This window comes from Moschus berezovskii, chromosome 24 (assembly GCF_049115385.1).
Source record: "Moschus berezovskii isolate FMDL1 chromosome 24, NW_MosBer_1.0, whole genome shotgun sequence".
NCBI classification, from domain to species: Eukaryota; Metazoa; Chordata; class Mammalia; order Artiodactyla; family Moschidae; genus Moschus; species Moschus berezovskii.
Window position 1 is genome coordinate 41771661 of NC_142483.1, and position 1153433 is coordinate 42925093.

General features: G+C 40.3%; 1 protein-coding gene, 1 long non-coding RNA gene and 1 pseudogene across 2 annotated transcripts; all 3 read left to right on the forward strand.

Moving 5' to 3' along the window:
• Positions 1-27038: 27038 nt before the first annotated feature.
• On the forward strand, positions 27039-936362 carry GRM7 (glutamate metabotropic receptor 7). Its single transcript, XM_055414369.2, has 10 exons — positions 27039-27673; positions 319163-319379; positions 505409-505550; positions 512834-512988; positions 614909-615049; positions 654500-654700; positions 670263-670402; positions 784283-785218; positions 930007-930253; positions 936165-936362. The coding sequence occupies exons 1-10, from the start codon at positions 27155-27157 to the stop codon at positions 936233-936235; spliced, it is 2769 nt and encodes a 922-aa protein (XP_055270344.1). The 5' UTR covers positions 27039-27154; the 3' UTR covers positions 936236-936362.
• LOC148774038 (small ribosomal subunit protein eS10 pseudogene) lies at positions 472476-472968 on the forward strand (annotated as a pseudogene).
• A 2614-nt stretch (positions 936363-938976) lies between the features above and the next one.
• Positions 938977-943633, forward strand: LOC148774039 (uncharacterized). The gene is made up of 3 exons (XR_016036166.1): positions 938977-941347; positions 941459-941579; positions 943569-943633. It is a non-coding gene; the product is annotated as an uncharacterized LOC148774039 (long non-coding RNA).
• Positions 943634-1153433: the final 209800 nt, after the last annotated feature.

Sequence of the window (1153433 nt, forward strand, 5' to 3'; positions counted from 1 at the left end):
AGCTATAATAAGAACCAAGTCAGTACAGCATGCTATACTTCTGAACTATTCTACTGACCTCATAAAGACCATTACTACTTGGAAAATGTGGTGGTGGTGGTTTAGTCACTAAGTCATGTCCAACTCTTGCGACCCCGTGCCCACCAGGCTCCTCTGTCCATGAAATTCTCCAGGCAAGAATACTGGAGTGGGTTGCCATTTCCTGCTCCAGGAGATCTTCCCGACCCAGGAATTGAACCCAGATCTCCTGCATTGTAGGCAGATTCTTTCCCAACTGAGCTATAAGGGAAGTCCCCATGTAGTATTAGTGAAAAAATAAGCCTTTATTTCCACATTAAGTCAGGGAATAAAATGTATTTCGGAAGAAAGTAAAATTTCAACTAGAGAATGTTTTATCTGTTGTCTAGAAATATTGATGCACAGAAGGCAATGGCAAGCCACTCCAGTACTCTTGCCTAGAAAATCGCATGGACAGAGGAGCCTGGTGGGCTGCAGTCCATGGGGTCGCTACTAGTCGGACACGACTGAGCGACTTCACTTTCACACATTGGAGAAGGAAATGGCAACCCATTCCAGTGTTCTTGCCTGGAGAATCCCAGGGACGGCGGAGCCTGGTCGGCTGCCGTCTATGGGGTTGCATAGAGTCGGACACGACTGAAGCGACTTAGTAGCAGCGGCAGCAGCAGAAAGATTGATGAGAATGTAAAAAAGTTTAAAAAAATCATTCTAGCAAAATTAACTTTCTTGAAATTACTGTATTCCTTTTTGATTGCTTTGGAATTAGCCTGAAATTCTTGCATGCATGCATGCTCGCTCACTTTAGTCATGTCTTATTCTTTGCGACCCTATGGACTATAGTCTGCCAGGTCCTCTGTCCATGTGATTCTCCAAGCAAGAATACTGGAATGGGTTGCCATACCTTTCTCCAGAGGATCTTCCCAGCCCGGGGATCAAACCTACATCTCCTGCATTGCAGGCAGACTTTTTACCCATGGGCCACCTGGGAAGCCCCTGGAATTCTTACTTTAGCCTAATAGGATATAACAGACTTAGCATTACATGTATTCTAATAAAAAAGAAATATACAAGCACCATTAAATTGAAGACTATGAGGAGAAAGTGATCAGAGCCAAAATATTCTTCTTAAAGAAGAGCGTATTTACATTTTTTGAATTTGTTTCAAGTTCACTGCTCTATTTCTCTGACAGCATCAAATGGAATTTTTTTTAAAACAATGAGTAACAAGAAAAAAGATAGCAAAGTTGGGAACTTGCACATAGATGATTCTATTCCACTGAGATTAGAATTTTTTTTTTAAATTTTTTCTTTCAGGTAATCATTTTTGTGGGGAAAAATCAAAATTTTTTTGGTAACGATGAATATATTGATTTGCTAAACATTTGATTCTTTAAAATATTCTTTTATGCTCTCATGAAGATAGTCCAATTTATTTGGAGCACACTACCTATTTTATCAAAAATAGAATTTTTCAATGATATGCCTTGTTGTAACATGGTGTAATTCTTATTGAATTCATTGGCCTGATTCATGAGCCATGAGCTTTGAAAAATGAGAAAATGAGACCAGAATTAATCTCAAACATAAAATATTTCTCCACAACTCTAGTACTGCCGTATGTTTTTAGGCTATTGATATTTACATGTATCAGAATAATTAATTCTGGGGTGTAAATTCTTATTACTGCTTAAAAACATTTTGAAGGTATACACTAAAGAGTTTCTATTTTTCAAAACTGGTTCATGAATCACTTTAATAAGTAAAATAAAAACAAGAACTCTACATTTTCATTCATGCACATTTCCACAGAATCAATGCATTAAATATTTTTTTTCTCTGCAAAGAAGTCAAAATGGCTTTCCTCCCTGATACTTTTATGTTCTATTCTTAGATATGTATGTTTCTATTTTGAGTGTGTATGTATATATCTTTAAGTGTGTGTGTAAATGTGTATTTTGCTTCCACTCAAATGTGGAAAGAACGAAATATAACATCCCTAATTTTCCATAAGTGTACTTCAGGAAACCTTAAACTTTCTAAGAGAATGTAGCTTATTATGAGGTGAATACTCAGTGAGTCATAGTTTATACTGACGATCAAGGTTTTTGATCTCATCCCATGCATGTTCCATCATTCCCTTCCCCCTGTAGACCCACTCTAGGTGAGCAGAGGTACCTATTTGTGTCCATAGATTTGGTGAAGGTGCCTATTGTCTACATGTTCTTTTCCTGACATAATGTATTCTAGATGACCCGTCAGTGATCTTAAGTAGACTCTAAGCCATGGTTTCAAATCTTGCTGTACCTGCTGCAGAAGTATCTTAAGGCTGGTATAACTCATGGTCTGTTCATAGCACAGAGTTTCCCTTTCCCCAGTAACTGGCGCCATCTTGATTTTCCTTTGCTTCAGATCATCTGAGTTTCAGAAATGTTTGCCTTCCAGATCCTGGCATAGATGGTTCATGTCAAGCATTCATCCTAAAGCTACCTGTTCCCTCAGCATGCTGGTCTAACCTCCTGGCAATCTTGTCTCTCAGTCCTCAGCAGTTCCACTGGATTGTACCACGCCTTCTAGATCTCTCTCCCATTCTGTGCAGACCTGACAGCTTCTCATCTCTAATCTCCTCTTAAACATATCAAGCCACTCTCTCCTTAGGTGAAAATGACAGGCAGCAAATCCTTTTCAGAGGGAAGAACTTTCAGCATAGTTGGCAAGTGAAGAGGCATCACCATACAATTTAAAAAGTAGACCTCCAAAGCAAAATAATTTTCTAGATACCTTTCTTGCAAGAAGAGGTTTTTCAAAAGGTTATATATAAATGACTGTGAGACTACTAACTAAAATACATACCTAATTAATATTTTTTAACGCAATACTAGCTTCTACCTTGCTAGGTACAAGATCCCTTGGAATTTTGAGATTCTGAAATTATTATTAATTTAATTAGGGTATGAATATTTTTCCAATAGGAAAAAAAAAGTCAACATTGATAGTTGAAGCTGAACAGTGACTGTGATATTCTGGGCTGAACTTGCTCTATTTTTGCCTCAGGTAATATACTTCATGGCCAAGCCTTCATGGTAGAATGGATACAAAGAAAGAAATCAGCTTACCAGTGAGAAGTACTAGAAAGGTGTTTTAAAAATAGATATCTCGTGTAATATATTATGCTTAGTTTGAGCAGAATAGAAGTCTCCTGTTTACTCTGATTGGCCCCATTGGTCAATTAGTGATAGAAATAATTTAAAGATGAAGTCATTTAAAAATGTTCAGCATAGATGTATAAAGTTAACTATTGTTCATTTTACAATAATTTGAAGTAGGGCTGCATTTACTATTGTTTTTTTAAACACGAATTTACTTATCTTGTATAAACTGTATTCATAATACATTATCTTTAATTTCCAGGTTTTTTTCTTTTTTAAGTGAAATGAGAATGCAAACATATTTGTGAAATGACCCAAAACACTAATCCTCCTAGATTTTATATTCCACTGCCTGATTTTTTAAATTTATGTTTTTCTATACATAATTCAAGACTTTGTAACTTGCTGAAGTATTCTGAAAGCTTTAAGCATAGATTTCAAAAGAACTGCTCTTTCCATGGTCATTTTCCATGATATTATATAAATAAGAGAAGCAATAATTAGGAAAAAAAAAAAGACACCTGGGGAACATTTAAGAAGAAACACAAATTACTTGTGGTAAGCCTACAGCTTATCTGGTGGTAACAGGAATGGGAAAGTATTAGAGCATCATTTAGTATCCTAGAGCAGTCCTTGGTTGATGAACGTAAATTATAAATTTTGCGAAGAAAACCAGGATTCTTAGTTAATCCAAGTGTTTAGTTAAACTGAGCCCAGTTAAAAGGGCTTCTCCCATATTTACACACAATTTTGCATAATAATATCAATCATGCATATATATATATATATATATTTTTTTTTTTTTCTGTGTTCTTTTAGCTTGACTGAATTCAGTAGCTTTCTGAAGCCCCTTCTCCTGGACACCTACTCAGCTATGTGTTGGGAAGACCACGGTGAGTAATGACTGGTACCTGAATGCAACAAGGCTCTAAAAGAGGGATGGCAAACAAGCATCCGTGTTTTATGTGGTCAGTCCCACCAGCACAAAAACTACAAGCACCTGGTGGTGGTTTAGACTCTCGCGACCCCATGGACTGTAGCCCTCCAGACTCCTCTCTCCATGGGATTTCCAGGCAAGACTACTGGAGTGAGTTGCCATGTCCTTCTCCAGGGGATCTTCCCAATCCAGGGATCGTACCCAGGTCTCTAGCACTGCAGGCAGATTCTTTACTGTCTGAGCCACCACGGTAGCCCAAGCAAGAGTCCTTTGGGACTGGCCTCCAAGATCACTGAGTCTGAAAAAAGCACTGGGTTTCACCTACTAAAAATAGGCCCCCATGTCATTTATTTTGCTTTTCTAAGGAATTCCCTACTCAATAATCTTCTTAATTTATTTATTTTTAATTAAACTTTTTATTTTGTATTGGAGTATAGCCAGTTAACAGTGTTATGATAGTTTCAGGTGGACAGCAAAGGACTCAGCCATACATATATATACATATATATGTATCCATTCTGCCCCAAACTTCCTCCTGTATGTCATTTATTTTTATGCCAGTTTTTTTCAGTATTTCATGTAAAATTTTACTGCATAGTTTAGAGCAGGTTTAAAGATGTAAAAATATCTGGATAAAAGTATGTGTGCTTATCACTAATTGTTAGTCTACATCAGCTACTATTTTTTTTTAATGTCTTTCACTACAGTGTTTGGAGGGTTAAATTTAAATATTTCTCGGTCTTCTGAGAGTTCTGATTCATATATGTAGCTCTGAAATACTGTGAGCAGGATGGCATCCAATGCTTTTATGGATTCTGCTTTTTTTTTTTTTTCGCTTATGAACTGTTGTGTGCCAAATGGCCCATTCATAACATCTCTTAACTCTGATAATGAATAGATGTCATTATTTTGCCTTCTGGCACTTCTGATCAATATTAGGCCAATATTTTCTGTGATTCCCCTCCATCTTTTTGAAATTTATAGCAAACACAAAATGAAATATTTAATGTTTAACATAGTACAAGATTTTTAAAAGAATGTCTTTTAAGACTTTGTAACTAGGGTCAATTTTATTACATTTCAAAACTGTGAACATATTTTAGTGTAAATATTTCTTTAGTGATACTGTTAACAATGAATTTATGAGTTTTTTAATTCACTTTCCAAACTACTTTTGTTGCAATTAAGTTTTGGGGAATACTTTTTTTAACTCATTTGCAAGAAAATATAAGGCTGAAAATGGAAATGTAGCTCACATTCTTTATAATTATCTTTCTGCTTATACCTAGTATTACTTATTTGTCTTAATGAAATTGAAAGCCAGGTACCTGACACATATTAATATTTGGCACTCAGAAAAGGTTATTAAATGAAAGCATTCAAACTGAAATAACATAACTGCTTAGTTAAGGCTTCTCTTGTAGGTGTTTTTTTAACAAGATTTTTTTTTTTCGTTTTGAAAGAGATAATAAAGACAAACAGAAAGATAATGCTAATAGGCACCATAGCAATTATCTCTTCTATCTTCTACAATTTTCAGATGAAGCTGACAGCCAAAGAAATTAAGTTATTTACCAATGGCAAGCTAAATCAACTTTAAGCTTTCAGATATATTACTAAGCCATGTAGTTAATTTGGCTGACAGTTTTTATTTAACTAACATATATTAAGTGTGTGTAGTGATAAAGGCACACTAATGAGTGCTGAACTTAAAAAAATGAAATACAAAATTCCTCCCGAAGTCTGTAAGAGCCATACTAGTATTTGGGAACCACTGAAATTTGATTCTTAGGCTAAGGACTGGCGTCTGGGCTGGAGATACTGATTTGAGAGGCATTAGTTCTTGCCTGGAGAATCCCAGGGACGGGGGAGCCTGGTGGGCTTCCATCTATGGGGTCACACAGAGTCAGACACGACTGGAGTGACTTAGCAGCAGCAGCAGCAGTATACAGTAGTTATAACTGAAGGCATGCAGTGAATTGAGATCACACAAGAAAAGGAGATAAAACAAAAGAAATAATAGAATGAACGACGGAGTCCTGATGAAGATATATTGGAGAAGGCAATGGCACCCCACTCCAGTACTCTTGCCTGGAAAATCCCATGGGTGGAGGAGCCTGGTAGGCTGCAATCCATCAGGTCGCTAAGAGTCGGACACGACTGAGCAGCTTCACTTTCACTTTTTACTTTCATGCATTGGAGAAGGAAATGGCAACCCACTCCAGTGTTCTTGCCTGGAGAATCCCAGGGATGGGGGAGCCTGGTGGGCTTCCGTCTATGGGGTCGCACAGAGTAGAACACGACTGAAGCGACTTAGCAGCAGCAGCAGTATACAGTAGTTATAACTGAAGGCATGCAGTGAATTGAGATCGCACAAGAAAAGGAGATAAAAGAAATAATAGAATGAACGACGGAGTCCTGATGAAGATGTATTTATAAAACAAAACAAAGAGTATTAAGGGGGAAAAGACACATAAGAAAGAAATGAGAATAAGATGATAAATGGGTCCTTGAAAACTGACGTACACAAACAACCAGGTAGTAAGTGATGGGAAGTTTCATGTATACTGCATTAAACTTTAAAGATGACTTAAAAGATGCCAGTAAAATCAGACATCTAGAATCCCTGGGGATTCTTGCAAAAGTGCCTTGCCACAAAGGGAGTAACATATTATGAGCCACACTGAAGACTGCAAAGAATTTTGAAAAGAAGGGAAGAGAAGGAAAGGAGATAAATAAATAAATAGAAGTGCACAATATTCCAGAATGCATTCTGCTAGCTTCGCAGGTTTTAATTGCTATTACTTGAAAAATATAAAGAAGTTTGGGGGAGAGCTCAGTTGTGAGAAATCATGAGAACATTTCAAAAGTTAATTTTGCTGCAGGATTTCAGAAAATTTATTTGGTAAATGTGAATGGAGAATATTCACAAGAGGGTATACTTGGTCATCTATTTTCTTTAAAAAAAGAAAAAAAAAGAACAGTTTTGATATTAATATTCTATAGTAATCACTTGGGAGGTTTTCTTTTGGAATAAAAAGAAATAACCAATAGTGTTCTGTTTAACACTAATAGAAAAATAAAGAAGGGAAGGAAAGAGCAGGAATTAAAACAATTCCTCAGCTTTATTAAGGTATAATTGACATAAAGTTTAAATGTGTTGATTTGATAGATTTATATATTGCAAAATGTTTACTACCATAGTACTAGCTAACACCTCCATCATGTCACATACTACCTTTACTTTTTGTGGTGAGAACATTTAAGGTCTAAGAAATTTCAAGTGCATTAACCAGTGTTATTAGCTAAAATCACCATACTATACACATATATACACACACCTCACATCATCTGTCCTTGCCTGGAGAATCCCAGGGACGGGGGAGCCTGGTGGGCTTCCGTCTCTGGGGTCACACAGAGTCAGACATGACTGAAGTGACTTAGCAGCAGCAGCAGCAGCACATCATCTGTATACATTCATCTTTCGAGGGATACTTAGGTTGTTTCCATATCTTGACTGTTGAGAATAATGCTTCAATGAACATGAAACTGCAGACAACTATCCAAGATCCTATTTTCATTCCTTTTGTATGTATACCCAGAAACAATAGTGCTGGATCATACAGTAGTTCTGTTTTCAATGTTTTGAGGAACCCACTTAATTTTCAATATTATATTCCCACCAATGGTGCAGGAAGAGTCCCTTTTGTCTACATGCTTGCCAACACTTGTTTCCTTTTTGATAGTAGCCATTCTGACAGGTAGGAGATGGTGTCTCATTGTGGTTTTGCATTTTTTTCCAGTGATTAGAGATGTTGAGGACCTTTTCATGTACCTGTTTGACTGTCTTCTTTGAAAAAAAATAAGATTGAAATCATATCAAATGCCTTTTGGGATCCACAATTGCATAAAAATAGACATTCTCTAAGTTCCCTAGCTTCTCCTAGTTTACCAAGAAGAAAACTGAAGAAAAAAAATATAACAAATACATGGAGATTAAACAGCATGCTAATGAACAACCAGTGGGTTAAAAAGAAATTGAAAACACTTCTTGAGACAAAAATGAAAATACAATATACTAAAATATATGGAATACATCTAAAGCAGTTAAAAGAAGGAAGTTTTTAGTAATAGATACCTACATGAAGAAAAAACAAAGATCTGAAATAAACAATTAATTTTATACCTAAAGGAACTAGAAAAAGAAGAACAAACTATAACCGAAGTTACTGGGAGGAAAGAAAGATCAGAGAAAAATGAATTAATGAGAGGCTAAAAGATGCTTACTCCTTGGAAGGGAAGTTATGACCAACCTAGATAGCATGTTAAAAAGCAGAGACATTACTTTGCCAACAAAGGTCCATCTGGTCAAGGCTATGGTTTTTCCAGTGATCATGTATGGATATGAGAGTTGGACTGTGAAGAAAGCCGATCACCGAAGAATTGATGCTTTTGAACTGTGGTGTTGAAGAAAACTCTTGAGAGTCCCTTGGACTGCAAGGAGATCCAACCAGTCCATTCTAAAGGAGATCAATCCTGGGTGTTCATTGGAAGGACTGACGCTAAAGCTGAAACTCCAATACTTTGGCCACCTCATGCGATGAGTTGACTCACTGGAAAAGACTCTGATGCCGGGAGGGATTGGGGGCGGGAGGAGAAGGGGACGACAGAGAATGAGATAGCTGGATAGCATGACGGACTCGATGGACATGAGTTTGAGTGACCTCCGGGAGTTGGTGATGGACAGCGAGGCCTGGTGTGCTGTGATTCATGGGGTCACAAAGAGTCGGACACGACTGATCAACTGAACTGAACTGAACTGAACAGGAAAATACACAAGATCTCTGAAAGTTGAATTTTTTGAAAAGATAAACAAAGTGCACAGACCTTTAGCTAGACTGATCAAGAAAAAAAAGAGGATTCAAATAAATAAAATTATAAATGAAAGAGGGCACATTACAACTGATGCCACACAAATGGAAAGTAATATAAGAAACAACTATGAACAATTATATCCAACAAACTAGAAGAGATGAACAAATTCATAGTAGGTACTTCTACTGGCCTTATATTCCTGATTATTTTCTGGTACTCTAAATTTTATTTGAAATTTTTGGCATAAATATTCTTAGGGGAATCCACTGGTTAACAAAAGAAAATTTTGTTCAGTAATTTAAATTTCCAATTCAGAAGTATCTTTCTGTGAGATATTTTTTTCTTATATCAAGCGAATCCTATAGGGAGTGATCTTCCATCACTCGTCCCTCTTTCTGGAACATGGTTTGCTCTGTGGCTTGGCATTTTGGAACTGTCCCTTTTAGGCAAGTCTTGAATAAGCCACCTTTTCACATAATTTGGCAGAAACAAAATGGCACCCTCGTGTAAAATGTCACCTGCACTAGATGGGCATTTTTCTTGAGATTTTAAGTATTAGAATAACACTCCAAGATTCCTTGGAGAAGGAAATGGCAACCTACTCCAGTATTCTTGCCTAGAGAATCCTGTGGACAGAGGGGCCTGGTAGGCTACTGCTCATAGGATTGCACAGAGTTGGCCAGGACTGAAGCGACTTGGCTTGCATGCATGCATTGGTGAAGGAAATGGCCACACACTCCAGTATTCTTGCCTGGAGAATCCCAGGGACAGAGGAGCCTGGTGAGTTGCCGTCTGGGATTGCACAGAGTCGGATACTACTGAAGCAACTTAGCAGCTGCAGCAGCCAAGATTCCTCTCTGTTTATCTCAGAAATGCTACTACCTGATGGTTTCTAAGAGAATATATTTGGTTATTTTATTAGGTCAAACTTTAATTCTTGATAGAGAACAAAATATTATAAAAAATTATAGGACAGATAAAGCTTGATTTATTGAGTAATTAAACATTAGATCTGGAAAGGGAAATATAATTCATTGATTTCTGTGATTAGTAAAACAAATCTAAAAGAATCCCAGTTTCAGTAATATTGTGGAGCAAGAAGATAAGCTAAAATAGTAGAATTTCTGGTTTCTTATAGCGTTTCTTTGGGTTTCTTTTTACATTGTGTTCTTCTTTAGTAGATGAACACTTTATTTTAAAATAATAATTTAATATAAATATTTTATATTGAAAAGTCAGAAAAATTGTTTCTAAGGGATTAAATGATTCTCCCAAGTCATGACTCTACTAAAAGATGTAAGAACTAAGATTATGGTTTCTTGTATTTTAATGCTTTCTGATTTTTATTTCACTTTTCTGTTCTATTACAGATCTAAGAATCCAATTGAAATTCCATAATAGGACATGATGGCTTGAAAAAAATAGAAAGGATGAAAAAAGAACTATAAAGAAAATTACAATCATCAATAATTACTCTTGCTACTGTATTTTTCCCTCAAGTAAGTATTTTTTTACCTGTTTATATTCTGCATGTTGGACATGATAAAAAATTTAAGTAAGGAAATAAAATTTTCTCCAAAATCTGTTTAGCTAGATCAGGGTTTCTCAACCTCAGCCCTAAAATTTTGGACTGACACATTTGTTTTGTAGTTTGCTGTTCTATGTATTGTAGAATGTTTAACAACATCTTTGGCCTCAATCCTCCAGATTCAAGAAGACATGACAGTCTTTTACTCTGTCATGATAATCAGAAATATCTCAGACAATGCCAAATCTCCACCAGGGAGCAATATCACCCCTGGTTGAGAACCATTGTGCTAGATAGTGTACAGTCCAGATCAGAGCTGAGACACCAAGCTGGAGATAATCTTACCATATGTTAGTTATTGTGTGTAGACATTTGTTCCAAGATTTTCAGCAGTACATTGAGATATTTTAGCAATTCTAAGGAAAACAATCATGGCTGTTAAGAAGTGAGGCAGGTATGGGAATCACACCTTAATACAAGGAGATGAAGTGGGCTACATGAGAGGTGACTGTATGCTTGGTGAGTATGATGAGTCAAAAAATATTTAATATTCTAATTAATAGAACACAGTTCTTGTAAAAAATTTTTTTTAATTTATGTGTCCCTATAAGTAATAGGCAGAACAGTTACATATTTTTCTTTGATGTCTGGACAAGGTAGTCAAACTCTAAAGGAAAGCATGGTGACAGTGATTGTGATTTTTTTCAATATTTATTTATTTTATGTGGCTGTGCAGGGTGTTAGTTGCGGCATGTAGGATCTTTTAGTTGAGGCATGCAAACTCTTAGTTGTGGCATATGAGATCTAGTTCCCTGACCAGGGATTTAACCCAGCCCTCCTACACTGGGAGCTTGAAGTCAACCACTGAACCACCGGTGATGGTGTTTTTAAGCTTGCCACTTCGATACCCGGATGTGTCTTAGAATGTAAAATGGAAAAAGTCATGAAGAAAGGGCTATCTTGAGAAGTGATCTATAGCATTCTATATAGCTTCTGTTCTTAACCTATTCCTTTACTACCAAAAACCAAGTGTCAAAGTGTTAGTCGCTCAGTTGTACCCAACTTTTTGCAACTCTGTGGACTCTAGACCACCAGACCCCTCTTTCCACGGAATTTTCCAGGCAAGGATACTGGAGTGTGTTGCCATTCCGTCTCCAGGGGATCTTCCTGACCCAGGGATTGAACCATATCTTCCACATTTCAGGCAGATTCTTCACCATCTGAGTCACCAGGGAAGCCCCACCAAAAACCAAGGACAGCTGTAGATAAGCTCCCCTTAGTTACAATAAAAGGGAATCATTTCTTGGTTGTTTTCTTTTACTTTGTATTTAGTGAACAACTATTAATCCCAGCGTGGAATTGTTCCTCTATGACCCACGTAGTTCTGATGAGTCTCTCAACCATAGTGACTGATTACTTCCTGGTATAAAGCATGACTAAGTTTTGCCCAACAAGATTACTCTTTTAGTTTTTATATTTGTTCTTTGGTCATTGGCAAAGAGATATCTGTTTCCTTAGGGTTTTGACCTATAATGATGTTGTAAAGTAGCTGGGACACTGATTTTCTTGCCTTCCAATGCAAAGAGCCTGGCTACAACAGGAGAGAAGAGAAAAAGATACAGAGCAAACAGACCCTGAAAGATAAAGAGCCTCAAGACTTCTTTAACACCTGGATCCAGATCTATCTAAACCTCAGATTGCCTGTTAACATCCAGCAACATAAGTCAACAAAGTCATCTTTTTTTGTTTGTTTGTTTTTGCTTCATCTAGTTTGTGTTAGGTTTCCATCACTTACAAGTGAAAGAGATCTACTAAGTATGGAGAATATTCCCACTGGGGAAATTTGGGCAAGGAGTCATAAATGCAGGGAAATAAAGTGACAGCTAAACAGATGAAAGACTAATACAAAACAACAAGGAAAGTCCCCTGAACTTTACTGCAAGAATAATAAACAAAGAGTAGGTGTGTGCTATCTTGCAAGACCTGTTCCTCAAGGACAAGTAAGGCATCAGAAAAAAATGACCTTATAACAGATTGAAACAGAGATGATAGTGGAAGGGAAAAATGTACAGAAACAAGCTAGAGGCTGTGTCCTTCTCTTCACCTACTGCTTGCAAATTCTAATGATGAAGGGCCAATAATTCAGCTCACCTGTGTAAAAACTATATAATTTATTTATTCAGCCAACATTGACAAATTATCAACCAAGAAGGGAGGATTCTACTGTTAAACACCAAGTCTCTGAACCTCAGTCTTTATCTAAGATGTCATTCTACTGGGGAAAATGATAAACAATTCCAGAAACTGTGAATAGTATGAAAGCTATTATATTGTAGGCAAGTGTAGAATGTAACTGAAAATTCACTCTATTACTTATGGCTTCTTCACTCTAAGTGGCAGAACAGACAATTCAAATTAGCTTGCCACTACTGCTAAGTCGCTTCAGTTGTGTCCAACTCTGTGTGACCCCATAGACAGCAGCCCACCAGTCTCCCCCATCCCTGGGATTCTCCAGGCAAGAACACTAGAGTGGGGTGCCATTTCCTTCTCCAATACGTGAAAGTGAAAAGGGAAAGTGAAGCCGCTCAGTCGTGTCTGACTCTTAGCGACCCCATGGACTGCAGCCTACCAGGCTCCTCCATCCATGGGATTTTCAAGGCAAGAGTACTGGAGTGGGGTGCCATTGCCTTCTCCATCAAACTAGCTTAAGTAGGAAAAAAAATTGCATGAGGGAGGCATTCAGGCACAGCTGGACTCAGGAGTCCAAACCATGGCCCCTGAACTCTATCTTCCTCTTCACCTCTTAAATGTGTTTGCTTCTGAGTTGGCTTTATCCTCAGGGAATGCCTTTTCCCATTGTTGCAAAGAAGATCATTAGCAGATCTACATTAACATCATTAGAAGTCATGATTCCAAAGGTAAATTTACCTCTTTCCCCCACATGACATTAATTGACTCTGCTTTGGCCTTAGACCCATTTCTGGAGCAATCTCTTTATCTTAGAGGATGTGCCTCAGCTTTGTCCATGTACTACTTGAGCAGCTGGGTGCTGAAGCCATGATACTGATAGACCCATCAAGATAAGGAGAAGTGAGAGTTTCTTAAAGGAAAAGATAATGATGATAGTGATGATGGTAATCTTCATCATTATGACTGTAAATGTCATTCAGTCTCCTAACACATCCTGGGTGGGACCCTGAAGTTGTCAAAGCATGTCTGAGCTAACTATTACAGAGTAAATATTTGTGTGACCACTATTCAGTTACGATGAAAAAAAAAAAAAGAGGATACATTAGTATAGAAGATTTGGTGTAATTATGCAGGCATGCCTTAGCAAAATTCACTGATGTCCAAATATACTCAAATGTCATCTACCATTTGTTGAGTACTGATTATGTGCCAGGCATTTGCTAAGTAAGCTCTTTAATGTGATCATCTCTTTTAATTCTCCCAAATTTTATAAGGTAAATATTACTCTCTTTCTCAAACTGCAAATAATGCTCAGTGAGGTGAAATCATTTACTCAGCTAGCAAGTGGCAGATTGGATTGAAATGCAGGAAGTGTGAAACAAGAACTTGGATGTTTAATACAACTTTGTATACGTAGGGGGACCGTACATCTCAGTTTATGCCTCTTGTACTGACACAGTTATTAACAGCATCCTCTTCTACTTCAAAACATGTTCAGATTTTGACAATAAATTATATGATCACAACAACACTGCCTCCTTCACGGATATGTTTTAATTCCTATATATTTTTATATACTCGTATTTCATTCAAAATGATTTTAATAACTTTTTAAGAGAAGAGCTTTAGGTTTACAGAGAAGTTGTAAAGATAGTAAAGAGAGTTATGAAATCCCCACATTCATTTTCCCTTATTATCAGCATTTCATATTAATTTATCACAACAAATGATATTAATACATTATTATTAACTATAGTTCATGGCTTTATTCATGTTTCTTTAGTTTTTACTTAGTGTATTTTTTCTGTTACATGATCCCATCCAGGGTATCAAGTTGGGTATCACGTTGTATTTACTTATCATGTCTCCTTGCTGCTGCTGCTAAGTCACTTCAGTCGTGTCCGACTCTGTGTGACCCCATAGACGGCAGCCCACCAGGCTCTGCCATCCCTGGGATTCTCCAGGCAAGAACACTGGAGTGGGTTGCCGTTTCCCTCTCCAATGTGTGAAAGTGAAAAGTGAAAGTTAGGTTCCTCTTAACTGTGACAGTTTCTCAGGCTTTCCTTGTTTTTGATGACATGGACTCCTTTGAGAAGTACTGGCCAGGTGTTTTGTAGAATGTCTCTCAACTGGGATTTCTCTGATATTTTCCCCACAATTAGAATGGGATTATGGGTTTGGAGAAAGAGATCACAGATGTAAAGTACCAAATTTGTCATATAACATCACAGGTATATACTACTAATGTGGCCTATCAGTGTTGATATTAACCTTGATCACCTGGCTGAGGTAGTGTTTGACCTGTTTCTCCATTGCAAAGTTACTCTTATAAAGTAGTTACTAACCTTTTCATGGAGAACATGCACACATTTTGTGTGTGAATTCGTGACTCTTGACAGATATATTTAACCATGTAACCACTATCCCTATCAAGATATAGAGCATTTCCATCAGTCCTATGAAGTTGTTCTGTCTTAACTTAATCTTTTGATTTCATAGAGTCCCTAAAGAATCCTTTCAGTTACCACTTAGTCAAAAGTGCCCCAACTCTACAGTCATATACAATTTTGAGCTGCTCTGGAAATAAATAACCAGATTGTTAACTATGCCTGACTCTACCAGGTTACTTTTTATTGATTGGCTATCTCTCCATATATATTTCCTGACTGGATTAACTAGGTAATGCAGACTTTACCATCTCATGGAGTTGAAACTTTGACCCATAAGTAAGAACACAAGGTTGAACAAATCAAAGAAAGGAAGATTTGCCAAAAAATCACAAGGAACCAAGATCTGCCTTTATGACAGCTAAGAGTGTAACAAGATGTGGAAAAGGCTGACATGATGTGACAAAATTAACTCTGAGAATACTGCCGTGGATAAAATCATGGGAAACTATCTTCCAAAGAGCAAGATGCAAAGCAAGACAATCAAAAGGCATTTTATATTCAAAGACTTCTAAGAGCAGACCTGAAGTAGGAACAAGACAGGTATGGTCTTAACATCCTAAATAAGTTGTTATAAGTATTTGAGAGAGATTTCTAATGAATTTGTATGAATCGCTTTTTATAAAGTGTTAGTTATAATATTAATCACTGTTAGAGTTGTAGGGAAATGTTTTGCAAGAAGCAACATAAATATAAGTATAAAAGTTCATGAGGAAACATTATACAAGTTTATATTTTATCAATAATTATAAAAATTATGGCACATAGTTCATACTAAGAGAAATGTTAAAAGTCAGAGAGCAAAAAATACAAAACATAATTCTTCAGTTCAGTTCAGTTCAGTCGCTCAGTCATGACTGACTCTTTGTGACCCCATGAATCACAGCACGCCAGGCCTCGCTGTCCATCACCAACTCCCGAAGTTCACTCAAATTCATGTCCATCGAGTCGGTGATGCCATCCAGCCATCTCATTCTCTGTCGTCCCCTTCTCCTCCCACCCCCAATCCCTCCCAGCATCAGGGTCTTTTCCAGTGAGTCAACTCGTCGCATGAGGTGGCCAAAGTATTGGAGTTTCAGCTTTAGCATCAGTCCTTCCAATGAACACCCAGGATTGATCTCCTCTAGAATGGACTAGTTGGATCTCCTTGCAGTCCAAGGGACTCTCAAGAGCCTTCTCCAGCACCACAGTTCAAAAGCATCAGTTCTTCGGCAATCAGCTTTCTTCACACTCCAACACTCACATCCATACATAACCACGGGAAAGACCATAGCCTTGACTAGATGGACCTTGGTTGGCAAAGTAATGTCTCTGCTTTTTAATATGCTATCTAGGTTGGTCATAACTTTCCTTCCAAGGAGTAAGTGTGTTTTAATTTCATGGCTGCAATCAGCATCCGCAGTGATTTTGGAGCCCAGAAAAATAAAGTCTGACACTGACACTGATTGCTGGGAGAAATATCAATAACCTCACATATGCAGATGACACCACCCTTATGGCAGAAAGTGAAGAGGAACTAAAAAGACTCTTGAGGAAAGTGAAAGAAGAGAGTGAAAAGTTTGGCTTGAAGCTCAACATTCAGAAAACTAAGATCATGGCATCTGGTCCCATCACTTCATGGGAAATAGATGGAAAAACAGTGGAAACAGTGTCAGAGTTTATTTTTTGGGGCTCCAAAATCACTGCAGATGCTGATTGCAGCCATGAAATTAAAAGACGCTTACTCCTTGGAAGGAAAGTTATGACCAACCTATAGATGACAAAAATGGATGAGTTGAAAAATTTGCCTAGATAATGGGATTTTAACCTTTTATATAAACTTTATTGAGGTATAATTTAGATAAACAAATGTATATACTTATTAAATATATAGATTGGGGAGTTTATAAATATATAAACTAAGCATAAAACTTTATATAAGAAAAGCCACCACAAAGAAAGATGTATAGCATCTCCATTGCCCTGCAAAGGTATTTTATACTCCTGTTGACTCAGTCCATCCCCTTTCTCAGACCCAGGCTGATCTGCTATCAGTTCAGTTCAGTTCAGTCGCTCAGTCGTGTCCGACTCTCCGCGACCCCATGAATCACAGCACGCCAGGCCTCCCTGTCCATCACCAACTCCCGGAGTTCACTCAAACTCATGTCCACAGAGTCGGTGATGCCATCCAGCCATCTCATTCTCCGTCGTCCCCTTCTCCTCCCGCCCCCAACCTTTCCCAGCATCAGAGTCTTTTCCAGTGAGTCAAGTCGTCTCATGAGGTGGCCAAAGTACTGCAGTTTCAGCTTTAGTATCAGTCCTTCCAATGAACACCCAGGATCGATCTCCCTTAGAATGGACTGGTTGGATCTCCTTGCAGTCCAAGGGACTCTCAAGACCACTGCATATTAATTTTGACTTTTCTAGAATTTCATATAAAATGTTTCATATTGCAGACACTCCCTTTTGTCTTTTTTCTTTTACTTGCATTAACATTTTTGAGATTTGTCTGTTATAAATATTAGTTTGTTCCTTTTTATAGCTGAGTAACATTCCATTGTATGGGCATACCACCTGCAGTTAACGTTTTGATGGAAATTTGTTTTTTTTTTTTTCCATTTTAGAGTTATTTTGAATAATATGACTATAAACGTTTATACAGAAATAGTGTGGACATACATTGTCATTTCCTGGGTAGAAGTGGAAATGCGGGGCTGAATGATAAGTGTGTGTTCACCTTTATAACAGATTGAAAACAGCTTATCTAAAGTTGGTGTGCCATTGTGCATTCTGAAAGTGCATGAAAGTACTAGTTCTGCTGTATCCTTTCCAATACTCAAAATGATCAATGATCAAAATGATTTTTAATTTTAACCTTTCTAATAGGTACTGGGATCTCATTATGGTTTTTTTTTTTGCTTTTATTTTTTTTCTCTCTTTTGTTTTTATTGGAGGCTAATTATTTTACAATATTATATTGGTTGGTTTTGCCATACATTGACATGAATCCGCCCCGGGTGTACATGAGTTCCCCTTCCTGAACCCACCTCCCACCTCCCTCCTGCCTTTATCCTCCCTCTGGGTCATCCCCGCACACCAGACCCGGGCATCCTGTAACATGCATTGACCCTGAACTGGTGATTCATTTCACATATGACAACATACATGTTTCAATGCCATTCTCCCAAATCATCCGACCCTCACCCTCTCCCACAGAGTCCCAAAGACTGTTCTATACATCTGTGTCTCTTTTGCTGTCTCGTATACAGGGTTATCATTTGCATCATTAAGGTTTTAATTTGCTTATCTCTAAAAACTAGTGGAGTTGAACATCTATTATGTGACTTCTGCCTTCTGTGTATTTTCTTTAGTGAACTTCTATATTCTTTATCTGTATGTGTGTGTATTATATAATCTTCTTGTGTACAAGTTCCTTATAAAATATGTGTTTTGTGCAAGTTTCTTCATTTCTAATTCCTCCTTCTCTATTTTTTGAAAGTCTATGTAAGATTAACTTTTACCCTTAAATTGTTGATCAAATTCATCAAGGGAAGCCATCTGAACCTAGAATTTTTGTGAGAAGTGTTTTTTATATGTTACTTAATTTTGTTTATCTTATTCAAACAGCTTTGTTGAGATACATTTTACCTATAAAATCTACTGATTTCAAGGGTATAATTTAGTCATTTCTAGTAACTACTGAATTATACAAACATTAACATATTACTATATCAGTTTTAGAATATTTTTATTTCCCTAATATCATCTATCATGCCCATTTCCAGTTAATCCCCATTTAGACCATCAGTCCCAGACATGGGAAGGTTTTCCACTGTAAAGGAAATGTAACAAACATAAAGCTTTTAGATTTTTTCTTTCTTTTGAATCAGTCTTGGTGAGTTACATCTTTCAATTCCCCAATTCACATCATTTTTTTGATATAAAAATTTTCATGGAATTTCCTTACTTTTTTTTCATGAGTCTAGGATCTAGAGTGATGCCTTTTCTATTTACATTGGTCGATTCTCTCTTTCTTTTTTCTTAATCTACCCAGCTTAGAAATATTCAGTTTACTGGTCTTTACAAAGAGAGACTGTTGATATTACTGGTTTCTCTCTTTTTGCTCTTTTCTATTTCACTGATTTATACTCTTTATTCTTTCTTTTTAATTATATCTAATTTATTTTAGTTTTCTATTGTCTAATGCAGTTTAGAAGATTGAATTAAATGTATGTTTTCTTTTCTACTATCAGGCTTTAAGCTATAAATCTCCCCCCAAGAACTGCCTTAGCTATGGTAAACAGATTTTGACAGGCTTTTTGTTATCAATCATTTAAAAATATATTCTAATTCATCTGGATTTTTAAAAGTATGAGTTAAATTTCATTTTAAATATGTGTTGTTTAAATATCAAATATTAAAGGACTTTCTAGATATCATTTTGTTACTGATTTTCTAGTTAATGCCATTGTTATGAGAATGAGTTCAATATTTTAAGTGTATTGAGACTTGTTTATAGAACAATATATGGTCTATCTTGAGCAGCGTTCAAGTTCATCTTTCTTGTCTTTTGCAGTGCATAACTGCTGTTACACACATGCAGTGAATTACAAATAATGTATTTTTCAGCTCTAGACATTCCACTTATCTTTATATTTTTCACTTCTCTCCTCATTGCATTCATGTTTCCCTCAAACGTTTGAAGATCTTTACATTAGCTGTTTATATTTATTTCCTGTTGCTGTGTCACAAACCACCACACATTTAGTGGCTTAAAAACAATACTTATTTATCTCAGAGTGCTGTGCTATGGTGAGCTTAGTCACTCAGGCATATCTGACTTTTTGCAACCCCATGGACTGTAGCCCACCAGGCTCCCCTGTCCATGAGGATTCTCCAGGCAAGAATACTGGAGTGGGTTGCCATGCCCTCCTCCAGGGTACCTTCCCAACCCAGGAATCGAACCCAGGTCTCCCACATTGCAGGCAGATTCTTTACCAGCTGAACTACCAAGAAATCTCAGTATCTCACAGTAAAGATGGTAATATGCTTTTTATTCTTTACTTTGTTTATGTGGTATATCTCATAGATTGATTTACTGATATTGAACCATCCTTGTATCCTCAGGATAAATCTTACTTAATTAATGTTTCTGACACCTTTGATGTATCTCTGAATTCGATTTGCTAATATTTTGTTGAGGAACTTTGCATCTATGTCCATTGGTGTTACTGGCTTGTAATTTTCTTTTTTTGTGGTTTCTTTGCCTGGTCTGGTAGCAGGGTGAAACTAGCCTTAGATAATTATTTCAGAGTGTTTCTTCTTCTGCAGTTTTTTTGAATAGCTTGAGAAGGGTAGGCATTAACTCTTCTCTATGAAATTAAAAGACGCTTACTCCTTGGAAGGAAAGTTATGACCAACCTAGATAGTATATTAAAAAGCAGAGACATTACTTTGCCAACAAAAGTCCGTCTAGTCAAGGCTATGGTTTTTCCCGTGGTCATTTATGGATATAAGAGTTGGACTGTGAAGAAAGCTGATTGCCAAAGAATTGATGCTTTTGAACTGTGGTGTTGGAGAAGACTCTTGAGAGTCCCTTGGACTGCAAGGAGATCCAACCAGTCCATTCTAAAGGAGATCAATCCTGGGTGTTCATTGGAAGGACTGATGCTAAAGCTGAAACTCCAATACTTTGGCCACCTCATGCAAATAGTTGACTCACTGGAAAAGACTCTGATTCTGGGAAATATTGGGGACGGGAGGAGAAGGGGACGACCGAGAGTGAGATGGCTGGATGGCATCACTGACTCGATGGACGTGAATTTGAGTGAACTGCGGGAGTTGGTGATGGACAGGGAGGCCTGGAGTGCTGTGATTCATGGGGTCGCAAAGAGTCGGACATGACTGAGCGACTGAACTGAACTGAAATGTTTAAAATAGTTCACCTTGGAAAGCTCTCTGGTCGTGGATTTATGTTAGCTGGGAGTGTTTTATCACTTATTTTGTGTCATTACTGGTGATTGGTCTGTACATATTTTCTATTCCTAGTTCAATCTTAAGAGATTGTAACATTTCTAGAAATTTGTCCACTTCTTCTAGAGTGTCCAGTGTTTTGGGGTATAATTGTCTGTTGTAATCTCAAGATTTTTTGTATTTCTGTAGTGTTAGTTGTAACTTCTCTTTCATTTGTTATTTATTTTGGTCTTCTTTTGTTTTCTTTTTTTCTTAATGGTTTTGGCTAAAGATTTGTCTGTTTTATATGTTCAGAGAACCAGGTCTTAGTTCTGTTGATCTTTCTATCTTTAGTCTTTATTTCATTTATTTTATTTCTGCTCTGATTTTTAGTATTTCTTTCCTTCTACTAAATGTGGGTTTTATTCTTCTTTTTCTTGTTCCTTTAATTGTAAGGTTAGGGTGTTCATTTGAGATTTTTCATGTTTCTACAATAGATTATATTGCTATAAACTTCTCTCTTATTACTGCTTTTGTTGAATCCCATAGACTTTGCATCATTGTTTTTCTGTTTTCATTTGATTATGAGATGAACATAAATTGTGATTTTAAGATAATTTAAAACTCACCCATTATACTGAAGGCTTCTTAAGTTTTAATCTTACTTCCCACTCAACTGGTCATTTGAAGTCACTGCCATATCAACTTTTATATCATATGCTTAAGGCCTAAATTCATGTTAAGAGGTGATTCTAAGATCACTACACACTCCATATCATAGAGATTTAAACTTTCTATAGTTCATTCTCGCCGGACTCTAAGAATCAGTAGCAATTTATTAATTATCTGCTTATTTTTAATCAATGGCAACCTAAATTAGCATTCTCAATTTTGAGAGACTCAACTGGAATGAATCACTAGTTTAAGTGAGGGATGGGATATACTGGTGAACAAATGAACTGTTCAGAGACAAATACAGCTTCAGGCATTGCCAGATCCAGTCTCAGATGACTCATCAGGGCTCCCCTTTTTCTCTGTATCTTTGATGTTCTTCTTTTTGTGGGTGGATTTTATTCTTAGATGAGCTTTATCCATGTGATGGAAAAGACAGCTACTGGAAGCCCCCATTTCTATTTTCATAAGGAAGAAGTCAAAAGGAATAGATCTGTCTTATCTAAGTATTGGCAAATCTCATGTCCTTTACCTATCCTCAAACTCTTCAGCAAGGGGAGAGAGGACTCAGTTTTGCCAACACTAGATGTGTGCCCACACCTGAGTTTGGATACATGAGGTATTAAGGTTGACAGCTCCACCTCAGTTCATAGAGACCTAGAGGAGTTCTTTACCAGAGAAATAGCTCATGAGGTTACTAAAGGAACATAAGGAATATTCCAGCCCCTATCAACTTAGGGAATGTACAAAACTAAAGCTCCTTAACAAGATGGAATCAGGAAATAGATGAAGTCAGTGATACAGATGTCTACTACAAGTAAATATGACAGGAAAGTAAAACAGTTAAAATAGAATTTTTTCCATTTCTCTCTCTCTCTTTCTCTCTCTCCAAGAAAACAAGGTGACCCTGACCTAGTAATGCAATAAAAATGTAAGGTTGTATTTTTATAAAAGCTATGAAAGCAAAAAGCTATGAATGGAGACTTACATGAAGGATGGAAGAACAGAAGAATAGCCAGAGTACTTTAGCAGCAGTAGCATGAGTGGAGAAGGCAATGGCAACCCACTCCAGTACTCTTGCCTGGAAAATCCCATGGACGGAGGAGCCTGGTAGGCTGCAGTCCATGGGGTCGTGAAGAGTCCAACTTGACTGAGCGACTTAACTTTCACTTTTCACTTTCATGCACTGGAGAAGGAAATGGCAACCCACTCCAGTGTCCGTGCCTGGAGAATCCCAGGGACGGGGGAACCTGGTGGGCTGCCGTCTATGGGGTCACACAGAGTCGGACAAGACTGAAGCGACTTAGCAGCAGCAGCAGCAAGAGTAGCAGCACTTAAGAAGGAAGACTTTGTAAACTACAAATTAGACTTAAAGAGAGAAGGAATTGAAAATGGAGGCATTATTTTCTACAGAAGATGATGGGCATGGAGAACAACAAAGAAAATAAATAAAAGAGATGATTAACAAAATATAATGGTAAGAATATAAGTTAGGACTGAGTCCTTAACTTTCATTTTTATTAATCTCTCCGTGAAGTTAGATAAGTGACTACACCAATCAAAGCCTGTGGACACACTTCATAATTATGATCATTGTGCTTAAAACCAGATTCTTCTTTAATTGAATATGACACTAAAACAATGAATGGCCAAGTTTTAATCACTCTTACACAAAGATTTTCCATTTATATAATCTCAAACAAAACAAAACAAATTTTGTATCACCTGTTAAGTTCCAGACCCTATGCACTCACTGTGGCTGAAGATAGAAAGATTTTGCAAGCTCAGCATCCCTTTTCTGTTTGTCTGGAGTAGTTACCCTTACTATTCTGTTCAGGTCCTGACCATCCTCAACCAGTTTATGACAATGACAATGGTCTCCATTATTGGGCCAGCTATAAACACTCGATTCAGGAAGAACCAATTAAAGCCTGCCTTTAGAATTGATCAAGAGCCATAAAGTTACAGTATTTCAATCTTATGCAATTTTTGTAAAACAAAATTATTTCAAAATCTACTAATTATCCTTTAAGTTCTAGAAAGTACATTCTGTGACTAAGAGGATGACAATTTATCTGCCATCATTTCTGCTCTGCCCACTTTATGTTTCTGTCACTGTGATAGAAAAGCAGTGGGAAATGGCAAAACCAGTTCTGATTCATTCAACACATGAGTGCTTCTTAGGTATAAGACACCATTCTGAACATTGTCCTGGATAAAAAGATAAATAATACCCAGCCCTTACCCTCAAGGATCTTACAACTTGGCAAGGGAAATAAAACATGCACATAGATGACTGCAATAAAAAGAAGATAATGATTACTGCCAGATGTTTGGGGAGACTGAGCAGAGCAAAGAGAGCACAGAATAAGGCAACATTCACTAGTCAGCCAAGAACTATTTGTTGAACAGTTGCAAGATGTGAGCCGGAAATGGAAGAGGAGAACATAGATATTCACGCGGGCAACTGAAAAATCAGGTGATATTACTTGTAACACAGCTCTTCAGATATCTTTTTGGCACCAAGTTCCCAATAAATAGCCTTAAATTAAAAACTCAATAAGGATATAGCCTCTGTCAAGTGTAGCCTGAGGTGCTGATGCCTAAATACTAGGATCACCGTTTTTATGATCCCAAGTATGCCTTTCTATGCTTTGCTTCTTCCCCCCTTTCCAAATTAGCTAATTCTACCTTAATAGGATACCTAGGCTACCTGTTCCACCCTTCTTGTTTCTATATAGTAGAATAGGTGAATTACAAGAGGATTTTTAACTTCAAACAACCAAAAAAAATATTACATAACTGGGGAAAAAAGGCATGTGTGGATTGAAGAGTTCACGTGTTTTAATCAGGCCCCTCTCTCTCTCTTCCCCAGCCCTTCTTCTCTTTTTCTTTTCACCTCTCTGGTATCTCTCATTAGAGGATTCAAATATCTCCCTGTCCATATAGCAGCCTCTAGCAGAGCTACAGGCTTATAGCCTCACAGTTCCAGGGTGGCTGGAAGGAGGCAGGGCCATCACAGCATAAGGTGGCACTTATGTTACACTCTATGTGGCAGAGCACCACATCTATGAGTGATGGATAATCACACTGTATACAGGGCTAGGTTCTTATATTTATTATAGTACTGTTTCCTTGAAAATGGCAGTAAAATGTACAAAATCAAATAGTATAACACTGTCCAAAAGATATACATAAAGCATGTTCAGGAAAGGGGCCCCTTTTTCTTCTAACTCTGGCACAGTGTCTATTGGACAGGGTAGTTCTGTGTGGCTATCCTAGTTGTTCCACCAGGAGTCTAAGGATTAGCTATGCATGACTATGGTTGGCCTCTGTTCACATCCTTGAACTCATCACTGTAACCAGAAGATTTTTTTTTTTTTTTTTACCTCTTCAAACTTTAAATACTGAAACCTGCAGGAGGGGCAATATCTAAAAGGAAATTAATGGACTGGACTGTCCCTAGAAGGAAGATAAATAGGTGATTAAAAGGAAAAAAAAATAAGCCCTCTGTATCAGGAAATGTTTGAAATGTTGTTTGGGCACCAGAAAACAGGTGTTTGGACACATAAAGGAACAGAGGATATTGGTCTAAAAACACTACCAAGGCCAAAGGGGCGTGGCCTATTTTTAACAGAGGATTTGAGAGTTAAAAGATAACTTGTGGAACAGTCAATTCAGTCTCCTTATTTTACTGATGGAGAAACTAAAACCCAAACACAGGAACAGACATGCCAAGGTAACACAGGTGGCTGATGGAAGATCCAGCTATTCATCTTCTGACTTTTTAGGTGTATGTGTTGTGTGTGTGTGCGTTTTGTACAAGGACATTTTTCTTTAGACCATTAACATTAAAATAAAAAGACAGTCTTGTTTTTGGTTTTCTCTCCACCCTCGATTCAATGTAAGATGGTTTTGCTGCACTCAAACAGTAAGCCACAGCAAGAGTTGAGTTTACCATATGGAGTACACTTTGGTACCACGGACAGAGACATTGCCTTTCCTTAAGCAGTAACTAGGGCCACTTGTTGCTTTAACGGGCCAAGTTTGGGCTGGACCTGAAGGAGGGAACACGTTTGAAAAACAGCTTCCTAACTGCACTAAAAACTGCTCTGGCATCCTGTTTCTTGCCCCTCCCCCCGCATCTTCAGTCAGGGGAGGAAAAAAAAAAAGAATAGCATACTGGATTGATGGGGAGATTTCTGTCTAACGCTCTTTCTTCCTCCTACTGTCACCTCTTCCTTGCTATTTTCTGTCCGCGAAAACCTAACTCCAGCCCAAAAGCATCTTTGGAAGTGGGTAGGAGGGAGCCTTCCACCTGTCAGCGCTAGAGAAGAAGGTGCGCTCTGCGGAGTTCTCAGTTGTTCCATCTCTTGCAATGAGAGGAAGAAAAGGAGTGAATGCGCCACAAATTTGCTGGAGATCAGGGTTTGTTAGTTCGTCCAGCTCCGGTCACAGTAACAACTGCAGACCAAGGCTGCACTTCCATTCCTAACGTTTCTCGTTGCCGCCTTTCCTTACAGGCTAGCCCAGTGCCTGGCTCCAGAGAAGTCTGTGGTTAAAGGTTCTTTACGTCATAAATCAGGTTCCTGTGTGTATGTGTGTTTTTCTTAAGCAAAACTGGTACAGGCGGATTAGCAGTAGAGACTAGGGTCTCCCTACTCCTCTTCACCCTCGACCACAGCATCTTTCAGCTACCTTGCATTCTCCCGGAGCTGAGAGCTCCGGCTCCGGCCTGAGGGTTGGGAGCAGTCAGCCCCAGACAGCACCGCCCTGTCCCGGGGCCGATGCCACCAGTGCCTCGAATGTGTGTGTCAGTGCAGGCGGGCGAGCCAGAGGCTTCTACACTGAGACAGCAGCAGGAATTCAGCTTTCGCCTGCGACCTGCAATCCCCAGATTCCCTGGGGACCGCGAAACTCCCAATCGGAGGCATCCCCCCCGCCCCGCTCCAAGCCGCCCACCCATTCCCCCCCTTTACCTCCTCACGCAGCCCCTCCCTGCGTGATGATGCAAACCAGTGAGGAGGGCGGGCTCTGAGAAGGGTGGGGAGAGCCCGAGAGCGAGCGAGGGTAGGAGGGAGTGGGAGGAGGAGGAGAGGGAGCCGAGCGACCATTTAAAGCGATAGCAATCCGTGCCCTCTCCCTAGTGCTGTGCTGTTGGAGAGCTTGAGCTGCAAGCCGCGGAGCGCGAGCGCGGCGCGCCGGCCGGGGAACCCCAGAGCGCACGGCACCCCAAGCTGGCAGGCGCCGCGGGACCCCCTACCCTCGCCGGCTGCCCCTCCCCGGGCGCCCCCACCGTCCTCGCCAGCAGGAGCTCCTGGGCTTCCCACGAGGAGCTCACCCCAAGGAGCCCGAACCCCGGCGAGCCCGCCACCGTCCCCTCCAGCGCCGCCGCAGCCGCTGGAGCAGCATGGTCCAGCTGGGGAAGCTGCTCCGCGTCCTGACTTTGATGAAGTTCCCCTGCTGCGTGCTGGAGGTGCTCCTGTGCGCGCTGGCGGCGGCGGCGCGCGGCCAGGAGATGTACGCCCCGCACTCCATCCGGATCGAGGGGGACGTCACCCTCGGGGGGCTGTTCCCGGTGCACGCGAAGGGTCCCAGCGGAGTGCCCTGCGGCGACATCAAGAGGGAGAACGGGATCCACAGGCTGGAAGCGATGCTCTACGCCCTGGACCAGATCAACAGCGATCCCAACCTGCTGCCCAACGTGACGCTGGGCGCGCGGATCCTGGACACTTGTTCCAGAGACACTTACGCGCTCGAACAGTCGCTCACTTTCGTCCAGGCGCTCATCCAGAAGGACACCTCCGACGTGCGCTGCACCAACGGCGAGCCTCCAGTTTTCGTCAAGCCGGAGAAAGTAGTTGGAGTGATTGGGGCTTCGGGGAGTTCGGTCTCCATCATGGTAGCCAACATCCTGAGGCTTTTCCAGGTAGGGGGGAGCTCCCACTGGGGCAGAGCGCGCCGTAGCTCCCCGCGCTCTTAATCCTAAAGAAACACTGGCTTGGACTTGAGGGGCGCGGGGTCAGGTCAGCCTTCGCTCATTGCCACCCTGGAATCCTGCCGAATCCTTCCCGCCCCACGCGAGGAGGTACTTTCCCCGTTGGGTTCATTTCCCTTCCATCTCTCCCCTGTCCGCGCTCCACTCCATCCGGCTTGACATCCTGGATTTATGGCCCCATTTGCAAGAAGCAATCTGCGAAAAACAAGGCGATGATTTAAATGGGTTTGCATTAGAGTGAAATATGGCCCAAAAACTGGCTCGTAAAAGTGCCAGGCTCCTGTGAGAGCCGGTTAAGCGCAAGGAATTTGAAAGATGAGAAGACGCCTCGAAACTGGGCATTTCTCAACTCCCAGCTTCCCAGCCCCACGCCACCCGGCAAGACGCAGCTCCCCAGGAAAATGTCGAGAAAAGATTAGGGAGGCACTTCTTAGACCGAGGGCTAGGTCTTCACCTACATCTGAATGTTAATTGCCCATTTCTTCCAGGTCGGATTTCCCGACCTGTAGCCTGTCTTTGAGAAGGCATGGGGCAGAAGGCGAGAGGGACGGCCCCCAAGTGAGGAGAGGCCACCCGCAGACGTGACCCCCAGGTGATTTGCTCTGGGCAGTTGTTTGCACCGTCTAAATTGCATTTACAATCCAGCCACTGGCAGGAGCTGGGCGATCAGCTTTCTACTCTTGCCTTTCGGAGCCCAGAGATGAGCTCATGCTAACTGCGAAACAAAATAGCTTTCTCTGCCTCCTCCCTCCGCCCATCCTTTCCCACGACCTCACTAACGCAACCCCCCAACCCAATCCTGGGCTTTGAGGACGATTCTCAGAGTCAGGCGAGAATGCACCTGGAGGGAGGCAGTAGGGTGCGATGAGCAAGGCTGGGCGGTCCTCCTGCTGGGGTGCAAGAGGGCGGCGGCGGAAGTGGGAGAAGGCGGCTGGGGCAGCTGAGCGATGGGTTGGTTCGTCTACTGCAGTGCTCTCTCGCCGCCTGCTCCCGGAGCCCCAGCCCCAGGGCTCGTGCGCTGCACTGGGTATAAATGGATGGCTGTGAATTAAGAAATTGAATTTCAGGGTCCGCGTGACTATGGGTTCCCTTTTCCTTGTTTCTCTGTCTTTCTCGCTCTCTTTCTCTCCTCGTGTCTTTTCTTCGTGGTTTTTTTTTTCTCCTCTATCTTTGATTCCCCCTTTCAATTTCTGCCTCTCTTCTCCTTCTCTACCTTTATCTCCAAGGTTTGTTTTAGTAATTGTTGTTCGTCCCCATCTGGAAGTGATCTTCTTTTTAATGCACAACTCACTCCCTGCCTGGTAGTACCCAAACTCCCTCAATCCCTTCTCAAGATCTTCTGTCTGGCCCCTATGCTCACCCTGTCTAGAGAGTTGGCTCCCTCTCAAGGGCCTTTCCCTAAGGGTGTTGGGTTTCTGGAGGGGACTCCGGGTGAGAGTACAGCCATCACCCCTGTCTGCTCCTAGGAGTATGAAGTTTGTGCTTGTGCCAGGAAGAGGGGTACCTGTCCGACGCTGCAGCCTGGTATGGGCCCTCTGATCCTGTGAGCATCCCTAATGCCTCCCCGGGATGCCGTCATAAAGATCTCTAGATGTTTGCAAACCCTAAAGTGCTTGGGGAGGAAGCCTTCACTTGGAGTTTGATGTGTTCAAGAAGAGCCTGGATTGTTGTAAGCAAAACCCAGAAGCAATTCCTTTAGCTCTGAGGTTGAGCCAGAGAACCTGAGGAGGCAGTCCTGTCAGGAGGATGACGCCGAGGTCGCCTGAAAACCACCGAGGTGACACACAGAATTTTAACTGGAGCTCTGCGAGTTGAAGGCCCATTTGCTCCTTGACATTTTTTTTTTCTTTTATTAATTATTTTACTGCCTGTGTCTCTCTTCCCTCAGAGCTTGGGCAGTACTGCAGATGGGTCTGCCTGTCTAAAACAGAGTGAAATCTTAAAGTCAAGAGAGAGCTTGCAGACTAGGCTGATGGATTGTGTTTGCGGAAAAAGATTCCAAGGGGAGCTGATTCCTTCTCTGGTGTGTGGACCTGAGGCAGTTGCAAAAAAGAAAACGCTTGCCTTGTGCTTAGTTCCCCATTCCCTGGGCTGGGAAGGGGAGGAACTGAATGCCAGCTTTAGCAGTGTGGGTTGGGACCAAAACCATTCAGAGAAAAACACTCCCATTTTCCTCTAATTTGCAAATTGCAGCTATTCATGTTGGCCTAAACAGCTGAGGGAAAAGAACCCCCAGTTTTCACCTGTATTTATTGAGAAGAGGCTGATAGTAGGAGGGATGCACCAACTTGTAGCTTGTGCTGTGAGCTGGGTATGAGCGTTGGTGTGGCCATCCCAATTAACCATTGCCCATGTTTAAATATATAGAGATAGATTCTGATAGTCTCTTCCAATAGCCTTTTTTTTTTTTTCTTGCATGTGATCTTAGAAACTCCCGGCATGCAAGTCCAATCCCCAGTTTCCCCCCTCTGTAAAACTGCAAAATGAATAGAGAAAATAGTGGAACACAGACCCATTGTTCAAAGGCACAGTCACTTTGGGAAGAGAGGAAAAGAATGGTAGAAGAGTCTTCTCTGGGATTGCAGAGTTCAGCTCAATTAAGATTGTCCTATATAAAAGAAACTCCTCTAAATGATTGAATTCTTAGTTCTCCAGAGATCCAAGTTTTCTTTTGCCTGGTCACTGTGGGTTGCTATGGGGAGTATGCCAAACCGATCATTTGAGATAAAAATTTATGGTGAGATAAACTTCTAGGCTGGGGGAAGGAATACTTAGTGCTTAAATGGGGGATGCTAAGCACTGAGGGTTGGGGGAAGGAGTAAGAAGGTAGTAATAGATGTGACAAATGCTGCAGCTGCCAGCAAAGCCTGGAATGAAGTTCTTTCATGAAAATGAGGACCAGGGCAAGACTGAGTACTCAGCTGTAGATAGTGTCTCCGACTTGGAATCCTCACATGCCTGCTGGTGGGCCCGAGCTGAGCGAGTGCTCCTTCTCCTCTGTATGCACGCTATGTTGGTTAGTCAGTGACATGTCAGAGCACAGGAATCATACCCGGTGGATCTTTCAAATCCAGGAATTTGAGGCTAATGAAATTAGTGTGTGGCCAGGGCTCTGCCAACTAGAATTAAGTCACTGCAACAGCCCTGCAATGCATTTTCAGCCTGAAAGAAGCATCAGGGAGGCATTTCTAGAGATTTGTTTCTGAGCCTGTACAAAATAATACTCTGCTAATGCTAAGAAAGATTAAATGTAAATTAATATTGACTATGAGTAACATATTTTTAAAAAATGATCACAGAGTGGGGGGTGGCTTAAAAGTGAAGAGCTTACATAATGTAATGTCCAAAGAATAAATCTCCCCGGACCACTGTTTCATGGGCTATAAGTAAGATATATTATAGTGGGAAGTAATGGGAACGTTTTTATTCAAGGCTTCTCTGCTATTGACTTGAGAGCAAACACTCTGAGAGTATAAATGACTCTTGCTACGTCCTGACTCTGAATGAACAATATTTCATGTTCAGTGACATAGTCTAAGCTATAGACTTGAAATTGAATGGCATCTGTTTTAGTTGGTTTGTTCTCTCAGGAGCAACTAGATAGAACAAAGTGGTCAACCTGACCCTTGTGGAAGCATATTGCAAATCTAAATCTGCGGCTCTGGTACCATAAATGAAGTGCATTTGTAAATTTGTGCTTTCCTTCTGCTCATTGATGCTTGAGTATAATCTCAAAGTTTGGGGGCAGCATTTTATACATAAGTGCAAGGTTTTCTTGCTTCTTTCTTTCTCTCTCTCTTTCTGCAGCTTATGTAATTGATAGAACTGGGCACCTAGGATAATGTGGTGTTACTATAGTGGGAATAAAAAAAAAACTCTAACTTACTCTTTAAAAAAATTCACAGATATAGGTGTCAGTGCCATTTGGAAGAGTCTCTATAACAATTTCTGTCTCCACATTTACTGTGTTTCGGCAAATTTACCTAACAGATGGTGAGTGGGCAATTTTTAAAGGGGCATTTTTTAAAAGAGCAGAAAGGGAAGGAATAGAGACAGGCACATACTATAACTGAAGATATACAAGTATTTTATGTATATATATACACACACACACATACACACATGAATACATGTATATATATACTTATACAATTAAAAAATCTTTGGATTTTTTTTCTTCAAGAATTACTGAGATAATGGATTACTTCAATTTCACAAACATGTAGGATTTAGCAAATTATAAATGCTCTCTTTGTTACATATAGAAGTTGTATCATGGATTTAAAAGACCATAGTCAATTATACAAAGTGTCCTCTAGTCTCAATCCTGCCATTAATTATCTGTGTTACCTTAGGTCATTCAGTTTTTTCAGGCCTCATTTTTCTCATTGGATATTTCTTATTTTTAAAAAAACGTACTGAAGTTTCTAATGTCTGTGTCACAGTTTAGTTTAGAGAAAATCTGTTCTTGTCCAAGCTCCATGATGTCGTATTTCCAGCTCCAACTTTGAACTTTGAGTGAGTTTGGGGCAACTTTTTAATGATCTTTTCACACAGCTATTTTAGTTAATATTGGTCTAGCTGATTTCACCACTCAAACTTTTTCTTGTGTTCTTCTACCAGTGTGTGCCTTAGTCATATGTATCAAGGCTATTGCAGGAAAAATTGCCTCCTGGGTCAGCTTCCTATGTGGTCATATGACACAGGGCAGGGGGTGGGGACTGTGGATTTTACAAAGCAGATACAGTTTTCATAATCCAAGTCCTCTCCCCTTTCATATTGCAAAAACAGCAGGCTTTTCTTGGAGAACTGCCAGATAATGTCATCCTGCCACCTCTCTTGCCCCAGGGATGAGTCACAGCAGGTGATTGGTCCATGTGTGGGCATCTAAGTCTCTAGGACTCCTCCTTGAGACTTCTCTCAAAGGATGGGAAGAAAAAAAAAAAGTCTTTTCTCTGTGGAATTTCTAAGCTAAGGAGACATGTCTCTGGGACTCCCAGTGATCATCCAGCACAAGAAGAGACTTTCTGTAACATGAAGTCTTGCAGAGGTAAGCAGGGCTGAGTGACAGAGAGAAAGCTGGAATTCTGTTGATACTTTGAAACTCCCAAATCCAACTTTGTCTGAATATTTGGCATCACCCATGAATTCCAGTACTTGTCCCTTGAGGTTGTTGTTGTTTGTTTCTGTTTTCAAATTGCCTTTGATGATTTTGAGTTTGTTCTCAGCCATGTTCAACTGAAAGCATCATAGCTAAAAGAGCTCATTTCCTTCATTAATGCCAGGTTTGCTCACTGACATTCCTTAGGTAAAAAATAATAACTGATATTTTGTTTCAGGAAAATCCTTATAGCCCAGGTTTAAGAAATATGAGACTTTGCATCCTCCTCCACTCTATCCAACATTTATTGTTTTACCTTGAAGCATTTATGGAGGAGTACCCTTTCTAGTACCCTTGCCTGGAAAATCCCATGGACGGAGGAGCCTGGTGGGCTACAGTCCATGGTGTTGCAAAGAGTCAGACACGACTGAGCAACTGCACTTTTAAGCATTTGTGATCATGTATTTCCCATCTTGATGCAGTTGAGAAAGAGAGCAAATACTTCTGATGTAAACTGCAGCCTACAGCCCTCCTATTTGGAAGTTTTAGAACAATAGTTGATTCTTATCATTTAAGCAGATCTTTTGTTGATGTCTTTGTAAGGTCAAAATGACCCCGCGATGTTAGGAAAAAAACGACTCGGGCACCAGGAAGATGGTATCAGTTTAGTTCAGTCGCTCAGTCCTGTCCGACTCAGCGAAGATGGTATAGCAGGCTTTTAATGTGAAGTGCTCTGGGCGGGGTTCCCGGACCCAAGTAAGTGAGGTCCAGGAAGTCCACTCGGAACAAAGCAAGAGGCAACTTATATAGCTTTAGGCAAGATTTGGAGTGGTGGTCTCTCATAGGTCAGTTAGACGGGGGCAAGACTGGGTTGGTTGCCCGATCTGCTCAAGGTTGTGCTGAGGCAGCGGAATAGTTCTTGCTGTTTCTGGGCAGAATGCTGTTTCTGGACAGGAGGTTTGGAGGTTTGGAGGGGGAGGTTAGGAGAGGGTTGATTTTTACCAGGAACCCATACATCAAGGACACTCCAGCAGTGGGGGAGGGAATGAGAGAATAGAACACAATAGTCAGAGTCCCGCGGGGCTTTTTCCCAACGGCTGGAAAAGGAAGAGGAGAAGGAGAAGTCAAGATGGCCACCGGGGTCTGGCCTTACAGTCTTGAGAGCAAAGAAGCATTTTCATGGAGTACAAAGTACATTAAGCCTGTTCTACTTCTCACCCTCTTTTAACTAAAATAGTCAAAAAAAGAACAGTCTCAAATACATTTTCCCAACAACTAAAATACACATGTGATTATGTTTAGAAGACATTTATGCAACATGTAGTTAGACTAATAAATTAATGAACCTTTTGCCAAAATGGCACAGCAAATATATATGTTCTATGTACTTAATTAAAAAGGAGACAATAACCTATTTTTTCAGGTTAAATAATTAACTGCCTGCACACTTAATATTATAGTATTTCATGCTTGACAAGTAATTTTCTTTCAGTTATATTTACTGCTAAATGTTTCTTGGATCAAGTTATTAAGTTATAAAGTCAAAAGTAAAATGATATGAAATTACAGTGATAAAGGAAGCATATCTCCCTTTATGAGAAGTTCTAATTTCTTTTCAATATTACTAGCAGTGACCACAGTACTCATTGGAGTTCTTACTGTGAGCCACTGTGTCATGTACATTGAGTTCTGACAGTAGTTCTGCAAAGGACATATAATCACACTTTAAGTCTGAAGAAAGTGATTCTCATAGTCCAAAGTCACATAGCTAGTAAGTGGCAAAGTCTAGATTCATCTAGATTTGTCTGACAGTGCATTGACACTATGAGCACTGCTCAGCGGTTGCACCAATAAATAAGTGCTTAAAATAATCATAGATTTGCCTACCCTGAAACTGTAGTGATTTAAAGATATCAGAGTTGCTAATTGCTTAACAAAATCTACTTCCAGAAAGAAATAACATTGTATTTCATTTCTATAGCAATATTAATTCTGTGCACCCATAGAAACTTGAGCACACAAATCCTTATCTCCAAAGAAAATATGCTTGTTTTCCATTATTCAACAGGTAGCCCTGTGCAGAGGCAATAAATATATAGTAGACTTTTCATTCAAAGAAATGAGAAAAGATGTTTCTTCGTGTCCTGATTCAGTGCCCATTCATTATGGATTATGATAGTTCTTCCTAAACTTTATTTCATTCACTCCACTCTTTCTATAAACCTCAAGTGAGGGAATCCATCATTCAGATATATGTGCAATGCGAGGGGACTGTATTAATACAATTTCTGGAAGTCAGGTTGATAGAGCACAGGAAGTATATTCTAATAAATGCAACATTAATGTTTGTGTGGGCCGTGAAATGAAGGGCAAGAGAATTTTTGGTTTAATGGATTATTTTGTCTCTTACTATGAAAGTGCTGCGCCTTAATAGTCTTATAATTGGTCATTTACAGAGTCTTCCTTCTCTGGGTTTTGTGCTTTCTTTACTCTGAGGCTGTTGATTCCTTTTCTCCTTCTGGATGGAAGATAGCAATGGAGCCACTTCAAAGGGCTCAGCCTGCCTTTTTGTCTTATTGTTTGGTTGAAAATATTTCTATTTGTTAAAGTGCTGTTTAAACATTTTGATCATATTTTAAACTTGACTGTGCTCTGAAGGTATTAGCACAGGCAGACATAATGGGGGATATTTTCCAGGAGAAAAGGTACTTTTATCAAAGGAATTATCAGAATTTTCACGTAGAGATTAAGAATCAAAGTCTAGAGTTAGATAGACCTGAATTTAAATTCATACTCATGACTGATTACCAGCCTCATCTTAATTAAACAGATACCACATCTCTCTTTAATTTCCTTATCTTTGCAATGGGAACAAGAGAAGTGTGCCTGATGGAGTTACACATAAAGCATGTCTGACAGAATAATCATACAGATTGCACAAGATATGCATGGAAATAGTTTAGCATTGAATTGAGCATGTGATTAGTGTTTAATACATTTAAGTGCTATTGTTTTATTATTATTATTATGCTGCCATTAAATATCATTGTTACTTAAATGTCATTATTGCTAAGTCTACTGTAAAATTACCATAATAATCCATGATGAATTCTACTCTTCTGTTTCCTTTGTTTAAATTGTTATCTTATCTATCTCAGTTCAGTTCAGTTCAGTCGCTCAGTTGTGTCCCACTCTTTGTGACCCCATGAATTGCAGCACGAGGCCTCCCTGTCCATCACCAACTCCCGGAGTTTACCCAAACTCATGTCCATCGAGTCAGTGATGCCATCCAGCCATCTCATCCTCTGTCATCCCCTTCTCCTCCTGCCCCCAATCCCTCCCAGCATCAGGGTCTTTTCCAATGAGTCAACTCTTCGCATGAGGTGGCCAAAGTACTGGAGTTTCAGCTTCAGCATCAGTCCTTCCAATGAACACCCAGGACTGAATTCCTTTCAGATGGACAGGGTGGATCTCCTTGCAGTCCAAGAGACTCTCAAGAGTCTTCTCTAACACCACAGTTCAAAAGCATCAATTCTTCGGCGATCAGCTTTCTTCACAGTCCAATTCTCACATCCATACATGACCACGGGAAAAACCATAGCCTTGACTAGATGGACCTTTGTTGGCAAAGTAATGTCTCTGCTTTTTAATATACTATCTAGGTTGGTCATAACTTTCCTTCCAAGGAGTAAGTGTCTTTTAATTTCATGGCTGCAATCACCATCTGTAGTGATTTTGGAGCCCCAAAAAATAAAGTCTGACACTGTTTCCACTGTTTTTCCATCTATTTCCCATGAATTGATGGGACCAGATGCCATAATCTTGGTTTTCTGAATGTTGATCTATCTGTGTGTGTGTGTGTGTGTGTATATATATATATATATATATATATATATATATATATATATATATATATAAAGAGAGAGAGAGAGAACTTTTTATCAGTACTATTCAGTGGACTGAGAATTTCCATGGCGCTGGTTAAAACGTATCATTCATTGCATGGACTTGGTGTACTTAGCACAGAGACTAACAGATTTGAAGTCAGCCATCCTCAAGTGTGAATTCCATGGTGACCCTTTTCTAGCTATAGAACCTTGAGGAAATCACTTAAACTTTTTGAGCTTTACTACTTTTTAGTTTCCTCATCTGTATATTTTTCAGAAATAGTTACTTAGCGTCTTTCTTGTGCACTGTTTTATGTGCTTGGACGTATCAATGAATAAATTAGACAAGAGCCTGTATGCGTTCTCTCTCTCTCTCCCAACCTTTCTTTTCTTGGGTTCTTGTTGATAACAGATGAATATTATAAATAAATTTTATGCTTTGTCACTAGTTGATGGGTTCTATGGGATGAAGAAAAGAATTTGAAGTCACTGAAGAGCCTTGGTTGGGAGTGCTAGAGGGATGTACAGGTGGGTTCTATTTTTAAATAGGGTAGTCAGGCTGGATTTCATAAGTTGACATTTGAGCCAAGACTTGAAGTGAGGGAGTTGTCAGAATGGATTAGGGGGGGACCACTTCCTGAAAGCAGCAACAGCCGGTGCCCAAACTCTGAGGCAAAAATATGCCTGGCAGGTTTGAGGAATATCAAGGAGGCCGCCCCGGCTGACTTGGTCAGTGGGGAGGAAGGGGCAGCAGGAGGACGTGAGGTCAGATCAATGAACTGGGTAAGTCCTGGAAGACCATCACATGCATTTTGTCTTTTACTCTAAATGTAGGCAGCCAGAGGCAGAATTTTAGCAAAGGTGTGACATGATCTGTCTTTTGTTTGACAAGCATAACTCTATCTGTGGTTTTGAGGATGAGGGAGAGAGAGGAATCAGGGAGCCTCTCAGAAGGCGATTATAGCCTCCATGAGGTCCATGTGCCAGGATGTTGATGGCCAGGGTACTCAGAAGTGGTGCTTCGGGAAGATTGTGACAGCATTTCCTGGTAGAATAAATGTGAGAGGGGAAAAAAAGGGGTCAAGGGTGAAATCAAGATTTAGTGCCTGCACAACTAGAAAGGTGTGGTTACTATCACATAAAATGGAAGAAGTTTAGGGTAGAGCATATGTTAGGGGATTAAAGGTTTTGGAGATATAAGACAATATTTTTCTTGATATCCAAGTAGAGATGCTGAATACAGAGTTGGATACCCAAGTCTACAGTTCTGATGAAAGGTCTAAGCTAGAAATACATTTTACTAAAATGGAGATATTAAGAATAATTACATGGAAGTGCTATTTTACAGATAAAATGAAGTAATGTAGTTAACACTGTCTTCTCAACACTTTTAACAACTCTTAGCTAAAATAACAATCTGAAATGAAATGAAACACCTATAGATTTTTTTGTTTGTGCAGTACAACTGAATAAAATGTGTCACAGTTATTTTATTAGTAATAATATTTGTGACACGGTTGTTTTAGTTAAGACACCATGACTACAAACGTTTAGAATAAACCTTTCAGTCTCCAAATTTTCACTGCTAGTGTACTTGAAACTGTGTCTTGTAACATTTAAGTTAGTTGTGATAGAGTACCTCTTTAAATAGAAGTAATTCTGAACTGTCTAGATCAGTGCAGTCTTATATACCTTTATATATAATTATTATCTTATGATTTATCAAACTCACTTGAAAATTTGTATCACTGATAAATGAGAATTTAAGCATTTGCTCATATATTCAAGGGAAAATTTTACTTGTCATTTCCATTTGGGTACCTACTCTGAACAATTTTGCCAGACATTTCACATTTTCCCTTCACTGTGCAATTGAAAACATCACAAGGGAAATATCATCTTACTGGTTTTGAGTTCCCGTTGTTGTTTTTGTTCAGTCGCCCAGTCACGTCTGACTTTGCGATCTCATGGACTGCAGCACGCCAGGCCTCTCTGAGTTCCCCTGAGCTATCTGCAAATCCTTAAACAGACTTTGTGGCTTAACCAAAATTCTCTTCCATATTCATTCCACTAGCAGCTATTGGTCTAGGCATGTACTTATACTAAAAAATGCATGACCATGTTGTCTCTACACATCTATAATTTTATGGTAACACTATCATTATGTAAGCTATATTTTAATTGTAATTATAACAAATTTTACATCAACACATCCATTTCTAGTGTTCATCTAGTGTTCAAGGAGAGAGCAGAATGTAGTAAATTTTATCAAAATATACCATCTGAAGAATAGAACAGAGGGTAATTGTCTAATTCTATATTCACTATAATTAAGTTCAGTGGAGTTGGCATAATAGAATTAAGATAAAAAAAATAGACGTTGAGGTACCATGGCTCCCTCTCCTAACACACCCTTTTCATATCAGAGAGCAGCAATGTAGCAGCTTTTTGTACAGAAATGGAGACAGGAAGAGGCCAGAGGATGAATGACAGGCACAAGTAGGGTTGAACTATGAAGAGCAATATGGAAATGAAATTTCGCTGTTGGCTTTGGTGAGTGGGGAAGATGTATCAGCATTTGTGCCTACTTTGATCACATTTTCTGGAACAGTTAAGCCCAGCGTCAACCATACTGTCCCATCGTCCTCATAAGTAGGAACACGCTGTGACTCAAATCTTTGCTTCCTGTTTCTTGATGATTGGTTGAGAAGATTATCACAGGGACTGCATCTTGTGAGTAAGTACATTGTTTTGAAAAGACTGAAACTCACTGAAGAGCGGTAACTCCAACTTTCCTCTTTCTTGGTCTCGGACTGTTTTAAGTCTGGAGTGTAGCAGTAGGTTATGGGGGAGTGTTATTGGAATTTTTGGTTATAGCATGATGGTTAAGAATGTAGATGTTAGTTCAGATCCTGACTTTCTACTTACTAACTGTATGAGCTTGGGAAATTTACCTGATTACCTGAACCTCAGTATCCCCATTTATTTAAAATGATGGTAATAACATTCCATCATTATAGGATGGTTTTCAAGTTTAGAATGAAGTTACCTATGCCAGGCACTTAATACAATGCCTGGAGCACACTAAAGTTGTTATTATTGTTATTTTCAATATTGTTATTATTATCACAGTGCCAGGTACTATTTTTCCTATGCCGTTATTCTGTTATCTTCTGTCCCCCTTCATTCCTTTCTTGTTTCTGTGTGAAAGTAGGCTTGTCACAGAGCATTTTCTTTCACTAATTCTGACCCCTAGTCATCAAGGTGACTGAACCTTGACCCTGCATTCATTGCTGTTCATTGAAACAATCCCTGTTTTGAGAAATTGGATGTTGAAGCCAAGTGAGGTCAAAGAGAGGGAAATATTCAGGACATCTTCACTCAGGGGCTAAGGGAAATATTCAGGACTCAGATGGAGAATCAGGCAAAGGGCAGCATGCTTAAATTCCTACTGTAGTGATTAAGAGCAAATCAGACAGGCTGGGTTTAAACTCACTTCCGTTAGGCTGGCAATGGGACCTTGGGTGCTTTTGTTAAGTCCTATAAGCCTGAGCTGAAATTGGAAAGAAAATAGTGACATTATCAGGACCTATCACATAGCCTTGTTGTAGTAAGTGAAAAATCCTTTTTTAAAGTTTTCATCACATTGTTTGGCATCTAGTAAGAACTTAGTGAGTTGTAACTTCATTGACTACTACCACTCCTAATATTGTTAAGTAGCTGACCAAATCCTAGGCCCATTCTTTTCTTGCTGCTGCTGCTGCTAAGTCACTTCAGTCGTGTCCGACTCTGTGCGACCCCATAGATGGCAGTCCACCAGGCTCTCCCGTCCCTGGGATTCTCCAGGCAAGAACACTGGAGTGGGTTGCCATTTCCTTCTCCAATGCATGAAAGGGAAAAGGGAAAGTGAAATCGCTTCAGTCGTGTCCAACTCTTAGCGACCCCATGGACTGCAGCCTACCAGGCTACTCCGTCCATGGGATTTTCCAGGCACGAGTACTGGAGTGGGGTGCCATTGCCTTCTCCAATTCTTTTCTTAAATTGCACATAAACATTTGGACAACCAGCTAACATTTATCAAGTGTTGCTTTTATAGAAACCCTCATGAATCCAAAGGTGCTTTTAACACTCTCCCAGTCAGAGCGTGTTTTGGAGGTGGAATCAACTCAGCACTGCCTCTATCATCACTGCCGTCACTGTCACCGTACTCACAGAGTGCTTTCTGTGTGCCGGGCACCACGTTTAGCCCTCCGTATACACTACATCATGTTGTTCTCACCTCAGGAGACATTATCATCATCCCCAATTTTCAGATAAAGACACTGAGGTGTTGGAAATGTAAGAAACTTGACCCACAGCGAGAGATGGAGGCAGGAATTCAAATCTCTTTCTCTCTGACTTCAAGAACCCTTAAATATTAGTATACTATCAATACTACATCTTGTTAGGAAAATCTGCTTCCCTCCCCTCTAGTTAGTGTACAAACAATTCTCAATCCCCATATTCCTCTATTGCCTGTGCCACTGTGACCTCAGGACTAGAAGGGAGAAGTGACCTCTTCAAAGACAAAGGCAGCCTAGTCTCTTCTGCCTTTCCAGAATGGACTAACCACTATTTTCTCTCCTTCTTAAGAATCCCCTCCTGTTCCTTTTGGTATTTACCTTGGCCTTTTTGAATTCAAACATTCTGTACATGACTCATCCACTCTACTTAATGCTAGTTTATCGAGGTCAAGTATAGGGTCTTACTCATCCTGAAGTCCAGTTATACCCCTGTAACATTTCACTCTCTGCTTTCCTTCTTATAGGACATCTGCAGATATTTGTTTGAATTTTGTTGAATTGTTCTCATCAATACTACATTAAAAGTTATACAGAAAGTACTTTCCTGTTAGGAAAGCCATCTGAATAAATTTCTAGATGGTTACTTTTTATAGGATTATTATAGAGGTTATGGATCTTCGGGTAATATTTTTTAGATTAACTTCTTCATATCACCTTATTTTTACATAGAATGATACATCTGAATTTTCTCTATCAAACCTATGTGGTTTCACTGGCTTATAACTTAGCTTTTTGGTTACATCTTGTTGACTTTTCCACTTACAGTGGTATTTGAGCCTGGTATTGATGGGGTTGAGTGGGAAAGCACATCTTACGGCCAAGAATTGGTTTTGTAGAGAACTAACATAACTAACTAACATAACATAACTAACTAACATAACAGAACTAATGTTTTATCATATTCTGCAGAACTCATGAATTTAAAAAAAAAATTCTATAATTCCATTCTTTCAAGGAGTATAAAACCAGTTTCAAAATGTTTATCCTAATTTGTTCACCTCCTCCTTCTTAGTCTTAGTGAGAAGAGAGTAAACTGAAGAAAGTCATTATGACCACTGAGGCCACAAGGAAACAAGTCAGTGCCTGAGTATTATTTTCATCTCTCCCCTATGCATGTGGTCTAAGGTCTTGAATGGTTCAGTTCAGTTCAGTTCAGTTCAGTCGCTTAGTCGTGTCCGACTCTCCGCGACCCCATGAATCACAGCACGCCAGGCCTCCCTGTCCATCACCAACTCCCGGAGTTCACTCAAACTCATGTCCACAGAGTCGGTGATGCCATCCAGCCACCTCATCCTCGGTCGTCCCCTTCTCCTCCTGTCCCCAACCTTTCCCAGCATCAGAGTCTTTTCCAGTGAGTCAACTCGTCGCATGAGGTGGCCAAAGTACTGCAGTTTCAGCTTCAGCATCAGTCCTTCCAATGAACACCCAGAATCGATCTCCCTTAGAATGGACTGGTTGGATCTCTTTGCGGTACAAGGGACTCTCAAGAGTCTTCTCCAACACCACAGTTCAAAAGCATCAATTCTTCAGCGATCAGCCTTCTTCACAGTCCAACTCTCACATCAATACATGACCACGGGAAAAACCATTGCCTTGACTAGACGGACCTTTGTTGGCAAAGTAATGTCTCTGCTTTTCAATATATTATCAAGGTTGGTCATAACTTTCCTTCCAAGGAGTAAGCGTCTTTTAATTTCATGGCTGCAATCAGCATCTGCAGTGATTTTGGAGCCCCCCAAAATAAAGTCTGACACTGTTTCCACTGTTTTTCCATCTATTTCCCATGAAGTGATGGGACTAGATGCCATGATCTTTGTTTTCTGAATGTTGAGCTTCAAGCCAGCCTTTTCACTCTCCTCTTTCACGTTCAACAAGAGGCTTTTGAGTTCCTCTTCACTTTCTGCCATAAGGGTAGTGTCATCAGCATATCTGAGATTATTGATATTTCTCCCAGCAATCTTGATTCCAGCTTGTGCTTCTTCCAGCCCAGCGTTCCTCATGATGTACTCTGCATATAAGTTAAATAAGCAAGGTGACAATATACAGCCTCGACGCACTCCCTTTCCTATTTGAAACCAGTCTGTTGTTCCATGCACAGTTCTGACTGTTGCTTCCTGACCTGCATACAGGTTTCTCAAGAGGCAGGTCAGGTGATTACTCGGTGAAAATTACCTAGTTGACCATTGCTAATGCATTGTGTCATTTAATCCCCTCGTAGTCATTCAGTGAAAGTATGTATTATTGTGATATCTTATAGAGCACATCGGGGAAGGCAGTGGCACCCCACTCCAGTACTCTTGCCTGGAAAAGCCCATGGGTGGAGGAGCCTGATAGGCTGCAGTCCATGGGGTTGCGAAGAGTCGGACTCAACTGAGAGACTTCACTTTCACGTTTCACTTTCATGCATTGGAGAAGGAGATGGCAACCCACTCCATTGTTCTTGCCTGGAGAATCCCAGGGATGGGGGAGCCTTATGGGCTGCCGTCACAGGGTCTCAGAGTCGGACACGACTGAAGCTACTTAGCAGCAGCAGCATAGAGCACATGCATGGAGCCTAGACTCAGAAACAGTTATTTGCTCATTAAAATATGGAATTTCGACTTGGGTCTCTGACTTCTAAAGCACTTCTAGTGATTTTTACCACTAAATTAAAGTTGTAAAACTCTATGAGATTAGATAGCTTCTAAAATCTCCTCACCTCTAAGTTTTTAGAATTAAATTTTCATATGATTTACAGTCTTAACAGTTAAGATGGGTAGGAGGAATGCCAGCCTGTTGAATGGAATTTTCCTTAAATAAGCCTGTTTTATGACACCAATTCACTCATTCATTCCCTCAGTGTATATTGGATATTCTCTCTGTGCAAAGCCATTTTAGGCATCACAGTGGAGTGAGCGCCCCTTCTATAGATTCTCCCACAGCTTCAGAGAAGCCTTAGACTGTTTTGCCATGTATGGAAGGGGGCTTGGTGATGGAAGCCTGGTTTGTCCCCCACTGATAAAACTAAGACACTCACTTTAGTTCACAGGCCTCTTCATCCCATGGTGTAACGGTACAAATGAACCTTACCATTTTGCCTGCAATTAATGATATGAAGGCTTTGGATTTGGATATAGAAAATGGATACAGTTGTGGACTTGTTGGTTATACATGTTTATGGGCATCATATGTTATCAGCCTGCAGCTACCTGCCAGCCACCACTACTACTTTTCACAAACCAAACAAATACATTCTTATCTTTTCTATGGATAAGCTCTTGACAATATATTTAACAGTATATATATTTAGTTACTAGAGCCTCCCCGAATAAATATATCATTGGCTAACCAATGGTTTCTCAAATATGCTAATTAAACCACCTTTAAAGTAGACTGCTTATAGTAGACAGTGGCATTCTTTAGAAATCATGGGGGAAAATGCCACCAGGTATACATTTCTTAATTTATCATTGTCCACATATATATATATATGAGCAATTGTTATATATGTGTATATATTTGTTCATATATATGAATGAGATTTAAAATTGAAGATATAGTTAAATTTAAATTTTGAGGATATATTTATATATGCTTCTGTTGGCAAGTAGTAAATGAAATCATTAGCAGATTCATACAGCAGGGAAATAACCAATCAGATTTAATTCAATAGCTTGCTTTTTTGGGGTAAATTTATGGTTGTGGTTATTATATATATAATACGTTTGCTGAAGAAAATATTTCTACTGCTTTTACACAAAATTAAAATCATTTAATATGTATACAGTGTGTCTCAAATGTCTTAGTACAGTTATGATCTTTAATATTATCAGAAGTAATAGAATTAGAAGCATGTCCCCAAAACCATGTAAAGATATAATTACCTTCATTTCCCTTATATTTTTGAGACTTCTGAAAAATAAATATTTAATTGTATTGTCTATTTCTATCTAAGGATAGCAACTAGAAAAACAAATTTCTTTTAAAAAAGTCAATATTAAAATATGTTATTCAAGATGATCAAAACTAAGGAAGTGGTAAAGAAATTCAAATTTTTAAACTTTACAATGGTGCTGTTTTATGAATCTATAGTATTTCTTCAGAAGGAATTAATCTTTCTAAAATGTATTTTTATTGATGTATAAAATGTTAATTACTGATATAAAGTGACTCAGTTATACATACATATATATATACATTCTTTTTCGTATTATTTTCTATTATGTTTTATCATAGGATATTGAATAGAGTTAGTTCCCTGTGCTATACAGTAGGACCTTGTTGTTTATCCATCCTATATATAAAAGTTTGCATAAACTAATCCCAAACTCCCAATCCATCCTTCCCCCTTGACCCTCCCCCGTGAAAACCAACAGTCTGCTCTATATCCCTGATTCTGTTTCATAGAGAGGTTAATTTGTGTTATATTTTAGATTCCACATATAAGTAATATCATATGGTATTTGTCTTTCTCTTTCTGATTTACTTCATTTAGTATGATAATCTCATTGCATCTTTGCTCCTACAAGTGGGATTATTTCACTCTTTTTTGTGGCTGAGTAGTATTCTGTTGTATATATGTACCACATGTTCTTCATTCATTCATCTGTCAGTAGACATTTAGGTTGTTTCCGTATCTTGGCTATTGTGACTAGTGCTGGTATGAGCATAGGTGCAGTTATCTTCAGATAGACTTTTTTCTGGGTACATGCCAAGGGGTGAGATTTCTGATTCATATGGCAACTCTGTTTTTAGTTTCATGAGGCATCTCCATACTGTTTTCCACAGCGGCTGCACCAGCTTACCATTCTACCAACAGTATAGGAGGGTTTCCATTTCTCCACACCCTCTCCAGCATTTGTTATTTGTAGACTTTTTAATGATGGCCGTTCTGACTGCTGTAAGGTGGTACCTCATTATAGTTTTGATTTGCATTTCTCTGATAATTAGTGATGCTGAGCATGTTTTCATCTGTATTCCTCTTATAGAGAAGAAATGTCTATTTAGGTCTTCTGCCCATTTTTTGATTGGGTTTTGCTTTTATGTTGTCAAGATGTATGAGCTATTTGTGTATTTTGAAAATTAAGCCTTGTCAGTTTATTTTCTCCATTGTGTAGGTTGTCTTTTAGTTTTGTTTACAGTTTTCTTTGCTGTGCAAAAACTTGTAAGCTTGATTATGTCCCTTTTTTTTTTTTTTTTCATTTGTTTGTTTTTATTTCTATTGCCCTGGGAGACTGACCCAAGAAAACATTGGTACAATTTATGTCAGAGAATGTTTTGCCTATGTTCTTTTCAATGAGTTTTGTGATTTCATGTCTTACTTTTAAGTCTTTAAGCCATTTTGTGTTTATTTTCATTCATGGTGAAAGTGTGTGTTCTAACTTCATTGATTTACATATAGTTGTCCAACTTTTTCAACAGCACTTGCTGAAGAGACCATCTTTTTCCTATTTTATATTCTTACCTCCTTTGTCGAAGATTAATTGGCTGTGGGTGTGTGAGTTCATTTCTGGTTTATTTATGTCTATTTTTGTGCCAATGGTACACTGTTTTGATTCCTGGAGCTTTGTAGTATTGTCTGAAGTCTGGGATGGTAATGCCTTCTGCCTTGTTCTTTTTATTCAGGATTACTTTGGCAATTATAGGCCTTTTATGATTCCATATTACTCTTAGGATTATTTATTCCAGTTCTGTGAAAATGTTGTGGATGATTTGATAGGGATTACATTAAATCTGTGGATTACTTTGGGTAGTATGGCCATTTTAACAATATTATATGGAATGTCTTTTCATTTCTTTGAATCATTTTCAATTTCCTTTATTAATGTTTTATAGTTTTCAGCATGTAAATCTTTCACCTCCTTGGTATTTTATTTCTGGGGTTGTGATTTTAAAAGGTATCATTTCTTTACATTTACATCCCTTTTCTGATATTTTATTGTTGGTGCAAAGAAATGCAACCTATTTCTGTATGTTAATCTTGTATCCTTTTACCTTGCTGAAGTCAATCATCGGTTCTAGTACTTTTTGTGTGGTGTCTTTAGGGTTTTCTATATATTGTACCATATCATCTGCATATAATGACAATTTTCCCTCTTCCTGAAGGAATTCATCTGGAAGTTCTACTAAGACTTTTGGGATAGCTGTTTAATGAGCCACTACTCTGTGCCTGAAACTGCTCTATACACTGGAGATTCTAGAATTAGCATAATAAAAACAATAATGCAGATAACAGCAAGAAGCGTTCACAAACCTTTCTTGCAAGGAAGTAAAGTCACCAGGGGCAGGGGGAAACAAGTGAATCACACGTTCAAAATGGCAGCAATTCTCAAACATTAATGTGCTGAAGGATCATAACAGGCATGCCGCTGCTGCTGCTAAGTCGCTCAGTCGTGTCCGACTCTGTGCGACCCCATGGACTGCAGCCCACCAGGCTCCTCTGTCCATGCGATTTTCCAGGCAAGAGTACTGGAGTGGCTTGCCATTGCCTTCTCTGAACAGGCATGCTAAACAAGGCAATTACAAGACCCCTTCTCCAACTGATCAGGTGTAAAGTCCCATAACTCTCCTTTTGGTGAAGGCATTCGGGGGAGTCTCAGACATGTTCTCAGTTGTCATCAACCGTCAGTGTGTATCAAATTCACCTGAGAGTGCTATCACAACACAGATTGCTGAGATCCAGCGCCAGAGTTCTAACCAGTTTCCAGATGGGGCTGATACTATTGGCCCAGGGGGCACATGTTGAGAGCCACCTTCCAAGACTCCGCAGTATGGGATGGTATGTGTTGTGAATGAGACAGGCACAGAGAACCATAGGAGAGCAGCGGGGCTTTGCTCCAGATTAGCCAAAGGTAGTATCCATAGCTATTGGTAGACCCAAGAAAAGTTATCAGAATTTTACCTGCATTTGCTCATTTAATCCTTCCACTAAGGCACATAGGTGCTGCTTAGTGTTCCTGTTAAAAAGAGAATCCAGAGGAGGCAATTGCTTTGCCTGAGTCCTAAACTGGTAACAGGTTAAGAATTCAAGTCTAGAAAGTCTGATTCCAGAGCCCATACCCTTAACTGTTCTGCATGTAAAAAGGGGTAAAAGGTTGTCACTGAAGGCTTCCTGGGACACTGGTCTCTGAGTGTAGATAGAAGGATGAGTGGACATAAATATTATTATTTGTGTGTGTGACAGCAGTGGGGGGAGGAAGTATCAGGTCTTCCAGAGGAATGAGCCCTCCCCACGCATCTACTCTAAGCAAGTCTACTTATCAGGAGTCCGGAACAGGAGTATGACTGTGGGGTACTGAGAAGGGTTCCAGAAACCCAAGGTTAGAATTCCCTATCTGTTAGTAACTAACAGAAAGTGGATGAATGACTTATCTTACTTTCTACCTGTAGCTGGAAGTTTGGATACAGTCCCTACAGTGTTTGTCCAGCTGCTGAGGAATGTCACCAGGGAACTGAGTTGCTTAGATATTCCAGCTCCCACATCTCTAGCACGTCCCTGTGGTCCACATAGTTTCAAAGGGACTCCGGAATCTCTGAGAGTGTTCCAACCATTCGAGCAGGAAGAAAGAAAAGTGAAAAAGAAATTAAGTAATATTTTTTTTTTTAAAAAAAGGCAGTGTCTGGATCAGGGAGCAAATTATTTGCCACAAATGATCAGCAGACTTCCTCTTAGAGATATCTCAGTTAGGGCTTTAACTGGCCCCCGTAGCCTTAAGGGTAATGGGTCTCCTGAACCAGGACTCAGATACTGGGGAATAAGAGAAGAGTGGCACTGATTAGCAGTGTCTGCACAGATTTCCTCCCTCAAACAAATATTATCCCCAAACTATTTTTTCATATATTTTACTTTAAAGAATGGAGAGGAAACATTACTTATCTGTAAATAGCCTCTTAGAAAGGGTACAGTTATATAATTACACAACTCCCTGGAGAGCTCCTTTCGTCTAAAATCTCTTTGAAAACTGTTCAAGGTAAAGGACATTTCTATCTTAATTTAGTAACTCGGAGTTGATTATCTTGGATTAACAGCCTCTTTCTGCAGATGTCCTGTCAGGAGTTAGAAAATTCTAGAAGTGGACAGAGAAGTTTTATGGTACATGTACAAGCGATATGCATCTCTTTGAAATAAAATCCATTTAGGGACGAAAAGGCTTTTCATATCCTTGCTATACGTTTTTCACAAAATTTCCTTTCCAGTGCCACCCATTTCTCCCATCTGAATTCGTTATTACTAAACATTCATTAGCATGTTGTCTCTCACCCTCTCTTTTATCAGAAGTGTTCTCTGGGTCCTCAGCCTTCTTCTCATCTCATATTTGGACTCAGCCATCTGAAACCAAAGCAACCTGTCTGCTATGACTTCTCTATATCTTGAAGAACCAGTCTTTGTGGGGGAAAAAAAAATTTACTAACTAAAAAGGTAAAATACATGCAATCTTCCTGAGAATTAAACAACTAAGAGAAACATATAAGCACTGGAAGAAACTTATTTTATTTTACAGATATTTTATATTCAAATGAGGTTTAAAGAAAAAATGCATTAGTTGAAATAAGTAACAGACCTTAAACTTCAGTGGAGCAACACATCAAAAGTTCATTTCTTACTCATTCAGAAGTTCAGTACGGACTTTGGCAGTCTGAGGGTCAGTTTTCTGCTCAGTGTTTTCAGGGACTCACCACCTTCATCATGTAGCTCTGCTGTTGCTGCTGTTGCTGCTAAGTCACTTCAGTCGTGACCGACTCTGTGCGACCCCACAGACAGCAGCCCACCAGGCTCCCCCGTCCCTGGGATTCTCCAGGCAATAGTTCTATATTTGTCCTAAAAGGGAAAGGAGACAGGAAGTTGCAAGCTACACTTATCATTACCCTTCAGACGTAAACTCTGCATGTCACCTCTGGTCAGATTCTTTAGAAAAAAACCAAACCCAGATGCAAGTGAACATGGAGAATATTGTTCCTGGCTTGATCCTAGTGATGCTGCGCCAATCTAGAGTAGCTAACTAAAATGTAGTCAACAGCTGGTTGTTTCTACCACAAGGAGTGATTGGTCTAAGACTGGATTAAGTATGTGCATGGTATATATACATATAATACATGCAAACACATATATATGCTTGTGTATATGGACATATATATATACACAGCTGCATCATTAGTATGAGCTGACACTTGAGGCTTCTGCCTTGTAAAAGGAATACAAACTGCCTCTCTTTCCTAGTTCACAATGACTACTACTATTTCCTTTCATCCTGCTAGTTCATCCTCACCTTTCAGTATCACAGGAAAATCGTGAAAGAAATTATTTCAAAGTTTCCAATGCTTTTAATAATAGAATACTCAAACCCTGACAATTTTGCTATGTGAAACTTTTGGCAACCTAAAATGGTTAATTTATGAAAAGTAATTTAGATTGATACAAAGAAAAAATGAGCTGATAAATATAGATATATATGAGCTGATAAATATAAATATATATATTTATGCCTGGAGCCAAGGTGCAAAATAAATTGAATATTGGAGGAATTTAAATCCTCTTGGTGTAAATTTAATTATTTTTAATTATAAAAATAATATAAATTTATTGCATAAACCCCAAAATTGAAAGATTTAAAGAAAAGAAAAGTAAAAGTAGACTCAATCCCATTTCTGACAAATCATCTCTGTAACATTTTTGAGGTTATCTTTTCAGAATTTTTGTGACAAATGTGCGTATAAATGCAATTCAAGCATACACTATCTTTAATTATTATGTCAAACTACAAATTGGCTCTAAATAACATCTTATTTAGTAATATATTATACTCATGATTCCATATCACCTAATAGAAATCTGCATCATATTTTTAATGGTTGAGCAGCATTCTATTATTTATTCTACCAGTCCCTACTTCTCAAAATGTAGATTATTCATGTTTTGCTTTGCTAAATAGAGAAGCATCTTTTTCATTTGTCTTTGAGCATTTGTTTATTTATTCCCTTAGAATGGACTTCTAGAACTTGAATGGCTGCTTGTCAGTCCTGGCGCGTACCAAAGTATTGTCTCCCAGAATGGTTACCTTTACCTTGCCTTTTGTTCCCACGAGCAATTTAACATCTGGTAAGATTTCTTACACTCATCAGTACCAGCAGTATCAATACCGATACCAATATCAATAGTATTATCAATTTTTAAAAAATATTTGTCATTCTAGTGAGTAAAATATGACACCTGAATTATTTTATTATATTTATTTGACTAATAATAGCAAGATTGAACATATTTTTATATCTTTACTGGCTGTTAAGACTTTTATCCATTTTTCATCATTGATTTATAGCAATCTTTTACATATCAGTGTGTTTATTTTGTTTGTTATAAATGCAGTTATTTTTCCTTTAATTTACTAACTTATTTTGTGTGTGTTGAACTTTAACATTTTCAAGTCTGTTCAAAAACCCTTTAATGAAAACAACAAATGTGCCAAATCAGTCATTCTCCTGCATTTCATAATCAATTTATTTCCTTCTGGGCAGTGTGGAAATGTCAGTCCTTATTTCACCTTATGGTTGGAAAGAATCTATCCCCTTGGAAAGGGACAATAGTCTCCATGATGCAGTAATGGAAGATTTTATAGGGTAGGTGATGTCTGCAGAAGAAAAGGCCCTAAATTACACTCCTCTGGTGATTGCCTTATTTATAAAAAAAAATGGCATTTGAGGTTGTGTGACCACCATCAGATAAACAAAATTAATTTTTAGCATGAAATACTAATATCAGCAAGAAAAGGCCAGGATAGGCTGATAGCAAAAAGTGAGGGTTTATGGGAGTGAGGCACAGCCTCTGTTTCCTCAAAAACAACTAGAAATTTAAACTCTGGGGCTCCTACTTGACCCAGTCAGCCTATCTAGTATGTGTTTCCAGGGAGGATGAGTAGTCTCAGAAGTCCAGGAATTCATCCTTGGTCCCCTCTGGGAATAAGCAGAGGTGATCTATCCGTGCTCTGGAGACACATATCCCCACATAGTCCTCAAAGTCATGGTGAGACAAAATGCCAATACCAATGATCCGAATGACAGTATCAATGAGGTAACAATGAGTCCTTTAAATGACCCAGCATGTGTCTGCACTGTGCCATCCATTAGTAAATGGGCAAAGCCACTTGACAGATCTATCTGGTAGAATGAATGAATCTGACACTCATATTTTGAAAAACTGAAATTGTATCCATTTGTCAAGAACAGTGGCTACTTGCGTTGTTGTATACACCCAGGTGGAACTAGATGACATTGCAGGCTGTAAGGTGTTGCTGCATTTTACCCCTGGAGCTGTTAAAAAACTGAAGAAGCTGCATCATCAGTGGTTAGCTCCTTGTCACCAAGAATAGTAAAGTAGATTTGTATTATTAACAGTTAAAGAGATTATAAGGTCTACAATTATTATATTCATAGGGCATCCAAGTTATTCTAAAGAAATCCTAACATTATATTAGGACAGGTTGGAATATTTTTATTTGATTAGCCATAATCTTCTAATTATAATTATCCTTTACCATTTTGACCATTGAAACGGCCTCATTTTCTTGGAGACTAGCTATGTGATTTTGGGCAAGTCAGTAACATTTATATGAAATGGAAAATAATATTACATGCTTTGAAGGAATGCAGAAAGTTGATCACCAGTGTTCATCACGTGCCTAGTATATAGTCTGGTCCATAATAACTACTTGGTTAATTGAAGATATTGTTAGCTTCATTTTTAATTTTATTTCCAAACATTGCTCTTTATTTTGGAACTCTAAAATTTATTCTGAGAGTGGAGTCCTTAGGCAACTCAGAAAGTTATCTGGACTCCTCCAATATTCTCCACATATCCCTTACTTCTATCCCTATATCATTTATATTAATGGAATAAATGATCTTTGGCATGGTGATTGCAGGGTGATGAGAAGCTAGGTGGAGGTTCAGTAGACACAGGGAAATATAGATTTCCATGCCCAGTGCAAGCGTGGGAAAGGTGTTATTCCTGCATTATTGAGGAAATAAAGGACAACGAACTTGAAAGTAAAGGAGAATGCAACTCTGGGCTGGGAGGTAAGAGATTTCATTTCCTGCTGTGTTTATCCTACAGATGCCCACAGGGACTTTTATGTTCTCTAGCAAGAATTTACACTTTATACCATTGTAGTTAGAAGTAAAGTATACCATGTAATTAGTATCTAGTAAGGGCTGGAGTTAGAATAAATACCATTTATTTGTTTTGTTTAGGTTAAGCATCTTATAGTTACAACATATTGAGGGATACAATATTGTAGTGATTAAGAGTATAGTATTTTGAGCTATATAATTCTGGGTTGGTATTTCACCTTTATTACCTCTTTTTTTTTCTGTTTTATTGTGGTATAATTGACAAAATTGTAAGAGATTCAAAGTATTTATCATGATGATTTGATATATGCAGTGCAAAAGGATCCTTCCCATCGTGTTAGTTAATACATTTGGTACGTCATCCTTTTTTTTTTTTTTGAGAACTCAGATTCCACTTTCTAAGCAAATTTCACTTATACAATGAAGGCAATGGCACCCTGCTCCAGTACTCTTGCATGGAAAATCCCATGGACGGAGGAGCCTGGTAGGCTGCGGTCCATGGGGTCGCTAAGAGTTGGATGCGACTGAGCGACTTCACTTTCACTTTTCACTTTCATGCGTTGAAGAAGGAAATGGCAACCCACTCCAGTGTTCTTGCCTGGAGAATCCCAGGGACGGGAGTCTGGTGGGCTGCCCTCTATGGGGTCGCACAGAGTCGGACACGACTGAAGCGACTTAGCAGCAGCAGCAGCAGCAGTGCTGACTGCAGTCACTACATTATACGGTAGATCCTCAGACTGTATTCATCCTACAGCTGAAAGTTGCTATCCTTTTACCAATCTCTCCGTATTTTCCCCACCTCCCAGCCCCTGGCAACCACTTTTCTACTCTCTGTTTATATGAGTTTTACTCTTTTCCTTTTAGATACCACATATAATTATCATTCTGGATTTATCTTTGCCTGGCTTATTTCATTAGCATAATGGCCTCTGGTTTCATCTCAGTTCAGGCACTCAGTCATGTCCGACTCTTTGTGACTCCATGGACTGCAGCACGCCAGGTCTCCGTGTCCATCACCAGCTCCCAGAGCCTACCGAAAATCATGTCTATTGAGTCGGTGATGCCATCCAACCATATCATCCTCTGTTGTCCCCTTCTCCTCCTGCCTTCAATCTTTCCCAGCATCAGGGACTTTTCAAATGAGTGCTTCACATGAGGTGGCCAAAGTATTGGAGTTTCAGCTTCAACATCAGTCCTTCCAGTGAATATTCAGAGCTGATTTCCTTTAGGATGGACTGGTTGGATCTTCTTGCAGTCCAAGGGACTCTCAAGAGTCTTCTCCAACACCACAGTTTAAAAGCATCCATTCTTCCATGCTCAGCTTTCTTTACAGTCCAACTCTCACATCCATACATGACTACTGGAAAAACCATAGCCTTGACTAGACGGACCTTTGTTGGCAAAGTAATGTCTCTGCTTTTTAATATGCTGTCTAGGTTGGTCATAACTTTCCTTCCAAAGAGTAAGCGTCTTTTAATTTCATGGCTGCAATCACCATCTGCAGTGATTTTGGAGCCAAAAGCACTCCGGTTTCATCTATATTATCACAAATGATAGGAGCTCCTTCATTTTTTAAGGCTTAGTAATGTTCCATTACCTCTTAACTGAGTGACTTTTAGCACATTGTTTATACTTTCTAAGTCTCAGATATTTTTTTCCTGTTTAAAAAATATACTGGCAGGTTATTTTCTGACACATGGAATGTGTGTTGAATCAGCAAATAATTGGTTGAGATCATAAGTGTTACACTTAGCATGACATTAACATTTATTAATACTCTTACTATTAATTTTATACTAAATTATGTAGTAAGTAAGAGTAATAGCAATACTATTAATAGCTTTAGAAAATGCTTAGGATGTGCCAGGTATTTTTCATGTACTGTGCTCCTTCCTTTGTACCACAAGTTACATGTGGAGATCATCTTCCACATTTTTTCCTTTAGAGAAAATTGAAGCTCACCAAGATTCGGTAGTTTTCTCAAGACGTGAACTCAGGTCTGTTACTCTAAATATAGGTTTTTAACAATTCCATGTCTTTAATGCCACATCTACATTTGTTTGTGGTGGTTGTTTTTAACTTTCCAAGCATCTGATCTAAAATTCCTGTCTCTATTTGGGGACTTTTTCCACTTTGTGACTTGGTGAGAAACAGAGCTTTCTTCCTGTTATACAAGCTGAAAATGTCAGATGCACTGTTTATTCTCAAGCTCAGTCTCACTTAAAGATGGAAAATAGTCAGGTGACCTCAGGTTGACCAGTTGTATCCCTGTCCTGGATTTTGAATTAGCAATGTGTGGTGTGAAGAATCAAGGACGGCAGTGCTGGGTCAGCCTTTTGTGTCATGTTCCTCTTGGGTAAGCAAAACCGGTTGGGAGTTACGACATCATTCTGGCCTGATCCTGTCATTGCAGTAGCCTAGCCTTGGCTTCCTGTTATTTAGTCTGCTTCTAGTTACTAAGACTTAACCAGTGAACTTCCAAAAGTTTTCTTTTCTGATCTAGTTAGTCATATCTGGTTCCTGATGCTTGCTAATAAGACCCTTCCTGATATACAGTGGTGACCTACTTATCAGGGCAGATATATAACATCACCTTGGCAGGGACAGAGGGCAGGAAAGTTCTTTGTACATCTGAACAAGAAGCAGAGGACCTAAGAAGGAAGAATTGAAGCCAGTTATGTTTCTGTTATAATTTTACCTGCAGCTGCCTCTGTTTCACAGACCACATGCTAAGGACCACATTCCTTCACCTATCGTAGATAAGTAAAGGAGACCAGGGCCTTCCAACCCAGAGGCCTGCAGAGCTGTTCAGTGGACAGTCCAGGGTGTGAAAGACTTCACTCATTGTCTGTTACTTGACATGTTGTTCCTTTCTTTGGAAAGCAGCTTTTCTTTTGGGTGACAAGAAGATGCTAAACAAAGATTTAAGTGGGTAGAGGTGAAAGATGCCAAAATTAGCTACAGAATAAAAGGCATAAGGACATATATTTCCCATTATTTGATGGTGTTAAGACCCAACATAGAATATGAGTCCTTAGGAAAGTTGTGTATGGCCCAGGGCATGTTGAACTTCCGTGTTGGCAGTATGTTCCTGATCAGTCGTGATGATGGTGGTGGTGGTGGCAACATCAATACTGTCTTCTGGGCAATAGGCCCATTATCCTAATGATGTTTTATCCGCATGATAACCTCATGAAGTAGGAAATACTATTCCAGTATCTTCACATTTAAAAAAAAAAAGGAATTTACCCACAGTTGGGTGGTAGAACAAACAAACCTGGACAGTTCAGCTCTTCCTGAAATTCCCAGACTGTGATCTTAGGAGTTGTATTGCCTGATACAGAGCTATTTACATGTGTGCTCAGTCACTAAGGCATGTCCGACTCTTGTGATCCCATGACCTATAGCCCACCAGGCTCCTCTGTCCTTGGGATTTCCCAGGTAAGAATACTGGAGTGGGTTGCCATTTCCTTCTCCAGGGGATCTTCCCGACCCAGGGATAGAACCCATGTGTCCTGCTTGACGGGCAGATTCTTTACCTCTGTATCACTTGGGAAGCTGCTGAGACATGTAAATGTTGCCAAAGCAATGAAACATGTATCTACTTCTGACCACTTCTAATTCAGAAGCTCTGGAGTTAAGTGCAGAGTAGTTGAGTGTGATTGTCCTTATAGATAGTAGTGTAACTGAAGAGAGGTTGTTTAAAAGTATATTTTCACATTGCAATATGCTGTCCTACCTGTGATAGGTTAGCTGTTGAGTAACACAAATTCCAATCTCTTCTCTAATCTCATTCATCTCTTGTATAATATTTGACCTAATGGACTCAATTTTCTTTACTGTTTCCCACAAATACAAGTTAAACATCCAAGCATGCTTACCATTTGTGAATATATTCCCTTAATTAACTCAGTAAGAGTGAGGGAGAAAAAAGACACACAGATATGAAATACTTGTCATCATTTTTGTATATCCTTTGCATTGTTAATCCCTCTTAGTATTTCCTAACATTCACTTGTTCGTGATTTCTGTGGTATAGCAGTATATTCACACGGAATTTTTGCATATGATCTATTATTTATATTCTATTTTAAGAACACTAGTAATTATAGCAGAGAAGGCACTGGCGACCCACTCCAGTACTCTTGCCTGGAAAATCCCATGGATGGAGGAGTCTAGTAGGCTGTAATCCATGGGGTCATGAAGAGTCGGACACGACTGAGCAACTTCACTTTCCCTTTCCCCTTTCATGAATTGGAGAAGGAAATGGCAACCCATTCCAGTGTTCTTGCCTGGAGAATCCCAGGGATGGGGAACCTGGTGGGCTGCTGTGTATGGGATCGCACAGAGTCGGACATGACTGAAGCAACTTAATAGCAGCAGCAGCAGCAGTAATTATAGACTATTGACAAACTCATCAGACCGTACATATTCCTTTCAGAATTGAGAAAATAAGGCAGAAGGTAAGGTGTAAAGTGGAAAATTTGTGTGTATCTTTTCATTGGTGGAATGAGGAGTTATCTTAATATTATTCTTTTAGATTTTCCTTTAAATAGTGCATTTTTTCCCCTCCATGCGACTTCCATTAGGTAAATAGTAGTCTTAAGGCAAATCTAAGAAGCAGAAACTTCTACCACAACTTCTTTTCAGTTATGGTAAGATCAAACATATTTTTTTCCTCAATAATGAAAAAAATTCTTTATGAAAATTTCACCATGAAAATCCTTCCAATTATAGATATAACTTCCCACTGAATTCTGAGAAATATCATTATAAAGAGAGGCATTGAGAACACCTGTTTCATTTCCCTCTGCTTTTTTGCCTTTCCTTTTGCTATTGACATTACAGTGTACAGTAAATTCACATAGTAAGCAACCTAGGACATTAATATGACGTTTGATCTGAATCTCCAAAGATGAGGATGCTATCAAAGTCACAGGAGGGAAAAAATCTAGAAAGCAAACTTCATTTCTAGCTAATAAAATAATATTTCTTAGGTGATGTCATATTATGGCAGAGAAGAAGTATATACATCTATTTTTTTTTTCTGTCTTAAAACTGCTCAGGAGGGGGGACCAGTGAACAAAATACATTGTTTTAGGTTCAAATCGTAGTTTTTTGTAGCCATCCTTCTTAGCAAGTTTTCAGAAACAAACGTAGTTCACTTACTATCACTACTAAATATGCAGTTGTGTAGATTTATGTGAAAAAATATTATCAAATATATATATATATATTTAAATGATTTGTATGATGTCTATTCATATTTGTGCTTACCATTTGAGAGTATATTCTCACAAGTATAACAGAGTCCAGTGTTCTTTGCTTTGTACACTGCTTTGATTCTATAACAGGCAGCAACATAGTAATCTATTTTAGACTGTCATTATTCTAGAGGGTTCTTATTAACAGGAGTGGAGAAGGAAGACCTCTCTTCTTGTGTTTCCACCCTAGGCTTGTGAGCCAGAGAGGGTACCAACATCACTGACCTGACCTTGTTTCAGATATCTGTCAGATATTAATATCTACTAGAGTCACTCTAGTGAAAGGTAACTAGAGGTCCAAAAGACTCCCTGTAACTAGAGGCCCAAAAGATACCCTGTAACTTTTGTATACTTTATAAACTTGGTACAACAATAACATCACTGGAGCGGTCCCTTTTCCTGGAAATTACACTATGTTTTTCCAGTGCGTGGCAGAATAGAGGTAAAACTGGGATAAAGGTGGAGAACAGTCTTAAAATTCTAGTCCTGGAACAGCACCTCACACACAACAGATTTTCCATAATCTCAGCCAACATACTCACAAATAATAATCATCAGTTTAACTGTTCTCTTGTGCCAAATACATTACCATATTACTTTTGTTTTTTTCTTCAGCTTTACAACATGGGGTCTATTATTGTTTCCATGTTACAGATTAGTATAATGAGGCTCAGAGATACTAAATCACTCAGGCAAGGTCACACAGCTGGTAGGAGATAAATTAGCACCGTTTGTGTTGGATCCTACAAACCAGGGCATCATTTAAGTCCTTCAAAATAGACTCAGAACATTTGAGTGAATTAATGAATAAATTCTCATAGGGTGGCCATATCGTTATAAAAGTTTCAGTTAAGTGAAGGAATGGCATAATATTTAGATAGTTCATACATTAATTTACTTCCATTGAACTTTCTAAATGATGCTGAGCTGATAGTTTTGTGGTTATAAACACTGAATAAAAACAAAAATATTGTGGCATGTGGAATAAGATCTCACACTGAGTAAAATGCATATTTATTCCTAGACCTATATGATGTGAGTAACAGATGGCATTGAGATGCCATCTAGAAGTACTCCTGTGCAGTTCATCATGTCAGTCCAGCCGAGACTTTTAAAATGTTCTGAGTATATAATGTATGCAGCCATAAAGCATATTTCTAATCAATGCAAATAATATTTTTTCTTATGCTAAACCCAGAGTTAAATTATAACACTCAACATAAGATTAATGGGCCATTTTTTAATCATCACTTTGCTAAATTACTTAGTTTGGAAACCATTCAGAAGGTTGTGAATTGGAGCTGAGCAGTAGAAATGAGATTTTGCCTTTGATGATGAAATGACTTCCACCCCTGACCCCTACTTCTACCTTCTTGGGAAAGACAGCAACATTTCTTCTAGAAAAAGTCACGGGTTTATAAGCTGGCTCATATAATACATTTGGAGGAATATTATATCTTTTAAGCAGAGGCTATCTCGACATGTAAAATATTTTTTACCTAAAATTTAATGAAATTAACACTGAGTTTGAGGTTAGGACTTTTGTCATTTGACCTCTGGTTCACTTTTGTGAATATATTTTTTCTTGAGACAGTTTAAAACCAATATATTATCCATAATTCAATCTGTCTAGCTGACATACACTCTCTGAAGCATGAGACCAGGCTCTTTGTCTACACCTATATCAGTGTAGCTCTGATGCTTAGTTTCTAGGTTTTAGGAGATGCTCAATAAGCGTGTGTACTGAATAAGGTGAGTCTGTGGTGAGGAAATGTTGGCTTCTCATTTTAAAGTTCATCCCAGGTGGCTCAATGGCAAAGAATCTGCCTGCCAATGCAGGAGATGCAGGAGACGCGGTTTTGATCCCTGGATTGGGAAGATACCCTGGAGGAGGAAATAGGAAACCACTCCAGTATTCTTTCCTGAGAAACTCCATGAACAGAGGAGCCTGGCAGTCTATAGTCCATGCGGTCTCAAAGATTCAGACCCCACTGAGCATGCACACTATCCCATATATATTCTTGGATATCATTGGATAACCGAATCTTACTGTTATTTTTCAGTTCCCTTTGCAAATTTCATGAAAGGGCATTTCCTATACTTAGAATGTCCATTTCCTCCTGTCTTCCTGAAGAACACCTCTTCTTTCTTAAATACTTAGTCCCATGATTGAATCTTTAAGACTGAATTTATTGCCTTCCTACACAGAGAAAGATATTCAGGATATCAGCAGCATCTAAGAATTTGTTAGAAATGGAAAGTCTTGTGCCCTGCTCCAGACCTACAGACTTGGAGTTTCAGGGTTGCAGCCCAGTAGCTGTTTCAGCCGGCTCTCCCAGTGATGCTGATGCATGCTCAAGTTTGAGAACCACTGCTCAGACCTAGAACTTCAGGTTTAGACTTTGGACAGATCTGAGTCTTAAACTCCACTAAGACACTGGAGTGACCATGAGCAAGTTACTTCTGGTAACTTTTTATCATCTATGCTGCTTGCTTCAGTTCAGTTCAGTTTAGTCGTTCAGTCATGTCCGACTCTTTGTGACCCCATGAATCACAGCACGCCAGGCCTCCCCGTCCATCACCAACTCCCGGAGTTCACTCAAACTCATGTCCATCGAGTCGGTGATGCCATCCAGCCATCTCATTCTCTGTCATCCCCGTCTCCTCCCACCCCCAGTCCTTCCTAGCATCAGAGTCTTTTCCAGTGAGTCAACTCGTCGCATGAGGTGGCCAAAGTATTGGAGTTTCAGCTTTAGCATCAGTCCTTCCAATGAACACCCAGGATTGATCTCCTTTAGAATGGACTGGTTGGATCTCCTTGCAGTCCAAGGGACTCTCAAGAGTCTTCTCCAGCACCACAATTCAAAGCATCAATTCTTCGGCGATCAGCTTTCTTAGCTAATAGCAATTTAATTAAGTAGAATAATGCATACAGTACACTCAAGGGAGTGGCTGAAACATACCACATGTTCCATAAATTCTAGCTGTTACCATTAGCATCAATGAGAGCTTACTGACACAACCTTGAAGACATTCTTCTAATAAGTGTAATAACATGGTTTGTAAAATTAACAATTTAGAAGTGCATATTATGAAGTTCATCAGACAGGCTCTCAGCAGGAAATAAGAGGTACATCAGTAAGAATAAATTGAGTTGAATGTAGAGAATCAAGAGATAGTGTAGTGCCCTGGGTTCAGTAAAACTGTGGCTATTTTAAAAGAGGGGAAAGAAAAACGAAGCCTTGCCTCCCCAAAGATGCCGTGATGCCTCACAGAGAAGCTCTGTATGTTAGTTGATGGGGTGCAGCCAACTCCCAGCAATTTGGCAAGAATTCATACCCTGACTTCACTCCCCTCCTTCATTCTCTATAGTCTTTTATTGGAACTATTCATTGGTGAGCCCCAACAGAAGCCAGAACAAGGACACGTAATAAGACAGGTCATGCATGCCATCCAGAGCATGGAGTTGGACGGAGAAAGGATCTGGAAGGGCAAACAGGCTATATTCCCTACATGTGGTTAGTGAACTGTAAAATCACTGGCCATTCTAACCTCATTGCCATTGCAAGAGCATGGAGGAACAAGTGGTTAGTTCTGATTTGGCAGGTCCAGGAAACTTCAGGGCAAAACTGGTATTTGAGTTGGGTTTCAAAAGTAGATTTGAATTTTCATGGAGAATATGAAGTAAGCACTGGTGAAGAGCCAAGGAAATTGGAGAAATTCATTGCAAATGGCAAAAAAACATGAAAAGTCAAGTAAATGGAAGAAGTATCAGATACTCTAGATAATGAGTAGACGATAGTTGGAAGTTAAGATGAGGTTAGTCCTTGAATAGCATTAAACATTCCTCCTTTAACCCCAATTCCCACCTTCTACTCCCTTTGTTAAGACTGAAAAATTAAAAGTAAATTTGACTGGGTTGGTGATGCTGGTAGTATAAAAAAGAGAGAGAAGAATAAGAGTAAAAAAAATTGTAATATCTTGGTGAAGCTGGGTAAACAATGGGTTGTGTTATCACATCAAAGCATGGGCAAGCGATTGTGACAAATACAGGCTCATTTCTTTGCTGCTGCTGCTGCTGCTGCTGCTAAGTCACTTCAGTCATGTCTGACTCTGTATGACCCCATAGACAGCAGCCCACCAGGCTCCTCTGTCCCTGGGATTCTCCAGGCAAGAATATTGGAATGGGTTTCCGTTTCCTTCTTCAATGTATGCATGCATGCTAAGTCACTTCAGTTGTGTCCGACTCTGTGCGACCCCATGGACAGCAGCCCACCAGGCTCCTCTGTCCACAGGATTCTCTAGGCAAGAATACTGGAATGGGTTGCCATTTCCTTTTCCCCATTTCTTGACTACATGATTTCAATTTAAAGTACTTAAACTTTGTAGGCTGCAATCTCCCAATCTGTGAAATGAGGTAAAGTATGGTTTCCCCTGAGGTGGCTCTGAGGATCCAATGAGAAATGCAAATAAGAGTTGAGTCCAGTAATCAGTTTGTAATACATATAAACTAATGTGATGATGATAGGACACAAATACTTCCTACCATTTATTGAATATTTATTATGTGTCCAGTACTGTGCTGGTCCATTTACTACCTCTTCTCACTTACCTTTCTTTTCTCTTATCTACCTTTCTATGAGGAAGAGATAGCTGATGGCTCAGCTGTGAGGAAAATGTCAGAGGGAAAATGTGCCAGGATCTTAATCCTTAATGAATCTGCCAGTCTTAAACAGGGCATGTCTCTATTAAAATGTGTAAAATGTCTGAAAGTATCCCACTGAACACATTTTGATAAAGTATTAATGAATAGGCATGGAGAACTTGGAGCTTTTTGGAGGGTATATGGTACCATTAGTATTGGTATGATATCTTTTGAAAGTTCTATGGTCTTTAGAAGTCAAAAAGAAGACCAGGAAAGGGGCAATGCTCTCTCTGAAAGCTATTGGGGAAGCCAAGCTAGGAAGATTCCAAGATGGAGAATCAGTAAGAAGTCAGGCCACTCATAGGCCTTCAAAGAATGAGTCCATGAGTAATATTTACAAGGATTACATGCTGGAATAAAGGAGAACTTTGGCTTCATAGGGCTTCTCTGGTGGCTCAGTGGCTCATCTGCCTGCAATGCAGGAGACCCAGTTTCAATCCCTCAGTTGGGAAGATCCCCTGGAGGAGGGCATGGCAACCCACTCCAGTATTCTTGTCTGGAGAATCCCATGGACAGAGGAGCAAGGTGGGCTATAGTCCATGGGCTCACAAAGAGTTGGACATGACTGAGCTATTTAGCAACACTCTCACTTTAGACTTAGCATGCTGCCTTTATAAATGATAATTTATACAAACAAGCTAATGATAAAAATAATGAAAATCTGGTGGATTTTTGAGAGTTTCATTAACCAAACTGGTGCAAAAGTACATAACACCTAGATGCTCATAGTTTTAATCAGTTCACTTTGGAGTTTAGGAAAGAGATCACCTGTAATGGAAAAGGTCTTTTATGCAAGGTCACAAAGATTTTTAGTGCTGCATTTGGTTTATTAAACCCGCTTTCATAAGTATTCTTTCAGAAGTCAAATGTTTGCCTGTCAGAAATAGCATGGACTTACTTTCAGGAAAAGTTACTAAGAACAAAATATTTTGAGCAATGAAGAATACTGAGGTAACAGTTCATATAAGAATCCATAAACAGAAGTAAAGAGTAAAGCAATTATTGGTTAATAGTCCGCATAAATTCCCCTGGAAGGGGGATATGGTCAAAGATAGCAATTTAAAAACAGTGAGTCACCAAAAGTAAAAGTTTAAATTACAAGCAGTTCAGGGGGCCTTCAAGAGAAATTTTATAGATTGAACAACAACAGCAGCAAGGATTCAATATACGGTTTCATGTAGGCTGCAGCCTGAAAAGAAAGCATTGCAGAAAAGCCGTATCATCCTAAATTTATATTTCTGTGTATTTGAACTGATTGGAGACACTAAAGGTGTGTCTTTAAAGCAATCACTTTTTAAAGCAAGTGATTTAATTCAACCAACTGGTGAATAATATGAGATATTTTTGCATTTACATTAGTTTATGGTCATAAATACCACTTTAACAATGAAAAAGTCCATAATTCTGACACTCCTAAAAAGACTGGAAAGATAACCTTTACCTTGAGAAGGCAGGATGAAGAAGACAGCATAGAAATTTAGGGAGACAGCAGTTTTAGAAAAATTACATCAACATATATTAGCTGGTACAGTTTGGTAATGTGATGATGAAAAGTAGACTATTGATTTCTAAAAGGTAATGTGTTGGCTGAAAGAGAAGAGAATCTTGTTGGGACTAAAGTGTTCTTTTAAGGATATATTTCAATGTCATTTTGAAAAATAAACACATTTCCCTTAACAATACAGTGAAGTTAATGGAATAATTCAAATGAAAGCTTTTTGACCCAAAGGCATTCCATCAGGGCAAGGTATACATTATTATTTAACACACTATGGCCCAGGCTTGTGAATGCCAGCACAGTGACAGTTTTTACTTGATCTGGTGGAACATTCACAGTAGTTCTGGCCTTAGCACTAGGCAAAGATAATTCTGTTTGTATCTTCCTGATTGTTTCCTCTACAAAATAGGATAATTCCTCCTCTCCTAAACTGGAAAGTAGTTTTATTCACTCAATAAAAGTAAAGTTTATTCTCCAGGTTGAGGTTTTCTAACTCTTAGAAGTCTAAAATGAATGACTTGAAATATAGTGTATTTGCATCTATTTTTATTTGGAAATTATCTAAGGTAGTTTATTTGATTAAATAAGAATTGCCTGACAGATGCCAAAATAAACAATCAACAAACATGTTTTCTTTAAAAAAAAAGTTATATATATTATATAACTAGATCCATCAAAGAGTTAAATTATAGATAGGCATAGAGTTTAACTATTTGAAGATAATTTTTCTTCTTACCACTGAAGTAGTAAGCAGTTAGTAGTACAATTTGGGGAAAACAATGATTCGGGCTTTTGTTTGTTTTATTTTAACTTGTGATATTTATGAGATATTTTGTGAAACCTTTGGTAGTAATGTAAAATTAATGGATTTTTAACTTTGTATTGACTCGTATTTTTGTAAGTCTTAATTTTTTTCCCCTCTGACTTTGATCTATACTATCTCCATTTATTTTTTTCATTTAGAAATAATTAATTTTTCTCAGCCTTGCAATCTCACTGTAGTCCTCTTAATTTTCTACCTGTTGGACATTCTCTTAGACATCTACATTTTTGTATAATTAGTACATTTCTAGTTTTTACATACTTGATAAGGACTTCTTCATCTTATGAATTTTTTATATTTTCTCTTTGGAGACAAGATTTATGGGGATTTCCTCAGGCTTAAACTAGACAGAAAAATGAATTTGCAGATGACATGTTTAAGTCCTTGTTACAAAGTGAGTTAACACTATATATGTATGTATGAAATAACCTATATACTTCAACCAGAGCACCTAGCTGTAACCTCCAGATATCTATCATAACGTACTTCCAATACATGGTATTGCCTCCTATTATTGCATGTCCAGGGGAAATTTTTTTTATCTAGCAAAAGGCATTAGCTTTTTGCACATTTTTTTTTCCTTAATGACAACCATCCAAAAAGCAAGCTGATGTCTTCTATCTGAAGACAGAAAAGGACAGTTTTTAGGTAAGTCTAGTTTCTAATTATAACTTTCAGTCATGTAGAGAGAAAGGTTAGACCCCTGAAGCCCAAAGTCACAAGGTTTTAGGATTATAGTGGTATATACCTGCAGTTTACAAGGGGAAAAATAGAGTTGCTGAAAACCCAAGTTCAATTAGAACTAAAATCCAGGTTAAACCCAGAACTAAAATTGTATTCCCCTGAATACTTGGGCAGACTTTTCCAAATTATAGGTTACTGCTCCATTGTTCATTTTTGCAGCTGCAAAATATTTGTTAGTATTTCAGTGCTACTAACAAAAACATAAAAATGTATTATGTCTAAAAGCAGAACATGATTGCCAAGCCAGATCTGCACATTACTTGAGAGTTTGGAGGCCCACCCAAGTGGCATCTATTGCGACTGACCTTCAGTTAGATTGCTCAAGAATTGTTATTATGTAGTAATATGCATCTTATGTACTCTCGAGTTTATTGAAAACACATGCAAACATGCACATACACACACTTATACACCAGCACACCAGCATACACTTAAATTCTAGAGCTTAGAATTTTAAGAGTCAGAACTTTTTATTTGCTTCTGGATTAAGATGGACCCAGTATTTCCTCAACATGCTAATTAGAAATTGTATAAACAAATCAAAAGTGGCTTCTTAAATTTCTGTTTTTGAAGAAACTGATGTTAAGTATTGTCCCCAGAGAGTTCTCCTATGACTTTTCCAATTGATTTTTCTCCTTTTGTGGTATAAGCAGTTGGTATTTTTTGTTTCTTTGTTTATATTTCATTGCAAAAAAAAAAAATCTATCTTAAAAGTTGATTTCTCACTGCTTCCTTAGCACAGTTGACATGGGAACAATGATGATATTTTATCAGTCTTATATTTAGGTTGAAAGGTTAGATGTTTCTACTACCTACTGCAATAATGCTAAGCATTTTTGTAATACTTATAAATCTTACAATATTATTTTTAGTTGTTTTTAAGGCATTTGTACAAAACATACCATTGCTTCAGTACATGTTACTTTATCATCAATGTGTATAATCACTCTATTTTCCAGTGTTTTAACATTTGCTTTGGTCCTGACATTCTTCTGCCAGATTTATTTCCTTTCGCCCTCCGTTTATAACACCATTTGGGCCATTTAATATGTAGTTTCCCAATTCATCTTGCATAGTTATTTTAAACATATGTATATATTTGGAAAACTTAATTGTTTTGTATTTCCTAATTTTTACAAAAGTAGTATTGACTACAAATCACATCTTCTTGTTCATTTCTTTCTACACAAAATTATCATTTTAAAATTTATCTGTGTCACTCCATATAAGTTATTACTCTGCTGCTGCTGCTACTGCTGCTGCTGCTAAGTCACTTCAGTGGTGTCCAACTCTGTGCAACCCCATATACGGCAGCCCACCAGGCTCTCCCGTCCCTGGGATTCTCCAGGCAAGAACACTGGAGTGGGTTGCCATTTCCTTCTCCAATGCATGAAAGTGAAAAATGAAAGTGAAGTCGCTTAGTCGTGTTCAACTCTTCACGACCCCATGGACCAGCCTACCAGGCTTCCCCATCCATGGGATTTTCCAGGCAAGAGTACTGGAGTGGGGTGCCATTGCCTTCTCCACTGTCTAATATTTCACCATATGTCAGTACCAAGTTTTGGTTATCCCTCCCTGGTGATACATACTTAGATTGTTTTCAACACTTTATGTCAACCATAAAGTATTAACACAGTCTTTCCACATGTTGCCCTGAGCAACCATGCAGAGTTTCTCTAGGGATTACACTTAGACATGAGTGTAATATATATACCTTATTTCACAGATTCCTCCCCAGAATAGCTGTGCCATTTTTGTCTCACCAGCAATACTTGCAGTTTCTCTTTCCATATTCTTCATTACCACGTGATGTCAATTTGCATTTTAACTTTTGAAATTTGGCATGTGTGGATTAATATGAAATAAGGTGTTTTAATTCTGCATTTCTCTGATTCTAGAAAAGTTGTCTTCATATACTTTCTTGCTATTCATGTTTTCCTATGAATTGCTTCTGAATTCTATGAATTGCTTATTCAAGACCTTTGTTCATTTTTCTGTCGCATGTCCTATGTCTTTCTTTAAAGATGTAGAAGTTTTTGTATTCAGATATTCAGATATTTGTTTTTGTTATAATGGATATGTCTTCTATGCAGCAGTTGTTTTAAAATCTGCTTGGTATCCTTTACTGTACATAAATTTCTAATTCTTTATTAAAGTATAATTTATTTACACTGTTGTGTTAATTTCAGTTGTACATGTAGTGATTTAATATTTTTATCGATTATATTCCATTTATAGTTATTAAAAATATTCGCTATATTCCCTGTACTCTACATCTGTGTATCTCATTCATTTTATACTGTTAGTGTGTACTTCCTGATTCCCAGTCCATATCTTGCCCCTCCCACTACCCTCTCTTCACTAGTAACCACTAGTTTGTTTTCTGTATCTGTGAGTGTGTTTGTGTTGTTTTCATTCGTTTTATTTTTTTAGCGTCTACCTGTAAGTGGTATCATTCAGTATCATTTTCTGTCTGACTTATTTCACTAAGCATAGTACCCTCTGGGGCCATTTATGTTGTTGCAAATGGCAAAATTTAACCGTTTTCTATGACTGAGCAGTATTCCATTGTGTATATATATATTGTGTGTGCTAATTGACTTTAGTCATGTCTGACTCTTTGCCACCCTATGAACCAGAACCTACAGGCTCTTCTGTCCATGGGATTCTTCAGACATGAATACTGGAGTGAGTTGCCATGCCCTCTTCCAGGGGATCTTCCTGACCCAGGGATCGAACCCTCATCTCTTATGTTTCCTATATTAACACCACCTGGGAAGCCCTGTAAATATACCACATATTCTTTTTTCATTCCACTTTTGATGGACACCGAGGTTGCTTCCATATCTTGACTACTGTAAATAATGCTGCTGTGAACACTGAATGGGTGCTTACATCTCTTTGAATTGGTGTTTTTGTTTTCTTCAAATATATACCCAGGAATGAAATTGTTTATTTTATTTTTAGTTTTTGAGGAGCCTCTATACTGTTCCCCAAAGTGGCTGCATCAGTTTACATTCCCACAACAGTGCTCCCGGGTTCCCTTTTCTCCACGTCCTCACCAGGATTTATTATTTGTGTTCTTTTTTTATGATAGCTATTCTAACAGGTGATATCTCATTGTTTTTATTTGCATTTCCCTGATAATTGGTGATATTGAGCTCTATTATTGGCCATCAGTATGTTTTCTTTGGAAAAGTCTATTCATGTTGTCTGCCCATTTTTAATCTGAGTTTTTTATATTTATAAATATCTAATTTTAATTTGTTTAAGTTCATTACTTTTGCTTTATACTGTACGTGCTTCTGTTTGTTCAAAGATATATTTAACTTCTTATCCTGAAATCACATATATGTTACATTGCAATTTGTTTTATTCTCTCTAGATTTTATCTTTCACATTTAGATATTAAAACTTTTGTATTTTAGTTTTGTATATAAGGTAGAATTGTATAACATAATGGTTAAAGGATGATTTCTGAGGACACACTCAGGAGTCTGAGTTTCAGCTTCATCATGAACTTCTTAGGCAGTTTTCTCACCTTTAAAATGAGAATAATAGTTTATACCTTAAAGACATTTTTTTAATGAAAATTAAGTGAGCTCTGTAGGCCTGGGCACAACATAAGTGATATCATTAGGTTGGATCCAATCTCATATCTCTTTATATAATGACATTATTTCTCCAAAAGCTATAATTCAACTTTCTCCACAGGACTATATTGCCATTTCTTTCACGTGCCAATTTCTCATCTGTGTGCAGCTCTGTTTCTAGGCTACCTGTTTGGTTGTGTTTTCTTGTTCGCCATTTCTTACAACGGTTATCACACTGTTTTTAACCATCATGACTTCCCAATATATCTTAGTGTGTAGGGCATATTCTCCATTCTGAGATTACTTTCCAAAACTATCTTAGTCTATGGATAAGTTAATTCCTTCAGAGACATTTTAGAATCACTTTTTTTATGCTGTGCATCAAGAAGGAAAAGAGGTTAGTCATTTATTACAGTTATATTTATAGATTAATATAAGAAAATTTATATTATTATAGTAAATCATCTCTTTCATATATTTCTTTTACTCATGAGTTAAAGTTTTCACTATGTTAAATATTTGGTTTAGATTAATAGTTAAATAGTTAAAGATTTAAGTTAAATATTAAAATAGTTAAAGATTTTCTACATAATTTTTTAGGTGAAGCCCCATACTCTATGGTAAATGCACCTTGTATTATATCTAGTTATTGATGTTAATGAGGAACACAATTGATTTTGGTGTATTAATTTTTTGCAGCCCCTATGTTGAGCTCTTTTCGTAGCTTTAATAGCTTAGTGATTTTCCTGTGTTCCCAATTAAATACATGATCAAATCAATCTACAAATATGGTATTCTAATTTATACTCGCCTAGACTTTCTCTCTCTCTTGTTTTTTCTCAATACATATCTCATTATTTTGCAAAGTTCCAAAAGGTCAGTTCCAATAGATCAGTAGCATTAGAAATATTTATCTCAATTCTCTCATTGAAAGAACTGCTAATATTAAAAGAAAACTAAGAGTATAATAATTTTTGTTAATATGTACACGTGCCATGTACTTTCAGTATATAACCTTTATCAAGGAAAGATAGTTATTAGCTGGATCTAGTTATAAAATTTACCTTATCCAATAGACTTTGAACTTCATGGGATGCTTTTTATCCCCTCTATCTAAAAAATGTTCATATGATTTCTCCCATTATTTAACTAATACATGAATCACTTTAATTGATTTGCTGATACTGAACTAACCTTGCATTCTCAAGGATAAACCCACTTGACTGTATCATATTACTGTAAAGGTTAACTTTTGCTGTGTTACAAACTACCTTAAAACTTAGTGGCTTAAAATCACAATTACTTGGCAATTTGGGACTGGATCTATCCTGTCCCAAATAGGTAGTGTTACTTTTGGATTTATCTGGGCTCATTCATACAGCTTTAGCCAGCGGATAAATCAGCTGAGTGAGTGCTGGTCATAGAAGGCCTTACTCATATGTGTTTGGTGGTTGGCTTGAGCAATGGGAGCACCTGGTCTGCTTGTCTTCAGAACCAAGTAGGCTAGTCCATGGCAACTAAGCAGTCATGCTCATTTGCCATTATTTCATCATCTGGGTCAAGTATGCCAAAACCCCAGTCATTCTGAAGTGGTGACCTAGGGGTGAGGGTTTCAAAAGGGGATTATACTATTATTTTTGAAACTTCCTATCATACTATTTTAATAAACCTTTGAATAATATTGTATTTAGGTTTTTTACTTTTATTTTTAACGGGAATTTTGATCATAGTCTTTTTTCTATTATCTCTATTTGGTATGATACTTTTCTTCAGTTTGATCTCTAATTTAAAAATTGTTGGCAAGAAGTATAAACAGTGCTCTAACACCATGGTCTAATAGAACTATAGAAAAATTTAAGGTTATTGGATCCAAATTCATATATTTCATATGAAGAACCTGAAAATCATGAATTAGTGAATGATCTCTAATTCTGTTATTCCAGATGCTATTTCCTATGTTGAAGAATGGAGTTTGAAAGAAATAAGAAGGGACAAGGCCAATTTAGTTTTAAAAAATAATGGAGAAATGAAGATTATTTACTTCATAGTTTGTCGGTAGATAGAGCCCTTCTATGATTGGTTGTCTCATTAAAATAGGAAATACAGTATCCAGGAAATCACATCAGTATCCAGGGCAAACACATCTTTAACTTCCTTTATATTATATAGTGTTTTAAATTATGAAACTTTTGTCTTCTCAGATCGGTTTCTTTTAATCATGTGGGTTTGTTTTCCATTTACTCCTCCCTCTTTCCTTCTTTCCCTTCTCTTCCTTACTGTCTTTCTGTTAGTGAATTGGAAAGAAGGTTTCCTTGTATTTGCTAAATTATGCAATAGACAGTCTCAAATGTAACTAATATTTTATAAAGAATATAACTATAGTGATAACTAGAAAATATTCCAGTGAAAAATCTTAGGAAACTGGAAGGAATTTGGGAATCTTTCTGTCTGGAGGGAGTTTGGAATGTGAATTTTAGGTTCTCTTTTTTAATGCAGGGTTGCTAGTTGAGCTTTTGTTTCCAAAAAAAAACAATCAGTTTATATAGTTTTTTTTGTTTTGTTTTGTAACAAAGTTGTCTTCACATTTGAAAATTAGTAATGATTAAAAAGAATTTATACTTAAGTGATGTCTTCTTTTTTTCCTCATGAGCTCAGTGCACTTCAGTTTACAGCCCTGATCTGTTTAATTTCCAACAATCTGAGAGGAAGCAAAGGGGCAGATGTTCTTCCCTCATTTCACAGATGAGAAAACTGAGGTTCAAAGAGGTTAAAGTGATTCTGCCAAGGTAATTCTTTGAGGTGATGCCGGAGCCAGAAACAGCACCCCTAGCCTCTTATTTTCTTTCATGTGGTCCTCCATTTGCTGATCCACTCTGACTGTAAAAATGTCCTGTACCAGGCCTCACACGGTCCCTGAAGTGTCCTTTTACTAGGGCACTATGGTAATGAGAAGACTGACCAGATAAAATGCTATAAAAGAGGACCCATCTTTTCTGTTGACACTGTCCCATAAAATTCTGCAGCCACACTTCATGAGAAACACGAGACATCCATTAAGATCATGTTCCCATTAGTTCTAGCTAGAACTCGATTTTGCAGAAATTAAAGATACATCTTGTGGCCTGACTGCTAAAAATGAGTGTCTCGGGAGTCAGAAATGCATTGCTGCTCAACTAAGTCAAGAATGCCCTTTGCTAATTGTTTCTCCTCCATTTCTGAGAGAATTTAAATTCATGATCGGCACCATATATTATACTTCAATACTATTCATCATCCATCTTGTACATATTTGCAAGAAAGAAAGTTGCCCAAGTCATTATATCCTCCCATGATTCACAATCTTATGACATTAGGTGGCAGCCCAGAGGGAGCTTCCCAGTACCTTAAATCATCCCTGTTGTGGACATACAAGAGCATGACCTCCGACTTACCAAGCTGTCTCTCCATGAAATGAAAGTATAACTGAGAGTTTAGGGGAAAGTTTTGAAAGTGTTTGGCTCTTGTAGTCATCTAATGAGATCCTTATTTCTAGCTGCTAAGCCTGTCCTTTAATTTGTGGCTCAGTTGGTAAAGAATCTGCCTGCAATGCCAGAGACCTGAGTTTGATCCCTGGGTTGGGAAGAGCCCCTATAGAAAGGAAAGGCTACCCACTCCAGTATTCTGGTCTGGAGAATCCCACGGACTATATAGTCCATGGCTCACAAAGAATCAGACACAACTGAGTGACTTTCACTTTCACTTTCAAATTAAAAATCAATGATAATATTACTATCCAACTCTATTTTTCTCTTTGCTTTCTATCCCTCATATGCCCAATAAAGGAAACCACCTATTTGGCCATTATCTTGTGTCACTTACTAGTCAAGGATATTTTTCATGCTCCTTCACAAAAGACCTGGGATTGTATTTTTCACTTGCTTAGCAGGAAAATAGCAGAATCCTTGGAACAGATTAATTCCTCAAAACTGTTAGATGAGTGGATGGATGGTCAGCGGTTTGCAGCACATAAGCAACTACCTAACATTGTGATATTTTACTGTACATATGAGGAAATGACTTCAGGCAGGAAAATAAATGCCTGGCACATATGCCACCACTTTTCCCTTCCATCTTCATTTCAGTCCTTACTAATTTATTATGACATATTTTTCCCATTGGATCTAGACATGACCTCAGGATCCTTATAGAATATAAATAGGACTGTGCAATATAAACCTTGTACAATACAAATGCTGCGTTGCTGTTTGATTTGAGTTGGGACAAAAGAAGAATCCTATTTTCCATCCATAACATAGACATTGGGAATAATAGCTAGTGTTTATATAAACATACAGATTTACAGTGTATAAAAAAATAATATTTAAGAAATGACCTAGTAAAAACTCAGGGGGAAATATTTGTCAACTTGATTATAGAAATTTGGTTCAACTACTTCATCCTTGAAAAGGCATGTCAATTTTTATTTTAAACCAACTTATGGATCCAAGATGTAGCAAAGCAAACCATACACCTTGCAGAATAGAGCCTTTCTAGATATGATCTCTCTGGGACCTGATCCACCATGATCATGTCTATAGAGAGGGATAATGGCAGCTTCCTTATTGGGAAGGTGGATTGGAGGAAGAGATAGAGGTAAAACAGGTAATTCTAGATTCTCTTGGTCACCAAGAATTCTTATGAAAAATAACTTCTGATAAGTAGAGTAAATCAACAATGAGAAATAGAGAGGATTGGAATTAAGTAGACTCATCACTAGTCCGTGGTTCTTGTGTGTGTTAGTTGCTCAGTTGTGTCCAACTCTTTGTGATCCCATGGACTGTAGCCCACCAGGCTCCTCTGTCCACAGAATTCTCCAGGCAATAATATGGGAGTGGTTTGCCATTCCCTTCTCCATAGGATCTTTCCAACCCAGGGATTGAACCTGGGATTTTACCGTCTGAGTCGCCAGGGAAGCCCAGTCCATAGCTATTACCAGTGTACTAATTTAGCAATGAATTAATCAAGGAAAATGATGCTAGATACTATAACAAACACTCCTTAAATTCAAATTTTTTAACTCAATAAATGTTTATTTCTCATGTCAGAGACCAGTGTGAATCAGGTAGTTCTTTCTTAGCAGATTGTTTTCAAGTAGTGAATCAGGAATCAATGCCCCCTCCATCTTGAGGTGTTGTCTTGAGTACATGACTACCTAAATTACAGCAAACCCTTCAACAAGAATGTGAAAATAGGACATCTACCTAGCTCTAAGGGAGGTTAGAAAAGGTAATTGTCCTGTATGTCCAGGAAGAGGAGAATGAAATTCATCTCATTGTCTCACCTGTAGTTGAAGGCGGGTAATCTGTGACAGAGAGCAATGTATACAGATGGCGATGCGTGAAGACTGAGGAAGATTGATTCTTTCATCATTAAGGAGAACTGTCTCATCTGAGTTCTGAATGGTAATAAATTAAATCATTCACTGAGAATGTGCCCGTCCTGTTTGTGAGCAAGATAATAAGAATTATCGTCTTATCATTTATTTAGTAGACCAACAAATATTTACATCTACTAAGCACAGTGCCAGCAACTGCAGCCTACCAGTGCTTCTTTCCTGGGCCCTGGGTAAGTTCCAGTAGTTGGTATCAGGATCTGAGCTCTCCACTTGATGTGGACACTAGACCCCTTTTAGCCCTCTTGAGGAAACCACTAACCATCCTCGACCAAAAAAAAAAAAGGAAATGGGCAAGAATTCCTGTTCTGCTTATCAGCAAATGTCCCCTAAATAATTTTCCTGGCCACTTTATAATAATTCTATGCTTCTTCACATTTCTTGGCCTACTGTACATTATAATCAAATTCTCCCTCAGTTTTTTTTTTCCTGACGTATATACAACTACATTTTCTTCAGCCTGTTTTTGAAAAAGAACAGTTATTTGGTTTATTTGTATTTGAAAAATCTAATGAGATGACATTAAAAAGTCACATACTACACAAAGATAAATAGTAGTAATTCCTTCTGGGATTTTTTTTTCCCCCTTATTCAGCCAGTTTTAGATCTCTTACCCCCTTTATTAGCGACCTTTATTAATTTCTCATGTGAATATTAGAAGTTTTCTATGGTGCTTCAAAGGTTCAGAGAAGGCAATGACAAGCCACTCTAGTACTATTGCCTAGAAAATCCCATGGATGGAGGAGCCTGATAGGCTGCAGTCCGTGGGGTCGCTAAGGGTCGGACACGACTGAGTGACTTCACTTTCACTTTTCACTTTCACACATTGGAGAAGGAAATGGCAACTCACTCCAGTGTTCTTGCCTGGAGAATCCCAGGGACGGGGGAGCCTGGTGGGCTTCCGTCTATGGGGTCGCACAGAGTCGGACACGACTGAAGTGACTTAGCAGCAGCAGCAGCATGCTTCAAAGGTTATTGTATCATGAATTTAAAGAATCCGACAATTGGAAAAAGTTATTAAGCGGTCCTGAGCACTCTATTTCCAATGAGAGAGTGTGGAGATGTCCTCACACCAGCAAGCAATGCTCAGACAGCTGGGTGTCCTATAATTCAATTCAATTTTGGCACCATCTCTATGCCAAGAGCATCAGATCTCACAGGTTAAGGGTTCAGTTCCACAGAAATGCTGGAGGAGTAGATGGTGACACACTCCAGTATTCTTGCCTGGAGAATCCCATGGCTACAGTTCATGGGGTGCCAAATAGTCAGACATGACTGAAGTGGCTTAGCATGCATGCACCCACTGGAATGCACATACACACACACACACTTCAGATGCCAGTCACCAAGTAAAAGTTGTGTATTGTGCTTCTGACCCATGCACTGTAGATGAGAAATTCCCCAAACCCGTTTCTTAGCTTTAATTAATTTGCTCAAATGCCTCAGGGAGCTCCCAGAAACATTTTATTATTAATAACTAGATTAACTTGTTTATTATAAAATGATAAAACTCAGCAATGGCTAGATAGAGGAAATGTATAGGATACAGTATGGGGAGAAAGTATGGAGTTGACTCTCCCTGAATCTCCATGTGCTCACCAACTAGGAGGCTCCCTGAACCCTGTCCTACAGGGATTTATGGAGGCTTTGGTACACAGTTCAGTCGCTCAGCTGTGTCCTACTCTTTGTGACCCCATGGACTTCAGCACACCATGCTTCCCTGTCCATCACCAACTTCCAGAGCTTGCTCAAACTCATTCCCATTGAGTTGGTGAATCACCAACTTGATTGGTACACAAACAAGATTGAATAAATCCCTGGTCACTGGTGATTGAAATCTATCTTCTGCTGCTCTTCCCTATCTTGAAGTCAGGGGAGTGGGGCTCTCTAAATATGAGGTTGGCTCTACTGGCTACCAGCTCCCATCCAGAGGTACTTTCTGAAGGTCACTGGATGAACATAACAAAAGCCTCTATTATGATCTCATCACTCAGGAAATCCCAAGGATTTTAGGAGCTGTATGGCAGAAACAGGGACAGGGATCAAGAATATTTCTTATTATAAATCAAAAATCACAGTTATCTAGGTAAATGTTTGTACACCTCAAATAGGCAGTGGTCACTAAGGAAAATAGGTTAATTGTGTCTTTTCTATTAATTTTTTAGAATCAGATTTAAGAAGAGATTTTTAATGGCCAATGAAAAGTTCTCCTACTTTTGTTGTTGTTTAGTTGCTATGTTCTGTCTGACTCTTTCACAATTCCATGAACTGTAGCCCGCCAACCTTCTCTGTCCATGGGATTTCCCAGGCAAGAATACTTGAGTGCATTGTCATTTCCTTCTCCAGGGGATCTTTCCCACCCAGGAATCAAACCCTCATCTCCTGCATTCGCAGGTGAATTCTTTACCACTGAGCCACTAGGAAAGCCTGTTTCCTAGTTTCGCTCTTGGCCTATTTCTACTTCTTATTTATTTTTTCAGTTTTTAGTTTAGTTTTGAAAATTATCTTTAAGTTTCTTTGAGGTTAGAACTGAACCTTCCAAGGTTAAAAATTATTGCCTTTCTTAAAAGATTCTTTTAGACTTAGTGGAATCGATATGATGAAAGAGAACATGTGACATCATGCATAAGGTCTTTTTGAATTGATTTGCATTATATCAGCTATACAGCAACGGTAATCAATAAAGAAAAACAAAACTGATAATTAAGGCAATTTTTTAAATTGATGACATTAGATTATTAAGATCTCAGTTTTAAACCAGATTTTCCCTCTAAATAGCAATCCAGATAACTCTAGTTATATGAGTGAGTGAAGTTGCTCAGTCCTGTCTGACTCTTTGAGACACCATGGACTGTAGCCTACAAGGCTCCTCCATCCATGGGATTTTCCAGGCAAGAATACTGGAGTGGGTTGCCATTTCCTTCTCCAGGAGATCCTCCCAACCTAGGGATTTAACCCAGGTCTCCCTCATTGTAGGCAGACGCTTTACCATCTGAGCCACCAGGGAAGTCCATAGCCTTCTGATTGTTTAGTGCCTTCATTTAAAGGTTTTAAAATCTCTTGAATATCACCAAGGCTTCTGTGGGACATTAGTGAATGTGATGGGAACAAAAAAGGAAAAAAATGGGAGGAGGGAAAGAAAAGAAAAAGAACTTTGGAGTAGAATAAATTTGAGAAATGCTGGGTTCTGTAAATTTAAGCATGTTTCATGATTGGAGGACTTTTGAGATGTGGGATGAGCCATAATATGCACTGTAAATTTCCTTGTTAAGTGAAGTGTTTTTAAACTTTATTTGGCTCTACAGTCCTTTGTCACTGAACATTTTAAATACTCTTGTTTCTAGCAACTTTGGAAAATGCTGTCCTAGTCTCAGTTAAGCCTTTAAAATCTCAGCATTTGGAAACAGTCCCACAAGCAAGCTCATCCAATTTCCCGTATGGAAATCTCCACTGTATCCATGCTACAGGCTCACTCTGCTGTACATGAGTATTTTGATAAGAAAATGCTCATTACCCATAAATCAGCTGATTTTATAGTTGGACTGCTAGTCTATTAGGAATTTTTAACTTTTTAAGTGCCTTTTACCATTAGAAAGTGTTTTAAAATTTTGTCTACTGGACCTAGATCTGATACCTGGATTAAGAATAAATCCTACATAAGTAAAAGAATCCTTATTTTTCAAGGATGATTGGTACATGAAAAAAAAAAAAGCCAGATAATTAAAATTATCTGTAAATTGTGACCACAGAATTATTGAAAATACATTTTAAAATAATTTTAATTTGAAATTTGTCAATATGTTATTATATAAATAAATCCAGTACATTTTCTCTTTCTAGCCAATAAAATTTAAGTTAAATTGTAATTGCTAGAATATTTTAAAAATATTTTTTATTTTGAGTGATTATTTCAACAAAACTGAGTTGTGGAACACCACCTTGCCCTTCACTGCATGCTTAATGTTAGCAGCACAGTCAGACGGGCTTATTTTGGTAAAAATTCATCAGTTTTTCCAAGGTCATTTCTTAAGTTCTTAATACTCAATTTTTTTCTTTTACTTTTATTGTATATCTTTCTTTTTTAAATTGTTAACTATACATCCTCATTTATCAGTGGGTTTGTCTGTTTATTCCAGCAGAGCTCTGGTATTATTTACAATGGCTTCATAATATTACGTCTTTAAAATTTAGAATTTCACTTTACAGTTGATTTGAATTTTATTTCTGTTACATGGTGTTAATGTTTATGTTGTGAATTTTTCAGTGGCTAATTTGCAGAAACAAAATGAACAGGTTGCTAACTTAGAAGGCCTGGAATCTATGGATGTCTTGAAACTGGGATGTAGATAATGCATAGTTGGATGACAAAATGTCCTGTTAAATGAAAACATAGGTACACTAATTGTTTCCGGTCTTATCCTTTCTATTCTTATCTTTTCTTCAAATATTAGTTCTGGAGTCCTTAGTTCTCCTTTCAATATTAAATTGTTGACTATCTACAGCCTTCCCACCCTTCTCCCCACTTCTAGGTTCAGGTTTGATTAAGCTTTTGGTTTCATCCTTTATTTGTTAAGTGGTGTTCCAGTCAAGCCAGAAGATGATGCCATTAACGCTTTAGGGTTTTAGTAATTTTGGTGGTAAGGGTAAGTTGTCTTTAGCCAGTCAGAGTCTTCCACCCAATCTTTCTTCTGATCAGTTCAGTTCAGTTCAATTCAGTTGCTCAGTCGTGTCCGACTCTCTGCGACCCCATGAATCACAGCACGCCAGGCCTCCCTGTCCATCACCAACTCCCGGAGTTCACTCAAACCCATGTCCACAGAGTCGGTGATGCCATCCAGCTGCTCAGTTTCCTGCAATTGAAAAATTACGCATCCAGACTGAATGATTGAGTCCCTGACCATAACTACTAATTAACTTTTCAACCCTGACTTCCCCAGGCATGCCATCCTTCCAAATCATCCTGCCAAATAAAATCTCAATCCCCTAGCTTGGCATTGAAGATACTTATATACTAATTCCTCCAAATCTACTTCTGGGAGTTCTTCCCCAGTTCTTTCTTTCATAGAGCAAATATCCACGTACCCACCTGCAGTCAGTTATCTGGAGTATAAGTTCTTTTACTTCTCTTATATTCTGACGTATCTTGGTTTTCTCTGCCTAGGAAGTCCCTTCAAATTCTTCACAATCCTAAATTCTAGGCAGTCTTTACCTTTCTACCTTTACTACTGGACTTTAAGAAAATGTTTGCTTTCCAAGATAAGTCAATCAATCAATAACCATTAATAAGTTCATAGGTTGCTTCAACAAAATTCTCAATACAAAATGGTTGTCAATCTTTAATAATACCAACTTATATTGATTCCAAAGAAGTATATTTTAATTCACAGATTTGACAAACTGTTATCCAAAATGATAATATAGTGTTCTTCATTGTGCTGGTTACTTTCATGTTTTAATGTCCCTGTGACAGTGAAACCTCTCTGAAGCCTTAAAGTATATGTTATACATTTTTTTCAATCTCTTAGTGTTTTACACTTAGTGAGTGTTCAATAAATATGACTTTAACATTGTACAGAATGAAGAAAAATTTTCCAAGTCCTACCTAATCCTATGAGTGTTGGCCCCCTCTTTCTTTTCACATTACTTGTTTATGGCAGCTGGGTAGCTGTGTTTGATAGAAATTCAAGAAAAAAATTTCTGCATGTTTCAAGATGGAAGCCAGTAAGCACAGTCATATGAGGTTCATAGTCAGCATCATGAATATTTCCTTAAACATATACAGTGGATTTGCACTTTTCTGATTTTGTGATGAACTGTATGTAAAATAGCCATTAATATTTTAAATAACTTTCGGTATACAAGTTTTTTTATTTTTCTGAATATAACAATTATTTTACAGTTAAGAGGAGTCAAAATATTGCTGTTGTTTTTTTTCTTGTTGTTCTATTTGTTTGTTTAATCCCATATTGTATCTTGGATGTACAATATCTTGGGGCAATTTATATTCTATATTATTATACAGTACACATGCACAATATTTTAAAAATCTCATGTGTAAATATTGAATTTTACTGTCACCTAGATGGCATATGTGCAAAAAATGTGATTCATTAAAATATTTCTAATGTCCTTATTTTAAAATAGGAAGCACTTTCTCAGTGTTCATCTCCTCATACAGTCATAAAATTTCCAACCTTAACAAAAGTCACTGGGTTCTGTGCATGCCAATGAACTTGAATGTTAAATTTACAAGCTCATGTTAATGTGTTCTATGCTAAATTTGGGAAATTTCAAATATCCATTGATATTTCACTATTCTTCATGGTGGTGTAAATGATTGGGTGAACTTGGCATAAAGGCATCCACATTTATGGAAATGAATGCAGAAATGGGACAATAGAGTTAAATATCATAATTAATGGGCTTGATCATCCCATTTTCTTCACCCAAATGTATTAAAGAGCAGAGACATTACTTTGCCAACAAAGGTCCGTCTAGTCAAGTCTATGGTTTTTCCCGTGGTCATGTATGGATGTGACAGTTGGACTGTGAAGAAGGCTGAGCGCCAAAGAATTGATGCTTTTGAACTGTGGTGCTGGAGAAGACTCTTGAGAGTCCCTTGGACTGCAAGGAGATCCAACCAGTCCATTCTAAAGGAGATCAGTCCTGGGTGTTCATTGGAAGGGCTGATGCTAAAGCTGAAACTCCAATACTTTGGCCACCTCATGAGAAGAGTTGACTCACTGGAAAAGACTCTGATGCTGGGAAGGATTGGGAGTGGGAGGAGAAGGGGATGACAGAGAATGAGATGGCTGGATGGCATCACTGACTCGATGCACATGAGTTTGAATGACCTCTGGGAGTTGGTGATGGACAAGGAGGCCTGGCGTGCTGTGATTCATGGGGTCGCAAAGTGTCGGACACGACTGAGCGACTGAACTGAACTGAACTGAAATGTATTAAAAGTAGATTGTTTTTATCTATGACTTGGTTCTATATGTAGTTCATCCAGAAGCAAATTTATTCCTAAATAATCCTGTTTTTCAACCTAACCCACCAGCTTCAGCCTGCCTGTACATAATGACAAAGTCAGACCTTGGTTGGTTTTTCTCTCTTCCAGCTGGGGTGTAGTTAGGAAACAGGAACCTTGTATAAGAAGGGTTTCTGTTACAGACACAGAGAAAAATTTTAACATGGCGCTGTTGTCTATGTTATGATGAACCAAATTTATTGATCCAGTCATTCATTTGTTCTTACAAAGTGCTGTATTCATTCATTCAACTCACTTCCTGCATACTTATCTTGCACCAAATACTGAAACTACTGTGATAAGCAAAACAGAATTAGGCCATGTAGTCATGGATTTTATCATTTAGAAAGCACAACTAGGACCAGAGTTACCTTTAGAGAGAACAGGTCCAAATATATAGTTAGATAATCACACAAATGTGTGAAATGAATATTAAACATATGACGCTATAAAAGCAAAGGAGACCTAGTATTTTGGGGAGGTCAAAAAAAGACTTCTGTGTCCGTACAATTCGAACTGAGATAGAAGGGTTGCATTACTAAATGATGGTGGTGATGGGAAAAATACAGGAAGATGAAACTATTAATTCACATATTCACTCATTGATAACCTACTATGTGTCTATACTATTTTCAGCCTTGAAATGCAAGAGAAAAAAAAAAAAGGAATGATTAAAAAAAAAGTGGTAGCTGGGTGGAAAAAGGGAATGTTGCAAGATAGGGCTGATTTTTAGGTAACCAGTGTAAGGAACTCTTAGGGTTTGCCCCAGTTTAGACCTAGCTGTCTCCTTTTGACTGAGGAGTTTCATGTATTCCTAGTGACTCTATCCAGAAGGATCCCAGCTATGCCAATCCCTAGCTGTATTACCTCAGGCAGGGTGGTCATCCACTTAATGTCTCAGTTTTCTCAGGTTGATTGTATCTACTTTCTAGGGTCTGGTAAGGATTTGGTAAGATTTTTATGTTCACTACATGGTCTCTATATAAATATTAGATATTGTATATAATTACATGAAATTTTTACCCATAGTTTGCTACATTAGAAACAGACTGACAAAAATAAAAATAATTCAATAACATTGAATATTGATATCATATTTATTCAAAGGAAGATGCAAGTGACAAAACTTTCCATACAAGGTCAAATTTCAGATAGAGAGACAACAAAGAAAATGTTGAAAGAGGGGGGAAATGATGATATGAACTATTTAAAATAAATGCATTATAAATGACACCTAGGGAAACTGAAAGTCAATGAAGTTGTGTTAATTGCTTCTTTTTTATTTTTTTTGGAAAGGGAAGATGGATGGTTGCAATAAACTTAAATGAAAGATTTTTAAAAATGGTTTCCTGGGAACAGAGAGGCACAAACAAATGCTCATAATTTTGTGGCTTGGGCTGAAACATTTCTCAAATGTCCTTGAAAGTTCCCAAAGACAATCTTTCCTCAGGAAAGTATTTCTCCTGTGAGTAAATAATGTTCTAGCCTAGAAATGAAATGCAGTAATATATTACATTGCCACTGAACTGATAGACTGGCAGCAGAAGTTCAAGAAAAAAATGTCACGTCACAATCTAGAGTTTGAGGCTCCGTATCTGAACTTCTACACCTTCTAAAGGGATTCCTTTCACACAAAATCAAAATAGTCCAGAAAAGAATTTTGACTACTTTACTTAATTATTAGAAGGATTTACTTGGAATTATTGTATCATATATGTTCTGCCTTAAATTTTCTATGATTGAGTTGCACAGTTGATAAGCTAAGGTTTCTCTTCACCATAGAAAGGCTTCTTTTAAGGAGTCCAGTAGTAATAACATTTGCTTGCTTTTGAAGAAAGCTTCATACTTTCCAAAGTGCTTTGTAAATACATTTCTGTGAAGCAGGTGGAACACGTCCTGTCAGTGGTACTTTGTGGAAGAGAAAACGGAGGCTGTAAAGCAAAGCTGCTTGCTCAAGGTCGTTTAGTGAGTTAGGCAAGTTTTCATCACAGGAATACTCGCAGTTCAGCAGGGAATCCAGCAGAGAAAGCTTAAGCCTTTAGTCCATCCTTACAGCAGCATTTTTGCATAAATGAAAAATTTACCCAAAATGAAGTGCATTAGGTACCTAGTACCTCCTTCATGAACTGTGGTGTTGGAGAAGACTCTTGAGAGTCCCTTGGACTGCAAGGAGATCCAACCAGTCCATTCTAAAGGAGATCAATCCTGGGTGTTCATTGGAAGGACTGATGCTAAAGCTGAAACTGTAATACTTTGGCCACCTCATGCGACAAGTTGACTCACTAGAAAAGACTCTGATGCTGGGAAAGGTTGGGGGCGGGAGGAGAAGGGGACGACAGAGAATGAGATGGCTGGATGGCATCACTGACTCTGTGGACATGAGTTTGAGTGAACTCCGGGAGTTGGTGATGGACAGGGAGGCCTGGCGTGCTGTGATTCATGGGGTCGCAGAGAGTCGGACACGACTAAGCGACTGAACTGAACTGAACCTCCTTCATGTTTCTTAGAGTCTAGTGAGAGATTCAGTCTTAGCATATTGTAACCTGATGGAGATGACTTAGATCATCCTGAGGCTGGTCTCATGCACTTCTAGAATTGAATTCCAGCTTCATCCCTTACATGCAGGATGTTTCTTAACCTTTCAGAGCCTGTTTCTCCATCTATTAAATGGCAATTTTAATGCTCTCTTATATGTTTATTAACTTATTCACTTAACAAAGCACCTGTTAGATGCCAAGTACTCTGCTAAGAATGGTGAAGCTTCTCTAGAATGTCAGAAGGCATTGTTCAGGGCATAGCAGAGGTCAACAGAGTTTGAAGATGAAAGGCTCACGTGGCAAGGAAAATTGGAAAAAAAAAATACTCTTATACAGCTTAGAGAGATAGACCTGGAGACATTTGGGGTGACAAAATTTGTGACTTGGGATGTACCCCAATTCTTTTCTCAGTTTCCACATCTTAGAATTGGGAATGATGATTAAACATGTCTCACAGTATTCATTCGATAGAGATTAAATAAGCATGGAAAGTGGCACAGGGCAAATTTGGTAAATTATTATATACCAAAGTGTGTACAAATAAAATCAACTGCCATGATCCCTCTCTATACCAGGTGATCACACACTCTTTAATCTTCTGGCTGAGTCTGGATATGGATTTGTAACTTTATTCAACCAGCATATGAGACACCCCTTAACCTTTTGATAGGTTAGAAATTTTGGCCCCTCTGCTCTAATATAATTTAATTTTAATTTTGTTTTGAAGGCATGTGGGTATAAATAAGGAGAATTTTAAAGAAATACAATTCAGATTTTAAATTCAAAATTATAGGAAAACAATCATTTCATATTTTTGTTTTACCTTTAGGTGCACTGATCAGCGACTTCTTCTACACCCAGGCAAGAGGGATTCTGATGAAAACACGTTAACATTTTGATTTCAGATGTAAGACAGTGAGAGCCTCTGCCTGCTTGATTTAGATTCAGCTCACCTTCAGCGTTAGAGGGGGACTACGAATTGAGGCACTTTTTATACAATTTCAAGTTATTTAATTCCTGAACTATATTCAGCCAGGATAGAGAATTGGGATTTGCCTAAAATATCCATCCTTCCTTTCCTTGTACCTTATCTTGTTCGGAGAGGACTTTTGACTATTCTGACTTTAATTTCTCAGCCAGTTAAGTTGCTGAAGTCTAATCTCACTTAGGTGAAGCTTAGTTTCTGCTGATTTAATCTAACCAAATGAGATTGTGAGTTTCTGAATTTTTTTAGCAAATATTTACTATGCCTGAAGGAAATGGCAACCCACTCCAGTACTCTTGCTGGAGAATCCCATGGACATAGGAGCCTGGTAGGCTACAGTCCATGGGGTCGCAAAGAGTCGGACACGACTGAGTGACTTAAGCTAAGCTAAAAATATTTTTTAAATACATGGCCTTATTTGCTGATGTCACTGGGAAATAATTAGGTTTTAGGTTCGCAATAAAATTGGGCAGAAGGTACAGAGATTACCCACACACTCCTCTGGTGGGAAAGTAAACTGATGCAGTCACTGTAGGAAACAATATGGAAGTTTCTCAATAAACCAAGAATAGAACTACCATATGACACAGCAATTTCACTCCTCGTTATATGTCCAAAAAAAAAACAAGAACACTAATTTGAAAGAATATGTGCATTCCAATGTTAATAGCAACAATATCTACAATTGCCAAGACATGGAAACAACCTGAATGCCCATCAACAGATAAATATGTGTGTGTGTATGTTTGCTGTGTGCTTAGTCACTCAGTCGTGTCCAAGTCTTTGTGACCCCATGGACTGGGCTGTAGCCCAACAGGCTCCTCTGTCCATAGGGATTCACCAGGCAGGAATACTGAAGTGGGTTGCCATCTTCCTCCAGGGGATCTTCCCAACCCAGAGATCGAACCGAGGGCTCCTGCCTTGCAGGCAGATTCTTTACCATCTGAGCCAGCAGAGAAGCCATATATTATATGTATATAATATGTGTATATCAAGTACATTATATATATAACATATTTAACATATATAATATATATATAACATATATGAATACACACACATATGTAATGGAATGTTAGTCATAAAAATGAGTGAAATTAATTGTCATGTGGGACAACATAGATGGACCTGGAGGGCATTTTGCTAAGTGAAGTCAGACAGAGAAAGAGAATACTGTGTAATACCACTTATATGTGGAATGTAAAAAATAAAACTAGCGAATACAACATAAAAGAAGCAGACTCACAGATGTAGAGAAGGACCCAGTGATTACCAGCGGGGTTGCAGGAGAGGGGCAGTGTAGGAGTAAGAGTGGAGGGGTGGGAGGAACACCCCACGGTTGGGAGAGAAGCTCAAGGATGTTTTCTGTAACACAGGGAATATAACCAATATTTTGTAATAACTGTAAGTGGAAAGTAGCCTTTAAAAATTGCATAAAAAGATGTTCTTATTTTTTTAAAAAGATACTTCTTCCCTGATAGAAGCTTTAGAAAAGTCTATGGAGGCAGATAATTTTAAAATTGCAGCATATAACTTCTGGATACTGGCTGACATTCTCATAGGAACCACCATGAAAATTAGTTTCAAAAGCATTCATCACCATAGCTTGAAGGATTCTATTCCTTCAGCATGTATTAGTCCATGCTGCATCCTTACTTTGACTTATCTGTGTGGTTCAGTTCTAGCCCCTAGGAACAAAGGCTGCTGAGAGGCAACTTGTTTGGCTTGGGAGCCTGCCCAATGTGAAAAGTTTGCAGGCAAAATCAGAAAGAGCAGCTGCAGGAGGAGAGATGTCGATAGATGACAGCTAATGATTCAGAAAACAGTTTGCATGAGAGCTTTCTGCTTAACAAGAGGCAGCATGGATGGTTTACTATCCACTGCCACACTGATTTCTATACCCCGAGTCCTCCTTCCACCAATACTTGTGTCCTGAGGGAATGCCCAGCCACCAGCTTCTACTTATCTGATCTTAGCATGATCTGCCATCCAGAAATTCAAAGAGCTTTCCTTTATTAACCCACATGGATCTACTTTATCCTGAGGCTCAGGATGCTAGTCCCATGCAAACTGATTTAATAACAAATGTTTAAATGCAAATCCAAGGTTATCTAGATAATATCCTTTGATGACTTATTGCACATGAGACACTGCACTGTGCACTTTATATGCCATATCTTATTTCATAACAGACCTCTGAAGTGGATGTTTAAGGTTCCTGCCAAGAGCTCCATGCACATGAAAAAAAGCAGAAAATATTGAAGTATTATTTATTATTAATGAGCTAACCTCTGAACCTCATTTTGGAATTCTAAATGGGGGTTTCCTTCTCTTTTTCTTGGGACAAGCCTAAGCTAATATGCCTTATCGTTTGAATCATAGGCTGAGCTTCTGGGACAGAACCATGTAACAGGTTTGTCACTTTCAAATGTGACAATTCTCATTGACCATAGATGTTCTGGTTATTGATCAATAATGTTAGCAATTCCTCTTCTAAGAATAGGATGGAGGGGGAAGTCACTGAATCTCCTGTTCCCTCCCAAACATGTGAAGACCAAAGCATGGTGGAAGGAGAAGCAAATCTGTTTATAATATGTTTTATTCTCCATTTTTCAGAGGTGCCCATGGTAGATTCAAAAGGCTGAGTAACTTGACCATGTCATGTAGCTCATACTTTTAACCTCTTTATCATACCACTTATCCTTCTCACCCATTTGCCTTTTACACCGATGTCCTGACAAACGGATCAGTGTACAGGACAGAAATAAACAACAGCAAATAAGCTGGAAATCCATTTCTGTTTCCATTAGCTAGGATAGCCACTTGCTTCTTTTAAGTGAGGTCCTCCACCTTTTTAGGGTACTGAGTAACTAAGGTTGTGCTTCCATTGCTTAGACAAGATTTCTCCAGCCATAATATGCCAAAGAGGCATATATTTAAGCCCTATGTATGTTTCTAGAGTTTAAATTCTAAATCAAGTAGGTTTCTGTTTTTCAATAAAGAATGAAACAGGATTTCACTTGTAAGTCTATCAACTTTTTTTCTCTTTCTAGCAACAAACAGAGGCAGTAGCTGAGTTGGTAGATGTGGTAGAGACAGTTGTACCCTTCAGAAAATCACAAATTTTAGGAATCATGGGGCTTCCCAGGTGGCTCAGTGGTAAAGAATCTGCCTGCCAATGCAGGAGGCACAAGAGACACTCATTCAATCCCTGGGTTTAGAAGAAACCCTGGAGAAGGAAATGGCACCCCCACTCCAATATTCTGGTCTGGGAAATCCCATGGACAGAGGAACCTGGCAGGCTACAGTCCAGTTCAGTTCAGTTCAGTCACTCAGTCGTGTCCGACTCTCTGCGACCCCATGAATCACAGCACGCCAGGCCTCCCTGTCCATCACCAACTCCTGGAGTTCACTCAAACTCATGTCCATCGAGTCGGTGATGCCATCCAGCCATCTCATTCTCTGTCGTTGCCTTCTCCTCCTGCCCCCAATCCCTCCAAACATCAGAGTCTTTTCCAGTGAGTCAACTCTCCACATGAGGTGGCCAAAGTATTTCAGTTTCAGCTTTAGCATCAGTCCTTCCAATGAACACCCAGGACTCATCTCCTTTACAATGGACTGGTTGGATCTCCTTGCAGTACAAGGGACTCTCAAGAGTCCTCCAGCACCACAGTTCAAAAGCATCAATTTTTCAGCATGCAGCTTTCTTTATAGTCCAATTCTCACATCCATACATGACCACTGGAAAAACCATAGCCTTGACTAGATGGACTTTTGTCAGCAAAGTAATGTCTCCACTTTTTAATATGCTATCTAGGTTGGTCGTAAATTTCCTTCCAAGGAGCAAGCGTCTTTTAATTTCATGGCTGCAATCAGCATCTGCAGTGATTTTGGAGCCCCCAAAAATAAAGTCTAACACCGTTTCCACTGTTTCCCCATCTATTTCCCATGAATTAATGGGACCAGATGCCATTATCTTAGTTTTCTGAATGTTGAGCTTCAAGACAGCTTTTTCACTCTCCTCTTTCACTTTCATCAAGAGGCTTTTGAGTTCCTCTTCACTTTCTGCCATAAGGGTGGTATCATCTGCATATCTGAGGTTATTGATATTTCTCCTGGCAATCTTGATTCCAGCTTTTGCTTCTTTCAGCCCAGCATTCCTCATGATGTACTCTGCATAGAAGTTAAATAAGCAGGGTGACGATATACAACCTTGACATACTCCATGCCAGACCACCTGACCTGCCTCTTGAGAAACCATGTACGCAGGTCAGGAAGCAACAGTTAGAACTGGACATGGAACAACAGACTGGTTCCAAATAGGCTACAGTTCATGGGGTCGCAAAAACTCAGATACAACTCTGCACACACATGCACACAGCACACAGCATGCGTGTAGCTCAGAACTTTAAAGATGCTCGGGGCTGGTGTGCAGGGATGACCCAGAGGGAGGATAAAGGGAGGAGGGATGTGAGAGGGGGGTTGAGGAAGGGGAACTCATGTACACCCGGGGCGGATTCATGTCAATGTATGGCAAAACCAACCAATAAAATATTGTAAAATAATTAGCCTCCAATAACAAAATGATAATAATTAAAAAAATAAAAAAAATAAAAATGAGACCACAGGAAGATTAACATGCTTGAAAGTATATTACAAATCAATATTGAAATAAAGCTTAACATACCGTTCATCTGGAAAGAAGCTCAGAACATGACTTTAATATTTAATATTCTGGTCTCAAAACAATGGAAGTGCTATTGAAATATGACATTTTGATTGCCATTGGAATGGTCAGATTTCAAACAGTAGTTCATTCAGTTCAGTTCAGTTCAGTTGCTCAGTCGTGTGCGACTCTTAGCGACCCCATGAATCACAGCACGCCAGGCCTCCCTGTCCATCACCAACGCCCGGAGTTCACTCAAACTCATGTCCATTGAGTCGGTGATGCCATCCAGCCATCTCATTCTCTGTCGTTGCCTTCTCCTCCTGCCCCCAATCCCTCCCAGCATCAGAGTCTTTTCCAGTGAGTCAACTCGTCACATGAGGTGACCAAAGTATTGGAGTTTCAGCTTTAGCATCAGTCCTTCCAATGAACACCCAGGATTGATCTCCTTTAGAATGGACTGGTTGGATCTCCTTGCAGTCCAAGGGACTCTCAAGAGACTTCTCCAGCACCACAGTTCAAAAGCATCAATTCTTCGGCGATCAGCTTTCTTCACAGTCCAACTCTCACATCTATACATTAGTTGTGCTCAAATGGGTAGGCTGTTGAATAATAAAGTGAAGATGAGAAGGGAGATTCGTATTCTAATCTTGTCTTGGCCAATGACATGTGGACTTTAAACCCATCACACAATCATTTACCACCTTGGTTTTCTCACCTGTAAATTGAAGAAATGATTGTAATTCTTTCTTTGATTGCTGCTGCTGCGTCACTTCAGTCGTGTCCGACTCTGTGTGACCCCATAGATGGAAGCCCACCAGGCTCCCCTATCCCTAGGATTCTCCAGGCAAGAACACTGGAGTGGGTTGCCATTTCCTTCTCCAATGTGTGAAAGTGAAAAGTGAAAGTGAAGTCGCTCAGTCGCATCCGACCCTTAGCTACCCCAGGGACTGCAGCCTACCAGGCTCCTCCATCCATGGGATTTCTTTGATTATAGATCTATAATTCTAGAAGCATAGATTTAATACAGTTCGAGGATTTATGCCTAAACTCTAGCAAGTAGAAAAAGTTTCTTTTATTTCTAAAATAGCTTTGATATTGCATTAACAGAGCAAATGAAATCATTTGAGGATTGTTCAAAGAATCACCAACTTAAAATTCAACTCCACTGTTGGTTTTTATTGTCTGTTTAACTTTTACTAGATCTATAAGTTTTATTTATTTTCCTTTGCACCTGGACTGGCAGGCTGAGTGGTTTGAGAAACACATCAACAGTTATTTTAGATATTTTATTATCAGAGCCAACTCTGTGATCTTTGCTCTTCCTATGAATTATTTATTTAATTTGATGTGTTTTTCCCCGGATTCATAGAATTTCCTTTTGTCATGATGTTTTTTTCATTTGTGGGACTGTAAACACAGCTGACTAAACCTCTCCAATGGCTGAATATATATCAGGTCTTTTTTGTGAAGGATGCTAGCTAACCTTCCTGTTCATAGGCCTACTACATTTTGAGTCATTTACTTTTTTCCTGCTCACCCCCAATAGTATCACTGTAGAGTAAATAAAATAAAAATAAGTACCACTTATTTAAACTGGATCAGAAAACTTGACCTTTCCCTACTTTTTAGATTTGCTCACTTTGTGGCAATGTGCACACCTATGTTCCTCTGAATCTCAATTCACCCTAGACATGGGAATTATTATGCCTACCATTCAACATGGTGAACGTAAAATAAATTCTACCCATCTGCTACCATATTATAGAAAAATAATTGGATTGAGTTTCATCAAATTTGGAGGCACATGTTTACAATGACTTGTTTGAAAATACTGATTACATGGGGTACAGTGTGACACTCTGAAGTCACTTTAAAGAGGTACACCAATACCTCCTAGAACATCAACCACTAAAATAAAGTGAGAAGCATTTTTAATTTCTCCTTTTGGAGAGACATGTTGTGATGTGAATGGTTCTTACCTTTTGGTGATTCATCAAAATATCCTGGGGAGCTTTTCATCATCTTAAAACCCAGTCTGTAATTTAAACCAATTAAATGTGAATTTCTTGAAGTTGGACTGAGGTACTGGTAAATTTTAAAGTTTGGAGAATGTGATGGTTAATTCATCTGTTAGCTTTACTGGATCATGGCATACACAGATATTTTGGTAAACATTATTTCTGGGTGGGTCCCTGAGGGTGTTCCCAGATGAGATTAGCATTTCAAATGGTACCTGGAGTAAAGCAGATTTCCCTCCACAGTGTAGGTGAATCTAATCTAATCTATTGGAAGCCTGAAAAAAATAAAATGTCAGAAGGAGAACTGGCTCTCTCCACCTGAGTGCTTGTGCCTATCTCCTGCCATTTGACTGTGACTCACACATTGGCCCTCCAGTTCTCAAAACTGTACCACTGGCTTTCCTAATTCTCCAGGATATATTTAATATACAAGTATATTTAATACTTAGCATATGTTTAATATCAATTACATATGTTAAAGCAATTATATATATATACATATCAGTTCAGTTCAGTTCAATTGCTCAGTCATGTCTGACTCTTTGCAACCCCTTGAACTGCAGCACTCCAGGCCTCCCTGTCCATCACCAACTCCCGGAGTTCACTCAAACTCATGTCCATTGAGACGGTGATGCCATCCAACCTTCTCATCCTCTGTCATCCCGTTTTCCTCCTGCCCCCAATCCCTCCTAGCATCAGGGTCTTTTCAGATGAGTCAGCTCTTCGCATGAGGTGGCCAAAGTATTGGAGTTTCAGCTTCAACATCAGTCCTTCCAATGAACACCCAGGACTGATCTTCTTTAGGATGGACTGGTTGGATCTCCTTGCAGTCCAAGGGACTCTCAAGAGTCTTCTCCAACACCATAGTTCAAAAGCATCAATTCTTCTGTGCTCAGATTTCTTTGTAGTCCAACTTTCACATCCATTCATGACTACTGGGAAAACCATAGCCTTGACTAGACAGACCTTTGTTGACCAAGTGATATCTCTGCTTTTTAATATGCTGTCTAGCTTGGTCATAACTTTCCTTCCAAGAAGTAAGCGTCTTTTAATTTCATGGCTTCAGTCACCATCTGCACTGATTTTGGAGCCCCCAAAAATAAAGTCTGACACTGTTTCCACTGTTTCCCCATCTATTTCCCATGAAGTGATGGGACTGGATGCCATGATCTTAGTTTTCTGAATGTTGAGCTTCAAGCCAACTTTTTCACTCTCTTCTTTCACTTTCATCAAGAGGCTCTTTAGTTCTTCACTTTCTGCCATAAGGGTGGTGTCTCTTGCATATCTGAGGTTATTGATATTTCTTCCAGCAATCTTGATTCCAGATTGTGCTTCTTCCAGCCCAGCGTTTCTCATGATGTACTCTGCATATAAGTTAAATAAGCAGGGTGTCAATATACAGCCTTGACATACTCCTTTTTCCTATTTGGAACTAGTCCGTTGTTCCATGTCCAGTTCTAACTGTTGCTTCCTGACCTGCATACAGGTTTCTCAAGAGGCAGGTCAGGTGGTCTGGTATTCCCATCTCTTTCAGAATTTTCCACAGTTTATTGTGATCCACACAGTCAAAGGCTTTGGCATAGTCAATAAAGTGGAAGTAGATGTTTTTCTGGAACTCTCTTGCTTTTTCAATGATCCAGCGGATGTTGGCACTTTGATCTCTGGTTCCTCTGCCTTTTCTAAAACCAGCTTGAACATCTAGAAGTTCACGGTTCACGTAATTGTTGAAGCCTGGCTTGGAGAATTTTGAGCATGACTTTACTAGCGTGTGACATGAGTGTAATTGTGAGGTAGTTTTAGTATTCTTTGGTATTGCCTTTCTTTGGGATTGGAATGAAAACGGACCTTTTCTAGTCCTGTGGCCACTGCTGACTTTTCCAAATTTGCTGGCATATTGAGTTCAGCCATAAAAAGGAATGCCTTTGAGTCAGTTCTAATGAGATGGATGAACCTAGAACCTATTATACAGAATGAAGTAAGTCAGAAAGAGAAAGATACATGTCATATTCTAACACATATATATAATCTAGAAAAATGGTACTGAAGAATTTACTTACAGGGCAGCAATGGAGAAACAGATATAGAGAATAGACTTATGGACACGGGGAGAGGGGAGGAGAGGGCAAGATGTATGGAAAGAGTAACATGGAAACTTACATTATCATATGTAAAATAGATAACCAATGGGAATTTTCTGTATGGCCAAGAAACTCTGTATCAACCTAGAGGGGTGGGACGGGAAGGGGGATCAGAGGGAGGTTCAAAAAGAAGAGGATATATGTACACCTATGGCTGATTTTATTAAGGTTTGACAGAAAACAACAAAATTCTGTAAAGCAATTATCCTTCAATAAAAAACAAATAAATTAAAAAAAATCTACACTCAGACCTTTACATTCACAACTGTATTGATTGTTTCTGTTTCATTTGTTTGGCTCTCTTGTTTTAACCCTGTTGATAGGTAGGAAGATAGAGAGATAGACATTTAATACATCTTTCATTGATATCATTGCCTCACACCTCTGTCTCTTCTAAATATTTTTGCAGTTTTGATGTTAACTGGTTGTTTTGCCAAAATGTCAGTTCAATTTTCCTCTGATAGTTGCTCAATACTGCCCCCCTCCTCAGGTACTGAAAAATGAAATTCTGACTTGGTAACATTTGTCAACATAGATAAGATTAAGACCCACAGTTTTCTAATGAAAACTTACTATTTGGGGCTTGTTTCACAAAAATATCATAACATTATTTGCAGTCAAGTTGCATTGATGTTTCATATATGCAACACAGCATATGAGTAAACCAAATCTGTGAAATGATTTAAATATGAAAATTATTATGTAAATGATAAAATTATTTATTATTAAATATAATTAGTAGTTGTCAAGCAGATCTTTTTCTGCCAGTCAAAGTGCCACATACCTTTCAAAGTGAATGCTTGCAATTAAAAGTATTTAGAGAGGGGAAAAAATGAATTCTTCTCAACATTTGCATCATAACCCAGATACTGCCAGGCAAACAACTTGATAGAATCAATGGAAGCTTAGTTAAACAGGTGATAATCTTCTCTTACCCTCCAATTTATCACTAACTGGCTTTTCCATAGATTGCAGTCATTGAAAGTTTGTAATTGTAGCTTTCTGCTATATTTGCCATTAGAAAATTCCCTTTTAAATGGAGCAGGCTGTGCTAATAAGTGGTGGGTTTGTCACAAACTTGTTTATCATTCACAGTGATTAGGTTCTCTTTATTTGAACTGGTATATAAACTGCTAGTTATTGTATTTTTTAATCATTTTTTTTCTCTCTTTTTCCTGTTAGTGTAACTGAAAGTGAGGTCCAGCTGCTCCTCACTCAAAAACCAATGAAAAGACAAGTTTTGTGGAATGGAAAGTTTGCTTTATTTTAGGTGCCAACAACCTGTGGGGAGGAGAAGACAATGGCAACCCACTCCAGTACTCTTGCCTAGAAAATCCCATGGATGGAGGAGCCTGGTAGGCTGCAGTCCATGGGGTCGCACAGAGTCGGACACAACTGGAGCGACTTAGCAGCAGCAGCAGCAACCTGTGGGGAAGGTATCTGCCTGTCCACGGTCAACTCCCCCCCACAAGAGTCAAAGGCAAGCGCTGCTATAGGTTGAGGGAGGGGCTCCATCAGAAACAGCACAGTCAGTTCTGACAGCCGTCTTGAAATCGGTCATCAGTGGTCTGACCAGCATCATTTGATTGTTGTACAGTTAGGCTTCAGTCCCAGGGTCACTTTGTTCCTGTTTCTTTGAGGCCAGTTTTTAGAACTGTGGCAGCTTCCCTCACGGCTACAGTCTGGTCATCATATAGGTAACTTCTCAACCTGGTGGGAGTTTCCAACAGCTCACAGAATATGGCTCAGAATATTACCTACAGCCACTGAGGAGTAACTAAAGGCCCTTGATTTTGCTTACTGCCTAAACTATTATTATTTTGTCCAGTTTCTTTTTTTCCTTGCTTCTGCGTTTTTCTCATTTTCTCACTTCTCTGATTAAACTCATTCTTTGGCTAAGGTTTTTCCAGACAAAAGGCAAGTGGAGGACTTGGGGGGTGGGAAGGACTATAGGGTCCTGCTCCGTTTCATTAAGAGCCTCGTTTAGGCGTGTGGTTAATGTCTGCACACTCAGGCTCTGGGGGAAAGGGAGAGTCTCACAGCACACCCACTGCCGGCTTGGAAAGCCAAGAAACCCTGAAGAGGGGTGGCGGTATCTGCAGCTCTCTCAGCCTGTTCTGTTCAGTGTGATATTGCTGTTACAGCGCATGCTGAGCTGTCAATAAAGAGAGTCGGAGCATTCTGTGTAGTCGAGGGGCGTGTGGGGAAAGGAGTCATTCCAGTTACATAAAGGTGGTGCATCTGGTTGGCACACGGGCCCATTTTATCTAATCAGGCACAGAGCCTCTGTCCTCTTTCCTTGTCCCCATTATTCATCTGTTTCAGTCTCTCTGCCTCCCGACTGCCTCCCCCTGCTTCCCAGCTGCTCATTTCTGTAGTTACTTTGGAGTGACTACCAGAGCCAGCACTGAGATGCAGGGCCTGATCTCTGTAAAAGTGGAGCAGTCTTTCATGAACAGCACAGAACAAAAGGAGAATCAGGAAACCAGTGACAGGGGATATAGCTAAAATTGAATAATTATAGCTTGGTACCCTGTTTCTAAAGATGATACAGTCTACTTCCTGCTATATTATCACCCAGTAAGTTTTTTTTTCCCCCCAGAGAAGACATAATGCATTTATGTCAATCTATTCATGCTTGAGACTCACAGTGCATGTTGACTATAAGTATGAGATAAGTCTTGGTGAGGATGTAGATGGGGGTATTTGGCTTCAATAAGTTGGCTGGGACAGGAAATGGACCCTACATCTGGTCCTGTTTACAACAAGTGGCTTGTTAAAATGTTCATCTATATACGAAGAAAAATTAATCAGCATATGTCGCCACAGGGAGGATGGGAAGTGTTGATCACACACATTGCTCAGGAGCTGTCAGAGAGATTTCAGGGCTGGTGGAGGCTCAACAAGCCCTAGGTCTTAGTAGCATCCAATGGGAGCAAGTCTATCCCCTACAGACCACCCACTCCTCCCCTTCTGAAAGGCAGTCTCCTACAAATGTGGTGTCTGGAGTGATCCTCTAGTTTTCCCTAGTCCACATGGGGCTGTGGAATGAAATAAAACTAATGTGCAGGCAAACAAAGGGTAGTGAAAATGACATGAGCTCTGAAATGCTCTCTCTGGAGGAAGATAGAACTGCATTCAAATCCCAACCCTATCATTTTCTGAGTTATGTAAACTGAACAAGTTCCTGAAATTCTCTGAACTGCAGTTGCCTCGTCTGTGAGGTGGAAACCAGGTCAGTCCTTACTGGGTTGTTGTATGTATTATGAATAACATATGTAAAAGGCCTAGCACGGAACTGACATAAAACAGACAAAGTGGTGATTATTACTGTAACTCAGGAATACTACTCTGCCCAATGTAGACAGTCCTAAACTGAAAAAACATATAATAAAATCTTATTCAGAAGAACTTGTAAGTAGGCAAGCGTTCAGTGAATTGGTGGCTATATCCTGTGGCCAGGTCTCCGTGTATCAATTCATATCCACGGTGATTCTCAACATGTAGTGGAAGCAATGCATTTCCACCTGATGTCATCATAAGAACTAAACCTTTGTATCTCTTTGGTTTTTAAGTGTTGATTTTTTCAACCTTAATAATGCATTAGAGTACTTCTGAGTTTAGCTCTTGCTAAATTATACACACTTTCATTTTATACCTGAAATACATGGTTCTCTCAGTGCACGTAGCGGGAAGGAAAGCAATGTGTTCTAGACTGACTGACTCTGACTTGCTGGAGTTCTGGTACATGGACTCAGTGGTGAAGTCAGTAAAGCTAATGAGTGTTCATTTCTAAATGAACTAGAATTAGGTCAAGATACTCATTTCCAATCACATATACTTTTTCTGATGATCTTTTATTGTTGCAGCATAAAGATACTGCTTTCCCTTTGTTTTTAAGAACATGTTGGTTGGATTGTTCCAACTAAAAACTAAGACATCGTGAAATAAATCACTTTCACATATTACAGTTTGTACTTGGGACATCACAGCTAACGTGTTCTCAGAAACAAAGGTAAAGCAGTTTCTTTACAGTCGGTCATTTCTCTCACCCTCAGGAGTAGCCTCAAATGCTTGCTCCCAGCAGTTACTAGGATGCCCTATATTTCCCCACCATCATTACCTTCATCATCACATCATCACATTCATTATAATAATCACCCCATCAATTCAGCACCTAGAATGAGCCAGTCTTCTTATCCATTTACAATTGTCACTGCTTTTATATACACACGTACGTATATTAGTTCAGTTTGCTGGCTCTTGTTCCCCTCAAGCTGATGTCAGACTGCTTATTCATTAGGTGAAAATGGTATTAACCCTTTAAATGAGGAAGGGCAAAAGAATATCATACTGAGTGTCCATTTTGAATGATTGGTAGTGGCTGCCAGAGTACTGAATTAAGAAGACATTTTAAGGCTCCATCCACTCTGTCCAGGCTTTGTAGGAAAAAAATGCCATGACTGATTCATGGTGTCTGCCTTGGGTGAAAGAAGACAGAATAGAAATAGAATGAGTTACATGCAGGACTTAAGGGATGGTGATCCTCAAGCTCAGTTTCCTTGTTTTTTATAAGCTACTTAGAGACACGAATAATGTTTCAACTTTCCGTCATATTGCCGCAGTGTTCATTTCCAAATCATTTATTTATTTCTTCACTCATCCACTTATTCCTGCTGAGTCCTCCTTGACTCAGAAACTTCACACACTCTGTTCCCTTATGCTGAGCCTCATATACTCCAAAAAGCTTCTGCAGGGAGGCCTTTTCCTGTTTATCCTAAGAAATTGCCCTAGATTAGTATATGCTGCTATTGCAGCAGTGTTCTCCTTTATGCTATAGAACTTGTATGAATTTGTAATTGTTTGTTAGAATGTTTACTTGTGAGTTTACTGTTTCCCTAACTGAACTGTAAATTTTGTGAGCTCAAGAACCATATCTCTCTTTCTGACAAGCCATCTTATACCCAGCACATACATCTAGGAGAGAGTAAACATTTAATATATATTTGTTCAAACAGCAGGGCTTCCCTGATAGCTCAGTTAGTAAAGAATCTGCCTGCAATGCAGGAGACCATGGTTCGATTACTAGGTGGGGAATATCCACTGGAGGAGGGATAAGCTATCCACTCCAGTATTCTTGGGCTTCCCTTGTGGCTCAGCTGGTAAAGAATCTGCCCACAATGTTGGAGACCTGGGTTCGATCCCTGGGTTGGGAAGATCCCTTGGAGAAGGGAAAGGCTACCTATTGCAATATTCTGGCCTGGAGAATTCCATGGACTATATAGTCCATGGGGTCACAAACAGTCGGACACAACTGAGCGACATTCACTTTCACTTTGTTGAAACAGCAAATCTACTAAACTTTGGAGATTCAAACTTAATAAAGCATGTATCCTGGTTTCACAGAACTCATATCCTAGTGAAGGAGAAAGTTGATTAAATAAATGATTATGATGCAATGTGAAAAAAAACAGAAATACAAATATAAGGAAATTTTACTGCCTGGATCAGGGGACAGCTGTTGGGGAAGCATTTCAGAAAAGATGTTAAGATTGAAAAGGAAGAAGATGTAAACACAGACTTTTAAGGAGAATCAAACACTGCAGCTTGTGCTATTTGAATCTGATATTTTCCATCATTAAAGTTTTGGAGAAGGGCACGGCAACCCACTCCAGTATTCTTGCCTGGAGAATCCCATGGACAGAGGAGCCTGACTACAGTCCATGGGGTCACAAAGAGTCGGACATGACTGAAGTGACTTAGCACTAGCACCAGTAAAGTTTTTGTTTTTAATCAAGCAAGGTATATTAATATGTATTTGTAGTATAGCCCTAAAAACATTTTAAAGGAAATATACTGGATATCTTACCTACAGAGGCACTCAACTGAGCTTTTCTCTCAAGGAGGGTCTTAGTGTTAACCCTTTGTATTGCTTTTTACTTGACATGTCCACTAACTGTTCTGATTTAGTGGCCTTGATAAAGTTCTTGTCATTTGCAAAAGGGTCATTGGGGATTATGAACGGGAGTCTTTCAGAATTTTAAGTAGAAAATTGCTCAAGCATCTCCTCCAGTTAGAGTACATGTGGTTACAGTAGACTAATTCAGAGAAGTAAAATTGGGTTTGTCATTTTAGGTTTAAATATAGGACTTGAGGATAATAAAAGAAAAATTATTATAGTACAGCAAGGGATTTTTAAAATAAAAGATGGTTTTAGGTAAAACACTAACTTTCTTACAGCATCAGTGATATTCCTAGGTATTATACAGATGGTAGTAGGAGGTAACATGTCCCTTTAAGGTTAAAGCTATTTACCAATAAGCTGGAGAATTTTTTGACAGAAATATTTGTTTATTCTTTTATAAGGTAAGGGGGGAGAATTGGAGAGACAGATCAAGGAAGTATGGAGCAAAACACTTCCTTAAATCACATGTAAAATAAGGTAGAGTGTAATAAAATACAAGAAGGTAGACTGAAAAGCAACAGTAAAATTAAAAAAAAAACAAAACGCTTTTGTAATTATTTTATAGTATTTGAGAGAGCTGTATTACTTTGTGTAGGACTTTAACATTTCCCCCAGATATGTTCATTTGCCTTGATTCAATCATGTACACAGAACAATTTCCTTGTTGGGTTGATAAAGCAGAACTCTACCTAGGCTCTGGCTGGATCCAAACATGATTGCAATTCTGTACAAACGTGTGTGATATATACAGGCAGAATCAGTAATATGTAACCCTGTTCTTCTTTGGTTCATTGATCATTTACTAAACTTATTTCACCTGTACCTGCCACCCCTCCACACATAACAATGTACTAATTAATACCCCTATAAGATATATTGAATGTGTTGAGTTGGATGACTAGAGTTTGATCAACATTATTCCTCCAGTAAGAGAGAGCTTTAGGTAAAATGAAAGAGAAATTGATTGAGACACTTGAATCATCCTTTTTCTTGATTCCACAAAATGAGTGCTGCTGCTGCTGCTGCTAAGTCGCTTCCGTCGTGTCCGACTCTGTGCGACCCCATAGACGGCAGCCCACCAGGCTCTCCCATCCCTGGGATTCTCCAGGCAAGAACACTGGAGTGGGTTGCCATTTCCTTCTCCAATGCATGAAAATGAAAGTGAAGTCGCTCAGTCATGTCCAACTCTTAGCGATCCCATGGACTGCAGCGCACCAGGCTCCTCCATCCATGGGATTTTCCAGGCAAGAGTACTGGATTGGGGTGCCATTGCCTTCTCCGAAAAAATGAGCAAGGCTGATCTAGGGCTCCAAAATCACTGCGGATGCTGATTGTAGCCATGAAATTAAAAGACAGTTACTCCTTGGAAGGAAAGTTATGACCAAACTAGATTGTATATTAAAAAGCAGAGACATTACTTTGCCAACAAAGGTTCGTCTAGTCAAGGCTATGGTTTTTCCCATGTCATGTATGGATGTGAGAGTTGGACTGTGAAGAAAGTTGATTGCCGAAGAATTGATGTTTTTGAACTGTGGTGCTGGAGGACTCTTGAGAGTCCCTTGGACTGCAAGGTAATCCAACCAGTCCATTCTAAAGGAGATCAATCCTAGGTGTTCATTGGAAGGACTGATGCTAAAGCTGAAACTCCAATACTTTGGCCACCTCATGCGACGAGTTGACTCACTGGAAAAGACTCTGATGCTGGGAAAGATTGGGGGCGGGAGGAGAAGGGGACGACGGAGAGTGAGATGGCTGGATGGCATCACCGACTCGATAGACATGAGGTTTGAGTGAACTCCGGGAGTTGGTGATGGCCAGGGAGGCCTGGCGTGCTGTGATTCATGGGGTCGCAAAGAGTCAGTCACGACTGAGCGACTGAACTGAACTGAACTGAATCTCTTTAATAGGCAACATCCACATTGCATTTGTTAAACTTTGCGTTTTAAGTAAATGTAGAGTAAAAGTTATTGAGTGAATATTAATTTTATCAGGGAGCTCAGTTGATCATTGTATTTTATTTTTGTGCATAAGAAATCTATTTACATTTACATTGCTGGTTATGGCAATGCTCCAAGAAAAATGAGAAATGAATTGGTAATCTGCCACCCAAAGACAACCATTGTCAACATTTTAATATGATATACACTTTGTGTCTTTTTTTTTTTTGTCAAAAATGGCATTTTATTGCTTGGGTTTGCATTTCACTAGTTAAGTACGAGAGAAAAACTGTTACAACTTAATTTTATTGAGGTAGTCTTTGTATAAACAGTATATAAGTTTCATGTGTACAATATTCTGTTTCAACTCTTTTTATTTATTCAGCCTCAGTTTGAAATTCAGTTTTTTCTTTCTTTTCTTTTTTTTACTTGCTGTGTGAAAATTGATGGGGCCCTTTAAAGAGCTTTTCCTTCCCCAGCTGGTGTGATGTTGGCCTTTACGAATAGCCTGCACCCGAGGAGCCCTGCAGAGAAGGGTGCCACTGCGCGCCTCCCCCGGTACTTGCTGGGAAGGCCCGGGTGGCGTCTCCAGCGTCCGCTCCCGCAGACTCGGGGGCCTCCTCTGCTCCTGGGCTCAGGACTTCTCCAGCCCTGGACAACACCCTCCCTCCTCCTCTCCTATCAAGCGGTTTTGCAGTAGTGTCTCTGGTGGGAAATCTCATCATGAACAGCTTTTTTTGGAACCCTAGATGCTGGATTTCCAGCAAGTTACAGAGGGCATGTTTCCAGAAAGTTCCACCACGGCAACTTCTTTACCATCCAGTGAGCCATAGTCCTGCTCTCTTCAACCATGTCTGGACCTCAGTCCGGGCAGGGAGGAGGTCTTCTTTCTCAGCTCGGGGATTAGTGGCTCTTCTGTTTTCTTTCTTTTTACAAATTATTTATTTGTGATTTTTAGTTATTTACTTTTGGCTGCGCTGGGTCTTCCTTGCTGGACATGGGATTTCTCTAGTTGTAGCGAGCAGGGGCTACTCTCTTGCTGCAGAGCAGAGGCCCTAGTGTGCAGGCTCGCTACTGCTGTGGCGCCAGGACTTAGTTGCTCCACGGCATGTACTTCCCAGACCAGGGATAGAACCATCGTCTCCTGCATGACAGGCAGATTCTTAACCACTGGACCATCAGGGAAGCCCTCTCCTTATCACTTCTAAGTCTGTATGTTTTGGAATGCTCTTGTTGCTAACCATTTCTTTCTTATTCTAAGCCTCTTTAATAATTAATAGTTTTATCATTACACATTCCCACTCTCCATGCTCAAATTACTATGTGTGTGTGTGGTTTTTTTTTCCCACTTCTGATTGGGGAATAACAGCTAAATCCCCTGATCTAACAATAGTGCATGTACTGTTTTAAAAGTATCATAACCCTCGTTTCCACGTTTTTTGTTTCTACATCATCACTTTAATGGTTTAATAGTAGTCCATGTAGCAGTAAATACTTCATGCATATTGTTAATACAGTTTATAATGTATGCGTTTTCATTTTCACAATTGTAGACAATGCTTTAGTGAACATCTCGGTACACATCCTTTGTTCCTATCAACAGTGGATTTCTTACTATTAACTATCATTCACTTGGTCATTTTTAGTTCAGTTCAGTTCAGTCGCTCAGTCGTGTCCGACTCTTTGTGACCCCATGAATCATAGCACGCTAGGACTCCCTGTCCATCACCAACTCCCAGAGTTCACTGAAACTCATGTCCATCGAGTTGGTGATGCCATCCAGCCATCTCATTCTCTGTCGTCCCTGTCTCCTTCTGCCCCCAATCCCTCCCAGAATCAGGGTCTTTTCCAGTGAGTCAACTCGTCGTATGAGGTGGCCAAAGCATTGGAGTTTCAGCGATGACAAATATACCACTTAAAGTACCTGATATATTTCTAGGGAAATACTGAACATATTACTTAGTGTCATAATGAAACATCAGGAAAAAAAGTGAGAAAGTCATGGTTTTTATTGTCTTCTGCCAAACTCTAAAAGCAGGAATCAAAAAAAATCTCTCTAGTAACACAACTGAAACTAAATTTGAGATTGAGCCATTAAATGCCAATTATCACCAATCACTTAGCTGCCTCTGATCAAATGCTTTCTTTGTGTTTACAACTGGGGAATCCACCTCTTGAAATGAATGATAAATGGGAAAGAAGTAAATGATTTGGAATATCTAGGTTGTTCTTGGGAGAGAATGCTTTTACAGAGAAAACTCTTAACCTAAATGTCTCAAGCACATTGAGCTTGGCTACTTTCTTGTAGCTTCAACCAGAAACCCGAAGTCCCTGGTCACTGGCTGTTTGTTTTGACATAACTACATCACAGGTATAAACATTCTGAAATATTGAGCTAAGAAGATCTAAACTGCTGAGGATCTTTCAGGTTAACTTGAACCAATAGACAGTGATCTTGATTGGCAACCTTAGAAAGTTCTCTCCCAGTGGGAAGTGCATGGGGGCATCCCTTCTATTAATGAGTCAGACACGCTTCAGAGACTGCTCCTGGAAGCGGTCATCTTAATTCCATGTTTATTTCTGAGTTCCACACAGATGTTTCTCACCAATACTTGTAGAGACACTTGGCAGTTTCCAAAAGAGGCTATGTTAATCTCAGAACAAGGAGATATATTATATATGATGTGTAATCACAATATAATGATAAAGAATAGACACATGGCATCATTGTCATGTTCATAATAAAAAACACAGTCCCTGTCACTTATTTGGTGCCTACTGTGTAGACAATATGTCTCTTGTTCGTGGATTAGTTTGGTTAATCCTCACAAAGCTCTCTAGAAGTAAGTACCAAAAATATCCCCGTTTTACAGATAAAAACACTGAGGAAAAGGAAAGTTAAGAGTTTGTCTGTGATAAGCCAGTGTGCAAATTAGCTGCCTGACTCCCAGACCAGGTGAGTACAGTGGCCTGAGTACCGTGCTTTACTGCTTCCCACATTTAGGAGCTAAAGGAAAACTCATAGTGGGCCTTAAAGAAAACCTTCTTCTACATCCTTCAACTCTTTTTGCTTTCACTGTAGTGAAGTGTCTGACTTACTGTTTCACGTAGAATTATCAAGTTGAGTGACTGCATTTTCCCCCCTTAATTGACCAATTTGAACTGAATTACATTGATTAACCTGATTTTTATAATGCATCGTGGCCTAGCATAACTATTACCAGCCTCTCCCCGACCATCTCCACACCTGACAAATAAAATTCACATGTATGACATGCTGTCATGTGCTTGTCCAGAATTAATGCACAGAGCTGCATAAATAAAAGTCTGTGGTTTCTGTACAGTTTCTTCCAGGCTAGCTGCTGTGTCTCCCACTCATCCTGGGGTCTGCAGTTAAGGACCTGCAAACCTAGACAAGAGCTGGATAACTATGGTGGGCTTGTCAGGGATTAAAAATAATAAGACAGCCTAGGAGTCAGCTTCGACACCATTGATAAAAATCACTTCAATCACAGGCAGTGAGAAAAGGAGGGACGTGGGGAGAGGAACATGTCCACAGGGTATGCTGTGTATGGTCCATTTTCAAGTTTCTTGATTGGATTTCTACCATTCAAATGTGAGCCACTTCTGGGAAGCTGTGTACCGTGAGGTTTTTGCTTAATATTAAAAAAAAAAAAAAGCCTGATGGAAAGATGAATAGGAGACAGAGTAGGTGCCTCATCAGAAAGTTGGGTCCTTAGACAGGGGCCAGTCAAACCTGCCTCCCAATCCCAAAATTACTGCATTGCTATCCAGTAATATAGAATCCCTATCAGGAAACTTGCTGTTTATTAGTGGCAGCATGGCATAAAATCAGGATAATTCAGTGTATAAAATCCCTTCCTTGTGTTTGAATGGTGACTAGTATAAATACGTACAGGATTTATACTTACATGAATACTTAAATCTTTTACATTTAAATATCTGTTTTTGTACAAGTGAGAATCACAGAGTCACATGATGCTCTAAGGAACACTCAAGAAATAACGCAAACCTTCATTCTAGTGACAAGGAAACTCCAGCTCAAATAAGTGACTTGTTCCATGCTCAACCAAAACAAACAAAGTAAAAGAGTTGTAATCAGAAATATCCAGTTGTTCAGCTTCCTAATATTCTATCCCTCTACCTCACCATCAATCAAAACATCTAATTCTTTGAATAAGGAACACTTTGACTTGGCTTTATATAGCAAGATTAAAAAAAAAAAAACTTAGACAAAGGAACAAGCAGCAAAAATTAAGTATATATGGGGTTTTTCTTTTTTAACCAGAGTTGTTTGCATTGTTATTTTTGACTCAGAGTGATAGATTGATGCCATATTTAAATAGAAAGCATATCTACTCCATATTTATAAATCTTCAGATTTTGCATGTGTCATGAAAAATGTAAGTTTTACAATAGTGAGCTGTATGAGATTAATTTCTATTCTATGTTGAAAAGCTCTGTGGTTGGTAATTAATGCATGAAACACCAGCAATTGCTGCCTTAAGGACTACATTGCCAGATGAAATTATAGATTTCAAATCTTATCATTAAACTGGTATTTAATTTTTATTTGTGTGGTCTAGGGAATATATAATCTTAAATTGAATATTTACCTAATCAGTAGATTAGGGGTATCTTCTGAGTTCTGGCCCCTTCAAATCTAGAACACATTATCTAATTGTGAATGTTAACATATTGCTTATATAGGAGGGTACTACTGCTTACTATTTTCACTTCACGGAACTCCTATAAAATGATACTTGTATGCTGTAGTAGGATAAACTGGAGGGGATCTAATGGAGGTTTGTAAAGATTGTATATACTTTATATTAAAAAAATGATAAAAGAAGTCTAATATAAATAAAAATATTAAAAAATCAGCTATAATAAAGTATATGCTGCTGTGGAAGATAGAAAATAATTTACATAAAATTTTCAAATACTGTAATGTCAGGATTTTTAGTGAGAAACTTGTGCTTGCTTCCACGAACATAAACTTTTCTACCAGCTCTTACACTTCAAGTGGTGACTACAATTCTAATCAAAATGTTTTAGTAACATTATCTTTCAATTTTTGATGGTCACATTAGATAAGAAAATTTTAATTCTACAATCATTCAAACATGATCATGTTTTTAAAAGAATCTAGTTTCTCTCTTATTTCCTTGCCACACAAAGACTCATTACAGAATCATCGGATAATGTGTATGAGATTGAATTCTATCCAATTTTGTGGTTGCTCTTATGAGTATTTTCCAATAAAGATGGTAGAAGGCCCAGGCTATGGTAGAGATTCCACATCCACTAGGAAGTCATATCTTTACCAGAAGACAGGGACAGAGGGTAACTACCTAAACCCATGCTGATAAGGTCTCCCTGAACGCCCACCTCTGAGCTGTGGTATCTGTGCAGTGGAATGTTAGCAGTTCGAGAAATCTTGTGTTCACATAAGACTGGCATCCTCACTACTGCTGTTGTGGAAAGTGATGCCCACTGATTGGATGAGTGAACTTTGGGCCCATGGATGTGGAGTTTCTCACTGTGTCTTTCATCCGAGACCACTTTTGACCTTCTGACTTTGTCTCTATTGGGTAACCTCCCTGGGAAACCCAAGAGAGGCTTACTTATGGCTGATGTGAATAGTTCAAGGGTTCCAGGTAGCCAGGCTTCACTGGGAAGCCCCAAAGGTTGAGTAAGTCATCATTTCATGTCCCAATCACAGATATTAGACTCAAAACTGTATACCTAATCAGACTGCTTGAGACCTTCTGATTTAGTTATGTGACTTAAAACAGCCTTGAAGAACTTTGAAAGTAATACCCAATATGGCAAACTTCTCTATTTTACCCTTTCTTCATCGAAATTAAACCTGCAGTTTCTCAGGAGTGGAAAAAGTATTTATTCTTTATCTTTTGCTTGAGATGACAGATAAGGAACACAATTTTGAGTGAAAAAGGACAACTCAAATTAGATTGGTGCTTTGTCTAAGCAAGAAAGGTTTATAGAGAGAATTAGAGGATGAAGAACAAAATAGAAAAGCTTTTTTCTTTAACCTTAATGGTTTGACTTAATTCTCTTATTTGAATGGTTTTGAATTGATTTAAAGTTGCCTACATTTAAATATAAGTTCAAAAATGTATTCTTAAGTCAAATGGAGAGTAATCTGTGTGGTCTTGATATGAAAATAGTCATTTTATTCTCTATAGTCTCTCCACTCATTTATTCATATCTGTGTTCATGTATTCGTCTATTTACATACTGTTTCATATATTCACAAAATATTTATTGCTGTGGATTCTATACTTGGTATCGATCTAGGGGCTGAGCTAAAAGGTGAAGTCATTGTTACTGTGTCAGAGGCTCTCCCAGTCTTGAGGGGAGTCACAGAGGTTAACACATCATTATTATACAGTTGAGCAAGTATCATTGTAGTCTTGTGAGTGGAATAATCAGGAGAAAAATATTTTATCCTTTCTTATTATACATTTGAGTGCTTACCTGCCCAATATGGATATTTACATAATAGAGGTTGTGCTTTTAAGGATACAATCCATGTTTTTGTCACTTCATTTACCTGTGCTGCGTCCAGTACTGCTCATGCTAGTAATTCTATTCTACTGAATATGTTTAGCTCTTTCTTAGGATTCCTCCCTACTTTCCCCTTCCCCAGAAGTGTGGGTTTTGTTTCTGTAAAGAAGCAAAACTACCACAGTTACTAACAGTAAGGTTATGAGGTTTTTCAAAAAAAATGATGCCTGGTTTTTAACAGCTTTTTGAAGTATAAGTAGCATAGAATAAATTGCACATAATTTAAATAAACACTATGGTAAGTTTGGACTTGTGACTAAATCTGTGAAACCTGTCACTGCAATATCCAACACCCACAAAGTTTCCTAATTTTTTTGTGTTACTGTAGATTCATTTTGTTATCCTCTAGACACCCACAACGGAGAAGGCAATGGCAAGCCACTCCAGTACTCTTGCCTAGACAATCCCATGGGTGGAGGAGCCTAGTAGGCTGCAGTCCCTGGGGTCGCTAAGGGTCGGACACGACTGAGCGACTTCACTTTCACTTTTCACTTTCACTCATTGGAGAAGGAAATGGCAACCCACTCCAGTGTTCTTGCCTGGAGAATCCCAGGGACAGGGGAGCCTGGTGGGCTTCCATCTATGGGGTCACACAGAGTCAGACACAACTGAAGTGACTTAGCAGCAGCAGCAGACACCCACAAAAGCTTGCTTATACATTTTTTATTCCTGTAGATTTTCTAAAATGTTAAAAGAAAGAACTGACACAGTTATTTGTCTGGCTTCTTTTACTCAGAATAATTGAGACTCATCCAGGCTATTGCATGTATCAATAGTTTATTCCTTTTACCTGCTACATACTGTCTTTTTACCTCCTATGGCAGTAACTTTTAAACTTTTTAATTTATGTTAGTTTTATTTTTATGGTGGATGCCTCCTATTTATTCTTTTAGCCTTGTTAGTGATTAGAATCTCTAGAACAGTGTTGAAAACAAGTAGTAAAGGATAATACCATTGTCTTTTCTCTGAACTTAAGAGACAAAAGAAACATTCAGTCTTAAATCCTTAAGTATGATGTTTGCTGTAAGTTTTCCGTAGGGCTTGCTGCTGCTGTTAAGTCACTTCAGTCGTGTCCGACTCTGTGTGATCCCATAGACGGAAGCCCACCAGGCTCCCCCATCCCTGGGATTCTCCAGGCAAGAACACTGGAGTGGGTTGCCATTTCCTTCTGCAGTGTGTGAAAGTGAAAAGTGAAAGTGAAGTGGTTCAGTCGTGTCCGACCCTTAGCGACCCCACGGACTGCAGCCTACCAGGCTCCTCCATCCATGGGATTTTCTAGGCAAGAGTACTGGAGTGGCTTGCCATTGCCTTCTCCGCCATAGGGCTTACCTACTCTTAATTTTCTAAAAACTTTTATTAGGAGTGTATGTTAGTATTGTTAATTGAGTTTTACATCTATTGAGATAATTTTATGGTTCCTCTTTGTTGATATATTAAATAGTGTTTTTTTTTTTTGAATGCTAAACCAACCCTATGTTTTCAGAATAAAAATGCATGAATATTTTTTCATGATAACTGGTGTTTTTAAAAATATTGTTAGATTTTATTTTCTAAAGTTTGGTATAGAATTTTACTGTATGTATGAGAGAGGTTGATGTGCAGTTTTAATTTCTTGTAATGAAAATGTATTTGTACTTTCTTTCCCTCTTGATTTTGATACCAGGGTAGGGTAACGTTGGTTTCACAGACTGAGTTGAAAAGCATTCCTCCTCTTCAATTTTCTGGACTTTGTGTATAATTGGTCACTGATTCTGTTTTAAATACTTACTTTGTAGAATTTATCAGTGAAGCTGAATGAATTATCAGTTTAGCTGAATGAGCTAAATCAATGAAGAATTTATTGATTTATCTGACCTGGAGTTTTTATTGTGAGAATTTTTCCTCCACAGTTTTGATGAATGTAGGTTGCGCAGAGTCAGACACGACTGAAGTGACACAGCAGCAGCAGCAGCAGATACATACATGTTCAGACTTTCTATTTCTTGGGGGAGCTTTGGTAACATGTAACTTTTATCTGAGGTATCAATTTATTGGCAAAATATATTCATCATATGCCATTATTATCCTGTTATCCTTTTAAAATCTGTAGCATCTACATTACCTCTCATTTCTGGTATTGGTTATTTACATCTTCCCTCTTTTTTTCTACACTCAGTCTGACTAGAAGCTTAGCAATTTTATTGATTTCCACCCCCCAAAAAAAAAATTCGATTTGTGGTTACATGGATATTAACATTTTTGTTTGTTTGTTTTGTTTTCTGTATTATTGATTTCACTCTGATCTTTATCATCCTCTTTCTTAAGCTGACTTTGAGTGTAATTTTCCCTTATTTTTCTGGTCCCTTCATGTGAAAGCTGAGATCTTTGATTTGAGATTTTTCTTTTTCCAATAAGGGTGTTCACTTCTGTAGGTTTCCTCTTAAGTACTGCTTTAGTGGCATTCCACAAACGTGGGTGGATTGTGTCTTTATTGATATTTAGCTCAAAATAGTTCTCAATTTCTGTTTTTATTCTTTCATCAATGGTTCATTTAGAAGTGTGCTAAAATTTATAAATATTTAGAGATTTATTTCTGAGGCCATTCTGTTACTGATTTCTAATTTGTAGAACTTGAATCTTTTTTCAACTTCCTGAGGCTTGTTTTGTGGCCCAGAATATTGTCTATATTGATAAATGTTTCAAGTTTATATATGTGTGTTCTACTATTGTTGGGTGAATATTTCTATAAATGTCGATTAGGTTAACTAGTTGAAAGTGTTGTAAAAGCTACTATGTCCTTATTGATTTTTCTGTCTTCTTCTTTTGATTATTTTGCTTTATGTATTTTGTAGCTCTGTGGGGTTTTCTTTGTGGGTGCTGTTGACATTTAGGACATTTTTGTCCTGTTGATAAATTGATTCCTTTATTATTATAAAATGATTTTTATTATCCCTGGTAATATTCTGAGCTCTGAAATCCACTTGGACTGATCTCACTATAACCCCTCAGCTTCCTTTATGAATTATTATGAATATAGGTTTAAGTCTGTTATTAATGATTAAATTTAAGTCTATGATGTGTTTTCTGTTCCTCCAGTCTGTTCTTTCTTTTGTTTCGAATATTCTTGAACCTTTTTCTGGAATGAATTTATCTTACACAGAATACTTCCATTCCTTCTGGTGTTGCTTTTAAAAGTTCTGGGAAAGGTCTAGGCCTAAATTTGATTTAGGGCTAATTTTCACAGACAAATGAGGCAAGGCCCTTCTGAATCTTTCTCTGGATAGTAAGAACTGACCCTGTTTCAGGCCCTGTGTACATCTGGCTCTGTTACCACTAATTCTTTTGCATTGTTCTTTCTGTGCTTTCTGATGTTTTCTTCACAGGCATGTTCTAATCAGTATTCTTCTAAATGTTTGGGGAGAAATGTTGGCCTATCTCTGGAATTTTCTCCTTTCTGATTTTCTGTTCTACCAGCTGTAATGCCTTTGATCTCTCCATGCTCTCAGCTTTTCTTCTCAACTCAAAAAGCCTGCCAGGCTCTCCCTGTCTTCCCTTCCCTGCTCTGAGGTCATCTATCAGTGCAGCAAGCTGGTGCAGTCACTGGGCTTGCCACATTTGTGTCCTTCTTCTTAGGGATCATGAACCTACAACCTGATAGGTACCCAATTTCCCGAAAATTTTGCTTTATTTGTTTTGACTTTCTTTTCTTTGTTTCAGATAGGAAGTGCAAATGCAGTTCCTATATTCCATCTTAGCTAGGATCAGGCATATGAGAGCATACAAAAGTGAGTTAACAGGAACATATGCTTGTCTATTCTATATTACTCTATTACCAACATATTCATGGCTAAAATGAAGTTTCACAGTTCCCTTTGGCTTTTCCCAGTGTAGTCATGATGCAAAATTCTGATGACAATGGATAATTGACTGCACAATACAACATCTGTTCCTAATGAAATAAAGACTTTTCGCATTTCTGCATTAAATTAGTGAGGGTTATATGAGCTGCTTAATAACAAATCTCTGTTAGTAACCTAACATTAAAAAGGCTTATTTCTTGTTCACATAACAATCCAACATGGTGTTTTGAATTTGTTGAGAACTTTTCTCAATGAAGTGAAGCAGGAATCCAGTCTTCTTCTCCGTCTTGATTCTTCCTTTTACTAGGGCCTCCAAGCCTTTGGAATATAGTTTTTTTGGAAGACAGAGGAGAAAAGGCACTAGAGGCTCTGCTCTTCATCACCTCAATCCAAAAGTGGAATTCATGACCTTTGCTCACATGCCGTTCACAGGGGCTAAGTGTAGGAAGTGCTGGAACACGCAGCTCTAACAAGCTGGAAATAGTTTTAAACAAAGGAAGGCAAGCTAACTCTATGCTGAGTTGCTCACCATCTCTTGACAAAAGTAAGGATCTCTGGCCTTTTACCCCCTTCTGACGTACATGATTCATAAAATTATGTTTTTCCATCCCTCCACTCTAATCATGGGCAGCAGTCTAACTACGTCTTCAATGTTTCACTTGTGTTCTCAAGGGAGGTCTCTTTGGCACAGCAAGCAAGGCACATTGGGTTTATTTTTATAGCCTATTTCCCACATTCGTATCAAAGCCACACATTACATCTCTACAGGTGACTGCAGAATAATCTCAGAAATGTGGCTTCTGTGTGAAAGGAAGAGATGATTTGCTTCCAACATGTTTGTGGGCCAGAATTTTCTCTGCTCCCCTTAATATATTGGTTAGTACCTGTTGGTTGACTTGCAGGAAGACATCATAGGCTTCATGGTGTCTGGTTGTGAAGGTTAAATGACATATTTTATATCAAGTGCTAAGCATGACCTCAGGCATATATAGAAAGCAATCCATAACTGAGGCTCTTGTCATTGCTAATTAAGGTTAGGATATTAAGCTGAAATGGAAGTGTCCTGCTTGTGGAGGGGGATGATATATTGAAAAATTTAAACCTGTAATTTTTTTTGTAACTAATTTGTAGTAAGATTTAAATGTGTGCTTGCTGTCTGATACCCCAAGAAAATGGATTTTCTCCCTTACCACACAGATTAAGGCCTGAATACTTGTAACTGAATTCACTTTTAAGATTTCACTATTGGATGAAAGTGATGAAAGATGCTACCTTTAAGAGGCACCAAAGTATATTAATAGAGTATTGGCTCTAAACTTGTAATTTAAGTTCTTTCTGCATTATTTACCAGCTGTGTGACCTTGATAAACTTGTGTGTGAATCTGTGGATGTTAGCCAGTGATTTTCCTTTGAAGGTACATTATGGCAGGAATGAAATGACGTATGTATATAAAACACTTTGCAGGGAAGATGGCATACAGCATGTACCTAATAAAGATTACTTTAATCACGCTGATTGTAAAGAAGAAAGAGAATATTGAGATTAGGGTCAGATAACTTGAGTTTCCATCTATGTTGATCTTCCTCTCATATTGATTATGCCTCCTACTTGGTCTGTTATATTTAACCTTAAAAGATGAAACAAGGAAATAAATCCTTAAGTAAATGTGAAGAATAGTACTATATATAACATTACTATTTAAGAAGAGGATGGCATTCTTTTCCTGAAGGATTTGGCCATTGGAATTGTGGAGGAAAACCATCTTGGAATTTGTGTGGTGATATTTTGTTAACACATGGTGTGGCATGGATCGCTTTCATCACAAAATAGGGAAATACTAATATCTATAACTTCATAATCCATAACCCAAGTTAATTTTAAAGTCATTAGTAAAGACTCATTTCATTTTAATGTTGGAGAAGGAAATGGCAACCCACTCCAGTGTTCTTGCCTGGAGAATCCCAGGGATGGGGGAGCCTGGTGGGCTTCCGTCTATGGGGTCACACAGAGTCGGACACGACTGAAGTGACTTAGCAGCAGCAGAGAATCTCTTGCTACTGAAGTTTAAATTTGCGTAAAAATAAATCCAGAATAGCACTAGCCTGTGTTATGGAACACCATGTTCCTGGAGAGGTCCACAGTCAAAAGGGATTTTAATCCATGAACAGTGTCTTCAGTGGGTATTAGTGGCCAACGGTGAGGAGCTGATGCCCTTCTAATATCCCCTGTCCTCGGGTGGTTTCTAATTCAGGTTAGAGCATTGCACCATTATAGAGAAGCCGTGCTATGCCCAGATATTTTTCTCAGACTTAAGACAAACTCAGGCACCATGATATATATATATATATTTTTTATCAAGTATAGAAACCTGAGAGTTTTGTTTGGTGTCTCTCTCGTGCTCCTTCTCCTGTTCTTCTGCCCTTCTCTGTCTTACATCACTTTCCTGGTTTAAGAACCCTTCAAGAATAACCTCAAAGCCCTTTGATTCTATGCAGAATTACTTGTTCTGCACTGTTTACATAGGTCTGTATTCCTCTTATCCACTTGAAGCACTATTCATATCTTTTAGTTGAGTGTTAAATCACAGAATTCCAGTCATTTAAGTATGTTACTATGTTTTATTCAGATAACACAGGGGCTACTTTCTTTGAAGGGGGAGGCCAACCCCTGAAGGCAGGAATTGATTATATCTTAAATTACAATTTGCAGCTCCATGGTATGGAAGACAAAATAAACATCAATGCAGTTAAAATGCTATGCATTTACAAAATTTTGATGGCTTTACAAAGATGTTAAGAATAGCATTGTTTTCATCAGATTGAACATCTAAAAATAGCTAGGTAAGTATTTAACCTTCCATTTGTATATATAGATATAGCATAAAGATTTGCACATTAGGACATTATTTTTCATGCTAGGTCATTGCAGCTGCCTTGAGTGACCCTACAAGCATCTCTTTAAGATTACCTTTGGACCCTGGTGTTTCATCTTGGGATTGCTGCCATGTACAGTCCTAAAATTTTCCATAAAAGCTCAATCTTGCTTTTATTTCATGAGACATTTCCATTTAGTTAAAATTAATCTCTGAGCTACAAGAATATCTCCCAGGACTCAGAGCTCTCCCTTCTTGATTAAAGTGTCTAACCTGCTAGCTTCCTGAGAGCAGTGAGCTCCGAGCATAACTGGATGACCGTGAAATCCCAAAGCGATGCGATGTCATTTCATTCCAGAATGGGTGTTCCCTGAGGACCATATCTAACACATGCACAGAACCTCCCTCTGAACTTGCACTTCAAGAGCATTCCTAAAATGTGAACTTTGTTCTTTGCTGTCCCATAGGTAGCACAACTTGCACAGTTATTTTTTAGACTGTATTCCACCACCATGTAGATTCTTTTTTCTTTTTCTTAAACTGGTTTCTGCCAGTGTCTCAAGTTAAAGCATTGTTTTCTACCTAGCTCACGCCCTCTCCTGTTTACCCCTACCCCTCCCTTGCACACTTGAGCGCAGTAGCAGACACCTTTCCCCACATCTCCCTTCTGTTGCCCTATCCTTAGAGAACCTGATTTGACAGGAGGGGACTCTCTCAGATACTTAACTGAAACCATCATGCTTCATCTTTTCATTAAATGAGTTGGGTTTGTATGAAACATGGGGTGCAAAAGGGACCTAATCTCTTTTGGCATGTAGCTGGCAATCCATATGGATAGAAGGACATTAAGCAAGCAGATATGCTGCTAATGATGAAACAAGTTTATGATGAACATAGAATAGGAACTGAGAGCCAACCTCGTTGTAAGTATGTGATCAGTTTGACTGATTAACAGTCAAACAGTTTGACTTTTTAATACCTTTATTGAGGTTTAATTTATATACATCATTCATTTCATACTTAAACAGTATGAGGTTCAATAATCGTGTAGACCCACAAACTCTTCATTGCAATCAAAATACAAATTATATCATTCCAAATGCTTTCTTGTGCAGCTTTGCAATTACTTCTTCTCTCCATGCTTTGCTCACTTTACGTTAGGTCACATCTGGAATTTTGTAAAAATGACATCATGCTCTTTTTTTCTATTCTGGGTTATTTCACTCAGCATGACTGTGAGGTTTACCCATATTGTACATATCAGTAGTTGATTCCATTTATTTATAAATCTATACAAATATTTGTCTACAAGTCTTTGGATGGTATACTTTCATCTTGGTGAAGAATTTAGGAGTGGGATTGCTGGGACATACTTTCAGGACTTTGGACTGATGCAGCAGCTTTAAGAGGTTGGGGCACATACAATATTGGGTGTTTGGAGAAGGAGAGTTGGCTCACCTTTAGTTCCCTTCATGGATAACTATATAGTTCTAATGTACTTCAAATTTGGCAAGTTTTGAGTCTCAGGTCTCAACTTTCTCTTTCTAATGTGATCCCTTATCTGGGAAGTTGGGCGACACAAAGTCAGCCTTGGCACCTGGCTCTCTTTCACTCCCATTTTTCTGTTGGTCAAGTCCTACCGTTTTTCCCTGCTGAAAATCCCTACTATTGGTACTGCCTGTGCTCAGGTATGGGTCACTGTGATCTGGTCCCTTGGCCAGTGTGCAGTGTGCTCACTGCCTCCCCCGCTTCCCTTGACTTAAACTCTCCATCCATTTCCTGTGGCTAGGGTTACAATGACCTTCCAAACATGATACACTCAGGATAAACCTGGGTATATCACTTCACAGATTAAATTTTTAAATAGCCCTCTATAATCCTTAGGAAGAAACGCAGAATCTTCACTGTGGTTTACACAGCCTGCATACCCATGTCCCTGCTTAATGTATACACTCAGTGTTATGATTCAATATTTTCCTCCTGTTCCATTTCCTGTTTCACCTACAGTCATCAACTTTTCCAAAGTTCTTTATTACCTCTGGGCCTTGGCACTTTCAATGTCCTATTCTTTCTCTTCACTTATTTGTCTAACTCTTACTTAAGCAACTTAGAATATCATTTCCCCTGGAAAGCTCACATCTAAGTAAAATAACAAGCCTGATTCTCTGTGTCAATCTTAAACTATTACAATGGTGGGGATTCTGGTCAGCCTCCCTAATGAAAAATAGGACCTAACTCATTAATACTGCATTCCTAATACTTAGTACAGCAGCATGTCTTGAACGAATTAAGTGCTCTAACACATTTGATCATTAAATAAGTGGTTATGACAGTGATCTAGGCTTTATATAACAGATAACCTGACAACCATTTGAAAAGTTGAGATTAATGAAGTTCAAGAAATGTTTCACAATAACCACCATGAATGTCACCAGTTTCATATACTAGCATCCATGACTTTGCTTGTGAGAGTGTCCCTGGGGCTCTCATTCAAAATTTATTTTCTCCTTAGTTCACACTGTCTTTGTAAATTCAGGTATCAAATTTCTTATACTTGAATATATTAGAAACAGAAAATCCAGTGGTTGAAGAGAAAAAAAAATTAATGCAGATGTGTATAAGCACAGATGCCACAGCAGAGAGTGAAGATCCTAAAAAACCATGAAGCTGCAATTTAAAGCTTCAGTCTAGGGTCATTTTGTCCAGGTTCATATGATGTGACGCCATCATTTGATTAGAGTGGAGGCAAATTTTGATGTTACTAATTCAAATACTGATCTGATAAGCTACTGATAATCAGAGGTACCTTTGATTGTGTTCTGTGTGACAGAATTGGAGTTAAGCTTTCTTTACATTATCTCATCATAATCTCATAAGGACCCTATAAAACTGGTATTGATTTTACAGAAAAAGTCTAGGGAAGTTAAATATCTTGGCCTTCATTTCCTAGCTTTCAGACATGATTCTAACCAGCTTAGTGTAAGTAATCAAGAAAGGATTAAATTATGTTCTTTTGCCTTATTTAAAGAAACAACAAAGTGTAAAAGAAGTCTATTGAAAACAGATTATTTTCTTTAAAATTTGGATTCTCCAGGGGGATGTTTGACTTAACTAGTAAGATAGGAACATTTACTTCTCAATCATGCCAAATAAATGAAGTTTTTCTCTAAACACTTTCTTATGATTACTTTACACTTATGACTGTCTGTAAAATTACGAAAAGGTTCTAGCAAACAGTGCTTCCTGAAAAGTGGCAATAGCATGATGCTATTATACGACAATGAATTACTCCATAAGGGCTCATTAAAAGGCCTGCTTTTCATCTTTAATTGCAAAGAACATATATCGCTCAGATGAGTTTGTAACCATTTTGATCAGAAGCACCAGAAGTGTAAATAGAATCTATCACCAGATCTGTTTATAACCCATTTATCTTTATGACTATATATGTTATGGATCATCAGCCCACGATCATACAGACCCTATCAACACTCATCTCCCTTATGGCAAGTTTAAAATGCAGTGTCTACTGGGAAATTAATTTTTTTCACACTCCTGAGTGATAGACTCCTATGCTCCTAAATGGATTTTACCTGAAGCAATTAATTCCAGCCTTGCATTAGGTAAATCTATACTCAACAGCTCTGTCCCCCGCCTGCTCTGTCTTCTAAGGTATGTTCACCTCCAGGCAATGACTCAAGGACAACCCACACCCAATCCATTCCTCCTCTCTCCCCAGCCTCTTCACACTGTCTAATTTCTGTCCTCCACTCTTTTTGATACATTACACTCTTGGATTTAATAAAGTGCCCCCTCACCTCGATTCTGTGGTCCAACTAGATATAAACTTTTTCTTCCCCGGTCACGACCTCAGCTTTCTTAAGCATTTTGAAAGCCAACCGATATGGTGTATAAACAACACTTCCCACCAGTACACAACAGCTTCTGTCCCTATGTCTGTTTTCACCACTCATTCATCTTCCCCCAGAAGACTGATAGGATTAGTCTCACCATTCTTTTATTTCCATTTTACTTTGTAACTACCAAGAGTCCAAGCATTCAAGATATTTAACTACTGAATTTTATCTCCATAGGCCCTTAAACATTTTGATCTGATCTAATTTCCCATCTCTTTCCAATTCCTCACTCTCCAAATAGTTTCTTATATATCTTTTGGAATATATAGTTTGTCATTACCAAAATTCCTGATCTTCAGTATTTCCTTCATCTTCTGGCTTGAATAAAAAACTGACTTCCTCAGATGACACAGCTTTCCTTACGGTCTCCTAAGAGAAGGATAACTCTGTTGTAGAACTTAGAGACTGGACTGTCATTCTCTTTCTCCTCCAGTAATCTTCTAAGACATTTTTCTAATTATAAAAAGAAAAAAAAATTGAGCTTATGTGAACAATGTTCCAACAAACTGTACTCTCTTGGCTGTCATAATCATCTATTAAATCTCATTCTTTTCTCCTCAATTCCTGAATATTTTTGCCTGCAGCCTCCTTTCTGTCACTCTTCTTGTCATTGTTTTTGGAGATTTCACAATGTGCCCAGCTCATCTGCTCCAAACTCCATTCTCTCAGTTCCTTGGCCTCTGCACATTTGATGATCCTCTCTTCCACCAGCCTTGACACTTTTATTTTTTTGATGTACCTGTCGTCATGGGTAGGAGTGCATTTCTCAAATCTCCTGTTGCTAGCATCTCTCATTCTCACAGCTCCCTCTCTTTCCATACCACACAAATAAGCTCACTCTTCTAATTTGCTTCAGATCCCTAATGACGCATTCACATCAGTTCCTCCTTCCCCAGGTCAGTAGCTACAACCCTCCTCATAATCACTGTCTTAATCATACCTTTCATTCCTTTACTTCTTTTCCATCCATTCTACTTTCCTGGCAATTCTGTTCTAACTCTTCATCTGTTAGACACCTGAACCTAAATAGTAGAATATGTTTTGAGAAAAATGCACAAGAGTTCAGACTGGTCTCACACTGGTGTCTCAGTGGACCTCTGCACTGACTGGAATTCCTGCCTCTTACCCTCTGTCAATCATACCTTCTCCTCTCTGCTTATATGTCCATCCCATCTATACCATCCATCCTTCTTCTTCCCCTTCCTCCTCTCTCTTCCTTCTCCACTTTTTCTTTCCTCTCCACTTTTTCTTCCCTTTTCCTTTCTCCCTTTTCTCAAACCTGAGAAACATGATTATATTAAAACACCTTTCAACAGTCTGTGAAGACAGAACTCATAATGATAAGTAATGGTGGCAGATTTATTCTCATCCAATTGACCCATTTAATATATAAGTGAAAAGGGGTTTAACTTGAAAAGGTTTAATTAAGCACCAGTAATTTGACCAGATTCACAAGATCAGTGGTGCCAAGACTGGGATTCAAACCCAGAACTGACTGGAGTTCTTGCTCTTAATCCTTGTGTCATAATGCAGAGTGAGTTACATCCGCAAAGTTCTGAAGGAGGTTTCATTAAGAAGACTAACAACTGGATAAAGCAGAGAGAATTTGTTCCTTAAAAAAAATGAATATGGTAATCATTTTACTTTTTAAAATATAAGCTGCTTACTTGTCTCCCGCTATTATGAAGTGATTGTGAAGAAGTATACTTCAAGGTTAAATGCAGGGGGGAAACTGCCTTCATCTCTGGAAAACTGCCAAAGGATCCATGTTCAATTCCTTCTTCTGCAGTGTATAATTGAAGCTTTTATAAATAAGATTAAAAAGAGGCTATTAAGACTTTGGGAGTCCTTATTTTCTTTGGAGATGTTTTTCAGATGACCAGTGTTCTGCAAAGTGGGTATAACTGCTGTCTCAGCATTTCTGTTTTGCCAGGAGAGAAGTAAATGATTTTCCGAAAGAGGGCCATGTGGAAAACTCAAAAGTTGAAGGTTCTTAAGAACTTTTACTGACAGATATTCAGCTTTTTTGAGCTCAGTAACCCCAAGTACCTACTTTATAATTAAAAACATCTGTATAATAGTGTTGTCAGAATCCAGATGTTTCTGGATGGGTAGAAATGCAAGAATGTACAGGTAGACTGCTGCCCAAAAAGATATGTCCCTGCTAATGAGTCATAAACTGGAGAATAAAAGCAAAGCGGTAGCCCTAAAATTCACACACACACACATGGGCATTTCTGAAGTCAGGGCATAGCTTACAATTGATAAAGACTGTAATTTAATTGGTAGAATTTTTTTTTGTTTGTTTCTTTTGTAAGAGAATGATATGATTTACATGGGTAGCATTCTAATTTCGATGAAATAAACACTAATATCAAGAATACACTCAGATGAATTAGCTTCCTTTTTTAAAATTTACAATGTGTACATCAGATTTTGCCAAGCTGTAGTTCTGTTGGCATTTTTTTCTACTTTATACTCATTTTTTGGTGACACTTCATTCCTTCAAGCAACTACTTTTATTTCATCATTTGATTTCTATGAACACCTTCAATAATTGTTGCTTCCCAGTTGTCATCACTGACTTACAAGCCCTACGCCCACTTTCTTACTCAAGGCTCAAATGAAACTGCTCTCTTCAAGGCCAGCAATAGCCTCTTAAACACCAAATTTAAAAGTCTCTTGATAGCTTTTCACACTGCTAAGCATCCCCTTCTCTTCAAACTTCCTCTTGCCTCCCATGGTTACTTGCCCTAATTCTCTAACATGTCAGGTCTGTTCTTTGCTGACTGCTTCTAACACATAACGAAGATGTGTCCTAAAATTCAGTGTTTAATCCAAATCAGTACCCCTCTTTTAGTCAACAAAAGCTTCTCAAAAATATGTAGCTAATAATTTTCATATATCTTTATATATAATGCAGATTAAATATAATATAATCATCGATAACCCTGTATGTGAGATAGCAAAAGAGACACAGATATATAGAAAACTCTTTTGAACTCTGTGGGAGAGGGCAAGGGTGGGATGATTTGGGAGAATGGCATTGAAACATGTATATTATCATATGTGAAACGAATTGCCAGTCCAAGTTTGATGCATGATACAGGATGCTCGGGGCTGGTGTACTGGGATGACCCAGAGGGATGGGGTGGGGAGGGAGGAGAAAGGGGGATTCAGGATGGGGAACACATGTACACCCAGGGCGGATTCATGTCAATGTAGGGCAAAACCAATACAGTATTGTAAAGTAATTAGCCTACAATTAAAATAAATAAATTTATATTAAAAAAGTCACTTCTATTTCTATATACAAACAATGAGCTATCAAAAAAAGAAAATTATCCTATTTACAATAGCATCAAGGATAATGAAATACTTAAGAATAAAATTAGCCACAGTGCTTATATTGGTTATATGTCAATTTTATCTCAATAAAGCTTGTTTTAATAAAAAACTAGATATAGCTAATAATTTTCATATATCTTTCTATATAATGTAGATTATATATAATCTTTGTATATCTTTATATATAATGTATATTTTATGTATAATTTTATACACTGCATAGTATATGTATAATCTTTATATATAGTATATATTATGTGTATACTCTTTATATATAATGTATATTATATATAATCTTTATATATTGTATAGATTATATGTATAATATGTGTATATAATGTACATTATATACATTTTATATATGTGTGTGTATATATGTATATACACACATATGTAAAAGATTCAGTCTTCAACTCTCTGCTCGTCTTTCCAAAATCAACAAATTCTCCATCTTCATCTGTATTCTCTATGTTAATAATCCTAAAAGATTTGTTTGTGTCATTTCCTCTCTTGAGTCGTGGTGTCTATCTGATGACCATTTTCAATTTTTTTGTATGCTTTTGCATCAGCTGAAAATTGAACTCATTAATGGCAAGCCACTCCAGTACTCTTGCCTAGAAAATCCCATGGATGGAGGAGCCTGGTAGGCTGCAGTACGTGGGGTCGCTAAGGGTCGGACACGACTGAGCGACTTCACTTTCACTTTTCACTTTCACACATTGGAGAAGGAAGTGGCAACCCACTCCAGTGTTCTTGCCTGGAGAATCCCAGGGACGGGGGAGCCTGGTGGGCTTCCGTCCATGGGGTCACACAGAGTCGGACACGACTGAAGTGACTTAGCAGCAGCAGCAGCATGGTTCTTTTACGTGGGCTTCCCATCCAGACCTCTTGGGATCTGACCGCAGCGGCAGCATTCTTCCTACCTCAGTGTCAATTTGACTGCCACTTTTTCCTTTTCTTTGCTCTTATGTTGGCTTATTCACTGGGTGCCACAGATGCTTTCTTCCAAGTGTCTGTTTTATCTGGTCTTCATCTACTTTAGTTGCCACCACTCTGACCCAAAATTCATGCTTCAGATCAATCCATCACTGAGGGAAATCTGAGTACCAGAGAAGTACCGTAGCACTTTCTACCTTGACCTTCACTAGCTAGACTGTATACCTGTAGAGGTCAGAGCCCAAGCTCCATGTTTGGCGTAAGGGAGTCACGCAACACCATTTGTCAAATTGAATTGGATTGAATTGTTCCGTGAAAACCCACAAAGAGTAAGGATACCTGGGAGACAGGGAGAGAGATGATGAAATTGTTTTCGTATACCAAGAAGTATGGAGGATGAGCTGATGAGAAAGAACCATGATGAGTTTCGTTCCAGGTACAGATAAAAGCAGAAAAAAGTACATGTGCAGGTGGTTATCAGACTTCAGTCCTGAGTCAGAGGAGGATTGAACCCTAAACACTGCAAGGATTTCAACACTTCTCTTCCCAATCCTGCTAAAGCCACTTCTTTTTTAATTTTCTAGATGCCAACATGAATGTTTAAAATCTCAATATCTTTTCTGTTTCAAGCCCTTTCAGGATTTCATACAACTTTAAAAGTTTTGAGACAAATTTGTGAAAAGAACTCTGTAGTCATAGACATGAGGTTCAATGTCAGATGCAAACTAGAATTCTAATATTATTTCAGCTGCACCTCACTTAATTTTTATCCAGCTTTATTGAGATATAATTGACAAGTTAAAATTGATACATTTAGGGTGTTTGTACAGCATGGTATTTTGACATACACTGTGAAAAAATGACTAAAATCAATTTAATTAATGCAATATTAATACAATTAACCCATCACTTCATATGGTTACCTTTCTATTTTTCTGATGAGAATACTTAAGATATACTCTCAGCAGATTTCAGGTATACAATACATTATTATTAGCTGTAGTTACAATGCTGTATATTTTATGTCTCCAGAACTTACTCATCTTGTAACTAAAATTTTTTACCCTTTGATCAGCATCTCCCCAATTCCTCCATTTGCCTCAGCCCTTGGTAACCACTATTCTATCCTGTTTTATTAGTTTGATTGTTTTAAGTTCCAAAAATAAATGAGATCATGCAATATTGGCTTCTGTATGCCTTGTCTGTTTCATTTAACATAATGTCGTCCAGGTTCATTCATGTTGTTGCAAATGGCAAGGTTTCCTGTTTTTTTAAGGCTGAATGATATTCCGGTATATATTCTCTCTCTCTGTGTATATATATATATATACCATTTTATATAAATAAAAGTCTCATTTATATTAAAAATGGAGATGATAAAGCCTACCATACCTACTTTATAAAGGTTCTATAAAGATCTTGTCAGTTAATGTATGTAAAAGACATTACTCTGACTTCTAATTTTACTGTTTCTAATTTAGAACCTTGTCCTTTGAGAACTGTGAAACAGAAAAATTTATTATTCATTTTTTACTTGTTCAAGACCCCTATGAAAGACTCTTTGTTGACATATTTTTTCATCAACTGCACCACCAGTGAATGTAAACTTCATCTCTCCTCTCTCCTTCAGAACTACTTTAAATCTCCCTTTACCCTTGGCCTCATATATACTCTAATTCGATTATGTACTAATTCTTATCTAAGCAGCATTTAGTGAAGTGACTGATAAATTGATTCACATTAAATGTGGCTTTTTGGATGACTACCATAATAATCCTTCAAGAGCTATATACCCTTAAACATTCCTTTTTGTTTAAAGACAATATATTAAATGCTATGATAAATTATATGCAATCTGAATGTCAGCTGTGTTTCTAATTGTTGTTTAATGTTCCATTATATCAAATTAATTTTGTTTTCTAAAACCTAGTCCAAAAAAGGGAGCATTTCTAATTGTTGCATAGTATTCTATTCCATTTTATTATGTTAATTCCATTTTATAAAGCCTGAAAGTCTGAAAGGGGAGGTTGGTTAACTTAATTCCTATAATGAAATGTCACTGAGTCATTAGAAATCATGATGTACATCTATATTGATTTGGGAAGATTTTATGAATGTTAGTAATTTCATAAAAATATTATAAAATTCTCTATAATATATTTGTATTGTGTACCGCAAGGATATCCAACCAGTCCATTCTAAGGGAGATCGATCCTGGGTGTTCATTGGAAGGACTGATGCTAAAGCTGAAACTGCAATACTTTGGCCACCTCATGCGACGAGTTGACTCACTGGAAAAGACTCTGATGCTGGGAAAGGTTGGGGGCGGGAGGAGAAGGGGACGATGGAGAATGAGATGGCTGGATGGCATCACCGACTCTGTGGACATGAGTTTGAGTGAACTCCGGGAGTTGGTGATGGACAGGGAGGCCTGGCGTGCTGTGATTCATGGGGTCGCAGAGAGTCGGACACGACTGAGCGACTGAACTGAACTGAACTGAATGCATTTGTACTTTTGTTTGTTTAAAAATATGTGCATTTATATATAATATTCAAGTGATCAACTTATTTTTAATATTTTTCTTTTCTGGATTTTCAGATATTTCATGTAATAGTCAATTTAAGTTATATTAAAATTAAGTTAAAATCATTTGAGAAGACCCTGATGCTGGGAAAGATTGAAGGTGGGAGGAGAAGGGGATGACAGAGAATGAGATGGTTGGATGGCATCACCAACTCAATGGACGTGAGTTTGAGTAAGCTCTGGGAGTTGGTGATGGACAGGGAGGCCTGGTGTGCTGGAGTCCCTGGGGTTGCAAAGAGTCAGATACGACTGAGCAACTGAACTGAACTGAATTGATGTTACCTATTTTATTTTATTCATTTTTTATTTTTTTTAATAATAAGTATAAATGGAATATAATATATATATTTTTTACTTTACATTATTGTACTGGTTTTGCCATACATTGACATGAATCTGCCCCGGGTGTACATGTGTTCCCCATCTTGAACCCCCCTCCCACCTCCATCCCCATCCCATCCCTCTGGTTCATCCCAGTGCACCAGCCCCGAGCATCCTGTATCATGCATTGAACTTGGACTGGCGATTCATTTCACATATGATAATATACATGTTTCAATGCCATTCTCCCAAATCACCCCACCCTCGCTCTCTCCCACAGAGTCCAAAAGACTGTTCTATACACCTGTGTCTCTTTTACTGTCTCGTATACAGGGTTAATGTTATCATCTTTCTAAATTCCATATATATGCATTAGTATACTGTGTTGGTGTTTTTCTTTCTGGCTTACTTCACTTTGTATAATAGGCTCCAGTTTCATCCACCTCATTAGAACTGATTCAAATGTGTTCTTTTTAATGGCTGAGTAATACTCCATTGTATGTACCACAGCTTTCTTATCTATTCGTCTGCAGATGGACATCTAGGTTGCTTCCATGTCCTGTCTATTATAAACAGTGCTGCAATGAACATTGGAGTACATGTGTCTCTTTCAATTCTGGTTTCCTTGGTGTGTATGCCCAGGAGTGGGATTGCTGGGTCGTATGGCAGTTCTATTTCCAGTTTTTTAAGGAATCTCCACACTGTTCTCCATAGTGGCTGTACTAGTTTGCATTCCCACCAACAGTGTAAGAGGGTTCCCTTCTCTCCACACCCTCTCCAGCATTTATTGCTTGTAGACTTTTGGATAGCAGCCATTCTGACTGGCGTGAAACGGTGCCTCATTGTGGTTTTGATTTGCATTTCTCTGATTATGAGTGATGTTGAGCATCTATTCATGTGTTTGTTAGCCATCTGTATGTCTTCTTTGGAGAAATGTCTGATGTTACCTATTTTAACATGTCCCAATGATTTATTCATTTAGCTGATATTTACTGAGCATCTGCTATATGATAGAAACTTGGGAGGTGAATGATAAATTAACAGACTGTACTTGTGTGTACCCCATCATTTAATGAAGGAAACCAATATAAATAAAATTATCACACATATGTACAAGCACAAAAGATAAGAGTGATAAGGGAAATGTTAAGGGAGTTTCTGAAACACGCAGGTGGGATGTGTAGTTTTTAAAAAGGCTTCATTGACAAAGTGGGGTATTGGCTTAGATCAGAGGGATACAAGTAGGTGGTGTTAGGTGGCGAGATAGCTGAAGAAAGGTCCCCACAGTGGGAACTCTGTGTCTAAGACCTGGGGTGGGAGGGAGCCTGCCACCTGCCACTTGAGAGGAGCTGATTGAAAGCCAGGGAGGGTGCAGCACAGAGGGGATAGGAGGAAGCTGCTCGAGCATGATTCTGGTTCTCTTTGACTCGACAACTTGGTCTTGCAGACAGCACCTTTCACTTCCACCTCTGATCTGCACCTGACAGCTCAAGTAGGCGCTATAAGGAGACCCCTTTTAAACTTAAAATCTTGGGCTGCCGCTCATCCTTCCCACCCCAGTTTCTGTCTGCTTGAACAACCACTTTTCATTGCTTTCTGGAGAGATAAGTGAGCACTGTTCTGCTCACATCAGTGGAAGGGTCTGCTGGTAACAGACAGGGGAAGGAAGGAAGCTGAGCAACTTTCAGCATTTCCACTAACAGGTCACACTAGAGATGGTAAACACTGTCCACACTGTGCAGAAAGTGCTTCGATCATCTCTGTCACCAAACCCTATCATTTGTGCCAAGGCGATCTGAAAGATTTTCAAACTTGGGAGGAGAATTATTTTTCAGGAACTTCCTAGAGGGAATACTGCTACATTTTGTGGTTGTATTAGTGCCCTTTAGGCTTTTCCCACCCACTCCAGTGTTCTTGCCTGGAGAATCCCAGGGACGGGGGAGCCTGGTGGGCTTCCGTCTGTGGGGTCACACAGAGTCGGACACGACTGAAGTGACTTAGCAGCAGTAGCAGCAGGCTTTTCCAAGCCCAGGTACTTGTGATGGTAAGACAAATTTACTGTGATTCTACCAGTACTAGCCAGATTCAAGGAACTGGGCTTCTAGAATCTGTGTATTTCAATGGTATCATTTTAATTTCCACCATCAGACCACAAAAAAGAAATGCAAAAAAAGCAAAATGACTGTCTGAGGAGGTCTTACAAATAGCTGTGAGAAAAAGAGAAGCCAAAATCAAAGGAAAAAAGGAAAAATATACCCATTTGAATGCAGAGATCCAAAGAATAGCAAGGAGAGATAAGAAAGCCTTCCTCAGTGATCAATGCAAAGAAATAGAGGAAAACAAAAGAATGGGAAAGTCTAGAGGTTTCTTCAAGAAAATCAGAAATACCAAGGGAACATTTCATGCAAAGATGGGCTCAATAAAGGACAGAAATGGTAAGGACCTAACAGAAGCAGAAGATATTAAGAAGAGATGGCAAGAATACACAGAACGATACAAAAAATATCTTCATGACCCAGATAATCATGATGGTGTGATCACTCACCTACAGCCAGACATCCTGAAATGCAAAGTCAAGTGGGCCTTAAGAAGCATCACTATGAACAAAGCTAGTGGAGGTGATGGAATTCCAGTTGAGCTATTTCATATCCTGAAAGATGATGCTGTGAAAGTGCTGCACTCAATATGCCAGCAAGTTTGGAGAACTCAGCAATGGCCACAAGACTGGAAAAGGTCAGTTTTCATTCCAATCCCAAAGAAAGGCAATGCCAAAGAATGCTCAAACTACCACACAATTGTACTCTCACATGCTAGTATAGTAATGCTCAAATTCTCCAAGCCAAGCTTCAGCAATACGTGAACCATACACTTCGAGATGTTTAAGTTGGTTTTAGAAAAGGCAGAAGAACCAGAGATCTAATTGCCAACATTCATTGGATTATCGTGAAAGCAAGAGAGTTCCAGAAAAACATCTACTTCTGCTTTATTGAGTATGCCAAAGCCTTTGACTGTGTGGATCAACACAAACTGTCGAAAATTCTTATAGAGATGGGAATACCAGACCACCTGGCTTGCCTCTTGAGAAATCTGTATGCAGGTCAGGAAGCAACAGTTAGAACTGGACATGGAACAACAGACTGGTCTCAAATAGGAAAAGGAGTACGTCAATGCTGTATATTGTCACCCTGCTTATTTAACTTATATGCAGAGTACATCATGAGGAACGCTGGCCTGGGTGAAGCACAATCTAGAATCAAGATTGCTGGGAGAAATATCAATAACCTCAGATATGCAGATGACACCACCCTTATGGCAGAAAGTGAAGAGGAACTAAAAAGCCTCTTGATGAAAGTGAAAGAGGAGAGTGAAAAAGTTGACTTAAAGCTCAACATTCAGAAAACTAAGATCATGGCATCTGGTCCCATTAATTCATGGGAAATAGATGGTGAAACAGTGGAAACAGTGACAGACTCTATTATATTGGGCTCTAAAATCAGTGCAGATGGTGACTGTAGCCATGAAATTAAAAGACACTTATTCCTTGGAAGAAAGCTATGATCAACCTAGACAGCATATCAAAAAGCAGAGACATACTTTGCCAACAAAGATCTGGCTTGTCAGGGCTATGGTGTTTTTAGTAGTCATGTATGGATGTGAGAGTTGGACTATAAAGAGAGCTGAATTTTGAAGAATTTATGCTTTTGAACTGTGGTATTGATGAAGACTCTTGAGAGTCCCTTGGACTGCAAGGAGATCCAACCAGTTTATCCTAAAGGAAATCAGTCCTGAATATGCATTGGAAGGACTGATGCTGAAGCTGAAACTCCAATACTTTGGCCATCTAATGCAAAGAACTGACCCATTTGAAAAGACCCTGTTCCTGGGAAAGATTGAAGGCAGGAGCAGAAGGGAACAACAGAGGATGAGATGGTTGGATGGTATCACCGACTCAATGGACATGATTTTGAGTGAACTCTGAGAGTTGGTGATGGACAGGGAGGTCTGGCATGCTGCAGCATGAGGTCACAAAGAGTTGGACACGACTGAGCAACTGAACTAAACTGATCGGGCTAGATAATTAAGAGTAGGCAGAAGGTGAAAGAGTTGTGACAATATAATCCTCCTTCTCAACTGGCTATACTGTTTCGCAGATCAAAATTGAATAACCTGAAATAGTGGGAGAAAAATGTAAGTATGTAAGGTTGGGCTAGCAACATAGAGAGTTTCTAAGCTAGGGTGTTTCCTGGGGGTTCCAGCTGTGCATGGCCAATTCTGTATTTTTGAAGTTTGCATTTCTTGTCCAAGGAGGGCAGAGCCAGATTCTACTGACTGTTGGACTTTCCAGAGATTGCTCATTAGTTTGGGTTCAGTCAAGAGTTTGTACACCTGAAAGTACCACATTATTATAATTTGACTATACTTGAATTTTTAAAAATGGGTTTGTACAACCATTTCCCTATCTTTTAGCCTCATTCTACAAAGACACCTTTTAAGATTGAAACTCATTTTTAGCTTCAAGATATGTGATAAATCAGTGTGTCTATTAGAAAGTTCCAAACTTTATCAGAGAGGAAGGTGAAATTGTTAAAGTCAGATATTGAAATGGTGGCAGTAACTGATCAGTAAAGCAGAAGTTTCTGTAATTGTTACTAAACAAAATACACAGAGCCTAGATGTTGTAGCCAGAGCAGGAGTTTCACTGGGCATCAGTGTTGGCTTTGTTGTTTATAACTTATGTGACCCTTAGCGATGAGGCTTAACCATTTTCAACTTCAGGAGTCTCACCCCTAAGGAGAATGACAGTAGCTTGCAAAATTATGATGACAATTAAAATTGATTAAATACTATCAGGTATGTGAGTGTGTTGTTGCATAGTGACTAGAGCATTTTACTTGCTTTCAACCAATGCTAGTAATCACCATATGGATTGTTTATATGCTAAACCATAGTAAGCTCCCTTTGACTTCCTGTAGTTGGATGATTCTATTGTTAGATTCGTGTCTTCTCACTTTTGTACAGAAGTTGAAATGAGTTTATATAGCTATACCATAGTAATTGTCGTATTTTGGGTGTTCGTGGAGAGGGATACTGTTTTGGGGGTGGGTATTTTAGTTATGTGATCAATTAGAATGGACGGTGTTTGGTACTGATGTAGAACCAATTTAAAAGAAAGAAGAGAGGGAGAGGGTGAAGGTGGAATGATTGGGGAGAATGGAATTGTAGCATGTATATTATCATAAGTGACCAGTCCAGGTTCGACGCATAAATTTTCCTCTGTTCATTTCTTTGCATTTGTGCTTTTTTAATAAAATTCTTTTTTAGAAATAAAAAAAATTAAAAAAAAAATAAAAGAAAGAACTTGTGTTTCCTATGGAAAATGTGTGATGTCAGTGCATTATCTTGATGGCAGGTGTGGAGGCCAGACAGACCTGGGTTGGGGTCCCCATTCTATCACTTCATACCGTGGTTCTCAATCCTGGCAGTACCTCAGAATCCCCTGTTAATGTGCCCTCACAGGTGATTAAATCAGTGTCTGGGTGAGAAAGGGGGATGGTAAGAAGATCTGAGCATTGATACTTGTTAAAAAAACAAACAAATTCATATCAGGTGAAGAATTTGATAGCTATATGTATTAAGGCCATCTGTGTATCCTCTGTGAAACAATGTATTGGTTTCCTGGGGTTGCCCTAAAAAAGCACTGCAAACTGTGGGGATTCAGTTCAGTTCAGTTCAGTTCAGTCGCTCAGTCGTGTCTGACTCTCTGCGACCCCATGAATCACAGCACGCCAGGCCTCCCTGTCCATCACCAACTCCCGGAGTACACTCAAACTCATGTCCACAGAGTCAGTGATGCCATCCAGCCATCTCATTCTCCGAAGTCCCCTTCTCCACCCGCCCCCAACCTTTCCCAGCATCAGAGTCTTTTCCAGTGAGTCAACTCGTCGCATGAGGTGGCCAAAGTATTGCAGTTTCAGCTTTAGCATCAGTCCCTCCAATGAACATCCAGGATTGATCTCCTTTAGAATGGACTGGTTGGATCTCCTTGCAGTATAAGGGACTCTCAAGAGTCTTCTCCAACACCACAGTTCAAAAGCATCGATTCTTCGGCGATCAGCTTTCTTCACAGTCCAACTCTCACATCCATACATGACCACGGGAAAAACCATTGCCTTGACTAGACGGACCTTGGTTGGCAAAGTAATGTCTCTGCTTTTTAATATACTATCAAGGTTGGTCATAACTTTCCTTCCAAGGATTAGGATTAGAATACCAGAAATATATTGTCTCATGTTTTGGAACCCAGAAATCTAAATAAAATCAAAGTACTGGCAGGCAGGCCAAGGACTTCCTCTGAAGGTCCTAGAAAAATATATCTGTTTCATGCTTTTCTCCTATCTCTGGTAGCCTTAGGTATTCCTTGGCCATCACCTCCTCCTTGTTCTCTTCAGCCAGATTCCTTATGTACCTGTCTGTCTCCATGTCCACATTTCCTCATTGTATAGGGTTACCAATCATAGTGAATCAGGACCAGCCCTAATGACCCTTTTGTTTTGTTTCATCTTATTTCCTTTTTAAAGCCCATATTGCTAAGCACAGTCACATTCTGTGGTATTGGGGTTAGGACTTACTGTTCGGTGAGGACTTAATGTTATGGGTTTGGTATTCAACCCATAACACAGGGTATGCATCTGGAACATGGAGATAATAGCCATACCTCTTTCACTGTCTTGTTAATAGAATCAAATTGGATCATTAGTATGCTGACCACAACATCTAGCTAAAAATAAGCAATTCTAATATTAGCTACATTGTCAGGATCATTTATTGTGATATTTTGTTCTCATTTTTTACTCCATCCTCTTCTCTTTTTAAAGAAATAGCCAAGACTTTTGAGTTGCTTTGGCTCAGGGGAGGTTTTGATTGTAGTTAAGAGGTGCCAGCTGACTGAAAAGGTTCTTCTGTCTTTTGAGCCATCATTAAAAGTGCCCCAGAGCAGAAAGCCTAATCCTGCTACACATGCCACACATTTACCAGGAAATGATTACTGTTAGGTGAGATATGGGCCCATGCTGTCAATTTTCTTAAGTACACCAAAAAATCCAATTTGTATATGAAAGCTACCAAAGATCAAGTGTTAGCAACTACTTCCATCTCTTCTAAACTCCAGTGTCAATGATGTCATGTTGGTAGCTTGAATTGATTGTGATAGGTGTACTTAAACCACTGAAATCAGTAAACACTACAGACCAGAGGGTTTTGGTTTCTAGGTGACCTGATAATTAAATGTTTAAAGAACAGCCCTTTTGTTGTGGTGACTTTTTTTTTTCTTTCAATTTCTGAAATTTGTAGTTTTAAAAGTTGGTCCCATCGGGGCAGGGTAAGGTAATATGTCATAATAATGTCATAAGAATTTTATATACCTGCCTAAATAAAGTAGGTCATGTTATAAATAGGTATGGCCCTTGGCAGTTTGGAGAAATATTTGTACACATAATGTCTTTTCATCTTCAAAATAGCCATGGGAGATGATCACTATTAACTCCATTATATAGATGAGAGACTAACTGCTCAAGGAGGTTTATTAAATTTCCTGAGGTCACACAGTTAGTGAAAGGTTAGCAAATTCATGAACATAGACTCAAACTCAAGACTTCTAAACCTACCCTTTGTGGCTCATGTCTCATTTAGGACATTATAAGGAGTAATGGGGATATCGTAGATTGTGTAAGACCTGTTTTTCTGACCTAGCAAAGTAAGTCATGCTTGAATTAATGAATGAGTTAGATAAAAGGAAATTCATCAGTTCTTGAGAGTTCTTGGGGAATCTATGAAACACCACCCTGATTTTACCCTGACCATTCCTTTTCTTGGGAAGTTGGCAATTTCAACCCATACTGAGACTTCAGAGCAAGATAGTGATAATTTGTTGAGGGCAGAGTAGGTCCCCATCCTCAAACAGATTTTTCACATGGCATTTCCTAGAGCACCAGGGAGTTACCAGCAAGAATCAATACTGGCTATGACTGGAATGTCAGCTCTCACTTTCTCCAAGCCACCTTCAGATGGTGTAAAGCAGAAACACAAGTATCCTTTCCTAAGAAGTGGGAGAAGTTTCCTCCTGAGGAAAGTAAGAAGTACAGTGGACAACCCCACAACTCACTCCACACTGAGAAGAGAACTATGCTAGAAGGTACCTCTTTTTGTAAAATGACAATTCTAGCTACATCATCCAAAAGAGATATTTCCTGTATTCTACCTGGTCCCTAGGAAGCAAGGAATCAAGGCATCTTTCAGCCTCAGAAAGACAGCCTCGCCCCCTGAAGCCAGCTCCAAGACTTTGCTTTCTGATCTACAGACTAGATCTAATGTCTAAATCACTGCAGTATAATTAGGGGCTGTTTATCTGTCAAACCAGAGTTAGTCAGGCCTCCCAGGTAAATCTTCTTATTTTGTCTTCAAAGGTTATTTCTTGAGTTTAAAACAAATAAACATCAAAAACAACAATAAAACACTTTTTAAATAGATCATAATCACTATGCATTTTTAAAAACATTGGCTTCAAGCCATATGCATCAACAAAAAAGAAGTAAAAATGTAGTGGCTATTTTAGCCTTTTATTATTTTGAAACAATTGCAAACTTAAAAGGTTTAAAGAAAAATTTTTATTGAGAACCATTTGAAAATCAGTTTGCCTCCTAATGCCCATGTTGTTGGTGTTCAGTCACTCAGTCATGTCTGATTGTTTGTGAACCCATGGACTGCAGCATGCCAGACTTCCCTGTCCATCACCACTCCTGGATTTTGTTCAGATTTATGTCCATTAAGTCGGTGATGCCATCTAATCATCTCATCCTCTGTTGTCCCCTTCTCCTGCTTTCAGTCTTTCCCAGCATTAGGGTCTTTTCCAATGAGTTGGCTGTTTGCGTCAGGTGGCCAAATATTGGAGCTTCAGCTTCAGCATCAGTCCTTCCAATGAATATTCAGGGTTGATTTCCTTTCGGATTGACTGGTTTGATCTCCTTGCTGTCCAAGGGACTCTAAAGAGTCTATTCCAGCATCCCAGTTTGAAGGCATCGATTCTTTGGTGCTCAGCCTTTTTTATTGTCCAGCTGAGCCATGAATATTTTTAGATTTCACACACAAGAACATTTCTCTTACAAAAGCTCAGTATCACCATCAAAATAAAGATATTGGCATTTGCTACATTACTGGTGTTTAATCCTCAGGCCCAACTCATTATTCCAAAGGTGTTTCTTACAGAGGGGAAAAAAAAATTAGTTCAAGATTATGCATTGCAAAATGTTTAACTTCAGTACATTTTAGACATGTATACTAGCTTCCATATATGTTTGCATTTGTGTATATTTAGCTCCATATTCTGCTTTTGTTACTATGTATTTTAATTCATTCATTTGTTAACTCACTTAATGGAGACAGGATGTGCATTAAGAAACCCCTTTAAGAAATGAAGGGAAACGTCCTATTGAATAAAACTAAAGTATCCACTTCTAAAGATGTCATCACAGACATTTTACTCAAACTAAAAGTAAAACCTAGAAAACAGAGCACAGTTTTTATTGCACTTCTTTAGTGTAAAAACGATAATAGCAACTAATGCTTATCAAACATTGTACCAAACTTTTTACAATATATTTTCTCATTTAATCCTCACATAACTAAGCAGGTATTATTGTTATTAGACTATTTTATATTTGAGGTATCTGAATGTTTGTCATCTTTCCCAGCTAAATTTGTAAAGGAGATTTTTACTATCAGCACAAACTTCCAAGAGTTTGTGGGTTGCATTAAGTGATGTTTTTCTCACCTCACTGATGTCAGAACATGCCGTACCATTCCCTTTTGAAGTGTTTTTGGAATCCCAAGGCAGAAAGGCACTCAATTATTAAAATACTCCTGTGACTTTTGTCTGAATTAGATTTTGATTATGTAGCCTCTTCCTCAAACTTCTTCAGCCCTGTGGAAATCTCTTTTTCCACAGTGAGAGAGTTCTGATTTTCTTTGTCCCTAAGTCTTCTGAAAGAAGGCAGAAGATGAGGTGAAAAAGAAAAAAAAAAACTGTTCATTTTTGCAGAGTTGATCAGAAATATATGACACAGCATATCTGGTGAGGTCTCTTGGTTTCACTTACTTTCCACACAGTGCCACCCCTAGGGTCCGTTGGGTATCATCTGTTGGCATGTGCTGGTTTGTATTTTCTGAAAGGTGGACGCTGAGATGAAGATAATAATGTAAAAGGTCTATTATAGAGGAACCTGGGGACTAAATGAAAGGAGTCAAGAATGGGCAGGGGGAGCCATCAGACCGGGTCTTAGATCAGAGGCATCTGTGCCAGTCCAGTGGGCAGCCCTGGAACAAAGGCAGGTGTCTAGAAGCATCTTATGCCCAGCAGAAATGGGGATGTCCTTGTGCCACCCCCTTGTACAGTCGTTTGCATCTAGAATAACTTAAACTCAGCTCGAAAGCTTAGGGGGATCCTGATGAAGCCATAAAGAGGCTGTTAGCAAATCACAGCCCTTGCATCTGGACAGCAAATTACTTCTTGAAGGGGCAACTCAATGGCAAGTCTGCATCTGCAACAGGGCGATGTACTGGTGAAACATTTCAGGGGGAGCTGGGACTGGACGCAGAGCCAGAGCATGGCTTTTCCAGTTTTGGTTTCTCTATGTCCCTGTCCTGGCACCTGGAGCCTTACTTTCCTCCTTTGTAAAATGGAGCATAATGTACATCAACCATTGAGATGGTGGAAAGGCAGAAACGAACCTTTGCAGATGCCATTGTGGTGCATAAAAATGCTTTGTGTTTTATTGTGGTGGGTGTATTATGTTATTCCCAAATGGCATTCATTCATAAAGTGAATAACTTTTATGAATACACCCCAATTTATGTACCCACTTCACTTCCTTTAAAGTTATCTTTTATTGGAGTGTAGTTGATTTACAATGTTGTGTTAATTTCTAGGGAACAACAAAGTGAATCGTATATATATATGTACACACACACGCTCATGTGTACATACATACCCCTCTCTTTGGGATTCTTTTCCCATGTAGGTCACTAGAGTATTCAGTAGAGTTCCCTGTGCTATGCAATAGGTTCTTATTAGTTATCTATTTTATATATAGTGTGTATATGTCAATCCCAGTCTCCCAATTTATCACCGCCCCATAACTGTTTGTTTGTTTTCTACATCTGTGACTCAATTTCTATTTTGTAAACAAGTTCATTTGACTATTTTTTAGATTTCACATATAAGTGATATCATACTTGTCTTTCTCTGTCTGACATATTTAGTATGACAGTCTCTAGGTCCATCCATGTCACTGAAAATGGCATTGTTTTATTCTTTTTTTTATGGCTGGGTAATAATTCCATTGCGTATATGTGTCACATCTTCTTTATCCGTTCTTCTTTCGAAGGACATTTTGCTTTAATGTCCGGACTGTTATAAAGAGTGCTAAAATGAACATTGGGGTGCAAATATCTTTTCAAATTAATGGTTTTCTCCAGATATATGCCCAAGAATGGAATTGCAGGATCATATGATAGTTCTGTTTTTGGTTTTTTAAGGAATCTCCATACTTTTCTCCATGGTGACTGTCCCCATGTAATTCCCACCAAGAATATAGGTTCTGAGTTAGTTTCCCTACTGGAAACAGAAAATAGGAGTACGTTGTTACCCCGGAGAAGTAAGAGCACATGGAGAGAACACTTGAAGCTGGAGAGGTGGAAAAAGGCTGTAGACTGGGGGAGATGGCCCCTCTTCATGACACGTGCAGTGTAAGCTGGTGGAATTACTGACGGAACAAAATGCTGTCTTAGGAAGGGGCTTTTCCCTGATGCAAAACCTTGCTTGAGCTGAACTTTAACCTGCCTTAGAACAAAACTAAGTTAGAAGCAGTGGATACAGAGGTGAAGACAGACAGGGAGTCTTAAAAGGAATTTGTGAAAGTCATGGAATGGAGCTCAGTTAAAGTTTCACCAAAACTCTGAAGGATGTTAGGACCCAGCTGACTTCTGGATTACATATTTTTGATATTTAAATAATAAATGCGTGATTCATTTATAATTCAGATGTGTTCTTTTAGGGAAAAATATCTTGGCTTTAAAAATCTAATATAGTTACATGCACAGGCTAAATTTAAGCATATTATGTAATTCACCACAATTTCTGGGCTTTTTTTCCCCACTGTGGGTGTTTTCCTCCAGCACTTTCTTTGTTGAAGGTGAATAGGGGTCTTGGAAGAAGACAATGGCATCTTCCCATCCCTGCCCAAAATTATTTAAATGAGGCTCCAGAAGTGTCCTTCATTCCTCTTATAAATAATTGTCTATTTCCAAAGGCTGGTGGTGTTGGTCTGTCTTGGGTGTGAAAATTTCATTGCGGGATAATTACTTCGAGTATTATTGTTCTCCTTTGTGGAGGGAAATCATCTCCCTCTCATGTGATTTTCTGGTCACTTGATCTCCCTCAGATTGATAGCCTCAGGTTTGCTAGACTACAGGACAGGACTGTGTATTTTTTAATTGAAACTATATTTTGATCTGTCAGGATACATGGTACAAGGAAGTCAGTAGGGAGAAAATAGAACATAGCATGTTAAAACCAACTACAAGACATTTTTTTCCCTCTAACTTTCCTTTTTAAATTATGGCACAGTGAAACTGATTTTGGTGTATATAGTTCTTTGAACTTGATACATGTATAGATTGGTGGAAATATCAGTCAGGAAACGAAACAATTCTGTCACCCTCCAGAAAATCCTCCCTCATGCCAGCCCTGTATGGTCAGAGTCTCCTTAAACTGCTGACCTTGAGCAAACCACCCATCTGTTATTCATCACTGTAAAAAATTTCATATCAATGGAAGCCTACAGTATGAAACTGGCATTTTTCATTCAGCATAATGCTTTTGAGATTCATCCAGATTTGTGCATTTCTAGCTTATTTATTATTGCTGAGTAGTATTCCATTTAAGGATATACCACAGTTTGTTTATTCATTCATCCATAAAGAACATTTGGGTCATTTCCAATTTCAGGATGTTATACATAAAGCTATTAGGGATATTTATATACAGGATAAATACACTGCATACACTTCTTCATTTTCCTAGAGTAAATACTCAAAAATGGAATTGTTCACATTGGCTTTTGAAAACAATTTGGTGGGAAAAGTTATTCTTTTATTATTTTTGATTATCAAGTCATCTCTACTCTTCTTTTAGAAATTCTTCTTTTATTGATTTTTATCCTTACCCTGAATATGCAAAAATGAAGGATTGCAGAAGTAATAGGCTAGAAAATTTAGACCCCAGCACAAACCACTAAAAAGTGATACATGTCTCTGACTATTCAAGAATATTTGGGAAGAAAAGTTGCCAAGTTAGTTAATAAAAAGGGGAAATGATAAGTTTTGAATAGTTCATTTTCAGGATAATAGTTTCATTTTCAAGAAAAGTTAAATCTGGCATTTCCATACTGAAGTAGAACAGGAACTGACATAAACCCACCGAGGAAAACTTTCAGGGTTTCTGTGGTTAGGAATCTTTGTGGGTTGGTAGAAGGAAGGGTTTACCCTGCTTAATGGTTTCAGAAAATTTATTTGTCATGAGCACTAAAGGGACACATCAGCGACACTTTGTGAATTAGGTGTTCACTGAGGGTCTCATTGTTTAGCGTAATTGTCATATGTAAAGAGAGCTCGAGATTTATTAAAAACAGCAACAAAGTTTCATGTTTCAGTGGAGCATTACAAACCTGTAAATCATTGTGGAGTATTTCTGTTTTCTGGCTTGATACTGTGAACAGTGCATTTCATCTGCAAGTTAAACATTGTGGAAGAACCCCACTTTTGTAAAATTCCTGTTTGAAGATTTAAATACATTAAACTCTATCTACAGTTCTACTCTCAAATTACTTTTTTTGTTTTGTTTTCTCAGTGCCAAAAATTGATTTTATGAAAAAGACTGCCTCGTTTAGTCCATAAAACTACCAAAATCATCCTTGCATGGTTTGTTTTCTTATAGAACAAAGACCTTCTACCAGCATAGGACAGTGACAAGTAGACACTTTCGTGGCATAATTTGAAGGACAAATCAAAGCTCACCTGCTCAAAAATATTTCTCTTCCTTCTCTGCCGCATTTGGTATTTAAGGACCTTTATATATTTTTAAACAATTCTCTCCAGTGAACCTGGCTAAAATTGGTACCTTGTCTTGGGGACAGTACACCCTTATGGTTAAGAAAGTGATTTATAAATCCAATCACTCAATAAATGTAGCTATATTATTATTACTATTTCACCAGTTTCATTTCAGTCCCTCAGTTGTGTCCGACTCTGAAACTCCATGGACTGCAGCACAGCAGGCTTCCCTGTCCATCACCAGCTCCCGAAGTTTGCTCAAACTCATGCTCATTGAGTTGGTGATGTCATCCACCCATCTCATCCTCTGTTGTCCCCTTCTCCTTCTGCCTTCAACCTTTCCCATCATCAGGGTCTTTTCCAGTGAGTCAGTTCTTCACATCAGGTGGCCAGAGTATTGGAGCTTCAGCATCAGTCCTTCCTTTAGAATTGACTGGCTTGATCTCCTTGCTGTCCAAGGACCTCTTTTATGACAAAAAAACAGAGTGGGGAAAAGGAATATTATTTCATCAGTACAATTAAAATCTCTTCCATTGATAATCCTGCTGTCTCATATGTATTCCCTAATTCTTTTAAAAGTCGATGTGTTAAAATGACAGTCCTTATTAAGGAATAGATAGATTTCGTTCCATCAACATTTATTGAACTCATCATAATCTATTTTCATTAATGATTGATTGCCAGGCATTTCATTGTAATCATAGTAAAAAGTGCTGTATCTGTGATACAGAAATTAATTTTTTTTCTTCCAAAAGCTCCTTTCATTCTCCCACACACATCCCATACCCACTGAGAACACATCTTCATTTATTTTGTGGTAGAACAGACATTCTTCTGCATATTACAGTCACCCTGAATGTTTTCTTTTACCTTTATGGAGGGAAATTGTCAGACAGCCCTTCTGGAACACTGCACATTCTGATGATGGTTCTGAGGTCAGAGTTTGCCAGAAAATAAAGCTCAAGAAAAGTGAGACCATAGACTGTTGAGAAGCTGTTTCTGGACTGGAATTAAGCCTTTCCCCATTGAGACCGAGAAAGTAGGCTGCTGACTTAATGCATTTCATGATGATGGGTCTGCATGCGCCAAACAGTTTGTGTATATGTTTATGGAAGAAAAACAGCCCTTTTCAGTTCCTCATCTTTTTCTTCAGCTTCAGACAGACCACGGAGGCTGGGGCCACTGCTGGAGGCAAGGTTCACGCCTCCCTATGTTTTTCTGTCATTTATCGCATTGTCAGGGTACATTTCCAAACCATTTCCACAAGCATCATGTTGTTTAATCCCTACCACAAGCTTGTAGGTGTACCTTGTGGGTTCTGTGGTATAGACGAAGAAACTGAAGGGTTACATGACTTGCCCAGTGTCACAGGGCTCATAAAAGGTAGACCATGGGTCCCTGTTTGCCCACTGAGGTCCATGTCCCTTTCCACTCTTCCACAGCTGAATTTGAAGGAAAGGGTTGCAGGTCCTGGCACAAGCCCTTTGGTCTGTATATACCAAGGGCAAGGTCAACTCTGGGAAGGGGCTTAACACCAAAGGGGTAAATTTATAAAGATACATGTGGTACCTCAATATTTTTCTAAAATAATGTGTGAGAAGAGCTGTCATCAAGACTCATGTTCACCTAGTTAGGGACTTTCAAAACTCCTAGTAATCCCACCATAAGCATTTATTTAATTCTGAAACTCATTACTTGTTTCCTCACTTGCTATAGGGTCGCCTTTTTGAGGTTCATACCTGGCTTCTGGCCTCCCACCTGACTAGTTATTTCATGATCATGGAATTAACCATGATGATTTTCTAGGCACTCTTTGCTGCTTCTCCTCTGAACCCTCTGTCTGAAAGAGACCCTTGCTGTTTTTCACATGACTAACACCTGTGTGCACATTAGAATGCCATTTTTCAGGAAGCCTGCACTGGCTTCATGAACTCTGCGTGAGGGTCAGAGATCCTCTTCTGAGTGTCACAGCCACTGTTTTCGTGTTTCCATCTTAGCACTCTTCACCCCTCTGTCATTTACTTCTTTTTTCTCTCTCTAGTGAGTGAGTGAGCTCCTAGACCAGGAGTATGAGGCCTTTCATCTCCAGACTTTCAATTCTTAGCATAAGTCCTGCTACTTTGTAAGCACTTAATAAATGCTAAATTAATTAATACGTGATGTATTTTTCCAAATTTAATCCTGAACTCTGTTACTTAGTTCTTCAACCATTCAGATACAGTTTTGTCTCCTCCCCATCCCTCTTAAACCTTTTTTTTTTCCAGTTTATTTTTCCCCTCTGTCACGTCCCTTCCTTTCCTTTCGCCTCGCCCTCCCTATTCGCCTTTTCCCTTCCTTCCTTCTAGGCTTCCTTTCTACCTTATGGACAGTCGCTTCTGGGTACTTGCTATGTGGTAGGGACACACAAGAGTTCCCAAAGCAAAATGGTGAAAAATGCAGACAATTTCCTACATTTAGGCCACTAACATTCTAGTGATGGGGGAGACAGACAACAGGCAAATAGTAAAAAGAAAATAGCTTTAAAATTTGTCACTGCTGCAAAGAAATTCAAATTTGATAAATTTATTGAAAATAGCTGACATCACCTTAAACAAGGTGTGTTACAGAGTCCACCGTCGCTCTGCTCACTGCATGATTGGCCAATGATTCCGAGAGACGAGGTTTGAGGCAAGGAAGAAACTTTAATCGGGGAGCCAGAAGATGAAAAGATGGCAGACTAGCACCTCAAAATAACCATCATATGGGGTCTGGATGCCAGGTTCTGTTATAGATCAGAGATGAGGGGAGGTTAGGAAGCAAAGTAAAAAGGCCATTAATCTTCAAACATATCCTGGAATAGCAAGCCTCAGGCAGGGGATGTATTAATTTCTTCCTTCCTGCCATCCACAGGTGGACAGGGTTCTGCACAAAGGCACTCTAGTTTAACAGTCAGGCAGAGGGGCAGGGTTCTGTGAGGCAGGCCATTGTGTATGATTATAATAACAAAAGCAATGAAAAGCAAGTCAAAGAAACAGTTCCAACACAGAATCAGGATTGGCTTCTTCCCTGCAACAGGTGGGCAGGGAAGACTTCTCTAAGATCGAGCCAGCTGAGTTGAAACTTGAGTGAGCTGGAGGTGTTTGAGGAACAGACAGGAGAGGAGTGGAAGGACACTGAGGCTACATTTGAGAGCTGTTCCAGGCTAATGCCTTGTGCCTTGTACCACTATTTCCCAAGTGCAGTGGGAGGCCGGCAGAGAGATTTTCACAGGAAAGTGGCATGATCAGATTACCATGTTTAATATATAGCAGCGAGTGCTATATGAAGAGTAGAGTATTAAGGCCCAAAGTGGGGAGATTTCTGGAAGAAGAGAGACTGGAAGAAAGCTGTGGACATGGTCCAGGGAAGACCTGACAGTGGTCTGGGCCAGGTTGGTAACTGTGGAAACAGAGATCATCCTTTTGGTACCTTTGCTTCTTTTCAGAAGAACAATGTAACCTTAAAGGCCCATAGAGTTAAACTGCTCTCCTTCATGAATTGTTCCTGAGAATCAGTCTGGCACTTAGGGGAGCTACAGGAATTCAAGCTTTCATCAGTCATCATGGTCATTTTGGACCACTCTTTTAGGAATTAACAGTTAGACTCTTTTGAGTGATCATTAGAAGTTCCAGCAAGTACCAGATGAATCCAGTGTTCTCTGAGAATTCTGTCCAGTCACTGAAGGTATTATCTTTCTTTAAGCACTATGTTTATTTTCCTACTGACTGAGTCTCCTAATGACAGGTCTAAATGTTATTCTTATAATTATTAACTGTAAAAGCTTAAAGAATCAACACTTCTCAACTCCAGCTTAGTTTACAGAATAACATATACTTACTGTGTTTTTTCCATACAGAACTTTATAATGTTTCATATCATTTTTTTTCTATTTCATACAACAGTGTTAGAGATTGAGGTATTATAATTTTCATTTGTAGATCTTCCAAACAGGAAATTCTCATACTGCGCCAAATTTTTCATTTGGACTGTGAGTTCCAAATCATTTATACTTTCTGTCTTTTGAATTGCAAATTATCAAGAAAGTTGGCAATGTTTCACTCCATGTACATGAAAGATAGGATTGTTGTTAGGCCATGTAAATAAATGTTCCTAAGGCAGCATTTCTCAAAGACTCAAGTTGATTCTTGAGATATTAATAGATATTATTGCCAAATAAAGCTCCTGATTTCCTGTCATTTTTTAAAATGATATTTTAACTGAAATCCACTTCTTCAGGAAGGGATTTCTTAAATGAGATATGCTGTGAAGTTCTCAAAGTGAGAATGAGGTGGGGAGAATGTACCATATTTTTCAAAGTAAATCAACAAAATAACCCATCTACACAAAGCTTCGAGAGGTAGTGGTCTGTGGAATACACATAGGAAACATCATTTGAAGGTGTTTATATGTTCCAAAAGCAGTTTGGAAGATTATTCTTTAGACCAGAAGAAATATCGTTTTAACGTTTAATACGCTTCATATACTTGACCGGATTTTCTCATGCTATTAATACTACTTAGATCAACATAGAATAGTAACTCCACAGCATATGAAAAAATTTAAAGGCTACTGGATTATGTTTATAAATGAGAAAACTCAGAGTCATTAGATGAGGTGAATTGCCTGTGGTGACAGCTGGTTAGGGGAAGGACCCAGTATTTTATTCCTTATTCTGCTATGTTGCTGTCCACCATGAATGAGTGGAAGACTTAAGCTTATCTCAGACTTACTTCTTCCTGTCAGGACCTCTCTTCCTTTTTCCAAATGATTACTCTGGATCATACACCTGTTAACAGTTATGATGACAAATACATAAGATATCTAAAACCACAAAGTACTGTAAGGGGAATTGTCCAAACCAAAGAAGCCAGGAGTGAATGTGGGTAGGTAGAAGTTCCAAAATTTAAGTTCAAAAAGTCAATAACTCGTGACTTCAGGAGTGTGATTGGTTAGAGGAACGCTGGGGTCTTTTTGATCACTCACCCAGTATGAGTCATCAGAGTAACAGAGCTGTGAGAAAAGCTAATAATCTCTTGGGATGCATGACCAGAAATACAACTTCCAGGATAAAAGAGGAAGACTCAGATGTGCTAATGTGTCTTCTCCTGGAACACCTGCTAAACGTTCAGAAATGTGAATAGCAGTTGCTTCCATGATCTTAAGAGATTCTCATCCCTAAATTGCTCTTTTCCTGTGACTTCTAGAGCACAGGATGCCAGCTGACTCTCCCACTTCCTCTTTGATTACCTATATTACTTCATTCCTAACAGGCTGTCTTAACAGAGCAGTTAATTGTTTATGCCAGTAGGGGGCATCCCTTGGATTTCTTTTTTTCTTCTTTTATTGGAGGCTAAGGTTGGGGGCGGGAGGAGAAGGGGATGACTCTGTGGACATGAGTTTGAGTGTACTCCGGGAGTTGGTGATGGACAGGGAGGCCTGGCGTGCTGTGATTCATGGGGTCGCGGAGAGTCGGACACGACTGAGCGACTGAACTGAACTGAACTGACTGAATTACTTTACAATATTATATTGGTTTTGCCACACATTGACATGAATCTGCCCCAGGTGTACATGTGTTCCCCTTCTTGAACCCACCTCTCTCCTCTCCTTGTCCTCCCTCCGGGTCATCCCCGTGCACCAGCCCCGAGCATCCTGTATCATGCATCTAACTTGGACTGGTGATGGATTTCTTGAGAGCTAGATACAGGCAAGCCCTTCCCAGCTTCCCCTTTTATCTTGAATTCCTTGGAAACTGAAGGCAGGTGGCTGGATTCAGGATTTGATCTTTATTTTGCCAAAATCTGTGAATGATGGAGGTCATCTAGCCATATACTTTAGTCCTTTGCTTCCTTGATATTTAAAAGTTTCATAAGGAGAAAATAAATTCAATGCAAGAAAATAAATCTGATGGTACAATTTCACATATTCTTTGGGGGTGGGGATCCAAAAGTGAGTAAATTTTACTTGTTAAGGTCCATTAATTCTGGATTAGGTGACAATAGTTAAGAATTACATAGAAAAATACGTATATGTTTGTTCTTTTTCCTTCCAAATACCAGACATCCAAGACATGTAAAAGTTACTACTATTATCCCAGTTTTCAAAGTTACTAGTGGGGAATATAGACATGTTAATAAACATTTTGTTTCCTTAATTTTAGCATTTAAGGGGAAACTGAAAGAGGATTTGGAAAGATGGAAACAGGAATATGGAGAAGGAGGTATTCTCACTGGAACAAAGGCAGAAGTGGAAAGACAGGATACTGGGAGATTACGAGTGTAGCCACAAACAGATATATGTTAGTTTTGAAAATGGGCATTTGTCAAAAAATTGCTCTTAATATTCTCTCCAGGCCTTGTCTGTTGTGCTGTGTGTTCTGTGACGTAATTTACTAATATTCAGTAAACTCAATTTAACAAGTATTTATTGAGTCTCTATATGTGCCAGATAGTTCATTGATTGTTTACTCAAAAGTAAAAATTTAACTAGAAACCACTTACAGTCAAATGGAAGAGATGCTTTGCACATACATATAACAGAAATGCAATGCAGAACTGGCCATAGGTCACCAAAGTGGGAAGAAATTGCCTTTGGTGGCTCATAAGTGGGTTATGTCACCGCTTCATATCAATAAGGGTGCCAACAGGGAACAGAATCCAACTCAGATGATTCAAAAAACTTTAATGAAGATACTATTTTTAGAGGTCTGGATGGGTTCAAGGGAGCTAAAAAGGGATGTTGAGGTTGCAGAAGTAGCAATCACGGGAAGCTATTAGCCCTAAAGCGGCCAGGAGAGGAAATGGTTTCCTGAAGCCAGGTGAGAAGAGAGGCATGGAGACCCGCTCCACAGGAGCTGGCGTCATCAGGAAAAGCAGGCAGTGCCTGAAAACACGGCCTCAAACAAGGAGAGAGGGAGAAGTATCTCCAGCTGTCTCTCTTCCCACCCTCTCATTTCTTGCTGCCGCATCCCACTGGCCAAGGCCAACTCACACTCGGCTGAAGTGGGACGTTGGGTAATGCAGTGAGTGAGGTCAGCTTTCTGGGACACAGTCAGAGCAGGGAAAGATAGGAGAGAGAACTAAGGATGAGGAAGGAGACAGAGGTATGAAATCGGAGCCGGTCTCATAATGATACAAGCCTTGGCACTTAATGACATGGTTGGTATCAGGCAAGGGCACTCCCAGGGCCGTGAACAGATTGAGGAGAGGCAAGGGAGTATAAAATCAAGAGACAATAATTCAGATTGGCTAATATATGCCATAAAACATATGGCACGTATTGGATAAGTGGTCTGGAGAAGAGATGGAGGGAGGAAGCCTTGGATGTTTAGTCAGACGGTTTGTATTGTGGTTAGTAGTCGAATAGTTTTGACCTAAAATAATAGCATGTGAGAAGAAGTAATCTAGTGTCACAAAGGATAGCTTGGGCAATCAGCTTTCTTCACAGTCCAACTCTCACATCCATACGTGACTACTGGAAAAACCATAGCCTTGATTAGATAGACCTTTGTTGGCAAAGTAATGTCTCCGCTTTTTAATATGCTATCTAGGTTGGTCATAACTTTCCTTCCAAGGAGTAAGCGTCTTTTAATTTCACACAAAAAAACCAGGCTGGAGTATATTGCAGTGTTCAAAATTTGTAATTATGTTGGTCCGAAAAAAGTATTGGCAAGGGGAATAAAACAGGAAATTATGGTTCTGGAACCGACAGGGCTTAGCAATGGATTAGACATGTAAGGAGAGGTAGGAATAAATGCTTTGAACGTGGGTGATCTGTGTTATACCCTAACACAAGGAAGGAGGCAGCAAGAAGTTGGACTGAGGCAGGCAGCCATGAATTCATTTTCTGTTACTTGCTGGGGGATGATAATTTGGAAATGGGTTCCAGCATGAAGTTGCAGATTTGGGAGTCAATCGCATAGAGACGGTAATTGCCTAAAAAGAAAAGAGTTGTCAAGAATAGACAATAACAAGTTTATTAGTGAAAATTAGAACTGGACATGGAACAACAGACTGGTTCCAAATAGGAAAAGGTGTACGTCAAGGTTGTATACTGTCACCCTGCTTATTTAACTTATATGCAGAGTACATCATGAGAAACGCTGGGCTAGAAGAAGCACAAGCTGGAATCAAGATTGCCAGGAGAAATATTAATAACCTCAAATATGCAGATGACACCACCCTTATGGCAGAAAGTGAAGAGGAACTAAAAAGCCTCTTGATGAAAGTGAGAGAGGCGAGTGAAAAGGTTGGCTTGAAGCTCAACATTCAGAAAACAAAGATCATGGCATCTGGTCCCATCACTTCATGGGAAATAGATGGGGAAACAGTGGAAACAGTGTCAGACTTTATTTTTTGGGGCTCCAAAATCACTGTGGATGCTGATTGAAGCCATGAAATTAAAAGATGCTTACTCCTTGGAAGGAAAGTTATGACCAGCCTAGATAGCATATTAAAAAGCAGAGACATTACTTTGCTAACAAAGGTCCATCTAGTCAAGGCTATGGTTTTCCCAGTGGTCACGTATGGATGTGAGAGTTGGACTGTGAAGAAAGCTGATCACCGAAGAAATGATGCTTTTGAACTGTGGTGCTGGAGAAGACTCTTGAGAGTCCCTTGTACTGCAAGGATATCCAACCAGTCCTTTCTAAAGGAGATCAATCCTGGGTGTTCATTGGAAGGACCGATGCTAAAACTTAAACTCCAATACTTTGGCCAATTCATGACTCACTGGAAAAGACTGATGCTGGGAGGGATTGGGGGCAGGAGGAGAAGGGGATGACAGAGAATGAGATGGCTGGGTGGCATCACTGCCTCGATGGACATGAGTTTGGGTAAACTCCAGGAGTTGGCGATGGACAGGGAGGCCTGGAGTGCTGTGATTTTGGGGGTTGCAAAGAGTCAGACACAACTGAGCGACTGAACTGAACTGAACTGAACTGAACATCTTAGTAAAATTATAAAAAAATAGTTTAATACAGGATGCAGGCAGAATTATTTTGAGGTAAAAGAAGAATGGGGGATACATATTGGGACTTTGGAGTCCATGAAAGAGGTATTTTTCAAGGTAAAACATTTCTGAGTGTTATTTTCTCTGACAGGCAAGAGACTGTTGGTTGGGCTGTTCTGTAAATTACTCTTCCAGAGACTTTGATGGTCAAGAAGTAGCATTAGTGGAGAACAGATGTGGGGAGGTTACAGGAGGAATGTGGTTTTGTTTTTCTGGTAAAGGAGATGTGAGCCTTTACAGGAAGAGGGGAAGGGATTCTGCTATTCTCATGTTTTCTGCCTGCTTTTGTGTAAATGAAACAGTGTTTATTTTCTTTAATAGAAATTATTAACAATATGCTAAGAGTCCATAAGATGGAGACACTAGCTTTTTAAAAATGACCCAATGAATAATTGGGGCTTCCCTAGTAACTCTACTGGTAAAGAAACCGCCTGCAATTCAGGAAACCCCGGTTCAATTCCTGGGTGGGAAAGATCCTCTGGAGAAGGGAACCCACTCCAGTATACTTGCCTAGGGAATTCCCTGGACAAAGGAGCCCGGCATGCTGCAGTCCATGGGGGTGCAAAGAGTTGGACATGACTGAGCGACTTTCAGTGAGTAATTAAATTGCCATAATATCCCAATTTTTAAAGTGGAAAGCTAAAGTTCTTTTGTTGTTGTTGTTGTTGAAAATTTTAGAAGTAATTCTTTAAAGAACACCAGTAGGATGTTTATCCTGGACATACAGCCTTTTTCTTTCATCTGAAACATCACAGTTTTTTTGAAAAGTCAACTTCTTGCAGAGTATGATTTTTATTTTTGTGGATTTTGACCAGTGATAGTGACATAAGGTATTTTCTGCCACCTTTTGAATGATCATATGGTAGATGCTTAAAAAATACCTTTTAGTATTTTTCTGAGCTCTTTCATAGTGAAATTGTGTGTCTGGATTGCTGAGTTTTGTATTTGTATGTTTAGAAGTAGATTTTTAAGGATGTGCAGTTATTCTTTTGGTTGTCTCTACCCAGAGCACTCAGGTTACACTTCCTACTGTCTTGAAGTCAGTCAGGGTCACATGACTTGCTTTGGCTAATGCAAAGTAAGTAAAAGAGATGCATTTAAGAGTTGGTATACCTCCCCATGCTCTGTTCTCCTTTGGCTAATCCATGTTGGCATCAGAAGGATGGAGAGTCACTCATCCTAGCACCCTGAATGACCTTCAACCTGTGTTCTTCATGAAACCAAAGTGATAAACTTTGTCACTATAAGCATAGGTTACCAAATGTTTTCTGAAGAAGACAGGAAAGAAAATGTTTCTGATTCTTTTTAGGTCATACCGTCTCTCCCACAACTGTGCAACTCTGCCATTGTAGCAAAAAAAATAGTCAGGGAAAAAGGTAGTCAGGGACAATAAGCCAAAAAAAAAAAAAGGAGCATGGTTCTGTTTCAATAAAACTTTATTTGTAAAAGTGGACAGCAGTCGAATCCATCCTGTAGACCATATTTTAGTAATATGTGCTATAAGCCACTGAATTCTTGAGTTTGTTATAGCAGCATATAACCCAGGCTATACTGTCTGATATGATACTGCTATATCAAAGGAATTCTTTTTGATATCTGAAGAAATACAATGGTAATTTGTGTTTCTCTATGAGACTTTTTTTTTTTAAGGCACCATGCAAAATTGATTTGGGTTTAGATCTTTGCTTAATCTGACTGAGTCTATCTGGAATCAAAGGAATAGTGACATAAAAATTGCATGGAAGAGCTAATTTTTAAGTGGTACAAACATTTAGAAATTTTCATCAAAATAAAACACACAGAAGAGAACACCAAAAGAAAGCCTCTCTGAGAAGATACGGTGATGGTGAGAGAATAGCACCTAGGGGAAACAATTATGTCCAACCAGAGGTCAGAAGGAGGTTTCCTCACTTCTTCCATTTCACTTAAACCCTATTAAAAATGAAATTTGAGTTCACATGATACTTGTTGAGGTCCAGAAAGAGCCCCCAGTAGGTTTCAGGGACACTAGTAACTTTCGGTTTGTTGAGTTCATTCAATTGTATAGCTGTGCTCTCTTTGTAAAATGCATATAGCTTCATGTTTGCAACATATGTCCTTTTCTGCAGTTAGTATACTTCAATAAAGTTTATAATGAATTATTTAATGAGCTAAAGTAAGAGAAATTATTTCTGAAGGATTCCATAATAAATGCACAATCTGGTTTTGAGTGATTTGTGTAGTGTGATTGTCATGTTAGTAAACTTCAGCTTTCTGTGAACTAATCAGTGGTCCTCTGGGTGATGCTGCATTTGTGAACTGGCTCCCAAACTGCCTTATTAAAAAAATAAATGCTTCCCCTAGTCAACCTTTCAACTATTGGATATCTTTTTGGTGAGAAAAATGCATTGGATTTTCTCCTTACATTAACAGTGAGAGTCATGTCAGCCAAATTTGTTCCATTCCTCACATTTTCTGATATAAAGGCCAAGGGTATCTTCTTCCCTTCAGCCATTATGTCTTATCTCCTGTCATTTGTGTGGCTGATTTCCTGCTTCTTGCAAATGGAAGTCTGAGCCAAGGATTCCTAATGGGATCTAGAAGGGTCTTATTCAGCAGAATCAACGTCCATGGCAAATAGATCCAGGGAAATAGGCAAGCACAGAGGCAATGAGGAAGGAAAATTATGCACTTAATTGTCTGGCCCACAAACAGTCTGAATACAGATAAAATGGCTTCACAATAAAATATATATTGTGTATATATGTATCATATATCTGGAACATAGTAAGTAGGAAATTCTGATTAAAAACAAAAACATATACCAGTAATTTTAGAATCCTGTTTTTAATTATTTTTTGCTCACTATATGTAACAGTAAAAATTTTAATATGTCCATAGTTAATTCATTATTCCATAGATGTCATATTCTGTCTTTTTTTGTTTTAAACATGGTTTTATTAGCCATATTGGACAATTAATGTTTTCTTAGTCCTGTGCCATGAATGAGGTTGCTTTTCTACAGGGATAATTTATTTTATCTCCTTTTAATAGAAACTTTGGCTTAATATCTTGATAACATAAGTTAATATGATTATATTATTTGAAATAAAAGATGTATTAATTTTGTTTTTAAACTTTGGAACATAGCATACATTTTCAGTAATAAACTACATTGAATTCATTATGTACTACATGAACATAGCAGAGTGGCTTACATAGTATTTTTCAAGATCTATTTTCTCATGTTGAAGTTTTTGTAATAATTTTTCATCAATATGAATATTTTCAAACATAATGATGCAGAGTTTGCCATTTTACAAAGCACATTTTGAAGTTCCTAACTGTAACAGGAAAAGCATGAACTAAAAGTCGAAGTAACTAGAACTAAGTTTAATTTCCATCTGTACTACTTGTTTACTCTGTGGTTTGGAACAACTTAGTTTCTCTGAACCTCAGTTCCATTATGTATATAACAAATACAGATTCCTACCTCATGTAGTATTGTCTGAAACAAATGGGACAGTGTGCATTCAATACATGGTCCTGTCTCTTGTCTTTCAAAGACTGTATCTCCTTTAAGTTGCACAATAGCCCTATTGGAAAATGATTGTTTCAATCAACTGCTTTAAATAACAGTCCTGAAATCCTGGTGGCTTACACCCAGAGGCCTTCTGGCCTTACACCCAGAATAGGCCAGCAACTTTGTACTGACTTATGCATTTCCAGATCTTTTTCTTGGAACTTAGGCTCATGTAGTGTTTGGGGTGGCATTTTTCCATGGAGTAAGGAAAGCAAGGGACAGAGCCAAACTTTTGCTTGAACATGACCTATGACACCTCTGCTCACATTCCACTGGCCAGTGCGGGTTAATGAAGAGAATATGTTAATGAGGAGGAAAAAGTGAATCAGTAATGGGAAATAATATAATATGCCCCATGGTATTATCAATTAGGCAATACTCAATGCAGTAATGGCCTTTTTCATAAAGTTCTAATCAAATGGTGATGGTAACTGATACCCCAGCCAATGTAACTCAAAATGAAGAAATAAATAATTAAACAAACAAAAACAAGAAACTATGGGAGAATTTACAGTCATGTAAAGATTTATAAAAGCTATATTTGTGTACCTATAAATATGATGTAGTTTGAAGGGGGGCATATGTTACTTTTATCTATGTATAACTTATACGTGAGCTAGTTAATTATGAATTTATCTGTGGATCTTTTAAGACCAAATTTATATATATATATATATATATATAAAGCAGCAAACAGACTTTACCCATATATAAAGAATAGCTTGTTTCAGAGTTTAAAATATAATAAGATTAACTTTTAAATTGAGTTGAAAAAAGTATAAGTTGCAGATAAATTGAATTACTAGAATGGTTTCACTTTTAAAAACTGAATTAAGGGCTTTGAAATTAATTTATTTTTTAACAAATTATGCTCAGTGAAGTTTCATGTATTAACTTGTCTTTTGACCAGCTGTTTTGAATAAAAAGCAATTATTTTAAAACTTAAGTTTTCACATTCATAGCCTTGCTTCAATTTTTCTCTGTAATAAACATGAATTGTAGTCTCCTGGCAGGTAAAAGCTCCATTGGCATGTGGACTCACATTGCACGGACAATTACCACAGTATGCATTGAGTCCTCCAAACCAATAGCTTATTTGAGATAATTCATTTTAATCTTATGTATTTTTGATTAATGATGGGAATATTCTTAAATTACATCCTCAATATCCCATTTTAATTAATGGGAAACAGTTTGGACAGTTTGAGAGCCTTGCTTACATATCTTTTGTTTTATTTTTAAAAACTACAAGTGTGAAGAGCATTCTGAAGAAAGGCTTATACCTTGACAGTTTAGTGGTTAGAAGCATGGACCTGTAATCAGACAGACCTGCCTCAATTCTAGTCTCACTCTACTGCTCTCCAGATTTGTGTTAGGGAAAGTTTGCATAGTCTTTATTAAACTCAGTTTCATCATGTGAAAAACAGTGTAACGATAGGTTCGCTCTGATAATTAAACTAGAACTCATGTGCCTAGCAGGTTGTTGCTGTTCAGTCACTCAATCGTTTCTGAATCTTTGCTATCTCATGGACTGCAGCACGCCAGGCTTCCCTATCCTTCAACAACACTGCCTAGCAGGCAGTGTCAGTCATTAAATCATAACCTTTATACTATCCACCATTTAACATAATGCATGATGTTTGCACATACAGATTACTAACAAAGAATCACTAATATACACCTGTAAAATGCTTAAATATATTTTGAGTACATAAATGAAAGGACATTATTAAATCCAGACTTTATCAAGAGCACTCTATTAGCTACTTAAAGATAACAGAGATGTGAAAAGCCACCAGTGATCCCTAGCCTAACGAAAGGGGCATTAAGTTACAGTGCTCTGCATTAAACATATACAGTAGATAGATGTTTCTTTGCATAAAACTCTATACAATTATCTAATATTTTTGGATAGGCCTCAGAGACTTGTAATATACAAAAGTCTGAGATGTTGCTGGGAAACCACTATGAATTTTCTCATTGTAAGACCAATATGTAGAAATGAATGCCTGAACTAGTGATTGACTCTTGGTCTCTGTCAAGCAGATGCTTCAATTTTGTTTCTTTCAATTTTAGATAAGTGCAGACTGATTGCTATTATAGCAGTAATTAATGTAGTGTTCAGTTCAGTCGCTCAGTCGTGTCCGACTCTTTGCAACCCCATGAATCACAGCACACCAGGCCTTCCTGTCCATCACCAACTCCCGGAGTTCACTCAAACTCATGTCCATCGAGTCGGTGATGCCATCCAGCCATCTCATTCTCTGTCGTCCCCGTCTCCTCCCGCCCCCAATCCCTCCCAGCATCAGAGTCTTTTCCAGTGAGTCAGCTCGTTGCATGAGGTGGCCAAAGTATTGCAGTTTCAGCTTTAGCATCAGTCCCTGCAAAGAACACCCAGGATTGATCTCCTTTAGAATGAACTGATTGCATCTCCTTGCAGTCCAAGGGACTCTCAAGAGTCTTCTGTGGGTTAGGGATTATTAAAGTTGCTTAACTGATTCAAGGTCTCTTAAGAGGCTTTAGTCAAGTTGTCAACTGAGGCTGAAGATCTGGTTGGAATTGAAAGGGTTACTTACTAGATACTACATTCACATGCCTGGCAGGTTAGTGCTGGTTGTAGGAGACAGGCTTTAATTCCTTGCTACCTGGACCACACCAAAGGGAAGTTTGAACATCTTAATATCATAGCAGCTGGATTCCCCCAGAATAAGTGATTCCAAAGGGCTCATGGCAGACACCACATAGAGTTTTATGATCCAGCCTTAGAAATCCACTTCGTCATTTATGCAGTATCCCATACTGATGCATGCAGCCATAGGTGATAAAGGAGGTGACATAATGGAAGAATGAGTAAATGGATAATAAGACGTGAGGATAACTGGGACACATAGTAAGAGATTGACTATAACAGTAAAAAATGAAAACCCAAAGTGTGTATTTCCAGGGTACTGGAGTTAACTGGAAGGGTCTGAAAGTACAAGTGAGGTTGGTGAAAATATCCTTTTTTAAGTATAACTTTTAGAATAAAAAGTAATAGGACAGATATATATTACTGAAAAGGTAAATTTAAAAAAATAAAATCTGTTTAACTTATTAATAATGAAAAACTTGAACTGTTCTTTGAGGACAAAACTATTTTTAAGAACTAGATTAATGCTTGAAATGGTTACATGAAATTTCTGATCAAGACCTTTTTTTATGATGATCTCTTCAAATTCTTGATAAGCATCTTTAACAAGTGCTTTGTTGCTAACTTATATCTGACTGTGACTCCATGGAATATAGCCTGCCAGCATCTTTAACAAGAAACTTCATTCACAGGAGTAGATAATAAAAGAATCAAATTCATCTTATACCCATTTAAGAATTATGTCAAATTAGGTTTAAAGATTATAATAGCTCTTTTCAATTTGTTTTGATAATGTGGATGGATTGAAAATCCAATCATAATTTTTCCATGTCTAGTGTTTCAAAATAATTATGAAGCTCTAATATACAAAATGCACTGTGTTGTTAGATTAGGGACATAACAATAGGTTTGGATGCCTATTTTTTTTTAATCAGAAAAATGCCTCTAAAAAATACATCAGAAAGTGGACAGACGAATCAATATACAATATACAAATATATAATATACAAATCACTATACTTCAATTTCAGGCAGCTGACTGGCGTTTTGAATAACAGAGGCCCTTGTTTGCCATACTCAGGTATAGTTCCCCTCTATGGCTTACACAAGACTGTGTGCTCGACACTGTAAGTGTGATTGTACACATGGGGAGGCCCACATTTTACAGTCAGTTGGCTATTGAGATTGACGTCCGGGTGGTAGTTCATGATGTTTGCCAAATTTCCACATCATAGTGAAGCAGCAAAGACTAGATGTGGTTCATCATTCCCACTGCCAGTAAGGACCAAGGGCTCTACAGTCTTACTCAGTATTTCCTTCTGTGTAAACCTAAAGAATCTCCTCATAGGTGGAGGAGGCCGTCCCGGGAGATCTAGCCAACTAAACATTGGTTGATTTTACTTCCACCCACGAGAAGGGAATCCACATCCTTTGACAGAGTCGTTTATGACGCTCATGCAACATGTTAGTTCAGTCACACAGTCGTGTCCGACTCTTTGCAAACCCATGGACCACAGCACACCAGGCTTCCCTGTCCATCACCAACTCCGAGAGCTTACTCATACTTGTGTCCATCGAGTCGGTGATGCCATCCAACCATCTCATCCTCTGTCATCATGTTAAGAGTCTGATAGATTAATTTTTTTCTGTAATCCAATTCTGACATCTTTAAAGTTCTGGAAGTGTCTCAAACCTTTCAGTAATACTGCATTTTATGAATAAATTTGTATTCATTCTTAATATGCTAATTTGAATGTTTGAAAATACATTAAGATATGCTTCTTTAAAATATTTCATACAGTGGTTTTCTAACTTGGCTGATCATGAAACTCAACTGGAAAGGTTTGTATGGTTTTGAAAAACTGATGATTTTAGACATTGTTATTTATAACTATTGCACTAGGTAAGTATCCAAAATTGAATTTAAATGTAAAAATCCAGGATTACTTCAGATGTAGGACAATCCAGAAGGATCAAAAATGATAACAGAATATTTGCTGGCACTCTGCTGGCTCATCTTATAGGCGGCAGCAGGCTTATTTCCTATGTTCACACTGTGCTTAGACTAAAGAGGGTGTCTGTTTCCTAACAGCTCCCACGAAGAGCTCACTACTGAGTCTCATTTTCTTACTGCTGAGCCATGCAATGTGGTCATTAAAGAGCAGTGCTCTAACTGGTCAGACCTGTGCCATGTGCCCACTCTTGTAATGAATAGTAGAGAGTCAGTTCCATCCAAACTACATCACTGAGATGCACAAAATGGAGTGCTTTGTTGCTAACTTATATCTGACTGTGACTCCATGGAATATAGCCTGCCAGGCTCCTCTGTCCATGGAATTTTCCAGGCAAGAATACTGGAGTGGGTGGCCATTTCCTCCTCTAGGGGATCTGCCCGACCCAGGGATCAAACTCATGTCTCCTGCATTACAGGTGGATTCTTTACCCACTGAACCATCCAGGAAGCCCCACAGGAGAGGCAGGATTCCTCAAAGGAAACATGAAATGCTATAATCAGAAAAAATAGATACTTGGCGACCCGCCCACTCTCCCCCAACCCTGCCCTCCAAATCCATTACATCAGCTAATCTGAATTTCAGAGGAGTAGGGTTTGGATCTTTATTTTGAAAGAGTTCCCCAGGAATTTAGAAACCAGTGGTCTACTGTATATTTGTAGCCTTTATAATTTCTAGATAGATAGGATAACAGATAGCAAACTAAGTGGATCATTAATTTTTACTGAAGCTGAATCGATACACTGAGCTTCAAAGTCACACCAATTAGATCAGCAAAAAGTGTGTGAAGAGCACGGCTCTATCTGCTGTGAACCATCATCTCAGAAACTGTGTCACTCAGCGTGAATGTCCACTGGATAAATTCTTGTTAATATCATTTCTTGATGACTTGATGTGCATCTTTCTTTCAGATCAAAGAGATTGCTTATCTAATTGTCTTAGCCTTTTTACTCTATATGCAAGGAAGGTCAAAGGGAAAGTTATTGCCTTGCCATACTAGTAGCTATAGTCTCTGTGGCTGTAATATCTTTTCTGCCTTTCATCATAACTTTGTTATTCAGTGTCTCATATAATAATAATAATAAAAGACACAGTAAATCATATTCAGAGGAGAAATTTAAAAATACTCATTAAGTTTCATAACTAGAAAAATAATTTATAAAAAATGCCTATACTCATGTGAATATATATATTTACAACAAAAAGGCAAAAGGGACATTGATTTTACTTCATTAACTTAAAGTATTTCTGATGAATTTAGTTAAACAAGCTCTTGCTTAGCACCTACTATGTGTTAGGATCTTAGAAAAAATATAAGGATAAAAAAGAGGTAACTCGTTCAGAAGAGTTGACAAATAATACTGACCACTAAAGAAAGACCTGTGTAAATAACTGTGAACCATGCAGACTATCTCAGGGTGTATATGAGGGTCCATTTATTAAGAATAGTAATAAATCTTGACAGACAACTTGATAGAGCTAACGTGACAATTATTTCTGGATAGATTGAATATACTGCACCAAGGTATTTCAGCTTGGCTCTGCAGCTTAAATGAGATTTCTTAAATGATTTAGTGACAGTGTGGCCAGTGATGAGAAGGCTCATATCTGGGGCAGGTGACCTTCCCTTGACTCTTGGCTCTGCCATTTAAAGCTGCCGTGTGTCCCTCATCAAGTTTCTTTGGCTCTTTAAGATTCTGTCTCCCATAAATCAAACCATATCTGCATCTACTCTGTAGGGAGACTGTAAAGATTTAATGGCACAGTTTACATAAAACAGCATAAGCATTAATAGAAATATTGGTTATTGATATTATTGGTCTTTGAGGTATACCCTGTAATTTTAACTCTTCTGTAGCAGATATTATGCACCCCAAATAGAGAGAATATCTGTTATCTTACTCAGAGACCGAAGTCTAATAGCAAATCTCTCTCAATATTTGAAATAATTCACAGTCTCTAAGCACTATTTATCTCACATTGTCTTTACTTTCCCAGTTCCCACCACTGCACCTCATGGCTTTAGGTAGCCTCATGGCTTAAAATAAAAAGTTTGCAGTTACCAACTCCTGTCTGAGTTTGCTCTGAAAAGTTTGGTGTGCATTTCCCTCTTACTGGAAATTTTGATATTACTTGTTCAGTTCAGTCTCTCAGGTGTGTCCGACTCTTTGCGACCCCCATAGACTGCAGCAAGCCAGGCCTCCTTGGTCATTGCCAACTCCTGGAGTTTACTCAAACTCATTGGGTCGGTACTGCCATCCAGCCATCTCATTTCTGTCATCCCCTTCACCTCCTACCTTCAGTCTTTCCCAGCATGTGAAAAGGTTTTAAATTTTCTGATGACCCACAAAAGTTCAAGTTTATGCATTGGTTGTTCCTTTCTTGAGGCAGAAAACACTAAGTTACATACAGTAGTTGACACTGGCTTCAAATTAAATCCAAACTGAAACTGCAGGTTTAACAAGTTTCAATATTGGTGAGGAATCCATTTACTCATTAACTGATAGTTCACACTGAGGACATTTCGTCCTTGACCCAATTGTCCCTTCAGAACTAGGAATACAAGAAATGTTCAAAACACTCCCTCTCTTCCTGTCCTGCATTCAAATTAAGGTAAATTATCATTTTTTTGAGGCCAAACGTTCATGATGTAACAAGCAAATGAAAGACATCACAGCCTTACCATGTGTCATAACTACATGGAACAATGTTTGCTTGAATGACGTCTGCAAATTTCAATAAGAATGTGACTGAAAGAAATCAAAGATGACACAAATAGATGGAGAAATATACCATGTTCATGGATTGGAAGAATCAATTTAGTGAAAATGAGTATACTACCCAAAACACTCTATAGATTCAGTGCAATCCCTATCAAGCTACCAATGGTATTTTTCAAAGAACTAGAACAAATAATTTCACAATTTCTATGGAAATACAAAAACCTTGAATAGCCAAAGCAATCTTGAGAAAGAAGAATGGAGCTGGAGGAATCAACCTGCCTGACTTCAGACTATATTACAAAGCTACAGTCATAGAGACAATATGGTACTGGCACAAAGACAGAAATATAGATCAATGGAGCAAAATAAAAAGCCCAGAGAAAAATCCACATACCTGTGGACACCTTATCTTTGACAAAGGAGGCAGGAATATACAATGGAGTAAAGACAATCTCTTTAACAAGTGGTGCTGGGAAAACTGGTCAACCACTTGTAAAAGAATGAAACTAGAATACTTTGTAACACCATACACAAAAATAAACTGGATTAAAGATGGATTAAAGATCTAAATGTAAGACCAGAAACCAAAAAACTCCTAGAGGAAAACATAGGCAAAACACTCTCTGGCATAAATCACAGTAGGATCCTCTATGACCCACCTCCCGGAGTAATGGAAAGAAAAGCAAAAATAAACAGATGGAACCTAATTAAACTTAAAAGCTTTTGCACAGTGAAGGAAACTATAAGCAAGGTGAAAAGACAGAATGGGAGAAGATAATAGCAAATGAAGCAACTGGCAAAGAATCTCAAAAATATACCAAAGCTCATGCAGCTCAATATCAGAAAAACAAACAGCCCAATTAAAAAAATGGGCCAAAGAACTAAACAGACATTTCTCCAAAGACATACAGAAAGCTAAAAAACACTTGAAAAGATGCTCAACATCACTTATTATCAGAGAAATGCAAATCAAAACCACAGGTACTATCTCACACTGGTCAGAATGGCTGCTATCAAAATGTCTTCAAACAATAAATGCCGGAGAGGGTGTGAAGAAAAGGGAATCCTCTTACACTGTTGGTGGGAAAGCAAACTAGTACAGCCACTATGGAGAACAGTGTTGAGATTCCTTAACAAAAACTGGAGATAGAACTTTCATATGATCTAGCAATCCCACTGCTGGGCATACACACTGAGGAAAACAGATTTGAAAGAGATGCATGTACCCCAATATTCATCGCAGCACTGTTTACAATAGCTAGGACATGGAAGCAACCTAGTTGTCCGTCGGCAGACAAATGGATAAGAAAGTTGTGGTACATATACTCAATGGAATATTACTCAGCTATTAAAAAGAATTCATTTGAATTAGTTCTAATGAGGTGGATGAAACTGGAGCCTATTATAAAGAGTGAAATAAGTCAGAAAGAAAAATACCAATAGAGTTTATTAACGCATATATATGGAATTTAGAAAGATGGTAACAATGACCATATATGCGAGACAGCAAAAGAGACACAGAGATAAAGAACAGATTTTAGACTCTCTGGGATAATGAAAGGGTGGGATGATTTGAGAGAATAGCATGGAAACATATATATTACATTATGTGAAATAGATTGCCAGTCCAGGTTCAATGCATGAGACAGGTTGCTCAGGCTCAGTGAACTGGGATACCCTGAGGGATGGAATGGAGAGGGAGGTGGGAGGGCGGTTAAGGATGTGGGACACATGTACCCCAGTGGCTGATTCATGTCAGTGTACGGCAAAAAGCACTGTAATATTGTAAAGTAATTAGCCTCCAATTAAAATAAATTAATTAGTTATTTTTAAAAAAGAATGCAACTGGAAATATAAGTAAACTCTTCTTTATCCATCTGACATCTAACCTAAATGTTCTTGGACATTTAGGTTGTTTCTATGTCTTGGCTGTCGTGAATAGTGCTGCTGTGAACATAGGAGTTCATGTATCTTTTTGAATTACAGTTTTATCTGGGTATATGCCTAGGAGTGGGGTTGCTGGATAATATGGTAACTCTATGTTTAGTTTTCTGAGAAACCTTCATACTGTTTTCCATAGTGGCTGCACCAACTTGCCATCCCACCAACTGTGTGGGAGGGTTCTCCACACCCTCCCCAGAATTTGTTATTCATAGACTTTTAAAAGATGGTTATTCTGACCAGTGTGAGGAAGTACTCATTGTAGTTTTGATTTGCATTTCTCTCATAATTAGTGATGTTGAGCATCTTTTCATGTGCCTGCTAACTATCTCTATGTCTTCTTTGGAGAAATGCCTATTAATGGCTTCTGCCCATTTTCGATTGGGTTGGTTTTGTTAATTTTGTTGAGTTGTGTGAGTTGTTTATATATTGTGGAGATTAAATCCTTGTTGACTGCATCATTTGCAAATACTCTCTCCCATTCCATAGGTTGTCTTTTCATTTTTTTGTGGTTTCTTTTGCTGTGCAAAAGCTTCTGTTTGAATGAGTCCCACAATGGAATACTCCTCAGCCATAAAAAGAATGAAATAATGTCATTTGCAACAGCATGGATACAACTGGAGATCCTCATACTAAGTGAAGTATGTCAGAAAGAGAAAGGCAAGTACTGTACTGATATATGGAATCCACAATGTGGCACCGATGAACTTATCTAGAAAACAGACTTGCAGACACAGAGATCAGACTTGAGGTTGCCAAGCGTGAGTGGGTATAGAGAAGGAATGATTGGGAGTTTGGAGTTGATAAATGCAATAGAATAGACAGAGTAAAATCCTACTGTATAGCACAGGAAACTACATTCAGTCTCCTGGGATAAACCATAATGGAAAATAATATTAAAAACAATGTGCATATGTATATAACTGTGTCGCTTTGCTGTACAAAAGAGATTGGTTATACTTCAGTTAAAAAGGAAAAAATAAATACAGGTATCCTTTGGCCTCTTTATCCTCTTTACAGTAGATGGATTCTCTCCTTTTGACAAGGTATCTCTAATCCAGAAGTCATTATAGGACTAATTGGCTTTGAAACATCTACACAATATCCTAACACCCAGCGGAAGCCAAAATTTGCAACTGTCTATTGTCTTTGTCCAGAATGGACTAGTTAGTTGATTATATTCAAGCTCATCCTTGTGTAGGGTCTGGGCTTTATGGAAATCACTTGGTATTCAAAGCAAACACTTGGGGGGACTCTGATGACAGCTCACACCATCATGGGAGACCTTTGGACACCATTGCACAGGTTTGCCAAATGTGTTTACATTTAATTAGGAGAACTCGTCTCAACCAGGAGAAAGCTGATGAATGAGAAGCTTCATTGTTTGGAAATTTGCTTCCCCTCCAACAGACAAACAAAAGGAAACAAAATTGAAATACCATCTTGTTAAAGAAAAGTGATTTGCAGAGAGAAAAAAAAACCCTACTGGATGATGATGTTGTTCCCCTCAAAAACTAGTTTGTACCTCCAATTTAAAATGAAGTGTTGAGTTTTTATCCCACTTTAGGGAACTCAGGTCACCTTACCCTCTGATCTCCTCTGTGGTCCTGTTCTCGCTTCCTCTCTCAGAATGAGCTCAGAACTAATGGATAAGATCCCAATTCTGTCTGTGCTGCGTATCAGTAGTATGAATGTCAATAAAAAACCTGACTTCTCTCAAACTCAGGTTTTCTTATCTGTAAAATGCCAGTGATGATAGTAACTATCAGAAAATTTATGTGAGGATTGGATTAAATAAAGAATATGAAAGGACCGTCTCCAAAACTGTGAGTCTTTATTATTAGGATCTAGTGACTTCTTTAAAGGAATAATATCAGTATTAATTCATCATTGCTGTCATGAAGGCCTTTGTTTATTCCAAAGCAAATAGTTGCTGCTTTATTCATTTAAGCCAGTTTCTACTTTTCTGTCCCCAGAAATGAAACAACTGGTGCCTGCTTAGCCTTTATTTGGTTTTATTAAGGTTCATCATGTTATAGTGATAAAAACATCTATATCATCCTGTCTTCACCATTTTCATAAGTAGTTTATGAGTATTTACTGTGTTAAGCATTAAACCACATTGTATAATTAAACCTCCAACAACTGTGATATGGTAACTAGAATTAAGACAACTTTAGAGATGAGGGGATTGGAGTTTGTAGAGAGCTTGTCCAAGGTCATAGAGTTGGTAGGTGGCAGAGCCAGGAGCCCGTTCTGTGTGCCTGACCTGTGTGTACTGCCTGCTTTCCGTTGTTAGAAATGATTGATGTGTTTTTGATACTGCATGTGGGGTAGTCACAAGAGCGCGCGTTCTTACCCAAGAGTCTGAGGACCTCTAGGAGAGCCCTCAGATGGGCTTTGAGAGTCTGATAAATCTATGGAATTGGATGCAATTGTTTTGGTAGTTGAGCAGCTTATGGATTCTTAGACTCAACTCCAAAAGACTGGGACCCAAAGCGATATTCTAAATTACGTCTAACTGCTTGGATCTTTATCAAAGGAAACCCTTTCTCTAAATTCAGCATTAAAAACAATGGGCTTTCCAGCTACACCTGCAAAGCTGCACCTGCAGCAGGAGATGGGGAGTCAGTGGGGAGGGGCAACAAACCTCTTTCAAGGTTCTGTCTCTTCGCAGAGAATTTACTAGACAAAATTATGGATATAGGAGACCATAGAACGATCAGGAAATACAAACACAAAATTTTCCTGCAACACTGCCCCATCAGGAGAAGGATTGCAGAAGCAGTCAGGGGCAAAGGGTTTTCCACATGCTTTGAATCACATGGTTGATAACTTAGTTTAAGAAAAATAGAGCAGTGCACATAGGCCAAGACTGTCAGAATGGTTAGATTGTCAAGTCAGATTCTTAGGTCGTATCCTGTTTTTTTTCTTCCTGGTTAACTCTACAGTTTATGCAGATTTTATACCCAAAACCTTGGTTCTCTTATCTGACACAAATGTTCAGGTAGAGAGGTTCATAAGCATAATCTGTAAAATTGTTATGTGAAATAAATGGTTCATACATGCAGCTAGAATGGTGCCCAGCATATGCATTAATGTTATTACTATTATTAATAATTATAAATAATAGTATTAGCACGGACATAATTGAAACCCCCGTACCCCCTCCTCTTTTATGTAAGAGGAGGCTTCCCTGGGGGCTCAGCCTGCCAAGCAGGAGACACAAGTTTGATCCCTGGGTTGAGATGATCCCTTGGAGAACAATATATAAAAGAACTTTCTGCTAATACAGGAAAGTAAAAACTTTGTTATTTTTAGCTAATTGGTCTCTGATGTTCTCAGTGTCGAGTTTTCTCTTTAAGCATTTATACATTGGTCCACTAAATATCTTAATTTTTAAATGAGCTTTTTATGCAGTTGTATGTGACCACCATGAGATGCTTTTTTGGGACGTTTTAGTCTTTGCATCCTTTTTCCCTCAGTTTAATGAAGAGAACAGACAGGCTAATTATTTCCTATTTTTCACTTACTCAATGCCAGTGATTTTTACAGAGAAAAAATGTGTTTTCTCTAAAATGACATCCATTTAAAAACATCAAAAACGTATTCCTATAATTGACTAACAATTGAAAGCAAACCTAGAAACAGAAAAAAGGCAGAGTTTCCTGTACTAAGAGCCCTGGTATTATAACTGGAGTTTCTTTTCTTCAGTCCTGAAGGTTTAAAAAGAGATTTTAAAACGTTAAGTGAATCTGTAATAGAAACAGTAGGAAAGGTATCATTTTATATTTTAGCTCCTACAAAAGCCTTAGGAAATAGCAAATCAGCCATTTGAGTGTCTGATGGTTCATTTTTATTCTGTCCTTTGTCTTGCAAATGAAGGTTGCTCAAAGAGAGCTTTCCTCTAAAATAAAGCTTTTGAATTAACCTCAAAAAGAGGTTAAAATGTTGAAATCAGATTAACCCTGCCTGTGAACTGTGTCTTGGGCTGCATTTTCCTTCCTGGCCGCTAGAGCACCAAATTACAGCTTTGGTTTCCAAGGTGGTGCTGCAGGAATGTCTAGTTTCCCTAGAGATCAAATACACTTAGTGCCCAGAAATATAACATACAGAAGTGAAGCTGGTACAGCAAAGGCACAGGAAGCAATGAGGTCATGGTCAACTTGAGACAGTTCTTTATGAAGAGATCTCTCAGCTCTCAGGTCCAATTCCTCATTGTCTGATCCTTGGATATTTTTAAAGAGGATTTGAAAACCAGAGTTGTAATGGAAATATCCTATTTTTTAAAAAAAAATTCATTATTATTCCAAACGCATGTAAAAACAGAAAACAGTATTTAGTCTTTTAATTTTTTTTTTTTTTTTTATTTTGTATTGCAGTGTAGCCGGTTGACAATGCTGTGATAGTTTCAGGTGAACTGCAAAGGTGTTGCAGGAAGGGGGACCCTTTCCAGGGCCTGAAACTGGGCTCTTGTCTAACACTCAGAAATGAATTGTCTGAGGAGACACATGTGCTGATCAAGCAAGAGATTTTATTGGGAAAGGGCGCCCGGGTGGAGAGCAGGAGGGTAAGGGAACCCAGGAGAACTGCTCTGCCACTGGCTTGCAGTCTCAATGGAATTAGTTTCCGGGTTGTCTTTAGCCAATCATTCTGACTCAGAGTCCTTCCTGGTGGTGCACACCTTGTTCAGCCAAGATGGGTGCCAGAGAGGAGGATTCTGGAAGGTGGTCGGACATGTGGCGTCTCCTTTTGACCTTTCCCGAACTCTTCCGGTTGGTGGTGGCTTATTAGTTTCATGTTCCTTACCGGAACCTCCTGTTGAAAACAACCATGCAAACGGACTATGGTGTCTGGCCAGGGTGGGTGGTTTCAGTGTGCATCCCTTAACATAAGGACTCAGCCATACATATATGTGTATCCCTTCTCCCCTGGATTCCCCTCTCATCCAGGCTGCCACATAACATTGAGCAGAGTTCCCTGTGCTATACAGTAGGTCCTTGTTGGTTTTCCATTTTAAATATAGCAGCGTGTACATGTTGATGCTTAACTATCCCTTTCCCCTGTCCTTTTCCATCCCCACAAGCATAAGTTCCTTCTGTAAGTCTGTGAGTCTATTTCTGTTTTGTAAATAAGTTCATTTGTATCATTTCTTTATAGATACTCCATATAAGGGATAACATATGATATTTCTCTGATTCACTTCACTTAGTATGACCGCTTTCTGCTTTTAGTTTTATAAGGAGCCTCCGTTCTATTCTCCACAGTGGCTATGTCAATTTATAGTCCCACCATCAGTGTTGGAAGGTTCCCTTTTCTCCATACCCCATCTCAGCATTTACTGTTTGTAGGCTTTTTGATGATAACCCTTTTGACCAATGTGAGGTGATCGTACTAATATGTCATTGTAGTTTTGATTTGCATTTCTTTAATAATTAGGGATGTTGAACATCTTTTCATGTGCCTCTTGACTTAGGTCTTCTGCCCATTTTTTTTATTGGATTGTTTTGATGATATTAAGCCTCATGAACTAAAAAAAACAGGAAACAATATTTAATGAAACTCCATTTACTCATCACTGAGCTTTCAAATTTATCAGTCCTTGGTCTTTTTTGTCCCTATTCTTCATTCTACCTGATTGTTTTGAGGCAAGGTTCAGCTATCATATTGCTTCATCTGTAATAATTTCAGCAGATGTCTCTAAATGTCAGGGACTTTTTAAAAACTTGGTCAAAACGTGATCCCTAAACATCATCAAATATATACTCAGTGTTCAAATTTTCATAATGGTTTCATAATTTTCCTTAAAGTTTTAAATGTGTATCATTTTTCCCTTTTAAGAGTTTTTCTTTCTTTCTTCCTCTTATTTTGAGAGCTAAATGAAAGCAATGCATTGTAATTGGATATATATTATAAATTTTAAAAATTTAACCTATCCATATAGGTTTTCTTATTTTTCTTGATATTAATTAGTGGAAGAAACTGCATTATTTTTCCACAGTTTGGATTTTTCTCCTTGTGATGTTTACATGTTTGACCCTCCTTGTAGTTTAGAATATTGATAATTATATATAAAAATTTTATCACATTCTGTTTTTTTAAAGAATATGTGTACAGCCATAGTGGTCTTTTATATACTTCCATTTGCATACATGTGGGGTCTGAATGCCTGTGTTTTAGTAATGTTACATCTCTTGATCACCATTGCCTAAGTATTAGCATACAAGGGTATTAAAACAAACAAACCAAAGCCCTGGGTACCGTCATCACCAGCTTCTGACTCTGCTCTAGGTTTTCTTGCTTCTTTTGAACCTGGGAAGAAAATCAGTTCAGTTTGTACCAGTGTGATTAAATCCATGACATTAGCATATCTGTAAAAAGCTTAATATCAGCTAAAATTTACTTTACTATGTTCTACCTCAAGTCATTTATCAGCTATTTATTGTATAGTTACTGCTTTACTTACCTTGACTGTAAGCTCTATAAGGAGAAGGTCTGCATTGTGTTCCACAATCATATCCCCAACATCTGGAAACTGCCTGAAATGTAGGTTCTCAATAAATGTTTGAGAAATGGATGGATGTGAGAATGACTGAGTCATTGAATCACTGTATTAATACATCCTCTGTTAGATCCTTTGCTTTCAGTCTGTTAGAGAGCACAGATGAGTAATAATGTATCAGTTATCTCTTGCTGCTCAACAAATTAACAGAAATACTTAGCAGCTTAAAACCATAAGAATTATTATCTCATAGTTTCCGTGGAAGTGAATGAGATATACTGAAAAGGACAAAGCAGTGAACTTAGGTTTGAAATCTGGGTTGAAATGCACACTAGCTCATTAGAAGCTAAATGTGTGACCTTAGGCAAATTATTTTCCTTCTTTTGGTCATAATTCTGACTGCTGAAAAAGTACAGAATTGAACTCGACTGTAATAGTAATATGGAGAAGGAAATGGCAACCCACTCCAGTATTCTTGCCTGGGATATCCCATGGATAGAGGAGCCTGGTAGGCTAGTCCGGGGGTGGGGGGGGGGCGGTCACAAAGAGTTGAACATGACCAAGTGACTGAGCACATGCACATAAAAGTAATAATAATATCACTGGTTACATATCAATAATAGCACTCTAAGTGAAGTATCTTTCTGTCTTCTTGGTGGTTACTTCTATTTTGTTTTTGAGGGGAGGAGATGAGACACATGGAGACTGAGTGACGGTCCAGGGTATGGAAACTTCCAGTCATAAATAGAATTCTAGATTCTGTACATTGTGAAAGATAAATACATTTAAAAAACTGACACTTTAGATATGTTACTATAGTAAGATTATTGATGTTTTCACATCTTTCCAGACAATTAACCAACATTTAGCCTTTATAAAGAGATAGTGATTTATTTGATATTATACTTTAATAATTATACAATACATAAGACAAGGGTTTGGGAAAATTCTGTCTTCACACCCAGAAGAGAATGAAAACTTTTGTTTAAGTCGCCAAAGTACAAACACCTACAGACTACTAGCAACTGTTAGTTATCTAGTCTGCTAGCTGGAGCTGGGTTAATTGATGTCAGAAAGCATTTAGATGCCCCTCAGACAAAGGTATTCTAATGAGGAGGATCCGAGGCCTCTTCTAAGTCAATAAATAAATACAATGTTTAGCACTTCACTTTAGTAATGGTTTAAACAATGTTCATGCAAGTCAATTTTGCTAATTAATATTGAATAGAATCTTATAGGAATTGAGAAAAGTTTCAGAGCATTTGATGTTCATAAGTAACTATAGGAAAGGTAATGGTGTTCCTCGAGTCTGTTGTTCATAGTCGCATTTCCCCACATCCAATGTGGATAAGATAAGCTGTCTAGACAGGCTTTGCCACTGATTCTTCACTGGCTGCATGTTATAACCACGTGGGAAGGTCCTAAAAATACTGATGCCTGGGCTCATCCCCCAGAGATCCTGACTTACTTGGTCTTCAGTGAGGTGCCCTTAGAATATTTCCAAAAGCTACTCACGTAGTCTTAATTTGCAACCAGAATTTTTGACCTAGAGAATGACTGAGAAGGATGATTTGTCTTTGTTCTTCCTGATGGCTGGGTTAATGCTGGTTGAATAGGCAGAAATGGAGATTAAATGAAAAGTTACATAATCATCTCTTATCTATTGTCCTGGTAGATTTATTGGTTGGGTCCTTTGGTTCCAAGCACCGTAATAACTACCTGTGAGTTAATAAAGAGGCAGTTTTCTGGAAGGGTGTGGGATGGTCCACAAAGTTGACAATAGTGCTAGCCAACATAAATGAGAAGCACATATTTAATGTTAAGTTTCTCGGAGCCATGCTCTTTAAGAAAAAAAAAAAAAAAAGAGTAAAAACAACCAGGTAAGACTAATCATGTGTTTTATTTAGCTGATGAAATTATAGTTTTCAAAGCCCTCTATTTCTATTTTCTGCTCTACTCTCAGTACTTCTGATATCAGATGTGTGTGAGCTTTTCCAACATCAAGCAATTCTCCAACCTGTTCACTACGTGGCCTCAGCACAGACTCCACAGGTTAAGGTTTCAGTCCCAGAAGACTGGTCTCCACCTATTCACCTGAACTGCCTCAAAAGTCCAGGTTGTCATCTGTGCTTCTGATGACAGGCTGCAGGTGGGAGGTTCCCAAACTCTCTGCTCAGGCTTAATAATTGGCTAGAATGGCTTACAGAACTCACAAAGAGTTTACTTACTAGATCATCAGTTTATTATGAAGTGGTAGAACTCAGGAATAGCCAGATGGAAGAGGAACATAGGACAGGGTATTGGGGAGGGATGTGGCTTCCATCTATCCTTCTGGTGTACCACCCTCCCAATACCTCCATGTGTTCAGCAACCCAGAGGCTCCCTAACCCTGTGCTTCAGGGATTTCCATGGAGGCTTCATTACATAGGCATGATTGATTAAACCTTTTGCCATTGGTAAGGGAACTCAGTGTCTAAAACCCTCCCCTTTGAGGGGATGTGGTGGACACCAGGGAAGTTGAAATTTCAAAAACTCTAGTTACCTGGTTGGTTCCCCTGATAAACAGCCCCCTTAGGAGACTGTTCTGGGTCACCTCACTAATGTAAACTCCAGATGGGGTTGAAGGGGGGCTTCAGTAACAAAAGTCACATTTTTTACCTTTATCACCCTTAGCACTTAGGGAATTCTGGGGTTTTAAGAGCTCTGTGACAAGAATGAGGATGAAGACCAAATATACATTTCTTACTGTAAATCACAATATCACAACTGAGTATATTCCAAATAGCATTTCAACATGTAATCAATATAATGTTATTAAGAAGGCATTTCTGTCCTTTTTTATACCAAAATCTTTGAAATCCGGTGTGTATTTTATATTTAGAGCTCAATTGAATTTGGACTAGATGTATTTCATGCCAGTTTATTTGGGAAATGATTGCAAAGAGTTGGAGTGAGAAAAGGGTAGAATTAAAGAGAAGGGGGGAAAAATGCATTACCAAATTGGCAACACCTGGTGGCTCAGAGGTTAAAGCATCTGCCTCCAATGCGGGAGACCTGGGTTCAATCCCTGGGTCGGGAAGATCCCCTGGAGAAGGAAATGGTAACCCACTCCATTATTCTTGCCTGGAGAGAATCCCATGGACGAAGAAGCCTGCTAGGCTATAGTCCATGGGGTTGCAAAGAGTCGGACACGACTGAGCGGCTTCACTTCACTTCACTTCACTTCTATGGTGTTTACCTCATGGAACCTTCTGAGGAATCTTGCTAAATATGCCTGAAAATAATTTACCTTGCGATGGACAGAAAAATGTCTTATCCATCATCCCCTGGGCAAGGATGGCCTGCATGTCTGGGTTGCCTAGGCCTATGGGACAAGCTGGTTCCACTGGGGTCCTTTGGTGGAGCATTTGGGCAGCACACACCCTGGGCAGGAAGTAAGCAGAAATGTGGTGCAGGAATGATGCTGTGTGCTATCGGCGAGTGTGTGACAGATTGGGAGCCAAGAGGAAATAGTTGTTGCAGCTATGGTTGGAGTAGGGGTGGGACTGAGCAGCTCTGAGTGGCACAAGAGATGTCCCATGTACTAGACAGTGCCAATTTCTTGGAAGTTAATGGTTAAAATACATTTTGTGAAGTTAAAATTGTGACAATGCATTGTATAACTTTACCTCTTTTAATGTATAATATTATAGTAGATATTACTGTATCTCCAAGAGTGAATTGTAGCATACAGTCCTGAAAGTGTTCATTCATCCAAGGAACACTTTTGGTGAGATGTGTCTTGTAAGATTAGTATATCATGTATCAGATTTTAGGGAGATCCTATACATCTTTGCTACTCAAGGTGTGCGTTCCATGGAACCAGCATCCTCCGCATGTGTTTATGTACATTGCCTAAATGCTACTGGGAACATACAAGGGAAATAGAGAAGTCATCACCTTAAGGGCCATAACTGGGAGCTTTTTAGAATGCGGAATTCCAAGCTCACCTCAAACTCAGTGAGAATCTGCATTTTAACAAGATACCTGGTAATTATCTGCAGAGTAAAGCTTCAGAAGCACTGTACTGCTGCATGATTTGCTGAATTAAGTTTTATGATGCCCTTATAATCATTCTTTCAGTGTAGAAAGTAGGTATGTTTCTAAAAAGTAAATCATAACCTGGATGTACAATCAGATGCACCAAAGCAGAGCTCGCTGTTTACATTGTTTGTCAAATTGTTTATCAGAGAGTGGACTTCTGTGTTCAAAGATTCCTGCCTCATATCTTATAGCTATGAAATCATAATTTCTCATGAAGCCTGCGTTTAAAACAAGCTACGTATACAAATAATGCATCCATTAAAGTTTGAGAACTACAATCCAAAGGAATGCAATTATGAAATCTATTGCCTAAAGCCCCCCTTTTAGGCTAAATACATCATAAATATCATCCTGATTACCTTGTATGTAAATATGGAATTTTAGTGTATTAATGCTTTTTGATGTATTCTTTTCTGAGTGTCTACTACATGCAAAACTCTGCTTAGATGCTGGGAAACTCATGATAAAATATTATCTCTTGTCTAAAAATGCTCAGTCTGGTTGACAGAGCATAGATTTTCATTAGCTTGCTGATGGCCAAGTTATATAATGGAAAGTTCTGAGAGTCAGGGAGAGAACATTCCCAGCTATAACTCTGGATAAAGTTGTTTAGTGGGAAAATGGACCAGATTTCTTTTTAAAATGATACATGCAAAGTGGTTAGGTCAGATCACCGTAATAAACTCTGCCAAATTACGTGTTTCCCAGATACAAATTTTTATTGATTCATTGATCATATGAATATAAATGTGATAATAATGACCAAGTCACTATTTTTAAGCTGTTAAATATTTGCATTTTCTCTCTCTTCTCAAACAACTATATAGTCCTTAAGGTGATAAATTCTCTATTTCCCTTGTATATTCCCAGTGGCATTTAGGCAAAGTATATAAATGCACAGATTGTCCAACTAATTCAAAAATATCTTCTTATAATACACTGAGAAGCAATTTTATCTAATGGAGAAATGGCCACTATTTTAACTGATGCCTTTTTTCTAACTCAGGGTGGCGATAGGTATAGCCTGCTCACAATTATCCATGTAGTATATCAAAAGGAACCTTAAGCAAATGAACTTAAACTTACTAGGCTTTGAGTTACAGCAGTGTCCTCTTACCTAGAAATAGTCACTTGTGTGGAAATTGTCAGTGGATTGCAGGCTGAACCTCCAGAAACTGTCTCAGTTCTACACAGGTCTCTGGGGAGGAAGGACAGTTCTGATGAATGAAGCAGAGGTGAACTTTGTCTAGGAACTCTTAGAGGGAGCCTTGGTTTAAAAGGTTTTAAGACAAGTTTTGTTTAAGCCTTCTTATCTTTCTGCTTCTTAAAGATAATTTGTGGAATGCTTGCCATTTGCCGTATGTTGTTTCTGTTGTACGCCACACTGCTGGAAACTTGGTGTGACCTCAGCATTGCCCACTGCATTATAGAACTGAGAGCCTGTCATACAGAAATACATTTCACACAGTGCCAACTATGTAGTTAACCGAATGTAATCCTATCTGAAAGTAAACTCTAAAAAAGACATATGAACACTGTGGGCTGTGTGGTGACGTCATGAACCACTGTCCCGGCTCAGAGTTCCAGTTTTGTCAGGTTGTGCAGTACGGAATTATTCAACAGGCTTCTCTGGTGGCTCAGCAGTGAAGAATCTGCCTGCAATGCAGGAGATCTGCGTTCAGTCCCCGGGTTGGGAAGAACCCCTGGGGACAGGAATGGTAGCCCACTAGAATTCCATGGACAGAGGAGACTGTTGGACTATAGTTCAAGGGGTCGCAAAGAGTCAGAGTCGACTGAGTGACTAACATTTCACTTCAATCAGTGCTGGGGCAGAGGCTGCATACATCTAGGAGCCCAATAAAGTAATTTCTTTTAGGATCCACAGGAAGAAATTGAACTTCTTGGTTAAAGAAAATGGTTGGATATATGATCTTAATTCATGAATTGTCATACCAATGCAGTTGTAAAATACAAGTTTTGGTGGGTTTTTTTGGTAAAGGAAGAGACCCAGGCAAGCAAAAGTAACTTGACCCCATGAAGGACATTGTGCAGCCATAGTAGCAAAAACAGAGGCTCACTCGGTGTCTGGGGATCTCTTCTTTTTTTGACTTACAGGCTTCCTTCTGAAGACTGTTAGTTTCCTAGATCTACTATAAAAAGTACCCCGAACTGGGTGGCCCTAAATAATAGAAAGTTGTTGTTTCACAGTTCTGGAGCATAGAAATCCAAATCCAGGTGTTGATAACCTTCTGAGTGACAGTGCATTTCATATCTGTCTTCTAGCCTCTGGTGACAACTAGTAGTACTTGATTTCCTTGGTTTGCAGCTGCAGCATCTCAGTATTTGCTTGTCCTCACATGATATTCTCCCTGTATGGTTTTATCCGTTTTCTTCTTATTATAAGGACTGGTCATATTGGATTAGGGCTGGCCCTAAAATTGTTTCATGGGGTAATTGGAAGGGCACCAAAAGAATGGGTGGTACCCTTCTGAGGGCAGAACAATGAGATGCTGGTAAAAGTCATCATGGGACGTGTTGGTGACGTGTTGTCTCGCGTCAGCTCTGTGATCCTCTAGTAACTAGACCACATAGGCCTTTATCCCAGAGCAGCAGGCCCACGTCCTTGCTGGACAGTCTGTTCAAGTAGCTCAGATAATGTCTCTCCTCCAGGCTCTTTTTAGTTCTCAGAATATCTTACCACCTCTTTTTATTTCTTTCAGAGGTGATCTTTCCTCACATGTTCCTCCTGTCTTATTAACAAGAGACCTATTTAACTGAAAGTTTAGTCATGGAAAAGCTAGTTTCCTCTTGCGTATGTCAGAGAAGTCTTAATGTTTAAACCTTCTCCAGGAGGGAGGGGTAATAGAAACCTTCTTGCTAGTTGGCAAAGAAACAGCAACCAACCCAAACCCACCAAACCAAACGGAGTCATTTTGGTTCCCACGTAAAGCAAACTAATCCGTTATACCCTGATATCGCCATCATGCCACAGAGGAGAGAGAGTTCCTTTTTCCTGAGAGGGAAGACGGGGGCCTAAAGCCCTCGTAGAGGAGATGGCAAGAAATTGAGGACCGCCGGGCCCAAAGAGAGAACTTCCAGGACAAGCCAGTGGGGAGAGGATCCCAGGCAGAGCCCATAGCATGAACAGAGACCCCAGGGTGACAACAGATGACATATTCACAAAACGACAGTCCAGTAGTTGTGTGGGGACACAGAGCAAGAACTGAGCCCAGGAAGGACTGTCCATTAGGCATCATTTTACCATTACTCTATTTGGGGGCTATTGAACATTTCTCTGTAGAACTATCTCTGTTCCAGGAGTCTCACTACATAAAAGTAATATTGTAACGCAGTTGCTCATGGGTCATTTTCCTTGGCTGCTGTAAGTAATAACCATGAACTTACAGGCTTAGAACCACGTAAATTATTTTATCATCTGAACACTACAAATTGAAGTGAATTGCATTGGGTTAAGGTATTGGCAGGGCTGTACTCCTTTCAAGAGGCTCTAGGGAGGAATCTGTTTTCTTACCTTTCCAGCTTCTGGAGACTATCTCTATTCATGGCCCCTGTTTTGTCTTCAAAGCCACCAATGGCTGCCCCAGTCTGTCTCGCATTGTGTCACTAGGTTGCTCTCTTCTGCCTCGTTATTCCACTTATGCGGCCCTTGTGAATACGGTAAACCCACCAGGATCATCCAGAATATCTCCCCTGTTTAAGGTCAGCTGAGTAACATCCGCAATTTCATCTACAGTCTTAATTCCCTTTGCTATTGACAGATGTGTCCTTGGGCTCCAGGGTTTAGGGCATGGCTCCCTCTGGAAGAGGAGTATATTCTATTCACCATAAAGTTCCCCGTGTACACAGAGCTGGTACAAATATTTAAATGACATTGCAGCATCCCCTGAACTCCTCCCAGTCATTTCTTTAAAGGCTAGGCCATCCTCTCCCCGAGTCATGCCTTTGTTCCTGAGAGTGTGTTTTCAGAACAGGATTATAGGTGCACCCCTCTGCCGTCTTTCTCTCTTCTGTATCTTCCCTGGTTGTTCTGTTTCTGGCCTTCTACAGGGGTGCTTGCTCTGCGTACATCTTATTCTAACATCAGCCTCCTATGCTCTTCTAGAAGCCTCATTACCCAGAGATCTAGTTAGAGGGAATTAGCAAGTGACCATGGCTGGGAGAATGGCATTTGTAGCATCTTCATCTGGCAAATCCTACTCTGCATGGGGATCTACCATTTAGTTACAAGCAGTAGGAGTCTCTAGCGCCAGGATTAATGCACTAATGCGTTTGAACCCCTCATGTAGCTCACAGTACCTAGCTTGCAAAGCCTTGTATGACTAAGAAGATACAGCTGGGTGATCCTTGTGATTCTTCACCATCCCCCTACTCCCTGACAATGACTCACCTGCATTTTCGCAGGGGTGACTCCTACTTCATCCTCCAAGCAAAAGCATGTGCAGGCAGAAGCACTGGATTATGGCAGTGTCAGAGCCGTCATATTGGAGAGCATGACGAGACCTGACGCAGCCTGGTGACTTGGGGAACATGACTCTTGCAGCCTCGCTGTCTGAGGCAGCTGGGGTGCACTGTAGGCAACAGCCGAAGTCGTTACCTCTCAGAGCCAGGAACCTTGTGCAGTAGGATCAGGAGTGATGGCTCAGCACTTGGCAGATCGACTCTGTTTGGAAGAAATAACCACACCATGGATGGCGTTGGGCTTCTCTTTCAAAGGAGGATGGCTGAATCCTAAATATAAGGCCTCTTTGAGGTCCCCGTAGTCTCTCCTGCTTACAAATGCTGTAGGGCCAGAGGATTCATGGCATTGAAAGTTCAAGGGCTTTTCTAGCCCTGGGAGTTTGCTGTTTTTTTTAAAAAGAGATTAAGTGTGCCTTTAATCACACAGTTTGGAGTATTTGTCACCATGACACTGATTTAAAAGAGAAACTTCCTCCTGGCACTTAGAAGAGGGGAGAAAAAATCTCTCATTTATGAAAATGCATGCTCAGAACTTACGCCCATGTAAAAATAATCATTGATCATATCAACTCAGTTTTTCTCCAGCAAGTTCTCTCTTGCCCTTCATTCAGTTGATTTAAACATCTAATGCAACAGTTGCTAAGAGAGCATAATTGTTGAGTCCCTACTCCCTGACTGTATCTCATCGGAAAATATAGGATCAGTTTATAGCATGTCTACATTGAGTTCCATAGCTACCCAAATTCATGTATTTGACCTACCTTTCTAGTTTGATTTACTTGTACTTTATTATCAAACTCCTCATTCTGACCGGTTGACTCATCTTAATCCCAACAGCTCTTGGGTTTTCAAAACACACTGATTTGGCACTAACTGTGGCTTCTGTCTAAAATGCCCTCCCCATGACATTCTGCCACTTCAGAACACATAGCTTTCAAGGGTCACTGCAAATTTCACCTCTTCCATAGAGCCATTCCTTAGCCCCATCATCTATCTCGTGGTCACCTTTTAAGCTGCAAAATTCACAGCACAGATTGCAGTCTGTCTTTTCCCAGATATCTAGATCCAGCCTTTAAATTCTTTTGTATTATCAGTTGACTCCAGGGACCACAAACTGTTGGCCCGTAATACTGTCCTGTCATACAGACATTTTGAGGCATTCTATAAGATATTCAGAATTAGAATGTCTTAAAAATCTGGGTGTCTGGACCCATGAAGCATTAAAGTAGTTGCCAATATTGGTCTAGATAAAGTGTCAGTGATTAACCAGGATGGAGTGGCAACCATCCTGTATGGCTAGGAATGCATTCTTCAGTTTGCTAAAGATCACACCGTTACCTTTTAGTTTCATCTGGCCATCTTCACTCATTTATGTTCTTTCATTATCCCTCCTAGTACTCTGCATTAGCACACGAACTAGCTTTGTTGTTTTTTTTATTTTATTTATTATTCTTCCTCCCTATGGTTGGCCATTCATGAAGAAGGTGGGATCATCTTTTTAAAAGGGCAAGGAGACAAAAAGTACCTAAAAGATTATCATCACTTTATTGGTTAGCCTCTCCCAAACCCCAGTGATTTTCTGTTGGCTTAGAGAAATTTTCATATTCCTGTGACAGCTTTGGAGAGGAATATGAGGGTCTCACTGGAGACGCCAATATTGTCTTTCTTCCTCTACCTTGAATATACCAAATTGTTCCTCTTAACATGCTTTTTCTCCAAATCTTTTTTTTTATTTATACTGAGTTATAATTGACATGCAGCACTGTGTAAGTTTAAGGTATACAGGAGAATAACTTGACGTCCATATATTGTGAAAGAATCAACACATATCAACACAAAAAGATAAATTAACATCCATCATCTCATATAGATACACTCAATTTTTTTTTTCCTTGTGAGAGGAACTTTTAGGGTTTACTCTTTAGCAACATTTATATATACCATCCAGAAGTGTTAACTATAGTCATCATATTAGACTGTATGCCCCCAGTACTTATTTATCTTGTGTGTTTTGACCGCCTTCCACTCCTCCCCTTAAACCTCACCTTTGCTCTCTGCTTTAGTAACCACAAATCTGATCTGTTTTCAATGAGTTTATTTTCTGATTCCACATATAAGTGAGATTATACAGTATTTGTCTTCCTCTGACTTATTTCTCTTAGCATAATGCCCTCAAGGGACATCTATGTTGTCAAAAATGGGACTGAATCATACCCCATTGGGTATGAGTATGTGTGTTCATCTGTTGATAGGTTGTTTCCATGTCTTGGCTATTGTAAAACAGTGCTTTCAGTGAACACGAGAGTGTGTATATCTTTTCCAGTTAGTGCTTTCATTTTCGTTGGTTAAATATCCAGAAGTAGAATTGCTGGATCATAAGCTAGTTCTGTTTTTAACTTTTTAAGAACCACCATATTAGGTTAGTTTTTCATAGTGGCTGCACCAATTTACATTCCCAGCAGTGCATAGGAATTTCCTTTCCTCCATAATCTCACAAACACTTGCTATTTCTTATCTTCTTGGTGATAGCCATTCTAACAGATATTGAGGTAATATTTCATTGTGGTTTTCTTTTTTTTTTTTTTTTTTCATTTCCCTACCTAATAATGAGTGATTTGAGACTTTTCTTTTCTGGTGGCTCATGGACTTCCCTGGTCACTCAGAGGGTAAAGAATCTGCCTACAATGTAGGAGACCTGGGTTTGAGCCTCTGGTCAAGAAGATCCCCTGGAGAAGGGAATGAGTACCTAATCCAGTATTCTTGCCTGGAGAATTCCATGGAGAAAGGAGCCTGGTAGGCTACAGTGCATGGAGTCTCAGAGTCAGAGACGACTGGGCGACTAACACTTTCACTTCCAAATCTTGACTTCCTGGTTCCTTCTCACCATTCAGGTCTCAGAAATTATTTGACTAAAGAGTCACTCTTATTCCTCCCAAATCTTATTTCCCCCATTATCCTACCTTATTTTCTTCTATTGCTTATCTAACACGATCATGTTTAAGTATTTCCTGTTTCCTTTCACTGGAATGTAAGCTCCTAGAGGGCGGAGAACTTATCTTTTTTCATTTTGGTTGTCCCTCTGCTTAGCACAGAGCAGAGCAAACCTAGGTGGATGGTAAGTTAAAAAGTCAGCTTACTAAATATTTCTTATCTATCTGACTTCTAACTTACAATGTCATATAAAAACTGTTTCTTGTTTTTCTGCCCAGTGAGTTTCTAAGCCTCTTGTAAATGGACACCTGCCTTTATTGATAATTTTGAAAGCACTAAAAGTAAAAAGGAATTAGCTCTTTATAGTATTTATGATACATTTGACATTATGTTTATAGGTTGATTCAAGAGCTAATTTAAAAGGCCAGGGTGAGGAAATGTCCTCGTTATGTTAGTTTAAAAACGTTCATATTATAACAGGCTTGGCTCAAAAATAGTCAATCCAGACTTCCACTCTGGCCAAGATGGAGTACCAGGTACCAAATTTATGCCCTGTCTGAAGCAACGGTTAAGAAAAAGAAACCAAATATAATAAAATAATGCTTTTTAAGACACTGAAAATCAAGCAGGTAAGAACGGATCTTCCTGAGGGATGGGGAACAAGGTGTGATCCCTGTGGTCATGTCAGCTAACTGCACAAGTAAAAGCAGAAAATGATGCTCAACACAGTGAGTCATTCGGGAAATGCAAATTAAAATAAAAGCACCATGAAATAGCACTACACACCTATGAGAATCTTTAAAATGAAAAAGACTGATCATGTGAAGTGTTTGCAGTGATATAGAGAAGTAGGAAGTGTTAGATGGGATGTGTAATAATGCAGCCACTTTAGAAAACAGCTTGGTGGTTTCTTAAAAAGTTAGACATTCAGAAAGAAATTGGAACTCTTTCACATTGCTGGCAGGAATGTGAAATGGTACAGCCTCCGTGGAAAACAAGATGGCAGTTCTTCAAAAAACTGAACATAGAATTGCCCTATGGTCCATAAATTCCACTTCTGAAATTGGAGGCTAAAACTCAAACAGATATTTTACATCAACATTGATTGCAGCACTATTCACAATAGCCAGAAGTGGAAACAGCCCAAATGTCTTTTGAAGTATGAATAAAATGTGTATGAAATTCTGACACCTGCCACTGTTAATGAACCTTGAAACATTAGGTTAAGTGAAATAAGCCAGTCACACAAGGACAGATATTGCCTGATTCCAGCTACATAAGGTGCCTAGAAAAGTGACATTTATGGGGTGAGTATGATGGTGATTTCTAGTGGGTGGGAGAAGGGAGAACACGGAGATATTTTTAATGGGTACAGAATTTCAGTTTGAGAAGATAAAGTTCTGAAGATAAATGGTGGTGATGGTTGCAAAACAATGTGAATGTACTTAATGCCACTGAATTGTACACCTAAAACACTTAAAATGATAATTTTTTGTTTTATATGCTTTACTGCAATAATAAAGTTAGGCTTTGGCTTACAATATGACCCAGCCATTCCACTCCTGGGTTTTCACCCAAGAGAACAGAAAGCATACATCTCTACAAAGACTTGTACATAGATGTTCTTAGTGTTTTACTTCTAGCCACAACACTGGGGACAATCCAAGTATACATCCACAGGTAAATGGATTAAAAAATTGTGTTATATGCGCAAGAAAATAATGCTAAGCTGTTAAAAATGAATGAACTCTCAACACACACTGATAATGAATGATAAAATAATTGTTGAGTGAAAGAAGTCAGGCATACAGTCTGTGATGTTATTTGTATAGAACTTTAGAAAACACGGTTGAGTCTCTAGTGACAGAAAGCAGATCAGCGACGGCCTATGGGTTTGTGAGTGACGGGGAGGACCAGGCAGGAGGGGTAGCAAGGCAAGACGGGTTCCCAGAGAGCACCTGGGACGTTATGAGAAGTGATGGGTATTGTCCTTTTGTTTCTGGCTTATTTCACTTAACGCCATGCTTCAAAGTTTGTCCCCATTGAGCAGGTGTATGAATTTCAGACTCCACATTCTGCTCTTCTGTTCACGTTGTAGGATATTTGGGTTGTTGCCGCTTTGGCCTTTATGAACAGGGCTCATTGTGGTGCTTTTCTAATACTGATATACTGTGTCATAAAGCACCAAATTGAACACTTTACATATGTGTTATTTTTCTGTTGTACCTAATAAAGGGTATTAAAATCGTAAGTCTAACATAATAGCCATCCTGTTGGATACATGTGTTGGATATTTCAGAAGGCTTGCCTTCTGATCCAAAAGCCGTTGTTATTTGTGAAGAGCACAGCCAAGACCTGGCTCATAGTCACAGTAATTTGATCAAACCAATACTGGAAATCATTGACTTTAAGAGATGGAATATATTTGGTGTCCATGCATCTTAATGAAAATTAATGATAATGATTTAGAATTTAATGGATCTCTTGCAGACTTATTGAAATTTAATAGAAAATGATATAGTATAATTTGAAATCAATTTAAATTATCCAAATGAATAATTAATATGCCTGTCATAAAATTGTACAGCATCTATTATTTAGAAGCAAATGATTCAGAATCAGGTTTACCAAGTATTCTAGCTCTCTTGAAGTGTAGTGTTAAAGCATCTTTCTCTCTTGACTCTCTTTGGAAGTTCATGATACAGAAGAAAGAGGAGACTCTATGTTGTACTTACCAGAAAAATACACTTATAGCTAGAAATACCTTATTTTGTATGACATATATATATATATATATTCATTAACACTATTGTATTATTCTTTAAGTAAGAAATAAACAATAAAATAAATGCTGCTCTACTCATTTTATAGTTGTAAAAATTTCAATATCTGTAAATTAAATTCAGGATAAAAATGAAGTCACTTCATCCCATGTCTCCCTCTTCATTGCTTTTAACTTTGCTATGCTTGCTTACTTTAGCTTCCTTCAAAACACTAAGTCCCTTCCCACATAAGACTCCTCCAAACCTTTCCTCCCTTTCTCTTAACTTGCATGGTACTTTAATGTCCTCAGAGTGACCTTCCTTGAATTCCATTGAAATCTGGACTCTTTTTTAGAATGTTACCCCATACACTTTTTCTTTATAGTTCTTGATATTGTTAATATCATGTGCTAATTATGTGTTGATGTGTTAATATATTAGTGTTAGTGTTAAGTGTTAGCTGCTCAGTCGTGCACGACTCTTTGACACCCCATGAACTGCAGCCCACCAGGCTCCTCTGTCCATGAGATTTTCCAGGCAAGGATATTGGAGTGGGTTGCCATTTCCTTCTCTAGGGATATATTCAGTTCAGTTCAGTCGCTCAGTCGTGTCCAACTCTTTGCGACCCCATGAATCACAGCACACCAGACCTCCCTATCCATCACCAACTCCCAGAGTTCACTCAAACTCACGTCCATCGAGTCGGTGATGCCATCCAGCCATCTCATTCTCTGTCGTCCCCTTCTCCTCCTGCCCCCAATCCCTCCCAGCATCAGAATCTTTTCCAGTGAGTCAGCTCGTTGCATGAGGTGGCCAAAGTATTGGAGTTTCAGCTTTAGCATCAGTCCTTCCAATGAACACCCAGGATTGATCTCCTTCTAGATAATTTTATTTAACTTTTTTAATACATTAGTAGATAACTTCGTTTAACTTTTTTTTTCCTCAGTATACCAGACGTTCTATTTCCATTTTGCTCACTACTTTATCCCTAGTATGTAGCACCAGGCCTAGAGCAAATAAGCATCTGGTAAATAATACGATGAAAGTCAATCAGTCAAACAGAGTCATGGAGAGATTTAGTGACTTGGTCAAGGACCTTCTGACTTATGCCTTCTCTGTCAATCCCCCTGGACTCTTAATATGCATTCAGGGAAATGGTAACTGTGCTTCTTTTTCTAGGGCTTCCCTTGTGGCTCAGCTGGTAAAGAATCTGCCTGCAATGCAGAAGACCTGCGTTTGATCCCTGGGTTGGGAAGATCCCCTGGAGAAGGGAAAGGCTACCCACTCCAGTATTTTGGCCTGCTTCTTTATCTAAGGGAAGGGTTTGCAGAAGTATCTGATCTCCTAAAATATGTAAAAGACATCTCACATAGATGTCAGCAGGAAGTCAGTTGGGGAAACCAGCTTGTGGAACAATGCGTTCTTATGCTTTAAATTATGGTTTTGCTGTCTAAAATGTGTGTAGGCCTTCTGCTGGAGAGGAATGTAAAATCTATACCTCATTCCCAAACATGACTGATTAAATAGCTGTGGACAATGTGACTTTAAGCCTGAACTATGGAGAAGGAAATGGCAACTCACTCCAGTGTTCTTGCCTGGAGAATCCCAGGGATAGGGGAGCCTGGTGGGCTGCCGTCTGTGGGGTCGCACAGAGTCGGACACGACTGAAGCGACTTAGCAGCAGCAGCAGCAGCAGCATGCTTATATGCCCTGGAATTTATCCTGCGAGTTAACTGGTTACATATAAGTCGGCCATAATTTGTGCATGTTTAGTCACTTGAGTCATGTCCGATTCTTTGCAGCTCTATGGACTATAGCCTGCCAGACACCTCTGTCTATGGGATTCTTCAGGCAGTAATACTGCAGTGGGTTGCTGTGCCCTCCTCTAGGGGATCGTCCTGACCCCCTGGGATAGAACCCGTATCTCTTCTGGTTCCTGCATTGCAGACAGATTTTTTTTTTACCACTGAATCACCGGGGAAGCCCCACCTCTATAATATTTCATTTCAGTTCCATAAGACTGTGGACAATTAAAGGGGATAATATGAACAAAGCACTTAAGAGATTAAAACCTAGCAAGTACTCAATAGATGCTCATTATTGTTATTACTCCCTTGCTCAGGAGAAAGTTGACCAGAAGTACACTTGGAGACAGACCCTGTCTCCTTCCCAGCAGGTGAAAATTTTCTTCCCAAGTGTGTTTTCAGTCAGATTTCCTAGAGTGTTTTTAAAAGCAGGAGCAGATAGTCATCTGGAGTTTCAAGTTATTTGTTCTGAGAAACTGTTGTTTGTGTTGTGAGTAGAAAGTGATTGGTAAACCTAGTGACAGAATGGTAATACAAAAATAATTAAAAGATTCTCTCAGATCGTGAATTGCGAGGGGTTGGAGGAAATTCTTTGAAAATCATCTCGTTCTACTCCATTTTCTCATTTTGTAAGTGAGGCAGTTAGAACCCAGTAAGTAATGTGTTCTCCTTTAGAATGGACTGGTTGGATTGGAGGGACTGATGCTAAAGCTGAAACTGCAATACTTTGGCCACCTCATGCGACGAGTTGACTCACTGGAAAAGACTCTGATGCTGGGAAAGGTTGGGGGCGGGAGGAGAAGGGGACGACGGAGAATGAGATGGCTGGATGGCATCACCGACTCTGTGGACATGAGTTTGAGTGAACTCCGGGAGTTGGTGATGGACAGGGAGGCCTGGCGTGCTGTGATTCATGGGGTCGCGGAGAGTCGGACACGACTGAGCGACTGAACTGAACTGAACTGAACTGAAGTAATGTGTTCAAAGTATTAAAAAAAAGTGAGCCAAACACAATACTGGACAACACTGGTGTTAGAATTTAGACTCCGTTTCCTCACTGCAGTGATCTTTCCAGTGCCCTTCAACGTATCCACTTCTACAGCCAATTACTTTGCAAGGGCTGACATGAAGAATTATCACAACTGGGTAGAGATTTATTCTCTCCTGGTTTCAGAGGCTGGAAGCCTGAAATGAAGGTGTTAGCAGGGCTGGTTCCTTCTGGAGGGTACCGGGGAGGGTCCATCCCATTCCTCTGTCTGCTTCGGGCAGTGGCTAACAATCCTCCACACTCCTTGGCTTGAAGACACATCCCTCCAGTCTCTGCCTCTCTCTCCACATGGACTTCTCCTGTCTGTGCGTCCATGTCTCTATCTCTCCCTTACAGGGTCACCAGTCATTGAGTTTAGGGCCCACTTTAATCTAGTAACACTTCATCTTAACTAATTGTATCTGGAAATACCCTAACTCCAAATAAGGTCACTTTCTGAGGTTTCAGAATGGATATGAATCTGGGGATATGCTATTCAACTCACAGAATACAGAAAGTTATCATGACCTGTTAAAGAAGAAAAGAGTTTAAAGTCAAGTTTTCACTGTTTTGTGCTGTTACTTAGTCATAAATATCAAAAGCGATACTATTTGTGTAAAGACTTTCAACATATAACTGCAAATCTAAAGTTCCTCTCATGCTTAACATATGTATTCTCAAGTTTACCCTTGACAGGTACTTTGTTCACAGCTCAGCCGTTTATAAATGCTTCTGAAAGGCATCTCCCACTGCCAAGGGTAGGCCAAGGGGGTGATTTTCCTCTGGGTAAGATTTTGCCAAGTGCCTTGAATTATCTCATTCATCATTGCTCATTTGTTCCTAAATTGGACTCATTACCCATATCACTCGGGGGAACATCTTTGGGGGGAAAATATTTTTTCTGATCCCATCTCCAGAAGTTTAATAAGTTTCTGGTAGGGATTAGAAATCTATGTATCAGAAGCTGCCACGGGTACTTCTGATAATCAAATAAACTTGAGAAGAACAATTAAAACACTGAAATATTTGACTTACATTTGAATTATCAAAACAGAACCCCAAAGCATTGACTAAACAGATAACTCTCACAGATAGAAGTATTTCTACTTGATTTACAGCTATTTTAGAATAAAGCATAAAAATAGTAATAAAACTTGAATATTATGGCTTCTAGAGTCTAGAAGTCATGTAATTTGAGTGGTACTCTCTTCTCAATTTTAAAAATTGTAATCTCAGAGCCCAGGAACATATGTCTGCAATGAAGGACAATAAAAAGTCCGATTATCTGTGTATAGTAAGCAGTATCCAATGCAGCTATAGCATGACTGGCTAAGTCCATTTCAGGTGGACAGTTGATGTCTGTGTTGATCTCCTACCCTGTCCTAAGGTAGGAGATAGTATTGTGATGTGGCTGAGAGACAGCATGGCAGTATGGAGGGAGGCCTCTCCGATGTTCAGGAAGTATAAGGCATCCAGAGAAAGGAAGAAGCCAGAGGATACAGACCTGAATCAGGCTTGTACACAGAACACAGCTTTATGGATGGTGATCTTTGCTTGGTTCGTGGGGAGGCCCCAGGGTATGCAGTTGGAAGAGCATGTGGAGGTATGAGTCCTAGCACTGGCCACCTTTTTGAGACTGAGCAATGGCACCCTCTGAGGGACTGTGGGCTTACCCTGCAGCAGGAAGGATAGCATTACTTGTCAATAGAAAATTCCTCTCTGACATCATGGATGCACAGTGCCTGAAACACCAGAACTCTGGACCACTGAAATAGATGCAGGAAAAAAATGAAATCAGAAGAGTCTAGTTAGAATTTTTGGCTGCTCAGTTAGGGAAGGTGACATTGCAGCATCTTTATCCAGTAACTTAGAATCCCATTGGAATAAAATGCAATCACCTTCAGAAGAGGACAAGAATGGAAAATTTTGTTTCAAGGTCTATACGAAGAGCTGCATAAGAAAAGTACTGTCTGCAAGGAACAACCCAAATGTCATGTTTTCTTTTAGACCTAATTTAAGAGGAGTTATCATGACTATTTTCTGTCTTCTCATGAGCCTATAGACATGTGAAAGTGAGGAAGTGTCAAAGGTATGATAGATTTTCAAAGACTAGTCCCGGAGCCACCTTTTCAGCTTCCTTGTCTTGAAGTCTTCATGGTTTCTTTAATTCCAGGAAGAAGACATCTGTGACTTAAGCTTGCATTGATCTTTTCTATGTGTTAACGTTTCATTGAGTGTGTACTACATTAGACTCTATTGCTAGTTATGACTACAGTCCCATGTTGGGGTGGCATGTTTTGTTCCCTTTAACTTGCATCATTTTGTTTATTCTTAACCACAAATGATAGTGTTTTTATTACTCCCATTTTAAAGATGAGACTAAGAGTGAGAGAGCTGAATTAACTTGTTTGAGGTCAGAAAGCCAGAGAAGGGCATAAATCTAGGTTGACCAAACTCCAAGTCAATTGTTGTGTAGCCCGCATTGTAGAGGCTATTGTATTATGATTTGTAGTTTGTACAATAAATATATCTGAAAAGGGTGATAAAGAAGAGGCTGATAACTGAGTTGTGGCCATTGGTTTAGAGTAGAATTGAAAAGAAAAGCAGACAGTAAGAATGTTAAAGCATAAGGGCATTTAGATGTAATTTCCATGGCTAATTTTATTTATGAAAGTGAATTTGCTTGTCTTTTGGGGTTAGAACACGCCTCATATTGCTTGAACACTGTCTGAATGATAATTTCGAAAATGAGAAGAGCTCCGGAGGTCATAATCTTCAGGACAGCATCCAGATAACCATGCTAGGAGATGATTATGGAATCTCTACCTTGTGTATCTAATTCGTTAAGAATTTCCTCTGGGAAAGGGGGAGAGGTAAAGCAAAATACAATTAGAGTTTAATGAATAGTTAATTGAACTATAAAACAGACATTTTATTTGGATAGTTTTTTTGTTAAAATCTTCTATACTTTCACTTTACTAAATGACTAGAAAGAATTTCTATTAAATACAGAAATGACATCAAACTTTATTTTCTTCGTTAGTGTCATAATTTTGCAGTTGAGACCATTGTTTTTCTAAGACATAGAAACATCTTTATTGCTTTTTCTTGGCAGAGTGAATAGCAGTTAACAAACTGTTACCAATTTTGAATAAGATTTAGATAAATCTTGAACTGTCCCATGTTTCAAATCCCTCCATCTACAATGCTCTGGCCAAAAGGTTTCTGGAAATGTATGAAATGAGGGAGGGTGAGAGAATGAGAGAGCCACGCATGAGTGGTCTACCTGGAGTGTCAATTTTCTCCAAGTGTGAAACAGTCTAACCAGTAAGCCCCTGCATTACCTGAAATAAAGATGGCATGGTACTGTGAGTAATCAGTAGATGGATGGCTTAGGGTGTTGCGATGTTTATTAATAGTTACAATGATGCTTCATCAAGTACCTAGGGATACCTTTGGCCTTGGATAAATACCTGCTGCTGGTGCTGCTGCTGCTAAGTCACTTCAGTCGTGTCCAACTCTGTGTGACCCCATAGACGGAAGCCCACCAGGCTCCCCCGTCCCTGGGATTCTCCAGGCAAGAACACTGGAGTGGGTTGCCATTTCCTTCTCCAGTGTGTGAAAGTGAAAAGTGAAAGTGAAGTCGCTCAGTCGTGTCCGACCCTTAGCGACCCCACGGACTGCAGCCTACCAGGCTCCTCCATCCATGGGATTTTCTAGGCAAGAGTACTGGAGTAGCTTGCCATTGCCTTCTCCGGGATAAATACCTAGAAACATTTAAATAGCCATATGAGTTTTTCCCCCAACCAGATGAAAAGACATCAGTATTTTACTTGGAGTTCACTGGCTGACTCAACTGATGAGCCTCTGGTGGGCTTTATGTTACCTATATTAAGAACAAATTTGTGCTTATCAGGTTAGAAGACATATGCTCTATACGTTACTAAGTTGGGAGGAATCAGGATACCAGACTCCGTGGGTTTTAGTAGCTTTGTCACTTATTACCAGTAAATCTTCAGGTTAATTATTTAACCTGCTCCTGTCTCAGTTTCCTCATCTTGAAAACAAGAATAATGAAACTATATCCTGGTCTTGTTTTAAGAGAGTTCATGCACATAAAGTGTTCAGAATAGCACCTGGCACACAGGAAGTGCTGGATCAGCATAAGCTCTTTACTTTTCTCACCTCAATTGGAACCAGGGTGCCCTTCTACAGAGACATACTTGACCACACCTCTTGAAGAACTGAAAAGAACTTAAAATACACCATATCTGATTGAAAAACGGAACCAAAAATCATGCAGTGTATTTGATATTGTGCTAAATGCCTGTAGGAACAGGAAAGTTTTACTTGATGCAAATATTCTAATTTCCTCAAGGAATAGATGCAACAGTCACACATCTGACTACAATAAGTTCATAAGATAAAAGAGAGTAGTCATAGAAACCACAGAGGGGAAATTATATTCTAAGCAGAGTTTCAAGTCTCTAGTTATTAAATAATAAACTCAGACCTCATAAACATGGAAATGTATTCTAAATGTAAAGTACTCAAGCTTTCTTACATTATTTTAACTAAACTCTTAATTGCTTTCTACATTAAAAATATAGCCCTTTTTTTTTTAGCCTGCTACTCTTATGCTGATGAAATACAAGAAATATTATTTCAGTCAATAAGAAAATTCTTTCAAACTAGCACAAATTTCCTCCTAACATTTTAAAACCCGTATGTTGACTGAAGATGGATTGATCCACTGCAGCTTTTGATAGCTCTGTCCTCAGGGAACAGGCTGTCCAATGCTTGCATGTGTGCACGCTCAGTCGTGTCCCACTCTTTGCTATCCCATGAACTGTAGCCTGCCAGGTGCCTCTGTCCATGGAATTCTCCAGGCAAGAATACTGGAGTTGGTTGCCATTTCCACCTAGTAATAGAAATTGCATTTCTTGCATTGTAGGCAGCAGCAGCAGCAGACAGATTCCTTACCACAGAGCCACCTGGGAAGCCCTATCCAATTCCTAGTGCCCCTATATAAACTTAAACTCTCTTGAGTAATATTTGGAAAAGCTATCCTAACCAACTTCCACTCTATAGCCAGCCTGGAAAGGAGGCTCCAAGGCTTTCATCAGCACACAGTCTAAGATATCAGTCTGCTTAAGAATATGGATTCTCCCTCTGCACTCAACGTTACTGTCCTGCCAACTATGGACAGATTTGACAAATTCTCCTTTCCCTTTCTTATGTCCTTGAAGTCAAAAAGATTTTTATCAACAGATGAAAGAAAAGCAAAGGTCATTGACTCGCTGCTACCCAAGAAAAGGCTTAGCTTTGAGAGTCAGAGCTCATGGGTAGGAAGGGAAGAGCTTCATACAGTAAGGAGCTGGGAAATGACTCACCTGGCTCAGAGACCCAGGCTTTCCTTCCCCAGAGGCTGCATTGCTAGTATCTATGTGATTAACTGCCATGAATGATGATGGGTTGGCTAGCATTTATTCATGCCTACATCCTGCCGTGCAATGATAAATTTGTTACAAGCATTTTTCTTTATAATTCTCTCCTCAGTTAAAAAAATGCATTAATACAATTACTATGTTTATTTTATTGATGAGGAAGCTGAGGCTTAGCCAGTACTTGCACAGGGGAGTTGGAGGGAGATGATAAGGTGGTTAATAAATACCCAAACTGTTTTATTTTAGTCCAACACCCATGTTCTTAAGTTTTGTGCCAGTTCTTCTCAAAGTAGGGTCTCCAGAAGGCATCAGCAGCATGACCAGGGAATTAGAAATGCAGACTCCCAGGCTCCATCCCAGAACTTCTGAATTAGAATCCCTGGGTGTGAAAGCCCAGCCATCTGTGACTCAACATGTTTTCCAGGTGGTTATGAAGCATGCGAAGAGTATAGACTACTGCTTTATGCTCCACTGCCTCACTGTTTAAAAAAAATCTCTTGGTTCAAGTATCAGAAAATGGCAGCTGAGCTTGTTGGGTTTCTTATAAGCTTGTAATTATGGAATTTGCATGGTTCCTTTGAAGAAGTAACAAGTTGTTAAGAAAGACTTGGAGTAAACCCAAGACTTCCACATTTCCCAAATTCCTGTCATGTGGTGGCATGCAACTTATGATCCTAACCATAAAGGAAGGCAGATGACATGGGGAAAATTGACTTAATCTCAAATGAGAAAGTACTTTCTTATGGTTTGTGACAGGTATTATATGGATCAAGAAATTCCACTTATGTCTTTATTTCTCTAATGAAGTGCACTGAAGTAAAAAAGTAACCTTCCTTATCCTGAGCATTTGTGACAGCTTATTTCTTTCAGGGAATTAGAGCAATACGTATGCTAATAAATCTATAGTGGCATCATTTTACTTGCAAAGATGACAATATAGCAAATGCATGTTACATGTATAACATTGGATGTGCTATGATAGGAGAAAGCAAAAAAGATAATTTACATCTAGGAAGTGTCAATCAATACAAAGTTGACATTTAGTTCAGGAGGAATGTCATTCTTCTGTTATTCTGACAGAGTAACTAGGGAAAAAAAAAACCAAAAACCTCTTTGAGAATTCCTCGAGCAACTACAATCTGTTCCCCCAACTGTGGATTTGATCTGTTGTATCTCATCTGTCTTTTGTAGCTGAGTGGCTCTTGTGAATATGAAGACTGGTATTTCCTTTGATATTTAATGTTTCGCAGTGTTTATGGGTAGGAAAGCATATCCAGTTTTCCTGGTCCTATCCATGGCATTTTAAAAACGATGGATTTGCCAAGTTCTGAAATGCCAGTCATATTTGTTACTTTAGCTCCAGTACCAGGCACACAGCGATGGCTTAATAAATACCTGTTGGGTAGATGGATGCTGCTGCTTTCATCTGTGAAGTTATTCCCTAGCTTATGGCCAGCCCTTGTGTTGTTTTCACTAGGCCAATAAAGCCTTTCTATGGCCACCTTCCAATACTGAGAGTTTATAAAACATAATTTTTAATGTTTCAGTTTAGTGAATCATCTAATTTTAGCATTGCAAGGAAGCTCAGAAATATTGTAGCTCCATCATCTCTACAACATGACTGAATACTGATGACTTTTTCAGCACCTCTTACGAAAACATCACTGCTCCACTGAGGAGTGTGTTTCATGATACTACCTTCTTTCTGCCACTCTATAATCCTAACCTTGTTGCCTAGTTCTGTTGTCTAGGGTACCAAATACGACTCTGGTCCTTTGCTGCTTCAAGGATTGTCCTGAGTGAGACCAACAACATGGTTTGCATCGGGTACATGTTAAGAAATGTATAGGAGTCTTAGGTACCTTCCAAACCCCTGACTCAGAATTGTCATTTTAAGAAATCTTCATTCTCTTCAGAGGTCTCTAGTCTACTTTAAATTTTATCCAGTGCATTTTTTCATGTTGGACACTATAGTTTTCATTTTTAGAAGTATTGTGTGCATCTTTTTCTCTAGTTTCCCAAGTCTCTACTTAAAATGAATAGTCTTTCTTCTAGCTTCTTGAACATATGGAATATAGTTATAGTAATTGTTTTAATGACCTTGTCTGCTCATTCTATCATTTGTATCATCCCTGGGTTGATTCCAATTGATTGGTTTTCCTCCTCTTTGTAGATCAAAATTATATATGTATGTATAATTTTCTTTAGGTATAAATTATCATTTTTGTCCCACTTGTTTATTTTTTATTTTGTTTACTTTGCTTTTGGAATCTTTACCAAGTCTGTGTCAAAGAACTTACCCTTCTATATTTTCTTCTGAGAGTTTTATGTCTGTAGGTCTTATGTTCAAGTCTTCAATTCATATTGAGTTGATTTTGGGTTTGGTGTAAGATAGTGGACTATCTTCATTTTTTTTTTTTTTTGCATGAGACTGTCCAGTTTTCCCAGCACCATTTATAGAAGAGAATATCCTTTTCCCATTATATATTCTTGGCTCCTTGCTTATAAGTTATTTAACCATATATGTATGGGTTTATTTCAGGCTTTCTGTTCTGTTTCATTGATCACTGTGTCCCTTTTCATGACTGTTATTTTGCTGTTTTGAGTATTATAACTTTGTGACATAGTTTTAAATGAGGGAGTCTGAAGACTTCTGCTTTGTTCTTCTTCCTCAAGATTGCTTTGGCTAGTTGAGATTTTTGTGGACCCACACAGATGTCAGGGTTTTTTTTTTGTCTTTTTCTGCAAAAAAATGGCATTCAGATTATTTACAAGGATTGCCTTGAATCTGTGAATTGCTTTTAGTAATATGGACATTTTAACAATATTAATTCTTCCAATCTATGGGTCCCGTGGTCATGTATGGATGTGAGAGTTGGACTGTGAAGAAAGCTGATAGCCGAAGAATTGATGCTTTTGAACTGTGGTGTTGGAGAAGACTCTTGAGAGTCCCTTGGACTGCAAGGACATCCCATCAGTCCATTCTAAAGGAGATCAGTCCTGGGTGTTCATTGGAAGGACTGATGCTAAAGCTGAAACTCCAATACTTTGGCCACCTCATGCGACGAGTTGACTCACTGGAAAAGACTCTGATGCTGGGAGGGATTGGTGTCAGGAGGAGACGGGGATGACAGAGAATGAGATGGCTGGATGACATCACCAAATCTATGGACATGAATTTGAGTGAATCCCAGGAGTTGTTGATGGACAGGGAGGCCTGGCGTGCTGTGATTCATGGGGTCGCAGAGAGTCGGACATGACTGAGTGACTGAACTGAACTGAACTGGACTGATACAGGTCTTTCACCTTCTTAGTTAAATTTATTGCCAAGTGCTTTATTCTTTTTGTTGCAATTTTAACAAATCTGTTTCCTTAATTTCTCTTTCTGGTAGTTCCTTATTAGTGTATAGAAATGCTGCTGATTTTTGTATATTGATTTTGTACTTTGCAAGTTTATTGAATTTGTTTAGTTCTGTCAGTTTTTTGACAGTCTCATATATATATATATATATAAAATCATGTCATCTGCCATTCTGTTCAGTTCAGTTCAGTCACTCAGTCGTGTCTGACTCTTTGTGACCCCATGAACCACAGCACGCCAGGACTCCCTGTCCATCACCAACTCCCAGAGTTCACTCAAACTCATGTCCATCGAGTCGGTGATGCCATACAGCCATCTCATTCTCTGTTGTCCCCGTCTCTTCCCACCCCCAAACCCTCCTAGCATCAGACTCTAGATAGCATATTAAAAAGCAGAGACATTACTTTGCCAACCAAGGTCCGTCTAGTCAAGGCTATGGTTTTTCCTGTGGTCATGTATGGATGTGAGAGTTGGACTGTGAAGAAAGCTGATCGCCGAAGAATCGATGCTTTTGAACTGTGGTGCTGGAGAAGACTCTTGAGAGTCCCTTGTACTGCAAGGAGATCCAACCAGTCCATTCTAAAGGAGATCAATCCTGGGTGTTTATTGGAAGGACTGATGCTAAAGCTGAAACTCCAATACTTCAGCCACCTCATGCGATGAACTGACTCACTAGAAAAGAGTCATCTGCCATTAGAGATAGTTTATTTGGATACCTTTTATTTCTTTTTCTTTTCTAACTGCTCTGATTTGGACTCCAGTACTATATTGAGTAAAATGGAAGAGTAGGTATCCTTATCTTGTTCCTTATCTTGGAGGAAAGTTTTCAGTTTTTCAACATTGTTGTATGATTCTAGTTTGAGGCTTAGTATATATGTCCTTTCGGAGAAGGCAATGGCAAGCCACTCCAGTACTCTTGCCTAGAAAATCCCATGGACGGAGGAGCCTGGTAGGCTGCAGTCCACGGGGTCGCTACAAGTGAGACATGACTGAGCAACTTCACTTTCACACATTGGAGAAGGAAATGGCAACCCACTCCAGTGTTCTTGCCTGGAGAATCCCAGGGAAGGGGGAGCCTGGTGGGTTTCCATCTATGGGGTCACACAGAGTCGGACATGACTAAAGTGACTTAGCAGTAGCATATATGTCCTTTATCTGGTAATTTTTGATTGGTTATCCAAACTTGTGAATTTATCTTACTGATTTCTGGATCTGTTTATGTTTTTATAAATATTATTGAGCTTTGTTCTAGGATGTACTTAAGTTGCCTGGAGCCAGTTTGATTCTTTTTTCATCTTCCTTTTAAGCTTTGACAGGTGGAACTGGATCAATAAGTAAAGAGATACTTGCTCCTCCACTAATGAGCAAAAACATTCTTCTGAGTATTCTATCCAGTGATCATGAGTTGTGAGGTTTTTTATTTTGGCTAGCAGAGAACTAAATTCCTTAAGTTACACTGAATGAGAATTAGCAATTTCAACAGTAAGTTCTCAAAAAGTTCCAGAACGAACTTTATCTGGTAAAGATCACTCACGCTCATAAAGATTTTTTCCCATTTCTTCAGTGAACTTGCATTGATATTTATTTTGTAAAGCCCAATTTGCAAGGCATTGATTATTCTTATGTCTTGACGAAGTTTTGCCATGAAATAAGTTGAAGCATTTAATTTCCATTCCATTTTACTTATCATTGCATCAATGACCGATTTTTCTTCCTAGTTTTAGTATGGAAGTTCAACTATCAAACATACAAATAAATGAAGTTTTATAAAAACTATTCTCAAGTGCACTTGTGACCACTAATGCCCTAATGCTATAGTGTCGATATGGGAAAAGGTGGTGTGCTTTTGACGTGTCATCTGTCCTTGTGTGTTACTGAGGAATGTTACAAGGTTGAATTCCCTAAGTTTTATGTTATAACTGCTAACCTCAGCTGTAATAAATTACACAAAATCTCCATGATGTAACATCAAAGCATATACATTCTATCCATTCAGATGTATTGATAGACAACCTGCAGTGTAAGATGCCTTCCATCTTGTGATTTTGACATCTTACAGGACCTCCTCCTGAATCTTCTGCATCTGCATGGGCAACAAAGAAAGAGTGCAAGAAACCTCATATTTCAAGGCTTTCCTTACATGGAGGAGAACTTGGGGCTCTTTTCTTTAAAACCATGAGGAAGAAAGAGAAATCAGTGAGCTAGCCAGATGCAGTCGCAGAAGAGGAGGCGTTTTAGACTGCTCTCACTATTTGCCACACTGCTAAGAGTTTCTAACATGTTCATTTTTTTTTTTTGGTTATACTTGCTACTCCAATCCTGCACTGCATAGTAAAAGTCAACATTACTCTGATGTGGCTGGGCACTGGTCTCATGGGGTTTTCCCTCACTTAACTGTTAATGTCCTTTCTCAGTTTGGTGACTGGGCAAAGCATTGTGTTATCCTCTCTATCACATTTGTCTGACTCCTGAGCCTGTGGTGTGTTTCTTAGGATAGAGCAGGGCTTAACAACTCAAAGAAACTCACTCAAGTGTTTGATGAGTAATCCTCTCTGGCACAGTGGTGAAGAGTCTGCCTGCCAGTACAGGAGATGCAGCATCAATCCGTGGGTCAGGGAAGATCCCCTGAAGTAGGAACCAGCAATCCACTTCCATATTATGGCCTGGGAAATTCCAATAGCAGAGGAACCTGGCAAACTATAGCCCATAGGGTTGCAAAGAGTCGGATACAACTGAGTGGCTGCGTGTGTGCATGCGTGTACACAGACACACACACACACAATGCTCTGAAAAAACTGGGTAAATTCCCTCTTTTTTCCTTGCCTTTCTGCTGCCCCTCACTAAGAGTGTTGCAGGAGACCTTGCTTTTGAACATCCCATTAGGATTTGAAGCTGTTGCTATGGCACTGTTTGTAGACTTTCTTAAACAGCACCCTAAGGTGAGTTTGAGGTCGTGAGTGTGAGTAGCTAGCAGAGTTAAGAGTATGGAAAGCTGCAGCTAGACTCATTCCAAATAATTTGCATGTCACAGTATTCATCACTTCTGTCAAATATCAGTGTTTCTTCAACATGAGAAACTACATAAAGTTATTAGCATTCTGCTTGCAGTTGGAGGTTGATATGATGGGAAGATGGATTTTTTTTTCAGATTTTGCCTTTGCTTGCTGTCATTTTCAGACTTTAGCAACAGCCAGGTTTGTTGCATATTCTGGTTTGCAGTTTTGTCATTTCCAGGATATTTTGCACATTATCCTTCCCTTGAAGAGGTGGAGTTTATGTGGGTAACTAGCTGTCCTGTCCTGAAGATTTATTCTGAGAGATAAAGTCAGGTAAGTGAGTGAATCTAGATGCAGATGATTGAAGAGAGAAGGAATGGATTCTTCTGCAAGAGTTCAGAGGCAAAACCTTATCTGATTGATGAAATTTAGATTCTGGAAAGAATAATCTGACATGGAAGCCTTTGGATCCATCATTGCCAGAAAGTATTGCATTTTTGTTACAAACTGTGTTCTAATAAATTCTGGGAAGTAAATCTGTAGGGGCAGTGAAGTGGTTTTTATAAAGAAAGAGAAAGACAGAATAGTACATAAACAAAGAATGAGTGAAGGATAAGGGAATGAACTCTGAAAAGAGATATAGAAATATTGATTACATATGTCTGAACCATTTGGGTAGGTCCAAGGATGGAATTGAGTTTTCTTATCTGCAAATCCATCATTGTAGTCGCCATGGTATATATCAGAGACTGGAAAAATCTAGTATATGGGTCATGTCTGTTCCACCACCTATTTTTATAAATAAAGTTTTATTGGAAAACAACTCACTAATGTATTTTAATGGCTGCTTCTACTCTACAGTGGTAGAATTGAGTAATTATTACACAGAGATTCTATAGCCTAAAAAGCTGAAAGTATTTACTATCTGGTATTTTACAGGAAAAGTTCATCAACACTATAATACACAATAAACATATAAGTACTAGAAAACTGTTGTTACTCAAATAGAGTGTGAATAGTCAGAGCTTCCATGTGACTGGGAAATAGGTGTCTGACTTTAAAACGAGCTTGGTGGTTTGTTGGAGTATTCAATCCAACCTCCATCTCTCCTGCCAGCATAAAACCAAGAGCAAGAAAGATGAATTGACTTGCCCAAGGTCACAGCTAGTAAGTGACAAAGTCAAAATAAACCTCTAGGCCTCTATATTTTCAGCCAGAACTTTTTTCAGATGTTGATAAAGAAGGTGTACATTCAGTTAAGTTCAGTAGCTCAGTTGTGTACTACTCTTTGCAACCCCAGGGACTGCAGCACTCCAGGCTTCCCTATCCATCACCAACTCCTGGAGCTTGTTCAAACTCATGTCCATTGAGTCGATGATGCCATCCAACTGTTTCATTCTCTGTCATCCCCTTCTACTCCTGCCTTCAATCTTTTCCTGCATCAGGATCTTTTCCTGCATCAGGATCTTTTCAAATGAGTCAATTCTTCACATTAGGTGGCCAAAGTATTGGAGTTTCTGCTTCAGCCAGTCCTTCCAATGAATATTCAGGACTGATTTCCTTTAGGATTGACTGGTTTGATCTTGTTGAATTCTAAGAGACTCTCAAGAGTCGTCTCCAATACTATAATTCAAAAGCATCAATTCTTCTGCACTTAACTTTCTATATAGCCCAACTATCACATCCATACATGACTACTGGAAAAACCATACCTTTGACTAGACATGCCTTTGTTGGCAAAGTAATAATGTCTCTACTTTTTAATATGCTGTCTAGGGTGATCATAGCTTTTCATCCAAGGAGCAAGCGTCTTTTAATTTCATGGCTGCAGTCACATTATAAATGAATAAATGGTCTCTCTTATTTAGTAAAAATCTCACTGATTAGGGCGCTGATGCTTAGTGGAATGCTATGTTCTGGATTCTACCTAAAGATGATTTAATCTTTAGAAATAATAGAAAGACCTCACTGTAATGTAGAGTCATTATTTAGTGAAGATTCTGGAAAGAACTTTTGGGTCACCATTATCATAAACCTTGAGTGATCTTTCACAGAATATCTGTATTGCTTCCAAAGATGATTTTGCTCTTAAAAATCTCTATCTTTATTTTTAAAATTTCTATGGGACTTCAAATTCTCAATTCTACCAATGTAATTCAGATCCTTGCTGCTTAATTATATTTCTTTTCAGTTGCACTTTCTTGATGCTAAGTATTGGCAATGTGAAGATTTGGATGCTAAATAACTTCCTCTGACACGAACATAATTAATGATCTTTATTTTGAGTTCAACATTCAATGAAATGGAACACAGCTGAATGTGTGCATCAAGTTCTTGGAATATTAAAGTCCTCCACAAAAGTTTGATTTCCTATATTTTTAATTATCTCCGACTTACATTGTCAAGCAGAAGAGATAAGCAAAGTAACAGATTACATTCCAAATTTTCTCGCTCCTGATCCAAGCATAACTGAGTCATTGTCTTTTTATATGTCAAAGCCTATAACTCAGAGTTGGGTTAGCATCTGCCAGGGAAGAATGGCATAGTTTTTTCTTCCTTGTTTATTGTGATATTGTCTGTACTGAGATGTACACAAAATTCAATACCTTGTCATTAAAATCAGTGTCTGATGTGTTCTCATTAAATGAGAGTTCATTGAAATTTATGCTGAATTGATGCTTGTATTTTTGTTTTGCTGACCAAAATAGATTCAGGTTATCAGTTCAAAAGGAAAAAAAAGGCGGCAGCAGCAGCTTTGGGGTATATCAACTTAGTTAGAATTAAATAAGATTTGTAGGTTTAGAAAGACAGCTTTAATTCTCCTATATAATTTCTTTCTCTTAAGAATTCTGTTACTCAGATAAAGCAAAGTGTGTTTCTGGAAGTTGTATAAGTGAATTATCATAGTGTGATAATTCAGGGATTATATACACACTAAAATCTCGACATGAAGCATCTCCCTCATCCACATCCATGTATTCTTTCCACACTCACTCGTTAAACAAGTGTTGATTTAGAGTTCACTCTAGTCTCAGCCTCTGGTAGGCACCTGACATAAATGGTGACCCAGCCAGACACTGCTGTTCTCACACAGCATGTAACATACATAGTGAGGGAGGCAGCTATTGCTAAAATCATCCCACAAAAATAACCATGCAGAGGAAAGAGTATGCAAAGAAAACTTGGCAGACTAGGTATTCAGCACCCCTTCCTGTTTTCAGATTTTACTGAGTTGAAAGCTAACTGATAAGTAAGGTGTTAATTAAGGGGAGGATGGTTCAGTGGTCAACTAGTGCCCCATGCAGAGTAAGCTGCTTGTACAGAGATTCCCTTACAGAGGAGGCAGATCTCTGACTTGTCCAGAAAATGAACACCAGCCTAGTTCAGTGTGAGAAGCTGTGGACACAGAAAGTAGAGATACCATCCTACTACAGTTTTGTCTTTTAAGGATCACAACCATTGGAGGGTTTGATCAGAGAAGTCCCATGGTGATGTTTTAGAGTGTAAATGCCTCTCCTGCTGCTAGGGTGGTGCTGAATTAGAACAGGGGTGAGGGTGGAAGGTCATGGGAGGTCTGTGCTGAGTGATACATGGAACGGGATGTCTATTCATGCTCCACTCCTTCGAGACTATTAGGGTTTTCTGTGGACCTCATGCAGGTGGTTTCTTTTTGTGAAACAAGACTTCTGCTAATGAAGAAAGAAGAAAACTGATGTGAAGGTTGGCTCTGAACCAAAAGCCTCCATGCATTGAACTGTTCAATGCCAGCTTCGCTAATATTTCATGAGGGAATCCCATTCTTCTTAAGAAGAAATCAAGGTTTAGAAATCTTCAGGGACTCTCAAAATCACATAGCTGCTTTAGTTTGGGATTGAAATTTAAATCCATGGTAGTTTTATCTCTAAACCCAGTTTTTTTTCCAATATAGTCACCTCAGATTCCTCCCTTAATGTAAATACTTAAATAGGGATCAGTGACCAAGTAGATTCTTTAGTAGAATCTAATGAAGTTCTGAAAAGTTAATCCACATTTTTTTTTCCAGAGGTACAGCAAAGAACCTCAGGGGCAAATTAAAGCATAACCTAAAAAATGCAGGGAGGAAATCCATAGAACTTCATTTCAGTGTACTCTCCAGTAATTTGTACAGAAGTGTTTTTATACTGAATATTGCTTATGTAATGTGTTCTTCTGCCAGAATTTAGAATATAAAAGCACCCAGAATATCTTGTTGTTGCAGTAGAATTAAATGATGTTTCTCCTTTCTCCACAGTGTTTAATTCTTCATCAATTAGATGCCAGTTGGAAGAAACTTTCAGTTGTTTTGAAGTCAGGACTCTTTCTGTTTTTTATTGGGTTAAATGTGTCTACATGTGAAAGGTCCTCAGGAAAGTGTGGGTAAAAAAGTATTAGAACTTAATTTTCCCCATTTATAAAATGTCCTATATATGTAGAAACTACATACCTTTACACATGTATACATGTACATACACACGTTTTCTTAGAGTTTGAAGTTGGCCAATTTAATTTAAGGTAAAAATCTGATGGTGTTTACCTTTGAGGAAACATGCAGTTTACAAAGTATGCAGAATCAAAAGCCTCATATTGGAGAGGAAAATTCCTTATCAAATTCCTTTAAACTTTCCAGAAATGCTCAGACACTTTTCTCACTTGATATTAACTTCAGCCCTGTGAGATTGATTTGTTCATTGAAAATAATGGTTGGCCTGAATTTCAGGGTGGTTCATGTCTGGTGAGCAGAAGTGCGTACACTCCTTCTCAAGCTCAACATGAGTATAAAATTTCTAACGAATTGCAAGGGAAGATAAAGGTGAAGCTGGAGCCAAGACGGCAATCTATGAGTACCTTCCCTTCTATCTTCCATGCCCTCAGACTACACATCTCCAGAAGTGAAAATCTGGATGTTTTGAAGAGTTTAGCTGTGGAACACATAAGCATTTGAGTCTTAAATGAGTGTTTCCTTTTAACTGAAGCTACTGCTGAAGAAAATTCTTTGAGAAAGTTGGTTCATGGAAAATTCCATAGTTAGAAAGGTGTGGAGTGTGAAGAGACTCCCACCGCACAGGACGTCCCCGTGGCCTTTGCAGTCTTGAAGTGTCCAAAGGAATTAGGTAACCATGATGCTTTCTCTTTTTCTCCCAGCTCCTTGTGCCTGTATTTTAACAGATTGATTTCAGTATTTTAGAGATTCAGATGAAGTCAGCAACTTAAAATACCTTTTTAATGCAAGAGCATGTCTTGTGTTCTGCAGTGGTTCCTATTGATTTCAGCCAGAACAATATTTCTAGAAGGATTCAGAGTAGATAATGAAAATAGGAAGAGATCCTAACCTGCTAGATCAACCTATAATCTCAACATCAATGTGCAACTTTATTTAATAGTTTCGGAACTAAATAAATCTAATCTAATTAACTTGTTCAGCTATAAAAGATATTTATGTGAATTAATTTTTAATTCTTTGTGCCAGAAGGCACGATGCTGCTCCCCACCCCCTTCACAGAGGCAGAGTCTTAACCTAATAAATTAGTTAATCATGTCAGGAAGGAGTGATCTCACCGCTTTAGAAATTCTGTTTCTTCATATACTTTGCTCCAGGGGGGCTAATTTTGGAGCTTCCCAGTTATGAAGAAGTCACAGGATATTTTGACCAAAAATGTATTTTTTTAAAATTAGTGATTATTGCAAATGATTGTTTACCTTGGAATTTGATTGCCTTGATTTTTAATCTGACATCTTCATTACCTGAGATACCATGCTGGTCAAAACTATTTATCCATCTTGCTTAGTTCTCTGCTTAAGAAGAGTAACAAAAAAAGTTCCATATTATACTTTACCTGTTGGACTCTTTAAGAATTGTCCAAATATAAGTATTTAAAACTTAACTTTCATTGACTTTTTTCTTCTATTTTCATTAGTTTAATCATAGTATAATTTACATATAAAATCATCAGCTTTAGTGTATAATTCTGTCAGTTTTGAAAATCTAAATCCCCACCCCAATCAAAATATAGAACTTTTCCATCATCCTCCAAATTTCTTTGTGTTGACATCTCTCTAAATTCAATTCCCTTCTTCCACCCCCAGGCCCTAGCAAACACTGGTTTGCTTTCTATTCCTATAGTTGATCCTTCTTCATAAATAAAACGATATTTTGAGAAAGTTGGTTCATGGAAAATTCCATAGTTAGAAAAGTGTGGAATGTGAAGAGACATCCAATTGCACAGGTCAGTCATCACAGACCTCCCCATGGCTTTGCAGCCTTAAACTGTCCAAAGGAATTAGGTAACCATGAAGCTTTCTCTATTTCTGAGTAGTATTGCATTGTTTAGAGACATCATGGTTTGTGGGTACTCGTGTTCACTACTTGATGGATATTTGGATTCTTTCCAGTTGAGTATTAAGAACAAAGCTGTTGTAAATGCTTTTGAACAAGTCTTTGACTGGACATAAGTCTTACTTTCTCTTGGCTAAATACCTAGCTGCATATTGCTAGGTATTAAGTGTGCATGCACTTTTACAAGAGTGTTAAACTAAACTGTTCTCCAAATTGGCTATGTCATTTTGCATGCCAACCAGTATCTTATGAGTAACCATTTTTCTGTATCCTCAATGACACTTGAATTTTCTTTTTTTAATTTTAGTCATTCTAGTTGGTGTGTTGTGGTATTTCACTGAAGTTTTCATTTGCATTTTCATAAGGCTTAATTATGTTAAGGATCTTTTCATGTTCTTATTTGCCATTCATAAATCTTTCTACTGTCTTCACAGTTTTACCTTTTTCAGAATGGCATGCATTTCAGATTGGCTTCTATCACTTAGGCATATGCATTTAAGGTTCTTCCATATTTTTCATGGCCTTTATAGCTCATTTCTTTATAGTGTCAAATATTCTATTGTCTAGATGCACCACAGTTTATTTATCTGTTTACCTACTAAAAGACATCTTGGTTGCTTCTAAGTTTGGGCAGTTATGAGTAATGCTGCTATAAATGTCCTTGTACAGGTTTTTGTGTGAACATACTTAAGTACCTTCTCTGGGTGAACACCAAGGAGTGGAATTCCTGGATCATATAATAAGAGTAGGTTTAGTTTCCTAAGAAACCACCCAGCTGCCTTCCAAAGTGTGCCTACCATTTTGCATTCCCATTGGAAATGAATGACAGACCCTGAAGCTGTTCCAGATCCTCACCAGCATTTGGTGCTGTCAGTGTACCAGATTTTGGCCTCACACTAATGCTGCTGCTAAGTCGCTTCAGTCGTGTCCGACTCTGTGCGACCCCATAGATGGAAGCCCACCAGGCTCCCCTGTCCCTGGGATTCTCCAGGCAAGAACACTGGAGTGGGTTGCCATTTCCTTCTCCAATGCATGAAAGAGAAAAGTGAAAGTGAAGTCACTCAGTCGTGTCCAATTCTTCGCGACCCCATGGACTGCAGCCCACCAGGCTCCTCCGTCCATGGGATTTTCCAGGCAAGAGTACTGGAGTGGGGTGCCATTGCCTTCTCCGAGCCTCACTAATAGGGGTATAGTAAGGCAATGGTTTTTCCCGTGGTCATGTATGGATGTGAGAGTTGGACTGTGAAGAAAGCTGATCACCGAAGAATTGATGCTTTTGAACTGTGGTGTTGGAGAAGACTCTTGAGAGTCCCTTGGACTGCAAGGAGATCCAAACAGTCCATTCTAAAGGAGATCAATCTTGGATGTTCATTGGAGGGACTGATGCTAAAGCTGAAACTCCAATACTTTGGCCACCTCATGCGACGAGTTGACTCACTGGAAAAGACTCTGATGCTGGGAAAGGTTGGGGGCGGGAGGAGAAAGGGACGACGGAGAATGAGATGGCTGGATGGCATCACCGACTCTGTGGACATGAGTTTGAGTGTACTCCGGGAGTTGGTGATGGACAGGGAGGCCTGGCGTGCTTTGATTCATGGGGTCGCGGAGAGTCGGACACGACTGAGCGACTGAACTGAACTGAACTGACCTGAACTGAATATCTCATTGTTGTTTTAATTTACATTTCCCTCATGGACCATCTATTCATATGCTTATTTGCCATTGTCTTTGCTGGGGTATCTATTAAGGTCTTTGGCCAATTTTTAAATCACGTTTTTTACTTTTTTTTTTATTAAACTTTTTATTTTGTATTGGAATATGGCCAGTTATCAATGTCGTGATAGATTCTGGTGGACAGCAAAGGGACTCAGTCATACATAGCCGAACATACATAGCCATACATACTCAGCCATACACTCAGCCGAAACTCCCCTTCCATCCAGGCTTCCTTTCACATTGGCTTCTGTCACTTAGGCATATGTCTTCCAGCATTTCTGTCACATAATGTTAGGCAGAGTTCCCCGTACTATATAGTAGGACGTTGTTGGTTACCCATTTTAAATATAGCAGTGTATACCTGTCCACCCCAAACTCCCTAACTGTCCCTTCCCCCATCCTTCCCCCAGTGACCATAATTTGGATCTCTAAATCTGTGAGTGTGTTTCTGTTTTGTAAATAAGATCATTGGTATCATGGCTTTTTAGATTCCATATGTAAGAGATATCATAAGATATTTCTGCTTCTCACTCCATATGACATCTCTAGGTCCATCCATGTTTCTGCAAATGATATTATTTCATTCTTTTTGGTTGCTCTGGGTGATATCCATTGTATACATGTACCACATATTCTTTATCCATTCATCTGTTGATGGACATTTAGGTTGCTTCCATGTCTTGGCTATTGCAAACAGGGCTGCAGTGAACATTGGACTGCATGCATTCTTTTTTTTTTTTTTTTGTAATTAATTTATTTTTTATTGGAGGCAAATTATTTTACAATATTATATTGGTTGGTTTTGCCATACATTGATATGAATTTACCCCGGGTTTACATAAGTTCCCCCTCCTGAACCCCCCTCCCACCTCCCTCCTCCCTTTATCCTCCCTCTGGGTCATCCCCGCATGCCAGCCCCGAGCATCCTATAACATGCATTGACCCTGAACTAGTGATTCGTTTCACATATGACAACATATGTGTTTCAATGCCATTCTCCCAAATCATCCCACCCTCACCCTCTCCCATAGAGTCCCAAAGACTGTTCTGTAGATCTGTGTCTCTTTTGCTGTCTCGTATACAGGGTTATCATTTGCATCTTTCTAAATTCCATGCATTCTTTTGAACCATGTTTTTCTCTGAATATATGCCCAGGTATGGGCTTGCAGAGTCATATGGTAGTTCCATCTTTAGTTTTTTAAGGAACCTCCATACATCACTCCATAGTGGCTGTACCGATTTACACTCCACCAACAATGTAGGAGGGTTCCCTTTTCTCCACACCCTCTCCAGCATTTGTTGTTTGTGGATTTTTTAAACGATAACTATTTTGACTGGTGTGAGATATCTCATTGTAGTTTGATCTGGATTTTTCTAATAATTAGCAGTGTTAACATATTTTCACATGCCTCTTAGCCATCTGTATGTCTTCTTTGGAGAAATTTCTATTTAGATCTTCTGCCCATTTTTCAATTGTATTGTTTGTTTTGATGATGTTGAGCTTCATGAGCTATTTGTAGATTTTGGAGACTAATCCCTTGTCAGTCACATCATTTGCAACTATTTTTTCCCAGTCTCTGGGTTATATGTTTTGTTTATTTTCCTTGCTGTGCAAAAGTTTTTGAGTTTAAGTAGGTCCCATTTGTTTATTTTTGTTTTTATTTCCATTATTCTGGAAGACGGATCAAAAAAGATATTGCTGTAATTTATGTCAGAGAGTGTTCTACCTATATTTTCCTCTAGGAGTTTTATAGTGTCCAGTCTCACACTTAGTTCTTTAATCCATTTTGAGCTCTTGTTTATGTATTGTGTTAAAGAATGATCTAATTTCTTTCTTTTTTTTTTTTACATATAGCTTTCCAGCTTTCCCAGAACTATTTGTTGAAAAGACTGTCTTTCCAACATTGTGTAGTCTTGCCCCCTTTGCCATAAACTAATTGACCATAGGTGAGTGGGTTTGTTTTTGGGCTTTCTATCCTATTCCATTGATCTATATTACTATTTTTGTGTCAGTACCATATTGTTTGGATAACAGTAGCTTTGTAGTATAGTCTGAAGTTGGGAAGCCTGGTTCCTCCAGCTCTGTATTTCTTTCTCAAAATTGCTTTCACTATTCAGGGTCTTTTGTGTCTCCATACAAATTTAAAATATTTATGTTCGAGTTCTGTGAAAAATGCCATTGGTTATTTGGTAGGGATTGCCTTCAATCTATAGATTGTCTTCAATCTGTAGATTGCCTTGGGTAGTATAGTTATTTTCAGAGTATAGGTCTTTTGCCTCTTTAGGTAGGTTTGTTCCTCGATATTTTATTATTTTTGATGCAGTGGTAAATGGGCTTGTTTTCTTAATTTTTCTTTCTGATCTTTCATTTTAAGTATATTGGAGCACAAGGGATTTTGTATCATGCAGCTTTACCTAATATATTGATGGGCTCTAGTAGTTTTTGGGTAGCATCTTTAGGATTTTCTGTGTGTAATATCATGTCATCTGCAAACAGTGACAGTTTTCAAAATTTCAACTTTATAGAGGTAAAATTGGTGAATAAAAGTGTAAGATATTTAAACTGTACATTGTTGTTATTTTATATATATTTATGTATATATAATGAAATAATTCCCCCATGAAGTTAATTAATGCATTTATTACCTCATATTTATGTTTTATTTGTTTGGTTTTGCTGAGAACATTTTAGTATACTCTTTTAGCAAATTTCAATTACAAAACAGTGCTATTAACTATTGTCACCATGTTTACATAAGATCCTAAGGACTTTTTCATCTTATAGATGCGGGTTTATATTCTATTACCAACTTTTACCTATTTTCCCCTATTTCCAACTACTTATAACCACTTCTCTACTTTCCTTTTTGATGAGTTTGACTTTTTCTTTTGTTTATAGATTCTACATATAAGGAATTCTATGGATGATATCACTCAATATTTACCTTTCTCTGTTTAGCTTATTTCACTTAACCTGATAACCTAAAAATCAATCTGTATTGTTGCAAATGGCAAGATTTTCTTCTTTTTATGGCTATAAAAATATGTGTTACATGTTCTTTATCCATCTGTTTATTAATGGACACTTAGACGCTTTCTGTATCTTTACTACTGTGAATAATGCTGTAATGAACATAGAAGTGTCAATCTCTTTTAATATCCTGTTGTCATTTCCATCGGATATTCTATTCAGAAGTGGGACTGCTGTATCATATGGTAGTTTTATTTTTAATTTTTTTCAGGAACTTTCATTCTATTTTCTATGATGGCCATGCCAAATTAGATGCCCACCAAAAAGTTCACAAGGGTTCCCTTTTCAAAAACACTTGTCTTTTGATGATAACTATTTTAACAGTTGTGAAATGATGTCTCATTGTGGTTTTGATTTTTATTTATCTCATTAATAATAATATTGTGCACCTTTTCATGTACTTGTTGGCCATTGAGGTGTCATCTTTGGAAAAATGTCATTCTGCCCATTTTTTAATTTGGATTTTTTTAAATTTGAGCTGTATGAGTTCTTTATATTTTGTATATTAACCCCTTATCAGATATAGATGGTTTCCCACTTACAGCTGGTAGTTCAACTTACGACGTTTTGACTTACTGATGGTAAGAAGGCAATATGCATTGAGTAGAAACCATACTCTGAATTTGTATCTTTTCCTGGCCACTGATATGCAGTATGACACTCTGTTCTGAGAATGTTTAAGGTAGCTGAGGCTAAGCTAAAATGTTTGATAGATTAGGTGTATCAAATGCATATTTGACGTAGGTTATTTTCAATTTATTATGGGCTTATTGGGATGTACTCCCATTGTAAAACAAGGGAAATATGTATATGATTTTTGAGATTTTCTCCCATTGCACGTGTTGCCATTTCATTTTGTTGATGGTTTACTTTACTGTGCAGAAGCTTTTCAATTTGATGTAGTCCCACTTATTGATTCTTTTGTTGCCTCTCTTCTGGAGTCAGCTCTAAAATTTCAATGTCAAGACCTATGTCAACTTATTAACTAAATTTTTTTCCCAGGAGTTTTGTGGTTATAGGTCTTCAACCCCATGGATTGCAGCGTGCCAGGCTTCCCTGTCCATCACTAATTCCCAGAGCTTACTCAAACTCAGGTCCATCAAGTCAGTGATGCCTTCCAACCATCTCATCCTCTGTCGTCCCTTTCTCCAGTGTTCACTCTTTTCCAGCATCAGGGTCTTTTCCAATGAGTCAGCTCTTCGCATCAGGTGGCGAAGAAAGTATTGTACTCCAAAGTATTGGAGTTTCAACTTCAGCATCAGTCCTTCCAATGAATATTCAGGACTAATTTCCTGTAGGATGGACTGGTTAGATCCCCTTGCAGACCAAGGGACTCGAGAGAGTCTTCTCCAACACCACAGTTCAAAAGCATCAATACTTTGGCACTCAACTTTCTTTATAGTCTGACTCTTACATCCATACGTGACTACTGGAAAAACCATAGCTTTGACTAGATGGACCTTTGTTGGCAAAGCAACGTCTCTGCTTTTTAATATGCCCTCTAGTTTGGTCATAGCTTTTCTTCCAAGGAGCAAGCTTCTTTTAATTTCATGGCTGCAGTCACCATCTGCAGTGCTTGTGGAGCTATGAAAGTAAAGTCTGTCACTGTTTCCATTGTTTTCCTATTTCCCATGAAGTGATGGGACCAGATGCCATGATCTTAGTTTTCTGAATGTTGAGCTTTAAGCCAGCTTTTTCACTCTCCTCTTTCACGTTCATCAAGAGGCTCTTTAGTTCTTCTTCACTTTCTGCCATAAAGGTGGTATCATCTGCATATCTGAGGTTATTGATGTTTCTCCCAGCAGTCTTGATTCCAGCTTGTGCTTCATCCAGCCCAGCATTTCGCATGATGTACTCTGCATATAAGTTAAATAAACAGAGTAACAATATACAGTGGAGAAGGAAATGGCAACCCACTCCAGTGTTCTTGCCTGGAGAATCCCAGGGATGGGGGAGCCTGGTGGGCTTCCGTCTATGGGGTCACACAGAGTCGGACACAACTGAAGTGACTTAGCAGCAGCAGCAGCAACAATATACAGGCTTGACATACTGCTTTCCCTATTTGGAACTAGTCTCTCGCTTCATGTCCAGTTCTGATTGTTGCTTCTTGACCTGGATACAGATTGCTCAAGAAGCAGGTCAGGTGGTCTGGTATTCCCATCTCTTGAAGAATTTTCCACAGTTTGTTTTGGTCCACACAGTCAGGTCTTACGTACATGTTTGTAAACCATTTTGAGTTGGTTGTTGTGTGGTGTAACCTGTCAATCTAGTTTTTTCTTTTCTTTTTGCATGTAGCTCTTCAGTTTTCAGACACTTTGTTGAAGAGAATGTACCTTCCCCACAGCATTATTGTTTAGGATTATTTCTGGGCTCTGTATTCTGCTCAGTTGGTCAATGTCCTTGTTTATATGCCAATATCATAGTATTTTGGTTACTCTAGCCTTGAAATGTAGTTTGAAATCAGGAGAGTTGATGCCTCCAACTTTGTTCTCCTTTCTTAATATTTCCTTGGTTATCTGCAGTCTTTTTTGTTTAATACAAATTTTAGTATAGTGTATTCTATTCCTGGGAAAAATGTCATTCTTTTCATTATTTAGGATTTTGTTCTGGTGCAGTTAAATTACTTGAAAGACCTTTTATTCTATTGAAGTTTACTTCTTATGTATATGTATATATAATATATGAATACATATACACATATGTATTATATGTATATGTGTATATATTCATAAAATATCTTCACATCTAGTCATATGAATTATAAATACATAGCCATATTTTCCTGTCTCCTTATGTGAGTATACAATGTGTAAATATGGTCTCTGTTATTGCATTATGACCCCAACGTAAAAGTTCAGTTATTGGTTTTCTATCAATCATTTTTTTTTTTTTTTGCCTTTCCCTTTTTTGTTTGTCTCTTTCTTGCTTGGACCAAATATAAATCTTCTATAGTTTCTGAATGATATTTCAATTCATTCTCCAGTATTATAGTTAAGATATCTAATAATATGTTGAAATTTTCTTTTTGCCTCTTTTCCTTCCTTCCTTCCTTTCATCAGGTCAGGGTTGTTAGTTTTCATTATCTATTTCCCATAACCCTTTTTAATGCCAATAATTACTCTTACATTGTCAAACAAGCTGGCTGCACCCTTATTTAAATCATTTATTTTATAGGTGGTACCATTATCTTGAATTCATGCTTGATGACTATCATCTTTACACATTAAAATCAGGAAATTAAGTATATGTATTCTGCATTTACACAAACTCATGGTCCTCTTATTGTTGACTGGAAGAGTCATTCAGTTCAGTTCAGTTCAGTCGCTCAGTCGTGTCCGACTCTCCGTGACCCCATGAATCACAGCACGCCAGGCCTCCCTGTCCATCACCAACTCCCGGAGTTCACTCAAACTCATGTCCACAGAGTCGGCGATGCCATCCAGCCATCTCATTCTCTGTCGTCCCCTTCTCCTCCCACCCCCAACCTTTCCCAGCATCAGATTCTTTTCCAGTGAGTCAACTCGTCGCATGAGGTGGCCAAAGGATTGCAGTTTCAGCTTTAGCATCAGTCCTTCCAATGAACACCCAGGATTCATCTCCTTTAGAATGGACTGGTTGGATCTCCTTGCAGTCCAAGGGACTCTCAAGAGTCTTCTCCAACACCACAGTTCAAAAGCATCAATTCTTCGGCGATCAGCTTTCTTCACAGTCCAACTCTCACATCCATACATGACCACGGGAAAAACCATAGCCTTGACTAGACAGACATTTGTTGGCAAAGTAATGTCTCTGCTTTTTAATATAAGAAGAGGTGGCAAGAATACACAGAAGAACCGTACAAAAAAGATCTTCACGACCAAGATAGACATGATAACGTGATCACTGACCTAGAGCCAGACATCTTGGAATGTGAAGTCAAGTGGGCCTTAGAAAGCATCACTATGAACAAAGCTAGTGGAGGTGATGGAATTCCAGTTGAGCTATTTCAAATCTTGAAAGATGATGCTGTGAAAGTGCTGCACTCAATATGCCAGCAAATTTGGAAAACTCAGCAGTGGCCACAGGACTGGAAGAGGTCAGTCTTCATTCCAATCCCAAAGAAAGGCAATGCCAAAGAATGCTCAAACTACCGCACAATTGCACTCATCTCACACGCTAGTAAAGTCATGCTCAAAATTCTCCAAGCCAGGCTTCAGCAATATGTGAACCGTGAACTCCCAGATGTTCAAGCATGTTTTAGAAAAGGCAGAGGCACCAGAGATCAAATTGCCAACATCTGCTGGATCATGGAGAAAGCGAGAGAGTACCAGAAAAACATCTATTTCTGCTTCACTGACTATGCCAAAGCCTTTGACTGTGTGGATCACAAGAAACTGTGGAAAATTCTGAAAGAGATGGGAATACCAGACTACCTGACGTGCCTCTTGAGAAACCTGTATGCAGGTCAGGAAGCAACAGTCAGAACGGGACATGGAACAACAGACTGGTTCCAAATAGGAAAAGGAGTACATCAAGGTTGTATATTGTCACCCTGCTTATTTAACTTCTATGCAGAGTACATCATGAGGAACGCTGGGCTGGAAGAAGCACAAGCTGGAATCAAGATTGCTGGGAGAAATATCAATAACCTTAGATATGCAGATGACACCACCCTTATGGCAGAGAGTGAATGGAACTCAAAAGCCTCTTGATGAAAGTGAAAGAGGAGAGTGAAAAGGTTGGCTTGAAGCTCAACATTCAGAAAACAAAGATCATGGCATCTGGTCCCACCACTTCATGGGAAATAGATGGAAAAACAGTGGAAACAGTGTCAGACTTTATTTTTTTTGACTCCAAAATCACTGTAGATGCTGATTGCAGCCATGAAATTAAAAGACGCTTACTCCTTGGAAGGAAAGTTATGACCAACCTTGATAGTATATTAAAAAAGCAGAGGAGAGTCATTAGGCTTTGTTAAATAAGGGCCCTTCACTGTTCACCTGAAAGTACGACAACATTGTTAATTGGCTATGCCCCAATACAAAATAAAATGTTTAAAGTTTGGAAAAAAAAAAAAAAAAGTAAGGTCCCTACTGCTACTCACCTTGGAATAAATATGCCCTGTTTTTCAAGAGAGAAGCAGCTCAGGAGTAGATCGACTTTGAAGCAACTCTGGAAAATGACTGTTTTTTTCTTTGGAGTGTTTTCAACCCCACTCAATCACTATGGGATCTCTAAAGAAAACTTTCTGTGTGCCATGTTATCTGTTTTTATTAGACATGACATCAAGATATTTTTAAAAAATTTTGTATCACTTTTCAAATAGTGAGGTAACAAAGAGACACAAATCTTAATTATTTTTCTCTAAAATTAGTATAATATTTTGTTACACCACCAACTTGTATTTGAGTTGTTATATATTAATATATTTAAGTGCTTGATTTTACTGTAGCCCTTGTAGATATACTTATTTGTTATAAGGTTTTGAAAATGTCATTTTCTTTTTTTATCTGATTTAATTTTCTACACTAAATTAAATATAGTAATTTGACTTTCAGAAGTCATGAAAATATTAAAGAAATTCAGTTCGGTTCATTTCAAGACCATTTGGTATGAAAAGCTATACTGATGAAGTAAGTGTTGTCTTGATAGATTCCCTAGGAAACGTGTTTGAATTAGTAGATTGGAATGATTTTCAATTAACATATGGGTTGTTTCTATGCAAATAAAGGTTTCTCAAATGCTTAAGGGAATGTTTGAGAAGTTCATTTAATTACAATAGTTCTCAGTATTATCTCTGAAATCTGTTTACCCCTGTATTTATACATATCTTTTGTTTTATAGATGATCCTTCATTTCAAATAACCTATTTGAAGCTGGGATTCCCTGATAACTCAGTTGGTAAAGAATCTGCCTGCAGTGCAGGCGACCCCAGTTTGATTCCTGGGCTGGGAATATTCGCTGGAGAAGTTATAGGCTGCTGTTGCTGCTACTAAGTCGCTTCAGTCGTGTCCGACTCTGTGCGACCCCATAGAAGGCAGCCAACCAGGCTCTGCAGACCAGGGATTCTCCAGGCAAGAACACTGGAGTGGGTTGCCATTTCCTACCCACTCAGTATTCTTGGGCTTCCCTTGTGGCTCAGGTGGTAAAGAACCCGTCTTGAATCTGGGAGACCAGGGTTTGATCCGCAGTTTGGGAAGATCCCCTGGAGAAGGGAAAGGCTACCCACTCCAGTATTCTGGCCTGGAGAATTCCATGAATTGTGTATAGTTCCTGGGGTTCCAAAGAGTCAGGTACAACTGAGAGAATTTCACTTTTCATTTGAGGTTAGTATAGTACAAATGTAATAAAGTGGTATCTCTAATTGTGTAAATATGGATGATTAACTTTCTTTTTTAGATGTTATTTGACTGTTTTTTTTGATACATTTAGTCACCGTTTCCCTAAATAATTAATTCTCATCCACATTGTAGATGAAAATGCCCAAAAACTTTGTCTCTAACAAATCATTTTCCTTTAAATAATTGAATTTTGGCAAGTCATTGCTTTTCACAAAGAAAAATATACTGTGGTGTTTCTAGAGAATATATGATCTACAGCATGTATGCTTTAGAAGCCTGGGATGATTCAGTTAGATGAAATGATGGATAATCTTTTTTCCAATTCGAATTTTCCAGTTGGAGAAATTGAGTCTCAACAAGATGTTCCGGCATATTGTGATAGCCTCCTTTGAAGTAGCATGAATCATCCAGATCTTAACTTTTATGAGTATAACCACATTGAGCATTCTGTATTTTGTAAATTCAGATCCCCTTTTATCGAAATCCAGAAGCTTGGCCTTTGTGAGATGATTAATTATATCAATTGTTCTTTGAGCTACCTGTACTTCTAGGTAACCATCTATAAAAATGTCTAGAAACTAATGTCCAGAGTTAGTCAAGAAAATGTCAAGTAAATTTTTTTTATTTATAGATTTATATTCTGTGCATTTTACATTTGGAAGAGGTCGATAAAGACATTAAAGCTTTTGGTTCCATGTGAATTGAGTAATTTAAGATCTTGCACTGATCATTGCCGAATGTTAGGTTTGGAAAGGCTTGGCTCTGTTTGGTTACACTGAGGTTTTTTGGTTTTCATCATGCCTTTATGTTTTTATGTACTTATGACTCTGCAGTTTTGACTGTGGCCAATGTTGTCATATATTCAGTTTTACATTTACTAGTATTTTAGTATTACACAATTTAAGACGGACAGAGTGAATCCAAACAAGATTGAGGAGACTGAATTTAATTTTTGAATGTTCCAGAGCAAAATGTTTCATATCTCTGAGCTGAGCCTAAAGAGTGAATATAGGCTGCCTCTTTTTATATACTCTCCTCCTTCATTTCCTACTACTGTTCAACTTACAGATGATTATGATTGGAAAAGTTCTTTAGAAAACTTCTTATTCAATTTTTTCACTGTGATATAAGAAAAAGGACATCTCCAGAGATTAAGACGTTTGTCTGTATTAGTTCTGATCACTCGTCATTGATCATGACTTGTATTGAATATTCTCCAGAAGATTGCTAGAGTTCTCAAAATGTAACCTAAATCTTGCTAAAATAGTTTCTTTTCTTAAAAGTGGACAGTGTACATATGCTTGGAAAAATCCAGCCTCAGTTCTTTCCCTATATTCTATAGTTATTTGAGGGAAAGAAGGACAGCATCTAAAAAGATGGAACTAAGTTTCTTAGGAGGTCTCTTCCACTTGGACTTGATTTCTTTCCTTTTATTGCCTTTAAACTATTGGCAAAACCCTTGGGCTCAAAACTGGAAGTATCTCTTTTAGAGCATTTAGCTGATCTGCGGATGGCAGAAGCAGACCAAGATACCAGGGTTCTAAGATTGTGGTTCCTATGCTGTGGTTCTATATAAAACCATTTAGAATGGCTGTCTGGAGGGGCTGACTGTACAGCTGCCACCGCTGTCATACACATCACAGCATCCTTGGTTTTCAGGGAGACTGTATAACTAATTTCTGCTACCTGAGTAAGGGTGGAAGGATACAGCTCTGTAGGGACAAGATGTGAGAAACAAATGTGTGTTTTCCCTCTTCCCTTCCTTTGTTGACTGAGCCCAGAGGAGGGAGTGGTTGTGGGAGTCACCAATCTATACAGTAGAAGCAATCCCTTTGGGGAAGAGAGCCTCCCATGAATCAGGAACATCCTTAATGAACTGTTACAACAATGACAAACAAACCTTGGTTTTGTTAAGCTGCTCCAGTTTAGGAGTTTTTTGATACAGCCACAGACATTACAGTGACTCAAACGTGCCTTTTTAGATTAATCATGTCAAAGAAAAATAATATGCTTATTTCTTTATTGCCCAGATATATTTCCCTGTGTCTGTAAATGAAAAAAATAGCCTTATTTTTATTGTGAAAAGGAGGGAAGAAAAAAAATCTTACGGGGAATCATAAAGGCTATGTCTTTGAAGCATATGCTTATATTTATAAGGTATATCATTGTTTATCTCTCAAGCAATTTTCCCTTTTCACATGAGATGCATCATCCTCTTTCACAGTGCCTGCTGTCATACTGGGTGACTAATTTATACAACATATTGCCATGGAATCCAAAAGCCTTCTCCAAAGCTATTTCTGTGAATGTAATATAATGCCCTTTAAGCTTTATTTGGAATTCACTGTCGTGTTACTACAGGCATTTTGTGATGTGCTTTCATAAAAATACTAAGATTTATATGCAGGCCAGACTCCTGAAAAATCACATCCCTCATATGAGCATTTGGGATATGAAAGATAAATCTCATAAGGCTTTACATGAAAAATCAACGTGATATGGATACATCCCTTTTATATTGGTTGAATTGTCTTTAATACTTATAGGGTGACTGCTGCTGGCTATAAAACATCACAATAATAATTTTATAACAGTTACAGTAATAATAGCTAGCCTTCTTAGAGCTTCAGCTATGTGTAAGATACTGTTCAAAGTTTATAACATATAATTAACATTTAATTTTTCACAGAAAATGTCACTAACATTTTGCACATTTACAGATGAATAAAGTAGGGACCAAGACTTGAAGGACCTTTTGTAAGTCTCTGCAGATAGTAAGCTGATGTTCAAACTTGAGACTGGTCATTGTACTCATCACATTACACGACCTCCCAGTTAAGACCTGGAAATTGTGATAGGAAAGAATAAAAGTTTATATCTAGATCTTCCTTTATGGGAACAGCCAGGACTGCCGTGAATTAGATTCCTCAGCAAAGAAAATGATAAAGCATCAATTTAATGAGAAGCTGTGCATTTGATCCTAATGCTGGCTGGTGTAAACACTATTTGACAAAAAAAGAGAGGAACAGGAACTATTATATGGGATTCTTTACATGTCCAAATCTCATTTACTATCCCACGCCACTCCCCACCCAAACAACAACAACAACAACAAAAAACCAGCATTGTTTCTGCTATTGAGTTTTGAAGCAAGGCACCTGAAGCTCAAGGAAGTTAAGTAAATTTCTTATCTATCTTAGAGTAAATGTAAGAGGTGAGATTTGAACTCAGCCTTTTAAAACGGTAATAGCAAATTCCCCACATTGTTATCTACACAGTGTGTTAAACGGGTCTTCCAGGAAGGAGAATGGTATGGGAACTCTTACAGAAATTAACATGGTAAGAATCAAGCAGCTTAGAAGGATTTTAGACAATGAGGGAGAAAAAGAATGGGAATCGGGAGATGGGTACTTAATGGATGGGAGAAAGCTTTATATTAAATATATATGAACACGTGTACATCATTGATCACACACTATATATGTGTGCATACACACATATATATATATTCAACGAATATGAGGAAAATAGTGTACCATTTTAGTCAGAGTAGGGCCACAGAGTTTCATTACAGTATCTACTATATGTATAATATTACACTAAGTTTTAGAAAACATAGAAATATAAAGTGTGGTTTCTGTGATTCATCACCTTTAATTGTGCCAATCAATCCAGAGTGTTTTCCATTTTGAAGAATGTGACCCAGATAATTGGACAGCAAGGCATAATTTGATAATGGTAAGCAACAGAAGATTTCAAGTACAAAGTATACTTTTAGCATATGTGTCTAAACCTGTCTTCTCACATCTCAATTCTGTGAAATTGTTGATCTGTTCAAAAACAGAATCTCTTATCAATATTAGTTATCATCAACAAACTTAAATTTAGATAATGTGCAAACATAAAATCCTTAGTTTTTCTGTGCCTCTTCATAGAGGAATAGTTCTATACGAGGGATAACTTATCATTAGCAATGTTCCTTGGAAAACTGTACTAAAATTGTAACTGAGATAGGTAATGATTGTCTGAGGGGCCATCTGATTTCTGTTGGTGTTCTGGGGAGCCATGAACACCAGGGCCATTCCAAGAAAAGAGTTCTGTGAAGTATTTGTTTCCTGTTTCCCCTTCACAAAATAGCACAAACAAAATTTAATTCAAAAGGCTGTCATTTTGCCCTAGGTTCGTCTACTGTTTCTTATCCTGCACACACTCCCTGATGTGCAGCTATCTTGGGGCCTAGACCTCTCCTGCCAAGACCAGTTGGTCTATAAAGTAACACATCAGTAGGGCAATTGAAGGCAATCAAGACTGAATAAGGCTTGGTATACAGGGCTCACTGAATCAGAGATAATCTTCATGTATTAGATATATATTCTTTTTTAGTGTCTTTTCCATTATAGATTATTATAAGATACTCAGTGTAGTCCCCTGTGCTATACAGAAGGTCCCTGTTGTTTGTTATTTTACATGTAGTTGTGTGTATATTTTAATCCCAAACTCCTAATTAGCCCCTACCCCCACCGTTTCCACTGGGGTAACCGTGAGTTTGTTTTCTGAGTCTGTGGGGCTATTTCTGTTTTATAAATAAGGCCATTTGTATCATTTATTTTTCTTTATTTTTCATTGTAGGTTAATTATTTTACAATATTATATTGGTTGGTTTTTCCATACATTGACATGAATCCGCCCTGGGTGTACATTAGTTCCCCCTCCCAAACCTCCCTCCCACCTCCCTCCTCCCTTTATCCTCCCTCTGGGTCATCCCTGCACACCAGCCCCGAGCATCCTGTAACATGCATCAACCCTGAACTGGTGATTCATTTCATATATGACAACTTACATGTTTCAATGCCATTCTCCCAAATCATCCCACCCTCACCCTCTCCCACAGAGTCCCAAAGACTGTTCTATATATCTGTGTCTCTTTTGCTGTCTCATATACAGGGTTATCATTTGCATCTTTCTAAATTCCATATATATGCATTAGTATACTGTATTGGTGTTTTTCTTTCTGGCTTACATCACTCTGTATAATAGGCTCCAGTTTCATCCACCTCATTAGAACTGATTGAAATGTATTCTTTTTAATGGCTGAGTAATACTCCATTGGGTAAATGTACACAAAGCTTTCTCAACCATTCGTCTGCAGATGGACATCTAGGTTGCTTCCATGTCCTGGCTATTACAAACAGTGCTGCAATGAACATTGGAGTCCATGTGTCTCTTTCAATTCTGGTTTCCTCGGTGTGTATGCCCAGGAGTGCGATTGCTGGATCATATGGCAGTTTTATTTCCAGTGTTTTGAGGAATCTCCACACTGTTCTCCATAGTGGCTGTACTAGTTTGCATTCCCACCATCAGTGGAAGAGGGTTCCCTTCTCTCCACACCCTCTCCAGCACTTATTGCATGTAGACTTTTGGATAGCAGCCATTCTGACTGGTGTGAAATGGTATCTCATTGTGGTTTTGATTTGCATTTCTCTGATTATGAGGGATATTGAGTATTTTTTCATGTGTTTGTTAGCCATCTTTATGTCTTCTTTGGAGAAATGTCTGTTTAGTTCTTTGGCCCATTTTTTGATTAGGTCATTTATTTTTCTGGAATTGAGCTGCAGGAGCTGCTTGTATATTTTGGAGATTAATCCTTTATCAGTTGCTTCATTTGCTATTATTTTCTCCCATTCTGAAGGCTGTCTTTTCACCTTGCTTATAGTTTCCTTTGCTGTGCAGAAGCTTTTGATTTTAATTAGGTCCCATTTGTTTATTTTTGCTTTTATTTCCAATATTCTGGGAGGTGGGTCTTGGAGGATCCTGCTGTGATTTATGTCGGAGAGAGTTTTGCCTATGTTCTCCTCTAGGAGTTTTATAGTTTCTGGTCTTACATTTAGCTCTCTAATCCATTTTGAGTTTATTTTATTTTTAGATTCCACATATCAGTGATGGCATATTGGTCTATGTATGACAGTCCACTTAGTATGATAATCTCTAGGTCCATCTATGTTGCTGAAAATTTTTTTCATTATTTTTGATGGCTGAGTTACACTCCATTATATATATGTACCATATATTTATCCATTCATTTGTCAGTGGACACTTAGATTGCTTCCATGTCTTAGGTATTATAAATAGTGTTGCCATAAACAGAGGGGTGCATGCTTATTTTGAAATTAGTTTTCTCTAGATATATGCCCATAGTTACCTCTGTCTATAGTTTGCTTCCTGGAAAAGGCACTTTTTCTAAATTCCTTTAGGCAGTTAAGGGGAAGGAGAAGACTCTTGAGAGTCCCTTGTACTGCAAGGAGATCCAACCAGTCCATTCTAAAGGAGATGAATCCTGGGTGTTCATTGGAAGGACTGATGCTAAAGCTGAAACTCCAATACTTTGGCCACCTCATGCGACGAGTTGACTCACTGGAAAAGACTCTGCTGCTGGGAAAGGTTGGGGGTGGGAGGAGAAGGGGACAACCGAGAATGAGATGGCTGGATGGCATCACCGACTCTGTGGACATGAGTTTGAGTGAACTCCGGGAGTTGGTGATGGACAGGAAGGCCTGGCGTGCTGTGATTCATGAGGTCGCGGAGAGTCGGACACGACTGAGCGACTGAACTGAACTGAAAAATTAAAACTTCATGGTCTTCTGTTTCTTTAAAATAATCATGCCAAAGAAATAAATTTTAGGGTGGTAAATGTTGTTCCCCTACACCATATTGGACCATAAGCCTGGTGAGTAAGCAGGGGAAGATAGTGGTTGGAGAGATGATGGGGTGGACATGTAGAAAAAGCAGGAAAAAAAAAATTATAGCTGCACCTAATATGCAATAGATTTTTCAGTTCCTGACATATCCTGATTTCTTTGCACAAAGTTCATTATCCATAAATTTAGTAAGACTCTATATACCTTAAAATGATTCCTTTTTTGTGAAATAATTTGGAAAGGTTTATGATCCTTATAAGCAAAAGTGTCTTGGTTAAAACACATCAACTGGAGAAAGAAACCTGTTGGCAAGTAGCTGAAACTCCCTGCTGGATCAGCCACCAGATTGTTCTTCATGCACTTAAATGCTGGATTACATGCAAATTAACACAAAAATTTTTTAAAGTTACCTTTTGGGTCTCCATTTGAGTTTTCAGTTTTTGAATACAAACCTAATGAAGTCCAATAGAAGCTATGCATAATAGTTAAGGCACCAAAAGGTGTTATAACAGATGAATCTGGACGTCTCTATGATTTAGAGCAATGAGAACTGGTTTCTAACTCATGTAGAATTAAAAAGTGGTGGGTCTGTAGGTTCAGAGCCTCTTAACCACCCAGTCATTCAGGGGACTAAGCTGACAGAGGGTCTGCCATATTTAATGTATGACTCCCTAGAATACTCTGATTGTCAGCAGACAGCAAAAAGAGAAGGGGAAAAGAGCATGGGGGCCAGAAAGAGGCATCCATGGTTCAAGTCTGGAAAGATGACACACTGTTTATGTCCGAATTCCATGGGCCAGAATTTAATCATAGGGTCATACCTTATTGCATGTAAACCTGGGAACCATAGTCTAGTTCTGTGCCTAGAAAGAAAGGAAAAAATGGGTTTGTGTCATGATATCTCAACTTCTATTATCCATCTTGGTTACAATGAAATATAATTATGATATAAATATATCATCTTTCATTTAAAGCAAAGGAAAAGTTTGACCCACACCTCAGCGTATATATAGCAACTGCTACCTGCTGATGTGGTTGTTATAGGAAATAGAACATTTTATATATCTTTTCATTCATGAGGACTTCCCTGGTGGCTCAGATGGTAGAGCGTCTGTCTACAATGTGGTAGATCCAGGTTCAATCCTTGGGTCAGGAAGATCATCTGGAGAAGGAAATGGCAACCCACTCCAATACTCTTGCCTGGAAAATCCCATGGACAGAGGAGCATGATAGGCTACAGTCCATGGGGTCGCAAAGAGTCGGACATGACTTAGTGACTTCACTTTCACTTTCATTCATGATGCATCAGGATATTGCATTTATAATGCTGAAAGAAGAAGTCTTTATGACAAATCATCAAAGACTGGGAGATTGCATGGAAATGAAAAACAAATTCAGGTGTGTTTTTAAAATACTTAAATGTAATTACTGATAAAATAAATGTAGTGTATGTGCCAAATCACCAGCAGAACAACTGAGCAAAGGGAAAAAAATGATAGCACGTGGGGTTACAGTCTGTTCTGGTACAACACGTGCTCCTGAGATATGAATTTACCCATAAGTTATTTGTAAACAGGATAAAGATGGCAGCACAATATGGAAGTCACCTTGTGTTACACACTTTTCCCCCCAGCTTGGGAAAGATTTTTGCCACCCAGCAGCAGTAGTTAAACAGAAAGTATAGTAGCAGAGCTGGTTACAGTAAGTAGTGGGGCACTGTTCTACTGTCCTGTATACCCAATGCATGTTATAGACTTCTCCGAGGACCAGTTTTGATTACATACTCTTTTTTTAAAGCAATGTTTATCTATTTATTTGGCTGCACCAGGTCTTGTTTTGGCATGCAGGATCTAGTTCCCTGACCAGGGATCAAACCTAGAGCCCCTTGAATTAGGAGCACAGTCTTAGTCACGGAACCACCAGGGAAGCACCCATATACTCTATCTTGATAATACTTTGTGCATCGCTTACCTCGGTTTATTTACATTGAAAGTACAGTGTGTTTTTAAAAAATGAGGCGGTGTTTTATTAGGATGATTTTTGCTTGTGAGTGAGACACGGAGTTATAATTGTTTAGGTTTTGAATGCTTTGCCCTCAGACCTCCTTTTTCTCATAAACTGTGTAATTTTTATGGATGTTGCAGAGTATGAAGTTCTCAGCACTGCATGCATTCCATTATATTCTTTTCAGTTGCCACTGCCACAAACCCAATCAAAAATTAACCTCAGAGAAAGTGGAAATGTACAAAATCACATGACTGGAATGCTCAGGGGCTTACCTGACTTCAGATATACCTGTAGCCATGCTTAAAAACCTGTTTTTAGGTACTTATTACTTTTTTTCATCCCTCAGCTGGACTTCACTCAGCTGGATTTTAGCTTGAATGCAAGCTTTTTACGTAAGGGGGATAAAGTCTGCATTTTCAAACTAAGACCTTTTTTCATAATGTCTGTCATACATGCGTGCATATATCAGTCCATTCTGGGGGAGATCAATCCTGGGCGTTCATTGGAAGGACTGATGCTAAAGCTGAACCTCCAATAATTTGGCCACCTCATGCGACGAGTTGACTCACTGGAAAAGACTCTGATGCTGGGAGGGATTGGGTCAGGAGGAGAAGGGGACGACAGAGAATGAGATGGCTGGATGGCATCACCAACTTGATGGACATGAGTTTGAGTGAACTCTGGGAGTTGGTGATGGACAGGGAGGCCTGGCGTGCTGTGATTCATGGGGTCACAAAAAGTCGGACACGACTGAGCGACTAAACTGAACTGAACTGATAGACAGAAAGACACACACACACACATACATACATATCAGTCTAGAATACAGGAAAACTACAAGAAAGAAATGGCATGGTCAAAGTGATAGTTAAAGAGACTTAAATGAGGAAGCTGGTTTGCAAGTTTCAGGCAGGTTCAGAGATGGCTACTAGGGGCGGTGGGGTAGTGTGGGTGAGAATGTTTGCGGTCACAGACGGAAGGAGTAAGTGGTAGAATGTGTTATCAGAACCATCCGGTGCTGCAGTTACAAGAGAGGGCCACCAAACTGCAGCTGCAGACTTCAGTAGAAAAACACAGCCACCACCAACCTACAGTTCTGGGAGAGAGACGTGAGTGGAGAGTCCGGCCTCTTTCTTCATTCCCTCTAATCTTCTAGTGCCTCCTATGTGCCAAACCCACCTGAATGTAAGAGAATCCAGTTGGTGCAGGCTGTAGAGGTCAGCTTCCAAGGGTATAGAGCAGGGTGAGGGTTAAGTATTGAAGGGGAAAAAGAGACTGTCTAACACGCCCAGGTTAGACACTGGAACAAAATGGTAGTTTTTCTTCCAGCGGGTATGTGTGATTTTTAGGAATACTTCTCATTGGCTCTGTGCGGACCACACATCCATACATGTTGCACTGGAGATCTGGTGCTCTGGTCCCATACCTCTGTCAGTATGGGTGTCTGGAGAGAGTGATTAACAAACTGGCCAAAAGCTCATGGATGGTGGAGGAACTTTCAAATAAAACGCCTCTATGGATTCAAGAAGCTGATAACGTTGGAGAGCAACATGGTGGACCCCGTGTTAGGTCTTGAGACATCAATTTTCTCCTACAGGTGACTTACCCCAGCAGAGTTCAAGTATTTTGCACTCATAACAGTCTGATGATTCACTTTTCCACAGAGAAGGAAGAGGAGTGGATACTGAGGGTGAGGGGTATAGATTAATCACAGTATTATTTAAGTCTCCTTTGGGAAAATGTGTGGAGATGGAGGGAGAGCAGACTTCCCCATAACTCAATAAATATTTATATCCTCAAAGTCTAACACAACATTGGAAGATAATATCTTATTAATAAATGTTTTAGAAAATAGTGAGCTATATATATTATAAGAGTAATCATTTCCAAACTGTATTGTTTAAAATTCCCTAGATAGCTGAGGGAAAGGGAAACTCACCTGTTTTAGACTAGGTAGTGTCTAAATCCACACTCCAAATGCTTAGCACTTTGTCCTTATGGAATAAAGATTTGTTTAAATTCCAAGTGAATACTAGAAGTGAAATTGATTTGCTATTAATATATTTTAATAGTCAGTGCTACAGAAAAATACAATGTAAATATATTTTATGTAAATAAAATAGTATGTAAATACTATCCCAATGGAAGTACATAAATTGTTTTTCAAGTAAAATCTGTTCTTTGGTTTGATGCAAATAGTCAGACACATAACAAAAATTAATAAAAAAAAAAAAAACTGTGGGAATGTAATTGACATCAAGCTGATTTTTCTCCCTTTTCCCACAGTAATCTGTACCTTGAGAGAGCTTCTGAATGACTTAGTACAGACAGTTGCTCATAATTTCTTTTTAATATTGTGAGGATGCAAGTTTAAATGATTGAGGGGTGGAAGAACTGAGAGATACAGACAGCAGTAATGAAAATTTTGCACATCAAATAGAAGACTATTGATTTAAATATATATATATATTTTTCCCCCCTAAGAGTACTAGTATGACACTGGGCTTATGAATGGTCAACTAGGTTACCATCATTCAAATGACTGTTTGTTTTCTTTAATTTGTCTTTGAAATTATTGTCCATGACATACCATTTCAAGAGTGCTGAGAGTTTTACATTTTAGATCCTCTGGTGAGACAAAATGTTCATTCTACACAAAAATAGTGTATTCATTTAAAAACCTCAGCTTCACATTCTGCAGTGAGCTAAACAGTTAGTGGGTCCCACTTGAGTTAAAGTTAGCAAGTGATGGTTGCTTTTTTTTATTTTTATTTTTTCTGTTATATTCTTCCCTAGACCCATTTATTTCTCTGAGTGTTTTTTAAAGATGCTTCCCATTTTCCAGTAGAGTATTTCTGTCTTAGGGGAAAAAGTCAGAAAAAGTTGATGTGAATCAAATAGGTGGCTTATTTCTTTCACTGTTAAAATAACATTTTCACACGTCTCAAAGGAACATCAAGGACTTGAGAGATCCAACAAGTTTCATCTGGACAAAACTTCCTAATTCTGTCCTCCTTATTAGGGAGGAAAGGTATTCTAACCCTTCCAGAGGCGAGGGAATATTTTCCTCTACTTTCTAAACTAAGTTAGGTTTCTCAGTATTTTCTCCTCAAGTGTTGGGATGGTTTCATGACTCACTGCCTTTGCATTAGAATGAGCTGTGTCTAAGAAATAGATGAAAACCTCTTGTTCCTCCCCCTGTGGATAGAAAGATCTGTCACAAAAGGAACCATAAAACAAAGACCAGATCCTTTGCTTTAAGTATGTACAATTTTTATCGATTTGGTATCATACTAGTCATGTCAAGATTTACTGTTTTGACAACAATTGGATTATTTTTGGTATCAATCAGTGACTAAAGAAACTGCCTCTGCAGTAAGCTGATGCGTGAAGTTATTATCAAATTTCTCTGGGAATGAATTCCATTTGGTCATGTTAAACCTACAGAAACTGATTTATAATAATGCTTAATATTTACTCAATGTCGCTTAATCCAGAGAACTAAGAAAAAAGTAATTGAGTGAAATGTTAAATTCAGCCCCACTGTTACCATGACAACTGTGAGGAAAAGAAGAAATCTGTCTTCCCCTTTCATGGATAAATTCCCATTATAACTTAAGATTTCCTCCTGCTCATAGTCCCAAATCACTCTAGGTGACAGTAAGATGCTCAGTTCCTGTGAGGTGAGATTTCTGTTTGGAAATAACCTGTAGCATCTCTTGTTTGTGGGTCTGGTATCAGTATAATCCCTTCCCCCCTGCTTTGTTCGTGATCCTAAACTTAAGCATCTGTCATAGGGACGATTCTCTAAATCCATCAACCCTTTAGTATTTTTGGTAAGTTATCATCTGTGAGTTCATATATCTGGTGGATTGTGTTGTACCTAAAGGTCTCACCTCAAGTTACCAAAGTTGAAAATGTCCTTTAATACTATGTACCAAAAAACTGTGAAAAATACTGATACTCTTAGGATTTCAAAATGTGTATCTTTGTTTGAGGGCCTTCTGGGTTTTTGAATCATCTCATCCTGGCTGAAGTCTGACTAAATTTAGATCATGATACTGAACACCCCTCAATGTGAGTGCTTTCCTCTGATTTTTGTGGGGGCCTTTAAGAAGAATATGAGGGATCAAACGGGGAGATTGATGGTTCCTCTACTAAGTAAACCTTAAGATAGCTAATGAGATATATTTTTATATGGTAGCAAGGACTACAAAAATATTTTTTATCTTTTATATTTCTTTTTATTCCATGTAACAAATAGTCAAGAACCACTATTTGAATAACAAATACACAAAATGCATACGCAATGTGGTAAGGATCCTTTCAGATTGATAAGATGATAAAATAGTTAAATGGATCTGTGATACGAAGAAAGCGCTTTGAATACTTTGCCTCTTACAGCTTAAAGTGATGCATCTCTGCTACACCTGTTCCCTTGTCAAAATGGGTGCTGATTAGCTAATGGCAATACAGTTTGAAAATTATGGTTCATATCCCATTAAATCCCCATAGCTGGAAAGTATTCATGGCAAGTGAGTGGTTAAGCCCCTTGTTCCAAGGCAGCTCTGGACCTTAGTTCTACAAACAAGTAGACCATCTTCTTGTTTATTTGAACAGTGAAACAATTATAATCCTCCCTTCATGATTGCTGGCCAGATTTCAAGAAGTCTTTGATACCCAAATGACTATGGGATATTTTAAAGGTTAATTATAGAAAAAGAAACAAAGTCCCCAAGTTCATTTAATGCAAAAGACACTTGAGTTCTGTCAAACTTACATGTTAGTCCCTTGGAGATAGTTTATGCTATAATTTCCAAGTTTGACAGGTTATTGGGACTTCACTTTAGTAAGCATTTACTGAGCTCTGACTAGGTTTAGGATAGATGAGGCACTCCTGATTAAGATGAGGAAGATGCTGTCCTGGTTTCTTGCTCTCATCTGTAAGAAATAGACCGGCTAAGTAGAGGCTGTGTCCTGCCTTAGACAAGAGTTGTCCCAGTGCCCTGAAGGAGGTACAAGGGAAATGTTATTGAGATGAAGCATTTCATAAATGTTCCCTTACTGTCGGATTTTTTTGAAATCATAAAGATAAAATAAAAATACACATTGTGGCAATTTAAAGAGAAAGGTCACTGGATACTGTTGACGTGTAAAGCAGCACTGTGAGGGCAATACATGTGACGAGAGGAGAGGGGTGAGGAAAACGAGATTTCTGTTGTTACAGTGAGCATTGTAGCGAAAAACACATTCTGAGTGTTTCCAGTGTACTAACCTGTATTCTAAGCGTTCTACCTTCATTGGATCATTCAGTCTTTAATGCTCTGGAGTTTGTTCTGTCATTATCCCAGCTTGGTAGCCAAAAGGAAATGGGGCTTAGAATTTGATACACTTGCCTGAAGTTGCACTAGTGAGTATTAGAGCTCACATTCAGATCCATTAGTCTTATAACCGTCAACATGAGGTTAAATAATTCTGTTTGAATCACACGGCGCAGAGAGGTGACCAGTAGGAGCTAAGAGTGGAAGCATTCTTTGTCCTTTGTCGTATGTAGTCTGTGAAACGCTGCGTTCAGATCTGTGTGATGCAGGAGCACCACTTAAAATGTGCTTCATGGACTTGCGCCTATTGCGTTTGTTACCACTACGTTATTGCGCTGCTGGACCTAGAGATCATCAAACTAAGTGAAGTAAATCAGGGAAAAGTATTAAACGATACATGCTGCTAAGTTACTTCAGTCGTGTCCAACTCTGTGCGACCCCATAGACAGCAGCTCACCAGGCTCCCCCGTCCCCGGGATTCTCCAGGCAAGAACACTGGAGTGGGTTGCCATTTCCTTCTCCAATGCATGAGAGTGAAAAGTGAAAGGGAAGCCGCTCAGTTGTGTCCGACTCTTCGCGACCCCATGGACTGCAGCCAACCAGGCTCCTCCGTCCACGGGATTTTCCAGGCAAGAGTACTGGAGTGGGGTACCATTGCCTTCTCCATATGATACATATATATATATAATTTGTATGTGGAATCTAAAAAATAGTACAAATGAACTCATTTACAAAACATAAATAGACTCACAGACATGGAAAACAAACTTATGGTTACCAAAGGAGAAAGAAGAGCTGGGATAAATTAGCAGTGTTGGATTAATAGATACACACTACAATATATAAAATAAACAGTGACCTACTGTATAGGGCAGGGAAATATATTCAATATATTATATTAACATATAATGGAATAGAAATAAAAAAGAATATAGATACATAATATGATTATGTATAACCAAATCACTTTACTATACATCTGAAACTGACACAATATTGTAAATCAACTTTACTACGATTAAAAAAATAATCAATATTTCAAAATTGTAGTGACAATTTGACAGTAATTTTATGTCTGTTGAATCTAATAATAATTTTAAAAGTCTGAAATTTATTTATTATATTTTTTCATTTCACATTTCTAGGACTTTATTTTTTAATGTGTTATACAAGTAATGATCAATAACATTTAGGAGAAATTCTTTTTAAAAACTGGTGTTTTATGGTATATCATCTGAATACCACCAATGTAGAATAAAGATCATCCTGGTTTCAATTAATCTATATTATTCTTTCAGTGGATTTAATGTCTACCTAGCAATATTGTTACAGAATTTAAAAGCATGAGCAAATTAGCAGTTTTCAACACCCTGTTTTGCAGAAGGTAGGTTATTTCACTCAGTGCTCAGTAAACGTGTCACCGTAAGAATGAAAAGCAAGAGTTGCTCATCAGCATTTTCATTGTGGCTCAGTGGAGAAAGCACCCTGGCTGAAGGAGGAGAACTGAAGCAGAAACTCCTCTCTGGCAGATCCTCCTTCAGCCAGGCTGTTTCTGTAATTTGATCCCAGGGGAAAGAGGCAAATGAGATGAAAAAGGCACCAGTCAGAGATTTATGCAAAAGAATTTGCAAAGAATCTGGAGTCAAGAAGGACCCAGATGCATCTTCTGTAGTAGTTTGCAGTGAAAATTGATGCTTTAGGATGAGGACTGGAGCACTCAGAGGGACAGCTGTCCGAGGGATTGCCCTCATGCTCTGTGCCCAGAATGCGCCCCTCCACCACCCCACCGAAGGCAGCCAGGGGAAGATTTTGAACAGTAAAGTAAGGAGGCAGCCTCGGCTGTTGCCTTCAGGGATGTCAGCCTCAGGTGCCATTTTGCCAGGATCATCTTCCCTTTGACTTCTGTGCCTCTGAGACCCGCACTCTACCCTCCTTCACTCCACATGGATGGTTTTCCCTTGATCTCTTTTCTCACTACCAATCATCCTGCTTCAAAGGCCTGAATTGCTACATAACTTTTCACAGATATTCTAGAGTCTTTCATTAAACATTCTGGTCCCACTGCAAACCTATTTCAGCAGTTCTCTGTGCCACGTGCCTGAAGGAGAGAATTTTCCCTCCTGTGCTTCAAAATGACTTTATATTCTGGCTGTATCCTTCCATCCCAGATTCTGAAACCTTAATGAAAGTGATTACATTTTGGATTTTAAAGTAAAAAAAAAAGAAAAACCTTTACTAAATGAATGAATACTTTGTGAAAATTTACTGTTTCTTCTATGTCCAAGGCCCTCTGCTGGGCAGGAGGAGAATGCAAATATAGACCAGTTACTCATTAAGTACCTATTGAGGAGGCCACTGTAATACACAGTAGGGATAACCCTAAAGTGTATATGAATACACCAATTTAAATAGAATAAGACATAGAAAGCCCGTTGTTTTCTTCTTGTACCCCAGTGAACCATCTGGACCACTGCTTAGGCAAGTCTACCCCACTGTAAAGACCACGACTCAGAGATGATCATACAGATGCTAGATAAATTTATCACAAAGTAGAAAACTATGTATCGTAAGAGTTGCCAATAAAATGATATGAAGTGATTGGTTGGGAGCTATTAGGTTAAACTGAATGGATCATAACCATTTATTTTGAAACACTCTTTATACATCTGGTTCTGAGAATTTATAAAACTAAAAATTAACATGACAGAGAGCGATGCTTAAGAGCAGAAGTTAGAAAACTCTTTCAAAAAAAGGACCTGATAGTAAATATTTTGGGTTTTGCAGGCTGTGTTGTCTTGGTCTCAGCCAACTCAACTCTGCCATCTGCAGCATCAATGAACACAGCCACAGGTAACGCTTCGGTAGCAGGGTCTGGCTGTGTTCCAGGCCTGCCTGTGGACTCCAGTGTACTGAATCCTGCTGAAGAGTGCAGGCTTTGGAGTCACACTGGGTGATGAACTCTGGAATCAGTGCAGGTGTGTGGAAACGTACCAGCTCTGTAAACACCCTGAGCCTTGGTTTAATACCTCAGTGAGAACCCCGTGGAAATAGTTAAAGTGCAGAATCTCAGGCCTTGCCCAAGCTCTATAGATTCAGAATCTACATTTGAACAAGCTCCTCAGGGTATTAGTTTGCACTTTCTAGTGGTAGAAACCCTGGGGTCAGTAATGGTTATGGTGAGAATACCTCCTGACTAGGACTGCTTAGCTGTGATTAGTTGAGATGATACTCTTAAAGGACTTCCAACAAGGCTAGGGCTGAAATAATCTCTCCTGCGATGGTTGCTCATGGTGACTATGTTAGGACTTCTCAGAGAGCATAAAGTCTAGTGGAATATAGAAAGGTATTTTATCAAACTGCCCTTGAATGATGAGTAGGATTTGGGTTTCCCCAGTGGAACAGGGGTAAAGAATCCATCTGCAGTGCAGGAGACACAGGTTCAATCCCTGGGTGGGAAAGATCCCGTGGAGGAGGTCATGGCAACCTTCTCCAGTATTCTTTTCTGGAAAATCACATAGACAGAGAAGCCTGATGGGTTGTCAGCAAGGTCGCAGAGTCAGACACGATTGCAGCGACTGACAACACATACATATGATGAGTAGTATTTAGTCCTGCAGTGATAAGGGATACAGCTTAGTAGGGTCATTATACATATGCCCAGGTTTAAAGAAACATAGCTGCACTTTCAACAGTGAGTTAGTAAATGGTTTCTATGAATGGGAAAATCTAGGCCTGCTCCCTGTTGGCATTTTTTAAACCCTCTTGGAACCCTGAGTTGTTGTTTTTTTTTTTTTGCTTGCTTGTGATAACTTGAGTTAATAGATGATACAGAGCAAGAGCTCAAAAAAATATTGTAATTATACATAGAAAACCTGATGCCAGTTTATTTGACAAATGGTATTTATGTGAAAGAGGAGTTGTGGATTCCCTTAATGTAGCCACCTTTACTCTTTCTGCCTCTTACAGGCAAGCTTCTAAAGGCAACTACTCAGTGACATCCCTATGCAGAGTTTTTGTCACCTGTTTTCTAGTATTTATAGTGTCTCCATTTCTTCCCTTCCCATTCACTCCACAAGCTTCTCTAAACTGCTCTTTTCTTCACAAAACTCCATCAGAAAAAGTGGTCACCAACCACTTTGGTGTTTTTAAGGTCAAAGATTGGTCACATTAAGTCACTCAGTATTTTCAACACTCAAGTATTTTTCTGTTCATGAAGCACTTTTCCTGTGGGCTTTGTAATCCTCGACTTTCCTTTTGTCACACTTGGTCCTCTGCTTACTGTACATTTGTTTTGGAAATGTCAGTTGTAACCAAGAAGTTATTAACTAACCTATAACAAGTTCATCAGGGAGATTGTCAGTTGGGTTTTCACTCTGACTTCACACTAATAGATAATCCTACTTATTTGGCATCTCTTGTTAGCTGTTTCCTAGGCAACTGGACTATAACAAGTCCAATCTAAATTGCTGAATATGGCATAGTCATCTTTGTTAGATAATGTACTCTCCTAGACTATAGTATTCCATTAGCTTCATCTCACCCTGTAATCAGACCTCAAAATACATGGTGACTATGTGGTCTTTCCCCTTTGCCAGACTGAAAATGGAAACAACTTTTCCTCCTCCTTCTCTTCCTCCCACTCTACTTCCTTCCTACTCTCTTCCTTCTCCTCCTCCACCTCCTCCTTTTCTAGTATCCTTACATGCCCTATACCTAGTTAAGTATTCACATTTGACACTCAAAATATTCACCGAATGAATTAATCTGGTTCAATGAAAAACACATAGTCTAAGCTACAGAGGCACACAGACTTGACTCAGGATCCTAGGCCCCGCCTCATGCCTTTGTTTTTTGCAAAGTGATTGTGTGTCTTTTCTGAGTCCTCTTCTTATCCTCTTCAGTTCAGTCCAGTCACTCAGGCGTGTCTGAGCCCCATGGACTGCAGCACGCCAGGCTTCCCTGTCCATCACCAACTCCCGGAGCTTCCTCAGTTTTATCTCCATCGAGTAAGTGATGCCATCCAACCATCTCATCCTCTGTCGGTCCCTCTTCCTCCTGCCTTCAATCTTTCCCAGAATCAGTCAGTTCTTCACATCAGGTGGCCAAAGGATTGGAGCTTCAGCATCAGTCCTTCCAATGAATATTCAGGACTGATTTCCTTTAGGATAGACTGGTTTGATCTCCTTGGAATCCAAGGAACTCTCAAGAGTCTTCTCCAACACCATAGTTCAAAAGTGTCAATTCTTTGGCGCTCAGCTTTATGGTACATCTCTCACATCCATACATGACTACTGGGAAAACCTCTTTTCCTCTTAGTACTATTCATAAAAACACCTACAGTCCATGGTTCTTGTAAGGCTATAAATGATGCCATAAGGGAAGTATCCATCATGGTGCCTGATACAGTGCACAGTGAATAATCTTACATAATCCATCTCTCCTTTTCCAGGGCTTTATCTATTTATTTTTTCACTACTTGTTCCCATAACGTATGAGCGGCCACTGTGTGTAAGAAGATACTGTTCCAGATGCTGAGGATCCAGTAAGAAACAAAATGGGCCACGTCTTTACTCTTGTGTTTACTTATATTTTCATGTGGGGAGTCAGGAAATAAATACATTCACTAAGTTTTAAATACATTCTCTGGGAATGCTAAGAGGAAATAGGAAAACCATTCTGGTAGGGTGCCATTTGCACATTCTCAGGGAAAGCAGCCTGCCAAAATGCAGAGGGTGAGTATTGCAGGCAGAACTACGGGCAAACTGAGCAGCATTGAGATGGGAACGCGTTTGGATATTCCCGGAGCATCTTCCAGTACAGCTGGAAAGGATTCAGTGGTGAGAGGTAGGAGGGGGCCACGGTGCTGTGTAGTGATCTATAATCTAGGTCATTATAGAAACTCCAGATTTCTCTCTGAGATAGGAGTCATGGGTGGATTTTTAAGAAGAGAAGTCACATAATTTGACTTGGATTTAAAGCAGATCATCTGGACTACTTTCTGGAGGGAAAAGTTGGCAGAACGGGGGCTGAAAACGGAAAGCAGAGAGGCGTCTGTCAGTCTAGGCACAAGATAATGGTGATTTAGTCTTTGACGGTCTTTATCAAGGGTGTATCCCAGAGGAGCATCAGCATCAGCTGGGCCCAACTTTCTGAACTTCAGAGACTCTAGAGGTTGGTGAGGCCCAGGAATCTGTGTTGTAGCAAGCCTTCCAGGAGATACTGGTGCTCAGCAACAGTGGGGAACCCCTGCTCCTGGACATTAATGTCTTTAAAAGCAGTTAAAAAGTGGTCAGATTCCCGATATGTTGAATGTAGAGCTGATTGAATTGACTGATTTTCTGTAAAGTATGTGTGAGAAATGGGTGATCCTGTGATTTTTGAGCAAAGTAACTGGTAAAATTGAGTCACCACATGATGAGAGGAGACCCTCGAGGAACACTTGGAATGGGATCACTTTAGTTATGGCTGTATTCATTTCAGTGTATCCGTTAGACATTCAAGTGCGGTTTTTGAGTAGGCAGATGGATATTGAAGTCTGGAGTTCTGTTTCTCTTAGTAAATTTGTGTAAGTTGTTATGTGGAGACTGATACATTGCTATTCTGGAATTTTTTAATTCAAGAAGTGAAACTAGAAGAGGACCTGTAGAGATTAAAGAACTATCTAGGGCAGCATTTTTAAAATTAGCTCAAAAGGAAAAGTGAATTCTGAAATTTCTCCTGAGACAAATTCCTTCAACTTGTCATATGCTGTGAATCACCTAATAGAATCCCTTAAATGTGTAAGTATGTTTTAATGAGCCCAGAAATGAAAATCATTCCATGATTACTTTGAAACAAAGGTGTCATGAACATTTCATATCCTCAGGTAGCACTATGTATCTGATTTAATAGCTTGCTGAGGGGCTGGGTTGCTTTAGAAGTCCATAGTGTGGCGTTTTTATGTAGATCTTACCAAGGATCTTAATCGTCTGTGAAGTCTGTTTCACATCAGACCTTTTCAAAATCTTCTAGGCCTAATTTGCAGCAATCAATTTAATTTTGAACAGCCCAGTTCAAAGTTATATTGGATAGTAATACATAATTTCTTTTACAAAATTCTTATACCCAAATTATGTATCATGCTATCCAATTTCCTTTTTGTTTAAAATACAGTAGATTTTCTTTATCTTGAAAGAATTGAATGTTTTTATTTTTTTAACTCACCGTATGCCTAAATTTATAATAGAATAATCGTATTAAAACTTGTTGCAGAATTAAGAATCTAAACTCATGACATTATTATCTACCTAAGTGTAAGCAAGAGTACTTGCATAATTCTGTCCTAAATTATGGTTCTGACAAATTTTGATGCTCCAGAATTTCAAAAGTGGCAAATTTAGAAGGAAGTGTTTGAAAATAGAATAAACTCTCAAACTAAATATTTTTGGTGTCTTGGAAATTGAACAAAGATGTATTCAGTGCAACTAGCTTTTTAAAAATTTTTATATTTTTAATTGAAGTGTAGTTCATTTGTAATAATGTGTTAGTTTCAAGTGTACTGTGAAGTGGTTCAGTTACATACATACACACGCATTCCTTTTCAGGTTTTTTTTTTTTCATTATAGATTATTATAAGATATTGAGTGTAGTTCCTTGTGCTATACAGTAGGTCCTTGTTTGTCAACTAGCTTTTTTGCTGAGTCCCTAAGTTTGAGCTAAATGGTTGTCGTACTAGGTGGTAACTATTAAGTTAAAAAATCTCTGGGGTGGGGGGGGCTTCAGTGGTCCTTTCAGTCTCTTACTGAGGAACCGTGTCAGTGGCCAAAATATCTGCCTTTTCATCTAGAAGTGAAAATGACCCAGTCTGGAAACATGGAGCTTGTTCTGTTTTTAAAAGTCATTAAAGGCTATTCAGACCCAATAGAAATGTTAGCATACTTTAAAGATGCAAATTTATGAGTCAGATATATGTGGTGTGCATAATTAAGAAGATAAAGTATGTGATAAAAATTATTATGGCAAACTTTGAGCTGTAATGACTTGGCTTTAAGTTGGTAAGGATAAAGTTCCTTCCTGGGTGAAAAGTTTGCTGAAATTGGTTCTTGGATGAAAGATCCATTAATCCTTATGTATCTAATGACTGCTAGCTCTGTGTGCTCATGGGTGTTCCTGTTTATCCTCATGTATTCTGCAACCGCATTTCTCTGTGCCCTGTAACTTTTCCATTCACGCCTGGCTTAGCTCTCAGCTGCTTCACCTTGACATCAGCTGCTGCTTGTACATGCAGCGGGCATTCTGGTTCATGCACTGCACTGACTTGACTTCCTTGCTGCTGCTCTGGCTTTGTGAGATGACTCTGTCCTGTTGTTCAGTGTGTGGAGAGACTCAGAAATGATGTTTGTGAACATGCTTTCCCTGATGGGTATGTTTGGCACACCTCTTCCATGGCCTCCTCTCTGGACGTGCAAAGGTTCTTTTTCAAGTTTGGTTGGAAATATGGACAGGGATTGTGGCAGGGGCGTTTTCTTTTCAAAGTGAGATGACAGGATATTGCCCTCTGCAGTTTTGGCTGGAAAGTATCTAGCCCAGATAAGAGACTGTGGTCATTTTCTGCTGTTTTACAGCTATTACAATACCAGTTTGGCTGATGAGGTTTCAAAATAATAATATTTCTAATAATAAACCCTGAAATAAAGGTGATAGTTCATATTGAATTCCTTACAAACTTTCCCACATGTAAGGCACCCTTTTGATTTATTTATTTAGAGGAATATTATACTGCTTACAGAACACAAGGGAGCCCAAAATAACCTGAATCAATGCTCATTTTAGGTACTTACACAGGTTATGTAACAACCACAGAGAAAAGTTAAAAAGAAAGTTTAGATAGATTTGATATATATTTGTGAAAATATTACCTCACAGCTATAGGTATTTGGTATCATTACAAACATGTCTTCAAATTCACTTTACAAAGTAGTAAGTAGTTCAATTCAATTGAGTCGTTCAATAGTGTCCGATTCTTTGCAACCCCATGAATCGCAGCACGCCAGGCCTCCCTGTCCATCACCAACTCCCGGAGTTCACTCAAACTCAATGTCCATCGAGTCGGCGATGCCATCTATCCATTTCATCCTCTCTTGGCCCCTCCTTCAATCTTTCAGTCTTTCCCAGCAACAGGGTCTTTTCCAATGAATCAGTTCTTCGATTCAGGTGGCTAACCTGTTGCAGTTTCAGCCTCAAAATCAGTCCTTCCAGTGAATATTCAGGACTGATTTCCTTTGTGATGGACTGGTTGGATCTCCTTGCAGTCCAAGGGACTCTCTAGAGTCTTCTCCAACACCACAGTTCAAAACCATCAATTCTTCGGTGCTCAGCTTTCTTCACAGTCCAACTCTCACATCCATACATTACTACTGCAAAAACCATAGCCTTGACTAGACGGACCTTTGATGGCAAAGTAATGTCTCTGCCTTTTAATATGCTGTCTAGATTGGTCACAACTTTCCTTCCAAGGAGTTCAGTTCAGTTCAGTAGCTCAGTCGTGTCTGACTTTTTGCGACCCCATAAATCACGGCATTCCAGGTCTCCCTGTCCATCACCAACTGTCCATCGTCAGTGATGCCATCCAGCCACCTCATCCTCTGCCATCCCCTTCTCCTCCCGCCCCCAGTCCCTCCCAGCATCAGAGTCTTTTCCAGTGAGTCAACTCTTCACATGAGGTGGCCAAAGTATTGGAGTTTCAGCTTTAGCATCAGTCCTTCCAATGAACACCCAGGACTGATCTCCTTTAGAATGGACTGGTTGGATCTCCTTGCAGTCCAAGGGACTCTCAAGAGTCTTCTCCAACACCACAGTTCAAAAGCATCAATTCTTCAGCGATCAGCTTTCTTCACAGTCCAACTCTCACATCCATACATGACTAATGGAAAAACTGTACACTTGGCTAGACGGACCTTTGTTGGCAAAGTAATGTCTCTGGTTTCTGATATGCTACCTAGGTTGGTCATAACTTTCCTTCCAAGGAGTAAGCATCTTTTAATTACATGGCTGCAATCAGCATCTGCAGTGATTTTGGAGCCACAAAAAATAAAGTCTGACACTGTTTCCACTGTTTCCCCATCTATTTCCCATGAAGTGATGGGACCAGATGCCATGATCTTTGTTTTCTGAATGTTGAGCTTCAAGCCAACTTTTTCACTCTCCTCTTTCACTTTCCTCAAGAGGCTTTTTAGTTCCTCTTCACTTTCTGCCATAAGGGTGGTGCCATCTGCATATCTGAGGTTATTGATATTTCTCCCAGCAATCTTGATTCCAATTTGTGCTTCTTCCAGCCCAGCATTTCTCATGATGCACTCTGCATATAAGTTAAATAAGCAGGGTGACAATATACAGCCTTGATGTACTCCTTTTCCTATTTGAGACCAGTCTGTTGTTCCATGTACAGGTCTAACTGTTGCTTCCTGACCTGCATATGGTTTTCTCAAGAGGCAGGTCAGGTGGTCTGGTATTCCCATCTCTTTCAGAATTTTCCACAGTTTATTTATTTTTTTTAAGTAATTAATTTATTTTTTATTGGAGGCAAATTATTTTACAATATTATATTGGTTGGTTTTGCCATATATTGATATTTTATTTTTATTTATTTATTTTTTATTATTATTATTTTACTTTACAATATTGTATTGGTTTTGCCATACATTGACATGAATCCACCCCGGGTGTACATGTTGTGATCCACACAGTCAAGAGCCTTGGCATAGTCAATAAAGCAGAAATAGATGTTTTTCTGGAACTCTCTTGCTTTTTTAATGATCCAATGGATGTTGGCAATTTGATCTCTGGTTCCTCTGCCTTTTCTAAAACCAGCTTGAACATCTGGAAGTTCACAGTTCATGTATTGCTGAAGCCTGACTTGGAGAATTTTGAGCATTATTTTAGTAGCATGTGAGATGAGTACAATTGTGTGGTAGTTTGAGCATTCTTTGGCATTGCCTTTCTTTGGGATTGGAATGAAAACTGACCTTTTCCAGTCCTGTGGCCATTGCTGAGTTTTCCACATTTGCTGGCATATTGAGTGCAGCACTTTCACAGCATCATCTTTCAGGATTTCAAATAACTCAACTAGAATTCCATCACCTCCACTAGCTTTGTTCATAGTGATGCTCTCTAAGGCCCACTTGACTTCACATTCCAGGATGTCTGGCTCTAGGTGAGTGATCACCATCATGATTATCTTGGTCGTGAAGATCTTTTTTGTACAGTTCTTCTGTGTATTCTTGTCACCTGTTCTTAATATCTTCTTCTGTTAGGTCCATATCATGTCTGCCCTTTATCAAGCCCATCTTTACATGAAATGTTCCTTTGGTATCTCTAATTTTCTTGGAGAGATCTCTAGTCTTTCCTATTCTGTTGTGTTCCTCTATTTCTTTGCATTGATCGCTGAGGAAGTCTTTCTTATCTCTCCTTGCTATTCTTTGGAACTCTGCATTCAGATGCTTATATCTTTCCTTTTCTCCTTTGCTTTTCGCTTCTCTTCTTTTCACAGCTATTTCTAAGGCCTCCTCAGACAGCCATTTTGCTTTTTTGCATTTCTTTTCCATGGGGATGGTCTTGTTTCCTGTCTCCTGTACAATGTCACGAACCTCCGTCCAGAGTTCATCAGGCACTCTATCTATCAGATCTAGTCCCTTAAATCTATTTCTTACTTCCACTGTATAATCAGAAGGGATTTGATTTAGCTCATATCTGAATGGTCTAGTGGTTTTCCCTTCTTTCTTCAATTTAAGTCTGAATTTGGCAAGAAGGAGTTCATGATCTGAGCCACAGTCAGCTCCTGGTCTTGTTTTTGCTAAGTGTATACAGCTTCTCCATCTTTGGCTGCAAAGAATATAGTCAATCTGATTTCGGTGTTGACCATCTGGTGATGTCCATGTGTAGAGTCTTCTCTTGTGTTGTTGGAAGAGGGTGTTTGCTATGACCAGTGCGTCCTCTTGGCAAAACTCTATTAGCCTTTGCCCTGCTTCATTCCGTATTCCAAGGCCAAATTTGCCTGATACCCCAGGTGTTTCTTGACTTCCTACTTTTGCATTCCAGTCCCCTATAATGAAAAGGACATCTTTTTTGGGTGTTCGTTCTAAAAGGTCTCACAGGTCTTCATAGAACCATTCAACTTCGGCTTCTTCAGTGTTACTGGTTGGGGCATAGGCTTGGATTACTGTGATAAATTGAATGGTTTGTCTTGGAAGCAGACAGAGATCATTCTGTCGTTTTTGAGATTGCACCCAAGTACTGCATTTCGGACTCTTTTGTTGACCATGATGGCTACTCCATTTCTTCTAAGGGATTCCTGCCCACAGTAGTAGATATAATGGTCATCTGAGTTAAATTCATCCATTCCAGTCCATTTTACTTCCAAGGAGTAAGCGTCATTTAATTTCATCGCTGCAATCACCATCTTCAGTGATTTTGGAGCCCCCCAAAATAAAGTCTGACACTGTTTCCACTGTTTCTCCATCTATTTGCCACGAAGTGATGCGACCAGATGCCATGATCTTAGTTTTCTGAATGTTGAGCTTTAAGCCAACTTTTTCACTCTCCTCTTTCACTTTCATCAAGAGTCTTTTTAGTTCCTCTTCACTACTTGTAGCAATAATGATTATATACTATGGGTCGGTTGAAAAAAAATGGTGCATTCTAATATTATGGAACTCCATGTTTTATCTTGGGATAACATTTTTAGGAATAGTATTATACTCACATTGAATAAAAATCATCTTAAAAAAGAAAGATAATTTACTTTAGGAAAATATATTACAAGACATGCTCTAGTGAAAACAAAGGTGGCAATTTTGAAGGCACAAGTAGATGTTTAAAACTATCTCATGAATCTTTAGTGGAAGTAATAAATGCATAAGATAGAGAAGCCTGGCTGGCTACAATCCATGAGGTCACAAAGAGTCAGACACAACTGAGTAACTAATATACATATGTGTGCATATATATATATATATATACAATTTTATTATTGTAGCCAGCCAGGCTCCTCTATCTATGGAATTATCCAGGCAAAATACTAGAGTGAACTGCCATTCCCTTCTCCAGGGGATCTTCCCTACCCAGGGATCAAACCCAAGTCTCCGGCATTGTAGACAGATTCTTTACCCTCTAAGCTACCATATATATGTATATCTTTTAAAGCACAACCTTAGCTAAACAAATATTATAGATAGAAATTAATCATATGCATATTCTATCACACACACACACATATATATGTATATATATATATATAATGTACATGTGTATGTGTGCTGACTGTATATAGTTGAGTTGGCTAAAACCATTTTATTTTATTAAATTTGAGATCATAATGAAAAGAGAGGATCTGTTTAAGATTTGAGTGATTTCTTTTCTGGTGCAGATGGTGTTTCCTTATTGCTCTTCACATTTTATCTCTCAGTATGTGTAGTTTACATCGTTATAATCCTTTTTAAAAATACAAATGTCCCCTGGGAGGACAAACATAGAATCAGTTATCTTTAAAGCATTGTGTTTTTAACATTCAGTTGAACAATGAATGTGTCAGTTTTTACTGGGCAAAGCAGTAAAGGGCTGTGTGATATTTTTGGAGAAGCATGAGGAATTGGAACTGAGTTTTAATTTCACCAATGTAAAATTCAGGTCTATTGCTATTGTTGTTAAACTCTTTCTTCAAATGTACTGAAAAATCTCCGCTCTAATTATGTTAGTTAGTAGGAAAATCCAGAAAGATAGCAGAATCTTAGAAATGTAAGACAACCTTCCAGACTATTATATTGAACCAATGCAGCCTTTTTAACTTTACTTCTAGTTCTGCTCCCTGAAACCATACTGTGTCTATAGATATCTTACATTTTGTGACTGGCTGGGTTTTGAATTTATTTAGGATGGCCTTCCAAAGTGGTGCTTTATAAGGATCAATAAATATGCATGTGAGGGTATATGTGTGTAAATCTATATGTGTTTATAAATGTTAAGACTTACAAAGCCTTTTAGGAGCACAAGTTCATGTTCTTCTTAAACACGAATCAGTCATGCTAGATTGAATTTCAGCATTCAGAACTTTTGTTAAAGTGAAGAACTACATGAGAATGTTGGATTTCTCAAAGGTAAAAGTAAGGGAAAAATAAAGGAAAGGAAGTATTTCCAAAGAAATATTTATTGTCCTTTGTGATAATGTCCTGGTGACTCCGGTGCAGATAACTCTTGATTGGAAGGACTTGGGCACAATTGGATTGTTGTTCAGTTGCTAAGTCACGTCCGACTCTTTGTAGCCCCTTGAATTATAGCACACCAGGCTTCTCTGTCCTTCACCATCTCTGAGAGTTTGCTCAAACTCATGTCCATCGAGTTGGTGATGCCATCCAACCATCTCATCCTCTGTCACCCTCCTCTCCTCCTGCCCTCAGTCTTTCTCAGCATCAGGTTCTTTTCCAGTGAATCAGCTCTTCTCATCAGGTGGTCAAAGTACTGAAGCGTCAACTTCAGCACCAGTCCTTACAGTGGATATTCAGGACTGACTTCCTTTATGATTGACTGGTCTGATCTCCTTGCAGTCCAAGGGACTCTCAAGAATCTTCTCCAACACCACAGTTTGAAAGCATTAGTTCTTCAGTGCTCACCCTTCTTCATGGTCCAACTCTCACTTCCATACTTGACTACTGGAAACACCATATCTTAGATTATATGGATCTTTGTGGCAAAGTGATGGCTCTGCTTTAAATATGCTGCTGTCTATGTTCGTTATAGCTTTTCTTCCAAGGAGCAAGCATCTTTTAATTTCATGGCTGCAGTCACGGTCCAGTGATTTTGGAACCCAAGAAAATAAATCTGTCATTGTTTCCACTTTTTCCCCACCTATTTGCCATGAAGTGACGGGACCAGATGTCATGATCTTAGTTTTTTGAATGCTGAGTTTTAAGCCAGCTTTTTCACTCTCCTCTTTCACTTTCATCAAGAGGCTCTTTAGTTCCTCTTTGCTTACTGCCAGGAGTGGTATCATCTGCATATCTGAGGTTGTTGATATTTCTCCTGGCAATCTTGATTCCAGCTTGTGCATCAGCCAGTCCAGCATTTTGCATGGTGTACTCTGCATATAAGTTAAATAATCAGGGTGACAATATTCAACCTTGATGTACTCCTTTCCCAATTTTGAACCAGTCTGTTGTTCATATCCAGTTCTAACTGTTGCTTCTTGACCTATATACAGATTTCTCAAGAGCAGGTAATGTGTTGTGTTATTCCCATCTCTTTAAGAATTTTCCAGTTTGTTTTGATTCACACAGTCAAAGACTTTAAAGCAGAAGGAGGTGTTTTTTCTGAAATTCCCTTGCTTTTTCTATTGTCCTAAGGATGTTGGCAGCTTGATCTCTGGTTCCTCTCCCTTTTCTAAATCCAGCTTGTATACCCGGAAGTTCGTGATTCATGTACTATTGAACCCTGACTTGAGGGATTTTGAGTATTACCTTGCTCACAACTGGATATTAGCTCATCTTCTCAGTACTTGTTCATTTTTCAGAATGAGATGCTCCCAGGAGATCAAGGAGCTGCTTACAACAGAAAGCTGCAAAGGGCCTAGCATGTGTCAGAGAACTGAAGGGAATAAGGGGTTAGCCTCATATTTGTCCTTTATTGATAGGCTTGTGTAATTAAAAGACAAAATAATAGAAAGAGGAAAACCAGGCTCAAGAATTCAGGACAGGAAACTTTGCTTCCTGGGGAAACCCCCTCTGGCTGTGGTCAAATGGGGGAGCCTGGGCTTCTGTTTCAAAACTGCAGCTAATCACGATTCCAGTTGGTGCAGCTGCTATCCTGGGTCTTCTTTCTGAAAATAAATAAGGACATGAAACAGGCACATTTCCTGGATGAGGCAATGAATGCTAAATAAAGGAAGACATTACAGAAGGCCAGAATGAAAGTAAATAGAAGTAGAAAACCGTGATTTATAAATTTAGGTGCTATAAAAAAAATCACACCCAAATATCTGATTGATAGCATTCCTTTTCTTTTTAAACCTGAGAGATCTTTTTAATGATTAAGAGATTTTGTTAACCAAGAGAGTTTTTCCAAGTTTTCTAGATGAAATAACCTTCCTGAGAGGTTAAATTTTGTGGAATGTATCCCTTCTATCTTCTGAGTAAACAGTTCTCTTAATTTCATTAAGGTTTTGAATGTGACTGATGGTTCTATCTGATGAGGGCCAAGCTCTCTGCTAAGTGATTGTATATCTTCTGTTTTGGAAAAGACTCAGTTTTTTCCAACCTAAATAAAAGATTATTTATAGCCAGCATGACCTTTTTCCAATTGATAATTAGTACAAAGACAAGCTCGTTTACAGCTGAGAGAAGAAAACTTCCATTATGTAGGAACCTGAGAGAGACAACTGAGGGTAAAGAAAGATAGGAATTTTTTCAATATTTTTTATTCTCTGGTAATTTGACCCAAATCACCAAAATTTTAAATATTATTTTAAGTCAATACTCTTTTGATGAAAGAGGTTAAATGAGGAATGATTGATCTCAGAGCTAAGAGCTGCCTAGGGAAGATGTATTACACAGGCAGTACAAGGACTCTGTAGCACTGGGGTTTCTCACATTAATTTATCTGTAGCAAAGGAATAATATCTTGCCTACCTATGAAAAAGGTTGTACATGACCTGGTTAATATTGCAATAAAAAGACTACTATTTGGCCACATCAGCTAAGACTTATCAGAGATACAACATGGTTTTCTGGACACAACTGAATAAGCCATAAGTTTTGTAGTCAGATAGGCTTGATTTCTTTACTGCTTCATAACTATGTGTCCTGGGGCAACGTATCTGACATCTTTGAACCTCACTTTTCGTTCATGATCTGTTAAAATAATGATGACAAACCTTAGGTAATGGTCATACTGAGAAGACTAATGTATAGTAACTAGTAGTAAACCTGTAAGTGGTCCACAGAAGTTAACCATTAATTTCCATTACTCAGTTCATTTGATAAGGGTTCCGCACCATTATCCCACTCCTGGCACATAGACCTGAGCTTCCCTACAGAGGGGCCTCAGGATGGAAGAAAAAGTCAGTCCATCTTTTCTTTATGGATATCCATCCTTTCTTCTTGCCAAAATCTGATTTCAGGGAAGACACAGTTGAAATATATCTTGAAGGAGAAGCTAAGAGAATTTTCAAAACATCTTTCAGTAGGGATCTAAAATGGATTATGAAGTCAAGAATTTGAGATTTACATGGAATTGAAAGTGGCAGAAGCGGGTACATTATAAATGATGTTTCAGTTCAGTTCAGTCGCTCAGTCGTGTCCAACTCTTTGCAACCCCCTGAATCACAGCATGCCAGGCCACCCTGTCCATCACCAACTCCCAGAGTTCACTCAAACTCATGTCCATCGAGTCGGTGATGCCATCCAGCCATCTCATTCTCTGTCGTCCCCTTCTCCTCCTGCCCCCAATCCCTCCTAGCATCAGAGTCTTTTCCAGTGAGTCAACTCTTCACATGAGGTGGCCAAAATATTGGATCTTCAGCTTTAGCATCAGTCCTTCCAATGAATACCCAGGACTGATCTCCTTTAGAATGGACTGGTTGGATCTCCTTGTAGTCCAAGGGACTCTCAGGAGTCTTCTCCAACACCACAGTTCAAAAGCATCTGATAGATAGAGTGCCTGATGAACTATGGATGGAGGTTTGTGACAATGTACAGGAGACAGGAACCAAGACCATCCCCATGGAAAAGAAATGCAAAAAAGCAAAATGGCTGTCTGAGGAGGCCTTACAAATAGCTGTGAAAAGAAGAGAAGCCAAAAGCAAAGGAGAAAAGGAAAGATATAAGCATCTGAATGCAGAGTTCCAAAGAATAGCAAGGAGAGATAAGAAAGCCTTCTTCAGCTATCAATGCAAAGAAATAGAGGAAAACAACAGAATAGGAAAGACTAGAGATCTCTTCAAGAAAATTAGAGATACCAAGGGAACATTTCATGCAAAGATGGGCTTGATAAAGGACAGAAATAGTATGGACCTAACAGAAGCAGAAGATATTAAGAAGAGGTGGCAAGAATACACAGAAGAACTGTACAAAAAAGATACTCACGACCAAGATAATCATAACGGTGTGATCACTCACCTAGAGCCAGACATCTTGGAATGTGAAGTCAAGTGGGCCTTAGAAAGCATCACTATGAACAAAGCTAGTGGAGGTGATGGAATTCCAGTTGAGCTCTTTCAAATGATGTTTACTTAGAATAAATGGGTTTGGAGGTTATGTTTAGTGGCTACCATTGTGCCAGCAATAATACGAGTCATAGTTTATCTAAGTTTCTGGCTCGGAAAACTCATGGTTATAGTTTCTACACTTAAACTCTGAGTGTGAGTTGTTGAAAGAACGCCTTTATTACTTTTTTCCACCTCTAAAAGTCACCCAAAGCCATGGTGGATCCTGCAGCTTTACTGACTTCTCATCCCATAGGAGCCCCAATGGTGCCAGTAGAAATACCCATAGGTGGGTCCTATGATGATCCCCTCCATTCTGGCATCCTTCTGATCGAAAGATTGGAGAATGGGGAGCTACTTCTCAGTCACATGTAGAGCATGGAAAAAGGTTCTTTTTGGTTTTTTTGTTTGTTTGTTTTAAACAATTTATTTATTTTTTTTAAAAAGAACTTAGTTAAGACTTTTCTGAATGCTCTAAGCTTATGATTTGGTGAAGATAACATCTCGAGATGGTGTATTTGTGCGCACATACCGCTGGTAAAAGTAAGAACTTACCCATTTGCCGACTTGTTGCTGCTCTTGCTCATAAATAAAAGGTCAGCTTTCCACAACCAAAAGGAAGTGTCAATTATAGAAATTGTGTGACCTTTTCATTACTTTTGGTATAAGCTCTCAGTTTCCTAGTGATTTTGATAAAATGTGTATCTTTTGGGAAATTCTAATTTCATTTGCTAGAGTTATTTCGGAGTATTCACCCAATGCCCCACAGAATTCAGTAGTACCAGGCATAGCATAAAATCTATAGAAGAGAAAATAGGATAAAGTAATATTATAAAGAAAACATCAAGTCATAAAATCAGTAAGAAAGGTAAAAGTATAGACTTATGATATTATATAATTTTCTTGAATTAGCTGTGGGTTCCACATAATAAGCTGTTTTGTGTATCCACTTCTGTTGAAGGCTGTTTGTGTTGCTTTCACAGTTCTCCAAACATACTCATTCTTACTGAATAGTATTGGTTCAGCTAATGCTGACTGTGAGCTGTGAGAAAACCAAAAGGATTGTGTATATTGTTTCAGTTCTTGAAGCGGAGTTTGGGGGAGGAGGCCAGAATTTATAGTTTGGAAAACTAAAATTGAAGGCAGTAAGTGAGCATCAAAATAAATGATATCAAAATTGAATGACATAGTCAGGAATGAGGGCGGCACTATGAGTTGACTTCTAAATTTTGTTTGAAAATTTGGAACCTATACTACATCTTCAAAGACCTTGTGTTGGAATTGTCAGAGAAAGAGGAAGATACAACATCAAAAAGTTGGAAAATAACTGAATTTCAAGGAGTGCTGAGATAGGCCTGACTAGAGCAGTTATGGAAGACAAAGCCAAATGCTTCTATTAATATTGAAATTACATGAATTATAAGGAGTATAGTTTCCCCCCCCTCCCAGTGGATAGGCACGCGATGAGTGGAACTGGTGTATGGCAATGCTGTCATGAGGCCTTGGCTTGTTCTTGTGTGTGAACAGTGGGCAGCCAGGGAGGATGGTCTGAGGGTTTACTGGTAAACTGTGGACGGCTTAGTGGACACGGAGCATTGTTAGGAGGCTATATGCGTGTGATCATGGCTTTAGTGAAGTGGTGTTGAAAATGGAACAGGGGATGGATGTAGGAAACAAGAAAGTTTGCAGAACGTGGTGTTCATTCAGAATACGAGACTGTTCTCAGAGGTGACACTGCTAGAAGACTTCACCCACCTCTTTCTAAACTGAAGATTTTGACCTACTGCCACTCAGCTCTGATAACTGCTTAATTCATTGATACTGTATGATTATTCTTATCATGTCTATAGGCAGGTATACTTTTTTCTTAATATTGATTAATTTTTTAATTTCTTAAATTTTTTATTGAAATACAGTTGGTTTAAAATGTGGTGATTTCAGATGTACACCACAGTGATTCAGTTGTCTATGTAAATGTACGTGTGTGAGTGTGTGTGTATATACATATATCTTCCATCTCCTGCATTGGCAGGTGGATTCTTTACCACCGTGCCATGTGGGAAACCCTTATATATTTCTTTTCCTTTTTGCATCTCTTTCATATGGCCATAGGGAATTGATAGTATTCCAAATCAAAGGCTAAAAAAAAAAAGGATTTCATTATTCTATAGACAGAGAACTCTTATTTCTGCCATCTGTTGTCTTTAAGAAACTCAGTCTAGTAACTAGTGATAGGGAATAAAGTAAAAAAAGAAAAGAATAAATTCTTATTTTAAGAAAGTGATCCTTTAGCATATGGTAGCTTCTAACTCAAGGTCAGCAATAAGCCTTTAAAGTTCTAAGGAAAATGAATTTAGCTTCTTGAAAAAAAGAACAACAAACTATTATGGGATAGTACAGAGGTTTTTCAAGCAATAACTTAATAAAATAGCATGGAGGTTAAGAAATATATTAGAATAATATGGACATGTTGAGATGAACATGAAAATTTGACTCTTTAAATGATTAAAATACTAAATATACCTGTAATCATTTATCCCAAGATACTGACATTGTATGTTTCCTATTTTGGAACATTCTATGGAATTTGCATTATGTAAAAAGTAACTTATTCAGCTGTTCAGAAAGATAGAGGATGTGTGCAGTTTCATATGTATCAAAGGATCCATCTGTGGGTCCAGTGGTGACCCGCCAGAAGGTACCTGTGATGGAGTAGCCAATGAATTTGTTCAGTGCTAATAACTAAAGGTAACTCTTGGGACTTAAATATCCTCAAGGTCCTGTAGCAACATAAAAGGATACCACAGCAGGGAGCAGAAGCACAAGACGTTATTTCTGCCATTTGATAGAAGATGTTTATTATCTTTGTCAAACACAACACATAAAACACCTTATAAATGGCTGCACAGCACATTAGGAAGTACCTCCTGGTGAGTTGATGCTAGTCCATTTTGAACATTTCTCTTTGCTACAGGCATCAAGAAATGACCTTTTTGGCAGCATCTGCTCCCTTTTGGATTTGCACTCTCATCTAGCGTCCCATTATCTCATTAAATCATTTATGTGCAGGAGGAGAGATGCAGTAGTGAATAGCAAAATCTCACAATTTGTTTTTGATATGTTGTGCCTTTTCGACAAACACATTTGGAATAAAACCTATATAAATAACTTAATTAAAGTCAGGCCTTGAATGTCAAGAGTGAATGTTTTTGACAGTGTGGTACAGGCTGAGTTTAACAACTCAGAATAATTTTAGAAGCTCTGAATGATCCAATAGCTCCTTCTGCTACTTTATACTTTAGGTAAGGTTTTTTTTCTTTTTCTTTTTTTGCCTTAGCACAGTGCAGGTTGATGAATTATCAACCCCTGACCAGTCGCATGGTGTCACTTTGCTACTTGGAACTTCGATTTTCTCATTGGTAAAATGGAAGAATACATTGAAAAGTAAAGATTCGTTGAAGCCATAGAGTAAAGGAATCATTGGGACAATGACGGAACAGTTCAGTATCTAGTTACAAATGCCCAAATGAACTTTTTCTGAGCCTAAATTAGTCATTTTCAGGACAGAATGCTTAATAGATATAGTTTTAGTTGATCTTAAATTAGGCATATTTGTTGTTCTGCTCATAGTCCTAAGAGCAGAAGTTTTATCTGCAACTTCATGATTCATTCTGGAATTCACTACTTCCTAGTTCTGTGTTTTTAGACAATTGATTACCATTTTTTACATCTGTTTATTTTTCTATAAAATAGTTTATTGGAAGTTTCCAGTAAGATTATCTGTATTAATGGCTGAATGTTGACTGACACTTAGGGAGCATGCAAACTCAAATAAGTTCCTTTTCCTTATTATCTGTGTGGATGTTTTCAGCTGTTATACTCTTCTTTGCATATGAGCATTCAATACCTTCATAAATCACTTGAGATTCTGAAGGAATCCCAGAGCTCTGATAATTACTGTGCCCAAGACTGAAGATTAGGGTAGTGTCTGTAAGAAAGATGGCAGTCAAGTTTATAAAAGTGCCACTGGAGTATTTGGGGCTAAGCAGAAAGCTGGGCCCTCTATACTTTCTCCCAATATTAAACTTAAAGAAATTACTGAATCTTTAAACTCTGATTTAGGAGGGCTGTATAGAACATTGCCATTTACTCTCTTTCACTTAGAAACTTGAGATGATTAAAGTAATTTTAGTTTTTCAGTGAGGCAACTAAGGCCCAGTTTGGTTGATTGACTTTCCAAAGTCATATAGTCAGACAAAGATAGAGAAGTTAAATAATACTAGGTCTATGGCCTAGGAGTGAGAGAGAGAGAGAGAGTGTGTGTGTGTGACTGTGTGTGTGTGTGTGTGTATTGGGGGAAAAGAGGGGATTCTTATACTGTTTGCTTAAGTAGCTGTTTTGCTTTTTAAAATTTGATATTGGAACCAGGTAGAGTCTTATGCTAAGCTGAGGGAACCTCTATTGAGTACCTACTGTGTACCATGACCTATTACAGTTATTGTCTTCTGTGCCATCCCACTTAATAAAATGTGGTTCAGTTCAGTTCAGTCGCTCAGTCATGTCCGACTCTTCGCGACCCCATGGATCACAGCACGCCAGGCCTCCCTGTCCATCACCAACTCCCAGAGTTCACTCAAACTCATGTCCATCGAGACTAACAATCAAAGAACAAACTAGCCCAAGTGTAGGAGTTTAAAATATATATATTTTTTTTTTCTTGCTATAAACTACTGGTTTATCTTGATATTGAATTCTTTAATCATTCTCTCTCGTTGACTTATTCATTCAGCAGCTGCTTAGTAAGTGTCAACCAGCACTATTCTAGATGCTAGAGATACAGCCGGAGCTAATATAAATGAGCCCACTGCCCTCGGAGCGCTTTCATTTTAGCAAAAGAGATAGCCAGTAAACAAATAGATGACTAATTTAATGTCAGGCACTAGAGATGGCTCTGTGGACAAGTGAAACAGGCTAAGAAATGCACGATTCCTTGAAGCAAAGAGCAAGTGTGACACGTTATCTTACTCAGTTGTCTACATTCAGTCTACATAACTGACCATACAAACCACTTTATGCGTACCAGGTTTAGGCCAAAGTGTGACACAAAACCATTTTATACAGGAAATGGCTTTTATCTCAAGGATGACTCAGAATAAGTAAAGACTTAGGAAATCTCCTAGGCCGTTTTCTTAGTTCACAGATAGATAAATAAGAATTAACTTGACCAAAACCGAAGAGGTAGGTAATGGCAGAACTGGGCTTAAAATACGTCGCCTCTCTCCCAGATATAATATGCTTTTCCTTGTACCAGATGGACTCCCATCTGGGCTACACTTTTGCCTAAACTTAATTATCACATGGAAAAACTTTAAATAGCTTTTGTAGGAAGTATAATTAAAATTTCAGGCTATGGAGTTTATATTTTGGCTCTGCTACTTAGCTATATAAATTGGGGCAAAATAATTAAACTTGTTGAGGCTCCATTTTATAATTTGTAAAATGGGAATAATAAAATGTATTAGAAGCACTATAAATTTTGGAAATTAAATGAGTTCATACATGTAAGTCACTTTGCACATAGTCTAGAATAAAATAAATTTTAAAAAATGTTAGAACTTTATTTACTCAAGAGTCTCCTAATTAATTAACGCATTGCAGTGTTTAGTGCAGGAGGAACATTTATTAATGTTTGATGAAGAAGATAGAAACGTGCTACTTCAATTGAGACGGAACACTTTTTTTTTTTTTTTACCTGGAGAGTCTTCTCCTTCCCTTTTGTTTTAGTCACTTGTCCCCTGTAATATGCTCTTGGGTTGCCTTAGTGGAATCTCTCCAGTCTCTAGTGTTAATTTATGGAAATGTCCTATCTCATAAGCAGAAGGAAGAGAATTGCTTAAAGGAAAAGTATTCACCTTTAGCATATTTCAAGAAATTAATTAATCATCTCTAAATCTCTCAAAAAAGGTAAATAACTTTAATTATGTGACAGATGGAGAAATAGAAGCAATGAGTCCCTAGATTCTACTCTTTTGCTTAGATTACTAAGTGGCTTTGCTTCATCTATAAACTCATTAACTTGATACTTGGCACTTTCTTTTTCATAGCAGTCCTCAGTGAGGAGTTTATCACAAAATTGATGCCCTTTTTAAAGAAATGACCAAGTTTAATGTCTGTCACTTTGCTTGCTTTGAATATTTGCTTGCTTTTGTTTGTACAATGAGAATTTATTCACACTGGTTGTACCCATTTTGGGGAGCCTTAGATTTTGGGAGAGGCAAAACAGCATCTTTTTCTACTGATTGCTTGGAATGTAAGTCAATGTTTTCTGTTTTATCGGCAATAAAGACTTTTCATATTTCATATAGAATATATTCTATATTATCTTCATGGAATGCAAATATGAAATAAAAGTACAAAACGTCCTAATGAATGGGGTCAACATTTTGATTTCAGAGGAAATGTTCTTTTTTGTGTCTACTTGGCCATATTTCTTTCTGGCTGCTGGTTTAATTTCTTTATCAGCTTCTCTTTGGATCTTCTAAAATGCTCATTTTCTCAAGGAAGGTAGCAGACTTATTAAAAACCAAAAATACTAGTAAAAAAAAGGTCTTACTTAAAAATAATAAATAATGCATAATTACTTTTTCTATCAAATTCTAAAATAGTCAAAATTATAGTGTAAAAATTGAATAATAATTGTTTCTGGAGCTTTGGGAAGAGGATTATAATGTTAGTGTGATTATAATGTTATACATCTCTTGAATCATATTAGGTGTATGAATTTGTCAGAACTTGACAAACATCACTCAGAATTTGTGCTTTACAGTATATGTGAATGTTACATAAATTTTTAAAAATATTGAAAGTAAGTAATTATGTGCATTTTGAAGTATTTAGAGGAAAGTATACTGACATTTATAGGTTACTCTGAAAACATGAAAAGTAACTTAGATTTATGGATGGATAAAGGAACAAGTTTGTGATAGGGAATATGATAAAATGCCAATGGTGGAAATAGATAATAATAACATGGGTGTTCTCAGTAAATATTTTTAAACTTTGATACTTGCTTGAAAATGTCTATAAAAATAATGAAAGTATTTGGAACAAAGCTGAAGAGCTGAGGACTTTCAAGGGGTTGCATTTCAAGTGAACTTTGGATTCAGAAGTTATCTATTCCAAATCTCAGGTGCTGCTAGTGGTAAAGAACCCACCTGTCAGTGCAGGAGACATAAGAGCTGCAGGTTTTCTCTGGGTCAGAAAGATCCCCTGGAGGAGGGCATGACAATTCACTCCAGTATTCTTGCCTGGAGAATCCCATGGACGGAGGAGCCTGGCAGGTCTGTAGTCCATAGTGTCATACAGGGTCGGACACAACTGAAGCAACTTAGCACACAGAATGCATTGAACTGTAAAGAAAATGAAGATTTGTGATATTTGGCTGTTTGGCAGATAAACACTCATCTATGTTTCAGTTCAGTTCAGTTCAGTCGCTCAGTCGTGTCCGACTCTTTGCGACCCCATGAACCACAGCACGCCTATGTTTAGGAAATTCTAAACCACATGAGTATTGCTGGAAGGCAAAGTCTGACTTCCACCAAAGAAGCCAAAATTGCTTCGCTTGTAGTTTGGTTAAAGACCTTTGCAGTTTATGAACATGAGTTCAAAGCTCAGGCTCATTTAATCTCAAGCTTTAAATTGGAAATTCATGAATCAAAACCACAGTGTTGAACTCATTTTTAGCTGCAACAACCAATTTCCAAGGAGTGTTGTGGTTATAGTGACAGGCATCCATATCCTACGCTGGTGGTGATTCTAGCAACAGACATTATATCCTTATGAGATTAATTTATCCCTATTTTGACAAGGTTCTGGCCAATTTTTACACCTGCTTTCTGGCTTTCCTGTCATTTCTGGGAAAAACTACTTAATATTTTCTACCATTTGAGAATATGTGTGTGTGCATGCCTATTTTATGTATGTGTATATATGGGTGTATGGATGTGTGTCTATACATGTATATTTATATACATATACACATATATACATAGATATATTAATATAAAAAGATAAATGTATATATGCACATAAGGGATTGAGCTCTTGTGTGTATATGTGTGGCTTCCCAGGCAGTGCTAGTAGTAAAGAACCCTCCTGCCAATGCAGGAGATAATAAAAGACGTAGGTTCATTCCCTGGGTTGGGAAGATCCCCTGAGAAGGGCTTGGCAACCCACTCTAGTATTCTTGCCTGGAGAATCCCATGGACAGAGGAGCCTGGCAGGCTACAATCCATGGGGTTGCAGAGTCAGAAATAACTGAAGTGACTTAGCATGCATGCACATGTATATAAGTATGCATAAACATGTAAATGTATATATATATATATACACACACATATATTTTTTACACACACATATATATTTACATATGATATGCATAGTAAAATATACCTACACTATATATAAAGTATTTGTGTGTTTCTATGCACATATAACACATATGCTTTCCATTACTTGAAACCAAAGCTCTTGAAAATAATGTATTAACTTTATAGAATCAGTTATTTTATGGATGTATTTTAAATATCTTCTGTATAAACTTCTTTTATCATAATAGTCTGGTCTCCTCTATCCTAAAGATATCTAAGTCAGCTGGTTTCTTAAGGTTCTATTCTGTTCCAGCTCTGTTGGCTAACATCAACTAGGTGTACAGCAGTATGGTTCTGATGCTAACACCAGAAGTAAGCACAGACCTCTTCAGTTAAAGGCTCACTCAGTCTTCGACAAGACTGCTCTTCCTTGAGATGCCAGCAGCATGTGGAGGGCCTCCAAGTCTTCCACAATTCTGAGATACCCCAGTAAATAAGTAAATCCCATACTCCCATCAAGTTCAGATTTCTAGGGTGACTCGCAAACTCAAGACAGAGTTATACTCAATGATCAGAGTTATTTTAAAGGATTTCATGCAGGGTAAGGGCTGGAAGGGAGCAGAGGGTTTCCATGCTCTCTGCCGTGGGAACCAAGGTACATCACCCTCCAGGAATAACAGTGTGTTCACCAACTAAGAACCTCCACTGAGTCCTGATGTTCAGATTTCATTGGAGTTTTTGTTGCATAAGAATAACTGAATAAATTATTGGCCACAGGATTAAACTAAATCTCAGAACTCCATCTGTTTTCCAGGAGGTTGAGATGGTCCAAAGTTCCAGTGCTTGACTCCTATCTTTTGGCTGATGAACCTCCATCCTGAAACTGTCTAGGGGTCTATTGTTAGTCATTCATTTGCACAACAAACATGCTTCCATCATTAAGGAAGCGCCAATGATTTTTAATGCTTTTGCTAGAAACTGTGGATAAAGACCAGGTACATTATTTATTATACTAAAGATATTTGTAATCAAAATTTCCAGTAGTTGGGAAATGAAGGCAAAAACAAGTGAGTATTAACAGAATTGTGGAGCATCCTTCCATGACCTTTCCTTCCATCTGAGTTATATAATTAATCAATAACAAATACAAAAGACTTGAATGTGGAGCAAATGACAATGCAGTCTGAATCTAGGACCTAATGGAATGTTCTCACAACTTCACTCTTACATTGAAGCCACCATGCTTGCAGGACAAAGGAGACCTTTTCTTTTACCCACTTATGGATAAAGAAGAATGGCAGATAGATCCAACCCAGATGTTGAGAATCTGATCCCCTCACCTTTTGGACAGACTGATAATCGAAGTGAAAATTGTGCCTACACACTGTCATGTCTAAGAGCATGTGAAGCAACTAGTGAAACGGAAGTGGCTATGGTTGTGTTTTCCAGTGAGGTCACAATCCACTCTGGTGAAAAATATGAACCTTCGGATACAAGTCCCATTTTCCAATCAGGTTAACTGTTCCCACAACATTGGCCTGAAAGGAGAGTTTTATGGAAAACTGTAAACAGTCCCTAAAATATTTATTGGGCCTAGGGAATGACGTCTCAGTGTCCTTCACTCCGTGAAACCTTGAGGACAGCATTGAACTCATCCACTAATAATAAAGTATCAGTAGAGTGGTATGGAATATGAAAGAATTAGGATAACTGGAATAAAGAATCTCCTGTTGACTTTATGAAATACTGTGAATAGAATACTCTCTACTACTCCCCTTTCATTGTCATGCTTGCTAGTTTGATCTCCATACTCTTGACACTACTTAGTCCTTCTTCTGATAAGTCACTTAACTCAGCTCAGCCGCTCAGTCTTGTCCAACTCTTTGTGGCCCCATGGACTGCAGTACACCAGGCCTCCCTGTCCATCACCAACTCCCAGAGTTTACTCAAACTCATGTCCATTGAGTCAGTGATGCCATCCAACCATCTCATCCTCTGTCATCCCCTTATCCTCCTGCCTTCAATCTTTCCCAGCATCAAGGTCTTTTCCAGTGAGTCAGTTTTTTTGCATCAGGTGGCCAAAGTATTGGAGTTGAAGAGTCAACATCAGTCCTTCCAATGAATATTCAGGATTTATTTCCTTTAGGATGGACTGGCTGGATCTCCTTGCCGTCCAAGGGACTCTCAGGAGTCTTCTCCAGCACCACAGTTTGAAAGCAACAGTTCTTCAGCACTCAGCTTTCTTTATAGTCCAACTCTCACATTCATACATGATTATTGGAAAAACCATAGCCTTGACTAGATGGACCTTTGTTGGCAAAGTAATGTCTCTGCTTTTTAATATGCTATCTAGGTTGGTCATAACTTTTCTTCCAAGGAGGAAGGGGCTTTTAATTTCATGCCTGCCGTCACCATCGGCAGTGATTTTAGAGCCCAAGAAAATAAAGTCTGTGACTGTTTCCACTGTTTTTCCATCTGCTTGCCATGAAGTGATGGGACCAGATACCATGATTTTAGTTTTCTGAATGTTGAGCTTTAAGCCAACCTTTTCACTCTCCTCATTCACTTTCATCAAGAGGCCCTTTAGTTCTTCTTCACTTTCTGCCATAATGGTGGTGTCATCTGCATATCTGAGGTTATTGATATTTCTCCCAGCAATCTTGATTCCAGCTTGTACTTCCTCCAGCCCAGTGTTTCTCATGATTTACTCTGCATGTAAGTTAAATAAGCATGGTTACAATATACAGCCTTGACGTACTTCTTTTCCTATTTGGAACTAGTCTGTTGTTCCATGTCCAGTTCTAACAGTTGCTTCCTGATCTGCATACAGATTTCTCAAGAGGGAGGTCAGGTGGTCTGGTATTCCAGTCTCTAAGAATTTTCCAGAGTTTATTGTGATCCACACAATCAAAGGCTTTGGTGTAGTCAACAAAGCAGAAATAGATGTTTTTCTGGAACTCTCTTGCTTTTTCAATGATCCAGCGGATGTTGGCAATTTGATCTCTGGTTCCTCTGCCTTTTCTAAAACCAGCTTGAATATCTGGAAGTTCACAATTCACATATTGTTGAAGCCTGACTTGGAGAATTTTGAGCATTACTTTGCTGGCATGTGAAATGAGTGCAATTGTGTGGTAGTTTAAGCATTATTTGGAATTGCTCTTCTTTGGGATTGGAGTGAAAACTGACCTTTTCCAGTCCTGTGGCCACTGCTGAGTTTTCCAAATTTGCTGGCATATTGAGTGCAGCACTTTCACAGCATCATCGTTTAGGATTTGAAATAGCTCAGCTGGAATTCCATCACCTCCACTAGCTTTGTTTGTAGTGATGATTCCTAAGTCCCACTTGACTTCACATTCCAGGATGTCTGGCTCTAGGTGAGTGATCACACCATTGTGATCATCTGGGTCATGAAGATCTTTTTGGTACAGTTCTTCTGTGTATTTGTGCCACCTTTTCTTAATATCGTCTGCTTCTGATAGGTCCATACCCTTACTGTCTTTTATTGAGCCCATCTTTGCATGAAATACTCCCTTTGTGTCTCTAATTTTCTTGAAGAGATCTCTAGTCATTCCCATTCTTTTGTTTTCCTCTATTTCTTTGCACTGATAACCGAGGAAGGCTTCTTATCTCTCCTTGCTATTCTTTGGAACTCTGCATTCAGATGCTTATATCTTTCCTTTTCTCCTTTGCTTTTGGCTTCTCTTCTTTTCACAGCTATTTGTAAGGCCTCCTCAGACAGCCATTTTGCTTTTTTGCATTTCTTTTCCATGGGGATGGTCTTGCTCCCTGTCTCCTGTACAATGTCATGAACTTCCATCCATATAATTCATCAGGCACTCTATCAGATCTAGTCCCTTAAATCTATTTCTCAACTTCCAGTGTATAATAGTTAGAGATTTGGTTTAGGTGATACCTGGATGGTCTTGTAGTTTTCCTGCTTTCTTCAATTTCAGTCTGAATTTGGCAACAAGGAGTTCATGATCTGAGCCACAGTCAACTCTGGTCTTGTTTTGCTGACTGTATAGAGCTTCTCCATCTTTGGTTGCAAAGAATATAATCAGTCTGATTTAGGTGTTGACCATCTTGTGATGTCCATGTGTAGTCTTCTCTTGTGTTGTTAGAAGAGGGTGTTTGCTATAAGCAGTGCATTCTCTTGGCAAAACTCTATGAGCCACTGCCCTGCTTCATTCTTTACTCCAAGGCCAAATTTTCCTGTTACACCAGGTGTTTCTTCACTTCCTACTTTTGCATTCCAGTCGCTTATCATGAAAAGGACATCTTTTTTGGATGTTAGTTCTAGAAGCTCTTTTAGGTCTTCATCGGACGACGAGTTGACTCACTGGAAAAGACTCTGATTCTGGGAAAGGTTGGGGGCGGGAGGAGAAGGGGACGACCGAGAATGAGATGGCTGGATGGCATCACCGACTCTGTGCACATGAGTTTGGGTGAACTCCGGGAGTTGGTGATGGACAGGGAAGCCTGGCATGCTGTGATTCATGGGGTCGCAGAGAGTCGGACATGACTGAGCAACTGAACTGAACTGAACTGAACTGAGGACTGTTCAAGCTCAGCTTCTTCAGTTTTACAGTTCGGGGCATAGACTTGGATTACCATGATATTGAATGGTTTGCCTTGGAAATGAAAAGAGATCATTCTGTCGTTTTTGAAACTGCATCCACGTACTTCATTTCAGAATCATTTGTTGACTATGATGGCTACTCCATTTCTTCTAAGGGATTCTTGCCCACAGTAGTAGATATAATGGTCATGTGAGTTAAATTCACCCATTCCAGTCCATTTTAGTTCGCTGGTTCCTAAAATGTCGACTTTCACTCTTGCCATCTCCTGTTTGATCACTTCCAATTTGCCTTGATGCATGGACCTAACATTCCAGGTTCCTATGCAATATTATTCTTTACAACATCAGACCTTGCTTCCATCACCAGTCACATCCACAGTGAAGATTTACTAAGCATGGCCCTGCCCATCAGAACAAGACCTAGTATCCCCCTCAGTCAGTCAATCCCATCAGGAAGCTTTCATAAGCCTCTTATCCTTTTCCATCAGAGGGAAGACAGACCAAAAATCACCATCACAGAAAACTAACCAATCTAATCACATGTTCCACAGCTTTGTCTAACTCAATGAAACTATTAGCCATGCCATATAGGGCCACCCAAGATGGACAGGTCATGGTGGAGAGTTCTAACAAAATGTGGTCCACTGGAGAAGGGAATGGCAAACCACTTCAGTATTCCTGCCTTGAGAACCCCGTGAACAGCATGAAAAGACAAGAAGACAGGACACTGAAAGATGAACTCCCCAGGTCAGTAGGTGCACAATATGCTACTGGAGATCAGTGGAGAAATAACTCCAGAAAGACAAGTAACTGGAACTTCTCAATTGGCAAATTCCATGGCGGAGCCTACACGTACAAATTCATGACTCCTCTGCCTCATTTAACACTTGTAATCACCCTTTTCTTCTTAGAACATTTTTCTGTTTTAGTCATTAGTCAGCATTCTTTGAATTTGCTGTTCCTCTGGCATGTAGAAGTTCATAGGAAACCACTGAATCTGTTTGAGGAGATGGGTAACTGATGAAAGTCCAATGTACTATATAATTGCTACTATTACACCCTAAGAACAAACATTAAAGTGGCAAAGAGACAAAAGAAAATACAGACTGAAATATATGCATTTTGTGTTTTCAGAGCAGTTGTTAATTTTCAAAATTGAAACTGATTACCCAGAATGATTTTTAAATTATTTACAGAATTCCCTTATTTCCCTAGTAACAGCTGTTTCTGTCTTCTAGTGTTTCAACTTCTTGTGTCATGAATGTTGAAATGATAAGGCAGGTAGCCATAGCACTTAGAATGGTTGGGTGAATAAATGAATTTCAAACCTAGTAGATAGTTATTTGTTGAGTTCTTCTCACGTTAAAATAATAACAATAAAACCAAAATCTGTAGAAAGATGGATTAGACTACCTTGAAAATCTAATTCACTGCTTTGTATTACATAATTCCGTAGATAAACTAGCACCATCTAGGTTCACTTCTAACCTATTAAACAAATTATGATGTTATTAAGAAATGTCCACCAATCCTAACATTTAGAATCAGATATTTTATTCTTACCTGTGAGTTAATTTCATATATTGTATTCCACATTTTTATATGGTCCACTAAAAAGCAGGGAAGACAACTGAAGAAGAACTTCACGGTGAAATTGCATCGTTCATTTTTGGTTTTACTCTTCAATGAGACTGTAATTGTAGCCCTGGTGGAGAAAGCTGTTAAATAATTTTAGGTGAAATTGAAGAAAAACAAACATCTAAGATGGGTAATAGACTGATGGGAAGAGCTGACTCATTGGAAAAGACCCTGGTGCTGGGAAAAATTGAGGCAAGAGGAGAAGGAGGTGACAGAGGATGAGATGGTTGGGTGGCATCACTCACTCAATAGACATGAGTTTGAGTAAACTCAGGGATACAGTGATGGACAGAAGAGACTGGTGTGCTCCAGTCCAAGGGGCCTCAAATAGTCAGACACGACTCAGTCTCTGAGCAATAAGAATAGCAAAGATGGGTAATAACCATAGGATGGACTTTGTGCTGCAAGAAGGTGGCACAGTCTGTTTGCACTCGTTATGGTGATTGGCTGTGTATATGGTGTACTTTTCATTTGAGGAAGAGATGAGACTTGACATGTATACATGTTAGATGAACAGTGCTTTATTTTCTCCCTTGAGAAGTAGTGTACAAACACAGGCATGCTTAAGTCGCTGTGAAATATGTTCTCTGATATCAGGAAGCTTTCTTTCTTCCAGCACTTATTAAAAAGTTTTAACATCTTTATTTAATTACAGTTAACTGTTATTGGACTCTGAGTTTGTTAAGGCTGGGATCTGTATCTTCTTTATTCTTGAACTTGTTTTAGCCCTAATATTCTTTTACTGTTATAGTTTGGCAACTGTTGTGATTGAATGAATGAATACATACATACACAAGGAATGAAGAAAGGCATTGAGACTAGAAAACTTCATAGGTTTAGTTACAAAAAGAAATATATGCAGTCTTTAATTTCTCCACAGTATGTCATAGGCACTAACTCACTTAAATTTTCAGTGTAGATGTAATAGGAATGTGGAACACAGTTGAAGAACCTAAACTTTTATAATATGCTGACTTCATGAACTTTTATATTCCTGTGTATTTTTCATTTCTTTTAGATGACTGTTGAAATACCAGCTTTAGAAAATTACTTGGTGTTCATGGACTGCATCCTTGGTAATATGGAAACTGAACGTCTCTCTGGAATTGAAATTCAGGCATTTCTTGAAACTGTTAATTGGCACCTCTGTAGTTTTAAAAAACTTGATGCAGTTTCCCAAGGGATCACTTCTTCCTCCACACCCCCACCTCCATGGGAAAACAAATGCATGAAAGGAAGATGTTGCTGTTAAAAAAAAATTAGGAAATTCTTTGATAAGCCAAAAATACCAGCCTAAATTGTAGTATAAAATCCCTGGCTCAATGTGATGTTAGTAAGTACACTGTGGAATAGTGAAAAAAGGTATGAGCCTTGAATTTAGATGATTTTTAAAATTTCAGATCCATCATGATTCAGAAACATGATTTTTCTCATTTTAGAAAAATTTACATATAGGGAAATTTTCAGATTTTTTTTTAAAATTCTCAGGTCTTAAGAGTAAAATAATGTGTGTTTTCATAAATGTCTGTTCCCACAAAAGCATTTGACCATTTGTCTTACGAAGATGCAGACCTACTACACCTACTAAGGTTTAGAACGTTCTGTTCAACACAAAAAGCATCTTTTGTGTCTTTGGACCAATCCCTACCCCTAAAAGCAAGTCATATTTTGATTTTTATTGAAGTTTATTTGTTCTGCCTATTCTTTAAATTTATATAACGGTAGTAAAATACTATGCACTCTTTTGCATCTAGGCTATTTTGCTTCATGTAGTTTTTTTTTTTTTTTCTCTCTCTTAATATAGGTTTTTGAGATTCGTCTATATTGCTGTGCGCTTTAGGAGTTTATTTCCATTGCTGAGTCATATGCCATCTTACAAATAGCCCACAATTTATCTAGTCATTCTGCAGTTGATAGACATTTATGTTGATTTTAGTTTTGGGTTATTATGAAAAAAGCCATTCCATGTCTTCTTGTACAAGTCTTTCTGTGGACAGTGTTTTCACCCTTTTGGATAAATAATCAGGAGTGAAATTACTAGGGTATATAAACTGCAATACTTTGGCCACCTCATGCGACAAGTTGACTCACTGGAAAAGACTCTGATGCTGGGAAAGGTTGGGGGCGGGGGGAGAAGGGGACGACTGAGAATGAGATGGCTGGATGGCATCACCGACTCTGTGGACACGCGTTTGAGTGAGCTCCGGGAGTTGGTGATGGACAGGGAGGCCTGGTGTGCTGTGATTCATGGGGTCGCGGAGAGTCGGACACGATTGAGCGACTGAACTGAACTGAACTGACTGATGATGGCATTATTTAAAGGAAAAAAAAAAACAAAAAACCTGCCAAACTATCATCCAAAGTAGTTGTCCCATTTTTTTGATTCTAACAAATAGTGGGGGAGAGTTCCAATTGTTTCATAGCTACTTCAACTTTTGATATTGCCAGTCTTTTAAATTTTAGCCTTTCTGATTGATGTGTATTTGTATCTTATTTTGCTTTTAATTTTATTTCTTTGTTCGTAGACTTGTCAGATGTGAATATAGACTATCAGCTTTATTGTGCTCACTATTCGCATGCTTTATCTCTTTCCACTTCTTATTGTCCTTCTATTTAAAGTGCAGGTCTTATCCAGGGGTCTCCAACCTCAGGGACCTTTTGTCTGATTCTCTGAAGTGGAACTGATGTAATGATAATGGAAACAAAGTACACAGTAAATGTCATGTGCTTCAGTCATCCCCAAACCATCACCCAAACCCCAGTCCCTGAAAAACTATACTCCATGAAACTAATGCTTGCTGCCAGAAAGGTTGGGGACCCCTGTTAGACAGCATATAATTGTGGCTGTATTTTGTACTTAGTTCACTTGATTATTAAGTACAGTTACATGTGACATGATCATCAATATTGTTGAATCTACCATTTTCATAGTATTATTATCCTATTTCTTTTTTAAATTGAATTTTTCCTCATTTCACACCTGCTCTTAGATCAATTAAATATCTAATGGCTTGTTTTCATGGCTTTTGGCTATAAATTTTTATTGTTTTTTAGTGATATTTTTTATGACTAGCAAATGGAAAAGGTCAGTTTTCATTCCAGTCACAAAGAAAGGCAATGCCAAAGACTTTCAAATTACTGCACAATTGCACTCATCTCACATGCTAGCAAAGTAATGCTCCAAATTCTCCAAGCCAGGCGTCAGCAGTACGTGAACTGTGAACTTCCAGGTGTTCAAGCTGGATTTAGAAAAGGCAGAAGAAGCAGAGATCAAATTGAAAACATCCATTGGATCATAGAAAAAGAAAGAGAGTTCCAGAAAAGCATCTACTTCTGCTTTATTGACTATGCCAAAGCCTCTGACTCTGTGGATCACAACAAACTGTGGAAAATTCTGAAACAGATGGAAATAACAGAACACCTCACCTGCCTCCTGAGAAATCTATATGCAGGTCAAGAGGCAGCAGTTAGAACTGGACCTGGAACAACAGACTGGTTCCAAATTGGGAAAGGAGTACGTCAAGGCTGTATATTGTCACCCTGCTTGTTTAACTTATAATCAGAGTAGAATGCAAAATGCCAGGCTCAATTAAACACAAGCTGGAATCAAGACTGCTGGGAGAAATATGATACCACCCTTATGGCAGAAAACAAAGAACTAAAGAGCCTCTTGAAAGTGAAAGAGGAGAGTGAAAAAGTTGGCTGAAAGCTCAACATTCAGAAAACTAAGATCATGGCATCTAGTCCCATCACTTCATGGCAAATAGATGCAGAAAACAATGGAAACAGTGAGCAATTTTATTTTTTGGAGGCTCCAAAACCACTGCAGATGGTGACTACAGCCATGAAATTAGAAGACGCTTGCTGCTTGGATGAAAACTTATGACCAACCTAGACAACATATTTAAAAGCAGAGGCATTGCTTTGCCAACAAAGGTCTGTCTAGTCAAGGCTATGATTTCTCCAGTAGTCATGTATGGATGTGAGAGCTGGACTATAAAGAAATCTGAGCACCGAAGAATTGATGCTTTTGAACTGTGGTGTTGGAGAAGACTCTTGAGAGTCCCGTGGACTGCAAGGAGATCCAACCAGTCCATCCCAAAGGAAATCAGTCTTGAATATTCATTGGAAGGGCTGATGCTGAGGCTGAAACTGCAATAGTTTAGCCACCTGAATAGAAGAACTGACACATTGGAATAGACCCTGATGCTGGGAAAGATTGAAGGTAGGAGAAGGAGGGGCTGACAGAGGGTGAAATGGATGGCATCACCAACCTGTTGGACATGAGTTTGAGCAAACTCCAGGAGATGGTGATAGACAGGGAAGCCTGGTATGCTGCGATTCATGGGGTCGCAAAGATTTGGACATGACTGAGCAACTGAACTGTCTACATCCTTAATTTATCAGTCCATTTAGAGATGGTATTGTATGAGTTCATATAAAATAAAAAAGACTTGCAAAATTACACATTCACTTAACTTGCCCCTATCCTTTGTGAAATTTCTGCAAGCTATTTCATATCCACATATGTTATATCTCCCATAATACAATGTTAAAATTTTTGCATTAAACAGTTATCTTTTGCAGCAACTAAATAAAAATAGTCTTTGTTTTCTCACATATTTACAATTTCTGTTTTTGTTCTTTCCTTGTTGCATTCAGCTTGAAAAAAAACTTGAATTTCTTTTATACAGTTCTGCTGCCAACCAAATGTCTTAGCTTTGTCTGTCTGATAATGTTTTATTTTGGTGGTTGTTGCTGTTGTTTGTGTTTGTTTTGCTTTCATATGCATGATTTTTTTTTCTGATGTGTGATTTTAGTTAAATGTTCTTTTTTCAAGACTTTAACAAGTCTATTCAGTATACTCTGGCTACCATTGTCTGAAAAGAAGTTTCTTCAAAACTCAGTATTCATTCCTATATAATGTGCTGTTTTTCTCTGACTGCTTTTGATATTTTCTTTTTCCTTTTTGGTTTGCAGCACATTGACCATGATGTACCTAAGTGTGATTTTCTATGTTGTTTTTTCTTTTTTAAGTTTGTTGAATTTCCTGAATCTATGGTTAAGGTGTTTTTCCTAACTATTTGGGAAATACATGGCTGCTGCTGCTGCTGCTGTGTCACTTCAGTCGTGTCCGACTCTGTGTGACCCCATGGACGGAAGCCCACCAGGCTCCCCCTTCCCTGGGATTCTCCAGGCAAGAACACTGGAGTGGGTTGCCATTTCCTTCTCCAATGTGTGAAAGTGAAAAGTGAAAGTGAAGTCACTCGTGTCCGACCCTTAGCAACCCCACGGACTGCAGCCTACCAGGCTCCTCCATCCATGGGATTTTCCAGGCAATATTACTGGAGTGGCTTGCCATTGCCTTCTCCGAATACATGGCTAGTGTTTACTTAAATATGTTTTCTATGCGTTTTTCTCACTCCTTTCTGAGATTCCAGTTTCGCATATGTCTGATTATCTGATGATTGTAGTTTGTCCTATAAGTCACTGAGTCCAGTTCAGGGGTCAACAGGGATTTGAGTTTGCCAAAGTAAGGTTTTTGTGGCCAGTGTTTTCAGTACACTTGGACATTGCACCTTTCTGGTCTGGATACTACAGATATTTGGATTCCGACACTGAGTTTTATTTGTCTGACTTCTTATCTTTTCTTAAATTCACGTCCATAATCTGCTTTCTTTCTTCTTTCCTTATGTTATAAAACTATTTAGAATGGGAGGCTCTTTTAGCTGTAATGCATGAATGAAAAGTGGGGACTCTTTTCAGGAAATTTCCTTCCTCCTCATTTTCCAGGCATTCTGACACCTATAGATACTCCTTCCTATAAACTGGGCTGCGTCCCCATGTGATAAACCATATGGACAGTTGACTTCAACCAAAATGGTTCTTTTCTTCCAGAAACTCCAGTTCCTACCTGGTGTTAGTCTCTTTCCAGTATCAGTTCAGTTCATTTCAGTCGCTCAGTCATGTCTGACTCTTTGCGAGCCCATGGACTGCAGCATGCCAGGCCTCCCTGTCTGCCGCCAACTCCTGGAGTTTACTCAAACTCATGTCCATTGAGTTGGTGATGCCATCCAACCATCTCATCCTCTGTCATCCCCTTCTTCTCCTGCCCTCAATCTTTCCCAGCATAAGGGTCTTTTCCAGTGAGTCAGCTCTTAGCAGGTGGCCAAATATTGGAGCTTCAGCGTCAATCCTTCCAATAAATATCCAGGACTGATCTCTTTTGGGATAGACTGGCTGGATCTCCTCGCAGTCCAAGGCACTCTCAAGTCTTCTCCAACACTACCGTTCAAAAGCATCAATTCTTCGGCACTCAGCTTTCTTTATGGTCCAACTCTCACACCCACACATGACCACTGGAAAAACCATAGCCTTGACTAGACGGACCTTTTTTGGCAAAGTAACATCTCTGCTTTTTAATATGCTGTCTAGGTTGGGCATAGCTTTTCTTCCAAGAGGCAAGTGTCTTTTAATTTCATGGCTGCAGCCACCATCTGCAGTGCTTCTGGAGCCCCCCAAAATAAAGTCTTTCACTGTTTTCATTGTTTCTCCATCTATTTTCCATGAAGTGATGGGACTGGATGTCATGATCTTAGTTTTCTGAATGTTGAATTTTAAGCCAAGTTTTACATGCTCCTCTTTCACTTTCAAGAGGCTCTTTAGTTCTTCACTTTCTGCCATAAGATGGTGTCATCTGCATATCTGAGGTTATTGATATTTCTCAGTGCAACCTTGATTCCAGCTTGTGCTTCATCCAGCCCAGCATTTCTCATGATGTACTCTGCATATAAGTTAAATAAGCACGATGACAATATACAGCCTTGACATACTCCTTTCCCTATTTGGAAACAGTCTTTTGTTCCATGTCTTGTTCTAACTGTTGCTTCCTGACCTGCGTACAGATTTCTCAAGAGGCAGGTCAGGTGGTCTGGTATTCCAATCTCTAAGAATTTTTCAGAGTTCGTTGTGGTCCACACAGTCAAAGGCTTTGGCATAGTCAATAAAGCAGAAGTAGATGTTTCCTGGAACTCTCTTGTTTTTTCGATGATCCAATGGATGTTGACAATTTGATCTTTGGTTCCTCTGCCTTTTCTAAATCCAGCTTGAACATATGGAAATCCATGTACTGTTTAAATTTCCAGTATAGTTGAGCATTCTGTCCTTAGTATTTTGACCACATGTGATAATTGTTACCTGTGGAGTTTTAGTCCAGTACATGTGAGAAGTCTTCCACTACTGAAATAGTATTTTTGAAAGTGAAAAATTTTGAGCCTCAGCTTTGTCATCTGACAAGTCCTTAACAACTTTATAAGATTAAATTATGCAAATGCAAATTTGTTGCGATTAATGTTATTGTGCAGTTGTTTTCCTGAAGCCCTAACCTCGAGATTGAACTTTTCAATGTGCAGTGTTTCCCTCATGAACCTCACTCTAATTTCAGTTTTTTGAGATCTCCTAGGGATTTTTCAAGTCTTTTCTATTATCGTGGATGCTTCAGACATTGTATGCACATCCCTTTCAGGGAATGAATTTGTGGACATACAGTTACAATTGAACTAGCCTTATGAGGGTCCTAATACATTAGTCCTTCTAGAAATTGGTTGCTGATATGTGCCATGCAGTTAGCCTGTGAGCTCATTTCTTTATCTTCTTAACATTCCTTATCTTCTTGTGGAGACAATGGGTAAACAAAGATCACTGTCCTGTAGTTGCTGCCTGCCAACTCAAACTTCATTTAGCATTGAATGTTAACAAGTAAAATAATTCCATAATCGCTTATTTTTCTTTTAAAGCAAATCAAACTATGCTTTGAGAGTGAAAAGATCTTTAGTCAGGGGAAAAAAATACTATTGATAATAAATCAAAGTGGGATCATGAAAAAATGAAGAAAATTAAAAAAAAAAAAGATTAGAGAAGGAGAGGTTTCAACAGAGGCAAGCTCATGATTTCCCATAAGCATTCCATGGCCTGGAGCCTATGCCTCAAGTCCATGATGAGCAGGCCTAAACATGCATTCCTCTAGGGAACAGGGATAAAACAGGCCTGACTTTCTCTCTGTATTCAGCCTTCTATGCCATGCCTCCTCAGTCAAACACGTTTTTATGTTTCATTGAATGTCTTTTACACACCATACCTATGTGCTGCTCCTTAGCCTTTGATTTTTCTTTTTCCTGTTCTTCACTTCTGTGATGTAAATCTCATGAATACTTCCTGAAATCTAGAGCCCACCAAATTACAATTGTTTGTGCCAGTGTTTTCAAGATACCCAGTCAGTGACCATTATGGTTTATTGCTACAGATGTTTAAATTTTCAACATTGGTTTCTTACCTTTCAGTAGCTTCATAAATTCTCCTGTAGTACACTATGGGTTGAATTGTGTCTCTAGAATTCATATGTTGAGATCCTAATACCTATTGTGTTAATATTTGGAGATGGAAGCTTTGGAAGGTAATTAGGTACTTTGGCTACCTCATGCGACGAGTTGACTCACTGGAAAAGACTCTGATGCAGGGAAAGGTTGGGGGCGGGAGGAGAAGGGGATGACAGAGAATGAGATGGCTGGATGGCATCACTGACTCTGTGGACATGAGTTTGAGTGAACTCCGGGAGTTGGTGATGGACAGGGAGGCCTGACGTGCTGTGATTCATGGGGTAGCGGAGAGTCGGACACGACTGAGCGACTGAACTGAACTGAACTGAAGGTCAAGAGGATGAAAGCTTTATGGTGAGATAAGTGCACTCATAAGAAGAGACACCAGAGAGCCTGCTGTTTCTCTCTGCTATGTGAGGATACAGTGAGATTGTGTCTGTCTGCAAGTAGAAAGAGAACTCTCATCAGAAATTGAACACACTGGCACTCTGATCCCAGACTTTAAGCCTCTAGAACTGTGAGGAAATACATTTCTGTTGTTTTAGCCACCCAGAGTGAGGTATTTTGTTTTGGCAGTTGGCACTGAGTAATACACTGCACTTTCATAATCTGTTTGCCTTTATTTTTTTTTCCTGTTTATAAAAGTTACTGTGTGAATCATGTTTCATTGACTGCCACTGCAAAAACAGTTCTCAAATCTTGGTGACTTCAAATCTCAGAGCTATACAATTTGTTTCTTGTGCATTCAATGGATTGAAAGGCTACTAGAAGGGAAGAGTAAGTAAGACTATTTCACAATCCTTTGAATTTTAAAAAGGTTAGTTGCCAGTTACCAAGAATTGGTGGTTTTCCCGACGATTGATTATGCCTACATTGCCTCCTTAAAAGAGAGGAGATTCTGACACACGCTACACTGTGGATTGAATTTGAGAACATTATGCTAAAATAATCTGGACATAAAAAGAGAAAAAATAATCAATGGTTCCAGTTAAATTAAGTGCCTAGAATAGTCAATTTCATGAAGATTGGGAGTAGAATGGTGGTTACCAGGGGTCAGAGGGAGCAAGGAAAGAGGAGTTATTTAATAAGTATAGAATGTTTGTTTCAAGATCAAAAGAGTTCTCAAGATTGGTTGCACAAAAGTGTGCAACTTAACACCACTGAAATAACACTTAAAAATTTGTTAGGATGATAAATTTTGTTAGAAATATTTTAGCACAAATAAAAATTGTTTAAAAAACATATATTTCTATGACATTATGTTCTGGATACTACTGTAAGTACCTAACATATTGTCATTTAATCGTTTGTGATTTCATAGTTTGTTCCATATGCATGAAGTTATTATCTTACTCTTTCCAAGCAAGCATAAGTGGTTATCAATAAGTGCTTGTATGCTTCATTTTCCATATTTCTGAGATATTCAGACTTTAAATACTGACATATTGTTTAATATTCTTCGCAGAAATGTTGTAATAAAAATAAGAATCTTAACATGTATAGAAACTGAAGATTTTCCATAGTTTAGGATGGCCAGGTATGGGTTGTTGGCCTAGAACTGATTGGCAAATTTGGTTATCTAGAGTGAATGAAAATTGCTGGTATCCTGCATCTGTAACCACCTACCTACCCAGGGATCCAGCTGCAACGTTGACCTGTTGTCAGTTTTGCCTCCTTTGAGGTCATCTTCCCGGGTCTGAACTCTCTCTCTCTCTCATTTTAGAGCACAAGCCGTGGTGCCATGACCCAGGTCATATTATAGCGAGTTTTCCAGGTCCCTCCTGTAGGAGTTACTTTTAGAACTGTTGGACCTTTCTCCATGTTTTTTGTTTGTTTTTCCAGCCTCGTTCAATTGACTAAATTGACTAGACATCTGCAATGTTAGGGACCAACAAGCTCTCTCTTAAATCTTTCAGAGATTTATGTTGTGGAAACTATTCTTTCTTCACTTACTAAAAAAACAAAAAAAAATTTTTTTTAATTTTGGAAATGTTGATAAAATCACATTCATTGATTTTGTCAGCTGTCACATCTATACCTTCATTTCTTTTGTTTGCTTTAAATTACTTCAAGTATTTGGTGAGATAAGTGGAATAATAAAGTTAGGGCAAACATTTAGAATGGAGCGGGGGGAATAGCTTAAATGATTTTTTAGATGTAATATTTGAGATTTTTTAAAAAGAAAATTTTGATTACTATTCAATGTTCATGATAATATGTTAAAAATCAGTATTATAAATTTCTTCTACTTAGCAATAATATTAGAATAGCTTGAATTTGATTTCAAATGTCCCTTGTTTGGAATTAATAGTGGTCTTTATTGACATTATCTCTTTAATTCAAATTACATAGTACAGTTCTACCTGGAAAGTCATTAATTTCTCAAAAACCTTATTTGGAAAATGTGCATAGGTTTGAGGTTCCCCATTCAACTCATTCCTACTTTTCTGTTCATTCATTCATTCACTCAGTTAATATTCACCAAATGACATGCTTTTAAACTAAAACGAGTGACCTAAAGCTAAAATAGAAATATCAGGTATATTGTGCAAAATTTAAATCTTTGAGAAATTGAAACTGGAGAAGGTCAGTATAAATTTCTTTAATATAGTAATTATTTTTCTTCTTTTTGTTCTTTTTGAAGCCATCCAGTTTCCTTACTAGCCACACTTTTGGTCCATTGATTTTTTTATCAAATGCCTGAATTTTCAAACTGCTTTGGACATTTCTATGTTAGGCAAAAAAAAAAAATCCAAATGCAGATGATAATTTTCAGGAAAACAAAGCTCCAAATGAATGGGATGCCTATGCATTTCCAAGAATGGGCCAGTAATCAACAAATGAATAATGGCAACAGCTGAGTTGGAACACACACAGGATGATCCAGCTGAAGCAAAGGCTACAATTGGATTAATTTGGCACTAGGTCCATTCCAGTTCTGTTATTTGGACCATGCTTGATTTCTGCTAGTGACCTAGTTCCACCTGCATTTGTCATTGCTACTTTTAGACACTTGACAAACTATTTGTGGAATGAAATTGGAATGGTAATCTGGACTAAAGCGAAAACAATTTGTGTTTTCTATTCACCCATTTACTGAATGGCTACGAGGAGACAGATTGTGTGTAACTCACAGGTAATAAGCAAGTCTCTAGCAGTATTGTCTGCTTGAGTCAACACTCAACAAATATCTAGAGAAAATCACTCTGTTCGCTGAACAAATGATTCAATGTTTAGTGCAAAGTCTGGTGGTTTGCTAGGGAGGTAGTGGTGACCAAAGCCAACTGTTGTTAAGGCACTGAGCTAGGAAGGAGTTACCTTTTAAACTGATGTTAGTTGCAGGGGACCATACCATATGGAGTGAGGGGCACGATAGCCTGACAGTGTTGATGAGACAAGACAGACTTAGATCATGTTGTGCTTATTTGCTTTCATTTAAGTAAGCATTATTGAGTGCCCTTTGGAATGGAGGTCCTCTTTTAGGCACTGAGCAAATGGTATAGAGATAAATAGACATTCCTTGTTCCTGTTCACTCTTGGGTGATACACTTTATTTTGTTCAGTAGTTAGATGTCTGCTGCCTAGTAGGAGCTTAGTAAATGTTTGTTGAGTGAATATTCAGCAAATATTACAATATTCTAACTGTAATAGACTTTGTAGTAAAATCTACACTGGTTTTCCCAGGTGGTCCTTTCCCACAAATCTATGATTTGAATGGATGTATTTTTAAGGAGGAGTTTCCTGAGGATAACAAAGATGTCAATTATCACATCAACGTACGTATCAATGTACTTTGTGCTAAGTGAGATACCAAAGATATATAGTAGACATTTGCCACAGTAGAGTTCAACCCTGGAAAAATATTCTGTGAAATAGCACTAATCACCCATGAATATTATGTAACAGATGCTGGGCTCATAGTTCTAGTAGAGCCAGTAGCTTTGACATTTTATATTTTCAGAAGGTATACTGATAAAATAGTTGTCAGTGAAGTGTTTTCATAATGCAGTTAATTGCAGATAGGTTGGCAAGATGTGTTTACAAGAAGTTAACAGTTTTTGAAGAATTTCAGAAAGGAAAAGTTGGTCATTTTTACCATACTACCAGAAGGACAGGCAAGATAGTATCTAAAAGATAAAAAGTATGTTTGGGATTAAAATATACACACTGCTATATATAAAAAAGATAAAAAACAAGGACCTGCTGTATAGTACAGGGAAATATACTTAATATCTTGTAATAACCTATATGGGCTTCCCTCATATCTCAGTTGGAAAAGAATCTGCCTACAATGCAGGAGACCATGGTTCAGTTCCTGGGTCAGGAAGATCTGTTGGAGAAGGAACAGGCTACCCACTCTAGTATTCAATAACCTATCAATAACTCCACTATCCAATAACCTATATTGAAAGATAATATAAAAATGATGTTTATATATATATATATGTGTGTCACTGAATCACTTTGCTGTGTACTTGAAACTAAGATAACATTTTCAATCAACTCTATTTCAATAAAAAATTATTAAAAAAAAACCAAAATACTAGACTTGGCAAGCTACTTGGCCTGTTACTATGCTGGTTTAAGTGGCAGGATATTGCCAAAGACTCGATTTCAAAGAACTGAAATAAAACAAAAACAGGACATATTTTTGAATATTATAGGATGCTTGACAGTGAAAGTGAGGTAGGCAGAGAGAACAACAATTTGTGTGCAGGTAGAGAAGAGGTACATGTGAGCCTTTGAGGGAGAGTTATTTTCCTCTTTTTATTCACTGTTCCAAGCAATATGATTGTTTGCTTGGGCGGTACCATTTTTAGTGGAAATGGTTTTGTACAATGATTGGAGCTGGTTTAACTTTATAAGTAGGTGCTGGTTGATACAGTGTTCAGCAAACCACCGAGTCTTCTACAATATATATTTCAGAGTAAAAATTGATGGTCAGCAAGCATATGAGGGAACTGTGTTAGGCTCTCTGACTGCAAAAACGGAGTGATATGGCCTGGTAGTCTTAAGTGATGGGGGTTATGAAGGAGTCTTAGAGCAAGTACAGCTAGGTTCTGTGGAAACCTGGAACGTTGTTGATTTGCCATAGACTATAGACCTGCTCCTCTGATTCTGAGGAAAAAGTGATCTTGTCTTCCATTAGAAATAGTGTTTGCTGTGACTTTTCTGCACCTCAGGCTCAACTGTTCTTATTTTCTGATTTTTCTATCTTTCTTGTCCTCTGAAGATCTCTGCATCTTTATCACTGTGATGTCTTTTCTCTACATCTTGTGTTCATAGTGACAGCAGAGGAAAGATGGGTGCTGTCGTGCCCCATCCATTACAGACTCTCCCCATTGGATTTCTAATGCCCAGCAGACAGAGGATGCTGGGCTCTGACATCTGCCATGGGCCAGCAGGTAGTTTCCTGGTCCAATTCATTATGGCTGATGTGATAGAAGCACATGTTACACAAAGCAGACCACTTCAGTGGAATGAATATCCCAGTTTATTACTCTCGGAAGGGACTTGAAGTCATGTCAGGTACTTGGATTCAATGTAGATAAATAGCCCCAAATTTCTATACCATGATTTGACTCAACATACATAGTAGCAGAATTCATGTGTAAATTTTTCTCAAAGGTAGCACACGATTGGAGATTTCATGCATTATCTTTCCCCAAGAGTAATGTTAAGTCTTATTTTTTAAATGTAGAAAAGTATCTCAGGGACTGATAAGTGATGAAGGACTAAGTAGGCAAACTCCCAAGTAAACTTCTGTGACCACGCCCTGAGGACGAGACGGGCTGACATAGAATGGGGAGGAGCCTACATTCTTAAATTCCTTTTCCCGATTGAGTTCGAGAAAGTGGTTACTTTGAAGTTTGCTCATCAAGAAAAGCTATGAGGAGAGAGCTATACTTACAAAATTCAGAAGCCAAAGATTATTCTCTGTTTTGTTGTTGTTTACTTGCCAAGTCATGTCTGTCTTGCCACCATGTGGAGTATAGTCCACCAGGCTCCTGTATTCATGGGATTTCCCAGGCAAGAATACTGAAGTGGGTTGCCATTTCCTTCTCCAGGGAATCTTTCTGACTCAGGGGTTGAACCCACGTCTCCTGCATTTTCAGTTGGATTCTTTACCACTGAGACACCAAGGAAGCCATTCTCTGTGTTAAATTTATGCACTTTATGTTGTTGTATTGTTGATATAAGGCTATTAATTTAACCAAATTCTGTGCCATCTCTGAATGTTTGGCCACCTCCCTCCACTCTGCCAAACTACTGTTGACAGTATAAATTTATGAGGTGGATGAAACTAGAGCCTATTATACAGAGTGAAGTGAGCCAGAAAGAAAAACACCAATACAATATACTAACGCATATATATGGAATTTAGAAAGATGCAAATAATAACCCTGTATATGAGATAGCAAAAGAGACACAGATGTATAAAACAGTCTTTGGGACTCTGTGGGAGAGGGTGAGGGTGGGATGGTTTGGGAGAATGGCATTGAAACATGTATATTATCATATGTGAAACGAATCGCCAGTTCAGGGTCGATGCATGTTACAGGATGCTCGGGGCTGGTATGTGGGGATGACCCAGAGGGAGGATAAGGAGAGGAGGGAGGTGGGAGGGGGGTTCGGGAGGGGGAACTCATGTACACCTGGGGCGGATTCATGTCAATGTATGGCAAAACCAACCAATATAATATTGTAAAACAGTTAGCCTCCAATAAAAATTAAAAAAAAATAAAGTCAGTTTCATAAGTTTTTAAGTCTAGCTGTTTTGTTGGTTGTATTTTGCTGAGACATGTGATTATCTATAGGAAAAAGAATCACTGCCATAAGCCTGCTATTCAGGAATAGACAAACAGTGGCCCACATATGATGCTCCTCTGGTCATTCTCTACCATTCTCCTCTGCTGTTTCAATTCAGCATGGAGGAGTTTGGACTCTTTTTCATCTCGTCTGCTATATTCAGTTTTACATGCTAAAAATAAAGGCTTGCTATACAAATGAATCAGTTCATTTGCCAGTAAAAGGAAACTTCCATCTGTGTATTTATTTAATCTTTTTGGAAATGGATGCAGGTAATACTAATTTAGAGAAAGACAACACCATTGCATGCAATTATGACAATTTCCCCATCCTACCCACCATCGTGAAGAGCATGTCCATGATCCCATTATAAATGCAATCTTCTCATCTGGAATGGATTTTTCTTTTTCATGTTTTTATCTCCCACTTTTAAATTAAATCAGTTTAGCTTCCCTTAAATTAGATGAACAAAAATCAAAGCCAAACTGTTCTATCTACAAATGCATTTCATTGCTCCTCTGACTGTAAATAGCAGTATTTTAAAAAAATTCTATGGGACATGAGGGTTTTTCACCCTGGAGACTAAATCTCATTATTTATTTTGGAATGTTGAAGCTGTAAAACTTCAATCCATTGATTGTGGAAAATCATTTAGTGGCCAAGTAATTTAATACTGTACCTAAGTTTCCAAAGGTTTCGCTTATGGCAAAAACTTTTTAAAGACTTCAGTGCGTAATGTTCAACCAATTCATACTATAGGCATATTGATTATATAGTATTCCTTATAGGAAACTCGGATGTAAAATATAGCACCAATTTGTAGAAATGAATAAGAAACATGCCAAAAAATCTCACAAACACATGGAATGAGCTAATTAAATTAACTTGCTTAGCCTTAGGTTAATTATTGCAATTTAATTCTCGCTGGAGGCAGCCTCCCATTTCAGTGAATCTTCTGGTGTTCATTTCAGTTCATAAAGCATTAATAGATCACCTACTAAGTGCCAGAGGCTAGACTGAGAGTGACAGAGTGAACAAGATGTATAGAAATAGTTGTTGACTGTTCTGGGGGTGGAGCAGGGGAGGAAGTATAAATAAACAACAAATGATAACAAGATCCACAGAAGTGTACACACTCTGAAAGTGAACACAGATGAGGCACATTTAGCACAGCATGGGTGAGGAAAGTTCTTGAAAGATTCTTCCAGAAGATGATGTCTGAGATACTAGCTGAAGTCCAAGCAGTGAGCCTGAGAAGTAGGGATGTGGGTAGGGGATGGGGACAGGAGTTGGGTGAGGAAAAGAATCCTGTTTCAAGTCAGTGCAGAAGCTGGAGTGGAGCCACAGGATAGAGAAATGGCCTGGTATTAGGGGAGCTTCATCTATTTGAGGTTAAACTGCAAGGCAAGGAGTGATGTTGAGAGGTTGCAGAGGTTGACCATGACCTGATAAAGGTTCTTATCTCTCAAGCTCAGTGCTGATCCTGCCCCGTGGATGGGTCCCCAAAGGAGTTTGTTAAGCAGGGCCTGGCATGCAATTGAATTGATTCCTTCAGGGTACATGGCGACTCAATGGCTTGAAAGTAGACAAGACTAAAGTTATTTTGTTACAGAGGTCCAGGGAGGAAACTATAAGGGCCTCATACTAGGGATAAAAGTCAAAGGACCAAGTCAAGATGCATTTATGAAATCAAATCAGTGAGACCCGGTAATTGATTCAAGACAGGGAGAAGAGAGAGAATGGAAGAAAGTATCAGTAACCCATTTCTAACAGGAGTGGCTGAGAGTTGGTCTTACCCCTCACTTTAGATTTGAATGAGCAAGAGGTTCAGTTTAAAGAATCACTATAGTTATAACTAGATCTTTTGTTATTAAATAGCAAAAATAAATATATATTTGATTACTGCCATATTTTCCCTGTATTTTTCTTCAGAACATTTCAAGACCTTTTTATTTTTAGATTTTAATTAAATTATAATTTGTATTCAGAAAAGTACATGTATCATAACTACATAGTGGTTTCCACTATGTGAAAAACTCATTGAGCTGAAAAATTAAGATTGGTACACAGGTCCATTTATTTTTTTTTCAAAGTGAGCACAGGTATGTAAATAGCACCTTGGATTAAGTAGCAGAAAAGATTATCTGTCCTCCAGAAAGCCCCATTTCAGGGCTTTTTAAAGTTAAGCCTGAGACTGACTTTCTGTAAAAGCATGTTGCTCAATTTGTCCAGTATTTTTGGCAAGGGGCTAACATTGATGAGGTTGAAATTTAAGTCAGCAGGAGGGCAAAAGGCAGGGGATTTATGGAAGCTGTTATTACTATATGGGGCAAAGTGCAGATTTCAGAGGAAGCGAGGTTTATGCAGTTTGTACATGAATTAATAACAGGAGGTCATTTTTATGGAGGGGGATATGCTCCCTATTAATAGTTTGCCAATTGAGATTTCATATTTTATCATTTTAAAAAATACATTTTTTATTTTTTTAAATCTCTGACAATGAAATGTGTGCTACAGCTGCTTACTAAGTTCTAACCATTGGCCTGGTAGGTAGCAACTGTCACTCTGTTGCCTGCCCTCCTGTGCTTGTACCCAGGCTGAGCTCTCACTGTCACCAGTTCAGCTGAGTTGTGTGCATGGCTGGTGCCACATATGTTGGTGCCATGTGCTGAACAGTGCCACCAAAAGCAGGAGAAATGGTTCCACTTCTCATATAGAGGAAAGGAATGCAGAGTCACCATTGGCTGGTGTGACCATTTCAGCAGGACTGCGGTAACACGTGGAGCAATGGTATCGACTTTGAGCAGAAGCTCCCTCACTTGCGGTGGCCTCTGACTCACTAGGCTGTGTGTGTACTTGTGTCAGTCACTTTCTTTGTGCCCCTGTGTATTGTGCCCACCAGTCTCCTCTGTTCATGGGGTTTTCCAGGCAAGAATCCTGGAGTGGGTAGCCATTCCCTTCTCTAGGGGTCTTCCTGATCCAGGGATCGAACCTGCATCTCCTGTGTTGGCAGGTGGATTCTTTTACTGCTGAACCACTGGGAACACCCTGCCCTGATTCACTGGAGAAAGAGACAAAACCGAATTTGGTCAGGGTGGAGAGAGCTAGCAGCAACACAAACAAAATGAGCTTAAATGAAAATTTGGTAGAATATGGTAGAGCACAGATGTTGATGGTTCCCAGGGGAAAAGTGATAGAGAAGAGTTGATCTTGCATGTGATGGAATGTTTTAAATTAATATTTATTGAAGTATAGTTGATTTACAATGTTGTGTTTCTGTTGTACAGCAAACTGAATCAGTTATACATACACATATATCCACCCCTCTTTAGATTCTTTTCCCATACAGGTCATTATAGGGTACTGAGTTGAGTTCCCTGTGCTACACAGCAGATTCCTACTAGTTACCTCTTTTATAAATAGTAATGTATATGTCAATTCCAATCTCCCAATTTTTCCCTCTCCCCACTTTACCCCTTGGTAACTGTAAGTTTTTACATCTGTGACCCTATTATTTTGTACGTAAGTTCATTTGTACTTTTTTTTAAAATTTTTATTGGAGGCTAATTATTTTACAATATTATATTGGTTGGTTTTGCCATACATTGACATGAATCCGCCCCGGGTGTACATGAGTTCCCCCTCCCGAACCCCCCTCCCACCTCCCTCCACCCCTTATCCTCCCTCTGGGTCATCCCCGCACACCAGCATGTACTCTTTTTTTTAGATTCCACATGTAAGCGATATCATATAATATTTGTCTTTCTCTGACTTCACTTAGTATCACGATCTCTAGACTCATCTAAATCACTGCAAATGGCATTATTTCATTCTTTTTATTACTGAGTAATATTCCATTTTACATATGTAAATCTTTTTTATCCATTTAGAAATACCTTAACCACTTCATTTTTTTACACTTTAAGGGATACACTAAAAAAAAGTATGTGGTTAAATATGTTTCAGTGAGTGTGAAATAAGACTGCATATAAATGCAAAACAATTCTAAGTGATAAGAACATGTGTCATAGCCTATTTGTAGCATTTTATATTATTGTCATTCAAGTGAAAGTCTTTCAGTCATGTCCTACTCTTTGTGACCCCATGGATTGTCCATGGAATTCTCCAGGCAAGAATACTGGAGTGGGTAGCCTTTCCCTTCTCCAGGGGATCTTCCCAACCGAAGGATCGAACCCAGGTCTCCTGCATTGAGGGGGATTCTGTTCTTAGTGGTGTATTAAAGGACAGTGGTGCATCTTACAGTGGATGGAATTACACGTGAGGAGTTACAGTAAATCTCCCACCCGTCCAACTCATAAGCCATCACCAGGATCCTGTGCAAGCTGTTAACAGTTGGCCGTCCCATGATGATGGCTGAAGGGAAGATGTGTGTGTACTCAGCCATGTCCGACTCTGTGTGACCCCATGGACTGTAGCCCGCTAGGCTCCTCTGTCTGTGGAATTCTCCATGTTCCCCTCCAGGGGATCTTCCCAGCTCGGGGATCAAACCCATGTCTCTGAGTCTCCTGCATTTGCAGGTGGGTTTTTTACCACTTTGCCACCTGGGAAGCCCAAAGGCAAGATAGCAGTTAGCATTTGAGTACTTAGTATTCATTAGATATTCTGATAAGTGGTTTGCATGTATTAATTTTAATGATAGCATCTCTATAAGATATCGTATTATCCTCCTTCTATAGATTAAGTACCTTCCCAAAGATATACTATATCTTTGGGTTTGGATTTTCAACCCATATCTGTCTTATTTCAAAAGCCTTGAATTTAGTAACTATGAATATTGTCTCTTAGACAAGTAGAGACCAGAATCTTTTCTAACCAGCTATGTCATAGAAAATATTATAAGAATCCAACTTACTGGAAATAAAACTTAAAATTGGGAAAAACATTTAGGAGTTCAAGGATTTTTTTTTTTTTTTTGGTAGTGTTTTGGTTACTGAAGTTCAGATGTGAACAGTAGCACATAACTACTAGAATTGGAAATCTTTGCCTCACTATTAAACTTTGAGTTCAGTGAGCAACAAGGTCATCACATGAACACAGCTAGTTTTGATGATGTCTAGTTCATTCACAAACCTCACTTCAGAGTCTTTTTGCTGATAATAATAACAACAATGGTGACAGAAAGTCTGTATTCTATTAAAACCTCTTCTCCAATATGTGGCCAGAATTCTTAAGCTCTGAGTTTATATGTTGACATTTGATGGCTCCCTGATAAACTCAGGAACTTTTTCTAAAACCCAGAAGAATAAAGTTTATATATATATAACATAAAGTTTATATCTGTATAATTGTGTATAAATAAAACTGACAAATTTATTTTGTATAAATTAATTCATATGGCTAAAATAAAGGTGCACGCCTAGAAAATGCAGTCTCCTTCTGCAAGAGAAAAGGATTTCTTTTTTAATAAAGCCAGAAATAGTATCAACCAAGTTAATTAATCTGTCTTGGTGTAAACAAAAAGGGCTAACTGATAACCACTCCCCCCCCCAAATTTACCTGGTTCTGCTGGAATCACCCCAGAACTTGTGTCCTTGGCATGCCCAAAAACTCTGCACTTTGGGGAAGATGTGAGTATATCACTAATTAATCAGTTGTGAGTAGAAGGCTGAGAGTCTGGGGAAAAAGTCAGAATCGGGCCTGAACCAAGTTTCATCAGTTTCCAGTGCCTGTCTGAGGGTGATGTGACCATTTCTGGTCTCAGGCCCAGCTGGTGAGCATCATTACCCCCAGCTCATGTTTCACCCTCTCCTGGTAATGGCAAGCCCATCTCCCCATGTCTCCCTGTAATTGGCTGTTCATGAGAAGGAGAATGGATGACGTTGTGAAAGCCACCACTTGATGAGCACTGGCTGTGTGCCAGGTGCTGAGAGACAGCACGTAGCTTGAATCTTCTTTGTTATCTTACCTCCCACAAATGTGATCCCAAGTCGCAGAGGGTCTGTGTTGTTGATCCAAAGTCACATCGCTAGGATGTGGCCCAGAATCTCTTGAACTTCTTTCAGATGACAAAACTTGTGTCAGATTTTAGGATTCATGGACTTGGGGAGGATTGGACAGTCTTGGTTCATAGTCTACTTCAGCTTCTTGCTCCACATCCCTGTGCAAATTGCTTAATTTTTCTACTCTGTGATTTCCATATCCATGAAACTCACATTGACAGACTTGCTGAAGTTTCATAAAGAATGTTTATGACAGCGTGTGCCAAATGACTGAGTCAGTGCCTGAAATATTCTAGTTGCTCAGTACATGTCAGCATCTCTCTCAAGTCCCTTTACTCCGGTGTAGCTCTGCAAGTCCCTTTACTCCGGTGTAGCTCTGAGCAGAAACTTACCGTCATCAAATTTTAGGCATTTTTGTGCCTTGTGCCAACTGTGAGCTGATAGATGGATGCTAAGGAATATTTCCTAGAGTCCTTTTCTCAGGTTAGGATCTATAAAAGGCCCATGGATGATAAGCTTATATCTGTTTTCCAACCTGTTTATGTTCATTCGCTTAGTCATGTCCAGCTCTTTGCAACCCCATGGATTGCAGCACTCCAGGCTTCCCTGTCCTTCACAATCTTCCAGGGTTTACTCAGACTCATGTCCACTGAATCAATGTTTTGCTGAAAGTTTTCACTTTTGTTTCAGGCTCAAAGTATTTGTTAACAAAATAAGCCACTCATTACATACAAACAAATAATACAAATATTTATCAGATAATTAAAGAAAATAGAAATAGAACAGAGAATACATCACCAAATTGGGTTTTGGCCAACATCCAGACTTAATCCGTGCTGGGAAGTCCTGTGTCACAGCACATCTAGAGTCCCAATTGGGAAAGGGTCCCAGTCAGCACATCTGTTTCATGGATAAGACTTCAAGCATTGCAGTTCAGGGTTCCCACCTATAATCCCAGGACAGACACAGACTGATACAATCATCAGTCTGTGACCAAGTTGCAAGCCTTGTTTCCTGTTGATGCTGCTTGTTTCGTCTTGTAAAACTTCAGTTCAGTCATTCAGTTGTGTCTCACTTTATGCGACTGCATGGGCTGCAGTACACCAGGCTTCCCTGTCCACCACCGACTCCCGGAGCTTGTTCAAACTCATGTCCATCAAGTCTGTGATCCAACCATCTCATCTTCTGTCGTCCCCTTCTCCTCCTGCCTTCAATCTTTCCCAGCATCAAGGTCTTTTTCAATGAGTCATTTCTTTGCATCAGGTGGCAAAGTACTGGAGCTTCAGCTTTAGCATCAGTCCTTCCAGTGAATATTCAGGATTGATTTCCTTTAAAATTCACTGGTTTGATCTCCTTGCAGTCCAAGGGACTCTCAAGAGTCTTCTCCAACACCACAGTTCAAAAGCATCAGCCTTTGTTATGATCCAACTCTCATATCCATACATGACTATTGAAAAAGCAATACTTTTGACTATAGGGACCTTTGTTGGCAAAGTAATATCTCTATTTTTCAATATGCTATCTAGGTAGTTTGTAGCTTTTATTCCAAGGCACAGGCATCTTCTAATTTCACGGCTGCAATCAAAATCTGCAGTGATTTTAGAGCCCAAGAAAATAAGGTCTCTCACTGTTTCCATTGTTTCCCCATCTGTTTGCCATGAAGTGATGGGACAGGATGTCATGATCTTAGTTTTCTGAATGTTGAGCTTTAAGCCAGCTTTTTCACTCTCCTCTTTCACTTTCATCAAGAGGCTCTTTAGTTCTTGGCTTTCTGCCATAAGGATTGGGTTGCCCAGGCCCCCCCCAGGAGCCAAACAATCACTGGATTCCTCCCCCATCATATCTGTGGTGCTGCAAGTCTTGCACTCACAGCAGGCAGTCACTCACAATCACTCCCTGTCAGGGCAGTGTCCAGGCAGGTTAGGAGCAAGGTCAGAGGCCTGCTCTGCTTTGTCTCTGAAGCCTAAACAAGAATATTTATTTACTCTCCCTAACAATCAGTGATGCCATCCAACCATTTCATCCTCTGTAGTTGCCTTCTCCTCCTGCTTTTAGTCTTTGCTAGCATCAGAGTCTTTTCTGAGTCGGCTCTTTGCATCAGGTGGTAAAATTATTGGAGCTTCAGCTTCAGTATCAGTCCTTCCAATGAATATTCAGAATTGATTTCCTTTAGGATTGACTGGTTCGATCTTGATATCCAAGGAACTCGAGTCTTTTCCAGCACCACAGTTCAAAAGCACCAGTTCTTCAGAAGGGCTGCTGCTGCTGCTGTTGCTAAGTCACTTCAGTCGTGTCCGACTCTGTGTGACCCCATAGACGGCAGCCCACCAGGCTCTGCCATCCCTGGGATTCTCCAGGCAAGAACACTGGAGTGGGTTGCCATTTCCTTCTCCAATGCATGAAAGTGAAAAGTGAAAGTGAAAGCACTCAGTCGTGTCCAACTGTTAGCGATCCCATGGACTGCAGCCTACCAGGCTCCTCTGTCCATGTGATTTTCCAGGCAAGAGTACTGGAGTGGGGTGCCATTGCCTTCTCCTTCAGAAAGGCTACTCTGTTACAAATGTTGGTCTTTCTTGGAGACTGTTATGGAAAGTTGGTCAGGACAGGTCATTGTAACAGTGTCATTTAGATCACCTAGTGAAATGATGTCTGGGCTCTGACTACTCAAGAGAGTGACCAAAATGGAATGCAATGCATCTGCCTTATTCTAGAAACATTCCTGATAATTCTAAACAAATGGAAAGGTTGATAAGAGAAAACTTGAATCAGTAATGTGTATTGCCAGGATTGAAATGAGTCTTTCAACCGCCTAGAAACATCTAAGTCTTGTAAATTAATAACCTGGAATGACTTTGAGCACAAAAAAGACCAAGAAATTATGTTGTTTATACATTGTCTTTTAAGTGTCTGATCATGGCCACTCCAGAGGTCTATTATGCAGGGCTCTTGGCAATACAACTACAACTGTGGAAGTAAGGATTTTAAGGTCTTAAGAGTTGTGAGGATTCTTTGCTAGACTTCTTATCAGTATATCCCACAGGTGCATGCTTCTTGTGTTTGATGCAGATACTTGGACAGTCTGAACAGAGTGGTGGCAAAAAGAATTCCTCCCATTTAGAATAGATAGTTTACTTGAGGGGCAGTCCGTTTTACCTTCAGCTTAAAATCCCAAATTGTAGTAATAACTGAGGTGCAACTGGCATTGATCCAAGGCTTTATTGTTTGTTAGGCGCCATTAGATAGTCGACTTATATTTACTTCCTTGAATATATACAGCCTGTCATCGTGGCCCTTATGCAGATGAGGAAACTGGGGTGCAGAAAACACAGCTAATAAGTAGAAAACCACAACTTTGCATAGAGTGATCTGGCTCTGAAACTTAGCCCTGCCCCTCACCATCTCTCACTGTGTATCTCTATTCATACCTTTAAGAGTGAAGTACCTAGTATTTGCAAATAAGTGACATTTCAAATCCTAAAAGATGATGCTGTGAAAGTGCTGCACTCAATATGCCAGCAAATGTGGAAAACTCAGCATTGGCCACAGGACTGGAAAAGGTCAGTTTTCATTCCAGTCCCAAAGAAGAGCAATGCCAAAGAATGCTCAAACTACCACACAATTAACTCTTCCCACACACTAGTAAAGTAATGCTCAAAATTCTCCAAGTCAGGCTTCAACAGTGTGTGAACCATGAACTTCCATGTGTTTAAGCTGGATTTAGAAAAGGCAGAGGAACCAGAGATCAAATTGCCAACATCTGTTGGATCATCAAAAACAAGAAAGTTCCAGAAAAACATCTATTTCTGCTTTATTGACTATGCCAAAGCCTCTGACTGTGTGGATCACAACAAACTGTGGAAAATTCTTCAAGACATGGGAATAGCAGACCACCTTACCCATCTCCTGAGAAATCTGTATGCAGGTCAAGAAGCAATAGTTAGAACTAGACATGGAACAACAGATTGGCTCCAAATCGGGAAAGGTGTACATAAAGGCTTTATGTTGTCATGCTGCTTATTTAACTTATATGCAGGGTACATCATGAGAAATGCTGGCTGGATGAAGCACAGGCTGGAATCAAGACTGCTGGGAGAACTATCAATACCTCAGCTACGCAGATGACACCACCCTTATGGCAGAAAGTGAAGAAATAAAGAAGAAAGTGAAAGAGGAGAGTGAAAAAGTTGGCTTAAAACTCAGCATTCAGAAAACTAAGCTCATGGCATTGGGTTCCATTACTTCATGGCAAATAGATGGGTAAACAATGGAAATAGTGAGAGACTTTATTTTCTTGGGCTCTAAAATCACTACAGATTTTGACTGCAGCCATGAAATTAGAAGACTCTTGCTCCTTGGAAGAAAAGCTATGACCAACCTAGACAGCCTATTAAAAAGCAAAGACATTACTTTGCTGACAAAAGTCTGAATAGTCAAAGCCATGATTTTTCCAGTAGTCATGTATGGACATGAGAGTTATAAAGAAAGCTGAGTGCCAAAGGATTGATGCTTTTGAAGTGTGGTGTTGGAGAAGACTCTTGAGAGTCCCTTGGACTGCAAGGAGATCCAATCAGTCCATCCTAAAGGAAATCAATTCTGAATAGTCATTGGATGGACTGATGCTGAAGCTGAAACTCCAGTACTTTGGCCACCTAATGTGAAGAACTGACTCATTGGAAAAGACCCTGGTGCTGGGAAAGATTGAAGGAAGGAGGAGAAGCGGACAACAGAGGATGAGACTAAACTGAACTCATATGATTACTCTGCCCTTACGAGAATGCAGTAGCTTCTGGATAAAATAGAAAAGCAATGATTTGAAGTGGTACCAAGAAAAAATAATTCTATATCACAGTTACTGTACAGATGTTGGTCTTTGGGAGGAAAATCTAAACCTCCTTTCTTCGGATGATCCTCTAATTTGATGCTGCTTTTTATATAATGTCAGTTGTTGGCAAAGAATTGCCAATGCCAATGCGGGAGACCTGGGTTCTATCTTTGGGTTGGGAAGATCCCCTGGAGAAGGGAACAGATACCCACTCCAGTATTCTGGCCTGGAGAATTCCATGGACAGAGCAGTCCCTAGTCCACGGGGTCGCAAAGAGTCACACACAACTGAGCGACTTTTTTACTTGATAACTCATTAATTTTCATTTTGATGTAAAACAATTTCATCAACACAACACAGTACTCATAATTTGGATGCCTTTTGAAAAAGCAATTGGAAAGTAAATGGGCCCTTCTAAACTACTCAATATTTCAATGACTTGTGATTGTGGAAATGGGTTATTTGCCGTACCCAGCAATTCGTTAGTCACTGAGTCATGTCTAAGTGTTTGTGACCCCGTGAACTGTAGCCCACCAGAATTCTCTGTCCATAGGTATTTCCCCAGCAAGAATACTGGAGTGAGTTGCTGTTTCCTTCTCCAGGGGATCTTCCCTACCTGGGGATTGAACCCACGTCTCCTGCATTCGCAGGTGGACACTTTACCGCTGAGCCAGGGAAGTCCTCAATATTTTATCAGTTAATATGTTAAGTTTAGGGCTTGAACCCAAGTTGGATAGTAAAGCTTTGGCTTTGGCAATGTGATTTTGCATGGTAAGTTGAAAGTATAAGAAGGAATTAAAAGGAGATGGGATAGCAGTGGAGATGACAACACCTTTCAGCACAGGCAACCTGATCACCTTTGGGGATACAGAGAAAAGTCAGTCCCTGTCTTAAAGGCGCTTTCAGTCCACTTGAGGAAGCAGAGGATCACCACCAGGAGATCACTGCAGGGAAAAGAATCACAGTGTCCACCTCAGTGCTGTGTTGTTTCCCCTGGGATCTCCATCATCGTGGGATTCAGGGTGGAAAAATAAGTCCAGATCAAAATACCTGATCTTTTTATCTTCTCCTCCTCTTCTAACAGTGTCTGAAAAGAGGAAATAACAATGCAGTTCTTGCTCCAAAAGGCCTTTGGTTTCAGTAAAATTCTGAACCTAGCATTTCACCTTCTGTTCTTTTCTTTGGAAGCACACAGGGACCACTTGTATCTACGATGCTGTGTGGACCCTTCCTTTGTAGAACCTGATCTCAGTGGAGGGTGGCATCTGATTCCTTCATCAGGGTGCCTTAAGTCATATCCTGAAGCTATATCCTCCCAGGTGTCAGAAGACTTGGACTTGAGTGCATTGCCCCTCCACTGCCCTTATTTCCCCCACTCAGTTCCTCGGTCACTCCACAGTTCAAGGAAGAAAGAATGTGATAGTTCATTTAAGAAAATCTAGTTTAAAATCCCCAATTCCACCCTTACCACTGTGTGAAGTTGGGCAAATCCTTGGTCACTACAGGCCTCAGTGATGTCAGTATAAACTGGAACATCAGCGACCACTCACATGTTTGCACTCAAGAGTGAATGAGGTTTCTCCAAACACTTGGCTCATAGAAACCACCCAGGATTAAGTTGTTTCCTCCTTCTTCTTTTACTTACTAAAGCTAAAACCCTGTTTCTTGCCATCGACATACCTGTAGGATCATTTTGATTTATCTTCTGTTAGATTTCAGAAGGCCCAGGGCCTTGTATGTATAGGAAAGAAACTTAATAATCGCACATTCCAAAAAACAGAAATTTCCATCAAAGGAAAAATACTTTACAAATATAGAATTTTCCGTAAAAGCTAAGAACTTTTATCAGTATAGTAAACCCTTTTGAGATAAGGAATATGATTTAATCTAGTCTTTCCTTTTGCTGTGTCACATAAAAAAATTGTAGGAAACACTTGTTTTCTTTTGATTTATTATCAAATGGCATTATATGTGGTTGATTTGGGTATTGGACCAGCTCATTCCTTCTAAATCCTATAAAAAAGAAAAAATTAACAAGAGGATGAAGAAAAAAAAAACGGATTCCTCCTTTCTAATGATGAGATAAAAATGCCGTCTTTCTGTGTGGTTTTCGTGACACTGTACCTGCATATGATGAGCTACCACTTTGGAAACTTGCCAAAGATACTCTTTGGCTTTTTAGATCCTAAAACACTGAGAACCAGAAGGCTTTTTCTTTCTTTCTTTCTTTTTAATCATAAGAACATCAACATGCTCACCTTCCCAAATCTTTGTACATCTGCGTGGCATACTACATGGGAGGTTACACTTACAACTTAGAAGTGTAACATATATAATCATATCTTGGCCTGCCTTAAAGCAATAATTAATCTCTCTTTCTCCTCTTTTAAATCACTGGGAGTTTTCCAGTTTCTTGGCTTTAAGATCTAGCAACATCTTTCCTACAGAGTTTTGTTAAATTAAAAAAAAAAAAAAAGAGTTCAATTCCCAGCATTCTCTGTTGTTTATTCCCATATTAGAAACCGTGTGTATGTGTGTGCTATTGCATGTTTATGACCAGTTATATCATTCTAGTGTCCCAATGCCATATAGACTTCTGCATAACATGCTCCCCCATTTTCTTTAAAATTCTCTATTATCATTTTCCCATATGATACCTTCACATTTTTAGGGATAGATTTGGTCCATCATTTCTTTTTGCCTCCCTAGAACTTTTCAAAATTGGACCCTTGAAAAACATTGTATGATGATTTTACTGAACCTCTTCTTTAAACTTGTACACCTGCTAGGTAAGAAGAAGCTGTTCTTGCAGCCCTTTGTGCCTTCCTGAGATGTCACAGACACCATTAGGCTTGCAGGGCCTGCATCTTAGAAGTCCGGAAAGGTGCTTGGACAGGAGAAAAACAGTTGACTCTCAAATTTACTTTGCTGTTTTAACCATTATTAGATATTTGGGATACACAGTGAATACTCTAGGTGGATCATTTGAAAGACGCTTTAACATCTGTAATCTGGGAATGGATATTTCCGTGGGATCATTCACATTACACCAAATCCTGGGTATTAAATGATTAGTCTAATTGTTCCTGTCAGCTTTTCCACTTTTCTACTTTGAATCAGGAAAAGTTTCATTATTTTGTAGATGAATTCAGATTAGATTTATTCCAAGTAGAGCAAAATTGGATTCCTATATTAGAAGATGACTTCAGCTCCCCTTTCACTATGATGGGAGCTCTGATTTACATAGCTCATTTCCTACCATTGTAAAATGTGTTTACATGACATTTGTTTTGTTTTGATTTAATGTGGTTTTTCCTTGTAAGAGTTCTAGAGAGGACAATCTCTCATTAAGGTAACAAGTGATGACATTTTTGTTTTCTCCACAGTCTTTCTTGCAAATAAATCCCAAGAGACTGAGAAATAACATAAACAAACATAAAAAGTCTCCAGTAATATTTAACAGTGCTGAAGACCTTTGAGATTTTTGTCTCTGGTGGACAGAACTAAGAAGAAAGGGGTAACCAAACAAAAAAGGCTGGAAAATCCTGATATATTATATCATGATATTCATATACCAGAAAGCGTATCATGAGGAAAAAACAAAAAACTCTGGGTCAAGTGTGGAAAAATTGAAATTTTTTATGGGAGACTAGAGTTCTGCATGTCTAGGATCTCAGCCTCCCAAATTCACACTTGAACGGTAGGTAGTTGTCAAAGTTTGCCTTAGTATAGCTAACATGTTTAAGTAGTGAAAATCTGGGAAGATTTTTAATGCTCATGCTCTGTCATCATTATCATGAATATTAATTTAATGTTTCTCAAAGAATTACACAGCATACTGCTCTTGCTATAGAAGTGCCTAATACCCTTAGGTACTAAACATTTTCTATCAGACAGTGATAGTTTTGTGGGAATATGATAAGGTTGTGTAGTAGTTGACTTTAGTAGATAATTTTATAAGATTATGCCTTGATTCTACTGCATGTATTTAGATGTATTGCAAGTATTGTAAATGTAATATGCAATATATGTATATTTATAGTGGTGTATATATATATATATATATATATATATATGTTGTTCCATATATCTGTGTCAACAAATGTGTGTATATATATATATTTCACATTAAAGATGCCAAAATTTTGAACCACATGTGTGGATCAAAGATTTTTTTGCCATTTCTAATACCAACCAAAACCGCAAATCCATTAGTTTCTTGGATCAAAAGTATTCATTTGACCAATAGCTTTAAAACCCATATAATATTCTACGTGCCTGGAGCCAGTTTTGTACTTAACCCTCAGTAAGGTTACCCCTAACTTTTCTTAGGACAGTTGGAATGATAAAACTCAAGCAGCAGAGAATCTTAAATCATCACTGAGCTCCATCAAAGCTTATTGCCCTCCATCTTGCCCTATTAACATCCTGTACTTTACTAGATTTCAGCACTCGTCATGTTCCATTATTGTGACTTTTTCTTCCCCTTCTCTCTCCAAATCCACATATTAATCTCCTTAGATGTTACATGCTCCCAGTTCTAGCAGGGTTCCTGCTCATACAGAGCTCAATCAGGATTTACTGAGTGAACCCTAGGTGAAAATAGCATCATAAGGTCCTTCCACTACTACCAGTGATATTCGTTTGGACTTGACCCCCAAACTCAAGGTATCTTATAAATACTAGTGACTAAATGGCCATTAGCCCCAGCTGCCACGTGTAGAAAGCCATATTCTTTTGGACTTGACCCCCAAACTCAAGGTATTTTATGAGAAATTACATTAAAAGGGAGTGACTAAATAGCCATTAGCCCCAGCTGCCACTTATAGAAAGCCAGACCATTTGGATTTTGCTCTAGTTTTAGTTTAGCTTGCTTTTGTCATTTCCCATCTACCCAGTTATCCATTTTAAAGAATGATGTTTATGTTGTTTTGCCTGTTACAGTGTAGATTTGTTGATGAATGTGTAAATACCTTCTTAAAGTTTTTATGATGCACTCTTTCTTAAATCTATGCCCCATTCTGGTGTATTTAAGTGTCATCTTAGTTCAGGCTGCTGTAACAGAAAACCATAGACTAGGTGTGTGTCTGTTGCTCAGTTGTGTCTGACTGTTTGCGACCCCATGGACTGTAGACAGCCAGGCCCCTCTGTCCATGGGGCTTTCCATGCAAGATCACTGGAGTGGGTTGTCATTTCCTTCTCCAGACCATAGACTAGGTAACTTACAAAAAACAAATCTATCTCTCACGGTTTTGGAGGCTAAGTTCAGGAAGGAGGTGCTGGCAGGTTTGGTGTGTGGGGAGGGCTCACTTCCTGGCTCACAGATGGCCATTTTCTCAGTGTGTCACCACATGGCTGATGGAACAGGGAATCTTCCTGGGTCTCTCTCTTAAATTACTAATCCCACTCATGAGGGCTCTTCTCTCATGACCTAGTTACTCTCAAAGGCCCAAACTCCTCAAACTCTGATGGTTAGGATTTCAACATATGGGGAGGGGGGAATAAAAAAAATTCAGTCTGTTGAAAATATTCAGGTGTGGATTCTCTTTCCCAGATACCCCGACAATCAGGCTCTGATGAGCCCCACTGCCTCCTACGTCTGATTCTTTTCTGTCTCCCACTCCATCCCAGTGAAAGGATCCTCATAGAGCAACTGAGCATCCACCGAACATCTGTAGATATAAGGGCACATGAAACTACTAGAATGTAAAGACCAGTGAGGGAGATGGAATTTATGGATAATGCTGAAAATGATAGCAACACGTGGTGACCAAACCCAAGCTTGGGCAGAAATGTGGCACGGATAGCTGTGGGTGTCCTGCTTGGGAAGGTGAGGTTTAGCAGTCCATCTGCAGACATCTTAGTAGGCAGGACAATCTTATATTTACTACCTTTTCCCAAAATATAAAGTTCTTTATCCTAAAGACTGCTTTACCTGCATTGCAGGCAGATTCTTTACTGACTCACACAAGGGAATCCTGTCTAAAGAAGTAATAAACCATAAAGAACAAAATGTGTGCATTGTACAAAGTAATTATTTAAAATTCACTGAATCCTGTGTATAATAAACTGGTAAGCTGTCAAAACGGATTAGAAACCCTTTCTCCAAAGGACAAAATGACTAGGACACATATTAAGAATTAATCAAAATATTGTTATATGTGATTAGTATGATTAGCTCTTTAAACTGTGCAAAATAATTTGGTAAAACTACATATTTCACCAAGATGACTTTTGCAGAAAATGGTGGTAAAAATGCTTTGAAAACTGTGGCTGACTTACCTATACAGTAATTATCTAACTTTTATTCTACTTTGAAAATACTTATGAGCAAAAGATATTTCACTGCTAACATTTTAAATTATTGAAGCTTATAGTAAGAGAATGTTTTCTGCATCTAGCACATGTTATTTAGCAAACATCTGTCAGGATAGATTCCTGCCATTAGATACAAATTACTTTTCAAAAATAATAGTTAGCTTTTAAGTCTCAGGTAAATCAAAGAGCAAAAGCAACTAATAAGCTCTTAGCAAGGGTGTTATTGTGAGGAGGGGCATCTGTTTAACCTTGAATGTCAGCAGTAGGAACAACCCAGTAGCCATAAAAAGGCAGCCCTGGGAATTTTTGAAAGGGTTCCATTTTCCCTGTTGAGAAACATATGGAAATTATGCACCCTTGCTCAAAGTGAAATTGGTAAATTGGAATCACTGTAATAAGAAACAGCTCATCTTTGAATGTGTCAGTGTTGAAAACACGATTCACACACATAATTTGCCCATCGTGTATTCTTTTTCCCTCTTTCTTTCTCCTCCTCTATTCAGATTCGCTTATCTTTATCAGCAAAGGAAGGTTTGCCAAAAATTTGTGAGTGCGTTCTTCTATTGTTTTGCCTGCTTAGATGAGGATGACCAATGACTTGGGAAAAAAAGGAGTTGGGGAAATTGATGTGTTTAAACAGTGACAATCAGGAACCATACCTGATTGTCCATTGTGCACCCTTGTTAAGCAAGTGGGATGCCTCGTTGTTCTGAAATACACTACCTCGGGGATTATCCCTGTGATTCCCTCACTGGCCCCTCTAATGGAGGCTCCTTAATAATGCAGTCATCACCCTTGGATCTCAGTGTTTCCTGGGCCTGTCTTTCTCTTTAAAAGAACAATGTCAATGCCTCTGCCTCATGGGGGAGAAAAGTCTTGGCCGCTTGGGTCTTGTCTGCTGGGTCTTTGATCCAGCCATCAATTCCTGTAGATCAGTTCCCTGTCCTGCCCTACTGTCTGTGAGTTTGGGTGTCTCCGTTTCGCTCTACTTCTGTTTTTAGTGTATTCCTGCCTGGACCCATTCCTATGTCTTCATGTCCACCCTTGTCTTGACCTATTGTCTGTTCTAATCTTAGCACTTTTGAGTGTATTTCTCCCCTTTCTCCTCACCCCTAATCTGCTACTGCTTACCCTGTAGTATAATACGTAATTACCTGTGATGGAGCTGCCAAGAATATGGTTGTTTTTTACAGCGTTTAACAGTATGTTTGAAATAGAACGCATTATTAAATCAGAAGTTATACCTCTGACCTGTAAGTGTACACCTTGATTTTGACAACATTGTGATTGAAGAAACACCCTGACTTCAGGAAGGTTACAGGTAAAGTATAAAATGCTTAGATTTGAAGAAATGTGATAATGCAGGCCCTTTTATTAATATTTTTAAAGGAGAGCCCTAGAGAATCCAGAAATGAGGGAAAATTAAGACTTGGAAGGGGAGGTATATTAGAGATAAGATCTGGAACATGGCTAGCCCAGAATAATTTTGGTTAAATTATCTAATAATAAAAAGCTCATTTTTTTTTCAGGATAGGTATTACTAGGAGCAAAATTTAGCTTGTTTTCAGTTTCTTGGATTATACCAACTATGCTTTTAATAACAGACAGGTGGTTCAGACATTTGTTCATAGACTGACTTCAATCCAGGGCTGTTTCTTCTCAAAAGGAACAACTTTTAGAAAGAAAACGGATCTAAGAAAGAGACTATTTAATATAATAATTAAATACACCCATGATACAGTCGCACAGGCTAACCTAGTGCTGCCTTTTGTATATGAGACATACTATCCTGGCCTAAAATGTATATTATTTGTTTTACTTACAGTATTTCCTTTATTTTTGTCTCATCCTAATCCTCACATATGTACTTCACTCTCTGGGCTTTTCATAGAGCATGCGTAGAACAAAGACTGCCCATTGTGGGCTAAAATAATCTGAGATTTTAAAAAATGTCATAGGCTAACAGATTTTTAAGGCCTGTATCCAAATGACTAAAGATGAGAAAGCTATAACATCTCCTTAATCCATTTTGAACTAAAATCTCATAGTGCAGCTGAGCTGTAAAGTGTTCCCACCCACCACAAGCTACCTGTTTGTCTGTTTTCTGTCTTTTGAACAGTAGCTCTCATTTCTGTGTCCAGCATGCTGACATGACAGCTCTGAGTTAGCCTTACAAGGGACACTTGGTGCAGTGGTTTTCACATCACTCCATACCATATTAGAGTCAGACTGGCAGTAAAAATACTTAAAGTGAGGGAGTCCTCTCTTTGTTCTGATTTTCCGTTGTTGTACTTGCTGTCATCTTTGTGACTGCTTCCTTCTCAGGGCAGTGAACCAGCTAACGACAGCATCCGCACTGTATCTGTTTTGAAGGTGAGAGACTTGCCTTGCTTGTATGGATAGAAGTGGGGTTTATTCAGGACAACTGACAACTGAATTGTCACCTTCCCTTCAGGTGGTTTCCTAATTATAATTTGTTCTGTGCAGTGTCAGGGAACGAAAGAATAGAAAAACAAAATCTCTTTGTTGCAAAGTGAACAAGCTCAGGACAGCCTGGGAGCCAAGGAAAGTGAGACTGGAAATATGCTGGCTGGTTATGAAGATGTGCTATTGGGGAAGGTTACTCAGGTGGCTCAGATTGCCTCTACCCTTACCTGAACTTAACTAATGATGGACTCAGTGATTTCTGTCTCAAAATAGGCTGGTGCTCTGGTAGTTTGTTAAGATTTGAAATTGCCTTTTTGAAAGTGCCATCCATTCCTATAATTTTGCACTCAAACTCCCACTTTTAAATAGTCAGTAGAGGTCAAATGTGCAACACTCAGAGAGCAGTGAATTCAAAATAACCCTGGATGTGTCCATTGTCAGGCTCTAGACACCCTAGGTTGTTTTTTAAATGGCTGTGAGAACCCACCGGTCACATAGGAAGCGTGACAGTTTGTCAGCTTTGATGGAGTCATGATTTGGTGGTTGAAAGAATGATCAGGCTTGTAAATGCCTGAGTATCTTGTTTTACAGTTCTTGTTTCATTTATAACTTTTCAGTGTTTCCAGGATCATGTGAGGTTTGGAGGGTAAGTGAGTTAATTTCTGTTTATAACATGGGGAACTTGAAAGGATCCTTAATTTACAAAATATTAAACCTCCCAAGATAAAAGTTATTGTCTTTTTAAGAAACTGTTTGAGTTACTCTCCTCGTCCTCTCTCTTTTTCTCCCTCTTCTATTTCTCTTTTTCTCAGTCTTTCTGTTTCTTTATCCATTATTAAGCTCTCCATTTCCCACAATCTCTCCCCTCTATGACTTTCCCCTATTTTTTCTCATGGTCATAGAATTTGTAGTTTGTTTTTTTTTTTTTTTCATGTGTTTGGACACCTTGTCTCTGAGTTATTGGAAGCAAGATGCACATAGGACTCTTCTAACAGGTTTAGTAAATCTCAGTTGTCTAAACCTTCTGCTTCAGAAGCGTCATGCAAAGGGAGGCAGTGAGCAGAAACTGAAGACTGCTCCAGACTGGTATGGTGCTTGTCTTCAAAGAGTTCATCACTTCACTGAAAAATGCTGCCACTTGTGGAATTATCTGGATTTCTGGAGTTGGTGATGGACAGGGAGGCTGTGATTCATGGGGTCACAAAGAGTCAGACACGACTGAGCAACTGAACTGACTAACTGACTGGGAAGGTCGAAAAAGCTATTTGGAGAGAGACTCTCCTTTATGTATTTAGAGACATCTTTCATATATTTTTGCATTGTCACAGCTCTCTCTATCCCCTAAAGAGAGATCGCATCTCTTGGTGTCCCTAATGTTGTCCACACAATGGCTCCAGTGAAGTGTTCAGTGACGAGAACTGATCGAGAAAGGATCAAACCAGTCACTGTGGCTGGATTCACCCTCACTACAGAGAAAATGGATTAGAGATTCCAGGTCAGACAACAGCGCTGTATCATCTTACACAAATTAAAGCTAATGTTTCCACATTTTTGATACTGCCAACTGCTAAATTCAAGGTGGTTGCTTCCTATTTCACTCTTTGATATTTTTATTTTATATTGGAATATGTAGATTTACAGTGTTGGGTTAGTTTCAGGTATACAGCCAACTCTGTTCATATACATATATTCATTCATTATCAGATTCTTTCCCCATGTGCATTATTACAGAATATTGAGTAGAGTTCCCTGTGTTTTACAATAGGTCACTGTTGGTTATCTGTTTTATATGGAACAGTGTATAAATATTAATTTCAAATTCCTAATTTACCACCTCATCTTCCCTCTTTGGTAACCACAGGCATGTTTTCTATATCTGGGAGTCTGCCTCTGTTTTGTATATAAGTTCATTTGTATCTTATTTTTTTAGATTTCACATATTGATGTAAGGGATATCATATAATATTTGTCTTTCTGTCTGACTACTCAGTATGATAATATCTAGGTCCAACCATGTTGCTGGAAAAGGCATTATTATTTCAATCTTTTCTATGGCTGAGTAATATTACATTTTATGTATTTACTTATGTGTGTGTGTATACATATACCATATATTCTTTACCCATTCATCTGTTGATGGAAATTTAGGTTGCCTCCGTGTCTTAGCTATTGTTAATAGTTCTGCAGTGAACATTAGGGTGCATGTTTCAAGATATGGTTTTATCTGGATATAGCCCCAGGAGTAGGATTATTGAATCATGTGATAGCTCTGTTTTTAGTTTTTTAACCAACTCCATACTGTTCTCCATAGTGACTTTAACGATTTACATTCCCCCCAACAGTGTAAGAGTGTTCCCTTCTCTCCACATCCTCTTCAGCATACATTGTCTGTAGCCTTTTTAATGACGATCATTCTGAGATGATCATTCTGACCGGTGTGAGGTGATACCTTATTGTGGTTTGACTTTCATTTCTCTAATACTTGGTGATGTTGAGCTTCTTTGCATATGATTTTTGGCCATCTGCATGTCTTCTATGGAGAAATGTCTAATTAGATCTTCTGCCCATTTTTTATTGGCTTGTTTCTTTTTTCTTATACTGAGCTATGTGAGCTGTTTGTATATTTTGGAGATTAATCACTTGTCAGTCACATTGTTTTTAAATATTTTCTCCCATTCTGTGGGTTGTCCTTTCATTTTGTTCATGGCTTCCTTCCACTATTAATGTTCTTTAGAAAAGCTTTTAGTTAAAATATTCCTTAGAGTGTAAGTGGGTTTTTAGGTTTATTTTCTTACACTAACTAGGAAGACATAAACTCTGAATTATGTCATAGTAAATAGTAAGGTAGTAAATATCACATGGCAGACACAAGCACACAGACACATGGAATATGTACAAATATTTCAAAACCTAAGAATGACTAGTGTGGAATTTTCTCACATTTGTTTCATTTACAATATTATTTGCCAAACTCCACTGGTCAGTTTTCAGATTTGGAAAGTTTTAGGTGAATTATCTGTCAGAAGCAGAGAAGTCAACATTCCTTAATATGCTTATTGATTTTACTGTGGCAGTAGATTAAGATCAGAATGAAAAGTGAACCTTTTTCTCGGAGGTATAATAGCGCCAACCTGAGTAAATAGGATTCTTTTAAGTAGGAAGCACATACAATGCAATATTAGATAAAGTTAAAAGATGGCTAAGGGAAGACTAGAAAAGTTCAAAATTAAATAAATGTAGGTGATCCTTTGCTTAAAAATTCTGGCAGATATAAAACAAGATGACAAATATTGAATAGAAATTAGAAAAAATTCTCTTACCTGCCATCATAGTTCTTTAACTTTGAAAAAGTTACTTACAGTTATTGATTTTGAGACCATTTAAGATTTGTGACTTTAAAAAAAAGTAAGAAATGAGATGTCTTTATAGCTTTGATATTTCATCAGGAAAATTATATTTTATTTCTATTCTTTTTTTCTGTGCATTAATGTAAACATGAGTCTGACTGCTAGAAACCAGATACCTAACACCCATAGCTCATTGCTACAGGATGCATGGCGTGATCATAATCATAGCCAGATATCACGGATCTTTCATTTGGGATTATGTTTTATAGTTTTAAGTGTTTTCCTGCCACTGGTAGTGAAGAAATCAAGAATTGCAACTTAATTGCTCAAAGTGGTGAAGGTTAAGGAAGCTATCTTTCCAATCCATGCTGCTGCTGCTGCTGCTAAGTCACTTCAGTCGTGTCTGACTCTGTGTGACCCCATAGACGGAAGCCCACCAAGCTCCCCCATCCCTGGGATTCTCCAGGCAAGAACACTGGAGTGGGTTACAATTTCCTTCTCCAATGTGTAAAAGTGAAAGTAAAGTCACTCAGTCGTGTCCGACCCTTAGCGACCCCATGGACTGCAGCCTATCAGGCTCCTCCATCCATGGGATTTTCCAGGCAAGAGTACTGGAATAGAGGGACATTATTGCTGGAAAGAACCAGAAACTTGACTAAATTATCACCAAGTTGTCTTTAAGTTGATGGTTGAAAAAATAAATATATATAAAATTAAGCTTCCCATATCATAACATTTTTTAAAACAGTCTCAGGTGGTAGAAGCTTGAACAATTCTATTAACATAATGGATGTTCCTAACAGAAGAATTGTGGGTTATAAATAAAGGTCATGCCATTCAGTTCAGTTCAGTCACTCAGTCGTGTCTGACTCTTTGTGACCCCATGGACAGTAAGTAGCATGCCGGGCTTCCTTGTCCATCACCAACTCCTGGAGCCTGCTCAAACTCATGTCCATCAAGTTGGTCATTCCATTAGAAGCACACAAATTTAGTGCCTGGAAAGTTTCATGTAAATAGGAGTACTGTGTGGGGGTTATTTGTAAGCTAATCTTAATGGAAGGGCTGCCATTCCAGTGTTCTTGCCTGGAGAATCCCAGGGACGGTGGAGCCTGGTGGGCTGCCGTCTATGGGGTCACACAGAGTCGGACACGACTGAAGTGACTTAGCAGCAGCAGCAGCCATCATTATTATCACCTGTGGTCAATATATGGTGAGTACCCTATTAGGGAATTATTGACTGTTGATTGTTTTCTTTGCCTTGTAAATAATTGTTTAAAGATTGATTTCAGTTCAGTTCAGTTCAGTCGCTCAGTCGTGTCCAACTCTTTGCGACCCCATGAATCACAGCACGCCAGGCCTCCCTGTCCATCAACAACTCCCGGAGTTCACTCAAACTCATGTCCATCGAGTCGGTGATGCCATCCAGCCATCTCATCCTCTGTCATCCCTTTCTCCTCCCACCCCCAATCCCTCCCAGCATCAGAATCTTTTCCAGTGAGTCAACTCGTCGCATGAGGTGGCCAAAGTATTGGAGTTTATTTAATCATACCTAAATTGTCAGCTGTATCTACTTAATACTTTCTGCCCTAGAGCCACACATGGCCAACTCATCCATCCTTCAAGATTGTGGCAGGTGATGGTCACTCTCTCCCTATTAATTTTACTTCCTTAGGGATAAACCTCAGTTTTATTTGGGAAGACAATGTACACAAATAAATGACTACATTTTTTTTTCAAAAATAATTTTCAACCATTAGGTTTACCATGAAACTATTTTGGACACTAGTATACAAATGAAAGTGTTGTGTGCAAAGCTTGGAAGGTGCCATAGAAGGATTTTACCCAATTGCAAAAGGTGCCCTTTTTGTCTTTTCCCATATATCCCATCTTGCTGTTGGGAATGAGTCTATGGCTGTTGGAGTGTTCTATGGCTTTGACAGTGTTCAGGACCCTAAGTGGCCTTGAGTATGGAAATAACTTGATAGAATGCTGGAACAGGGAAGTATAAAGAGCTTGAGTCCCTGGAAACCATGGGACTGTCATGCCAGCTCTGGACCTTTACCTGTCAACTTCATTTGAGAGAAATAAATGTTGAACAACTGTTATTTTGGATTTTCTATCTTTGCACTCAAATTGGTTTGTAATTCTTACTGCTTAAAAATCAAAATGTCACACTAACTCTGAAATATAATACAGAGAGGGACTGAACACTTGAAACAGTAGAAAATTTTAGAAGCATCACTATAGGACCTAGTCAAACAAAGATTTTAGTCCTTTCCCAGTCACTGTATGACAGTGTATGTTTTGATAAATTACTGTCCCTCTCTGAGTATCATTTCCTTCTGTAAAAGTAGAGATATGAATCCATTAGCACGAACATCCTATCCTTGACCATTTGAGAAACATTGTCCTTGCAACCTGACTTCTGCAGAAAAGATCAGGAAGAGGACAAAGTGCCGAAGTCTACCCAAAGCTTGCCTCTACTGGGAATCCATGCAGTGTGGAGGGGATTAACAGTTCCATCTCACTTTCCAGAACCAGCTGCATTAACATCCATCTAATAGTGCTCCATTGATGACATTCTCTTTCTTATCTTCAGTCTCCACAGGCAGCAGTCAACCTCAAATGTAATTACGTGTAAAAATATGCAATCATGGTAATTAGAAGATGATATGGTACCAGGTAATGTGATAGCAGAAGCTGCAGGATATAGGGAAGGATTCTTAAAAATGGTAAATTCTGGAACAAATACATGTTTCTGACCATGTGCTGTGAAGGCTACTACACCCTGAACAATATCTTGAGAATTTTACAGAAAGTACTTTGTCACATACACACTTAACTGATAAACAAATCTCCTAATTCTAGGTTCTAAAAGCTGCAGCTAAAATAGGGGTGGGTGAAATAATTTTATTTCTAGAGGGAGGTGTTTGGGCCAATGAAAGACATGAGAACAAAAACCATTACAAGCTCACTGGCTTGCTGTTTGCAGTTCTGTTTCATATAAATTCAAATATTTAACAGCAGTTGTATCAAGTTCTATTAACCCTGGATGAACATCACCGGTATTTTGGATGTCTGATTAAAGCATCACCATCCCAAACAGTTACTGTTTGTTTTCCCTTTATCTTCTTCTGTGTCCATCCAGGGACTAGGAAGATGGGCTGAGAGAAAATAGGCAAATGTTCAGCTTTGCTTCTTCCACCATTCCCTGTGATCTGCAGGCGGTGGAGTTCCTTATAAACAAAATCAGCAGATTCCTTACTGCCCCTAAAGCAGGAAATAACCTGCTTCCGATGCCAAATGAACCATGTGAACCTTTCTTCCCAGAGCCCGCGTTGAAGAATCAGTGACATTTTCCCTGATTGCATCCATGTTGAGAGATGCAGGTGTTTGAGTGAAGGAGCCTCTTCATTGTTACCCTGGAGGTAGTTGGGACTTAGTAATGACTCTTGGAATTTCTGTTTCTGTGTCAACTAACTATTCTCCTGGAGTGCTATCACTGACGTTACGGAGATGCTTCATGCTTTATTAGCCTATAAGAATCATTATGTCATAAGAGAAGACACAAAATAAATTTAAGTAGACATTAAGTTTACTTCATCATCTTATCCTTTTCTATAAATTAAATGGAATTATGGATTCTACCATCAAGCCAAAGTTTCTCTCTTTTCTTCAGAAGCAGCCTGCTTCTTCATCACTTTCTCCGTTTGTCTTCATCCTCCTCTTCTCCAGAGTAGGCTTTTCTTTGCTTCTTTGTTGGGGAGAACTGCCTTCTGTAGTTAGCTTCAACATCTCTTGGTCACGTCCTCTCCAAAATTCCAATTTCTCAGTGTTGTTCTCTCCTTAGTGACCCTTCAGTATTCTATTTAGACCAGTTCCCCACACCAAAGTGGTTTCTGGGGAACAAGACTAATGTAATGATTTTGTGAAACAAAAGGATGGTAGACCAGATGTAAAAGTCACACGTTATATTCCATCATATGTGAATAACAATGTGTGAATGCATTCAGGGAATTCTTTATGCATTCTTTAAAAAAAAATTCTTGCATGTTGCAAGTATGTCAAGTTCAAGTTAATTTTTGTGTCTCTTGCCATGAGACACAGTTATTTATTTGCCAAATATTCTCTTCTCTATCTTCCTTCCTGTGAGGAGAATCCAGACTTTCCCCATAGAAAGAGGAAACCCATCCTCAGGGGATGAATCATAAGTCAGTCATGGCTATCATCGCTTAGAATAGGGATGAAAATATGATGACGTTTCAGCCCATGAGATATGAGGAAAAGATCGTGAGGAGAGGAACATTCCCAAATAAAATCTCCTTGGTCAAAAATCAAATAAAGGAGAAAGGCTTTGTCTCCCAGAGCCCTCCCTTCCTTCTCTGTTATTGTGGTTATTGTCAGTTTGGGGCTGCACTGGGTCTTTGTTGCTGCCTTTGGACTTTTCTGGTTGTGGTGAGCAGGGCTGCTCTCCATTGCGGAACACAGGCTTCTCATAGGCTCTAGGACGTGTGGGCTTCAGTAGCTGCAGCATGGGGCTCAGTCGTTGCAGTACACAGGCTCAGTTGCTCCTTGGCATGTGGAATCTTACCAGACCAGGGATCGAACCCATGTCCCATGCAGTGTTAGGTGGACTTCTAACCACTGGGCCACCGGAGAAGTCCTGCCTCCCTTCCTTATCTTAATGTCATGTGAAGGATGCCAAAGCACCAGGAATCACCATAAATCTGACACAAAGGTTAAGAGAACTTCAGTGAAACAATCTAATTCCCTGGCATGGTTGAGTCACTAAACCAATCTGAAAACCAGGTACATCCAGACTTATTTGTGATTTTATTTTCTAAGTCACTGTTTATTTATTTATTGAAGTCTAGTTGACTTACATTGGAGAAGGAAATGCAACCCACTCCAGTGTTCTTGCCTGGAGAATCCCAGGGACGGGGGAGCCTGGTGGGCTTCCGTCTATGGGGTCACACAGAGTCAGACACAACTGAAGTGACTTAGCAGCTTAGCAGCAGTTGACTTACAGTGTTGTTTTAGTTCCGGGTATGCACAAAGTGATTCGGTTACACGTATATATGAATCTATTTTTTCTTTTCAGATTCTTTCTCCGTATAGGTAATTACAAAATATTGAGTATAGTTCCCTATGCTCTACAGTAAGTCCCTGTTGGTCCCAGCTCACTAATAATTAAGTAGTGTAGGTCACTATAATGTTACTTGTAGCCCAGAGTAACCTCACTAGTGACGTTCAGATACCAATGACACCGCAATATTAATGCACACCTATATTGTATATGATTGATGCACACCTATATTGTATATGTACATGAAAGAAAACATAGTCTCTTTCCTCGTGGAATCTGGTAGCATGCAACAATGGTAATACTAGAAACGGGGTGGAAGTTGAGTGACAGCAGAGAGTGATGGAGGACCCAAGAGAGAACGCTTTGCCTCACTGGAGAGGATCAGGGGACATGCCATAGAGCAGTTTGCATATAATAAATCTGCATCTTGAAGCAGTATCAAGATTTAAATAAGCAAAGATAGGAGGCAGTTATTTCAGACCTGCACATAAGTTTATATATAAATAAGAGAAGGCCACAGAGAAGTAAATGCATTAGTCTGTAAAGTGGTAAATAAATGTATTTACTGTAAATGGTCTGTAAAGTGGCCTGGAAAATGTTATCTGGTCTGATAAACTTGATTACATACATATATTTTGGAATAACTTGGATGTTTTCTGTGAGTGTGTCTCTGTCTATTTGTCTATGCTTTAGGACACTTTGAAGGCTTTAAAATGCTACTTAGCTCAAATTTTACCTTCTCCCTTTCTATGGTACCACTCCAAGTCATTCTCTTATTTAACCATTTTGTTTTCTTCATAGTCTGTATCTGTGTGTGTGTGTGTAATATGCTTGTGTGTGTCTGGGTACTTTTATAGTTGTATATATATTTGTAGGTATACACACGTGTATATATATGTATATATATGTATGCAAGTTACTTATATGTTTAGGTGTTAGGTTGTCAGACATCTAAAACTGGTTTATCTCTTTAATTTTTATGTCTATAGCTTCTAAACTTTACAGCTAAAAAATGGTTATATGCTTCTTCTGTAGTTTTGCATTTTCTGAATTAAATAATAGGAATTATTTACTGTGCAAAACTCTTGTGAATTATCTTTCTTGCATTAACACATAGTCATCAAATTCTTGTTTACTTGGAATTTGAGCCATATGAAAGCTAAAATAGGCAGCAGAGTTTTCCTCTTTTTTTGTGAGGGGAAAAAGTAAATAAGCAATGTTTGTCAAGTAAGCCTCTTTCAGGGAATCAAAGGATCAGCACAGATTTGACTTCACCTTCTGGAATGTCTGCATCTGTAGTCTTATACAATGAGAGTCAGTGTGCCTGCAGCCCTGCCAGACCCTGACCCTGAAAGTGGTTTCAGAATCATTGAGAGATTGCATCATGTTCAGTAGCGTTTCACAGTGTACTTTATTATGCTCTTACTTTTTCACAACTGGAATTCACATAAAGGCTAGCTCATAGTTTGCTAAAATATTCAGTTAACTATAATGCTTCATTTTCATGTTCATGATCCATAATAATCAAGTTTTTTTTTTTTTTTTTTTACTATAATGGACTCAGGAAGGTGGCAATGGTTCTCAAACAGAAAGTAAGTTTAGATTTAATTTCACTCTCTGCTGAAAAGCACTTTCTTCACTTTAATTTTCTGGCTGCATCCCTGCACAGGACTGAGCCTTTTGGTAGTACTGTCATTGTGCTCTCTTCTGAGAGGCCAGATGACTGAGGTGGCTGGGAACATACTGAGCTTTGATAAGTGGGGAAACTGGCAAGTAGAAAAGAAAAACAGATGAGATAGAGAGGCCACAAGAAAATAAAAAGATCTCCTTTTATTTTCACTTTGTGACCACGTTGCTTTGACTATGGTGGTCCCTTTGCCCTGACAAACCTCATGCCCAGTGATTCTCAGCCACAGCAATTTTGAACTGCCTCCGTGCTCCCTAACGCCACACACATAAACACACACACTTTGCATTGTCTGCAGTCATTTCTGATTATGAAAACTGCTAAATACACTACTATTATCTGGGGGCATAGGTCAGAGATACTTCTAAATAGCCTACACTGCGCACGATGGCCCTTCTTCCTACCACACAAAGAATTATCTGACCCCGACATCAGTAGTACCAAGGTCAAGAGATGTCACTCTGTAGAGATTTGACATTTATTTGTTGGAAAAACACCTTAAAATAGCTAGGACATGGAAGCAGTGTACATGTCCATCACAAGATGAATGGATAAGGAAATTATGGTACATATACATAATAGAATATTCAGTTCAGTTCAGTTCAGTCGCTCAGTCATGTCCGACTCTTTGCGACCCCATGAATCACAGCACGCCAGGCCTCCCTGTCCATCAACAACTCCTGGAGTTCACTCAAACTCATGTCCACAGAGTCGGTGATGCCATCCAGCCATCTCATCCTCTGTCGTCCCCTTCTCCTCCCGCCCCCAATCCTTCCCAGCATCAGTCTTTTCCAGTGAGTCAACTCTTTGCATGAGGTGGCCAAAGTATTGCAGTTTCAGCTTCAGCATCAGTCCTTCCAATGAACACCCAGGATTGATCTCCTTTAGAATGGACTGGTTGGATCTCCTTGCAGTCCAAGGGACTCTCAAGAGTCTTCTCCAACACCACAATTCAAAAGCATCAATTCTTCGGCGATCAGCTTTCTTCACAGTCCAACTCTCACATCCATACATGACCACAGGAAAAACCATAGCCTTGACTAGATGGACCTTTGTTGGCATAGTAATGTCTCTGCTTTTTAATATATTATCTAGGTTGGTCATAACTTTCCTTCCAAGGAGTAAGTGTCTTTTAATTTCATGGCTGCAATCAGCATCCGCAGTGATTTTGGAGCCCCAAATAATAAAGTCTGACACTGTTTCCACTGTTTTCCCGTCTATTTCCCATGAAGTGATGGGACCAGATGCCATGATCTTAGTTTTCTGAATGTTGAGCTTCAAGACAACCTTTTCACTCTCCTCTTTCACTTTCATCAAGAGGCTTTTTAGTTCCTCTTCACTTTCTGCCATAAGGGTGGTGTGATCTGCATATCTGAGGTTATTGATATTTCTCCCGGCAATCTTGATTCCAGTTTGTGCTTCTTCCAGCCCAGCGTTCCTCATGATATTACTCAGCTATAAAAAGGAATGCATGTGAGTTAATTCTAATGAGGTAGATGAAAGTGGAGCCTATTATACAGAGTGAAGTAAGTCAGAAGAGAAACACAAATACTGTATACTAACACATATATATAGAATTTAGAAAGACAGTAACCACGATCCTATATGCAAGGCAGCGAAAGAGACACAGACATAAAGACGACTTTTGGACTCTGTGGGAGAGGGAAGGTGGGACTAGCACTGAGAGATTAGCGTTGAAACAGGTATATTACCATCTGTAAAATAGATGGCCAGTGAAAGTTTGATGCATGAAGCAGCGCACCCAATGTCAATGCTCTGGGGCAACCTAGAGAGATAAGGTAGGGAGGGATATGGGAGGAGTTTCAGGATGGGAGAATGCATGTGCACCCTTGGCTGATTCATGTTGATGTATGGCAAACACCATCACAATATGTAAAGTAATTACCCTCCAGTTAAAATAATATATCAAAAAAAAAGGCAGCCTTTCAGGTTTGAAACCAAACCTCTAGGTGTGAGAATCTGAACCTCAGAGCCTGAAAGAGACCTCCTATCATTTCTAATGTATTAAGAAATGCTGAAAGAAGTATCTACAATTGATTACATTTGATTACTTTTTGTTTCTTAATATATGATTGTGTATAGGAATACTGGACAGAAAGAAACATTTCATATATGTGTAAGGTTAATATGAACCCTGAAAGGTCAATTATTTCTGCCCTTTTCTTCTCTCTTTTTGCTTCAAATACATGCTAGTGATTTCTGTGGTGCCGCGTTGGGAGGGAAACTTTGTTTTGTCCATTGTCATTTTATGTTATGGAAATATGGGTGGAAGTGTTTCTGTAATCTACAGAAGGCCTCAGAAAGCCTGTTTACATCACACACACACACGCACACACACACACACAACCCCTTACACACTTGTAACCAGAGTGCTTTTCTAAGTAGATAGCACCGGACAGAACAGCCCTATATGTGACTATGATATGTACCGTTTCCATTTGGAAATAATTCCTGTTTTCCCTGAGGTACATCTTGGGTTCATATGATTAACTTCATTTTATGGATAGAGAAATAATCCTGAAGAGTTTCTCTGACCTGATGGCAGGTACAGGTGTTTCTGTTTTGGTTGCTATAAGCCACCCCGGACTTAACAGTTTTCTCTTGATCTTCTGTGTTTTAAAAGAAATGGGGAGAGACAAGTTTTATCTCCAGTCTTGTTTCTAACATTTGCCACCTGTGGGATGTGAAGGTTTTCCTCCTTTCCCCCAGCAAAATCAACATCATTGTCATCACTAACCACAGGCTTATATTATTTTCTCTCAGACATTTCAGTAAGGATGTTTCTTTGTCTATGAATTCTGACCTTGCCTCGATACTGCATCTCTCTTGTTCATTCCCCTTGGTCTGGATCATGTCGTGTGAGTCCCTCCGTCAACCATACAGCTAAAGGAATCCTATGTTTGTGTTGATCAGCTTTTGTCACACAAAGCATTTGGACCCTTCTGTACCATGATCTCTGTGTAAACTGCAGGAACTCAATGATGTGGAAGACGAAATAGTCACTATTTGTGGTAATATGTGTATCTGTTATATTTTTCTTTGTCAGTAAGTCATGTCTGACTCTTTTATGACCCTAACTGGAAGACCCAGACTGGATGATCTGGACTGTAGCCTGCCAGGCTCCTCTGTTCATGGGATTCTCTAGGCAATAATACTGGAGTGGGTTGCCATTTTCTTCTCCAGGAGATCTTCCCAACCCAGGGATCAAACTCCCACCTCCTGCTTGGCCGGTGGATTCTTTACCACTGTGTCACCTAGGAAGCACATGTCTATTATAGGGTGTTGCAGAATTCCATGGAATTCTATATATAAAGTATTGTACATCCAAAATCCTGATAAACAGAGATACTTAATCAATCTATAATAAAAATAACATTCTTTGAAATATGCATTAGACATATTTGCCTTGCAATCTATGCGTAAAATTACTTGGTTCCAAGAAGATGGTTACTACCACTTACAAAATATTGAAGGTGTTTGGTGTCAGGCAATTAAAGAAGTAAAAGGCAAAGGAAAAGGAGCTGTAATATTTGATGATAATCTGTCATGAGTAATTTAAAGCTGAGTGAGATTCCAGACTTTAAATGCATTCAAAAGTATTAGTCATTCCTCAGTACTTTGAAATAAAGAAACACTATCAAAAATCAGAATTGAAACCCCCCCATCCTAATGTGAGCAGAGCTGTTATCTAGGGAAGATATACGTATAAATCATGGAGAGTGATGCTTCAAAGAATGAACCTGAAAGGATTATTTGACCATTTCTTCCTTTTCGGGGGGATCCATATCAATAAAGCTTAATAAGAACTAAGAGTAGAATTACTGCCAACTGTGAATTTAATAGTGCCCCACTGGGAGTTCATTAATATCTCAATAGGTACACTGAAGCATTATCTTAATTGCTCATGATACTTCCAAAAATTGCCTTTTACAAGTTTTGTGGAAACTGCCCTCTGGAACAAGTTTTAGTACATTTTGGATTGCCTTTCTTAACTGTGCAAATTCCCCAGGAACATGGAACCATAAACCTCATTTACCTTTCCAAAAGTAAGAAGTTCCCAGGTGACTGATTTTGTTATAAGCACTGCCCTTATAGCATAAACAAGGAGAAGCTCAAAATGTGTGAAGCAATGTTAGATCTTTGATTTCTTTCTATGTAAATGAAATGGTTCTTTCATTTTTATAAATACTTAGGCATTTACTTTTTTAATGGCAATCAAGTTTGTGTCAGAATAGTGGCAGGAAAATTTTGGATTTTTAAAGTATTTATATTATTGTAATCTGGTCCACAGGGAAACAGTGGAAACAGTGTCAGACTTTATTTTTTGGGCTCCAAAATTACTTCAGATGGTGATTGCAGCTATGAAATTAAAAGAATTGATGCTTTTGAACTGTGGTGTTGGAGAAGACTCTTGAGAGTCCCTTGGACTGCAAGGAGATCCAACCAGTCCATTCTAAAGGAGATCAATCCTGGGTGAAGGACTGATGCTAAAGCTGAAACTGCAATACTTTGGCCACCTCATGCGAAGAGTTGACTCACTGGAAAAGACTCTGATGCTGGGAGGGATTGAAGGCAGAAGGAGAAGGGGATGACAGAGGATGAGATGGCTGGATGGCATCACCGACTCGATGGACATGAGTTTGAGTGAACTCCGGGAGTTGGTGATGGACAGGGAGGCCTGGCGTGCTGCGATTCATGGGGTCGCAAAGAGTCGGACACGACTGAGGGACTAAACTGAACTGAACTGACTGAATCTGGTCCACATCTGGATTTGAGTTTTTGACAGATGTTGAGTCTAAGATAATAACTGCAGAATTGTATTTCCAAGCCCATGGGATTGCTTTTGCCTTTAGAGTGATTATGGAATAAAACTAAATTTAGAAGGGGTCTATCTTGTCAACACTTGGAAAGTAAAAGCGCTTCATAGAAATGTTGTCTTGCAGAGTTAGCCTGAACTCTGGGTACTGTGGTGTATGTTGCTTGTAGTTGTCCAGTCTCAGCCATAAGAGAAAAAGAAAATGAACAGTCCCTAAGTGACCCCCTAGGTCTCTTTATTTTTAAACCCTATCTGTGTCAGCATGTCCTACCTTCCAGTGATGAAGAAGGGAATCCAAGGGGAAAATGTGCCAGGAAAATGAAAGAGAGAAAGGGTAAGAACAGTGCTGCTGCTGTGACTGTCCTTTCCCCTCAAAGCCACTGCTTGCAGGCAAGGACCACTCACAAGTGTTGTGGGTCCCTATGGTCATACCAACGCTATGCATGAAGGACTCTGTTCCCTCTGGATTATTCCATTCATTACTTTACTGGCTTTCTCTTTCATTCAGTAAATAATGATAAGGTTCATATTCTATACCCAGCACAGTGTATCTAGTAGTGATGAAATGATGAACAAGGTGTTTACCCTCCACGGGGGCCAGTACACTCCAGGAAAGATGCAGACAACAAACAGACATTTTTAAGAAGTTGTGACACTTGTTACCAAAGAAAACTAGTGCTGGAAAATAACCCATCAGTTGACTCCTGCTTTCTAGGGCAAACATGGGAGAGGTTAGGAGGGAGCCTTGAGTGCCTCTTAGTGACTGGTGTGTGCCACTGATTGGACAGAATTTAACTTTGGAAGATTCCTTCAGTTCAGTTCAGTTGCTCAGTCGTGTCCAACTCTTTGTGTTCCCATGGACTGCAGCACACCAGGCCTCCCTGTCGATCACCAACTCCTGGAGCTTGCTCAAACTGATGCCCATCCAGGCAGTGATGCCATCCAGCCATTTCATCCTCTGTTGTCCCCTTCTCCTCCTGCCCTCAATCTTTCCCAGCATCAGGGTCTTTTCCAACGAGTCAGTTCTTTGCATCAGGTGGCCAAAGTATTGGAGTTTCAGCTTCAGCATCAGTCCTCCCATTGAATATTCAGGACTGATTTCCTTTAGGGTGGACTGGTTGGATACCTTGCAGTCCAATCACTTGTGTTGGTGAGATACAATATTGATGAATTGAAAGTTTTTTACAGTGCGGAGAAGATGTAAGTTATCTACATATCCATTTTAACTATCTTGAAAGTGTTTTTCCCTTAACCTGTTTCTCTTAGATTTATAGAAATTCTTGGTCTGTGTTAGTCACTCAGTCGTGTCCAACTTTTTGCAACTGCCTGGACTGTAGCCTGACAGGCTTCTCTGTCCATGGGGATTCTCCATGGAAGAATATTGCAGTGGGTTGCCAGTCCCTTCTCCGTGGGATTTTCCCAACCCAGGGAATGAACCCCAGTCTCCTGCATTGCAGACAGATTCTCTACAGTGTGAGCCATGCGGGAAGCCATCATAGAAATCCTTAAATGTGCATAAATATTTCAAAAGTTAAATAGAGTGAATTGGGCCTTTCTTCTCTTCCTTTAAGAATAATACACAAACTGGAGAAATTTTACATGTGATGACTTGAAGGATTATGGTTTAATGTTTGGTTTTTACTGTTTAAAAAGGGTCAGGAAAGTTGATTTCTACATATATTTTTGAATGATAACTTTGAGGTGTGAGATGTTTTTAACCTGATTTGACACATCATTAATAAAACCATTTTTGTGTGAAGGACAAATTTTTATTAAAAGTAAAGAATAACAATGAGATGAAAATGTAGTCCCATGATAAAGATGAAAAGTGTTTTTGGTTTTTAAATTAGAGAAAGGAAAGCTCAAAGGAAGATGGAATTATTTCTATATAGCAGAAGTGTGATTATACTAAATTGTCTTCATCAAAAGATTAGTTCTGCATTTCTAAAGGAGACTGGCAACAGGGTAGAGTTTCTATAGCAGAAAAAGAAAGTATATCTTACCAAGTGGAGTGTGTCAGTTAATCAATAAAGATGACTAGTAAGAATTTGGTCAGTTTCAGCTACCAGTTATAATAAGCACTTCAAACATTCTGTAGGCTTAAATATTTGTTTGAAAACAGGTAATTACAATTACAGGCTAACAGTTGATAAGTAATAGCATATTTTATAGGTTACATACATTCTTACTGTTCTTCATTTTTTATTGCTGCTGGGAATTTCTTTATACGGCCATATTTTTATCTCAGAAATGAAATCTATTTATTCATTCATTCATTCCTTATTCTAGCATCATTATATGTATAATATACAAATAAGTATACCTGAATATAGGATGTGTGTGTGTGATCGTAAAGGAACCCTGTGAGTCTTAAGCCAGTAGGTGTTTCTTATTTGTAATGGAAGGGATAAACCACAGATAGCAATCATTTTCAAAAGGTAGTGAGGAAATAAATCTGCTACACTAGGATTTTCATTACTAAAATTTGGGGTGCAGTTTAGAAAATGCATTTTGCGTTGGAGGCATTTCACAGCTGCAATGTTTTACAGCAGCTACATAAATGCAAATTTAAGTGGAGGGTGGATGTATCTTTATTAGCCCTCCTTCAAAGGTAGAAAGGGATTTTGGCAAGGAAGGCATCTGTGTAACCACACAACGATTTTGCATTTCCCCAAGTTGAAATTGATGGAATTGTACTGTCATGCTTGGCTTCTTCTCTTTTTATTTCTTGTAAGAAAGCTATTTTTCTTGTTCTTTCCCTCCTTCCCTTTAATCTTTGCCCAGAGCCTTTATTCAGTTGATATTTTTTTCACTTAAAATTTATAACCCCTGAATGAAACCTAGGATATTCAATCTATTCACATATCTGTATAAACTTTAATAAGACACCTAAATAAAATGTTTGAACAACAGTCTAAGAGTGACCTGTAAGATTATTTTCAGTGATTCTATAGTAAGTGCTGTGCATGAAACTTGACTTACACTCCAATAATATTCTACTCTTTCTTCTTCTATGCTTATTACTAAAAAGTTTTATCAGTAATTTAGCGAAGTATCATAGTTACGAGTTCAGAAGTTTGCATTGGGTTACGTTAAGTTTGACTATGGCTCTATCTTACAACTTTGTGACCCGAAGAAAGCTTATATTCTACTTTTAAGGCTTAATTTCCTCTTTCATAAAATGATTTAATAATTGTATGACATGAAGTGAAAGTGTTAGTCACTCAGTCATATTGGACTCTTTGCAACACCATAGACTGTCTCCTCTGTCCTAAAGGATTCTCCAGGCAAGAATACTAAAGTGGGTAGCCATTTCCTTCTTCAAGGGATCTTCCTAATCCAGGGATCAAACCTAGATCTCCTGCAGTGCAGGCAGATTCTTTACCCTCTGAGCCACTAGGGAGGCCCTAGTGTAGAATAAAAAGTATAATGAAGAATGTTTACTGATGGTTAGATAAGGGGATGCATATGGAACTTTCAGTGATAACCAACAAAGACCTGTTGTATAGCACAGGGAGCTATACTCAATATTTTGTGTTAATCTATAAGGGAAAAGAGTCTGAAAAGGAATATATTTATGTGTGCCCATGGACTGTAGCCTGCCAGGATCCCCTCTCCATGAATTTCTCCAGGCAAGAATAATGGAGTGGGTTGCCGTTGCCTTCTCCAGGGCATCTTCCTGACCCAGGAATTGAACCATGGTCTCCTGCATTGCAGACAGATTCTTTACTGTCTGAGCCACCAGGGAAGCCCTTTATATGCACACATAGGTGTGTATGTATGTGGGTGTATCTGAACTACTGTGCTTTAAAGAATCCGCCTGCAATGCGGGAGACCTGGGTTCAATCTCTGGGTTGGGAAGATCCCCTGGAGAAGGGAAAGGCTACCTACTCCAGTATTCTGGCCCAGATAATTCCATGGGATTGCAAAGAGTCGGACACAACTGAGTGACTTTCACTTCATACATATGAAACTAACATGATATTGTAAATAAGCTATATTTCAACAAAAATAAATGAATAAAACAAAATCCCTCCCTAAACTTTTAGAATATTCTTGCTACATGATGAAGATTTAAATAAATAGTAAATATTATTTTTAAAGCAATAATGCTAAGAATATGTAAACTTTTTTTTTAGGACAGTAAGTGAAATGCTTTTGCTAGTGTGTCACAGAGAAAATGGGAAGTCAAATGTAGAGAATGGGTAAATATATTAAGAAAATACATGATTTTCTCTATTTTGATTGTTGATACCCCATGTATTAAGTGTCCACACTGTTCCGGGCATCACACTAAACAATGCCCATTTGTTATTCCAATGCAATCTTATACTAATTAATAATGTAACCAACTCAATGAAGTGAAATACTCACCCAGTAAACACAAGTGAACAGAAACATCAGGCTTCTATTCCTTATATTCTAAATACAAAATCCCATTTTCTTTCCATTGCCCTTCATTCCCCCTGTAATTGAGAATTTACTCAGATGAAGACCATCAGGAGACGAAGACTTTCTCAAAACTGGTTTTGGATTTTGAGTCAGAAGTGGAGAGCCTGCCCCTAGTGGTCATAGATGAGAACTGCATCAGGGACGGGCTCCATGGGAAATGGTGGGTCATCTATTCCCAGGTGGTTCAGTTCAGTTCAGTTGCTCAGTCGTGTCCGACTCTTTGTGACCCCATGGACTGTAGCACGCCGGGCCTCCCTGTCCATCACCAACTCCTGGAGTCTACCCAAACTCATGTCCATTGAGTTGGTGATGCCATCCAACCATCTCATCCTCTGTCGTCCCCTCCTCCTCCCACCTTCAACGTTTCCTAGCATCAGGGTCGTTTCCAATGAGACAGTTCTTCACATGAGGTGGCCAAAGTATTGGAGTTTCAGCTTCAATATCAGTCCTTCCAATGAATACTCAGGACTGATCTCCTTTTGGATGGACTGGTTGGATCTCTTTGCAGTCCAAGAGACTCTCAAGAGTCTTCTCCAATACCACAGTTCAAAAGCATCAATTCTTTGGCAGTCAGCTTTCCTTATGGTCCAACTCTCATATCCATATGTGACTACTGGAAAAATCATAGTTTTGACTAGATGGACCTTTGTTGGCAAAGTAATGTCTCTGCTTTTTAATATGCTGTCTAGGTTGGCCATAACTTTCCTTCCAAGGAGTAAGCATCTTCTAATTTCATGGCTGCAGTCACCATTCCAGGTGGTTCAGTGGTAAAAAATCCACCTGCCTATGCAGGAGACACAGGTTTAATCCCTGAGTAGGGAAGATCCCCTGAAGTAGGAAATGGCACCCCACTCCACTATTCTTGCCTGGAAAATCCCATGGACAAAGGAGCCTGAAGGGCTACAGTGCATAGGATCACAAAGAGTCAGACATGACTTAGTGACTGAGCAGGCAATGCATTAATATTAGGACCACAAGACCTAACTATAATGCTAACCTAGAGAGGTTGGTGGAGAAATTTGCTTTATAGAAGTGGTAACCAGCTTTAAACAATGGCAAATGGGTAAGCTTTAGGCCAAATGCCCTCAAAAGAGAAAAGTACATTAGTACTGGGCGGAATTTTCAGGACTGAAAGAATTAACTTGAGTAAAGCTTTGATGTCTTTGGGACAAAGAGTTGGACTGTTTGTCTTTGTCTGAGCAAAGATCAAAACTGGTTTTTAGATACATGAGATAACCTTACGCTACAGCAGGGATAAATCCTGGGAGAGTTACAACTAGAGTTTTCTAGAAGTTGGTCATTCTTCCAGGTAGGTAAATTGTACCTATCTTGGTCTACTGCATGCTATTGTTAAGAGAAAGAACTGTAGTGTATTGCATTGTAAAAACAACTAGCCTAGGGATCCTAAGCTATGTTCCTTATCTATGGCTGCTTCAGGTCTTTCCCTAGTATATTTGTGATCCCAGGTAAACATATTTTTTTTCCCTAGGCTTCTTTCTATATGCATAATTGGCTTTAACTAAGATCAATATATCAGGACTACTCAAGTATTTTAATCTCATATGATCCTGGGACATAAATACTTTGCCAGCCAAGAGGAGTATTCTGTTCATTAGACTGCACTCTTGGAACCAGGATCTTGGTATAGGATGACCCATATAGACACAAGTTCTAGAACTCTTGAGGCATTTGGTTAATTACATGTGAAGCTGAGGGTCAGATAATTCTACAAAGGGAAAAATATGGGAATCAAAAGTCACTGTCACTCAGTCAAGACTGTCAGCTTCTCTCAGCATCCAAATGGAAGCTAAGAAAATTTTGAGAAAGTCCTTCCAAAGTGCATAAGCCATTGAAGTGATGGTGGTGCAGGGAACCCTCTTGCTTTGGTCTTAGGGTGTTAGTGATCTACTTCATAATGTTCTTATAAAAAATAAATAATGCATGCAGCTTGCTTAGATATTTCCTCACAGGTGATCAGCACTCAGTCAATGTTAGATAGCTAATTACATCCACAAACATTCTCAAGATGTGTCAAATAAATCAACCTTTATGTACCAGATAGACTGTCCTATCTTTTGTTTGTATTAGTGTATAGTAACTAAAGCATGATTCACAATGTAAGAATGGTTATATATTTTTTTCTCCTAACCACCATGATGTAAGGAATTCCCACTCCATTCCCATTCCTTTCTCCAAGAGGAGAAAAATAAAAGCTCACAACACAAAAATAGATGCATTTGGTTGCATTTAGGCGGTTTATACTTTCATGCAGTGTTTGGCAAACACACATCCTCTTTGGAGCTCAAGACCTGTATTTTAAGTAAATTGTCATAAGTACAAATGAATCTCTCCCATCTTGATGGTGCCCTCATGTAGTGCTTTCTTGTCTTTTCAGATCCCCCAGATTAGTTATGCATCAACGGCACCCGAGTTAAGTGATGACCGGCGCTATGACTTCTTCTCTCGTGTGGTCCCTCCCGATTCCTTTCAAGCCCAGGCCATGGTAGACATCGTAAAGGCCCTGGGTTGGAATTACGTGTCTACTCTCGCATCGGAAGGAAGTTACGGAGAGAAAGGTGTGGAATCCTTCACCCAGATATCCAAAGAGGCAGGTAGGATGAGATCACAGTGATCAAGATGACCCTCTTTAAATGTCTGTGGCTTTAGGCTTCTTTCAGTCATTAGTGAACACTATTGACAATAACCCTATTCCTACCTTCACATTCCCCATTGCCTGTGAAGTGAATATACAGAGTCCTCGTTTATAGCACGTTGTGATTTGGAAGATAATATTTTCAAAGCTGTGAAACTGAAATCCCTTAAAAGTGGAAGAAGTAGAGAGAAAATAATAGGTACTAAAATTACTATCTGACTTCTGTGCAATAGCTGGTAGTGTGGATTACATTATCTCTAAGGAAAATAAGCAAATGTGGCTAAATACGCCTCTTCATGCATCCTTCCTCTTTGCCCCTCTCCAAAATGAAGAGAATTGTTTAAATTATGAAAACCCTACTACAGTCACACTGTGCTTTGAAGGTGAGTAATGGTGAGGGCTCTGAATGACTTGGTCAAAACAAATTAAGTGAATTATCCAGGCAGTAGAATGTACTTAGATATCCTTTGAAACTGTAGATTCTTTTGAGACAGTTATATTAGATGGCATTTAGAGAAGGTTCTTTTATGTTTGCTTATTAAACTCAAAATGGAAGGTAATGGGTTCAAATGTTTGACAGATTTTGTAAAAACGAGACATAATCTTCAAACTTAAGAATCGTGACTATGCATATGCTGGCTTCTCCGTATGGAAATGTTGAATCTAGTAAATATAGATTTTTTTGAAAAATTTCATGCTTCGATATTTCTAAAAAGTTTTTAGGCTAAAGTCTGGTCCTCGGTTTTGGTGGTAAGGATATTTTCCAAACTGTCGTTGATCAGAATAGTTAACTAACTGTAAGGCCAACAAACAAAAAGAGCGATAGAAACAGAGGTTCTTCTCATGAGGATGGATGCCATAAATCCTGAAGACATGGCTTGGAGCATGTGACTTTCTGTCTATGGATATCCTCAGATATATGCTGCTCCAGCGTACGGATGGTGTGTCTGTGCATGGCTGCTAAAGATGGGAGCCATGACTTCTTTATGAATCTTGTGCTTCTTACTCAGTGCCTTGTCATTGTGTCTAATTTGAAAATGTCACTGGAGGGCTGGGTTATTCTTCTACTCTTCCTTCTGGCTGAAATACTGTAGCTCTTAGCACTTTTGACTGCATAGCTCCTAATGATTTACAGGTTTCATCCTTAATGCCATTTCTAGGTTCATACACACATGTATACAAAACCTTCTGGATTCTGTCACCTTCGTCGTGTGTTTCTAGTGACCTCTCCCACACTACTTATCACCGGTTAGCATAATTTGTTGTTGCTGTCATTTTCTATCTTGCCCCATAGACTCTAAAAGAGAATGTGTCTTTCTGAGTCACTGCTGTACTCCCAGCTACCCTGTTTCTAAGGGAAACATTTTTGGAGTGATTCAGTGAGAAACTTTCTGATTAAGAAACAAGTCTTAACTCTGGCCTTGTGTCTTCCATGCTGTGATTTATAAGACTCATTAACAGCTGGATTCATGAATCTTTAGAGAACAGCCTAACCACTTTTGATAACTATGCATTTCTTTCTTTCTTTGTTTCTTTGACTTCTGCTTTAATGAAAATAATGTTAGAGACTGACTTAAAGACATATCTAAAATATGGGCATAATAACCAATAGGAAGGATAAAATGAAGAGAAAATACGGGTAAAATAGTATGATAAAGCTCAGAAATAAAGTTCACATACCATCTTCTTCTACAGAATTTCCACAAGTGAATCTCAAATTTAATACTGAACCTTGTACTGGACAAAGCAAAGGGTAATACCCACTTTGTTACAAAATGTGCAGTGTTCAAAAGGCCAAAATCATGTTGATTGTTTAGTAAAGGACAGGATTAAGACAAATGTTGGCCTTTATAAAAGTCTGTATTCTGTAGACAGGTCAGTGCTGAGTTTCCAATGGTTGTTTATTCCTGGTGTCACTTGGTGAAAACTTCACATATACAAAGTCTGCTGTATATGACTCTGCAGAAAGGAAAGGACCTTGTAATATGATCTGAACTCCCCCGCTTATAATTTTAGTTAATCATACATTGAAATGACCCAGCTCAAAATAAAATTATTGGCAGCCATTTGGGATAAAACCCTTCAATCTGAAAGCCTTTGAATTTGGGTATGAGGATAACTAAAAAGCTAGCTGCAGAAATGCCAAAAAACACTGTGAGTTCAGGTAATGTCTTGCAATAAGTTCTTCTTCATTATTATAGTTGACGTGCATTTATATTAACTTTCACTGGAACCATACCATATGTACAATGAATTTAAGTAAATTCATTTGTGTGCTTAATAGACTCCCCAGCATTCAACTCCCTCCTCTCTCCCCGAGAAAGGAGGAAATGAGAGGAGGGAAACTTATAATTGAAGTGGTGTGTGATAAGTCTGCTCACTCAGTATGTGTATTTCTTAGGAAAAAACTTGAGAAGGGAAGCATGATTCCTTCATTTCTTAGGTGGGTGTCACTTCTGCGGGCTGCTCATATCGTGAGCATGGTGCCAGCCCAAAGGTGATTCCAGGGTGTAGAGGTAAGTATTCATTTTCCACGACTTATAAGAAGACTCCAGCTACCTTCTCTGACATTCAGAGGAACAATATATTCTAATTTAGAGTAAAAGAAAAAGGATTATAAAAATTTTCCCTATTGAAAGGTCAGGAAAGTATACATTCTTAGGGAATTTTAGGTAACTTTCAAGGGTTATTTTCAGTGTTTATTTATTTTTTTCTTTGCTAGTTCTAAAACTTGATCCTCTAGAAAGACACAAGTCAAGGTGCATGTAAGCAGAGGCAGTGTAGCATATAGATAAGCTAATGCAAAGGTATCAGAAAGACCTGGATTTGGATAATGGTTTCCATCACTTGTATTCTGTGTAATGTTTGACACGTAATTGAGCTTTCCAAGTCTCAGATTCCTGTCATAGAGAATGAGATTAATGAGAGTAAGAGAAATTAAATCCTGTATGGGAAACACAACACCCAATGATGCCTAATTATTAGTGTTCCACACTAGTTTCGTATAAATCAATGAAGTTATTGCTTGAGTTTGAAAAGATTGAAAATAACTGGAGTGATAGTTAACACTTGGCTTTAGTCATAACTCAAAGGTTATGTATGTATGTATGTGTGTGTGTGTGTGTGTATAAAATACAGCTGAGTTGCTATTCTTACTAACATGCTTTCATTGTATAAGAAGCATACCAGGAAAGGGAAGTGAGCTATTCAGGTTGACCTATTCACACGGTACGTGTGTGTATTTGTGTGTATGTGAGGCTAAGTGAAGAGAACAAGTGTAACCTCAAGGATAATGGTTCTCTGTTCTGAATATTGTGATTCTTCTTTATAAATGTCTTTAAAAGTTGTACTCTTTTAAAGTGTTTCAGTTCCAAACTTTCGGCTTAAGTCTTTAAGCAAAGGCTACTTATAAACCTGGATCCTAAAGGATCTTCACCATGCATGTAGGCATAGAACTTGGGGCGCGTGCTCCTTTGTTAGACTCTGATAGAACAAATCAAGACAATGATGTCAGAAAAGAAAACTGTCCTTCAACAAGGGGCCATCTAATTTGTCTGGGACATGAAAGTTTATATACAGTTTCTGTAAGCTGCCAGAGAAGACCTTAGTAATTCTCCTCTCATGTATAGTCATGGGATATTTAAACATGTATGGATGCTGCTCCTTGTTGAACTTTCAGAGAGGACAGTGACATGATTTTCTCAGATGATGAGATTTTTGTAAAACAGTTATATTTGCATAAATTGCCCTGTTTATCTGAATAGCTGCACATGCAATATCAACAAAAGCAATTTACTGCTTAATATCACACAGAATGAGCGCTTATTCACTCCCAGTGTGCTTTAAAACTCAAGTCAGCATAATAAAATAAGTAGCATAAATTAGACATAAAGACTTCTTTTCTAAGTGAGGGTCAAAAGAAGTGCTTATGATCATGGAAGGCAGTAATATAGTCCAGAGCTTTTGAACCAAATTTGGGTCAAGGATTATGAGAGTAAGGACATCACATATAACTATTCTAGTTTGTCACAATTTTCAGGAGAACCTCATGACCACTGCTTCATAATGTGACACAAATAGTCTTGCTTCATTACTGCCATGGTGTCATGAGACGTGTCAACTTTTCAAAACCAGAAAGAATATTTGAACTATCCTTTAGTATTTAATGCTAATCACTTAATTACTTATTTCAGCTGGTCTTATAATTATTAGGTAAACTCTAGACTTTTTAATTTAGTACTTTCTCTTGACCTAGAATATTTTTACGTAGAATAACTAGATGAAGATTTAACTGCCTATTAGTAACTATTCAGCCTTCAGTTTTTAGTTTTTTTACTTCAGGAAAAGGCTGGACTTGTTCATTGTAGGATTTGGTTCTCATTAGAGGATCCTTTGCTCTGCCCTCCCTCAAGGATGCAATGCTTTCTTTCATTGGCTGTGTTGTCGATCTCCCCACCTGACCATAACCTCTATGAGGTCAAGGCCTTTGCCTTGGAACCCTATCATCTAGCCTAATTTTTGGCATATAGAAATCATTCAGTAAATATTAGCTAAGGAAAGAGAAAAGCACGGACAGTTGTATTTTCCGTTTGCCTTTATTGGGGGTAAAATGGCATGTAGAGGAAACCTTTATGATATATAATTTTTAGAATATATAAATATTTGATTTGTGAGTCACAAAAATTATATCCTAGATCTGTTTGCTTAGATTTGTCACAGTTACCCTCACCCTAAATCTACTGCATTCTTCCCTGTTACCATCCCCACACAAAACTTACAGCCGTATGATACAACAGGGCTGTAACTCGCAATATTCCCATCTGTGTTTCTATGCTAACTTTGAGGATTTTCCAACTTTGTTTTGCCTCTGTCTATATCATGGTGAATATAGAAAACTCTGAGACATTTTAATATCTGCTTGGAGTGTTTCCTTAATGAACTGTTCAGTGATCCAACTTTAAATTACAGGTGTTGAATAAGGACTTAATTTCAAAACGCAAAATCATAAGCACTCTCATGATATCATTTATTTTCAGTTGTGATTAAAATGAAATTAAGTTCCTCATGAAGAAACCGTATTATTTTAACTTTTAGGCCTCAGCAGTTAACACAGGACTTCAGACTGGAACCCACACCCTGTTTGTTAGCACATCTTGGGTATATCCCTCATCCCCAGCGATCATCACAGTTACTTCAGTTCTGAGCCCCACTTTATTCTTAATGGTTCATAGCTAGCTTCAGCAATCCATGCCTCCAGGCCAGCTCCTCGAATACAGGATCTGTTTAACGAAAATGATCATCTTTTCAAAAAACAAATACAGAAATTCTGTTGTCTGTCCCTGGCTTCCCTTACTCCATAGGATTAAGCAAAAGATGGCTGGCCTGGAGTATGGGTTATTTCTGACCTGGTACCTGATGTAGTCAGCAGTCTCACTCCATACTGTGCCTGTCATCTTGATTCCTACTTCAAACCCCCATATATATATTTCTTGTCCTACCACAGTCAGCCTTCTGTGGGTGTCAGGTTATTCTGTGCCTTTGCTAATCCTTTGTTTCTGCCTCGACTATGAGCTAACTCTTTCCCAAAACATAACATCTGGAAAAAAGTTACCCCTGACTTAGTTTCCCTTCATGGTCCTGTTTTGGATCACAGTGTGTACATGCATCTTTTTTTAATAGCACAGCACTGTAAAGTCCCTCTCTAAGAATAAAGTCATGGGATTGACCAATTGCCAAGTCATGATGAGAGAATGAGGGTGTATATCATGGTAGAGCCAAAAGGCCAGCAGTTCATGTTCCAGCCTCCCTTGAAGTTAGGACCCAGCCATATTACCCAGTCTTGGCAGATCAGACATACTCAGGCATACTCGCCATAGGTAGATCAAGAGCTGGAGACACAAAGGAGGGACAGTGGAATTCCATTTTATTGACAGCAGCAGCAGTAGTATCCAGGATCCAGGGGTAGATGTGGTATCTAGCATGAAATGGCAGTGGTAGCATAATCTCCTACTTCCCATTTCCAAGAGTAGCAGCAGCAGGGCCCAAGTGAACTTGGCCCTGTGGTACTTTTTTTTTTTTAACCCTTGATTCTAACAGCTTAGTCATCCTTTGTTTCATCTTTTGACTTTGGTTCCTTGGTCTCCCCAGTAATTCTGTAGATTATCTAGAATAATTTCAATCAATACTACTTAATCTAGAAAGACTTTACTTACATTATTTGGCTTCCACCTTCATAAATGTAATTGAGTGTTGCTTCTAAGAGTTTTGTAACACTTTGTGCATAACTATCATGGCATCTGGTCCCATCACTTCATGGGAAATAGATGGGGTAACAGTGGAAACAGTGGCTGACTTTATTTTTTTGGGCTCCAAAATCACTGCAGATGCTGATTTCAGCCATGAAATTAAAAGACACTTACTCCTTGGAAGGAAAGTTATGACCAACCTAGATAGTATATTAAAAAGCAGAGACATTACTTTGCCAACCAAGGTCCGTCTAGTCAAGGCTATGGTTTTTCCAGTGGTCATGTATGGATGTGAGAGTTGGACTGTGAAGAAAGCTGCGCGCTGAAGAATTGATGCTTTTGAACTGTGGTGTTGGAGAAGACCCTTGAGAGTCCCTTGGACTGCAAGGAGATCCAACCAATCCATTCTAAAGGAGATCAATCCTGGGTGTTCATTGGAAGGATTGATGCTAAAGCTGAAACTCCAATACTTTGGCCACCTCATGCGACGAGCTGACTCACTGGAAAAGACTCTGATGCTGGGAAGGATTAGGGGCAGGAGGAGAAGGGGACGACAGAGAATGAGATGGCTGGATGGCATCACCGACTCGATGGACATGGTTTGAGTGAACTCCGGGAGTTGTTGATGGACAGGGAGACCTGGCGTGCTGTGATTCATGGGGTCGCAAAGAGTCAGACATGACTGAGCGACTGAACTGAACTGAACTGAATCATGATATCTGTTGCATGTCATTGTAATCATTATAATCTATCTAATCCTCTCCCATTTGAATGTGAGTTTATTTTTATTTTTTCTTAGCATGAAGATTTGACTTTTATACATCACAAAATGATTATCACGATATGTTTAGTGAGCATCCATCATCTCATATAGATTCAGAATTGAAGATATAGAAAAAAATTAATTGTGATGAGAACTCTTAGAATTTAATCTATCAAGTCTCAAATATAATATATACCAGTGTTAATTGTGTTTCTCATGTTGTATATTACAACTCTGATACTTATTTATCTTATAACTGGAAGTTTGTACCTTTTGACCTCCTTCATCCAGTTCCCCCTCCTTCTGTCCCTTACCTCTGGTAACTAGAAGTTTGACCTGTTTTTCTATGAGTTTGTTTTTGAAGTGTAGTTGACCTACAACACTGTGTTAGTTCCTATCATATGATGTGATGATTCAGTATTTCTGTATATTTCAAAATGGTCATCATGATAAGTCTAGTTACATATAGCATGTCACCACACAGAGATATTACAGATTATTGACTGTCTTCCCCACACTGTATATTCCATATCTGTGACTCAGGTAGGTATTATGTTGTGTTTGACTTTTGGTACTCTGTATATAGGATAATGTCCAACAGAGATTAGGCTCAGTATATATACACTGAATTTTAAAATACTCTATAATAGTACAAGAGTATACTATTATAAGATCTTCCCTGGTGACTCAGATGGTAAAGCATCTGCCTACAATGCCTACCATGTGAGAGACCTGGTCGGGAAGATCTGGAGAAGGAAATGGCAACCCATTCCATTATTCTTGCCTAAAAAATCCCATGGATGGTGGAACCTGGTAGGCTACAGTCCATGGGGTTGCAAAGAGTCAGACACGATTGAGCGACTTCACTTTTCACTTTCATACTATTATAAGAGTGCAAGAGTATAGTAAAGTAGTATAATAGTATAACTTCAAGGTTGTAGTTGGAAATTTCTTCCAATTTTAGCTTTCAAAGTTATCATTAATATGCTATAATAAACTTATGAGAAGAGATAAATGGGGTAAAGCATTTGGTGGTATGTCTTAACACTTCATACAGTGCATGTCTGAATATTTTCTTTGGGTAATGTACGCTATGAGTAAATAGAAGTTAGCAGATAAGACTGCCCTAAGGCTGCCCTAAATGGGGTAGTGAGTGACATTTTAGGAAGAGGTTATGATGTAAAAAACCCCAAGAGAAAATTGTTTAATAGAATTTAACATTTTAAATGTTTCAAATGAAACAGAATCACTTTGAAAGAATTTTGACTCAGATTTCTAAATGGAGAGTGTTCTTTCACTCAACATAAAAAGTACTGCAGAAAATGCTTGGGCTCTGGGGTTAAGAACTTGTGCTTCCAGCCCTAACGGTTTTGGTAACCGAGAGCCAGCATTTTGCTGCTTTGGTTTGCAGTCATCACCTATTTATTGTGAAAAGTAGCCTCTCAGTTCAGAGAATTCTAATCCACCTTGATTGAAAAAGATAGGTTTCCTCTGGGCAATAGACCATCACTGTTGATGTGGGACTAATGTGGATGATAACAGAGTGTTTTCACTGCATGTGGAAATACAGTGAAAAGGTGTATCTCAGCAAGTCCGCCTCATCTCTTCCGCCTGCCTTCACTGCAGCTGAGCAACGTGGAGGAGTGTGAAAAGATCAGAATACAAAATGAACCCTCCTTTATTCATTGACTGAAGCATGTTTACCATGTGCTTCATGTGCTGAGGACAAAAGGGGCACAGGATTCTGGCATCAAAGTTAAAGATGCAGTGAAAAGGCACATAGGTCATCTTTTAATGTAGGAATGGAGACTCAAATATAGAAAATTCTTTTGAATAATAGAAATTTTTGGTTATTTGAGTAGAGGGAAAGAGAATCGTGCTTCTGTAATATTTATCATCATACCACTAAACTTCAGAGGGAGAACATCTGACTTATTGTCCCTGTTGAGTGACACTGCATTTAGCATTCAAGTGAACTTTTCTTTTCCCAGTCTTTACAAAATTCTCATTGCACGAGACTCCCAGTTTTGAATCCCATAAGTTTTGATAAATGTCACCAAAAAAGAGAAGATATTGGAAGAATATTAGTTAGCTTATAGAAGTGGAGGAAACTATATAAAACCCAAGAGCTAATGGGGCATACCTATGTTTTGCTTGTGGGAAAGTAGGACATTTTGATTATGAGTCGCACTAAGAGTATATGGCAACCCACTCCAGTATTCCTGCCTAGAGAATTCCATGGACAGAGGAGCCGGGCAAGCTAGAGTCCATGGGGTCACAAAGGTCAGACACAACTGAGCAACTAACACACATACAAGACTATACACAGCAAGGAAAAGTTATTTCCATTGTAATTTCAGTGCTCTAACTGAAACTTGGGGTGGTCGGAGTCTAAACGATTATGTCTTTTTCGTTGCCTTTGCCAGAGTGTTCCTCTACATTGGAATAGGCAAGTACAGACACCCTTGTAGAAAAATGGCAAAGCTTATCAAAACAGAGGCAATGAGGGGGATTCTGGAATTAGTTAAATGGATCAATATCAGTTCAGTTGCTCAGTCATGTCCAACTCTTTGTGACCCCGTGAACCACAGCACGCCAGGCCTCCCTGTCCATCACCAACTGCTGTAGTCCACCCAAACCCATGTCCATTGAGTTGGTGATGCCATCCAACCATCTCATCCTCTGTCGTCCCCTTCTCCTCCTGCCCTCAATCTTTCCCAACATCAGGGTCTTTTCAAATGAGTCAGCTCTTTGCATCATATGGCTAAAGTACTGGAGTTTCAGCTTCAACATCAGTCCCTCCAATGAACACCCAGAACTGATATCCTTTAGGATAGACAGGCTGGATCTCCTTGCAGTCCAAGGGACTCTCAAGAGTCTTCTCCAGCATCACAGTTCAAAAGCATCAATTCTTTGGTGCTCAGCTTTCTTTATAGTCCAACTCTCACATCCATACATGACCACGGGAAAAACCATAGCCTTGACTAGACGGACCTTTGTTGGCAAAGTAATGTCTCTGCTTTTTAATATACTCTCTAGGTTGGTCATAACTTTCCTTCCAAGGAGTAAGTGTCTTTTAATTTCATGGCTGCAATCACCATCTGCAGTGATTTTGGAGCCCAGAAAAATAAAGTCAGCCACTGTTTCCACTGTATCCCCATCTATTTGCCATGAAATGAGACCAGATGCCATGATCTTTGTTTTCTGAATGTTGAGTTTAAAGCCAACTTTGTCACTCTCCTCTTTCACTTTCATCAAGAGGCTCTTTAGTTCTTCTTCACTTTCTGCCATAAGGGTGGTGTCATCTGCATATCTGAGGTTATTGATATTTCTCCCGGAAATCTTGATTCCAGCTTGTGCTTCCTCCAGCCAAGTGTTTCTCATGATGTACTCTGCATATAAATTAAATAAGCAGGGTGACAATATATAGCCTTGAGATACTCTTTTTCCTATTTGGAACCAATCTGTTGTTCCATGTTCAGTTCTAACTGTTGCTTTCTAACCTGCATACAGATTTCTCAAGAGGCAGGTCAGGTGGTCTGGTATTCCCATATCTTTCAGAATTTTCCACAGTTTATTGTGATCCACACAGTAAAAGGCTTTCACATAGTCAATAAAGCAGAAATAGATGTACTTCTGGAACTCTTGCTTTTTCAATGATTCAGCGGATCAAATGGATCAGTTCAGTTCAAGTCAGTTCAGTTGCTCAGTCGTGTCTGACTCTTTGCGACCCCATGAATCACAGCACACCAGGCCTCCCTGTCCATCACCAAATCCCAGAGTTCACTCAAACCATGTCCATCGAGTCGGTGATGCCATCTAGCCATCTCAACATCTGTCAAAAGGTACAAACTTCCAGTTATAAGATAAATAAGTATCAGAGTTGTAATATACAATATGAGAAATGCAATTAACACTGGTATATATTATATATGAGACTTGATAAGAGACTAAATTCTAAGAGTTCTCATCACAATTAATTTTTTTCTATATCTTCAATTCTGAATCTATATGAGATGATGGATGCTCACTAAACTTACCGTGATAATCATTTTGTGATGTATAAAAGTCAAATCTTCATGCTAAGAAAAAATAAAAATAAACTCACATTCAAATGGGAGAGGATTAGATAGATTATAATGATTACAATGACATGCAACAGATATCATGATTCAGTTCAGTTGGTTCAGTTGCTCAGTTGTGTCTGATTCTTTGCGATCCCATGAATCACAGCACGCCAGGCCTCCCTGTCCATCACCAAATCCCAGAGTTCACTCAAACCATGTCCATCGAGTCGGTGATGCCATCCAGCCATCTCACTCTCTGTTGTCCCCTTCTCCTCCTGCCTCCAATCCTTCCCAGCATCAGAGTCTTTTCCAGTGAGTCAGCTCGTCGCATGAGGTGGCCAAAGTATTGGAGTTTCAGCTTTAGCATCAATCCTTCCAATGAACACCCAGGATTGATCTCCTTTAGAATGGCCTGATGGACCTCTTTGCAGTCCAAGGGATAGTTCTGAATAATAGATGGATACTCCAGCCCAAGAAATATTAAATTGATGAATCGTTCCTTGAAAAATATCTATTTACTGGAGTTCAATCTTTCCTAAATTATTTTGTGGTTTGCACAACTTGATGCCTGTAAATGTAGCTTCTTTGGGACCTGCGCAGAGGGATCTGTTTACCTTTTATTTGGCAAATAGACCCCTGCTGTTAAATCTTTCAGGAGATTATAGGAGATTCTACAAAGCCCCATATCAGTTGCATTAGTGCTCCCCAGGCAAATTGAAGACAGCTAGATGATCAATATCTCAGCAGTAATAGTAGCCATCCTAAAGGTTACTACACTGACTGAGGTCCTGGACCACAGATAGCTCCAAATTTGCCTATTCCCAATTCTTCACATTTATTGTTACTCATAAATAGCAAACACTTAAAACATATTGCCAACAATCATTAGATGATATTATTCCATTGAATGCATTAATATTTTAGAGTCAGCATTAATTATCAAGCAGGCTCTTTCTAGGTTGGTATTATTCGGATGTCATCACAGTGTACAAGCCATAGTAACTAGAATGATCCTTTGAAAGACTAGTACACAGATTAAAACATAGGATTTCCAAAAAGGGGTGAATATTAAAAGTCAAATCATCATAATAATGATAAAGGTCTCAGGAAAAATTCAAGGTATTTATTAAAAGGACTTAAAAATAAATGGTATCTACTAAACATGTCAACATGTGAAAAAAAAAAAAGGTTAATTTTCCTACAGTGTTGGTGATCTTTTGGATTTAAATATGAAAATTTAAAAAGCCAACATCACAGTGACATACTGGTATTTTTTTTTTAATGAAGATAAATTCCCTTGATTTTAATTCTGTTGAAGTTGTCAGAATTAAACCTATAGAACTTTTGGTGTATGGTGACTAATTATAAGGAAATATGTTATTACCAATGTCTTAATCCTAGAGGCTACATAAATCATAGATTTCTTTGGGCTAATTTTTTTTTTTTTTTTTTTTTGCTGAAAGTACTTAATACTTAGCTCTATAAAAGGATCACACATGTTATTTTCTAAAAACCTGATATATGGTGTTACACTTACTACAAATTCTACTGCACACTTTTGATTAACTGATGTAAATTGTGTTGTCAGTCTGTTCTTATGGGTGCTTTGTTCAACAGTTACTGGTAATTAAGATCAGAAGTAAAAATTAGAATGACTTACAGTAGACTCACAGATGGCATCCTGCTTTAGGGGTTACATCATTTATCTCTTGGGATCCCACTCTATTTTACCCCAGCTTTCTTGAAATATAATTGACATTTAATGTTGTTCAAGTTTAAGGTGGACAACCTGATGATTCGACACTTAATACTTCAAAATGATTGCCACAATAGGGCTAGTCAACATCTGTCACCTCACACAATGACCATTTCTTTTTGTGGTGAAAACATCAAGCCTTACTCTCTCAGCAGCTTTCAAGTGTGTAATAAAGTATTATTGACTATAATCATCCTGCTGTACTTCAGATTCCTAAAACTTATTTATATAATGACCAAAAGTTTGTACCATTTGACAGACATCTCCTGATTACCTCCTCCCACTTCCCTGGTGGCTCAGAGGTTAAAGCTTCTGCCTCCAATGTGGGAGACCCGGGTTCGATCCCTGGGTCGGGAAGATCCCCTGGAGAAGGAAACGGTAACCCACTCCAGTATTCTTGCCTGGAGAATCCCATGGATGGAGAAGCCTGGTAGGCTACAGTCCACGGGGTCGCATAGAGTCGGACACGACTGAGCGATGGAACAGAACAGAACAGAACAGACCCCCTGGAAACTACCATTCTACTTTGTTTCTTTGGGTTCAGCCTTTTAAGCTTCCACGTACAAGTGATTTCATATAGTAATTGTATTTCTCTAAGTTACTTCATTTATCATAATGCTTCCAAGTTCCATCAATGATTGTTGCAAATGTCAGGATTTCCTTCTTTCTCATGATGGAGCAATAGTGAGACTGTCTGTGTGTATGTGTATATACCACATTTTCTTTATTCATTCACCCCTATATGGACATTTAGGTTGTTTCTTTATCTTAGCTCTTATGAGTAATGCTAAGTAGACATGAGAGTGCAGGAACCTCTTTGAGATCCTGATTTTATTTGCTTTGAACCTATACCCAGAAATGTAATTGCTGGATCACGTACTAGTTCTATTTTTAATTTCTCGGGGAGCATTCATAACTGTTCCCAAAGTGGTTGTACCAATTATATTCCCACCAGCAGTGCACAGAAGTTCCTTTTTTCACCACATTCCTGTCAGCACTTGTTATCTCTTATTCTTTTTGATAATAGCTTTTCTAACAGATGTGAGATGATATCTCATTGTGGTTTTAATTTTCATTTCCCTGATGATTAGTGATGTTGAACATCATTTCATGTACCTGTTGGCTATTTGTTTATCTTTTTTGGAAAAATGCAAATTCAGCTCTTCCATCCATATTTTAATCAGACTGTTTTTTTTTTCTCTTGGTTTGTATGTTTGTTATTGAGTTACATGACTTTCATATATATATTTTGCATTTTAACCCTGATAATGACTTCAACTTTTGTAGGTTGCCATTTCGTTTTGTTGAGTATGCATTTTGAATAGATAATTTAATCTATTTACATTGATAGTAATTATTGATAGGTTTCATGGGAAATAGATGGGGAAACAGTGGAAACAGTGTCAGACTTTATTTTTTGGGCTCCAAAATCTCTGTGGATGCTGATTGCAGCCATGGAATTAAAAGACGCTTACTCCTTGGAAGGAAAGTTATGACCAACCTAGATACTATATTAAAAAGCAGAGACATTACTTTGCCAACAAAGGTACGTCTAGTCAAGGATATGGTTTTTCCCGTGGTCATGTATGGATGTGAGAGCTGGACTGTGAAGAAGGCTGATCGCCGAAGAATTGATGCTTTTGAGCTGTGGTGCTAGAGAAGACTCTTGAGAGTCCCTTGGACTGCAAAGAGATCCAACCAGTCCATTCTAAATGTGATCGATCCTGGGTGTTCATTGGAAGGACTGATGCTAAAGCTGAAACTCCAATACTTTGGCCACTTCATGCGAAGAGTTGACTCAGTGGAATAGACTCTGATGCTGGGAGGGATTGGGGGTGGGAGGAGAAGGGGACGACAGAGAATGAGATGGCTGGATGGCATCACCGACTCGATGGACGTGAGTTTGAGTGAACTCCGGGAGTTGGTGATGGACAGGGAGGCCTGGCGTGCTGTGATACATGGGGTCGCAAAGAGTCAGACATGACTGAGCGACTGAACTGAACTGAACATTACTGTATTAGGTATCCTCAATTTGACTATATACTTGAATTTAATTGCTTACCTTTACTAGTATGTTGTATATTTTTACACATTTTAATACTAGCTTTCTTTAATTTTAGGTTTGAGAACTCCTTTCAGCATTTCTTGTAATACAGGTCTGGTGGTTATGTAGTCCCTCAGATTTTGGTTACGTAGGAAAGGTTTTGTCGCTTCTTCATTTCTGAAGGATTGTTTTGCTGGATAGAACATTCTTGGTTTGCTTTTTTTTTTTCCCCTTCATCTCTTTGAACCTGTCCTCAATCTCTTCTGCTGAAAAATATGACAGTAATCTTTTGTGGGTTCCCTTGTAAGTTATAAACTTTATTCTCTCTAAGATTCTTTCCCTGTCAAAATTCTTTGATTTTGACAGTTTTATTACAATGTGTCTTGGAGAAGATTTCTTCAAGTTGAATTGTTTGGCAACCTATGAACTTCACAAACATAGATATCCAAATCTCTTTCCAGATTTGGGAGGTTCTGAGTCATTATTTTTAAAAGAAGCTTTTTACCCTCTTCTCCACTTTTTATCCTCTGACACTCCAGTGATTCATACATTGCTTCTTTTGATGGTATCTGATAGATCGATCACATAGTCCTCATTCTTTATTTTGTTTATTCCTCTCTCTTTACTCTTTATTCAATTATAAACTGAATAATTGCAAAGCCCCTGTCTTCTAGTCTATAGATTCTTATTTCTGGTTGATTTAGTCTGCTACTGATGTTTTCAGTTGCATTTTTTTATCTCATTCATTGTATTATTTAGCTTTAGATTTCATTTGGTTCTTTCTCATGATTTATCTCTGTTAGGCTTCTCATTTTGTTTCTGTGTTTTTTTGTTTGTTTGTTTCATCAAACTGTGTTTTCGTGTAGCTCAATGATCTTCATCAAAACGGATGAGTTGTAGATCTCCATGTCTTTGGGATTGGTTATTGGAAGATTATTGTGATCCTTTAATAGTGTCATCTTTGCTTTATTTTATATATTTCTTGAAGTCTTACAGTACTGTATTTGCTTTTGTTGTAGCAGTAACTCCTCTAGTCATTGCTGACTGACTGCAGGGAAGAAATACCTTCCCTCAGTCCTGATAGGAAGTCTTCCTTCAGTCCCTCTGTGGATATGCCTGCTCCATGCTTCTTGCTCCCTCTTGTGGCAGAATTCTTAAGCTTATATGTCTTTTCTCCTCCTTCAACACAGGTTGCTGGGTGCTGGCAACCTCCCTTTTGCTTTCCTAAGGGTGGAGCTTGAACTCACGTTTGTGGTCTCTCCCTGGTCACAGATTTTTATGAGTTCTGTACACAAGTTCACTAGATAATCTGGCAGAGACCACACTTGCTGTCATCAGGAGCACAGATAGAGAGCCATTCTCTCTTTGGGGGTTTGTGCGATGAGGTACAAGAAGCACTGGGGAGTGCCCATGAGCCAATATAGGGGATCTGTAGGCAAGTCGTCCCCAGCGATTCATGGGTAGACTTCTTGATGGTGTCTATGATGCACTTAGCAGGACCTGTTTCCCCTTAATGCCTTCTAAGAGTCCCGTATACCTCTTTCCCAGCGTATTTTTATCCTCCCAGTCTTGAAAGTCGGTACTCGGGATAGAGTGAGATAGCAGTGGGCCTGTTTAGAAGTGTCCCACGTGGTGAGCTGGGTGCTCACTCCTGTGTGCTGCCTTCCCCTCCGGGGGAAACCATGGGCCAAGAAGCTTTCCTCTGGCTCTGAGTTGTACCTGCATGAAGGACAGTTGATGTGAGTAAAGTAGAACTGTTTCTCTTGCCTTCTCCAGTACATCTAAACATAATTTGTCACTCCACCGCTATATGGGAACTTCTCCACCGAAAGCCTAAACTTCCAGCAAGGGCTCAGTTGTCTGTGGCAGCTTGTCTAAGATAGTGTTCTCCAGGGGCTCATGGGCCATGGCCAAGGGGAGCTGTCTTCAGTTAATGGGCCACTGTAGGGTTCATGTCCAAGGTCTGTACCCTTATTCCTCAGTGCATGAGTGGTCCCTGAGTCCCTTGATGTACTGCGCTGGATCCCACTGACAAAGACACTTTTGTCTATGGATAGATGCCAAATTGTTTTTGCTGAGGGAGGGATATGATGTGGGATGTCTTGCTTAGCCATGTTGCTAACATCACTCCTCCAATATTTTTAAAGAATTGAATATGAGTTTTACTTGGGTATCCTATGTCTAAATTGGAAGGAAAAGCTAGAACAAGCATATTTTGTAATAAAAATATGTATGTTAATGCAAGTGACTGTTTATTTGAAGAAATTTTCCTGGATCAACTTTCAGATGTTTTACCATTATTCTGTATGTTTTGCTAAATCAGTATAGATCACTCAACCAAGTGGTAGTACTCTATCCCAGACATCTTAAAGTAGAATTTCTTATTGATGAGACAGACCGAAAGGCAGACAGAAGATGCTGGTTGGAGGTTAAGCATTAGTGATGAAGATTACTAGAGTAAAGATACTGAAAATGCGGAGGGAGGGAACGTGATATAGAATAATCAGGAGATAAAGGGCCCTGGCAATGAACCCTTTTCTTCTTCTAATTTTCTCCTTGGAGGACAGTGGTTTCCTAGGTGCTCCCTTAATATTATTGAACAAAGTTTCAGTTTTCCTATACATTGTAAACTAAGGCTTAACAGTAGCTTGCTTTCTCTAAACAAATCCTCTCAGCCTTAGAATACTGCATTCATATTAGACTAATGGTTTTGGGTGGCAACCTGGAGGAATAACATAAGACATTTCAACTGAGCTGTCTGATTTCCAGTTTGACCGGCTTTTGACTGATAATTATTATTTGCTACCTGGCTAAAAGTGGAACTCATCCTCTATTCACGTCTATTATGTGAAAACATAAAACCTTATTTACATTTGAGTGTGTACAAAAAAACAACTTTAGCCTTGAAGTCATCCTCCTACGTGTAAAATGCATGCATTACTTCACAGTGAAATACTGTTTCCATTTTTATTTCATGACCTTGTATTAAGCTCTACAGAGACAGAGCTGGTGCCATGAGTCATAATAGTAGGATTCCTAGTTACTTTGAAATCTGTTTTTAATCATTGTGGCTTCATTGTTGCTGTTTTTATTTGTTTCAGTTCAGTTCAGTTCAGTCGCTCAGTCGTGTCCGACTCTTTGCGACACCATGAATCACAGCACGCCAGGTCTCCCTGTCCATCACCAACTCCTGGAGTTTACCCAAACTCAGGTCCATCGAGTCGGTGATGCCATCCAGCCATCTCACTCTCTGTCATCCCCTTCTCCTGCCCCCAATCCCTCCCAGCATCAGACTTTTTTCCAGTGAGTCAACTCATCGCATGAGGTGGCCAAAGTATTGGAGTTTCAGCTTTAGCATCAGTCCTTCCAATGAACACCCAGGATCGATCTCCTTTAGAATGGACTGGTTGGATCTCCTTGCAGTCCAAGGGACTCTCAAGAGTCTTCTCCAGCACCACAGCTCAAAAGCATCAATTCTTCGGCGATCAGCTTTCTTCACAGTCCAGCTCTCACATCCATACATGACCACGGGAAAAACCATATCCTTGACTAGACGGACCTTGGTTGGCAAAGTAATGTCTCTGCTTTTTAATATGCTATCTATGTTGGTAATAACTTTACTTCCAAGGAATAAGCGTCTTTTAATTTCCTGGCTGCAGTCAGCATCTGCAGTGATTTTGAGCCCAAAAAAATAAAGTCTTACACTGTTTCCACTGTTTCCCCATCTATTTCCCATGAAGTGATGGGACCAGATGCCATGATCTTCTATTATTTAAATAATTTGGTCAAAATTTTTGAGAATTATAAAAAAAAATAGCTAATTATAAGCAACATAAACCAATGGTAGATGCAAAAGAAAAAAATGGATCTACCTGGAAGGTTATGCAGCAACCCAAGGAATTAGAGGAAAGAACAAGGAATTAAGCTTAAAACAGACAAGTAAAAGGTGACTGTAACAACTCAAAAAAAAAGGGGATGATGATCTCTTTGGGGCACCACCAACAGGGTGAATCAGCTCCAGCTCCATCTAAGCCATCAGTCCTATTCTCCAAAGCCAGATTCCAAGAAGACGACAAACCAGTGCTCTGCTGTTGATCATGTGCCCATTCCATTGCAGGTGATTGACAGTTCTGCCAGTTTTTTGGAGTTATTATAGACATCTAAGGTAAACATCAGATCTTAATATCCAAACAGTGACTAGTAGGGGGTTTGTGACAAAGGCGCAGTGCCATATATGATATGGCAATGTCTTACCATGCATATTGTAAAATGTTCTAGTTGCAATTCTGTTAAATTTCTGAAATAAAAGTGTTTTCCTTTTCCTTTAAACAGATCCTCAAGAGAAATCATTAACTACTTAAATATTTGTAGAGAATTCCCCAAACTACTAGCTTTCTAAAGAGACAGAGAATACAATTTTCCAAGCTTTACATCTGCGACAGCATTCATTAAGAGTCAGATTCCAATCATCTGGTGATCCAATTAGCTGTACTTTACCCCATGACTTGAGGTATAAGAAATACAAGTAGGGGGCAATTTATCACCACTGCTGGAAAATCCCACAGTATCTGAGCACTCATTCTAATGGTAAAGGTCAAGAAGAGCATTTTTACAGGATAAGAATGTTTTTTCCTCATTTATGCTGATCAGCTTGGAAAAAAGAAATGCTATTTCAGTTTTTTACAATCGTAGATTTCCTCCAAGCCAATCTTTGTGGCTGCAGGTTTTTGATAATGGGAATAAATAAACTTTCTTTGAAATGTAGAAGTACCAATAGACAGGGCTCATTCCTAAGTTCTTCCCTGTAGGGATATGAATTTAATAAAGTGGCTGAACATTCTGAACATTGAAGCCGAGGAGAAATGAGACTTGTTGAGAAGGAAATGACAGGACCCACTGCATGCTGGTATAGGGATGAGAAACTTCTGGTTGTGTTTGGTGTGAAACCTAATAAATCACTTTTCAAAAACTGTGAAAGACAATAACAGACAGAAAAGTTTCTAGTAAAACTAGCTTTACAGAACCTACCTTTAATTGCTTAGTTGAGAAAATGCTGTGTGAAAGAAGAGTATTTAAAACACATATCCATTTTTCCAAGATCTGAGTAAAGCATGTATAGAATTGAAATGCAAACACTGAAGTGTGAGTTATTCGTTACAAAACAAAGTTCAATGCATATGATGATGCAGAGAAAGAAGACTGACACCCTTTTATTCTGGTTTAAATTTATTTCCCCTTCTCTCAGCTTCTTTTGGCCACTGGCTTTGTTTTTCCTTTCTCCTTTATTTTCCCTGGACAAGCCTGTCCCCAAACACCAAATATTGCATCCCACTAGGCTTTGCCTCAGATAGTTTCTTTTGCCTGGAATACCCACCCCCAGCAAGCTCAGGTGACCGGCAAAATCCCTCAGTGAAGTTTCTTCAATATGTTCTTTTCTGCTCATCTTCACTCCTGTGTTTTGTTCCTGGTGCTTAGACACATACGTGTAGCAATACTTATTTCATGTTGTCACTATTAGGATACAAAAGATTATGAACTCCTCAAGGGAAGCTACAGATACTAAGAATGATAAAGAAGACATGAAAATTCTTGGGTGTTTCCCTCAATCCATATGCTGACCATAGCTTCTAACACCGTGCCATGAAAAATGTTAAATACTAAATAAACACTTGTTTAAACCTATTGTTAATACTGTATACATTTTCTAATCCATCATAAACTCTCACCTAAACCAGCCTTAAGAAATGAGGGGATACACGTTTCTCTACCAGATTGCCACGGCAGCTTGTCCCTAATATTACACCAGGTGGGATGAGAGGCTCTCTGGAGAGGTGAGATTTACAGAAGATTTGAATGAAAGGGCAAGGATATTTATGGATTTTAGATGCCAGAATTTTACTATAGTTTAAAGATTGTAAAATTAGTGAATTTTCTTTTTATCGGTGTTGTTGAGTTTTTTTAAAAGCAAGACCTAATTTAATTACATTTTAAATTGAAATTTAAACTAATTCTGCCCATAGACTAACAAGTTTTTTAAAAATCTACATGAAGTAGATTTGGTGTGTGTGTGTGTCCAGAAAGATTAAGAGTAAAATAGAGAGACAAATTGGACAAGGAAATGGCAGCCCACTCCAGTGTTCTTGCTTGGAGAATCCCAGGGACGGGGGAGCCTGGTGGGCTGCCATCTGTGGGGTCGCACAGACTCAGACACGACTGAAGCAACTTAGCAGCAGCAGCAGCAGCAGAGTGACAAATGATACATTTTTGGAAGCAAGATAGTTAACTGCACGTTGATTCTGTTAAGTTGGGAGATCAAAAATAAATATTTTTTCTCTAAATTAAGAAGAAAAAATTTATCATGAGAAACAATAAACCACTAAGCTGCAGGTGAAATCTCTGTCTCATAGGGCAGAACTGGTACCTGATTCAAGATCAACCTGCTTTAGCTTTTGCAGCATTCAGATTCTAAATAGACTCATCAGAAAAGGGAACGGGGTGATACTAATTTTTCTTTTATTTATTTCCTTCCAAAGAGGAGGGGGCTTAGTCAGGGAGAAAAATCAAATTTTGTTCTAGTTCTTTGGTCTAGTTCTTTGGAGGAATGAAGAGACTGCTACAAGGAGATGGGGAAATAATACTTGGCATCCATTCTTACCTCCTCCTCTCCCTTCCCCCCCCCACCCATTTTCCATCATGTCCCCAAACATTGATACAACACTCACATATTCTTGATTCATAATGGTTAAGAGCGTGGTTAAAAGTCAGATGTACCTACATTGAAAATCTAACTTTGCCCGTTAGTGAAATGTGTGAGTCACTTATCCTCACAAAGGATCCATTTCCTTGTTTATAAAACAGAAATAATACTAGTTCCTTCTTTCAAAGGCTTTTATGCAAAATAAATGAGCTAATCCAATACATAAAATTGCTTGCAGTAGAAGTCCTATAAACATTAGCTGCTGTAATGATAATCCTAATCATAAAGAGAAAAATAATAATGATAATCCTTTTCTTTTACTTCTGCTTTTTTCATATATTCAATAAATATTTGCTGAGTGTCTATTGATGGTCAAGCATGGTTCTGGATGTCAGAGGTGAGAAAGAACTAGACCTTTCCTGTACATTCTAGAGAGATGAGAAAAAAGTAAACATATAATTATTTGTTGGGGATAGATCAGTGAGAAACAAACACAGAGTTCATTCATTTTTTTTTCATGCCTCTCTATTTCAGTGAACCCCTAACTGAAATTTGGGAATTAATTTGATTATAAATGTGGACAACTGACTGTAGAAGTAGGAGAAGTTCTTGTGACTTTGTAACCATTAATAGAGATCCATTCATAACACAGTGCAGTTGTTGCAAATACTGCAAAATATTCAAATAGGATCACTCCTTGGAAATTATGAAAGTTATTTGCTACAGCAATGAATTTGGTAATGTTTTTTCACTTTTGGTGCTTACATTATAATGGGGGACCCAGATGGCTTTAGAGAGGGTAAACGGTTTGAGATGGTGACAAACACTTGGTTCAAGGTAGAGCTAATAGTACTCATTAATTACTGGGATATGGTGTTTGAATGACATTCAGTATGAATCAGAGGTGTTTGTTGTATGCAACTAATTGGATGTTGGCACTAATTGGTGCCTTTTTACTGAAGTGTCGGAAGCAGGTTTGGGGAGAAGAGTGAAAATTAGAGCCCTATTTTGTTCTTGTAAAATTTCAAATGCCTTCTATGTATCCATGTGGGAAAGCTGAGTGAGAATTTGATTGTACAAATCTAGAACTAAGAGGAGAGGTTCACAATAGGGATCTCATTTTGAGAATTCATGAGGGTATGAATGGTATTTAATGCTACAAGACAGGATATAATCACTTTAGCATAGAAGACATTGAAGGGCTGAGCCAATATAATAGTTACAAGTCTAGAATTGGGATGGATCCAGCATGATGGACTCAGAAGTGCCTGAAGAGGTAGAAAGAACGCCAGGAAGTTTGGTGCCCCAGATACCAAGTTTAAAGTGTTTCCAAGAAGCAGAAATTGAGGAACTGAAAATCAGACAAGACCAGACCTAAGAATTGATGATTGGATTTATGAACGTGGCGGTCATCATTGGCTTTGAAAGAGAGGTACTGGTTAGAAGGTGAAGACAAACCTCAGTAGCATAAGTTCAGTAAAGAATGAGAGGGGGTTACATTGGACAAACTGAAGAGAGAATTTAACAGCGGAGTATCATAACAGAGATGAGAGAAAGCTGTCTGAGTTGTGAACGCTCTAAGAAGACATTTTTGGAGTGTTTGTTTTTTACCTTTGCTTCCTGTTCCATTACTCCCATGTTCATTCTTCTAATCTCCCCCCAACACACACAAAAGCACTCCTTTCATCCCTCCTTTTTTCCTTATCTTCTCCCACTTCCAAAATTCTGCTGCTCTGAATTATGATGGACTGAGGATACGCATATGGAATGACCAGGCCTGTCTCTCAATTGCTCACTGCCCAGGTCCAATCCATGAGAATGGTATCACATGGTATACTGCTCTAGGCCGGGCTTTCAGGGGTGGCTAGATAAGCTCAAAAGAAGTTGCCGCCTGGGTATTTGTCTCCAGCAGTATTAAGGAATGTTTTCTTCCTGATCATAGTTCAACAGAAATGTAAGAGTCTTGTTCAGAAGGTGTAACCAGCAGCCCCTCCTTTCTCTTGAACAAGTATAGAACTGAAAGTATAGCTTTCCATTACATTTATTCAACAAATGATTAGTGAATGTCTGCTCTGTGCTCATCACTGTTAGAGTTCTTGAGTTACCAGTGTTAGTCATTATCCTCATGGATTTTATTTTACTAGGTAAAGATAACAGCAAGATAAAAGAGATTCGAGGCAGAGAGGAAAAGGAGTCTGTGTAAGATGTTATTTTACATAGAATGGTTGGAAAATCCTCTTTAAAGAGGAGATGTTTGAACAATAGATGAATAAAGTGAAGAACTGAGCCATTTTAAAATTAGGGAGAGATTATTCCAGGTGGAAGGAACAACAGTGTTTAAAGAGCTTGAGGTAGGAATATCTTCAGTTCAGTTCAGTCACTCAGTTGTGCCCAACTCTTTGTGACCCCATGGACTGCAGCACGCCAGGCCTCCTTGTCCATCACCAACTCCCGGAGTTTACTCAAACTCATGTCCATTTAATTGGTGTTGCCATCCAATCATCTCATCTTCTGTCGTCCCCTTCTCCTCTTGCCCTCAATCTGTCCCAGCACCAGGGTCTTTTCAAATGAGTCAGTTCTTTGCATCAGGTGGCCAAAGTATTGGAATTTCAGCTTCAACATCAGTCCTTCCAATGAACATTCAGGACTGATGTCCTTTAGGATGGACTGGTTGGACCTCCTTGCAGGCCATGGGACTCTCAAGAGTCTTCTCCAACACCACAGTTCAAAAGCATCAATTCTTCAGCGCTCAGCTTTCTTTATAGTCCAGCTCTCACATCCATACATGTCTTACCACCTCCAAAGAAAGGATCGCATTGTGTGGAATGATTTAGTTGAGATCATGTATCTGCCATCCTTTCAAACGTTCATTTGATCCTTTCCTAAAATGTTTATAGAATCTTTGAAACAAAAGGCTAACTCCTGAAGTACTAGTATAACCTCCTTTCCAGTTCACAAGTCCTCTTGACAGCTTCCCTGTCAGATGCACTTCCTTACAGTCTCTGTGGTTAAACTTCAACTGGCCACCTCTGAGATCATCCCCTTTCATTGCTTATCAGAAAATAAAATCTCAATATAGACTCAGATTTAGTCTCCTTGTACCTCTGGGCACTTATGAGAGGGAAGCAACCGAGAATGATGAGACTTTCCTCAAAACGGCATTTCTGCAGTCAGTTATCATCCCATGCCCCAGGCCGTCTCTCTAATACATGTCCCTAAACCTGCATCCGGCATCTCCAGTAACAGTCACATTTCCACCTCTTCCTTTGCACTCCCATTGGTTGCTCAATCTTATTCTTTTCCATTGATGTTGCCATCAGAATCAGAAATCTTCGGTTGCAAATAGTAGAACCAAACTGTCACTGATTTAACTATAAAAAAAAGTATTGAAATTAGCAAGAGTGAAGTACTTGATAAGAACCTGAAAATTTTAGTAAGAGTCACCCACTTCCCACTGGCTTTGCTATTGGAATGAAGAAATTTCCACTTCTTCAGTCCTTCTAACACTTAACAATTCCAAGGCAATTCTAGGAAAGATGGCTTCAGTTGGGTCCACTGGGCCCCTTGCCCATGATCAGGTGACAGGAGTGTAATGAGAACAAGTTGAAAAAGAAAGAAAAGCAAAGACAGAAAAATAAGTCTTTAGGAGCCATGTTGTTCCTGTAGTGGGAAGATAGACATCTGTACTTATTGCTTTGCTAACACTGTGTATTTTGCCAAAGATGTATCAGGATGCCACTAGAGATGGGAATGAATCCAGAAAGCAAATATTCCTGGGATCCATTTTAGTTATTTATTAGGCCTCTCTTGAGACACTGAGGTAGCATTTCCTAGAATGCTTTTATTCTTCCCACCTTGCTCACCAACCCTGACTAGGCTGTCCAATGAACTATCCCATGGCACACTACCAACAACCACATTTCTTGTTCACCTTTAGTGATTTCAAGATTAAGTATTCTGGATAGAGCAGTCATAAGCTAGATTTGCTCATAGAAGACAACTCTCTGGCTTTCTGGTAGAATCATGTATAATATGAAAAAAAATTTAACTATCAGAGTAATTTGAATCAAATGGTATATTTTCTATGTTCAATTCATTATACCATTTGAATATATAAATATATTTTAACGTGTTAGTCTGTGCTCCGTATATACTTTCATTTCAACTTTCATGCAGTTTTGAAAATAATGAACTCAAGATACACCCAAGAATAAGAAAATCTTTCATTAATATAAACTAGCAGTAGAATTACAGTACCTACATGATAATTTCAGTATATATGCAGATGACACCCCCCTTATGGCAGAAAGTGAAGAGGAACTAAAAAGCCTCTTGATGAAAGTGAAAGAGGAGAGTGAAAAAGTTGGCTTAAAGCTCAACATTCAGAAAACTAAGATCATAGCATCTGGTCCCATCACTTCATGGGAAATAGATGGGGAAACAGTGGAAACAGTGTCAGACTTTATTTCAGTTCAGTTCAGTTCAGTCGCTTAGCCGTGTCCGACTCTTTGGGGGGCTCCAAAATCACTGCAGATGGTGATTGCAGCCATGAAACTAAAAGACGCTTACTCCTTGGAAGGAAAGCTATGACCAACCTAGATAGCATATTAAAAAGCAGAGACATGAACAGCAGACAAGATGGTGGAGGAATAGGACGGCGAGAACACTCTCTCCTCCACAAATTCATCAAAAGAACTTTTGAACGTGAGTAAAGTCCGCAAAACAACTTCTGAATGCTGGCAGAGGACGTCAGGCACCCAGAAAAGCAGCCCATTGTCTTCGAAAGGAGGTAGGAAAAAACATAAAAGATAAAAAACAAAACAAAAGAAGTAAGGACGGAGCTCCGTCCCGGGAAGGGAGGCTTTAAAAAGAGAGAAGTTTCCAAACACCAGGAAACATTCTCACTGGCGAATCTGTGGCGAGCCTTGGAAGATCAGAGGGCCACATAACCCTCTTTTTTTTTAAGATTTTTTTAAAACCCACAGATTACCCGCCAAACGGTAACTCCCAGTGGAGAAGCAGCGCAGACGCCTGCATACGCCATTAGCAAGCGGGCGCTGGGCAGGGAGGAGCCGGCGGAACTGCTTAGAGAGAGGACTGGGCTTGAATGCCGCGAGAACAATTTGAGAGAACTGGGGAAAGCAAAGCAGACTGTGGGATAGCTTCCCCACGAAAAGGCGGAAAGCTCTAACCTATGACTCGGCCAGCCCCGCTCACAGAATAAAGGACTGAGCAGAGCGAGCCGGCTGCGGTCGGCCCATCCCCCATTCCCCGCCGAGACAGGCAGGGAGCACAGCCAGAGCCGGAGCGGGCAACTGCGGCCCCAGAAAGGCATCCGATACAAACTGCAGGCAGGCTTGTTGCTATTCAGGACTTCTTGGGCTCGGGCCGGTCGATATCCCCCTGAGAAGGTGCGCCGGTTGTACACCCAGAAAACTGAGTGGTGGGGACTGGGGAGGCGATAAGTCGCAGAGACCGCGCTCGCCAAACACCTGGTCCCCTGAGCTGCTCGGACCGGGGAAGGCACAAAACGCAGGCCCAACCAAGTCTGCGCCTTTGTGGAGTACCTGAGAACCTGAACTTGAGCCGCTCAGACCTGGGAAGTGCATAAAACCCGGTGCCGGCCTCGGACAGTTCCCGGCAGAGCAACCTAGAGCCTGTGCAGTGTAGACTGGGACAGCATACGTGCTGTGAGCGGGGGCAAACCCAGTGTGGCCGAGACGCTGTGAGCACTCCCCACAGACGCCAGAGATAATCGACTGAAGCGTCCCTCCCTTCCCAGAACAGGACTGAACAACTGAGCCTTAAAAAGTGTCCACCCACCCCCTAGTATCAGGGTGGAAATTAGACACTGAAGAGACCAGCAGACAGAAGCTAAAACAGAGGGAACCACCTTGGAAATGACAGATAGAGACGTCTAGAGACTACTCCAAGAATAAGACCAAAAACCAGAGGCAAGAGGCTTAAGCCCGAATCCTGAGAACACCAGAGAAGTCCTGACTCCAGGGAACATTAATCGATAGGAACTCATCAAACGTCTCCATACCTACGCTAAACCCAAGGGTCAACAAGTTCCAGAGCAAGACATACCACGCAAATTCTCCAGTAACACAGGAAACTAGCCCTGAGCTTCAATATACAGGCTGCCCAAAGTCACTCCAAACCCACTGACATCTCATAACTCATTACTGGACACTTCATTGCACTCCAGAGAGAACAAATCCAGCTCCACCCACCAGAACACTGACACAGGCTTCCATAACCAGGGAACCTTGACAAGTCACCTGTCCAACCCCACACACAGCAAGGAAACTACATAATAAAGAGAACTCCACAAACGGCCAGAAGAGGGAAAGGCCACCCCAAGCAAAGCATTATAAGCAAGATGAAGAAGCAGAGAAATACCCAGCAAGTAAAGGAACAAGATAAATGCCCACCAACACAAACAAAAGAGGAAGATATAGGGAATCTACATGAAAAAGAATTTCGAATTTTGGTGGTAAAAATGATTCAAAATCTTGAAAGCAAAATGGAGTTACAGATAAATAACCTGGAGAAAAGGATTGAGAAGATGGAAGAAAGGTTTAATAAGGACTTAGAGGAAATAAAAAAGAGTCAATATACAATGAATAATACAATAGATGAGATCAGAAACACTCTGGAGGGAACAAACAGTAGAATAACAGAGGCAGAAGACAGGATAAGCGAGCTAGAAGATAGAATTGTAGAAATAAATGAAACAGAGAGGAAAAAAGAAAAACGAATTAAAAGAAATGAGAACAATATTAGAGACCTCTGGGACAATGTTAAACACTCTAACATTCGAATCATAGAAATCCCAGAAGAAGAAGACAAAAAGAAAGACCATGAGAGAATACTTGAGGAGATAATAGTTGAAAACTTCCCTAAAATAGGGAAAGAAATAATCACCCAAGTCCAAGAAACCCAGAGAGTCCCCAACAGGATAAACCCAAGGCGAAATACTCCTAGACACATATTAATCAAATTAACAAAGATCAAACACAAAGAACAAATATTAAAAGCAGCAAGGGAAAAACAGCAAATAACACACAAGGGGATTCCCATAAGGATAAGAGCTGATCTTTCAACAGAAACTCTTCAGGCCAGGAGGGAATGGCAAGACATACTTAAAGTGATGAAAGAAAATAACCTACAGCCCAGACTACTGTACCCAGCAAGGATCTCATTCAAATATGAAGGAGAAATCAAAAGCTTTACAGACAAGCAAAAGCTGAGAGAATTCAGCATTACCAAACCAGCTCTCCAACAAATGCTAAAGGATCTTTTCTAGACAGGAAACACAGAAAGGGTGTATAAACTCGAACCCAAAGCAATAAAGAAAATGGCTACGGGATCGTACTTATCAATAATTACCTTAAACGTAAATGGGTTAAATGCCCCAACCAAAAGACAAAGGCTGGCTGAATGGATACAAAAACAAAACCCCCATATATGTTGTCTGCAAGAGACCCACCTCAAAACGAGGGAAACATACAGACTGAAAGTGAAGGGCTGGAAAAAAATATTCCATGCAAATAGAGACCAAAAGAAAGCAGGAGTAGCAATACTCATATCAGATAAAATAGACTTTAAAACAAAGGCTGTGAAAAGAGACAAAGAAGGAAACTACATAATGATCAAAGGAACAATCCAAGATGAAGATATAACAATTATAAATATTTATGCACCCAACATAGGAGCACCGCAATATGTAAGACAATTACTAACAAGTATGAAAGGGGAAATTAACAATAATGCAATAATAGTGGGAGATTTTAATACCCCACTTACATCTATGGATAGATCAACTAAACAGAAAATTAACAAGGAAACACAATCTTTAAATGATACAATAGACCAGTTAGACCTAATTGATATCTATAGGACATTTCACCCCAAAACAATGAATTTCACCTTTTTCTCAAGTGCACATGGAACCTTTTCCAGGATAGATCACATCCTGGGCCATAAATCTAGCCTTGGTAAATTCAAAAAAGTTGAAATCATTCCATGCATCTTTTCTGACCACAATGCAGTAAAATTAGATCTCAATTATGGGAGAAAAACTATTAAACATGCCAACATATGGAGGCTGAACAACATGCTGCTGAACAACGAACAAATCGTAGAAGAAATCAAAAGAGACATCAAAATATGCATAGAAATGAATGAAAATGAAAACACAACAACCCAAAACCTCTGGGACACTGTAAAAGCAGTGCTAAGGGGGAAGTTCATAGCAATACAGGCACACCTCAAGAAACAAGAAAAAAGTCAACTAAATAACCTAACTCTACATCTAAAGCAACTAGAAAAGGAAGAAATGAAGAACCCCAGGGTCAGTAGAAGGAAAGAAATAGTAAAAATTAGGGCAGAGATAAATGCAAAAGAAACAAAAGAGACCATAGCAAAAATCAACAAAGCCAAAAGCTGGTTCTTTGAGAAGGCAAATAAAATTGACAAACCACTAGCCAGACTTATCAAGAAACAAAGGGAGAAGAAACAAATCAATAAAATTAGAAATGAAAATGGAGAGATCACAACTGACAACACAGAAATACAAAGGATTATTAGAGAATACTATCAGGAATTATATAGCAATAAAATGAATAACCTGGAAGAAATGGACAAATTCCTAGAAAAATACAACTTTCCAAAACTGAACCAGAAAGAAATAGAAAATCTGAACAGACCCATCACAAGCACGGAAATTGAAACTGTAATCAAAAATCTCCCAGCAAACAAAAGCCCAGGTCCAGACGGCTTCACAGCTGAATTCTACCAAAAATTTAGAGACGAGCTAACACCTATTCTACTCAAACTCTTCCAGAAAATTGCTGAGGAAGGGAAACTTCCAAACTCATTCTATGAGGCCACCATCACCCTAATCCCAAAACCTGGTAAAGACCCCACAAAAAAAGAAAACTACAGGCCAATATCACTGATGAACATAGATGCAAAAATCCTTAACAAAATTCTAGCAATCAGAATCCAACAGCATATTAAGAAGATCATACATCATGACCAAGTGGGCTTTATCCCAGGAATGCAAGGATTCTTCAATATCCGCAAATCAGTCAATGTAATACACCACATCAACAAACTGAAAAATAAAAATCGTATGATTATCTCAATAGATGCAGAGAAAGCCTTCGACAAAATTCAACATCCATTTATGATAAAAACCCTCCAGAAAGTGGGAATAGAAGGGACATACCTCAACATAATAAAAGCTATATATGACAAACCCACAGCAAACATTATCCTCAATGGTGAAAAACTGAAAGCATTTCCCCTCAAGTCAGGAACAAGACAAGGGTGCCCACTCTCACCACTACTATTCAACATAGTTCTGGAAGTTTTGGCTACAGCAATCAGAGCAGAAAAAGACATAAAAGGAATGCTGCTGCTGCTGCTGCTAAGTCACTTCAGTCGTGTCCGACTCTGTGTGACCCCATAGACGGAAGCCCACCAGGCTCCCCCATCCCTGGGATTCTCCAGGCAAGAACACTGGAGTGGGTTGCCATTTCCTTCTCCAGTGTGTGAAAGAGAAAAGTGAAAGTGAAGTCGCTCAGTCGTGTCTGACTCGTAGCGACCCCATGGACTACAGCCTACCAGGCTCCTCCGTCCATGGGATTTTCTAGGCAAGAGTACTGGAGTGGCTTGCCATTGCCTTCTCCTCATAAAAGGAATACAAATTGGAAAAGAAGAAGTAAAACTTTCACTGTTCGCTGATGACATGATCCTCTACACAGAAAACCCTAGAGACTCTACCAGAAAACTACTAGAGCTAATCAATGATTACAGTAACGTTGCAGGATATAAAATCAACACACTAAAATCCCTTGCATTCCTATACACTAATAATGAGAAAATAGAAAGAGAAATTAAGGAAACTATTCCATTCACTGTTGCAACGAAAAGAATTAAATACTTAGGAATATATCTACCTAAGGAAACAAAAGACTTGTACATAGAAAACTATAAAACACTACTGAAAGCAATCAAAGAGGACACTAATAGATGGAGAAATATACCATGTTCATGGATTGGAAGAATAAATATTGTAAAAATGAGTATACTACCCAAAATAATTTATACATTCAATGCAATCCCTATCAAGCTACCAAAGATATTTTTCACAGAACTAGAACAAATAATCTCACAATTTGTATGGAAATACAAAAAACCTCGAATAGCCAAAGCAATCTTGAGAAAGAAAAATGGAACTGGAGGAATTAACCTGCCGGACTTCAGGCTCTACTACAAAGCCACAGTCATCAAGACAGAATGGTACTGGCATAAAGACAGAAATATAGATCAATGGAACAAAATAGAAAGCCCAGAGACAAACCCACGCATCTATGGTCACCTCATCTTTGACAAAGGAGGCAAGAATATAAAATGGAGAAAAGACAGTCTCTTTAACAAGTGGTGCTGGGAAAACTGGTCAGCCACTTGTAAAAGAATGAAACTAGAACACTTCCTAACACCATACACCAAAATAAACTCAAAATGGATTAGAGAGCTAAATGTAAGACCAGAAACTATAAAACTCCTGGAGGAGAACGTAGGCAAAACACTCTCCGACATAAATCACAGCAGGATCCTCAATGACCCACCTCCCAGAATATTGGAAATAAAAGCAAAAATAAACAAATGGGACCTAATTAAAATCAAAAGCTTCTGCACAGCAAAGGAAACTATAAGTAAGGTGAAAAGACAGCCTTCAGAATGGGAGAAAATAATAGCAAATGAAGCAACTGATAAAGGATTAATCTCCAAATTATACAAGCAGCTCCTGCAGCTCAATTCCAGAAAAATAAATGACCCAATCAAAAAATGGACCAAAGAACTAAACAGACATTTCTCCAAAGAAGACATAAAGATGGCTAACAAACACATGAAAAAATGTTCAACATCCCTCATAATCAGAGAGATGCAAATCAAAACCACAATGAGATACCATTTCACACCAGTCAGAATGGCTGCTATCCAAAAGTCTACATGCAATAAATGCTGGAGAGGATGTGGAGAGAAAGGAACCCTCTTACACTGTTGGTGGGAATGCAAACTAGTACAGCCACTATGGAGAACAGTGTGGAGATTCCTCAAAAAATTGGAAATAGAACTGCCATATGATCCAGCAATCGCACTCCTGGGCATACACACCGAGGAAACCAGAATTGAAAGAGACACGTGTACTCCAATGTTCATTGCAGCACTGTTTATAATAGCCAGGACATGGAAGCAACCTAGATGTCCATCTGCAGACGAATGGATAAGAAAGCTTTGGTACATATACACAATGGAGTATTATTCAGCCATTAAAAAGAATACATTTGAATCAGTTCTAATGAGGTGGATGAAACTGGAGCCTATTATACAGAGTGAAGTAAGCCAGAAAGAAAAACACCAATACAGTATACTAACACATATATATGGAATTTAGAAAGATGCAAATGATAACCCTGTACACGAGACAGCAAAAGAGACACAGATGTATAGAACAGTCTTTGGGACTCTATGGGAGAGGGTGAGGGTGGGATGATTTGGGAGAACGACATTGAAACACGTATGTTGTCATATGTGAAACGAATCACTAGTTCAGGGTCAATGCATGTTATAGGATGCTCGGGGCTGGCATGCGGGGATGACCCAGAGGGAGGATAAAGGGAGGAGGGAGGTGGGAGGGGGGTTCAGGAGGGGGAACTTATGTAAACCCGGGGCAAATTCATATCAATGTATGGCAAAACCAACCAATATAATATTGTAAAATAATTTGCCTCCAATAAAAATTAAATTAACTACAAAAAAAAAAAAGCAGAGACATTACTTTGCCAACAAAGGTCCATCTAGTCAAGGCTATGGTTTTTCCCGTGGTCATGTATGGATGTGAGATTTGGACTATAAAGAAAGCTGAGCACCAAAGAATTGATGCTTTTGAACTGTGGTGTTGGAGAAGACTATTGAGAGTCCCTTGGAGCAAGGAGATCTAACCAGTCCATCCTAAAGGAGATCAGTCCTGGGTGTTCATTGGAAGGACTGATGTTGAAGCTGAAACTCCGATATTTTGGCCACCTCATGCAAAAAACTGACTCATTTGAAAAGACCCTGGTGCTGGGACAGATTGAGGGCAAGAGGAGAAGGGGACGACAGAGGATGAGATGGTTGGATGGCATCACTGACTCAATGGACGTGAGTTTGAAAAAACTCTTGGAGTTGGTGATGGACAGGGAGGCCTGGCGTGCTACGGTTCATGGGGTCCCAAAGAGTCAGACATGACTGAACGACTGAACTGACACTTATTGAATTCAGTATCTATATTTCATGCAAGAACTTAGGTACTTATGATCATAGTATTAGGGGAAAAGTATTGGTTACAACAATCTCTTTAGGAATTGTTACTTAGAAACATATATTAATGATAAACACCTTTAAAGCTCTAATTGAAATGCTTAAAATTTGATTTGAGCCATCTAGCTTTCCAAATTTATATTCTAACGCCAACATTTATATTATTTATTTGGCATTGCCAATTAATCTTTCATTTTCATGAATTTTCATAGTAAGGCAAATTCAATTTTGCTTTTAAAGTAGTTTTAAATTTTGAAGTATTTGAAGATGTCAAGAAAGTAGGAAAACTTGGTTTTTGTCCATATAAAAGTTAACTTTCCTTTATCTTGCTGTTATTCTTAATATGTTATTTGGAAAGCTCAGTGATTTGGCTAAAGGTTATCACCCATTTTAAGAGTAAGAGAAACTGAGGCAGAGAAATTTTGTATAATTTTATACTTAGCAGTCTTTCCACACTGAGGGACAAGGACCTGGTATTTTAATTTGTAGAATATTACAACGGTTTTCCTCTAAGAAGATGAGTTATCCTTGTGTATAAATAGGAAAATACTTTTCTTTAATGTCTAATAGTGGCATTGGTGAGTTCTTTTTCCCTGTCCATATGTTATGCCTTTATCATTGTAATATTTTTGAGGACCAAGGAATTGTGTTCCCAGTTGAACCAGTAGCCTTAACAAGCATTTTGAATAAGAGCCATTGATGTATTTTTGTTGCCCACCCCCCACATTAGCTGATGAATGAGTAATCCAATAGTTAACAGGAGACATTTTCTCTGGGATGACAAAGGGGTGTGACCCCTCCCTTGCCCTTCTCCAGCCACTGCCTCTGCGCAAATTAGGAGGCAGTTTTAGTGTCATAAAGACTTTCATTCCAAGGCAGACTGAAGTGACAGTAACAGACCTGGGACTCTAGCCCAGAAATGTGGACTCAGCCTGCTGTTCTAACCACTAGAGCATGGACACCAAATCCATGCATTTTCTAAGCCAATTCCAGGGCAGCTGCTTATTAACGAACAGATGTCATTCGATGGCATTGACATCCATCAGAGAAAATGATTCTGCTTGAATCATTCCCTGGGCAGTGCAGAAGTCACCATTGTGAGCATCGTCCCAGGATTCCTGCATTTTGCTTTATTAATAATGAATGCCCACGTTGCCTTGGCATTTATCTGACTTGAGGAAGTGAATAAAATTTGACTCTTTTTGTTTAAATGAAATACCTTGTAAATCACGGCAACCTCTGCATTTTACTCTATTTCACTTATTACGGAATAAAGTAAGCTCTGGCCAGCTGAATGGGATGGAAGCTCATTATACCTCAAACAAACTGATAAAAGAACAGTTTTTTAATAACACAGACAACATGACTCTTTGTATTGTAGTATTCACTATTCTGTTGTTAATGGGTTCTTGCTGCTGAGCTGCTGAGTCACTTCAGTCGTGTCCGACTCTGTGTGACCCCATAGACGGAAGCCCACCAGGCTCCCCCGTCCCTGGGATTCTCCAGGCAAGAACACTGGAGTGGGTTGCCATTTCCTTCTCCAATGTGTGAAAGTGAAAAGTGAAAGTGAAGTCGCTCAGTCGTGTCCGACCCTTAGCGACCCCACGGACTGCAGCCCACCAGGCTCCTCCATCCATGGGATTTTCTAGGCAATAGTACTGGAGTGGCTTGCCATTGCCTTCTCCGAATGGGTTCTTAAGAACTTGATTTTGTTTTCAGTCAAATATTTCCAGTCACCACTCTAAGCAAAAATACTATAGTAGTCTCTCTTCTTTAAAAAATATTGTCCAAGTAAGAAACACCATCCCCAATAAGTGTAATTTGCATTAGCCACACAGTAAGCATTCAGTTTTGAAACTTGTGAGTTTCTTACACTGCTGCTGACATACCATCTCTAATCAGTATATGGTTGATAAGAGCTGTACTTTTTGAAAGCCCTACGGACATTAAAGTCTGCAGTTTTTCAAATACCCCTACTGTGTCTTTGCAGAGTTCCATTTTGTGCTTAGTTAAGAGTACTTTGGGACTTCCCGGGAGGTCCGGTGGTTAAGATTCTGCATTTCTAATGCTGGATCATGGAGAAAGTTCCAGAAGAGCATCTATTTCTGCTTCATTGACTATGCCAAAGCCTTTGACTGTGTGGATCACAGTAAACTGTGGAGAATTCTGAAAGAGATGGGAATACCAGACCACCTGACCTGCCTCTTGAGAAACCTGTATGCAGGTCAGGAAGCAACAGTCAGAACTGGACATGGAACAACAGACTGGTTCCAAATAGGAAAAGGAGTACGTCAAGGCTGTATATTGTCACCTTGCTTATTTAACTTATATTCAGAGTACATCATGAGGAACGCTGGGCTGGAAGAAGCACAAGCTGGAATCAAGATTGCTGGGAGAAATATCAATAATCTCAGATATGCTGATGACACTACCCTTATGGCAGAAAGTGAAGAGGAACTCAAAAGCCTCTCGATCAAAGTGAAAGAGGAGAGTGAAAAGGCTGGCTTGAAGCTCAACATTCAGAAAACAAAGATCATGGCATCTGGTCCCATCACTTCATGGGAAATAGATGGAAAAACAGTGGAAACAGTGTCAGACTTTATTTTTTTGGGCTCCAAAATCACTGCAGATGCTGATTGCAGCCATGAAATTAAAAGATGCTTACTCCTTGGAAGGAAAGTTATGACCAACCTTGATAATATATTAAAAAGCAGAGACATTACTTTTCCAACCAAGGTCCGTCTAGTCAAGGCAACGGTTTTTCCCGTGGACATGTATGGATGTGAGGGTTGGACTGTGAAGAAAGCTGATCACCGAAGAATTGATGCTTTTGAACTGTGATGTTGGAGAAGACTCTTGAGAGTCCCTTGTACCGCAAGGAGATCCAACCGCAAGGGAGATCGATCCTGAGTGTTCATTGGAAGGACTGATGCTGAAGCTGAAACTGCAATACTTTGGCCACCTCATGCGACGAGTTGACTCACTGGAAAAGACTCTGATGCTGGGAAAGGTTGGGGGCGGGAGGAGAAGGGGACGACCGAGAATGAGATGGCTGGATGGCATCACCGACTCTGTGGACTTGAGTCTGAGTGAGCTCCGGGAGTTGGTGATGGACAGGGAGGCCTGGCGTGCTATGATTCACGGGGTCGTGGAGAGTCGGACACGACTGAGCGACTGAACTGGACTGAATGCACGAGGTGCAGATTTGACCCCGGGTCTGGGGAGTGAGATCCTACATGTCACATGTGGTGCAGCCAAAAAAAAAAAAAAAAGAGAGAGAGAGTTCTTTGGTTGCAAATAACAGAGATTGATTTTTAACAACTTAAAGAAAATGTTGAATTTCTTGAAAGAATACTTGCCTATGTCTTAGTAATCAAGGCAGATTAGAATAAGTAGCTAAGTAGCTCCTGGAAGGAGAAGATCAAAACACATCAGGACCTCTAGCAGAAGGTGCTCAGGAGTCTTCTTTTTGGAATCTTATCATACCAGGAACAATGACTGAGTCTGTCATACTCAAGGGGAAAAAAATCCAAATCCCTCAGAGACTGGACCAGTTAAAATCTGATACTCCTTTTCAGATCAGGATCATGGTGGTAGTTCTGAGAGAAAAAGAGGTTAATGTGATCTACCCAAGAGTGCCTCCTGTGTTCCACCCCAGTAGATTCTGAGAATATATAAGCACCTCCTTTTTATATAAAACATCTATTACAGCACCTAACACTTTATAAATGTGCAATTAGGTTTCCATTGTTATTTTGGTGATTGTTATATGATCTTTTGTGGCTTATTGACCCCATTTAAATGCATCCCTGTTAACGTAATTTCAATATTCATACAACATTAAACATGTATTTGCCTTTTTCCAATGGGAGAAAATGCACAGTGGTACTGAATGACTACATTCAGAAGTGATGTTATGTAATAACTTCCTCGGGTTAATGAGCAACTGCTTCATGGTAGGATTTCATCTTGTTTTGATATTTAGCATATAGTGGACTGAGGTCTAATATCATCACCTTTGTGTTACCTAGAAGAGAAAGAATGAGAACAGAAAAGAAACAGTATTTGCATTCTTCATGTGCATGAATATCCTCACATACCTTCATTTTTGTCTATATGTCTGTATATATTCAGAGGCTTTATAAACCTCTTGGAAAACCACGTCTTGTATTCAGGACGTCAGCTCCCTGCCACAGCCCTGCCAGGACCTCTCCTACTTTCCCTTTAAACTGATCCCTTTCTCTTTCTTTGCCTAGATTGTATCCCCATCAGACTCCCTTTTGTAGAGAGTCTTGTCTGTACATGGGTGGGATTATTTGTTGGAAGCCTTTCTCTCTGGAAATGGAAGTACATGGCCACTGTAGGTTTTCCCTGGGATTCTGTCCAATACCACAGGGCATCCATTTTGCAGAAGTACCCTTTTGTCTCTTTGTTAATAAAGGGTCCTCATTCCAGTCAACACTGGGACTCAAACTCTTTGCCTACCTAGTACCCTCGTGTTATGAGGAACTCCCAGCTTCAACTAAGTGGTTCCATCTTGGGGTTGCTTGGTGGAAACAGTGTTTACTTAAATTGAGTCCTTAAACTTCCAGACCAATTAAATTTTAAAAAAAGAAAAAGAAAATTGGTTGTGAGGTAGTGTGAAGAACTCTCAAATCATATCCTTGAGTGAGATGTAAAGAGTTATGTTATCTGAGCTTTGAAAGGTAAATGAGGCAGTAATAGATAGCAATGAACATAATTAGAATCTCAGGTGAAACTATACATTAATTTTGTCTTGCATAATGTATTTGGTCCATGTAATATTATTTTGTACATTGTTCTTAGGAAAAGGGTCTATTGTCATGCATCCACTTATGATACAAACATGGTAGACAGGATTCCTGAGGCAGTGATTTGCTCATTTTGACAAAAAGAATAAGAGAAATATTTCTTTGTCAATCATTAAACAATTGTGCCAGTTGACTCTAAACACTGAGGATGTACATATAAGACAGGGATTCCCCCAGGAAGTTTAGAGTCTGATAGGAAGGAAGATAATTTAAATATCTAAAAAAAGTATTTAAAATGGGAGGATATAAAGGACAATGGTTTGTGACTTTTACTTTGTATCAGAATCACCTAAACAACTTGTTAAAGCAAATATTTCAGGGCCCCATCCTTAGAGTTTCTGATTCAGTTGGTTCAGGGTAGTGCCTGAGAATTTCTGTGTCTAACTCCTTCCTGGATGTTTCTGGTCTGAGGACCAATCTCTGAGAACCAATGACATGAGAACCTATGCAGGCATGATGGAGGTCTGTCCTGCCCACCCTGGGGCAACTAGGAGAGCAAGTCAGTTATTAAGGTTCTTGGTTATAAAAAGCAGATTATAGCTGTTTTGGGTAGAAAGAATATTAAATGGATACCAGGTGGTTCATGGGGACTCACCTTGGAGGCCAGCCTTCTAGGAGCGATGCACCAGACCACACCAGGCAAGCGGTCTGATGACTAACTGGTCAACGAGACCTGAGCAAAGGTCACAGCTGCAGTTTCAGAACTGCCAGGGGCATCGCTTCCCAGCAGTTGTGGTTTTGCCAATGGGGAGCTCACTTCTTAAAACTGCTAGCATCCCTGAGTGCCAGATGCCAGATCGTTTTCCTCACTCTTGGATTCTGGGTGGAGGTTTCTTCCCCCGACCTTGCTGTATCTGAGACAAATTGTCACAGAGTTGAACCTAATTGGTGGATCCCTGTCATATACGTAGATATTAGATGTGGAGGAAGCTGGGGAAGTGGCACTGTCACCAGCTTATCTTCACTCATAGCAGGATTATACAAATGGAACTGAGCATATGGAAGATGGTAAGGAATCCACCTGCAATGCAGGAGCTGCAGGAGTCTCAGGTTCGATCCCTAGGTCAAGAAGAGCCCCTGGAGGAGGAAATGGCAGCCCACTCTAGTGTTCTTGCCTGGAGAACCCGATGGACGCCAGGAGGAGCCTGGCAGCCTATAGTCCATGGGGTCACAAAGAGTCATACACAACTGAAGCAAGTTAGCAGCTTACAGAGAACATGTCCACTTCGAGGAAGTGTTACAGAAATTTGACTGCTTCTGCTTAGTAGAGAAGGTTAAGGATGGTCTGTTTTCAGTTCAGTTCAGTTCAGTTCAGTCGCTCAGTCGTGTCCGACTCTCCGCGACCCCATGAACCACAGCACGCCAGGCCTCCCTGTCCATCACCAACTCCCGGAGTTCACTCAAACTCATGTCCACAGAGTTGGTGATGCCATCCAGCCATCTCATTCTCTGTCGTCCCCTTCTCCTCCTGCCCCCAACCTTTCCCAGCATCAGAGTCTTTTCCAGTGAGTCAACTCGTCGCATGAGGTGGTCAAAGTATTGCAGTTTCAGCTTTAGCATCAGTCCCTCCAATGAACATCCAGGATTGATCTCCTTTAGAATGGACTGGTTGGATCTCCTTGCAGTATAAGGGACTCTCAAGAGTCTTCTCCAACACCACAGTTCAAAAGCATCGATTCTTCGGTGATCAGCTTTCTTCACAGTCCAACTCTCACATCCATACATGACCACAGAGACTGAGAAATGCAAGAAAAAGATAGAGCTCCAAAGAGAATCCTTAATGAGTCCTACATAGCCCTTCATGATCTGGCTTCAGCACCCATTTCCCACATCTTTTTTCCTTTCATTTTCTCCTGGTCCTTAAACTCCAGAAGGGCTGACTGTCCTTCAGAGTCTTATATGTGCTGAAATACTCCCATTCCCATCCTTTTGGGAGGGGTAGGATTAGCAAAGTGATGAGGTAGGAACTTAAAATTCTTAAATGAAATCACTGGATTCACAGTCCTCTGTCATTTATACATTACCTGTAGTTCTTCTAGAGATACGGAAATGAACTTGGTGATTTTCCATTCATATTTCTGTGACACTGTGACTTTAATTCATAGAACAGTAATTTCAATAATCTTTGCTTATTTTTCCAGAGCTCAGCCAATTTAGTTTAATTCTGTTCCCTGCCCCTGAAGTAATTGTTTTCTATCTGTTTCCTATTCTTGGGGGCTGGACCTGTGTTATGCCATATCGTAGTACACTGGGAGGCTTAAACAGCAGATGTGTATCGTCTCAGTGTTCTGAAGATTGGAAGTCCAAAGTCAAGGTGTTGGCAGGTTTGATTCCTTCTGAGGGCTGTGAGGGAAGAGTCTGATTCGGGCCCCTCTCTGACTCAGAGATCCTTGTCTTCATCCTGCGTCTCCTCACATTGTCTCCTCTGTAATGTGTGTGCGTGTGCATGTGACCCAGTTTCTCTGTTTCATAAGGACGCTGGTCTTATTGGACTGCTGCTGCTGCTGCTGCTAAGTCACTTCAGTCGTGTCCGACTCTGTGTGACCCCATAGACGGAAGCCCACCAGGCTCCGCCGTCCCTGGGATTCTCCAGACAAGAACACTGGAGTGGGTTGCCATTTCCTTCTCCAGTGTGTGAAAGTGAAAGTGAAGTCGCTCAGTCGTGTCCGACCCTTAGCGACCCCACCGACTGCAGCCTACCAGGCTCCTCCGTCCATGGGATTTTCTAGGCAAGAGTACTGGAGTGGCTTGCCATTGCCTTCTCCAACTTATTGGACTAGGGCCCACCTTTTTGACCTCATTTTAACTCAATTACCTCTATGAGAGCTGACTTATTGGAAAATACCCTGGTGTTGGGAAAGATTGAAGGCAAAGGAAGAAGGGAGCAGCAGAGGATGAGACGGTTGGATGGCATCACGGACTCAATGGACACGAATCTGAGCAAACTCTGGGAGACAGTGAAGGACAGGGAAGCCTGGTGTGCTGCAGTGCATGGTGGTCACAGAGTCAGACACGACTCAGTTTCTGGAGAACAACAGTAACAACACCTCTATAAAGAGCCTGTTTCTAAATGAGGTCACATTTTGGGGGACTGTGGTTTAGAACTCCAACAGATCCTTATCTGCCAGGCACTATTCAGCCCTTCCCAATAGGTGTCATGCACCATGGAGTTCTAATTCTAGAACACATTACGCTTATAATGTTGTTGCTTATGCAGTGATGTGTTTGTCTATCCCCCACTGGATCGTCCTCCCTAAGAACACAAGGTCTGCACCTCAGAGGTGCTAGAGGGTATGTGGTAAATAAACAAAAGGGAAGAAACCTGCATGCCAGGCTCAGCTGTTTGGTCCTTGTCATGTGGCCCATGAGCCACAGCAGCCTGACTTGTTGAGAACTCTGATTTAGGAAGTGGAACTAGCACCTCCTCCTCGGAAACCAGCATCAAGTCAGTGTCAGGTGCATCATATGTTGCCGAGTGAGGGTCGTGTGCAGGAAATCTTCACAGTTGAAAGCTTCTCTATGCAGCTTCCCCTCAGAAACAGTCCATCAGCAACGAAGTGGAAACAGCATCCAGTGTCTTCTGTGCAGGCACTCTCGCTGCAGCAGTAGGTTTAGAGTATATTCTTGCTAGAAATACGTATCTTTCAGCACTTACGTGGGAAAAGGACTTCCATGCTGGTACTTGAAATTGTCATTGTGTTCCATTTCCACACACATTGTTTTAGCACACAGTTTTCAATATAATACCGTGTCAGTTAGACATGAGCTGTTAAACACCCAAAGGATGTTAAATATATATATATATGGGATGCCCTCTGGGGTTTGGAATGGTAAAACTCCACTTTTCTTTTAAGTAACAAAATTGAGAACTAACTCTGGGAGGGGGTAGCATTAGCAAAGTGATGAGGTGGGCACATAAATTCTTAAATGAAATCACTGGATTCATAGTCCTCTGTCATTTACACATTACCTGTAGTTCTTCTAGAGATAAGGAAATGAACTTGGTGATTTTCCAGCCATATTTCTGACACTGTGACTTTAATTCATAGAACAGTAGTTTTAGTAATCTTTGCTTATTTTTTCCAGAACTGAACCAATCTGTTTCTTCTCGTTAGAAGCTTTCAAAACAATGCTCACATCTTCTGCAGCTCACAGTCCCCAGACCACCATGATAATCATAATGTATTCTTCTACCCCCCCATAATATAGTACAGTGTTACATATTTATCACAACATGACATCATTGGGCATTGTATCCATGGCAATAAGCTTAATTTCTTGCATTATAGTTTCGAAAGAACACATTCTGGGAATTTGGTGGCATGATAGTAAGAATTTTGACTTCTCTGGGAAAATAGAAACTTCCTTTGAAGGATTAAACCCCATGGTACCATTAGACTAAATTTTAGAAAAAATGATGCATATAATAAATTGTAGGTTTTTAATGTATCTCTAGACTCTGATGCTGGGAAAGGTTGGGGGTGGGAGGAGAAGGGGACAACAGAGAATGAGATGGCTGGATGGCATCACCGACTCTATGGACATGAGTTTGAGTGAACTCCAGGAGTTGGTGGTGGACAGGGAGGCCTGGCGTGCTGTGATTCATGGGGTCGCGGAGAGTTGGACACGACTGAGCGACTGAACTGACTGACTGACTGGCTGACTGATTGATTCTCTGTTAGATTCAGAAAATATTTCTATTTTAGGCCCATCCTTAAGAAAATAAGCATTTTACTAGGGGAGGATAAATATATATACACCGAACTGAGCTGAACTGAACTGAACAGTATCATAGTAAAAATAATAACAAATACACACATATAAACATATATATGTACTAGACAGCATATTAAAAATCAGAGACATTACTTTGCCAACAAGGGTCCGTCTAGTCAAGGCTGTGGTTTTTCCAGTGGTCATGTATGGATGTGAGAGTTGGACTATAAAGAAAGCTGAGAACCAAAGAATTGATGCTTTTGAAATGTGGTGTTGGAGAAGACTCTTGAGAGTCACTTGGACTGCAAGGAGATCCAACCAGTCCATCCTAAAGCAGATCAGTCCTGGGTGTTCATTGGAAGGACTGATGTTGAAGCTGAAACCCCAATACTATGGCCACCTGATGCAAAGAGCTGACTCACTGGAAAAGACCCTGATGCTGGGAAAGATTGAGGGCAGGAGGAAAAGGGGATGACAGAGGATGAGATGGTTGGATGGCATCATCAACTGGATGGACATGGGTTTGGGTGGACTCCGGGAGTTGTTGATGGACAGGGAGGCCTGACGTGCTGCAGTTCATGGGGTCGCACAGAGTCGGACACGACTGAAGCGACTTAGCAGCAGCAGCAGCAAACAGTCTTTAAAGTGGGTTCTATTTTCCCTGTCTTCCAGGTGAAGCTACTGGGGTATCATCACTTGTCCAAGATCACAGAGCTAGAAAGTGACAGAGCCAATATTTGAAAAATGGCTGTTTGGCTTCTGAGCTCCTGCCTTAAATTGCTGTTGCACCCAGAAGTGTTACTAAGTCACTGGTGAATATAACTACATTTAAATTAATCATCAAGTTATCTATCTTGCCTTTACTACTTACAGTCTTCTTAGATTCAACCACTTCTTTCTATTTCTGCTGCCACTTCCCTGGCCCAGATCAATGCAATGTCTGAGATCATTACAGGGGACCACAGCAAAAGCTTGCCACCTACTTTCTCCACCTCCTTACTTAGTGTCACTGATCCATATGGCACCCGTAACAGCCTTATACAACACGTTGCATACATCATTCTTTCCTAAACGTGTCCTCTGATTTACCAGTCCTCACTGGATCTGCATGTCTGCACGGCCCTTTAGTGATCTGACCGCCACCTGGCCTAGCACAGTGTCACGTGTTCCTGTGTTGCTTATCTGTGTCCTCATCCCACTGGCCTTTTTCATTCCTCAGATGTGCCATGCTGTTTTAGACTTTAGGATTAAATAGACCTTATTCTTTCTGCCTAGATTTCCCGCCCCCCGCTCCCCCAGCATCATTGATTATGCATTTGCCAAGTAAATTCTACCCATGCTTCACAGCTTGGCTCAAACTTCATGACCCCATGGAAGTCTGATTTCTCACTCCAGACTGCGACAGGCCTCCTTTTAATCAGTTGACTTAGAAACCTACACTCCCCTTTATGCCAGTTGATATCAAGTCATGTAAAATGTAAACTCATAACTAAGAATGGTCTTTTTTGTTTCCTGCTGCAACCATTGTAAATAATATACAGTCTTTCATAGTTGAACTGTTGAATTTCTATTGAATGACCAGAGTAAGAAAACTATTTCTATTGAGGCAGGTAGAAAGCAGCATTGAGAAAGTCACATTTAATCTTCATTTTGAAGGGTGACTAGGATCTAAATACATTGCCAACTAAGGTCCGTCTAGTCAAGGCTATGGTTTTTCCCGTGGTCATGTATGGATGTGAGAGTTGGACTGTGAAGAAAGCTGATCGCCGAAGAATCGATGCTTTTGAACTGTGGTGTTGGAGAAGACTCTTGAGAGTCCCTTATACCGCAAGGAGATCCAACCAGTCCATTCTAAAGGAGATCAATCCTGGGTGTTCATTGGAGGGACTGATGCTAAAGCTGAAACTGCAATACTTTGGCCACCTCATGCGGCGAGTTGACTCACTGGAAAAGACTCTGATGCTGGGAAAGGTTGGGGGCGGGAGGAGAAGGGGACGACGGAGAATGAGATGGCTGGATGGCATCACCGACTCTGTGGACATGAGTTTGAGTGTACTCTGGGAGTTGGTGATGGACAGGGAGGCCTGGAGTGCTGTGATTGATGGGGTCGCGGAGAGTCGGACACGACTGAGCGACTGAACTGAAATGAACTGAACTGAACTGAACTGAAGGTTAGGAGTGGGGAAGAAATCTTTCCAGGAAACAGAAATCACTTGAAAATCTTAGTGATAAAAAAAACACAGTGTTGAAAGATGTTGAATAGTGTAGATTTCTTTGAATGCAGGATGAGAAATGGCAAGTAGCCAATGATTTCGAAAAGTTCGTTCAGGTCAAATCAGAGAGTTGAGTCATACATTTATTCTGTAAATAATGAGAAACCACTACAAATATTAAGGATGGGACTGATAACACAGGGAAAACTATTTGCCAGGAATGTGCTTAAAATTTAAAGCCTTATAATCAGATATATTATGTTTCAATCCCAGCTCTCATCTTTACTTGCTCTTTGACCTTGGAAATTATACTGAAGCCCTGTATTAGCTAGGGCATTGGCTTATCTATCAAACAAATCCTGAAGTCTCTGTATGTAATAAAAGTACAGTGTAAGTTAATTTCTAGCTGTTGTCCAATATGGGAGTCCTTGGTAACTGCTCCTTAGTCTTCATTCCTTTTATCTGTCGTGCAATTTTCTAAGAGATTGCTGTGTTCAGCTGGCACAGTGGGGTAGAGGAGGAGATCTGCTTGCTTGTTAAAATTTTTATCTTTACCCTCAGTAGATGAAAATTTGTCACATGGTCATACCTGGATGCAGATATAATTGTTGACTGGCTAGATGCCATCTGGACAACTCTAGCCTGTGTAAGGAGGAATTTGAAATTTTGACAGGCAGTCAGCCAATTTTGCTGTGTACTCTAAGCCACAACTTCTTTTTCAGTAAAATGAGGATGTGAATAATATCTAATATATAGATCCATAAAGAAAAAGAGTGGTATATTATATATGAAATGTCCCAGCATAGAGTGAAGAATATAAATGATCCACTCCTTTGATTAAGGGGAAAGATCAGGGACTAAATTCCACTGAAGAGATTGGAAAAGGAAAGGCCTGGGAAGAAACCAGGAAAAGTGTGTGTTAAACTTGGTTCTTAATTGATGTTTTCAGTTTTGCTTTTGGAACATATATTTAAACTCTTGAGAACTTGAATGAAAATGATAACTTTCCTGTATTCAACTAGAGACAGCTCTGCAATGCAGCCAGCAGCTGCTCTCAGCAGTCCTATTCTATGCAAATATCATAGTCCTACATCTATCGTTAGCCCAGTGTTCAAAGATTGCCAGGATTCTATAATCATTAGCAATTTTTAATTAATTTTTTTAGATTCATTGATACTGTTTAGTGTCTCAGTGAAATAAACATTATTGGACTTTGCTTGCAACATGGAAGAGATGGTTATATCACTTCTTGCTGTTGTTGTTTAGGGGCTAAATTGTATCCAACTCTTCTGAGACCCCATGGACTGTAGCCTACCAGGCTCCTCTTGTCTATGAATTTCCCAGGCAAGAATACTAGAGTGGGTTGCCATTTCCTACTCCAGGGGAATCTTCCTGACCCAGGAACCGAATCCACATCTCCTGCATTGGCAGGCAGATTCTTTACCACTGAGCCACTAGGGAAGACCATATCATTTCTTAGTTTAGCGCTTCATACAGTGTTCAGGAAAAAATATGAAAACAATTTAATAATGGATAACTATGTAAATCAACTTGAAATTTTATCAGTAAATATCATCAAAAGTAAAACAAAATTCCTCTAGGTTGATACAGAGCCCCTGTTTGAGTTTCCTGAGCCATACCACAAATTCCCGCCTGAGAAGTCAACACAAAATCATTAAAAGTAGAAGTAGTATCTTCATTGTTGGCTGGTCTTTGTTGATGTCTCTTTTCATCTATCTGTCTATCCATCCATCGATCCATCTATCTAATCCACCTACTCTATCATTTAATCATTCATATATTAATACATGCATTTGAAATGTTATACTTGCATTATTAGTTATAATTTTTTCTATGTGTTTTCATATTTTGACATTGTCTTGACTAAGTTGATATCCTGTGATGTGGAAAACTTAGGAAAATGGATTTGCATTTGTAGACTAGATTTAAAAAATCAAATAAATCTACAAAATGTGATACTTCATGTTGCAATTTTACAAGCTCATCTTTTCATCTTTATCTTTCAAAGAAGAAAACAAATGGAATTGACCTGCTAAATTTATCTGCAAAACCAAGCTAAATTTATCTGCCAAAACAAATGCTTCTTTTAAAGAGTTATTAAATATTAAGTGATTTCAGTGACTCCTAGAAAAATAAAATAGTTAAAAATAACCTTCCCAAGTACTCAAACTGAAAACCTTGCAGTTACTTTTCCACCTGTGTCACTTCCTTGTTTCTTTGAGCTGTTTTACTGGTCGGAACTTTGAGTTAATTATATCTTGCTCACACTCCATCCTTCTGTCTTCACACTGTCTATGTTTACTCGTGTCCTTACCTCAACTAATAGCCAATTAGCTCAACCAGTTTTCCATTTTGCATTCGTGACTTAGTGAATCATCTTTATTCATGTCACTTAAAGTTCTGGGACTCAGTATTGCCTAAAGAAACATAGAAGCTAATTTTGTGATCAAGATTTGTTTATTCTTGTCCCTAACTTCTTACTAGCATTATTCAATGAAATCAAAGTTAAAGTGAGAGTGAACTTGTCATTCTTCTCCATACAGACCCCAGTGTTTTCCGAAGCCTTCTCTTTGCTTATTCGGTTCTCTTCCTTCTTAACTTCTAATCTCTACAAGTGAGGATTCAACCAATTCTTCAAGTCCTGAGGAGTCAATATTGGAAAGACTATGAATTTTTAAACTAGAATTCCCTAATTCTGATCTCAGTGCTGCTTTTTGTTTGTTTGTTTGTTTTAAGACCATCAAGCAGGCTGTTTAACTTCTGCAGCTTTGGCTTTCTCATTGCTTACATAGGCCCCCCAACTGCATAGCATTAGGGCTCTTGGAAGTTGAAATATCAAGGTAGAAATAACATCTATTCCTTCAGAACAACCAGGGCATGCTTTCTGTTGTTCTAAATGATGGGTACCTTTTCTATTTATCTTAGGTACTGGGTTTATTCTATGACCTGAATATGAGCTCTTTGAAAATGTAGTAATTATGATAGTCATCTTGGTATTTATTTAACCGAACATTAATAATGACAAAGACCAATGTCTGATTTCTCTGGGTATCCCATTAATAGTGTGTGATTATTAGCTGAAGGAAGGAGAAAGAAAAGAGAAAAAGAGGGAAGGTGGGAAAGAGGAAAGAAAAAAGAGAAATAATGTTTTTGTTTTTACATTTTGAGAATATGGTCATATAATGTGTTTTTAATCCTCAGTTCAGTTCAGTTCAGTTCAGTCGCTCAGTAGTGTCCGACTCTCCGCGACCCCATGAATCACAGCACGCCAGGCCTCCCTGTCCATCACCAACTCCCGGAGTACACTCAAACTCATGTCCACAGAGTCGGTGATGCCATCCAGCCATCTCATTCTCCGAAGTCCCCTTCTCCACCCGCCCCCAACCTTTCCCAGCATCAGAGTCTTTTCCAGTGAGTCAACTCGTCTCATGAGGTGGCCAAAGTATTGCAGTTTCAGCTTTAGCATCAGTCCCTCCAATGAACATCCAGGATTGATCTCCTTTAGAATGGACTGGTTGGATCCCCTTGCAGTATAAGGGACTCTCAAGAGTCTTCTCCAACACCACGGTTCAAAAGCATCGATTCTTCGGCGATCAGCTTTCTTCACAGTCCAACTCTCACATCCATACATGACCATGGGAAAAACCATTGCCTTGACTAGACGGACCTTTGGTGGCAAAGTAATGTCTCTGCTTTTTAATATACTGTCAAGGTTGGTCATAACTTTCCTTCCAAGGAGCAAGCGTCTTTTAATTTCATGGCTGAAATCAGCATCTGCAGTGATTTTGGAGCCCAAAAAAATAAAGTCTGACACTGTTTCCACTGTTTTTCCATCTATTTCCCATGAAGTGATGGGACCAGATGCCATGATCTTTGTTTTCTGAATGTTGAGCTTCAAGCCAACCTTTTCACTCTCTTCTTTCACTTTCATCAAGAGGCTTTTGAGTTCCTCTTCACTTTCTGCCATAAGGGTAGTGTCATCTGCATATCTGAGGTTATTGATATTTCTCCCTGCAATCTTGATTCCAGCTTGTGCTACTTCCAGCCCAGCGTTCCTCATGATGTACTCTGCATATAAGTTAAATAAGCAGGGTGACAATATACAACCTTGACGTACACCTTTTCCTATTTGGAACCAGTCTGTTGTTCCATGTCCAGTTCTAACTGTTGCTTCCTGACCTGCATACAGGTTTCTCAAGAGGCAGGTCAGGTGGTCTGGGATTCCCATCTCTTTCAGAATGTTCCACAGTTTATTGTGATCCACACAGTCAAAGGCTTTGGCATAGTCAATGAAGCAGAAATAGATGTTTTTCTGGAACTCTCTTGCTTTCTCCATGATCCAGCGGATGTTGGCAATTTGATCTCTGGTGCCTCTGCCTTTTCCAAAACCTGTTTGAACATCTGGGAGTTCACGGTTTACATACTGCTGAAGCCTGGCTTGGAGAATCTTGAGCATGACTTTACTAGCGTGTGAGATGAGTGCAATTGTGCGGTAGTTTGAGCATTCTTTGGCATTCTCTTTCTTTGGGATTGGAATGAAGACTGACCTTTTCCAGTCCTGTGGCCAGCGCTGAGTTTTCCAAATCTGCTGGCATATTGAGTGCATCACTTACACAGCATCATCTTTCAAGACTTGAAATAGCTCAACTGGAATTCCATCACCTCCACTAGCTTTGTTAGTAGTGATGCTTTCTAAGGCCCACTTGACTTCACATTCCAAAATGTCTGGCTCTAGGTCAGTGATCACGTTATCGTGACTATCTTGGTCCTGAAGATCTTTTTTGTATAGTTCTTCTGTGTATTCCTGCCACCTCTTCTTAATATCTTCTGCTTCTGTTAGGTCCATACCATTTCTGTCCTTTATCGAGCCCATCTTTGCATGAAATGTTCCCTTGGAATCTCTAATTTTCTTGAAGAGGTCTCTTGTTTTTCCTATTCTGTTGTTTTCCTCTATTTCTTTGCATTGATCACTGAGGAAGGCTTTCTTGTCTCTCCTTGCTATCCTTTGGAACTCTGCATTCAGATGCTTATATCTTTCCTTTTCTCCTTTGCTTATTAAATCAGTTGTATTTGTGTATGCTCTTAGGACTCAAAAGTGACACTTTCTTATCATTACCTAGAATTCATTATTAGTTAAGTTCCCAAGTTTGATTAAATTCTGTCACAAATGAAGAAACTTTTCAAATAGTTTTAAAATAAAAATTTTCATTCTAATAGTTATGTCCTTTCCTCTCAGAAGTAATTTCTTTTACATCTTGTTCAAAATATATAGTCTTGTGTTTAAATATTAGCTTGTTTTTTAACTTGATTTCTTTCTTACTTTTGTTCAGGTTTGTTGATTAATTGCCTTCCTTATTAGTAAGTGTCTCTTTAATAAATTTAACATTTTGTGTAATTGTATCTTCAGCTAATGTGAAAGCAGGATTTCTTAGAGCATAATTTGTCTGCGTTTTATTGAAACCAAAGTCATATTGTGGCATCAGAAAGTCTAGACAGAATGTCTAAGAACATTTACTAGTTAAGTGAAATTACCCAAGGCAACACCTCTGATGTATTGGGCAAAGACCAAGATAAAAATTGATTTAGAAACCTTTTTAGTCTTCATCAGGACCTCATTCCTGCTGTTGTCTTCCTGACTTATTATACATCATTTATTTTACATTGTATTACCAACTTTTCCTTCTTCTCTGCACTTTGAATTTAGATGACCAAGTGATCCTGCTCTGCCTTAAATACATCCCATCCATGTAGATCACTAGCTACACATTAGCTGTGTAATAAGAATATCTCAGTGCTTAGCCCATGATCACACCACAGCCCCAGCTCTGATTCCTCTCCTCTAAACCTTTGAGTTTGTACAGGCAGATATGCCAAGTAAAATGGTTAGGTCAGGAGTCAGCCCATGAGGCAGGAATTGTATCCTGCCAAAATTATCCTTGAGAATCCCATATAGAAGGACAAAAGTTTCAGATGGACCCGTCTTTCAGTTGGTCGAACACAATTGTTGTTTTCTTTTTTTCTTAACATTAAAACAGATACCCATTATCCAGTGGAATACCAATTAACTGTGTTTGGTTTGTTTCAGGGATGATAGCTAAAAAATACCTTGATACACTAGAATCTAACTTAAGAGAGCTCACTATGGTCAGAGAAACTCAGTATCTGAAGTCTGTGGAGGGAATGCCAGTGTCATGGCTTCCTCACCCCTATCCCCGTGGATACTCACAGGAAACATTCACCACAGGGCATAAGCAAGTGGAAGCATCTGCCATATTTAATTTCCCTCCTCCTAACTATCTTTGTTTGTTTCAACAAACAAACTTAATTCATGGAAGTGACTCTTACTATATCTGAAATATAGTAGAAGACTAAATCTTGGTTTTCATTGTGGACAATCCCAGCTTGCCTATGTATTGGTTTTCGTCACGATTGCCTCTTGTAGATTATAGAAATTAACCACTGGTTCTCTTTTCTACTCTGTATTTTAAATTCAGAACAGTCACTGGAATTGAAGAAACTGCATGTCCCTCAAGAAAGATGATCAATTTTATCTACTAACTTGTTAAACTGAAGTGACTTGTTTGAATTTAACAAGAGTTGGTTGAACTCTTCTTCCCTGTGGACACCATGTAACTCGCCTTCTCCTTGTCTCCTCTTGGTGACTTGGGAGTTGTAATATATCTAGTGCTGAGTAAGATGTGTAAGGCTCATCTTAAATTTTATACATAACAGAAACTCTGTCACGTTAAAGGGAGAAGAGATCTAGCTAGGGATTTAGTCCAGTTCATGCAGGCACAATCAAGTCATAGAGGAAAAAAGCAGTTTTACTTCTGTGTTTTTTTTTTTTTCTTGCTTTACCTGGGAAACAAAACCTTGAGGAGTCTTCAATACCTTATTCACAACTCAGAGATTCACTGTACATTTCTTTATTAGCGGCTTTAAGAAGCCTTGAGTAGAAAACTTTTACATTAATATCTCGCTTTGGTTTTGAGTTGCATTTCTCTAATGATTAGGGTCTTCCCTGATGGCTCCGTGGTAAAGAATCACCTGATTGTGCAGGAGATGTGGGTTCGATCCCTGGATCAGGCAGATCCCCTGCAGAAGGAAATGGCAACCTGCTCCAGTATTCTTGCCTGGGAAATCCCATGGACAGAGGAGCCTGGTGGGCTATAGTCCATGGGATCACCAAGAGTCAGACAAGACTGAGCATGCACGCAAATCAGACCCATGACAGACTCGTAGATGTAATTCATTCCCATCACAGCTTCTAGTTTGACGAGCTAGAATTTAAATACAGAACCCTAAATTCTGACCACAAATTTCAGATTCTTTTTTCCAATAGACCACGAGTCAAGCCCAGGATTTACAGATGCTTCCTTTCAACAAGGAAACCCTCTAGCAGATGGCTGTCAATTTAATGTCTCCCATTACTCTTGAATATGTTTTCTGTGCCTGTCATCGAGTTAAGACATATCCCATCTGACTAGGTGAATGAAGTCGCTCAGTCGTGTCCGACTCTTTGTGACCCCATGGACTATAGCCTACCATGCTCCTCCATCCATGGGATTCTCCAGGCAAGAGTACTGGAGAGGGTTGCCATTTCCTTCTCCAGAGGATCTTCCGAACCCAGGGATCGAATCCAGGTCTCCTGCATTTAGGCAGACACTTTACCATCTGAGCCACCAGGGAAGTCAGGAGTCTGCATCGAATACCTTTTTGCTTCTAGTTAATTGAACTTTCCTATTTGTTACCTTTGAATTTTTAATTTTAAGCCAATCTATTTTATCCTTAATGCATCTGCTGCTTAAGTTCTGTTTCTAACAAGTCATTTTGTTTTTAACTGAGCAAAACATCCCATGATCATTTTTAAAAATTTACTTATTATTTGACTTTGCTGGGTCTTAGTCAGAGCATGTGAGATCTAGTTCCCCAACCAGGGATAGAACCTGGGCCCTTTGCATTGACAGCATGGAATCATAGCCACTGAACCACCAAGGAAGTCCCCCATGATCATTTTTTAATAAATGAATCCGATAAAGCAAAGCCTCAGTAATTGCTGAATTATTTCCTCCCTGCTCCAATCTTAGTCCTTACTTATTATCTATGTTTTGAGTAGGAATATTCAATCATAGAAGATATTAAATATGGTTTCAAATTTCTTTCCAGTCCTCCATTATAAATTACCATAGACATCTTAAGCTAGTGCTCCTTTCTCTTCTGACCATACCTGGTGGCCTCCATGATGATTGGAAGCACTGCATTCTTGTATTTGTCATGCTGTGTTCCCCCTACACTGTTGCTTTTAGTTGAGAGACCCCCTCAGTTAGATTTGTCTCTCTTTAGCATAGATCTATTTTTCCCAGGCTTTACATGTTTTCTTTCCCTGAACGCCCATCGTTTTGGAGTCTTACCCAAGGTTTCAAAATCCGGATTCCAGAGTTTTGGCCTTAACTACCTGGACAGTTGTTAATTTCCTCTTTTCTTGTGTTTCTTTAAAAGTGTTGAAAGTAGCAACAACAGCAAAAAAAAAATCTTTCTTTTATAAGCTGTGTTTGACATTCCTTATAGGGAAAATGTCTTTGGCCCCAGCTTTTAAAGCAATGTTAAATTACACAAAACTTAAGAAAAACTGTAAGCAGTTAGTCTAATGGACTAATGTGATATGATATCAATCTATTATTTTCTTATCTGAGTTCAGAGCTAGAGAATGGCACAGGCCCAAAGTGGTGTGGTTTTATTCTGCTTATGACTATTCTCGATGTTTACATCTTTTTCCCATTTACTTCATTGTCCTTGTTTTTACATACCTTCAGTTTTCAAGTTAGAGAATTATGTAGGTAATAAAAAAACTTCTCAGAGTGTACCGATAATGCAAAAATCACCCTATTTAATAAAAGAACACTTTAATATATTTTACCCTTTAGATAGCCTAAAGCTTTTCACCCCTTAATGTGCCATTATCCAAGCATTGTAAAACTAGCTACCCCACAATTAGCTATTTTGTTGTAGTTTGCAGAATTTCCTCCCTTTGGTGTCTTTTTGGATACCTTTTAAACATTATTGCCTCAATAAAAGTCTTTTGGACAAGATTGCTTTTGTTTTAGTGTGTTTTATTTATTTATTTATTTTTACCTTTAGTTTCCCAATAATAAAGGGAGAAAGATCTCAGGGAAAAAAATGGGTGAAGTTGCAACCCAATAAATCTAGCAGTTTGTGCTTTTCAGTTCAGTTCAGTTCAGTTGCTCAGTCGTGTCTGACTCTTTGTGACCCCATGAATCGCAGCACGCCAGGCCTCCCTGTCCATCACCAACTCCCAGAGTTCACTCAAACTCATGTCCATCGAGTCAGTGATGCCATCCAGCCATCTCATTCTCTGTCGTCCCCTTCTCCTCCCACCCTCAATCCCTCCTAGCATCAGAGTCTTTACCAGTGAGTCAACTCGTCGCATGTTTGTGCTTTTAGCTCTTGTTAAACATCAAGTTTAGAAATGGCACCAACTTCTTCAAAGTCACTTTGTATTTCCAGTTCCTCAAGCAGGAAAAGGAGAAGGCAATGGCAAGCCACTCCAGTACTCTTGCCTAGAAAATCCCATGGATGGAGGAGCCTGGAAGGCTGCAGTCCGTGGGGTTGCTAAGGGTCAGACATGACTGAGTGACTTCACTTTCACTTTTCACTTTCACACATTGGAGAAGGAAATGGCAACCCACTCCAGTGTTCTTGCCTGGAGAATCCCAGGGACGGGGGAGCCTGGTGGGCTGCCGTCTATGGGGTCGCACAGAGTCGGATATGACTGAAGTGACTTAGCAGCAGCAGCAGCAGCAAGTAGGAAAGGTTCATTTAACTGTAACAATTTTTTTTTCTTTTCCTGAAGAAACAATTCCGCCCCCCACCCCAGAAGAAACAATGTTCTGTAATCTCACCAATAGTAAGAAGTCGTGTTCAAGGTAAAAGAATTCTGTCTAAAGTCGATGGAATTCTTTCATTGATAATGTCTTCCATCGCTGATGTCCACAGGGAAATAGACTATTTTATGAAATCATGTATTATTTTATGTAGTAGGTTTTTTTATGACCCTACTTTGTGCGAACTCCGGGAGTTGGTGATGGACAGGGAAGCCTGGTGTGCTGTGATTCATGGGGTCGCAGAGAGTCGGACACGACTGAGCAACTGAACTGAATTGAACTGAACTGAACTGACTTTGTGCTAAGTATTAGGTACAGGGGTGGGAAATATGTTAAAAAGATAAGAAAACAATGGTTTTGAACTCTTAAGTTGTTTTCAAAGAAACTATAATTCAGCCTGTCACATCACATCTTGGTAAGTATAGCAGAATAGCATGGTGAGGGTGACTCTCAAACAAGCTGGGTCAAAGTGAATTATAAACCTTTAAAATATATATTCTTAGAGTAAGAAAGGGATGGCTAGGTGAAACAGAGCATTTTTAGGACAGTGGACATATTTCATATGTTGTAATGGTATATACAGTATATATCTTATCATTTTTCCAAACCCATAGACTATATGATACCAAGAATGAATTCTAATGTAACTATAGACTTTGGATAATTATGGTGAGAGTTGGACTGTGAAGAAAGCTGAGTGCCAAAGAATTGATGCTTTTGAACTGTGGTGCTAGAGAAGACTCTTGCGAGTCCCTTGGAGATCCAACCAGTCCATCCTAAAAGAGACCAGTCGTGGTTGTTCATTGGAAGGACTGATGCTGAGGCTGAAACTCCAATACTTTGGCCACCTTATGCGAAGAGTTGTCTCACTGGAAAAGACTCATGCTGGGAGGGTTTGGGGGCAGGAGGAGACGGGGACGACCAGAGGATGAGATGGTTGGATGGCATCACCAACTCGATGCACATGAGTTTGGGTGAACTCCGGGAATTAGTGATGGACAGGGAGGCCTGGCGTCCTGTGATTCATGGGGTCGAAAAAGAGTTGGACATGACTTAGCAACTGAACTGACTGATTGTGGGTGCTATTAACAAAGACGATGTGAGTACACACACGTGCAGTGTGATAAAAACTCAAAGAAACAAAACAGTTCAGGGTGGAGAAATTGAGAAAGTCTTTGGGGAGGAAGAGAAATTTAATATGAAATTTCAGATAATTCACTGAGTTGAACTGATGGGAAAAATATTATTCAGAAGACAGAGAATGTGTTGTCCTGAATGTCGTGTTTAGAAACATGGCCCTGCTGGAAGATACCACTTAGAACAATTAACATCTGTCAACAGATGAATAGATAAAGAAGATGTGTGTGTGTGTGTGTGTGTGTTTTCCCATTGGGATATCATTTAGCAACAGGAAAGAAGGAAACCTTGCCATTTTTGACAATGTGGATGGACCTTGAGGATGTTACGCTAAGGAAGACAGATAAGACAGAGAAAGAGAAAAACTGTAAAGCATGACTTTCATCTGGAATATAAAAAAGCCAAACTTACAAAAAACAGAGTTGAATGGTGGTTATCAAGGGCTAGGAGATGGGGAAGAGAATGCTTCTCAAGGGTATAAACTTTCAACTAGTAGTAAAGAAGTCCTAGAGACCTAATGCACAGCACAGTGAATAGAGACAATATTATAATCATCCAACTTTCTAGGAGACTAGACCTTAATTACTGTACTACCTACAAGAAATGAGAATAACGTGACGTGAGATAGGTGCCGACTGTCTCTAAGTAGCGATCGCTTACAGTTTATAAATATAGAAAATCAGCATGCTCTTTACCTTAGTTACAGTGTTATATTAAATACATATCAGTAAGAATTAACTTTTCACACATGCAAAAGAAATAAAACTAATAAACATATATGGCAAAAAATGTGACATCAGCTTTGTGTTTTTAGGTGATTAATCTCATGACAGTGGGGAGAGAGAATAAGGGAGAGAAGATGAGAGGATGGAATATAAAGTAGAATGAGAGAGACTAGAGGCAGAGCCATGGTTTTAGGGGCACAGCATACTCAGTAGCACAGTTTTATAGTAGAAGATGCAGCTTTATATGGAAAACAATCTTGTCCCTTTTTTGAAAAAGTAAAAAGGAAAGAAAAAACTTGTGTCTGTCTACATATATCCTGTTCTAAAGAACTATGCCCCTACTGTGATCTCTGTCTTTTTATAGAGCTCCTTGTATTAGCTGAATTAATTGGTTTTATGTATCAATTTCCAAAATAGAAGTAGTTTTATTGTTTTATCCTAATAAAAACAGTGAATTACAGTCATAAAATATATGCATATATGTACATATATGACAGAATATACTATATGTACTTTTACATTTATATTGTAAAGGAAAAATATTCACACAATAATGTAAAATATGTTAATTATCCTGTTGTTTAGTGATAAATACTGTTACCATTGTGGAATATAACTACATTCTGATATTCTCTGTCTGACTTCCTGTGTGCCTCTCTTCCTCTATTTTGTACACTCTTTTTTTCCCACTCAATGCATCATAGTATTTTTACGTATAAATAAATTAAAACTACATTATCATTTTTAATGACCATATGCTGTTTCACCTCATGAATGCTGATGTATTTGAACAGTCTGCTCATGATGAATATTTATATATTCAAATATGTTTGTTTTTACAAACCATGTTGTGATATGCACCCATTACATTATTCATTTCCAGTCCTATTCTGCCTTCTTAGCTCTTATTGTTGATCCATTTTTATTTCACTTTGTGTTTCTACTTACTGATGTTCTTTGCTCACCCGATTATCAGCAATAGTAGTAATAAACAGAAAAATGTTGAGTATTTAGTGTCTCAGTCACTATACTGAGTGTTTTAACACATTATCTATGTTTTTAAGTAAGATACTGTTAGAGTGGTTTCAGTTTCACAGCAAAACTGAAGGGGAGGTATGAGTCCCTTACCCCCACACACACAGCCTCCCCTCTTATTAGCGTTCCCCAACAGAACTGTACCTTTGTTATAATTTCTGTACTTACATTGATGCATCATAATCATCCAGAGTTTACTCTTGGTGTTTTGTATATTCTGTGGGTTTGGACAAATATATAAATGGCATGTATCTATCATTATGGTATCTGGCAGAGTACAGTCAGTACCCTAAAAATCCTGTGTTCTGCAAATTCATCTCTCTTCCCACCTCAACTCTTGACAACCACTGATCTTTTTTGCTGTCTCCGTAGTTTTATCATTTCCAGTATGTCATATAGTTGGAAACATACTGTACGTAACCTTTTACTTTGGCTTCTCTCTCTTGTAATACACATGTGCATCTCCTCCATGTTTTTTGTGGCTTGATAACTCATTGTCTGGATGTGCTCCAGTTTACCCATTCACCTGCTGAGGGGCATCTTGCTTCCAAGTTTGGGCCAGTTATGAATAAAGCTGCTGTGAACATTACTGTGCAGGATTTTGTGGGGACTTAAGCTTTCAGTTCCTTCAGGTAAATACCAGGGAATGCAACTGCTGAATCACTGTAAAGATTTTTTAAGTGTTATTAGAAATCGTCTAACTGCCTTCCACAGTGGATGTACCATTTTGCATTCCCACCAGCAATAAATGGGAGTTCCTATTACTCGGCATCCTTCGCAACACTTGGTATTGTCAGTGTTTTGGATTTTGACCCTTCTAATAGTATAGCAGCATCTCATCTCATCATTGTTTCAGTTTGCATTTGGCGTATGGTGTGGAGCATCTTTTCCTATGTTTATTTGCCATCTGTTTATTATCTTTGGTGAGATGTTTGTTACGGTCTCTGGCCCATTTGTAAATCAGCTGGCTTATTTTCTTATTTTTCAGTTTTAAGAGTTCTTTTGATATTTGGATACCAGTCCTTCCTGAGATGTGTCTTTTACAAATATTTTCTCCCCGTCTGTGGCTTTCTTATAGTTCTCTTTAAAAGACATGCAATTTTGTATTATTTTTATGAGTTAAGTGGTTATTACCAATATCTTACAGATAAGGAAACAGAGGCTTAGGAAATTTAAAAAGACTTGCCCAAGTTGACATATTCAGTTACTGAAGCAAATATTTGAACTCTAGTCTCTTTGAATGCAGGTACAGTGGCCTTAATTATTAGACCATATTATAATGAGGGTGAGGAAAATAACTTCTACTTTTATTCTTTGATATTCACCTCTCCCAAAATAGACCTCACCACTTTCTCAGAGAGTTTGGGAGGGCTGGTTATATGTCACAGTGCACACAGGGAGTTGAGAAATGATTTTCTTGGCCGCGGTTGTTTTTATGTCCAGAAGTTTGTCTGAGCCTGCTAGCTAATTAAAAACCTCAGAATAGAACTGAAGGCGATTTATTCCCCATAGGAAATGATCATCTTGGCCAGGTTTCCTCAGTGTTCAGTAGATCCTACTATGAAGTGCTCTTTGAGCATTTTAGTTAGACTTCTGTAGCTGTTTTGCTGCTACCCTCTAGGAGTGAGATCATTAAAAAGCAGTGTTGCTTCATAGGAGATGCTGTCCAGGCGTCCTAACCGCATGATTGAGATAGCTCTTGGGTATGCTCCCTGAGCATCTACCTCACTGATGTCCTGTGAGACATACAACATTCTTGGGGTTCACATCTCACCCATTAGCGTAGGAACTCTGGGAACGGGGCTCAGTGATCTGCTTTACTAAACTCCCTAGGAAATTCTGATACTGCCAACATATGAGATCCCGTGCATTATGCCCGATGTCACTAACTGGGGGTACCTGCTCTTAAAAGACCCAAATCGTGCCAAGACTCATATCTCTGGGGCCAGACCAGATACCTTTCCAGGAAATTGAGCAAATTGTGTCTCTGAGGATATTTTGGTCTGTCCTTTGTCACTTTTTCCGGTGGAAGTTATATGGTCTAACTAAAACTACAAGTCAAGATCTATAATTTTCCTAATAAAAATTTGCTAGCTTCTGCTGGAGCAGGATATGTCTTCTGTACACCAGGAGACAAAACCTGTTTCCAGTCATTCTGTGATGAACGGACTCTTTAGAGAACAGCCACGTGGCTTCTGCCGGAAGCCTCCCTAGATCTGTCAGCATTCAGAGCAATGCCAAAGCAGAGTAATGGGTTCAATAATCATCCACAGTTCAGATTTTGTGTTTATCTTTTTGCTCTAACACTCTGTCATTTAAAGTCAACAGAAAGTCAAGTGCTTGAGACATGTGCATTTGTTTGTTTCTTTTTTCCTTAGGGAATTCAAGTACAGATAGGTATTTCAAAATATGCTTTATTCTAGAGTTGTCCTTTTAAATATTATATATGAACATTTTATTTGTCTTTGTATGAGAATTGAATCCAGGTAATAAGTTCTGTTGAAAGTTTACTGCCAGGAGAGGTGTGAATTGAATACCTTGGTGTCAATCCTAATTGTTCATTAAATAAATTTTAGTGAGATTGATTGAAATCTGTAAGTCCATGGCATAGTTACTAAAAAAAAAAACTCACCAAATATTTCAGCCATTCTAGTTAACTGATTCTCTTTCTTTTATCAGACAATGTTATCTATCTTTCACTCTCTATTTTGTATTTTCATGTATTTTTTGTTAGTTACTGTCGAGCTTAGGGAAATATCTAATACACCATTGTAATAACCTTCTTTAGCTCATCTGTCTGAGATAATCACAGTTTCCCTTGGACTATATTGCGTTTCCATTTTTATTTTAATGATCCTGATGTTAGTCTTCTATTGTTAGTAATCTCAAACTTTTCCTGGAACTAGTATAATTATAAATAATGTTTTATTTTATTCCAGGATACCAATGTGTGTAAGACAGCCTTCATATAAGTAAGCCACAATTAACCATTGATTTGGTCTGAATTCTAGTATCTCCATCAACTGAATGCTTCTTATTCCCTCAGCAAAAGAGGAAAACACAGCCGCACACATGCATGCATACACGCATACACAAACCATCTTCTTTTCTCCAGTTGGGACCAAGATGTGTCTTTGAAATCAGACAGACATGGCAGGAGAGTGAACTATTACCTGTATACTTCCCAGGCTACCCTCTCATTCCTGTTGTCATCACTTACAATCTTGTATGATCATTGCCTCCTGGTCTTTCTATGGGTTTCCCTGGGCTCAGTGGTAAAAAATCCGCCTGCCAATGCAGGAGACATCGGTTCAGTCCCTGGGTCAGGAAGATTCCCCCAGAGAAAGAAGTGGCAACCCACTCTAGTATTCTTTCCTGGAAAATTCTGTGGACAGAGGAGCCCTGCTGGCTACAGTCCAGGGGGTCGTGAAAGAGTCAGACTTGACTTGGCGACTACACAACAGAGACAACTTGTTTGGTTTTTCTAGTTCTTCATTCATTTCTCAAAGGCAAGGGCTGTGACACATGCATTGCTGTAGTCTCAATCGATAACGTACAGAGTTCAGTTCAGTTCAGTCGCTCAGTCGTGTCCGACTCTCCGCGACCCCATGAATCACAGCACGCCAGGCCTCCCTGTCCATCACCAACTCCCGGAGTTCACCTTAGATTCCCAAAAATAAAATTAGGTGCTAAATAGTGTGATGCAGGGCTTCTCTCTCACTAACTTAGAAGAAAAACAAAAATAGAAGGATCGAAGTTTCCTGGTGAAGGTTTATAGTGGCAGAAAGACATGGCCTGGACATTGGCTGAACAGCTCTTGTATTTGGTATTGAACATGGGCAGAAGCTTAGATATGTGCTGTCCAGGGGAGGTCTAACCTAGGAACAGAGATTTGTTTGTAATGGAGAAGAGATTTGTTTGTAGAGGGGAATGAAAAGATGACTTGTTTTGAGGGGTAACTGGAAGTAAAATAGGGGGAGTCTGCATTACCAGTCTGAGCAAGAGCCAAAAAACTGGGAGAAAACTTTACAGCTGAGAAACAGGAAGCATATGTCCAAAGAACTTTGCAAGTGGGTATGCAGTATAATTTATACTTTAACTTTTAGTGTGACAGAATATTCTAAATCAGGGGTTGGCAAGCTATGGCCTGCAGGCCAAATCCATCACATAGTGTCTTTTTGTGGGGCCCTCAAGGGAAGATTTTTTTTTCACATTGTTAAAGGGTAATTAAAAACAGAATATGAAACATTGAACTTTTGTGGCTCTCAAGGCCTAAAATATTATCTGACCAGAAAAGGGTTTCCTGGTCTCTGCAGGTGAAAGAGGTAGGGAGTGATGAGTAAAGGTACTGGAGTGAAGGGTTTCCTTGAATGTGTTAGGGCAGGAAAGATAGCAGTGACAGATGGAACAGTTTATTTCAGCAGCTAAACACAGCAGTTTCTCTCTCACGCATGTTTTTTGGTGGGTGGTTTCCTCCCTTGAGGTGACTTCGATACCCAGGCTCCTTTTTCCTTTGGCTCTTAGGTTCTATAGGGTCTCATCATTATTGTATCCAAATAGTGAAAAAAACAGTAGAGTAACAGACATACCTGCTTATTAAAAACCTTGTTGTAAGCTGACCCATATCCCTTTCATTTACTTTTCACTAACAATAACTGGTTGTGGAACCTCACCTAGAAATAAGAGCCTTGGAACTTTTACTTTTTGGCTGAGTAACATGGGGGGTCAGCCACTGATCTATGTTTGGTCTGATCTTTAGCTCTGTGCTCGCCCTTTCTCTCAGGGTGGGAGGTGGTTGTGTAAGTTAACTCAGCTGGGAGGTGACTGTTTCCCATAACAGTAAAGCCAGAGCCATATAGTGGCACATAGATCATGTCTGTGTGTGTGTCCACATTTATATATGTAATTATACACATGTAAACTGAACTGATGCCTTAGGTACACACACATACACATGTATAAATGGGGAGGTGATGAATGAGGGTGGGTTGGAAACTGAAAGCCTGGATCTCTCCTACTTTCTGCTGTCCATTTTCTGTATTTCTCTCATTTCTCTTGGAACTTCTGACTTTCCTAAATTCCAGTTACTATACTGAGCAGTGTGTTATCCTGTCTCATGTACTTTTCCCCAAATGAGGATTATGTAGCTCTTGGCTTCTAGTGAAGGTTACTGCTATGAAGCTTTAAGATCATTGCCTGGCCAAACAGTAAGTGCTCAGTAAAAGCTGTCTGCTACTGCTATAGTTATCACTATTTATGTTGTGATTGCCTTAAAATATCCTAAGGAACATTTATGGGGCTTATCAACAGCTGACTATGGATGGATGAAAGAGAGACAAGAAGCACAATGGCCTCAATCTTTTGTCTTATGTGATGGGATAAATAGCAGGGAAGATGGGAAGAGCTGGTATTCTGGGTGAATCTGAAATATGTGTCTATCAGTCAGGCAGAAAGGGTAATGAAAATAATTTGTGCACCTATGTGCTTCTCAGGGACTCTGGAATTTAATGGTCATGAATCAAACATAAAGCATCACAGAAATGTCACATTGAAGAATAAGGAATAAATAGTGCTTGCTCCAGCACCGTATTAGAATGACTAAATTGTGCCTCTTTTGCTGAGGCTATCACACTGAGTATTTTATACACACGCACACATATGTTTCACAGTTTTCATGGTAAGCAACTCGTTTTGTTTTGTTTTTTTTCTGAGAGGTTGTTGAATGTTGATAGAGTCCTCCTGTCTGTATTGGTCCTGTCTTCTGTCCTAAACCAGAAGCCGTGGTCATGACTGTGACTACGCTCCAGTCAAGTAACAAGTCTATGAGTGATTTTTGCAAATATCCTTGGTGTGTCCTTCGTGGTCCTCTGCAGTGTATACAATCTTTAGCAGAACGTTGATCAGGGGAAAGCAGGTCTTCAGCCTCATTTCATGTCAGCCACTTTATTCCTTGACCAACTTAAGTCTTTCCAATAGTTACTCTCCACATACAATGTATCTCCTGGTAACAATCCGAAACGGATGCTTTCTTATCAAAAAGAAAGACTCAGAAGCAGATTTCAAAACAGACACCTGCTGTTTTTTGACACATGGGTTCCTGGGCCTATTTTTAAAGCCAAGGGAAATTCTGAACTCTCTTGTTTTCTCCAGTGTGGGATCAAGGTCTGACCGGCCATGGTTCCTTCCCTCTTACTTCCTAAACACATTTGCTTTATTCTGTTGAGTTGTTTATGGATAGCTCCACTCATACTAACACAATGCTTTTTTTGTGCCAGTTCTTTTGATTTCTGGTGTGAGGCAAGGCTCAAGGAATCACCATTTTGTAAGCTTGTTACTGATTGGTGGCTGCCTCTTCTGCAAGAAGATTGCTCATGGTTCTTTTTTTCCCATGGGAATCCCCATGCACACAAAGACAGGGTGGGGTCCTCAAGTAACACGTGCTGTTGAGTGAAGCATTCTGTTAGCCTTGGGGAGGGACAGGTGCAGCTCCTGGCTCAGCCTAGACAGAGATCAGACAGACATCTGACAAAAGCTGGGCCCGTGTGTGGGAATCTATTTCCCATTATCCCCACACCATGATTTCACATCATAAAAATGATGAAAGCGCACCTGATCTCATTTCCTAAGGCACTAATGACAAACAGCTTTCATTGTTACCCTCCCACCAATTTTGAAATGGTCATGCCCTCTGATGCCTGAGATATGTATTTATTTTATATATAATCTTTATTCCTTACCAAGCCTTCACTGACTGCGTATTATATGATAATCTTTTGATACAGGTGTGAACAAAAATATCTCTATAAAGTTTTTTTTTTTTAACTTTTGCTTGATTCAGATTGGTTATTGCTTTAGAGCCTACATCGTCCTATAGTGTCAACTGCGACCATGAGAACAGAATATGGTCCTTCCATATGATCACACCGGCCTTGAAGTTGAATATCTTGATATTCAGCCCATAGGCATAGCTTCCATCTTGAACCACTGCCTCTCAACCCTTCCTTCAATATTTTGTAGTAACTGTGTGTATGTCTATATCTCCCACTTTGTTTTGCATAACATTCTGCATCTTTTTCAACTTTGTGATAAGTCCTCTATATCTAGACAGTTAAAACTTCATTTTATAGACAACAGCAATTCAGTAATCATTTGCTAATGAAAAACGTCTTCTTTGCAGAAATCTCACTCCTGGATATTTATGCTAAAGGAATAAAAGCTCATGTCTATACAAAAATCTTCACAGGTGTTCATTGCAGCATTTTTCATCATCATAAAAGCTGATAACAATTGAAATGTCCATCAGTTGGTAAATGAATAAACAAATTGTGATGTACCTATATATATGTGAATACTAGTCAGTCATTTGACAACTATTTGTCTGAGTAGTATACTAGTCAGATCAAACACGGTGGCTCAGATGGTAAATAATCTTCCCGCAATGCAGAGACCCTGGTTTGATCCCTGGGTTGGAAAGATGCTCTGAAGAAAGGAATGACTACCCATTCCAGTATTCTTGCCTGGAGAATCCCATGGACAGAGGAGCCTGGCAGCGTATAGTCCATAGGGTCACAAAGAGTCAGACATGACTGAGGGACTAACACACACAGCCATACAAAGGAAATATATTGACAGAAGCAAAAACTTATCTGAATCTCAAAGGCATTATACTGAGTGAAACAAGTAAGTCTCAAAACTTATACTTTAGGATTCATTTATATGACATTTTTAAAAGGGCAAGACTATAGAAATGAAAAACAGGTCAATTATCAGAAGTTTGTGATTAGGAGAAAATTTGACTACAAAGCAAAATTTAATTTTTTATGGAGGCTGATAGAACTGTTGTAGTTGTGACTATAAAAATTTATGAATGAGCTAAAATGCATACGTGCCAATTTTTCTATGTATCAATTAAAACAATACAATAAAAATGCCTTTTGTGAACTCATATGGCACAGTTAATACTCCTAACCAGGCTCCGTCACATCTAAACTTTAGCTCAGTGTTCTCAAACTTGACTGATCATCAGAAATATCTGGACGTCTTGTTAACAGTACAGACCCCAGAACTCTGCTGAGGATGTTGACTTGTAGATCTGGCTGAAGGTCAAGAATCTATACTGGGTGATTCTGGGGAGTGGGAAAGTTTGAAAGTTGTTCTAGGTCAGTATTTCAAACTTCACTGAGAAAACCTAGTATGGTCTGGAATGGCATCTGTAGGTCGGCATTATTAGCAAGGACTCAGGGAGAATCCAGTTCAGGTGGTGTGTGGACACACCTTGAGAACTGCCAGTCTAGCTCAGTGCTATCAAACAAACATCAGACTCAGCTGGTTCTGTTGTGTCTTCTCAGTAATTCTCAGTGCCCTTGTTTAGCCCTCTCTCCCATTCTCCAGCATAGGTGTGTCATTCGTGCCCCAGCCTCTTCAGATTCTCTACCTCACTCACCTATGTGTGGGAGTCGCTCAGTGTGTCTGACTCTTTGTGAGCCCATGGACTGCAGCCTGCCATGATCCTCTGTCCATGGGATACCCCAGGCAAGAATACTGGAGTGGGTTGCCATTCCCTTCTCCAGGGCATCTTCCCGACCCAGGGATCAAAACCAGAACTTGTGCATTGTGGGCAGATTTTTTATCATCTGAGCCACCAGGGAAACCTGTACCTCACTCTCCTGAGTAATTGCTTAAACCTTGCCTTTGCTGCCTGGAAAAACAGCATTTTGAGATGAGCTCTTCTTCACCTTCCTGTTCTTATACTTAAAAAAAAAAAAATGTAGGGGATTACGTATAATTCCATCCTGTTTCCAGTACCCAAGGAAGAGTGTATGTCACCTTCAGGGCATACATGTCTCTGCCTCTGCACTCTTGAGCTGAGTGCCTCTTGATCCCCTGCTCTCTCTCTCTCCTGCACCTCCAGGCTCTCTCCCTTCACCATCTGTGCATGTGTTCAGGTCACTCTATCTTAAACTATCCATTCTCCTTTGACTTGAAATATCCTTTAATGCTCGCCCTTTCTATTTTTCTTCACAGCCAGACTCTTCAAGTAGATAATCTCTGATTACGGTTTCTGTTGAGTGTTTGTCAACCCATCGTAATCAAGCTTTTATCTCCAGCCTTGCACTGAGATGTCACAGGTAAAACCTTCCAATAACCTCCTGGGTACCTAATCCTCTGGACCAATCCAGTTTTCATCTGACTGCATCTTGCCTAGTCCTCCTTTCTTATTAAAAATGTTATGCCTTTTCTGTTCTTCTAATTTTCTGTCCATTTATTCTAGGTTTTCTTCCCTATCTCATAATTCCTTATGTTTCAGTGTCTGCATTATCCAGGGCTCTGTCTTAGATGCTCATCATTTTTTTAAACTGGATTATTTTCCTTTGGGAAATTGCTTCCAGGCCCATGGCCTGAGCCACCGCTTACAAGCTCATGATTCCTATAACTGTACTTCTGGTTAAGATTATAGGCCTGGAATGAATAGGTGCTTAGTGAGTGTTGGTTTAGAGAATAAATGGATAACTTCCTGGATGGGTTGATATTGGAATGAATATAGCGAACTAAAGAAACATCACAGAAAAAGGAAATTTGTTGTTTAGTTGCTCAACCATGTCTGACTCTTTGGGACCCCATGGACTGCAGCACGCCAAGTTTCCCTGTCCTTCTCTATCTCCCAGCTTTTGCTCAGATTCATGTCCATTGAGTCAGTGATGCCATCCAACCATCTCATCCTCTGTCATCCCCTTTTCCTTCTGCCTTCAATCTTTCTCAGAATCAGAGTCTTTTTCAATGAAATAGGTTATTGATATCTGATTGTGTGAGTTTATTTATAGGCAGAGACAGACTTTAAGTTGCTTATTTGCTTTAATCTTTTATCAACACTTAGGAATAATTAGGACATTAAATAATGTTTATTTTGAAAGCTCCGTGATGTAACCTAAAGCCTTGTTGAATATTGGACCACTTTGGGAAGGTCAAGAATTCAGTGGACCTCTCATTCCTTCTATTTTCTTCCAATGACCTGATTGTCATTACAAATTAACAGTTACAATAAAGCTATGAATTAATGGGGCTGCTGCTGCTGCTACTGCTGCCAAGTCGCTTCAGTTGTGTCCGACTCTGTGCGACCCCATAGATGGCAGCCCACCAGGCTCCCCCGCCCCTGGGATTCTCCAGGCAAGAACACTGGAGTGGGTTACCATTTCCTCCTCCAACGCGTGAAAGTGAAGTCGCTCAGTCGTGTCTGACTCCTAGTGACCCCATGGACTGCAGCCCACCAGGCTCCTTTGCCCATGGGATTTTCCAGACAAGAGCACTGGAGTGGGGTACCATTGCCTTCTTCAATTAATGGGGCAAGCAAATGGTAATATATGGGTATTGCATCTTTGAAACATCCCTGATGGCTAAGATACTTTGTGACATACCCATTCGTATCCATTCTGTGTGTGTGTGTGAGAGAGAGACCCCCTGCCTTCTGTGTCTTATTCCCTCGCTCTTGCTCTTGTACTCCTTTTCCTGTTCTCTCTCTCTCATTCATTCACACACACTTATAGGGATAAGTCGGGGTAATTTATTAAACGAAGGAGCAATATTTTCAGAAGGACTTAAAATATAAGCTATGACAAAAGTATAGGAATTTTGACACACAAATGCATGTGAAACCAGAGGCTAGTCATGTGACATTAGAAGAAACTTCATAGAATCAGGGATTGGTGAGATGACAACCATGAATGTGAATTCAACCTCAGGACCTCGATCTGCTAGTGGATATCTTGACTATTTGAAGTTTCAAAATTACAATCCACTGGCTCCAGAAAGCGTGGAACACAGTACCTGATATAAAATAGATACTCAAAAAGTGTTTTGTTCTGTTCTCTTTTATTCGTTTTCAAGAAGAGAAGTTCTCTCTGCTTAAGCATCCTCATGTAGGCCAACTATTTCATCTCTGTTATTTAATGGAGATATTAATTCTGTGCATTAAATATGTTTTCTGTTCATTTAAGTGACTTTGCCTTTTCCAATCTGTAGTCTTCGGTTCACTCCCCTATATCATCTTCGGACTTTTCAGAGTCTGTCAGTAACATCAGTCCTTGTCTTCTGCTGATTCACAGCAGGCTCTCCGTGTTTCTGAGAGTCTCTCTTTTCTCCTCATGAGGATGGGGAGAGGAGAGCTGAAACTACCTTGCAGGAATGGTGTATAGAACTAGATAAGCTGGAGCCTACTAGTGAGCTTACCACAGAGTTTGGCTTATAAGGAGCATTACAAAAATGATAGCTGATGTTATTGATGGCAGATGTCTATTTAACATCTTGGGCGTTTTCAGTCCTTGGATCCTCCATATTACTCAAGTCTCAGAAGGAACATCAGTCCTTAGGGGGACTTTTCTGGTTATCCTATCCTAATGTGGTACCCCAGTATCCTCCTCTCACAGCACCCAGTGGAGCCTGAAAGTGAGGATCACACACTGTGGAGTCAGAAAGCAGATCCTGGTCTACCTAGTTTCAGCCAAATTTCCTTACCTCCTGTTGACTTAGTGCCCTAATCTGTTGAACAAAGGTACTAATAGTACCTGTCTCATGGAGTGTGATGAGGGTAAAATGGGTTCATATGAGCAGATTGCTTAGTACAGTTTCTGGCACAAATTGTATGTTAAGTGTTCTTTTTATGATCACAATCATAACACTCATTGCTTTCTGAAATTACCTTGCTCAGTTATCATATTATAGTCTCCTTCACCCCTCCAGAAAAAAAGAAAAAACAGAGGAGCCAGTGAAAGAGGGAAAGATCCATGCTTCATCTCTCCTTCTTCATTGCTCTGTCCCCAGAGTCTTGCATGGGACTTCGCATCCATCATGTCTTTGTGAAATGAATGAAGGAGTGATGTACATAATCAGTCGCTCAGTCCCTAATATCTGGCCTGGCACATTGTGAAGAGTAGGTTATCAAAATACACTGGATGGTGATACATTTAAATGCTATCTTTTTTTTTTTTCTTTAGTAGAAGTCATGCAGGCATTGTATAGTAAGAAAGTTGAGTACCATTATTACTATTTGAATTGTGTAGGTTCTTTGAGAAGAATCCTGACCTCCCTCCATGCTCCAGTGAGCCAGAGGGGCTACCTTTGTCACAGTTGATTTAGTTTGGTGGCTTCCCTTGGATGGGAGCCAGGAAAAGAAATTATAAGAAAACCCCCCAATGTGTACCCTAATTCAAAGAAAGTTCTTTACAGATTCATTTCTAGTAGGAAAATAAATTGATGTTTGTCTTAACTCGAGGACCTGGACTGAATTTTTCTTGCCATTCCACTATACTCCACATACAAACTCTGGAGAAAAAGAAATTTGAAATTTGGAAACTGTGTAGTTGGTATGCTGGGGGCCATGGACTTAAATTGGCTTCAAACCAGCTGTATTTTTGTGATTTGACCAGTAAAAGCTTTAAAACAGGCAGCTGCAGAAACTTTGAGATTGGACTTTATTAAATAATAGAAGGGTGCAAAGCTATAAAGGGCATAGCAAAGAATATTAAAGGGATAAAGGGACTTTGGAAAGGCTGTGAATCTGGTAGTCCTTTCTAGAAGTCTGTTCTGATCTACTAGGATAAAAAACGTGTGCAGACTAAAATAAATATGTGATGGTCAGTATTTGCTAATAGCTTTTGTCTGCAATGGCTCCCAATTCGAATCTTAACTCTTACTGTATTAGTCAGAGTTCTCTATATGTGTATATACAATATAAAAGTCTGGTAGGTCTGGTATCTAAAGGGTAAGTCAGTGGAGTGGAGATCCAGGGAAGGGCCAGCGTTGCAGTTCAAGCCAAAGGCCTTCTGACCGAGCTCTTTCTTGCTAAATGGAGTCAGGCTTTTGCTCTACTTAGGTCTTCAGCCTATTGAACAAGGCTGACCCACATTGTGGAGAGCAGTCTCTTTTGCTTCAGGTCCACTTATTTAAATGTTAACATCAACCAGAACATTCTTACAGAAACACCAGAATAAAGTTTAACCGCATACCTGGGAACTCAGGCTCAGACAAGTTAATGCACGAAATTAACCGTCACGCAGAACATGGTGTGGCTCCTCCCTGACTCTCCTCTTGGCGCAATCCTCTGCTTCAGACACAAGGGCCTTATTTCATTCCTCACAAACACATTTCTTCTTCCCACTCTGGGCCTCCTTACATGCTCTTCCTTTTGTTGGAAATGCTCTTCATCCTACTTGTGGCCTGGAGAGCCCCTCCCTATCCTTCAGTCTCAGCATAAATGGCATTTCTTTAATGGAGATGTTCTTGATTTTATTAAGATCTTCACTTTAAGCCTCATTCTTTTCTCATTACACTTATCATAGTCATATTGAAAATTACAAGCATTTTCATGTAGCTTTTCACCATAAGACATAGGTATTTCTTGAAATAAAAGAGGTCTTACAGCTTGACTAGGCCCTTGCTTAAAAAACGAAACAAAGCATATTCTTTAGAACCATACCCCATGTGTGTCGGTAGATTACGAGGTAGAACTAGAGAATCTTGCTTTGTAAAAGGGGCCCACGTAACTGATGTTTCTAGTTAATACACCAGCATCTCTTATTCAGCCTCTCAGTTGTGTCCGAGTCTTTGCGACCCCGTGGACTGCAGCACACCAGGTCTCCTTGTCCATCACCAACTCCCGGAGTTCACTCAAACTGATGCCCATTGAGTCAGTGATGCCATCCAGCCATCTCATCCTCTGTCATCCCCTTCTCCTTCTGCCTTCAATCTTTCTAAGAATCAGGGTCTTTTCTAATGAGTCGGCTCTTCGCATCAGGTAGCCAAAGTATTAGAGCTTCAGCAATAGTCCTTCTGATGAACATTCAGGACTGATTTCCTTAAGGATTGACTGGTTTGATCTGCTTGCAGTCCAAGGGACTCTCAGGAGTCTTATCCTACACCACAGTTCAAAAGCATCAATTCTTTGGCATGCAGCTTTCTTTATAGTCCAACTCTCACATCCATACATGACCACTGGAAAATCCATAGCCTTGACTAGACGGACTTTTGTTGGCAAAGTAATGTCTCTGCTTTTTAATATGCTGTCTAGGTTGGTCATAACTTTCCTTCTAAGGAGTAAGCCTCTTTTAATTTCATGGCTGCAATCAGCATCTTCAGTGATTTTGGAGCCCCAAAAATTAAAGTCAGCCACTGTTTCCCCATCTATTTCCCATGAAGTGATGGGACTGGATGCCATGATCTTAGTTTTCTGAATGTTGAGCTTTAAGCCAACTTTTTCACTCTTCTCTTTCACTTTCATCAAGAAGCTCTGTAGTTCCTCTTCACTTTCTGCCAAAAGGATGGTATCATCTGCATATATGAGGTTATTTGATATTTCTCCTGGAAATCTTGATTCCAGCTTGTGCTTCATCCAGCCCCGCATTTTGCATGTTGTACTCTGCATGTAAGTTAAATAAGTAGGGTGACAATATACAGCATTGATGTACTCTGTTCTCAATTTTGAACCAGTCCGTTGTTCCATGTTTGGGCCTAACTATTGCTTCTTGGCCTACATACAGATTTCTCAGGAGACAGGTAAGGTAGTCTGGTATTCCCATCTCTTGAAGAGTTTTCCACAGTTTGTGTGATCTGCACAGTCAAAGGTTTGGGCATAGTCAATTTTTTCTGGAATTCTCTGGCCTTTTCTATGATCCAGTGGATACTGGCCATTTGATCTTTGGTTCCTCTGCCTTTTCTAAATCCAGCTTGAACATCTGGAAGTTCTCGGTTCACATACTGCTGAAGCCTGGCTTGGAAAATTTTGAGCATTATTTTGCTTGCACATGAAATGATTGCAGTCGTGCAGTAGTTTGAACATTCTTTGGCATTGCCCTTCTTTGGAATTGCAATGAAACTGACCTTTTCCAGTCCTGTGGCCCCGGCTGTGCTTTCCATATTTGCTGGCGTGTTGAGTACAGCACTTCAACAGCATCATCTTTTAGGATTTGAAATAGATCAATTGGAATTCGATCACCTCCACTAGCTTTGTATGTAGTGATGCTTGCTAAGGCCCACTTGACTCCACACTCCAAGATGTCTGGCTCTAATTGAGTGATTACACCATCATGATTATCTGGGTCATGAAGATCTTTTTTGTATAGTTCTTCTTTATATTCTTGCCACCTCTTCTTAATATCTTCTGCTTCTGTTTGGTCCATATCATTTTATCTTTTATTGTGCTAATCTTTGCATGAAATGTTCCCTTGATATCTCTAATTTTCTTGGAAGAGATTAGTCTTTCCCATTCTATTGTTTTCCTCTAATTCTTTGCATTGATCACTGAGGAAGGCTTTCTTATCTCTCCTTGCTATTCTTTAGAACTCTGCTTTTAGATGGGTATATCTTTCTTTTTTTCCTTTGCCTTTCACTTCTCTTCTTTTCTCAGCTGTTTGTAAGGCCTCCTCAGACAGCCATTTCCCACTTTTTGCATTTTTTCCCCTTAGTGATGTTTTTAATCACTGCCTTCTGTACAATATTATGAACCTCTATCCATATTTCTTCAGGCCCTCTGTCTTTTATACCTAATCCCTTTAATCTATTTGTCACTTCCATTGTATAATTATAAGAGATTTGATTTAGGTCACTGCAGATGCTGATTGCAGCCATGAAATTAAAAGACGCTTACTCCTTGGAAGGAAGGTTATGACCAACCTTGATAATATATTGAAAAGCAGAGACATTACTTTGCCAACAAAGGTCCGTCTAGTCAAGGCTATGGTTTTTCCCGTGGTCATGTATGGATGTGAGAGTTGGACTGTGAAGAAAGCTGATCGCTGAAGAATTGATGCTTTTGAACTGTGGTGCTGGAGAAGACTCTTGAGAATCCCTTGTACTGCCAGGAGATCCAACCAGTCCATTCTAAGGGAGATCAATCCTGGGTGTTCATTGGAAGGATTGATGGTAAAGCTGAAACTGCAATACTTTGGCCACCTCATGCGATGAGTTGACTCACTGGAAAAGACTCTGATGCTGGGAGGGATTGGGGGCAGGAGGAGAAGGGGACAACAGAGAATGAGATGGCTGGATGGCATCACCGACTCTGTGGAAATGAGTTTGAGTGAACTCCGGGATTTGGTGATGGACAGGGAGGCCTGGCGTGCTGTGATTCATGGGGTCGTGGAGAGTCGGACACAACTGAGCGACTGAACTGAACTGAACTGAACTGAATGACCTAGTGATTTTCCCTACTTTCTTCAATTTAAATCTGAATTTTGCAATAAGGTATTTATGATCTGAGCCACAGTCACCTCCTGGTCTTGTTCTTGCTGACTGTATAGCGCTTCTCCATCTTTGACCACAAAGAATATAATCAATCTGATTTCAGTATTGACCATCTGGTGATGTCCATATATAGAGTCATCTCTTGTGTTGTTGGAAGAGGGTGTTTGCTATGACCAGTGTGTTCTCTTGGCAAAACTCTTAGCCTTTGCCCTGCTTCATTTTGTACTCTAAGGCCAAACTTGTTTGTTACTCCGGGTATCTCTTGACTTCCTACTTTTGCATTTCAGTCTCCTATGATGAAAAGGATATATTTTTTTCCTGTTAGTTCTAGAAGGTCTTGTAGGTCTTCATAGAACCGTTCAACTTCAGCTTCTCTGGCATTACTGTTTGGGGCATAGACTTGGATTACTGTGATATTGAATGGTTTGCTTTGGAAACAAACAGAGATCAACCATTCTGTCATTTTTGAGAATGCACCCAAGTACCACTTTTTGGACTCTTGTTGACTCTGAGGGCTACTCCATTTCTTCTAAGGGATTCTTGCCCACAGTAGTAGATATAATGGTCATCTGAGTTAAATTCACCCATTCCTGTCCATTTAATTCACTGATTCCTAAAATGTCAATGTTGACTCTTGCCATCTCCTGTTGACCACTTTCAATTTTCCTTGATTCACGGACCTAACTTTTCAGGTTCCTCTGCAGTGTTGTTCTTTACAGCATCAGACTTAACTTTCACCACCAGACACATTCACAACTGGGCATTGTTTCCACTTTGGCTTAGCCATTTCATTCCTTCTGGAGCTATTTCTCTGCTCTTTCTCAGTAGTATATTGGACACCTACTAACCTGGGGAGTTCATCGCTCAGTGTCCTATCTTTTTTCCTTTTCATACTGTTGATGGGTTTTTCAAGACAACAATACTGAAGTGGTTTGCCATTCTATTCTCTAGTGGGTCATGGTTTGTCAGAACTCTCCACCATGACCCATCCATCTTGGGTGGCCCTACATGGCATGGCTCTTAGTTTCATTGAGTTAGACAAGATTGTGATCCATGTAATCAGTGTGGTTAGTTTTCTGTGATTGTGGTTTTCATTGTGTATGCCCTCTGAAGGAGAAGAGGCTTGTGGAAGCTTCCTGGTGGACGTGATTGACTGTGGATAAAACTGGGTGTTACTCTGGTGGGCAGGGCCATGCTCAGTAAGTCTCTAATCCAATTTTCTGCTGATGGGTGGGGCTGTGTTCCCTCCCTGTAGTTTAGCCTGAGGCCAAACTATAGTAGGGGTAATGGTGACCAGCATCTGGGAACTATGTTATTAGTGTCCATGCATGCTAAGTCACTTCAGTCGTATCCAACTGCGTGCAACCCAATGGACTATAGTCCATGAGTCTCCTTTGTCCATGGGATTCCCCAAGCAAGAATACTGGAGTGGATTGCCATACACTTTTCCAGAGGATCTTCCTGACCCAGAGATGGAGCTCAGGTCGCTCATGTCCCCTGCATTGGCAGGCAGGTTCTTTACCACTAGCTCCACCTGTCTGAGAAGATACATTATTAGAGCAAACTTTAAGTCCGGCCGCCTCCCACCACTGGTGATGGGAGCACATGGAGAGCATACTTTCACATAATTAAAAGCATCTCTCATCGCCACTGTTTCTTCATGTCCAAAATAAAAATTTACACTTCCCTCAATGAGGATTACTCCTTTCTGGACCCTTAAACTTCTCTTATTTCTTCAGTTCTTTAATATGTGGTTCCTCCAAAGCTGTAATTATGAGACTTAAGCAGTACTCTTTTTCTTGACGTATTCCTAATATAGAAGAATGAGAGTTTCTTCAAGATAATGTAGTCCCCTTCATAGTGACCTCTCTTTATTATTTTTTTTCCTTTGACTTCTGCTCTTTGACTTGTTCCTAATCAGTTTATATCTTTGAAATCTCAGTCAAGTTTTATATTTTCAAAATCCCTGCTTGTAAGCCAGGTAATACCTCTACCTCAAGAGAAAATACTTTATACCTTAGTGTTTCTTCCAGGTTAGCAAGAAACAAAACGAACTTTCTTGTGTTATGATTTATTTACTAATCAGCTAACAGAATATATAGTCCTGCAGTGTTTAAAAAACTCAAAATCGAAAGCCCAGCCAACTCAGGACCATGGCAATCAGTTTCTCCATTCTAAGACCCAGGGAGGCTGAATGAAAATGAAAATTTGGTGGAAGTTGAGGATTATGGGAGACCCAGTTGAGTATTTTGTTTGTTGAGTAACGTAAGATTTTAAAAATAGGTTGGTATGAAATTGTGGAGGCTAGTCATGGATTTATTTTGAAAGTAGTAGAGAACCAGTAGAGCTGATGATGAGTTTTCATCAGAAGTGTTGTAGGATCAGCTTTTAAAGCCTGTTAATGTAGCCGAGAAATAAAAGATAACTGAAGAAAAGAGATGACGGACAAGTACACCACACAACAGCATGGATGAATCTTCTAGATAAGATGCTGAGCAAAAGAAATCACACATAAAGGGATAATGGTCTATGATTCCATTTATATGAAATTGAAAAGGTAGAAAAAACTAATTTATGTTCATGTAATTAATTGGTTACTTATGGAAAGAAGAAATGACTGGAAGGCCTCTGGGGGGTACTGATAACCTTCTATATCTTGATCCAAGATGCAAAACTCACCTAGTTCTACAATTTAGTTGTGTATTCTTTATAGTATGTGTATTATAACTCTGAAAGTTTGCTTGTCAGCGTGGAGCAAGCCCGGAAGCCTGGCCTGCCCCACACCCCTGCCCCTGCTGCCATGTGGCCCTTCTCAGCCGTGCCCTCTTCCCTCCCCCTACTGAGGCCTGGCTCCAGAGGGCTTCCTCAGACCCCAAGGCCTAGGGCTGCAGGGCTTGGAGCCCGGCTGAGAAGACCCGTCTCAGCCCAGGGGCTTGCAGGGAGGAGGAGGAGACGGGGGAAGCTGAGGAAGAGGATGAGGAAGATGCCGGCTTCCTGCTGTCTCTCTTGGAGAGGGAAGGCCTGGCTGAGTACCCAGTTCCTGGCCAGGAGCTGGAGGCCATCAGACTGAAGCTGTGGGCCATGGATCAGGCCCAGGGACTGGAGCCACCCAGGGTGCAGGACCTGATGAAGGAGAGGAAGCTGCTGGGGCCCTGCTGGCCAGGCAGCTACTTTAAAAAAAAAAAATAAAAGTTTACTTGTCAAAAGAGGAATGGGGTTAGAATGGAGGCAGTGAAATGGAAAAGACAGAAAAAAGTCTTTCCATAATGAATCATCTATAAAAAGTTCTGCTATTGCTAAGTCACTTCAGTCGTGTCCAACTCTGTGTGACCCCATAGACGGCAGCCCACCAGACTCCCCCGTCCCTGGGATTCTCCAGGCAAGAACACTGGAGTGGGTTACCATTGCCTTCTCCAATGCATGAAAGTGAAAAGTGAAAGTGAAGTCACTCAGTCGTGTCCGACTCTTAGTGACCCCATGGACTGCAGCCCACCAGGCTCCTCCGTCCATGGGATTCTCCAGGCAAGAATACTGGAGTGAGGTGCCATTGCCTTCTCTGAAAGTAAGAGGTGTAAATAGGGTATGGCCATTCCTGTTGTTAAAGTAGATTGTCCCTGTGAGTTTTACTGAGGCAAGTAGTCTCCAAAGATGATTGCTGTCATTTCCTCCAAAACTGTGAATAGATAAGATCTGTGAGCCTCTCTGTGAATCTGGGCTGCCCTTGTGACTTGCTTTGATCCTTGCAGCATAGAGAAAGTGACACTGTGAGAATTCCATGCCTAACCATTAAGAGAGCTGGAACCTTCTACTCTCCTCGGAGATCTGTCCATGGTGCTAGAAGGCAATCCAGTTTACACTGACAAATGCTGAGGCATCACGCTAACAGAGGGAGCTCTGAGAGACCTGATGTGTGAATGAGGTAGTCATGCATCTTCCATTCAGCTGTTTTCAGAAGGCAGCTGAGGGAGTGTTGGGGGCTGATGCTACATGGAATAGAAGAGCCTCTCAGCCATCCCTGTACTGAATTATTGACCCACAGAAACAATTACATGGTTTTTCTTTTAAGTTCCTAAGCTTTGGAGTAGAGTATCACACAGTAACAGATAAACGCAACCCTTTTCTTCTAGAATGGTGGCTCTCAGTGGAGGATGAGGGAATCATGCCCTCAAGGGGACACCTGTCAATGTCTGAAAACCTTTTTAATTGTCATAACTGGAGAGGTTGTTACCCACACCTAGTGGGAGGAGGCCAAGAACATCACTCAGCTTCCTACACAGCTCAGAATATCCCCACCACAAAGAATTTCCTAGCTCAAAGTCGTTACAGTGTGAAGCTTGAGAACTCTTGATACAGAGCAGTGATTCATCACTTAGGTAGTGCCCAGGAATTTTTTCTAAAGCTATATATATATTTTTAAACATTTCTGATATAATTATCTGGTATTAATGTTGTATATAATATAAAATCTTAAAATCATCCCAGACTTTCAGAACCAGAATCTCTAGGGAAGGGACTTGGGAAGTTATATACATTTTTACCCTAATGGAAGTTTGAAAAAAATTGCCTTAGTTCCCGATTTCTCAGATTTCAATGTGTGTAGAAAAAAATCTGGGCATCTTGTTAAATTGTAGAATTTGATTTCCTTGGACTGCGATTAAGCCCAAATATCTGATTTCTAAAAAGCTCCCAAGTGATGCCCAAACATTATTTTTGGACCACACTTTGCATAACAAGACCCTAGAGCAGTAGTTCTCAAAATTTTAGCATTCCTCAAACTTTAGGATCACCTGGAAAGCAGGGACTGCTGGATTTGCCCCTAGAATTTGATTCTGCAGGTTTGAGATGAGGCCCAAGAATTTATAATTTCAGTAAGTTTCTACGTGATGCTAACACCACTGGTCCAGGAATGAAACTTTGAGAACCAATGCCCCAGATTATTATTTAGCACATCTAAGTGTGTATAAAGTTTTACCTAAGTGACCACAAACATTGAAGTTCCTCAGAACTCTCCCCATGTCATACTACATATATTCCTCCAGAAGAAATGAAGCAATTCACATTTTAATAAGGTGCCACACCTGGAGTGATTCTAATATTTGTAATAGGGATGTAAACACTTTAGAGGGATGTTAGAATATCTAGAGTTTGAAGGAGGAGCATGGCTATTTTGGAAAAATGCATATGATTTTATAATTGGTTTAATTTGCGTCTAATTCCAATTCTGAACTTATTTTGAAATATCAGAAACTATTAAAACAGTAGAGGACTTTTTTATGCTTATCAAAGGTGTCCATGGCTTATATACTAGAACCAGAAGTACAGTCTTAGGAAGGATGTTTTCTCCCTGGGCAGTCACTCAGTTCTTTGTACCTAGATTCTCTGTAGCAGCTACACGTGGGATGCTGCTGCCAGTTTAGAGACAAGGCGTTAAGAATAATGACTGCAATTCAACTTTCTTGAATTTTTGCTGTGAAATCTCTTGCCAGTGCTGTCTAAGATGATACACTAGATAATCCCTTCATATGCAAGCCACTCCAGTACTATTGCCTAGAAAATCCCATGGATGGAGGAGCCTGGTAGGCTGCAGTCCGTGGGGTCGCTAAGGGTCGGACATGACTGAGCGACTTCACTTTCACTTTTCACTTTCCACTTTCACACATTGGAGAAGGAAATGGCAACCCACTCCAGTGTTCTTGCCTGGAGAATCCCAGGGACGGGGGAGCCTGGTGGGCTTCTGTCTGTGGGGTCACACAGAGTCAGACACGACTGAAGTGACTTAGCAGCATGCACTTATTATCCCCATTGAAGAGATGGGGAAGTGAAGGCATACCAAGTTTAAGATAATTGCCTAGGAATCTATAGCTAGTTATTAATATTATCAATATCAGAAATAAAGAAATTAAAAGATTCTTACTTCTTGGAAGGAAAGTTATGACCAACCTAGATAGCATATTAAAAAGCAGAGACATTAATTTGCCAGCAAAGGTCCATCTAGTCAAGGCTATGGTTTTTCCAGTGGTCATGTATGGATGTGAGATTTGGACTATTAAAAAAGCTGCATGCTGAAGAATTGATGCTTTTGAACTGCGGTGCTGGAGAAGACTCTTGAGAGTCCCTTGGACTGCAAGGAGATCCAACCAGTCCATCCTAAAGGAGATCAGTCTTGGGTGTTCATTGGAAGGACTGATGCTGAAGCTGAAACTCTAATACTTTAGCCACCTCATGTGAAGAGTTGACTCATTGGAAAAGACCCTCATGCTGGGAGGGATTGGGGGCAGGAGGAGAAGGGGACAACAGAGGATGAGATGGCTGGATAGCATCACCGACTCGATGGATATGAGTTTGGGTAAACTCCAGGAGTTGGTGATAGACAGGGAGGCCTGGTGTGCTGCGATTCATGGGGTTGCAAAGAGTTGGACACAACTGAGCGACTGAACTGAACTGAACTGAATAATATCAAAGTTAACATTTTTCCCTAGTCTAAGGCATAACTAATAGGCTAACTGATAGATGGATAGGAGATAAGATACATGCATCTGTTTTTGTTGTTGTACTAACCTTTCCTAAAATTTTCATATATTCTTCCTACCCTGATATTAGGAGCGAGACTTTTGAAGATGTGCATTTTCAGTAGTGCTTTTTAACTTGTTGGCACAGTTAGTTAGGAAAGTTCATAGTCATTTAGTGTCAAGTCACATATGGTTTCCAGGGTTATCTTGCTCTCCACTCTCTGATTATGTAGGAGATAAATGTTTTCCTGGCCATATGCTGTCTTCTTCCGCTTAATACCTGCATACAGGTGAAGTTTCAGATAGACTTTTGCTGTTGTCATTTGTCAGTTCCACATTCCCAAGTCAAAATACAATATGCTGCTGCTGCGTCACTTCAGTTGTGTCCGACTCTGTGTGACCCCACAGACAGAAGCCCACCAGGGTCCCCTGTCCCTGGGATTCTCCAGGCGAGAACACTGGAGTGGGTTTCCATTTCCTTCTCCAATGTGTGAAAGTAAAAAGTGAAAGTGAAGTCGCTCAGTCGTGTCCGACCCTTAGTGACCCCATGGACTGCAGCCTACCAGGCTCCTCCATCCATGGGATTTTCTAGGCAAGAGTACTGGAGTGGCTTGCCATTGCCTTACACACATGTAAAGTTTATTTTGTGACTTTTATAAAAAATATAACTCTGATTCTCAGTGATATCAAAGATATAATCACCATCTTAAACATATCCGAGACCTTTTGAATCAAAAATCTTCATAAAAAAAGATTTAGAAAATTATTTTGAATCTATATGGAATTTTGAGCTTGTACATTAATCTCTGTTTCCACAATCTGGATTTGAGCTGCAATTGTTTAGAAGTCTAGTGGCATTTTAAAAGTGATTCTTACTAATACATTTTTTTTTCAAAATGCATTCCTTTTTGAGTCCAGACTTTAAAAACATTAATATAGTAATACCTTCTAATATATTAGGCATCATATAATATGCCAAATATTATGTACTCATACACAGGAAATGGATGCTCCTGTGTGCTCTTATTCTTACCACTGTAAATTTTTATACTGGATGTTATATTGATTCCAGGACATGCAGGGGAACTTGCTAGGAGGGATGAAATTGAACTGTGCTGAAAGAAATACGCAACTGTTAAGGTCCAGGCTTTTTAATTTTAAAGGAAGGCAGGGTATAAGTGTTATGAATGGGAAAGAAGAAAGTTCAGATTCACCCAATATAGGGAATATATTGTTTCAGTTAAAGGAAGTAGTTCAAGTATCTGGACCTCATGCCAGGAGACAAAGTTGAGAGGAGATGGTCACTCCCAACAGCTCTCTCTTAGGGAAAAGGAGATGTGTTCTTCAGTGCCTGGAGCAATAGTCCAGTAAGTTATATTAGCCAATATTGGGTCACCTGCCAATTATTTAACCAGTCCCTTTAGCCAGGAAAATTTCATGAAATTCATCGGCTTAGCCCTTCGTTCCTGAGCCCATCGCTGGCAAAGGGAAAAGGATGCCCTTAGCCTTATCAGGTCTGAAGATCAGGGCAGGTTTCCCTAAAGTGCACAGACTACTCACAGGGAAGGATGGACACATACATGAAAACACAGAGAAACGGGCTCTGGGAAGGCATACCCAGTATCAGGGACTTGGCCAAGTCAGAATTGTTCTTGGTTGTGTCATACATCGTAAACTGTCTTCTCCATCACTGGAAGCTCCCTTGCTTTTTCATAGAAATGGAAAAATACCAGATCTATGCTGCATTAATTGTGGAGCAGTATTTCTTATCCCATTTATAAATGAATTCATTAATAATTACTCATATTAAAAATAAGTTTGTAAGAGGGGAAATACATGAAATGTATGTTGTGGGTCAATATGTTCAGGGTTTCTGAAGCGTTTTTCATCTGTGAATAACTAATTCAGTGAAAATCAAAAAGATTTGGCTCTTGATAAGTAAATAATTAATACTCAGCTTGCTTTCTGGGTTATTTATTTAAATATTATCTTTAAAATTAAGTATAGGAATAAAAAGTAGTGTGGAAGGGTATTGAGGTATGTTCTGTATATTCAGATTGAATCACGAGAATATGAACCTAGCGTTTTAGACTCCCAACAGTGTTAATTTCTCTTTTTTGTTGTTATTGTGTTACCTCTGTAAGGGGTGTGTGTGTGTGTGTGTGTGTGCGCGTGTGTGTGCATGTGCTCACTTATGTCCAACTCTTTCCAACCCCATGGACTGTAGCCCACCAGACTTCTCTGTCCATGGAATTTTCCAAGCAAGAGTACTGGAGTGGGTTTCCATTTTCTAATCCATGGGATCTTCTCAACCCAAGGGTCAAACCCATGTCTCTTGTATCTCCTGCATTGGTTTCTTTACCACTGTGCCACCTGGGAAGCCCAAATGTGTAAAATAGCTGTTCCCAAACACCATGTTCTATCTTTCTGAGTTAACATCAGTGCTCATACAAAATGGGTGAATTGGTTGTGGTCTTCAGAAACAAATTAAAAATAATAGTGTGATCATTTCAAAGGGACTGATCTGGGACTCTTGGGTTGCAAATGGTACATTCAGTTTAGTGTCAGAATTTTCCAGCGCAGTTTATAATTTTGAATTAATAATTTGGGAAAGATCTTTAAATAATGCCTTAAAATTGTTCACTTCAATTTCATAGCTAGGTTAACCAGTTGACATACCCTCCTAGTGGCATTAGGGAATGGAGAGTCAGCCCCAAGGGGTGCTTCCTAGTTCAGGGACACATAATTCATCAGGTGCCAGACACTAAGTGGAACTGGTAAGCTGTGCTATTTTTGTGAAATACTTTTACATCATGTTTCTTTTTTTTTTTTCTTTCAATTGCTTTCCAATAACAAGACTTTAATGTTCTCTGAAATGGTAAATCTTTGAGGATGACTTCAGTATTTGAAAATACAACAAAGCCAATTAGGATGGTGTGTGGTTAATTACATGAGTATGGTGACCCATTGCAGGGAAGCAGAGAAGGTCAAACCAAGGTATGAGCACAGAGTAATGATCATGATGTTCATGTAGGGCTAATAAATTGACCATAAGGATGATTTCTGCAAAGGGAAGTAAAATGATAATCTGCTCATTTTCACCGCATTGAAGACTCATTTGAAGGGCCTACATTTTTTTTTTTTTTTAATCATGTTTCTTTAAACATTCCGGTGAAAGTAAGAATGGCTAGAGTTATGCTCTGTGTCTTTAAATCCTTCTTAAATTTTCCCCAGGTACCTCAGTGTATCAGACATCATTGTCTTGGTTCATGAGGCGAATAGACACTGAAATCTTTTAATAAAGAGAGAAGGCTGTGACATAGTCCTTATTGGTGTAACTTGGCGAGTGGGGCTTGGAATGTACTTGCTTCTATGTTCCTGAGTCTTTTTTGCTTCTATTTTCCTTCTCTTTCTCACTGCCTCCTCCTGGCCACTTCTTTGCTCGTTAGATCTCTCATTACAAGGCAGATAGGGAAATCAAAAGGTAATGAAACTTAAATCTGCTAATTTGGCAACTTGTTAGCAGCTCATATAAAATGTTCAGTGGGAAAGATGCTATCATTATTAACTAAAAGGAAGCTTAGGGATAATCTATGGAATGTATTTGTCTGTTACTAATTCATTAATAATTGATCATTAAATTAAGCCAACTTAATTTATTGCACAACTAAATTACATCATGTGTACTTTCTCTCAGCCCATGGTTAAAATTTTTTCCTGGAAAAGAAATCAAGTTTTATATAGTTAATAAGCCATTGATTTCATAAAACAAGGTTCATGACCTGGCAAAGCCAACCTCTTTATTTTCTGGCATGTATAACAAGTGCCAATAATGGTGACGCTGAATTATCTTGGACCAGAAAAAAAAATAACCCTGTAGATTCTGAGGTGCAAGACAGGAGAGTCTATACATCTGCTAAACGTTTGCAAGAAAAGAAAAGGGAGAGATAGCATCAGAGAAAATTCATAAGTGTTGGTAGATTTCAGGGCTCAGCTTGTGATAGTGTGTGACTGTAATTGGTTTCAAGAACAAGGTGATGAAAAGGAAATTTGAAGCTATTTCAGCCTTCTTTTATCATTTAATGTGCTCTAATGGTTGCTTGCTTCCAAACAGCTGGCTTTGTAATAGAATCAGAACCCCCAGGTGCCAGGAAAGGCTTCAGTAGAGGAAGTGCCAGAGAAGTGTTTTTGGTTGAAAATCTGGACAAGATACCTGTGTAAAGTGAAGCCAAAATTTCGGCTTAGAAATCATTTCCATATGGACTGTTTGCACGGAGAGAGAGTAAAACCGATGAAGAAAGTGAGCGTGAACAAATTAAATGTAACCTGAAAGAGAAATAGACGAAAGTAAGGGAGAACAAAAGGTTGTCTAGGGAGCATGCAGAAGATGAAAGAACACATTCATCACTGCATAAATGAGCTCCTGTAAGCCCCACTCTCTAACAGCTGTCTCCGTTAGAGGTGCGGGAACAGTGGGTCTCGACCTTGGCTTAACTCTGCCATTTCCTGGGGAGTTTGATAATATGCTGATGACTGGGCCCCACTCCTAGAGAGTCTGAGCTCCACTCCTAGAGAGTCTGAGCTCAGCAGTCTAGGGCAGGGCTTGTTCATCTGGAGTTTTTGCAGTGGCCCAGGTGGACGTAATATACAGCTGAGCTGGCCAACTATTGCTCTGGAAAATGAAGATTTTACTTCATGCCGTCTTCTCTTACCGCACATTCCTTTCCATCCACAGGCTCCCTTTTTACATCCTGTCCATTATCCCCTTTGTGCACATCACCTCAGCCACATCACGGACCTGCATAAACTGATAAAATGTTCTAACACCCAAATTCAAGAAGCAAATTCTTTGTAACAGCATCTCCATAAATCAAGGCTTCTACCTCAGGTTGAGACTTCTGTCTCCTTGGCTTCAACTTTGAACACTAAATGTGTAGGATGTTAAACTCTGTAATAGAAAGCAATAGAATTATAGTGGATATTTAACATTTTTAAGACATTCATAGCATACATTTCAGATTATGTTGCTCTTTTTCCAGATCATACCAGCTTTGCTGTGTCTCTTCAAAAACAAGATGAAAATGGCACATTTTATCTTTCAGATGTCTCTGCGATTATAACCATGAAAATGGGGTTTATTTACTCAAAACCTGTTTCTTTCTTGAAGAAATATCTGAAACACAAAGGATAAGTGTTCTTAAGTGGGTCATTTAGGTATATTGGGCCTTCTATGCTTAGGGAAAGAAAGTGAAAGTGAAGTTGTTCTGTCGTGTCCGACTTTTTGCGACCAGGATCCTCCGTCCATGGGATTTTCCAGGCAAGAATACTGGAGTGGGTTGTCATTTCCTTCTCTAGGAGATCTTCCCAAAACAGGGATTGAACCTGGGTCTCCCGCATTGAAGGTAGACGCTTTACCGTCTGAGCCAACAGGGAAGTCCTACGTGGCAAGATAGTGAAAACACTTAGGACAGGGCATCGGTCTTGCAGGGCAGATTATTTAGCCACAATTCCTCCTCAGAAGTGGAGAGAATTAATACTCCTTCCCCATTTTATCTCTCTCCAGAGATTCAGTTGTTCATGCCATTTGTTGGTTCACCCCTTTACTCTTTTTTTTCTTTCCTTTCAAATGGCAGTGATACTAGAAAAGAGCAAAGTGCACCCAGCCCTGACCTTCCCTGACCTTCCCTGACCTTCCCGTCCTTCTTAGTGATGACTGTGATGAGGTGATGCAGAAACATGAATTCAGGACAGTGGCCTGAAGACCAAGGTGGTCATGAATTCCAGTCCTCAGGTTGCTGGCTTGTCCTGGCTAGTGTGTGGTCTTGGGAGAGTAATCGAGCTTCCCTCTGGTTCAGTTTTCTTATCTGTGAGGTACAGATGTATTTATCAAGTCTCCATTAACACCTCCTGTGTGCCGGGCATGGTGCCAGGTAAGGGAGGTACAGAAGGGCATAGGCAGCAAGGAGCCTTGCCCACAGGGCATCTGTTACACAATTCTCACAGTAATGAATACAAACCACCATCATTTTATCATCACAGGGCTCTCTGGAGCTCTGTGGGGGATTTAGGACATCAAGGGTGATTACTGTTATATCCTATGACAGTCCTACTGCTGCTGCTAAGTTGCTTCAGTCGTGTCCGACTCTGTGCAACCCCATAGACGGCAGCCCACCAGGCTCCGCCGTCCCTGGGATTCTCCAGGCAAGAACACTGGAGTGGGTTGCCATTTCCTTCACCAGTGCATGAAAGTGAAAAGTGAAAGTGAAGTCTCTCAGTCGTGTCTGACTCTTCACGACCCCATGGACTGCAGCCCACCAGGCTCCTCCGTCCATGAGACTTTCCAATCAAGAATACTGAAGTGGGGTGCCATCACCTTCTCCAATGACAGTCCTACTAGACAGATTATTTTCTTTGATTTTGTTGAACCAAATGGTAACCTCACTCCATACTGCTCTGAAGTGTGTCTTCTCTAACAGCACTCAGGCATCAGGGTTGGAAACAAAGAACAAATGTTCAGCATAGTCTTGGATAAACTTTTTTTTTTTCAGGAGGATGTGATAGATAGAAATCAAGTGATTCCAGGATTCTACGTTATCATGGTGGAATGTACCTTCTGCAAGTTGAGGTATCTTATCTATACTACTCACTACTGGGTTCCCAGGGGTGAGTGATGTCTGGAAAACACTAGGATGGAAAGAATTGGTTGAACAAGTAAATGAATCAAATAAAGGACCTAAGTTGGGTAGATAAAGGAAGAGGGCATGAGGGAAAGGGTTCAACCTCCAGAATCAGTGTGCTGAAAGCAAGAGAGTTCGAAAGCTGGAGAGCGTGAAGTTGGTTATCAGACAACTAGGTGTTTATTTGAAACTGAAAAAATATCAAAAGCCAATTAATGACTGCACTGTGGCATGTATAGCCAATGTTGTATGTACAAGAAAAAAACATCTATGATACTAAGGAACTGTCTCTTGACTGGGTAGTTTAAAGGTAGACAGAAGTCATCTGGGAGTGACTATTCAAGATTGAAGAGGTAGAGTATGAACCAGATGTAACATGTTCGGTGAACGTGGAACTGGGAAGATTAGCCAAGAACCATAACACGGGGCAGGAGATGAGGTGGGGAAACAGAGGAAGGTATAATTGGTTGGCATGAGACTGAAAGGATATTTCTCATTTTAGTGCTTTGCAGGAGGACAGAGAAACCGTAGTTTAAACTTGGCAGGAGAGACGTGTCATCTTGCTTTAAGGAACAAGGATGAGAGGAGTGAATCGCAAAGACCCAGAGAGTAAAACTTCTCAGCAAGATGGCCTCACATGTACTAACTCACTCCTATCTTTGTAGAGAGGATCCTTTAGGCATGCTAATGAAGTGTTTCCTTTCAAGCTACTCAGGAGCCTGTTCTTCATCAGGCCATTCACAGTCCAATCACATCCAACACCTCTTTGCATTCAACTATTGCCACATTCTTGGAGATAATTGGAAGTGACTTGGATGCTGAGTCAAGGAATCCTAGCTAAGAAACTTCTCAGTGAGCTTTGGCTGCACCGAGCCAGCAGAAGTATTATCAGCTTAAACAAATGGAGGATTTGCTCCGTTCTCATCTCTTAGCTGCGGTAGCTTCACAGCCATTAGAAATGTACCCAAAGAAGTACTCCCACCACTGTCTTATAAACCTTAGTGTGCCATTCAGCATACAAATGAGGCTTGGGTTATCTTCAGAGGATGTAGAGAATGTAGAGCCCTTATACACACACACATTTATTCACATGTTCTTTAACGGATAAGCTTTAGGAAATGTAGGGATGTGGAAGCATAGGCCAGGTGTTACGGAAGGAATATGTTTTTAAGAATCAAGAACAAAAATGCTGAAAGCATCCCAGATGGGATTTTAATGGAACTTTCCTTCTAATTTAAAATCCTACTCTACAAAAATAAAAGGAGTATTCAAGAAATGTAGTATAAAATGAAATATCTGATATCTCAGCATCAAAGTGAAACTTGACCATATTCACCACAAAAGCCTTCCATGACCACTCTGCTTTCGGCTCACACATTCCAGGAGTGTGATGTGACAAGACACAATGATACAGCAGTATGGACAGTTATGCACATGTTGTATATTGTTTTTAAGGAATTACAGTGTTCAGTTCTGTTTTGTACCTTATGAAGTTTAAACCATTGTTACTTTGGTGGAAGGCTGGTGTGATGAATAACTGAATAAATAGTAAATAAAATTGAGGCCATACAATATTAAAAATGGAAACTATTCCAGTATTAAATGGAAAAGTTTCTTACCCCTGGTGGTGCTGAATCAGGAGAGAAATATTATTCACCAGTTTTATTCCCAAGTGCAAAGGCAACTCCACAAATAAATACATAATCCACTAGGTGCTTATTTGCGCTCATTTTTGAGGTGTTCAGGCTTTTACACAGTGTGCTATTTAGCATGAATAAGAAAAAAGCAGACTTTTCCACATTTGATGAAAGCACCTCACCTTTGATAAAATGCACGTGTTATTTGACGAAGCTTTCTAAAAGGCAAATGCACAAATGTGAGTTCTTCGTAAATCCAGTTGTAGTTTTGCAAACTGCAATGCACATCAGAGCTCCTGGGGCGCTTATTGTGTTTGCAGAAGCTCCTATTGGACTTCCCATTCAGATTCTTTACCGGGAAGGCCGTCTCTCTGGAATTCTGATGCAGGTTGGGAAGGAAACAGACACAGAGAGAAACTGGATTTGGTGACAATCACTGTGTGTTTCTGGGTGGAGCTTCTGGAGCCTTGAACCCATAACTGGTAAAGCCTGGCTGTAGTTCTTACCAGGAAGAGTGAGGTAAATCCGTCACCTGTGAGTGTCAGATGTAGGATCTATTTTGAAGACTGAATTTTATGTAAACCTTTAAAAAGGGCCAATAAATTCCCAGTGTTCCAAATTAGCCTTCTGAATTTCTGGGAAAAAAAAGGCACCCAGGAGAAAATATGATATGATTTTGCATATCAACTGGGATTAGCTATACAAAATAAGTACTGACAAAAACTCGTTTTGCATTTTAGGCTTCCTATTTAATTTAATAGCAGACATGATTAATGAGGAATGTGAGGGAGCCAGCTTTTCTTCCTGACTCCGCTCTTGCCCTTGACATCACTTAAGCATGGCTGCTTTCATTAAAACTCCCCCTCTCTTGACTTCCCTGACTGTTCTTTAGCCTCCCTGGATCTCTGACCATTTTTTGACTAACTTTGTTTGGGGGGCTAGCACCTGTTATTTCCAAATTAACAAGTGTCATTCCCTCAGCATCAGTATTTGTTTGTGAACAGGAGCAACTATTACAGGCAGGCACATCCCCTTCTAAACTACCTCCCCAGACTTGACTTTGTGCATGCATGCTCAGCTGCTCAGTCATGTCTGACTCTTTTGTGACCCTACAGACTGTAGCCCGCCAGGGTCCTCTGTCTATGGGAATTCCCAGGCAAGAGTACTGGATGGGTAGTACTCTTCTCCACGGTATCTTCCAGACCCAGGGATTGAACCCATATCTGTTGCATCTCCTGCACTGGCAGGTGGATTCTTTATCCCTGCACCGCCTGGGAAGCCCATAATCTTGACTTCCCAAATTATGTAGGCTCCCAATTGAAGAAGCATTCTTGTATATCAAACAATGAAATTAATCCCCCCTTTCTCAATGAAGCACCATTTTCCAAACTCTTCTTTGTCTTATCATTGTCCTGAATCTTCTTTCTGTGTTTTGTTTTATTTTATTTATTTATTTTTTACACTGGGATTTAGATCCTTTCCAACTATTTCATTTTTACCAAGTGGTTAGAAAAGCAATATGCCAACTTGGTTTTCCAGATTCTTCTCCCTTCTTCTTCTTTTTCCTCTTTCTTCATTTCCTCCTGCCTTCTGTCTCTTTCTTTCTCCATTTATCCCCTCAATACTTATACACTCATCCATACACTATTCAATAAATATTTAAATGCAATCTATGTGATAGAAATTATGCTCATTTCCAGAGATATAATGGGTAAAAGAGAATGAGTGTGTATAATCTTTAAAGGAACTTTAAAGATTAAAAGTTTAATGAAATATTGACTCAAATATATAATTGCAAACTTTGAGCACTGACAAATGTCCAGAATGCTATGGAATCCATGAGTGAACAAGCTGATCTCCTGAGAGTTCAGGAAGGGATGAAAGAGGATATTTCTGAGAAAGATATTTTCTGACCAAAAGACAAGGAGAACTTACCTGGCTAAAGTTGAGTATGAATGATTAAAGAACATTCTACAGTTTTGTGTTTTTATTTATCCATTCCTTCATCAGTCAAGTAGTAACCATTATTTGAGTGGATATCTTTATGGTGCTAATACCTGGAGATTCAGTGGTAAGCCATATCTTCAACAATTCGATCAATATTTATCATATATATATTATGTGCCAGGCACTGAGAAGATACTGCAGGTTGAGTTTCCATTCCTCATGCACACATGTGTATCCCTGCAAGGACACACCATGTTTTCTCTGAAGAAGATCTTATGAAGTCTATAGTATATCCAACCTTAACTGTCTAAAAGAGCTGCCATAGCTTATCCCAATCAGACTATAGTATTTGATTACTGAGATTCCAGTATTTTTGGTTAAATGAATCACTTTAGGATCCTCTGTGGCATGATATTTTTATTTTGGTATTTACTCGTCTCTCAGTATATTTCCTTGGCTTGGACACTGCCCTCCAGGAAGTGGTATAGCTAAGAAGAAAGAGAACAAGTCATGGAGACAGATTCAACTTAAAACCTAGCTCAAGCAGTCACTTGTCATGGACTCTTGGGCCAGTGACTAAACCTCTCCGACTCCATTTTTATCATCTTCAAAAATGGAGAAGAAAACAAGCTTGCCAAGTTATTTTTCATGATTAAGTAGGACTCAGTGTGCCTGGCACATAGTGCTCGTCCAGTGAATAACAGTTGGGGGTGAGGAGACTGTTGGTAGCATTGTAACAGTGATGATTGCTGTTGCATTGCACGATTTGGTCCAAAGCATTTAACTGTTTAGAGGCCTTTATGGATTTTCACCATCTTGATTCTGTTCCGTTTTTACATGTTTGTTTCCCTATGCTTTCGCTAAGCTCCAAGTGAGATACTTACTAGCCAGTTCCATCATTTTTTGCTCAAGTCAAGGATATCTGCTTTATATGTCAGCTCAACAAATCAGATATGAAATTGTTAGAGGATTGTCTTTTTGAGGTATTTTTTGTGTCATCTTGATATGAAAATTCTCCAATTCTGGAGAAGGCAATAGCAAGCCACTCCAGTACTCTTGCCTAGAAAATCCCATGGATGGAGGAGCCTGGTAGGCTGCAGTCTGTGGGGTCGCTAAGGGTCAGACAGGACTGAGTGACTTCACTTTCAATTTTCACTTTCACTTTTCACTTTCACACATTGGAGAAGGAAATGGCAACCCACTCAGTGTTCTCGCCTGGAGAATCCCAGGGACGGGGGAGCCTGCTGGGATTCCGTCTATGGGATCACACAGAGTCGGACACGACTGAAGCGACTTAGCAGCAGCAGCAGCAGCCAAATACTCCCCTATAAGATTAACGCTGCTGCTGCTGCTGCTAAGTCACTTCAGTCGTGTCCGACTCTGTGTAACCCCATAGATGGAAGCCCACCAGGCTCCCCCTTCCCTGGGATTCTCCAGGCAAGAACACTGGAGTGGGTTGCCATTTCCTTCTCCAATGTGTGAAAGTGAAAAGTGAAAGTAAAGTTGCTCAGTCGTAATAATCATGATTTCTTTCTTCCAAAAAGTCTATGGACTTTACCACTCATTTGTCTCATAATAACATTGTTGAATGGTAGACTCATAAAGCTGTATGGGTAGGGAGGTCCTTGTAGTTCACCCACTTCAATCTTTTCTCGTTATGCTTAGAATAAAATCCAAGTCCAGGGGTGTGAAGTGACTTCATTATAGTTATGCAAAAACCATATACAACCTTAATACAAGGTTGGATTGTCTGGGATGTAGGTATGGGATACCTACAGATGTGTGTGCAGGAGGTTTATTGGGAAGAGCTCTTTGGAACACTTGTGAGGAAGTGAAGGGACCAGGAGGGCAGAGGAAGAGGTTGAGCATCCATGCAGTCCCAGTGAAAGCCTCATATGGTCCCACAGTGGGCTCTGGGCGAGGATGGCCCTTCAAAGATGTCCTGCCTTGAGGTATTAGATTGGTGCAAAAATAATTAAAGCTTCAGATCTTGGATTTTAAATTATTCTAACTAGACTCAGGCACATCTTTATTAATCAAAATAGGGACCAATACAATAAAGCATTTTTGGCAATGAGAAATAAGTTTGTTTATTCCGATAGCATAAAAATTCGTGCTTCAGAGTTTGACAAACTCTTGGAAAGCATTTTCTGCATCCTGCTGGTTGTAGAAGCATTTTCCCTGCAAAAAGTTGTCAATATGTTTGAAGAAGTGATGGTGAGAGGACAGATGAATGTGGAAGAGGAGGCAAAACCCTGTAGCCCGATTCATTCAACTTTTGAAGAATTGGATGTGCAACATGTGGTCAGGCATTGTCTTGGAGAAGAATTGGGCCCTTTCTGTTGACCAGTGCTAGGTGCAGGCATTGCAGTTTTCAGTGTCTCATTAATTTGCTGAGCATACTTAGATGTAATGGTTTTGCTGGGATTCAGAAAGCTGTAGTGGATCAGAGCAGCAGCATACCACCAAATAGTGACTGTTACCTTTTGGTGCAAGTTGGACTTTAGGAAGTGCTTTGGAGCTTCTTCTCGGTCCAGCCACTGAGCTGGCTGTCTCTGGCTGTCTTATGAAATCCACTTTTCGTTTCATGTCACTATCTGATCGAGAAATGGTTTGTTGCTGTTACACAGAATAAGAGAAGATGACACTTCAAAATGATAAGGTTTTTTTGTTTGGCAGTCAGCTCATGAGGCAACCATGTATGGAAAGTTTTCTCCTTTCCAGTTTGCTTCAAATGCCAATGGCCATAAAATGGTTGATGTTGACTTCTTGGACAGTTTCTCATGTACTTGTAAGAGGATCCACATCAGTGATTGCTCTCTGTTGATTTTTGTCAACTTCCAATGGCCAGCCACTGTGCTCCTCATATTCAAGGCTCGTGTCTCCTTTGCAAAATTTCTTGAACCACTACTGCACTGTAAGTTCATTAGCAATTCCTGGGCCAAATGCACTGTTAATGTTGCAAACTGTCTCTGCTACTTTAGGACCCATATTGAACTTGAAAAAGAAAATTGGTTTTCATATCATTTAATATCAAAATTTGCCTTTTGTCTAGTATCATTTCCTTAGTCTAAAATACATATAAAATAAACAGCAAGTAATAAATTACTACAGACAAACATAAAACAAGAAACATGCATTAAAATTATATATAACATAACCACATTTATTTAAGAATGTATTCAGATATCAAATGGAAAAGTTCAACAATGCAAAACTGAAATTACTTTTGCACCAACCTAATACATGCACAAGCAACTAAGTATGGGCTGTCTCTGGGGAGCGGACATGACCTTGGACAAGGACAATTCTAAGAGTGCCATCAGTTGCCAACAGTTCTGGCCACTGGAGGAATGAGAGTCTTGGTCCTGAAAGGAATCTAGGAGGCTCACTACAGCATCCATCATACAGGATAAGCATAATTTCATCACTTTATCTTCCGGTAAAGAGAAGCAAAGAGCCTATAATTGATTCCTTAGTAAGTGTCTCATTACTGGGAAATGTCTCCATTCTTGTCTTTTAAACAAAGAGTACTGTTCGAAGAAGATCCATTTGCCTGAAAACCTCATTTGGTGATAGTTTGAGATGGTCATAAAGATCATATGAAACAGGAGGAAAAAACACTTAGTGATGATTATTGAGGATAGGAGCCCACAGTCAAAAGAGTCAAATGCTATTTGAACTACATTTTGGAAAGTCACCTACAAGGCTCTACAATGAATGTAGAGGTCAAAAGTATATACCATACAGGAAAGTGAGAAAAGCTTATCATGTCTATTAACAGTCTGATAATTGGACAAGAAATTACTGTTTCTCAAAGTCTTAACTCCACGGATCTTTGCTGAGCCCCTCTCTGTTCCTGGTGATACCCTAGGTTCCAAGATTCAGCAGGAAACACAGTCAAAGTCCCTGCCTTTAAAACCTCTACTCTTATAAGTCATTCTGTATGTTTTTACATGTCTTCCCCTGTGTTGTGAATTTCTGAAGGATGGAGCTGTGTTCCATTTTTCCTTATATCTCAAGTGCCTGAGTTTGTGCCTGGCATGTAAATGTTTGTTGAATGAAACAAGTTAAATGAAACAAGTCACAAGCTCTTCTACACATGTAGACAAGAACCTGAGCTTCAAACTTCACACCTCTAAATATTTAATTGCCCAGCAAGTATTTCATCTTGAGCCAGATTTCAGAGATCTCATAAATCATCCTGAGGTGGACTAGAAGGAAAGGAAATGCTGCCAGGTTTGAAAAATCCATGCAGAAGAAAACAGTATGATTTGCTAGTCATTGAAATAAGATATGCTGGCTTTGATTTTTTCTGTTTGTTTGTTCTCATTTTCTTGATATAGTTATTCAAACACCTACAGACTTTACCTGAGAAGGTTTCAGAGTTTGTAGCATTAAATTTCTTATACATCCCAGGATTTGTCTGACTGATATTAGTGTTCAGAAAGACCTAGAAGCCTCATTTGTCAATGATCATATGCCCCCATTGGAACTTCTTTCAAAGTGAGTAAACATATTTGCTGTTTCATAAAATCATATATATATTTTTTTTATTTCTAAAAAAGAATTTTATTAAAAAAGCACAAATGCATAGAAATGAACAGAGGAAAATGTATGCGTCGAACCTGGACTGGTCACTTATGATAATATACATGCTACAATTCCATTCTCCCCAATCATTCCACCTTCACCCTCTCCCACAGAGTCCCAAAGACTGTTCTAAATGCCTATGTCTCTTTTGCAGTCTCTTATACAGGGTTCAGGTTACCATTTTTCTAAATTCCATATATATGCGTTAATATACAGTATTGATGTTCATATTTTTATGTGTTTTAAAAAAGACCTTTGCAAAAAAACAAAAAGACAAATGATTTTATCACACGGTAACATGCTTAGTCTTATATAAGCCCCCTTGTAAAATTGATTAAATGCATATTTCCCTAAGATTTGTACCCTAAAGCTCTGATTTTAAAAGTTGGGCAAAACCTTGCAATCACGCATTGCTGAGCATTCAGAATTGTTTAGTACGTTGGAAAGAACAGAGACTTTGATGTCAAAAGTAAAGCCTCTGTCCTGACTCTGATGCTTATTACTTCCTGGCTCCAGGCAAGCCCCAGACAGGAGCTTACCTGTGCCTCCATTTCCTCAATGTGTTTTAAGTGATATTAGTGTTAAATGTCTTTACTCTCAGAAGCTTGTTAGAATATATTTAAGATGTGAGTATGCATATAAGTGTTTTATAAACCTTAAAAACTACGCATATGACCTTGTGAATGAAATGCTAAAGAACTAGAAATCATGCTTCTAACTCTCTACCCTCAGCACAGCCATTGCAAAATTAGCCGAAGCTCAACTTTCCCACGAAGTGAATGTCTGATATCAACTGGGAGATTCCCATCCAGTTGTCTTTTTTTGGAAAACCTTGCAAAGGTATCCCATATCACAGGACAAGAATAAGAATTGTCAAATAGTCACCATTTAAAAAAAAAAAAGTTTAGCCCTATGTCTGTGTAAAGGTTTAAAAATTTTCTTATCTCTTTAAAATAGCAAAGTGAGTATTTTCCCTGATCTGCTCTGATTCTATTTTTATTTCCAAAAGGTTTTAGGAAGGTCTTAGAAACTTAGATCTCTTTCTGCTAATCTATTCACTTTGTAGAAACACAACTTATTTAATGGGTGGTTGAGTGCCAATGTTTGTCATTTAGAAGCTGGGGAAAGCACAAGATGTGAATTTTCTGTTTTTACACTATTATCATACGTTAGCTTCAGTTCAGTGCAGTCACTCAGTCCTGTCCGACTCTTTATGACCCCATGGACTGCAGCACTCCAGGCCTGCCTGTGCTTCACTATATCCTGGAGCTTGTTCAAACTCATGTCCATTGAGTCAATGGTGCCATCCAATTGTCTCATACTCTGTCGTCCCCTTCTCCTCGTACCCTCAGTCTTTCCCTGCATCAGAGTCTTTTCCAGTGAGTCAGCTCTTCACATCAGGTGGCCAAAGTACTGGAGCTTTAACTTCATCATCAGTCCTTCCAATGAATATTCAGGGTTGATTTCCACTAGGGTTGACCTGCTTGATCTCCTTGCTGTACAAAGGACGCTGAAGAGTCTTCTCCAACACCACAGTATGAAAACATCAATTTTTTGGTGCTCAGCCTTCTTGATGCTCTAACTCTCACATCCATACATGACCACTGGAAAAGCCGTAGCTTTGACTATACACACCTGTGTCAGAAAAGTGATGTCTCTGCTTTTTAATATGCTGTCTAGATTGGTTATAGTTTTTCTTCCAAGGAGTAAGCATCTTTTAATCTCATGGCTGCAGTCACCATCTGTAGTGATATTGGAGCCCAAGAAAATAAATTCTGTAACAAAGTGATGGGACCAGAGGTCATGATCTTAGTATTTTAGTTGAATTTTAAGCCAGCTTTTTCACTCTCCTCTTTCACCTTCATCCAGAGGCTCTTTGGTTCCTCTTCACTTTCTGCCATAAGGTTGTTGTAGTCTGCATATCTGAGGTTATTGATATTTCTCCTGGCAATAACGAGGGTACTCTTAGCTAATAGGAAGCCAGTGTGTGTGTGTGCGTGCATGTGTGTCTGATAGACTTTTGAGTGTAGAATTTTAAAAATATTATTTCTCTAAAATAAGTACTGACCACAACTGAAGACAGAGTATTTTAATGCTGTCCTTGCCAACACTGTGAAGAGCTGAGATTGCCTCAGTTCTGAATGATGCATAGAATTTGAGATTGCTCTAAAGTCTCGCTGAGAATTAAAAAATAACACATCTTTTTGTGGCCACATTCTTTTATATGCAGTACTAATACCAATAACACCCAAAACAAAATGTTCTCTATTCTTTGCAGAAATTTGATAACAAAAGTTTCTGTTAAAGTTGAAAGTCTGCATCTCTCAACTTTAAGGGTGTGTTTAAGGTGGGGGGTGTGTGTGTGTGACCCAACTGGCAGCTTTAGAGATGGTATCAGATATGCCAGTACTAAATTCTGCTCCATCACCACGTGTTAGGATATTCATGTCATTGCAGACATCAATCTTTGATATATGATTCAGGCATCCCTATAACCCACTAGATAGAATGTTTTTTTAGTAATTTATATAATCACATCATTTACTTTTTGCATCCTGAGGGAATGGTTTCCTCTCTTTAGGCAAGCTGGTATACCTAAGGTCATTTGTCTGCTTAACTGTTGCTGAAATTGAGGGAAAAAAGGAAAAATAAAAAGTCAAAATGCCTTTTTTAACAGAAGAGAGCTCATTTGAAAGAGAAATGAGGAACTAAGATGCCAGACTCAGACAGGAAGCAAAGAGGCTCTACAGCATTACAAAGGGGCCACCAGTGAGCCTGCTGATGGGATTCTGGCAAGTTAGATTTTTGCTCCAGTGGAGTACTGACTTGCGTGTGTGCTGACTGACCGAATACCCACTCAGCTGGCAGAGTATGGAGTTACCATTGTTTGCCTGTGGCTTCCTGGCTGTCCTCTTCAGCCTTATTCAGTTCAGTTCAGTTCAGTCGCTCAGTCGTGTCCAACTCTCCACGACCCCATGAATCACAGCACGCCAGGCCTCCCTGTCCATCACCAACTCCCAGAGTTCACTCAAACTCATGTCCACAGAGTCGGTGATGCCATCCAGCCATCCCACTCTCTGTCGTCCCCTTCTCCTCCCGCCCCCAACCTTTCCCAGCATCAGAGTCTTTTCCAGTGAGTCAACTCGTTGCATGAGGTGGCCAAAGTATTGCAGTTTCAGCTTTAGCATCAGTCCTTCCAATGAACACCCAGGATTGATCTCCTTTAGAATGGACTGGTTGGATCTCCTTGCAGTCCAAGGGACTCTCAAGAGTCTTCTCCAACACCACAGTTCAAAAGCATCAATTCTTCGGCGATCAGCTTTCTTCACAGTCCAACTCTCACATCCGTACATGACCTGCAACTAATTTTTCCATTCAGGTTCAGGTTCTTACTACAGACTTTTTAAAATGGAAATGATTATCCAAACCTAAAATTTGAAGGAAAAAATTATAAATCATCGAGGCTGTTATACTTTTATATTTCCTTTAAAAGACATTGAAATAAAAATAGAATTATGAAAACCGTAATCACTCATAGTCCTTTATTTATGTTTTATTGAGGATTTTCTTCTTTACACATATGTATATGCTAATTGCAAAAGTAATGTGTGCACATTATGAAATCCTTAAAATTTTTATAAGCAAGTATCTATAAAATGAAAAAATAAAGGTAATGGTTGTTCATATGTCATAGGGATATATATGTGTGTGTGTGTCTGTATGTATATATATAAAACATACACTTTTTTTACAAATAAAATAAACCCTACATTGTATAATTTTTGTGATGTTTCTCTTAGGACTTACAATACTGTAGTCATCCTCTGATATCCTTCTTATCCAAGATTTGTATTTCTTTTAAAATTGTGATTTAAGTACTGTAGTGTTTTACCTATTATATGGCTTTACCAGAATATATTTAGCCAAATCCTGTTGTTGAACTCAAGGTTATATCTTATCGTGACCACGTGTGACTGAGATGTGCCTAACTTTGGAGCAGTTAGTTTTATAGGTAAGCCTTCAAAAACCCCAGATTATTCATTAATGTAAATCCCTAGAAAGTCAGTTGTTGATTGAAAAGCATATGTATGTTTAAATATTTGATGTACATTTTCACATTCCTACAGAGTCTCTTATGGACTTACAGGGTGAACAGCACAGGTAACATCAGTTTACTGAGTATTATCAGTGTTTTTCAGCCTCAAAAATGTCTTAGGTAACCCAAGATACTGCCTCAATTAGCATTATTTTGATTTCTACTGAAATTAAAAATATTTATTTTCACATCTTGACTCTTATCACAGTGTTACAGTCAATGTGTTTTTGCATGTCATTTTGTACATGTATGAATCACTCTGTATGATTGAAATTGTTGGATATGTATTTATTTTTAAATGGCATTGTTGTCACTGATAAAATAGGATGTTATTGTAAATAACATGGTAATTGAGTACAGTTGGAGGCATCAGTATAAATTCATGTTTAGTTTATTGTAGTCACAGATGGTTACATGTGGAAATATTTACAGCTATGTTTATACATGTGAATTAGTGTACACACACATTTTCTTGCTCTGTTTGTGTCAACTGAGAGGACCTGGAAACAACTACACCTCAGTAGCATCAATGTACCTGGCACCCAAGTCTTGGTTTCCATACCATTCTCCAATAAATAGAGCCAAGCCTCCTTGGGAAGATGGCTGATTTTACGATTGGGGCAGGAAATAAATGAAATGAGTCTGAATCATATTATAGTTTTAGAAAATAAAAATTAAAAAAGAAGTGCTCAAAAATTTAAAAAGCGACAGTGATAGGAGTACATAAATGGGACACAGGAACCAATGGAGAGTTCTCAGTGGCCAAATTTGTAAACATCTTAGCAGCATAATAAATAAAGTAGTGTCAAATTATAACCTGAAGTGTACAATAAGTATCCATCAGTCTGTACTAATGTAAATAAACAGCTTGCTAAATAAGTAAATGGAAAAGAATAGAAAAACCTCCCACACTAAAGAATTCCAAATACAGTAATTTCTATAACTACTCCATCTGTAAGGAGTTAAGAGCATCAGTCTCCATTCCTTAATATGGGCAGCATAAAGTGACTTTCTTTCAAGAAATACAGTATGACAAGGAGGGGGAAAGAGTAATTCATAGTGGAGAAACCTGACTATTTCGGTCAGGTGATTGAGATGAAAAGGAGTAGGAAGTTGTGTTGATAGCACATTCCCTTAATATGAGATCATAAGAATGATACTTCTTGCCTTCGCAATCATCTTTCCAAAATGATGTACCCAGACTAATAATTAAAAAAAAATGCAAATCCCAACTGAGGGGCTTTCTGCAAAATACCTGTTCAGTACTCTTCAACATTGCCAAAGTCATCAAAAACCAGGAAAGTTTTAAGAAAACAGCATAGCCAAGAGAAGCCTAAGGAGTCATGCTGACTAACTAAAATTGTTAGCTGATACATCTAGAGCAGAAAAAAGGACGTTAGGCAAAATAAGGAAATCTTAATAACATGTGGTGCGGACTTTCATCAGTGCACCAATACTGGTTCATTAATTGCGATACATGTACCATACTTATATAAGAAACTAATAACAAGGGAAATAAGGTGTGAGGTGTCTGTAGAGGTTTTCACAACTTTTCTATAAGTTTAGAACTGCTCTAAAATAGTTTCTTTTTAAAAGAGGGAAAAAAGAGAGAGAGAGAGATTGCTCAGTCACCCTGCTCTGAGGTTATATGCATCTTAACTCCCAGCAGCAATGTAAGAGATGTTTCCTTTACAAAATGCACATCAGGCATTTTTCATTTCACTACTCTGACAGGCTAAAGTTAGAATCTCTGTTTCAATCTTTATTTTTCTTCTAATGAGTAAGCTGAACAGCTGTTTAAATGTTTAAAAAAAATTTTGTATGTTTTTCTGTCAACGCTCCATCCATTTCCTTTGCTTATTTTTCCACTGAGTATTATTTTCCCCCTTTGGATTTGTAGGAACCATGAAACAAATAGCTTTCCACTGTGTCTTTTATTTTTGTTTCTTGATATGTAAATGTTTTCTCTTTATTTAGTTGGCATAGCCAATCTCCTTTTACATGGGTTCTGTATTTTATATCATAAATGCTTCTCACTCTGTGGTTATTTAAATAGCCTTCCACATTTTCATCTAGTATTTTTATATTTATATTTTGCACTTATTTTCATACATTTTCTCTAATAATAAATTTTATTTCTTTCTAATGTTTTTGTTACATATTTTTACTCCCTTCTGTTCTCCTTTATCTATGTTGCTATCTGGTTTGCTTTCTCATTTCTCTTGAATGATTTGAAGGAGACACATCCTATTTTTAAATTTCTTAATAATTACCTTTAAGTTAAAAAATATTGAAGTTATATTTATGAATCATCACCAACAATATGATGATACATATGAATACTTCCTTTACTAGATGTGATCGGCAGGATTTCAAGCTGCCCCCACCTCCCCCACCAAGATTCTTCTCCCCTGATCATTCAAACACTAAGTGGTGCTGTAAAGAGATTTTGCAAATGACATGAGTTGTTATTAAACTAGTTAGATGGTCAAATATTATCTGAAGAGGTACCATGTAACTATGTGAGCCCTTACATACGGAAGAGGAAGGCAGAAGAGTTAGTCAGGAAGACATGTCTGGAAGGAGAGGAGAAGAGATGAGGCAGAAGGGAAATCTTTAAAATGGATCAGAGAGGATCTGAAGGACATGTGTGTTAGTCACTCAGTCATGCCCAACTCTTTGCAACCCCATGGACTGCAGCCCACCAGGCTCCTCTGTCCATGGGATTTTCCAGGCAAGAATACTGGAGTGGGTTGCCATTTCCTTCTCCAGGGTATATTCCTGACCCAGGGATTGAACCTGGGTCTCCTGCACTGCAGGCAGATTCTTTACCATCTGAGCTATGAGGGAAAAATGAGAAGGACTCAATTCAACTCAAAGTTTTGAAGATGGAGAGAGGGTCCATAACCTAAGAAATATGGCAGTTCCAGAAGCTAAGATTGACCCCCCAGTTGACACCAACATGAAAGCAGGACCACAGTCTTACAACCACCAAGAACTGAATTCTGCCAACAGCCTTGAAGCAGAGTCATCCCCAGATTCTCTGTAAAGGAATGCCAGCCTTGCTGACACTTGGATTTCAGCCTGTGTGACTCAAAACAGACAAACTAGTGAAGGCCACCAGCCTCCTGACCTACAGAACTAGGAGATAATAAAGGGATATTGTTTTAAAATGCTGAAGTTTTGATTGTTTATTGTGGCAGCGATAGGAAATTAATACAGCAGGCAGTGAAATTAGCTTGATCTCAGTTTCCTTTTACACACTACTCTAGCCTAGATTTGTTGGTGTGCTCTTGCAATTTGCATTACATTTCACAAGTGTTAATTAGAATTCATTTTATTTTAAAATTATTTCTGGGTTCATTGCCAGTCTTTCAGTAATTTTATCCAGTTTGTTTTCTTAGCACTTGGATATGTACATGTACGAATATTTATTTCTTGCCATTGACATAAATGACAGCATATCTGGACAGTGAATTTTGGAATCAGTTTCTTTCTCATAATTTTGTTCATATTATTAAACTAATGTTGGAGGGGAAACAACTTATTTTTCCCTATCATCTATGGTATTTGTCTATTTAGATACTTGTTCTTCAAAATAAATGCTGATATAATTGTATATGTGACTTTTTGCTATTAATATTTCCAGTTTGCATCTATACTCAATACTCAAAAAATGTTTGTGTATTATTCATTAGTCATTATCTGACTTCCTTTCTTTGAGGACTGCCAGCATCTCAATTTTTGTTTTCTTCTGATATTCACACTTCAGTTTCACAACTCTTATTTCATGGGTCCTTGTCTTTTTTCCTTCTGGATGGAACTGGATGAATGCTTAAGCTTCCATCTCCACTACCATATTGCTTATTTTTTTCACTGCTGCTGGGGCTGCTACTTTTACTTCTGCAAAGTATCAGCAGATTTTGTCCCATGGTTCATCTCTCATTTCATGCTCTATCTTCTAATTTTATTGTAATCACAGGGTATAGTCTTTGTAATATTCTTTTTCCTCATAAGGAATTGTTTTTTCAAAAATATATTTCTCCTTCTTGAGTTGTATATAGTCATCCCTTTTTATAGAAGCTTTTTGTGGTTCGGATATTTTTGGTTTATTCTTCTGTACATGGAGAGGTCTATTCTGGTCTGATCTTCTCTACAAACATGGCAAGAAAACTCCCTTTTTCCATATCATTGCCCACAAGGACATTCTTGAATTTTTGTTGTGATTGTTGCAACTTAATATGGAGAGCCTGATAATGGAAATACATTTGGCCATTGTAGGAGTTTTCTAGCTGGGAGACTGAGGAGGCAGCTGCAGGTTACTGTGCAAAGGAATTTGATCTCTTCATGGTTTCTTCTTCAAGTTGGTAAAGTTACTCTATTATCTATTTTTTATACTTTTATTTTTAACCAGGTCGTCATCCTTTTATAGAGTATGAATAGTCATTATTTCTTCCCTGTTGCTTTTGTTTTTGTCTCAGGGATTATTTCTTGGCTTTCTCTTTGATGTCTTTGTTGGCTTGAATCATCCTAGAGCAACTGCATGCAAAAGTTGCTGTTTGAGACTAGGAGATAATTGCAAGGTGGTGGTCCTTGTGGATTCCACAGCTAATCCTATTGACCTGTGTGTGTTTGTTTCCTATTTAAGAAATGGAAGAAAAGGAGAGACTACTGAGTGTGTTTATTAAGCAAATTATATTTCTTTAGTTCTCTAAACCACTGATCCTCGCAAAGTACCTCAAAATCTGTGGATATGTTCTCAGCGCCAGCAGTTATGGAGGACCTTTTTCCTCTGTGCATGCATGTGTGCTAAGTCACTTCAGTTGTGTCCGACTCTATGACTTGTTAGGCTCCTCTGTCCATGAGATTCTCCAGGGAAGAACACTAAAGTGGGCTGCCATTTCATCCTCCAGGGGATCTGCCCAACCCAGGATCGAACCTGCATCTCTTACGTCTCCTGCACTGGCAGTCAGATTATTTATAACCAGTGCCACCTGGGAAGCATGTTTATGGACTTTTGACACTGTGGTAGATGTGTATTTGATGCAGTGTGTGCAGTGTGGAGGCAGGGGAAAAGTCATACGGAGGGGTGGGCACACACACCTGAGTCACCATTTATTCCCGAATATCAAACATTTCATATAGCCCATACTCAATAGTTTTGCTCGGCCTTATGTGTCCTTCTGTTGTGCTTTGTATATTACAAATTGTGTACTAAAATAGTAATGTTTTTCTTTAGTTTTTATAATTACAATTTTATAGCTATTTAATACAATATTCCGGTAGTTTGTGCACCATAATATATAAATTGCTTCCTTGATGACTCATTGTAGTTTACTCTTTGCATTAGTAGGAAATACTGAAATTAATATTTTCATTTTAATGTTACTTTTGGCTTTTTTATTCATATATATTTTAAGAAAGAGTCGGATTAATGCATTATAGTGTAATTTTACCATCAGATTCTTCACTGATACTTTTCAAATTGCTTTTTCAAGGTATTTATACCAGTTTATTTATACAACATTTTTAGCAATATGTAACCATGTTTTTTGCTCAAACTTAGCAGCATCTGGTGTAATTTCTTCTATATGTTAACTGAATCAATTAGCTAGAAATGGACATGTCCAAATTGGCTAGGTGATTATTTTCTTAGCTTATTATAAGTTTGCTGTTAGATTAAGCATATATAGAATAGTTTTTAAAAATTAATACATATATTTAATTATCTCATTTATGTGATAGTGATGTCCCATGAACTGTTTGAAGGGAGATTCTGAATTTCTGGAGCTCAAACAATAGTTTACAAATGGTACCTAAAACATCAGCTTCATCTGATAATCCACTTGTAATTACTATGTATATGGCTGTCTATGAGAATAGCAAAATCACTGGTAAGCAGTTTAGAAAGTTTATATCATGCCCTAAGATCTTCATAGTCTTTTTTGAAATGAGTACCAGTGCCTTCTCTTGGTAAGGTTGTATTCTCAATTATGGCTTCAAAAAATATGACATTCACTTGTTAAATGTATGCTGTGTACCTATTATATGTCAGGTCTTCAGACTCATCCAACATATAAAGCAACACAAATTTCAGAACAGAATGTAGATCAGTTTTCTGTCACTGTGTCACAAATTACCATAAATTTAGCAACACACGTTTATTCCTCCACAGATACTATAAGTTAAAAGTCAGGGCAAAATTACATGTCTGCATGCAAGGTGTCAGCCTAGGCTGGAGTGTCATCTGAGACTTGACTGGGGAAGAATGCAATTCCAAGCTCACTGAAGTTGATGACAGAATTCATTTCCTTGTTGCTTTGTGACTAGGTGCCCTGGCTTTTTACTGGCTGTCAGATAGAGGCCACCATAGTCTAAGACTCGTGACAGTTCCCACCCATGTTGATCTCTCCATGGATAGTACTTCTTCAAGGCCAACTGAAGAGTCTCTCTCACTCCAGTGTGCTAAGAAGAAGCCCCATAATATGTCAACATAGGCGTGATATGTCTAGTAACTGTGCCCTATTCTATTGATTAAAATTATCTCTCTGTACTCAAGGAGAAGAGATGATACAAGGTTTCATATCATCAGGTCACCTTAGTGTGTATCCAAAACAGAAGGTAATCAAGAGTTTGAATTTTTCTCTTTGAAATTATATAAAATAAGAGCCTCCTGCCCTGTTCTTCTTTATGTTCAGTTGGTTCTGTCATTTATCTACTTTGTGAAATTCCTCGTGTTGTGTTACACTCCTGAGTCTGTACTTGGGGAATTTGCATGATAATAAAACTCTATTTTAAGGGTTTTTATTATTTCATCACAAACATTTGTTTCAGGATCAAACCATACAAAGCCTAAGAGTGGCATTGCTCTAATTTGTTCCCATAAATAAATTTAACTTATCATTAAGCATATTCAAAGGGCACTCTCAAGGTCATTTTGATTTAACTAAGACTTGCTGGAAGTTAATGAATTACCTATCCATTATTAGAAGAAAATAGATTCCAACTGTAGTATTTGGTTGCAATTTTTAATTATTTTAATATTTATTAAGGTGTCTCCTGCAATATTTAGCATATTTAACAATAGAAGTCTTATTTAGTCATGTATTAATCATTTTCTGCATTTTTTTTTTTTTAGTTACATTTTGCCATTTGTAATTTTACCACTTACACTAATCCATGGAAAATCATGAAAATTCAATTCATGTGAATGAATGTTTATAATTTAGGCATTTGAAGCAAAGGACAATCATTCATTCTAGAATAATAGGGCAACTCTGTACAACATGGTTGTTGGAGCTCTAGCAGACAGTGGTATAGCTGTTGCCTCTGGAGTGCCTCCCCTAGTGTGTCTGACATCTTTTTCATTTTCTCATTTAATTCACTATGTTGTCCCTCAGAAAGTACAGTCATTGAGATCACAGAGACCTAGGATTGTGCCCACCTCTTTCAGTACAACTTTAAATAAAATACTATTTTCTCCTTTGAAATTCTCATGGGAATAGTAATACTACCTTCTTCCTGAAGATGTGACTGCTCTTAAAATGAAATGTCAAAATAAAGTGCCTATCACTGAAAAAATACAAAGAACTCAACAAATGGGAGCTGTTTTTTTTTTTTTTTTTTAATCAGAGTTATTCCTAAAAGGCATAAAAGGGCAGCATCACTGCCACATTAACATCGGAACCAAATCGTGAAAGAAATTTTCACTGGCTATCGTATCAGCTAAGACTCTTTTGGTTGTAAGTGACATAAATACAACTCACAAAAAAAGAGAGGCAGGAAATATAATTTCTTAGAAAATACAGAAATCCAAGGAGGTTCCTTGTTTTAGGGACTGTTGGAGCCCTGGGCTCAAATACTTTGTCAGATTTAGGTCTCCTCCGTTGTCTTGCATATACTTTACAGTGAATAGTTTTCACTTGTTCACAGTCACTCCATTCACCACGGTAACCAGAAAGGGATTTCTTCCTAATATGTTTCTTAAAAAATAGCTGTCTTTAGCGCTGATGTAACAAATTTATGTCCTATTTCCATCACTGACCTTATAGCTGAAGCATGTGGACCAAGAATAGATGAGGAGAAGTGCTGATAAAGGTTGATGCTGGGTATTATATCAATTAAGACAGCAGACACTCAGTATAGCTATGTTTAAGGTAAATGCCCAGGTATATGTAAGTTACAGAGGTTTTGGCAGTAAGAAATAGATACTGATTCTAATTAACACTAGCAAAAACTTAATTTATTAGTAGGGAAACAGGATGTAGGGATTTCAGCATACAGCATCTTCAGGAATCCAGTCTTGAACCCTTGTTTAAGGAGAATTTCCTCTAAATCCTGCATAGTTGAAATAAAAAATTAAATTCTTGGGCAAGGGTGAATGATTCGCCTAGCTTGGATCATGTTCCCATCCTTTGCACAGCAGCGGAGGCCGTCGTGAGGCCACCATGCCCAGCACTCACTGCACTAAGAATGTTTCCACAAGGAGAGGGGGAGTTTCCCAAATCATAATCTAATGGGCTTTTCCCCAAAAAAGTGGAAATGGACACTTGACAGGCAAGAATAACAGAGGACTCCATGGCCATGTTCTCCACTCTCATTGTGGAGTCATTTCCACAAGAAGCTCAAGGAATTTAGAATCATATATTCTGGCTTTTAATCATGGCTCTGCTATGAAGTAGGTTGTATTACTTAATACCTCCATATTTTGCCTTTCTTGGTGTGGATGGTATTGGTATCTATGATTTAAATATCCAGAACAGGAAATGATAGTAGCTTTGATCATGATAAGATGAAGGTGTGGTCAAGCCCCTGTTGACTAGGGTGATATATTAATACTTTTGAGGAGGGCATGGCAGCCCACTCCAGTATTCCTGCCTGGAGAGTCCCCATGGACAGAGGTGCCTGGCAGGCTCCACTCCTTGGGGTCACAAAGATTTGGACACAAGTGAGTGATGAAGCACACAGCACACAGATTAATACTTTTACCTAAAAATTTGACAAATGACAATAGTAACTGTGTATTTTTACCCCAAAGGAATAGAAATCAGAATTTTCTTTTAGCTTCATAGCATCGTTCACTGGAAGGATTCATGGGGTGAGAATAAGTAGATTGAGTAATTTCCCTAATGGTGGCTCAGATGGTAAAGAATCTGCCTGCAATGCAGGAGACCCAGGTTCCATCCTTGGGTTGGAAATATTCCCTGGAGAAGGGAATGGCAACCTACTCCAGTGTTCTTGCCTGGAGAATTCCATGGAGAGAGGAGCCTGGAGGGCTCCAGTCCACGGCGTCACGAAGAGTCAGACACAACTGAACGACTCACCCTTCACTTCGTATGACCCCTTAGAAGAGGTCTCATAATACTCCTGGGCTCAATTATTAATCTGAGGGGTGGTGCGGGAGAATGCATGGTCTTGTATTTACCTTCTAGCCTTAAAATTTATGACAGTGAAGCAGACAAATGAGAGACAGCTTACTGTATAGAACTATCAATATATTTACCATAGATAGCCTTTTGAGCATTAACTAAGGGATATTCATTTAAACATGTACATGCATTAATTCATTCAATCTTCTTAATGACCCTATGAGGTAGACTCATCATTTCCTTCTTAGAACTGAGGAAACTGAGATACAGAGAGTTAATAAAATTGTCCAGTTTCTTCCATGTAGAAGTGGGTTCAAAGCCAAACACTCAGTGAGTATTCTGTAAACTGTCTTTCATCTACATGTGAAAATACTGATCATTTATCCACTGTACTGACTAGTAGACTCAATAGGATTTTGTAAGATGTTGAGGTGGCTTGAATATAGTGCAAAAAAAAAATGAAGAGTGGATGGATTTTAAGGGGAAGTTCTCTCTGGAGAAGAACAGTAGCAGTGGGAGAAAGAGAGAAAACAAGTGAGCTTCTTCCCATCCCCCACTCAGCTTCCCCTAGACACACTGTTTCTCTGGCTGACAGATGTTTAATGCTTCTTTATGTTTCTAGACTCCATGCATCAGCAGTTTCCCGCCTTCTACTTGAACCCTTACGTAGCAAAGAAGTCACCTATTCAAACTGATCCAGTTAATAGTGATATAAATACAGGTTCACAGATTTTAGAACAAAAACAAGCACAATGTTATACCCAGCACTTGAATTAAGAATTAATATAGAAAAGGCACCATGAAGATGCTTATCATTTTAAAGTAATACATATCTTAAGAGAAGCCAAGATCATATAATGTAGGGGTTTTGTTTTTTGTTTTTTTGTTTTTGCATCCTCTATCAGAGGTCACCAGGTTGCCTTCCATAGAAGTTACATGAATCATTGTCATCTGATTAAGTATGTGCCAGAACTGCTCCTTAGTGTTCAGCTCTGAGTTAAGGTTCATTTTTCAGTAGGAGGCATTTGGTAAAATTTTGGTGCTTCTCTTATAAATGTCCAAGATTCCTCCGAACTTAATGAGAGCAGTGGAAGATAAGGAGAAACTCAGTCATACAATAGAATTTGCATATGGGCCAGTGCTTGAAGGAACTTTCAAAGAGATTTTGTTTGTGTAAGAACATATATATATATATATATACACACACACACACACACATATATATATATACACATATATGTTATATGAACAGCATTTGTGTTAGACAGTAGTCTGAAAAAACTTAAAATATGTGTTAAAAAAATTTTACAGATAGCATTAAGCATGCCTCAGGGGAAAAAATAATGGAGTGAACCAGGTTGTGAATGTCGGAGTAATTCTGGGAATTGGCTATTGCTCAAGACCCTTGTGGTCCATTTATGAATCTTTTAGTGGGGAGATGGTGATATGAGTCATTACCACCTCAACTGAACCACACAAAACAGTACTTATACCCACCCATTCATTCCTTATGTGCATCAGCACTGAAAACCTTCCCAGCAATAGGCTTAACTATGGAGTTCTCACAAATTGTGTAAGTATTATGGGGAGTGGGAAGACAGAGAGGAGGACTCTGGTGGGTAGTACTGCAAGGAAGCCAAATGTCTGGATGTCACCCCTCCTTTTGGAAGGTTCTAGGGCCTGAATTAAGCATTTGGCAAGTGGGTTAGTGATTCTTGGCTTTCAGTCAGTTTTCTTGCTCCATACATAACCCATCCAAAGAACATGTGCCCTACAAAAATTGTTCAGATAAGCTCAGTAACCAATTGAAAAGTGTCCCATAATACAATATCAGCACTTAAATATTTCCTTAGAATTTCATCAAATTGGCCATATGAGCATATGAACAGATGGCATTCAAAAATATTTTTATCTGAAGTCATTTTTTAATTGGGTGTGTATTTTTTCCCTTCTGGAACACCTTGTGTATTGGCCAAGTTCCAAGGCTAACCAATGGAAGCATCTTTGCTGGGATCTTCCTGGGCAGTGACGTGAGGGATCTGTAGAGGCACATCACCATAACGACTGCAGAGACAGCAATCACCAAAGCAGGTGGCGTTTACTGAACTCTTCCTACGTGGGAGGCACTGAACTAAGGACTCTCCGTGCACTCATTTATTTAATCCTACAACCTGTCTGTGAGACAGATACAATCATCTGTTTACAGATGGGAAAACTAAGGCGTTTGGTGTTTGAGTAACTACCCAAGATTCCCCAATTAGGAAGAGGCAGATTTGGATTTAACCAGCAATCAGGTTCTAAATCTGCCCCCTTAACACTGCCCTCTAGTGGGGCAGTGCCTCAGTTCACCGTTTATCAGGACCCAGCCTATACCAGGCATGCTGCACCAGGTGCCGGTGATAGAAAGGAACCCCAAACCCCGTGAGCTGCTGGACGAGACAGATGTGAACAAATAACTACAGGACCACACTGAACAGAAGTGTATCAGAGATAATCACGTCATACAGAGGAGTAAGTGATTGACTGTAAGGAAGCAGGAAGGAAAGACTTTATGGATGTGGTTACATTTGAGATGCTTCTGATGCACAAGTAGGTGGTTCAAGAAGTGATGATACAGAAAGGAGACAGAAGCATATGTGCACAGTGCAGAGGCATGAGAAAGCTCTCTCCTGAAGATGGGGAGAGTCTCTTCCAACATCTTTTCTCACTTAGATCTTGTTTTAAAAAAAATGCCAAATCCACAATGTTGGCTCTGCATTGAACCAAAATATACATCAATTTTTCACAAAATATAGGGCAACTTTTCCAAGTCAGACTGAGCTTTTTCTTATTTGATTAATGCTTTCAATTCTTTTAGACTTTATAAAGACAAGTTTTAGGCTCACAGCAAAACTGAGAAGATGTAATTTTCCCATCTGCCTCTTGCTCTCATACATGAGTAGCCTCTTCAATTATCAACATCCCTAACCAGAGTGGTATGTTTTTTACAATTGGTGAACTTACAATGACACATTGAAGTGAAGTGAAGTGAAGTGAAATCGCTCAGTTGTGTCCGACTCTTTGCGACCCCATGGACTGTAGCCTACCAGGCTCCTCTGTCCATGGGATTCTTCAGGCAAGAATACTGGAGTGGGTTGCCATTTCCTTCTCCAGGGGATCTTCCCAACCCAGGGATCGAACCCAGGTCCCCCGCATTGGAGGCAGATACTTTAACCTCTGAGCCAATTATAATCACCCAAAGTCCATAGTTTACTTGATGATTCATTCATTCTAGTACTGTACATTCTATGAGTTTGAACAAGTGCATACTGGGATATATTCATCATAACAGAGTAAGCTTTTTATCATAGAAGTTGGAGCAGAGATATGATGAAAAGCAGGGAGATAAAGTCTGAGCATTTACCTTCCCTTTTCCTACTATGGACTTTTCTAGACCAGACCAGATGACAGTAATCTAGATGGAAGTGGAAGAAAGTGGACTGAAGTATCAGAGGGCAGTAGATGAGTGAAAAGGGAAGGATCTCTCAGAGTCGGTTTGTTTGGAAGGGATATGAATCAGTCAGTGTCATTTTGAAGTGCTTGTAATTCATGAGAGATGTTTGTGGGACTCTCTTACAGTGATGTGATGAAAAACTAATATGTGGAGGCATTTGCCATGTGCCAGAAGAAAGCTGATCACCGAAGAATTGATGCTTTTGAACTGTGGTGTTGGAGAAGACTCTTGAGAGTCCCTTGGACTGCAAGGAGATCCAACCAGTCCATTCTAAAGGAGATCAATCCTGGGTGTTCATTGGAAGGACTGATGCTAAAGCTGAAACTCCAATACTTTGGCCACCTCATGCGACGAGTTGACTCACTGGAAAAGACTCTGATGCTGGGAGGGATTGGGGGCAGGAGGAGAAGGGGACGACAGAGAATGAGATGGCTGGATGGCATCACCAGCTTGATGGACATGAGTTTGAGTGACCTACGGGAGTTGGTGATGGACAGGGAGGCCTGGCGTGCTGTGATTCATGGGGTTGCAGAGAGTCGGACACGACTGATCTGAACTGAACTGAACTGAAACACTACGTAGAGTGGTTTGTCAGTTATCATTATTAAAGGTCAATCTGTCTGCTCATCTACCTGACTGCAGTAGCTATTTTTATTCGTGACAGTTTGCAGATGAAGACTCTACAACCACTAAGAAGCCAAGTTAAGACTCTAACTCAAAGCCTCATGGACTCAATTTTGGTTGCTTAGGATGGACTTTCAGCCTCCTGACTTAGCATTGTAACAGTCCTTTCTAGGTGACTCCTTTCTCTCAATCTTCAGATGACAGTGAATTCTGGATGTTTATTGAGACACATGAGTACCCTAATGGGATTTCTCAGTAAATTAAGAGCTTGTCTGAATACAGATTCTTATTTTCACAACTATAGGGAGAGTAATGTTAAAATAATTCTGTGTTGAACAAATTTAAAGCTGTTACTGAGTTTTGGTTCTGACTTTTTTTTTTTTTTTGCTTCAGAATCTGATTATGTGTATTGAAATAGAGACTAGAATATATATGTCCTAGTTTAGAATTCTGGAAAACTTTGTAATTGAAGTTAGAGAATTACATTTTGAATTGAGAAAGCACAATTTATTTAATCTGCTTATTTCAGCTTTCCAAGATAAGATTTGTCGTAAGGCTAAAAAGTCTTCCTGACCACTGGCAAGTTCTTCTAAATGGGCACTTTGATTAATTATGATCCTTCCCCTGATTAAACATCAATGACTAATTCTCTAATACAGGGGGAAGGAAGCACTGCTATAATTGCTGGAAAATGTGTGGATAGAATTTGGATAAAAATATAGTTATGATTATGATATCAGATTGTACCAGCTATTGTAATTAAAGTTTCTTAAAGTCTTCCACCTTATTTAATCTGTGCAAGGAGAATAAAAATTTGTAATAGGAGTTTTGAAAGACTCTATGATCTTTTTGTAATTGTACAAACTATAAGCAATAGAGCAATGGGTACTTAATGAATATCCATTATGTGGGAGACATTGTCCTGGAGGCAAGAAAAGTGTGAAATGGCTAGAACTGCTCTATTAAGTTTTCACAAGTATCATGACTTTTGATCAAGTCAGGACCTTCCTTTTACAAAATGACTCCAAACTGCAGTGAGTAAACTGGATGATGGAATTTCCATGGAATTTCTTGGCTGAAGGGAGGCCATCAAATCCACCCCCTTCCCACTATTATTTAATGTCTTCTTAGCTTCAATATTCCTTTTGAGAGACTACCTCATCTTTTCTTGAATACTTCGCACCGTGAGCAATTTATCATATCCTAAAGTGGTTCGTGATATTTTTAAGGATTTTGGAACATGTTAAGTTTTCTTCCTGCAATTTCTCCCTGCGGATCCTAATTTTAGTTTCACCATAGTTTAATATTTGTTACACATTTTTTTTTCAAGTGCCTTTCAATTATTGTTTTAGATGTTCATGGGCTTCCCAGGTGGCTCAAGTGTTAAAGAATCTGCCTGCCAGTGCAGGAGATACAGGAGATATGAGTTTGATCCCTGGATCAGGAAGATCCCTTGGAGTATGAAATGGTAACCCACTCCAGTATTCTTGCTGGGAAATCCCATGGACAGAGGAGCCTGGTGGGCTATAGTCCATGGGGTCGCAAAGGGTCAAACCCAACTGAGCACACAGGCATGTGAATTAGATGTTTATGTGATCCATAATTCAAACATGCATATTGAGTTACCATTTTGCATTTATTGTAAGATTTAGAAGAACAGGCATCATCAGACACTGTGGAGGGGGAGAGTAAATCACACAAGCTCTTTGCAAGGCAGTTCAGCAATATCTATTAAAATTACAACTGCACACACATGATGACCCATAAATTCCACTTCCAGAAGTGTATCCTATAAATGTGCTGTATGTGTGTATATTAGTCACTCAGTAATGTCTGATTCTTTGTGACCCCATAGGCTGTATGTAACCCACCAGGCTCCTCTGTCCACGGAATTCTCCAGGCAAGAATATGGGAGTGGGTTGCAATTCCTTTCTCCAGGGGGTCTTCCCAACCCAGGTTTTGAACCCACTCTCCCACATTGAAGGCATATTCTTTACCATCTGAGCTGTCAGGGAAACCCAAGCATACCATAACAGTTTTAAATGTCTAAAGTAGAAACCCTTATAATAGCTAAAGAACAGGAATCCTGATGCAAATTGCAATGGAATTTAGAAAAATGAAACTATGTCATATTTAATCAGAAGGGGTCGCAAAGAGTTGGACACAACTGAGTGACTGAACTGAACTGAATGCTTTAATAAAGTTTTGAAAAATAAAGTAAGTTTTAGAAATGGAAACCAAATTTGACTTTCTAGCATGCATTCTGAGATTCATCAGAAAATATATACCTGCTTCGTTAGTCGGAGAAGGCAATGGCAACCCACTCCAGTACTCTTGCCTGGAAAATTCCATGGTTGGAGGAGCCTAGTAGGCTGCAGTCCGTGGGGTCACTAAGAGTCGGACACGACTGAGTGACTTCACTTTCACTTTTCACTTTTCACTTTCATGCATTGGAGAAGGAAATGGCAACCCACGCCAGTGTTCTTGCCTGGAGAATCCCAGGGACAGAGGAGCCTGGTGGGCTGCCGTCTATGTGGTCACACAGAGTCGGACGCAACTGAAGCGACTTAGCAGCAGCAGCAGCAGCAGCTTCATTAGTATTAATAATTACCTACAGTCAACTAGTCAAGGCTATGGTTTTTCCAGTGGTCATGTATGGATGTGAGAGCTGGACAGTGAAGAAAGCTGAGCACCGAAGAACTGATACTTTTGAACTGTTGGAGAAGACTCTTGAGAGTCCCTTGGACTGCAAGGAGATCCAACCAGTCCAACATAAAGGGGATCAGTCCTGGGTGTTCATTGGAAGGACTGATCCTAAAGCTGAAACTCCAATACTTTGGCCACCTTATGCGAAGAGCTGACTCACTGAAAAAGACTCTGATGCTGGGAAAGGTTGGGGGCGGGAGGAGACGGGGATGACAGAGAATGAGATGGCTGGATGGCATCACCGACTCGATGGACATGAGTCTGAGTGAACTCCGGGAGTTGGTGATGGACAGGGAGGCCTGGCGTGCTGTGATTCATGGGGTCGCAAAGAGTCGGACGCGACTGAGCGACTGAACTGAACTGAACTGAACAGTAAACTGTGTGTGCGCATGTGCGTACTCAGTCATGGCCAGCTCTTGCGACCTCGTGTACGTAGTCCACCAGCTCCTCTGGCCATGGGATTTCCCAGGCCAGAACACTGAGGCGGGTTGACGTTTCATACTCCAGGGGATCTTCCTGACCCAGGAATCTAACCTACACAGGTCTCTTGCATCTCCTGCATTGACAGGCAGATTCTTTACCACTGTGCCACCTGGGAAGCCCATAATCAACTATACTCCAGTATAAAATTAAAAATGTTAAAAAAAAAAAAAAACTTTTAGTGGATAAAGTGAATTCCGACTGCCTGGTTTGGGTTCCCCTCTCCACCATTTACCATCAGCACCTCTTTTGATGAGTTATTTATGTCTCTGGGCCTCAGGCTCTTAACCAGTAATAACAGTATCCATATCATAGAATCCTTGTATGATTGTGATAAGAGAATGCTCATAAAGTACTTAGCATTGGCCCTAGTCATAAGAACACACTCAATAAAATCATCCTTTAACAAATGTCCATAAATTACACATGTATCAAGTATCTAAGATTGATTCTTTGTATGACACAGTGTGATAACCTTTCTCGGGGGGAAAATACTTTTTTCCACATTTTTTTTTCCTGTCAACACTAAAAGATGATATTTTCTTTATGTTTTGAGGAAATGAAACATTAGGTTACAGACACTCTTTGGTTGCAAAATAGTGCAACCATTGGGATTTTCAAAAAATCCTAAAATAATTATTGAGGGATAATTGTTAACCTAACAGATATGAAAAAGTTTTGTGACCTTTTTCCAGTATATACTGTCCATTAGAAATGATGTTTTGCTTTCCTCTTTAATATTCTTGAAAGGAGTCAGATCAAAGATTCTTTCATTAAACTCTTAGAAGTTTTTTGTTTTTTTTTCAAACCCATCTTAGGCCCAGCCCCTGAAATATGACATTCATCTTTCTGTGTACTGCCTATAACAAGACTGAACTCTTCATAATATTCATTTATGTGACCCTACTCTAGATCCATGTTGATACCTAATTAGTATCTAAGCACCTCCCTTATTAGAATACAATTTTCAGTCTTTAAGTTAGATTACCAGGTTTTAAAGCCTTTCACTTTAAACTGATGCTACCTTGCTTGTTGCTACTAATCAGCTAGGCGGTAAACAGCAGGAACAGCCAGTGCTTTTCTTCCCTTCTATTTAGATGTGGATGTCCTAGGTATTTGTAATAGTCCTTCATGCATTGTGCTTCTGTAATTTTCTGCTCCTATAAATAGTGTTTTTCAGCTCCTAATATGTAAGCCAAGTCCCTCAGTATATTTGAAACAGCATTCTCTGTACACGGGTGGGTACAGACTCTTCTGCTTCTTAAGCTTCTCTGAAGAAATGTTTATGCTAATAACTTGGCCACCACCTACATGGATGGCAGTGCTGGTCAGCACTCCCAGGCTGTCCATGCTGCTCAAGTATTGAGTGGGCTTCATCTCCAGTCCTCAAGGACTGTGACACAGAGTTACACCTGCACATCCAGACATTCGACCTTGGTCACCAAGCAGACCCTTCCCAGCAAAGCACAGTGCATTCCTTGTCTTGCATTTCTATCTTGCTTCTCTGTGTACCACTGTCACAGGAAAGGTGCAAATGCATTCAACTCTCAGTGGAGACATAGCCTATTTTTGAGCTGCTACACAGATAATAGTCATCATTTCTCATCTAGGTGAGAAGAATATACATATAATTTGTTCCTCACCCAGAATTAACTCTATCTGGAGCTCAGAATTTCTTTGAAAGGAAAAATACAACCTACTTAGAAAATATTTGAATGAATCATAGTGCATAAATTAGATCGATACAGCAAAGGCAGCAAGATTTCCTTACTGGGTGCCTAGAATGTGCCACATAGTACTTAGATCTTTTAAAATATCTTGTCTCATTTTATCTTTACTACAGATGTGGATGGATATAAGCATTTTCCTTTTTCAAAAGAAGGAAAAGGAGGAGGTGTGGAGGATTGATTGTAGTTATAATATTTTGTGCCTTCCCCTGGCCTTGCTTCAGGCAATGTGACTTGATAGCAACTCTTATCAAGAGAGAGAATTTTTCCCACTGCTTGAATATGGGCTGCCCTGGTGACCTGCTTTGACCATTAGACTGTGTTGGAAATATAGACAATATGCTAGTTTCCAGTGCTAGCAAGAGGCATTGCCTTCTTTTACTTTCTGTCTTTGAACTCTGCCCAGATGCCTTAGCAGCAAGCTTAGATGGGCCTTTTGGATGAAAAGAAATCCAGTGCTCACTTACTACACTTGTCAGGATATGAGCCAGCCACCCACCAGGCAGATGAGCCGTACCTTTCCTAGAACATCCAGTCCCAGCCTGTTACTCAGCTGATTATAGACCCATGTTCCAGTCCTAAAAGGGCAGCCATGCCCGGCCCAGATTGGCAAACCACACACAGATTCCTGAGCAACAATAAATGCCTGTCGTTTCAAGCCACTTTGCTTTGGGGTGTTCGTTACACAGCAACAGCTCTCTGATTCAGGGAGCTCTCTGATACAGGGAGCTCTCTTTCTTTTATCCTTCCTTCTCAGCCACACAAGGCACCAATGCTGTTAATTTTTAAAAAGGAATAATTAAGGGCTTATTCATGTACAAGCCTGTGAGGACAAAGTTCACTCATTTGGTCATCAGTGAATTTCAGAGAACAGTATTTTATCTCCATTCACATGCAGAGGAGGCTTCTTGCCCCAGTCACTGGGTCACTAGGGTCAGCACTTGAATTTAAGCAGAATCCTGAGGCCCCTAACCTTTCCCTTTTGACCCTTCTCTTGTCCCCAATCCCTTTCTGATGTTGATGTTTAGCAGTAGTCTTAAGAAATCTTCACCTTTAAGTAGTCTTTGCTGGGGATCCCATGGAATGTCTGCTAGACAGTTACTCTTTTTCTGTCCTTTGCAATTTGAGGCCACTCCAGGTGGTAGGGGGAAAAAAACCAAAACATAAAACCCCATTTCTTCTCTTCAAAATCCACCCCTACAGTATTAAAGGATATATTGCTCACACTACAGAAGTGGATCAAAATGATGTCCAACACAGCATTCTTCAAATTGTGTGGAAAGTTTCTTTTTCTAGGTGTGGAAGTTTGCTCCTATGTAAAATATCAATATGATTAATCCTACTTTTGACTGATTATAAGTATGAAATGAATAACTTTCATCTGGCATGTAGCCCAGTATCCAAAATATGATAGGTTCTGAGTAAGGGAAATTTCTCCTATCACTGTTCCTTCTCAGTTTAGTTCAGTCACTTAGTCATGTCCCACTCGTTGCAACCCCGTGGACTGTAACATTCCAGGCCTCCCTGTCCATCACCAGCTCCCAGAGCCTGCTCAAACTCAACGTCCATTGAGTTGGTGATGCCATCCAACAATCTCATCCTCTGTTGTCCCCTTCTCCTGCTGCCTTCAATCTTTCCCAACATCAGAGTCTCTTCCAGTGAGTCAGTTCTTCTCATCAGGTGGCCAAAGTATTGGAGCTTCAGCTTTAGCATCATTCCTTCCAATGAATACTCAGGACTGATTTCCTTTAGGATTGACTAGTTTGATCTCCTTGTAATCCAAGGGCCTTTCAAGAGTCTAAACCAACACCAAATGTCAAAAGCATCAGTTCTTCGATGCTCAGCTTTCTTGATGGTCCAACTCTCATATCCATACATGGCTGCTGGAAAAACCATAGCTTTGACTGGATGGACCTTTGTTGGCAAAGTAATGTCTCTGCTTTTTAGTATGCTGTCTAGGTTGGTCATAGCTTTTCTTCCAAGGAGCAAGCACCTTTTAATTTCATGGCTGCAGTCACCATCTGCAGTGATTTTGGAGCCCAAGAAAATGAAGTCTCTCACTGTTTACATTGTTTCCTTGTCTGTTTGCCATGAAGTGATGGGACCAGATGCCATGATCTTAGTTTTCTGAATATTGAGTTTTAAGCCAACTTTTTCACTCTCCTCTTTCACTTTCATCAAGAGGCTCTTTAGTTCTTCTTCACTTTCTGCCATAAGGGTGGTGTCATCTGCATATCTGAGGTTTGATATTTCTCCCAGCAATCTTGATTCCAGCTTGTGCTTCTACCACCCTGGCATTTTGCATGATGTACTCTGCATATAAATTAAATAAGCAGGGTGGCAATATATAGCCTTGACATACTCTTTTCTCAATTTGGAACCAGTCTATTGTTCCATGTCCCATTCGAACTGTTGCTTCTTGACCTGAGTACAGATTTCTCAGGAGGCAGGTACAGTGTCTGGTATTCCCATCTGTTTAAGAATTTTCCACAGTTTGTTGCGATCCACACAGTCAAGGCTTTGGTGTAGGCAATAAAGCAGAAGTAGATGTCTTTCTGGAACTCTCTTGCTTTTTCTATGATCCAGTGGATATTTTCAATTTGATCTCTGGTTCCTCTGCCTTTTCTTAATCCAGCTTGAACAGCTGGAAGTTCTCAGATCACGTACTGTTGAAGCCTAGCTTGGAGAAATTTGAGCATTAATTTGCTAGTGTGTGAGATGAGTACAATTGTGCAGCAGTTTGAACATTCTTTGACATTGCCTTTCTTTGGGATTGGAATGAAAACTGACCTTTTCCAGTCCTGTGGCCACTGCTGAGTTCTCTACATATGCTGGCATGTCAAGTGCAGCACTTCCACAGCATCATCTTTTAGGATTTGAAATAGCTCAGTTGGAATTCCATCACCTCCGCTAGCTTTGTTTGTGGTTATGCTTCCTAAGGCCCACTTGACTTCACACTCCAGGATGTCTGGTGAGTGATCACACCATCGTGGTTATCTGGGTCATGAAGATCTTTTTGATATAGTTCTTCTGTGTATTCTTGCCACCTCTTCTTAATATCTTCTCCTTCTGTTAGGTCCATACCATTCCTTTATTGTGCCCATCTTTGCATGAAATATTCCCTTCGTATCTCTAATTTTCTTGAAAAGATCTCTAGTCTTACCCAGTCTGTTGTTTTCCTCTATTTCTTTGCACTGATCACTTAGGAAGGCTTTCTTATCTCTCCTTGCTATTCTCATACCTGTCCAAATTTAAGTGAAGCAATGATATGAATAGGAGTTTGTGTGGGCAGACTTTATCTCAAAGGGTCACACAACTTCTGTAACAGCTACTGGCGTGTGCTGTTGCAGTGTAAACATAGCCATGGTTGATATATAAATGAATGGATGTTGCTGTGCCAAGAAAATGTTATATACAGAATCCAGACAATACTCTGTGGGCCATAGTTTGCTGAAGTCCTGATCTGAAGTCTGTGATACTGTTTTGTATCAGTTCTGCCTTTATTTTGGCTTTTTCTGCTTTGGCTTGATTCTAGGTTTTGTGGAGTTCAACAGAGGCAGAACCTTCCTGAGACTTAACCCTCTAGGTTAATTTCTACTCTCGGAGTCTCCTTTCCAAGCCCTTGAATTTTCTATGAACATCCTCCTAAATATCCATAACTCACACCACCATCTCTTAAGAACATAATTTCTGACCCTGGGCACTGTAGGTAGAGGAGGACCTTTTTGTTCTTTTAATCTAGAGAATTTTCCTGAGGACTCCCAAGAGATACTGTTCATTTCCTGAGAGCAAGAAACACAGGGGTTAAGGCTTTGTGCTATTTCTTTCAGCATGAGGGTTTCTCTCAAGGCTTCAATTCAGAAGTTAGTTCTGCCCTTCTTCTGAAATCAGAGCATCACACACTGTACCAAGTAGCCTGACTGTAACTTTTGATCACATTTTCAATTACTTTTTGCTGCAAGCAATCACCCAGATTTTAACAAGCATCCTGAAATAAAGACACTCTATCATTTTATCAATTAATTCTCCATACCCTGCTAGAGATAGTGCCTAATAAGAGCAGATATCCACTCTTCCCAGTGGATTTCCATCAAACATCTGTGAGTTAGAAGGGGCAGCAGTCTTTCAGCATGGGTTTTTTTTTGTTGGTGGTGGTGAGTTTTTCATTCTAGTTTGACAATCTCTTAGAGACAGCAGAGGCAGATCTTGGTGGTATGGAACTGAAACTTAGTTCTGGTGGTGGGAGGCCTCATAAAATAAATGCTGATAGTGGTATAGACACAGATATAAAATAAGGTGAAGGACCTTGCAAGGAGCTGTGTTAGTGAGAAGCCCTGCATTGAAGGTTCATTAACTTTGCATTGCATCATGGTCATTGAGGGGGATATTAGAAATCTATGGATCTAGGGCAGAGGTCACAGTCTCTGATGTTTGGATGGACTGAACAGGTGATATAAGACAGTGAAGTGAGTTCAGTGCATGCACATTCATGGGGGGAGCGGTAGGGCTCTGACACGGTATAGAGGACAAACCTTTTCTAAATAAGGGGGCTGCTATTCCTCTTCAGGGCTTCCTTAGTGGCTCAGTGGTAAGGAATACACCTGCCAATGCAGGAGACACAGGGGATGCAGGTTCAACCCCTGGGTTGGGAGGATTCCCCTGGAGAAGGAAGTGCCCACCCACTCCAGTATTCTTGCCTGGGAAATCCCACGGACACAGGAGCCTGCGGGCTACAGTCTGTCTATGGGATCACAAAAGATTTGGACACAACTTAGCAACTAAACAATGACAAAAATTTCCCTTCAGCTGATTGTGGCCATGCAAGCCCTCTACTGCCACATCCTGAAATTTTTTAAAGCATCTAGACATATTTTTTAATTAAATTTTTAAATCGAAGTACAGTTGCTTTATGATGTTATTAGTTTCTGCTGTACAGCAAAGTGAATCAGCTATCAGTTCAGTTCAGTTGCTCGGTCATATCCGAATCTTTGAGACTCCATGGACTGCAGTATGCCAGGCTTCCCGGTCCATCACCAACTCCCGGAATTTGCTCAAACTCATGTCCATCGAGTCAGTGATGCCATCCAACCGTCTCATCCTCTGTTGTCCCCTGTTGTCCCCTTCTCCTCCTGGCTTCAGTCTTGAAGACTGAAGAATGATTGAAGGCAGAATCAGCTATCAGTCAGTTCAGTTCAGTCGCTCAGTCATGACCGACTCTCCGCGACCCCATGAATCACAGCACGCCAGGCCTCCCTGTCCATCACCAACTCCTGGAGTTCACTCAAACCATGTCCATCGAGTCAGTGATGCCATCCAGCCATCTCATTCTCTGTCGTCCCCTTCTCCCACCCCCAATCCTTCCCAGCTTCAGAGTCTTTTCCAGTGAGTCAACTCATCGCATGAGGTGGCCAAAGTATTGGAGTTTCAGCTTTAGCATCAGTAAATCCATGCATGTTTAGATTTCCTTTCCGTTTAGGTCACTATAGTGCAGAGTAGGGTTCCCTGTGCTATACAGTAGGTTCTCATTAGTTACATATTTTATGCATAGTATCAGTAGTGTGTATATGTCAGTCCCCATCTCCCACTTCATCCCACCCCTTCTTCCCCCTTTCGTATCCATTACGTTTTTTCTCTACTCCTGTGTCTCTCTTTCTGCTTTGCAGATAAGTTCATCTGGAACATTTCTGTAAATTCCATGTATAAACAATAATGTACAATATATGTTTTGCTCTTTCTGACTTCACTCTGTATGATAGACTCTTGGTTCATCCTCATCTCTGCAAGTGACACAGATTTGTTGCTTTGTGTGGATGAGTAATATTCCATTGTCTACATGTTCCATATCTTCTTTATCAATTCCTCTGTTGATGGACATTTAGGTTATTGTTTTTAAATCTTAAAGCTCCCAATTTTAAAATGCACCCAATAAATATATCTGTTGGGAGTAAATTTAACCTACTGATTTATAGTCTCCAACCTCAAAAATATTTTTTTATTTACAAGAAGACATTGCAGTAGTTTGAAATATGGATGATGGAATTATATATAATAATTAATTATATGTAACTATTAATATATGGTTAAATGTTGGCATATACAGAAGATCTAGTTTGTAAGAAGGACAATATATCTCACTCAGCTATCAAACCTGAAATACCTAAGTCTCCCGCTTCTGGCATTGATACAGGATGTTAAAAAAATAAAAAGTGTTTTACCTTTTCCATTACTCTTCTAGGAAACTTCAGTCTCATCTCTTACTGCTTATTCCTTCCTTCATTCTTTCTCAAATGGGTCTTAGCACAGTGTCTGGCACATAAGTAATCAGTATATGGTTATTGAACTCATTAAAATGTAGTTCAGCCAGAGTGTGCTTAATGTTGACTTTCCTTATTTGATTTCAAGTTTGAGAGGACCTTAATCAATGAATGATATAGCACATGACTTCATTTGATCAGAAAGGTTTGCTTTGATTTCTGTGTGGCGTGAATGAAGGTATCTATATTAATTACAAACATGAATAATAATAATAGTACTGTCAATAATAATTGTGATTATAATAATTGTTTATGCTTATATATGTGTCATGCACTATTTGAATGATTTACACATATCAATTAATGGAATACTCATAATTGGCATTATTGGTTACCTATACGATAAGATTACCTATACGATAAGGTTACCTATACAATAACTACCTATATAGGAAGTTGCTTTTTCAAGTTTAATTTAGGAATTTTAAAAACTGTGAAATTATTGAATAAGACCATCCCATAAGCCTGAGATAAAACAAGCAAAAGGAAAACTTAAAGGCAAAGCTATTTACTTTTGTGTTAAATATACTCAATCAAGATAGATTATTTACCTACTGTGAGCTGGATGCTGGGATAAATACCAGACTACGGAGTTTGGTGAGCTGGTTATTGAAGGTGTAAGCAGATCTTGAATTTCTAAAGTTGTTCCAGTCTTCTGTCAGTATGAAAAATGGGAGATGTAGGAAGCTGGTGGTACTTCAGATTTGCCAGCTGAGTAAGTCACATGGCTTCTCTGACCAGCTTTCCAGGGCACCTCTCCTGATTTCTGTGTAGGCACAGATGCGTGTGCTACATGTTAGAACATTTCCGAGATCTGTCGGCTTTTAAGGGTCCCAGCTCTGTCATCATACCTTTGGGAACAAGTTTCTCAGCAGTGCTGGCTTACAGCAGCAATCACTATGCCTGTTGTTTGTTTGTTTTTTTCCTAAATCCCCCACTGAAATCCCTAGATTTACTTATGGAACTTTTTTATAGCTTCAGTGTAATGGGATGGAAACAACGTCCTTATTTCTGAGAAAAGTGAACAGGCAGTGGTACCACCGGCTGAGCTGTTATAACCCCTTTTTGTGCTTGATCTTTTTATCTGATTCCCTGCTGGATATATCTTAGCATCAGAAGAAGATTAAACAAAGATGTCAACTTAAATAATGATTCTCTGACTGGCTAGAGCTAAACGGTCCAGAGAAATAGGACATGCTGTTTACTTCCCAAGGAACCCCTCTGTTCACAATACGGGATCTCTTACAGGGTGCGTGGTGGAGGGTAAAGTGGCCAGAGAACCTATGTAGGTCATCAGAAAATGATCAGATTGAGAATGGCCCTTCTCATCTTTAAAATGACAGAGTTGAGTTAGCATATAGGTTAAAATCTCTTCCCACATCATACAGTGGGTCTTTCTCCATGAAATTTGATATGACCACCTTCAAACTATGCCTTGCCCTGTGTAGTAGACTATTTGAATGCTGTTGCCTTTATTTTTGCAATTGTTTTACACATGGTAATGCAATTATTTAAAAAATGATGAGTATTATTCAAATGATGGAAACCTTAGTGTTCACTGCGCTTTAGACTGAGTATCTACCTTTGGCAAGTTTAAGACTTTGGGATGTAGGATTTTCTCAGACCTGGACTCTGCCACAGATCATGTAGGTTTAGCTGAAGGACATTGTTACATTTTAGAATTATTTTTCTTCAAACTCATCTCTAGTCCCCCTGAGTGTTCCAGGGTTGTGCATTAAATGTCTTTCCATTTGTTAATTATGCCTTTTAATTTGTTTCTTTTAGGGTTGACATGACCCCTTTCCCTTCATGCTTGTACAATATATGTTCAGACTTTGCCCTTGAAATTTTGCAGACAGAGCTGACAATGTGAAGTCATAAAATGGTATAGATTTAAAATCCATTAAAGATCTCTTTCTCATTTTTCATATAAAAGTGAAGTTAGATATACTAAATGCTTAAGGCAGTGCTTTACAAACATTTTCATAGTAGTGTACAGATAGAAGATAATGATATGCATATGACAAAACTGAATAGCCTGTTAAGACTATTATTGGCTAAAACTGACCAGCCCAGGGCCTCCAGTGACTGAAAGTCTTTTCTGGCCTTCCTAAAGGTGGAAAGATTAATATTAAGCATAGTTTACACTCATTTATGACACATTTCATAATACATTGGTCTTCCCTGGTGGCTCAGATGGTAAAGAATCTGTTTACAATGCAGGAGACCTGGGTTTGATCCTTTAGTCAGGAAGATCCCCTGGAGAAGGGAATGACAACCCACCCAGTTTTCTTGCCTGGAGAATCCCATGGACAGAGGAGATGATGACCTGCAGTAAATGGGATCACAAAGAGTTGGACATGACTGAGCAACTAACACTTCATTGTGTATCATTCACAAAGCTCTGACCTAAATTCACCTGGTAACAGAGCTACCAGTAGGTTAGTCTTTATTGGCTTAGGTTAAAATGGCATTTATTGCCTCATACCGGAGAAGGCGATGGCACCCCACTCCAGTACTCTTGCCTGGAAAATCCCATGGACGGAGGAGCCTGGTGGGCTGCAGTCCATGGGGTCACGAAGAGTCGGACACGACTGAGCAACTTCACTTTCACTTTTCACTTTCGTGCATTGGAGAAGGAAATGGCTACCCACTCTAGTGTTCTTGCCTGGAGAATCCCAGGGACGGGGGAGCCTGGTGGGCTGCCGTCTATGGGGTCACAGAGTCAGACATGACTGAAGCGGCTTAGCAGCAGCAGCAGCAGTGCCTCATGCAACATAGATCAAGTTGAGACTTGTGCTGTGTATCCAGCTTCCCTTGGAACATCTTTAGTCCCGAACTGCACTGGTTCCTGTCTAGTGTGCCAGCCGTCTGTTGGCTGTATTCTCAGGAGGTCAACAGTGTCCTGATGGCAGCAAAGTGGCATCAGCAGTTCCAGACTTTCCAGACTCTTAGGTTAAACTTCCACAAGAATGAGAAGCTCCTTCCCAGAATTCCTATAGAAAATCTCACATCTCATTGGTTCTGAATGGAACATGAGCCCAGCCTTAAATCAGCCATTGTGCTCAGAAAGTGACTGACTGCCTTTTGAGACAGTGTGAGCCTGACTCAAATGGGAGAAACGCAATTTTGCAAAGCAAAACTGCAGTGCCCCAAAGAAGGAGAAGTGGATGGTTGGTAAAAATAGAAGATATTCTCTGTAGTCTGAAACCTTGATTTTCAGATTTCTTTATCACTTAAATTTTGTATTATAGTCAGGAGAAATACAAAACAATTAAAATGACTAAATGGAAACCTAGAACTGAAAAATTCAATATTTAAAGTCATCAGTTTATTAGATGAGATTAGCAGAATGTTGGACTTAATAGATCTTTTGTTCAATGAGCTTTAAAAAGGCAAACAGGAATCAACTAATGGAAGCCCAAATGATTGGGAAAAAAAAACAGCTGAGCAAAACCTTAAAAAGCTATGAGATAATATCCAGTTGCATAACATATATCTGTTTAGATTTACAAAATTGGAGGAGAGAGAAAAAGAGGTTGAAGATATATCAAAATAAATAATGCCAAAGATGTTTTAAAGTGAAGAAAATAATACCTTCCATATCAAAGACTCTTACTGATCCTCAAGCAGGATAAGAAGAAGAAAATCATATCTAAGCATATCATGATCACTTGCTGAAAACCAAAGAAAAGGACATATTGAAAGTAGGCAGAGAGAGAGAAGAGAGACATGAGAAGAAAAAAAATAATAGGAAGACATGATCAGCGATGCCTGACTTCTTGTGAGGAATAATAAAACATCCTTAAAATGTTGAATTGGAAATAAAATAAAAAAATGTAAGAAAACCCATAAACCTTGAATTCCTAGATCCAGAAGAAATATCTGTGATGGTTAATTTTATGTGTCAAGTTGACTGGGCTAAGGGATGCTCAGAATACTGATAAAATGTGATTTCTGGGTGTGACCCTGAGGGTTTTCTGGAAGATACTAGCATTTGGAACGGGAGACTGAGTAATGGGGACAACCCTGAGCGTTGCAGGTGGGCATCACACAATTCCATGAGCACCCAGAAAGAACACAGAATTGGGAGAGGGCACTATGCTCCCTTCGTGATCTGAAGTATCCATCTTCTTTCCTCAAAAATTGGTGCTCATGCTTCTGAGTTCTTTGAACTTGAACTGGGACTTTAAACTATTGGCCTCACTAGGTCCTCAAGCCTTTGGACTTGAGCTGGGCTCCCCTGGTTCTCAGGACTACAGGTTGGGATTAGAATTCCAACACCAGCTTTTTCTGGGCCTCCAGTTCACAGATGACAGGTGATGGAATTTCTTAGCTTCCATAACTGCATGAGCCAGTCCGTCATAATGTCTCATATATGTACACATATCTTGCTGATCTGTTTCTCTGGAGGACCCTGGCTAATACAGTGTACTTCAAGAATGAACATGGAACTTGAAGAATTAATCTCAACAAACTTGCGCTGGAGGAAATGACAGAGGAAATTCTATAAGCATTAGGAGAATAATGCCTAATAGAAATTTTGATCTTTGGAAAGGATTGAAGAACACTAGGAATATAAACAGTGATAGAAATTATGAATATCTTCTATTCATAAATTCTTTACAATTAATTATTGAAAATAAAAATGATAGCAGTTGTTTAGGGGCTTCTGATGTATGGACAAATACAAATTGCAGTGGTAGTAAATTGTTCACTTCTGAGTTTCTTAAATTGTTAGTGTCCTCTGAAATAACATCAAAATAATAAACTACTTAGTAATAAATTGAACACATTGTGTGTGTGATTTTTACCCTGAAGATTTCAAACATTGCTGAAAGAAATGGAAGAAACTATAAATGACTGGGGAAATTGAAGTCACTCATTGTTAGAAAGACTTAATATTGTTCATGTGCCTTCGAATGCATTTTAAGTAAAATCCTTTTTCCTTCTGTGTTAGAACCTAAATTTGTTCTCAGAACAGAGCATGTATCTAACTACAATGAAACTTTATTAGAAATACAAACAATTATGAGATTTCTGCAGTTTTCTGGCTCTTCTCCCTTAGAAATGTGAAAGAGTTGAAGCACCAGTGATGTGATAATTGTGAAAGTGAAAGTGTTGGTTGCTCAGTTGTGTTTGACTCTTTGTGACCCCATGAACTGTAGCCTATCAGGTTCCTCTGTCCATGGAATTCTCCAGGCAGGAATACTGGAGTGGGTTGCCATTTCCGCCTCCAGGGGATCTTCCCAACTCAGGGCTCCAATCCAGGTCTCCTGCATTGCAGGCAGATTCTTTACCATCTGAGCCACCAGGGACTGTTTTTGATAATTGTAACCCCAAGCAATTAGCTTATTGCCTCTACCCGAGAAGTATTATAAATTACTGGAGGAAAGCCTTAACTTTGGGCTTCATTTAGTGAGGTGGCATATCTCTGAAAGGAGCCCTAGATACTGTGCCTATGAAGTTATTACAAGAGACATTAGCTCCTATGTGCTTAGAGCTTCTAAGGAAAGTGAACCTCACGTCCACAGTGGGGATTGTGTCTCCTTTCACCCCAGCTGTCATCACTTTGTAGATCAAAGACAGTCGTTCCTGGATGGCTATTTAAATAGACATTACGTTCTCCTTTGAACAGAACTATACCCGGCTGATAAGTTCTTATCTGATCTAAATCCTTTCTCGTAGACTGGTAACAGGTGTGACCAGTTTGGACCATGTGAGTCTGAATGAGACACGAATGTGACAATAAATTGCTTCCTGGTAGATATCACTGTCAATTTTCTAGTCATCTATAGATTCAGTGCAATCCCAGTTGAATTCCCAGAAGGACTTTCTTGTGCAGAGGTTGTAAAACTGATTCTACAGTTTATATAAAAATGCTAGTAGACTACAACAGCCAGTAGCCAAAACATTCCTAACAAGGGAAAATATTCTTGGAGGATTTACAATCCCATATATGAAGACCTATTATAAAGCTACAGTAATCGAGAGACTATCACATTGACATACAGATAGAAAAAGAGATCAATGTAATAGACTCCAGAAATTGCCATTACTCATATATGTCAATAGATTTTCTACAAAGGCCCCAAGATAGGTCAGTAGGGTTAGGAAAGCCTTTTCAACATATATTGCTTGAAAAACTATATATCTCTCTATATTTTTTAAATGATCTTCAACTCTTAACCTCTCAACATACATAAAAATTAAACAGAAGCAAAAACTGTAAAACTATTAAGCTCTTTGAAACAAGAAAAAACACGTAATAGTATACATACATAACCTTAGGGTAAGCAAATATTTCTTAGGATCTAAAAAACACTAATTGTAAAAGAAAAGAAAGTATAGATAAATTTGCCTTTGTCAAAGCTGAAAGTTCTGATCAGCAGAAAGGCGAATCACAAATTAAGAGGAAATCTTATGTATAAATATCTTGTATATATTGTGTCTTAGGAAGAAAAAAAAGCCTGCAAATCAATAATAAAAAAGGACATAATCCAGAGAAAAGTTTGAAGACTTAATGAAAACTTCACAAAAGAAAATATGCAAAAGGGAAATAAGCATGTGAAAAGCACGCGCAACGTCATTATCATCAGGGGAAGGCCAGTAAAACTGTGTGAGATGCCACCTTGCTACCACCAACATGGCTAATAGTAAAACTAATACTAAAAACCGTTCTGAAAATATAAAAGTGGAACACTCATGTATATCTGGTGGGGATATAAAATGGTACAGCTGTGTTAGAAATATGTTTGGCACTTTCTTTCAAAGTTAAATACCTGGTCTATAACCCAGCTGTGTCACTGTTGGTTTATGATTTTACAAAAAAAAAAGAAAGCCTGTGTTCACTTAAAGACTTAAACATAGATGCTGCTAGCTGGTTTACTCGTAATCATCAAAATTAGATGTTACTCAAATGTTCATTAAGAAAAACAGGACAGTAAAGATCGTGCTATACTCGTACACGGAAATAATATTTAGCAGTAGAAAGGAACAGACTCCCAATATATACATCCAGATGGATGGATCTTGAAAACCTGTGGGATAAAGGAGGTCAGATACAGTAAAGGCATACTGAATAATTTCACTTCTATGACATTCCTGAACAGTGAAACCCAAAATGTGGTGATTAAACTTGGGATAATACCTGACTTTGGAGGAGGAAGTGGATTTAAAGATGGTTTGGGAGATTGATAGAAATGCTCTTGGGCTTGATTATGTTTGTCAAAACCTGTTGAAAGTTAAAATTAAAAAAAAATTCTTTACATTACATAACATGGAAATCATTCAATTAAAAAGAGCTTTTTGGATGTATAATTAACCAGTAAGGTTAATTTTATCCAACATAATAAGGGGGTTTTGAGTTCTGGATCCATATTAAATGATTTTAGTTTCAAATGTGTTACTTTTTATAGGGTGAAGGCTTTGACCAGTGATAAAAAATGATCTATGCTTCACATATACTGTGTGTAAATTAACTACATAAGATATTTATTTTGAAGGTCAAATAAGATAAGGTGTATTTAGTGCCTAGGGCATAGGAGGTCATCAGTACAGACAACTTTGTTCCTCTTTTTGCTTTTATCACCTTTATTATCATAAATAAGTGAAGATCAGAAGGAGAACACAATAGTTTATTAAGCACTAAATGATTTAAAAATCTAGGAGACAAATATATAGGTAGAGATAAAAAGAGACAGAGATACAGATACTTAAATAAATGTCAGTCTAGGTGTTTGCTCTGGAATTCACAGCTGGTCTTCTACAAGTCTGTGAAGTGACTTTAAGAAATTAAATGTTAAGTGCATGTGTGTATTGATACGTGCTTTTGCAGAGATAGAACTTCCATAACTTTCTTGAAATTTTCAAAGAGGTTTTGTGACCTCCACTAAAAGATAAATTGTATGTATTCATGGAATTACCTGTCATTAGGTTATTTTATTCCAAGCAGTTATAAACATTAATTTTATATTTGTGTATAACCGATTCCCAGTGCTGTGACAGTTTCAGATGCACTGCAGAGTGACTCAGCCATGCACATACATGTATCCATTCTCCCCCAAACTCCCTTCCCATCCAGGCTGCCACATGACACTGAGCAGAGTTCCCTGTGCTGTACAGTAGATCCTTGTTGATGATCCATTTTAAATACAGCAGTGTTGTTCAAGCAGGTTTTAGAAAAGGCAGAGGCACCAGAGATCAAATTGCCAACATCCGCTGGATCATGGAGAAAGAAAGAGAGTTCCAGAAAAACATCTATTTCTGCTTCATTGACTATGCCAAAGCCTTTGACTGTGTGGATCACAGTAAACTGTGGAACATTCTGAAAGAGATGGGAATACCAGACCACCTGACCTGCCTCTTGAGAAACTTGTATGTAGGTCAGGAAGCAACAGTCAGAACTGGACATGGAACAACAGACTGGTTCCAAATAGGAAAAGGAGTACGTCAAGGCTGTATATTGTCACCTTGCTTATTTAACTTATATGCAGAGTACATCATGAGGAACGCTGGGCTGGAAGAAGCACAAGCTGGAATCAAGATTGCTGGGAGAAATATCAATAACCTCAGATATGCAGATGACACTACCCTTATGGCTGAAAGTGAAGAGGAACTCAAAAGCCTCTTGAGGAAAGTGAAAGAGGAGAGTGAAAAGGTTGGCTTGAAGCTCAACATTCAGAAAACAAAGATCATGGCATCTGGTCCCATCACTTCATGGGAAATAGATGGGGAAACAGTGGAAACAGTGTCAGACTTTATTTTTTTGGTCTTCAAAATCACTGCGGATGCTGATTGCAGCCATGAAATTAAAAGACACTTACTCCTGGGAAGGAAAGTTATGGCCAACCTAGATAGCATACTAAAAAGCAGAGACATTACTTTGCCAACCAAGGTCCGTCTAGTCAAGGCTATGGTTTTTCCCATGGTCGTGTATGGATGTGAGAGTTGGACTGTGAAGAAAGCTGATTGCCGAAGAATTGATGCTTTTGAACTGTGGTGCTGGAGAAGACTCTTGAGAGTCCCTTGGACTGCAAGGAGATCCAACCAGTCCATTCTAAAGGAGATCAGTCCTGGGTGTTCATTGGAAGGACTGATGCTGAAGCTGAAACTGCAATACTTTGGCCACCTCATGCGACGAGTTGACTCACTGGAAAAGACTCTGATGCTGGGAAAGGTTGGGAGCGGGAGGAGAAGGGGACGACCGAGAATGAGATGGCTGGATGGCATCATCAACTCTGTGGACATGAGTTTGAGTGAACTCTGGGAGTTGGTGATGGACAGGGAGGCCTGGCGTGCTGTGATTCATGGGGTCGCGGAGAGTCGGACACGACTGAGTGACTGAACTGAACTGAACTGAACTGAACTGTGTGTACATGTTGATGTCAAACTCCCTAACTGTCCCTTTCCCCCAGCCTTCTTGAAAATAAAGGCAGAAAGACTCTGGAGAATAACAGTTAGTTTGTCATCTGCGGACCTCCTCATGTATGTTTCTTGGGCTCCATTTAGCTTTTACAATTACACATCATTTCTTGGCGTGAAGGTCAATGAGCAGGGAGAGAGAAAGGTATTTCAATATTATTATGGGCAGAATAATCCTATGTGTTATCAGCCACATACATATAGACAATTAGAAAGTGTGGGTAGGGGACATTTTTGAATGCTTATCTTCAAATCCATAGTGCTTTATGATATTAAAACTTAAATATGGTTTAATAAAATAGAATCCAATTCTGATAAGGGAAATATATATAGATTTAAAGGCAGAAAAGAGCATGACTGAACATATCACTTCTTAATCACCAAAATTAAAAGCATTGTTACAGACAAGTCACCACATTAGAACGTGGTTGCTTCCTCCTGAATTTTCCATGTGAAAAATCTGTGGAAATACTCAAGGATTGATATTTCTGTATTTGTTATAAATACAACTGTATGTGAGAGAGTTCAAAAATAACATAATAAACACGAGAGAGAGGCATATTTCTGTCTCACTGCTGTCTGAGTGCTGTCTTGAGTGTACAAGTCATTAGGGACCCATTCTGTTTCTTCCTTGTTTACCATGCCAAAGGCATTGCCCAAACTAGCAGGAATCAAGGTGGCACACCACATGTCTGCATTCCAACCAGGAAGGAGGAAATGAGAAGGAAAAAGAATACTCTTTCCCTTTAATGACATAGCCAGAGATTGTGGGCATGCTCATGGTCATATATCTTGGCCAAAAGTTAGTCACATTATTCTTTTTTGTCAAGGGTTCAGCTAAATATTCTACAGGGAAAAAGAGAGTGGATATTGGTGGAACAATACACTGAAATTAGATATCCTTAAAGAATTACAGCTACAAAGAAAAAAATCAAAATACTCTTTTTTCCTTTATGCTGATTCTTTCAAAGGATTATATCATTCCTTACAATTGGTAACAACTGTGATTAGGAACCAGAGGATATACTTTTACTTTTGTATTTTGGCAGGAAACACTTAAAAGTATTTAAAAGAATGAACTTATCTTCTAAAACTAACATTAGAGATAAGCATTTATGTAAACACTAAACATTTGCTGATATTCAGAAAAAGATTAAAAAAAAAACAGTTTGGAAGACTGGGAAAGAAATGGAAACCCTTTCATGCTACACACTTTGGAAGTTGGAATAAGTCTAGTGCTTATGAATGTATTAGATGATACACTTGATTACAAGTGAGAGAGTCCAATTAGGGAAGCTTAAGAAAGAGAAAGATGGAGAGAAAATCAATATGGCAAGATTGGAAGGAACTTGAAGGCAAAATGTTGGAGATTATTATGGTAAAAAGGTTGACTCAGGTTGGATTATGAAGTACCTTCCAAAGCTTAGTAGGAAATTTGAATAGTATTCTGTAGGCAATTGGGAGACATAAAGTAAATGTTATGTTATTAGGTCTTCACTAATGATGTACTGAGAGGGAGTTAGGCAGAGTTGATGGAGTTCAACAAGGGGCTATTAAAATTATAAGAAGTCAGGAGAATTTTAATACTTCCAAAGAAAGGGTAAAAGGAATGTGGTTCATTTACTGAGAAAAGTGTACTTAGCTAGGAGTCAGGAGAATAATTATTCTCTCAAAGCCTGACCTTAAATCATTTGTTTTTTTTTTTAGGGTTTCAGTGTCAATGTGAGGGTATTGTTATACTTTTCATGAAGGCAGCGTAGCAATAGAATGACAATATGCATACAAGTATGTGAAAAAATACTAAATGGGATTCAAATCTTATATGCTTTGATCATTTAAATATAATCGTAACAGAGCAAATAGATGTGTAGATTAAAGTAGTGTTAGGCTATTATGGTCCTTGTATTTTAATTATGATGACTCGTTATGAAATAGAGAACCATTGTAGGCCACTGTTTGGTTTTGATGGTAGCAGTGCAATAATATTCAGAGCAAATTGGCCACTAGTTGGATTCACTCCCAGGACATTCCCTTTTTCATTCCATAATCTCAATTTGTGTGCCTGATCCTCTAATAGATCCTGCAAGTAGAGTGACTCCCTCACAATATCCCTGGACTAAGATTTAAGACCTTTAAACCCTTTGTATGTATCAAAAGTCATATGGATAACCTGCCTTCAAGAATGAATTATCAAAGAGATTTATGACTATTCCATTTCTGTTGCTAGAAGTGAGAGGCCCCAAATGGATGAATAATTTCCCTTAGCCAAAGGACAGAGGGCTTTTTTTTTTTCAATTATCAGAACTAAATATTTAAACTGAGGGTGGAAGCACAGGGAATCTGCTCTCTGCCTCCATCCTCCAAAGTAAAAATCAATGCAAGATGTCTGACATATTCAGATTAAATTATTACTCTCTCCTCAGTTGACTTTTGATACTGAAAGAGAGAATAAAAGATTATGTATATGAAATCAGGCAGAGAAAACAAAATGTCTAGTAGAGAGGAAGCTCCCTGATGCTAAAAGCTAGTTTGAGAGGGTTCTGATGTTTGCAGTAGAAATGACTGTATTAAAGAGAACAAGTTGTATTTCCCTTCTCACCTGTTTCCCCCATTGCCCAGGTGTCCTTCTGGATGCAGAGCTCCACATCATCTCAGAAGGTCTTCTAAATTAGAACAGTTTTCCCTGGGCTGAGAAATGTTGATGGTCCTTTGATGCTCTAGAGTTGGAGTTCTCACTCTTTTCTGGAGCTCACACCCCTTTGAGAATCTGATGGATGTTACACAGCAAAGCTTGCAAAATGTTTGACTAGAGGATGAGGTTAGATGTTGTTTGACCTGCCTAGGGTATTTAAATAAAATTAAATTCATTGTCAACATTGAAAACTTGGGAGACTTTTTGCAAATGTCTAGATGTCTGGCTTTCCAGGAGAGAAGAGAGTCGGTCTCACTGGCTATAAAGTTGAGTGGTTGATGATCCTTCAGAAGATATGCTTTCTTCATTACAAGCATTGCCTGCCACTCTATTTTTAAAGTACCAACCTCATTTATTTGCATTTATACCTTATTGATTTAAGGTAGATATTTTAGTTTATAATCTCTCGCTTTTAGTTCCAGCTGCAGGAAATGAGGAGGAAAAGGAGGGTGAGGATGGTGGTGGTGATGAATACTTAGGTAGTATTCAACATTTGCCAGATGTTATTGTAAGAATTTTACACATTTAAGTTCATTTAATCCTTTAAGGCATCTCTATGAGTCAGTTGTATTTCGAATCCCGCTTTATAGCTGAGGAAACAGAGACACAGAGCTTGCCCAAGCTCACAGTGTTGCGATGTGGCAGAGTATGGATTCAGGTGTATGCATTAGACTCCAAAGGTAGGACTTTAAAACTGTTCTAATAATTTTGCCGACCAGTCAGACTAGACCAAAGTGCCCCAGCCTTTTGAAGGACCCCCATAACAATTTCTTGGTCAGTGGGTTAAAGGCCTCTCAGAAAATGCTTTAGAAGTGTTCACTTCAGGATCATCATGAAATAGACAATTATGGAAACTGGAAATTGAGTTGTTTCATTACCCTATTATAAGATAATTGATTGGATCAGAATGTGAAACGAAAATTGTTCATCATTTATGTAATCTGAGAAATAATGGCTACATAAGTATTGCTTTAAAAAGGAAGATGATCAGTGAGTTAGCACTGCCAAGTGTAAAGAACATGGCTTTGCTATTGTGGCCCCTTATGGTATGTGACCCGTATGGATGACCTTCTCCCCCATCCCAATAGCTCACCCAGGACTGAAGGTCTGGGAAAGAATCACATCCCTTCCTTAATCATGGAGATCACCGTGCCAGGCTCTCTTGGGCACAGATGATATTATCAAGGCTGTTTAAGGAGCAGGACCATCTTCATCCCACCGGGCCCCATGGTTGTTTTAAGGCTCTGCTGTGCCTTTTGGAACCTGTAAATGTGTTTTTGTTTTTTCTTTAAGGTCTCCATTTTCATTTTGTACTGCGCTCCACAGATTCTGTATGCAGATCTGATCAAGAGGCAGCAGGTCTTAGGGTATCACTTCCCAAAGGCAGGGAGCTTTATCCATCTGTTTACTGAACTTCCAAAGCACCCAGAACTGTGCCGCCACACTGTAAGCAGCCAATGAACATTTCTTAAAGAATGTTCAGAGTACCGCTCTAGTTCAGCAGATGTTTTCTGTGAAAGGCAAGATAGTAAATATCTTGGCCTCGGCAGCAATTGTTGCAATTTCTCAACTAAGCCACTGTAGCTCCAAAAGCATCATGAGAGTAAGAGGTGAGCTCAGCTGTGTCCCAAACTGTGTCTGTTGACTTGTAGGTAGGTCGTAGGCTGGATGTGGTCAACAGGCTTAGTTAGCTGAGCTCTGCTCTAGAGTCAGACTGCTCAGATTCTAACTCTAATGATGCCATGTACTCTGTGACTCTGGGGTAGTTGTTTAACCTCTCTGAGCTTTAGTTTTTTGTAAAATTGGGATAGTAAGAGTACTTTCCTCATGAGATGATTTTGAGGATTAAATTGAAGTCATGTATAAAAGGTACCAAGCCTAACTCATCACATGGAAATAACATAGATGTTACTTCTCTAATCATTGCTATTAATGGGTTTACCTTCAAAACTCTAAGCATTCTACAGATGATAAACAGATAAGACTCAGTTTCATCTGATCTTTTCCTGGATCAGTTTTGAGGGAAGACCAAATATTCTGTTAATTATTCCAAGGAAGTAGCCTATCTCCACCTTCCTCAGCAAAATGTTTCATGGTGAGGAAGTAATAAGTTTGGTCTTCATAAGGCACCCATGCTTACTGGAACTAGTCAGTGAGGAGAAAAAGACCTCCTTTTTCCTCTGCAGGAGGCCTCTGTCTTTGAATCTCAGTTTCTCACCAGTTAAAGAAGGGGCCCCACTAGAAAAATGTCTAAGGCCCTTTTTGAAATGGAAGAGGTACCATAATATAGACATTAAGCACTTAGACTCAGGAACTACATTTGGTTTTAAATTCTGTCTCCACTAGTCTCTAACCTGTGATATTCATTTAACTCTCAGAAGGGCCACTGCCTTTTCAGCTCTGGGAGTAAATAGTCTACCCACTTCCTTCTCGTTTGTCAGATTCTTCATGTAGAAAATAAGAAATCAACACATTACCTTGACTATTTAAGTATGACTTTAAATTAAGGCTGATATTTTATAAGAGGGTACTCAGAAATGTCTCCATTTAAACTACATGCTTTGGCAACACTGTTTATTTGTTTCAATATTTTCAAAGAACAGAACCACAAATGGTCTAAAAACAAGTTATATACTCATTCAACATGTTTAAACCATAAATTTTCAAATACAAAAGATGATGGAGAGAAGTTGGTTGGGTGAAATTTCTAGCAGTAATAGCTTGATTTTTCCCTTAAAGACAATGTTGATGAGAGCTTAATTTTTTTTTTTTTTAAGAATTAACCCAGCTTCTATCTGGATTCCACAAAGCACACCAACCAGCTATAAAATGTCATCCGCAAATGACTTACCACATATTTCCCCGGTGGGGTTTCTGAGCTTACACTCTTGTTTCCCTACAGTCTGTTTCTCTACAGAGCTGTACAAGTCATCTTATAAAACTGCAGATCAAACCATGCCGCTCCCCTGGGTAAATCGCTCCATTAACACAGAAAATGTGCTTCCCTCACCAGGTCACAGGCCGAATATGGTGTTCCCGCCTCATCCTTTCTGCCACTCGTTCTGTGTTCTGACCTCTTCTCTGCTCCTCCAGTGTGCCATGTTCATCTGCTTCCACAACCCCTGCCTGGCTGGTTCCTCGGTCTAGAACGATATTTTTCCAGATCTTTGGATGCTTGCCTCCTTGTTACTCTCCAGAGATAAACTCAAACATCAGATCACACTTATTACTCTAGGAAATTCTCTGTTTTATTCATTAATTCATAGTTTCATCTGTTAGAGGGAAATCACCATGACAAAAGGACTGTCCTAGTTAGTCTAGTCCCTAGACCACTTCCTGATACATGGTAGGTGTACAGTAAATACATATTTTTTAAGTAGATAAATTAAAGAATAAAAATTATTTCTGTTTGGAGTTTGTTTAAAGGAACACTTTTAAACGAGTGGAAAAGCTTACCTGCTCACCGTTTTATCACTTCAGTATCAGACAAAAATGTTTGATGATAACTGGAGTGCCTCTGTGGTTTTCTCTAGTTAGAAGTTTGGGGAGTTTTTATAGTGAGGTGACCCACTTGATGTAATATGATGGTTGTTTTGTCTATAAGACTGTAGACTCACACACACACACACACACTCAATAAGAGACATCGAGTTCCTAAACAAAAGTGCCCAGGAACCATTTGCTGAGCACCTACTGTATCCTAAGGAATATTCTAGGCTCTTGAAATGCAAAGCTGAATAAGTGTGACACTTATCCTTGAAGAATTTATCATCTAGTTTAGAGCCAATTCAATAAACAAGTAGTACTTTGACAAATTTCTGGTGAAGACTGCTAAAAGTTACTGAGAGAATCTAAGATAGAGTGATTACATTTCTCAGGGAATTTGAGAAGCCTTAACTAGATAACTAGATCTCAACAGTAGATTTTTCCAGAAAAGATGAGGGTGTGATTTCAGAGTATCTGCATAAGCAAAGGCTTGGAATTGTGAAAGTGGATTGTACATGATATTATTTCCCCCACTAATGTCTTACATTAAGGTTCTGGCTACTGAGGAATGCAAGTCACTCCTTCATTAGTTATCAGATTCTTTTTTAGAAGTCCTAAATGAGGGAAGCCTTTGAGATAGGGGCAGGTTGTGTGAGGGGCCTATCCAGTTCTGTGGAGGGCCTCTCTGCTATCAAGAGTGTGTTCTTAAGAGGCCATGTCCGTTTCATTATTAATATATCATCTCTCTGTGTTTATTTTATCTTCAGTCTTATCCATAAAGGCATTTTCTGAGGATAGCTTGACCATGTGAGATTAAGAATCTTTCTGGTCAAGAGTAACCTAGTATTTTTAACTACCAGAGCAAATCCCTATGATTGGTCATTAAAATTTGCTTACTGCTTGTCAAAAAATTTAGGAAGCTCAATACCTCACATGGATGCTAGTATCTGGAGAGTAAAGTAGTGTTTGCTCTAATTTAGCTTTCACTCCTTTCTCCTTCCCCGACAAGAATAAGAATTGAGCAATGAACACAAATGTAGGAAATGAACTTTCGGTTACCAGAGTGGAAAGGAGGGGAGGAATAAACTAAGTTAGTAGCATATAAACACTGCTATATATAAAATAGATAAACAGCAAGGACCTATTGTATAGCACAGGGAATGATATTCAGTATTTTGTAATAAACTATAACATAAAGGAATGTGAAAAAGAATATATATATATACATATACACACACAAACATACACACACAAACATACACACACACACAAATATATAACTGAATCACTTTGTGGTACACCTGAAACTTAACACAAGGATTATAAATCTACTATACTTCACTTAAAAAAAATAAAGAATTGAGTCATGAGTATAGTTTTCTCACATCTATTTCATGAGCTTATTTATTCAAATCCAAATAAGCCTAGATAAAAACCTAGCAGTAGGAAACCAATTTCATCACTAATAATTAATCAATGCTTTTGCAAAACCATTCATGTTAGTATTAATTTAATTTCACGTGCCCACCTGTAGCTTCTTCCATAGAGGACATCACAGTTCTGTGAACTTTTAAGTGTCATTCATTGACCGATACAAGGGATTTCCATATTGAAAGGTTTATAGCTGTACAAAATTTCATTCCTTTCCCCCTTCTTTTTTGTAATTGAGTGACTTCTCATAGGAAATCACAGGACTATTATCCAGCTACCTTCTTGCACTTCTGCATTTTTCAGTTCCTCGTGATTGAGCCATCCATGTATTGAGTGTTGTGTAAAACCTTTTATTTAACCCTTACAGTCTATCCCTAAAAGTGAGGTAGTGCACATTTGCATCATGTATTTTTCCAGTTGAGCTACTTAGGCCCAGAAAATACAGTATTTAGGCACGTGCAGTGAGTGACATGGTGGCCTGATTCAAAGCCCATTATTTAACCACTTTTATTTACTTAATTTTGTTAAACCATTATTTAACCCAGTATTTCCTTGCCCGCTTATTCTCTTTCTCTGTCTTTGCACTTCCCTGTTTCTGAGCTAGCTCCCTCTACTCAGTCCATTCATATTGTGTCTTCTAGGGTCATTGGAGGTTGGAAAGAAGGATGCTTAAACCTAGAGTGTAGAGGACCAAGGAACAGGTGATCAGGTTGAGAAAGTAGGCTTTAGGCAAAAATTCAAAAACCTAAAGGCCTAGAATCTAAATAGTACTGCCAAGAAAAGCAGACAGAGAATGAAAGCAATGGGAAATAGTATGAACAAGGGCAACTGGAGGGTCCACATCCCTGTTAGAAAAGAAACTCCTATTCACCCTTGGACAAAGGGACCCATTAGTGAAGTCCTCTCATTCTCCAGGAAAAACCATAAATCCGGATTTTTCCAAGAACATTCCAGTCTTTGAAGTTGTGACCACTAATTTGAATCTGTGAAGGCAAAATATAAACAAAAAATTCTTTCAGCCTAACTTTAGGCTGTGAACTCCTAGTTTACCCCTTGATATACTCTCAGACTAGGGATGATTGCCATCTTTCCTTGTATCCTCTTATTGAATACATTGAGTGTTCTGTTGCTACTCTTAGAGCTTAGAAAGAATCAGAAGAAAGGAATAGGACAAAAGGGTCGTTGAGGGGTAAGGAGGGTCTGGATCTTGCACACAGGGGCTGAGAGAGCAGAAAATAAAGGATATGGAAATATGGTAATCCAAGGTAAAGACTCTTCACAGCTGCTCCAGGAAAGTGCAGCCGCTGCACCTTACCTTGGATGAGGGAGATCTTCACGATCAAGATAATCACGATAATGTGATCACTGACCTAGAGCCAGACATCTTGGAATGTGAAGTCAAGTGGGCCTTAGAAAGCATCACTATGAACAAAGCTAGTGGAGGTGATGGAATTCCAGCTGAGCTATTTCAAATCTTGAAAGATGATGCTGTGAAAGTGCTGCACTCAATATGCCAGCAAATTTGGAAAACTCAGCAGTGGCCACAGGACTGGAAAAGGTCAGTCTTCATTCCAGTCCCAAAGAAAGGGAATGCAAAAGAATGCTCAAACTACCGCACAATTGCACTCATCTCACACGCTAGTAAAGTCATGCTCAAAATTCTCCAAGCCAGGCTTCAGCAATATGTGAACCATGAACTTCCAGATGTTCAAGCAGGTTTTAGAAAAGGCAGAGGCACCAGAGATCAAATTGCCAACATCCGCTGGATCATGGAGAAAGCAAGAGAGTTCCAGAAAAATATCTATTTCTGCTTCATTGACTATGCCAAAGCCTTTGACTGTGTGGATCACAATAAACTGTGGAAAATTCTGAAAGAGATGGGAATACCAGACCGCCTGACCTGCCTCTTGAGAAACCTGTATGCAGGTCAGGAAGCAACAGTCAGAACTGGACATGGAACAACAGCCTGGTTCCAAATAGGAAAAGGAGTACGTCAAGGCTGTATATTGTCACCTTGCTTATTTAACTTCTATGCAGAGTACATCATGAGGAACGCTGGGCTGGAAGAAGCACAAGCTGGAATCAAGATTGCTGGGAGAAATATCAATAACCTCAGATATGCAGATGATACTACCCTTATGGCAGAAAGTGAAGAGGAACTAAATTTAAGAAGCCTCTTGATGAAAGTGAGAGAGGCGAGTGAAAAGGTTGGCTTGAAGCTCAACATTCAGAAAACAAAGATCATGGCATCTGGTCCCATCACTTCATGGGAAATAGATGGAAAAACATTGGAAACAGTGTCAGACTTTATTTTTCTGGGTTCCAAAATCACTGCAGATGCTGCTTGCAGCCATGAAATTAAAAGACACTTCCTCCTTTGAAGGAAAGTTATGACCAACCTTGATAGTATATTAAAAAGCAGAGACATTACTTTGCCAACAAAGCTTCGTCTAGTCAGGGCTATGGTTTTTCCCGTGGTCATGTATGGATGTGAGAGTTGGACTGTGAAGAAAGCTGATCGCTGAAGAATTGATGCTTTTGAACTGTGGTGTTGGAGAAGACTCTTGAGAGTCCCTTGGACTGCAGGGAGATCCAACCAGTCCATTCTAAAGGAGATCAACCCTGGGTGTTCATTGGAAGGACTGATGCTGAAGCTGAAACTGCAATACTTTGGCCACCTCATGCGACGAGTTGACTCACTGGAAAAGACTCTGATGCTGGGAAAGGTTGGGGGTGGGAGGAGAAGGGGACGACCGAGAATGAGATGGCTGGATGGCATCACGGACTCTGTGGACATGAGTTTGAGTGAACTCCAGGAGTTGGTGATGGACAGGGAGGCCTGGCGTGCTGTGATTCATGGGGTCGTGGAGAGTCGGACACGACTGAGCGACTGAACTGAATGAATAAATGAAATAAATAAAGGTGAAGACTGAAATCCCCATGGGTTTTGTAAAAGTACTTTACCAGACTCACTTAAGGTACATGTGGAAACGAATGAGTGTGCCCTACAGCAGGTTCCAGATGAATAGCATTGGCACTGGTCTATGCTAGGCTAGAGCCAGATGGAGCAGACAAAGCTGACAGTGTAAATGATCCATTTGTGGTCACAGCTCTTCATCCACTCATTTGGAATCTCTTTTTTACCTCTTTTCTGCTAGAGCATTTGGATAGCAGCTGTTGCTGCTGCTGCTAAGTCACTTCAGTCGTGTCCGACTCTGTGTGACCCCATAGATGGAAGCCCACTAGGCTCCCCCGTCCCTGGGATTCTCTAGGCAAGAACACTGGAGTGGGTTGCCATTTCCTTCTCCAATGTGTGAAAGTGAAAAGTGAAAGTGAAGTCGCTCAGTCGTGTCCGACCCTTAGCGACCCCACGGACTAAGCCTACCAGGCTCCTCCATCCATGGGATTTTCTAGGCAAGAGTACTGGAGTGGCTTGCCATTGCCTTCTCCGTTGGATAGCAGCAGCTGCTGCTGCTGCTGCTGCTAAGTCGCTTCAGTCGTGTCCGACTCTGTGCGACCCCAGGTACGGCAGGCCACCAGACTCTGGCTCCCCGTCCCTGGGATTCTCCAGGCAAGAACACTGGAGTGGGTTGCCATTTCCTATGATAGCAGCAGGCACTGCTTAATTGGAATTCTAATGCCCACCTTGGTTACTTGATACATTTTGCACCTTTTAAAGAGTGTTACTTTATTTGTGAAACAGAAGTCTTGGAAACAACCAAGCCACATGGAGGAGCCCTGTGCTTCATAGAATGTTAGAAATGAAGGAGGGATCCTGGAGAAAGGTTGTGGCTGGAAATCTACAAGGAAGTGGTTATTGGAGGTAGTCAACAGCACTGATCCTTCACTGTTTCTCATGGGGAGGGCTCTGGTCAGCGGTTCTGATTTCCAGCAGTCACAGAATGTTAGCCGCACAAAAGCCCCTTGAGATGCTCCACTGTGCTCCTCTGATTTTGCTGATGAAGAGCTGAGACTTGGAGATGAACTGAGTCTCCATGAACAGAGGCTGCATCTTGTTCTCTTACATCCCAAAGGCTGGGGCTAAGGGTCTGCTCTGGTTATGAGTACCATAAGCAGTGGAGTCTCTGAGACTAAAATCCCGACTCTGCCAGCTTCTAGCTCAGTGACTTCTTGTAGGTGAGTAAACAGCTCTGTAAACTGAGGATTACTGTGATGACTACATGTGTGAGTAAATGAAAAGCTCTTGGCACTAGATGTGTCAAAAATATTAGAGTCACTCTTTGGGGTTCAGTTTCCTTACTGTCAAATAAAGGTTGCCCAAATTGGTGAATATATTTAAGGCAGCTTGCATTAAACCTGCCAGTGAATGGAGAGTCAGTGAATGTTTATTTGATTATCAGTGAACAGTTAATAATTTTTTTCTTTTTGCTTTCTGTTGGATCTGTATGTATTTTCCCCAGTATGCATTGAGAATATTCATGGAGTGACTGGTGAAGAGACAGTTGTTCAAATTTAATTTTCAAATCACTGGTATGTTTTTCAGCAGGCACATTTTCCTTTCCTCGGTGAATGAGCAGTTGGGTATTTGTGAATTCTTTCCCAAGAACTCAGGCCACATTCACATAAATCCTATGCCAGATAGGGGATCAGAAATGATACAGCCCAGTTGCCTCTGTACTAAGATATAACACTCTAGCTATTTCTGAGCATATTTGGAATGGAAACCATTTTAGCCTGGATTTTTCAATTTACTTCAGGTTAAATTAAGGGCAGACCTTTAAAGGAAGTATCTATATGATTCTGGAGAAGGAAATGGTAACCCTCTCCAGTATACTTGCCTGGGAAAACCAATGGACAGAGGAGTTTGGCGGGCTACATTCCAAATGGGTTTATAAGAGTCAGACATAACTTAGTGACTAAACAACAAGAGTCTATTTGTGATTTACCTATTAAAAAATAGAAACAATGTTTATAATCTGCCAGACTCTTCTTCTACAATCATAACTCATAATAATCCTGTTTAGTTCAGTTCAATCACTCAGTCGTGTCCAACTCTTTGTGACCCCATGGACTGCAGCACGCCAGGCCTCCCTGTCCATCACCAACTCCCAGAGTTCACTCAAACTCACGTCCATTAAGTTGGTGATGCCATCCAACCATCTCATCCTCTGCCATCCCCTTCTCCTCCCTCCTTCAATCCCTCCCAGCATCAGGTTCTTTTCCAATGAGTCAACTCTTCACATGAGGTGGCCAAAGTATTGGAGTTTCAGCTTTAACATCAGTCCTTCCATTGAATATTCAGGATTGATTTCCTTTTGAATTGACTGGTTTGATCTCCTTGTAGTCCATGGGACTCTCAAGAGTCTTCTCCAGCACCACAGTTCAAAAGCATCAATTCTTTGGTGCTCAGTTTTCTTTATAGTTCAACTCTCACATCCATACATGACTACTGGAAAAATCACAGCTTTGACTAGACGGACCTTTGTTGGCAAAGTAATGTCTCTGATTTTTAATATGCTGTCTAGGTTGGTCATAACTTTTCTTCCAAGGAGTAAATGTCTTTTAATTTCATGGCTGCAGTCGTCATCTGCAGTGATTTTGGAGCCCCAAAAAATAAAGTCTGTCAGTTTCCACTGTTTCCCCCTCTATTTGCCATGAAGTGATGGGACCAGATGCCATGATCTTAGTGTTCTGAATGTTGAGCTTTAAGCCAACGTTTTCACTCTCCTCTTTCACTTTCATCAAGAGTCTTTTTAGTTCTTCTTCGCATTCTGCCATAAGGGTGGTGTCATCTGTATATCTGAGGTTATTGATATTTCTCCCAGCAATCTGGATGCCAGCTTGTGCTTCTTCCCTCCCAGCGTTCCTCATGATGTACTCTGCATATAAGTTAAATAAGCAGGGTGACAATATACAGCCTTGACGTACTCCTGTTAGATGGATATTATTATTATTATTCACATTTTATCCATCTTTTAATTTCATGGCTACAGTCAGTCACTGTCCACAGTGATTTTGGAGCCTAAGAAATGCTCTGGGAGGCCAGGTGAGGTTATAGGGAAGGGTATTTGCCCATTTGATGTTGCTTTAGGACCCCTGAGCTAGACAGTGGTCAATGCTACGTATGGGGCATTGTTTCCATCCTGACTCCAGGGTCACTGGGTAACCCTCTGAGCCCTTTGTCTCCACAACAAAGTGAAAAGTTAAAAATGGTTTAAAAAAAATAGAAAAGAGAAAGAGAGGGGAGTGGGGAGAGAAGGAAGCTCTGATATATCTCACCATGATGAAATGACCAAAGGAAGGTGTGATAGGTATAATAATACACTAGAAGAAAGAAAAATACTAGTTTGTTGTTCAAGAGGAAAAACAAAATCTAAAATACAAATTAAAGGCAGTTCTATTAAAACTCACATTTTTCTGGTTAAAAATTGAAAAATTCAGTACAACAAAGTGTTACTTTTCAAAAGAAAACATTTAGTTTGAATACACCATGCTTGACAATCACCTAAATTACTGCATGAAATTACAAGAACTAGTCTTGAAAAATAAAACCATGTCATGGAACGTGGAGTTTCTCAGTGTGGGCAGAGGCTGCTGGAAATTGCTTTTTGCAAGGAAGCCCAAGTGACATCAGAAAGGATTATTTGCGTGTGACCAGAGTTGTACCCAGAAATTACATGCAACAAACAAATCTCTGTGAATTAGAAATGCTTGAACATTGTTATTACTCACCCTTGAAAACCTTATGTAAGGAAAACAATGTGCCTACTTACTTTTTTTTTTTTTTTACCAAACAAAATGATTTCTATTTTATTCTATTTTTTCAATCCAGCAGAAAATATTCAGCTCAGGATTTTGGGCATGAACTCTGTGAAACCCAGAAAATTGTATCTATTTTATGACAGTCTAAACAGAAACTGTGCGTTGTAGCACTTTCAAGTTGCTGAATGTACTTGAACCTCCAATCATAGAACCACATTCGCTTTTTAAACTTGAATAATTCGTTTTTTTTTTAACAGAGGTAACTAACCCTTCTGAAAATAAGTTTTATTCAATATCCAAACGTAACTTGAACTTATTTTACATCCCCTGAAATGACCCTTTGACGGTGGAATTGTAGGAGGCCCATTTAGTGTCTCAACTGGCCATTTAATTGGTTTTGTAATATCTGTTGGTAGTTTTCCAAACAGAGGGGAGATATTTGCTGAAATTGGGTATTGTTCTCTGGAGCTTTTGTCTGTTGTTTCAGGGAAACTCATAACACTTATTGTGCTTTGGATTTTGTTAATTGTATTTTTTCCTTTTTTTGAGTAAAAAAAAATAAGGTTGGAAATTGCTTCTTTGTGGAAAACTGAAATGCACTGATTGATACCGGTTATAGGAACTTAAAAGGCCCACGTTGATTTTGGCAACTATTGATTAGGCCCACCTAACTACCTTTGGTTAGCAAGGAGACAAGAAAGCTGAAGTTTTCCTTGTTGTTTTTCTTTCTCTTTTAGCAAAAAAATTCAGGAAGAATATTCTGTCTCCCATAATGAAACCATGCTGTTACCACAAGGCCTTGAAATGTTGAAGTGTAGAATGGGTTAATGAGAAAATTGTATCAGTTGATATTCTAATGAGAAATCCAGAGGCAGGGAGTTAAAATTATATTGTTATGAGAGCTTAGTTTTGCAGAGTATGGTAAAGAAAGGAATAGACACTGGCCCATTGGTTATAAATACCCTTTGAGGCTTTCCATTGAACCCCATAGAGACTGCTCATGAGCCCATGTCTCTCAAATGTTTTCACCCCTAATTTAGAGTCAGTCATGTTTAAATATAATCCAGCAATAAAGGTGAAATCATGAGTCTCATACAGATTTAAAATGAGCCCATTGAAATTTTTATTGAAGAATTAACAGGGAACCCTGGGTGATGTTGCAACCAGTTCAGAGGAGAACCAAAGAACAGACACATTTATTTATAGATCAGAAATATTGAAAGGCACTTGCGCATAGATACAAAATTGACTAGGGGGAGGGGTAGTCAATAAAACTTTCAGCAGATAAAACTTCCATATATTTGCATGTCTTTGGACTAGATTATTATTTCCTATTGCTATCAGTTATCTACAATTTGGGATTGTGACCTCTCTCAAAAGAAATGAAAGCACAGAACTCCTGTATAATCAGAAGCAGATGACCTAGAAGGAAGGATGTTCTCTAAACTAGGCTGTCTTCCATGGAAGCATATGGTTTCTACTACAGTTGTATGGCGGGATCCATGATTCATTCTGCTCATGAAGATACACCTACAGTTTAACAGAAAGCTTTTCCCAGTGTGAGAAGAAGGGGCCTGAACAAGAAAGCCCAAATGGACACTGCTGCATTCTTTCTTGCCTTTTCGTTGTCATTCAGTTGCTCTGTGGTACCCTACTTTTTGCAACCCCATGGACAGCAGCCCGCCAGGCTCCTCTGTCCTTCACTGTCTCCTAGAGGTTGGTCAGATTCATGTCCATTGAGTCGGTGAAGCCATCTAGCTATCTCAGTGTCAGCCACCCTCTTCTTTTGTTTCTTGCCTTAAGCAACAGCAAAGACATTCTTCTAGAAGCATAACTTTGCTGACTTTTAGTTCTCAAACTAAATGGTGCTTCAATCAACCCTTGCTGCTCATTAGGATCATCTGAGGAGCTTTAGAAAAACCTGATACCTGAACCAAGCCCCAGATATCCAGTTTAATTGTTCTTTGTTCACCCCCTGCATCTGTTTAGAGCTCCTGCTGCTGCTGCTGCTAAGTCGCTTCAGTCGTGTCCGACTCTGTGCGACACCATGGACTGCAGCCCACCAGGCTCCTCTGTCCATGCGATTTTCTAGGCAAGAGTACTGCAGTGGCTTGCCATTGCCTTCTCCTTTAGAGCTCCTCGTTCAGTTCAGTTCAGTCGCTCAGTCGTGTCCGACTCTCCGTGACCCCATGAATCACAGCACGCCAGGCCTCCCTGTCCATCACCAACTCCCGGAGTACACTCAAACTCATGTCCACAGAGTCGGTGATGCCATCCAGCCATCTCATTCTCCATCGTCCCCTTCTCCTCCCGCCCCCAACCTTTCCCAGCATCAGAGTCTTTTCCAGTGAGTCAACTCGTCGCATGAGGTGGCCAAAGTATTGCAGTTTCAGCTTTAGCATCAGTCCCTCCAATGAACATCCAGGATTGATCTCCTTTAGAATGGACTGGTTGGATCTCCTTGCAGTATAAGGGACTCTCAAGAGTCTTCTCCAACACCACAGTTCAAAAGCATCAATTCTTCGGCGATCAGCCTTCTTCACAGTCCAACTCTCACATCCATACATGATCACGGGAAAAACCATTGCCTTGACTAGACGGACCTTGGTTGGCAAAGTAATGTCTCTGCTTTTTAATATACTATCTAGGTTGGTCAAAACTTTCCTTCCAAGGAGCAAGCGTCTTTTAATTTCAGAGCTCCTAGGGTACTTCTAATACGTGGACAGGCTGACAACTACTTCCCTAAAGAGCTGAGTACCATTTCTCAACTGTTTCCCCTGTGATGATTTAGCCAAAGTTGCAAAACCAAAGGTATTTAGGGACCAGCCTGATGATAAAAATGCATGAAGAAGACCTGCTTCTCCTTCTCAAAGTAAAGTTGACTTTTCTACTGCCTAAGGTAGATAAGAGCAAAATCTGCCTTTGGGCTGCTCTTTCCTGATCCAAGTCCTATTGTTGTGGAATATCTTCTCACCTCTTTCTTTCTAACCTTCTCTCCCCTCCACCCAGTCTTGCACATTAACTCCTACCCTTCCTTTAGGTTAATATTTTACACGCTTTAGCATGCCTTGGAATCACCTGAAAGGCTTTTAATGTGCCTACCCCTGGGTCCCACCCCAAGATTTTCAGATCCAGTAGATGTGGGATAAAGCCAGAAAAAGTTGCATCACTGACAAGTTGATCGTGATGTTGCTTATACGGGACCATAAGCTGAGAACTGCTGCATTAAATCTTAACTTGTGACTTCTTCTTTGAAGGTTTGAAAACTGAATTAGCTCTCCACTGGCGTTTAGCTAGACTGTGCCTCTTGTGATCAAAGATGGTCTTTTGGGGGACCATAGTATCTTTTGTGTGTGTACTGAAGCATGGACAGAAAAGACACTGGTGGATAAACATGAATGCTTAAGAAGCAGTCATCTTAAGACATCAGTTTTTCTCAGCACTTCCTCATTTTCTTTGAGTTACTTTTTCCCAATTCTCAGTTTATTACATGGCTTCTTATCTATTCAGAGATCTTCTCTGTGACACCTCAGCTTGGTTTAAAAATGGTTCCCTCTCCAAGTTGCATGTTCTTTATCCTCACAGCTTCACAGCTTCCCCATCACCTGGCATTTGTTAGAAATTCAGAATCTCAGGCCTCACCCTGGATTCCTGAATCAAAATCGCACTGTGTTAAAGTCCCCAGCTGAGAAGTACAGAGGACCACACTTCTAAGTTCAAGAAACACTCTTATCAGCCTAAATGCATCCTCAGTCTACCCTGTATTAGTATTAAAAAAAAAAAAAAAGCCACTGGAGCTAGTTGCTTCCTTTGTTTTCAGGGCCATCTTGGCTGAGTGCCTTTCAAATCTTATCACATTTGTGCTGCACTCTTGGCAGCTGATAACTGCTTCGTGTATCCTTCCTGAGAGATCTGTGTTCCTGTTCTAACAGGGTCTTTCTCAGCCCCATCTAAAAGAATTAAGGAAGCAGAATTCTTAAATATTGTGACAGATTCATGGAGAAGACAGACATAGAGAGATTTAAATCATATACACATTTTATGGAAAAAAGCCATTTCTGAGTCGTTAGGATACAATCATTATTCTTACACCCCAGCTTCATCTTATTTCTCCATTGTCATCTTTTTGATCCTTCTTCCTTTTCTCCTCTTTCTCTTATATTCTCAGACATTTTTACATTATTTTATAATGTAAAGCAACTCATTTGGAGTCTCAACTTCCAAATGACATAGGCCAGAGAATACACATAATTGATTTCCACTTGATTAACTAAGGCTAGAATGATGCAACTTTCTGATGCACTATCTGGAGATCATGAGTTTGACCTAGTCCTTTCAAGCTCTGGCCCCGACACAGCAGCCGTCACAATGTTGGTGCCCAAGAAGAACCGTATAGCCATTTATGAACTTCTTTTTAAGGAGGGGGTGATGGTGACCAAGATGGATATCCACATGCCTAAGCACCCCGAACTGGCAGACAAGAACATGCCCAATATTCATGTCATGAAAGCCATGCAATCTTTTAAATCACGAGGCCACAAGAAGGAGCAGTTTGCCTGGAGACACTTCTACAGGTACCTCACCAATGAGGGCATCCAGTATATCCACAATTACCTCCACCTGCCCCCTGAGATTGTGCCTGCCACCCTGCGCCACAGCCGTCCTGAGACTGGCCGGCCACGGCCCAAAGGTCTGGAGGGAGAGCATCCTGCAAGACTCACACAAGGGGAAGTCGACAGAGACACCTACAAAGCGCGTGCACCCAGATGCCAATAAGAAACCCAAGGCTGGGGCTGGGTCAGCAACTGAATTCCAGTTTAGAGGTGGATTTGGTTGTGGATGTGGTCAGCCACCTCCGTAAAGTTGAAAGGGATTGTTTTGTGTTGAATAAACCTGCAGCCAGGAAATAAAAAAAAAAAAAAAAAAGAGTTTGACCTAAACTTCCCATGAGTTGCCACTGAGAATGTATCTTTATATCATAGGACTGTATTGGAGGGCATGTTTTAGGTGATTGCAGATGACGACGCACTACCACACTATTAAATTTCTCATTTTAACCACTACCTCTTTAATGAAGTATATGTATAAAAATGCTTGTCCCTTTATTGTAAACACATTGCCTTGATATAAGAGAAAATGAATAACCTCTAAATTTTAGTATCTCCTTTACAAAAGTGTGACTTCCATCCCAACACAAAGGCTAATTTGTTTTATTTTTCCCTTTATTCCCTGCCAAGATGCACTTCTAAGAGTATCCTGTGACAGGCTCCCCTAGGTGGGAGCCTCTTTGTATACTAAACTTAATCTTTAATGTACTTCTGACTCCTGGTCTGATGAAGGACTTAGTGCATGCTTCATAACTGTCTGAGATGAAAATTGCTGCAGGATCAATTGCTAAGATACAGGGCTAGAATATACCCTTAGAGTTCTAATTGTCAAGTTCTTTATGGGTTATATTTCAGTCTAGCTCAAACCAAAAGTGAGGCCACATGATCAGTTACTCATCTTTTTGACCCACTGAAATATAGCCCTAGCCCTTTTGATTTATAAATGCCTAAGTATTTATTGTACAGTGAGAACCACATACACAGTATAGAGTATAGAAAAATACTTTGTTGGTATAGTTGTTATTATTATTATTGTTATATTGTTGTTATGCTCAAGGATCCCTGGTTTATTGTAAAAGTGTTGCCAAAAGGAGTGCAGGGTTTGGCTGCTCACTGCTCAAAAGTCAATAAACAGGCTAGGTTGAGAAAGTTTGCTTTATTTCAGATGCAGGCAACTTGGCGGGGAGGGGCAGACATTTGTCCAAAGGCCAACACTCAAGCCCCTGCACTGGACCAGTGGGGCAAGAGCTTTTATAGAGCTGGGGAGGGTGGGAAGGGGTGAGGGACGTGTTACATGCAGAGGCAGCACAGTCAGCATTTGTCTGAGGCCAAATCTCAGAACTGTGGCAGCTCATGTCCTGGGCACACTCTGGTCATCATGTAGTTAACTTCTCCACCTGGTATCTATAAGACAGCTCAAAGGATGTGGCTCAGAATATTATCTGTAACCCTGAGAAAGAACTAGAGGTCCTTGACCATGCTTAATGACTACATTATTATTATTATGGAGTCTCCCTTCACTGTTTTCCTTTTTTCCTGCATTTCTCTCTTCTCTGATTAAACTTATTCTTTGACTAAAGTTTTCCACAGACAAAGGCAGACAGAGGGCATGATGGGGGGCAGGGGCCGCAGGGTCCTGCTCCGATACAAAAGTACAGCGCCTTGCCGGCTTAGCTTACAGTTAGGTTTTGTTATGAGGGTTGTGTGGTTTGAACTTGAACCAATGAAAATCAATATTACAATTCGTAGTTAGTCCAGTCAAAGGAAGGATGATTAATCTACCACATAATCAAACTCTCATTGCTTGCTTGGGCTTCAGTGAATACAGAGACACAAGCAGTGCACATATACACATGTGTGTGTTATAATATTTAACCTAGGCACCCCAGGGCCCAGTCAGTTTGACACATAAAAGGAACCATTACAAGCCTAGAGTACAATTTTATCCTCATGTTTTCTGCCACAGAAAGTCTTTGGCTTGCCACCCTAATCTGGATAAGTGACTTCTGGAATGTTAGGTTTCACGAAGCAGACAGTTTTCCAACAGAAAAAAAAGTGTGAGCTAGAAGGAGATTTCCAATGCTTTATTTTGCCACAACCATTTAAAAAAGAATCTATTTCTATTTACTATCCACATTTTTTTGTAAAAGATGAGTATCTCTTATTGGGCACATTTGATCAGAATGGATATTCTGAAACAGTAGTGGCTTGGGGTAAGTGTTCAAATGGTATGAATCTAGCTGTCTGGATCTATACCTATTCATTAAGAAGAAATAGTTGCTCCTATACATTTTAAATATTTTCATTGCATTGTCTATGTTATTATGGTTTTCTTTTAACAAGACTTTAAAAAGGAATAAGTTGAGAGAGAATAAGATGAAGAGGAAAGAAAATGGACAGGAAGATATTGTCATCTTTTGCATTTTTTATAGTTACTAGCTAAGAAAGATGATTGTGATACATATATGTTATATTTGAATCTCTTTTTTGTCTTAGGCTATTATAAGACAAAGTAATAATTGATGATTTTTCAAGATATTAAGAATTCTAAGTAATATATTATTGTGAGGATAAACACTTTTTTCTTTGATATCTTGTCTTTAATATTTGCCTTTCAGTTGTTATTGAATAGCATTTTGATTTCTAAATTAAGTTTACAATAGCATTTGTATATTATGGAGAATTTGATTTACTTAGCAAAAATATTGTTAGCAGTGAAAAGATGCATAAAAACTTTATTTAAGATATACTCAAAGTGATAAGGTCATGTTTAATACAAGATACCCTAAAGCAATTTGCAAATAAAAATGTTAATTAAGCAGTATTAAGCTCTTGGTTTGATTTTATCTTTAATTTTATCATGGTTAAACTAAATATAAGATAAAAATGAAAATTTGATAAACCCCAAACTACAAATTGTCTTACTTGAGCAAACCAGTGTTCAGATAAATGAAAAAATATATATGTAATTATTAACTGAATAGTATTTTATGTTTAAAAACTGAGTGACATCATTCCTTTAATTCATCTTGTTAAGCTTCTTAAAGGACCATCTCATTTCCTTTTTTCTATTCTTCTTTCTAACTTATTGATTATTTAATATACAGACTTTTGGATTCATTTACTATTGATCTGAAAGCATCTATTGAACACCAATTTACATAGGCATTTACTTGGTATTCAGGGCATATGATGAGTAAGTTGTGACCGCTGCTATAATATGGAGTGGAACTCAAAGGATGTGGCTCAGAGTATTATTTGTAACCCTGAGAAAGAACTAAAGGTCCTTGACCATGCTTAATGACTACATTATTATTATTATTGAGTCTCCAGTTGGTAAGACAAGTATATGAGCAAGCTCAGAGCGTGTATAGCCGTGCCATGATGAAGTGTATGGTTGAATTGGCAAGAATGTAGGGAGAAAAGATAATTAGAAAACAGGGAATTCTCAGGTCTTTGCTGAATGAGCTGAATATAAACTGAGTCATTTCAAAGTAAATAAGATATATCAAACACAGTTGTCATTTAGTTTTTTGGGAAGGCTAAGGTGCAGTCAAAGCTATATGACTATATATAGAGAGTAGGACCCTGAAGAAGGCTGAGTGCCTTCTGTAGAAGAGTGAAAGCTCATGTTATGAGGGGCCAGAAACCATGAGGAAGCAGAGAAAGTTCTCTGTGGAGACAGGAGTATAAAGTTGAAAGAAGGTAGAAAGGTAAGGCATCAAACAGCTGTAAGGTGTGCCCCAAAGAGAAATTGGGGAGTGGCCACCCTTGACTTCATGTCTTTTTAGCTCCACTCCTGTAAAACTCAGCTAAACACCATTTCCATGGTGTGAATGCTTCTCCAGGACTTCATACTTCCTGATGTGTGTGTTGGTGCCCGTGTATGTAAGTGAGAAAGCAAGCTTTAGTTGGTTTATATTCACAAACCCGAAGAACTGCTTCTATGAAATGCCTGTTGAATTGTGGTTATGGTTTTGCCTGCTGGGAATCAGTTTTATCAAATAAACAGTCACATCTGGACTGTTTATCTTGGTCCTGAAAACCACGGCCCATGTTCTTCCCTATAAACTTCTCTCTTGGTCCAGTGCCAGGAAGGGAACCTCATGACCACAAGGGAACTTCACCAGCCTGACTTTCTTCCAAGGCATGGATGGTCCCATCAGAAACAGGTGTGTTTGCTGTTAAAATAAAACTTAATGTATTGTCTAATTGGAAGGTCAGAAACATTTGACACTGTGTGTACTCATTACTTCTACACAGGCTTGTTGATATTGTTGTTGTTCAGGGACTCAGTTGTGTCCGGCTCTTTGTGACCCCATGGACAGCAGCACACAAGGCTTCCCTGTCCTTCACAGTCTCCCGGAGCTTGCTCAAACTCATATCCATCGAGCCAGTGATGCCATCCGACCATCTCATCCTCTGTCATCCCCTTCTCCTGCCTTCAATCCTTCCCAGCATCAACGTTTTTTCCAATGAGTCAGTTTGCCAAACAGGTGGCCAAAGCATTGGAGCTTCAGCTTCATCATCAGTCCCTCCAATGAATCTTCAGAGTTGATTTCCTTTATAATTGACTGGTTTGATCTCCTGGCTGTCCAGGGGACTCTCAAGAGTCTTCTACAGCATAGCACCACAGTTTGAAAGCATTGATTCTTTGGCGCTCAGCCTTCTTTATGGTCCAACTCTTAACATCCATGCATGACTACTGGGGAAAATGTAGCTTTGACTATATGGACCTTTGTTGGCAAAGGAATATCTCTGCTTTTTAATACACTGTCTAGGTTTATCATAGCTTTTCTTATTCTTATGGACAAAAGTTGAACCTATCTGTGCCAGCAAAACTCAGTGAAAGGGAGCATGCTGATTCACTGTATCTGGACAAGTTGGAAAGTCCTTGGTCTCTGAAAGGCAGAACACTGCCTTTAAATATGACTTCCTGTGTATGACATTTGGCATGCCAAGCTCCCTATGTATCGGTTTCATCATTTCGACAATTTTGTGTCTTTTTTAATTGTGACAGCAATTATCTTATGTAATTATGAAATGAGTGCTCTCTGGAACCATATCCTGGATTAAAGTCCTGGCTCCTGTGCTGGTTAGCTGTGTGACCATAGGCCACAAATGTGCTGATGTATGTGGTGACTCTGTGTTTTGGCTTGTGTATCTACAAAATTAAAATTGTGGTGATATCTATTTATAGACTGTCATGAAATGTAAATATGATAAAACATGTCAAGCCCTGATACAAAGCCTTGGTATGCCTGGCACATAGCAAGAGTTCAGAAAATTGTTTCCAGTAAATGTTGACTATTATAGAGTGCTTTGTAAATTCCACAGCACTGTACACGTGTGGTAATGTTGAAACAAAGGTGTCTTGAGTCACGGAACAATGTATTTTGAGTTATTCTTTAAAGTACCTACAATGGACAGCTTGCTAATGGTTGAGCTTGTAATTTCTATCTCCTTATATAAAGACCAGTTAACTAGAAATGGTCCAGAAATGAGCTCTCCTGTGGGACTGAGCAGTTTTATGAAAAAGCTTTTATCACCATTGCCAGACTTGCAGGTAAGGAGAATGCATTCGTTTCTAGGGATTTTAACTTGGCACCTTTCACGGACACTAAATTTACTCTGAAAAGAAAAAAAGAAAAAAAGCATCTGTTCTTTTTGTGCTGGCAAGGTAGCAGAGAATGGTTCTCTTTGGCACCCTCTATATTACTTAGGCCCTTTTTCCTCCCCTAGGCAGGTAAGAGGTGACATAATTGATGAGGCTTTCTGGTTCTATCCTCTTGGGTGTTTCTAAAGCAAGGATGAAACATTGGGAATAAAATTTGTTTTAAAGTACAGTTTTTAAAAGAGAATAAGGCAGAAACTTCCAGAGTCTTATTTTATCTTTTATTTTATTCTGTGTGACTCTAATTCTTTTTACAGTGCTAAACAGTTATTTTAGGTGGCTTTGTGATCAAATTGAGAATATTTCATAAGACCTCCTCTTATGCTTCTTCTGTCTTATTAGTGATGCAGATTGTCTCTAAATTGTTAGAAATAGGAGACACCAATGAATTGTGACGTTTCTCTTCTGCCCCCTTTGTGTAGAAATTTTTCTGTGTCATAAACATTGATGGATGAAGCAATACTTACAAATCTATTTCCTTGATTGTTTATCTGCAGGTAGACATTTTCTGTTTGAAACTTCATGGGATTCCTTTTACCAAAGTTTTCCTAAGAAGCCTAGAGAGTTGTTTTGGGTTTGTTTGTTTCATTTTTCTCTTTTTTTTGGGGGGGGGGTGTACACTTTTAATTTTGCTGCTCCAACTGTGACTATCAACCAGCAGCATCAGCACGAATATCACCTGGGAGGTTTTCAGAAATGCAAAATTTTAGGTCCCACCCCAGACCTATAGCATCAGAATCTGTATTTTTAAAACACACCCGCACAATTCATGTTCACATTAACATTTTAGAGAAACTACATTGAAACATCAGAATTCCATTTTCCGCAAGCTTTAAAGATGTGTCTCATCAAGCCAGGATAATGGACTAGATCTGTATTTCCCAAATTAAGTTTGACATTAGGTGTTGCAGGGAGAACAGTTTCCTGTTTGCCACTGTAACAAATTACCTTACGAGCAGTGGCTTAGAACAGTATAAAACAAGATGAATTATCTTATAGCACTGAAGGTGCAAGGTCCAAAAGGGGTCTCAAGTGTTTAAAACCAAGGTGTCTGCAAGTCTGTCTTCCATCTGAAGTTTGAAGAACTCAATTCCTTCCATTTTCCAGATTCTAGAGGTTGACTCCATTCCTTGGCTCATGGTCCATCTTCAAAGCCAATAGTGCAGCGTGTTTGAAACTCTGACTCTTCTGCCTCGTACCATGACGCAGGCTGAGCCCAGTGGGTAATCTCATCTCAAAGTCAGTCACCTAACAATCGTAATTCCATCTACAATCTTATACTTTCCCTTCCGTAAGATATAACCTAATCAACATTTCTGAGATTTAAGCATTGAACATCTTTGGGGCATCATTGTGCTACCTACACAAATAGGATCTGTGAACTAGTAAATCTGAGCAACATTGATTAAACATAATTAAGAAGGTGTCTTTTACGCAGGACTTGTCAAAATCTTTGTAATGTTAAAGTCGCATTATGAAACACTAAGAGTGAGAAATGTTGTGAGAGAATCCCCAAATGTGTTTTCCAAATTACTCTTCTGTTGATATCTCCCAGAAGAGGGAGCTTCACTTGGGAAATGTGGACCAGAGCGATTTCCCTTCTTCCTTTCTATCCTGTCCGAGGATTAACCAGCAGACAGAGGGCTTGGGGAGTTTTTGTCTGTTTTCATCACTGGACCTGATCTCAAATTACTTTCATTGTAGGGAAGTTAGCTTACTCTTCTGTTTCAGTTTTGATTGGTTTATTGAAAACCTTGTATTCATATCTTTAACCTACCATTTATTTTTTGTGGCCTTGATTTTATTCTAATTTCAAGTTCTGAGTTGTGGGAAATGTCAAGAGCATGGGTCCTAGGGTCAGACAGCTGAGGTTAGATGTTAATACTGTAGACTACAATACAGAAAAAGGGTCTTTTTCTTTAACTTCTTTGTGCTTCAGTTTTCACATCTGTTAAATGAAGGCAAGAATTGTGTCAGACTCATAAAAATGTGAATTTAAAATAGCGCACATGAAATGCTAGATGCAAAGCTTAGCACACACTAAGGTCTCAGTTCAAGTTTGAATGAGGACCTTACTTTTCAGTTATTATTATTAATAGGAAATAAAGACAAACACCAAAGTTATATGCAAACATATAGTATAGGAAGGACAAGCCCCATGTCTCGTGAGGATCTTGATTTAATGGATATGAAAGAGCAATTTTGACTCTTTAAAAAAAAAGAAAGGAAAAATTTGAAGTTAAGCTTTACTGTTAAATGCAAACCAACCAGGGGGAAGAGTTTGGAAAGGCATTTCATTGTATAAATAAGAGTTGAGTTTAAAGGCTTTGGGGCATTAGTTGGCAGAAATATCATTTCAGAGCAGTATCATTTCAGAGCAGTATCTATACAAATGTAACTTATTGGAGCCAAAATCAGTGAAAGAGTCTTCGAAATTGTATACGCGGATTTTTCCGGGAAGTTAGAAATTCCAGAAAGAGAATTACTGACACGCATAAACCACTTCAGCAGTTTTTCTAAAAGAAAGAAACAGGGTTCCTGACGATATTTTATTTTAAAATTCTAATAAAACCAATTTTGCATAAAAGCTGATTCCAGCAACATACAAATCAAACCAATTCAGAAGATTAGGTCTCATAATTAAAAGTGCTGTATATAGCTTTGTAAAGTGACAGTTCAAATATAACTGGAACTGTCGTGTCAGTATCTTTCTGAGGAAGGAGAACATCATCGGAAATCTTAATTTGTCTCTATTGCAGCCTAATAACTCAATTAAGTTGTGATAGAAAAATGAACTTTCAAGGAAATTGAGAGAAACACACTAATTTCCCTAGGTTTAATTAGCTAAGTAGAAATCACAAAACTCATAATCACAGTCATAAAATACTGATTATCAAAATACCAGAATATTTGGCTTCAGGAGTGAGAGTGTGTGGTGATGGTGTGGTGTATATTTGTATAGTATGTGTGTTGTGTGTTTGTGAGATATACATAGCTGTGCGCTTGTGATATCTGTGTGTGTATATGTGTGATATGTATTGTATGTGATACATGTATATGTTATGTGTATGTGGGTATGTCATGTGTGTGTGTGTGTGCTCGGATCGGCACCCTAGTGCCTAGAACTGATGCTAATAGTCAAAGTGGGCAGATTTTTGAAAAATCAATACTGTATTATATAATTAATAGGAAGTGCTATGTCATCTGCTTTGAATAGGGAGACGTAGTTTGGGAAAGGTTGGACCAGGTGAATTCATAAGTTGTGACCTCCTTCTGTCTCTTTATTGTAATTCATGTTCAATCAAGTCTCAGTAGAGCACTGGCTAGAAAACCTAGGGCTGGCTTTCCATGTTATAACTCAGGTTTGCTCCAAGTCGCAGCCATTGTTACATTCTGTTTATAGTCTGTTTATGATGTAATGGGATATTTATGTTATATAATTAGACCTACTTTGTTTTCCATTATGGTTCATTATAAAATATTGAATATAATTATCTCTGCTTTACAATGGGAGCTCATTGTTTATCTGTTCCATAAATAATAGTTTGCATCGGCTAGTCCCAAACTCCCAAACCAACCTTCCCCCCAAATCCCTGACCTTGGCAACTGAAAGTCTGTTCTCTATGTCTGTAAGTCTGTTTCTATTTCATAGATAACTTCATTTGTGTCATAGTTTAGATTCCACATATAAGTGTTATCATATGATATTTGTCTTTCTCTTTCTGACATAATTCACTTAGTATGACCATCTCTAGGTCCAACCATGTAAGTGCAAATGGCATGTTTTCATTCTCTTTTATGGCTGAGTAATATTCCATTGTATATACTGTGCCACATCATCACCCATTCATCTGTCGATGGACATTTCAATTATTTCTGTGTCTTGGCGTTTGTGTATTTTCAAAGTATAGTTTTGTCCAGATTATATGCCCAGGAGTGGTATCACGGGGTCATGTTGTAATTCTATTTTTAGTTTCCTAAGGAGCCTCCATACTGTTCTACAAAGTGACTAACGATTTAAATTCCCACTGACAGTAAAGAGGGGTTCCCTTTTCTCCACATTCTCTCCAGCATTTGTCATCTGTGGACTTTTTAATGATGGCTATTCTGACCAGTGTGAGGTCATACTTTGTTGCATTTTGATTTGTATTACTCTAATAATTAGCGATGTTGAGTATCTTTTCAAGTACCTATAAACTTACTCTTTTTTTTGAAGGTTATTGTTGGTGGTTTTTTTTTTTACTTAACAATATTGTATTGGTTTGAAATCAGACTTAATTTACCTCACAGCTACTCTTGGAAAAATCACTTTCTCATCCTTTCCTCCATTTTTGAAAGAAGCATGGTGTTTACCTTTGGTGTTCTTAGCCTATTTGACACTCTCACAAAATTTCTAATGACTTTTTCCTCTACATGACAAAATTATTTTCAACAATAATCATGAAATGAAATGAATAATAGTAATATTGAAAAAATTCTAGCAGTAAAAATCTTAATTTATTGTAGTTCATATGTCTACACAGGCTTGTAATAAATAAATGTACAAATAAAATTACAGTATAGAATAGAAAAACAGTGAGAAGATAAAATTTAAATGTATCATCTTTTTTACTAAAAGAAAAAATCCTAAATGTCCATATCTGTTGGCTTATTGCAGTAACAGATAACATCCCAGTTTCTGTTTGCAGGCTTTAACTTTAGTGAATTTAACTATTTTGTAAAAATTGTTCTTCTTTGCATATTCATGTTCATTAACCAGATTGGTTAATATGAATTTGTTCACAGTTGATCAGAGAGCCCTTTTTACTAATTTTATTTCAAAAAGATTTCCCCCCCACAAGAAGCAACAAATACACAATTAGTACAACTGTTTTCAGTTCAGTTCAGTCGCTCAGTTGTGTCTGACTCTTTGCGACCCCATGAATCACAGCACACCAGGCCTCCCTGTCCATCACCAGCTCCCAGAGTTCACTCAAACTCATGTCCATCGAGTCGGTGATGCCATCCAGCCATCTCATTCTCTGTCGTCCCCGTCTCCTCGCAACCCCAATCCCTCCCAGCATCAGAGTCTTTTCCAGTGAGTCAACTCGCCGCATGAAGTGACCAAAGTATTGGAGTTTTATAGATAACCATAAAATGCAAAATTCATGAAATTCCAAAAGTTGTCAGAACATCAGTGTCTGTACTTCTTTGATATGAATTTTTCAAATGTTTCCACATTTGGAGATTTTCCCCTGAAATATGTTTGCAAAAACAAATCATTAATGTAGCTCATATTTTGTAACACTTTCTGAAATTTTGTTTCTATAAAATTAGATAAAATGGTGACTGATAACAGTCACTGACATTAATCCGTTGCTTTACAACAATTAACAGAATTGAAGTATTAAGTGTAATGGTTTTTCCTGTCTGCAATCATCGTGCTGTTTTTATTACAAATGAACTTTTAAAATCTGAAAATGTGCAACGCTAGAAGAATTGAAGGGCTTCCCTGATGGCTCAGTTGGTAAAGAATCTGCCTGCAATGCAGGAGACCCCAGTTTGATTCCTGGGTTGGGAAGATCCTCTGGAGAAGGGATAGACTACCCACTCCAGTATTCTTGGGCTTCACTTGTGGCTCAACTGGTAAAGAATCCACCTGCAGTGCGGGAGACCTGGGTTCAATCCCTGGGTTGGGGAGATCCCCTGGAGAAGGGAAAGGCTACCCACTCCAGGGTTCTGGCTGGAGAATTCCATGGGCTGTATAGTCCATGGGGTTGCAAAGAGTCAGAGACAACTGAGCAACTTTCACTTCACTTCAGAGGAAGTGGAGGCATGAACTATGCCTAACGTGCCTTGGATGATTCCTAGCTGTAATGAACTTACTCCTGAAATGCATACGTGTATGTGTGACTGAATCTGCATATGTCAGGAGCGGATGCATAATTTTGGATTCTCTGAGCTCAGTTCTGTGTAGGTGATGTTTGTTAAAAAGAGTAAATGATAAAAGTTGCACTCATTGGAAGTTTATGCATATATTACCAAAACTCAACAGTTACTGCAGTGTGTAGAACTTAGACCAAGAGTGGCCAGTAAACTTTGACCTTTGGGTTAAAGTTTTTCAGCTGTCTATTTTTATAATTACTTTTTAAATTACCATTTTTTTTAACATATTGTCTAGGGAAAATTGCTGCTTTTGTGCTAAATTGAGTAGAATTGTGTAACTGCAACAGAGATCACATGACCTACATGGTCTGAAACATTTACTATCTGGCCTTTTACAAAAGAAGTTTGATACATCCTGGTTTACATTGACCAAAGTTTTCTGGAGGGGAGCATATGTTTCCTGCCATTGTTTAGAATTGCTAGCCCAAGGTTGTAAAAAAACAAAAAAGCAAACAGATAACCTGCAGTTGTTTCTTGTTGAGATTCCCTACAAATAGTGAATCTCTTATTGCCTGACCATTTGCACCACCCCATTTCAGTATTCCTTTGATTTATTCTGTAGTATTCTTGGGTTATTTTATTGAATGAAGGTCATATCTGAACACCAAGTAGGGTCTAATACATAGCAAACCTCCCAGGATTATTAGTGTGCTTTCCTTTGCAAAAGCACATGACCGTAAATTATAAGGAGAGAGAGTCTAAAAATGTACAGATAGTAGCAGAATTTGGAGTAAAATGTTGTAAGGTGCAGTGCACATAAGCCTACAACATCCAGGTAAATCCTATATCCCTGAGGGCCAGGCAGGACCTAGTCTCTGCGGTAAAGAATCTGCCTGCTGTCACAGGAGACCCAGGAGACCCAGGGATAAGATCCCCTGGAGGAGGAAATGGCAACCCACTCCAGTTCTTGCCTGAAAAATCCCACGATCTGAGGAAACCGGCGGCTACTCAGCCCAGTGGGTTGAAAAGAGTCAGACTGTATTGAGCAACTGAGCACACGTGCAGCTTCCACATGGCCCACTGCTTCTTAAAATTGAAATTGATGTCAACCGTCTTTTGTTTTCTAATCTGTATTTCATATTGAACTATAGTTGATTGACAATATCGTGTTAGTTTCAGGTGTCCAGCAAAGTGATTCAGTTATTCATATACATATATCTATTACTTTTCAAATTATTTTCCCATTTAGGTTATTACAGGATATTGAAGAGGTCCCTGTGCTATACAGTAGGTGCTTATTGGCTATCTATTTTAAATATATCAGTGTATATATGTCAATCCTAGTCCCTTTTTGGTAAGACAACTCAAACTTTGATTTGAAAGGAAAGAAGATTCTTGATTTTTTTTTTTAAATGTCTTGCCACTCTTCTGTTTATCATCTTGTTTCATGGAATTTTCTTCTTCCCATTTATCTCTTTGAGTAATTCCCGAAGCTTGCAGTTGATTTCAGTGTGGATACAGGGTTCAAAACTGAAGTCTCTATGTGTCATTCACAAGTAACATGAGTTTAATCCACACTATGTGTGAATATAGAACGTCTCTTTAGATACAAATGATCTGTGCATTCATTGATTCTAATTCACAACACTGTCAAAAAAGTAGCAATCTAGATCTGACCCTGCTGCTGCTGCTGCTGCTAAGTCGCTTCAGTCATGTCCGACTCTGTGCGACCCCATAGATGGCAGTCACCAGGCTCCGCCGTCCCTGGGATTCTCCAGGCAAGAACACTGGAGTGGGCTGCCATTTCCTTCTCCAGTCTCTAATTAAGGTATATGAGTGACATACAACATGTACCTTCCCCTTTAAGGAAAGAAATTTAACAGAGCTAGCTCAAAGCTTGGAGCTCACATCATCACAAAGGTGATTGCTTGGTTCAGCCTAAATTAAAACCCATATTCATTGTCACAAGATTACATGCATTTTCTTAATATTTTGCATTAAACATTTAAACACTGGTTGATTGCACTGTATTTTGTATAATCACATTTCAAGATGAAATTTGGCATTGTTGAGACAGTTGATAAACTTGAGGTTTGTGTGATTGCTGACTTACTATGATCTGGGTGGAAACATTTGTTCCCTTATATTCTTTCCTTATGGGTGTTGCTCTGATACTCACCTGTAGCTCTGCCCACCAAAAGCAATCACATTGCAGGCCCAGCTGCTTCAAAAACCTCAGTTTTATTTTTATGCATGAAACATAGACTTCTCATTAATTTTTATTTCATTTGTTTAATTTCAGGAGCCCTTTGCAATTATAGGTGGCTGTGATGCCTCACCCTCTCTTACTCATTTTTTTCTCCACTTCGTGACCCAAAACATAAATCTGGTCACGTTAAAAACTCGTCATGTTTCATTCAGCCACTCATATCTCTTTCTGGAGAAGGCAATGGCACCCCACTCCAGTCCTCTTGCCTGGAAAATCCCATGGGCAGAGGAACCTGGTGGGCTGCAGTCCATGGGGTCTCTAAGAGTTGGACACAACTGAGCGACTTCACTTTCACTTTTCACTTTCACACATTGGAGAAGGAAATGGCAACCCACTCCAGTGTTCTTGCCTGGAGAATCCCAGGGGTGGGGGAGCCTGGTGGGCTACTGTCTATGGGGTTGCACAGAGTCAGACATGACTGAAGCAACTTAGCAGCAGCAGCATATCTCTTTCTAGAATTTGAGAATATCTGCATGCATGCCTCTTCCTTTCTTCTTTCTTAGATTGGGGTCATTACAGTGTGATTTTTACTTACTCATCTTTTGAATATACTCTGGCTTAAGAATGAAAAACTGTTCATTTCTATTATCAAATCACAATAAAAAATGAATATGTCACTAAAAACAAGTATGTTTACAAAGGCATTGAAGGAAAAAAAAAAGTCATCCTGGTTTAATACTAACAGCCCCATCTTAGAACAGGACCTAGGCTTTATCTGGCACAACTTTGACTAAAACTTATTAAATGGTTGTAGAAGGATCTGTTTCTTGTCTACTGATGGAAGCCTTGCACCTCGTCAAAGTTAGAGTGGTTGATAATGTGGAAGTGGTGAATTAGATACGTCAAAATAATCTTGTCAATAAACCCATATTTCATTTGCAAACGGTAGACTGACCTATCAGGAGAGATTTATTGCAGTAAATTCTTCATACTCTTAAGTGACCTGAGAACTCAGGAAGTACCAATTTCCCAAACTTGATGGCCTGGTTTGTGACTTGACTTCTTGTGGGAATGCTCTAAAGAAAATTGAGTACAAACAGGATTTCTCCAAGGGCAGACTAGTAAATTGGAAGATGGAGGAATTCACTTCACATGTCTTGTTCTATCCATGACCCTTGGAAAACTCAATGAACACTTTACTACTTTACTGTTAATAATTCAGTCATCTCTTGGGACATGAGAAGCATTTACACAAAGCCACCTGCTTTAGTCACATAGATGAAAACCCTAATGTGACCCAGCATCCTCCTTATGTCTTGTGCTTAAAGAAACATTATCTGTGTGCACATTAATCCTGATAGAATAGCTAACCAGAGATAGCTACCAGAGACCTACTGTAAAGCACAGGGAAATATAATTAATATTTCGTAGCAACCTACAAGGGAAAAGAATTTGAAAGATAAGACATATACATGTAACTGAATCGCTTTGCTATGTACCTGAAACTAACGCAATGTTGTAAATCAGCTATACTTCAATTTTTCTTTCTTTCTTTATTTTTAAGAAGCATTATCTTGCATAAAGCCTTAAATATACACTCCTCAGTGAGGGAGGGGAAGACTTTCTTCTGAGTATGTGAAAAATGGTGGGAGTGACATATTTCTAAAGCCATTAAATGCAGGATTCATTTGTTTCCACTTCTTTGGCTTCAGATATACACACTGATAAATAACAAGGTTCCTTTAACAATGATAAATGCCTGAATTCTTAAAAATATGTCTTTTATTGATATGTGTACTCTTTCAAGAGAATAATCCTTTGCTGCAAATCTGATCTATCTTAGCAGAGACACCAAAGGGGGATAGGCAAGAGAGCTACAGAAAAAGACGTTGAGGAATAGCAGAATACTAAAAGTTCAGTTTAATTTCTTTTTCAGCACGCAGAGGTCACTGTTTCAATGACAGCTGATCATATGAGAGAAGTCTAATTTTGATATTCACCATGGCAAACTGTTATCCAAATTAATAGTTGATCTTATGAAATTGACGATTTCTTTATGTTTTATAAAGATAAACTCCACGTGTTTAAATATTCCATCAGCAGTGCTGAATGAGCCTTGAGATCTGAGTACAGTTATCCCTTTCCTATTGACAGGATGAAGGCTCAATCAATTTTATTCTCTAAGGATACACAAAGAGACATGTGATTTTTTTGGGGGGGGAGGGGGAGGGATTGAGTTAAAATCTCAGGCACTGATTCATTAAATGAAGAGACACTCTTATAAAAGAGTTCACAGAAATGTTCACTGTATAGAGAAGTTTGATGGCCTAGGTCATGGGGGTTACAAGTGCTCCATCTGGGCTGGTTTATTGATTCATTTAGAGAAATGTGTTGGAGGAAAGAGTAAGGGTTGGAGCAGTGGGGAGACCCTTGTCTCATCAGAATCCTGAGAGCTGCTGGGGACACAGCAGGACTGAGAATCAGCTGACCTCGGTTTTTGTCCTGGCACTGATTTTAGCTCTGCAGGATTGGACAAATCAATTTCCAAGCTTCTGTCCTCTCGTCTATAAAATGTATGAGTACCCCCACATTCCCCCATGTCTTTTAGTACTTGGTAGTATTCAAATCTTCTTCATGGATCACAGCCTTGTTGTCGTGGAGGAGCTTGTGTAACTCAATGAAGCTGTGAGCCATGCTGTGCAGACCCACCCAAGACAGATGGTTCAGAGGGAAGAATTCTGAAAAAACATGGTCCACTGGAGGGGGAAATGGCAACCCACTCCAGTATTCTTGCCTGGAGAGCCCCATGAACAGTAAGAAAAGGCAAAAGATAGGACATCAGAAGATGCGCACTCCAGATCAGAAGGTGTCCAATGTACTCCTGGGGAGGAGCAGAAGGCAATTACTAATAGCTCCAGAAAGAATGAAGTAGCTGGGCCAAAGCGGAAATGGAGCTCAGTTGTAGATGTCTGGTGGTAAAAGTAAAGTCTGTTGCTGTAAAGAAAACTTGCATAAGAACCTGGAATGTCAGGTCCATGACTCAAGTTAAATTAGATGTGGTCAAGCAGGAGATAGCGAGATTGAACATTGACATCTTAGGAATCAGTGAACTAAAATGGATGGGAATGGGTGAATTTATCAGATGACCATTATGTCTACAGCTGTGGGCAAGAATGCCTTAGAAGAAAACTACAGTTGCTCTCATTTCACATGCTAGCAAGGTTATACTCAAAATCCTTCAACCTATGCTTCAGCAGTACGTGGACCCAGAACATCAAGATATACAAGCCGGTTTTGAAGAGGCAGAGCGGCCAGAAATCAAATTGCCAACATTCGTTGGATCATGGAGAAAGCAAGGGAATTCCAGAAAAGGAAAAAAAACCTTTTTCACTAACTATGCTAAAGCCTTTGACTTGTGGATCACAAAACTGTGGAAAACTATTAAAGAGAGGGGAGAGTACCAGACCACCTTACCTGCTTCCTGAGAAACCTTTATGCAGGTTAAGAAGCAACAGTTAGAACCAGACATGGAACAATGAACTGGTTCCAACTGGTGGAAGGAGTACTACAAGGCTATATATTGTCACCCTGCTTATTTAACTATTATGCAGAATACACCATGCAGAATGCTGAGCTGAATGAATCACAAGCTGGAATCAAATTGCTGGGAGAAATACAAGCAACCTCAGATACATGGATGATACCACTGTGATGGCAGAAAGTGAAGAGGAACTAAAGAGTTTCTTGATGAGGGTGAAAGAGGAGAGTGAAGAAGCTGGCTTAAAACTCAGCATTCAGAAAACTAAGATCATGGCATCCAATTCCATCACTTCTTGGCAAAGAGATGCGGAAAAAATGGAAGCAGTGACAGATTTTATTTTCTTGGGCTCCAGAATCACTGTTCACTGTAAATGCAGCAATGAAATTAAAAGACACTTGCTCCTTGCAAGGACTTCCCTGGTGGCTCAGATGGCAAAGAATCTGCCTGCAATGCAGGATACCTACTCCTTGGAAAGAAAGCCACGACAAACCTAGACATCATATTTAAAAAGCAGAGACATCACTTTGCTGCCAAAGATCCATATAGTCAAAGCTATAGTTTTTCCAGTAGTCATGCACTGATGTGAGAGTTGGACCATAAAGAAGGCTGAGTGCTGAAGAATTGATGCTTTCAAACTATGGTACTGGAGAAGGCTCTTGAGAATCCCTTGGACAGCAAGGAGATCATACTGGTCAATACTGCAGGAAATCAACTCTGAATATTCATTGGAAGGGCTGATGCTGAAGCTCAAAACTTTGGCCACCTGATACAAAAAGTGGACTCCCTGGAAAAGACCTTGATGCTGAGAAAGCTTGAAAGCAAAAGAAGGAGAGGCAGAGGATGAGACGGTTGATGGCATCACTGAATCAACTGACATGAATTTGAGCAAACCCTGGGAGATAGTTGAGGACAGAGGAGCCTAGTGTGCTACAGTCCATGGGGTGGTCAAGAGTCGGACATGATTTAGCGACTGAACAGCAACAAAAGTGTTCAAATGAGGTTTCCAAAGGGGAAAAGGGATAGGGATAAATTAGGAGTTTGGGATTAATCTGTATGCAGTAATATGCCTATAACAGGTAGTCAGTAAGAACCTGCTGTGTAGCACAGGGAACCCTACTCAACACTCTGTAATAACCTGTATGAAAAATAATCTGAAAAAGAATAGATGTATTTAGACATATATATGTCTGTCAAGTAAATCTCTTTTCTGTACACCTGAAACTAACTCAATTTTGTAAATCGACCATATCTTAATAAAAAGAATGGAGAAATTAAAAAGGCTTTGGAACCAATAAAGGGGGTCATTATGGGAACATATACTACTTTAGTGGAAGAACCAATGAAGACTCTGAAGACAGACATCAATTAGTTTATTCAGAAAACTAGTAGTGTGGAGATTGTTTTAAAAATCACTCTAATAGAGTACTGCAAGAAATGCACACACAGATTACTAGAGAATTCCCAAGAGTAAGAGCATATCTTTAGAACCACTGCCCTAGTTATATAATGAAATAGTCAAATAGTTTATATACATATATATATATGTATTTACACACATATGTATATATATGTCTGCCCTAAATTCCCACTGAATCTGAATTATCTGGATGGATTTCCACAGAGATACAATATCCGATTATCCCCTAATTTTCAAGATTTAAAATGAATCACACAATGGATCTGCTCCATTTCCCCTATACACAGCCAAGTGAGAACTTGAATAAATGCTAACAGTGGTTTGGAAATACCAGTCCTGTTTGAAATCCGTGGCTGACCTCCTTTTTACTGTCCAGGGATGTGTACTGGGCCAGTCTCACAGAGTCACTGCTGGGAGACAAGTGACACTTGCTTCAGACGGCCCAGGCTCTTCAAGCCACAGGGAAAACCAGTGACTTTAAAATATCATCCAATTTCTTAGTTCTTGTTTGGGGAAAGGAACAGCTTGCCTTCCAAAGGCTTCCTGAATCAGAGCACATTCTTGATTAACCCGTTCACAACCTGCCAAGGTACCAGCTGTTGAGGAGAATAACTTGATGTTTCATACTGGCTATTAATGAAACTCAGAGCATTCTCAGAGGCCATCAGTTTGAGAGAGAATTAAGAAGAAAAGTGGTCTTATTTGTATGCATCCCCATGAGAATGAATAGGAATCTTGTCTTTTATGTTGATTTCTTTATCCCTAGCAACTTAAAACATGATGTGCATACGTGGCAGGTGCTTGGTGAATTTTCTGTTAAAGAGCAAATGTGTGGCTATAAAATGGCAAAGAGGGTAACTCAGAGGGTAACACCACCAGCTGAGAGAGGGTCAAATCTGAAATTTAAGAAGAAAATCACATTACTCTCAGAGCATCAGCTCTGTTGCCAAGTTGCCCAGTCACCTGCCTTTTCCCGACCATTGTCACCATCTTTAAAACGAGAGGGTTGTACTAAGTGTCATTAAATCTCCTAGGTTCTCAGATCAAGCCACCTAGAATATGCACGACTGCATTCAGGATTTAAATCCTGCATTCACTGCTTTAAATCCCAGTGTCTCCCAGAGTAAGATGCAAATTCTTCTCAGGTACAACGATGCTCCTGAAATTGCTGAACATGTTTAAGTGAGATTTGAGGTCTGACATTTCTTGGCTGAAAGATATGATGAATTAACCTGTCATTACCTTGTGCAGACACCACGTGAGTTCTGCTCTCAGCAAGACACGTAGTGCTCCCTGACTGCGACAGAGGAGATTTTTCACCCAAGCATATACTTTCTTCTGGTTTGTCTCATGAAGTCTTGTGCAGTTCCGTCCCAACGCCATTAGTCTAACCACTGAATTCCATTCCACTTTGCTACAGGCAAGCTCATCTATCCAAGCTCCCCCAATATTCCTTACTTTCTGGCTGCTGAGTATTTTATTTGAGTGTCCTTGCTTCCTGCTTTCCATCCTCTCCCCTCTCAATCTAGAAACGAATATGTGTACGTGAAAGATTATGCAGACAGTTAGTGACTATGAACAATCAAGAACCCTGAATTTGTTATTACAGGCTTTCAATAAATGTGCTGCCGTCATCAAATTCTTTGCCCTCTCTTCCTCTGACCCTGGGTACCATTTCCTGTTTCCTTGTGGCAGCTTACTCTCTTCCGCTTTTTCTTCCTCTTGCCCCCAGCTGTCTTGCCCACAGATCCATGCGAGTGCCAGTCAGCCCTTTGCCCCAGCATCCCCCGCCACCACACTGTGATTCCTGGCCTTTGTTCTGCCTCTTGCCTTTATTTGACTCTTTTGCACCGTCAGGAATTTCCTGTCCTTTTAAATGGGCTGAGAGTTCTTTAAAGGCAAGGATAAGTTAGGACTGTGTTCAACCGCAAGTAACAGAAAACTGAATGCTAGTAATTAAATGAGAACGTGTTTTGTTTTCTCACATATCAAGAGGTAAGTGACTGCTGGCAGTATGGCTTCTGCTCAACCATGCATAATACTGGGGACTCTAGTTCTTTCTGTCCTTCTGGTTTACTGTTTTTAGTGCATCGTTGTTCATTATTCTCCTTGTGGCTGGGTGGTGTCAAGAAGGCAGTAAGAGCTCTAGGCATAACACCTAAAGGCTGGAGGAGGAGGAATGTCGGCCTGTCTTTTTTCTCTCTCCTTTTCAAAATGAGCGAGTTTTTTTCCCAGAGCTGTCCTCAGCAACCCCTACCTGCATTTCATGGTCATTTCTACCTTGCATTTCATGGTCATTTCTACCTTGAGAAGAGGCTGGCAGATTTGGAAGCAGAACTGGCCATTTATGTATAATCTGTGATGAACTGTTACTTGGGACCAGACATCTCTGCACCCTGAGCAAAACCAGGAATCTGTGAGCCAAGAAACAAGGGAAGGCTGGGTGATCTTATCCATAATGACTTTTTCAATTTGATTTCTGTCTTCCCTCCATTAAGTGTCCTTTCACTGACACCCCGCACAGATGTGAAACCTCCCATCTGAGACTAAATTCCTTCCATTACACCTTTGGTGATTCCTCTGATTCGATGTGTCAGGTATGTCTTTTTCTGCTTGTATGATATCTGTCACCCTCTCTCCATAATTTGTGAGGTATATTTTGAAAGACAAACATCTTAGCACTCCTCTGTTGAATTTGTAACTTGGGATGAGTTACTTCAGAATGCCTCTGTTTCCATCTGATCAAATGGGAATATTAGCACACCTGCCTCATAGGGTTGTATGGCCAACCAGTATGAGGGAAAGCACTTAGGATGGCATCTGACACATACACAGGACTCAGTGAGTGCCAGTCCTCCTGCTGTGATCAACACCATTGCTATCAAACTCTATGGAGCTCAGCGTCCCTGTTTGTAGCAGAGAATGGGACAAGGGCATTTCTGTTTGCACTGCTTTTATATATTCCTTCAGAAAAAATAATTCCTAGAGAACCCTTCACAAAGTAGAGTTTCAATAAATATTTGCCAAGTTGAATTGGCATATCTAAATAGCAGGCCAAATCCTCAGTGGGATTGTTTGATGTGGAAGCTCTGACAGGATTGAGTTGCAAACTTTAAATGCTTTCCTATTGCTTCTGCTTATTAGATGGGAGAGAATCTATAATCATTTGCGAGAGCAAACTATTTTTAATGGAAGCACTTTCTGGCCTGACTCCTGAAGTTTCTCTTCCAGATATAGATTGCTTGCTACCACAGGCAGACAGAAAACCGACCAGTTTTTGCAGCTCCGAATTGAGAAGCAGATTGATTCCTGGGTTGCTGGAATTATTTCATGACCTCAGTGGCTTGTATTCCTCAAGCTACTGACAGTGGGCTTAGTCAGACCTGATGTGTCGAGAAGGGAATTGTCCTGGCTGTGACATGTCTCTGCATTTGCAACATGTATGATGATGCTGTCCAATTTTTCCTACACATTTGTGCCCCTCCACAAGTGTGAATTGGCAGTTGCAATGCCACCCAGCACTGCCAAACTCCAAGTGGTCTTTACACACAAATGAAATATCCCTCAAAAGCTACATTCTTAAACTCAAGGTGCTGAACCAGTATTTTCTCAGATATAGATTGCTCATGTACTGTGGTGACTAAATAACATCAGATATGTAAGAGAGAGAAATCTGAATCCACTGTAAGCGACTAAGCTAGAACACAAACCATAGAAAGTTTGCATCCAACAGGGCGGTACCTTAAGATGAAAAAATTGGCTACATGTCACAGGAGAGTGTAGGGTGCTGGGTTATCACCATTAATGAGAAATAAAGTAACATATTCAAGCACCAGAAGTGCACGTGTGTGTGCGTGTGTGTGCCTGTGTTAGACCACTTCCCTTCTTGCTGGCAGACACACAGGACCTGAACTGTTTTCTCAGAGTGGCCCATTTCTGCAGGGCATGGTTGGTCTGAATTGAATGCCGGGTTTAAGTCATCTATGTGTGATATTTGTACATTTTTCATCCTGCCACATTCTTTTGTGAGTCTGAGGTGAATGAAATGACTGTTTTTCCAGCAGGTACTATTCAAGTCTTCCAAGAGAAGATGATCAAAACAGCATGCTTCTCTCCCATCCTCTGTTTTTCAATTTTCCTCACATTTTACGTTTTAGCTTTATGAACACATCCATTCCCATTACCATGCTAATAGCCAGCGTCTCTCCTCTGTTGAGTTGTTTGATTTTACTCACTGTGGGCAGTTCTCTGTAAGACAGGGTGAGCATCTCAATTCCGCAGTCACGAAGCTCCATGCCTGGGTTCCCCTAGCGTGCATTGGCTGAGCCCCAAAACCTGCAAGTGCAGACCGTCCCTCCACTAATCGTGGTGGCAAATGGAGTTTGCTCTGATTTGCTTAATCACTCAGCTGTAAATGAATCCTGATGAGAAGCTGAGTTTCCATCCAGAATTATTCCCTGTCTCCTGCTGAAAACGTGGTAAAGTGGCCATTTCTTCTCCACAGCAGCCCCAGAACAGTTTGCTGATGGTTTCATCCATCTCTACTGCCTGATATTTTCCAGATTTGGAATCATTACAGCCTTGGGACTGTAGTCGCCATTACCCAGGGACACTTCTGCAATTCTCTCTCTGCATCAGTGGAAACATTGTGATAAAGCGCAACAATCCGCCCCTTCCTTCTATCTGTCTCACTATCCTGAGTAAGGAAGTGGTAGTCATTCGGTCATGTCCTGCTCTTTGAGGCCCCAAGGACTGTAGCCTGCCAGGCTCCTCTGGCCATGGGATTTGCCAGGCCAGAATAGTGGGGCAGATTGGCATTCCCTTCTCCAAGGGATCTTTCCAACTCAGGGATCAAACCCGGGTCTCCTGCATTGCAGGAAAATTTCTTTACCATGTGAGCCACCACGGAAGCCCTAAGAGTTCCCTAAAAATATTCGATGAGGATACCCATGCATAGATTCTGCTTCTATCTAAACTGGCTACAACCAATTTGAAGATACCTAAGAGAATATTTCTCAAAATCGGATCCCATGGCTACCTGCAGCAATGTCACCTAGACCAGTGATCTCAGAATATGGTCCCTGACCCGCAGTATCAGTATCACCTGGGGACTTGTTAGAAATGGACATTCACAGGCCTCACCCAAACCTGCTGATGAGAACCTCTGGAGGTGAATGGTACATGAGAGTCAGCGAGCTGAGTGTGTTATCTGCTCAGTTGTGTCTGATTCTTTGTGACCACATGGACTGTAGCCTGCTAGCTTCCTCTGTCCGTGGGATTCTCCAAGCAAGTATGCTGAAGTGGGTTGCCATTTCCTTCTCCAGGGGATCTTCCCGACCCAGGGATTGAACCCACGTCTCCTGCATTACAGGCAGTTTCTTTACTATCTGAGTCAGCATGATAAAACTCTAGTTAAAAATTCATATTCCTGCATCTGATTCACTACTTACCAAGGTCCGTCTAGTCAAGGCTATGGTTTTTCCCGTGGTCATGTATGGATGTGAGAGTGGGACTGTGAAGAAAGCTGATCGCCGAAGAATTGATGCTTTTGAACTGTGGTGCTGGAGAAGACTCTTGAGAGTCCCTTGGACTGCAAGGAGATCCAACCAGTCCATTCTAAAGGAGATCGATCCTGGGTGTTCATTGGAAGGACTGATGCTAAAGCTGAAACGCCAATACTTTGGCCACCTCATGCGACGAGTTGACTCACTGGAAAAGACTCTGATGCTGGGAAAGTTTCGAGGCGGGAGGAGAAGGGCATGTCCGAGAATGAGATGGCTGGATGGCATCACCGACTCTGTGGAGATGAGTTTGAGTGAACTCCGGGAGTTGGTGATGGACAGGGAGGCCTGGCGTGCTGTGATTCATGGGGTCGCCAAGAGTCGGACACGACTGAGTGACTGAACTGAACTGAACTAATTAATAAGTATTAATTATAGAGAAGAATCGACAGTCAGATAGGTATAGATGGATTAGATAAACAGATGATACACACACACACATTTGTTGTTGTTTAGTCACCCAGTCATGTCTGACTCTCTGTGACCCCATAGACTGCAGCACGCCAGGCCTCCCTGTCCCTCACCGTCTCCTGGAGTTTGCCCAAGTTCATGTTCTTTGCATTGGTGATGCTGTCCAACCATCTCATCCTCTGACACCTTCTTCTCCTTCTGCCCTCAGTCTTCCCCAACATCAGGGATTTTTCCAGTGAGTCATCTGTTTGCATCAGGTGACCAAAAATACTGGCGCTTAAGCATCAGTACTTCCAGTGAATATTCAAGTTTGATCTCCCTTAAATTTGACTGGTTTGATCTCCTTGCTGTTCAAGGGACTTTTGGGCGTCTTTTCCAGCACCACAGTTCAAAGGCATCAATTCTTTGGTGGTCTGCCTTTTTTATGGTCCAGCTCTCAAAACTATACATGACCACTGGGATGACCATATTGTCCACTTGACAATAGGGACCTTTGTTGGCAGAGTAATGTCTCTGCTTTTCAGCATATTGTCTAGGTTTGTCATTGCTTTCCCACCAAGACGCAATAGTCTTCTGATTTCATGGCTGCAGTCACCATCTGCAGTGAGTTGGGAGCCCAAGAAGAGAATATCTGTCACTACTTCCACCTTGTCCCCTTCATTTGCCATGAGGTAGTGAGGCTGGATGCCATGATCTTAGTGTCTGTTTTGTGTGTCAATGTGTGTGTGTGTGTGTGTGTGTGTTTTAATATTTAGTCTTAAGCCGGCTCTCTCACTCTCCTCCTTCACCCTCATCAAGAGGCTCTTCAATTCCTTTTTACTTTCTGCCATTAGAGTGGTATTATCCACATTTCTGAGGTTGTTGATGTTTTTCCCGCCTGTCTTGATTCCAGCTTGTGGCTCATCCAGCCCGGCATTTCTCATGATGTGCTCAGTGTGTAGGTTAAATAAACAGAGTAACAGCAGACAGCCCTGTTGTAGCCCTTTCTCGATCTTGAACCAATCAGTTTTTCCGTACAGGGTTCTAACTGTTGCTCCTTGACCCACATACAAGTTTCTCAGGAGACAAGTGATACGGTCTAGTATTCCCATCTCTCTAAGAGTTTTCCACAATTTGTCATGATCCACACAGTCAAAGTCTTTAGCATAGCTGATGAAACAGAGATAGACATTTTTCTGAAATTGTCTTGCTTTCTCTGTAATCCAGCAAACATTGGCAATTTGATCTCTGGTTCCTCTTCCTTTTCTGAACCTAGCTTGAACATCTGGAAGTTCTTGGCTCACATGATGCTGAAGCCCTAACATGCAAGATTTTAAGTATGACTTAAGTAGCTTGGGAGACGAGTGCAGTTCTCTGATGGTTAGCACATTCTTTGGTATTACCCTTCTTGGGAATTGGAATGAGGATTGACCTTTTCCAATCCTGTGGCCACTGTTGGGTCTTCCAGATTTGCTGACATAATGAATGCAAAACCTTGATGGCATCCTTCTTTAGGGATCTGAATAGTTCTGCTGGAATTTCATCACCTCCACTAGCTGTACTTCTTAAGGCCCCCTTGACTTTGCACTCCAGAATGTCTGGCTCTGTGTGACTACCAGGCCATCATGGTAATCCAGTTCATGAAGGTCTTTTTTATACAGTTCCTCTGTAAGTTCTTTCCATTCTTCTTGATCAGTTCAGCGTCTACTAGGTCTCTACCATTTTTATCCTTTGTTGTGCCCATCTTTGTGTGGAATGCTTTCTTGATGTTTCCAATTTTCCTGAAGCGATCTCTAGTCTTTCCCCTTTTGCTGTTTTCTTCTGTTATTAAGCATTGTTCATTGAAGAAGGCTTTTGTGTCTCTTATAGCTAATTTTTGGAACTCTGCGTTTAATTGGAGGTACTTTCCCCTCTCTCCCTTGCTTTTCGTTTCTCTTTGTTCTTCCACTATTTGTAAAACCTCCTCAGATAACCACTCTGCCTTCTTGCTTTGCGTTTTCTTTGGGATGGCTTTATTCACCTCCTCCTGTACAATATTATGGACCTCTGTCCATAGTTCTTCAGGCAAACTGTTAACTAGATCTAGTCCCTTGAACCTATTCATTACCTCTGTTGCAAATTCATACAGGATTTTATTTAGGTCATACCTGTCTGGTCTATTGTTTTTCCTGGTTTTCTTTGATTTAAGCCTGAATTTTGCTATGAGAAGCTGATGATCTGAGCTACAGTCACCTTCAGGTCTTGTTTTTGCTGACTGTATACAGCTTCTGCATCTTTGGCTGCCAAGAATATAATCAATTTGATTTTGGTATTGACCATTTGGTAATGTCCATGTATAAAGTCATCTCTTGTGTTGTTGAAAAACAGTGTTTGCTATGACCAGTGCATTTTTTTGGCAGAATGCAGTTAACCTTTGCCCTGCTTCATTTTGTTCTCAAAGGTCAGACTTACCCATTACTCCAGGTATATCTTGACTTCCTATTTTTGCATTCCAACCCCTGATGATGAAGAGAACATCGTTTTTAGATGCTAGTTCTAGGAGGTCTTCTAGGTTTTGATAGAACTGATCACCTTCAGCTACTTCGGCATTGATGGTAGGGGCATAGACTTGGATTACTGTGATGTTGAATGGCTTGTATTAGAAATAAATCAAGATCATTCTGTCATTTTTGAGGTTGTACTCCAGTACTGTATTTTAGACTCTTTTGTTGATTATGAGGGCTACTTTGTTTCTCCTATAGTATTCTTGCCCACAGTGGTAGATATAATCTTCATCTGAATTAAATTTGACCATTCCCATCCATTTTAATTTGCTGATTCCTAGGATGTTGATGTTTATTCTTACCATCTCCTGCTTGACCTTGTCCAATTTTTCTTGATTCATGGACCTAACATTCCAGTTCTATATACTACTGTTCTTTGTAGCATCAGACTTTTCTTTTATCACCAGACACATCCATGACTGAGGGTTGTATCCACTTTGGCCCAACTGCTTCATTCATTCTGGGGCTATTGGTAATTCTTCCCTGTTCTTTCCCAGTAGCTTAGTGAACACCTTCAGACCTGGGGTACTCATCATTTGGTGTCATATCTTTTTGGCCTTTTATACAGTCCATGAGGTTCTCACAGCAGGTATACTAGGGTGGTTTGCCGTTCCGTCCTTCAGTGTATCACATTTTGTCAGAACTCTGCTATGACCTGTCCATCTTGGGTGACTCTGCGTGGCATGACTCATAGCTTCATTGAATTATGTAAGCCCCTTCACCATGACAAGGCAGTGATCCATGAAGGGGACATGTGCATACACACACACATGCATATATAAATACACACATACACATATACATGTAAATTTAAGTTTTATTATGAAATAATTTTAGAGTTATAGAAGAGTTGTAAAGAAACTTCCCACAAACCCATCTCACAAATGTTAATACTTTAAATAACTAGTTTATCACAATTGAGAAATCAACAATGCAAAAATCCTCTTAGCTACAGACATTATTTAAATTTCACCAGTTTTTGCATGAATATGTTTTTTCTGTCCAAGGATCCAATCCAGTTTTCAATGTCTAAGTCTTGTGTTTTATGACCTTGACAATTTTGAAAAGTGCAAGTCAGGAATTTTGAAAAGTAGAATGTCCCTCAATTTGGATTTTTCTGACGTTTTCTCATGGGTAGATGAAAGTTATGGATTTGGGGGAAGAAAGAAATTCAAATGGGGGCACCCTTATCACATCCTCTCAGGGGGTACATTAGCAACATGACTTAGCACTAGTGATGTTAACTTAGTGGTCCATTTAAAATGGGTGTCTCCACTATTCAGTTATTCTTTTTCTTTTGCCATATTCTTAAGTGAGGCACTAAGTTCAGACTACATTCAAGAGCAAAAACATTAATCTCCACCTTTTCAAAGGAAGATTATCAAAGAAGTTGTAGGCATATGTTTAAACCACCTGAATGACTAGTAAAGATTTGGAGCAAGATTCTTTTAAGCTGTATAAATGTTCAGTGTTTTCTTATAGTTTCCCATACTTATTTTAGTATTCATCAGTGGACCTTGCATGCAGCAGTTTTTCCTCTAATGTTCCAACAGTGATATTCTATCCTCCATGTCCATCAACATTTGTTAGTTTGGATTTTTCTGTGATGAAGATTCATCCCACTTCTCCGATTTATTGATTGATTTGGTCATTTTTAATAGTATGGATTTCTGAGCATGTATTTTAGTTTTTGGATAGTCATTCGTTACCATCATTATTTATTTTGTTGCTGATATCATTCTAGCTTTGTTTACTGGGATCTCTTTTAAGTTGGCTCCTATGTCCTTTTGACCTCTCCCCCTATACTTTTTTTTTTTCTCTTTTGTGAACTTCTTATACCTTGGCATTGTCTTTTATATACTTTCCTCCAACTTGAGAATCACCATTTCTCCAAAAGACCTTTGGTTGAAAGATGGTATTTCAAAACCAGTATCTCTAGGTGTGTTTGTTGCTGTGGAGAATCAGTATTTCTAGACTCTCTCAGTGGATAGTGGTAGGATACATATGTATATATGTATACTAACCCAAGTGTACATGTATTTATGTATAAAGTGGCCCACCCATGGAAGGGTCTCTCTATAAACCGTGAGTTTACGCTATATCTGACTTCCCTTACACCACACGGTCCATTCTCCCACACTCTTGTTTGTATATAAGTTCTTTATCTCTCTCTGAGAAACCGGCCTCCCCTTATCTACAATTCATTTCCTGTTTTGTTCAACTTGAGTATGGAAAGCTGTTCCAGTATTGCTAACTCCTGTGAAAATTTTACAAATCCAACTACCACTTTATGTGCAGTTCTTCTTGTCTTTGTCCTTCGTTGCTGGTTGTACACTATTTTCAAAAGTTACTTAAGCCAACTCCTCTTTACTCATCCCCTTCAGTAAAATGCTCTGGTACATTCTTAATGCCATTCATCTCGTTTGTCACAGTCTGCATCTCCTAATATCTTGGTTGATTTTGCCTACAGTAAAGTCCAGTTATTGTGACACGTTGTTCTTAGCATTTTAGCAAGTAGATAGAGCCACATTTCTACATCACATACCATACAGAACACCAGCACTGCCCCAGCTGCCCTGGTACAGTCCCTCTGTGGTCAACCCCTCCTGTCTCTCCTAAATCTTGACATCCACTGACCTGTTTCTATGGTTTTGCTATTTTCCCCCTGGAATGTCATATGAGCAGAATTATATAATATGTACTCTTTTTGGTTTGACCTTTTCACTTAGCAAAATGCATTTTTGAATCATTCATGTTCTTCTGAGAATCAGTAGTTCCCTTCTGTTGCTTAAAAATATCCTATCACCGGCATGGACTATGGTTCATTTATCCATTCACCTGTTAACAGATGTCTTACTTGTTTTCAGTTTTAGTGATTAGGAGTGAAGTTTCTACAAACATTTTGAGCACATTTGTGTGAACATAACTTTTCAGTTCACTTGGAAGTACACCTAGCATTGGAACCACTGCTTTATATGTTAACTATGTTCAGTTCAGTTCAGTCGTGTCTGACTTTTGCGACCCCATGAATCACAGCACCCCAGGCCTCCCTGCCCATCACCAACTCCTGGAGTTCACTCAAACTCATGTCCATCGAGTCGGTGATGCCATCCAGCCATCTGATTCTCTGTCGTCCCCTTCTCCTCCTGCCCCCAATCCCTCCCAGCATCAGAGTCTTTTCCAGTGAGTCAACTCGTCGCATGAGGTGGCCAAAGTATTGGGAGTTTCAGCTTTAGCATCAGTCCTTCCAATGAACACCCAGGATTGATCTCCTTTAGAATGGACTGGCTGGATCTCCTTGCAGTCCAAGGGACTCTCCAGAGTCTTCTCCAGCACTACAGTTCAAAAGCATCAATTCTTCGGCGATCAGCTTTCTTCACAGTCCAACTCTCACATCCATACATGACCATACTTGACTAGATAGACCTTGGTTGGCAAAGTAATGTCTCTGCTTTTTAATATACTATCTAGGTGGGTCATAACTTTCCTTCCAAGGAGTAAGCGTCTTTTAATTTCATGGCTGCAATCAGCATCCGCAGTGATTTTGGAGCCCCCAAAAATAAAGTCTGACACTGTTTCCACTGTTTCCCCATCTATTTGCCATGGGACAAGATGCCATGATGCCATGATGGGACCAGATGCCATGATCTTTGTTTTCTGAATGTTGAGCTCTGTATTTAACATTTAATGCCAACCTGTTTCCCAGACTGTTTGTACCATTGTGTGTTTCTACCAGTAATGAATGAGCATTTCTTTTGCTCTGCATCTTCTCCAGAATTTGAAGTTTTCATTATTTTTAAAAGATATTTTAGTAGTTATGTAGTTATATACCATTGTGATCTTTTCTGCCTTTTGGGAGGTGAGTTATTTAGCTCTTCTTTGTCTTATTTATTAAAGTGGAAGCTTAGGTTACTGATTCTGCATGTTTCTTCTTTCCTAACTTAAGTGTTTAATTATATATAATTTCCTGTAAACATCACTTTAGCTATAATCTATACATTCTGAGAAGTTACAGTTTAGTTTTCACTTAGAGATATTTTAAAAATTTCTTGATACTTCCTCTTTGACCCATGGGTTATTTAAATGTGTGCTGTTTAATTTCCAAGTGTTTGGAGATTTTCCTGTTATCTCTCTGTTATTCTAGTTTGATTCTCTTATGGTCTGAGGTCATAAGGTTCTTTGAGTTTGAGGGTATTTTTCTCTTTTATGACCCAGAAGATGGTCCAGCTTAATGAATGTCCCATTTTCACTTGAAAATAATGTGTGCTCGTCAGTTGTCCTAGGGATTATTCTGTAAATGTCAGTTAGGTCAAGTTGGCTGACAGTGTTACTGTAATTTATAGGACCACTGGTGATTTCAAGCGCACTGAAGGTGGAGAGCCACTTACAGAGAGCTGACACTGATTAAGTGTAATGGATTAAAATGTAATGGAGGCTCACTTCTGGATTAGAGTTTATATTTTTCTATATTTATGGAAACCTGGAAGCATCTGCACAGTTGTCCATGCTTTGGATATAAGCTCGTTGGTTATGGGTATCTCCAGGTTACAGAGAGAACAAAGCTTTCCTCTTGTCACTGGCCCTAGGCCTTCTGCCCATTGGATGATCTTTGGGGCTCGACCTCCAGATATCCTCTCTACCCTTTTGCCTATACCAGCCTTTCTTAAGGTGTATTTTATAAAATACTACATCGGGGAGTAACTACTAAGCAAGAATTAGGGTAGTGAGGAGGATATCAGTTGCTTCGTAAAATGGCTGTGTTTCATAAGTCAATTAATAGCATGACAACCTTGAGAAGTCTGCAGTAAATACATTTATTTATTTATTTATTTAATTCCCTTCTCTTTCAACATGAAATGGGCAATGCTAACCGCCTTTAAGGTTTTTAAGATCTGGTAATATACATAAAGCACATATTTGTAAGCTGAGTATATAGCATGTAGTCAAAAAAATCATTACTGTGATTTATAATAGTTGATCTTATTCTTACTGTTGTTTTATTTATTTATTTTTATTTATTCCATTGGCTGTGAGCTTGAAAAGTTGAGATGGATATGAAGGAGTAAAATTATGAGACTGCAAACACCAGAAAAGTAATAGAAATTGACATGATTTTTATCTCTTTGAGTACTTTTAAAATATATATATAGTGTAGCTGACTGTGGTTTTCTTGTAGCATATAGCATTCATTTTAAAGGCCTCCCATCCAGTTTGTCTCCCTAAACCTATCTCCGCAGAATCACTGTCATTGGTATTCTTGGGCATACCTGGCTGTTTCCAAGTGCATTGAGGCTATGCCACACCATGGCAGGCGTGCCAAGTATGACAGCTCAGGACTCAGCTTACTAGCCTAAGCCCTCCTCATTCAGCAAGATCACCAAGGAAGAGCTGTGTATTCAGAATTCATAATTCCTTCCTCCCTGTTTACTTTCCCTGGTTTGTTTGGTATCTCTGCAGGAACTTAATTGACATTCTGCTTTCTTTTCTTGAACAGGTGGACTCTGCATTGCCCAGTCCGTGAGAATCCCCCAGGAACGCAAAGACAGGACCATTGACTTTGACAAAATTATCAAGCAGCTCCTGGACACCCCCAACTCCAGGGCCGTCGTCCTTTTTGCCAACGATGAGGATATCAAGTAAGGCTGCCTGGTGAAATTCATTAACATACATGTAGTTTAGGGGACAGAAAGATCAGAGTGCTGGCCCAGAAAGGGAAAAGATAGCATAGAATCAAATTGGTAATTACATGGTGGCAAGGTCCGTTCATGCTTTCTACCCCTACAGAAGTTAGAGCGAACCATGGACTCAGCAGCCTGTTGCTGTCATGTATTTCCCCCCATATTTGCTAAAGAACTGCTTTCAATTAGTGGTAAAAGGAGAAAACCACTGGACCTTTCAAAGGTTCTTCTACTAAAAAACATATACATGTGTAACAGACTTTATCTAAAGAATAGTTCTTCTAATGTAAAAGAAAAATTCCTTATAATTCCGGAAGTATTGCTTCTGCTTTGGAATTTATATGTTCAAAACCAAGCTGGTCATATGTCTGTATTCCAAGTCCACTTTTTCTTCTTGTCTCTTTACCTGATGCTGTTTGATGTCAAAAATCTGAGTACAACTTTGACTTTCCCTTTTAGCTCATTACTTGCATTCTTGGCCAACCCATGGGGTGCTAACCTTTGAAATTGTTTATAGAATACAAATCTGTCCTGTGTTGTTTCCTGACCACTGCCGCCTTGGTCCCGAATCCTTACCATTTTTTTTTTTGTTATTGTTGTTTTAAAACAAACTAATTACCACTGATTTTAAAAATCAAAATGTGTTTAGAAATCTAGAAGTGAAAAGAAGTGGGATTCATTTTGTCCTCTAGCTAACAGGTTCTCCTTTCCAGATGCTAATTATAACTGTGTATTTTGTAATTTTTGCATTTTGTAATGCAACTGTGTATTTTGTAATATTTCTGCATCTTTCTAGAGGCAGTGTGTAGATTTTTACACAAATAGTAGAACATTGTGTATTATCTTGTTCTACCCCTACTCTCACCTTGGATTACTCTTTCATCAAGGAGGTCTCCGAATGGCAGTACTTTTCAATAGCCACATAGAATTTCATTTTTTGTATTTGCTGTAATTTATCTAAGCGCTCTCGTACTGACTGACATTTGGTTACAGACTTGTGCAATTATTAGGGGATTCCCTGGTAGCTTAGATGGTAAAGCGTCTGCCTGCAATGCAGGAGACCCGGGTTCGATCCCTGGGTCAGGAAGATCCCCTGGCAAAGGAAATGGCAACCCATTCCAGTACTCTTGCCTGGAAAATGCCATGGACAGAGAAGCCTTGTAGGCTACACAGTCCATGGGGTCGCAAAAAGTCAGACACGACTGATTGTCTTCACTTCTGCTTCTTGTGTGATTATAAATTACTTTGTGGTAACCTTTGTTTTCCACAAATCTGCGTGTGCCATAATGTGACATTAATGTACACATCCTTTACAATGTATGGATACATTAACATAATGCAAATAATAATACATAAATATATTACTTTTTATATTAGTAACTATTTAAAACATAAATTCCTGGAAAAAGGAGTTTCCAGGACAAAGATGTGTGCTTTCTTAAATGTGAATATTGTCTTCCAAAGAGGTGGTGTCACTTTACACCTCTGAAGATGGAAAAGCTCTGTTTGGATTTAACTTTTTGTCTTATAGTTCAAATAATAAATCATTTTATTTGAAGGTGAGCATCTCATATTAAGGGCAAAGTTGAAGGGCCCAGGCCATTACCCCCACCACCAGTCGGCCAGTCCCGTGTCTCCCTTCCTTGCTATCCCCGAGTCCACCCATCTTCAGCCCTGAGCTCTGACCGTGGGTGGCAGGGCTATTAAATGAGAAGAGCAGTAAACCTCAAGTCAAGATGCCTGAGGGTTGTTTTTGTTGTTTTTTTTTTTTTTTTGCTATGACCGCTGTCTCACCTTGGACAAGTCCCATCCCACACCCTGCTTCTCCAGCTCTTTGGGGCTCAGTGCTCCCTTCAGTAAATCCATTTGCACTCTTTCTGTGATAATCTGGACATGACTTTTCTAACCTTATCTCATTCCCTGCCCCCTCGTGGTTTGTGTGCCTTAGGTGAGGGGCCCTTGCATCTCTTCTTTCGCAGGCCTTTGCTCATTCTCCTCCCGCTTGCTGGAATGCTTCCCTTCCCCGCTTCAACATTCCAGGGCTGTCGGTGGCGTTGCTTCTGAAGGATGTCTCCAAACAATGTAGCTTTGGAAAATTTGTCATGACAGCTTGGCTGCATAGTGAATGTCACTGAGGGCATTTTGTACTCTTTGATCATGTAATTGGAGTCTGTATTCCCCACTAGTCTGCGTGCATCATTAAGAGGGAGGTGATGCCCCTTTTGATGTCCTTTCATATCCTTCGCCCCTAGCACGTGGCTCAGTTAGTGGTGGACGCTCAATACACATCACTGAATGAATGAATGAAATGCCCGGCGCAGTGTCCACCATTTAATAGTTTTAAGTACGAGCCTCTCTCTCTGAACCTCACGATGCTTTAAAATACGGTCCTGCTTTTGCATGTAGACCCCACCTTCCTGCACCGAGCTCTCCCCCTAAGATGCTTGACTCACACGTCAGTGTGCCCTAACAGCTCCTCCAACACAAACTTGGCCCATGATGTTTCTTCTTTCCTTCTCTACCTGTTGAAATTCTGTCTTGTTTTTTAGACATGCCCTTTTCCATGAAACTATTTCTGTCACCCCTTAAATGTCTATTCGTCTCCTTACAAAACACTGATTCTGTTGCTCTTAGGGCATTTTCTTCCACACTTTGTGATGTAGTTATTCAAGGCACTTTGTTTTTATGATATGACTCTTTCTTTTTTTTTTGCTCCAGAATTGTCAACTCATACTTCTCTTAATCATCTAATATGTGATTTTCATACATAGTTTGTACATTTTAAAATACGTCATATGTTGATAAAGGTGTACATGGCACTTAAAATATTTGTTACTAATAGCTATGATGCCTAATTGGTCATAATATCCTTGATTCGCAGATAGTGTGAGGTTTTAATTGGTAATGTTAAAAGGTATATAATCATCTCAATAGCTATGCTCATCATTTTTACATGGGGATTTGTATGTTAGAACCATTGTGTACTATGACTCATAGAAATGATAGCAGTAATAGCTCTTGGCTACAGTAATAAAAACCAAGTGCATATATAAGTTTCTTCCAAAACATGAGCCTAAGCCCACTGATGTCTGATAACCCACATGTTATGTTATTTCTTTTCTCAGAAGATTTACATTGTAGATGGGAAATTTTGAGATTTCTTAGAACATTAACTTCAAATACTTTGCCGGAGAATACCAGTGAGAAGACATTAATATCTAGATTTTGAAGCTAAGATAAATGCTCAATCACTCATGGGTATTGATAATTTGAATGTTGTATTCTGTCCCTGAGATACTTCTTTTCTGATTATAAAAGTAATATTACGTGGCTATTTTAATCCATTGGAAAATAATGTAAATATTTTTGTTGTTGCATTTTAATAAAAGGAATTCTTACCTTTATTCTGCCCCCTGATTATCTAAAAAAAATGAAAGGTTAGAATAATCACAAACCATTATTGTAAGTAATCCCCTATAAAACTTAATATCTTAACACTCAGAGATAACCACTAATAAAATTTGCAGTTATTTTATTCTAAACATTTTCCCCAGTAGAATCAGATTCACATAGAGTTTGATATTCTATTTTTTGCAGTTCTCATCTCACTTTCAATACTATAATATGTTTAAACAGTTTAATCTTATTTCTCTTAATAAATTAACCCACACTTTTATGTAAGCATATTAAGATGAATATTTTTTTTTGTTTTTAATATCGGTTTGTCTTTCTTACGTTGTTTCAGTTGGATTCTTCACATCCTTTTCATACTTCCTCAGCAGGCTCTCAATGAATTGTCATTAACAGTGAATTACATATTAACCATATTTTTCTGTGCTCTCATACAACCCTATACTTTTAACTATGCATCTATTCATTTATGCAGGCCAGTTCTCATTATTGTAAGAAATAACCAAGCATTTGCAGTTTGTTTTAATTTGACTTTTTTTGTTCTTAACAGTACCTTGCAGAAATCAAACTGCATGTGCTTTTCTTGGTCTCTAACGCATCCTTTAGATGCACTATCATTTCCTTAACCGCTTCCTGCTGCTCTGCATTTAGGCTGTCTCCGATAATGGACATACGATTTTGACAGCATCAGTGATCATACCCTTTGGTTAGATGAATAGAGATGGTATATCTACCTCAAGAGTATAAATGATTGATTGTGTGAAAATAATAAATGCATATAATTTAAGAGAAACAGAAAAGTAATTAAAATAATTTTTTATGCAAAGCCCTAGTATCGTTTTCTATCCCATCCTACTCTCTGGTTCTGTTCTTCTTGAGCAATTATTTTGATTCTTGAAGCTAATTCTTTAGGTCTTCTCGAAATATGCCTGTATTGCTATTTTGGAATCATTAATTTAAAATATTGTCTATTAATTCCTGTTATGTTATATAGAACTTGTCTCATACCTCCTTTATCTTCCTAACATTATACTATCAGATTTCCATTTAGTAAAAATCAGAGTTGACATTATGAGCACGTAAATATTATGTACTACAGCGGTATTTTTTCCATGATGTGATTTTAGGGGTAGCTTTTTTGTTCATCAAGTTAATACGGCAGATTTTTAACTTGCATAGTTATCTTTAGTGTTTTATTATTAATGTCCTAGGTCTGTCACTTTTCTCATATGTTTATATGTATATATACATATATATATATGTAAAATAATCTCTAAGTTCCATTGCTTTTCTGTACATTTCCCTCCCACTCCATCTTTCTGAATTAAACTAGGCTGGCCTTTATTATTTTAACTTTTTTGTTTTCTTTCTCTCTCCATTTATTTTTATTCATCATTTAGTTTATTTGTTTATTTATTTTTGGCTAGAATGTACCCTCCAGTAATTTTCTAGTAAAGGAAACATTTTTTGTGTTTATGACTAATAATATTCTTCACCTGCCTCCACACTTAATTACTAGTTGGAAATGTAAGGTGTGGTCACATATTTATTTTTAAATACATCATCCCAGGCAAATAAATGATTTACAGCAACTATCTATGGTGACTAATAAGTTACAGAACTCATAACTTGCAAGGAATTTGAGATTCTAAGTTTGGATAGAAAAATCTTTAATATCCGCTGAATATCTATCTATCCATCCATCCATCTATCCCTCCCTCTCTCAATCCATACCCATCTATCTAGATGCCACTTCTATTTGTATAGATTCTATATGTGTTAAATTTTAGAATTCTAGACTACAAATATTTTTTTTCTTCAAAATTTGGAAGGCATTTCTCCATCATCCTTTTTTTTTCTCTCTCTGGAGAGGTTGGTAATATTCTGCTTCTTATTACTTTCCAAGAGTCCCAATTTTTGCTTGAAAGCTTTATTCTCACTTTTTCCAGCAATTTTAATTTTGTGACGTGTTTGGGTTTTCCCTATTAATTTGCTGGATGTGTGTGTATATGTGTTAGTCACTCAGTTGTGTCTGACTCTTTGCAACTCCATGGACTGTAGCCCACCAGGCTCCTCTGTCCATGGGATTCTCCAGGCAAGAATACTGGAGTGAGTCCCTTTAATTTGGAAAGTCATACTTTCAATTCCTTGGATTTTTTTTTCATTAAAAATTGGTTTAAAAATTACTTTAATTTCTCTTTACATTTGTTCTTGAAATACTGTTAGTTGGATGTAAGTCTTTCTGTGTTTCTTTCTTTAAGATACTCATCTTTTCTTGTATATGCCATACCTTTTTATTATTGTTTTGCTTTCTGAACATATTTCTTCACTTTATACTTTATCTCTTCTAACATAATTTTAATTTCATACTTTTAATAACTAAGATTTCTTTTTTATTGTTGTTTCTGTCTTGATAATCTTTTTTGTTCTTGATAATAGAGATCCTGATTCTCATTTAACTACTTTTTTGGGGGGTATAATTTCTTCTCCATACCTCACACCAGTTCCCTTTTTCTTATTTATTTGGTTTGTGTTTTATATTGTGAATTTTCCACAATGATGGGTAATTTTTGGCAGTTCCCATTTTAAGACACAAGAAAATTCTACATACATGGGCAAAACTTGTCAACTTTTAGGCCTCTCAGTGGACTGGTCAGGCATCTAGGTGTCCATTCTCTTAGAAAATGTCTCTATGTCAGTATCTAGAATCTTTTTCCTAGGGTAGTTCAGATTTTTCCAGAAAAGCTGTTTTTCTGGAAATCAGGGCAACATACTCCTGATTTCTAGAATTCTGTAAGCAGAGGTAAAATTTTTCTTCATGAATAACCAATTTCCCTTTTTTTTTAATTCCTCCTTTTTTCCTTGCCCTTGCTATTTATATACTATTTTAATTTATAAATATGGATTGTACATATTTCAAGCTTCATGTGAAGCTCTGCTTATTTTAATAAGTAATTTAAGATGCTTCATATAGACTGATACATTGCTTTCCAGAAATGATATGTACCACCAGCAGTGAAAGACAGTGCTCATGTCTCCAGCCTCTTGTCGCATATATATGGAATTTAGAAAGATGCAAATGATAACCCTGTATACGATACAGCAAAAGAGACACAGATGTATAGATTAGTCTTTGGGACTCTGTGGGAGAGGGTGAGGGTGGGATGATTTGGGAGAATGTCATTGAAACACGTATGTTGTCATATGTGAAATGAATCACTAGTTCAGGGTCAATGCATGTTATAGGATGCTTGGGGCTGGCATGCGGGGATGACCCAGAGGAAGGATAAAGGGAGGAGGGAGGTGGGAGGGGGGTTCAGGAGGGGGAACTTATGTAAACCCGGGGCGAATTCATGTCAATGTATGGCAAAAGCAACCGATATAATATTGTAAAATAATTTGCCTCCAATAAAAAATAAATTGATTAAAAAAAAAATAAAACAAATCTCAAAAAAAAAAAAAAACTCATGACACAAAATAAAACCGAACAAACATTTTGACCAAAATAAGAAGTGAATTTAATATATTATTCTCATTCACATTGTCCTCCTTTTTAATATATGTGAAAAAGCAGCTTATTAATTCCTTATATTTCCCCTTTTATCTTTTGACTTTGAATACTCTGCCTATTTTCCTCAAGCTGCCTTTAATTTCCTTATTGGCTTACAATGTCTCTTTATACATTAAGAATGTAAATCCTTTGGCTTACTACCAGTTATTTGCTTTCTGAGAAATAGTAACTTGTTTTCCTTCTGCTTGATTCCGAATATGTATTTGTACAATAGCTGCTCTTTATCATTAACATATCTTTTTAATGTTCCTCTCCACAGGCAGATCCTTGCAGCAGCCAAAAGAGCTGACCAAGTAGGCCACTTTCTCTGGGTGGGATCAGACAGCTGGGGATCCAAAATCAACCCACTGCACCAGCATGAAGATATTGCAGAAGGAGCTATCACCATTCAGCCCAAACGAGCAACTGTGGAAGGTATGAGTCTTGTCAGTAGTATGATTTGCTGAGAGAGTGGTTGGTGCTGTGTAGAGTGGCTGGGGCATGAGTCTCTTTGAGGGTTGGATGTTTTTACATAATTTATGCAGGATCTGTTCAAACTTCCAGCCGTGAAATACAAATGAAGCCCTATATCTGGTCTGTTATTTTAGTTGATAGTCTTCTCTTGAAAAGATCATGTTATTCTCATAATAATATCACCATTAGCATATAACTTTGTTTTATTATGCTGCAAGAGCTTTCTGCGAGATCATTATCTTTAATAAGAGGTGAAATAATAACAGTCCAAGTATGTGTAAGTGAGCTGCATTTTCTGAGAGAATATTTTCCCTTTGTAATTTGTCATTGCTTCCATAGCAGGATAACTTTTTTTTAAATTTATGTATTTAGTTATTTGATTGTGCCAGATCTTAGTTGCAGCATGCAGCATCTTTTACTTGTGGCACGTAGGGTGGCATGTGGGATCTAGTTCCCTGACCAGGGATCAAGCCTGGGCCCCCTGCAAAGGAAGCATGGAGCCTTAGGCTCTGGATTCCATCCCCCATTACCTCTTGGGGTCTCCCGCAGCCCCCAGGATCATATCCCATACCACCTGTCCCAGGCATCACCATCATTTTTCCTTCCTGGGTCTCTTTTGTCCTTGTGCTCTTTTTCTCTTAAGCTTCCTGCCCCTTTTCTTTCCCTTTGCCTTCCTTGTAGCTACAAAGATTCTTTGGGAAGTAGAAGGAGGAGAGGGCATTTATTGGCATCTTGCTGATGTAACAAAAGTTGCTGATTACAATTTATGTTCTCCTTTAATTTGAAAAGATAAGGTACTTCTGAAAGAAGACACTGCAAAGAAAAGAAACTCCTCTGCTGGTATTGGGCTTTGTCTTCCTTTTCTGATGGGCCAGGTCTCCAAAGATTTCATAAAACATGCTTTGCATGTTAAAAGATCTCTATCCACTCACTCAAAAAAGATCAAATATTTGTCTTTCTTTCTATTCTGTCTCTACTCCAATCTAATTAATTATTCTCCCTAGAAGGCTGCATGGTCTATGTGGGCTTTTTAAACAAGCCAGGTTATAGTTTTGTCACTGTTCCCTTTCTGTTATCTCAGGGAGATAAAAATCCCATAAGTCACCCACGTGGTCATGGAGAGGCTTTGAATTAATTACAGTACAAGTCTGAAGAAGATTGCCCATCTTCCAAACCAGACCAATACATCTGCAGATGAGCTGCAGAAACAAAAGACAGTTTAACTATTTCCATTCCTTTTCACTCAAAAATTTAAGTATTTACTGTGTGCTTTGCTTTGTCTTAAGTTGGAAAAATAAGGACAAAAATCCCACCCTCAAAGCATACACAGCTGAGTAAATGAATCAGAATGTAGTTGTTGACCATGTAATAGAAATACTGTAAACACAGTTTAGAGTAGATGGTTTAGGGTGAGGGAATGTGCCAGCTTGTCTAGGGTGGTGATTCTGTGGTTGTGGAAGACGCCTGAGAGATGAAGCAAAGTGATGTGCTAGTGCTCATTGGACCATGAGAAGCTTCTCTACTCTCAACCCAAGTGGTGGGAACAGAGAAGTGATGGAGCAGGGCATACGGGGGTAACATTAAGTCATTCATTCTGCAACCCACACCTTCCTTGTAGCCATCCTAAACTTCTTCCAGCTCTTCAAAAATGTTCTCATTTATGTTCATTGGGAAAGCTCTTCCCTCTCCTACAGCTGTGGTCACTGCACTGTTTGCCTGATTAACTCCTTTCTAACATGCGTGTCTCTGATTAGATATTATTGTTCCTTGAAAGCCATCTACAACCATTGCACTCCTGCCAGGTCTCGCTAGGGGCTCCATCTGTTGCTCTTGTGGCACCTTCCCATAGCCCTTACCTTTGTAATATCTCTTTACTTGTCTCTATCTGGAGACTTATCCTTTATATGACTTTGTACCACAAATGCCTTGATCTTGGCCTGGACTGGCAGGTGATCAAATTGGATTTTAAATGATTGGATGCCTGGCTGGATGGAGGAAATACATAACACATAAGGACCTAGCGCAAACTGCTGAGAAGCGGGCCAGGGTTGGATCATGAAAGGTCTTGTAAACTATACTGAGGAATTTGTATCTTACCCTGAAGTCTAGGTAGCATCTGAGGATGAAAATGGGATGCGATAAAAGGGAATGAGGAAGCTCACTCAGATGACTCTATAGAGGGATGAAGTGTCAGATTTGGGTGAGGACCAAAGCAAAGCACATTACAGGGTCTGTGCTGAGGTCCTCTCTTCCCAAGCTATAGACACATCATAGGCATATCAGTTAACTCCATGTTTACAAGACCCAGGTTCAACATGTCTTAGGAAATGACTAAGTAGCTTAATACAAATTATTGAAACAAAATACATTTTCATATGTGTATCAGTCAGTTCAGTCACTCGGTCATGTCTGACTCTTTGCAACCCCATGAACCGCAGGACGCCAGGCCTCCCTGTCCATCACCAACTCCCGGAGTCCACCCAAACCCATGTCCATCGAATCGGTGATGCCATCCAACCATCTCATCCACTGTCGTCCCCTTCTCCTCCTGACCTCAATCTTTCCCAGCATCAGGGTCTTTTCCAATGAGTCAGCTCTTCACATCAGGTAGCCAAAGTACTGGAGTTTCAGCTTCAACATCAGCCCTTCCAATGAACACCCAGGATTGATCTCATTTAGGATGGACTGGTTGGATCTCCTTGCAGTACAAGGGACTCTCAAGAGTCTTCTCCAGCACCACAGTTCAAAAGCATCAATTCATCAGTGCTCAGCTTTCTTTATAGTCCAACTCTCACATCCATACATGACCACTGGAAAAATCATAGCTTTGAATAGATGGACCTTTGTTGGCAAAGTAATGTCTCTGCTTTTTAATATGCTATCTAGGTTGGTCATAACTTTCCTTCCAAGGAGTAAGCGTCTTTTAGTTTCATGGTTGCAGTCACCATCTGCAGTGATTTTGGAGCCCCCCAAAATAAAGTCAGCCACTGTTTCCACTGTTTCCTCATCTATTTTCCATGAAGTGATGGGACTGGATGCCATGAACTTAGTTTTCTGAATGTTGAGCTTTAAGCCAACTTTTTCACTCCCCTCTTTCACTGTATACGGATACTCAGAGTTGTTAAAGTGGACACAAGTTAGCATCCTGAATCTGCTAAGAAAGAAATGTGGTCTCAAAAGCAAGATGGTGAAGAGATGCTATTATCAATGAAAGTACTTTTGAAATATGACAAAACAGCATCTCTTCATGCAAAACTGTGCATTGCTACCCAGAAAGAACACGAGGCTTTTCATTTGGTCCTTTAGGACTTGCGTGGCTTCTGTCTACCCATGTTGTCTTGTGCACTGATACAGAGTGGAGATTTCTTCACTAATATAGAGGATGGGATCACAGGATTGAGGCTGTGCATTTGGTGTCACACTCCTAAGGAAATGAAAACAGAAATGCCTTCAGTTGCATTGAGGTTTATAAACACAGCTGTGAAATATAGGAAATGAAACTATAGAGCATATTGTATATGGGCAAGTATGTTTTCCTCTCCTATTTTTTTAATCTTTTTTCATTTGGGGGATCTTCCGTAGGGGATTCTACTGGGATGGAGCATTATCCAAATACTCAGAACACTGTTACATCCCTCTTAATCTTTGACTGTGTTGTATAATGTTATACCTTCAAATGGAAATAAGAAAAAGCCAATCAGTAATCAGCATGTTTTTTTTTTTTTCCTTTAGATCCATATTTGTAACACATTCAGCAAACATCTAAACTTTTGGCTCATCATCTCTATACTTGCATGAACAATTAACAGTAAATTGCTTTAGGCCAAAGGGCTAGCAAGGGCATGGGTCCTGTGAAAATCATGTTCATCAACTTTTGTCTTCTATTTGTATTTATTCTCCATTTATAGAAAACAGGGCCTCAGTGCTTGCCAGCCCAGGGGTTATTTCCCCTATTTTGAATGACACGATGATAGCAACTGTGCCCAGGAAAGGTCAGCGCTGGCCCCTTTGGCTGCTCTCTACATGGGATATAAAAGAATGTCTCTAGAGTTGGCAGCACTTCTCCAGCTCCTGAGCCAAAACAGCTCCATGATTTTTAGTCTTTCTGTATTATCTGATGAGCCAAGGGATCCCTAGCATTTTTCTATTTTCTGTTGCCCGTTAGCAGGGTCCCCCAGTCATCCTCTCCAGCCCTCAACAAGTCCTCAAAGCAAAATGGCCAAATCACCATGGACTCTGCCATGGACATCTAGGGTGCTCAGCTTCTCTGAGAGTAGGCTGTCCTAAACATCCTCTAATTATAGCCAGCAAGTATCATTGGCAGGCTCTTTTCGTCTCTGACATAATCATTAGCATCAGGGAGTGAACATAACAAAGGATGAAGTTTCAAAGACAACTCTGACAGCTCTGACTATTGGTGATGATTTTCCAATGGATCTATAGCACAGCTTGGTTCTTGAATTAAATCAGTGATGTGTGTTTGAAAAGACAAAAAGTGCTGTAGATCTGGCATGAAAAAGTTGGTTATTTCATGCATTTTTTTTTAAATTCAAGATAGATAGATATTCTATATTTTTCTTAAAACCAGAGATCAAAGCTATGAAGAGCTGAGCGAAAATATTTCTGGCTCCAATTTATATATGCCCTACTTTAGTCTTTCTGATTACCTGAAATGTTCCACACACATCACAGAGTTTTGTTAGGGGAATGACAGAAAATGCCAAGAAATAAAATACCACCTTAAACCACAATAGTATTTCTAAGCAATGCTATAATTAATAATAGACCTATAACCTTGTTTGATGAAAGAGAAGTGAGAATATTGCATGTTCAGTGTTATGACAATGTCTTTCATTGCATCTGTCATAAATGTTTATAAGCTCTAGCAAGGTATCAGCCCTTGATCTAAAAACTGAGATGTATAGCAGATGACAATCAGATCACACCCCTGCTCTCCTGGAATTGCCCTCTTAATGTGGAGGTGACAGGTGATAAAGAAAAATGTAAATAAGAAAATATCATACTAGAATAATTACTATCAAGTGCATTTCCTTAAGAACCAACTTGTAAATCAGAGAGATACAAATGGCAAAGAAAGAAGAGAGACAAATATAAATTTGGAGGTTGAAAAAATATAAATTTGGAGGATGCATAGGGAGGTCAGCAGCTCAAGCCTCTCTAACCTGTTCTAGATTCCGGCCACATATTTGTATCAGATCCTTTCACTGCCTACAATATGCCAGGGCTTCCCATTTCACTGTTCCTTGTTGATCTGGAAAATATAGGTATTTTGTGTGTGTGTTCAGGTGTGACAGATCAAATCATTAATTTTTTTTAAGAATTTCTGCTTTTTTCAGAATTAGCCTACCCTGCAAAACCAAGCAACACTCCTGCAGTTCAAAAGGTACCACATACCCCCTTTATGACAACACAGATTATACTCACGGGCAGCACACCCAACTGGAATCTGATCCTTCATGGCAGTGTCTGAGACCTGTGGGTTCCATGGGATTATCCATCCCTTTTTTTTTTCTCCTGAAACTTTGGCATTTACTAATAGACCTAGAATATAAATGACTTGACAGATATGGCTGAATATTAGGATGTCCTTCTTATAATCCCTGGTAGCTCAGAGAGTAAAAAATCTGCCTGAAGTGCAGGAGACACAGGTTTGATCTCTGGGTCAGGAAGATCCCCCTGGAGAAGGAAAAGGCAACCTACGCCAGTATCCTTTCTTGGAGAATCCCATGGACAGAGGAGCCTGGCTCTCTGACTCCTCCAAAGAGTCAAACACAACCCAGTGACTAACACTTTCACCTTCTTGTAGCCATCTTGTTTCACCCTTTATCTTGTCTGAGTTACGTGCTTTCCAAGTGTCAATTACTTCACAGAGATGCCCCTCTCTTCCTGTGCCTCTCTTATGTAGCCCTCTTCTAAGAAAAACGATCCATTCTTCAAGTCTCACCGTCAGTCTCACCTCCCTTGCCCCGACCCTTTGATGTGTTCCTTCCCTCAACACCTCATCCTTGCTCTGTACCTCATCACACTCAGAAACTTCACTTTATAAATATGCTTCCCTCTTTATTTTACCTGCCTACTCCAAAGTTGTTTTCACTGTCATCACATCACAGTTAATGTTTCTTTGTATCAGAGAACTACAGCTAATGGGCTGTTTAACGTGGAAGAGACCATTTATTGTCAATCAGTTAACAAATGTTGACTGGCTCCTATCTGTCAAGCACTGATTCAGTTCAGTTCAGTTCAGTTCAGTCGCTCAGTCGTGTCCGACTCTTTGCGACCCCATGAATCACAGCACGCCAGGCCTCCCTGTCCATCACCAACTCCCGGAGTTCACTCAAACTCATGCCCACAGAGTTGGTGATGCCATCCAGCCATCTCATTCTCTGTCGTCCCCTTCTCCTCCCGCCCCCAATCCTTCCCAGCATCAGAGTCTTTTCCAGTGAGTCAACTCGTCGCATGAGGTGGCCAAAGTATTGCAGTTTCAGCTTTAGCATCAGTCCTTCCAGTGAACATCCAGGATTGATCTCCTTTAGAAGGCACTGGTTGGATCTCCTTGCAGTTCAAGGGACTCTCAAGAGTCTTCTCCAGCACCACAGTTCAAAAGCATCAATTCTTCGGCAATCAGCTTTCTTCACAGTCCAACTCTCACATCCATACATGACCACTGGAAAAACCATAGCCTTGACTAGACGGACCTTTGTTGGCAAAGTAATGTCTCTGCTTTTTAATATGCTATCTAGGTTGGTCATAACTTTCCTTCACAGTATAAATTCTATTTATGAATATTCTCATTCCATATATTCACCATTTTCCTAGTGTTTAGTTCCTTACTCATTGTTTTCTTTAAATATTTGACTATATTTAGGAAGTTGGGGTGAATTAAATTCAGATGACCATTATATCTACTACTGTGGGCAGGAATCCCTTAGAAGAAACAGAGTAGCCATCATGGTCAACAAAAGAGTCTGAAATGCAGTACTTGGATGCAATCTCAGAAACGACAGAATGATCTCTATTCGTTCCAAGGCAAACCATTCAATATTACAGTAATCCAAGCCTATACCCCAACCAGTAACCCTGAAGAAGCCGACGTTGAATGGTTCTATGAAGAGCTACAAGACCTTTTAGAACTAACACCCAAAAAAGATGTCCTTTTCATCATAGGGGACTGGAATGCAAAAGTAGGAAGTCAAGAAACACCTGGAGTTACAGGAAAATTTGGCCTTGGAGCATGGAATGAAGCAGGGCAAAGGCTAATAGAGTTTTGTCAAGAGAATGCACTGGTCATAGCACACAACCTCTTCTAACAACACAAGAGAAGACTCTACACATGGACATCACCAAATGGTCAACACCGAAATCAGATTGATTATATTCTTTGCAGCCGAAGATGGAGAAGCTCTATACCATTAGCAAAAACAAGACCAGGAGCTGACTGTGGCTCACATCATGAACTCCTTATTGCCAAACTCAGACTTAAATTGAAGAAAATACGGAAAACAACTAGACCATTCAGATATGACCTAAATCAAATCCCTTATGATTATACAGTGGAAGTGAGAAATAGATTTAAGGGACTAGATGTGAAAGATAGAGTGCCTGATGAACTCTGGACAGAGGTTCGTGACATTGTACAGGAGACAGGGACCAATACCATCCACATGGAAAAGAAATGAAAAAAAGCAAAATGGCTGTCTGAGGAGGCCTTACAAATAGCTGTGAAAAGACGAGAAGTGAAAAGCAAAGGAGAAAAGGAAAGATATAAGCATCTGAATGCAGAGTTCCAAAGAATAGCAAGGAGAGATAAGAAAACCTTCTTCAGCGATCAATGCAAAGAAATAGAGGAAAACAACAGAATAGGAAAGACAAGAGCTCTCTTCAAGAAAATTAGAGATACCAAGGGAATATTTCATGCAAATATGGGCTCGATAAAGGACAGAAATGGTATGGACCTAACAGAAGCAGAAGTTATTAAGAAGAGGTGGCAAGAATATACAGAAGAACTATACAAAAAAGATCTTCACAACCAAGATAATCACAATGGCATGATCACTCACCTACAGCCAGACATCTTGGAATGTGAAGTCAAGTGGGCCTTAGAAAGCATCACTACGAACAAAGCTAGTGGAGGTGATGGAATTCCAGTTGAGCTATTTCAAATCTTGAAAGATGATGCTGTGAAAGTGCTGCACTCAATATGCCAGCAAATTTGGAAAACTCAGCAGTGGCCACAGGACTGGAAAATGTCAGTCTTCATTCTAATCCCAAAGAAAGGCAATGCCAAAGAATGCTCAAACTACCGCACAATTGCACTCATCTCACATGCTAGTAAAGTCATGCTCAAAATTCTCCAAGCCAGGCTTCAGCAATATGTGAACCGTGAACTCCCAGATGTTCAAGAAGGATTTAGAAAAGGCAGAGGCACCAGAGATCAAATTGCCAACATCCGCTGGATCATGGAGAAAGCAAGAGAGCTCCAGAAAACCATCTATTTCTGCTTCATTGACTATGCCAAAGCCTTTGACTGTGTGGATCACAATAAACTATGGAAAATTCTGAAAGAGATGGGAATCCCAGACCACCTGACCTGCCTCTTGAGAAACCTGTATGCAGGTCAGGAAGAAACAGTTAGAATTGAACATGGAACAACAGACCGGTCCCAACTAGGAAAAGGAGTACGTCAAGGTTGTATATTGTCACCCTGCTTATTTAAATTATATGCAGGGTACATCATGAGGAATGCTGGGCTTGAAGAAGCACAGGCTGGAATCAAGATTGCCGAGAGAAATATCAATAACCTCAGATATGCAGATGACACTACCCTTATGGCAGAAAGTGAAGAGGAACTCAAAAGCCTCTTGAGGAAAGTGAAAGAGGAGAGTGAAAAGGTTGGCTTGAAGCTCAACATTCAGAAAACGGCATTCATGGCATCTGGTCCCATCACTTCATGGGAAATAGATGGGGAAACAGTGGAAACAGTGTCAGACTTTGTTTTTTTGGGCTCCAAAATCACTGCAGATGCTGATTGCAGCCATGAAATTAAAAGACACTTACTCCTTGGAAGGAAAGTTATGACCAACCTAGATAGTTTATTAAAAAGCAGAGACATTACTTTGCCAACCAAGGTCCTTCTAGTCAAGGCTATGGTTTTTCCCGTGGTCACGTATGGATGTGAGAGTTGGACTGTGAAGAAAGCTGATTGCCGAAGAATTGATGCTTTTGAACTGCGGTGCTGGAGAAGACTCTTGAGAGTCCCTTGAACTGCAAGGAGATCCAACCAGTGCCTTCTAAAGGAGATCAATCCTGAGTGTTCATTGGAAGGACTGATGCTAAAGCTGAAACTCCAATACTTTGGCCACCCCATGCGACGAGTTGACTCACTGGAAAAGACTCTGAAGCTGGGAAGGATTGGGGGCAGGAGGAGAAGGGGATGACAGAGAATGAGATGGCTGGATGTCATCACCGACTCGATGGACATGAGTCTGAGTGAACTCCGGGAGTTGGTGATGGACAGGGAGGCCTGGCGTGCTGTGATTCATGGGGTTGCAAAGAGTCGGACATGACTGAGCGACTGAACTGAACTGAAGACGTTGATTTAAGGTCTTTGTCTGGTATTCCAGTGTCTTACTAATTAGGGTATACTTTAGGGCATACATTAAGGCATATGATGAAAAGTTTGTATCATTTTTTTCTCTTGAAGTGGACTGGACTCACCTATTTTATTGTACACTTTTTGATTTTTTTTGTTGATAACTGGACATTTGAATATTGTAGTGTGGTAACTCTGAAACTAAGATTCCCCATTTCCCAGGGAAATGGCAACCCACCCCAGTGTTCTTGCCTGGAGAATCCCAGGGACAGCGGAGCCTGGTCGGCTGCCGTCTGTGGGGTCGCAAAGAGTCGGATACGACTGAAGCGACTTAGCAGCAACAGCAGCAGCAGCAATGTGCCTGTTTGTGGAAGGCTGAAGTCGTTGGTTTGTTCAGCATTTTCTCCAAACTTAAAAAGACACTATTTCTTTTTATTTGTGTAGTCACTGAAGTGCCTGCTATGTTAGCTTATATTCAGTTAGCATTTTGACAAAAATTTCCATTAATGCCAGGAGCTAAAACAAAACAAACAACAACAACAACAACAAATGCCTTTCACAGCCCTGATTAATTAGTTAGGGCTTCCATAACAAAGTACAGACTGGGTGACTTAGACAACAGAAGTGTGTTTTTTTTCACAGTTTGAAAGGCTAGAAGTCCAAGATGAAAGTGTTAACAGGGTTATTCTTCTTAGGGTATGAAAGTATATCTGTTATTTGTCTCCTGCCTATCTTCTGATAATTTGCTGGCAAGCTTGGCATCCCTTGGGTTGCCTTCATCATAACATGATGTTCTTTATCTGTGTTCTGAGTTTTCCTTATTATAAGGATGCTGTTCATAATGGATCAGATCCACTCTGAAGACTTCATCTTGACTTTGCTAATTGCATTCGTAATAGCCCCATTTCTGAACAAGGTCGCATTTGAGGTACTGGGATTTTGGACTTCAACATATGAATTTTGAGATTGACTTAATTTAATACATAACACTCATTCTTTGTGGTTTGGCTCTGTTTTGAAACATTCCTTTCACACTTAGCTAGGTTATTTGCAATTTTGCCTTAACCTTCACTACCTGCTTCTGCTGATCCTCAGGATTAATCAAAGTTGAAAGTCTTCTCAGGAGTTTTCTCAGCCTCCATCCTGCCCTGGGTATGTATGTGGCTTTCTAAAACCCGCCCCCCTCTAGGGTACACAGGCATTTGCTAATGTCCTAACTTCCCAAGGAAATACTCTCAGGTTTTCCTCCCCGGGTTTCAGGTATCACTTGTATGTTTCCATAATCATCGTTTGCTCCAGGTGACTATAGGTTGTCCAATCACTTTATAATGTTTATAAACAATGTCTGCCTTTTTCTCTCTCTGAATGAGTCCCAGGTTAGGTAAATCAGAGAGAAGTATGTTGTACCAATCCTTCAGGTAGTCTCCAGAAAGATTACAATAGAGAAAAACAATACTTTGCTAATAAAGTCTGCTGTGCACTCTCTGGTATGTACTAGGGTCTCCCCCAAGAATGTGGGTTGTGGTCTTCAGGTCTTCAAGACTGCCACTGAGACAGGGTAGGGGTTGGAAAAAGAAAAGAAAAAAATCCACAAAGCTTTTCTACCATTTTCAAGCTGGTCTTTTTCTTAGTTTAGCCTTCAGCATTGTTTGCTGTAAAACTTGGATCATCTTCCAGAGTTACGGCAAAGTTGCTTTTGGCAATTTCAGTTGTTTTCAGTTTTTGAATTGAGGGACAGGAGTTTGGAGCTGCCCACTCAGCCACTTTGCTCACATCACACCTGGCAAGTGCTGCAAAGAAAGAAAAAAGAGAGAAGGCTCAGGGACTCATCAGTGGTGGTGGGAGCATTGCAGGTTTAAATAGACTGGTGAGGATAAGCCTTGTTAACAAGATGACATTTGATAAGTGACTTAAGGAAGTGAAGGGACCATCCAAGTTAGTACCTGGGTGAAGATTATACAGAGTATAGAAAGCAGTGCAAGGGCGCTAGGACTGGAGAATCCCTGGTATGTGTAACGAACAAAGACGCTTACGAGGCTGGAACAGAGTGCAAAAGAAATCTGAAGTTTGGGGTTGATGTTTACACATTACTATATATAAAATTGATCATCAGCAAGGACCTACTATATAACATAGGGAACTCTATTCCATATTCTGTAATAATGTATGGAAAAGAATCTGTAAAAGAATGGATATATGTGTATATATAACCGAATCACTGTTGAACACCTGAAACCAAAGCGGTGTTCTAAATAAGCTGTACTCCAATATAAAACAAAAGCTAAATTACAACAGGAGATAACGGAAGAGTCGGGTCACACAGGACCTTGAAGGCTATTAAAAAATGCTATCACTTTATAGGATTAAAATAGAAGATCTTTTCAACATTAAAGCACAGGAATAGCTTGTATTGTCCAGTATGTTACAAAGGATAATACTGGTTCTTAGACTGACTCTGGAGTCTAGGAGAATGAGGGTGAAGTCCAGAAGGGTGCTGATGCTATTAAAATAAACTAAGTGAGAGATGATACTAGAGTGGAACAGGGCTTCCAATACAATTTGAAAATAAAGGCAGCAGAAGTTTGGACATAAAAAAAAATACGAGTCAAGAATGATTGCATGCTCTTTACATGAGCAACTGGAAACATGGAATTGTCACTAGGTGACGGAAAAGCTGTCAGCAGAGCCATTTTTAGGTCAACAAACAAAATTTGGATGTGTCGAACTGAAAATATTTACTAGATAACCAAGTGGAGAAATGAAGTAGACTATTGAGAATGTGAGCCTCAAATTTATAAGAGGCTTTTGGAAATAGAATTATTTTTGTGGACTCATTGACATAGAGATGGCACTGAAAGAAGTAATATACAGAATAATAGGGAACCAGAGAGTGGTTGCTCTGACATTTCAGCATTAAGAGGTTGGGAAGAGGAGAAAGTAGATTGACCAGTGAGATCAAATGAAAATAACATGAGCCTGTTTCCTTGGAACGAGGCTAAGAAAATATTTCAGAATATAGGGATTTTCTTTTTTTTTTTTTAATTTACTTTACAGTATTGTATTGGTTTTGCCATACATTGACATGAATCTGCCCCGGGTGTACATAGTGTTCCCCATCCTTAACCCCCCTTCCACCTCCCTCCCCATCCCATCCCTCTGGGTCATCCCAGTGTACCAGCCCCAAGCATCCTGTATCATGCATTGAACCTGGACTGGCGATTTGTTTCACATATGATAATATACATGTTTCGATGCCATTCTCTCAAATCATCCCACCCTCACCCTCTCCCCCTCCCACAGAGTCCAAAAGACTGTTCTATACATCTGTGTCTCTTTTGCTGTCTTGTATACAGGGTTATCGTTCATCAGCATCACCAAAATACTACTGCTTAGTCAGGTAGAACTATGGAGAATTGATCATTTAACCTGGCAGTGTGAAGCTCATTGTGATATTTTTTGGCAAACTGTTTCATCTGAGTGGTGTTAACAAAAACCTGGTTAAAGTAGGTTTAAGAGAATTGGAGGAGTGTATTCATAGTTAAATATCATCCCCTTAAACTCCTACTACCATCTCTCAGTTTTCATACGATAGACCTCAAGGAAGACATGGTCACCCAGATCTTTTGAGTATCTTCAAAGGATATTTCATGGTAAATGACAAAAAAGCATAACTGTATAGGCCAAGTAATAATCCTGTCTTCCAGAATATCAACCTGGTTTTGGACAAGAGGTTATGTCATGACATATAGAGTGAAAGCCTTAGGGGAACTTCATAAGGCATGTATTTTTTCTATTCTAGCAACATGATGCAGTGTCCTTCTAGGCATTTATTTCATACTGTAGAACTTGATTATATTCTGGCTTATAGAAAATATGTGGGGGGTGTGTGTATGTGGTTTAATCATCACCAACTGTATTGCTAGATACAGAGATAGTGAATTTACATATGAATCTAACCAGCATCAATTATATTGCACTGCTATCAAGGTAGGGTTCTACGTAGCCTGGGAAATTTTTTTCTGCCAGTCCAGTTTTCTCACATTAAAAATGAGTGGATAGTATTAAAATAATTGGTGAGAAATGTTACAGCTCGTGTTTTCTCTTATAAGCTATTGAAAAACAGTATGCGTGTGTGTATGTGTGTAGTGTAGTTAAAGATAATGAAGGCAAGAAGAAAGAGAGGAAATCACAAGTAAAGAAAAGCACTGGGGACAGAAGTGAAATAGATGGAAACAAAATTAAAGTACCCATCTAGGCTTTCCTGGTGACTCAGATGGTAAAGAATCTGCCTGTGATGCAGGAGCCACAGGTTTGATCCCTGGGCCGGAATGTTCCCCTAAAGAAGGAAAAGGAAGCCCACTCTAGCATTCTTGCCTTGCCAAGAACACAGGAGCCTGGTCAGGTGCAGCCCATGGGATTGAAAAGACTTGGACACAACTAAGCAACTAACAGCATCTGAATTTTATTCAAGTACAAGACAGTTAGAAAACAATGAAATGAACAGAGGGAAAGTTGAAGAAGAAGAAGAAAAACAGAAAAGTCGTCAGGGAGAGGTAAGCTGTAAAATCAGAAGCTGAGCGAAAGGAAGAGTGAAAGTATTAAGTTGCTCAGTCGTGTCGAGCTCTTTACAACCCATGGACTGTAGTCCACCAAGTCCCCCTGTCCATGGAATTCTCCAGGCAAGAATATTGGAGTGGGTTGCCATTTCCTTCTCCAGGGGATCTTCTCAAACCAGGGATTAAACCCAGATCTCCTACCTTGCAGAGAGATTCTTTACTGTCTGAGCCATCAGAGAAGTCCAGATATATATAAATTGAGTGGAGGGGAAGAAAACCACAAATACCTTAACAGTTTGAAAAGCCTATCTTTGAAAGCTAATACATAATTTTCTTCTCCTTTCAGAGCTATTTTTAACTGCTTTTTTCCCCCTTATCACGAGGAAAAGGAAACAATTTTTATTTTTTCAAATTATCCTTATATGTATATATGATCTTTTATACTTTATTTTTATTATATTTATTTTTAATTGATTGATGATTGCGTGACAATATTGGTTTGCTTTCTGTCACACATGAACATGAATCAGCCATAGGTGTACATCGCCATTTGTGAGACTTGATCCATTACCTCCTTCCATCACCATGGACTGAGAATAAGATTTCCCTTCTTTGCGCGTGCGGGTGGGGGTGGGAGGAGGGGTTATCCCAGGAGCCCACAAACTCACCTGTGGTCTGTGAAGAACTGAACCTACAGTAGTTTAAAATGTCATTAGTTTGAGTTAAGAGTTAATAATAAGACAGAAGCCCTTGAAACTATTAAAGGCAGAACTATGAAAGCAAATCTATAGTGAGAATTCAAAGGGCCATTAACTTAGCCATAAGGATGGCTGGAAGAAAAATCATTTAAAGAAATTAAAAGACCGAAGGGGCTTCTTTCATGTTCTTTAACAAAAACTAGATGTTTGATAATCTCTTCTTTCTTGGATAAGAGGACAGGCAGAGATCCTTTATTTTTTCTCCAGTTCAGCGTGTTCTTGGTGTTAGGTATGTGTTATTATGTTAAATAAGATTTTAAAGTTAAAATTACCTCCTTCCAAAGTCTCTTAAGTAGAGACTTTTTCCTTTTCTTAATCAATTGTAAAAGAGGACTCTTCACACTTGTCACTTGACTTAGAAAATTGCTTCCCTAACCTCTTAACACCCTGTGCCTTTAAAAATTGCTAAAATTATCTTTTTTTCTTAAAATTCACATTTTAGACAGAAATACCAGTTTGTCTTTCGGGTTCAAGGAGCTTTTGGCACAAGACAACATGTTATTACTTAACTTAAATTCAATAGACTTCAGCTGAATACAGCCCAGAAATCCTAATAAGTGCTCGTGATAAGAGATAAGATGCCACCCCCATTGTAAAAGTACCCCTGGTATATTTGGAAAATCAGAATTAAAAAAAAAAAAAAAACAGATTATCAGAATAATCTTTCTGAGAGATTGAGCAATCCTGAAGTAAGTGAACTTAGTTCCCTGCCCAGGAATTGAACCTGGGTAGCCTGAATGAAAACCAGAAATTCTAACCACTAATATAGGGGCTGGAGGCTAGAAGCAGAGTGGCCCTGGCTCTTGCTTCCATTTGAAAGCAAGAATGTTTCAAGGGAGAAAAAAACAAACAAGCAAACAAAAAACCAAAAACAGTTTATTATTAGAGACACAAGTCAGGGAGCACACAGAGAAACAGTTTAAAGATTGAAACAAGGTGGAAATACAGACCCGGAGAGAAAGTGTGTGGACATCCTCTAATGAGAAGGAGCGGATAAGTCACTTACACGGGGCAGTTCTTTCAGGTCTTTGTTTGCTGTTAGCCAATTATATTGTTTCTTTTCCCACATCCAACTTGCACAAGGATCCTTCTTCATTTTCAAGCATATCTTTTCACCAAGATGGATTCCAGTGCAGAGACCTATGGGAGGCTTGACATCACCTATTATGGAGCGTTGCATCTCCCTTTTTGACCCCCAGGGAGCCTTCCTGCGCATGTATAATCAGGAAAGTTTTCCTTGACCTTTCAAGTGGTCATCTTATCTCTTTACTTCAGCAGAGCTCAGCTCTTGCCACTACTTTTGTCCTTGGAGTGTCTTAGGAAAACAAAGCTTCAGTTTTACTACACTTGACAAACACCAGCTGTCCAGCCCAGGGGCCCATTCATCTCCTACCTCAATAATGTCAGAGGATGAATTGTGATAATAGGGGTTTTTGTGAACACTAACAGTTAGAGGGCATTATCTGACAAACATAGGTGACACACGAATTAATCCTTAAAGGACTAATAGTAGTTGACCTAGTAAGGAAGCAGTTGAGGTGTTGCATTTAGCGAGAGCAGAATTGACAATTCACACAGGTCTCAGGGCAGCAAATGGCATGTCAACATATTAAAAAGAGCTGGAGGTTGTGAAGGAGTTTGGGTGAGTGGTGGAGAGACGCAGGAACTGAATCATAAACAGCTCTGAACATGCTCTCCTGGTAGCACAGGGACTGACCTGAGCCCTTGGAATTTTGACTCTATGACTTGATATCAAGGTAGAGCTGAGACTAGCCTTTCCTTTGATTTCTAATGGATACCAGAATGTGTCCTAAGATAACCGGGATGCCTATGGTGGAGCAAAAGGCTCCAAGAGTGACTTGCTACTTGGAAGTATCTAGGTCCAGCTTTTCCAAAACTACTGGTAAATTCTACACAAAAGTCAATGAGCTCCCTTAACTTGTCACAACTAAAGATAAGTTAAAGTGACCAAGTTGACCTATAATAAACATTCTTGTGTTCTCACTGTTCTCTCAGTGCATTTCCTATAAAACTAATTTATCTTTCTCTCCTGTTGGCTTATTTTTTTACTATTTTGTTGAAGTATAACTTGCATAGATGAAAATATGTAGATCTTAAATGCAACACTCGATTTTACACACACTGCTACATGTGTGTGAATAGATGTGTGTGTGTATATAAATGCACATACACATATGAAGGTAGTTCAGTTCAGTCGCTCAGTTGTGTCCAACTTTTTGCGACCCCATGAATCGCAGCACACCAGGCCTCTCTGTCCATCACCAACTCCCGGAGTTCACTCAAACTCATGTCCATAGAGTCAGTGATGCCATCCAGCCATCTCATCCGCTGTCGTCCCCTTCTCCTCCTGCCCCAATCCCTCCCAGCATCAGGGTCTTTTCCAGTGAGTCAGCTCTTCACATGAGATGGCCAAAGTATTGGAGTTTCAGCTTTAGCATCAGTCCTTCCAATGAACACCCAGGACTGATCTCCTTTAGGATGGACTGGTTGGACCTCTTTGCAGTCCAAGGGATTCTCAAGAGTCTTCTCCAACACCACAGTTCAAAAGCATCAATTCTTCAGCGCTATATGAAGGTAACTACCACATAAATCAAAACAAACAAAAAAAAATATTTATCACACAAGATAAATCCTCTTGGTTACATTTCCTATGACTAATAGATTAACTTTGTCTTCTCTTTCACTTAATGTAAATAGAATTATTTATCTTGAAAAGTGAAAGAAAGTGGAAGTCACTCAGTTGTGTCTGACTGTTTGCGACACCATAGACTGTACAGTCCTTGGAATTCTCCAGACGAGAATACTGGAGTGGGTAGCAGTTCCCTTCTCCAGGGAATCTTCCCAACCCAGGGATCAAACCCAGGTCTCCCACATTGCAGGTGGATTCTTTAGCAGCTGAGTCCCCAGGGAAGCCTTATTTATCGTACAGAAGATCAATTTTGCCTAATTTTGAACTTCACTGAGTCACATATATTCAAATGGAATCAGCTTTTGTATGTGGGATTTGTGTACATGTGTGAGTTCCTTCACTCAGTATAATGCTTTAGAAATGCATCTTTACTATCACATATAATAGTAGCTTCTTTTTATTGCTATGGAATATTCTAGTATATGAATATCCCACAAACTGTTTATGCCTTGACACATCATAAACATTTCTTTGATGGTGCTCTGCCAGTGTCATTCCTGATATTTCCTATTTCAAGCTGAAAGACTATATTAAGAAACAAATATCCCTGTTTTATTAATTTCGAAGAACATGTCTTACTGGGTAAATCCATATTCTTGCACATTTTTCAGCTAAGATACCATTTTAACAAAGTATCCTACTGCTTTTTCCCATCATCTTATGTCTCACTGTCATTGAGCCCCCTTGATGAGCTTTTGATGCAGTCATAGAAAAAAGCTACAAAGAAAAGCAATTCAGATGGATGGAAAAGCATGGGGAAGTCAGAGAATGCAGAGAGAGGTAGCTATATAATTCAAACTATATTAGAAAAAGATTATTTATGATCTAAGCCTGAGTTGTCTCACAAGTATTATGGAGTTCATAAGTTTCTGATATTAATGATAAAATTAACAGGTTTGAAGTTCAGATGAATTTCTGTTTGTAGTTATGTGTATAAACTCATTTGCCTCATGACTTGTGTATATACATAGCAATGTACATTAAGTGGAGAGTTCAATTATTTGATGACTATAGAAACTAACCTCTGATAAGTACTTAAGGTGGAATAATTTCCTTCTTAGAAAAAAAAGATTTTTTGTTCTACTTGTGATCTGTTATATATTATTTTCTGTCTTTACACAACAAATCACAGTAGAAGAATTTTTTTTTCTTTTCCTGTTTTAGTACATAGTTTAACACTCTCCCGGAGAAGGCAATGGCAACCCACTCCAGTACTCTTGCCTGGAAAACCCCATGGGTGGAGGAGCCTGGTAGGCTACAGTCCATGGGTTCGCTAAGAGTCGGACAGTGACTGTGATGATGGAACAGAGACAGTGATGATGATGATAACAGGAATGGCATTAGTAGTACACTTGTTAAACCCTTGTAATATGACAGGTGCTATGAAATACAGTCTTGAAAGTATGAACTTCTTTTATCTGCATCTTATCGATCAAGACAATAGATGCATGGGTTACATAACTTGCTCAAAGCTAAACAAGACAATGTTTGCATTTCTGTAAGAATCACTACATATTGAGTCAATTAAACATTTGTAGCATAAAAAATTAATACGGTACTCTTATCCTTCCAAATGATGTATCAGTGAAAGCTTTGATGTTTGTAGGCTTTCTTTTCACTTCATTAGTTTATATATATACATATTTTCTCTCTTGGCCATGAAGAAATATTTCCCTCAACCAATTCATGGGTGAGAAACCACATAGAAACCAGACTGGAGCATGTGTCACATCCTGATGCATCATTGCTTAAGGGAATACAGTTAACCCTTCATATCCAACACCATGTTGAATCTGCAGTTGCAGAACTCATGGGTACAGACAGTTCACTGGGTCTTTTGTAAAATGAAATCTACATTCTCTAAGGAAAGAAAGCTATCCCTTATATTCTCCCCAGACCAGTGATAAGAGTTTTGAAATTAGATTTCAGTGACAACCACAGTCATTAAGGGTTCCAGCATCTGTTGAACAACAGTGTGTGCATGCTTAGTCACTTCAGTTGTGTCCGACTCTTTGTGATCCCATGTACTGTAGCCCACCCAGCTCCTCTGTTCATGGGATCGTCCAGGCAAGAATACTGGAGTGGGTTGCCATGCTCTCCTCCAGGGGATCTTCCCAGTCTGCAGATCGAGTCTGCATCATCTGAGTTTCCTGCATTGGCAGACAGGTTCTTTACCACTGAGCCACAGGGAAGGCTGTTGAATAAGACCCTCCAGTGTTTTTTCACTGTTTTTGAAAGGAAAATAAGAGCTTAATCATGCAGTTTTATACAAGAAGGTCTACTTAAAATTTAAAATGATAGTTATTGGGTAAGAGTCTCATTTCTTTCAGTGTTGGGCTAATTTTGTTTTGAATACTTATTCAGTGTTACTGCAGTGTAACTGCTGTTATATTCTTTTTGCCTGGGAATGGTGATATGTCACAGTGACTCGAGCCTTTTTTCTTTGAAGGGCTCAACTGTAAAGGTGTTTCCAGAGGATGTTTTTTGTTAGTTATTGGCTGTACTGTTAATGAAGTTTAATTAAGTGGTCTGTGTATCAAGAGAGAAAGGGAGAGACATTGAAGAGAAGTAAAGGACATTTAGAAAGAGGAGCTGGGACTGAGGTCTGGGTGACAGGGTAGCTGAGAAGGGTTGAGAAAACAAGAGGTTGAATGGTGGTCAAAGGGGAGATGGAGAGACAAATGCGGAGAAAGAAACAGGCAGACAGACCCATGGAAACGGAAAAGAGAAAAAGTCAGGAAAAGCTCCAATTCACGACCTTGTGCTCAAGATTACATGGGGTGGGGACTGGGGATGGAGGGAAGAGAGTTGTGTGTAAGTCTGCTTTGAAAGAAGGAGGAACTTTCCAGGTGAATATACATTATGCAGCCAGTCACAGAGCAGCATTTTCAACAAAGGCAAAGCACTGGAGTGGCAAGAGGATGTTTATTTTTATCTTTTCAGGTCGAATCCAGTCCTTCCTGGTTACTGTGCAGCTTGCCTGGGGAGGCTGAGATCATGTGGCTCTCCTTCTCGGGTCCTTGCCTTATCATAAGGGACGCTTGTTTGACTGGGTCCTGTGCTTCGTCATGGTCTTCAGTGAGAGCAGTGCTATTTTGCAGCAGCTGAGAAGGGGCTTAGTCCCTGATTGTGCAGAGAGAGGGGCTCATCCGGGCAGCTATGCAGAAACAATACTGCGACCAAGTCTACTTGGGGGATGGAGGGGACTTAGGAAATATTAGTAGGTTCTCTAACCTGCCCACAGTGGCAGCCTGATTATTGTAGCTTTTTAATTTAAAATGCTTATAGTTCATACATGTAAATTGCTTGAGAAAGTGCCTCGTTGTTCAGTTGCTCAGTCGTGTCTGACTGTCCGCAACCCCAGGGACTGCAGCACTGCAGGCTTCCCTGTACTTCATTATCTCCCAGAGTTTGCTCAGACTCATGTCCACTGAGTCAATGATGCCACCCAACCATCCCTCTCATCCTCTGTCACCCTCTTCTCCTTTTCCCTTCAATATTTTCCAGCATCAATCAGAGTCTTTTCCAAAGAGTCAGCTCTTCGCATCAGGTGGCCAAAATATTGGAGCTTCAGCATCAGTCCTTCCAATGAATATTCAGGACTGATTTCCTTTAGGATGGACTGGTTGGATCTCCTTGCAGTCCAAGGGACTCTCAAGAGTCTTCTCCAGCACCACAGTTCAAAAGCATCAATTCTTCGGTGCTCAGCCTTTTTTATGGTCCAACTCTCACATCCATAGATGACTACTAGATAAACCATAGCTTTGACTATATGGACCTTTGTCAGCAAAGTGATGTCTCTGCTTTTTAATACACTAAGTCTGTCATAGTGCCTAGCACATGTTAAATATTCAAATGTAATTTTTTATTGCTGCGGTTACCAGGACTATCTAAGTTGTTTCTGCACCATTTTATCTCTACAGCCACTTATCCCCACACCAAGCATGCGCCCATCATTGCTCAGCCTTCATCTCTCTGCATGTCTTCATGTTTGATTGAAGAACCTTCACTGGTCTCTTCTCTGTCTTTCTAGCTGAACTTCTAGCATGTGTCCATCTATGCACACATAATAAATAGTATTTAAAATGCACTTTGCACTTTCAATGATGTGAAGTCTTTGCCATTTCTTTTGCCTTCTGCAGAAACAAAACTTTTTTTTATTCATTTCCGTAATTTGTATGACATTTGATTGGGACATGAAAGTCACTGAGAAGAGAGGTGTCAAATTTTGGCTTCTTCTCACCTGAGGCCAGAAGAGCCCTGGATGACTTGACCTGCCTCCTTCTGGGCCACATCTGGCCCCATCCCTTGGGATTACTGAGCTCCAGATGTGCTGACCTTCCCTCAAGGTTGCAAGTGTTTACTAGTTCCCGGACAGCTCATCTTTACACATTTAGAATTTAGCCTCGGTCGATGTGTTTAGCACTGGTCGATGTGTTCCCTGTGCCTCCAGTGTTTCTAACAGCTAATTTGCCCACCCCTCTTTGATGTATCTTTAAGGATCCCGCACTTTGCTTCACCACAATAGTGGTTTCCATTGTGTTTAAGGACCTGTCTGTGTAAATATTTGTTGACTGTCTCTCTGTGCTGTGTGCTAGAGTTGAAGCTTCAGGAGAGTACATTTTGGTCTTTCTTGTTCACTCCCAACATGGTGCCTAGTACGTAATAAGTACTTAAGAAACTGTGAAATTAATTAATTAAAGTACTTTTCTGATACCTCTTGGCCAAAAAATAATAATTCTGAACATGCTTGTGAATTCATTGTTAATTGATTAAATTGCATTTTATCAAAAAGGAAAAAAAATCATCGAGGGACAAAATGATTGCATTGAGTATCTCGTTGCCAGACCTTGCGTGTCTGTGCCTGCCTGCAAAGTCTCTTCAGTCATGTCCAGCTCTTTGCGGCCCCATGGACTGTAGTCCACTAGGCTCCTCTGCCCATGGGGATTCTCCAGGCAAAAACACTGGAGTAGGTTGCCATGCCCTCCTCCAGGGGATCTTCCTAACCCAGGGGTCAAACCCGCATCTGTATGTCTCCTGCCTTGGCAGGCAGATTCTTTACCATTGCACCACCTGGGAAGCCCCTGGGTGTGCATTTCCCCCTTACTGTTTTACCAATCAAAGATATTGGTAACTCCCCTTTGCCTCGAGAAAAAGATACAGAGAAAAAGAAGCAAGAGAGAAGGGAAGAAAGAAAAAAGAGTAAATAAGAAGGGAAAGGAGGGATAGAGGGAGAGAGAAAGGGAAAAAGAAAGAAATAAGGATAAAGGACAAAAAGAAGGAAGAAAGAGAACATTATTATGGACCTTTTCCCTCAGATTGAATATAATTCAATGATGCAAAGTTCACTTGGGGTCTACATGATAAATATTATAACTTCAAGGTAACATTCATATTTTTATTTCTTCATTTATTGAAACTTTGACTTTAACATCATCTAAGTGCAGAATTTTCTTTCTCCATTTAACCCCAAAGCTCATCTTGCTATTCCCTCATTAAAAATACTCTTACAATGAAAAGACAGTTGGACCTCTTTGATTTTTCACATCAAGCTTTGTGCTTTAATCTCCATTGTAGCTTATTATAAAATAAAGTTGCCTGATCCCTATCTGATTGACTTGATTAAGAGGTCTCATAATAATTGATTCTTTCTTTTTTATTGAACCATAGTTGATTTACAGTATTATGTTGGTTTCTTGTGTATAGCAAAGTAATTCAAAGTGTATTATACATACATATATATAATAATCTTTTTTATTATTATGGTGGATTATTTTCCACCATAGGTTATTATAAAATGTTGAACATAGTTCCCTGTGCTATACAGTAGGATCTTGTTATTTACCTATTTTTTATTTAGTAGTTTGTGTCTGCTAATAGCAAACTCCTAATCTGTCCCTCCCTCACCCTTTGGTAACCACATTTGTTTTCTGTTTCTGTGAGTCTGTTTCTGTTTTGTAAATAAAGTCATTTGTATCATTTTAAAAATTAGATTCCACATTTAAGTGATGCCACATGATGCTTGTCTTTCTCTGTCTGACTTCCTTCACTTAGTGTGATCGTGTCTAGGTCCATCCATGTTGCTGCAAATGGCATGATTTCATTCTTTTTAACTATCATATATATATATATGTGATAAATATTTGCATTAAAACAAAACAGATCTACCAGGTGATTCTGATGTGTATTCAAACTGATTTTAAACTCACATCTATTTCCAGAAGTAGTCATTTAATGAACATCTGTTTTGAGCTGGACAGTGTTCTGAATAATGTATAAGAACAGTGTAAGTCCTACAGGAAAGCTATGAAAGGAAGGTGGTATCTTATAGATGCACAAAACAGGATTTTGAGAGGCTGTGATTTTTGGTCAGGGCTATTAGCTGCCAGTGACAGGGTTTGAACCCAGGGCTCTGAAATGCTGAAACCCCCTGTTTTCTATCACACCCCTGCATTGCCTCCTAAAATCCAGTCTAAACCAAAATCACTGAATTAAACTCTAGGGTTAACAGAAATTTCCCTGTGGAATGACTTGTATTGTACATGGTCGACTTACCAAAGATAACAGATTAGGAAAAATTTACTAACTTCCTTTCATGATTCTGTGTCCTGTGGTTTTTAAACAGGGACTCTGTATCAATCTAGAGGGGTGGGATGGGGCAGGAGATGGGAGGGAGTTTCAAAACAGAGGGGTTATATGTATTCCTATGGCTGATTCATGTTGAGGTGTGACAGAAAACAACAAAATTCTGTAAAGCAATTATCCTTCAACAAAAAATAAATTTTAAAAAAAGTTTAAAAAAACCAGATCAAGTTCAAACAAAGAAACATACTGTTGACATATGACATTTGACATACTGTGCATACCCTGATCATTTGGCCTAGTTGAGAAATCTCTGAAGGAGGATTTAATTTTACAGAAACTATTGACTTGTGTGCCAAAATCACTGCCAGTCTCTCCCAGCTAGGCCACCTCTAAATATTTTAGCTTCCATGCTCCATAGGGGTGCCAGGTAACTGGGTTTTTCCAGGAGATGTGAGCAGCACAGCCCTTTGGACCTTGAGCTGCCTCCATGCCTTACACATGGACATGATACCTAGTGCTGCCACCTTTCTCCTGTGAGTCCTTAAGGCAACATGGTAAAGACAGCAGAGTAGAAATTTAAATAAACCTTGATCTCTGATGACATCATTGATCCTTAACACAGGCCTAAGATTAAGTTTTCAGAATATTTGTTAGGAAAAAAAAAATCTGATGTCTTTTTATGGCCCTCTTAGCCATTTATTCTATGACTTTTAGCTAAATGCATTTCTCTCTGATGTGAATTTTATTAGATATAGAAAGCCACATGGTAAACCCCTCATAGGTCAGGTTTCTGATTTATTTCTGCAATGTTTTAGATTGAGGTTTCCACATGGTGGGAACACGGCAAATTTTTTTTGTGGGGATGGGTATGTGTCGTGTCTGTTTGATGTTTCAGTGTGTCTGCCTTGTATTGCACTGGGCCTGCTAGTCTATCTGTAGAGTCTCTTCCTTCTGAACATAAATTAAAGTTTACTGGGAGTTAGCATAGACAAAGAACTTAAAACCAGATCCAAGGCCCCCTTATATTTACAACCTGGCCTGCCTTAAGGATGCTAGCTGCATGACATTACTATTAATCATATCCTGCCTTCCGCCACCAAAGACATCATCAAAATATCCGAACCAAAGCCACGAGTCACTAGAGGAACATTCTGATGACAAATTCTCCCTTGGACTTGGTTACTTTGCTACTGCTTCTGTAAGGAGAGGAACAGATTCCCCAGATGCTCATTGCAAGTAGGCCTGCAAGACAGAAAGCTGCTCCATCCATCATTCAACACATGGGTCCCTTCAGCCATGCTTCCCCATAAGGTGCTTTAACCTGCCACCCGCTATCATTGGACTTTGCAGAGGCTGCTTGACCCAGGATGCGTGGAACTGTACTTCCAGTAATTGAGGAGTTGCAGTCTGATTTATTCTGAGAATGTACAGCCCCCTACAAGTCAGCTACTCTTTTCTTTGTCTTGCTTTGAGGAATTGAGACAGGTTTTCAGAATAAAGCCAGGTGAATCAATTCAGACCATAGCTTCTGAAAGGACAATGTGTATATCTTCAATAAAATGATTTTAGATGTACATAAATGAAGGTTTAAAAAGTTTTAAACACATACATTTTATGTGGTTTAAGATATATCTATCATATCACCTAGATAGAATATTAAAAAGCAGAGACATTACTTTGCCAACAAAGGTCAGTCTAGTCAAAGCTATGGTTTTTCCAGTAGTCTTGTATGGATGAGAGAGTTGGACTGTAAAGAATGCTTAGCACTGAAGAATTGATACTTTTGAACTGTGATGTTGGAGAAGACTCTTGAGAGTCCCTTGAACTGCAAGGAGATCCAACCAGTCCATCCTAAAGGATATCGGTCCTGCATATTCATTGGAAGGACTGATGCTAAAGCTGAAACTCCAATACTTGGGCCACCTGATGCAAAGAACTGACTTGTTTGAAATGACCCTGATGCTGGGAAAGATTGAAGGTAGGAGGAGAAGGGGATGACAGAGGATGAGATGGTTGGATGGCATCACCAACGTGATGGACATGAGTTTGAGTAAGCTCTGGGAGTTGGTGATGGACAGGGAAGCCTGCTGTGCTGCAGGCCATGGGATCACAAAGAGTCAGACACGACTGAGTGACTGAACTGAATTGAGCATATCACATTCCTGGTTTCATAGATATTCAGTAGTGTATGTGCCAGAGAAGGCAATGGCAACCCACTCCAGTGCTCTTGCCTGGAAAATCCCATGGACGGAGGAGCCTGGTAGGCTACGGTCCATGGAGTCGCTAAGAGTCAGATACGACAGAGAGACTTCAATTTAACTTTTCACTTTTCACTTTCCTGCATTGGAGAGGGAAATGGCAACCCACTCCAGTGTTCTTGCCTGGAGAATCCCAGGGATGGGGGAGCCTGGTGGGCTACCGTCTATGGGGTCGCACAGAGTCGGACATGACTGAAGCGACTTAGCAGCAGCAGCAGCAGCAGTGTATGTGCATCTGTGCATGGTTTGTCTCCCTTTAACACATGTTTATATGTGTGTGAGTATGTGTGAATGTACATATGCACGTGTACACGTATGTATGTATTTCTTTAAAATAGGTTTATTTGAATAAGAGGTGGTTTGTTTTAGAAACATGTATTAATCAATGGTACAGATGATACATAAATTTAGGTCCACGAATGATACTGTTTGGGAAACACAGGTTAGAACCAATATTAACCCTAAGAATACCACTGGGGAAAAAGAAATGCAACTATGCAACACAGAAGATAATTTTAACATTACCCAGTCACATAAATTGAGACGTGAGATATCCGCTTTAGATAGATGCAGTCCTTCTTAAATGAACCCCAAAATGTCTCATAAATGTCATGTTATGTTCAGTCTCTCAGTCATGTCCAGCTCTTTGCAACCCATGGACTGTAGCCTACCAGGCTCCTCTGTCCATGGGATTTCCCAGGCAAGAATACTGGAATGGGCTGCCATTTCCTACTCCAGGAAATTTCATGCTACCATTTGTCAAATATGTATTGATTTTGTACTATTTTTTAGCCTTGTCTTAGTTCTGTCAGAAGCACAACAAATGTCCAAGATGCACTTGATGTCTCCAGTGATTCTGTAATAATACACTGGAGAGCTTGCATGAAACCCTCCAGTGACCTGTTTTACTCAAAAGAAAACCCAAGTTTCTGTGGTGGTTATTGAGGATTATAAGCTGACCTCCATTCTCATCTTCTAGCCTTCTGCAATCTGTCCCTTTATATCAGTCATATTGACTTAGGACAGAAGGAGATATGTTATAGTCAAAGATAATCCATCTTGAGACAAGCAATAGTCTATCTTCACTATATCAGATAGCCTTTCTAAGTAACATACATGCACTTTGAAATTGTGGATTTATGCCTTTGTCTATTTCCCCTCGGGGTCATCTGTGAATCTGTAACTGAATCAATAACAACAAAGTTTTGAAAGATCCTGTCCTTCAAGTAAGGATACATTTCTTCCACATGAATCTTCACATGTGATAAGCAGCAATAGTTGGTACTTGGGAAATCTGAGCAGCATCTTATGACTACCCAGAGAACACTGACCTTTTGAATTTCATTATCATGAATGTTTTATAAAAGCATGAGTATAGCTTGGAGTCACTGTTCCATGGGTGTTAAAATTAACAAACTCTCCATTTGAGAACATAACCATGGGGATAATAATTGTTCATCATCCCTTGAACACAACTATATAATTGAGTATCAAAACCAGCAAATTGTCTCTGTTTGTTTTCATCAGTGTAGAAATAAAATTTGGCCTAGAAGCTTGACCTTCCACTAGCTGAACACCAATCTTGCCATCATTTCATAGACTCTTCTCCAGGCCAGAAAAGCTCCCCGTAATCAACACCCCATACTATTACCTTTTCAAATCTCTATCAGTTTAATTCAGTCACTCAGTTGTGTCCTACTGTTTGTGACCCCATGGCCTGCAGCACGCCAGGCCTCCCTGTCCATCACCAACTCCCAGAGTCTACGCAAACTCATGCCCATCAAGTCGGTGATGCCATCCAACCCTCTCATCTTCTGTCATCCCCTTCTCCTCTTGCCTTCAATCTCTCCCAGCATCAGGGTCTTTTCCAGTAAGTTAGTTCTTCACATCAGGTGACCAAATTATTAGAGCAGCATAAGTCTTCCCAATGAATATTCAGGACTCATTTCCTTTAGGATTGACTGGTTGGATCTCCTTGCAGGCTAAGGGACTCTCAAGAGTCTTCTCCAAACCAAAGTTCAAAAGCATCCATTTTTCGGTGCTCAGCTTTCCTTATGGTCCAGCTCTCACATCCATACATCACATCTCTCTAAGTCAGAAAAAAACATCAGAATTTACAAAATAACGTTTTTAAAATAAAAAATCCTCAAAGCACAGAAAATTGTGTTTAAATGATAGTTTGATAATCCACAGCAGATCGTAAGAGCTGTATCTCTAACATGCACCAGGCAGAGATATAGTTAAATACTTGGAATCTCTGAGAAAAAGCACTGGAAAAATCCATTTCAACTATTATGAAATTTTAGAGTAATAGTGACTGTTCAGAAGTCACTCGAGTAGCCTCTAGACTTATAACAGATTGGAAACCAATAAAAAGGACAAAGATCAAGACAGTTAGTAGGAGCCAACTTATGCTCCATTTCTGACTTGCCACCCTTTCCCTTTACCAAGCAAGCTTGAGACATACAGGGAATATATCTTTTCAATAATTATAGTAATTGTCCACAGGGTATAAGCTTTCAGTGAAATAGGCATTTCACATAAATATGGTGTGTTAGGCTTACTGGTCTCTGATAGATCTATAGCATCTGCTGTGGAGTTAGGGTAATGTTGATTTCTGGAGGGCTCTGTCAGAATTTTAAGATGGCCTGTTTGAGTTCTATCATCTTAGGCTTTTAGAATCAACTGGAACAATAGTTAATGGCATCTAGAAGATTAGCTTACCTGGTGTACAGGTTCCATGTTTCAGAGGAATTGACTTAAAGGAAAAATGAGCTACCTCATGGAAAGGAACAAGGTCAGTCATATCTCAGTAAGGATGGGAAAGATGAATTGATGAGCTTTGCTGAGAAATTCCAAGGTGTTTGGAAAAATGAGCTATGGGACTGTTTTCCCTAAATAACTAGGGAGTCAAGTTTGTTCAGCTACCTCAAAGAACATGTTCTATCAAGTATACGACACCTCCAGTGACAGCTGATGGCTTACATCCATTTGGACAGCAAAAGAAGAAAGACATAAGCCAAAAAAACTGTACATTTTTGGCTCAAAGATTGTTATCCAAAAGTGTGGATCTTTGTGAAGCTGAGCTATAACTTTCCTAAATATAATTTTAAACATGCAGGACAAAAGTAATATGATTATATTTCTTCTGATATTCAAACATTCAAGACACACTCCTTGTATATTGAATAAGTGGTCTAATATTACAGCCACTGGGATAACTTTTGATCTTCCTTCTGTAAAATAATAAGCTCTTACTTCTGAGAAAGAATGGCATTACACTCATCTTTTTTGGATGTCTTAACAGCGTGCCAAATCAGTTCAATCTACTTGAATATTCTACATTTTCCATAAAGATCTGTTACTGTGAATTCATATTTCCTCCTGGTTATAAGAAGGACATCATCACAAGTGACCCTTGCCTTCAGCCATGATATTATGTCAGTTTTAGGTCGACCATTTACATTGTTTTATCCTGGAGAGGGGAAATGTAAACATCCATGATGAACAATAGATTTAGTAACTTCTGATCTCTGACCTGTTAAGTAAGAATATAACAGAAGAGAGTAAGAAGAGGTGGCAAGAATACACAGAAGAACTATACAAAATAAAGGTCATAATGACCCAGATAACTACGATGGTGTGTTCATTCACCAACAGCCAGACATCCTGACCCCATGGACTGCAGCACGCCCAGCTTCCCTGTCCCTCACTATCTCCCAGTTTGCTCAAACTCATGTCCATTGCGTTGATGATGCTATCTTATGGTTATCTCATCCTCTGCCACCCTCTTCTCCTTTTGCCTTCCCAGCATCGAGTCTTTCCCCACATCAAGGTCTTTTCTCAACTGCTTGCCCTGTCTCAAGATTACCTGCTTGGACTCTGCCTGACTGTATGTCTGGGCTGGGGCCAAAGAATTCCTAATTCCAACAAGTTGCCAGGTTTTGCTGATGTTTCTTGGCCAGATATCACACTGTGAGGACCACTGCTATTTAATTAGGATTATCAGGGTTGAGGTCATGGGCTCCAGAGCCAGATTGCTTGCTTCATTGCCAGCGCCACAACTTACAAGGTCTGCGGCTTTGGTCAAGGGTGCCTGAAATCCCTCAGAGGTAAAATGTGGTAATAATAACGTAATAATAACGTCCCCCATGGGGTTATTGTAGGAATTAAGTGAGTTCAAATATGTTAAGTGCTTTAAAGAGACTGGGACTTAACAGGTTCATTAAAATATGTCAGCTAGTATTATTTATTCATAGTGCTTAATGCACTTGGCATTTACTCAGATGCTCGGTTTATGGGAATTAACATTCCTTCCAAGGAAAATGCATTTGATGTCTGGCTTCTTTCAGCCACAGTGGACACTAAGATTTAAGAGGTTACCATAGTTTACACTATTTTAGGAGATTATTTTTACTTGAAATGTTAATTCATAGACTACATTACCCATTTTTTGAGATTTTGATTATGAAGTTGATTGACAAAGAGAGAAAGTTATTGATGCTCAGAAAAGAAAAAAGCAAACACTTGTTGTAAAGAAGAAAAAGTAAACTGCTGAAACTTCTTCCGTGCTGCCCTCTTATTAAAAGCAGAGCAGGATATTTCTTTTCAGAAATGGTGGGAGAGCTTGAAAATAATTGTGTTGTCACACACACAAAAAAACACATTGTTTTATGACTGACATTTCTCATGATGTTGATTGAAATCTGTCATCTGAAATCCTTTGCTCTTTTCATCATTCCTTATGTGTCCACAGTGATGCAGTGGCCATGATACTCCTTTTAAGCTGCTCAGCTACAAATGGCAAACAGCATGTGGGGAATGAGAGACTTGGGGATTTACTGCCCTGATGCAGAGGCTGCAGCTGAAAGGGTGACTGTCTGAACCTAAAATCAGAACACGCAAATAAGCAAAAGCTTCTTTTCTCTGACCTGTGAGGTTTTATATGTATACATAACTTTAGTTGTATGTTTACCAACTTATGTTTACTAAAAAAAAAGAAAATGCATAAAATGGAAAGTGATGAAGAATCTAAAATGTATGATCGTTGTAGAGAGAAATTGATCTGCTATATAGGAAGCAGATCAGGAAGATCCCTTGAAGCAGGAAGTGGCAACCCACCCCAGTATTCTTGCCTGGGAAATCCCAAGGAGCCAGGAGCCTGGTGGAGTCACAAAAGAGTCACACACAACTTGGTGACTAAATAGCCACAAATTCTGATAGGTATGAGGTGGTATCTCATCGTGGTTTTGGTTTGCATTTCCATGAGGAAAAGCAGTGTTGAGCATCTTTTACTGTACCTGTTGAGCATCTGCATTTTCTCTTTGGAAAAATGTCTATTCAGTTCTTCTGCCCATTTTTTAATTGGCTTTTTTTTTTTGATGTTAAGTTGTATCAGCTGTTTTTGTATGTCGAGCATTAATTCCATATCAGTTACATCACTTGTAAATAGTTTCTCCCATTCAGTAGGTTGCCTTTTCATTTTTTTGATGGTTTCCTTTGCTGTGCAAAAGCTTTGGAGTTTAATTAGGTCCCATTTGTTTATTTTTTGTTTTATTTCCTTTACTTTAGGAGACGAAGCCAAGAAATTATTGCTGCAATTTATGTCAAAGAGTGTTGCAAGATGTTTTAAACCTTAAACGTATTGATGTATTAATGCAAGGTACAGTTGCAGCTTTTAAGCAGAATATAAACACATTATAATTAGCAATATCAATATAGAGAAGTAATTATAAACTATAAATCAAGCCATATTCCTCTCCCACATTTTGCAAAAGCTACTAATTAATGGTTAGCTGCTAATCTATCCATTTATACACATAGCAATATGCAGCAAAGACCTTCATTATGTTTTATTTGAATTAAACGACGGCGACTGTAGTTGAGGGAGGAACATTCTTATAATGCATTTTCTATCACCGATGGTTTCTGTGCCTAGATAATGCCAATACTGTGGAAGCACTGATTTCAGATGGTAATGGTGTATTTGTCTGCAGTTGGCCTTTGCCATACTCACTGTCACGTGCCGCTGTAGCAGCTCTGAGAATCCGCCTCAGTTTTCTCAATGTGGGATTTCATGAATTTCAAGAGTGATTGAATCTTCGGGTTTCAATTTGTGTAGAAAGTAGATGACGTGACTCTCATTTTTCGAACTAAGCCAAGAGTTGAAATGCTAACAAAAATCCCACGAATTGCACTAGGATGGCTAGTTTGATTTCTCCAGTGAATCATTTTCTTGTGAGAAAAATCATATTCTGTGGTGATGTGAAAAGAACAATGACTCCCACGAATGTCTAGATACAGGTGCAGTGGTGTGGGAGAGGAAAAAAAAAAAAAGTGCCGTGTTTTCATTTTTTCATTTATTACTTCTCTGGAAATGGGTAATTATAAGATTCATATTTTTCTTCATCTTCCTATTCTTGTTCTGTTATTAAGTGAGCCATAAAGGCACCCACTGGTAAATGTATTGCCACTGAGCAAAGGACACAGTATATATTTCCTTTTTAAAAATATCTTTCCCAGTTTTTCTAATTTTATCATTTAAGATGCATCCTTTGTATCTAATATGATATTTTCTTTTAAGATGGGGAATTCTAGTTGTGCTATGGCACCAGGAAAGACTGTCTGTCTTAAAACATGAAATCTTAAACCTCCTAACTCCTACCTTGGACTTTTGACTTCGAATTTAGTGAGATCCCTTGCAATGCCTATACTCTTTCAGAAAGAAACCAGGTGGATAAAATGATCAGGCAGATGGGTTATGGAAGAAAAACACTGCATTGAAAACAAACAGGACATCCACCAGGGAAAAACGCCCTTGAGGAACTTTTAGTGTTTAAAGCTTCTCCAAGTTTTCAATCAATCCAGGTCACTTAGTGAAATCAATAAGATGTCATCACAGTTCCAAAGAAGCCTTCAAGTATGTTTAGAGAGAAGGATGGCTCTGAAATTTAAATAGAGTGTTGTTGCCACAGTGTGATCACCCCACATTTAGAAATATTCCACGGCTGTTCCTGAGAGTAGTTTTGAGTTTATGACATGCCTGGACTTTTGTCCCAGCTGCCAGTTTCCTGTGTAAATGGATATTTGGATCTTATTGTATACCACACAGTAACCTCAAAGTGGATATGCCCACTTTCTGAACCCTTCTTGGGTTACTTGAGAATCTGCTGATGTGCCAACAAAATATGCTTGGGAATGGGTCATCTTAGTGTGGAAAATATTCTCTCCAGTGCCATGAGTGAAATTTGGAGTAAATCTTTTATCATAGGTAAGTAAGTATTAGTCGCTTAGTCATGCCTGACTCTTTGCGACCCCATGGACTGCAGCCCACCAGGCTCCTCTGTCCATGAGATTTTTCCAGGCAAGGATACTGGAGTGGGTTGCCATTTCCTTCTCCAGGGGATCTTCCCAACCCAGGGGTTGAACCTGGGTCTCCTGCACTGCAGGCAGATTCTTTACTGACTGAGCTACAAGGGAAGCACAAGGTAGGCCTATGATTATCTGTTAATCCAGTTACCATGCAGTGAGTTCTTCTTTCAAGTAAGTATGCCAACTGTGGCCTATTTTGGCCATGGATGTTTGGAGGTGTGTAATATATTTAATACAAACATCCCAACAACCCATTTTGTTCAGGGATGTCTACCAATCTACTCTTGACCAAATGTGAACAATAGAAAAAGAAACAAAAAGCAGAAACAAACAAACAAAAATACAATAGGTCATTGTTTTGCATCCTCCTGTCTTTGCATATTCAGCTTTTCTATCATTTATCATATTCTTTGTAGGCATCCTAATTTAAAAAATTTAATCTGTGTCCCAGTCATCCCTTCTCCAATATGCAGTTGGTTATAGAGTTCTCAGAATGCTGCTTTGATATTGAATTTATTCTTTCCATTTATTTCATCTGAATTCTGGCCTTATAGCTCATAGTTTTTGTGGGTTCACAGAAAAACATTTGTGCCAGATGTTTTTCATACACATTTGTATTTAATCCTTGTAACAACTCTGATGTGACCGGTGATAGAAGCAAGGTCTGGTGCTGTAAAGAGCAATATTGCATAGGAACCTTTATATCTACTACTTTGGGCAGGAATCCCTTAGAAGAAATGGAGTAGCCATCATGGTCAACAAAAGAGTCCGAAATGCAGTACTTGGATGCAATCTCAGAAATGACAGAATGATCTCTGTTCATTTCCAAGGCAAACCATTCAATATTACAGTAATCCAGGCCTATGCCCCAACCAGTAACACTGAAGAAGCCAAAGTTGAACAGTTCTATGAAGACCTACAAGACCTTTTAGAACTAACACCCAAAAAAGATGTCCTTCTCATTATAGGGAACTGGAATACCAAAGTAGGAAGTCAAGAAACACCTGGAGTAACAGGAAAATTTGGCCTTGGAGCATGGAATGAAGCAGGGCAAAGGCTAATAGAGTTTTGTCAACAGAACGCACTAGTCATAGCAGACAGCCTCTTCCAACAACACAAGAGAAGACTCTACACATGGACATCACCAGATGGTCAACATCGAAATCAGATTGATTATATTCTTTGCAGCCGAAGATGGAGAAGCTGTATACAGTTAGCAAAAACAAGACCAGGAGCTGACTGTGGCTCAGATCATGATCTCCTTATTGCCAAATTCAGACTGAAATTGAAGAAAGTAGGGAAAACCACTAGACCATTCAGATATGACCTAAATCAAATCCCTTATGATTATACAGTGGAAGTGAGAAATAGATTTAAGGGACTAGATCTGAGAGATAGAGTGCCTGATGAACTCTGGACATTGTACAGGAGACAGGGACCAAGACCATCCCCATGGAAAAGAAATGCAAAAAAGCTAAATGGCTGTCTGAGGAGGCCTTACAAATAGCTGTGAAAAGAAGAGAAGCGAAAAGCAAAGGAGAAAAGGAAAGATATAAGCATCTGAATGCAGAGTTCCAAAGAATAGCAAGGAGAGATAAGAAAGCCTTCCTCAGTGATCAATGCAAAGAGATAGAGGAAAACAACAGAATAGGAAAAACAAGAGACCTCTTCAAGGAAATTAGAGATTCCAAGGGAACATTTCATGTAAAGATGGGCTCGATAAAGGACAGAAATGGTATGGACCTAACAGAAGCAGAAGATATTAAGAAGAGGTGGCAAGAATACACAGAAGAACTGTACAAAAAAGATCTTCATGACCAAGATAGTCACGATATCATGATCACTGACCTAGAGCCAGACATCTTGGAATGTGAAGTCAAGTGGGCCTTAGAAAGCATCACTACGAACAAAGCTAGTGGAGGTGATGGAATTCCAGTTGAGCTATTTGAAATCTTGAAAGATGATGCTGTGAAAGTGTTGCAGTCAATATGCCAGCAGATTTGGAAAACTCAGCAGTGGCCACAGGACTGGAAGAGGTCAGTCTTCATTCCAATCCCAAAGAAAGGCAATGCCAAAGAATGCTCAAACTACTGCACAATGGCACTCATCTCACACACTAGTAAATTCATGCTCAAAATTCTATAAGCCAGGCTTCAGCAATATGTGAACCGTGAACTCCCAGATGTTCAAGCAGGTTTTAGAAAAGGCAGAGGCACCAGAGATCAAATTGCCGACTTCCGCTTGGATCATGGAGAAAGCAAGAGACTTTCAGAAAACCATCTATTTCTGCTTCATTGACTATGCCAAAGCCTTTGACTGTGTGGATCACAATAAACTGTGGAACATTCTGAAAGAGATGGGAATCCCAGACCACCTGACCTGCCTCTTGAGAAACCTGTATGCAGGTCAGGAAGCAACAGTCAGAACCGTACATGGAACAGACTGGTTCCAAATCAGGAAAGGAGTAAGTCAAGTAACCCTCGTATACAGGGTTATCATTACCATCTTTCTAAATTCCATATATATGCGTTAGTATATTGTATTTGTGTTTTTCTTTCTGGCTTACTTCACTCTGTATAATAGGCTCTAGTTTCATCCACCTCATTAGAACTGGTTCAAATGCATTCTTTTTAATGGCTGAATAATACTCCATTGTGTATATGTATCAAAGCTTTCTTATCCATTCGTCTGCAGATGGACATCTAGGTTGCTTCCATGTCCTGGCTATTATAAACAGTGCTGCAATGAACATTGGATTCTTAAAAGTTGAAGAGATTCAGTGATCCTGTGGACCAGAGTTTACTAAATGTCTTTCTAAAGCTCTAATGTTCAAAACTCTACTCTAAAAATTCCCTGGTCAAAATAATTTGGAAAATAGGTATTTACTTTTTATTTTTCTTCTGAAAGATTCATAATAGGTTTTAAAACTGCAAAGACTCTGAAAGGTCCTGCAATAAAAAAACCAATTTAACTTTAACCTATTTTCAAACCTTATTTTGGCATAGAACTCTTCTATTCAAATTTTTTTTAACTTCCTATGGAATTTAAGTTCCACGTAATGCCTTTTGTGATGTATTTCTATTGAATACAGATTGTATTTATGGGTGACCATCCCTCTTGTCACTTCTTTTTATTTATGAGCTTGTCTTTTACTATATTGTATGAGTGTTTTATAAATTTTAACTTAGAGCAGTTCCTTACATCTAGGGACTTTGCTTTTACCATTTTACCTGTGTGTGTGTGTGTGCGTGCTTCTGCATGCTTGTGTGTGTGTTGAAGTTTGTTACTCAAGTTTTCCTTTTTATTAGACACTTCCTAAAAAATAACTGAACTAAATATTTAGTAACATTCTTACTAAATGCCTCTATCCAGGGAATATACTCATCTCTTCTCTGGTTCCTTTTTTTTTTTGGTAACCCAATTTTTAAAGTTGACTTTGCATCCTCATCTCATAAATGAGTTCAGTTCATGATCCATGATAGATATGAAGAAAACGTTTGTGTAACTACACAGAGGAGAGTAGATTATAAATTTCATGATCAGTAAGGCTTTTATTCCCATGATTCTTGTCATTTGCCTATTACCATTTCCGTCTTTTTCGGAATTCAGTCTCAAACAGGATTCTCCTTCTGGGTTTCTTCTAATCGATGAGAAGTGAGTTAGTAGGCAAGGCAAATAAGGTCTTTATCAGTCACTGAGATTTTTAGCAGACATCAATTGCCAATAGAAATCTGGCTGTTAATAGAGATCTGTTTTACAGTGATCAGTGTTCCACTCTGACATGGGGGGAAACTCAGTTTTATCTTTAACTTTCAATTGTGTGATGTTGGCAAGGATGAGAATGCCTTTGTAGCGTCTGTGTGTGTGTGGCATGGGGGAGTGGGGGACAGAATGGAGAGAGTATAGATCCATGACTTGATGTGTGTCTTTGGAACAACCTGCATGTGTTTATTCACAAGTCATCTGTACCACAGAAGAGAGTATCATTAGCAAATACTCAGAAAATAAACCCTGGGATTTACACTTTAAAAATCTTCATACATTTAGATTATCCGATAAAAGGGCTAAAATTAGTAAACAGTCATAAGATATACAAATATACTCCTAAGAGAAATAAAACATGACAAAGAATGAACCTTTTAAAATACACCTTAATGTATCAGGTAAAAATATTTGGGATTACCATAAAAATTATGTAAATTGTTTCCAAAGTTCTGCAGAGTAGTGGTATTGGGAATCAGTAATATTTAAATATTTTCCTAATATTGCTGCTCATCAGTATATTTATTATTCAGTTCTGTTGTTTACCTCAGCTTCAGGAATTTCAGTCCACTGGGGACAGTAATCTCCTAGGGAAACAAGTGAGATCTGCTAAACCATTTTTCCCACTCATGACTGAAAAGAAAGGTATTATCCAAATATTGTTAAAAGTTGGGTTCTACATATACTCTGGATAGAGCTTCTTAATTGCATCACCCAAACTTTCTTTCCCCCTAATAGGTACATTTCTGCAATCTCTGTTTCTGGGAAAGATGTGGTAAAATGATCCATTGCAATTGTGTGTGTGTGTCTTTTTTTTTTTCAAATTTCTCAATGTAATCATATCAGTATTACCTAAGAGAGATAGAACACTTGCTCTTCCTGGTAAACTCGCCTTTCATATCACTTTATTAAAGCTTCAATTTGGTAACTATTTTTGCCTTAAATTTTGTCTTGTCCCTTATATAAGCTCTTTCAGTTTTGTGTTCAATATTATGTTTACTGTAGTTCTCCTGTAAGTCACAGATATCCAGATTTCTAAAAGTTACCTTGGGCATCTCTGTCCTTTTAGTAGAAAATTTAACTGGGCTCACTTTATTGTGATTATTGGGTTTAATTTCTAACACTTCATTTGTGTTTTCTATAGTCAACAGTTTATATGTCTTTCTATCTTTTTCTACTCCTACTGGAATTAGCATTTTTTCATTCCTTTTCCTTTCCTCTTTTAGAAAGTTATACATTATATTTCTTTTTTTTTTTTACTGATTACTCTGAAACTACATGTTTGACTTAAAAATTTTAAATCATTTGGTGCATCTTTTCTCCTATCAAATAATACTAGATATTTTGAAGACTGTAACCTGCCCACCTAGTTCCATATTCCATGCTTGATGTCCACCTTTGTTACATTCCAGTGCTTATAAATTTCTTAATGCATGTCCTTATTGTGATTAGTTTTATTTATAGCCAAAATTTTGATTGACATATGATAGAAAATTCCTTTTATATAAATATATCATGGCATCCAGTCCCACCACTTCATGGAAAATAGATGGGGAAACAATGGAAACAGTGAGAGACTTTATTTGGGGGGGAGCTCCAAAATCACCGCAGATGGTAACTGTAGCTATGGAATTAAAAGACGCTTGCTCCTTAAAGAAAAGCTGTGACCAACCTAGACAGCATATTGAAAAGCAGAGACATTACTTTGACTACAAAGGTCCATCTAGTCAAAGCTATGGTTTTTCCAGTAGTCATGTATAGATGTGAGAGTTGAAATATAAAGAGAGCTGAGCATCAAAGAATTGATGGTTTTGAACTGTGGTGCTGGAAGACTCTTGAGAGTCCCTTGGACTGCAAGGAGATCCAACCAGTCCATCCTAAAGGAAATCAGTCCTGAATTTTCATTGGAAGGACTGATGCTGAAGCTGAAACTCTAATACTTGGGCCACCTGATGTGAAGAGCTGACTCATTTGAAAAGACACAAATGCTGGGAGGGAAAGGGGGCAACAGAGGGATGGTTGGATGGCATCACCAATGTGATGGACATGAGTTTGAGTAGGCTCTGGGAGTTGGTGATGGACAGGAAGCCTGGTGTGCTGCAGTCCATGGGGTCGCAAAGAGTCGGACGTGACTGAGCGACTGAACTGAACTGAGAAAATTCCTTTCTCATCTTTTCTTTTGCGTCCTCCTTGCTCACCTACTTCACTCGTTTTTTGTTTTTTCCCTTAATTATAGTTTTTATTTATTTCAGTAAAGGTAACTGAATGGTAATTTTTGTCTAAAATTCCCCCTACTTTTCCAATGCCTTGATGGATAATTTAGTTAGATATAGAAAGAAATTAACAATTGGTAATGTTTGTCTCTCCACATCACTGGAGATAAAATTCTATAGTTCTTTGGTTCTATATGTGGTGATTGGTTTGCTGCCTGTCAAATTCTTTTCAAATTTGAAATAATCTGCTTTCTTTTTGATTTTTTAAGGCAAACCCTATCCCTTTGTTTTCCTATAATTATTTCTCTTGGATAAATGCATAAGTACTTTACGGGTATAAATGAGTGTGCTCTTTGAAATTGAAGTTGACATGTTTCATAAAGTTAAGGAAACTCAGTCATTTCCTGTTAGACTGTTGGCTCTGTACTCTTCCTGGTTTCTTCTGAAAGTCCTTCATAGTGTCTGCATGTCCATTATTATTGTTTTCCATTTTTTTTCTTCTGTTCATTTCATCGTGCTAAATTCCACGAAGTTTCCTCAAACTGTTTTCTAGTTAATGTATTATCTCTTTTTCTGCATCTAATCTGATATTTAACCCTTTATTATGTGTTGCTTTATTAAAACTAATGTTATTTTCTGTATTTTTCATTGTCGTCTCAGATAATCTGCTTGTCACTCTCTATTCTATCTTTCTTATTCACCACAATGTTCTGTTTTGTGTGTTTTTTTTTTTAATTGTATGTCTGTATTTTATCTCATTAATAGTTTAAGCTCAGTATGTTATAGTCTGTTTCACATGACTATTACGTGATTCATGAAGGACTAGTTTAACTGTTTGCCTTCTCCATCAACTCTAATTCTTTTACATGGTTTATTATTTCTGCTAGATAATCTATGCACAGAGTGCAGAGATTCTGGATAACTTGCTCTATGAAAGAGTGGCTACAGAACAGATTAGTATGTAATTTGCCAGGGGTCTGGGAATATCAGCAGTCTAGGACCAGTTTTAATGTCAAATACTCAGTGTGAGAATCTCACTGTCCATCAGTAGAGTGAATGTAAGCTACAAAATAGTATATGATATAAGCTTGATAAATTTTTCTTTTGTTACTTTTCTGGACTGGAGAGGCCAATTTTTTTGTTTTACTTTAGTATATGGAACTACCTTTTCCAAGTTCTATCTCTATTCAGAAGTCTATTGCCTCCTGTTGACCAAAGTCATAGCTTCATTCCCAAGAGGAATTTAGTAGCATGGCCTGTATATGGCTGCTATTACCTTCTCTGCCTCTCTACTCTGACCTCTGTGGCTTTATAGGTCTGTCTCCAATTTTCTATATATTTTTGACATATGGTCACTTTGTCTTTTCACTATCAAAATCATCAGTGTAACGGAAAAATGTAAAGTTTTATATCATCCACACTGTTTTTTTTTGTTTTGTTTTGTTTTTGCAGCCACTGAAAAGTATGTAATGGTTGTAAAAAAAAAAACAAACACTAAATATTTCTCAGTGGTTGTTTTGCAAGCTCACCATGTTGCTAGAAATAGGAATAATTCTTTTCAATGTCACAAACACATTGTCATAAAGACTTTTTGAATAAAGAGCATTCTTAATTAGGTTAGATTTAAGTAATGAATTGGGGAAATTGAATGTTCTCAATCATGTTCTATGTTAGCCTGATTAGAAATTTTCAAAAATAGTTCTCCTTATTTTTCTATAAATGTATACCACTTAATAACAGTTAAGTCTTTCTCTTCTGTTAAAGGACCTTACACTATCTAAGATATATCATTTGCGACATAATCTTACTGTATAAAATGGAAGAAAGGATTGAGAAAGATACAAAAGAAGATGGCTGCATGGGTTCTGAATCACATTGACTAGAATTTCTGTATAAGACTGTCTTATCATTTCAGTCTTTCTTCTAAAAGTAATATTAGCAAAAGCCATGGGAAATTAAGATTTCTATTTAATCAAAGTAAATAGTAATAGGAACTGGTCAGATGAATTATAGTGCTGGGTTATGTTATATTTTTAATGAGTTATTTTAATGAACTTCAAAATTGTCTTGGAAGTGTATTTTCCTACTTTTACTATGAATCTCCCTAAGGACACTTGTAGGAATATAGTAAAATTATGTTCAAAGTGACGTGTAGGTCCTCTCTAGAGTTGTGCTACTTAAGGGTTCCTAGGGTTTGTCCATCCATTTTTACGTGAGTTTATTCTTACTCCAAGAGTGTTGACATGGTTATTCAATATGCTTTCTAGATAAGAATAATCTTAATGAAGAAGGGTTAGGATTATAATGCGTTGTTCTTTTTCCCCTTCATGACATTCTGTTTTTTTGACTCTTTTTTGTCCAGTATGCGCAACATCACTGCTATATATCCAAAATATATCTTTGTTGTTCACAGTTTATCTTGAACATGGATTTTGGTATTATTGGGCTCTTTTTGGAGGATATTTTTATTTGTAAGAGTAGTATTGATCTAAAACCTGAATGCAACAAGAATCATTTTATATGCCAACTCCATTACTGAATATATTGAGAATTCTTGACAAAATACTAGAACAGTGTTTTAATGTGTTTACTACATTATGACTGCCATTAATCTTTACTCTAACTTTCCATTCTGTGTTTTCTTTAGAAGAAGTCAAAATTCTACAGGAGAATACAGGTGGGATTGGGGGATGGCCCTGAATAAATATTATACCTGAGTTAATAATAATAATAAAAAAACCCTTCCTTTAGCTTCTCAAAATGCAAGTGTATTTTAACAATGCAGTATGGAATGATTGTTCTAAAAGGGAGGGAAAAAAAAGTAGACTCACAGTTGAAAAAATTCTAAAAAGAGTCTGGATAATCAGGCATGTAGAACTGTTCCTATTGGTAGCTGATCCAAACCTTTCTTCAAAAATTCACTTTCTACATTATTTGCCATAATTATTCCTTAAAGCTGCCCCTTAATAATAAAAGAGCACCAATTCTCAAAACACAGAGAGAAATAAACAATAAGTAGATTAAGAATTATGAAAAGGCTTAGGAGAATCAAGGAAAGAACGTCTTTGTTATTCTTCAGCCACTCAGCCATCTCCAACTCTTTGCGAACCCATGAAATGCAACACGCCAGGCTTCCCTGTCCATCAGTATCTTCCAGAGCTTGCTAGAACTCATGTCCATTGAGTCGGTGATGCCATCCAACTATGTCATCCTCTGTTTCTCCTTCTCCTCCTGCCTTTTAGCTTTCCCAGCATCAGGGTCTTTTCTAGTGAGTCAGCTGTTTGCATGAGGTGGCCAAAGTATTGGAGCTTCAGCTTCAGCATCACTTCTCCAAAAGAATATTCAGAATAGATTTCGTTTAGGATGGACTGGTTGGATCTCCTTGCTGTCCAAGGGACTCTCCAGAGTCTTCTCCAACACCACAGTTCAAAAACATTGATTCTTCAGTGCTCAGCCTTCTTTATGATCCAACTCTCACCTCCTTATGGCCCAACAGTCATGTCCATACATGACTACTGGAAAAACCATAGCTTTGACTTAATGGATCTTTGTTGGCAAAGTAATGTCTCTGCTTTTTAATATACTGTCTAGGTTTGTCATAGCTTTTCTTACAAGGAACAAACGTCTTTTAATTTCATGGCTGCAGCCACCATCTGAAGTGATTTTGGAGCCCAAGAAAATAAAGTCTGTGACTGTTTTCATTGTTTCCCCATCTCTTTGCCATGAAGTGATAGGACTGGATGCCATGATCTTTGTTTTCTGAATGTTGAGTTTTAAGCCAGCTTTTTTACTCTCCTCTTTCCAGGAGATTCTTTAGTTCTTCTTTGCTTTCTGCCATAAGGGTGGTGTCATCTGCATGTCTGAGATTATCGATATTTCTCCTGGCAATTATGATTCCTGTTTGTGCTTCATCCAGCCTGGCATTTTGCATGATGTACTCTGCTTATAAGTTAAATAAGCAGGGTAACAATATACAGCCTTGACATATTCCTTTTTCCCAATATGGAACCAGTCCTTTGTTCCATGTCTGGTTCTGTTGCTCCTTGACTTGCATACGGGTTTCTCAGGAGACAAGTAAGGTGGTCTGGTATTCCCATCTCTTGAAGAATTTTCCACAGTTTGTTTGTTGTGATCCACACTATCAAGGGCTTTGGCATAGTCGATGAAACAAAAGTAAAATTTTTTTTATGGAATTCTCTTGCTTTTTCTATGATCTAATGGATATTGGCAATTTGATTTCTGGTTCCTCTGCCTTTTCTAAATCCAGCTTGAGCGTGTGAAAGTTCTCGGTTCACGTATTGTTGAAGCCAAGCTTGGAGAATTTTGAGCATTACTTTGCTAGCGTGTGAAATGAGTGCAATTGTGCAGTAGTCTGAACATTTGTTGGCATTTCTTTTCTTTGGTATTGGAATGAAAGCTGACCTTTTCCAGTCCTGTGGCCACTGCTAAGTTTTCCATATGTGCTGGCATACTGAGTGCAGCACTTCAACAGCATTGTCTTTTAGGATCTGAAATAGCTCAGCTGGAATTCCATCCCCTCCACTAGCTTTGTTCATAGTGATGCTTCCTAAGGCCCACTTGACTTTGCACTCCAGGATGTCTGGCTCTAGGCGAGTGATCACACCATCGTGGTTATCTGGGTTATTAAGATCTTTTATATATATATAGTTCTTCTGTGTATTCTTGCCACCTCTTCTTAATATCTTTTGCTTCTGTTAGGTCCATACTGTTTCTGTCTTTATTGTGCCCATCTTGCATGAAATGTTCCCTTGGTATCTCTGATTTTCTTGAAGAGATCTCTAGTCTTTCTCATTCTATTGTTTTCCTCTGTTTCTTTGCTTTGATCACTTAGGAAGTCTTTCTTATCTCTCCTCACTTCTCTCTTTCTTTTTTTTCTCTCTTTATTTATTTATTTATTTTACTTTACAATATTGTACTGGTTTTGCCATACATTGACTTGAATCCGCCATGGGTATACATGTGATCCCCATCCTGAACCCCCTTCCCGCCTCCCTCCCCATCCCATCCCTCTGGGTCATCACTTCTCTTCTTTTTCAGCTATTTGTAAGTCCTTCTCAGACAACCATTTTGCCTTTTTGGATTTCTTTTTCTTGGGGAAGGTTTTTATCCCTGGCTTCTGTACAATGTTACAAATGTCTATCCATAGTTCTTCAGGCACTCTGTCTATCAGATCTAAACCCTTAATCTATTTGTCACTTCCACTGTATAGTCATAAGGGATTTACTTTATGTCGTGCCTGAGTGGCCTAGTTGTTTTCCCTATTTTCTTCAATTTAAGTTTGTATTTGGCAATAAGGAGTTCTTGAACTGAGCCACAGTCAGCTCCCAGTCTTGTTTTTGCTGACTGTTTAGTGGCAACCCACTCTAGTATTCTTGCCTGGTGAATCCCACGGACTACTGGTAGGCTACAGTCCATGGGGTCACAAAGAGTAGGACATGACTGAGCGACTTAAGCTAAACTAAGCTAAACTAGAGCTTCTCCATCTTTGGCTGCAAAGAATACAAATTGATCTGATTTCAGTATTGAACATTTGATGATGTCTGTGTGTAGTGTCGTCTCCTGTGTTGTTGAAAGAGGGTGTTTGCTATGACCAGGGTGTTCTCTTGGAAAAACTCTGTTAGCCTTTGCCCTGCTTCATTTTGTACTCCAAGGCCGAACTTGCCTGTTACTCCAGGTATCTCTTGACTTCCCTCTCTGGCATTCCAGTCCCCTATGATTAAAAGGATATATTTTTTTGGTGTTAGTTCTAGAAGGTCATGTAGGTCTTCACAGAACTGTTTATCTTCAATTCTTCAGCTTTAGTGGTTGGGGCATAGACTTGGATTACTGTCATAGAGAATGGTTTGCCTTGGAAATGAACAGATATTGTCGTTGTTGAGATTCCACCCAAGTACTGCATTTTGGACTCTCTTGTTGACTACAAGGGCTACACCATTACTTCTAAGGGATTCTTGCTCACAGTAGTATATATAATGGTCATCTGATTTAAATTTGCCCATCCAGTCCAATTTAGTTCACCAATCCCTAAAATGTAGATGTTCACTCTTGCCATCTCCTGTTTGACCACATCCAGTTTACCTTGATTCATGTCTACTTGGAAATAATGTCTACTTGTAGAAAATAGAACAAGCATAAGAGATTCACATCAGATGGAAGACCATCACTCTTTAAGGAAATGTTTTACCTGAGTGGGTTTCTCAGCTTCCTGGAGATGTGCTTAAGAAGAGTAAGAAGACATTTATGGGAGTTCTGCTCCCTGGAATATAATAGTGAGCTTGTCAAGCTACAACTTATAATTATGACACTAATTAAAAAATTGAAATGATTTGCAAAACTGGAGTAACATATGATTATATTCCTCAACACTTCACAAAACAAATTATTTTTCTTTATATAAGGTTTATTTTTGTATTTTTTTGAAATTTTGTTAGTTAAGTTCATAGAGTTTGTTTGTTGGAAACAGGTAAAATGGAACTCTGTAATAGTTTTTTGTTTTATTTTTTGGTAGTAATAGATCATTTCCTTTAATTCTTTTCCATTCATAAGTCACATGCCTTTGGGTTGCTTCATCATATACTGTTGGAAATAGGAATTACCTACTTCCTACTTTGCCTCATGTTATTCCATGGGGAGTTGCATGATTTAGTTTGTGAAAGTATGGGCTTTAGCAACAAGCAAGCCAAATTTGGTTCAGTTCAGTTCAGTCACTCAGTCCTGTCCGACTCTTTGCAACCCCATGAATTGCAGCACGCCAGGCCTCCCTGTCCATCACCAACTTCCGGAGTTTACCCAAACTCACGTCCAACGAGTCGGTGATGCCATCCAGCCATCTCATCCTCTGCCGTCCCCTTCTCCTCCTGCCCCCAATCCCTCCCAGCATCGGGGTCATTTCCAGTGAGTCAGCTCTTCACATCAGGTGGCCAAAGTATTGGAGTTTCACCTTCAACCTCAGTCCTTCCAGCGAACACCCAGGACTGGTCTCCTTTAGGATGGACTGGTTGGATCTCCTGGCAGACCAAGTAACTCTCAAGAGTCTTCTCCAGCACCACAGTTCAAAAGCATCAATTCTTCAGTGCTCAACTTTCTTCACAGTCCAACTCTCACATCCATACATGACCACTGGAAAAACCATAGTCTAAATTTGTTTCAGGTTACTTAAAAAACCTCTGAGATTTGTTCTCCTAATCTGTAAATGCGTGATGGCAATAAGCCATGCGGTCTGGTGTTTTCCAGGATCAGATGGGCTGTGCATGGAAGAGAGCTATTCTGATAGCACAAGTGTAGCCTTTGCTCTCAGGGACTGTGTCTAATCTTGATTCCAGTTGTACTTTTAACATCAAACACAGAGTTTAGCATAGCTTCAGTTCAGTTCAGTTCAGTTCCGTCACTTAGTCGTGTCTGACTCTTTGCGACCCCATGAACCACAGCACGCCAGGCCTCCCTGTCCATCACCAACTCTCAGAGTTCACTCAAACCCATGTCCATCGAGTCGGTGATGCCATCCAGCCATCTCATTCTCTGCCGTCCCCGTCTCCTCCTACCCCCAATCCCTCCCAGCATCAGAGTCTTTTCCAGTGAGTCAACTCGTCACATGAGGTGGCCAAAGTATTGCAGTTTCAGCTTCAGCATAAGTCCTTCCAATGAACACCCAGGATTGATCTTCTTTAGAATGGACTGGTTGGATGTCCTTGCAGTCCAAGGGACTCTCAAGAGTCTTCTCCAGCACCACAGTTCAAAAGCATCAATTCTTCGGTGATCAGTTTTCTTCACAGTCCAACTCTCACATCCATACGTGACCACGGGTAAAACCATAGTCTTGACTAGACGGACCTTGGTTGGCAAAGTAATGTCTCTGCTTTTTAATATGCTATCTAGGCTGGTCATAAGTTTCCCTCCAAGGAGCAAGCGTCTTTTAATTTCATGGCTGCAGTCAGCATCCGAAGTGATTTTGGAGCCCAAAAAAATAAAGTCTGACACTGTTTCCACTGTTTCCCCATCTATTTGCCATGAAGTGATGGGACCAGATGCCATGATCTTCGTTTTCTGAATGTTGAGCTTCAAGCCAACATTTTCACTCTCCTCTTTCACTTTCATCAAAAGGCCTTTGAGTTCCTCTTCACTTTCTGCCATAAGGGTGGTGTCATCTGCATATCTGAGGTTATTGATATTTCTCCCGGCAATCTTGATTCCACCTTGTGCTTCTTCCAGCCCAGCATTCCTCATAATGTACTCTGCATATAAGTTAAATAAGCAGGGTGACAATATACAACCTTGACGTACCCCTTTTCTTATTTGGAACCAGTCTGTTCCATGTCCAGTTCTAACTATTGCTTCCTGACCTGTATACAGGTTTCTCAAGAGGCAGGTCAGGTGGTCTGGGATTCCCATCTCTTTCAGAATGTTCTCCAGTTTATTGTGATCCACACAGTCAAAGGCTTTGGCATAGTCAATGAAGCAGAAATAGATGTTTTTCTGGAATTCTCTTGCTTTCTCCACGATCCAGCGGATGTTGGCAATTTGATCTCTGGTGCCTCTGCCTTTTCTAAAAGCTGCTTGAACATCTGGAAGTTCACGATTCACATATTGCTGAAGCCTAGCTTGGAGAATTTTGAGCATGACTTTACTAGCGTGTGAGATGACTGCAATTGTGCGGTAGTTTGAGCATTTTTGGCATTGCCTTTCTTTGGGATTGGAATGAAGACTGACCTTTTCCAGTCCTGTGGCCACTGCTGAGTTTTCCAAATTTGCTGGCATATTGAGTGCAGCACTTTCACAGTATCATCTTTCAGGATTTGAAATAGCTCAATTGGAATTCCATCACCTCCACTAGCTTTGTTCATAGTGATGCTCTCTAAGGCCCACTTGACTTCACATTCCAAGATGTCTGGTTCCAGGTGAGTGATCACGCCATCGTGATTATCTTCGTTGTGAAGATCATTTTTGTACAGTTCTTCTGTGTATTCCTGCCACCTCTTCTTAATATCTTCTGCTTCTGTTAGGTCCATACCATTTCTGTCCTTTATCGAGCCCATCTTTGCATGAAATGTTCCCTTGATATCTCTAATTTTCTTGAAAAGATCTCTTGTTTTTCCTATTCTGTTGTTTTCCTCTATTTCTTTGCATTGATCGCTGAGGAAGGCTTTCTTATCTCTCCTTGCTATTCTTTGGAACTCTGCATTCAGATGCTTATATCTTTCCTTTCCTCCTTTGCTTTTCACTTCTCTTCTTTTCACAGCTATTTGTAAGGCCTCCTCAGACAGCCATTTAGCTTTTTTGCATTTCTTTTCCATGGGGATGGTCTTGGTCCCTGTCTCCTGTACAATGTCACGAACCTCCATCCAGAGTTCATCAGGCACTCTATCTATCAGATCTAGACCCTTAAATCTATTTCTTACTTCCACTGTATAATCATAAGGGATTTGATTTAGTCTGGTAAAAATTTGTTGAATTAAAAAAAAAAAGAATGCTAGTAATCAATATTTTCCATGTTCTCTCTTAACCCACCAACTTATTTTTCCATTTTCAAAAATTCTGCTAAGTACCAAGCATCTTTAGTGCCCACTTATTTTTACTTATCTGTCCTAGAGTTCCCCCCATATTCCACAGTTCAACTGGAGAGTTCTTTCTTAGCGACATGCATAATCATGTTGCACACTGACCTTAAGATGAAGTCCTAACATCTTACACAGCTTTAGGATCCAATAGGGCCCAGTTCCTATCTCATACCTCCATCTCCTCTTTCACCCAAAGCTTTACCGTGCTCTGTTATCCATTACACTAAATACACCCAGAACCTGAAAGCTGACCCAGGGTTTATATCAGTTAAGGTATATTCTAAGCTGCTGTAATAAAGAGACCCCATAAAGAGATAGCTTAAACAGGATAAGCTCTCTGTCCTTTATGTAGCTGGATAGGAGTGAGTGAATCAGGTCTGGTGTGTGACTGAGGTGTAGTCAACATCTGTTTTCATGTTGAGTGAGGAGGAAGGAGGAAAGGGGTCCAGGCAGGAAGAGCACATGTGCATTCCTTTCCAGAGTGGCCACCTTTGCTTCTTTTCACATCCCCTTGGATGAAACTTTTTCATACGGCCACAGTCAATTACAGGGGAAGCCGGGAAGTAGAGTATGTAGCTGGGTAGACACGTCTGTAGTCACAACTTGGGAAATCTGTTCGTGAAGGGTGGGGGGGTGGATGTCAGGGTAAAATTTTGAATCATTCCCAGAGGAAATTTTATGATTCTCCCCTTACATCACATTTTTCCTAAAAAGTTGTCAATTCATCTTGTTCTATTGTATCCTGCTACAGTTTGGAGTTTTTGAAGAAAGGAAATATGCTTCTTTCCTCTATCATTTTATCACTAATGCTGACTATAGTTCCCACTCTACAATAGGTGCTTAATCCCAGGATCAAGGTACATCTTACAGAAATACGTGGTAAAGAGTCTGCATACGGAATAGCACAACTGTTCTCTGCTTTACCATTTCTTTTCTCACATTTTTCTTGTCTGTATTCTGAACTAATCAGGGATCCTGTAGATAAAGGAAATAGCTGAAAATATATAATCATCCCTCATAGGAAATTTCTCTGGGAGAAATAGCAACAAGGCAAAATTTGATTATAGACACTCTACCCAGCATAGTTTATGGGGTGACTACATAATGTATTAAATGAATTCTGTTGAAAAGGTCTACTTTCCTAAATTTAAAAAAAAAAAAATTGTTTTAGCTCTTTCAGGGGAACTGAAAGATATTTTGGTAGCTAAAGCCAAGACATAAATAGCTGATAATGAGGGATTTTTTTTTCCCCTCCAAATCAGTCAGTGGAAAGTTCTATAATAAATTGCCCAATGTCCATTAGTGTCATATGTTAGTATAACATCTCCCTCAACTAATTCCTTAGATCCACATATATCTCAAGCTTGGGTGATTTGAATTCAAGTTAGAGGAAGGGAAAGGGTTAAAGATGTCTTCCAGAGAAACCCAGCAACTGAAGGGCAAATAGCTAAATAGCTACAAATGAGACCAGAAATAATCTGTCTTATCCCTTTTTGCCTTCTTAGCTCACTTTCCCTCATGGAAGGAGTGGTGCCTGTTAATGTTAGGATTGGCACTTCAGGGAATGTGTTTGATATTACAAACATTAAAATCAGAGTTCATAATTCCTCTTTCATTCTTCAGGTAGTGGTGTGATAGTGTGTCTTACCCATGGTCAAAGATGTTTTTAAATTAAATTTTTAAAAGGTTCTGAAGTTCAGGACCCAATAAATTAATCTAAGTTTAAATCTCAAGTCTTGAGTTTGATTTCAGAAGTCTGACTCATTGTTTATCTGTGTATGCTGCTAACTTGAGCAACAACAGAGATTCTAAGTAAAGCACTATTTTAAATAATTTTCCTTCACTCGGAACCCATTGGCTATTCAGTAAGCATCTACTGTATAACTGTCTGTGGGACTTACATAGTCTAGGACAGTTCAACTCAAATTTTCAGCAAAGCTCTATTTTTTTAAAAAATAAAAAAATAAATAATAAAAAAATAATAATTTAATCCATTTCAGACTACTGTTTCCTCTGAAATAGAAGTAAAGTACTATAGGTAGCTTCTATCTGCCCTCTGATTAATAAGGATAAGAGGATTATGGAAGCTTCCTGATGGGAGACTGACTGTGGTGGAAACTGGGTCTTGTTCTGATGGGCTATGACAGAGAAAAGCTATGACCAACCTAGATAGCATATTAGAAGCAGAGACATTATTTTGCCAACAAAGGTCTGTCTAGTCAAAGCTATGGTTTTTCTAGTAGTCTTATATGGATGTGAGAGTTGGACCACAAAGAAAACTAAGTTCCAAAGAACTGATGCTTTTGAACTGTGATGTTGGAGAAGACTCTTGAGAGTCCCTTAGCCTGCAAGGAGATCCAACCAGTCAATCCTAAAGGAAATCAGTCCTGAATATACTTCAGAAGGACTGATGCTGAAGCTGAAACTCCAATACTTTGGTCACCTGATGCAAAGAACTGACTCATTGGAAAAGACCCCGATGCTGGGAAAGACTGAAGACGGGAGGAGAAGGAGATGACAGAGGATGAGATGGTTGGATGGCATCACCAACTCGATGGATGTGAGTTTGAGCAGGCTCCAGGAGTTGGTGATGGACAGGGAAGCCTGGTGTGCTGCAGTCCATGGGTCACAAAGAGTCGGACACGGCTGAGTGATTGAAGTGAACTGAAGTAGTTTCTGAAAGCTGTCTCAAATTTTGAAGCCCTCTCACTGTGGACCTCAGTAGCAAGCAGTTCACAGACAGACTCCACTTTGAAAGCATTGATCTTAGAAACAGAGAAACTGTATTTCTCCTCTCCAGTTGCTGACAACTTGGTGAGAGACAGCCATTATTAATTCATATCTAAGAGAGATAATAATTTCAGTAAGTGGCTTATAACCCTTGACCTGAACATGAAAGAGTGTTTCAAGATAGAGGCTTGTTAAGCTAGATGTGATTAATGGTAGTAGCTAATAATTCTTAATTGCTTATGGTATGATAGGGACTAGATTAAGCTCTTTTTACGTGTATTGGGTCATTTAATTCTCAGCAATGCACAAGGAGGTAGCCGCTACTGGTAGCCCAGTGTTGTGCAGGAGAAATAGACGTTTCTCTGCCTCTGTCACTCAGTGTCCTTCTGTTTCTCTCTCTCTGCCTCATCCCACCTTCAGCGTGTGCACACACACACACACACACACACACAGTAGATCTTGGATTTACACTCAGGTCAGTCTGACTCAAACAGCTCTCCACAGACTTTACCTCTTTGCTATAATGCTTTGTTTAAAGAATTGAGTTTTGAAAAGGGAAGATGTTACTGAGACGTAGCAAACAGAATCAACCTAGGTATAAATCAGTGAGTTAGGCGGCTTGGTGTATGTCAACCAGTGTTCTAGAATGGAAGGCCCTGAAGATTCAGTTGGAGATAATCCTAAAGAAGTAAGAGATGCTCAGAAAGAAGAGAGGAGCCATTGGACCTGCCAGAGGTGGGGACATGTGGGGCGATGTCTGTGTCTGAAGGAGGAGATACCCAGTCAGAGACTCTGTCGCTGTAGGTGGGGTCTCACCTAATGCCGTAGAAGCTTTAGACATCGGCGGGTCTGATGGGCAGAAGCACAGGCGCTGTAGAAGCAAGATGCTGCTGCTGAGGAGAGTGAGGGATAACTAAGGAAGAAAGAATATTGGGGGGCAGAAGATAGGATTCACATTAGAATTTGTCGGGTTTCAAAGATTAGCAAGGCAGTAATGTAAAGATGTATGCATATGTGGATTTTCTCAAGCCCCTAAAGTATTTCAGACACTCCTGGTGCTGGAAATATTCACCTTGTATCCTCAGGTTGTTCACATGCTGTTGACATTGAACATATGTTGAGAAATCCAGGTATGGAGTCAGGAGTGAAGTCTTATCTTTAAGGCTCATGGTCTTAGAACCAGAATTGTAGGAAGCAGTCTGCACATATCAGACCCCAGCCTCTCTTTGAGGCTGTAACTGTACTGGACACCTTTGTGCCCTTCATTGTAGGCCATTCACTCTGCTCCCAGTTTAGAGGCTGTAATATTTCCACAACTAATCATCCTTGTACCCTGTATCAGAATGACTCAGGATGCGAGCTCCCCAGGAGGTGCAGGTCTTTCTGAATTCAGCACTTTGATAGAAAACAGGTAACTGTTGATACTTGGAATCTTCAGCAAGGACAGTGAAAACTTCATCACTGTGTTGTAGGCTGTGCCCTGTCTTCCCACAGCAGTTTTGATCTGCGTCAAATTATACCTACGATGAGTATGAGAGTGTGTTAAGAGTGGGGGATAGAAGAGAAAAGAAGAGAGCAGAAAGCCTCCCCCACCCCCCGCTTTATTTTAAATTTTCACAGAAACATGTCCTTGGCAGTGGAGGACAGTTGCAAGATACTTTATCCTTTTATTTAATGTATTTTCCTTGAAAAAAGAAAAGCCTTATATAATGTACCACTAAGCCAACATAATTCAAATTGCCGTTTGGAAAGCATAATTAGAGCAGCATATTTGAAATCTTTCTGGAATTTGGAGTTATGATCCAGCCATGTAAGAAATCTGAAAGCACTCAAACTGTTTCATTTTCTCTCAAGGACACTTTGAATAAAGTCTCATAGTTCAAAGGAAAGCTCCCACTATCTGTTTAATACCTTAATTATGTGTGATTCCTTATCTTGGTTACCACTGATACCTTGCTTTCTAAATCCTGTTTGCCAAGTTTTTCTTTCAGTTTCACAAGTAGCTTTTATTCTTGGTACCCAGAAACTGGGTCATTAATTTTCTTTCCAAGACTGCCTGATTTGGTTAGCTTGAGTTTGTTTGTGATATTATCTCAAATGATGCTCATTTGGCCAGTTTTATTTTATTCTATAGACGTTGGTATATTAATATAAAGAAATCAGATTAGGTGAATACTTAGACTAAGCTTTAATCCCCCATATAGTGTCTGTTAGGTAGACCTTCTTTATCCATCTACTTTACTTAATCTCCAGTTTCCCTTAAAGAGCATTAATAAACATAGCACCAAGAAGCGGGACCTTTATAAGAAAATCCCAGAACATCTTTGTCTAAATTCCTCTCTTATTCACATTCTGCTTTCCCTTGTTTTACTGTGTAACTCAGATCCACAAGTGCGTCTCTGCTGCTGATGGGAGAGACAGAAAATGAAATGGCAACCGATGCCCCTTGGATCTGGTTTTTGACGTCAGAAGTCTGCTTTGAATTTTCTCCTTTAACAATCTTAAATGAGGCATACATATTTGGAATGTCACACCCCAAAAGAGCCCCACTATTTATTAATAATAGAACTTTCTGCCAGGATGAAGTGGCTTCACTCTCTGCTGTGCCATTCGGTCGCCGCTTGTCATGGGTGGCTACAGAGCCCCTGAAATGCTGCTTATAAGAGTGAGGGGCTGCATTTTTCAATTTTATTTATTTTAGGCCATTGAAATTGAAATAACCACATGTGCCCAGTGGCTGTAATGCCAGGGAAGTGCACTTTGAAGAGTAGTCATCTCGTGGCATGCTCTTAAGGAGTGGTAAATTGGAATCCAGCCTTTTCTTGTTATTATCTCTGGGGTTTTTAGCATGTTACATGTGTCTCTGAACCTCAAGTTCCTTGCTGCAAAGAGTCCACATAAAAACACTTCCTTGCATGAGATATAAATAAGTCACTCACATCATGGGTACAGCACATGAAGACACTCTGGAAATGGTCATTTAAAAATAGAAAAAGGAGGATGGAATAGAGGACTTGAATTCAACCTCAGCATCTGTATTTGAGATAGTGAATTAATAACTGAAATTTTCAGAGTTTGCCGTTTCTTGTTTAGTTCAGTGAGCTGATAATTCCCGTCCTACCTATTTGAGAGGATCTCGAGGTCCTGAAATTGTTGCCTCCTGTCTGCACTGAGTGTTCCAGTCCCTCCTTTCGGCTATTCCGTCTCCTCTCTCGTGTTGAGGACACAGTAGCCTCCTCCCAGGCCACCTTGCCTCCACTCCTCAGATTCCAATTTTGTACTGTGATGTGAGCTTTGAGATTTGAGCTCTGTGCTGTCCCTCATCTAAAGATTCAAGTGTGTACCCTTCCGAATGGCAGCAGAAGACAAACCAGGAACTGGCCCTCATGTAAACATCCATTCTCTATTTTATTTCCTTCCCCAAAGGGAATCTTGGCTTCCTGACTGCCTTTCATGCTCCTATCACACACCGCATGTCCTGCGGTTTCTTACCCCCATGACTTTGCTGTCCTTGTGTCTGCAAAGTCCTCCTTCTCGCCGCCTCCATCAGCACCCCTCACTTTTGATTCACTTCTCATGCACTAATTTAGCCCTCAGCTCAAGCAAGACAACCTGCCCAAACCCCTGTGACTCCATCTTCCCTAACCCTCACCCCCAAACCAGGCTGCATCCTCATTCTCTTCCAGACAAAGGACTCTTTGACTGAACACACACCATTGTTCTCTCTCTGTCTTCCCTGCGAGACCAGAATCTTCTTGAAAGAAAAGCTCAATGCTCACTGGTCTTTGTAACCTAAATATGTGTTAGTTCTAGCTCAGAAAGGTTTATTGAGGAGATGAGATTGTCCCAGGGATGCCATGGAATAATGCAGGTGGAGGCATTTTCAAAATGGCAAAGCATGCCAAAGATAAAAGGTGGAACTGTTTTAATTAAATGGTCCCGCTGACTTGGTGTCTGTCTCCTGCTGACCAGCTTTATCACAAGTCAAGAGCTCGCCCCTCATGGTTCCAGCTGTCTGAATGTTTCTCACCAGGTGGGCCAGACAACTCCATTTCAGACAGAATGTCTCCTCTGCCCTCTGCTTCTCACTTGCCAGCTCATGGCCCATTGCCGCAAATACTCTGTTTACTGTCCACTCATAAATGCTGGAATCCTCAAACCGGTTGTCTCCCTAATACATGCCAGGTACATATTTCCTCCTCCTGTACAAAACAGCCTTGAGTTTCTTAAGGAGAACATAATGAAGTATTTCCCAAAAGCTAGGATTCCCTGATACTGTGAGTTGGAATGATTGCTTACTGGAAAATAGTCTTCCTGAGAATGTGTGTAATGGATAGACCTTCAGCCGCCTTTGGGTCCAGGTTAGGCAGCTTCAGAATGCCTCTTGACTAGAGATTGGTAATGTATGACTCTCAGGACAAACCTCACCCATTTCTTTGTACGCCTGTATGCATGGTGAAGATTTATTGGAACATAGCCATATCCATTTGTTTATGGATCGTCTCTGGTTGCTTTCACACCACAGTGGTTGACTTAACTAGTTGAGCTAACAACTAGTTGAGCTTAACAAACTATATGACTGCAAGGCCTTAAATGTTTACTGTGTAGCTCTTCACACCAAAAAAAAAAAAAAAAGTCCTGACTTCTGTTCTAAAGCAGGTTATTTTTTAAGCTTATTTTTTCCAGTTTTATTGAAATATAACTGACATTCAGATAATTATGTATAAGGTATGCAACATAATGATTTGACTTGTGTATACTGTGAATTGATCACCACGATAAGATTAGTTAGCATACTTCATCTCATACAGAAGCAAAAAAAGAAAAAGAAAAAAAATATTTCCCTGTAATGAAAACTTTTTAGGATTTACTATCATAACTTCATATATACAGTGCTAACTATAGTGATCATGTACATCTCTAATACTTATTCATTGTATAACTGGAGGTTTGTAAATTTTGACTACCTTAATCCAGTTATCCCGCCTTAAACTCCCATTCCCCACCCCCATCAAATCCCTAACCACAAATCTGATCTCTTTGAGTTTCTTTGTTTTTAGATTCCACACATAAATGAGATCATATGGTATTTGCAGTTCTCTGTATTACTTATGTTGCGTAACATAATGCCCTCAAGGCCCATTTACATTGTCACAAATAGGAGGACTTCCTTCTTTTTTTTTTTAATGGCTGAATATAGTCATGTATACTTGGATACAATCTTAAAAACAACAGAATGATTTCTGTTCATTTCCAAGGCAAACCATTCAATATTACAGTAATCTAGGCCTATGCCCCAACCAGTAACACTGAAGAAGCCGAAGTTGAACGGTACGATGAAGACCTACAAGACCTTTTAGAACTAACACCCAAAAAAGATGTCCTTTTCATTATAGGGGACTGGAATGCAAAAGTGGGAAGTCAAGAAACACCTGGAGTAACAGGAAAATTTGGCCTTGGAGCACGGAATGAAGCAGGGCAAAGGATAATAGAGTTTTGTCAAGAGAACGCACTGGTCATAGCAAATACGCTCTTCCAACAACGCAAGAGAAGACTCTACACATGGACATCACCAGATGGTCAACACCGAAATCAGATTGATTATATTCTTTGCAGCCGAAGATGGAGAAGCTGTATACAGTTAGCAAAAACAAGACGAGGAGCTGACTGTGGCTCAGATCATGATCTCCTTATTGCCAAATTCAGACTTAAATTGAAGAAAGTAGGGAAAACCACTAGACCATTCAGATATGATCTAAATCAAATCCCTTATGATTATATAGTGGAAGTGAGAAATAGATTTAAGGGACTAGATCTGATAGATAGAGTACCTGAATGAACTCTGCATGGAGGTTCCTGACACTGTACAGGAGACAGGGACCAAGACCATCCCCACGGAAAAGAAATGCAAAAAAGCAAAATGGCTGTCTGAGGAGGCCTTACAAATAGCTGTGAAAAGAAGAGAAGTGAAAAGCAAAGGACAAAAGGAAAGATATAAGCATCTGAATGCAGAGTTCCAAAGAATAGCAAGGAGAGATAAGAAAGCCTTCCTCAGTGATCAATGCAAAGAAATAGAGGAAAACAACAGAATAGGAAAAACAAGAGATCTCTTCAAGAAAATTAGAGATTCTAAGGGAACATTTCATGCAAAGATGGGCTCGATAAAGGACAGAAATGGTATGGACCTAACAGAAGCAGAAGATATTAAGAAGAGGTGGCAAGAATACACAGAAGAACTGTACACAAAAGATCTTCACGACCAAGATAGTCACAATAGCGTGATCACTGACCTAGAGCCAGACATCCAGGAACGTGAAGTCAAGTGGGCCTTAGAAAGCATCACTACGAACAAAGCTAGTGGAGGTGATGGAATTCCAGTTGAGCTATTTCAAGTCTTGAAAGATGATGCTGTGAAAGTGCTGCACTCAATATGCCAGCAAATTTGGAAAACTCAGCAGTGGCCACAGGACTGGAAAAGGTCAGTCTTCATTCCAATCCCAAAGAAAGGCAATGCCAAAGAATGCTCAAACTACCGCACAATTGCACTCATCTCACACGCTAGTAAACTCATGCTCAAAATTCTCCAAGCCAGGCTTCAGCAATATGTGAACCGTGAACTCCCAGATGTTCAAGCAGGTTTTAGAAAAGGCAGAGGCACCAGAGATCAAATTGCCAACATCCGCTGGATCATGGAGAAAGCCAGAGAGTTCCAGAAAAACATCTATTTCTGCTTCATTGACTAAGCTTTCGACTGTGTGGATCACAAAAAACTGTGGAACATTCTGAAAGAGATGGGAATACCAGACCACCTGACCTGCCTCTTGAGAAACCTGTATGCAGGTCAGGAAGCAACAGTCAGAACTGGACATGGAACAACAGACTGGTTCCAAATAGGAAAAGGAGTACGTCAAGGCTGTATATTGTCACCTTGCTTATTTAACTTATATGCAGAGTACATCATGAGGAACGCTGGGCTGGAGGAAGCACAAGTTGGAATCAAGATTGCTGGGAGAAATATCAATAACCTCAGATATGCAGATGACACCACCCTTATGGCAGAAAGTGAAGAGAAACTCAAAAGCCTCTTGATGAAAGTGAAAGAGGAGAGTGAAAAGGTTGGCTTGAAGCTCAACATTCAGAAAACGAAGATCATGGCATCTGGTCCCATCACCTCATGGGAAATAGATGGGGAAACAGTGGAAACAGTGTCAGACTTTATTTTTTTGGGCTCCAAAATCACTGCAGATGCTGATTGCAGTCATGAAATTAAAAGACGCTTACTCCTTGGAAGGAAAGTTATGACCAACCTAGATAGTATATTAAAAAGCAGAGACATTACTTTGCCAACCAAGGTCTGTCTAGTCAAGGCTATGGTTTTTCCTGTTGTCATGTATGGATGTGAGATTTGGACTGTGAAGAAAGCTGATCGCCGAAGTGAACTGTGGTGCTGGAGAAGACTCTTGAGAGTCCCTTGGACTGCAAGGACATCCAACCAGTCCATTCTAAAAGAGATCAATCCTGGGTGTTCATTGGAAGGACTGATGCTGAAGCTGAAACTGCAATACTTTGGCCACCTCATGCGACGAGTTGACTCACTGGAAAAGACTCTGATGCTGGGAAAGGTTGGGGGCAGGAGGAGAAGGGAACGACAGAGAATGAGATAGCTGGGTGGTATCACTGACTCTGTGGACATGAGTTTGAGTGAACTCCGGGAGTTGGTGATGGACAGGGAGGCCTGGTGTGCTGTGATTCATGGGGTCGCGGAGAGTCGGACACGACTGAGCGACTGAACTTAACTGAACTGATATCTGTACATATCACGATTGTCATCCATTTATCTTAAGTGTTTCCATGTCTTGGCTAATGTTAATAATGCTGCTATGAACATGAGGTTGCAGATTTCTTCATAGTAGTGTGTTTGCTTCCATTGGATATATTCTCAGAAGGGAACTACTGTATCATAGACTTTATTTTCTTGGGCTCCAAAATCACTGCAGATGGTGACTGCAGCCATGAAATTAAAAGATGCTTGTTCCTTCGAAGAAAAACTATGACCAACCTAGACAGCATATTAAAAAGCAGAGGCATTACTTTGCCGACAAAGGTCTGTCTAGTCAAAGATACGGTTTTCCAGTAGTCATGTATGGATGTGAGAGTTGGACCATAAAGAAGGCTGAGCACTGAAAAATTGATGTTCTTGAACTGTGGTGTTGGAGAAGACTCTTGTGAATCCCTTGAACAGCAAGGAGATCCAACCATTCCATCCTAAAGGAAATCAGTCCTAAATACTCATTAGAAGGACTGATGCTGAAGCTGAAACTCCAATACTTTGGCCACCTGATGTGAAAAACTGACTCATTGGAAAAGACCCTGATGCTTGGAAAGATTGAAGGTGGGAGGAGAAGGGGACGACAAAAGATGAGATGGTTAGATGATATCACTGACTCAATGGACATGAGTTTGAGCAAGCTCCAGGAGTTGGTGATGGACAGGGAAGTCTGATGTGCTGCAGTCCATGGTTTCCCAACGAGTGGGACATGACTGAGAGAGTGAACTGAACCGAACTGATGGTAGTGTATTTTTAATGTTTTGAGGAATCTCCATACTGTTCTTTCTAGTGGCTGTATCACATCAAAGAACCATCAGCACTGCGTAAGAGTTCCCTTACTTCTATATCTTTCCCAGCATCTCTTATCTCTTGTCTTTCTGATGATAGGTATTCTATAATAATAGCAGTGAAGTGATATCTTATCTCATTGTGGTTTTGCTTTGCATTACCTTATGATTAGTGATGTTAAGCATCTTGTTCCTTGGATAAACATCTGTTTAGTTTCTTTGCTCATTTTTAATTGGTTTGTTTTTTACTATTCAGTCATATAATTATTCAGTCAGTTATATAATTTAGATATTGACCTCTTATTGAATATATGGTTTGCAATTGTATCTTCCCATTTCATAGGTTGTCTTTTTGTCATTTTGTTTATCATGTATTTTCCATATAGAAGCTTTTTAATTTGATGTAGTTTGTCTTAATTATTTTCTATTTTGGTCTCATGTGCTTTAGGTGTCATATACAGAAAATAATGATCAAAGAGTCATGTCAAGGAGATGTTTTTTCTATATTGTCTTTCTAGTAATGTTATGGTTTCTGGTCTCACATTTAAGTCTGTAGTCTATTTCAAGTTAATTTTTATAAGTGATGTGAAATGGGGGTCTAGTTTCATTCTTTTACTTGTGAGAATCCATTTTTCCTGGTATCATTTGTTAAAGACACTATCTTTTCTCCATTATATATTCTTGACTCCCTTGTCATATATTAATATTGCATGGATTTATTTCAAGGATCTCAATAATGTCTCATTGATCTCTATGAGTTTGTTTTTATGCCGGTACCATACTGTTTTGGTTATGTGTTTGCGCTCAGTCACTTCAGTCGTGTCTGATTCTTTCCCACTTTTGGACTGTAGCCTGCCAGGCTCCTCTGTCCATGGAATTCTCCAGGGAAGAATACTGGAGTGGGTTGCTTTGCCTTCTCCAGGGAATCTTCCTGACTGAGGGATCAAACTAGTCTCCTGCATTACAGGCAGATTTTTTTACCATCTGAGCTGTAACCAGGAACTATCTGTAGAGGTCTTTTACTTCTGTAGTTAAATTTATTCCTGAGTATTTTATTGTTTTTGATGCCACTGCAAATGGAATCATTTTCTTTATTTCCTTTTCAGATAATTCATGGTTAATGTATAAACACTGAAGCAGTAGTTCTTAACCTCAGAACTATTGCCATTTGGGGCAAGATAGTTTTTGATGTGGAGGTGGTCTTGTGCAGTGTGGGATGGATGATGGTAGCATCCCTGGCTTCTAACTCACTAGATGGGCAACCCCACCCCATGTGTGACAGCTAAAATTATCTCCTCTGCTTGTGTGCTCAGTCATATTGGAATCTTTGGGATCTCATGGACTGTAGCCCACCAGGTTCCTCTATCCATGGGGTTTTTCAGGCAAGAATACTGAAGTGGGAATGGCAATACTGAAGTGGGTTGCCATTTCCTTCTCTGATTGGTTGGTTTAGTTGCTAAGTCTTGTCCGACTCCTGCAACCCCATGGACTGTAGCCTGCCAGGCTCCTCTGCCCATGGGATTCCCTAGGCAAAATTACTGGAGTGGGTTGCCATTTCCTTCTCCAATTTCCTTCTCTAGTTATTGCCAAATGCCTCCTGGTGGGACAAATGCCTCCCAGTTGAGAAACACTGCTCTAGAAAAAGTTAACCCAAATATATTTTAGCAGAAAGGGCAAATCATCTATTTAAAAATGTAAAGAAGTCAGGTATACCCTATTCTTTCTTTCCTTTGGCAAATTCGTTATGCAGATCCTGCTGACCTAGGGCAATATCTTTCTATTTGCCTGGTCAGGAGAGGAAAAACTCTGAGATTTTTCTAATCTAGTCCCTATTACTGTTCTTTAAGCAAAAGTTCAAGATAATTAGTCTGTGTGCACTGGCAGCCTGGCCACAGGGTGTGGAGCCCAGCCTGTGACACCTCCACAAACTGAGTTTGAGCCTGAGGCTTTTCAACACACCGACATCTAAATCAGGGCAGTTAACTTTGTTTCTCTGAACCTGAATTTCCTCATTTGTAAAGTGTTATTAGCCTTACATGAGATCAACTTTTTATAAAGCACTTTGTGATCCCGGGTGGCCTTGGACTGCAACGGCTTAAAGTGGGGCTTGAGTTTCCAGCCAGAGATTGAGGTCAGGTCATGGTGGTGAAGGAACCAGATTCTAGCCACTAGACCAGTGCTCAGTGACAAGGGCCCTGTTACTTCGCCTTCGCAGGAAAGAATTTCCACAAAGATGGAACATGGTGAAACAAGTAAAGTATTATTAAGAGGAAAAAGAGTATACTGTGTATGGATAGACACACACGGGCAGACTCAGAGTCGCTGAGTCATGCCCTCGTAGCAGTTTGACTTACTTTTATGGGGCATTTCTTCTGTGTTTCCTTTGGCCAATCATTTTGATTTGTCTGATTCACAGTCCGTATTTCGTATACCTCAGGATCCTCCTGTGTGTGTGCCGGCAGCTCTTAGCCAAGATGCATTCTAAGGCAAAGGCATGTGGGTAAAGCATCCCTTGACATTGCTACCCCTTTGACCTCCAAGGAGCTTTTCTGTGCATGTATGGTTGGTAGGTCTTATGACTTTGAGAATGAGAAATATGTGGTCTGGGCAAGGCCCAGCCTCTTCGCTTAACCATCTTGCTATTCTTGGAGTTTCAGTCCAAACGGAATGGATCTCCAATCACTTTACCCTGAGGAGGTCCATCTACCTCCTGTCTCATTAAGACAATGCCTGGCACTCAGAGGTAGCAGTGATAAGAAGGGTAGGAGTGGTGTGGGGAAGAAGGAACAGGCAAGAAGAAGAAGGAGGGAAGGGGAACCAGAAGAAACTAGTCCTTGCATGTACCGCCTGGAGTCGCAGAAATAAATATGAAAACTGTAATGTGTTAGGATTGAAAAACATTAAAGAAACTTCAGATGTTGGAATCCCTGCCACGCTTGTGTGTTTCTATCCCTTGCAAGTTGTGAACTAGGTCTTTTGATGCAAGATATGGTCCAATTATTCTAGCAGCTACTCTAAAAGACCAAATAGAAATACTTACATAACAAGAAATTATATAAGGAGAGTTAAAAATACTGAACACTAGTTGTGTTCGTGGAATACAGAAATCTTGCATTTAGAGTCTCAAAGACATCAGAAGTTTCCACTTAGTTAACTAAATAATACAGTTTTTTTATTTGCAGAAAAATCTCTGGTCTTTAGTTCGGCACCTCCCAGTTGGCCCCTTCTGTCTGTCTGCATCCTTAGCTGTGTGGGGTGCAGTGTTTCCATAGAGGCTGATACAGAGTCTTCCTCATCTGTCACCTCAGTGCAACCTCACACACTGCTGCCTCCCCTTCTGTCATATCCCTGGGTCTCCAGCTCTCTAAGCCTTCTTCTCCCCTTATTTTTTGCCCCCCTGAGAGAAAGCAGTGCAAAGTTAGCTTGCACCTAAATTTGGTTCCACACCAGCTCTAAATGAGGTTTCGAAACTAGTGAAAGAATCCTGAGAAACAAGCAGGGAAGGCTGGCATGGCTTGAAATGTGAGAGTTCATATTCACAGCTAAAAAGATGAATGTGGGTTGCCCTTTGAGAGAAATACGGTATTGTTCAGAGGCGTGTTAGATGTGTCCCACATGAATGCAGGCAGTGCTTTGAATGATCTACTTTGGACACAGTCTTAAGAAGTCAACATCCTACTGTGGAAGATCTGTGCTCTTGAGGCTAGGAGGTCAGTAACAAGAGGAAAAGAGAATTTGCACCATGCATATTATCTTCTGTTCAGAACATGTTATATTCTATTCAGAAGATATTCTGTATCACATAGTCATCGACTAGAGTTGAAATATTGATGGATGAATACCCTGATGGAGAATAAATTAGTACACCATCAGGTTGATGCCCTGCACATTTATTCTTTCTTGATGTCTCTATTCCTTTTTCTCTGGCTTAGGACCCATCCCACACTGATAATATAAACATCTACTTGGTAAGTCAGTGAATTATTAACTGTCTGGATCTGAGATGTTGTACCAAGCTAAGTAAAAAGGACCCCTGGCCCATTCTAGCCTATTCAGGTGGTAACATTCAGTCTTTCAAGTTCTGCTCAATTTTGACCATGCTAATTCAACTTGAAGATAGTGGAGGGAAATGGAGCTAAATAAGTGTATCCCCCACACTGTGCTAGCCCATGAAGATTCAGTCCCAGGGGTCAGAATTTTACTACACCCCATCGGAACTGCTCAGCCAGATAGGTTTCTGCTCCTTCTGTTTTTTTCCTCTTTGCAGTGTATAACCTTTGGGAAACTGGTATTTTTCCATTGTAACATTGAACATTTCTGTGAAAAGAGATGTGTTAAGGCGGAGAATATGAAAGGAAGGCTGTGTGTTTTTAGGTCATAAGATAAGGTGTTCAAAAATGGCAGGTTATAATTGAGGAGGGCTAAGGTGACAGAAAAACTCAAATTTGGAAGCAGAATTCATTTTCCTCTCTCAGCTCTGGCCAGTAGAAATTCAGAACCAATTTCACTTGCCTCTCATATGTTTCTGTATTCCATCTGTCTCCTTCCCTGGTTTCATTCTATTATTTAGTGTATTTCTTTTTAATACTCAACTTCATTACTCTTAAAATATTATATATATTTAAATTTATATATGTGTTTTGTTGTTTCATCTGCAGTATCTGTGGCCCTGGGATCAAGTAGATCTGGATAGGAATCCAGGCTTTCCTACTCAAAAGCTATGAAAATTTGGACAGACTCACTCCTAATTCATTCCTTCTTTTACCTATTCATTAATTTATTTTGCCAGTATTTATTGAGTGATAGCTAAGTCCTGGGGGAAGGCAATGGAACCCCACTCCAGTACTCTTGCCTGGAAAATCCCATGGACGGAGGAGCATGGTAGGCTACAGCCCACGGGGTCACTAAGAGTCGGACACGACTGAGCGACTTCACTCTCAATTTTCACTTTCATGCATTGGAGAAGGAAATGGAGACCCACTCCAGTGTTCTTGCCTGGAGAATCCCAGGGACGGGGGAGCCTGGTGGGCTGCCGTCTATGGGGTCGCAGAGTCGGACACGACTGAAGTGACTTAGTAGCAGCAGCAGCAGCAGCAGCTAAGTCCTATGTAGTATGTAAACAGTGGGATTTCAGTGGTGAACAAAATTAGCTAAGTTTTCTATTCTTCAAGATTATGGTCCATTGGGAAGGCAAGCATAAACTAATCATACAAAGGGGTATAAATATAAACTGAGACAAAATCTCAAGATAGAAGAAAAACAAATGATAAATCAGTTGGTTCTTTGAAACAGTATTTCCGAAGAGCCTGACCGTACATAATTACTTGGATCACCTGATTTCACCAGGCCTCAGTGTTCCCATCCATAGGTGGAACCAGTAAGAGTGACTAGAGTGTGTGTTTGTCATGAAGATTAACGTGATATTGTAGAGAGAGTGTTTAGCATAATGCCTAGAAGAGTAGGATCTTATTAACATAAATATTCAGTACTACTGTGATTTTTATTATATTTTATTCGTATTGAAATAATAGAATAATTTCAGAGTTAGAGGAACATTTGACATAATGCAGTTGAGAATAAGTGGACCTCAGAAGAGACTACTGTGATCAGATACCATAGAGCTTTGTATGTCCATTTATTTCTAAGATGATGATCCATAGGTTATATCAAATTTTTTAATCTACAACTCAAAATAAGAATCATTGACCTTAATAAGAATCAGTCCTTAGATAAGAAAACCAAGACACATTTTTCAATAGTGTTTTGTGAAATTTTCCATAATTATCCTTCATCTCTCTGTCTTTTTTAAAGTCCCCCCCGCCCCCCGCCCCAACTGGATTACTCACAGTTTCTTTTGTTGTTTAAAATGGGATCTTTATTGAGATTTCTACCTTGTTCTTACTGATAGGAATGAAAGTTGTTAATTTTAACTTGTTCCTGTTTACTGAGCACTCTTGTGAACTCTTATTACCTCTAGATTGCTGTGGATTTAAATGTTTGAAGGTATTTTGGATGCACAGTTTGATAAGTTTGTATCTTTCTTTCTAATCTGTCTGTCTCTTGTTTCCTTTTCTTCTTTTGTTGTGGTCGAGAAGCCACTGGTTGCGGTGCAGAGGAGGGCAGTGGTGGTGTGTCCATTTGCCTTACTCGTGAACTTTCCTTATCCCTCATCCGACCTTCAGAATTTATTACAAGCAAGAAAACCTGTTTTGGGATCCTTAAGAAGAATGTAAACTCTATGAGGCTAAATTTTTCATCTGTCTTGTTCCCTAATGTTTGAGTTCACTGTAAATAATACCTGTCACATGGAAGACACTCAAAAGTTTCTTGAATAAAAAAGGGGAACCAAAAGCATGAGCAGAATGGCAAAGAATAAGTTGGTCTAAGAATGGGTATTTGTCAGTATTTCTTTAGTTCTTTAGTTTTGTCGTTGTTGTTAGTTGCTCAGTCGTGTCTGACTCTTTGTGACCCCATGAACTGCAGCCCACCAGGCTCCCCTGTCAATGGGATTATCCAGGCAAGAATACTGGAGTGGGTTGCCATTCCCTTTTCCAGGGGATCTTCCCAACCCAGGGATTGAACTCGGGTCTCCTGCATTGCAGGCAGATTCTTCACCATCTGAGCCACCATGGTTTCTTTAGTTTAGAAGTGGGCAGCTTAAAATAACATTAGATGAAGGTTGGGAGGACTTCCCTCTCAGTTATGTGAAGGAATCAGACTTTGAAGATGGTAAAGAATCTGCCTGCAATGCAGGAGACCCTAGTTCAATCCCTGGGTTGGGAAGTTCCCCTGAAGAAGATAATAGCTACCCACTTCAGTATTCTTGCCTAGAGAATTCCATGGACAGAAGAACCTGGCAGGCTACAGAACATGAGGTCACAAAGAGTCAGACACGACTGGGCAACTAACACTGTCATTTTTGGGCTTTGGAAAACTCACTTACTCTTCATTTCACACACTGAAGCCCCGCTCTTACTACACACAGACCATGTCTCAAGGAAAGGAACTTAACTGGGATTTTTATCCCTGCTGAGTCGGTGATATGTTTGCACTGATTTTTGTTGTGTTGTTCTGTGTTTTGTTCTGATCTTGAATATCAGAATAACCCAAATACAATGTCAAGAACTATCGTTCCCCAAATTTCAGCATGAAGCTATTGGTTATCAAGGCATCAGTCCTAAAAGTGATATCATATCCCCTTTTTCTTTGTGATTTTCCATGAAAAATAATTTAAAGTCATTCATATAGATATATAAGAAAAGCTAGATGCCTGCAACTTGTGGCACAGTTCTGGACACCTAAGAGCTGCCCAGACTGATGAATAGGTGGCTGTGTTTCTTTTCCATCTGCTTCTTTGGTTGGTTTGCAGAACTGTGGTAGTGGAGAGGACATAGGAAAAATAGGAATGGACAGGATGATGGTGTGGGGAGGAGTCGAAGCTATAAACTTTATGATCCAAATAGGGAAAAGTGAAAAATGAGCTTTTAAGCCACTTCCATGCTATTAAAAAATAACACCTTGTGTACATAACCATACAAAAAATTGATACAAATTAACTTACTGCTTATACACTTTCTTTCCTACTGAATTATTGTAGAGTAGTATTTACTTGTGAAATAAAACGTTTTGAAATCCAATGAAGTTTGCTCTTTAGTACACAGATTTGAGATAAACCATCAAGAAGCAGTTCAATATGAAATGTCATAAAATTCCCCAGAGACTATTTAATGAATCTTTTGGCTTTCTTCACTACAATGGAAGGCAAAGAGATTCAAACAGAAACAGATCTACATTTAAGTCATCCAAAATTAGCCCAATGAAACAGACATAAGTAGACCTATACCACAGTGGGAATAGAGAAGTCTACCTCAAGATTTATTTTAATTAACCTTAATGTTTACCTTTTTAAGTGGAACTATAATTTCCCTAGCCTCTCTTTAGCTCTGTGGAGTTTATTTTTTATACCTAGACATATAAAGAATTTTCACTAGGAATAAGTTAACTACCTAGACCTTACTGTAAGTATAAAAATGAACTTCTATGACATTGAAATGAAAGTTGCTCAGTCGTGTCCGACTCTTTGCGACCCCATGGACTGTACAGTCCACGGAATTCTCCAGGCCAGAATACTGAAGTGGGTAGCCTTTCCCTTCTCCATGACATTGCAGACCAAAAAGTAATAATACATTTATATTCATTTGAGGACTATAATGAAATAAATATATGAATGGGAAAAGAGCTGTGAAGTTTCAGAATGTTTTATTTTCTCTCTACCAGTGCTGCCCAGTAAAAATATAATACAAGCATATATGTAATTTTATAGCATTAAGAAAAGTAAAATGTAAATTATCTCTAATAATACATTTTATTTAACCTATATATATCAAAATAGGATCATCTTAGAATATAACCAAACTGCTGCTGCTGCTGCTGCTAAGTCACTTCAGTCAGTCTTCAGAATCTTGAATGTATTTTCTCTTTACAGCACACCTAAGCGTCTCTAGCCATATTTTTATTGCTCAACCACCAATAGCCACAGTTGTTGGGTGGCTACCCAGATGGATGGTGCAGGTGTTTGCACAGCCATAAAACAGCTAAACTCTCAACTGCATTTTGGAATATAAGGGATCATTTAGGAGGGTATCACCTTTGCCCGATCAAAGCTTTTGATCGCCTTTCCCTTTCCTTCTGTTTTTTTTCCAGTAAGCATCAGAAAGGAACTTACTACAGAAATCAAATATCTTACAAATATATTTAAATAATTCATTCAACTAATAATTACTTTAAAAGATAATGTTTAACCTTCCCTTGTAAACTTCCTTTAAATAGAAACTGTTTCATCTGTAAAACCTCAAACTAATATTCGGTGCTCACATTTCCCTTCAGGAGTAAAGAAGGAAATTAAAGACACCTTTTAAAAATGCTAACAATACCCTAAAAATCCTTTTTCAAAATAAGGACAAATATATTCCTGGGAAATTAAACTGAGTTCAATTTGATCATATAGAATGTGACTTTATTTAAATATAATTTATGTTTCTTTGAAAGGAATGTATTAGATATATTGATTTTAAAATAAAAGAACTTATTTGTGGTCAAGATATATTGGTTCATATTAAATATGTTCAACTGTTATCATTGAAGTTTTTGAATCATTTTTCTGCATATCTGTTTATATACCGAAGTGTCAAAAGAATAGGTTTCACTTGCGTGATTTAGGTTGTATGTCTTGGCAATGGAAAATAGAAAATAATTTAAATAACACCTGTAATACATTTTTGTGATTATTCTTTCACATGCACACAAATGCACTGCAAGACCTGAACAGAAATACCCATAGCATTCTTGTCACCAAAAGACAAAGACTGCGAGCAACTTAAATCATCTATCAGCGACAGAAAGGATAAAAACACTGTGACACATGCTTATCCTGGAAACTATGTAATAAAAATAAATGAGCCATGATGGAATGCATCTATAGGATGACTGTTCATATTGTAACAAAACATTGATCAAAAGGTGCAAAATACTAAGCGCATGCAGCATACTTCATTTATATCAAGTTCAAAGTATTATACTGCGTTTCTGCATTGCACCTAGTGTGTTCTGTAGGCTAAAATGATAAGGAAAAACATGGAATGCAATGGTAAAGGGACAGCTCCTGGCGTCGAGCAGTGTTATCCTCCTTGACCTGCTTGTTGGTTGCACAGATGCTTGGTTTATAAGTATTCATTCTACCACGCAATTAAGTTTTATGCCGTTTTCTTCATGTGCGTTATACAATTAAAATGGCTTTTTGAGTATGCATATTTGTTCCACTGAATTTCATCTCATTCATTTCTGACTCTGTGTGTCTCCTAGCACACACTTAGCTTTCTTCTACATTTCCAGCTGCAGAAGAACACACTCAGTGTATGAACCAAGTCTTAATTCAGTCAGCTGTTGATTAGAACCATGAAAAGATGGAGACCAGGGAGAGGTCGGAGTAACAGATCGCTTAGTTACCTCTCCTCAGATGAAGTAGTAGTGGGAATACACAGTGTCAGTAATGATAATTATAGCAATAATCAAATGGTAAAGTTTCCTCAGCTTCGAAACTACATATTTTACACATACCATTTTATATAATGTTGGAAAGTGTTATTGTTCTAAATCCTAAGTCATTATTGCTATCCTTACCTTAGAGCTAACCCCAGGCTTAGAAAAATTTTAACAACATTCCCAAGGTCACAGGGCTCTGAGGGGATAGAACCTGAATGTGAACCCAGATTTGCCTGATTCCAAAGCTGTGTCCTTTCTACCGCTTTGCTTTAGTGCTCTGTTTTGAATCATTATTCAACAATAGTGTTTAGTTTCAGTTCAGTTCAGTTCAGTCGCTCAGTCGTGTCCGACTCTCCGCGACCCCATGAATCACAGCACGCCAGGCCTCCCTGTCCATCACCAACTCCCAGAGTTCATTCAAACTCATGTCCACAGAGTTGGTGATGCCACAGCCATCTCATTCTCTGTCGTCCCCTTCTCCTCCCGCCCCCAACCTTTCCCAGCATCAGATTCTTTTCCAGTGAGTCAACTCGTCACATGAGATGGCCAAAGTATTGCAGTTTCAGCTTTAGCATCAGTCCCTCCAATGAACACCCAGGATCGATCTCCTTTAGAATGGACTGGTTGGATCTCCTTGCAGTCCAAGGGACTCTCAAGAGTCTTCTCCAACACCACAGTTCAAAAGCATCAATTCTTCGGCGATCAGCTAGTCATCTGTAAATCAGCCTACTCACATCTCTCCACATGGTAGATTTACACAGCATTTTTTTACATTTAAAAAAAAAATTCAGTATAGTTGAATTACAGTGTTGTGTTAGCAAAGTGAATCAGTTACACACACACACACACGTATGCACACACATTGTTTTTCATATTCTTTTCCCTTATGGTTTAACACAGAGCATTGAGTATAGTTCCCTGGACTGTATAGTAGGACGTTGTTGTTTAGCCATCTTATGTAACAGTTTGCATCTACACAGCATTTCTTTTCTCTGTTCGTGGGATCTGTAAAAGATGGTGATGAAATGAACATGCCCGATGAGGACACATAAAATGTTCTACATGTTTTTCTGCATATCTTGCCTGGTCACTGAAAGAATAACTCCATGTACCTTGTTTTTGTCAAGACCCATTAAATTATTTTATTGTGTTTACCCATCACTTGTTATTTAAATGTAGAAATTTTCCAAAGAATGGCATAATTTTTTTCTACAATTCAATTTTCTTTGTCCTATCCTTTTTAACACAGGAGAAATATTTTCTTTTTTCTGTCTGAGATGGCAACTCTCGAATTCTTAGAGTTGTCATTAATTTCTGGAAGTCTTCCTTCAATCCTACCAGCATATTCATAGTGTAATTGGTCTGGACCTAAATTTGAACTCATTAAAAGTGACAGGACATGCTCTTAGTCTGTCCTCAGCTGGTTGGAGATTTAGTTCCCATTTTATACATATATATTTTTTCCCCCACTCTAAGTATAATTTTCTTTGAATGAAAGAACAAAGTCAAAATAGACTTTGAACAGCCTAATTTACTTTTCTGTTATTCATTTGAATCACATCATATTCACCAAATAGGGTCCATGTTTGTTCTTAAAATATATTTAAAATAAGTCTTCTTGCTTGTTTTTCTTTCTCTTCCAAGTCAAGTATAGAGTTTAATTCAGCATCTCTTCTCATTTTTCCACCTAGTTAAAAAAAAAAGATTAAACCCAAAATATCATGTTTCCTCTTTATCTATGGTCTTCACAGACCCTCTCCTATAAATTATAGGATATGAGTTCTTTGTAAACAAAGGGGAAACAGTCACACAGCAATCTGTCTTGTTAATCTTCCTTGACTGTGTCAGGCTTTACCCTGTCCCATCCGCATGTTCATTTTTTATTTCAAAATTTAAACACTTTTTTTCTCTGATTATAAAACTTTTTTCTTATTAACAACTTAAAGATTATGGAAAATGTGAATAAGGAATAACTGCTGCTGCTGCTAAGTCGCTTCAGTCGTGTCCGACTCTGTGCAACCCCATAGACAGCAGCCCACCCACCAGGCTCCCCTGTCCCTGGGATTCTCCAGTCAGGAACACTGGAGTGGGTTGCCATTTCCTTCCCCAATGCATGAAAGGGAAAAATGAAAGTGAAGTCGTTCAGTCGTGTCTGACTCTTAGCGACCCCATGGACTGCAGCCCACCAGGCTCCTCTGTCCATGGGATTTTCCAAGCAAGAGTACTGGAGTGGGGTGCCATTGCCCCCCCACCAAAAAAAAACGTATAAAGAGGAAACTGAAGCTCACCCTATTCAGGGAGGTTTGCCATATTGAAATTTTAATTACCATCCTTCCATGCATCATAAAATTCATATGTAAGTTGAGAAACATGATGTCATACACTACACACATTTTTTTACATTCATTTTTAAGATGATTTAAAGAAACCTGTACAGTGAAGCAAATATTGTACATATATTAAAGAAATTGTGTAGAGTTGTTTTGTTTTAATCAGTGGTTCTCACCCAACAGTGATTCTGCCCCCAGGAAACATCTGACGATATCTGGAGACATCTGTTTGTCACTTTGTAGTGGAGAAGATGCTGCTGGCATTTAATGGGTAGAAAACCTGGGATGCTGCTCACCATCCTGCGATGCACAGGACAGCTCCCCCTAGTTAGATGGGGCCTCAAATATGTGGCACATACCCAAGTTACAACTGACCTGAGTGATGGAAAAACTCCCTGTCTTATCATTTTAGAGAAAGTTGAAGAAAATGAGAAGTTTCTCTGTAAAAATGACCATTGCCTTCTAATAACGTTTGGGGTTGCCATATGGAAATTAATTTAAATTTAAAATGATGCATATTCAGAAACATTAAATTGGATAGCTTGACCCATAAATATTAATACATTGAGAAACCATCTAGGGTAAGTGGTTCAGAACCACTTCCATTCATTAGTATTTACAGAGTGCCTACTATGTGCTAACCACATTCTTGGCAGTTGGCAGTAAAGAGTATAGAGTGTTTATGGGGCTAAATGTTTGAAATCAGGTAAATCATGAAAGAAGTGACACAGCAGCACAATTAAAAACTATACTTTGTTTCTTCAAATGTAGAACCAAGACAAGTGTATACATATTATAGAGAAACAAATTTTAGACTACCAAAATAAGCATATAGAAATAAGAAAAAGGTTCCTATGAGCCCAAGAATCCACTCAGCAAGAAGCTAGCACCAAGATAAAGCAAGTTCCTTGTGAATGGATATATTAATAGAGAAATTTGATAGCCCATAGATGGGAAAATTTTAAAGAAGAATTTATTGACTGAGAATTGGAAAAGATCAGACCTGAAATCTTCCTAGGATTGGCTACATATTTTTGTGGGCTCCAGTGTAAAGTAAGAACAAGACCTTTGTTCAGAAATTATTAAGAATTTCAATATGGTGACATGTGAGAAAGAAAGCTGAATGCTGAAGAATTGATGCTTTTCCCTTGGACTGCAAATAGATCAACCAGTCAATCCTAAAGGAAATCTGTCCTGAATATCCATTGGAAGGACTAATGCTGAAGCTGAAACTTCAATATTTTGGCCACCTAATGCAAAGAACCAACTCACTGGAAAAGACCCTGATGCTGGGAAAGATTGAAGGCAGAAGTAGAAGGGGACGACAGAAGATAAGATTGTTGGAAGGCATCACCAACGTGATGGACATGACTTTGAGTAGGCTCCGGGAGTTGGTGATGGACAGGGAAACCTGGGGTGCTGCAGTCCATGGGGTTGCAAAGAGTCGGACATAACTGAACTGACATGTGCATTAAACTGAAACACTGAGACTTTCTAAACTTGAAGCCCTATGTGAGTGGCAGATCACATTCTCATGAAGATGACCCCAGATCTTACTCAGCTGTGAGATTCTACAGGTATTGCAGGGCTTCGGCTTGTTTCTGACAATTTCCTTTGACCTCCATTGATGGTTCCTGTGTTTCTCTTTGATTTTCTTAGCACAGGTCTTTCTCATGGCTCCTTTTCTTCGTGTGCCATTCTCCTTTCTTTATATATATATATTTTTTTTTTCTTAAACATATTCTTTCTCTCAGTTCCAAGCATCATGTGCATTTGTTTGACTTCTGAATCTACAGCTTTAAGCTTCAGTGCGTTTCCCTTCATGGTTCAACCATCACCTAAAGCACAGTGATTTGGAAATCACACCATCTTTCTAAAAAAAAATCCACAATCAATCAACCAATTATTTTCTCAGGTCATTCTTGAACCTGTGCTCAACCTCATCATTTTGTTTTTCCAAACTCTAGATTGAATTACCAAGTGTCTTTTTTTGTTCTTGTTTCCCATCTGTACCCATCAGATTTTCTACTCTAGTTGACATGCTCATTAGTTGGTCAACTGCCTCTAATTGAAAGGCTCATAGGAGAAGAATGAACACAAACTCTAGAACCAGAGAATCGAGATGAAACCTCATTTGCTCCAGAAATGATAGAATGTTTTGCCCATCTCCATGGGCAAATGACCCAAGCTATCTCTGCTTCACTTTTCTCATCTGGAAAATGTGGTTAATTCAGTTCCTATGTCAGGTCTTTATGAAGATTTAAATACGTCACTTCATGTATGTCACATGGAACCCAGAAATAGTAAATGCTAATCAGTGTTAATTTTTATTGTAGGTTTCCAATGTCTCTTTGCTCAGAGTTTTCACATTAAATTAAGAGTCTAGGTTTTCAAGTGAACAGGCTAGGACTAAAATATTGTGTCTACCTTTGCCATTTGATGACCTCAAAAAAGGCGTCTTCCCTGACATCCAAGTACGGACATGATAGTCTCTATATTCCAGGGTATGACAAGAGTTATAGTAGACCTCTCATATGAATGCTTCTGTCACATTGTCACTCAGCAAATGAGAACCCTTCTCCTGCTCCTGCTAGTGCAGTCCTCCTCACGTCCTTCTGTTATCATGGTATCCACTCTTTAAGAACCAACCCTCAATGACTTCACAAGGCTTATGAGGTAATATCCAATCTCCTTGGCTTTATGACCCTCCAGCATCTGATTCCATAGCGTCTTTATGTAAGATTCTCTGCATAAAGCCTTCACTGTGGTCAAATTGGTCTGTTCATCACCCAGAAACACATAGGATACAACCCTTTATTATTGTTTTTATCCTCTGCCATCTGAAGTCCTTCCCATGTGTATGAGTCTGCATCTTCAAAGTGGAACCTAGATCACAGTTCCTCCATGGTATAAATACAGATAACTCTAGTCTGGCATTCCCCTTCTATCCCTGAATTCCTGTAACATTAATAGAGCACTTTTCAAAATTTTATGTGGGTTTCTTTTCTCATTTCTTCTTGCATCGTGACTAGGAGTTTACCCTTTGGAATGAGGCAGATTGTGTTCAGGTTCTGCTCATTAGGTATGAGCCTTTGGGCAACTTATTTACACTATGTAAGTTTCAGTGTATTCATTTACAGAATGGGTATAATAATAGTGGCTAAGTCATACAGTGTTTGTGAAGATTGAAGTAACACATTTAATACTAAGCCCAGGATAATGGTTTGTATTTTTTCAGTAAACATTACTCAGTATTACTGGTATTTTTGTTTGTATTTTCTTATCTACTTTCAAAGACTGAAAGTGACTTGGGAGTTAAGATTGTGTATTGTATGTTTTCACAATTTCTCTGCTGTGGGGCCTTTTGCTTTAATTAATGTCTGCTGTGATTAATTGCTCTATTATGCTATTTTCGGATTTCATCCAAGACACATTTGAAGTTCAGATAACAAAAGAGCAATCCCTGGTGACTAAAATGGGGAGGTGTTCCTTTGGATAATGCCACTGACCCGGATTCGCAAGCACAGGCTTTGCCTGTAACGGTCACAAAACTCTCCCATAGCACTCAGCGTGCTGCCCGCTCCTTAGAGGAGGGGAAAGCCATCAGGAGGGCTCTGGTACAAACAGTGCTGACCATATTTAGTTGTGGGAAGCATCATGTTCAAGGTGACACCATATTTATTACATTGCCATATGGTTTGAATACCAAGTCCATCCCATTGCTGTGCTAAACTACAGAGCATGAAGCCCTCCCTCCAACAGTGTTCCACAGTGGGAGGAAAAGCAAGGATTTCTGTGCTTGAACCAAAAGGCAGAAAACTGAACTTGTACTCCTGAAATACCAAGTACCTAGAAAAAAACTGAAAGAAAAAAGTGTTGGTTATCATTCTAGACATGTTCTAGACATTGATTAGATATCACTGTGCTAAAAAACTTTCCTGATCTACCTTTACCAGAGCCAGAATGTTTGCTTGTTCTTATGAAATTATCTACCATCTATCATCTTATGAAATTATCTATTATCTATCATCTCATCTCTATAACTTCTTTGGTTAAAATTATCTGTGTGTATCCTCCTGCTTGGAAATCTCCTTGAGAACAAGATCCATACCTGCCTTATCCCTGCATCAATATTAGTTACAACCCTGGTAATTGGCAATCGATGGAAGATACCCATTGGGATTTGTCCAAGCACAAAGAAAGTGGGATGATTTATCGTAAAGAGATGTCTTGTAGAACCCAAGGGAAAAGAATATATCCAGGTATTAGAAACAGATTAGAACCACATATCTGAGGCCTATATAAAGTGCAAGACACTCCTCTTTTTAAAAATATTTATTTTACTTGGCTGTGCTGGGTCTTGGTTGCAGCACAGGGGATCTCCCATCTTCCTGTGGTATGGAGTTCTTTAGTTGTGGCATATGAACTCTTACTTGCAGTATGTGGGATCTAGTTCCCCAACCAGGTTTCGAACCCTGGCATCTGTTGGAAGTGTGGAGTCTTATCCACTGGACCACCAAGGAAGTCCTGACATTCTTTTTTTTTTTTATCTCCATGTTTCCTTTCTCTTGGCCTCTGATGGACTCATTTTGCTCTGGCAAAGCAAACCAACGGTTTCAACCTTCCAGTCTGTTCAGTTGCTGTCAGGAACGTATCTGAGTTTACCTCCTACTATTAAAGGAGTCTGGGTTGAAACTGAAATTTTATCTTTTCCAACTTTGAGTTCCCAAGAAAGGGAAGTTGACTGACCCTGATTGAGTTAGACACTCAACCATAACTCAGTTAGTGGACATGTAGTATAACCATAAGAATGTGTAAGTAGATTCCTAGAAATAGGATATAACCCCAAAGCAGAGGAGAGCAGAGTTCAGAACAAATAACCATTCTTATTGTAATACCTCATGCAATGTCACCATCTCAGAAATACCTTGGTAACGGGTGGTAAGAGGATAAAATGACCTGAATCTGCTTCCTGAACTCGATCTCTGTGTGAAGACATTTATTCACATGGGACAGCTATTCTCAGGATGTTTATACGTTTCTGAAAATATGATGTCTTTATTAGTATGGTAAATAACACACAGAAAATATACCTCAAAATAGCAGGCATTAGGAGCTGCTAAGGGAGAAATAAAAAAATGAAGATATTGAACAGTTTTACTAAAACCTGAAAGTACCCCAAAATAAAAGTCACCAATGTCATGGTGACTTTTTATTAGGTAATATTTTAAGTAGTAAATTTTCTTGGTCTACATGTTTTCTTCTCCATTTGATTTATATTCCAAATAATTCAACTAGCAATGGTCACATATTTGGGACACTAGAATGATTATCCTACCAGGTTTTCTCTCTTTGTTTTTATCTTGTTTTTTTTTTTTTCTGTCTCTCCAATCAACATAACTAAAGCCCTTACCTCAAAAAAAAAAATTTTTTTTCCACTTAGTCAGTCTTTCAGTTCAGTTCAGTTCAGTTCAGTCGCTCAGTCGTGTCCGACTCTTTGTGACCCCATGAATCACAGCACGCCAGGCCTCCCTGTCCATCACCAACTCCCGGAATTCACTCAAACTCATGTCCATCAAGTCGATGATGCCATCCAGCCATCTCATTCTCTGTTGTCCCCATCTCTTCCCGCCCCCAATCCCTCCTAGCATCAGAGTCTTTTCCAGTGAGTCAACTCTTCTCATGAGATGGCCAAAGTATTGGAGTTTCAGTTTCAGCATCAGTCCTTCCAATGTCAGTGGCTAAATCTATGACTAGGAAGAAAATGGAATATCATTTTGAATAAAATTCCTTCTGGATTGTTATAGATGTTTGATTATATAAGTTTAGGTGTGGAGCACACCGAAAACTTCTGGCTGCTGAGACATTTTTAGATCAGAGTACAAAATGAAGATGGTAACCAGGCAACGTGGTTCTTGTACGGTTATTAAAAATAAAATGTGAAGCTTCCACGATGCAGAATAATTTTCTGACAACTTTGCCTGGTTTTTGCTTTGTCATTGTTTGGAAAATAGGTAGATACCATTTGTTGAACTCTGTAGTGTTTTCTCTGGGTTAAATTCATTATTATTTAAGATCATGATTATTGGAAAATCATATATATGTACATGAATGTAAACATGGTAGTTTAGTATGACTCAGAAAATTATTAAACATTTCTATACTATATATGTAGTGCAAAAATGTTTAATAATTTAAATTATATGTATAATTATGTATGCATATATGCTAGACAAATGTTCACAAAATTTATTATGGAAACAAACATGATCTTGCATTCATTAGAATGTTTTGAAGCTTGATTAAACATGCGTATATTCCTTATATATCAAGGTATTGTTGATTAAAATTTTGCAAACCTTTCATATAATGGATACTTTTCAAAGACTGGCACTGAGATGCAGTCAATTTTGGCAACATGCTTCAAAACTTATTTGATGTTTCTGAAGACATTTGAGCATGTAATCTTGATACATAAATACCTTGTCTTCTGTTTATGGTATCCCTTGGACCACTCTTCTGAGGCTGTGTGTAAAATGGAGATTTGAGTGATCAAATCAGATAATATTATAGAGCAGGTTTTGTCAACCCAGACTGCACATAAGAGTTACCTGGGGAGTTAGAAAGTTAGTGCCTAAGCCCACTAGCAGATACTCTGATTTAGTGGATCTGACTTGGAGTCCCAGTAGAGTTCCACTGTATAGCCAGGTATATGAATTCTGTTCTAGGCATAAAACACTCTGCAAGCACTCATTTAGAACAGAGGACAGTTCCTGGAAAGAAGAGCTCTGCACCCATGAGGATCTGTGTGTTTTTGTCAGTCCAAGGTGGATGCGTATGTAGCCTCAGGTCTGGACAAACACTGCTCTTCCAATTTAAAGGCTGTCCTCTATGAAAGATGGATCTAATTCAGGAACTTTCCTAGCAGATCCTTGGTGATTGTCTTTGATTTTATAGGATTCTCTCTAGCTAGGTAATAGGGCTAACCGCCTCTGTGAGAACTTACTTTCCAATTTCTTCCTGGATATTGAAAAAGTATAGAAATTAAGACAGGGTCTTAGAGTTTAGGAGACAGGAAAGGAATTCTGGTAGATTCTTGAAGATTTGTTTTTTGAAAAAAGGTAAAGAAGGAACTGCCCTGAGATCAAACAATCATAAGGCAGGTCTTCAATGTTGATGGCAACATAGATAGAATATCTAGTTGTGTGTTCTTTGAAATTTAGAAACATTCAACCTAATTCTTCTCTCCTACCACAAAGCCTCTTGGGACCTCGTAGAAACTCATAGGAAATCTCAGCTCTTTGAAGAGCTATAAGGAAAACAAAACAAAACACCTTTATAATGCAAACAATAAAATCAAGTCAAAGTCACTGACTAATCAGTAAACAGTGTTTGCAACACACCCTACCATTCTTGTTTTTCCATAAAGACAAACTCTACAATCTGCCACATCAATTTCATGAACGTACTTAGCAGATTATATTTGGCCAAAGCACCATATCCTTTTCCTTAGTATTTTCTAAGATATGTTATTGGACTGAGAAGTTCTTTGAGAGCAAAGAATGATGTTTTTTATGTGATGTCCAATATGTGAAATCCATGCAAGGTGTTCAGGCCAAAACTTCAAGAATTATAGTCAACTATTAAGTATTAGATTATATTATCATTAATTTATTTAAATATCCATACATAAGAAAAATATTTAAACTGATATACAGTAAATTTCCAGGAACAATTGCTTGAAAATATACAATCATATCAAGCATGGCAGGCTTCCCTGAGAGCTCAGTTGGTAAAGAATCCACCAGCAATGCAGGAGACCCTGGTTCATTTCCTGGGTTGGGAAGATATACTGGAGAAGAGATAGGCTACCCACTCCAGTATTCTTGGGCTTCCCTTGTGACTCAACTGGTAAAGAATCTGCTTGGAATGTGGGAGACCTGGCTTTGATCCCTGGGTCAGGGAGATCCCCTGGAGAAGGTAAAGGCTACCCATTCCAGTATTCTGGCCTGGAGAATTCCGTGGACGGCATAGTCCATGGGGTCGCAAAGAGTCGGACATGACTGAGCGACTTTCACTTCATTTCACTCCACTTCATCAAGGATGGCACACAAATTTATCTTATAAAAAGCCTGATAAGCATTAGCTTTCTGAAGCACTGACTGTAGGAGTTGGAGACCAGCCTCCTTATGACTGATTATCATGATTGATTGGTGATGTCTGCTATGGTTGTAGATGCAGGAAATGATGACATGTGTATATTTACTACGCATACTTTACATAAAGTCATAAATAACAGATTCATAAATTGTATTTGTGAAAATCTGATATATATGGAAGCAGAAATTAACTTACCTTGGAGGAAAGCTGTTCTGCAAATTATTATTTCTTGCACGAAACTGAATAGAATGGGGAATGGGTGTATCTTAATATTTTGGTAATATATATTTATAAAGTATATGTATATATACACACATACCTGTTTTTATATATGTATGTGTTTTTATTTTTATATATATTATGTATCATAATGTATAAAGAAATGGAAAGCATGGCTGAGCTAAAGTAAAATAAACATCTACCCTCCAGTAATAACCAGCTATTGATATTTGATGAGTATTGCATATAAAAAAATAGCCATACTACCAAATTATTTTTAAAATTTTAACTTAGCAAACTAAGTTGAATTTTTGGTTGCTAGGTACACTCTTAAAATTATATTAGGTTAATGAAAATGTAATTGTGGTTTTGGACTGTGGCTTTTAAATCATTATAACTAGGCTCAAACACATCTTTATTAATCAAAATAGGAACCATTACAATCAATGCATTTTTGCTAGCAAGAAATGTTTGTTTATTCCTGCAGATTAAAAATCCATGCTTCAGGATTCAGTGAACTTTTGGAAAGCATTTTTTGCCTTTGCTGGTTATGGAAGTGTTTTCTCTACAAAAAAAAAAAAAGTTGTTAAGATGCTTGAAGAAGGGCTAGCTGGTTGGCAAAAGGCCAGGTGAATATGGTAGATGAGGCAAAACTCTGTAACCCAGTTTGTTCAACTTTTGTAGCATTGGTTGTTTGAAGTACAGTCGGGCATTGTCATGGAGTAGAATCGGGCCCTTTTTGTTGGCCAATGCCGGCTGCAGGCTTGGCCGTTTTTGGTGCATCTCACTGATTTGCTGAGCATACTTCTCAGATATAATGGCTTCACTGGGATTCAGAAAGCTGTATTGGATCAGCCAGGCAGCAGACCACCAAACAGTGACTATGACCTTTTCTTGGTGCATGTTTGGCTTTGGGAAGTGCTTTGGAGCTTCTTTTTAGTCCAGCCACTGAGCTGGTCATCGCTAGTTGTTACATAAAATCCAGTATTTGTCGCACGTCACAATCTGATCAAAAGTGACTTTTTTAAAAAACTTGCGGTCAGCTCATGAGACACCCACTTATTGAGCTTTTTTCACTTTTCAAATTATCTTCAAATGTTGGATGACCATAGAGTGCTCTACATTGACTTCTTTGGCAACTTCTCATGTACTTGTAAGAGGATCAGCTTCAATGATGGCTCTCAGCTGGTCACTGTCAACTTGTGATGGCCAGCCACTGCATTGTTCATCTTCAAGGCCCTCATCTGCTTTGCAGATCTTGAACCAGCCCTACACTCTATGTTCGTGAGCAGTTCCTCATCCAGATGTGTTGTTGATGTTGTGAGTTGTCTCTACTGCTTTATGACCCATTTTGAACTCAAATGTGAAAATCACTGAAATTTGTTTTTCATCTAACATCATTTCCCTAGTCCAAAATAAACATAAAATAAACAGCAAATGGGCTTCCCTGGTGGCTCATTTGGTAAAGAAACCACCTGCCATGCAGGAGACCCAGGTTTGATACCTGGGTTGGGAAGATCCCCTGGAGAAGGGAGTGGCAACCCACTCCAGTATTTCTGCCTGGAGAATTCCATGGACAGAGGAGCCTGGTGGGCTGCAGTAGCCAGTGGGGTCAGAGTCGGATATGACTGAGTGACTAACGGAGAACAAGGAATAAGCTATTAGAAAAACAAACATAAAGTGAGAAGTGTGCATTGAAATGATGTATAAAATAAGCATATTTATTTAAGAATGCATTCCCGTATAAAATGGCAAAGGTCAACAAAACAAAACTGCAATTACTTTTGCACCAACCTAATACTTTCCTTTCGTCAAATTCTAATGACTGCATTTACTTACATCATATAAATACTGTTTAGTCATGTCTTCAGAGTATTTGTGAGGGTTCTATGTTTTCATTGTTATTAACAGTGCTCAAATCTTCATTTTCATAGCAATTTTAAAATATTCTATTACAGAATTTATCAAACATACATAAAAGTATAGAAAATTGTGTAAATAACCTCCCATGAACTGATAACCCAGTTTTAAATGCCATCAGTATCCTATAAATCAGGTATAACTGTCCCCTCTGAACTTTTATTGTGAAGGGACAATTGAATTTGAATTTCAGACATTATGTCTTCTTACCAGGTTGAATTTCAGACATTATGTCTTCTTACCTAAAATATTTCAGAATGCATTTCTAATTGATAAGAACACTATAATTACCATGCTATATATTACATCTGAAAAAATTAAAAATTCCTTAATATCACCTAGCAATTGACACATTTTTTTCTGAAAAAAAAAATGCATGGTCTACTTCTATGAGCATACGTATCTTGAGATAAAATTGCTAGAGCAAAGAGTTTGCACCTTTTTTTATGACTTTTGATAAGTAGTATCAGTATCTGTCATGGTAAAGATTGATGCAGTCAAGATTGCTCAAATGTAGTATCACAGCTCTGATGTTCATTATTAATGGGGAGGAAAGAAAGATATGGAAATTTGGAACATCTTGAAAATAAAATAGTATGGATGTGGGAAGGGGAAAATGAGGAAGACAGACTGGGAGGAAGGCAGGAAATTACAGCAATGATAATAAATACCCAAACCAAAGAGTTATGCTGTAATCTTAGTGACCGGTGCTTGAGTCACGTTCTTTACCAGGGTTCTGTACAGAATATTGAAACAGTGAAGTTAGGGTTTCAAGTTGAGCTTGAAAGAAGAAAGAAGAGCAGGGGTCTTGTAACATGCCATGACTCACCACCCATTTCACACACTGCAGAAGCTACCTGTGGCCTCCTGGAGCTGGCCTCTTCAACTCTTACTTCCTAAAGGATCTGCTAAAGGGATGGCCTTGAACCTTTCATCTCTACTGACCTGTGCATCCTGAGCTGCCCCCAAAGCAACAGATGCTCATGTTTTGAAGTTGACATGACTGTACATGGCATAGGAGAACAATGAGGGACTTTACTTTCTAGTGTCTATAACTGATACTAAAACTGCAGACCTAGAAAAAACAAATGTATAGTTGCCAAATGGGAAAGAAAAGGGAAAGGAGGGTAAATTAGGAGTTTGGGAATAACAGATAAACACTACTATACATAAAATAGATAAGCAACAATGACCTACCATGTAGCATAGGGGACTGTATTCAATAATTCGTAACCTACAATGTAAAAGAATCTAAAAAATAATTATATAATTGATTCATTTTCTGTACACCTGAAATTAACACAGTATAACCAACTATACTTCAATTAAAAAAACAAACTGTACACATTAACAAGAGAAAATGAACCATCATTTACTCTGCAACTTTAAGATGTTAGTGGTTTTTGACTTAATATTTTTCCAACTTTACATCTATCTGTAAGGAAAGTACTACCATCCTCATTTTATACATGAGAAAATGGAAATGTCCTGGAATGAATGAATGAAAGAAAAAATAACTAAGTGAACAAATATAGAATTCAGAAAGAAAGAAGTAATAGAAACCTGAGTGATTAAATTAGTGTAAGATAAGTTAAAGAAAATAACTTATTTGGCAGAGCCATGATTCAAACTCCAGTCTATGTGATTTCAAAGCCAGTTCTATGCATGATAATTGAGTATGTCATGCATAGTCCCTAGTGTTTAATTCTAGTTTTCCTAATTTTCCTCTTCTTGTACATTACCACCTTTTCTGTGTGCATATGTGTGTTGATTTTCTATTAACTTAGTTAACATTTACACTCTTACTCTGCACCATGAGTGTGAATTTGTTGTAAACACTGTATACATCCCCACGTGGAAGCCTGCCATCAATCCTGTGGAGTAGGTGCCATCATCATCCATTTTATAGATGGAGAAACTTAGATTGATTAAGTTACTTACTCAAGGTCATCTAGCTAGCAAGTAACAGAGTCAGGAACTGAACCCTAAAATTCTAGTTCCGGAATCTGCTTTTAATCATTTTAACAATTAAAATATCAATTTAACATGTGCTATGGAGAAGGAAACGGTAACCCACTCCAGTATTCTTGCCTGGAGAATCCCATGGACAGAGAAGCCTGGTAGGCTACAGTCCACGGGGTCGCATAGAGTCGGACACGACTGAGCGACTGAACAGAACGGAACGGAATTTATACCCATATTCTTTCTCATATTATTTCTTTTCTTTCTCATATAAGTATACTCAGATTATATAAATTGCCCTCTGTCTGCCAGGCAGTTTAAAGGAATGAAAGATGGCAGGCATTCTCTCGTTAAATAATATGCAACAGCCCTTTGTAGGCATTTTGTGAGATAATATTGCAAACATTATTCCCTCCACCTCATCCATAAATATTCCCCATGGGATCTGTGTTCTTTGTGGAATAATTTCCATTGCAATAATTCTTATTTGTTTTCTGAAAAATAATAGCTGGTTTCTACCACTCTCATCAGTAGATACAGCCGGCAAATTTGTGGGCGCTGCTGAGAGACTAAATTTGTCCCAATAGATCAGTAATGATTTTCTTGCCAAACTGATTTACATGTCTCCAACTTCAATTTACTTCAGTAAATGTTTACAAAAACTTGAATCAGGGAGGCAGAGATAAGCAGGGCACAGTCTTTTGTCTGCCAGGAACTTCGAGTTTCTGGGAGAAGAGGACAAAGAACTGTCTGCCCACAGCACTGCCCAGATACTGGCAGGGCCAGTGCAGAGAGTATCCAAGAACACACCGTGTGTACAGAAACCCACTGCAGACATCCCGCAGCAGGTGGCATGTCAAACCAAGGGCGAAGGATCCCCAGGTTATACAGCTGTGCAAAAGTCCTCCTTTTGTGAAAACTGACTGGAAACTCCACGTTCACTGACCATGGTTAAATCCGTGCACTGCTCCCCATATTTCTTATGGATTAATGCAGTGTTAAATGTCTGACTGGGGTCCAATGTGATCATTACACATTTATGTTGGAGGAGGTTACGTGGAGGATTTGACCTTCGATTGACCCTCAGGCCGGACCTATCATTCCCACAGTGGGAGCCATTTTCCAGGAAGTAGACTTGAGAAGGAAAGGCATAATTGAGACCATCTGAATGGTATAAAGGCCTGTATCTCAACTTTCAAGATTCTGGCAGGTAGACACTCAAGAGCAGCCTCATCTGTAAGTGCCTTGGCTTCTTAAACTTGCCACCTGCCAATCAGAAGTGCTCTGTCTCTTTCTTTGGTCTCTCCTTATCCTCTGTGTACAGGGACCAGTTTCAAATTTCACCCAGGGAACTCCCAAGTTTGTAAACCAACAAATGTCTGACAGGTTAATGTTTGTTAGATTATTATTAAACAGTTAGTCTGTCCATGGTGATTTGAATTACTACCTTTATTTTTTATTATAGGACATTCTCATATGCACCTGAGTCTATTTCTGGACTTTGTTTTATTTCAACAGTCCATTATCTCCTTGGTCTTGTATCAAATTTATTATTTTTCTTCCTGGATATTTATAATCAGCTGTCACAATATCACACCTGGTAGGCTTTCTCTTCCTCGACCTCACCTCCATTCATCAGCATCCCCAAACTCTCATGCACATTTGCTCTTCTTTTGCAAAGTTCTCTTCGTTTTTCTATTTTCTCCATATGAATGCTTAAAGCAGCTTATCTAGCTTTAGAAGAAGAAAATGTTAATCTTTTCTATTAAGATCACAGAAAACTTAAAATTACCTTCAAGGGAGTAGACCTAAGCGGAATTTTAAAATTCCAATGAAAGACAAAAGTCAACCTAATTAAATGAAAAGATACACTTGTTCTTGGATAGGAGATTTTTTTGTAGCTATTTTAGTGGTGGTTGTCTCTTTGACACATCTTGTTAATGATTATCTGTGTTTATGAAAACAAATGATCTCTCAATTTTGTATCCTGATGCTTTTCCAGCTTTCCTTACTTTACAGTAGCTTTTTCAAGGATGTATTCTTGAGATAATGTTTCTAATTTCTGTGGAGTTTATATATTGCTGAAGTTTCAGCCAATGTATATTAGAAAGAGATGCTTTTCTTGATGGTGGAAAGCTCAGTGTCTCCCAAACCACACCCATCCTACTGATGATAAAAGAAACTCGGGTAGACACCATCAGAGGTGACAGTGACGGGGGAATAGATACTATGAGCTGAAGAGCTCAGGCCACCTGAAGGTAGAGATGTTCTTCACCACTTGCAGACAGCTGCCACTGTGGGAATGGGATCTATGTTCCCAGACTGTCTTTACAAGGAAAGCTTGAAATCTGGACTTAAAAAATAACTCTCCTGACTCTCTAGTTGGCTTTTAAAATACTCTGAGGCAAAATAGAAAGGACATGTCTGCAAGTTAAATATATTCCACAAGCCCTCAGTGTTTCATATTTGGGAAACAAATGATGTCATTCAGATGAGAGAGAAGCTGGATTTTTGACTTGTTATGATTGTATTCTGATGACAAAGACCCATATAGTCAAGGCTATGATCTTTCTAGTGGTCACATATGACCATATATGACCATATGAGAGCTGGACCATAAAGAAGGCAGAACACCAAAGAATTGATGCCTTCAAACTGTGGTGCTGGAGAAGACTCCTGAGAGTCCTTTGGACATCAAGGAGATCAAACCAGTCAATCTTAAGGGAAATCAACCCTGAATACTCTCTGGAAGAGCTGATGCTGAAGTTGAAGCTTCAGTATTTTGGTCATCTGATGCAAACAGCTGACTCACTGGAAAAGTCCCTGATGCTGGGAAAGATTTACGAAAGAAGGAGAAGAGGGAGTCAGAGAATGAGACGGCTGGATGGCATCACTGATGCAAAAGACACGAACTTGGCCAAACTCTGGGAGATGGTGAGGGACAGGGAGGCCTTCCATGCTGCATTTCACAGGTTCATGAAGAGTCAGACATGACTGGGTAACTGAAAAGCAACAAATGGTTGTATTCCTTTCCTGAGGTTGCCAAAACAAGTGACCACAAACTTGTTGGTTAAAATAAAATAAATTCATTCTATTACAGTTCTGGAGGCTAGGTGTCCAAAATTAAGGTGTTGACAGGGTCAGATCCTCCTCTGAAGGCTCTGGAAGATGATCTTTTCTTGCCTTTCCAGCTTCTGGTGGCTCCAGGCATCCCTTGACTTGTGGCCACATCACTTCAGTCTCTGGCTCCAGCCCCACAGTCTTCTCCATGGCCCTACTCTCTGTGGGTGTCTGCTTTGTGTGTCTCTGTTGAGGATACTTGTCATTGGTTTCAGGGCCAACACAGATAATCCAGGATGACCTCATCTCGAGAGTCTTAACGCCATTTGTACTATAACTTCTTGTTGCTGCTGCTGCTGCTGCTAAGTCGCTTCAGTCGTGTTCGACTCTGTGCGACCCCATAGATGGCAGCCCACCAGGCTCCCCCGTCCCTGGGATTCTCCAGGCAAGAACACTGGAGTGGGTTGCCATTTCTTTCTCCAATGCATGAAAGTGAAAACTGAAAGTGAAGTCGCTCAGTCGTGTCCGACTCTTAGCGACCCCATGGACTGCAGCCCACCAGGCTCCTCTGTCCATGGGATTTTCCAGGCAAGAGTACTGGAGTGGGGTGCCACTGCCTTCTCCGATAACTTCTTGTTAGGTAGATACTATCCAAATGCTTTCCCAATAAGGTCATACTCACAAGTTCAGGAGGTTAAGAAGTGGACATATCTTTTAGGGTCCATAGTTTAACATACTACAGTGAATTATGTAACCCCTGGTGGCTCAGAAGTAAAGAATCCACCTGCCAATGCAAGAGATAAAGGAGACGCAGGTTTGATCCCCGGGTTGGGAAGATCCCCTGGAAGGGAATGGCTACCCACTGCAGCGTTCTTGTCTGGAGAATCCCATGGACAGAGGAGGCTGGCGGGCCACAGTCCACAGGGTTGCAAAGAGTAGGACAGTGCTGAGCGATTGCACACCTATGCGCAATGCACAGTGGGTTACAGAAATAGAAGAAGGTATAAAACAAATACTTGTTTTCAGAATATATCATTCTGATCGATGCTCTCAGAAGGAGAGGATGAGAGTTCCCTGCTGTTTTTCCTTGTCAGTGTCTCCATCATCCCTGCCCCCCTCCATCCTCTACTTCCTGTCCTTGCTTCTACCTGCTCACTTCTCCTTCTTTCTCTCCTCCCTCTCCTCTCTCTCTGTCTGTCTCCATCTGTCTTTTCTCCTCTTCTTTTTATTTGCCGATTCATTCTTCTCTTAGTGCTGTGCCCCTATGATGTGCTAGGAAAGGTGTTTCTGAATCATGACCACGCCCTTCCTGAGTCAGAGGCAGGCCAGGAAGAGCTAAGCACCTCTTGTTTACAGGTTCCTGCATAGGAAGCTTTGCGTCCTCCCTGCCAAGTAGACTAACAGGGATATTCTAGCCTGCAGTTCATGAGCTGTGTGGATAAGGCGGCGATCAAGGCTGCTGGTCACTTTCTGATGTCTCGTGAAGCCCCATTAGTACCTGACAAGCTCAGCTTCACCCTGGCTGAGCTGGCAGCTGTGTCCTCTGACCCCCTCTTGACACTCTGATAGTTTTCCTTTCATCTACACATTTGTGAGAGCTTTCTTCCTTCTCAGCTGGAAAGGTCACCTCCCAAACATACTGCCTGGGATGAATTATGTGTTTATTGATTTGCACACTCGTCTTGACTGCAAATTTCAGGAGTTTAAGGGCAGCACCCCTGTTAAAAGAACAAAGAATCAGATAAAGGTAGTTTTGTAATACCAGCTAAAACCTTGCTCATTATGTCTATGCTGATCTTAGTTTACTTCCAGGATTATAGGAGTATTATTCACCATGTACCCAATGGGATATTTGCTTTGGCATCACCTGCAGATTTAATTTCTGAAATTAAAATTGTCTGTCTAACAAAAGAAGAATTTAATATTAAACATTTCATCAACTCCACGTAAAAGGTTACCTTTCTTCCTGAATATAATTCTTACTGTGTTTTCTGTGAACTGAAATCATAGTCTTTTAAAACTCAGGTAATTTAACTAATAATAAAGGGATATCTGTCCAGATCACTTTTCCTCTGAGCTTTCAGAAACTGAGAAGAAAATATCAATTGACTGTTATTCACACAGAGACACAGCTATATGCATATATTATTAGATTACAATTATTCTAATTTCTGCTTCAATTCCTGACTCTCTGTTGTACCTTGGTGACTATGCTGACGACACTTAAGTAGTCTATTCTTTTTTTAAAAAAAGGAAAGTAATATAAAAAGTGTATATAAGTTCCACAGAATCATTTCCAAAAATGGGAAAGGAGTAGACCAAGGCTTGTCACCCTGCTTATTTAACTTATATGCAGAGTACATCATGCGGAATGCCAGGCTGGATGAAGCACAAGCTGGAATCAAGATTGCCAGGAGAAACATCAATAACTTCACATATGTAGATGACACTACCCTTATGGCAGAAAGCAAAGAAGAACTAAAGAGCCTCTTGATGAAATTAAAAGAGTAGAGTGAAAAAGCTGGCTTAAAACTCATCACTCCAAAAACTAAGATCATAGCATCCAGTCCCACCACCTAATGGCAATTGACGGGGGAACAATGGAAACAGTGACAGACTTTATTTTCTTGGACTCCAAAATCACTGCAGATGGTGACTGCAGCCATGCCATTAAAAGATGCTTCCTCCTTGGAAGAAAAGCTATGACCAACCTAGACAGCTTATTAAAAAGCAGAGACATTACTTTACCAACAAAGGTCCATCTAATCAAGGCTATGGTTTTTCCAGTAGTCATGTATGGATGTGAGAGTTGGACTATAAAGAAAGCTGAGCACAAAAGAATTGATGCTTTTGAACTGTGGTGTTGGAGAAGACTCTTGAGAGTCCCTTGGACTGCAAGGAGATCCAACCAGTCCATCCTAAAGGACATCAGTCCTGTCCTGAATGTTCATTGGAAGGACTGATGCTAAAGCTGAAACTCCAATACTTTGGGCCACCTGATATGAAGAACTGACTCATTGGAAAAGACCCTGATGCTGGGAAAGATTGAAAGCGGGAGAAGAAAGGGATGACAGAGGATGACAGAGGTTGGTTGGCATCACTGACGTGATGGACATGAGTTTGAGTAAGCTCCAGGAGTTGGTGATGGACACCGAAGCATGGCGTGCTACAGTCCATGGCATTGCAAATAGTTGGACATGACTGAGTGACTGAGCTGAGTCATTTTGCACTACAGCAGAAATCAGCACAGCATCGTAAATCAATTATACTTCCACAATGGCAAAAGGATAAAAATAAACAGAAATGTAGGTAAAATTGTGAGATTGTAGTAATTGTAATGAAAGGGTGAAAGTGGTTAGTCACTCAGTCATGTCTGACTCTTTGTGACCCCATGGACTGTAGCCTGCCAGGCTCCTCTGTCCATGGAATTCTGCAGTGAACTTAGTGAACTGTGATAAACTTGAGGGGAAAAAAAAATAAAGACCAAATCTGACCTTCATTGAGCCTGACCTCTGTGTTATCAGCTCTCTAGTTATTATTGTTATTGTTTAGTTGCTAAGTCAGACTCTTGCTACTCCATGAACTGTCGCCTGCCAGTCTCTTCTGTCCATGGGCTTCTCCAGTCAAGAGTATTGGAGTGGGTTGTCATTTCCTCCTCCAGGGGATCTTCCTGACCCAGGGAAGGAACTTGTGTCTCCTGTTGTGGCAGGTCAATGTTTTCCCATTGTACCACCTGGGAAGCCCAACCATCTCCCACAGTTTGCTCATATTCTTGCCCGTTGAGTTGGTGATGCTGTCCAAACATCTCAACCACTGCTGCCTCTTTCTTCTTTGTCTTCAATCTTTCCCAGCATCAGGATGATTGTGAGACCCACCCAATTATATGAATCGTGAATCATATAATTCCTATAATTCATCATTCATATAATGAATAGTGATTCACTGCTCTACATGAGAAGAAACACCAGGGTCTGGGATTAGCCAGACTTGGACCCCAAATTCCTCTCTTAGGAAAAGACCCCAAAAAGCTCTCTTATGAGCCTTAGTTTCTATCTCTAAAGTGTAAATAACCTAAATTTAGTACCTACTTTGTAGGATTTATGTGACACTTTATGAAAAAAAAAAATATATATATATATAATGCTTATTGTTTTTCTAATTATAACTGTTGGTACAACTTTCTATATAACCAAATATAAATCTGTGTGACATCAGGATTTTTAACAACTACTTTGGAGACTTAGTCATGTATTTATTCATTAGATAAACATTTATGCCTTGGTTTATTAGAATTTAGTAGCAATACTAGATAGCATATACATAGAAGATGGTCCATTTATGTGTGTTGATTTTGAGGCCAGCTGTCCTGGGATGCTGTGTAATGTGAGAGTGACTCTGATATTCCTATTGTTGTTTAGCCACCAAGTTGTGTCCGACTCTTTGTAACCCCATGGACTGCAATACGCCAGGCTTTCCTGTCCCTCACCATCTCCTGGAGTTTTCCCAAGTTCATATCCATTGAATCTGTGATGCCATCCAACCATCTCATCTTCTGTCACCCTCTTCTTCTGCCTTCAGTCTTTCCCAGCATCAGGGTCTTTTCCAATGAGTCAAGTTTTCTTCGCATCAGGTGGCCAAAGTATTGGAGCTTCAGCATCAGTCCTTCCAAAGAGTATTCATAGTTGATTTCTAAGATGGACTGGTTGGATCTCCTTGCTGTCCAGGGGACCCTCAAGAGTCTTCTCCAGCACTGCAGCTCAAAAGCATAAATTCTTCAATGCTTTGCCTTCTTTATGATCCAGCTCTCACATCTGTACATGACTACTGGAGAGACCAAAGCCTTAACTATATGGAGCTTTTGTCAGCAAAGTGATGTCTTTTCTTTTTAGCACACTGTATTCTTTCCTGCCAAGAAGCAATGATCTTCTAATTTCATGGCTACAGTTACCATCTGTAGTGATTTTAGAGCCCAAGAAGAGGAAATATGTCTCTGCTTTCACCTTTTCCCCTACTACTTGCCTTGAAGTGATGGGACAAAATGCCATGATTTTAGTTTTTCTTTTTTATATGTATTTTTTAATATTGCATTTTAAGCTGACTTTTTTACTCTCCTCCTTCACCCTCATCAAGAGACTCAATAGTTCTTCTTCACTTTCTGCCATTAGAGTGGTATCATATGCATATCTGAGGTTGTTGATATTTCTCCTGGTGATCTTGATTCCAGCTTGTAATTCATTCAGCCAAGCATTTCGTGGGATGTGCTCTGTGTATAAATTAAATAAGCAAGGTCACGATAAACAGCCTTGATGTACTCCTTTCTCAGTCCTGAACCAGTCAGTTTTTCCAGACAAGATTCTAACTGTTGCTTCTTGACATGCATACAGGTTTCTCAATAGACGGGTAATATGGTCTGATATTCATGTCTCTCTAAGAATTTTCCCCAGTTTATTATGATTCACACAGTCAAAGGGTTTAGCGTAGTCAATGAAACAGAGGTAGATATTTTTCTGGAATTCCCTCTCTTTCTCTGTGACCCAGCAAACATTGGCAATTTGATTTCGGGTTCCTCTGCCTTTTCTAAACCCAGCTTGAACATCTGGAAAATCTCAGTTTATGTAATGCTGAAGCCTAGCTTGCTGGATTTTGAGCATAACTTTATTAGCGTGGGAGATGAGTGAAATAGTCTGGTGGTTTGAACATTCTTTAGTATTGCCCTTCTTTTTTTTTTTTTTAGGTAATTAATTTATTTTTTATTGGAGGCAAATTATTTTACAATATTATATTGGTTGGTTTTGCCATACATTGATATGAATTTGCCCCGGGTTTACATAAGTTCCCCCTCCTGAACCCCCCTCCCACCTCCCTCCTCCCTCTATCCTCCCTCTGGGTCATCCCCGCATGCCAGCCCCGAGCATCCTATAACATGCATTGACCCTGAACTAGTGATTCGTTTCACATATGACAACATACGTGTTTCAGTGCCATTCTCCCAAATCATCCCACCCTCACCCTCTCCCATAGAGTCCCAAAGACTGTTCTATACATCTGTGTCTCTTTTGCTGTCTCGTATACACGGTTATCATTTGCATCTTTCTAAATTCCATATATATGTGTTAGTATACTGTATTGGTGTTTTTCTTTCTGGCTTACTTCACTCTGTATAATAGGCTCCAGTTTCATCCACCTCATTACAACTGATTCAAATGTATTCTTTTTAATGGCTGAATAATACTCCATTGTGTATATGTACCAAAGCTTTCTTATCCATTCGTCTGCAGATGGACATCTAGGTTGCTTCCATGTCCTGGCTATTATAAACAGTGCTGTGATGAACATTGGAGTACATGTGTCTCTTTCAATTCTGGTTTCCTCGGTGTGTATGCCCAGGAGTGCGATTGCTGGATCATATGGCAGTTCTATTTCCAATTTTTTGAGGAATCTCCATACTGTTCTCCATAGTGGCTGTACTAGTTTGCATTCCCACCAACAGTGTAAGAGGGTTCCTTTCTCTCCACATCCTCTCCAGCATTTATTGCATGTAGACTTTTGGATAGCAGCCATTCTGACTGGTGTGAAATGGTATCTCATTGTGGTTTTGATTTGCATCTCTCTGATTATGAGGGATGTTGAGCATTTTTTCATGTGTTTGTTAGCCATCTTTATGTCTTCTTTGGAGAAATGTCTGTTTAGTTCTTTGGCCCATTTTTTGATTGGGTCATTTATTTTTCTGGAATTGAGCTGCAGGAGCTGCTTGTATAATTTGGAGATTAATCCTTTATCAGTTGCTTCATTTGCTATTATTTTCTCCCATTCTGAAGGCTGTCTTTTCACCTTACTTATAGTTTCCTTTGCTGTGCAGAAGCTTTTGCCCTTCTTGAAAATTGGGATGGGGATTGACCTTTTCCAGTCCTGTGGTCACTTCTGGGTTTTCAAAATATGCTGACATATTCAGTGAATCACTTTAATAGTATCATGTCTTAGCATCCCATCACTTCCACTAGCTTTATTGGCAGCAGTGCTTTCTAAGGCCCACTTGACTTCACACTCCAGAATGTCTGGCTCTAAGTGAGAGACTACATCATTGTGGTTATCCAGGTCATTAAGATCTTTTTTTAGACAGTTGTTCTGTGTATTCTTTTCATCTCTTCTTGATCTCTTCTGCTTCATTTAGGTCTTTACTGTTTCTGTCCTTTATTGTGCCAGTCTTTGGATAAAATATTCCTTTGATATTTCCAATTTTCTTGAAGAGATCTCTAGTCTTACTCTTTCTGTTGTTTTCCTCTATTTCTTTGCATTGTTCATTGAAGAAGGCCTTCTTGTATTTCCTTGCTTTTCTCTGGATCTCTGCATTTAGTTGGGTGTACCTTCCCCTTTCATCTTTGCATTTTGCTTCTCTTCTTTCCTCAGCTATTTGTAAACCCTCCCCAGACAACCACTTGGTCTTCTTGCTTTTCTTTTTCTTTGGGATGGTTTTGTTTGCTGCTCCCTGTGCAGTATTATGGACCTCTGTCTATACTTCTTCAGGCACTCTGTTTACTAGATCTAACCCCTTGAATCTGTTTGTCGCCTCCACTGTATATTCATAGGGAATTGATTTAAGTCGTACTTGACTGGTTTAGTGATCTTCCCCAATTTCTTTAGTTTAAGCCTGAATCTTGCTATGAGGCTGATGATCTGATCCACAGTCAACCTCAGGTATTGTTTTTACTGACTGTGTTGCTACATCATCAGCAACAAAGAATGTAATCAATCAGATTTCAGTATTGACCATTTAGTGATATCCGTGTGTAAAGTTGTCTCTTGGGTTGTTGGGAGAGGGTGTTTGCTATGACCCAGGCATTCTCTTGGCAGAAATCTGTTAGCCTTTACCCTGCTTCATTTTGTACTCCAGGACCAAACTTGCCTGTTACCCCAGGTATCTTGACTTCCTACCTCTGCATTCCAGTCTCCTATGATGAATAGAACATAGTTTTTTGATGCTAGTTCTAGGAAGTCTTCTAGGTCTTCATAGAACTCATCATCTTCAGCTTCTTTGGCATTGGTGGTTGGGCCATAGACTTGAATTACTGTGATATTGAATGGTTTGCTTTGGAAATGAACTGAGATCATTCTGTCATTTTTTAAGATTGCACCCAAGTGCTGCATTTCAGATGCTTTTTTTGATTATGAGGGCTACTCCATTTCTTCTATGGGGTTCTTGCCCACAGTAGTAGATATAATGAATTAAATTCACTCATTTCCATCCATTTTAGTTCACTGATTCCTAAGATGTCAATTATTTACTTTTGCCATCTCCTGCTTGACCACACCGAATTTACCTTGATTCATGGACCTGGCCTTCCAGGTTCCCATGCAATATTGTTCTTTACAGCATGGGATTTTACTTTCATCACCAGACGCATCCACCACTGAACATTGTTTCCACTTTAGCCCAGCCACTTCATTTTGGGGCTATTTGTAACCTCCACTCTTTTCAGTAGCTTATTGGACACCTTCCAATCTAGGGGGCTCATCTTTCGGTGTTAGATCTTTTTACCTTTTTATACAGTTCATTGAGTTCTCATGTTTAGTATACTGGAGTGGTTTACCATTCCCTCCTCCAGTTAATCATGTTTTGTCAGAACTCTCCACTATGACCCGTCTGTCTTGGGTGGACCTACACAGCATGACTCATAACGTCATTGAGTTACACAAGCCTTCGCCATGACAAGGCAGTGATCCATGAAGGGGATATTCCTAAGGCATAGCTATTCCATGTGAATGAATGGCCTATCTCTGCTCTTATCTGCTCCCCGGTTTTGCATTATTTTTTCTACCTACGTATCTACTCTTTCCTGGAAGCCCTCTCTAACTCCCTAACACAGTTCTATCTCTGTGCTCCCAAAACATCATGTACCCTTCTTTCATAGAAGCCATCATAGTTGTAATTTTGTATTTATTTAAACGATGCTTGTTAAGTCTATCTTCTCCATCAGACTGGCTCTTAATCTCATGAAGGGCCATGTATGTTTTAATCCCAAGGTTTGTGAGTACAGAGAAGAGTGCCTGTCATAGGGTAGTTGCTCCATCAATGTTTAATGGATGAGTATATTTAGTGAAGAACCAACAGTTCATATTTTACTGATACAGGCACAGTGCTGAGTACTTTACAGAGTGGATTGTAAAGACCCACAGACCCATAGCAGGTCTCCTACGGGTTAGCAGTTCCAGTCTCTAGAAAACCATCCAAAGGCCAGTTTATGCTCTGTTGGTACCTGGCTAAGGGCTCTGAGTTTTCCTTGAAGGCGATGGGCCTTCAGAAGAGGTAATTAACATGTGACCAAAATTGGGGTCTGGCTGCTTGCCACTCAAAAGCCAATAAAGAGGCCCAACTGGTGGAAAGAAAAGTTTGCTTTATTTCAGAGGCCAGAAACCAGCGCCAAGGGCAGACTTGTGTCCAAAGGTCAGCTCCTCCACTGACAATCAGTGGGCAAGAGCTTTTAAAGGGGAGTTTCAGGGGTGCACAGGCAGAGGAGGGGCTGCACGTAAAACCAACAGTCAGCTCTGACAGTTGTCTTCAAGTTGATCATGCCACAGTCTGATAGTGTCATCACAATTGTTTTGAGTACAGTTAATTTTTAGTTCCAGGGTCAGTTTGATCCTGTTTTGTTGAGACCAGTTCTCAGAATTGTGGCAGCATATGTCATGACTATACTCTGGTCATCATGTAAATAACTTCTTTCACATGGTGGGGGTTTCAATATCTACAAGACAGCTCATAGGACATGGCTCAGAATATTATCCGTAACCCTTAAGGAGGAACTGAAGGCTCTTGACTTTGTTTAATGACTAAACTAGTATTATTTTGTCCTGCTTGACTGTTTTCCTTTCCTTCTGCATATTCTCACTTCTCTGATTAAACTTACTCTTTGGGTAAAGTTCTTCTACAGACAGAAGCAGGCAGAGGACATGAGGTGACAGGAACCGTAGGGTCCCGCTCCATTTCAAAGGCACAAGGCTATTTCAGGTTAGCTTCTTAGAGTCACTAAAACATTGCACCAGGATGAAAATTCCTGAGGTGGGGAGTCCAGGGCATTGACTGGAGACATGGGTGAGGAATACAGTCTTTGAGGCTGCAAAGAAGCTCCAGGCAGCAATGGAGCAAAGACACTAGGAAAATTCACTTATAGGTCACCCAAGCACCCTCCACCTCCCCCCAGCCATCTGCAGGCCATGGGAGCAAAGCAGGGCTCAGGCAATGCTGAGCAAGGAATGGTGCGAAGCAGAAGTCTCAACTGCAAAATGAAGACCCTGGCATCTGAACCAGGGCAAACAGTCAAGGTTGAGAAGATAACAACGCTGAGAGTTAACAAATTGGGCTGAACCCGCTTGCATCCCAGCTGTGGAGACTCCGGAGTTGCTCCCGAGCCTGGCTTCTCACAGTCCGGGCAACAAGAGCAACACCTGGTGCTCGCTAAAAACCTAGGATTGGAGAAGCCCTGCTTCTCAAAACCCGAGCTTCATGCCCGGCGCCTGGGGCTTGTTAATTGCAGCCTCTCTGGTTTCACCCAGAAACTCCGCATCTTTTGAAATGCCCAGCAAAGTTGGTCACTCATTCCTGGGGGACATGACAGCCAAATTCAGCCTACTGGTGAGTCCCTGCTGTGAGAAGGAAGCTGAGAGTGAGCTTGGTGTGTGAGGAAAGGATGGCGGTTGCAACGAGGGAAGCCTGCTACCCGTCCACTTCCTGGTAGAGCGCAGGCCTCTTGGGAATCCTTGGTTCTAAAGCGAGGGACCTGCTGCTTTCTCAGGCTCGCCAGCGTGTTCGCTAGCTGCCCCCTGGTCCTTCCTGACCCAGCATGTCTTTGCATTTCCAGCAGATAACAGGCTGAAGAGAGAGGTGTTTTGAAGTGATGGACTTTTTCAGTGATGAGGATTCCTCTGAAGATATTTTCTGCTGAGCTGGGGAATGTAGGTATGAATGCATTGATTTGAGCCGTGTTAGAAGTTGCTCTTCTGAATCTGGTTTGAGGCTCAGACCTGTGGCATGTGGCCAGAGAGTTTATTTCTATCTGTGTTCTTTTGAGACTGTGTCTTCCTTAAGGGTGTGTTGTTCAGGGCTCAGAATGCTGTGCCAAGGCAGGAGAGTTTCACTTTGTCTGTGGCTGCAGAAATAAACCACCTCCACTATCAGTGATTGAGAAGACGAGTCACCCCAGTTCTGCAGCCAGGGCTGGCCGCAGGCCAGTGGTTCTGCTGCAGTTAGCAGCAGGGGTGCAAAGTCCAGAGAGCCTTGGCTGAGAGGGTTGGGGTCTGGCTGGGCTCCTCTCTTTGCACATGGTTTCCTGTCCCCCAGGAATTCCTGTTAGAGCCTGGTAGCTGGGTTCCAGGGGGAGACTCTCACAAGGAAGGGGTGCAGTGAGTAAAGGGTTTTGCAGACTATTTGCATCACACATGCCAATGGCCCATGAACAAAGAAGCCACCTACATCAAAGGGGGCGCCATAGGGTGTGGAGCTTAGGAAGTGTGGTCTGTCGGGGCCACCAGTGCCACTGTTGCTCCCCTTCTCAGGTGGAGGGGCTAAGATGGAAAGAGAAATGAAAGGTGAGTCACCTGTGTGAGTAGATGTGTGTATTTACATGACCAAGGATGTATGTGTAGTATTCCTGGAAACTTTGGGGGACTGACCTGTCTTTTCCACAAAGATTCCTTTTATGTTAGAATTGTCATTTCAATGAACAGTCATTTGGTCTCAGGGTTTTGGGAGAACAGTGAGGCAGGAGGGAACTTCCAGCAGACTCATGAGTCTGTCAGTACTGAGATCAGGGTGAGATCAGATGCTCTAGCTTGATTACCTCAAATCAATGAAGTCAGGAGCGTAGAAAGACTAGATATTGGGTCAAGGATCCTGTAGATATTGGGTCAAGGATCCTGTTCTGACAACACCCTAGAAAATAAGAGATGTAGACTATTCTTCTTATTTTCCCTAAAATATTATGCAATCTCCTTTTTTCTTTGCTGTTTCTTTGTCTCACTTACTTATTTCAAGTTTTCCACTTTAGTAGGGTTACTGTGTATTGAGCCAGGAAGATAGTGGTGGATAAAATTAAATCAATGTGCTCCTCTTGTGAGATTTAGTTGGGAGCACCCCACCCCCCTTAGGGCTTTAAATAAGTTTAACTTTGAATGATTTAATTAACGTGAAAATAAATCCACCTTCTGTGGTTCTTGATCTTAAAATCAGTGAGTTTCCAAAGTCTTGCTATGACTTGAAAATAGATTATGTGAGGAAAACAGGTAGTGCGGTTTTCATATTTCAGATAAATGAAAGGGAAATAAGACCACTCCAGCCTGTACTTGTTCATGTCTCCATGACTTACTGAGATTTGTGGAGTTGGGATTCAATGCCCGCTCTTCTGATCCTGAGTCCAGTCTGATTCTTGAAGGACCATTGGACCATTTAAGGCTGAACCATACTAAAGGGGTAGCTAAAGATTTCCTAGGGACTTATACTCTCAAGTCTGTTCATCTAATGCTCTTCATAAACAGCTGTACATTTATGTTGGGGTCAGTTTACCTATGATCTCTACATAAACTTACTTTTTAACTGGAAAGTCAGTTCCATAATGGATCCTTACTAAATGCAGGAAGGTTCTTAGAATGATAATCACAGGTCATAACTCACATGATTAGGGATGCAGAATATGGCATAATGATTGACCTTAGGCATGGTGCTGTTTCTTCTGATACGAATATATTAAGTTGTTAAGTCACATTTGACTCTTTGTGACTCCATGCACTATAGCCTGCCAGGCTCCTCTGTCCATGGGATTCTCCAGGCAAGAATACTGGAGTGGGTTCCTGTTCCCTTCTCCAGGAGATCTTACCAACCTAGGGATCAAATTCCTAGTCTTCTGTATTACAGGTGGATTCTTTACCATCTGAGCCACCAGGGAAACTCTTATTTCTTCTAAGTCTCTGTTTTTTCACTGATGTAATGAAAGTGGTAGCAGCTGCCACATAGGTTGTTAAGAAAGAACGACTTTCATTTCTCAATGAATGAAGGAAAGAACCTATGTCAAGCAGAGTCTCGTCCATAGTAAGTACAGAAATGATCACTTATTATCTCGGTGATGATGAAGATGCTTTGTCCATGGTCTTGTTCCCAGGAGACACAGGAGATGCTGTGGTCATCATATTATTGCTAAGATCTGTAACTCAGATTTCACTGTGAAATGTGATTTGTCGGCCACGCATCTACCTGGCAGAATGAAGTAAAGATTTACCCATGTGTGTTGGCATTAGAATTTTTTATCTTTTTCTTATTCTTTTTTTTTTTTTTTGATTGACACAAAGAGCAAGCATCCAGTCCACTAAAACAAAGAAAAACTATTACTAGTATTTTTATTTCCAAATGTTCCAGCAGTGCCCTGCATGCAATGACCTTTTCTTTTAACTCTGTTTAGGGTTTGATGCCTATTTTACATCTCGCACACTTGAAAACAACCGAAGAAACGTATGGTTTGCCGAATACTGGGAGGAAAACTTCAACTGCAAGTTGACGATTAGTGGGTCAAAGAAAGAAGACACAGATCGCAAATGCACAGGTAATCTCATTCTCATTGTCCTTCTCCTGTTACTCTACATGGCCAGCATTGAAATTTCTGTAGAGCTGACAGAAGGAAGCTTGGCTGGAGACAAATTGAAAAAGTAAATTGAATTTTACTAGATGGTTCAGAAAATGGAACAGGAGCATAAGTCTTGCAGGACAAAACACTACAGATAAGAATGTATTCTTTTCTGCCTGTCCATCTAGCGATAATTGACATTTTCATTGATTCTTTGAATTCAAAAGGGGTCATGTTGCCTTGAATGCTCTTGCTGATAAATATTAGTTCATGTTGTAGCCAAGAGTATAAAGTCATTTTCACAGAGGCTTAAATTTCTTACCAAGTCCATATCAGCATCAGAATGAACGGTCGGCAGAGACATGACTAAAAATGCTAAAACAACATATTTGATGAAGGAAACAAAGTATACGTTTGGATCAGATTAATAAGGATTTCAGTGGATTTTCATAATGTCCAAATTGAGTTACCTGCTATTTAAAATATGCTTTAAGATGCTAAGACTCATATGTAACCTTTTATAAGTATTCTAAATAAGAAACACAAGTGTTTACCATTTATTTATGTGTAGTCCATAATCAGAAAGCAGAATCACATATTTATTCATGGATTCATTCACAAATATGTATTGAGTGACTCGTTTCTACTCATCACTGTGCCAGGCACTCCTGATCCGATGGGGAATAAACCAAATAAGTAAACCATGCTTTCACGCTGCTAGAGAAAGTAGGGGGGAAAATCTACATTATTCCAGTGACCTCTCTATGAATACATAATTATAAACTGTAATAAATATTCTGAGGGTGTATGGGCATATAATCAAGGAATTTTACTCATCTTAAAGGTCGAAGCTCTCGCAAAAGATGAGTGGACACTGGCTGGTTAGGAACGGAGAAGAACAGACTGGAGAGTTTCTGAGAGAGGAAGAGCATGGCACAGCGCTCATAGCAGGAAAAATGATAGTACCTCAGAGGACTTGGAAAGCAGAAAAACATGCTCTCAAGAGAATAGGACAAATGTGTGAGTCCAGGCTGGATGTATAAAGATATGGACAAAGGAATAAGCTGTGATGGGACATGTGTGGATTTGGGTCCTTATCCTTCAGATACTGGAAATTGTGGGAGATCTTACACAAGTAGCGTGTCCTGCCATCTTACCACCTAGCCCTCTATTAAATAACATTCACCAATTTTGTGCTTAAGTGAGCTTCAGCGTTTGCAATGATGACCTTGAGGTAGCACAAACCCTGAAATATCTTTAGTATGATCAAGAAAAAGAAATTCATATTGTATACATTCATGAGTATTTTTTCTCTGCAATGTAGGTCTTCAAATATTGGCCATCCAGATATTATAGATTCGCCTGTTCAGCAAACATCTATTAATGAAGAGTAATGTATATTGAGCACAGTACTAAAATACCATGAATTGTGTGAGGATGCTGAAATTTAGACCTTTACCTCAAGGAAGTTGTTTTTTTTGTGTGTGTGTGTGTACGGATGCATGTGAAGAAGGGGAAATAAGATATAAACAGAGACATGAGTTACAATAATGATTTGTAAAATCTGTATAATACACAGCTGGATGTGTGACTCAGTTAACTAGAATATCAAATTAACCGCATTCTCTAGACTATAGTGTATAACAACAGTATTGTCAGTAATAGGATCCTTATAGCGTTGCGGGGGGTTGGGGAAAAAGAAAAATTAATTCAATGTTGACTGGACCTAGGTGACACAAAGCTTTCAAGTGGAAACCGAAAAATTAGTTTGACATGTGGATAATTTGTCTCTATGACAGGGGACATCCAAATGTGCTAGAAGTATCGAAATGATTGATGACAGTTTTCTGGCTCTTTCTGACATTTGATGTTTTGTAGAGTCTGAAAGGGGAACTGAACGCTCTGATGGCCATTAGGATCATTCTCAGGCCCATCTCCAGTCTGTGTAGACTGTTTTGTCTGTAGTCATATTTTAGTGCTGATTATTGAGAATTTAAGTTCATAAAAACTTGCAAGCTCATTATCCAAACCACTGCCTTCAGAAATAGAAACAGCAGTGTTTGTGTTTTCATATCATGCTTCCTCCATGTGAAGAAACTATGATCACATCTGCTAAATTACCTGTGACCCCAAATTATGTAAATATCTTCTCTTTTCTTACTTACCACTTCCCTTGCAGTAGAAGGTGCCATCCTGCGTGAAGGTAGATGTTACCATGATCAGTATGTCTTTTGTTCTTCCCATTATTGGCTATAAGAACGTGGGTGGTCTGTGTGTGTTATTATTTCTTGTACTTTCTTTGTCCAAATTCAGCTAAACTTGTATTTTCTTTGAAAGTATCCCCAAAATACTGTTTCAAAAATCCTGACACTTTGGAACTTGGAAGTGGAAAAATGGGGGAAAGGACAGACTGAGATTTGCTAGATCACAGGGAAAGAAAACATGGAGAGAAATGACATAATTAATTGTATTAATGAGGTTTCTTGCACTGAGAAATTGTTTTAATGAAATAAAAGAGTGGATGGGAGAAGGAAGCCATTGGTGCACTTAAGAATATGGAGTGATTTGAGGGAGAACTTGTGTTGGTATTAGATTTTGAAGCGTCGAGAGAATGGGCACGTGAGGAAGAAGCAACCAGAGGTGGAGGCAGGCTGAATCATCTGGCAGCACAGAGAGTGTAGTTAGTAGCTGTCTTGATCTGAGGACTGCAGAAAACAGCCCACTTCACATATCTCTCTGTGACTGGTCTCTGCTGAAGGAGAAGAAAGTCTTGAAATACTCATTCCTAGTATTCGGACACAAACTAGCATGCATGCCTTTTTTTTTTTTCCCCTGGAATATATAGCCTCTTTAGCCATCATGAGCTACTTATTATCTATTAGCTCTGAGTAGTCTTGAATCATTCAAGATCGTTGTATAAGTTATCTGGTCAGATGAGTCTTAAAGATGAGGTGTGGGATCCATAACTATTTGGAAAGAGCAAGTCCCTGAGATCAGGGGAAAACAGTGAGCTCTAAAAAACCCAAGATGGTACAAAGTCACTAAAAGAATAATTGTTAAACAAAAAATTATCATTAAAAAAACTGTGTATGCTTTATAATTTAACGTGGGGTTACTTGTGCGTAGATTCTTATAGGAACTTATGTGAACAGCCATGTAATTCTTATTCCTGTAAATTTTTCGTATGCACTTAAAGTCACCTTCAAACAAGGAAAGCTACCACATTCCTCAGTATTTTAACAAATCCCAACTTTCCCTGATACCCAGTTCCAAGATCTCTCAACCTTGAGACCTGGACATTCTTCATGCCACCTTCCCTGGAGGTTACCTAATTGTCACTGATATAAATTAAGACTCGCCAGGGACCCATCCTGCTTGTTGGTTGTCTTGACTGCCCCTCCCCAAGGGGTCATGTCCTTGAGAAGATTTGTTGGTGTTTTAAGCTGTCACAGAAAACACAAACTCTACCTGACAGGTACTAATGCCATTCACGCTACTTCGTGGAAAAGTTCCATCTCCTCATGCATGTAGTGGCAGCCACACACATAATAGAGTGAGTCATTTTAGATTGGTCGTTATAGATTATGTGTCACATATGAAAAGAAAGATCAGATGTGATATTTTTTTCAGGTTAAATGTATACTCTGCCACCCCCGCCCCACTGTGTAAGTTTCACCCTTAATGCTCGCCAGTATGTTGCTGACACAGAGACCAAGCCAGGGTATGACCTTTTTGGGAATCGTATGTTTTTGTGGAGATACCAAGGTCAAAGGAAGTAGGGAAAAACATAGATAAAGTGATGTGTCTGCAGAAGAGATTGAGGCCATCTTGACATCAAAAAAGTCACTCTACCAAAATGATTGTGAAACTGTCATGAAAGAGGCTAGGACTGTGTTCTAGGGCTGTATCTTCATATCCCTGTGGGAGATTGGAAAATATTAACCTCTCAAAGCCTTTCCTCATCTTTGAAATGGGAATAAGAAAAGTTTACATCCAAAGTTATTGTGGGGATTAAATTTGATCACTCAAACAGGGGATCTAAAATGATATCATTACATAGTAATAACTCAGTAATGGCAAATGTCTGCTGTTCTGGGCTGAAAGCAGTTACCTGGGATGTTGGGGTGGCGGGTCATGAAGATCCTATTGCCTTATGTCAGTCCTATGGAAAATCAGCATGCATATCAAATCTAACAGGAAAATAAAGTCAAGGATTTGAATAAGCATGTATGTATACACAGGAGATTCTCACTGGAGTGCACATTGCATAGCAATGTACAGAGGCATTGAAAATTTTGTAGGCAGGCAATATTAAACTTGTTATAAATGGAATGAAGGAATGAGGCTCAAAGATTATGTAATTTCAGCACCAGAAGGACTTCCCTGGTGACTCAGATGGTAAAGAATCTACCTTCAATGAAGGAGACTCGGGTTCAATCCCTGGGTCAGGAAGATCCCCTGGAGATGGGAATGGTAACCCACTCCAGTATTCTTGCCTGGAGAATTCCATGGACCGAGAAGCCTGGAGGGTTACAGTCCATTGGGTAGCAAAGAGTCAGACAAGACTGAGTGACTAACACACACACACACAAGTACACACTCACTGTAGAGTCTTCCCAAGCATTTTTGGACTTTGGACTTACTGAACACCTCCTGCCTCAACTTTTGTACCATTTATCCTGATGCACCATATCCCTATGTGGTTAGTAGCATCCCCAAGGTCTTTGCTTCTAAACCCATTATTTAAAGTCAGAAGGTCCTGAAAATCTGAATGTGCTTGCCTGTGGCAATCCATAAAAATTATCACTGTGTCGTATTTTAAGGCTCACACAGACATTTGTCTAACTAACATTATCGTCCTGCCAAATGTCACTTTGTAAATACTGATTCATCAGAATTATCTCTTTGTTGAAAAGAAGGAACTCAGCATTTAGAAATCCATCATCCCATGAAGGGATAATTTGACTTTCAGAGATTTGTTCTTCTTTTGAGATGACAGAGGAAGAATAAATTGGTGACATATTTTTTGTTTTGTTTTGTGGCAAAAATCTAATGTATGCCAATTTCAATTGGAATACAATTGAAATGTATTCCAATTCCGTGTCTGGAATTCAGTCGGACATGACTGAAGCAACTTAGCCCACACACACACTTTCAAGTCACAAAATAGGCAAATTCAGTTTCAATCTAAGTCACTAATCAACCAATTTTTACTGTGGACGTATATCAGGGGCCAAAGAGTATACTTTGGTAAATGTCCACGTTTTGGGAGGCCAGTATCCTTAAGCTGTGTTTACACCTCACTTGTCAAAATTAATAGTTTAAGTAAAGGCCACTCTATTGGGAGTGGGAGGTGGCAAAACCCTATTCAGAAATGCTGTTAGTGAAAATGGGTTTAAGATCTAAATGTAAGATCAGAAACTATAACACTCCTAGAGGAAAACATAGGCAAAACACTCGCTGACATAAATCACCACAGGATCCTTTATGACCCACCTCCCAGAATAATGGAAATAAAACCAAAAATAAACAAATGGAGCCTAATTAAACTTAAAAACTTTTGCACAACGAAGGAAACTATAAACAAGGTGAAAAGACAGCCTTCAGAATGGGAGAGAATAATAGCAAATGAAGCAACTGACAAAGAATTAATCTCAAAAATACACAAGCATCTCATGCAGCTCAATACCATAAAAATAAACGACCCAATCAAAAAATGGGCCTAAGAGCTAAACAGACATTTCTCCAAAGAAAAGATACAGATGGCTAACAAACACATGAAAAGATGCTCAACATCACTCATTATCAGAGAAATGCAAATCAAAACCACAATGAGGTGCCATCTCATGCCGGCTGGTCAGAATGGCTGCTATCCAAAAGTCTACAAACAATAAATGCTGGAGAGGATGCAGAGAAAAGGGAACCCTCTTACACTGCTGGTGGGAATGAAAACTAGTGCAGCCACTATGGAGAACAGTGCGGAGATGCCTTAAAAAGCTGGAAATAGAACTGCCATATGACCCAGCAATCCTACTATCGGGCATACACACTGAGGAAACCAGAATTGAAAGAGACACGTGTACCCCAATGTTCATCGCAGCACTGTTTATAATCGCCAGGACATGGACTCAACCTCAATGTCTATCGGCAGACGAATGGATAAGAAAGTTGTTGTGCATATACACAATGGAATATTACTCAGCCATTAAAAAGAATGCATTTGAATCAGTTCTAACGAGATGGATGAAACTGAAGCCTACTGTACAGAGTGAAGTAAGCCAGAAAGAAAAACACCAATACAGTATACTAATGCATATATATGGAATTTAGAAAGATGGTAACAATGACCCTATATGCAAGACAGCAAAAGAAGCACAGATATGAAGAACAGTCTTTTGTCTGGGGGAGAAGGCGAGGGTGGGGTGATTTGAGAGAATAGCATTGAAGCGTGTGTATTACCGTATGTGAAATAGATCGCCAGTCCAAGTTTGATGCATGAGACAAGGCACTCAAAGTTGGTGCACTGGGGCAACCCTGAGGGATGGGATGGGGAGGGAGGGGGGAGGGGGGTTCAGGATGGGGGTCACATGTACACCCATGGCTGATTCATGTCAGTGTATGGCAAAAACCACTACAATGTTGTAAAGAAATTAGCCTCCAATTAAAAAAAAAAAGAAAAGAACATTGGAGTGGGTAACCATTCCCTTCTCCAGGGGATCTTCCCAGTCCAGGAATCAAACCCAGGCCTCCTGAATTGTTGGCAGGTTCTTTGCTGTCTGAACCACCAGGGAAGCCTATTCCAATATAAAATAAAAATTAATAAAATAAAATTTCCTTTCCATGTGTTAAAAAAAGTGCTGTTAGAGTAAAGCAAGCGTTTCTCAAGTCTTTTGCTTTTGCCTGGGACCCAGGAGAGCCTGTATACTTTGTTAGCTATCAGGACAAAGGAGTTACGCTAAAGTAAGTTAAATTCTCTGAGAATATATGGGCATGGGGAGAGGAAGGATTTCCCTCTACTAATTAGTTTTCCCTGTCATTTTATTATTCCATTCTGAATTGACCTTTAATTGTTATGTAGATATTATATTGTGATTCCTCATTTATTCAGCATGATTAAGGAATCCACTTCAAAATGCTATAGACTTACTCTTTGTTGCTCTAAGACTTTTTGAAGCTATTTTGATGAGAAGTAAAGTAAAATGTATTTTTATTCCCTTTTGCTTTGTTAAACTAAGGTTCGATGTGGATTAATTGTGATTTAATCTGCATAGAGCTTCCATTTTGGATTGGATTGTGTGTTAATATGGTTCTTTGTTAAATTTTTGATTCTCTTCCTCTTCTCTGAACATCAACATCTTGTTTGATATCTCTCTTGCTACCATCACCCCTAAGTCTTCCCCTACCTCCCTCCACAGTGATTGGTTTCTGTCTGTGTGGAAACTGGAAGTATGAACCAGATTACTAGAATTTTTATATGCTGTCATTCATTTTAAAATGAATATTAAATATGCATTAAATGTCTCAGAATCATCTCAGAATGGCTTTGTGGATATAGTACAGCATTTTATAGCAACTCTTTGGGTGAATTTACTAATAAAATTTAGCTAGATGAAATGGTAATCACTATAGTATTACCCAAATTAGAATTACCTGAATGTCACATATGAAGTCATCATTGTCCTTGGAAAACATATTTTAAATATTTTTGAAATAGAAGTATTGAATAAAAATCCCACATTCATAAAAGATGATTATAGGTATGACTTTGGGTCCCTGTATGTACTATGTGACAAAAAGACTTTAGCAGAGCATTAAATCATATGAAAGTCCATGCTGATCCTGTGGCTTTACTATTAATTCAATTAGATATGAAATTTTGTCTTTCTAAAGGAATTTTAGAACGAAAGGGTAGCTTGATTTCAGTGGACATCTTTCATCAAATATGTCAGTTATGACACTGGATAAATTTGAAGGAAGATAAGTGACACATGGTAAGGCTACTTCTGAGAGCGGTCATCACCACACCCTCTCCTACAGCTAAGTTACAGAAAATACAACTCAGGGCCACAAAACCAGTAGTGCAAAAAATACCACTTTTGATTGTTTTCTGTCATTTTGTTTTTGCACCTCCATTCATACATTCATTATGTGTAAAAGTTTAACCAGTCCTTTTAGAGTCCCTCCTTCCTACACATCAGTGTAGTTGAGACTTAAGTTACAGAAGGCTCTATGAAGGTGAGAGCACTGGAGTTGTTTGCAAGGTCCCTTTGCGCTGAGCCTTTGACATTTCCCTGTGACTCCTGCCTGCCCAGGAATCCATACCCAGGAACGTGGTACTGTCTCTTAGGAGTGGAGATGTGGAGGTGAGCACAGCATGGTCTCTTGGTCCCGCCTCAGGGCTTCTCCCGACACAGCTCTGATCATGATGGCTTGTCCAGCCCTCCTGAGGCTGCGAGGTGGGAGGGCATGGAGCTGAGGACTCTTTCCAGGGGTGCACAACCCCCTTAAACCTAGAGGCTTCCACTCAGTCTCTTCCTTTTCATCTTCTATTCCTGACTGTCTTTAGTAGAGGCTGAGGGAGAATGCTAACTTAGGTCCAGCCATGTCCTTGTAATTCTTTAGCATGTGGCAACCCTGTATGTCTTGAACCCTCTAGGACTCCAACCTCTGAAGCTCAGAGCTTTATACTGACCACATGATGCGATTTCAAATCAATCTTTTTTTTTTCCTGTGTTCTGTTATAAACTTCTTAAAAGCAACAGATAAGAGCTTTGGAGCTTACAATGACATATAAATATATAAGGATATTCCTGCCAGGCTCTGCACTTCAGGCAAGAATACTGAAGCGGGTTACCACGCCCTCCTCCAGGGCATCTTCCTGACCCAGGGATCGAACCTGCAAGTCCTGCATTATACGCAGATTCTTTACTGCTGAACCCCTACCTTAGCAAGAATATTGCTGGAGAGCACTATATCCATACAAGCGAAGTCAGAAGAGTCATGGATGGCAAGCCAGGCCTGGTGTTTACTAAACAGTGTCGGTGCAGCACTAAATTCATAAAGCTCCTTTTCCCAAGTCTTGACCAGATGTGTAAGGTAGAGGCTAACTGACTTCAGCCTTCTCAAATAGACGTGTATAGATGGACTCTGCAGAAAAATGGATTCTTCTTTCTGCCACTGATCCTCCAAAGCATGAAAAGGGTTCTCCAGCACACACCATTGTACCTTAGGCCATACAACTCACCAGGGGATGAACAAAGCCAGGTTGAATTCTGTGCAGAATCAGGCAGATCGTGGAACACCATATTGAAAGCCCAGGGGGATCCAGGCAAAAACCATTTCCATAAATGGTAGAAGGAGTAATTATTCAAAATTAAATGTGTGTCATTTCTTTCTCATTAGCTTCAATAGGTGATGGCTTTAAAAACTGGAGTTACAGCCTTGCCACATTTTGTAAACTCTGTCAGGCTACACAGTTAATGAGAAGGAATTCCCGAATGAGGGGAATTAATGCATCGGTGTCATCTCAGCAAAAGTCCTTATAAACTAAGTGCCTCTTCTAAGCAATAGAAGTATTACAAATTGGCTGCTTAGACTCATTCTAGTAGGTATAAGAAAGGGCTGTTGCATGGCTTATCAAGTATCATCAAGAAAGTTAGACTGGAATAGAGTTTTCCTTTGGAAGCATTTCTTATAATACAAGTTTCTCACCCCCCACCCTTTTACTCCTTCCAAAGAGAAATATTGGTACTAAAAGCATTTTAGGCTTTTATAATGTGTGCAGCATCATATTCATTTTTTCTAGAGAATAAAAAAATGTGGTCACAAAATAAGCATCTGCCATTTGTATGAACCCAGATAGAATTGTCCAGGGGTACTTCTAACTTTGTTTCAGTGTTTTCAGTCACACCTGGTCAGGTATCTGGTGAACACATGGGGAGGCTTCCCATTTCCTCATCCTCAAATAGTGTGTGTTTGCACTCCTGTTGCCCAGAGCTCTATCATGTAGAAACACAGTATTCAAGCTGCCTGATATAGTTACACTAATTGACGCATGAAAAATGGTTGAGACCTGAAGAGTCCAAGTGCCAGGTGTGAGCCCCAGCTTTCTCCCATACTGTGTCACCATGGGCACGCCACTGAGGCCATCTCAGCCCTAAGTTTCCTCAGCTGTAAAATGGGGACAACAGTAGCCCCTGCTATGTGCTCTCACTTGCCAGGATTCAATAGAATGATGCCCGGTGGGAATAGTTGATGTGCAGTGGGCTTATATGCCATTATTGTGGTGGGTGGTGGTGACTAAAGTTACCTTTGGCTTTGTTTTTATAAAAAGCATCTCCCCCATGACTGAAACGCCCTGTCCTTTTTAATGTTCGTACTCAGTCTTATTTCTCCCTTGACGTGAAACTCCCTTGGTCTTGTAAAATACTGTGCACAGGTCAGTATACCTTTACGTGTTTATTTCCTCCTGAGTGGTGCCCCGTCAGCCTGGTGAAATAAACAAGATGTGCATCACCCTCCTTTTACAGCTTAAAACAGAACTGAACCTTGGAGCAATTCTGTGACCTATCTGAGAACATATTTGCTAATGAGAAGAATCATCCCAGTAACTGGTGACGCACACTCATTTTCTCTCACGTTCTAACCCTCATTCATTCATTTGGCAAATATGCGTCAGGTACCTGCTTAGGGTGAACAACTGAGCTGGAAGCAAGATACAGGCTCTGCCCTCAGGGAGCTTCTATTCCAGTCTAGACGGCAGGTGGAAAACCAAAAGCAGATGAATAAAATCATTGCAAGTTATGATTAGTGCAGTGAAAAAAATAAATGTGAGGTTAAACTAGAAAACAACAGATAAGAATTGTTCCAATGTTCATTGCAGCACTGTTTATAATAGCCAGGACATGGAAGCAACCTAGATGTCCATCTGCAGACGAATGGATAAGAAAGCTTTGGTACATATACTCAATGGAGTATTATTCAGCCATTAAAAAGAATACATTTGAATCAGTTCTAATGAGGTGGATGAAACTGGAGCCTATTATACAGAGTGAAGTAAGCCAGAAAGAAAAACACCAATACAGCATACTAACGCATATATATGGAATTTAGAAAGATGCAAATGATAACCCTGTATACGAGACAGCAAAAGAGACACAGATGTATAGAACAGTCTTTGGGACTCTGTGGGAGAGGGTGAGGGTGGGATGATTTGGGAGAATGGCATTGAAACACGTATGTTGTCATATGTGAAATGAATCACTAGTTCAGAGTCAATGCATGTTATAGGATGCTTGGGGCTGGCATGCTGGGATGACCCAGAGGGAGGATAAAGGGAGGATAAAGGGAGGAGGGAGGTGGGAGGGGGGTTCAGGAGGGGGAACTTATGTAAACCCGGGGCGAATTCATGTCAATGTATGGCAAAACCAACCAATATAATATTGTAAAATAATTTGCCTCCAATAAAAAATAAATTAATTACAAAATAAATAAATAAATAAAGATAATATGAACTCTAAAAAAAAAAAAAAAAGAATTGTTCCAACTTCAATAGTTGGCAGAAACCATTGCCACAGCCCTGACTGTCTGTAAGAGGTTGTTATTCCCACTATACAGATGAGGAAGGCATGGGTTAAAGGGATCAACCACATAATAAATGCAGCTGATAATCGCCCTGTGCTCTTTTTGCTCTGATGCCTAATTGCCTTCCTGGACCCTCAGGACGTACATAGGCACGTTCTCCTTTGGGAATCAATTTCTGGTCATGTTAATGCTGCAGTTTCCTCACTTGCTCACACAGAGCCCGTAAAGGATCTTCAGTAGAACACCTCTGATCATGATCCTTGATGGATCCCTCTGGTCCTCACTTAGAAGTGGCTGTGATGAAGAAGTGACTTGACCTGGTTTCTTCTCTCCGCTCCTGAGCCCAAACCGGGGCAATACTTTCCGGTTTGTGCTCAAATTTTGTTATGTTGATGAAAAGCTAGTAGCTTGTACAAAGAAAAAAACACAAATACACATGCCCTGTATCATAGGCAGCTTAATCACACAATAGGGAATAGCAGCTCTGAACGTGTCTCATCCTGGTGGGACTCTCTGTCCTTTTAGGATGGGGCGAACAGTCCTGCCACCTTATGAAAACAGATGGTGGAGACTGAAATCATGAGAAACCATATAAAGTACAAAATAACACCTTTAAGGAAAAGCATACCAATATCAGAGTAGCAGTAATAAATTGAGCTACCAAAGTGGTCTGATGTTCTGGCAAGAATGGGCAATTTACAATGGTAGGGAAATGTCAAATTACTAGATGCTGTTGCTTTTTTCATTTGAGAAAAATGCAACTGTCACAAGCAAGTTTCAGGCAAGTTTGTAACAAATGGCTACATTTTAGAATTAAATTTTAAACCACCAAAGAATCAAAGGAAAACTATGCCAAGAGCCAAGCAGAAGCGATTCTCCTTCTGTGGATACAAGTGTACAAAAATCATTAGGACAAATAGTTATTGGACTTCAAATGTCTGACAGCCCGGCTGTTAACTTGACTACATAAATCATGCCTCAGGCTTGGACTATATTTCAACAGATTCTCTTTCCTTGGACAAGTTTTGAGATTGCAGAAGTGTTACTGAATTTCAAGAAGGGCTCAAAACCTAGATTAGTGCTATTTTTAGTGTGCAGAACTAATCCTGCTACTGCCCATATTTAAGACATGTCAGTGTCCATACGTTGTTCACAGGAAGAAGACAAGCTCTGAGCGTGGTCCCTAGGGCCCCATCTCCTGTTGCTGCAGCTCTGACCTTCCTTTATTTCTGTAAATGCTGCTGAATTCTTGCTACCACAGGGCCTCTGTACATGCTGTTCCATCTGCCAGAACTGGTTTTCCTCCATACAAGGCTTGATTCGTTAACACCTACTCACACTTCACGGAGAAGGCAATGGCAGCCCACTCCAGTACTCTTGCCTGGATAATCCAATGGGCGGAGGAGCCTGGTAGGCTGCAATCCACTGGGTCGCGAAGAGTCGGACATGACTGAGCGACTTCATTTTCACTTTTCACTTTCATGCATTGGAGAAGGAAATGGCAACCCACTCCAGTGTTCTTGCCTGGAGAATCCCAGGGATGGGGGAGCCTGGTGGGCTGCCGTCTATGGGGTCGCACAGAGTTGGACATGACTGAAGCGACTTAGCAGACTTGGCAAATCACACTTCACATCTCAGAGTGTCACCCCCTTCAGAAAGGCTCCACTGATTCTCCCCTCCATGATCAAGTCAGCCTCTCTGCTGTCTCTTCTCCCCACTTTCTTTCCTTCTGAAGGTCACTGGCTTCAATTTGTGATGTTACCCTCCTTAGTGTGAGTTTGTTGTGAATACCTCTCTCCTGTACTCTGCTGCAGGTTCAGTGACACCGGACACTAACTTTTTTTTTTTTTTAATACCCAGCTCAGGTCAGGCATAGAATAGAAGCTTAATAAGTCAGTGTTGAAGAATTAATTTTACTTGCCATGCTTAAAAATCTGCCCTGCTACTGCTGCTGCTAAGTCACTTCAGTCGTGTCCGACTCTGTGCGACCCCATAGACGGCAGCCCACCAGGCTCCCCCGTCCCTGGGATTCCCCAGGCAAGAACATTTCCTTCTCCAATGCGTAAAAGTGAAAGTGAAGTCACTCAGTCATGTCCAACTCTTCACAACCCCATGGACTACATCCCACCAGGCTCCTCCATCCATGGGATTTTCCAGGCAAGAGTACTGGAGTGAGGTGCCATTGCCTTCTCCAAAAAATCTGCACAAAACCTATGAATTCAATTGATTAGGTTTGGGGGGGGGGGCGGGCAGGAGGTATGTGCCTGTGTTGTTCTGAAGGTGCTCAGCTTGCTGCCCCTTTCAAGCACTAAAACAGAATCTCTCATTTGGAGAATCAACCTGGGCAAATGGATTGAATCAAGGGGTCTGTAGGATTTATTGTGCTGCACATGTTAAATGTTTCATAACTCCATTATGTTGGTTTTTACACGACACTGAAAAAAATAACTGCAAGATCTGCATTTATTTGAGTTGATGTGTGCTCCATTTTAAGTAAAAAAAAAATGAGAAATTCCCCAAATTCAATAAACTATGATATATAAGCCACCCCTGCCTTAAAAGAAAAAGAATCACAGGAACAGGACCAAGGAACGCATCAGCCTCCCAGCTTTGACCATATCCTTCCCTCTCTTAATTATTGTTATTCTCACAAATGAAGAATTGTTACAGTTTCCATCCTATTAGGAAGAAATCAGATCTAGGGCTAAAACTATAGTAGTGAAAATTATAAAATAGTCAATGCTTATTAGGTACTTACTTAAATGACAGTCTCTCATCCTACAAAAGAAAAAGTAGATGAATAGAAATCCAAATGAACAAAAGCCTTCAGCTTTTTGCAAGTGTTACACTTAAGATTTTAATTTTGAGTCTTTTTAAAAGTAATATAGTAACTAATATTTATTGAATGCTTGCCAAATGCCAGCTACCAGACCAAGCACTTGACATAGATAATAATGATCCTCAAAATGGGAATTATATTTTTAGCCTCACTTTTTTATTAAAAATTTTATTGAAGTAGAATTGATTTACAATATTGTGTTAGTTTCAGATGTACAGTGAAGTGATTCAGTGTGTTATTCTTTTCTCATATTATTTTCCATTGTGGTTTATCACAGGATATTGAATATAGTTCCCTCCGCTATAGAGGAGGACTTTGTTGTTTGTGAAAGTTGCTCAGTCGTGTCTGAGTCTTTGCAACCCCATGGACTATACAGTCCATGGAATTCTCCAGGCCAGAATACTAGAGTGGGTAGCCTTTCCTTTCTCCAGGGGATCTTCCTGACCCAGGGATCGAACCCAGGTCTCCCACATTGCAGGCAGATTCTTTACCAGCTGAGCCCCAAGGGAAGCCCAAGAATACTGGAGTGGGTAACCTATCCCTTTTCCAGCGGATCTTCCCGACCCAGGAATTAAACCAGGGTCTCTTGAATTGCAGGCGGGTTCTTTACCAGCTGAGCCATGAGGGAAGCCGAAAAATATGGAACAGTTCATGAATTTGCTGTTTATATCCATCCTAAATTTGCATCTGCTGATCCCAAACTACCAATCCATCCTTTCCCTATCCCCTACCCTTGGCAACCGCAAGCCTGTTCTCTTTGTCTGTGAGTTTGTGTCAGTTTCATAGATATGTTCATTTGTGTCATATTTGAATTCCACTTATAAGCAATATTATACTTGTCTTTCTCCGTCTTAGTCCCTTTAGTGTGTTCATCTCTAGGCCCTCCATGTTGCTGCAAATGGCATTATTTTGTTCTTTTTTATGACTGAGTAACTCCATGGTGCATATGTACCGTATGTTTATCCATTCATCTGTCAGTGGACATTTTGGTTGCTTCTGTGTCTTGGCTATTGTAAATAGTGCTGCAGTGTATGTTGGGATGCATATATCTTTTCAAATTATGGTTTTCCTTGGATATATGCCCAGGAATAAGATTGTAGGTTCATATAGCAACTCTATTTTTAGTTTTTTGAAAAACCTCCATACTGTTTTCCATGGTAGCTGTGCAAATTTACATTCCTCCCAACAATGTAAAAAGATTCCTTTTTTCCCCACACCCTCGCCAACATTTATTATTTGTAGGTTGTTTAATGGTGACCATTCTGACTGGGATGAGATGGTACCTCATTGTAGTTTTGGTTTGCATTTTCATAATAATGAGCAGTGTTGAGCACCTTTTCATGCAACTGCGGACCATCTATATATTGTCTTTGGAGAAATATCTGTTTAGGTCTTCTGCCCTTTTTCCTGCTGGGCTGTTTTGCTTGTGTTGTTGCTGTTATTGAGTTGTGTGAGCTGTTTGTATATTTTGTAAATTAAGCCCTTGTTGGTTGCATCATTTGCAAATATTTTCTCTCAGTCTGTAGCTTTTTTCATTTTGTTGATGGTTTTCTTTTCTGTACAGAAGCTTTTCAGTTTGAGTTGCTTACATTTTGGAAAAGGTGATGGCACCCCACTCCAGTACTCTTGCCTGGAAAATCCCATGGGCAGAGGAGCCTGGTGGGCTGCAGTCCATGGGGTTGCAAAGAGTCGGACACGACTGAGTGACTTCACTTTCATGCATTGGAGAAGGAAATGGTAACCCACTCCAGTGTTCTTGCCTGGAGAATCCCAGGGATGGGGGAGCCTGGTGGGCTGCCATCTATGGGGTCGCACAGAGTCGGATACAACTGAAGTGACTTAGCAGCAGCAGCAGCTTCCATTTGTTTATTTTGATTTTATTTCTATTGCTTTGGGAGACTGACTTAAGAAAACATTGGTACTGCTTATTTCAGCGAATGTTTTACTTCTGTTCTCTTCTAGTTTTATGGTGTCATGTCTTATATTTAAGTCTTTAAGCCGTTTTGAACTTATTTCTGTGCATGGTGAGGATATCTTCTGATTTCATTAATTTGCATGAGGCTGTCCAGCTTTTCCAAAACCACTTGCTGAAGAGACTGTCTTTTCCCTATCCTCAACTTTTAGTTGATGAAAGTGAAACACATATTAATTCTTAACCCTGCCGACAACTCTCTGAAATAGCTAGGGTTTTTATTTTTCATTGTTTTATAAATGAGAAAATGGAGGCAGGGGGAGGTGCAGCTCTTTGCCCAAGCTCACATGCAGGAAGTGGCAGCCCAGGCTTAGGGAGCTCCATTCTGCCTTCAGCTCTGGGACATTCAGTCAGAAAGAATCCAAACCCAGGTCTGCCCATCTGGAAAGGCTTTTGTCAGTATTTGTTTCTTCCGTTCTGTGCTGCCCTCCAGGGTAGAGACACTTTATAGTAAATATGCTATAATGCCACAACATTCAGAGTACAGGAGTAGCTACCACTGTGGCCCCTAAGAAAAGTGACATGTGTGACTCCAGGCTTCTGGGTTTTTTGTTTGTTTGTTTCTTGAGTGTCTGTTCTAAACTTGGGTGTCTGAGAGGAGCTCTGGTCCACAGGTTTGCCTTTTGTCAATTTAGCCAAATGAGAGAGGTCTGTCTGACTACCTTAAATCACTGAGCCAATTTCTACACATAAGTAGGGAAAGGACATGGCCAAAGGAAAATCCATTATCCTTGAAAGAGTGGTTCACTCCTCTGATGGATAAAGAATGCAGTGAAATAAACTCCACGCTTGTGTTCCGATAAGAACTTTCTTCCTTTCTCTGGGGACAGCATATCTAACTGTTCACTTATATCTGACTTTCTTCTGATGTTAACACCAGAATGTGTACGCTTTTGTTAAAATAGTGAATTCTGTCTCATTGGCTGTGTCTTATTCATTAGCACTCACAGAAAGAAAGACTTTGGGATGATGTTTCTGGGCTTCCTGACCTGGATTTGTCATTTGTAGGAAAGAAACCTTTATAGTCCTTGAGAACACTTGGAATGCTGGCATGGGCAGGACTAGAAATTCTGATAGTCTTGTAATCCTAACATGGTGATGATAAGAAATTGAGGTAACTTTGAATTTTAAAAAATGTGGATCATAAATACTGTTCTTATTGCTAGTTTTCTTGATTATTTTAAGTATCATGTAGTAGTCAAGTGATTTGATTTGCCATAATTTGCTGAATCTTTACTCACACCACTTCCAAAATTGGTGTGCGTCTGTGCTTCATTTGTGTCTGACTCTTTGCAACTCCATGGACTGTAGCCTGCCAGGCTCCTCTGTCCATGGGATTCTCTAGGCAAGAATGCTGGAGTGGATTGCCATGCCCTCCTCCAGGGGATCTTCCCAATCAAGGGATTGAACCCACATCTCTCACATCTCCTGCATTGACAGTGGATTCTTTACCAGTAGAGCCACCTGGGAAGCTCTCCAAAATTGGCAAGTATATACAAAACACATTCAGAAATATCTCTGAGACCTCTTGTTCTTTTCTTCTTTTGGATTACTTTCTGAAGATGAATTTATAAAAATCATTAAATGGAGCAGTAAAGAATGAGGACTTTGAAACTAAATCACCTTAAATCAATTGTGTTTCTTGCCCCATTCTGTTGGATTGGCCAAAAAGTTCATTTGGGTTTTTCTGTAATGTCACAGAAAAACGCAAACTTTTTGGCCAGCTCAGTAGCTATGAAGCCTAGCACTCATGAGCTTTCATCTCTGTGCCCTGTTTCCTAATTTGTAAAATGTAAATGATAATAAGAACTTAATAGAGTTTTGTGTTTTGAGAAGTTCTAAATGAGCTTGTACGCTTATCCCTTGCTCAAGACATGTTTGAACTACACAGGTCCACTTATACGGAGAATGTTTTCGGGAGTAGATACCATGGTACTACACAATGCATGGTTAAATGGGAGGATAACAAGGACCCATGGATGCAGAGAGTTGACTATAAGCTACAGGCAGATTTTCAACTGCATGAAGGGTTGGCACCCCTAGGCCCCACATGGTTCAAGGGTCACCTGTCCAAGTAGAGTGTTTAGTACAATGCCCGACATATAGGAAGCATTAGACAAGCAATAGTAAATGCGTGTTTAATAATATCAATAGTAAGTGATGAAAATACTATTTTTATCATTGCAGATTGGGAGTAGAAAAAATTTTGAACAGTTGAAGTGTAGCTAAAAAAAATTTTTTGTAAAGCACTGTACTAATTTATTTAGCCACTGGCAAAACTACTAAAATATTGCCTCTGTTTTGGTTTGCCTTTCTTGGAAAACTTGCAAGGTGAAATATTTTTTTTCCATCTCTTTGGGCACTGATTTATCTTTTTTATGAGATGCACTTTAGAGTCTTTAAATTGTTTTAGTATCTCCTATGTCATTTGATCATCCCTACAACTCAGCAGAGTTGGCAGAGCTGGTAATATTTATAGTCAAGTGAAAGGACAGATAAAAACAAAGTTCATAAAGGTCTGATGAGTGGTTTTCTCGAAGTAACTTGGCTGGTGTCTAGCAGTACTGGGATTTGAACCAAAGCATTTTGCTTTACTCTTGAAAACAATGACTCAAGAGGTGGCACCTCCTGGCATGAAAGGATTAACATTACATTGAAAAATGGGGTAAAAAAACAAAAACATAAACTATACATAACTTTTTCCTGTAAAAAGTTTATGACCTTAGGAGACTATGATTTAAACAACCTATAAGCTGCTTCTTTTAGTTCATTTGGAAACCACTATAGACTTCACTTTCACTTTTCACTTTCACACATTGGAGAAGGAAATGGCAACCCACTCCAGTGTTCTTGCCTGGAGAATCCCAGGGATGGGGGAGCCTGGTGGGCTTCCGTCTATGGGGTCACACAGAGCTGGACATGACTGAAGTGACTTAGCAGCAGCAGCAGCATAGAGACCTTACATTCTAACTGACTCCTTGAAAGATGTATGAAGTGGCAAAGGATCACATTTAGAACCTGAAGGTTATTGTGGTCTTGCAAAGTATAATTTAATGGCTGCAGTTTATTATAATTTTAAAACAAATTATATACATATACCTAAATTGAATTATTATAATTGACCTACAGTGCTGTTAGTTCCAAGTGTATAATGATTTGATATCTGTATACTCTACAAAATGATCATCATAAATCTAGTTACCATCTGTCACCATACAAAGTTATTACAGTGTTATTGACTCTATTCCTCATGTTAGAGATTTCACCCCCAACAAACATCTATTTTGTAATTGGAAGTTCATACCTCTTAATCTCTTTCATCTGTTTACCCTGTACCCCCACCCCTCTCACAGCCACATGTTTGTGATATGCATCTATGAGTCTGTATCTGTGTAGTAATGTTTAATTGTCTTTTAGATTCCACATATAAGGGGTATCATATAATAATCTTCTTTCTCTGTCTGACTAATATAATATCTAGTAGGTTTATCCATGTAGTTGCAAATAGCAAGATTTCATTCTTGTTTATGGCTAGACAGTATTCCATTGTGTGTGGCTGTGCCTGTTTGCATGTGTATATATCACATTTCTTCATTCATCTATCTATCAATGGACACTTATGTTGCTTCCATATCTTTGCTATTGTTAAAAAAAGACTACAATGAACATGGAGGGGTACAACTCTATTTTCAAATTAGTGTTTTTGTTTTTTCAGAAAAGTATCCAAAAGTGGAATTGCTAGATCATGTAATAGTCCTCTGTGTGTGTGTGTGTGTGTGTATGTGTGTGTGTTTAAACATGTATATATATATATGTGTGTGTGTGTGTTTTTGCTAGGTCTTCATTTCTGCATGTGGGCTTTCTCTAATTACTGCAAGTAGGGGCTACTCTCTGGTTGTGGTGTGTGGCTTCTCATTGTGGTGGCTTCTCTTGTTGCTGAGCGTGGGCTATGAGGTAAGTGGGCTTCAGTAGTTATGGCATGTGGGCTCTGGAATGTGAACTCAGCAGCTGCATCTCACAGGCTTCATTGCCCCGTGGCATGTGGGGTCCTCTCAGACCAGGGATCGAACCAATGGTCCCCGCGTTACAAGGTAAATAATTTTTGAGGAACCTCCATATTGTTATCCATAGTAGTAGTTGTGCCAATTTACTTTCCTTCCAGCCTTACACTAGGATTCCCTTTTCTATACATCCTTGTCAACACTTATCATTTGTTGTCTTTTGATAATAAACATTCTGATAGATATGAGGTGATCCCTCATTATGCTTGTGATTAGCAAGGTTGAGCATCTCTATTGACCATCTATGTGTCTTTATGGAATAATATCTATTCAGGTCTTCTGCCCATTTTTTAATCAGGTTCTTTGTTTTTGATGAATTGTATGAGTTTTTTTTTAATGTATTTATTTTAATTTTTTTTAATATTAACCCCTTTTCAGACATATTATTTGCAAATATATTTTTCCTCCATTCAGTAGGTGGCCTTTTTTAAAATAGTTTCCTTCACTGTACAAAACAATTTTATAGTTTGATGCAGCTTCATTTGTTTAGTTTGGGGTTTGTTTCATTTTCCTGAAGTGGTATATCCAAAAAATGCTCCTAAACAGTGTCAAAGAGTTAGCGTATTGCCAGCATTTTATTCTAGGACTTTTCTAATTTCAGGTCTTACTTTCAAGAGTTTAATATATTTTGAGTTTAGTTTTATATATGTGTAAAGAGTAGTGTAGTTTAATTCTTTTACATGCAGCTATCCAGTTTTCTTAACGTCACTTATAGAAAAGTTTATTTTTTCCACATCGTACGTTCTTGCTTTCTTTGTTGGAGATTAACTGCCTATATAGCACAGGTTTATGTCTGGGCTCTCTACTTTGTTCCATTGATCTATTTGTATGTTATTGTGTTAGTACCATGCTGTTTTAATTGATAGTTTTAAAGTATAGTAACTTTAAAATATACCTTGAAATCAGAGTGTTATATCTCCAGCTGTATTTTTCTTTTTCAAGATAGCTTTGGCTATTTGGGGTCTTTTGTATTTTGATACAAATTTTAGAATTATTTCTTCTAGTTTTGTGAAAAAGTCCATTGCTATTTTGATGGGGACTGAACAGATGATGTAGATAGCCTTGGGTAGTATGATGACTTTCACAATATTATTATTTTTTCATTCCATTAACATGGTGTATCTTACCATTTGTTTGTGTCATCTTCAGTTTCTTTCATCAGTATTATAGATTTCCTAGTGCAAGTCATTGCCTTTTTCATTAGATTGATTTCCAGGTATTTCATTCTTTCTGATGCAGTTATAAATGGAATTGTTTCTTAACTTCTTTCTCAGGGCTCGCTGTTAGTGTAAGAAGCAAAGCCAACTTCTCTGTAGAAGTTTATCCCCCACAGTTTTACTGAACTCGTTGCTTCAGTTGCAGTAGCTCTTGATGACATCTTTAGAATTTTCTATTTATAGCATTGTGTCCTCTGCAAACACTGACAGTTTCACTTATCCCCTTCCTACTTGAATTCTTTTTACTCCCTTTTATTATTATGACTATTTTTATCTGATTGTTGTGATTAGAATTTCTAATTCCTGTGTTCATAAAAGAGGCAATAGTGGGCATCATCCTTGTTTAGTTCCTGATCTTACAGGAAATACTTTCAACTTTTCACCATTGAGTGTTACGTTAGCTGTGGGTTTATCATAAATGGCCTTTGTTGTGTTGAGATATGTGTTCCCTCTGAACCCACTTTATTGAAAAATTTTTATCATAAATAGTGAATTTCGTCAAAAGCTTTTTCAGAATCTATTGAGATGATCAGATGACTTTTATTCTTCAATTAGTTAGTGTGGAATATAACATTGATCAACTTGTGGATATTGAGCCATCCTTGCATCAGTGGAAAAATTCCCACTTGAGGATGGTATATGATCCTTAGAATGCACTGTTGAATGCCATTTGCTAACATTTTGTTAAGGATTTTTGCCTCTGTGTCCATCAGTGATATTGGCCTATAAATTTCTTCTTATTTATTTATTTGTTTGTGGTGTCTTTTGTCTGACTTTGGTATCCAGGTGATGCATAAATCATAGAAAGAATTCAGAAGCATTTTTTCCTCTTCAGTGTTTTGGAAAAGTTTGAGAAGATTAGGTGTTAAGTTTCCTTTAAATGTTTGGTAGAACTCACCTTTGTAGTCCAGTCCTGATATTTTTGTTTTAGGGAGAGTTTTTAAAAATTATTGATGCATTTTCATTGCTGGAGATTAGTCTGTTCATATTTTCTATTTCTTCTAGATTCAGCCATGTATAATTGTGTATTTCTAGAAATTTATACATTTCTTCTAGGTTGTCCCTTTTATTGGTAAATAGTTGTTCATAACAATCTCTAATGATCTTTATATTTCTGTGGTGTCAGCTTTAACTTCTCTTTCACTTCTGATTTTATTTATTTGGACTCTCTTTTTATCCTAATGAGTATGGCCAAAGGCTTATAAAGCTGATCTTTTAAAAAATCTAGCTCTTAGTCTCATTGACTTTTTTTTCAATTTATTTTAATTGGAGGCTAATTACTTTACAATATTATATTGGTTTTGCCATACATTGACATGAATCCGCCCCGGGTGTACCTGTGTTCCCTATCTTGAACCCCCTTCCCACCTCTCTCCCCATGTCTATTTCACTTATTTATGCCCTGATCTTAATTATTTTTTTCCCCCTCTACCGACTGAGTTTTGTTTGTGGTTGTTTTTCTAGATCCTTTTGATGTAAGGCTAGGTTGCCTCATGTAGGAGATGTTCTTTAGGATCCACCTACCCTCTCCCCTCTAGTCACCGGAGCTCTCAGGGTGCCCATTGTATAGACTGGGTGGCCCCTCTGTTGTGGGGGAGCTGGCTACCTTCAGTATGCTGGGGGGCAGGGCTGGTTGGCTGTCAGGAACTGCTTCATGTGGAGACTACTGCCCTGCTGGTGGATGAGACTGGGCCCCAGTGCAATGGACTGTGTGTCTGCGGATCCCAGGCTGGGTACAGGCCTTTGGTGGCCTGGGTCCCAGGGTGGCTAGCTGTGAGATCTGGGGTCCTGGGGCTGGTGTTGGCCCACTAGTTAATGGGGCCAGATCCCCACACCACTGGTTGCTTGGTCTGAGGAATTCCAGGACTGGTACCTACTAGCTGCTAGACAAGTAATCCCCCAGCACTAATAGGTTAGAGGACAGGATTCCAAACGGCCCTTACAGCAGCAGTGTCCTCATGGTAAAATGATCTGCCCAAGATGGCTCCTGCTAACGTGTATCCCTGGGAGAGTTGCATTTACCTCCAGTCTCTCCAGGAGGCTTTCCAGAATCAGTGAGTGGTTCTGATCAAGGCTCCTTTCAAGTTACTGTGTCTGTACAGGGTCCTGGAGTGTGTGAGGTTTTGTGCACACCCTTTGAGAGCAGAGTCTTTGTTTCCTATAGCCCTCTGCCTTTCCCATACACCAGTTCCATTGAACTTCAGAGCCGTACGCCCTGGGGTCTTTTGCTTTTCCTCCTCGAGTAGGACCCCTGGGCTGGGGAGCTCAATGTGGGGCTCAGACCTATTACTCCTTGTGAAAATTTTCTGCAGTTATGATTCGTTGTTGTTCAGTCGCTCAGTCATGTCCGACTCTGCAACCGCATGGACTGTAGCATGCCAGGCAGTTATGATTATCCTCCCGTTTGGAGGCTGCCTCCCGATGAATGTGTGTCTTGACCCCACTTATTGTCTCCACCCCTACTACCTGTCTCATTGTGATTCCTTCTTTATATCTTTAGTTGTAGAAAATATTTTCTGCTAATCTTCAGATTGTTCTTTCTTATTGATAATTGTTCTGTAAACAGCTAATCATTTTAGTGTGCTTATGGGAAGAAGTGAGTTCAGGGTCTTCTTACTTAAGCATTTTGGCTACACCTCCTTCTGAAATAATACCATTTAACCATCATTCAGGCATTAACCCTGTGCTCTCTTGGACTGTTGTACTACTCTGATAGAGAATCTGCATAGCCTGCAATGCTGAACTTCTAAGACACTTAGAACACGAAACTGTTATGTCTAATACAAATGGTCAGTGGCATATAAAGAAACTGAAGTTCATCACTACTCATTAGAAATGCTTTAAACTACAATGAGGTTCTAATTCACACAGATGACATGGAAAAGTCTGATAGCCTCAAATATTGGAGAAGACACGGAGAAGTCTGCATTGCTATTAAAATACAGTGGTATAAGTTCTTTAGAACATAGTGATGTCTTTAAATGTTAAACATTCATGAGCTTATAATATAGCAACACTTATTCCTAAATATCTCTAAATATTTACTCAAGAACACTCACAACATGTAACCACAAGACTCTTGTGCTGAAATATTCATAGAAGCTTTATTCTTAATTGACCTTTGGGGGGACAATCCTCTATTGGTGTCCTTTGCTATATTGAGGGCAGAGGAACTGATTATCTTTCCAAGATACTTTTCTATGGCAAATGGCCTTGGAAGATACAGATAGCGTATCATCAAGAAGCATAGGGATAGTTTGTTTACTAGTTAGTATGTGAAGATAATATATCCCTCTGGAAAAAAGGTCAGGTAGCTTTGCTTGAAGTCCTTTATAAAAGATTCAGACTCCCTAAGCTCAGAGATTGGAAGTGTTACTATAAGCTCATTGTACATGCAGCATCTACCTGGACTGTGCTTTGTCACCACCTTGGACTTGAGGTGGTAAGGAGGGGACTCTGAGCACACATTATGTTCTTACTGTACCTAGCTCTGAACCAAGGGCCTCGTGTCTTCAGCCAGTGTCCGCATAACTATGGCAAACTAAACTCTTACACATAGAATAAACTCTCAGACCCTCCATGGGGCTTGACAAGCCCCAAGCTAGAGATAGCCCAGATGTCCATTCAAAGGAAAATGGATAATTAAACTCTCATATATCCATTCACTATAATGGTACTTAGCAATAAAAACAATGAGTTTTTGATACATGCCACAAACTGAATATAAATATCAAAACTATTATTCTGAGTGAGAGAAAGCAGAGAGAAAATGCATATTGTATAGTCTTTATGTGAAATCCTAGTATAGGCAAAATTAACTTAGGTTACAGGTTAATGGTTGCTTTATAGTGGAGAGGCAATGGCAACCCACTCCAGTACTCTTGCCTGGAAAATCCCATGGGTAGAGGAGCCTGGTAGGCTGTAGTCCATGGGGTTGCGAAGAGTTGGATACGACTGAGCGACTTCACTTTCATGCATTGGAGAAGGAAATGGCAGCCCACTCCAGTGTTCTTGCCTGGAGAATCCCAGAGATGGCGGAGCCTGGTGGGCTACCATCTATGGGGTCACACAGAGTCAGACACGACTGAAGTGACTTAGCAGCAGCAGCATAGTGGAGTGAGAAGGGTTAATTGTGAAGGGACACAGGGTAACTTTCTTGAGTGATGAAAACATTCTGTGTAGGACTTCACATGTGTCCAAACTGATTAAACAGTTCATTTATGACCCAGTGTTTCACTATATTCAGAATGTTTGACGATTAGAAATATCACAGTTGGAACTGAGAGTCAGACAACTACACTCAGCTCATTACTAGACACTTGTTATCTGTGTAATTCTGGGGATAAGTTATTTAAATAAAGCTTCAGTTTCCTTACCTGTAAACGGCAATATAATAACAGCATCTTCATCATTGTGTGATTATGAGAATTAAATGAGATAATGCATGTAGAGCGCTTAGAATAGTTTTTGGAGAATATAAAATAATGATGTTAGCTATTGTTTTTCATTGCAGTACTCTCTATGAATACTGGACAAGTTGAACTTTGTAAAGGAGTCTGATAAAGAGTTATATAACTATGCTCTAGTCACAGATACAACGCCTGCAGAGGCAGAATTGCAACCCAGATATGTCTGAGGTCAGCCTCCATGTTCCTAACTCTTGCCATGGTTGGTCTGAAGATAGGAGAGATGGAAGTATAAAACTTAGTGTAAAATCAATCTTGCCTTGAAAAAAGAGCTAACTCAATATTTTTTTTTTTATCACAGTCACTTGAATAACTTAATTGAAACCAGTGAGAACAGTGATAAGTAGAGTCTTTAGGCACTAAGAACCCTGTTTAAGAGAAAGATCCCAGATATCAGAGTTCAGTGACCTACTGTTTTCTCACCATCTTTGTCTCCAGTCATCTGCTCACCTAAATTAGGCATTCCTTCTCAGTCATTGACTATCCATGGTAAATGATTACAATCTTTGTTTTCTACCTTTTTACAGAAGTTACTTTCTCATTATTTCACTTTCCTTTCCACTATATTCACTCATCCTTTCCTCCTTTCTGGATGCCCACTATACCCCAGGCCCTTTTTTGGAGTTCTGGGTATATAACAATGCTTAGAAGCCAGACTTGCATCTGGGGAGTTCCACATACGTATATGCATTTTTCCTTTTTATTTATAGTCACCAACACTGGATACAGAACTCAAATGGAGCTAAGCCATGGCTCTTTCTTTTTATTTATACTTTTATTGGACTGATGATCCCACAAGTCCTTTCAAACCCCCTAGTGGGATCAATTCCCTTATGCCCTTTCTCTGCATCTCTCAAAGCGAAGAGGCATCATGCCAGTGAGATGAAATCATTCTATCCCTGCAACATGCGTATCTTGCTTCAGGAAATGACCCTAAGAGTCAGATGACCCTGCTTGTGTCTGTACTGTGTATGCATGTGTGTGTGCTAAGTTGCTTCAGTCGTGTCCAACTCCTTGTGACTCCATGGACTGTAGCCCGCCCAGCTCCTCTGTCCCTGGGATTCTCCAGGCAAGAACACTGGAGTGGGTTGCCATGCCCTCTTCCAGGGGATCTTCCCGACTCAGGGATCGCACCTGCGTCTCTTACATCAGCCTGCACTGGCTGGCAGGTTGTGTGCTCCTCCCTGTATTCCTGGGGAGCCGAGTCATACTCTAAGCCCCGAGGTGAGAGCTGGAAGCTCTGCATTTCAGCAGAAGCGTCGGAGTGGAGCTGTGGACTGGGAAAGCAGGAGAGTTGTGTTGTGTCTGTGTCCTTTGGCTCTAGTGGGTGTTTGGCAAGTAATTCCGGGCAGCTGACTTCGCCTCCTCTGTTTCCTCCCTGTTTTTCCTTTTCTTCAGCCCAATTGTCTTCTGTTTCCCCCTCCTCCCCTCCTTCCCGTCTCCTTATCCATGCTCTTCCTTTCCCTCCCTGTCTTCCTCTTTCTTACCCCCATCTCCCCCTTCCCTCCTCCTTCTCTTCTGTTTCTCCTCTTCCTACTCTGTTATTTTTGTAAATATCATGTGATCTTTCAAAAAACAGAGGGAATACTGCAGTCAATCCCCATGTATTCATCACAGCACCTCAACAACAGTCAATACACAGCCAGTTTATGCTCACATGTGCCCCAAATGTTTTTCTCTTACCTCTGGCCATTTCAAAGTAAACCCAGAGATTGATTTTATTTTTTTTGATACTTCAGTATGTTTTCTAAGAGATCCTCTTAATATAACACACACACACACAGTAGTTCCCCATAATCATCCCATTGGCTCTCCTTTTTCTCTTGAAGTCTTTTTAACATTTTTAAAATGTTTTTTTTCCACTCCTTTTTTAACGTTTGCAATTTACTGTTGAAGAAAATAGATTATTTACTATTTTTGTAGAATTTCTTACATTTGGATTTTACTTTCATCTCTGCAATGTTGACTTGCATGTTTATTTTCTGTACTTCCTGTAAATAAGTTAATACATCCAAAAGCTTGGTCAGGGTTCATGCTGTTCTTTCTTTCTCTTTATTTTCCTCTCCTCCCCTTTTCTTTTAATTTCCTCTTTCTTTCTTTCATACTTTTTTTCCCTCCTTCCTTTCTTTCCTTCTTCCCTACTCCCCCCCCCCATTTTTCCCTTTCTCTGTGTGAGAATCTGTTTATTGATTTGACAAAACATTTACCAGTTCGTACTGTACATTTACTATTGACTCATATCCAAAGACAGATATCTGCCTTTAATTTTGTGAGAAGTTAGGATAAGAAATGAAAATGTTTCTATTTAGGGAGGAACAAATACTGGGGGCAAAGAAGCTAAACTGATGTTTAATTTTTACTCTGAAAATTTGTTTTTTTGTATACTCTCATGCAGGCTCACATATACAATGTCATTGTCTAAATTAAGGCAAATAATTATAATTTCTAAAACAAACAAAGAAAGAGGAGGGTGGCAGAAAAGGAAGAGGACAAGGAGAAGAAAGGGAAAGGTTAGTAATAGTTCCAGTATCATCCCCCCAACGTATTATCTCTAAACTTCTCATCAACCTGCCACCTCAGGGGTTTAGTAGCTATTGGTGATGATAGTAGAGACCCTGTATTTCACCTGATGTTTAAATACATTTCTAATAAATTGACTAGTATTCTAAAATTTCAACCTAAATATAATTCTTGGAATGGCATAAACAGAAATTCAGAGAAGTAGAACGTCATTAATGAAGGGGTTCCTGCTGAGGGGTCAGTTAGGAGACAAGGCATCTATATAAGTGTCTTTTTCTTAGTCATTGCCAGAAAGATTGTTTCACCAATAAATTTACTGTTTGTGTAGAAGCAGCAGCCTAACCTGTATAAACAGATATTTAACCTCAGAAATCGGAAATCTAGGTGAGAAGTGGAAACTGAATCTCTATGCTTTAAGAAGCCCCATCTTATTGTTTGGTATATCAAGGTTTCTTGTGTGAGTTTCAGAAGCACTGTTCTTCCCTGTGCTCAATTGGCTGGCAGTACCCACAACACAACTCACACGCTAGTAAAGTCATGCTCAAAATTCTCCAAGCCAGGCTTCAGCAGTATGTAAACCGTGAACTCCCAGATGTTCAAGCAGGTTTTAGAAAAGGCAGAGGCACCAGAGATCAAATTGCCAACATCCACTGGATCATGGAGAAAGCAAGAGAGTTTCAGAAAAACATCTATTTCTGCTTCATTGACTATGCCAAAGCCTTTGACTGTGTCAATCACAATAAACTGTGGAACATTCTGAAAGAGATGGGAATCCCAGACCACCTGACCTGCCTCTTGAGAAACCTGTATGCAGGTCAGGAAGCAACAGTTAGAACTGGACATGGAACAACAGACTGGTTCCAAATAGGAAAAGGTGTACGTCAAGGTTGTATATTGTCACCTTGCTTATTTAACTTATATGCAGAGTACATCATGAGGAACGCTGGTCTGGAAGAAGCACAAGCTGGAATCAAGATTGCTGGGAGAAATATCAATAACCTCAGATATGCAGATGACACCACCCTTATGGCAGAAAGTGAAGAGGAACTCAAAAGCCTCTTGATGAAAGTGAAAGAGGAGAGTGAAAAGGTTGGCTTGAACCGCAACATTCAGAAAACAAAGATCATGGCATCTGGTCCCATCACTTCATGGGAAATAGATGGAAAGACAGTGGAAACAGTGTGAGACTTTATATTTTTGGGCTCCAAAATCACTGCGGATGCTGATTGCAGCCATGAAATTAAAAGATGCTTGCTCCTTGGAAGGAAAGTTATGACCAACCTTGATAGTATATTAAAAAGCAGAGACATTACTTTGCCAACCAAGGTCCGTCTAGTCAAGGCAATGGTTTTTCCCGTGGTCATGTATGAATGTGAGAGTTGGACTGTGAAGAAAGCTGATCGCCGAAGAATCGATGCTTTTGAACTGTGGTGTTGGAGAAGACTCTTGAGAGTCCCTTATACTGCAAGGAGATCCAACCAGTCCATTCTAAAGGAGATCAATCCTGGATGTTCATTGGAGGGACTGATGCTAAAGCTGAAACTGCAATACTTTGGCCACCTCATGCGACGAGTTGACTCACTGGAAAAGACTCTGATGCTGGGAAAGGTTGGGGGCGGGAGGAGAAGGGGATGACAGAGAGTGAGATGGCTGGATGGCATCGCCGACTCTGTGGACATGAGTTTGAGTGTACTCCGGGAGTTGGTGATGGACAGGGAGGCCTGGTGTGCTGTGATTCATGGGGTCACGGAGAGTCGGACACGACTTAGCGACTGAACTGAACTGAACTGAACTGAACCCACAACAGACTTTTCTTGGAAATAAAGTCCTTGGTTGAGTCTCTCAGAACACCTTCTACACATTGGGGGTGTGTGAAACTTGGGTCTGCACTATAGTTCCTTCCAATTTGGTGCCTTGTATGCATAGTATAAAACCTACCCCAGCTCCCATATGTTGACTCATGGCATGTAGCATTGCCTTCACCCATCTTGAAATAAAAAATGGGAGTGTAGAGAAAAACCCAGCTGTGCCAATTAAGTGGTCTTCTGGGAAGTATTTTCCATGGAAAATGGTAAGAAATGGGGGTTTGTGGTTGGACATTCTTTTATTCTTCTGCTAGAGTTGTTTTTGAATCTATAGCAGGGTACTCACTGAGTTCACTGCAGAACAGGATAATGTTAGTGGTTTGAGTCACAATTTAGTCGTCGAAGGTGGAGGATCAGTTATTTTATTGTCTTCTTTTGTTGCTGTTCCTCTGCCAGCTTTTTGGCAATTTCTCTGGGCATTAACTTTTCCACTCAAGAAAAGGTCGGGGAAACTATGGTGGTGGTTGACAAACTGTCCATTTTCTCCTTTCAGGAAACTCAAGTGAAACATTCATTGGAGTATGAGGAGGTTAAACTCACGGCTAGCATGAACTTTGAGATTATTTGTGGCTCTAAACTCAAGTTGGAAATAGAAATAAACAAAGGGAAAGCTCCAGGTCCATTGCTTTTCCACATGCAGCTATGGACGGAACCATTCAGTGAACGGTCTCTAAATGAAGTAGCAGAGGGGTAGGAAATGGTACTCGCAAAAGCGCTGGGAAGTTTTAGCATGAAACTGTGAAAAGTGCTTAGCACAGAGCTGTTGCCCAGGAAGAGCACAGTAAGTGCAGGCTGCCTGTTGCGCTATGACAAAAACCACCATTGTTCTTTGCACAAGTTGTTTCACTCATTCAGTTCTTTCTTAGCCTCAGCTCCAAACAGAGGCACAGTGGCCGTGAAGGCCTTTGGTCTCAATCCAGAACTTCTGACTTTTCTTCCACACGTGTTTCTTGGCATGATTTGTTATCAGATCCTATGAATGGGGGGGCGGGGAGGTCACTGTTTAAAAAAAAAAAAGCCACAAAAGAAATTTGCATAAAATAGAGTTTTACTTTACCATTGACATTCATCTTATAAAGAAAAAGCTTAACCCATGAAAGAGAATAATAAATCTCCCTGAGGTAGTTATTTACATATTTTTTAAAGTATGGAAGGGAGTACAGTAGCATTTTCATAAGGCTTGCCTGGTCACTGTAGTATTTTGAGAAGCTGCAGCATTTTCTAGTGCTCCAGGATATTCACCCTGCTTTCCCTGCATCCTCTTTACCGGGCATCTAGCTGTTCTGTCACCACTTGAATATGCCCCGACTCTTTCTGTGACATATCCTTTTCCTGTTTTTGTTAAAGCATTTATCCTTTGCAAACTACCCAAGCATTAGTATTTTAGTTAATTATATACAGTACCATTCAGGACTTTCGCCTCAAGAAATTTTTCAGTTTGTGGCTTTACAGTCAATAAAATGTATTTGCATAGTGCAGAGTTTAGAAGCACAGTCTGCACGAGCATGTCTCCTTCCAAGAGGTCTTCCTGATGCAAATAACTGCCATTAATATGTCAAATCAAAATAAAAATTATAATTTATGAATCCCCTAGAAACATAGGATAAACACTCGGCCAGTTGTTCATATCTGCTTTTTGGTAGGTTTCTCAGTTCACACTGGCAAGTATCTTTGGTTTATTTCCTACTTAAGCCCAAATCCCTCTTTTTTTTACTTTAATTTTGAAATAGGATTGTTTCTATTAATAATTTCAGATCCATAACTTCTTACATTGTCTATTCTTCTTTTCTCCCTAATAGTTTGCTCTTACAGATTACCTACGGCATATATTCTGAGAAAATAGTATATTAAAATCATCAAGGTAAGCAGTTCTTTCAAAGAGGGAAGACCTCTCCAGCAGAACAAACACTAGAAATTCTGGTTGTGAGAGAGTTTGTGTAGAGCAGCTGACAGTTTATTCAACAAAAGCTTACAGGAGTGTGCATTTAAACATAAATACTGGACTGTTTGGGTAAAAATAAAAATACATCAGAAAATCAGGAGATTTTAAAAGGAAGGCTTCTTTGCATGCTGGGGAAATAAAAAAATAATGCTTTAGAGTTCTCCTCATTTTATCTAAACCTCAAACCCTTTCCTGGGAAATGTGATGAAAAGGATGAACTTCATTCAAGAAAAGAATATAACGACATCTCAGTTCATCAGAAAGCCTGAAAGAATGAGATGTTAACTGTGAACTGATTGAAAATGCTTTGTTTTTTTTATTTCTATTTTAATCTACATCGTTAAAAATATTTCTTGAAACTACTCTTCTTTACACTTTTGTTGGGGAGAAAGCATACTTATGCTTGTCCCTTGAGATGTTGTAAAATGGTACATGAATAAGAATTGCAGTGTTCAAAAAAGCCTGGGAAACATTGAGTATCAAGCTTTTTTATTGAATGTGTCACTTAGAAAAAAATGTACGGTATTTCTTGGCTTGGCTGACTCACAGCTCAGTAGTATTTTCACATCATTACCGCATTTTTATTCTGCTGTTCTTTGTATGCTGAGTAATTGGCTCAGGACCACAAAATAACTACAGTAATTGCAAATGTGTGTGTGCATATATGTGTGTGCCTGCATATGTGTATGTGTGGGGGTGTGTGAAACGTTAGATACAATTGAGTTCCATCTCTCTTTGAGAGCAAATGAACTTTCTCAGGAATTCCCCTATATACTTAACATTTTTAGTGACATATATTTGATCTACAATTTTGTGTTATTTTCAGGTATACAGCAGGCAGTTCAGTTATATAGATATCTTTGCTCTACAGTAGGTCCTTGGTGTTTACCTATTTTATATACAGCAATGTGTGTCACTTAATCCCAAGCTCCTCATTTACCCCCGTCTGACTTTCCCCTTTGGTAACCGTGAATTTGTTATCTGTGTCAATGGATTGATTTTTGTTTTGTAAATAAGTTCATTTTTGTTATTTTATCTGTGGAACCAGTAAACTCTTTTCTTACATCTCATCGTGTAGAATTGTAACCCTGGCCTGTTCCTAAATTAGTGCTTGCTCAGGAGGAAATTGAGTTGTCTTAGATAAATGAGGATTGAGTCAGTGAGGCTCAGGAAAGGTCCAGAAGCCTGTCCTTTTGCAGTGGCCTCCGGTACCAGAAGAGACCAGATCTCAGTTACGGGAGAAGGGGTAGGGTGGTAGATGAATAACCAGAGACTCTGAACTTGGTGCACAGTTGAATTTACCACGGTAGGGGAAATAAAGTTAGCCTTTTGTTGTTAATGAACTTGCTGGTTCTGATTTTCTAGATATTGTTGCCAAAACTCAGCCTCTGATCACTGGTACTGAACAGAAATGCAGAGACAGAGTTTTGGGTGAAGTAAAAAGAGTAGCTTTTATCGCTTTGCCCGACAGAGGGGGCCACAGCGGACTAGTGCCCTAAAAAACTGGAAATAGAACTGTCATATGATCCAGCAATCGCACTCCTGGGCATACACACCGAGGAAACCAGAATTGAAAGAGACACATGTACTCCAATGTTCATCACAGCACTGTTTATAATAGCCAGGACATGGAAGCAACCTAGATGTCCATCTGCAGACGAATGATTAAGAAAGCTTTGGTACATTTACACAATGGAGTATTACTCAGCCATTAAAAAGAATACATTTGAATCAGTTCAAATGAGGTGGATGAAACTGGAGCCTATTATACAGAGTGAAGTAAGCCAGAAAGAAAAACACCAATACAGTGTACTAACGCATATATATGGAATTTAGAAAGATGGTAATGATAACTCTGTATACGAGACAGCAAAAGAGACACAGGTATATAGAACAGTCTTTGGAACTCTGTGGGAGAGGACAAGGATGGGATGATTTGGGAGAATGTCATTGAAACATGTATATTATCATATGTGAAACGAATCACCAGTCCAGGTTCAACGCATGATACAGGGTGCTCAGGGCTGGTGCACGGGGATGACCCAGAGGGAGGATAAGGGGAGGAGGGAGGTAGGAGGGGGTTCAAGAAGGGGAACACATGTACACCCGGGGCGGATTCATGTCAGTGTATGGCAAAACCAACCAATATAATATTGTAAAGTAATTAGCCTCCAATAAAAAATAAAAACAAACAAAAAAAGACCATGTGAGGGGATTGTGAGGAGTTTTATAGTGTTCAAGAAACAGGGCGTGCTCAGCTGGAGGATCATTCTCAGACTGGTTGGCATCAAGGTGAAGTTTCAAGCATCCTCATCCTTCTTGTTTCAACCATCTAGGGTCTATGTACTTGTGGTCAGCAGTTTTCACCTGGAGGGGTCTGCTTCCTGTAAAAACAGCTTAGGACTATGTGTCAGGCCTTTGTCTATATCTTTTGGATAACTGGGAGTTCAGTGATTCTGTTCTGTGGCAGATTTATAGTCTAAATTCTTACCAGTTCTCCAGCCATCAGCAATTTCTTTGTTTCTACATCTTCACATTTCCCCAACATTAACTCTTCAGTTAGCATTTTAGTTAAGAAGGGTCTGTACACAATTTCATTATGAAGCTACATTTTTCAAGTCCTAGAGGCCCCAAAGACAAATGTACACCTTTTTCTAACAGCCTTTAATAGGCTAATATATCTCTCTGGTGACTGTTCAAAAGAAGGATAAAGCCTATGATGTTTCACACATAATAAAGTATTCCATCATTTAAAATATTGCAATTATTTTTCAAGGCATTCCATCTGATATGAATGTCTTTATAAAAGTAGTTGAAAAACTGCTGTCCTGAATTACTAGTCTGAACCTGTTTCATAATGTATATTTTATAATGGTCATAACACCTTCAAGATTGCCTTTTTTAAGTACTATAAAAAATAAGAGAAATTTGTAAAGTAGCAGGTTATAAAAGTAATATTAGAAAATGAATCACATTATAACCGTAAGTATGCTGCTGCTGCTGCTGCTGCTGCTGCTGAGTCACTTCAGTCGTGTCCGACTCTATGTGACCCCATAGACGGAAGCCCACCAGGCTCCGCCGTCCCTGGGATTCTCCAGGCAAGAACACTGGAGTGGGTTGCCATTTCCTTCTCCAATGTGTGAAAGTGAAAAGTGAAAGTAAAGTCGCTCAGTCGTGTCCGACCCCTAGCGACCCCACGGACTGCAGCCTACCAGGCTCCTCCATCCACGGGATTTTCTAGGCAAGAGTACTGGAGTGGCTTGCCATTGCCTTCTCCGAACCGTAAGTATAGTAAAATGTTAATGTGAGAACCTAGTGAGTTCACTGTAAAATTCTTTCAACCTTGCTCTACATTTAAATTTTTTCATGATAGAGAGTGGGAAAATAATAAACAACCACAACAAAACAAAAAATAAATTTTTTGTATGCAACCATAAACCAGTGGAAGTACTTAGCAAAGAAAGCCATATTTATAATTGCAAAACTAAATAAAATACCAAATGCTAACTTTCCACAAAACACTCAAAACTCATGTGAGAAAAATTTTAAAAACACCATTGAAGGAAACAAAAAAGACGAGCAAATGGAAAGACACAAATGGGCATTCTCACCTTTGTAGAGACTTTTGTTCTAGCTAAGTGCTAGAACATATATAAATACAGTGTAAACCCAATAAATGTAGTACCAATTTTTTTTTTCTCTTCTCAAGATAGGTAAATAGTTAGTAAAACTCATTTAAGTACATAAACAAAAACTACCAGAACATTTGGGGAGGGGGAGGAATAATAATTATAGTGAGAGGGAGGTTAAATCTACCAGTTATTAAAATACATTAAAGACTTTAGAACTGAAACTGTAGTGTTGGCTCATGAATAAACAAATCAAACAGTGAAATAAATTTTAAAAATCCAGAAATATATCTAATTACACATGGAAACAGAATATAATAAAGGATGTACTTCATATCAGTGAGAAAAGATGAACTGATGTATATTACAATAACTAGTTATATGAAAACAGATAAAATGTTAATTCTTTACATTGCACACCAGAATATATTCCAGGTGGATGAAACATCTAAGTTTAAAAAATAAAATTATGTAAGTGCTAGAAGAAAGCATAGATAAAAAGCATTCTATACTCTTGGAGTGGGGCATTTTTTCCAGCTATGATTGAAAATCCAGAGGCAGTAGCAAGAAAATAAATTTATTTTTTTAAGAAAAAGTGTTTTTATCTAATATAATTTTATGCAGAAAATACCTAAAGTGAGTAAAATAAAAATGACAAACTAGGAAAATTATTTGCAACTTAATCTGAAAGAATGAATATACTTTATTAATAAAACTATTTTTTAAAACAGAAGAAAATAACTAACTTTTAATTAAAACAGCATAAAATAAATACAATAGCTTTGAACTATATGCAAATATATTCAACTTCCCCTATGGTAAGAAAATTACAGATAAAAATATACTGTTATAGCATTTCTCACCTATATGACGGAAATCCAAGTTTGAGGACATGCTCAGTTGTCAAATTGTTGGGCAACAAACTCTCACTCTTTGCTAGTGGGAGAGCAAATTAGTGCAACCCCGTTAGAGGGGAATTTGCCAATATTTAGCAAAAAACTCCTGAGCACAGCAATCGCCTTTCTCAGACTAAATCGCCAAAACATTCAGATAAGAACTGAGAAACACACATTTTCCCAAGGCTATTCATTGCACTACATTTTTAGACTGTTGGTTAGCATGATTATAATTTGAAGAATGTTACCTGTTTATTACAGAATTGAGGAAATAAATAGTTGTAATGGTGTCATTAAGAACCAGGATTTTCCTCATTAAAAAAGAAAAGAAAAGAAGCAGAGGTGTAAGAGTGCCGAGATAAGTAAAAACCCTGTGGTCCAGAATTTGAATTGGAGGTAGCAGTGTGGATTCATGACAGATTTTATCTTCTCCAAAAAAGATTCCTGCTGTAAACACACTGCAAAAGTCTAGACCCAGTGAAGAGCAGTGAGCACAAGGTTGATTAGTATTTGAATGGTATACATATGAAACACAAAATCGTCTGCCATTTGAGATACTAATGTGTGCTCTGTAAAGGAAAAATAAGAATTCACATAATTTGGGGAAATTCTGAACTTCCCCTTGGAAGTTATACGTTATGTTAAATACTCTGAAACAATATCCCAGTAAAGAAATCGAGTAATGTTGAACACAGTGGCTGTGGGGAGCACGCTGTTTTGTAGGGGAATGGACTGGGATTGTAGAATCCCTGTTGTTTCGTTCCTACACAAATGTGTCATTGAAAATAGTCTGGGCAGTACTGCTGTGAAAGTGAAACTCAGTCTGTGGTTAACTATTTGTCATAGAGGGACAGGAGGTCTAAAGAGAGTTCCTGGTGTTATCATGTACTTAACAAATGACTAATGAAATACAAGTGTTATTTAGAATCTATCAGATACAAATGCTGTGTTCAGTGCTGGGAATGTAACGGGTGTGAAAAGGAAAGTCTAGTAGGGCATTAAAATGCAGTGATACTATTAATTTGCTTATAAAGGTTTGAAACATTTTATGAAGATCTTTGTGATCAAGAAGCTAAGTATAAGCAACAATTGTACTATGCCATGGAGTGAGAATTAAGATATGTTGAGCAAAAGCAAGGAGGGACATTTCTGGTTAAGCAAAGAGCTTGAGCAAAGATAACTTTAGAGTTGATGTTTACAGGAAAAATAGCCATACTTGTCTGGAGCAAAATATATATGTGTGCGTGCCTGCATGCTAAGTTGCTTCAGTAGTGTCCGACTCTGCAACCCTATGGACTGTAGCCCGCCAGGCTCCTCTGTGCATGGGATCCTCCAGGCAAGAATACTGGGATTGGTTGCCACACCCTCCTTCAGTGAATCTTCCCAAAATGTGTGTGTGTGTGTGTGTGTGTGTGTCTCTAAGCTTTCCCATCTGTATAATGAGGACTAATAATATTTAAGTCACAAAGTGAGGATAAAGTAAAAAATCATGTATATAGTTTTCAGCACAGTGGAGGACACTTAATCACTGCTGGTTCTTACTGTTACTAGGCAGAGAGGAACAAAGTGATGGATATCCTCCATTGTCAAGGGAAAGTGTTTGGATTTCATTTTGCAGGCAGTGGAGAACCGTTGCAGAATTGTGAGCATGAGGGTGAAGTGATTAGCTCTGTGGTTTGGAAATATGAACACGGAAGAGTGAGTGAATGAAGAGGGACAATTTGCATTGTGTCCTGATTGGAGATGAGGAAACATAAATGGGACATTTGTAGTGTGGCCAAAACTGATCACTTTTTAAGAGATTTTTGGCTATTCGTTAGATACATGTATGTAGGAGGGTGGACAGAGAGACAAGGAAGAATTAAAAAAAAAAAAAAAAAAGAAAAGACATCAGGGTTTCCAGCCTGAGTATTTGAGTTGCCAGTAATACCAAAACCTGAGACAGACAACATAGGAAGAAGGGCAGGTATATAGAGGAAGGTAGTGATTTCAGGGGTAGTATTTAGTTTCTCTTACATTTTTTGGGTCCATCCCGTTCTAGAATAAGTGAGCCTTGAAGATTTGAATGTGGTAGCCCAGTTTCTAATCCCATTAATCCCTTGACTCTCTGGGACCACTGTGTTTTGGAAAGTATGTTGGCTTATTACAAAGGTTGTGATTGAGATCATTAGAAGTGCTGCTTCTTAGAACTATCAAATATATCAGAAATGAACTCCGGTAATGAACTCCAGTAATGAACAAATATCCAGTAATGAACTCCAAAGTCAAATACCCCAAACCATCAAAGCAACCAAACATAGTAGCCAAACGTGGATATGTGGCCTGCAGGACTGTATTTCTCAAAGCATTGCTTTCTTTAAGCAGAGTTGAAAGTAAATGCAAATTGAAACATTCTCCTCAACACCAATGTTTGTGTGTGTTTCTTGTTTCCATCTGCAGGACAGGAGAGAATTGGGAAAGACTCCAACTATGAGCAGGAGGGTAAAGTTCAGTTTGTGATTGATGCAGTGTATGCAATGGCTCACGCGCTTCACCACATGAACAAGGATCTCTGTGCTGACTACCGGGGTGTCTGTCCAGAGATGGAGCAAGCTGGGGGCAAGAAGTTGTTGAAGTATATCCGTAATGTGAATTTCAATGGTGAGTCTCCGTGTTTTTTTATCCCCCTCAGGCTGACATGGGGAGTTTATGTTTTAGAAAAACAATATCTAGAGAATGCCATGCAACTCTAGTATGTCTGAAGTATTATATGTAAAACTGACAATTGCTCATAATGACAGTGAAGCATTGATACCAAAATACTTTATGAATCTAAGAAGTCACATTATGGCAAGTATGATTTTAATGTTCTTATATATTTACCAATATTCTAATATGCTGACATGTGGTAAACCAGATAACCAGAACATTCAATAATGCTACTCTGGGTTGTCATAATCATCTGGTATATTTTTAAACAAATATTTTAAAATTCCAGTATCTTGGTCATGTGATATATTTTGCTTGTGCTCATTAAGCATATTTAAACATCTCTATTCCAGTCTCTTCTGGAATCCTAAGTGCTGATATTCTGGTTTCATCAGTTAAGTAGATTACAGTTTACTCTTGAGTATGTGGATTATATCATTTCAAATGATTGTAAATATGCTAAATGTATTATTTAGCAGTGAGTGAGCAAATGAATAAATAAATTGGGGAGGGTTATAGTTTATGTGGGGCTGTCCTGGTGGCTCAGAGGGTAAAGAGTCAGCCTGCAATGTGGGAGACCCAGGTTCGATCCCTGAATCGGGAAGATCCCCTAGAGAAAGAAATGGTAACCCACTCCAGTATTCTTGCCTGGAGAATCCCCACGGACAGAGGAGCCTGTAAGGCTACAGTCCATGGGGTTGATAAGAGTGAGACATGACTGTGAGACTTCACTTTCACTTTCATGCTTTACCCTCTTTTTCTTAAAATAGAAGTGTTGTTTTATTTTGCCAAATTTTTCCTTGGTGAATGTAAGTAGGAATGGGAGTGAACAAGAGGAAAAGGAAGGGTCAGTTGCTCTAGGTACTCAAGTTAATTGAAATACTGATTTTCTGCAACACCAAAATCTCATATTAGAAACTTATTTCTCAAGGTATAATACTTTGGTAGAAATTAATAGGTTACCTAAAATAAATGAGTAGAGATGAGTGGGGAATATAATAGATTTATTATGAGCATTGGCTAACATAGTTTTGGAGACTGACATGCCCCCACGATCTGCCACCTATAAGGTGGAGAACCAGAGAACCAGCAGGGTGCTTTAGTCCACGTGGACAGGCCTTGGGGTCAGAGGATCGGTGGTGTAGGTTCTGATCTGCTCCTGAAAGCAGAGAACTAGGAGCACCAATGTCTGAAGGCAGGAGAGGATGGGTGTCTGCTCAAGCAGAGAGAGTGAATTCACCCTTCTTCTGCCTTTGGTTCTATTCGTACTTTCCAGGGATTGGGTGGTGCCAGCCTACTTTGGGGAGGGTCACCTGCTTCATTCTGTTCAGCAGTTCAACAGTTCTTTATTCACTTTAACCATTCTTCCAGGAACAACCTCATATATACTCAGAAATCAAGTTTTACCAGCTGTCAGGGCTTCTGCAGTCAAGCTGACACATAAAATTAACCATCTTGAATGTCAATTATATCTCCATTAAAAAAGTAATCTCTACATGGGATAATGCACAATTTTATACAGTAGTAAACCTAATATATTGTATATGAATAATGTAACCATACTGTAGGGAGTGAGGAAAACAAAAGAATGCAAGTAAATTTTGAAGACAGTATTTCACTGTACACTGTCAGACTGAAGACATGAAGAGTGGTACACAGATAGTGCACAGCAGCTAGAAGTACGTTTTTCACCTATTCTGAGGCTTATTTATGTCCATAAGAGAACTGAGAGATTTAATAAAAGATATTGCGGTTAATGAGCATCAGGTCTGTCATGGTCAGGGAGAGAAATGACTAGTAAGGAGGCGAGAAAATTAAAGTAACACTGTGTTCACTGTGTTGACTATACCAGCATGCAGTGTACGCACACATTTGGAGAGATACAGAAATGGATAAGGTTATGTCTGTATGTGTACAAACCTCTACTGTCTAATTCTGCCCACTGAGAGCGCCTAGGAGTGATGACATCCTGATAGAAATAACTGCACCTTCATTCATGTCTTATTTATAAATACCATTCTCCAATGAAATAGAGCTAGGGATCTCTAGTGGAACTCTTAATTCAGGGGCCAGCAGGGCAAGTAGAAGATGAGCTCGAAACCACGTTGTGCCACAAAGTAAGAAAGTGCTCAAAAATTGATGGGACCATGTCGAAGGGGCAAAGGAACCAGCTTGACGAAGATCCCACCAGCTAATTCTAGACCAATAATGGATTGAACTGATGTAATATATATCCATGAGTTCATGCTCACAGAAATAAATAATTGAACACATACATGCAGGAGAAGGGACAACATGATGGGACGATGCAAAGATGGAGATACAAAACTCACCGAAGACCTCAGTAATAATTGCTTAAGGAAGAATCATCAGTGGATGCTAAAATTCTGGCGCTACAGTAAGATGACAAATATGATATTTTCATAGCTTCAAAGTGTCATTCATCATGGAACATATTAATTACAAAGGGGAAAAGAGCAACTTTGAAGTAGAAAAACCAGGAACACAGTACTTAACCAAGTCATCTAGGTTAATGTCACCAATAATGAGACTTAACAGCGTCACATGATGCTAATCATTAGAGATATGTAAATCAAAACTTCAGTGAGAACTAGTACAACCACTTTGGAGAACAGTGTGGCGATTCCTTAAAAAACTGGAAATAGAACTGCCATCAGTTAGTTCAGTTCAGTCAATCAGTCGTCTCTGACTCTTTGAGACCCCATGAATCACAGCATGCCAGGCTTCCCTGTCCATCACCAACTCCCGGAGTTCACTCAAACTCATGTCCATCGAGTCGGTGATGCCATCCAGCCATCTCATTCTCTGTCGTCCCCTTCTCCTCCTGTCCCCAATCCCTCCCAGCATGCTCAACATTCAGAAAACTAAGCTCATGGCATCTGGTCCCATCACTTCATGGGAAATAGATGGGGAAACAGTGGAAACAGTGTCAGACTTTATTTTGGGGGGCTCCAAAATCACTGCAGATGCTGATTGCAGCCATGAAATTAAAAGACGCTTCCTTCTTGGAAGGACCAACCTAGATAGAATATTACAAAGCAGAGACATGACTTTGCCAACCAGGGTCCGTCTAGTCAAGGCTATGGTTTTTCCAGTGGTCATCTATGGATGTGAGAGTTGGACTGTGAAGAAAGCTTATCGCCGAAGAATTGATGCTTTTGAACTGTGGTGCTGGAGAAGACTCTTGAGAGTCCCTTGGACTGCAAGGAGATCCAACCAGTCCATTCTAAAGGAGATCAATCCTGGATGTTCATTGAAAGGACTGATGCTAAAGCTGAAGCTCCAATACTTTGGCCACCTCATGCAAAGACTTGACTCACTGGAAAAGAACTTCCATATGATCCAGCAATCGCACTCCTGGGCATACACACCGAGGAAACCAGAATTGAAAGAGACACATGTACTCCAGTGTTCATCGCAGCACTGTTTCTAATAGCGAGGACATGGAAGCAACCTAGATGTCCATCTGCAGACGAACGGAGAAGAAAGCTGTGGTACATTTACACAATGGAGTATTACTCAGCAATTAAAAATAATACATTTGAATCACTTCTAATGAGGTGGATGACACTGGAGCCTATTATACACAGTGAAGTAAGCCAGAAAGATAAACACCAATCATGTATGGATGTGAGAGTTGGACTGTGAAGAAAGCTGAGCGCCGAAGAATAGATGCTTTTGAACTGTGGTGTTGGAGAAGACTCTTGAGAATCCCTTGGACTGCAAGGAGATCCAACCAGTCCATGCTAAAGGAGATCAGTCCTGGGTGTTCATTGGAAGGACTGATACTAAAGCTGAAACTCCAATACTTTGGCCACCTCATGCGATGAGTTGACTCACTGGAAAAGAGTCTGATGCTGGGAGGGATTGGGGACAGGAGGAGAAGGGAACGATATAGAATGAGATGGCTGGATGGCATCACCGACTCGATGGACATGAGTTTGAGTGAGCTCCGGGAGTTGGTGATGGACAGGGAGGCCTGGCATGCTGTGATTCATGGGGTCGCAAAGAGTCGGACACGACTGAGCGACTGAACTGAACTGAACGCATATATATGGAATTTAGAAAGATGATAATGATAACCCTGTATACGAGACAGCAAAAGAGACACAGATGTATAGAACAGTCTATTGGACTCTGTGGGAGAGGGCAACGGTGGGATGATTTGGGAGAATGTCATTGAAACATGTATATTATCATATGTGAAATGAATCGCCAGTCTAAGTTCAATGCATGATACGGGATGCTCGAGGCTGGTGTACTGGGATGAATCAGAGGGATGGGATGGGGAGGGAGGTGAGAGGGGGGTTCAAGATGGGGAAAACATGTACACCCAGGGCAGAGTCATGTCAATGTATGGCAAAACCAATACAATCAGTTCAATTCAGTTCAGTTCAGTCACTCAGTCATGTCCGACTCTCCGTGACCCCATGAATCACAGCACGCCAGGCCTCCCTGTCCATCACCAACTCCCGGAGTTCACTCAAAATCATGTCCACAGAGTCGGTGATGCCAACCAGCCGTCTCATTTTCGGTCGTCCACTTCTCCTCCTTCCCCCAACCTTTCCCAGCATCAGAGTCTTTTCCAGTGAGTCAACTTGTCGCATGAGGTGACCAAAGTATTGCAGCTTCAGCTTTAGCATCAGTCCTTCCAATGAACACCCAGAATTGATCTCCCTTAGAATGGACTGGTTGGATCTCCTGGCAGTACAAGGGACTCTCAAGAGTCTTCTCCAACACCACAGTTCAAAAGCATCAATTCTTCGGCGATCAGCTTTCTTCACAGTCCAACTCCCACATCCATACATGACCACGGGAAAAACTATAGCCTTGACTAGACGGACCTTTGTTGGCAAAGTAATATCTCTGCTTTTCAATATATTATCAAGGTTGGTCATAACTTTCCTTCCAAGGAGTAAGCGTCTTTTAATTTTATGGCTGCAATTAGCATCTGCAGTGATTTTGGAGCCCAAAAAAATAAAGTCTGACGCTGTTTCCACTGTTTTTCCATCTATTTCCCATGAAGTGATGGGACCAGATGCCATGATCTTTGTTTTCTGAATGTTGAGCTTCAAGCCAACCTTTTCACTCTCCTCTTTCACTTTCCTCAAGAGGCTTTTGAGTTCCTCTTCACTTTCTTCCATAAGGGTAGTGTCATCTGCATATCTGAGATTATTGATATTTCTCCCAGCAATCTTGATTCCACCTTGTGCTTCTTCCAGCCCAGCGTTCCTCATGATGTACTCTGCATATAAGTTAAATAAGCAAGGTGACAATATACAGCCTTGACGTATTCCTTTTCCTATTTGGAACCAGTCTATTGTTCCATGTACAGTTCTGACTTTTGCTTCCTGACCTGCATACAGGTTTCTCAAGAGGCAGGTCAGGTGGTCTGGGATTCCAATCTCTTTCAGAATGTTCCACAGTTTATTGTGATCCACACAGTCAAAGGCTTTGGCATAGTCAATGAAGCAGATATAGATGTTTTTCTGGAACTCTCTTGCTTTCTCCACGATCCAGCGGATGTTGGCAATTTGATCTCTGGTGCCTCTGCCTTTTCTAAAACCTGCTTGAACATCTGGGAGTTCACGGTTCACATATTGCTGAAGCCTGGCTTGGAGAATTTTGAGCATAACTTTACTAGCGTGTGAGATGAGTGCAATTGTCCGGTAGTTTGAACATTCTTTGGCATGCCCTTTCTTTGGGATTGGAATGAAGACTGACCTTTTCCAGTCCTGTGGCCACTGCTGAGTTTTCCAAATTTGCTGGCATATTGAGTGCAGCACTTTCACAGCATCATCTTTCAAGATTTGAAATAGCTCAACTGGAATTCCATCACCTCCACTAGCTTAGCCTCCAATTAAAATAAATAAATTAAAAAAAAATCTTCAGTGAGTACCACTTCACACTAGTCAGAATGATCATTATCATTATCTCCAGTAAATGCTGGAGAGTTTTTGGAGAAAATAGAATTGGTGCAGTTACTACTCAGAACAGTATGAAAGTCCCTTAAAAAAACTAAAAATTGTGCTACTATAATATATGATCCACCAATCCTACCCCTGGGCATATATCCAGAGTAAACCATCATTTGAAAAGATACATGCACACCAACGTTTATTGCAGCACTGTTTAGAATAGCCAAGACACGGAGGCAACCTAAATGCCCATCAGCTGGTGAATGGATAAAGGAGACATGGTAGATATATTGATATGTACAATGGAATATTACTCAGTTGTAAAAATGCAACCATTCCATTTGCAGCAACATGGATAGACCTAGGGATTACTATATAAAGTGAAGCAAATGAGACAGAGAAAGACAAATAGCATATGATATCACTTGTATATGGAATCTAAAAATAATGATACAAATGTGCTTATTTATAAAACAGAGACTCACGGACTTTGAAAACAAACTTATGGTTTCTGAAGGGGAAAGGTGATGGAGGGGATAAATGAGGAATTTGGGAATAATATATACATATTACTATATATAAAATATATAATGAACAATGACTTGCTACAGTACAGGGAACTAAGTATTTTGTAATTATCTGTATGGGGGAAAAGTTATGTATATAAAACTGAGTCACTTTGCTGTATACCTGAAACTAACACAACATTGTAAATCAACTATAATTTAACAAAAGTAATTTAAAAAGATACCCTGAGAAGGTTACAGCATCACTTCTGTCTTTTTTTTTAAATATAAATTTAAAAATTACACATATATACCCAGTTTTCATGATTAAAATCCTACTCAATTTTAACATAAGTGATTTTCAAAATGCAACTTTAACCAACCATGTTGAAAAGAAAAGCACTTGCCCAACTATTATCTTCAAGTGTCCCTACATTTAAAATACTTTATGAATAAATCAAAGCAACATCATCTCCAATGGTATTAGACTATTATAAAAGATTTCTGACTCTAATAAAATATTTCTTCTTTATTTGGGATTGTTTGGCCTCACTGGAGTTTTGTTATAGCTAACACCAGCTAGTATTAAGAAGGCACTATCTATCGATAGGGTAAAAAAAAAAAAAAATCTATCTCTACACAAAAATTAAAACTTTTAAAAAACAGTATCCTCAAATAAATCTTTAAAGGACAATGGTTTACAATAATTTCAAATTTTAAGAATTCTAAGAACTGAATTATTTGGATGAGAACCAAACAAACCTTTTCACTCTGCCATAAATAACATAAGAATCCCGCTCTGAGGCTGGATCTTTTCAACAAAACAACTCATCACTTGTTTTACAGCAATTGCTACCAGAAAATATTACAGCATAAGCTCTTATTTAAAAAATAAATTGATACATAAAATCTTTCTCATTGGTTTCTGTAAATCATCAAATTTTAAGGTAACACTTCAATCATAATAATTCATTTTAAAAGAGAAGTTTCTATTAGGAAAAATCCAATATAACAAAGGCTTGATAAATACTCTTACCTCTTGTAATTAGAACATGCTGAACTGTAATCCAGTGAATTGCAAAGAACTGTCCACCTTTCTGTTTAGCACGTAGAACTATTTATGCAGAATAACCTCCATATAATCATGAAGGAACATCAGACATCCAAATTGAAGGGTATTTTATAACATAACTGGCTCATACTCTTCAAAAGTGTCCAGGTCAGGGGAAAGATAGATGGAGGAATTGTTCCAGACTGGAAGGAATTTAGGAGACATTACTATTAAATGCTATGTGGAAACATTGATCTTAAACCAAAAAAAGATATGAATAGGAGAATTATTTTAATAACATCTGTGGATTAGTTTTAAATAGCATGATAGCAATGTTAATTTCCTGATTTAGATAATTATGGTTTAAAAAAATCTTCTTTTAAATAATAACCCATTTAAACCCATAATATTGGATCAATCATTCAGGAGTTACTTAGCATCAGGGTGAAGAAAAATCATATCCAGTTTGGGAACAGTTTCCAAGCTGAGATGGAGACAAAATTGACTGTGAATACAACCAGAAAAATAGTTCAACTACAAATCACCTTCTTGTAGTTTTCTTGCTCATCATACAGAATCTCCTAAAATATATAATTTTCCCAGAACCAGGTACATATAAATTTCATCATATATCCTGGGATAATTTGCTGGGCTTTGTAATCTGGTCCATAGATAAACATCACCATTCAGAGGCCAGTAACAAAAAACAGGTTATTTTGAGAATATTTTCGGTGATTCTCATCTGATTCTTCTTCCATAGAGTGCTTGTAGACTCATTCAGTTAAGATGGTCTTATAAGCTAGAGTTGCTGATTTACTGACTGGACTTGGGGTCTTTCTCCCAAATAAATAAATGTGCCAGAAACTGTCCTAAGTACTTTTTTGTATACTGGCTTCCTTAATATTCATAATCCCAAATGGCTTAGGTATGGTTATTTTCCTTCTTTTTTTCCAACAGATAAACTAATTCATAGAGTAACTAAGAATCTTGGTGTTTAAAGCCACATGGTTTTGTAGTGATGATGCTGTTATTGTTACCTCGGGTACCCAACTCTGTGGCCTGCTTTCTTGACTGTTACTAAGCATTTGAGAGAAAGGGCTTATTCTTGCTATTCCATCTTGGAACACAGACTCTGTGGGAGAGCACAGGCAGGGCCAGTTTGTTCCCTTTCTCTGTTGTTATTGTAATTATGCTCTGATATCAACATAATCTTTCTCTGAGGAAATTCTTTCTGCCACATGGACAGGCAGGAGACTTCCAGGGCCACGTGACATTTGTTAATGGCAGGGCTCAACAGTTTTATAAAGCAGAAGAAAAAAAAAAACTGATTTAGTTAAGTGGATTTCATGTCACTTTAAGTGAGCAATTATTAGGGTGAAAAGAAATTTGACTTTTTTTACTCATTCAGTGTCCTGACTTTTAGACAAATAAATCAGATTCTAGAGAGGAAAAAATATTTGTCCAACACTTCACAGCTAGCGAATGACAGAGACAGACCTATAAGTTAAGATTCTTTTTTGTGAAAAATGTCACCTCTCTTTTGCATATTTTAGAAAAATATTGATGTTTCTTGATCGTAGTAAGCTTAATAGTGCTCTTCTGTTACTTCAGTACAGAATTTTTCATACCCCTGGGAGTTTTATTACAGTACAGTTCAATAACCTCAACCTTCACATTTACAGAAACATCAATTTAAGAAGTGATAATAGAATGCTCTAAAGTATTGCTACATCTTTACCAAGAACTTAACCTTCTCTTATGTACCAACAGAAAAGATGGCTAATTTTGTCTTTATGACTTCTAGCCATCTTTCCTGCATCCCTCATGAATGCAGTGACCTGAGCCTAAATTTTAGTTATCTCAGCATTTGCTCATCCTACCAGATGTCAGTATTTGTAAATTTACCAAATTTGTTCTCATGGGGACGCAATCGTAGATACGAAGTATTTAATCTGAAGTATGTCTGTACCTAGAGTTAGTTATTACTTTCCAGAAAACAAACTGGGTTGTGGTAAATTTTGTAAAGATGATGCATCTCTTGTCATCTTCTCGAAGTATGTAATTACCTTCCCTTCATCAAGGGTGAAATCTGCGTCCCCTCTTCTTGAATCTGAGTGAGCTTATGTCTAATACAGAAGTTGCAATCTGTGAATTTTAAGCCATAAAATGCCATAGGGCCATTGCATGGTTCTTTTGTGACTTCTGTATTACAAACACAGCTAGCAAGTTAGGAGCAAGCTAAGAAACAGGCTGCATGTGGGTGTTTCTGTCATGGCTCCAGCTGAGGTTATAGCTGATAGTCAGCATCAGCCCTTAACCATGTGACCTTCAAGCTGCCCCAGCTGATGTGAGTGAAACAGGCCCTTTTTTCTTTTCTTTCAAAATAATTTTACTTATTTGTTTTTGGCTGTGCTGGTCTCCACTGCTGTGCAGGGTATTCTCTAGTTGCGGTGAGCGGGGACTGCTCTCCACTTGTGGTGTACGGGCTTCTCATTGTGGCGGCACCTTTTGTGGCAGCTCCTGTGCTCTAGAGCACAGGCTCAGGAGCTGTGGTTCACAGGTTTAGTAGCTCCAGAGCAAGTGTGATCCTCTGGGATCAGGGATCAAAACTGTGTCACCTGTGCTGGCAGATGATCTCTTTACAACAGAGCCACCGGGGAAGCCCCCAGAGAGGCCCTTAATGTGCCAGTTCAGTTCAGTTCAGTCGCTCATTCGTGTCCGACTCTTTGCGACCCCATGAAACGCAGCACACCAGGCCTCCCTGTCCATCACCAACTCCCGGAGTTCACTCTAACTCATGTCCATCGAGTCGGTGATGCCATCCAGCCATCTCATTCTCTGTCGTCCCCTTCTCCTCTGCCCCCAGTCCCTCCCAGCATCAGAGTCTTTTCCAGTGAGTCAACTCGTCGCATGAGGTGGCCAAAGTATTGGAGTTTCAGCTTTAGCATCAGTCCTTCCAATGAACACCCAGGATTGATCTCCTTTAGAATGGACTGGTTGGATCTCCTTGCAGTCCAAGGGACTCTCAAGAGTCTTCTCCAACACCACAGTTCAAAAGCATCAATTCTTCGGTGATCAGCTTTTTTCACAGTCCAACTCTCACATCCATACATGACCACGGGAAAAACCATAGCCTTGACTAGACGGACCTTTGTTGGCAAAGTAATATTTCTGCTTTTTAATATGCTGTCTAGGTTGGTCATAACTTTCCTTCCAAGGAGTAAGCCAAGCGCTGCCCAAATTGCAAAATACATGTTGTACTTTCTTCAGCACTCCCTGTTAGGGTGGTTTGTTGAGCAGTAAAAGGTAATGAACAGAAATTGGTGCTATGTTTCTGAAACCTGTGTATGGGTTGGCAAAAAGAGAAGAGAAAGCCTATTAGGTCAGTGCTTTGATGCTGAAAGGCTGTTTTGTTGTTGGAGCAGCCTACATCCCAATTCATTCTCCATCATGGAAAAAAAAATGGAGTTTCCCTCAGATACTCTCATCTGAGTATCTCATCCTACTTGCATGTATTCTGTCACTTATTCTCTCCTTTCAGCATCCCATCTGATCAAGTGGCCCTGCTTCCTTTACCTTAGGACACTTCTTTTCTGGCCTTGATACCTTGTAGATATTTCTGCAGGGGATCACTTGTCCTTTGATAATTTATTAATCAAATAAATTTCCTCTGCAATTGTCTGGTCTTTTTTTTTTTTGATACAGATTTCATTGAACACAAATCCCCTTTTTTCTCTTTCAAGAAGTTCAGGGGTTATGTTAAAAAAGAGTTTTGTGTGTGTGAGCGCAGGCTGAGGGGGGACTGTAAAAAAAAAATGCCAGTTGCATTGTAGAATCCATCAAAAAGTCAGAGCCACACCATACATTACACATCACTTAGGCAACATATTCAGCTCTTCTGCCTTATATTATTTTAAGAATGATCTTTAATGAGCATGGAAAGGGCACTACAAGAATCATTTCTCCTCAAAAGGATTGTAAGGAGGAAGAGAGATGAGGCAGTCGGTACCTTCTCATGAATATTTACCGGGTAGGCTGAGATCCTTTGGAACCCCAGGCCTCTGATATTCTTCCTCTGTCCTCTCACAGACTCTGAAAAGCTCCCACCCTATTATTTAGTGAGTAGAAGCTGCAGGATTATAACAAAGCACAACATGAATCCTAGTAGCCAAAGTGAAAGAAAAGAGCTATATCTGAATAGTGATGTGTTTCTGAAAAATAATAAGACTTCTATTGATCCCTACACAGAGAGGGCTTGGGGGTATCTCTGTGGACTTTGGGGATAGTGTCTAGGTGAAGCAGAGAAGAAACACGTTGAAATAGAGCCCTTGGCCACACACAGATTCAGCCACTGATTCAAGTTCTTGGGACCAAATCAGTGTTAAATGAACGCCCATTCCCAGAATGGATTCTAGCCTGCTGTTTGGAAGACCTTTTTTTTTAACGTTTACACCAATGGAGAAATTTAAATTAAATACCAGTTAGAAGAGACAACTTTGACGCATTGGGAAAAGTGATTAGTCTGGGAGGACTTCCCTGGTGGTCCAGTGGCTAAGACTCCATGCTCCCAATACAGGGGGCCCAGGTTCAATCCCTGGTTTGAGAACTAGATCCCACAGGCTGCAACTAAAAGATTCCACATACCACAGCAAAGATAGAAGATTTCACATGCCACAGCTAAGACGCAGTGCAGCCATATATATATATACACACATACATATATATATACACACATGCACAAAAGATTATTAGTTACATGTCTGTATGCATTTCAGCAAAGTAAATGATAATAAAAGTGAAAGCTACTAAAAAAATGACCATCTATTGAGCATTTAGGGCATAAGATTAAGCACTTTGTGTACATTATTACATTTAATTCTCTCTATACTGCAAAGAGATCCAACCAGTCCATTCTAAAGGAGATCAATCCTGGGTGTTCATTGGAGGGACTGATGCTAAAGCTGAAACTGCAATACTTTGGCCACCTCATGCGGCGAGTTGACTCACTGGAAAAGACTCTGATGCTGGGAAAGGTTGGGGGAGGGAGGAGAAGGGGACGACGGAGAGTGAGATGGCTGGATGGCATCACCGACTCTGTGGACATGAGTTTGAGTGAACTCCGGGAGTTGGTGATGGACAGGGAGGCCTGGCGTGCTGTGATTCGTGGGGTCGCGGAGAGTCGGACATGACTTAGCGACTGAACTGAACTGAACTGAACTGAACCTCTTGAGGGCTTCCTTGGTGCCTCAGAGGTTAAAGCGTCTTCCTCCCCTGCGGGAGACCCGGGTTCGATCCCTGGGTTGGGAAGATCCCCTGGAGAAGGAAATGGCAACCCACTCCAGTATTCTTGCCTGGAGAATCCCATGGACAGAGGAGCCTGGTAGGCAAAGATGTTATTACTTACAATAAGAAGTAGAGGGAGTCTGAATAACTTGATTCAATCAAATCACACATATAGCAAGTGTTAGACCTTGGATTTACAGCCTTTCTAGTGGATTCCAAGGCCAGTTGTTGTGTACTCTTCTAGTTTAATGAGCTGAGTGGACCTGGGGCAAGTGACTTGCCCTCTCTGAACCTAAAGTAACCTTCCTCACCTGTAAAGTTAGGAAGTTTATTGTTCTGTGTCCTCCAGGTCTATATTGGTTTCCTATTGCTACCATTAAAAACCTACCATATATTTGATTGTAGTTGTCCAGTTTCTAAGTCATGTTCTACTCTTTGCGACCCCATGTTCTGCAGCACCCCAGGCTTCCTTGTCCTTCTCTGTCTCCCAGAGTGTGCTCAAACTCGAGACATATATTTGGTATCGATAGCTTAAACGGCACATGTTTATTGCCTTACAGTTCTGTAGTTTGGAAGTCTGATACAGGTCCCGCTGAGCTTCTGTTATGGTGAAGACAGGGCTGGTTCCTTTTTGAGGCTCTGAGTATCTGCTAGTTTTTCTAGCTTCTGAAGTCCACCTGCTCTCCTGGACTCAGGGGTCCTTCCTTGCATCCTCCCAACCTCTTGTTCTCATCCTCACATCTTTCTCTTTTTCCTCCTGCTGCTTTACTTATAAGGGCCACTGTGATTGCACTGGGCCCACCCAGATTATCTAGGTTAATCCCTCCTATCTCTGGATCCTTCATGTAATCTCACCTGCAAGATCTCATTGCCAGGTATGGTGACATCCACAGGTTCTAGGGGTTAGAACCTGGACCTGCCTGGGGGACCATTATGCATCCTGTCACAAACTCTGATTTTTTTTTAATAGGCAGAAATGTCATAGAAGTCTGTGCCTGACACTTGTCAGATAGTGTAGAGTTCTTTTTAGTTGCCTCTCTACCCTGTCTACATGCTGGGGTAACTGTCTAGCAGGGGTAACTGTCAATCCCAGATTGCAGTTCTGTATACCTCTTGTCACCGAGTATATTGTCATACTTTCTGGACCCTTTTTTAAACTTCATTGTTGTGTTGATTGATTGTGTGGGATCACTCTCAGCATCATGCTTGCTTTCCTGAAGTATGTGCGCACATGTGTGCTCATTTGTGTCCGACCCTTTGCAATTCCATGTACTCTACATAGTCTTCTAGGCTCCTCTGTCCATGGGATTCTCCAGGCAAGAATACTAGAGTGGGTTGCCATTTCCTAATCCAGGGGATCTTCCCGACTCAGAGATTGCACCCGAGTCTCCTGCATGTCCTGCGGGTAGATTCTTTACCATTGCACCACCTGGGAAGCCCTTCCTGAAGAAAACATCTTTTCTTACTGTATCCAGCATTCTCTCTCCTCTTCAGTTAACATGCCTTAGTTCTTTCATCCATGTCACTAATTCAAATACCATGTTGGCCCAAGTTCTGTAGAAGCTAATGACTACTAGCGAGATGCAAAGCTCTGCCACCATTAGCATCTTAAAATTTTTAATGAGAATTATCGAAAGTGCTTCATCTCTTTACCTAAGATTTACTTGGCCCCTCCCCCTAAAAACAGCAAAATGTTCTCAGTGATTCTGTTTCAGCCTGTAATTGATCTGTGAACTTACTTGTAAACGGCAGGAAATAGAACACTGTTTTCTGTTGGAAATATAGATCATGTATTAACTTATAGGCAGAGCAGACAGTAGTCACATACCCTGAAACCAGTGATATTTTTCCTTTCTCACAGATCATGAGAGAAATAGCACTCAGTTATAAACTTCTGGTGATTTTTCTGTAACTGTTGGTAAGGTAACTAAAATTCACATCTTTTATTCATTGTATATGGCTTGCCTCTTGTTCCATATGGTTATTATTAAGAAACTTTTCACTCATATCCAACTTTCAAGTTATATATTTTTTCAAAACAATGCATTAGTCTTTTGAAATTGGCTTCACAATCTAATTGTTCCAAAAATTGTTTTTAGTCTTAAGATAGACATTTTAAATAAGACACAAATAGAAAATTGAGAAAGAATCCATTGTTTGATAAGCATTCACCAGGCAAACTGCTAAGCATTTCAGCCTGCTTATCATTTAAAGCCAATTAGAAATAATCAGCCCAAAATACTTTTAAATGCAATCAGTATTCAACTACGTATTTAAGTGAACTTTTGAGCTTGTTTTTCACTTCTCTTGTATTTCATTTTAAAAATATATTTATTATGTCTTGATTCTTTGTTGCGCGCAATTTAGTGTTTGGTAGAAACTAAAATAATAATATTAACAACAACAATAAAGCTTTTCTCTGAAAAATAACGCATTTAATTTTTATTCCTTACAAGAGAAGACAAAGTAGAATAAAATACTTTAAGACATTAAAGAATTGAGCTGTTCAAAAGGGGAAACAAATTGTCTTCCCACCTTCTCTCCTGAGCATTCACAGAGCATAGTGGTGACTTGTCCAGGAGTTGCAGGGAGCATGTTAGGAGAACCTGTTAAACAACAGGGCTACCTCTAGGCTACCTTGTTCATCTCCAGGTCTTCAGACTATTCACCAGGGCACAAGAGGTCGACGGAATCTTGTTTAACTATACAATGTGTCATTGTCTTGTCTTCCCCAGGTAGTGCGGGCACCCCAGTCATGTTTAACAAGAATGGGGACGCCCCTGGGCGTTATGACATCTTCCAGTATCAGACCACGAACACCACCAACCCCGGCTACCGACTGATTGGACAGTGGACAGATGAACTGCAGCTCAATGTGAGTTTTGCTTGTCCTGCATCCTTTGCTTGTGAAGTGAGTGAGCAGGTTTTTAATATGCCCCATGAGGCAGATATGTTTATGAGAATCCGCAAGTGCACTTGCAGCTTGTTAAGAGCATCAGTAGGGACTGATAACCGTAATAATACAACAGCGAGAGCAGTGATGATGATGGAGGTGATGGGCATGTGTGTGGAGTTCGTGCCTCACTGTGAACTGGGCAAACCTGTGAATCATCTCATTTAAACTGAGGCTCAAGTTGCTTAACCAACAAGGTACCAGCTAATACTTCAGTACTTTCACGAGATCTCTCTCATGCTTAAATTGTTTTTCCTTCCTTCCTTCCTCCCTTCCTTTATTTGCTCATAGATTTTTTTTTTTCTTTTAATTCATTTTACTGAGTCACTTTGACTTACACTGAGGTTCTCTGGGTAATATCAGTGGTAGTTAATTTCCATAACCTCTCTTTCATTCTGTAAAGCATGACCTTGAGTGAGTAACCAGTTCTTTGTGCAAGATTATGTCAGGGTTCGCCAGGCATAGCCCATCAGGAACTTACCTGTAGTCAAACACAGTAAGGTTTATTTACCTCACTACATGAAAAACAAACTCCTGCCAGCACTCCTCTTCTTCAGGGTGGAGGAATTCAGATGAGATTCATTTAGTCAGGAGTTCATTCTAAAGGAGATCAATCCTGGGTGTTCATTGGAAGGACTGATGCTAAAGCTGAAACTCCAATACTTTGGTCACCTCATGCGATGAGTTGACTCACTGGAAAAGACTCTGATGCTGGGAGGGATTGGGGGTGGGAGGAGAAGGGGACAACAGAGAATGAGATGGCTGGATGGCATCACTGACTCGATGGACATGAGTTTGAGTGAACTCCAAGAGTTGGTGATGGACAGGGAGGCCTGGCATGCTGTGATTCATGGGGTCGCAAAGAGTCAGACATGACTGATCGACTGAACTGAACTGAACTGAGGAGGTTTTGGGAAGCAAGGACCAGTTTTGGGTTGGGCCATTCTTAGGAAGTAGAGACCAATATAATGATTGGGTGTCTTGGTGATTTTGAACTAGGAAATGGGAGGATAAGAGCTAGGCAAGAATGGTCACTAACAAAGAAACAGTTAGACTGCCTGTGAACTGGAAAAGGGAGATGTCTAGATAACTCTGTCGTTGCAGAGTGTCCTGTGTATCTAGTTTCACACATGATGGCAGAATGACCTTGCTTTGTCTTGTTCCTCCATAGCCATGGCGTGGCCTTGTCTGGTTAGCATTATATTCTTCTGACATTGGAAATATGCCTGCCGAGGTATTAACTGACAACTCTTCAACCCTTTTTTTATTTATTTGTGTTTTAATTTCTTACTATTTCAGGTTCAACATTCAATAGTGTGCTTCTAATAATACTTACAATGCCCTATTTGAAATTATTGTTTAGTCTAAATGAATATGCTTGTCTTCTCAAGGAGTAAAGAACACTTGGGCCAGGGTCCTTCCACTATGGCTGGGCCCAGTACAGCTCCTCTTTCTCCCCTCCTGGGACAGGACGTAAACCGTCCAGGCCCAAGCTTGGTGGCTGGGGTCCTGGAGCCTGGGGGCTGTGGCAGGGATGCTGTAGGGCCTCTTTTTCTGAGATGTGTCGACTCGGGGGGTTGTACTTCAAGAAGTTCTGTGTAGATCCTTCGATGTGGCCTTGAGTTCGCATACAGTGTTCAGCTGGGATGCTGTGGACAACTACATTGGCTTGGGCTTATGAGTCGGGTATGGCTCCTTAGATCCAGAGATCTACTTTGAAATAGTAGTATATACAATGCATGATCATCTCATGTCCATCAGAGCCCTGTATTACTATGAGTTCTCCAGAGAAGCAACCAATAGGATAGGTCAGTATTTAGATAGATAGATAAATAGATGTGTTGTAGAAATTGGCTCACGTTTATCATAAATGCTGAGAGGTCCAAAGATGTGCAGTTGCCAAGCAAGAGATCCAGAAGACTCAGTGGCTTAAGATCCAGTCTGAGTCCAAGGCAGGAGAAGACTGATGTCCCAGATCAAAGATAGGCAGAGAGAAAGAGGGTTCTCTCAGGCTCAGGCTTTCAGTTCTGTTCAGCTCAACAGGTCGTTTAAGGCACACACACATCGGGGAGGACAATATGCTTGAATCAGTTAACAATTCAAATGTGCATCTCAGCCAGGAACACCCTCGCTGTGTTTACATACCAGGGCACCCATAGCCCATTCAGGTTGACACGTAAAATGAACTATCACAGGCTCTGTCCCAGGGCAGTCCTTCTAATGTCTCTTCCAAACCTGGAAATGATGCCATTAGTCTTTACTGGTGTAGACTTTAGGAGGCACTTTTGAAATGATTGAGAGTGTGGGTTTTTGAGGACAAAACACAGAATAGACATCTTGGGACCGGTACAATTTGCGTTATGGTTTTTAGAAGAGAGGATTGTGCATGAGACGGGTTGGTCAAACCTTAATAGGCCATTTGCATCCTTTGCACATTGTCCCACTTGGTTCTGCTTGTATCTGTTAAGTTCTTTCCCTCTCAAGGTCCACCATCAAAGTGAGCTGACAGGAAGGTTGTTCTTTGGTTTGTATTTTAATATAAATTGTGTTTATCAGCCATTCAACAAGTCTCTTTTGTTTTTTGGATTTTTAAGTACCTGTTCTGCAATAAGCATTGTACAAGGCTGCTGCTGCTGCTAAGTCACTTCAGTCATGTCCGACTTTGTGTGACCCCATAGATGGAAGCCCACCAGGCTCCCCCATCCCTGGGATTCTCCAAGCAAGAACACTGCAGTGGGTTGCATAATGGAAATCATGACAAACATAGTTCTTGTTTGTACATAATTGAAGATCTTGAATAGCATTACATGGTTAACAAGAGACATGAGTGTGAAAATTCCAAAGTGTGGTAAGAGGCATGCAGGAGAAAGAATGATGGAGGTGAAGAGAGGCCTTGCGGATGAGGAGCAGACGATGGGGAGAGAGGGAGTGATCCACGGAGCAGGTCAAGGGTAGACACAGCGATGGTGTAGCCAAGGGAGAGGGTGGGGAGGAGGGATGAGAGAAGTTAGGGCAGTAGGTAAGAGCCAGAGCCGTGCCTTGCAGACCATGATAAATATTTTAAAGATTTTATTCTGAGTGCATTTAAAAACCATGAAGAAATATTAAACAAAGGCGTGGCTGGCTCAGGATTAGGAATACAATATTACTTTGTTTTCTGAGAAGGTGATGAATAGTAAAGGACAAGCGTGGGAGTAGAAAGACTAATGAAGAACACATTGCAGTTGTCGAGCTAAAGTAGGGTGGCTTAGTGAAGGGGTTCTCCACTTCAGTGTGCGACAGAGACCATCTGCAGGGCTTGTAGAAACACATCTGCTCGGCCCACTCCCGGGGATTCTGATTCAGGACATCTGGGAGTTGCAAGGAGGCCCAAGTATTTGTCTTTCGAAGGAGTACCTGTGCTATGCTGATAGTACTTGGAGAACCACTGGCTTAGAGAATGTGGTACTAGCAGAGATACAATGAAATGAGTGGAAACATTTATATGTGCATCATACATATATACATATATATAAAATACATATGCATATACAACTATAATTACATATATATATATATATAATCTTGAAGGAAGAATAACATAATTGGGATTTAGTACTGGAGGTAAAGGAAGAGTAATACTGGGATTGGAGGAAAATAATCAAGAGTGAATCCCAGGTTTATATTTTGAGGAACCCTGTGGAGGCTCTAACAAGAGAGTAGGGGGACAGCTTGGAACAGGAGGGGAATATTGAGAACCCTGATTGAGTCTTTCCAAATCCATGAGGGCCAAAATGAAATGGATATAAGTCTGAAGCTCAGAAAAGAGTTTTGGGCTATAGTTATTTAAAAAAAAAAAAGCAAGTTGTTAACCTATAAATGGCCTTGAAATGCATTAGAGAAAGAGAAAATGTAATAGCAGAGAACCCAAGGCCTTGAAAACCTCATAGAAAGTGTCACAATTCCAATCCAACTACTCCAAACAACACTCAACTTAAAAGAGTCTATATCATTTGCCTGGAAAGTTGGGTCAAGCTGTATTCTTTGAATTTTTATTTTTGTTTATGGAAGCTAGACAGGCGTATATGCTTGATTTAGCACTAAATAGGAACAGCTTTGATTCTTCCTTGTCATGGTGAGAGGTTATGGTAGGAAGATAGGACAGGACCACGATTCCTCAGCTGAACCCAGTGACTGATGCTTGCTCTAGCATGCACCTTAAAATTACAAATGGCTGAGCCAGGGGCAGGAATGTTTTTAGACCCCTGAAAGGCTGGATTAATTCAGAGGGTGACCACCGAGATAACTGGCCTTGCAAAGAGGTTCTCCTGTTGATGTCTTTTATAGACTCCTTAAGATACTGTAAAATCTAGTTGGAATTATGAAGAAAAGCCTTAAATGCAGTCCCCAGAGAGTATTCCACCCATCTCACCTGGAGACCCAGGCCACAGCTGCTAGTCTGTCCCATGGTGCATGTCCTGTCCATCCAAAGTCATCCTGCTTACGATGTTACTTCTGCTCTAATTATTCTGATTCACCTCCAAGTTTTGTGAGAGTGGACTTTCAGCAAACTTAGTTTAGTAGGTTTTCTTGCTCCTAGTCAATGAGATAAAACAAATATTTTAAGTAACACGTATGCTTATCATTTACAAAGGCTCCGGAGTACTGTTTCAGCCCCCAGAAAGATCATCTCAAGGAAATGGAGTTTTCAGGAGAGCTTTCTCTGTGGTCAGTAATTGCAAATACATTTCTTAGCTAGGAGGTGAAAGTTTTAGAATCTCATGATCCCAGGGTTATAGACCAGACTGCATGGCATTCTGTATCCGATCCTCTGGAATTTAGGTGTCTGAGAGCACACAGTCTGTTACAGAATGCCACCCTGAGTCCTCACTGCTGGAGTAATAGCTCTAGGCCCTGCCTCTTCTTGGGCTAACAGATGACCACAGGGTTTGCTATTTGAATGTTTCTTCTCCAACAAGAATTCATCAGAAGGAAGCCATTAGAAAGAAAGCCATTCATTCTCCCACTTGCCACCCCTACAGAAAGAACTCTGCTTTTTGCCTCAGGTTTGTATAGTACATGCAGAGACTCTGGAAAATGTTATTCCTGGCAGAGAAGCAGGCAAGGGAATAATGCAGTAAATATCCATTGCTTACCCGCAGGATATCAGGAAGGATGGAGCTACTGGAGATGTTGGGAGAGACAAGGGGACATGTCCCTACAACTTGGAGTTCCCAGGATAGGATCAGTTCAGTTCAGTTCAGTTCAGTCACTCAGTCGTGTCCAACTCTCCGTGACCCCATGAATCACAGCACGCCACGCCTCCCTGTCCATCACCAACTCCCGGAGTTCACTCAAACTCATGTCCACAGAGTCGGTGGTGCCATCCAGCCATCTCATTCTCGGTTGTCCCTTTCTCCTCCCGCCCCCAACCTTTCCCAGCATCAGAGTCTTTTCCAGTGAGTCAACTCGTCGCATGAGGTGGCCAAAGTATTGCAGTTTCAGCTTTAGCATCAGACCTTCCAATGAACACCCAGGATCGATCTCCCTTAGAATGGACTGGTTGGATCTTCTTGCAGTCCAAGGGACTCTCAAGAGTCTTCTCCAACACCGCAGTTTAAAAGCATCAATTCTTCGGCGATCAGCTTTCTTCACAGTCCAACTCTCACATCCATACATGACCATGGGAAAAACCATAGCCTTGACTAGACGGACCTTTGTTGGCAAATTAATCTCTCTGCTTTTCAATATATTATCAAGGTTGGTCATAACTTTCCTTCCAAGGAGTAAGCGTCTTGTTATTTCCTGGCTGCAATCAGCATCTGCAGTGATTTTGGAGCCCAAAAAAATAAAGTCTGACACTGTTTCCACTGTTTTTCCATCTATTTCCCATGAAGTGATGGGACCAGATGCCATGATCTTTGTTTTCTGAATGTTGAGCTTCAAGCCAACCTTTTCACTCTCCTCTTTCACTTTCATCAAGAGGCTTTTGAGTTCCTCTTCACTTTCTGCCATAATGGTAGTGTCATCTGCATATCTGAGGTTATTGATATTTCTCCCAGCAATCTTGATTCCAGCTTGTGCTTTTTCTAGCCCAGCATTCCTCATGATGTACTCTGCATATAAGTTAAATAAGCAAGGTGACAATATACAACCTTGACGCACTCCTTTTCCTATTTGGAACCAGTCTGTTGTTCCATGTACAGTTCTGACTGTTGCTTCCTGACCTGCATACAGGTTTCTCAAGAGGCAGGTCAGGTGGTCTGGTATTCCCATCTCTTTCAGAATTTTCCATAGTTTATTGTGATCCACACAGTCAAAGGCTTTGACATAGTCAATGAAGCAGAAATAGATGCTCTTTTGGAACTCTCTTGCTTTCTCCACGATCCAGCGGATGTTGGCAATTTGATCTCTGGTGCCTCTGCCTTTTCTAAAACCTGCTTGAACATCTGGGAGTTCACGGTTCACATATTGCTGAAGCCTGGCTTGGATAGGATCAGGGCTCTGTAATAGATAAACTCCATTTCAGGGTTTATTTATTTCCACTTTAAATATATATATATATATATATATTTTTTTAATTGGAGTATAATTGCTTTCTGATTCTGGGTTGGCTTCTGTCATGCATCAACATGAATCAGCCATAGGTATACATATGTCCCCTCCATGTTAAACCTCCATCCCATCTCCCACTCCAACCCCGCCCTCCCAGGTAGTCACAGAGCACTAGGCTTGCGCTCCCTGTGTCATACTGCAACATTTACAGGGTTTAGATAGGCGCTGGTTTAAGGCACTGACATATACTTGAACTGGAATTTAAAGGATAAGTCATAATTCCCAAGATGGAGAAGAAAAAAGTGTTTTAGAATGAATAATTCAATACTATGTAGAAACTGGGATGGAAATGCTGGGGATAAGGGCATAATATGAAAGGCAGAGAGTTATAAAGCTATACATTTATGATGTGAATAAACTGCACATGTATTTTGCATATTAGAAACAAAATTTATGTCATCTTTCGGTTATTTGCAGTTAGTAGGACATTTAGATATGCTTGCAATGTAAATTTTTCTAAATAACTGAAATTCTTTAAAATCCAAAAATGTTAGTTTTTTTGTTTGTTTGTTTTTAAGAACTACCCTTAATAGGTTAATTCCTACAATGAACTGCACACACTCTTAAATGGAAGATTGAATAAATACCACTTAACCTTTACTGGCGGAGAAGGCAATGGCAAGCCACTCCAGTACTCTTGCCTGGAAAATCCCATGGATGGAGGAGCCTGGTAGGCTGCAGTCCGTGGGGTCGCTAAGGGTCGCACACGACTGAGAGACTTCACTTTCACTTTTCACTTTCACACATTGGAGAAGGAAATGGCAACCCACTCCAGTGTTCTTGCCTGGAGAATCCCAGGGATGGGGGAGCCTGGTGGGCTTCCGTCTATGGGGTCACACAGAGTCGGACACAACTGAAGTGACTGAGCAGCAGCAGCAACCTTTACTGGTGCCTTAGTCATCAGTCATTCCACAGGGTAGTCCACCTTTATAATCTTCTGAGCTTTGTGGGGGGCTTTTTAAGAAATTTGTTCCCACTTTCTAACTAGAGACTGAAATCTCCTAAAAGATAGAATCCACGTTTTAATTATTTTTTTGTACAATTACTAGCATACTACCTGACACTCACCAAGCATTTGTGTTACTGTTGTTAATATATAAAACCATGGTAAGATTAATACAATCTCTTTAATGGTAGAAATTTTCTGCGACAAGCAGCCACACTTCTTCCCTCTGGGAAGAGCACCCAAGCTTCCTCTTAAGTCATGTAGTCTGCCTTGCACAGTTCCTAAATCCAAAGGCAAGACTGGATCTAGCCTAAACCCATCACCCATGTTCATAGTGATGATGGGCAGTAAACTGTCCAGTTAGGATGAACCACTGGGTGCCTGTCAGCCAATCTGAGACTCCACCACCTCTTATAGGAAGCAGATATGCCTCTCAGGAGCCACAGGCAGGCATTTGGAGGCCACAAAGCAGGGGCCCCAAGGAAAAGGAGGCAAAGCTTAGAGAACCTAGGTTGGAGATGACATCCTTTGAGCCCTAGGAAACCTTTGTGTGCATGCTAAGTCACTTCAGTCACGCCAAGTCTTTGTGACCCAGTGGACTGTAGCCCACCAGGCTCCTCTGTGCATGGGACTCTCCAGGCAAGAGTACTGGAGTGGGTTGTCATGCCCTCCTCCAAGGGATCTTTCCAACCCAGTGATCAAACCTGCATCTGTTTTGTCTCTTAGGTCTCCTGCATTGGCAGGAAGGTTCTTTACCACTACTGCCACTTGGGAAGCCCTGGAAGCCATTTATAGTGCTCTCTGGAATGTTCCCTTATCAGTAACTGAAGGAAACTTAAGTGTCTTACTTTCCTACTTACAACTATTTCACTACAGCAATCAAAAATTAAATAAAAAAGTTTTTGTTTTAATACACCCAAACTGTGGTAAATAAAATGTCAGTCTACACTTAATAAGCAGAATTTTTAAAATTTCATTAAACTGAGGTGATTAAAAATTAATTTTAAAAGTTGTAATTTTGTTAGCTATTTGAATCTTTCACCCCGGTTAGAATTTTGCCTTTCACTGGCTTTTAAAGACAAACAGTATGCTTGATTGCGGCAATCACTGTTTAATCAAATTATCTCTTCCCAAATCAATACTTACTTATACTGCCTATAAAACTCCTAATCACACTATTGTTTCATAATTGCAGCAGTAAAAATGTTTTAGAAGTCTAATCATGCTTATAATTTACAAAGTATTACATGAGATATGGGGTAATGGATAGCCATAATCAAAGTAAATTTGCCAAAGAGAAAAATATGTAAGTTGTCAAAATCTAGTACTTCTTTAACTTTAGTTTAAGGCTGCTTTTATGAAATTACCCCACTGATCATCATAATGAATGACTCATATCTTATAATGTATAGTTTTGTTATTAGTAATCAGGGTTACAGGCTTTGTAGCTGATCTGATTAAATGGAACCGAGTCTTCGCTCCACCAGTTACGAACTGTAGAGGATTACAGTAGTACCAATTTCATAAGGTTATTGCTAGAATTAAATGTAATAATATATGTAACAGACTTAAAACAGTGCCTGGCACATAGTAAATATTAAACAAATGTTAGCTATAATAGCAAAAGTAATAATAATTTAATATCCCTGGTTTGTCACATAAGTATTGAAAATGTCAGTTTATAGTGCTCAACTGTATTTTGTTTTCTTTATCACCCCACACCTAAAAAGATTGTTCTATATAAAATAGATGAGTGGATAATCAGACAAACAGTTAGGTTATATTATAAATTAATTAGGAGTAAGAGTTGACTCACTGGAAAAGACTCTGATGCTGGGAGGGATTGGGGACAGGAGGAGAAGGGGACTACAGAGAATGAGATGGCTGGATGGCATCACCGACTCAATGGACATGAGTTTGAGTGAACTCCGGGAGTTGGTGATGGACAGGGAGGCCTGGCGTGCTGTGATTCATGGGGTCGCAAAGAGTTGGACACGACTGAGTGACTGAACTGAACTGAAGGGTATCATTTTGACTTACAATCCCCAGTGCCTAGTGCATGAATGGATGAAAAGATATACCCAGAAATCTACTGCAGTCAGCAATTCTGTACGATTCAGGGATCCACTTAAGACCTTGGTTCACCAGACAGTTTTCTTAAGAATTGTATATGTGGTCTGTAAGCCAGTTCACATTGCACAGATAGATTCTTTCATGTCTGAATGATAGAGGGGTGGGGGGGAAAGGATGAAAAGGAATAAAAGAATTGGTTTTAATTTTTTCCAATTGATTTTTCATTTTAGAAACCTACCTGTGGCTATTTGAGAACCCAGGGTGGGATAACCATTCTTGAGGGATTGTGTCAGGGTGTGAATGGCTACAGTTGTGTTAGTGAAAGTGAATTGAGAATCACGCTACTGAAACTGGTTCCATCCACCACCTACGTATCTAGTTTTTAATGTCTCATTGGAGGAAGAGTCAAAACAGCAAAGGATTTAGAATCGTGGCTCTCATGGCTGGGCCCAGATCCTCGGTATGTGAACCAGGACAAGAATGGCCTCTCTGACAAGATGGCATTAACCCTGAGACTGGAGGGCCAAGACTTATTTCCATGTGTCAATATCTCTGAACCTGTGGTATTTTACACAGGACATGTACAAATCCAGCACAGTAATACTGCTTTCCCGTTGAGATGCAGCCTGAGACTACAGATCCCAAACTGAATACAAGCAGCAGGAGTGTTTAAAAACTTAATTCCTTGCTCATATTTTAAGAATCAAGAAAGTTTGCAAGAATAACTTTGTTTTTGGCTTTTCTTTTCTAAATCAGATCAGGCAGGAATATGCCTTTATTCCATGCTATAATAGCTAATTGGATCTCAGGAAGGCTTCCCACTTCTCTGTGTCTCCACAGACCCCACTCTCCCCCATTGCCTGACCCCCCCGATCTCTGCTCCCTCACCTATTTCCTTATGCCCATAGGCATCATTTCATTCACTAAATCTAGGTGTAGAGTAGATATCAACTTATTTCCACTAATTTGGTTTCCACATATACTTGACTTTTTATAAATGATCTCTAGGAATTGTTTTTCAAAAGTCAACAATAATACACTAATAGCGTCAGTGACTCAAAACAGCCATAAGAATGTAACAGCTTTTTAAAAAATGGTCAGTAAGTACAGCTTTCTAAAGAGAACTGCTTTAGGGAAGACAGTGCTTTTGTTTGGAGACATGTATTTGTGCAAATTCTGAAATATACCAAAAATGAAAGAAACCAAGATCACCCTTTGTCATGAGCATTTCTTCTTGTAACAAATGGTGTATAATTGTGTTCTGTCTATGAATGTCTAGAAGATGCATAATATTTATAATTATCAATATGTTTTCATAAGCATGTGCATTACAGAAGCCTGAACCCCCATTATTTCTTGTTTGCATTGTAGGCGTTCCAGCAAATCACTTTTGTTTATTATACAACTATGTTCTGTGGGTAAATTGTTGAATTTCATTACTTACTGTGTTTGAAGCTCAGGCAAAATACATTTGAAAGAAGAAGTAATAAGCTTGAGTTTAGAGAGCTCAGATGTTATAACAGGGATTCTCACTTGCTATTGCCAATCCAAATTTAGAAAAGGGAAAAGATGAGCTTATGTCCCCTCTGCCTAGCCATTTGCTCTGGGAAGCCAAAAATCCAAGGGTGACATGATGATGTTAAAATGGAAATGTAGGTATTAGATTAGAAATGGTTTCAACATGCTGTGAGATAGTCTTATAAAGTAGGATAGCATCAGAAAGCCCAAGTTTGAGTCCTACATTCTCAGCCACTTGTGGCTAAAGCAAATCATATACTATCCTTGAACCCCAGCCCCTTGTATATTTAAAATCTAATCAAGTCAAACAAAACAGCTACTTCACAAGGACACTTTGAAAATGAATTACTATAATCTTCCTGATATAAGTAAGCATATGGGATTCATGGTCATACTTGTTGTATTTCTTGCTGCCGTAAATAATTACCAGATACTCGGTTGCATAAAACACCACACCCTTCTTTTCTTATAGTTCTGAGGGTCACAGGTCCCATAGGGATCCCACTGGGCTAATATCCAGGTGTCAAAAAAATTGTTCTGGAGACTCTAGGGGAGAATATGCGTCCTGCTCATTCTGGTCCTTGGCAGTATTTAGTTCCTTTTGTTGTGGGACCGTGATCTCTGTTTCTTTGATGTCAGCCATGGGTTGACCATAGCTTCTTGAGGCCACCTTGATGCCTTGGCTGGTGTCCATTTCTCCATCTTCCAAGCTGGCAGTGGTGGGTTGAGTCCCTCTCACGCTTCCACTGCTTCCCTCCTCCTCTCCATATTGTATCTCCCACTGACTCTTCTGCCTTCCTCCTCTACTCGAAGGGCCAAAGTGATTATCCTTGGCTCATTCAGATAATCCAGAGTAATCTCCTTATTTTTAGTCCATAATCTTTCCATGTGCAAAGTCTCTTTTGCTGTAACATATTGATAAATGAAGAAATTAAGATACGGAAATTTTTGTTGGGGAAAGAGGTAGAGGGGGCAGATTATTTTGCCTAAGTACTTTCTTTACTACCTAACTTTGTTTTTCTATGAAATCTGTAAAATCCATATTGTCGTTCAGTCACTAAGTCATGTCCAACTCTTTGTGACCCCCATGGAGTGCAGCACACCAGGCTACCCTGCCCCTCACTGTCTCCCAAAGTTTGCTCATATTCATGTTCATTGAGTCAGTAATGCCATCCAGATATCGCTGCTGCGCCTTCTTTTGCCTTCAATCTTTTGCAGCAGCGGAGTCTTTTCCAGTGAATCAGCCCTTTGCAACACATTTTCATTATTCTTTTAATTTTTTATTTCTATTTTCTTTAATTTCAATATACCTCTATCATTGTCATATTTTAATTAAATATTTTTGTGCAGCGAAAGGTTACTTTCCAATTACAGTTATTACAAAATGTTGCCTGCATTCCCCATGTTATAAATGTGCTGTTAAACCTATCTAAAACAGATAACCTAGTTGTGTAAACAGATAAGATTTGTATGAGATTTTCTTAAGCATCTTTAGTATCTATCTTGACTTCCTTGGTGGCTCAGATGGTAAAAAATCTGTCTGCAATGCAGGAGACGGGTATTCTATCCCTGGGTTGGGAAGATCCCCTGGAGAAGGGAATGGCAACCCTCTCCAGTATTTTTGCCTGGAAAATTCCATGGTCAGAGGAGTCCAGCGTGCTGCAGTCCATGGGGTTGCAAAGAGTAGGACACGACTGAGCTACTAACAGTATCTAATTGAGCTAATCTGTTTGATAAATGTTCTAATCCTGTACCTAGAAAAGCCTAGAGAAGAACCCTGAATTAAGAACCCTAAATTAGTGATAAGCAGACATAATCCCTCTCAAGTGAGGAGTCAGGATTGAAGAATAACAAAAGCATAAGTAACGCCGTAGGAGGCTTAGCTAAACTCTGAAGGAGAATTCTGTTCACCTCCAGCCTTGTCCTAGTTTAGCCTCCAGAGTCCTGAGCGTTTTGCTTTCACTGCGTTATTCCTCTAAATGACAAAGCAGAAACGCAGAGAAAGAGAAGAGATCGGCAGTTCCCGAAACAGTTACACATAAAATTGCTGTATGAACTAGAAATTCCACTCCTGGATGCATACCTTGTTCTGACCTTCTCTGGCCTGTATTAAAGGTCATAGAGCAGTAGAACATCATAGTAAATAGCCTGGAATTTGGAAACTGTTGACTGCTGACTCCCTGACATGGCTACCAAAGTAGTCTATTGATAACGCAAAGTTAAGTTTGTACTCAGTAAGGGAGCGAGTTGACTCACTGGAAAAGACTCTGATGCTGGGAAAGGTTGGGGGCGGGAGGAGAAGGGGACGACGGAGAATGAGATGGCTGGATGGCATCACCGATTCTGTGGACATGAGTTTGAGTGAACTCCGGGAGTTGGTGATGGACAGGGAGGCCTGGCGTGCTGTGATTCATGGGGTCGCGGAGAGTCGGACACGACTGAGCGACTGAACTGAACTGAACTGAAGGGAGCCACCCTCTTCAAAGAGTCTTGGTAGAGTCTCAGAAGAGGAAGGTCAAGGGAAAGACACTTTTGAAATTTGGGGGTCTGGAATAAGGCATTTCTTTCAGTGGGAGAGGTTTGATCAGAATTGGGCAAAGTCCAAGATATTTTAGTTTTGTATTAGATCCAGCAAGGAGGGTTTTAAAGCAAGTCTTTTAGCATAAACTCTTGTTTGATGAGAGAATATATCCCAATTGAGTGATAATTGATCCTGAAAATGAGCTATTTACCCTGATGGAAATTTATTTATTTATTTTTATTTTTATTTTTTTGGAGTGATATATTGTGCACGGGGATGGATTTTCAGGAACTTCCTAAAACAAACCTTAAAAAATACATACTTGAAATTTTATCTTCCTTAGTAAGAATTTCTTGGATTGTAAAATCACCTTAGCGTAGACAGTTTTATTTTCCTTGATTCTTTTAAGCTGGGTAGTTGCAGGCAATCTGTTCTGAGGAGGTAGACAGAGTTAGAATCCTTTAGTCTCTGATAAACCATCTGCACTCAGAGCCATCCTCGATGGAGGTCTGGGACACATTGTGGTGGGCTACTTGGTGGCATCATTTTTCCCCACCATCAAGGTTCATTCTTGTTCCAATGTCTTGGGCCATAATGAAAAGTGAAACTTCTCTCCCTTTTCTCCTGTCCCCCACCCTTCAGAACCAAAATAGCACAACCACTGAGCATATGTCATCCTAAACGACTCCAGTTACTTAAGCAAGCCAGCCCCGTAATCGATGCTATTACAGCCTTCCTGCTTACATTACATTGTCTGTCCTAAGTAGGGGCCTTCATCTAAGAGAATTCATTTTTCTGGTTACTGTACTTGGAAGGTCCCCACCCCCAGTTTCCTCAGGTGAGCCCTGCCATTCCTAGGGATGTTTTGCTCATGCCATCTTTAAATGTCCTGAATTTGATAGGATCTTGTCTACAGACAACTTCTCTAAAAGATTCTTCAGTTGAGAGTAGTAAACAATCCCCTAAAATCTAAATGAGCAGCATCCTCCTCACCCCACTGCCCAGCCTTCCATTGGACAAATTCATAAGTGTGTTTCCTGTGCCTGGAAACAGGATCTGGCTGGTCTATACACAGCTGCACAGCAAGTTTCCCATTGTTAAGAATAAAAGTGGTTTCAGTGAACTTCTGACCCCAAAATTTACCCTCTCTCATTTGATTGATAATGGAGCCCAAAGAGAAATCTCTGTCCTTCTTGGAAAATGGGGTGAGGAGAGCCTAGGAGAAGTAGCTGTCTCACTACAGCCTTTGTCTCATGTCTCGGAATCATCTCACCCACTATTCAGACAAGCTCTCTGGTCAATAAGTGTTCATTCCTTACAACCTCCTGAACAAACATCCATCCACTCATTGATGTACGGGGTGTTTTCATTTCCCTACTTAACAGTCCTTTTAGCTATGACAGTGAGAAAGAAATAACAAGCAGAGAGCAAGAAAGACAGAAAAGATGCAGTGGGAAAATACCAAGAAGGCAAAGCTGCTCATAAATAACAAAGGCATTCTTGATTTATCCTATGGCAGTAGTATTACAGAGCCTTTGCAGGAACTGGATGGGACACGAAGGTCTTTATCTTAGCAGGGAACATGATGTCTTCCATTTGAAATCACGCCGTGGAAGCGAGCTTTAACACAGTGATGGATATGCATGGGAAAGGTAAGTGGTTCTTTGAAATTGTCCTGAAATCCTTTATGCTCCAACAAGAAGCTAGCTCGCACCGAAGTTGGTAAATAGTCAGTTGCATGATTTATGTGTATATTTCCTGATAGTTAATTTTTTTTCTATTAAAAGTATAGATCACGTTGACTGTAAGTGCCAGTTTACAGGATTCAATCAAGAGTGCCAGATTATATTAACAGGAGTCTGGCAGGAAGGGGTGGAACCAGTAGCTCTTCTGTCTCATCACTGTTATTGTTACACAGATGAGAGTCATCCCACTTGATGTGACTGCAGAAGACTAACTGATCTGCTTTGTAGCCATTAGCTTGTATCTTATAGTGAAACTATTGAAGATTCCCTGAAAGCCTCACAAATTTTCACCATCAAGCATCTTACTAGGAATAACCAATATTATGAGCATTTTGATAATGGACTATTCAGGATTTAGGGGTTGTCTGGGTTTTTTTGTTTTTTTTTTTTTTAATTGATCCCGACTTTAAATTACACCAGAGGATTCCCTGGTGGCTCAGACAGTAAAGCGTCTGCCCTCAGTGCGGGAGACCCGGGTTCTATTCCTAGGTTGGGAAGATCCCCTGGAGAAGGAAATGGCAACCCACTCCAGTACTCTTGCCTAGAAAATTCCATGGATGCAGGAGCCTGGTGGTCTATAGTCCGTGGGGTTGCAAAGAGTCGGACACAACTAAGTGACTTCACTTTCTTTTCTTTCTTTTGACTTTAAATTTGTTGTTAGGGATAAGTAGAGCTAAAGTGGCTGAGAGGGTTATTTGTAAACAGAAAATGCTAGGGATTCTCTGTGTGACCTTTCTAGAGTCATAGCTGCTTTCTCTGCCTTAATTTTCCTTTCTAAAAAATGGAGAGGAGTTTAGTAGGTTAATGTTAACAGATATCTGCTGACATAGGTCATCTCTGAAGAGGTGGTATGACGCAGTGTTAAAACACAAGGGTTGGGGAAGCAGGCTGCCTCCTTTTCCGTCCCAAGCTTCACCACTGTCTACTGCTACCATTCAACTTGCTTCACCTCACCTAATTTGCTTCACTTGCCCTGTCTGTAAAATGGGATTCACAGGGACCTGTCCCATAGGACTGTTGTGAGAATCAAGTACATGAAAAGTGGTTAGGATGATGACCGATGCAATAATATAACCCAAACTCTTTGCCAACTTGATGTTTGTGCAGGCTGCTATTATCTTTGTTACTGCTTTTCTTAAAGCCTGAATTGACCCTGTTTCTCCCCACCTGTCTCCCTTTCCTCCCGGGTCAGGGAGGGTACTCCTCTCACCTCCTGCCTTCTCCTCCCGTGGCCTTTGTCTCCCCCAGCCCCCGTGCTCCCGTCACACAGCCCTCCCTAAAGTGTCTCGAATCTGTCACATGCTCTCTGACCTTTCTATATCTTATCACATCCGTCAAAATGCCATAATCCAGTGCTGAACTGAACACTGGCCCCGGAGGACATTCCGGCTTCCTTGGAAAGACCTGCATCAAACATTTTCTCTACCTTTTCCTCCCAAGAGGGGCTTCCCCTCTCCCTATGGCTGCTTCATTTCTTTTACCTCCTCCATGAAGTTCTCAGAAGTCCTGGCCCTCCCAGCACCCAGCACTTGTTAGACACTGAACTGATGCTTACAAATTAAGTTGCACAATGGTCAAATAGTCCAACCTTGGATCTCTTCTCTGGAAGCTACTTGCTTCATTTCAGAGAACTTTGCAGTTGCAGTGTAGGGAGAAATGATATTGGAGAAGGCTGATGTGTCTTGAGCCTAAGTTTATTTATAAAATGCACCCAACAGAGTAAGGTGCCCAGCTTCCCTGAGAAATGGAGCTCCCAGAGCCTCAGAGCACAGTTACCCCAAGAGACAGCTGAGTGGGGACAGGGAATTTTTCCATAGAGACTCAGGCAGTGTTAATTACCCTTCTTCTGTCCTTCCCAACCCTGCTGTAGACTTTGGACATCTTACCTCTTTAATTCCCTGATCCCACCTGACTTTCAGAATGAATCAGTGGAGACCAGTTACTATCCAAAGTGGCGATTTTCAAAAGACACCCCTGTACATGTGGCCAGAGATATATGAGCTGTGTTCGATAACTTCTTCAGGAATGAAAAACCCTGCACAGAGGCCATAGCTTTGGGCTACTGTCAGCCCGCCACGCGTGTTGATCGTTTCTTTCTGAGATGTGTATCTTCACTATTTCTGTTCTCCTCTTCACTGTGATCAACACAAAGAAGCGTCATCCTGGGTTTCTTTCTAAAAGATGCCTTTTGAAATCTAATTTAAATGTCTTTGACTCCTATTTTGCAGCCATTTCTCATGGAATTGCTAATTTCCCTTTCTCCCTGCGAAGTCTGTACCTTCCAATTAAAAAGTGAAATCACACACTGATATATTCAAGAGACTTCAGTACACATCAGTTTCTAAGCTACAGTGTGATATGAAAGGGGCTCCGATGTCCAGTTGTTGCATCCAGAGGAAGTATTGGTCTTTAATCACAAGCCCTCTTTCCTTCCCCCAGAAGAGCAAGCTCAAAGTGTCAGGAAAGGTGACTTCATTAACGTGAAAAATACGGCTGTCCCAGTTTCACCGTGAACTTAGCCGCCTTGTTTATCTGTTCTGCTGGTACTTGCCTTGCAGTCATTTGCCTTTGCTCAGATCACCGAACCTCACACTGATAGCGCCTTTTAGTAACCGTGAATTTGCAGGCTTAGTCTTTCGCAGGCCAACTGGAGGGAAATCTGGGGAGTTACTGACCTGTTGAAACACCATATGTTTCTGCCATCTTAGGTGGAAGTCTTCACAGCTAAGCGCTGGGCTGTGTTTCATCAGCTCTCATGCTTATGGGAAGGCTCTGACTGGGTAATTGCTCATGGCATTAAAAATTTATGTTGGCCAACGTATCACACAGACATTTATTTTCCAGCTGTGAGATGAATGGGGCCCTGAAAAGGGAAAGGAGGGGGAGAAGCATGGGGTTTAACCAGTAAGTATCTTTGCTTGTGCTCCTCCTTCTTCCAGGAACATCTACTGCAAATATTGAGTAATGAGTGCCGTAGATCAGTAGTCACCAGTCATTGCTGGACAGGAGGCCTGGGAGCTGCTTATTTCTGTTAACCCTTAAAACGCTGGATCATGGGCAGACCTAGCAAAGCCCTGGAGGAAGGGGGACCTTGGAGGGAGGAGGGCAGTGCTGTTCACCAACTTGGAGGAGGGCATTTTTGTATTTTAACAACTCACAAGATCATTCCTGTGTATATGACTGCATGTGAGTCCTGTCTCAACCTGCCTTCCCCAGGCCTGTCGTTGCCTATATGTCCTTGCAGGTATGGATCCAGCATCACTCTCACTGCAGAACCTTCCCTAATTCTCAGCTTATTCTACTTAGCATCCCCAGAGCGCTGTAACCATGACTGAAGGCATATGCCCAGGACCAGAGAAAAGTTCCCTCATGGAGGAGAAAAGAGTATGGCCTCTGGAAGGCAGTTAACCTCTCTGGGCCTCAGTGGATACGCCTGGAAAGTGGGGACAACAATACTGTCCTGAGCTACTTCCCCCAGAGGCAGATTATGAGACAAGGGTTTGGGTGAAGCATTGGGGAGATAATGGCAGTAAACTTGCAAGAGGATAGGTGAGGAAGAAGGCTGGACAGAGTGTGTTTACAGACAGGCTACCATTGTGAGTACCTGGAGCCAAAGCTCACTGGAGTCTCTGAGAGTGTCTAGAACATTCTTAGAATCACGGCAAGGAAGCTGGGGGACTTCATCTACAAACTCCCATGCCTTGCAGGCTGACGGATGCTCCATGGACACTGTCTCCCCAGCATTTCCACCTGCTCGTGGCCAGAAACCACCATCAGGCAGGGTAACAAGGAATGACAGGGTCAGCTTGTTGGCAGAGTAGTTGGCGTGTACCAGGACTGTCCACCAAGGATAACAAGCAACTCCTCTATAATCACCTCCTTCGTAGAGTTTCTGTGATAATCTGTCTAGCTCCATGTCTACCACATAGGATCATGAGATCTTAGATTAATAACAATTAGTCACATAGGGAAGGAACATTTTGATTACCGACTATATGCTGACCGCTGTGCTGTGTGCTAGCTCATTTAACTCTAAGGGATAATTTATTAGGTAGGTACTATTTTTATCCCCATTTTACAGATGAGGAACCCCAGATCTTCAACTTCATTGTCGGTCAAGGTTGCCTGGGTGATTAATGAAGGTGATACATACACCAGGCCTTCTGGTTTCATAGTCTGCACTCATAACCACTATTGTACATGGTCTGTCTGTGAGTAAGAGGAAAACAAAAATTGGTTGAAAAAGAGCTTTAGATTCACACAAATGTTAACTTATTCTTACCTTACCCTTATTTTGCTGCTGAGGTGGTGCGTATGACCCCAGGAGGAGACCTCTAGGATAAAAGTCTTGGCACTTTTCTGAACTTGGACCAGGCCCTTTCATTCGTATGACGCAGTAGCTACTGGACTTGTGGTACACAGAGGCCATCATTAGTCAGGAGCATTTACTTCAGGTCTCCTGTGTGCAGCGTGGTTGCCAGGACTGTGGGGAGTCGTGGAAGAGGTAGGGAAGATAGGATCATCCATCACAGAGGCTAACAGGGTAGTAAACATGCCCAGATGCCTCCCTCGGTGGCAAAATTGAAAACTAAACATGCAGCTCAGCCAGGCCTCTCGAGGTAGCAGAATTGGGTTCTTCTTCTGCCCCTGCAATGTCTCCCCCAGGTTCCAGCTGGTGAAAATGCAGATTTCAAGCCACATAATAGAAAAAGAAATCAGAGAGTGGGGTATGGAAAATGGAAGGGCCTGCCTCTCCATACCCAGTAGAGAAAGCAGTTATACATGAACAAGCCTCCCAGCGAGTGGCATTAAGCTGGGCTTTAGATTTAGAGCTATGTTAACAGCAACTTAACCACTCTGAGATTGAGCTTCAAAATATGAAATTGGCCCAGTAATATTCAACTCACCAATGTGTTGCATTGTTAACTAAAGGACTATCCAGCAAAATGATGGTCCATCAATGTTACTTTTCCCTTGCTTGCACTCTGGAGGCAGTGATTCACCGTGAGTGTTGAAGACTTATTGCTGGTTGGATATAGGAGACGTAGAGTTTAGAGTTTCAGTTATTATTATTATTATTTTGGTTGTGCTGGATCTTCACTGCTATGCACAGGCTTTCTGCAGTTGTGACAAGTGGGGGCTTCTGATAGCTGTGGTTTCTCTTGCTGCAGAGCACAGTCTCTAAAACACAGGCTCAGAAGCTGTTGCTTACAACTTTAGTTGCTCCATGGCCTGTGGACTCTTCCTCGACGAGGGATTGAACCCATGTCCCCTGCATTGGCAGGTGGATTCTTTTCTACTGGACCACCAGGGGAGTCCTAGAGTTTTCATTTTTGCAATACATTTGGATAGATTGCCGTAAATGCTGCTGGCAGTGAACAAATGGGATGGATGTTGAAATTGAGATTACCAGAGGCCACAACCACCTTCAAAATTCTGACTCACTAAAAGCAACATCATTCATTTAGTGTTGGAGATAATTCTGAGGTAGATGAGCTGTGGCCCACACTTTGAGAAACACTGGCCCACATAATTAATATAATGGTCAAGTAACTACTTACTTATGTAAATTTAAAAATGGATTTAGAAAAGGAGACACATTTTAAAATGGGACAAAAAGCAGAGACATTACTTTGCCAACAAAGATCCGTCTAGTCAAGGCTATGGTTTTTCCAGTGGTCATGTATGGATGTGAAAGTTGGACTGTGAAGAAAGCTGATCGCTGAAGAATTGATGCTTGAACTGTGGTGTTGGAGAAGACTCTTGAGAGTCCCTTGGACTGCAAGGAGATCCAACCAGTCCATTCTAAAGGAGATCAATCCTGGGTGTTCACTGGAAGGACTGATGCTGAAGCTGAAGCTCCAATACTTTGGCCACCCCATGTGAAGAGCTGACTCACCGGAAAAGAGTCTGATGCTGGGAGGGATTCGGGGCAGGAGGAGAAGGGGACGACAGAGAATGAGATGGCTGGATGGCATCACTGACTTGATGGACATGAGTTTGAGTGAACTCCAGGGGAGTTGGTGATGGACAGGAAGGCCTGGCGTACTGTGACTCATGGGGTCGCAAAGAGTTGGACCCAACTGAGCGACTGAACTGAACTGAACTGAATGTCTATTAGAGTCCAGAATAGTTGCCTAAATTAGAGTAGTGCAAAGGGTGTAAGTGGGTAGTGGGTAGGCTTGAGAGAAGGCCACAGGTTGCATCAGTCTTTTTCTTTCTCAAATCAAGTTCAAAGTCATCCTTTAATTCAGTGCACATGATAGGCAGCTAGTGAGATGGACTGGGAATCCTAGATTTGTCAAATAATGACTACAAAGCCTTAAGCAACTTTTATGGCCTCCCTGAGCCTTAGATTCCTCGGTTGAGAAAGAGTGAATAATATCCAGCTAATAGGGTTGTTCAAAGGATTAATGATCGCTGTTATCACTGTGACTAAGCTCTCAGTATTATTTGGCAGCAGAAAGCTTTGTCAGAGAGAGAAAAGGACTCATGTCTACTAAGGTGGATATTGACCATGCATACTACCTGCTCAAGGCTCTCAGAGAATCTGGAGGAAAGATTTTCAGTGTCGTTGGGCTAAGCATATAGGCTGCCGCCATGCAAACTGCCCTGCTGTGAGCTGCAGAAAGCACCGGAGCTGTGAATGCACTTCAGAGGTCAAAGCATTTTGCTAATTAGAAATTAATATTTCACACCATGGCAGGCGAGTTGGGTCCTGTGAACCCAGTGAGTTTGATTAAATGTGTCTCAATCTCATAGACACTGCTCTAGACAAAATATCTGCCACTTGACTGCTTCCAAGTATCATCACATGCCACTTGGTTGAACTGCGAATAGGAGAAGAAATTGATACGTAGGTGACCCACTCGCATGAGAGTTGGTACCAGCAATTTGACTCTGCCTGGGAAAACTGGGAAAGGTCATGGAGAGTCAGTGGCCCGGTGTGCTGCAATCCTTGGGAGCACAGAGTCAGACAGGACTGAGTGACTGAACTGAACAGATGTGAGTTAGGGCCTAAAGAAAGACAGTGCCAGAAGGGACCAGCATGTCCTTAGGCAGTCATGAAGTACTCCCTGATTTGGGGGAGAGGCAGTGATCAGAGAAGCCGGAGGATGCCAAGGAGACTGTGCCCTGTATAGGCCAACAATAAAGTCCAACTGTGAAGACCATTTATAGCAATTAGGGTGACTGGATTCTTCTCTGGTAGAAAGTTGATCTAGGAATAGAGGACATTTAAGTGAGAAAAATGGCAGAGAGAATGAGCAGCCTTTACTAGTGAGAAGTTAACCAGCAAGCTCTCAGAAGCGCTCTGGGGACACATTCAGGATGTGGTTCCTCAGTTTCTGAGGATCCCTGTGTTCCCTCTTATCTGAGGATGATTTTTTAAATAAGTGATGTTAAGCAAATCATGCATTCTTTAGGAAGAGAAAAGGAAGAACTAACATGTATTGTATGTATACTGTGAGTTAGGCTTCCCATTGAAAATTTACTTAGATCATCTCACTCAATGTTTCCAACAAAGTTAAGAAGTATGCATTTCTTGAATTCCCGTTTCTTAAATAAGGAAAATGAGCAATAAGAAAATGAATGATATGAATTTCTTCCCAGCATATTCATTGATTCATCCATTTACCCACCAGATATCCATTGAATACCTGTTAATTCAAGCAAGATTCTAAATACTGAGGGTTCTACCTTAAACAGGAGGGAGTAGGTTTCTGGTCGTGAACAACACAGCATTGGTGCGCGGGTGTGTGTCAGAGAAATTAGTCACTCAGTTATGTCTGACTCTTTGCAACCCCATGGACTGTAGCCCACCAGACTCCTCTGCCCATGGAATTTTCCAGGAAAGAGTACTGGACTGGGTTTCCACTTCCTGATCCAGGGAACATTCCAGACCCAGGGATCGAATTCACGTCTTGTATTCTTCACCACTGAAGCCGCCTGGGAAGTCTGATGTGCAGGATATGGCAGTAAAGCAGTAAATACATTAAAAGTTCACCATAGATGCTGTAAGGCAATAAAATGGGGTGATCTAACACACAAATACTTCAGAGTGGAAGGCAAGTGTCTTTGAGGAGACGACAGGTGAGTTGGCATGGGAGTGAAAAGAAGCGAAGACACTGATGTGGGTACAGAGCTGACGTGATGGAAGAAAGAGAAAGCGACAGAACTCTCAAGGAGGCCAGATCCTGGTGGGTCCTGGGAGCTGAAGTAGCCACTGGGCCGGTGGAAGGTGAACAAGAGGGAGAGGGACAGGTGACAGGGTCAGTGGTTGTAAAGGACCAGTGTGTCTTGGGTCCTGGGAGGAAGTGTCTATACTTCCATCACAGTACAGTGGGAAGTCATAAGGTTTTTAATTAGGATTCTATCACTGGTTTGGGGACTGAGGCTAGGTAGAGAACAGAAGTAGGAAAGGCAGTTAGGCCACTTGGTTTTTATTATTCCAGGTGAGAGAATGATTTATAATAACTTTAAACTGGAAATCCCGAAGAGTAGAAATATCTTTTAGCATCCTCAGTTTCTCCTATCTTTTTCTCCATATAGGTAGATAGGTAGATAGATATATCAGTATATGCTTATGTCTACACACATATATTCATATATATCAGTATGTGTATATAATATATATATATTATATACATATAGGTGTATATAGTATAACATGTAAATATAAAATAAATTATATATGAAGAGCTATAATGTTATTTAGAAATTATGAAACACCCAAAATAAATGTTAGGAAACTGCTAAAGAGGAAAGACTATGTGATGCTTATGTTGTAGGTAGATCACTTTTACTTCTTTTTATTCATTCCATGGAGTGTGTCAAGGGTATGATTTCAAAATTTCTATCGAATATGCAGGTGATCATGAAACCTCTCAGAGAAGGCAATGGCAACCCACTCCAGTCCTCTTGCCTGGAGAATCCCATGGACGGAGGAGCCTGGTAGGCTGCAGTCCATGGGGTCTCGAAGAGTCAGACACCACTGAGCGACTTCACTTTCACTTTTTACTTTCATGCATTGGAGAAGGAAATGGCAACCCACTCCAGTGTTCTTGCCTGGAGAATCCCAGGGATGGCGGAGCCTGGTGGGCTGCCATCTATATGGTCGTACAGACACGACTGAAGCGGCTTAGCAGCAGCAGCACCTTCCAGTCTCTCCTGGCAGGGCGTCTGCAGTGGCTCAGAGTGGCCCTCACCTCCTGGGTTCAGGCTCGTGAGCACTCCCTTCCCTGTGTGCATCGGCCAAAACTAGTGACTCACTTCTAACAGATAAAATAGACAAAGGCGCGGATGTTCATTTCTGAGAGGTGGGTACATAATGACTCTGGCGTCTGCCTTGGGTGTTCTGTCTCATGCTCTCCCTCGCTTACTCCGAGAAAAGTTAGCTGCTAGGTTGTGAGCTGTACTGTCAAGAGACACACGTGACAAGGAGCTGAGCCTTCCCACTGACAATCAGGAAAGAACTGAGCCCTCAGTTCAGCAGCCACATAATGAGCTTGGGAGACCACCCCCTATCTGAGACTCCAGAAGAGAAGGCCCCCGGTGTCACCCTGGTGTGGCAGTCGGTGTAACAGACTCTGAGCCAGAGGACCCAATTAAGCTGTGTCCAAATTTCTAACCTACAGAATATGTGGCAAAATAGATATTTGTTGTGTTAGGTCAGGAAATGTTGCGGTGCTTTGTTACAGCAGTAGGTATAACTAATAAGCCTCTTTTACCTTAGGTTCATTTTTTTTAATGCATACTCTCTCAGGAGGATTAGAACTTACCAACAGAATATTCCTTAATGAGCTTCTCAGCCCACCTAGTGCCCAGGGCACATCAGTTAGGTCCATCTCGTTGGGGAAGTATGCCATACAGCAGGATGAGGGAGCTTAGTTCTAAGATCGCCAGTCCTTAAGTTTCTGGGAGATAGATCTGTTCAGACTGTGTTTGTCATTTCATATCACTTGTCTCTTGGTACAACACCAAAAGAACTTCTGGTGCCTCTGTGTAAGAAGTTAATGGCATAGATTATTAACCCATGTTCATAGACTGTCTATGTGTAAGAATGAAGCTGAGAATTGGAAATACTTAAATATTCGGTTTTCTCCAGCAATTTACAAGTAACTGCTAATAGAAGCTATAACTTGAGGCACCTTTAACTTTTTGACGTAAGTAGATGTATAAGTAAGTGTATATGTGTATAAGCAGATGTATGGGATATGCGATCAAATCCTCCAGAAAGTTTCTAGAGGCAGAGTTTCATAGAGTTTAAGCAAATGCTTTAAGCTTTTTGAGAGAGTTCAAGAACAAGGTGAAAATGCGGATTTTAAATGTTTCTCCTTGATCTGACCCTGATCTAAGAATATATTTCACCCTGCTCTAATGAAATACAAGTAATACATAAGATTTTCATTAATTTTAGTGTATCTGGTTAACTTTATTAGGGTTTTATTTGTGACATTTTCTTGTTTCTTAAGAAATGATGATGGTGATGATAGGCTGTCTTGTTTGTTTTTATGTCCTTGGAAAAATAGAAAGTTAGTTGTCTTTTTTCAGACTCTTCTCCCAACTCTTTGTTTTTCTACATTCTGGAAACCGCTGATCTAGAAAGATCTTTTTTTATTCTAAAACAAGGCACTGGTGGTAGACAAATGGAGTTAAAGTCACATCAGATAACACTCCTCATATAGATGGGGGGCTTCCCTGGTAACTCAGCTGGTAAAGAATCCACCTGCAATGCAGGAGACCATGGTTCAATTCCTGGGTCAGAAAGATCCCAGGAGAAGGGATAGGGTACCCACTCTAGTATTCTTGGGTTTCCCTGGTAGCTCAGCTGGTAAAGAATCCACCTACAATTTCGGAGACCTGGGTTTGATCCCTGGGTTGGGCAGATCCCCTGGAGAAGGGATTGGTTACCCACTCCAGTATTCTGGCCTGGAGAATTCCATGAACTGTATAGTCCATGGGGTCACAAAGAGTCAGACATGACTGAGCGACTTTCACTTTCTCAAATTGAAGACAGAGTACAGTAACACTGATACCAACAATAACTGGTAACTAGTAATTGTTAACCTGCAACAGTTGCTCGCCTTGTGCAGGTGTTGGTTCAAGTATTTAATGTTTACCATTTAGAAGCAACCATGTGAAGTAGGTACTGATACCATCCTCACAGTATCAAAGTGTCTCCACAGGTATGTTCTTGGAGACTTTACTTTGGTACACAGTAAGAAACATATCTTACATCACAACTCAAACACATACGTACTCTTCAGTTCAGTTCAATTCAGGTGCTCAGTCGTGTCCAACTCTCTGCGACCCCATGAATCACAGCACGCCATTACCACACAAACACACCCACAGAAAAATATTTTATAATTCAAAATATACATGCCTCCCAATGTTCATCAGTTCAGTTCAGTTGCTCAGTCGTGTCCGACTCTTTGCCACCCCATGAATCACAGCACACCAGGTCTCCCTGTCCATCACCAACTCCCGGAGTTCACTCAAACTCACGTCCATCGAGTCAGTGATGCCATCCAGCCATCTCATTCTCTGTTGCCCCCTTCTCCTCCCGCCCCCAATCCCTCCCAGCATCAGAGTCTTTTCCAGTGAGTCAGCTCGTCGCATGAGGTGGCCAAAGTATTGCAGTTTCAGCTTTAGCATCAGTCCTTCCAAAGAACACCCAGGATTGATCTCCTTTAGAATGGACTGGTTGGATCTCCTTACAGTCCAAGGGACTCTCAAGAGTCTTCTCCAACACCACAGTTCAAAAGCATCAATTCTTTGGTGATCAGCTTTCTTCACAGTCCATACATGACCACGGGAAAAACCATAGCCTTGACTAGACAGACCTTTGTTGGCAAAGTAATGTCTCTGCTTTTTAATATACTATCAAGGTTGGTCATAACTTTCCTTCCAAGGAGCAAGCGTCTTTTAATTTCCTGGCTGCAATCAGCATCCGCAGTGATTTTGGAGCCCAAAAAAATAAAGTCTGACACTGTTTCCACTGTTTCCCCATCTATTTCCCATGAACTGATGGGACCAGATGCCATGATCTTTGTTTTCTGAATGTTGAGCTTCAAGCCAAACTTTTCACTCTCCTCTTTCACTTTCCTCAAGAGGCTTTTGCGTTCCTCTTCACTTTCTGCCGTAAGGGTGGTGTCATCTGCATATCTGAAGTTATTGATATTTCTCCCGGCAATCTTGATTCCAGCTTGTGCTTCTTCCAGCCCAGCATTCCTCATGATGTACTCTGCATATAAGTTAAATAAGCAGGGTGACAATATACAACCTTGACGTACTCCTTTTCCTATTTGGAACCAGTCTGTTGTTCAATGGCCAGTTCTAACTATTGCTTCCTGACCTGCATACAGGTTTCTCAAGAGGCAAAGTTCAGAGCAGCACCATTTACAATAGGCAAGACATGGAAGCAGCCTAAATGTCCATCAACAAATGAATGGCTAGTGAAGATGTGGTACACGTATACAATGGAATGCTATGAAGTCATAAAAAGAATGGAGTAATGCCATTTGCAGCAACATGGATGGACTTAGAGATTATCATTTTACATGAAGCCTGCATCAAAGCATGTAAACAAGGACCTTAGAAATATAAAAGAAAAGAGTTAGAAGGAAGCAATCACAAAACAGACGCCTAATAGAGAAACTGTTTCACTTGTCCAGAGGTGGGGGCGGGGGGGAAAGGCAGAGACCAATTGAAGCATGAACTTGGATGGTATTTAAGTGTAGGGGACCCCAGCCTCTGGGATCTAATCCTGGATGATCTGGGGTGAGACTGATGTAATAATAATAGAAATAAAGTGCACACCAAAAGTAACATTCTTGAATCATTCCAAAACCATCCTCCTACCTCTCTGGTCCAAGGAAAAATTATCCTCCATGAAACCAGTGGTGCCAAAAGAGTTGGGGACCACTGAAGACATATAAACAGATATTGACAACAATCCATGGTCTAATAATTAATGAGAGATAGTGGTCTGTAGTTTTTGTTTTGTGTATTGCCTTTGCAGGATTTTGTTATCAGAGCAATATTGACTTTATAAGATGAGCTGGGAAGTGTTTCCTTCTTTTTTCTAGAAGAGATTAGATAAAATTGGTGTTAATTCTTATTTATATGTTTGGTAGAATTGTTCAGTGAAGCCATCCGGGCCTGAAGATTGCTTTGTTCAGGAGATTTTAAATTACAGATTCAATTTATTTGATGGTTATAGCACTATTCAGATTGTCTATTTCATCTTAATTGAATTTAGGTAGTTTATAGTTTTCAAAGAATTGGTCTATTTCTTTTAAGTAGCTGAATTTAGGAATGTAAAGTTGTTGGTTGTCTTTACTTATTGTTTTAATGACTGCGAGATCTGTTGTTATATATCTTATTTAATTTCTGATGTTGTTAACTTGCATTTTCCTTTCATTTTTATCACTCTTGCTAAAAGCTGTGCACCCTTATTGATTTTTTTGAAAAGTCAGATTTCTGTTTCATGGATTTGTTTCTATAGAATTCCTATTTTCCAATCATTTCTACTCGTATTACTTCTTTCTGCTTGGTTTGTGTTGATTTTGCTCTCTCTTTTTTTTTTTTTTAATAGTTCCTTGCAGTGGGAACTTTTCTCATTTCTAAAGTAAGCATTTAGTGTTACAGATTTTTTTCTCTTGGCAATGTTTTACCTATGTCCTAAATATTTTGATATGTCAAGCTTATGTCCATTCATTTCTTAGATATTTTAAATTTTTCTTTGAGATTTGCCCTTCAACCTATGAATTATTTAGAAGTGGGTTGTTTAATTTTTTACATGTTTAAATATTTTTCTCTTGTCTTTCTCTTAATGCTTTATTCTCTAATTCCATTGTTCTTCTAGAACTCTCTTTCTGATTTTAATTCTTCTTAATTTATTGACACTTGTTTAATGACACAGGATATGGTCTACTTTGGTGAATATTCTGAGGACACTTTTAAAAAATATCTATTTTTCTCTTGCTGAATATTCTATTCATGTCAACTGGATCCTTCTCATTGACTATATTTTTGTTATGTTCAATATCCTTGCTGCTTTTCCCTCTACTTTTTTAACCAGTTGCTGAGAAGGAAGTGTTGAAACCCCCAGCTATAATTGTGGATTTATCTGCAATACTTTTCTGCCATATCAGTTTTTTTTCATGTATTTTGATGCTCTTTATTTTTTTATGATAGTACATTTCAGATCATTGTGTCTTCCTGGTGGACTGATCCTTTCAGTATTGTTACAAGATTCTCCTTTGTAGTAACTATTTTTGTTCTGAAGTCTGCTTTATCAGATATTAATATAGCCATTTTAAAATAATCATTGCTTCTTATATTAGGTTCAGTTCAGTTCAGTCACTCAGTCGTGTCCGACTCTCTGCAACCCCATGAATCGCAGCACGCCAGGCCTCCCTGTCCATCACCAACTCCCGGAGTTCACTCAAACTCATGTCCATCGAGTTGGTGATGCCATCCAGCCATCTCATCCTCTGTCGTCCCCGTCTCCTCCCGACCCCAATCCCTCCCAGCATCAGAGTCTTTTCCAATGAGTCAACTTGTCACATGAGGTGGCCAAAGTATTGGAGTTTCAGCTTTAGCATCAGTCCTTCCAATGAACACCCAGGATTGATCTCCTTTAGAATGGACTGGTTGGATCTCCTTGCAGTCCAAGGGACTCTCAAGAGTCTTCTCCAGCACCACAGTTCAAAAGCATCAATTCTTCGGTGATAGCTTTTTTCACAGTCCAACTCTCACATCCATACATGACCACTGGAAAAACCATAGCCTTGACTAGACGGACCTTGGTTGGCAAAGTAATGTCTCTGCTTTTTAATATGCTATCTTTTAATTTCAGTCTGCATATGTAATAGAATTTGAAGTGAGTTTCTTTTCAGCAGCATATGTTTTGGTCATATTTTTATCCATTCTGCCAATCTCTATCTTTTGATTGGCATATTTAAGCCATTTACATTAAGGATAATTATTTATATATTAGTGCTTCATTCTGCCATGTTACATACATGACTTATTATAGTTTACTAGAGTCAACAATTTAGCACTTTGAGTGAATTTCGGAGGTTTCACTTCTATTTAGGTCTCTTTATCTTCCTCACTTTTAAACATCATTGACTTGCATATCAGGCAGTGTTATAATTTTTGTTTCAGTTATCAATCCTGACTTATGAATCTATGAGGAAAATTATAGACTGCTATATATATATATTTATATATGTGTGTACCCATATTTCTACTCTGTTGTTAATTTCTGACGTTCCAAGATTCCTTCTTTAGTCATTTCACTTTTGTCTGAAAAACTTCCTTTCAGAGTATTTATGTTAGCAACAAATTATTGTTATTTTCCTTCATCCGAGAAAGTTTCCATTTTGCCTTCATTCATAAGCATAGTTTCATTGGGTATAGAATTCGCAGTTGACAGCTCTTCTTTTTCCGTACTTGCACAATATATCTTTCTGCCCTTAACTGTATCTATGAGAAATTTATTGTCATTCAAATTGATAGAAAATGCTATCTCCTATAGAATGCTTTCTCTTATAGAAAATGCTTTCTCTTATATAAAATACTTTCTCCTATAGAAAATGCTCCTTTCAGAATCTTTTTCTTCATCTTTATTTTTCAAAAGTTTAATTATGACATGTCTTGGCATGTGTTTCTTTACGTTTATGCTTTATGGGGTCAGTTCAACTCTGAGAATATGTAAATTTGTTTCTTCCACCAAAATTGTAAAGTTTTCAGCAATTATTTATCCTAATGCTCTTTAGCCTTACTTCCTTTCTCCCTTCCTTCTTGGACTCTAGAAATGCAAATACTGCATATTTTGTTATTATTCTATGGATGACTGAGACTGTATTTATTTTTTTTTCAGTCTATTGTCTATCTGTTGTTAAAACTAGGCAAGTTGTATTGATAAGCTCTCAAGCTTCGTGATTTTATCTTCGTCTTCTCTATTCTTCCCCTGAGCTTATTCTGTGAATATTTTTTTTATTGTTGTAATTTCAGGTTCTATCATTTGTTAAAAGAGATTCTAACATTGATTATTGAATCATTTTTATGATGGTGGCTCTAGAACCTTTGTCAGATAATTTCAAAATCTGATTGACTCAGTGTTGGCCTCATTTGCTTGTCTTTTCCCATTTGAGCTGCAGTTTTCTTCATTCTTGGCATGGTGGGTTATTTTCACTTGTATCCTGGGTGTTTTGTTTATTGTTTTAGGAGACTCTGGGTCCTGCTTGAGTTTTTTATTCTGGCGGTTACTGCATTAAGTTTAACAGGTGGTTCTTGGCCTATTTCTATGAACAGTGGTTCCAATGACAGTTTGCATTTTTGCTGCCTTTTGCAATGTTATTTTCATCTGTTTGTTTCCTCAAGTGTTACTTCTGCTTCCACTGGTCCCTGAGGGTGTTGCCTAAGGAAGAAGAAGTTTGCTCAGGCTAGGCCTGGCCTCAGATGTCTTGCGGGAGGAAAACTGTGGCAAGATCCTCCTACTGCTCACCCATTCTCCAGGTCTCTCTGGGTAGGGGAGGAAAGAGAAGAGTCCACAAAGACTCTTGGACCAGGCTGCTTACTGTGGATATATCCCTCCCTCCCCCACCCATCCCAGCTGGATGGGGGAAAGTAGTCTCACGGCCTGTAAGGACAAAAATCCTTCCTGAACCAAACCCTTGTAACAACTGGTTCCATTGGCTGGTTTGGCATGCCTACCCACCTCAGAACCTCTTCAGGGAAAGGGGAATCTTAATCCAGCAAGGAAGCAGAGTGTTTACCCCTGGCTGCTTATATATGGTGGGACTCCCAATTGACCTCCCTTGACAGTAGGATCAGACTCCCCTGATGGTGTAAGATGCACTCCTATTTTCTCTGGCAGAAAATATAAGCTTGTTTGGACTGTTTTCTGTTAATATTAAAAGGTCATGAATAGGGTAACATTGGGTCTGGGTCACCTTCTATTGAATAGAGGGGTGGAAGATGCTCTGCCACTATGCCTTTCTGCCATTCCTGGGTTCTCAAACCAGATTCTCTTTTTCTTTTCACCTTTGATTGTCTCTTGCACTATTTCTAGAGTTCATAGATTTGCTTAGTGGGAAAAGAACAAGGAAATGTGGATCTATCTTGTCTGAAGAGGAAGTAAAAATGTTTATTTTATTGCCACCTTTTCTTCTAACAGGAATTGCCAAAATGTTTGTTATGAAACTTAGCTTTCATCCTTGTCAGTAGGGGAATGTCAAAACTTATATAGCAGAGACCCATAGGCAGATGGGGTGGTGGTGTGGTCAGTAAGTTGTGTCCAGCTCTTGCAACCCCATGGACTCTAGCCCACCAGGCTCCTCTGTCCATGGAATTTTCCAGGCAAGAATACTGGAGTGGGTTGCCATTTCCTTCTCCAGGGGATCTTCTCAACCCAGGGATCGAGCTCAGGTCTCCTGCACTGCAGGCAGACTCTTTACCGAGTGACCCTCCAAGTATGCCCATATGGATGAGGGTCTGACCCTTAATCATGAACTCAAACATTAGTAGTGCCACAGTATCTCCCCACAGATTACATATCAGTTTCTGTAGTATCTAGTCAGTAGAGAAGCCCAGTAACATCTTGACTGAGTGATCAGCAGCAAGTGCAGGTGGATAACATGAGCCTCTGAATATGGTAGTACAATGAGAAGGGACACATCATTAGCCTTATAGTATTCCAGTCAGGAATCCTCTCATTCAGAAACATCAGAAACAATCAAAGTGAGGGACATCTATTAAACATAAAAATGAAAAAAAAAGAAAAGAAATGGCTTATATACTTCCTAAATAGCAAGACTTTGGTTGAATGTCCTGAATTGATAACTGTATTGTAGTTATGTAAGAGAATGTCCCCATGCTCGATGTTTAGAAAATGAACACAGAAATATAAAGGGATACACACACAGAAAGGATATGATGAAGAATTTGCCAAAATATTAAAAGTTGGTGAAAAAGTATCTGAAGTTTTTCTGCATTGTTTTTTGCAACTTTTATGTAAGTTTAATAGTGTGGTGTGAACTATTTTTAGTGGTGTGTGAAATTTATGTCGCCTCAGTAGATAAACCCTGAGGTGCTTCAAAGCTGTCCAGACACAGCAAATCACAGCCAAGCCCTGACATGAGTCCATAAGTAAGAAACGTGACAGGGGTTTCTCACAGTATATCAGAAGCCACATACAGGTCTCTCGTGGAGCCTGAAGCCACCTGTCAAGATCTGTTAGGCCTCATGAATCTTTCCTTCCTCCCAGATGTCTTTGATTCTTAGATTTCTCTCCATGTAGCAGTTGTCTGTAGATTTTAGTGCTTATCTAAATTTACCTTTTGGTCTCAGGATCATGTTTTCTTACAGATTACATGTAGCACTCAATATACAGAGCATATCCCCATACTCCTTGTTAAATGATTTTCTCTTGCATCTCAAAAAAATTGAATGGAAGACTGAAGTGTTTTTTATTAATATATATATTCTTATGTATAATCATATTATGTATATTCTTTTTCATTCTTTATATGCATTATATATAATATATATACTATTTTCCATTATGGTTTATTACAATATATTGATACAGAACATGTGTATATATGTATTTATGTGTATGTATGTATATACATACACACACACGCGTCTGTATGTAGATGTATATATGTATAATTCTCTGTGCTATACGGCAGGATCTTGTTGTTTATCAACTCTGTATATGATAGTTTGCATCTGCTAATCCCAAACTCCGAATCCATCCCTCCCTTATCCTTCTTCCCCTTTGGCAACCACAAGTCTGTTCTCTGTGAGTCTATTTCTGTTTCAAAGTTAAGTTTTTTGTGTTGTATTTTAGATTCCACATATAAGTGATACCGTATATCTATCTTTCTCTTCTGACAAACTTCACCTAGTATAATAATCTCTAGATCCATCCATGTTGTTGCAAATGGCATTATTTTATTCTTTTTTATGGTTGAGTAGTATCCAATTGCATATGTATACCACATCTTCTTTATCCATTCATCTACTGATAGACATTTGTTTCCTTGCCTTGGCTATTGTAAATAGTGTCACAATGAGCATAGCGGTGCATATATCTTTTTGAAATACAGTTTTGTCCAGACATCTTCCCAGGAGTGGGATTGCTGGATCATATGGCAAATTTATTTTTAGTTTTTTGAGGAAGCACTCCACTATTTTCCATGGTGGATGCACCAATTTACATTCCCATCAACGGTGTATGAGGGTTCCCTTTTCTATGGGTTGGGAAGTATTTTAGAAGCCAGATGGGTCATGTAGTAGCCTCTCAACTTACAAGTGGATGTGGCCTTCATTACAGTTGTCCTTAAGCAGCACGAACACTGTTGCTTGGTAGGCAGTATAGTTCACTTTAGGAGTGTTGTTGTGTTATTCTAATTGGAAGTGTGGGCCCTGAGATCAGGATATCTGGGTTCAGATCCTGCCTCTGTTCTTCTGCAGTGGATTTATCTTGGGCTGGTGGGGATGGTGAACCCATAATGATTCACTGTACATAAAACACTTTGCACTCTGTGTGTAGCTTCAGATTCGGGCATTGCTATTACTCAATGTGAATTTCAATTTTGAAACTGTGAATCTAGAAAATATTGGAAGTATTACCTGCTTCAATGGTTTTCACACATTTTCTTTGATCAGTAGAAACCTTGTTTCCTTAAAATGAAAAAAGTGCATAAATAATTCCAAACTCTGGGAGATGGTGAGAGACAGGGAAGGCTGTCCATGGAGGTGCAAAGAATCAGACACGACTTAGCAACTGAACAACAACAACATAGAATTATAGTGCAGGAAAGCCAGCTATTTTAACTGACATAGAGTCAATCAGAACCCCACCCACTGTGGCCACTCTGGCCCTTTTCTTCCACTGTAGTGGCTATAAGATCACTGCCATCTCATCTGGGTCTATTGGTCCGTGACACATCATGGGGAAGCAGTGACTTAAAACAAAAAATCATTGACTTTGTCCCTGAATCTAAAGTTGACTAGGTCTGGTAAGACAGGTCTCACTCAGATTCCACCATACAGTTTCAGTCAGGTGGTGCCTGGGCCTGGCAAACAATGAAGTCTTCTTTGCTCCAAGTCTGGTTCTGGGTATGGATGAAAAAGCTGGTCGCTTAGAGCATCTCTTACTCTCCGTAAGGTCTTGGGATGTGGCCTTTCTGCGTGGCTGCCTGAAGATCTATAGGCTTTTTACGTGGCACCTGGCACCTCCCAGAGAGGGCACCCCAACCATAAACCAGCAGAAGCTGCAGGCTGTATCTTGTCTTGCCTCAAGAGTTACCTGGAGCTTCCAAAATGTTCTGCTCCTCTAAGTCACAGACCCACCAGATTCAAAGGGAGATGGCACAAATACTGCTTCTTATTGGTCTATGAATTTGAAGATCCTTATCAAACACCACCCCTTGCAGTCTAGAGATTCTGTTTTGAAGATCCCTGATAGAGTAAATTCCTTTACACTCTCATTATAGATGCAGTGATGGTCAGGCTGCTGAAATCCATAAAGTCTAATGTGAAATGAGAGATTACTCTCTAGCAAGTACTACTTTAAACACACAGACATACAAAGGATCATAAGATATTATGAACAATTCTATGCCAATCAAGTGGACAACCTAGAAAAATCTGGATGTATTCCTAGAAACATGCACTCCCCCATGACCAGATCAGGAAGAAATGGAAAATATGAACAGACCAATGAATCAGTCATTTTCAAAAACCTCCCACCATGCAGCAGTCCAGGACCAGAATTCATAGGTGAATTCTACCAAATATTTAAAGAATAACACTGAGCCTTTTCAAACTTTTCCAAAACATTGAATAGGAAGAATTGCTTCTGAACTCATTCTCTGAGGCCAGCATCACCCTGATACCAAAGCCAGAAAAGAAGACCACAAAAAAAGAAATTACAGGTCAGTATCTCTGATGAGCAGAGATGCAAAAATCTGCAGCAAAATGTTAGCAAACCAAATTCCACATTACTTTAAAAGGATCATACATCATGATCACAGTTAGGAATTAAAGCTCAAGTCTTGACCACTGCAAAGGTAAAATTGCTGAGCCTGAGAAATCAGCCACCAGTCAAAATGAGACACTTTAATTACAGAGTAGGTGCTAGACATTGCGCTTTCTCACTTCCCTGCACCTCACACCCTTTCACTCTCACATTATTCCTTATGAGCTATTTTTGCAAACCTATTTTGACAAACTAGGGAAAGGTGCCCCCTTAAATCCACTCTGAAACTCATGTGAGTTCTTGTCTTTTTGGGTTTAGGCCTCCTTTTGGTCCATTGTATATTAAACAGTCTATTGAATCAATTGCACGGTATTCCTATATCACCTGTCATCTGATCTGGAAAGAAATGGGTTTTGTTTTGAGGTAGATTGAAAGTGTCATCCCTTCGATGGTAATCAGAGTTGGGGATTGGCATTTGCTTCACTGTGCAATGCCCTAAGCTCTGACTTTCCTTAATTGGAGTTTCAAATGCATCCTTGCTGCCAGAAGGTGCGTTTTCTTCAACTTAGTCTGCAGGAAAAGCTTTAGAGAGGAATTGAACCTGTCCTTATCCAGTCTTGCAAATCCTAAGGGTTTAGCTGTCTGGAGGTCTGGAGGGAAGTTCACTTGATACTGGATGATAGTGATTGCATTGGTCTATCCAACTTGTGAATGCCTGGAATCCAGCCATCATGGATTTGATAAGTAGTTATCAGATCTTCATTCCCATCCCTCACCCCTTCAGACAGATATACCTCTCTTATCCACCTGCTTGCTTTGGGCCACGTGACTTGCTTTGGTCACTAGACTGAGACATGATTTGGCTGATGGCTGCACTCCTGAAATTCACAATAAGATAAACATGCATTGGGGATCCACTGGTACAAGGAGGATGAGAAAAATACAGATCAATCTCAGACTCAGCCTGCAGCCTACATCCAAGTCCAGCCATCCCATTTCATGAAATGGAGCTGCCCAGCTGAGGCCAGCCAACCTCAGCCAAATCAGTCAACCTGCAGATCCATAAGAGTATGAAAATATTGGTCATTGTAAACCACTGAGGAATTTCTCTTTTAGCTTCTTTTTCATAGAATTAATGAAGCGAAAGATAACTGAGGTACCAATTAACATTTTAGGAACTAAGTAGTTGTGATGTGATTTAAAATAAGAAGTATATATTTATATTTGGTTTCTCTTCCTTTCTAGCACAGAGAATCTAAAGCCCTGAGAATTTCCTAAGTGAAGTGAAGAAAGTGAAAGTCGCTCAGTCGTGTCCAAATTTTGCGACCCCATGGACTATAGTCCATTGAATTCTCCAGGCCAGAATACTGGAGTGGGTAGCCTTTCCCTTCTCCAGGGGATTGTACCAATCCAGGAATCAAAACCATGTCTCCCTCATTGAAGGTGGATTCTTTACCAGCTGAGCCACAGGGGAAGCCGAAGAATACCGGAGTGGGTAGCCTATCCCTTCTCCAGCAGATCTTCCCTACCCAGAAATCAAACAGGGATCTCCTGTATTGCAGGCAGATTCTTTACCAACTGAGCTATTAGGGAATCCCAAGTGAGGAAACCAATAGAAGTGTCTTTGGTTATGCTAAACAGGTGACTTTTGGAACGCACCAAAGGTTGGGGGCTGGTTGCCAGCAGTCAAGCATGTGATTAGAGGGTTTGAATTCTCAGTCCTACTCCACCCAATCTCCAAAACCCTGTCTCTAGGGAGGAGCTAGAGATTGAGTTCAATCACCAATGGTCAATGATTTAATCAGTCAAGCCTATATAATTAAGTCTCCTTAAAGACCCAAAATGTGGAGAAGGCAATGGCGACCCACTCCAATACCCTTGACTGGAAAATCCCATGGGAGGAGCCTGGTAGGTTGCAGGTCATGAGGTCTTAGAGTCGGACATGACTGAGCGGTTTCACTTTCACTTTTCACTTTCATGCATTGGAGAAGGAAATGGCAATCCACTCCAGTGTTCTTGCCTGGAGAATCCCAGGGATGGGGGAGCCTGGTGGGCTGCCATCTATGGGGTCACACTTCACACACTGACTGAAGTGACTTAGCAGCAGCAGTAGCAGCAGCAGCAATAGCAGCAGCAGCAAAGACCCAAAAAGACAGAGTTCAGAGAGTTTCTGGAGATGCTGGAGAGCATGGACACCCCACCCCTTTTCCCTGTACCCTGCTTTGTGCATCTCCTCCATATGACTGTTCTTGAGCTACATCCTTTTATAATAGTCAATATGAGTGAGTAAAATGTTTCTCTAAGTTCTGTTAGCCTCTCTAGCAAATTAATTGAACTCAAGCAGAGTCAAAGGTCATGGCAGCCCCAGATCTATAGCTCTGCGATCAGAAATTCAGGGAATAACCTGACATTACAATTGGCATCTGAAGCTGGGGGTAGTTTTGCAGGACTGAGTCCTTAACCTGTGGGATCCAATGATTTCTCCAAGTAGGGAGTGTCAGAATTGAGTTGTAGGACTCCCAGATGGTGTCAAAACATTACTTGGGAGTGTAGAAGAAACCCCACACACATTGGACTTGGTACGTCAGGGTCTTAATATAAGGTGTTGGCTATTTTAAAATTGGTCTTAGTAAGTATGTAAGATGTGGTGTCAGGCACCACCCAAGCGTGTCATTCACTAATTCTCAAACAAGTCTATAAAGCAGATATCATTATCTCTGTTTTAGTTTTAGTGAAGACTTTTTCTTTGATAAAAATGGTAAAAAATAGTTCATCAGATATTTCACTTTGAACAGGGAAACAAAGTGGGTTTTGGGAATCCTTCTTAAGATCAGAAAAGCAAATGCTTCTGAAATTCTTAGGGAACACTGACAGCATATGCCTTGTAAGAAAAGACCCTGGTAGAGTCATGCTGCAAACCACTGTCATAGGCATAACTTATAAAAGAGCAGTGATCAGGACTGCCATTTATTGATTGCTGTGTCAGAGTGGATGCTTTGATAATATTCATGAACCCACAATAGCCATCTGGGGTTGCTAACCTTTATCCTTCTGTATTATAGCTGGACGATTGAAGTTCAGAGAGGTTATGTAATGTACTTAGTCTCAAAACTTGTAGATAACTGAACTGAAAAGTGAAAGTGAAATTCGCTCAGTTGTGTCCAACTCTTTTCCACTCCAAGGAATATACAGTACATGGAATTCTCCAGGCCAGAATACTGGAGTGGGTAGCTGCTCCCTTCTCCAGGGGATCTTCCTGATTTGGGAATTGAACCAGAGTCTCCTGCATTGCAGGCAGATTCTTTACCAACTGAGCTTTCAGGAAAGCCCATAGGTAACTAAGCTGGAACTAAGAACTAAGGCCCAAATTCTTATCTAATAGACCTATTAGTAACCAGCAGTCATTAGATCATAGAGAAAGCAAGGAAATTTCAGAAAAACATCTACTTCTGCTTCATTGACTATGCTAAAGCCTTTGACTGTGTGAATCACAATAAACTGTGGAAAAGTCTTAAAGAGATTAGGATCCCAGACCACCATACCTGTCTCCTGAGAAACTGAACCCTGTATGTGGGTCAAGAAGCAACAGTTAGAACTGGACATGGAATAACAGACTGGTTCAAAACTGGGAAAGGAGTATATCAAGGCTGTATATGGTCACCCTGCTTTTTTAATTTATATGCAGAATTTGTCATGCAAAATGCCAGGCTGCATAAATCACAAGCTGGAATCAAGGTTGCCAGGAGAAATATCAACACTCTCAGATATGCAGATGATGCCACTCTAATGGCAGAAAGTGAAGAGGAACTGAAGAGCCTCTTGATGAGGATGAAAGAGGAGAGTGAAAAAGCTGGCTTAAAACTCAACATTAAAAAATACAAGATCCTGGCATCCAGTCCCACCATTTCATGGCAAATAGAAGGGGGGAAAGTAGAAGCATAATGGATTTTAGTATCTCAGGCTCAAAAAATCAAACAGTGATGGCAGCCATGAAATTAAAAGATGTTTGCTCCTTGAAAGAAAAACTCCAACAAAGCTAGACAGCATATTAAAAAGCAGAGACATCACTTTGCTGACAAAGGTTCATATACTCACAGCTATGATTTTCCAGGAGCCATGTACAGATGTGAGAGTTGGACCATAAAGAAGGCTGAGTGCCAAATAATTGATGCTTTCGAGTTGTGGTGCTGGAGAAGACTTTTGAGAATCCACTGGACAGAAAGGAGATCAAGTCAGTCAATCCTAAAGAAAATCAACCTTGAATATTCATTGGAAGATCTGACGCTGAAGCTCCAATAATACTTTGGCTACCTGATGCAAAGAGTCAGCTCATTGGGAAAGACTCTGATTCTAGGAACAATTAAAGACAAAAGGAGAAGGGGGCAACAGAGGGTGACGTGGTTTAATAGCGTCACTGACTCAATGGACATGAGTTTGACCAAACTCTGGGAGATAGTGAAGCTGGGAGATAGTGAAGGATAGGGGAGCCTGGTGTGCTGCAGTCCATGCTGTTGCAAATAGTTGGACACAAATTAGTGACTGAACAACAAAACCTATTGTAGTAGCTATTTCTTTGCTGCATGATTTACCACCTTGCTCACAATGATTTCTCTGTATAAATGTTAGTTTTATTTAAATGATTTTAACTTATTTTGCGACTTTTCCTTACATAGATAATTATTGAGAGTATATTTTGTGCCAGGCCCTGTGCAATGTAGTGCAAGTGGAAAGTGCTTGGGTCTGGATGTTGGAAAGCGTCCACAGTGTTGCTGTATCATCATAGAACAGAAAGAGTGAAATGGGCTTCATATGCAACTTCCACAGGGCTTTCTATCCAGTGAAACTTGTTGCCTCATCTGGTGAGCGATGCTGTATGGCATTGTGGTAGAGAGTACTTGTTTTTGGAGTTAAAGAAAATTGGACATAATTTCTAGTGTTATCAAGTTGGTGGTGGTGGTGCTGCTGCTGCTAATTCACTTCAGTCGCGTCTGACTCTGTGCAACCCCGTAGACGGAAGCCCACCAGGCTCCCCTGTCCCTGGGATTCTCCATGCAAGAATACTGGAGTGGGTTGCCATTTCCTTCTCCAGTGCATGAAAGTGAAAATTGAGAGTGAAGTTGCTCAGTCGTGTCCAACTCTTGGCGACCCCATGGACTGCAGCCTACCAGGCTCCACTGTCCATGGGATTTTCCAGGCAAGAGTACTGGAGTGGGTTGCCATTGCCTTCTCTGCAAGTTGGTCCTACTGCTCACCAGTTTACAAAATCACTACCCACAGATGTTGGTAGAACGGAAAAGTGCCAATAAACAGAGTGCTAACAGTCTAGGGAGGTGGTGAACTCAGTGTTTCCCCAAAAGCCACCTCTGAAGATTCTGTTCAGCCATGAAAGCTTTTTAAAGGAAGCAGGGAAGTCAACTCACTTTATCACTGAGATAAGGGATTGGAACCTTTGCCATCAACCTCTGTGTGCAGGCTTGTCAATGCCTTGTGATCTTGGTTTAGATGCTATCTTGTTCACAAGGTTTGTTTGCTAGATTACTAAAGGGCAAGCTAAGGAAGAGATCTGTCATCTACTGCTTACTTACTTTTCATTTCTATTTCTTTGATCTATGGAAAGAACCAAGAAGTTAGGCAGAGTATTATATGATCAAATGATTTGAAAAGTATGCTGCTGCTGCTGCTGCTAAGTCACTTCAGTCGTGTCCGACTCTGTGTGACCCCATAGACGGAAGCCGACCAGGCTCCCCCGTCCCTGGGATTCTCCAGGCAAGAACACTGGAGTGGGTTGCCATTTCCTTCTCCAATGTGTGAAAGTGAAAAGTGAAAGTGAAGTCGCTCAGTCATGTCCGACCCTTAGTGACCCCACGGACTGCAGCCTACCAGGCTCCTCCATCCATGGGATTCTCCAGGCAAGAGTACTGGAGTGGCTTGCCATTGCCTTCTCCAGAAAAGTATGCTAGGGCCATAGATAAGCAGAGCATGGGGGTACCTGGTTTAAGGTTAGTGACATGACAAAGGGGTGCCTCTTGCAGAGACCCCTTGCATGCAAATAGCTTTTTCCTGCCAAAAGCTGCTTACACTGGCTCTATGTGGGTGTTTATTTGTTCAGTTGTGTCCTACTCTTTGCGACCCCATGAACCATAGACCACCAGGCTCCTCTCTCCATAGGATTTCTAGAATGAGTTGCCATTTCCTCCTCCAGAGGATCTCCCCAACCCAGGGATCAAACCCATGTTTCCTGCATTGCAAGTGGATTCTTTATCCACTGAGCCATCGAGAAAGCTCACTCTGGTTCTGCTTCTACCTAAGAACTTGGGCAAATTACCTCACCTTGCTAAGCCTCACCATCTTTTATCTCTGTAACTTTAAATGTAGAGAGTATCTCATATTGCTGTAGAGTGAAGTGTGGAAATGTGCTAAAGCTCCTAGGTCAAAGATTGCTCCCAGTAAACAGTCAAGAAATTATACACTATTAATCTCTGAAGGAATTTTGTCCAGGCCACTCACCATCTGGATCATTCTCATTGGAATATACCCTCATTTGAAGGCATTACTCCTAAAAACATTACAGAAGTGAACACCTTTTTCTAGTTGATTTTCATCAGTGGGTGTGGACACCAAGCAGTTATCAAGTTGTTCCTCTTCTGGGACCTGTTCTTTGACATTAAAATAAAACATTTGGATTAGGTCAACTTTGGGTTCCTTCTGGCTATAGAACAAAACCAAACCAAGTAATAAACCAAATTGTATGATTCAAAGAGGAAATCTGGGTGAATATTAGTTCTCATGTTTTTGTGTATTTGTATGCATGGCTGAATGCTTCTAACTGGTCTTTTTTAATAGGTTCACTGTTATCTCTGTCTCATGAAATGTTTTGTGCCCCAAGAGGCTCAGAGGAAATGTATGGTATGTTGGTATTTCTCCAGATAAATGCTTCTCTTCTGCTCACTAAATAGCTGCTGCTACCCAAGTGGGTGAGAATCTTAGTTGCAATAAATCAAAAGCAAAATACAAGATTTTTTTGTTTGTTGAAGTGGTGGCGGTTTGAATATTCATCAACATCCATTTGAATTCTGAGGCAGCTCTTGAAGTGTGATAATCCTGTTTCACAGATGATGAGACTCAGAGAGAACACATAACTAGGTGGTTTCCATTCAATTTTATAGTAAATTATGACTTGTGATCCTTAAATTCCTGCTGCTTCTTTGTCCATATGTAGACTTAGTAGTAACTGATGTATGTAATTCATTCTGGATGTGCATGCTCAGTTACTAAGTCATATCCAACTCTTTGCAACCCTGTAGACTATAGACTGACATGCTCTTCTGCCCATGGGATTTTGCAGGCAAGAATACGGCAGTGGATTGCCATTGCCTTCTCGCAGGGTCTTCCTGACCCAGGGATTGAACCCATGTTTCTTATGTCTCCTCCTTTGGCAGGTGGGTTCTTTACCACTCAACCAAAGGAAGCCATTTGGTTCTGTAGGATATTACTGTTCCTGTCATTAAAAAGCAAGGAGGGTGAGAATCATCCTGGGTGGCACAATTGCTTTCCTAGGGTAAAGACATCTCCCCATACCAATATATCTAACAAGGTCAAACAGCCTAAAGAATTCTTAAAATTCATTAACAAATGAAGAATAGCCAGAGGGGGGAGGGGAGAGAAAGATAATGTTTATCTCCCTCATTTCCCTCTACTGTGGCCTCCCACCAGGAGGAAAAAGACATTTTCCAGAATTTGCCTGAGACTTCCTTGTATGTTACATCATATGCAATCTGTTTGAGTTCCATCACTTTCTGGAAGCATACCAGACAAATCACTTACACACCCTTTGGCATATCTCTAATGATTATTCCTTATATATATATATATCAGTTGTGCTGGAAACATTATCTTTTAATCATCTCCTATAGGGGGACCCTCCACTTGGTAGTATGTTACATACATCCTCTGTGTCTGGTGCTAATGCAGTGAATTAAATGTGGTTATTTCTGGGTGTTAGCCGAGATTGGAAGGGTCTGTGTGTTTGTCATTGTTAGCTAAATACTGTGAGGTCAATGGCTAATTATAAGAGATTGTAACTTTAGGGACTTAGCTGATGAATCCGATTGAACTGTTAGCCTTTCTAGGCTAGATTGGATATATAAAGAATCTCCATCCTAATTGCTTTAATTAATGAATGCAGAGATAAGGCCACCCATAGAGAGAAACACTGCAGCGTCTTTACAGCTTCATTGCCACACGTGGTGACAGACTAGCAATAATATGGTCTGGAGGGGTGCTTGGCATCTCAGTTGCTCCCGTTTTATGGGACACCTACCATGACCATAATGTGTGGGATATAAACAAAGAGTCTGACATCTCCCAGGCTTCAAAAAGGCTTATAATTTTTACTAAGAAACAAGCCTCAAGTGTATCTAACAAGTTTAGAATTAATAAAAATGTTGTGTTAAAATAATTTTAGAGAAAAAGAGATGTCTATTTGGAGTGGGGTTTGCTCCCAGGGATTTTATTGCCTCGGGTGATTACAGGGGCAGATAGGAGAGATCAGGCCCATTGACTGGATCAAACTGTTCATCCTCTCAGCTGGAAATTGCCGACTTCTTTCCTCCTGTCCTTGTATTTAATAGTTATTCTACCCTTCATATGGATTCTTGTTGTCCAAGCTATCACATGGCTGCCTCCCCTTCTGTGGTTGGGTCTGAACTCTATCATTACCCCCACAGGTTCATCTCTCCCTCACCATATCCAAAGGGACACACTGTTCTTCCTTGTCTACTGCCCCTTGTCTTTTACCAGTCAGCCCTCACCACCGTTTTCATAATCACCTCCTCTAGGCTGTGAGCTCCTGTGAACAGAGACCTAATGTTTGCCCATCACTGAATCAAAAGCGCCAGACACATGTGGGCATTTAAAAGACATTAATTGAAGAAATGGTTTGTCAGCTAGGAACATTTTATTGTAAGCAGTAGACACAGACTCTGGTTAGTTGAAGCAAAAGATAATTAAATGGCATTTTCTCTTGTGAGTGTGGAGAACCAGGCAGTAAACAGCCCAGTCTTAAGGACTAGGAGGCAGGAACTATGTAGAGGGCTCAGGAGGGAGCATCTGCTCAGGGCACAGCTGTTGGAGTCTGTAAACACCAACCACATCTTTTAACTTTGAGCATGCACAGATTTGTGTTTCTACACTGAGAAGTATGGGGAGATAGGAATCAAACGAAGTCCTGAGAAAGAGCAGCTACAACCCTATGTGTCTGTATTTTAGGGAAAGCTGCTTCTGGGAAAACACCGGCTATATTCCAAAGATTTGTCAGGCAAAAGGGACTACCATGGTTCTAATAAGGTGCCCACGCTAATGAAAGCCAGTTAACCTGGCAGCAGATGAAAGCTGAGGTCACATCCTCTCTTAATGTAGAGTCCAACTAGAAAACTGATTCCACTAAATTTACATAGGATAGATGGAGTAAAGCTTCAACTATTATTCGATTTCCCTAGTGGCTCAGACAGTAAAGAGTCTGCCTGCAATGAAGGAGACCTGGGTTTGATCCCTGAGTTGGGAAGGTACACTGGAGAGGGAAATGGCAACCCACTCCAGCATTCTTGCCTGGAAAATTCCATGGATGGAGGAGACTGGTGGGCTCCAGACCATGGGGTCGCAAAGAGTCAGACACAACTGAGCAACTAATATTACTAATTGCAATAGAGACAAGGCTTGTTGTTGTTCAGTTGTTAATGTGTTCTGATTCTTAGAAATACTGCTTATCTTCAGACTTCTGTGTACTTTATTTCTCTTTTAATGATTTCATAGTATATAATGTAGTGAAAAGGTCAGTCTTCATTCCAATCCCAAAGAAAGGCAATTCCAAAGAATGCTCAAACTACCGCACAGTTGCACTCATCTCACACGCTAGTAAAGTCATGCTCAAAATTCTCCAAGCCAGGCTTCAGCAATATGTGAACTGTGAACTTCCAGATGTTCAAGCTGGTTTTAGAAAAGGCAGAGGCACCAGAGATCAAATAGCCAACATCCACTGATTCTTGGAGAAAGCAAGAGAGTTCCAGAAAAACATCTATTTCTGCTTTATTGATTATGCTAAAGCCTTTGACTATGTGGATCACAATAAACTGTGGAAAATTCTGAAAGAGATGGGAATACCAGACCACCTGACCTGCCTCTTGAGAAACCTGTATGCAGGTCAGGAAGCAACAGTTAGAACTGGACATGGAAGAACAGACTGGTTCCAAATAGGAAAAGGAGTATGTCAACACTGTATATTGTCACCCTGCTTATTTAATTTATATGCATAGTACATCATGAGGAATACTGGGCTGGAAGAAGCACAAGCTGGAATCAAGATTGCCAGGAGAAATATCAATAACCTCAGATATGCAGATGACACCACCCTTATGGCAGAAAGTGAAGAGGAACTCAAAAGCCTCTTGATGAAAGTGAAAGAGGAGAGTGAAAAGGTTGGCTTGAAGCTCAACTATAAGAAAACAAAGATCGTGGCATCTGGTCCCATCAGTTCTTTGGCATTGCCTTTCTTTGGGATTGGAATGAAGACTGACTTCTTCCAGTCCTGTGGCCACTGCTGGCATATTGAGTGCAACACTTTCACAGCATCATCTTTCAAGACTTGAAATAGCTCAACTGGAATTCCATCACCTCCACTAGCTTTGTTAGTAGTGATGCTTTCTAAGGCCAACTTGACTTCACATTCCAAGATGTCTGGCTCTAGGTTAGTGATCACATTATTGTGACTATCTTGGTCGTGAAGATCTCTTTTGTACAGTTCTTCTGTTAACTATTTAAAATGTCTTAAATCGGATGCATTTGTTTACATTGATTTTTGAGATTTTGATTTTTTATTCCTCTACCTTCTCATTAGTGTTTCAAAGTCCCCCTTTGATAGACTTTTCAGTTCAGTTCAGTTCAGTCACTCAGTCGTGTCCGACTCTTTGCGACCCCATGAATCACAGCACGCCAGGCCTCCCTGTCTATCACCAACTCCCGGAGTTCACTCAAACTCATGTCCATCGAGTCAGTGATGCCATCCAGCCATCTCATTCTCTGTTATCCCCTTCTCCTCCAGCCCTCAATCCTTCCCAGCATCAGAGTCTTTTCCAGTGAGTCAATTCATCACATGAGGTGCCAAAGTAAAGGAGTTTCAGCTTTAGCATCAGTCCTTCCAATGAACACCCAGGATTGATCTCCTTTAGAATGGACTGGTTGGATCTCCTTGCAGTCCAAGGGACTCTCAAGAGTCTTCTCCAACACCACAGTTCAAAAGCATCAATTCTTCAGCGCTCAGCTTTCTTCACAGTCCAAGTTTCACATCCATACATGATCACTGGAAAAACCATAGCCTTGACTAGACTTTACCTTGTTTCTATTTCTAGAAGCTCAATTATCTGGGCTTTTTCTTGCCATTTAAAACTTTTTAATCCCCCCCACCAACATGCCTTTAGAACATCCAAGCTCTCCAGAGAGTGTCCTGTGCAGGTGATAATTTAAACCCCTACCTTTGTTTCCCATCAGGATGGTCCATGGCTGCGGTATAGAAAGCTCCCTGAGGAAGACAGGATGGTGTTGCCCTAAATTATGGCCGTATTCTCTGCGCCTGCTACATACAGTCCCTGGAGCATAAAAGGTTCTCAACACAGATTGAATGCCTGAATGAACAAAGAAGGAACTGAATAGTATTCACTGGGGAAGCTTGTAGCCAATGTTCTTTAGAACCAGATGAATTCAGTGCACATTATAGTCAGACTTCCTCCCTTGCAGGCAAGAGAAACTGACTGCAGTTAGATTAGGCAAAATGAAGGGAGTTAGTAGAGGGAAGTGCCTTGGCCCAGAGGGAGTTAGGGGTCAGGTCAAGTCAGTTCCTCTACCTGTTTTTATAGCCCACAAGCTAAGGGTAGTTTTTACATTTGCAAATAGCTGAAGCAAATCAAAATAAAAACACAATTTTCTGACAGTGTGACAACTACACACAAGTCAAATTCAAGTGTCCCTAACTAAAGTTTTGTTGTGACACAGCCATGCCTCTTGTTGATGGATTTCTGGGACTATATATGCATTGTGATGGCAGAGTAGAGTAGTGGTGGCTGAGACCTTATGGCCAGCAAAGCTCAAAATAGCCACTTGGTCATTTTCAAAAGAAGTCTGCCTATTCCAAAGTTAGCCTATGGAATTCAAACCAGGCAGTCAGAGCTTAGGGAATTCAGAAACCAGAATACTGTTGGGAATTTAGGTGGCAGAAAGGAACAGATGGTGTCGGTTGCATTGCCACCATCAGAGGAAATCTGTTCACCCCCATCTTTATTCCATTCAGATCTCAAATTCCAGTCAGAGGGAGCCTGGTTTGTGTGGCTTAGGGTCCATGCCCACTCCTTGACAATAGGGATGAGGATGGAGGGAACATTGGTTAATATCCCCATCATCAAGAGACTTAGCAAAAAGAGCAGATGTTCACTACTTGAACAGCGACAGCAAGATAAAATCATAGCTAAGCCTGTTGCCTTCCGCTTCCAAAGATAAACAGTAGCTATTTGCTACCTGGTCACATTCAGAGGCTGCTGACCGGTAGTGGGTACATACCTGACACCGTGACCTCTTGTCATTAAGATTGAGTGGACTCCTCATTATGGAGTGTGTTCCCATTCATCACAATGTCAATTTCCATCTCTTCAGCTGTGTTCTGTTCAAACTGTTCATACCCAGAGATGCACCATTTCATGCCAGCATAGTACAGCACCATGGCAGGCACTGGACTTCATTTTTAAAGATTTCTTTTGATTTTCAACCAAGTTAAAAAACTGCTTTCAATCAGTTTTGAATGGAGCTAAACTGGCAATGTCTAAATGAGACCACAGAGGCATCAGTGCTTGTCCCAAGAGGTGAAAGGAGGGCAGACTGGGAAGCATAGGGCTACTCAGCATCCTGTCTTCGGTGTGTGTCCAGCCTCCCCGCTCAGGGGTTAGTAACATGAAGTTTAAAACCATCCAATCAGTGACCATGGAAAGGCTTAATATAAGCAACAGGTCTCAGCGCAAAAAACATTTTACTTTTCTTCTTTCTTAGAGACTCATGTTAAAGAAGATAGGAGATATAGGTCACTTCCAAGCCTGAAAAATTCAGGCTCGAATTTGAATGTAAAAATTAAGTTTTATTAAAAATATTAAATGTGATAGAAAGATGAGAGTTTGACAACTACCTTCCAGTATAAGAGTCAACAGAGACGCCCGGCTCCGGCGGCGCAGGCGCAGACGCGGGAGACGCCCGGCTCCGGCTCAACCGACCACGTGCAGAATCGTGGCTGAGATGAGCTACCCTGCTCCCAGGGTTAGGGCGGTGGCCGAGAGGAGCTGTACCACATCCAGGAGGCGGTGGCTGCTTGGGCACCGGAGGGCCGAGAGGAGCTGATCCACATTCAAAGCAGGAGGGGCGGCCTTGAGGAGATACCCCTCGTCCAAGGTAAGGTACAGCGGCTGCGCCTTGCTGGAGCAGCTGGGAAGAGATACTCCACGACCAAGTGGAATATAAGAATCCAGTGTTCTGGGGAGGAAGGAACAAGATGGCGGAGGGATAAGATGGCAAGACCACTTTCTCCCCCACAAATTCATCAAAAGAACATTTGAACGCGGAGTAAAGTCCACAAAACAACTTCTGAATACTGGCAGAGGACATCAGGCTCCCAGAAAAGCAGTCCATTGTCTTCTAAAGGAGAGAGAAGAAATCCAGCTGCACCCACCAGAACACCGACACATGCTTCCCTAACCAGGGAACCCGGACAAGTCACCGGTCCAACCCCACACACAGCGAAGAAACTACATAATGAAGAGAACTCCACAAACTGAAAGAAGAGGGAAAGGCCACCCCAAGCAAAGCAATATAAGCAAGATGAAGAGGCAGAGAAATATCCAGCAAGTAAAGGAACAAGATAATTGCCCACCAACACAAACAAAAGAAGAAGATATAGGGAATTTACCTGATAAAGAATTTCAAATTTTGATGGTGAAAATGATTCAAAATCTTGAAAGCAAAATGGAGTTACAGATAAATAACCTGGAGAAAAGGATTGAGAAGATGGAAGAAAGATTTAATAAGGACTTAGAAGAAATAAAAAAGAGTCAATATACAATGAATAATGCAATAGATGAGATCAGAAACACTCTGGAGGGAACAAACAGTAGAATAACAGAGGCAGAAGACAGGATAAGCGAACTAGAAGATAGAATTGTAGAAATAAATGAAACAGAGAGGAAAAAAGAAAAACGAATTAAAAGAAATGAGGACAATATTAGAGACCTCTGGGACAATGTTAAACGCTCCAACATTCGAATCATAGGAGTCCCAGAAGAAGAAGACAAAAAGAAAGACCATGAGAGAATATTTGAGGAGATAATAGTTGAAAACTTCCCTAAAATGGAGAAAGAAATAATCACCCAAGTCCAAGAAACCCAGAGAGTCCCCAACAGGATAAACCCAAGGCGAAATAATCCAAGACACATATTAATCAAATTAACAAAGATCAAACACAAAGAACAAATATTAAAAGCAGCAAGGGAAAAGCAGCAAATAACACATAAGGGGATTCCCATAAGGATAACAGCTGATCTTTCAACAGAAACTCTTCAGGCCAGAAGGGAGTGGCAAGACATACTTAACGTGATGAAAGAAAATACCCTACAGCCCAGATTACTATACCCAGCAAGGATCTCATTCAAATATGAAGGAGAAATCAAAAGCTTTACAGACAAGCAAAAGCTGAGGGAATTCAGCATCACCAAACCAGCTCTCCAACAAATGCTAAAGGATCTTCTATAGATAGGAAACACAGAAAAAGTGTATAAACTTGAACCCAAAGCAATAAAGAAAATGGCTACGGGATCGTACTTATCAATAATTACCTTAAACGTAAATGGGTTGAAATTTTCAAAAAGGCTAGGAAACAATTCTCCTAGCCATCAATAGTTCAGTGTTGAGTTCATGAATAGTTTTTAAAGTTTGGGACAAACTGTAGTATTTGCTATTTGAAGTACTATTTGTAATTGGCATATTACGATGTAACATTGGTCTTCATTTCCAACTTAAAACGCCTAAAAATGCCTAACAGGTTTTTAGATTTGTGAATTTTAATTGAAATGTATTTTACGATGTTACTAAACCTGCAGAAATATTGTAATATTTCAGAGAACTTATTCACTGTACATTTAATTTATTTTATTTATTAAAGTTATGAACTGTAGGAAGTTTTACTTGTTGGGTCAAATGCTTGTTGCTTCAAATGCTTGTTGCATTTGAAGTGCTAGTTACAAGAAAATCAAATACCTTCAATGTATAAATGCTGTTAAGTTTTTAAAGGACTCTGGAGTATAAGTAAGTTTGTTTAAAGAAATTTAGTCTGTTCAACTTGAAAAAAAATAAAATAAAATTGGATTATTTGATTTAAAAAAAATAAAAAATAAACAGCACAGTCTTTTATATATTGTTAAAAGTTTAAAAAAAAAATTCATTACAGCAAGGTTAGTTAGACACATGATGGATGCAGCTTTAACCCTGCCATATATTATTACAGTTAAAATGTAAATGATGAAAAATATTTTGTGCTTATCAGCATTTATGTGGAAATGTGTTTTACAGTGATATATGGTGTTATATTTCTATTATTGTGATGAAAAAGAAAACAATACAAAAAGACGAAGTGTTTATTAAAACATGAAAAAAGAAAAAGAAATAAATGGTTTTGCAGCACTGAAGAGATTATAGAAAGTGAATAAGCTTGATCAGACCTGTTTTATGTAGTAATTTTATAGTTTATTTTAATTATTTCAGTTGTAAAATATTGTTATACTGTTAATTAGTTCTGATTGTTCATATTAAACTATTGTAATGCAAATAAATAAGGAAAAAAAAAGAGTCAACAGAGTCGAACATGACTGAAGCAACTCAGCATGCATGCATGCATTGGAGAAGGAAATGGCAACCCACTCCAGGATTCTTGCCTGGAGAATCCCAGGGACAGAGAGGCTGGTGGGCTGCTGTCTATGGGGTTGCACAGAGTCAGACACGACTGAAGCGACTTAGCAGCAGCGTAAGAGTCAAAGTTTCTCTGAAAGAAATTCAACTTCTGTAGAGCCCATGTGAAGTTGTTAGAGAAAATGAGCCTGAATGTGTGTGTGTGTGTGTGTTGTATATAATGCTGTGACATATTTGACATTTTCCCATGGCCTTGACATGAATGTGTTGTGACTCAATCTTTATTTTCCTTCTTCCTGGGATCCAGAGGAAGAGACCTGTTTTGAGGAGTCTTTTTTGGCAGGAAGTGGATATGCAGGAGGGGAGGTAGTGTTTATCTTTTTCTTTTTTATTTATTTATTGTTTTTGGAACTGAGGAGTCTTTTGGGAATCTGAGGGGCTGGAGAGAATTTCAAAGTGTTGGTGTGTATTCTTCCTTCAAGTCAAGGATATGAAATGACATCAGTTTCTATTAAAATGCCTTCCATTGATGCTGTGGACAACATTTTAACCCAACCAGGAGCCCACTTGGGAGCAACCACAGAGGAGACATTCTTGGGGAGGATGGAGATGAGGCACGGTGGGGAGCATGGGACTGGTCAGTCTGGACTCTGGGGCCATCCTTCCCCACCCAGACAGTAGCTGCGGTCACCATGTTTAAAAAATTCATCAATGTGACAGAGGCAGGAATACTAATTAAGTGTTTTGAGCATAATAGAAAATCAATTTTAATTGTCCCAAATGGAACTATTGTTTACAGTTACAGATGGCTGCCAGGCAGTACCTGGAGAAGATAAATGAGTCCGGGGAGTAGGGAATTGCTTTCAGTTCCTAGGAGTATTGCAGAAAAGCCGTTCGAGAATTCTGCCTAAGACGGTTATTGCCCAGAAAACAGATTACCTATAAAGTCTGAAAAATGGTGTTTCCATTATGACCCTGCAGTCCATGGTATCATGGATTTGCACGTTCTCACCTGCAGCCTGGTGTTTCTTTAGAAGGACAGAGTGCCCAGAAATAGTTACGTCTCCACATGGATTAAAAACCACAGAAGCAACCACCACGGCCTCCCCCAGTGGTCACTAGGTTAAAATTGTTGCGCGTACCCAGGGCTTATCTTTCCTCTCATCCACCTTCTTCTACTTCCTGTGCTGTGTCTGCCTTAAGAATAGTAAAATGGATGACCACATACCCTGCACCCGGATTCACAAAATGTTTACCACTTCACGTGGGGAGCAAAACCATCCCTTCCATGACTGAGCATGCAGAGACCAACTCAGTTTGTCCCTTTTCTTTGAAGAAATCTTTGGATTCTACTACATACAAAAATGTATGATTTTCCTATTGAAAAATCCCAGGAAAGGACAAAAATAAGAGGTTGGAGACAGAGGCTCACTGTAAGAGATGCTCAGCACGGGTTGAAAGCAATAATTATAAGGGCTTCTTGCAGCAGAACTACCTAAAGTACTTGTTAACATTGTCGATTCCTATTGAATAGGAATCCCCGAGATGGGACCCCAAAATACTTGCAACTTTCATAAGCTAACCAGGTCATTCTGATGAAAGCTAAATTTGGAGATTTTTGTCAAAGAAAAATGATGAGCCATAAATTTACTAAGAGGTGAAACCCAAGTGCTGGTTATGATAGTCAGTCAGCATCCTAACTGGTTTCTATCCACTCCCCTGAGGATAATTGATCTCAGATAGTCTCCTGAAGGTTTTGGGCACTGCTCCTAGGACTTCCTTGTCACAATTATCAGGCCGTGTCATTTGTAGAGTGTAATAATGAACATACATCATGGCATGGTACGATCTAAGTCCAGGGTGAGCCCAGCTTTGCTCTGAGTGTGAACTGCAATTGAAGGAGACATTGTGACCCTTCTCCCACTGCATCCCAATGGAGTACTTTTCAGAAGACACTAGCACCTGAGTTCATCCTCCAGAGTCCTTCTCATTGAAACTTTGCTCAGATTCTAAAACCTTTAAAACTTCATTTTCATTTGAGAATTAGCTGGATATTTTTTTTCCTGGTTTTGAATTAGGAATCTGAATTCAAAGAGGATATCTAGTGTGTAAAAACCTGGGTTTGAATTTTGTTCTTCTGTGACCTCAGGCAAGTTCGTCAACCTTCCTGACCCTCAATCACCCCATATATAAAATGGGAATGCTGATGAGTACCTCAAAGCACCTTGTGAGACTTAAGAATGCATGTAAAAGTACTTGCTACCCTTGCAGAGTCCCAGAGATGGTAGTTTTGTTGTTCTGAAACACAGAAGCAGTATTAGAAGACAAAAAAAGAGAAAAACATTCTCTCTTAACTAATGGTTTCCCAACTTCAGGACTATGACATCATGAGCAAGGTAATTGTTTATGTGTTTGTTGTGGGGTGGCGGGGAGCGGGAATGATGGAAGCTGTCCTTTGTGTTGTATGAGGTTTAGTAGCATCCCTGGCCTCTCCTCACGGGATGTCAGTGGAACACTCGTAGAGCTATTAATATGTAGCAAAGGAATCCAAGTTCAAGCCCCGGAGGTCTCACAAGCAATCAGTGACTCAGCCACAGCAAAGGACTAGATTCTCAGCCTTGAAAGGCCATGCCCTCAGACTTTCTCATGTCCTGGATCTTAAGGAACTCGGGCTGGGTGTCTCTCGTTGCAAAAACTAGGGAGCAATGACCCTGGTATGAAGCTGATAGAGCAATAAAATGGTCATTTCATTGCTCTGGAAGGAGAACTGCAACTGTCGGGAAAAGCTTCATTCAAGTTAGTGTGCCCAGGGTGGTTGATGCCTAAAATAATCGCAGGGAAAGCCAAAGCTGCCTGTAAGAAGCCCTGGATGCTGGGTGGCACCCAGGCATAGGAACCTGATGGATCTGTCCCTCGATGGGGCTGTTTGCCCGTGAGGCGCTTGTAAGTTCTTTGATGGGTATGCCCAAACCTGCCTCAGCCTTCTGACTCTTCCTCTGCTTCCAAGGTCTTCCTTCCATTTTCAACGTTTTTTCAGTGAACTTTAATCCATCCTATTAGACTTAGTGCCTTGTTATTTGCATCGAGACAGTTTTGTGAATCTCTATAGGAATCTAATGTGTTTTTATTGGAGAGACTTAATTCCAAGTTCCTAGGAGGCACCTCTTTCCAGATCTTCCTCCCACCACCTGGAAAGCCACAGCCTTCCCAGGGTACGCCAGTCCCATCCAGAATCTTTGTTGCAAGTGGGGCCATGATGGCTCTCCCACTCTGTCACTTCTTGCATCACAGCCACAGGACACGTTGAGAAGGGAAACAGCGGACTAGCTAGGGCTGTGTGGATCACGCTGAGACCACAGCTGTGCCCTCGCCTTCCCTGGTGGTAAAATTTTGAGGTGGGAGCCTGGAGGTGTTTTGTTATTCTTGTTTTTTGTTTTGTTTTAACTGCGCAGAAGTTGTTTCATTCTCACTTCACATGTCATTATGAAACATTAATAAATATTGATGGAATGAGACATAAATGCTATTTGCCTCGATTAACAAATGTGTGATAGGATTGTTATAACATTGGTTATTACTTATTGATATTAGGTGCTGGTTCTTTTTTGGGCTTATGTGGCCCAGGGAATCACATTTTGCACAGACTGTCCTAATTCATGTACATAATAGTCCAATGAATCAGAACTTCTTGTCTTTATCTTGGGTGGAGGGGTGGGGGATGGGGAGAACGCAGCATGTGGGATCTTAGTTCCCTAACTAGTGATCAAACCCAAGTCCCCTGCACTGGAATGCTGACTTCTAGACTGCATAGAAGTCCCCATAGAAGTTGACTGACTTCTATTCAACTTCTAGACTGAATAGACGTTCCCAGAACTTCTTTTATCCCCAAGTTTTAACTGAAGTACCCAGAAGATATGTGACAGAGGTGGGATCTGACTGCTGCCCAAAGGGCAGATTTCAGGTGGCTGATGACCCCAGGAGATAGTCTGCCTGTCATAGCTAGATGGCTCCCGTCAGATAATGTAATTCAGGTATGATCAGCTTCAAACAAGAGTGCAAAAAGATACTAGCCACATTGATCTTTCCTCTCTTCCTGGGAAAAGATTCCATATCTAAGACTGCCCTTCCTAATTTTACCTGGCTCCTTTCACTAAGCCTTTAACTCACTGACATTAAAATGCTAAGTAAAATACCTCTGAACCAATTGGATTTGTCAAACGTAGAAATTATAATACTGCAGCCACCAGCCCTGGTTTCCTGTAGCTTATGTTTTGACTAAAAGCCTAATATCAGCCTATCAAACTCTGAGAAGCCAGGGGAATTTAAAATAATAGCCGCCTAAATAGAAATGAATAAGATGGTTATCAGTAAATGGAAAATAAGTGTCATGTAATACCTCTGAACATAGGTTAATGAAGTAAGTCCTTAATTTCCTCAGTGAAAACGAGACCTCTGACTATGTTAAGATTTAGCTGGCTATTTTTAACATTAATCCTTTTCTGAAAAAAAAAAAAATCTCTTCAAATAACTCTCATAATTCTCATTCATGTAATAATTTTGAGCACTTTTCTCTCTATTAACCCACTTAATTAAATTTTCACAGGAACTTTGCTATGAGACATTATTCTCAACCCAATTTGAATTTCAGGAAACTGAGGTCTGGATACATTAAGGGACTTGCTCAGCTAGAAAATGACACTGTAAACATTTCAACCCATTTTTCTCTCCCTGTAGATGTACTACTCTTCATGAGATCAAGTGGCTTCTCAGTAGAGCTTAAGAGTATTTCCTTGCATTAGTAACCCGGTTTACTATAATTTTGCAAGTATATCCTTTATGAAAATCAATATGTTCATCTATCACGTAGTCTGGGTCTAGAGACTTTGTTGTTGGGTGGGACTTGATGTTAACTTTAATATCCAATTCAGATAACAGTATTCAATTAACAGTATATGGTTAATTGGGGTAAGGGTCAGAGGTCAAAGGTCTTAGATAATTCCAAGTTACCAATGAAGCAAAAATAGAATCATTTCTGGATGAGCCAGGGATCAATTTATTAGTATCTTTTTGTGCCTGAGTAATATTAAGCACCTGCATTTGTTGGCTTGGGTTTCTATAATAGAATTTGTAGAATGGATGGCTCAAATAACAGAGATATATTTCTCCCCATTTTGGAAGAGACCTATTCATCAGTAAGTTACCTCTAAGCAGTATAAAAAATTACTCTGAAACTTCATGGTTCAAAGCAAGATACATTTAATTTGCTCATGAATCTGTAGTTTGGGCAGAGTTTGCAGGGGGTAGCTCATCTCTGCTCCACTTTGCATCAGTTGGGGCAGCTCAGAGCCTGAGCATTGGACTCTTCTGAAGCCTCATTCACTCACTTGGGTGTTGTTTGATGCCGGCTGTTGGTTGACGGCCTCTGTTCTGCTCCACATGGGCTTGTCCATGTCATCTATCTGTGGCTAGGTTTTGCTTCCTTAAAGTGTGGTTGCTGGTTACTGAGGAAATGAGGAAAAACATCCTAAGAGCAATATTGAGAGAGACAGGTGGAAACTATAGTCCAAGCACCCAGCCTCGAGAAAAAAAGTATAGCATCATTTCCACTATACTCTGTCATCTGGAAGAAAGCTGAGCACTGAAGAACTGATGCTTTTGAACTGTGGTGCTGGAGAAGACTCTTGAAAGTCCCTTGGACAGCATGGAGATCCAAACAGTCAGTCCTAAAGGAAATCAGTGCTGAATATTCGTTGGAAGGTCTGATGCTGAAGGTGAAGCTCCAACACTTTGGCCACCTGATGGGAAGAACTGACTCATTGGAAAAGACGCTGATGCTGGGAAAGATTGAAGGCAGGGGGAAAAGGGGATGACAGAGGATGAGATGGTTGGATGGCATTACCATGAGATGGTTGGATGGACCTGAGTTTGAGCAAGCTCTGGGAGTTGATAATGGATAGGAAAGCCTGGCGTTCTGCAGTCTTTGGGGTTGCAAAGAGTCAGACAAAACTGAGCAACTGCACTGAACTGTCATCTTGGGGAATCCCATTCCCTGACCAGTATCCAAGAAGAGGGGACAAAGATCTCACTACTTGAGGGAGAAGATGTCAGTCATATCAGAAGAAGAGCTTGTGTGATGGGCTGTCTTTGGGACACATCATCTTTCCATAACAGCTGGGTCATCAGTTATCCATGGTGTTAGAACCCTGCAGGAAAGGCAAGACCACAGCAAGGAGGCAGACATATTCCTGCTGAATTAACAGGTTTAAGAACCACTTTTCTGGTCTGCTAGGTATATGTCTGCTAGGTATAACCCTCCTGACTTCTGATTTTCCTTGCATATCACTTAGTTCTCTTAAATTCCATCCTATTTATGTCCCAAATTCAAGTGACCATTATCTGTCCATTAACATGAAATGCATCTAAAGCCCACAGTCAACTGAAACTGACCCCAACACAGGGAGTAAGCCAGGCTGTGAGCAATCTATATAGCTTCACCAAAGGGCTTTTACAATCTTGTGTGTGCATGCATGCTCAGTCACTCAGTTGTGTTCAACTCCTTGTGACCCCATGGACTGTAGCCCACCTGGCTCCTCTGTCCATGGAATTATCTAGGCGAGAATACCAGAGTGGGTTACCATTTCCTTCTCCAGGGGATCTCCTCAACCCAGGGATTGAACCCCATCTCCTGCACTGCAGGCAGACTCTTTATCACTGGGAAGCCCTTCCTTGCAACCTGGAGGAGACCCCAATCCTGAAGGAAGAGCAAACTTTCCTGATATGTATTGAGTGTCTGTTTAGTGGTTGACTGCCATCTTCCCCTCGGCCTGGTTGAAATCAATAGGAGACTTAACGAAGTGAAAATGAAATCAATAGTTAATTCCCACAGGTAAGAGATACTTCCATGGTCTACATTCAGCTGCCAACTTCCCCCAGCTGCAGAGGCTAATAGGAGATGGTCCATCTCCACCTCATACCCAAGACTTGTCCCTGTGCTTTCTTCCTTAGTGATTTATTACTTTCCTGTTATGTGTCAGGCATTATGAATACAATTTTACTGTATCCACACAATAACTCCCACAAGGGATTTGTTGACTGAACATTAAGTAGTAGCATAAAGAGTACTAAATACCTTAAATACACCATCTCAGTTAAGTCTCACTGCCGCCCTCTGAGATAACTGTTATTATTTGAATCTACAGAGGAGGAAACTGAGGCATGGAGAAGTAAAGAAAGTTGTCCTGAATATATCGCAGCACCCATATTTGAACCTATGTCTGGCTAATGGCTCATCATGGGTGTTTAACAGCATTCTTTACTATCACCCATTTTACAGACGAGTAAACTAAGTCTTAGAGATGACTTTATAGGCCACACAGAGCTAATTAATTGTTCCTTCACTTTCAAAAGTTCATTCCTTTGAAGTACAAGTTAAATATCAAGTGTCCCATTTGTCCTGTTTATTAAGGAGCTACAGTGAACATGGCTCTACACTCAGTCCTGTGAGGACTATAAAGTTGAAGACATGGTCCTTGTCCATACAGAATGTATGTCTACTTGACATCCATGACAAGTGGAAACAATACACAGTATGTGGGAACCCAGACATGGCTCAGGTGGTGAATTCATCAGCTACCTCTGGCTGCAAGAAACAGAAATTCATGACTCAGGCTGGCTCAATGCATAGGAGATGCATTTCTTCATCTCAGTGTAATGTAAAGACCATAGGCAAGTGGGTTGGGGCAATTCATTCTGCATCTCAGTATTGTTAGGATTGCAGATACAGGCTCTTTCCCCCTTTCTGCTTTTCCACCTTTGTTTTGTCATTTGTCTTCCAACTGATCTCCTTCACTGATTCCAGGTCATTGTGTGAGTATTAGGCGTTCCCTTCAGAAATGACCACAAATGGACCACACGCCATCTCTTCCCGTTGTCTCTTTTTCAGGAGTGACAAAACCTTTCCTGGGTGTCTCCCTGAGACCCCAGGGCCTCTTCAGCAAGAAGTGCTTCCTATGCATCCTCCCAACTATCAGTGTCTCAAGAAATGGGACACCTGTGACTGACGTGGAGGACCTGTGGACCAGTACTGACATACCTGGAGGAGGACGGGTATTGGAAAGAATAATGAAAATTCTGTTTGAAACAAAGTAGGGGAAAGTTTCAGAGCACCGGAAGGGGACAATATAGCCTTTAGTAATAACCCTGAGATGGTCACGTGGTAGTTGTAGGACCTTGCAGGATGACTGTTATTGGCTGTGGGAATGTCATGAGAGGTTAGAGGGAAGCTCAGGGCCATAGAGATGACAGGCACCCCTGCCTTTTGGGGGACTTGTAAGGGCAGCATGCGGGCAGGTCAGCCGTGCAAACTGGAGTGTGACCTTCACACCTCTGAGCTTCAGTTTTCTCTGCACTTTCTGCCAGCTACTCTTTGGCATGTCCCTTCCCCTCCCCCATTTTTTTTTTCTTCTATTTATTCCTTGGGCCCAGGGGTGATCAGTTTCATATAAATTCTTCACCTGAGGGTGTTCAGTTCAGTTCAGTTCAGTTCAGTCACTCAGTCTTGTCCTACTCTCCACGACCCCATGAATCACAGCACGCCAGGCCTCCCTGTCCATCACCAACTCCCGGAGTTCACTCACACTCATGTCCATCGAGTCGGTGATGCCATCCAGCCATCTCATTCTCTGTCGTCCCCGTCTCCTCCCACCCCCAATCCCTCCTAGTATCTGACTCTTTTCCAGTGAGTCAACTCGTCACATGAAGTGGGATTTTGCTGCTGCTGCTGCTAAGTCACTTCAGTCGTGTCCGACTCTGTGTGACCCCATAGACGGAAGCCCACCAGGCTCCCCCGTCCCTGGGATTCTCCAGGCAAGAACACTGGAGTGGGTTGCCATTTCCTTCTCCAATGTGTGAGAGCGAAAAGTGAAAGTGAAGTCACTCAGTCGTGTCCAACCCTTAGCGACCCCACGGACTGCAGCCTACCAGGCCTCCATCTATGGGATTTTCTAGGCAAGAGTACTGGAGTGGCTTGCTTCAGTTCAGTTCAGTCGCTCAGTCGTGTCCGAGAGTCGGACACGACTGAGCGACTGAGGGTGTAGACGGACATATTTAAGAGAGAAAGTCTGTTGCTTTTGACAGATTATGTTAAGGACCTCCATCAAAATGTAAGAACCACTGATCTAGGGCAGTACCATCTACAATTTGAATCAACATGACAGAAAATAAAGCTTCTGCAGAGCTTTGTTTTAATTTTTTTTGGAAGAGTCATGGCAAGATGGAAAGACTATTTGAAAAGAATGTGTCCAGTGGCAGCATCCAAAGTTGAGCTGTGGATGTTATCATTTCCTTGTTTCTGCTGTTTGCTTGACTGAAACAGGGGTTTGTGCCTTTCTAGGTGATGCATTTTGATTTAGGGGCATTTTCTCTGGCCCAGTTTGGCTACTGTTTCCTCTGGGCTGGGAGCACATAGGCCAGACCTGAGGAACCGTGTCAGTAAATGCCCTCTCTTCCCACAAGTCTCAAAAGTATCCTGGTTGAATTGAGTCAGCTTTGTTGATTGGTAAAAGCATATTAGTGTTTTGGCAGTTTTTGAAGTATTAGTAAAATTATATTCAAATCAGGAACTGTACATAGTGGCAGCTAGATGTCAGATTTAGGGCTCTGTAGCAACTAGAAAGAGGGGGGAAAATGTGACAAAAGGAGCATGTAATTAAACACAGCACAGTAGGTTTTGAAGGATTCAGAAGGACTATTCACTGTTTGAGGAGCATTACACAGAGATTTTGTTTTTCCTCTTTTCCTAACAAAATCAACTGAATAAATGCAGGATAAACCTATGTTACTAAGCAGGTTATCAGAACAGGGACTTGGCAGATCGGATGTGATTTTATGCTTGACTGCAGCTCAGTTCAGTTCAGTTGCTCAGTCGCGTCCAACTCTTTGTGACCCCATGGACTGCAGCACGCCAGGCTCACCTGTCCTTCACCAACTCCAGGAGCTTACTCAAACTCATGTCCATAGAGTCAGTGATGGCATCCAACCATCTCATATTCTGCTGTCCCCTTTTCCTCCTGCCTTCAATCTTTCCCAGCATCAGCGTCTTTTCAGATGTCAGTTCTTTGCATCAGGTGGCCAAAGTGTTGGAGTTTCAGCTTCAGCAGCATCAGTCCTTCCGATGAATATTCAGGACTGATTTTATTTCGGATTGACTGGTTTGATCTCCTTGCAGTTCAAGGGACTTTCAAGAGTCTTCTCCAACACCGCAGTTCAAAAGCATCAATTCTTCTGCACTCAACTTTCTTTAGAGTCCAACTTTCACAACCATACATGACTACTGGAAAAACCATAGCTTTGAGTAGATGGACCTTGGTTGGCAAAGTCTCTGCTTTTTAATATGCTGTCTAGTTTGGTCATAGCTTTTCTTCTAAGGAGCAAGCGTCTTTTGATTTCATGGCTGAAGTCACCATCTGCATGATTTTGGTGCCCCCAAAAATAAAGTCTGTTTCTCCATCTATTTGCCATGATGTGATGGGACCAGATGCCATGATCTTAGTTTTCTGAATGTTTGAAGCTAGCTTTTTCACTCTCCTCTTTCACTTTCTTCAAGAGACTCTTTAGTTCTTCACTTTCTGCCCTAAGTGTAGTGTCATCTGCGTATCTGAGGTTACTGATATTTCTCCTGACAATCTTGACTGAAGCTTGTGCTTCATCTAGCCCAGCATTTCGCATGATGTACTCTGCATATAGGTTAAATAAGCAGGCTGACAATATCAGCCATGATGTACTCCTTTCCCAATTTGCAACCAGTCTGTTTTTCCATATCCAGTTCTACCTGTTGCTTCTTGACGTGCATACAGATTTCTCAGGAGGCAGGTCTGGTGGTCTGGTATCCTATCTCTTTAAGAATTTTCCACAGTTTCCTGTGATCCACACAGTCAAAGGCTTCAGTGTAGCCTGTAAAGCAGAAGTAGATGTTTTTCTGGAACTCTCTTGCTTTTTCAATGTTCCAACAGATGTTGACAATTTGATCTCTGGTTCCTCTGACTTTTCTAAATCCAGCTTGAACATTTGGAAGTTTTCGGATCACGTACTTTGAAACCTGACTTGGAGAACTTTGAGCATTACTTTACTACTGTGTGAGATGAGTACAACTGTGCAGTAGTTTGAACATTCTGTGGCATTGCCTTTCTTTGGGATTAGAATGAAAACTGACCTTTTCCAGTCCTGTGGCCACTGCTGAGTTTTTCAAATTTGCTGGCATATTGAGTGTAGCACTTCACAGCATCATCTTTCAGGATCTGAAATAGCTCAACTGGAAGTCCATCACCTCCACTAACTGTTCGTAGTGATGCTTCCTAAGGCCCACTTGACTTCGCACTCCAGGATGTCTGGCTTTAGGTGAGTGATCACAACCATTGTGATTATCTGGGTTGTGAAGATCTTTTTTGTATAGTTCTTCTGTGTATTCCTGCCACTTCTTAATATCTTTTGCTTCTGTTAGGTCCATACCATATCTGTCCTTTATTGTGCCCATCTTTGCATGAAATGTTCCCTTGGTATCTCTAATTTTCTTGAAGAGATCTCTGGTCTTTCCCTTTCTATTGTTTTCCTCTCTTTCTTTCCCTTCCACTGAGGAAGGCTTTCTTATCTCTCCTTTTTATTCTTTGGAACTCTACATTCAGATGCTTATATCTTTCCTTTTCTCCTTTGCCTTTCATGTCTCTTTTCACAGCTATTTCTAAGACCTCCTCAGACAACCATTTTGTCTTTTTACATTTCTTTTTCTTGGGGATATTCTTGATCACTATACAGTGTTACAAACCCCTTTCCATAGTTCTTCAGGCACTCTATCAGATCAAATCTCTTGAATCTGTTTGTCACTTCCACTGTGTAATTGTAAGGGATTTGGTTTAAGTCATACCTGAATGGTCTAGTGATTTTCCCTGCTTTCTTCAACTTAAGTCTGAATTTGGCAATAAGGAGTTCATGATCTGAGCCACAGTCAGCTCCCGGTCTTGTTTTTGCTGACTGTGTAGAGTTTCTCCATCTTTGGCTGCAAAGAATATAATCAATCTGATTTTGGTTTTGACCATCTAGTGATGTCCATGCGTAGAGTCTTTTCTTGTTCTATTGGAAGAAGGTGTTTTCTATGACCAGTGCATTCTCTTGGCAAAAGTCTGTTAGCCTTTGCCCTGCTTTATTTTGTACTCTAAGGCCAAATTTGCCTGTTACTCCAGGTATCTCTTGACTTCCTACTTTTGCATTCCAGTCCCCTGTGATGAAAAGGACATATTTTTTGGGTGTTAGTTCTAGAAGGTCTTGTACATCTTCATAGAATCATTCAACTTCAGCTTCTTAGGACATAGACTTGGATTACTGTGATATTGAATGGTTTGCCTTGGAAATGAACAGAGATCATTCTGTCATTTTTGAGACTGTATCCAAAAAGTGCATTTTGGACTCTTTTGTTGATTATGAGGGCTACTCCATTTCTTCTAAGGGATTCTTGCCCACAGTAGTAGATACAATGGTCATCTGAGTTAAATTTGCCCACTCCAGTCCATTTTAGTTCACTGATTACTAAAATGTCGATATTCACTCTTACCATCTCCTGTTTGACCGCTTCTAATTTGCCTCGATTCATGGACCTAACATTCCAGGTTCCTGTGCAATATTGTTCTTTACAGCATCGAGCTTTACTTCCATCACCAGTCACATCCAGAACTGGGCATTGTTTTTGTTTTGGTTCCATTTCTTCATTCTTTTTGGAGTTATTTTTCCACTCTTCTCCAGTAGCATATTGGGCACCTACCGACCTGGGGAATTCAGTTTTCATTGTCATATCTTTTTGCATTTTCATGCTGAGCAAGACCTGCCTTTGAGTGGCTGAGTGTCTGCTGTGGAGGTACAGGTTAGTGGTTGCCTGCTGCAGGGGCAGGGGCTCTGGGTGCAGCAGACCTGGGTGTGGCATAAGCCCTGTTGGAGGAGGTTGCCATTAACCCCACCAGAACTTACATAGGACTGGGGAAACAGACTCTTGGAGGGCACAAACAAAACCTTGGGTGCACCAGGACCCAGGAGAAAGGAGTCTCCAGCAGAGGTGCGGGTCAGCGGTGGCCTGCTCAGGGTCTGGGGTACTGAGTGTGGTGCACAAGACCTTTTGAAGAAGGTCACCATTATCTTCATCACTTCCACCAAAATTTAGTCTCAGGTCAAACAACCGGGAGGGAACACAGCCCCGCCCATCAGCAGAAAATTAAATTAAATCAAAGATTTACTGAACATGGCCCTGCCCATCAGAACAGGACCCAGTTTCCCCCACAGTCAGTTTCTCCCATCAGGAAGCTTCCAGAAACCTCTTATCCTTATGCATCAGAGGGCAGGCAGAATGAAAAGCACAGTTACAGAAAACTAATCAAACTGATCACATGGACCACAGCCTTGTCTAACTCAATGAAACTGTGAGCAAAGCCATGTAGGTCCACTCAAGATGGATGGGTCATGATGGAGAGTTCTGACAAAATGTGGTCCACTGGAGAAGGAAATGACAAACCACTTCAGTATTCTTGCCTTGAGAACCTGATGAACAGTATGAAAAGCAAAAAGATATGACACTGAAAGATGACTGCAGCATTGGAGAAGGAAATGGCAACCCACTCCAGTGTTCTTGCCTGGAGAATCCCAGGGACGGGGGAGCCGGGTGGGCTGCCGTCTATGGGGTCGCACAGAGTCGGACACGACTGAAGTGACTTAGCAGCAGTAGAGGAAAAACTGAATTTTCACTGTGCCATGCCTTTGTTTTTTGGAGAGAAATGCATAGCAGCCTCCACCCTCAATTTAAGTGTCCCTTCATCAAATGATGCAGAATTTGGTTCCTCTTCATGGACCTCTAAAATTAACTTTCAGATCGTTGATTCTTATAGATGAGGTCTGGGATTCTAAATACACAGAGGTTGTCAAATGTATCTGCTGAAGTCATTCATTGTGTCCAGGTCAGCAGAGAAATGAGTGATGTGATAAAAGGGCAGACCACCCCACTCTCCACCCAACCCAAATCTTGACATTTATTCCCTGGCCTCTGGCAGAGTTTGATGCAAGTTTCTAGGGGAAAAAAAAAAAAATCCTAGAACGGATAATGTGCACAATTCCATGAAAAAGAGACTTACAGGAAGTTCTTCTAAACATCTTGCTGAACATTTTTTATTTTTTTTTAAACCCAGTCCCTCATCAGTCACTGATTGCCTGGGAAAGGCAGACCACAGAAATGCAGAAGGAGAGGTTAAAAGCTTAAATTGCTAGGGTTCTTTCAGCCTTAAGAGTTCATTAGAATTGTAAATAACATTGGCACTGAATTGAATTTCAAAGATCGCTTGTCTTATTTAGTTATTAAAATATCATGTGTGTCTCTGTAGCACAGGCAAGAAATACTCCCTGTATTTTCTTTCCTCTCCTTGCTTCCATTGGCATAATAAGGACAACTATCAATTTAGAAAGCATTTTCATATCTATTGTCATATTTGCTCTTCTTAATAACTTTGCAAAGTGGATTTTCTTATTATACCTCTTTAAAAAACACAAAACTCTCTGTAATCAAAAGACAGGATGGTAACAGGTGTTGGCAAGGATGTGGAAAAATTACAAACCACATACATTGCTGGTGGGAATGTAAACTGAAGCAACTGCTTTGGAAAATAGTTTGGCATTTTCTACAAAGGTTAGCAGTGGGTTTATCAGATGGCCCAGCATCCCCACTCCTAGGTATATATTCAAGAGAATTAAAAACATATGTCCACAGATAAACTGTACATGAATATTCAGGGTACTGTTGTTTATAGCAGCCAAAAAATGGAAACAGTACAATTGTCATCAACTGATGAGTGGATAAATGTGGTCTTTCCATTCAATACAATTTTGTTTGACAATAAAAAGATATGATACAGATCCAAAAATGATCAAATATCAGCAATTTCATAAAATACAGTTTTTTACAATAAATGTAAAGAGGAGAATAGTAATTTGGGCTCAAACATTCTGATCCTAAATTTAACTTGGTATACACTGCAGATGGTGATTGCAGACATGAAATTAAAAGACGCTTACACCTTGGAAGGAAAGTTATGACCAACCTAGACAGCATATTTAAAAGCAGAGACATTACTTTGCCAACAAAGGTCCGTCTAGTCAAGGCTATGTAGTCATGTATGGATGTGAGAGTTGGATGGTGAAGAAAGCTGATCACCGAAGAATTGATGCTTTTGAACTGTGGTGCTGGAGAAGACTCTTGAGAGTCCCTTGGACTGCGAGAAGATCCAACCAGCCCATCCTAAAGGAGATCAGTCCTGGGTGTTCATTGGAAGGACTGATGCTAAAGCTGAAACTCCAATACGTTGGCCACCTCATGCGAAGAGTTGACTCACTGGAAAAGACTCTGATTCTGGGAAGGATTGGGGGCAGGAGGAGAAGGGGACAACAGAGGATGAGATGGCTGGATGGCATCACCGACTCGATGGACATGGGTTTGAGTAAACTCTGGGAGTTGGTGATGGACATGGAGGCCTGGCATGCTGCAGTTCATGGGGTCACAAAGAATCGGACATGACTGAGCAACTAAACTGAACTGAACACTTTTGGGGGCTAAGTTTTGTACCAGACTTTGTTAGGTTCTGATGAAATAATGTTAACATTAGCAAGAACAGTCGACTTTTTATTAGGTGCTTATTATGTGCCAGGCACTGAGTAAATCTTCATAGAAAGTCTGTGACTCATAATTTACAGATAAAATTGTGGATCAGTTTTAAGAATTTATCCAAAGTGATTTGGAATGCTAGTTCCTATGTCTATTTTTTTGGTCGGTTTTGGAGTATAGTCACTTTACAGGGTTCTGTTTGTTTCTACTATACAGTGAATTGATTCAGGTATACGCAAACATAGATCCCCTCTTTTATGGATTTCCTTCCCATTTAGGTCACCACAGAGCATTGAGTAGAGTCTTGTGCTATACAGTGGGTTCTCATTAGTTTATTTTATACATAGTATCAGTAGTATGCATATGTCATTCCCAGTCTCCCAATTCATCAAACCCTGCCTTTCCCTTTTGGTAGCTATATATTTGTTGTCTCTCTATGTGTCTCTATTTCTGCTTTGTAAATAAGATCATCTGTACCAGCTTCTTCAGGTTCCACATATACGCATTAATATAAGTTACTTGTTTTTCTCTTTCTTACTTGCTTCACTCCATATGACAGTCTCTAGATCCATCCACATCTCTGCAAATGACCAAATGTCTTTCCTGAGGAGTAACCCACTGTATTATACTACATCTTGATCCATTCCTCTGCTGATGAATGTTTAGGTTGTTTCCATGTCCTGGCTATTGTAAGTAGGGGTGCAGTGAACATTGGGGTGCATGTGTCCTCTTGAATTATCCTATGTTTTTACTGCAGTCCAACATAGAACTATGTTCAGTTCAGTTCAGTTGCTCAGTCGTGTCCGACTCTCCGCGACCCCATGAATCACAGCACGCCAGTCCTCCCTGTCCATCACCAACTCCCGGAGTTCATTCGAACTCATGTCCACAGAGTCGGTGATGCCATCCAGCCATCTCATTCTTGGTCGTCCCCTTCTCCTCCCGCCCCCAACCTTTCCCAGCATCAGAGTCTTTTCCAGTGAGTCAACTCGTCGCATGAGGTGGCCAAAGTATTGCAGTTTCAGCTTTAGCATCAGTCCCTCCAATGAACACCCAGGATTGATCTCCTTTAGAATGGACTGGTTGGATCTCCTTGCAGTATAAGGGACTCTCAAGAGTCTTCTCCAGCACCACAGTTCAAAAGCATCGATCCTTCAGCGATCAGCTTTCTTCACAGTCCAACTCTCACATCCATACATGACCATGGGAAAAACCATTGCCTTGACTAGACGGACCTTGGTTGGCAAAGTAATGTCTCTGCTTTTTAATATACTATCAAAGTTGGTCATAACTTTCCTTCCAAGGAGTAAGCGTCTTTTAATTTCCTGGCTGCAATCAGCATCTGCAGTGATTTTGGAGCCCCCCCAAAATAAAGTCTGACACTGTTTCCACTGTTTTTCCATCTATTTCCCATGAAGTGATGGGACCAGATGCCATGATCTTTGTCTTCTGAATGTTGAGCTTCAAGCCAACCTTTTCACTCTCCTCTTTCACTTTCATCAAGAGGCTTTTGAGTTCCTCTTCACTTTCTGCCATAAGGGTAGTGTCATCTGCATATCTGAGGTTATTGATATTTCTCCCAGCAATCTTGATTCCAGCTTGTGCTTCTTCCAGCCCAGCGTTCCTCATGATGTACTCTGCATATAAGTTAAATAAGCAAGGTGACAATATACAACCTTGACGTACCCCTTTTCCTATTTGGAACCAGTCTGTTGTTCCATGTCCAGTTCTAACTGTTGCTTCCTGACCTGCATACAGGTTTCTCAAGAGGCAGGTATAGGCTCCAGTTAAAACAAACAAATGAACTAGCCCTTTCCATTTTTAATGTATAAAACAAGGCACCATCATTTTTTTTTTTTTTCTCAGCTACTGCAACTCTCCAGTATTCCCCACTGCCTTTTTGTCCTGTCTTCAGTCACATAGAATAAAATCTGAATTCCTTCCTGGTATCTCTGAGTTTGTGTTTGTTTCCTAGGGCTTCCATAACAAAGTGCCACTGGAGGGCTTAATATAACAACAACAGAAATGTAATCTCTTACTGTTCCAGGACCTAGAAGTCCTAAATCAAGGTGTCAGGAGGGCCATTCACTATCTCTCTGGGTGGAATCTTCTTTGCTGCTTTATAGCTTCTGGTAGCAGCAGGAAATTCTCAGCATCCCTTGGCTTGTGTCTACATCCTTCCAATCTCTGCCTCTTTCATAACATTTTTGCTGTATGTCTGTACTATATCTTTAAAAAAAAATGTCGACTAAATTATATGCACAACTTGAGAGTTGTGAGTTAAGTTTTATTTGAGGCAAAATGAGGGCTGTAGCCTGGGAGGCAGTACCTCAGTTCGTTCTGAGAAACTCACTGCTCCAAGGAGGCAGGAGGGGAAGTCCAGCTATATACAAATTTGTAACAAAGGGAGCAGGCAGTCTCCTGCTCAAAGATCAGGTATCAAGTTAAAGAATTTAGCATTCTGTGTATGGGAAGATGCAAACCTCTGGGCTCACTGAATTCATTTGTGTGGGCGGGGGCAGCGTCTGTTGGATTGCAGTTTGGGGAGGCTTCATTCACATTTAGAGGACAGAAACTGCTGATAGCGGTGACATTTCTTGCTTATAGATATGGCAGGAGATATTTTCATTTCACAGGACGTGGATCATATTTGATTAGTTGTTGTGGTTCAGTCACTAAGTTATGTCTGACTCTTTTGCAACTCCAAGGACTATAATCAGGTTCCTCTGTCCGTGGAATTTCCCAGGCAAGAATACTGGAGTGAGTTGCCATTTCATTCTCCAGGGTATCTTCCCAACCCAGGGATTCAATCCATGTTTCCTGCATTGGCAGGCAGAGTCTTTACTACTGAAGGCCAAAATACTGGGCTTCCTTGGTGGTGTAGTGGTTAAGATTCTAAGCTCTCATTGTGAGGGGCAGGGTTCAGTTCCTGGTCAAGGAACTAGATCCCATTTGCCATTACTAAGACCCAGCACAGCCAAATAAGCAATTTGGGGGCTTCCCAGGTGGCACTAGTGGTAAATGTCATGGCCCGTGCACAGGTTGGAAAAGAATTTCCAGACATGAAGCAGGATGAGAGGAGAACAAAGATTATTAGAGTGGGAGACACTGTTAGAACCGCAGGCCGGCTCAAAGGAGAGCGGACATTGAACAGGGGTCTTTCGTCCATTCTTATACCCAGCGTACAAGGTGCAGGTTAGGGGTCTTGCAGGTCGTTTGCTGATTGGATGAGGCACATATACTGGGTGGGGGAAGAGTGGGGCAAATACCTTCTCTCTATGGGGTAGGAGGGGAGACAGGGTATGTTGCTCCAGAGGACCTGAAATCCGTTAATAGTTACGACATGGGTGAGGGGACAGGGTGGGTGGTGGAAGGACAAGGGACTGTTTTTTTTCCGTTCCTGCATTCTAAGGCCCTCCTTGTTTGTTTGTTTTTTCTGTTCTTTTGTCCTTGGGCTTCTACCGAAGTAAAGAACTCGCTAGCCAAATGCAGGATACATAAGAGACACGGGTTCAATCCCTGAGTCAAAAAGATCCCCTGGAAGAGGGCACAGCAACCCACTCCAGTATCCTTTCCTGGAGAATGCCCATGAACAGAGGAGTCAGGCAGGCTACAGTCCACAGGGTCGCAGAGTCAGACATAACTCAAGTGACTCATTATGCATGTACCCTAATCAAGTGTGACCTCATCCTAATTTGATCACATTCTGAGGTTCCATATATAGTTATGGAGGATGCAATTCAACCTATATCAGTGGTCTCCTAAGACCCAATGCCCATCTCCCCAGTATGCTCCTGCACTGATCTTTCAGTTCCTAGACTATCCAAATTAGTTTCTACCCCAGGATCTTTGCATTTGCTACTCAGGCTGGAATATACTCCCTCAACTTTTCTGACTCAACTTGTTCTCCATCTTTAGGTGTTAGTTTTAAATAACAGCTCCTCTAAGATGTGTTTTCTACTCTCTCTCTCTTAAGCAGACCCTTATTCCTCTTTATCATTCCATTTATCTTTATTCTCTGACAGTTTATTTCAGTTATACCTAAAAACAGTTTATAAGTATTTAATGATTTACTGCTTATTTTCTGCTCCTTGCCCCTCTCCTCCCAAATATAAATGCTATGAAGGGCAGAAATCTGGAGTCTTTGGTTCTTGATTGTAGCTCTCTGCTTGGCACACAATGAGAATTTCAGTTTTGTTGTTGTTTGTCTATTTGAGTGAACAAATAAGTAAATGAATAAGTTTGTATTTAGTTTGTATATGGTACTTGCGTACTATACCAAGCAAGGATAGTTGGTCTTCTCTGAAACACGTAGCTCTATTGGGAAGTCAGTTTTACAGAAAAGGTTCAGAGCAGAGAGGTTAAAATGAGACAGACCTTTCTTTTCTACCACTTACTATATGACCCTGACTTTTCTATAAGTCTCTGTTACGTTGTCCAGAGAGCGAGGTTGGTCATAGTACCTACTCAGCTCAGTAAATAAGGAGCAGGAGGAGTAGCGGGGACATAGGTGATGGAGGAGGTGATGGTGGAAGGATGATTTGGGAATTTATCAGAAAGCAGAGATGGAAGTCATAGCCAGCCCAGAAGCTCCCAAAGGAGCAGTCCTGTCTCCCTCAGGTCACGCACCTGCTCCAGAAATCTGGAGGAGAGAATTATCTTGAGGCTACTTTGTGTGTGCATTTCACATTTGCTGGCACATTTCAGCTGTTTGGTTTTTCAACAGTTTTGCCATCAGGCTGCAGGTCTGGCAGTTCATCCATCACAGATGATAGTTCACATCCTTGAAGCAGGAAGATGGGAGTCCAGGAACTGGAAAAGTTACATATACTTCTGATAGTATGAAGGAAAAAAAATTAAGAGGCTATGAAGGGAACATTAGCCAAGATTTAATACAAGAAAGGAATTCTGTGGGTACACGTTTGTGGGTATGTGCTCAGTCACTTCAGTTGTGTCCTGCTCTTTGAGACCGCGAAAACTGTAGCCCGCCTCTCTATCCATAGGATTTTCCTGGCAAGAATGCTGGAGCAGGTTGCCATTTCCTCCTCCAGGTGATCTTCTGGGCCTGGGGATCGAACTCACATCTCCTGTGGCGCCTACACTGCAGGCAGATTCTTTACCTCTGAGCCACCAGGGAAGCCCCAGATACACCTTAAAGAGGCAATAAAGCAACACCAAGGTCTGCAACCCAGGGAGAGCACTTGCCCCAGGGCACAGGAGATAAAATGCAGGTCTGGGGATGGCTCTGCACTGGAGAGCCCTTTAAATAAAAGGCAAAGATTCCTTTCCAGTGACCCAGTAAGAGCTGAGTCTCTGTGTGCTCTTTGGCAAGGATCTTAGCTGTTCCTTAAATCAGAGCTTTTCACTAAAAAGATCAATCATGTAAATCCTACAGTTACATCTAAAGGGTACCTAGGTATGAAGTTCTTAGTTGATTACAGGCAGGATGGAGTAAAGTCAATGTTTGGTGTCCAGAGAAGACAGACTTGAGCTAGAATTCCAGCTCTGTCCCTTGTAAGACCAGAGAAGAAATGCTCACTTGGGCTTAAATAAGTTAGAAAGAGAAATGGGCTTGAAATCAGATCTGCTTGTGTACTGGGTGGGTAAGTGATCTTAGACAATTAGAAACCTAAGTGAGAACAGTATCTCATTTGTAAATCAAAAGATGATAATTGCTCCAAGAATCCCATTAGGTGGCAACCCAAGATCACTTCCACATCTCCACTTATGAGGACTTCAGGGTTTTTTTCTTCTCGGGGCCCCTGGATGGCTGCTGTTCTGACTTGCATGATTTAGTTGTGTTGCTGTCTTCTCTCCTAGGCCTATGTGTCTTTGTTTTTCACAACCGCCCATTATGGAGTATTTTTGACTTTTTTTTTCCTGATCATTCTCTCTCTTCTCCATGATATTTTAATGCCATAGATATTCTATATATCAGTTTGTACACTGTGGTCCTTTGAAAGGTTATGAAACTTTCTAAGATTTATGAATCCAACCCCTTTAAGTCTATTTGTGTCCCCTTGGGGGCAATATTGCCCCCTGTTGAGAACGTGTATCTCAGATTGTAAGCTAGAAATCAGCAAGAAACACGTGTCTTATTTACAATTTTCCTCAGCACGTGACACATAAGAAATGCGCAGTGAGATTTATTGGATGGGGAGGAGGTGTGAGTCAATAAATGGACAAAAAGATTAATTGAGAAGAATGTAAAGAAAATGCTTAGTCTTATATTGGCTACATAGTAAGAAATGCATGTATTTGCTCCTTCTGCTAAAATCCAGTCTGAACCTTCTTATAACAGTGATCAAAATCACATCCGATCTTTATTCTTATGAGTTAATGCCTAACCCTCCTATTGGTAATGTTGAGGGCCTCTGTTAATTGCCTGTTGCTCTGTATCACCTGCCTCGTCTGTTCACTGTTTAATAAATGAATACAAGCAAGGGAGAATGGAAAAGTAGTGTTCATCTCATCCTTGATCGGACCAGTTCTGAGTCTGGTGACCTCCGCACTGGCCAAGGAGTGGAACGTGATACCTTTGCTCACAAGCACCTTTTCTGTCTCATTTCAGTGACTGACTTCTGCTTCTTCTGTAGGCAGAAGAGAAAGCATCTGACACATCGGAGTAGCAGTTAAACTCCCTTTATCACCAGAAAGGCTTTGGGATGAGGATGCTCTTACTTTGCAAAAAGAGAACTCTGCCCCAGAAGTTCAGACACAGAAAAATGAGGACAAACAAGCTGAATCTCTGGGCTTTAGACATCAGGAGAGGGGATAATTTGGGGACTGGAAGCAAGGATGAGGAGCTTTGGGGGTTCCTGGGAGGTTCTGTTCCCTAGTAGTGAAAGTGGCTCAGTTGTCTGACTCTTTGTGACCCCATGGATTATACTGGAATTCTCCAGAACAGAATACTGGAGTGGGTGGCTGTTCCCTTCTCCAGGGGATCTTTCCAACCTGGGGATCAAAGCCAGGTCTTCCGCACTGTGGGCCAATTCCCTACCAACTGAACTACCAGGGAAGTCCTAATCTGCATGCAAATTACATGGATATGCTCACCTTGGGATACTTCTCAGCTGTACATTTGCAATCTGTGTATCTTCCTGGATGTGTATTATAATTCAACAACAAGAATAATGAAGCCAGGGAGTGAGGTCTGAGTTTTCTGTGGGTCAGTTCTTTAATCAAGTCCCTTTTCTTCAGTTAGAACTGGACATGGAACAAAAGACTGGTTCCAAATAGGAAAAGGAGTCCAACAAGGCTGTATATTGTCACCCTGCTTATTTAACTTATATGCAGAGTACATCATGAGAAACACTGGGCTGGAAGAAGCACAATCTGGAATCAAGATTGCCAGGAGAAATATCAATAACCTCAGATATGCAGATGATACCACCCTTATGGCAGAAAGTGAAGAAGAATTAAAGAGCCTCTTGATGAATGTGAACTAGGAGAGTGAAAAAGTTGGCTTAAAGCTCAACATTCAGAAAACAAAGATCATGGCATCTGGTCCCATCATTTCATGGGAAATAGATAGGGATACAGTGGAAAGAGTGAGAGACTTTATTTTGGGGGGCTCCAAAATCATTGCAGATGGTGATTGCAGCCAAGAAATTAAAAGACGCCTACTCTTTGGAAGGAAAGTTATGACCAACCTAGACAGCATATTAAAAAGCAGAGACATTTTTTGCCAACCAAGGTCTGTTTAGTCAAGACTATGGTTTTTCCAGTAGTCACGTATGGATGTGAAAGTTGGACTGTAAATAAAGCTGAGTGCCAAGAATTGATGGTCTTGAACTGTGGTGTTGGAGAAGACTCTTGAGAGTCCCTTCGACTGCAAGGAGATCCAACCAGTTCATCCTAAAGGAGATCAGTCCTGGGTGTTCACTGGAAGGACTGATGTTGAAGCTGAAACTCCAATACTTTGGGCACCTGATGCAAAGAACTGACTCATTTGAAAAGACCCTGATGCTGGGAAAGATTGAGAGTGGGAGGAGAAGGGGACGACAGAGGATGAGATAGTTGGATGGCATCACTGACTCAATGGACATGAGTTTGGGTAAACTCCAGGAGCTGGTGATGGGCAGGGAGGCTTGGTGTGCTGCAATCCATGGGGTCTCAGGGAGTCGGAAATGACTGAGTGACTGCACTGAACTGAACTTTCTTCCCCGAGCTTCAGTTTCCTTCTTTATAACACAGAATATGCCAGCACCCCCCTCACAGGTTTGAAGTGAGGATTGAATGGAACAGAATACAAATCAGTCAACAGAGTGTCTGGTGTCTGGTTCCTTGTTTATTTGTTATTATTAATTCATTCTTATCCATTATCATTATTCATTTAGCGCAAATTTATTGAGACCACACCACAAGTGTCGATCACTGTTAATTCATGTGCAGCAAGGGTCTAAATACAGAAATAGGGTAATTGAGGTTTTCCTTTCTCTTCAGCAGTCCATCACAAAAATTTTCAAACACATAGAAAAATTGAAAGAGCAGTGCAGTGGACTTTCATATACTTTTCACACTCAGCATTTTACTGGATTTGCTATTTCATGTTGCCATCTATCTGCCCTTCCCTCCGACCATAATTGGGCTTCTTGTTGAAGAGACCTGACCAGGGCCCTGGGGTGGAGATGGCCAGGGAGATTTAGTATGGAAAACAATGCACTAGGTTCAGGATATGTCCCTGATTAACTTACCCGAATGGTGGCGCTGAATAATTCAGGTCTTCCCACCCAAACCTCTCAGCAGCACATAAGCAAAAGAGCTTGCTTTGGGAAATGGAGCTAACATGACTTCAAGGCTACTGTGTCCTCTGCAGAAACAAAGCCTTTGGCTGACCTTGACTTGGCTAAGCGGCCCAAGAAGTAAATTCTCCCCAGGAACTTCTGAATTCATGAATTAACACTGACCTTGAACTGAAGCATATTTTCCACTGAATGAATACTGAAAAACCTAGTGTTATTTTTCTCACCACAGACATGTTGAGTTTCTCTATTCTAATTTTTCTATAATGACTATGGATCATTTGTACAATAAGAGCATTTGTTTGGGTTTCTGCTTTAATAAATTGTGGTTCTGCCTTAATGAACAAAAACAAATAATTTGTAATTGGTCCATTAATTATTTGCATGTAAGTGCCTCTGTTAGAGTAACTTAATACGCTGTTGAAAAACATCCTCCTTTGCCAACTGAGTTATATGCTATTTAGAAAGCAAGTCTCTTTGGAGGCGGGGAGGTTGTTTTATTTTGTTTAAAAACAGGGAGTCCTTAGGAAAGTGAGTCAGACTGAATCTCACACATCTGAATCCTCGTGAATCCATGAAACCTCAGGTAGTAAGGGGGCTCCATGAAAGTCTGATTAATTGAAGGATTAACTAATGAGTCTGTCCTTCTTAAGTTGATGAGAAAGCCCCTGGGAGAGGGCCCTTTCCAACGCAGGCATCCACAGGCTGAAGTTTCAATAACTAGATCAGTGTTTGCCAAACTTTGCTGCACAGAAGAGTCACCAAGAGAATTTCAGAACATCCCAATGCCCGGCCCACCTCCCACCAGTTAAACCTGAAATTCAAGGGTGGGAACCCCAGTATTAGTATTATTTTATTGACGATATTATGGACATGTGACATTGTATTAGTTTCAAGTGTCCAACATGTCTTGATATTTGTCTATATTGCAGAGCGATCACCACATAAGCCTTGTTAACATCTGTCTTCACACAGAGTTACAAACTATTTTTTCTTTTGAGGAGAACTCTTCAGATTTATTGTCTTAGCAATGTTCAAATATGCCATACAGTATTATTAGCTATAGTCACCATGTTCTACATGGCATGCCTGGGACTTGTTTACTTTATAACTCAAGTTTGTTTCTTTGGACTCTCTTCACCCATTTTGCTCACCGCTCACCTTAGACAACTGCCAATCTGTTCTCTGCAAGTTCATTTTTATTTATTTATTTTTTAAATTCTGCATGTCAGTGAGATCTTATGTGTTTTATCTTTCTCTTTCTGACCTGTTTTACTTTGCATGATGCCCTTAAGACCCTTCCCTGTTGGTCGGCATCACTGTTTGTTAGAGACCCCCAGATGGTTCCCAAGTATAGCAGAGTTTGTCAAATGCTGGCCTGGGAGCTGATCCTCCTCCTTCATCTGTTCCCCCATGTACCCAAAGGAAAAATACAGTGAGGAAATCGAACAAATATAGGCATAAATGCCCCCCTAGGCACATAGATATTTTAAGAATTGCCCTTCCTTTGGCTTTTAAAAATGCAGTTGACTTGTAGTCAGGCTACTCATTTGGATAGCCAGAGATCTTTTCTTCAAGAGCTAGTTTGGAGGGGGAAAAAAGGCCAGACTGTGGATCCCAAAAGGAAACCCCAGGAAAGGAGAGTGCTGGAGATGGATGGAAGTGGCAAGGAGGGAAACAGCACAGGTAAAGGTTTGTCAAGTTAGAATCCTAAGTGATTCCAGCCAGCACAACCAGCACCCCAGAGCATGACAGAGAAATATTCCAAAATAAATCTAGGTTTTATCTAAATGGGGAAACTGAGGCAAAAACAGTTTACATAATTTTTTTTAATGTGTTTTCTGGAGAGTGTAGGAAGCAAGGCTAGCTGTTGCTCAGTCTGAGATTTCTTCGATTCTTCTCTCTACCTTGATCACCTGTAATTACTTCTCATTTGTCCAACTCAATCTAAATTACACTTTCAAGACCTTCTAGAGAAGCAGAACAGGAGAGTTAAGAACAGGCTTGCATCTGGCTTGGGCTGCAGAGCTGGCCGTTCACCTTCCAAAGAACCACGCCCCCTACCCCTCATTTTTGTGTTGGGAACCCGGAGATGAATGTTTGTACAGTTAATGTCAAGGTAAAATGAAATTGTGACCAAAAGCACTTATCACAGTGTCTAGAACTTTGTGGGACTCGGTACATTAGGATGATGGTTATCATCCAGTCAGCTTCTGTGGGTGTCTTAGTCAATATTTCCAAAGTTGGCTTTCTGAGCCAAGTGTAGAAAGAGCATGTGCCCTTGAGATCTCTGGTCAGTTGCATGGGAGACCTTATTCTTACCATCTTGTACCAGCTCATGAGGGCTGCCTGTTAAATTTCTAGGATATTAGTGACTTCGTTTTTATATATTTCAGATTATTTTCCATTATAGGTTATTACAGGATATTGAGTGTAGTTCCCTATGCTATACAGAAGGTCCTTCTTGGTTGCTTGTTTTATATATAGTAGTATGTATATTTTAATCTCTAACTCCTAATTTATTCCCCTTCTCACTTTTCCCTTTGGTAACCATAAGTTTGTTTCCTATTCCTGTGAGTTTATTCTATTTTGTAAATAAGTTAATTTAGAACAAGTTTTAGATTCCATGCATAAGTAATATCATATACTTCTTCTCTGACTTCACTTAGTATGATAATCTATAGGTTTATACGCCACAAATGGTATTATTTTATTCTTTTTATGGCTGAGTAATATTCCATTGTATGTACATTACCACTTCTTTATCCATTCGTTTCCATGGATACAGGTTTCTTCCAAATCTTGGCTGTTGTAAATAGTGCTGCAATGAACACTGGGGCCCACATGTCTTTTTCAGTTATGGTTTCCTCAGGGTATAGCCCAGTAGTGGGATTGCTGGGTCATATGGTAGTTTTATTCCTAGTTTTTTTTTTTCTTTTTTTTCAGGAATCTCCATACTGTTTTCCACAGTGGCTATATCAATTTACATTCCCACCAACAGTGTGGGAGGGTTCCCTCTTCTCCACACACTCTCAGGCACATATTATTTGTAGACCTTGTAGTGATGGCCATTCTGACTGGTATGAAGTAATACCTCATTCTAGTTTTGATTTGCATTTCTCTACTAACTAGTGGGTTAGTTTTTAAACAACCATTATTAAACAACATAGACTTACAGTTGGTGGTGATGGTGGTGGTGGTTTAGTCAGTAAGTCGTGTTCCACTCTCACAGTCCCTGGCTACAGTCCATGGGATTCTCTAGCCAAGAATCCTGGAGTGGGTTGCCATTTCCTTCTCCAATTAATTATAATAAAAATAATAAATACTCAAATTTATAATTTCTAACTATTTCACTACATTTACCATTACCTCTGTGCTTGGGACTGTTTATATCATTTGAATAATGGAAATACTATTTAAGGGTATGCTATGCCACCTCATGGCATCATATGAGCAAAGTGAGACTGTCTATTTATAGCATGGAAATCATCAAATACTACAAATTGAGGTGTTTCCCTCCAAAAGCTTATCAGAAACATGCAGGCACACCTCCAGGAAAAGGCAAGTGTGTGAGGAAAGGAAGGCTTAGGTACAGCTGAAGCATCTTTGCTATTTTTAGGAAGCACAATCGTAAGTCAGAACTTTGAGGAAGATTTTCCCAAAAGTTGCCTAGAAAACCAAGTAGAGAGAGAGGGAAAAAAAAAAAACAAAAAAAAATCTTAGCCCCTTACTTACAAAAGGCCAGATGAGAAAAGAAATCCAGCAACTAGCTGTGGAATCCACACTGTACTTTCAAATAGCAAAATCAATGTTTCCATGAGTGACAGTGCCAGAGGATTTTGCAATTGCCTAGTGAAGACCAGCTTTTCTAAGTGCTGAGACTTGATCTTACAAAACTGATAATCCTTGATCATAAATTTTTAGTGTTTGCATTTTTAAATGTAACCTGTAAAAGAAATATATTAAGATGTCCCAATCAGAACTTACAGAAAATTATGAATGTGTCTGCCATCTTTCTAACATCCCCACCAGTAGTATCATTCCTATTCTTTTTGTACATACTTTCAGGTTCTTTTTTTGCACATATACGTAATATAAACATGGATTTTGATGACTGTCATCCTTTCCCTTATTACACAAATTGTAAAATAATATACTGACTCTTCTGTACCTTTCTATTTTTCCATTAATAATAGATTTTGGTTACCTTCCCATATAAGTGCATACAGAGCTCCTTCATTTTTTCAAATAATACCTGGATAGTGTCCCATTAACCAAATGAGCTCTAATTTATTTAATCAGTTGCTTAGTTGCTGATCCTGGATTGTATCCAGTCTTTTGCTATTGCATAGTACAATGACAGCTAACTTTTTGTAATGCTAGCAGCCTAAGGGGTACCTGTTTCCCCACAATCCAACATAGTGAATGAGTGGTCAGAGTTTTGGGTTTTGCCAATCTGACAGCTGAACAATGGTGTATCCAGAGCATTTAATTCCTAGTTCACTTCATTCTGAGTGACAGGGAGCTCTTTTCATATGTTCAGTAGCCATTCTCATTTCTTTTTATCTGGCTTGCTTTATATATGTATTCTGAATGTGTTATCTGTTCCTATCCTTTGCGCATTTTCATCTGTGTTGTTGTTGTTAAGTCTCTAAGTCATGCCCAACTCTTTATGATCCCATGGACTGCAGCACGCCAGATATCCCTGTCCTTCACTATCTCCTGCAGTTTGCTCAAATTCATATCCATTGAGTCAGTGATGCTATCTAACTGTCTCATCCTCTGCCATGTCCTTCTCCTTTTGCCTTCAATCTTTCCCAGCATCAGGGTGTTTTTGAATGAGGCAGTCCTTCTCGTCAGGTGGCCAAAGTATTAGAGATTCAGCTTCGACATCAGTCCTTCAGCATCAGTCCTTCCAATGAATATTAAGGTTGATTTCCTTTAGGATTGACTGGTTTGATCTCCTTACTGCCCAAGGGACTCTCAAGAGTCTTCTCCAACACCACAGTTTGAAAGGATAAATTCTTCAGGGCTCAGCCTTCTTTATGGTTCAACTCTCACATCTATGACTCCTGGAAAACCATAGCTTTGACTGGACAGACATTTGTCGGCAAAGTGATGTCTCTGCTCTTTAATACACTCTCTAGGTTTGTCATAGCTTTTCTTCCAAGGAGCAAGTGTCTTTTAATTTCATGGCTGCAGTCACCATCCAAAGTGATTTTGGAGCCCAAGAAGAAAGAAATCTATCACTGTTTCCACTTTTTTCCCCTTCTACTTGCTGTGAAGTGATGGGACCAGATGTCATGATCTCTTGAAAGTTGAGTTTTATCTCCTTTGTGGGAGTTGTTTGATTCATTAGAAAGCCTGTAGACCTCACCTCACAAGTCTACTAGGACAAAGCCTGTATCTGATGGCTGGCGCCATCTAATCTTTGTTGCTCTTCCATCATGCTCAGCTCTCAAATGGATGGAGGGGAGGCAGTCACAGTGTGGCGTGGTGCAGGCAGGTTTGCTAATCTGAGAAGAGGAGGCAGGTCCCTCCCCAAAATGTCTGTCCATGTAGATACCTCCATTTTGAATCAGATGACTTCTCAGGGCCTGAAGACAATGAAGTTAAAATCAGCCTCCAAAGTCAGGCCTGGCCACTCCCTCCCTTTCTCCTTCCTTCCCTCTGTCCATCCATCCATCCCTCTCCTGGTGTTCCTCTGCTTCCTCCACCACGGGGCCTCCTCCCCTCACCTTAGCAAATGGTGCTTCCTGTTCTCTCCATACCTTTCTTCACTTTCTTTGCTTCTCTTGAAATGCCCTGGGTCTCCCAACAAACTCATAGGGGGTCTGGTGTTTGGTCAGTAGCTGTGGTGTCAGGGCGAGATGACCTGGTCTCGAGTTGGATGCTGTGGATCAAATCTCAGTTCACTCATACACTTACAGCCTTCATCTGCTTACTCCTCTAATTCTTAGTCTCCTGCTCAAAGAAACCTGGAAGCACTGTTGCTTAGTGGCTGGGAGTGTGACATGTAGAGCTAATCTGACCATGGTTGAAATCCCTTATCATCTTCCTAGTTATGAGTTAGTTGGCTGGGTGAATCATTTAATGACACTGGTCCTGTTAACAAATGTGTGAAATGGTTGAAACAGATCTCCATGGATCTCTCACATTTCGGCACGTTTTTGTGAACAGATAAATTCAGCTTTTATTTCAGACTATTTTTTTCAAGGATATTTATATAGAGAACACTCTAGAAGGTAGTGATAAGATTCTCCTTATATGGAATATGGGATGGATTTGTGTTCTGCCCCAGATAATGAAAATAACATCTCTGTCCATGGCAGAGCTTGAACAGGTTTGCGTGTCGGCCCTGTAAGATACTGGAGTTTCCTGAAATTAGGGTTCTGTGCTTAGAATGCAACCCAGAGCATGTGCAGCATCCATCTGGCTGTCTACACCTTGCCCTGTGGAAGTGGGGCTTGGGAAACCAGTGCAAATGACTCTGGCTCTTGCTATGACTGTGAATAGTAAACAGCCTTTGTAAGGACGTAACCCAGGAGTCACATATCTTCTGCAGTGTCCCCAAGACTGTGGCAGGCTAACTTGATAGTTCAGTTCAGTTCAGTCGCTCAGTCGTGTCCGACTCTTTGCGACCCCATGAATCACAGCACGCCAGGCCTCCCTGTCCATCACCAACTCCCGAAGTTCACTCAAACTCATGTCCATCGAGTCGGTGATGCCATCCAGCCATCTCATTCTCTGTCATCCCCATCTCCTCCCGCCCCCAATCCCTCCCAGCATCAGAGTCTTTTCCAGTGAGTCAGCTCGTCGCATGAGGTGGCCAAAGTATTGGAGTTTCAGCTTTAGCATCAGTCCTTCCAATGAACACCCAGGATTGATCTCCTCTAGAATGGACTGGTTGGATCTCCTTGCAGCCCAAGGGACTCTCAAGAGTCTTCTCCAGCACCACGTAGGTCGGGTCAAATCCCAGAAGCTTTATAGTTCTTGACATTAACTTCATAAATCTGTTGTAATAATTAAATGTAATAATGTATCAAGCACGTAGGATGATTCCTGTGCCTCATTCATAATACTTATACAGTAAATGTGACCTCGCCTTAGTATTTTCCCTGTTATTACTGTTAAGATCATCTCGGAGGATTGACTGGGGACTAAGGTAAATAATATTAGCATAATGTCTGGACCACAGTAGGCTTTCTGACACAAGATTTTTCTTTTTATTCATATATTGTATCATATCAAGGAGGCTATAATAGCAGGAAGGGACTGCAGACCCACCTTGAAGGTGGATTTAGTTCTTAATCTCTTTTCCAAAACTCAATTGAAGGAAGGTGGCCCCACAGGGTGGGGACAGGGACCTCCTTGCAGCTTCCTAGGTCTGTGCCCTCCATTCAAAGCCATCATGAATCACACCAGACAGAGCTTTGCCAGATCTAGGGACAGCCCTTGGTACTGTGTTCTAATTGCATACAAATTGACCTCTCGGAGAAGAATATTCTCTCTTTGAACCTAAGGTTTCCATTTAAGTAAATGTTTGCAGACACTAGCACTATTGGTTCTTGAACTATGTTCTGTTCCATGAAGTCACATGTCATGGGGGAGGAAACGCTTTGTGACCCAGTGTCCCTGATAACTTGTAGTCACTCCTCAGCCTCCCAACCTTGATCTGAAAAATCTGATCACATGTTTGCCAGAGGTTGGGCTTTTCCTATGCTCTGTTCTGTGTTCTGTTCCGTCGCTCAGTCGTGTCCAACTCTATGCGACCCCGTGGACTGTAGCCTACCAGGCTTCTCCATCCATGGGATTCTCCAGGTAAGAATACTGGAGTGGGTTACTGTTTCCTCCTCCAGGGGATCTTCCCGACCCAGGGATCGAACCCGGGTCTCCCGCATTGGAGGCAGAAGCTTTAACCTCTTGAGCAAGGAAATGTCAACCCACTCCAGTATTCTTGCCTGGAGAATCCCAGGGATGGGGGAGCCTGGTGGGCTGCCATCTATGGAGTCGCACACAGTCAGACACGACTGAAGCGACTTAGCAGCAGCAGCAGCTAAAGTGGTGGAGAAAAGAGATTTGGCCCCTGACCTCAGGGAGCTTAAAATTGAGCAAAGAACGCACCACTCAGTCAGTAACATACTAGTGAAATAAGGTTGTAACAGTGACGTTGTTGTGGAGGAGACCAGCTCTGTTGAGTTAATCACAGTAAGGAGCCCACCTGAGCATCTCAGCAGCTTAGCATCATGAAAGTGTGCCTCTTGCTTGTCACAATCCAGTGTAGTTCAACAGTGGGGCATTGGGTTGAGGTGGATATAGAAGGGACTTTGTCCTTCTTCAATCTTTTCAGGGTCCAGACTCTTTCTCTAAGCCCTGCCCTTCTCTGTGTCCAGCCAGCAGACAAGCCTGCCGATGGCTCACTCTGCTACAATTTATAATGTAAATTCAAGAGATGCCCAGATACGTGGTCCACCCAGGTGCCTAGAAGAAACTCTAGTTGTTTTCTGACACAGAGGAGATGGCAGGAGAGAACCAGGTGGTCAGGGATGGCATTACCCATAAAGAGTCTTTGTTAAGACCCTAGATTCTGGAGGTATACTGACTGAGTCCTCTCCTGGCTCTTCCACTTGCCAGCTGGGGACCTTGTGTTTAGTTTTGCAGACAGTGTATTAAAAAGCAGAGACATTACTTTGCCAACAAAGGTCCGTCTAGTCAAGGCTATGGTTTTTCCAGTGGTCATGTATAGATGTGAGAGTTGGACTGTGAAGAAAGCTGAGTGCCAAAGAATTGATGCTTTTGAACTGTGGTGCTGGAGAAGACTCTTGAGAGTCCCTTGGACTGCAAGGAGATTCAACCAGTCCATTCTAAAGGAGATCAATCCTGGGTGTTCTTTGGAAGGACTGATGCTAAAGCTGAAACTCCCAATACTTTGGCCACCTCATGCGACGAGTTAACTCACTAGAAAAGATCCTGATGCTGGGAGGGATTGGGGGCGGGGGGAGAAGGGGAAAACAGAGAATGAGATGGCTGGATGGCATCACTGACTCGATGGACGTGAGTTTGAGTGAACCCCGGGACTTGGTGATGGACAGGGAGGCCTGGCGTGCTGTGATTCATGGGGTCGCAAAGAGTTGGACACGACTGAGTGACTGAACTGGACTGAACTGAACTGATGCTTCACTCTTCTCAGCTATTAAATGTGGGCAAAAATAATAGAGAGTTCTGAGAAAGCAAATGAAATAACCAGTGCACTTCAAGAACATTTAGCACAGGGTTAGCTCACTGGTTTATTCTAAGTACGTTGGTACAGTTAAATTATCATTGTGGTCATCATTAGTAATGATAAGGCAAAACCTGAAGGCATTAAAATGTTAAGCCCGTGGGGCAGAAAATACTGTTGTCTAACTCTTTGGTGCCATACCTTCCATTCCCTCCTCACCTGGCGCTTTGCTCACTAGTACTGGAATAGCCTAGTCTCCTCCCTTCTGGTAATTTCCCTGGTTATATCAGGCTCCCCATGCCTGCCTCCGAACTAGGTCTCTGGATCCTGGTAGATGTATGGTTTTAATTTTAACTCAAGTTTTGCAAATTTTGTTGTTTCTTTACCCTGTTTTAAATAATATGTTTCCAACTTGCTTTTCTCCAAGGTTCCATTTTGTCCTAACAATCTGTGTAACCTGTCATGGGAAATTAAAACATTATGATGACTGCGTATATTCCAGGTCTTGTGTTTGGCAGTAGGAATCTTAAATTGGCAAATAGTTTCCAGACTGGCACTTAGATTGGAGGCAAACACCGAGAGTTGAGTAGAATCACAGTGGAATGACTAGCTGCTCCTCGAGTCATCAGCCTGCTAAACGTTTCCCTTTTGTGATCAGCAGAACCAGCTCAGACTCCTGTCACTGATGTAGCTGGCCCTCCATGTAGTCAGAAAACTGCCCCTTCTACCCACAAAAAAGGCACACTCTGCAAGGGCCAGGAGTATTGTTAAACTTTATAAAATTAATTTCTAGATGAAGTTCTTAAAGTAGCACTGTCATTTGACACGGCTTAGACTGGGCTGTATGTTGGAATTATCTTCACGTCTATGAAGCAGGGTTCAAAAGGCGTGGCATTTGACTTTCGTCTTTATTGGCTGTCTGTGTCATGCCCAGCACTGTGCTGGCTGATGAGGACATATGATAAACAAACACTGTCCCTGCCCTCAGTGAACCTACCACCTGGCAGGAAGAACAGATGACAGTCCAATGCGCACTCACATACAGTATCTAGTGGCATCATAACAATGAATGGAGCTGTAAGTGTCCATTGCAAGGCGACTTCACTGACATGGGTGATGAGGAATACCTTCCTTGAAGAGGTGGCCCAGGAGCTGACGGCCCAACAGCGGAGCAGGAGTTGTCCAGGCACAAGGGGAAGGAAGCCGTCCATCAGAGGGAGCAGAATGTGCTCAAAGGACTCAAATGTGGGTGAGCCTTTGAAGAAAGCTCAGGGGACCTAACAGAAGCAAAAGATATTAAGAAGAGGTGGCAAGAATACACAGAATGATACAAAAAAGATCTTCACAACCCAGATAATCAGGTGTGATCACTCACCTATAGCCAGACATCCTGGCATGTGAAGTCAAGTGGGCCTTAGAAAGTATCACTATGAACAAAGCTAGTGGAGGTGATGGAATTCCAATTGAGCTATTTCAAAGCCTAAAAGATGATGCTATGAAAGTGCTGCACTAATAATGTCAGCAAATTTGGAAAACGCAGCAGTGGCCACAGGACTGGAAAAGGTCAATTTTCATTCCAAACAAAGAAAGGCAATGCCAGAGAATGCTCAAACTACCACACAATTGCACTCATCTCACATGCTAGTAAAGTCATGCTCAAAATTCTCCAAGCCAGTATTCAGCAATTCTGTGAACCATGAACTTCCAGATGTTCAAGCCGGTTTTAGAAAAGACAAGGAACCAGAGATCAAATTGCCAACATTCACTGGATCATGGAAAAAGCAATAGAGTTCCAGAAAAAACATCTATTTCTGCTTTATTGACTATGCCAAAGCCTCTGACTGTGTGGATCACAGTAAACTGGAAAATTCTGAAAGAGATGGGACTACCAGACCACCTGACCTGCCTCTTGAGAAACCTGTATGCAGGTCAGGAAGCAACAGTTAGAACTGGACATGGAAAAACAGGCTGGTTCCAAATAGGAAAAGGAGTTTGTCAAGGCTGTATATTGTCACCTTGCTTATTTAACTTCTATGCAGAGTACATCATGAGGAACGCTGGGCTGGATGAAGCACGAGCTGGAATCAAGTTTGCTGGGAGAAATGCCAATAACCTCAGATATGCAGATGACACCGCCCTTATGGCAGAAAGTGAAGAAGAACTAAAGAGCCTCTTGATGAAAGAGAGAGGAGAGTGAAACAGTTGGCTTAAAGCTCAACATTCAGAAAACAAAGATCATGGCATCCAGTCCCATCACTTCATGGCAAATAAATGGAGAAGCAGTAGAAACAGTGTCAGACTTCATTCTTTTGGGCTCCAAAATCACTGCAGATGCTGATTGCAGCCAGGAAATTAAAAGACGCTTACTGCTTGGAAGGAAAGTTATGACCAACCTAGACAGCATATTAAAAAGCAGAGACATTACTTTGCCAACCAAGGTCTGTTTAGTCAAGACTATGGTTTTTCCAGTAGTCACGTATGGATGTGAGAGTTGGACTATAAAGCTGAGTGCCAAAGAATTGATGGTTTTGAACTGTGGTGTTGGAGAAGACTCTTGAGAGTCCCTTGTACTGCAAGGAGATCCAACCAGTCCATCCTAAAGGAGATCAGTCCTGGGTGTTCATTGGAAGGACTGATGTTGAGGATAAAACTCCAATATTTTGGCCACCAGAGGCAAAGAGCTGATCATTTGAAAAGACCCTGATGTTGGAAAAGATTGAAGGCAGGAGGAGAAGGTGACAACAGAGGATGAGATGGTTGGATGGCATCACTGACTCAATGGACATGAGTTTGGTTAAACTCTGGGAACTAGTGATGGACAGGGAGGCCTGGCATCCTGCGGTTCATGGGGTCACAAAGAGTTGGACACGACTGAACAACTGAACACCAGGGGACCGTGTTGTATGGGTGAGGCCAGAAGGGCAGGTGCTGCTGGAGGCTGCCACGTGAATTATGGGCTTTCACTACAGAGCATTGAAAATCCATGTAAGGACTTTGAGCAGAGATGTGCGGGGCTGCTGTGACTAGGTCAGATTTGCCTCTAGAGAAGATTGCTGGGTCTTGAGGGTGGGGTGGATTGTGCAGGCCAGAGAAGAGGTTCTTCTATTGTCAAGGCTTCCTGAGAAATGAAGAGAGCTCAGTGTCTGGGGGATGGAGGTAGACAATGAGAAATGTAGGCAGCTCTGGCAGGCACTTAGATGGTGAAATCTACTGGACTTGACAACGGATCACATGTGGAAGACGAGAAGGATGGAGTGTCCAATGAGACTCTCCAAGGATTCTGACTTCCTGATTTGCATTGAAAGCCTTGCCATCCACAGGCATGGTGCCAGATCTGGTGAGGGAAAGCATGGAGTAGTTTTGAAGTTTAGAACATATGCCATCATTTGTCGATTTACAAAAAAATATATTGTGGAAAGAAAGAAAAGGAAATAAATTACTATGTCTTCACCATCTCCTACATTTGGAGTGTTTTTAATGTATCTTGGTTTATCTTTCTAGTAACCTTGTAAGGCAGACACCACCCTCATCTATCAGCTCAGAAAAAGGTCCTGAAAAATCTGCTGATGGGCCTGTGCTGTGCTATGCTTAGTTGCTCAGTCATTACTGACTCTTTGTGACTCCATGGAGTTAACCTGCTGGGCTCCTCTATCTATGGGAGTCTCCGGGCAAGAATACTTGGAGTGGGTTTTCATGCCATCCCCAAGGGGATCTTCCCAACCCAAGGATCCAACCCAGGTCTCCCGCATTGCAGGCAGATTCTTTACTGATGAGCCACCAGGGAAGCCCAAGAATTCTGGAGTGGGTAGCCTATCCCTTTTTCAGGCCCAGGAATCAAACTAGGGTCTCCTACATTGCAGTCGGATTAGTTACCAGCTTTGCTACTGGGGGAGTCCTGAGAACATACAATTAATGATAAGAAAAATATGGTTTTGATCACAGGTTTTTGTGAAACCACAATCTTCTACAGACTTTTCCAGTACAAAATATTTCACCTGTATCTACTTGATGTTGGTTTTCTGAGAAACAGCATGGAATTCTGGCTCTCAAGAAATTTACAGTGATTGCCTAGGAAGGTGTTGGTTATAGGCCCACAATGAGGGATGAAACAAGATGTCCTGGGTTTATGGAGGAAGAGGTTTGGGACGGCGGTGTGCACGTGACGGGATCTGAGCTGTGTCTGAACAAGATATTTACTCTGACCAGGGTCAGGGACATATAGAGCTGCAGATGTGCTCTGGCAAGTACAGGCTGGAGAGAAGATTGATGAAGGGGAGATGAAGAGAAGGGAAACAGGGAGAGGAGAGAGTATATAAACACGGATCTGAGTAGTGAAAACTCTTTGCTATCTTGAGAAACTTAATTCTGCCCATGAACACAGTAACCAAAGGTCAAAATTAAACAGACTTGGTAAGAGTAAGAGACTTGAGCTCCTTAACAGTCTTCAAATAATTTGTAATTAGTAATATTAGGAATTCTGAACAGGGTCATGAATATGCAAAACTCCTTTGTGTTCCCTTAAGCCAGCAATTTCCAAACGTAGCCACTCTCTTCCTATTTGCACATAACCTCAGAGGGCTACAGAGCTGGGTGAGGAAGAAAACAATTCTTACAAAGAAGCAGGATCAATATTTAATGATTGCCGTTTTGAACCCCTCAGCTCTTCTTTATTTTTCTTCTTGTGTCTCCTGGAAAACACACACATACATGCACACAGAGAGAGACATTAACATAAGCAATGCAATTAATGAGGATATTTTCACAAACACACTAAAACACAAACAGGAGACTGCTGAGGTCATTTGCCTCCACAAAGTTGGTTGTAAGAATGGAAAGGGGACCAGCTTTTCATTGTCTGTGATTATGCACCTCTTAAGTTTTTAGAAGATGAGTAACGAAATACACTTTCAAAAATCCATTATTTTTGTGGCTTGAAAGGCACCAAGATGTACATAAAAAAATTATGGACTCAGATTCATACTACCTGAGCCCGAGTTTCCTTATTCACAGAGTACAGGAAATAATTCTTACCTTACGTGTTGTTTAGTGTGTGTGTGTGTGTGTGTGTGTGTGTATACTTTATTTAATTTTTTATTTTTGGCTGTGCTGAGTCTTCGTTGCTATGCAGGCTTTTCTCTAGTTGTGGCAAGCAGGGGCCACTCTCTGCTCACAGTGCATTGTGGTGGCTTTTGTTTTTGTAGAGCAAGGGCTCCAGAACACATGGGCTTCAATCAGTAGTTGTAGCGCAGAGCTTGGCAGTCGTGGTTCCCAGGCTCTAGAGCACACAGGCTGGGCAGTTGTGGCGTGCAGGCTTAGTTGCTCCATGGCATGTGGGATCTTCCCTGATCAGGGAACAAACCCATGTCTCCTGCATTGGCAGGTGGATTCTTTACCACTGAGCCACCAAGGAAGCCCCCATTGCATGCTTTTTAATCTTGGAATGTGAAGTCAAGTGGGCCTTAGAAAGCATCACTACGAACAAAGCTAGTGGAAGTGATGGAATTCCAGTTGAGCTATTTCAAATCCTGAAAGATGATGCTGTGAAAGTGTTACACTCAATATGCAAGCAAATTTAGAAAACTCAGCAGTGGCCACAGGACTGGAAAAGGTCAGTTTTAATTCCAATCCCAAAGAAAGGCAATGCCAAAGAATGATCGAGCTACTGCACAATTGCACTCATCTCACACACTAGTAAAGTCATCAAAATTCTCCAAGCCCGGCTTCAGCAATACGTGAACCGTGAACTTCCAGATGTTCAAGCTGGATTTAGAAAAGGCAGAGGAACCAGAGACCAAATTGCCAACATTCGCTGGATCATGGAAAAAGCAAGAGAGTTCAGAAAAACATCTATTTCTGCTTCATTGACTATGCCAAAGCCTCTGACTGTGTGGATCACAATAAACTGTGGAACATTCTGAAAGAGATGGGAATACCAGACCACGTGACCTGCCTCTTGAGAAACCTGTATGCAGGTCAGGAAGCAACAGTTAGAACTGGACATGGAACAACAGACTGGTTCCAAATAGGAAAAGGAGTACGTCAAGGCTGTATATTCTCACCCTGCTGATTTAACTTATATGCAGAGTACATCATGAGGAACGCTGGGCTGGAAGAATCACAAGCTGGAATCAAGATTGCCAGGAGAAATATCAATCACTTCAGATATGCAGATGACACCACCCTTATGGCAGAAAGTGAAGAGGAACTAAAAGCCTCTTGATGAAAGTGAAAGAGGAGAGTGAAAAAGTTGGCTTGAAGCTCAACATTCAGAAAACTAAGATCATGGCATCTTGTCCCATCACTGCATGGAAAATAGATGGGGAAACAGTGGAAACAGTGTCAGACTTTATTTGGGGGAGCTCTAAAATCACTGCAGGTGGTGATTTCAGCCATGAAATTAAAAGACACTTACTCCTTGGAAGGAAAGTTATGACCAGCCTAGATAGCATATTAAAAAGTAGAGACATTACTTTGCCAACCAATGTCCGTCTTGTCAAGGCTATGGTTTTTCCGGTGGTCATGTATGGATGTGAGAGTTGGACTGTGAAGAAAGCTGATCACCAAAGAATTGATGCTTTTGAACTGTGGTGTTGGAGAAGACTCTTGAGAGTCCCTTGGACTGCAAGAAGATCCAACCAGTCCATTCTAAAGGAGACCAGTCCTGGGTGTTCATTGGAAGGACTGATGCTAAAGCTGAAACTCCAATACTTTGGCCACCTCATGTGACGAGTTGACTCACTGGAAAAGTCTCTGCTGCTGGGAGGGATTGGGGGCAGGAGGAGAAGGGGACGACAGAGAATGAGATGGCTGGATGGCATCACCGACTCGATGGACATGAGTTTGAGTGAACTGCGGGAGTTGGTGATGGACAGGGAGGCCTGGCGTGCTGTGATTCATGGGGTCGCAAAGAGCCGGACACGACCGAGCAACTGAACTGAACTGAACTGAGGGATCAGTCGCTCAGTCGTGTCTGACTCTCCGCGACCCCATGAATCACAGCATGCCAGGCCTCCCTGTCCATCACCAACTCCCGGAGTTCACTCAAACTCACGTCCACAGAGTTGGTGATGCCATCCAGCCATCTCATTCTCCGTCGTCCCCTTCTCCTCCCTCCCCCAACCTTTCCCATCATCAGAGTCTTTTCCAGTGAGTCAACTCGTTGCATGGATAGAGTGTATTTAATACCTGGCATAGATTGAATGTTCAATCATAAAAATTGTACTGTTGACAAGTGCAAATCTTTTTGATAGTTTGTAGCTAAATAAACCATTCTCTGGGTAAGTTTTAGGTCTCAAGAAGTTTTGCACATCACAATACTGACCTGGTATTCAGAAAGGAAAAGAAAAGGGCACCTGACATTGATGTAGGGCTTCTGAGTGATGGGAGAATTCCACAATTTCAGTGCAATTAACCTGCTTGGAAGGAAGGCAACAAAAAAGTAACAATAGTCATCACTGTTATTGTTATTAATGGTCCGTTATTATGTCCAGCAGCTTATTTATCTGACACAAGCCCAAGGTAATTTCATCTCCATCTCATGTATTTAGTAAGAGAATTAGGGGTTCGTACATTTCAGTGAATTGTGTTGCCTCAATGTTATTGACATAGTCTGAGCATTAAACTATTATCAATTTCAAGCCCCGGATTAAGAAACTAATTACGACGCTTTAATAGTTAAGTCCTAGCTGCCAAGTCTTATGAATATTGCAGCACTGTCTATTAGGCTGAATAATTGTTTGATCTGCTGACACGGTAACTCTTTTGCAGAAGCGATCTGAAAGGTTGCCTTCAATCTTCGAAGCAGTCCTCAAGCATTGTGTTTAGATATGGCCACTGCAATCTGGGAGGCTTGTTATTAAAAGCATAACCAAAAAAGTGGTTAATTTTCCTGTGAGAAGATGTCAATTAACCCTAATAGAGTTATTTGGGGGCTGATTTTGTTTAATCAAACATCACAAAATAATTGAGCTGTGAACAAATGGCTTATCATAGAAATGTGTAGGTTGGCAAGAAAGCTTGGAGAGTGCCTTTCAGTAACTCCCATTTATTAACAGTTACTTTTTTCATTCAAATGGGCAATTACCAAGGGGCCTGGTGCTCAGAGCCTTAATAGGATCCTGTGGCGCTTACAGAGTGCTTGGCTGCTCATCCAGGGCAAAGTCAGATGCTTTGACAGTGGACACTGGGAAGTTTGAAGGAAAGGGAGGCTTTACTTCTTATTTATCACCTATCAAGTCTGAAGAAAGACAAATCCAATGTTCATGTCTCACTTTTATTTATAGACATGGTACTTACTGTCCCTCTGGATTCTCCAGGAGCATCTTTAAAAACAATTTAACCCACTGTTTCAGACTTCTTAATGCATTTCAGAATATGTGTCTTATAAGAATATGTGCATATAAGAAAACGCATGTGTGTTTTGAGGAAAGTTTTCACTTTTGTCTCAGATTCAGAGGATTTGTTAACAAAATAAGCCACTTGTTATATACAAATACGTAATACAAATATGTATTAGAGAATTATCTAGCTTATTTTCAATATACTAACATTAAAAGAAAAGAGAGAGAGAGCAGAGAATATATCACCAAACTGGGTTTTGACCAACATCCAGATTTAAATGGCGCTGGGAAGTCCCGTGTCATAGCTTAGCTGGAGTCCCAGCTGGGAAAGGGTCCCAGGCAGCATGTCTGCTCCATGGATGAGACTTCAAAGATTGCAGTTTGGGATTCGTTCTTATAATGCCAGGAAGATCGCCAACTGATATCACCATCAATCTGTGAATATGCCTAATGGCTGGGACCCATCCCTAAGCAATTAACTCAGAATCCCTCTGGGTGGAGGCTGGGCATGGATATGTTTCTAAAGCTCCCAGCAAGTCCTGGGCAGAGGACCATTGCTTTAAGACATCCATCATTTCTGGGATCATTTCTCAGCTCGTCTGCATAGCTGAGTGAGCACAAAGGATTAGATTGTCAAATGTGATTTGCATTGGTGGTCTTACCCGGTGTACCAGTCAGCTGGGACTGCTCTAACAGAATACACAGATAGGGTGGCTTCAGCAACAAACATTTGTTTCCTCGTAGTTCTGGAGGCATCTCCTTAAAGCCTCTGTCTCCAGTTGTTTTGCAGGGTTAGAGTGGCAACGTAGGAATTTGAGGAGGGCACTGTTCAGCCCTTCACAGTAATCAATGTTTCTCCTAATTCCAGAATTAAAAGTAATTGTAGATACAGGAAAATTTGGGAGAGGTCCAGAAGTATAAGTGTCACTCCCCAGATCCTTTCTTGCCTAAGTTCATACTTCGGCCCAGGATAATAAATTAAATCTTTAAGTAATATATGGGTCTGTATACAAAAGTGAGAACTGTTTTAGTCATGAAACATTATTATTTTAAACTTAGGTACACAGCTTCATGATGTTTTCCAGGGACTCATACGCTATAAATTGACTGACTCCAGAGTTATTTATCAAAATCCACCCCAGACAGACTAAGTACATCCTGCTAAAAGCATTCCATAGATACAAAAGCTCAAGTTAGAATACACCAGTTGTTTGTTCTCCATGAGATCTATTGTTGCTGCTGCCAAGTCACTTCAGTCGTGTCCGACTCTGCGTGACCCCATAGACGGAAGCCCACCAGGCTCCCCCCTCCCTGGGATTCTCCAGGCAAGAACACTGGAGTGGGTTGCCACTTCCTTCTCCAATGTGTGAAAGTGAAAAGTGAAAGTGAAGTCGCTCAGTCGTGTCCGACCCTTAGCGACCCCACGGACTGCAGCCTACCAGGCTCCTCCATCCATGGGATTTTCTAGGCAAGAGTACTGGAGTGGCTTGCCATTGCCTTCTCCGGAGATCTGTTGTTAGCAAAAGGAAATTTGATCAAGTGGCCTTTCTTTTATGTTTCTGGAAGATCCTCCCACATTCACTACACTCCTGCCCCAAGAAAGGAGGACAAAATATAAAATTTCTTCTAAACATATCCTTTCAAATGGGACATTTGACAGTCTTGAGCTGACCTTATGCATCCTGACACTCTCCTAGAGAGTGTTGTTACCCTTACCATGAAGCTCCAGACAAACCCTGTGACTTCTTTCCTCTAACATGTTGGCCTTAAAGTGTGGTTTCCAGACCTGGACCATCACGTGGGAGCTTGTTTAAAATTCAGACTCTCAAGCCCACCCCAGGCTGAGTAAATCAGAAATTGCATTTTAGCAAGGTTTTCAAGGGATTTGCTGGCACATTCAAGTTTGAGAAGCACAGTTCTAACACTCCAGGTCTTCCCTGCCTCAGGGCCTTTACACCTGCCCTGTTACTTGCCATAGTGTCCTCACCTTTCAGGTCACAACTTAAAAATCACCTATCTTGCCTCTCTTGTCTTCTTTTTAAAGTAAATGCACCAGTATTACTCTAGCACTTGCATTCCTGCTGAAAACTTTTTGTTGTTGTTCAGTTGCTAAGTCACGTCCAGCTCTTTGCAACCCCATGGACTGCAGCACACCAGGCTTCCCTGTCTGTCACCGTCTCTTGGAGTTTGCCCAAGTTCGTTTTCCACTGAATCAGTGTTTCCTTCCAATCATCTCATCCTCTGCCACCCTCTTCTGCTTTTGCCTTTTCTCTTTCCCAGCATCAGGGTCTTTTCCAGTGAGTTGGATGTTCACATCAGGTGGCCAAACTATTGAAGCTTCAGCAACATTGACCAAACCAATCAATCCTAAGGAAAATCAACCCTGAATACTCACTGGAAGGACTGATGATGAATCTGAACACTTGTTACAATATACATTTTATTAATTTATTGTATTGTTGCTTCAGCTGTCCCACCAATTCTAATTCAATTCCTTGAGGTCAGAAGTCTTAACCAACCTGTTTACAAGTTGTCTCCTAATGAATATCACTTGGTGTATTGGGTGGCCAGTGAATAGTTGTTGACTCAAAATGAGTAAACTGATAGTCCATGATTTGGTACCCACCTGCGTCTCTAACATTATCTTCTTTATTCCTTCCTTGCTGCTGCTGCTAAGTCACTTCAGTCGTGTCCGACTCTGTGTGGCCCCATAGACGGAAGCCCACCAGGCTCCCCTGTCCCTGGGATTCTCCAGGCAAGAACACTGGAGTGGGTTGCCATTTCCTTCTCCAATGTGTGAAAGTGAAAAGTGAAGTCGCTCAGTCGTGTCCGACCCCTAGCGACCCCATGGACTGCAGCCCACCAGGCTTCTCCATCCATGGGATTTTCCAGGCAAGAGTACTGGAGTGGCTTGCCATTGCCTTCTCCGTTATTCCTTCCTTACTCTCAACTTAAACTACCTATAGCCCCTCATCGGAGAAGGTGATGGCACCCCACTCCAGTACTCTTGCCTGGAAAATCCCATGGATGGAGAAGCCTGGTGGGCTACAGTCCATGGGGTCGCAAGGAGTCGGACACGACTGAGCGAGTTCACTTTCACTCTTCACTTTCATGCACTGGAGAAGGAAAGGACAACCCACTCTAGTATTCTTGCCTTGAGAATCCCAGGGACGGGGGAGCCTGGTGGGCTGCCGTCTATGGGGTCGCACAGAGTTGGACACAACTGAAGCGACTTAGCAGCAGCAGCAGCAGCAGTCCCTCATCCTCACCCCTATCACTGAATCAAGTGCCTTCTTGGATTTCCTTAAGCTGCTCACTCTTCCTGAATGGTTTTCCCCATCTACTCCCACTAAAGGACACTTAATCATCCTCAGAGACTCTGCTGCAATATTCTAGAAAAGACAGCTTAAGGATCATTTGGGCCACAATTGTATTTTGAATTATACTGAAGTTTAGTGAGTTTGCATGCATATTCTACTATGACACCAAGATCCTCTAGGGGGAAATGAAATCATTGTCTGTCATATCTGTATTGTCGTTGCTTAATGCAGTGCATGAGACACAGGAATGGCTCAGTTAATGGCCTTTGAATCATGAGCCAGGAGAAATATAAGAGGGCGTGAGAAGGATGGTAGAAAGAAAGCCCACCTGTGTCAAGTCAAAATCCTGGCATAAGAGGAAGAGAATAGTCCCTGCCATCTCACATGCACTTTTCTTGATGAAAAAGTGCTTTTCATCTCCCTCGTCTTCTAGCAGTCCCGGAAATAGAAGCTGAATCAAATAAACACTTCATTTGTCTCACTTTCCAAAGAAGACTTAACTTCTCAACGTAAAAACAAGCCAATAGGCTGTCTTAGACCATTCAGGCTGTTAGAACCCAATGCCATAGGCTTTGTGACTTACTATAAAATAAACAGATTTCACATATTCTGGAGGCTCAAACGTCCAAAATCTAGACCCCAGCAGATTTGGCATCTGGTGCAGCCTGCTACTTGGCTCATAGATGTCTGTATTCTCCCTCTTTCCTAACTGGTACAGGAACTCTCTGGGGTCCCTTTCTAAGGGTATCAATCCTAGTCACGAGGGCTCCACTCTTACAACCTAATCACCTCCTAAACGCCCCCCAACACAGACATTCAGTCCATAGTCTGTGCACTTGTCTCAGCTTTGTGGACTACTAAGTGTGTGAGACAGTAGACTCGGCTTCTTAAATAGCCAAATGTTGGTATACCTGTGGACACAGACATCAACACACATGCATCTCAAGAGCTTTCTGCAGAACTTCTTAGGGCATGGAACAAATTCAGGAGCAGTATGTGACTACTTACTTAGATGTTGTATGAAGGGTAGTGAAGAATCACCTACCCAAACATGTCATATCCACCACATCTTCTGAGCTGGCAACTGAACATAGGAATCCAACTATTTGTGTTGTTTCCTTAGATTAACATGGAGGTATCAAAGAGATGACTGTTCAGCTCTTCATTGGACAGTATGTGCTGCGAAACAAAACTTGTGAGCTTTAATCAGTCTTTAGGGAGTGGTAAGCCAGGTCTCTATAGTACAGAGGTTGGCTTTTTAGTGTGACTTCACTTGCTGTTCACCTGGAGATGTATTTGGCTTAGTCTTGATACACTGAGTAGGGGAGAGGGCCTGCCAGTGAGTGAGGGTTTCCTGAACCTAGGCATGGAGACGTTATGCAAGAGAAATCTGAAAGCCACGTGAAATAAGATCTTCTTTGTCTTATAATGAAGAGCTGAAAGGCAATGCTAGAATCCCAATCAAAGTATTACTTAACCAGTGTCACTGTTTCCTACAGTGTTACTGGAGGGGTACAGATTCTGCAGGGTGTGGAGATAACAAATGTTACAAGAGGGGACAAAATTATTTGGTCTGGACTCCAATGAATTAGAAAGCACTGTCTTAAATCAAAGCATGTTCTCTCCTTAATAGCATTACTTCTCAGGGTCTTTAATAAACTAATATGCATTGTGGCTCCCCTGACATTGTGATATTGAACCGTGCGGTTTTCTGTGTTCAAAAGATAATGTTGCAGTGCTCATATTCATCAGAATGAAATACAGGATAATGGTGCTAAATAATCTTTCTAAAAACAGTTTCTATCCTCTAGTTCAGAAAATGGAACCAAGAGATTCAGAGGCTTAGGGGGGGAAAAAAGAAACTAGAAAGGAGGGAAAAGAAAAGCAGAAAAAGAAAACAGAAAATCAAATGCTCTTCTTTTCTCCGTGGGTAAACTTAACTGATCAGCATGCTTCCCCACTTACCTGGCAGAAAGTATGACTCACCCCAGGTGAGTGGGTGAAAAGCAATTTGCAAGTTGTCTGGAGTGTGAAAACCTAAGATGAATGGCTGAGCTGGATAGAAAAGAAGATTTAGTAGCAGGGATAGGAGGACTTCTTTTGTTCTTGCTTGTATAGTTTGTCATATTTAAGCAAGTCAGAGTTGGGAGGCTCAAACAAAAAGGAAGAATAGGAGCATTCAATAGCAATAAAAGGAGGCATCTTCTCCTAAGGATTTATACCTTTTTTTCTTTCTTGGAATAGAATTTGTCCAAGTTCCATTCCACCTATCAGGTTCTATAGGAGATTTTAAAAAATGCATAGTAGCCCTATTATCCCAGTGGAAGTAAAAGAGGTAGAATAGTATAGATAAAATGCCAAGAAATTTCAAAAGAAAGTGAGGACATCAGAGAAGGACATCAGAAAGGACATCAGCTTGGAGGCATCAGAGAAGATTTGGGTTATTTGAATGGTTGCAGAATTAGGGGAAAAACATGACAGATAAAATGATGCATGTAAACTAAATAATGCCAATAGGGAGCCATGGGGTCTTCAAGAGAAGCACAAGCATAACCCTTTACTAGAAGAAAAATGGATGTTGAGGGCTAGATACTGATGAGGCTGGAGGGAAGGGTTAGGGGTTTGCTCTGCAGTGACTTGAAGGCTAAAATGAGTGCAGTAGTGCTTCAGGAAAAAGAGTGGGGCACGAGAGGATGGTCACATCCCAGGTCACGTCCAAACCCCTGGGACAGCCACCAAGTGTAGGTTCTTGGAGTCACACAGGAAAGAATTCAAGAGCAAGGCATAATGAAGTGAAAGAAGGTTTGTTCAGGGAGGAAATACACGCCATAGACAGAATGTGAGCCATCTCAGGAAGCAAGAGAGGCTCCAGGGCATGGGGTTGTCCATTTTTATAGGGCTGGGTAATTTCATCGGCTAATGAGTAGAAGGAGTATTCCTGCTATTTGGGGGAGTTCCAGGAATTGAGCCATCACCCACTTTTTGACCTTTATGGTCATGGCGCCTGTGGGTGTGTCACTCAGTTTGCTGGTGTGTTACTAATGATTTGAGCGTATGCCACAGCTCAAGGTCTAGTAGACATCCATTCATCTGCCATCTTGGACCTACTTGGTTCTTATCAGTTTGTATCACGTCCTCAGGCTATGTCATTCTTTTAAAGGTTGCACCCTGCCCCCTTCCTGTCTCAGTAGAAAGGAGGGAAAAGAAAGGAGACATAATAAATGTTACAGGAGGGGAAAGAATTATTTGTTCAAGACTCCAGTGAATCAGAAAGCTTGACAAATAGCCCCAGTGAGTGAGCTGATTAGTCTAGGCACAGGGTGGCCTAGAAACAATATAAATGTGGTCTCTCACTGGGTGGAGGGAAGTGAACACAGAAGTAATCACCCAGGTGGATAATTCCAGGTAGTGAGTTACAGTGAAGAGGAATAAAGCCGAGCAAAGGAATAAGAAAATGACAGGGAAGGGTGACATCAAAGAGAGTTATTAAGAGAACACAATAATGTAACCTTAACAGAGCAGCATTTAGAGACAAAGAGGAAAGGGGTTTATGGAGATAAATTGGAACAACTTATGTTATTTTTTTCAGGGGAGCAAGGTGGAAAGGGTGTCAGAGATGACAGTGTAGTCACTAATGATAATAATTGCGGTAGACAGAACTCATTCAGCTTTTTACCATGGACCATACTGTGTGCTTCACATATATTACTTTTCTCATTAATTCGGAAGCTGAATCCAATACCAAATTAATTCTAAGAGACAGTTTTGGGTGAAGTAGAAAAGAATAGATTTATTGATTTGCCAGGTAAAAAGGGGCACAGCGGGCTAGTACCCTCAAAACTGTGTGTCCTAATGGGGGTGAGAGCAATGGCATGAGGAATTTTGTAGTCAAAGGGCAGGGTTGTTGATAAAAATTAAGGTGCCTGAAGGGCCTGAATACCGTCAGTCAGGAAATCTTCTGGCTTCAGATGATGATGCGTGAACGGGAACTTTCTCTTGAATGAATGGAGTTCCATCAGGTAGTCAACACTTTCCATCTGGTGGGGGTTTTAGTTCTACAGAAGAGCTCAAGAAACTGTTAGGTGTATCCCTTGAGGAGAAACCAGGATGCTGTCCTGAGGCTACGCTATTCTTTCTTCCCATATTTCTGCAACCTGTCCCTTCCCTATTTAGCATCTGTTTGAATCTGCCCTTTGGAATTCAGGGAAAGAGACACATAAAGGCTTTTCTTTCCAGGAGCCCCATAGAGTCATCCTCAGTTTCAACTCTAGGAGGTAGTCCAGGGGTCACAAATAGTCAGACAGGACTGTGTGACGGAAGAATAGTTCAGTTCAGTTCAGTTGCTGAGTCGTGTCTCTTTGTGACCCCATGGACTGCAGCACACCAGGCCTCCCTGTCCATCACCATCCCCCAGAACTTACTCAAACTCATATCCATCTAGTCGGTGATGCCATCCAACCATCTCACCCTCTGTCATCCCCTTCTCCTCCTGCCTTCAAACTTTCCCAGCATCAGGGTCTTTTCCAATGAGTCATTTCTTCACATCAGGTGGCCAGACTATTGCAGCTTCAGCTTCAGTATCTGTCCTTCCAGTGAACATCCAGTACTGATGTCCTTTAGGATGGACTGGTTGGATCTCCTTGCAGTCCAAGGGACTCTTAAGAGTCTTCTCCAACACCTCATTTCAAAAGCATCAGTTCTTCACCACTCAGCTTTCTTTATAGTCCAACTCTCACATCTATACATGACTATTGGAAAAACCATAGCCTTGACTAGACAGACCATTGTTATTTATCAAAGTGATGTCTGCTTTTAATGTGCTATCTAAGTTGGTCATAACTTCTTCCATGGAGCAAGTGTCTTTTAATTTCATGGCAGCAATCACCATCTGCAGTGATTTTGGAGCCCAAAAATATAGAGTCTCTCACTGTTTCCACTGTTTCCCCTCTATTTGCCATGAAGTGATGAGATCAGATGCCATGATCTTTGTTTTGTGAATGTTGAGCTTTAAGCCAGCTTTTTCACTCCACTCTTTCACTTTCATCAAGAGGCTCTTTAGTTCTTCTTCACTTTCTGCCATGAGGGTGGTGTCATCTGCATATTTGAGGTTATTGATATTTCTCCTGGCAATCTTAATTCCAGTTTGTGCTTCATCCAGTCCAGCATTTCTCATGATGTACTCTGCATATAAGTTAAATAAGCAGGGTAACAATATACAGCCTTGACTATAGAACAAGGACAAATCGTAACTGTGTTTCACAGATGAAAAAAAATAAGGTTCAGAAAGCTCAATGTCACTCTGCTAGGATTTGAACCCATGTCTGTTGGAGTCCAAGGCGTGTGTGGTAAGATTTAGAAAATGAGAAGGAAGGCAATACTTACAGGGTCTGAAATGCCATTAGTACATTAACTGCTGATACTACGTGACTGTAAGAATAAGAGCTCAAGAGAGAGGCGAGGCCTGACAGTGACCATCTTGAAGTTTTGCCTGGATTAAGTTGATCATTGAAACCAAAATATCATAGGCATAACATTCCAGTAAAAATAATAGTTATTTGGAAAGCTACTCAGGCACTAGCCTTTCACATGTTATCTCTTTTATAACAAATGTCTCAGTCACAACAAACAAGGTCGCGCAACGGATACTCCAAATTGTTGACTAGCCTTTGGTTGCAGTGTCTGGAGAGACAAAGCCAGTCTTTGAACCCAGGAAAGGCTGACTTCCTAGCTCCTGTTCTTTCTATTTTGAGCTGTAGCTAAGTTTACCAGAGGAGAAGGTACAGAGAACAGTCAGCGACCTATTGAAATCCAGTTGTGTCCTTGTGTGCAGACTGTTTTTCTTCACTCTCCATGGTGTATTAATTATGTTCCACTGCCTAGCAACTCAGTTCTTCAGATTTAATTCCCTTTCTTCCCTCAAAATGCCAAGGACATTTCAAGTGTAAACATCTACTCTATAGATGTGTGTGTATTAAATGAACAAAAATTAGATGAGACTCACATAAGTCCTTATGAATCCTTTCATCAAGTCTAATTACAGTATAAGTTCATAAAACCGCAGTTTTGGCTGGGGAAAAATCCCTTCTAGAGGAGGGGTCAATCTTTTCTCTCACCTCTTTCACCTACCAGGGCTCTTGAGTCCACTCTCAGATACTGAGCATCCGTCACTGAATAAATGGACAGAAGCTCTGACCTCACGGCGTTCACAGAGGAGGTGGGGGACAGACTTCAGTGAGTCGCATATTTGCATAATTACAAATGGTGCTAGAGTCTTTGAAGAGGGATCCACGAGGGGTTATAAAAGGAGGAATCAACCCAGTGGAGGTGGGCATCCTGAGCAAGAGTTGAGTGGGTCGAGGAGTTGCTGAACATCCCGTGACAGCAGAAGAGGCTCTGTGGGACAGGATGCTTCATGGGACTCATGTAGCCAGCTGGGAGAAGCCACCTACTGTGTGTCCCTGACAGACAACACTCACTAGCAGGTCTAAGAGCAAGAAGTCACTGAGGAATAAACAAAAAGATGACATGGTCAGATCTCCACATAAATCCATCTAGGTACAGTCAGAGGATGGGATTAGAAAATGCCAGCAGGAAAGGGAGGCCAAGAAACCCCACAGAATGCTTTTGCAGAGGAGGTGTGATAACAAAGGTGAGAAAAGAGAGTTCATTTCTCGAAAGTGTTCATTTTTGTCTCCTTTGCTTCTGACCCAGGAAGCTTATTTACTATACAGTTTGTTGGATAAACTAAGTACGTGATGACAAGAGACAAATCCAACACAGGTTGTTGATCACTTGGATATGGGAGGGGGCAGTAAAGGAAGGGAAGAGGTCTAGGATGACACCACTCCTGGTTTAAGGATTGATCAAGCTGCCATGTATCTAGGGCTTTGTTCTTCTCTTTTCATTTCCTCTGATTCAGCGAGTGTTTTCTGCAAAAGACCAGATAGTAAATAAGTTGGGTTTTACAGGCCTTGCATTCACAGCTCCTCCATTCTGTAGTTGTAGCCTGCAGTCAGACATAGATAACATGGAAATGTATGGTGTAGTGATGGGGGTCTGATAAAACTACTCACAAAACCAGATGGTGGGCAGGATTTGGCTCACGGGGGCCATAGCTGGCCAGTCCCTGGTGCAGATCATGAGTTCAGTTTTGAACAAGCTTGTTTGAGGTATTTTTGAGGCAAATATGTGAATATGTTTATGTTATACATTATCCGTTAAGTCTGTGTTTTTTTTAAAAAAAACTACTTTAGGTTGTTTTCAATAAATAAAGCATGATTAAATACCAAGTGTTTATTGGTAAGCATTGTTTGGGGAACTGTGTCCCTGGAGAGGGACTAAATAAGTGATTTGTGGTTAGCAGGTAAATTATAAGGAAATGGCTCCTCTCCTGGCAGTATTGTTTCCAAAAGAGATAGCTGACTAGTGTTAGCTCAGTGTGGCCATCTGAGCGTATGGTATTTTTGAAGAGTGTCCACACTGTGAAAAATTGGAGGTTCCACAGAAAGCGGATTCTTCTGGGGAAAAGATAAATAAAAGGAAGTTCTGAAGCCAAGTAAAGTCACCCCTTTGTAATTAGAGGGATAGAAAGGTTTGATAAAGAAAGAGAAATCTACAGTTACTGTAGAGGTAAACTGTTCAGTCAGTCTGGGAGCTTTTAATTATGCAAATGTAGCAAGAACTACCCTATTTCCCATTGAGTTTAAGGAAAATGCAAACATTGAAACAGTAAATGCAGGTCATTTAGGCAGAATTGTTGTGAAATCTGTTCTTGATGTGTAATTTAATATATATTTATTTGGACATGTAATTTGATTTGTGTTCCTTTAGACTTTGTTTTTCAGAGCAAGAAGTATTTCTCACTCCCACCCACATAATTTGTTTATGTGCTGGGTCTCTGTAGGCATTTTCTGTTATATGGCCAGTAACATTATGAAACAGAAGTCTGGAGACCTTTCTGAACCGTGGAAATTTGTAATTCCACTCCAGCTCCATACTTTCCCATTAAATCATAAAAAGAGCATAACTGTACATTTTAGGTGACCTTCTCAGACTTTCATTAAAAGTGCATTAAAAGAGCTAGTGCATTGTAAGGTCAAGAATAGAAGCCCATGGTCACTAGGTTCTCTAAACAACACAAACATTTTCTTCCAAACCCCAGCCCTTCAGAGAGTGTAGTTCATCAGTTCCCAAACTTGTCTACATATTATCAGAGGAGCTTTTAAACACAATGCTGCCCCAAGAAGATCCCCAAGGGATTCAGATGTACAAGCAAGCTTGGGAACAGCTGTTTGATCAGAAAAAAAAAAAAGTCTCAGTAACAATACAGAACTATCTCCATCCTGGAGCTCAAGGGACTTGATCGTGAGATGAAGCTCTGAGTCCCTCTGTGGATGCCCAGTGACTACTGTAGTTAAAAGCCAATCTTTTACATACTCTTTTATGTATTAATCTTTTATGTACAGTTTTATGAAGCAAGTGTATGGTACTTTCTTCCTTGAGTACATTAAAAATGATGAATAGTACAAGTAATTACACATTTTGAATACGTAGTATCTGAATTAAGTGTGTTTATAGCAGTCCTGAAATTCTGTTTTATAGTCCTGTCATGCTGCCTAAGGTTTAACAATCAGGACTGAGTCTCAGAAAAAAAAAAAATAAAGAGATGGGCTACAAAACACCTTGAGAAGCCATTCCACCTTACCTACTCCGCACTGGAACCTAACGCTGGTTCTTTCCTAGTACCGGGTGTTCCACATTCCTGTGCATTTTTCCTGAAAAGATTTTTCCATAACTTAGCCAGGACAAATATATTTTACTGAACAAATGGTGTTTTAATAGAAAGCTCTTTTTAAAATTAGCTCCTTCTGTTATGGTTTTAATAAGCAAAAATAATATTGCAGGGAATTGTGCAATGAAAGCGCCAGCCAGCCTGCTCTACAGAGTATGCGCTGGAAAGATGCAAATGGAATTTCACCCAAGAAAATATCTCTGGAGTGACACCATTTTCCTTCAAAGAGAAAAAGTCTGTGTGGGGAAAGGAACAGATATCTTCTAGATAAAAATGGATGCACTGAACAGTGTTTATAAAAATCCTCTCAGCTTGATTCCTGCGTTTGGCAGTAAGACAGAAACTCATTGGGTTTTATTTTAAAATTCCAGTGATTATAAGGTTTCTGCACCCCCCCATGGAGTATAGAGCCAGACCCTTTTTTTCTTTGCCAGCACACGTGCTAAGAAACTTCAGCTGACAGGTGCTTTTTCATTGTCTCTGTATGAGCCAGAAGCAGTGGGGTCACAGCTGATTTCCTGAGTCCAGGTCTTCCCCAGCCTTTTTTTCTGAGTGCTTTCAGGAGAAAAAACCAAGTGTTTCTGATTACATGTAGTTTACAAGTTTGCTTTTCTTCTGGAACTCTCTACTACTCATGCAAGAGCTTGAATTATTGGCTAACTGTCCACTAGCCTCAGGCCTTTACATGCCAGATGCAGAAATAAGAAAGAGTGTATTTGTTAGGAAGTTTGACTGCAAGGAGTGGGGTGCCCACGAGGTATTGGTTAGCCAAGGGAAGTTTATCATTTCATGTTCACAGTGCAGGGTTGGGTGGTCCCAGGATTGGTTCATTTGGTTGATATCCTGATGCCACTGTTAAAAAATGATCAAAGAGGACAATTTAGGTGGTACCAGCACGCTTTACTTAACACTCTGTGGACAGTCTTCTTTCAGAGAACTGAAAAATGGGGTGAAAGGCAGAAAGCTCCCATAGGAAAAAAAATAAAGAACAAGGAAAAGACATATAAAAATTATCTGATCAGCCCACATAGTCTTTTGGGGTTGAGAAGCTCCTGAAGAGCTTCACTTATCCTTTGAAGATTGGCTAATGGCTAAGTGGACATACTGTGTTTCTGGCTGAATGAAGCTTGTTTATAGGAATGTGAAAGTTACGTGTCAGCTTACTAACATGACACCCCATAGAGGAGTGGCTCCATGTTGACCCTAGAAAGTCATTTCAACTCCATCAAAGGTACAAATTCCATTTTGGTTTTCTTTTACTAGCCTCAGCATGTTGGCTTTGTTCTTTCAGTTTGTTTCTTTGTGGTGGCAAAATGGCTGCTTCAGCTCCATGTATCACATGTGCACACATCAAAGACTGATGACAGCATGTCAATTCTTCGTGTCTCTTCTTTAAAGAACACTTTGCTTGGACACCACAAAAGACTTATTTTTGCTTTCATTAGCCAGAATTCCCTAATTTTCTCTTTATTAAACTTTTGATTCACTTACTTATAAAAATCTATGTGCCACACATTGTGTTAATTAATGGTACTAGCTCTACAGTTTTATTCTCTTGCAAAGAGCTGAGATCTCAACAGGCCTCTGAACAGGCCTTCTCCATGAGCCAGATACTGAGCTGATCCAGTCTCCATTAACCATAAACTTTGGGTGCCCAGGAAGAAGATGCATCCTTATCAGGGAATTTAGAACTGTGTCTTCTACAGAAGATGATGGTGACCATCCTAACCTTTTTCCTAGTCTTTGTCAACCTGAAATAAATAGACTGACATGCATTGTTCCAGCAAAGATGGGTTTATTTGAACAAGGGAATTATAATTTGGGATCTGAAACTATGGCAAGCCACATGCAAGACCCCTCACAGCAAGGGAAGGAGAATATTTTTATAGCAGGGAAAAGAAAGTTGGAGGGCAAAGGGTCGGTGGCTTTTCATTGGCTGAGTCCTTGCCAGGGAAGAGAAGTCTTCCTCCTGTTGAGTTCATCTGTGGGCACAGGGCTTGGAATCCCCCCTTTCTGGTCACCTGACACTCTTTGAGATTTCTATTTTCTTTTCTTTTTTCACATCTTTCTGCAATTTTATTTTGCTTTCTGGCTAACTGAAACACAGTTTTGTTGCAGAGTTCAGAGCAAACTTCAAATTTGCATTCTTTCTAGACTTTTGACAAAGTCAATTGACATTATAGTTGAGTACTTGACAGAGGATGAGATGGTTGGGTGGTATCACCAGCTCAATGGAGATGAGTTTGAACAAACTCCAGGAAATAGTGAAGGACAGGGAAGCCTGGTGTGCTGCAGTCCATGGGGTTGTAAAGAGTTGGACATGACTGAGTGACTGAACAACAAAAAATCCATAGCTCTAAATTATTATTCTCTTTTAAATAGGTGCCCATGGCATTTGCAGCTGTTTATTCAAAGACGCTTATTAAATAAGGCTTTGAATTTGTGTGGACAGGTAGAGATATAGACAATTCATGTGTATCACTTTAACAAAATTCTCACTAACTGGAGCTCTTAAAGGTTAGTCAGTCCATTTATGGAACATAGATTATATTTTCAATAATGATTCTTGTTGTCAAAGCAAGTAAATTAGACTTTTGTTCATTTGGAGCAAGAGGCAACTCTGTTGCTTTAATATATACAATTAAATTGAGTGGAGATCTACTTTAAATGAAAGTTGAAAACAAATTAAGTAATCAGTCAATGTAATGTTTGTAGTTATAGCTTTTGTATATATTTGGTTAAGTCTGAGGGAAGAAAATCTGTTCAACTTTGCTGACCATTTTGTTTAAAAGGAAGAGAGGGTTGCAAGCTGGCAACATTTGAAATTGGCTTTAAAATATTGCATATAATGATAATTTGTTTTTATATTTGAGCCCAACATCTGTTCCATAGATCAAGTTTAATCATATGACATTTTAGTTTCCACTCATGTTGGAATCAGGCAATCTCAAGCTTAGCTAATGAAATTTATTTGCAAGGTTTTTTTTGTTGTTGTTGTTAATCTTTCTTACTGATCATGAATAGGACCTTTTACTTTGACATTTGGAAACATTTGTATTAATAATAGCAATTTTTTTAGGCTCCCACTTCTTGAAATTGGACATTTGTAAAGTTAATGCATGTCTCTTTCACTCTTATTACAAATTATTTTCTTAATTTTATGATTTTGGGACAGCTGCCAGTGACTTACTGGCTCAAAAATGATGATGGTGAGAAAGAAATTTTTTTTTTTTAATTTAGTTAGATTTATTAGTGCTGACTTGGGCTTTGTGCTCATGCAAATGAGTTCATAGGAGTCATCTGAAGATTCTTGGGTCTCTGATTGAAGTTTAAATTCAACCACTTCAGTTCAGTTCAGTTCAGTTCAGTCACTAAGTCGTGTCCAACTCTTTGCAACCCCATGAACCACAGCACGCCAGGCCTCCCTGTCCATCACCAACTCCCAGAGTTCACTCAAACTCATGTCCATTGAGTCGGTGATGCCATCCAGCCATCTCATTCTCTGTCTTCCCCTTCTCCTCCCGCCCCCAACCTTTTCCAACATCAGAGTCTTTTCCAGTGAGTCAGCTCGTCGCTTGAGGTGGCCAAATTATTGGAGTTTCAGCTTCAGCATCAGTCCTTCCAATGAACATCCAGGATTGATCTCCTTTAGAATGGACTGGTTGGATCTCCTTGCAGTCCAGGGGACTCTCAAGAGTCTTCTCCAACACCACAGTTCAAAAGCATCAAATCTTCGGTGATCAGCTTTCTTCACAGTCCAACTCTCACATCCATACATGACCACAGGAAAAACCATAGCCTTGACTAGACGGATCTTGGTTGGCAAAGTAATGTCTCTGCTTTTTAATATACTATCTAGGTTGGTCATAAATTTCCTTCCAAGGAGTAAGCGTCTTTAATTTCCTGGCTGCAGTCAGCATCTGCAGTGATTTTGGATCCCAAAAAAATAAAGTCTGACACTGTTTCCACTGTTTTTCCATCTATTTCCCATGAAGTGATGGGACCAGATGCCATGACCTTTGTTTTCTGAATGTTGAGCTTCAAGCCAACCTTTTCACTCTCCTCTTTCACTTTCATCAAGAGGCTTCCTAGTTCCTCTTCACTTTCTGCCGTAAGGGTGGTGTCATCTGCATATCTGAGGTTATTGATATTTCTCCCGGCAATCTTGATTCCAGCTTGTGCTTCTTCCAGCCCAGCGTTCCTCATGAATTCAACCACTAGAAGGTTATATTTTATAAAGTTTAGTCTTTGAACCATTCTTTTTTCCCAGAGTTAACTACATTTGATTTGGATGTTAAATGTAGTTCTCATACAAGTTTTGATGGAAATATCACACCCTCCTATACACTTCATCCTGTTTTAACACAGCAATGGAATTTCACTGTGCAATAAATTAGTACCCCCTGTATCTCTTAAAAGTAGGCATTTTAAAAAAAATCTCAGACTTTCCAGTATCTTTCTAATCTATATTTTAGTTCAAATATCATAAAAATTTAATTAACTAGATATGGGGATTATCAGCCGAATTTTTTCATTGGAATTTATTCTGTATTTTTCTCTTTGAAGTGAATCTTTTTGAAGATTACAGATACTGAAGTTATTTATTTAGTTGGTATATTCTTCAGGACCCTTCAGTTCAGTTCAGTCACATCCAACTCTTTGTGACGCCATGGACTGCAGTACTCCAGGCTTCCCTGTCCCTCACCAACTCCCGGGGTCAGGACCTTTGGTGATAAGTAATAGAAATGCAATTCAAAGTATTTCAGCGTCGCAGAATTTCCTGGCTCACATAATGACACAATGTTTGGAAAACCTGCTTCAGGCACAGCTATATCCAGGAGCTTAAGCAGGCTCATGGATAGAGAGTTCTCTTCAACTCTCTGCTCTGCTTTCCTTTATATTGGCTTCCTTCTCTGGCAAATGCCATGCACACCACATGCTTATATCCTGGAAACTCCAAGTCCAGCAAAAACAAAGATTTTTATCCTATGTAATCTCTGTAAAAGTCACAAAGTTAAATTCTGCGTCATGCCATAATGACCCCATTCCTGATGCAGTCTCTGTGACTGGGAGGTTGGAATGTGTCAGCATTTACAAGGTGTGATGGAAAGAGAATCTCCAGCTACACCATCTGAGATTTTGTTAGAAATATACACTCTCGGGTCTCCTCCTAGTCCCAGTGAATCAGAAAATCCGAGAGTGGGGCTCAGCATGCTGCTGCTACTGCTAAGTCACTTCAGTCGTGTCTGACTCTGTGTGACCCCATAGACAGAAGCCCACCAGGCATCCCGTCCCTGGGATTCTCCAGGCAAGAACACTGGAGTGGGTTGTCATTTCCTTCTCCAATGTGTGAAAGTGAAAAGTGAAAGTGAAGTCGCTCAGTCATGTCCAACCCTTAGCGACCCCACAGACTGCAGCCTACCAGGCTCCTCCATCCATGGGATTTTCTAGGCAAGAGTACTGGAGTAGCTTGCCATTGCCTTCTCCACATACTGGGTTGTAAAAACCCCTCCAAGTAATTGTCAAAGAACCTCCCAATATCTCACAGGAAGCACATGGCAGGGGTGAAATTCAAAGGACTGATATCAGGAAAATAAAAATAATAGATGCTGTGCTGGAAAAGATGAGATTTCATCCCAGTGATAAAGCTCTTATTTGTATCTAATGCCGTTACTTCTCAGAAGACTGTTAATTATGAATTCCCCTCCAGAAAGCCAGTATTCTAATTAAGTAAGCATACTTTCATCCCCCTCTAGGATATAGTGTTTCAGTTTATTTTTTATTTTTTATTTTTTTACCAATCGTTCTTACTCAGGGTCCTTCCTGGTGATGTGTGTATTACTCAACCAAGATGGATTTCAGCAAGAATTCTGGGAGGTTGGTAGGACATAAGGACTGGCATCTCCTCTCGTTTTTTCCTCCCTCCTTTTGACCTTCCCTGAATTCTTCCAGTAGTCGGTTAGTTCCATATCCGACCTCCTAAGATAACTCATGCAGGTGGTTACTCTCAGGCCTGGCCAGGGCAGGCAGTTTTGATCAGTGCTCGCCTAACGTTTTCATATAGTTTTGATTTCTGAATCATGAAAATATTTTACATATTCAAAAAGCAAAGTTAAACAGAAAAAAACATTTTTTAAAGAAGCAAACCTTAAACAGAAAGCAGATAGAAATTACAGCCAATTACATACACTATAACCAACCACACTCGCTTATGTAACTTTCTTATCAATGATGGGACATTTTCTCAGTTTAAATTTCATCCTCAAATAGGTACATGGCTAATCTTGAGAGGTTTCCAGACTGTATTATTTTCTTATCAAATGCTTCCAGAGCTACAATTAAAACTTTTGATAATGAACCTTATCACTCTTCTGTGAGAAATAGAATAGGTTCTTTCAGTTCAAAACTTCTCAATGAAATGGCAGTGATGCTTACAGAATTTTAGAAAAAGTGGCCAGCTCTGACATATCTTCCAAAATAACTGAAAAACACTTTTTTTTAAAAGCATCTAATAAAGGAAATGAATGTAGCATTTTATATTAAAGATTTTTAACTTAAATTGGGACATTTGCACTTATTATCCAGGAGACGGCAGCAGACAGCATGTCAGTAATCACTGACTAATTTTAAGAATCTTCTGAGTACTTGTTGGAAATAAAGCTCCAAAGGCTCCTTTTCAGGATATTCTTATTTTGAGGTTCTAGGTGCTGGAGAAGACTCTTGAGAGTCCCTTGGACTGCAAGGAGATCCAACCAGTCCATTCTAAAGGAGATCAATCCTGGGTGTTCATTGGAAGGACTGATGCTAAAGCTGAAACTCCAATACTTTGGCCACCTCATGCAACGAGTTGACTCACTGGAAAAGAGTCTGATGCTGGGAGGGATTGGGGGTGGGAGGAGATGGGGACGACAGAGAATGAGATGGCTGGATGGCATCACCGACTTGATGGACATGAGTTTGAGTGAACTCCGGGAGTTGGTGATGGACAGGGAGGCCTGGTGTGCTGTGATTCATGGGGTCGCAAAGAGTCGGACACGACTGAGCAACTGAACTGAACTGAACTGAACTGAGGTGGGAACAGGAAATTTGTGCTTCTGAAAGCTACGGCAGGGATTCTTATAATCAGGCATGTTTGGCACACTGCATGGTAGTGAGGAATGAGGATGCTACAGTGAACAGTGTGGGTCGAATCTTGGCTGTAACTTCTACCAGCTGGGGTGAGTTAGTGTGCCTCTTCAAGTCTCACCTGTTGCTGTAATTAGTTTGTTTTTTCCTCTTAGCTAACCTGCCTGTTTCACCTCCTTATTTCTTGCTACAGATAGAGGACATGCAGTGGGGGAAGGGAGTCCGGGAGATCCCTGCCTCTGTGTGCACGATGCCCTGCAAGCCCGGGCAGAGGAAGAAGACACAGAAGGGAACTCCTTGCTGCTGGACCTGTGAGCCCTGCGACGGCTACCAGTACCAGTTTGATGAGATGACCTGCCAGCACTGCCCCTACGACCAGCGACCCAATGAAAACCGAACTGGCTGCCAGGATATCCCCATCATCAAGCTGGAGTGGCACTCGCCTTGGGCTGTCATCCCCGTCTTTCTTGCCATGTTGGGGATCATCGCCACCATATTCGTCATGGCCACTTTCATCCGCTACAACGACACTCCCATCGTTCGGGCGTCTGGGCGGGAACTGAGCTACGTTCTGTTGACGGGCATCTTTCTCTGCTACATCATCACCTTCCTGATGATAGCCAAACCCGACGTGGCAGTGTGTTCTTTCCGGAGAGTTTTCCTGGGCTTGGGTATGTGCATCAGTTACGCAGCCCTCTTGACCAAAACCAATCGGATTTACCGCATATTTGAGCAGGGCAAGAAATCAGTGACAGCCCCCAGACTCATAAGCCCAACGTCACAGCTGGCGATCACTTCCAGTTTAATATCAGTTCAGCTTCTCGGCGTTTTCATTTGGTTCGGTGTTGACCCACCTAACATCATCATAGACTATGATGAACATAAGACGATGAACCCCGAGCAGGCCCGGGGGGTTCTCAAGTGTGACATTACGGACCTACAGATCATCTGCTCCTTGGGATATAGCATCCTTCTCATGGTCACATGCACTGTCTATGCCATCAAGACTCGGGGTGTCCCAGAGAACTTTAATGAAGCCAAGCCCATCGGATTCACCATGTACACGACATGTATAGTTTGGCTTGCCTTCATTCCAATTTTTTTTGGCACCGCTCAATCAGCGGAAAAGGTAAGTAAAAATGCACACCACACCACATGTTTCAAAAACATATGTCTTTTTGTAAATATTGAAGCTAGATTGACTGTATAGAGTGAGAGATTTTAGAATATAGAATGATATTCCCAAGCCTAGACAAATCCTGAATTAGTACAGACGGATGCTGCAGAAGTCTAAAATCTGCATTGATCTGCGCTATGTTCTTTCCACTGGAAGCCAACCAAAGGTAAGCCTTTGCAAGTTAACTTATTAGAGTGATTCAATGCAGCAAGAGATTATCCAGCATAAAATAATCTGTCTCAACTAAGCCTTCGAAAGCATTCATTACCCGCTCCCTCTTCTGTCGTACCTATTTCCTCAGGATAAGAGAGGAGGGACATAGTCCATTATTCCCAAGGATGAGGGTGATGTTGCCAGCTCTCTTTCTTCCTAGCAGCTGTGTAGGCACTCCCTGTGGATTGGGTCATGTATGTGAGCTATACAACATCTATATCTACATGGATGTCTAAATTGGTGGATATAGGAGAACTTTGATTATGATTCTACTCTAGGCTCCCCACAGCTGGATGTACATTAATTGTGTCAAATGATGGAATTAATGTAGCTGGATTAGCTATATTCAGCCATAAAAATTCAAAGTTTTCAAAATGATCGGGCTTCACTGTGTTGGTCCAAGGTATGTTTAGTATGCATGCTCCTGTCATATAGTTACATGTTTTATATGAGTCAGTGAGTTTAGCAGTTGTAGTATGTTGAATCTTAATGCAATCAGGGTGTGTCTGTGTGGAGGTTTGAATGTGGGCAAATCATGCATTGGTACAGTGTTGATTCTAAATGTGATTTATCTTTATCTGAGTTCCGTGCTTACCCATGTTTGGTTGTGTTTATGCAAATTGGGCAGTCGTAACAGGTTCATCTTAATGAGCTGTCTTGTCCTTTACTGACTGAAGTTGGCTCTGATTTGTTGGTACAGCTGAAACTAGAACTGGGACTGAGCCCTCACTGGCATGCTCTGGAGAGTACGAGTATAGCTTGATGAGATGTCAGCACATCAGATGTGGAGCCTGATTCCATGCCACTTTGGAGAAGTCTGTTAAAGATTCAAGGACTTAGTGCCCTAAGTGGGGAAAACAAGGATTGAAGTTGAAATGTCTACATATTTGCGTATCCTTGCTTCTCAAATTAGTTGAATCTGACTGTTTACATTGTTACTTCTGTTCTCTGTATAATCATAGAAGGGATTAGTGGACTTTGGCTGATTTCCAACTGAAAATATATCTTTCCCCTAAATGGTTTGATTCAGCAGCTAGAAGTTTGGGCTGTCTTTAAAATGAAAATGAAACCACATAGAATTCTAAAACCAAGGACTGTGAATGGTTCCAGATTATGGTTTGAGTCATAAAAGGAAGTTCTTAGAGTAAGTTCTTCTAAAATATATGCTCAAGGAGCATAGTATGTGTCAGAAATGTATTTCAAATTCATAACGCATGTATACTGTGAAACCAATTTGAATATCATTTCATTGCTTTGTCTATCCTTGGGTCAGAGGAATAGTGACATACCAGTTAGAGTCATGAAATGCAGTGTATGCCAGTGAGTTGATAACCATGGACATGTTTATGGGAACTGACGTGCAGCATAGAGTCTATGGATGTGATAATTATTACCCATGCAACAGGTTAAAAACACGAAAACTTTTTCTTGGAAATTTATGCTTGAGAAATATGAAAGGCAGGCATCATTGCAGTTGTTCTATAGATGAGCCTTGTTTTAATGAATATTTGGCAATATATGTCTCTACCATTTCATTTATTATTTCTGGTCATGACTCTGAATCTTGTCAGTTAAGATCAGGGGTATAATTTACCCATTTAAAAACTTGAGAAGTATAGAAGTTTTCAGGATTTGAATTCACTGATTCTCAGTGTCCTAGAAGACATTGCATTGGGAGGACAGGATTACAGGAATCATTAAGCTGTCTTTAAGCAGTGTGCTTTGTATACCAGGGTTTAGAAGGCATATTTTTCTATTAGTGTATTCTCAATGGATTCTGATGTTTTACATTGTTGATTCACACAGTTAAAGGCACTCAGTTGCCAAATGGAAACAGTGAATTTGAAACAGTATGAAAATGTGCATGCCTTTGTGGTCGGCATATGGCTAGAGAGACATAAGTGATCAATTAAAAATTTTTTTTTCTGTAAATGAAACCATGAAATTTGAATTGTGGAAGGCAGAAAATTGCAAAATGCAAAAAAATATCACACTGAAGGCATTATTGCCAACCTAAAACATACAAAATCACAGTCCTTCCATTTTTGTGTAGATTTAAGAGTTGAAGTATTTCAAATGGAAGAATTCCATTCTTACAAGACACACAAAGAAAGAGTAAGCAATGAGCTCAGTAATAACGATTTACTCTTTCAGGAAATTGAATTTGTTTTGATTATATAACGATATCTTTGTGAAACTTCTCATCAGATGAGTTCATTAGCACAGCATAAAGTACGAGTATGCACATTAACACAGTACGAGAAGTATTGTCTTGCAAAACATCAACCCTCATGAATTTTATTTTTGCTTTTGTTAAGGAGGGCACAGAATATGACCATGATCTTCTCTTATCCTTGCTAACCTTGTGACTTCTAGAATGAGGATCTTGTGACATGACCAAGGATGGAAGAGGGAAACTCCAGCCATAAAACAACGTTTCCTTATCTACGGATTAAATTTATGTGACTGAAATGATTCAAGGAAACACTGTAAACAGTAGAACAATAGCACAGCAAGAGCTAGCTTGCCTAGAGAAACACTCATATTCTGTTTTTGCACAATGGCACGATCTGTGAGAGACTTGGTTGTTTTCATGGAAAACAGGCTTGGCTTGTGGGAATATCGTTATGAAGACTTGTGTATGCATCCGGGGGGAGGATACAGGTTACCCTGCCCAAATCTGGGAAGTCCTATAGATGCTATGTTTATCTGGGGGTTTTTAGCCAGTTGTCTGGAGAACTTTCTAGGTAAGCCAATATTTCATTTCTTACACATGGTCAAGAAGACAAGTTTTATACCCATTGGCTCTACAAAGGCAATAAATACTTTTTCCTTGGGATAAAAGGAAAGGTATCAGAGGGCCTGCCTAAGTATTTTTGTTCTAATCCACAAAAGGCTATGGCTTTTCCAGTGGTCATATATGGGTCTGAGAGTTGGACTGTGAAGAAAGCTGATCGCCGAAGAATTGATGCTTTTGAACTTTGGTGCTGGAGAAGACTCTTGAGAGTCCCTTGGACTGCAAGGAGATCCAACCAGTCCATCCTAAAGGAGATCAGTCCTAGGTGTTCATTGGAAGGACTGATGCTGAGGCTGAAACTCCAATACTTTGGCCACCTGATGCAAAGAGCTGACTCGTTTGAAAAGACCCTGATGCTGGGAGGGATTGGGGGCAGGAGGAGAAGGGGATGACAAAGGATGAGATGGTTGAATGGCATCACCGACTCAGTGGACATGGGTTTCGGTGAACTTCGGGAGTTGGTGATGGACAGGGAATCCTGGTGTGCTGCAGTTCATGGGGTCGCAAAGAGTCAGACATTACTGAGCGACTGAACTGAACAAAAGACACTCTCTAAATATCCTCTGATTTCTAATATAAGCACCTTTGGGAATAAATTAATTCTCATGCCAAACAAATGGGGGATCCATCAAAGAACCAAAAGCTCAGAAAGAGACTATCCATGGCCAGAGACAAAGTATAGAGTCAGAAGGTCTGAGTAAAGCATCAGCGTCATAGTCTGGACTAGAGCCCTTAAAAGCTAGGCCCAAGGCACTCTCTCTGAACCAGAGATAACAAGAGAGCAGGCAGGGAGATGTGTTCCCCAGGAGTATTTCCTGAAGGACTGGGACTACACACGAGACCTTCTGATCTTTCATTGGTAGCAGATAACACCCCAGATTCTGAACACAAAGCAAGACCAGCCCAGGATCAGAAATATTAGGCAGGGAGGTAATCATCCCCTAATCCATGCCCAAGGCAGACATCACTAATCAATCATGGCACGCTTCCCCTGAAACCCTGGAGTGGTCTTAAAATCCTTATCATTACAGTGTTTAGGCAACCACTACCAATGCCTCTGAACTGGAAGGAACTTGACATCCATGTGCTATTTCTGACTTAGTGTTGGGTTCCAGCGAATGACTGCTGATACCTCTTCCCATAGAGCTGTCTGTTGTTACTGTGCTAAAGGCATTGAACAGTTTTCATTGAGATTAATCTGATTAAAGGCAAAGAATAGTCAGGGAAATGGGATGTGCTTTAATTAGTCTTCCTTTTTTCTCTGATCATACATCTCTTTTTTTAAATTGCCCAGTGCCGTGCAGGAAGGAAAAGACCTAGTTCTCTCGGAAAGTAATATATCACTTTATGCTTCAACGCTATTTGAATTGATTAAAAATTTCTCCTGGTTTTTCAGCAATTGAAAGAACTGTTGTGAAATACCTAGTATGCCCCTAGTGCCCTGTGAAGGTCTCTGATGCAGATGTAAAGACGACGCCATCCTTGTAGGATGGGAACGGGAAGCTTGTGGTCAGCACAGGCCTTCAAAAAGCATCACCTAGTGTTGGATAAACTATAGTTGTCACACAAAAAGTACAGGATGGACACACAGAGAAAGGGACCTCCAGAAAAGTGTCAGGAAAAATGCAATAAAGAACTGGAAGTTAACAAGCAGAGGAAATGCTAAAACAATCCAGTAAGAAATTATATCCAATGTGAATAAATAAAAGGAAGCTGCTTTCACCATATGGTCTGTGGAGTGAGGAATTAAGACTGCACTTAGGCTATTTTGACTCTGCAAACCTGAGAGGGTGTAATAATAAAATTTAATTAAAACCTCATCATGTGGGCACAGTTTGACACAATGTGAACCCCATGTTTCCTCCTCACATCAAGCTTTTGGCAAGAATCACATCTTTTGGGTGGGCCACGTGAATCTGAAATACTATAGCGTGTAAACTGAAACACCCAGTGTTCTTTCTTAGGATGAAATACTCCCTTATGCATATGTTGAGTTAGGCACGGTCTTCCCTGTGATGTGTGGCTTCCCTGGTGGCTCAGATGGTAAAGAATCTGCCTGCAATAAAAGAGACCTGCGTTTGACCCCTGACTCTGGAAAATCCCCTGAGGAAGGGAATAGCAACCCACTCCAGTATTCTTGCCTGGAGAATTCCATGGACAGAGGAGCCTGGTGGACTACATACAGTCCATTGGGTTGCAAAGAGTCAGACATGAATGACTGAGTGATTAACACTTGTTCCCTGTGGTGCAACCCCCACCTTCTTCTCCGTTTTTGGGCGCCTAAACTCTGAAACAGAGATAATGATGAAGTAGAAGATTAACAAATCCAAACTGTGAAGGGCTGTGTTTGGACCTTCTCCTTAAAGTTATGGAGATCCATCGAAAGTTTCCAAGTGTGGAAAGAATGTGAGCATAGGATTTCTTGGAAAGTGAATCCCAGCGATAGTACTGGAGGATGAACCAAGGTGAGGCCACTAGGTTACTAGTTAAGTAGCTATTGTCATACATGGATAAAAAGATGGCATTGGCTTGAAGGAAGCCTGAGGGACTAGAAAAGATAGAGCAGGTCTAAAAGCTGTTTTGAATGGTTTGACCATTAAAAGAATATGTAAATAGGCTTTACTTTATCTTTCTTTTTGTGTTATTCTGCTTTATTGCTGAAATAAGAGAGATGGATTTTTTTCTGTATGTAGGTTTTTGCAAGTAACATTGCCCACTTTTAATCTTTTCAAATAGCATCTAAGTGAGGAAACAAAGGGCTCTTATCATCCAGCCCTCTAGAGACAATCGTTGTCAACAGCCTGATGGCTCTACCTCTAGATGTATGCGTGCACTGCCCCCCCATACACACACACATTTTAAAATAAAAGTTATTATTTCCCCTTCTGAAATGCTTACTGAGACCTTCACCTCACATCCAGACTCAGTGGCGGGAATGGTCTCAGGGAACAGACGATGCTGAGGGCCCGTCACCCACACGCACTGTGATGGGCATGGACGCTCATGGTCGAGGTGTTGCCTCTGCCCTTTAGTTTTGTCCATTCATATTTTTATCAAAACCTTGTGAAACCGTCTCTTCTCTGCTTCCTACTGTGACCTCGGTGGTAGCTGAGCTTCTCTCCCAACAGTCCTCTGAGGCGGGCTGTTGGCTCATCTGGTAGTACCAACAGCATGGGACAGGACAGTCCTCTTGTCTCTCTTCATGATGCGTCAGCTGATTTCAAGAGCAGAAACCTAGGACAGTTGGCGCCTTCACCATCTTTGTCCTTTCCTTTAGCCAGAAAAGGTCATTTGGCAGGTAAAACCCAAGAGCCTGTGTAAAACTGAACTGAGCTAGAACTAATAAAGAAATAACTTGGTACATTAAAACAAAGGCCCCAATCGTTGAAGGTTTGAACACAGTATCCAAACCTTATTTTCTCAAGAAAAACATTTCTGCTAAAAAGATGACTTAGCAAGAGTCTTAAGTCTGTTCCCCCCTCCCACAGTATGCTCCCTGGAGCCCAGTTTCCCCATTAGAAGTCTTTCATTTTGAGACCTCAGGCAGTGAAACACTTGGTAACAAAGACCAAGGCCTCACCATTGTAACTAGGATCAGGAGAATCAGACAGATCTCTGTTTTTAGGCAAGTCTAAAAGTGTCACAGACCACTCATCATTTTCACAAACAACTCTTCTCAGAGCACAACTCTTCTCAAAGCAACTCTTGCAACTCTTTTTCATTGGAAATCCCAAAGAAGCATGGCCTACTCATGAGCAGTCAGAGGATTGCCAAATCCAGCCTTGGGGGCCTGAGGTCCCCGTACCGTAGATCATAACACTGGTCCCATTAGGGTTTCTTTCGGGTCCCAGTTGCCCTCTGGTCCTGAAAGACCATCTCTCCCTACTCAGTCCTCCCGTGGGTCCCTGAATCTAATCATCACACGTCTGGAGGTGTGTCATTTAACCTTTCTGGTCCTGGGGTTTATCATCTGTACAATGGGTATAATTATTTCTGCTCGAGATTTGTTTAAGAGCAAATGAGCACAACATTCAAAAGACTGAAGAGACCAGATACTAGTGAGGCTGTGGGGCAGGAACTCTCATGCTCTGCTGCTGGGAATGGCAACGACAGGATGATCACTTTGGAAAACAGTTCGGCAGTTTCTTAAAATGGAAAGCATGCACCAACCATACTCATAGCCATTTCTCCTCTGTCTTCACCCATGAGACATGAATAAATCTATACAGAGATGTGCAAGTGAATGTTTTTGTAGATTTACTTTTTATTGTTCAAAATTGGAGACAGTCCAAGGAAACATCAGGAGGTGAATTGATAAGCAATTTACAGTCTATCCATAAGCTAGAGTACTCCTCTTCAGTAAAAAGCAATGGGCAATTGATACATCCAGCACCATGTGTAAATCTGAAATAATTATGCCAAGCAAAAGAAGGCAGGCTGAAAAAAGGATGCATATTCATGATTCCATTTATATCAACTTCTTTTTAATATACAAACTAATCTATAGTAATAACAGATCAGTTGTGGCCTGAGGGTGAGGATGGTACTGAAGAATTACAAGAAGCACGAGGAAATTTGGAGGGTGATGTACGTGTTCATCTCTTGATTATGGTGGTGGTTTCGTGGGTGTGTGTGAAAGTTCATAAAATTGCATACTTCAAATGTGTGCAGTTTATTATGCAACGGTTCATTGTTAACTGGCTCAGTCATGTCTGACTCTTTGCAACCCTGTGGACTGCAGCACTCCAGGCTTCCCTGTTCTTTACCCACTCCTGGAGCTTGCTCAAACTCATGTCCATTTAGTCAGTGATGCCTTCCAACCATCTCATCCTCTGTTGTCCCCTTCTCCTTCCGCCTTCAATCTTTCCCAGCATCAGGGTCTTTCCCAATGAGTCAGTTCTTTGCATCAGGTGGCCCAAGTATTGGAGCTTCAGCATCTGTCCTTCCAGTGGATATTCAGGACTGCTTTCCTTTAGGATTGACTGGTTTGATCTCCTTGCTGTCCTTATATATCAATAAAGCCTTTAAAAATTGCTTTTCGCAGAAACCCTTTTCTGCCTCTCCTTTTCCTTCTTTTTCTCCAAACTTAATAGTTGTTTTTATACCTATTGGCCTGTTTGCCCAGTGCTGACACTAGAAATTGCATTGGAAATAAAACTAGAATTATATAAATAAGAGTATGGAGAGTACTTCAGCACTCTCTGATAAGTACTCAATAAAGGACAACTGTGTCCTCCCATGTTAGGCTCCCCTTAGCAAAAATTTCTGTTTAAGTCAAGGCAGGAGGGTGAGCCTAGGTAAGACAGTCATGTATTTGGGGAAACTGTAAGTAAAGGCTGTTGTGTGGATTAGAGGAAAATCAAGAGTTAACTTGGGAGAGGTAGGTAGAGCTGAAATCTTAAAGGATCCTATACGCTTGACCTTGTTTTCTAGGGAAGAGGGAAGTGTGCTTCAGTGATTTTTAGGGCAGAGATGTGACTTTGGTGGATTTATATTCTAGAGAGATTACTCGTGGCTTGTGAGTAGTGGTTTGCATGATAGTTGTAATATGGTGATTTATAAAGTGAAATACATATTTGATCTTCATCCCATCTATGGCATGTGCCTCGTGCCACGCTCAGTCAGTTTAGTTGTCCGACTTTGCAACCCCATGAACTATAGCCTGCCACGCTCCCCTGTCCATGGAATTTTCCAGGCAGAAATACTGAAGTGGGTTGCAATTCTCTTCTCCAGGGGATCTTCCTGACGCAGGGATCAAACCTGGGCTTCCTCCATTGCAGATATATTCTTTATCGACTGAGCCACCGGGGAAGCCCAATGGTAGCTGATACATATTTCAGACATTAGTAAGAGTTTATTTTGAAGAGTATCTGCATACTAGAAACACTGTCTGCCTATTGCCACTACTCTGTTTTCTTCCGAAGATAATGGTTCTGTGGGTTTTGAACTGTAAGCAGTGGTTCCTAATGAATAAAGCTCTCCTCAGCTGATTGGCCCTGTGTCTTGAGAATCAGGGTGCACATCGTCTGCTGTGGAGTTTCACACCCTCTGATTGTGCAGCTCATTATCCTATGCCTTTGGTTGCCCCCTCCCCCAGCTCAGCACGGCACTTGACTCTCTAGGTCTGACTGGGTTTGGACATAAAACCATTGGGAAGTCAGTGCATCAGGAAGCAAATAGTCTCAAATGACATACCACTTATGGACTTCGAAGAGGCTCATGTGGAATTTTCCACCTCTGATTGAACAAAAGTCACATTTCCCCTTTTGAGTCTCAGGCAGATTAGGGTATTAGAGAAGGGAGAGGGGCCACAAATAGTCAAAGAGAAATTTGGGGGCAAGGCTGAGAGTACCCTGTGGCAAGGAATGTAAAGGAAAAGTCCGTGCCACTCAATTAGCAATCCCGTGAGGTTTTCAAAAGTCTAGATACACAGGCATAGAGAACAGATCTGTGGTCATTGTGGGGGAAGGGGAGCGGCGGATGACTTGGAGGGTAAGAATTGACATATATAACTACCATGTGTAAAACAGATAGCTAGTGGGAAACTGCTGTATAGCACAGGGAGCTCAGTTCTCTGTGATGACCTCGAAGGGTGGAAGGAGTATGTGGGAGGGAGGTCCATGATGGAGGGGATATATGTACAGCTGATTCATTTCATTGTATAGCGGCAACTTACACAAAACTTAAACTTTACCTATTGTAAAGCAATTGTACTCCAATAAAAAAAAGGCTTTTTATATGTGAAGGAAGAACCTCAGACACAATGGATCATCAGTAAAAATCGTTTGGTGGACAGTTAAATAATGAAACATAAAGTCCTATTTTCTTTCCTGTATTCATTCTTCACTGTGAATGTTGACACAGTCATCTAACTTTTCTGATTTCTCTCTTGCAAGAAGCTAAAAACTGTTTCCAAAGAGGCTTGATTTATATATAAGGAGTCAGTTTTTCACACCTGGGAGATTCTGGCTAACAGACTCAAAGCCCCAAATCAGTTTGTGGAGATTGGGTTTTCGCCTCCAAGATCAGATATGTAGGCTGGCTAAGTCTACTTCCAGTTCTATCAAGTCTGTTGGGTTTCTCCAGTAACCTTCCCAGTGCCGCGTCAAAGTGACTAGATTGGAGTGCCATGGCCAGACTGCTCTGTAGATGGGGTGAGGGCTGCTGCTGGCGCTGGTCCTCATGCCAGATGAATGAGTTGCTTAGTTTTAACCCAGTAATCACATAATTATCTCCTTGTTTAACATTCTAGATCTTGAGATCTAGAAATATGTTGTGCAAATTTTTCTATTTAGAAATTTAACTAGAAGCAAGGAACTACCCACATGTTTTAATTTGAGTAGAAAAAAAATTAAAAATTTAATTTAGGAGTAGAGATTAATGTATAGGACTTTGGCATTTTTGTATGTTTTGAAATTGAGACATTACTCAGTTTTATTGTAGTGGGACATGGGCTCAAAATCTTCAGATTTTCCACTAGGGAAAATAGGGCACAGGAGCTTATGAAGAAGAAGGGCAAATTGCTGACACAGGAATTGAACTGTACAGTCCAGGAATACCCATGTAAGAGGGGGAGACGTCACCATCTAACTTCAGGATTAAGAGCTGTGCAGAAGATTTGTAAGAAAGCTCATTAAATTTTCAGTCCTAATGAAAAAGCATTGGGGAATGGAAGGGACTATAATTTCATCATAGAAATCCAGTTTCCCACTACCGCTGTTACAAAAAGAAAATGTAAGAAAATGATTTTTTAATGGTGATGCTGGCAATTGGTCTGCCTGATACGGAAGCATCAGTATCTGTAACGGGTCCTCAGGTACCTCAAATTGAAAATTGTGTCTCTAATGTGTCTGTGCATTCCATTCAGCTGTATGTTCCATCTGAATGCTTGGCTTATAACCAACAGTCAGTTTTTGGATCCAATGCCTCCCACTGCAAAGGTCTGAAAAAAGCAGTTTAGTAGGTGTACTGAAACCAGCAAATATGAAAGTTGTTGGGTTTTTTTGTTGTTTACCCAACAGTGGCACCATTTGTTTTCCCCTCCATGCCTACTACCTCTGCGTTATATATTGTAGGAGAGAGAATTTTAAAATGGTTTCTTTTTCTTTAACAATGTCCCTTGTTATTTAACAATTAAGTGCCTGTACATGAAAGGCCCAGAGACCTCAACAACTGAGGATCATATACCTCCTTTAAAATATATATATATATTCAGTAGCTTCTCATTGATAATAATAATTACAATAATTATTATTACTGCCTCCCTACCACCATCAGAATTAGAATAGTACTTAAGCACTTCCTTAGAGCCTATGAGATTTAAATCAAGGGCCATAAACTATGGCCCATGAGCCAAATCCAACCAGCTGCTTGTTTTTGTAAATAAAGTTTTATTGGAACAAAACCATGTTCATTAATTTACATATTTCCTATGACTGCTTTCATGCTACAAGGGCAGACTTGAGTAGATGTGGCAGAGTTAGTATGGCCTGCAAAGCCAAAAATCTTTGTAATCTGATTTATTGACCAAAACAGTTTTGTGTCTCTGACTTAGATAATCTCGTGCCTTTGTATTTCTCTGATCCCCGTGTCCTTTGCATTTCATGCTCATTGACTTCCCTTTAGTCTTTTTTTTTTTGATTGGAGGGTAATTGCTTTACAATGGTGTGCTGCTTTCTGCTGTAAAACAATGTGAATCAGCCATAGTTATACATATGTATCACCTCCCTCATAAGCCTCCCTCCGTCCTCCAACCCTACCCCTCTAGGTCATCACAGAGCACAAGGCTGGGCTCCCTGTGCTATCCAGCTGCTTTCCACTAGCTCGTTATTTCACTCATGATAGTGTATATGTGCCAGCGCTACTCTCTTGATTAATTCTACCCCCTCCTTCCCCCACTGTGTCTGCATATCTGTTTTCTATGTCTACATCTCCGTTCCTTCCCTGTAAATAGGTTCACCAGTATTATTTTTCTAGATTCCATATATATGTGTGTTAATAGACAATACTTGTTTTTCTCTTTCTGACTTACTTCACTCTGTATATAACAGGCTCTAGTTTCATCCGCCTCACTACAACTGACTCAAATCTGTTCCTTTTTACAGCTCAGTAATACTCTATTGTATATGTACCACAGCTTCTTTATCCATTCGTCTGTAGATGGACATCTAGGCTGCTTCCACGTCTTAGCTGTTGTAAATAGTGCTGCAGGGAACACTGGGGTACACATGTCTTTTAGAATCATGGTTTCCTCAGGTTATATGCCCAGTAGTGGGATTCCTGTGTCATATGGTAGTTTTACTCCTAGTTTTTTTTTTTTTTTTTTTCCTTTCTCTTTTTTTTTTTTTAAAAGGAATATCCATACTGGTCTCCAATCCCTTTGGTCTTACTGATATTATTTCTTCCCCTCAACATACTGAGACCATTTCTGCCCCAGGACCTTTGCTCAGGTGTTCCCTCTGTCTCAGTCACCTAGACCTTCTCATACTGCCTTTTTCATCATTCAGCTCTCAGTTTATAGACATATCAGAAGGGTCTTTCAACTCTCCTCCATCCAAGTTAAAGTTCTCTCTATCCCAGATATATTCTGTTCCTTCCTAGCTCTCATCACTACCTGCTGTTGGTTATTGTTTTGTTTATGTGTTTTTCACCCAAATGCTTGGTTTGTCTAGTATTTCTCTGAATCCCTGGGACCCCAGGCAGTGACTAGCCCTAGTAAGCAATCAGTGAATCTCTGTGGGTTGAATGAATAAATAACCAATCAAAGGAATGAATCTCTTTTGACGTAAGATACAGTCCCTGCCCTCAATAAACTGTTAGAAGTAAGGAGAGTCATGTAAACTAATGTCTGTGAGAAGTGCTAAAGTATGAAACCATAGGGAAGTTGGTTTATAGATAGAAATGAGAGAAATCGGCCTCACTGAAGGAATATATACATGAAGACAAAGTAAATCTTCAAAGGTGACCAGGCATTGTTAGACAGAGAAAGGCTTTCCAAGCTGAAGAAATTTTCCATGTACAGATTTTTATCTGCTTGGTAACATTCATCCCAAGGTATTTCTTTTTTTCCCCCAGCAATTATAAATGGATTGTTTTCTTAATGTCTATTTCTGACAGGTTGATGGTGGTGTATAGAAACACAACTAATTTTTTTCTATATTGATTTTGTATCTTGTAAGTTTACTAAGTTCGTGTATTCTAATAGTTTTTAAGTTGAAGTCTTTAGAATTTTCTATAATACAGTGTCATCTGCATATAGACACAGTTACTTCTTCGTTTCCAAATCGAATGCCTTTTATTCATTTGCCTGAGTGCTTGGCAAGTCTTCCCATACTGTGCTGAATAAAAGTGTGGTGAGTGGACATCCTTGTCTTGTTTCTGATCTTAGAGGAAAAACTTTTAGCTTTTTCTCTATATTAGTTGTAGAGTTGTCACTGTGGCCTTTGTTATGTTGAGAGATGTTTTCTCTCACCTAGTTGGGTGAGAGTTTTTATCATAAATGGATGGTGAATTTTGTCATATCCTTTTTCTAACATCTATTGAGATAATACAATATTTATTTTTCATTTTGTCACTGTGGTATATATCACATTGATTGATTTGTGCATCCCAGTTAATCATGGTGTGTGATCCTTTTCACATACTATTAAATATGGGTTGCTAAAATTTTGTTGAAAATGTTTGCACTTAGGTTCATCACGGATATTGGCCTATAATTTCTGTTGTGTCCTTGTCTGGCTTTTGCATCAGGGTAATGCTAGTCCCTTATACTGCAAGGAGATCCAACCAGTCCATTCTAAAGGAGATCAATCCTGGATGTTCATTGGAGGGACTGATGCTAAAGCTGAAACTGCAATACTTTGGCCACCTCATGCGACGAGTTGACTCACTGGAAAAGACTCTGATGCTGGGAAAGGTTGGGGGCGGGAGGAGAAGGGGACGACGGAGAATGAGATGGCTGGATGGCATCACCGACTCTGTGGACATGAGTTTGAGTGTACTCCGGGAGTTGGTGATGGACAGGGAGGCCTGGCGTGCTGTGATTCATGGGGTCGCGGAGAGTTGGACACGACTGAGCGACTGAACTGAACTGAACTGAACTGAATGCTGGCCTTGTAAAATGAGCTTGGAAGTATTTACTCTTTCAGTTTTTTGAGGAGTTTGAAAAGGATTTGTATTACTTCTTCTTTAAATGTTAGGTAGAATTCACCAATAAAGTCATATGGACCTGAAATTTTCTTTGTTGTGATGTTTCTGATTATTGATGCCATATCCATACTAGAAACTGCAATACTTTGGCCACCTCATGCGATGAGTTGACTCACTGGAAAAGACTCTGATGATGGGAAAGGTTGGGGGCGGGAGGAGAAGGGGACGACAGGGAATGAGATGGCTGGATGGCATCACCGACTCTGTGGACATGAGTTTGAGTGTACTCCGGGAGTTGGTGATGGACAGGGAGGCCTGGCGTGCTGTGATTCATGGGGTCGCGGAGAGTTGGACACGACTGAGCGACTGAACTGAACTGAATCTATCTTTTAAAGTTTTGTATTTCTTCATGATTTATTGTTGGTAGGTTGTATGTTTGTAGGAATTTTCCATTTCTTCCAGGCTGTCTAATTTATTGGTATGTACTTATTCATAGTAGTCTCTTATGATCCTTCAGTTCAGTTCAGTTCAGTCGCTCAGTCATGTCCGACTCTTTGTGACCCCAGGAATCCCAACACGCCAGGCCTCCCTGTCTATCACCAACTCCTGGAGTTCACTCAAACTCATGTCCATCGAGTCCCCTGGTTTAATTACTTAACTGTTTTGTGTATCAACTCCTTTATTTATAAAATGAGAATGTCAATAGTATTTATATTAAAAGATTGTCAGGAGGATTGAACTGGTGAATTCATTTTATATGTGTATGTTGCTGTTCAGTCTCTATCATGTTTGACTCTTTGCAACCCCATGGACTGCAGCACACCAGGTTTCCCTGTTCTTCTCTGTCTTCTGGAGTTTGCTCATACTCATGTCTATCATGTCGATGATGCCATCCAACCATCTCATCTTCTATTGCCCCCTTCTCTTCCTGCCCTCAATCTTTCCCAGCATCAGGGTCTTTTACAATGAGTCAGATCTTCGCATCAGGTGACCAAAGTATTAGAGCTTCATATATGTGTGTATATGTGCATATATGCATTCCATATGTATGGGATATATGTGTGTGTGTGTATGTGTGTATATGTGTATGCATACAATACACACACATACACACACCAGATAAGGTTGTATATGGTGAGGAAATAGCAGGAAGAAAAAGAGATTAATTTATCAGTCTACGTTCCAGTGCATGGAAGAAAGGCTTTGAATAAATATATGAAATGTCTAGAGAATGTCAGACTTTGGCAGGTAATATGGAACAAAGTGAAAGGGAAAGTAAGTGCCAGAATCAGGGGAGGGGGAGTATTTGAGATTTTTGCATAGGTACTCAAAATCAACCCCAAATACTCTTTGGAAAGACTGATACTGAAGCTGAAGCTCCAGTATTTTGGTCACGTGATGGGAACAGCCAGTTCATTGGAAAAGTCCCTGATGCTGGGAAAGATTGAGGGTAGAAGGAGAAGAGGGCATCAGGGGATGAGATGGTTGGATGGCATCACAGATGCAATGGACATGAACTTGGGCAAACTCCAGGAGATGGTGAGGGACAGGGAGGCCTGGTCACTGCAGTCCATGGGGTCGCAAAGAGTTGGACATGACTGGGTGACTGGACAACAACAACTCAAAGAAGGCCTCACTGAGATGAACTGTGAGCAAGAAGCAAACTATGAGATCCGGGAGAAGAACATCCCAGGTTGAGGGAAGAACATTGCACAGACCTGAGGCAGAAGGAGGTCTGGAATGTTTGAGAGAACAGGGAGGGCAGTACCTGTAAGAAGGTGAAGAGTAGGAGAAATGAACAGAAGGACAGGGAACACAGCACCAACTCAGGTGGGACTCGGGATCAATGAGAATGGGAAAATCTTAGAGGGTCTTGTATGAGCAAATTCATTTCACTTAGAGATTTTTAAAGGATCAGTCTGACATCCATTTTATTTTATGTGAAATACTCAATACAGTTATGACCTGATACATATTAAATAGATGAAATGCTCCATCAATTCACTTCAGTCACACAGTCGTGTCCGACTCTTTGTGACCCCATGGACTCCATGCTTCCCTGTCCTTCACCAACTCCCGGAGCTTGCTCCAACTCATATACATCAAGTCAGTGATGCCATCCAACCATCTCATCCTCTGTCGTCCCCTTCTCCTCCTGCCTTCAATCTTTCCCAGCATCAGGGTCTTTTCCAATGAGTCAGTTCTTTGCATCAGGTGGCCAAAGTGTTGGAGTTTCAGCTTCAGCATCAATCCTTCCAATAAATATTCAGACAGATTTCCTTTAGGATGGACTGGTTGGACCTCCTTGAAGTCCAAGGGACTCTCAAGAGTCTTCTCCAACACCACAGTTCAAAAGCATCAATTCTTTGGCGATCAGCTTTCTTTATAGTCCAACTCTCACATCCATACATGACTATTGGAAAAACCATAGCTTTGACTAGATGGACCTTTGTTGGCAAAGTAATGTTTCTGCTTTTTAATATACTGTCTAGGTTAGTCATAGCTTTTCTTCCAAGGAGCAAGCAAGCGTCTTTTAATTTCATGGCTGCAGTCACCATCTGCAGTGATTTTGGAGCCCAAGAAAATGAAGTCTCACTGTTTCCACTCTTTCCCCATCTATTTGCAATGAAGTGATGGGACTGGATGCCATGATCTTAGTTTTTTTAATGTTGAGTTTTAAACCAACTTTTTCACTCTTCTCTTTCACTTTCATCAAGAGGCCCTTTAGTTCTTTTTCACTTTCTGCCATAAGGGTGGTGTCATCTGCATATCTGAGGTTATTGATATTTCTCCCAGCAATCTTGATTCCAGCTCGTGCTTCATCCAGCCCAGTGTTTCTCAGTATGTACTCTGCATATATGTTAAATATACAACTTTGACGTACTCCTTTCCCAATTTGGAACCAGTCTGTTGTTCCATGTCCAGTTCTACCTGTTGCATCTTGACCTGCATACAGATTTCTCAGGAGGCAGGTCAGGTGGTCTGGTATTCCCATCTCTTGAAGAATTCTCCACAGTTTGTTGTGATCCACACAGTCAAAAGCCTTGGCATAGTTCATAAAGTAGTAGTAGATGTTTTTTCTGGAACTTTCTTGTTTTGATGATCCAGCCGATGTTGGCAATTTGATCTCTGGTGCCTCTGCCTTTTCTAAATCCAGCTTGAACATCTGGAAGTTCACGGTTCACATATTGCTGAAGCCTGGCTTGGAGAATTTTGAGCATTACTTTACTAGCATGTGAGATGAGTGCAATTGTCGGTAGTTTGAGCATTCTTTGGCATTACCTTTCTTTGGGATTGGAATGAAAACTGACCTTTTCCAGTCCTGTGGCCACTGCTGAGTTTTCCAAATTTTCTGGAATATTGAGTGCAACCCTTTCACAGCATCATCTTTCAGGATTTGAAATAGCTCAACTGGAATTCCATCACCTCCACTAGATTTGTTCGTAGTGATGCTTTCTAACGCCCACTTGACTTCGCATTCCAGGATGTCTGGCCCTAGGTGAGTGATCACACCATCGTGCTTATCTGGGTCATAAAGATCTTTTTTGTATAGTTCTCCTGTGTATTCTTACCACCTCTTCTTAATATGCTCCACAAAATTTAGATATTTTTGTGTGAAGAATTAGCATCAGCAGCAGCATCTAGCTGAATACATTTTCTAAAATTTACCAAGAGCCAAACACACACACACACATATATACACATATACATTTTTATTTTTTAATAACAAAACCTTCATCTTCCCTCATTCCCTTACACACCTATACTCACACCATGTTCCCACCCTGGGTGAAAAGCAAATGCGGGTGGGAAACACAAGAAACTGAATTCTTGCACCAGCCCTGCCCTGGAACTCAGCCTAGAAGCAGTTAAACCCAAGTGGAGTTGGGCAGACTGGTGACTCCCTTCCTAGGACCAGGCACAGGGCTCCTACATGTAATCATGCAGTAATTTAAATACAGTGTAACAGCTTGGAGAGTCTTTTTACAATGCATTCATTCCTACAGCTTTGATCTGACAATAAGAATTTGGCATTTCAGATACTGTTTTGATGCACTCATTGCTTCTGGCAACCACCCCCTGTATTTCTCCTTTGGCCTTTTGTTAAGTGTAGCTTCATCAGGTAGCTGTAGTGAGAGAATGGTTCCAAACCCACAGCCGTGTTTTCCTATGGTTATTCACTCTGCTGCTTTCGAGTTTCCAGTTTCCAACATTACTCACTCATTCATCCCAAACATATTTATTGAATGCCTACTATATGGCAGGTAACTTTTCCAGGTGTTGGGGGAATAAAACAGAAAATAAGACAGTTCTCTGGCCTCATGGAAATTACATTTTGGTGGACTAGTAAGAGTCCACAAACAAACAAATGGATGATGATGAGAAGAAAATTGGAGAAACACAGGAGAGGTTGGAATAGACTTTTCAGGAACTCTGTTTTAGGTAGGACTGATCAGGGAGGGCTTCTTGGAGAAGGTACTCTCCACCCTGCATGAAACGAAATACTAGAGGGAACAGTATGGACAGGGTCCCTCAGAGGAGAGGGACTTGACTTGAAAAATAGAAGAGGGTGTTTAGAGGGTAAAAGTGGGAGACAGAGGCAGGGAGAGCGCTGGGACTGTAGAATCCATGCAGAGCAGGACGGCTAACAACAGGAGGCTTCAGAGTATGTTGTCTGCTGTATGTTGTAGAATGAGAACTTTTACTGCCTGTAGAGGGGAAAGGGGAGGATCAGAGAGGCCAGATAGAGGTTTCCTGCTGCTGTTAAGTTGCTTCAGTCGTGTCCGACTCTGTATGACCCCAGAGACAGCAGCCCACCAGGCTCCCCCATCCCTGGGATTCTCCAGGCAAGAACGCTGCAGTGGGTTGCCATTTCCTTCTCCAATGCATGAAAGCAAAAAGGGAAAGTGAAGTTGCTCAGTCGTGTCCGGCTCTTAGCGACCCTATGGACTGCAGCCTACTAGGCTCCTCTGATCATGGGATTCTCCAGGCAAGAGTACTGGAGTGGGGTGCCATTGCCTTCTCCGAGAGGTTTCATAATCACCTACATATTCGATAGAACTTTTGAAATCATACCCTTGACACACTCCTTGGAATGAATAAAAATAAGTAAAAGTGATCTACCTACACCATAAGCATCACATAAGCATCACCTTTGGGGAACCTGTTTTTATCAACCCAATTAGGTAGGCAAGGTTCTACAGCTTCCCTGAAGTCGCAAATCCCGTGGGCAGTGTCCCAGGGTTCCTGACCCTAATTGATCCTCCCTTCTGAAAGTTTGCCACTGCGAGACCTGTGCTATGCTGGGATTCATGGCCTCTGGAGGAGAGGATTTCAATCTAGGGCCAGAGACCAGGCTTGACCACTGGAGCTTTTTGTGTAACAGAATTTTATTAAAGTATAAGAGAGAAAAAGCTCTGACATAGACATCAGAAGGGGGCAGAAAGAATACCCACTTGCTAGTTTTTAGCAAGGTGTTTTGTGTCTGTTAGCAAGCTATTAATCAGAAAAGAGAGACACCTCAAGGCTAAGGGAGTTTCAGCAGGCCCCTCTCCCACAATATGCATTTTTGAGATAAAATCGCAGGAGGCGTGTCATCCCCAGCCTTAAAACAATCGACATGAATACTGGTTTGTTGAGCCATTATCAGCCCAAGGTTTGAGAAAAGAAAACAAGTTAGTCTTAGGAGGAGCCATTTTGAAGAAAGGCAGATTCCAAAGCAAATACATAGTTTTATTAACATAGCTTAAGAAAAACATTTCCACAAGAAAAACACATTGGTTAGTTCAAGGCAGAACCAGTTGTATCAACACAGAAATAAAAGAAGCCTCTTTTAATTTTGTGTAGAGAAAGAAAAGAAAAAAAATACTGCCAATTGCAGTTTATTTCCTCCTGCCTCTTGGAGACCTCTGGCCTTCCTACCTGTTACCCTTTCACTTCTCTGAAAAGATGTGGGTGTTTCAGGCCCTCCTGCCTGCACATAGCCACCTGAGATAGTTCCCAGAAAGCAGGGGAGCCTCCCAGGGTTTCCTGCCCTGAAGCCCTTTCGGCACATTTTCTAGTGCAGCTGCCTGCCCTGACTCAGGACCACGAGGAGGGGGCATGTGACTGCCTCCCGCACATGCCTGGGGCTGCTGTGTGGACTTGCACAGTGAGCAGCTTGCCCAGCGGTCCTCCGCGTCCTGCCTCCTGCTAGGCAGAGAGAACAGAGCTGACCAAGACACCGCCTTTTCTCTTCCTAGGGATTACACTGTATTGGCCTTCTAATGAGTTCACTTATCAACATTTACAGTCTTTTTATTTATTTTCTGCTGTGCCGGCTCTCCGTCGTGGCATGTGGGCCTTCTCTGGTTGCAGTGAGCAAGCTTCTCATTGCAGCGGCTTCTCTTGTTGCAGAGCACAGGCTCTAGGGCACACAGACTTCAGGAGTTGGGGCACATGGGCTTAGCTGCTCTGCGGCATATCTTATCTTCCCAGACCAGGGATCGAACCCGTGTCCCCTGCATTGGCAGTTGGATTCTTACTCACTGGACCACCAGGGAAATCCCTATAAACATCTTTTATGTAAATATAGGAGTGACTGGACTAACAGCAGGGTGCATTTCCAAAAAAATGAACTCCCCAACCCGTCTCCTAGACAGGCCTGGAAACCCATCATAAACGTGTTGTATCAAAGCAGGTGGCAGAGGTAAGCAGCAGCCTGGCTGATTGGAGATTCCAGACACACCTCTGAGCACCATCTGGGCCTCTGCTGGAGCATCTGCAGTCTCTCAAGGCTCAGGGCCCTCCCACCATGAGCAAAAGGAGATACATGATCTGGGAGAAACCGGCAGATGGCGAGTTGCCTCGTCTCTTTCGGGGGTTAAAAGCATCAGCTCAACATCATCGTGGGAGGAGGGGTAACGTCGCCATCTATTTGCGGACCTTTCTGTGTGTGTGTATATGTGTGTTTCTGACGTAGTCCACATTTTCTCATCTTACACGCTCTGGTGCCTTTTATTATGAAGAAATGATCTATTCAGTCGGTCGGTTCATTCACCCATTTGTTCGTTCCTTCTTTCGCTGTGTATTTAGGAACATCACTTTTGTGCCTGGCACTGTCTAGGCTGTGGGAACAGAGATCAGAATTGACAAGGCTCACGTTTTCGCAAAACTTAGATTCTCATGAGAGAGAAAGCTTAGCATACCATTTCAGAGAGTCTTGGGTATTCTGAAGGAGTAAAACAGGTAAAGGGGAAGTCGAAGGTAGCTAGAGAGAGCCGTGCAACCTTGGCTTTGATGGCCATGGATGGCTTCACGGAGGAGCCTTGGTATTTAAGATGAATCAGTGATGAGCAGGATCCAGAGGGTAAACACGGTCTGTTCAGCTCACTCACACTGAAGAACCAAATACTTCCCTTATCCTTTCCCTTCCCCATACCTTCATTTCTTCTGTTCACCAAATATGCATCAGGCATCTACTTGATGGCATAAAAGAGTTAAAGAATCATATTACCTGTTCTCATGGTCTTTCAGTTCTAGAGCAGGAGAAACATATTCAATTTAGCAAATGAATGTGTAATATAATACCAGTTGCTTAAATGCTGTGAAATGATGGGATTGAGAGAGGAGAGGCCTTGGGGGGGTGGGATTACATTTGAGCAGAGAACAGGGCAGGGGAAGGAGCTATGAATATTCCTGGATGTGGGGGCAGAGGATGGACATGGGGAGACGGATGAGCAAATGCAAGCACAAGAGCTGAGGCAGGGGCGTCATTTCCTAGAGGAGGAGCAGAGAGGCCAAGCGGGCAGGAAGCGGCCAAGCGGGCAGGAAGCGTCCAAGCGGGGCAGGAACCAGAGCGTTTAGCTGTGTGGGCCATGGTGAGAAAGTCTGATTTTATTCTACATTGTACGGAATTCACTGGAAAAGGTTGAGCAAGGACATGATGTGACCTGACTTACATTTTACGCAGACCATCTGACTGTTGTAAAGAGAATAGACTCTAGAGGTTAAAGTAGAAGCAGGGAGATGAGGTAGGGAGATGAGGAAGCAATTACTATAATTCAAGTGAGAGATGACAGGACCCTGGTTCTGGAGGAAAACTGGAAGAGCTGAAAAAATGTCATTTGATGTGAAGATGAACTAGACAGAATTTGCTGATTGGTTTTATGTGTTAGTCACTCATCCTGCCTGATTCTTTGCGACCCCATGGACTATAACCTGCCAGGCGCCTCTGTCCATAGAATTATCCTTGCAAGACTATTGGAGTGGGTAGCCATTTCCTTCTCCAGGGGATCTTCCCGACCCAGGGATTGAACCTGGGTCTCCCACATTGCAGGCAGAGAGATGCTTTACCATCTGAGCCACCAGGGAAGCCCTTGGTTTTGTATGGGGAATGAGCAAAAGGGAGAAATCCAGATGGCTGTGTGGCTGCCAGTGTGAAGAGCTGGGTAAATGGCAGTGTTACTTTATAAAATGGAAGCAACAAGGGGAGGGGTGGACTTGGAGAGGGTGGGGTGCCCTTGGACATGTTAACTTTGAGATGCCCACGAAAAATGGTGACAGTGTCAGGAAGGGCTGGATATACGATTCTGAAATCCAGGAGAGATGCTGGGGGTTATCGAATTACCAATGATGCATTAAACCTTGAGAAGTCCATGAGATCATTTAGGTGTGACTCTAGGCAGAAAGGCCAGAGAAATGATCCTGAGGAAGTACTGATATTTACAACTAAGGAAGAGGAGGAGGAGGTAGCAGAACAAGAACATCCAGGTAGAGGCGAAGAGAACTGTGTAGGAACCACCTGCCAGAGGCCAAGGGGCAGGAAATGATCAGGAAGAGGAGTAAAAGGTCAGGTAAGGCAGAGAAGTGGAGTAAAATAGAAACCAAGGTTCACCCGTTGGTTGGGCAGTGGGGCCATCAGTGGAGACCTCAGAGAGTGGTATGATGGAGTAGCAGAAGTGAAAAGTTAATTAGAGTAGATGCAAGGGAGAATGGGAAGACAGAAAGTTACATCAGTGAGCATAGTAAATGCTCTGAAAGGGCTTTACTGTAATGATTCCATAGATTATCCAAGGATAGCTATGAAGACCCAAATAGTAGGTGGAGAATGGGGTAGGCTCGAAGGGGTGGGTGTCTTTGACTGTTTGTGTGGTAAAGACAATGAGCTTGCAGAGAGAGAAAACTGAGAAGAACAGAAGAGCAAGGGGACCATTATAAGACTGGCATGATTGTTGTTATTTGCTTATTTGTTATTTACAATCTTTTAAACATGTTTAAAAAATGTTTTTACAGCTTTCAAGTCGTACAAAAACAGGCTAGGAGTACAGGCCACACTTGGCCTGTGAGCCATAGTTTGCTGACCCCTGCTAGCCAGTGGACTAGTAAGTTAGCTTCCTTGACTGGAATTGGATACACTGGTTTTAGCACGTTACTTTTTCTATGTGTGGAGGGGTCTTCAAATTCCAGGCCACTGCCAAGTACCTCCTGTCAAATCAGCAGCGGCATTAGATTAGAAATCTAGTATACAATCCCTGGAGAAGGAAATGGCAACCCACTCTGGTATTCTTGCCTGGAAAATCATATGGACAGAGGAGTCTGGTGGGCTACAGTCCCTGGGGTCGCAAAAAAGTTGAACATGACTTAGCAACTAAACAACGATTTGGTGCCCAATAAATGTCATGTGCTGGAATCATCCTGAAACTGTCTACCTTCACCCCCATGCCCCCGTCCATGGAAAAATTGTCTTCCCCAAAACCAGCCAAAAAGGTTGGGGACCTCTGCATTCGACAGTATTCATAGTAAGGCTTCAGATCGCTTTGTGTCTTGGTATGGCTCTTCTTTCGTGTTTGTTTCCATGAGGATGAGATTTTTCAAGTGTGTTATGTGCTGAAACAATGTCTGGCACTAGAAGTTAAAATTGCAGCTGTCAACAAATCGGTCCCATAGCGCTGGCCGATGCCAGGGAAGGAGAAGAGCGAGGATGGAAGCAGCACACGCTCTGGTTGACCAGGACGTGTCACAGATAAGGAAAAGGGGAAGTTCTGGGATGGACAGCAGAGCCCTTATTGTACCGGAGACAGTAGGGCTCTCCCTTCTCTTTCTACCTCCTACTCTCCCAACAGCTGGAGAGTGAGAGAGCTTCGTTGTCAGGAAGGCCAGAGCACAGAGTCATCTTGACCATTGACGCCAGGTGTTTTAGCCTTGTGAACGGTAAAATTTGCATGCATATCAGGACCTCCTCTAGATCTCAAGATTCTCTTCTACAGTCATCAACATCTAATGCAAAGATGTACAGACCCAGTCAGTCCAGCCTCGGGAACGAAGACCAATCTGCATTTCCCAGTGGCTGGTGAGAACGTCAGGTTTGATGAAGGTTGGGCAGAGACTCTATCCTCTAGGGATGCTTTCTAGAACACGTGACTTCAGAGATTGCAGTAGCAGGGGAGGGTCACGGAAAGTCTGGGAGATGCAAGGGAGGACCTGCGAACTGGGCAAGATGCAACTCTGCCCCCAGGATATGCTGTCACCACCCACCTGTTCTTTGGTAACACAGGTACAATTCAGTCATATTCCCCACCCACTTATCCAGCATCCTCAGTGAAGACACATTGCCTCCAGCCCTTCCAATAGAAGAAAGATATTTTCTTTAAAACATCTAAATGTTACCATCAAAGGAGTCTCTTGCTTATGAACTTTGACTACGGGGTCTTTCTAGATAGGAGTATAATCGCTTAACAGTGTTGAGCTAGTGCCTGCTGTGCAGTGGAGTGAGTCAGCTGTATGTCAACACACATCCCCTCCCTCTCGGACCTCCCTCCCACTCACGCCCCATCCCACTACTAGGATTTTCAGAAAGTTGAGCAAGAAGTTGTCCTTCAGAAGACCTTATACCAACTAGAACTTTTTAATCCTTGGAACAACTGGAAAATTAATTTTAGAAGTTGTGACCTTTGCTCAAACTTCTGAAACTGTTGGCAGTTCTGTAGTTAATCAGGCACACTTCAGAGTGGTCTAGACACATACTTTGTGACAGGGCGGAAGAGCTTCTCCGTGCTGAAAAAAAATACGTATTTGCATCAATAGTGAAATAATCATTAATTGACTTTGGTGTATTAAAAATAGAGCAGCGATGACTTGAAATGTGCATTTGACTTTTCAGAAAAACTACCAGTTTGAATATAATGAAGATATCTAGAGTTAATGAAAGCAAAGGACAGGAATGCACGGGCTTTTCTTCTTAAATCTTCATATTTGCCATTTGGAAGAGAATTCTCACTCACAGGATATTTGAACTGGAAGGAAATATAGATGTAATCCGGTCCAGTTATTTTATTCTCTACAGATCTGAGGACAGAAACTCAGATTGGAAATGATGTGTCCAAGGGTCCCGTCAACATTGGCACCCTTGATTTCATCTAACGGGGCTCATGTAAATTATCTTTCCCATAATGCACTGAGAGCAAATCCGTACTTTTACTAACAGCCTCTTCCATCATTTTAGAAATCATTCCTGATTTTATTTATTATAAAAGTAATGTTTGCCATTTGACCTAAATAAAATTCCTTATGATTATACATTGGAAGTGAGAAATAGATTTAAGTGACTAGATCTGATAGATAGAGTGCCTGATGAACTCTGGACGGAGGTTCGTGGCATTGTACAGGAGACAGGGACGAAGACCATCCCCATGGAAAAGAAATGCAAAAAAGCAAAATGGCTGTCTGAGGAGGCCTTACAAATAGCTGTGAAAAGAAGAGAAGTGAAAAGCAAAGGAGAAAAGGAAAGATATAAGCATCTGAATGCAGAGTTCCAAAGAATAGCAAGGAGAGATAAGAAAGCCTTCCTCAGCAATCAATGCGAAGAAATAGAGGAAAACAATAGGAAAGACTAGAGATCTCTTCAAGAAAATTAGAGACACCAAGGGAACATTTCATGCAAAGATGGGCACCATAAAGGACAGAAATGGTGTGGACCTAACAGAAGCAGAAGATATTAAGAAGAGGTGGCAAGAATACACAAAAGAACTATACAAAAAAGATCTTCATGACTCAAATAATCACGATGGTGTGATCACTCACCTAGAGCCAGACATCCTGAAATGTGAAGTCAAGTGGGCCTCAGGAGGTATCACTACGAACAAAGCTAGTGGAGGTGATGAAATTCCAGCTGAGCTATTTCAAATCCTAAAAGATGATGCTGTGAAAGTGCTGCACTCAATCTACCTGCAAATTTGGAAAACTCAGCAGTGGACACAGGACTGGAAAAGGTAAGTTTTCATTCCAATCCCAAAGAAAGGCAATGCCAAAGAATGTTCACACCATCGCACAATTGCACTCCTCTCACACGCTAATAAAGTAATGCTCAAAATTCTCCAAGCCAGGCTTCAGCAATACGTGAGCCGTGAACTTCAAGATGTTCAAGCTGGTTTTAGAAAAGGCAGAGGAACCAGAGATCAAATTGCCAACATTCGCTGGATCATCGAAAAGCAAGAGAGTTCCAAAAAAACATCTATTTCTGCTTTATTGACTATGCCAAAGCCTTTGACTGTGTGGATCACAACAAACTGTGGAAAATTCTTCAAGAGATGGGAATACCAGACCACCTGACCTGCCTCTTGAGAAACCTATATGCAGGTCAGTAAGCAACAGTTAGAACTGTACATGGAACGACAGACTGGTTCCAAATAGGAAAAGGAGTACGTCAAGGCTGTATATTGTCACCCTGCTTATTTAACTTCTATGCAGAGTACATCATAAGAAATGCTGGGTTGGATTAAGCACAAGCTGGACTCAAGATTGCCGGGAGAAATATCAATAACCTCAGATATGCAGATGACACCATCCTTATGGCAGAAAGTGAAGAAGAATTAAAGAGCCTCTTGATGAAAGTGAAAGAAGAGAGCAAAAAGTTGGCTTGAAGCTCAACATTCAGAAAACTAAGATCATGACATCTGGTCCCATCACTTCATGGCCAATAGATGGGGAAACAGTGGAAACAGTGTCAGACTTTATTTTTTTGGGTTCCAGAATCACTGCAGATGGTGATTGCAGCCATGAAATTAAAGACCATTACTCCTTGGAAGAAAAGTTATGACCAACCTAGACAGCATATTAAGAAGCAGAGACATCACTTTGTTAAAGAAAAATGGTCTGTCTAGTTAAGGCTATGGTTTTTCCAGTGGTCATATATGGATGTGAGAGTTGAACACCGAAAAATTGATGCTTTTGAACTGTGATGATGGAGAAGACTCTTAAGAGTCCCTTGGACTGCAAGGAGATCCAACCAGTCCATCCTAAAGGAGATCAGTCCTGGGTTTTCATTGGAAGGACTGATGTTGAAGCTGAAACTCCAATATTTTGGCCACCTGATTCAAAGAGCTGACTCATTTGAAAAGACCCTGATGTTGGGAAAGATTGAAAGCAGGAGGAGAAGGGGACAACAGAGGATGAGATGGTTAGATGGCATCACCGACTCAATGGATGTGAGTTTGGGTAAACTTCTGGAGTTGGTGATGGACAGGGAGGCCTGGCGTGCTGTGGTTCATGGGATCACAAAGAATTGGACACGACTAAGTGACTGAACTGAACTGAATGTTTGCCGTAAAAATTAAAAACTGGAAATCCTATAGTCTTTTGTTATTTTTCCTTTTACTGTGAAACTTTAGTACTTTAATACATTTATATTTATAATGTATTAATACATTAATACATTATGTAATGTAATACATTAATACAAATGTATTAATACAGTGTGCATGTATTTTAATAATAATACATTTATTAATACAAATGCATGTATTTTAACACATTTACTTCCTACTAGCTATTGTACCTGCCCAGAGTGGTTCAGAGCATCACTTGCAGATGTATTATGGGCATATGTTTACACTTTAGTTCCTGTATCCTGACTGAGTGATGAAAAACCTGGTCCTCGAAAGACCAGCATTCAGTTTTGCACTAACACCTGGTGTGTGAGTTCTAGTAGTTGGGAGCCTGCTCTTCTACTCTACACGGTGGCTGGCACAGGGACATCTCTGCTTGCTTCAGTATCAGAAGAAAACTGCAGGCTCAGTGACAAGCAGAGTGCCACATAGAGACGCAGTCTTTCCATGACTGTGAAAGCTGGGGAGGGGTCGTCTGAAGGACACATAAGAGCAACTGAGAAAGGATCTTGGTGTCTCGAAGTTCTGGTAGATTACTGGCAACTTGAACCTGTGCAGCACTAGGTAAGGTTCTTCAGTTCAGTTCAGTTCAGTCGCTCAGTCGTGTCTGACTCTTTGTGACCCCATGAATCACAGCACGCCAGGCCTCCCTGTCCATCACCAACTCCCGGAGTTCACCCAAACTCATGTCCACTGAGTCGGTGATGCCATCCAGCCATGTCATTCTCCGTTGTCCCCTTCTCCTCCTGCCCCCAATCCCTCCCAGCATCAGAGTCTTTTCCAGTGAGTCAACTCGTCGCATGAGGTGGCCAACGTATTGGAGTTCCAGCTTTAGCATCAGTCCTTCCAATGAACACCCAGGATTGATCTCCTTTAGAATGGACTGGTTGGATCTCCTTGCAGTATAAGGGACTCTCAAGAGTCTTCTCCAGCACCACAGTTCAAAAGCATCAATTCTTCAGCAATCAGCTTTCTTCACAGTCCAACTCTCACATCCATACATGACCACGGGAAAAACCATAACCTTGACTAGATGGACCTTTGTTGGCAAAGTAATGTCTCTGCTTTTTAATATACTATCAAGGTTGGTCATAAGTTTCCTTCCAAGGAGTAAGTGTCTTTTAATTTCAGGGCTGCAATCAGCATCCACAGTGATTGCGGAGCCCCAAAAAATAAAGTCTGACACTGTTTCCACTGTTTTTCCATCTATTTCCCAGTGATGGGACCAGATGCCATGGTCTTAGTTTTCTGAATGTTGAGCTTCAAGGGGGATGCAGTTGGATGGTGGGTTTTTAGACCCTGACGTGTGTGATTGGGGATATGTGTTTCTAGTGAGGAGTTAAAGGTTGTTGAGACCCTTTGGCAGTTCCTCCTGTTTTTTTATTTGTTTGTTTGGTTTTGAATGATAGAGTGGTATATTTCATCAGCTGTTTTGTCACCTTAGCAATAGTTCAGGAAACAGGTCATTTAGCATTGGTCATACAAAATACATATCTGGACAACTCATTTTTTACTGAAGCTGATGAACTGCCCAGAAATGTTGCCACCGTGGAGATTCAACGACTGTCTCCAGAAAAGGAATTCGTTCTCATAGTTAAATTGTTCAAAAGGCACACAACGGCACCATGATTTTTATGCTTCTATTGTTTTTTTCTTCCAGTGGATACTTAAAAATCAATTTATTTTTATTCTGGTTTGTACCAGGGGTATAGTGTTGGTTAGGATGAAAAAGCAATTTTAATTTAGTGGGAAATGGATTTTCTTTATCACAGAGAAAAGCGTAGACTAGATGAGAGACACACCAAATAAAACTCTCCTTCTCCATCCCAGGGGCTGAGGTGGGGAAATGGGACTGACAGGAGGCCCGAGTTGAAATTTTGATAATTCTGTTTGAATTTCTCCTTAGAGCTCTTAGTTGTCAATAAAACTGTTGGTTAGCAACACAAATGACCTAGTTATTCCTTTTCTGTTGAATTGGGTATTCAGAAGCAGCAGAACACAATGAATTAAAGGCCCAGGGCTTAGAGCCGGCTCTGCATTGCTCTACCTGCGTCGCATCCAGCAACTGATCTCTCTTCTTGGGGCATCAGTTTCCACATTCATTAAATTGATTTTACCATCATCTTAAGTCCCAGATTCTTAAGTTAACTGAGAAAATATCTTCTAATTTGCCCATATCATCTCAATCAAGGTTTTTTGACTATAATTGACTATAGAGTATAGTGACTCTGGGAAAATTGTTTAACTGAATTGATGAATAGACCCATTCATTTCTAAAGCTGCATCTGCAGTTTCCTTTCTATAATTATTTCGTTGTCATTTCCTGTCCTATTTCAGCCAATTCTTATGCTATTTCCTTATTATAGTTATTTAAGCGTGACTGTGTGTGACTGTGTGTGTGACTGTGTGTGTGTGCCCACACATGTGAGTGTGTGTGTGTGTGTGTGTGTGTGAATGAGAGGGAAAGAGAGAAGCAACCCATCTTCACTGATGCAACTTCATTCGTAACCTTTTGCTGTTTTTCTGTTATTCAGTTACTCCGCCTTTAATCTCCAGTACTCGCCATGTTGCCTGGCCACAGGGTCTTTGCACATGTTAAAAACTCACAGACATATTCAGATCACATTATACTCATTACCGCTACCTAAGTGTATCATTGATGTTCAACACTACTTTGTAATTCTACTGGCTGTTAAACCCTCCACCGTGATCTTCTTATTCAAGGCATTGGTAGGGAAGCATGTATATAATAACAGCACAGTTTTAGAAGCACTTTCCTAACTTTAATGTATCTTCTTCTTTTGTAATGCCCTGTATCTTATCCTATGCATCTAAAGGCAGTATTAGGAGAAAAGGTTCACAGGTTTCCCCAGGTTGCCAAAGAGGCCTTTGGGTACCTCAAAGCTGAAGAAAACCTGTATGAGTCCATAGGTTAGGGAGAGCAGGAGTTGTGTCTGGCTCCATGCATCAAAGTTTTTGTCAGACTACTGGTGCTAAATAATTGCATACTGAGGTTAAAATAAAAAAGCAGAGATAGAAGGTTGGAGAAGAAAAGTATTCAGAGATTTGGTTATTTGATATAACCTGTGAAAGTTGCTCGGTCGAGTCCGACTCTGCGATCCCCTGGACTATACAGTCCATGAAATTCTCCAGGCCAGAATACTGGAGTGGGTAGCCTTTCCCTTCTCCAGAGGATCTTCCCAACCCAGGGATCAAACCCAGGTCTCCCGCATTGCAGGCAGATTCTTTACCAGCTGAGCCACAAGGGAAGCCCAAGAATACTGGAGTGGGTAGCCTATCCCTTCTCCACCGGATCTTCCCGACCCAGGAATCAAACTGGGATCTCCTGCATTGCAGATGGATTCTTTACCAACTGAGCTATGAGGGAAGCCCTGATATAACCTGCTGAAGTTTAATTCTTGGAGAAAAGGTATATCAACCCTTTTGTATATGTAAAATGGTTAGGCTACAAGGAACAGAAACCTGACTCAAGCCGCCTAGAAAACCAAAGAGATGTGTGTTCATGAAGTCCCGAGGTGGCCAGGCTTTGGGTAGAATGTGGTCAGTGTCTCCACAGGCCATCGCAAGTGCAGCTTCTGCCCACGTTTGCGTTCTGCTGTCTGCATTCTAGCTCACAAGATGCTGAGGTGACAGCTTCTTTGTTTGTGTCCAGTAGCAAAGGGAGACCCTCATCCCATTCACGGGAAATACATTCTCCCCGTCAGTCTTGTGAAGCTAATGTAGAATTCATGCCATTCCCTGGACCAACAGTAGCTGCCAAGGGAACGTCACATGTTAGTTGGGTGAGACCACACAGAATCCAGCATGGCAGCCGAGGTGGGCAGATTAAGGAAAGAAACAATGGGCCATGCAGGAAGGAGGAAAGGAGACATGTTGGGTGGGCAACAGGCAGAGTCAGAGACTCATAACTGTTCAGAAGGCTCATCAGAGAACACATACAAGCAGACCAAAAACAAACAAACAAACAAAACTGCCATTCTATGTATGTTCAACTCTCATCTTTGTCAAGGACAATAAGGGGAGAGCCAGTCTGAAAGGCAGCATGCTCCTCCCCATAATGACGTACAGATTTGCAGGCCTGAAGAGGAGATACTGTCTCACAGAGGTGACCATTCACGTCTCCAGTCTTGTCCCCTGCATCCTAGCATTCAGCATCAGGGAATGACTCATGCATAATTACCCTTCCATTGATTTCCTGAAATTTCTGCTCTTGGAGTAGAAATCTTTATGAAGATGCCGTTGTAGTTAATTTGCCTGCTACGGTTTCATAATAAAGAAAGTTACTTCGGGAGACATTATGCTTTTATAAGCTAAAATTCTCTAAGGTAGGCTGGTAGTCAGTGTGAAATTCTTTGAAGCTTGCAAGTTTTGTGCTTTGATGTTTTTTTGGTAGAAAATCAGTATTCTGCCATCATTGTCAACTATGAGTCATTATTCCAGCCACCTATATACTATTTCCAGAGGCTTGTTGGCAGCAGGGTATGAATGAGTAAGTTAAGCTTGTAAGTTTTAGGTTATCTGACAAGCAAAACATCTACTGTCAAAAGAGGGGTTATCTTGTGAAATTTTTATAGTAGGAAATGAGACATAAAATCACAGACATCCAATTTCCTTTAAAAAAGATGCATACTCAGAAAGAAACTGTCTGGTACAACTACTGTTGAATATGGTGCTAATGCTCAGATCGTTGTTGTTGTCCAGTCACTAAGTCGTGTCCGACTCTTTGCCACCCCATGGGAAATAGCCCACCAGGCTGCTCTGTCCTTGGGGTTCTCCAGGCAAGATACTGGAGTGGGTTGCCATTTCCTTCTCCAGGGGATCTTCCCTAACCCAGGGGTCAAACCTGCATCTCCTGTAGCTGCTGCATTGGCAGGTAGATTCTGAGCCACCTGGGAATCAAAATGCCGAGATATGTACCTTTTAATCAAACTTGTCTATTTTCAGTTAATACAAAAGAGTTTAGATCTCTTTCCTGAAGACCCAGACATAACACCTTGCTCAAGTGCAAACCTTTACTTATTTAATGGGAGAAAAAAATATCTGTCCAGTCAGATCGGGAATCTACAAGCCTGAGGCTGCCTTTTGTAACCTGGGAAAAGGCAGGTCATTGCTGGTTACTGTGTTGTGTCACTTAATGGAAGTTGTTGTTTTTGCCTATTTGTTTTTCTAGCTGCCCTCTGCTGCCAAATTTATATTATTTTACGATACATGTTAACTTTCCAGGAGACTCAGTGGTAAAGAACCCGCCAGCCAAGGCACAAGACTCAGGTTTGATTCCTGAGTAGGAAAGGTCCCCTGGAGGAGGGAGAGGCGAGGAGCCTGGTAGGCTGCAGTCCATGGGGTCGCTAAGAGTTGGACACGACTGAGTGACTTCACTTTCACTTTTCACTTTCATGCATTGGAGAAGGAAATGACAACCTACTCTAATGTTCTTGCCTGGAGAATCCTGGGGACAGGGGAGCCTGGTGGGCTGCCGTCTATGGGGTCGCAAAGAGTCGGACACAACTGAAGTGACTTAGCAGCAGCAGCAGCAGGAAAGTTCCCCTGGAGGAGGGAGAAGCAACCCACTCCAGTATTCTTGCCTGGGAGATCCCATGGACGGAGGAGCCAGGCAGGCTACCGACTATGGGGTCACGAAGAGTCAGACATGAATGAGCAACTAAACAACAAAAGAAACATAATACACGTCACAGAGACCAGGACCCCTAATAGGGCAGAAATAGCACTAGAATGAAAGAGTCATCCTTCTGAGTTTTGGTGCCTCCCAGAGAATAAAACTGTGCAGTTGAGTTGTTTCCAGAAGAGCAGTTCATAGCAGTGGCATCTTATATTTTCCTTATGGTTCTGTCACATTCAAATGCACTATCGGACTTACATACTTTATTCATTGTTCCTGTCCCTCCTTTAGAGTGTAAGTTATAGTGAAAGGGCTTTGTCTTATTTTCCACCTGATTATCATATTTGTCCTAAGTTTTAATCAAGCACGAAGGTGGGATGGAAGTTAATTTGATACTTTTGAAAAAAAGCCCAACTTTGCCAGCAATTTCCAAGAAACATTCCTGTGTGTGCTTCTTATTCTGTTGTATAGCTGCTCCACCCAGATAGCGCAAGCAACTGAAAAGAGAAAACCGAAGAAGCACAAATTTGTATGGAATAAAGACAGCTTGATGTGAGTGTATAAACAGATCCAAAATTGGCTTTTGCTATAGGGTCGGGGTTGGGGGGTGGTTGGAAAAAGTCAATTTCACTCCTGGAAATACTGCACAGACTTATCTCCTTGTCTGTAAACAAGAACTATTTTACATTATAGTGAGTTTACTCTAAGTTATGGAGTGTAGGACACCTGAAAGGCAATGAAAGGCCACATCAGGTAACGAGAAAGGCTTGCTCTAAAAATGCATAGTTTTCCACTACGCATCTCCGTGGTTTCTGATCAGTTTGCATAATCTCAGTTTTCTTAGTCTTCTCCCCTTCGGATCACAGAAATCTCAAAAACAGTTTATTCTTAAAAAAAAAAGTAGTATAGTTGAGTTACAATGTTGTGTTAATTTCTGCTGTATAAGAAAGTGATTCAGGTATACATATATACATATGTTCTTTTTAAATATTCTTATCCATTATGGTTTATCATAAGATATTGAATATAGTTTCCTGTGCTACATAGGAGGACCTTGCTGTTTATCCAGTTTTTCTTGACTGCAAATAAGCCTGGGCTCATGAGGCTTCGCGTGGTTATTGACATAGGTGCTGCTAGTGTTAATTTACTGTCTGCAACAGCTTAAGTGTGCTCTCTTGGAAGTCTTTGTAAGGAATCCCAGATTGGACCTTGAAAGGCTCTACCATTCACCATTCTGAGGCCAGAAGGCCAGTTCCAATACTGCAGGGGAAGCCTGCCAGATTTCCCTTCAGTATTTATAAATTTAGGTAAACTTATCTCTTCTTGAGTTTCCTGAATTATTCCAGGACTCTTGGCCTGCCAGAAAGTGACATTCCTTATCACTTGCAGTGCTGAGACTCCTAAAGCCAGATACCAAACTCCTTTTCTTGTGAGGGCTCCAGAAAAATGAAAGTGACAGTTTCTCAGTCATGGCCAACTCTTTGTGACCCCATGGAGTGTACCCCACAGGCTCCTCTGTCCATGGGATTCTCCAGGCAAGAATACTGGAGTGGGTTGCCATTTCCTTCTCCAGGGGATCTTCCCTCCGCAGGGACTGAACCTGGGTCTCCTGCATTGCAGGCAGATTCTTTACTGTCTGAGTTACCAGGGAAGCCCCAGGGTTCCAGAAAAGTCAGTGTTATTTCCTTAAATGTGGCTCATCATGCTCTATTAAACAACTATCATCCTCAAGTATAATATACTAGGCAAGGCATTGGTTGCAAAACTAGTATTTCCTATATATTTTGGGGAAAAAAGGAGGACAGACTCTTATTTAATCTATGCAAATAATGATATAGTTATGTAAAGTAAGTAAATTCAATAAGTTTCTGAATTGGGGATGGGAGAGTCAGTGAAGAAGCACAAATCAGAGAGCAGTTCAAATGTTTCATTTCCGTTTACAAAAGCAGAACCCACTGAATCTGTTCAGAGTTACAGATAGCTTAAGGAGGAAGAGAGAGTCACCTTATCTATTCAAAAAGTAGGACTTTTGGCCACATCAAGCAAGTAACAATGCAGTTTATCTCATTAGTCCATTCAGTCCTAGGTAATTCATTTTTATTCCATTTGGACTGTTGGGTAAGACCTTTATGAAGCTGCCTTTTTTTTTTTTTGGTAATTGATGAGTTCTGGAAATCTTGATAAGGTCTGAAAGTTGTGCTAATGATACTGTCCAGGTCAGATAGAGCCCTTTCACCTCGGGGTTCTGAGAAGGTCTGTAGCTGATTACAAAGCCTTCAGGGAAAAGTCATAGGGAAATGAAGAGACTTATAGTGGCTGTGGTTAACCTGAAGGTCCACTGAAAGTTCAGATCAAAAATAATGCAACTTGCAAGGAAATTTGGTTGTCCCTGTATCATGTAAAGCCAGGTGGAAAAGCTAATCATGGAAAAGTTTTTGACAGGATATCTCTAAGAATCATGGTTAAGGCTACTCTCAAAGAAGAGAATGGCTGCTGCCTATCTTTTATATACAATAAATGAAAATAATTTTTACAGAGGAAACAATGTGAATGCATAACATAATAATCTTGAGACCTTATTTACGTAAGATACCAATGATGTATGAAGAATATGGCAGGGATGTCAAGTAATGAGATTCAGTAGTTCTGAAGTAGGTTGTAGATGTCTACACTTTTATAAAACTCCTTAGGTAAGGCTGCTGTTTATCCCTAATTAAAACCCATTGTTCTAGAAAATGCTAGATTCAAATGAAAGAAGTGATGCTGTGGCCAAGTAAGCCTCTTGATTAATAAATTAAATTATGGAAGGTAACACTATACAAGGAAATTGCACACTTTTTTGGCAGAAGGTCAACTGGTACATTTTTTTGCAGGTGGGGTGTAAGTTCTCTGTGACTGCCGACTTCTCAGCTTTGCTATAATAGTGCAGAAGCAGCCATAGACAGTATATCAACAAATGAGCTTGTCTGTGTTCCAGTAAGACTTTACTTATAAAAACAGGCAGTGGGCTGTTGAGCAGTGTCTGCACTGTGCTGCTTTTGCCTGCTATCGTCAGAGAAAGCATAAGCAAAAGTCTGAAGAAAAGAAACATACAGAGTGAAGACACTGGTGACTCTCTAGGAACTGCCCACAAACCATGTAATTTCTGATTATTTATATTTGTAACACTGACCTTATACAAATTTGATCTGGGGAAGGCTCATCAGCAGTTCTAAGCTAAATTTTCCCCCATGTGACTCATAAATAGTAACACAGCAAATGAATCTAGTTCTAGTTCCTCTCTTATTATAAGGTGAGAGAGCAAATCTTTGTGATTCTAGATGCTCTCTATGAAATCTCATTGATAGTTTTAGGCATAAAAGATAGCCTGAGAGCTTTACTCTTTTTCCTACATTAAGAATCTCATTTGTGGAAACCTTTCCTTTGTTAGAGATGATTTGCACTCTTGATGATGTGACAGTAAAACACAAGGTAAGCATACAAACTAATACCATTCTTAAAGAAATCTAGCTTCTTTATAAAAGTAAGAAAGCTTTATTTTCTTAATAATCAAGGCATAATAGGGTTTCCCTGGTGGCTCAGACATTAAGGAATGTGTCTGCAATGCAGGAGACTTGGGTTTGACCCCGAGTCAGGAAGATCCCCTAGAGAAGGGAATGGCCACCCATGCCAGTATTCTTTCTGGAAAATTCCACGGACAGAGGAGCCTGGTGGGGGCTGCAATCCGTGGGGTCACAAAGAGTCAGATACGACTGAGCAACTAACACTTTCACTTTCTCTCAAAGGCATAATAAGGTCATCAGAAAGCATAGAAAGTCTTACGAAAGGAAATATTTGTTACCTAGGTAGATTAAACAGGAAAAATGTAAGTCTTCTTACTGCAGCTTATTGAATTAATCAGTACAAGGAAAAAAGAAGTGCACCATAGCTGAACAAATTTATTAATATTTGAATACATTCATAGCTTTTTGGTTTAAGGTCTCATAAACAAGGGCAGATGCATTTTATCCTCCAAGTAGTGTCAGTCATGCTGCTTGTAATTCTGGACAAACCGACACTTCATTTTAGGACAGATCTCAAGAGGTCCATGAGGTCGAACTAATTGTATATTATCACTGAGATGTTTTTAATACACAGTGTGGTATCATCACTTGAATCATTATATAAGCCTTGTAAAAATGGTCTCCTTTACATTTCCAACATGGTAAATATTGATATTTTTAACCTACAAATAAAACCTCCTTTGAGTCTTCAGTAAGTTTTAAGAATGTGAGAGCAGAAGGTGTGTACAGAGTGTGAAGTTTAGAGTCTAAAGGAGACAAAAACAACAACAAAAAAGTGATTTTCCACTTCCCTTGAAAATACAGTCTCTGTACACTCTATTAGCAGTACAGTGTTCTCTATTAGAAATGATCTAGAGATGCAAAACTCCAGAGAGGCTGGGAAATGGCATTTTAGGCAGTGAGGGAATGGGCATATATGTATGTGGATGGGGAGATTTAGTGGACAGAGGAAAAGTGACGAGGCAGGCTGGGTGGGGGGATGGAAATTGCCAGAAACATTTCCTTGAGTAGGGGAGAGTAGATGAGCCCCAGAGCACCAGTGAAACAATTACTGAACTGAGGATAGATGGTCCATCCTGTTGCCAGGAGGGAAGCAGAGTCCGTGGGCACAGAGGTATAGCACGGATTTGGAAGACGGTGGAAATTTCTTTTTGGTGGCCTCTATCCTGTGAACTAGCGGAGAAGGCAATGGCAAGCCACTCCAGTACTCTTGCCTAGAAAATCCCATGGATGGAGGAGCCTGGTAGGCTGCAATCCGTGGGGTTGCTAAGGGTCAGACACGACTGAGCGACTTCACTTTCACTTTTTACTTTCACACATTGGAGAAGGAAATGGCAACCCACTCCAGTGTTCTTGCCTGGAGAATCCCAGGGACGGGGGAGCCTGGTGGGCTTCCGTCTATGGGGTCACACAGAGTCGGGCATGACTGAAGTGACTTAGCAGCATCCTGTGAACTAGAATGGAAAATCATCAGATGAGGATGAAGGCTAGGGGTGGAGGTGTTGAGGTCTTAAGGAGAGGGGACAGTATGTGAAATGGTCAAGGGAGTTGGAACGCATAGCGCCAGCAATACAATCTGATGGTTGGGTCATGTCCAGAACACACTAGGGTTGTTAGTGCTGAATTTCAAGTAAAAACAGACAACTTGGGGAATCCACTTGAAGAAAAACTCCCTTAAACCAGGAATACTAAATAACTGATGCCAGAAGGAATCATGTTCAGAATATAAGTGGGCCATTTATACCTACGTGTTCACACCACAAGATTCCTAGTCCGTTAACACTGGTTCTCAGTTGACTTTGGTTTTACTTATACAAGATAGACTCAGTACTGCTGTCCTATGCCTGACACATATATTTTAGCTTTGTTAGAAGAGAGGTGATCATCCAGCAAGTGTGACTGGGCATTTCTCTTACTGAACGAGAGGCACTTTGACAAGTTCTTGGCTAACTGCCTTGAGCTTGAATTTTAAGTCTAGTCTATGAATTTAACGCCTCATAGTGGTAGTTAGCTCTGGGAATAATTCTTTAAAAATGTGCAAAATCACTCATGAATTGTCTACTGAATAAAGAATTAACCATAATAGAGACGCTTTTCCAAGTAATTGAACCCCTCCTCCACCCAATGCCAGTTGACATGACGGTTCATTACCAGGAATTTCCAACAGCCATGCTGATAATGGTTTAATCTAGTCAAATGAAGCAATTACCTTGCAGATGAAACAACCAGATAGTATGTTTTTAATCTCTTCAATGTCATAAGGCATTTTCTTTTATGTTCTAATTTCTATTAAGATACACAGCAATGGCCATGAAACTAGTCCTTAGAATTAAATGCCCTGTTCTGTTTTTGGGGGGATTTTTTAGTTTTCAGTGGGTGGTTGGCCTAACCAAAAACAAGTACACCAGAAGAATGCAAAACAGCTATTGCAAAGGAGACAAAGTGGATTAGGTGTGAGTCCAGAAGAAGCATCTTTAAATTTTGTTTCTTATCTTCATGATTCAGGTCTGGTCTATCCTGTTGTCCTTGTAGAAATTTAAACTTTAGTCTCCCACAACTTCCAGGTCCTCCCCAAGGCTGCGTGTTCTTAGATGTGAAGGATTTTTGGTTTTGGTTTTTGGTTTCTTCTATAGGCATCACATTGTTTGGTGTAGTGGAAGATTATCACCAATAGAATATCGTAGGCGGAAACAGTTCTTGGACCATCCTGCTCTGAAAACAGCACAAAAAACAAATACCAGTATCAGTTCAGTTCAGTTCAGTCGCTCAGTCGTGTCCAACTCTCCGCGACCCCATGAATCACAGCACCCCAGGCCTCCCTGTCCATCACCAACTCCCGGAGTACACTCAAACTCATGTCCACAGAGTCGGTGATGCCATCCAGCCATCTCATTCTCCGTCGTCCCCTTCTCCTCCCGCCCCCAACCTTTCCCAGCATCAGAGTCTTTTCCAGTGAGTCAACTCGTCGCATGAGGTGGCCAAAGTAAATACCAGTATAAAGACTTTTAATATACAATGATAGTGTTCTGTTCCCTAGACATAGCTGAGCCAGAGGAGTACTGCCAACTCTCACACATTTAGATAGCTTTTGAATGCAAAGCATCCTAGATACTCTGTAGAAAGGACTTGTTTCCTCATAGGCCACACCCAGTTTAATTCTAGTGTTCATATTACTTAAGCTTGTTGAACCTTGCATTCCTCATCTACTAAGTAGAGATGCTAATGGTATTTATCTTCTTGGACTGTTGCCGGGATTAAATGAATCAGTCCACCCAAATTCTTTGAAACAGTGCCTGGCCAAGAGTGAGTGCTAATAGTAATTACAGGAAACTGTTCCCTTACTGTATCAGGGAGTCTCTTACTTTGTAGAGAAGGGTGGTTGTGAGATCACTGAGCTGTGATATGTAAATGAAAGGCCTCTGTGTGATGAGAGGGAAACAAGGACGTTGGGAAGGAACCATGGGGATGCAGAAAGTCCTTTGAGGACAGTGAAATAGCCTCTGGTAAAGTCCCTTCTGAAATCTGTGTCTGCAATCCCACTGTTCTTCCTATGACCACTGCAACCACCTGATTGTGCGCTGCCATTTCCCCACGACTGATGACACCCTCTGGACTGGGAGCTCAATTTGCATCCTAACATCGAGAGATTTTTATTTTTTATTTAACACAAGAGATTATGTTTTTACCCAGGTACAATTTTCTAATGGCTTCTCACTGCATCCACTATTCTTTGTAGAAAGTCTAGAATTTCAAAGACCGAAAGGACACATGGTATCATTCCTGCCTCCATTCTAACCAAGTTCACCCACTGTGTTGTCAAAGCCTTCACTTTCTTCATCCCCAAGCTTCCTCTTTCCATTTCTTGGGACACATGATGCTCATTTCCTATTATACTTCGATTACTTCTGTACCACCTCATGATAAGTTCAGAACCTGCTTTCTTCAGCTGATCTCATATCTCCAGGCTAAACATAAAGGCCCCCTCCTCAGAAAAGCCCTCCTTGGCTGCGCTGTGGAGAGTGGCTCTCCTTCTCCCACGGCCAGGGCCTCCTGGGTCACTGCAGGTCACATGGTTGGGTTTAGTCATCTCCATAGGACTCATCAGTGGGTGCAGTTAGGTTCACTCGTGTCAGTTGTGGGACCATCTGATTCAATTCCCACCTCTATAGTAAGTCTGCTCTAATTATTCTAGCTCAGGAGACTGATGTATAAAAACTGAACTAGCGGACTATTCGGAGAAGGCAATGGCAAGCCACTCCAGTACTATTGCCTAGAAAATCCCATGGATGGAGGAGCCTGGTAGGCTGCAGTCTGTGGGGTCGCTAAGGGTCGGACACGACTGAGCGACTTCACTTTCACTTTTCACACATTGGAGAAGAAAATGGCAACCCACTCCAGTGTTTTTGTCTGGAGAATCCCAGGGACGGGGAAGCCTGGGGCTTCCGTCTATGGGGTCACACAGAGTCACTCTGAAGTGACTTAGCAGCAGCAGCAGCAGACTATTAGCTTGCAATGTCAAACAGAATTGTCACGGAAACCAGCACGTCCAGTTCAATATGAAGAGTCCTTTTTCTTATAGTCAAATGATATGGGAGCCGATGGCTGAATGGTTAAGGGCTTCAGTGGAGTTAACCTAGTAACTCTCTCCTCAGTCTGGATACTCTTTCTGAGAGAACTGGACACACCTCTCAGTACCTGGCTCTTAGATGGTACCGTCTCTAAGCTGACCTGGAGACCCATCCCCTCGCTTATTCCCTGAGGGTCTTTTGGCCTCATGTCACCTTTGGCCTTAGACGTCTAGGCTTGGTCTTCTCTTTCTAAGGTGGCTTTTCATATACTGATCCCTTATGGTAGGCTTAAAGATCGAAGAGAAGCATCTTATTTGGGGGACAGTCACTTTCACTTTTCACTTTCACACACTGGAGAAGGAAATGGCATCCCACTCCAGTGTTCTTGCCTGGAGAATCCCAGGGATGGGGGAGCCTGGTGGGCTTCCATCTATGGGGTCGCACAGAGTCGGACACGACTGAAGTGACTTAGCAGCAGCAGCAGCAGCAGTGAGAGAAGACTCTATATACTCTCATATAATAATAATAACAGTTACAGTGGGATTTAAAAGTTATGCTGGTAAGCTCTAAATAACCTTTGAGAAGGTGGGTTATGTGCTTGAACCCGTAATTTACTTGAGAGTGGTGTTGGTGAGCAGGGGACAGAAACTAGCATCTGTTGAATTTCTGCAATGGGTCAAAATGTAAACACCACCCTTGGAATCCTTTTGGCTACCCAGTGTAGATTAGGGATTACTTGTGTTTTATAGATACGGCATCTGTGCCTTGGAGTTGCAAAGCAGGGTTGGGGATGTCCCTGTTTGTAAGGCCTTTCTCATCCCTAACACACCTATTGGAATCACACCTAACATACCAAAGATTCAAATAAAAGGAAAAAAAAAATAGAGGCCCAAGAGAAGGAAGATGTCATAATTTAGGAAGGCTGGACAGGGTCTTCATGATTCCTGAGGCCCAGCTTCCCAACAGCTGGAAATGGAAATGGAGCCCACAGGACTCGACAGCTGTGTCCTTGCTTATTAAAGTAGACCCGTGGACCCAAAGCCTTGGCATCCTCTGAGAACCTGAGAGAAATGCAGAATCTCAGGCCTGGCCCCAGACCTGCTGCATCAGAATCTGTATATGCCCCTGAAAGGTGCAAAAGCACAGTTCTGTGGTCTAGACCCTGAGAGGTCTAGACATGTGGACTGTCATCGTTGTTCAGCTGCTCAGTCATGTCCGACTCTTTGCGACCCCATGGACTGCAGAATGCCAGGCCTCCCTGTCCTTCACACTTCCATGTGGAACGTGGAAGGACACAAATCATTAGCACATGGCTCAGAGAATTTTCTCAAAATATACTTTTTCTATAGTGTGGACATTCTGGTGATTGAATTTTTTTTTTTTTTTTCTGTGTATGTTTACTTGAAAATACTTTTGCCTTAGTTTCTGCATATAGCTTTCTGGTTTCTCCACTGTCTTCTCACTTGCAGCATTTCCAACAAGAAATCTGCTATCATGCTTGTCCCTCTCTAGGTAACACTTTGATTTTCTCTTGCTGATTTTAAAGGAACTATTGATAATTTAGGCTTGAAAGTATCAGTCACTCAGTCAAGCCTGACTCTTGGTGACCCCACCAGGCTCCTCTGAGTCCATGGGATTCTCTAGGCAAGAATACTGGAATGGATTGTCATTCCCTTCTCCAGGGGATTGTCCTGACCCAGGAATCAAACCCAGGTATCCCACATTGCCAGCAGATTCTTTACCTTCTATGCTTTAGGCTTGGAGAATACTCAATCATACATCAGTCAGTTCAGTTCAGTTCAGTCGCTCAGTCGTGTCCGACTCTCCGGGACCCCATGAATCACAGCACGCCAGGCCTCCCTGTCCATCACCAACTCCCGGAGTTCACTCAAACTCATGTCCACAGAGTCGGTGATGCCATCCAGCCATCTCATTCTCTGTCGTCCCCTTCTCCTCCCGCCCCCAACCTTTCCCAGCATCAGAGTCTTTTCCAGTGAGTCAACTCGTCGCATGAGGTGGCCAAAGTATTGCAGTTTCAGCGTTAGCATCAGTCCCTCCAATGAACATCCAGAGGAGATCAATCATACATAATAATTTTTAAAAGCAATGGACAATATTTTTCTTAGATATTCACAATTCTCATAAAGACTTTTATAGAAAGAGCTTCAGACTAAAAGTCTGGAATTTTGATCCTAACTTTTTTTTTTTTACCTTCAAGTCCCTTGACCTCTCTTAGAATCACCCCTTTACCCATGTGGTTTTGCTAGATGCTTTCTAACATCCTTCTGAAAGACTTGGATTATAATTCTGTATTCATGGTACTAATAGTACAGGATAATAAGATGATTAGAGAGTAGCTTAGCGGCAAGAAGCCTGGACTCCAGAGTCAGACCTCAAACACCCTGATTCCCACTCACTGCTGTTGGGTTATATACCCTTACTCAGGTTTCTTTAACCACTCTGTGTCTCAGTATTTTCGTCGGTAAATCGTGTGTGTCAACAACAGTAGCTACTTCCTAGAATCTGTTTTCAGAATTAAATTGGTGTTGGACAGGGAGGTCTGGAGTGCTGTGATTCATGGGGTCGCAAAGTCGGACATGACTGAGCGACTGAACTGAACTGAAGCATTTAAAACCACTGAAAAACATGTGTTCCATGTGCCAGGTCCTGAGCTAAGTTAAGGTGATCAGAAGTGAAGAGAAGCCCCTGCTTTTGAGCAGGAAACTCCAAGCTGAAACTCCTTGGGTAGGTTGGACTCAGGTTAGGGCTGGATTAAAGGGAATGATGGAGTTTAAGAGGATCACTGAAAAACTAAGCTCTAACTCAGGGAGGAAATAGGATATATTTAACTCAGCCAAAGAGACATAATAGCTTTCTTAAAATAGACAGCGGGTTGTCAGGGAGCAGAGGCTCAGATTTGTCCCTGTGGCATCAAAGGGCAGAATGAAGATAAAAAGTGGAAGCGGTTGCGGATGGGTGACTATGAAAGATCGGGAAATAGTTGTTCAGATTTGTTAATATCTGGGAAGGCTTAGATTTAGAGGAGAGAAGGCTATTTATTTGGGCACCAAGGAAGAATCTTAAAGACAACTTCAGTAAAACTGCATGAATTTGAATGAGTTCGTGGAGAGGACCAATGAGATTCAATAAAAGATCCATTGCTTATCTTCAAGGAAGAGGAATTTCATTTCTTTTCAAATATGCACAGTAACTTGAACCAATTACTCTTTCAGAGTAAATTAATGAGCTGCTTAATGAACAGATAATATGAACATATAATTATCAGCAATATGAATATATAATTACTGTTTCAAAGTCTTTTTTCACATATCTATGTGATGTAAAGACCTTATAAACAATCTCCCAATGTATTTACCCTTTCAGTTTGCCTGGGAAATACTTTTTGTCAGCTGTGTTGAATTCTGCCAGTTTTGCTTCATCAGAATGAATAGGATTTGAATTCAAGGACTACAGGATGAGAGAGATTTTGCTTAGATAGTGAAGGTATTTGGTTAATTTGACCAGTGAAAGGTCTGCCGTCACTGTTGTCCTTCACCTTCTGGAGAGCATTTAGCCTGCTCAGTCCTTGTCCTGACCAGAGAACATCCATATGTCAGGCATATTTCAATAGGATTCAATTATAGCTGACAAAACATTTGTAAAGGCAGCTAGAAGTCAGCCCAGATGGTGACTGGGCATTTGATGAACACTCCAAATATGTGGCATTATTCATCCCTGACACTCAGAAAATAAACATAAGGCCAGCATTTCTCCCAGGGCAGGGAAGCAGAGAAGAAAAAGGTCCTCCTCTTCCAAATGTACAGAGTTGCTGCTTTTCCCTAGGAGTTTCAGAATGTTTTTGGCTTTTTAATTTAACAGTTCAGTTCAGTTCAGTCGCTCAGTCATGTCCTACTCTTTGTGACCCCATGGACTACAGCACGCCAGCCTTCCCTGTCCATCACCAACTCCCGGAGCTTGCTCAAACTCATGTCCATCGAGTTGGTGATGCCATCCAACCATCTCAACCTCTGTTGTCCCCTTCTCCTCCTTCCCTCAATCTTTCCCAGCATCAGGATCTTTTCCAATCGGTCACTTCTTCATATCAAGTGGCCAAAGTATTGGAGTTTCAGCTTTAGCATCAGTCCTTCCAGTGAATATTCAGGACTGATTTCCTTCAGGATGGACTGGTTGGATCTCCTTGCAGTCCAAGGGACTCTCAGAGTCTTCTCCAACACCACAGTTCAAAAGCATCAATTCTTCAGCACTCAGCATTTTTTATAGAAACTTTAACAAGGGAGGACATTCTTAAGTGTTTTCCCCAGTATACGTGATTTGTTACTGGGGAAGTAAATGAGCCAGCCTGGGTTTCTTCTCTATGGCTCCTTCTAAACAGCATGAACAGCAGAAGACAGTGATATTCAGTTTTAACTTGTGATGTGAATATCCTGTGTTGGAATTTTGATTAATCTACACACCCTACCTAGGTCCTAGTACAGGAAAAGTCTGGGAAAACTTATTTTTTTAGTATTAGAAGTTCTGATAAGATCGTTTAACTTGTGGAAAGCCCTAATTAAAAAAAAAAAATCAACAAGTTGATTAATGTGAAGAAAGTGCCTGAACCATACAGGGACATCTCAAAGAATGTTCATGAAATGAGTACCTACAGATAAAGTGAAGTCACTCAGTCGTGTCCGACTCTTTGCGACCCCGTGGACTGTAGCCTACCAGGCTCCTCCGTCCATGGGATTCTCCAGGCAAGAATACTGGAGTGGGGTGCCAGATAACTCGGGCCCAAATAGGTAATCAGATTAATTATCAGCATTTAGAAATCTCTTTTGTCCCCCACTTTCTGTCACTCACTCCTTAGTAGACATAGTGATGGCAGAAACTGAAGAAGCTGGTGGAAGGTGAACACCCAGAATCCCCAATCTTGGCCCCTTCTCAGGTGGTTTAGAGTACATGGCCGAGTGCAAGAGGAATATCTCTTCTCCCCTTTTACTTTCAACTGTCTGTCCTCTTGCATTTAAAGTATCAGTGTATAAAAAAAAAGTGAAGTCGCTCAGTCGTGTCTGACCCTTAGCGACCCCATGGACTGCAGCCTACCAGGCTCCTCCATCCATGGGATTTTCCAGGCAAGAGTACTGGAGTGGCTTGCCGTTGCCTTCTCCGAAATCAGTGTATAGCTGGATTTTATTTTATAATTGAATCTAGCAGGCTTGATCTTTTACTCTGCCACATTTGAGTAATCCAGAGGAAAGCAAGAAAGGAACATAAAACAGATGTATACTTTCTTCATCACCCTCTCCTGCATTAATCTGTTACACAGGTTTTTAGTGACCGCTAAAAGTACAACAGGCAATCTTGAATCAAATTCTAATAGAAATAATTCCCTTTACCATTTTTTTTCTCATAGCGCTAGTGTCTTGGACTAGTTACATGAACTAATTACATGAACTCCCTTCCTTATTTATAGGTCACTGCTGTCATGCATTTTATACCACAAAAGTCAATACTGTTGTTTACTAGATTTAAGATTCATTTATACCTTCCAACGTATGTATTCTTTCTGACATTTCTGTTCTTCTTAAATCTCTGAAAGATGATCTGAACTCATTCTTCCTTTTGCCTGTGTCATACTATTGGACAGTTCAGTTTTTGTTGAGAAATTTAATTCCACTTTTTTTTAATTTTATGGAAATACACATGACTTACTATGTTATACATTATAGCTCTATCTATTCTTTTTCAGATTCTTTTCCCACATAGGTTATTACAGAGTATTGTGTAGCATTCCCTGTGCTATGGGGCTCAGGGTCCCTGTATAATAGTGTGTATATGTTAATCCCAAACCCCTAATTTATCCCTCCCTCTTTTCCCCTTTGGTAACCATAAGATTGTTTTCTATGTCTGTGGGTTTGTTTCTATTTTGTAAATAAGTTCATTTGTACCATTTTCTTTTTAGGTTCCACATGTAAATGACATTCTATGATATTTATTAGTTCCGCTATAAAAGTAGTGTTTTATGATATATAAATTATATAGTTTTTGTTGAAACGTCAGCCATAGTTTCTCCTTTTTGAAAGTAATATGCATTAATTTTTTTCTACCTGTTTTTAAGATATCCTCTATGGTTTTCATTGATCATGTGTTGTGTGTGCATGCATGCATGTGTGTGGGTATGTGTTACCATCCTGCCGTAGAGTTCTGCAGCACTTTTTAAATCTGTGTATCACTGTCTCCACCATATGTTATCAGTTTTGTACATTCTGACCCTTTATCTAATTACATATTATGTCTTCCCCATGCTCAGTTTTAATTAGTACTGAAATTCTAAGTTTAAGTAACTTAGAATGATTTAATGCAACCATTCTTTTTCATAATTTTCTGCTTTTGGTTATTTTCTTCTGACAAATCTTCTAAATCTATTTTCTCTTGAGCTCTGTCCTAATGCACTAAATTCCAAAAAAGCACTAAAATTGTTGTCATCCCTTTGAAATCATGTTACCTTGACCTTGGATACCTAATAATCTATGCCTGCCTGCTGGCATTGTATGGAAGAAATTATACAGATAGGTTGACATAGTAGATACTAATACTTTATCCAGAGAAGACTGACTCTTGCTTTTAAGCACTGCTAAGCTGATTCCCGAGGCGTCCTTATGACACTCAGAGGTCTCAAACTAAAGCCTGGATGTACAGGAGGATTTTCCAGAATAGGCATATGGTTGTTGAGGAAAAGCAAAATAGGAAGGGGAGAAAGGCTGGCCCAATACCACGATTGCTTCATTCTGATTTTTTTTTTTTTTCTGGTTTCAAATAATCCACCTGGGATTCTTATCTTCCTTGTTAGCTCTTCAGTGCTTAAAACTGACTAGATAATATATTTAGATATATACTAGAGAGATAGATAGATGAAAATATATTTAATTTTGTTCAGTTTTTTCTGTCCTCAGTGGAAGGGTTGCTCTGAAGTAAGTTGTAAGCCATTAGCAGAAATGTCCCAAAATGAAATTTTTAATGGTATTCTATTTAGATATTGTTTTAATTTATGATAAAATTTTACAGGTTTACTTTCTATGTAGAAAATGTAATATCTTGCACTAACAGACTTTACCACTGGCAACAATTTGCACACATTTTTTTAAGTTTCTAAAATGAAAAGCGCAGAGCTCTTTGTACTCTAAAGACCACCCCCACCAAAAAAGGTTTCTTCATGACTTTGAGTATTTTCAGGTATATAAATCTGTGTATTGTATGCTTGTTACACACAGCATATACCATCCTTCCTGAAACATTAAAGCCTGAGATGCTAACCCAGAATCCCCTGTGCGTGTGCGTGTGCGTGTCTCTTATGAATTGAGAGAGAAGCTTTTGGAGGGAAAGCAGAACTGATTATTCAATTCCAAATTCACATATAGATTCAATGTAATTCTGATGATAATTGTAATGGAATTAGGTAAATTGATTTAAAGGTAATCTGGAAAAAAAATAAAGACAATTTTGGGAAAAAGGAGTGTTAGTGACTTACATATCACATGTCAGGATATACATCCAAGCGGATGTAATTAAACTGTTGTTGGATTATTGTAAGAGTGATAAATAGTTCACGTGAACGTAACAGAGAGCACAGAAAGAGACTCATGTTTATGGGAAAATTTGTTTTATAATAAAAGTGTCATTGCTTATCATGAAGTTAGGATATTCTGCTCAGTACAAACTGTGAAGTGAGCTGGAATATCCATTATGTAAGGAAAAATATTTCAACCCATATTTCATGTCTTATACAAAAAAGAAACTCTAGATAAATAAAGCAGCTAAAATTAAAAAGAAAAAATCTATAAATATAATGAATTTGAGAAATACTTAAAGACAGTAACTTTATCAGAAAAGCAATAATCAAGAAACTGTATGTAGATATACACACACACATCAGTTCAGTTCAGTTCAGTTCAGTCGCTCAGTCGTGTCCGACTCTCCGCGACCCCATGAATCACAGCACGCCAGGCCTCCCTGTCCATCACCAACTCCCGGAGTACACTCAAACTCATGTCCACAGAGTCGGTGATGCCATCCAGCCATCTCATTCTCCGTCGTCCCCTTCTCCTCCCGCCCCCAACCTTTCCCAGCATCAGAGTCTTTTCCAGTGAGTCAACTCGTCTCATGAGGTGGCCAAAGTATTGGAGTTTCAGCTTTAGCATCAGTCCCTCCAATGAACATCCAGGATTGATCTCCTTTAGAATGGACTGGTTGGATCTCCTTGCAGTATAAGGGACTCTCAAGAGTCTTCTCCAACACCACAGTTCAAAAGCATCGATTCTTCGGCGATCAGCTTTCTTCACAGTCCAACTCTCACATCCATACATGACCACGGGAAAAACCATTGCCTTGACTAGACGGACCTTGGTCGGCAAAGTAATGTCTCTGCTTTTTAATATACTATCAAGGTTGGTCATAACTTTCCTTCCAAGGAGCAAGCGTCTTTTAATTTCATGGCTGCAATCAGCATCTGCAGTGATTTTGGAGCCCAAAAAAACAAAGTCTGACACTGTTTCCACTGTTTTTCCATCTATTTCCCATGAAGTGATGGGACCAGATGCCATGATCTTTGTTTTCTGAATGTTGAGCTTCAAGCCAACCTTTTCACTCTCCTCTTTCACTTTCATCAAGAGGCTTTTGAGTTCCTCTTCACTTTCTGCCATAAGGGTAGTGTCATCTGCATATCTGAGGTTATTGATACTTCTCCCAGCAATCTTGATTCCAGCTTGTGCTTCTTCCAGCCCAGCGTTCCTCATGATGTACTCTGCATATAAGTTAAATAAGCAAGGTGACAATATACAACCTTGACGCACTCCTTTTCCTATTTGGAACCAGTCTGTTGTTCCATGACCGGTTCTAACTGTTGCTTCCTGACCTGCATACAGGTTTCTCAAGAGGCAGGTCAGGTGGTCTGGGATTCCCATCTCTTTCAGAATGTTCCACAGTTTATTGTGATCCACACAGTCAAAGGCTTTGGCATAGTCAATGAAGCAGAAATAGATGTTTTTCTGAAACTCTCTTGCTTTCTCCATGATCCAGCGGATGTTGGCAATTTGATCTCTGGTGCCTCTGCCTTTTCTAAAACCTGCTTGAACATCTGGGAGTTCACGGTTTACATACTGCTGAAGCCTGGCTTGGAGAATTTTGAGCATGACTTTACTAGCGTGTGAGATGAGTGCAATTGTGCGGTAGTTTGATCATTCTTTGGCATTGCCTTTCTTTGGGATTGGAATGAAGACTGACCTCTTCCAGTCCTGTGGCCACTGCAGAGTTCTCCAAATCTGCTGGCATATTGAGTGCAGCACTTTCACAGCATCATCTTTCAAGACTTGAAATAGCTCAACTGGAATTCCATCACCACCACTAGCTTTGTTCGTAGTGATGCTTTCCAAGGCCCACTTGACTTCACATTCCAAGATGTCTGGCTCTAGGTCAGTGATCACATTATCGTGACTATCTTGGTCGTGAAGATCTTTTTTGTACAGTTCTTCTGTGTATTCCTGCCACCTCTTCTTAATATCTTCTGCTTCTGTTAGGTCCATACCATTTCTGTCCTTTATCGAGCTCATCTTTGCATGAAAAGTTCCCTTGGAATCTCTAATTTTCTTGAAGAGGTCTCTTGTTTTTCCTATTCTGTTGTTTTCCTCTATTTCTTTGCATTGATCACTGAGGAAGGCTTTCTTATCTCTCCTTGCTATTCTCTGGAACTCTGCATTCAGATGCTTATATCTTTCCTTTTCTCCTTTGCTTTTCGCCTCTCTTCTTTTTACAGCTATTTGTAAGGCCTCCTCAGACAGCCATTTCGCTCTTTTGCATTTCTTTTCCATGGGGATGGTCTTGGTCCCTGTCTCCTGTACAATGTCACGAACCTCCGTCCAGAGTTCATCAGGCACTCTATGAATCAGATCCAGTCCCTTAAATCTATTTCTCACTTCCACTGCATAATCATAAGGGATTTGATTGAGGTCATATCTGAATGGTCTAGTGGTTTTCCCTACTTTCTTCAATTTAAGTCTGAACTTCGCAATAAGGAGTTCATGATCCGAGCCACAGTCAGCTCCTGGTCTTGTTTTCGCTAACTGTATACAGCTTCTCCATCTTTGGTTGCAAAGAATATAATCAATCTGATTTCGGTGTTGACCATCTGGTGATGTCCATGTGTAGAGTCTTCTCTTGTGTTGTTGGAAGAGGGTGTTTGCTATGACCAGTGCATTCTCTTGACAAAACTCTATTAGCCTTTGCCCTGCTTCATTCCGTGCTCCAAGGCCAAATTTGCCAGTTACTCCAGGTGTTTCTTGACTTCCTACTTTTGCATTCCAGTCCCCTAGAATGAAAAGGACATCTTTTTTGGGTGTTAGTTCTAAAAGGTCTTGTAGGTCTTCATAGAACCGATTAACTTCGGCTTCTTCAGCATTACTGGTTGGGGCATAGGCCTGGATTACTGTAATATTGAATGGTTTGCCTTGGAAACGAACAGAAATCATCCTGTCATTTTTAAGATTGCATCCAAGTACTGCATTTCGGACTCTTTTGTTGACCATGATGGCTACTCCATTTCTTCTAAGGGATTCCTGCCCACAGTAGTAGATATAATGGTCATCCGAGTTAAATTCACCCATTCCAGTCCATTTTAGTTCACTGATTCCTAGAATGTCGACATTCACTCTTGCCATCTCCTGTTTGACCACTTCCAATTTGCCTTGATTCATGGACCTAACATTCCAGGTTCCTATGCAATATTGCTCTTTACAGCACCGGACCTTGTTTCTATCATTGGTCACATCCATAACTGGGTATTGGTTTTGCTTTTGCTCCATCCCTTTATTCCTTCTATAGTTATTTCTCCACTGAGCTCCAGTAGCATACTGGGCACCTACCGACCTGGGGAATTCCTCATTCAGTATCCTATCATTTCGCCCTCTGTTACCGTTCACGGGGTTCTCAAGGCAAGTATACTGAAGTGGTTTGCCATTCCCTTCTCCAGGGGACCACATTCGGCTGTGGTCCATGTGATTAGATCAGCTAGTTTCCTGTGATTATGATTTCAGTTTGTCTGCCCTCTGGTGCCCCCTAGTAATACCTACCGTCTTATTTCGGTTTCTCTTACCTTGGTCGTGGAAAATCTCTTCACAGCCGCATACATATACATAAACCATATATATGTAATTCTTGCAAGTAAGAAAAAAAAGTAAATCAAGGAGAGGAAAAAAATGAAATAGAAAACGACTCTGAGACAGAGCAGACAGGCTCAGTAAAGTCAGAACAAAATGATGGAGTGAAAGCAGGAAGATTCCTAAGATACTAACTTATTGGAAATTGAGATCTTGGAGAGATTTGAGGGGAAATTTTCTGGACAAGGGGCTTGCCTGGTGGCTAAGAGGTTAAAGCGTCTGCCTGCAATGTGGGAGACTCGGGTTCGATCCCTGGGTCAGGAAGATCCCCTGGAGAAGGAAATGGCAACCCACACCAATATTCTTGCCTGGAGAATCCCATGGACAGAGGAGTCTGGTAGGCTACAGTCCACGGGGTCGCAAAGAGCTGGACACGACTAAGTGACAAACAATTTCAGGTATTCACCCTTTATTAAAGGATATGGATTTTTAAAAGTAAATCAAACCATTTCAATACAGTAACAGATACCCCAGTATGTTGGGGCACAGTGGTGGCGGGACAGGGGAGGGGGTCCAAGTTTTGGTGTTAAGAGTGCTGGCCCTACCCTGCTGCCCTGGATGCAGAATTAGACACTGGGTGATCCCTGAACCCCTACTGGGCCTCAGTAGATGAACAGTGGTGGGGGCGGGGGGAACACTTGTAGCACAGGATGCTTATCTCAGTGACAGGCACACAGTGGGTGCATTGTAATTGTTGGCTGATATGGTTATTCAGTTCAGTCAGTTCAGTTCAGTCGCTCAGTCGTATCTGACTCTTTGCGACCCCATGAATCACAGCACGCCAGGCCTCCCTGTCCATCACCAACTCCCAGAGTACACTCAAACTTATGTCCATCAAGTCGGTGATGCCATCCAGCCATCTCATTCTCTGTTGTCCCCGTCTCCTCCTGCCCCCAATCCCTCCTGGCATCAGAGTCTTTTCCAGTGAGTCAACTCGTCGCATGAGGTGGCCAAAGTATTGGAGTTTCAGCTTTAGCATCAGTCCTTCCAATGAACACCCAGGATTGATCTCCTTTAGAATGGACTGGTTGGATCTCCTTGTAGTCCAAGGGACTCTCAAGAGTCTTCTCCAACACCACAGTTCAAAAGCATCAATTCTTCGGTGCTCAGCTTTCTTCACAGTCCAACTCTCACATCCATACATGACCACGGGAAAAACCATAGCCTTGACTAGATGGACCTTTGTTGGCAAAGTAATGTCTCTGCTTTTTAATATGCTATCTAGGTTGGTCCTAATTTTCCTTCCAAGGAGCAAGCGTCTTTTAATTTCATGGCTGCAATCAGCATCTGCAGTGATTTTGGAGCCCCAAAAATAAAGTCTGACACTGTTTCCACTGTTTCCCCATCTATTTCCCAAGAAGTGATGGGACCAGATGCCATGGTCTTTGTTTTCTGAATGTTGAGCTACAAGCCAACCTTTTCACTCTCCTCTTTCACTTTCATCAAGAGGCTTCTTAGTATTACTTTTCCATTTTAAAATTTTATATACAGCCAAAAATCAAGCCCCATCTCTGCCTGAAAGAAGTAGAAATAATTGAGTGAATTGTCTTGCTTTCTGGCCTCAGTTCCTTCATCTGTAAAATGGAGAAGCAGTGGTATCTGTTTGCAGAAGTAGGGTTGCATGATCATTAAATAAACTAATACTTAGAAAGAAAGCACTTTTGTTTTGGAACTGCTGTAGCATTCATTCAGTCAGTTCAGTTCAGTTCAGTCGCTCAGTCGTGTCCGACTCTCCGCGACCCCATGAATCACAGCATGCCAGGCCTCCCTGTCCATCACCAACTCCCAGTCCTATTTAAGTTTTTTATTTGTTTTATTAGAGTATAATTGCTTTACAATGTTGCATTAGTTTCTGTTGTACAAGGAAGTGGATCAGCTGTGCATATACATATATCCCATCCCTCTGTGACCTCCCTCCCACCCACCGCATGCCTGCAGGACATCATGGAGCCCTGAGCTGCGCTCCCTGTGTTACACAGCAGCTTCCCACTGGCTGCTTTACGCACGGCAGTGTACATGTGTGAGTGCTATTCCCCCAGTTCATCTTGCCCTTCCCTTCCCACTGGCTGCTTTACGCACGGCAGTGTACATGTGTGAGTGCTATTCCCCCAGTTCATCTGCCCTTCCCTTCCCAATCTGTGCCCACATATCTGTTTTGTGCATCTGCCTTTTGTTCAAAGAAAAATGCTGGGTCTAGCTAGCCAAAAATAACTGTAGCAAAGGCTGTGTGCTTAAATGTCAAAGGGAACAGTTAGGAAATTTAACAGTTACCATTTTCAAAGCAGTAGGGACAGGGGAGCAAGGCTTTTGTTTTTTTATTTTATTGTTGTTAGTAGGTCCAAGTAGGTTCTTTTCTTTTTAATTTTTATATTGGAATATAGTTGATTTAAAATAGTGTGTTAGCAGGCTTAGAAAACAGACTTACGGCTGCTGCAGGGGAGGCAACAGTTAGAGACTTTGGGATAGTCATGTACACACTGCTATATTTAAAATGCATAACCAGCAAGGACCTACTGAATAGCACATGGAACTCTTCAGTGTTATGTGGCAGCCTGGAGGGGAAGTGGTTTGGAGGGAAAATGAATACATGCATATGTATGGCTGAGTCCTTTGCGTTCACCTCAAACTACCACAACACTGGTAATCAGTTATACCCCCAATACAAAAGAAAAAGTTTAAAGTTGGGGAAAAAATAAAATATTGTATTAGCTTCAGGTGTACAACAAAGTGATTCAGCTATATATCATAATGTCCATTCTTTTTCAGACTCTTTTGCCATATAGGTTATTATAGAATATTGAGTAGAATTCCCTATGCTATACAGTAGGTCCTTCTTGATGATCTATTTTGTATATAGTAGCCTGGTGGGCTTCCGTCTATGGGGTCACACAGAGTCGGACACGACTGAAGTGACTTAGCAGCAGCAGCAGAGTGTATATATTAATACCAAACTCCTAGTTTATCCCTCTCCCATTTTCCCCTTCAGTAACCATAAGTTTGTTTTCTACATCTGTGAGTCTCTTTCTACTTTATAAATAAGTTCATTTGTATCATTTTGTATATTCCACATGAAATATCATATGATATTTGTCTTTTTCTGACAAGCTCACTGAGTACGAGAATCTCCAAGCTCTTGTTCTGTTTCCAAAGTGACTTTAATAAGCCCAGTTAAATATTGCATATAGAGTAAGAGAAGACTGTTGAATTGAATCAGGATGAACATTATTTTCCAGAGTCTATTTTGACTGTAACCTAGAATCCCTTGCATAACTCACCAACACAGATCCTCACACCTTTCAAAGGAGCTGTCAGCAACTGCTCCATCCACTTGCTTTTGTAGACCAACAGACCTTGACGGGTGTCAGTTACAGTGGGACAGGCAGTCCACAGCTCCTTCACATAGAAAGAGCCATTGGAAGACCCAGTCCTCTTGACCATGGGCACCAGTCTACAAGAAGAAATTGTCCATGTTCAGCTGGAGAATGCAAACCTGTAGTGAATGATGCTTGGTAAAAGTTTCATCTCTGGTGGTCCAGAGACCGTATTTTCAGAAATTGGTCATGTATCAGACTGGAGAAAATGTGGGTGATTTTTCCTTGGACCCAAATGCTAGTGAGGACAGGGTGACAGGGCAGAGGCACAAGAAAGCCTAGGATGTTCAGGAAATGAGATGCACGAGGCTTAGTCTGACTACTTTGGAAACACGTGTCATGCAATGCTGTTACCCTTAATGAAGGTAATTAAACATAATTTGAAGGCACTTTTTTTTTTCCTCTCAAGTGGTATGATGCAGCTCCTGCTAACAGTTTAGGTTATTGACCTAATGTGAAGGCTAAATTGGCCCTAATGGATGAAATTGAGGAGTCGGAATGTCACTCAAATGTCAGGTGTCAGTAAATGTCTGAATTAGACTGTGTAACACAATGGCAGAGTCTGCCTGTGGGCACTTACAGGGAAGGGAGAAAGGGGTGGATTTCAGAAAACATTGGCCTTTGCATGGAAAGAGCCATGTGGCTTCAAGAGGTCGGGTGAAGACAAAAAGCAAGACACCAAGGGTCTACATGCTGCCCAGTGTGACTTAGTGGAGCAAAGCGGCTCAGTTTTGGAACAAAGCGAGAGCATGAGGTGTGACTCCAGAAGCCCCTCCAGAGGGACCCATCCAGCAAGGCTCATTGTCAGCTGCTGTGCTGCCATGTCTTCTGAGCCAAAGCACTGAAACATGGATGTTATTCAGGGATTGATGTTTAAGACACCGTATATAGATGATGTGTCTACGTAGGCAGCATTGAGTGTGTGGAGGGCTTCCTCAAGATTGATGTTTGTAACAGAGCAGGCAGCATACTGTCATGTGGGCCCAGCACCAGTATTATAAATGATCCCCATCCCTGTATGTATGTGACTCTGTTCCTGAAATGACTTTTATATGCTGGTGGAGGCATGTGGCCTGTTACTTTTCTCTTCATTCTGATATCCAGTTATTGAGTACAGAAATTGCTTTAAAATGACCCAAAAGGTAAAAACTCCCATTTAGCAATTCCTGTTCGGGAGCAACAGATTCCATCTTCTTGCCAGTTACGTTACAGCAGCCTTGTCCAGAATTCCAATAGTATGCCTGTGTTTCTTTGCCAGCAGTGGAGCAGACTCTGGTGGTAAAATGACCAAAATGAATATTCCTGCCTCACAGGAATAAGGAGAAAAACCCATCTCAAAGAAGCAGGTGGATAATTAATTTCCTGGTTGTCACAGCATTAGCTTAACACACTTTTATCTTCTCCTTGTTAGACCATAGAATAGGGATTCATTTCCCCACCCCCATGTTGAATTCAGATCTGTTTTTATGAACTTCAATATCTCTCTAATTGAACATAAATAGGAAGGACCTGGAAATAATTAGAACTTGGCAAACCTGAGCGAAATGAAAGACTCCTTATAATGACATGTGTCAGAAATGAGGAGCTTCCCATTTCATTCGAAAATGACCAAATCCCCATTTAGTAATAACCATAAACACATGCTGTGCAGAGTTGTGTGCTTGATGGGCTCCAAAATAAAGCCATCCCCATTTTAAGAATTATGATGGAGCCAGTGGTTTCCATGGCTACCGTTTGCTCTAATTGTGATACATGAGTAGAAATAAGGATTGGATGGCTCAAGTCATTTAGTTAATTAAACACAGAACATGGACTCTGCCAGAATTATGGATGAAATTAACATCCACCGGTATGTACCTGTAAAATGTGTATCACATTAGTCCTGGCAGCTGAGGGTGAGAGGGAGGGGAAGTGCTTGGATATTCAAAACATGTCTTTCTTACCCATATCCCGTCACAGGAGTCTCTTCATCATTTAGTTTTATAATGCCTTCTCAAATGAAAGACAACAGCTCCCATCAGTGAAATGTGGTTTCTTGGTTGTGGCTGCTCAGACCAAGGACATATGTGAGATTTCATTCACGTGTTGGAAGGTGACATCTCACAGCAATTACAGAAAATGATGAAACCAGAGTCTCCATTAGCACACTGAGCTCCTGAAAATAGGAGTTTATAATGGAAAACGCCGACTGAGGTGTAACTGGGAGCCTGGCTGTCTGCTGACATCATGGGAAGCCCGGTGGACTTTTCACCAAGAGAAGCAGGGACATGATAGCTGGGTTCAAGATAAAGGGGTGTGGAGGGGGTTAAATTCTGCTGATGAATCTGAGGGAGAGCCTAGAATGACAGCCCTCTCTCTCTCCTCATCAGACTTTGTAAGTTTATGTCTGGATGCATTCAGTTCAGTTCAGTCGCTCAGTCGTGCCCGACTCTTTGCGACCCCATGAATTACAGCACGCCAGGCCTCCCTGTCCATCACCAACTCCCAGAGTTCACTCAAACTCATGTCCATCAAGTCGGTGATGCCATCCAGCCATCTCATTCTCTGTCATCCCCTTCTCCTCCTGCCCCAATCCCTCCCAGCATCAGATTCTTTTCCAGTGAGTCAACTCGTCGCGTGAGGTGGCCAAAGTATTGGAGTCTCAGCTTTAGCATCAGTCCTTCCAATGAACACCCAGGATTGATCTCCTTTAGAATGGACTGGTTGGATCTCCTTGTAGTCCAAGGGACTCTCAAGAGTCTTCTCCAGCACCACAGTTCAAAAGCATCAATTCTTCGGCGATCAGCTTTCTTCACAGTCAAACTCTCACATCCATACATGACCACGGGAAATACCATAGCCTTGACTAGACAGACCTTTGTTGGCAAAGTAACTTCTCTGCTTTTTCATATGCTATCTAAGTTGGTCATAACTTTCCTTCCAAGGAGTAAGCGTCTTTTAATTTCCTGGCTGCAATCAGCATCTGCTGTGATTTTGGAGCCTAAAAAAATAAAATCTGACACTGTTTCCACTGTTTCCCCATCTATTTCCCATGCAGTGATGGGACCAGATGCCATGATCTTTGTTTTCTGAATGTTGAGCTTCAAGCCAACTTTTTCACTCTCCTCTTTCACTTTCATCAAGAGGCTTTTTAGTTCCTCTTCACTTTCTGCCATAAGGGTGGTGTCATGTGCATACCTGAGGTTATTGATATTTCTCCCGGCAATCTTGATTCCAGCTTGTGCTTCTTCCAGCCCAGCGTTCCTCATGATGTATGCATTATGTCACTTAATATGTGCAGTTCTAGAAAAAAGGTATGATAGCCTCCATTTCCTTGTTTTACTGGAGTATAATTGCTTCACAGTGTTGTGTACAGTTTCGGCCGTACTGCAGATGAATCAGCTGCATATACATATACCCCTCCCTCCAGAGCCTCCCTTCTCCCCACTGTTCCCCCCTCTAGGTCATCACAGAGCCCCGAGCTGTGCAGCCTGGGCTGTCCAGCAAGTTCCCACTAGCTACCTGTTTACACAAAGCAGTGTATATACGTCAGCCCTAACCTCCCAAGTTGCCCCACCCCTCCTCCTCCCTGTGCTCACGTCTTTTCTTTACATGTGTTTCTATTCCTACCCTGCAAATTTGCTCATCTGTACCAATTTTTATATTCCATGTATATGTGATAGTATACAATATTTGTTTTTCTCTTTCCGACTTCTCTCTGTATGAGACTCTAGGTCCATCCACATCACTACAAATAACCCTGCTTTGCTCCTTTTTCTTGCTGAGTAGCATTCCAATGTAAAAAATGTACCACATCTCCTTTATCCATTCAGGTAATCTCCATTTTTCATAAATAAGGACTGAAGCCTAGAAAGGACTAACCCCAAATCAGACACCAGAATCATTCCTGTCCTGAAAACTGCAGAGCAGAGAATCATAACTAGCTCAGGGCTGGATTCTGGGGTGTCAGCGTGTTCAGGCATTCAGTGATCATATTCATTAAGCACCCACTCTGTGGTAGGCACACGGGTAGAAAGCTGAGCAGAATCTAGGCATGGAACGTCCCCACCCGCATCAGCCCTTTCTTTCAAAGTCCAGGAGGGCACCTTGGCTTTGAACACGTGCTTTCTCACGCGTACTTTCCACAAATATTCATTGAATGCACACCCTGACATGGCCCTTGTTGTCAGGAACTGTGGGCAGGTAGGGGACGCGGCTGTTCTTTTTGTCATCCCACAAATAAGTGGAAAAGTACAGTGATGATAAAAGCTATGGCGCCCGATGTGATGTTCTGGGGCACAAAGCAGGGTGGAACTGACCCAGTTTGAACAAGGATGGAGGTGAAATCTGAAAGCAAATGGCTCAGTAAGAGGGGCAAAACCACTAGGGGGCTGCAGGAGCTGGCGAAGTCGTGTCAGTAAGACATGAACTTGATGCTGAAAACCCAAAGCCCCCAGGACAGGCACAAACCCCTCTGAGTTGCAGCCCTTTATAAGGAGAGGTTCAGTTCAGTTCAGTCGCTCAGTCATGTCCGACTCTTTGAGACCCCATGAATCGCAGCACGCAAGGCCTCCCTGTCCATCACCAACTCCCAGAGTTCACTCAATCTCATGTCCATCGAGTCGGTGATGCCATCCAGCCATCTCATTCTCTGTCGTCCCCGTCTCCTCCCACCCCCAATCCCTCCCAGCATCAGACTCTTTTCCAGTGAGTCAACTGGGTAATCAAGTCCAATTAACAAGACTCTTTGAGAATTAGGTACAGCCACACACCGAACAGCCTCAGAGCTCACATTCGACAAAAATGCAAAAAGTGAGCTGAGGGCGATTGCTGTGAGGAAGAGTAAAGTGGGTGAGAGATGGGAGCGGAGGGTTGCTGTTTCACATGCGGGCTGAGGATGGCCTCTCTGAGTCATGCCATGTGAGCGTCAGAGCCTTGGGATGTGAAGTAGGACCTGCACAGCAAATTGTAATTGTGCCTACACACTCAGCAACTGCAAAACTACAGATCACTCATGTCTGGCTTTGGAATAACAATAACACTTGGTTGTGATAACCCTAGTATCCTGTAAGAATTGCTAAGAACACTGGCAAAACCTACACATGGAGTTCAGTTTACAGAATGTTTTTTCACACATTATACAATTTTAATGTATAACTATGGCTGACTTACGTGGATGTTTTGCAGAACACAACACAATATTGTAAAGCAATTATTCAATTAAAAATAAATAAATCTAATTATTAAAAAAACAAAATTTTTAATATCTAGAAAGTGCTATACAGTAGCTTGCAGGTTTTTCACTTAAGCTATTAGCAAATTATCTGTAGAGACCTGGGTTCGATCCTTGGGTTGAAAAGATCCCCTGGAGAAGGGAAAGGCTACCCTCTCCTGTATTCTGGCCTGGAGAATCCCATGGACTGTTTAGCCCATGGGGTCGCAAAGAGTTGGACACAGCTAAGCGACTTTTACTTCGCTTTGCTTCACTTCACTTCAACAGTGATGTAAAATTGTCATGAAGTTTTAATGAAATCACATATGGAGGGTACCTAACTCAGGGTCTGAAAAGTTTGGGGGCCTCAGTGAACATAAGTGTATCTTAATTTTTTTTTTCTTACTGCAGATAGGTTGAGTTATAACCTTCTGACTGTTCTTTGTCTTTTCAAAGTCTGTATTTCCCCTGGCTAACAACCTTGGGGGAGAAGGCAATGGCACCCCACTCCAGTACTCTTGCCTGGAAAATCCCATGGACAGAGGAGCCTGGTAGGCTGCAGTCCATGGGGTCGCTAAGAGTCGGACACGACTGAGCGACTTCACTTTCACTTTTCACTTTCATACACTGGAGAAGGAAATGGCAACCCACTCCAGTGTTCTTGCCTGGAGAATCCCAGGGATGGGGGAGCCTGGTGGGCTGCCGTCTATGGGGTCACACAGAGTTGGACACGACTGAAGTGACTTAGCAGCAGCAGCAGCAGCAAAAACCTTGGGAAGATTGGAGCAGGAAGGGAAAGTTGGGATTTAGAAAGTCCTGTTTAGACACGTCAGTGCCGACAGTGGGCAGTGGGAACACTTCCAGGACAGGAGGACTCTTTCAAATCCTCTAGTAGCCACCCATTGTGTCGAGGGCGGGCTCTGAGGTGGTACCTTGGGAATGCTGAGTCACGTCCATGCAAGGGACCTTTCAAAGAAAGAACGAGATTTGTTGGAGAAAGTAGGAATGAGAAGAATCTCAAATTCCACATCTGCAGGGCCAGAGAAAATGATGAAATTCTAGCATAAAACAGGGCAACGAGTACAGGGGTTAGATATAGATATTTATATATATATTAATATATTCTTTAAATCACTGAGTTGTATAACTGAATGAGCCCTTGAGAATCTTTTGCTTGGCTTGTGATAGATGGTAAGTGTGAGGCTCAGAGATGGTATAGCAAGGGCTGCACAATTCATGGGGTGGAGAAATAAGAGATGGGCAGGTGCCCTCTGTCTGCTTCTGCTCTGGCCTCCAGGCTGCGTTCACAGGCTCGCACAGCAGCCATGATTGGACGTCCAGGTGGAAATGGGCTGTGGGCAGTTCAAATGGTAGGACTCACAAAGAGAGGCCTAGGCCAGAGGGGTCTGTTGGCATCAAGGCACTTCACTAACGATATCAGCAAAGGGGAGAGGAGAGAAAAGGTGAGCAAAGACAGTTAAGAGGGAACTAGAAGGCAGAGGGTGTGCAGGTTATGTATTGTCGTTAGAGCCCAAAGAAGGGTCATTTCAAGGGGGCGTGTTGTTGGTCATCATAGAGCTGTTCTCTGGGGAGAAGGGGAGCTATTTTAGGATAGCAGGAGATCCAGAGATCTTATCACAGGAGGGGAGGGAGGCCCATTTCAAGGCCAGTTTCTCTGGCAGCTCTCTCTTCTGGGACCCCTCCAGTGTCAACCTGGGCCCCTCCCTTCCAGGCCTTACCTGATCATGTGGCTCCCTAATTGTACTGGGTGGAGGCAAGCCATCCTGTTTGGTAGGAAAGAGTAGTTCTGTGAGGTAAGTGGACAGACTGTATCCTCCAAGATGAAATGTCCAGAAGGCAACCCCCTATCAGTTCTAACACCATTATCTGAGGATCCTTGGTATGAAGACTGTGTCATTTGTAAGGGTACTGAACCAAAGGAACACACACTAGGTGGCTTAAACCACGGAAATGTGCTGTGTCACAGCCCAGAGGCGGGGGTCCACAGTGTGGGCGGGGCTGGGTCCTCTGAGGGCTGAGGCAGTCACTGCTCGCTGCCGCTCCCCCAGCTTCCGGGATTTTGCTGACAGTGTTTGGTGTTCTTTGTAGAAGCAACACTCCAACCTCTGCCTCCTCTTCAGCTGGCATCCTGTCTGTTTGCATGACTGTGTCCAGATGCCCCCTTGGCATGAGGGTACTCGTGTGTGTGGCTAAGTCTTGTCTGATTCTTTGAGACCCGTGGACTGTATCCCACCAGGCTCCTCTGTCCATGGAATTTTCCAGGCAAGAATATGGGAGTGGGTTGCTATTTCCTTCTCCAGGGGATCTTCCCAACCCAGGGATTGAGCCCCAGTCTCTCACATTGCAGGCAGATGTTTTACCAGTGAGCCATCAGGGAAGCCCTCATAAGGGAACTAGTCCTACTGAATTAGAGGCCCACCCACTCCAGGATGACCGCATCATAACTAACTACATCCACAATGGTCCTGTTTCTAAAGAAGATCACATTCTGAGGCATCAGAGTGTTAGGACTTTAGTGTATCAATTGGGGTGCAGTTCGGCCCGTAAGAAGAATCAAACAGTTGGTCATATCAGGATATAACCTTACTATTGTCTTACAGTAGCCCAAGTCCAAGAGCCTAAGCAAGAAGTTCCATTTAGTTTGCCTTTTCTAGACACTCTGAAGTAATAACTCTGTTGCCTGCCTTTGGTGGTTTAAAAGGGTCAGTGGTTGAGTGGGGGAGAAGCATCATTGGATCACTCTATCTCAGCTGTTACCAGGCTCTTCAGTTTTGAGTAACCTTTTGAGCCTCAGCTTTCTTGTCTATAAATTGGAAATTCATCCTTCCAAGTCTGAGTGTTGTGGTTCAGATCAAATCAAGTGTACAGATTGGAAAAGCGATAAAGCATACTCCATGTTATTTTTGGCACTTAAGAGTTAATGCATACAAAACCAAGATGAAATCTGGTCATTTTAATTTTTTCTCACATTGATCAAAGTATGTTTGAAGTCAAGCACACACCTAAAGGTGGCTAGTTCATCTCAAAAACGTTACCTGGAATACAAATGAATGCTCTGGCTTTCAGAGGATGTGGATCAGGGATCATGTCCTCTGTTTCAAATGGTATTAGCTCCTTAAAGTTAGATATCTTAGGAAATAATCATTCTCTATTGGAAGAGTAGCATCTCATAGTCATCAAGACAATGAGAAATGTTCCTTTTGAGGTGAGAAAGGTCAGCATGACAGATCTACACACAGTGTTAAAACCACAAGATCTCAACTAGTCAGAGGCAGAAGCATGTTCCGGTAACTTGCTGGGAACACTTTGTCTCAAGTTATGGGTGGGGTGGGGCTTCATCATCAGAAATGCATCGTCTCACAGACCTGGATGCTGGAGGAAGGAAAGGAAGGTGTGGGGTTGGTTCCTTCTGCAGTCTCTCTCCTTGGCTGGCAGAAGGCCATCTTCTTCCGTTATCTTCACATGGTCTTCTCACTATTCATGTGTATGTCTGTCCCCAGATTGCCTCCTCTTAAGGAGACCCATCATATTGGATGAGGGCCACTCTACTGACCTCATTGTAAGTTCATTAGTTCTCTAATAACCTTTTCTCCAAATACAGTCACTTTTTGGATCTAATGTGGGTTGTGATTTCAGCATATAAATTTGGGGGAGTACAATTCAGGCAGTAACACTCAGCCCTCCGACCCCTCCAAATTCATGCCCTCCTCACAGGCAGAATATATCTGCCATTTTACTGTAGAACCCCAAGCACGGCTCCCCAGATTTTGTTTTTTAATGAATGGAGGCAACTTTTCCTCAAAACAGCAAGGGTCACTGTTCCTTCCTCTTAAAACTAGGTGGGGTATACATGCATTATTGGAGAAGGAAATGGCAACCCACTCCAGTATTTTTGCCTGGAGAATCCTACAGACAGAGGAGCCTGGTGGGCTACAGTCCATGGGGTCACAAAGAGCCAGACACGACTGAAGCGACTTAGTTGTGCATCTCCATTGACTCATCAGATTACTGGCCTTTAGGTAGTGTTTGTTTGTGTGTGTGTGTGTTTATCCTCAACTGCTGTCCTGTTTCGAGTAGACACGAGGATTTATGTCCAGCAACCCTATACCTAGAAATAGCAATAATCTAGAAAAGACAGTATGATTCTAGTAGGCTGATAATGTTATTTGTGAAGCCTCTGTTACAGAGGAAAGAGACTTGACTCTAACAGCTTAAAATATGTGGGCTTTGGGACAGCTGTTTTCATGACTTAATCCTGTAAATGAGATTGTACTGCCCTATATGGTGCGGTACTTATATGATCAAACCAGAGAAGTAGGTTTTTGTCCAGTCACTCAGTCACGTCTGACTCTTCGCGACCCCATGGACTGCAGCACACCAGGCTTCCCTGTCCTTCACCATCTCCTGGAGCTTGCTCAAACTCATGTCCATCGAGTTGGTGATGCCATTCAACCATCTCGTCCTCTGTCGTCCCCCTTTCCTCCTGCCTTCAATCTTTCCTAACATCTTTCTAATGAGTCAGCTCTTCACATCAGGTGGCCAGAGTATTGCAGCTTCAGCTTCAGATCAGTTCTTCCAATGAATATTCAGCACTGATTTCCTTTAGGATTGACTGGTTTTATCTCCTTGCAGTCCAAAGGAGTCTCCTCAAGAGTCTTCTCCAACACTGCACACAGTTCAAAAGCATCAATTCTTTGGCGCTCTACTTTCTTTATAGTCCAACTCTCACATCCATACATGACTACTGGAAAAACCATGGCTTTGACTAGAAAGACCTTTGTTGGCAAAGTAATGTCTCTGCTTTTTAATAAAAGAGAAATTGGTAGAGTTGTGTATAATATGCTCCAGCTGTCAGGACAGAATACCAGAAGGGTGGCTTAAACAACAGACATGTATTTTCTCACAGTTCTGGGAGCTAGGATTCTGAGCTCAGGATTCCAGCAGGGATAACTTCCAATGGGTTCTCTTTTCTTGCTGTGTTTTCACATGGCCTTTCCTCTGTCTACTCATCAAGAGGAGAAAGTTTTGTGGCCTCTCCTCCTTTCCCTTTAAGGCACCATCCCTATCTGATTAGGACCCACCTTTATGACTTCATTTATCTTTCAGTTCAGTTCAGTTCAGTCACTCAGTTGTCTACCCCTTAAAGGCTCTATCGCCAAATACAGTCACAGTGTTGGGGGTGGTGGTGAGGGTTAGATCTTCAGCCTATGAATTTTTGGAGTATGTGTCCACTTCAGTCCAAAGAAAACTGATAGAGCTGTAAGCATCTGTCTTGTGTTAAGTACCATATGGAACAGGTAACCAGAGTGCATCATCTAAAGTCTAAAATAGTCTCTTAGAAGCCAATTTTGAAAAGATAACCACGTTTCTTAATTCTCTCTCAAAAATGAGAAAATAATTCTACATTCCGTCCACCCCACCCCCGCCTCCTGCCTCTCTCTCAGCCTGGTGCATTTTAAAATAGATCTGAAACCCAGGAAATTAACACCTTCAATTTATTCCCAGAGAAGAAAGCTAATAAGTAGGGAAAATTAAAATTTTCAGCCAGCTCACTTTCATGTTTTATAACACATACCACTTTGGCTTTGGAGTAGTTTAATTTGAATTAATCATTAGACTCTCTTCAGAGTTAGAAATGAAGTGGTATTTAAAGTAAGTTATATTGTTAGTATAATCTGACACAGGAAGTGTAGCCTGAGGTGCGCAGTCATACATAAGCCTGATAGTCTGCCTAATTTTTGTCCCCCAAATTTTAGATGACAAGGATGATTTCCAAGCTCAAGGTTAAATAATTTGAGGGTGAGGGAAGATGCATGAACAGCCCCCTCAGGGACACAGATGACAGGGTGGAGGGTTTTTCACCTCTTCTATCAAGCTAAAGAATCTTCCCCGGGGTGTTTGATCAGCCACAGGGAAGTGTGACGATAGAATGGGCTGGTCTACCGCAATATTTTCAGCATCTGACCAAATCCACACCAATTTACAAAGACCACTGACTATCCAGTCACACTTCAGTGATGACCTGCATCTCGGGTGAACCTCCCCCAACACTGCCAGAACTAGCTACACATCCTCCTGACCAGAGGACAGAAACTGAGGGGACAGGGGCTGCTCCTTTGACAAAATATTCTCTCATTTTGCTGAAGATGTTTACAGATCACTTGGAACTAGGAAGACATGCGTGCCTTGTCCCTTAGAATATATTAGAAGGTGGGCCCATCCTAACTCTCCAGTTTGGGAAGCTGACCTCTGCTTCCTTTGAGAATTGTTGACATTATCATGAAAGCCAAGTGATCTCCTTATAGAAAGGAGAGCAGGACACTTTCTAAGAGGAGTTAAGCACACGTCCCATTTCTGAATTTCATAGACTTGCAAGTTTGGGTGACTCCTTTTGACCCTGGGGGGCCACTTCACATTCCTTGTTACTTGGCATCCGGGGGCTGTGATATATGTCATTTAATTTTAAATCTCTGTCCTGTCATCTGTGTAACCACCAAATGCACAGTCCAGTAGGTAAAGGAGGAGTGTTTGCTTCTAATTGATTTTTTTAGTTTAATTTTCATTGGAGGATGGTTGACTCCCAATATTGTATTAGTTTCAAGTGTACAGCAAAGTGAATTAGTTACACATATATGAATATCTATTCCGTCTCATATTCTTTTCCCATATAGGTTATGATGGTGTTCTGCAGCATTCCCTGTGCTCTGCAGTAGATCCTTAATGATTCTCTATTTTATATGTATTAGACTGTATATAGCACTCCTGAACTCCTAATTTATCCCTTCCTCTCACACTTCCCTTTTGGTAACTGTTAATATAAGTTTTCTAGGTCTGTGATTCTGTTTCTGTTTTGTAGATAAGTTCATCTGTGTATATATATATATATATATATATATATATATATTTAGATTACACATATAAGTGTTATCATACGATATTTGTCTGATTTACTTCATATGGCATCATATGGTAGTTCTACTTTTATTTTAAGGAACCTCCATACTATTCACCTTAGTGTCTTGTACAAATTTACATTCCCACCAACAGGATAGAGGGGTTCCCCTCTCTCCACCTTCTCCAGCATGTATTGTTTGTTAGACTGTTTGATATTGGCCATTCTGGCCTGTATGAGGTGATACCACACTGTATTTTTGATGTCTCTAGTAATTAGTGATGTTGAGCATCTTCTTGTGTGCGTTTTGGCCATCTGTATGTCTTCTTTGGAGAAATGTCTGTTTAGATCTTCTGCCCAGTTTGTGTTGGGTTGTTTATCTCTGATATATATATATATATATTTTTTTTTTATTGGTGGCAAATTACTTTACATTAATATATTGGTTGGTTTTGCCATACATTGACATGAATCCGCCCTGGGTGTACATGTGTTCCCTTTCTTGAACACCCCTCCCACCTCCCTCCTCCCCATATCCTCCCTCCAGGTCATCCCCGTGCACCAGCCCCAAGCATCCTGTATCATGCGTCGAACCTGGACTGGTGATTCATTTCACATATGATAATATACATGCTACAATGCCGTTCTCCCCAATCATCCCACCTTCACCCTCTCCCACAGAGTCGCAAAGACTGTTCTATACACCTATGTCTCTTTTGCAGTCTCGTATACAGGGTTAAGGTTACCATCTTTCTAAATTCCATACATATGCGTTAGTATACTGTATTGATGTTTTTCTTTCTGGCTTACTTCACTCTGTATAATAGGCTCCAATTTCATCCACCTCATTAGAACTGATTCAAATGCATTCTTTTTGATGGCTGAAAAATACTCCATTGTGTATATGTACCAAAGCTTTCTTATCCATTCGTCTGCAGATGGACATCTAGGTTGCTTCCAGGTCCTGGCTATTATAAACAGTGCTGCAATGAACATTGGAGTACATTGTTTCTTTCAATTCTGATTTCCTCAGTTTGTACAGCCAGGAGTGTGATTGCTGGATCATATGGCAGTTCTATTTCCAGTTTTTTGAGGAATCTCCACACTGTTCTCCATAGTGGCTGTACTAGTTTGCATTCCCACCAACAATGGAAGAGGGTTCCCTTCTCCCTACCCCCTCTCCAGCATTTATTGCATGTAGACTTTTGGATAGCAGTCATTCTGACTGGTGTGAAATGGTATCTCATTGTGGTTTTGATTTGCATTTCTATGATTATGATGGATGTTGAGCATTTTTTCATGTGTTTGTTAGCCATCTTTATGTTTTCTTTGGAGAAACGTCTGTTTAGTTCTTTGGCCCATTTTTTGAGTGGGTCGTTTATATTTTTGGAATTGAGCTGCAGGAGCTGCTTGTATATTTTTGAGATTAATTTTGTCAGTTGTTTCATTTGCTATTATTTTCTCCCATTCTGAAGGCTGTCTTTTCACCTTATAGTTTCCTTTGCTGTGCAGAAGCTTTTGATTTTATAAGGTCCCATTTGTTTATTTTTGCTTTTATTTCCAATATTCTGGGAGGTGGGTCTTGGAGGATCCTGCTGTGATTTATGTCGGAGAGTGTTTTGCCTACGTTCTCCTCTAGGAGTTTTATAGTTTCTGGTCTTACATTTAGCTCTCTAATCCATTTTGAGTTTATTTTGGTGTATGGTGTTAGGAAGTGTTCTAGTTTCATTCTTTTACAAGGGGCTGACCAGTTTTCCCAGCACCACTTGTTAAAGAGACTGTCTTTTGTTCATTTTATACTCTTGCCTCCTTTGTCAAAGATGAGGTGTCCATAGATGCATGGATTTATCTCTGGGCTTTCTATTTTGTTCCATTGATCTATATTTCTGTCTTTATGCCAGTACCATACTGTCTTGATGACTGTGGCTTTGTAGTAGAGCCTGAAGTCCGGCAGGTTAATTCCCCCAGTTCCATTCTTCTTCCTCAAGATTGCTTTGGCTATTCGAGGTTTTTTTGTATTTCCATACAAATTGTGAGATTATTTGTTCTAGTTCTGTGAAAAATATCATTGGTAGCTTGATAGGGATTGCATTGAATGTATAAATTACTTTGGGTAGTATACTCATTTTTACAATATTTATTCTTCTAATCCACGAACATGGTATATTTCTCCATCTATTAGTGTCCTCTTTGATTACTTTCACAAGTGTTTTATAGTTTTCTATGTACAAGTCTTTTGTTTCCTTAGGTAGATATAATCCTAAGTATTTAATTCTTTTCATTGCAACAGTGAATGGAATAGTTTCATTAATTTCTCTGTTTTCTCATTATTAGTGTATAGGAATGCAAGGGATTTCTGTGTGTTGATTTTATATCCTGCAACGTTACTGTAATCATTGATTAGCTCTAGTAGTTTTCTGGTAGAGTCTTTAGGGTTTTCTGTGTAGAGGATCATGTCATCAGCGAATAGTGAAAGTTTTACTTCTTCTCTTCCAATTTGTATTCCTTTTATGTCTTTCTCTGCTCTGATTACTGTGGCCAAAACTTCCAGAACTATGTTGAATAGTAGTGGTGAGAGTGGGCACCCTTGTCTTGTTCCTGACTTTAGGGGAAATGCTTTCAGTTTTTCACCATTGAGGATAATGTTTGCTGTGGGTTTGTCATATATAGCTTTTATTATGTTGAGATATGTCCCTTCTATTCCCACTTTCTGGAGGGTTTTTATCATAAATGGATGTTGAATTTTGTCGAAGGCTTTCTCTGCATCTATTGAGATAATCATATGATTTTTATTTTTCAGTTTGTTAATGTGGTGTATTACATTGATTTGCCGATATTGAAGAATCCTTGCATTCCTGGGATAAAGCCCACTTGGTCATGATGTATGATCTTCTTAATGTGTTGTTGGACCCCCATATATATTGTCTACAAGAGACACCTCAAAACGAGAGACACCTCAAAATGAGGGACACATACAGACTGAAAGTGAAGGGCTGGAAAAAGATATTCCATGCAAATAGAGACCAAAAGAAAGCAGGAGTAGCAATACTCATATCAGATAAAATAGATTTTAAAACAAAGGCTGTGAAAAGAGACAAAGAAGGAAACTACATAATGATCAAAGGATCAATCCAAGATGAAGATATAACAATTACAAATATTCACGCACCCAACATAGGAGCACTGCAATATGTAAGACAATTACTAACAAGTATGAAAGGGGAAATTAACAATAACACAATAATAGTGAGAAACTTTAATACCCCACTCACACCTATGGATAGATCAACTAAACAGAAAATTAACAAGGAAACACAAACTTTAATTGATACAATAGACCAGTTAGACCTAATAGATCTCTATAGGACATTTCACCTCAAAACAATGAATTTCACCTTTTTCTCAAGCGCACACAGAACCTTTTCCAGGATAGATCACATCCTGGGCCATAAATCTAGCCTTGGTAAATTCAAAAAAATTGAAATCATTCCAAGCATCTTTTTTGACCACAGTGCAGTAAGATTAGATCTCAATTACAGGAGAAAACCTATTAAAAATGCCAACATATGGAGGCTGAACAACACGCTGCTGAATAACGAACAAATCATAGAAGAAATCAAGAGAAATCAAAATATGCATAGAAATGAATGAAAATGAAAACACGACAACCCAAAACCTCTGGGACACTGTAAAAGCAGTGCTAAGGGGAAGGTTCATACCAATACAGGCATACCTCAAGAAACAAGAAAAAAGTCAACTAAATAACCTAACTCTACATCTAAAGAACCTCAACATTCAGAAAACAAAGATCATGGCATCTGGTCCCATCACTTCATGGCAAATAGATGGAAAAACAGTGTAAACAGTGTCAGACTTTATTTTGGGGGGCTCCAAAATCACTGCAGATGCTGATTGCAGCCAGGAAATTAAAAGACGCTTACTCCTTGGAAGGAAAGTTATGACCAACCTAGATAGTATATTAAAAAGCAGAGACATTACTTTGCCAACAAAGGTCTGTCTAGTCAAGGCTATGGTCTTTCCCATGGTCATGTATGGATGTGAGAGTTAGACTGTGAAGAAAGCTGATCGCCAAAGAATTGATGCTTTTGAACTGTGGTGTTGGAGAAGACTCTTGAGAGTCCCTTGTACTGCAAGGAGATCCAACCAGTCCATTCTAAAGGAGATGAATCCTGGGTGTTCATTGGAAGGACTGATGCTGAAGCTGAAACTGCAATACTTTGGCCACCTCATGCGACGAGCTGACTCACTGGAAAAGAGTCTGATGCTGGGAGGGATTGGGGGTGGGAGGAGATGGGGACAACAGAGAATGAGATGGCTGGATGGCATCACCGACTCGATGGACGTGAGTTTGAGTGAACTCCGGGAGTTGGTGATAGACAGGGAGGCCTGGCGTGCTGTGATTCATGGGGTCACAGAGAGTCGGACACGACTGAGCAACTGAACTGAACATCTAAAGAAATTAGAAAAGGAAGAAATGAAGAACCCCAGGGTTAGTAGAAGGAAAGAAATCATAAAAATTAGTGCAGAAATAAATGCAAAAGAAACAAAAGAGACCATAGCCAAAATCAACAAAGCCAAAAGCTGGTTCTTTGAGAAGGTAAATACAATTGACAAACCACTAGCCAGACCTATGAAGAAACAAAGGGAGAAGAACCAAATCAATAAAATTAGAAATGAAAATGAAGAGATCACAACCGACAACACAGAAATACAAAGGATTATTAGAGAATACTATCAGCAATTATATGGCAATAAAATGAATAACTTGGCAGAAATGGACAAATTTTTAGAAAAGTACAACTTTCCAAAACTGAACCAGGAAGAATTAGAAAATCTGAACAGACCCATCACAAACATGGAATTAGAGGCTGTAATAAGAAATCTTCCAGCAAACAAAAGCCCAGGTCCAGACAGCTTCACAGCTGAATTCTACCAAAAATTTAGAGAAGAGCTAACACCTATTCTAGTCAAACTCTTCCAGAAAATTGCTGAGGAAGGGAAACTTCCAAACTCATTCTATGAGGCCACCATCACCCTAATCCTAAAACCTGGTAAAGATCCCACAAAAAAAGAAAACTACAGGCCAATATCACTGATGAACATAGATGCAAAAATCCTTAACAAAATTCTAGCAATCAGTATCTCTGATATTGAGCTGCATGAGTTGTTTGTATATTTTGGAGATTAATCCCTTGTTCATAGTTTGATTTGCAAATATGTTCTTCCATTCTGAAGGCTGTCTTTTCATGTTGTTTATGGTTCCTTTTGCTGTGCAAAGGCATTTAAGTTTACTTAGGTCCTGTTTATTTTTGCTTTTATTTGTATTATTCTGGGTGTTGGATCCAAAAAAAAATTTTGCTGCCATTTTTGTCATAGTTTTCTGCCTATGTTTTCCTCTAAGAACTTTATAGTCTCTGGCCTTCGGGTCTTTAATCCACTTTGAGTTTATTTTTGTGTACTGTGTTAGGGAGTGTTCTAATTTCATTCTTTAACATGTGGCTAGCCAGTTTCCCAGCATCATTTTTGAACAGCCTGGCCTGCCTCTTTTGGGAGTTTCACTGACCCATAGGAGCGTGGATTTCTCTCTGAGTTCCTGTCCTGTTCCATTGATCTATATTTCTGTTCTTGTGCCAGTACTATAGCTTTGTCGCATAGACTGAAATCACGGAGCCTGGTTCCTCCAGATCCATTTTTATTTCTCGGGATTGCATTGGCTATCCAGGTTCATTTGTGTTTTCATAAAAATTTTAAAAACTTTTGTTATAGAGGAATTTTGTTTTTTAATGATGAGGTGATTTCTGCAGAAATGCCGCATATAATCGTCACTGCAATCCTGAGATATTACAGAAGGGGAAATGACTGTGAATCTCTCATTTTGGTTCCTTCTGGATCCATAGTCTGTTTCATAGCTGAATGCTGGCCACTAAGTCAGAGATGTTTGTGTTTTCAGCTGTGGGGGCCAGACAATATGAATACAATTGGCCCCTCCAATGACACAGTGCTGCACTGCTGCATCAGACCAGTAGGGGGCAGTCAGCAGGCTGGTACCCATTGTGTTTTGTCTGTGCCCGACAGTCCTCACATTTGGGTAAGTCTGTTTTTGCTATAGATCTCCAGTTTTGTACATGACATGGATTCCAACAGAGGAATACTTGGTGCTTCAGTTATAAGTAGACGTCAAAGGGGAGAACTGGAGAATCCCGGGCAAGGATGCTTATTTTGATGGAGCCCGTCCCAACAGAATAGGATTCCAGTAAAATGTGAAGTCTCTGTGTTTGGATAGTTTCTGCTCTGAGGGATTTCATCTACCATTTTATCCTTGATATTATCCACTCATGCGTCCAAGAGGGTATTTTCTAGGTTCTGGGACAACAGATAAATAAGCTGGGGAAGGCACTGCCTTCATGAAGCATTTCAACACAGTGGTAGAACTAGACCAAGTTTTCTCAGCTTTTGCAATATTGACATTTTATGTTGGATAATACTTTAGGTTTGTGAGGGGGAGAGGTGTCCTGTGCATTATAGGATATGTAGAAACATCCCTGGCTTCCACCCAGTATTTGCCATTAGCATCCCCCTTTACCTGGCCGTAACAACCAAAAATGTCTCCGGACATGGCCAAATACCATCCCGCGTCTCCTGCATCCAGTTGTGGGTAAGTATAACTAGGCTAAAATATTAAAAAATAAATTAAAAGTATATGCACATGTTTTAATATGTATATTTTAAGTGATAATTAGTACCACAAAGGAAACAAAGTGGCGGGAAGACCTTCAGGAAGGTAACAGTGAATAACATTGGTGTGTTCCAGAGAGAGAACAGTGGGGAAACCCTGCAGAGGACAGAGCTTGATCTGCTCATGGAGCTAGAGCAGGTCGGCGCGCATGGAGATTCTAGAGGGAACCGCAGGTCACGTCACAGGGGCCGTGTGGACCATGGTGGGGGCTTGTATTTTAAGTGTAGTAGGAAGGCTTTGGAGAATTTTGAGCAAGGAAGATATATGACTGAAATTACGAGCATATATCTGGCAGGGATGAAGTGGAATAGAGGGTAAGTCACCATCATTATTCTCATTCTCTCGCGTGAAGTTTCTCTTCGGTTAGGTGCTTGTAGGTGGAGAGCGTAAAGGAATAGGGCCAGGAACAATATGGAAGAACCTCATCAGTAAGGGACGATGATTACATATGTACCAGTGAAGACTGAGGTCAGTCAAGCTTTATTCCAGTGACAGAAACGAATCCCTCAAATGGCAGTTAATAACAGTAACTGAAATAATTATGCCCATGAGAACAATTTAGCATTAATCCTGTTAAAAATTTATACCTGTGAATTTTAAGTTCTTACTGGTTTTATTCAGTGATTTTGAATCGGGTGGCATCCAACCTAACAGATGGGAAGAACTGTGAGGAGCTGTACAAGATGACTTTTTCAGTGACATAGAGTCAGGGTACCATGTTGGGTTGGTTGGTTTCAGGGGTACAGCAAAGTGACTCAGTTATCACATATATACATTATCTTTTATATTCTTTTCCACTGTGGTTTATTACAGGATATTTCATAGAGCTCCTGTGCTAGATACAGTAGGACCTGTGCTAGACAGGTTGCTTACCCATCCTATATGCAATAGTTTGTATCTGCTAATCCCAAACTCCCAGCCCATCCTTCCCCCAGCCGCCTCCCTCTTGGTAACCACAGGTCTATTCTCTCGTCGTCTGTGGCTCCATTTCTGTTTCAGAGATGGGTTCATTTGTGCCATAGTTTAGATTCCATATATAAGTGATAGCATATGGTATTTGTCTTTCTCTTTCAACTTACTTAGTACTTAGATCATCTCCAGGTCCAGCCATGTTGCTACAAATGGCGTTATTTCCTTCTTTTTTATGCCTGAGTAATAATTCCATTGTATATCTGTACCACTCTTATTCATTCATCTGTCAATGTACATTTAGGTCATTTACATAGCTTGGCTACTGTAAATAGTGCTACTAGGAATGCATGGGTGCATGTCTCTTTTTTTAATTGTGGTTTTCTCTGGATATATGCCCAGAAGTGGGACTGCAGGATCCGTCAGTAATTCTATGTTTAGTCTTTTTTAAAGAACGTTTATGCTGTTCTCCTCCATAGTGGCCGCAACAGCTCTCACCCCACCTCTCCACTCTCTGCAGCGGTTATGATTTGTGGACTTTTTGCTGATGGCCATTCTGACCGGTATGAGGTGATACTTCATTGTCATTTTAAGTGTATATATACATACATGTCTCATCATCTTCATCCATCCATCTGTTGATGAACATTTAGGTTGTCTCTAAGTCATGGCTCTTGTGAATAGTGCTGCTGTGAACATAGGGGTGCATGTATCTTTTTGAATTATAGTTACTGCAAATCAGAACTATAATTGGGCACCATCTCGCATTGGCCAGAGTGGCCACTATTAAAAGGTCTATAACAAATGCTAGAGGAGATGTGGAAGAAGGGAACCCTCCTACACTGTGGCTGGGAATGTGGAGCCACTATGGAAAACAGTAGGGAGGGTTCCTCAGAAAAGTGAAAACAGAATGCAAGATTTTATAGGTGGAAGGGAGTGGGAAGAAGGCAGTTTACACTCGGCAAAAAAAGCAGGTTAGTTATTGCAGGGTTCCTTTCCTTTAGAGGATGGCAGGGGTCAGTCAGGCAGACGACCTAACTAGTGGATCCAGCTATTCCTGATGGGCTGGTTGAAGATTCATTTCTAGGAGAGTCACAACCTTCCTGAGGTTAAGGTCTTGGTTTGCTAAAGTGGAATTTAGCGTAAGAAGCTCCACTGTGTGCCTGTTTTCTTGTGTTTAACCATTTCCCCCTTTGAAATCAGACTCGCAGTCTGAGAGATGTGATAAAAATTTAAGGTTTCAGCGCTGCCCCCTCCCTCACCAGTGATGGCTCTTACAGTGTTTTGCTGAATCTCCATGGCATTCGGAGGTCACGAGGTCGGAGCCGCATTCTTTGTGTTGCTCAGGCTCTTCGACCCTTTTCTCACGTTCCAGTCTCAGGGTGATCATTTGTGCGGTGGTTATCAGCTGTGAACATGCATTTAAAAGCTTTGAGAGTACATCTCACGAGGGAGACCACTGTGATTATCAGCAGGACACCCAGTGTCTCTGCACTGTAGTGACGTGCTCCCCAAGTCCCACACCGATCAGAGTAAGCCAGAGACAGACCCCTGTGATAGCATGGAGCTGAGTTGCAACTTCCTCAGAGTGTCAATTCACCAATAGCAAGCGGTGTTCGTTCCCCATGGCATGGGCACCTTGGTTAGTTAAGAAATAATGAAAGGTGGTCTCATTATCAAGAACAACTTTGAGCAGAGAATCTGGGAATTTCTGTCAGGCAGCTCTTGCTTTAGCAGCAGATTCTGTAATCTCTCCAAGAGCAAGGAACAGTTTCTGATCATAGCCTCATTTGCAGTAAAAACAAGCATACTAGTCAGTTTAGTAGGAATCTGCTGAAGGAAGTAAAGTTGGATTCATTAAGGCATCCTGGTAATTCCCATTTGAGTCTGTGGCTCTGGACTGGAAAGATGACAGCCATGGAGGCCAGAAGTATAAGGGTCTGTGAAACCGCAGGTGGATTTATTGTGCTTCTCCTTGCCTCGTGTCCCTTTCTCTGTACAGAGCCTAGATGCAAAGTTCCCCAGGCTTGGGAGTCTAACACGAAAGATAAAGAGGGTGAGTTTATTTGTTTGAGAAACCCGAGGCTTTGACAGAATTACAGAAGTACCAGAATCCTGGCAAATGCAGAAGTTGTTTGAAGGCTGGATTAGTATCCTCTCCACCCTAGTAATGGGCTGAGATATGGGACCAATGGCATTATCTTTCCAGGCCAGAGCAAGGCAATAAAAGTAGGCAAAAGAATCGTAAAGACCTTCATAATGTAAGATGTAGGAAAAGGATGATCAGAGGAGGAAGGAGAAATTAAACATTCTTGATCTGACTTCTTACCTCTATGTCAGCTAATTCTCTTTCTACTCAGTGTGATTTTTGAGGCCTCCATTTTGGCACAGGACCGGATGTCTGGAAGAGCCTACTTCACCTGTGAAAATGCACCCAAGTTTCAATAGCTAGTAATTTGGCAGTGGTGTCAGTGATCAGAGTACATGGTAGGATCCTTTTCATGAATTTGACTTTTGCAAACACAGAGTAAAATGAAAATAGACTTTAAAATGTCCATGGTTGCATTGCGTGCATCCTAAGTCACTTCTGTTGTGTCTGATTCTTTGTGACCCCATGGTCTGTAGCCCGCCAGGCTCCTCTGCCCGTGGGATTTTCCAGGCAAGAACACTGGGCTGGGTTACCATGCCCTCCTCCAGGGGAACTTCCCAACCCAGGGATTAAACCTACGTCTCTTATGTCTTTTACCAATAAGCTAGCAAGGAAGCCCTTACCAGGAAACGAACATGAGCTGTGGTTAAAGTGCCAAATCCTAACCACTAGACCACCAGGAAAGATTTAAAAATGTCCATGGTTAATCAAGATAATAGCTTGGAAAATATGTTCTTGTAAATAATGTTATCATATCAAATTTCTAGGATGTTACACAGTTTCAGAACATTAATATTAACAGCATCAGTTCAGTTGAGTCACTCAGTCGTGTCCGACTCTTTGCGACCCCATGAACCACAGCATGCCAGGCTTCCCTGTCCATCACCAACTCCTGGAGCTTACTCAAACTCATGTCCATTGAGTCGGTGATGCCATCCAACCAGTTTGTCCTCTGTCGTCCCCTTCTCCTCCTGCTTGCATCCATACAAATATAACCTAAAAGGTTTAGCCTCACTTCTTATTTGATAATGCTTCCTGCATAATTTAACAACATATCAAATAAACCTAATTTATTTTCACATCTTACCATAAGAGAAACAAATTCCTTGACATTTCCCAGGGATCCTCTGGGAAATATCAAAGTTAGTTTGAGGTCAAAAAGATCCTACATAAAATTTGATTTGGGGAGATATCAAAAAGTTTGAACATTTGATTAAATAGGATCACAGATCATTATGCGATAATACTTAAGTCATTATCTACTTAGCTGAAGTGACAATAAAGGATGGTAAAGGTAAAAACAATTTTGTATTTATAAGCAAAACTTACCTCTTAATATTAAGAAGGTTGAGTTTTCTTAAGGAATTCAAGACCTAATAGAGATAACATGAAGCACAGTCAGTTAATTTGGTCAAATATTAAACTTTGCAGTCCTGGCAGATGACTTTTAAAAGGTAAATTTTCATAGTCTTTATGAAAAGAAGACCAACACTCTGACATTTTAATGGAGAGGAAACCAAATTCTGATTTTTCTACAGTGAACTTCAGTTCAGTTCAGTTCAGTCGCTCAGTCGTGTCCGACTCTTTGCGACTCCATGAATCACAGCACGCCAGGCCTCCCTGTCCATCACCAACTCCTGGAGTTCACTCAAACTCATGTCCATCGAGTCGGTGATGCCATCCAGCCATCTCATTCTCTGTCGTCCCCTTCTCCTCCTGCCCCCAATCCCTCCCAGCATCAGAGTCTTTTCCAGTGAGTCAACTCATCGCATGAGGTGGCCAGTATTGGAGTTTCAGCTTTAGTCAGTCCTTCCAATGAACACCCAGGATTGATCTCCTTTAGAATGGACTGGTTGGATCTCCTTGCAGTCCAGGGGACAGTGAACTTAATCCATTCCAAACTAGCTTGACCACACATAAAATTCCTTTCCCAAGAGTTCTTTTCTGCAAACCTCATGCAACTTTTTTTGTGTTCATTCAAATTGTGTCCCATTTTATTTTCAGTTGGGAACAATCAGTTTTTTTCCTTTCATACTTATTATTTCTAAGTCATTATAATTCCATATAGTGATTAGAAGTCTTATCCTTTAGAATCCTTCCTTCCTGTTATAAACTAAGAAGTGAGCAATTGTAGACTGTCAGGCAAGCATTCTAGGGATTGTTAAGTGTATAACATTTCATAATTTCCAGAAGTATATTCATCATAATACATTTTTCAATGTGGTGTTTAGTACTAAATCCAAATATCTTTAGTTCCTCAGTAAAAGGAAGCTAAAAATAAGTTTGATAAGCTTATGTTCAGTAATAGTTTCAGTATTTTATGGTATTTGAAAATAATTTAGATATTCAGTAAATATCCATTATTTGATTTATTTCAATACAACTTTCGGGTTCCAAGTTATCAGAAAAGACCTTGGAAAAGACCACAAAGCATAGTTACTGTTGAAAAGTTTACTTATAAATTTCTGTTTAGTTACATTTAGATACTGATGAAAAGTTCATGAGACATTAAACAGCTAACCATCACCTTAAGTTACCTTTCTTGCAAAAAAATTCTATAATACATTACATGAGCTTATTGGACTTTTAGTAAGCCTAGGTAGAATAAAAGTATTATATTTAATATTGGTAACTCTAAAACATGCTTGTTTTAATTAAATCAACAATCTCAAACCAGCTTGTTTATTGAAGATTATCCTAGATCACATGATCTTGGAAAGTATTTGTGTGAGTTTTTATATTTCCAAGAGTATATTTGATTAATAGACTGTGTGTTTGTCTTTAAGCCAATTCAGCAGAGCTCCTTACATATTAACATTGGTAACACCATCTGCATGTAGGAAAATATCACACATCTATAGCATACACGGGCTTCCCTGGTGGCTCAGCGAGTAAAGAATCCACCTGCAATGCAGGAGACTTGGCTTCAATCCCTGGGTTGGGAAGATGGCAATCCACTCGAGAATTCTTGCCTGGAGAAACCCATGGACAGAGGAGCCTGGTGGGCTACAGCCATGGGGTTGTACAGAGTTAGACACGACTGAGCACATAACATACACACAGATGGATGCAGACAGAAATCTTAATAAATTTTGTTTTACAATTTTAGCCATGAGGCAGGTATGATAATCCAAAACTCACTAGTTTATAAAAGAACAATTAGATACAAATTCTGAATTTGGCAGATGGAATAAAGTAAGGTTCTGTACTCAGATGGTAAAGCCTTTTCACTAATCAAAGGTTTTATAATAGGCCTGGGTTTCAAATAGCTGTTCTTTTACCATTATTTCTTCTTTGAGTTGTTTTTTTTCTTTCTTTCTGAGAATCATCTTCCTTCCTAGAGAAGACCACGAAAATATCTGCATCTCAGAAGGCACAGAGAAAGGATATAAGTTCCCCCGAGAAGGCCTTGTTTCCTAAGTCCAGATCTTTTACAATGTCCGCAGGCCTTCTGACTCTGTGTGACCCCATGGCTAGGGGAGGTTTGGGGATTGGTAAGGAGGATGGGTGGCCCTTGAATTGCTTTTAGAACTGCATTTCTATTGTTGTAAAGACTTAAGTCAAGGACAGTTGTTTTTAACTCCTCATAGACTAGGGTTGCAGCCTGAATGACATCCTAGGCTGACCCACCCACCCAACTACCTTATCTCCAAATCACCTCTTAGTATCCTGGAGAAGACCTTCAACTAAGATGGAAAAACCAAAAAAAAAAACAAACAAACAAACAAAAAACACTTGTATTCTAGACTTAGAGCTGCTTATTTTTGGAATGATTTCTTTCCTTCTAGGTACTTAGGTTCATTTTGGCTTAGGGAAGAGGGCCTAAAAAGCATTTTCCTCCTACTCTGGTGTGTGTGTGTATATGTTTAGTCACTCAGTCGTGTCTGACTCTCTGCGACCCCATGGACTGCAGCCCGCCAGGCTCCTCTGTCCATGGGGATCTCCAGACAAGAATACTAGCTCTGATACCAGCTTCCAATTTGGGCAACTTCTGGCCAAAGAAGCTGCTTAAAAAAAGAAACCTTTCAAATATGTTCGTCAGGTTTCAGGTGGGACAAACAGTAGGTATCCCTGGCAGTACTGAACCAACCCCGAGGACATGAGCAGTGTCCCCCAGAAGGGTTCAGAAGACACCACCCTCCCAAGATCTAGTGCTGTGTGTTAAGTCGCTTCAGTCATGTCTGACTCTTTGCAACCCCATGGACTGTAGCCCACCAGGCTCCTCTGTCCATGGGCTTCTCAAGGCAAGAATACTGGAGTGGGTTGCCATTTCCTTCTCCAGAGGATCTTCCTGACCCAGGGATCAAACCCGTCTCTCATGTCTCCTACATTGCCAGGGAGGTTCTTTACCACTAGTGCCACCTGAGAAGCCCACCAGGGTCCAGAACTTTGGTTTCAGAGCCACTCCCATAGATAACCAAAGGACAGCAAGACTGAGTTCCCCTGAGGGCTGGCAATGATGACGAGGCCCCAAACAAAAATGGAGCACAACCCATCTTTGTCTGATCTTACTGTCCAGGCCTCCAACCTGACAGTTGCCAAGTTCTCAGGACAGGAAATGAGACAAGATGGAAGATTTGTATCCAACTGTCCTTTTATAAACTAATGAATTTTACAGTATCACACCTACCTCATGGCTAAAATTGTACAACAAAATCTACTAAGGTCTTGGTTTGCATCTGTGTGTTTGTGCATATAGATGTGATAACCAAGACTTAGGGACAGGTGAAATTTCTCCTTCCTCCCTCACCTGGCCACTGCACATCTTCAGGAGCGAGGACCCTGGTAAGGATGCTCAGCTTCTGTCAGTTTTCCCAGGTCGCTATCTGTAGCTCCAGATGACTGAGGTTTAAAGCAGAGAACGTAGCCCCAGTATCTACCAGAATTTTACAAGATTGTCCACTAACATTAGTTTTACATTAGCTTTTTAAAGGTGCAATTGGTAGCAGTTTACTTGAGAATCCCTCAGAGTCCCATCACCCCTGGAAGGGACCCTTCTTCCAGGGCTGATATGGGAATGTCTATGCGGCCACTTACTTGGAGGACTTTGGTTTCAGCCTTGCAGCCTCTTCAGAGTGGAAGGTCAGTTCAGGTGGAAGATGAGCAGATTGCGAATGCTCAGGTAAGGAGCCTAGAGAGGAGAGCAGGAGTCCTGTTAGCCTTACAGTCCTTTGTTCTAGGTACCTCGTGTGTCTTTGACTCCTCACGAGTCTTCTGGAGACCTCTGCAAGACAATTAAATCCTGCCTGACTTGGGAGTCTTTGCTTTCAAGAGCACTTAAATGAATGGTGGTGTTGACCCAGAACATTCATCAACATGGCCACTGTAACTCTAGGTTGTCAGGAAGATTTTACCATCTTTGGAGATACTCACAACTTCCAGGACCTCAGTTCTTGGACATAAAATAATAAGCCTCTGTACCCAAAGGCGGTGCACTCAATTATTTAAAATGTGTGGATCTCACTTCTTTGCCTAAGCCTGGGTTCTACTAGAGCCAAATTAATACCCAATTAATGCTGCTGTGTTGGGGACTGTAAAGTGTATCATGTTTTAAATGTTCATCAACAGAAGGATAAAGAAGATGTGGTGCATATACAATGGAGTATTAGTCATAAAAAGAACAAAATTAGATCACTTGTAGAGATAGGGATGGACCTAGATTCTGTCATAGAGTGAAGTCAGAAAGATTGTATATTAACACATATATGTGGAATGTAGAAAATGACGTATGGGGGCTTCCCTAGTGACTCAGATGGTAAAGAATCTGCCTGCAATGTGGGAGACTCAGGTTCGATCCCTGGATTAGGAGGATTTCCTGGAGAATCCCATGGACAGAGGAGCCTGGTGGGCTACAATCCATGGGGTCGCAGAGTCTCACACAACTAAGCGACTAACACATACTCCTGCTTCGCAGGTGTATTGTTTACTGTCTGAGCCACCAGGAAAGCCAGAAAACACTACAGACTATCTTATTTGAAAAAGAGAAATGAGAGACAGACATAGAGAATGAATGTGTGGACACCAAGAGTGGAAGACAGCTGGGATAAATAAAGTGTACCTGGTTGCATGGAAGTCTTTTTGAAGTTAGGGTGATGTACCGTCACTCTAAGTCATTCTGTGAACACCTGACCCTAGGATGGGAGCCAGAGTTGGGTGGCAAGCACTCTAATGGCTTTTTAGTGCTCAGTCCATGCCCGCTGGTTTTGCAGCTTTGCCTTCTACGATTCCCATTAGCAGTAGGACTAGTGTTCCCTTCCTGCATGTACACATTAACAAAATCCACTAGTAGCTGTGGAAATGCAAGTGTGGATACCAGCAGTCACCAGTGAGGTGGCCTGGGGACTGGCCAAGAGAAGGCCTGAGGGGTGCCCCAACAGCTGCTCCCAAGTCTAACTGGGAACCGTTGTGAGCTGCAGACTGACAAGGGCTGAGGACTAGCACTCTGCTAGAGTCTGTCCAGACCAACCCAGGACTGGAAGGCCAGTTACCGAAGGAGCTCAGACCTGAGGAGAACTCACACAGCGCGCTTGGGAAGGATGAGAAGCCAGCGAAGTTGAAGGGTTCATGGGGACAGACGTCTGCGTCTCCCATTGTCCTCAGAGCCATTGGTAGTCTCCTTCAGATTCCACCACTGCCATCAAACTGTAAACAAACAAAAGTCAACTAGGTAAACTTTACAGATCTTATTGGCTTTACTCAATAATTCATGAATCAGGCAGCATCTAGTCTAGAAGATAAAAGGATCTCCAAGGAGCTGGAGAAAATGAAAGACTTCTGAAGGCAGAAAGGAGCAAGAACAGAGATGCTATACTAGGCAGAAAAGTAGCCTGGCTATTGCGAGGTTGCTCTCCTTTGGGGGTGGCAGGGGTCTGTCTGGCAGCTGACCTAACTAGTGCTGGTCCAGAGATGCCCAATTCTCTGGTATAAAATTCTGTTTCTGGGAGTGCTAAAACTAACATAGTTAAGTGTGGAGCTTAATGGGACTGTTTTTGTTTTTTTTAAACAACTTCTTACATATGAATATTGTATTTCCTACATATTTCTCAAATTCATCTGTTCTATTGACCACCATCTTTCCCTTCCTCAACCTGGACTTAATCATGGAAGTTTGCATGTAACACATTTTAAGCTTTTTTTATAGAGACTACATAGTAAGTTTTATATATATATATAAGCAAGAAAACCCTGCAGCAGAACAATCTGGCTTCTTAATATCATGTACAGCATTGATAACCAGTCTTGAGTTTTACAGAATGAACCTAATTACACCCACACGTAGAAAAGGGGATTATACTTTGACAGAAACAGAATCAAAAGCAAACAATGTCCTGACTGATCACCCGGGGAAGGTAGAACCAAGCAGTCATTCATCCACAAATCTGGACTGATGGCTACTCTGAAGGGGATACTTGCCAGATCCTGGGGTAAGATGGGCATCAATGTTTAGAATGGTCCAGACCGGTGCAACAGTGCCAGAGACACACATGTATATGTGCCACCAGGATTCAATGTGAATTTGAGTGTAAAAGTACTGCCAGGCTTTCCTGATGACATCGTGCTACTGATGGCATATACAAATACAGCACTTACTGTGCGCCTAAGAATATTCATAGTTATGCTCCTATTCATTTAATACTCATAAGAACCTGATGGAGTAGGTATCATTTTATAGAAGAGGAAACTGATGACTTCGAAAGATTTAGTCTCCTGTCCAAAGCTACATAGTGAACCAGGACTGGAAATTAAGAAGCTTCTTTCAGAGTCAGTATCTTAATATCATAGCCATTATCATACACTGCTGCAGAGATAAACCCACATACCTTTGGTCACCTAATCTATGACAAAGGAGGCAAGAACATACAATGGAGAAAAGACAGTCTCTTCAATAAGTGGTGCTGGGGAAACTGAACAGCTACTTGTAAGAGAGTGAAAGTAGAACAGTCCCTAACACCATACACAAAAACAAAATGGAGAAAAGACCTAATTAAACTTAAAAGTTTCTGCACAGCCAAGGAAATGATAAACAAGATGTAAAGGCAACCCTCAGGATTAATCTCCAAAATATACAAATAGCTCATGTAGCTCAATATCCAAAAAACAAAGAACCCAATCAAAAAATGGGTGGAAGACATAAATAGACATTTCTCCACAGACGACATGCAGATGGCCAACTAACACATGAAAAGATGCTGAACATTACTAAATACTAGAGAAATGCAAATCAAAACTACAATGATGCATCACCTCACTCCAGTCAGAATGACCATCATTTAAAAAATCTACAGACAATAAATAGTTGAGATGGTGTGTGGAGAAAAGGGAACCCTCCTACCCCTGTTGGTGTGAATGTAAATTGATACAGCCACTATGGAGTGCAGTATGAAGTTTCTTTCAAAAAACTAAAAATAGAACTGCCATATGCCCAGAAATCCCATTACTAGTTACATACTCAGAAAACCATAATTCAGAAAGGCACATACACCCCAATGCCTATCACAGAACTACTTAAATACAATCACCAGGACATGAAAATAACCCAAATGTCCATCTACAGATGAATAAAACAGAAGATATGGTACAATAGACAGTGGAACAGTTCAGTTCAGTTCAGTCACTCAGTCGTGTCCGACTCTCTGCGACCCCAGGCCTCCCTGTCTATCACCAACTCTCGAAGTTTACTCAAACTCATGTCCATCGAGTCGGTGATGCCATCCAGCCATTTCATTCTCTGTCATCCCCTTCTCCTCCCACCCCCAACCTTTCCCAGCATCAGAGTCTTTTCCAGTGAGTCAACTCGTCGCATGAGGTGGCCAGAGTATTGCAGTTTCAGCTCCAGCATCAGTCCTTCCAATGAACACCCAGGATTGATCTCCTTTAGAATGGACTGGTTGGATCTCCTTGCAGTCCAAGGGACTCTCAAGAGTCTTCTCCAGCACCACAGTTCAAAAGCATCAATTCTTCGGCAATCAGCTTTCTTCACAGTCCAACTCTCACATCCATACATGACCACGGGAAAAACCATAGCCTTGACTAGACGGACCTTTGTTGGCAAAGTAATGTCTCTGCTTTTTAATATACTATCTAGGTTGGTCATAACTTTCCTTCCAAGGAGTAAGCGTCTTTTAATTGCATGGCTGCAATCAGCATCTGCAGTGATTTTGGAGCCCAAAAAATAAAATCTGACACTGTTTCCACTGTTTCCCCATCTATTTCCCATGAAGTGATGGGACCAGATGCCATGATCTTAGTTTTCTGAATGTTGAGCTTCAAGCCAACCTTTTCACTCTCCTCTTTCACTTTCATCAAGAGGCTTTTTAGTTCCTCTTCACTTCCTGCCATAAGGGTGGTGTCATGTGCATATCTGAGGTTATTGATATTTCTTCCCGGCAATCTTGATTCCAGCTTGTGCTTCTTCCAGCCCAGCGTTCCTCATGATGTACTCTGGATAGAAGTTAAATAAGCAGGGTGACAATATACAACCTTGATGTACTCCTTTTCCTATTTGGAACCAGTCTGTTATTCCATGACCAGTTCTAACTGTCGCTTCCTGACCTGCACACAGATTTCTCAAGAGGCAGGTCAGGTGGTCTGGTATTCCCATGTCTTTCAGAATTTTCCACAGTTTATTGTGATCCACACAGTCAAAGGCTTTGGCATAGTCAATGAAGCAGAAATAGATGTTTTTCTGGAACTCTCTTGCTTTCTCCATGATCCAGCAGATGTTGGCAATTTGATCTCTGGTGCCTCTGCCTTTTCTAAAACCAGCTTGAACATCTGGGAGTTCACGGTTCACAGGAGTGGAATAGTACTCAGTCATAAAAAGAAGTGGAATTGGGTCATTTGTAGAGATGTGGATGGACCTAGAGCCTGTTACACAGAGTGAAAAAGAACGAGAAAAACAAATATTATGTTAGTGCATATGTGTGGAATCTAGGAACGTGGTACAGACGATTGTATTTGCAAAAAGCAATGCAGACAGAGAAATAGAGAACACATGTATGGACACCAAGGGGGGAAAGAGTGGGGGCGGGATGGACCGGGGGACTGGGACTGATATACATACACTACTGATACTATGTACAAAATAACAGTCTACTGTATACCTCAGGGAACTCTGTTCTCTGCTCCGTGGTGACCTAAATGGGAAGGAAATCCCAAGAGGGGATATATGTATACATACAAGCTGATTCAGTTTGCTGTACAGCAGAAACGAACGGAACATTGCAGAGCAAGTATACTCCAAGAAAATCAATTTAAAATTAGATAACTAACAAGGACCTACTGCATAGCACAGGGAACTCTACTAAGTAACCTATATGAGAAGAGAATCTGAAAGAGATTGAATATATAAATAGATGTATGTATATCTGATTCACTTTGCTATAAGACCTGAAACTAACACAACATTGTAAAGCAACTGTACTCAAATAAAAATTAATTAGAAATATATATATATATCTCTGCAAATTGGAAAACGGGTGAGAGAGAAACACAAACTGGGCCTGAAGACCAGTCAAGTTAGCGGTTAGGGGGAGGGAAGGATAAAACCAGAATTGTTGGTGCCCTAGTTACTGAAGCCCCTTCTGATTCTCCACTACATGGTTTCTGAAAGCAAGACAGAACTAGTTCCGTTCTGTCTAAGCACAGTAGCCTATTAGTAAATGCTAACAAAAAATTCCAAAATGATGCTTGATGCACTTTTCCCTGCAAGGCATCGCTTTCTTTCTTTCTTTCTATGTATCCCCATGGTTTACCAACAAGACCTTTTCAGGCTGACCTTTTCTTCTTCATTTTTTTTTCCTCTTTCATTACAGCTCATTCTCACCAACTCAATTACACCTCAGTAAATAGGGCTCTTTCTTAATTAGCTGTGTCCTCCTGCTTGACCTCAGGGTATACGTGTAAAAACAGATATTGCCAGCAGCCTAAGAAAAAATATCCCAGTTCATTTTATGCCTCCTTTTCATTCACAAAGATGCTGCTGTTAATTTAGTGTTCAAAATGCCTTGTAAGCTTCATTTCATCTGGAATAAAATCAGATACTGGAAACTCCAACATTGTGTTTACCATATATGGTATCATACTCAGAGGTCCGTTTCCCGTTGAGTGTAGAGTGACATTTGGATGACTTGGTCAATAGGTTTCAGCTCAGAACTGTTTAATCTTATTCTACACCAGATGGTTTATGAAAACTTTTCTTTTACCAACAACTGTTTATAATAATCTACTAAATTGTCACATAACAACTTATTCTTCCCTAAGTCAGTTGGGAACCTGAGTCAACAATAGCAAAGAAAATATTGACAGTCCAGTCTTTTTTCCATTGCAGAGTGAAAGAATATGTTATTAAAACATACTGTCAGATTTTCATGAAGGGTGAGAATTGTTGGGATTCAATGTTATACTTCCCCCCTGCCCCAGAATCTGCCATCTGGCAAGATAACTGGTAAATTGCCCAGGCTTTTGAATATACTAGCCACGAAAATCAATATAGATGATCTCTTGAAGAGCATAACATACTTCACTTATGATATGGGTAGGTGGGGTTCCCAGGTGGCTCAGTGGTAAAGAACCTGCCTGCCAATTCAGGAGATGCAGGAGACGTGGGTTGGATGCCTGGGTTGGGAAGATCCCCTGAAGAAGGAAATGGCAACCCACTCCAGTATTCTTGCCTGGAGGAGCCTGGTGGGCTACAGTCCACGGGGTTGCAAAGAGCTGGACACGACTGAGCATGCAAGCATGAGGATGGAAATTTTCTATAAATGAATGGTCCAGTATGGTAGCCATAGACTCAAAGCCTACTGAGCACTTAGAATGTGACTGGTGGAATAAAATACTGAATTTCAAGCTTAAACAGCACATCTGTGTAGTGGCTACCATATAGGACAGCCCAGCTATAGATAGTTCCCTGAAATAAAAGTGAAAGGAAGAAGCCAGGAATTTGTAAATCCTAAAACAACTGGCAACGAGTAATGGGACTTGGAAATCCTGAGAAATGACTTCAGCAGATATACACAGATTCAGTCTCTGAAATTACTAAAGAAAACTTTGGCTGGAGTCAAGCAGAACTTACTTGAGGGGTGTTGGGCACTGTGTCTGTTTCGTCAAGAACTTTGAGGCATGGGACTGTCACACTTGAATGAAATGGCATCTTCACTTAACTCTCCTAGATGATACTGGCACTAGTGTTTAAGATGAGATTCCTTATTTCTCAGCTGAAACCTATAGACTTCCTTGCTGCCTTTCGATGGAGCATCTTTAGAAGATAATTACTCAGATCCTTGTTGGGAATTGTTCATGCTGATCTAAGGCCCAGAAGAATCCCCTAACAGCGTTCTGACCCAAGGCCAGTGGTGCTACAACTGTGTATGAGCTAATTCTCTCTGCCACACAAGTACATCTGACAACTTTATCATTCTGAATATACACTACACTATCGCAACCAGAAAATTTTAACCATAGGTTGTTCATCTTGATGCATCTTCTAGATTAAACTTAACTTGTTTAATATACTAACTTGTGCTTGAACTTGAAATGCCCTTCCTTATCGTGTCCACTTGGCAAATTCCTATCCATCCTTCAGTATTTAACTTGAGCCTCACTTATTTAGTATCATCTTTTCTTGCCTCACTCCCCAGTTCCTAGACTTTCTCTCAATCATGATGAGATGGCAGTGATGCAAGGGTTACATTTTTTGTCACTATAGTCCAACTACATGAAGCAAAGGTCTCTGTCATATTTATCTTTGTTTTCCTTATAGCCCAATGGTGCTTAGGCACAATAAACACACTCTAAATGTATGGCAAATTAATACACATTTACTCTAAAAGTTATTTAAACAATTGCTTGAGAAAAATGCCATGAGAAATGATAGAACGATTTCAAGGGTCAGGTCTCAGTCAAGATGATAAGTAGACATCTGCTTGTCTATATATCAAACTCATCAACTGGAAAGACAGACCATGCAGGTTTTTATAAATGGTCTTCAGGAGCCTTGCCTTTAAAAATATACAGTAGACCCTTGGCATTCAAGACAGATTCTGAACGCCTTTTTAAAATTAATTTATTTATTTCAATTGGAGGCTAATTACTTTACAATATTGTAGTGGTTTTTTCCTAAAACCAGTGTTTACTAGAAGATATAATAATTTCCTCAAAGAGCATACTCTGAAATGCTCTTTTGCCTTGATATGGAAACAGCCTTTAAGTTGGTGGTCACAGCACAATATTCCAGATAAACTGAGGCACACCAAATTTTTGATCCCTTGTTTTCCAAACAGCTACTACAAAAGAATGGTTAGCAGAAATCCATGTGTAAAGGGGCTACAGAGATTACGAATAAAGTATCTGCAGCCACCCCCCTGCAAAAAACCAAGAAGACCTAATCTCCTAAAAGAGATGTATTAGAAAGTATCTTAATGGGATAGCCCTTAAAAAAATGATCATACACCACCAGCCATTTGGTCAAGGAATGTCTGGTTTTCTTTGTTGAGTAGCTGTCCCTGAGAATATCAACTCTAAAGTGCCGGGCACCACAAGCTATTTAAAAAAAACAATCCAAAAAAAGCACAATACACATTGGTTTCAAGTGCACAGGGAATATTCTCTAGGATGTATCACATGCTAGGCCAAAATAAGCCTTAACAACTTCAGATAACAGAAATTATATTAAGCAGTTTTCCTAACCACAGTAATATGAAAGTGAAATTCAATTACAGAAAGAAAAAATGGAAAGAGAACAAATATGAAAAGACTAAACAATGTGCTACTAAAAACCCAATGGGTCAATGAATAAATCAATAAGAAGTCAGAAAATGCCTCAAGAAAAATGGAAATACAACAGTCTAAAATCTGCTGGATGCAGCAACGCAGTTCTAAGAGGAAAGTTTATAGCAGTAAAGCCCTTCTTCAGGAAACAAGAAGAATCTCAAACAATTTAACCTACCACCTAAAGGAATTTGAAAAAGAAGAGCATAAAAATCCCACAGTCAGCAGAAGGAAATAATAGGACAGATCAAAGAAACCAAGAGCTGGTATTGTGAAAAGATAACTAAACGTGATCAAACTGTAGCTGGGCTCACCAAGAAGAAAAGGGAGGGACTCCAAAAAACAAATTAAGAACAGAAAGGAGAGAAGTAACTGATACCACAGAGTTACAAAAACTTTTAAAAGAATACTAATTGTAGTTATATGCCAAACAACCTAGAAGACAGCCAACAAATTGGACAACCTAGAAGAAATGGACAGGTTTCTAGAAATATACCACCTGCTGAGACTATAGTAGCACTAGACAATTGGAACATACCAATCACTAGTAACAAACTTGAATTTGGTGTACACACATACGTACACACCTCCCAGCAAATAAAAGTACAGGCATGGATAGCTTCATAGGGTAATTTTACTAAACATATGAAAAAGAAATTAACACCTATCTTTCTCAAACCAATCCAAAAATTTAAATAGGCTAGAATACTTCCAAATTAATTCGATGAGGCCACCATTACACTGACATCAAAACCACACAAAGATGCTACCAAAAAAAATTACAAGCCAAATCTCTGATGAATACATATGTAAAAGTCCTAAATATTAGCAAACTAAATTCAATAATACATAAAAGAGTCATATACCTGAGTCAGTTTGGATGTATTCCAGGGGAGCAGGGTGTTTCAAAATCAAATGGTTCAAATCAATCAATGCAATACACCACATTAACAGAAGTATAAAAAACCACATTATCATCTCAATAGACTCAGTGAAAGCATTTGACAAAATTCAACATCCATTTATGATAAAAATTCTTATTAAAATTGATATAGAGGGTACATGCCTATGTAAAAGCCATTTATAACAGACCCACAGCTAATATCATATTCAACAGAGAAAAAGCTGAATGCCTTTCCTTTAAACTCAGAATTAAGACAAGGATATACACCTTTGCCACTTCTATTTAACATCATTTTGAGAGTCTTAGCCCCAGCAATCAGACAAGAAAAGAAGGTGACATGTAATTATACATAGAAAATCCTAAAGTTTCCAGTAGCAAACTATCAGAACTAATAAATGAATTTAGCAAATGGGCAAGATACATGATTACTATACAGAACTTTGCTGCTTTTCTATACACTAATAATAAAGTATCAGAACAAGAAAGTAAAAATCAAATTCAATTTAAAAATCACATCATAATAAAATACCAGGAATAAACTTAACCAAGAAGGAGGAAAGACCTATAATCTGAAAAGTATGTAAACACTGATAAAGGAAATTGAAAATGATACAAAGAAATGGAAAGTTAAATCATGCTCTTGGATTAGAAGAATATTGTTAACAACGGATATACTATGCAAAGTTATATAGATATTTAATGTGATCCCTATCAAAATACCCAAGACATTTCCACAGATCTAGAACAAATAATCCTAAAATCATGTAGAACTCCAAATACCCCAAATTGGCAAAAAATTATTGAGAAAAAAAAAAAGCTGGAGGCATGATCCTCCCAGATTTCAAATTATGCAGCATTACTGTAGTCATCTAAACAACCATACTGACACACACAAAAATCATAGTCTAGAAATAAGCCCACACACTTATGGTCAATTAATCTACAACAAAGGAGGCAAGACTATACAGTGGAGAAAAAAACAGTCTCTCCAGTAATTAAGTGGTGTTGAAAAATTTGGACAGTTCCATACAGAACAACCAGATGAGCATTTCCTCATACCATCTACAAAAATTAAACTCAAAATCTATTAAAGACCTAAATGAAAGATCTGAAACCATGAAACTCGTCGAACAGAACATAGGCAGACCACTCTTTTGACAAATTGTACCAATACGTTTTGGATGTCTCCTAAGGCCAAAGAATTAAAAGCAAAAATAAAGAAATGGGACCTAATCAAACTTTTTTTTTACATAGCAAAGGAAACCGTTCTAAACATGAAAGGATAGTCTACAGAATGGGAGATGTTTGCAAGTGGCATGTCCAACAAGAGGTTAATATCCAAAATATATATAAACAGCTCATATAACTCTGTTAATATTAAAAAAACTCAAAAATAATGATTCAAAAAATTTTGTTGTTGTTTAAAATTGGCAGAAGATGTGGAAAGACATTTTTCAAAAGTAGACACGCAGATGAATAGCAGGCACATGAAAAGATGCTCAGCATCACTAATTGCTAGAGAAATGTAAACAATCAAACCTAAACAATGGGCCACGAGCTATCACCTCACATCTGTCAGAATGGCCATCATCAAAAACTTTAACAAACATGGGTAAACATATGGGTTTGGAACTGTACAAAGTTAGTGGTGCAGCCGCTATAGAAGACAGTATGGAATCCCTCAAAAATATACATACAGCTACCATATGTTCCAGCAACTCCACTCCTGGGTATATATCTGGAAATAAAACACTAATTCAAGAAGATCCATGCACCCCAAAGTTCATAGCCTCTTGATGAAAGTTAAAGAGGAGGGTGAAAAAGCTGGCTTAAAACTCAACATTCTAAAAACGAAGATCATGGCATCTAGTCCCTGCCTTCGTGGCAAACAGAAACGGAGAAGTAGAAGTAGTGACAGATTTTCTTTTCTTGGGCTCCAAAATCACTTCAGATGGTGGCTGCAGCCATGTAATTAAAAGACACTTGCTCCTTGGAAGAAAAGTTATGACAAACACAAATAGCATATTAAAAAGCAGAGACATTGCTTTGCCAGCAAAGGTCTGTATAGTCAAAGCTATGGATTGTCCAGTAGTCATGTATGGATATCAGAGTTGGACCCTAAAGAAGGCTGAGCATCAAAGAATTGATGCTTTCAAACTGTAGTGTTGGAGAAGACTCTTGAGAGTCCCTTGGGAAGCAAGGAGATCAAACCAGTCAATCCTAAAGGAAATCAATCCTGAATATTCATTGCAAGGACTAATGCTAAAGCTGAAGCTCCAATAGTTATGGCCACCTAGTACGAAGAGCTGACTCACTGGAAAAGACTCTGATGCTGGGAAAGATTGAGGGCAGAGGGAGAAGAGGACAACAGAGGATGAGATGATTGGATGGCATCACCAACTCAATGGACATGAGTTTGATCAAACTCCAGGAAATAGTGAAGGGCAGGGAAGTCTGGCGTGCTGTAGTCCTTGGGGTCACAATGAATCGGACATGACTTAGTGACTGAACGACACCAGCAGATGTTTATAACAGCATTATATATGATAGTCAATACATGGAAGCAACCCAGATATCCATCAGCAGATGAATGGGTAAAAAAGATGTGGTATACATACACAAAAATAAACTTACAATGCATTAAGACTTAAATGTAAGGATGGATACTGTAATGCTTAGAGGAAAACACAGGCTGAACATTCTCTGACATAAATTGCAACAGTATGGTTTTGGATCCACCTCCTCCAGTAATTAAAAGCAAAAATAAACAAACGAAATCTAATTAAACTTAAAAGCTTTTGCATAGCAAAGGAAACCATAAACGATATGAAAAGAAAACCCACAGAATGAGACAAAATATTTTTAAATGATGTTACTGACAAGGGATTAATCTCTAGAATATACAGACAGCGCATGCAGCTCAATATCAAAAACAAACAAACAAATAACCTAGTCAGAAAATGGGCAGAAGATCTAAATAGACACTTCTCCAGAGAAGACATACAGATGGGCAAGAAGCACATGAAAAGATGTTCAACCTCACTAATTACTAGAGAAATGCAAATAGAAACTACAATGAGGTATCATTTCACACTGGTCAGAATGGCCATCATCAAAAAGACAACCCAGAGGGACAGGGTGGGGAAGGAGGTGGGCAGGGGTCTCAGGATGGGTGGCGGGACACGTGTTTACCTGTGGCTGATTCATTTTTGTATGGCAGAAACCATCAGAATATTGTGCAGTAATTATCCTCCAATTAAAATAATTCTTTTAAAAGTCTACCAACAATGAATGCTAGAGAGGATGTGGAGAAAAGGGACCCCTCTTGCACTGTTGGTAAGAATGTAAACTGACACAGCTGCTATGGAGAACAGCATGGAGGATCCTTAAACAACTAGAAACAAAACTACCAGGTGACCCAGCAATCCCAGCCCTGTGCATATACCCTGAGAAAATGGTAATTCAGCAAGATCCAGTGTTCATTGCAGCACTATTACAAGAAAGCTAGGGTGGATGCAACCTAGAGTCCACCAGCAGATGACTAAAGAATGACTATACATGTGGCACATATATACAATGGAATTATTATTCAGCCATAACAAGAAACAAATTTGAATTGGTTCTAGTGAGGTGGATGAACCAGCCTGTTATTCAGAGTGAGGTAAATCAGAAAAACAAGTATTGTATATTAATGCATGAAGTGAAGTGAAAGTCACTCATTTGTGTCTGGCTCTTTGCGACCCCGTGGACTATACAGTCCATGGAATCCTCCAGGCCAGAGTATTGGAATGGGTAGCCTTTTCCTTCTCCAGGGGGTCTTCCCAACCCAGGGATAAAACCGCAGTCTCCTGCATTGCAGGTGGATTCTTTACCAACTGAGCTATAAGGATAGCTATAAGCTATTCATATTATATTCATATTAATGCAGGTATATGGAGTTTAGGAAAATGGTTCTGAGGAACCTTTTTGCAGGGCAGGAGTAGAGACGCACACATAGAGAACAGACTTGTGGACACAGTGGGGAAGGGGAGGGTGAGGTGAATTGAGAGAGCAGTATTGAAACATTACCATATATAAAACAGATAGCCAATAGGAATTTTCTGTATGATGCAGAGTGCTTAGCCTTGTGCTCTGTGACAACCTAGAGTGGTAGGATGGGGGGGGGGTTTCTGAGGAAGGGCACATATGTATACCTATATGTATATGCATACCTATATCTCCATGTATACCCAAGGCTGGTTCATGTTGATGTATGACAGAAACCATCACAATATTGTAAAGCAATTATACTCCAATTAATTTTTTTAATCATCTAAAAAAGTAGACTTGAAATTAAAATTTACACTGTATAAAGAAAAGGTCAGAAGAAGAAAGAGAATTAAATGAAATATGAAGCATAAAAAAAAGTCTACAAACAATAAATGCTGGAGAGGGTGTGTAGAAAGGGGAACCCTTCTACACTGTTGGTGGAAATGTAAATTAGTACAGTCACTGTGGAGAACATTATGGAGATTACTTAAAAAACTAAAAATAGAACTACTATGTGATGCAGCAAAAAAAATCCCACTCCTGGGCATATGTCCAGAGAACACCATAATTCAAAATGACACATGCACCCCACTGTTCACTGTAGCACGATTTACAATATCCAGGACATGGAAATAACTGAAATGTCCATTCGAAATATAAATGGATGAATGGAAAAAGAAGATGTGGTACATGTATACCATGAAGTTATTACTCTGTCATAAAAAAGAATGAAATAATGCTATTTACAGCAACATGGATGGACTGAAAGATGGTCATCCTAAGGGAACTGAGATATGATATCACTTAATGTGGAATCTAATAAAAATGATACAAATGAATTTATTGACCAAACAGAAAACAGACTCACAGATCTCAAAATCAAACTTATGGTTACCGAAGGGGAAAACTTCGGGGAAGGATAAATTAGGAGATTGGGGTTAACATATACACACCACCTCAGATAAAATAGATAACTAATAAGCACCTACTGGATAGCATAGGGAACTCTGCTCAATATTCTGTAATAACCTATATGGGAAGAAAATCTGCAAAAGAATGGATATATGTATAATTGATTCACTGAGCAGTACACGTGAAGCTACCACAGCATTTTAAGTCAACCATATTCCAGTGAAAGTGAAAGTCACTCAGTCGTGTCCGACTCTTTGCGACCCCATGGACTATACAGTCCATGGAATTCTCCAGCCAGAATACTGGAGTGGGTAGCCTTTCCCTTCTCCAGGGGATCTTCCCAACCCAGGGATCAAACCCAGGTCTCCTGCATTGCAGGCAGACTCTTTACCAGCTGACCCACCAGGGAAGCCCAAGAATACTGGAGTAGGTGGCCTCTCCCTTCTCCAGAGGAATCTTCCCAAACAAGGAATCGAACCGGGGTCTCCTGCATTGCAGGTGGATTCTTTACTAGCTGAGCTACCAGGGAAGCCCCATAGATCACTATACTTTAATAAAAAAGCAAATTAGTTAGACATGATTCCTCTCTCAGATTCCAAAGAAAACCAACAAAGACAGAACTCAGCTCACGGAAATTGTCTCTGGCATGGTTTTGTCTTGGCTTTTTAGACATGACTGGAAGTCCGTGACATAAATACACCTAAGGCGGGAGGACACCCTCAGTGGCCCACTTGCTGAGGTGACAGGGTTGGCCAGCCTGAACGGCAGTGTTGCCCTGTCACTGCGGCATGTGAACCTGATGTCCCAGTGACAGCAAACAGCTAGTACAAAACCAGCAGTGACACTCAAAGGCACGGACCGACAGGCTGGGTTTCTGAGTCGCTTCTCCCCTGGGAATGGCTTTCAGGGCAGTCTTTATTCACAGAACCTGATCTGACAATTCTGACATCAACTTCATCAGACTTGTAAAGCTGTGTTTGCCCCCGACAGCACTGCAGTGTGCAGGTACTGAATGTCCCCCTGAGCAAAGCCCGATGACTTCTCCCGGGCAGATCGCAAAGAACTCAGCCACAGTATAAGAAGCCACGAGAAAGAAACCCCCACCCCAAAAGTGTATCTGATTATGAGTTCAACAGTTACCTACTTCTGTCCCATTCATTTCCACACTTCTTCACTCTACTAAGGCCCTTTCGGTGGAAGGTGAGGTCAAGTTCCAGATTCACAGATTTCATCTTGGCAAAAGACTAACCTGCCTTGCTGTCCTGGAAACCACTCAGTGATATAGGAAGTAGAGGCACCACAAAATACAAGGACTTGGTCATGATTGAAACAGGACAGCAAGTATTCAGTCTTCTTCCATGATTTGGGATTTATAATGCATTTTGACACTAATTAATTTAGATGATACTCAAAATAACTCTTTAAGGTGGACATTGTTATCTCTGTCAGAAGAGGAAGCTGAAGCCCAGATGGAAAGATTTGCCTAAGATCACAACTTGACGATGGTAAAGATCGGTGGCCTCGATTCTTGACGTTCCTCCCACACAAACCCCACCCCCCCAAAACAGTGAGGCTTCCCAGGAAACGAAGCCGTTTTTTTTTTTTTCTGGTGAAGGATGAACCTGGTGTTTGGGTGTCTCAAGTTTTTGAGATTGTCATGCCATTATCACTGAGTTGGGACTGGTTTCATAATCAAGGTGGAGGCCTGTTTAGGGTATGATCTTTGAAGGAACATTCATATCACCCAGACGGGTTTAAAAGCTGAGTCCTCAGGATATCAGAAGGAACACAGCAAAAAAAGACAATGTTGAAACAACAGATGCACCAATATTTTCTTCCTAGATCAGTTGTATCCAAGGGCTCGGTCAAGGAATTTAAGTGCAAAGAATTCCAGGGGACTAGGGAGCAAAATATGTGGCAGAATCTCCTAGGAGCCTCTGGTCTGAGCTGCTTGACCTTGCTGACTACTGACCGTACATGCTTACTAATACTGAAGTACATAGTGAAAAGTTGCTAAGAGAGTCCATCTTAGAAGTTCTATTCATAAGAAGAAAAAAAAAAAAACACCTGTAACTATGAATAGTGACTAATGTCAGTTAGACTTGCTGTGGTGAGCCTTTCCCAGGGCACACAACTATCCAGGCACTATGTTGAACACCTGAAACTAACAATATTCAATGAGAATTATCCATCTTTTTTTAATGTAATTATTCACTGACCCTGGCTTTTCTCTTACTTAAGATGCCCAACAGTTCCTCTCTGACCTCTTTTTCTTCCTGTGTTACTCATTTGCTGAGGCCTCCTGCCAGCGATTTGTAAAACCTTTGACCTGTCTCCTTACCTCCCACAACCAGACAACTCAGAGACAGCCCCTATGCCAGCATATTACACTTGTTCCTTCTCTCCGTGCAGTTAGCTCTCATTAAACAGGTGCAGCACCAACCTTTGCTTATTCAGAATCTCTAGCAGCCTCTTCACTCATTTTTATCAACCTCCTCACCCTCCTCCCAGCCATGGGACACACTAGGGCCTGACTCATCATGCCCAAGCACAGATAGAGTCACATCTCTCTGCTGCCCGCAAAGAGGTAATAGCGCTCTGTTGACCTGTCAGACAGCTCCCACAACTCTACTGCAAATATTACTTTAACTACCGCCCTGTGCTCCCAAGACTCACTGAACTGCTGAGCCTTCCATGGACACTCCTTGCAGCAGTTCTCTGCGTCATTCCATGGAAGTGGTCTTATTAAATGCTATTCCTTTTCTAGCCCATCTCAGTGTCAGTGCTCCTAAGTCTTTGCAAGTTTACCACTTCTCCTGCCTTTAAAATTCTATAGCACTGTTTCTAAACATAAACACATGCACCAAAATGAAATACACAAGTTTTAAGTGTATTGGGGATGAATTTTCACATATGCCAAAGCCTTTGACTGTGTGGATCACAACAAACTGTGGAAAATTCTTAGAGATAGGAATATCAGACCACCTGACCTGCCTCCTGAGAAATCTGTATGGAGGTCAGGAAAAAACAGTTAGAACTGGACGTGGAGCAACAGACTGGTTCCAAATAGGAAAAGGAGTACGTCAAGGCTGTATATTGTCACCCTGCTTATTTAACTTATATGCAGAGTACATCATGAGAAACGCTTGGATGAAGCACAAGCTGGAGTCAGGACTGCCGGGAGAAATATCAATAACCTCAGATATGCAGATGACACCACCCTTATGGCAAAAAGTGAAGAAGAACTAAAAAGCCTCTTGATGAAAGTGAAAGAGAATTGAAAGAGGCTTAAAGCTCAACATTCAGAAACTAAGATCATGGCATCTGGTCCCATCAATTCATGGCAAATAGATGGGGAAACAATGGAAACAGTGAGAGACTTAATTTTGGGGAAAATCACTGCAGATGCTGATTGCAGCCATGAAATTAAAAGACGTTTACTCCTTGGAAAGAAAGTTATGACCAACCTAGACAGCATATTAAAAAGCAGAGACATTACTTTGACAACAAAGGTCCATCTAGTCAAAGCTGTGGTTTTTCAAGTGGTCATGTATGGATGTGAGAATTGGACTATGAAGAAAGTTAAGCACAGAAGAACTGATGCTTTTGAACTGTGGTGTTGGAGAAGACTCTTGAGAGTCCCTTGGACTGCAAGGAGATCCAGCCAGTCCATCCTGAAGGAAATCAGTCCTGAATATTCATTGGAAGGACTGATGCTGAAGCTAAACCTTCAATACTTTGGCCACCTGATGCGAAGAGCTGACTCATTTGAAAAGACCCTGATGCTGGGAGAGACTGAAGGCGAGAGGAGAAGGGGATGAGACAGTTGGATGGCATCACCGACTCAATGGACATGAGTTTGAGTGAACTCCAGGAGTTGGTGGTGGACAGGGAATCCTGGCGTGCTGCAGTCCATGTGGTCTCAAAGAGTCAGACATAACTGATCGACTGAACTAAACTGAACTTCACATATGTGGACACTCACTCACATCAAGATAGAGATTTTTAGAACCAAGAAAATTCCCTTTGTCTCTTTGCAGTTATTTTGCAGTTTCACTGTGTTAGTCACTCAGTTGTGTCCAGTGCCTTCTGACACCATGGACTGTAGGCCATAGGCCACCAGACTCCTCTGTCCATGGATTTCTTCTGTTAAGAATACTGAAGTGCGTAGCCATTCCCTTCTCCAGGGGGAGCTCCCCAACCCAAAGATTGAATCCATGTCTCCTGCATTGCAGGCAGATTCTTTACTGTCTGAGCCACCAGGGAAGCCCTCTTTCTAGTTAGCACCCTATCTAAATAACTAGTATTCTGACGCACATAGTCATTCTGCATATTTTTGAACATACAAATGCAATTATACTGTATGTACTCTTTGATGTCTGGTCTCTTTTAACCCCCCAGAATTGTTTGCTGTTGTTGTTGTTGTTTTTTGAGATTTCATCTTGTCATTGTTTATGTGTCTGGGCCTGAACTCCTACGGCACCTTGCTGCCTCATCTTCTAAGAAACCCTTACCTTCTTTCATCATTTTTGTCCCACTGCTAACAAATTACCCCTTACAGGCAGTGTTTTCAACCAGTTTATCTTTAGTCTCCCACAATACCCCAAACTGGGTTCTGAGGTATATTGGATGCCCAATATATATTTCTTGAATGAAACTGAGTAAATGATCAATTCCTTTCTTGGGTTGCCGGATCACTTCAGCAAAAAGGATCACATCTAAGCAGGATGGCATGTCCTATTGTGAAACGATAAACCACTGGAGAGCTATTTTGTAGAGATGATGGGTTTATTAGGCATGATGTGAAGAGGGAGGCAAAGCAATATTTGAAGCACTTTATCACATTTGGTGAGAACTGAGAACAAAGCCTCAACACCTCATGCAATGAAATTCTGTGTTTTGACATGACCATATGCCTGAGATAAGTTACCATGCCCTGGATTCTGTGGATAATATATGCTAAGTTGCTTCAGTTGTGTCTGACTCATAGCGACCCCATGGTCTGTAGCCCAGCAAGCTCCTCTGTCCATGGAATTTTCCAGGCAAGAATACTGGAGTGGGTTGCCATTTCCTTTTCCAGGGGATGTTCCCAACCCAGCAATCAAACCCAGGACTCCCACATTGTAGGCAGATTCTTTGCTGTCTGAGCCACCAGGGAAGTTCTATATTACAATCACAAATTTGAAACTAAAATGTCCAAAATTCTCCTTATTCTCAAATAGTAGAATATGATGAAGTTCAAGAATTTAAAGTCTGAATGCCACTCAAGCAAATATTTAGAAGGGAAATATATTCTGTTTGCCTTTTTAGTCTATGTAGACAGTGAATCTAAAGGGAGGCAGAGGTATTATTTATGGCAATAGCGAGAGCCTGGGACTTCAAGCTACCCAGGTCTTAGGAGGGAGTGGCAACGTAATGGGACAAAGAAAACAAGAGAACTTTTGCAAAGGCTTACAAGCCTTCTGCAGTGATGCCATCTGCTTTTATGGACAAAGGGCATTTTACTTTGTCTCCAAGCTGAAGTCAGGACTCCATAATGTACTGTCAAGATCTCTGCCTCTCAAGTAGAGCATGACAATGGCTACTACGAGATGCCTCAGCTGATGATAGCCCCTCTGTCCATTCATAAACCACCTTAGACTCAGGAGAGGAATCAATTATAGAGCAAATGTTCAAGAATAGATTCTTAGAGGCTCTGGAGAGAAGGACATTACCTCTGGGCCATTTGGGTGATTATTATCAAGACTGTGGTTGAGTCTCTCTAAACTGAGTAATTTACTCGATTAATTATTCACCAGTTTAGTCATTGAAAATCTAAGTTTCCAGCAGTGGCTGTTTGAAAATGAAGCAGTAAATCCAGTTCTTTTAAATCCAATAATTCCTGCTTCCTCCTCAAACTCTGAGGCCAGAATTTATTACTTCCCTGGTGTTACTTTCAGACCCTTAAAGACTACACTGAAAAGTCATCTCGAGTTTGCCTGTGAGACCAAATTATCTATTGGAATTAAAAGGAAAAAAACAGAAGAGAAAGGTGAGCTGAGAGTATTATTCAAAGAGTTCAAATATATCCTGGTTTAAGCCCAAGATTGTATCATAAACTAAAGAAACAGATATAGAATCAAACCATGAAACAGAAACTCGTATAGGTGAATATCATGTGATCTTGCTACAGGGAAGGCCTTTCTGAAGCAGTAATACTCAACTCTGATGTCACAGAAGAATCACCTATGGAGCTTTTGAAAACCTTGATGCCTTCGTAGGACACCAGACTGATCATCAGGGTACCTGTAGGTAGAGAAAAGGGGGAAACTCAAGCATCAGTAGTGTTTGAGGCTTTCCAGGTGACTCCCAAGTGTGATCAAAGTTGAGGATCACTGTTCACTATTCTCAGCATAATCAGAAAAGTAAAGAAAATAATAACCAACCACTTGACTGCATAAAACAAGAAGATTTTTATAAACAGAACAAAAACCGGGGAAATACTGACAACACATATAAAAGACAAAGTGTTAATGTCCGTACTGTAGAAAGAATCGGCAGAAGACAACACTTTTTGCCTTTTTTAAAAAGTGTATATGTGCCCACATTCTGCTACTTCATCACTGTGTTTATTTTAAATTAAGATGGGGGGAAATGTCATTAAAAACACCAGTGTTTTTCAAGCAGGCCATTGTGTAGATATCCCCGATACTTTATATCCCCTACTTCCTAGCTCGTGTGCATCTGAAGGTCCCTAGGATATAAACCCATAAACCAAAGCAGGCACATCTTGGGACACACCCTCCATCGCCAACCCCATTCTGAGATGTAATGGACTTAACGGTTTGTAAGCTGAAATGGTACAATGTGACAGCTTGTCTTAAATACATACATCGAAATGACGACCACAAGAAGGTTCATTGGGACTGTTAACATGAACTCTTACTCAGGACTTTTCAGATATCCATGTGTGTGGAAGTAACCTGGGGATCTTGTTGAGTGTGTAGGTTTGAGCCTGAGAAACTATTATGAGCAAACGCCTTGAAAGTACTGATACACTTGGTCCTGAGACCACATTTTGAGTATCTAGTGCTTAGTTATCTAGGAAAATTTTACAGAGTGCTAGAGTTTATGTATACCTTTTGTTTCCCTAAGGATTTCAAATAAATAGGGGCAGTGATTATATACAAGCTAACTTGGGCTTCCTAGGTGGCTCATTGGTAAAGAACTCGCCTGCCAGTGCAGGAGAAATAATTAAGAGATGTGGGTTCTATCCCTGCATCGGGAAGATTCCCTGGAGGAGGGCATGGCAACCAGTAATTTTGCCTGGAAATCCCATGGACAGAAGAGCCTGGCGGGCTATAGTCCATGGGGCTGCAAAGAGACATGGCTGAGCAATTGAGCACGTACATACAACCTAACTTAGACACATGCATCTTTATACTTTCAGAGGCTAAGGCAAGCATTACAGTTCTTGTGGTTTAACACCATCAAAACAAACAACCCAATCAAAAACTGGGCAGAAGACCTAAATATACATTTCTCCAAAGAGGATATACAGATGGCCAAGAGGCACATGAAAAGATGTCAGCACCACTAATTATTAGACAAATGCAAATTAAAACTACAATGTGGTATCACCTCACACCAATCAGAATGGCCATCATCTAAAAATATACAAATAATAAATGCTGGAGAGGGTGATGAAAGAATGGAACCCTCTTCCTCTGTGGGAAGGAATGTAAATTGATGCAGCCATTATGAAGAGGAGTTTGGAGGTTCTTTAGAAAACTACAAACAGAGCTATCATATGACCCTTCACGGAGAAGGTAAGCCACTCCAGTATTCTTGCCTAGAAAATCCCATGGATGGAGGAGCCTGGTAGGCTGCAGTCCGTGGGGTCGCTAAGGGTCAGACACGACTGAGCGACTTCACTTTCACTTTTCACTTTCACACATTGGAGAAGGAAATGGCAACCCACTCCAGTGTTCTTGCTTGGAGAATCCCAGGTATGGGGGAGCCTGGTGGGCTTCCATCTATGGGGTCACACAGAGTCAGACACGACTGAAGTGACTTAGCAGCAGCAGCAACATGACCCTTCAATCCCACTCCTGTGCTTATATCCAGAGGAAAACATGGTTCAAAAGCACACACACACCTCTGTTCATAGCAGCACTGTTACAGCTAAGTCATGGAGGCAACCTAAATGTCCACTGACAAACGGATGGATAAAGAAGATGTGATACACATATATAATGGAATATTACACAGCCATTAGAAAAAAGAATATATAATGGAATATTACTTAGCCATTTGCAGCAACATGGATGGATCTAGACATTGTCATACTGAGTGAAGTCAGTCAAAGGAGGAGAAATATTGTATGATGTCCCTAATATGCAGAATCTAAAAAGAAATTACACAAATGAACTTATTTACAAAGCAGAAACAGACTCACAGTGAATGAACTTAACGGTTGCCAAGGGAGAGGATGGGGGAAGGGATATTTAGGGACTCTGGGATTGACGTGTACACACTGCTATATTTAAAATGGATAACCAAGGGGGAACTTATGTAAACCTGGGGCAAATTCATATCAATGTATGGCAAAACCAACCAATATAATATTGTAAAATAATTTGCCTCCAATAAAAAATAAATTAATTACCTAAAAAAATAAATAAATAATAAAATAAAATAAAAAATAATAAAGTATTTGTCCCCCAAAAAAATAAAAAATAAAAAAATAAAATGGATAACCAACAAGGTCCTACTGTAGAGCACAGGGAACTCTGCTCAGTGTTACATGCCAGCCTGGATGGGAGGAGAGTTTGGGGGAGAGTGGATACGTGTTTATGTATGGCTGGGTCCCTTTGCTGTTCACCAGAAACTATCACAACATCTTTAATCGGCTATGCAAATGAAGTGAAAGCCGCTCAGTCGTGTCTGACTCTTTGCGACCCCACGGATTATACAGTCCATGGAATTCTCTGGGCCAGAATACTGGAGTGGGTAGCCTTTCCCTTCTCCAGGGGATCTTCCCAACCAAGGAATAGAACCCAGGTCTCCTGCATTGCAGGCAGATTCTTACCAGCTGAGCCACAAGGGAAGCCAAGGAATGCTGGAGTGGGTAGCCTATCCCTTCTCCAGCGGATCTTCCCGACTCAGGAATTGAACCGGAGTCTCCTGCACTGCAGGAGGATTCTTTACCAACTGAGCTATCAGGGAAGCCCAATTGGCTATACTCCAATACAAAATAAAAAGTTTAAAAAGAATATATGTTTGATGAATAAACAGGGTATTTTTCACAGTACCCAAGTGGCATAGAAAATATAATGATCATCAACCATTTCACAGATAGTGAATGAAGCTAGGGTCCCCAAAATGTTACCCCACCCAGAGTCAGAAAGCAGAGTGCTTTCTGTGGGCCTGAGGCTTGAGGGTTCAACGACAGAGAGGCAGACTGGTTTAATCAGAGGACCAAGGGGACCCTAGGTCCCCAGACTCCTTAGACAGGGCTCTGGGTATTTTCAAACAGTCTAGTGTTTGAGTCACACTGCAACCTGGGTCACTGCTGCAAAGGCAGATTTTCAGATCTCATACCTGGAATTCTAAGATTCCAGGTCATTCTGAGACCTACTCCATAGAGACAGAAGTAGAGACGGACTTGGTACCAGAGTTCTGATTTCAGTTTTCACTTCTACCATTAATTGGCCATTTGATCTTAAGTAAATGTGTTATCCTTCTGGAGAACTGGTGACACACTCTAGTGGCCACAGGAATTGGGCACAGAGCTTAAGAAAGTAGGGCAGTGGCGGGCAGCAGGGTATAGTGGGGCTGTGATAAACTAGCACACATGTGCCCTGCTTAGAAGAGGTCACCCTTACCTAGCCCCAGAGAAGTGGTGGCCTGGCCTTGAATTTTTTCAGGAAAGATTGGAACTCCAGAGCTTTACATGAAAATGAGACTTTTAAATGTTTGTGATTCATTCACAACTCTTCAACACGCTGCATGCTCCTCTCTGGGTCAGGGTTTGTCCACTGGCTACCAAGTTATGGACTCTCGCTTAAAGCTTTGCTCTTTTGTCTATCTTTTTAACTGTCAAACAAGGCTAGTAACACCATGAAGGACTGTGTGGCAGGGGTCAGATAATGTGAGTGGGAAGCACTTTATGCAGCATAAAGCATAAAAGGAACAAACTATTAATATCAGTGTCATCATGATCGTCACTGCACCCCCATGTCTAAGTGTTTAACACATTGAGGAGGAGAGAAAGAGGGATTTTTCTTTTTCAAGACCATCTACCCACTGAGAACAGGTGCTGTATATCCCTTCCCCTATCGGCTTCTTCCTGTGTAAGGAGTGACTGGATAGTCATCTAATGGGCAGTGACATTCCTTGGTCTTGGCGATTCAGAATCTGGCCTTGGAAATAAATTTTTCATACACACACACATACACACATATATATAAATACATATATACATGACCCTTATCATGACTGAAATAGCAATAGAAGACAATAGAAGACAATAGAAGCAATAGAAGAATGAAGATACAGCTATAGACATGCATGAACATGTTTCCATGACTACAGATCCACTAATACTACAATCTGCAGAAATGGTCTCAATAGCACAGACCTAATCCTTCCCTTATCTCCTGGTCACCATTTGATATATATTATGTCCAAGAGTAACATGATTTTTCTTTATTCTTTTTGTCAAGCTAGCTAAATAATTCAATTGCCTTCCAGACTTGTTCCCAGAATATTAACAGACATGGAAACTGAGGAACATTCATTACTCCTAAGTCTTTATCCCTCCTGACACTGAACAATCTAAAATGACACTTCACCACACACTCTCTGAAAGAACAGTCACTAGAACGCCAGCAGGAGATGGTGACAGGGTGAACCATTTATTATCATCACTTACCATAGAAAGTTCCTTGGTCTCAATGATCTGGATTTCTCCAGGTAATTCTTTAGTCCCATGTAATCTGGAAAACTGCCCCTAACACGTTGCCAGTCCCCAAGTAGTCTATGTAATTTTGTTGGTTTACAAGAAAATGGTTTCATTTTTCCCCCAGAAGAAATGGCTTGGCTTCCACTATCCTGCAGCCACAAAATTAAAAGATGCTTGCTGCTTGGAAGGAAAGCTGTGACAAACCTAGATCGTGTATTAAAAAGCAGAAACATCACTTTGCTGACAAAGGTCCATCTAGTCAAAGCTATGGTTTTTCCAGTAGTCATGCACAGATGTGAGAGCTGGACCCTATAGAAGGCTACTCATCGAAGAATTGATGCTTTTGAATTGTGGTAGTGGAGAAGACTCTTGAGAGTCCCTTGGACATCAAGGAGATCAAACCAGTCAATCTTAAAGGAAATCAACTTTGAATATTCATTTGAAGGACTGATGCTGAAGCTCCAATACTCTGGTCATCTGATGTGAAAAGCTGACTCATTGGAAAAGACCCTGATGCTGAGAAAGATAGAAGGCAGGAGGAGAAGGAGACAAGAGAGGATGAGATGGTTGGATGGCAGCACTAACTCATTGGACATAAGTTTCAGCAAACTCCGGGAGACAGTGAAGGACAGAGAAGCCTGGTGTGCTGCAGTCCATGGGGTTGCAAAGAGTCAGACACAACTGAGCGACTGAACTACTCCCTCTGGGCTGGGTCCAGAGGGAAGAAACCTCTACTTGGTCTTGGCTGAGTTCCATACATGTCAACCTCCTGCCTGGATTTCTAGCCAGACTCCAGTCCCGCCCCCAAGCCTCATTCTCATCAGGCATGCCTTTCTGCAGAAGCCTCACTCTGCATGTGGATTCAGCCCGGAACTGGGGTACCCCCCAAGGCTGAACTCCTCCACTAAGTCCAGCTCTCTTTCCCCTAAATGGCCCTTGCACCCTGTTAGGCAGGAGGAATAACTGAGGCGAGGCCTCAGGAACCACTGACTGCTTCCCTGTGCCTCAGACCTCCCTGACCCGAGGAAGACGAATCAAAGCTAATTCCAAAGAAATTGGACCCCCTGATGTCAGCCCCTAGAAAAATGAAATAAAATTGACAGGTCTACATTCTGTCTTCTAGACCCTGGAAACCCAATGGACAAGCTGATTTCTACAAGGCACAGAGTTGTAAGACATTCAGTCTTAACTTGGCTCTCAGAGTGCCGTGCTGGAAGCAGCGCTTGTGGTGGTGTGTGCTGCTGAAAGACAGAACTGAACTTGAACCCTCCTGGACTCCTTGATGAGCTCAGTAGCTCCATGGGTGGTCATCCTCCCCAGTTTGACCTCAACTTTCCTTTCAGTGTCCAAAGCCTCCTGCTATTTAGGAGGACATTGACGCAGATTTTAACAACCTCAGTTCCTGCCTAAGGAAGCTTTTCTTTTTTTTTTTTTTTTTTTGCCAGTGTCTGGGGAGTATCTAGTTGGTTGTTCTAAATCCTAGGGTCTTTATGCTAAAGTCCTTTTAAACCCTGTTAAAGAGCTATCAGAATATTACATCTTCATTTTTCTTTCTTGCTTTTGGACTTAAATCTAATGAGTGGGTTCCAATCTAATGAGAAAAGAAAAGTCTTTGTAGCAGTGCAGGGTCCCTGAGTCCCAGCTGTCACACTGGTTGCTTTTCCTGTCTCCAAATGTGTTTGCTTGGGTGGGCCACATCCATTTTCAAGCCATCACTGGGCAGTTAGTCCTGTCAGATCCAATATCTAATTTCTTGACAGGCCCTGTTAGTGCCATGAAATACACTTGGGGCCAAACACATGGTAGTAATTTTTTGTCAACCTCTTTTGCCTTATTTCCCAAGCCCAACAAAGCTGCATGCAGAGTTCTCTCTGCTTCATAATGATTTTTTTTTTTTGGTGGGGGAGATGAGTCTGTGTGTATGTGTAACTTTCAGAAGAGGGGGGGCCTCAGAATCTCTAATGATAGTAAATAGCTGTGGATTGAAACCCCATTTCTGGTCAAAAGGACACTTTCTTAGGCTACAGTCATATAATTGCACAGCCAAACTGTTTCGTTAATCAGAGTGGGGTTTCCTTGGGGAGCCATGGGAAGTCTACATTCTGGAGTTCATTTTCAAGGGGTGAGGCAGGAAAAGAGCCCGAGTCCAGCCCTGCATTCCTAGCTGAAGCTTTTAGAGGTGAGCTGGGTTTCCAGCCAAAGTGCTCCTCCTCTGCCTCTTTCGTCTCAGCGTTTCCTTGCTATTTCACTTCATCCACCCATGAAAGTGAAAGTGAAGTCGCTCAGTCGTGTCCAACTCTTTGCGACCCCATAGACTGTAGCCTACCAGGCTCCTCTGTCCATGGGATTTTCCAGGCAATAGTACTGGAGTGGATTGCCATTTCCTTCTCCACCCATAGTCACTGCCTTATGAGAGTTGGCCACATACATGGACAGATGACTACATAGACGGAAAGAAAGAAGAACCTAAATCTGTGTGATGAGGTGGGTGTGGCCATGGGTCCCCTCAGAACAGCCGGGCAAACCTCTTCTTTTCCCTCCTGCTCCTAGATCATCGGGTCCCTGCCTGACCTTGGCCTCCCACTTGGTCAGTTTTTGAAGAGCCCCATCCTTGACCTTTGGGAGAATGGGTGCATACCCTCCCTTTGCTTCCCTCCCATTATTCAGAAAGCGGTTTTCTACTTCTGCTAACCTTGCCCACTGACACAGAACATCCACCTGAGCCTCCTTGTCCAACTAACTCAACCAGAGAAGAGAAGGACTCTTTGGGGACACAAACATGGAGGACCGGGTGTTGAGACACGCAGGCAAAGACAAGTCAGGGGCCAGGCTGCATGATGAAGGCCCTGCTGAGGCCTCTGGAATTTAATGCAAGCACGATGGAAAGGTGATGAAGGACTTTAAGTGCAGGGGTTACATAATTTAATAATAATAATAAACAACCTCCCCCTGCAGCGTAGAGGAAGCAAGAATGAAGCTGGAAACCACTCAGGAGTCTTCCAGGATAGAAATGATGGGGGCAGTGGAGACAGAATTAAGTAGACAGAGATATGGGTCTGGAATCCCAGACAGAACAAGCTGCTGGATGGTGAAGTGGGGAGGAAAGAGGAGGGAAGATGGATGGGCCGTCACTGGCTTTAACAGATGATCTCGCTGTTGAAGGGGAAGTGGCAGACTAAGGAAGAAATGGGTCTGGGAGTGGGGACAGATCGGAAGTCTCCACATCTATTTGGGATTTTAATCATTTCTGTTATTCATATTATGCTTATTGCTATTATCTATGTAGCCCTGCAAATAGAGGATTTCAGCAAGAGAGGACGTCCCTGGCTTTTGAAGCTCACTAGGCCTAACCTCCATTTTAAAAGTTTATGAGGTTGGCTCACTAGCCAGCCGAGAAATAAACTAGGACACGACTTATTTATATGGCAGGAAATCCAAAGCCATGTGTAATCTCTCTCTATCCTTTGAGTCTAAGTGTTTTTAGAGCTCCCAAAGGAGGTTCAGACAAAGAAAAGAAAGAGAAAACCCTTTAACTTATTTTTAGTGTGACTATAACTGTAAATTATTAACTATGTGTAGCTTTACTTCTGATGCCTGTACCAGAAAAGAGAGTTGTTTTGGTGGGGAGGGATAGGAAAGAGTAGGGAAAAAAAAAGACTTAATAGAGAAAAGAAAGGCTGAGAGTTCTAGGACACAATAAGGATCAAGAAGAGGCTGTTTTCCTTCGCAGTCGGGGCACCGAAGTTTCCTCCTGTGAAGATATCAAAAAGGTTTTCAGATTCAGCTCAGCTAAGCTGTGCACAAAGCATGCTTTCTTCCAAGGTGACAGGCTTAGAGATACCACCAAAACTAGGTCTCCTGGGAGGTGCAAAAGCCAGAGTGTGGTGTCCACAGACAAGTGGATTCCAGTGGGTTTGGCTCATTCTCATGCCAGGGTTCTGAAAACTGAGGTCAGAAGGGCCCGGGTCTCTGGTTAATTTCCTTTCACCCCAAACACTCAGTATCATGCGTCTGTCTGACAACGCCAGGCCCCCTCCACAGAGAGAGTAAAGCAAGATGCTCTTCTGCTTACTGTGCATTTCATTAGGCGATCGTGGTAAAATAGACCTTCCTTGTAACGTTTTCAGTAGACACAAAATGCCTGCCTCCTTGTGGAGGATGCTTGCTGTGAAGTGGTTCAGGGTGGCAGAAAAATAACAACACAGTGAGTGTGTGCACACAGCAGTATCACCCCCACACACCGGCCCCCTTGCTTAGCTGCGTGAAGTGACGATTTTACACCATCACGTTTCAGAGAGTCAGTTTGCCCTTCTATGGGGAAATAAGCAGCACTGATATTTAGGTAAAAAATGACTACTGAGATATATGTATCTCATACATACACACACACACACGATATGTATATACATATAATATCACTTTTCTGTATATACGAAACGATCACAACTTTGTAAATCAATTCTACTTCAATTAAACAAAAAAGACTGCAGACAATTTCCTGCCCCAAACTATTGCTAATCATATAATGTGGCCTATGTAATTTTCTCCACAACTTTATTTCTTCTACTGGTTAAAAAAATAAAGGGGGAATGGGGCTGGGGGAGTGCTACCTTAATAAGGAGAGATGTTGCAAGCTGAGATGAATTCTGCAATCGCCATTGGGTTCATAGTGGTGCTAACAGATGGCTATTTTTATAATAATTACAGCACGTCATTATCCAGGCTTCAGCTGGAAAATGTGAGGAGAGTTATTTGTTGTTGTGTTTGCTCCTACATTATTTTGATTTGAATGCTTATGTCTGCATATCCTACTTATTCGATAAGGAGAGGAAACCTTTTACCCTGATAAGGAAAATATGGCAGTTTGAAAAATGTTTTCATATTTTGAAGCCAGTGACCCTAAGCAACTATCAGTGTTTCTCAGGACCTCCCTTGCACTAAGCAGGCTTTGGAGTGGAGACTCCCAGGTGTGGGCTCTGGGTCTGCCACTCCTTGGCTGCAGGCCCTTCCATTAGGATCTAACTTCTCTGAGCCTCCCTCTCTCCTCTGACCTCTGGTGGTACTAACAGGACCCATCTGCCCATCTCCCAAGCTGTGCAGAGTTTAAGTGTGACATGGTGCACACCACACTGAGCCTGTTGGTTATTACATAAGAAAGGTGACAATTCTTCACATCAGGCCATAGGCGACGTCACATAATTCTTTGTGCCAGCAAAGAAAATACCTCTTTCACCCTGCAGAAGGTGTTTGCCTGGTCACCTGCTGAGGCTCTGGCCTTAATTTGGTTACAAACATGTAACAATATTAATGACTAAAGCACTGCTGGTGATGTGTGGCTTTCATTTCCATTTTACAGAGACTGAGCATTTTCTAAGTACAGACTAAGAAAATGCAAAGTCCATATTAATATTCATCATAAAAACGAAGTTGGGGGTCCTTAAAATATTATAGCAGGGATGCCAAAACAATTGAAGGCCAGGGTCTTCTGATCTCACCCCAACTCCAGCTGTAGTTCCTATTTTCTGAAAGAAAACTGGGAAGGAAAAAGAAGTAGCTTCTTTTTCATTCAGCACACGAAGTTCAAATAGCACAGGGTGTTCCTACAGCTCAGGTCTACTCTGGATAAATGACAGGATCCCACAGCGGAGAGACCCAAAGGGTTTCTTTCTCTGTAATGGAGTTTCCCTTCAAGTACATGAAAAAGAGAAATCTAGCCGTGGATCTTGTGCTGGGAAAGGAATTACAGCCACAGCAAGAAGGAAGGTGGGGAGTGAGGGGGGGAGTCCTTTGAGTCCTCCAAAAAAAAAGAAAGAAAGAAATGAAACACTTCTTTTGCTTCCCAAGGCATCATGCAAGCTACACCCTTCAATATTCATTAGCATTGTCTATGAATTGCCAATTTATCTGTTTGTAACAGCAGCTTCTCTGCTATTATGGACACGTGGGAATAAGATGATTATTTATAGGCTTCTTACTGTCTGTCTTACTGGACCGGAGAAGTGAATTTCTAGAAATTGGGAGAACTGGCAAGGCTCCCGTTGCATAATTGAGAAGGCCAGTGCTCAGAGAGGGTGGGTAGGGGAGAATTATTTACATACATTTCATTAGACCTCCTCAGGAAAGAATATCCAGTCCTGGCTCTGGCTCTGTGTGAAGAATGCTTACTTGCTTCCACAGAGGGAATTTCAACCAAGCACATTTGGTCCAAAGAGGTGCCCATTCCATGGGCTGCCATTGTGAACGTGTGGGAGGCTGAGATAACAGAGCTTAACCCTTCACTTCAAAGAAGAAACAGCAACTCAGAGGGAGGAGATGATCATGTGTCAAGTTCATCTCCAGCCCACGCCAGTGGGACTTGGGGTTGAGAGAGGATTCCCTCCTCTGAGCAGCACACTTGCCCAGCATATCCCTCAACCAGTGAGCCCTGGCCTGCACTGGTAAATATTTGGCATAGCCTGTCTGCCTCTGCCTGCCTCACGTCCCTTTGGAATTGGACAAGATCTTAATAGCACACTTTGATCAACATTTGGGGGAAAAAATAATAAGCCTTAAATCGTCCTGATGTGACATCACTCCTGGCTTTGCTCATTCTCTTCTGTGCCCAGAAACTCAGAAACGTGCTCTAACGCTCATCGCTTGTACCTAGCCTTCCTTAGGCTCCTTTTCTGTCTTTTTCTGTTTGTTTATTTCTATGAAGAACGGGAGTGTGAGAGGTGTTCAAGGATGAGGGACAAATAAAGGCAAAAGGAAAGAAGATAAACAACAGAGAGAGACAAGGGGTAAGATGAAGGTGAGGTGAGTCTAGGTACATCCAGTGGCGTGCCCACAGCAGCCTTGGGAATGCGGACACGCAGCACCGGTGTGGCCGACTCACACACACATAAAGTTACTTCTGTACAATCATGGCTGCCGCACTTCTATCGCACTTTATATTCCCCAAACAGTGAAACAAAGACATTGTGATGAATCCTTTTTCAAAACAGTGTCTTCTCTACTTGGCATTCTTGGGGGGTCACATGCATAACCCCCCCATCTTATGGCCTCAGTGCTGGCGCAGCACACACCCTCCCCGAGCTCAGCTCAAGGACCTGGGGGCTGATGAGAACCCAGGTCATTTCATGATATCTTCTGAAATCTACATGTTCTAAAAATAATGTAAATAGTAGCAACATATTACAAATAATATAGCAAAAAATGGAACTAAATAATAGTTACATTTTAAGCCACTACTTCCCATGGCCCTTTGGATAGGCGGTGTCACCATTATGTCTCCAACAATTCACAACTTTACCTCCATTTGACTTTGGTTCCTTCTCACCATCTCCTCCCATTCTCTGTTTTGATATGTTCTGGACTTTTTCCTCTGAGGTTACATAGTTTTATGGTAAGCCCCTTAAAAATATCTTTGAAAAAGACCTTTGTGGAAATAGAGGGAACGCATAAATAAGTTGCAAGATAATTAATACTATAAGACTGCCACAGGACACGGACTTGGGTTTGTCCTTTCAACTAACTTGCCTCCTCAACACAAGAATGACAAAGGAAGGTGGAACCAGCTCCATCCATCACTCCCACAGCTGTTGCTGTTATGTTGAATCCTTGTGCAATCTCTGTAATTAAAGCATCACCATGCCAATCATTATTTCTCTCTTCTCTGTCTTTACCTTATGAATGAATGGCCCCAGAAACTTTTTTTTCTTAATAAGGTATCTAATGGAGGGAACCAGAAGTTTTTTTTTTTTTTTTCTGGATGAGTTACAGGTATGACACTGTTTTTTATCATTTTGGTTTGCCTCCAAGTAAAGAGGCTGAAACCTGGGCTTTGAAAATGGAGAGCTTGGCTTGGTCCCCCTTCTGAGTTTACGGGTCTCAACAGAGGAATGGGGATCAATCACCGGAGGCCGATTTGCTGGTACTGAAATGAGCTAACGTATACATTATTATACATGACACAGAGCACAGCCCTGCAAGTGCTCAAATACTGTATCCATAAACTATTTGTTGTTCCTATGAAATAGTGTCCATTACTTTACTCCTGACTCAGTAGTAGAAAATAATGCCACTAGACTGCCTTCATTTATGTTCTTTGTGATCATCTCTGCTGATTGAGAAGACCAGAAATGTACTTCCTTTCCCCACTTTTGTCTCTCTCGTTTCCTCTTGGGGCGTAGAAGGAAGTCAGTGGGCTTAAATAGGGACACTCTTATCCACTGCTTCAATTATTCCTACTTCTGTTTCTGTGAATGGACCTATTTAAGTAAAATGAAATGGCTAAAGACCCAGCTTAAACCTAGTTTGGACCCTTCCCATCCCAAGAACATACAGGGTAGGTTCTTTCAAAGTAATGTAGAAAAACCAGTAGATGGATGCTAAAATTTCACACATACACAAAAATAAATATACATATGTGTGTGTGTGTGTATAGGAGGTTCATTGTTGTCAAAAACCTGAATGAGATATATAGTTAACTTTGATGCAGAAGAGCAGGAAATTTTCATCAACATCTTCCAAACTGGAAAGACCATGCCTGCTTCTCGAGCTTCTCTAATGAACCACCACCCTGTTGGCTGACAGTTGAACTACCAAAGAGTAAATTTCACAGACCCAGGCCTGCAGCATTAGCAGGTAAGCTTGGTTTCCTCCCCTCTGAACTCTCAAAGCCATGGTATTTTGCAGACTCCATTGGGTCTTCTCTTTTGTCTGTGTATAATCCATGCAATGGGGGCAGGAGGAAAAGAGGGGAAGGAAGCTGGAACAGCTAAGAGAAGAGAGAGATCGCCCTTCCCTCAATAACAACAACAAGATCACTTATATGTGAACCATTTTCTAAATGCCAACTGATGTATTCACCCTCCTATCATATGTATCACTTCAATTATGTCTTTTTTCACACACAACAATCCTAGCAGAGTTACCTTCACCCCCATTTTATGAAAATACTGAGGCTCAGAGCAGTTAAGTCACATGGCCAAGGCCCAAAAGCAGCAGAGTGGTGGAGCTCAGGGAAAGGCATGTGGTCATGCTTAATGGAAATCGGAGAGCTGGACTCCAAAGACACAGCAGCCTCACACTTTATACATACTTTGGGGCTGATTTCCTGGGGATGGCTGCCCCGATCCAAGAGAAGAAATGATTTTCTCACACTGATTTCTCATCAATGATATCTGTCAGCCTATATTTAGTAGACACCTATTACTGACAAACTGAGGAAAGTCTGCATACCAGATCAAGATTATTTAATGTTCTTCACAGAATATCAAAGTTAGAATAAATTTGAGAGGATTCAGGCAAGCTTCTTTCAAAATACAGCCAAAGGGCCACCAGCCTAGATATACAGGAACTGTTAAAATTCCAGACCCGCCAAACTAAAGGGACAAATGAAAACATATGTCCACACAAAATTACACATAGATGGTCATAGCAGATTTATGTACACTCACCAAAATCTAAACATCCCAAATGTTCACCAACTGGTGAATGAATAGTCAAATGGCGGTCTACCCCTACAATAGAATACTAATCTGCCATAAAAGTAACCACTGATCCCTACAAGCAAATGGATGAATCTCAAAGGCATTATGCAGAACAAAAGGAGCCGAACACCAAAACCAGCAGATTGTGTGATCCTGTTTATTTGAAATCATAGCTTAGAAAAAACTGCAGAGATAAAAAAGCAAATTGGCACTTCCCAGGGTGTAGAGAGAGAGAGAGAGAGAACTGACTTCAATCAGGCACAGAAGAACTTTCTGGGATGAAGAAAATATTGGTTGTAGTGGGAGTACATGGCTGCATGCATACATGAAAACGCATCCAATTATAAAGTTGAAACTGGTGATTTTTCCTGTATATAATTATATCTCAATGGAGTTGACCCAAAGAAGAAAAAGGAAGGAAATAGGAAGGAAAATGAGTTCGGACTATCTGTGCTTTCTCCCAAAATCTACATGTTGAAGCCCTGACCCCCCACTGTGATGGTATTTAGAAATGAGGGCCTATGGGGTAGGTGACTTCTCAAGTGTGGGACCATCACAATGGGATTACAGAAGACAGCTTGCTCTCACTCCCTGCCCGCACAGAGAACAGGGGAAATGAACTCCCACGTGAGCCAAGACTAAAGGTCTAAGAATGAAACCTATATGCCGGCACCTTGATTTGGGTGCCAGCACCTTTCAGCCTCCAAACTCTGATAAATACATTTCTTTTGTTTAAGCCACCCAATTTGTGGTATGCTGTTATAGCAAAGAAAAGAAGGAGAGGGAAGAGAAAATAAAGGAAAGGGAAAGGCACCAAGAAGAGGGGGAGGAAGAGAAATCTTTCCCAGGGACATGGTGTCCATGAAGACCCCTGTGGTTTGCATGGGTCCCCAGAGCAGCTGTGTTAGTTTCCTAGCGTGCCTGTGTCCAATTCTTTGTGACCTCATGGACTGTAGCCCGCCAGGCTCCTCTGTCCAAGGGATTCTCCAGGCAAGAAAACTGGAGTGGGTTGCCATGCTCTCCTCCAGGGGATCTTCCCAACCCAAGGATCGAACCCAGGTCTCCCACATTGCAAACAGATTCTTTAGTCTGAGCCACCAGAGAAGTCTGAAATGCAGCAGCTCCCACCAAATTATCAGGAACTTGGTGGCTTAATAGAAACAGCAATGTACTCTCCCACAGTTGGGAGGCGAGAAGTTCTAAACCAAGGTGCTGGCAGGGTTGGTTCCTTTTAGAAGCTCAAGGAAGGGTCTGTTTCTGACCCCTCCCCAGCTTCTGAAGGCCACCAGCCCTCTTTGACTCCATGACTTGTAGACATATCACCCCAATCTCTGCTTTCATATTAACAGAATCCCTGTGTATTCTCTTCTAAGAACACTCGCCATTGGATTTAGGGTCCACTCAACCTAAAATAGTCTCATCTCGAGATCCTTGATGTTAACATGGGCAGAGACCTTTTCTCCAAATCAGATTAACATTCATTAAATGATCATTAATGATCATTTCCTAATCAGATTAACATTAAAGTTTCAAGTGCGTACTTACTTGGGGGTAGGACACAATTCAGTTCACTGCACCGGCCACTTCCAACTGACTTTTTGGTTGGTTAGAGTGCACATTTCTGCCTTCAGCCTCACTAAGAGAGGGCAGTACCAACTGGGTAGGATTTAGGGGTAAGAATTCCCCTGTGTTACCACCTCAGTTTAGGTTTGCCAGTTGCCCTGACTATCAGAGAGTAAAGATTTTTGTAACAGGAAAGAGTCTAGGAATGAACTTCTGCTTTTCCAAAGCACCATATGAATTCTAACCAGAGGGACAACTTTTCACCCTGAACAGAAGTACACTCACCGTTGCCCTTTCCAGAATGTCTGGACATATGCAGAAGTCCAAAACTAAATGCATCCATTTGCATGGTTTCCTTATAAAGGAACCATGGGTAACACAGATCTGGGTTATATATACATACTATCTGACCATACCTGTGTTGCATCAAGAACCTCAACTTACAATCCATCAGTTCAGTTCAGTTCAGTCGCTCAGTCGTGTCCAACTCTTTGCGACCCCATACCACGTTTGAAGGCAAAGTAAATTTTTTCTTGAAAAAGTGAAGCATAAAAAATAATGGTCTAGAAGAGGTTCTAGAAACACAAAATAATTGGGGGCCTTCAGACTCTACCCTAAAATGTCAGGATAGCAACTGAAGTAAAGATGGTATAAAATGGGCATAATTCTCTAGTGATTGAGCTGATAAGTGAATGTGCATTGACTAATGCCACTTGAACAACTGTGGTAGTGAAAACATAGTAAGTATTTACTTTGGGTGAAGTATAAGGATATTTTGAAATTGACAGAGGAGGATGAACAGTGTCTTTATGGGAACGCATGTACTTAACCAGGTAATGGCTGCCCAGCAAGAGATATGTCTGTGCTTAGGGAAGTAAACCCATTCTCCATGCTTCCTGCTGTGTCAGCAGAATGTGTTATTTGCAAATCAAAATCCCCTTGCAGGGGTAGTGTTATTCTGGAATTTCCCCATTCTGCTATCACTAGACTCCCACAAATGAGAAATACACGTTCTGAAAGAAGGAAAGAAAATAGAATTGGGGAAAATATGGTGTTCCAAAAAAAGTGACTCTTTGGGTCATGCCTTTGTGATATCAGAATACCTTGAGTAGAAACCAACAGGGATGACAAATCTCTCATCATATATAAACATAGGGATAACACATGGGCAGGGTTCACTCGTGATGTTATATGTTGCTCTGTACTCAGTTGACAGCAAAAGAAATGTTTCAAGTAGCTGGAACATGCTCCTGGAAGAGGAAAAAGGGTTTCACTCAATTTAATTTCCCTTGAGGAAGGGTGGAGTTGTGAAATATCAAGGCTAAGAAAAAGAGATAAGAATTTCCTCCATTTTTTTTTTCAAATAAATACATAGTATCCACTACTTTGCTAGTCACTAATGTAACGGGATTCATGGGGTCGCAAAGGGTCGGACACGACTGAGCAACTGAACTGAACTGAAGTGAACTGAATGTAAAGGGATAGAATTTCAGAATGAAGATTTCCTGCTTCAGAAAGCCTGGAAGTCCAGGGTGGTGGTGGGGGGGCAGGATGAGAGACCGAGACATCAACTGCCCCATCCAGTAACCACCGGAGAGGCAGCAGCTTACTCGGTGGGACAGTTGGAAACTCCCAACATCATCTGGCCCCTGAGGACCCCCTGACTGCCAAGAGCAGAAGCACTGGCCTCAGTGCACAGGCCAGCAGTTACAGCAGATTCTCTCCAGGCAGCTCCACAGCTAAGGGAGACTTGGGGAAGGCATTCTGCTCCTCATCCACCTGTGAGATTTCCCAGGACTTTAACCAGAGAATGGTGACTGAGCCAGAGACGCTTAGGACGAATAACACTCCTGATGTCTCTCTGTCATCCTCAAGTCCATGTGCATCAAAGGCATCCCTCATCACTGCATGAAGTAAGAATGGGCATGTGTGTGCCATCCATATAAGAATCAGGGAAAAGACCCTAATGCTGGGAGGGATTGGGGGCAGGAGAAGAAGGGGACGACAGAGGATGAGATGGCTGGATGGCATCACCGACTCGATGGACATGAGTTTGAGTGAACTCCGGGAGGTGGTGATGGACAGGGAGGCCTGGCGTGCTGTGATTCATGGGGTCGCGGAGAGTCGGACACGACTGAGCGACTGAACTGAACTGATTGTATTGGTTTTGCCATACATTGACATGACTCTGCACCGAACTGAACCTTTAAGTGAATCTCTGGAGTGTTACATCTTGCTTGGTCTCAGACTGAACTGTACGAAACTAGTCCAGTCAATTCCTAATGAATTTAGACAGTATGGTATTAAGGACCCCACCCCCCAATAAATGCTCACATTATATATCTTTTATAGGCTGCCCAGGTAGCTCAGTGGTAGACAATCTGCCTACCAATGCAGAAGACCAGGTTGATGCCTTGGTCGGGAAGATCCCCTAGAGTAGGAAATGGCACCCCACTCCAGTGTTCTTGCCTGAGGATGCCACAGACAGAGGAGCCTGGCCGGCTACAGTCCAGAGAGTCACAGAGTCAGACATGACTGAGCACGCATGCACACATGCATCTGTTAAACAGACAACATTCTAAAGAGCAGAAGAGGAAAATGCTTATTGTGAGACACCAGGGATCTTCACTTCTGGGAAATGAAAGATTGCCTCCATGCCGTTACGTGGTAGCCTTTTGCCCGGATAGAAGTTGGCAGTAATTTTGGTTTGCTTCATCTTATCTTGTCAACTTATTCAATCTGTGACATTCAATAAAAAACCTAGCCACAGTGAGAGTTCCCTGCAGTAGGAATGTATGAAATCCAGTGAACTTGACTCACAGTCAATATCTGGAGAGAGAGCTAATGTAAAGAAAGTTAATATCTTCTGTGGTACATGCTGCCTAAACAATTTAAGAGTATTTTGGGGTGAAAAGGGAGTCTGTAAACAGTTTTAACATATCTTAGGAAAATCCATATCATTGTTTATCATATAGTCCACAGAATGGCAAACACCAACAAATAAAGTGAAATCATCAAATAGTTACTATAAAATATGTGACCTAGATTCTATTTGAGTCTTTCAATTCTTCCAGCACTACCATCTATTTTCTATTTACATTCATTTTAGCTTTTTCCTAGTATTGTTTTTTAATTAATGAAAAAATAATAAGGCAAGCAAGTTTTTAAAAAGTTTTTACAAACATTCACACTCACATTGTCCATAAATATAACATTGGTGTGTACTTGATAGCAAAGATTTTTAAATTTCTGCAAACTGAAATTTTTAAATAGTCAAAGGAATTCCTATTTGTCAGTTCAGTAACTGAATACCTTGTCTGAATTGTTCATAAATCTGTCTAGCTGTCTCCCTTCAAGACCTGCTCTGATTCAAGTCAAATGAGGTTAACAATAGCCGTCACTTGCTGAATCTTGGCAATTTTCCCCATGAGCAAAAAATAAATATTACAGCTTCCCCACAATTTTCAGTACAGCTGTTGACTCAGGTCTTCACGGATGAAAAGGAATGAAGAAACACTGTGTGCTGGGAACACTGTGTAGCATGCAGTTTGCAGAACATACTAGTCTGCAGAAATAGACTTTTCAGCCATGGGACATGATGTCCTAGGAGGGAGAAAGATGGGTCCAATGTCCAGTTGAAGAATTCCTCTGTGACTTCAGTAATAGCCAGTTTGTGACTGTTTGTTTGTTTTTTTTTTTAATTTTTAAACACAGTCACATATGTAATGTTCCACAGCACCAAACCTGGTGAAGAGTACCAGACATGAGTTCTCCTCAGACCTCAGAGAGTGTATATTTCATCCTGTCTGGAAAGAAAGTGATCACCTATTAGAAGCACTATCTACTCACAGACAGTCCCCAGCATTAAGTACATGATGCACTCGTTTGTGTTTAATGAGGACTGGGGGCCAACAAAACAGATTGGGTCACAGCTCATAAACCTATAAAACTGATCAACAGCCAACTCCATAACAATGCCATCTTGCTGAGATCAGAACTGAACATATATTGTGAACATTTTGAGGGGGGTTTCAAAAAGAGTGAAAGTTTTCATTTCCTGTATCCTGGTGTCCTGAGGGCTCACCCCAGGTTTACTCCAGACTAATCCACACCCCTAATCAATCACATGGTATTTGCTACTAGAGTGAGGGTAACATTCCCTAGAGGTGTAGTTATCCTAGCGGTGTATTATCTTAGGGAATAAAGATAAGGGAACTATTAGCATCTTCTTTCTAATCTAAAGAGAATATTGAAATTCTGGTTCACCAAGAAACAATACAGATAAAACATCACATCAGAGCCAAAGTATTAAATACCATCTGTCCTTCGTGGTGCTGCCATGAGATGCAGAGGGTTGGCTGTATGATGCCATTTTACATAAGAAATTTGATCATCCATAGGTTTTGGTATCTGTGGGAGTCCTGAAAATAAATTCCTGCAGATACTGAGGGATGAGTATAAACTTTATGGTTGAGCTTTTTTAAAAAACTAAACATCTGTCCCAGTGTACACTCCTAGATGGTTTTCCAGTTACAGAGGTCGACTGCACTTGCATAATGGTGATATCAGGTGTCTGAACTGTGGGATAAGACAGCATCACCAGTGGCAGGACAGCCTGACAACAAGGGCCTCCTGACCAGGCGCACTCCCTTGCCTACAGCACCAGCTTGAAACATTCCTTGCAGTATTCCTGACCTGAACTTGATTAAAGAAGAATAAACCAAAACATGGGGTGTTTTATAAACTGTCGAGGTGGGCTTTCCCAAAAGTCATTGTCTTGAAAAACAACAAAGTATGACCGACCTGTATATTGAAAACTACAAATATTCCTGAGAGAAATTAAAGGAGACCAAAATAATTGGGAAATATACATTGTTGATGGGAGAGAAGATTCAATACTGTCAAGATGTCAGTTCTCCCTGAATTATGCTATAAATTCAATCCAACTCTACTCAGACTTTCAAGAGACTTACAGAAATTGGCAGGTTGATTCTAAAATTCATATGGAAATGCAAAGGATCTAGAACAGCTAAAACTCTGAAAGAGAACAAAGTCAGAGAGGTAGCTCCATCTGATTTTAAAAATTGTTGTAAAAGTACAGGGTGATATTGGTATAAAGACAGATCAATAGAACCAGAGAGTCCATGAATAAATCCACACATGTATGGACAACTGATTTTTACAAAAGTATGAAGGTAAGGCAGTAGAGAAATGAGAGCCATTTTAACAAACTATGCTAGCATGACAGTCATATCCAAAAAGAAAAAATAATGCAAACTAAATTGTAGGTGTAAACGTAAAATTGAAAACTTCTAAAATACATAGGAGAAAATATCTGTGGCCTTAGCCTAGGCACCTATTAAAAACCACATAAAAGCACAATCTATAAAAGAACCAAATATCAATTTGGACTTCACCAACATTAAAAACTTCTTTTCAAAAGACAGCATCAGGAGAATGAAAAACCATAGAGCAGGAGAAAACTCTTTGCAAAGCATGTGTGTGGTAAAGGTCTTAGATCTAGAATTCAAAACTTTCAAGTCTTAGCAACAGGAAAACAAGTCAATAATACAATGGGTAAAAGGTATGAACAGATGTCACCAAGGAAGATATACAAATGGCAAATAACCCATGAATCTGCTCAGTGTCACTAGTTATTAGCAAATCACAAATGAAAAGAACAATGAGATTTTACTACACACCTATTAGCAAGGGTAAAATTTAAGAAGACTGACCATACCAAGTGTCAGAGAAGGTCTAGAGGAACTGAAAGTCTTATAGTCTACTGATAAAAATCTAAAATGATACTGCCACTTGAGAATATACTTCGGAAGTTTCTTAAAGAGTTAATTTTATACCTACTATATGGTCCAGCCACTTCTCTCCTAGGGTGTGTGTATGTGTGTGTGTGTGTGTGTGCATGCGTGCACAGTCATATCTGACTTCGCAACCCCATGGACTGTAACCCACCAGCCTCCTCTGTCCACGGGATTTTCCAGGCAAGAATCCTGGAGTGGCTTGCTGTTTCCTTCTTCAGGGGATCTTCCCGACCTAGGGATTAAACCTGAGTCCCTCACCTCCTGCACTGATAAACAGATTCTTTACCACTAGTGCCACATGAGAAGCCCTTCTCCTAAGTGTTCATGTAAAATCAAATGAACATATGCCCTTATGAAGTCTTATGTATGATGTTCATAAGGGCCTTATTTATAGTAGCCCCACACTGAAAGCAACCCAAGTGTCCATGGACAAATGAATTGTGAAATAAACGCAGCACTTCCATACAATGTATACGACCCAGGATTAAAAAGCACTAGACTGATGAACTTTCAACAATATGCTTGAATCTCATTAAAAGGTTGAATCTCCTTAAAAAACTGGAAATAGCACTGCCATATGACCCAGCAATCCCACTCCTGGGCATACACACCAAGGAAACCAGAATTGAAAGAGATACATGTACCCCAATGTTCATCGCAGCACTGTTTACAATAGCCAGGACATGGAAGCAACCTAGATGTCCATCCGAAGACAAATGGATAAGAAAACTGTGGTACATTTACACAATGGAGTACTGCTTAGCGATTAAAAAGAATACATTTGAATTAGTTCTAATGAGGTGGACGAAATTGGAGCCTATTATACAAAGTGAAGTAAGCCAGAAACAAAAACACCAATACAGTATATTAACACATATATATGGAATATAGCAAGAGGATAATGATAACCCTGTATACAAGACAACAGCAGAGACTCGGATGTGTGGAGCAGTCTTTCGGACTCTGTGGGAGAGGGCGAGGGCGGGATAATTTGGAAGAATGGATTGAAACATGTATATTGTCATATGTGAAACGAATCTGATGTGGTTGGGGGCTCCCCACCTCAACACTCTGTGGATTTAAGAGGCTGTTCCTTCCGGAAGTGTATAAATTAGCCTGGGATAGAACCTGGACGCTTAATTTATTAATTAAGAAATGAGAAACCAGAACTATAAAGGTGGGATAGAAATACAAGAAAAAAAAAAAAGAATCTCAATGATGCTGAATTAAAGAAGCTCAACATACCAGAGTACATATATGATACTCTTTATGTGAAGTTCTAGAAAATACAATTAATTCACAGTGACTAAACAACAGATCAGTGGTAGTTTGAAGATGGGGTTGGGAGTGGAGGGGTTAAGAGGACAGATTAAACACGGGTAAAAAGGAAGCTTTCGGAGATCATGTGTGTGTTCATTATCTTGATTGTAGCAATGATTTCACTGGGCTATATGTATCTGAACATCAAATTTTGCTCTTTAAATATGTGCAGTTTATTATTTACATCAATAAAGCTATTTAAAGACCAAAAGGATGGGGACAACTCTGGAAGAATCTAAAGAAATATAACTGTACTGCATAAACCTAGGTTGAATTTTGAACTGGAGAAAAATCATATGAAACATGTTTTTTTTTTAATTGGGGAACTTGACTTTGTGTGTTTGAGGACACTGTGGAATTACTGTCAGATTTCTTAAGTGGGATAACAGTATTGTGGTTATACAGTAAAAAAAACAATTTTTTGGTGATTCGCAAAGAGTCAGACATGAATGAGCGACTGAACTGAACAGAAACAAAAAAGAAAAAAAATACAATGTACATGGCTTTGAAATTGTTTAGCAGAGAGAGAGAGAAAGTAAAAAACATTGTGGTGGGATCTCAGTGAGGACTGTGCAGATGTTCTTCATCCTGTGTCTGAGTTTCTGAACATTTGTAAGTTTTTAAAATTGAGGGAAAATATATGTAGTGTATGTGTTTACATTGTATCTGGATGAGAAAGAGGGAAAAGTTTCAGTCAATAGATGGTCCCCCCCAAAAATATTACTCGGCCATAAAAAAGAATGAAATTGGGTCATCTGTAGAGCTGTGGATGGACCTAGAGTCTATCATACAGAGTGAAGTTAGTCAGAAAAGCAATAATCATATCTTGATGCATATATGTGAAACCTAGGAAAATGGTACAGATGAATCGTTTGCAGGTCATGACAAGAGGGGTTGGACAGTGGGGAGGTTAAAGAGGGAGAGGACATGTGTATACATGTAGCTGATTCACTTGGTTGTACGCCAGAAACTAACACACCATAGTAAAGAAGTTATACTGGGGAAAAAAAGAAAAGAAAAAGTCAACATAGAATCTGGAGGAGCTTCTCTGCGGACAGAGCCGGGTCTTGTGCGAGACAGCATGTACTATGAATGTTGTAGGGTTCTCAGTGGGTCTTTGAGGGTGTATGCTGCAAAAGGAGTTACCGAATGAGTTGCATTACAAATGTTCTTGATTGCATCAGAACTGAGATGCATGTTACAGTTCTAAGTGATCCACTGAGTCTCAGGTGGCCTCCCTAGGAGCACAGGTGCAAGTTTATTCGGGAATATCAACACCAAGCAGCGGAAGGAAAGAGGCCCGGGCCATGGGAGAAGTGGTGCTGTGATGCATATTCAACAGGGTCTCAGCTGAAGGAGAAGGGGGTGAGCCTTAGGCAGCAGGAGTCTCCTCAGACAAGGCAGTTCCCACAGAGGGCCACCGCTGACAGCTGAATCCCCAGCATCTGGGGGAAAAAATCCAGATTCCTGTTGATCCTAAAAGGGGATCCCGCTACAGGACAGCGTGACATCCCTAACACCCTGTCCATCCCTAACACCCTGTCCCCACCCCCAGCTCTTGTACCGTTGCTCATACTTGTACAAGTTGCACAGGACTAGTTGTTCACAATGCTTGTCAAATGACTGGTGAATCATTATGCAATCACTTCTATACATTGTGGTATACCGATTTCAAATTTTAAATTTTTCAAGTCATGTCTTAACTTTCCTCAATTCATGTCATAAAATGGAGAATGTAGGTTTTATTTTCCTTACCTGTTGTTAGCTGGAGAAAGTAGGCAGTAGCTAAGGTTCAAGGGTAAAGAGTGAAATACATTGTCACAAATGTCTTTACAAATGGCCTTGCCCAAATTCCACAACTGTGAAGTGGAAGAGCAAAAATGAGAATTCAGGTTCCTGGATACCTGAGTCCAGTGACCTCATCTCTACACCCTTAATGTATTTCTTAGTCCTTACAGTGACACAAACAGCATCACTTTTCTGACCACAAGGGAAGCTTGTCCTGAGACATCGCTGGTGGGAATTAGCTCCACAGTGAAGCTTTCTAGTGGAGGAACAAGTGGAATAGTCTACCCTGTAACACCCTATAAGCCAAGCCTCCCAGAGTCCAGGAAGATGTATAACTGCTCAGTTCCTTATGGTTACAGCTATTTTCCAAGTCTGAACAGAGTCTCCTCTCCCCTGGCCAACTGATTCCCCCAGCTCCTTGACGGGCAGAGGTGTTTGCATAGGAAGCCACCCCCAAGGCTCTCTCTCTCTCATGGTCACTGGAGAGTGAACCCCCTTTGGTCCTCTTCCTTGTATCCTTGGAACACCTTCCACAGGGTGCTAGTTCTGGGCCTCATCCTCTAGTCTGTGCAGTCCGCATTTCACATCTGTTCTAAACATCCATAAAAGGATTAGACCTTCCCCACTGCAGGGATGGATCTCCTTTCAGCCTGTCTCTTTATGGGCATTATGCACAAAGAGTCTCTTCCTGGAGAGGAATTGCCAAGTGTCCTTTATCCCATGTTCTGTATAAGCTAAACGGCTAGAAGGTGGATGGAGGGAGACAGAATACTGTCTCAGCACACAAAGAAAAGGACACTGGGGTAGTCAGTGTTCACTGGCAAATCACAGCATTTCAATGTACCTTCCCAATGAGGCTTGATCCCCCTCTCCTCCCCTACACCTATGTCTTTGGTCTACCCATGACTTTCTCCAGTCAGTCATCATCTCATAAACACTTTGACAGAACCATTAGACACTGCACCCTGTTCACGCTTCAGACAATATCTATATTCCATTTATGTATTACTTATTTTTGTCCTTTTTTCTTCTGCCTGCTCAAGCACACTTTTATTATTGAGGCATCTGCCTTGGTGTAAGTCTGTATACCTTTGGGGAAAGATAGCAACACTGAATCCTCTTGATAAGCAGCTGGATTTGGCAAGGAAATTGGACACAGTTTCAATCATGTGCAGAGGGTGTTTGCTCATTATTCTTAGTAGGGAATATAGACTTAAATAGAAAACATACTTACACAAATATGCAATCTGTGGTCAAGAAAGGGAATTTTCTGTCAGTTCCCTTTAGAAATACTTAGAGCTGTTTGTTTTTCTAAGCATTGGCAATTAAAGCCTTGGAGAATGAAAAATTAAACAGTTCTGTGATTTACTCTTTTATTAGATAGGCTTTTGAGTTGAATGTGAAAATCAGTGTAGTAAAATAAGCTGTAGAATCAAAAGAATTCAACTTACATCTTAGCTTTGTTCCTGATTACTGTGACCCTGCACATGTCATGTGAGCACTCTGCTAACTCAGGATTTCAACTTAACGTTCTCTGAATGTACTCACTCTAAGAACCAACTTCTACTCAAAATGTATTTATGGCTCAGAAAGAGAGTTTTGCTCATTGGGATGCTTCTATTTGTACCTAACTTTAAAATTACTTTCCGGACTGTTACCCTTATTAGTTAAAAAATATTTTTGGGGTCATTTGTCACAGGTCTGTTCCTGCCATCATAACCTTAAATTCCTGTAGGAGAGAAACTGTTGAGATAAATGAATCCATGATTATGTTGACGATCACTGATTGTAACATGCCCTGTGAATAATAATAATAATAATAAAAACAGGCTGCTATGTGAGAGAATCATGGAAGCAGAAAATTCAAGTTGGTGGAGCAGTGGTGTGGCTGTAGAAAGTCTGTTCAAGAAAATACATGAAGTTAGCCTCAAAGATGGGATAGAAGTCATTTGGATGAAGAACTCAGGCAAAATACCATTGTGGGCAGACAGACTTGTATGTATGGTGTATGCTAAGTTCCTTTGTTGGAAATAAGCTTGAAGCACCCAAGAAGCCAGCACAGATAAATCTTAGTCAAGAGACTAACCAAGAGGCTAGAACTGCAGCTGGTCCAGAGACTATAGGGCAATGGGAAATTTTTGAAAGACAGTTTAGAGGGGACCAGATTGTCTGATTTTCAGTTTTTATAGAGATCATCTTGGTTACTCTGAAGAGTACTGCTTAGAGGGAGGCAAGAAATGGAAGAAATGAAACCAATTGGGATGTTCCAATAGCACCCTAGGAACAGTGTCCAAGTGCATCATTATCTTCACCATCACTATCATCTTCATCAACCATGAACGTCTACCGCCTGAGAACTTACAAACAGTACCCTCTGTTCTCTGTGCTTAAGTGTGTTAACTGGTTAACCATATTTAAGACAAGGGTTGGGGCAGTGGGAAGAGAATAGATTCCATAAGTATTTTACAGATAATACTAGCTAACAGAGTAATACACTACACATAAAGGGAAAATGTGAAGGAACAGCAGGTTTTTAAGAATGACCCTGAACAGTTCCAATTTGTGCAACCAAGTAGATGGAAGTCACAGTCCTGAGATAAAGAATATCAGTACTATCTATGTACATAGTCATAACTACCTACATACATACACAACAAGGGAATACTACTCAGTTATAAAAGAGAGTGAAATATGCCATTTACAGCAGCATGGATGAACCTAGAGATTACCATCCTAAGTGAAGTAAGCCAGGAAAAGACAAATACCGTTCGGTGTCACTTACATGTGGAATCTGAAATACAGCAGAAATGAGCTTATCTGCAAAACAGAGACAGACCCACAGACAGAGCAGACTTGTGGTTGCCAAGGGAGAGGACGAATGGGGAAGGGTGGATCGGGAGTTTGGGATCAGCAGATGTAAACTGCGCCAAATAGAATGGATGAACAGCAAGGTCCTACCGTTGAGCACAGGGAACTACATTCCGTATCCTGCAATGAAGCATAATGGAAAAGAACATAAAGAACCATTTTGTTGTAGAGCAGAAATTTGTACAACACTGTAAATCAATGACACTTCAGTAAATTTAAAAAAGAGTATATGTACAAAGCCAGGTTTTGCAAGAAAATCTCCATTTTCAACATGGTTTGAGATGCTGATTTGATTGTCGCAGCAGTCCTATGAAGTTGATGAAGATGATAAGCCTTGTATTGAAGATGATAAATATGTACCTGCACATAACTGAGAATAACCTTTACAGAAACTTCTTCAGGGCACTCTGCTCTGTGGGCCTGGACTCGGTGTAGATAGTAATCCCACGCCATGAAGACTTTGCATGCTTTATCTTTCTCCCACAAATAATGTATGGTGATTTCATAAGTCAAGATGGAATAGAAAATTTGATGTTAAAATTCTTTTCTAAGACTCATTCATGCATTTTCCTTGTTTAAATCAAAGTTTGACATGGTTTCAGGAGCCAGATGAAACAACAGACCTCTTTTTTTTTTTTTTTTTCATAAGTTATAATGGCTCTATACATGAGCCTGGGCATTTTCTGTTGAGAGACAATCTACTTGCATGCTTGTCATTTAACCATTTTGTGGATCTCTTAAGTACTTTCTAGAGAAAGTAGACTTATTTTCTTAAGAAGGGAAGATTGAGAATCCCAAGTAGGAATAAATGCAGGGTAGAAGCTTGGAAAGAAAATCTTAACCATAGATGTAAATGATGGTGAAGGATTAGCTTTGGGTGACTGGGATTAGATTAGGATATGAGCTCATGAAGGTTGGAGGAGATGAAGCTGGCATAAATTTCTGGGGCCTTGCACTCCAGAAGAGTGGCAGGCTTGAACTTTACTGATATCAATTGAAAGCCTTTGCAAATATTTTAGCCAGGTCACCCTTGCTTGGAAAAGGGAGAACACATTTATTTTTTTAAGAGAGCTCAAAGCTGCCCTGGGTTTGTATAGTGTTGGCGTGACTTAGGATGGTACTATCTTGGGGTTTGCATAAGAGGAGGTAGAATATTAAGAAAGTGATTCCTTGGTTTTTCCCTTACTTTTCTTTCTTCCCAATCCAGTCCATCCAAATGTCCTTTAATTTTTCTTCTCAGCGTAGCTCTCATCTGTCCCCTTCAGCCCCCCTGATCACTATTAGCCTAATCTGAACCATTCCACTTTCTAAAGGTGATTTTTTTTAAGTGATACTTATTGATGATTCAGAAAAACTACATGAGGGATCTGAATTGAACAAACAAAATGCATACATATTAGTAGTTAAGTCAAAGTCAGCATTTTTTGGTCAAAAAAAAAAAAGCAAAACTCAATGCCTGAACACGTCATTGGGTTGTCATGGCAACCATTTCATTTTTCTATTGTGAGGAGACAATTGGGTGCTGACCTAAGCATTAGCCTATGCTTTTTGAAAGAAAAGCTCCTATCCTTCCAGAAGGGCAAGGTTGTTGATTTGGCTTGTTTGGTGTTGCTTCAGGCCCTAAAAGGGTCACTCTTGATAGTTATGCTTCCTTGTCCATTGAACACATGATGGGGGTAAAGAGGCTAAGTACCAGCGCCCCAGGACAACGCCGTCCATCCTTCCCCTTGGGCAAGTGAGAAGAACCCCTTTCACAGGGAATGCACAGAACATTGCACCTTTACTTCTTTCTGTCAGGTACCCTTCTGAGTCTGTTCCTTGGGATAACCCAGAGACAAAGCCAAAGACCACAAATATAACCTCTTATCTTTGTGTCCCCCATATTTCCTTCCTTATCAGTATCAATGAGGCCCCTTGAATTTGCCGCCCACAGTGCTAGGTACTGGGGATACTACAGTAAGCTAAGCAGATGCTTCCTGGTGGCAGAAATAGATGCTAATCACACACACACACACACACACACACACACACACACACGTGTTTAAATGTGAATTACTGAGATTGCTTTGGGAGCTTGTAACAGGATGGAAAGACCTAGTCTTGGCTAGAAGAGTGTTGGATGAGGAAGTGATGCTGGAGTGGTGAGCTGAAGAATGAACAGATGAGGGAGGTGGTGTGGGAAACACTGCAGGGAAAGGGATCCATACATGCAAAGGCCCTGTGGCAGGAGATGGGCCTCCCTGTTGACTCAGTGGTGAAGAATCCTCCTTCAGTGGGGGAGACCTGGGTTCAATTCCTGGGTCAGGACGATGCTCTAGAGAAGGAAATGGCAACCCACTCTAGTATTTTTGCCTGGGAAATTCCATGGATAGAGGAGCCTGGTGGGCTCCAGTCCATGGGGTGGCAGAGTCGGACATGGCTGAGCAATGGACACTCACACACTCTGGCAGGAGAGAGCAGGGCAGATTCAGGGAAATGAAAGAGGCCAGTGTGGCTGGGGGTATATGCTGAACTGTGACATGGAGATGAGTGAGTGGTTTTCATTTAGGCTTGGGTTTGTCAAATGAGTGAAGACCATCTTATTCATCAACCATATATGCAACTTGTTCCCTGTACCAGGCATGAGGATGTCAAGATAAGTTAAAACATGGTCCTTGCTTTGAATTGCTCACTTCTGAATACTCTCTCCCTCCCTGACATGCACAGAGTATTCTGGTTCTGTTCCTAGCATAGGGGACAATTTATCTCTGTGCTTTATATCTTCTGTTTATTTGCGTTGAATGCTTTGACTGGATCAGAGGAGTGCCTCTAGTCACAGGACTGGGGAAGACAGAAAGCCAGTGCAACTGCTGGAGGAAAAATGATCTGGAAAGATGGGAAGAGATGCAGCTGTTTGGAACCAAACAGCCCGTGGATGTGGTCACACCATCCAGTGCACATAAACTCTACCAGGGTGGCACTTAGCCCACGGGTTCAGGGTTTAAGAGGCAGGACCACTTAGAAGTCATCTCCTCTGCCACAGCTCTGGGAAGTGGGCCCATCGTGACACCATGGTGCATCACGATCCACGCTTGGAAATGCTAAGGGAGCTAATTGAGAACCCAAAGTAGTTAGGAAGTGGCAGATCCTACCTCCAGACCCAGAACTTTTGACTCCAGTGCGAGTGCACTTGTCATGTTTCATTGCTCTTGGCTGCATAGTATATATGTCCTGGGTTGCATTCACTCATCTGTCCAGCTGCTATGAACTGAGTATTTTTATGTTCCAGGAGCTCCGTAAAGTAGGTCAAAATATACGGTCTGTGCTATCATGAGGATAGTCTATTGAGGGGATACTTATTTATTAAATAGACACTCAAGTGAATAATCCTAATTTGTGATTGATGTGAAGGGCGATAGTATGTTCTGTGTGCAGGCAAAAGAGGAAGGGCATAGTTTCCATGTGAGGGTCAGAGGAGCCCTCCTCGAGGACGTGAGTCTGAGACCTGAAAGGTGGATAGGAGGGAGGCAGGAAAAGATGAGAGGGAACAGCATGTGAAGCAGAGGGAACAGCATGTGAAAAAGTCTTGAGGATGGACAGTGCACTGCATATCTGAAGCACTTAGATGAGGTGAGAGAAGGTGTAAGGAGAACCCTGCAGAGCTCCTGGGGCCAGGTGAAGGACTATCTCTTCATCCAAAGTGTCACGGGAGGTTGAGTTAATGCAGTAAGACAGCTGGAGGCCCCAACACTATAGGCCTCAGCATTGAGTTTTAAAGAGGAATGAGACCTGCAAAAATCCCTCTTAGGTCTGCTTAGAAGTGTGGGCAGGTTTAGAGGGCAGATTCAGGAAGTAGAGATGGAGGCAAGACTCTAGGTCCTCGGGAGTGAGTGTGTAAGAAACTGTACTTTTGAGATCCATGATCCAGGAGCTCAGAAATAACAAGAATGGATCTGGTGACAGTAAGATCAAAGGATGAACCAGTCGGCCACTCCTCTTCAGCCTTCCTCACTCCCTCTTGTTCCGTTTCTTCCTGCAGGATGAGTGTTATTTCTCTGCCCCCATCTCAGAGCCCTCAGCATCCCAGTAAAGGGCACAGGCTGAGCAACTTTTTATCTACAATTTTCTGAGCAGCCGGATTGTAGTTATTTTCTCTTGTTGGACTTAAACTAAACCTCAGCTGAGGTCCTCGCTGAGGAGTTCAGAGCACAAGTTACCCCTGGGTGGGCAATTCTGGCCCTGAGGTCTAGCTGTTAGCCGCTCTGCCCATCAGCCATGGCCAGCGTTGGCCGAGTGGGGCCCACTGAGTCAGGAGAGAAGCTGAGGAGCCTGTTCCTGTCCACACCCACAGTGCTGCACCAGGGACAGTGGAAAAGCAGGGAAGCAAAAACGATACACAGAGAAGTATGAGGTAATGCACGGGGAAGGAAGGACCTGAAGGGAAGAAGGGGGCTGCCACAGGTCGGCAGGAGGATGGGGAAGGTACAGTCCAGAGGGGGCAGAGGAAGACAGACAAAACTAACAGGCAGAACTAGGAGGAGGAAAGACAGCTGCTGGATGCCGATCAAAACCCGCCAGAGTTCATCAGAAAGTCATTGCCAGTGTCTCTGAAAACTGAGAGAAGACCCCTCTTTTTATAAGGATCTGACACTGTCTTCTTGTCAGTGACACTCCAGTCCAGTCTCAGTGAACACTTCACAAGCCCAACTTAAAACACGTGAACTATTCCCAAGAGATGCCAAAACTGTCTCTCTCTCTCAGCCATTAATTCAGCATCAGTATTTTCACTGGATTCCTGTCTTTTTTATGTTCACAAGAACCCGAAAGATGACTTTAAAAGTTGGCAAGATGAGACAGCTTTGCACTTCTATAAGTGGAATATTTCAAATGACAGCTTTAGAAATGGAATACGTTAAGTTCAGATGTTTCCTTTTAATGCCCTGGTTTACTTGCAGAGAGATACAGAACATCATCATATGTTACCCAATGTGTTCCCCTGTGAGGTACATGTCAGTATTTTCATATTATAAGACAGGATCTGACACTGCCTCCTACAAAATACTGCTAGGTTCAGTCTTGAAGAATACGGCCAAGGATTCCTGGGGAGCCAGGAAATCTGGTAGAAATGTGTCTCTGCAGGCTGACAGCGGGGTGGGGGAGGGTAAAGGGGTTCGCCTTTGTATGTTAAATCACAACAAGGCAGGGACCTAACATTTGTGGGGCACTTGAACCGGCAGGAATGGTAAATAACATTCTGGATAATATAACAAAACAGACGGTGCCAGTGTTGGCTATATAAAAGAGTGAAACTCCTGCCTTGTAGCTGGAGGAGGAAAAAAGCTTAAAATCAAAATTGAGGGATTGCAGGGTTGGTGAGGGGGGAAAAAATCCTGTGTATCAGTGTGTGCAGGCTATGCTCATGGGTGCCCAGCAAAATCAGAAGTGACTGCCTGGAAGAATTAGCTATGAGGACAGCCTACAGCTCATTAGGATGACATGAGGAGTGAAACCCCGAACTTCCCAAGGATGTGGTCAACTGAATAACAGCATCTCTCTGATGACGTGACACAGGAATAGACAAAAGCATCAGGCTTTTGATCAGGAGAGCAAAGAACTGAGATGTAGGTGATTTCAAGCATGATATAATCACTTATTTCATGCTCCAGAAACTGATTTGCATTCACCTGGAGTGTGTGTCCTTATGCCCCTCCAAAGAAATAATGTGATCATGTGTCGACTTAACATCATGTCTGCCTGGAGATACTAAATGAGAAAAACAAAACAGTCAAACGAGGTCTTGTCCAATAATCATCCAGTCGCTTCCGTTATGTATAATTTCACGCCATACACCTGTCCGCAGAGTGTGTCCCAAAATATTTGGAATGTGTGTCTATATTCTTTTATAGATATTGTCTGTCAATTCTTTACAAATTGCCTATTCAAAGATAACAGGTTTGAACAGAACAGCATGAAAATTATCTGCCAAAGATGGGGCCATGTACTCTAATAAAGACTCTTTCATTTTTTGTGCATGCCACCAGGCAGTATACTATCTTTTAATACTCCAAATGGTCAGAAGGTCTCTATGGGAGTGGTAGAATGAGAGTTTTTATATCAGGCACTCTGGTAACAAATTTCTTGGATTTGAATTTTGACTGACTTGTCAGAGGTGAAGTAGTTTGCCCACAGTCACCAACCAACAAACCAAGGCTGAGTTTGAAATCACTTCTAACAAGAAAGATCTTGTTTTCCCTTTACACCATCCCTCCAGAAGATGCGAGTATCTTTTCCCCATAAATACAGTATTTTTCCTTATCATTATACTGAATCCTTTTATCATCATGCATTATTTCATTACTGTGCAAAAGCCTTCAGCATATTTACCCTCTGGACAACTGTGGAAGTCTTACTGAAAACACCCTGTCTCATCTCCAGCCATGTGTCATTATTATTTCTCACAAATATGGTGACTGTAATTAGGAACCAAGGGGTCCAGGTGGCAAGGATCAAAAACACTGGTCTTAACTGCTAAGAACTTGCATTTCAATTCAGACACATGGGTGTTCCAGACATCTGTCAGATAATAATGTACGCTTTATCTCTACTCTGCCTACATCAGACACAGTTTTCAATTTTGTTATACAGACTTTGGGATGTCATGAGAACTATGAAACTTCCCCCATCCTACCAAAGACTCTATGAAAGCCTCCTTGTCCCAATTTTCAGTGGTCACCTGGGAATGCACTTAATTGGTTGTTTCTCATAATAGTCAATGACAGGCTAGGGGTTTGAACAGACTTTCAAACAAAATAGAAGCAAACTTAATGAGATGTTTTTCCCTAAAATAGGTTTGTCATTCAGTGGATTCCATAAGAAAGATTTCAAAGTATATTAATACCAAAATGATATGAAAGAGAACAACATGGAAAACAAGCCATTTTATGTTACAGCTAATAAATCAATCACGGACACTGACAGCCGCGGTGTGTATCTAGGCACATGCTAGGCACCCTCCTGTGTATCTCACAGTGGCCCACCAATTCGATCCCAACAACCTTACAAGACAGCTAGCATTGTGGCCTCAACTCTAAAGAGCTAGAGACCCACACATAACAGCAGAACAACGATGACGGCGATGATGATGATGATAACTAACAGATTACAGATAATCGCTTTCCTTAGAACAATCCTCCATGAATGCCAAGGCTATTTCTAATATCCAATCCTTGCTTCAACTGTAGAACTTATTGTGCAACCAGAATTTAGTTACGTACAGGCAGTGCATTTATTATCCAATCAGCTCTGCTATAATGTGACATATGCATTCTTAGAAGTCACCATGCTATGCAAAGTTGCACAATGAAAGTACTAGATTTATGGGGGAAATCGGGGTATAGGGACGCTTTAAGTACAAGGAGACTTTGGACTGAACATCAAATGCAAAACAGGGTATCAGAGGTGAAATGCGTGAGCAAAGGACATGCCCAGGGGGAAGCAGGCAGGGCCAAGTATACACTGTGAGAAAAAGGACTGATGAGCAGTGTCGACACCTTACCTATTTGATTCTAGGCTGTGTTCCTTCTAGAATGTGGCTCCCTGACTGCAGAAAGAGTGCTCTGTCACTGTCACAGTGGTCTGTGTGGCTGCTTGGCAGTGGCCTACTGCTGCCCACCACTGAGGACACCTCTGTATCTGTGGGTTTCACATCCATGGATTCAGCAAACTGCACATGAGAAATATTTGGGAAAAAAAATTTCCAGAAAGCTCCAAAAAAGCAATGAATTTTCAGCATGTTGACAACTATTTACATAGCATTTACATGATATTTATCACTATTTACATGGCATTTGGGCTTCCCAGGTGGCACACTGTAAAGAATCCGCCTGTCAATGTAGGAGATGCAAGAGACACAGGTTCTTTCTCTGGGTCAGGAAGATCCCTGGAGAAGAAAATGGCAACCCACTCCAGTATTCTTGCCTGGAAAACCCCATGGACAGAGGAGCCTGGTGGGCTACAATCTGTGGGCTTGCAAAGAGTCAGACGTGACTGAGCAGCAGGTGTGGCTTGGCACATGGCATTTACATTGCATCAGGTATTATAATTAAGCTAGAGATGATTTACAGTATATGAGGGTACGTATATGTAAACACTGCATCATTTTATACAAGGGACCTGGGCATCCTCAGATCTTCGTATCCTCAGGGGGTCTTGGAATCAGTCCCTCATGGACACTGAGAGTGACTAATCTCACTGAAAATGCCAGTGGTAGGTGGTGATGCAGCAACACTGGAAAAGAAAAGTCTCTGTCATGTAGCCTATCTGGAAAATACAGCGACCAGTGAACTTATAGCATGTGGTCATTAACAACTTGCCCTGGAATCTCGCAAAACTGTCTTCAATTAAACTGACTCTGAAACTTTGACGGAAGAGTTGGCAACTTCCAAAGTTTGTTCAGGAGCAATCTAGGCTTTTTGACTGTCTTAGTATTTTAGCAGTCAATACTTGGAGAACTCCAATAACCCTCAGCGCTACATCTATTTATAAAGCAACAATGACATCTCATGGTGCTTTGCAGTCACATTTATCTTACAGTGAACTTTTAGACCAAGATGAGAAAATGCACAGGGCAGATTTAGCTGGGCATTGCCTGGCCCTGAATTCAGCACAAAGCTGTGTCTCTAATGGAATACTTGCTGGCACATGTCAATCAGATGGGACATGAATAGGCCTGGCTTTTTAGACCCTACATTCTAGTTAATTACTAAGACATACATTAAAAGTTTAAAATATATGACAGCAAATACTAAGGAAGACTTATCTTAAGGTCTACACACCAATATCCCAAATATTTGGCAGAATATAAACATTAGCAGCTCACATTTCACATATACCTGTTTCCTAGGCATTGTACTAAGCACCTTCCATATATTAAATGAATTAGGTCATCAGAGTCAGCATTTGAACCCTAAACTATTGTTCTCTTCAGTTTGCAAATGAGGAAACTGAGAGCCAGCGGTTCTGCTTATCAGACTTGAAGAAAACTACTTGGTAGAGTAATGTGCAAACCACCACCTGACTTGGAACCCTTTGCCTACATTTTCCTTAGTTGTACAAGCTGGGTTACATGTGGTTGGGAGGAAAGCCACATTCAAGCAAGGAAAAGAAACTGGATTCTGGAAATGCATTGAAGTTGATGATAAAATTCAGGCTTAAGTATCCGAACACTGCAAGGCAGGGAGCATCCTTCGCATGAGCTCAGGCCATCAAGGATGGACCATGGTGAGGTGATAAGCCTCAGACAGCCAGATGGGACAAGGACAGTCTGGGATGGGGGAGGGGTGGTGGTGGTGCTGACCCCAGTAAAGCTGTGTGTGCCAGAACCCCTATGTGCTGGTAAGAGAGACCAAAATCAACTACTAACACCTTTACATCTCTCAAGAAATTATAAGGACGATAAAGCAAAATGGTATAAAATATCCAAAATCAAACAGGGTAATTCTACAATCCGCATTGCTCATTTGACAGTAAGCATTGGATAAAGCAAGAATAGCCTTGAGATTAGAAAATAAATAGGTTGTAGTCTGCCGCAGATTACCACGCTGAGCTCCCTGCGTCATTCAGCAACTTCCCACTAGCTACCTGTTTTACATATGGTAATGTTTATGTTTCACTGCTGATCTTTCAATTCATTCCAGCCTCTCCTTCCCCACAAGTCTGTTCTCCATGTTTGCATCTCTGTTCCTGCCCTGCAAATAGGCTCATCAGTACCATCTTTCTAGATTCCATAAATATGTGTTAATATATGCTATTTGTTTTTCTTTTTCTGACTAACTTCGCTCTGTATAAGAGACTCTAGATTCATCCACCTCACTCAAGTGGGGAGTGAGGGGTGGGGGATGTTCAAGAGAGAGGGGACATATATGTACTTATGACTGATTCACATAGTTGTATGGCAGAAGCCAACACAACATATTGTACAGCAATTATCCTCTAATTAAAAATAAATTAAAATGAAATGTTGTAATCTGCTAAAAAAAATTGTACTAAAAGGGCTACAAGGGTGAAAACTCAGAGTCAAAAAGCAAGCATCCCACCAAAGGCCAAGAAGAGAGCCACTGAATTCCCTTCCTGGGGCTGAGCTGGGTTGTATCCCCACGAACAAGTACCTCTGGGTTCTCTACAGACCAAGATCTTCCTGTCTTTCTACCTATGTAACTTATTTAAAAATCCTTTCATAATACTTACTACATGCTAGGTCCTATCCTACATTACAAATACTCATTTAATCACCACAACAACATCATGAGGTGGGAGAGGCTCATGTTATCATCCCTGTTTACAGATGTGGAAGCTGAGGCAGACAGAGGCAAAGTAATCTGTCCCAGGCCACCACGCGAGTAAACGGGAATTGAACTCAGATTAGCTCTGGAGTCTTCATTCCTAACCACTATGCAACTTAAAGGATTTAGGGACACAGAAATTTGGTCAATGATGTTCCTGTCAGTTTTCACAGATTCCTGAAATGTCCCCCGAAATTACAAAAAGTCAAAGCAAGTATCAAAGTCCTGATAGATTCTAGCTTGAAAAGAGCAAAATTACAGACTCCATAAAATAAGCAACATTGCTACTAGAGTTCTAAATGGCTAAGCAGTCTTTCTTGAGAAAAAGCATGTGTGTACACACATACCGGCACAAACATTTACATATGTATAAAGTATACAAGATATGTACATAAATCATAAACTCAGCAAACTACAGATGCTCCCTTCAACTGCCAAATTTGCTTTTGAGTGGAGAAAAAGAAGGAAAACTTCAGATCCCACGGGTCAGTTTAGATCCCTTTCTTTCTTGGACTGGCTAATCCATGGTTTGCAGAGTCCTCATTAGTAGGATGACAGCAGTGAGCATGGGGACGAAGTGACAGTGCCTAAGTTCATAAACCTATGTTTCAGGGTAAGACTGTCTTGGACAGGGTGGGCAGCAGGGTAGAATGGAGATGAAAGTCTAAAGGTATTCTAATAGGAAAAGATGAGCTTTAAAAATATGGTCTAGTTCAAAACCAAAAGGATCATTAATTCAATATTGTTTTGTCTTTATTATTTTACATTTATCATGTATTATACAGTTAGTTAGCGGCTGCCAGCTCCTATAAAGCATTCAGAAACATGCACATTCAAATTAATGTTTGCTGGAAAACAGTATCCCTTCCAGATGAAAAGCAAAGTCTCTTTTAATTTCTTCTCCAGAGACCCAGAGTGAAGAACTAAGGTCAGAAATGGCCAGGCAGCTAATAGATCTGATGGCAATCCCTGTATATTTAGAGAAAGGCTGTCTGACCACTGAGTCATCAGGAGGAAAAAGGTGTCCCTTATACAAACACATGAGCTCATCCACTGTGTGTTTCTTAAGGGCCTACTGTTTGTCAGCACTGCAGATACACCACTACACAACATCACTGCCTTCACTGAACCTGTGGCTCAGTCCGGGAGATGGGCGTTCAGACGATCAGGTTAGTGGGTGGAGGATTACAGACAGACAGCAGTGACCTAAAAACAACAGTGTTTTGAGGGCCTGTGTGTAGAAGAGGGCAGCAGAGGACAAGATAGTTAGATAGCATCACCAACTCAATGGACATGAACTTGCGTATACCCCAAGAGATAGTGAAGGACAGGGAAACCTGGTGTGCTGCAGTCCATGGGGTCACAAAGAGTTGGAAATAGTGACTAAACAACAAATGTTGTTAAAGAAGCTGGCTGAGAGTTAAGGTCATGGGGGAGGCAGGCTGGAATGGATGCTCTAAAATGTAGAGGAACATTCCACACAGAAGGAAACAATAATAAATAAAAGTCACACACATGCATGTAGAAAAGTCTGTGGTTGAATAAGCATAGCATCTTCAAGAACTGAAGGAAGGCCATGTGGATGAAATCCTAGGGAGAGAGGTAAGGAGAGTGGTGGACAATTAGTCTGAGAAACCAGATAAGGGGAAAGACCACATGGGCCCTTGTAAAACCCATTAAAGATGGGAATTTTATCCTCAGACACATAGGATGACACAATTGTGGAAAACCATTATCAAATGCATTGTCAAGAGGCTAGGTTTTCCACTGATGTAAAAGGCTATAGGAACTGGCCACTTGAACTTTTCTTTTTAAATGTACTTGAAATGGACGTATTTATTTATCTACCTATTTTTTACCTGTTTATATATTATTCATTTATTTTCAGCATTATTGAGGTTATCACTGATTAAGACAAATTTCATATATTTAGGTTATATAACATTTTTTAAGAGGTACAGCATGATGATGTAATACACATATGTAGATATTGTGACATGATTTCCACAATCAAGTTAAGGAACACACCCATCACCTCACAGTGAGTCTAGGCTTTAGAAGTCATGAAAACCACAGACATATCTAAGTGAATGGTGGGCTATGAATCATGACAAGGCACTTCATAAACGCAAACGGACCAAGTCAAGCTGTCTGTAGCTTTCCCCTTACTGATCTTACTGTTCCCCACCCACTTCAACCCTCATCTTTTCCACTTTAGGCAAGATAATGATTTAACACAGTGAAGAATGAGTGAACGGGTGGCTCTACTGATTTCTCAAGAAACAAAAGGATATAAGGATAGCTACGAGTACCATGTGAACTACACATAACACATGTCGGGGCAAGGTTTTGTAGCCCCTTAGCAACTAAATAAGCCAACATCACTGGGTCTTGGTCCCTTGCCCACTGATGCTTTGTAAACCAGAATGAAGCAAGAAGGGCTTACTTTCCAAGGAAACTCAGCTTACTACTCTGTAGGCATAATGAAGGTGAACCCTTTCCAAAAAAAAAAAAAATACAGAAAGATATATATATTGACATAATGACTTCTTCAAATAAGGTCCCAGGGTATCTGTGCAGTAAGAGATCATGTAATGTTAAATGTTTTATGAATGTATGGGGGGTAGGAAAAAAACTACCCCTTACTGGAGATTGCAAATATGACCTTCATGGTTTCATATCCAGTTGCCGTTCTGAATAAAGGTACTTCAGATCTGATGCAAGGTTGACACTGATCCTGTACGAAGCAGACTTTTCCAGGATAGACCTGCACTCAGAGCTACCCTATGACTTTAAATCAATGATATTTTTGTATAAATTCTCCAAGAAATGTGCAGAGCCATGCTGTCTCCCCAGGGTTATGCTCCCGCTCCCTGTCAGAGTCATGCTTGGCATCATGTGAGGGGTTCGGCCTCCCTCTGCAGTCGTTTTATTTGTAATAGTGTCTTGTGTGTTGTGTCTCCTAGCTCTACATACAAACCACCACGCTTACAATCTCCATGAACCTAAGTGCATCAGTGGCGCTGGGGATGCTATACATGCCGAAAGTGTACATCATCATTTTCCACCCTGAACTCAATGTCCAGAAACGGAAGCGAAGTTTCAAGGCAGTGGTCACGGCAGCCACCATGTCATCACGGCTGTCGCACAAGCCCAGTGACAGACCCAACGGTGAGGCCAAGACAGAGCTTTGTGAAAACGTAGACCCAAACAGTAAGTACCTCTCCTTTCCTTCCGTCTCCCCATCCTGCATCAGGAAGCTCTGGCAGATGTGGTGTATGCTTGCCTTTCTTTGGAGAAAGGCCGTGCGCGCTCTTGTCTTTTGAGCTGGGTTGCCTTGGCGAATGCTGCCGTTTGCTCCCGAGAGTGTGCTCACCACTTTCTTTTTGCTCCCTCCCGGGAAGCAGCTTTCAGAGGCTCTGCTTCAGATGTGTGAAATCTCCCCCATCCCTGGCTTCTTATCCTTTGGTCCCAAGCCCTCCAACTGACATCAACACAGCTGTTGAGCTGCCTTCCTTGTTCCTTTCCTCTTAGGGGATCAACTTCCTGCTAGGGAACCCCGGACACCCCATGGAACTGCAGCAATAGAGATGAAGTTGAAATATTTAAGAGCTTTGGAAGCATAACTTCTTTCCACTGGAGCATGAATTAGGAGAAACTTACGATTCTTTACTAAGGAAGCCTTCTAGAAACAAAAACACATCAGATATTTAATAGAAACAGGCCAACTCCCATCCAGGTACACAGGCCCAGACACCACCATGCTGATGGCCTCCCCATGTGGGAAAGCATCTACCAGATCACTGCAGAAAAGTTTTAGCCCATGAAAAATAAAGTATCAGAGGTGAGATTAAGGATGAAACCCCAGATTTGATAACTTTGTGGCCTGTCTGCAAATCCTGCATGGCCTTTAAACATCCCTGCAAATGACTGCAAAGAAGATGGACATACAGACACTAGTTTGTTTAAAAAAAGAAAAGAAAAGAAAGACAATTTTAGCCAGATTTAAATGCTTAAAATTCCCAGTTGCTAACTTTACTAGTACTGTGGTGGTAAGAGTGAATTGCAGATTAAACATACCACTTCCAGGATTTGTTTTCCAAGACAACACTTCATAGGGCTGCAAAGAGTCGGACACAACTGAACCAACTTAGTGTGTATAGAATGAAGCAGACTGGTGTGTTCATGATGTTTCCTGTTTTAACCAGAGGAGGATTTGGGCTGGCCATTAAGCCATTCAAGACTCACTGTCCAGTTATGACCTGATTTTGTTGTACCCAAAGATTTACTGCCAAGCAGAAAGCAATTCCTGTTCTGAATACTCTGAGGTACTCCTTGACGCTCTACAACTGAGATTTTTAAAAACCAGCATACAACTGAGTTTGGCCCTGATAGCTTTTGACAACAGCCGTACAAAGATCCATGATCTCAGCCCAATCCATTTCTCAATAGTTAGCTGAATAAATACAGTGAATGCTTGAGAGTCTGTAGACAAGGAAACAAAGGCCCATTACCAACATCATGGGCTTCACTTAGATGGTTCAATAGAAGAGATTTGGAGACAGGCAAGAGGAGGGAGAAACCATGAAGGTACAAGCTCTGTTCTTATCTGTGCAGAACAAATGGTCAGTTCCAGAGAGGGGAGTAGAGAGAGAATCACTGTGACGGTCACTGTGGTATAGGAAAAGACTCCGGGTTGAGACAGACCTCAGTTCAAAGCCAAGCTACTCCACTCACCAGCTGTGTGGCTTTGACAATCACGGAGTTTTCCTCAAGCTCAGCATTCTCGTGTATTAAATGGAGATAATACTATCTATGTCAAGCACATCATCATGTCTCAGGCATCTAGAGATATGTATGTCAATTACATGTTAACTTTCTTCCACTTCTGAACAGGTAAAAAGTTTAAAGGCATACCAAACACCACAAGGTAGATGCAACTGGCCAATAAAAATACTTCCGTGAACATATTTATGCATCTATTTATATGTATTCTGTATTGTTAAATATACTACATGGTTATACTTCTATAGCATTTGCTTCTAGGACCCCTTGCAGGATTTGCATTGTACAAAACCCTTACCCTGAAGATGTTCTAATAGAAGTTTTACATTTATATTTGTGCAGACATACACATTTAACAACATATGCCCAATACTGATCAAAACATGATCAAAAGTCTATATGTATTGAAAATTAATGATCAAATTAGAAATTTTGAATTGGGATAATTAATCTAATACTGCACTACTTAACAATAACTAGCTTTCAAACAACATTTCTACTGTTTCTAACCTTTAATGATGAGGGTCCACCCTTGTTGAAGCTGTGTGGAGTATGCTACTGGCTGTTAAAATGTTCATATTAACATGACCCTGATAATAACAAAAACACATCTGCTATCCTTTGAGATAGGCATTAAATAGAATGCTCTGGGTGGGAGATCTCTCTTACTCTTCCTGATAACTCTGTAGGCCAGTGACCATTGTTGTTCTTTGACTGAAGAATCCTAGGCTCAGGAAGATCAGAGACTATCACCAAAGTCCTACACTACATAGCTGGGCAGCTTGGTCTGAAACCCAGCTCTGATCCCCGAACCCCTGCTTGCTGCTCTCTGCTGCTCTGTTTCCCACAACATGAGTGATATGTCATAATCCTAATGCAGAAATTACTCTTTGGGCTTCTCCGTTTGGTAATCCAGCTTGCATATACAGAATATAATGATGTCTGGTGGCCGACTCTTTGGTGAAATGTGCTGTGAAACGCATCGCTGTTTGCTGTGTTGTCTGCAAAGACAGGAGCTCAAAGAAGGCTGCCTGGGTAGAGGCCTCATCTGACAACTCAAAAATCCAAGTGTCTTAATTACCTGTGTCAGTCACAACAGTCATTCTATTTGGGGTTCATCTGATGCCTTTCCCTTGAAAAAGTTTGGTTGGGTTTTGCCATTGTTGATATTTTGGTGTCTACACAGAACAAAGATAAATAGTTCAAGGAGGGGAATTAAAAAAGAGATGAAATCCAAAAGAGCCTTTGTCTCACAGTAAATCCAAAAGATGTTTTTAAAATTATTTTAGTTATTTCGGTTTTGTGTGGACACTCCCTGAAAGTAACCATCAATAATGTGCCCAGATATTTGCTGAATTATAGGAGGAGATTCATGTACCTCCAAACATTGGGGTTTCTGATGACCCAGCTCTCAAAGGTCCCTAAGAAAAGTCAGAAGACCTTTTATGCACAAAATCTGTCCAGTAGAGTTTTCTGCAATGATGGAAATGTTCTCTATCTGTGCCATCCACTAGAGAAACCACTGGTCACATGTGGTGATTCAGAATTTGAAATATGGCTACTTAACTGATGAAATACACTTGAAATTTTTACTTCATTTTAAATAAATTTAAATAGCCATCCATGACTCCAAAGACTGCATCGGAGAGCAGAGCCAGAGATCATAAAAGCAAGGATTTCACTCTGGGACACTCAGTTTGAGCCCATTCTGGAAATATCTCCCAAGGTTTTAGCAATGATGCTGAACCAGGACAAAGTCAGCTTAACAGAATGAAATATGTGAGGGAAGACAAAGGTGCAAACCTATAGTTATTTTAAATGACCCCTAGCACACTGGAGAAGGAAATGGCAAGCCACTCTAGCACTCTTGCCTAGAAAATCCCATGGATGGAGAAGCCGGGTAGGCTGCAGTCCGTGGGGTCACTAAGGGTCAGACACGACTGAGCGACTTCACTTTCACTTTTCACTTTCACACATTGGAGAAGGAAATGGCAACCCACTCCAGTGTTCTTGCCTGGAGAATCCCAGGTATGGGGGAGCCTGGTGGGCTTCCGTCTATGGGGTCGCACAGAGTCGGACACGACTGAAGTGACTTAGCAGCAGCAAGGAGCCACTAAGATGGAAAATGGTGACATCATAGATAGCCGTTATATCCGGAAAAACCAGTCCCTAATAATAGAAAAATGAGTATATAGAGAGAAAGAACAGTAGTGAAAATTCAATGAATGAAAATAGACAAGGCTGTTTTAATGAAAGAGAATATTATTATTGTATTCTACTTAATACAAAATGTAGCCCCAAGTCATGTCAAACTTCTGAACTTTGGTAACAGAGACAAATAAATTATTGGCTGAAATGAAACTTTCTGGTTAAAAAGAAACAAGTAAGATCACAGACCATGGGCCTGAGGAAGGACTCTCTCTCCAAAGGGAGAGTTCTGCCTCCTGTTCTCTGACGGAGTGTGTCTGGGAGGGGGTTGAAACTATAGGATGAGCTACCTTCTTGTTTCCCTAAACACTTAGTCTCAGTGTATTTCAGTGTTTTCATTTTTAATCACTGCAGTTTGTCATCTGGCGCATGCTCACTTCTGTTCATCCAACTCCATACAGCAAGTATACATCCATATAAAAATGAATTTGTTGGTGCAATATGGGCAGAAATTAAAGCTGCCCCTGCACTGCTTGATTTTTTTTCCCTAAGAAGTTTGGTTTTCCTCTTAGGTTGCCTCTTCAGTTCAAATGTCATTGCTTGAAAGAAAAAGTTCTTTCTGCACGGATTCAACAAAAAGTAAATCTTGTCAAAAACTGTCATGCATCTCTGTACTGCTGCCATATTGAATATCCAGAATTGGGTCAATGCTGGTTGGTTTCTGAGCTCAGATGAAAAACAGCAGGGGGTCTAAGGGTGTAGCTCCGCCACTTACTGTATTTTTATTTATACAAGCCATATTTCTGCTGCTAGAGGACCACAAGTGCCTGACCTAATGTGAGGAGCTTTAGATCTGGCCACCATGAAGCCTTCTCCACACTCCTCTAAAAAGAAGGGCACCTCAACCTCTGGTTCTCATACCTGCATCCTGAATTAGGTTCATTTCTCCCAACTTTATCTTGTTGACTTGGCAGATGTATGTTCATGGCAAACTTAAAGATGCCAGATCAACTGGAGGACTTGGTTCTTGGCTTATCTATGGCCACCAAGACCTTTTTCCAGTTTGATGAATACTATTAACTGAGGCAGCATGGCTTTATTGAGATAGTGGGTAGGAACTGCTACCTTCCTCACCTGGAGTGATCAGAACCAGAAGATGCTCTGTGAATTATCCTCTGATAAGATGCTTTCCTTGTAAAGGATTGCAGTGCACAGAATAAGCAGCCCTAAGCTACCTGGTTCTAAACAACCATCCATTTTCTAAGTCAGTGCCCAGCCAGTCAGTGCCAGTCAGTGCCCAGTCAAGTACCCGGACTAGTTACAAATAGTTTACTCTGTACCTTGCTAGCAATTAGAGATGGCAGGAATGTGGACAGCTGGGGCACACCGCCTTTTTGGATATGGGGCAATATGACTGATAAACTGACTTGGAGAGAGAAGCTGGACACACACTGTTGAAAAGACTAGTTTAAGACAATGAGCATATTGTGATGAAGCACATTTTAGAAGAATGGCCATTTACCACTAAAACAGAAAATCAATAATAAGATCTTAAGTATAAGTTTGTATTCTGGTCCTTTGTTGAAAAGTACCATTTTGCATATACTTAAGGAAAATATATAAATAAAAACTTGTGCTGCTCAATAAATCCCTCAACTGCTAGAAAATGGATGAGGGCACCACAATCTTCCCAAGTAACAGTGCCAAGAAAATTCTGGAACATGCTCCTGTGCTGTGTCAATTAGTGATGGCTTTTGTTTGTTTTGCTTGTTCATTTGTTTGGATCCCTGACATTCTCTACATTATGCTACGTGTCTCATTCTTCTGGACTAATCATGCAGGTCAGCATGAAAGATCTAGGCTGAGTAAAAAATAGGATATCAACAGGAAGAAAAAAACCTTCTGAGCAGGTAGATACATTATTTTGGAGCTGGTTCCCTCACCTGCTTCAGTTCAAGTAAAGCCCAGATGCTTTAAACCATGAGGCACCCAAACTCCCATGTTCAGAGGTACCTGAATTATGGTCAACTGGTCTACCAAAAGCTACTGAACCCACTGAGAGAGTGAGCATGATGTCTGTGGTCTCTATCGCAGCCTCTTCTCCAAAAGGAAAGAAAAAAGAATAAAAAGGAATATTGTGTGCACATTTATTTTATACATACCTATATATTTACATTTACTTTTCCTGTAGACTGTATACCACCAGTAAGAAAGAGTGTACAAAAGTCTGTTACTTGGTACACTATACCACCAACAGTATAGCTTTTGCCTGCTTTCCAAAAGGTAAGAAACAATCTACTATTTGTTTATTTGTGTGTCCTTGTCTCCACTGAGAATTAGAAATGTTTCCATGAAAACTGTGCATGATTACTTCAAAATCTATGTATATGAAGAAATACATTTTCAAAGACGATGTTTGCTAAGTTTAGTGTAGATGGCTGCTGTGGGTCATGTGCCTGGTTTATTTTCTGGAGAACAGGTGATTGGGTGTGTGCATATGTGTCTTTCCTGAACCAGATTCAGTAATGGCAGAATTGGTGCTGGTCACTCTACTTTAAAAGTCTCAATGGTGAGAGCTTATTTTTTATGTATTTGTTCATACTCTGGTTTGAGAAGGCAATATGAAAAACTTGGATGAGAAGGAAGGTGTTTTTACAAGTTTAGGAAAAATATTTGTCCTGGTTTACTTTTTTATTAATGTATACCAAGAAGTATCAATGAATGACTCTACCATCTCAAACCCAAAATGGTCACGGTTCCTTTTTTGCAGCAAAGAAATAGAAAAGATTTGCTGGCTGGGCTTGATGATGTATTAAAAAGGATATGGGACTCATAATTCTGCCTAAGAGAAACAAGGAACCACCTTCACTTATCTGAGAAAGCAGGGAGAGGTTCAGTGAAAGACCTAAAGAGTCTAAAGATAAATTTCAACATTAGTCAAACCCAAGAAATACCAATAAATACCTCGGGTATTCAAACTTATACCTTAGAACAAACGGTTAACTGTGTGATGTGTGAACAGGCATGGGATGGTCTGCTCTGAGAGTTGTTACTGACTTACCATTGATGATTATGTTGGGTTGGCCAAAAAGTTCATTCTGACATCTTATGGAAAAAACTTGAACAAACTTTTTGCCCAAACCAGTATATCACTTTGAGCCCTTACTGAAGGATATATGCTATGAAATAGCAGTAGTAGTAATAGTAGTACCTCCCTGTTTCAGCCTAAGCAATATGATAGAATCGTGAAAAGGTAACACTTGCTTTGGCAAGCATCCTTGTCCAACTGGTCAGGGCAATTCATACTGAAGGAAAACAAACAATAGAAAATATGGAATAGTGTCATTAAACTCATGGAGAGGCTTTGAATAAAAGGCCCCCTCTTTTGTTTTCCTCTAAACCTCCTACTATACTTATAAAATCAACAGAAGCACTTCTCTCTAGAGATTCCAAGTAAGAGAGTAGACACAGGAGGGGGAAATGCTGTGTCATAATGTGGGCTAGTCTTCTTCTTTCGTAACAAGGACCATTTTGTCAGATCATTGCTCTGTTTCTTTCCATCTTTGTTTTTATAATGGTATTCTGAGTACAAGTAATATTTTTTTTCCTTTTAACCCATTTAGAACTGTAAGACAGGACAAGAGTACTTTCAAAGTGTAATTACATTTCCTGTTGATTTAGATGGATGCCAGCAACTCAGTCTTTAAATTCAGATGTATTGTTCACATAGCTCTTCCTTTTTTCCATATCAACATGGTCTGTCCTAGTTTTTAAATAGGTCATTCTTTTGTCCCAGTGAATTTATAACTGTATCCCAGTGAGATTTCAAGTTTTGCAGTACAAGTGCTTGTCAAAACACTGCAGCTCATCATTTTAATAGTCCTTTTACATGAAACTGCCTGAGCATAAATGAGAAGGAAGTTTCCCTGGGTAAAGATGATAGATTTAATCCCAATCCATTAAAAATTCTCCCTAGCTCCATTCTCAGTTGATGCCTTTTGGTTTAAAGGGTGCAAGATGAAAATGTTTTAAGACAACCTTCTAGTTAAAAAGTACTTTTAGGATCTGCTGCTTAGAAATAAGATTTTTTCTAGGATTTTCTTGTTTCAAAGAGTTTGATTAGGTGCTCACCTTTTCTGCCAATTTAAAAATGTATAAACCTTAATTAGGTTGAATTGGTTAACAGTGCTTTTCAAGTCTACTATATCCTTCTACTTTTCCGTCTTTTAGTTCTATTAATTTTTGAGAGCTTGATACTAAAACTCCAATTAAAAATATTCATCTACTTAAAAATAACTGTGATACATAGTAGAACTATATGTAACTTTGTTCTGTATTTTCCAAATCTTCTGTAAATGTGTTATCATAGTTTCATAATTTAAAAAATAAAAAAGAAAGAAGATTCAAAGATTGTAGAAGTGGCTTCATAAATTAATGATAAACATCTTACACAGTTACTTAAAAATAATTGAGAATGGAAGTTTATCTAAGTTACAGGTATTCAAAGAGGGGAGTATATGACCACGTTCAAGTTCCAATGAGACTGGACAGCTTGGGCAAACAGTGAAAGAAGGCATGGCATGCTGTTCATTGAAATCCATCTCCCTGTGCCTGTTTTCAGGGCCACAAAACAGTAAAGAAAAACCTATCAATTCTAGAGTGAAATTCAGTAAAACTTCAATTTAGGTCACCATGCCCCAACAAAAGCAGATGATATTGAGCAAATCAAACATCTGCTTTTGGGCAATTTAGAGGAAGTAGGTTCAAATTCAGACAGAATAACCTGATTTGAAAACAGTTTCCCTGTAACCCACTCCCCTTTGACAGATACAGTAGATCAGATATCACCTGACTCAGCACTGCCTGCATCTCTTGTCTGAGTGGTGTTAATTTTGAAATTCTGCAGTGTTATCAATCTAGTGATATTTATTTTAAACTTCAATGAAGCAAAAAACAAACAAAAGCTGATTATACATAAATAAAAATCGTCCACTAATCTGGCATCATCACCAGATCAGGGAACAGGTGGTTGTGTTAGGAGGTATATTTTCATACCACAGGATGGTTTTTCTGATTGGAAAACTTTGAGTTGAATTCAGTCTTGCAAATATGGACAACCCCAAGTCTGATTTTACAGTCTGCTTAACAGTACTGAATCCTGTTTTGTCCAGGTATATTGTTCTGAGCAAGTACATTGGTTATAATATTATGGACAGTTCACTAATGTATTATATGGTATTGTACATTATTTATGTTTTTTATAATTTCTTGTTTATCATTTCTGCAATGGGGTTGTTTCACATTTTTAAGCTTTTCAGAAGTGTACACTCTCAGTTTTTGTAATGTGTTGAGACTCCCCCTTCCTTTTCGACATTCAAGGCAGTAACCCTGAGTTAACTGAAGACTCCTTCAACTGAAATTCCATTTAAGAACACTCTATAAGTACAGCTTAGCAAGGAATATATGTTCCCTGGCTTCGACATAGAACCACCTTAGAAATAAATGCAGCTATAAATCTTGCCAGCATATTTCTTTCTGCCTAAATGCTATGTGAAGTACCCCCATTTCTCTCATCAGGGTTTGATCTCGGCATCCTCAAAAACCAATTAATATCTGCCCTCCCCATTCTGTAACTTTGGTTGGACTTAACGAATGGAATGAAAATCCACATGGCTAGGATGTCTACTAGTTCATGGCATCAAAGGAACACATACGTCATTCCCCCGAGTCCCGAAAACAATGTCAACTTTTACATTGAAACCTGGCAGCACACCATCTGGCCAGGATTTGTGAAACAGAAGAGTGTTTTTAAGTTGGGTCAGTCAGAAAAGTGTTTGTCAAGCACCGCTCCCCTGAGTCAGCCCTAAACTGACTAGGAACGGGGGAGAGAAGCAGACAGTACCCTCAGGGACCTCAGATCTAATAGAGGACTTGCAGGTAAGCAATTTCAATTCAGGGTGACAGGGCTCTTAGGAGAAGTGGCAGGAGGGAGTGTGGAGAGCATCACCCAGGGGGGTTTGTTTGAGCTGCACTTAAAAGATGAAGGCCTCTAGGCAGCCATAAAGAAAAGGCTGGAGGCAGGAAACAAGGAAGCACAAACAAGCTGAGATACAAAGAACACGCTGGGTCATGGGGTGGGGTCTCAGTTCTGTGAGACTGCCATATCACTGTGTCCTGAGGCAGAGGGTTCTGAGGAGGACAGAAGCTGTGGAGACAGGGACTGAAACTCGTTTATCTCTGTGCTGCGAATATGGTGCCTGCAAACATCGAAGCCTCAGAAAATGTCTGTGGCATGAATGGAGTGTAATATATCACATACCAAAGGCTCCCGGCCTCACCCAGGATGCTACAGGCAACAGTAAATACCTACCAAGTGGGGCTTCCCTTGTAGATCAGCTGATAAAGAATCTACCTGCAATGCAGCAGACCCCAGTTCAATTCCTGGGTTGGGAAGATCCCCTGGAGAAAGGGTAGGCTACCCACTCCAGTATTCTTGGACTTCCCTGGTAGCTCAGATGATAAAGAATCTGCCTGCAGTGCGGGAGACCTGGGTTTGATCTCTGGGCTGGGAAGATCCCTGGAGGAGGGCATAGCAACTCTTATTCTTGCCTAAAGAATCCCCATGGACAGAGGAGCCTGGCAGGCTACAGTCCATAGGGTCTCAAAGAGTCAGACCCGACTGAGGACAGCTTAGAGGAGTTATTAAAAACAAGAAAGCACCAAGTCTACAGCTTTAGCAAGCAGAGGTGTAGTCTTCCAGATAAAATTTCTAAAGTCACAAAAGGCAGTATTTGACCCTGTTGTCACAGGTCTCAAAACACTGTTTTTATTGATAACCCTTAAAACTGATGGTCAGCGCTATACCCACACTTGACTGATGAGCTACCCTGTGGATGAAACCAGCCAAGTTTTACGCCCGTTTGTTTCCTTGTATGGATTATGGAGACCAGTTTTCATTTGAAGGGAACATCAACTTCAAAGTTATCTTTGGAAATGAATCCTAAGTGCTTGAGTTAAATGGTTATAGCTTCTAATTTGGTAAAAACAGAAACATGATCAATGTAATCTTTTTTTTCTAAATATTCAGTGCATTTTCTCAGAGACTGGCATTCAGGACAGAGTGTGTGTTTTAGACCCCCAGTTTAATTTGCATTTGAAAAGAAAACAGCATGTCCTAAACCAAGGTCAGTTAATCTCTACAATCTTTCTTCCTTCCAATTACTGTGAATGAGCATCTTCTCAGGACACAAGCGATGGTGACTCTGGTTTCTGCTACTAAAGACATGTCTCAGCTCCGCAGATTTTTTTTTTTTTTTTTTGGCTGTGCAGTGGAATTCGGAGGCATTTTAAATTAACTTTCTCTAGGAATCAAAGGTAATCATTATTTCTCTTTATGATCCACATGAATATTATCATTGTCTTTTTTTTTTCTTTTCAAATATAAGATTATTTTTCAGTTCCTTTTATGTCTCTGTCCTCTTTCAGAGTAACCTCTGGAGACCCCAGCTTGCTCAAAGAGGATTGAGAAGATCACTCCAAAGCTTCTTCTTGTTGAGCCGATCCAAGCATTTAGAGGACATAACAGGAGTCAGCCATCCCATACTCTGTAAGTTGTGGTCCTAATATCACTTATGACCTTGTGTGTGCTGTTTCTTCTGTCTGGCTAAGAATAGGGAAAACTGCACCAGGGTCCTAACTATGGCCCTGATACTCTGAGTGGCATAAGCTTCATCACCTCATGGGCCTCTGTGACCTTGAATAAGTCACGTCCTGTATCACCTTCAGTCTCCTCTTCTGTGAAACAGGAGGAAGCTTTCCTTGCTGAGACACTATGGAGATGGCATGGAACCATGTACATGAAAACCTTCCTTTATGAAGGGCTGTGCATGTATAAGGCAGCATTGTTGGTCTGCGATCATCTCCCTGTGTCACCGTAATTGGCTCTTCTTTCCCCTCTTCTTTCATGGTTACTTTTTTTTGTCTACTGTGAACCATCGGAGTTGGAAGGAATGACATCCAGATTGCTATGAAGTCAGGAACCTTTTCTCTAAGCACCATAAGCTCTGTTTTTGAGATAGGTCACGGTGGTCTCTGATGGGTTATTAATAGTCTTTGGGCTAGGTGAAATTGACAGAGAAGACGATCAGTCACTCAGCAAGACTGCTGTGGGACAGCTAGGCTCATACCACCTGATATAAGAACCACTCCATGTGATTAACTCTGACAGGTCACTCCAGGCCTACTGGCAAGCTGAAGTGCATTTTAAGTACAGTTAATACTTCTGGGTATGTCTTGAGTGATATAGAATAATGGCTGAGTGGAACAGAAGCACTCAGTCTTCACTTGTGAAACACATCTGGTTTCCTTTCTAGGCCGAGATATTACAACAATATCAATTAATAAGATCTCTAGGATCTCCATTGACACTTTGGTATTTATCAAGCTTACATCAAATACAAAACTGGCCCAAAGGGCCAGGTTCATTCATCTTATTATCAAAGGGCCTAGAATAGTGCTTCAAAGCAATACCAATAATATCGATTCTAATGGTTGTTTTAACTGCACCATATTATGCCTATAGACTTACAGAGTGCTCGGCCATCCAGTGAGATGGGTCTTACTGTCCCCACTTAACATGGGGAGCCTCAAATGAGGAAACTGAAGCTCAGAACCATAAAGCCATTTCAAGTGACTCACACACCATGAATATGTGCCTGAACTTGGCTTTCCTGGCCAGAATTCTTTTTCATAAACTTTTCTAAAATTGAATGGAGTAGGACAAAATGTTTCAGTCTACCATAATCTATCAAATGAGCATTTATTGTTCTCATTAGTTGATTCTAGAAGTTTTCAACTTCCTGAAGATGAGAGAGGCCCTTCAGGGCAGAAATCATAATCTGTTTCCAGGGCCATTTTAGAATAATATGTGTTTTGTTTTGGTTTGTTTTTTTCCTTAATGGTACTTTGAATGATAAGGCTTCTTGATGTCCTGTCTCCTACTATTGAATTCTTCTGGTGGTCTGAAAAAAGTTAAAGACTATTGTTTCTGCCTCAAAGAACATGGCCTTCTGGAGTTAGAAATGTTTAACTCTTAAGAATGCATCAAACTCCACAGAATAACATACTTGGGCAGGGTGCAGCCTGTTCAGAGTAAAAATCACAGGTCATTGTATTTTGATGACTATAAGCAGGCTCTACCTCTGCATCAGGTGATCGAATTTGACATGGGAACCTAAGTGAAGGAAATTAAACTTGGAAAAGGATTTGCTAGAATTAGAAAATGGCACTTTCCTGGCTCACAAAGGTGTAGAGCTAATTCCCTCTCCAGCTTCATCACCTGCTCCTTCTCTCTTCTGCTTCTGCCACCGCAAAGCTCTACAAAAAAGCGGGCCACCAGGGTCATTACCATCCGTGTTAGCTGAAAATCTGATTAAGCTGGCTTCCTAGGGTTAGCATGAGAAATGTTAGATTTTCATGCTCGGAGCTTAATTCTTCTTTCCCTTGATTCTGTCATGTTTGCAAACTTCATTTGCATTCTAATTTCCCGTGGTTTGCCAAAGTCCAGACTGAGACTTGAGCTGTTGTTTCTGTTCAGGTGAAAAGTCCAACCACAGTGGAGCATCTGCAATGGCATTCAGTCAGGCAACTGGCCAAGGCAAGTATTTGCTGCTTACTTCTGAGGGTCCCCAGGGAGCTTCGCCACCCAGCCCTCCAATGCATTTAATAAGTGGAGGAGACTCTGTCCAGTTTCCAGAACCATCTTGGTCCTGGGTGGTCCTCATTACATACTAACCAGTCCTCTCGATATTCCCAAGCAAGGGGAAATTATCGTAAACGGGAGTTGAGATCTTGGCCTCCTAGAATCATATCATGGGGCTTTATTTACGGGAGACATCAGTGCCATCAAGTGGGAGAGATCCCTACTGTGAGTTACTGTTATCAATTACCAAGGAAGCCAGTCCCCTCCTGGGGGCTGGATGCTCTAACTTCCGTGTTGTAGAAGCAGGGATGGTGGTATCAGTGGGCATCATCCGGACTCCCACAGGAGGCAAGATAAACAACAGAAGGGAGGCGACGTGTGAGGTCCTGTTATTTATGCCAAGCAGGCAAAGATGATCTTCAGAAAAGATTCTCTCTGCCTCCATTTTGTCATTGATAACATACACCTTCATATGACAGTCGTTCTTGTTTAGTCGCTCAGTCATGTCCAACTCTTTCAAACCCGTGGACTGTAGCCCGCCAGACTCCTGTGTCCATGGGATTAACCAGGCAAGAATACTGGAGTGGGTTGCCATCTCCTTCTCCAAGGGCTCTTCTCAACCCGAGCATCAACCCACCGTCTCCGGCATTGGCAGATGCATTCTTTACCACTGAACCACCAGGGAAGCCCTCGTATGACAGTAAAGCACTGAGAGCAGAGTTGGCACCAGAGCCAACTCTGTTTGAAAGTTAGCCATCAGTGTTATTGCATTACCTAAAATTAACTGCATTTTTCTGTTTGTCTTCCCTCTAGGAAAGAACCTGGAGATTTCAATCTGATCCTCTCCCCTGTGATCTCTTGTACCCCTTCTCCTCTGTACACCAACACAATAAAATTCAAGACTGTCAAATAATCCACGTGTGTCTGATTTTTATTTGGAAAAACCTGCCAGATTTTCCGACTGCGGTATCAATCCACATCTTTTCCTGTCATATTTAGTATTGACTGTTTAAGGAGCAACTGTGCCTTAAAGCCAAAATTTCACTGCACTATCAGAGACCAGAGGAGCCACCTGGGAATGGACTTTCAAACACACTTAGTTTCATTTCATTTCATAACAAAGAAAATACTGTGCCAACTTTTGGCATAAATGTTTCAACACGGTCACCATTGTGGCAATGTTTACATTGATATTCAGTTCAGTTCAGTTCAGTCGCTCAGTCGTGTCCGACTCTCCGCGACCCCATGAATCACAGCACGCCAGGCCTCCCTGTCCATCACCAACTCCCGGAGTTCACTCAAACTCATGTCCACAGAGTCCGTGATGCCATCCAGCCATCTCATTCTCCGTCGTCCCCTTCTCCTCCCGCCCCCAACCTTTCCCAGCATCAGAGTCTTTTCCAGTGAGTCAACTCGTCGCATGAGGTGGCCAAAGTATTGCAGTTTCAGCTTTAGCATCAGTCCCTCCAATGAACATCCAGGATTGATCTCCTCCAGAATGGACTGGTTGGATCTCCTTGCAGTATAAGGGACTCTCATTACCACCTGTTAATACTCAGATATTTAAGAAAATACCAGGGACCAATTTAAATATCCAATGTATAACAGAAAATCTGCTGTTAAGAGATCTGAAATGCATTTTAGTTTATGCTTCTAATTTGAATCTTCTGTTCCCTAACCTGCTGCTCATCAAATGTCACCTGTTTTTAAAAGTCCTCCCCGGGGACTCTGATACACATTCAGGTTTGGGAACTTTCCTTTTTTAATCCCTTCTTATAATCAACATATGCAACGTGGCTTTGGTGCAATGTGACACTTACAGAGCGGAGTGTTTTCCAGAATATTAAAAAGACTAATTAAAAACATATATATATACACATAGACACACACACATATATTCAGGTTTATCACACCAGCAGCATCCGCCACGCGCGTTCCCAGGAAGTCATCTCTAGCCGTCTGCTAGCACAGTGAGAAGCTATTTCAAGGTCTTCTCTCAAGAGACTCTTCCAGACTGGTACCACAGACTAAATAAAGATGAAGCTAATTGCTGCGCTCTATTTTTGGAGCGGAAAACATAGCACCATCTTTGTTTAAGGCCGAGTCTCCATGACAACACCAGATAGTGTTAATAGTCATCTTTCCCGCACTTAGTGAGCCACAGGTCATGCCCTTCATGGGCAAAATGAATTGATACATCCTTATGCAATCATTTCAAACTGCTCAGCAGGGCAACTCTGATTTTGTTTAGCTGGGAGGTCCTCAAAGAGAGAAACTATTTTCAAACTTTTCTTGATGTTTTTCATGCCTTCTTACCTGATCAGGAAGTGAAAATTGTCAGAATAAACACTGTTACAATGGCCACTGCTGTGCACCGTGATTTTATGAAGTGGCAGCCTAGATGCCACACCCTACTTTGCCCTGTTCTAGATTGCTTACTCTCTTTGCATCGGTTTTCTCATCTTCAAAATGGGTATAATATTACTAACTACCTCATACGTGTAGGGTTGTTATTAGGATTAAATTAGTTCCTATGTTTAACACAATGTTTGCTGTATAATGGCCAAATAATTAGTTGATATTCTTATTATGAGCATCACCAATAAAACAATAACTGCTCAGTTCACACAGCAGCCATTAGCTACCTGTGGCCAATGAATTAACTTGAAGTAAATAAGTTGAAAAACTTGTTCTTCAGTTGCAATGACACATTATAAGTACTCAGTGAGTACCGATGACCCAGTATCTACTCTGCTGGAGAGCAAAGGTGCAGTACACTGAAATCAGCACAGAAGTCTACTGGACAGCTGAGCCATAGCTTAGGAAAAATAGAGGATCAGAACCTCCTTTACAGGAGAGAGATGTGTTGTTCTCAGCAGTCTCTGTTGACTGTGAAAACAGTCTTCAGACTTTCTCTGGGAGCAGTGGGGCCCATTTCTTTTGTAGCATCTAGTCAAGAGTGGTTTCCAGTGTGAAACATGCAATCATCACTGTCAGTTTCAAAAAAAAAAAACTTTTCTGAAAACAGTTCTCTCTCAGTTGGCACAGTTCTGCATTCCTTTCATACACTCTTTTAATTGCTGTATCTGTTAATTCTATAGTTGCACAAACTTCTCAAAAAGCAGGCCAGGTGGCAACTTCATAGACATCACATGCCTTGCAGTAGAACCCTGTGGCTACTGGAGAGGATGATTTTCTTAACCGCCACTCAGAGGGGACTGATGGGAATGTTTACCTGTCATATCAATGCTGCTCGGAAAGAGAAAAGCAAAGTTAAATATTTAGAGATGGAGACACAGGCCTTCGCTCCATCTCAGGAAGCAAGTTTCATTGGTGAATGGTCAATTGTGAATTCTAATGTTGGCTGGAAAATGCTTAGGCCTTTTCCTTAGAGTCAAATTGCCATGTTTTGTTTGTCCTATGTGTGGTTAGTGCCTGATATCACTGCCTGGCAGGTGCTTTGTGAATGTTTGAGAGAGAGAGAAAAAAAAAAAAACATAGGCAAAGCAAAAGATGTCTAACATTTCTAACAAGTAAAAGTTTTACGTGCATCATGGACAGTTAGTGATGTCATACATGACCCAGAGGAGTCTTTGCTGCCGATTTATATTTTGGGAGAACTTCTACTATAAAACTAGCTTGGGAAGTTGGGAACAATAGCCAGTGAAATGTCCTTAATCTCAGGCCAGTTCTATCAAACTGGTTGAATACACTACAGTTCTGCTGCAGAGAAACCTCTCCCAGTATTTCCAATGCTCTTCCAGACCTCAAGATATAAAAGGGCGGAAAAGGGAGAGGGAAAGCAAACACTTTCCCTTCCCATTTTGGAATTTTCAAAATTGGGTTGGCCAAAAAGTTCGTTCAGATTTCCTGTAACATCATACAAAAACCTAAATGAGCTCTTTAGCCAATCCAATAAAACAAAACAAAATTGATACTATGGGTAACTGAATACTCTCAATAGAAGAATATCAATGAGTCTATGTTTCAGAAAAATATTTTTTAAAACCCACACAATTGAAGTCACATCAACAACTAATGCTTACAGTGAGCTCACCCTTATATGACATTTCGGCATTTCATAGTTGGGTTTTAGTGCGCGCTGACACAGACAGCATCTCATTTCATCATCAGGGTGCCACAGTGTGTCAGGTAGCCTCCCCCCCTATTTGCTGCTGCTGCTGCTGCTGCTAAGTCACTTCAGTCGTGTCCGACTCTGTGTGACCCCATAGACAGCAGCCAGCCAGGCTCCCCCGTCCCTGGGATTCTCCAGGCAGGAACACTGGAGTGGGTTGCCATTTCCTTCTCCAATGCACGAAAGTGAAAAGTGAAAGTGAAGTCGCTCAGTCGTGTTCAACCCTTAGCAACCCCATGGACTGCAGCCTACCAGGCTCCTCCATCCATGGGATTTTCCAGGCAAGAGTACTGGAGTGGGGTGCCATTGCCTTCTCCACCCCCCCCCATCTATTGGTGCTCAAATGACGGCTCTGGGGGTTACAAAAATTGGCCAAGGGGTTAGTGATGGAAGAGGCGTTAGAAGCCATTCTGACCCCATCACACCCCTGCATCCTTTCTTTAAAGAAGTGCAATATCTTAGGACTGACAAGTTCATCTTTAAACAAAGGAGAGAGAGAAAAAAAATCCCTCGTTATAGAAGATTTAGATTATAGTGCAATCTGGAAAAAAATTTTGTTTTTCCTGTAGATAATCACCAGCTCTGAGTAGCCATTGGCTCAGTTTATCTATGAAAAGGTATACAGCTCAGCCAGGATGGAGAATAAAGACGGATGGCTATAGAAGAAGGACAGAATTATTAATACCAGATAAAAATGCAGGCCGTTTATCTCTCCAAGGCCAGGAGGCTGGTATGGCTGGAGATATGTGTACTGTGAGTGATGGGAGGAAACAGGGCTCTGTTGGCACTATTTTAGCTGGTACCTTTCAATGCAGTTAGCATGCGGGTGATAAAGACACCGCAGAAGCCCAATTTAAATCCAAGTGTCTTATATTTAATCAAATAGCCTTGTGAGGCTGATTAAAGAGATTAAAAGTCTGAAAAGAAAGGGAGAAGTTTCCACTTTTTCTCATCGACTAGTCTTGTTTCTAATTGAGCCTGACTGAATCCACCCCACATGATTTATAGAATGCTTACTGCTGTCAGGGTCTGGGTGCATATGGTGGAGACACAGCAAGCTGCCACTCCTCCAGGAGTTTATATTGTCCACGGGAGAAGGGAGAACAGCTAGCCTTATTAGACATGATACATGGATGCATGATAGAAGTGTGTGAAAAGGGCTAGGGACTTCTCCAGTGGTCCAGTGGCTAGGAGTCCAGGTTCCCAAGGCAGGACCTGGGTTCAGCCCCTGGTTAGTGAACTGAAGACTGTGAACTAGATCCCATGTGCCCCAAGTAAAGATCCTGTGTGCTGGAACCAACACCTGGTGCAGCCAAATAAATAAATATTAAAACAGGGCTCAAAGTGGCCCTTGGCTCTCATGAGGGTGACAGGAGGACATTTTCACTGTGGCTTAAAGAATGGGGCAGAATGGGAGAGGGTGTTCCAGACAGAGGGAGGGGAAATGAAAATGACAGAATAGTGATGAAGCGGTATCAGTATTATCAGCAGTGCTGTGTTAACAGACCTTGCGTGTTTTCCATGGACCCACCAGCGTTCCAAATACTTCACATCTATTAGCTCATTTAATCATAAGAACCTCCTCAGATAGGCATTATTAGGCCCATTTTACAGATCAGGGAAGTAAGGCACAGCGATGTTAAGTAACTTCCCCAAAGCCACCAGGAAGTAGAGAATTCGGTTACAAGCACAGCCATCTGGGCCCCAAGGCCATGATTCTGACTGACGTAATGCTTTCCAGGGATAGGTATGTGGTGTGTTTGAGGAAGATCCATTCTCCAGTTCAGCTAGACTGCAGAGCTTCTCAATCCCGGCACCAGTGACATTTGGGACTGGACAGCTCTTTGTGGCGGTGGGCTATCTGTCGGGAGCGATGTTCATAGAAGGTTTAGCAGCATCCCTGGCCTTTGTCCACTAGACAGAGATGCCTGTGGCATCTCCATCCTGTAGTTGTGCACATCAGAGATACCTCCAGACACTGCCCAGTGTTCTCAGGGGCACAGCTGCCCCAGTTAAGAATCACTGGACAAACGTATGATGTGTGAGATCCGAGAGAGGCAGGAAAACATTATCAGAGCTCCACTGTGAATATCCTCCAGGTCTATGCTGAAGGCTGTGAGAATGCAGACTATAGAAGGAAAGGTGTCACCTGGGGTTTAGTAAGTGAGGAGCTACAGAGAAGATATAACTTGCAAAAGCATCAGGGCAGGAGGCCCTGTGGGAGTCAACACAGACTTCTGAGTTCTCAGGTTAGGAGCAGGATGTGTTCTCAGACTTTATAAATTATATGTTCAAAAATCCTAAAGCTAAAGATAGCAAAGGATAATATAAAAGAACAGAGGACAAGTCCAGGCAGTCATTTCACCCACTGGTCCCTGGAATGCAGCCAATTTCTGACCCGAAACGTCAGAACTCCAAGTTTCATTTTAGGTAAGAAAGCTCCTGGATCTGGGGGAAAAAAAGAAAAACTAACCACTCAGTTTCCCTAAGAGGCTGCCATGTCAGATCCCATGGCACTGTATAAGTGTGAACACAGTTGTGTTTCTGTCAGATTCAGAGAGTACATTTCTGCATGAATATTCACTGGACACTTGGCCACCATGGAAAAAAAATGGAACCATTTTCTCCCCAAGTTTCTCCCTGTGCTAAGTCGCTCAGCCGTCCCCGACTCTGTGTGACCCCATGGACTATAGCCCGCCAGGCTCCTCTGTCCATGGGATTCTCCAGGCAGGACTACTGGAGTGATTACCATTTCCTTCTCCAGGGGCTCTTCCCGACCTAGGGATTGAACATACGTCTCTTATGTCTCCTGCACTGAAAAGCGGGTTTCTTTACCACTGCTGCTGCTGCAGCTCAAGCCAAGGATGTTTATGATCAGAACAGCAATTTTATAAACAGAAATAAAAGGTGTATGAACCTTCTAAATATTCTACAATAAACATACTACTTTTGTAAAGCCAAAGATGGTTTTAAAATGATCTAACTCAGAATTGTACCTCATGATAAACACCCACCTAATTAAACAATTACATCCATCCCTCAAGCATCCTTCTTTTCTGTTACCTCTTGATTTCTAGTGAGTTCTTTTTCAAGTCATTGGGAAGGATTAGACAGAAGTATTTTCTTAGCCCTCTTTACAAAGCTGTCATGACCATTTTGAACCTAGTGCAGTTGCAAGCTTCTGGCTTACTTCATAGTTTTGAAGATGGAATTCTCTTGGGGAAAAAATAACTTGATTGCCTAAAGAAAAGTAACTCGATCTCTGAGAAAGCCAACAACACATCTCTGACAGAAAGCCATCCAAGGTTCAGGGCCCAGGGCTTCAGAATCAGACATGGCGTTAACTTTGAGGCCAACATCTTCCCATCTCAGCTGTCTCATCTGGCAACGCGGGGATGTGAATAACTTCATTAATCAGGTTCTTTCAAGGCTGCATGAGGTGGCTGGCCTGAACTACATGATCAGGAATACAGCTGACGTTCAGCCCTAGGTATCCCTTCCTATCCAGAACTTAAAAGATAAGAGAATCATTCAGGACTTTGGGAGAGCACACCAACCTTGCAATCTCTTAGAGAAGTTTCTTGTGTTTCTTGGAGATAAGGACACGACCCACCTTCTATAAGAGCACATCCCAGTCACTTTGTGAACCTCTCACAAGTTAAGGCATAAAACTGCCCCCACAGCCCATCTCACTTTGGTCCCAATGACATGCTGGAATTGTGAGATCCAAGCCTCTCTCTCAATACCAGTGCTCCCAGGAATAATCTCAGACTCCTGGCTTGCACTATAGTGGGAAAAGATGTAATAGAGAATGTTGTCTCTTCAACAGCTTTGTTTAAAAAAAAAAAAAGATTCTCAAGTAGAATGGTGAAGTCAAGTTCAGGCATTAGATTAATAATTTGAAATTTTAAATTTCAAGCTTTACAGTTTGTCTTTGAAGAAAAATGCTAAGCTTTTAGATTCTTCATAGGTTTAATCATAAATACCCTGCAATATGTGCTTTGTTCCTTTTATGTGGAGTCAAATTGAAATTTCTGATTAAACAGGATAAATTATTACACAACAGCCATTCTAACGGAAAAACAGCTACCAAGAAGTTTAGTTTCTGTACTGATGAAAGGCGTGTAAAGACATCAAAACTCAAACATCTGCGAGGCAGTGTTGGGAAAAGGCGACACTGCGTGATGCCTTGTGACATTTTAAGGGCAGCAGACAGCTGGTGTGAGTGTAAGTAGTTTTAAGATGTCAGGAAGAAATTCAGATCACAGGATTAGGGGATCAGCCCTCATTTCATAGGTGACTTCTTCCTTTGCTTCAAAAGTGAAAACACTTTCTTCTTCTCTAAGACAGATGTTAACAGAACAGAAGGCAAGCAGCCAGAAAGAGCAATGGATAAACTCCCGAGAGGACAGTGAAAATGAGGCTCCCCCACCCGTCTACTCCAGAGAAACAGGAGCACGAAATTGTTCAGACCATCTGGGGACTCTGTTGCTGGTTGTGGGGTAGAACTTACGTGCTTAGGGCTGTGCAACAGTGAGGGGCTTAGACAGAACAACAGTTGGGACATTTGTTGGCATGCTGCCTAGACTTGCCCTGAAGATGCTTTTCCTTCTCAACACCAAAGCTCCTCTTTGGCCATCAGAGGCCTGGGCCTAGGAGCTCACACAGAAGATACACAACATATGGTTGTCTCTATTTCATATCATCCCTTCTGGCCTCAATAACAGTTGGAGGAGGAATGTAATCCAACCAGTGGTATGAGCGTCATTCAGCAAACTCCCTCTTAGCCTGAAGATTGAATGGTCAGTGAACAGGGATCGCTAAAGGAAGATGCTTTTCACTAGAATTGTTCAGAAATCAAACCCTAGGTTGAACAGAGCACAGTTCAGTTCAGTCGCTCAGTCGTGTCCGACTCTTTGTGACCCCATGAACCACAGCACACCAGGCCTCCCTGTCCATCAGAAATCAAACCCTCGGTTGAACAGAGCACAGAACGATTCATGAACATCCAGTCTGCTAATTACCGTCTGCGGTTAGAGAGCTCCAGATGCTTAGCTTTATGGTGATAGGAGCTGTTCTCTCCCTTCTTGCTGCATGTTCACCACTGAGCACTGTCCCTGGCAGGTGGCAGCTGGACCATCCACTTTTAGAACTAATACATAAAATACACCAGGAGTGGTGACGCTAGTACTTTCAACTAACCCTAACACCGCCCCGTGGATTCTGTAGAAGCAGAGGGTAAGAGCAGAGGAGGAAGAGAAGGAACATTTTTTCTTCTTGCTTTTCCTATTTAACTGAGAGCCAAGCTTCTGCTCTGAGGGGACAGTGAAGCCTCAGCAAAAATGCAAAGAGAATCCAAGTAACTCCTTCTGGACACTTCTGCTTGTGCAGTACCAGGTCCTAGCAGTAAAGGAATAATTGAAGGGCTTCTCAAACTCTAATGTCCACGCGATCACCCAAGGATACTGTTAAGTTGCAGCTACAGAGATGCATCAGCTCAACATGTGGCTAATAAGCTCCTGGGCGATGCCCTCAGTGAAGGTCTTTGGACTGCATTTGGGATTGCATGGGCTGAAGGGATGCTGAAGGAAAATGCCAATCATGCTGAAATTTCCCCAAACATGCTGACTTTAAAGCCTAACTTTTATGATAGATGTGAGTCAATTAGACACCAGCATTTAATCTAGACTCACGGAGTCACCTAATAATTAAATTAAATAGTGAATGTGAAAACTTGGTGTCATTCAACTGGCTATTGTTATGTGAAAGTGTTTCTGTCTCTCTCAGCAGAAAACATAAAAATATGGCAAGTTATAATTTCACTTACAAGGTGCTTTAGGTTATTCTTGCAAGAATGGCACTTGCACCTAAAGTAATAAAAAGATAAATAATAACATATTCAAGACCCATCTCCACTGTCTTATATACCGATCTTAATTACAGACTGAACATTTTCATCTAATTGCTAATATTAAGTCAGCTCTGGAATAATTAGGAGGAAGACTTATCATCGTTGGAACAGAATATGAAAACACTTGTTTTTTTCAAATGTCACTATGACATTAAAAAAAAAACCCCGAAGAGAAAGACAGTAATAACAAAATGAATGCAAATATTAGTCCAGTATCAAAGTCTAGGAAAGGGGGCTCAGATGATCCCTGGCTGAAATACAGATGTTCTGAAGCTTTGGTTCTCAGCACCGGTTGTCCCCTGGAAGCACCTGGAGACCTTTTAGCCTACACCCATACCTGGACCCCACCACCCTGGTTTCCAGGTTGTTGCATTAGAATGGGGTGCGGGCAGCTAGAGTTAAATGTCTCCCCCAGCGAGTCTACTGGCAGCCGGGGCAGAGACCCTTGCCCTCATGTAGAATGTCTCCATTGTGGTCCCCAACCAGCAAGATCCGCATCACCTGGGGATGCAGGCCAAGTGCACATTCTTGGCCTCACCCTGGACCTGCTGAAGCAGAGGTCCTAGGCTTGGGGCCCATCCATCTGCACTTCGACCCATTCTCAGGGTGAATCTGGTGCATGCCCCTGGAAGTTTTTCCCTGAGAATTCTGAGGGAATTCTCACCTGTGCTTCTCACCCAGAGATCCTTATGTGGGGCCGCTGAATATCTCACACAGAGACCTCCCTGCTGGAGAGCTTACAGTCTGGGCTCTGGTGTTAATTCCAGAGAGGGTACCACCACCTCCAGTCTGGGAGTCTCAGTAAAGGAAGGAAACCTAAGGTTACTTAATTAAAGATTTAATGGCTACTATGTTACCCCCAAAATATGATCTTGTATAATAGGCTTGAATACTTTTATGACAAGAAACCTGCCAGCATCTGGTCTACTCCTATTCATCTTCAGATGCTCACTAGCTCACTAGGTACAGACTCTTTATTTAAAGTATTTACAAAGATGACTCGTTTACACTTGGCCATGGTCTCCCACGATGAATGCTGTAATCGACCCCTGCACGAAATGCATCTCAGGGAGGTTTTGAGATATGTGAGGGTCATGTGGTTTCTTAACAAAATTTATACCAAATTCTTTGTCTTGAGAACATAAAGTTCATTTTTCAGCCCCAATAACTTAAAAGCTGTTGTTAGAAAACCAAACCAATGCTTTACATTCTGTTATCTCCAAAATAAATATCCTTTGCTGGTGGTAGTTTAGTCGCTAAGTCGTGTCTGACTCTTGTGACCCCATGGACTGTATGTAGCCTACCAAGCTCCTCTGTCCATGGTATTCTCCAGGCGAGAAAATTGGAGTGGGCTGCCATTTCCTTCTCCAGAGGATCTTCCCAACCCAGGAATTGAACCCAGGTCTCCTGCATTTCAGGCAGGCCCTTTGCTCCTCATACCCAGTATCTAGGACTCTCATCCCTGCTGGGCTCAACTGATCAGCACACAAAACAGCAAGACTATCAGTAGACTATTCACACATTCCATGTATACATGAGAACGATACTTTTCTATGTCTTGGCACATGTAAAAAAGATAATATTCATAAGGCATATTTGGTAAACTGAAGAAGATTTGGGGGAATCTACATAAAACATTAAAAATCTATATTATTTATAAGTATATTACTCAATAATCAAAAGCTTTAAAGAAGAGGTTAAATACTGAATTTGTATCAAATTTGAAAACCTAACATTTTCCATTTTTTAAATGAAAATTTGGGCTTCCTTTCATGAAAAGATAATTCCTAACAACTTAAACACGCAAAATGGCTATGAACAATTCCCAGTTAAGACTTTGATGATGATCTCTTCAAATTCTTAATAGAGAATATAAATGAAAAACTTTGTATGAGGAGATGATAGAAAGTTTAAAAGCATTTTTTTACAATAATTCAGAATTGTGTAATAGACATATCTGTATTTAAAGAATAAAATAGCTTCTTAATTAAAAAGAAGTAATTCTAAAATGTCTTGTGAACACATTATTTGTGAACAATCATGTGAACACATTTTGAATTCAGTTTCCGTGTTTTTCTCTCAAGTGTTTTAAATAATCACGATGTTTTAATTCTCTAATTCTCTGATGCACTTGTACTGTTAGAGCAGTTACCACGTTAGCATGCCTCCGAACATGCGCATCACTCTCAAATGGACAGAAGTATCGCTGCATGTGTGATTGCAAATAAAGGGGTTGAAGAGATGGCTGTGGACCTGCCAGGAGGCCCGCCGGCCATGGTGCTCAGTCGATCCCAACGCGTGGTTCCCTGGGCACATCAACAGTGACCCCCCTCTCTGAGCTCTATGGGCCCCTGCCCTCCCAGGAAGTGGCACATGATACACTGAACCTTATATCCAGGTGGAGGAGCACCCTGGCCAAGCCTCCTGGGAGGATGGGGAGAACTGGTACTCATTTACTTTGCGCTTCACCTTTGGGAACCTGAGACAAGTCACATTTCCTTCTCTGTTCAGAAAGCCTTAAAGGACACCCCTGACTCCCAGACAGGTTTCCTGTCCTTGGCTTGATACACTTTACTGGTTATCCCAGGCCTCAACTAGCTGCTGCAAAAGGGATTATTGCATCATGACACTGCATTTCTAGAGCCCAAGATGGCAACCTCCTGGTCAGCTGTCCTACCCATGTCATCCTTGGACATCAAGCACATTTTTCTAAAAGGAGTGACTCAGGAAAAATCCACTAGGAGGAAAACACCCGAAAGCACCTCCTAGGTGCAAACCATGATCTTGGATGACTATGTTATTATAGCATCACTCTTTCCGACTAATATTCGATCCCCAAAGGACTGCTGCAAGCATCCTGCCTCACCATCACTATCTGAATAAAGCTCGGTCTGAAGCCCACCTGCCTCAAAGTGACCTGAAGCTCTTCCTAAGCGTTCAGACCCATGCTGCTGCTGCCGCTAAGTCGCTTCAGTCGTGTCCGACTCTGTGTGACCAGACGGCAGCCCACCAGGCTCCCTAGTCCCTGGGATTCTCCAGGTGAGAACACTGGAGTGGGTTGCCACTTCCTTCTCCATACACCCAAATTCAAATTACCCAGTCTATTTGGGGATGCAGATGATCAACCTATGGCTAATAGATATGAAACTACAACTATGAGAATTCTTTGCAAACAAGAAATACAGGGAACTAGAAGATCATGGAGTACTAGCTAAACAAATCAACAGTAGCTTTTTTTCTCATTTAAATTAATTTATTTTAATTGGAGGCTAATTACTTTACAATATTTTGGTGGTTTTTGCCATGTGTATATTATGTGTGGTGGTCACTCAGTCATGTCCTACTCTTTGCAACCCCATGGACTGTAGCCCATCAGATTTCTCCGTCCACAGAATTCTCCAGGCAAAAATACTGGAGTGGATTGCCATTCCCTTCTCCAGGGGAACTTCACTATCCAGGGATCGAACCCTGGTCTCCTATGTCACAGGCAGATTCTTTACTGTTTGAGCTACAGGAAGTCTGTGGTTTTTGCCCTACATTGACATGAATCAGCCACAGGTGTACATGTGTCCCCTGCTCCCAATCTCCCTCCTACCTCCCTCCCAATTCCATGCCTCTGAGTTGACCCAGTGCACCAGCTTTGAGCACCTTGTTTCATGCATTGAACTTCAACTGCTGATCTATTTCACATGGTAATATACATGTTTCAATGCTATTCTCACAAATCATCCCACCCTCGCCTTCTCCCACAGAGTCCAAAAGTCTGTTCTTTATATCTGTGTCTCTTTTGCGGTCTCGCATTTAGGGTCATCATTACCATCTTTCTAAATTCCATATATATACATTAATATACTATATTGCTGTTTTTCTTTCTGACTTACCTCACTCTGTATAATAGACTCCAGTTTCATCCCCCTCAATAGAACTGATTCAAATGAATGCTTTTAAATAGCTGAGTAATATTCCATTGTGTATATGTACCACAACTTTCTTATAGTAGCTTTTTTAAGGCTTGGTCAAGGGATGTGTGGGCTTCCCAGGTGGCTCAGTGGTTAAGTATCCACCTGCCAATGCAAGAGATGCAGGAGATATGGGTCAGGAAGATCCCCTGGAGGAGGAAGTGGCAACCCACTCCAGTATTCTTGCCTGGGAAATCCTATGGACAAAGGAGCCTGGTGTGCTACAGTCCATGGAATAGTCAGCCTACTGAGCACACATGCACACATGAAGGATGTGTAGGCATCAGTAGCACAAAGAGATGGAAAGACCTCCAGGCAAAGAGAAGAACCTGTGCAAAGGCCCTGGGGTAGAAGCATGGCAAGTACAAAAGACTGAACCAAGGTTGGTGTGAATAGAAGGAAAAGATGAAGGGCAAGTGTAGTTCTTGATAAAGATCCCTGAATGATTGTCAAGTCACACAGAAATGAACAGAACAAATTAGAAACATCAGTCTTTGGTCTAAAATTGCTGCAGAATCCTTGCAAAGCTTTAAGCAAAGGAAGCGAGAATACAAAGAACAGACAATGCAGTTTATGTTTTTCATATAAATCACTTCAGCAAGTGTGTAGAGTAATAGGTACATGTAAACATCTAGAATTTGGTTTGGAGATATTTCATTGGTTGAGGGGATGATGCTAGCTTTGACTATAGAGGCCATGATGGAGATTAAAGTAATAGGAGATAATGCTTCAGAGGTGAAAGCAACGAGATTAGAAGATTAGTTGGCTTTCAACTCCACCTCTTCACCTGTAAGAAATTCCACTGACTTGCACTCCAGTGCTAACCTACACACTGCTGTGGCCCCAGACATGCATCAATAAAGTGGGTTGGTGCCGTATTTACAGGATGCAGTGCCTGGATTCAGTTGGTTGGATTTCTTATCTTTGAAGTAGAGGGTAATCTCCCCAATTCATAAGGCCAATTGTTTTGAGAACTTTATGAAGATATCTTCATGTTTGCCTCTCTATATTATATGCATGACCCTATGCATTACTGTATAGTTCTGAAGAGTTTAGGTCAGTTACAACGTTTAGGGGGAGCAGTCCTCAAAACTTCCACGGCTCTTACACAAAATGCAATCCTGGAGTATCCCCAAACCACCCTGAGACTTGTTAATTTGCTAGAAAGCCTTGCTGAAAGCTGTTAGACTCACAGTTATGGTTTATTATGTGAAAAGGACACAGATTAAAATCAGGCAAGAGAATGAGTGCATAGCACAGAGTCCAGGAGACAAGCCATACAGGGAGCTTTCACTGTCCTGTCCCTGATGGAGTCAAGATGCATGGATGTACCACAATCACAACAGAGGACATTCACTCCAACCTCGCTGTTCAGAGTTTCAGTTAGGACTGACTGACTGTAGGGTTGAACTCAGTCTCCAGGTCAACTGATATGACCCAAAGTTCCCTAAATCACATTGTTACTATCTGGATAGCCTGAGGCATCCAGGCAAACAAAGATTTCATCCCAGGATCCGATAACAAAAGGTCAGACCTCTTTTTTTGGAAAGGTTTAATTGTTTATAATATGCGAATAACATCAAAAGCTAATGATTTATGCCACTATCAGTAGACAAGTAGTTCAAGTTAATATTGCATTGAAATGAGAGGATAAACTTGTTCTTTTTCTTATAAAAAGTAGACTACACAAACCAAGGTTAGATCCCACGTTACATGGAATTAGTTTTGTTATCTGTTAGAAAGCTTCCCATAAGAATTTCTCTGTTTTTCTTTACTGACCTCAAAATCCTACTTCCTGTGGCCAACTAGGGAAAGTACAGTTTTGGAAATTGCTGAAAAGGGAAGTCCATTTTAGCATTTTTATCTTCTTTCTCCAAATTCTGAGTTTCTTGAGTTAGCTATTTCTTGCTTATTGTATCGGTTAATGGGCCAGATTCTAAGGTCCTTCCTTCATTTGGCTGAGGAAAAACCAAAAGGGAACAGATAGGATGGCTTCCTGTTTGCACGACCACCGCAGGCACCTCACCACTCAGTAACCCAACAGTTTCCACAGCAAGTTGGCACAGTCACTGATGCTCCATCTATTGTTTTAATTGACATCATCAATTTTAAAGAAAGATGAAAATATTATTACAAGAGACTAGCAGATGGTGGAACCATTATGGTCACCAGAAGTTTCCAGAACCATTTAGGCCAGATGCCTCCAGAGCATGCCTTGGAACTACTCTGACACTTGCTATCTCTGAACATGGAATGTGAGGTCCACAAATCAAAGTAAATTGGAAGTGGTCAAACAGGAGATGGCAAGAGTAAACATCAACACCTTAGCACTCAGGGAACTAAAATGGACAGAAATGGGCAAATTTAATTCAGGTGACCATTATACCTACTACCGTGGGCAAGAATCCCTTAGAAGAAATGGAGTAGCCCTCCATAGTTAACAAAAGAGTCCGAAATGCCGTACTTGGGTGCAGTCTCAAAAATGACAGAATGATCTTGGTTCATTTCCAAGGCAATCATTCAACATCACCGTAATCCAAGTCTATGCCCCAGTCCACAATGCCAAAGAAGCTGAAGTTGAACTGTTCTATGAAGAACCGGTCATAGCAAACTGGTCACAGCAAGCAAACTAGTCATAGCAAACACCCTTGTCCAACTACACAAGAGAGAACTGGACATCCCCAGATGGTCAATACCAAAATCAGATTGGTTATATTCTTTGCAGGGGAAGATGGAGAAGCTCTATAGAGTTGGCAAAAATAAGACCTAGAGTTGACTTTGGCTCAGATCATGAGCTGCTTATTGAAAAACTCAGGTTTAAATTGAAGTAAGTAGGGAAAACCACTAGGCCATTCAGGTATGATCTTACGACTATACAGTGGATGTGACAAAAGGATTCAAGGGATTAGATCTAGTAGACAGAGTGCCTGAAGAACTATGGATGGAGGTTCATAACACTGTACAGGAGGTGGTGACCTAAACCATCCCCAAGAAAAAGAAATGCAAGAAGGCAAAATGGTTGTGTGAGGAGGCTTATGAATAGCTGAGGAAAGAAGAGAAGGTAAAGGCAAGGGAGAAAGGGAACAATACAGACAACTAAATGCAGAGTTCTGGAGAGTGACAAGGAGAGATAAGGCCTTCTTGCGTGAAGGATGAAAAGCAGCAGAGGAAACAATAGAATGGGAAGGACTAGAGAACTCCAAGAAAAGTGGAGAGATTGAGGGAGCATTGCATGTAAGGATGGGTACAATAAAGGACAGAAACAGGAAAGACCTAACTAAGAAGCAGAAGAGATTAAAAAGAGGTGGCAAGAATACACAGAGACACTGTACAAAAAAGATCTTAATGACCCGGATCGCCACGATGGTGTGGTCATACACATAGAGCCAGACATCCTGGAGTGTGAAGTCAAGTGAGCCTTAGGGAGCATTACTATGAACAAAGCTAGTGGAGGTGATGGAATACCAGGTGAGCTATTTCAAATTCTAAAAGTTTGGAAAACTCAGCAGTGTTCACAGCACTGGAAAAGGTCAGTGTTCATTCCAGTCCCAAAGAAGGGCAATGCCAAAGAATGTTCAGACTACTGTGCAATTGCACTCATTTCACATGCTATCAAGGTAATGTTCAAAATTCTTCAAGCTGGGCTTCAGCACTATGAGAACAGAGAAATTCCAGATGTTCAACCTAGATTTAGAAAAGGAAGAGGAACCAGAGATCAAATTACCAACATTTGTTGGATCTTAGAGAAAGCAAGGGAATTCCAGAAATAAACATCTACTTCTGCTTTGTTGACTATGCTAAAGCCTTTGACAGTGTTGATCACAACAAACTCTGGAAATTCTTAAAGAGCTGGTAATACCAGACCACCTTATCTGTCTCCTGAGAAACCTATATATGCAGGTCATGAAACAACAGTTAGAACTGGACATGGAACAACGGACTGGTTCCAAATTGGGAAAGGAATATGTCAAGGATGTATATTGTCACCCTGCTTATTTAACTTCTATGAAGAATACATCATGTGAAATGCCAGGCTGGAGAAATCACAAGCTGGAATCAAGACTGCCAAGAGAAATATCAACAACCCCAGATATGGAGATGATACCACTCTAATAGCAGAAAGAGAATATAAACTAAAGAGCCTCTTGATTAGGGTGAAAGAGGAGAATGAAAAAGCTGGCTTAAAACTCAGCATTCAAAAAACTAAGATTATGGCATCCATCAATTCATGGCAAATAGATGGGGGAAAAGTGGAAACAGTGACAGACTTCATTTTCTTGGGCTCCAAAATCACTGCGGATGGTGACTGCTGCCACGAGATTAAAAGACACTTGCTCCTTGGAAGGAAAGAAATCCACCTGGAGAGGTGGGATGAAAACTCTGAGGTCATTAGTGATGGTCGGAAAATATTCATCTGCGTGACATCTGATGTCCTAGGGTTGGACAATACCCCCCAGCTCATTCAGCAACCTCCAGTGGATCTAAGAAGGCACCTGGGACCAGGTGTGCCTAGCAGGGTACATCGGGTTGAGCTTTCTTTCTCAAGGAAAACATTACATATAATTTATATAGCAATATCAATATTATAAACAATATTGTCTATTATTTATGTATTTTATGATATATATATATATATATTACATCTAATTTTAACATTGCAAGTCATGTTTTAAACATGGCATTGGGTCATCAGGAAGTAGCCCAGAGAGTAAGGTGGGGGTGGAGGTTGCTGCATGGGCCCCTCTCCTCTGTATCAACCAGAGCAACTTCTCCATCTTCTGATATACATATGTGTGTGTGTATGTGTGAATATGTATGTGTACATATATATATACACAAATATAATACATATTTGTTGTCATTGTTTGTTTTTGGCTTCCCAGGTAGGATTCATTTGAGTGAGGATTCTAAACAAGTTTGAAAGCTTCTGATTTCAATAAGCAGCTCAGTGTTTCTCAAACTCCCTACACTGGTTTAGAGACACTTATTTGAGGGGTTCTGGGATTCCCAGGTGGCGCTAGTGGAACTTGCCTCTCAATGTAGGAGACATAGGAGACACGGGTTCAATCCCTGGGTGGGGAAGATCCCCTAGAGAAAGAAGGGCATGGGGACCACTCCAGTATTCTTGCCTGGAGAATTCCATGGACAGAGGAGCTTGGTGGGCTACAGTCCATGGGGTCACAAAGAGTCGGACATGACTGAAGCGACTGAGGAGGCACTCACCCTATAATTTCTGAACCCCCTTTTCTCCATAAGAGGGAGCTGGTATCCACAGAGGGCAGTGAATAGGTCAGTGCAGATGGACCATTGGACTATTCTGGGTTCTACCCTCACTCTCCTATTTCAGCCTTGGGATGCACATTAGCTACTCCCTTCTGCCTGCCCCACGCTCCTTTTTTCTCTGTCATCTGTGGTTGTTCTAAGAATCCAGGCAGACCCTGGGATGGGACCTCTGGATTTTAAATGCTGACCAGCTGCACTGAAGTATAAGAATCATATTATCGCATTCATTTCTAACTTAGGCATACATTTTTCAAAGAGGTTCAGTGTATCTCCTTATGAAGTATGTTTAAATAACCATAATTAGCCTCATTATCTGGGCAAAACAATGCCTAATGGCACAGATCTGAAGCTATTTTCATTAAAAAAAAAAAAAGACTCTCAGACTTGAGAACTTCCCAGGACCCATTTTGCTGCAGCACAAGGTTTTGCCCACAGTGCAGCCCTGTCACTCACAAACAGCAACTGCTGGAGATTACTAGGCATTTTCATTAAAGGTCACTTCCAGGTGCTGTGTTTCACCTTGTCCCTCATGTTCCTGGGTCCCTGCCAGATGGCACCACAAGGAATAACTCAGGATGCCAGCCAGAGCCCCAGACCCAAAGGATAAACCTGGATATTCCAGAGCAGACAACATCTCTCTAAATGACAGAGTGGAAGAAGGAATCTGGGGTGTTGGTCCTACAAGACAAGCAACGCTTAGTAAAAGATGCTGGGCTCTTTCTTTCCCCTGACTCAGGCTTCTGCTCCACTGAGTAGGATACGTTTGTCCAGCCTCATCAGCTTGGGATGGCAAAATCCTTGTGAGATATCAGCCTTGTCTCATCTCTCCCAACTCCCCATGTGAATGAAGTCGGAAGGCAGCACAAAGCACCTTAGAACCTGAGCCCTGCAGAAAGCTTGCACTCATCCTGAATGCTGTACTAAACCAAGGAGACTTGGGGATGGGATGCTGACAAAACTTCTCTTTAAACATATGAAGCAAAGAATAGAGAACTGTGGCAACCATTTCGGTACCTCAAACTGAAGACTGAAATCCGACCTGGGTCTATGTCTGATCTACCAACTTTCATGAATTGCACAGTCTTGTGTGAAATGCAAGTTCACCTTTTAATTACATGTGCCATCAAGGTCAAGCCTGATAAACAGAATTCAACAGGGCTGTACATTTCCAGAAATGCCTGGTCGGCGGGCCAACAACAGCAGCATCACCTCGGGCTTGCTAGGAACGCATACACTGAGGCTGCGTTCCATGTTAACTAGGTTGGAATCTGCAGTCTAACAAGATCTCCACGTGGTTCACTGGCACATTACAGTATGGAAAGTGCTCTTTGACACCAGTCTGCTCGCCCAGGCCGCCTCATGCTCGTGTACATGTGTGTGTGTATTTGTTTGTTTGTCTACCCTGAAGCCTGACTGCATTAACTGAGGGCCGCCAACACATCCTTCCCTCTGTGCTGAAACTCCCCTGGTGAAGAGCTGCTTGGATCCTGAAAGGCTATAACTGAGTCCATTCATTCCCAAGTCCAAAGAGACACCATCACCAGTCACAGCCAACACTGTCCAGCGGAGGCGACGGTGCTGCATGGCTTAGCTCCCACCTATGAGACGTGCAGGTGGAAAAACACTGCATCAATCTTGGTTCCAAGCCCAGAGCAGATGAACAGCTACCCAGCTGGTGGCTTCTGTTTCTGGCCAAAGCACCGGCTGAACCCAAGCTTCTCCTCGCCAAAAACATGGGCATTCCAGGCTCTCACAGGACCACAAACCTGCCTCTCCATTTCAGAGAGAAATGATCCATTCCTCTCACCTTCTGCTGCTGTGGGTTTTGAAGAGCCTATCGCTGAACGTCCCAACCAGGAATTTTGTCACCCTCACTAACAATATTTCAAGCCTACTTTGATCCGGACATTCAAGGGTCAAAATTTTCACATCTAATCTGTAGAAACTGGACACTTTTCCATGGATTAACCTGATCCTCTCACTTGTAGAAGTTGATGTAAACAGTCCTAACAAACACAGAGCACCTAAAAATTAAAGACAGTAGGATTCCCAATGTGCTGATTTCTTGCTCCACTTCAGTGGGAAAAGAATTTGTTTCAGCCCAAATTGGTTTATGGTAAAATAAATAGATATCACATATCACGCCACCCCACAGCAGTATTCCGAGTTTCCTAAGGACTGGAGCGGTAGAACATGGACTTTCAAATTTTACACCCCAGCAGCCAGCAGGCTGACTAGAACGCACAGGATCCATCAGTTATAGTGGCTTTCAGCACTTCTTGTGTTTCTAATCCATTTCTTTTGTAGTCAGTCCTGCCCTTTCCATTCTATATTCTTCTCACTAATTTATACAATCGTTTTGAGAAAAAAGTTTTCGAATTTAAAACATGCTTACAAGACTATTTCTTTTTTAAAAAAGTTCCTTGAAAACTAAAGGAAACTGTGTGTTTAGAGGAGGGGCAGTGGGGGGGCGGTGGCTAGACAATAAGCCTTTACCTCAGGGAATCAGAAAAACATTGCATACCCTTCTCCTTTGAAATCTTTTGGGGAGTGTCTACGCAATTCTGAAGATACATGAATTGCTTCATTGCTTCAGCTGTAAGCGTTACTTGTGACCCAACTGCTCTGGGCAGCGGTAAATACTTACTTAGGTGGAAGAGTCTTAAGGAGAGCCATTATGTAATTTGCTAAAGTAGTGAAGTGGCTATATCTGTGGAATGATTAAGTGTTAGTCGCTCAATCATGCCTGACTCTTTGCGACCCCATGGACTGCAGCCCACCAGGCTCCTCCGTCCATGAGATTTTCCAAGCAAGGATACTGGAGTGGGTTGCTATTTCCTTCTCCAGGGGATCTTCCCAACCCAGGGATCGAACCCGGGTCTCCTGCACTGCAGGCATTTTCTTTACCAACTGAGCTACAAGGGAAGCCCGATTACGGCACACGAAATACGGTCAATACCCATTTCTAAGGAAGCATCTTAATGTTCTAAGAGCCCAATACACCACACATTCAATGGCTGGTGTTCCTGGTACTCAGAGGTGGGGCTGTGTGCTATTCAGCTTAAGGGACTGTGACAAGAAAATATACTATTTTTGCTATAGGGATAATGACTTAGTTGACCATGAATAAATAAGAGTGATTAAAGATTACTGACTGACAATAAAATCTTTTAGAGTAAGGAAAATATTTTTCTTACCTCTGAATGAAAAAGGAGTGATGGCTAGTGAGAAAGATGGAGGCCACGGGAGGGTCACCTAGACTCCCTGAGAGGTCGCTAAGGGAAGCATGTGTTTAGAGCTCACCAGAACAGCAGGGCAATGGCTTGTTGACTCAGCTGGGTCTTCATCACCAACTCTTATGTTCAAACTAAGGTCAAGACACATGGGAGATTTCTTTTGTCAAAGATGGTGGTTAGGAAAACAGGTCAGTGAGGTGTGTCTTGTAAGAACTGGCTCTGCTGCACTCCCTGGGCAGCAGCCCCTGGTCTGGTTTCTCTAGATCCCATGGAGGAAGAGTAAGACAAGCCACAGAGCAGGGAAGATGAACCTGGGTTCCTGCCTCTGGGCTTGTGGGAAGAGAAAAATCAAAGCCGCCACCCTCCCAGAGAATAATCTTGAAATAGCCTCTGGAAGCTCTACCCCTTGGGTGGTGGGTCTGTGCAAGGCCCAGAAACGGTACCAATCTTCCTGGGGAGGTTGGTAACCTTGACAGGCAACGGAGAGGAACATAGGGCTACTTACAGAGGTCAAACCCAACAGCATGGTGCTCAACAAATGTTCCCTGTTAAATCTGAATAAACATTCACATTGCTCTAACCACACACAACCCTCAGAGCATCTGTAGGGAGGACACTCCAGAGACGCACTTCGGCTGCCCAAGCAGAACAACCCAGACCACACTGTGCTTTAACTTGCCAAGTGAAACACCACACATGCCAAAGGTTGGGGACGCAAGTAAAGAACAGTCCAGAACCGAAAGCTACATACAGTCCCTTAGTAAGCAAACCTGAACTTCGGAATCGCTTATGGCTCCAAAATGAGTTTACAAAGGAATTCATTACACAATTCCTACTAAATGAGCAGCTTGTCTCTTATGATTAAAGTAATTTATTTCTATACTACATTTCCAGCTGAAATGAAGGAGATGGAAGTCTACTTGCCTGTTCATCAGGAACTGATAAAATACTAATAACGAATGCTTTTTAAATGACAGTACTCTTGCCTAGAAAATCCCATGGATGGAGGAGCCTGGTAGGCTGCAGTCCGTGGGGTCGCTAAGGATCGGACACGACTGAGCGAAAAAAAAAAAAAAAAAGTGCCAGTGTTATGTGATCCTCAGAACCCCTCAATGAATAGTTTCTGTTGGTATTCCTAGTGAACAGCTAAGTAAACTAAAGCACAGAAGGGTGAACTGAACTGCCCGACATCACACAGGAAGAAAGAAAGAAGAGAGAACTCGAGGTTACAAATTCAGCTCTCTTTTAATTTTTTAATCACATACTTCTGTCCTATTTTTTCATCATCTCTCCCCATAGTGTGTGTGTGTGTGCGTGCGTGTGTGTGTGCGTGTGCGTGTGCATGTGCGTGTGTGTGCGCGTGTGCGCGCATGAGCGCGCCTGGAACTCCCAGGTGACGCTAATGGCCTGGAACTCCCAGGTGACGCTAATGGTAAAGAACTTGCCTGCCAATGCAGGAGATGTAAGAGACACAGGTTTGATCCCTGGGTGGGGAAGACCCCTGGAGGAGGAAATGGCACCCCACTCCAGAATTCTTGCCTGGAGAATCCCATGGACAGAGGAGCCTGGTGGGCTACAGTCCATGGGGTTGCAAAGAGTCGGACATGACTGACTGAGCAAGCATGCACATGTGTGCCCTTTCCATTTTGCTCATCTCTACCTCCTCCTACAAACAAAGTGCAGGACTTCAGGGCACCCCCTGGGCCAGGCTCTCCTCCTCAGTGTTATTCTTCCCACCAAATTCTTCACCAGTATCTCCCCTTGACACACTAGGCCCTCCCCTTCCACTGAACCTATCCTGTGTGCTAAAGTATAAGAAAAACCTCAAGGTTTAGTTCAAAAGTCTGGAGCTTTGACCAGTAGAGAGCTTTTCAACATGCTGTGGGGGACGTCTTCCTAACTCAGAGATGTGAGGAATGGAGTAACACACCTCCTCATCCCCCACCCCGCCCACTCACATCCCACTGATGGCGCACAAGCTGTATCCTCTAAAATGCCTGCTCCTCTGGCCAACAATTCCCCACACTCATTCCATAACCACCCAAGAGCTGGGATGCACTGATCGCCCTCATTTCCATTTCTTCTGCCTACAGAGAAAATAATGCTTCTCAGAATAAGAATGGGAGCCTGGAAATTGACCATTATCCACTACCGTTTCCCACAAAAGTGATACTAATATTTAGGACTTCATATGTCAACATCTCAAGGCCGAGGGCGTACATTAAGAAGAGGAGAGCATCTGTAAGCTTTTATGGAAAAGGGAATAGAGGGGGCATGGACAGAGCTGAGTTTGCTCATGCAGTGCCACGGAGGACACTGAGATGCAATGAAATAAACAGCCCCCATCCAAGCTGAATACATAAGATAGTTCGTTTGGATACCCTAATCCCATGGGTTGAATGATTTCATTTTTTATGGTCAGTTCTGTTGTAGAAATGGATATTTGGGCTGTATTTACAGGACATCAAAACAGACGGTTGAAAAGTAAGTGGATTCATTCAAAATGATTTCAGCAACACTCTGATTAAGTAGAGGGCAAGGGAAGGGGTGTGCAAGGCTTATTGAATTTTCTGGTTTGACGGGGTTACCCAGTAACCTCTCTTTGTTTCATCCCCCACCGGTGAAATTCTTATTTTCAAAAACATATCACTTCACTCTGTTTATTTGGTGAAGCGTGTTGAGCATGATTTAATCTTTTTTTGCTCAGATGGGAGTTCTGAAAGGGCTTTGGGTTCATTTTTCAGACTGCTGGTGCTGAATGTAGAAAGACTGAAAGTGTAGAAATTCAGAACATTGGTTTTCTTCCTGGAATTCTCTTAATTTCTTGAAAATGGATCGTTCATCACTCTTCTCAAAATGCTGATTGAAGACTGTTTTCTTCTTCCCTATCTAAAAATGGATAAACTAGAAGTGGGCCAATTTGAATTTTCATTTTGAAATCATCAGAAAAATGTATAGAAAATACTTCTAAAACTTTGATCTTAAAAATATAATTGAAATAAGACTAATGTCTTTCCTAGTAGATAAATGCAAAGCACAGCCTTCTTGCTAATTGCAGATTTGGCAAGATCACGTTGATTGGAAAATTTACAGCCAGTGATAGAATGTACAGCAACTGCTGGTATATTTATTGCACCCCACCCGCCACCGCCCTGGGAGAGACCAAAAAGAGTCAGCCATTCAGCCAAAGGCTTTTCCTATCATAGAAGTTTCAGTCCATGACCTTTCTGAACTGGTCTTCAGAGAAGCAACAGATCGATTGACCAAATGCAGAAATTATAACAAGCTAGAAACTTGGATTCAAATACAAGGGCCTGAGACAAATCAAACACTTATCCTATGAAAAACTGATATGTGCTTGTTTCTGGACATCTGCTGGCAACCTGTAGCTCACCAGATACAATGGCTCATTACCACCAGCAAGGGAGAAGCCTCCGTGCTGGACAGAAATGAGATTCCATTTCCAGGCATGAGCTTTTTCAGAAGCAGGGAGAAAGGATAAGGGTATTTAGAATGGCAAATTCTGCCCACTATGAACAGAATCCTGCTCTCCACTTTTCAAAACCTGCTACATTTTCTCAGTTCTTATTTATGGCGGAACTATAGAGATGCTAGAGCAGGCCAGCTGGAGGGGCCTGACCTGTCATTGAACTTTGATCATTCATTTTCTCCACTCCCCAGCTTTATAAATATTTTCATTTATTAGAATTTTCTAGAAGTAGATGAGCAGGAACAAAGCTCATCACAAGAGGAGGTTCACAGCGGTTCAGACATGGACTCTGGAGTCAGAAGGCCTGGCTTAGCTAGCTCTATGGTTGCAGAATCCTACTTCACCTCTCTTCTCCCATCTGCAAAATGGGAAGAAAGCAAGCACCTTCTCAGACCACTCATGTGATGAGCTGGGCACAGCAAGCACTCTACAAATATTAACCATTTCCACTGATTAAACAAATTATCTTTAATTAACCATTTCAAATTATCCCCTCACTCCAGTGTATGACTCTTGTTCAACTTCATCCCATACTTTCCCTCCCTGTCCTTTTCTCACAACTGACAAAAGAACCTTAATCCTAATGGTTAACTGATTGATCATTGTAAGGGAGTGGCAGGTAACAAGAGAAGGCCTTGGAATAAGACAACACTAAAAAGAGTTAGAAACGGTTATCCTAAGCTTCCAGGAGACCTCAGACATGAGAGCATGGCATTCATGGAAGGTAGCCAAAAAAGAAAGAAACGATTCACGTAGACACTGGGGATTTGAAAACTAAGACAGTATACCAACAGCATAGCAAGACTGGAGGTGGACAAAGAAAAGCCAGGAGTCACCCACATAAAAGACCTGGGGGGGAAATTTGAGCAAGGCCTATTGATCCCACCAATGGTTTGGACCTCCTGGCGGACAGGCTGGTGCTTACATCTGCTCCAGGAAACAACACCATGAGTAGAAAGTCATGGGGGACGGATTAACGGCAAGTGACGGCCTTCAGAGCAGTGGAGTCTTTGGCGACCATTTTGCTAAAGTCGGCATTCTTGGCATGTGCCTATGCAGTTTAGGTTTTCTACCAGAGCAGACATTCTTTGAAGGTTATGGGGATTCCTTCTATGCCTGTACACCATCACAGTCCTAGAACCTAGAATGAAAGATGGCTCACATTAGGAATCTGGTAAATGTTTATCAACCGATTGTGGTTTTATCCCAAAGAGACAGGTAGTCGTGGTGGCGGAATAGTGTGACTATCACGGTAGTTTGAGGTGACATCTCCCAGGGAACAGTCACTATCTCAGAGAACAGTTAATAGGAAATACTTGTCAGAAAAAAAAAAAAAAGAAGAAGAGTTCTATTCTCTAGCAATGCAGCAGCCTAGATTTTAAGAATTTACTGTGTTGCTGTCACCAAAAGTAAGGAATATCCTAGAAATTAAAATATTTCTTTAGCCAAACCATATCTCTCAGGGCCGACTGTTGTTTTCTGAAATGATGTGAAAATCTTCCCGCTGTGTTTCAGTGTTTTCTTTGCAACGATACAGTCTCCTGCACAGTGTAACACAGACTCAGAAAGCTCCTCCCCAAGGGTCTAAGGGTTTTCACTGAGGACTGAGTTCAGAGTTTAAAACTCTCTAGTACATAGCAGCACGGTTGGCAATTCCAAGTGTCACATCCATTTCTTGTTTAAATGACATCCTATGAAAGAAGTTTATCCTATGAAATACAGGACACCAGCTGAGTTTAGATATGACCATTTTTCAGAATTCTATTATCTTGTAGAGCTGACTCGCTTTCAGTGCTGATCTTAAGATCGTTGAGCAATGGAGGGGATGGTAGCGGTGGTGGTGGTGACAACAGCATCTTCTTAAAGGTCCAACACTGTGCTAATGAACTCATGACATCTGATCCTCCCAACGTCGTTAGTACCACCATCTTGATTTTGTAAACAATTGAAAGGCAAGGAATCTGAGGCTTAGAGACCTGTCACAAGATCACGGCTTATAGAGCACAGCTGGGATTTCAGTCCCAGAACTCAGACATGAGAGTCGTCTTGTTAACCCCAACTTCATATCACCTCCCACACCACTAAGTGGCATCTTTCTCATCTTTGGAGGAAGGCAAAGTCTGAATGATCTTCAGCATTTGTCCTCAGTCATTGTCTTTCCTCTGACTTTAAAGAGTGATCTGTGATCACAACATCTATTTCAAACCTTCCCTCTAAGCCTGAACAAACATCCCATTTCTTTTTTTCAAAACAACTGTTCTGCACTGGCTTCCTTGGGGAGAAGGAGGGGGCTACTGAACAACCTCTCCCAGCAGGCTTTGCTGTCAAGAGTCCCTTACTGCTGAAAGGAATACTTCTCAGTCTCCTGAAATCTATGTGTCCAGAATGCCAATTCAGTCATTACTGAGATCTCCTACAGGAGTCACTGCCTCCTACAACAGGCAGAACACTCATGGGGATTGGGGCGTGGAATTTCAGGAAAGAAATCAGGGGTGGTGGATGCTGAAGATCAGAAAGCAGTGAGCTGCAGAGAAGTCTCCTTGGAATTTCCTGTCCAGCTTTGCCTGGCAGCGAGGAGATAGTTGGTAACATTTGAGTGAGAAAGATCTGTGACCTCTGATGTCAGTTCCACCTCTCTGAGACCTCTCTCACCCTATCAATAACTAAAGTTCAAAAAAGGTGGGGATATTTATTATGACAAGATGTGTTTGTTAGTCTCCCTAACTCGTGATATCTTTTTTAAGTTCAGTTCAGTCACTCAGTCGTGTCCAATTTTTTGTGATCCCTTGGACTGCAGCACGCCAGGCTTCCCTGTCTATCACCAACTCCTGAAGCTTGCTCAAACTCATGTCCATTGAGTCAGTGATGCCTTCCAACCATCTTATCCTCTGTCATCCCCTTCTCTTCCTGCCTTCAGTCTTTCCCAGCATCAGCCTTTTAGTAAAGTTGGGATAATATCGGTACCTGCCTCATACGGCTGGCTGGAAGGATTAGAGTTTGTAAATATTAGGTGCTTGAGATTTTCTTGTACATATTACGTGTTTAACAAATGCTACTACATTCAGAGCCCAAGTTTGGACTCGTTGATGCCTTATCCAAGAATCATATGTTTCTTAACTTCTTGGAAAGAAGATCTATCAAGAGAAAAAATTGTTCATGTGCCATCAGCTCAGCAGTGTTGATTGTTTCCACAAGGACTCACCCCACTCTGTTTTTAATCAACTCAGTTGGAATGCCCTTTGGGATATTACGGTCACTTGGGGTGTTGTGTACTTAAAAGCTGCCTGGAAAAAAATGTGATGGAGTGATAACAGCTAAGTCTGTTTCATAACTAACCTGGGTAACATGGACCCAGAGGTCATAAACATTCATATGTCACAGTTACCCGAAGATAGTTTTGGTCTCGGTCTTTCTGATAGAATCGGCTTGATTCTTGATCCAATCTTCACTTTATCAATGCAGACATAGCTCAATTCCAAACTGCAAATCTGAGCAGTGAATAAATAAAGGAGAACTCATCTCAACTAATCTAACTGACAGTCTTAGGACACTTATCAGTAGATATCCAATTTTTTCAATCAAAATGGAAAAATGGAATATATAAACAGATGCACAGTTAAAAAATTCCAGCAATTGATTTTTCCAACAACCCAACAATAAGTGTCCCTGGAATTAACGATTACCAGCTCAAATACCACACAGAGATGGCAGAGACTGTCTGTAGGAGTAGCAACAACCAATGATTAGGTGTACATGTCTGTCTAGCACAGTAAAAAACCACCACTCTGCCACAGTAGAAAACACCAAGCCCTCCAGGTGACCAGTAAAACCTCTCATAGCTCAGGATTTCAATATCACACTTCTCCAGAGATGAAATGCTGGCTGATGACAGTGGTACAAACAGAAGTGGCAGCACGTTGACGATGACTCGACAGATCACGTTTCCAATGAACAGATGAAATCTACCCGGTGCTCCGACCACTCCTCAAACCTCCTCAGGGGTTGCTGTCAGCACCCTAACAAGCACCCAGTCATCAATGAGTTTACTCTCATTGTACAGGCAGCCTGACCTGCTTTGGAGGAATTCTTTCTTCCAAGAGAGAAGAATATGCACACGCGAGTCAGTGTTATGTGTGCGAGAGGAGTTCTCTACGTGCAGTGAGAGAGAAGACTAATCACAGTTACACATGGTAAAATTACATATGACCCCATTCTGAATGTCTTACATATGTTACCACCTTCAATCTTCCTGAGGACCCTAGAGGTTGATGCCATTGTTAAGTCCATTTTCCAGAAGAGGAAACTAAGCCACAGAGAGATGATAGTACCTTGCCCAAGGTCATACAGTTGATCAATGGCTATCCTTGTACTTCTTATGTCCTTACATTTTCCCACTGTTCTTTTACTCTGGTAGGGGTTTTCATGATCACTTTTGAATTATGACCAACAGAATTCTACACAAGGCCATGGAAACTATTGCAATTCTTTTTATTTCTTCTCTGAGATACATGACTGTGTCAAGAGTATTACTTTTCAGTGGCAGATACTATAAGATAAAGGTAGAACTATCTTTGAGCAAAGTGCTAAAGCATATATTTTGCTTTGGACATGAAACTTCTCAAACATTCAGAAAAGTTAAAAGAGTGGTGGTATAATCCACTACTGAGATAGTCACTGTTAATTTTTTACCATTTTTGATCCATGCGAAACTATCTATGTATCTCTGCCTTGAACCATTTGAAAGTTGGTCTATTTTAGCTTATTACAAAATGCAGACATTCTCCAACTCTACCACTACCTCATTATCACATCTAACCAAGTTCAACATGATTCTCTAATAGCATCTAACGCTCAGTCGCTGGTCTTCTAGCTTCAATCTCTTTATCCCTCCTGATAGCAGGCAACCTTTCAGCTTCCCCATCAAGTCTCTCCAGACCCAGTGCTTTGAATCCAACTCAGTGCTCACTTCCACAAACCCCTGCTGAATTCTAGTAATGGGAATTTCAGTCTCCTATCAGAATCAATGAAGTTATACCCCAAGTGCTCTAACCAAGACTTCAAAGAGGAACAGGCACTGTGGACAGATCCATTAGACAGCCTCAGGGCAAACAGAATATATTGAAGGAAAGACTGTAAACCATCCATTTAAAATTAGGAATTTGATAATTTGAAAAATACCAAGGGATTTTTAAATACATTCATATACCTTGAACCTGAATGGGTTAAGCTTCAGTGTCAATCACAATTCACCCTATTCAAATGAACAGATTTGCAGTGTGTTTAAGAAAAGGAGAGGAGAGAAAGCACTTTTACATAGAGCAATGAAGGTAGAAAATCTGGAAGCATTGTAGTTAAGCACAGTTTGTGTGGGTAGATTGGTAATGGGAGTCCAGAGTTAGAGAACCAGGCTCACTGTCATTAGACCCCAAACATGACCAGATTCCAGTGCATTCCTTCCATTTCTCCAATAGGAGCCCCTGTCTGTATTCAGAGATAGGATGGTTAGGGGTCTGCTCCATCCATCTTTTATGTGAACACAAAGTCTCTTTTCTTTTCCCTCAACTAATACTTGTGATTACTCTTGATCATGCTCTGTAATAACCAACACTTCAGTTTCCTCTGATTGGGGGACTAGAAGAACTGCCCAATAGCTGTGACGATCAGAGGACTTTCATGCTCCAGGGAACAAACTGGGTCAGGGCTACCAGGTTCCTCATCCCTATTATCTCAGAAAGGAGGAGAAAAAAAGCCTGGCAGAAAGTCTAAAGCCAAAAGGAGAAGTTTTAAGGACTATCAAACAGACGTGAACCTTGTCATCAGTTTCAACTGACCCCAACCTATCATCTTTAGTCATCCTGTGATAAATGTATGTGTGTACATATTGACGGGCACCTGGTCTACCTGACTGAGAGCTCCTGGAGGATAGGGGCATGTCTTACTCCCTCTGCATCCCCAGCAGCCCGTGTTTAACACCTACTAGACAGGTGCTTTGCATTTGCTGTAAACTGAAGCTCTGCCCGACTTGTGTCACCTGAAAGAGAATCTAATCCTTCCACTTTCCAAAGCCAGTATCCAGATATACAGTCCAGGGCATGCTCCCACCTGCACAGAGCTTCAGTTGTCAAGCCCTGCTTTTTACCCACAGGTTAAGCTGAGTTGGATTCCGAGAAAGGAAGAAAAGTGAATGTTTCCTTTGTCTCTTTCCTTTGCCAAGACTGAGAGTCTTCTCTGGTTTCCCCCCCTTTGAGCACACTAGTCCTCTAAGATCTGCCCACTGCCAAATGAGTCAGTTGAACCACACACAACAGAACTTGATTGTCATGTCACATACAGCCATTCCCAAATTAAAACAAACAGCACAGTTCTGGCCTCAAGGATACTTCCCCACCACAGTGACCAAACAGGCTCTCGCCTACGTTCCCATCCCCAGGACAGCGTGGTGCTGCTGAGGGCACAGGTGGCCCTAGGAGCTGCTTGCTCACGGACAGCCCCACTGTGGTTTCGTCTTGGAATCCCACTCACACAATCCTCATCTCTCTGTCAACTCCAAGCTGATCTCCCTTCCTGCACTTCCCATCTTCTACCTCCCTCCTTCTGTCAAATATGGAATTGAAGCTCACAGTTCATCCAAAAATCCAGAACATTATACCCAGCATAAAATACTCTTGGCAATCAGATTAACTTCCCTTCCGTCTCTCTCCCGGAATTCTTACTTCTCTTCATCAACCCTTGCCAAACTCCTCAAACTTTTTTCTCTTCTCTCAAAACCCTAAGCTTTTTCACAGAAAAAACTAATGTGGCACCCTCCAGGTAGAAGGGTGCCCTGACACACATGTCTCCAGGCAGGGAAATATCTCTAGTTCACTGTTCAAGACACAATTCCGTATTCCCTCTACTTTGAAACCTCTCCCGATGTCTCAGGCAAGATTTTCCACCTTCCTCTATGAGCACATAAGTGATGTCACCTCCTGGCAGGGCTGGAATTCTCCACGCACGTTTCACTCTTTGTTCCAGCCACCCTGGCCTTTCAGCTGCCAGCTTTGCTCAGGGCTTTGCCCCTGCCATCACTCTGTGGCCCAAATATCTGCATAGCTTCTCTCTCATCTCCTTCCAACTCTGCTCAAATCCTCCTCTGAATCTCAACAGCCACCTTTCCAAGGACAGGCGTCTTTGCCCGAATCCCTCTCTACTTGCTTTGGCCACCTTTTCCCTGGTGTTTGAGATCATCTGACCTCATCATGGTATTCAGTCTCATTATTCATGGATCCCCAATTTGCAGACTCAACTATTTGCTGAAACTGATTGTAACACCGAAAGCAACACTGCAGTGTTTTTGCAAGTGTTTGTGGACATTATGCAGGGCAGGGGGATATTTGTCACCGAACATATGAAGTCTCAGAGTAGATCAACAGGGTGATATTTTACCTTTTTTCTGCTCTTATATGCAAAAAAAAAAAGTGTGTTCCTGGTCTATTGAATACCTGTGCTTCACGTATTTGTACTTTTTGGGGTGATTTTACTGCCTTTCACTGAGCAGAGTGAAGTGCTGTCTGAGAAAAGTGAAAGTCGCTCAGACTCTTTGTGACCCCTTTGATTGTTGAGATCCCACAGACTGTAGCCCACCAGGCTACTCTGTCCTTGGGATTCTCCAGGCAAGAATACTGGAGTGGGTTGCTCTGCCCTCCTCCAGGGGATCTTCCCAATCCATCTAATCCACCAGGGAAGCCGGAAGTGCTGTCTAGGGTTCCTTAAGTAAGGGAAGGTTAGATATGCATTCCAGGGAAAAAGAAATATGTTAGATAAGCTTTGTTCAGGCATGAATTACAAACTCAATGCTTGCAGTAACTTCACAGGATACAACTGCCATTATCAAGAATTGGCTGCATCTATTTTTTGTTAAAAACAATCCGCCTTCCTGCGGTAGACTGTAAGTGCCTCTCTCAAAGGAGAGAGTGCGCCTCAGCATAATGCATCTGTATTGTCCCTGCCTGCAATGGTGTCTGACACACAGCAGACGCTCCATAAGTGTGTGCTGGATTGACTGAACCACAAACTATTTCAGAACAGAGACTACTTTTCTCTGCCTCCGTGCCACCAGTTTTTAGCCAAACCACTATCACGCTTGAACTTTTAGTAACAGCTGATGAAATAAAGGGATGGATAAATAGACTTGTGGAACTTCTGTCCCTAAGACCTGCATTTTAGGTCCAGCTTTTCATCCAGGATCACTAATATTATTCTGCTACTATTGGCAACCCACTCCAGTGTTCTTGCCTGGAGAATCCCAGGGACGGCAGAGCCTGGTGGGCTGCCGTCTACGGGGTCGCACAGAGTCAGACATGACTGAAGCGACTTAGCAGCAGCAGCATTTTATCACTGCCACCTCATTTGTAATGTTACCCTTAAGAAGGGATTTAATGCACATCTTCAGTCTTGGACTCATCACCGCACTGCATTCAAAACATGCTCCAAAATTCTGGGATCCATGATATACTGAAACCACCAATACACAAAAGGAGCTCACTGCCTGGGCAAAGTGCACATGAGAAAGTAGAAATCTGTGATGCAGTATTTCAGTGCATCTTTCTTTTCCAAGGCCAAACATATATGGACTCAATCAAATCACTTAGATATCAGCTTTACTAAGCAAAAACATGTTTCGAAACAGAGACTTTGTATATTTTGCCTTAAATGCACATTTTAAGAACTGTGTAAACCTGTGCTTGACATTCTACATCTTAAAGTTCCAATTCGGTTTTTTCAAAGAAACACTAAAATGTTCATTGAGTCCTTTCATGTCAGAATTGGAAATTGATTTTTCAATTTTAGCTGGGCTATTTTGGCCCTTCTTGGATGCTAAGTGGGGAAAAATAGTGCTGTGGTTTAACTTAGAAATGAAATCTGAGGAGCTGGAACAATGGTTAGTTTTGTATATAATAAGACCACAGGGAAACTGTGGGGAGGGAAAAAAAAAATGGTGGCCAAATCCATGAGGTTTCCATGTATTTTTTTGTGCTCCATTTTCCCCTAAGATCCTCCCAGAGTTGACAGGGACTTCAGAGAGCAGAGGCCCTTCTATAATAACACACATTAAGTAATACATACATTATTACACACAGCAGTAAACACGAACCAATGATGTTGTATGACACATTTCCTAGGCACTTGGAAGAGGTCTCTACCTTCCTGACAGTGACAGGTACGTATATCTACACACACATTTGAACTTTTTTTAAAGTGCTCAGTAAAACACATCATCTTTTTTTACTAAAGTATTGAATTCCTTGTTATTTAAGAAAAATAAGAAATTAAATGTAGACGAGAGAAAGCAATCCTATTTAATTTCACTTACTCACTGTTTCCTGTAATTCATTGGTTCCTATTATATCCATTAGATTATGTCTTCTCTATTTTTGTCCCTTATCCTTTATTTCCTATAGTCTGAGTGACAAACATTTCACAGAAAACACTTTGAGAAATTTTTGCAGGACAAAAAGGCTCAGAGAAAATTAAAAAGAAAACAACTAGTTCACTGAAGTTAATTGAGCTTGATTTTGACAGAACACCAAGAATAAGTTGGAATATCTGTGCTTTCTTAACTAGCAAAAGTGAGTTAGTAATTCATTTCCAAACCAGTGTCTGCAACACTGTCTCACTGTGAATACCAACTCCTAATGCTAAAGCTGAAGCTCCAATACTTTGGCCACCTCATGTGACGAGTTGACTCACTGGAAAAGACTCTGATGCTGGGAAGGACTGGGGGCAGGAGGAGACGGGGACGACAGAGCATGAGATGGCTGGATGGCATCACCGACTCGATGGACATGAGTTTGCGTGAACTCCGGGAGTTGGTGATGGACAGGGAGGCCTGGCCTGCTGTGATTCATGCGGTCGCAAAGAGTGGGACACGACTGAGCAACGGAACTGAATTGAACTGAAAGGTTCTCTTGTTTTCAGAACTTCTGATACGGATGGCTTTAAAAATTCCATAGGGACCATGCCTAATACTCATTGTTCCTTCAAACTCATAATCTTAGAAAAATAAAAAAAACCTTATTTAACAATAAAAAGCATACTTCCTTACCAAGTATTTCACTGCATGACTATTTTGAACTAAGCAATTTTCTTTCCTAGGCCATAAATTATCAGACACCATAGGCACTTACTTTATTTACTTATAAGGCTAGAATGGTATAAAAATAAACATTCTGATAATTGGACAGTGCTCTGAAAAGTACAGAAACTGTCATTCTAGGAGTTTAAGGTTTTTGAACACAAGCCAATGAAATAATGCCATTTGCAGCAATATGGAAAGACCTAGAGATCGTCATACTGAGCAATGTCAGACAAAGACAAATATCATACCACTTAGATATGGAATCTAAAATAATGTCACAAATGAAGTACCTTACAAAACAGAAACAAGCTCACAGATTTAGAGAATGACTTCATGGTTATCAGAAAGGAAGGATGGAGAGAAGGTACAGTTAGGGAGTTTGGGATGGACATGTACACATTGCTATAGTTAAAATCCTTAACCAACAAGGATCTACTGTACAGCACAGGGAACTCTTTTCTAAATGTTACAGGGCAGCCTGGATGGGAGGGGAGTTTGGGGGAGAATAGATGCATGTATATGTATGGCTGAGTGGCTCTGCTGCGCACCTGAAACAATCACAGCATTGTTAAACAGCTATACTCCAATATAAAACAAAAAAGTTTAAATAAAATTAAAAAATAGTCATGGTAGGATCTACACTGGAGAAGGCAATGGCAAGCCACTCCAGTACTCTTGCCTAGAAAATCCCATGGATGGAGGAGCCTGGTAGGCTGCAATCCGTGGGGTCGCTAAGGGTAGGACACGACTGAGCAACTTCACTTTCACTTTTCACTTTCACACATTGGAGAAGGAAATGGCAACCCACTCCAGTGTTCTTGCCTGGAGAATCCCAGGGACGGGGGAGCCTGGTGGGCTTCCGTCTATGGGGTCACACAGAGTCAGACACGACTGAAGTGACTTAGCAGCAGCAGCAGCAGGATCTACACAATTCTATTATTTTGCTACCAATTTTCTAAGCTGTTCTGCAGAGAAAGCATGCATGGGTGCTAAGCATTTGTACATTTAAAGAGACAATTATGCATTATGTTATCGGACAAGAAACTGGGATATTTCATACATTTGTGCCATTAACAACCCGCAGGGTAATAATTATTCTACCTATTTTACAAAGGCTCGGAGAAGTTCAGTGTGTCATGGGACAGGTGTAGGTCACACCTCAAGTAAGGGCTAGAGCTCAATCAGACCCTGGGTCAGGTGAGCCCAATGCAGCAGGAAGCCCTCATCTCAAGGTTACTAGAGAACACAACAGACAGTCCTCTCCAGGCAACAGTGAATTCCCATTATCATTCTCACTTCTAGGTTTTCGTGTTTTTTTTTTTTCACTATGACCTCATCTTTAAATGCAAATGAAAGCTCAGATTTGCAACTCATGGACAATATCTTCTAGCCTACTTATTCTTTCTACGAAGACTCTCACAATGAATATTCCTCCTGAATAATGTGCGTTTTATAGTAAAAAGCTTGAGGAATTTCAAATACATTGGGCTTTTTCCACTAGACAGCTACAGTTATACAGAAAACAATCTTAATTATTCATGCAAAGAAGTAGTCTCATATCTAGGTGAGGATCAGCTTCTGGGTTTCCTGTTTCTTTTCCTTCCCTTGGTCTTGAGGATGATTACAATGTTGGCATTTGACAAGGCATACTGTGACTATTTCTTGTAACTGTAAAGCTAGGGTTTTCTAGATGCAACACTGTAAATAAGTTTCAGAGTTTAAAAAAAAAAAAAAATATATATATATATATGCATATATTTAGAAAGTTTTCCTACGTGACCAGAAACCAAGAACTGTTGAAGACAATGAAGGCCGTGATAACAATGGGAACATTTTTAGAAGACGGAGGCATTAATGGAGTCATGCGTTTATTGACTGAAGATGCCTCATGACCCAATTTTCTGGGGGATCCTCAATTTCATATAATTATATTGAAAATCTATATTATATATAACAACATAATACTTTTCCCTCTAGTTTTAGTTAATAAATGCAACATGATTTAATAGGGAAATAAACCTATGTCTTCAAACCAGAATTTGTCAAGAGACTCTCAATATTTAATCCAGAACCTAAGATCAGCTTTGTTGTAGGCTGTACATGAGCATATATACTTCTTTAACATACTGACTGCCTTACTCAAAGTAAGTCTCTTTCAGTATGTCACCGTGGCTCTTCCTTGCCTCTGAATTCACACATAAATGCCTACTTACGATAAAGCACAGGATGCTCAGCTTAGTGCTCTGTGATGACCTAGATAGGTGGGATGGGGCTAGGGATATATGCATACATATAGCTGGTTCACTTCACTGTACAGCAGAAACTAACAGCATTGTAAAGCAATTGTACTCCAATAACAACAACAAAATCTTGGAAGAATTCTTGCTACATGTTTGTGTTAAATGAGCAAAAGATTTACAACCTAAGAGCAGTAAGTAAAGTCATCAGTAAATGCTACATGATGGTTATCTTGTGTCCAACATAAGCTGATGCAAAACCACAAAGATTTAATGAATAAAGATCATATCACTGACAGCAATGTGTATGACTTGATATTGGGAACTTGAATATAGAGCAGAGACATACCTTGGGATCTCAGTGTCTTTGTTTCCATCCGGAGGACAGGAAAGGGTCTGACTTGCTCATCAGCTGCTCCCCAGTGCCTTGCCTCTTGTTTGCTGTATGGTAGGCAACTTGACGCATACCTACTGAAAAAATGAATGAGTGAGTGAATCAGTGAAGATGAGTCCTAAATTCACTGCACCAAATGTAAAAAGAACGTAGTCTACATTTAAGGAAAACAAAGTAGTCTATGCACGTTGAGATTCCTGGCAGATTTAAGTAAGCTTCAAACCTTGATGGAAACAATCCTGCAAATTACCATTTACAACTTACTGATGAGAACACTATAAAAGTCAGTCTATAGTAATTTGATTGTGTAAATCAAAACCAGAGAAGGCACTCTGATTGGTCTAGCCTCCTGTCAACCTAAATTAATTCCAGTGACCCAGGACAGACTTCTGCCAAGCAAGAGCCATTTATTATGAGAAGGTCTGGGAGAAGATCACAAAAGGAAATTTACTACAACATGGGTGGGTCCTTTAAGCTAATTGGAAAGCATGAGAACCACTGACAAATTTACTAATGGTGTGGACCATAAAAAAGGTTGGAAACAGGTCAGAATAGAGAACCCAGCTGGTTTCGGAATTGCTGGGCACAGCAGATTCTAGCAGATAAAATCCTACTATTAGGCAGAGGAATTCAGCGCCATTTGCACAGTCCCATCTTGACTTGGCACCCAAAGTCATCACAGATCTAATTCTGCTTCTACCCTTGTACATAGAGTCACTATCACCACTGACTCTTTCACATTTATCTTTCAGGCCCTGCTGCAAAAAAGAAGTATGTCAGTTATAATAACCTGGTTATCTAACCTGTTCCATTCCATGGAACAGTGGAGGAGGACGACCTTCAGTTATTTTGTCACCCAACCTGGCCTTGGACTCTTTTGGTCCAGCCTGCTGCCCATCACCGGAGGAGCATCCCCGGCCAGGAGACCAACGGTAGAGGATCCAAGTGTCCTACACAGCTGCTTTATGAAATATTCTTACTTTATCTTGGCTTAATAAGTCACTGGCATCAGCACTGCCAACTCGGCTGCAACTCTGGACCTTCCCTACCAAAGGGAGCATTGAGACTCAAGTCCCACCCAGGCTCTTGAGGATAAACCCCTTGAGAGCCTCAATGACCGTTTTGGGGGCTGCCCAGTCTTTCTACGTCTGTACTTCCAGGCTGCAAGGTTTTGAAATTTTCTGTACAGTTTGTGAGGACTTTTGCACTTTGCCATCCAATGTTGTACCTCGGTTCACTGTTTGTTTTCGAATGCCCTGTTTTCATAGAACCCTATTCTTTCAGACAGCGGGATCTTTGGGGAAAACTTTGAAATGATTAAAATTTTAAAAGGCTCTCGGCAGACTAAAAAGGAAAAATGTATGTACATGACTGTATAATTATGATTATAGTACCGCTGCAAATCATGTTATTTTTTTTTAAAGACAAAAAAAAAAAGATATTTAAAGACCAAAAACTGTGCTGAGAAAAGTATACCCTACCTGTCTTTGGTATGAGATAGGTCACAAGGGAAAAAGGTATTGGCTGAACGGAATAGAGGTCTTGATCTTGGGAATGCATGCCAGTAATGTATTTTACAGTACACGTTACTGATTTATGTTCAATATTTGTATTTGTGTTCCCTTTTATTACTTTAATTAGGATATGGGTATTTTGCAATAATTTTAATAATGATTAAACTATTTGAAGGAAAGAATATGGATTTTTCATGTCTTGAGGTTTGGTTCATGCCCCCCTATGACTGATCAGTGTGATAAGGACTTTAAAAAAAAGAGCATGTATGTTTTTTACTGTTTGTAAGAAGTACTTTCGTTAATCCTGCTGCTCATGTGCCAATTTAGTGGAGAAACACCCTTGCTGAAAAAATCCCCCTTTCCATTCTCTTTCAATTCTGTGATATTGTCCAAGAATGTATCAATAAAATACTTTGGTTAACTTTTTTATTTCCCACAATAAATATTTTTAGTTGTTTATCCCTTTTTAGTGACAGCTGCTTTCATACTTAAGTTAGGGAACCACGTGGACAGCCAAGCCTGTTAAAACCTCATATCTTAGCCCACAAATGAAGATGTAGCTGACAGACATTTATTAACCCGTTGTCATCATTTAAGTTCCTAAGTTGTGTCTGACTCTTCTGCGACCCCATGGACTATAGCCCACCAGGGACCTCTGTCCATGGGATTCCAGGAAGGAATACTGGAGCAGATGGATCATTTCCTTCTCCAGGGGATCTTCTCTACCCAAGTATCAAACCCACATCTCCTGTACTGGCAGTTGGATTCTTTACCCCTGAGCCACCAGGGAAGGCCATATATTAACCCAAAGGTGCTAAATTCTCTCATAGAAAAGCTGCTTCTAACCCCTCACATTCCATTTCTTCATAATTGAAGTTGAGACCTAACCATCTCAGACACTTTCTCAGAGAGTTATCTATCCAAAATAGCAAGATTGCGAGAGGGAAGAGAAAAATAAAGAAGCAACACAAGCTTCAAGAAATAGCAGTCTAGGTCAATGTAGTAAAATGATAAACATATCCCCAAAACTTAACCAAAGGAGAAGTAAATAAAGATAACTAGTATACAGCATTTGTCTATATTTTCAAATAAAAAGGTTGGCCATGCAGATGATAAGATTAAGGTTTGGGGTTGCCAAAGTTCAACAGGCGGGAATGGCCTCATAGATCAACTTATAGTAACTTAGGTTTCAGAAGCACAAAATAATGCCCCTTTGCAGAGAGAGATACTGGTCCTTAGCACTCAGGATTAGACTGTAAAATCCAAAGTGAATTTCAAGAAACCACTGTGCATCTAAGTGTAACTCATTTTCAACTGTGATTAATAAAACCCACATCTAATTCCACCTTTGGAATCTTCTGACCTCTTCCTGCCACCCGTTAACTCTCTCGGCCCAGGTAATGTATGTGCAAAGAATAGAAAACTCATTTCACTGTCAGCTGAAAAAAACTAACTTATCCCCCAGGTTCTCCTATCCCTTGAACACCCTTCAAATTTTGCCATTTTGCAAACCTCCACCCATTCTGGACTGAGGGTTAGGGTTGTAGGTTCCCATCATTGTTTCATGGACATCTGTGTTTTTGCTCCCTGGAATTCTTTAAAATCAACTTCAGGCAAAGTTTTCTATGTACCCACTTGGGTCTGTTTAAATTGTTTTCCTCTCTTTTTCTGGAGTCAGGACCAGACAACTCAGAATTCTACTCTTAAGTGTCTCCCCCTGCTCTTGGGATTGCCATCTTTTTGTTTCCAGCCTCAGGGTTATTACCATATTTTAACTTTCTGGAATCTGTTTTGCTGAAGTCTCAAGTGGCCACCAGGCTACATGCAGGCTGCTAACCCAGACTCCGGAACCCAGACGACACTGGTGTTTGCCCCTAAGCTTCCTTTGACCAGGTCCTCCTTGCTGGTCTGAATCATCAGGTTCAAGAAGCACTTATCTTCTCTTTGCCACCCCCTTGGGTGTGAAGGCAGTGGTACAGCATTCAGTCAACAAATGATCTGAGTGCCTACTGTGTTTCAGACACTGTTCTATATTCTTAGGGAAACAGCACTTGACAGGAAGTCACACCCCCTGCCCTCAAAAAGCTTGCATTCAAGAGGATTGTCAAGCATTTCTTGGATGCTGCTCTTTGACCCCAAGCTTCCCTGGTGGCTCAAACAGTAAAGAATCCACCTTCAATGAGGGAGATCTGAGTTCGATCCCTGGGTTAGGAAGATCCCCTGTAGGAGGGCATGGCAACCCACTCCAGTATTCTTGCCTGGAGAATTCCATGGACAGAAGAGCCTGGCAAGCTATAGTCCATGGGGTCGCAAAGAGTCAGATATGACTGAACGACTAAGCACAGCACAGCACAGCACTTTGACCCAGAGGTGATCTTTTTAGAAGAGACAACCCGATTCACTATAGAAATACACAAATTTAGAGCTGGCCTTTCCTCAGTGAGCTTTTTCTCTTCCTCCACTGAGTGTCTTGTCTTTCTCCACAGCCCCCTCACTTCCACTTAGAAAGTCGGACCACGCCAGTTCTTTATTCTGCTTGTTGTTCCTTTGTGTTTGTTACCCTGTGGGCTCCAAGAGCGCGTGGAGAGCCAAGTAGGAAGACCCCTAGCCGTGTACACACCTGGTTCCATAGCTGAGAAACTGTATCTGCCTCTCAACTGCAGAGATCTATTTAGGAAATCCCAGGGGATGATTACTCTAACTTTGAGTGAGCCAGCAAGCCACACACACTATTAGAGTAATTGGCATATTGCTGTTTACCTTCTTCAAACAAGCAGGGCTTTCCAGCAAGTTCTGCACTGGCTCCAGAGCAGGACAATGACAGAGTCTGTCACAGTGACTGTTGCCCTGCCGGTGAACATTTACTACCAAAGAAACTGGTCAGGCAAACCATCCTGGCCCTTGAGCCAAGGGAGGCGGGCTGCCTTTGCTACTGCCTGGACGTCTCGCGCATAAATTCATCAGGTACTTGGTATGTGCTTAAAACTGTGTTAACTGATTCTTATTCATCCCACTTAATCTTAAAAGCAGCTCTATGTGGGAGAGATTAATATTATCCTCATTTTCAAGAGTAAAAATGAGAATGATTCCCCTACAGTTGATAAGTACCAAAGCTGGGACTGGAGGGCTTCCCAGGGGGTGCTAGTGCTAAAAAACCTGCCTACCAAAACAGGAGACGTAAGAGAAATGGGTTCAACCCCTGGACTGGCAAGATCCCCTGGAGAAGGGCAACCCACTCCAGTATTCTTGCCTGGGAAATCCCATGGACACCAGAGGAGCCTGGAGGGCTACAATCCATAGAGGGTCACAAAGAGTCAGACATGACTGAAGTGACTTAGCACATACTCACACAAAGCTGGGACTAGAAGCCAGATCTCACTGACTCTGGACCCAATACTACAAAACATTCAATTCTAATGCCCAGAACATGCTGTCCTGTTCTCCCTGAAACGGCAATTGCAATCACCATAAATAAAATAATAAATCTCTAACCACAATAAGATTTTACAAGATAAGTATTTGTATGAAATATACACTATAATGATTATTATAAGGATAGATCCTTAAAATAGTATTTATAGTAATTAAGAATGTTATAGAAAAATGCTCATACAGTTATTTTCAATACAATTCTAACTATATCAATACAAGTGCATATGCCAAGGTAAATTGAACAAAATATACAAAATGAACTAGGCAAATATGAATGATTATATTTTACTCAATTTGTTTTTCCTATACTTATTTCCTTTGCAATGAACACACACTACATTTATAAATCAGTGGGAAATGCTCATTTTAAAGCCATCCTGTGGATTTCTGCTAAGATGGCAAGCTAGCACAGCATGTCCTGGCTTCATACTTAAAATCATCTCTGTATGTAAATTCAACAGCACCTCTTCTGGACTCTGCACTGATGTTAGAATTTCCTGGGACTTTTGAAAAAATACTGATTTGCAGCCTTTACCCAAGGCCGATTAAAACAGAAATTTTGGAGGAAGACTTAGACATTGATGTAGTTTTTAAATCTCCCCACACATGGTTTTACGAAAACTGTGGATATGAGGGATACGGACTTGAACGGATACTAGGAATTCTGAATGATGAACCGTCTCCACCTACCACATCACTCACCTCCCATGGTCCCCTAGCATGGATTATTGAACAGAAAAGCCAACACCCCAATGGGCCAGAGTGAGGGCCCAGAAATAGAGTTACGCATATGGATCTTTCTCACAGACAAAATTTTACAAAAGCAGTACACTCGCCCATATTATACACAATCAATTACAGAGTGATTAAGGATAAAAATGTCAAAAAAAATTTTTTAAAGGCCCATAGAAAAAAAATATAGAGGAGTATATTTCTGTCCTTGGGTGTCGAAAACATTTTCTTACAGAAGACAGAAAGAAGGATCAGCATGAAAGGAACAATTCCTTTTGATTATATTGAGTACTGTTCATTAAAAAACACTTTAAAGCAAGTTCAAACAAACTACAATCTATAAGAAGGTATTCACAATACATATACCAACAAAGCTTTAATATTATAAATATATATTAGGAATACATCTACATATACATAAGGTTATATGAGAAATATATTCATTGGAAAGACTGATCCTGAAGCTCCAAGTCTTTGGTCACCTGATATGCAAAGTCAACTAATGTGAAAAGACCCTGATGCTGAGAAAGATTGAGGGCAGAAGGAGAATGGGGCGACAGAGGATGACATGGTTGGATGGCACTACTGACTCAATGGACATGAGTTTGAGCAAGCTCTGGGAGATGGTAAAGGACAGGGAAGCCTGATGTGACACAGTCCATGGGGTGGCAAAGAGTCGACATGACTGAGCAACTGGACAACAACAACCATCAAATAAAGGTCCTAAACTTCACTACAACTGGATTAAATGAGAAAGATACCTGTTGATGAACTAGTCACTGCAACAGGAGGGTGGGGTTAAGCATAGGTCCTAACCATCCCTCCGTAAATTAGAGTAAGTGGTTTAGTCATGAAGTCATATCTGACTCTTTGTGACCCCAAGGACTGTGAACTACCAGGTTTCTCTGTCCATGAGATTTCTCAGACAAGAATACTGGAGGGAGTTGCCATTTCCTTCACCCAGAGATCTTCCCACCCCAGGGATCGAACTTGCATCTCTTGCATTGGCAGGCAGATTCTTTACCATTGAGATGCCAGGGAAGCCCTCGACTACACATGAACCTTCAAGTTGTGAACGTTCAAAGATATGAATGTGCTGGCTGTTGTACTGTACTACTCCACTTTTCAAGGAACTATATGGTAGGGAAAAAAAATATTTTTTATGTTTGTCTGTTTTTTTATGTATTATTTGTGTGAAAAGTATTATAAACCTATTACAGTATGGTGATATATAGCCAAATGTGTTAGCTGGATACCGAGGCTAAACTAATTAGACTTATGAGCAAACTGCACTTTAGAATGAACTTCTGGAATGAAACTCATTCACATGTAGTATGTGTGCATGTGTGGCTGTGTATGTGCAGACACACATGCCCTCAGCTGTGTTTGACCCTCTTCAACTCCATGGACTGTAGCCCGCCAGGCTCCTCTGTACCTGGGATTTCCCAAGCAAGAACACTGGAGTGGGATGCCATTCCCTACTCTAGGGGATCTTCCTGACCCAGGGTTCAAACCCAGGTGTCTTACATCTGCTGCATTGGCAGGCAGATTTTTTTTTTTTTTTTTTTATCTCTAGCACCACCTAGGAAGCCCCATCTCAGGGAAACTGAGATGGCTGATTCTACTAAATAGTAATCCTGAGCAAGTTATCTAATTCTGATATTACTGGCTTCCTGCGCCTTCCTTCTTAACCAGAAAAAATCTTGACCATAGGTCAGAATAAGGCTCAGGTTTCATACCTGGGTAAGGTCATGTGTATATTTCCAGAGGGAACTTGACAGAGCTATGTATAAATCTAGCATTAAGATTTCTTAATGCTACTCATGCCAATGAGGAAGCAACAGTTAGAACCAGACATGGAACAACTGACAGTTTCAAAATTGGGAAAGGAGTACGACAAGGTTGTATATTGTCACCCTGCTTCTTTAATTTATATGCAAAGTACATCATAAGAAATGCCAGGCTGGATGAAGCACGAACTGGAATCAAGATTGCCAGGAGAAATATCAATAACCTCAGATATGTAGAGGATACTTCCCTAATGGCAGAAAGTGAAGAGGAACTAAATAGCCTCTTGATGAGGGTGAAAGAGAAGAGCGAAAAAAAAAAAAAAAACAACCTGGCTTAGAACTCAACATTCAAAAAACTAAGATCATGGCATCCGGTCCCACCACTTCAGGGCAAATAGAAATAGTGACAGGCTTTATTTTCTTAAGCTCCAAAATCACTGCAGAAGGTGATTGCAGCCGTGAAATTAAAAGACGCTTGCTCCTTGGAAAAAAAGCTATGAAAAACCTAGACAACATTTTAAAAAGCAGAGACATCACTTTGCTGACAAAGGTCTGCATAGTTCAAGTTATGGTTTTTCCACTAGTCATGTATGGATGTTAGAGTTGGACAATAAAGAATGCTGAATGCTGAAGAATGGATACTTTTGAACTGCGGTACTAGAGAAGACTCTTGAGACAGCAAAGAGATTAAACCCATCAATCCTAAAGGAAATCAGCCCTGGATATTAATTGGAAAGACTGATGCTGAAGCTGAAACTCTAATACTTTGGCCAGCTGATGCAAAGAGCTGACTCACTGGAAATGACCCTGATGCTAGGAAAGATTGAAGGCAGGAGGAGAAGGGGGCAACAGAAGATGAGTGGTTGGATGACACCACTGACTCAATGGACATGAGGTTGAGCAGACTCTGGGAGATGGTGAAGGACAGGGAAGCCTGGAGTGCTACAGTCCATGGGGTCCCAAACAGCCGACTTAGCAACTAAACAACAACTCATGTTACCACTCACCTGTATATTTTCTCCGTACAAAAACCCTCATTGCAATTTAAAAATGACTTGAATGACTTATTGGGATTACATACACCTTCCTTGAACAAAATCTTCTGGGCCAAAGTGTCTGACTTTCAAACATTTGGAATACAGATATTACTGACTTCTAGAATTACACACAGTTCATTTCCTCATTCTCTTTGGAAAGAAACTAGAAAGTGAGAAATACAAATGGTATGTAAACAAGAATTCCCCTCACTGTCATATACAGAGTAGAATGCCACACTCATTGCCAGCTCATCAGCAGTGCAGAGGTAGCAGTGTAAATATTAATTTAGCAAGTCTGCCGCTTTGCATTTTAAGAGACAACCAGCACAATTACACTAATGACGGCAATCGACACCCAAGAAGACCTGACAGTCGAGTTGAACATTGTCTACAACAGATCCACCGGCCCCCACAGGACTGCACTTTCCTTTTTTAGTGTTATGCCATAAACTATCCTCCATGATTCTGCTTTTAGGGGAAGAAATGTGCACAGTCTATCTCAAGTCATATTATAAGAAGGAATACGTAATATAATTTCTCAGTCACTACCACCTGATATTGTTTGGTTGTTTTTTCAAGAATACTAGCTGTCTAATTAGAATCAACCCCTACGGGAAGGCTAGCTAAAGGCAAGTTGGAGGGCTCACTTGCAGCATCTCTGATATGCTGGAATGGAACCTGAGAATCTCCAAGTCCAGTTGATCCTGCTCTGGAAGAACCACACTTAGAGCACAGGGCTTCAGAAGGACTATGGAAACAGGTGGGGCAGGAACACAGGAAAGCCACACCCATCTCTAAGCTCAGCCGTCCCACCCATACCCAGACAAGTCTAAGTGTGGCAAAGAAGCCAAATCTGACCCCATGTTGAAAACTTTCTTTGAGTTGCTTTTTGTTGCTTTTGTTATTATAATCATGTAGAATGGCTTGCCTCAAAGGACCTGCCCCTCTGCCTGACTGTAAACTAAAGTGCCTTTGCTCAGCTCAATGAGAGGTAATCTGACTCCGCCCACCTGTGAACAGAAGAGATTAACACACTCCTTCCAAAGGCCGGTGATGTTTTTCAAGATTGAAGACCCTTTCACTTTGCTTCCCCACTGCCTCTTCCTCTCTATTCTTCATTTCGACTTTAATTCCTCCTTGCTTCTTTCTCTCTGACTCCACAAGAGAAACTAGCATCCAGACCGTGACAGGAGGGTTACTCTGAGACCTTAGTCTGCCGTCTCCTCAGTCAGGAGGCTTTCCAAATAAAGTCATCTTCCTTGCCTCAACACTTGCCTCTTGGATTCACTGGCCTGTAGTGTGATAAGCAGAGAGAGCTTGGACTTGGTAACAGAAGTCTGTATGTCTGCAGGGAGTTTGTAGAGCTGCACATTACTCACTCTCAAAGATTCCTTAATACTCACTAGCACAGGATTCTATATTCCATTGTTGGAAATGGCACACAGGACATGATCCTAGCTCTCAAGTGGTAATAGAGTTACACGATGAAGCAAAATCTAAGTGGATGATTTTATGAAGTAGTAAATGGGAGGTCAATGTTTCCAGTTGTGTATGCTTCAAAATTTCATACTAAAAATTTAAAACCCAATCTCATTTCCAGTTTTTTAGTCCTATCTAGCACGACCCCAAAACACTTTGACTTTAAATGTATTATACTTTTCCCCAAACTGTTTTAAGGGACTACATAAATAACATATGCCTTATACACATTGTAAAATATTTTAAAATACTGGGGTGGTAAGGGCTGGGAAATGATCTGTCAATGGGTCCATGTGCCCATGTGTGTATCTGTGTGCAAGTGAGATGTACAGGAGAAAATGGATGAGGAGCTGTGTCACTGATAGACTCTCCACATAAAAGAGGTGAAATACAGAAAAAAAAAAAAAGTTTAAAATACTCAACAAACTGGATGCAACAGGATTGCATTTGGCTACAACCAACAGAAAACTCAACATATATAGATTTATTTTGTAAGAAACCAAACAAATTCTTTAGGTAAACAGTTGAGATCTGTTGCAGTTGGTCAAAAATGATGTTAAGAACCAGAGTTCTTTTCCTGCTTTGCGTTCCTGATGTGTGTAACTTTAATCCGCACAGTCACAAAATGGCTACTGCATCTTTGGACAATACACATACTCTCTAAGCAGTAAAAACAGAAAAGCTATAAAATTCTTGAGATGTGCCTTTTATTCAGTAAGTGGAACCTTTCTCCAAGAATTCTTACAATCTCTTGGCCAGAAACATACCACTTAGCCCCCTCTGAAACATGGCCTCTTCCAACATACAGAATAGACAACAGGAGTAAGTTACTGGGAATGCATTTTGACTGAGAAAACAGTATCTGTCAAGCTTATGTCCTGGGAAATGTTATATAAACTCTCCCTACTTCTAGCAACTTCTCATAAAATAGTGGCAACAACTATTAAGGACACAAAATCACTACGACCAATAAGACAAACTTAGGAATTCCCCAGGCAAGAATACTAGAGTAAGTTGCCATTCCCTTCTCCAGGGGATCTTCCTGATCCAGGTATTTAACCTGGGTCTCCTGCATTGCAGGCAGATTCTTTACCTTCTGAACCACCACGGAAGCCCAGGAAATCTTCAAATAACATCAAATTCTGAAAAACCTACCCCAAATGTTGAAATTTAGGGTAAGGAGAGACTTGTGTGTCAATTTGGTTGGGGTATTGCCTCACTGAGAATTCCGCAGAGCAGAGGATCCAGGCGGGCGGCATTCCACAAAACTGTGTTTGGAAGCCTCCTTAACTGCGTGCCACCCTGAGAGCTGTTTAACTAAAACTCACCGTGGGAAATACCAGGGCTGGCGAGGACCACTCAGATCCATTTTGCATAGCTCATTAGGCTGTTTCAGAAGCCTGCTTGTTCTCTGGGTAGCAGCAACTGTCCGCATATTCGCTCTCATTCTGGGCTGTGTTTGAAGGCAAATTATCTATTCAGCCAGACTCCTTTGCTTGCACATGAGGAATCACAATGAGAAGCTCCATATCAGGCTGCAATTTCAGTGCCAAGCGGTCTTGGAACAGAACTGAGCTCAGATCTAATTCTGCCCCTCCCTTCCTTATTCTGCTCTCATCTGCCACATACCAAAATTAAGTATATTTCCAACTTGTGGAGGTATTCTGTTTCCATCCAAACTGGAGGCAGAACTCATCCCAGAAACAATAAAGAAAGTGTATTTTCAACCCCATCAAATCAGTAGTGAATGGGAGGCTTCAGGTATCAGACTGATACCTTTTAAAACTCTTGGGTGTGTGGGGATGACCCAGAGGGAGGATAAAGGGAGGAGGGAGGTGGGAGGGGTTTCAGGAAGGGGAACACATGTACACCCGGGTCGGATTCATGTCAATGTATGGCAAAAGCAACCAATAAAATATTGTAAAATAATTAGCCTCCAATTAAAAAAAAAAAAGAGAAAAAAAATAAAACCCTTTGCCCAGATGACCTACTGATTGAAAAGATTTTTTCAGTTTCTTTTGCTCACTTGTGTTCCCTCTTCCCACTTAATTACCTTATTAGACTACACATCCTGACAAGCCTTCAAAATCAAAACAGAAGCCATACTATCATTTCTACAGTTCAGCCCACTCAGCACACTACTGGCATATTGTAAAAAATACAAAGGTATCCTAATGCTGATGTTTACTCATTGGCAAGTTCAATTCTCAGGTTTATAGTCATCCATCCATCACCTCCAAGCAACCTGTCCCATTCTGGAAAGACTCTGAACACACAGAGTGACTCTTGCTGTGTAATGATGACAGGGAAAGTGAGAGTATCACACCCTTGTCAGCCCAATCTGTATGTTGATTACTATGGAATTCCTCTCTTAAGTCCCTTCCAAACTTCTAAATGGGAGGAAAAGCTAGATACATTTCCCAGATGCCCTCGCAACTATGACTTTGGATCTAAATTAATTCTTACTCTCCAAAGGTACACACAGGGGATTTTGACAAGGAAATGCAGTGAATAATAAAAAATATTGTATTCATCCAGAAGGCAGCAAGAAAGGAGAGGAAAAAATAAAAAAACAACTAGTTAGATGGTTGCTTTATACCTCAATGGGCACTTCTGTTAAATATAAATGAGCTAAATATGCCAATTAAAAGACAGGGACTGTCAGACTTTTCTTTTTTAAAGAAAAACTAAGTTGCATACAAGAGATATTCCTTAAATTCAAGGCACAGAAAGGTTGCTGACTAATGGAGAGACTTTTTGGTCGTCCAGTGGTTAAGAATCTGCCTTGCAATGCAGGAGACATAGGTACAGTCCCTAGTGGGGGAACTATGATCCACTTGTCATGGAGCAACTAAGCCTGTGTGCAACTAGAGAGAAGCCCAAGAGCTGCAATGAAAGATCCTGCATGCCACAGTGAAGATCCTGTGTGCTTCCACTAAGACTCAATGCAGCTAAAATAAAAATAAATATTTTTTTAAAAATCATCAATGGATATATGGTTAAAAAAAAGGGGAAAGAAGTCTAATAGAGTAGGCTGAATGGTGGCTCCAAAGACATCAGGTCCCCATCTCTGGGATCTGAACTGTTACCTTATGTGGAAAAACAGTTTTTGCAGATGTAGGTGAATTAAGGATCTTTGGATATGGAGATTATCCTGGATTATCTAAGTGAGACCTAAAGGCCATCACATGTAGACTTGTAAGAGGGACACTGAGGAGTGTTTGATACACAGACTAGGAGAAAGCTGTGTGATCAGGAGGCAGGAGCTGGAGTGAGACAGCCACGAGCCAAGGGATGCTGGCAGCCACCAGAAGCTGGAAGGGATTCTCCTCCTTGAGCCTCTCGGTAGAATTCAGCTCTGCTGACACCTTGATTCAGCCAGGGGTTTCAGACTTCTGGGATCCACAGCAGTGAGACAATAAATTTACTTATTTTAAGACACTACATCTATGTTACTGTCTTACAGATGCTCTAAGAGACAAATGCAAATGGAGAATGGCATGCCTTATAAAACCAACCAAAAGAAAACTAGTGTGACTCTAGTTTGCTAGAGTTACAATCTCTAGTATTGTCTCTTGCCATAGAGGGTACACTGAATAACAATAAATGGAAAAGAAAACTGAGAGCCGTATTTCTGCTTTGCTTGCCTTTTCTCCTGGAAAAGTAAGGTCCTGGAATCATCAAGCTTTCTTGAGATTTCTTGCAGGCTCTGTGAGAATTAATGCTGTCAGTAATTAATTAAACAACATGAAAGCATAATAACCAAATAGCCACAGAGCAGAACACCAGCAAGATATCAAGGCACTGAGATACATTAGCCAGTGTAGTCTTAATCCTATGACCCACCAGGGAAGAAAAGGAATATAGACACACACATCTTTAAGGAACAACGCTTCAAATCACCCAAGTCTGGATCCTTCCATGGAGTAAGGCAACATGCCCACTAAATTTCTTTTTCACCAAATATCCACCATCCACCACAGGTCTTTCTTAAAGACACACAATGAACAGGTCCCTTGACATATGATGTCTAAGTCTGTTTGGGCCAATCTAACAAACATACTAATGACCAGGCTGCATATCAACAAAAGGAATTTCTCACGGTTCTGGAGGCTCTGAGCCTAAGATCAAAGTGCTGGAAGATATGGTATCTGGTGGGGACCCGTTTCCCAGTTCATAGATGGCTGCTATTTGCTGTGCTAGAAAAGGGAGAACTCTGGAGTCTCTTTTAATAAGAGCATTAATCCTATTCATAAGGACTCTACCCTCATCACCTAATCACCTCCCAAAGGACCCATCTCTAAACACGGTCATACTGGGGGTGAGGATTTAACATATGGATTTGTGGGGGGAAACACATGTTTAATGTGTGACAGACTTTTCTTGGGGTCCAAAATCATTGTGGATGGCAACTACAGTCATGAAATTAAAAGACACTTGCTCCTTGGAAGAAAAGCTATGATAAATCTAGATAGCATATTAAAAGCAGAAACATCACTTTTCAGACAAAGGCCCATATAGTCAAAGTGATGCTTTTGCCAGTAGTCATGTATGGATGTGAGAGCTGGACCATAAAGAAGGCTGAGCACCGAAGGATTGATGCTTTTGAACTGTGGTTTTGGAGAAGACTCTTGAGAGTTCCTTGGACTGCAAGGAGATCAAACCAGCCCATCCTAAAGGAAATCAGTTCTGAATATTCAGTGGAAGGACTGAGGCTGAAGTTGAAGGTCCATTACTTTGGCCACCTGATGTAAAGAGCCGACTCACTGGAAAAGACCATGATGCTGGGAATGATTGAGGACAGGAGGAGAAGGGGGTCAGCAAAGGATGAGATGGTAGGATGGCATCATGGACTCAATGGACATGAGTGTGAGCAAATTCCAGGAGACAGTGAAGGACAGGGAAGCAAGTGTGCTGCAAGTCCATGGGGTCGCAAAGAGTCAGAGACATCTTAGTGACTGAACAATAGCACACGCTTAGTCTGTATATTTCCATGAGGAATATGTGTTATCTTATTGTGCCCTGAATCACATTCCAACCCCATGAAGACACACAGGAAGGATCAACACATACTTGTTAAGTGAATAATGCAAATCAACATTAACAGTGGCCCCAGTTAAGTGGCTCTATGGTCCACACGGAGCTCTTATGAAACCATTCACAGTGCAGTGCTCATGAGAGAATAATAGTCTGTCAGAACAGATGGTCATGTGGGACACTACCCAGGGGTTAGACTATGAGGGTAGAACCCTGAGGAATGAGACTGCTGCTGCTATTGTTTAGCTGTTAAACTGTGTCTGACTCTTTTGTGACCCCACGGACTGTAGCCCATTAGGCTCCTCTGTCCATGGGATTTCCCAAGCAAGAATATCGGGGTGGGTTGTCATTTCCTTCTCCATGGGATCTCCCTGAGCCAGGAAAAGAACTCACAGCTCCTTCATAGTAGGCCAATTCTTTACCTACCTCTGAGCCACCAAGGAAACCCCAGGAATAAGATGACAGGATTCCCTCACCTCTGCCACCCTGTGAGCTTAAAGACAAAATGGCTTCCTATGCAGCAGGAAGCTGGTCCTCATCAGACACCAAATCTGCCACCACTGTGATCTTAGACTTCCCAAGCTCCAGAACCCTGAGAAATAAATGCTTGCTATTTATAAGCCACTCAGTCTCCCAGCACTCATAGCAGACAGATGGACTGAGACACTTGATAAGCCTAGTATGTAAGGACAGAAAACCTGCAGACAGGATCTGTTGGGAAACAAGAAAAGACACAGCTAGATAGTTCTACATTAGAGAGAAAGAGGATGAGCCAGAATAGGGAGGAAAAGAATGCTGAGCAACTCGGTGGAGTACTGGGCTCTCAGCAGTGGGAGTGACTGAGGAACAGTTAGAAACAGAAATAGGTAAACTTAACTTCAAGCATATTTTAAACGCTGAGGTGTAAATATCTCCATCATTACTAGTCTTAAATCATTTATGACTATAAAAGTCTCGTAAGAGAACTGTCTGGAACCATAGGAATACATGTACACAAATTCAAGGACATCACATTTCCACAGGTGGAGGAGCAGCTCCAAACATCTGAACCAGCAGGAAGATCTTAGTTGTGATACAACTCACACTGATAAGTGACCTTCTGAACTGGAATTTTATCATGTTGTCTACCATTTAGCCTAGTCCTTCCCTTTGGACCCACAGGAAGCCAGAATATGCCCTCTGACCTGAGGCCACCCAACAGATAGCCTTCTCTCTCCAAGTAAAGCTGGCCTCTCTCACTAGAGACTCAGCTTTGTCTCTGACACTGAGTTTCCTGTCCAGCAGACAAACTACACATTTCAATTTATTTAATGGAAATAAAAACAAAAATAAACAAATAGGACCTAACTAAACTTATAAGCTTTTGCACAACAAAGGAAACCATAAGCAAGGTGAAAAGACAGCCCTCAGAATGGGAGAAAATAACAGCAACAAAACAACTGATAAGTAATTACTCTCCAAAATATATAAGCAGCTCATGCGGCTCAATACCAGACAAATGAACAGTCCAGTCAAAAAGTGGGCAAAAGACCTAAACAGACACTTCTCCAAAGAAGACATAAGGATGGCTAACAAACACATGAAAAGATCCTCAACATCACTCAACATTCAGTTCAGTTCAGTTCAGTCACTCAGTCGCGTCTGACTCTTTGCGACCCCATGAATCACAGCACGCCAGGCCTCCCTGTCCATCACCAACTCCCGGAGTTCACTCAAACTCACGTCCATTAAGTGAGTGATGCCTTCCAGCCATCTCATTCTCTGTCGTCCCCGTCTCCTCCCGCCCCCAATCCCTCCCAGCATCAGACTCTTTCCCAGTGAGTCGACTCGTCGCATGAGGTGGCCAAAGTATTGCAGTTTCAGCTTTAGCATCAGTCCTTCCAATGAACACCCAGGCTGATCTCCTTTAGAATGGACTGGTTGGATCTCCTTGCAGTCCAAGGGACTCTCAAGAGTCTTCTCCAGCACCACAGTTCAAAAGCATCAGTTCTTCAGCGATCAGCTTTCTTCACAGTCCAACTCTCACATCCATACATGACCACGGGAAAAACCATAGCCTTGACTAGACGGACCTTTGTTGGCAAAGTAATGTCTCTGCTTTTTAATATGCTATCTAGGTTGGTCATAACTTTCCTTCCAAGGAGTAAGCGTCTTTTAATTTCCTGGCTGCAATCAGCATCTGCTGTGATTTTGGAGCCCCCCAAAATAAATCTGACTCTGTTTCCACTGTTTCCCCATCTATTTCCCATGAAGCGATGGGACCATAATGCGTATATAATACACAATAACGTATATATGTATAATATATATATAATGTGTTTGTGTATATATATATAATGTGTATGTGTGTGTATATATATATATATATATGATGTATATAAAATGTGTATATATACACATGGGATTAAAGTATTATCTCCTAAAATAATCTTATTAGGGAAAATAGCATTTCCTGGCATCTACTACATGTCAGATACTTCACGTGCATTCTTTAATTTCTTTCCCATGACATGGGATTTATTTCAACACTATAATAAGTGGTACAGGTTGAATCATATCCCCCAAAAGGCTGTGTTGAAATCTTTACTCTCGCCACTTCAATGGGATCTTATTTGAAATAGGGTCACTGCAGATGTGATTAGTTAAAACAAGGTTGTACTAGGGTAGGATGGGCAGTCCCTTCGTCCAACAGGACTGCTGTTGCCCTTACAACAAGACAGACACAAAAGGAGAAGACAGATGTGTGATGAGGAAATTGGAGTCTGGGGCCATCCCCCTCCAAGCCAAGAAACACAAAGGGATGCCAGCCAACAAACACCAGAGGCTGGAAGAGGCAGAGAAAATTCTCCCTTTAGGTTTCAGAAGAAGCCTGGTCCTGCTGACACCTTGGTTTTGGACTTCCAGCCCCCAGAACAGAGAGGACAAATTTCTGTTGCTATAAGCCACCCATTTTGAGGTTCTTTGTTATAGCAGCCATAGGAAACTAATACAACATCCAAAAATCAGGTTCTAAAGCCCTATGGAACTGGGTTCTCCATCCCAGCTCTGCAATTATCTGTGTAAATTACTTTGAGTGCAGTAAACCTCATCTATAAGAGGCAGATAATACTGTCTACTACCACACAGTTTTGGGGTTTTTTTAAATAAATTAAATGGAAATCTTTGTGCCCTGCTCACTCTAAATTACTGCCTCAGGTAAGCATTTAATAAATGGCATCCTCTTCCAGGATCATCCTCACAACTGACCTTTCTTCCTCTTTATGAATGAAGAAATTGAAAAACAGGTAAAAACCGTGCCCAGCAGCAGAGCAGGAGTTCAACATGAGGTCTGCCTGCCTCCAGACAGCATGTGAGTCTCCAGAAGAGCTTTGAGGAGAGACATTAATATTTGCTCAGGAATCTAGGCATGTACTGAGGAGCTGGATGGTGAGGGGTAAAATCTTTGAAGTGAGGCAAGAGGAGAAATGAACTTATAATTCAGTAGATGGGTGAAGTCCAGGTGGGAGCCTCTAACAGGCAGTCAGAAATGCTAAGATCACAAGTTTGTCTTCCCAGCTCTGGCCGGCCTTGTCCCCTCGTGCTGGTCCCCACTGCTACCATCCCGTTCATGTTAACAACATCATTTCTTTCTAAAAACCCTGTTTCATCCTTTCAATGTGATCGAGTTCCTGGAAGCTATCCAACTCCACAAAGACCTCCTATTCCTTAAGAAATCCAGCATATTTCCTTTCATCCAGGCGTGCTTGGTCCCCCGACTATGGCAGCATCCCAGGCTCTCGGGGCCAAGGAGAGTCTGCAAAGCCAGCCACGCTCTCTAAGTCTGCAGGCATCTTTGCTTCACACACAAACACAGCACTGGTCCCTGAGCCAGGAGCACCCATAACACTTGGGCAACGATCAAAGTTGGATAGTATCAAAAACTCTTAAAAAGCTAGCTGACAGAGCTTCACGAATATCATCCCAAAGATTATTTTAAAACCAGAAGAGATTAAAAGGATAAGAGACAAAAGTCAGAGAGATTAGTTTGTTACAATAAATACTGAAGAAGTGGTGCTAGTGGTAAAGAACATGCCTGCCAATGTAGGAGATGAGATGCAGGTTTGATCCCTGGATCAGGAAGATCCCCTGGAAGAGGGCACGGTAATCCACTTCAGTATTCTTGCCTGGAGAATCCCATGGACAGAGGAGCCTGGTGGGCTACATTCCATGAGGTCACAAATAGCTGGGCATGACTGAAGCAACTCAGCACGCACACACTGTCTGGTCCAACTCTCACATGATACATATTTTCCACATAAGCAATGGGAGACTCAGACAAAACCTAATTCCAGCTCTGCCACTAGTAAGCGGTAAGTCCCTGAACCCAGGCTATACACAACTAGTGAGTGACAAACCACTCCTAAGACACAGTCTGATTCTTCTCCCCACTCATTTCATTCCCAGTTTTCCAAAGGATTGCACCTAAAAGTCAACAAATGCAGAAAAAAAATGGAAACTGCATCAGTGAGCATGGAATTCACAGGTTCCTGGTCTCTGATGGCCAGTGAGATTTGCTTCCTCTCATGAATACCTCATCCCTTTAACTGTCCTGCTTGCAAAGCTAGACACACAGATTTTTAAACTATTGAACAGTTTAATCTCTCCCTTTTATGCCATAAATACCAGTGAATGCAATTTCTAAGACAAACATTTAAATGCTACATTCCTATGTGGTATCTAGAAGAATGGCATAGGTGGACTTATTTGCAAAGCATAAATAGAGACAAATAGCAGAGAACAAATATAAGGTCACCAAGTAGGGAAAGAGTGGTGGTAGGCATGAATTGGGAGACTGGGATTGACATATATACACTGCTACGTATAAAATAGATAACTAATGAGAACATTAAAAGACACTTACTCCTTGGAAGGAAAGTTATGACCAACCTAGATAGCATATTAAAAAGCAGAGACATGACTTTGCCAACAAAGGTCCATCTCATCAAGGCTATGGTTTTTCCAGAAGTCATGCATGGATGTGAGAGTTGGACTGTGAAGAAAGCTGAGTGATGAAGAATTGATGCTTTTGAACTGTGGTTTTGGAGAAGACTCTTGAGAGTCCCATGGACTGCAAGGAGATCCAACCAGTCCATCCTAAAGGAGATCAGTCCTGAATGTTCATTGGAAGGATTGATGTTGAAGCTGAACTCCAATGTTTTGACCACCTGATGTGAAGAACTAACTCGTTTGAAAAGACCCTGTTGCTGGGAAAGATTGAAGGCAGGAGGAGAAGGGGATAACAGAGGATGAGACGGTTGGATGGCATCACTGACTCAATGGACATGGCTTTCAGTAAACTCCGGGAGTTGGTGATGGACAGGGAGGCCTGGCGTGCTGCGGTCCATGGGGTTACGAAGAGTCAGACACGACTGAGCGTCTAAACTGAACTGAACGAGAACAGACTATATGCAGGGAACTCTCTGTGGTGACCTGAATGGGAAGGAAATTCAAGGAAGAAGGGATATATGTGTACGTATAGCTGAATCACTTTGCTGGACAGCAGAAACTAACATTGTAAAGCAACAATCCCTCAATAAAAATTTTTTTTAAATAAATGCTATATCATTTCTATGGGAAGTAGCAATAGGCTGTGAGAGCAAAACAGGGCAGCCACTATTACATGAGCACATTCCCAAATGGGGTTCTGGGGGGCACCTTCAGATCATATAATTCCATGAACCTGTAACCAGCTGTGTAGATGATGACTCAATTTGCACCTCCGGTCAATGGCAGCTGAACTAAATTAAAAGAAACATAGCCTTAAAAACCTGATGACTTCTTCCTGGTTATTAAAATTAAAAATAAAATTAAAAACCTGCTCAAAGTCGCCTATGACAGAGGAGGTTGAGAACTGAAGTGTGAATGAATCTTTTATGACAAACCCAAGCTACAATTCTCTCTCAAAATGCCAACAGGAGCTTGCTATCTCGTATCTTAAGGCAAAATGTGCTCCCTTGTCTCCTTTTGTTCTTTTCCTTTCTTCCCTCTCCGTTGGACACTTCTTTTCTGTATTTAAAATGCTCGGGGTCATAGAAACGGCTTCTCCGAGGAGGCCTCCCAAACCCACGCTTGTGCTGTTTGTGGGCCTCTCTCTCCTGCCAGGGTTTGCTCTGTTAGCTGATTCCTCATGCACCTCACAAAGCCAGATCTGATGCACTGAGATGTGGAGCCTGAAAATCCAGCCGAATCTGCGGGTCTCCACTGCAACGGAAACTCCACTGTGATGACCCGACTGAACCCAGGTCGTTGAATCCAGGAATCACGAGGCACAGTGTGAGGAGGAACAGGGAAGGCCATCTTTGAACACTTGCCTGACACAGTGACAAAGACAGCAGGAGGCCCCTCAAGGGGTCTTTGGGAGGCAGAGCAAATAATGTGAAAATAATATGAGTCAAGGTAAGAAGCAGCAGCCATTGAAGCTGAGCAAGATGCCAGGGCCTACATTCATGGCATCCATTTCCTCAACAACTGAGCATCTTGGCACCTCAGGCAAGCTCCTGATCGCTTCAGAGTTCCTTTTCCTCAGTGAAATAGGGGGAAGGTCATAACTATCATGAGAGGTCCTTGGAAGGGTGAGTTAAAAGACCTGAAATGAGAAGAGGGTGCAACTTGCCCAACACAGGTTGACAGATTGCAGTTCTCTTTTGCTTGCATCTCAGGGACTTGGGGATTGTTATACCATCCCTAACACTGGGCTGAATGAATGCCAGCACAAAACTCAACACTCAGATTTACTCCTTATGGGACTGTAGACACACCCCAGGGAGGTTTGTAGTAATGGGAAGGAGCAGAAAGAAAGAGATAGGGAAAGGTGAAAAAGAAGTTAACAGGTCACTTAGATGGGATTGCTAGAATATGGGTGGCAACTCCATGTTTGGTGCAGTGAACTGAGAATCTGCTGCATGCACCAGTTTTGAACTCAGCAATGGGGATCCATGGATGAATAAAGCAAATACACCCAAAGGAATAAAACAGCGATAAAACTCCAAGCATGGTCAAAGGCTTGAGGAAACACAGAAAGAGTGTAACTGATGTTTCCTGAAGGTGGGAACATCATGTCAGTGTGCAGACTGGAAGAGACATTTCAGCTGGAACTGTAAGTTAAAGGGGGAGCACATCAGCAGGCAGAGAGGAAGACAGGGCTGCTGAGAAGGCAGAAAAATGTCCCCTCCCCAGACACCCAGGTCCTCATTCTTAGAACCTAGAGACATGCTTCTTTTCTTGGAAAAGAGAACTGGCAAGTTTAATAAAGAGTGCAGACCTTTAAGTAGAGACAATATCTTAGATTATCTGGGTGGAGCCAATCTCATCATGATATCCCCTACAAATGGAGAATTTTTCTCTGGCTCAACTTTTAAAAATGAGAGAGATAAGGAAGTTGGACATATTTGAAGCTTGAGGGGGATTCAAGCTGCCAATGCTGGAAGGGGGCCGGGGCAAGCATGAGAAGCCACATGTGCAGTCTCTAGGAGCAGAGACATGCTCACTGCTGACAGTGAGCAAGGAAATGGAAATCTCAGTTCTACAACCACAGGGAAATGATTTTAGACAACAATTTGGATGAGTCTGGGGAAGTGATTAACTCTTAGAATCCCCAAAAAGGAATTTAGAGATAGTAAAAATTTAGGAAGCCCAGTAAGAGTCACTGCAGCCTCCAAGCTTTGATTCCACTTTCATTTATGCATATCTTTTTCATTAAAAATAATAAAACTGTTAAGTTAAGGGGTATGTGGTTAAGACTGCCACTCGCAGCTTTAAATCATCTCTTGAAGAGCCAGGCAGAAGTTAAGACAAGGACTGTGCTTTTGAATAGAGACCCTTTTGAGAACCACCAAATAAAACCCTATCAATTACCTGAGTAACGCCTCATCTTCACAGCAAAAAAAAAAAAAGGTACTATCCACCTTGCTAATTACACTCAGTTCTGAACATGATTTGGTTGCTTCTAATAACTGATGTAACACCACAGGACGCAATGTTACCAACTACAGATTGTCACACAGAGTGAAGTTCAGTCAGAAAGATGAAAACAAATATCATATATTAATGCATATATGTGGAGCCCAGAAACATTGTATAGGTGATTTTATCTGAAAAACAGAAATAGAGACACAAATAGAGAACAAACATATGAACATCAAAGGGAGGGAGGAGGGATGGCTGAGGATAACTAGCAGCTTGGGATCGGCATATATACTCTACTGATATTGAGTATAAAATTGGTAACTAATGAGAACCGACTTATAGCTCAGAGAACTGTACTCAGTGTTCTGTGGTAACCTAAATGGAAAGGAAAGCCAAAAAAAAGAGGGGATATATGTATGCATATAGCTGATTCTGCTTTTGAACTATGGTGTTGGAGAAGACTCTTGAGAGTCCCTTGGACTGCAAGGAGATCCAACCACTGCATCCTAAAGGATATCAGTCCTGAATATTCACTGGAAGGTCTGAGGTTGAAGCTGAAACTCCAATACTTTGGCCATCTGATGTGAAGAACTGACTCATTTGAAAAGACCCTGATGCTTGGAAAGATTGAAGGCAGGAGGTGAAGGGGATGATAGAAGATGAGATGGTTGGATGGCATCACCAACTCAATGGACATGAGTTTGTGTAAACTCCAGGAGTTGGTGATGGACAGGGAGGCCTGGCGTGCTGCGGTCCATGGGGACACGACTGAGCAACTGAACTGAACTGATTCACTTTGCTGTACAGCAGAAACTAAGACAACATTGTAAAGCAAATATATTTCAATAAAAATTAATTTAGAAATTATCAACTGGTTCAACCTAATTTGAAGCTTGTTGGAAAAAGCAGTTGTACAACTGGTGCCCGGACAGGCAAAAGAGGTGCAGCACCAGATTCTCACAGACTTCCACAATTCAGGGTGATTTACAGCCCACTGTATCAGTTATTATACTCCAGTCTCTATTGGAACTATTCTTTAAGGGAAATTACACCTGGGGAAGCCTGTTTAGACAGATAACAATTAAAATTATCTACAAGCAGATAACGGAACTCATGAGCGGATTACTTCAAAAACTAACTGAAAAACTAGTTAAGTAATTCTTGAAAAACTAAGATTAAAAGGCATGTAGCTGAGGGGTCAGAGAAGGCAGTGGCACCCCACTCCAGTCCTCTTGCCTGGAAAATCCCATGGACGGAGGAGCCTGGTAGGCTGCAGTCCATGGGGTCGCTATGGTTCAGACACGACTGAACGACTTCACTTTCACTTTTCACTTTCATGCATTGGAGAAGGAAATGGCAACCCACCCCAGTGTTCTTGCCTGGAGAATCCCAGGGACGGGGGAGCCTGGTGGGCTGCCATCTGTGGGGTCGCACAGAGTCAGACATGACTGAAGTGACTTAGCAGCAGCAGTAGCAACTGAGGGGTAAATCAGCTTTGAGTTTCTCTTTCAGTATCTTAAGAAGTAGAACTAAGGTGGATGTATTGAGGCCAGAGGAGAGAAGGAAAGCTTGTTAATTGGGATGTGTGAGGATGGAGAAGACTACCCTGGAAGGCAGGCATACCTCAATTAGTAGCTGCATGCAAGCCTGTCAGGAGGACACAATAAAGTCAACAGACAGAAAATATTTACCGGTTGCCTACTATGTTACAGCAGATCGGAGAGAGATAAAGATAGGAGATGGATCACTGGGCTAGAGAATCCTCAAGGTTCCTCCTAAAAGTGACTTTCTTTAATTCTCTGTGTCTTATAGTTAGGTGCAAATATCAACATGCGAGTTAAAGATCTTCAACTTTCTCCAACAGCAGGTATGTGGTCTCTCCAAAAGATTCTTGTTGTACCTCCCCTCTACCATTGTATGTACCTTAGAAACAAAAAGATTAAGAGGGACAGGAAAGGATGTACACATTTTGTAAGCTCTGAGCTTTTTTGCTGCTGCTACTGCTGCTAAGTCGCTTCAGTCATGTCCAACTCTGTGCGACCCCATAGACGGCAGCCCACTAGGCTCCCCCATCCCTGGGATTCTCCAGGCAAGAACACTGGAGTGGGTTGCCATTTCCTTCTCCAATGTGTGAAAGTGAAAAGTGAAAGTGAAGTCGCTCAGTCATGTCCGACTAGTACCGACCCCATGGACTGTAGCCCACCAGGCTCCTCTGTCCATGCGATTTTCTAGGCAAGAATACTGGAGTGGCTTGCCATTGCCTTCTCCGCTGAGCCTTTTTAGTGCTGAGGTATTACCTTGATCCCCCAAATACAGGACCCAAGAAAAATTCAAGACATTATATAGCTGAGAGCCAGATCTCAAAATTAAGCTGTCTGTAAAGCTGCTCCATTGGGAATGATACACAAAATTTCTAGCTTTACAGCTGGGTATATGTGGGGTATACAGAGACCACCAGTATAACCCAACCACTAGCTGGGTTAGAGAGTGAGTATGTGCATTCTACTCCGAGAAATAACTTCCTGCTTTAGGACAGAGACATTCAATAATTCACACTGATAAACTACTAAGCCAGTATAATAGAAATTGAAGGCAATACAATAGTTATGGACATCAAAGACAGAAGAAGAAAGAAAAAAGTGGGAGACAAGGCCTCAAAGATCGAGATATCTCCGCCAAATCCATCCCTATTATAACCTACTCTTTCATGGAACCCTTTGCTATAAAATCTACTCTTTCATGGTATCCTTTGTTATAAAATGTTAAGGTTCTTATCTCGTTCATTTGTTCACAAGCCATTTGGGCTGATTTCTGTGATACATGCTTAGAGGATCAAAAATATTTCACTAACAGTCTTCCTTTGGATTTATGGATACAAATGATGGAGTGAAGAAACAACAGCAAAAATACACATGGAGATAAGCAGGACTGTCCAATGAATGACCTCAGATACTTTCTCTAGGTTGCTTGGCATTAAGCTCTCTAGGATGCTGACTCTGTCACCTCACCTGGTGGGGCTGCAGTCAAACTCAACTTCCTATAGGCCTGTGATCCCCTCAAAGAGACAGCTTGCTTTAATGGGTCTCCCTGCTACATGATATTTTTGCCATTTCCTTCTCCAATAGTATCTTCTAGAACTTGTCTAAATATCTCCACTGCCTGGAGTCCAAGCAATCTGGTTGTCTGTAGCCCGATAAGACCCCTCTCATTCTTGGTCCATTAAAGGGGATTGCAGCATGGATTAGAATCCTTCTGCTTTTCCACAGCCATGTGATGCTCCCAGACACACTCTGGACCAACCACACTTCTCTGAAGGGTGACGCAGAACCAAAAGGCCCAGCCTTCTGCCCACAAATCCAACATGTATTAAGTGACAGTCATTGCTGTCCATGACAAATCACTTCACATGACAATGAAGAACAAATCGTAAATAAAATTTCAGCCAAATTCACAATAAATAGTGTTAAGACAAAAACAGCACTCCACAATCAATGAATAGGGAAGGCAAGAGCATCTCAATGGAGGTGTACTTCAATGAGTTATTGTAACATACACCAGGTAGGTGGAAAAGAGAAAGCAGGTAAGGATAGAGCAAGTGAAGTTTCTTAAATTCGACACCTGTGAGAAATCTTCACTGCTCCTTCCTTGCAAGAAAGGCATGGAATCATGTGAAGGAACAACTGAGTCTGGGCCTACATGTGTCCTTCTCTGTCCACCAAGACAGAACTCACAGTAGAAAAGGTCTTATGCATGGTCGCCATCCATGGAGAGTGACAAATATCCACATCTAGCATGACGTTTTCTGCACATTATAATGTGCCAGAACCCCGGGGGGACTTCAGCTACGTTATCTTTCTGTTTGACTGCTTCTCTCCCACGAGTGACTAGCTATTCTAACCAAAAGCCAGTAACTAGTCAGAATGAGTAAGAAGACTAAAAAAAACACTGGCATTCAACATTCACCTCCCAAGCCCCAGGTCTCTGACAGGTACGATTGATGGGAGAACAGAGGCACAGTGCCTGCTGAGAGCAGCTCTGAGGGTGATGGAGGAGGAGGAGGTGAAGGGGCAAACAGCCCCCCATAAACAGAAAGTCAAGACAGCCAAGGTGTACAGAAGACCATTTCCTCAGCACGTGCCAGGTGCCCAATTAATAGTATCTGGTTTAGTCCTCACAGCTAACCTACAGTTGAGCAACACAGTTCCATTTCCCAGATGTTAAAAACAGAGACTTAGCAGCAGCAGCAGCAGAGAAGTGAAATAATCTCTAGAAGATACACATTATCTCTAAGGACTGTGACAGTGGTATATCAGGGCAGACTCCCTCTGAGCACATCTGAAAAACCAACCAGAGGAACTGAATTAGAAGTTGGAAACCTATAACAAGAAGACAGGCATGAGATGGAAAGGCAAGGCTGGGCATTCAGGAAAGAGGAAATACCATGTGCAAAGTCATGAGATGTGAGAGAACATGTTGGGTTCCATGAACAAGGAAAATTCAGTGACATTCAATTCCATGCAGCAGCCTGGGAGATAAGCCGTGGCTGGATTGTGGAAGGGTATGTGTGCTCAACTAAAGAAAGAAGAGGCTCTGTAGATGGTGGGCATGCTCAAGACTTGTATTCAGAAAAGAGACAGGTTAAAGCCAGCCACTGGGGTGCCTCATTGCTTATGCAAGACTTAGGCAGCAGAATCATCAACAAGGAGAAAATATCAACATGCAGAGTGAAGGAATGATGCCCTCCTGAATCTGAAATGAACATCTGCAAGATACAATCACCAAGCATCTGTGACGTGCTGGGCTTTGGTGTGCATGTACATAACTTTTTTTTTTTTTAATTTTTCCCCCTCCTGATGTGATCTTATAACTCCCTACGGAGATTTTGCTACAACTAGAAAACAAAGACTTAGTTTTCTGAAATCTTCCACCCCTAGATACTGGTACAAGTAGCAAGATCTAGTTGGAGATAGGAGAGGAAGCAGCTCAGAGGTTTGGACTGCTATCTTGTCTCAGCAGGTGTATCACACCCGCCATAGTCCTCTGTGGATGATGGTGTTTGGTGATGTAATGACTCCATTAAACCTCATTCATTTACACTACTTGTGGAATGGTCTGTGTCAATTAGTGAAAACAACCGTGAGGAGAGAGCTAGTTTCTCAAAAGCACTGTCAGGAGACACCAGTCCTCGATATTGTGGGGAAAGTGACAACAGTGGGAAAGTTGAGGGTGAGCACGAAGTTTCTTCCAATCATCTACTGCTGTGTCATAAAAAATCTCCTTAAGCTCAGACGCTTAAAATATCAACTATTTTATTGTATCTTATGTGGGTCTACTTAGGGCTCAACTGACCAATTACACTGCTGCATGTGGCACCAACTAGGGTCACTTGATATTCCACAAGCATCTGGGCTCGCCCACAAGCCCCAGTCTGTTTTCACTAACATCTGTACCCTAATGGGAATGGCTGCAAGGCTGGACTGGCCTAGGCCATGAGCTTTTTCAAACTGGCCGAGGGCCTATTGATTTTCCATGCAGTGCCTCAAGATGACAGGAGACTGGTGGTAGAGATTGCATCTTCATAAAGGTTAGGTCCAAAACAGCCATCATGTCATTGATGCCACAGACTATTGGTCAAAGAACTCCCAGGCCAGCCCAGACTCAAAAAGCAGGAGACAGACATCACTGGCCATCACCTTTGGTGGGAGGTTTGTCTGCAAATCTAAGAGGGGAAGGGATTGTTGATGGCTATCTTGGAGTTAGGCTACCATGATGGTGGCCAAGGTGATAATGATGATGATGTTATTTGAAGGCAGCATTTGGGCTGACAAATTTTTTAAAGGAAAGGCCAGGTAGTAAATATTTTTGGCTTTGTAAGCCATCTACAGCCTGTTGTGTACCATTCTTCTTTTTATAACTCATTAAAAACATAAAAAAAGTTTATCAGCTCACAGGCTAAAGAAAAATAAGCCACAGGCTGGGTTTGTCCCCTAGGCTATAGTTCATACACTCCTGTTCTAGGGGGTTTTGTGGCCAAATAAATTTGTCAAGCTATGTGCTGTAATTTTAAAGCTTCATAACATACATTAATAAACCTGAGACTCTGAAAAGTCCTAAATAAAAAATGCATTTAATACCACCATTTACAAAGTTATATTGATTCTTTTGCACCTAAAACCTATATTAAACAGTGCTTCATAATACATAGTTCTATAGGATATGAAATTAGACTGTGACCAGGAAATAGATGGAGGACCTAAAGATTTTAATTAACAGATTGAAACAACTGATTAACCTCCTCTTTATAGTGATATTTTAAGTTCATACACATTTAAAGAATACCTATTGTCCTAAACTATAAAATTTCAGCATATAACTAAAATCTCCCAGACTGAAAATTAGAGATTTCAACTCAATAAGCTCATGCTATTAGATCAGTACAGCACCATCAAAACAGTATAGAACTTGAACTTGGGGCCTCTGGATTATGTCACAGTGCTGCCACTTAATAGCTGTGGACTATTAAGTGACTGAGTTTTTTCAATGCTGATTTCCTGGATGCTGCAAGAGAGAAGGCCATTTCCCTCTTAAGAACGTTGTGGACTGCAGTGAACATCAGCGCACATGTGGAAATGTCTCACAGACTCCTAAGCCTTATGCAGAGGTAATTTTCCAGTGCTCTACAGAAATGGTGTTTTCTGTGAGAGTAGTTTCTTGTTTTAGGTGACTTCAAGTTTATTTCATTTTGTTTCTTTTATGGATCAGTTCAGTTCAGTTCAGTCACTCAGTCGTGTCCGACTCTCCGCGACCCCATGAATCACAGCACACCAGGCCTCCCTGTCCATCACCAACACCCGGAGTTCACTCAAACTCATGTCCAAAGACTCGGTGATGCCATCCAGCCATCTCATTCTCTGTTGTCCCCTTCTCCTCCCGCCCCCAACATTTCCCAGCATCAGAGTCTTTTCCAGTGAGTCAACTCGTCGCATGAGGTGGCCAAAGTATTGGATAGCCAGGGGTAAAACTGGGTGGTGTATAGGTCAGCCTGCCTAGGTTTGAATCCCGATTTACTGTCTGTGCAACCTTGGGCAAGATTTTTAATCTGTCTGAGCCTAGACTGTCTCATCTGTCAAAGGACAACGCACTGCTTAATGTGTGCAGTCAAGAAAAGAATTCAGCAGGTGGGAATATAAGGAATTTAGTGCCCAGTCTGCAACAATTTAAGTTGCAATCAAATGTAAGTACTGTTACCGTTAAAACTAATAATTATCAATGACCCTACTATAGGGATCCCCAGGTAGTGCTAGTGAGCCCACGTGCCAATGCAGGAGACATAAGAAACACAGGTCCGATCCCTAGGTTGGGAAGATCTCCTGGAGAAGGAAATGGGAACCCACTCCAGTACTCTTGTCTGGAGAATCCCATGGACAGAGGAGCCTGGCATGGTACAGTCCATGGTGTCACAAAGAGTCAGACATGACTGAAGCGACTTAGCACTCACGCACACTCCTATAGGAATGTGATAACTGACTTCAGATTCTAAAATTCATTTTCCTATTTTGTCCAAAATTATTTGATAATGGATGCCAACAACAATAATAATATCATCAGTTAATACTTGCAGAGCTTTTACTATATTCTTGGACTCTAGTCTAGAAGATTGACCTGCAGGAAGGTACCATCATTATCCCTCTGAAATAGGAATGCTACGTGATTTGCCTGTGGTCACAAAAATGTTTAAAAGCGGAGCTTATATGCCGACTTCGGAAAACTACTTCCAAGTGAAGATTCTCAATGACGACATGATACTGCTTCTGGATGAAGACAGACTGGGAAGAGAAAATCAGACTTTGGTACCCCAAAGAAGAGAGAAATTGTCAGCAACATTCAACTAGCAGCAAACAGCAACATCAGTCTACAACATTTAATGCTCTTGTCTGTACCAGCTATACCATGGGGTTCCCTTCTTAATGCACAAGAAGCAAATAGCATTACCTATGGACAGTGTCACAGACAACACATTCTCTGGAAAATATGAAGCCCTGTCTAAAATATTTAATATCTTTACAGTATCTCCCCAACCTCCCAAGTTTTAGCAGCAGCCAATGCAGCAGAAAGAGCATGAGACTATAAAAAAAAATGTGACATGAGCCACTTGGAATACTAGTTACATGGGCACATTGCAGTTATCCTGACGGGCTTTGTGCATCCAGGGTATCTCATTTCATCTCTCAAGCTGGCATTTTCCAGCAACCCATCATACACAAGATAAGCCATGCCCTACTAGCTCCTGTTGTGGATTCCCTGAGCGTAAATTTTAACTCTAATAATAAGCCTTAGAAAAATAGGATTAGGAAGATATTAATTGTAAGCAATGCCTCTATCAGGCATATTCACTGATTCAATATTTACTGATAGTGAAAAAAAAATAGAATATACACAAAATGGTGACATAGTGAGGTGAGGCTTTTGGAAAAGATGGTTCTATCAGTTAGCTACTGCTGTGTAACAGAGCACCTCAAAAATGCTGACTTAGAATGTATTTATTTTAACACAGTGGCTTAAAGTACCAATTTTCATTTCACATGAGTTGAGGGGTAAGCTGAGCAGTTCTGTTGATCTAGACCTGGTATGACTAATCTTAGGCTCACTAATGAATTTGCAGGCAGGTGAGTGATCAGCCTGTGGCTGGCTTCCACTCACATGTTGCCTATAAGCTGGGATAATGAGATGACTGGGCACTGTGGTTCTCCTAATGCAGCAGGATAAAATCTGGGCCTGTTTATGTGGTGGAAACAGGGTGCCAAGAGAATAAGAGAAACATGCAAGCCTCTTGAGGCCTGTATCTAATACTCTGGAACCTTGGTGGCATACTATTGGTCAAAGTTTACATGTCAGCCCAGATTCAAGGGAGCAAGATATACACTTCACTTCTTAATGAAAGAAGCTGTAAAGCCTCAATGCAAAAAGCAGAGGTACTAAGAGGAATAAGATAAGGGACATGCTTACTATAAACCTATTGTAATAGTCAATATAGGTCTTTCTGGAGGAGTAGCATTTGAATTGAGACTTGAATGATGGAAGAGTCGGGGGACAAAGGACTTGCTGGAGTCAGACGGAGAGCAATCGCAAATGTTGGGATGCACTTGTGCTTGAGCACATGAAATATATTCAATGTGCACATACATGCACATGTATATAAATGTGTATGAGCGTGTAGATGACATGTGATAAACATGAATGGAATGTTCTGCCAACTGAATATGCCTGGGGGCCCCTTTACCCTTCCTTCTCTCTTTCAACACTGAAGCATTCAAGCATCAGTAGAAACATATGATTTAATATACTCTAGTTCTACTTCCGACATTGACTTTCTATGATTTTTGGTCAAGCCACGTCCCCTCTCTGGACATGATGTTCAAGGACAGTGCCAGCAGAGTACATTCAGCATTCCTTCTCAATCAGAAATTTACCAACATTTGCAGCACTGTCAACCTTCTCTCTTCTTTTCCCTGTATCTATGAGAAATAGCATAGAATCTTGTTGTTAATGGGCAACTTGTCAAAGGAAAGACTGAGTAACACCTTTTCTCCTTAAACAATAAAACCCTGCCAAAGCATTTGTAGGAAAAAGGTAACTCCATACTACTTGAAATTTGAAACTCTCAAAGTGGATAGATTCTAATACATCACAGGACTTGGTTTTCTTCCCAAGTTTTAACATGGACATTGTACTTGGGTGAATGCATAGATACTCCCTCAAGTCCATAAGGTAAAATCTATTCAAAGACAATTAAAAAGACACCCTACTTTCTCACACACTATCATTCACAAATTACAGACAGAGTTAACACCTATTGAGTTCTAACAAGGAATGTAATGAGTTCTATTTTTTCATAGCAGAAGTGTTCATGCATGGCTGCTAGGGAAAAAAAAAATGTTAAATGACAATCTACAAAAAGAATACCATTTATGTAACACAGTGGGTCTCCAAGTCTGGGTATCATATCAGCAGCATTAGCAAAAGCTAAGGGATTTGCTAGAAATGCAGAATCTCAGGTCCTCACCCCAGGGCAACCACTTCAGAAACAAGGTGAGGAGTCCAGTAATCTGTGCTGTAACAAGCCCTCCAGGGGATACTAAGGCATTCTTAAGAAAGTCACTGATTCCAGTGAGAAAAGTGTCACTGCAGGTGGCCCCTATGGAACCAAGCAAAACTTTACACCAGGTCTGTTTTCCTGTGCATTATCCTGTCTCCCTTTCTTGGGGAGTCCCACCATGATTCCCGTTTGGATAACCACCCATTCTCTACTGCATACGCTTCTGAAGAGTCTGTTCATCAAACACACCTGTTTTATTGTAACTAAAGGGTCAACATGGAACCCATGCTAGGCCAGTCTCTTTTCCCTTGGGAACTCTGATTTTGACTGAAGGCATAGGACACAAGAGGGTTGGAGTGGCTTCACCTCAACAGCTGACACTAAAGAGCATGTCCACCCATTTCTGCTTACTGGCCCCAGAGCACTGCCAAGACCCTGTAACTTTTCAAGTTCCAGTGACTCAGTTTTTCCCTCCATCATATGATTTACCCCATATCCTTCCACTCCAGTATTCTTGCCTGGAGAATCCCAAGGATAGAGGAGCCTGGCAGACTACAGACCACGGAGTTGCAAAGAGTCGAACACAACTAAGCAACTAACACACGTCTTCCATAATAATGTCATATTTTCCCCCAAAATCTGCCAGGGTTAGCTGTCTATCCTTACAAACCATGGAATAATTAGCAGATATATTTTAATTGCATGAAAGGACCAAGTACCTGAATAGTGAAGCCTGTTCCTAAGCTGTTCAATAAGATCAATCTACAGGAAGAACATCCCAACGGTGACCAGAGCAAACCCCAGCATCCATGATGCAGGGGAACAGAGGCCAGCGGCAGCTCTCAGCAGTGTAAAGGGATGAAGGCCCACGCAGACGGTATCAGAGTAGAGCTAGAGAAGCACTCTGAGGGGGGCTCCAGGGGGAGGAGCTGCCATAGCCCCCACTGCTTGCCGCTGCCTAGGGATTGTAACTCCCCGAGGCTCATCATATAGGGAAGACAAGTCACTACATCAGCATCAGTCACTGAAGACTCATCATGTTGCCTAGAGCAGAATTCCCAGTTCAAACAGAATTAAATGACAAAGGAAGTTATTTGTTCATATAACCAGGAATCCTGAGACTGGGCAGGGTTCAGTTCAACCACACGTTTCTGAGAGCTTCACATTCATGACCTAATCTCCCTAAAATTCTTCCAATAATTCCCCCCAGCAACTCCTTGGTTGAACTCTCCCACATGCATATACCAGGAAGGAGAGAACATTCCTTACTTCACTCAAACTCTGAGCTTCATGGATAAAGAGCTGATTCTTGGCAAAGGACTGGGGCCAATACCACTCATATAGAGAACAGTTAGGTGAATGCTGGGGACAGCTACTTGCTCCATGTGATCTGTCAGGTGATGTAACCTGCTGCTGCTGCTGCTGCTGCTGAGTCACTTCAGTCGTATCCGACTCTGTGTGACCCCATAGACGGAAGCCCACCCGACTCCCCCATCCCTGGGATTCTCCAGGCAAGAACACTGGAGTGGGTTGCCATTTCCTTCTCCAATGTGTGAAAGTGAAAGTGAAGTCGCTCAGTCGTGTCCGACCCTTAGCGACCCCATGGACTGCAGCCTACCAGGCTCCTCCATCCATGGGATTTTCTAGGCAAGAGTACTGGAGTGGCTTGCCATTGCCTTCTCCAGATGTAACCTGCAGAGCACTTTAAATAAGCTTGTTTAGAACAAAGACTGTGCTGGTCAAGAATGAAAAGATGGATACTAGGTTGTTGGAGGTGGTCAGTAGGGTTAGTTAAGACTATCTGAGCCATGTGATGGTATAGACCCTGATAAACTAGAGGAAGGGTTGGTGAGTATTCTCTGCTAAGGGTCAGATAATAAATCTTGTAGGTTTCTGGCTCATGGTCTTTTTTTTTTTTTTTTGGTAATTAATTTATTTTTTATTGGAGGCAAATTATTTTACAATATTATATTGGTTGGTTTTGCCATACATTGACATGAATTCGCCCCGGGTTTACATAAGTTCCCCCTCCTGAACCCCCCTCCCACCTCCCTCCTCCCTTTATCCTCCCTCTAGGTCATCCCCGCATGCCAGCCCTGAGCATCCTATAACATGCATTGACCCTGAACTAGTGATTCGTTTCACATATGACAACATACGTGTTTCAATGCCATTCTCCCAAATCATCCCACCCTCACCCTCTCCCACAGAGTCCCAAAGACTGTTCTATACTTGATTTCATCTAGCCAACTCTGCTGCTACAGCACAAAAGAAGCCACACAGAGTATGTGAATGAATGGTTTAGACTGTTTTATAAAAACAGTTTACCGAAAGAGAGGGTGGCTTGGATTTGGCCTGCTGGCTATAGCTTGGCAACCTCCGAACTAAAGAAGCAAACCTTGTGCTTTGCTACTGTCAGTAACAACAGGTGAGCAGAACCCCTTCATCCCTAGTCAGAGAGCACCCAGAGTTTATTGGCATATGCCTAAGCATTTCTCTCATTGAAGCCATACACTACAAACGCCAGCTTCTGTTTTTGTCTGTTTGGAAGTCTGATAACAAAGGTTCGTCCTTCTTTATCTTGGTAACCCTGCCCTACTCTAGTTCATGTGTTCCAGACCAGCATCCCCAACCTTTTCAGCACAAGGGATCAATTCCATGGAAGACAATTTTTTCACAGACCGAGGGTGGGAGAGTGATGGTGTCAGGATGGTGCAGGCACATTCCTTTCATTGCACATTTGATTTCTATTATTATTATGTCAACCCCACCTCAGATTATCAGGCACTTGATTTTGGAGACTGGGGAGCCCTGTATTAGACTGACAGTGACTACAAAGAGCCAATACATGGGGTCTAACCTGGCACACTCTGGCCTTGGTTGTTGCCTTGAGGACGCCCTTTGGCCCCACGCCATGCCTCTCTCCAGCTGCCAACTGAACAGACGTTTCCTTTACCCTCACCCACACTATTTCCAAGTAAATGTGCGTGCAGACCACACTCTTCCTCTTTCTGCCAAAACCTACCCCCCTTTACCACCCTGTTTTCAGCCCCATCCCTGTTATTATTCTATGTCTTCCTGGACTCCTTTTCCATGGATCTCCCCTTTCAGTTGGCCATCTGGTCCTGTTGATTCTTCCCGTACAACTTGACTTGTAACAGCCTCCTTGTTTACAGCTCCACTGCTGTCATGCTACTTCTGGCCTATAATTACTCCCCACCTTCGCTAGTATAATTAGCCTCTGTACTGTGCTCTTCCTTCTCAGTTTTCCCTCTCCTAATTATCTTCTCTCCATTCCACTGGGCACCCTACCTCTTAACAAGCCTTGCTAATAGAGCACTTTCGCCATGCCATGCCCCACTTCTTGTTAGAGAAAGCTAGAGGGTCAAGTCCCATAAAACACTTGTTTTGCCTTCTGGCTATAGATTCTTAAGATTTCGTGGTGCCATTTTGATCCCTTTGATTCAATTCTGGACTTTTACTGGACCTATTTTTTTCATTGATGAGTCAAGCTACACTGTCAAATTGAGCATCATTTTGACCATCATTTTTCTCCATGTTCCTCTAGTCCCTGGGTCTCAAAAACTTCTCTCCTGCAGTCTCATTCAAATCAGTGAGAAGGTGTTGCTGGCGATAAAGCTAAAAATTCACATATTCATTCCAACCATCATTTCCCTTTGGTAAGGCACCACTATTGATGCCGGGAAGGGCTTCCTATTTCCTTTTGTGTTCTCAGTCCTCATCCAGTCCATTTTCCCACTACAGGCAGAGTGGTTTTAACACTGAAATCTGATCAAGTCATGTCCCTGGTTAAAATTTTTCAATGGCTTTCCACTGCCCTTTTCATTGGTTTTCAGCTCTGGATCAAACCTGTGGTTTTCATAAAAATATGATGCCAGGGTAAGAAAACCTGAATTGTCACTGACAGATTGCTAAAGGCTCAGTGTGGACAATTCCGAGAGTGAAAATACCTAGTGGGCATCCAGTCGTTTGAGTCCAACAATATCGTGATATTTACCTGTCTTGGCTGGACCTAGCAGGACCACAGTAAATATCAGAGGAAAAAAATCCCCTCAGGCTTCTGATAAAGAGAAAGGAAAAAACAATTCTGAAATATGCCAGAGCAGTCTGCTTCCTTCAAGAGATCTGTTCTCAGAGGAAACTAATCCACTAGAGACAAACATGCTGCGGTATTTTCCGAACTGACCTGAGGGAGGGAAATACTCACCTCCAGCCCACCCTATCCACCCTGAACCACCTAAGGGGGAGAAAGAACTAGGAGATTCTTGTGCAATTCATGGTCTGGAAGGACAGGCTGTGACCTCATCACAGAACTCTAGAAAGTGTCCCCTCCCCTCACGTCACCATCACAGTACTAAGGGCCTATTTACAGCAGTTTCTTTCCCTGCGTGGCAACCAAAAAACATAACAAGGCATACCAAAAGGGAAACATCACAATTTGAAGAGGCAGAGCGAGAATCTGGACCAAATGTGGCAAGGAGGTTGGAATGATCAGACCAGCTATGATGAACATGCTAAGGGCTCTCATGGATAAAGTAGACAGCTTGTAAGAACAGATGCTCAATGTAAGCTGACAGAGAGAAATCCTTAGAAAGAGCCAGAAAGGAAGACTAGAAGTAAAATTCACTATAACCACAATGAAGAATGCCTTTGATGGGTTCATTAGTACACTGGACTGCAGCTCAAGAAAGAAATCTCTGAGCTAAAAGATATATCTAGAGAATACTTTAAAACTAAAAAGCAAAGAGAAGATGGAAAAAAAAAAAAAGACACTATATGCCAAGACTGTAGAACGACTACAAAGTGTAGAACACATGCATAAAGGGAACACCAGAAGAAGAAGAAAGAGTGAAAGGAAAAGAAGAACTATCTGAAACAATAATAACTGCGAATTCCCCCCAAATTGATGGCAGACACCAATCACAGAGCCAAGAAGCTTGGGAAACACTTATTAGAATACAGGCAAACAAAATAAAACAAACAGAAAAGTTCTACACCTTAGGCATATATCATCTTTGAACTACAGGAAATCAAAAATAAAAAAATTCTGAAAGAAGCCAGAGAGATAAAGAATATCTATAGAAGAACATGCTAAGAATTATACCCAACTTCTCAGAAGCCATGCAAGAAAATAGGCAAGTAAGTGGAGTGAAATATTTACAATTCTGAAAGCACAAAATATAAACAAAAACCCATCACAACAAAAGATGAACAAAGGGTTGTGTATCCTGTAATACTATCCTTTAAAAGTGAAGGAGAAATATTTTGCACACAAGCAAAAACTAAGGAAATTTGGTACCAGCTGACTTGTCTTGCAAGAAATGTTAAAAGAAGTTATTTATAGAGAAGGAAACTAATATATGTCAGAAATTTAGATCTAAAAGGATAAAAAAGGAAAACATCTAAGAAGGAATAAAAGAAGGTAAAATAAAGATGTATTTTTCATAACTGAACTAATATATAACTGCTTGTTCAAAATAATAATACCAACAACATACATGATCATGTATGCTTACATATATATATATATATATGTATCTATGTCCTTATGTACAAAAAAGATCTTCATGACCAAGATAATCACGATAACGTGATCACTGAACTAGAGCCAGACATCTTGGAATGTGAAGTCAAATGGGCCTTAAAAAGCATCACTACGAACAAAGCTAGTGGAGGTGATAGAATTCCAGTTGAGCTATTTCAAATCTTGAAAGATGATGCTGTGGAAGTGCTGCACTCAATATGCCAGCACATTTGGAAAACTCAGCAGTGGCCACAGGACTGGAAAAGGTCAGTCTTCATTCCAATCCCAAAGAAAGGCAATGCCAAAGAATGCTCAAACTACCACACAATTGCACTCATCTCACATGCTAGTAAAGTCATGCTCAAAATTCTCCAAGCCAGGCTTCAGAAATACATGAACGGTGAACTCCCCGATGTTCAAGCAGGTTTTAGAAAAGGAAGAGGCACCAGAGATCAAATTGCCAACATCTGATGAATCATGGAGAAAGCAAGAGAGTTCCAGAAAACCATCTATTTCTGCTTCATTGACTATACCAAAGCCTTTGACTGTGTGGATCACGATAAACTGTGGAAAATTCTGAAAGAGATGGGAATACCAGACCACCTGACTTGCCTCTTGAGGAACCTGTATGCAGGTCAGGAAGCTACAGTTAGAACTGGACATGGAACAACAGACTGGTTCCAAATAGGAAAAGGAGTACGTCAAGGTTGTATATAGTCACCCTGCTTATTTAACTTCTATGCAGTGTACATCATGAGGAACGCTGGGCTGGAAGAAGCACGAGCTGGAATCAAGATTGCTGGGAGAAATATCAATAACCTCAGATATGCAGATGACACCACCCTTATGGCAGAAAGTGAAGAGGAACTCAAAAGCCTCTTGATGAAAGTGAAAGAGGGAGTGAAAAGGTTGGCTTGAAGCTCAACATTCAGAAAACAAAGATCATGGCATCTGGTCCCATCATTTCATGGGAAATAGATGGGGTAACAGTGGAAACAGTGTCAGACTTTATTTTTTTGGGCTCCAAAATCACTGCAGATGCTGATTGCAGCCCTGAAATTAAAAGACGCCTACTCCTTGGAAGGAACATTATGACCAACCTAGATAGTATATTAAAAAGCAGAGACATTACTTTGCCAACCAAGGTCCATCTAGTCAAGGCTATGGTTTTTCCAGTGGTCATGTATGGATGTGAGAGCTGGACGGTGAAGAAAGCTGATCACCGAAGAATTGATGCTTTTGAACTGTGGTGCTGGAGAAGACTCTTGAGAGTCCCTTGGACTGCAAGGAGATCAATCCTGGGTGTTCATTGGAAGGACTGATGCTAAAGCTGAAACTGCAATACTTTGGCCACCTCATGAGACGAGCTGACTCACTGGAAAAGAGTCTGATGCTGGGAAGGATTGGGGGCAGGAGGAGAAGGGGATGACAGAGAATGAGATGGCTGGATGGCATCACTGACTTGATGTACATGAGTTTGAATGAACTCTGGGAGTTGGTGATGGACAGGGAGGCCTGGCGTGCTATGATTCATGGGGTCACAAAGAGTCGGACATGACTGAGCGACTGAACTGAACTGAACTGATGTCCTTATGTACATTTATATGTAGGTGAAATAACAGCAATGATTAGGGACAAGAGGGAGGAATCAGTACCATTTTTATTAGGAGAAGGTATTCATTCTACCTGTGAAGTGCTACAGTATTATCTGAAAGTGAACTTGCATTAGGTGCAAATGTACCCTGCAAACTGTACGGCATCCACTGAACATTAAAATGCAGCCCCATCAGCTTGGCTTTCCCTGACATGGACTCCAGACCAGTTTTAAAGGAAGGGTCCATGTCTCACACAACTCCATTTATCTGCAGAGTCAGAGCTGAGCTGAATCTTGATGTCCTGATTACTATTTTGTTTCACTTTTTCCATAGGCTGCCTCTGTTACCGCCGACTATCCACGCAGTGAGAGAAAGCAGGAAATGATAATGGAATCTAATCCAGTGACTGCCAAACTTGAATGCACATCAGCATCAGCTGGGGGGCTGGTTGAAATAAACATATTGAGCCTCTGACTCAGCAGGTCTGGCCTGGTCCTGAGAATTTTCATTTCTAACAAGTCCCCAGGTGATGCTGGTACTGCTGCTTACATCCACCACACTCTGAAAACCCTCCATCTAATCTCATCCCAGCCCCAATCAGACAATGCTGATCTGTCCAAATTGATTCAGAACACTGACTGCAAAGTATCAGCCAGGCATGGAGCTACCCAGACTCCATATGTTGTTTTAAAACGTGAAAGACGACTGTGAATCAGGACGTGTCACACTATACTCAAACTCTCAAAGTGAGAAAAACAATTTTGGAAAAAAAAAAGCAGACCTGGATTCTTCCTCCCTTATGACACTGATGGGCTGGAGTTGGTCAACTTTCCTTTGGATCTGGTGTTCTTCATCTTGGCTTCATATCTGAATGGCTTGAGCAGCTTTTAAAGCCTGCATGCTCAGATTGCATCTCAGCCCAATTATGTCAGAATGCCTGGGGTGGCACCCATATCTTCTATAAAATGGTAAGTGGATAATTTCACTCCTTATTACCACTATGAAGAATCATGAATGTTTTAAACTAGAACATGAGAAATCTTTCCAGAAATACAAGAATGTTTGAATCTGTATTAAAGGAGTCTACAAGATATCTGTTAAATTTAACCAAGTATAATCAACCCCAAGACATATCCTAGATAGAAATAGCCTGATGGGATTTCAGTAGTGATTGCACTGAACTATAGACTTCCCTGGTGGCTCAGATGGTAACGTGTCTGCCTATAATGCGGGAGACCTGGGTTCAATTCCTAGGTCGGGAAGATCTCCTGGAAAAGGAAATGGCGACCCACTCCAGTATTCTTGCCTGGAAAATCCCATGGACAGAACAGTAGGCTACAGTCCATGGGGTTGCAAAGAGTCAGACATGACTGAGTGACTTCACTTTCACAGATGAATTACAAAACTGCCATGTTAACAATACTGAGAATTTCAATTCATAAGTATGGGATGTGCCTCTTTTATTTACATCTTTAATTTCTTTCTGCAATGTTTTGTAGTTTTCAGGGTATGGCTCTTGCCCTTGTTCTATAAACTTATTACTAGTTTTTGTTTGTTTCTTTCTTTGATACTACTGTGAATTGAATTTCTACCTTCCTAAGCTTGCTTGTTAATTGGAGACATTTGGCAGATTCCTTAGGACATTTTTTTTTACACACAAAATTATGTCAACTGAAAATGATAGTAAACTTTTTTATGAAACAGGAATAGGCTCAGACAAATAGAGACCAAACTTCTGTTTGCTAAGGGGGAGGGATCAATTGGGAGTCTGGGATTAGTAGATGCAAACTATTACATATAGAATGGATAAATAACAAGGTCTGACTGTGTAACACAAGGAGCTATATTCAATATCCTGTAATAAAGCAAAACGGAACAAGAATATAAAAAAGAATGCCTATATATGTATAACAGCACAGCAGAGCTTAACATAAAAGTGGAAATCAGCTATACTTCAACTTAAAAAAAAATTCATGTTAGCTGTGATGTTTTCATGGATATACTTTATCACTTGGAAGAACTTCCCTGCTTAATTTTTTGAGAATTTTTTCCTCTTATCATAAATGGGTGATAAATGTTTTTAAGTGCTTCTTTTCCATGTGTTGAGAGGATCACATATTTTTGTCCTTTATTCTATCAATATGGTATATTACATCAGGTGATTTTCAAATGTTAAACAATGTTTTATTGTCTTAACAATAAAATTGCTAAACTTGACTGTTTGAATTCCATAGATAAATCTGTTTACACATGGTGGATACTCTCTTTTCAATTACTAGATTTTATTTGGTAATTTTGTTAAGACTTCTGTGTCTTCGTTCATGAGAGATATTGGTCTATAGTCTTCTTCTAATTCTTTTGGTTTTAGTATCATAATTTTGGCATCGGAGTTGGTGATGGACAGGGAGGCCTGGCGTGCTGTGATTCATGGGGTCGCAAAGAGTCGGACACGACTCAGCGACTGAACTGAACTGAAAATGATTTGAGAAGAGTCCCCCTCTTCTTTTTTTTAAATGAAAAAGTTGGAGCAGGGTAAGGATTTTTCCTTAAGAAAGGACAAAAAAAAAAAAAAGTTTTATAGAATTCAATCTCATCCTTTTCTCTTGGTGGGGCAGAGAGAGCAGGCAGAACCAGGGCACCAGGAGCTTTTCTTTCCCAGTCATGCTGCCGACCCCTTGCCACATCCGAGTATTATGGAACATGTTCAGTGTGGTCACACCACAAAGCACACCAAGTCACATGTGTGTGTGTTGGGCTGTGCCAGATGAAGGTTAGGAACTTTGAATAGTGCCAGTGACCCTATCTGACCCAGTTCATGAGCACAAATGTCCCAGCAGGAGAAAGAGACGAGGGTGTTTATCTGCTCTATCCACTGTCACTTGTATTTCCAAATGCCTCTAACAATAGCAAGGGGCTTCCCTGGTGGCTCAGATGGTAAAGAATCTGTCTGCAATGCAAGAGACACGGGTTCGATTCCTGGGTCAGGAAGATCCTCTGGAGAAGGGAATGGCAACTCACTCCAGTATTCTTGCCTGGAGAATCCCATGGAAGAGGAGCTTGGTGGGCTCGTGGCCACGGGATTGCAAAGAGTTGGACACAACTGAGTGACTAACACTTACAATAGAAATTTCTGCCTCTCACATGCTAAGTGAAGTATATTTTAAAATGACAGTCAATATTTATCATACATAGGATCCATCCTGTTTGTTGATCAATCAAAGGAACACTGACTAGGTGTAATGCTGCCAGGGCGGGGGGATAATGGTTAAGTGTAGCTTATTTTGATATAGCATGTTATTAGCAATTTTTTGACAACAGTGGTTTTGACTCTCCTAGAGGTTCACTGTTCACCTGATTTTAGAACCTAAACTTCGAGCCTGACCAGACTTAGGTACATTTGGCACGAACCAGGGGCCAGTAATGAAGCCTAGTAATACAGAATACAAACGAGTGTGTGGGCAATGTGCCTTCCAAGATGACTGACTCACTCTGGCAGAGGCATGAACAAGTCAAACAAAAATAGCTCAGATCTATAGTAAACATCAAATAAGAGGACTGCCCAATATATGTTATCTCAGTGGAGCCCTGATAAAGAGAATGCGTTTCCACAAGAGGAGAGGAGAATGAAGGGAATTCTATGCTTGTGTAATTTAAGAGAAGAGAGAAAAAATATCTGAGAACCATATTTCTCTGTCCACTCTATTTGGGCATGTAACCTAGTAAAAGAATAGGGAAATTCAGCATATTCCATGATCACCGAAAGTGTGCAAATAAAATGAGCCTACCACGTCCAGGCACACTAGAGACACACACTCCTACATGTGTATGAAAAATCACATTCATTTTCTTCACAGCTTTGCAAAAATGAGAAAACAGCCCAATTACCTACCAGCAGGTGAATGCATAAACAGACATACAGTGGGGAGTAGCAATTCAGGGCAATGAATTTGAACTACTAGGAACAACCTGGCTAGATCTCCACAAATACAGCTGAAGGAAAAAAGCAAATTATGGAAATATATACACCTTATTATGTTATTAATGTGAACTAAAATAAACATAGAATAATACCATATATTATTAGACTAATAATATGCAACAAAACCAAAACAGTGGTTACTTCAGGAGAAGGCAAGAGGAAATAGGGATTGGCAATGATCATTTTAAACAACTTCAGTTTTATCTGTAAACACCTCCTCTCTTCTGGAGTCTATATTTCCTATATGACTTTTTAAATTCTCTTCATCACTTTTATTCATAAATAAATATATAAACACAATAATTACATATAGACATGTATTTTTATAAAAAGCTGAAAGAAAAACCAACAAGAATTAAAGATAGAACTCTCAGTAATATCTGTGCCTTGTACTTTTCAGATACCTTGTCCATCAATCAAAGCTCTACCTTTCCCTAACCAAAAACATATAATTAAATTTTGGAAGCACAAAGGAGCTGGAGGCCAGTGGGGAGGATGACTTGACAGGAACACCACAAAAAACTAGAAGATGGGATCAAAAAGATAAATTGATACTTGGCTCCAAAAGCATTTAAATGCAAGGTTAAGAAGTTTAGACTTCATCCTCTGCCCACCGGGAAGCATTACTTTCTGAGCTGGAGAACATCGTGGATCAAAAGACGCTGGGCAGGAACTCTAAAGTTATCTTCTCTTTTCTCCAAAAAGTTTACTGTTTAAGCAAGGATTTAGACTCTTAAGACTGTAAAAGACACTTTAAGAAATGCTCCCTTCCTCTCCTGGCTCACCATTTTTCCACAGCCTGAAAGATCCTAAGGCAGTTGAAGATGATACAGTTTTGTTTTGTTTAAACTACAAGGAGTTGATGACACGTAGTGGGCCTGTTCAGCCATCACCAGGGAAAAGCATCATCACTTTTCTCTCATCTGCATGGTCCCCAAGGTCCTGACTTTTAAAGCAGAAGTGAGCCATCAACTGTAGTGAAAGGAACAAAACAATTATGAAGAGGATGATCGGGGAAAAACAAGAAATGTAAGCTAACCTCATTCCTGAAAGCCCAGGATGATGCTGCTTAGTTTGTGGAGGCTGAACAGTGGGAAACTATGAGCCAGGCCAGTGAAATTTCCAGGTTTCACCATGTGCCAAGTGCACATGATCTAGCCCCAAAGTACACTATGGAGAGAAATAATCGTGGGATTTACAGCAGGGCTCTCCACCCTTTTTGGCACCAGGGACTAGTTTCACGGAGGCCAGTTTCTCCACAGGCTGGGGGTGGGGGATGGCTTTGGGATAATTCAAGCACGTTACATTTATTACACTGCCGCTGATCTGACAGGAGGTGGAGGTCAGGCAGTAATGCGAGCGATGGGGAGAGGCTGTAAATACAGATGGAGCGTCAGTTCCTCAACCACAGCTCACCTCCTGCTTTGTAGTCTGGTTTCTAACAGGCCACAGACTGGTACGGGTCTATGGAACGGAGATTGGGGAAACCTGGTTTATAGAAAAGGATTAAATGTGAAACACAACCAACCAGAATGAAGGGTCTGCTGAGGGTCTTGTCTTTCAGATTTAAAACAGCCCCATTCTTAATTCTCTTCTCCATGCAACTTCCATTCTTTTGCTCAAAATGGCCAAAGAGAGGATGGCAAGAAAACAGTTCTGAGAAATAAGATGAAGACAAAAGAAAAAAGGAAATGGTAAGAGCCAGAGAAGGGAGGACACCGTCGTGCAGTCAAGCACCTGCTCTCTGCCTGACCGAGCACTAGGGGCTTCATAACTGATGCCTTTCAACCTGCACACCGGTTACTGTTCAGCCATTCTTCCGCCAGCTTCCTTCCATACACCAGACACTGTTCTGTACAATGGGCCTCAGTGGTGAAGCAAACACAATCCTTCATAAGCCTTATTTTCTGGTAGGGGTGGGGTTGGTAACAGCTCAAGCGGAGGTGAGGAGACCACCTCCTGTCTAACGTCCTGGGCAATGCTCCCATCATGAAATATTCTCCTAGGGATGACAATAAAGTCATTTCACAGAAAATTTGAACAAATTCAGAAAATTTGTTTTCTGAATCTGAGTGAAATACAAAATATTGTCACTAGAGGGCAAGTGGATGTATGCTTTAAAAAAAAAGATAATAGTACATTCTTGGAAACAGAAAACCTTTGAAAGGGCCCATGATTACTATATTATTCTCATGGCTACCAAAATTAAATGCGGAACTGTGCCTGCTAAGTGTTATCCTAACGCATCTCTTACCAAGCATCATACAGGGTTGAGATGTCAAATTACAGTGTGAAGCCTCTTCCCCTCAAAACCACAGGTACTTTGGTTCGCACACTTGATTTTCATCATAAAGATTTTAGTGCAGGGCTCAAGGGAAAGTGGGTTTTTGTCCTCTTCTTCCTTGCCTGCCTGAGGGAGGCCCACTGTGCCTTCTGGTTCGCTCACTCCTCTTCAAAGCCTTTCCCATCTCCCCTTCCCTGAAGGGTCTTGCCATCTCTCACAGGCTGGGTATCCTGCAGGCTGCTGTCACTCACAGCACAAGCAAGGCTTGAATAATAAACTCCAGAGATGGAGCGTCTACCTGGCCTGTGCACTTCTCACCCAGTGACTCTTCTGACATTCACCATCACCGTGCAAGGAGGAGTTATGCCTTCCCCACTTGATGTGTGTAATAAACTTAAGCCCAGAGTGGTTGGGCATCTACAGTTCTGGCCCTGAGCTATTAGTATGATCATCCATTAGCAGATGTTTTTACTAGACTATGTGCAATTCAAGGGCAGAGACCACCATGGCATTTCTCAGGACATAGTATTTTTGTCTGCAACACATCACATGCTCTATAAATACGAGTGAACAAATGCTCTAAGAACTCTTATCGTATGTCCTTTTTGAGGTTGGAGTCAATATAAAATGACATGAGATTCGAGAAATTCCTCGTTGTGTGGCTGGCAGAGAGAAGATGCTTAAAAAATTCTAACAAGTGTGATTAGCATGTTTTTGGTGTTATGATAGATGTGGTCAGCTGTTAGCCTGACTTCAAATTCAACTTTGTATCTATGATCCTTGAAGATCTGGTCTCTGCCTAAATCTCCAAGTCTGTCTCATGCTTTACTCCAACTCCTAGGCCACACCAGTCAACTGTTTGCTCTTCACATGTGTCAGCTGGCCCCTACCTCCAGGTCTAGTACTTGCTTTTCCTTTGGCCGGAGTCACTATTTTCTAGCTCACCATGGATGACTTCTCATCCTTTAAATCTCATTTCAGCTGTAATCTCTTCAGACAAATCTTTCCTGCCTACCCTAGACTCTCACCTCCATCCCTCCTGCCCTGTTTCAACCCCTTGCTTTCTTCCCAAGTCCAGCCTGAGATTCTTCCATCTATCTATTGACTTGCATTGTTTCTCTCTCCTTAAACGAGAAGGTTTACAAGGGCTGGTTCCCTGTCACCTGCATGGAACATTAATTCACTGCTGCTTGATGCACAGTAGGCCATCACTGACTGTGTTTTTGATTGAGAGAATGGATGTAGAGAAAAAAGAACAAATAATTATCCTATGTGAAAACTTGAAGGCTGTAAAATAAAAGGGAGCCTGAGAAAAGAATGGGCAGCGTTTCAAGTTCAATTGTGTTCCCCCCAAATTCTATTTTGAGGTCTTAACCCTGTTACCTGTGAATGTGACCTTATTTGAGAGCATGGTATCTCAGATGTAATCAAGTTCACATGAGGTCATTAGAACGGGCCCTAATCCAATAGGATCACTATCTTCATAAGGAAAAAAAAAGTCTGGATGCAGACAAAGAGAGAGAAGAGAATGCCATGGGATGACACAGGAACAGGGGGAAGACAATCACGTAAAGAGAAGAGCAGAGGCTGGAGTGATACTGCCACAAACCTCTCCTTGAGCCTCTGAAGGAGCATGATTCTGCTCATAACACTCTGATTTTGAACTCCAGGCCTCCACTGCTGTGAGAGAATACACTGCTGCTTTTTAAAGCCAGTCTATTTGGGGCACTTTGTTCCTAGAGCCTAATGAAAGGAACAGAGGCAACCAGAATGTTGTAGGGAGACACATACAGGTTTGCTATCAAACACAGCAGCTCTGAGCCCCAGCTGTGATAATGCAAGGTGTCTGTCTTCTGTTCCCATATATATACGATAACAATCTTTCTTAGAAAAAGAAACATTAGTGTCTCTGCTCCCAAAGTCCAACAGAACAAGCAACTGAGCTCTCAGAGCAAGGGTAATAGTAGACTTTCCTTTTGCCACCTTGATGACCTCTGCTGACCTCCAACCTTGGGGCTGCATATGGTGGGTACTCAGGCAGACTCGCCACCCCAGTCTATGCAGCTTGGGGCTGGCTCTCTGGGCCTGCCAGTGCTCCAGCCAATATTTCCATGGCTGTGTGAGAGCCTCCTGGGGCCACCCCAGGCCTCACAGTTCCTGATCCAGGAAGTTCTAAGAGCCCCCACTCAACACTTAAAGTCAAAAAGTCAAAGTGTTAGTTGCTCACGTCGTGTCCAACTCTGTACGACCCAATGGACTGTAGTGCAACAGGATCCTCTGTCCATAAGATTGTCCAGGAAAGCATACTGGACTGGGTTGCTATTTCCTTCTCCAGGGGATCTTCCTGATCCAGAGATTAAACCCGTGTCTCCTGCATTGAAAAGCAGATTCTTTACCATCTGAGCCACCAGAGAAGTCCCAAACCCTAAAACCCTCAGCATCAAAGCCTGCTCTTTCACCAAAGCTCAGGTACCGTTCCCAGAAGCTAAGCCTATTACTCTATGAAGTGAGTTCAGTCACTCGACCTTGAACTTACTCTTCTGTTCCCATTTATGAGTTGATAATCGTACTCATCTCACACGCTAGTGAAGTAATACTCAAAATTCTCCAAGCCAGGCTTCAACAGTACGTGAACCATGAATTTCCAGATGCTAAAGTTGGATTTAGAAAAGGGAGAGGAACTAGAGATCAAATTGCCAACATCCGTTAGATCATTGAAAAAGCAAGAGAGTTGCAGAAAAACATCTACTTCGGCTTTATTGACTACAGCAAGTCTATGACTGTGTGGATCACAACAAACTATGGAAACTTCTGAAAGAGATGGGAGTACCAAACCACCTGACCTGCCTCCTGAGTAATCTGTATGCAGGTCAGGAAGCAACAGTTAGAACTGGACATGGACCATCAGAACTGGTTCCAAATTGGGAAAGGAGTACGTCAAGGCTGTATATTATCACCCTGTTTATTTAACTTATATGCAGAGTACATCATGTGAAATGCCGGACTGGATGAAGTACATGCTAGAATCAAGATTGCTGGGAGAAATATCAATAACCTCAGATATGCAGATGACACCGCCTTTATGGCAGAAAGTGAGGAAGAACTAAAGAGCCTCTTGATGAAAGTGAAAGAGGAGAGTGAAAAAGTTGGCTTAAAGCTCAACATTCAGAAAACTAAAATCATGATATCTGGTCCCATCACTTCATGGCAAATAGATGGGGAAACAATGGAAACAGTGACAAACTTTATCTTTTGGGGCTCCAAAATCACTGCAGATGGTGACTGCAGCCCTGAAATTAAAAGATGCTAGCTCCTTGGAAGTAAAGCTATGACAAACCTAGACAGCATATTAAAAAGCAGAGACATTACTTTGCCAACAAAGGTCCGTCTAGTCAAGGCAATGGTTTTTCCAGTGGTCGTGTATGGATGTGAGAGTTGGACCATAAAGAAGGCTGAGCACTGAAGAGTTGATACTTTCAAACTGTGGTGTTGGAGAAGACTCTTGAGAGTCCCTTGGACTGCAAGGAGATCCAACCAGTCCATCCTAAAGGAGATCAGTCCTGGGTGTTCATTGGAAGGACTGATGTTGAAGCTAAGACTCCAATAATTGGCCACCTGATGTGAAGAACTGACTCATTTGAAAAGACCCTGATGCTGGGAAAGATTGAGAGCAGGAGGAGAAGGGGACAACAGAGGATAAGATGGTTGGATGGCATCACCAACTCAATGGACATGGGTTTGGGTGGACTCCGGGCACTGGTGATGGATAGGGAGGCCTGGCGTGCTGCAGTTCATGGGGTCGCAAAGAGTTGAACACGACTGAGTGACTGAACTGAATTAAAATTTATCTGTAATCTACTGTTCCTCATAACTCCTCTAAGCAGGAAGCAGCAGAGCTTAGAGTGTCACATAATAAAAGTCAGACAGACCAGCTTCAAATCCAAGCTCTGCTCAGTTAACCCCTTGGTCCATATGTATTCTCATCAGTATAAGGACTCAGAATGGCTGTGAGAGAGCAAACAAGCAGCACTGACCATGACTCACACCCAAGACCAGACACTGGCATCCACTGAACTCTTCCCCATCGTCCTCATGACGCTGGAATGTCAGCCTGGGAAAACAGAAACACTTGCTTGCAGGTTCCACTGAAGCAGATATACAGTACTAGGGACTGGGTTATTAGCGTAGCTCAGGTTTGACTGGATACAAGTTCTCCTCTGATATGGGGATGAAAGGAGGATTCCCAGGGAAAATCCACTCAAGTACCACTGTCAACTTTCTTTGATTCGAACGTGGAACTCTAACAGGGAAGAACAAGACTGACTGCATATTAGATATGTTTCTTTTACTTTAACCTTGTGGTCCCTTGCCTTTGCTTAGTCATGCTGACTCTATACCTTTGTTAAAAGAATGTTGTTTGTAGCCTGAGATATACAGGAGAGCCCATTGTCTGATCTTTAAGAGTCCATTCATGTAGAGACAGAGCTGCAGAACAGAGCATAACATTCGTCTTGTCGGAGGCTTATAGAACATCATGACCTGACATACATGGGCAGCTGCAAGAATGAAGGATTCCAACAGGAAGTTTTCAACATGCCCCTTCCTCACCTTGTCTTTCAAAGTGCTTTCCTAAAACCCCTTGAGGAGTTCAGTGTTTGGGGGACATGAGCCACCCATCTCCCGGCATGGCCCTGCAACAAACCTTTCTCTGCTTCAAACTCCCAGGTTTCAGTTTGGCCTTACTGTGCTTCAGGCACATGAACTCATGTTCGGCAACAAAATCTGCACTTCATACACCACTGTGATCCTTGCCACAGGAAAATAAAAACAGTGCTGTCAAATCTAGAAATTTGAAAATACACATCAACCTTCCCAATGCAATGCTCCATCCTGGGTGGAGGATGTATGTGGGTTTTGAAGGCAGAAGATCTGCTGTTATTTTTGGACCATGTTGGTAACAACAGGAGGCGGCATTTACTGGGTCATTTCCTGTTCTCAGCATCTTCTACATATCATCTCTTTGACTCTTCATCAGAATTCCATGAGATCGGAACTATTTTGTCTCCACTATACAGATAAGGAAAGTGAGTCACATGGTATATAATTCTAGGGTCCTTGCTTTTCACCACTGCCAACACTGTTTCCTTAAGGACAGCAACATGGTTTGGGCACCTTCCTGTTGCATGCCAGCTGCTCTCTAAACTTACCTTTGTGAGGCAGACTATGAGAAAATACCACCACGCCATCTGACAAGTGTGAGGGCATGCTCGGAAACATGTATTTTAAAGAATTTTGCAAGCTATCAAGTTTTTTTTTTTAATTCTATCACCATAAGAACAGTTGGAAATATTAAAAAGAATTATCGTGCCCCCAACTGGGAAACACAGCAGTGTTTTTGAGCCCATTTTTCAGAGTTATCTGCTCCTACCCTTCCATTTTCCTTGAGCTATATTACTTGTTATGTATGTTATTGATACTGCAGCTTAACAAATCATATCTACAGACGTGTAAATACATTCTGTGGGAAAGTATCAGTTGACTTCACCTCTTTCCCACAGAAAACAAAGATTTTGGTGTCCACACGCACACACATTTCAACCTTTCTTTACTTCATATAAATTGTACTTCTTTCTGAGACTTCTCCTCTGAGTCTGTGGCAACAGCTGTCTGGTTCACTTGCTAATAACAAGTTCAATAAAATTTTTTAACACGTGCTCATTTTATATCTGTAGGAGAGTCACAATTTTGCATTTTGGAACATAAACATTATCCTTTAAGATGATTTATTATTCCTATGAAAGAACAAAAATGATCTCATTTGTTTTGGCTTACTAATTCTGTATGTCCATGTGTCTCACAAGGCCTTCACTTCCACTTGCACTATGTTCAACTACCTCTATCTTAGTGAATGATAGCTGGTAGAATACACACTTTGATCTGCTTTCACATTCAGTGACATCATTGTAAAGTATCACACAGCTGTTGCATCCTGGGTTAAAAAAAAATAAGTGGGACAAGCTCCTGAGATTTGCAGATTTCTGTGACAATGCAGAAACACAGTAACTGCAAACTGGCTTTGCCCTACAAATTGAAGCAAAAAGAAACTCAGTGTAACTGTCAGGAGAGATGCCAGAGAAACAGGTTTCACAGCTGGCATCTAAGCGAACTGGTTCAGTTCAGTTCAGTTCAGTTCAGTCGCTCAGTCGTGTCCGACTCTCCGCGACCCCATGAATCACAGCACGCCAGGCCTCCCTGTCCATCACCAACTCCCGGAGTACACTCAAACTCATGTCCACAGAGTCGGTGATGCCATCCAGCCATCTCATTCTCCGTCGTCCCCTTCTCCTCCCGCCCCCAACCTTTCCCTGCATCAGAGTCTTTTCCAGTGAGTCAACTCGCCGCATGAGGTGGCCAAAGTATTGCAGTTTCAGCTTTAGCATCAGTCCCTCCAATGAACATCCAGGATTGATCTCCTTTAGAATGGACTGGTTGGATCTCCTACAGACTAGCAAAAGAGAAACCAGAAAAATCAGAGAGAACAAAGACTCCATTTCCACATATGATACGATATGGTCAGATGAGATACTGAAAACAAGTCCTCTAATAAAACACAGTTTGAAACTGAAGAATGTGGTAAGTGAAATGGATGAGTTCATGCTATGACCAGAGAGTTGATAAAGCCCAAAGAGAAAAGGGTAATGTTCTCAAGAGATACTCCGCAAAAAATCATCTTGGAAATGAAAAATAGAATAGAAAGCCAGAGTGGTAATAATCTAGTCTAGCAAGACAGAATAGAGGAGATTTACTTGGTTGGAAAAAAAAGGTACAGCCCAAAGAAATGGTTGCAATATGATCCATTTCACTTGCAAGAAATATGCAAGCCCAAAGCTATTTTTGGAAGGTGTTGGAAAAGACACATGATACATCCCTCTCAATATTTTTTGAAATGGGAGGACAAGTAAGTGTGCAAGAAGGAAATATACTAGCAAACAAACATATACTGTGAGTGCTTAAACAAGATAATTAGCAAGATTAAAGTTAATGTTATTTAATGAAATGGCAGGAGAACAGTTCAAGGTAAACAGAATCAGGACTGAAAACAGTGGTTTTCACACTTTAGCATACATTGGACTCCCCAACACATATACATATTCACATCTCCAGAACTTCTGATTCAGGAGATCAGAAGTGGGATTTGAGAACACTGGACTAAAAGAGGTAACAACCAAATGTGAGATATGAAATTTGGTCAGATCCTGATTTTAAAACAAACTCTTGAAAGATTTTATAGGGACTGTCTGGGAAAATTGAAGGTAAACTAGAAATTAAGTTTTATTAAAATGGGATTCTTCATTTCCATGGGTTTCATAATGGTAATGGGTTGTGGATAATGATGACTTTAACCTGAATGTTGAAAGAAGGTAGTTCATATTTCCTGAATTTCTACTGGCAGGACTGTTTGTTTGTTTTTTAACTATTCTGTAGAACTCAATTGGTGCAATACTGCATTGTGATATAATTTAACTTTTCTGCCATTTAACTTAGAGATATTTGCTTTAGACTCCCCTCCAAAGATACTCAGTTTCTCAAGTGTGAGATGTGGCTATCAAGTTCACTTTTTAGTCATAAATAACTACCATAGGCATGTAATACTTCCTGACTATTCTTGAATATACCTTATCACCTACCAGAAGTCCCTGAGTAGAAGAGAAACTCAGTTAGTTAATAATTAGCATATAATTCTTTAACTCTTAGAATTGCAATTAATGCAGAAAACAAACCTATCTGTATTTCAGTAGAAAGGACATTTAAATGACATGAGAATCCCCCCCGAAATTTCATATTTTCCCCCCTAATTTTATACCATTAATGTGAGCATTATACTGTCTGGATTTTCATAAATACTGAAGGATGTTAGTAACAAAAGCTGTCATATCCTGGAAACAACAGATCAAAACCAATTCTCCCAAAATGTGCCCACGAAAAGTCATGCTTTATTTTATTACTTGAGGACCTGAAAACCCATCCAATATTGATGTCAGCTCTCCCATTTTGTTGATCCCTGTCAAGTCCTATCAATTCTACTTTCACTTTCGATTTCCTCTGTCCTCGTCTAAGCATTCATTAGCTTTCATCAAATTTTCTTCCACTGAACTGGGCTACCTGTCTCCAATCCCCACCTCATCTTTCAAATCCATCTACACACTACCTACTCTCTGAATGATACTTTTAAACCAGAGATGGACAGACTATGGCCTATGGGCCTCACAGAAATTCTGTTTTTTTGTGTTTTTTTTTTTTAAATAAAATTTTATTAAAGCCAATTCATTTTCATATTGTCAATGGCTGCTTTCAATCTGTAATGGTAGAGTTACATAGCAACATAGACTGCATGACCTATGAGCTTGAAAATAATCACTAGTTCAGCCTTTATGGAAATATTTGCAGATTTCTGTTTTAGACTCTTTATCTAGGGATCAACGAAGCCTTCTCCAGGGATCAACAACTGATATTAGTACCTCCTGAGGATCTGTTAAAATTGCAGATTACCAGCCCAACCCCAGGACTGGTGAATCAGATGACATACTTTAGTAAAAATCCTTAGTAGACTCACACGGACAATAATGTGGCACAAACACTCTCCTAAAGGAGACACATGGTCAGAACATTCCTCTGTTCAAATTTCCTTCTGAAATGCCCCTGAACTGGTGTCAGTAAGAAGTGTGATAGATATGTGTGCAAACAGGCTTTTTTTCACACCCTACAGATCCCAGTACGAGAAAGACCTAATCAGAAAGTCATACCCAGGGGATGCGTGAAAAGTACTTCAAATATTTTTATGCAAACTGGACATAAAGGTTTTGCTTAGTAGCACAGGGATGACAGTAGGGACTTTTCATAGTGAAATTAGTAGTGTCTGAACACAAGTGGGACAGTTGGGGGCAGTGCAGAAAAATAGAACCAGGACTTCCTCACGCAATGAACAACATTTAAGGCCTTGACAAGCCCAGCAGCTCTACACTTGTGAGCAGTATCCCAGGCTGGGATGACCTCTTTTGTCCTTGTATGAACAGACTACCAAAATGGCTATTCCCTTGCTCTCCGTACATTCCCTGGACCAGTGCCTGCTTCACCTACACTCGACTCACATGACCTTCCTACATATGTGCCCGCTCCCTACCCCCTGCCCTCCCAGCAACAGACTGTTCTAAACTTTAGACTAGAATATCTCCACCAGGATAGCTTATTAAAGAAGTGGTGAGGGGTATGACCCTCTGCTAGTTGGTAACTGATGAGCCAACCTGATGTCAATTCTCCATGCGGTAACCTCCACACTCCCACACCTCAGGAGTAAAGATCGCCATCCTGTTCTGCCAGCCATCTGCCACACACAGTGAAGTAAATAAAGGTTCCAGGACCTTGTTTCAGATATATAAGCTGCCCATCCATCAAACCATGGATGCCTCTGCAGCTGACTCTGGCCTCTCTCTTGGACCTTGAAGCCAGGCAAATACAGGGCTTATAGGCATGTGGGGTACAGAACAACAGTCCTGCAACCCTCCTCTTTCACAGAGAACTCCTATCACCTAAACCCACCAGAAAGCCAGCTGATCCAGCCATGAAATTACTGGTGCATCTGCCTTAGTGTGTTTGCCCTAGTGAATTCTTTAACAAGTTTTCAGGAACTGGCTATTCTTTCTTGTGTCTGTTTACCAACATTATATAAGAAGCGGACACTCTCCAGGACTCCCTGTCACTAAACCATACTCTCTCTCATGGGACGATTGCAGGGGAGGAGACTAGGTACCTTACATTTAATTACTGGGGTCAACTAGATATTTGCCAAAAGAAAAGGACAACCAAGTAGTCCAAGTGGCTTAGGGAAGTTTGCTACAGGCTCCCATGGACTACTCTCCAGATGCCCTAGATGTTAACATGGTTTCATCTTGTTGTTAAAGGATAAATTTCATGAAAGGTAAAATCACCACTCTACTTTATAATCATATATAAAATGAAGACACATTAAGGATTTTACTTAATCCATGATTAATGAGGAGATAAGCAAAATTATTACAACCAGTTTGAAGAAGTCAAAGGAGCATACATTACATGGAGTAAAGGAATATGGAAATGAATTTACAAATAAATGAAAGGGGTGGAGAAAGAAGTCAACTGATCCCCCAATTTTGACAGAATTTATTTGCATGCATATAGACATGAATTATTTTGCATTACTATTAGTTACAATGTACTGAGTTGCAAAATAACTCAAAGGCAATAAAAGACTAAAATCATTTAACCTAGAAAGTCATATGCATAGTTTCCCACTGGAGTCACCTAGCACTCTCTCCTGCTCATTCCACATTTCACTTCCTGTGACTTGCTCATCTCTCCATGGTATCAGGAGCAAGTCACAGGTCTCCAGTGCCCACAGGGTCTGCAGACCCCTGCTCTCTTCTCTGAGTTTGGGAGCAACTTCCTTGGTCATGCATAATCTTTTCAAGAACTTGGCCTAAAGAAGAAAATAAAAGAAGGCCCAAAGGGAAAAGACTGGCACAGCACGTAGCATGTAACCTACACTACTGTTTCAGCAATACAACTTCTCTTGAAGCAGAAGGAGCTGAATAAAAGGTGTTCAAAGAATGGGGTCTCCAGGGAGAGAAAACACAAACTAGCTCCCCAATAAATTATCTTGCCACACTGTGAGATGTCGGTGGAGGAAAAGCAACTGGGAGCAGTTTCTTACTAGAATCTATCTAGTATCTCTAACCCTTGGTATCCTTGGTCCTTATTGACCGATATGATCAATAGCCAAGGGGGATTTAAGAACACAGTTCAGTGACTCAACATAATATATTCATGCTGACCTGACAACCCAAGGATAACTGAGCTTTTGCCATTTTCATAAACATAAGTCTTACCTTGAACCTCAGCTCTGATGATAAGCTCCAGCTCTTCATTTCCTATCTCACACCCTAGAAATTGCTTCAGTCATCAAATGTTATTACTGAGTAGGAGTGGAAGGATGCCTGCCTTACTCTTGCTAGGATTTCTCTCCACATAAAGTGCATTCTGCTGGTGGATTCTGGGTCATGTTGCGACTTTGTGTGATTTGACTCTCCTAGTGAAGCTGAGGTATCCAGCCCCTGTTGGACTCGAAAAGCTCCCCAGCCCTTTGGCAGAGCTCTACTCTGGACACCATGCTAGGTTTCCCTCAGCCAGCTGCACCTTGCACCTGACATCCAAGCCCAATTACAAGGTGGTGTTCTCCACCAAGACCTTTGTGGGACCATGCTATTCCCCTTTCCTCCCCTTCCTACCCTGTCATGGGGCAGACCTCCCAGGCCAGCTCCCTCCAGTCTCAGCAATGCTACAGAGAACTGACATAACCCAATGTGAGCACAATTCTGAGGTTCTTTCTTGGCGGTTGATGCCACCAAAGGGACTCTGAAGTAGAGGATAGCTACCCAACTATATCCTCATTACTGTGTATGCTTGGTCACTTAGTCACATCCCATTCTTTGTAACCCCATGAACTATATCCCACCAGCCTCCTTTGTTCATGGGATTCTCTAGGCAGGAATACTGGAGTGGGTTGCCATTCTCTTCTCCATGGGATCTTCCTGACCCAGGGAGTGAACCCCAGTCTCCTGCATTGCAGATAGATTCTTAACCATCTGAGCCACCAGGAAAGCCTGGCTTTCACCTCATTTTAATTTGCAGCAAAAATGAGTCTCAGGTCAAATTTTGTCATATCCACACATTTAAAACAAGCATCTATTAGCAAATGAGCGAAACCAGTTTGTATAGCTATTCTATAAATGATGTCAGTTTCAGCTCACTGTACTTATAGAGGTTCTAACCACCAGATTTCCAGAAATATCTACTGGAAACAGATATAGCAATATCCTAGAGATATTATGTGTCAGCCTAATGTCAGCATCAACACCCAGAAATCACCTGAAACTGGACTCAGGACCATCTTCATACCTTCCCTAAGGTTTCACCTTAGAGACCTCATTAGATTGTTTTTAATGGGAATTTTATAGCGCATATAAATATATAGAGAAAACTTTAACCACTCCCTATATGCCCCTTGCCAACAACTATCTGTATTTTGCCAATTTCATTTAATCTATACTCCCAGGTACTTTTTGTTTTGCTTTTCGACTTTTGTCATCTGTTTTGGTTTGTGGTAGAAAATCTGGTTAGAGTTTTAAAAAACAAATCCCAGATATAAGATATAATATTATTCCATTTGTAAATACTTGAATACATATCTCGAACAGATAAGGACTTAAAGAAATAATATTTTTTTTAATATCATCTAAAGCCCAGTTGACAGTTACTTCAAACGCCTCAAAGGTGTGTGTGTCTATGCGTGTGTATACACATGCATATGCGTATCAGTCCTGGGTGTCCATTGGAGGGACTGATGCTGAAGCTGAAACTCCAATCCTTTGGCCACCTCACGCGAAGAGTTGACTCACTGGAAAAGACCCTGATGCTGGGAGGGATCGGGGGCAGGAGAAGGGAACGACAGAGGATGAGATGGCTAGATGGCATCACCGACTAGATGCATATGAGTTTGGGTGAACTCCGGGAGTTGGTGATGGACAGGGAGGCCTGGCGTGCTGTGATTCACGGGGTCGCAAAGAGTCAGACACAACTGAGCTACTGAACTGAACTGATGCATATTATGTGGCTTGGTTCAAATACCAGAAAATACTATATATATATACTATAAATATAAGGTATCATATATGATATAAAATACACATATCATGTATATTATATATGACACATATGATATTTCAGCCAAGCTACCTAATTCAAAGTTGGTACTTTCACAAATGAGAGCTCATTTCCATCAACCATTATGTTAGTTAGTAAGCAACTAGTCTCTCCAATAAACTCACTTACTAGGCTAGTGGGCAAAATGTTTAAGTTGCTCAGAAATAAGAATAGTTTAAGCCTCTGCAGGAGGCACCTTCGGAGTAGAGCTTTTCTAATCATGATGCTAGTTGATCACTCCAGAGTGTAAATCTCTGATCAAAATTCTAGCTACCTCTACTAACATACATACAGATGTATCAGGGTGTCTCTGAAGTATTTTTGAGGAATCACAGATCCTGCAAGAAGTGCCAGAGTACACATGGCTTCTCTTACCATTGACTCATTTGACGATATTCAGATGTGAGTCAAGAGCCAAGATAAGGAAAGTCACCAGTGACCAAGCCAGCGCCTGTGCTCCTTTGACAGGAAAGCTAAGAAGGAAGAGGCATTTCTCCCTGCCAGCTGAACACTGAAGCGAAGACTCATGTCATTCTCCATACAGGGTAAAGCAAGAACTCTCATCCCCGTCACGTGCAGGGAAATTTTGACTCAGAGAGGTTAAGAAATTTGCCTAGTATCTATAGGCACCAGTAAGCCAAGTGCTTTCTTGCTCAGAACTGAAGTTCTGTAAGGAAATGAGCAGGGAAGAAGGAGGGTCATTTCTGAAAAGAAGAGGAACAAGACATGTTACATTATTTCACAGCAAACAATCTTCAGGGGACTCCGGTTCCTGCGCTTGCTCTTCATTTCATCCTGAACTACTGACCATGTGTACAAAGTGAAGAACCTGCCATATGTGAAAAATGATAAGGAGAAACAAACACACATTACAAGTACTCTAACCACAGAAGTAACGCGGGCTGTTCAGCATTGTCAAACTTAGCAAAAGATCACCAAAAACAAAAACACAAAACAGGATCTTCCAAGAGAACTCCGAAAGCACAAATTTTCTAGAAAATCCCTCACCCTCAAGCGTAGACAACATGAAATGAGACACTTAAGCATCACACATGATGGGCTTCACATGTACAGCCCTACTGAACCCTCTCAACAATCCCATTCGAGAGATGCTATTTTCAGAAAGGAATTATTCTCCCATTTCACAGATGAGGAAACTGACATCAGAGGGTAGGTACCTCACCCCCAAATCCCTAGCTAATAGGTTCCAGAGAAGGTTGCAGATTTATGAACATGGAAGCACATTTAGGACATTTCTATGTCCTAAAGTTTGAAAGAAGTTTGACCTAGACTCACAAGCAATGGGAAGTTGTCCCCCAAACCACAAACCAAAGAATTCTATTTAGTCAACTCTCCACTTGATTCCAAATCTGCTCTCTATACCCACCTACATGCCTTTCATTTTCACAGAAATAGTTGATGGTTTGGAACTGACATTAGGCCACTGATTCTATCTCATGCCTGGTTTAATCTTATTTAAACTGAAAAATTCTGGGTTTTTTATTCCTGTTTTTTTGTTTTCCTTTCACTGCTTCCACTGACAGAGGAAGCATTTGAGTTATTCCAACCAATAATTTGGGAATCAAAAAATTCTATAACCACCATTTCTTGACAAAGAAATTTGTGATGAGACCAAAGTAATCATTAAAAGAAAGTTAATTTATGGGAGTTTGCTTGACATCTTAGTAATTAGTATTTTTTTCTCTCCTTGAAAATGTATAATGAGCGTTAAGTGTCAATAGTTAATTGTAAAAGAAAAAGGCTCAAATACCATTTCAGCTACATGAAGAGTTCAGAGCATGATCATTCTACTATTCTCTATAAAGTCCTCACTCAGGGTCAGGGTCTATGTCAGACACTGGGAACTCATTACCTCAATATTTAAAGGGTGTGAACTATCTGCAAGGAACTTCTATGACAGGCATTAGGGATGAAGAGGGAGAGACTGTCCTCAAGAATTTGACCAGCTTTTGTCCCTAGTTTCCAAGAGGGAACCTCTAAACCCTTTGATTTTCCCAAGTGAGAGGAATGTCTTTGTAACTTGTAGGCAGTCCCTTAGACCACCCCTGACTTTAAGCTAGCAAGATGACATGTGGTGGCCCCTGAATAGTTTAAGCTAACACAGTGATTTAGCAATCGAAACCCTCTCAGATCTCATCCTATGTCTCTTCTTTTAGCTCCTCCCAATTTCTATCCTTTTACTACCAAAAAAAAAAAAAAAAACTGTAATAGGGAATATGGCACTTTCCTGAATTCTAGGAATCATTCATAGAATTTTCACACCTGAGGATACAGAAGGAGTACCCAAATTTTGTAGTCAGCAGGTCAGAAGTAAGAGGACCCCAAACTTGCAGCTGATGTCTAAAGCAGCGGGGGCGGGGGCACAGTTTGAGGGGACTGTACCCTTAACTTGTGAGGTGTGGCCTAACTCAGGGCAGGTGAGTCACTGCAGAGGTGAACAAGAAAAAGCCCTGCTCTCCACGGGCCTTGTATCCTCCTGGACAAAGAAGGCAAGCACAGGCACACAGAGCACTAATCGGGTTTCATCCAGGGCAACGCGCCCTAAAGTTAGGGAGGTTAATGCACGGGGAGAGACAGGCAAGAGGAGGGAGGAAAGAGAGTCAGGGCAGCCCTTCCTCACCTCAGAGTGGAGATTCAAAGAAGAAGAAGGAAAAATTCTTGAGAATGGAGAGAAGAAGGAAAAATTCTTGAGGATGGAGACCTGACCTTGCCCTTCTTTGATTATCATCAAGCAGGACAATCCAGAAATAAAAGCAAGTCAAAATCAGCTACTGACAGATTCTACTTCCCCAAAGAGCTCTGTGTAAAATATTGACCATGAAGTAAATCTTCTGCTACTTGAGTTACATTTTCCCCGTTGATCTCCTTCAGAAAATCATGGACAGGGCGTCACGGGAGTTCTGTGACAGTGACAGTCTGTACATACCCAAGAAACCTTAAGTCAGGATGACATACAGATGAAACCAGGGTCCTGACAGCTCTCAAGAAGCCCTTTCCTCTTAATCAGCTGACTCAAGCTCCAATGTACTCTAACCCAGTGATTCTCAAACTTTACTGTGAAAATGAATTAACTGGGAATCTTGTTAAAATGAAGACTCTGATTCTGTAGGTCTGGGACAAGGGAAGAGTCTGCATTTCTAATGAGCTCCCGGGGGGTGTTGATATCATGGGTCTGAGGGTCTCAATTAGAGTATGAAATTCTAGCTCAGCACTATCCAACAGAAAGGAACAGGGAGTCACAAATGCAAGTCAAATATGTAATTTTACATTTTCTGGTAGCTACATTAAAAAAAAAAGGTAATAAAAATCTTTTGAAATACAAACATTTTAACCTAGTATATTCAAATTACTATCACTTTAAAATCAACAGAAAAATGATACTGAGGTATTTTCAATCTCATATTTGTACCAAGTCTGCAAAATCCAATGTGCCTTTCACATCAGTATCTCCCAATTTGAAGTAACCATATTTCAATTGTGTAGTAGCTCTTATGGGCTGTGCTTACAACACTGGTCAGTGCAGTGGAAGGAGTACAGCTCTAGCTAGTGAGGACTCTGAGAACTAAAGCATCACACTCACAAAATACAAACCTTTGCCTACTGTTGTTGAAGTCATTCGATTTTAGCATTTTACTTCTTACAAGAAACTTTTAGAACAAGGTAACAACTGTGCTATTTTCTAGCATCCTTTGTAAATTGATTTCCACCTTATTTATTCATATGTATGATCATTATACATATACATATATGAATTATATATGTGACATGCGTGAATATATATATAATGACATATACACTAAGTCCCTTACATAGGAACCTTCAAGTTGTGAACTTTCACAGATGGGAATGTGAGTGCCAGCACATGTGTGCCAGCTGTTGCACTGTATAACTGCACTTTTCAAGGTACTGTGCTGTAAGACTGACAACATTTTTATTTGTTTTTTATATACATAGCACTTGTGTGAGAAGTATTATAAACCTATCAGAATATAGTACTCTACAGTTGATTGTATTAGTTGGGTACCTAGGCTAACTTTGTTGAACTTATGAACAAATTGGACTTTCGGACAGACTCTTGGAAGGGAACTCATTTGTATGAGGAGGACTTAACTACATATATGATATATGCATATATATCATATAAATATACATTACCTGCTGCTGCTGCTACTGCTGCTAGGTCGCTTCAGTCGTGTCTGACTCTGTGCGACCCCATAGACAACAGCCCACCAGGCTCCGCCATCCCTGGGATTCTCCAGGCAAGAACACGGGAGTGGGTTGCCATTTCCTTCTCCAATGCGTGAAAGTGAAAAGTGAAAGTGAAGTCGCTCAGTTGTGTACAACTAGTAGTGACCCCATGGACTGTAGCCCACCAGGCTCCTCTGTCCATGGGATTTTCTAGGCAAGAGTACTGGAGTGGCTTGCCATTGCCTTCTCCGGTACATTACATACATGTATTATATACATAGCTTAAGATATAGACACAGATGAAGGTGTAGCTGTAGACACAGCATTTGACATTGACACACAGATATACATATCTGAGAACTGCAGCTGCTATTCAAAGAATTGTTACATCAGTTCCTTATTAGTACAGAGTAGGAATTTTCACAGATATTTCCTCTAAGCAGGGTAGCTAGACACAAGAAATGGATTTTTTTTTTCCCTCTAACTTAATTCTCCTGATCGCTAGCCTACATTAGGCCAAGTAAGCAGGTGATCACGCAAATCACCTAGCTTCCCAGTAATGCTGTTAGCATCTTTCATCCAAGTCTCCCAAGCATACTAGGAGCACAGCAAAAGCTCTGAAATGCCCTGCAACTCAAACAGCCCCAATTTACAAACAAACTGTTAAGGCAGCTGTTGGCAGCGCGATTTGTTTTCAATCTCAGGCCACATTCCAGTGGACTAACAGTAATCAGAAGCCAGCGCTTCGGGCACCATCTGCCATTACTCTGACTTTCTGTGGACACTGAATTTTCTCGCTTGGATTGATTTTTTCTAAGTCACCTAAAGCAATGGTCTAGTGAAGAATGATGTTGGCCAGAAAGAAGAAAATGAGCTGTTATGATCATTAAAATAGTGATTTTTCAGATAAAGTCACGGTTGTAAGTAGGTATCTTTGTACACTGGGAATTATTGATTACTTCAACAAGAGAAGATAGGGTAATTAGGCCTAGACTAAAATAGTAATAATATGTTTTATAGACAGAAGGCAAAGTAGAATTTTTTTTTACCTGAATTTCTAGGAGTGGAAGAAAATCTCCAATAGTATAGACAGGCTTCATTACCCAGGAGACTAGTATTCTTAACTGCCTGGTGTTTCACTGACATGTTGTTCACAGGTCTTTAGTCAGATAAATATACTTTCATAATTAACTCTGAATGATTCTGAGTGCTTATCTTGATAGCTGCCACAATAAGAACTTCCATATATGTTATCACTGAATCCTCAAAATAATACTAGAGAGTACAAACTGTTCAGTTCAGTTCAGTTCAGTCGCTCAGTCGTGTCCGACTCTCCGCGACCCCATGAATCACAGCACGCCAGGCCTCCCTGTCCATCACCAACTCCCGGAGTACACTCAAACTCATGTCCACAGTCGGTGATGCCATCCAGCCATCTCATTCTCTGTCGTCCCCTTCTCCTCCCGCCCCCAACCTTTCCCAGCATCAGAGTCTTTTCCAGTGAGTCAACTCGTCGCATGAGGTGGCCACAGTATTGCAGTTTCAGCTTTAGCATCAGTCCCTCCAATGAACATCAGGATTGATCTCCTTTAGAATGGATTGGTTGGATCTCCTTGCAGTATAAGGGACTCTCAAGAGTCTTCTCCAACATCACAGTTCAAAAGCATGGATTCTTCAGCGATCAGCCTTCTTCACAGTCCAACTCTCACAATCCATACATGACCACGGGAAAAACCATTGCCTTGACTAGACGGACCTTGGTTGGCAAAGTAATGTCTCTGCTTTTTAATATGCTATCAAAGTTGGTCATAACTTTCCTTCCAAGGAGCAAGCGTCTTTTAATTTCATGGCTGCAATCAGCATCTGCAGTGATTTTGGAGCCCAGAAAAATAAAGTCTGACACTGTTTCCACTGTTTTTCCATCTATTTCCCATGAAGTGATGGGACCAGATGCCATGATCTTTGTTTTCTGAATGTTGAGCTTCAAGCCAACCTTTTCACTCTCCTCTTTCACTTTCATCAAGAGGCTTTTGAGTTCCTCTTCAATTTCTGCCATAAGGGTAGTGTCATCTGCATATCTGAAGTTATTGATATTTCTCCCAGCAATCTTGATTCCAGCTTGTGCTTCTTCCAGCCCAGCGTTCCTCATGATGTACTCTGCATATAAGTTAAATAAGCAAGGTGACAATATACAACCTTGACGTACACCTTTTCCTATTTGGAACCAGTCTGTTGTTCCATGTCCAGTTCTAACTGTTGCTTCCTGACCTACATACAGGTTTCTCAAGAGGCAGGTCAGGTGGTCTGGGATTCCCATCTCTTTCAGAATGTTCCACAGTTTATTGTGATCCACACAGTCAAAGGCTTTGGCATAGTCAATGAAGCAGAAATAGATGTTTTTCTGGAACTCTCTTGCTTTCTCCATGATCCAGCGGATGTTGGCAATTTGATCTCTGGTGCCTCTGCCTTTTCTAAAACCTGCTTGAACATCTGGGAGTTCACGGTTTACATACTGCTGAAGCCTGGCTTGGAGAATTTTGAGCATGACTTTACTAGCGTGTGAAATGAGTGCAATTGTGCGGTAGTTTGAGCATTCTTTGGCATTGCCTTTCTTTGGGATTGGAATGAAGACTGACCTCTTCCAGTCCTGTGGCCACTGCTGAGTTTTCCAAATCTGCTGGCATATTGAGTGCAGCACTTTCACAGCATCATCTTTCAAGACTTGAAATAGCTCAACTGGAATTACATCACCTCCACTAGCTTTGTTAGTAGTGATGCTTTCTAAGGCCCACTTGACTTCACATTCCAAGATGTCTGGCTCTAGGTCAGTGAACACGTTATCGTGACTGTCTTGGTCGTGACGATCTTTTTTGTACAGTTCTTCTGTGTATTCCTGCCACCTCTTCTTAATATCTTCTGCCTCTGTTAGGTCCATACCATTTCTGTCCTTTATCGAGCCCATCTTTGCATGAAATATTCCCTTGGAATCTCTAATTTTCTTGAAGAGGTCTCTTGTTTTTCCTATTCTGTTGTTTTCCTCTATTTCTTTGCATTAATCACTGAGGAAGTCTTTCTTATCTCGCCTTGCTATTCTTTGGTACAAACTGTTACTAGTCCCATTTTACAGTTGTGGGAAATTATTGAACAGGTCTAAAATCACAGAGAGGAAGCATGACAAATAGGACTTGAACTCAGTCCAGTGTAAATTCAGATTTATCATGCTATTCAGTTCAGTTCAGTCGCTCAGTCGTGTCCGACTCTCCGCGACCCCATGAATCACAGCACGCCAGGCCTCCCTGTCCATCACCAACTCCCGGAGTACACTCAAACTCATGTCCACAGAGTCGGTGATGCCATCCAGCCATCTCATTCTCCGTCGTCCCCTTCTCCTCCCGCCCCCAACCTTTCCCAGCTTCAGAGTCTTTTCCAGTGAGTCAACTCGTCGCATGAGGTGGCCACAGTATTGCAGTTTCAGCTTTAGCATCAGTCCCTCCAATGAACATCCAGGATTGATCTCCTCTAGAATGGACTGGTTGGATCTCCTTGCAGTATAAGGGACTCTCAAGAGTCTTCTCCAACACCACAATTCAAAAGCATCGATTCTTCGGCGATCAGCTTCCTTCACAGTCCAACTCTCACATGACCACAGGAAAAACCATTGCCTTGACTAGACGGACCTTGGTTGGCAAAGTAATGTCTCTGCTCCTTAACATACTATCAATGTTGGTCATAACTTTCCTTCCAAGGAGCAAGCGTCTTTTAATTTCATGGCTGCAATCAGCATCTGCAGTGATTTTGGAGCCCAGAAAAATAAAGTCTGACACTGTTTCCACTGTTTTTCCATCTATTTCCCATGAAGTGATGGGACCAGATGCCATGATCTTTGTTTTCTGAATGTTGAGCATCAAGCCAACCTTTTCACTCTCCTCTTTCACTTTCATCAAGAGGCTTTTGAGTTCCTCTTCAATTTCTGCCATAAGGGTGGTGTCATCTGCATATCTGAGGTTATTGATATTTCTCCCAGCAATCTTGATTCCAGCTTGTGCTTCTTCCAGCCCAGCGTTCCTCATGATGTACTCTGCATATAAGTTAAATAAGCAAGGTGACCCATTAGTTTATACTACCTTTTTCAGTTCTAAAAAGTCCTAATGGTTAAAATGTTGGGTTTTTTTTCCAGATAGTAAAGCATAATCTCTCTTAATTTCCAGTTTTGATACCGGCTCAGAACTTCGGTTCCAAATAAAGCCAATTTAACCCCTTGCCTAATTGATGTCTGGGTACAACTGTGCTGTCTCTGAGACACCTCTCTTCCCTGAATTAACAGATCCTAGCACCCTCCCACTGCTTTTTAAATCTCATGGGTCCCCATCCCTTTGTGTTGTCAAGAATTCATCTTCTATAGAGTTCCCATTATATTGGAATCAGTCATTTCATATAATCTGGTGTGTTGGAAGAAGAAGTTGAAATTATGATTGGGTTACTTGTAGGTATCATGTAATCGTAGACACCATTAGGGAGCAAAGCATTATGGTTGCTCACTTGGGAAAACACAGCCTTTGTGTTCTTCAATCTTCTTCCAACAATAATAACAACTCAGGAGATGCTCTGGTAGAACAAACCCATGAGTGATACCAAGAAGGAAGAGGAAGCAAAGACTATCAACTCAGGACAGCTGAAGAACTAAGTGCGGCAGTCCAAAAATAACAGCCCTTGATCTCCATCCTTTCCTTGTTCTTTGCAATGTGTATTTCCAGTTCTTTCAATGAAAACGTGGAGTCTAATTACCTTCTCCTTGAAGAGGGGCTGAAACTGTGATCAGTTTCAGTCAAAACAACAGGAGTGAAATGACACTGTACCAGTTCTGAGGCTGAGCCTGAAGAAACTTGCAAGCTTTCACTCAGTCTCTTTGAAACCTGACCAGTTGCCACGTGAAAACTGCCAGCTAGAACACAAGAGATTACACTGCATAGAGGTGAGCTGTCAGAAATTAACTCCTCGGAGATGAGCCAGCCCCCAGGGAACCCAACAGTTGATCACAATCACATGAGTGAGACCAACTAGACCAATATAAACACTCAGCTAAAGCTAACCCATACTGCTAACCTGCACAGGCATGGATTAAACAGATGTTGTTTTTAAAGTGATCATGGAACTGTGCTTAATCTTACATGGTAGCCTGGATGGGAAGGGAGTTTGGGGGAGACCGTATGCACACATACATATGTTGTTAATGGGTTATACTTCAATACAAAATGAAAAGTTAAAGATAAAGTAAATTAGAAAAAAAAAAGTTTAGGGTTGTTTGTTTCACAGTAAAAGCTCACTGACAACATCATATCTGTAGCTTAAGCATAATATCCTTAAGGAACTATTAATATATGCAGTATTTACCTATAAATAGTAAAAGACAAAGCAGCACAATTGGAAAACAACATCACAAACATCTTTTTTTAAAAGCAATGTAAAAAATATGACTAGTATTATTACATTTGCTAGCAAATATCTAAGACAATGGCGACACAGGCCACATGAACAAAGAGGGAGAATTTATTTTTCCTTAAAGATCACACAAGTAGTCATGGACCAAAATGAAAATGTTAGTCACTCAGTCGTGTCTCTTTGTGACCCCATGGACTGTAGTCCACCAGGCTCCTCTGTCCATGGGATTCTCCAGGCAGGAATACTGGAATGGGTTGCCATGCCCTGCCCCAAGGGATCTTTCCAACCCAGGGATCAAACCCAGGTCTCCTGCATTGTAGGCAGATTCTTTACCATGTGAGCCACCAAGGAAGTCCTGCCATGGACCAAAACATTATCTCAATCAATCATTCCAGTTAGTATAATTCTTATACTTAAGAGGGTTCATCCAAGCAGCCCCTTTTCTAGTATTCACTGACACCAAGGCATCGAATTCTGCCTTATGCTTACTCTGCCCTCCTGTCCTGGTCAGTTGTTTAAAGTCAAGAAAGTTCCTAACACAAAAGAAGCATCAAAGACATTAAAATAAGTGCTAAACTTCCCCTTTGTCCTCATTAACACAGGCTGAGTTCTGTCATCTATAACTCTTGAAAATTCTCTGGTGGGTCTTCAAGATCTGTGTTCCCACCCTTCTGAAGGCTATTCTGAATCTCTTTTGTATATAACACTCGCTCCATTGGTTCCCAACCTGAAAGATCAAAATGAGGGAATGAAAATGGACCCAGTTATTGTAAATTAGTTGCTGGTGGGGACAGAACACTTTCCATCACATTATAGATTCAGAGGAACTCAATGCCCAGTTGTATCTTCTGAGATTCACAGTGCTTCATGCACTTGTCAATCTTCTTCACTCTTGAGATGACACAGTGGCAGTCTTTGGTAAGAATATTAAGGGATATTAATCAGAAATCAAGCCAATTTAATATGTCATTTGCTAAACTGTAATGATTTGGTAATAACGGATGGCAAATTTTAATTTGTACATTATTAAAGTATGTCTGTTTCAGGCACCACAGTTACATTGGTTAGAGCAGGAACTCTCTAATTAGACAACCTCTGTGGGAATACTGACCTTACTACTTATTAGCTCTTTGCCCTTGATCAAGTTCATTGAAACCTCTATGCCTGAGTTTCCATACCTTAAAAGTGAGGCTAATAATACTTTTCCAATAGTTTATATAGGATTAAATCAGTCACCAAATTTCTCTGAATTTAATATGCTTGAGACACTGTTATTTTATATATCAACAGGAAAAAAAATGAGAGTGAAACACACAGTCATTTTGGAGAAGTTAAATGTGGGGAGGGAAAGAATTGATGAGATCTGATAATACATGTCAACAAGGAGTTCATGATCTGAGCCACAGTCAGCTCCCAGTCTTGTTTTTGCTGACTGTATAGACCTTCTCCATCTTTGTCTGCAAAGAATATAATCAATCTGATTTTGGTATTGACCATCCGGTGATGTCCATGTGTAGGGTATTAAAAAGCAGAGACATTACTTTGCCAACAAAAGTCCATGTAGTCAAAGCTATGGTTTTTCCAATAGTCATGTATGGATGTGAGAGTTGGACTATAAAGAAAGCTCAGTGCTGATGAATTGATGCTTTTGAAATGTGGTGTTGGAGAAGGCTCTTGAGATTCCCTTGGACTGCAAGGAGAGCCAACAAGTCCAACTACAGGAAATCAGCCCTGAATATTCACTGGAAGGACTGATGCTGAAGCTGAAACTACAATACTTTGGCCACCTAATGAGAAGAGCTGACTTATTGAAAAAGACCCTGATGCTGGGAAAGATTGAAGGTGGGAGGAGAAGGGGAAGACAGAGGATGAGATGGTTGGAGAGCATCACTGACTCGATGGACATGAGTTTGAGCAAGCTCTGGGAGTTGGTGATGGACAGGAAAGCCTGTCGTGCTACAGTCCACAGGCTTGCAAACAGATGACAGACACGACTGAGCGACTGAACTGAACTGAACTGAAACACGCAGGTTGTAGGTTCTGATCACAAGATGTGTCACATAACAAGCACTCAGTAAATTTTTTTTTTTTCACTTGGTCAGTCCTGTACGACTCTTTGCGACCCCATGAATCACAGCACACCAGACCTCCCTGTCCATCACCAACTCCCGGAGTTCACTCAAACTCATATCCATCGAGTTGGTGATGCCATCCAGCCATCTCATTCTCTGTCATCCCCTTCTCCTCCTGCCCCCAATCCCTCCCAGCAGCAGAGTCTTTTCCAGTGAATCAACTCTTCACATGAGGTGGCCAAAGTATTGGAGTTTCAGTTTTAGCATCAGTCCTTCCAATGAATACCCAGGATTGATCTCCTTTAGAATGGACTGGTTGGATCTCCTTGCAGACCAAGGCACTCTCAAGAGTCTTCTCCTGCACCACAGTTCAAAAGCATCAATTTTTCGGCGATCAGCATTCTTCACAGTCCAACTCTCACATCCATACATGACCACGGGAAAAACAATAGCCTTGACTAGACGGACCTTGTTTGGCAAAGTAATGTCTCTGCTTTTTAATATACTATCTAGGTTGGTCATAACATTCCTTCCAAGGAGCAAGCGTCTTTTAATTTCATGGCTGCAATCAACATCTGCAGTGATTTTGGAGCCCCAAAAAAGAAAGTCTGACACTGTTTCCACTGTTTCCCCATATTTCCCATGAAGTGATGGGACCAGATGCCATGATCTTTGTTTTCTGAATGTTGAGCTTCAAGCCAACCTTTTCACTCTCCTCTTTCACTTTCATCAAGAGGCTTTTGAGTTCCTCTTCACTTTCTGCCATAAGGGTGGTGTCATCAGCATATTGATATTTCTCCCAGCAATCTTGATTCCAGCTTGTGCTTCTTCAAGCCCAGCGTTTCTCATGATGTACTCTGCATGTAAGTTAAATAAGCAGGGTGACAATATACAGCCTTGACGTACTCTTTTTCCTATTTGGAACCAGTCTGTTGTTCCATGTCCAGTTCTAACTGCTGCTTCCTGACCTGCATACAGGTTTCTCAAGAGGCAGGTCAGGTGGTCTGGGATTCCCATCTCTTTCAGAATGTTCCACAGTTTATTGTGATCCACACAGTCAAAGGCTTTGGCATAGTCAATGAAGCAGAAATAAATGTTTTTCTGAAACTCTCTTGCTTTCTCCATGATCCAGCAGATGTTGGCAATTTGATCTCTGGTTCCTCTGCCTTTTCTAAAACCTGCTTGAATATCTGGAAGTTCACAGTTCACATACTGGTAAAGCCTGGCTTGGAGTATTTTGAGCATGACTTTACTAGCATGTGAGATGAGTGCAATTGTGCGATAGTTTGAATATTCCTTGGCATTGCCTTTCTTTGGGATTGGAATGAAGACTGACCTTTTCCAGTCCTGTGGCCCCTGCTGAGTTTTCCAAATCTGCTGGCATATTGAGTGCAACACTTTCACAGCATCATCTTTCAAGATTTGAAATAGCTCAATTGGAATTCCATCACCTCCACTAGCTTTGTTCTAAGGCCCACTTGACTTCACATTCCAAGATGTCTGGCTCTAGGTCAGTGATCACGCCATCGTGATTATCTTGGATCTGAAGGTCTTTTTTGTAGAGTTCTTCTGTGTATTCTTGCCACCTTTTCTTAATATCTTCTGCTTCTGTTAGGTCCATACCATTTCTGTCCTTTATCGAGCCCATCTTTGCATGAAATGTTCCCTTGGAATCTCTAATTTTCTTGAAGAGATCTCTTGTTTTTCCTATTCTGTTGTTTTCCTCTATTTCTTTGCATTGATCGCTAAGAAGGCTTTCTTATCTCTCCTTGCCATTCTTTGGAACTCTGCATTCAGATGCTTATATCTTTCCTTTTCTCCTTTGCTTTTCATTTCTCTTCTTTTCACAGCTATTTGTAAGGCCTCCTCAGACAGCCATTTTGCTTTTTTGCATTTCTTTTCCATGGGGATGGTCTTGGTCCCTGTCTCCTGTACAATATCACGAACCTCCATCCAGAGTTCATCAGGCACTCTATCTATCAGAACTAGTCCCTTAAATCTATTTCTCACTTTCACTGTATTCCCCAGGTCGGTAGGTTCCCAGTATGCTACTGGAGATCAGTGGAGAAATAACTCCAGAAAGAATGAAGGGATGGAGCCAAAACAAAACCAATACCCAGTTGTGGATGTGAGTGGTGATAGAAGCAAGGTCTGATGATGTAAAGAACAATATTGCATAGGAACCTGGAATGTTAGGTCCATGAATCAAGGCAAATTGGAAGTTGTCAAACAGGAGATGGCAAGAGTGAACGTTGACTTTCTAGGAATCAGTGAACTAAAATGGACTGGAATGGGTGCATTTAACTCAGTAAATATTAGGCTGTGATAATTCTGGAATTAATAACCTCTCCCTCCCACGTTATCACCATGCCGTGCTGGAGTAAGTTCTTTTCTTGTCTATTGTAATTTCTATAAAAACCACTGGGAGCAATAATTATAATCTAATAAAGTTCTTACCACAGTGCCTGGCACACAGAGGCTGCTCAATAAATTGTAGCTCTCTTACAATGAGAATAAAGTACTCTGAGGATTCATCTGAATATCTAAAGTTGCCTTTCCCCTCATCCTGCTCTCTCTGAGAATGAACCTTACTGAGATGAGGATACATTTTATGATAATTACTGTAACATGCTTTTCACTTCAATGCAACATCATCAATTCTATCCAGGACACTTGCCAGAGTTGTTCTTTTAATTAGCATTGTATATATTGAACTTGAACTCAGTAAGGTTGAGGGGGAGGGTCGGATAAAAGTACTTCAACAGACTTCTGGAGCAGGGGGAGGCACTCCATGGTAAGCATCCTACTCATGTCCGGGGCTGTATGGCCTTATCTGTTCCTCCCACTACAAAATGAATTAGATAATACCACCCTATTTATTTCACAGATAAGGAAATTGGGACTATGAGGGTTTAAGTAACCTGTTTAGAGTCAGTTTAAAGGGGCAACAGGGACTTCCCTGGTTAAGATTTCACCTTCCAATACACAGGGTGCAGATTTGATCCCTGGTCAGAGAGCTAAGATCACACATGCTTCAGGACCAAGAAACCAAAATATAAAATGGAAGCAATATTGTAACAAACGCAATAAAGACTTGTAAAATGGTCTACATCAAAAAATCATAAAAACATTTTTAAAAGGTGCAGTGTATGAACCCCAAGGATGAAGCCACAAGCCCCATGGCAGGGGGAAGTGCTGTCCCACCTTTTCCTTGCCTTGCCTAATTGTTCACATTTAACTTGTTTGAACTTCAGATTCTTCTATAACATTACGGGAGTGGAAAGGATCAGTGTAGGAATCTTCTAGCCTGAGGGTTCAGCGAGCCTCTGAAAAAATACGGTATGACTAACTATCAAATATTTCATGCATCCCTCATTTCTGTATGTCAAGCAACTTATAAAGAAGTGAAGGGAAAGCTTCAGAAGCTAAGTAGAAGTCAAGAAGTGTGCCCTGTGAGGACAGGCAGGAAAGATAAGGCTCTTGTGACTGAGGTTTATACAATCATGGACCATTATGATTTTCTAAATCCTGGTATATGGAGAGCAGATGGCCTGCACATGTATGATGGGGTCATTTTGCACCATGGAGAATAAAGTGCATGATGCTTCCTCCAGCAGTGAAAACACAGGGTTAATCCTGCACATACTGAACTCCCTTCACGTGCCAAGCCATGCTGGGTGCTCTGTATAAACTGTTTAATTAGTTCTCATAACCTGTAAAGAAGATTTGATGTTCATTTTATGGATGAGAAAATCAAGACATGAATAGTCAATATTATGCCTAAGCTTACACAACAAATCAATGGTAAAGTCTAGGTTTCAGCCCAGGTTTTGAATATTCAATTTGGTGCTAATACTGGCTTGAGGGGGGTTGGATCAGAATTCTCTAGTGTGTTCCCATTAGTAAAGTTTCTCAGAATTTTTTTTTTTTTAATTTGAGCAAAGCTGGGTTAAAATGAGATGGGCTTTCTCATTGTGGAACTGATCAGAAGCTCTGTTAAATTTCAGAGGTGGGATACAGCAGGTATCATTTCCCAAATGGAATTTGTTTTTCAAGACACTTTTCTTTGACTACTGTTCTACACTACAAGTTTGGGGAAGCATTGGCAAGATATATTCCCAGAAGAACTATGTATTATGGCTACACAGAGAAGTTATTCAGGAGCATTTATTTATGAAGAACTGGAAGGGACACACATCCTGAGTACTGATTTAAGAGATAATTAAATGAAAACAAAAAAAAACAACTTAGATGAAATACGGTAAATTTGACAGTATAAATAAAGCATTTTAAATAGTTATTAGGTTGTAAGAAACCATTTAGAAATTGTCCCAATGTTATTTTTTAATGATGCAATATATATGACTTAATAATATAATGACACTGTGTATCAGCTGGCGTTTTTGTTTATGTCCTGGTATGCTGTAACATATGTGGATGCTCAGTCACGTCTGACTCCTTATAACCTCAAGGACTGCAGCTTTCTAAGATCCACTATCCATGAGATTTTTTAGGCAGTTTCATATAAATACCTAACACAAGATGTCCTGAAGAATGTATACACTCTATCAGCGATGCACTTCTTTGTTTTAACAGTTGTACACGCTCACATTTGCTAACTTGCTGGCTCCACGTCTTACTTTCACTTTAGCAATTTCATATTTATGTGGGCTTGGGTTGAAGTTATAGCATGAGATACATCACTGCTAGCTTTATAAACAAAAGATCGATACCAGCTCAGCTGTCAGCCCCATTGTTCAACCTGTCCCTTATCTCTCAGACTGCAGTGTATAGCGGCAGACTAAGTAATTACAATTCTTCATAGCTCTACAAACTTCCTCTGACATCAACATGATTATTTCCTGGGAAGCTGTAACTTTAAACATTTCTCTGAACTTCAAACTGCATGAATCAGCAACTTGCATTCAAGATTTGAAGTGTCAGCGAATCCTCCTTTAAAACTGGATATTTCCTGGAACAGTTGGCTTAAAAAAAGAAAGTCATGTGGTTCTCCAAAATTTCATAGAGGCCTTTGTGGATATTTTTTAAGCATCAGGCTCTCTATAATTACTTAAAAAGATTTCTAAAATCTCTAATGATACCAAGAAAAATAGCCAGAAAAATAAGAAGATTTCTGTGCTTCGTGACAATCTAAATTATCAAGATTTGTCAAAGCAAGATGCTTAACTACAAAGGGATATTTCACCACATAAAGTGTTTTGAGGACTGGCTTTAATGAAGAATACGTCTGATGACTGTAAATAAAATGCAAGTTTCTTTGAAGGTTCTCCCTTATCTTTGGCTTGTCTTTTTACCTGGAATTAGTTAGCCTAATGATCTTCTCTAAAATAATAATCAGATAACATCACACAAATCAATGGGCTTAAAATCTTCTACTAAAACATGGTATACAGTTTTTCCATCTTTAGCAGACCAGCTAAGAACAGAACAATTCTCTCAATAAAAACAATATAAACTGTGGAAAAAATACTCATGATGTTGAATAGCAACCAAGGGAATGAGCACTGAGACGTCAAGATCCTTGAACAGGGAAATAAGGATGTGATCCTGACACTGGGAAGAGCTTTTTCCTTTGTGGCATTTGCCAGTTCAGCTCAGCAGCCTGCAAGCTGATGATGGCACCAGGAGTTACCGACAGTATACCAAAGAAACCAGATACCAGTGATGGGTATAAAGCAATAGGTTGAGATGTATATCCCCAGCCAAGCTGACTGCTGAAAGCAAAATCAAATCTTATGTAAAACAAGATAATATCATCAGACCATGGAATTCTCTCTGCATTTTTTAAATTATTTATTTATTTTTCACCGCCCTGTGCAGCATGTGGGATCTTAGTTCCCCAACCAGGGATCAAACCCACAACCCTTGCATTGGAAGCACGGAGTCTCAACCACTGAACCACCAGGGACATCCCACTCTGTAATTTTTTATACTCATATTTGAAACCAAGTTTTTAAAATTATGTCATTCAACTGATCAGGAATCATGATTACATGGCTAAGAAACAAGAGAAAAACAACACATGGCTAAAAATTTAAACAATAAAATACAGTAAAATAAAATATTCACAAGAGATTCATATATTGGAGTTACTGCTGTTGTTGTTCAGGTGCCTGACTCTTTATGAACCCCTGAACTATAGCATAGCAGCCTTCCCTGTCCTTCACTGTGTCCTTGAGTTTGCTCAAACTCATGTCCATTGAGTCAGTGGGGACATCCAAACATTCCACCCTCTGTTGCCCTCTTCTCCTCTTGCCCTCAGTCTTTCCCAGAATCAGAATCTTTTCCAGTGAGTCAGTTCTTCACATCAGGTGGCTGAAGGATTGGAGCTTCAGAGATTTTAAAATAACTGTTAGCCCATAACATTAGATGACATGATAAAAAGGATTTCAGGAGGTAATTAGAATTAATTAAAAAGAATAAAATGGAAATCATGTAACTGAAAAATACCAACAAATGGAATTAGAAAAAAATAGTAAAGCTGAAGAGAAAATTTTTTATTTGAGAATTTGGTCAATCGAAAATATTATAACTAATGCAGAGATATTTTAAAAACACGAAAAAAATTGTAAACAATGTGACTGACAAGGGATTATCTCCAAAATTTACAAAAAGCTGGAGAGGACTCTTGAGAGTCCCCTGGACTGCAAGGAGATCAAACCAATCAATCCTAAAGGAAATCAACCATGAATACCAACTGAAAGGACTGATGCTGAAGCTGAAACTCCAATACTTTGGCCACCTGATGCAAAGATGCAAAGAACTGACTCACTGGAAAAGATCCCGATTCTGGGAAAGATTGAGGGCAGTAGGAGAAGGGGATGACAGAGGACAAGATGATTGGATGGCATCACAAACTCAATGGATATGAGTCTGAGCAAACTCCAGGAGATGATGAAGGACAGACAGGGAAGCCTGGAGTGCTGCAGTCCAAGGGGTCACAAAGAGTCAGGCACAAATGAGCTACTGAACAACAATAACATTGAGCTCAGTATAAAAAAATAAAAATTAAAAAAATCAGCAGAAGACCTAAATACACATTTACCCAAAGAAGACATACAGATGGTCAAGAGGCATGTGAAAAGATGCTCAACTGTGCTATTATTAAAGAAATGCAAATCAAAACTACAATGACATCATCATCTCATACCAGTCAGGTGGTCATCACCAAAAAATCTAAGAACAAACAATACTGGAGAAGGTATGGATAAAAAGAAACCTTCTTACACAGTTGGAGAAAAGTAAATTGGTATAGCCACTACAGAAAACAGTAAGGACATTCCTTAAAAACACTGAAAATAGAGCTACCATATGATTCAGCAATCCCATTTTTGGGCATATATCAAGAGAAAAACACACGGTTTGAAAAGATACATGCACTACAATGTTCACTACAGCACTGTTTACAATAACCAAGACATGGAAGCAACCTAAATGTCCACTGATAGATGAATGGATAAAGATGTTGTGATATATATACACAATGGAATATTATTCAGCCATAAAAAAGATTAAATGACATTTGCAACAACATGGATTGACTTGGAGATGATCAAACCAAGTGAAGTCAGAAAGAGAAAGGCAAATACGTGATACTGCTTATATGTGGAATGTATAAAATGCAGAAATGAACTTATTTACTAAACAGAAACAGACTCACAGACTGAGAACAAACTTATGGCTACCAAGGGGAAAGGTGTAGGGAAGGACAGATTGGGAGTTTGGGATTGACAAATATTCACTTCTATATTTAGAATAAGATGGCAAGAGTAAATGTCAACATTTCAGGAATCAGCGAATTAAAATGGACTTCAATGGGTGAATTTAACTCAGATCACCATTATATCTACTACTGTGGGCAAGAATCCCTTAGAAGAAATGGAGTGGCCATCATGGTCAACAAAAGAGTCCAAAATGCAGTACTTGGATGCAACCTCAAAAACAACAGAATGGTCTCTGTTTGTTTCCAAGGCAAACCATTTAATATCACAGTAATCCAAGTCTATGCCCGACCAGTAATGCTGAAGAAGCTGAAGTTGAACAGTTCTATGAAGACCTTCTAGAACTAACACCCAAAAAAGATGTCCTTTTCATTATAGGGGACTGGAATGCAAAAGTAGGAAGTCAAGAAACACCTGGAGTAACAGGCAAATTTGGTCTTACAGTACAGAATGAAGCAGGGCAAAGGCTAACAGAGTTTTGCCAAGACAACGCACTGGTCATAGCAAACACCCTCTTCCAACAACACAAGAGAAGACTCTACACATGGATATCACCAGATGGTCAATACCAAAATCAGATTGATTATACTCTTTGCAACAAAAGATGGAGAAGCTCTATACAGTCAGCAAAAACAAGACCGGGAGCTGACTGTGGCTCAGATCATGAACTCCTTATTGCCAAATTCAGACTTAAATTGAAGAAAGTAGGGAAAACCACTAGACCATTCAAGTATGACCTAAATCAAATCCCTAAAGATTATACAGTGGGAGTGAGAAATAGATTTAAGGGACTAGATCTGATAGAGTGCTTGATGAACTGGCACTTTGGATGGAGGTTTGTGACATTGTACAAGAGACAGGGATAAGATCATTGCCAAGAAAAAGAAATGCATAAAAGCAAAGTGGCTATCTGAGGAGGCCTTACAAACAGCTGTGAAAAGACGAGAAGTGAAAAGCAAAGGAGAAGAGGAAAGATATACCCATTTGAATGCAGAGTTCCAAAGAATAGTAAGGAGAGATAAGAAAGCCTTCCTCAGTCATCAGTGCAAATAAATAGAGGAAAACAACAGAATGGGAAAGACTAGAGATCTCTCCAAGAAAATTAGAGATACCAAAGGAATATTTCATGCAAAGATGGGCTCGATAAAGGACAGAAATGGTATGGACCTAACAGAAGCAAAAGATATTAAGAAGAGATGGCAAGAATACACAGAAGAACTGTACAAAAAAGATGTTCACAACCCAGATAATCACGATGGTGTGATCACTGACCTACAGCCAGACATCGTGGAATGTGAAGTTGAGCAGGCCTTAGGAAGCATCACTACGAACAAAGCTAGTGGAAGTGATGAAATTCCATTTGAGCTATTTCAAATCCTAAAAGATGATGCTGTGAAAGTGCTGCACTCAATATGCCAGCAAATTTGGAAAACTCAGCAGTGGCCACAGGACTGGAAGAGATTGGTTTTCATTCCAATCCCTAAGAAAAGCAATGCCAAAGAATACTCAAACTACTGTACAATTGCACTCATCTCACATGCTAGTAAAGTAATGCTCAAATTTTTCCAAACCAGGCTTCAAAAATACGTGAACCATGAACTTCCAGATATTCAATCTGGATTTAGAAAAGGCACAGGAACCAGAGATCAAATTGGCAACATCCACTGGATTATGGAAAAAGCCAAAGAGTTCCAGAAAGACATCTATTTCTGCTTTATTGACCCTGCCATAGCCTTTGACTGTGTGGATCACAATAAACTGTGGAAAATCTGAAAGAGATGGGAATAACAGACCACCTGATCTGCCTCTTGAGAAATCTGTATGCAGGTCAGGAAGCAACAGTGAGAACTGGCCATGGAACAACAGACTGGTTCCAAATAAGAAAAGGAGCAAATCAACGCTGTATATTGTCACCCTGCTTATTTAACTTATATGCAGAGTACATCATGAGAAATGCTGGGCTTGAGGAAGCACAAGCTGGAATCAAGATTGCTGAGATAAATATCAATAAACTTAGATACTTAGATGACACCACCCTTATGGCAGAAAGAGAAGAAGAATTAAAGAGCCTCTTGAAGAAAGTGAAAAGAGAAAAGTGAAAAAGTTGGCTTAAAGCTCAACATTCAGAAAAGAAAGATCATGACATCCATTCCCATTCAGTTCAGTTCAGTCACTCAGTCGTGTCCGACACCTTGCCACCCCACGAATCACAGCACGCCAGGCCTCCCTGTCCATCACCAAGTTCCGGAGTTCACTCAAAGTCATGTCCATCGAGTCGGTGATGCCATCCAGCCATCTCATTCTCTGTCTTCCCTGTCTCTTCCCACCCCCAATCCCTCCTAGCATCAGACTCTTTTCCACTGAGTCAACTTGTCAAATGAGGTGGCCAAAGTATTGGAGTTTCAGCTTTAGCATCAGTCCTTCCAATGAACACCCAGGATTGATCTCCTTTAGAAGGCACTGGTTGGATCTCCTTGCAGTCCAAGGGACTCTCAAGAGTCTTCTCCAGCACCACAGTTCAAAAGCATCAATTCTTCGGCGCTCAGCTTTCTTCACAGTCCAACTCTCACATCCATACATGACCATGGGAAAAACCATAGCCTTGACTAGATGGACCCTGGTTGGCAAAGTAATGTCTCTGCTTTTTAATATGCTATCTAGGTTGGTCATAACTTTCCTTCTAAAGAGTAAGCGTCTTTTAATTTCATGGCAGAAAGTGAAGAGGAACTCAAAGCCCTCTTGATGAAAGTAAAAGAGGAGAGTGAAAAGGTTGGCTTGAAGCTCAACATTCAGAAAACGAAAATCATGGCATCTGGTCCCATCACTTCATGGGAAATAGATGGGGAAACAGTGGAAACAGTGTCAGACTTTATTTTGGGGGGCTCCAAAATCACTGCAGATGCTAACTGCAGCCATGAAATTGAAAGACGCTTACTCCTTGGAAGGAAAGTTATAACCAACCTAGATAGCATATTAAAAAGCAGAGACATTACTTTGCCAACCAAGGTTCGTCTAGTCCCATTACTTCATGGCAAATAGATGGAGAAACAGTGGAAACAGTGGCTGACTTTTTTTTTTGGTGGGGGGTGCTCCAAAATCACTGCAGATGGTGACTGCAGCCATGAAATTAAAAGATGCTTACTCCTTGGGAGAAAAATTATTATCTACTTAGCATATTAAAAAGTAGATGCCTTACTTTGCCAACAAAGGTCCATCTATTCAAGGCTATGGTTTTTCCAGTGGTCATGTATGGATGTGAGAGTTGGACTGTGAAGAAAGCTGAAGAATTGATGAGCACCAAAGAATTGATGCTTTTGAACTGTGGTGCTGGAGAAGACTCTTGAGAGTCCTTTGTACTGCAAGGAGATCCAACAAGTCAATACTTGAGGAGTTCAGTCCTGAATATTCATTGGAAGGACTGATGTTGAAGCTGAAACTCCAATACTTTGACCACCTGATATGAAGAGCTGACTCATTTGAAAAGACTGTGATGCTGGGAAAGATTGAAGGCAGGAGGAGAAGGGAATGACAGAGGATGTGATGGTTGATGGCATCACTGACTCAATGGACATGAGCTTGAATAATGTGGGAGTTGGTGATGGACAGGGAGGCCTTGCGTGCTGTAGTCCACGGGGTCACAAAGAGTCGGACACAACTGAGTAACTGAACTGATCTGAAAATACAAATATTGCCATACTGAATAATAATCTTGATTTGAAAAATTAAACAGAACTCTATGCCTTAAAAATAGACACATAATATACATAAGGATCGGAGAAGGCAATGGCAACCCATTCCAGTACTTTTGCCTGGAGAATCCCAGGGACGGGAGCCTGATTGGCTGCTGTCTATGGGGTCGCACAGAGATGGACACAACTGACGTGACTTAGCAGCAGCAGCATACATAAGGATGTGGAAAGGTTGACAATAAAAGTATGAAAATGATATTTTATACTAAACAACTGATATGGACTGTACTGTGCCCTCGAAATTCATATACTAAAACCCCAGCCCCTAACGTGACTATACTTGGAGATATGGCTTTTAAGTGGTAATTGATGTTAAATGAAGTCACAAGGTTAAGATACTAATCTCAACGTATTGGTGGTTTTTGAAGAAGAGGCATCTACCAAAGAAAAGCCACATGAAGATGTAGTGATAAAGTAGTTATCTACAACAAAAGGAGACTTTCATCAAACACAACCGAACTGGCGCCTTGATCTTAGACTTCCAGTCTTCAGGATTATAATAAAATTAAACTGTTTTGTCTAAGCTTCCCAGTCGGTGGTATTTTATTACGGTGCAGACTAAGAAACAAATGTTAAAATTGATAATTACATTATGTTTATGTAAGATAACAGTTCTTAGGAAATACACACTGAAGTCTAAGGTTAAAAAATTCATTCAGGTTTTTATATACAGTGTTATAGAAAAACCAGAATGAATATTTTGGCCAACCCAATATTTAGGGGTAAATGCTCATTATGTATGCAACCCATTCTCAATTTGACTAGAAAAAATATTATCCATGTAAAGAGAAAGACAGGGAACATATAGGAAGATATACTTGTAAGGCATAATTGATAAAGAATGTATATCCAGAATATGTAGAAAAATTTTATCAGCAACAAAAAAATATCAAGTCCAATAAAATAATGGGCAGGAAACTTGAACAGATACTTCATAAAAGTAGATATTCAAATGGTAAATAAATATGTAAATAGATTCTCCATTTTACTCACTGCATATTTTCTTACCTGTTCACTGACATATCCTTGGTGGTTAATCTTAGTCCATGGCACAAATCTTTAAATAATTTGAATATCATGCATTGAATTAAGTCAACTAGGTCTTAAAGCATCTGAGGAGGATTTAGCCAGATTAAAAAATGAAGTAAACAGGGCATTCCAGGCCAGGGAGACAAGGTGAGCATGAATTTGGAGTTCAGACATGGAATGAGTATAGAGAATCATAAACAAAGCACTGACTTAGGGTTTGGTGCAAAAGATGACTCTGTTGATTCAATCAAGGCAAAATGATGGAAGTCCTTACTCCAAAACTATTGCCTATGATTCTTATTTTATTAATTTCTCACTTTCATAAAGTGTCATTTTTAAGGCCAAGCTGTTTTCTATAAGATTCTGAGTCTAGCAGGCATATCAATCAGTACAAAACACAGAAGTCCACTGTGCATAAATCAACAGAGTATACATATACTTGAAACTTAGAAGGCAGTTGCTCAGCAAATGTGGTATTAAGATACAGAAATGTCTCATCTGTTAGGACCCCTCTCTAAGTCTGCTATGAAAAATCACTCACAAGGGAATATTTAAAAGAGATAACATAGTAAGTGTAGATATAAAAAGCCCTTGAGTATTAAATGAATGATAAATAACCAACATAAATATTTATCTCAATTCTCCATAGACAGTTGGTGAATCATTTCTATTTTCCAATGGATCTTCCTAGTTTTGCCCCTTAAGATGACAGAAATGATCTTTGGGAAAAACACCACTGCACATGAAAGCATTAAAAATTGTTTGTCACAGCAGTCTTAATTATACAAGATGACTTCAAATATTTCTGATAAAAACTAACAGATGGCAAAATGTTCTGGATTGCCCGTGCTGACCCTGCCTCTGGAAGTGTCTTCTGGTACCCACTTCCGAGAAGTGGAGACACCCCTCACCTCATCCCATTCACCTGTGGAAGTGACCGTGAATTTTCTCACTTCAGCATTTTGCTCTGACTTTCTTCTGCGTCTTATGCTTCATTTATACACTGTTACTGTTTACTTATCCAGGCTTCAACAAATAAGCATGTTTACTGCATGACTTCTGTCTTCCCTTCAACATGGTTTTTCTACATGTTGTTCTGAGGATGCCTTAGTCAAATAATTCATAACGCTATCAAAAACAGCAGCAGCTAATACGGACGGCTTTATGTATACTACATGCTGTGCTCAGTGCTTTCGATATACAGAGCTTCAATTAAAGCTCATCATCACCCTATAAAGTTGTTTTTGTTTAGTCGCTAAGTCATGCCCAACTCTTTGCAATCCCATGGACTGCAGCGCAGGCTATTCTAAAGCCTATTAGCATAAAAGGAAACAGACTTGGTATCCAAGGACCTAGGCATCCACCTAGCAAATGGATGTTCAAGGATTAGATTCTGGTTTTTCAGTCATTTTATGTTCTTATCTATGACAAAATAATGTCTTTTGATTCTTTTAAGAGAGTCCTTGAGTAAAAGTCTTTAGGGACTTGCTTACATAGATTAAAACCACAAATGCCTAACAGTGTTTAGGACATGAATTTGCACAAGAGAACTATCTATTAAAAGTACCTGGGGATGTACTTGGCAATTATTACCATGAGATCCTTTGTCCACCATTTATCTAAGTTCTTCACAAATGAGACTTTTTTGTCATTCTTTAATGTTATAAATTTCCTAGAGTATAAGAAGGATATTTGTAAATTAGAGATTTTTTTTTTCCTGTTAAGTACATCTTTTCTGATCCCTTGCAATCCCTTCTGACCAAGCATTTTGCTTGTACATTAAGGGCTTCCACCGGTAAGCCTGGTTTTCCCTTTGCATGTTCTCTATGCTTGGATCCTATCTCCAGTCATACCAGAAGACTTAAAAAGGCTATGATTTGTGCTCCTATCAAAACTACTCCATTTATTTGGTCTTTCTTAGCTGGCAAATACTTTTTTCACATGTAGATAGTTCTAGCAAATCCTAGGACACAGTTCACTTGATAAGATCACCCCTCCCTCCCAGCAAAATTATTTCCACTATTAATTTACTTTGTAAAATATATTTTGAGAAAGAGAAAAAGAAGCTAGATCCCAGTGCTTTCTAAATTTAAAAAGTAAGAGAAGGGAACTAATGATAAGCTTGTGCCGTCCATCTGACAGGTACTTGTTAAAGATCCTTGCATGTATCCTCTCATTTAATCCTCAAACTCCGGGAGTTGGTGATGGACAGGGAGGCCTGGCATGCTGTGATTCATGGGGTTGCAGAGAGTCGGACACGACTGAGCGGCTGAACTGAACTGAACTGACAACCCTCTTAGGCTTCCCTGGTGGCTCAGACGGTAAAGCGTCTGTCTGCAATGCAGAGACCCGGGTTTGATCCCTAGGTTGGGAAGATCCCTGGAGAAGGAAATGGCAGCCCACTCCAGTACTCTTGCCTGGAAAATCTCATGGCAGAAGAGACTGGTAGGCTACAGTTCATGGGGTAGCAAAGAGTCGGACACAACTGAGCGACTTCACTTTCACACTCCTCTTAACAGGAGCTTGTAACATATTTATTCACTATGGATTTTGTTTTCTTATTCAAGTCTTCACATTGACTTCAAAATGTACCTTCTTGTATGTATCCCATTGTTCTAGATATTTGAGAACAATTTGGATTCTAATATTTTTCTACTTTTGAGCCTGAGGCCAAAACACGTGTCATAATTCTCTATCTTGGGGGGGGTGTGTATCCACATGTGCACATTATTTTTCCTTTAGCCTTAAAAAGTCCTATTTATTTTTGAAACAAAGATAAAGGGCAATCTGCTCTTATTGACATACTAAGTAGTTTTTGGTCTCTCAGTATATTCTCATGCTTTTATACAGAGTCATCCCATGGTAACTTGGAACACAAAGCAAAGGGAAGGTAGGAGCAGAGTTTTGAACATTTTAAATGCATTCAAAGTGAGATTCACTGGGACTTCACAAGGGACGTATTCCTCAGAACATCTGACAGTTGAAGAATGTTTTCATATTCTGTTTCTGAAAACATAAGCTGTTTCTGGTTTCCATTCGGGGTCATTATGACTGATACCAAAAGGAATAACTGTCAAAAAATCTATCTGTCCATTTCAAACTCATATTCTAACTCAGGATTTGTTGGTCTGTATGGAATCAGAACATCAGTGCTGTCAAATACATGACATGCAGCTAACCTTACAGAAAACTGTTACTTTCTAATCAAGGCATTCTTACCCCTCCATTCATTGATAGCCTTCGAAAGATATGAGTTCAGATTATAAGAATGTGCAAATGTGCCTTTGGGGGAAGCTAGTGTCTAGGAATTTCACATGATTCTAAAAGGGTCTGTGATACAAAAGAGATTATAAATCACTATTCTGTTTCTTTTCCCCAGCTTCACTGAGATATAGTTGACATTTAACACTGTATTAATCAAAATTGCCAGGAGAAATATCAATAACCTCAGATATGCAGATGATACCACCCTTATGGCAGAAAGCAAAGAACTAAAGAGCCTCTTGATGAAAGTAAAAGAGGAGAGTGAAAAAGTTGGCTTGAAGCTCAACATTCAGAAAACTAAGATCATGGCATCCAGTCCCATCACCTCATGGCAAATAGATGGGGAAACAGTGGAAACAGTGACAGATATTATTTTGGGGGCTCCAAAATCACTGCAGATGATGACTGCAGCCATGAAATAAAAGGACATTTATTCCTTGGAAGGAAAGTTATGACCAACCTAGACAGCATATTAAAATGCAGAAACAGTACTTTGTCAAAAAAGGTCCATCTAGTCAAGGCTATGGTTTTTCCAGTAGTCATGTATGGATGTGAGAGTTGGACTATAAAGAAAGCTGAGCACCGAAGAATTGATGCTTTTGAACTGTGGTGTTGGAGAAGACTTTTGAGAGTCCCTTGGACTGCAAGGAGATCCAACCAGTCCATCCTAAAGGAGATCAGTCCTGAGTGCTCACTGGAAGGACTGATGTTGAAGCTGAAACTCCAATACCTTGGCCACCTGATGCAAAGAAATGACTCACTTGAAAAGACCCTGATGCTGGGAAAGACTGAAGGTGGGAAAAGAAAGGGACAACAGAGGATAAGATGGTCGGATGGCAATATATATATATATATATGTATATTGCAATATATATATATGTATATTGCAAATGGTTATATTGGTTATATAATGGTATATATTGCATTATAGCCTTAGCTAAAGCCTTCATCGTGTCCTACAGTTATCAATCCTATGTGTGACAAGAATATTTAAGACCTGCTCACTTAAGAACTTTCAAGCATATATTACAGAATTATTAGCTATAATCATTATGCTGTACATTGGATCCCAGAACTTATTCATCTTACAGCTGAAAGTTGGCATCCTTTATCCAACATCTTCCCATTTCCCTCACCCCAGCCCCTGGAAACCAGAGCTCAACTCTCTTTAAAGCACTATCCTTAAAGGAAAAGGAAGATTACGAATCTCACAATGCCACTGTCAATTAATTTTTCTTCCACATTTTACAATGTATCAGTATATGCACAGGCAGAGAAATAATCCCTGCTTACTAATTCCTATTAACCTAGATGATGTATTAAGCTACTGAAATCTCTAGATAACTGATACATGTTCATATGTACTGTTTTTAAACAAAACAGTTAGGATACTATAATAATAGGATATTTATTCCACGGGTACAGGAGTATCATATCCGAGCACCTACTCTATGAAGGACTAGTCCTAGGCAAAGTAACAATTATCACTTAATTTTACTCTTCCAACAACCATGTGAGAAACGTTCTATTTTTGATTTACAAGTAATAAAACTGGGACTACAGAGGTCAAAATCCTGATCTAAGAAACTGATCTAATGAGTTGATGAAATGATACTCAAATTGAAGTCTGCTGTTGAATAAGTGGAAACTTTGATTGCATCTGAATGGTAACTGGACCAGTTGTAAAGGGGACATGGGGGAGGAGGGGAACAGGCTGATTTTCAGGGGTAATTATTTATGTTGATTGACAGACCGTGCAACCAATAAGTAGCTACTTGAAGAACTCAAGGAAGGGCCTTTATTTCAAATAACCCCTCTCTAAAGTAACAATTTTTATTTTTTTTGTACAGTTCTTCTGTGTATTCTTGCCACCTCTTCTTAATATCTTCTGCTTCTGTTAGGTCCATACCATTTCTGTCCTTTATCGAGCCCATTTTTGCTCGAATGTTCCCTTGATATCACTAATTGGGAGAAATATCAATAACCTCAGATATGCAGATGACACCACCCTTATGGCAGAAAGTGATGAGGAACTAAAAAGCCTCTTGATGAAAGTGAAAGAGGAGAGTGAAAAGGTTGGCTTGAAGCTCAACATTCAGAAAACGAAGATCATGGCATCTGGTCCCATCACTTCATGGGAAATAGATGGGGAAACAGTGGAAACAGTGTCAGACTTTATTTTTTGGGGCTCCAAAATCACTGCAGATGCTGATTGCAGCCAGGAAATTAAAAGACGCTTACTCCTTGGAACGAAAGTTATGACCAACCTAGATAGCATATTAAAAAGCAGAGACATTACTTTGCCAACAAAGGTCCGTCTAGTCAAGGCTATGGCTTTTCCAGTGGTCATGTATGGATGTGAGTGTTGTAGTGTGAGGAAAGCTGATCGCCGAAGAATTGATGCTTTTGAACTGTGGTGCTGGAGAAGACTCTTGAGAGTGCCTTGGTCTGCAAGGAGATCCAACCAGTCCATTCTAAAGGAGATAAATCCAGGGTGTTCATTGGAAGGACTGATGCTAAAGCTGAAACTCCAATACTTTGGCCACCTCATGTGTCAAGTTGACTCACTGGAAAAGAGTCTGATGCTAGGAAGGATTGGGGGTGGGAGGAGACAGGGACGACAGAGAATGAGATAGCTGGATGGCATCACCGACTCGATGGACATGAGTTTGAGTGAACTCTGGGAGTTGGTGATGGACAGGGAGGCCTGGAGTGCTGTGGTTCATGGGGTCACAAAGAGTCAGACACGACTGAGTGACTGAACTGAACTGAAAGTAGCAATTTGAGAGAAATGAAATGTAAAATATTTGCATCGCATATTTATATCACAAATATATAGCCAGCAATTAAAATACCTAAAAAGAATGACAATTTATATAGATTTAACTATCAGATCTGAAAGAATGATAAAAGTGGAGATAGCACAAAATAAGCTAAAACCTGAGGCAGTTAAGATATGAAGTAGTAGAAAATCCATAGTTAAACTGCCTGAAAAAAATTAATGAATGGAAGAAAAATTTGTATTAGGACCCATCAAAGAAGTATTGTTAGGAACAGAGCAGGAATTCTAAAAAACAATTCTTGCTCTATACTAGCTAATTTGAAAACACAAAATGGACATGTGCCTAGAAAAATCTAATTTAATAAATCTGAATCAGGAAGGAAAAGGATGACCTCAACTTCTATATCTGCCACAGAAATTGAACAAATATTTAAATATTTGTTTAAATATTTAAACAACCTCACCAAAAGAAAACAAACAGGCCCAAATATATTCAGAGGCAAGTTTTAATGGAAGTCTGACTGATAATTTCCATGTATATAAATGTTTTTTTCAGAGAATAAAAAGAGGGAACATTATCAATTATTTTTGTTAGTATGGTCTTATATTAAAGCACTTTACTGAGGTATGATTGACATGGAAAAGCTATACATATTTAATACATACAGCTTAATGAATTCTGAGATAAATGGACACATATGAAACCAGCACCCATGCTTTTAACATATCCATCACCAACCAAAAGTTTCCTCCCACCCTCTTTTATCATTATTATTTTGTGATAAGAACACTTAATATAAAGTCTCCCCCTTTAGCTATTTTTTAAGTATTTCTTAGCAGTATTCTTAAGTACAGGCTCTAATGCTCTGTGTACAGCAGACAGTACAGTAAGTAGAGAAAGTAGATCTCTGTGATTTATTCATCTTGCACAACTGAAACTCTGAAGCCTGTAACAAATACCTCATTTTTCCATTCCTCCAGGTCCTCGCAACCATAATTCTATTCTCCGCTTCTTTGAGTTTTGACTATTTTCAGTTCAGTTCAGTTGCTCAGTCATGTCCGACTCTGTGACCCCGTGGTTGCCAGGCTTCCCTGTCTATTTTAGATTCCTCTTATAAATGGGGTCATTTAGGATTTGTCCTTCCATGCCTGGCTATTCCATTTAGCATAATGCCCTCCATGTTCCTCCATGTCATCTCAAGTGGCAGGAATTCCTTCTGTTTTAGGGCCAAATAATATGTATACACCACCTTCTCCTTATTCATTCATCCAAGGATGGACATTTAGGGTGTTTCTTTTTTGCACTAAACATGAGAGTTCTCTTCAGAATCTTGATTTAATTCCTTAAGATATATATGCAGAAGTAGAATTTCTGGGTCACTGGTAGTTCTGTTTTTACTTTTTGAGGAAACTTCATGGTTTCCTACTCCCTAGACTAATTTGCATTCCTACTAACAATGTTCAAAGGTTACTATTTTCTCCCATATCCTAACCAATAATGACAACCTTTCTCTCTCATGCTCTTTTTTTTTTTTAATAACATCCATCCTAACAGGTATGAGATGATACCTCATTATGGTTTTGATCAGCAATCAGTCATGAAAGAAGAGACATTATAACCAATGCCATGGAAATAATACAGATCATAAGGGACTGTTTGAATTATTATACACCAACAAATCAGATAGCCTAGAAGAAATGGATAAATTTAGAGAAACAAACAAACAAACAACCTACCAAGGCTGAATCAAGAAGAAGTAGAAGGCCCGAAAAAAGACCAGTAAGAAATAAGGTTGAATTGGTAAAAAGAAAAAAAAGAAAAAAATACCCTCCCAAAAAAGAAAAGCCAAGGGCCAGATGGCTTCACAGGTAAATTCTTCCAAACATTTAACAAATCTTTCTTAAAGTTTCTTTTTGAAAACAAGAAGAGGGAACACTTCCAAACTCAATTTATCAGTTCAGCACCACCCTCATGTCAAAGTCAGACAAAAACATCACAAGAAAATTGCAGGCCTATACCCCTGATGAACATGGACATAAAAATCCTCAACAAAATATCAAACTAAATTCAATAGTAGATTAAAATAATGATACATCATGACCAAGGATAATCTTGATTATAAAGCCAGTTCTGAATAACAAGATGAAGGAAGATATTACAGGCCAATCTCATTCATGAACATGTTGCAGAATTTTTTATTTTTTTTTTAATTTGTAGAAATGAAGCCAACAGTGCCTATAAAACATAATATAACTCAGTGGGGCTTAGAAAGGAATGCAAAGTGAGTCTAAACTTGAAATATCTTTTAAGGAAATTTAACCTATTAACAAAAATGAAGAAGAGTCACACAATTATCTCAAGAGAAGAAAGAAAGCATTGAGTGAAATAACATCTACTCATGATTAAAAGGAAAAACAAAATGAAAATCCTCTCATTAAGGTAAAAACAGAAAGGAATTTCTTAATCTGCTGAAAGTTAACAACATCAAAGACAAACCTATAGCAAACTTACATTTGTTTCATTCTATTAAATGTGCTGCTGCTGCTGCTGCTGCTAAGTCACTTCAGTCGTGTCCGACTCTGTGTGACCCCATAGACGGAAGCCCACCAGGCTCCCCCGTCCCTGGGATTCTCCAGGCAAGAACACTGGAGTGGGTTGCCATTTCCTTCTCCAATGTGTGAAAGTGAAAAGTGAAAGTGAAGTCGCTCAGTCGTGTCCGACCTTTAGCGACCCCACGGACTGCAGCCTACCAGGCTCCTCCATCCATGGGATTTTCTAGGCAAGAGTACTGGAGTGCTATTAAATGTGAGGTATCGTTTATTATAAGATGCACAACACAGAAAAAAATGTTGCCAATTAAATTATGGTAATCACTGATGTTTAGGTTTATGACACTAAGAATAGTGTAAATGTGAAAAATCACGTACTTGAGAATTCAAACTATGGTTAACTGTGAAATATTCAAAGCCGTCTCTTAAAAATTAGAACTATGACAAGTATCCCTTATACTACTATTTATATTCTCATCCCAGTAAAGGTCATGGTATTGGGTTGAAGCAGTCCAGTGGTTAGGACTACATGCTTTCACTGCTGAGGACAGAGGTTCAATACTCAGCTGGGGAATTAAAATCCTGCCACAAGCCATGCAGCACGGCAAATAATAATAATAATAATCATTCATTCATTCATTTTAAAAAATTTCATTTCCACCTGGGACCTCAGAATATGACTCTATTTGGAAATAGAGTCTTTGTATGTATAATTAGCTATGGATTCTGAGAAGAAATCATTCTGAATTTAGACTGTCCCCTAATTCCAAGAACTGAGCAGAAAGGAAAAACCAAGGGACGGCAGAAGCAAAGCCTAGAGATATTCTGCCACCAAAGCATGTTAACACCATCAGATGCCAGCAAACCAAGGGATCATTCTTCTCTAGAGTTTTCAGAGAGATCAAGACTCTACACATACTTATGCACTTCTAGCTTCCAGAAAATAAGAAAATAAATTTCTGTTGTTTTAAGCCACTCAGATTGTGCTATTTGTTATGGCCCATGCAGGAAACTAATGCAATCCTTTAATACAACTGCAATAAGACAAGAAAATAAATAATCAAGAAAGAGATCATTATTATTCACAAATCATGACTGTATGGAAAACAGAAAAGTATAGGGAAATTATTTTATTTAGTGAGTTTGGTAGAATTGCTGGAGATAAAATTAATATACCAAAATCAATTATATTGGGATGGCCAGAATGTTTGTTCAGGTTTTTCTGTAACATCTTATGGAAACACCCCAACAAACTTCTTGGCCAACCCAATGTATTTATAAAATAGCCACAAAATATTAGAAGGTATATTTTCTAACATCTTTTAAAATGATACCATTTGTAATAACAATAAAGTTATAAACCACTTAGGAATATAAAATATATATAAGAAAATATTTTGAGAAAATTATAAATCTTTACTCAAAACTTAAGTAACTTGTTAAGTAAACCATGCTGATATCAGAAGACACATTACTGAAAATATCAAAATTATTCCTGATAAGTGATAAGTGAATTAAATTATAGTGAAAATTTTATTAATATTCTTTGTAAAACTTGACCTACTGATTCTACAATTTACATGGAAGAGCAAAGGTCCAAAAACAGCCATGTTATTTCTGAAAAAGAACGTTAGTTCAAAAGATAAGTGGCTCATTTTGGCTTCTATTAAGACTCATTATAAAACCATAGTAATTTAGACAGTGTAGAATCAGCACAGGGATAGACTAATAGACCAGCAAAACAGAATTAGAGAATCCAGAAATAGATCCATGCATGAAAACAAATAATGTGCAAAATTGAGTGCAAGCATTTGAAAAGAATTATAGCAATCTAGAACTGCCACAACATCCAAATTCATGATTTCATAAGTATAGGTCCATAATAGATTGGATATTAAAATAAAACAAACAGAAAACTGGTCCCTCACTATTTCTTGAGTATTGGCTTAAAGAAAAAAATTAAAAGTATACTATAATCCTGCTGCTGCTGCTAAAAAGTTGCTTCAGTCGTGTCCGACTCTGTGCGACCCCATAGATGGCAGCCCACCAGGCTTCTCTGTCCCTGGGATTCTTCAGGCAAGAACACTGGAGTGGGTTGCCATTTCCTTCTCCAATGCATGAAAGTGAAAAGTGAAAGTGAAGTCACTCAGTTGGGTGGACTCTTAGCGACCCCATGGACTGCAGCCTACCAGGCTCCTCCGTCCATGGGATTTTCCAGGCAAGAGGAATGGAGTGGGGTGCCATTGCCTTCTCCTACCATAATCCTGCATTATTGGGCAAAAGACATCTCCTAGATACACCAAAATAGACAGAATGCTGCAAATCAAAATGAGCAAAGCTGGACAAAAACCAGACCAGTTTCAAATAACTGGGTCAGTGTAGAGAAAGATTAAGAGGTCCTAGTGGATTGCAAGGAAACCTAAACCCAGTGTCTACTGACCAGACTAGGATCTGTGCCCTGACAATTTACCCTTGATCCCGTGATGTGAAATACCAACATGGAGTCATGGATGCTCTGAGCTCCCACTGTGGGAAAACGAATTGCCATGCTGCAACAATCCCCTGGACACACAAACCATCTGTTTGCACAGCTACAGAGAAATCAGAGCCTATTCATAGATTCCTAAAGTGTTAAATCTGGAGGGCATCCCAGAAGCCAGAAAGATTTATCTTAAAAAAAAAAACAAAAACAAAAAACAGCAGAGAGACAAACACTGTGTGGTTGGAAAACTAACCCCAAGATGACCAATGGCCTGGTGACATTAGGGGATCAGTTTTCTAAGACATTAATAGGCTGCCGCTTGCAGCTTGAAGAAAGTCTTACAAAGTAGGCAGCCCCATTCGCCCCACAGGAAACAAAATTTTCAGTTGTCATAAAGGACACAGAATCATACTTAGCAGAACCATCAAATCTTAGGGGATTGTCCCAGAAACTGGGGAAAATACCACCAACCCTCACCCACAAGGACTTCCTATCATCAAGTTCAATGTAAATACTGAGTGAAGTATTCGAGGTGATAAACGAGGCCGGCCAAGTCTACTTTAGGTCCATCCAAATAAATCATCTTGTCTTATAAAATTCAACATCATGAGTTGAAAAGATTTGTGCCCACATGGACTCAGATTATTTTTCTGATCAATTATGGGTCCTTCCTTATCTCTTTCCTGTGTTTGCAGTTAGAAGACTGACCAAGCGAACCATGAAACCAAGCCTAGCAAAGCCACATTTCTGATAGAAGGCATTCTCTAAGGTGTAAACTATCAACATTAATAGCAAATGTATTTAACCTACTCCAGTATTCTAGGGCTTCCCTTGTGGCTCAGCTGGTAAAGAACCCGCCTGCAATGTGGGAGACCTGGGTTTGAACCCTGGGTTGGGAAGATCCCCTGGAGAAGGGCATAGCAAGCCACTTCTGTATTCTTGCCTGGACAATTCCATGGACTGTGTAGTCCATGGGGTTGCAGAGTCGGACACAACTAAGCAACTTTCACTTTTTAACTGGTGTGACATCTTCAAAATCTATTTTATATATTTTTAAAATCCATTTGATCTTCACATATATACTATGAATTACTATCATTTATGCTTTACAGATGAGAAAACTGATGTTCATAGATAATAACTACTTATCTAGGATTTGAGCTTAGAAATCTCATCCCAAATTGAGAGTACTTGCTATGACATATACTCTAATATTAGAAAATCTCAGAAGCAATTCATCAGAATAAAACTTGTAAACCATAATGATTTAGTTATTGTGATGGAGGGACTAGAGTCAGAAAAACAAAGGTTCATAATACAGAATATGCTTATATAAGTAAGAGTATTTCTGGAACTCTGGGATGTGCCTAGTCTCTCACATTTGTGGTTGGTTCAAACATATTGTAAGAAAAAAGGAGCACAAAATCTTACTATAATTTACTACAGTCCTAGAAGATACAGCTAGTAGGTAGGAACCAAAGAGTAATGCTGATGTGGACATTAGAAATTATGTGAGACTAAGAGAAATGTCTTGGAGTGAGTAGGCAACAGAAAAAGGAATTTGTTTCTTTTCCTTTTTTTTTTTTTTTTTTTGCCTTTTTTCCACACCCTTTACCATGTGACGGACCTTGGTTGGCAAAGTAATGTCTCTGCTTTTTGAACTGAACTACCATGTGACTGTACTGTCATCCCACAAGAGAGGGAATGAATTCCCCTACCCCTTGACTTTCAACTTGGCTTCATGACTTGCTTCAGCCAAGAGATAACAGAAGATGAGATTTAAGCAGAGATTTGCTATGTGCAGTGAGGCTGTGTAACAGCAGAAACACAGGAGGACTCGAGATGATCTTTCAACAGGTAGCAAATGACCCTTCAGAATGATTAAAACAAAACCAAAACCACACACCTCACATGAGTGGTTGAAACACCTCATTTGAAACAAACAAAAAGAATAACCCAATATTTCAGAAAGGGATCATTCTCTAGAACTGCATGCTGTTTGGAAACTAAATTTTCCTAATAGATTCCATGGATCCTGAAAATTAATTACAACCTTAAAACTAGCTACAGAAATATAGTATGAACTCCTGGGTATACACACTGAGGAAACCAGAATTGAAAGAGACACATGTACCCCAATGTTCATCGCAGCACTGTTTCTAATAGCCAGGACATGGAGGCAACCTAGATGTCCATCTGCAGACGAATGGATAAGAAAGCTGTGGTACATATACACAATGGAGTATTACTCAGCCATTAAAAAGAATACATTTGAATCAGTTCTAATGAGGTGGATGAAATTGGAGCCTATTATACCAAGTGAAGTAAGAAAGAAAGAAAAATACCAATACAGTATACTAACGCATATATATGGAATTTAGAAAGATGGTAACGATAAACCTGTATACGAGACAGCAAAAGAGACACAGATGTATAGAACACTCTTTTGGACTCTGTGGGAGAGGGCGCAGGCAGAGTGATTTGGGAGAATGGCATTGAAACATGTATATTATAATATGTGAAACAAATCGCCAGTCCAGGTCTAATGCATGATACAGGATGCTCGTGGCTGGTGCACAGGGATGACCCAGAGGGATGGGATGGGGAGGGATGTGGGAGGGAGGTTCAAGATGGGGAACACATGTACACCCAGGGCGGATTCATGTCAATGTATGGCAAAACCAATACAATATTGTAAAGTAATTAGCCTCCAGTTAAAATAAATAAATTTTAAAAAGGAAAAAAAAGAAATGTAGTATGAAGGCAAATTTTTAAAAATGAATGAAAATAACATGCCAACCTTCCAAACCTTTCTGCAAACAAATTTTTGCATCTTGGAAATTACACTTGCTTTCAAGATCCTTTGGAGTGTTTAAACATGTAAACTTCATCTCTGCTCACTTGCTTACTCCCTGAGCAAGTCTAAAACCAAATAAACTGCTCTGAATGTTTACCACCAACAACGATAAAAAAGTATGTGTGTATAGAATCATTCAATTTAATGGTATATGATGCACCACTGTATGATAGTGAGAGATGATTAAAGTCTTTCTACTTCCTGTGTATCACAAACATTGCTTTGATGAGCAGCATTGTACAAGGAATGTACAACAGTTTATGTATGCACACAAACCAAAAAAAAAAAAAAATCATGGAGCAATTCTGAGCCCAACCCACAGTAAGGAGCCAACTATCAGAACCTGCCCCATTGAATCCAGCCTAAATTAGACAGTTACAGTCACCTGAGCCTAGGGATGATATGTTATACAGCATTACTCTGGTAAGGGCTATCTGATATAAGCGATGAGAGAAGGCAAGACATCATACTCCAACCACCTTAGGAAAAGGAAACAGGCTCAGACATTGCAGTCAGAAACATAAAATGGGTACAGACACTCTGGAAAAGAGCTTCGAAATTTTCTTTTAAGATTAAATATGCAACTACTATATAATCTAGAAATTGAACTCCCTGCATTTATCCAGAGAAATGAAAACTTATGTTTACACCAAAATCCATACACAAATTAATCTATCAGCTTTACTCACAATAGCCCCAAACTGGAAAGAACCTGGACGTCCTTCAGTGGGTGGCTGGTTAAATAAAACTCAGTACATCAACACAAGGGAATACTATTTAGCAATAAAAAGGAATAAGCTATAGATATACACAATAAATCAGATGATTTTCAAGACATTACATTAAGGGGATTTCAAAGAGATCTCAAGAATTGATCTCAAAAAAGTTACATATGATATGATTCTACTTATGTAACACTTTGAAATGACAAAATTTAGAGAAATGAACAGGTAAGTGGTTGTCAGGGTCAGCGATGGGTGGGGAAACAAAAGGGAGAGGTGGATGCGGCTAATTAAGGACAATGCAAGGGATCCTTGTGTTGATAAAGCTGTTCCACAATGTAACTATATCACTTATCTTGGCTGCGATAGTCCTATAGTTTTAAAGGATGTGACCATTGGTGGAAACTGGGTGAAGGATATGCACATCTTACAACTGCAAGCTGACCCACAGTTAACTCAAAATATAGACTTGAATTTTTCACGAGGTCAAAAGTATACCAACCTCAGGAATAACAGAAGCTAGATAGTCACTGAATACAATTGGAAGACTGTCTCTCACCTCTGCTTTCGCATTCATTCTAAGGCAAAATGATAATCGGGTTCTCCTTTGCATTTCCCTGGTCCCCTGGTAGCTCAGACAGTAAAGAGTCTGCCTGTGATGCGGAAGACCCAGGTTTGATCCCTGGGTCAGGAAGATCCCCTGGAGAAGGAAATGACAACCCACTCCAGTATTCTAGAAAATCCCATGGATGAAGGAGCCTGGTAGGCTACATACCATGGGATCACAAAGAGTCAGACACCACTGAGCGACTTCACTGTCACTTTACATTGCCCTGGGCTCCGTAGATTTAGAACCCCAATCTGTATGGACCTCAAAACTCTGAACACTTTCCATGTCCTTCTCATCTAAGTTCAGGATGGCTTAAGGGCATGGCCTTAAGGGGCACTGAGGCATGACTAGGGAGGAGCTCATGACATTTACCAGACACATCTTGTAAAATTCATTCATTCTTGAATATTAAGCAACTTTATCATTCAATCAATAGTTTTCTTTAAATCACTTCACTAATCACCAGAAATTTTTCCAAAAGAAAACTTTACAACAAGAATCAATGGACCACAAATAGGTAACTATAAATACAAACAAAATGAAAATAAACTAACTCGATCAATGCCTTGTTAAATGCTTTTATCTACTGAGGAGTTGGAACTTGAGCTATGTTCTCTTGACGTAAAGGAGGGATTCACCAGTGTCAGAGGTGTTTAAGACATACTAGCATTGCTAAGAACTTGATCTTTTAAACAATTAAAAATAGTGGAAGAGAAATGGAAAAACAAGGATATTACAAAGTGATACAGCATCATACATTTATGTTTCTACAAATATCTTAAGTAGTATCATCCATAGCAATGCTCAAATTTCTGCAAGCTAAGCTTCAAAAATACATGAAGCTAGAACTTCCAGATGTACAAAGTGGATTTTAGAAAAGGCATAGGAACTAGAGATCAAACTGTCAACATCCACTGGATCACAGAAAAACCAAGAGAATTCCAGAAAAACATCTACCTCTGCATCTTTGACTGTGTATGATAAAGCCCTTGACTACATGAACCACAGAAAACTGTGGAAAATTCTTAAAGAGATGAAAACACCAGACCACCATACCTACCTCCTGAGAAACCTGTATGCAGGTCAAGAAGCAATAGTTAAAACCAGATATGGAACAAAAGACTGGTTCCAAATTGGAAAAAGAGTACATCAAAGCTGTATACCGTCACCTTGCTTATTTAATTTATATGCAGAGCACATCACGCAAGACGGCAGGCTGAATGAATCATAAGCTGGAATCAAGATTACCGGGAGAAATATCAGCAATCTCAGATATGAAGATGATACCATCCTAATGGCAGAAAGAGAAGAAAATCTGGCTTAAAACTCAACATTCAAAAAACTAAGATTCTGGCATCTGTCCCATCATTCATGGCAAACAGATGGGGAAAATTGGAAACAGTGGCATATTTTATTTTCCTGGGCTCCAAAATCAAAGAGAATGGTGACTGCAGCCATGAAATTAAAAGACACTTGCTCCTTGAAAGAAAGACTATACCAAACCTAGACAGCATATTAGAAAGCAGAGACATTACTTTGCCGACAAATGTCCATATAGTCAAAGCTATGGTTTTTCCAGTAGTCATGTGTGGATCTGAGAGTTGGACCATAAAGAAGGCTGAGCACCAAAGAATCTATGCTTTCGAACTGTGGTGTTGGAGAAGACTCTTGAAAGTCCCTTGGACCAAAAGGAGATCCAACCAGTCCATCCTAAAGGAAATGAACTCTGAATACTCATTAGAATGATGGATGTTGAAGCTGAAGGTCCAATGCTTTGGCCACCTGATGCAAAGAGTCAACTCATTAGAAAAGACTCTGATGCAGGAAAAGATGGAGAACAGGAGGAGCAGGGGATGACAGGATGAGATGGCTGGATGACATCACCAACTAAATGGACATGAGTTTGAGCAAACTCCAAGAGATAGTGAAGGATAGGGAAGCCTGGGGTGCTGCAGTCCATGAGGTCGCAGAGTCAGACATGATTTAGCGAATGAATAACAACAAAAGGGTAATGTTGTTAAAATCACACTGTGCATTCAAGATAATGCCCCATAAAACTACATGGAAAAAGAAAAATCCCAGATCACTCTTCCAGATAGATGAGACATTGATCCCTCTTCTCCAAGATAATTTTTGCTATATAAATACAGGATTTTTTTCTACGTTTTCTGAGAATTTTTATTTCTCTTAGTTTTTTTCTTTTTTATCAAAGGTTTATAATTGTTAAAACAAATGTTTAATCTTACCTATGGAAAAATAGCTGAGAAATAAAATATTTACATATCCAAAATTCTTAAGGTCAAATCATACTAAATAGAGATGATCCATAGTTCAGTTTTATTTTAAACACTCACCCTAAACATACAGAAATACCTTCCTGATTCAGAGGTGAGATCCTTTTGTCAATATATCCCTATACATCTACTTCTACTGCTGCTACTTATCTTTCCACATCTCTAAAAAGGAGGTGATCAAACAACAGTTAAAAGAAAACTTCTCAGGGAAAGCTTCATGGCGAGGGGTGTGGTATGGGTAGAGGCTGGCAATTGATCAGGTCCTTAAAGACAGTTACTACCTGACAATGTGGACATACCTGCAAAGGGCATGAACAAAACCAGAGAGATTGAAAGATACAAGGCATGAGGTAGGAAAATGATCTGGGGGCAGACTGCATGAATGTCATGCAAAGAAGAGTGGAGATCACACAACAGGCAATAGGAAGGCAAGTGTCACTTTCTGAATGCTTGTATGCTGGGGGCCTCCCAACAGGCAGCTTAATAGCTCATGAGCAAGACCATCAGAATACTGATCCCCCATCTCGGCATCAAGAGACAGCTTGGGAGGTGCTCAATCAGCTGCCAATGGCAAGACCTACTGTCAATTAGAATCAAGAGCCAAAAATAAAATAAATTAAAAGTTAGATCTTCTTTCTTGCTTTCCATCTTTCTACTGTTTGGTGTATTTATGAAACATAATAAAATTAAAAGTTAAAAATGTCAGGGATTTACAACCTGTAATCCTTATTCATCATTTCCCTCTGCTTTCACATGAGGATAGAAATAGTACCAGCCACTCATGCTTTTATGGGGGGTGGGAGTAACGAGTAAATTTTTTGCTGTTGCTTTTATTTGCTAAGTTGTGTCCAACTCTTTGCAACCCCGGGGACTGCAGCACGCCAGGCTTCCCTGTCCTTCACTGTCTCCTGGAGCTTGCTCAAACTCACGTCATTGGCTTGATGATGCCATCCAACTTTCTCATTCTCTGTTGCCCACTTCTCCTGCCCTCAATCTTTCCCAGCATCAGGGTCTTTTCCAATGAGTTGACTCATGGCATCCAGTGACTAATACCAGTAAAAATAGAACAGCGTCTGACCCAAGGGAAGCTCCTCTGGGTTGTGAATGTATTAGCTAATCACATTGAGATAACAACAGAGAGAGAAGAGGTTACTGCTCTCCGTGACCTGCTAAGTGCTGGATTTGATTCCATGTTCCCTTCTTCTCCATCCCTGCCACAGCAAATACCATATTTTCATGTCATTTCTCCATGTCTGTTTGACTTTTCAAGGCCATTGTGAGAAGCCATAAGACAGGTTTCTATTCTCTGAAACCCAAGGGCTGAGTGTCATAGCAGATAACCAGACAGGCTTAACGTATGCTTGTCAAACACTCCTTTACAAGAGCAGTACCGTCTCAACAATTATTCTCTACCCTCATCCAAACTAGAGACATTGTGAAATAAATTTTAGCATCCCTCCTTGAAAGTCTGCTAGTCTTCTTCCTTAAAAAACTTTCATGATTTAGAAACAAAAGCAAAAGGAAACAAATGGCACTACATCAAACTAAAAAGCTTTTGCATGATAATGGTAACTATCAACCAAGTGAAAAGGCAGCTTAATGAATGGGATAATATATTTGCAAATGATGTATTTGATAACAGATTAATACCCCAAAAACACAGGGAATTCATATGACTCAACATCAAAAAGAAGCTCAATTAAAATATGAGCAGAGGATCTAAAGAGACATTTTTTTCTAAAGACGACATACAGATGTCCAACAGGCACATGAAGAGATGCTCAACATGATTCATCATCAAGGAACAGCAAATCAAAACCACAGTGAGCTATCATCTCACATTTGTATAACATCTCACATTCAGTTTGTCACTTAGTCGTGTCTGACTCTTTGCAACCCCATGGACTGCAGCACTCCAGGCTTCCCAGTCAATCACCAACTCCTGAAGTTTACTCAAACTCATGTCCATTGAGTCGGTGATGCCATCCAACCATCTCATCCTCTGTCATCCCCTTCCCTACCCGCCTTCAATCTTTCCCAGCATCAGGGTCTTTTCCAATGAGTCAATTCTTCGCATCAGGTGGCCAAAGTATTAGAGTTCCAGCTTCAGCATCAGTCCTTCCAATGAATATTCAGGACTCATCGATGTCCTTCAGGATGGACAGATTGGATCTCCTTGCAGTCCAAAGGACTCTCAAGAGTCTTCTCCAACACCACAGTTCAAAAGCATCAATTCTTCGGTGCTCAGTTTTCTTTATAGTCCAACTCTCACACGCCTGGAAAATCCCATGGATGGGGGAGCCTGGTAGGCTGCAGTCTGTGGGGTCGCTAAGGGTCGGACATGACTGAGCGACTTCACTTTCACTTTTCACTTTCACACATTGGAGAAGGAAATGGCAACCCACTCCAGTGTTCTTGCCTGGAGAATCCCAGGGACAGGGGAGCCTGGCGGGCATCCATCTATGGGGTCACACAGAGTCGGACACGACTGAAGTGACTTAGCAGCAGCAGCAGCTCACATCCATACTTGACTACTGGAAAAATCATAGCTTTTACTAGATGGACCTTTGTTGGCAAAGTAATGTCTCTGCTTTTTAATATGCTGTCTAGGTTTGCCATAAGTTTTCTTCCAAGGAGCAAGGATCTTTTAATTTCACGGCTGAAGTCACCATCTGCAGTGATTCTGGAACCGAAAAAATAAAGTCTGTCACTGTCTCCATTGTTTCCCCATCTATTTGCCATGAAGTGATGGGACCAGAGGCCATGATCTTAGTTTTCTGAATGTTGAGCTTTAAGCCAACTTTTTTCACTCTCCTCTTTCACTTTCATCAAGAGGCTTTTGAGTTCCTCTTCACTTTCTGCCATAAGGGTAGTGTCATCTGCATATCTGAGGTTATTGATATTTCTCCCAGCAATCTTGACTCCAGCTTGTGCTTCTTCCAGCCCAGCATTCCTCATGATGTACTCTGCATATAAGTTAAATAAGCAGGGTGACAATATACAGCCTTGACATACTCCTTTTCCTATTTGGAACCAGTCTGTTGTTCCATGTCCAGTTCTAACTGTTGCTTCCTGACCTGCATACAGATTTCTCAGGAGGCAGGTCAGGTGGTCTTGTATTCCCATCTCTTTAAGAATTTTCCAGAGTTTGTTGTTGTCCACACAGTCAAAGGTTTTGGCATAGTCAATGAAGCAGAAGTCGATGTTTTCCTGGAACTCTCTTGCTTTTCCGATGATCCAACTTTATATGTGTGAGTTCGTTGCTGTTTCACAGATAGGTTCATTGTGTCATAGTTTAAATTCCATACATAAGTGACATATGGTATCTATCCTTCTCTGACTTACTTCACCTAGTATGATAATCCCTAGCTCCATCTATGTTGCTGCAAATGGCGTTATTGCATTCTCTTTTCACGACTGGGTAGTATTCTGTTGTGTGTACATATACCACATCCTCTCTATCCATTCATTTGTCAGTGGACATTTTGGTTGTTCCCATGACCTGGCTACTGTGAACAGAGGAGTACATGTATCTTTTCAAATTATAGTTTTGTCCAGAGAGATGAACTGATTTGATCTGGATATATCCCATGTCCTTGATCGTATGTGCTTATACAATTTAAGTATTTTTCTTGAAGCTATATCTCGCAGTAACTTTACAGCCTATTTCTCCTGAATCTTATTGAAAGATACTACTTTTGAAGCAGTAGACTTCCTGTCTCATTCACACTGCTTTATACCATTAGAGAAGCTTTATATTCAGAGGAAGCTTTCACCTATGGAAGGTAGTCCACCGTTCTAAGCTGCTGCAGTCTTTTTGTTCTGCTTTTGTCATTCAGATACTCACTATGCCTTTCAGCACCACATCCTCTGCCTTGCTGATGAAAACGCCTCCCAGCTGATGGAAATGAGGGGCAGATGGAGCTCCACAGGACATCCCTAGAGACCCACTTTTCTCTGGTGCAGCACCAAGTCTCAACACCTTATTTTACAAATGAGTAAACAGATCTACAGAGTTAAGATGTCTATTTCATACTCCCCATGGCTAGTGAGTGAGTGAGTGAGCCAGAACCCTTTCCTTTAGATCATTATTAAAGAAATAGATTTTTTTAATAAAGGAGTAAAAGCACCAAGTCAGCATTCTTTTCTTGGGAATAACATCCAATAGAAAAAGCATCCAGTAGTCAGGATGAGAGTAAGCATCATGACACACGCCAGGACAGAGGCAAAGATGCACAGGTAATGGGCTCCTTGCTCTCAAAGATGTCATCACACAGTTTGGTTTTGATGGTTCTGAACAAGTCAAGATGATGATCTTTAATAATTAAAGTGCCTACAGTTGCCAAGAGGAAGAGAACGTCCCTCCCAAGGCCTGCTGTCTACTGGCCTCTTCCCAAAATGAAGCACTATGGGGGTGAACAAACAGCAGATTAAACAGCAGGGCTTGCAAATTGTGTGAGTGAAACCCAGCTCTACCCTGGCCCTTCATAGACACTTCTTATCATATTATCTTTGCAATAAAGATATTTCAGGTGAGGAATGGACAGGCTTGGTCTACAGATGCTTCCATTGTAGACATGTGGGTTATCTTTGCCAGAGGTACAGAGCCACAGGTTCATCATGAGCTCTAACGCTAACCCTAACCCTCAGCCCACAGAAAGGCAACTTGGGGAATAACTGCTGAAATCTTGACTAAGCCACAGAGTGGTGCCTTTTATGGGGAGCTCTGTGACTTGATAATCAAATGTATATGGGAAGCGTGGGCTTCCCAGGTGGCACTAGTGGTAAAGAACCTGCCTGCCAATGCAGGTAGACACAAGAGATGCAAGTTCGATCCCTGGGTTGAGAAGGTCCCTTGGCGGAGGGCATGGCAACCCATTCCAGTGTTCTTGCCTGGAGAATTCCATGAACAGAGGAACCTGGCAGGTTACAATCCATGGGGTCACAAAGAGTCAGATATGACTGAAGCGACTTAGCATGCACGCTTGCACGCATCCATGGGAGATATGCCATTCACCAAAACTTCACATGAGCCACAGCTCTGCTAATTCAAAAGTAACTTTTGTTATTAAACAGTAATTTCATAATAATAAGAAGAAGGATTAATATATAGGAAAGGAATATGTTTATTTTTCTCTGAGTATAAATCTGCAACCATATCACTGATTTGTTCTCCTAAATCTGTTGCTGCTGCTTTGTTTCATTTTAGAATTATCTCTTGTATTATGCGATATGTTTGCTTCTCTGGTAATATCATGGCACATCATAACCAGCTTATCAAATTCAAATTTCAAGCCAGGCTTACTAATTCTACGGAGGTATTTTCTAGAGCTAAAATTAATGCTACTGCATAGATGACATAGTTATTTCATATAATATAGACCATTGTAATTAAATAGTCACTGATGCTATAACTTAAGTATCATATCACTTGCAGAATAGTTGGTGCACATAAGCCATCAGAGTATAAAGAATTCCAACAGAGAAGAACACATTCTTTCCATTTCAATAGCACAAGTAGTGCACCCAGTAGATAAGAACATCAGCATAGTTTAAACTTTCTGTGGTTTGAGAGCTTTGAAGTTTGGGGATTATGTTTTTAAAAATTAGGGATATATCTCATTTCAAATTTGGGGCATAGAGAGTCTTTGTAAATATTTGGAGTTAAGCTAATTTTGAATATGTATCATTCAAATCTTCATGAATAGCAATCCCACTGTGAAGAAAATTTGGGTTGAAAGCCATTTTATAAATCCAAGTATTTGGAATGATCTACTGAAAAACATAAAATGCCACTGCCCCTGGCTGCCTTTGGTGTGTTTATAATTGCAGGGGATAGGGTGGTCACTACCTCCTTCAAAGTCCAAATTGCAGATTTTCAGGGAGGCAGATGATCTTGGACACTCACTCCGATAGAACTGAAATGGCATGTCTCTCTTTTGAGTGGGCTCCTTCTAGACTCTTCTTCCCAAGTTACTCTCTGTGCTCAGTGGGTCAGTGTGACCTCGCTGAATCCCAAACAGTCCCTGTTTGCTCATGATTCTGCACTGAGAGGGCCCTCTCTACCTCCCAAATGTCTCCCCCTGTTCAAGATTCTGGGCTTATATCTCACTTTTACTCCAAAACTTACTACCCTTCAATCCCGCCACTATTATCCTCTCCAACCTCTTTGCACTGGAGCATATTCTGTCTCACCAGCATTCCAGCCTTTCTGGTATGTCGAATAAATAAGCACATTAATAAACTTTCCCAATATATCAAAGTACCTGTATCTGATTCCGGGCAAAGCTGGTCAATACAGGATCATAGAGCCCACTGTAAGATTTTCAAGTATACTGACAAGCAATGATGTCACCTTGATAGCTTGAAATGAACCAGCTTGGGAATAGTTATACTACAGAAATCGCAGAGTGCTCCAAATCACCCTGCCCTCAAAAAAACAGTGCTGGTTGTTAAACATAAAATAACATATCATCATTTGCAGATGACAAGTTTAAGGACTTTGCAGTCTGAATGCCTACCAGCTATTTGACTGTACACAGGTTATTAAACATCTCTAAGTTCCAGTGTCCTTATTTATCAAATGGACATATTCAAAGAATCAGCACTGCAGTGTTAAAGTGAAAACAAAAATCAAATAAATATCCATGCTGTGTGGTTGGCAGGATGCCTGCAACATCATACCTCCTTCAGTAAGTGTCAACTGCTATTGGTGTTATTGCTATTATCACTTTCAGCATGACAGGAACAGACTCAAAACTAGAGTCAGTATTCACTCAATATACTTTAGTTGGTTTTTGAATAATATTATATTTAAAAAGAAAATTCAGCAAACATCAGTTCAATAAAGTCCCAAAACATTCTTCATAAGTAGAAGCTGGCTTTTCTATATGACAAAAGGATGGGAAATAACATTTAACACTTTGATCTAGTTATCAATACCACCATCCATTAGATGTGTGACATTTGGTAAGGTTGCTTAGTCTGTCTGACTCAGCTTTCCCACCTGTAAAATGAGCATGAAAATATTTCTTCACTGCATTATTAAGAGCATTATGTAGGAAAAGTAGCCTACACAGTTCCTGGCTCGCTGTGGGTACCTGACCATGGTTAATTTCCTTCTCTGCCGGTATCTTCCATAGGAAAATTAAGAAGGCCTATGGAGGAGCCTGGTAGGCTGCATTCCATGGGGTCACTAAGGGTTGGACACGACTGAGCAACTTTAATTTCACACATTGGAGAAGGAAATGGCAACCTACTCCAGTGTTCTTGCCTGGAGAATCCCAGGGACGGGGGAGCCTGGTGGGCTGCCGTCTATGGGGTCATACAGAGTCGGACACGACTGAAGTGACTTGGCAGCAGCATACATCGGGTAAAGTTTGCAAACTATTAACAAAGCTTCACCCTTCATTATTTGTCCTTAGGTCTTGATTTCAACTAGATTTGTTTTTCAGGACCAAGAGGTAAAATTTGAGGCAAATATGATCATTATTATTAATGACTAAGATCTCAGAGAGGGAGATTGATGCTACCAATAACAGAAAATTAGAAAGTCTGGAGGGTGAGCTGGCTTGGAGGAAATGATGATGAATTTTATTTCAGACATAAATTTGAACAAAGAGAGCCCTCCGGTTCAGGCAACGGGAATAATAGGGAGGGAATCTAGGAGAAGAGTAACGGTCAGATATGTAGATTTCTGGGGCATCTTCGAAGAACAGTTAATAATACCAGGAGGGTGGAGGAAGTTGGGAGATGAAATGCCAAAGGAGAATTACAAAGGATAGACAACTATGGCGGCAGGATCATGCCCCAACTTTAAAAGGGGAGGGAAGGAGAGGAGAAATTGCTCGAAAAAGAAAAAAGAAAAAAAAGAAATCAAAGGGAAAACTGACAGAACCCCTTCATGGAAAGAGTGTATATAAGACCTCTACAGCAGAGGTCTATGCATATAAGTCTATCTGACTGTCCACAGATCTACTGTTTTAAAATATTTTGGGATGAGGCTCCAGTTTGGGGAATTTTAAAGCAGCAGTTCCCAAGCTTTTCCTATAATGGGTCAAATATCAGTAAGTATTACAGGCTTCTCAGGCTTTATGATTTCTGCCACAACTCAACTCTGCTGTTGTAATGCAAATGTAACCATAGAAATACACACATATGAAGGGTTATGGCTATGTTCCAATAAAACTTTGTTTACAAAAAACAGACAGCACTCTGGATTTGACCCGGGCCTCTAGTTTCTCAATCAATTTAAAAGGACTGTGAAAGCCACTGAAACTGAAAGATTCTATGAGGTCAGAGGTCATTTCTGATTGTTTACATTTCCCCAAGCACCTAACAAGGTACCTGGGGCAACTCAGAGTGTACTTTTAAATTGAGGTATACTGATGTGGAGAACTGTTCTGAAGCACATTTATACTATAAGATAAACAACCAGTCAAAAGCCTTCTACCAAAATCCAAGATGCATACGCATTTTCACTGGCACTAAAGCCTCCAGCTACAAGACTGAATATGAGAGGGTAGAATTACAGATTCAGCCAGCAGAGATTCATGGAGGGGCAGGAGAAGTTTTCTGGAAACCCTACAAAAACACCAAGCAGACAACAGCTCATTTCAAGATGATTTATGGGGTCTTGGGGACCAAAACACATTAAAAGCCCAGAGATGTCAGAGTCACAGGGCTGTCTACAACCTCCAAATCCTGGAATTAGAGGTGTCTCTTGATTTGGAGACCTTTATAGTCACCCTCTTCCCAGCCACTCATGGTGCCTCAGAAAACAGCATTTCTGCTGTATTTCAGCAAGACCTACAGAGGCATTAACCATCCATCAAGAACCAAACTCTTCCAAGAGAAATAATTTGATTAATATACAATAGCTTATTCTGTAATAACCTAATAAAAAGCTGTAATAAAACAGGCAATGGATTCCAGAGGTAACATATTATTTTCACAGGAGAAGACAACGTGTGCCCATGATGGATCCCGCTCCTCTCCCTCTAGAGGCAGAGACAGTGTCTCTGGGTAAGCTGGCTCATGATGAATGTGGGGGAGTTCTGCTTTAGCCCTCAGAATGGACAACAGATATTCCTGTCTTTATTTCAGTTTTGACCAGCTGGAAACACCTCCTGTGACTGATTTATTTAAGCTCATAACAATGAAGTTGCATGTGTTTTGTAATTTGCAAGCCCCTAGTACTCACTCTTGGTTTTATTGCTACTAAACTCTCAGCTTGAAAACATTCCATTTCAAGAGTCAATGTCCATGTCTTTTGCCAGGGTTTGCTGGCTGGGAGCTGAGTTTTTCTGCTGGATCTGAGAATTCATGGCTACATCACCCTTACGTGCAATCCTTGCTCACCTGGACAAGGCAAGGGGTCCCCCATCTTTGTGCCTCCACCTGACAAGCTCAGACAACAGTGGACGGTGAGAACTTCTGCACTGAGTCTCTCTCTGGTTCACAGATTCACTTCCCCGTTGAGCTCAGCTGGCTGGGCAACAGACAGACTCTGGGCTCTGTGAGTTCAGTCTGAGGACTGTGTTTTACTCACCCCCCGCAGCCCAGGATCTGGCACTCAAAATGCTGACAGATCCAGCACTGAGGCCGCAGTGCCAGTCTGAGTCTCCTCTCCTTTGGGCCCACTCAACTGCCTCTATGTTCCATTTCACTTAGTACTTCCAAGAGGAAGGCGTTTCCAAGCCAAACAGGAAAGAAAAACAGCTCTTATTATTCTCAGGAAACTAAAGTCTCACATAAGCAGACAAAACTATCCAAACCCTAACCCTAACTTCCAAAAAAATCTAACCCTAACTTCCAAAAAAATCTCCAAGATCAGGCCAAGTTTCTTTCCCTTAGAACCTTAGATTCTCTTCTCTGTCTCAACAGTAAGTCATCCCAGCTCCCTGCCAAGGGTCTTGCACAGCAGTTTACTGAATGAAAGAAATCTGTTGGACAGATGAATGGACAGGTGGATAGACAGACAAACAGGATGGGAGAAAAGAAAAAAATTAAGGAGGTAGCCCATTCTCCCAAGCCCTCTTGTCTTAGAGAGTCCCCATGTCCATTAACACACTGAGGGCTCTCTATAAACTAAGTGTAAACCAGCCTTTCTCAAACTCACTTGTCCTTACAAGTCATCCCTTATTTGACCTTATGTTAATCCCTTTAGAACAGGCATTCACGTGGTATGTTTTAGAAATTGCTGATTTCTTGATTTTCGTCCATGTTCATGGCAACTTTCTCTCCATTATGCTACCAGGAAGAGATTAGGAGAAATAAGTTGGTACAAAGAAACACATAATAAAAATTAAACACAAAAAAATACTGTGTTTACCAAAGAAACATGCATAGGATAACAACTATACAGTCATGTGATCAGAAAGAGGCAATAACTGGCCTGAAATTGTGGACTGAAGGAGAAATCAAGTTCCCATTCAGACTCTTCAGAATTTCAGGGCCAGCTTATTAGTCCTAGGGTGCTTGTTAGTCTTGAAAACACTTACATCAGGTTCTGACATTGTGCTCTTGTTTTTTTTCTTTCAAGCAAACTCAGTACTAATTGGCTTTTCAGATGCTAATCAATAAACAACTTTATTTTTCCCCAACAACTCAGGCCAAGTACAGTGCGAAAATTGCAGCACAATCACCTCCACGCCACTGAAGAGAAATCAATGTCAGACCCTTTCCCAAATGAGCTGCTGTTTGTACTTCTTGATTAGCATCCATTTCTCCTTTTTCAAAAGTCTACATTTGTCTAACTACCTCTCCGTTCTTCCCAGTTAGGGACCGGAGTCTCAGGGCTCTCAACATATTTTTAACTACAAATCACTCTTACTCAAAAGCAAAATAAATGTACTTCATCCATAAGAAACCTATGAACAAGGTGAAGGCCTGAAATAAGACTGAGATTTGGGGGTATTAGAGAGTTCTAGAAATGTGTATCAATAGGTATCTATGGAACACAATGATTAAAGGCCAGACTCTTCGTAGATAATATTCAGTGACCTATGTTGATGATGTGGTATCCTGTAAAGTTTAGTCAGAGAAGCAGCCATTCAACTTGTGAATTGTGTGCATGTATGTGTATGTGGTTTCACTTTGACATGACATACAACTTTGAGGGGACATGACAGTCATTTCCAAATACTTGAAGTACTCTCCTATAGAAGAGGGGGCCTGGAAAAAGTCTCTTTCCTGCTTGTAAAGCTTTGATACACAGAGTTGGTTGGGGAAAGTACCTAGATTCCTTTTCATTCTGTTACTGACAGCTTTAACTTAAATACATGTGTTCAATTTCAGTCCTCTTCCTTGACTGCCTCTTTAGCCTATGATCCTGAAGAAGAAGCATACTTAGCTCATACTTAGTTACATTCTTTCACAAGAACGGGTAGATTTATTTTTCTATTGGATTCATGTCAACTTTTTGTTCTCCTGTGAGTCTCACTTAAACATAAATTAATTCAAACACAGTTATTTTCAGAAAGATCAACCACAAAACAAACTGTTTTGCCAGTATCAAGGTGATGCAGAGTTTTGCTTTCTACTTGAGCATATACTTGAAATATGAAATCACAAATGTTCATTTTATGCAGATATGCCCACAGTGATGTGTGTGTACATGTATGCTATTGCTTGAAAATAAAAATCAGAGAGAAAGGAACAAGATGGCGGAGGAATAGGACGGCGAGATCACTCTCTCCCCCGCAAATTCATCAAAAGAACATTTGAACGCGAGTAAAGTCCACAAAACAACTTCTGAATGCTGGCAGAGGACGTCAGGCACCCAGAAAAGCAGCCCATTGTCTTCGAAAGGAGGTAGGAAAAAACATAAAAGATAAAAAGCGAGACAAAAGAAGTAAGGACGGAGCTCCGTCCTGGGAAGGGAGGCTTTAAAAAGAGAGAAGTTTCCAAACACCAGGAAACATTCTCACTGGCGAATCTGTGGCGAGCCTTGGAAGCTCAGAGGGCCACATAACCCTCTTTTTTTTTTAAGACTTTTTTAAAACCCACAGACTACCTGCCAAACGGTAACTCCCAGTGGAGAAGCAGCGCAGACGCCTGCATACGCCATTAGCAAGCGGGGGCTGGGCAGGGAGGAGCCGGCTGAACTGCTTAGAGAGAGGACTGGGCTTGAATGCCGCGAGAACAATTTGAGAGAACTGGGGAAAGCAAAGCAGACTGTGGGATAGCTTCCCCACGAAAAGGCGGAAAGCTCTAACCTATGACTCGGCCAGCCCCGCTCACAGAATAAAGGACTGAGCAGAGAGACGGCTGCAGCTGGCCCATCCCCCATCCCCCGCCGAGACAGGCAGGGAGTGCAGCCAGAGCCGGAGCGGGCAACCACGGCCCCAGAAAGGCATCTGATACAAACTGCACACAGGCTTGTTGCTAATCAGGACTTCTTGGGCTCGGGCCGGTCGATATCCCCCTGAGAAGGTGCGCCGGTTGTACACCCAGAAAACTGAGTGGCGGGGACTGGGGAGGCGATAAGTCGCAGAGACCACGCTCGCCAAACACCTGGTCCCCTGAGCTGCTCGGACCGGAGAAGGCACAGAATGCAGGCCCAACCAAGTCTGCGCCTTTGTGGAGTACCTGAGAACCTGAACTTGAGCCGCTCAGACCTGGGAAGTGCATACAACCCGGTGCCGGCCTCGGACAGTTCCCGGCAGAGCAACCTAGAGCCTGTGCAGTATAGACTGGGACAGCATACGTGCTGTGAGCGGGGGCAAACCCAGTGTGGCCGAGACGCTGCGAGCACTCCCCACAGACGCCAGAGATATTCGACTGCAGCGTTCCTCCCTTCCCAGAACAGGACTGAACAACTGAGCCTTAAAAAGTGTCCACCCACCCCCTAGTATCAGGGCGGAAATTAGACACTGAAGAGACCAGCAGACAGAAGCTAAAACAGAGGGAACCACCTTGGAAATGACAGAGAGAGACGTCTAGAGACAACTCCAAGAATAAGACCAAAAACCAGAGGCAAGAGGCTTAAGCCCAAATCCTGAGAACACCAGAGAAGTCCTGACTCCAGGGAACATTAATCGATAGGAGCTCATCAAACATCTCCATACCTACACTAAACCCAAGGGTCAACAAGTTCTAGAGCAAGACATACCACGCAAATTCTCCAGTAACACAGGAAACTAGCCCTGAGCTTCAATATACAGGCTGCCCAAAGTCACTCCAAACCCACTGACATCTCATAACTCATTACTGGACACTTCATTGCACTCCAGAGAGAAGAAATCCAGCTCCACCCACCAGAACACTGACACAGGCTTCCATAACCAGGGAACATTGACAAGTCACCTGTCCAACCCCACACACAGCAAGGAAACTACAAAATAAAGAGAACTCCACAAACGGCCAGAAGAGGGAAAGGCCACCCCAAGCAAAGCATTATAAGCAAGATGAAGAAGCAGAGAAATACCCAGCAAGTAAAGGAACAAGATAAATGCCCACCAACACAAACAAAAGAGGAAGATATAGGGAATCTACATGAAAACGAATTTCGAATTTTGGTGGTGAAAATGATTCAAAATCTTGAAAGCAAAATGGAGTTACAGATAAATAACCTGGAGAAAAGGATTGAGAAGATGGAAGAAAGGTTTAATAAGGACTTAGAGGAAATAAAAAAGAGTCAATATACAATGAATAATACAATAGATGAGATCAGAAACACTCTGGAGGGAACAAACAGTAGAATAACAGAGGCAGAAGACAGGATAAGTGAGCTAGAAGATAGAATTGTAGAAATAAATGAAACAGAGGGGAAAAAAGAAAAACAAATTAAAAGAAATGGGAACAATATTAGAGACCTCTGGGACAATGTTAAACGCTCCAACATTCGAATCATAGGAATCCCAGAAGAAGAAGACAAAAAGAAAGACCATGAAAGAATACTTGAGGAGATAATAGTTGAAAACTTCCCTAAAATAGGGAAAGAAATAATCACCCAAGTCCAAGAAACCCAGAGAGTCCCCAACAGGATAAACCCAAGGCGAAATACTCCTAGACACATATTAATCAAATTAACAAAGATCAAACACAAAGAACAAATATTAAAAGCAGCAAGGGAAAAACAGCAAATAACACACAAGGGGATTCCCATAAGAATAAGAGCTGATCTTTAAACAGAAACTCTTCACGCCAGGAGGGAATGGCAAGACATACTTAAAGTGATGAAAGAAAATAACCTACAGCCCAGACTACTGTACCCAGCAAGGATCTCATTCAAATATGAAGGAGAAATCAAAAGCTTTACAGACAAGCAAAAGCTGAGAGAATTCAGCATTACCAAACCAGCTCTCCAACAAATGCTAAAGGATCTTTTCTAGACAGGAAACACAGAAAGGGTGTATAAACTCGAACCCAAAGCAATAAAGAAAATGGCTACGGGATCGTACTTATCAATAATTACCTTAAACGTAAATGGGTTGAATGCCCCAACCAAAAGACAAAGGCTGGCTGAATGGATACAAAAACAAAACCCCCATATATGTTGTCTGCAAGAGACCCACCTCAAAACGAGGGACACACACAGACTGAAAGTGAAGGGCTGGAAAAAGATATTCCATGCAAATAGAGACCAAAAGAAAGCAGGAGTTCAGTTCAGTTCAGTTCAGTTCAGTCGCTCAGTCGTGTCCGACTCTCCGCGACCCCATGAATCACAGCACGCCAGGCCTCCCTGTCCATCACCAACTCCCGGAGTACACTCAAACTCATGTCCACAGAGTCGGTGATGCCATCCAGCCATCTCATTCTCCGTCGTCCCCTTCTCCTCCCGCCCCCAACCTTTCCCAGCATCAGAGTCTTTTCCAGTGAGTCAACTCGTCTCATGAGGTGGCCAAAGTATTGGAGTTTCAGCTTTAGCATCAGTCCCTCCAATGAACATCCAGGATTGATCTCCTTTAGAATGGACTGGTTGGATCTCCTTGCAGTATAAGGGACTCTCAAGAGTCTTCTCCAACACCACAGTTCAAAAGCATCGATTCTTCGGCGATCAGCTTTCTTCACAGTCCAACTCTCACATCCATACATGACCATGGGAAAAACCATTGCCTTGACTAGACGGACCTTGGTCGGCAAAGTAATGTCTCTGCTTTTTAATATACTATCAAGGTTGGTCATAACTTTCCTTCCAAGGAGCAAGCGTCTTTTAATTTCATGGCTGCAATCAGCATCTGCAGTGATTTTGGAGCCCAAAAAAACAAAGTCTGACACTGTTTCCACTGTTTTTCCATCTATTTCCCATGAAGTGATGGGACCAGATGCCATACTCATATCAGATAAAATAGACTTTAAAACAAAGGCTGTGAAAAGAGACAAAGAAGGAAACTACATAATGATCAAAGGATCAATCCAAGATGAAGATATAACAATTATAAATATTTATGCACCCAACATAGGAGCACTGCAATATGTAAGACAATTACTAACAAGTATGAAAGGGGAAATAAACAATAATGCAATAATAGTGGGAGATTTTAATACCCCACTTACATCTATGGATAGATCAACTAAACAGAAAATTAACAAGGAAACACAATCTTTAAATGATACAATAGACCAGTTAGACCTATATGATATCTATAGGACATTTCACCCCAAAACAATGAATTTCACCTTTTTCTCAAGTGCACATGGAACCTTTTCCAGGATAGATCACATCCTGGGCCATAAATCTAGCCTTGGTAAATTCAAAAAAGTTGAAATCATTCCATGCATCTTTTCTGACCACAATGCAGTAAGATTAGATCTTAATTATGGGAGAAAAACTATTAAACATGCCAACATATGGAGACTGAACAACACGCTGCTGACCAACGAACAAATCATAGAAGAAATCAAAAGAGAAATCAAAATATGCATAGAAATGAATGAAAATGAAAACACAACAACCCAAAACCTCTGGGACACTGTAAAAGCAGTGCTAAGGGGGAAGTTCATAGCAATACAGGCACACCTCAAGAAACAAGAAAAAAGTCAACTAAATAACCTAACTCTACATCTAAAGAAACTAGAAAAGGAAGAAATGAAGAACCCCAGTGTCAGTAGAAGGAAAGAAATTGTAAAAATTAGGGCAGAGATAAATGCAAAAGAAACAAAAGAGACCATAGCAAAAATCAACAAAGCCAAAAGCTGGTTCTTTGAGAAGGTAAATAAAATTGACAAACCACTAGCCAGACTTATCAAGAAACAAAGGAAGAAGAACCAAATCAATAAAATTAGAAATGGAAATGGAGAGATCACAACTGACAACAAAGAAATACAAAGGATTATTAGAGAATACTATCAGGAATTATACGGCAATAAAATGAATAACCTGGAAGAAATGGACAAATTCCTAGAAAAGTACAACTTTCCAAAACTGAACCAGGAAGAAATAGAAAATCTGAACAGACCCATCACAAGCACGGAAATTGAAAATGTAATCAAAAATCTCCCAGCAAACAAAAGCCCAGGTCCAGACGGCTTCACAGCTGAATTCTACCAAAAATTTAGAGAAGAGCTAACACCTATTCTACTCAAACTCTTCCAGAAAATTGCTGAGGAAGGGAAACTTCCAAACTCATTCTATGAGGCCACCATCACCCTAATCCCAAAACCTGGTAAAGACCCCACAAAAAAAGAAAACTACAGGCCAATATCACTGATGAACATAGATGCAAAAATCCTTAACAAAATTCTAGCAATCAGAATCCAACAGCATATTAAGAAGATCATACATCATGACCAAGTGGGCTTTATCCCAGGAATGCAAGGATTCTTCAATATCCGCAAATCAGTCAACGTAATACACCACATTAACAAACTGAAAAATAAAAATCATATGATTATCTCAATAGATGCAGAGAAAGCCTTCGACAAAATTCAACATCCATTTATGATAAAAACCCTCCAGAAAGTGGGAATAGAAGGGACATATCTCAACATAATAAAAGCTATATATGACAAACCCACAGCAAACATTATCCTCAATGGTGAAAAACTGAAAGCATTTCCCCTAAAGTCAGGAACAAGACAAGGGTGCCCACTCTCACCACTACTATTCAACATAGTTCTGGAAGTTTTGGCTACAGCAATCAGAGCAGAAAAAGACATAAAAGGAATACAAATTGGAAAAGAAGAAGTAAAACTTTCACTGTTCGCTGATGACATGATCCTCTACACAGAAAACCCTAGAGACTCTACCAGAAAACTACTAGAGCTAATCAATGATTACAGTAACGTTGCAGGATATAAAATCAACACACAGAAATCCCTTGCATTCCTATACACTAATAATGAGAAAATAGAAAGAGAAATTAAGGAAACTATTCCATTCACTGTTGCAACGAAAAGAATTAAATACTTAGGAATATATCTACCTAAGGAAACAAAAGACTTGTACATAGAAAACTATAAAACACTACTGAAAGCAATCAAAGAGGACACTAATAGATGGAGAAATATACCATGTTCATGGATTGGAAGAATAAATATTGTAAAAATGAGTATACTACCCAAAGTAATTTATACATTCAATGCAATCCCTATCAAGCTGCCAACAATATTTTTCACAGAACTAGAACAAATAATCTCACAATTTGTATGGAAATACAAAAAACCTCGAATAGCCAAAGCAATCTTGAGGAAGAAAAATGGAACTGTGGGAATTAACCTGCCGGGCTTCAGGCTCTACTACAAAGCCACAGTCATCAAGACAGTATGGTACTGGCATAAAGACAGAAATATAGATCAGTGGAACAAAATAGAAAGCCCAGAGATAAATCCACGCATCTATGGACACCTCATCTTTGACAAAGGAGGCAAGAATATAAAATGGAGAAAAGACAGTCTCTTTAACAAGTGGTGCTGGGAAAACTGGTCAGCCACTTGTAAAAGAATGAAACTAGAACACTTCCTAACACCATACACCAAAATAAACTCAAAATGGATTAGAGAGCTAAATGTAAGACCAGAAACTATAAAACTCCTAGAGGAGAACGTAGGCAAAACACTCTCCGACATAAATCACAGCAGGATCCTCCATGACCCACCTCCCAGAATATTGGAAATAAAAGCAAAAATAAACAAATGGGACCTAATTAAAATCAAAAGCTTCTGCACAGCAAAGGAAACTATAAGTAAGGTTAAAAGACAGCCTTCAGAATGGGAGACAATAATAGCAAATGAAGCAACTGATAAAGGATTAATCTCCAAATTATACAAGCAGCTCCTGCAGCTCAATTCCAGAAAAATAAATGACCCAATCAAAAAATGGGCCAAAGAACTAAACAGACATTTCTCCAAAGAAGACATAAAGATGGCTAATAAACACATGAAAAAATGCTCAACATCCCTCATAATCAGAGAGATGCAAATCAAAACCACAATGAGATACCATTTCACACCAGTCAGAATGGCTGCTATCCTAAAGTCTACATGCAATAAATGCTGGAGAGGATGTGGAGAGAAAGGAACCCTCTTACACTGTTGGTGGGAATGCAAACTAGTACAGCCACTATGGAGAACAGTGTGGAGATTCCTCAAAAAATTGGAAATAGAACTGCCATATGATCCAGCAATCGCACTCCTGGGCATACACACCGAGGAAACCAGAATTGAAAGAGACACGTGTACTCCAATGTTCATTGCAGCACTGTTTATAATAGCCAGGACATGGAAGCAACCTAGATGTCCATCTGCAGATGAATGGATAAGAAAGCTTTGGTACATATACACAATGGAGTATTATTCAGCCATTAAAAAGAATACATTTGAATCAGTTCTAATGAGGTGGATGAAACTGGAGCCTATTATACAGAGTGAAGTAAGCCAGAAAGAAAAACACCAATACAGTATACTAACACATATATATGGAATTTAGAAAGATGCAAATGATAACCCTGTATACGAGACAGCAAAAGAGACACAGATGTATAGAACAGTCTTTGGGACTCTGTGGGAGAGGGTGAGGGTGGGATGATTTGGGAGAATGGCATTGAAACACGTATGTTGTCATATGTGAAACGAATCACTAGTTCAGGGTCAATGCATGTTATAGGATGCTCGGAGCTGGCATGCGGGGATGACCCAGAGGGAGGATAAAGGGAGGAGGGAGGTGGGAGGGCGCTTCAGGAGGGGGAACTTATGTAAACCCGGGGCAAAATCATATCAATGTATGGCAAAACCAACCAATATAATATTGTAAAATAATTTGCCTCCAATAAAAAATAAATTAATTACCTAAAAAAAAAAAAAGAAAATAAAAATCAGTTACTAGTGACATGTGTCAGATTGATCTGCTAATTTCAACCCCAGGGAAGGCCACGAAAATATCCTGAATGTCACCATCTTTATTACTTTATTATATAAAAAACACCGATATGAATAATAGTAAATTAAAACTAAAGAAGCACCAGTGACTCACACAGTTCAAGACTCTCTGAAGTCTGCTCCTAACCATTTTGGTCCTAATCTGTACACCTTTTCTTTACAATTTTACCTGGTGCTGTACCACATTTGACTCTAGTAAAAGTGCATTCAAGAGTACCCCATCAGGGCAAGGCTGATCCACATCCATACTGATATAAGCTCCACGAGAAGAGGGATTTGCTGTTGGTTCCCTACACTAGTTATAGCACCTGTAACAATGCCCAGCACATAGCTGATAAACGCAATGAATCCCTATGGACTACACAACTGCCTGTAACCATCACAGTAGAGCAGATATTCAATAGCTATCAGAAAAGATCTCTATTAATATATATTGAACCACATTTCCATATGTGGGCTAAGACAGTGGACATCAGAGCTGCAGCATAGCAAAGTTCAGGTGGTGACATGATCACAGTATTAGATGTAGATTTGAGACAGTCATGAAATGGTTGCAGTAAATTACACTACAAGACAGGATGAAAATCAGTATATCACATGTTTCCTGGTGCTCACAAGTTTGCCCAGTGAGGGAGGAACACATCTGTAACTCAGATCCAATCGCAGCTTACTCTTTCCATCACAGTAAAAGCCATTTCTGTGAAACATGGACCTAGCAGTGGGCATTTCACAGCATGCGACTGGGAAAAAGAAAACTCTTCCTAGCAATATAATTGATTAGAGTATGTGCTTCAAATGAGCTTTGAGCAAATTAAACAAACGAGCAAACAAAAAACGAGCTTAAGGAAGGAGTTATGCAAATCAAGAATGTGGCATCTGCATGAACACGGGACGGGACAAGAACGGTGAAGGTAACAGTGAAGAGCGCACAATGTCACCAACAGGAAAAGAAGAGAACTCTACTGACCAGTCCACACCACAGGTTTTCACCGCCTCTTAACGAACAGGAAACTGCAAGTGTGTGTCCTTAGTTGCACGGATAACTATATTGCATACTGAATTAGACATAAGAGCCAGCCATTTTCAACTAATCCTTTTAGTATCTTTATAAAAATCCAAGGGCTAACTTGATAAAGCTAAAATATGAACTCTGGAATCAGTGGTCTGATCAGAGGTTTGATCTCCCAGTGGCTGCCTCCACTAGGAAAGTAATTCAGACCTCTCACCAAAAGATGCCTTAGCAAAGTCCCAATACAGGCAGAAAGTACTGTTCTACAGGGAATTAATCTTTGGGTAGCACAGTTCTTTACAAGTCTTAAATATTTGGAATGCACACTGCCCACTAAAAAGCAAGAATCGGATTCATTTCAAAATGAGTACAGAGGCTTGCAAACTATGAATGCTCACTATATATCAGAATGATTAAATGCTTATACACACAACTTACATTTCATACACAAGGGAGGAATAAAACTGAGCAACTGTCCCAGGGAAGATGCTAGTTAATATTGCATAATTCATGTCAGCTGGCATATATAAAGCCAAATCAGTATTTAAAAAATTAAAAGACATGTTGGCATAGTGAGAATCATACATTAAAGTGTAGGCTGAAAGGCTACTACTAGAAAACCAAGGATGGCTCTTCATTTTCAAGTGGAATATGCCATCTATCTTTCTGTCTCAGAGCCATCACCGAACTTCCATTATCGGGACACTTGATGGATGCAAGTAGAAGGTAATAAGGAGATGCAGAGCTACGTCACCTACTCAGTGGCCTGGTGTGTGGAATCATGCTAATTTCTACCACTGGATGTTGCTTGGCCCAGCAGTGCTTCTGCAGGATCTTCATCAGTTCAGTTCAGTTCAGTCGCTCAGTCGTGTCCGACTCTTTGCGACCCCATGAATCACAGCACACCAGGCCTCCCTGTCCATCACCAACCCCTGGAGTTCACTCAAACTCATGTCCATCGAGTCGGTGATGCCATCCAGCCATCTCATTCTCTGTCGTCCCCTTCTCCTCCCACCCCCAATCCCTCCCAGCATCAGACTCTTTTCCAGTGAGTCAACTCGTCGCATGAGGTGGCCAAAGTATTGGAGTTTCAGCTTCAGCATCAGTCCTTCCAATGAACACCCAGGATTGATCTCCTTTAGAATGGACTGGTTGGATCTCCTCGCAGTCCAAGGCACTCTCAAGAGTCTTCTCCAGCACCACAGTTCAAAAGCATCAATTCTTCGGCGATCAGCCTTCTTCACAGTCCAACTCTCACATCCATACATGACCACGGGAAAAACCATAGCCTTGACTACATGGACCTTGGTTGGCAAAGTAATGTCTCTGCGTTTTAACATGCTATCTAGGTTGGTCATAAATTTCCTTCCAAGGAGTAAGTGTCTTTTAATTTCCTGGCTGCAATCAGCATCTGCAGTGATTTTGGAGCCCAGAAAAATAGTCTGACACTGTTTCCACTGTTTCCCCATCTATTTCCCATGAAGTGATGGACCAGATGCCATGATCTTCGTTTTCTGAATGTTGAGCTTCAAGCCAACCTTTTCACTCTCCTCTTTCACCCTCATCAAGAGGCCTTTGAGTTCCTTTTCACTTTTGCCATAATGGTGGTGTCATCTGCATATCTGAGGTTATTGATATTTCTCCCGGAAATCTTGATTCCAGCTTGTGATTCTTCCAGCCCAGTGTTCCTCATGAGGTACTCTGCATATAAGTTAAATAAACAGGGTGACAATATACAGCCTTGACATACTCCTTTTCCTATTTGGAACCAGTCTGTTGTTCCATGTCCAGTTCTGACTGTTGCTTCCTGACCTGCATACAGGTTTCTCAAGAGGCAGGTCAGGTGGTCTGGGATTCCCATCTCTTTCAGAATGTTCCACAGTTTATTGTGATCCACACAGTCAAAGGCTTTGGCATAGTCAATGAAGCAGAAATAGATGTTTTTCTGGAACTCTCTTGCTTTCTCCATGATCCAGCGGATGTTGGCAATTTGATCTCTGGTGCCTCTGCCCTTTCTAAAACCTGCTTGAACATCTGGAAGTTCACGGTTCACATATTGCTGAAGCCTGGCTTGGAGAATTTTGAAGGCAAATAATACAGACCTATCGCTGTTTCTAGGTGCTTGCTCTTCTCCACATCATGAAAAGGAAACTTATTTTCCCTCTTAAGTTTATCACTACTTGTGTTACTTTGCTCAGTCTGCCATTGCAGGATATCATAGATTGGGTGGCTTCCTGGATTAGGACCCCACTTATGTGAATTCATTTAACTTTAGTTAAAGATCCCGTTTCCAACACAGTCACAATGAGGGTTAGGGCTTCAACACTGAATTATTAGGGGGCAAATTCAATTCCTGACACTTCACATAGTACAAAACTACTAACATCAAGAGACCATACAGAGGAGAGGTTTCTATCACACCATTATCTGCCTATTCCCTGTTCATTTATTTGGACTTCTGTGTTTCCAGTTTGCCCCTTCATTTGTGTAGTATTTCTCTGCCTTTTCATTATTATTTTTTTAACTTATGTTTGAAGTCTCCTTTTCCCAGCCTCACGGTTGAATTCTTTCTTCCTTTTGGTTTCTATCCTCCTCAGGTTGGTCCAGTGGCTTGTGGAAGCTTCATATAGGGTGAGACTTGTGCTGAGTTTTTGTTTGTTCCTTTGTTTTTCCTCTCATGGGTAAGGCTGAGTGAGGGGGTAATCCTGTCTACTGATGACTGGGTTTGTATTTTTGTTTTGTTTGTTGTTTAGATGACGCGCCCTGCATAGGGTGTTACTGGTGGTTGGGTGATGCTCAGTCTTGCTCTCAAGTGGTTTTCTTTGTGTGAGTTCTTACTATTTGATACTCCGCAGGGTTAGCTCTTGGTAGTCTAGCTTCTTGGAGTCAATGCTCTCACTCCAAGGCTCAGGGCTCGATCTCTGGTCAGGAATGAAGATTCCACAAGTGGTTTTTTATGGTATTAATGAGATTAAAACAAATATACAAAAATGAGAAACCAAAGATGAACCCCAGACAAATGGAAGTTACAAAATCAGGCAAATAATAATTAAAATGTTGGAATATACACACACACACACATATATATATATACACACCCATAAGCAAAGTGAAAAAAGTCCAACAAAAATAAAGTACAGTAGATTTGCCTGGTGAAAAAAGGAAATCAAAAATTATATGTACCAGTTAAAAACAAAACTAACTAAAGCACAAACTAGAAAACAAAACTAAAGCAAGGTACCAAGTGGGGAATAAAGCAATGAAAACAAAACTGACAAATATGTTGATAAGAAAGGAAAGAAAGAAAGAATAGATATGCAAAGTTAAATAGAGGTAGATGAAGAAGATTTATATACATTAAAAATTAACTGCAAGGGAAAATAACAGTAGGAAAGGCAAACAAAGGAATAAATGTAGAAAAAGTATAGTAGGTTTAAAAAAATTAAAATTATAAAAAAGAGGGGGAAAAAACAGAAGAAGGAATAAAAAAAGGGAAATTCCACAAAACTACAGATGAGCAATGTAGGGGCAGAGGTTTATAACAATAAAAGTGTGACTGAATATACACATATACATATGCACCCAGAAGCAAAATCAAAACAGTCCAACAAAAATTAAGTATAATAAACTGACCTGGAGAACAAAGGAAACCAAAAATGATATCTACCAGAACAAAACTAATTGAAGCACACACTGGAAAACAGAACTAAAGCAAGGTGCCAACTAGAGAATAAAGCAATGGAAATAAAACTAACAAATACGTTAAGAGGAAAGGAAAGAAAGAAAAGATATACAACGTTAAACAGAGGTAGATAAAGATGATTTATATACATTAAAGATTCATTGCAAGGGGAAAGAACAGTAAAAAAGCAAACAAAGGAATAAACGTAGAAAAAATGGCAATAGGTTTAAAACATTAAAAGTTAAAATTTAAAAAAAGGGGGAAAAAAAAGGTAAACTCCACAGAACTGCAAAAGCCCAACATAGAGGCAGAGGTTTATAACAACAATATAAAATGGGACTAAGGAAAACAAAACAACTCAAAAGGCTAATTAGATTTCATTGTGCCAGTAAAATTGACAACTACAACAGACGGGTAAAAATGAACAAAAAGAAAAAAAATTCCAAAAGAATATACAGAACAAGTCAAACACAAGAATAATAAATACTTTTCGTGAGTCACTGCTGCCAGAGTCCTTTCCCTCACCGGGTGTCACAGTCTACCTCACCTCCCTAGGATGCCCTCCAACACTGTGCTGATCTCTGGACCTGCTGTGGGGGCAGCTCAGATTCTAATCTGGTCCTACTCCTGTGTGTTCTTGCTTCCAATGTCCACAGTTATCAGAGCTAGTGTGTTTTCTTTTGTGGGAGCTCTCAATGACCTTTCCATCGACACAGTCTGCCTAGTTGATCGTGTGGATTTAATCTGCAGCTTGTACAGCTGGTGGGAAGGTTTTTGGTCTTCTTCCTTATCCACAGTGCCCCTGGGTTTCAATTGCATTTTTATTCCACCTCTGCATGTGGGTCATCCACTGGGGTTTGCTCCTGAGGCTGCTCTGGAGGGCTTGGGTTTGCCCCTGTGAAGGCCAGGTGTGGAGGTGGTGCAGCTGCTTGGGTTGCAGGGGTTCTGGCAGCCCCAAGAACTCAGGGGAGTTGCGGCTAGGGCAGCAAGAAATACAGTTCTCCATAAGGGTATGGAAACCAGTATTGGCCAGTACGCTCCAGTATTCTTACCTGAAGAATCCCCCTGACAGAGAAGCCTGGCAGGCCACAGGTCTACAAAGTTGCAAAGAGTCAGACATGACCGAAGTGACCCTCTGCATAGACGCAAGAGTTTTTTGCCTGTGGCAGCTCTGCCCCAGTGAGAGCTGAGCGTGAAGGTGGCACAGGTGCTTGGCTTGCAGGGACCCTGGCGGTGCCAAGTGTGTAGGGACACAGACTTCTTCCTATCACAGTCTTTTTTTGAGCCTCTTGTAGCTGGCATTCAGAAGGCCTCTTTGGCCAGTCTTTCTCTGTAGCTCAGCCCATTCAGGCACTTAGAGGGCTCCCTTGCCTGGGGTCCTTGTCTGTTGTTCAGCACGTCAGGCACATAGAGGGGCCCACCTGGCTGGGGTCCTACTCTGTAGTTCAGGCATCAGTCACTTAAAGGAGCACCCTGGGTGGGGTCCTACTCTGTAGTTCAGCATGTCAGGCATTTGATGGGTCAGTCTCTCTATGGTTCAGCTGCCAATGCTGATGTGTGGAAAAAGACAGGCTATGGTGATGGCTCCACCTCCAGTGAGTGACTCAGCAGTACTGCCTTACTTCCATGAAAGCCTGACTTTCCTCCACAGGCATTTCCCACCACAATCTCCTCCCTCACATCCCCTCAATCCATCTCTCTGCAGTCAACAGCAGCCCTCGCCCTGGGGTTGCTCCACAATCCCTAAACTCCAGCTCCCAGCCGCTGCCTCTTCCAGGGGACCTGGTCCCTGTTCGGGGTATGTATGTCCCTGTCCGGGGTATGTATGGCAGGGAAAGGACTGTCTGATTCTCATTCCATTTAGGCTGCCACAGATCAGCTGTTTCACTCTCAGGCTTAAGTATTTCTCCTCTGACTCGGGTAATTGCCCCAATGTGGGGATCAGACCCCTGCTTCACTTCCCCCAGTGGCCAAGGGCAGGTCCAGTCCTACTAACACCTCTGTTTTCCCCCTAGTTCCTTCGTCCTACCGAGTTTTGCGTGGTTCTATATATTCTTATCCACTGGTCAGGTACTCCTGTCCATTCTCAGCTGGTACCCTGCATGCACTTCTGTGTCTGAAAGTGTATTCCTGATGTATCCATTCAGAGAGATGTACTCCACGACCACCTACCTCTCCATCTTGTTCTCCCCTCACACAATTAGTCTTTAGTTCTGCTATCTATAAAAAAAATGCTTCCAGAGCTAACATTTAAAAGATTAACAATCAATACAACCTGAGTCTTAACCAATCAAAACTGATGCTGAAGCAGGGTTTTGGAGGCCCTGGAAGTTCCGGAACCTGGAGCAAAGGCAGGAGCAATGTGGGAGGGTCTTGGCTGCCTTGTGGTAATAATATAGAAATATTTCAATATACTAAATATCTGTGGGCCTCCTCAGGTCCATAGGGTCTTGCACAACTTTAAATATTGCTTAAGTGGAAAATATTTATCATAATTTCTTTAAAAATTGAATCTTTCCTTTTTTTTATATTCTCATTGACAAAAAAAATAACTTACAAAATAGTCAAATTATAATCAGGTTGACTGATCACACCACACTTCTTTGATGTGTGTGTGTGTGTGTGTGTACATACATACATATATATATATATATATATATATACACACACACCATACATACATATAGTATACTGTAGCTGCTGCAGTACTTTTGCTTTCTTTATAACATTTTTCTTCCATGATTAGAATGAACAACAAAAAACAACTATATACATAACCCTTAAATAATAATCAAATAGATGCCACAGAAACAGCGTGAGAAAAATTAGAGTGCTAAACATTGTGTTAGCAGGCTTCAACGTTATCTTTTAATTCTGTGTTCTGGTCTGCTTTGCATTTGTGGTGTGACAAACTTTTCGTTTTCATGTCTCTTCATCCCTACTACATTCTTATGGATATATATACATGTTTTTAATAAAGTCACATTTGCCTTAGTAGAGTACTTTGTAACCCCAAGGTAACTAATCATCAAGGTAACCACAGCCTACTGTGGCCTAAACAGTCCTGCTTGACTTCACCACTGGTGGTGTGATGTCCTGATTCTCCACCCCTCAGATGTCCCCTACAACTCCATGTGTCTTCAGCATCAGTCACCTGAGATCCTTGTGAAGTCACAAATGATAAACAGTAAGCCAACAGGCGATGGCACCCCACTCCAGTACTCTTGCCTGGAAAATCCCATGGACGGAGGAGCCTGGTAGACTCAGTCCATGGGGTCACTAAGAGTCAGACATGACTGAGCGACTTCACTTTCACTTTTCACTTTCAGACATTGGAGAAGGAAATGGCAACCCACTCCAGTGTTCTTGCCTGGAGAATCCCAGGGACGGGGGATTCTGGTGGGCTGCCGTCTATGGGGTCGCACAGAGTTGTACACAACCGAAGTGGCTTAGCAGCAGCAGCAGCAGCAAGCCAGTAGGCTAGGTGCACTATCCATACGTTCTCATCCTACCATTTGTTGGCACTGTGAGGTAGAATACCTCACCATGTGACAAATATTTCTAGTTTCTGAAGACACAGTAATAGGAGAGATGAGCAAGGTCCTTGTTTTTTCAGGATTGAAATTTCTAGGTGTTTCTATCCTTATATGTGTTATGAAGCCCCTTTGAACATCAGTGTCCTCAGTTGCAAAATGAGGTGAAGACTTGCCCATCTTCTCACCAAGATTATATAAACATCCTCCAACAGTATCTGTATTTACACTTTTGTGTTCAGATCATTAATCTTATCCATTTTTCCTAGACCACTATTGAGGCATGAGAAGTGTATTGTATTCATTTAGTCACTGATGTTGTATCAAACCAGGAAGGTCTGGGTTTCAACTTGGATATGGATGGCACTTCAAGTAATCAGTACAATGTTGAGTTCTCTTCTCCCCTTCTGAATCAGGAACTATGTCCATCAGAGTCCAGGCAGGAAAAGAAAACTCACACCAGATAGCTTCCCAGAGAGGACTAAATATGAGGAATTGTTATAATAATGTTGCTGCTGCTACTGCTGCTGCTGCTAAGTCACTTCAGTCGTGTCCAACTCTGTGTGACCCCATAGACGGCAGCCCACCAGGCTCCCCCATCCCTGGGATTCTCCAGGCAAGAACACTGGAGTGGGTTAGAGGAGCTAAAAAAGCAAACACAAAAGGTGCTAGCAATTCAGAGATCAGCGCATGGAAGGAGCTACTACCTCCTTTAGGGCTGGAGTGACAGAGAAGGAGACAATGACAAGGAAGCCCAGGAGTCGGTTTCCCCCGTGGAAACAAACATCACACTGGAGATTTTTGGAAGGTACCTACCCACACAAAGAGAAGCGAGGTGGTAGGAGCTGAAATTAAGTTCTGTCTGCAGCAGCCATGGCTGGAAGCTACATCTCAAGCAGTGAGAGGGGAAAGTAGCCTAGCTTTCTCCTTCCCCCTGGCCGCCTCCTTTCTCTTGTCTTCTAATACCCTGCTAGTGCTTATCCTTGCTGAATCAGCCAGAAGGCATCAGCAACAAGGCTGGAAATGTAGTTTAAAGGGTCAGGACCCTGTCATCAAGGGAGGGCAATGAGCAAGAAAAGAATCTGAGGAAAAATAAGCAAATGAGCAGAATAGGAACCAAATGAGAATTAAGACAAAAGGCACTGACAGACGGAAATTGGAATATTTAATGTATTACTGAGAAAGCTCTTAGGAGAATCTGGCTTTAATCTTCGGGCAAGTGTGTTCCCTATTATTAACCCTGAATCAGACAGATTTATCTCCCTTGTACTGGGCAGAAGTGGATAGCAAAGGCCACCACTCAGAGTGCATACCTGTTTTGTTGATGGTGTGTATATTAGTCAGAAAGATGTGGTTTATATGTTCCTTTTTAACATATGGAAATTAATTCACTATCTTTGAAAGATTACAGGAATCATCTTTGGGAAGTTGCAAGTATGAAATGAGCAGACATGCAATCACAGGTTATGATGCCTGTCAAATCAAGGCCAAGCACATTCAAAAGGCTGTCTTTATAAATAAGAGAAGATTAAATGATAATTCTCTTTAAAGTTTGTTTAATTCTTATGTTCTGTGGTGATTAGGGGGTGATGTTTAGAAGTAACCGATTTCTTGAGGATGTATTGGAGAACTACACTTCATAGTGACAGGAAAAATGGCCAAGGATTCAAATCATGAGCTTAGACTCCAGGTTACAGGAACTGAAATGGTCAACATCGTACTTGTGAAGGAAAAAGCTGGCATATGTTGGAAAGTGCCATGTCGGAAGAGTATATGGATGACAAGCAGATTTGTCCGCGGATGAAGAATGGAGAGGACGTGAAATGGTCAGGTTTGAAGTGGGGGTGAGGGCTTGAGGAAGGTTCATTTAGTCCAATTTCTCATGAAGCCATTCATTGCTCACAGTTCATGCGTGCACCACTCACACTGTCCCTGTACTCTGAGATCACATATCGTTCACACCACTGCCCTCCACTCTTCAAACCCATGCCAGTCATTCCTTTCCAGAAGGCTGGGGTGTGCCCTCAGCACACATCTCCACAGAAGACTCCAGAAGCTAGTCTCATTCAATTGTATCAGCAACAACCTAGTAATGGAAATTTTATTTCCTTGCTTCTATGTGCCTTCCTTCTGAAACAACAGCTTTGACTAACAGATCCAACCCTGAGTTTCTTATAAAAATTTGGTATTCTAACAGCTACCCCATGGCTGTTATAGTCTTCGATGAGTTAAAAGACGTGATGCCTTCAACACCATGCAAACCACAGTAGACGTTCAAAAGCAGTCATCGTCCTCATCATTACAGCTGAAGCCGTCGGACGTGGAAAGTCGACACACAGTGATGCCTTGGCTACTCCTCCTATACTCTTTATCTGGCCTACTTTCTTCTCTCTTCAAAGTCAAGTTCAATCTGCCTTCCACTATCTAACTGCTCCCTGAAACAGTATCATGATGGATCTGTTTACATGCATGTGTCCTGGACCAGCTGGAAGGTCACTTAGAGTTTGGTGCATGACTTATTTCTGTGACTCAGCTTTCTTGCACATGTAAGTAATCAATAAACTGCTTAACTAGTGAAAGCCTAGATGGGGGTGATAAGTGAATTCCTAGCAAAGAATCTAGAACTGTAGCCATGCTTTATGCATAAGGATGAAGTACTCGGAAAACAAGAACAAATATGACCAAGTGGGCCCTCTGTTTCCACTGTTATAACATAAAAATAGAAACCTCTAGAGATGTTGAGAGGATTGCACAAGATACCACATGCACCAGGCTCATCACTAAGCATGCCAAACAGTGGGCATTCCGGAAGCAGCAGTGACCTGGGGTTAATGAGAACTTACACTCTGGTGCTGCCACCATGGCAGGGGCCAACCTAACATGCTTTTCCTAATAAATGCAGATGGGCAACCTCTATTCCTTGAAGCTTGGACATGCAGTTTGAAAGCGTTAGAAAGAGCCGGCAGAGGCAGCATTCTGTCCAGTCATCCTTCAAAATAGAACCATCCATCCAAGAGGCTGCTAACAGAACCTATGCCTGAAAGGTATAGAAATGCAGATTCTAAGAAACAACGTTCTTCTCACAAATCTCCTTTTCTCTACATTCCAGTCAACATGCACATTTTTAAAAGTAAAGCAAAATCGCCATGTATCATGGTTGTTAGACTTTTGGTTGGTTTATTTGCTTGCTTGTGTATTTGTTTATTTAATGCTTCTACAAGGATAGGAGTTGCCTTAAGAGGATCATGTAAAGTAGCCAAAGGCTGAATGGAATTCAGCCAATTAGGAAAGGAGTTAGACCATGGCCTAAGAAACCAGAAAGGAAGGAAGGGGGGAAGGGAGGGAGAGAGGGAGGGAAGAAGAGAGGGAGACAGGAAGGGAGGAAGATGCAAACGTGATAAAGACTGGTGGCCAGTTGTTTCCAAACCCTGTTTGAAGAGCAGTGTAATGCAACCCCATGTTTCCTAAAGGACAGCCCTGGAGAAAATATAAGCTGTTATCATATCCCCATGCCACTTCTATTTCTTAATGCTTTTCTTTGAATCAACTCACTTTCTACTAAATTTCTTTTTTAAAGAGTAACTTTATATAGCTATTGCAAACATAAAAACAGTATCACTTCTCAAACAGAGAAGGTAACTTGTGAAAATAAATTCAATGGAAACAAAGCTATGCTATTAAATCTTGCAGAATTTAATGAGGCTTACTGTCTCTGCTACACAAAGATTAGCAAGAGTTGTCAGAGTTATGGTCTGAGAATGAACTAAAAGGATCTACTTGGGGTCTGAAAGAGAACTGAAGAGGGAGTTACTGTTTCAGAATGGGGCCCTCTGAACTCATCTCAAGGATCACCAGCAGAAGCCCCTGCCATTTGGGAAATGATGGTGCAGCAGAAAGAAGAGGCAGAGAAATGAAACCTTTACCCCAGCTCCACCATTTCTCATTCTTGATTTCACCTCCTGGAGGAATGTTATCTTCCCCTGGAGCTCAGCTCTCCATTTGTAACAAGGATGTGGAGTTACTATATTGTTTCCCATTAGGCACAAGGAAAAAACCATTGTCTTCACCATGTTTCAGTTCTCCAGGGTGGATAAAGCAAGTAGAAATACAACACAGTCTTTGAAATTTTAGTTCTCATATGGGTTCAACAGGAACATCATTAATAATAGAAGATACAGTGCCATTCTACTTTAGTTGCTCTGTCCCAGTAAGCAGTAGTGGACACACTAGACTTCAAAAAGGAACACTCCAACACTAGATATAAGATGGCAGTGAGGACCCTGCATCATCCGATCACCTGTGCTCAAGAATAAGGATGACTCAGCTCATTACAGTTACTGATCTGTGTATGGGGGAGAGGGGCCTTCAATTATACTTTAAAAATAATAATTCAGTTCATGTTTTAAATCCCAAAGGCAATTCTAAGGAAATGCATCTGCTAAACAGTAAATCTCAACAACATATGACAATAGAAGATGCTCATTTAGTCCTTTGTCACAAAGGAAAAATTGAGGGCAGAAGATGGGGACGACAGAGGATGAGATGTTTGGATGACATCACAGAATCAATGGACATGAGTTTGGGCAAGCTCCTGAAGATAGTGAACGACAGGAAAGCCTGGTGTGCTGCAGCCTACGGGGTCTCAAAGAGATGGACACAATTGAGCGACTGAACAACAATACAAGGGCCCAGATTTTAATTTTTTTTTAAATGGTGTTTTCAATAAGGGTAGTGTACAATTTCTTCCTGATTACAAATGTCAGCACAAACCAGTGGCTGGCCCTCAATCACTCTAGCAGATTTCTGAAAGGCACAGTTGTTAAAGGAAATGCTTGCCACCAAGGTAAGATGGCCATAAATGTGTGGATGACACACACCCAGTTGAGTCCAATCTCGAGGTAAAGGCAGGTCTGGGACAGGAAACAAATCAGGGGTATATTTATGCAGGTGAAAGGATGGATCTACGACTTTTCTTTTTCAGGTTCAGCTTTTGTTTTTAATCAAGCCTTCTGGGAACTAAAACAGGTGAATGATGTTTATAAAGAAGATGAAACACTCGCTTAGTCTTTGATAAAAATAAAAAAAATTAAGCACACAATGGCCTCAGCCTCCTGGAAGAGAAGTATGAAATTAACTTCTGCCTCTTAACTCAGGAAAGACCAATGCCCAAATAAAATCATCTATTTCCAGGAACCTTTTCAATGACAACTATCCACAAACTTCTGTACATATGGGGAAAGGAACTAGCAACCCTGAGAGGTAAGTAGGGATTTTTCTTGGAAATTTAATGAGGAGGAAGGAGGAAATCCTAGTGAATACACTGTTTTCAGCAGCTTATCTTTCCTTTCCTCTTTTTTTTTAAAAATTTGATTTAATTGGAGGCTAATTACTTTACATTATTGTATTGGTTTTGCCATACACTGACATGAATCTGCCCCGGGTATACATGTGTTCCCAATTCTGAACCCCCCCCACCTCCCTCCCCATCCCATCTCTCTGGTTCATACCAGTGCACCAGCCCCGAGCATCCTGTATCACGCATCGAACCTGGACTGGTCATTCGTTTCACATATGACAGTATACATGTTTCAACACCATTCTCCCAAATCATCCCACCCTCGGCCTCTCCCACAGAGTCCAAAAGACTGTTCTATACATCTGTGTCTCTTTTGCTGTCTCGCATACAGGGTTATCGTTACCATCTTTCTAAATTCCATATATATGCGTTAGTATACTGTATTGGTGTTTTCCTTTCTGGCTTACTTCACTCTGTATAATAGGCTCCAGTTTCAACCACCTCATTAGAACTGATTCAAATGCATTCTTTTTAATGGCTGAGTAATATTCCATTGTGTATATGTACCACAGCTTTCTTATCCACTCATCTGCAGATGGACATCTAGGTTGCTTCCATGTCCTGGCTATTATAAACAGTGCTGCGATGAACATTGGGGTACAGGTGTCTCTTTCAATTCTGGTTTCCTTGGTGTGTATGCCCAGAAGGGATTGCTGGGTTTTATGGCAGTTCTATTTCCAGTTTTTTACTTTCCTTTCCTCTTGAGGCTTGTATCTCCCCAAACTTTCTGCTCCCTCCACCTTCTACCTTTCCCACTGCCAAACAATAAAGTTCTGATGGTGTCAAAAGAGCACTTCCCATATCCAACCCACCATCACTAAACCGTCCTTGACTGGTGCAAGAATTATGCATGCGATCTCCTAGCCAATCATATTCCTGACCCCTCCAATGATGGGAACTGGCTCCAAGTATGGACAAACAGCCAGTAGCATCCTTCCATAGGTTTAATATGCAAATATTTGAGGGAAGAATTTTGTTTTATTGGTTGGCTTAAGTTCAGCAGTGCTACTGTAACAAACTACTAAATTTCAATAGTTTTCAACAACCAAGGTTTCTTTCTTGCTCTAAAAATGATACCGACACGTTAAAGAGGTATACATTTCCCACAGAGAGAAGTACTACAAAATAATTTTGCCAAAATTTTCACCAGCGGGTCAGGAATGTATATTACTCCCACAGCAAATATACTGAATGTTAATGTATCTTGTATGCATTTTATTAACATCTGTTGGGAAAAATAAGCTACAAGAATGTTATTAGCAGCCATGTGACCCACTGGAAGAGAAACTATCAAGTAAGATTTTAATGGAGTAATCACAAAACATCCACCCATCCCCAGGGAAAACATTTGAACTAGGTATAGCCAATCAGGGCTGGCAATCCCCTTTGCTGACAGTAATCCAAATGGAAAATCATAGAACAAGTAGGGACAGAGTCCTTCCCTAAGATTGACTTACAGATAACAGAGAAGGGGATCCCTTTCCTACAGGATTTCTAGGCTAGAAGATGTGACTTTTCAGGAAGTTGGATGCCCCCTAATCTGTCATATCAGGAAAGTCTGTCATTAAGTGAAGCCAAATAGGAACAAATAAAAGTGAAACATAAAGAGGAACAGAGAGATAGGCAGAGACAAACGGTAATGAATCCATATCTCAAATGCTTCAATCCCAGTTCCAGTTTCCAGGGCTTGCTTACAACTGTTTACTCAATGTTCTCCTTGGATCTGGTGAGTTATCTTTCCCAAGTGAATAAATTCTTATTCTCCATTTTTTCTTTTGTTTTGTTTATTTTCAGGTGGGGGGTGGGTATGGTGGTGGGAGTGGTTTCCTGGGTAATTTGATAGATCTACCACTAATATAAAATATTTGGTCTGGGAGAGGTTAAATAGCTAGTATCACTTCAGTTCAGTTTAGTCTCTCAGTCATGTCCGACTCTTTGTGACCCCATGAACTGCAGCACACCAGCTCTCTGTGTCCATCATCGACTCCCAGAGTTCACTTAAACTCATGTCCATTGAGTCAGTGATGCCATCCAACCAACTCATCCTCTGTCGTCCCCTTCTCCTCCTGCCCTCAATCTTTCCCAGCATCAGGGTCTTTTCAAATGAGTCACCTCTTCACATCAGGTGGACAAAATATTGGAGTTGCAAGCCCCTATGCTATCATCCTTACCCCAGATATTAGCACCAATCACACTGATCTGTAATTATGCATTACTTCACAGCCAATAAACAAGGATGTGGTATGTCCATCTGTATTTATCTAATAATGGTGCCTGAAAAAAGACCTCAAATATTTAATACACGAACTTCCAATAGGATAAAAGATGTATCTGAATCTAGAACCCATGAGTTCTAAGAAGCAAATACTTTCCCTAATACTTCTTCATATCAATGTATTTACAGATATCTGCAAAGTATATGAAGAAGAGTTTAACATTGCTGAATGGCATTCTTTCCGATGGACCATTTTTTCTTTAATTTTTAAAAGGGACCGGAATGTTGGGGGAGCTTGGAGAATAGGTAAACATCATGATAAAGGCACTCGCCTACAGCAGGTAGGCTCCTGCAGGTCCCTCTCTGGGCCCTTTTGGAAGGACATCCTCTCAGTGGAGAATGACATTCCCGAGACGCCCTTGCAGTAAGGTGTGCAGGTGACCTAGGCTCAGTCAGACTCAGACAGTTTCATCAAACTGGAATCTAATTATGAGCAGTACGGGGAGGTGGCAGAATGCAGAGAGAGTGGACCTGTGCCATGCATGATGGGGAAAGTGTATGGTTCTTCTGAGTCCCCACATTACTGTTACCAAGTGACATGAAGGACAAGAGTAGGGTTTCACTGAGAACAGTCCATGCTGTGGTAGGGCATCTCTCCCAGCCACATGAACTTGAACATGTAGGTCTAAGTTTAGGTTCTGGTCCTCCTGGAAATTCTGTAAGTTACCTAATGCTCTGTGATTACTTTCTTCCTGCTTAGCCAGCATGAGGAGACTCCAATATCTGCAGTAACCTTGATCTTCCTCATCATTTCTCATGAAATAGCCTTAACCTTACTACCCACACAGTTCATCTGTGAGGTAATATAATCTGCTTTGAATAGTGCTTCTAATGATGAGAAAGTCAGGACAGTTGTTGTTTAGTCACTCAGTCATGCCAAACTCTTTGTGACCCCATGGACTGTAGCATGCCAGGTTTCCCTGTCCTTCACCAACTCCTGGAGCTTGCTCAAACTCATATCCATTGAGTCCATGATGCCACCCAACCATTTCATCCTCGGCCATCCCCTTCTCCTCCTGCCTTCAATCTTCCCTAGCATCTGGGTCTTTTCTAATGAATCAGCTCTCCATATCAGGTGGCCAAAGTATTAGAGCTTCAGCTTTAGCATCAGTCCTACCGATGAATACTCAGAACTGATTTCCTTTAGTAGTGACTGGTTTAATCTCCTTCCAGTCCAAGGGACTCAAGAGTCTCCTCCAACACCACAGTTCCAAAGCATCAATTCTTTGGCGATCAACCTTATTTATGGCCCAACTCTTACATCCATACATGACTACTAGAAAACACATAGCTTTGACTGTACAAAACTTTGTTGACAAAGTAATGTCTCTGCTTTTTAGTATGCTGTCTAGGTGTGTCACAGCTTTTCTTCGAAGGAGCAAGCATCTTTTAATTTCATGGCTGAAGTCACCATCTGCAGTGAGTTTGGAGGCCGAGAAATAAAGTCTCTCATTGTTTCCACTGCTTCCCCATCTACTTGCCATGAAGCAATGGGACTGAATGCCAAGATCTTCATTTTTTGAATGTTGAACTTTAAGCCAGCTTCTTCACTTTCCTCTTTCATCTTCATCAAGAGGCTCATTAGTTCTTCTTAGCTCTCTGCCATAAGGGTGGTATCACCTGTACATCTGAGGTTATTGATGTTTCTCCTTGCAATCTTGATTTCAGCTTGTGATTTATCCAACCTGGCATATTGCATAATGTACTCTGAATATAAGTTAAAATAGCAGGGTGACAATATACAGCCTTGACATACTCCTTTCCCAATTTGAAATCAGTTTGTTGTTCCATGTCCAGTTCTAACTGTTGCCTCTTGACCTCCATACAGCTTTCTCAGGAGGCAGATAAGGTGGTCTGGTATCCCCATCTCTGGAAGAATGTTCCAGTTTGTTGTGATCCACATAGTCAAAGGCTTTAGCATAGTCAATGAAGCAAAAGTAAATGTTTTTCTGGAATTTTCTGTTTTTTCTATGATTGGCAACTTGATCTCTGGTTCCTCTGCCATTTCTAAATCCAGCTTGTACATCTAGAAGTTCTTGGTCCATGTACTCCTGAAGCCTGGCTTGGAGGATTTTGAGCATGACCTTGCTAGCATGTAAAATGAGTACAATTGTATGGTAGCATGAACATTCTGTGGCATTGCCTTTTTGGGATTGGAATGAAAACTGACCTTTTCCAGTCCTGTGGCCACTGCTGAGGCTTCCAAATTTGCTGACATATTGAGCGCAGCACTGTCACAACATCATCTTTTAGGATTTGAAATATTGAAATAGCTGAACTGGAATTCCATCACCTCCCCTAGCTTTGTTCATAGTGATGCTTCTTAAGGCCTACTTCACTTCACATTCCAGGATGACTGGCTCTAGGTGAGTGATCTAGCCATCATGGTTATCCAGGTCATTAAGATATTTTTTGCATAGTTCTTCTGTGTTTTCTTGCCATCTCTTCTTAATATCTACTGCTTCGTTAGGTCCATACCATTTCTGTCCCTTATTATGCCCATCTTTGCATGAAATGTTCCCTTGGTATCTCTAATTTTCTTGAAGAGATCTCTAGTCTTTCCCATTCTATTGTTTTCATCTGTTTCTTTGCACTGATCGCCTAGGAAGGCTTTCATATCTTTCCTTACTATTGCTTGGAACTCTGCATTCAGATGGGTATTTCTTTCCTTTTCTCCTTCGTTTTCACTTCTCTTCTTTGTCAGCTATTTGTACCAAGGCACATTAAGTCATGTGAGGGAAAAACTATTGTCATGAGGTGTGAGGGTAAACAGTCCCATCACAATTATTACCAAGAAAAAGATTTATGGGGTGTATTATTTCTGTTGTATTTTCCTAACTGAAAGGTTTTCTCCCACTATATTATTATCAAGTATGCTTCATGCTCTATTTGTTTTTGAAGGAAATTCTTTTACTCAGTAATGTTGATTTCAAAACTCAACAGCTGGGGAGATTTATACTATGAGGAGCAAAGTATTAACTTCCATCTGAGTTAACAGAAATGGATAGAGAATGGCAACACTGTTGATTCAGAGCTGGGAGGCATTCATCTTACTTCTCAGAGAATCTGAGCAAATGTATACATATGTCTTCTTTGAGAATTCTAGATGATTTAAAATTTTTTTAATTTGGAAATTCCTTTTACCTTTGAACCTACATGATTTTATTTCAGGACCGTGACATACCCCTTTAAGGATTAATGCCTTCAATAGCAGTCTTTCCATTGTTCAAATTTTTTAAAAAAATAGATACTGTGATATTTAATTCAGTTTTATGCTTCAGTGAATTGCGAACACATCCTCTCTTACTTTTTATTGCGTTGCTGCTGCAGGATTTATTTTTTAAAGAAAAGCTTAATGGTTTTATCGTTAGATAGTTGATTACTTTTCACCGGACTTTTACTCTCAATGAGAAGAAGTAGGAATGAGGACTGATCAAGAAACCAGGGTGGCTGTTCAGCTATTTGGAAGGGAATATGGAAATTAATGTAAATGATGACTATCTGGGGATTTCTAGGATCTCTTATGCCTGACTGTATGGATGTATACACACAGAAAACTCACCTCTTTTTCACTTCACAATGTGTCCATAGGTGTGATATGAGCAGTTATAAAAGATGAAGCACCTTAGAGATGATCTTGACTGACCTGCACTTTGCACAGATTAGAATCTCAGATAACAGAGAAGTGGGAAATGTCATCTAACTGAAGTCACATGGCAGGCAGGGAGCATGTGCTGGGTGCTGCTTAATGACTCCCAAAGATAAACATTCAGCTTTCCCCACTGCTCTATCCCAGAAATGGAGACGGAGAAGCAGTTTTCCTTTCAGAGCTTCCACCACCAAATCTTTATGTCTTTATATATTCCATAGTTCTGCTAAGGAGAATGACAAAGCCAGTGACCCCACTCTTCATGGGAGTGGGAATGACTGACAAAACTCTGCTTAAGCTTTGGGTCTAATCTTTCCCAATGAGGCCAATATCGTAATCATTTTTTCCCTCTGCTATATTCTCAGAACCTAGATGTGGGCCTATGACTGAATTATTGAATGAATGAATAAATCAAGGAGTATTTGGATGAGTGAATTAATGAAGCAGAGGCAGACAGTCTAGGATAAGAGCAAAAAAATCCACAAAGGAAGCCAAGCCTGCCCACCACCAATAGAAGGGAGGTGGCCAGTGGCCAGACCAGGGCTGACCAGAAATCAGCAGAGTAGATTGTGACTGGGGACTGATTTCCCCAAATCAACCCCCTCCTTCCCTTCTGATGAACAATTTTCTCCCTTGGCAGTGAAAACGATCTGAAAAACTCATTCAATTCACCTCCTTACAAGACACTGATAAATTCTAGAAATATCAATAAAAAGGGTAATCTAAACATATTCCTGGTCTAGAGGAAGTTCCCATTTGGAAAGCACATGAGATCTATAAACAGAGTATCTGTACTCTGATGGAAGAAATACTGCCTCTTCAGTCCACTTAGGATAAACAAGGACTCAACACAGATGGCCATAAATGCAGGATCTGAGGCAGGCGAGGGGAGAGGGGACAAAATCAACGAGGGGTCAGAGGGAAAGAAGCAATATTCCGTGTGCGTCTTGAGAGACGAGAACTCCTAAAGATGAGCAAGAAGAGAGAAATAAGGTGGGGGGATGGGGAGGATGACATTCTAGGCAAAGGAAACCACCTAAACCAAGTCCAGACACACGCTGCGCATGTCCGTTCCTGACCTGGAGCTCTGCCACTTCCTCCCAACCACCTCCAATCTCATCAGCTGGCACCATGATGCAGCTAGCTGCCCAAAGCCAGATCAGTTATCTCTTTCTTGGCCAGTCTCTCTCCATCAAGATGTCAGGTCAACTTTAGCTTCTAAATGACTCTCTCATCACATTCTCTTTGTCCATCTCTGTCACCACCCCAGTTCTTGTCACCCTAACCCCTCAAGTGGGTTTCCATAGTGTTTGTTTGTTGGTTTGCTTGTTTACTATTTTCCTTCATCCTGCAGTGATATGTTTTTTTGTTTGTTTTTGTTTTGTCTTTTTCTTTAATAACCAACTGACCAAGGTATTCCCCTATTTCAAGTATTTCGATGGTATTATGGACTGAATTGAGTCCCACTCAAATTCATAGAAAGTCAGAGGCCAATTCACATTAAGCTTCAATGTGACCATGTCTAGAGACAGTTTTTAAGGAGTTAGTTAGGGTTAAATGAGGTCATAAAGGTGGGGTCCTAATCCAATATGACCAGTGTACACATAAGAGGAGGAATTGATACCAGGAATGTGCACGCACAGAGGAAAGGCCACAACCATCTGAAAACCAAGAAGAAAGATCTCCAGGGGAAACCAGCCCTAACAGCCTCCTGATCTTGGACTTCTGGTCTCCAGAATGGTGAGAAAATGAACTACCATCATTTAAGTTACCTAGCCTGGGATACTCTGTTATATCAGCTTTTCACATTTCTTTTGCTACCATCCAAATTCCTGCACGTGGTGGAGGAGGCCCTGGCTGGTCGGACACTCATCCATACTTCCTGCGTCTCCTTATGCCACAGTCCCCTCCCTCTCTCCCCTCCAGAAATATCAGTCCTCTCTGTTCCTCTCTGTGTCTCTGACTGACCCAAATCATCCAATTTTGAGTCTTCAGAACTGTATTCCTATCCCATCCCATTACACAGAATAAATAAAGGAGTAAATTGGTTCAACTTAACCAATGGAGACTAGCTTGGTTATCAGAGCATAGCACTAGGGGAGAAGCTGGAGATATAGCTACAGTTAAGTTGCTTGATGTGAAGAACTGACTCATTGGAAAGACCCTGATGCTGGGAAAGATTGAAGGCAGGAGGAGAAGGGGATGACAGAGAATGAGATGGCTGGATGGCATCACCAACTCGATGGACATGAGTTTGAACAAGCTCTGGTAGTTGGTGATGGGTAGGGAAGCCTGGCGTGCTGCAGTCCATGGGGTCACAAACAGCTGGACATGACTGAGCCATTGAACTGAGCTGACATGTCAGAAAATATTGGCAAAAATTCAGAAGGCTGACAAAAGCAAGCATCACAAAGGGTATAGATACATAGGATCTCTAACATTCCTGATGATTATACCAATTTGTACAACTTCTTTGAAAAACTCCCTTGGCTTTAGCTGCAAAAGCAGTATTTCTCAGCCAGGATGATTTTGCTGCCCTTCAACCCTGAAAGGATATCTGGCAATGTCTGAGTTTATTCTCAGTTGTCACAACTGGGTTGCACATGCTTTCCAGCATCTAGTGGATAGAGGCCAGGGATACCGCTAAACATCCTGCTGTGCACATGATAGCCTCCAAAACAAGAATTAACATGACTAAAATGCCAAGAATACCACATATGAGAAACTCTGTACTACAGCAAGCTATGTATCATATATATTGTATGTGTCTTATACATAGATTAAATAACCAACCCACACTTAACAAGAAGAGAGAAAAAGATAGAACTAGGTTAAATGCCCATCTTTGTAGAATACATTGTGGTATATTTACCCAAAGGAACATTAGACATCAGTCAAAATGAATTAATTAAAATGGTATAAAACAAGCTGGATGAATCTTAGCAATACATTATCCAGTGAAAAAAACCCCAATATACTTTAGCAAGTTAATGCCAGTTAAAAGTATGCTTTTTACTTTTATAAACATATACTTTATAGAGATATAGAGAGTCATTGAAATTATTAAAAAATAAAGCAGTAGGATTGATAAACATGAGATTTGGGATAATGACTTTTCTTCTGGGAAATATCATGGAGGCATGGTATTGTGGAAAGTCATGCAGTTAATGTAAGTTAAGGTGCTACATTTGCTTGGAGTTATGGGTTTGTAGGTACTCAGTACATTATTAAAGATCAATAAGCTAATAAATAAACAAACACCAGGCAATGCTTAGATTAACAATAAGAGCACATCATGAATCCAAGATGAAGCTTAAAATGATTCCATGCAACTGAGGACCAGCTTCAGAGCAGAAAATGTCCTGCTGTGGACTACTGGCTCTCACAGAATGTCCTGAAAGGCAGCATTGCTATAAGAAAGAGGCCTTTTATGTGTTTTAAATGGGTCCACCACCTATGATGTCATTTAAAAAAAGAACATCTGCTTCTAACATAAGATATAAAACATCAAATGGAAAGTTTGAAAACACTGCCGTAAGTGAGAAATCAGTGAGTGTTTTAAAAGGGAGGGTATGAGATCTGTGACATAAAAAATTACACAGTGCATCGAGGAGGTGACAGTGATGCTCACAGTTCAAAGAGGACAGCACTCGACTGCAAAGGGATGACTCACACATGGTATGAATCCAGAAATCAATCACAGCAAGGGAAGAGGGAAAAGATATTTTCAGGTACCTCCAGGCTGATCACAGCATGGAAGTGAAAAGAGACTGAAAGAGACGGATATACACATGTAATTGAACCCACAGTGGTATAGTGTGTTAGAGGCCAAGGAACAAAGAAGTTAGAAGCGAGCTAGTCCACCTGTCTGCCCCCTTTCTTTTCACAGAAGCCATTAGGACAAAAGCCTGTGCAAGAAAGGTGGGCAAAGCAAGAAAGATGGTGTCCTAGATGGTTTAAAAGATGAATTCCAGTAAGGGAGAAGATATGGGCAGCCAGGTTTCTTACTGTTGGGGAAATGAGTCACATATCCAGAAAAAGAAGACACTTAGAAGACACTCTAGAGTTAGACTGGAATTGAAGCATAATAACTCGTGGTTTGAGAGAGTGAAACAGAGTTGTAAATGTGGGTATTCATACACACACACACATATATATATATATTTCTTAGTTCTATCTACAATGAGAGGCTTCAAGTCCTAATTTTCAAGACTTTCTTCAAAATAACTGTCTTAAACTCTTGAAAAAGTTGTAAGGAAAGACTCAGGAACTGTTTCAGACTGATGGAGACTACAGGACAACTGTGTGACCCTGTATTGGACCCTTTGGCTGTAAAGGATGTTATTGAGTTATTTGACAATACTTGCATGGAACCTTTGGATTGGGATGTTACTAATGAAGCAACATCAATTTCCTGATTTTATTGACTGCTGTTGCTGCTAAGTCACTTCAGTTGTGTCTGACTCTGTGCGACCCCATAGATGGCAGCCCACCAGTCTCCCCCGTCCCTGGTATTCTCCAGGCAAGAACACTGGAGTGGGTTGCCATTTCCTTCTCCAATCCATGAAAGTGAAGTCGCTCAGTCGTGTCCAACTCTTAGTGACCCCATGGACTGCTATGATTATTCTATAAACAAGGAAAATGTTTTTGTTTGGAGGAAATTTGTGTTAAAGTATTCAGGAACACTACCTGTGTATTCTCAGATGACTCAAAAGAAAAAAAAATATTTGTCATTTCTGTTTCTCTCTTAGACTAAAAGTATTTTAAATGATAAAAAAATTCACAAACCCTTTTATTCTTGTAGAAACAAATTACATACAACTTGAAAGGGGAAATGGTTAATAAACACAATTATGATACTGGGTGTTTAAGAAAATGGTTATAATACAGACACACAGGGGAAAATAAGTCAGTTATTAGGGAAGCTTCTTCATAAACGAGCAACAGGAAAGTAAATGAAGCTTAGGTATAGGAAGGAAATTTTCATTGGAAGCCTGGTGTTTTCTGTTTTGTTTTAAGGTGATAGGGAGAAGTGGTCATTGAACTGCCTTGGATTTGTTTACATAAAACAATAAACGTATCAATAGTAACTTACAGAAAAAGCTGAAATTGAGGACTGAATATGCTTGTTGAGGAATCTTGTAGTCACGAGTTTTTAGACTAATAGTCAAAGACACCAAGATTATTTATCAGTTAATTGGGAAGAGTTAAACAGGAGACTTGGACAGTAATAGCAAAATGGACCACTGACTGATATTTTCACATCTAATTAATTGTTCTCTCTTCATAGTGTTTACCTAAAGAGGATCCATCAATAATGCTGTGAACTATTCCTTCTTTCCTTAATCAACTTCCTAGGGGCAGATCATCCCCATAAAATTGAGGAAGAATAAAGATAGGATTAATAAATGTGTGTGTCTACCCCTTCCCCATAAACAATTACAAGATTCCAGAAATGCTCATCCCTGTTCAAATAACACTGAAAGACAAGCATAACTCACACTTACATTGTAAAAAGTCTACTTTGGGCTAGATGCATTCTGTAAATCATCTTATTGTGTACTTCTGGCAGTGATGAAAAACAGGTATTATTCTCTTCTTGTTAAAAATAAAGGAATGGGGGCTCAGAGAGGTTAAGTAACTTGATCAGAGCCACACAGACTTGAAATGGGAGTCGAGATCTCTTTTTTGTCTTATCTTGAATCTCATTGCTCCTCAGGTATAATACCTTGTAACCTAGATATCACTGCCCCCATATTATAGATAAGAAAAAGTTTAAATTCATGCCTGGTTTAGAGTCCTGCTCCTTCCATCCCTTTAATCATTTTTCCCTTTAGTAATACCTGAGGTTTATAACTATCATCTTCATTATATGATTAATTACTGTAAGAGTGGCTTCAGCATGAATATTTGAAAAGCAATTTGTAGCTTACAAATGCTTTCAAGCACACTAAATTTCCATCTTATCAACAACTAAAGAGGAAGATGTTTTTTTCTCCCAATTTTAGAGATGTAGACATTGAAGTTCAGAATAGTTAAGGGATCAGCTCAAATCACATAGTAATAGACTATTACTGAACATAGTAATAGTCATGACTGAAATCCCCCATTATGTAGGGGAAAACAGCAATTTAATTTATTACCACAGTAAGTAAGTCACCTCCTACTGAAATAGGCAAGAGACCCAAACGGGAACTGAAACTACTCAGTGACTGACCAGTGTTTCTGGATTTAAACATTTAGTGTGTCTCCTGCTGGAAGAGAAATGATGAACTAGAGAAATAAGGACCCTCAGAAACTTGGCTGACAGTGGATCTGCCTGGTAGCTACTGTTCTGAGCATCTAGGAATTCTGCTGGTCCCTTAGTTCTGCGTCTGGACCCTGACAAGTGGTCAGAGCTTGCTTGCAAAGGATCATAAATGAAAGAAAGACACTTCTGGATCTTCTCTGGTGGACTCCTTCTCCCTCTCCATCCTCCATCGGAGAGGACCGGAGAACACTGTCCGGATGGTCAGGTGCCTGGACAAGAACCATTCTCTGTGTAAACATGCCTGGCAAATATTCTGTGGCTTGTACTCATGGCTCCGGACCATCTGCTAAGATGGCCTGCAGAGGAGATAGTGAGGTGGTTCCCTCAATGTGAAAAAACTAAAAATGAGCTCGTAAAGTCTTTGTCAAACTGAATCTAGTGACTTTTTCCCAAACTTCTGAAACAAAGAATAATGAATTATATGTTGCTACATCAATCTTCTGGATTTTAGAAACCTCTGCTGAGAGTTTTTCTCTGATAGACCCACTTGATTTCTGATTGCTAGTGAGTTAACTAGGTTCTGGAGAAGACTCTTGAGAGCAAGAAATTCCTTGAGAGCAAGGATTTCCTTGGATAGCAAGGAAATCATACCAGTCACTCCTAAAGGAAATCAACCCTGAATATTTATTGAAAGGACTGAGGCTGAAGCTCCAATACTTTGGCCACCTGATGCAAACATGGGAAAAGACCCTGATGCTGGGAAAGATTGAAGGCAGCAGGAGAAGGGGACAGCAGAGGATGAGATGGTTGGATGGCATCACCGACTCAATGGATATGAGTTTGAGCATACTCCAAGAGATAGTGAAGGACAGGGAAGCCTGGTGTGCTGCAGCCCAAAGGGTCACAAAGAGTCAGACATGACTTGGTGACTGAACAACCAACAACAGAGTTAACGTGCTCTATAAACTCTGTGAAAGCTGAGGCACCATCTTTCCTACTGTCAAGTGCCCAGGGTAGTGCTCAGCACACAGCAGCTACTTGATTCACACTGTGATAGGTGAATATATAGAATATGATTCCTTAATACAGCAGAATTTGATGTCATTGAATGATCAATACTTCAGATTCAATTTCTTAACTTCAAAAGAGAACATAATTCAAAAAGACACATGCACCCCAATGTTCACTGCAGCACTGTTTACAATAGTCATGACATGGAAGCAGCCCAAATGACCATCAACAAAGGAATGAATAAAGTTATATATATGTTGTATATATGTGGTACATATATATAATGGAATATTACTTGACCATAAAAAGGAAAGAAACTGAGTCATTTGTAGAGATGTGGATGGACCTAGAGATGGTCAAGCAGGGTGAAGTAAGTCAGAAAGAGAAAAACAAATATCATACATTAACATTCATATGTGGAATCTAGGAAGATGTTATAGATGATCTTATTTGCAAAGCAGAAATAAAGACATTGATGTAGTGATCAAACATATGGATACCAAGGGGGAAAGAAGGTGAATGAATCAGGAGATTGGGATTGACATACATACACTACTATGCATAAAATATATAACTTATGAAAATATACTATATAGCACAGGGAACTCTACTCAGCACTCTGCGGTGACCTAAATGGGGAGGAAATCTAAACAAGAGGGTTAGAGGGGATATATATCCACATATACACTTATGTGTGTGTGTATATATATATTCATATAGCTGATTTACTTAACTCTACACTAGAAACTAACACAAAACTGTAAAGCAACTATAATAAAAATTAACTTAAAAAAGAGAATGAGTAAGAACTGATAACAGTGCTAAGATTTCTTTCAACTCATCATTCTCTCCTTGTAACTTTAGAGAATGCATTGTTCCTACCTGTGTACTTTTGTTGGGAACAAAGGTGACTACAAGGTACCCAAATTGCTTTATTGTCATATTCGGAGAATCCTCAAAGAGTGAAAAGCGGGACATGGGAGGGATGAGCCAGCTCACAGTAAAGATCAAAGAATTAGAGGAGCCAGTTAGACGTTCAAGAAAAGGACTTAAAAGAGCAACACAAATTACCCCGTGACAACAAACATGTTTCCCAGATGGCAGCTTGCAGTAGGGAAGAGAGTCTTGTGAGGACACAGCCATTGCTATCTACCGAGAGACAAAGATCAGTGGAAAAGATGCCCAGCAACAGTATTTAAAGTGAATTAATGAAGACTGTTCAGGCAGAGAGATCATATGCATATCTGTTTTCTAAGGTTATCTTGGTTCTGGCCTGTTTCGCAAACCTCCCTTCCTCTTGTTGATTCTATGCAACAGCCTTCTAAGAAACCCCTTTTCAGGGTCAACCAAACTTGGTTTCATTCATTTGCAAACAAGAATAAACTTCCATTCAGGGAAATACTGCCAATAGGCAATTAGAGTTGCCCGGTTTCCTGTAAGGTATTCTATGCTTTGGAGAGGAAGCAAGAAAAACCACTGTGTCAGGTGCTTAGGAAAGCCTTCCCTAGCAGCCTGGTACCATGAGAAGGAATGCGACATGGAGGCAATGGCATTTTCAACTAATGAACTCTGATGACTTTGACACAGTGTCCAGATACATCACTCACTTATTCTTCCACCTACAACTATTAATTTAGTACCTACTGTGTGCCAGGAGTTATGCTAGATTCCAAAGATGTGACAGTAAGATGTAAAAGTCTCCAGCCCTCTCAGGTCAGAAATGTGGGACCTGAGGTCCAGCTGCCTGCATGGGAATACTGGTATTGTCACTTCCAGCTATGAGATCCTAGGCAGCTGGCTTGACCTCTCCGTGCCTGTCTCATCAGCATGATGGTGTTCACAGCATCCACCAAATTCAGTTGCTGTGTTAATTACAGATAGTGCAGTCCCCATACAGTTACTGTGTTAATTTATTCAATCCTCCCTGTAACACTCGTAGAACAGTCCCTCATATGAGTGATGCATCTGATATGTTAGGAGTGACTTCTTTTCTGAATTTTATCTGTAGTAGCATTTGATGAAAGTTGGATACAGAAGAGACAACAGATAAACATAATACATTCGAAAAGTGTTGTAAACGAGGATATGCAGAAGTGCACGTCAAAGAGATGCACACTGACAAGAAAAACCTAGAAAAGCCATTCCACACAAGTAATGCCTAAGCTAAGACCTGAAGGGTGTCTGGGAACCATCGAGTATGAGTGGGAATGGGCCAAGCTGGAGGAAACAGAATGTCTAAAGGGTCAGAGGATCAAGGGGGCACAGGAGGTTAAGAGAAATGAACCACATTCAGGATGGTTGCAGGCCATATGGCAAGCAGAGTGGTGGGGAAGGGAGAGGGAACACTGCGTGATGTGAGCTGGAGAGATAAGCAGGAGCTAAAGCGTGACGATTCATATTAAAGACCAGTGGACGTCCACTGAAGAGCTTTGAGCAGAGGAGAGCTATGATCAGCTACATACAATGGACGCAGTCTGGAGAGTCCACTGGAAGCCCATGGGGAGAGCATTCAGACCAGTGTTTCCATGACAAAGGGAGCTGACTGACTGATGTGGTGGTGGGGTGGGTCCTGGGGATTTGGGTGATGAGAAGTGATAGGTGCTTAATATACATATGTAAGAGCAGAGTAAAGAGAACTTGGTAATCTATTCAAGGTAAGGAAAGCACAGGAAAGGGAGAAATATCAAATGAGACCCCAGCTTCCCCCACAGACCATAAGATAGAAAGTGGTGCCCTTTAATGGAATATGAACCCAGAGGAAGCAGCAGATTCAGGGTGAGGGAAAAGGGAAGGTAAATTTATCTGGGGGCAAATTGACTTTCAGATGCCATGCTGCTGCTGCTGCTAAGTCACTTCAGTCGTGTCTGACTCTGTGTGACCCCAAAGACGGCAGCCCACCAGGCTCCCCCGTCCCTGGGATTCTCCAGGCAAGAACACTGGAGTGGGTTGCCATTTCCTTCTCCAATGTGTGAAAGTGAAAAGTGAAAAGTGAAGTCGCTCAGTCATGTCTGACTCGTAGTGACCCCATGGACTGCAGCCCACCAGGATCCTCCGTCCATGGGATTTTCTAGACAAGAGTACTGGAGTGGCTTGCCATTGCCTTCTCTGTCAGATGCCATGGGGATAGGTAATTCCAGTAGGCTTCTGTGGGGCTCAGGGTCAGAAGTCCGAGCTGCTGCATTAGAAATGAATGCCAGTGGCAGTGAACTGAAGACATTATTGAAGAATGATGTGTTGACTGAGAAGATATCCTAGAATGGAATCCAGAAGGAAAAACTATAACTTAAGGGTCTGGTCAAAGGCTATGAAAAAGAATGGAAGGGAGCAGCCAGGGAATTAGGAGCGAGCCAAGAAAAAGCAGCAACATGGACTCCAAAAAGGAGGGATTGCAGCAAGAGGTGTCATCGACATCACAGAACGCTGTGGAAAGTTCCAGCAAGGCCAGAAATGGAAACTGTCAACTGATGGAGTGGTGCCCAATGAGAAGACCGGTTTCAGTGATGATACAGAAAACCAGTTTCTGTGGTTTTAGGATGCAGAAGCCAGACTAGTAACAGGTTGAGGAGGAACAAATGCAAGATGAGGAAGTAAGACAAACAATACAAACCGTAATTTTAAGCCTTCTACCTGTAAAGATGATAAAAGCTGTAATATTAGAATGGGTGAAGGACGGATCTGAAGGGAGAAGTATGGAAGAGGCTCTCTGGGACCCTTTCTCTGACAACTGTTTCTTTCACTTCTACAAAGAATATACTTCTGCTACGTCCAGCCATTGTGCAAAGAGGCTATACAAGCTGTTTTAAAACACAGCATGAAGGCCACATAGAAAACACAAGTCTACCTTTGGCCCAGAATGATAACCTGGAAAACATCATAATCTTGAAGATCCAAGAGTTTTAGATTTATGTATATCCTGAAATATGTTTAAGGTCCTGAAGCATTTATTTCAGTGCAGACGATTTACTGGGACAGCCATCTACAACTCTCCTCAGTTTACACTCCTTTCATATTTTTGTCACCTTTTTGACAATAGGATGCCATAGTACCTGATCATAAAATAATTTCATTTTGACACTTTTTATAACATTTGACAAGCTAATTATTTTTCTCCATGATCCTCATATTTTAACTTTGCTTTATTATTTATGTACCTGTATGTGTATGCTTCAAAATTTTGAAACCAGATGCTTTCATTTTACAATGTGGTGAATTCCAGGTTCTGGGAATAATAATTTGGATGTAATAATAATATAATTTAAAATATGTTTCACTGACTTATTACACCAATGTTGATGCTGTTACGAGAGCTTAAATGAATTAAACTCAGTACAAATATAGTAGAAAAGGGACATTTCTAAGCAACAAACAAGAACAACAACAAAAACAGGTTGAGACTTAACCATCTGGAAGTTTACTTAGAAATTAAAAACTTTGGGAAAATTTATCAAAGTAAACAGCTAGATCAATTACATTTTCTTCTGGTAATGGTAACAGATGACATCCAAATTGCATATGATAAGCAAACTGAGTATCAGACACTGAAAATTCGAGACACTGAAAAGTACCAGACACTGAAAGTCTCAGTTAGGCAGCACAACATTGACTCAGAAGGCCCAGCACTGTGATAGTGAATTACCTGTGACGTTGCTGTAGAGAGAGGCTGAATCTCACGGTCCTTGGAAGTTTCCCTCCATAAATTCAGTAACTGTGGCACACTACAGGTCAACTACCTCTTTTTGTTAGGGGTTGAAAAAGCCTGAATGCACTTTTTTAGTTAACGGAAATGTTCAAGCACTACTGCAAACAGCAAATAAATTTTCAAAAAGGAATGTCTTAACTATGCACCTAGTTGAATAAAAAGTTAACAGCAGAATCTAGGTAGAGTATATAGATGTGCACCATATAATTATTTCCATTATAGTATATGCCGCTGTCCCCTGGTGGCTCAGGTGGTAAAGAATGTGCCTGCAATGCAGGAGACCTGGGTTCGATCCCTGGGTTGGGAAGATCTCCTGGAGAAACAAATGGCAACCCACTCCAGGATTCTTGCCTGGGGAATTCCATGGACTGGGGAGCCTGGCAGACTACAATCCATGGGGTCACAGAGTAGGACGCATACACATAGTATATACGCCTCAAGATAAAATGTTAATTCAAGTAGGAGGTTTGAAACAGGTTTAAATATGACAGTTACAATATGAAGGCAACCAACAGTAAAATAAAAATACACAGATGAAATCTTAAATTAGCACAGAACAAAAAGTATTCATCTTATAAGTGAAAAGACAAGGTAAATAAAGAAAATATTAAAAAAGACTAATAGATAATAAACATAAAATATGGAGGAAATAAGACAACATATCACAATAGAGTTAAATGGCTGCATCCTTTTCCTAAAGACAAATGCCCACCTATGTGATGCCTATAATAAATACCAGCAACACAAAGGGGAAGGAAAAGTTTTAAACAGTAAAGGAAGAAGCAAAGAAAGTAAAAAGGAATCTCTTCAATAATTCTACAAAAACAGAAATTATTTAAATATGCAGCCTTCCTTTGAATCCAAGCCAAGAGGGAATGGTTTGATTTTGCCTTTTTGGATGTTTCAATCACTCTCTTCCCTCCTTCCTTAAGTAAGTCAGGAATCAAGCTGAGTAAGATACGAAGCAGCAACTTAAAAGGCCAAAGTTAAAAGTGTTGATTTGCACTCAAATAGATTTCATGGGCTTTGGTGTATTTCTCTCTGGAGTTGGGGGTTTCCTTTCTCTGCATCCTTTTCTCCAAAGTGTTGGGCTCTGAGTCTCAAAGGGAACAACATGCTTGATTTTCATTTCTTAAAGGACTTCTGACTCTTTGGGTTTAGGATGTTAAGAGCTTACATAATAACTTATAGCACAGTGATTTAACAACTGTTCAAGTCTCGTAGCAACCCAGAAGATTGGGGTAAAATTATCAGACCTCAAAACAACCACATGAAAGGTGGAAGACCCAAGCAACTCTTTTGTCTATACGATGATATCAGACAAGTTCGTAAGAACTTTCGGTACCATGGGAACCCTCACCATCATCCTCAACAAAACAAGCACCTCACACATCCCGCAGTATTCTAGGGGCAGTGTGGGATCAGGGGAGTCAACACCTCACCTTGTAAAGAGAAAATAAGCAAATACAAGCAGTGAATGTCTGCTAAATATTTCACTCGAGAATAGGTGGGACTGCTGCATGATAGAATATAGTTCAGATGCAAGGATAAACGTAATGTACATCTGCTCCTAAATTCTGAGTACGTCCCAGGGATGGGGAAAAACCGCATCACCCATTTTTATTAGATATCATAGGCTACTCTTTAAAACAGACAGTAGTCAAAACATTTCAGTAAGAAATGATGACTTCTCAAGAGTTATCAGGAATGAAGGAATATGAAGGAATATGGTGGGTTTATCTTATGCCAAGCACTATGCTATGTGATTTAGGAAGACTATTTTATTTGGTCTTCATGAGTGGGTCCTATTACTGTCTCTTTTCACAGAGGAAGAGAGACAACCTCTGAGCATCTCAGGAACTGACTTCTGTGCGTGTGATCCTAGCAAGTACCAGAGCAAAGACTTGGGCTAGGTTCTACCTGACATCCAATCTGTTGATTATTTTCCCACAAGCTCCACAGGCTCCCTAAGAAAGTCAGATTAGGGCAGTCGTATATTGAGATGTGGAGAAGGCAATGGCACCCCACGCCAGTACTCTTGCCTGGAGAATCCCAGGGACGGAGGAGCCTGGTAGGCTGCAGTCCATGGAGTCGCTACGAGTCAGACACGACTGAGCGACTTCACTTTCACTTTTCACTTTCAAGCACTGGAGAAGGAAATGGCAACCCACTCCAGTGTTCTTGCCTAAAGAATCCCAGGGAGGGAGAGCCTGGTGGGCTGCCGTCTATGGGGTTGCACAGAGTCAGACACAACTGAAGCGACTTAGCAGCAGCAGCATATTGAGATGAGGAAAACTGTGTTATCTCATAGGAGGTTTGGCAGATATTTAACTCTTCCTATGTGAATCCTAAAAGAGTTAAATAATTTCTAGGGAAAAAAATAAACTATGGCATACTGCTTAAACTTGGGAATCTTGAAATTAAAATTGAGAGTATGGTAGGTGCCATACCTACTTCATAGCAGTTTTTAAAAGTCTCTCTACATTATTATATGCAATAATATAGCCATTATTAATCAGTTCTTTTTATAGTATTTGTCTCATGTTAGGCTTCTCTCCTACCTAATGCCTTTTTCCCCATCAGTTACAATTTCCTGGACTCCCTAAAAATGGAGAGGTAGAAGATAGCACAATAGCGAATAACAGTCAGTGCCAGGAACTTTTTCCCTCATTTTCTTTAAGTTTTCTCTGATTCCCTTGACAATTTAAGAGAATACAGGAAACCTGGACTTATTTCAAAGTTGCGGCAAACCAATCTTTGTAAAATGGCACATCAATTTTAAGATTTGGGAAATAATTTCAGATATAAAAGGGTAAACACAAAACCTAACTGAAGTTAAAAGTTCCTGGTCATAATTATGAAAATTAATACAATACATATGGAAAATTCTAAAAAGTTCTAAGCACTTAATGCAGCAACTGCTTACCTGGCAAACACAGTCTATTCTTGAAGTAAAGAAGCAGATAGAAGTGAAAAGATTTGAGCAAGCGAAAGAGTCCACTGTAAGTCACAAGCACACTTGCCTACAGAGGTGAGGCAGATGATGGACCAGGGAGGACCCGTGGGGACCATGAGGATGCTGCGTGTAAAGAGGGCAGCAGCTACCCAGCTCCAGTGGATTTCTGCCTCGTAGGAGTGTGGGGTCCAGGTCACAGGCTCTTCCAAGTTTCAAACATAAGAAGGGCTTTCAGACGTTTCATAGGAATTTTCTCATGTTTAAAATATTGTGAGGTTCAGAACAACAACAACAAAAAATTGCCGCATCCAAACTGGAGCCAAGATAAAGGAACAAGTGGCTCAACTCCTGACTACTTTCTACTATTGTAAAAATAAACAGAAACCTTATAAAACAGAGTCAGGAAGCCGGACTGACTTCTCATGCCCTACAAGGAGAGCAGAGTCCAACATGATAGAGAAGGACTTTCCTTTCTTTCCTGGCAAGAGCTCAGCCAGTGAGGGACTGTCACAGTTCAGCCGATGAAAAGGCATCCACTCTTTGTTTACTGTGACTCTCCCAACATCTGTTTCCCCCCTACAAGAGTACCCCATCTCTGTTCTCCCTCTCCATTTTTGCTAGGGAATTGCTAGGGGTCACTATCGTTGTAGACCCTGAACCACAATTCTTTGATGACCTTGAAGAAACCCACTTGTGCTGGAGAAATAACTGGCAGTCTATTTTAGGTCAAGGTCACCCTACTTAAGCATTGAAGCCTAGGCAAAACAGGTAACTCAGTAAAAATCAGACATTTAGAAAGAGACAGGCTTTAAAATAGAACCCAGCCTCCCTCACCCTCTCTCTGTTTATGTCACAACCCTCAAAAAGACAATGGATGAGGCTTTCTTTTTCACTGCTCCTCTAGGACAAACTGGCAAGCCCAGAACTGAGCCATAATCTGGGGAATAAACTGAAGACAAGTAGTAAACATTGACAACACTGCACTGTAACCCTTCTCTATCCATCAGTCAGTCAAGTGTGCACTATTAACTCCTTAGAAATAGCAAGTTCTACCCTTGGGCAGGCTGTTAGCATCAATAAAGGTGATTCTTTGTAGAGTGTTCACCATTAAGTGAATCAAGAACCATGCCTGGGAGAAAAATCATCACTGAAACACGACACAAGGCAAAAAATGAAAAAAAAAAAACCAAGTTTATTAGTATTTATGTCATATGGCATTTTTCTTCTCAAAGTGTTTTTCAAAATTACTTTAAAATACCAATTCTTGCCTGCAATCGCGTCTTATTACACGTCAATGAAAATTCATGGCTCTTTTGCTCCTTGTATTACTCAAAGCACTCAGAGAGCCACAGAATGAGATTAAGAACATCTCACATTCTGAGATTCTCCACAGGAGACTTGTCTGGTCCCTCACATATATTGAATGAATCTTCTGCTATCCCAGGCTTTGGTCTCATCCCAAGCAAACCCACAGACTGGCACATTCAATATGTCATTTCTATTTCCCAACTATGTTAAAAACAAATTCAAAATTAGTAAGAAAAAGAAACTCTGCCCTCATATCATCCAAAAACATCTCCTTTAACCCTCACCCTTGGAGAAATTCTGGGCTAAATATAGCATTTTACAAGCTTTAATGTTATCCCAGCTTCCTGATTTCTGATAATGATGTTTCCTTCATTATGAGGTATCAAGTGTTACAGGGAAATGTGTTTCCTATAAGAGTAGTACAAAATACATGTTGTCTTAAATGTGTCAGACATTCTGGCCTGTCTATAGACATTCTAGCTGTCTATGAGACAGCTCCTATTGATTCCAAGGCACAGATGAAGAAACTGCGACAGAGGGAGGTTAAGTAAGTGACCAAAGATTATCAAGCCAGTTGTGGCAAAGCTATCACTTCAATCCAGGAAATCTACCTTCAAAATCCAAATACTTCCTAGACAACGCTCCCTCACTACAAAGCATCAGCGAGAATATTCCTGGCTGTCTCACACCTGCCATGGTTAACAGACACACTACGAAGAAGCTGAGGTCCTTGCAGTCTTTGGTCCCATACTAAAAGCTCTCCTCAGGATACTCTAACCCTAAGGGCATACGATGTAGGGTCATCTTTAATCAGGGCTCTTGAGAACTCAGTATTATTCCGGAAGCCATTGCAAGTCTGTGGGGAAAATTTTTGAGGAGGAGATAAAGTCTATCTATACACTGAGGGGGAAGAATTATCTACTTAGCCTTAAGATTGTTTCATTTTATCTCTAAAGAGGAGACATATTGGGGAAGATCTGAAACAAGCAAGAGCAAGTGTGAGGTGCCTTCCTATCCAACAGACTACCCAAAATGTGTTAAGTCTCTCAGTCGTATTTGATGATTTGTGACCCTATGGACTATAGCCTGCCAGGCTCCTCAGTCCATGGATTTCTCAGGCAAGAATACTGGAGTGGGTAGACATGCCCTTCTCCAGGGGATCTTCCTGACCCAGGGGTCAAACCTGGGTCTCTTGCACTGCAGGCTAACTCTTTACTGTCTGAGCCACCAGGGAAGCCCAGCAGGCTACCCAAGACCCTTCTGCACACGGGCTGCCTGCAGGGCCGAGGAGGAGGAAGGGCAAAGAGGGCACTAAAGGGAGGCGCAGGTTCAAGCTGGATTTAAGTCAGTAACATTTAGCAGGTGGTCTGCAAGCTCTCTCATTTTATTCTTCTGGTGATCCCCAACGGCAGATGTGGCTGTAACAGGACACATAAAGAAACTGAGGTGCACAGTTTCTAAACCACTTAACTAAGATCAGCCCTGTTGGGAAGTAAGACCCAGAAAGCAAAACCTCAGGCCTATGTGAACAAGTTCATGCTCTACAAGCAGTGGAAGCGGCGGGGAGAGACCACTAGCCAGATACTCCTAGATTTCAATCATTCATGAAAAAGTATAAGCAATATTAAGTCTATGGATTTTTAAGGTGTTTTCTCAGGATGCTGTTTATTTTGATATCCGCATTTACACTGTGCATATGGCTCTGTGAAAGGGTCCCCATTTATATTCAGAGAAAAGCAGAGAAAATAAATAGGCTGGCATTAAGTATGCTGGAACTAGAAATTACAGCATTAAAGGATATGAAGGCACTAGCCCTAGAATTTCTCAAGGAAATGCCCCTCACCCTCCAAGCCTCGAGATTTACAAATGACACCTCCCAGAATGCAAGGAATTAAATAAGACCAGCAGCCAAACTTGGGCATCACATCACAAAAGGCAAAACTCAACATGTCAGAGAGTGTCTACCCTAACTTAGTGCCCACCAAACAAGGTAAAAAGAGAAACGGTGGTTAAAAAGTCAACTGGCCAAGGTCAAAGAGCAAGCCTGCTGGACAAGCACAAACATTCGGGTCACCCTTGTTATTAGATCAGGATACTGTCCTCCACTTTCCTGTTATAGTGAAAGGTTTACTACAAGAGTGCAGGACTCAGGACTCGGATGAACTAGGTTTTAAGTTCCGATGCAAACACTGATCTGTGACCTTGACCTATTTGTATACACCTTGGTTTCCTCATTAGCAAAATGGGGCTAATAACAGTGCTCACCTAGTAGCGTTACGATGACAGGAAAGACACCAGAGTTAGCATGCACGTCAGCATGGAGCCCAATTCAAGGCTGTGTCAAATAATTGTTATCAGCTTATTACGATGTCTCTGAAAATACATTATAAACCATAAAGTACCACTGGATGTTATTACATCCTATTTTTTTCTAACAAGGAAATGTACCATTGTATATAAATCTTTTCTTCCTTATACATCATAACAGCACTTAGGGAGTTGCAAAAGAATCTATAAAATCATCTTGCTTCTCATCTTCTTTAATGGTCATAAATGTAAACTGCACACATAATCATTTTTAATATTCTTCCATACCAGAGTCCAGACCCAGATAGTAACTGCCTATTCTCACAATACTCCAGATCAGTCAAACAACCCTCTCTGACAATTTATTCAAAACACAATTGAAAGCTGTGATCTAAGAAAAAAAATCTGTGGTCTCTGTCTGGAGTTCCTGGCATAGAGCACCTAAAATCTTTGGGATTTCTTAAATGATAGTCATGTCTTCAGTTATTTGTAAACGTTCTCTTAGCTTATACACTAATGAAATAACTCACAGCCAGGCCCCTAGGTAGCCTCAGATTGGGGGCTGGCAACAGAAATACCAAATAGGATTAATGCATGGGAAATTTTAACCCCACCCCTCAATCTCTGGGGAAAGGAAGGGGCTGGAGGCAGAGTTCAATTATGTGACCAGTGATTTCTCAACCATGCCTCTGTAATGAAACCTCAATGAAAACTCGGCAACACTGAGGCACAGAGAACTTACAAGATGATGAACATATTGATATGCCAGGTGGGTGATGTACCTGGAAAGGCCATGGAAACTCTGAACCTCCATACATTGTCCTCTGTGTCTCTAGTTGACTATTCCTGAGTTATAGCCTTTATAATAAAACTATAATCCTAAGTACAGATCTTTCCTGGGTTCTATCAGTTGTTGTAACAAAGTGGGGTCATGGAAACTTTTTAATTTATAGCTGGCCGAGTAAAAGTGTAGGTGGCTTGGGGGCATTGAGGCCTTAGGGCTACCATGTGAAATAGGGTTAGTCTTGTAGGACTGAACCCTCAATCTGTAGGGTATGTGCTAACTCTGAGTAGTCAGTGTCAGAATTACGAATAGAGATATTAGACCCCTGGTTGGTATCAGAGAATTGTTGTTGGGATGGTGCAAAAGGGAACTTCTTTTGTTTTGAGTCTTCTTTCACATGTTGATAACTGGACTGGGTTCAGTTCAGTTCAGTTCAGTCGCTCAGTTGTGTCCGACTCTTGGCGACCCCATGAACCACAGCATGCCAGGCCTCCCTGTCCATCACCAACTCCCGGCGTTCACTCAAACTCATGTCCATCAAGTTGGTGATGCCATCCAGCCATCTCATTCTCTGCCGTCCCCGTCTCCTCCTACCCCCAATCCCTCCTAGCATCAGACTCTTTTCCAGTGAGTCAACTCGTCGCATGAGGTGGCCAAAATATTTGAGTTTCAGCTTTAGCATAGGTCCTTCCAATGAACACCCAGGATTGATCTCCTTTAGAATGGACTGGTTGGATTTCCTTGCAGTCCAAAGGACTCTCAAGAGTCTTCTCCAACACCACAGTTCAAAAGCATCAATTCTTCGGCGATCAGCTTTCTTCACAGTCCAACTCTCACATCCATACATGACCACAGGAAAAACCATAGCCTTGACTAGATGGACCTTTGTTGGCAAAGTAACGTCTCTGCTTTTTAATATACTATCTAGGCTGGTCATAACTTTCCTTCCAAGGAGCAAGCATCTTTTAATTTCATGGCTGCAATCAGCATCTGCAGTGATTTTGGAGCCCAAAAAAATAAAGTCTGACACTGTTTCCACATCTATTTCCCATGAAGTGATGGGACCAGATGCCATGATCTTTGTTTTCTGAATGTTGAGCTTCAAACCAACCTTTTCACTCTCCTCTTTCACTTTCATCAAAAGGCCTCTGAGTTCCTCTTCACATTCTGCCATAAGGGTGGTGTCATCTGCATATCTGAGGTTATTGATATTTCTCCCAGCAATCTTGATTCCAGCTTGTGCTTCTTCCAGCCCAGCGTTCCTCATGATGTACTCTGCATAGAAGTTAAATAAGCAGGGTGACAATATACAACCTTGACGTACTCCTTTTCCTATTTGGAACCAGTCTGTTGTTCCATGTCCAGTTCTAACTGTTGCTTCCTGACCTGCATACAGTTTTCTCAAGAGGCAGGTCAGGTGGTCTGGGATTCCCATCTCTTTCAGTATGTTCCACAGTTTATTGTGATCGACACAGTCAAAGGCTTTGCCTAGTCAATGAAGCAGAAATAGATGTTTTTCTGGAACTCTCTTGCTTTCTCCATGATCCAGCGGATGTTGGCAATTTGATCTCTGGTTCCTCTGCCTTTTCTAAAACCTGCTTGAACATCTGGAAGTTCACGATTCACATATTGCTGAAGCCTAGCTTGGAGAATTTTGAGCATGACTTTACTAGCGTGTGAGATGAGTGCAATTGTGCGGTAGTTTGAGCATTCTTTGGCATTCCCTTTCTTTGGGATTGGAATGAAGACTGACCTTTTCCAGTCCTGTGGCCATTGCTGAGTTTTCCAAATTTGCTAACTGTTCTATCTCCTCCTGTGATTTCTAGATTCATTCTCTAGAGGAGCAGGAAAGGCTGTCCGCCCCTGAGGTTCTCAGGCTATGTGTGTGGTTATGAAGATCCAAGGCAGTCACTGGATATGGTGAAACTAAACTATTGGGTTGCCAAAATGTTCACTTGGGTTTTTCCATAAGATGCTATGGAAAAGATGTTAAGATTCTATTTTAGTTCAATAGAATCTTAGAAGCAACCTTGACTGATCTACTAGGAACTTTTCTTATTACAGTCATCCCTGTCATTGAGAAAATCCTACCAGCTATATAATGACAAGGGGCTTCCCTGGTGGCTCAGAGTTTAAAGCATCTGCCTCCAATGCAGGAGACCCAGGTTTGATCCCTGGGTCGGGAAGATCCTCTGGAGAAGGAAACGGTAACCCACTCCAGTATTCTTGCCTGGAGAATCCCATGGACGGAGAAGCCTGGGAGGCTACAGTCTACAGGGTCGCATAGCGTCGGACAGGACTGAGCGACGAAACAGAAACGCATATAATGACAAAGATGTGCTTGCTTCCAAGATACGCACAAGGATATGAGTCCGCCAGAGAGCCAGGCAGTTCTCAAGGAGTATGTATGTCAAACCAGGCTCCTGTGCTTTCAGCCTTGGTTCAACATGTTTGAATGTAAATGACCTCATCAAGGTCACACAGCTAAGGTATCTTCATTTCAGCATTCACACAATAAGAAGTCATAGTAATTTTGAAAAAGTGTTCTAAGAACCACCTGTGTTAGACTCACCTGGTATGCTTGCAATGTCAGGTTACATTGCCCAGGACCTGATGAATCAGATCTGAGTCTGTGACCCTGGAATCTACATTATTAACAAGCACTCCAGGCAATTTTGATACCCAGTAAAAATTGTCAACTTCAATGTCTAACTCCTTTTATTCCATGATCTCAATCTATTACCCTAGTTCTATCATAACATTTCTCTAAGTGAGAAATAGGTAATTATTTGAGTAAGGGCACTAACCATGCAGGCACTGGATACTCCAGTATTACTGAGTGGTAAGGATAGTTAGAGAAAATCACCTCTTCTGCAATGTGTCAAACTAGGTAATTCTCTCTAATGATACTCCCAAATTCCCTGTACAACTTAGTAGCTCCTTTTGTGTGAGTTTTTCAGATAATGGTATTATCCTTCCATTTAATTGGTCTATACACCAAACCAGTTGCAAATTTTTGTGACTGATGTGGTAATTTCAGGCAATGAGCAAATACGTTTAACATAGTTAATGCTATGATGTATTACTTTTGAACCATTATAGAAGTACTCCTCAGAGTAAAACTGGATTTAATTCATTCTGATGTAGTTAAAAATACAAATGCTTCTGAACCTAAACACAAGCACTGACTGATAAAATCCATCTCCTTCAAAGGATATCCACTGTTGCAAACTTTCAGATTCCTGCTTCACCTTTTTTCTCTCCTTCCCCCCCATTCCTTTTTCCCCTCCCTTTCATGCCATATTTGGATTATTATCTGAGATGCTTGGCAGAGGTCACTGGTTTCCTTATTTTTAAGGTAACCAGCCCTTACACAGATATCTTTACATTTAAATATCTATACTTTTCAAAGCTTCTCAAACTGGCATATTGGGAAAATACAGAATGACTTAGATCATCTACTGGATCTACATTTCTGCCTCCTTCATTTTAGGGGCCCTTAAACTGATGCCTCAATGCACAGATTGAAGTCATTTGCCTTAAGTAGGAGATCCAACCAGTCCATTCTAAAGGAGATCAGTCCTGGGTGTTCACTGGAAGGACTGATGCTAAAACTGAAACTCCAATACTTTGGCCACCTCATGTGAAGAGTTGACTCACTGGAAAAGACTCTGATGCTGGGAAGGATTGGGGGCGGGAGGAGAAGGGGACAATAGAGAATGAGATGGCTGGATGGCATCATCAACTCGATGGACCTGAGTTTGAGTGAACTCCGGGAGTTGGTGATGGACAGGGAGGACTGGCAGGCTGTGATCCATGGGGTCGCAAAGAATTGGTCATGACTGAGCGACTGAACTGAACTGAACTGAAGGTAATTTAGGGTCACTTCAATGAGGCTAGGAAAATCTCAGGTTCACCAAAAATATTATAATGGGTAGCTTAAAATCAAGACTGTCTTGGATGGTGAAGGTCTCTAATTTTTATTATTACAAAAACATACCAAGGGAACCCAAGAGTCCTCAAGTTTTGATTCATCTTTATATATATATGAATATCTTGCTGGACGCTAACTGCCAAAACAGACTCTCTGAACATGGATCCTAACCACTTGGGAAAGAATGAGTAGGCTAGAAGCACGTACAACTTTAACAATATGGTCAAAGCTACAGACCATCTTCACCCTCCAGCATAAAAAGGGCATACACACACTGGGCTGGGCATGTTCCTACACAGGTCTTCAGTCATAGCTACTCAAACCATGGGCCATCAACAATGCTGGTCTGTGAGTTGTTTGTTCCCACTCCACAGCAAGTACTAAAAATGACAATAAAGCATTATGAAACTTCATAGAGAAATGACAGAACAACTTTATGCTTACTGAATCTAATAATATAAAAAGTGAGCTTATACCATCAGGGAACAAGAAAAGTCTCAAACAACCTAACCTTATACTTAAAGGAACTATAAAAAAGACAAAATACCCCAAAATGTTGGTGGAAGAAAAGAAATCATAAACATCAGAGTAGAAATGAATGAAAGAGACTAAAATAATAATAATAAATGACGCTAATAGTTTTTTGAAAAGACAAACAAAACTGATAAACCTTTAGCCACCCTCATCAATCAATCAATCAAATCGATCAAATTAGAAATGAAAAGAAATTACAACCAACACCACAGAAACATAAAAGCTTATAAGAGACTACTATGAACAACTATATGCCAACAAAATGGACAACCCAGAAGAAATGGACAGATTTGCAAAAATGCATACTTTCCCAAGACTGAGCCAAGAAGAAACAGAATAATGAACAAACAAATACTGGTAATGAAACCGAACCAGTAAATACAAAATTTCCAACAAACAAAAGTCCAAGACCACATGGCTTCACAGGTGAATTCTAACTGAGGAGAAGAGTTAACACCTATTCTTCTTAAACTATTCCAAAAAATTGCAGAGGAAGGAATGCATCTAAACTCATTCTATGAGGCCAGCAGCACTCTGATACAAAAGCAGGCAGAGATATCACAGAAAAAGAAAATTACAGGCCAATATCATTGGTAAACATACATGTAACATCTTCATCAAAGTACTAGCAAACTAAATCCAACAATACATTCAAAAGATCAAACACCATGATCAAGTAGAATGTTTTCCAGGGTTGCAAGGATTTTTGAATATTTGTAAATCAGTATGATATACCATATAAACAAACTGAGGAATAAAACAATATGATCATCTCAACAGACGCAAAAAAAGCTTTTGATAAAAAAAAAAAATCAGCATCTATTTATGATAAAAACTCTCCAGAAAATGGTTCTTAAGGAAATATACCTCAACAAAATAAAGACCACATATGACAAACCTACAGTTAATATCATACTCAATGGTGAAAAGCTAGAAGAATTTCCTCCAAGATCAGAAGAAAGAAAATGATGCCCAGTCTCATCAAGGATGCCTAACCTTGTCATGAATGAAGGTTCATTCAACATAGTTTGGAAGTCCCAGCTGCAGATATCACACAATAAAAATAAATCAAAGGACTCTAAATTGAAAAGGAAGAAGTAAAACTGTGATTGCAGATATTAAGATAATAAACACAGAAGACCCTAAATACACCACCAAGAAATTAATAGAGCTCATCAATGAATTCAGTAAAGTTGTAGCATATAAAACTAATACACAGAAATCTGTTGCACTTTTATACACTAATAACAAATTACCAGAAACAGAAATTAAGGAAACAGTTCCATTTAACATTGCATCAAAAAGAATAAAATACCTAGGAATAAACCAACCTACAGAGACACATGTACTCAGAAAACTATGAGAAACTGATGAAAGAGGCTAAAGATGAAACAAAAAGGTATAAAGATGTACTATGTTCTTGGATTCAAAGAATTCATACTGTTAAAATGACTACTAACCAAGTCAATCTACAGATTCAATGCAATCCCTACCAAAATATCAAGGGCATTCTCCACAGAACTAAAACAAATAATTTTAAAATGTGTATGGAACCACAAAAGACCACAAACAGCCAAAGCAACCTTGAGAAAGAACTGAACACAGCTGGAGAAATCAAGCTTCTTGACTTCAGACTTATATGGCAAAGCTACAGTAATCAAAGGATTTCCCAGATGCCTCGGGGCAAGGAATCCACCGACCAATGGAGGAGATGTGGATTTGATCCTTGGTCTGGGAAGATCCCTTGGGAAGGAAATGGCAACCCACTCCAGTATTCTTGCCTGGAGAACCCCATGGACAGAAAGCCAGGCAGGCTACTGTCCATGGGATTGCAAAAAGTCAGACACAACTTAGCAACTGAACAACAGTAATCAAAACATTAAGATACTGGTATAAAAACAGACACACAGATCAGTGGAATAGAATAGAGAATCCAGAAATATCCACATGCTGCTGCTGCTGCTGCTAAGTCACTTCAGTCATGTCCGACTCTGTGTGACCCCATAGACGGAAGCCCACCAGGCTCCCCCCTCCCTGGGATTCTCCAGGCAAGAACACTGGAGTGGGTTGCCATTTTCTTCTCCAATGTGTGAAAGTGAAAAGTGAAAGTGAAATCCCTCAGTCATGTCCGACCCTTAGCGACCCCATGGACTGCAGCCTACCAGGCTCCTCCATCCATGGGATTTTCTAGGCAATAGTACTGGAATCGGAGAAGGCAATGGCAAGCCACTCCAGTACTCTTGCCTAGAAAATCCCATGGATGGAGGAGCCTGGTAGGCTGCAGTCCGTGGGGTCGCTAGGGGTCGGACACGACTGAGCGACTTCACTTTCACTTTTCACTTTCACACATTGGAGAAGGAAATGGCAACCCACTCCAGTGTTCTTGCCTGGAGAATCCCAGGGACGGGGGAGCCTGGTGGGCTTCCGTCTATGGGGTCACACAGAGTCGGACACGACTGAAGTGACTTAGCAGCAGCAGCAGCAGCAGCAGTACTGGAATGGCTTGCCATTGCCTTCTCCACATACTCATGGTCAACTAATCTATGAACAAAAAGGCAAGAATATAAAATTGCAAAAAAAGCAGTCTCTACAGTAAGTAGTCCTAGGAAAACTGGACAATGACATGTAAAAGAATAAAATTAGAACATTTTCTCACACCATATACAGAAAAAAACTCAAAATGGATTAAAGACCTAAATGTAAAACCAGAAAACACAAAACTCCTAGAAGAAAACATAGAACACTCTTTGATATAAATCACTACAGTACTTTTTTTTTGTCTCCTAAAACAAAAGAAACAAAAGTAAAAATAAGCAAATGTAACCTAATTAGACTTAAAAACTTTTGCACAGCAAATGAAACCATTATCAAAAGAAAAAGACAACCTCCTGAATGGGAGAAAATATATGCTAATAATATGACCAATATGTATGGATGTGAGAGTTGGACTGTGAAGAAAGCTGATCACCGAAGAATTGATGCTTTTGAACCGTACTGTGGTGCTGGAGAAGACTCTTGAGAGTCCTTTGGACTGCAAGGAGATCCAACCAGTCCATCCTAAAGGAGATCGATCCTGGGTCTTCATTGGAAGGACTGATGCTAAAACTGAAACTCCAATACTTTGGCCACCTCATGCGATGAGTTGACTCACTGGAAAAGACTCTGATGCTGGGAGGGATTGGGGGCGGGAGAAGACAGGGACGACAGAGAATGAGATGGCTGGATGGCATCACCAGCTCGATGGACATGAGTTTGAGTGAACTCCGGGAGTTGGTGATGGACAGGGAGGCCTGGCGTGCTCTGATTCATGGGGTCGCAAAGAGTCGGACTCAACTGAGTGACTGAACTGAAATGAACTGATAATGAGTTAATATACAAAATATATAAACTACTCATAAAACTCGATGTTTAAAAAAAAACAATTAAAACATGGGCAGGAGACCTGAACATTTTTTTTTCCCACAGAAAACTTACAGTCAATAGGAACCTGAAAAGTTGTTTAACATCAGAGATATGTAAATTAAAACTACAATGAGACAACATTTCATACCTATCAGAATAGCTATCCTCTCAGTTCAGTTCAGTTCAGTCGCTCAGTCGTGTCCGACTCTCCGCGACCCCATGAATCACAGCACACCAGGCCTCCCTGTCCATCACCAACTCCCGGAGTTCACACAAACTCATGTCCACAGAGTCGGTGATCCAGCCATCTCATTCTCGGTCATCCCCTTCTCCTCCCGCCCCCAACCTTTCCCAGCATCAGAGTCTCTTCCAGTGAGTCAACTCATCGCATGAGGTGGCCAAAGTATTGAAGTTTCAGCTTTAGCATCAGTCCTTCCAATGAACACCCAGGATTGATCTCCTTTAGAATGGACTGGTTGGATCTCCTTGCAGTCCAAGGGACTCTCAAGAGTCTTCTCCAGCACCACAGCTCAAAAGCATCAGTTCTTCGGTGATCAGCTTTCTTCACAGTCCAACTCTCACATCCATACATGACCACGGGAAAAACCATAGCCTTGACTAGACGGACCTTGGTTGGCAAAGTAATGTCTCTGCTTTTTAATATGTTATCTAGGTTGGTCATAACTTTCCTTCCAAGGAGTAAGCGTCTTTTAATTTCATGGCTGCAATCAGCATCTGCAGTGATTTTGGAGCCCAAAAAAATAAAGTCTGACACTGTTTCCACTGTTTTTCCATCTATTTCCCATGAAGTGATGGGACCAGATGCCATGATCTTTGTTTTCTGAATGTTGAATAACAAATGCTGATGAGAACATGGAGAAAAGGGAACTCTCATATACCGCTGGTGGAAATGTACAATAAATTGTTGCAGCTACTGTGGAAAGCATTATGAAGGTTTCTCAAAAATCTAAAAATATAGAAATACCTACCAAATGTTCCAGCAATTCCTAGGTATATATCCCCCAAAATGAAAACACTCATTCAAAAAGATACGCATACCCCTAATTCAACTTGGGACTCTCTAACCAACTAGAAAGGTGGGATGCAGGTTCAACAGGGAGGGGACATATGCATATTTATGGCTGACTCATAATGATGTATGGAAGAAAGTAACACAATATTGTAAAGCAAGTATCGCTCAATTAAAAATTAATAAAATTTAAAAAGATACATGTACCCCAATGCTCATCACAGCATTATTTGCAATTGCTAAGATATGGAAGCCCTAGTGTTCATCAACCAATAAATACATAAAGAAGATGAAGTATGTGCAGAATACTATTTAGTTGTGAAAGTGAAAGTGTCGGTCGCTCAGTTGTATGCGACTTTGGAACCCCACGGACTGTAGCCCTTAAAGCTCCTCTATCCATGAGATCCTCCAGGCAAGAATATTGGACTGGGTTACCATTTCCTTCTTTAGAGGATCTTCCCAACCCAGGGATCAAATCCATGTCTCCTGCTTAGCAGGTGGATTCTTTACCAGTGAGTCACCTGAGAAGCCCATATTTACTTAGCCATTAGAAAAGAATGTTAGATAAAGCAGAGACATTACTTTGCCAACAAAGGTCCATCTAGTCAAGGCTATGGTTTTTCCAGTGGTCATGTATGGATGTGAGAGTTGGACTGTGAAGAAAGCTGATCGCCGAAGATTTGATGCTTTTGAACTGTGGTGCTGGAGAAGACTCTTGAGAGTCCCTTGGACCGAAAGGAGATCCAACCAGTCCATCCTAAAGGAGATCAGTCCTGGGTGTTCATTGGAGGGACTGATGCTGAAGCTGAAACTCCAATACTTGGGCCACCTGATGCGAAGAGCTGACTCACTGGAAAAGACCCTGATGCTGGGAAAGATTGTGAGCAGGCGGAGAAGGGGACGACAAAGGATGAGATGGTTGGATGGCATCACCAATACAATAGACATGGGTTTGGGTGGACTCTGGGAGTTGTTGATGGACAGGGAGGACTGGTGTGCTGCAGTTCATGGGGTCACAAAGAGTCGGACATGACTGAGCGACTGAACTGAACTGAGAATAAAATTTTGCCATTTGCGACAGCATGGATGGACTTGGAGGGCATTATGCTATTAATAGGGCATTATTCATATTAACTGAAATACATCAGGTGGAGAAAGGCAGATACTGCATGATATCATTTATATGTGGAATCTTAAAAAATAAAACAAACCAGTGAATGGAGCAAAAGGGAAACCAAATCACTGACACAGAGAAAAAACTGGTGGGTACCAGTGTAAAGAGGGAGGGAGAGGGCATGCCAGGGGGAGGGAATTAAGAGGTGCGGACTGCTATGCACAAAATAAACAAGCTACAGGGTATATTATACAACACAGGGAATACAGCCAATACATTCTAATAACTATAAATGGAGTATAACCTTTAAAAACTCTGAAGCTCTATGTTGGACATCAGTAAATTCTATAATATTTTACATCAACTGTAACTCGAATTTAAAAAGGAAACTCGTATTTTGTATGTTTTTAATTTCATTAATCTTTATTATAAACAAAAATTACAACAGGCTTTAGTCAGTCTCATCTGCAATGGCTTTGAAATTTCAAGAACAACACTGGTCCTTCACCACAGATCATTTGAGAAGCACTGCTCTACATTGCAGCTTGCACTTACTTCTCATGAGAAATCTCAGAAATGACAGAATTCCTATGGCATGATAAGCCCATCTGTACAAATTCTAAAAGCTTGTGCATTCCATATACAGGATATGGGCAGGCCATACCCCATATAAGAGATGCAGCCGCAGAGAAATGGCAGACTACCTCATGCTATGTGTGCTAAAATTTAATCAAGAGCCACTCAGGATCTCCAGGATGAAAGAAGTGATCAAAAAGCAGGAAACACAGGGCAGAGGTGGCTGAGGCTAACGTTACAGAGTCCAGATGTGGGCTGCAAGTCCCTGAGCTCGGCAAGCGCTAGGAACCATGACCTGGGTGGATGCACTAGGCCCTCTGATGAAATACATGAAAGTGCACTCACAGGGAGAAGCCTCCTGGCTTTTAACACCTGCACCCAGACGCCATAGGTGGTGACTGCTGCGTAGGACAGCAAATGCGGGTCCCAAAGACGTGGGAGACTCTGTGAGCACATTCACAGCCCCTGCTCAGCTTCTCTAAAGGGAAACGAATTCAGTAGGGAAGCTGGGAATCTCCAGTGTCAGAGCACTTGATAAGAGACACAAATAAGCATCTAGTCAAGGACCCTCAGGGGCTTTCTGAAACAAGTCCACAGGCCTCTTCTCAACCCCCCTACTCATGGAGGAGGGGGCTCTCCGAATTCATGGGTCGGGGCGCGGGCTAGTGCCCTCCAGCAGCTTGTCCACAATGAAGCGAGTGTCCACATGCTAACAGGGAACATTCACAGTCCACTCCAGGAACCTTTGCAAATCTGTAAAAAGGCAGCTCTCTCAGTGATGAACACTACTAACTATATCCTTCAGGCATTGCACAAAAATAATGTTCAGGATGACCCTTGATTGTACTATTCTCGGTATAAGGTGCAACTAGTCAAACACGCCATGTACTGAAAAACAGAAGAAAGAGTTTTGATGCTGCCCCAATCCTCCATCAATCCTCACCCCTCATACACACACAACCACACACACACACACACACACCTCCCATCACCAGCTCCTGGTGTGACTCAAGGTTCAAGGTTAAGGGTGACTTCCCCACTCTGGGTCTGCACCCCACTCAAGGTGTACAAAGACCTGTAAGAATCCTCAGCTTAGGACTTCCAACCTAGAGCCCCACACACTTTCCATGTCTCTGATCTATTTTAAAAGTAAACAAATTCAGCACTTACTGATTCCAACTGACAGCGGGAAATGTCTTTAATTATTTA

Excerpts from the sequence above, each read along its gene's own strand:
- GRM7 (XM_055414369.2), top strand. The coding sequence starts at position 27,155 with ATGGTCCAGCTGGGGAAGCTGCTCCGCGTCCTGACTTTGATGAAGTTC. Across the intron at positions 319,380-505,408 it reads CCAGATATCCAAAGAGGCAG|GTGGACTCTGCATTGCCCAG; the intron begins GTAGGATGAGAT and ends TTTCTTGAACAG. Across the intron at positions 930,254-936,164 it reads TGAAAACGTAGACCCAAACA|ACTGTATACCACCAGTAAGA; the intron begins GTAAGTACCTCT and ends CTTTTCCTGTAG.